Consider the following 1,153,433-nt stretch of genomic DNA (forward strand, 5'->3'; position numbering starts at 1 on the left):
TTTGCAAGCCCATCACTGCAAGCGTACAGTCCCGAGCACGCCGCCACCCCTAACAAAGCCAGAAGGATGAAGAGTGGTGAGTACTGAGCCAGCGTCCCGGCTAGGGGGCGCCAGCCATTGTGGCGGCATGAGGGTACGGAGACGCACGGCTTCTAAATGGGGCACAATGCGTCTCCGGACACAGTACACAACTGCGTCCCCGTACACTGTACACAGTAGCCATACTGGCACAACAGCCTTAAAATGTTTTTCTCCAGTTTAAGCACCAGATTCCACAGCCAGTATAAAAAAAGCGCCATTGAAGGGGCAGGGCTTCACTATGAGAGGATCCAGCAGCTCACCAGCGCCATTTTCCCTCTGCAGTGGACACAGACGCTGACTGACAGGGACACGCAGCTCCTCCATTGTGACTCCAAATTACCCCAGCGGTACAAGGGGGTCATAGCAGGGGGGAAACGATTACTAGTGTACTAAGTCCCTTATCAGGGTACTTAGTCTGCGACCCAGCTAAGCTTGGCATTAGCGATAAGGGAGCGGTGGGGGCTGGCTCCAAACATCTCTGTGTCTCCCTGTGGGTTAATTGTGCTTAACCTTTCCTCTGTGTGTGTGTGTGCTGTCACATTACATTATGTCAGGTAAAGAGTGTGTGTCTTGTACCGCAGAGTGTTCCTCTTCACCAGGGGGCTCACTACTGGGTACTTAGGGTTTACAGACTAGCGAGGCTGAACCGGAATGGGTTAATTCTCTTAAGGGAATGATCTCAACTCTTTCTACAAAATTGTCCCACAATGAGAAAGAGATGCAATACTTAAAACAGACTGTGGATGAGTTTATGAACAGAGACTCAGCCCCCAAGACAGCGTCTCAATCCCCTCCCATTTGTCCGCAAAAGCGATCTATGGCCCATATCCTGCAGTCTGACGCTTACAGGGCAGACATGAAGGAGGGGGAGGTGGACTCAGAGGGGGGGATGCAGCTCTGTCACAGGGAATAGAGGCTCTTATAGAGGCTATCAGAGATGTTCTGCATATTCCTGATAAGGTGTCAGTGAGGAATCTTATTTTAATGTAAAAAATAAGGTGGTCATTCCAAGTTGTTCGATCGCTAGCAGTTTGTAGCAGCCGTGCAAACGCTATGCCGCCTACCACTGGGAGTGTATTTTAGCTCAGCAGAAGTGCGAAAGAAAGGATCGCAGAGCGACGGCAAACTTTTTTTGTGCAGGCTTAGAGTAGCTCAATACCTAATCAGCGCTTGCGATCACTTCAGACTATTCAGTTCCTGTTTTGACGTCACAAACACGCCCCGCGTTCGCCCAGCCACGCCTGCATTTTTCCGAACACTCCCTGAAAACGGTCAGTTGACACCCAGAAACGCCCACTTCATGTCAATCACTCTGCGGTCAGCAGTTCGACTGAAAAACTTCGCTAGACCCTATGTGAAACTACATCAGCCGTTGTAAAAGTACGACACGCGTGCCCATTGCGCCGCATACGCATGCGCAGAAGTGCCTTTTTTTGCCTCATCGCTGCATAGCGAACGAATGCAGCTAGCGATCAACTCAGAATGACCCCCCTAAGTCCTCTGTCACTTTCCTGCGTCAAAGGAATTGAATACCCTCCTTGAAGAACCATGGGTTAATCCTGATAAGAAGTTTCAGATCCCTAAAAGGTTGCTCTCATCTTTTCCTCTGGAGGATAGGAAAAAATGGGAAAATCCACCGATAGTGGACGCATCATTCTCTAGACTGTCACGTAAAATTGTATTTCCTGTTCCTGGTGCAGCCTCCCTGAAAGACACGGCTGATCGTAAAATTGAGACTACACTCAAATCATTGTACACAGCTGCTGGGGTGGCCCAAAGACCCACTATTGCATGTGCGTGGATCACTAAAGTCATTGAAAAATGGTCAGGTAACCTAATTGAGGGGTTAGATTCCCTATCTAGGGGTGATGCTGTCTTACTCCGGCAGCATATACAGGACTCTGCGAACGTTATGGTGGAAGCCATAAAGGAAATAGGCGTGCTTGTTGCACGCACCACCGCTATGGCAGTGTCAGCACGCAGAGGCTTGTGGCAACGCCAGTGGACTGCTAACGCGGATTCCAGGAAAGGCGTGGAAGGCCTACAATTCACAGGAGAGACCTTGTTCAGAGATGAATTAGACGGGTGGTCTTCAGTATGCCGACTGTCGGGATTCCGGCGCACAGTATACCGGCGCCGAAATCCCGACAGCTGGCATACCAACACTTTTTCTCCCTTGTGGGGGTCCACGACCCCCCTGGAGGGAGAATAAAATAGCGTGGCGAGCGCAATGAGCCCGCAAGGGGCTCATTTGCGCTCGCCACACCGTCGGTATGCCGGCGATCAGGCTCCCGGTGCCGGTATGCTGCTCGCCGTGAGCCCGGCCGCCGGCATACCATACTACACCCGAATTAGACAAATAGATCTCCAGAGCTACTGTAGGTAAGACTACATATCTACCCCAACCAAGAAGACTTATTCAGCTTCTAAGTTACAGTCCTTTCGGACAGCCAAGTTCGAAGGGCAAATCCAGAGGTGCTTCTACATCCTCCAGCGGCGCAAGAGGTAAACCACACAAACCAGCAACAGCAGGTGCTCAGGAACAGAGCTCAGGCTCTTCTTCCTCAAAGATTTCCTCAAAGATAGGGCAGTACGGATGGTGTAATGGTTAGCATTACTGCCTCACAGCACTGAGGTCATGGGTTCGATTCCCACCATGGCCCTAACTGTGCGGAGTTTGTATATTCTCCCCGTGCCCCCGTGCTTGCGTGGGTTTCCTCCGGGTACTCTGGTTTCCTCCCACAATCCAAAAATATACTGGTAGGTTAATTGGCTCCCAACAAAAATTAACCCTAGTGTGATTGTGTATGTGTGTACATGTGATAGGGAACATAGATTGTAAGCTCCACTGTGGCAGGGACTGATGTGAATGAGAAAATATTCTCTGTAAAGTGCTGCGGAATATGTGTGCGCTATATAAATAACTGGTAATAAATAAATAAAGATTTCATAATGACGGTGGACCGCAATGCCTGGAAGGCTGTCAGGTGGGAGCTCGCCTACAATTCTTCAGTCAAATCTGGTCAAATTCGTGCCAGGATTCCTGGTTCATAAATCTTATTTCCCAGGACTACAGACTGGAGTTCCAAGAGCTCACAGATTCTTCAAATCAGGCTTGCCAGTTTTACAACAGGCAAGTATAACTTTACAACATTCCATCCAAAAACTGGTAGAATCATCAGCTAAACAAGGGGTACTATTCCAACTTGTTTGTAGTACCGAAACCGGACGGTTCGGTAAGACCAATTTTGAACCTCAAGTCGTTGAACCCGTACTTACGAGTGTTCAAATTCAAGATGGAGTCTCTGAGAGCAGTGATCTCAGGTCTGGAGGAGGGGGAATTCCTAGTGTCTCTGGATATCAAGGATGCGTACCTTCACATTCAGATCTGGCCACCTCATCGGGCTTACCTACGGTTTGCACTGCAGGACTGTCACTACCAGTTCCAGGCCCTGCCATTTGGTCTCTCCACGGTACCGAGGGTATTCCCCAAAGTGATGGCAGAGATGATGTTTCTACTCCACAAACGGGGTGAACATAATTCCGTACCTGGACGATCTTTTGTTAAAAGCACCGTCCAAGGAAAGGTTGCTGGACAGCATTGCTCTCTCAACCAAACTTCTCCAGGATCATGGGTGAATTCTGAACCTTCCGAAATCTCACCTAGAGCCAACACGGAGGCTCCCATTACTGGGAATGATACTGGATACGGAGTCACGGAAGGTGTTCCTTCCGTTGGAAAAGGCATCAGTGATCCAGTCGATGGTTCGGGATGTCCTGAAGCCAACCCGGATATCGGTGCATCTATGCATTCGCCTTCTGGGGAAAATGGTGGCCTCTTACGAGGCTCTTCAATACAGAAGGTGTCACGCAAGACCCAGCTCGATCTGTTGGACAAATGGTCCGGATCGCATCTTCACATGCACCAGAGGATCCATCTGTCGCCAAAAGCCAGGATCTCCATTCTGTGGTGGCTACAAACTTCTCACCTCGTCGAGGGTCGGAGGTTCCGAATTCAGAATTGGATTCTGTTAACCACAGACGCAAGCCTCAGGGGTTGGGGAGCAGTTTCAAGGAAGATGGTCCAGTCAGGAAGTCGTCCTTCCAATCAACATTCTGGAACTCAGGGCCATATACAACGTCCTTTTGCAGGCCTCACATCTTCTTCAAAATCAGGCCATTCAGGTCCAGTCGGACAATGTGATGGCAGTAACGTACATAAACCGACAGGGCGGAACGAAAAGCAGAGCAGCAATGTCAGAGGTGTAAAGAATTCTCCTCTGGGCAGAGAGAAACGCTGTGGCGTTGTCAGCGGTCTTCATTCCGAGCAGATACGACCTGCACCCGGGGGAGTGGGGCCGTCCACAGATCGGAATATCCACAGATTGACATTATGGGCTCTCATCTCAACAAGCAGCTCAAGCGGTATTGTTCCAGGTCGAGAGACCCACACGCAGTGGCGGTAGACGCCCTGATGATTCCATGGGTATATCAGAGGGTGTACGTGTTTCCTCCACTTCCTCTGATCCCAAGAATTCTAAAGAGAATAAAAAGGAAAAAGGTTCAAGCAATTCTAATTGCTCTGGACTGGCCTGGTACTCTGACCTTCTGGAGATGTTCCTCGAAGATCCGTGGCCTCTTCGTCTTTGCAAGGATCTTCTGCAACAGGGCCCGTTCGTCTATCAGGACTTACCGTCGCTACGTTTGACAGCATGGAAGTTTAATGGCTGATTATAACCAGGAGAGGGATCCCTAACAAGGTTATCCCGACTATGATCCAAGCCATGAAGGAGGTAACGTCTAAGCATTACCATCGTATTTGGAAGAAATATGTCTCTTGGTGTGAAAGCAGAACATTTTCTGCGGTGGAATTCCATCTAGGACGTTTTCTGGTTTTTCTACAAGCAGGAGTGTATGTGGGCCTACGTCTGGTCTCCATAAAAGTCCAGATTTTGGCCTTGTCCATTTTCTTTCAGAAACAATTGGCTTCTCTCATTGAGGTCTAGACGTTCTTGAAAGGTATTCTGCACATCCAATCTCCCTTTGTGCCTCCCACGGCACCTTGGGATCTCGATGTGGTGCTGCATTTCCTGCAATCAGGCTGGTTTGAGCCATTACAGGAGGTGGATGTAAAATATCTTACGTGGAAGACCATCACACTGTTGGCCTTGGCTTCAGCAAGACGTGTGTCGGAGCTGGGGGCTTTGTCTCACAAAAGTCCCTATTTAATTTTCCATGAGGAACTCGTCAGCAATTTCTTCCTAAGGTGGTGTCTGCGTTTCACATCAACCAACCTATTGTGGTTACGGTTGTCACCGACACCTCTGCTACTTCGTGAGGGCTTTGAAGGTGTATGTGAAAAGAACTGCTTGTCACAGAAAGACGGACTCGCTGTTTGTTCTTTATGATCCCAATTAGATTGGGAGTCCTGCTTCAAAGCAGACAGTTGCTCGCTGCATCAGACTTACTATCCAGCCTGCTTATTCCACGGCAAGTTTGCCATGTCCAAAATCTGTACAGGCCAACTCTACTAGGTTGGTGGATTCTTCCTGGGCGGCTGCCCGGGGTGTCTCAGCTTTACAGCTCTGCCGAGCAGCTATTCAGGTTCAAACACGTTTGAGAAGTTCTACAAGTTCGATACTTTGGCCTCTGAGGACCTTCAGTTTGGTCAATCATTTCTGCAGGAACCTCAGCACTCTCCCACCCGGTTTGGGAGCTTTGGTACATCCCCATGGTACTAAATGGACCCCAGTATCCTCGAGGACGTAAGAGAAAGTGAGGTTTATGAGTCACTAAAGCCCATAACTAATTGACAAGTGGCATTTATTTGTGGCAATGTGGTAATGGCTGCAGGACTAGTTTTCTTTTTTTGCATTTGTAAATTTCATTGAGATGAGACAATAGAGTATAGCAGAGAAAATAGGATTTTAATTACGAACCGGTAAATCCTTTTTTCTCATACGTCCTAGAGGATGCTGGGGACTCCGTAAGGACCATGGGGTATAGACGGGATCCGCAGGAGACATGGGCACACTATAAGACTTTGAATGGGTGTGAACTGGCTCCTCCCTCTATGCCCCTTCTCCAGACCTCAGTTAGACTTTGTGCCCAGGAGTGACTGGACACACACTAGTGGAGCTCTACTGAGTTTCTCTAAAAGACTTTATTGTTAGGTTTTTTATTTTCAGGCAGACCTGCTGGCTACAGGCTCCCTGCATCGTGGGACTGAGGGGAGAGAAGTCAGACCTACTTCTTCTTAGTTCAAGGGCTCTGCTTCTTAGGCTACTGGACATCATTAGCTCCAGAGGGTTCGATCACTTGGTTCGCCTAGCTGCTTGTTCCCGGAGCCGCCCCGTCACCCCCCTCACAGAAGCCAGAAGAAAGAAGCCGGGTGAGTATTAGAAGAAAAGAAGACTTCAGTGACGGCAGAAGAAGACTTCAGTAACGGAGGTACAGCGCAGCGGTCGCGCTGCGCTCCATGCTCCCACACACCAACGGCACTCACAGGGTGCAGGGCGCTGGGGGGGTGCGCCCTGGGCAGCAAGTTACTATAAGTTGTTAAAGCTGGCATATGTACATATTAGGTGCCTGGGCACCGTTTACGATACCCCCGCCAGATACCGCAACGGCCACGCTGCGCGCCATTGCTCCCACACGCCGACGGTTGTTACAAGGGTACAGGGCGCTAGGGGGGAGCGCCCTGGGCAGCTATCTCCTTTATATTAGCCTAAATCTGTGACTCTGTGCCTGCCGTAACGCTGGGTGGAGTTACAGTGCTGGGCGGAGTCAACGGCCTGTCCCCTGTGCCAGCACAACACCAAGGAGGCGGACACAAGCACTGACCACGGAAAAGCCGCCACTGGACAGACGCCCTACCGTGCCCAGTCACACAACACAAGAGTAGGATTAAGGGGGGTGGCCGGGGGATCACTACCCCGGGATCCCCTACTTTAAGGGGCCCCTCAGCCGGAGCTCTGTCCCCATTCAGCTTGCCGGGTCAGGAGGGATCCCCGCTGGCGGGAGCGGAGTGCGGGCTGTGCATGCGGCTTCCTCCTGTCGGGCAGCACGGTCGAGCAAACTCAAGCCTCCGCCGCTACCAGGAGAGATGCTGCTGGCGGCGGAGGCTGGAGATTGCTCGACCATGCTGCCCGAGAGGAGGAAGCCGCATGCACAGCCCGCACTCCGCTCCCGCCAGCGTGGATCCCTCCAGCCCCGGCAACCTGGTCTCCTTCCTCTCTCCCTGCTGCAGCGCTCCCGTTGCCTGTGTGACCGGCCCAGGTGAGCCGCACTTGCAGCGGGGAGGGGGGGGGGGGGCGGATGGTGCTGGTGATCAGGAAGGGGGGGCTGGAAATCGTCGGGGAGGGGATGTGCTGGTGATCAGCAGCGGGGGGGGGGGGGGGGGGGTGCTGGAAATCGGCGAGGAGGTGATGGTGCTGGTGATCAGCGGGGGGGGGGGGGGTGCTGGAAATCTGCAGGGGGGGGGGATGGTGCTGGTGATCAGCAGGGGGGGATGGTGTTGGTGATCAGCAGGGGGTGTGTTGCTGGTGATCAGGAGGGGGGGATGCTGGAAATCGGGGGGGGGGGGGAATGGTGCTGGTGATCAGCAGGAGGGGGATGCTGGAAATTGGGGGGGGGGGAATACACCCCAATACCCTACATAACTCACCCCATGTAAACATCCCTCAGCCATGGCACCTTCGTCTCCCCTACCCCTAACCCCTGCACCTCCACCAAGTGGAACACCTCCTCTCCCCTCCCCCAAACATCAGTCCTAGCCCAAAGTATACAGTGACTGGACCACATCCACCGTCCAACCTCACTCTGGTCACCCACCAACCACAGCATCTTCGGCCCAGCCAACCGAATCCATGTACACCTTCCCACAACACACTCAGCCACCCACAGTCACTTTACCCCCCTCCACAATGCAGCACAAAACCACCCAAAACCTATCACATACAACATCTGCCCCTAACTGTAAACCACATACACCTCAAACCCCCCCACCTCCACCAAAAAAACACTCTGAAACTACTATTCTACACCTTCACATTTCTCCGGGGGTTACGGGGGAGTAGCCCCTTACGACGGTGTGAAGAGCGCCCGTAGGGCGCGATGAATCACCTAGTATATATATATATATATATATATATATATATATGTACCTTGAGGCACCTATACAGTATGTATCACTATATAGGCACCCCCGATTGCATGATTAAGGCTATATCATTTGAGCGCTGAAGCGCCCCGAGAAGGGGCGGGGCTTAGCCCTCGCTTCAGGATACAGCGCCATTTTCTATATGTCCCCGCCAAAAACAGTGCAGTTGTGGGGGGGGGGGGGGGGGGGCACGGTGTTAGTGCTATATAGTGTATGATATAGCACTATTTTAGACATATGGGCATGTATTATGTATATTATATATATATATATATAGATTGGTGTGTTCCCTGTCGGTTATCCCGTATAGCTTTAGTTGACATGTGTCGTCAGGAGTGAGTGCTTTGTCATTGATAGGGATCACTGTCGGCATTGCCGACACCTGTTTCAGCAGGTCGGTAGTTGTGTACTTGTCAACAGTAATCACAGTTAGTATGTGGCCGACTCTGTCAGCACCAGCTGTCTTTACTGGGTGTAATTTAACATGCAGTAACTAGCTTAGACCTGTATATATGTTTATATGGATATAGATATATAAATGGCGGTGTTGCCATGGGCCTGTAGCCCGAGCACAGACATAGTAATAGGGGTGGGGGAGTGTTATTAAATTTCTTTATGTATACTTCCCTCGGTCCCCTCGGAGTTACAGGACTGTTATTTTGCCTGCTTACTACTCCCTGCTGTCGACGAATACTTGTTTTCTGTCGACCATACTGTTTCCTAGTAGATCCACAACTGGGGCATTCAGTACAGGGTCATACACATTCAGAACACATTAATGTCACTTGGGACACGATGGTTCCAGATTACCCGCTTATATGTATGTTATATATATATATATATATCTATCTATCTATATCTATATAGATATATATATATATTTAGGATATTTGTGTAGTGCATTATGTATATTCATATTATGATTTATTATGAATGCTGAAGTAACAGTATTCCTTCTCGTGTGCTGGTCGCTCTGTTGATAAAGCTCTAGGTCGGCCGTGACGAGTTGGTTTCAGATCATCTCAAGGAGTCCGAATGGTTATTCTTTTCCCACCGCGGATAGAGTACTGCGAAGATCAGCTCCTGGTCGACACGGGGCCCTGTCTCAAAGGATCGTATACAGGAAGCTAAGTGATATTTTATTTCTATCCTTTGATGTTATTTGCATTACATGCGCATAGGGGAGTGTTTATATTCGGATAGGCATCCGATAGATTTACCCTAAAAGGAGAGGGGATGTTCCTTATGTTGGTTCTTCTCTATAACCTTGCGGCAAACTGCCGTGCGCATACAGGAGATGTGGCCGGGGGACTGCTGAGGCTGACTCCGAAAGATACTGGAGGTTCTTCCTGGCACGGTGTACCGTTGTTGGTGATACCTCAGTTCAGTCAATCTCGGCGGGGACGGCTGGTAAATCTAACTTCGTGAGTTAGTCCCTTTCACAATGGTTGGTGATGCATTCCTTTGTGGGATGAAGTTGTTTTAATCGGTTCGATACCGTTCTTTTCTCTGACGTCCTAGTGGATGCTGGGAACTCCGTAAGGACCATGGGGAATAGACGGGCCCGCAGGAGACTGGGCACTCTTAAAAGAAAGATTAGGTACTATATCTGGTGTGCACTGGCTCCTCCCTCTATGCCCCTCCTCCAGACCTCAGTTAGAATCTGTGCCCGGCCAGAGCTGGATGCACTTAGTGGGCTCTCCTGAGCTCACTAGAAAAGAAAGTATTTGTTAGGTTTTTTATTTTCAGTGAGATCTGCTGGCAACAGACTCACTGCTACGAGGGACTGAGGGGAGAGAAGCAAACCTACCTGATTGCAGCTAGCTTGTGCTTCTAAGGCTACTGGACACCATTAGCTCCAGAGGGATCGAACACAGGGCCCGACCTCGATCGTCCGTTCCCGGAGCCGCGCCGCCGTCCCCCTTGCAGAGCCAGAAGACGGAAGATAAAGATGAAAAACGGCGGCTGAAGACTCCTGTCTTCATTAAGGTAGCGCACAGCACTGCAGCAATTAGTTTACCTTTTGGCACAAATAGCACATAATACAGTGTATAACACTATATATGTGCAAAAACCCCCGCCATTAACATTATAAAAAGCGGGAGAAGCCCGCCGCTGAAGGGGCGGGGCTATCTTCCTCAGCACAGCCAGCGCCATTTTCTCTTCACAGCTCCACTGGAAGGACGCTCCCCAGGCTCTCCCCTGCAGTATCCAGTACAACAAGGGTAAAAAAGAGAGGGGGGGGCACATAAATTTAGGCGCAAATTGGTCTTAATAAGCAGCTATTGGGAAAAATCACTCAGTATAGTGATAATCCCTGTGTTATATAGCGCTGTGGTGTGTGCTGGCATACTCTCTCTCTGTCTCCCCAAAGGACTTTGTGGGGTCCTGTCCTCAGTCAGAGCATTCCCTGTGTGTGTGCAGTGTGTCGGTACGGCTGTGTCGACATGTTTGATGTGGAGGGCTACGTGGAGGCGGAGCAGGAGCCGATAAGTGTGATGTCGCCCCCTACGGGGCCGACACCGGAGTGGATGGATATGTGGAAGGTATTAACCGACAGTGTCAACTCTTTACATAAAAGGTTTGATGACGTAACAGCCTTGGGACAGCTGGCATCTCAGCCCGCGCCTGCCCAGGCGTCTCAGAGGCCATCAGGGGCTCAAAAACGCCCGCTAGCTCAGATGGCAGACACAGATGTCGACACGGAGTCTGACTCCAGTGTAGACGAGGATGAGACAAATGTACAGTCCACAAGGGCCATCCGATGCATGATTACGGCAATGAAAAATGTGTTGCACATTTCTGACATTAACCCAGTTACCACTAAAAAGGGTATTATGTTTGGGGAGAAAAAGCAGCCAGTGACTTTTCCCCCATCTGATGAATTAAATGAATTGTGTGAAGAAGCGTGGTGTTCCCCTGATAAGAAACTAGTGATTTCTAAGAGGTTACTGATGGCGTACCCTTTCCCGCCAACGGATAGGTTACGCTGGGAGACATCCCCTAGGGTGGACAAGGCGCTCACACGATTATCTAAAAGGGTGGCACTGCCGTCTCAGGGGCCCTCATTCCGAGTTGTTCGCTCGGTAAATTTCATCGCATCGCAGCGATTTTCCGCTTAGTGCGCATGCGCAATGTCCGCGCTGCGACTGCGCCAAGTAAATTTGCTATGAAGATAGGATTTTTACTCACGGCTTTTTCTTCGCTCCGGCGATCGTAGTGTGATTGACAGGAAATGGGTGTTACTGGGCGGAAACACGGCGTTTTATGGGCGTGTGGATAAAAACGCTACCGTTTTCCGGAAAAAACGCGGGAGTGGCTGGAGAAACGGAGGAGTGTCTGGGCGAACGCTGGGTGTGTTTGTGACGTCAAACCAGGAACGACAAGCACTGAACTGATCGCAGATGCCGAGTAAGTCTGAAGCTACTCTGAAACTGCTACGAGGTGTGTAATCGCAATATTGCGAATACATCGTTCGCAATTTTAAGAAGCTAAGATTCACTCCCAGTAGGCGGCGGCTTAGCGTGTGCAATACTGCTAAAATCGCCTTGCGAGCGAACAACTCGGAATGAGGGCCAGGATACGGCCGCCCTAAAGGAGCCTGCAGATAGAAAGCAGGAGGCTATCCTGAAGTCTGTATATACACACTCAGGTACTATACTGAGACCTGCTATTGCTTCAGCATGGATGTGTAGTGCTGCAGCAGCATGGTCTGATACCCTGTCAGACAACATTGATACCCTCAACAGGGATGCTATTTTGCTAACCATAGAGCATATAAAGGACGTTGTCTTGTATATGAGGGATGCACAGAGGGACATTTGCCGGCTGGCATCTAGAATTAATGCAATGTCCATTTCTGCCAGGAGAGTATTATGGACTCGGCAGTGGACAGGTGATGCTGATTCTAAAAGGCACATGGAGGTTTTGCCTTATAAGGGTGAGGAATTGTTTGGGGACGGTCTCTCGGACCTCGTATCCACAGCAACAGCTGGGAAGTCGACTTTTTTACCTCAGGTTTCCTCACAGCCTAAGAAAGCACCGTATTATCAAGTACAGTCCTTTCGGCCTCAGAAAGGCAAGCGGGTCAGAGGCGCATCCGTTCTGCCCAGAGGCAGGGGTAGAGGGAAAAAGCTGCACCAGACAGCCAGTTCCCAGGAACAAAAATCCTCCCCTGCTTCCACTAAGTCCACCGCATGACGCTGGGGCTCCACAGGTGGAGCCAGGTGCGGTGGGGGCGCGTCTCCGGAACTTCAGCGACCAGTGGGTTCGCTCACAGGTGGATCTCTGGGTTCTACAAGTGGTATCTCAGGGATACATGCTGGAGTTCGAGGCGACTCCCCCTCGCCGTTACCTCAAATCAGCCTTGCCAGCGGCTCCCAGGGAAAGGGAGGTAGTGCTGGCGGCTACTCACAAGCTGTACCTTCAGCAGGTGATAATCAAGGTTCCTCTCCTTCAACAGGGACGGGGTTACTATTCCACAATGTTTGTGGTACCGAAACCAGACGGTTCGGTGAGACCCATTCTAAATTTGAAATCCTTGAACACTTATGTAAGGAAGTTCAAGTTCAAAATGGAATCGCTCAGGGCGGTTATTGCAAGCCTGGAAGAGGGGGATTTTATGGTGTCGCTGGACATCAAGGACGCTTAAGAAGGGAGTTATAATTATCCCGTACTTGGACGATCTCCTTATAAAGGCGAGGTCCAAGGAGCAGTTGTTAGTCAACGTAGCACTATCTCGGGAAGTGCTGCAACAGCACGGCTGGATTCTGAATATCCCAAAGTCGCAGCTGATTCCTGCGACGCGTCTGCTGTTCTTGGGCATGATTCTGGACACAGAACAGAAGAAGGTGTTTCTCCCGGTGGAGAAGGCCCAGGAATTGTCATCTCTGGTCAGGGACCTCCTGAAACCAAAACAGGTGTCGGTGCATCACTGCACGCGAGTCCTGGGAAAGATGGTAGCTTCTTACGAAGCAATTCCCTTCGGCAGGTTCCATGCAAGGATCTTTCAGTGGGATCTGTTAGACAAGTGGTCCGGATCGCATCTTCAGATGCATCGGCTGATCACCCTGTCCCCGAGGGCCAGGGTGTCTCTGCTGTGGTGGCTGCAGAAGGCTCATCTTCTCGAGGGCCGCAGATTCGGCATACAGGACTGGGTCCTGGTGACCACGGATGCCAGCCTCCGAGGTTGGGGGGCAGTCACTCAGGGAAGGAACTTCCAAGGACTGTGGTCAAGTCAGGAGACTTCCCTTCACATAAATATTCTGGAACTAAGGGCCATTTACAATGCCCTGAGTCAAGCAGAACCCCTGCTTCAAAACCAACCGGTGCTGATTCAGTCAGACAACATCACGGCGGTCGCCCATGTAAACCGACAGGGCGGCACAAGAAGCAGGATGGCGATGGCAGAAGCCACAAGGATTCTTTGATGGCGGAGAATCACGTGATAGCACTGTCAGCAGTGTTCATTCCGGGAGTGGACAACGGGGAAGCAGACTTCCTCAGCAGGCACGACCTCCACCCGGGAGAGTGGGAACTTCATCCAGAAGTCTTCACGCTGATTGTAAATCGTTGGGAACGGCCACAGGTAGGCCACAGGTAGACATGATGGCGTCCTGTCTCAACAAAAAGCTAAAAAAATATTGCGCCTGGTCAAGGGACCTCAGGCGATAGCTGTGGACGCACTAGTGACACCGTGGGTGTACCAGTCGGTTTATGTGTTCCCTCCTCTTCCTCTCATACCCAAGGTACTGAGGATTGTAAGAAAGAGAGGAGTAAGAACTATACTTATCGTTCCGGATTGGCCAAGAATAACTTGGTACCCAGAACTACAAGAAATGATCTCAGAGGACCCATGGCCTCTGCCTCTCAGACAGGACCTGTTACAACAGGGGCCCTGTCTGTTCCAAGACTTACCGCGGCTGCGTTTGACGGCATGGCGGTTGAACGCCGGATCCTAACGGAAAAGGGCATTCCAGATGAAGTGATTCCTACGCTGATAAAGGCTAGGAAAGACGTGACAGCACAACATTATCATCGTATATGGCGAAAATATGTTGCTTGGTGTGAGGCCAGGAAGGCCCCTACGGAAGAATTCCAGCTGGGTCGATTCCTGCACTTCCTGCAGTCAGGAGTGACTATGGGCCTAAAATTAGGATCCATAAAGGTCCAGATTTCGGCCCTATCTATTTTCTTTCAAAAAGAACTGGCTTCACTGCCTGAAGTTCAGACGTTTGTTAAGGGAGTGCTGCATATTCAGCCCCCTTTTGTGCCTCCAGTGGCACCTTGGGATCTTAACGTTGTGTTGGATTTCCTGAAATCCCACTGGTTTGAGCCACTTAAGACCGTGGAGCTAAAATATCTCACGTGGAAAGTGGTCATGCTATTGGCCTTAGCTTCGGCTAGGCGTGTGTCAGAATTGGCGGCTTTGTCGTGTAAAATCTTCCATATGGACAGGGCAGAATTGAGGACTCGTCCCCAATTTCTCCCTAAGGTGGTATCAGCGTTTCATTTGAACCAACCTATTGTGGTGCCTGCGGCTGCTAGGGACTTGGAGGACTCCAAGTTACTAGATGTAGTCAGGGCTTTGAAAATATATATAGCCAGGACGGCTGGAGTCAGGAAAACTGACTCGCTGTTTATCCTGCATGCGCCCAACAAGCTGGGTGCTCCTGCTTCAAAGCAAACTATTGCGCGCTGGATCTGTAGCACGATTCAGCAAGCTCATTCTGCGGCAGGATTGCCGCATCCTAAATCAGTAAAATCCCATTCCACAAGGAAGGTGGGCTCTTCTTGGGCGGCTGCCCGAGGGGTCTCGGCTTTACAGCTTTGCCGAGCTGCTACTTGGTCGGGTACAAACACATTTGCTAAGTTCTACAAGTTTGATACCCTGGCTGAGGAGGACCTTGAGTTTGCCTATTCGGTCCTGCAGAGTCATCCGCACTCTCCCGCCCGTTTGGGAGCTTTGGTATAATCCCCATGGTCCTTACGGAGTTCCCAGCATCCACTAGGACGTCAGAGAAAATAAGATTTTACTCACCGGTAATTCTATTTCTCGTAGTCCGTAGTGGATGCTGGGCGCCCGTCCCAAGTGCGGACTTTCTGCAATACATGTATATAGCTATTGCTTAACTAAAGGGTTATTGTTATGAGCCATCTGTTACTGAGGCTCAGTTGTTGTTCATACTGTTAACTGGATATGGTTATCACAAGTTGTACAGTGTGATTGGTGTGGCTGGTATGAGTCTTACCCTGGATTCCAAATCCTTTCCTGGTAATGTCAGCTCTTCCGGGCACAGTTTCCCTAACTGAGGTCTGGAGGAGGGGCATAGAGGGAGGAGCCAGTGCACACCAGATATAGTACCTAATCTTTCTTTTAAGAGTGCCCAGTCTCCTGCAGAGCCCGTCTATTCCCCATGGTCCTTACGGAGTTCCCAGCATCCACTACGGACTACGAGAAATAGAATTACTGGTGAGTAAATTCTTATTTTTTCCTTTTCTGTACAGGCAGTGGAAGGTGGAAAAGTAAGAGTTCTGCAGCCTTGTTAGGTTCGCAGACGCGGATGTAATTTTATGTTTCTACCACATCCACCGCATGTCACTGGAGCCCACTCCGGTGGGAACTCGTCTACTACTTTTCAGTCAGTCTGGAAATAGACTAGGGCCTGGGAGTTCATTATAGAATCCAAAGGGGGACATTGTGGCGTTACAGATGTTTCTCCTCACTAAAATTTTTTTAACCGATCGTGCCGTTTCCCCTCTGGAAGGGGAGGTAGTATGCGATGCCATACCAGAGGTGCGTCAGGTTCAGAGCATTTAAAAAAAAAAAAAAAGAAGAATGACTGGGTTGTTCTCCGCATTCTGATTACCTGGGTGGATATCCAGGATTGTCTTTGCCGGTTCACCGGAGTGATGGCAGGGGGATGGTATTCTTTCAATAGTAAGTACCATTGTTGTTCGGCACTGGAACACTCAACGGATTACGGACAGTTTAAGACACAAGTGGTGCAAATCGTTGTTTTTTCTCTCTGACTGTTCTTCAACGCAGGGGAAGGCTGTTCTTTCCAACGACGCGAGCGTCGGAGATGGGTATCAGAGTAGATACGGAACGGTTAAAGTTCTGTGTGTTCCTGTGGAAAGAGGTCTGAGGATCCGGAGTCGGATCTGTTTTGCAGTGACAATCCATCACCATGCTCCGTTGATGAGGATGATCGGTGCGGCCTCAGAGGCCTCTTTTTCGGTGAGCAGGTCAGATGCCAGAGTGGTTTTCACGGGGCCAGTTGGATATGTGGTCCGGGTCTCACCTGCCCATGTGCCGGATTATAATCCTGATAGCCAGGTTTTCCCTCCTGTGGTGTCGGTTCAGTTCTCACCTCTTAGAGGGATGAAGGTTCGGAATCCAGGATGAGATCCTGGTGTCCATGCATGCAGATCTCCGAGACTGGGGAGCAGTCCGTGCAGGGGAGGTATTTCCAGAGGAAAAGGTCAAGCTGGGAAGCTTGTCTGCAATAAGCTTTCTTGAATTGAGAGCTATTTTCAATGAACATATGTTTCGTGATCTGCCCGTGTTAATTCTGTCGGACGACTTGACAGCAGTGGTGTAAGTAGGTTGCTAGGGCAGAACAAGGAGAAAAGCGGCAATGGCAGATGCCGAAAAAAGTTTTCCGCTGGGTGAAAAGACTGGTAAACGCTATTTCTCTGACGTCCTAGTAAAGATATTGCGCCCGGTCAAGAGACCCTCAGGCGATAGCGGTGGACGCTCTAGTGACACCATGGGTGTACCAGTCGGTTTATGTGTTTCCTCCTCTACCTCTCATACCCAAGGTACTGAGAATAATAAGAAGGTGAGGAGTGAAAACCATACTCGTGGTTCCGGATTGGCCAAGAAGAGCTTGGTACCCGGAACTTCAAGAGATGCTTACAGAGGACCCTTGGCCTCTGCCGCTCAGACAAGACCTGCTGCAGCAGGGACCCTGTCTGTTCCAAGACTTACCGCGGCTGCGTTTGACGGCATGGCGGTTGAACACCGGATCCTGAAGGAAAAGGGCATTCCGGAGGAAGTCATCCCTACCCTGATCAAAGCCAGGAAGGATGTCACCGCAAGACATTATCACCGCATTTGGCGAAAATATGTTGCTTGGTGTGAGGCCATGAAGGCCCCGACGGAGGAATTTCAACTGGGTCGATTCCTGCACTTCCTGCAAGCAGGGGTGACGTTGGGCCTCAAATTGGGGTCCATAAAGGTCCAGATTTCGGCTCTGTCGATTTTCTTCCAAAAAGAACTGGCTTCACTGCCTGAAGTTCAGACGTTTGTCAAAGGAGTACTGCATATTCAGCCTCCTTTTGTGCCCCCAGTGGCACCTTGGGATCTCAATGTGGTTTTGGCATTCCTGAAATCACATTGGTTCGAACCACTTAAGACTGTGGATTTAAAATATCTCACGTGGAAAGTGGTCATGTTGTTGGCCCTGGCGTCGGCCAGGCGGTTTTCAGAATTGGCGGCTTTGTCTTGTAAAAGCCCTTATCTGATTTTCCATATGGATAGGGCAGAATTGAGGACTCGTCCTCAGTTTCTCCCAAAGGTGGTCTCCGCTTTTCACTTGAACCAACCTATTGTGGTGCCTGCGGCTACTAGGGACTTGGAGGATTCCAAGTTGCTGGACGTAGTCAGGGCCCTAAAAATTTATATTTCCAGGACGGCTGGAGTCAGAAAGACTGACTCGCTGTTTATCCTGTATGCACCCACCAAGCTGGGTGCTCCTGCTTCCAAGCAGTCTATTGCGCGCTGGATTTGTAGCACTATTCAGATGGCGCATTCTGCGGTAGGCTTACCACAGCCTAAATCTGTAAAAGCCCATTCCACACGGAAGGTGGGCTCATCTTGGGCGGCTGCCCGAGGGGTCTCGGCTTTACAACTTTGCCGAGCAGCTACTTGGTCCGGGGCAAACACGTTTGCAAAATTCTACAAATTTGATACCCTGGCTGAGGAGGACCTGGAGTTCTCTCATTCGGTGCTGCAGAGTCATCCGCACTCTCCCGCCCGTTTGGGAGCTTTGGTATAATCCCCATGGTCCTTACGGAGTCCCCAGCATCCACTAGGACGTCAGAGAAAATAAGAATTTACTCACCGGTAATTCTATTTCTCGTAGTCCGTAGTGGATGCTGGGCGCCCATCCCAAGTGCGGATTGTCTGCAATACCTGTACATAGTTATTGTTACAAAAATCGGGTTTTGTTGTGAGCCATCTCTTCAGAGGCTCCATTTTGTTATCATACTGTTAACCGGGGTTCCTATCACGTGTTATACGGTGTGATTGGTGTGGCTGGTATGAGTCTTACCCGGGATTCAAAAATCCTTCCTTATTGTGTCAGCTCTTCCGGGCACAAATCCTAACTGAGGCTTGGAGGAGGGTCATAGGGGGAGGAGCCAGTGCACACCAGATAGTCCTAAATCTTTCTATAGAGTGCCCAGTCTCCTGCGGAGCCGTCTATTCCCCATGGTCCTTACGGAGTCCCCAGCATCCACTACGGACTACGAGAAATAGAATTACCGGTGAGTAAATTCTTATTATTAGCAGTCTTCATTCCGGATGTGAACGACAGAGAAATAGATTCCTCTGCAGACACGATCTCCATCCAGGAGAAATACGGTCGTCATCGAGAAGTTTTCACTGAAGCGACAAGTCTTTGAGGAGTGCCTCACTTGGACATGTTGGCGTCTCGCCTCAACGAGAGATCTCAGAGATATTGTTCCAGGTCAGAGGACACTCAAACTATAGCAGTGGACGTCCTCGGGACACCTTGGGTGTTTTCAGTTGGTCTATGTGTCCCCTCTGTTTTCACTCTCCTGAAGGTGATAAACGTAAGAAGAACAAAGGTTCAGGAGATCCTCATTGTTCAGGTCTAAACGAGGAGGGCTTGGTATCCAGTTCTTCAGGACTTACTCATAGAAGATCCCTGGCCTCTTCCTCTACATGAGGAACTGTTAAAACAAGATCAGGGCGTGTATCAAAACTTACCGCTGCTGCGTTTGACGGCGTGGCGGTTGAACGCCATATCCTAACCAGAAAGGATATTCCCAGTGAAGTCGTTTCCACACTTCTTCGGGCTAGAAAAGAAGTATCGGCAAGGCCTTACCACCGGGTTTGGAGAAAACGTGTGTCTTGGTGTGAATCCAAGAAGGCTACTATGGAAGATTTCAGCTGGGTCGTTCTTCTCCATTTTTTGTAAGCAGGTGTGGGTGCAGGCCTAAAGTTAGGCTCCATTTCAGTGCGTTTTGGCCTTACAAATTTTCTTTCAAGAAAGAATTGGCAACTTTTCCGGAAGTTCGGACCTTCGTGGAAGGAGTACTGCACGTCCAACCTCCATTTGTGCCTCCATTGGCACCGTGGGACCTTGACGTGGTGTTGTGTTTTCTTGTGTCAAAATGTTTGGAACCTTTATGAAAGGTTGTGTTAAAATTTCTCTCTTGGAGAGTGGTCATGCTTTTGGCTTTGGCGTCCGCAAGGCGGATGTCGGAAGTTGCGGCTGGGTCTCACAAGAGCCCCTGTTTGATCTTCCAGGTGGATAGAGCTGAATTGAAACTCGGATAATGGTTCTGCCAATAGTGGTTTCGGTGTTTCGCAGAAACCTGCCTATTTGATGCCTTTGGTTGCTTAAGCTTTGGCTGATTCAAGGTCTCTCGATGTAGTCAGGGTTTTGAATATTTATGTTGCCAATTTGGCTCAGATTGGGGAAACAGAGGCTCTGTTTGTCCGGTATGCCCCAGCCTGATTGGGGCACCTGCGTCTCCGCAGTCTGTTACACGCTAGATCTGTGATACGATTCGGCGTGGTGCTCCTTCTACGGCTGGATTGCCGTTACCGAAGTCGGTGGTGACCCATTCTACTAGGTAGATGGGCTCTTCTTGGGCGGATGCCCGAGGAGTCTCGCCGGTTCAACTTTGCCGAGCGGATACTTGGTCGGGTTCAAACACTTTGGCTAAGCTATACAAGTTTGATACCTGACGGATGGGGACCTCATGTTTGCTCAGTCGGTGCTGCAGAGTCGTCCGCTCTCTCCCGCCCGGTCTGGAGCTTTGGTATAAACCCCATGGTCCTTACGGAGTCCCCAGCATCCTCTAGGACGTATGAGAAAATAGGATTTTAATACCTACTGGTAAATCCTTTTCTCTTAGTCCGTAGAGGATGCTGGGCACTCGTCCCAGTGCGTGCTGTGTCTGCAGTTATTGGTTATGGTTACACTCTTGTGGTGTTTCTTTTCTGTCAGGCTGTTGCTGACGTTGTCCATGCCATGGCATGCGGTGCCTTATTTGGCTGTGTTGACACACTGGTTGTGTTACATATTCTCTCAGCTTGTGGCTGTGTATTGTTCATGCCGTTGGCTGGTATTCTATTGAATGCCACGTTCTGCGGTATGTTCGTGGTGTGAGCTGGTTTGACACTCACGTGTTTAAACAATAAATTCTTTCCTCGAAATGTCCGTCTCCCTTGGCACAGTTTTCTAACTGAGGTCTGGAGGAGGGGCATAGAGGGAGGAGCCAGTTCACACCCATTCAAAGTCTTATAGTCTCCTGCGGATCCCATCTATACCCAATGGTCCTTACGGAGTCCCCAGCATCCTCTACGGACTAAGAGAAAAGGATTTACTGGTAGGTATTAAAATCCTATTATCGTAGTCCATAGAGGATACTGGGGTCCATTTAGTACCATGGGGTATAGTCGGGTCCACTAGGAGCCATGGGCACTTTAAGAATTTGATAGAGTGGGCTGGCTCCTCCCTCTATGCCCCTCCTAGCAGACTAAGTCTAGGAAACTGTGTCCGAGGAGACGGACATACTTCGAGAAAAGGATAGATAAGGATAGTGGTGAGATTCCGAACCAGCACACACAAGAGGAAAGTCAAGCTAACCAAACTTGAAACAGGAACAGCAACGGCTGAATCAACATTACTTAACCAAGTAACAGTGCAGGAAGAACGAAGCACTGGGTGGGTACCCAGTATCCTCTACGGACTAAGAGAAAAGGATTTACTGGTAGGTAATTAAAATCCTATTTTTCAATGCAGGTTAGTGTAGTCAATGAGCAGTGGCAGTTTAATTTGCGGGCTAGCAGGGGGGTCACCCAGGGCTCTGCGGCCTGAGGGCACAGCCGCAGTCACCCCGCAACCACCATGAATTGTATGTGCCTGCCCACACTGCGCTGGGCTGCCGCCTCTTGCTGCTCGCCTCCCGCTGCAAGCCCACTGCCCGCCTACGCGGTTACTCATGTGAAGCTGTGTGGAAGTGCGGTAAGAGAGCCAGGGGAACTACTGTTAAGTGACTAGGACACAGGCACACAAACACAGACACGCAAACTCTCTCTAGAGGGGCTTTACCTGGTGCAATATGTATAAGGGGCTACCTGGCGCAATGTGTATAAGAGGCTGTTCCTGATGCAATATGTATAAGCGGTTACCTCGGGCAATGTGTATAAGGGGCTACCTGGCGCAATGTATATAAGAGGCTCTATGTGGTGCAATGTGTATAAGGGGTACCTGACACAATGTGTATAAGAGGCTCTACCTGGTGTAATGTGTATAAGGAGATCTATCTGGTGCAATTTGTATAAGGGGCTACCTGGCGCAATGTGTATAAAAGGCGCTACCTGGCACGACGTGTATAAGGGGCTCTGTCTGGTGCAGTGTGTTTAAGGGGCTCTACCTGGTGCAATGTGTTTAAGGGGCTCTACCTGGTGCAACATGTATAAGGGGCTCTACTTGGCATAATGTATATAAGAGGCTCTACCTGGTGCAATGTGTATAAGGGGCTTTACCTGGCATAATGTGTTTAAGGGGCTCTACCTGGCATCACATGTTTAAGGGGCTCTACCTGGCACAATATGTATAAGGGGCTCTACCTGGCATAATGTTTACAAGGGGCTCTACCTGGCTTAACTTATGTAAGGTGCTCAACCTGGTGTAACATGTATAAGGGGCTCTATTTGGCATAATGTATATAAGAGGCTCTACCTGGCGCAATGTGTATAAGGTGCTTTACCTGGCATAATGTGTACAAGAGGCTCAACCTGTCATAACTTGTGTAAGGGGCTCAACCGGGTGTAACTTGTATAAAAGGGCCTCTACCTGGCACACCGTGTATAAGAGGCTGTTCATGGTGCAACGTGTATAAGAGGCTTTACCTGGTGCAACGTGTATAAGGGGCTCTACCTGGCATAACATGTATAAAAGGGGCTCTAGCTGGAATAATGTTTATAAGGGGCTCTACCTAGCATGTATAAGGAGTACTACTTTGTGGTGTAATGTGACTGACGGACACTACTGTGCGGTGTAATTTGAATTGGTACTATTCTGTGGCCAATATCCCTGTTTTGAATGGTCGGACACCAAAATAAATATTTGCCCTGGGTGCCACAAGGTCTAGAACCGGCCCAGTCAATGAAGCTCCTGACAAATCAAATCTCCACACATGACAGTCTGTCCCACAACCTCTGCCTCTCTCCTCTTTGTATGTAACAGCATCACCCCGTTACTACTCAGCACATGAAGACATCCACCTCCATTTCTGCTGCGGGGTACACTGGGCTCCACAAGGATAGACATGTTTCTGGCATGCGCCACCGCTCCACCTGTGTGGCCAGCGACAGAGCCCGACAAAAGTGTAAATTCTACACACCCTACTGTAATTTAATTGCTTTTTCTAATTTAGGTAAATCCTGAAATCAGGCCTTTTTACACCAATTAATGTGACCCTGAAACTAATACTATGCAAGTGCAAATAAGTGGATAATAAACTACCACACAATGGTTACGTAAGTGTGCAAACTACTGTACTAATAGGTGCTGTAAGATCTGATAGGAGTCCTAAGTTGGGTACATCGCGATCCACTATCGACAGTGTATCGTAGTACTGGCCAGCGTGTGCGAGAGCGAGTAAAGAGCGCTCGGAGAACTTTCACCGTCTGCTTGCATTGTGTATTTTGGTGTTTGTGGTAGAGGACCCACAATGGGAGCCAGTTGCTCAAGTGAGAGACGTTCAGCAGCCAGGGTTCAGGCAGGAGAGCTACGGCCAAGAGGGTCGGCTCGGTTTATAATGTGGGAAATATGGTCCACACTCGGAAACTTATTGCGATGAATGGGTACGCATGACTGCTGAAGATAGGGCATCATTCCCTATGGTGGGTAGCTTTGAACCAGAGGTACTGCAGAATGTAGGTATTAGAATATGTCTGATCAAATCTAGAAAACAGGGGATCAGACATAACGACTGTTTAAAAATATGGCAACAAAAGGGGGAGGTGCAAAGGAAACTGGCTCACGCAGCCAGTTCCAAACCTGACAGGAATGTGAGTACGAGCACACCATTACCGACACAGGTCGAAGGAGAGAAAATGGCTACAATCAATGGTGCATTGGCAAATGATGGGGACAGTCATGTAAAATGTATTAACCCTAACCCATGTATATTGTACCCTGTCCTAAGTTCTCTCCAAGGTCATAGGTCGGAGGAAGATGATGCATCCATCTCACTCTCAGCCCTCATCCAGGCAGCCACCTTGAAGGAAACTCAGGTAGGCTCGGCCCAACTAATAAGAGCAGTGATGGTGTCTCCCACTGAAAGGACTGGTGAGATCACAGCCACCGGTAAGTGTGAGACTGTTCATTACACAGAGACAATAACACCTCACAGTGAGCAAAATAGGAATGGAATGGTTGGGTTACATCCTGTCTTGGAAATAGTAACTCCCAATGGGAGAGCCGATAGTCAGTGAGTAACCCTCACCAGGGATAATGCAATGTATTGCCCGTGGACCAGATCATTTCAGAATTCCCCGATCCCCGGAAGCATTTAGCCAGATGTCAGAAGTATATCAAGGATCTGGGTAATGCCCATGAACCTGCAAACAAAGATTGGTGGACACTTTTGAAAGCGTGCCTACCCCCAAATATTGACACCCATAAATGTATCACGGATTGTAAGATTGGGTCAGATGGTCCTGAAGAACACAATCAGGAGAACGTGGAACAAATTAATATACAACTAGGATTGTATTTCCCCACTGCTGTTAAGTGGAGCAAAATTTTCTTCATTAAAAAAGAGAGAAAATGAAATGACATCTGAATATTTCCATAGGGCTTTGCAAATAATGGCTAGATACACTGGGGTATCGGATATAGGGAACGATGCGAATTACAGGGAGGTGGCTGTCTCTGTGCTAATGGACGGGCTCAATAAGGCATTGGGGGTCAGGGTGCAGACTTCTTTGCCTAATTGGAGAGAGGTCACAGTAGATAATCTCAGAGAGTGCGTTATTGAACATCACAAGAATATCTTCAGATGCAGAGAACAACAGGAGGAGAGGTTGAGGACGGTAAGTATAAAGGCACATACAGGAAATCCCATCAGCCTAAACCCCAGATCCCTGATGGTACATCACGATCAAAACTATGTTACATTTGTAGAAAGAAAGGGCATTTTGCCAGGCATTGTAGGAGTAAGGTGACACATAGTAAATATAGACCCCCTAGACCAGAACACGAGCCACATTATTAAACACATAGACGGGACCAAGGGACATATAGTAAGGATTCAAAAGCCATATAGAAAACACAAATTCGGCTAATGGGAAGAACAAAATAAATGCAACATTACCCTGGCTCCTGAATAACTTAACAGGAACTTTGTTACATATGATATACATATAGTGTGCTCCCGCTCAGGAAGTACAAAGTATGTTAGACACCCACGAAGACTAATGTTGCATTTCACTGTTCTAGATTCATGTCCATCACAGGTAGAGAAAATTGTCTCGCAAAAATACCGGGTTCCATATGAACTTAGGATGGACAGGAAACTGGATTGATGGCTGGGATAGTCCCAGTAGTGATAAACAAACACAGACCTTAAAAGGGGAGTAGACCAAGTAAAGACTCACTTCCCTGTAGTGCCCAATCCAGTTGTCATTTAAAAAAAAAAACTTCTTTACCTCTACAAACTTATCTGTTACCAACCTCTATGTCATTGTTCTTCACAGTTTCCTCTCCATCTTCTACGTTCACCTACAGGAGGGTGCAATACATGGACACGATTACAGTTCAAACACCACATGCCTAATTGGTCCTTCAGAGTTCTGCCCGAACCCAGTATATCTCACCAGCACGATGGCACCAGTATGACTGCAGTGTGCCTTGTGATGCACAAAGGGTGGAGAATGAGAATACTGGTGAAGGGAAACTGTGTACAGACACTGATATGGATGATGGTGTGACGGCCTGATGGTGAACGCAAACCTGACATTTTCTTATTTTTTATTCCCCTCTCTTCTCTTTTCTAGAGATGGTTTTACTCCACACAACAAACACACAACAGTTAATTGAAATGCAAAATTTGTGTTCCCTACAGGAAAAGGCAGTCTGGAAGGCGAAGGGATATGGTCAGGAGTCCTCAGGACTTTGGACAGATGGACACGGTAAGCCAGTGGCCCCCAGGGCATATCTCCCAAGCCTAGCTGAGGCGGCACACGGTCTGACTCATCTAGGTAAAGAAGGTATGTGCAAACTGGTAAGAGCCTACTGGAGTGCACCAGGGTTCTCTTCTCATGCAGGTAAGAAAGCAATGACATGTCTTACTTGCTTGATGAAGAATATTGGTAAGGCAATACCAACAGAGCCATCCCATATCCCTCCTACAGACGGACCTTTTCAGGTAATACAAATCAACTTCATACAGTTACCACCCTGTAGGAATTTAAAATATGTGTTAGTATGTACTGATGTGTTTTCAAACTGGGTAGAAGCATTCCCCGCTGCCACAAATACTGCTGTGTTCACTGCAAAGAAAATCGTGCAGGAATTTGTGTGCAGATATGGTATCCCTAGAATGATTGAAAGTGATAGGGGTACCCATTTTACAGGGGAAGTCTTTCAGGTCATGTGCAAACTGATGGGTATTAATAGCAAGCTGCATACTCAGGCAAGTGCGAAGGTGGAGAGAATGAACAGCACTATTAAGAATAAGCTGAGCAAAGTGATGGCTGAAACTGGATTGTTGTGGCCAGAGGCCTTACCATTAGTGTTGTACAGCATCAGAACCACTCCCAGGTCACCGCTTAACTTATCACCCTTTAAAGTTCTTTTTGGTCGACAACCCCATGTAATGATAGAACCCCAGGATGATTTGAAGTGCAATAACGAAATAACTGTGCAATATTTGGTAAGGATGAGCCAGCAGCTGAGAAATCAACAAAGGAATCTAAAACTGGCGATTCCTGACTTACCAAGCAGTAATTGTCATGACATTGAGCCTGGGGATTATGCGATGATTCGAAAATTTTTACGCTCAGGTTGCCTCGTAGACAGGTGGGAAGGACCGTATCAAGTTTTGTTGACCAGCACGACAGCACTAAAGGTTGCCGAGAGAGAGACTTGGGTCCACTCGTCCCACTGCAAGAAGGTTGGTGACCCGGAGAAAACTTGTGACAAAGAGCAAGGTGAAGAGAACCTCGTATCACTAGAGAATTTGTTCCGGGAAAGCTGAGAGGCAGGACTGTTGAACGACACCTGAGCGCAGTGAACAGCAAAATCAAAGACGGCTGTCGTACCATTTTTTTTTTTCACCCCCCACTGCATTTTTATTTTTATTTCTCGAACGTCCTTGAGGATGCTGGGACTCCGTAAGGACCATGGGGAATAGACGGGCTCCGCAGGAGATAGGGCACTTTAAGAAAGCTTTGGATTCTGGGTGTGCACTGGCTCCTTCCTCTATGCCCCTCCTCCAGACCTCAGTTGTCACACTGTGCCCAGAGGGAAATGGGTGCACTGCAGGGAGCTCCCCTGAGTTCTCTGCCTAGAAAGCATTTTTGTTTGGATTTTTTCTACATTTTTACAGGGAGCACTGCTGGCAACAGGCTCCCTGCATCGAGGGACTGAGGAGAGAGGGGCAGACCTTCTTGTCTAAGATAGGCTCTGCTTCCTCGGCTACTGGACACCATTAGCTCCAGAGGGGGTGAACACAGGTTCTTACTGGGCGTCTACCCCCAGAGCCGTGCCGCCGTTCTCCTCACAGAGCCAGAAGAAACGAAGTCAGAAGACGTCTCAGGCGGCAGAAGCCTTCAGAGCTTCACTGAGGTAACGCACAGCACTGCAGCTGTGCGTCATTGCTCCCATACACCTCACATACTCCGGTCACTGTAAGGGTGCAGGGCGCAGGAGGGGGCGCCCTGGGCAGCATTATAAACCTCTCCTATGGCAAAAAGTATATATACATGTACAGGTGGGCACTGTACATGTATATAAAAGAGCCCCCGCCATATTTTAGTAAGTTTGAGCGGGACAGAAGCCCGCCGCCGAGGGGGCGGGGCTTCTCCCTCAGCACTCACCAGCGCCATTTTCTCTCCACAGCACCGCTGAGAGGAAGCTCCCCGGACTCTCCCCTGCTTGACACACGGTGAAGAGGGTTTTAAAGGAGGGGGGGGGGCACATATTTGGCGATTATACATTACAGCAGCGCTACTGGGTAAACATTCTGTGTTTTTTCCTGGGTTATATAGCACTGGGGTGTGTGCTGGCATTCTCTCTCTCTGTCTCTCCAAAGCGCCTAGGGGGGAACCTGTCTTCAGATAAGAGATTCCCTGTGTGTGTGGAGTGTGTCGGTACGTGTGTCGACATGTCTGCGGTAAAAGGCTCTCCTAAGGAAGAGATGGAGCAAATCTGTGTGGGTGCGTGGTGTCTCCGTCGACAACGCCGACACCTGATTGGATATGTGAAATTAAGTGCTAAGATGAACTTATTACAAAAGATTAGAGAACAGACAGGGAATCTACCCATGTCTGCCCTATGTCACAGAGATCTTCAGAGTCTCACAACGCTCACTATCCAAAATAATAGACACTGTTATCGACACGGAGTCTGACTCCAGTGTCGACTACGTTAATGCAAAGTACAGCCAAGACTGGCAGAAAAGTATTCAATATATGATTATTGTAATAAAAGATGTTTTGCATATCACTGATGACTCATCTGTCCCTACGGAGGAATTCCTTTTGGGCCGTCTGCTTCACTTTCTTCAAACTGGAGTGAACTTGGGCCTGAAATTAGGATCGATAAAGGTTCAAATTTCGGCCTTATCCATTTTCTTCCAAAAAGAATTGGCTTCTCTTCCTGAAGTACAAACGTTTGTGTAGGGAGTACTGCATTTTTAGCCTCCTTTTGTACCGCTGTTGGCGCCTTGGGACATTAACGTGGTGTTACGGTTCCTTAAGTCTCATTGGTTTGAACCACTTAAGTCAGTGGTGTTGAAATATTTCACCTGGAAGGTGGTCATGTTGTTAGCCTTGGATTCGGCTAGGCGAGTTTCGGAATTGGAGGCTTTTATCACTAAAAGCCCTATCTGATTGTCCATATGGATAGAGCGAAATTGCGGACCCGTCCTCAATTCCTGCCAAAGGTGGGCTCATCCTTTCATATGAACCAACCTATTGTCGTGCCTGTGGCTACGCGTGACTTGGAGGATTCCGAGTCCCTTGATGTGGTCAGGGCTTTGAAAATTTACGTGGCCAGAACGGCTAGGATCTGCAAAACAGAAGCACTGTTTGTCCTGTATACAGCCAATAAGGTTGGCGGCCCTGCTTCAAAGCAGACTATTGCTCGCTGGATCTGTAAAACGATTCAGCTGGCGCATTCTACGGCAGGATTGCCGTTACCTAAATCGGTTTAGGCCCATTCCACTAGGAAGGTGGGCTCTTCTTGGGCGGCTGCCCGAGGGGTCTCGGCACTACAGCTGTGTCGAGCTGCTACTTGGTCGGGGTCAAATACCTTTGCAAAGTTCTGTAAGTTTGATACCCTGGCTGAGGAGGACCTCCTGTTTGCTCAATTCGGTGCTGCAGAGTCATCCGCACTCTCCCGCCCGTTTGGGAGCTTTGGTATAATCCCCACGGTCCTTACGGAGTCCCAGCATCCTCAAGGACGTTAGAGAAAATAAGATTTTACTTACCGGTAAATCTATTTCTCGTAGTCCGTAGATCCCAAGTGCGGACTTCTTCTGCAAGACTTGTATATAGTTATTGCTTACATAAGGGTTATGTTATAGTTTATCGGTTGAACCGAGGCTATGTTGTTGTTCATACTGTTAACTGGGTAGTTTATCGCAAGTTATACGGTGTGATTGGTGTGGCTGGTATGGATCTCGCCCTTAGATTTACAAAAATCCTTCCTCGTACTGTCCATCTTCTCTGGGCACAGTTTCCCTAACTGAGGTCTGGAGGAGGGGCATAGAGGGAGGAGCCAGTGCACACCCAAAATCCAAAAGCTTTCTTAAAGTGCCCTATCTCCTGCGGAGCCCGTCTATTCCCCATGGTCCTTACGGAGTCCGAGCATCCTCTACGGACTACGAGAAATAGATTTACCGGTAAGTAAAATCTTATTTTCCCTTCTTACTTTTCTTTTTGACGTGGAATAACCAGACAATGACCTTCCACACAGAGCTGATAAGATACCTATCGACTCCAAACTTGTACGCAAGATAGCCACCATTGGGAAGTACTTTCGGTACAGGTATACACGTGGGATCAAAACCATGTGGGTTGGGAAAGTATCGCAGGGGTATTGTGCCCACATCATCCAGCCCGATACTTGTACTGAGCAAATTAGAGAACTAGGGATTGGTTTCTTTATAAGGAAGATATGTGATATGGTGTTATTGCATTTTGTCCCTTATGTTCTCCCAGATGATGCTTATTTCATATGTGGTAGGAAAGCGTACAAGTGGCTTACTCCGAGCTCTGAAGGGTTGTGCTATATTGGGAGAGTACTACCAGAGGTCATGACCATAGCACACGACAAAATGAAAGACATTCACCGCAACGCTCAGACTCCTTATACCCCTTATGAACACATCATCAAGAGACACCTCATAGATAGGGCAGAGCACGCAGCCTCTGATTTGATCCATGAATCCACCGGGATTCAAGTTCTTCTCGCATTATACATCACCCGTACTGCCAGAGGAACTATAAATTATAGGTATATCCATGCGCTAGCGAACTTGATAGATAATATCACTGAGATGTATGATGACACCTTCATGTATATGGGCAGGGAGTTACAAGCCTACAAGAAGGAGCTGGTCCAGCACAGAATGGTCCTTAATTATGTTACGGCTGTGACAGGTGGGTACTGTGTTACTCTAGCAACTCAATATGGTGTGAAGTGCTGTACGTATATTATGAATAGCACTGACGACCCCACGGAGATCATAGATCAGAAGATGGATGAGATCTTGCAGTTGAAGTGGGAGTTCAGGAGGAAACACAACCTAACCTTGACGGCTGTGGGTAATGAATTGACCGGCTGGGCCTCATGGTTGAACCCACTCAAATGGTTTTCTGGATTAGGAGAGTGGGCGCAGAATGTAATTGCAAGTATAGGAAAGTTTCTCCTTTGTATCCTGGGTGTCGTCATAATTATTGGTCTGATATTCAGGTGTGTTCGAATTCTGACGCGGCGCAAGCACAGCACAAATTTAATGAGTCTAAGGAGCGAGGGCGTTGTTACAGCAGCAGATTTGATTTATGATCCATCCGTAGAGACAGTGTTATGATAAGGATTGCAAATGAATTTCATGGCCTGTTTCTTTCACCATTTTTCTCTGTTTCCCCCTCTACCCAGAAACATCCAACGGAAAAGACGTGTCAACCATACCCAATTTTATGTGAATGTATTTTTTTTTTTGTGTGTGTCTTACCCTCATCTCTGCAACCTCCAGTTAATGGCACACATAGTTGACAGGTGTTATCCACATATAGTAGCACTCACATATGTTTCCCCTCCATGTATCATCAGATAAATGTGCTCCCCATTTGTTGGTATAAGAAGCCAAAAGGGTGAGGGTTAAAAGCCCCTGCCTGAAAAAAGCACGGTAGTGTTTGTTTGCCCATGTACAGACCCTTAATACGGGATGAGAAGGATTTAATGTATACTTCACAATAACTGGAAGCTTACTTAGAACATATACGGCACGATGATACATGCCCCTCAGACATTGATTCATACATACATGCTTTTTCCTATCCCACTAGGCTACACGTTTCCTACCTACAACTCTCTCCTGGTCATGCAAACTTTGTATAGTATAGATAATATTTTCAGTTTTATTAGTTAAGTGTGGCAGTTATTGTTGATTGCCAAAGGGTGGACTGTCAAAGTCAAAAATATTATAGCCACATGTATCACGTGCAAACACCTTTCAGAGTGGCCTCTGTGCGGTTGCGTACCAGCCGTGCATGCGCAAACACAGATGCTGCGTACATTGGCTCGTGAAGCCCTGCGTATTAGCACGTGGTATGAGTAAATACGGTAACATACGCATTCGCATAGAAAAGCCAGAAAAGCCATATTCAATATTTTATCCATATAGTGCATAACTCACACACCGTCTGTACATTCTACAATAGCAAGTTACTGTACACACACAAATTAATCAAACCACTCATACGCATAGAAAGGTGATTCTTCTAGAAACTCAATCACAAACAGTGCCTTGAATGTATCAGACTGTCTTGTTTACGCAAAGCTTTGTAATCATGGAACATGGACCCTGACTCTATGAGGAAGGTAAATACATTTGGTTGCCCCCCATTGTTTTAAAGTGTACATTAAGACAACATATACTGGACTGTCATTGTTTTACTAGAAGCCAGGACAAACAAGAAGACAATATCCTACACAAAACACAAGCCTTGCTTGTACAATCACTAAATAGCTGACAAATTACAGACCAGACATTTAATGTATGATATATTGTATAGCAATGATATTCTCATACACATGGTCTGGACTCAACCAGCCCATGGTAATATATGTATATTTCATAAATTGTAATAGCAGGAATGTATGTGTATGTATATGTATGTATATATATATATATATATATATATATATATATATATACATATGTGTGTGTGTATGTATGTGTATATATGTATATATATATATATATATATATATATGTATATCTCAAGGATGGAAATGGATAATCATATCATGTGTGGGATCATATTGTTCAGGGTCACATAAGCAGTAATCCGGTGGGTATGAGGATATTGTCGCATATTGCAGCAATAAGTTATTAGTAATACTGGATTTATGTTTGATTAATGTGGTGGGTTTAACTGGTCTTGGGGCGGGAACTCAGATGTAAACAACAGTAATCACATCTCAAGACTTAGCCATCGCCCACCGCTTGAGCTGACCAATGATCCCCAGTGCACAGGATATGTCCCACCCCCGAACCAATGGAAGAAGAGCATACAGTTTCTATTGTTTCATGCTTTGGAATATTGTATAAAAGCCAAGCCTCCTGGCCCAGTCAGTCATATTCTCTGAAGGTCATCTACCCAGATTGACTGAGGACCGGGACCGGGTGGCGCAGGCGAAACAAACGTATGTATCCATTGATTGTAGCCTGTATCTCTTATGTAATTGTATTATTGTCGAAACCCATTTTTTTTAGTAAATAACTGTTGGTGGGTCGGATCCTAACATTATAAATACAATTGGTGTGGTGCTCCTTTCCTGCTAGGGGTTATAAAGTGTACTCCGCCTCACGTGTAGCTACACCGTGCTTACAGCGTGACGGCGTACTTACGCAACGTGTACGCATCTGTTAGTGGTTACACACACACACGCTCATCGGTCGCAGCGGCCTGAACATATATATATTTAAGGTATTGCTCTTTCTTCCTGAAAGTGAATCAGACTTCACAAGGCTAACAAGGGTATGCACAGAAAATGATCCCCACACACCTGTGTTCTTCTAGCCACCTCCAGTTACCACACCCAAATGCTGTTGCTGTCACTGACTACCTGTCACTCACTTTGCGAATAAATCCTCTGTGTGTCCGCAGTCACTCCTCATTCTTTGGCAGATGTGCAGTGGCAAAATATCACTCCACTGCGTCCAACATCGATACTGCATGCACCGCTGACTCAGGGCCGTTGTGAGCTGCACGTTGCATGATGTGACCAATGAAACATTATTTTTATATATAATATGCTTTGATTATTAAAACAAATTCACAATTACAGTATGTCATGGATAAATGATGTTAAAATCTGTTTTCAAAAGTACAGACGCAAGTTAGGTTAAAAACAAATTCATAGAATAAAATAAAAGTATGAAGAAAAAAGTAAATGACAGACTTTCACAAGAGAAAAACAGGCATTAACTGATAATCCTAAAAATAAAGCATAAAATAAAATAAAATAGAAAAGCAAAAACATCACAGAAGTTATTTGTTCTGGGTCTCACAGCATCCAACGACTTCAGGCATTAGAGAGTGCAGCTCTAAGATCTGCTGAAGGGGAAAATCTGGCCCCGTACACACGGGGTCATTCCGAGTTGATCGATCGCTGTTGTTTTTCGCAGCGCAGCAATCAGGTTACTACTGCGCATGCATATGCACCGCAGTGCGCACGCGCGTTGTACGGGTACAAAGCGGATCGCAGCTGGGCGATGGATTTAACGAAGAATCCATTTGCACAGCCGATCGCAAGGAGATTGACAGGAAGAGGGCATTTGTGGGTGGCAACTGACCGTTTTCTGGGTGTGTTCAGAAAAACGCAGGCGTTTCCAGGGCGGGTGTCTGACGTCAATTCCGGGACCAAAAAGACTGAAGTGATCGCAAGGGCTGAGTAAGTCCAGAGCTTTTTTGGCCCGCTCAGCTGCACACGCATTCGCACACTTGCAAAGCGAAAATACACTCCCCTGTGGGTGGCGACTATGTGTTTGCACGGCTGCAAAAAGTAGCTAGCGAGCGATCAACTCAGAATGAGGGCCACAGTACAATGCAAGAAAAGGTGACATAAGCAATACCCTCAGTCATCGAGAGTGAATTCTAAGTTTGAAGCTGTGGCCTGTATCGGAGGTGATGAGTGATTGGTTTTGTATTGGGCATGCTTCGGAGTTGCACTGACAAGGAGACGCAGTGAGGATTTATAGGGTTGCACAGGTCCAATGGAGCGACCGATAGTGCATCTGTGTGCGCAAGTGGCAGATCAGATGCCATCAGTGGGCATTTCTATATAAATCCCCACAGCAGCATCATATCATACCGCTGCGTGCAAAAATTCTTGTCTCCAATCTGTATCAGGTGTGTAGGTTTTTCTTATTCATTTTCTTGTTACCTTTCCATGCATTTAACCTTGTATGGTGCCATATTTTGGAAATATTTTTTTTTTCTCATCATGCCTTGAATAGTATACTTACTGAATTTGGTGGCATTCCATCTGCAGACAGCTCTGAATAGGGGAACTGTAATTATAGTCAGATCGCGTACATTTATGAAATATTCTATTCCCCAGATTTCAAAGTAGAGGTAGTGCCATCAGTAGCTGGAGAACCCCCTTCTGACTGAGCCTACCATCTCTGCATGTACTAAAGGACTAGGGGGGAGATGTATGAAGCAGTGAAAAGAGTTGAGAAGTGTACCAGTGGTGAAGTTGCCCATGGCAGCCAATCAGCTGCTACTTGTCTATTTATAGAAAATGTTACTTCAAAGCTGAATGTTTTCTATGAGCAACTTCTCCACTGGCTCACCTCTCTACTCTTATCACTGCTTCCAAATTAATTTTTATCAGCGAACCATTTTGAGGAGCTGGATATTACAATTTTCTTAAAGTCATAAGACTTTACCCTTACCCATAACTATTTTTTACATAATGGACATTATTATTTACACTCAGTGGATGCGAGATGGGTTTAAATGTCACACCTATGTACACAAATATTTATATGTTTCTACAGAAGAAAAAAAATCTTCATCTTCAGAAATCACAAAAAAATATTTTACTTTACAAGCACTACGTAGATGATTTACTCTTATTTTGGATGCATACAGAGATGGAATTACAGGCGCTATTGGAATCCATCTATCAGGAAGACACTCCTATTAACTACAGCGACATATAGCCAAACAAACATCAACTTTTTTGACATGCACATTGAAATTGTTAATAATAAAATCATAACTACAGTGTACAATACACCCACAATTGCAATACCTGGCTACAACAGAACAGCTTCCATCCCCCTGCCCTCAAAAAGGGCTTACCGAGGTCACAAATGCTCAGAGTGGCTAGGATCACAAGTGATATTGAACAATTTGAGCCGTATTAGACCAAGTTGTACATAAATTTCAACAAAGGGGGTATGATCATAGATCGTTAATCCCTCAAGCAAATATACCGAAACCAGCCATAATGGACAAAAAAATACATGGATTGCTTTTGTCACAGAATTTTCAACAGCCAGCTCATTATTACCTAGGGCAGCAAAAGCCATCTGGCCTATTGTAACATATGACAAAAAGTTAATCTTGTTTTAAGAAGAGCACCATAATGCCAAGCTACAAGAAGGGTCGTAATTTGCGTGACATATTTGTCAAAACTGATGTCACTACGAAGGCCATTAAATATACATAAGAAGGGTTGCTTCTGTCCTGTGACTATATGGATCCAGGGTAATTTTTTAGTTCATCCTACAACAAAAAAATCGTATCGGATTATTATTTCACTTGCATCTCCCAGTTATTATTTGTGTCATTAAGTGCCCATGGGGACTTCTTTACGTGGGACAAACAACAAGAACATTCTGGGAACACATGGCACTCCACCGATTGGCTATCCGAGCAGCACTTGATGACAAAAATAATGATCAATAGGTGGCTAGACATTTTCAAAACTGCCAAACACGCTTTGTCCCAATTGAAACATACAATTTTGACCATGTACCGGTTTTGACAAGGGGAGGCGAACGAGCAAGATTGCTGTCACAAGAAGAAACCAAGGGGCTTCATATCCTTCATTCTTCGACACCACATGAACTTAATGAAAACATTTTCTGGACCGTATTTCATTTTTTTTTTTGTAATACACAATTTTATTATGAAGAAGGAAAGAAGTACAGAAATATACATCTGTATACATTATAATGCATCTTAACACAACCAAATAGTTTAAAATACATCACATATCTCAGTAGGATTACAGATGTATTACCTAAATCGTGGAAATAGACTCTCAATCTCTTAATTTTTCAAATTTTGTGTTTTTTTCTCATTAACTCATCAAATATATAAACATATAAATAATAACCAAAATAAGTCCCAGGGACAGATAACCCAGTATAGAATAATAAAAGAAGATAGAAGTAAGAAAATAGAGAGCTAAGAGGAAGGAAGAAAGAAGAAGAAGAAGAAGAGATAACCACTGCTTTTCCTGTGCAACAGAGAACACATATAGTTCTTAATAAGTTATCAGTAAATGTATACTATTTGTCTAACAATAAAATCAATCAAGTCAAATTACGTGTTAAAGACCAAGACGTATTTTTTTAAAAAGTCATTATTAGAGTAGATTGGGACCCAGGTATATAATCAAGGTAAATGCCCCATCAGTTATAAAATGCCCCATAAATTATAAAATTTAGCTACACCTTACTCAATGTCGACCAGTGCTGATTGACATAAACAATAGAAAGCAATTCCTGGGTAACTGTTCAGTATAGGAGCCTGCTTAGAAACCCATTTTTGTAATATAGTCTTTCTGGCAATAGTAACCAAAACAGTTAAAAATGGAAGAGGGGAAGGATAATCTGGAGGAAATATCCACTTGGAAAAATTAGCTAACAGAAGGAATTCCCAAGTAAAAGGTATAGATATTCCTGACAGCTGTTTAATGAATGAGTGAATTTTATACCAGAAACATTTAATTTTAGGACAGTTCCAGACATTATGTGCAAAAGTGGCCGATATAGCTTTGCATTTTGGACAAGAGCCTGATTCCTCCATCACTTCGTGTTTCCTCTGGGATTGGGAGAAATAAGCTCTATTTAAAAATGCAATGTGAGTTTCTTGTAATCTCGCTGAACTAAGATATTTCATAGTAATGGGTAATAATAGCAAGAGGAGTTCAGGGTGATGAAAGTCAGGAAAATCATGTGTACAAGATTTCCAGATTGCTGACCATAATGTTTCCATATTGTTAGGTAATAAATCAGTATATAAAAATTGCAATTTGAATTTAGAAAGGGTAGACAATGTAAATAGCGATTGTAAAGGACACTGAATTGTAGGTAAACGATGAGTATTAGGAGGCAGCTTACTAAAAACGTAATGTCTGGACTTTAAATATAAAAAGAATTGAGATTGTGGGAGATCATACATTGGATCCGATTCAGTAAGTATTGCAAATTCTGCTAACTAGCAGAATTTACAATCCTTGTGAACGCATGCTGGGGGCCGCCCATCGCAGGGCAAGGCCGCCCAGCATTCTAACCGCCGCTCCCCCCACTAGATGAAGCAGAAATTGTCATCGCATTGCAATTTCTGCTTCATCGTAGAAATTAGGGTAGCCTCCTGCCGGCACAGCTTAGCTGCGCCTGCATGAGACTGGCTGCCATCTTCCTGATCGCGGCGACTGCGTGTGACGTCACGCAGCCGTCCCGATCACGCCCCCATGTATAGGCCACGCCCCTTTTAGGATATGGAGCATTGCCACCCCCACTCACGCCTCTGCCTGATTGACAGGAAAAGACAATCACATTTTTCTGCGAACCCCCCCCCCGCAGAAATTTGGGCACATGTGCAGGACAGGCGCTGTGCATGCGCCCGCATCTTTTTTGTAGTGTTTGCAGTTGGATCGCGTTCCACGGTCCAACCTGAATCAGCCCCATAGTGCGCAATTGTTGATAGGAATAAATAGTGCCATTCATACCAAAATATCCTGAATTGCCGAGATACCTTTCTCCTTCCAAGTTTGATAGTGAGATATTGTGAGAGGGGGGTAAAAAAAATCAATATGGTAAATATGTAGAAAAAGGAGGATCAGTGTGTAAACCCTTATTAATAGTCACCCACACCTTATATTTGTCCCTGAATAGCAAATTGGTCATTATACCCTTATGAAATTTGTACAAGGTAAATACAAAAGGGCAGCAGGAGAATATGGAGAAAAAAAGCTCTTCCTCTAAAGATATATTGGTGAAGCGGTTTAGATGTAAACTCCAGTCGGAAATCTAACAAAAGGCAGTAGCTTTAGAGAATGTCTGAATATTTGGTAGGCCTAGGCCTCCTCTAGATTTTGGTTGGATCAGTCTCAATTTGGAAATTCTAGGTTTCTTGCCTTTCCATATGAACTTCAGAAAAGCTTTTGTACATCTGAGTTCATCGGATCAAAAAAGAGATAAAGAGAGCATTTGTAAAGGATAAGCAAGGCTAGCCTCTCCATCAAGGAGAGGTGTAAGTTCATCCAATGTAAGGTGGACCTAGTAATCTAATCAATGATAGCAGGAAAATTGGTGGAGTAAATTTTGTGAATGGAGGGAGTAATAAAAATACATAAATATTTCAATATAGATGCATTAACATGAATAGTAAAACTTAGAAGGGGGCACTGCGAAAGCAAATCCGGATGTGTTAACGGAAGAACTTTAGATCTTTGTAGATTAGTTTTATATCCTGGAAGGAACTAAAACAAGTTATCTCTTCTGAAATAGCTGGGATGGAAACAGCAGGACTGGATACAAAGAGCAGCATGTCATCTGCAAAGAGTGACAGTTTCAGTTCTTGGCTACATATATGAATACCATGGAATAGGACGTTCGAGCAAAGAGAAATAGAATGAGGTTCCAAAACTAAAGCAAATAATAGGGGGGAAAGGGGACAATCTTGATGGGTGCCTCTGTGGACAGTGAATGGTTCAGACATAAAATTATTGGTCAGTATCGTAGAAGAGGAGGAAGCATAAAGTATGCGAAGGAGATGGATTATTTGAGGGGGGAATCCAAAATGTTTATAAGTTTCAAAGAGGTGGTCCCACACTACCAGGTCAAATGCCTTCTCAGCATCAAGTGATAAGAGGCTGTTAAGGGCATCGTCATGTACATCATCCAGATGTTGTAAAACAGATAGAACTTTCCTTATATTAGAAACAGAGCTTCTTCCCCAAACAAAACCGGGTTGATCCCAGTGTACTAGAGAGGGGACTACTGTATATGTTTAAATCATTCAGCTAAGATCTTTGAAGAGTTTATCAACATTAAGTAGCGAGATCGGGCGATAAGAACCTGTCAGTATGGGATCTCTACCAGGCTTGGGGAGAACTTTTGTAATAGCATAATTGAAATACAGGTTAAGAACATTACCATCCAAAATACAATTAAAAAAAAAGCTGTAATAGGTGCCACAAGAGAGGATGGAAGAGTTTGTAGAATCCCCCCGTAAGACCATCTGGTCCCAGGGATTTGCCAGATTTCAGTCCTTTGATAGCGTATATTGGGGGTCATTCCGAGTTGATCATAGCTGTGCTAAATTTAGCACAGCTACGATCGTAAACTCAGACATGCGGGGGAACGCCCAGCACAGGGCTAGTCCGCCCCGCATGTCAGTGCCGGCCCCCTCGCACAAATACAAATTCACCTTTGTATCTGTGGAGTAACTCCCGGCTAGCGCAGCTCCTGCGGCTGGCCAGGAGTTGTGTGTCGCTGCCACTGGCCGCAGAGGCTGCGTGAGACGTCACGCAGCCGCCGCACCCCCCCCCCCCCCCCGACGATCCGTTGGCTGGACCGCGCCTACTAAACGGTGGCTTAACGCCGCTGTTCAGCCCCCTCCCGCCCAGCGACCGCCTCTGTCTCAGAGGTGATCGCTGGGCACCAACGACTGCCATGCGCCGGCGCACTGTGGTGCCGGTGCATGCGCAGTTCCGACCCGATCGCTGTGCTGCGACAAATTGCAGCGAGCTATCGGGTCGGAATGACCCCCATTAGTTCTTGTTCAGTGATAGGTATAGTGAATGACTCACTTTGTGTAGCAGAGAGTTGAGGTAGTGAAATGCGATTCCAGAAATAATTTTTATTATCAACCTGAATTGGATCTTAAGCATAAATGTTATGTAAAACTGATTTATAACTTCCAGTATGGCTGGGCTACTATGTATCAATTTCCCTTCTGAATTTTGTAAAACTAGAATAGCAGAATTGGTTTTATCTCCTCTAAGCAAGTTAGAGAGGAGTTTGCTATTTTTGTCACCCCAAAATGAAAAATAGATTTATTACTACGTACTTTGAGATCCCCTGCTTGTTGAATTAGTGCATCATAATGAATTCTGCATTCTTCAAAAGGCTTTTTTGAGGAGGTTGTAGGTCAGCGGAATAGGATTAGGAAAAACCTAGCTAAGCTTTACGTATATATTCTCCGACTGGTGTCTATTATGGTGAGCAGTATGGGAGAGTATGTCACCTCGGAAAACTGCTTTGAACGTCTGCCAAAAACAAGACGGGTTGCTAGCATGTGTAATATTAGTCATAGCATAAGTATTCTACAAAGTTTGTAAATAATCCGTACATTTAGTGGAAGATGCTAAGTAAACAAAAGGTCATCTGTTCTACAGAATGACTTGTGTGGTGAGGAATAAAAGGTATATTCTCTATCTGTGGAATGGTGTAATCGCCACACAGCAGTAAGATGTAAATAGGTGGCGAGGTATTCGATTCCCAATTTCTTTTGCTGAAAAGGAGTAGAGGCTTGTGACTGGCAATCCATAAAGCAAAAAGCAACTATATTAAAATCACCACCAAAAATCATACAGGTGTCCTGGAAAGGAAATAATAAACAAGGATTCTGGTAAGGTAAGAAACAATTATGGTAAGAAACAAGGATTTCTCATAAGAGATAGGGGCATAGAGTACTGTATATCAAGACCTAAACAATTCAGTCACCATTACAATACAACGGCCCCCAGGGTCCGTCGCTTGGCTCACTATGGTAATAGATATGTTTTTCCGAGCCAATATGGCCACACCTTTGGATTTTGAGGACTTGGAGAATTGATCATTTTTGATGTTCTGCAACATAAAAGAGTATCTCTTGCAGAAAGGTTATAACAGCCTTTATCAAGTTCAGAGTAGAATCTATTAACTGCTGAAAAAGCGCCTGTGTCAATTTAATACCACATGAAATATGTATGAATGTGTAATAATTAAATAATTAAATTTCTGAGTTACTGCACTTGCCGACCAACTATGTGTAGTTGCGAAACAAAGAGAAAAAATACATAAAAAACGGCTGCGCTGTATATCAGAAATATAAAGAAGAGAGAGCCAACGTATAGAAATGACTGTTTAATAAAAAATATTTTTTTCCAATTTAATAATACCAATAACTGCAGATAAATAAAAATAAAATAAAAATAAAGGATATTAAAAAGCACACAACCCTTGTCACAGAGTGTCAGATGAACTGGAAATCTTCCGGTGTAATAATGAATGGAATATGGGCAGCAGTCTATATCCACAGTTGCCAATGCTAGCTGCTATTCAGACACTGGAAGGTCCGTGACACAAATAAAGTTCCGGAACTAGTTAACTGTGCAGCACCCGTTAATACAATGGTTAATACCTCTCCGGTGGGCTGGTAAGTGATCCGGGCGTCCCCGGTCAGTTGTCCTGCGTTGCCCACGTTAGCTATGCAGCGGAGAGGAAAAGCTGCGCCGTGTGTTGTGGGCTGGCTGGGAGTCTCGGGATCCGTAAATGCTTCTACTTGCAATGAGGCAACAGGGATTAACCGTCCGGGTGTGAGGTACATGCACTGTTGAAGACACCTGTGCAAGGTGTGTGAAGAGGCAGGTCCTAACGCGTTTCGTCACGCTCCACGTGACTTTTTCAAATATAGAGATGAGCGCCTGAAATTTTTCGGGTTTTGTGTTTTGGTTTTGGGTTCGGTTCCGCGGCCGTGTTTTGGGTTCGAACGCGTTTTGGCAAAACCTCACCGAATTTTTTTTGTCGGATTCGGGTGTGTTTTGGATTCGGGTGTTTTTTTCAAAAAACACTAAAAAACAGCTTAAATCATAGAATTTGGGGGTCATTTTGATCCCAAAGTATTATTAACCTCAAAAACCATAATTTACACTCATTTTCAGTCTATTCTGAATACCTCACACCTCACAATATTATTTTTAGTCCTAAAATTTGCACCGAGGTCGCTGTGTGAGTAAGATAAGCGACCCTAGTGGCCGACACAAACACCGGGCCCATCTAGGAGTGGCACTGCAGTGTCACGCAGGATGTCCCTTCCAAAAAACCCTCCCCAAACAGCACATGACGCAAAGAAAAAAAGAGGCGCAATGAGGTAGCTGTGTGAGTAAGATTAGCGACCCTAGTGGCCGACACAAACACCGGGCCCATCTAGGAGTGGCACTGCAGTGTCACGCAGGATGGCCCTTCCAAAAAACCCTCCCCAAACAGCACATGACGCAAAGAAAAAAAGAGGCGCAATGAGGTAGCTGTGTGAGTAAGATTAGCGACCCTAGTGGCCGACACAAACACCGGGCCCATCTAGGAGTGGCACTGCAGTGTCACGCAGGATGTCCCTTCCAAAAAACCCTCCCCAAACAGCACATGACGCAAAGAAAAAAGAGGCGCAATGAGGTAGCTGTGTGAGTAAGATTAGCGACCCTAGTGGCCGACACAAACACCGGGCCCATCTAGGAGTGGCACTGCAGTGTCACGCAGGATGTCCCTTCCAAAAAACCCTCCCCAATCAGCACATGATGCAAAGAAAAAGAAAAGAAAAAAGAGGTGCAAGATGGAATTGTCCTTGGGCCCTCCCACCCACCCTTATGTTGTATAAACAAAACAGGACATGCACACTTTAACCAACCCATCATTTCAGTGACAGGGTCTGCCACACGACTGTGACTGATATGACGGGTTGGTTTGGACCCCCCCCAAAAAAGAAGCAATTAATCTCTCCTTGCACAAACTGGCTCTACAGAGGCAAGATGTCCACCTCATCTTCACCCTCCGATATATCACCGTGTACATCCCCCTCCTCACAGATTATCAATTCGTCCCCACTGGAATCCACCATCTCAGCTCCCTGTGTACTTTGTGGAGGCAATTGCTGCTGGTCAATGTCTCCGCGGAGGAATTGATTATAATTCATTTTAATGAACATCATCTTCTCCACATTTTCTGGATGTAACCTCGTACGCCGATTGCTGACAAGGTGAGCGGCGGCACTAAACACTCTTTCGGAGTACACACTTGTGGGAGGGCAACTTAGGTAGAATAAAGCCAGTTTGTGCAAGGGCCTCCAAATTGCCTCTTTTTCCTGCCAGTATAAGTACGGACTGTGTGACGTGCCTACTTGGATGCGGTCACTCATATAATCCTCCACCATTCTATCAATGTTGAGAGAATCATATGCAGTGACAGTAGACGACATGTCCGTAATCGTTGTCAGGTCCTTCAGTCCGGACCAGATGTCAGCATCAGCAGTCGCTCCAGACTGCCCTGCATCACCGCCAGCGGGTGGGCTCGGAATTCTGAGCCTTTTCCTCGCACCCCCAGTTGCGGGAGAATGTGAAGGAGGAGATGTTGACAGGTCGCGTTCCGCTTGACTTGACAATTTTGTCACCAGCAGGTCTTTCAACCCCAGCAGACCTGTGTCTGCCGGAAAGAGAGATCCAAGGTAGGCTTTAAATCTAGGATCGAGCACGGTGGCCAAAATGTAGTGCTCTGATTTCAACAGATTGACCACCCGTGAATCCTTGTTAAGCGAATTAAGGGCTGCATCCACAAGTCCCACATGCCTAGCGGAATCGCTCCCTTTTAGCTCCTTCTTCAATGCCTCCAGCTTCTTCTGCAAAAGCCTGATGAGGGGAATGACCTGACTCAGGCTGGCAGTGTCTGAACTGACTTCACGTGTGGCAAGTTCAAAGGGCATCAGAACCTTGCACAACGTTGAAATCATTCTCCACTGCACTTGAGACAGGTGCATTCCACCTCCTATATCGTGCTCAATTGTATAGGCTTGAATGGCCTTTTGCTGCTCCTCCAACCTCTGAAGCATATAGAGGGTTGAATTCCACCTCGTTACCACTTCTTGCTTCAGATGATGGCAGGGCAGGTTCAGTAGTTTTTGGTGGTGCTCCAGTCTTCTGTACGTGGTGCCTGTACGCCGAAAGTGTCCCGCAATTTTTCTGGCCACCGACAGCATCTCTTGCACGCCCCTGTCGTTTTTTACAAAATTCTGCACCACCAAATTCAAGGTATGTGCAAAACATGGGACGTGCTGGAATTTGCCCATATTTAATGCACACACAATATTGCTGGCGTTGTCCGATGCCACAAATCCACAGGAGAGTCCAATTGGGGTAAGCCATTCCGCGATGATCTTCCTCAGTTGCCGTAAAAGGTTTTCAGCTGTGTGCGTATTCTGGAAAGCGGTGATACAAAGCGTAGCCTGCCTAGGAAAGAGTTGGCGTTTGCGAGATGCTGCTACTGGTGCCGCCGCTGCTGTTCTTGCGGCGGGAGTCCATACATCTACCCAGTGGGCTGTCACAGTCATATAGTCCTGACCCTGCCCTGCTCCACTTGTCCACATGTCCGTGGTTAAGTGGACATTGGGTACAACTGCATTTTTTAGGACACTGGTGAGTCTTTTTCTGACGTCCGTGTACATTCTCGGTATCGCCTGCCTAGAGAAGTGGAACCTAGATGGTATTTGGTAACGGGGGCACACTGCCTCAATAAATTGTCTAGTTCCCTGTGAACTAACGGCGGATACCGGACGCACGTCTAACACCAACATAGTTGTCAAGGACTCAGTTATCCGCTTTGCAGTAGGATGACTGCTGTGATATTTCATCTTCCTCGCAAAGGACTGTTGAACAGTCAATTGCTTACTGGAAGTAGTACAAGTGGGCTTACGACTTCCCCTCTGGGATGACCATCGACTCCCAGCGGCAACAACAGCAGCGCCAGCAGCAGTAGGCGTTACACGCAAGGATGCATCGGAGGAATCCCAGGCAGGAGAGGACTCGTCAGAATTGCCAGTGACATGGCCTGCAGGACTATTGGCATTCCTGGGGAAGGAGGAAATTGACACTGAGGGAGTTGGTGGGGTGGTTTGCGTGAGCTTGGTTACAAGAGGAAGGGATTTACTGGTCAGTGGACTGCTTCCGCTGTCACCCAAAGTTTTTGAACTTGTCACTGACTTATTATGAATGCGCTGCAGGTGACGTATAAGGGAGGATGTTCCGAGGTGGTTAACGTCCTTACCCCTACTTATTACAGCTTGACAAAGGGAACACACGGCTTGACACCTGTTGTCCGCATTTCTGGTGAAATACCTCCACACCGAAGAGCTGATTTTTTTGGTATTTTCACCTGGCATGTCAACGGCCATATTCCTCCCACGGACAACAGGTGTCTCCCCGGGTGCCTGACTTAAACAAACCACCTCACCATCAGAATCCTCCTGGTCAATTTCCTCCCCAGCGCCAGCAACACCCATATCCTCCTCATCCTGGTGTACTTCAACACTGACATCTTCAATCTGACTATCAGGAACTGGACTGCGGGTGCTCCTTCCAGCACTTGCAGGGGGCGTGCAAATGGTGGAAGGCGCATGCTCTTCACGTCCAGTGTTGGGAAGGTCAGGCATCGCAACCGACACAATTGGACTCTCCTTGTGGATTTGGGATTTCGAAGAATGCACAGTTCTTTGCTGTGCTGCTTTTGCCAGCTTGAGTCTTTTCATTTTTCTAGCGAGAGGCTGAGTGCTTCCATCCTCATGTGAAGCTGAACCACTAGCCATGAACATAGGCCAGGGCCTCAGCCGTTCCTTGCCACTCCGTGTGGTAAATGGCATATTGGCAAGTTTACGCTTCTCCTCCGACAATTTTATTTTAGGTTTTGGAGTCCTTTTTTTACTGATATTTGGTGTTTTGGATTTGACATGCTCTGTACTATGACATTGGGCATCGGCCTTGGCAGACGACGTTGCTGGCATTTCATCGTCTCGGCCATGACTAGTGGCAGCAGCTTCAGCACGAGGTGGAAGTGGATCTTGATCTTTCCCTAATTTTGGAACCTCAACATTTTTGTTCTCCATATTTTAATAGGCACAACTAAAAGGCACCTCAGGTAAACAATGGAGATGGATGGATTGGATACTAGTATACAATTATGGACGGGCTGCCGAGTGCCGACACAGAGGTAGCCACAGCCGTGAACTACCGCACTGTACTGTGTCTGCTGCTAATATATAGACTGGTTGATAAAGAGATAGTATACTCGTAACTAGTATGTATGTATAAAGAAAGAAAAAAAAACCACGGTTAGGTGGTATATACAATTATGGACGGGCTGCCGAGTGCCGACACAGAGGTAGCCACAGCCGTGAACTACCGCACTGTACTGTGTCTGCTGCTAATATATAGACTGGTTGATAAAGAGATAGTATACTCGTAACTAGTATGTATGTATAAAGAAAGAAAAAAAAACCACGGTTAGGTGGTATATACAATTATGGACGGGCTGCCGAGTGCCGACACAGAGGTAGCCACAGCCGTGAACTACCGCACTGTACTGTGTCTGCTGCTAATATATAGACTGGTTGATAAAGAGATAGTATACTCGTAACTAGTATGTATGTATAAAGAAAGAAAAAAAAACCACGGTTAGGTGGTATATACAATTATGGACGGGCTGCCGAGTGCCGACACAGAGGTAGCCACAGCCGTGAACTACCGCACTGTACTGTGTCTGCTGCTAATATATAGACTGGTTGATAAAGAGATAGTATACTCGTAACTAGTATGTATGTATAAAGAAAGAAAAAAAAACCACGGTTAGGTGGTATATACAATTATGGACGGGCTGCCGAGTGCCGACACAGAGGTAGCCACAGCCGTGAACTACCGCACTGTACTGTGTCTGCTGCTAATATAGACTGGTTGATAAAGAGATAGTATACTCGTAACTAGTATGTATGTATAAAGAAAGAAAAAAAAACCACGGTTAGGTGGTATATACAATTATGGACGGGCTGCCGAGTGCCGACACAGAGGTAGCCACAGCCGTGAACTACCGCACTGTACTGTGTCTGCTGCTAATATATAGACTGGTTGATAAAGAGATAGTATACTCGTAACTAGTATGTATGTATAAAGAAAGAAAGAAAAACCACGGTTAGGTGGTATATACAATTATGGACGGGCTGCCGAGTGCCGACACAGAGGTAGCCACAGCCGTGAACTACCGCACTGTACTGTGTCTGCTGCTAATATAGACTGGTTGATAAAGAGATAGTATACTCGTAACTAGTATGTATGTATAAAGAAAGAAAAAAAAACCACGGTTAGGTGGTATATACAATTATGGACGGGCTGCCGAGTGCCGACACAGAGGTAGCCACAGCCGTGAACTACCGCACTGTACTGTGTCTGCTGCTAATATATAGACTGGTTGATAAAGAGATAGTATACTCGTAACTAGTATGTATGTATAAAGAAAGAAAAAAAAACCACGGTTAGGTGGTATATACAATTATGGACGGGCTGCCGAGTGCCGACACAGAGGTAGCCACAGCCGTGAACTACCGCACTGTACTGTGTCTGCTGCTAATATAGACTGGTTGATAAAGAGATAGTATACTCGTAACTAGTATGTATGTATAAAGAAAGAAAAAAAAACCACGGTTAGGTGGTATATACAATTATGGACGGGCTGCCGAGTGCCGACACAGAGGTAGCCACAGCCGTGAACTACCGCACTGTACTGTGTCTGCTGCTAATATAGACTGGTTGATAAAGAGATAGTATACTACTAATATTATATATACTGGTGGTCAGGTCACTGGTCACTAGTCACACTGGCAGTGGCACTCCTGCAGCAAAAGTGTGCACTGTTTAATTTTAATATAATATTATGTACTCCTGGCTCCTGCTATAACCTATAACTGGCACTGCAGTAGTGCTCCCCAGTCTCCCCCACAATTATAAGCTGTGTGAGCTGAGCAGTCAGACAGATATATAATATATATAGATGATGCAGCACACTGGCCTGAGCCTGAGCAGTGCACACAGATATGGTATGTGACTGACTGAGTCACTGTGTGTATCGCTTTTTTCAGGCAGAGAACGGATATATTAAATAAACTGCACTGTGTGTCTGGTGGTCACTCACTATATAATATATTATGTACTCCTGGCTCCTGCTATAACCTATAACTGGCACTGCAGTAGTGCTCCCCAGTCTCCCCCACAATTATAAGCTGTGTGAGCTGAGCAGTCAGACAGATATATATAATATTATATATAGATAATAGATGATGCAGCACACTGGCCTGAGCCTGAGCAGTGCACACAGATATGGTATGTGACTGAGTCACTGTGTGCTGTGTATCGCTTTTTTCAGGCAGAGAACGGATTATAAAGTAAACTGCACTGTCCTCACTAGTAAACTCTCTCCACTCAGTCTCTACACTTCTACAGTAACAGTACTCCTCCTAGTCAGCTCCAGTAAATCTCTCTCAGTCTCTTATAATCTAAATGGAGAGGACGCCAGCCACGTCCTCTCCCTATCAATCTCAATGCACGTGTGAAAATGGCGGCGACGCGCGGCTCCTTATATAGAATCCGAGTCTCGCGATAGAATCCGAGCCTCGCGAGAATCCGACAGCGTCATGATGACGTTCGGGCGCGCTCGGGTTAACCGAGCAAGGCGGGAAGATCCGAGTCGCTCGGACCCGTGAAAAAAAACATGAAGTTCTGGCGGGTTCGGATTCAGAGAAACCGAACCCGCTCATCTCTAATATATATATATATATATATATATGGCAAATACCACTGACTCATCACAAAATCTCCTGAACCATAAGGATGCACTTCCTTGCCAGTGGCAGAGCAGTCCATTATTCAAATAGGGTTGCCACATCCAGCAATGTTTTACAGTGTTTAGGGGTTGCAGTTGATGTGGCTCCCATATTTGAATAATGGACTGCCACTAGCAAGGAAGTCTGCAACTTGGTATCGCCAGCACTATGCATTCTTTATAGCCCTGGCTGGGTGGGCTGTCTTAACGCTCCTCTGTGAGGGGGGGGGGGGGGGATTCACAATAATCATCTCACCCCTTTTGTGGGAGGAGTTTTGAAAAATCCCTTCTTAGTGGGTGCTATATCACAAAAGCAAGCTGCTGTCCGACTTCCGGTTCCGGTGCCCATGTGAGGAGAAGCTGATTTCTGCAGCTCTCCTGCACCCTCGGTAACCGGAGCACACAGCGCCTCCAGCTCGCAGCTTTTCTCCGCGCCTGGCACACACCACCTGTGGGAAAGTGCTGGGGATTGGATGGAAAGGTTTCTGTCCTCCCCCATGCCCCCTAAAACCCAGAGATCGAGGTCTGAAAAATGGCCGGGGGAATCCAAGATGGCCACCGCACCTAGCTCACAAACGAGTCTGCAGGCTGCTGGCAGCATCAGACAGGCTTCTTCAAAACACATTTCTCCGTCAGGTGAGCCTGACTGTTCCCCTGCTTCTCCAGTGACGTATGCTGATGTAGTGAGAGCTGTTAGGGATGTCATGGAGCCTATTATGGATGCACATGCTGCTAAAATGCAGCAGGCAGTAAAAGATCTAAAATCCCAAATCAAGCAGTTATCTAAGACTGTTCTTACAAATGAACAAAGGCTGGGGGAGACCTTCCAGGATGTTGGGGATCTTAAGCACAGATATGATGAGCTCCAGAAATCTCACTTCCAGCTTCTGAATAAGGTGGACGATCTTGAAAATAGATCGAGGAGATCAAATCTTCGGGTGCTGGGGCTCCCTGAGTCACTGAAAGGTCCTGACTTGACTCTTTTTCTACAAACGTCCCTCCTTGATTTATTGCATATCCAAGATGAATGCACTGGTTTAGTCATCGAGAGAGCCCACAGACCCCCACGTTCTTCACCTAATAGCAGACCACGTGTGGTAATATTTAAATGTCTGAACTTTCTCCACAAGGAGGCAATATGGTCGGCATCCAGGAGGCATAGGAATTTACAATGGGAGGGAGCTCGTTTGGCCATTTTCCAGGACTACTCCGCGGAGGTTTCCCGGGCACGTTGGGAATTTACTCCCCTTTGCTCCCGTTTGGTAAAGGCAAATAAGAAATTTGCTCTGCTCTTCCCTGCAAGACTATGCCTGTTCGATGGAAATTCTTTCCAGGACTTTACAAATCTTGCAGATGCAGAGGCTTATGTTTCTGAGGCATCTAAGGCAGATAACGACTCCTCTCAGGCGGATGACGCCCCGGATCGAGATGGCTGAGTATTGCTCCTGGACTTCTCTGTTTCCTGTTATGTCTGCCAATTTAGTTATTGATGTGGGATTTGCTGCAGGTGTTTTTTTCCCAAAAGAGATTTTGGTCTTATGCAGCGGGCTGAACCTTTTTGCCTTGTTTTATGTTTTAGATTTTCATTATTCATTAGTTGTCTTTCTGCGGCTATGTAATCTTTCCAGAATGCTTATATATGCTTAGCGGAGATATCTCCCCCTTCTTCTTATGTGAAAGGCTGCGTTTTTCTTTTTCTGTAACATGCTCTGTGTGCTCTGATATTTTCTTGTTATTTTTCCTATGTATATTTTCATATATTATGTTGCAGAGGGTGGGTAAGGGCGCCCCCTCCCTCATTTTTTCCTCAGGTTTTCATAATTCTGGCTGGCTCATTGGCGATCTATGACGGCCTCTGTGCTTGCTTGAACCGGGTGCTCTCATTTTCTGAAGTTATGATTGTCCTTAGCCGGACTTTCTTTCACAATGTTAATGTTATATTTTGTGTGTTTTCTATGTTTCTGTCCCTCTTTTCCCCCTTTTCTTCTCCCCCTCCCATTCTTCTCCTTATGTGTCCACCCCGGTATGTTTTGTATCTGTTTTTCGGCGGCTGTAGATATTATGGTTACTGCGCAGATTTTCAGGTTTTCCCAGTTCATTTGATGCATGGCTAGTTTGAGTGTCGGTACGTGGAATGTGGGAGGGATCAACTCCTCAGCTAAACGCAGAAAGATTTTGCTCTATCTTCGGAAGGTGGGGATGGATGTTGTTTTCATTCAGGAGTCTCACCTTATCCCAAATGAGGTGGTAAAACTGAACACTATGGGTTGATCTGTGGTAGCCTCTTCTCCTCTTCTAAGGCTAGGGGAGTGATTATTTTAGCACGGCACACGGTCCCTATCTCTGTCCATGCAATTTTAGATGACACTCAGGGTCGGTATGTACTGGCAGATGTCACATTGTATGCATCCAGGTTCCTACTTTGTAATATCTATGCTCCCAATCAGTACTCTAAGCAATTTTATATGAACATTGTCACTAAACTACTAAGCTACTCTGAAATTCCTATAATCCTGGGTGGAGATTTTAATTTATATTCTTCTCCAGCCTTGGATAAATATCCCCCCCCCCCCTCGCGCTTCCACCTCGTTACCACGTATTGGTATCCCCTATATTTGCTCGCAGTTGTCCTTAGTGGATGTATGGCGCGCATGTTACCCATTAGAGAGGGAATTTACATGCCTCTCAGCTGCGCATCACACATTCTTGAGGATTGATTATCTGCTGTTATCTGACTCCTTTTTTTCAAAAGTGGCTGACTCTAAAATTAAGGGTATCTGTATTTTGGACAATGCTTTATGCTGGATGAAATTGATGCTTCTCTCAGAAAAATCCCCTTTTCGCTCCTGGCACCTCCCCTCTCATTTAAGTGGCTCTCTGAAATTCCACTCCACATTAGATGCAGCGTGGCTGGATTATCATACGCATAATGGAGAGACCCTGCGCGATGATCCTGCTCTTTTCTGGCAGGCGTCACAATCAGTTATTTGGGGGCACATTATGTCCTATAGTAAAAAAAGGGATTTAGATTTAAACTCACAATATTTGGAAGCCCAGGTGGCTCTTACTCATTCTTTTCGGGAATTTAAATCCTCCCCCTCCCCTTCTACTAGGGAACGGTACCTTACACAAAAAACACTGTTTGATACCCTCCTTTCTCAAATGGAAGCTAAATATTCATTTTCAAGAGACTGTGGCATTTACAGATATGGCAACAAGTCTGGCAAACTGTTATCCCGTTTGTTGAAAGGCAGATACCCTAAAGTGGTCATTCACTCTCTGCTCACCCAAGGTGGGAACAGAGTACGGACCTCTGCCGAGATTGCTGAGGTGCTACAGTCTTTTTATACCAATCTTCATGCACGTCCTGTTATTAACCAGACCCACGAGTCTGGCTTTTGGTCTTCTACTGATCTGCCTCAAATGTCAGTCGCACTATACCTCTCTTCTTGCACCTATTACCACTGAGGTAGTTTCTGTAGCAATAGCTGGACTTAAGACTGGGAAGACTCTGGGACCTGACGGTTTTGCCAATGACTACTATAAAATTCTATCTTCTAGATTATGCGAACTTCTTTCTGTCTTATTTAATTCTTTCATGCAGGGTGCTCCCTTGCCTCAATATTTTAATTCCGCAGTCATAAAGGTTATCCCGAAGCCTGGCCGATCTCCCTTCTAAAGACGGATTATAAATTGTTCACTAAAATCCTCTCGAATAGACTCAAATTCATAGTTCATGCAGACCAGACCGGATTTGTTTGGGGTCGGCAATCAGTGAGCAATATACGAAAGGTCTTGACTGTTATGCAGGCCTTTCAGCTTTCCAAACCCACTGACACTAATGTATTATTGTCCCTTGATGCCGAAAAGGCGTTTGACCTGGGACCATCTATATGAAACGCTCCACCACTTTTGTGCACCTGAGGACTTTGTTTCTCTTATTTCCCGATTATATGAATCTCCCTCCACTCAAATTTTGGGGAATGGTATCCTCTCTTCCCCTTTTCTTATCCAGAGTGGCACATGACAGGGCTGCCCCTTGTCACCTTTATTATTTGCCTTAGATTTAGAACCCCTAGCTGTTTCCCTGATAAATTCTCCCAGATTTACAGGCATAAAAATAAAGGACACCATGGTAAAATTATCACTGTATGCTGATGACATGCTTCTATTTATTTCCCATCCTGATACGTCCATCCCTGCGATTGTCTCCCTGATTGAATAATTTGGTTCCTTTTCGGGATACAAAATTAATATATCTAAATCCGAGCTTCTCCTCCTTTCAGGAGACTCTTCCCTCTTTCCATTACACCCGGTCCTGTCCCGATTTCCAGTGGCTCGAGATAGTCTTAGATATTTAGGGGTTCAGATCCCTACTTCCCTCCCGGATCTATATGCGGTAAATTTTGGTCCTATTTTGTCCAAGGTGTCTAAAATCCTTACAGACTGGGCGTCTCTGCCCTTGTCTCTTATGGGTCGTGCAGAAGTTATTAAATCTGTTGTTTTTCCCAAGATTGCTTATTTTCTTCTTATGCTCCCTATCGCCATTGTCGAGAAAGATGTCCTTTTTCTTAAACAGTGTTTCACTAGATTTCTATGGGCAGGTAAACGACCAAGAGTCCCCTATGCTAGGCTGCAGCTATTACGTGAAGAGGGAGGTATGGGAACCCCGGATCCTGTTCTATTTAGTAGAGCAGCAATGTATCGGTATATCACAGACTGGCTTTGGGGCAGATCAGTATTTACGAACTTGCCACTTGAACTGGCCGTATTCCATCCTTTTTCCCCTGCTGCACTCTTAGACACCCCAAACTCCCGACTCCCATCTGAGATAAAACAAAATATTTTATTTTGGCATACATATCAAGCATAGCAGGCCACTCACACTAAAGCCCAGAGAAAACCTGACACCTCTCTTCACACTACGTTTTGGGGTAATCCATGTTTCCTTCCTGGCCTTGATAACGCACATTTTTTGAGTTGGAGGGAAAAATAAGAATTTACTCACCGGTAATTCTATTTCTCGTAGTCCGTAGTGGATGCTGGGAACTCCGTAAGGACCATGGGGAATAGCGGGCTCCGAAGGAGGCTGGGCACTCTAGAAAGATTTATGACTACCTGGTGTGCACTGGCTCCTCCCACTATGACCCTCCTCCAAGCCTCAGTTAGGACACCGTGCCCGGACGAGCAGACATAATAAGGAAGGATCTAGAATCCCGGGTAAGACTCTTACCAGCCACACCAATCACACCGTACAACTCGTGATACTATATCCAGTTTGACAGTATGAAAACAACTGAGCCTCTCAACAGATGGCTCAACAATAACCCTTTAGTTAACAATAACTATATACAAGTATTGCAGACAATCCGCACTTGGGACGGGCGCCCAGCATCCACTACGAACTACAAAAAATAGAATTACCGGTGAGTAAATTCTTATTTTCTCTAACGTCCTAGTGGATGCTGGGAACTCCGTAAGGACCATGGGGATTATACCAAAGCTCCCAAACGGGCGGGAGAGTGCGGATGACTCTGTAGCACCGAATGAGAGAACTCCAGGTCCTCCTCAGCCAGGGTATCAAATTTGTAGAATTTTGCAAACGTATTTGCCCCTGACCAAGTAGCTGCTCGGCAAAGTTGTAAAGCCGAGACCCCTCGGGCAGCCGCCCAAGATGAGCCCACCTTCCTTGTGGAATGGGCCTTTACAGATTTTGGCTGTGGTATGCCTGCCACAGAATGTGCAAGCTGAATTGTACTACAAATCCAGCGAGCAATAGACTGCTTAGAAGCAGGAGCACCCAGTTTGTTGGGTGCATACAGGATAAACAGCGAGTCAGATTTTCTGACTCCAGCCGTCCTGGAAACATATATTTTCAGGGCCCTGACAACGTCTAGCAACTTGGAGTCCTCCAATTCACTAGTAGCCGCCGGCACCACAATAGGCTGGTTCAGGTGAAAGGCTGACACCACCTTAGGGAGAAATTGGGGACGAGTCCTCAATTCTGCCCTATCCATATGGAAAATCAGATAAGGGCTTTTACATGATAAAGCCGCCAATTCTGACACTCGACTGGCTGAAGCCAAGGCTAATAACATGACCACTTTCCACGTGAGATATTTCAGATCCACGGTTTTAAGAGGCTCAAACCAATGTGATTTTAAGAAACTCAACATCACGTTGAGATCCCAAGGTGCCACTGGAGGCACAAACGGGGGCTGAATATGCAGCACTCCTTTTACAAAAGTCTGAACTTCAGGCACTGAAGCTAGTTCTTTTTGAAAGAAAATCGACAGAGCCGAGATCTGTATTTTAATGGAGCCTAGTTTCAGGCCTATATCCACTCCTGCTTGCAGGAAATGCAGAAATCGACCTAGTTGAAATTCCTCTGTTGGGGCCTTATTGGCCTCGCACCATGCAACATATTTCCGCCATATGCGGTGATAATGCGTTGCCGTAACATCTTTCCTGGCCTTAATAAGCGTAGGAATGACTTCTTCCGGAATACCCTTTTCCTTTAGGATCCGGTGTTCAACCGCCATGCCGTCAAACGCAGCCTAAGGGCTTTTACATGATAAAGCCGCCAATTCTGACACTCGCCTGGCTGAAGCCAAGGCTAATAACATGACCACTTTCCACGTGAGATATTTCAGATCCACGGTTTTAAGAGGCTCAAACCAATGTGATTTTAAGAAACTCAACATCACGTTGAGATCCCAAGGTGCCACTGGAGGCACAAACGGGGGCTGAATATGCAGCACTCCTTTTACAAAAGTCTGAACTTCAGGTACTGAAGCTAGTTCTTTTTGAAAGAAAATCGACAGAGCCGAGATCTGTACTTTAATGGAGCCTAGTTTCAGGCCCATATCCACTCCTGCTTGCAGGAAATGCAGAAATCGACCTAGTTGAAATTCCTCTGTTGGGGCCTTATTGGCCTCGCACCATGCAACATATTTCCGCCATATGCGGTGATAATGCGTTGCCGTAACATCTTTCCTGGCCTTAATAAGCGTAGGAATGACTTCTTCCGGAATACCCTTTTCCTTTAGGATCCGGTGTTCAACCGCCATGCCGTCAAACGCAGCCGTGGTAAGTCTTGGAACAGACAGGGCCCCTGCTGTATCAGGTCCTGTCTGAGCGGTAGAGGCCACGGGTCCTCTGAGAGCATCTCTTGAAGTTCCGGGTACCACGCTCGTCTTGGCCAATCCGGAACCACGAGAATCGTGTTTACTCCTCGCTTTCTTATTATTCTCAATACCTTTGGAATGAGAGGCAGAGGAGGGAACACATAAACTGACTGGTACACCCACGGTGCCACTAGAGCGTCCACAGCTATCGCCTGAGGGTCCCTTGACCTGGCGCAATATCTTTGTAACTTTTTGTTGAGACGGGACGCCATCATGTCCACCTGTGGTTTTTCCCAACGGTTTACCAGCATCTGGAAGACTTCTGGGTGAAGTCCCCACTCTCCCGGGTGGAGGTCGTGTCTGCTGAGGAAGTCTGCTTCCCAGTTGTCCACTCCCGGAATGAACACTGCTGACAGTGCTAGTACATGATTCTCCGTCCATCGGAGAATTCTTGTGGCTTCTGCCATCGCCATCCTGCTTCTTGTGCCGCCCTGTCGATTTACATGGGCGACTGCCGTGATGTTGTCTGACTGGATCAGCACCGGCTGGTGTAGGAGCAGGGATTTTGCTTGACTTAGGGCATTGTAGATGGCCCTTAGTTCCAGAATATTTATGTGAAGGGAAGTCTCCTGACTCGACCATAGTCCTTGGAAGTTTCTTCCCTGTGTGACTGCCCCCCAGCCTCGAAGACTGGCATCCGTGGTCACCAGGACCCAGTCCTGTATGCCGAACCTGCGGCCCTCTAGAAGATGGGCACTCTGCAGCCACCACAGTAGAGACACCCTGGTTCTTGGAGACAGGGTTATTAAGCGATGCATCTGAAGATGCGATCCGGACCACTGGTCCAACAGGTCCCACTGAAAGATTCTGGCATGGAACCTGCCGAAGGGAATTGCTTCGTAAGAAGCCACCATCTTTCCCAGGACCCGCGTGCAGTGATGCACTGATACCTGTTTTGGTTTCAGGAGGTCTCTGACTAGAGATGACAACTCCCTGGCTTTCTCCTCCGGGAGAAACACTTTTCTCTGGACTGTATCCAGAATCATACCCAGGAACAGTAGCCGTGTCGTCGGAACCAGCTGTGACTTTGGGATATTCAGAATCCAGCCGTGCTGGTGCAGCACTTCCTGAGATAGTGCTACTCCCACCAACAACTGTTCCTTGGACCTCGCTTTTATTAGGAGATCGTCCAAGTACGGGATAATTAAAACTCCCTTTCTTCGAAGGAGTATCATCATTTCCGCCATAACCTTGGTAAATACCCTCGGTGCCGTGGACAACCCAAACGGCAGCGTCTGAAATTGGTAATGGCAATCCTGTACCACAAATCTGAGGTACTCCTGGTGAGGATGGTAAATGGGGACATGCAAGTAAGCATCCTTGATGTCCAGGGATACCATGTAATCCCCCTCGTCCAGGCTTGCAATAACCGCCCTGAGCGATTCCATCTTGAACTTGAATTTCTTTATGTATGTGTTCAAGGATTTCAAATTTAGAATGGGTCTCACCGAACCGTCCGGTTTCGGTACCACAAATAGTGTGGAATAATAACCCCGGCCTTGTTGAAGTAGAGGTACCTTGATTATCACCTGCTGGGAATACAGCTTGTGAATTGCCGCTAGCACCGCCTCCCTGTCTGAGGGAGCAGTCGGCAAGGCAGATTTTAGGAACCGGTGGGGTGGGGACGCCTCGAATTCCAGCTTGTACCCCTGAGATACTATTTGCAGGATCCAGGGATCCACCTGTGAGCGAACCCACTGATCGCTGAAATTTTTGAGGCGACCCCCCACCGTACCTGGCTCCGCCTGTGGAGCCCCACCGTAATGCGGCGGACTTGGAAGAAGAAGCGGGGGAGGACTTTTGCTCCTGGGAACCTGCAGTTTGTTGCAGCCTTTTTCCCCTACCTCTGCCTCTGGACAGAAAAGACCCGCCTTTTCCACGCCTGTTTTTCTGGGTCCGAAAGGACTGAACCTGATAAAACGGCGCCTTCTTAGGCTGTGAGGGGACATGGGGTAAAAATGCTGATTTCCCAGACGTTGCTGTGGAAACTAGGTCCGAGAGACCATCCCCAAATAATTCCTCACCCTTATATGGTAACACTTCCATGTGCTTTTTTGAATCCGCATCTCCTGTCCACTGGCGAGTCCATAAGCCTCTCCTAGCAGAAATGGACAATGCACTTACTTTAGATGCCAGTCGGCAGATTTCCCTCTGTGCATCTCTCATATATAAGACTGAGTCTTTTATATGGTCTATGGTTAACAGGATCGTGTCTCTGTCTAATGTGTCAATATTTTCTGACAGTTTATCTGACCACGCAGCGGCAGCACTGCACATCCAAGCTGACGCAATAGCTGGCCTAAGTATAATGCCTGTGTGTGTATATACAGACTTCAGGATCGCCTCCTGCTTTCTATCAGCAGGTTCCTTGAGGGCGGCCGTATCCGGAGACGGTAGTGCCACCTTTTTAGACAAACGTGTGAGCGCTTTATCCACCCTAGGGGGTGTTTCCCAACGTGACCTATCCTCTGGCGGGAAAGGGAACGCCATTAGTACCTTCTTAGGAATAACCAATTTTTTTATCAGGGAAAGCCCACGCTTCTTCACACACTTCATTTAATTCATCTGATGGGGGAAAAACTACGGGTAGTTTTTTCTCTCCAAACATAATACCCTTTTTAGTGGTACCTGTAGTTATATCAGAAATGTTTAACACCTCTTTCATTGCCTCAATCATGCAGTGAATGGCCTTAGTGGGCATCAGGTTTGACTCATCGTCGTCGACACTGGTGTCAGTATCAGTGTCGACATCTGGGTCTGCTTGAGGTAGCGGGCGTTTTAGAGCCCCTGACGACCCATGCGACGCCTGGGCAGGCACGAGCTGAGAAGTCGGCTGTCCCACATTTGGCATGTCGTCGATTTTTTTATATAAGGAGTCTATACGTGCACTCATTACTTTCCATAAGCCCATCCACTCAGGTGTCTGCCCCGCAGGGGGTGACATCCCTTCTAAAGGCATCTGCTCCGCCTCCACATCATTATCCTCATCAAACATGTCGACACAGCCGTACCGACACACCGCACACACACAAGGAATGCTCCGAATGAGGACAGGACCCACAAAAGCCCTTTGGGGGGACAGAGTGAGAGTATGCCAGCACACACCAGAGCGCTATATAATGCAGGGACTAACTGAGTTATGTCCCCTATAGCTGCTTTTTATTAGAGATGAGCGGGTTCGGTTTCTTTGAATCCGAACCCGCACGAACTTCACTTTTTTTTTCACGGGTCCGAGCGACTCGGATCTTCCCGCCTTGCTCGGTTAACCCGAGCGCGCCCGAACGTCATCATGACGCTGTCGGATTCTCGCGAGACTCGGATTCTATATAAGGAGCCGCGCGTCGCCGCCATTTTCACACGTGCATTGAGATTGATAGGGAGAGGACGTGGCTGGCGTCCTCTCCATTAGAATAGATTAGAAGAGAGAGAGAGAGAGAGAGATTGTGCAGACAGAGTTTACCACAGTGACCAGTGCAGTTGTTGTTAAGTTAACTTTTATTTAATATATCCGTTCTCTGCTATATCCGTTCTCTGCCTGAAAAAAACGATACACAGCAGTCACACAGTGTGACTCAGTCTGTGTGCACTCAGCTCAGCCCAGTGTGCTGCACATCAATGTATAAAAGCTTATAATAATTGTGGGGGAGACTGGGGAGCACTGCAGGTTGTTATAGCAGGAGCCAGGAGTACATAATATTATATTAATTTAAAATTAAACAGTGCACACTTTTGCTGCAGGAGTGCCACTGCCAGTGTGACTAGTGGTGACCAGTGCCTGACCACCAGTATAGTAGTATATTGTTGTATACTATCTCTTTATCAACCAGTCTATATTAGCAGCAGACACAGTACAGTGCGGTAGTTCACGGCTGTGGCTACCTCTGTGTCGGCAGTCGGCACTCGGCAGGCAGTCCGTCCATCCATAATTGTATAATTATATACCACCTAACCGTGGTATTTTTTTTTCTTTCTTTATACCGTCGTCATAGTCATACTAGTTGTTACGAGTATACTACTATCTCTTTATCAACCAGTGTACAGTGCGGTAGTTCACGGCTGTGGCTACCTCTGTGTCGGCAGTCGGCAGGCAGTCCGTCCATCCATAATTGTATTATTATAATATATACCACCTAACCGTGGTTTTTTTTTCATTCTTTATACCGTCATAGTGTCATACTAGTTGTTACGAGTATACTACTATCTCTTTATCAACCAGTGTACAGTGCGGTAGTTCACGGCTGTGGCTACCTCTGTGTCGGCAGTCGGCAGGCAGTCCGTCCATCCATAATTGTATTATAATATATACCACCTAACCGTGGTTTTTTTTTCATTCTTTATACCGTCATAGTGTCATACTAGTTGTTACGAGTATACTACTATCTCTTTATCAACCAGTGTACAGTGCGGTAGTTCACGGCTGTGGCTACCTCTGTGTCGGCAGTCGGCAGGCAGTCCGTCCATCCATAATTGTATTATAATATATACCACCTAACCGTGGTTTTTTTTTCATTCTTTATACCGTCATAGTCAGTCATACTAGTTGTTACGAGTATACTACTATCTCTTTATCAACCAGTGTACAGTGCGGTAGTTCACGGCTGTGGCTACCTCTGTGTCGGCACTCGGCAGGCAGTCCGTCCATCCATAATTGTATTATAATATATACCACCTAACCGTGGTTTTTTTTTCATTCTTTATACCGTCATAGTGTCATACTAGTTGTTACGAGTATACTACTATCTCTTTATCAACCAGTGTACAGTGCGGTAGTTCACGGCTGTGGCTACCTCTGTGTCGGCAGTCGGCAGGCAGTCCGTCCATCCATAATTGTATTATAATATATACCACCTAACCGTGGTTTTTTTTTCATTCTTTATACCGTCATAGTGTCATACTAGTTGTTACGAGTATACTACTATCTCTTTATCAACCAGTGTACAGTGCGGTAGTTCACGGCTGTGGCTACCTCTGTGTCGGCAGTCGGCAGGCAGTCCGTCCATCCATAATTGTATTACAATATATACCACCTAACCGTGGTTTTTTTATACCACCTAACCGTGGCAGTCCGTCCATAATTGTATACTAGTATCCAATCCATCCATCTCCATTGTTTACCTGAGGTGCCTTTTAGTTCTGCCTATAAAATATGGAGAACAAAAAAGTTGAGGTTCCAAAATTAGGGAAAGATCAAGATCCACTTCCACCTCGTGCTGAAGCTGCTGCCACTAGTCATGGCCGAGACGATGAAATGCCAGCAACGTCGTCTGCCAAGGCCGATGCCCAATGTCATAGTACAGAGCATGTCAAATCCAAAACACCAAATATCAGAAAAAAAAGGACTCCAAAACCTAAAATAAAATTGTCGGAGGAGAAGCGTAAACTTGCCAATATGCCATTTACCACACGGAGTGGCAAGGAACGGCTGAGGCCCTGGCCTATGTTCATGGCTAGTGGTTCAGCTTCACATGAGGATGGAAGCACTCAGCCTCTCGCTAGAAAACTGAAAAGACTCAAGCTGGCAAAAGCACCGCAAAGAACTGTGCGTTCTTTGAAATCCCAAATCCACAAGGAGAGTCCAATTGTGTCGGTTGCGATGCCTGACCTTCCCAACACTGGACGTGAAGAGCATGCGCCTTCCACTATTTGCATGCCCCCTGCAAGTGCTGGAAGGAGCACCCGCAGTCCAGTTCCTGATAGTCAGATTGAAGATGTCAGTGTTGAAGTACACCAGGATGAGGAGGATATGGGTGTTGCTGGCGCTGGGGAGGAAATTGACCAGAAGGATTCTGATGGTGAGGTGGTTTGTTTAAGTCAGGCACCCGGGGAGACACCTGTTGTCCGTGGGAGGAATATGGCCGTTGACATGCCAGGTGAAAATACCAAAAAAATCAGCTCTTCGGTGTGGAGGTATTTCACCAGAAATGCGGACAACAGGTGTCAAGCCGTGTGTTCCCTTTGTCAAGCTGTAATAAGTAGGGGTAAGGACGTTAACCACCTCGGAACATCCTCCCTTATACGTCACCTGCAGCGCATTCATAATAAGTCAGTGACAAGTTCAAAAACTTTGGGTGACAGCGGAAGCAGTCCACTGACCAGTAAATCCCTTCCTCTTGTAACCAAGCTCACGCAAACCACCCCACCAACTCCCTCAGTGTCAATTTCCTCCTTCCCCAGGAATGCCAATAGTCCTGCAGGCCATGTCACTGGCAAGTCTGACGAGTCCTCTCCTGCCTGGGATTCCTCCGATGCATCCTTGCGTGTAACGCCTACTGCTGCTGGCGCTGCTGTTGTTGCCGCTGGGAGTCGATGGTCATCCCAGAGGGGAAGTCGTAAGCCCACTTGTACTACTTCCAGTAAGCAATTGACTGTTCAACAGTCCTTTGCGAGGAAGATGAAATATCACAGCAGTCATCCTACTGCAAAGCGGATAACTGAGTCCTTGACAACTATGTTGGTGTTAGACGTGCGTCCGGTATCCGCCGTTAGTTCACAGGGAACTAGACAATTTATTGAGGCAGTGTGCCCCCGTTACCAAATACCATCTAGGTTCCACTTCTCTAGGCAGGCGATACCGAGAATGTACACGGACGTCAGAAAAAGACTCACCAGTGTCCTAAAAAATGCAGTTGTACCCAATGTCCACTTAACCACGGACATGTGGACAAGTGGAGCAGGGCAGGGTCAGGACTATATGACTGTGACAGCCCACTGGGTAGATGTATGGACTCCCGCCGCAAGAACAGCAGCGGCGGCACCAGTAGCAGCATCTCGCAAACGCCAACTCTTTCCTAGGCAGGCTACGCTTTGTATCACCGCTTTCCAGAATACGCACACAGCTGAAAACCTCTTACGGCAACTGAGGAAGATCATCGCGGAATGGCTTACCCCAATTGGACTCTCCTGTGGATTTGTGGCATCGGACAACGCCAGCAATATTGTGTGTGCATTAAATATGGGCAAATTCCAGCACGTCCCATGTTTTGCACATACCTTGAATTTGGTGGTGCAGAATTTTGTAAAAAACGACAGGGGCGTGCAAGAGATGCTGTCGGTGGCCAGAAAAATTGCGGGACACTTTCGGCGTACAGGCACCACGTACAGAAGACTGGAGCACCACCAAAAACTACTGAACCTGCCCTGCCATCATCTGAAGCAAGAAGTGGTAACGAGGTGGAATTCAACCCTCTATATGCTTCAGAGGTTGGAGGAGCAGCAAAAGGCCATTCAAGCCTATACAATTGAGCACGATATAGGAGATGGAATGCACCTGTCTCAAGTGCAGTGGAGAATGATTTCAACGTTGTGCAAGGTTCTGATGCCCTTTGAACTTGCCACACGTGAAGTCAGTTCAGACACTGCCAGCCTGAGTCAGGTCATTCCCCTCATCAGGCTTTTGCAGAAGAAGCTGGAGGCATTGAAGAAGGAGCTAACACGGAGCGATTCCGCTAGGCATGTGGGACTTGTGGATGCAGCCCTTAATTCGCTTAACAAGGATTCACGGGTGGTCAATCTGTTGAAATCAGAGCACTACATTTTGGCCACCGTGCTCGATCCTAGATTTAAAGCCTACCTTGGATCTCTCTTTCCGGCAGACACAGGTCTGCTGGGGTTGAAAGACCTGCTGGTGACAAAATTGTCAAGTCAAGCGGAACGCGACCTGTCAACATCTCCTCCTTCACATTCTCCCGCAACTGGGGGTGCGAGGAAAAGGCTCAGAATTCCGAGCCCACCCGCTGGCGGTGATGCAGGGCAGTCTGGAGCGACTGCTGATGCTGACATCTGGTCCGGACTGAAGGACCTGACAACGATTACGGACATGTCGTCTACTGTCACTGCATATGATTCTCTCAACATTGATAGAATGGTGGAGGATTATATGAGTGACCGCATCCAAGTAGGCACGTCACACAGTCCGTACTTATACTGGCAGGAAAAAGAGGCAATTTGGAGGCCCTTGCACAAACTGGCTTTATTCTACCTAAGTTGCCCTCCCACAAGTGTGTACTCCGAAAGAGTGTTTAGTGCCGCCGCTCACCTTGTCAGCAATCGGCGTACGAGGTTACATCCAGAAAATGTGGAGAAGATGATGTTCATTAAAATGAATTATAATCAATTCCTCCGCGGAGACATTGACCAGCAGCAATTGCCTCCACAAAGTACACAGGGAGCTGAGATGGTGGATTCCAGTGGGGACGAATTGATAATCTGTGAGGAGGGGGATGTACACGGTGATATATCGGAGGGTGAAGATGAGGTGGACATCTTGCCTCTGTAGAGCCAGTTTGTGCAAGGAGAGATTAATTGCTTCTTTTTTGGGGGGGGTCCAAACCAACCCGTCATATCAGTCACAGTCGTGTGGCAGACCCTGTCACTGAAATGATGGGTTGGTTAAAGTGTGCATGTCCTGTTTTGTTTATACAACATAAGGGTGGGTGGGAGGGCCCAAGGATAATTCCATCTTGCACCTCTTTTTTCTTTTCTTTTTCTTTGCATCATGTGCTGATTGGGGAGGGTTTTTTGGAAGGGACATCCTGCGTGACACTGCAGTGCCACTCCTAGATGGGCCCGGTGTTTGTGTCGGCCACTAGGGTCGCTAATCTTACTCACACAGCTACCTCATTGCGCCTCTTTTTTTCTTTGCGTCATGTGCTGTTTGGGGAGGGTTTTTTGGAAGGGACATCCTGCGTGACACTGCAGTGCCACTCCTAGATGGGCCCGGTGTTTGTGTCGGCCACTAGGGTCGCTAATCTTACTCACACAGTCAGCTACCTCATTGCGCCTCTTTTTTTCTTTGCGTCATGTGCTGTTTGGGGAGGGTTTTTTGGAAGGGCCATCCTGCGTGACACTGCAGTGCCACTCCTAGATGGGCCCGGTGTTTGTGTCGGCCACTAGGGTCGCTAATCTTACTCACACAGCTACCTCATTGCGCCTCTTTTTTTCTTTGCGTCATGTGCTGTTTGGGGAGGGTTTTTTGGAAGGGCCATCCTGCGTGACACTGCAGTGCCACTCCTAGATGGGCCCGGTGTTTGTGTCGGCCACTAGGGTCGCTAATCTTACTCACACAGCTACCTCATTGCGCCTCTTTTTTTCTTTGCGTCATGTGCTGTTTGGGGAGGGTTTTTTGGAAGGGCCATCCTGCGTGACACTGCAGTGCCACTCCTAGATGGGCCCGGTGTTTGTGTCGGCCACTAGGGTCGCTAATCTTACTCACACAGCTACCTCATTGCGCCTCTTTTTTTCTTTGCGTCATGTGCTGTTTGGGGAGGGTTTTTTGGAAGGGACATCCTGCGTGACACTGCAGTGCCACTCCTAGATGGGCCCGGTGTTTGTGTCGGCCACTAGGGTCGCTTATCTTACTCACACAGCGACCTCGGTGCAAATTTTAGGACTAAAAATAATATTGTGAGGTGTGAGGTATTCAGAATAGACTGAAAATGAGTGTAAATTATGGTTTTTGAGGTTAATAATACTTTGGGATCAAAATGACCCCCAAATTCTATGATTTAAGCTGTTTTTTAGTGTTTTTGGAAAAAAACACCCGAATCCAAAACACACCCGAATCCGACAAAAATAATTCGGTGAGGTTTTGCCAAAACGCGTTCGAACCCAAAACACGGCCGCGGAACCGAACCCAAAACCAAAACACAAAACCCGAAAAATTTCAGGCGCTCATCTCTACTTTTTATATTATATATATTGCGCCCAAATTTAGTGCCCCCCCTCTCTGTTTTTACCCTGTTCTGTAGTGTAGACTGCAGGGGAGAGCCAGGGAGCTTCCTTCCAGCGGATCTGTGAAGGAGAAATGGCGCCAGTGTGTCTGAGGGAGATAGCTCCGCCCCTTTTCCGCGGCCTAGTCTCCCGCTTTTTTTCTGGATTCTGGCAGGGGTATTTTCCACATATATAGCCTCTGGGGCTATATATTGTGGTATTTTTGCCAGCCAAGGTGTTTTTATTGCAGCTCAGGGCGCCCCCCCCCCCAGCGCCCTGCACCCTCAGTGACCGGAGTGTGAAGTGTGCATGAGGAGCAATGGCGCACAGCTGCAGTGCTGTGCGCTACCTTGGTGAAGACTGATGTCTTCTGCCGCCGTTTTTCCGGACCTCTTCTTGCTTCTGGCTCTGTAACGGGGACGGCAGCGCGGCGGGGGGGCCGAACACCAAGGACTGGGCCTGCGGTCGATCCCTCTGGAGCTAATGGTGTCCAGTAGCCTAAGAAGCCCAATCCGGCTGCAAGCAGGCGAGTTCGCTTCTTCTCCCCTTAGTCCCTCGCTGCAGTGAGCCTGTTGCCAGCAGGTCTCACTGAAAATAAAAAACCTAAAACTATACTTTCTTTCTAAGGGCTCAGGAGAGCCCCTAGTGTGCATCCAACCTCGGCCGGGCACGAAATCTAACTGAGGCTTGGAGGAGGGTCATAGTGGGAGGAGCCAGTGCACACCAGGTAGTCATAAATCTTTCTAGAGTGCCCAGCCTCCTTCGGAGCCCGCTATTCCCCATGGTCCTTACGGAGTTCCCAGCATCCACTAGGACGTTAGAGAAAGGGGATCGCAGCTATTAGAGACATATACGGCCCAGGAGGCAACGCAGTGCTTTCTTTCTCTGATATCCAGATAAAATTTGGTATTTCCCACCAGGAATTTTTTATGTACTTGCAGGCTAGACACTTTGCTCAATCCCAGTCTCACCCAATGATTTCTGAGGCTACCACAGACCCGCTGCGCACCTTAATGGTGCTCACTAAAGATTGCCCTTACCATCTTAGTTACTTCAGAACCACCTTTAGGGTCTCATATAGAGACCGGCTCTGGGATTCGGCATTGTCCTCCTGGTCCAGAGATATCCCCAATATGGGATCGTGCGCTGAATTGTTATGTAATACCCTGAAGCTATTGCACCATGGAGATCCCCTTGTGATTTTTTTTTTTGTTTACATTGTGGAACTACAAGTCCCAGAGTAGATTGTGGGCTGAACTTTATGTGACCCTGTCAGCTTGGGACAGGGATTTTGCCGCCAATTCTCTGGTCCTGTCACTTCTTACCCAGCAACATAAAAAGTCTGGGAAACATGTCCCCAGCTGATTGGGTCCCCTGGGTTGTAGGGCAGAGTGACCAGGGGGTGGTCTGTTGCTGGGGCCCCGGGAGCCAGTCATCATAGAGGAGAGGGGAGGTGGAGGAGCACCAGGACCCTTAAAAGAAGCCTCACAGCACAGGAGAGAGAGACCCTGGAGGATGGGAAAGTGTACCTGGGGAAGTGGAGCCATGTAGTATCCGGGAGCCTGAAGTGAGGAGCCTCTGCTCAAGTGAGCCTGTTGCCCAGCTCAGCCGCCACCGGGATCTGACATGATGACCTGCCTGGGGAAGAAGAGGAGCCGCCTGCCACGCCATGGAGATCGTCGGCGCTGAAGACGACTGGAGACCCTGCTGCAGAGGGGAAGAGCTGGCCGCGTCAGGGCCAGCGGGGATGGAGTGTGGAGAAGAGCCGCCGCTGCTGAGAGACTGGAGCGCTGGGCCGGAGGAACCGCAGCCCGTCCAGCAGAGCAGTGATGACATCCGTCCCCTGGATTCCAAGGAGCGGCAGATGAGAAGCGCGCAGGCACCGCGAAGGACGACCCCGGGAAGAAGACCCCAGCGAGGACCCCTGGCGGCTGGAGTACGGCGAGGACCCGAGAAGACCCCAGCGTAGAGATGACGGCGCGGACCGGAGTCTGCTGCACAAGAGGAGTGAAGACCCGGAGACGGCGCGGCGGCAGCTGAAGAGGAGAAGACCGGACTGGAGACTGAGGAGGGAGACTCCAGACAGCCACGCTGAAGATGCGGAGGATCGGAGGTGGCAGAAGCGCCGCAGCGATGGGTGAGAACTTGCAAACAACCCTTCCGCTGCCAGAAACTCTGCCCCTGTTGAGCCCTTCCGCTGCTTGAACTCTGCAAAGAGGGGACATAGTATTAGTAAAGGGTGTAGACACCCCTAAGATCCCCTGTGTCCGATATTTAACCCCTTCCGCTGCATAAACTCTGCAATTGGGAACATCTTATGTAATAAAAGGGGTGTGCTCCCCTCATGATAGTACCCCCGCAAAGTTTAGATAATTAGGGGTTGCGCTCCCCTCATTTGTATGTGCCCCGCATATTTGTTTTGGGAATGTTGTAAAAGGGGGTAGACTGCCCTTATATATTGGTACCCACATCTGGGATTGTTTGGTAGGGGGTAGGAGTGTAGACACCCCTTGGTAAGTGCTGCGGTGATAGTTCTTTGATGCAAGCTCCGCCCAGCAGTGTGAAAGCTAATGTTAATGCATTTATCTGCTATTAAGGAATGCTGGTACTGATAGTTCTTTTTTATGCAAGCTCCGCCCAGCAGTGTGAAAGCTAATGTTAATGCATTTATCTGCTATTAAGGAATGCTGGTACTGATAGTTCTTTTTATGCAAGCTCCGCCCAGCAGTGTGAAAGCTAATGTTAATGCATTTATCTGCTATTAAGGATTGCTGATACTGATAGTTCTTTTATGCAAGCTCCGCCCAGCAGTGTGAAAGCTAATGTTAATGCATTTATCTGCTATTAAGGATTGCTGATACTGATAGTTCTTTTTATGCAAGCTCCGCCCAGCAGTGTGAAAGTTAATGTTAAAGCATTTATCCGCTATTAAGGATTGCTGATACTGATAGTTCTTTTTATGCAAGCTCCGCCCAGCAGTGTGAAAGCTAATGTTAATGCATTTATCTGCTATTAAGGAATGCTGGTACTGATAGTTCTTTTTATGCAAGCTCCGCCCAGCAGTGTGAAAGCTAATGTTAATGCATTTGTCTGCTATTAAGGAATGCTGGTACTGATAGTTCTTTTTATGCAAGCTCCGCCCAGCAGTGTAAAAGCTAATGTTAATGCATTTGTCTGCTATTAAGGAATGCTGGTACTGATAGTTCTTTTTATGCAAGCTCCGCCCAGCAGTGTGAAAGTTAATGTTAAAGCATTTATCCGCTATTAAGGATTGCTGATACTGATAGTTCTTTTTTATGCAAGCTCCGCCCAGCAGTGTGAAAGCTAATGTTAATGCATTTATCTGCTATTAAGGAATGCTGGTACTGATAGTTCTTTTTTATGCAAGCTCCGCCCAGCAGTGTGAAAGCTAATGTTAATGCATTTATCTGCTATTAAGGAATGCTGGTACCGATAGTTCTTTTATTGCAAGTTCCGCCCAGCAGTGTGAAAGCTAATGTTAATGCATTTATCTGCTATTAAGGAATGCTGGTACTGATAGTTCTTTTTATGCAAGCTCCGCCCAGCAGTGTGAAAGCTAATGTTAATGCATTTATCTGCTATTAAGGAATGCTGGTACTGATAGTTCTTTTTTTTTATGCAAGCTCCGCCCAGCAGTGTGAAAGCTAATGTTAATGCATTTATCCGCTACTAAGGAACGCTGGTTACCTGAGACTGTTGTTTACAAGCCATAACCAGCCTGCTTTAATTGTGCAAAAGTTCCTGCTTACCTGTTACCTGTATTGCTGATGCTGGTTACCTGAGACTGTTGTTAAGAAGCCATAACCAGCCTGCTTCAGCTGTGCACGTGTCTCCTGTTTATCCATTACTTGTGTTGCCAACGCTGGTTACCTGAGACTGTTGTTTAGTAGCCATAACCAGCCTGCTTTAATTGTGCACAAGTTACCTGCTTACCTGCTACTTGTATTGATAACGCTGGTTACCTGAGACTGTCGTTTAATAGCCATAACCAGCCTGCTTTAATCGTGCACAAGTTCCTGCTTACCTGTTACCTGTATTGCTGATGCTGGTTACCTGAGACTGTTGTTAAGAAGCCATAACCAGCCTGCTTCAGCTGTGCACGTGTCTCCTGTTTATCCATTACTTGTGTTGCCAACGCTGGTTACCTGAGACTGTTGTTTAGTAGCCATAACCAGCCTGCTTTAATTGTGCACAAGTTCCTGCTTACCTGCTACCTGTATTGCTAACGCTGGTTACCTGAGACTGTTATTTAGAAGCCATAACCAGCCTGCTTCAGTTGTGCACCAGTTACCTGCTTACCTGCCACCTGTATTGCCAACGCTGGTTACCTGAGACTGTTATTTAGAAGCCATAACCAGCCTGCTTCAATTGTGCACCAGTTACCTGCTTACCTGCCACCTGTATTGCCAACGCTGGTTACCTGAGACTATTATTTAGAAGCCATAACCAGCCTGCTTTAATTGTGCACAAGTTACCTGCTTACCTGCTACTTGTATTGCTAACGCTGGTTACCTGAGACTGTCGTTTAATAGCCATAACCAGCCTGCTTTAATCGTGCACAAGTTCCTGCTTACCTGCTACCTGTATTGCTGACGCTGGTTACCTGAGACTGTTGTTTAGTAGCCATAACCAGCCTGCTTTAATCGTGCACAAGTTCCTTCTTACCTGCTACCTGTATTGCTGACGCTGGTTACGTGAGACTGTTGTTTAGTAGCCATAACCAGCCTGCTTTAATTGTGCACAAGTTACCTGCTTACCTGCTACTTGTATTGATAACGCTGGTTACCTGAGACTGTCGTTTAATAGCCATAACCAGCCTGCTTTAATCGTGCACAAGTTCCTGCTTACCTGCTACCTGTATTGCGGACGCTGGTTACCTGAGACTGTCGTTTAATAGCCATAACCAGCCTGCTTTAATCGTGCACAAGTTCCTGCTTACCTGCTACTTGTATTGCTAACGCTGGTTACCTGAGACTGTCGTTTAATAGCCATAACCAGCCTGCTTTAATCGTGCACAAGTTCCTGCTTACCTGCTACCTGTATTGCTGACGCTGGTTACCTAAGACTGTTGTTTAGTAGCCATAACCAGCCTGCTTTAATTGTGCACAAGTTACCTGCTTACCTGCTACTTGTATTGCTAACGCTGGTTACCTGAGACTGTCGTTTAATAGCCATAACCAGCCTGCTGTAATCGTGCACAAGTTCCTGCTTACCTGCTACCTGTATTGCTGACGCTGGTTACCTGAGACTGTTGTTTAGTAGCCATAACCAGCCTGCTTTAATTGTGCACAAGTTCCTGCTTACCTGCTACCTGTATTGCTAACACTGGTTACCTGAGACTGTCGTTTAATAGCCATAACCAGCCTGCTTTAATCGTGCACAAGTTCCTGCTTACCTGCTACCTGTATTTCTGACGCTGGTTACCTGAGACTATTATTTAGAAGCCATAACCAGCCTGCTTCAATTGTGCACCAGTTACCTGCTTACCTGCTACCTGTATTGCTAATGCTGGTTACCTGAGACTGTTATTTAGAAGCCATAACCAGCCTGCTTCAATTGTGCGCCAGTTTCCTGTTTACCTGCCACTTGTAAATTTTGTTAGGATAATAAAATGGAGTTGGATACTATATTATGTTTGTGTTGTCATTGTGTCTGAGAGGTAAAGCAGGTCTGCCGCTCTGATCACCCGAACCTGATTCACACTAGCACTCCACAATTTAGTTCAAGTTTTCGGCACCGTAAATGTCATGTGTTTGTTTGTGGGTGGACATTACATAAATTTTGGCGTCACGAACAGGATCAGAGAATCGCAGGCGGGCCTGTGCTCCAGACACAATGACTTGTTTGCCAACAGAGCTGTACCCAGTTCAAGGCTTATGTTAACCGATGTATAGTGTTAAGGTGTATACGTGAGGACACGTATAATTTTAGGGGGGAAGAATGTAATACCCTGAAGCTATTGCACCATGGAGATCCCCTTGTGATTTTTTTTTTGTTTACATTGTGGAACTACAAGTCCCAGAGTAGATTGTGGGCTGAACTTTATGTGACCCTGTCAGCTTGGGACAGGGATTTTGCCGCCAATTCTCTGGTCCTGTCACTTCTTACCCAGCAACATAAAAAGTCTGGGAAACATGTCCCCAGCTGATTGGGTCCCCTGGGTTGTAGGGCAGAGTGACCAGGGGGTGGTCTGTTGCTGGGGCCCCGGGAGCCAGTCATCATAGAGGAGAGGGGAGGTGGAGGAGCACCAGGACCCTTAAAAGAAGCCTCACAGCACAGGAGAGAGAGACCCTGGAGGATGGGAAAGTGTACCTGGGGAAGTGGAGCCATGTAGTATCCGGGAGCCTGAAGTGAGGAGCCTCTGCTCAAGTGAGCCTGTTGCCCAGCTCAGCCGCCACCGGGATCTGACGTGATGACCTGCCTGGGGAAGAAGAGGAGCCGCCTGCCACGCCTTGGAGATCGTCGGCGCTGAAGACGACTGGAGACCCTGCTGCAGAGGGGAAGAGCTGGCCGCGTCAGGGCCAGCGGGGATGGAGTGCGGAGAAGAGCCGCCGCTGCTGAGAGACTGGAGCGCTGGGCCGGAGGAACCGCAGCCCGTCCAGCAGAGCAGTGATGACATCCGTCCCCTGGATTCCAAGGAGCGGCAGATGAGAAGCGCGCAGGCACCGCGAAGGACGACCCCGGGAAGAAGACCCCAGCGAGGACCCCTGGCGGCTGGAGTACGGCGAGGACCCGAGAAGACCCCAGCGTAGAGATGACGGCGCGGACCGGAGTCTGCTGCACAAGAGGAGTGAAGACCCGGAGACGGCGCGGCGGCAGCTGAAGAGGAGAAGACCGGACTGGAGACTGAGGAGGGAGACTCCAGACAGCCACGCTGAAGATGCGGAGGATCGGAGGTGGCAGAAGCGCCGCAGCGATGGGTGAGAACTTGCAAACAACCCTTCCGCTGCCAGAAACTCTGCCCCTGTTGAGCCCTTCCGCTGCTTGAACTCTGCAAAGAGGGGACATAGTATTAGTAAAGGGTGTAGACACCCCTAAGATCCCCTGTGTCCGATATTTAACCCCTTCCGCTGCATAAACTCTGCAATTGGGAACATCTTATGTAATAAAAGGGGTGTGCTCCCCTCATGATAGTACCCCCGCAAAGTTTAGATAATTAGGGGTTGCGCTCCCCTCATTTGTATGTGCCCCGCATATTTGTTTTGGGAATGTTGTAAAAGGGGGTAGACTGCCCTTATATATTGGTACCCACATCTGGGATTGTTTGGTAGGGGGTAGGAGTGTAGACACCCCTTGGTAAGTGCTGCGGTGATAGTTCTTTGATGCAAGCTCCGCCCAGCAGTGTGAAAGCTAATGTTAATGCATTTATCTGCTATTAAGGAATGCTGGTACTGATAGTTCTTTTTTATGCAAGCTCCGCCCAGCAGTGTGAAAGCTAATGTTAATGCATTTATCTGCTATTAAGGAATGCTGGTACTGATAGTTCTTTTCATGCAAGCTCCGCCCAGCAGTGTGAAAGCTAATGTTAATGCATTTATCTGCTATTAAGGATTGCTGATACTGATAGTTCTTTTATGCAAGCTCCGCCCAGCAGTGTGAAAGCTAATGTTAATGCATTTATCTGCTATTAAGGATTGCTGATACTGATAGTTCTTTTTATGCAAGCTCCGCCCAGCAGTGTGAAAGTTAATGTTAAAGCATTTATCCGCTATTAAGGATTGCTGATACTGATAGTTCTTTTTATGCAAGCTCCGCCCAGCAGTGTGAAAGCTAATGTTAATGCATTTATCTGCTATTAAGGAATGCTGGTACTGATAGTTCTTTTTATGCAAGCTCCGCCCAGCAGTGTGAAAGCTAATGTTAATGCATTTGTCTGCTATTAAGGAATGCTGGTACTGATAGTTCTTTTTATGCAAGCTCCGCCCAGCAGTGTAAAAGCTAATGTTAATGCATTTGTCTGCTATTAAGGAATGCTGGTACTGATAGTTCTTTTTATGCAAGCTCCGCCCAGCAGTGTGAAAGTTAATGTTAAAGCATTTATCCGCTATTAAGGATTGCTGATACTGATAGTTCTTTTTTATGCAAGCTCCGCCCAGCAGTGTGAAAGCTAATGTTAATGCATTTATCTGCTATTAAGGAATGCTGGTACTGATAGTTCTTTTTTATGCAAGCTCCGCCCAGCAGTGTGAAAGCTAATGTTAATGCATTTATCTGCTATTAAGGAATGCTGGTACCGATAGTTCTTTTATTGCAAGTTCCGCCCAGCAGTGTGAAAGCTAATGTTAATGCATTTATCTGCTATTAAGGAATGCTGGTACTGATAGTTCTTTTTATGCAAGCTCCGCCCAGCAGTGTGAAAGCTAATGTTAATGCATTTATCTGCTATTAAGGAATGCTGGTACTGATAGTTCTTTTTTTTTATGCAAGCTCCGCCCAGCAGTGTGAAAGCTAATGTTAATGCATTTATCCGCTACTAAGGAACGCTGGTTACCTGAGACTGTTGTTTACAAGCCATAACCAGCCTGCTTTAATTGTGCAAAAGTTCCTGCTTACCTGTTACCTGTATTGCTGATGCTGGTTACCTGAGACTGTTGTTAAGAAGCCATAACCAGCCTGCTTCAGCTGTGCACGTGTCTCCTGTTTATCCATTACTTGTGTTGCCAACGCTGGTTACCTGAGACTGTTGTTTAGTAGCCATAACCAGCCTGCTTTAATTGTGCACAAGTTACCTGCTTACCTGCTACTTGTATTGATAACGCTGGTTACCTGAGACTGTCGTTTAATAGCCATAACCAGCCTGCTTTAATCGTGCACAAGTTCCTGCTTACCTGTTACCTGTATTGCTGATGCTGGTTACCTGAGACTGTTGTTAAGAAGCCATAACCAGCCTGCTTCAGCTGTGCACGTGTCTCCTGTTTATCCATTACTTGTGTTGCCAACGCTGGTTACCTGAGACTGTTGTTTAGTAGCCATAACCAGCCTGCTTTAATTGTGCACAAGTTCCTGCTTACCTGCTACCTGTATTGCTAACGCTGGTTACCTGAGACTGTTATTTAGAAGCCATAACCAGCCTGCTTCAGTTGTGCACCAGTTACCTGCTTACCTGCCACCTGTATTGCCAACGCTGGTTACCTGAGACTGTTATTTAGAAGCCATAACCAGCCTGCTTTAATTGTGCACAAGTTACCTGCTTACCTGCTACTTGTATTGCTAACGCTGGTTACCTGAGACTGTCGTTTAATAGCCATAACCAGCCTGCTTTAATCGTGCACAAGTTCCTGCTTACCTGCTACCTGTATTGCTGACGCTGGTTACCTGAGACTGTTGTTTAGTAGCCATAACCAGCCTGCTTTAATCGTGCACAAGTTCCTGCTTACCTGCTACCTGTATTGCTGACGCTGGTTACGTGAGACTGTTGTTTAGTAGCCATAACCAGCCTGCTTTAATTGTGCACAAGTTACCTGCTTACCTGCTACTTGTATTGATAACGCTGGTTACCTGAGACTGTCGTTTAATAGCCATAACCAGCCTGCTTTAATCGTGCACAAGTTCCTGCTTACCTGCTACCTGTATTGCGGACGCTGGTTACCTGAGACTGTCGTTTAATAGCCATAACCAGCCTGCTTTAATCGTGCACAAGTTCCTGCTTACCTGCTACTTGTATTGCTAACGCTGGTTACCTGAGACTGTCGTTTAATAGCCATAACCAGCCTGCTTTAATCGTGCACAAGTTCCTGCTTACCTGCTACCTGTATTGCTGACGCTGGTTACCTGAGACTGTTGTTTAGTAGCCATAACCAGCCTGCTTTAATTGTGCACAAGTTACCTGCTTACCTGCTACTTGTATTGCTAACGCTGGTTACCTGAGACTGTCGTTTAATAGCCATAACCAGCCTGCTGTAATCGTGCACAAGTTCCTGCTTACCTGCTACCTGTATTGCTGACGCTGGTTACCTGAGACTGTTGTTTAGTAGCCATAACCAGCCTGCTTTAATTGTGCACAAGTTCCTGCTTACCTGCTACCTGTATTGCTAACACTGGTTACCTGAGACTGTCGTTTAATAGCCATAACCAGCCTGCTTTAATCGTGCACAAGTTCCTGCTTACCTGCTACCTGTATTTCTGACGCTGGTTACCTGAGACTATTATTTAGAAGCCATAACCAGCCTGCTTCAATTGTGCACCAGTTACCTGCTTACCTGCTACCTGTATTGCTAACGCTGGTTACCTGAGACTGTTATTTAGAAGCCATAACCAGCCTGCTTCAATTGTGCGCCAGTTTCCTGTTTACCTGCCACTTGTAAATTTTGTTAGGATAATAAAATGGAGTTGGATACTATATTATGTTTGTGTTGTCATTGTGTCTGAGAGGTAAAGCAGGTCTGCCGCTCTGATCACCCGAACCTGATTCACACTAGCACCCCACAATTTAGTTCAAGTTTTCGGCACCGTAAATGTCATGTGTTTGTTTGTGGGTGGACATTACAGTTAGATAACATTTTACCCCCTTTTAAGTTCTTATACTCTGCCTCTTTGCAAGAGGTTCACTTGAAGACGCTCCAAATGGCATATATAGCGCCTAATCAGAGGGCACACATGGTCCCCGACGACACTGGCTGTTGCATCAAGTGTACTGCGCATAGTGCCACCTTGTACCACAATATGTGGTCTTGTCGGAAAATATCTAAGTTTTTGTACAAGGTGGTCGCTTATCTCAACACAGCATCTCAACTTACGGTTAATAAAACGGCTGAAGGCTTGTTTGCTACTTGATTTTAGGGAGTGGTCTCTTGGGCCTGAGGATAGGGATATTGTTCCGGTACTCTCTGTTATCCTGACAATTGCCAAGAAACAAATTCTTAATCATTGGATCAAACCAGCTACCCCTTCTTTGATGGCTGTGAAACACATGACCCTCCGGATTGTTTATTTTGAGAGGCGTGCTACTCTTCCTGATATTGAATTGGGGGTCAGGCGGTTTGCCAAGAAGTGGGAGAAGTATATTGATACTCTAGACCCAGATGTACAGTCGTTCATCTATAAACTTTTTGAGACCACAACGTGGTATCTACACAGACAGATCGATAGGGCCTCTTAACAACCTAGGCCCATCTACTGTTCTCCTTTAAGGACCTCCTGCTGTTTTCTTAGGAAATGCAATTATATTAATTTTAATACCCCATGCTGTATGTTTAGTCTGATGCAATATGGGTTCTGAACCTTCTCTTTTGCTTGAACTGCTAATCATGCCTGTATTACTTCTTTAATAAGTTTACTTAGGACTTCTTTGGCCGCTACTCATTCATGATATGATTATATTTGTATTGTTTTCTTTTCCCCAATTGTTTCTCCCCCCCCCCCCCCCCCTTCCTGTCTGTCTTCTTAACTGACCTTTCGTGTATAATTATGTCCTATGAATCCTCAGGCAGAATTGTATGCTTAGCTTTAGGTATATGGTGATTTCTTATGCTGAGACGCAATGTCTTCATCATTTCCTAGACCTCACATTTGGTTAAGATTGTTTATCTTTTACCTCTTACTCAAGCCTACAATTACCTACTATGTATCTGTTGTCTCACTGATGTGGCATAAAAGCACCTTACGATGGATTATTGTAACTATACCGGTTTCTTTCCGGTTTTTGGTATGTCTGTAACATGAAGGTCTTCCCTGTTCTTGTGTTTCTATAAAAAATCTAATAAAAATTGTTGAATTAAAAAAAAAGCAAGCTTCTGTCCAAATTTCAATTTCCTAATTCTTATGGTTCAGGAGATTTTGTGATGAGATAGTGGTATTTGCCTTTTATATATAAATGCAAAAGCCCTCACTCACCGACTTACTGATTCATCACTAATTCTTTTACTACCCGATATGTTAGGAAAATGAAACTTAACATAGGTATTCTATAGGTGGGAAATGGGAAAACTACGTAATTAGAATTTTAATAAACCTCCCCTAAGGGGATGAAAAGGGGGTTGACATAATGACGATTACCAATGCGTGGCTTGAGTTGTGTGAACGATAACGCCCAAACGAACAATCGGATAAAAATTTGGATTGCACCTCCAGTGGGTAGAATTTAATAAGCTACAAAAATGGTCCTTTCACTTTTTACAGTATCTGCTACGGGCGCTCCTCGGGCAACGTCAAGAACCATGGATTAATATTTACTTCCATTAAGACGTCTCAAATTTACAACTCTACAGAATGACTCAATTATATTGACAACCATGAAAATCAGAAACTCCCATGCAATGAATGGGTAGAACAGCTAGTATATATTGGAACAGATTCCAAATGCAAATGTAACACCTGGAATCTACTCCAGACCTTTTACCTGCTTAATTGATGACGAAATAACGAGGAAATAGCCCACTCCTGTCCATGAAATAGCTTTTGAGTCGATTGTCCCATTACTTTTGGTCCCTTAAAAAGTGGGAGGCACATATAGAAACCGTTGTAATTCCTACACGGTTCGCCTGATTTGGATGTAAATACCCTCAAATTAAAGCGGAAAGTCTGCAGTTAAAGCACATCTTGTTTGTTTAATTTCAAATCCATTGTGGTGGTGTATAGAGCCCAAAATATGAGAACTGTGTTGATGTCCCAATATTTATGGACCTGACTGTATATGTGGTACAGCATACATTTTTATATTATATATATATATATATATATATATATATATATATATATATATATATATATATATATATATATAATATAAATAATTCTCAGATTTTTTTATTTTTAATCAGTGCACATTAAATAAGCCTTAATTGATTAACGTCCAAAACTTCTATTTTATGCTAATCATATTTGTATGCATTTTGTAGCGCCATCTTCTATTTTTTCCTTCAGCTAATTTTATATTTGGAAATGGACAACCTTCTTAGACAGCTGCGCACTGACAGTGTATACTTTTATTCTCTGAAAAAAATTTTTTTTTTTATCAGAGCTTACTCCAGTGCCACTTATGCCATCCTCACAGGTACACTTACCATCTGCCACAGTATCCACTCTACTCCTTGAGTCTAAAGCTGGGTACACACTAGATGATGTATGTACCCAGCGATATTGGTGGCGACGGGACTCGATGGGGTTGCATTCACACTTGCCAATGCCGGCAGCGACAACTGGGGTCATGCAGCATTCGGCAGCATAGCCCTGGCTGGGATGTCGTCCGTCGGACCTGCATACAGGTCAGAGAATTTTGCTGACGACGCGAGGGAGCGTGCATCGTCAGCGACATAGTGCGTACACACTGGCCGATTTGAACAATGTGACGTCCAAATCCGTCAGAACGAGAACCTCATTTAAGTTATCGTCTGGTGCAGTGGTTCTCTAAATGTGTGTCGTGGCACCCCGGATTGCCTCAGGACACTTGCAGGGGTGCCTGGGATTGGTGGGCCAGGACCAATTCAAATTATTTATGGTTAATGTAAAAAGGAAACCAGTACTGGTGGTTGTCAACCATAAAGTTTGGACAAAAAGAATCAAATCTTGTCCCTCACCACATAATTAAACCTAAGGATGACATATAAACACAATTTACTTAATTTAATATCTCTTTCTGAATTTCTCAGTAAGAAACTTGAGGTCTACAAGTGCCATGAAAAAAATTCTGATACTCTAGGGCGCCATGATTTAGAAATGTTTGGGAATCACTGGTCTAGTGTGTACCCGGCTTAAGTCCCTTTCACATGAGCAGGGCTCTCCAGATTTTTTTCTGTTTACATCTATTTTGTTTACGTTCTAAGGTGAGAGAGAAAAAGTACCAGCCAATCAGCTTCTGTCTTACATTTTACAGACTGTGTTTGAAAAATGACTGTTAGGAGATGATTGGCTAGTACTTAAACTCACAATTTTGTCTCTCTCCAAGCTTTGTTTGATGTATGCCTTTTCTCATATTGATTAAGAGACGGAGCACTGTGGCACACTATAACATTATTCCCTCTACTTCCAATCATTACTAGAGACACAGAAGAGCAATACAGTCCATACTTTGTGACCCTGTACCCTTATATAGGTAAAATAGTTTCATCCATAGGACTGATGTTATTTTTTTTAATCTCTTAATATTTTAATGTTATGTTTAGTGGAACAATAAAATGTGTTTACCATATACCAGTCAGACGTTAGACTGAAATTCTGCGTTTTTAATAAATTGTCAGTTTAAGCTAACATTCTGAAAGTACATTTGTACATCAAATAATCAAGCAGAGTATCGCATCACAGCGGTTTTATAAAGAGATTGTCTTTGGAAATGACCTAGTGAACTTGAAAGACTTTCTTAAATAGTCAATATTATAGCGCACACACTTTGGATGCCAAAAGTATTTCGCTTAAAAGTTCTCCTATAAATGTTCCGCCTTACAAAGGTTATATTGCATGAGGTCAGGCGCCAAAAGAAACAGAGGAACACAAATACTGATAATTCATGTAACAACGTCTGAGGGAAAAATTATTGCTCTCTGACGTGCAGTCTTACACCACAGTAAATACTGATATCACAAAGGGGCTGTGTAATACAAGTCATCTTATAAGGCTATCAGTTCTCCATGGCATCGATTGCAGCAATTAAAGGTGATGTTCTCGTATCTGGTGTATGGGTGAAACCGTCCAATACTTTTCTTTGCTGCTAGGAAGGAAGACGAGGAGGACTCTGAGAAGGAAATATCGGCCAACATCTCAGTACAGACAGTAAGATCCTGAGCTTTCAGTATCTGAAACAAGAGATGAATAAGACGGTTTAATATTTCCATTCATGTTTGTCACATCTTATAACATCTTAATTGGTAGATTCGCCAGCATGGTTTATCATGTAAATAGACAACGCTCTGAAAACAATTATTAACAATTGTAAGGAAATGATGTTTTGAGAAAATGTCTTGGTGACAGTAAATCAAGTTTTACATTTTCTTAAGCTGTTTGATGAAAAATAAATTTGTATTATCTTAAAATCCCAGCAAATTCAATTATTGTATTTAATACAAATTAATGAAGTTAAATGCTATTGGTGATTTTCAAACCATGTAATTTTTCTGGATTTCATATGTGCTTTGAGTATTTTTACCAAAGCTGCCTTTGAAAAAAAACAACCATCATTGAATCCATTCAAGAGAGTTAAAAGAAATGTAATGTTGGATAAATAAAAACATACAATTGTATGGGTTATTTGAATTAATAGGTTCTCTCTCTGTATGACTCACATGAAGAGCTAAACACATTTACGTGTGGTTGCTAGAATATTCCTTTAATCAGGGACACACATGTATCACACAGCTTATGTATGCTACATGATTAAATCTAGGCAAAATGTACTGTAGACTTGAAGTGAGCTAGTCACAGAACCTCGTAATTCACGTGTGCCTGATCTACATCCTCCATATGACACAGGCCACATTTACAAATGCAGGCAGGAGTAACAGACCACCACAATGCCTTATTTGCCAACAAAACTTCAACACAGGATCTCTCACTGAGCTATTTACTCCCGATGTCTTAGAGCGGGTTGGACTGCATCCCCTTAGAACAGTGATGGATGACATACCTTACAAACAGTACTGTACAGATGACAGAAACAGTAGGGCAGTACAATGCAGGTGCATTCTGACGCTATACCATACTTGCCTATCCTCCCAAAACTGCGTGAGGTTCCTGAATTTTGGGGCAGAGTAGGCGACTCTCCCGCATCCTGACCACTTATGGGCAATATGGTGTAAAATCCCTGGCAATGGCGGGGCTGCATGAAGGAGGCGGGGCTAGGAATTATCCATTTAGGTCCGCCCTTCACGGCGGGTGATTCCTGGAGTTGGGGACAGGCATTAAGCTCCTCCCCTCATACTGGGCCCGTGAATCGCGGGTGTATCCATGTATTAGGGGTGGGGTCTAATGACGAGACAGTTTGCCCCCGCACCAGTGACATGTAGCGTCTTCTCTCGGGGATTCTCCCAGAGAGGAGACTGAAAAAGTAGGTAAGTATGTGCTAGACTAAAGAATTCTCAACTCAAACTTATACAGCAAAATATATGGTTATGGTAATTTAAGAAAACGTTTCCATGTAAAAGTATCAAAGCAAAAAGGATCCATACAAAAACAACATGCTCAAAAAAAAAAATAAAGTGAGGAAGCCTTCACATTTTGATAGTTACTCATGTAGCATACATTGAAATTATACAGACCAGTAAAAACAGATGGAGAAAATAGTCACCAACTATTTACCATTTCCGCCATCTTCTCTGCAGGAGTGCTGCAATATTCAGCTAGCGGAGAGGTACATTTGGGACTTTCAGATCCAGTATTTCCGATAAGGTGAGACTTCACGGCCACTGCCAGCTTATAGTTTGCTGCCATCAGTTCAGTGGTGTTATATGGCTGAGACGTGGGATAGTAGGTCTGTTGTCTTCCCCATTGCAGAGAGACCAGAAGCTCTTCTAACACTCTACAGAAACAAAATACATATAACAGAAAGACAATCTAGAAAAGGTATAAAATAGCTGAAGTACTTCGACAATAAAAATAAATGGTGTTATGTCTCCAGTCACTGTCTCCCACAGATTAACTTTTAATTCACAGATAACCAGAACATATTTTTGTTTCACAGTTCAATTCGTAATAGACATGGTATACAGGGGGTAATTCCAAGTTGATCGCAGCAGGAATTTTTTTTAGCAGTTGGGCAAAACCATGGCCCTCATTCCGAGTTGTTCGCTCGCTAGCTGCTTTTAGCAGCATTGCACACGCTAAGCCGCCGCCCTCTGGGAGTGTATCTTAGCTTAGCAGAATTGCGAACGAAAGATTCGCAAAATTGCGAATAGAAATTTCTTAGCAGTTTCTGAGTAGCTCGACACTTACTCTGCCACTGCGATCAGTTCAGTCAGTTTCGTTCCTGGTTTGACGTCACAAACACATCCAGCGTTCGCCCAGGCACTCCCCCGTTTCTCCAGCCACTCCCGCGTTTTTCCCAGAAACGGCAGCGTTTTTTCCACACACACCCATAAAACGGACAGTTTCCGCACACCCACTTCCTGTCAATCACACTCCGATCACCAGAACAAAGAAAAAATAAGAATTTACTCACCGGTAATTCTATTTCTCGTAGTCCGTAGTGGATGCTGGGAACTCCGAAAGGACCATGGGGAATAGCGGGCTCCGAAGGAGGCTGGGCACTCTAGAAAGATTTAGGACTACCTGGTGTGCACTGGCTCCTCCCACTATGACCCTCTTCCAAGCCTCAGTTAGGACTCTGTGCCCGGACGAGCGTACACAATAAGGAAGGATTTTGAATCCCGGGTAAGACTCATACCAGCCACACCAATCACACCGTACAACTCGTGATATGAATCCCAGTTAACAGTATGAAACAACTGAGCCTCTCAACAGATGGCTCAACAATAACCCGATTTAGTTAACAATAACTATGTACAAGTATTGCAGATAAACCGCACTTGGGATGGGCGCCCAGCATCCACTACGGACTACGAGAAATAGAATTACCGGTGAGTAAATTCTTATTTTCTCTAACGTCCTAGTGGATGCTGGGAACTCCGAAAGGACCATGGGGATTATACCAAAGCTCCCAAACGGGCGGGAGAGTGCGGATGACTCTGCAGCACCGAATGAGAGAACTCCAGGTCCTCCTCAGCCAGGGTATCAAATTTGTAGAATTTTGCAAACGTGTTTGCCCCTGACCAAGTAGCTGCTCGGCAAAGTTGTAAAGCCGAGACCCCTCGGGCAGCCGCCCAAGATGAGCCCACCTTCCTAGTGGAATGGGCATTTACAGATTTTGGCTGTGGCAGGCCTGCCACAGAATGAGCAAGCTGAATTGTACTACAAATCCAGCGAGCAATAGTCTGCTTAGAAGCAGGAGCACCCAGCTTGTTGGGTGCATACAGGATAAACAGCGAGTCAGATTTTCTGACTCCAGCCGTCCTGGAAACATATATTTTCAGGGCCCTGACAACGTCTAGCAACTTGGAGTCCTCCAAGTCCCTAGTAGCCGCAGGCACCACAATAGGCTGGTTCAGGTGAAACGCCGACACCACCTTTGGGAGAAATTGGGGACGAGTCCTCAATTCTGCCCTATCCATATGGAAAATCAGATAAGGGCTTTTACATGATAAAGCCGCCAATTCTGACACACGCCTGGCTGAAGCCAAAGCCAATAACATGACCACTTTCCACGTGAGATATTTCAGATCCACGGTTTTTAGTGGCTCAAACCAATGTGATTTTAAGAAACTCAACATCACGTTGAGATCCCAAGGTGCCACAGGAGGCACAAATGGGGGCTGAATATGCAGCACTCCTTTCACAAATGTCTGAACTTCAGGTACTGAAGCTAGTTCTTTTTGAAAGAAAATCGACAGAGCCGAGATCTGTACTTTAATGGAGCCTAGTTTTAGGCCCATATTAACTCCTGCTTGCAGGAAATGCAGAAATCGACCTAGTTGAAATTCCTCTGTTGGGGCCTTTTCGGCCTCACACCATGCAACATACTTCCGCCATATGCGGTGATAATGATTTGCTGTAACCTCTTTTCTAGCTTTAATAAGCGTAGGAATGACTTCCTCCGGAATGCCCTTTTCCTTCAGGATCCGGCGTTCAACCGCCATGCCGTCAAACGCAGCCGCGGTAAGTCTTGGAACAGACAGGGCCCCTGCTGTAGCAGGTCTTGTCTGAGCGGCAGAGACCACGGGTCCTCTGAGATCATCTCTTGAAGTTCCGGGTACCACGCTCTTCTTGGCCAATCCGGAACCACGAGAATTGTGTTTACACCTCGCTTTCTTATTATTCTCAATACCTTTGGTATGAGAGGTAGAGGAGGGAACACATAAACTGACTGGTACACCCACGGTGTCACTAGAGCGTCCACAGCTATCGCCTGAGGGTCTCTTGACCTGGCGCAATACCTCTCTAGTTTTTTGTTTAGGCGGGACGCCATCATGTCCACCTGTGGACGACCCCACTGATTTACAATCATTTGGAAGACTTCTGGATGAAGTCCCCACTCTCCCGGGTGGAGGTCGTGCCTGCTGAGAAAGTCTGCTTTCCAGTTGTCCACTCCCGGGATGAACACTGCTGACAGTGCTAGTACATGATTTTCCGCCCATCGGAGAATCCTTGTGGCTTCTGCCATTGCCATCCTGCTTCTTGTGCCGCCCTGTCGATTCACATGGGCGACTGCCGTGATGTTGTCTGACTGGATCAGCACCGGCTGGTGTAGGAGCAGGGATTTTGCTTGACTTAGGGCATTGTAAATGGCCCATAGTTCCAGAATATTTATGTGAAGGGAAGTCTCCTGACTTGACCATAGTCCTTGGAAGTTTCTTCCCTTTGTGACTGCCCCCCAGCCTCGTAGGCTGGCATCCGTGGTCACCAGGACCCAGTCCTGTATGCCGAATCTGCGGCCCTCCAAAAGATGAGCACTCTGCAGCCACCACAGAAGAGACACCCTGGTTCTTGGGGACAGGGTTATCAAGCGATGCATCTGAAGATGCGATCCGGACCACTTGTCCAACAGGTCCCACTGAAAAATCCTGGCATGGAACCTGCCGATTGGAATTGCTTCGTAAGAAGCTACCATCTTTCCCAGGACCCGCGTGCAGTGATGCACCGATACCTGTTTTGGTTTTAGGAAGTCTCTGACTAGAGAAGACAACTCCCTGGCTTTCTCCTCCGGGAGAAACACTTTTTTCTGGACTGTGTCCAGAATCATTCCCAGGAACATTAGACGTGTCGTCGGGACCAGCTGTGACTTTGGGATATTCAGAATCCAGCCGTGCTGGCGCAGCACTTCCTGAGATAGTGCTACTCCCACTAACAACTGTTCCTTGGATCGTGCCTTTATTAGGAGATCGTCCAGGTATGGGATAATTAAAACTCCCTTTTTTCGAAGGAGTATCATCATTTCCGCCATAACCTTGGTAAATACCCTCGGTGCCGTGGAGAGTCCAAACGGCAGCGTCTGGAATTGGTAACGGCAATCCTGTACCACAAATCTGAGGTACTCCTGGTGAGGATGGTAAATGGGGACATGCAGGTAAGCATCCTTGATGTCCAGGGATACCATGTAATCCCCCTCCTCCAGGCTTGCAATAACCGCCCTGAGCGATTCCATCTTGAACTTGAATTTTTTTTATGTATGTGTTCAAGGATTTCAAATTTAAAATGGGTCTCACCGAACCGTCCGGTTTCGGCACCACAAATAGTGTGGAATAGTAACCCCGGCCTTGTTGAAGTAGGGGTACCTTGATTATCACCTGCTGGGAATACAGCTTGTGAATCGCTGCTAGCACCGCCTCCCTGTCTGAGGGAGCAATCGGCAAGGCAGATTTTAGGAACCGGTGGGGTGGAGCCGCCTCGAATTCCAGCTTGTACCCCTGAGATACTATTTGAAGGATCCAGGGATCCACCTGTGAGCGAGCCCACTGATCGCTGAATTTCATGAGGCGGGCCCCCACCGTACCTGGCTCCGCCTGTGGAGCCCCACCGTCATGCGGTGGACTTGGAAGAGGAAGCGGGGGAGGACTTTTGCTCCTGGGAACCTGCTGTTTGTTGCAGCCTTTTTCCCCTACCTCTGCCTCTAGAGAGAAAAGACCCTCCTTTTCCCCGCTTGTTTTTCTGGGTCCGAAAAGACTGAACCTGATAAAATGGCGCCTTCTTAGGCTGTGAGGGGACATGGGGTAAAAATGCTGACTTCCCAGACGTTGCTGTGGAAACTAGGTCGGAGAGACCATCCCCAAATAATTCCTCCCCCTTATAAGGCAAAACTTCCATGTGCCTTTTGGAATCTGCATCTCCAGTCCACTGGCGAGTCCATAAGCATCTCCTAGCAGAGATGGACAATGCACTTATTTTAGATGCCAGCCGGCAGACTTCCCTCTGTGCATCTCTCATATATAAGACTGAGTCTTTGATATGGTCAATTGTTAGCAGAATCGTGTCTCTGTCTAGTGTGTCAATATTTTCTGACAGTTTATCTGACCACGCAGCGGCAGCACTGCACATCCATGCTGACGCAATAGCTGGTCTAAGTATAATGCCTGAGTGTGTATATACAGACTTCAGGATCGCCTCCTGCTTTCTATCAGCAGGTTCCTTAAGGGCGGCCGTATCCTGAGACGGTAGTGCCACCTTTTTAGACAAACGTGTGAGCGCTTTATCCACTCTAGGAGGTGTTTCCCAACGTAACCTATCCTCTGGCGGGAAAGGGAACGCCATTAGTACCTTCTTAGGAATTACCAATTTCTTATCAGGGGAAGCCCACGCTTCTTCACACACTTCATTTAATTCATCTGACGGGGGAAAAACTACAGGTAGTTTTTTCTCCCCAAACATAATACCCTTTTTTGTGGTACCTGGATGTAAATCAGAGATATTTAACACCTCTTTCATTGCCTCAATCATGCAGTGAATGGCCTTCATGGGCATTAAATTTGACTCCTCGTCGTCGACACTGGTGTCAGTATCCGTGTCGACATCTACTTGTGCCATCTGAGATAGCGGGCGTTTCAGAGCCCCTGATGACTTTTGAGACACCTGGACAGGCACGAGCTGAGAACTCGGCTGTCCTGCAGTCGGCATGTCGTCAAATTTCTTATGTAATGAGTCTATACGTGCACTCATTTCTTTCCATAAGGACATCCACTCAGGTGTCTGCCCCCCAGGGGGTGACATCCCTTCTAAAGGCATCTGCTCCGCCTCCACCTCATTATCCTCATCAAACATGTCGACACAGCCGTACCGACACACTCCACACACACAGGGAATGCTCAATATAGAGGACAGGACCCACAAAAGCCCTTTGGGGGGACAGAGTGAGAGTATGCCAGCACACACCAGAGCGCTATATAAGGCAGGGACTAACTGAGTTATGTCCCTTATAGCTGCTTTTTAATATAAACTATATACTGCGCCAAATTAAATGCCCCCCCTCTCTCTTTTTTACCCTTTTCTGTAGAGTAGTCTGCAGGGGAGAGCCAGGGAGCTTCCTTCCAGCGGAACTGTGAGGGAAAAATGGCGCCCAGTGTGCTGAGGGAGATAGCTCCGCCCCTTTTCCACGGCCTATTCTCCCGCTTTTTTCTGGATTCTGGCAGGGGTATTTACCTCATATATAGCCCCTGGGGCTATATATTGAGGTATTTTTGACAGCCAAGGTGTTTTTATTGCTGCCTCAGGGCGCCCCCCCCCCAGCGCCCTGCACCCTCAGTGACCGGAGTGTGAAGTGTGAGAGGAGCAATGGCGCACAGCTGCAGTGCTGTGCGCTACCTTGGTGAAGACTGATGTCTTCATGCCGCCGATTTTCCAGACCATCTTCTTGCTTCTGGCTCTCTAAGGGGGACGGCGGCGCGGCTCCGGGACCGAACATCAAGGCTGGGCCTGCGGTCGATCCCTCTGGAGCTAATGGTGTCCAGTAGCCTAAGAAGCCCAATCCGGCTGCAAGCAGGCGAGTTCGCTTCTTCTCCCCTTAGTCCCTCGCTGCAGTGAGCCTGTTGCCAGCAGGTCTCACTGAAAATAATAAACCTAAGACTATCTTTCTTCTAAGAGCTCAGGAGAGCCCCTAGTGTGCATCCAACCTCGGCCGGGCACAAAATCTAACTGAGGCTTGGAGGAGGGTCATAGTGGGAGGAGCCAGTGCACACCAGGTAGTCCTAAATCTTTCTAGAGTGCCCAGCCTCCTTCGGAGCCCGCTATTCCCCATGGTCCTTTCGGAGTTCCCAGCATCCACTAGGACGTTAGAGAAATCCTTGTAATGCCATGAGTAAAATACCTAACTTTTGAGTAAAATAACTAAGCGCATGCGCTCTGCGAACCTTGCGCATGCGCAGTAAGCGACTAATCGCAATATAGAGAAAATCGGCAACGAGCGAACAACTCGGAATGAGGGCCCATGTGCACTGCAGGGGAGGCAGATTTAACATGTGCAGAGAGAGTTAGATTTAGGTGTGGTGTGTTCAATCTAAAGAGGCCAGTATTTACCCTGCACAGAAATAAAATAACCCACCCAAATCTAACTCTTTCTGCACATGTTATATCTGCCTCCCCTGCAGTGCACATGGTTTTGCCCAACTGCTAAAACATTTCCTGCTGCGATCAACTTGGAATTACCCCCACAGTACTAGCGTTTGCCCACAGCTTTGCTTGTGTGGATGTGTTATTGCTCATTGGAACTAATTTTACAAATACAGCAGTGGCATCTAATATTGTGATGTTTATTTTATATTGTACACATTGATCACAAAATTTCCTTGAAAAGAATATTTGCAGTTTTTCCCATCATGGATCAACACAAAAAGGAGATTTATGGTAGACTTACCATTGTTAAATCTCTTTCTGCGAGGTACATTGGTTCCACAGGGAAACATCGGGGTGTAGAGATGGATCTTGATCCAGGCACCAACAGGCTAAAGCGTTTAGACCAGGAATGGAAAACCTTCGGCCCCCCAGCTGTTGAACTACACATCCCAACATGCCCTGCAACAGTTTTAGCATGGCCAAATAGCAAAACTGTAGCAAGGCATGCTGGTATATGTAGTTCAACAACAGCTGAAGTGCCAAAGGTTCCCCATTACTGGTTTAGACTGTCCCAGGATGCATTGGGGCCTCCTCTATAACCCTGCCTCCAGGCACTGTGAGCTCAGTTTCGTTAACCAGTCCAATGCAGGAGCAGGTAAAAGAGAAGGTAGATGTTAGTCACATAGAACCACGTTCTCATGACAGGAGAAGGGACTAGCAGCTAATGCCATACAAACCCATAGAAGCTAGGTGTGTCAGGGTGGGCGCCCTGTGGAACCAATGTACATCGCAGAAAGAGATTTAACAATGGTAAGTTCTTACCATAAATCTCCTTTTCTGCAGCGGGATACATTGGTTTCCACAGGGAAACATCGGATGCACTAAAGCAGTTCCTCATGGGAGGGGACGCGCAGTAGCGGGTATGAGAACATGGCGTCCAAAAGGAAGCATACTGGGAGGCGGAAGTATCGAAGGCATAGAACTTAATGAACGGGTTCACTGAGGACCACAATTGTTCAGCGGATGTGCCTTGGCGGGCTGCCCAAGAAGGTCCAACAGACCGAGTAGAATGGGCTTTAATAGCAGCAGGAGTTGGGAGACCAGCCTGTGCATATTGCTTGTGCAATCACCATTCTAATCCATCTGGCCAAGGTCTGCATATTTGCAGGCCAGCCACGTTTGTGAAAACCAAAAAGTACAAAAAGGGCATCTGACCTCCTGATAGAGCCCATACCCCATCCAAAGACCTGGTTTGTCCTCCAAAGAGCGAAGAAAAGAAAGCTGGAACCACAATCACTTGGTTAAGGTGAAAAGAGGACACCACCTTAGGTAAATAACCCGGGCGAGTTCTAAGAACCGCCCGGTCATGGTGAAATATCAGGAAGGGTGGACGACAGGACAGAGCTCATAGGTCTGACACCCTCCTAACAGAGGCGATAGCCAGTAGGAACAGGACCTTGACCGTAAGCCATTTAAGGTCCACTGACTCAAGAGGTTCAAATGGAGCCTCTTGCAGTGCAGTCAGGACAACAGACAGATCCCATGGAGCCACAGTATGGACATAGGGAGGCTGAATCCGTAAAACACCCTGAGTGAAAGTATGACCGTCAGGAAGAGACACAATTTTTCTCTGAAACCACACCGACAAGGCAGAGACATGAACCTTGAGGGAGGCCAGACGAAGGCCTAACTCCAGGCCTTGTGGCAGAAAAGCCTGAAGTCTGGAAGTACTGAATTTGTAAGCATCGTAATTTTTAGCAACACACCAGGTGAAGTAAGAATTCTAGACCCTGTAAAAAATCCGCGCAGATGCCGGTTTGCGGGCCTTCAGCATAGTTTGGATAACCGCCTTGGAGAATCCTTTGGCCCTCAGGAGTGAAGCTTCAAGAGCCACGCCATCTAAGACAGTTTGGCCAGGTCCGGGTAGACACAAGTGCCCTGAACGAGGAGGTCTGGGCATTGAGGAAGTAGAAGAGGAAGCTCTTTCGATAGACCATGTAGGTCTGAGAACCAATGCCGTCTTGGCCATGCTGGAGCGACTAGAAGTAGTATTCCTCCTTCTTGTTTGAACTTCCGCAGAACTTTGGGCAGGAGTGACACTGGAGGGAACACGTATGGCAGCCAAAAGTTCCATGGAATTGCCAGTGCATCCACAAACACTGCTTGAGTATCCCTGGTTCTTGATCCGAAGACCGGAACTTTGTGATTGTGTCGAGACGTCATCAGGTCTACATCTGGTAGGCCCCACTTGTCCACTATGAGTTGAAAGACTTCCTGATGAAGACTCCACTCTCCGGCGTGCACGTCCTGACAACTGAGGAAATCCGCTTCCCAGCTGAGGACTCCCGGAATGAACACTGCCGATATTGCTGGCAGATGGCGTTCCGCCCAATAAAGGATTTTTGACACTTCCATCATTGCCATGTGGCTTCGAGTGTCGCCTTGATGGTTTATGTACGCCAGCGTGGTGGCGTTGTCTGACCGTCCTTGAACAGGCCTGTTCTGTATCAGAGGCAGGGTGAGGGACAAAGCATTGAACATTGCCCGCGATTCCAGAATGTTTATCGGGAGGAGTGATTCCTCCTTGGTCCACCAACCCTGGAAGAGTGTTGCTCCAACACCGCGACCCAACCCCTCAGACTGGCGTCCGTAGTCAGTAGAAGCCAGTTGGGAATCCAGAAGGGATGGCCCCTGCTCAACTGCTGGTCATGTAGCCACCAGGTCAGCGACAGACAAACCTCTGGAGTCAAGGAGATCATGTGAGACCTGATCCGATGAGGTAGGCCGTCCCACTTGGAAAGGATTAACCTCTGCAGAGGGCGGGAATGAAACCGAGCGTACTCTACCATGTCGAACGCCGACACCATGAGGAATAGTACTTGCATCGCCGAGTGTATCGATACTCTTGGGCGAGAGAGGAAGTATCTTATCCTGTCCTGAGGTTTCAGGACCCTCTCTGTAGATAGAAACAGCAGTTGACTGTGTGTTCCTAGCAGTGACCCCAGGTGCACCATGCTCTGAGCAGGGATACGTGGGCTTATCGTCCGTCAGTTGTAGATGACTGAGGAGGATATCGTGGGAGTTCGCCCAGGACTTACTCAGCCGCTACGAACACTTCAGCCTGTCCGGGACCGGAATTGACGTCAGGAACTCTCCCGGAATACGCTTGGACACGCCTGCGTAATTCCAAACAATCCCAGAAAACGGACAGTTGACACCCACAAACGCCTTCTTCCTGTCAATCTCCCTGCAAACGCCCGTGCGGACAGATTATTCGCACAAACCCATCGCTGAGCGGCGATCTGCTTTGTACCCGTGTGACGCGCCTGTGCATTGTGGTGCATATGTATGCGCGGTTTAGACCTGATCACCCACTGTACAAAAACGCAGCCTAGCGATCAGGTCTGAATTAGGCCCTTAGTCACTAAAATATACAACAGTGAAAACGCGATCCAACTTCATTCAGTAGTTTTTGCATGATACTGGAACAAAGAGACAGACAAACAAAAATTCTGATTTTTTTTTTTCTTCGTCTCCCTGGTTCGTAAACAGTTCCTAGAAGAATATTACAAAAAAAAAATTGCTATGTACAGACACAGCTCTTACGGTTTTATTATATATATATATATATATATATATAGATATATATATAGATAGATAGATAGATAGATAGATAGATAACATTGTCTCAATGGCAGTTAGTTTCCATAAATAAAAAACAAATACATTGATATGCAGCACAGTGATGATGAGGAACCAAATAATTGTAGAACTATACTTCCAAATGTGTACAACAGTTAACCAACTGAAGGTTGCTATACAGACCTTCATTTAATATAATGCAATAGACTTCTAGTATAATTACCAGTAATTAGTGGAAGGTTAAATCTATATACATTGTATGCTGTATAGTTGTAAACGGGATGTAGTTACATTGCCAGCAGTTGGGATCCCGGCGGTCAGGATACTGACACCGGAATCCTGACCACTGACAATGCCGCCAGCCGGAATCCCGGCTAACGGGCTATTCCCACACATGGGTGTCCACGACACCCATAGTGTGGGAATAGAACCTATGGCGAGTGCAGCGAGCCTGCAGTGTGGTGAGCCCCCGCAAGGGGCTTCGTTGCGCTTGCTCCCCCGCCATCGTTTTAGTGGCCGTGATACTGGCGTCAGTATGCTGACCGCTAGCATCCCATACCCAACGCGTTGTAAACTGGTGAGCAAGGTCCTCGAAGCTCTTTTTTTTTTTTTTTTTTTGAAAATCATTTCTATTATTACTGTGTGTGTATATATATATCCCTTTCCTATCTCTGTATATATAGCTGATCAGTGATACAAGCTTTCTGAATCCTACAGTCTTACATTTCATTGCTTATTTTGGAAAAGACAGCCAATACTGTACGTGACCCCACCACTCCCAATAAACAAAAAAGTGGAGCATATACTCCAGAAAAATACAGGTTTCCCAACTTGCGCCATGTTGCAGGGACACATTATCTGAGACCATCACCTGGATTCTGCAGTACACATACAGAATTACGGACGTTTTTTATGTTCACAAATCATAAATTCTTACTTGTGTGTGTCAGACACTTCTTGACGAAACTGTTCCCTTTCACTTAACAAATCTTGAAGTGCACTTTGGGCTTCTCTGTTTTGTCGTTGCAGATTTGCCCTCATGTTAGTTAATTCATCCGCCATCACTCTGAAGCAAAATAAAAGCAATGCAAACGTCACTGTACTAAACATCGTACATTAAACCACAACAAAACATGCATTGGGAGCAGAGGAGAAACTGTATCTATGGGATGACCTACCTGCTGGCAAGGAATTTGCTTCTCCACACATCACACTGAATAGACATGCGCTCTAACTGTTCTGAAAGTTGGGCTGTATTCCGTGCCTGGGCTTCATTCTCTAATATTAACTGGTTCTTCTCTCGAGCGGTGCGCTCAAAATGATACTGTAAATCGTCACCAACAGATGCTACCAGCAATTTTTTTAACTCCCGATTAACCTAAAATAGCAGGAAGTCTGTTAATAGACCTTAAGAAACAGCACTCACATAATGGTTATGAGCATTATTACATTACATATTCATATTGTCATTTAAAAAAACAGTGAGACACAAAATCTTATCCTCATTATCAAACAGAAAAATATCCACCACGGACAAATTATAGAAGAGCTGCTCTCAAGCTATAGCTTTTAATAACAAAATCTCAAAGGTCTTTGATAAAGCTGCAATCGTTGGGCAGCGAAATGTGTCAGTGCACCTACCTTTACTCACCCATCGTCACTTCAGAAGAGTTGTCATGTGCCTGAACCAGCCTCCAGTCTTTTTAGCTTATAAAGTCCACTTACAGTAGTTTCTTTGTCTCCATTGCCTATTTGGACAGGACTCAGAGGGTCATTCCGAGTTGATCGCTCGCTAGCTAGTTTTAGCAGCTGTGCAAACGCTATGCCGCCACCCACTGGGGAGTCTATTTTAGCTTTGCAGAAGTGCGAACGCTTGTGCAGCCGAGCTCTGCAAAAACAGTTTGTGCAGTTTCAGAGTAGTTCTGAACCTACTCAGCGCTTGCGATCACTTCAGCCTATTAGTGTCCGGATTTGACGTCATACACCCGCCCAGCGAACGCCCAGCCACGCCTGCGTTTTTTCAGACATGCCTGTGTTTTTGCGAACACTCCCTGAAAACGGTCAGTTGACACCCAGAAACGTCCCCTTCCTGTCAATCTTCTTGTGGCCGTCAGCGCGACTGAAAACTTCGCTAGAACCTGTGCACAACCACAACGGGCTTTGTACCCGTACGACATGCGTGCGCATTGCGGTGCATACGCAGAAAAGCCGTTTTTTAGCCTGATCGCTGTGCTGCGAACAACGGCAGCTAACGATCAACTCGGAATGATCCCCTGTGTCCTAACATTGCGCAGAATTAAGGGTATCCAAAGTTACTTCATGGACATTCACTTCGAGGAGAACGGGTGGTCTTCAGTTTGCCGGTGGCCGGGCTCCCGACGACCAGCATACCTGCGCCGGAATCCCGACCGCCAGCATACCGACAGCTAGAATAGATAGCATGGCGCACGTAGCGCGCCACCGTGCCCGTAACGTGGCGAGCGCAGCAAGCCCGCAAGGGGCACATTTGCGCTCACACAGCTGTCGGTATGCCGACGGTCGGGATTCCAGCGCTGGTATGCTGGCCGCCGGGAGCCCGACCGCCGGCATATCATACTACACCTGAGGAGAACACCCATTTATTGGTGACCATTTATGGTAATTCTGGGGCAAATGTATTAAGCTGGGAGAAGTGATAAAGCAGTGATAAGAGCAAGGTGATAATGCACCAGCCAATCATTACAGGTTTGAAAAATGACAGGAGCTGATTGGCTGGTGTGTTATCACCTTCCACTTATCACTGCTTTATCTCTACTCAAGGCTTAATACATCTGCCCCATTCTTGGACAGTCCTATTCTAACAAGGAAATAACATCATAATATATATGGGACTGCTGAATCCGATGGCATAAATAGGAATAGAGAAATTTATTTCAATGATAGATGCATGAACGGTTTGTGTGAAGGTTTTTTTTTTTTTTTTCAATAATGATGTTTTTTTTTTAATTAATTTCCAAATATAGAGGAAAAAACAAATAACAAATAGATGTACACGAACATATGTCATATAGAAAGTGTTACATTGAGCTACTACATAGAGCTCGATCATAAACAGCAAATCTGGATTCAAAGGCTCAGTTCACTAATAGTGTACATAGTTCCCTTTTAACTATCAATCATAACTATAACTTAAAAAGTAATAGGATAGAGAGCTCAGTAGAGAGGAAAAGTGAGAAAGACATAACAAGACAGCGACACACGAGGGGGAGAAATAATAAAAAAAGAAGAAAAACCCTAAATGTCAGGGGAATACCTTACTCAGATATTGTAACATAGAGGTATGTAGATAAATAGATAGAGGGCATCTGTTACGAATGAGTGTTATCAGATAATGGAGAGTTTAAAATTGCCAGATCAATGGGATCACTAAAAATAACTGAGTGACCCCGTCTCTCCCGAAATTCACTCCATTTAAACCATCTCATAAAGATAGAAGAAGGAGAGGAAGAGTACACACTTCCCGCTGTTTCAAAAAGGAAGTGCTTATGGGTATTATTAATAATCGTCTGAATGTGTGGTATGGACTGTGATTTCCACATTTGGCCTATCGCCGCCTTAGCTGATATTAGAATGTGACCTACAATATAATTGTCGCAGCTGAGGAGAGCGTGAGGAGAGTAGTGGAACAGGGCAAATAGTGGATCTAGTGGCACAGTCGCTCCCACCACTTCCCCCAAAAGAGAGAACACCTCCGTCCACAGAGGCCTCAAAACAGGGCATTCCCAGAAAATATGTAGGATAGTACCAACATCTCCACACTTTCGCCAACATAGCCGGGATGTCGAGGGCCAGATACGGTGGAGCCTCTGCGGAGTGAGGTATGCCCTATTGCATAGTTTATAGAACATTTCTGAATGTTGGAGACATTTAGAGATCTTAAAACACTGTGAGGAAATTGTATCCCACTCTTCCTCTTGGAGTACGATAGAAAGATCCCTCTCCCACCTAACCTGCGCAGGAAGTTTACCGGTTTTATTCAGAAGAACAATGGGGGTAATTCCAAGTTGATCGCAGCAGGATTTTTGATAGCAATTGGGCAAAACCATGTGCACTGCAGGGGAGGCAGATATAACATGTGCAGAAAGAGTTAGATTTGGGTGGGTTATTTTATTTCTGTGCAGGGTAAATACTGACTGCTTTATTTTTACACTGCAAATTAGATTGCAGATTGAACACACCTCACCCAAATCTAACTCTCTCTGCACATGTTATATCTGCCTCCCCTGCAGTGCACATGGTTTTGCCCAATTGCTAACAAAAATCCTGCTGCGATCAACTTGGAATTACCCCCAATATACTGATACCATCTGGACACCCCACCCCTATGACCCGAGGTAGACAATCTAGAGAGCATATTAGCAGGCAGAGGAAGGGGAAGGGGGCCACCAGACCCGTCAACATTAGTCTGGAGCCAATGGCGCAATTGTAAGTATTTGAAAAAATCATGCTTTGATATCCCAAACCGAGACTGAAGCTGAGAGAAGGGAATCAAACCATCATTCAAGAAAAGATCCTTCAATCTCACAACTCCAGCGTCAATCCAGAAGTCTAATATGAGACCAGGGATAGTGCGAGCAATGGTTCTGATAGAGAGATCCGCTGCCGGTAATGCAATAGTTGGGTCCGATATAGCCACTGAGTGCCATGACTTCAAAGTACATCTAATCGCGTCCCCAGGGCCAGTCCATTTCGGAGCATTATATATCGGCAGTAGAAATATATCTGTAATGTTAATCGACCCTAAAAAGGATTTCTCAATGACTACCCATGGTTTGGGGGAATGGGTGGCATACCAGTCGCGGGCCTGACTAAGAAGGCAGGCGGAGTGATATGCTTCTAAGTTGGGGTAAGCAACCCCGCCTAAGCCCTTGGGCAATGACAGAACCTGCCTCGAGATACGCGGTCTAGATCCCTTCCAAATGAAGTGTGATAGAATTTTATTAGCCCTAACACTAAGCGGTTTAGGGAAGCTGCGGGGGATGGCCCGAAACAGGTAAAGGAGTTTAGGAAGCAGTACCATCTTAATTGCAGAGATACGCCCCAGCCAAGAGATTTCATGTAAAGACCATTCTTTAATCAATTTATCGAAGGCGCTAAACAAAGGTGAGTAGTTACAGTCATACAGATCTCTGTCAAGCGATAGATGTATACCTAAATATTTAATAGTTTTCGCTTGCCAAGCATACCTGTATTTATCCTTAAGTAAAGCCAGGATATGTGGTGGGATGTGGAGCGGTAGTGCCTCCGTCTTGGATGTATTCAGTTTGTAGTATGATATTTTAGAATACCCATCTAATATGGCGTGGAGACCGATAAGGGAGGATCCAGGGTTGGTCAAACAGAGTAGAATATCATCTGCGAATAGGTTGACTTTATGACTCAATCCTCCTATCTCGGGCCCCGAGACCTCCACATCAGACCTAATAGTCTCAGCCAGGGGTTCAATAGCCAGGGCAAAAATCAGGGGAGACAAAGGGCACCCCTGTCTGGTGCCATTGAAAATATCAAAAATATCAAAACCCCTGGATAGGCACCCATTAACATACACCCTAGCAGAGGGGGCAGAATATAAAGCAAAAATGGAATCCAGAAACCTTCCCTGGAAGCCAAACTTACCCAGGACCGATCTCAGGTGTGTGAAGGTTTTTAAACTACTGGTGTATATTGTTTATATTATAAATATAATAAGAATTTACTTACCGATAATTCTATTTCTCGTAGTCCGTAGTGGATGCTGGGGACTCCGTAAGGACCATGGGGAACAGCGGCTCCGCAGGAGACTGGGCACATCTAAAGAAAGCTTTAGGACTAGCTGGTGTGCACTGGCTCCTCCCCCTATGACCCTCCTCCAAGCCTCAGTTAGGATATTGTGCCCGGACGAGCGTACACAATAAGGAAGGATCTTGAATCCCGGGTAAGACTCATACCAGCCATACCTATCACACCGTATAACTTGTGATCTGAACCCAGTTAACAGCATGATAACAGAGGAGCCTCTAGAAAAGATGGCTCACTACAGCAATAACCCAATCTTTTTGGTAACAATAACTATGTACCAGTATTGCAGACAATCCGCACTTGGGATGGGCGCCCAGCATCCACTACGGACTACGAGAAATAGAATTATCGGTAAGTAAATTCTTATTTTCTCTAACGCCCTAAGTGGATGCTGGGGACTCCGTAAGGACCATGGGGATTATACCAAAGCTCCCAAACGGGCGGGAGAGTGCGGATGACTCTGCAGCACCAATTGAGAGAAACTCCAGGTCCTCCTCAGCCAGGGTATCAATTTTGTAGAATTTTACAAACGTATTTGCTCCTGACCAAGTAGCTGCTCGGCAAAGTTGTAAAGCCGAGACCCCTCGGGCAACCGCCCAAGATGAGCCCACCTTCCTTGTGGAGTGGGCATTTACAGATTTTTTGGCTGTGGCAGGCCTGCTACAGAATGTGCAAGCTGAATTGTACTACAAATCCAACGAGCAATAGTCTGCTTAGAAGCAGGAGCACCCAGCTTGTTGGGTGCATACAGGATAAACAGCGAGTCAGTTTTCCTGACTCCAGCCGCCCTGGATATTTTCAGGGCCCTGACAACATCTAGCAACTTGGAGTCCTCCAAGTCCCTAGTAGCCGCAGGCACCACAATAGGTTGGTTCAGGTGAAACGCTGAAACCACCTTAGGGAGAAACTGAGGACGAGTCCTCAATTCCCCCTGTCCGAATGGAAAATCAGATAAGGGCTTTTACAGGATAAAGCCGCCAATTCTGACACGCGCCTGGCCCCGGCCAGGGCCAACAGCATGACCACTTTCCATGTGAGATATTTTAACTCCACAGATTTAAGTGGTTCAACCCAATGTGACTTTTGGAAACCAAAACCTACATTGAGATCCCAAAGTGCCACTGGAGGCACAAAAGGAGGCTGTATATGCAGTACCCCTTTTACAAACGTCTGAACTTCAGGGACTGAAGCTAGTTCTTTTTGGAAGAAAATTGACAGGGCCGAAATTTGAACCTTAATGGACCCCAATTTCAGGCCCATAGACACTCCTGTTTGCAGGAAATGTAGGAATCGACCCAGTTGAATTTCCTCTGTCGGGCCTTACTGGCCTCGCACCACGCAACATATTTTCGCCAAATGCGGTGATAATGTTTTGCGGTTACATCCTTCCTGGCTTTGATCAGGATAGGGATGACTTCATCCGGAATGCCTTTTTTCCTTCAGGATCCGGCGTTCAACCGCCATGCCGTCAAACGCAGCCGCGGTAAGTCTTGGAACAGACAGGGTCCATGCTGGAGCAGGTCCCTTCTTAGAGGTAGAGGCCACGGATCCTCCGTGAGCATCTCTTGAAGTTCCGGTTACCAATTCCTTCTTGGCCAATCCGGAGCCACGAATATAGTGCTTACTCCTCTCCATCTTATCAATCTCAGTACCTTGGGTATGAGAGGTAGAGGAGGGAACACATACACTGACTGGTACACCCACGGTGTTACCAGAGCGTCTACAGCTATTGCCTGAGGGTCCCTTGACCTGGCGCAATACCTGTCGAGTTTTTCCCAACGGTTTATAATCATGTGGAAGACTACTGGGTGAAGTCCCCACTCTCCCGGGTGGAGGTCGTGTTGAGGAAGTCTGCTTCCCAGTTGTCCACTCCCGGAATGAATACTGCTGACAGTGCTATCACATGGTTTTCCGCCCAGCGAAAAATCCTTGCAGCTTCTGCCATTGCTCCTGCTTCTTGTGCCACCCTTGTTTGTTTACGTGGGTGACTGCCGTGATGTTGTCCGACTGGATCAACACCGGCTGACCTTGAAGCAGAGGTCTTGCTAAGCTTAGAGCATTGTAAATGGCCCTTAGCTTTAGGATATTTATGTGAAGTGACGTCTCCAGGCTAGACTATAAGCCCTGGATATTCCTTCCCTGTGTGACTGCTCCCCAGCCTCGCAGGCTGGCATCCATGGTCACCAGGACCCAGTCCTGAATGCCGAATCTGCGGCCCTCTAGAAGATGAGCACTCTGCAACCACCACAGGAGGGACACCCTTGTCCTTGGTGACAGGGTTATCCGCTGATGCATCTGAAGATGCGACCCGGACCATTTGTTCAGCAGGTCCCACTGGAAAGTTCTTGCGTGGAATCTGCCGAATGGGATTGCTTCGTAGGAAGCCACCATTATACCCAGAACCCTTGTGCATTGATGCACTGAGACTTGGCTCGGTTTTAGGAGGTTCCTGACTATCTCGGATAACTCCCTGGCTTTCTCCTCCGGGAGAAACACCTTTTTCTGGACTGTGTCCAGGATCATCCCTAGGAACAGAAGACAAGTTGTCGGAACCAGCTGCGATTTTGGAATATTGAGAATCCAATCGTGCTGCCGCAACACTACCTGAGATAGTGCTACACCGACCTCCAACTGTTCCCTGGATCTTACCCTTATCAGGGAATCGTCCAAGTAAGGGATAACTAATATTCCCTTCCTTCGAAAGAATATCATCATTTCGGCCATTACCTTGGTAAAGACCCGGGGTGCCGTGGACCATCCATACGGCAGCGTCTGAACTGATAGTGACAGTTCTGTACCATAAACCTGAGGTACCCTTGATGAGAAGGGTACATTTTTTACATGAAGGTAAGCATCCTTGATGTCCATCATGTAGTCCCCTTCTTCCAGGTTCGCAATCACTGCTCTAAGTGACTCAATCTTGAATTTGAACCTCTGTATGTAAGTGTTCAAAGATTTTAGATTTATAATCGGTCTCACCAAGCCGTCCGGCTTTGGTACCACAACAGTGTGGAATAATACCCCGTTCCCTGTTGCAGGAGGGGTACCTTGATTATCACCTGCTGGGAATACAGCTTGTGAATGGCTTCCAAAACTATCTCCCTGTCAGAAGGAGACATCGGTAAAGCCGACTTTAGGAAACGGCGAGGGGCAGACGTCTCGAATTCTAATTTGTACCCCTGAGTATCACCTGAAGGATCCAGGGGTCTACTTGCGAGTGAGCCCACTGCACGCTGAAATTCATTGAGACGGGCCCCCCACCGTGCCTGATTCTGCTGGTAAAGCCCCAGCGTCATACTGAGGGCTTGGCAGAGGCGGGAGAGGGTTTCTGTTCCTGGGAACTGGCTGATTTCTGCAGCCTTTTTCCTCTCCCTCTGTCACGGGGCAGAAAAGAGGAACCTTTTGCCCGCTTGTTCACGAAAAGACTGCGCCTGATAATACGGCGTCTTCTCATGATGAGAGGCGACCTGGGGTACAAACGTGGATTTCCCAGCTGTTGCCGTGGCCACCAGGTCTGAAAGACCGACCCCAAATAACTCCTCCCCTTAATAAGGCAATATTTCCAAATGCCGTTTGGAATACGCATCACCTGACCACTGACGTGTCCATAACCCTCTACTGGTAGAAATGGACAACGTACTTAGACTTGATGCCAGTCGGCAAATATTCCGCTGTGCATCACGCATATATAGAAATGCATCTTTAAAATGCTCTATAGGCAATAATATACTGTCCCTATCTAAGGTAACAATATTTTCAGTCAGGGAATCCGACCACGCCAACCCAGCACTGCACATCCAGGCTGAGGCGATTGCTGGTCGCAGTATAACACCAGTATGTGTGTAATACATTTTAGGATATCCTCCTGCTTTCTATCAGCAGGATCCTTAAGGGCGGCCATCTCAGGAGAGGGTAGAGCCCTTGTTCTTACCAGCGTGTGAGCGCTTTATCCACCCTAGGGGGTGTTTCCCAACGCACCCTAACCTCTGGCGGGAAAGGATATAATGCCAATAACATTTTTATCAGTTGTTATCGGGGGAAACCCACGCATCATCACACACCTCATTTAATTTCTCAGATTCAGGAAAACTACAGGTAGTTTTTCCTCACCGAACATAATACCCCTTTTTGGTGGTACTCGTATTATCAGAAATGTGTAAAACATTTTTCATTGCCTCAATCATGTAACGTGTGGCCCTACTGGAAGTCACATTTGTCTCTTCACCGTCGACACTGGAGTCAGTATCCGTGTCGGTGTCTATATCTGCCATCTGAGGTAACGGGCGCTTTAGAGCCCCTGACGGCCTATGAGACGTCTGGACAGGCACAAGCTGAGTAGCCGGCTGTCTCATGTCAACCACTGTCTTTTATACAGAGCTGACACTGTCACGTAATTCTTCCAACAGTTCATCCACTCAGGTGTCGACCCACTAGGGGGTGACATCACTATTACAGGCAATCTGCTCCGTCTCCACATCATTTTTCTCCTCATACATGTCGACACCAACGTACCGACATACAGCACACACACAGGGAATGCTCTGATAGAGGACAGGACCCCACTAGCCCTTTGGGGAGACAGAGGGAGAGTTTGCCAGCACACACCAGAGCGCTATATAGATATACACAGGGATAACCTTATATAAGTGTTTTTCCCCTTATAGCTGCTGTATTGTTTATACTGCGCCTAATTAGTGCCCCCCTCTCTTTATTTAACCCTTTCTGTAGTGTAGTGACTGCAGGGGAGAGACAGGGAGCTTCCCTCCAACGAAGCTGTGAGGGAAAATGGCGCCAGTGTGCTGAGGAGAAAAGGCCGCCGATAAGGGTATTTTTATTGCGTCTCAGGGCGCCCCCACCCAGCGCCCTGCACCCTCAGTGACCGGAGTGTGAAGTGTGCTGAGAGCAATGGCGCACAGCTGCGGTGCTGTGCGCTACCTTTTTGAAGACAGGACGTCTTCTGCCGCCGATTTTCCGGATCTCTTCAGGCTTCTGGCTCTGTAAGGGGGCCGGCGGCGCGGCTCTGGGACCCATCCAGGCTGGGCCTGTGATCGTCCCTCTGGAGCTAATGTCCAGTAGCCTAAGAAGCCCAATCCACTCTGCACGCAGGTGAGTTCGCTTCTTCTCCCCTTAGTCCCTCGATGCAGTGAGCCTGTTGCCAGCAGGACTCACTGAAAATAAAAAACCTAAAACTAACTTTTCACTAAGCAGCTCAGGAGAGCCACCTAGTGTGCACCCTTCTCGTTCGGGCACAGAAATCTAACTGAGGCTTGGAGGAGGGTCGTGGGGGGAGGAGCCAGTGCACACCAGCTAGTCCTAAAGCTTTCTTTAGATGTGCCCAGTCTCCTGCGGAGCCGCTAATCCCCATGGTCCTTACGGAGTCCCCAGCATCCACTTAGGACGTTAGAGAAATATATATATATATATATATATATATATATATACACACACACACACACACACTTTCAATGGTATATTATTACATTTACGAACCTTTTTTTTAACCCATCCACTGTCCATACTGCACATTATTCTATTGTATTGGATAGTTTATATGTTTATCAGTGCTGCTATTTCATTTATTTTGTTCTATTAATTTACAACTATATACATGGATATAGTATTTGGTATTCTATAGGCGGTATCCTATTAGCCCAGAGGCGATTTTGGCTTTTAAAAACATCAGGATATCGCAATTAATGACAGATGGTCATTATCGTGGTATACAATTAGGGATCGCTTATAACAGTCGAAATTAGGGGGCATGGCTTAACTGCTGAGCTGAGCAGACGTGCAGCACTGGAGCTCCTGCACACTAACACCTTAAAAACCACCTATATGTCCCCTATTGTCCTCCCTTCCCACCCTATATATACCCCCAATACCCTCCAGCTGGATTAGGGTACATTGGGAAGGAGCTGCGGAATCGGGGAGTGACTTTTTGCACTCCTGCGGGTTGCGGCCCTATCCCTAGACTGAAGCCGGGGACTAAAGTAGACGCTGGGCTCCCGGAGCAGCGCCGAACTGACCACAACATCTTGGGCCACCCTATAGTGCATCCGGGGCCCTGCGGAGATGCTCCTGGACTCTTACCTCCGCCTGATCATACTCGGGGACGCACGAGACCTCTAGCGCTGGCACCCGGAGCTCCGTGAACCGGAGACCCGTGAGAGTGCGGCCGCCATCTTGAAGGTACGTGGCTTGCAGCCGAGCGGAACATCGCGTCTGTACGCGGCTCCCTGCATCTAGAGCCGGCTCTCTCCCCCGTAGCTGCGGTGTCCGGCTGGCGGGGTGTCCACAGCGCTTCCTCAAGTGAGGGGACACAGGAGCTGGCCTTTGGTCCTGGACCTGTGGGGGTAACCCTGTCTTACTACACAACATCACGGCCCACTGACTGCCCTGCAGCTCCCATTTATGTCAAAGCACTTTCCTCACAGCCTCTGTGGCCCTTACTGACCCCAGTGATCGCGGTACAGAAACCCTGGGGCATTCTCAGTGACCCCCCCCTCCAGGGGATAAGGGTGAATACTCCGGCCCCCAGCCTGATACCTCACGGAAGGGGCGCAGGAGAAAAGGAGGACTCTCCTCTCCCCCCCTGCTTGCTCTATTACTGCCGCATGGGCACCCGGGTGGGACGCGGACTGTCAGTGCTTGGGGCCTGCCGACGCTGCTGCGAGCCGCTGGCTGGCCCGTGGTGGCCCCTGCTGAAGGCCCCCAGCGGCCATTTTGTACCTATCTTATGCTCTCGGACCGCCCGTGCCCCGAACTACCGAGACACCCCACTACGTTTCACTGTGATTCTCTACTAATGATTGCCCGTGTTCTAGGAGGCGCTTCATGGCGCTCCCGATACCTGTTTTAGACTAGCCTATCCTGCGGTCACCTGGCGCTAGGGGCCCAGCTGCCGCCCTGGCCGAGGCCTCGCTTGAGATTTCCTACACGAAGCCGATACTCTTGATCCTTACGTCTTTGCTTTTCCTGCTCTATTATGTCGCAAAAAACCCGCAAATCGAATGCTGCTAATAAACCCAGCATCCTCCGTGCGTGGGAGAAAGCAGGATCTACGTCTCGTAACTCATCAACGGCTGAGCGGATGTCTGACTCGGAGGATGCTCCATCACCAAGAGCTCACCTTACCACCCAAGACGTTGTCTCTATTGTCACCAAAACTATCCAGACCGAGATGAGATCAGCACTAGCGGAATTCAGAAAAGATTTGACCGACTTGGGCACACGTACTGATTCGTTGGAATGTAAGGTGGATGAGGTTTGCCAATACCAGGCTGTGCTTGAACAGGAATTACTTGACCTTCGCACTGATGTCGACGTGCATGAGGACCACCTGGAGGATTTGGACAACCGGAATAGGAGAAATAATGTCAGGATCCGCAATATCCCTGAGAGTGTTACCTTAGAAGCCCTCCCAGGTTTCCTAGAGGGCCTGTTTCTGAACTTACTCCCCGATACTCCGAAAGACCTGTTCTTGCTCGATAGAGCACATAGAGCACTCCGTCCTCGACCTCCTCCGACTCAACCGCCCCGAGATGTCATTCTCCGATTCCACTATTACAAGTCTAAGGAGAAACTCATGTCAGCCGTGCGGGAACTCCAATCTGTGGATTACTCTGGCATCCAACTTCAAATTTATCAAGACCTGGCTCCCTCTACACTTAGAAAACGTCGAGACCTTGCTGTAATTACCAGAGTTCTCCGTACTAATTCTATCAAGTATAAATGGGGATTCCCTTTCCAGCTCCAAGTAACCAAAGATGGATCGCATCACACAATTAAAACCCCGGCTCAGGGCTACGAGCTCCTCAAGACTCTTAGCATTCTTGATACTCTACCTGGCGAGCTAAGGAATCAGCTCACGCCCGCATCTCCGTTGAGGCCTGTAGCACCGACTCCTGATTGGTCTACTAAATAACAGTGCTCTCTGAGGACTACAAATACGTAACTATGGCTTGCTGACTCCTGGACAACCTACCCCTTCTCTCCCCCCCACCTTTTTTTTTTTTTTTTACGTTCTTCAGAGACTGCTCGGGTTGCTCTACGAACTGTGGGATTTGTGGGATTTTTTGGGGTAATGGTTCTATCTAGACCCATGTGGATGATGTTTACTGTGCCTTGAACTGGTAAGGCTAATATTGTACTTATTAACATGGGGATGCCTCAGACTCTCTATTCACTAATGTTGCTCCTCCTAACCCGCTTCCCACGGTAACACACTACAGTCATTTTCTGAAGGTTATTATGTGACATTGCTTGTTCTCCCACAGATATATATATATATATATATATGCATGCGTATGTTTTTTTTTTGTTTTTTTTTCCTCTCTTCCCTCTCTCCGCTCCATATCTTGTAGTTATCACTAAAGTCATTTGGTTATATACTTGCCAAGTTATGTCAGTATGTCAAAGTTCTCTTGTCATGCCTTGACCTGTTTATATCTCGGCCCCTGCGCTTGACCGCAGGATATTTCTGTTCTTGTTTTGCACGTTCTGGTTTTCTATTTACTGTTTTCTTATATTATCGCTACCCCCCACACCGAAGGGGCTGCCTGATTGGTACCACCCCTTCCTCTGTTAGGCCCTACCCGCTTTTAGGAATGGGCCTGTTCTTTGAATTCCCTCTTGCTCATGTTCTTTTCTATTCCTCTTTGTCCTTCCGCTCTTTTTATGTTTGGCCACGTCAATGGTTGTTCACAGTACTGCGCTCTGGTGATTACTACCCTCCATGACCTTGAAATTGCTATCCATAAATGTCAATGGTCTTAATTCTCCGACTAAGCGATCCATGGCGTTCCATTTTTTTGCTCGGCACAAGCCAGATATAGTATTTCTTCAAGAAACCCATTTTAAAGACTCCCACCCTTCCTTACACAGTAAAAAATACCCTCATACCTTTCACTCTACTATGGCAGCCAAGCGCAGAGGTACTGCTATAATGATCCACCGGGATCTCCCCATAGTCATTCATGATTCTATTCACGACGACAATGGTAGATTTGTAATCCTCTCAGGTACCCTCAATCAACACCCTATCACCTTGGCGTCCATATATGCCCCAAACATGCAGCAGGGTTCTTTCTTTAGGACCTTCTCTGACCAGCTCTCTAAGTTCACAAATTCCAAAATTATAATTGCGGGAGATTGTAATATTACCCTAGACCCTCATTTTGATAGATCACACCCGAGCACGGGGACGTCCTCTCACACAAAGCTGTCTAAGCTTTTGCGAAACTGTATCTCCTCTCACAACTTGTATGATAGCTGGAGGACTTTGTATCCTTCCGCTCGAGGCTACACGCATTTTTCTCCCCCACACGACCTTTACACCCGCATCGACTACATCTTTGTTGACCGCGACTCCACTCAGGGCCTCAGAGGGGCGCAAATAATTCCCACTACTTGGTCGGACCATTATGCCCTTATGTTGGATATTGCTATCCCTCATTCACATTCGGCCCCTCGGACATGGCGTTTAAATGAGTCTCTTCTCCTTAAACCCTCTAACATTGTTGAAATTAACGCCATGATTCGCACATACTTTACTGATAATAACACTTCTGATGTTTCTCCTGCGGTGTTATGGGAGGCTCACAAAGCCACGTTGCGTGGCCTCCTCATTAATCTTGCTTCAACCCACAAAAAGATTGAGACCAAACGTATTATTGATTTGGAAACAGAATTAACTTCTCTAACCCTTCTCCATCAGCGCTTTCCGAAAAAACGACTTTACACGAAGATCCTTTCACTTAAGGGACAGTTGTCGCAAATCCTCACAAAAAAAACGGTAACTCACTTTTATGGATCCGCCAGAAATTTTATGAAAAATCAGATAAGGCTGACACTATGTTAGCTCGCCGCCTCCGGGCAAAAAGGACGCAAAACCGCATACTTGCCCTGAAATGCTCTGACGGATCCGTGACTTGTGACCCCAAGGTTATGGCCTCACAATTTCACGATTATTATGACTCACTCTACAACTTACCCCCACCTGCTAAAGCAGATCCCCTCCACGTCACCAACACCCAACATTACCTCGCCTCTTGTCACCTACCAAAACTCTCAGCCTCGGATCTAGAAATACTTAATGCTCCCATCTCCAACGAGGAAATTCTGGTCACGATAGCTCAGTTGCGCCGCTCAGCGGCCCCGGGTCCCGACGGCTATACTGCTATCTATTACAAAAAATTTGCGCAATCTCTTCTTCCCATGCTTCACTCATTGTTCAACTCACTACTGGAGCTGGGCTCGCTAGACGCGGCCACCACCAGGGCTAACATTATCGTTATACCCAAGCCTGAACGCGACCCGCTTGAAATGAAAAATTATAGACCCATCTCCTTGTTAAATACAGACCTTAAGTTGTTCGCAAAAATTCTGGCGAACAGGTTGGCCCCATTCCTGCCGGTATTGGTCCATCCGGATCAAGTCGGTTTTATTCCTAACCGACAAGCAGCAGACAACACTCGCCAACTTATTAATCTTATCCATCTCCCCCAACGGAAGTCGCTTCCGACCCTGGTGGTGGCTTTGGATGCGGAAAAGGCCTTTGATAGAGTAGCATGGCCCTTTATTCAACAAACCTTGAGAAATATAGGCCTGCACGGTGCTTTTTATAATGCCGTTACTTCACTTTATCACAACCCTTCTGCCTCCATCCTCGTCAATGGTCTCTCCTCTCCGTCTCTTTCTATTAGAAACGGCACCCGACAGGGCTGCCCACTCTCCCCACTGCTTTTCGCTCTGGTGATGGAGCCTCTGGCGGCCAAAATCAGACTAAACACTAAAATCTCGGGCATTGCAGTTGGAAACCATGAATTCAAGATAGCGCTGTACGCTGACGACGTCATTTTAACTTTAACTGACCCACTTATATCTCTACGATATCTGTTTGAGGAGATTCAAACTTATAGTCTTCTGTCTAACTACAAACTTAACGCTGATAAAACGGAGATCTTAGATATACACGTGTCTCCCCGGAACTTACGCCTCCTACAGTCTTCCTACCCATGTAAATGGCAACACCCTAAACTCAAGTACCTCGGTATATACTTAACTAAATCTCACGCATCATTATATGCAGCCAATTTTCCACGTCTCTTTGCATCTATACGTACTGATCTGGTTGGATGGAACAAACTCTTTATCTCTTGGTTTGGGCGTATTGCTGCTACCAAAATGAACATACTTCCGCGTTTACTATATCTTTGGCAGACCCTCCCAATCCACATACCGACTAAAATATTGAAGAATCTCCAAAGGGATTTGTCTATCTTCATCTGGGCTGGAAAGAAACCCAGAGTCAAGATACGATTACTCCAACAACATCGTACCTCAGGGGGCCTTGGTATGCCGGATCTGATTAATTATTACCGAGCTACACACTTAGCCTCCTGTGTCCTCTGGCACTCGCCTCCTGAACAGAGACTATGGACGCTTTTGGAAGCTAATGTAATGAATATGTATTCACCCTCCACCCTGTTATGGTGCGCGCCTCGCTCCCGCCCTGCCTCTCTTATTGCCGACGATGCGTTTCACATTATCGATCTGGGATCAGTGCACCCGCTGTTATCATCTTCGTTCCTATACTCCGTTACTGACTCCTCTTTGGGACAATGTTGAGTTCCCTCCAGGTACTAACCATCTGGCGTTTAAATATTGGACTTCGCATAACGTCCTTTTCTTGTTTGATCTGGCCCCTCTTTCTTCATTTCCCTTGTTTACGGACCTACAATCCCGCTTCTCCCTTCCCCATTCGACTTTCTATCAATTTCTACAAATCCGCCACTTCTATACTACTCTTTGTAAAACTGCTCGTACCCCAATCAAAACTGCATTTGAATCATTATGTTGTGGTCAACGCTCTACCAAGGGTTTATTATCCACTATTTACCAAATCTTGCTCTCACACAATACCCCTGCGAAAGAGGCCCATGAATTGGCGTGGGAACGAGATATAGGGGAAACGTTAAACTGTCGGGGAGTGGGCGGACATCAGACAGGAAATTGTTAAAACTCTTATAAAATCTATTACCGATGGTACCTCGTACCGTCTAGACTTCACGCTATCTACCCTTCCTGCTCTGATAGATGTTGGAGACTTTGTGGGCAGAGGGGAACCATGCTGCATGTTTGGTGGTCCTGTGGGATCGTCCGCCGCTATTGGCGTCAGATTCATAAACTAATTCTGGAAATCACTAGTGTGGTTGTTCCGAGTTCACCATTTTACTCTCTACTTTTACGCCCTATCCCAGATACTTCGAACCATCTACTAAGACTAATTAAGCACATTTTGAATACGGCCAAATGCCAAATAGCGGCGAATTGGAAATCCTCCTCTCCCCCTACTCTTCCCGCTACTATTAATGCTATATGGACCACATACAAACTGGAACGCATCACCGCTGCCCTTCATGACACATCAGTCACCTTTATACGTACTTGGACGCCATGGACAATGCACTTTAATGCTGAACCGCCATTGGCAACCATCTGATCCGCTACTTATGGAGATGATAGTATTCATGGTTGTGACCAACCTTGACTGGCTGACGTTCTCGCTCCCCCTCCCCCCACTCTTTCTTGTTCTTGCTTCTTCTCTCTTTCCTTGATTCGTTCTCTTTATATCTGTATTGCTGTCTCAATACTTTCTCTTTGATGTTTGATGTATAGGATCACTATGGGCCATGCTGTGGCTATATCTTACTGATACCTCAGTTTTATGCACCTTCTGTATTGACCCATATGTATTATTTACTGTTTATGCATCTGTTTTTCTTATTACAAAACCCAATAAACCTTATTTAAAAACAAAAAACAAAAAACAGTCGAAATTAGACCCGTGATCGTACAAAGACACATAGGATCGGGTATAGGTGGTCATTCCGAGTTGTTCGCTCGCTAGCAGTTTTTAGCAGCCGTGCAAACGCTATGCCGCCTCCTACTGGGAGTGTACTTTAGCTTAGCAGAAGTGAGAACGAAAGGATCGCAGAGCGACGGCAAACTTTTTTTGTGCATTTTTAGAGTAGCTCAATACCTACTCAGCGCTTGCGATCACTTCAGACTGTTCAGTTCCTGTTTTGACATCACGAACACGACCCGCGTTCGCTCAGCCACGCCTGTGTTATTCCTGGCACGCCTGCGTTTTTCCAAACACTCCCTGAAAACGGTCACTTGCCACCCAGAAACGCCCTCTTCCTGTCAATCACTCTACGGCCAGCAGTGCGACTAAAAAACTTTGCTAGACCTTGTGTGAAACTACATCGTTCGTTGCAATAGTACGACGCGCGTGCGCCGCATGAGCAGAAGTTACTTTTTTTGCCTCATTGCTGCAGAGCGAACGAAAGCAGCTAGCGATCAACTCGGAATGACCCCCATAAGTCCTTGATCCCACGTGTTATTGCGGCTCCGGTGGCTTCTTCTCGGCGATTATGCTTCGGGTGACAGAGGCATCCAAAGCATAAACCCCGATAAGTGCCGGCATCGTATGATAACAGAGTTGGCATCTGGGGTGATAGCAGCCGGAGGCTATCCTCACAGGATACCACTGCTAATAGTACACCGCCTTATGTGCATTAATAGGCTTTATTGCAAAAAGAGTTAAACAGAAAACCCCCCAAAAATTCAAACCAATCTGTACTATGCATGTTAATACTTTCTTCCTATCAAAATATTTGATCCCAACCCTATTTAGTAATGATTAGGTGTGAATTCAATTGTTCTGTGGGTGCGTCCAGAAGTACTGGATTCTGCAGCGTAAAGCCTAAAGTACTGCTTTGGGCGCCCAAACTCCAGACTTCTCTCACATTACTGCTTGCCAGAAATGTGCCCCCATGGCTATTCGCATCCAGATGGAGCAACAATTAATTTGCGCCATCAGGCACCATCTAGTGGCCAGCCGTGGTGGAAAACCATTGAACCTCCTCCCCAACTCTCCTGTTGCTCACTGGTTGAGCAGGCTAACAAACAGTTCTTGTGATTTGTTTTGTTTTAAAAAACACAAGTCATTTCCTTATCCGTAACCGGCACATACACAAACACTGTATTACCCCACTTTAATGCACTGCTTAAGTAAGGCATAATCCTACAAGTATTACACATTCAAAAGAATTTTTAAAAAAGGGGGAAATAATAAGAATTTACTTACCGATAATTCTATTTCTCGGAGTCCGTAGTGGATGCTGGGGTTCCTGAAAGGACCATGGGGAATAGCGGCTCCGCAGGAGACAGGGCACAAAAAGTAAAGCTTTAGGATCAGGTGGTGTGCACTGGCTCCTCCCCCTATGACCCTCCTCCAAGCCTCAGTTAGGATACTGTGCCCGGACGAGCGTACACAATAAGGAAGGATTTATGAATCCCGGGTAAGACTCATACCAGCCACACCAATCACACTGTACAACCTGTGATCTGAACCCAGTTAACAGTATGATAACAGCGGAGCCTCTGAAAAGATGGCTCACAACAAATAATAACCCGATTTTTGTAACTATGTACAAGTAATGCAGATAATCCGCACTTGGGATGGGCGCCCAGCATCCACTACGGACTCCGAGAAATAGAATTATCGGTAAGTAAATTCTTATTTTCTCTATCGTCCTAGTGGATGCTGGGGTTCCTGAAAGGACCATGGGGATTATACCAAAGCTCCCAAACGGGCGGGAGAGTGCGGATGACTCTGCAGCACCGAATGAGAGAACTCCAGGTCCTCCTTAGCCAGGGTATCAAATTTGTAGGATTTTACAAACGTGTTTGCCCCTGACTAAATAGCCGCTCGGTAAAGTTGTAAAGCCGAGACCCCTCAGGCAGCCGCCCAAGATGAGCCCACCTTCCTTGTGGAATGGGCATTTACATATTTTGGCTGTGGCAGGCCTGCCACAGAATGTGCAAGCTGAATTGTATTACACATCCAACTAGCAAAAGTCTGCCTAAAAGCAAGAGCACCCAGTTTGTTGGGTGCATACAGGATAACAGCAAGTCAGTTTTCCTGACTCCAGCCGTCCTGGAACCTATATTTTCAGGGCCCTGACCACATCTAGCAACTTGGAGTCCTCCAAGTCCCTAGTAGGCGCAAGACACCACAATAAGCTGGTTCAGGTGAAACACCGACACCACCTTAGGGAGAGAACTGGGGACGAGTCCGCAGCTCTGCCCTGTCCGAATGGACAAACAGATATGGGCTTTTCTGAGAAAAAAACCACCAATTTGACACTCGCCTGGTCCAGGCCAGGTCCAAGAGCATGTTCACTTTTCATGTGAGATGCTTCAAATCCACAGATTTGACTGGTTTTAAACCAATGTGTTTTGAGGAATCCCAGAACTACGTTGAGATCCCACAGTGCCACTGGAGGCACAAAAGGGGGTTGTATATGCAATACTCCCTTGACAAACTTCTGGACTTCAGGAACTGAAGCCAATTCTTTCTGGAAGAAAAATCGACAGGGCCGAAATTTGAACCTTAATGGACCCCAATTTGAGGCCCATAGACACTCCTGTTTGCAGGAAATGCAGGAATCGACCGAGTTGAAATTTCTTCGTGGGGCCTTCCTGGCCTCACACCACGCAACATATTTTCGCCACATGTGGTGATAATGTTGTGCGGTCACCTCCTTTCTGGCTTTGACCAGGGTAGGAATGACCTCTTCCTGAATGCCTTTTCCCTTAGGATCCGGCGTTCCACCGCCATGCCGTCAAACGCAGCTGCGGTAAGTCTTGGAACAGACATGGTACTTGCTGAAACAAGTCCCTTCTTAGCGGCAGAGGCCATAAGTCCTCTGTGAGCATCTCTTGAAGTTCCGGGTACCAAGTCCTTCTTGGCCAATCCGGAGCCATGAGTATAGTTCTTACTCCTCTACGTCTTATAATTCTCAGTACCTTAGGTATGAAAAGCAGAGGATGGAACACATACACCGACTGGTACACCCACGGTGTTACCAGAACGTCCACAGCTATTGCCTGAGGGTCTCTTAACCTGGCGCAATACCTGTCCCGTTTTTTGTTCAGACGGGACGCCATCATGTCCACCTTTGGTAATTCCCAACGGTTTACAATTATGTGGAAAACTTCCCCATGAAGTTCCCACTCTGCCGGGTGGAGGTCGTGCCTACTGAGGAAGTCTGCTTCCCAGTTTCCATTCCCGGAATGAAACACTGCTGACAGTGCTATCACATGATTTTCCGCCCAGCGAAAAGTCCTTGCAGTTTTTGCCACTGCCCTCCTGCTTCTTGTGCCGCCCTGTCTATTTACGTGGGCGACTGCCGTGATGTTTTATCCCACTGGATCAATACCGGCTGACCTTGAAGCAGAGGTCTTGCTAAGCTTAGAGCATTATAAATTTACCCTTAGCTATATTTATGTGGAGAAAAGTCTCCAGACTTGATCACACTCCCTGGAAATTTTTTCCTTGTGTGACTGCTCCCCAGCCTCTCGGGCTGGCCTCCGTGGTCACCAACATCCAAAACTGAATGCCGAATCTGCGGCCCTCTAGAAGATGAGCACTCTGTAACCACCACAGGAGAGACACCCTTGTCCTTGGATATAGGGTTATCCGCTGATGCATCTGAAGATGCGATCCGGACCATTTGTCCAGCAGATCCCACTGAAAAGTTCTTGCATGAAATCTGCCGACTGGAATTGCTTCGAAGGAAGTCACCATTTTTTTACCATGGCCCTTGTGCAATGATGCACTGATTTTAGGAGGTTCCTGACTAGCTCGGATAACTCCCTGGCTTTCTCTTCCGGGAGAAACACCTTTTTCTGGACTGTGTCCAGAATCATCCCTAAGCACAGGAGACTTGTTGTCGGGATCAGCTGCGATTTTGGAATATTTAGAATCCACCCCTGCTGTTGTAACAGTATCCGAGATAGTGCTACTCCGACCTCCAACTGTTCCCTGGACTTTGCCCTTATCAGGAGATCGTCCAAGTAAGGGATAATTAAGACGCCTTTTCTTCGAAGAAGAACCATCATTTCGGCCATTACCTTGGTAAAGACCCGGGGTGCCGTGGACAATCCAAACGGCAGCGTCTGAAACTGATAGTGACAGTTCTGTACCACGAACCTGAGGTACCCTTAGTGATAAGGGCAAATTTGGGACATGGAGGTAAGCATCCCTGATGTCTCGGGACACCAGATAGTCCCCTTCTTCCCGGTTCGTTATCACTGCTCTGAGTGACTCCATCTTGATTTGAACCTTTGTAAGTGTTCAAATTTTTTTAGATTTAGAATAGGTCTCACCTAGCCTTCTGGCTTCAGTACCACAATATAGTGTGGAATAATACCCCTTTTCTTGTTGTAGGAGGGGTAATTTAATTATCACCTGCTGGGAATACAGCTCGTGAATTGTTTCCCATACTGCCTCCTTGTCGGAGGGAGACCTTGGTAAAGCAGACTTCAGGAGCCTGCGCAGGGGAAACGTCTCGACATTCCAATCTGTACCCCTGGGATACTACTTGTAGGATCCAGGGGTCCTGTACGGTCTGTCAAAGTCAGAAAAATGTCTCTATGCACGTTGCCATATTTGCACCGCACACTGGTCCGTGCTGCGCATGCGTACGCTCTCCCGTGAAGGCGCATACCCGCAATAGCGTGCACTCGCAGGCGCGGTATGCGTATTTACGGTAGAGTTTATGTAGTCGTAGCGTGCGACTCATTCGTTACATATTTTCACAATTAATGTAGTTTATAGATCATGATCCCTTTGATAGTTTCTGAAAGTTTGGTTAATATAGAAGGTCCCTGTTTAAAGTAATCCCTCTTTGTATCGTACGAAGGGTCTAACAGGAATCATACAGCAGTGTTTGGTACCCATCGGAAGAGTATTTAATTAGCAATATTCCGGTGTTGGTTTGGAGCGTATTAATCGCTCGTGCGAATAGTTATGGACATAAGAAGTTTATGTCCATTTCTATTATTTACTCATACTCAGGTATGCGGCGGGAAACCTAGTTTCCCACCCACCTGAGCTGTTGGAAAACGTCACAGCCCACCTGTATGAATCAACCTATGACCTTTTGTTGTGATACAGGGTCGAATTCCTTCATCCAATGGACAATGGGATTGTAGGGACTATGAGATTGCATTGTGTGTGGGGCATAAATAGGCAGGCCGACCACATCCAGCTCTCACTCTTCAACGGTTCTCATTGCTGAAAATCGGGTGCTGGATGTCCAGGCGCATGCGATCGTTTACCCTGTGCGTAAGTTTCTCTCCGTAATCATTGTCTTACTGTGAGCCAATTTCTCTCATCTCTCTCCGTCTCTCTCTCTCTCTCTCTCTCTTCTCATATATCTCTCATTGTATTATAGTATTGTATTGTATTGCATTTAGGTCAGTGTAGTATTGTCTTTTTGTATTTATTGTTTAGTTCTGTGGTTAGGAAGTCTCTGTTATATTGTAGTGTATCATTTGTACTGTTATCCCCTTTTTACAAGTATACTAGATATAATACAGTTAATAGGCTTTGGACCCTAAACCAGTATCTGTGTATTTCCTATAGTGTTAAGTGTTCACTTGAGCGTCGGTGACGCTCAAGCAGCTTTGTAGTTAGTCAGGTTACACATGGTTGCACTTACACCCTGTATTCACATTAAGGTATTCCGTGTATTTCATTGGTATAAGGTTTAGACATAAAGGTATAGCGTTGTGAGCGTCTGCGCCGCTGGTGATCTCCTCGTGGTCTCGAGCGTCCGCTACGCCATAGCGAATCATTACTCTAGTCATAGCCAATAACGTGTCCTGTGATCGCTGGGCCGTGAGCGAACGTGACGCTTGAGCGTCTCGCCTACGGCTGAGCGATCGTTACGCAACTAGCGTACCATTACGGTACTTCTTAAGTAAACAGCGTACGGTGTTCTTAGACTTCATAAAGGGTTGTTTATACGACAAGGGAATTTAGCATTGTCAATTGGGGACTCGTCCTATCCTTCTCATATCTGCACTAGGTAGATCAGCAGACATTATCCCCCCAGCAAAGGGTGGGAGGTTGTCTCGCAGTGCTGACGGGATAAGCGTCTGCTTCGCTTAGATAAAGAGTGCTGAAGGAATCCGGGAACCGGAAGTAAGAACAAAACGCTTGTGTCTTTTAAAACTGTTTTATTTCTCTTCTGTCTTGCGTATACACGCACGCATACATTTATCTGCATTTCTTTTTCAAATTTCGTATATCACTATTCCTGTTTGCCAAGTTTTATAGTTGATAGAAAGTGCTAAAAGAGATTTGCTGTTATTTCATAGTAGAGGTAATAGTTAAAGTATAGACCAACACACGGCTTGTCTGGGAGATAAGGCAGTCAGTGTGGTGTGCGGTAGATGATCAGGGATCATCTACATTGATAAAGGTAGAAATTGTGTTACGGTGGATCTTTGTTTTGCGTACACGTGTCCCTAACAAAAGACTTGCGTACGCAATCCAAACGGCAGACGCACGCAGCGTACATTACGCAACGTAGCGTCTGGTTACGCAACGTAGCTCAAGTCACGAAAAGTTGAATTAGAGCAAAGCGATAATTAGCGCAAAGGCGATAAGTAACGCACAGCGGTAAATAACGCGACGCGGTAAATAACGCAAATCTATTTTTGGAAAAATCTGAAATTTAGTTTAACAGATCCTGCTCCTAATTGGTAACACAGTTGGACTGAAGACAATTTCTGCGCAGAAATAGATATAGAAACAAAGTGTACATGTGTTGAGTGAGTGTGTTTTTATTACATAAGTTTATATAACTTAAGAGGTTGAACCAAAAGGAAAGTCGGGTACTCGTCAAGGGACACACGTGTAAGTGACATATACGGTGGCTAGGGAGGCATCCTTGGTTAAATAATATTTGAGCATTAGAGTATAGCGGACCATAAGGTAACAGACCAGGAGGTCATAAGGTAACAGACCAGGAGGTCATAAGGTAACAGACCAGGAGGTCATAAGGTAACAGACCAGGAGGTCATTAACAGACGGTAACAGGTAAAATAGACAAAGAGGTCCGCTATAAAAGTCCAGTGGCACAACGCCTGGGGTGTTGGTGCAGAACCCATATAGGCCATAAGCTCTTGCTGAAGGAATCGCGGCCGGAAACATCGATTCCATTGATCTTTCAGTACATGACAAGTAGTGCTTATGTACTGAACGATTGGACCGCACGTAATTGTGTGCAGTAGTTAGTAATCTGACCTAATACCATTAGAGTAAAGTGGTCACAAACGCTATCTGTACATTCTGACGTGATTTGTGTAATTTTTTATTTTTGGAAGGGAAGTTCGCTGGTCACTCAGGAACTATCTAACAACCCCAACTTTACTGGAAAGAGTAAGTGTCCTTCGGGTAACCCTCATATGTTCCAGTAAACAGAAGGTTCACAGGGGCCCTGGGTTGGGTACAGCAGCTCTGGTTACAGTTATTGCAGTACTGGCCAACGTGGGCGAGAAGTAAGTGGGGTACTTGGTAAACCACCACCGCCGGCCTGCCCAGGACATCTTGGTTTGTTTGTAAGGGTTCGCTGAAAACCTTGAGATAAAGATCCAAGGAGGAATAAGCAACACCTGCAGAATTATGGGGGCCAGTTGTTCAGGTAGGGGGCGATCAACCTCGGTTCGGGTTGATTCAGAGAACCGACCCGTTGGGTCGGCAAGGTACATCATGTGTGAAAAATACGGAAGTCACACAGAATCTTTATGTGATGAATGGGAGAGAATGACTGTACAAGACAGGGACAAAGTCCCAAGAATAGGTAGCTTCAGTCCAGACGTGTTACAAAATTTAAGGAGGAGGATAGGTCTCATTGAACCAACAAAGAGACGAAGTAAACATTATGATTATGTGCAGTTAGGGCAACAGGAAGGTGAATTACAAAGAGATTCAATTGACTTTTCTGAATCTTATCTTGAGAGGAGAGACATGGCATCGGGGAGGATTATGGTTGCGGAGAAAAGCACAAGGTTGAACAATAAAAACGCTCTTAGCAACTGTAGTATAGATTATAAGAATAAGTGTAATAACTGTAACAATGATTATTGTAATACTGTTGAATGTACAACTATTAACCTATGCAAGTTGCACCCCATGTCAAACTTCCCTCAGGAATACAAACAAGAAAGTGAGCCCAGAACGATGTCAGCACCTCTTCCAGCAACCATCACAAAAGCCATCCAGGTGGACGCGACCAAATTGGTAAAGGCAATAATCGAACCCCCTAACGGAGGGTCAGGTGAGGTCGTGTCCACAGGTACGTACAATGTTTCATATCACGCACAAACAAATGTACCCCATATTGTAAGACCAACACAAGATGATGTAACTGAGCTCGATCTGGCCAGGGTGATCTCAGTCCCCAATGGGAAGACTGACGATCAGGGAATCATTCCCGTCAAGGACAGTGCAATGCGCTGTCTCTGGTCCCGGACCGAATTGAGATCAATTGTGTCTGAATTTCCTGATCCTAGGAAAAATCTAGTCAAATGTCAAAAGTTTATTAAAGAACTAGGAAACGCCACAGAACCCACCAACAAAGAATGGCGGACAGTGCTGAGGGCATGTTTGCCCTCCAGTGTTGACCCTGAAAAGTTCATTGCTGATTGTAAATTAAACACGGAGGTACCTTGTATAGAAGAACACAATCAGGAATGTATTAGGCAGATTAACCGACAGTTAGGAATATATTTCCCAGCTGCTGTCAAGTGGAACGACATCCTCTCCATAAGGCAAAACGAAAGGGAAAATGTTTCTAATTATTTCAATCGAGCACTGCAAATAATGGCTAGAAACACTGGGATCGCAGACATCAAGACAAATGCACAACATAAAGGAATAGCGGTTAAGGTATTAATGAATGGTTTAAAAGATGAATTAAAAACAAGGGTACAGACCACCAACCCAAACTGGAGAGATATCTCGGTGACCGCACTAAGAGAGGCCGTCATCAATCATGATCAGAATATCACCAGATACAGAGAGTCACAAAGAGATGAGTTAATGGCAGCAAATATACAGGCCCAAAACACAAGACCACCCCAACAAAAGCCCCACACCCCTGTGAGAAATCCAGATATGGAAGTCTGTTACAATTGTCATAAAAAGGGACACTTTGCAAGAGATTGTAGATCAAGAGAAAGACAACACCATAATCATAAAATCCAAGGAATCAGGGAAGTACAGGGGAAACGATTGATGATGATGAGCATCCGAGCGTTTGAGGAGGCATCAAATCAACCAAAACCTCAGGTCATTGACACGTGGAGGAAGCCCAGGATTTGTTATCATTGTAGGAGAGAAGGGCATTATGCTAGCAACTGTAATAACCCACATAAAGTTAGACCCCCTAGACCAAGAAATGAGCAAAATTACAATACACACCATTATAATCAGGGATCACATAGGCAGGAAAGGCGATTATTAGGAATAGAGGCAAGCCTGAGGTAACGGTTAATGAAGTGGGAGGTCATTCACTGAAGACACAGGAATGACCAGGTGAAAAGTTGTAAATGTATTTGTGAAAAATGTTTTTTTTCTCTCTCTCTCTATCCCCATCTCTGACGAGTATTGGTAAGAATTCACACATTGCATATCCACTTGGTCCTTGCAGAAGTCTACCAAACCCCAGCATGACCTCCGCCACAATGTATTTCTGGCCAGATACAGACAGTGGAGTAATGCAGGTGCTGGTGGGGAGGGACTGCTCAAGGAGACCATTAGACACATAGATATGACAGCCTAATAAGTCTGACAATGTTTTTTCTAATGCTAACAATGTTTTCTTAATGTTGACAATGTTTAAAAATGCTTTGTTTCTCTTTTCTTATTGATGGTTATTGTCGAGTTATGTAATGTATATATGCACATGAATTGTTCTCTATCTCTTTTGTTTTTTTTTGTTGTCTCTCTCTTCCCACTCATGTTTCCATGGTTTAAAGATGGTATGTCACCCCTCAGTTGGACCAATGGTAATGCCAGATTTTTGCTCCTTACAGAAAGATCGTCGGTTGGGAATGAACATTGCATCACCAGAATGTTCGTTTGGAAGACTGAGAGACAGCACCTTTGAGAAGACAGCAGAACAAGAAGAACAACAAGACGAGAGAACTTATTATCGTAGCAAGTTCTCTCCCCCCCCCCCCCCCCCCTCAAACTGTTTTCTTATACCCCCTTTACAAATTTCTTCTTTTCTCCTCCTGTAAGATGGACTTGCCCCAAGAGACTGCAATATGGATTTTCCCGTTAACCAGGATGTTGACCAGAGCAGTCTGTTTCGGTGAGAGTACCAGTGAGGTCGAGAAAGGATCCAGAAAGGTTCTAATGACTGAGACGGAGGTGTAAATTTCCAATAGCAACCCAATCACCAAGCAAAGGCGAGTACCGGGCACGATCTAACAACCATGTTATCTGTAAACATTTTCTTTGAAGGATTGTTAGCTCAAAAAGAAAATTGTATCTGTAGGCTCTGTGACAATCTGGTAGAGGATGGATGCATAAAGAAATGCCAATCCAGTTTTAATATCCATATGGACCGGCATCCATTGAGTGACTATCACTCTTTAGTGGGTAATGTGTTAAACAAAACAGATTGTTGGGTATGCTCTCAAGTACCTCAGGGTCATAGTAAATCAGGGCTAGTACCGTTTCCTTTAACGTTAGGGGAGGTACTTGAGCTAAGTGGTGGGAGACCGGTGGACCGGAGATTTAACATCTCCAGCCCTCCTAGTTTGAAGCTCCACCAATACCATGTGGATAGGTCCCTATTATGTTTTAACATCTCCAATCCCCGAAAGCCGGGAAATTGGGAAGTGTCATGGAGCAACCTTACCATGACCTTTTCACACAGAGCAGATAGAATGCCTACAGATACAGAGCTTGTACGCCACATAGCCAGTAGAGGAAAATCTTTCCGGTATCGATATACCTTAGGAAATAGGATTACTAGAGTTGGAGAGGTATCACCAGGATACTGTGCACATATCGTACAAACTGATACGTGCATTAAGCAGATGGAAGAATTAGGGTCAGGAGATTTCACCTGGAAGGTTTGTAACATGGTCATGTCCTTCTCCGTCCCATATGTTCTCCCCGATGACGCATATTTCATATGCGGGAGAAAGGCGTACAAGTGGCTTGCCCCAAACTCTGAAGGATTGTGTTATATTGGAAAAGTATTGCCTGAAGTGATGACTGTTACACATGACAAAATGAAGGACATACACCGTGGTGCCCAAGCTCCTTATACTCACACTCATTACGAGCACCGAGTTAAAAGACAACTGTCAGAAAGGTTAGAGCATCCGGCCTCCGATCTTATCCATGAATCCACCGGGATTCAGGTTCTGGTAGCGTTAGATTTCACTCGTACCGCTCGGGGAGTGATGAATTATAGATACATTTCCGCACTCGCCAATTTGTTAGATAATATCACTGAAATGTATGATGACACGTTTAGATACACTGGAAGAGAACTTCAAGCTTACAAAACGGAACTAGTTCAGCATAGGATGCTTCTTAATTATCTTACAGCAGTAACAGGCGGATATTGTGTTACATTGGCAACACAGTACGGCATAAAGTGTTGCACTTATATCACGAATAGCACCGAGGATCCGGTAGAGGTCATAGACCAAAAGATGGACGATATTCTGCAATTAAAGTGGGAATTTCGTCGAAAACACAATCTCACCCTTGCTGCTGTAGGTAATGAGCTGACTGGTTGGGTGTCATGGTTGAACCCGCGAAATTGGTTCTCCGGTTTAGGAGACTGGGCTCAAGGAGTCATAATGGATGTTGGAAAGTTTCTACTATGTATCTTAGGTGTCATTATATCGATTGGATTGATATTTAGATGCGGGCAGGCTTTAATGAGGTGCAAACAAAGTACAAAAGTGATGAGCTTGAGGAGTGTGGAAACCGTAATTAACCTGGATTTGATTTATGACCCAATAATAGAAACCAGGATGTGATGAAAATGCGATTATACGGTCCGTTTCTTTCACCTGTTTTTCTGCTTTTCTCCAAGATACAAAGACCCCCTTGGACGAGGAAGTTGACGAGACGCTATACAGACAACAGACAAGCACCAAAGATGAAGTTTTGACCACTTGAGAAATGGACATTTGATGAACTTTGCCATGGATCCCCAGTTTCCCTAGTACATTTAAACTCACGCTAGCCCAACATTTTTTTGTAAATCCGATGGCTCTGACAAAGCTATTTGCTCATGCCCAAGGAGCAATACAGCGCAAAGAAGACGACTCTCAACAGATACCGAACACAACTTCGACGACAGATGTACATTTCCCTGACATAGAATATCATTGCATTTTCCATAAGTGTTCTTTATCTTCATCTCTACAACCCTCAGGTAATGACACACATAGACGATAGGGAATACAGGCACAGATATCAGCAACCACATACCTCCCCCATTCATGTATCATCAACTAAAATGTGCTCCCCATTTTGTTCAAAATCCGAAAAGAGCTCGGTAAAGTTTGACAGCCCATCCACAGACCTGTACCACAGGATAAGAAGGAATTCAAATGTATACTTCGCAATACCTCGAAGCTTGATTTACAACACGTACGGCACGATGATACATGACCCTCCAAACATGGACTCATACACACATGCTTCTGCTATCACACTAGGTCATACCCTCTTCACACCTACTCCTCTCTCCTCCCTTACCCCACCATGGAAATCAATTAACCCCTGACTTGCATTTTTCTCCTTAAATGTTTTGTGGCAGTTATTATTGACTGCCAAAGGGTGGACTGTCAAAGTCAGAAAAATGTCTCTATGCACGTTGCCATATTTGCACCGCACACTGGTCCGTGCTGCGCATGCGTACGCTCTCCCGTGAAGGCGCATACCCGCAATAGCGTGCACTCGCAGGCGCGGTATGCGTATTTACGGTAGAGTTTATGTAGTCGTAGCGTGCGACTCATTCGTTACATATTTTCACAATTAATGTAGTTTATAGATCATGATCCCTTTGATAGTTTCTGAAAGTTTGGTTAATATAGAAGGTCCCTGTTTAAAGTAATCCCTCTTTGTATCGTACGAAGGGTCTAACAGGAATCATACAGCAGTGTTTGGTACCCATCGGAAGAGTATTTAATTAGCAATATTCCGGTGTTGGTTTGGAGCGTATTAATCGCTCGTGCGAATAGTTATGGACATAAGAAGTTTATGTCCATTTCTATTATTTACTCATACTCAGGTATGCGGCGGGAAACCTAGTTTCCCACCCACCTGAGCTGTTGGAAAACGTCACAGCCCACCTGTATGAATCAACCTATGACCTTTTGTTGTGATACAGGGTCGAATTCCTTCATCCAATGGACAATGGGATTGTAGGGACTATGAGATTGCATTGTGTGTGGGGCATAAATAGGCAGGCCGACCACATCCAGCTCTCACTCTTCAACGGTTCTCATTGCTGAAAATCGGGTGCTGGATGTCCAGGCGCATGCGATCGTTTACCCTGTGCGTAAGTTTCTCTCCGTAATCATTGTCTTACTGTGAGCCAATTTCTCTCATCTCTCTCCGTCTCTCTCTCTCTCTCTCTCTCTCTCTCTCTCTTCTCATATATCTCTCATTGTATTATAGTATTGTATTGTATTGCATTTAGGTCAGTGTAGTATTGTCTTTTTGTATTTATTGTTTAGTTCTGTGGTTAGGAAGTCTCTGTTATATTGTAGTGTATCATTTGTACTGTTATCCCCTTTTTACAAGTATACTAGATATAATACAGTTAATAGGCTTTGGACCCTAAACCAGTATCTGTGTATTTCCTATAGTGTTAAGTGTTCACTTGAGCGTCGGTGACGCTCAAGCAGCTTTGTAGTTAGTCAGGTTACACATGGTTGCACTTACACCCTGTATTCACATTAAGGTATTCCGTGTATTTCATTGGTATAAGGTTTAGACATAAAGGTATAGCGTTGTGAGCGTCTGCGCCGCTGGTGATCTCCTCGTGGTCTCGAGCGTCCGCTACGCCATAGCGAATCATTACTCTAGTCATAGCCAATAACGTGTCCTGTGATCGCTGGGCCGTGAGCGAACGTGACGCTTGAGCGTCTCGCCTACGGCTGAGCGATCGTTACGCAACTAGCGTACCATTACGGTACTTCTTAAGTAAACAGCGTACGGTGTTCTTAGACTTCATAAAGGGTTGTTTATACGACAAGGGAATTTAGCATTGTCAGGTCTCAGCGTCATGCTGAGAGCTTGTCAGAAGCGGTGGAACGCTTCTGTTCCTGGGAATGGGCTGCCTGCTGCAGTCTTCTTCCCTTTCCTCTATCCCTGGGCAGATATGACTCTTATAGGGACGAAAGGACTGAAGCTGAAAAGACGGTGTCTTTTTCTGCAGAGATGTGACTTAGGGTAAAAACGGTGGATTTTCCAGCAGTTGCCGTGGCCACCAGGTCCGATGGACCGACCCCAAATAACTCCTCTTCCTTTATACGGCAATACACCTTTGTGCCGTTTGGAATCTGCATCACCTGACCACTGTCGTGTCCATAAACATCTTCTGGCAGATATGGACATCGCACTTACTCTTGATGCCAGAGTGCAAATATCCCTCTGTGCATCTCGCATATATAGAAATGCATCCTTTAAATGCTCTATAGTCAATAAAATACTGTCCCTGTCAAGGGTATCAATATTTTTAGTCAGGGAATCCGACCAAGCCACCCCAGCTCTGCACATCCAGGCTGAGGCGATCGCTGGTCGCAGTATAACACCAGTATGTGTGTATATACTTTTTATGATATTTTTCCAGCCTCCTGTCAGCTGGCTCCTTGAGGACGGCCCTATCTATAGACGGTACCGCCACTTGTTCTGATAAGCGTGTGAGCGCCTTATCCACCCTAAGGGGTGTTTCCCAACGCGCCCTAACTTCTGGCGGGAAAGGGTATACCGCCCATATTTTCTATCGGGGGGAACCCACGCATCATCACACACTTCATTTAATTTATCTGATTCAGGAAAAACTACGGTAGTTTTTTCACATCCCACATAATACCCTCTTTTGTGGTACTTGTAGTATCAGAAATATGTAACACCTCCTTCATTGCCCTTAACGTGTGGCCCTAATAAGGAATACGTTTGTTTATTCACCGTCGACACTGGATTCAGTGTCCCTGTCTGTGTCTGTGTCGACCGACTAAAGTAAACGGGCGTTTTAAAACCCCTGACGGTGTTTTTGAGACGTCTGGACCGGTACTAATTGTTTGTCGGCCGTCTCATGTCGTCAACCGACCTTGGCGCGTGTTGACATTATCACGTAATTCCCTAAATAAGCCATCCATTCCGGTGTCGACTCCCTAGAGAGTGACATCACCATTACAGGCAATTGCTCCGCCTCCTCACCAACATCGTCCTCATACATGTCGACACACACGTACCGACACACAGCACACACACAGGGAATGCTCTGATAGAGGACAGGACCTACTAGCCCTTTGGAGAGACAGAGGGAGAGTTTGCCAGCACACACCAAAAACGCTATAATTATATAGGGACAACCTTATATAAGTGTTTTCCCTTATAGCATCTTTTTTATATATTTCTAACGCCAAATTAGTGCCCCCCCTCTCTGTTTTAACCCTGTTTCTGTAGTGCAGTGCAGGGGAGAGCCTGGGAGCCTTCCCTCCAGCCTTTCTGTGAGGGAAAATGGCGCTGTGTGCTGAGGAGATAGGCCCCGCCCCTTTTTCGGCGGCCTCGTCTCCCGCTCTTAACGGATTCTGGCAGGGGTTAAATATCTCCATATAGCCCCCGGAGGCTATATGTGAGGTATTTTTAGCCAAAAATAGGTTTTCATTGCCTCCCAGGGCGCCCCCCTCCCAGCGCCCTGCACCCTCAGTGACTGCCGTGTGAAGTGTGCTGAGAGGAAATGGCGCACAGCTGCAGTGCTGTGCGCTACCTTAAGAAGACTGAGGAGTCTTCATGCCGCCGATTCTGGACCTTCTTCTTGTTTCAGCATCTGCAAGGGGGCCGGCGGCGAGGCTCCGGTGACCATCCAGGCTGTACCTGTGATCGTCCCTCTGGAGCTTATGTCCAGTAGCCAAAGAAGCCAATCCATCCTGCACGCAGGTGAGTTCACTTCTTCTCCCCTAAGTCCCTCGTTGCAGTGATCCTGTTGCCAGCAGGACTCACTGTAAAATAAAAAACCTAAGCTAAACTTTTCTAAGCAGCTCTTTAGGAGAGCCACCTAGATTGCACCCTTCTCGGCCGGGCACAAAAATCTAACTGAGGCTTGGAGGAGGGTCATAGGGGGAGGAGCCAGTGCACACCACCTGATCCTAAAGCTTTACTTTTTGTGCCCTGTCTCCTGCGGAGCCGCTATTCCCCATGGTCCTTTCAGGAACCCCAGCATCCACTAGGACGATAGAGAAAAACGAAATCTGAAGCTTGCCAAAAGTGCATACATGTCAAACATATACAGAGGGGGAAAAAAAAAAACCACACTGTTGAAAACACTGATAGGAAATAATGCACAGCCCTCTCAGAGTGTGACATTCCTATCTTCTGTCCATATATACAATGGGGTCAATTCTATTCGGCAACTTAAGAATAGCGCCGGGAATTAGCTCCCGACGCTATTCAATTCAGCTGCTAGTGACCCGCAATTGTCGGGAATTCTTCTCTCATCCCCGGGGGATGAGAGAAGAAACCCGACAAAAGTGCTGCCTCGCGGCCGGCGCGAGGCTGATTCTCTCGGGAATCAGCCTCGCGCCGGGGAGTTAAGTCGGAGAATGCCCGTTCTCCCGACAAAACTACCTGTTTAGTCGGCGGGAACGGGACATCGCCGACTTAACTGGAGCTGAATTGAATAGCGTCGGGAGCCAATTCCCGGCGCTATTCTTAAGTTGCCGAATAGAATCGACCCCAATGTTTGCACTCATGCTCCCGATGAAGGCTGGGATATACAGATGTGTCCTCATACATCATTGGTGCAGCTACGCCAAACAGCCCCTCTCGGGACGCCAGGTCCTGTGCAACTCTGCAACTCTTTTCGTACCTTTCTACAAAAAAATGTATCTTAGTCACAATGCGACATATGACTAGAATATACCAGGAGACTATGCTGCTTGTATATCGTGTGAGCGGCTGAGTCTGAATCTGTATACAAAGTACGATGAAGCGACTACGTTTTTTTCCACACCAAGTTCCGTTGTGCTACGGGGATGCAGTCAAGTTCCCGACAGTCGAGATCTCGGCGGTCGAAATACCAACGCCGTAATCCTGACATCAGTCAAAATGCCGGCGGTTGAAATCCCAACCAGTATTCCCACTAGGACGGTGGTCCACGCCACCACCCGATGGGGAATATAATAGTGTGGCAAGCAAATAGAGCCAGAAACGCAGCGAGCCCGTGAGGGGACATGCTGCGCTTGATATTGTGGTTTTGACTGTCTGTATTCCAGTGTCTGTATTTCGACCCCTGTTGATACCGACTGTCGGGAAATCATACTGAATCCGTGCTACGTATACACTTAATCAAACACAGATATACAAGTGTCGCATATCAAATGCATTCTTGTCACATCACATTGTGACTTATACACATTGTGGGTAAATAGATGGGTCACATGGTGTATGAGGATACACCTGTAGGTGTGAATTTCTCTATTGTGTTACTTCTAAAATTTGCTGAACCTCTCAGTATCTGTTGAAGAATTACAGCGTTGGAAATGTTAGCATCAGATGAAATGTCTTACATCTGCCTCCAATAAAGCTGCCCATCTAGAGTCACAGGACTAAACACTGAAATAGATGCTTGTGCAGCACATCTCTTACAGCTAATAAATGACCTACTGTAAGGTTGTAATAACTGCTGCCATATATTTATCACTATACACTGACTGTGATCCAAAGCGTTTGAACCATCAGCATCCACACTGTTCTGTCTTTCTGATTAATACGTAGAGCCGACACTAGGACAGACAGAAGTTAAAGAGGAAAAGTTTAATAAATGGAAAAGTGTACTGAAGTCACTGACTTTATATAAGCACAATATGTTTTAGAATGACTTCCCAACACTATTGTTGGCAGGTGTAAACGGCATTCGTTTTATACTTCTTTGGCAGCTATTGCTCTGGAAGACTTAAGTAGTGCTAATGCAGCAAACATATTCAGGTCTGGACAAATTTCCTCCAAAGATATGAGCGAACAATCATATAGGGAACAACTGTACAGTTAATCAGCATGTGCAGAGCCCCACTTATCGGCCTGCACAATGGCCCCCAACAACGCACAATGCCATCACTAAACTACCTGACAGAAGGCGTACAATCCCCCATGGCTTTTAGAGGATGTTCCTGGTGATTACAACTTTATGCCTTACAGCACAGATTTTCCACTTTTTACAACTCTCGGCACACTGAACAAGATCTAAATATTGTCAAGGCACACTCAAATATAATGGTGATGCATGGTACAGTTGCATGTCCTAGGATGTCATGTCGCAGCTTCTCCATAGGTCACGCCTCAGCCACGTCTGAGAAGGCCAGAAAAGCCCAGCACTGCCCGGGCCCAAAATCAGAAATGGCTCTGCAGCCACTAAACCCACCAGTATTGATCGTTCCAGGGCCTCAGTAGTGATAAAACACTGACGGGCCTGGCTCTGCTTCTATGGCGGCACACCTGGAGACTGCTCAGGGCACACTAGTCTGCCACGGCAGTGGTTGAAAAACACTGCCTTAAGGCCCGTACACACTGGCTGATATATTGGCCGTTCTCTTCAACGGCCGATATATCGCGGGTCCGTCGGCCAGTGTGTACGGCTGATACGTCTGTGAACTCCGTCGTTCACAGACGTATCGCGTCAGCCACGCAGCACAGCCGACAGCCAATATATCTACCGATATATTGGCGCGTCGCTGTGTGTGTGTACGGCGGTTGGCCGACCGCCCCTACACATGCTGCGGCGGCCGGCGGTGATTGACAGCTGAACTGGGCGGGCGTGTGTACACGCCCGCCCAGTTCATGACGTCAGTCCCCGACCGATCGGGCAGTGTGTATGCTCAACACACTGCCCGATCCGTCCATAGATATATCTGCAGATATATCTTTCTAGTGTATACCCACCTTGACAGTAATAAAACAACACAATGCATGTGAGCTGTAAACACCAGGAACACCTTGCAATAAAGTAACAAGTGCACTAGAGAGTGGTCTATTAATAGTTGTTGCAAAGAGAAGGAATAAAAAGGGGACATTTTTGGTCCAGAGTCTGTAGGATGACCTGCTTTTGTCCAGCCCTACATGAGTGCTTATCCGTTCTATTTCACACTATGAAGGAAGTCTTACCTCACTTTGCACTTTGAGTTGGTTAGAAAGACCTTCCTTATCTTGCAGCAATCTCTTTTCTGAATTCTTTAATTTTTCCAGAGTATTCTTCATTTCCGAGAGTTGTTTCCATGGCTCGCTTATACAATCAGATATGTCTATTTTACTGTGTCCATTAGACTCCTGGGCTTTAGCCTGCTTAGCAAGAACCGTATGTGTTATTGCAGATTTAGGAACGATGATCCTGAAAGCTTCAATTTCAACTGATTTGTCAGAACTAATTTTCCCCAGCTGAAGGACACCAGGACTTAGTGACAGTGATGGAGTACCTTTCCTCCTTGGGCTGTGCGTCACCTTGCTGTGTAGTGGTGGTGTTACTTCTACCGATTTCAAGGGCACCTCTGTTTCCATGCCATCACCAGTACCACGCATAGGTGGAGAAGTTGCTATTGCTAAAGAAAAATACAGATATTTAGTTTATACAAGTTATTGACTTCTACGCTTACATAGTTTAGCTGTTACTTGTTAAAAAAAAATATATATAAAAAGTATGATTATATAAATACAAAAAAGATGCTGATTTGTTGGTAACCTTCCATGAAAAACAAAAGAACCCATATTAGTCTCTGAAATAACTTGAAAATGATAACAGTAATTATTATTCATCATTGCTTATTCCGTATTTAATTTAAATCAGACTTTGCATTTGATTTTAGATTCAACAGAATATTCTTTAGAATCAAACCCTAACCTAGTATTTTGTTGCACAGCGCTTAAACCGGGTACACACTGGGCGACCTCTCCTAGTTAGCAATTAGCGCTGTATCGATGATTGCCAATTAGGGGAGATCGCCAGTGCATACACACTGTACTATATCGATGAACGATATCGTTCAGTGACATCATCCCCCGCAATCCCCAAACATGCAGCTCAACAATACAGTTAACGTTGAGCTGCATGTTCAATAGATCATGGATGAACGAGAACGACCCACGGGTGTACGCATCGTTCAGCCAAACACACTGGACGATTTGAATGATAGATCTTGCAAAAAAGATTACTTTTGTTAATATAATCATTTGTTGTCGTCCAGTTTGTACGGGGCTTTAGAGACAATCACTGCAATCTAGCGATTTCTGTAGCTCTCAATGAGACTTCTGCACCTGTCAGCAGGTAGTTTGGCCAACTGTTCCTGACCAGCTGCCTCAGCTCTTTCCATAGATGTTCGATAGGATTCAGATCAGAGCTCACAGAAGGCCACTTCAGAACAGTCCAATATTTTTGTTTTTTCAAAGCTTCATTTTATGTCTTTAAACATATAGGTGCAAGTTGCCTAGTGCGAGCTGTTTTCAAGAGCAAATTTGCACTGTAAATTACATAAATCCGATTCCAAACTCACATTGCTTTTTCAGGTGAAATCCATATTTTTGTTTTGCGCACCCCCTACGGGTGTAAAAAGGTAGGGAAAATCTATTTTAAGATATAAATGCCTGGACTCGCATCAGAACTACTTACCAATTGCTCCTAATGACTAAAGGCCACCATACATCAGCAATTACAAAAACACAATCTGCAGATTCTGAGATTTTTTCCTCAGATTTAAAGATTCCCCAATCCATTAATATGCGCCCGTACTGTAGATATTTTTAAGTGATTAACAGCAGCCTTAGCCAAACCGCATACCCACCATAGTCTAACCCTTCTGTCCCAAAGCCTAAACTTCCCCCACCATAGCTTAACCCTCATACTTACAGTTTGCAGTAGTCGCCATTTTGACCGGTCGTGATCCCGCCACCTGAATTGTGAGCATCGGGATTCTGACCACATCCTCTTTTAAGAACGTCCAGTAATTTCCTTATGCCCACTAATAAGCCTTCTGTATGTTGTTCTAATGAAGTTGTCACATTTTGGGGGTCCAGGAATAGTTTTTCATGCACTATTCCCATATTGTAGAAAATTCACACTCTCTTGCAGCGAGTACCATAAATAGACATTTATAATTGGATCTCACATTTTTCAGGTGCACGCTTTCATGCAATAGCTTATCTCTTTTCACTGGTTCAATGCTTTATCCTATGTCATAACAAAGGCATGCAGTGTACATGAGACAATAGTTTTTAATTCCGTCACTTTCAGGAGGAATAAAGCATTGTTTCAATGAGATGTAATGGTACCAACAAATCTGACCACGGGCAGAATGGAATGACGCCCAAGATCGCTGGAGCTGGGAGATGTCTGCCAATCTCTGACTTTTTTTTTAAAGGGGCAATCACATACAAGGCATGGTTATGCCTTGTAGGCGACTGCCTCTTTAAAAAAACTTCTGACATTTCCCACCTCCGGTGATCTCAGGCGTCATTACATCCGGCCCCACGTCTGTAGCTAATGTCAAACGACACATGCCGGGAACAAACCAAGAATATTTCACCACACATGGGCAGCCAAACTGGACATATCCAGTAGTTTTCAGTGTGTGGTCAGCAGATGACAGACAGAAATCTCTTATCAGGTGACCTAATGTACAGGCGTGCATGAGAATTAAGCAGATTTTATTTCAAACCTTTTGCTAGTCTTGGTAAACTGTACAGAATACATGCTCATTATGGGGGCATATACTTACTTGCCATGGTGTCTCCAAACAATCTAATTTCCGATTAACAGGTTCAGGTATGATTTATATCTGTAACACATAATATTTAAATTCACAAATGTGTTACCAATTTTATGCATTGTTGTAACTGCATCAAAAACCATCACAAATTTGTTTTCAAAGCAATCGCCCAATATGTTGTAGTGAGCAAATGTACATAACAAACTCAGTGTTTCTTGTACCCAGTCCTTTATGGGCAGAAAGAAGAACAGTTACACAAATGTCACAAAATATTCCTTAATGTGTCATAGGACTAAACCTCGAGGGATACAGATATAGCCTTGCATCTTTATTATTCAATATTAAAGGCAGAGGGGATGACTGATGTTCTTCTGCCACAGTAAACCACAAAATACTAATCTGTTACTGACAGCTGACAGAATACATTATTACATTCCGCATAGGATGTAGAAGGGACCCTGTCAGTCAGAATGCCGACGCCGGAATCACAACACATGTCAGAATACAGATGCCGGCATTTCAACAGGCGGGATCCCAAATGTAAGTATCCCGGGGAGGTTAGGGTTAGGCTGCGGGGTGAGGGGAGTTTAGTGTTATGGGCCCTACACACTGGCAAATAACACTGAACGATATGAATGTTCTCGTTCATTAATGAATGAGAACTCGTTCATATCGTTCAGTGTGCAGGCACCAACGATGAACGATGTGCAGCCATATGCATTAGTGTTCACTCTAGGCTGTTTTAGCAGGCAAAACCCGCCCTGCCCCTTTTGCGGCGCCCTGCTAGAACAGCCGCCCGCTTCCTGCCCTCCCGGCATGTATAGATGCCGTGCGCATGCGCGCGGCATCCATTCACGCATTGTGAGAGGGCTGGGGGAAGCCCAGCACCGACGGAGGTGCTGGACATGCCCCCAACAGTGACGTCGCCGGCCACAGACGCTCTCTATAGTAGCGTCTGTGGGCCGCACCGCCCCCTAAAATGACGTAGACGTGGCCACGTCCCTAATTTGCGTGGCCGCGCCCCCGTTTCAGCCACGCGCGCGCACATGTGCCCCCGGAGTCCGGCGCCCTGCCCCTTTTCACTCCTAGAGTGAACACTATGCATGCAGGCCAATATGGACAATCTCGTCTATATTAGCATGCACTGCAATGGAGCCGGGTGGAGTGAAGAAACTTTGCGCCCCCCGTCACTACCCCCAGCCGCCGGGTCGCCCGCCGGCCGTATTGGCCGTCGGGCACCTTGGCAGAACATTGCCATGTGTGTAGGGGGCATTAGGCTGCAGGATCCAAGGGTTAGGTTGAGGCTGCGGGGAGGGAGGGTTAGGGATAGGGGGTGGTACAGTTTTAGGCTTAGATGCCTCCTGCACCTTGTTGCCGTTTCAAACAGTTGGGATGACGAACGCCTGCATCCCGTACCCAACCCATCACGCACACAGACTCTCTTGTACACTGCACTGGTGTAAGCATACTTAGAGGCTGCCCTGGAAATACAACTGAAGGTGCATACACACGGTGAGATTCGGGCTAACCCAAATTCTCACTATGCGACAGGGGCTAGGTTGGCATCGCAAGCACATAATGAGTGTGCCTGCGATACTGACTATGTGCTATTTTGGCTAAGTGTCAATTTTGACTATCTTTTATACTAAATAGTCAAAATTGACTTGCCTGCACAGTCTATCTAGGCGGGACCGCGCATCGGCATCGCAAGGTGACTTTCACCTTGCGATCTGCATTAGTAACATAGTAACATAGTATCTGAGGTTGAAAAAAGACAATTGTCCATCGAGTTCAACCTATTTGTGGTCTCCTATGCATGATGATTTGACTAAAATTTCTGACTGATGCTGCTGTCAGCCGTTGCATTTTATCCCTATTTATAGTAACTATAATGCATGACTATGCACCATACCCCTGGATATCCTTATCCATTAGGAATTTATCTAACCCATTCTTAAAGGTGTTGACAGATTCCGCCATTACAACTCCCTCGGGCAGGGAATTCCAAACACGTAATGTCCTTACCGTGAAAAAGCCTTTACGCCGTATTGTGCGGAATCTCCTCTCCTCTAACCTGAGCGAGTGTCCACGAGTCCTCTGTGTTGATCTAACCAAAAACAGGTCCCGCGCAAGCTCTGTGTATTGTCCCCTTATATATTTGTAGATGTTGATCATATCCCCTTAGTCTCCGCTTTTCCAATGTAAACATGCCTTGTCTTTCAAGCCTTTCCTTGTATTCCATCGTCTCCATGCCCATTAACTTTTTCTTATGATTTTGCCTATATAGTCAAAATCGTAAGAAAATATCTCACCGTGTGTACACACCATGAAAGCGATGCAGGGCTTTTTCTTTTGTAATAAAACTAAACAATAGGGCAACAGCTCAAAGCAACAGTATGTAGTCATTAATAAAATTATTATTGTGACTTATCCACACATCAGTCACTGTTTTGCAAACAGAAACCTATCTGACAGGACAGGGAGCTTGCTGCCGATACCAAAAAACATATAGTCACAGCTGGGAGCATCCCACACACCCGACCTGAGACTCCATAAAGTATCAGGAATTCAGCATCTAATTACCCTTCGTGTAGAGGACCTTTCCCATAAGCCCCTGGGTCCATGTCACCAACTATTTGGAATAATAATAACCTGTGGCGAGCAAAGCGAGACACCGAGCCTCAAGCGTGGAGAGTGAAGATTGGAAAGCGAAGCGAGCCCGCAGGGTACAAAGGTGCATAGATAAAACAAAATAACCTCAGACAAATGGAGAATGGATAAAATGTTAAGGTGCTGTAAGGGCGGAAGTTCTCTTCTGCCATCCCGTACTGTCACTTCCTGGTCCTGATCACGAAGGGAACATAGACACAATACAGGAACTCAGAGATGGTAGATGCTAGATCCAAGTGGCCTAAAGGACCTATGATGTCAGGGGGTGGAGTCACATCACCAGAGGGAGGAGCTAGGCCAGCGGGATAGATCCTCTACTATCCACGCCACCAACTACTAGCTTTAGTGACCTGGTGGCGAGCGAAGCGAGCCACCGAGCCCAAAGCATGGCGAGGGTACATTTCGGGTACCCTGTTTGAACGTGGCTCCTCCTCCTGGTGACATGGCTCCACCCCTGGTGACATCAGAGGTCCCCCTTACCCAACTTGTATTTAGAACCAACCACCCAGACATCCTTACATACAGTGCCACACACAGCATGGCACAGCCTCACTACAGGCAGGCTGATGTGTAGTGGGCATGTATGGTGGGCTATGGCAAATCACCAAACAGGGAGGCTGGGTGACAGCTGTGACCATCTGGTAACGGCGACTGGCGTGTAGGTACCATAGCGTGCGGTCGATGAACGTGGTGATAATGCGCAAGAGAAACTCTATAAACTGCGGGTTTTCAAAATTGGAGATGTTACCCATAGCAACGAGATTTTGAGCTATTATCTTCTAGAAGGTGCTAGATAAATGATAAGAAGAATCTGAGTGGTTGCTATGGACAACATCTCCACATTTGAAAACCTGCAGTTTAGTAAATGTATCGCACTGTATAAGTACACTGAGAAGGAGAAACTGAGAACTTACGTGTCGGCAGGAAGAAGAACCAAATATCCGTGTTAATACTGTTTCCTGTTTGCCTTGACGTCATTTCCGACGTCACGTACAGTGGGCGGTTTTGTAGTTTGTTTCGGTGCGTGGCGGTTGCTAGGGAGACGTTGGTCAACGGCTGCTGCTGGCTGCATCTGACGCCGGTTACTGACAGCACAGCACGGAGCGGCGACCGCAACATGGTGAGTGACGGGAGCGCGGTGTGTAGCTGTGTATCACTGTGCGGTTGTTAAGAAAGCGACACATTGTGGAACTAGACACTGTTACATACAGGCAGCCATGTCAGGCGTACAGTAACTTACACACAGGACTGGAGCTAAAATCAAGACGTAGTAAAAGCCATATATTGGCCAGAATCGCTGACATGTATTAAGCTTGGAGAAGTGATAAAGTGGAGAGAGATAAAGTACCAGTCAGCTCCTAACTAGTATCAAGTTATAGGCTGGGTTTGAAAAATAACAGAAGCTCATGAGATGGTACTTTATCTCTCTCAACTTTATCTCTCTCCAAGGCTTAATACATCTACCACAGTACTAAGATTACACAGATTACATGTTGAAGCATTGTCCTAATGTGTGTGGAAACAATCTTATAGTTTAGCTATTGTGCATACACTATGGGCTAATGTGCCCCAATGATTCACTGAAATCATCATTAGCTTTTGTTTATTAGGTGCTTCAGTGCAGCAACTTACTAAAGGGGGGTACACATGGAGAGATCCGTGCTTAAATTGTAAGCAATCTGACTAGATTGCTTATAATTTAAGCATGGCTCTCTCCGTGTGTATGCCCCACAGCGATACGCGACCCCGCGCGACGCTATCGTTGGTGCTAGATTGGCCTGTATGCAGGCTCAATCTGGCACATCACTTATTTCACAGCTGGGTGAAATGAGCGCCCCCGTCCCGCCCTCGCTCAGCACGGTATCCAGTCTCTAGGTCGACAAGACTTAGGTCTACAGTGTCTAGGTCGGCCACTATTTGGTCGACAGGGTCTCTAGGTCGACATGAGTTTTTCACATTTTTTTCTTTTTTCTCTAACGTCCTAAGTGGATGCTGGGACTCCGTAAGGACCATGGGGAATAGCGGCTCCGCAGGAGACTGGGCACAAAAGTAAAAGCTTGAACTAGCTGGTGTGCACTGGCTCCTCCCCCTATGACCCTCCTTTAGTTAGATTTTTGTGCCCGAACGAGAAGGGTGCATGCTAGGTGGCTCTCCTGAGCTGCTTAGAGTAAAAGTTTATTTTAGGTTTTTTATTTTCAGTGAGTCCTGCTGGCAACAGGCTCACTGCATCGTGGGACTAAGGGGAGAAGAAACGAACTCACCTGCGTGCAGAGTGGATTGGGTTTCTTAGGCTACTGGACATTAGCTCCAGAGGGACGATCACAGGTTCAGCCTGGATGGGTCCCGGAGCCGCGCCGCCGGCCCCCTTACAGAGCCAGAAGAACGAAGAGGTCCGGTGAAATCGGCGGCAGAAGACGTTCCTGTCTTCAACTAAGGTAGCGCACAGCACTGCAGCTGTGCGCCATTGCTCTCAGCACACTTCACACTCCGGTCACTGAGGGTGCAGGGCGCTGGGGGGGAGCGCCCTGAGACGCAATAAAAACAAAAATACCTTAGGATGGCAAAAGAAATCCATCACATATAGCTCCTGGGCTATATGGATGTATTTAACCCCTGCCAGTTTTCCAGAAAAAAGCGGGAGATAAGGCTGTCGTGAAGGGGCGGAGCCTATCTCCTCAGCACACAAGCGCCATTTTCCCTCACAGTACCGCTGGAAGGACGGCTCCCTGACTCTCCCCTGCAGTCCCTACAGAATCAGGGTAAAAACGAGAGAGGGGGGGCACTATTGGCAGCTAAATTATAAACAGCAGCTATAAAAGGGAGTAACACTTATATAAGGTTATCCCTATATATATATATATATATATATATATATATAGCGCTCTGGTGTGTGCTGGCAAACTCTCCCTCTGTCTCCCCAAAGGGCTAGTGGGGTCCTGTCCTCTATCAGAGCATTCCCTGTGTGTGTGCTGGGTGTCGGTACGATTGTGTCAACATGTATGAGGAGGAAAATGATGTGGAAGCAGAGCAATTGCCTGTATTAGTGATGTCACCCCCTAGGGAGTCGACACCTGACTGGATGGTTGTATTTAAAGAACTACGTGACAATGTCAGCACTTTACAAAAAACTGTTGACGACATGAGACAGCCGACAAATCAATTAGTGCCTGTCCAGGCGTCTCAGACACCGTCAGGGGCGATAAAACGCCCGTTACCTCAGTGGGTCGACACAGACCCAGACACGGATACTGAGTCCAGTGTCGACGGTGAGGAGACAAACGTAATGTCCAGTAGGGCCACACGTTACATGATCACGGCAATGAAGGAGGCATTGAACATTTCTGACACTACAAGTACCACAAAGAAGGGTATTATGTGGGGAGTGAAAAAACTACCAGTAGCTTTTCCTGAGTCAGATGAATTAAATGAGGTGTGTGATAAAGCGTGGGTTTCCCCCGATAAAAAAGTGCTAATTTCTAATAAATTATTGGCACTATACCCTTTCCCGCCAGAGGTTAGGGCGCGTTGGGAAACACCCCCTAAAGTAGATAAAGCGCTCACACGTTTATCTAAACAAGTAGCGTTACCGTCTCCTGATACGGCCGCCCTCAAAGAACCAGCGGATAGAAGGCTGGAAAATATCCTGAAGGGTATATACACACATACTGGTGTTATACTGCGACCAGCAATCGCATCAGCCTGGATGTGCAGTGCTGGAGTGGCGTGGTCGGATTCCCTGACTGAAAATATTGATACCCTGGATAGGGACAGTATATTACTGACTATAGAGCATTTGAAGGATGCATTACTATATATGCGTGATGCACAGAGGGATATTTGCACCCTGGCATCAAGAGTGAGTGCTATGTCCATTTCGGCCAGAAGAGCGTTATGGACGCGACAGTGGTCAGGGGATGCGGATTCCAAACGACATATGGAAGTATTGCCGTTTAAAGGAGAGGAGTTATTTGGGGCCGGTCTATCGGACCTGGTGGCCACGGCAACGGCCGGAAAGTCCACCTTTTTACCCCAGGTCACCTCTCAGCAGAAAAAGACACCGTCTTTTCAAACTCAGTCCTTTCGTTCCCATAAGTACAGGCGGGCAAAAGGCCACTCATTTCTGCCCCGGGGCAGAGGAAGAGGAAAAAGACTGCACCAGGCAGCCTCTTCCCAGGAGCAGAAGCCCTCCTCTGCTTCTGCCAAGTCTTCAGCATGACGCTGGGGCTTTACAAGCGGACTCGGACACGGTGGGGGCCCGTCTCAAAAATTTCAACGCGCAGTGGGCTCACTCGCAAGTGGACCCCTGGATTCTGCAGGTAGTATCACAGGGGTACAAACTGGAATTCGAGACGTCTCCCCCTCGCCGGTTCCTGAAGTCTGCTCTACCAAAGTCTCCCTCCGACAGGGAGGCAGTTTTGGAAGCCATTCACAAGCTGTATTCCCAGCAGGTGATAATCAAGGTACCTCTCCTACAACAGGGAAAGGGGTATTATTCCACGCTGTTTGTGGTACCGAAGCCGGACGGCTCGGTGAGACCAATTTTAAATCTAAAATCCTTGAACACTTGCATAAAGAGGTTCAAATTCAAGATGGAGTCACTCAGAGCAGTGATAGCAAACCTGGAAGAAGGGGACTATATGGTGTCTCTGGACATCAAAGATGCTTATCTCCACGTCCCAATTTACCCTTCTCACCAAGGGTACCTCAGGTTTGTAGTACAAAACTGTCATTATCAGTTTCAGACGCTGCCGTTTGGGTTGTCCACGGCACCTCGGGTCTTTACCAAGGTAATGGCCGAAATGATGATTCTTCTTCGAAGAAAAGGCGTTTTAATTATCCCTTACTTGGACGATCTCCTGATAAGGGCAAGGTCCAGGGAACAGTTAGAAGTCGGAGTAGCACTATCTCAGTTAGTGTTACGTCAGCACGGGTGGATCCTAAATATTCCAAAATCGCAGCTGATTCCAACGACACGTCTCCTGTTCCTAGGAATGATTCTGGACACAGTCCAGAAAAAGGTGTTTCTCCCAGAGGAGAAGGCCAGGGAGTTATCCGAGCTAGTCAGGAATCTCCTAAAACCAGGCCAGGTGTCAGTGCATCAGTGCACGAGGGTCCTGGGAAAAATGGTGGCTTCTTACGAAGCGATTCCATTTGGAAGATTCCATGCAAGAACGTTTCAGTGGGATCTTCTGGACAAATGGTCCGGATCGCATCTTCAGATGCATCAGCGGATAACCCTGTCGCCAAGGACAAGGGTGTCTCTTCTGTGGTGGCTGCAGAGTGCTCATCTACTAGAGGGCCGCAGATTCGGCATTCAGGATTGGATCCTGGTGACCACAGATGCCAGCCTGAGAGGCTGGGGAGCAGTCACACAGGGACAAAATTTCCAAGGCTTGTGGTCAAGCATGGAAACATCTCTTCATATAAACATTCTGGAACTAAGGGCCATTTACAATGCCCTAAGTCAAGCAAAACCCCTGCTTCAGGGTCAGGCGGTATTGATCCAATCGGACAACATCACGTCAGTCGCCCACGTAAACAGACAGGGCGGCACGAGAAGCAGGAGGGCGATGGCAGAAGCTGCAAGGATTCTTCGCTGGGCGGAGAATCATGTGATAGCACTGTCAGCAGTGTTCATTCCGGGAGTGGACAACTGGGAAGCGGACTTCCTCAGCAGACACGACCTTCACCCGGGGGAGTGGGGACTTCATCCAGAAGTCTTCCAAGAGATGGTAAACCGTTGGGAAAAACCAAAGGTGGACATGATGGCGTCCCGTCTCAACAAAAAACTAGACAGATATTGCGCCAGGTCAAGGGACCCTCAGGCAATAGCGGTGGACGCTCTGGTAACACCATGGGTGTACCAGTCAGTGTATGTGTTCCCTCCTCTGCCTCTCATACCAAAAGTACTGAGAATCATAAAAAGGAGAGGAGTAAGAACTATACTCGTGGTTCCGGATTGGCCAAGAAGGACTTGGTACCCGGAACTTCAAGAGATGCTCACGGAGGACCCGTGGCCTCTACCTCTAAGAAAGGACCTGCTCCAGCAGGGACCTTGTCTGTTCCAAGACTTACCGCGGCTGCGTTTGACGGCATGGCGGTTGAACGCCGGATCCTGAAGGAAAAAGGCATTCCAGAAGAAGTCATCCCTACCCTGATAAAGGCCAGGAAGGATGTAACCGCGAAACATTATCACCGCATTTGGCGAAAATATGTTGCGTGGTGTGAGGCCAAAGAGGCCCCTACAGAGGAATTTCAACTGGGTCGCTTCCTACATTTCCTGCAAACAGGACTGTCTATGGGCCTAAAATTAGGGTCCATTAAGGTTCAAATTTCGGCCCTGTCGATTTTCTTCCAAAAAGAACTGGCTTCAGTGCCTGAAGTCCAGACGTTTGTCAAAGGGGTACTGCATATACAGCCTCCTTTTGTGTCCCCGGTGGCACCTTGGGATCTCAATGTGGTTTTGGGGTTCCTAAAATCACATTGGTTTGAACCACTCACCACTGTGGAATTAAAATATCTCACATGGAAGGTGGTAATGCTGTTAGCCCTGGCTTCAGCCAGGCGTGTCTCAGAATTGGCGGCTTTATCTTATAAAAGCCCTTACCTGATTTTTCACACGGATAGGGCAGAATTGAGGACTCGTCCTCAATTTCTCCCAAAGGTGGTTTCAGCGTTTCACGTGAACCAGCCTATTGTGGTGCCTGCGGCTACTAGGGACTTGGAGGACTCCAAGTTACTGGACGTAGTCAGGGCCCTCAAAATATATGTTTCCAGGACGGCTGGAGTCAGGAAATCTGACTCTCTGTTTATCCTGTATGCACCCAACAAGCTGGGTGCTCCTGCTTCTAAGCAGGATTGCTCGTTGGATTTGTAGTACAATTCAGCTTGCGCATTCTGTGGCAGGCCTGCCACAGCCAAAATCTGTAAAAGCCCATTCCACAAGGAAGGTGGGCTCATCTTGGGCGGCTGCCCGAGGGGTCTCGGCTTTACAACTTTGCCGAGCAGCTACTTGGTCAGGGGCAAACACGTTTGCTAAATTCTACAAATTTGATACCCTGGCTGAGGAGGACCTGGAGTTCTCTCATTCGGTGCTGCAGAGTCATCCGCACTCTCCCGCCCGTTTGGGAGCTTTGGTATAATCCCCATGGTCCTTACGGAGTCCCAGCATCCACTTAGGACGTTAGAGAAAATAAGAATTTACTTACCGATAATTCTATTTCTCATAGTCCGTAGTGGATGCTGGGCGCCCATCCCAAGTGCGGATTGTCTGCAATACTTGTATATAGTTATTGTTACAAAATTCGGGTTATTATTGTTGTGAGCCATCTTTTCAGAGGCTCCTTCGTTTATCATACTGTTAACTGGGTTCAGATCACAGGTTGTACGGTGTGATTGGTGTGGCTGGTATGAGTCTTACCCGGGATTCAATATCCTTCCTTATTATGTACGCTCGTCCGGGCACAGTATCCTAACTGAGGCTTGGAGGAGGGTCATAGGGGGAGGAGCCAGTGCACACCAGCTAGTTCAAGCTTTTACTTTTGTGCCCAGTCTCCTGCGGAGCCGCTATTCCCCATGGTCCTTACGGAGTCCCAGCATCCACTACGGACTATGAGAAATAGAATTATCGGTAAGTAAATTCTTATTTTAACTTTTTCATACTTTACGATCCACGTGGACTACGATTGGGACCGATAACCTGTGCCGAAGTCGCGAGCCATGCGAGGGTACGCGGTGCACTAATTGTGTTTCCTGGTCACTGTACGGCGAAAACGACACCAAAAAAGATTAAAAAACTCATGTCGACCTAGAGACCCTGTCGACCTAAGTGTGGTCAACCTTTAATACCACACCCGCTCAGCACACATCGCTCTGTGCTGAGCGGGGGGAGAGGTGTGTGCTGAGTGGTCTGTGCAAGATCGCTCCGCACACATCTCTACCATGTGTACGGCTCTTAAGATGATGAGCCAACAATACATAAAGCAGAAGTAACCCAGCATGGAAGCCTAGAAGTAACATTATACAAATACATGTAAGAGCAAAAACACAAACAATGGCAGAACAGTGGAAAATGTGAGGAGGTGAGTTTTAAGTGAAGGTTGGGGGAGAGTTGGGTCTGGTGGGGTCATGAGTCCCAAAGGTGAGGGTGAAGTCCTGCAGGCAGAATTGTGAGAGACTTATAGGTGGGAGGTGAATACAAGTTCCTCGGCAAAATCAATCAGGCAAGTATCTTGTTGACATGGACTGAGATGGAATAGGAGGTGATTAAATTGTTTTTGAGGAAGCCAGAGGGGGGTTTGTAGAGACTCCCAGCAGAATAGTAATGACACAATGATAATAGAGGTGATACTGAAGGCCAGTGGAGTGAATTAATTGCCCAAAAGTGGATATATAGAGACAAAAGCAATGGACCCAGAACAGAGCCTTGGCAGATAATAATAGTTTATTTGGGTTAATATGTGCATGGACACCTAGACATTTGCAAAGTTGTATAGCCCTAATGTACCATATTGGTGATACACTCTGTGCTAATGTTCCTCAGAGGAACACTCTGGGCTGAGGGGCAGATTTATTAAGCCTGGTGAAGTGATAAAGTGGAAGGTGATAACACACCAGCCAATCAGCTTCTAACTTCTATGTTACAGGCTGGGTTTGAAAAATGACAGTTAGGAGCTGACTGGCTGGTGTGTTATCTTCTACTTTCCCCAGGCTTAATAAATCTGCCCCTCAATGTCTTGGTGACACACCGCAGCAGAAGTTAACAACAAAAACATCTTCATTGGCTTCACAAAGTGGATACATCTAAACACAGAAGCAGTGCACCAAATTATGGGGGTTATTCTGACCCGATCGCATGCAGTCGCAGCGCAGCGATCGGGTCAGAACTGCGTCGGCACCGCAGTGCGCCGGTGCATGCCAGACGGTCGAAGGCCATCATTATCTAGCGATCGCACCTGCCTGTTTGACAGACAGAGACGTTCGCTGGGACGGGAGGGAGCGTTTAGCCGCCGTTTTCAGGGTGCGGTCCGGCCAACGCAGGCATTGCCGGACCGTATCAGGGGCAGGCCGCAGCGGCTGCGTGACGTCACACACAGCCGCTGCGACCCGGGGGCAGCGACGAGTAACTCCCAGCCAGCCGCAGGAGCTGCGCTGGCCGGGAGTTACTCTTCAAGTACAAAAACATCACCGCTGTTGCGATGCTTTTGTACTTGTGTGGGAGGGGCCGGACTGACATGCGGGGCGGACTAGCCCTGTGCTGGGCGTCCCCCCGCATGTCTGGGAAGATGATCGTAGCTGTGCTAAATTTAGCACAGCTACGATCAACTCTGAATGACCCCCCCATATCATAAGCAAAACACCAGCACTACACGAAGAGAAGGATCATTTATTATTGTTTGGAAAAACTATTGTCCCCACCATCCAGTCAGACTGACCGGCCATGTAGGCTTTGTGAAAGCAATGAGATCACTCTGCAACATCAGAATTCCTAGGATGACACTGAAAAGAGAGAGATTTCTATGGCCACTAGTTACCAGCCCGTCAAAGTGACGGAACAACATAACAGTAATGTCAGTGCCGCCGCCTATGCACGCTTTAATGAAGCAACACTTGAATTGCTCCGTCATGTGCCATCAAGTGGCCACCAGTGCGCAAAGCACTTGAATTCCCCCTTTTTTTTATAAAGGATGAAGGGCATTAGCCAACGGACTCACCTTGTTCCCCCCTGCTCAGTCAGGTGCGTCATACGTATGACAAGGACATGTATTTTGATGTTAAGTGAAAGTCCTTTAGGATATATATGTAACAGATTAATTAATTTATTTTTAATGCTAAAGTAAAACAGTTGAAACTTGTGCAGTCCTAAGCCACTTGGCTTTACAAATAGTTTCTACACCACCGACCTGCATTATGGGTCCCACTCTACTCGCCTGCACTCAGTTTCGGACTGGGGCATGTAGGGCCCACCGGGGGAATGCAGTGGTAGGGGCCCATGTTGGGGGTGTGGTCAGTCTGCAGAGGGGGTGTGGCCTGACACCTCATTGGTTTGACTAACCATTAGAGAGTGCAACGTCTAGGCCTCTTCATAAATATATATACAGTAAATTACACTGCTGCATGCATGAAAATGTGCCAGATTAATAACAGATTAATAACAGCAATGCACTGTAGAAAATACACCATAGTCCAGTGTAAGGTAACATATGTATAATGTATAATTCAAGTGCGCAGTCTACAACCTAATCCTTAGAGCAGAAGGTGGGCCCCCAGGCAGTGGGGCCCACCGGTGGTTTCTTCTGTACCCTTGTGGGCCATTCCAAGCCTGCCTGCACTGTATATCTAGCCACCAAACTGTTTCCTCTTCGATTAGTAATCTAGATATGTACCAGCTATAAACTAGAAGGCTAGTATAGAAGTCTTTTCTGAAGGATTGCGTGGAGCAAGAGATTTTCAATGGAGCTCATTCTTCATTTCCTGAATACCGATCTTAGAATCCATTCTCTTGCTACAACCTACTAAAATATGGGTCAGAGCATGAATATCTACAATTTATAGGCCCTACACACATGCCGATTTGTTTGAAAGATATGAACGATCTCGTTCATAAATGAACGAGAACTCGTTCATATCTTTCAGTGTGGAGGCACCAGCTATGAACGATGCGCGGCCCCACGCTCGTTCATCGCTGGTCCCCCGTCGGCTGTGCATGCAGGCCAATATGGACGATCTCGTCCATATTTGCCTGCGCTTCAATGGAGCCGCGTGACGGGGGGGGGGGGGGGGGGGTTTTGGGTGAAGAAACTTCACTCCCCCGTCACTGCCCCCCCGCCGCCGGGTCGCCCGTCAGCCGTATCGGCCGTCGGGCACCTCGGTGGCGGATCGGCATGTCTGTAGGGCCCATAAGTAATCATAACATAAGCTTTACCAAAACTGTAACAGTTTAATTGTTCCCCTCATTTTTCCTCCCAACATAATTATAAGATAGAACTAATGCTAGCCATTTATTTTGTAAGTGACAGAATAATGTGGCTACATATGCCCAAATTGCACAGATCTAGTTCTATTATGGCGTACAGCGCACCCAAAACACAAACAAACCTGAAAATGCTGACTTTAAAATCATGTAATGCAGCTATATGTGAAGTATGTGGTGATGGTGTCCCTTCTCTGATGGGTAGATGTATTAACCTGGAGAAGGCATAAGGAAGTGATAAATGCAAGGTGAGAAACACACCAGCCAATCAACTCCTAACTGATCATTTACATATTGGAGCTGATTGGCTGGTGCATTTATCACCTTGCACATATCACTGGTTTATCACTTCCTTATGCCATCTCCAGGTTAATACATCTGCCCCACTGATTGCTATGCATTTCAAAAGCTGTTCCCTGTGATGTGATTGTGTGTCATTGCAGATGTATTTACATGCATGCCATTTTACATGCATGGGAAACGTGAATCGGGCCTCCAATGCAAAGCAGTACTGACAGCCATGCAATGTGGATGTAATTGTTGTTGCTGTACTAGGTTCCGTTAGATCTATTAACAGAGGCCTATTATAGTTTTTATATAACTACCTCAAGTATTGGAGAAATACTGTATAAATCTATGCATAACTGGTATACTCCTCCATGAGAGAACTGGTCAGTGCCATTCTGGGGTGAAAACATAGAGGAAAGTGCATTTGTTTGTGATTTTTTTTTTTCCTTTGTAATGCCGGAAATATAAAAAGATAATCCAGCATTTTATAAAAGTTCAAAAAATGACATTTCAATTGGCTCAGTTAGACCTCAAAAGGAAAATGAATTCCTGAGTTAGAACACTCTGTCCCAGCCATGGAGGTGTAAATTTCCTCCAGTCAAGAAGGAAGAAAGCATACCACAGAAAGTGTTTGTATGCCTGAGATTGATAGTCTGCTGTTTTATAGGACATTGAGGGTCATTCCGAGTTGATCGCTAGCTGCCGTTCGCAGCGCAGCGATCAGGCAAAAAATTGGCATTTCTGCACATGCGTATGTGCCGCAATGCGCACGCGCGACGTACGGGTACAAAGTCCGTTGCGGTTTTGCACAGGTTCTAGCGAAGCTTTCAGTCGCACGGCACAACGCAAGAAGATTGACAGGAAGGGGGCGTTTCTGGGTGTCAACTGACGGTTTTCAGGGAGTGTTTGGAAAAACGCAGGCGTGGCTGGGCGGGTGTGCGACGTCAAAAGCCGTCCCTCCGTCGTTAGAATCAACGCACATTAAGAGTAAGTCCAGGGCTGGTCTTGTTTTGCACAAAATGTTTCTCTGACGTCCTAGTGGATGCTGGGTACTCCGTAAGGACCATGGGGTATAGACGGGCTCCGCAGGAGACTGGGCACTCTTAAAAGAAAGATTAGGTACTATATCTGGTGTGCACTGGCTCCTCCCTCTATGCCCCTCCTCCAGACCTCAGTTAGTATCTGTGCCCGGCCAGAGCTGGATGCACCCTAGGGGCTCTCCTGAGCTTCCTAGAAAAGAAAGTATTTGTTAGGTTTTTTTATTTTCAGTGAGATCTGCTGGCAACAGACTCACTGCTACGTGGGACTGAGGGGAGAGAAGCGAACCTACCTGCTTGCAGCTAGCTTGGGCTTCTAAGGCTACTGGACACCATTAGCTCCAGAGGGATCGAACACAGGCCCAGTCCTCGGTCGTCCGGTCCCGGAGCCGCGCCGCCGTCCCCCTTGCAGAGCCAGAAGAACGAAGAGAAGTTGAAAATCGGTGGCTGAAGACTCCGGTCTTCATTAAGGTAGCGCACAGCACTGCAGCTGTGCGCCATTGCTCCCTTAGCACACCACACACTCCGGTCACTGAATGGTGCAGGGCGCTGGGGGGGGGGCGCCCTGGGCAGCAATTAGATTACCTTACTTGGCGAAAAGCACATAATACAGTCTGATAAACTGTATATGTGCATTAACCCCCGCCATTAAAGTACATAAAAGGACAGAAGCCCGCCGCTGAGGGGGCCGGGCCTTCTTCCTCAGCACACCGGCGCCATTTTCTCTTCACAGCTCAGCTGGAAGGAAGCTCCCCAGGCTCTCCCCTGCAGTATCCTGGTACACAAAGGGTAAAAAAGAGAGGGGGGGCACATAAACTTAGGCGCAAAACTGTATATATAAGCTGCTATAGGGGAAAAATCACTCAGTATAGTGTACATCCCTGTATTATATAGCGCTGTGGTGTGTGCTGGCATACTCTCTCTCTGTCTCTCCAAAGGGCCTAGTGGGGGAACGGTCTTCAAATAGAGCATCCCTTGTGTGTGTGGTGTGTCGGTACGCGTGTCGACATGTCTGAGGTAAAAGGCTCCTCTAAGGAGGTGATAGAACGGATATGTGTGTGGGAGGGTGACTCCGTCGACAACGCCGACACCTGTTTGGATATGTGTAAGTGCTGAGGTAAAATTATTGCACAAAAGGTTAGGGAACAGAAAGGAAATCTACCCTCGTCTGTCCCTATGTCACAGAGTCCTTCAGAGTCTCTCTATGTTCACTATCCAAAATAACAAAGTATCGACACGGAGTTTAACTCCACTGTCGACTACGATAATGCAAAGTTACAGCCAAGAGGGCTAAAAGATATTCAATATATGATTATTGGAATAAAAGATGATTTGCATATCACTGATGACTCATCTGTCCCTGACACGAGAGTACACATGTTAAGGGGAAGAATTAGGGGATGGGGTACATTTAGGGGATTCTGTACTGGAAAAGGACTTAGGTGTCCTCATAGATAGCAAGCTAAGCAGTAGTACCCAAAGTAGGACTGCAGCAAAGAAGGCTAATAAGATATTAGCATGCATAAAACGGGGTATTGATGCTAGGGACGAGAGTATTATACTCCCGTTATATAAATCACTAGTGAGGCCACACCTTGAATACTGTGTACAGTTCTGGGCACCGTACTACAAAAAGGATATCCTGGAGCTTGAAAAGGTACAGAGGAGGGCGACCAAACTAATTAAGGGCATGGAGACGATGGAATACAAGGAAAGGCTTGAAAGACTAGGCATGTTTACATTGGAAAAGCGGAGACTAAGAGGGGATATGATCAACATCTACAAATATATAAGGGGACAATACACAGAGCTTGCGCGGGACCTGTTTTTGGTTAGATCAACACAGAGGACTCGTGGACACTCGCTCAGGTTAGAGGAGAGGAGATTCCGCACAATACGGCGTAAAGGCTTTTTCACGGTAAGGACAATACGTGTTTGGAATTCCCTGCCCGAGGGAGTTGTAATGGCGGAATCTGTCAACACCTTTAAGAATGGGTTAGATAAATTCCTATTGGATAAGGATATCCAGGGGTATGGTGCATAGTCATGCATTATAGTTACTATAAATAGGGATAAAATGCAATGGCTGACAGCAGCATCAGTCAGAAATTTTAGTCAAATCATCATGCATAGGACACCACAAATAGGTTGAACTCGATGGACAATTGTCTTTTTTCAACCTCAGATACTATGTTACTAATGCTGAGGTAAATTTCCCTCCTCTCATGAGGAAAAAGAGCGGGAATCTCCAGACAAGAGACGGCAGCTTCCCACAAGAGAATTCTCAGGCTGTATCCTTTCCCCACTAGGGCCAGGATGTGTTGAGAATCTTCCCCTTGGGTGTCCTGTTTGCACTAGCTATTCTCAGGGATCCTGCAGATAGTGTGCACATTCTACTACCCAGACCGGCGATTGTGTCGGCATGGGTTTATAGCGCTGTGGCAGCGTGGACAGGTACCTTATCAGCAGAGATTGAGACCCTAGTATGCATATAAATATTTTAAGATGCTGTCTTAAGTGATAGATATATAATTATAAAGCATGCCCAAAGGGACATGAGTATACTGGGTCCTAGAGACAAAAGCTATGTTGATTTCTGCTTGACGTATCCTGTAGAATATACATTGGACAGATGATGCCGACTTAAGGGGCATATGGAAGGCTGAGGATTGTGTGGAGAAAGGTTCTCGGGCCTGGTCTCCACAGCTATAGCTGGTAATTCTGATATTTTGCCTTATATTCCTGCACAGCCTAGGAAAGCACGACATTATTAAATGCAGCTTTTCGAATAAAGAAACAAGAAAGTCTGAGGTGCGTCCTTTCTTGTCAGAGCCGGGGGCAGAGGAAAGAAGCTGTACAACACAGCTAGTCCCCAGGAACAGAAGTCCTCCCCGGCCTCTACAAAAATCCACCGCATGTCGCTGGGGCTCCACAGGCGGAGCTAGGCCCGGTGGGGACACGCCTTCGTAAGTTCAGCCACAAGTGGGTTCACTCCCTGTTAGATCCCTGGGCAATAGAAATTGTATCGCAGGGATACAGGCTGGACTGTGAGAAGATGCCCCCTCACCGAGGACCCGGCGGGCTTCCCCCCAAGAGAGGGAGCCAGTGTTAACTGCAATTCGTAAATTGTATCTTCAACAGGTGGTGGTCAAGGGTCCCCTCCTTCAACAAGAGGGTGTTATTATTCGACCATGTTATAATCCCGAAACCAGACGGTTCGGTTAGACCCATATTGAATTAAAATCCCTGAACATATACCTGAAAAGGTTCAGGTTCAAGATGGAATCGCTAAGAGCGGTCATTGCAAGCCTGAAATGAATCGGGACATAAGGGATGCATACCTTTCGTGTCCCCATTTATCCACCTCATCAGGCGTACCTCAGAATTGCGGTACGGGATTGTCATTACCAATTTCACCAAGGTAATGGCGGATATGATGGTGCTCCTGCGGAAGCAAGGTGTCGCTATTATCTTATACTTGGATGATCTCCTCATAAAAGCGAGATCAAGAGAGCAGTTGCTGGACAGCGTATCACCTTCTCTGGAAGTGAAACGGCAACACGACTGGATTCTATATATCCCGAAGTCGCAGTTGGTTCCTACAGCTCATCTGCCTCGCCTAGGCATGATCCTAGACACAGACCAGAAGAGGGTTTATCTCCCGATAGAGAGAGCTCAGGAGCTCATGACACTGGTCAGGAATCCATTGAAAACCAAAACAGGTGTCAGTGCATCACTGCACTCGAGTACTGGGAAGGATGATGGCATCATACGAGGCCATCCCCTTCGGCTGGTTCCATGCAAGGACAATGGAACTTACTGGACAAGTGGTCCTGATCACATCTTCAGATGCATCGGTTAATCACCCTATCCCCCAGGGCAAGGGTGTCTCTCCTGTGGTGGCTGCGGAGTGCTCACCTTCTCGAGGGCCGCAGATTCGGCATTCAGGACTGGGTCCTGGTGACCACGGATGCAAGCCTCCGAGGGTGGGGGGCAGTTACACAGGGAAGAAAATTCCAAGGTTTGTGGTCAAGCCAACAGACTTGCCTTCACATCAATATCCTGGAACTAAGGGCCATATACGAAGCCCTAAGTCAAGCGGAGTTCCTGCTTCGCGACCAACCGGTTCTGATCCAGTCAGACCGCAGGGGCTCATGTAAACCGCCAGGGCGGCACAAGGAGTAGGGTGGCGAGGGTAGAAGCCACCAGAATTCTTCGCTGGGCGGAGAATCAAGTAAGCGCACTGTCAGCAGTGTTCATTCTGGGAGTGGACACGACCTCCACCCGGGAAAGTGGTGACTTCATCAGGAAGTCTTCACGCAGTTTTGCAAATTGATGGAAACTGCCTCAGGTGGACTACATGGCATCCCACCTCGATAAAAAGATAAAAAAAGGTTTTACGCTGGGTCAAGGGACTCTCAGGCGATAGCTGTGGTCGCACTAGTAACACAGTGTTTGTTCCAGTCGGTCTATATATTCCCTCCTCTTCCTCTCAGACCCAAGGGCTGAGAATTGTAATAAACGGAGGAGTGTGAACAATATTCTTTGCTCCGGATTGGCCAAGAAGAACTCGGTACCCGGAACTGCAAGAAATGCTCTCAGAGGACCCATGGCCTCTGCCTCTCAGTCAGGACATGTTGCAAAAGGGACCCTGTCTGATCCAAGACGTACCGCGGCTGCGTTGGATGGCATGGCGGTTGAACGCCGGATCCTAGCGGAAAAGGGCATTCCGGATGCAGTTATTCCTACGCTGATAAAGGCTAGGAAAGACGTGACAGCAAGACTTTTTCACTGTATATGGCGAAAATAGGTTGCTTGGTGTGTGGCCGGGAAGGCCCTACATAGGAATTCCAGGGGGGTCGATTCCTGCACTTCCTACAGTCAGGAGTGACTATGGGCCTAAAATTAGGATCCATAAAAGCCAAGATTTCGGCCCTATCCCTTTTTCTCTCAAAAAGAACTGGCTTCACTGCCTGAAGTTCGGACGTTGTTACAGGGGTGCTGCATATTCAGCCCCTTTTGTGCCTCCAGTGGCACCTTGGGATCTTAACGTGTGTTGGATTCCTAAAATCCCACTGGTTTGAGCCACTTAAGACCGTGGAGCTAAAATATCTCACGTGGAAAGTGGTCATGCTTTTGACCTTAGCTTGGACTAGGCGTGTGTCAGAATTGGCGGCTTTGTCATGTAAAAGCCCATATCTGATCTTCCATATGGAAAGGGCAGAATGGAGGACTCGTCCCCAATTTCTCCCTAAGGTGGTATCATCGTTTCATTTGAACCAACCTATTGTGGTGCCTGCGGCTACTAGGGACTTGGCGGATTCCAAGTTGCTGGACGTAGTCCGGGCCCTGAAACTTTATGTTTCCAGGACGGCTAGAGTCAGAAAAACTGACTCGCTATTTATCCTGCATGCACCCAACAAGCTGGGTGCTCCTGCTTCAAAGCAGACTATTGCTCGCTGGATCTGTAGCACGATTCAGCTTGCACATTCTGCTGCTGGACTGCCGCATCCTAAATCAGTAAAAGCCCATTCCACGAGGAAGGTGGGCTCTTCTTGGGCGGCTGCCCGAGGGGTCTCGGCTTTACAACTTTGCCGAGCTGCTACTTGGTCGGGTTCAAACACTTTTGCAAAATTCTACAAGTTTGATACCCTGGCTGAGGAGGACCTTGAGTTTGCTCATTCGGTGCTGCAGAGTCATCCGCACTCTCCCGCCCGTTTGGGAGCTTTGGTATAATCCCCATGGTCCTTACGGAGTACCCAGCATCCACTAGGACGTCAGAGAAAATAAGAATTTATTCACCGGTAATTCTATTTCTCGTAGTCCGTAGTGCATGCTGGGAGCCCGTCCCAAGTGCGGACTCTCTGCAATACATGTATATAGTTATTGCTTAACTAAAGGGTTATTGTATGAGCCATCTGTTGAGAGAGGCTCAGTTATTGTTCATACTGTTAACTGGGTATAGTTATCACGAGTTGTACGGTGTGATTGGTGTGGCTGGTAGGAGTCTTACCCTGGATTCCAAATCCTTTCCTAGTAATGTCAGCTCTTCCGGGCACAGTTTCCCTAACTGAGGTCTGGAGGAGGGGCATAGAGGGAGGAGCCAGTGCACACCAGATATAGTACCTAATCTTTCTTTTAAGAGTGCCCAGTCTCCTGCGGAGCCCGTCTATACCCCATGGTCCTTACGGAGTACCCAGCATCCACTACGGACTACGAGAAATAGAATTACCGGTGAGTAAATTCTTATTTTTTGCAGGCACTCTGCTGCACAGGCGTTCGCACTTCTGCAAAGCGAAAATACACTCCCCTGTGGGCGGCAACAATGCGTTTGCACGGCTGCTAAAATCTGCTAGCGAGCGATCAACTTGGAATGACCCCCCCCATTGGTACAAGGGAGCATAACCAGACCCAGAGGGAATCTCTTACTTGAAATAATTTGATGCATGTAACAATTTCAACAACTTGAAGCTATTATTTAATTTTACAATGGGGAGATTTATCAAACCTTCCTAAGAGGACAGGGGGAAGTGATGTCCATAGCAATCAATCTATCCAGTACAATGTACTTAGTACATGCTATAAAGGGATGGCTAAAATCTGGTTGGTTGCTAAGGGCAGCACCTCCCCTTGTCCTCTATAGTAGGTTTGATGAATTTCCCCCACATATCAGCAGCTGCGCATTACTGAGTTGAACAATGAAATGATGGAAGTGTTTATGCTTAACTAAATATACCCATAATACTCTTTTATCTTTCTGCCGCAGGGGTGTCACGTTAGGAGGGGAGTTTCTGTAACACAGCAGAGAGTAAACGGCAGGCTATGAGATTCTATTATTAGCAAAAATGCTCTATTATTGTTTGATACACTACACAGGGAAAGTATTGAATTATATATACTATACAGGGCACTATTATGTATTAGAAATGATACAGGGCACTGTTATTTATTAGAAATGATACAGAGCACTATTATTTATTAGAAATGATACAGAGCACTATTATTTATTAGAAATGATACAGAGCACTATTATTTATTAGAAATGATACAGAGCACTATTATTTATTAGAAATGATACAGAGCACTATTATTTATTAGAAATGATACAGGGCACTGTTATTTATAATAATAATAGTAATAATAATAATAATAATAATTTTATTTATATAGCGCTCTTTCTCCAATAGTACCCAAGGCGCTTAACAGATACATAGCATAATATAGTACAGAAAATAATGAAGTACATTTTCATAAAATACAGAAGCATGAAGATACTAAAAGGGACATTATGGAAATGCTTGAGTAAACAGAAAAGTCTTGAGTCTACTTTTGAAGGATTCTATAGTTGGGGCCTCTCGCACTGTGCGGGGAAGTGAGTTCCATAGAGTCGGAGCCGCATGACTAAAAGCTCGACCCCCAGATGAATTACGGTAGATTCTAGGTACTGCTAAAAGTCCTTCATCTACAGATCGCAGTAATCGAGTGGGGCAGTATGGGGTCAGAAGCTGTTTCAGGTACCTTGGGCCTTGGTCATGTAATGCTTTGAAACTCAGTAAGCCAATCTTGAAGATGATTCGCCATCGTACAGGCAGCCAGTGAAGGGAGTAGAGGATGGGTGTTATGTGGCTAGAACGGGGCTGGTTGGTTAATAGCCTGGCAGCTGTGTTTTGCACCAGCTGTAAGCGCTGCAATTCTTTTGCTGGTAGACCAAGGTAGAGGGCATTACAGTAGTCTAAACGAGATGATACAAACGCATGTATGACTTTTGGCATATCATCTGAGGGAATTAAGTGCTTGATTCTGGCTATGTTCCTCAGGTGAAAGAATGAGGATTTGATTGTGGCTGATATCTGATGTTTAAGTGTCAAGCCACCATCCAGGACAACGCCAAGATTCCGCACACGATCACTGGTCTGTAATTCTGAATCCCCGAGTGTAAGTCCAGTTGGTTGGCTATGCTGCAGTCTTGTCCTTTGATGTTGCGGTCGTATCATAAGGATCTCTGTTTTATCTGGGTTCAGTCGCAGCCAACTGGTGCTCATCCACTCCAGTAGTTCAGCTAGACAGCCATTTAGGGTTGCTATTGGGTTATCAGTGCCCGGTGCAAAGGACAAGTACAGTTGTGTATCATCTGGATAGCAGTGGTAGACCAGGCCATGGCGCCTGATTATTTCGCCCAATGGGAGCATGTATACTGCAAAAAGCATGGGGGATAGTATAGAACCTTGTGGGACACCACATGGCAATGGCACTGGTGGTGATGAGTATAATCCAGATGATACTCTCTGTGACCTGCCTGTGAGAAATGATTTGAACCAGCTTAGAACTGTGCCATCCAGACCACAGAAATGTATCAGCCGCTCAATCAGAAGCCCATGGTCCACTGTATCAAATGCTGCCGAGAGATCCAGAAGGATTAATATTGAACAGTCACCTCTGTCTCTTGCCATCAGAAGATCATTTAACACACACACCAGGGCTGTTTCAGTGCTATGTCTTCTCCTGAATCCTGATTGAAATGGATCATAAATATCATGGGCACTATTATTTATTAGAAATGATACAGGGCACTATTATTTATTAGAAATGATACAGGGCACTGTTATTTATTAGAAATGATACAGGGCACTGTTATTTATTAGAAATGATACAGGGCACTATTATTTATTAGAAATGATACAGGGCACTGTTATTTATTAGAAATGATACAGGGCACTGTTATTTATTAGAAATGATACAGGGCACTGTTATTTATTAGAAATGATACAGGGCACTGTTATTTATTAGAAATGATACAGGGCACTGTTATTTATTAGAAATGATACAGGGCACTATTATTTATTAGAAATGATACAGGGCACTGTTATTTATTAGAAATGATACAGGGCACTGTTATTTATTAGAAATGATACAGGGCACTGTTATTTATTAGAAATGATACAGGGCACTGTTATTTAATAGAAATGATACAGGGCACTGTTATTTAATAGAAATGATACAGGGCACTGTTATTTATTAAACTAAAAGGGGCCACTACTATTTATTAAATTCTAGTGTCCCTGAATAGTTTGTGATAAATAATAGTGCCTTGTATGGTTTCCAATTACAGTGCCCTTGTTCAGTTTCTCATAAATAATAGTACCCTATATAATTTCTAATAAATAATAGTACCCTCCATATAGTTTTTAATAAAAGTGCCACTGTATAGTCTATAATAAATAATAGTGCTAATGTATTATTTATAATAAACAATAAAGCCCCTCAATAGTTTCTGTCTATAACGGGCACTAATATTTATTAGAAACTATAAGGGCGGGGGTTGTGATAGTCTCCGTTTCACAAAATGTGGGAGCGCTGAGGCCAGGTTCTCCCTCTTCCGACAGAGATGTCCTGGCCTCAGCGATGGAGATGCAGCGGCTGGTCTACGTAACCTCAGGGTTACTCAGCCAACCGTTGGTGTTGCAGAGTGATCTAATTCTGCGTCCTAGGACACTGCACTGGACCATACATGCATTCAGGAGCTGTCTACTTAAACGATTTGAGAAAAGCATATTCTAGACATGTATATACCGATACTTAAGTAGAGCCATGCAGTTAATGAAGTGGTGGACAACAATCTGAAATATGTAAGAGAAAGCAAGGATATTCTGTACTCGCCATAAATATTCCTATATAAGATTTATAAAATTTGTTAAACTTCCATAAAATCAATTAATGTTGTAACCATCATTACCTGAATTCTCATTGTGGTCCCGGGTCATTCCGTGTCAAATCAACACACTGATTTCTCTTACGTCCTAGAGGATGCTGGGGACTCCGTAAGGACCATGGGGTATAGACGGGCTCTGCAGGAGACATGGGCACTATAAAGAATTTTAGAATGGGTGTGCACTGGCTCCTCCCTCTATGCCCCTCCTCCAGACCTCAGTTAGATCCTGTGCCCAGAGGAGATTGGGTGCATTATAGGGGAGCTCTCCTGAGTTTCTCTGAAAATGAATTTTGTTAGGTTTTTTTATTTTCAGGGAGCACTGCTGGCAACAGGCTCCCTGCATCGTGGGACTGAGGAGAGAGAAGCAGACCTACTTAAGTGATAGGCTCTGCTTCTTAGGCTACTGGACATCATTAGCTCCAGAGGGAGTCAGACCGCAGGTCTCCCCTCGCCGTTCGTCCCGGAGCCGCGCCGCAGTCCTCCTCACAGAGCCAGAAGATAGAAGCCGGGTGAGTATAAGAAGAAAGAAGACTTATTAGGCAGCAGAAGACTTCAGATCTTCCCTGAGGTAAGTGCGCAGCGGTAACGCTGCGCGCCATTGCTCCCACACACAACACACACTAGCAGGCACTGATGGGTGCAGGATGCAGGGGGGGCGCCCTGGGCAGCAATAAAAACCTCTAAATCTGGCATTTATAAGTTTATGGGCTGCGGAGGCAGTCAGTATATAAATCCCCCGCCAGTTTTTATACTTTGAGCGGGACCAAAGCCCGCCGCTGGAGGGGGCGGAGCTTGGTCCCTCAGCACTAACCAGCGCCATTTTCTCCACAGAGATCTGTAGAGAAGCTGGCTCCCCGGTCTCTCCCCTGCTGAACACGGTGACACAGGGCTGAAAAGGTGGGGGGGGGGGGGCACTTGTAAGGCGCAGTGAGTGTATTACACAGTAAATTATATATAAAAGCGCTATATTATCTGGGAAATTGTTTCCAGTGTCAGTTGGCGCTGGGTGTGTGCTGGCATACTCTCTCTCTGTCTCTCCAAAGGGCCTTATTGGGGAACTGTCTCCTTATAACTATATCCCTGTGTGTGTGGGGGTGTCGGTACGAGTGTGTCGGCATGTCTGATGCGGAAGGCTCAGCTAAGGAGGAGGTGGAGCAGATGATTGTGGTGTTTCCGTCTGCAACGCCGACTCATGATTGGATGGACATGTGGAATGTTTTAAATGCAAATGTGACCTTATTACATAAGAGACTGGACAAAGCAGAGTCCAGGGAAAAAGCAGGGAGTCAATCCACGGCTTCGACTGGGTCACAGGGCCCTTCTGGGTCTCAAAAACGTCCCCTATCTCAAATAGCAGACACTGATACCGACACGGATTCTGACTCCAGTGTCTGCCACGATGATGCGAGGTTACACTCAAGGGTGGCCAAAAGTATTCATTATATGATTATTGCAATAAAAGATGTTTTGCATATCACAGATGACCCCTCGGTCCCTGACACGAGGGTGCGCATGTATAAGGAAAAGAAACCTGAGGTAACCTTTCCCCCATCTCATGAGCTTAACGAGTTATTTGAAAAAGCTTTGGAAACTCCAGATAAAAAACTGCAGATTCCCAAGAGGATTCTTATGGCGTATCCTTTCCCTGCACAGGACAGGGTACGTTGGGAATCCTCACCCAGGGTGGACAAGGCTTTAACGCGCCTGTCCAAGAAGGTGGCGCTACCGTCTCTGGACACGGGATTCCTCAGGGATCCTGCTGATCGCAGACAGGAGACTACTTTAAAATCTATTTATGCGCATACGGGTGCTTTACTCAGACCGGCAATAGCATCGGCATGGGTGTGTAGTGCAGTTGCAGCTTGGACAGATACCTTGTCAGCTGACCTTGATACCCTAGACAGGGATACCATTTTATTGACCTTAGGTCACATTAAAGACGCAGTCCTATATATGAGGGACGCTTAAAGAGACGTTGGGCTGCTAGGTTCGAGAGCCAACGCCATGGCGATTTCTGCTAGGCGAGCCCTGTGGACCCGCCAATGGACGGGTGATGCCGACTCAAAGAAGCATATGGAGGTTTTGCCATACAAAGGTGAAGTTTTATTTGGGGAAGGTCTCGCGGACCTGGTTCCACAGCTACCGCGGGTAAATCTACCTTTTTACAAAGTAGAATTTTTGCCCACGAATGCCACCAGGCGCTTGGACTGAATAATGTTATACAAAGTGCTGTCATGCAGAAATAATAAAGTGAAAATCATGAAACGTATACAACCCTGAAGGCTGATGCAAATGTCCAATCCTCGATTCTCACACCTCCTCCTCGCATCATATACCAAGGGGATACCGATATGTAAGACAGAGGGGAGAGGGAAACCACACGTGTAGTACAGTAATTTAATAACATATACACACATACAAAGGACATGAACAATCACAAGTAAAAGATGGTAAATTTCCCATGTGTGACAGCCACAGGGAGACTGCGGACTCTTCAGCCAGGTCTGGGTTCTGTCAGACGTGGATCCTTGGGCGATGGAAATTGTATCCCAAGGCTCCAAACTGGAATTCGAAGAGGTGCCCCCTCGCCGATTTTTCAAGTCGGGCTTGCCAGCTTCTCCCCCAAAGAGGGCAGTAGTGTTAGCTGCAATTCAAAAGCTGTGTCAACAGCAAGTGATTATCAAGGTTCCCCTAGTCCAACAGGGGAAAGGGTACTATTCAACCCTGTTCGTGGTCCCGAAGCCGGATGGCTCGGTCAGACCCATTTTAAATCTAAAATCCCTAGGGCTATATGGATGTATTTTAACCCCTGCCAGAACTCACCTAAAAAGCGGGAGAAAAGGCCGCCGAGAAGGGGGCGGAGCCTATCTCCTCAGCACACGGGCGCCATTTTCCATCACAGCTCCGCTGGAAGGACGTCTCCCTGACTCTCCCCTGCAGTCCTGCACTACAGAAAAGGGTAAAAAAGAGAGGGGGGCACTAATTTGGCGCAGTTTTGATACTAACAGCAGCTATAAAGGGAAAAGCACATTTTATAGTGGTATTCCTGTCTATATATAGCGCTCTGGTGTGTGCTGGCATACTCTCCCTCTGTCTCCCCAACGGGCTAGTGGGGTCCTGTCCTCTATCAGAGCATTCCCTGTGTGTGTGCGGTGTGTCGGTACGATTGTGTCGACATGTTTGAGGAGGAAAATGAGATGGAGGCGGAGCAATTGCCTATTATACAGTTGTCACCCCCTAGGGAGTAGACACCTGAGTGGATGAGCTTATGGAAGGAATTGCGTGATAGTGTCAGCTCTTTACGACAGACAGTTGACGACATGAGACAGCCGGCTACTCAGCTTGTGCCTGTCCAGGGGTCTCAAACGCCATCATGGGCTTTAAAACGCCCGTTACCTCAAATGGCAGACACAGACACGGATACTGACTCCAGTGTCGATGATGAGGAGACATACGTGACTTCCACTAGGGCCACACGTTACATGATTGAAGCAATGAAAAATGTATTGCATATCTCTGATAATACAAGTACCACTAAAAAGGGTATTATGTTTGGTGAGAAAAAACTGCCTGTAGTTTTTCCTGTATCCGAGGAATTAAATGAAGTGTGTGATGAGGCGTGGGTTTCCCCCGATAAAAAACTGATAATTCCTAAAAGGTTATTGGCATCATACCCTTTCCCGCCAGAGGATAGGGCACGTTGGGAAACACCCCCTAGGGTGGATAAAGCGCTCACACGCTTGTCTAAACAGGTAGTACTACCCTCTCCTGATACGGCCGCCCTAAAGGAACCTGCCGATAGAAAGCTGGAGAATATCCTAAAATGTATATACTCTCACACGGGTGTTATACTGCGACCAGCAATCGCCTCAGCCTGGATGTGCAGTGCGGGCCTGGCGTGGTCGGATTCCCTGACTGAAAATATTGATATCCTAGATAGGGACAGTATATTACTGACTATAGAGCATTTGAAGGATGCATTTCTATATATGCGTGATGCACAGAGGGATATTTGCCGACTGGCATCAAGAGTTAGCGCGCTGTCCATTTCTGCAAGAAGAGGTTTATGGACGCGGCAGTGGTCAGGCGATGCGGATTCTAAAAGGCACATGGAAGTATTGCCTTATAAGGGGGAGGAGTTATTTGGGGTAGGTCTATCAGACCTGGTAGCCACGGCAACTGCTGGAAAATCCACATTTTTACCCCAGGTAGCTTCTCAACCTAAGAAGACGCCGTATTATCAGGCGCAGTCCTTTCGGCCCCATAAGGGCAAGCGGGCAAAAGGCGCCTCATTTCTGCCCCGTGGCAGAGGGAGAGGGAAAAGGCTGCAACAAACAGCCAGTTCCCAGGAACAAAAGCCCTCTCCCGCCTCCGCAAAGTCCTCAGCATGACGCTGGGGCTTTACAAGCGGACTCAGGCACGGTGGGGGCCCGTCTCAAGAAGTTCAGTGCGCAGTGGGCCCACTCGCAAGTGGACCCCTGGATCCTTCAAGTGGTATCTCAGGGGTACAAATTGGAATTCGAGACGTCTCCCGCTCGCCGTTTTCTAAAGTCTGCTTTACCGACGTCTCCCTCAGACAGGGAGGCAGTATTGGAAGCCATTCACAAGCTGTATTCCCAGCAGGTGATAATCAAGGTACCCCTCCTACAACAGGGAAAGGGGTACTATTCCACACTATTTGTGGTACCGAAGCCGGACGGCTCGGTGAGACCAATTTTAAACCTAAAATCCTTGAACACTTACATACAAAGGTTCAAATTCAAGATGGAGTCACTCAGAGCAGTGATTGCAAACCTGGAAGAAGGGGACTATATGGTGTCTCTGGACATCAAAGATGCTTACCTACATGTCCCAATTTACCCTTCTCACCAAGGGTACCTCAGGTTTGTGGTACAGAACTGTCACTATCAGTTTCAGACGCTGCCGTTTGGATTGTCCACGGCACCCCGGGTCTTTACCAAGGTAATGGCCGAAATGATGATACTCCTTCGAAGGAAGGGAGTTTTGGTTATCCCTTACTTGGACGATCTCCTGATAAGGGCAAGATCCAGGGAACAGTTGGAAGTCGGGGTAGCACTATCTCAGATAGTGCTGCGCCAGCACGGTTGGATTCTCAATATTCCAAAATCGCAGCTGATCCCGACGACACGACTTCTATTCCTAGGGATGATCCTGGACACAGTCCAGAAAAAGGTGTTTCTCCCGGAGGAGAAAGCCAGGGAGTTATCCGAACTAGTCAGAAATCTCCTAAAACCAGGCCAAGTCTCAGTGCATCAATGCACAAGGGTCCTGGGAAAGATGGTGGCTTCTTACGAAGCAATCCCATTCGGCAGATTCCACGCAAGAACCTTCCAGTGGGATCTGCTAGACAAATGGTCCGGGTCGCATCTTCAGATGCATCAGCGGATAATCTTGTCACCAAGGACAAGGGTGTCTCTCCTGTGGTGGTTGCAGAGTGCTCATCTTCTAGAGGGCCGCAGATTCGGCATTCAGGACTGGGTCCTGGTGACCACGGATACCAGCCTGAGAGGCTGGGGAGCAGTCACACAGGGAAGAAATTTCCAGGGCTTGTGGTCTAGCCTGGAGACATTACTTCACATAAATATCCTGGAGCTAAGGGCCATCTACAATGCTCTAAGCCTAGCAAGACCTCTGCTTCAAGGTCAGCCGGTGCTGATCCAGTCAGACAACATCACGGCAGTCGCCCACGTAAACAGACAGGGCGGCACGAGAAGCAGGAGGGCAATGACAGAAGTTGCAAGGATTCTCCGCTGGGCGGAAAATCATGTGATAGCACTGTCAGCAGTGTTCATTCCGGGAGTGGACAACTGGGAAGCAGACTTCCTCAGCAGACACGACCTCCACCCGGGGGAGTGGGGACTTCACCCAGAAGTCTTCCACATGATTGTGAACCGTTGGTAAAAACCAAAGGTGGACATGATGGCGTCCCGCCTCAACAAAAAACTAGACAGGTATTGCGCCAGGTCAAGGGACCCACAGGCAATAGCTGTGGACGCTCTGGTAACACCGTGGGTGTACCAGTCAGTGTATGTGTTCCCTCCTCTGCCTCTCATACCCAAGGTACTGAGAATCATAAGAAGGAGAGGAGTAAGGACTATACTCGTGGCTCCGGATTGGCCAAGAAGGACTTGGTACCCGGAACTTCAAGAGATGCTCACAGAGGACCCGTGGCCTCTACCTCTAAGAAAGGACCTGCTCCAGCAGGGACCCTGTCTGTTCCAATACTTACCGCGGCTGCGTTTGACGGCATGGCGGTTGAACGCCGGATCCTAAAGGAAAAAGGCATTCCGGATGAAGTCATCCCTACCCTGATCAAAGCCAGGAAGGATGTAACCGTACAGCATTATCACCGTATTTGGCGTAAATATGTTGCGTGGTACGAGGCCAGGAAGGCCCCTACAGAGGAATTTCAACTGGGTCGTTTCCTGCATTTCCTGCAAACAGGACTGTCTATGGGCCTAAAATTAGGGTCCATTAAGGTTCAAATTTCGGCCCTGTCGATTTTCTTCCAGAAAGAACTGGCTTCAGTTCCTGAAGTTCAGACGTTTGTCAAGGGGGTACTGCATATACAGCCTCCTTTTGTGCCTCCAGTGGCACCTTGGGATCTCAATGTAGTTTTGGGGTTCCTAAAATCACATTGGTTTGAACCACTCTCCACTGTAGACTTAAAATATCTCACTTGGAAAGTGGTAATGCTGTTAGCCCTGGCTTCAGCCAGGCGTGTCTCAGAATTGGCGGCTTTATCCTATAAAAGCCCTTACCTAATTTTTCATACAGACAGGGCAGAATTGAGGACTCGTCCTCAATTTCTCCCTAAGGTGGTTTCAGCGTTTCACTTGAACCAGCCTATTGTGGTACCTGCGGCTACTAGGGACTTGGAGGACTCCAAGTTGCTGGACGTAGTCAGGGCCCTGAAAATATATGTTTCCAGGACGGCTGGAGTCAGGAAATCTGACTCGCTGTTTATCCTGTATGCACCCAACAAGCTGGGTGCTCCTGCTTCTAAGCAAACTATTGCTCGTTGGATTTGTAGTACAATTCAGCTTGCACATTCTGTGGCAGGCCTGCCACAGCCAAAATCTGTAAAAGCCCATTCCACAAGGAAGGTGGGCTCATCTTGGGCGGCTGCCCGAGGGGTCTCGGCTTTACAACTTTGCCGAGCAGCTACTTGGTCAGGGGCAAACACGTTTGCTAAATTCTACAAATTTGATACCCTGGCTGAGGAGGACCTTGAGTTCTCTCATTCGGTGCTGCAGAGTCATCCGCACTCTCCCGCCCGTTTGGGAGCTTTGGTATAATCCCCATGGTCCTTTCGGAGTCCCCAGCATCCACTAGGACGTCAGAGAAAATAAGAATTTCTCTGACGTCCTAGTGGATGCTGGGACTCCGTAAGGACCATGGGGAATAGCGGCTCCGCAGGAGACAGGGCACAAGAATAAAAGCTTTAGGATCAGGTGGTGTGCACTGGCTCCTCCCCCTATGACCCTCCTCCAAGCCTCAGTTAGATTTTTGTCCCCGAACGAGAAGGGTGCAGGCTCGGTGGCTCTCCTGAGCTGCTTAGAATAAAAGTTTATTTTAGGTTTTTTATTTTCAGTGAGTCCTGCTGGCAACAGGCTCACTGCATCGTGGGACTAAGGGGAGAAGAAGCGAACTCACCTGCGTGCAGAGTGGATTGGGCTTCTTAGGCTACTGGACATTAGCTCCAGAGGGACGATCACAGGTTCAGCCTGGATGGGTCCCGGAGCCGCGCCGCCGGCCCCCTTACAGAGCCAGAAGAGCGAAGAGGTCCGGTGAAATCGGCGGCAGAAGACGGTCCTGTCTTCAGACTAAGGTAGCGCACAGCACCGCAGCTGTGCGCCATTGCTCTCAGCACACTTCACACTCCGGTCACTGAGGTTGCAGGGCGCTGGGGGGGGGAGCGCCCTGAGACGCAATATAAACAGATAATACCTTAGGTTGGCAAAAGAATACATCACATATAGCTCCTGGGCTATATGGATGTATTTTAACCCCTGCCATTTTTACAGAAAAGAGCTGGAGATAAGGACGTCGTGAAGGGGCGGAGCCTATCTCCTCAGCACACAAGCGCCATTTTCCCTCACAGCTTCGCTGGAAGGACGGCTCCCTGACTCTCCCCTGCAGACCTGCTACAGAATCAGGGTAAAAAAGAGAAGGGGGGGCACTATTGGCAGCTAATAATAATAAACAGCAGCTATAAGGGAATAACACTTATATAAGGTTATCCCTGTATATATATATAGCGCTTGGTGTGTGCTGCCAGACTCTCCCTCTGTCTCTCCAAAGGGCTAGTGGGGTCCTGTCCTCTATCAGAGCATTCCCGGTGTGTGTGCTGTGTGTCGGTACGTGTGTGTCGACATGTATGAGGAGGTAAATGATGTGGAGACGGAGCAATTGCCTGGGTTAGTGATGTCACCCCCTAGGGAGTCGACACCTGACTGGATGATCGTATTTAAAGAATTAAGTGATAATGTCAGCACTTTGCAAAAAACTGTTGACGATATGAGACAGCCGGCAAATCAATTAGTGCCTGTCCAGGCGTCTCAGACACCGTCAGGGGCCCTAAAACGCCCGTTACCTCAGTGGGTCGACACAGACCCAGACACAGATACTGAGTCTAGTGTCGACGGTGAGGAGACAAACGTAATGTCCAGTAGGGCCACACGTTACATGATCACGGCAATGAAGGAGGCATTGAACATTTCTGACACTACAAGTACCACAAAGAAGGGTATTATGTGGGGTGTGAAAAAACTACCAATAGTTTTTCCTGAGTCAGATGAATTAAATGAGGTGTGTGATAAAGCGTGGGTTTCCCCCGACAAAAAACTGCTAATTTCTAATAAATTATTGGCACTATATCCTTTCCCGTCAGAGGTTAGGACGCGTTGGGAAACACCCCCTAGGGTAGATAAGGCGCTCACACGTTTATCTAAACAAGTAGCGTTACCGTCTCCTGATACGGCCACCCTCAAAGAACCAGCTGATAGAAGGCTGGAAAATATCCTAAAAAGTATATACACACATACTGGTGTTATACTGCGACCAGCAATCGCTTCAGCCTGGATGTGCAGTGCTGGAGTCGCGTGGTCGGATTCCCTGACTGAAAATATTGATACCCTGGATAGGGACAATATATTGTTAACTATAGAGCATTTGAAGGATGCATTACTATATATGCGTGATGCACAGAGGGATATTTGCACCCTGGCATCAAGAGTAAGTGCTATGTCCATTTCTGCCAGAAGAGCGTTATGGACGCGACAGTGGTCAGGGGATGCGGATTCCAAACGACATATGGAAGTATTGCCGTATAAAGGGGAGGAGTTATTTGGGGCTGGTCTATCGGACCTGGTGGCCACGGCAACGGCTGGAAAGTCCACCTTTTTACCCCAGGTCACTTCACATCAGCAGAAAAAGACACCGTCTTTTCAAACTCAGTCCTTTCGTTCCCATAAGTACAAGCGAGCAAAAGGCCACTCTTTTCTGCCCCGGGGCAGAGGAAGAGGAAAAAGACTGCACCATGCAGCCGCTTCCCAGGAACAGAAGCCCTCCCCTGCTTCTGGCAAGTCGTCAGCATGACGCTGGGGCTTTACAAACAGACTCAGACATGGTGGGGGCCCGTCTCAAGAATTTCAACGCGCAGTGGGCTCACTCGCAAGTGGACCCCTGGATTCTACAGGTAGTATCGCAGGGGTACAAACTGGAATTCGAGGCGTTTCCCCCTCGCCGGTTCCTGAAGTCTGCTCTACCAAAGTCTCCCTCCGACAGGGAGGCAGTTTTGGAAGCCATTCACAAGCTGTATTCCCAGCAGGTGATAATCAAGGTACCCCTCCTACAACAGGGAAAGGGGTATTATTCCACGCTGTTTGTGGTACCGAAGCCGGACGGCTCGGTGAGACCAATTTTAAATCTGAAATCCTTGAACACTTACATAAAAAGGTTTAAATTCAAGATGGAGTCACTCAGAGCGGTGATAGCGAACCTGGAAGAAGGGGACTATATGGTGTCTCTGGACATCAAAGATGCTTATCTCCACGTCCCAATCTACCCTTCTCACCAAGGGTACCTCAGGTTTGTAGTACAAAACTGTCATTATCAGTTTCAGACGCTGCCGTTTGGGTTGTCCACGGCACCTCGGGTCTTTACCAAGGTAATGGCCGAAATGATGATTCTTCTTCGAAGAAAAGGCATCTTAATTATCCCTTACTTGGACGATCTCCTGATAAGGGCAAGGTCCAGGGAACAGTTAGAAGTCGGAGTAGCACTATCTCAGGTAGTGTTACGTCAGCACGGGTGGATCCTAAATATTCCAAAATCGCAGCTGATTCCAACGACACGTCTACTGTTCCTAGGAATGATTCTGGACACAGTCCAGAAGAAGGTGTTTCTCCCGGAGGAGAAGGCCAGGGAGTTATCCGAGCTAGTCAGGAACCTCCTAAAACCAGGCCAGGTGTCAGTGCATCAGTGCACGAGGGTCCTGGGAAAAATGGTGGCTTCTTACGAAGCGATTCCATTCGGAAGATTCCATGCAAGAAATGCAAGCCTGAGAGGCTGGGGAGCAGTCACACAGGGAAGAAATTTCCAGGGCTTGTGGTCAAGCATGGAAACATCTCTTCATATAAACATTCTGGAACTAAGGGCCATTTACAATGCCCTAAGTCAAGCGAAACCCCTGCTTCAGGGTCAGGCGGTATTGATCCAATCGGACAACATCACGTCAGTCGCCCACGTAAACAGACAGGGCGGCACGAGAAGCAGGAGGGCAATGGCAGAAGCTGCAAGGATTCTTCGCTGGGCGGAAAATCATGTGATAGCACTGTCAGCAGTGTTCATTCCGGGAGTGGACAACTGGGAAGCAGACTTCCTCAGCAGACACGACCTCCACCTGGGAGAGTGGGGACTTCACCCAGAAGTCTTCCACCTGATAGTAAACCGTTGGGAAAAACCAAAGGTGGACATGATGGCGTCCCGTTTAAACAAAAGACTAGACAGATATTGCGCCAGGTCAAGGGACCCTCAGGCAATAGCGGTGGACGCTTTGGTAACGCCGTGGGTGTACCAGTCAGTGTATGTGTTCCCTCCTCTGCCTCTCATACCAAAAGTACTGAGAATCATAAGAAGGAGAGGAGTAAGAACTATACTCGTGGTTCCGGATTGGCCAAGAAGGACTTGGTACCCGGAACTTCAAGAGATGCTCACGGACGAACCGTGGCCTCTACCTCTAAGAAAGGACCTGCTCCAACAGGACTATCTATGGGCCTAAAATTAGGGTCCATTAAGGTTCAAATTTCGGCCCTGTCGATTTTCTTCCAGAAAGAACTGGCTTCAGTGTCTGAAGTTCAGACATTTGTAAAAGGGGTACTGCATATACAGCCTCCTTTTGTGCCTCCAGTGGCACCTTGGGATCTCAATGTTGTGTTGAATTTCCTAAAGTCACATTGGTTTGAACCACTCACCACTGTGGACTTAAAATATCTCACATGGAAGGTGACGATGCTGTTAGCCCTGGCTTCAGCCAGGCGTGTGTCAGAATTGGCGGCTTTATCATATAAAAGCCCTTACTTAATTTTTCATTCTGACAGGGCAGAATTGAGGACTCGTCCTCAATTTCTACCTAAGGTGGTTTCTGCATTTCACATGAACCAACCTATTGTGGTACCTGCGGCTACTAGGGACTTGGAGGACTCTAAGTTGCTTGACGTTGTCAGGGCCCTGAAAATATATGTTTCCAGGACGGCTGGAGTCAGAAAATCTGACTCACTGTTTATCCTGTGTGCACCCAACAAACTGGGTGCTCCTGCTTCTAAGCAGACGATTGCTCGTTGGATTTGTAGTACAATTCAGCTTGCACATTCTGCGGCAGGCCTGCCACAGCCAAAATCGGTAAAAGCCCATTCCACAAGGAAAGTGGGCTCATCTTGGGCGGCTGCCCGAGGGGTCTCGGCTTTACAACTTTGCCGAGCAGCTACTTGGTCAGGGGCAAACACGTTTGCTAAATTCTACAAATTTGAATCCCTGGCTGAGGAGGACCTGGAGTTCTCTCATTCGGTGCTGCAGAGTCATCCGCACTCTCCCGCCCGTTTGGGAGCTTTGGTATAATCCCCATGGTCCTGACGGAGTCCCCAGCATCCACTAGGACGTTAGAGAAAATAAGATTTTACTTACCGATAAATCTATTTCTCGTAGTCCGTAGTGGATGCTGGGCGCCCATCCCAAGTGCGGATTGTCTGCAATACTTGTATATAGTTATTGTTACAAAAATTCGGGTTATTATTATTGTAAGCCATCTTTTCAGAGGCTCCCTTTCGTTTTATCATACTGTTAACTGGGTTCAGATCACGAGTTGTACGGTGTGATTGGTGTGGCTGGTATGAGTCTTACCCGGGATTCAATATCCTTCCTTATTATGTACGCTCGTCCGGGCACAGTATCCTAACTGAGGCTTGGAGGAGGGTCATAGGGGAGGAGCCAGTGCACACCACCTGATCCTAAAGCTTTTATTCTTGTGCCCGGTCTCCTGCGGAGCCGCTATTCCCCATGGTCCTTACGGAGTCCCAGCATCCACTACGGACTACGAGAAATAGATTTATCGGTAAGTAAAATCTTATTTTACTTACCGATAATTCTATTTCTCGTAGTCCGTAGTGGATGCTGGGCGCCCATCCCAAGTGCGGATTGTCTGCAATACTTGTACATAGTTATTGTTACAAAAATCGGGTTATTATTGTTGTGAGCCATCTTTTCAGAGGCTCCTCTGTTATCATGCTGTTAACTGGGTTCAGATCACAGGTTGTACGGTGTGATTGGTGTGGCTGGTATGAGTCTTACCCGGGATTCAAAATCCTTCCTTATTGTGTACGCTCGTCCGGGCACAGTATCCTAACTGAGGCTTGGAGGAGGGTCATAGGGGGTGGAGCCAGTGCACACCAGGTAGTCCTAAAGCTTTTACTTTTGTGCCCAGTCTCCTGCGGAGCCGCTATTCCCCATGGTCCTTACGGAGTTCCCAGCATCCACTACGGACTACGAGAAATAGAATTATCGGTAAGTAAATTCTTATTTTTTTGTTTTTCTCTCCGTGTAAAAAAATCTGTGATCGCTCAGCGGAGCGAGGCCATCCAGTCACTGGTACATATAACAAACAATAAATTATTCCTAAACAGTCCTCACCTTTGTAAAATTGCAAAGTATGAGCTTAGGCTAGGTCCTACAGAGCAGGCTGAGCCTGCCAGGCTCATATCCGTATCTCGCTCTGATTTGGTTCTTCTCACCTTCTCCCAAGCAAGTGTCACATTGACTGTATTTCTCTGTCCTCTGACCCTCTCTTTGTCTTGTCACTGGTGGTGATGGTCTGGTTACTGGTGACACTGATAAACATACCCGCTGCGCATTGCAGTCCAACCCTAAATCTGATGTTTCTTTGCTTTCCTCTTCCCAGTAACAATGAGTCAGTCCCACTAATCCCACAGGACTATAATAGAGCAGGATCCCGCAGGAATGGGGCTTCCCACATTGTTGGATTACAAACCCTAGCCACCTCTTTTCAGGAGAGAATAAGTTGCATAGAATAGGTGAAATTGGGAGAACCCGCCGATTGGGGACGCATCGGTGTCCAGGTTGTCGCGTAAGATAGTCTTACCAGTTCCTGGGGCTGCGTCCTTAAAAGACGCGGCTGACCGCAAGATTGAGACCACTCTCAAATCTTTATACACAGTGGCGGGGGTGGCCCAGAGACCCACTATTGCTTGTACATGGATCACTAGGACCATCGCTAAATGTTCAAGTAACCTCATTGATGGTTTAGATTCCTTAACCAGGGACAATATTGTTTTACTCCTACAGCATATCCAGGACTCTGATAACTTTATGGTGGAAGCCATAAAAGAAATTGGTGTGCTCAACACACGCACCACTGCCATGGCAGTGTCAGCACGCAGGGAATTGTGGCTACGCCATTGGACTGCGGATGCGGACTCCAGGAAAGGAGTGGAAAATCTGCCTTTCACAGAAGAGGTCCTGTTCGGGGATGAACTGGATAAGCTGATATCCAAGGCTATGGCGGGTAAGTCTACATACCTTCCTTCTGCAGCTACCCCGGCTAGGAAAGCCTACTCTGCTCCAACTCTGCAGTCCTTCCGGAGGGCTAAATTCAAGGGCAAATCCAAGGGTTCTTCTACAGCCTTAAAAGGGAATAGAAGTAAGCCCAGAAAACCCGAAGCTGCAGGTTCTCAGGAACAGGCCTCGGTCTGCTTCCTCAAAGCCTTGAGCATGACGGTGGAACACGCTGCCTGGAAGACAGGCAGGTGGGAGCTCTGTTACATTGTTTCAGTCACATTTTGGCAACGTCATGCCAGGATCGCTGGGTCAAAGATTTTATAGCACAGGGATACAGACTGGAGTTTCAGGAACTCCCACCTCCCAGATTCTTCAAATCCGGCTTACCAGCTCCTCCAGAAGCCAGTTTGACCTTACAAGCAGCAATTCAAAAACTGGTACTGACTCAGGTCATTGTTCCAGTTCTTCTTCACCTGCAAAACAAAGGTTTTTATTCCAACCTGTTTGTGGTACCGAAACCGGACGGTTCGGTAAGGCCCATTTTAAACATCAAGTCACTGAACCCGTACTTACGGGTTTTCAAGTTCAAGATGGAGTCTCTGAGAGCGGTGATCTCAGGTCTGGAGGATGGGGAATTCCTGGTGTCTCTCGACATCAAGGATGCGTACCTTCACATTCCGATTTGGCCGCCTCATCAGGCGTATCTAAGGTTTGCACTGCAGGACAGTCACTTCCAGTTTCATGCCCTGCCATTTGGCCTCTCGACGGCACCAAGAGTTTCACCAAGGTGATGGCAGAGATGATGTTTCTCCTCCGCAAACAGGGAGTGAACATCATACCATACCTGGACGACCTGCTGATAAAAGCGTCTTCAGGGAGAGGTTGTTGGACAGCATTGCCCTCTCAACCAGACTTCTCCAGGATCACGGGTGGTTTCTGAACCTGCCAAATTCCCACCTGGAACCTACACGGATGCTTCCGTTCCTAGGAATGATCCTGGATACAGAGGAACAAAAGGTGTTCCTTCCGTTGGAAAAGGCATTGGTAATACAGTTAATGGTGCGTGATGTTCTAAAACCAACCCGGATATCTGTGCATCTGTGCATTCGCCTTCTGGGGAAAATGGGAGCCTTTTACGAGGTTCTGCAGTACGGAAGGTTTCATGCCAGGCCGTTCCAGCTGGATCTGTTGGACAAATGGTCCGGATCACATCTTCACATGCACCAGAGGATACGTCTGTCGCCAAAAGCCAGGAATCTCTTCTATGGTGGCTCCAGACTTCCCATCTGACCGAGGGTCGACAGTTCAGGATTCAAAATTTGGATTCTGCTAACCACGGACGCAAGCCTCAGAGGTTGGGGAGCAGTCACTCAGTGGGAACAGTTACAAGGGAAATGGTCAAGTCAGGAAGCCATTCTCCCGATCAACATTCTGGAACTAAGGGCCATATACAATGCCCTTCTACAGGCATCGCATCTTCTTCAAGATCAAGCCATTCAGGTTCAGTCGGACAATGTGACGGCCGTAACATACATAAACCGACAGGGTGGAACGAAGAGCAGAGCTGCAATGTCAGATGTAACAAAAATTCTCCTATGGGCAGAAAGACACGTGGTGGCGCTGTTGGCAATCTTCATTCCGGGAGTAGACAACTGGGAAGCGGACTTCCTCAACAGACACGACCTCCATCCAGGAGAGTGGGGCCTTCACCCGCAGGTGGTGTCGTGTCCTTAACAAGTCGGTGGGGAATTCCACAGATAGATATGATGGCCTCTCGCCTCAACAAGAAGCTAAAGCGCTATTGTTCCAGGTCGAGGGACCCACAAGCAGTGACGGTGGACGCTCTGGTGACTCCATGGGTTTACCAGATGGTTTACATGTTCCCACCTCTTCCACTAATCCCAAGAATTCTCAAAAGAATAAAAAGGGAAAAGGTTCAAGCACTTCTCATTGCTCCAGATTGGCCGAGAAGAGCCTGGAGTTGCTCATGGAGGACCCGTGGCCTCTACCTCTGCGAGAGGATCTTCTGCAACAGGGGCCATTCGTCTATCAAGATTTACCGCAGCTACGTTTGACGGCATGTAAGTTGAACATCAGATTTTAGCCCGGAAAGGCATTCCGAACAAGGTTATTCCAACCCTGATCTAAGCTAGGAAAGTAGTAACATCTAAACCAGTGATGGCTAACCTTGACACGCCAGCTGTTGTTGAACTACACATCCCAGCATGCCCTGCTACAGTTTTGCTATTTGGCCTTGCTAAAACTGATGCAGGGCATGCTGGGATGTGTAGTTCAACAACAGCTGGACTGTCAAAGTTAGCCATCACTGGTCTAAACAGTACCACCATATTTGAAAAAAATATGTCTCGTGGTGTGAAAACAGGAAATTTCCTGCAGTGGAATTTCAACTGGGACATTTTCTCCTTTTTCTACAGTCAGGTGTGGATGTGGGCCTACGTTTGGGCTCCTTGAAAGTCCAGATTTGGCCTTGTCCATTTTCTTCCAGAAACAATTGGCTTCCCTCCCTGAGGTTCAGACATTCTTGAAGGGTGTTCTGCACATCTAACAGACCTTTGTGCCTCCCACGGCACCTTGGGATCTTAACGTGGTGTTGCAGTTTCTGCAGTCGGACTGGTTTGAACCTTTACAGGAGGTTTGCGTTAAGTTTCTTACGTGGAAGACTGTTACACTGTTGGCCTTGACTTCCGCAAGGCGTGTGTCCGGTTTTTTATCAGGATAGAGCTTAGCTCAGAACTTGTTTGCAGTTTCTTACTAAGGCGGTGTCTGCGTTTCATATCAACCAACCTATTGTGGTTTCGGTGCTTACGGACACCTCTGCTACCTCAAAGCCCATGGATGTTGAGGGCTTTGAGGATCTACGTGAAGAGGACAGCTCGTCACAGAAAATATGACTCGCTGTTTGTTCTCTATTATCCCAAGAAAATTGTGTGTCCTGCTTCAAAGCAGTCTGTTGCTTGCTGGATCAGGCTTACTATCCAGCAGGCTTATTCATCGACAGGATTGCTGGTTCCTAAAGTACAGGCCCACTCTACTAGGTCAGTGGGTTCTTCCTGGGCAGCTGCCCGGGGTGTGTCTGCTTTACAGCTCTGCCGAGCAGCTACTTGGTCAGGATCGAACACGTTTGCTAAGTTCTACAAGTTCGATACTTAGCTTTGGTACATCCCCATGGTACTAATGTTGACCCCAGCATCCTCTAGGACGTAAGAGAAAGTAGGATTTTAATTACCTACCGGTAAATCCTTTTCTCGTAGTCCATAGAGGATACTGGGCGCCCACCCGTTACTTCGTTTTTTGCACTTGCAAGTATTGCAAGTGCAAGTATTTGCACTTGGTTAAGTATTATTGTTGGTTCAGCCGTTGCTGTTCCTGTTCAAGTTTGGTTAGTGTGTGCTGGTTCGAATCTCTGTCCGTCTCCTCGGGCACAGTTTCTAGACTGAGTCTGGTAGGAGGGGCATAGAGGGAGGAGCCAGCCCACACTATTGATTACTTAAAGTGCCCATGGCTCCTAGTGGATCCGTCTATACCCCATGGTACTAATGTGGACCGCAGTATCCTCTACGGACTACGAGAAAAGGATTTGCCGGTAGGTAATAAAAATCTTATTTTTTGTCAGCCACAGCAGCAGGTTGGGTCATTGGATTTCGAAGGGTGAAAATAGGTTAAACAGGGATCCCGGAGTGTACATACAGTAGGCGTACATAACATATTAGTGAACACTGACAATTCATTGAAGTATCTCTATTACAGACTGTTATGGAAACATTCTGCTTACTGTTTATTTTGCTCCGCTGTTCCTGCCATCGCTGGGTGTTAGGTACTGTTTTTCTGACACTTCTATGGAGAGGAAAGTTTTTAAGTATCAACATTTATCCAGAATACTGCCAGGTGGCACTGTAGCTCTTTCTGTTCTCCTTCAACACCGCATGTAACATTAGTTATACATTTTCAAGTGGGACAATCATTTTTCACTTAGCTGTTAAACATTGCACATGTCATAAAAGGCAACTTTATTATACGGGTATCATCGGTAAACCAAACAAATAATTCCAACCATTAATTTAATGGCTAATGACTAACATAAAACACTGAGCTATTGCTATGTTGTTTAATGCTGTATCTTCCCTGCAGTTCTTCCTTGTTGTGAGTAATGTACACTGCTGTCTATGGGTAGAGTATCAGAAGTGTCATTTATTTTGTATCCCCTCAAGGTTTTGGGGGTTTTTTGGTCGAAAATCTAGAATATACCTGTATACATTCCATTTTATAGTTGTAGTTTCTTTGGCGCTAATGAGAACATGGAAAGGGAAAATCTGTGTGGGCTATGAGACAAATCTGCTTGTCGCATAGCAGAAATGGCTCTGGCTCAGGTGTTAGTAGGTCTGTAGCCACTTACGCTGTAATCTGTAATTAAGGAATGTTTTGTGTGAGGGAATAGATTTGTGCATATGCTTTGTTAATGATCTTGCATTATCCATTTTGAGACCAGCTAAATAATGAAAGTAATTACAGGGTACCAACCAATTTTTTTTATATTCATAGTTTCATGCTAGTTAGCCATTTTGCCTGAGCACAGATGTCAGTGATGGTAGGTTAATATGGCAATTGTTACTGCTTTCTCTGCTGAGATAACGTGATGCAGTATATCTGCATCATGCAACAGTGCCCCCAAGTGGCCATATTGTCATAATAACTGCTACACTTTCTTGTCTTATGAAAGCAGTACGAGAGGCGCACAGAGGGGTGCACTGTGAGGTCTAAGATAAATATGAATCCTTTACAATTTCAGTATAAAACCATTAAGCCCTCTTATATGTATTGAAACAATATGGGTTTAGGTAAATGCATTTTACATGAATACTAGTGCAGCATAGTTCCATTAGGCTGCATACATGTAACAGTTGATTACCAGTGTCATTTTGTAGTATAGATTGTATGGTTCTGGACTGTGTTATTCAACAAAGAAGATGTACTTGGGAAACATCTCTGTTGCTTTAATGTAGTGAATATCCACATTCAGAATGGCTGCAATCCATCCTGTTGTAATTATGACTGCATGGACTTGCACCAGCCTTGTACCTGTTGCATGATGAGATGCATATGCTATACCTGCCAACATTTGAGTAGCTGGAATTGAGACCCTGCGTGCCCCAAAATGGGGTGTGGTCTTGTCTGAATGGGGTTGTGGCCTCTAGTCAGTGGGCGTGATCTTGGCGCATGTCCCCCGTTTTAGTAATTTTGGAGCGTGCCCAACGCTTCCTGAGCAGCTAGACAGCCTTCAGCTCACCTCCCTGAACTCTTCTTGGGATTATTCAGTGATGATCAAAGGCTCCCAAACCCCCACACCCCCCCTGCCTGCAAGCCATTGATGGGACTGTGGGACAGTGAATAGGGACAGATGGGATGTATGTATATACTCTGAGTTGCTCAAAGCTGCGGATGCAGTCTCTAACTCATGCACAATTGCTAAAAACACCAGATCTGTCCCCAGACAGAACTTGCTTGTAACGCTGAAAGCCCCATTGTCAATATACTCAATCCAATCAACTTGACCCCGCCACAAGGGGAACGGCTTGCACCAGATTTGTGTATTTTTGTATGCAGCCCTATGTACACTTCACAGGCATATAGCAGCACTTACTCGCACCAGCAAGTAATGCGGATAATCGGAATGACTCGATGTGATCTTATAGATGTTAGAACCTAGATTACTGCATCATAGTGACACACATTGTACATAATGGATGTATCTAGTGACCTTACAGCTGCTATATCCTAAATCACTCTGTCCTAGTGACACACATTGTACATACTGACTGTATCTAGTGACCTTACAGCTGCTATAATCTACTGTAAATCCTATCCTAGTGACACACATTGTACATACTGGCTGTATCTAGTGACCTTACAGCTGCTAGAACCTAAATCACTCTATCCTAGTGACACACATTGTACATACTGACTGTATCTAGTGACCTTACAGCTGCTATAACCTACTGTAAATCCTATCCTAGTGACACACATTGTACATACTGGCTGTATCTAGTGACCTTACAGCTGCTAGAACCTAAATCACTCTATCCTAGTGACACACATTGTACATACTGACTGTATCTAGTGACCTTACAGCTGCTATAACCTACTGTAAATCCTATCCTAGTGACACACATTGTACATACTGGCTGTATCTAGTGACCTTACAGCTGCTAGAACCTAAATCACTCTATCCTAGTGACACACATTGTACATACTGACTGTATCTAGTGACCTTACAGTTGCTAAAACCTACTGTAAATCCAATCTTAGTGACACACATTGTACATACTGGCTGTATCTAGTGACCTTACAGGTGCTAGAACCTAAATCACTCTATCCTAGTGACACGCATTGTACATACTGACTGTATCTAGTGACCTTACAGCTGCTATAACCTACTGTAAATCCTATCCTAGTGACACACATTGTACATACTGGCTGTATCTAGTGACCTTACAGCTGCTAGAACCTAAATCACTCTATCCTAGTGACACACATTGTACATACTGACTGTATCTAGTGACCTTACAGTTGCTAAAACCTACTGTAAATCCAATCTTAGTGACACACATTGTACATACTGGCTGTATCTAGTGACCTTACAGGTGCTAGAACCTAGATCACTCTATCCTAGTGACACGCATTGTACATACTGACTGTGTCTAGTGATCTTACAGCTGCTAGACCTAAATCACTCTATCCTAGTGACACGCATTGTACTTACTGGCTTTATCTAGTGACCTTACAGCTGCTAGACCTAAAGCACTCTATCATAGTGACACGCATTGTACTTACTGGCTCTATCCAGGGGATGAGAGAAGAATTCCCGACAATTGCGGGTAACTAGCAGCTGAATTGAACAGCGTCGGGAGCTAATTCCCGGCGCTATTCATAAGTTGCCGAATTGAATCGACCCCATAGTGACACGCATTGTACATACTGGCTGTATCTAGTGATCTTGCAGCTGCTAGCCCTAAATCACTCTATCCTAGTGACACACATTGTACTTACTGGCTGTATCAGGTGACCTTACAGCTGCTAGAACCTAAATCACTCTATCCTAGTGACATGCATTGTACTTACTGGCTCTATCTAGTGACCTTAGAGCTGCTAGAACCTAAATCACTCTATCATAGTGACACGCATTGTACATACTGGCTGTATCTAGTGATCTTACAGCTGCTAGACCTAAATCACTCTATCCTAGTGACACACATTGTACATACTGGCTGTATCTATTGACCTTACAGCTGCTATAACCTACTGTAAATCACTATCATAGTGACACACATTGTACATACTGACTGTATCGAGTGACCATACAGCTGCTAGAGCCTAAATCACTCTATCCTAGTGACGGAATACATACCTTTCACCGACGGCCGGGATCCCGGCTGTCATGATCCCGACAGCAGGATCCCGGCCGGCTAACAGTATGTAGGCAGCGGGGCGAGTGCTAGAAAGCGACAGCCATAGAGGGAGAAAAGCCTGTGGCGCCGGTATTCAGGTGGCGGCATTTCACCGCCTGTCGGGATACCGGAGTCTGCATTGGGGGGTAATTCAGAGTTGATCGTAGCAGCAAATTTGTTAGCAGTTGGGCAAAACCATGTGCACTGCAGGGGGGCCAGATATAACATTTGCAGAGAAGTGTTAGCTTTGGGTGGGTTATTTTGTTTCTGTGCAGGGTAAATACTGGCTGCTTTATTTTTGCACTGCAATTTAGATTTAGTTTGAACACACCCCACCCAAATCTAGCTCTCTGCGCATGTTATATCTGCCCCCCTGCAGTGCACATGGTTTTGCCCACCTGCTAACAAATTTGCTGCTGCGATCAACTCTGAATTAGGCCCTATGACTGTCGGGATCCCGGCAGGCAATCTCTTGATTGCCTTCCCTAGTGACACGCATTGTACATACAGAATGTATCTGGTGACTTTACAGCTGCTAAAACCTGAATCACTCTATCATAGTGACACACATTGGGGGGAATTCTGTTACGGGCGAGGTAAAAAAAAACTTGCATACCTTGCGCCCAATATTGGATAGTGATCTTACAGCTGCTCGAACCTAAATCATTGTATCATACTGGCACACATTGTACTTACTGTATGGATCTACTTGTAAAACTGCTCATGATATTGATGAATACATATAGTATTTAATGTACTTCATGCCTACTTTTCACAGCTGACACATATTGGTAGTATGTGGTATTATTGTGTGTGTGTGTGTGTGTGTGTGACTGTGTATAACACACTTCTAGCCTAAGACAGCTTAATCTTTGGTTGTAAAATGGGTCCAGATTTTATTCTTCTTGCATTAATCCAAAGAACAAAGGGCATCCATTGACAAGTTATCATGTCATTCTGTTTGTACTGTAAGACCTGATAGTTCCAGGAGATATAGTAAATGATTTATGAACCTCTTTAACTTCACATTTCACCTTCACACTTGTTTCATTCTTTCTTTTTTCTCACTTTCCTTGATCTTTACACGACTTGCACTCAAACACTTTGCTTTATATTTACCTGTTACTTACACAGTGGGGGCTAACCTATCCTTTCACTAGAAAACTTTGACCTTACTGAGATGCCATGGATTTTACCAATGTTACTGGTTCGTAGTGAATTGATAGGCTTGTGTATTCCACAAGTGCACTTTTGTTGTCCAGAGTCTTGATTCAGAGAAGTACGCTAATGCAGCTGTAAGAGCGATTTTCTCCGAAACGCAACTGCAGTTATCAGCAAGTGAAGCTGCTGACTAGAAATGAAAAGAGAAACCCACCACAGCTACCGCAACTCATTCTGCGTACGCAGAACGCAGCCTATACGCAAGAACAAGAAACATCGGGCTGAAGGGTAGATCTAAGCCTACGCAGACTGGACCTGGCAGTAGTCACACAGGGGCCATGGTTTTGTACATTAAGGCACGTAGCTGACATCAACCACTCCCCGCTAGCACACTGTTACCACCCCCAAATGGTCACTTCCTGTCAATCACTTTGTGAAGGAATCCTCATTAGGCGTGGGTTCGCAGCGGCACCTTGACACATGCGCAATACGAACTCAGCACATGTGCAGTTTGCTGTTAATCACTCCGTTGCATGGAACTTTGGCTTTGCGTATTTCTCTGAATCAGGCCTCAGATTCTTACTTGATTGAATACATTTTTTCTGTAAAAAACTGGCACCACATGACAGAAATGTGATCGTGTTCCATGTGGTAATGTAGCCCTCCGTCATGTGATCACCTTATACAAGCAGTATGTGTTTTCTCCTAGTAGCCCCCACCTCCAAGTGAACCAGATTTCATATGAATGGATTGCATGTAAATGTTTGCCGATTTATTTCCCTCTACTCTCTGTTTATATGGAGGATATTATTATACCTGTTCTTTTATTTCTCTTACGTCCTAGAGGATGCTAGGGTCCACATTAGTACCATGGGGTATAGACGGGTCCACTAGGAGCCATTGGCACGCTAAGAGTTTGAGAGTGTGGGCTGGCTCCTACCTCTATGCCCCTCCTACCAGACCCAGTTTAGAAAATGTGCCCGGAGGAGCCGGTCACAGCTAGGGGAGCTCTACAGAGCTTCTTTAGTAAAAGTTTATTTTCGAGTTTATTATTTTACAGGGAGGCTGCTGGCAACAGCCTCCCTGCTTCGTGGGACTAAGGGGGGGGGGGGGGGGTGGAGTAGTGTCCGCACTGCGGGGTCTGAGCCACTATCTCCGCTGACAGGGCACTGATCTCCTGAGGGGTTCGAACGTTCCCCGCCACGGGATCGCTCACCCCGGCAGCATGCCGCCACCCCCTTACAGAGCTGGAAGATCAGAAGAGGCGAGATATGGCGGCACAAAGGTAGGAGCGCAGCTCTGAGCGGCTGCGCTCCGGGAAGGCACAGCGACACACAGTGTTAGCGCTTTGAGGGGCATCCTGAGCCAGCGTCTTAATATCCTACACTGGTCAAAGATGCTAACCGGAGACTGAATCCCCAGGCTAGCGTCACAATCCTTCATACTCAGACGCTCAGCAGGGGACGGAATCCCCCGCCTTGCGACGGAGTCCTCAGGCCAGTATAAAGAATTTGTGCGGGAAGACGCGCCATCTTCAAGGGGCGGAGCTTCTTAACAGAGCGGACCCAGCAGCGTTCAGTGCCATTTTCATGCCTGCAGTTCCTGTACACAGACGCTGAAAGAGCTGTCCCTCCAAGCAACTCCAGCTATCCCGTGCGGCTCCAGAGGGTTGTAGAAGGGGGGATGGAGGCGGTGAATTAGATCTGTGCAACTATTACAGTACACAGTGGGCGCTGATAAGGGGTGTCCTTTATATATAACAGCGCTGTGAGTGGGTTGGCTTTGATCTCTGTGTCTCTCTTGCCGTTCTCAGGGGGGAAACTCTGTCTAACCTACCCTGTGTGTGTGTGGAGTGTTTGGGGTCTCCATTTAGCTATGTCCAGGGACTCTGTGTCATATGCAGCTGAGGACATGTCCTCTCAGGATGATTCCATGTAATCAGGATTGCACTGTTGTAGCGCAGATACCAGCAAGGAAGCCGGAGTGGTTATCCTCTATCAAAACTATGATTTCTCAGATTTCTGCTAGGGTTGCTCAGAATGAATCTGCAACTCAGTTTTTTTCAGAATTCTATGGCAGTTTGGTCTGGTTGTTACATCAAGCCCCCCCTCTGTGGGGTCCTACAAACGTGCTCTTGCTCAGATCATGCAAGACGACACGGATACCGACTCTGACATGGCAGACGGTGATGGGGACGTGCTCAAGGGGGCAGCATCTCTTGCAAAAGGGGTGCAGTTGATGATAGAGGCTATTAGAGATGTGTTGAATATTACTGACACAACACCTGAACAGGTTGAGGAGGCTTACTTCACTGACAATAAGAAAGCCTCACTAACCTTCCCTGCGCCCAAAGAATGAAATGCTATTTTTGAAAAAGCATGGAAAAATCCTGAGAAAAAATTCCAGATCCCTAGGAAGGTTCTGGTTGCTTTCCCCTTTCCTGAGAAGGATAGAAACAAATGGGACAACCCACCCATAGTGGACACGTCCGTATCCAGACGCTCAAAAAAGATGGTTTTACCTGTCCCAGGATCAACCGTCTTAAAGGAGCCGGCTGATCGTAAGATTGATACTACCCTCAAATCCATATACACGGCTTCAGGGGCGATACTCCGTCCTACTATTGCCTTTACATGGATTTCCAAAGCTATAGTAAAGTGGTCAGGCACGTTACTTGAGGATATGGATACGTTAGATAAGAGTGACACTGAATTGTTTCTCCGTAACATTCAGGATTCTGCAGGTTTTATGGTGGAATCCATGAAAGACCTGGGTTCAATGGCTGCAGGAATTTCTTCCATGTCCGTCTCAGGTCGTCAAGGAATTTGGCTGCGCCAGTAGTCTGTCGACGCGGAATCCAGGAGATGTATGGAGACCCTACCCTACACAGGTCAGGCTCTCTTTGGGGAAGCATTGGATGCGTGGATCTCCACGGCTGCAGCGGGTAAGTCCCCTTTTCTTCCCTCAGCAGCTCCTGCTACAAAGAAACCTTTTTCTGCTGCGGGGTACGCTGGGCTCCACAAGGAATGGACAATGGGCTGTAGAATAGGGTCTTGATCCTGAGCCATCCGTTCCTCCTAAGAAACCAGATAGGTTCAAGCGTCAGAAGGTGATTAAACAAGTTTTACCTCACTCTGATCACCTAATTTATATACGTCAGGAACCCTGGGAAAACCCGGGTACGAAGTTTGTGCCTCAAAAGAAGATGCTGGCTCGCTATCCCCTCGCGCCGGAGCTGTCTAAGAATTGGGAAACGTCTCCTCCAGTGGACTCACATGTGGCTAGGATGGTGGTTTCCTCAGCTCTACCGGTCACCACCATCACGTCTCTAAAAGAGCCTACGGATAAACGTGTGGAGGGTTGTCTGAAAGCGATTTACACCCTCACGGGTGCTGCACAAAGGCCCACTATTGCAGCTACTTGGGCTGCAGAGGCCATTGAAGCATGGGCCTTGGAGTTAGAAACTAAAATCTCTTCTGACCATGCTAGACAATGCTTGTCTTATATTGTCACAGCTTCTCGTTATATTGAAGAGGCGGCTTCTGATGCCGGTATCCTGGCAGCCAAGGCCTCTACTATGTCAGTCCTGGCTCGCCGGATATTGTGGCTGAGATCCTGGTCTGTGGATCTGGACTCTAGAAAAACCCTGGAGATACTCCCATTTTTAGGGAGATATTCTGTTTGGGGAGGACTTAAATAAGATATTGGCTGACTTGGCTACTGCCAAAACTGCCTGTCTGCCAAGTACCGCTCCTTCTGTGTCGAAGGCTAAAGGTACTTCCTTTTGCCCCTTTCGTCCTTCAGGTAAAGCAAAAGGTCAGGCGTACAACATGCAGGCCCGCACTTCCAAACCTGGTAAGCCTAAGCCCAAAAGAGCTTGGGCGGCCCGTCAGCCAGCTTCCAAGACAGATAAGTATGACGGAGCGGGCCTCCCTCTGGGGGATACCAGAGTGGGGGGCCGGCTTCTAGGGTATACCCAGGAATGGTTGAAGGCCACTTCAGATGCCTGGGTACAGGAAGTCATCACTCGAGGTTACGCCATAGCCTTCAAAAACCGACCCCCTCATCGATTTTGCCAGACAGATGTCCCGTTGGACAAGACAAAGGCAAACACTCTACATTCGGTGGTACAGACATAGAAACATAGAATTTGACGGCAGGTAAGAACCACTTGGCCCATCTAGTCTGCCCATTTTTTTTATCCTTTAGGTAATCGCAACCCTCTTTGAACCTTAATTCATTGTAAGGATATTCACATGCCTATCCCAAGCATGTTTAAACTGCTCCACAGTCTTAGCCTCTACCACCTCTGATGGGAGGCTATTCCACTTATCCACTACCCTTTCTGTGAAATAATTTTTCCTTAAATTTCCCCTGAACCTGCCTCCCTCCAGTTTCAGTGTATGTCCTCGAGTTCTAATACTTCTCTTCCTTTGAAAAATGTTTCCCTCCTGAACTTTGTTAAAACCTTTGGTACAGTATATTTGAAAGTTTCTATCATGTCTCCCCTTTCCCTTCTCTCCTCCATACTATACATGTTAAGCTCTTTTAGCCTTTCCGGGTAAGTTTTGTGATGTAGGCCATGCACCATTTTAGTTGCCCTTCTTTGTACACTCTCTAATGTATTTATATCCTTCTGGAGATATGGTCTCCAGAACTGGACACAGTATTCCAGATGAGGTCGCACCAATGACCTATACAGTGGCATTATTACTTCTCTTTTCCTGCTACTGATTGATCTCCCTATGCAACCAAGCATCTGACTTGCCTTTCTCATTGCTTTGTTGCATTGCTTTCCTGCCTTTAAGTCACTTGAAATAGTGACTCCTAAATCCCTTTCCTCCTCAGTAGATTCCATTATAGTACCCTTGATACTATATTTAGCCTTTAGGTTTTTGAGACCCAAGTACATGATTTTGCATTTTTTAGCATTAAACTATAGGAGTCGTAGTACAGGTGCCTCTTGCGCAGAGGGGCTGGGGGTACTATTCTCTGCTGTTTCTAGTCCCGAAACCGAATGGGTCCTCCCGACCCATTCTCAACCTCAAGGCATTGAACAGGTTTGTGAAGGTTTCCAGGTTCCGGATGGAAACCCTTCGCTCTATAGTTCTGGCCTTGGAACCTGGGGACTTCATGGTCTCCCTGGATATACAGGATGCTTACCTGCATATTCCTATAGCAGTGTCTCATCAGCAATACCTGAGATTTGCGATTGGCAACTGCCATTACCAGTTTCGGGCATTACCTTTTGGTTTAACAACGGCTCCGCGAGTCTTTACAAAAGTCATGTCGGTGATGACGGTGGTACTCCGCCGTCAAGGGGTCAGGATACTGCCGTATTTGGACGACTTGTTAATCCTGGCAAATTCCCCAGAACTTCTCCTGCGTCATCTAGATGTGACGGTCCGGTTTCTGCAAGCCCACGGGTGGCTCATCAACTGGAAGAAGTCATCCCTGATCCCTTCTCAGAGCATGGTGCATCTGGGAGCACTATTGGACACTCGCAACCAGCGGTTGTTCCTGTTTCAGGAGAAAGTCCTGAAACTTCAGGATAGGATTCGTTGCTTCCTATCTCGTCCGCAAGTGTCGATACATTCGGCGATGCAGGTGCTGGGCCTCATGGTGTCAGCATTCGACATGGTGGAGTACGCTCAATTTCACTCTCGCCCTCTCCAGAGGCTGATTCTAGCCAAATGGGATGGCCTGCCTTACCGGATCAGGTCTCAAATGATCTCATTGACTCCGGAGGTCCAACTGTCGCTGCTCTGGTGGCTCCGGGACCAACAACTTTGCAGGGGTCGTCCGTTCTGGATATCCGACTGGGTCCTGTCGACGACTGATGCCAGTCTAAGAGGTTGGGGCGCAGTGCTGGAGCAACACTCCCTTCAGGGGCGGTGGACCAAGGAGGAGTCCCTCCTCTCGATCAATATTCTGGAGTTGCGGGCGGTCTTCAATGCCTTGAACCTAGCCCAGCATTTAATTCAGAACCGTCCTGTTCAAGTACAGTCGGTCAACGCCACCACAGTGGCTTACATAAATCATCAAGGCAGCACTCGAAGCCGCCTAGCAATGAAGGAAGTCTCACGGATTCTACAGTGGGCAGAACGCCATCTACCGGCCATATCGACAATATTCATTCCGGGAGTCCTGAATTGGGAAGCGGACTTTCTCAGTCGTCAGGACGTGCATGCCGGCCAGTGGGGCCTCCATCCAGAAGTGTTTCAACTCCTAGTGGAAAGGTGGGGCCTTCTAGACGTAGAACGACATTTTTAAAGCATATACACGGTGCTTTTTTGGCAGCGCTCATGATGTCGTTTTGAAAACTATCTGATTAGGCGCTTATAGCAGATCTTGTGTAGCTTTGGATCCTTCTAGACGTAGATCTGATGGCGTCTCGACACAATCACAAGGTTCTGGTTTTCGGAGCAAGGACAAGGGTTCCTCAAGCAGCATTCGTGGATGCACTGGCGGTACCGTGGAGGTTTCGGCTGCCGTACGTGTTCCCTCCGGTATCACTCCTGCCCAGGGTAATTCGGAAGTTCAAGCAAGAAAAAGGAATTCTGCTTCTCATAGCTCCAGCGTGGCCCAGACGGCACTGGTTCTCAGACCTGCAAGGCCTATTGTCAGAGCGTCCAATTCTACTTCCACAACGCCCAGACCTCCTCGTTCAGGGCCCCTGTGTATACCAGGACCTAGCCCGGCTGTCTTTGACGGCGTGGCTCTTGAAGCTACCGTCTTAAGGGCTAAAGGGTTTTCTGAGGCGGTCATTCAAACTATGTTGCGGGCCCGGAAACCGGCTTCGGCTCGGATTTACTATAGGGTCTGGCATTCAGACTTACTTTGGTGCGCATTTAACGATTATGACGCTTCCAAGTTTAGTATAGCCAAGTTGTTGGCTTTTCTTCAGCAGGGCCTGGACTTAGGCCTGCGTCTGGCCTCCCTCAAGGTTCAAATATCTGCCTTGTCGGTGTGGTTTCAGAGAAAAATTGCGACCTTACCTGATGTGCATACCTTTACTCAGGCTGTTGCGTATCAAACCTCCCTATGTCCCACCTGTGGCTCCTTGGGACTTGTCGGTGGTTTTGGAGGTGTTACAAGAGTCTCCGTTTAAACCTCTTGGTTCGGCTGACCTTAAGTGGCTTTCCCTTAAGGTGGTGTTTCTGCTGGCTATTGCATCAGCTAGAAGAGTGTCGGATTTGGGTGCCTTGTCCTGTAGTTCCCCATATCTGATATTTCACCGTGACTGGGCTGTTCTTAGGACTCGTCCCGGCTATCTACCTAAGGTGGTTTCTTCGTTCCACCTTAATCAGGAGATTGTAGTTCCGGCATTTGTTTCTCCTGATCTGTCTCCCAAAGAGCGGTCTTTGGATGTGGTACGGGCTCTCCGTATCTATGTGAAGAGAACTGCTCCTATTAGGAAATCTGATTCCTTTTTTGTTGTGTTTGGGTTTCACAAACGTGGCTGGCCTGCTTACAAGCAAACTCTGGCCAGATGGATTAGAATGGTGATTGCACATGCTTATGTGAAGGCTGGTCTCTCTGCTCCTGATCACATTAAGGCCCATTCTACTCGGTCTGTTGGACCTTCTTGGGCGGCCCAACGTGGTGCGACCCTTGAACAATTGTGCAAGGCAGCTAAGTGGTCCTCTGTGAACACGTTCATAAGGTTCTATGCCTTCGATACTGCTGCTTCCCAGGATGCTTCCTTTGGACACTGGGTTCTTGTGCCCGCTACAGTGCATCCCCTCCCATAAGGAACTGCTTTAGGACATCCCCATTGTCCATTCCTTGTGGAGCCCAGTGTACCCCGCAGCAGAAAACGAGTTTTATGGTAAGAACTTACCTTTGTTAAATCTCTTTCTGCGAGGTACACTGGGCTCCACAAGGCGCCCACCCTGACGCACTTAGCTTCTTTGGGTTGGTATGGCATTAGTCGCTGACACGTCTCCTGTCGCGAGAATGCGGTGTTGTGGTTACTAACCGTTGTCGTCTCTTTTCCTGCTACTGCATTGGACTGGTTAACTAAAAACTGAGATCCTGTGCAGGGATGCGGGGTGATATAGGAGGCGGCGCTATGCATTCTGGTAACAGTCAAAGCTTTGAGCCTGTTGGTGCCTCGGATCAAGATCCTACTCTACACCCCATTGTCCATTCCTTGTGGAGCCCAGTATACCTCGCAGAAAGAGTTTTAACAAAGGTAAGTTCTTACCATAAAACTCGTTTTCATCACCTGCATCTCAGTCCTTTCGGGTTTCTAAACCAAGAAAGACCAAACCGGCCAACACCTTCTTCAGAGGGGCCGACCAAAATCCAAGAAACCTGCTTCGGCACGTTCCCAAGAACAGAAGCCTGCTTTAGGTGCGCCAAAGTCCTCCGCATGACGGTGGACAGCGCAGCCTGGAGGTAGGGCTGGTGGGGGCGAGACTCAGACATTTCAGTCACGTCTGGGTGTCGTCCGGCCTGGACCCCTGGGTACTAGATATTGTGTCCCATGGGTACCGGCTGGAATTTCAAGATCTCCCTCCTCATCGGTTCTTCACATCAGGCTTGCCAGCTTTGCCGGCAGGCAGGGCTACCCTACAGGGAGCCATCCAGAAGTTGGTGGAGGCACAGGTCATTGTACCAGTCCCTCCTCAAATGCAGAACACAGGTTACTATTCGAACCTTTTCGTGGTACCGAAATTGGATGGTTCGGTCAGGCCCATTCTGAACTTAAAATCACCAAACCCCTTTCTGAGGGAGCTCAAGTTCAAAATGGAGTCTCTAAGAGCGGTGATATCAGGTCTGGAGGAGGGGGGATTCCTGGTATCCCTGGATATCAAGGATGTGTACCTCCACATTCCGATTTGGCTGCCGCATCAAGCTTATCTTCGATTCGGTCTGTGGAACTGTCATTTTTAGTTCCAGGCCCTACCATTCGGCCTGTCCACAGCACCAAGAGTATTCACCAAGGTGATGGCGGAAATAATGGTTCTCCTCCGCAGGCAGGGGGTGAACATAATTCCGTATCTGGACAATCTGCTGATAAAGGCATCGTCCAAGAAGAAGCTGTTTCGGTCAATAGCTCTCACGACCCAGCTTCTCAAGGAACATGGTTGGATCCTGAATATCCCAAAATCACATTTGAAACCAACCAGGAGGTTGTCCTTTCTGGGAATGAACCTTTAACACGGAGGTGCAGAGGGTGTTTCTTCCAGAGGAAAAAGCGTTGGTGATGCACACAATGGTCCGGGATGTCCTGAAGCCAGCCCGGGTGTCTGTTCATCAGTGCATTCACCTTCTGGGGAAGATGGTGGCCTCTTACGAGGCTTTGCAGTATGGGAGATTTCATGCTCTGTCCTTCCAACTGGATCTCCTGGACAAGTGGTCGGGATCCCATCTACACATGCACCAGAGATTTACGTTTGTCGCCAAAGGCCAGGATTTCCTTCCTCTGGTGGCTGCAATTTACCTCACCTTCTGGAGGGCCGCAGGTACGGGATTCAGGACTGGATCCTTCTAACCACGGATGCAAGTCTCCGGGGCTGGGGCACAGTCACTCAAGGGGAAACCTTCCAAGGAAGGTGGTAAAGTCTGGAAGCCGGCCTGCTGATAAACATTCTGGAGCTAAGAGCCGTATACAACGGTCTTCTCCAAGCGGCCCATCTTCTGAGAAATTGGGCCATTCACGTACAGTTGGACAATGTAACGACAGTGGCTTACATAAACCGACAAGGCGGAACAAAGAGCAGAGCTGCAGTGTCAGAGGTAACAAAAATCATCCTCTGAGCAGAAAAGCATGCGTTGGCGCTGTCAGCAATCTTCATTCCATGAGAAGACAACTGGGAAGCGGACTTCCTCTGCAGACACGATCTCCATCTAGGAGAGTGGGGTCTCCATCCGAAGTTGTTTACGGAGGTAACAGATCTTTGGAGCATGCCCCAAATCGACATGATGGCCTCTCGTCTCAACAAGAAGCTTCGGCGGTATTGTACCAGGTCGAGGGACCCGCAAGCAGTGGCGGTGGACGCCCTAGTGACTCCGTGGGTGTTCCAGTTGGTGTACATGTTTCCTCCACTTACACTCATTCCAAGAGTTCTCAAACTCATAAGGAGAACAGGAGTTCAGCCAATCCTCATTGCTCTGGACTGGCCAAGAAGTTCTTGGTACGCGGATCTTCTGGATCTACTGCTAGAAGAGCCGAGGCCTCTTCCTCTTCGGGAGGACCTGCTGCAGCAGGGGCCGTTCGCCTATCAAGACTTACCATGGCTACGTTTGACGGCATGGAGGTTGAACGCCAGATACTAGCTCGGAAGGGCATTCCGAACAAGGTTATTCCTACCCTGATACAGGCTAGGAAAGGAGTAACGTCTAAACATTACCATTGTATTTGGAAAAAATATGTGTCTTGGTGTGAGTCCAAGAAGTTTACTATGGGGGAGTTTCAACTGGGCCGGTTTCTCCTCTTCCTGCAAGCAGGTGTGGATATGGGCCTGAGATTAGGATCTGTAAAGGTTCAGATTTCGGCCCTATCCATTTTCTTCCAGAAACAGTTGGCTGCCCTCTCTGAGGTTCAGACATTTTTTGAAGGTAGTTCTGCACATCCAGCCTCCCTTTGTTCCGCCTACGGCGCCCTGGGATCTTAACTTGGTGTTGCAGTTCCTCCAGTCGAACTGGTTTGAACCTCTACAGGAGGTTGAAGTCAAGTTTCTCGCGTGGAAGGCAGTCACTTTGTTGGCCTTAGCTTCTACTAGACGTGTGTCGGAGTTGGGGGCTTTGTCATGTAAAAGCCCATACTTGATCTTCCATGAAGATAGAGCTGAGCTCTGGACACGTCAGCAGTTTCTTCCGAAGTTTGTGTCGGCATTTCATATTAACCAACCTATTGTGGTGCCAGTTGCGACTGACTCCTCAATTTCATCTAAGTCCTTAAATGTTGTAAGGGCTCTAAAGATCTATGTGAGGAGGACTGCTCGTCACAGAAAATCGGACTCTCTGTTTGTCCTGTATGATCCCAAGAAAATTGGGTGTCCTGCTTCTTAGCAGACGATATCTCGCTGGATCAGGTTCACTATCCAGCATGCGTATTCTACATCAGGCTTGCCGTGTCCTACGTCTGTTAAGGCCCACTCTTCTTGTAAGGTAGGTTCTTCCTGGGCGGCTGCCCGGGGTGTCTCGGCTTTGCGACTCTGCCGAGCAGCGGCTTGGTCAGGATCGAACACCTTCGCAAACTTCTACAAGTTCGATACTTTGGCCTCTGAGCACCTGAAGTTTGGTCAATTGGTTCTGCAGGTGCCTCCGCGCTCTCCCTCCCGTTCTGGTAGCTTTGGTACATCCCCATGGTACTAATGTGGACCCCAGTATCCTCTAGGACGTAAGAGAAAATAGGATTTTGGTTACCTACCTGTAAATCCTTTTTCTCGTAGTCCTTAGAGGATGCTGGGCGCCTGCCCAGCGCTTCGTTATCCTGCAGTGGTTATTTAGTTCAGTACTGCTTAGTTCCGGGTAAGTACTGTTCTGTTATTTGGTTAATTATCCTGTTCAGCCGTTCCTGATGTTTCAAGCTAGTTAGCTTGGGCTGCCTTGTGTGTGAGCTGGTGTGAATCTCACCACTATCTGTGTAATTCTCTCGAAGATGTCCGTCTCCTTGGGCACAGTTTCTAGACTGGGTCTGGTAGGAGGGGCATAGAGGGAGGAGCCAGCCCACACTCTCAAACTCTTAAAGTGCCAATGGCTCCTAGTGGACCCGTCTATACCCCATGGTACTAATGTGGACCCCAGCATCCTCTACGGACTACGAGAAAAGGATTTACCGGTAGGTAATTAAAATCCTATTTTCTGCTCCTGCATTTTATTGGTATTCTATCATTATAGAGATTTGTGAAAACATCTCAAAATAGTTGGCACATTTAGCCCTACTGGTGACTCACAATCTCATATCTTCTTATTGACTATACTGACATCAGTTGATTAACTGGAACATCCAGAGTTTTTCTCAAGTTTGATGTAGAGAGATTTGGAAATATGTGAGTGTAATGTTTTCCATGGAGACCCCAGATTTGGGGTGAGTACAGGTAAGTGCTAGGTCACAGACAGGTGAATTCCAGACATCTGAAATCCCCCTTCTTACCAAAAATGCTGTTTCAGATATGAAGAGAAGCACGGTGCCAGGAGCTTCTATTTTCAAGGTTTAATGGAACTGCAACACAGCAGAAGTTAAAACAGAAACTGTGCAATCAGCAATAAACAATGAAGCCAAGATCTGACAATAAGCTATAAGCATGCAGTCCTTTCCTTGCAGGCCGTTTGGCAGACGTGTGGTCACCTTAAATGCTAAATATGGAAATGCTGTAGTTTGTACTGTGCTCCTAGATAACCTGCCCAACTAATATCAAGCGGTTCATCTATTTTGCGCTCATTGGAGAAGTAGCTCTGAGCTAGATGCCTGCAGTGGCGGAACTACTGCCAGTGCAAGCAGTGCCTTGCACTGGGGCCCACCGCTGTCAAGGGGCCCAAAGCATAGGCGCCGATTCGTACAGTTCTTGCCACCGCAGCCCCCCGCAGTGAGGGACTTGAGACGTGCTGGAGGCTGCAGCAGCGCTTCCTTACATTGCTATGTAAAAAACCCCACCAGACGCTAGATGTCACATTTGACCTCTAGCGCCTGTCTCCCCGACGGCAGGCATTTTAAAGGTTTTTTTTCACACTGTAATGTATGACAGCGCTTCCGCAGCCCCCAGCATATCTCAATCCACTGGGGGGCTAGAATTATACATTCTGAAGCCCACACACACTCTCCCATACTTTACTGGAACAGGGGCATCTAGCACTGTGGGGGACATGTGTATTTGGCAATGTGGGAGCTTATCTGCAACGTGGCAGAATATGTTTATCTGGCAGAGTGGGGGCATATCTAGCAATGTGGGGGCATATCTGGCAACGTGGCAGAATATGTGTATCTGACACAGTGGGGGCATGTGTATTTGGCAGTGTGGGGGCATTTCTGGCACTGTGGGGGCATATGTGTATCTTGCACTGTGGGGGCATGTGTGTATCTTGCACTGTGGGGGCATGTGTGTATCTGGCACTGTGTGGGCATATCTGGCACTGTGGGGGCATATGTGTATCTGGCACTGCACTATTTAGGTCATATGTGTATTACGCCCCCATCTTCAATTGCCACGCCCCATGTGGCATGTGACCACACCCATTTTTTGCCATGCGCGCGCACACCGCACAACTAACAATTTTTTTTCTACTTGCACCACTGTGTGTGTGTGTGTGTGTGTGTGTGTGTATGTATGTATGTATGTATGTATGTATGTATGTATATATATATATAATACGGGAGCATGCAAATAATCTGTAATTTGGAGTTGGTGGATGGACTTGGACTGGATGAGAGGGGGGACCAAAGCATTTTGTAGCACCTGGGCCCACCGCTTGCTAGTTCCGCCACTGGACGCCTGTATGGCTTAAGTTAGTAATGTAAACAAGGGGACACGAGGATTGTTTTATTGGATGTGTCACTTTTGTATGCTTACAGCTTTTTTCTTACATTGAGTAAAGTGCACAAAGCAATGCGCTGCCCTGCCAAGCACCTTGCAAAATGTGTCCTATTGCAGGCTGGGAAGTAGTATTGCTAATATGCCGACAGAAGAATGCATACGGCATAATACCGACAAAAGCGTAATGTTACTTAATGCATTTAACCTTGTCAGCAGTGTAACGTTAAACATGACAGGTGCCATTCCAGAGGACTGGAAAAGAGCAAATGTAGTTCCACTGTACAAAAGTGAAAGCAAGGAAGAAGCAAGTAACTACAGACCAGTAAGCCTTACATCGGTAGTAGGGAAAGTAATGGAAAACTATTAAAAAGAAAGAGTTGTGGAATATCTTAAATCAAACAACTTACAGGATCCAAAACAGCATGGATTTACTGATGGGAGATCATGCCAAACAAATCTTATTGACTTTTTTGACTCTGACGAAAATAATAGATCAAGGGGGAGCTGTAGATGTAGCATATCTAGACTTTAGTAAGGCATTTGACACTGTACCACATCACAGACTGCTAAATAAACTTGAAAGCGTGGGGGTGGATTATAAAACAGTTAAATGGATAAGAACCTGGTTGCAGGATAGGAAACAGACAGTTGTAGTAAATGGAGTGCAATCTATGGAGGAAAATGTTACCAGTGGAGTACCCCAGGGATCTGTACTTGGTCCAGTTCTCTTTAATATCTTTGTTGGTGACATTGCAAATGGTATTGAAGGGAAAGTATGCCTTTTTGCAGATGATACAAAGATATGCAACAGGGTAGGCACACCGGGAGGGGTAAAACAAATGATTGATGACCTAGCTAGGCTTGAGAAATGGTCAAGAACGTGGCAACTACAGTTTAATGCTAAAAAATGCTAAATCATGCACTTGGGTCTCAAAAATCAAAAGGCTAAATAAAGTATCAAGGGTACTATAATGGAAACTACTGATGAGGACAGGGATTTAGGAGTCACTATTTCAAGTGACTTGAAGGCAGGAAAGCAATGCAACAAAGCAATGAGAAAGGCAAGTCAGATGCTTGGTTGACTAGGGAGAGGAATCAGTAGCAGGAAAAAAAAGAAGTGATAATGCCACTGTATAGGTCATTGGTGCGGCCCCATCTGGAATACTGTGTCCAGTTCTGGAGACCATATCTCCAGAAGGATATAAATACATTAGAAAGTGTACAAAGAAGGGCAACTAAAATGGTGCATGGCCTACATCACAAAACATACCTGGAAAGGCTAAAAGATCTTAACATGTATAGTTTGGAGGAGAGAAGGGAAAGGGGGGACATGATAGAAACTTTCAAATATATCATGGGTCTACTCTTAACATAGTTCAGGAGGGAAACATTCTACAAAGGAAGAGATGTATTAGAACTCCAGGACATACACTGAGACTGGAGGGGGGGAGGAGGTTCAGGGGAAATTTAAGGAAAAATTACTTCACAGAAAGGGTAGTGGATAAGTGAAATAGCCTCCCATCAGAGGTGGTAGAGGCTAAGACTGTAGAGCAATTTAAACATGCTTGGGATAGGCATATGAATATCCTTACAAAGAATTAAGGTTCAAAGTGTTGAGATTGCCTAAAGGATAAAAGAAGGGGCAGACTAGATGGGCCAAGTGGTTCTTATCTGCCGTCAAATTCTATGTTTCTATGATGCTTTACTTGTGTTAACTGTGTAGGCAATATAATTTTAAACCTGATGCTTTGTAATCATGTTTAACGTTATTCTGTTGACACGGTTTAAATGCGTTAAGTAACATTACAACTGCCGCTATTGTACAGTCGGGCACTCTTCTGTCCGCGTATCCACTATCAACATAGTGACATCTAAAGTCATGTACAGATGTAGCCACACTCACCGTTTCTGCTACTGCACCATACAGGCGTTCTAGTTGTTCCATACAAATAGCGCAAGTAGGCGAAGTAAGCTTGGGTTAGGCACAAGAGGATCCACAGCATGCAATACACAGATTCATCACTGGGTCGCGATTGTTCAACTAATGAACACTACAGTACAGTGCTGAATAGCAGTGGATGGATATGGCACTACAGAATACTGCACAGTGTAGCTAACCCTGACAAGCAGGCCAGTGCACAGTAAATATAGTAGTTCATTTTTTAGTACAATAATACTGCAGGGTAGAGTACGAAATCACCAAAACAGCAGGCACCGAGTGACAACATGCCTTACAACTGAAATCTCTCCTTGTGAGCTGTGTAAAATGATCAATACATTAAGTAGAAATGTGAACACAGAACAAGATTTGGTCAGCGCCTCCAATGCACACAAACAAAAGCACAGTTCAGAGTTCTACACAGCTCTCTAAAAGAAAATAAATTTTCTCTAACGTCCTAGTGGATGCTGGGGACTCCGTCAGGACCATGGGGAATAGCGGCTCCGCAGGAGACAGGGCACAAAAAGTAAGCTTTTAGGATCACATGGTGTGTACTGGCTCCTCCCCCTATGACCCTCCTCCAAGCCTCAGTTAGGTTTTTGTGCCCGTCCGAGCAGGGTGCAATCTAGGTGGCTCTCTTAAAGAGTTGCTTAGAAAAAGTTTTTAGGTTCTTTATTTTCAGTGAGTCCTGCTGGCAACAGGCTCACTGCATCGAGGGACTTAGGGGAGAGAAGTGAACTCACCTGCGTGCAGGATGGATTGGCTTCTTAGGCTACTGGACACCATTAGCTCCAGAGGGAGTCTGAACACAGGTCTCGCCCTGGGGTTCGTCCCGGAGCCGCGCCGCCGACCCCCCTTGCAGATGCTGAAGATTGAAGAGGTCCGGAACCAGGCGGCAGAAGACTTTCAGTCTTCATCAGGTAGCGCACAGCACTGCAGCTGTGCGCCATTGTTGTCAGCACACTTCACACAGCGGTCACGGAGGGTGCAGGGCGCGGGGGGGGGGGCGCCCTGGGCAGCAATGTATAATACCTGTATGGCGAAAAATACATCACATATAGCCCTTGAGGCTATATGGATGTATTTAACCCCTGCCAGATATCACAGACTCCGGAGAAGAAGCCCGCCGAAAAGGGGGCGGGGCCTATTCTCCTCAGCACACAGCGCCATTTTCCCTCACAGAAATGCTGGTGGGAAGGCTCCCATGCTCTCCCCTGCACTGCACTACAGAAACAGGGTTAAAACAGAGAGGGGGGGCACTGATTTGGCGATATGAATATATATTAAAATGCTATAAGGGAGGAACACTTATATAAAGGTTGTCCCTGTATAATTATAGCGTTTTGGTGTGTGCTGGCAAACTCTCCCTCTGTCTCCCCAAAGGGCTAGTGGGTCCTGTCCTCTATCAGAGCATTCCCTATGTGTGTGCTGTATGTCGGTACGTGTGTGTCGACATGTATGAGGAAAATGTTGGTGAGGAGGCGGAGCAAATTGCCTGTAATGGTGATGTCACTCTCTAGGGAGTCGACACCGGAATGGATGGCTTATTTATGGAATTACGTGATAATGTCAACACGCTGCAAGCCGGTTGACGACATGAGACGGCCGGCGAACAAATTAGTACCTCTCCAGGCGTCTCAAACACCGTCAGGGGCTGTAAAACGCCCATTTACCTCAGTCGGTCGACACAGACCCGGACACTGATTTCAGTGTCGACGGTGAAGAAACAAACGTATTTTCCTTTAGGGCCACACGTTAAGGGCAATGAAGGAGGTGTTACATATTTCTGATACTACAAGTACCACAAAAAAGGGTATTATGTGGGATGTGAAAAAACTACCTGTAGTTTTTCCTGAATCAGATAAATTAAATGAAGTGTGTGATGATGCGTGGGTTTCCCCCGATAGAAAATTATTGGCGGTATACCCTTTCCCGCCAGAAGTTAGGGCGCGTTGGGAAACACCCCTTAGGGTGGATAAGGCGCTCACATGCTTATCAGAACAAGTGGCGGTACCATCTACAGATAGGGCCGTACTTAAGGAGCCAGCTGATAGGAGGCTGGAAAATATCCTAAAAAGTATACACACACATGCTGGTGTTATACTGCGACCAGCGATTGCCTCAGCCTGGATGTGCAGAGCTGAGGTGGCTTGGTCGGATTCCCTGACTAAAAATATTGATACCCTTGACAGGGACAGTATTTTATTGACTATAGAGCATTTAAAGGATGCATTTCTATATATGCGAGATGCGCAGAGGGATATTTGCACTCTGGCATCAAGAGTAAATGCGATGTCCATATCTGCAAGAAGATGTTTATGGACACGACAGTGGTCAGGTGATGCAGATTCCAAACGGCACAAAGATGTATTGCCGTATAAAGGGGAGGAATTATTTGGGGTCGGTCCATGGGACCTGGTGGCCACGGCAACTGCTGGAAAATCCACCGTTTTTTACCCTAAGTCACATCTCTGCAGAAAAAGACACCGTCTTTTCAGCCTCAGTCCTTTCGTCCCTATAAGAGTCATATCTGCCCAGGGATAGAGGAAAGGGAAGAAGACTGCAGCAGGCAGCCCATTCCCAGGAACAGAAGCCCTCCACCGCTTCTACCAAGTTCTCAGCATGACGCTGGGACCGTACAGGACCCCTGGATCCTACAAGTAGTATCCAAGGGGTACAGATTGGAATGTCGAGACGTTTCCCCCTCGCAGGTTCCTGTAGTCTGCTGTACCAATGTCTCCCTCCGACAGGGAGGCAGTATTGAAAACAATTCACAAGCTGTATTCCCAGCAGGTGATAATAAAATTACCCCTCCTACAACAAGGAAAGGGGTATTATTCCACACTATATGGTGGTACTGAAGCCAGAAGGCTAGGTGAGACCTATTCTAAATCTGAAATATTTGAACACTTACAAAGGTTCAAATCCAGATGCAGTCACTCAGAGCAGTGATAGCGAACCGGGAAGAAGGGGACTATATGGTGTCCCGGGACATCAGGGATGCTTACCTCCATGTCCCAAAATTTGCCTTTCTCACCAAGGGTACCTCAGGTTCGTGGTACAGAACTGTCACTATCAGTTTCAGACGATGCCGTTGGATTGTCCAAGGCACCCCGGGTCCTTACCAAGGTAATGACCGAAATGAGGATTCGTCTTCAAAGAAAATGGACGACCTCCTGATAAGAACAAGGTCCAGAGAACAGTCGGAGGTCGGAGTAGCACTATCTCAAGTAGTTCTACGACAGCACGGGTGGATTCTAAATATTCCAAAACCGCAGTTGTTCCGACGACACGTCTGCTGGTCCTAGGGATGATTCTGGACACAGTCCAGAAAAAGGTGTTTCTCCCAGAGGAGAAAGCCAGGGAGTTATCCGAGCTAATCGGGATCCTCCTAACACCAGGAAAAGTGTCAGTGCATCATTGCACAAGAGTCCTGGTAAAAATGGTGGCTTATTACGAAGCGATTCCATTCGGCAGATTTCACGCAAGAACTCTTCAGTGGGATCTGCTGGAAAAATGGTCCGGATCGCATCTTCAGATGCATCAGCGGATAACCCTATATCCAAGGACAAGGGTGTCTCTCCTGTGGTGATTACAGAGTGCTCATCTTCTAGAGGGCCGCAGATTCGGCATTCAGGATTGGATGCTGGTGACCACGGAGGCCAGCCTGAGAGGCTGGGGAGCAGTCACACAGGGAAAAAATTTCCAGGGAGTGTGATCAAGTCTGGAGAATTCTCTCCACATAAATATACTGGAGCTAAGAGCAAATTTATAATGCTCTAAGCTTAGCAAGACCTCTGCTTCAAGGTCAGCCGGTATTGATCCAGTGGGATAACATCACGGCAGTCGCCCACGTAAACAGAAAGGGCGGCACAAGAAGCAGGAGGGCAGTGGCAAAACTGCAAGGATTTTTCGCTAGGCGGAAAATCATGTGATAGCACTGTCAGCAGTGTTCATTCCGGGAGTGGACGACTGGGAAGCAGACTTCCTCAGCAGGCACGACCTCCACCCGGGAGAGTGGGAACTTCATCGGGAAGTTTTCCGCATGATTGTGAACCGTTGGGAAAGACCAAAGGTGGACATGATGGCGTCCCGCCCGAACAAAAAACGGGACAGGTATTGCGCCAGGTCACGAGACCTTCAGGCGATAGCTGTGGACGTCCTGGTAACACCGTGGGTGTAACACTCGGTGTATGTGTTCCCTCCTCTGCTTCTCATAACCAAGGTATTGAGAATTATAAGACGTAGAGGAGTAAGAACTATACTCGTGGCTCCGGATTGGCCAAGAGGGACTTGGTACCCGGAACTTCAAGAGATGCTCACAGAGGACTAATGGCCTCGGGAGCTAAGAAGGGACTTGCTTCAGCAAGTACCATGTCTGTTCCAAGACTTACCGCGGCTGCGTTTGACGGCAGGGCGGTTGAACGCCGGATCCTAAGGGAAAAGGCATTTCGGAAGAGGTCATACCTACCCTGGTCAAAGCCAGGAAGGAGGTGACCGCACAACGTTATCACCACATGTGGTGAAAATATGTTGCGTGGGTGAGGCCCCACGAAGTAATTTCAACTAGGTCGATTTCTGCACTTCCTGCAAACAGGAGTGTCTATGAGCCTCAAATTGGGGTCCATTAAGGTTCAAGTTTCGGCCCTGTAGATTTTCTTCCAGAAAGAATTGGCTTCGGTTCCTGAAGTCCAGACGTTTGTCAAGGGAGTATTGCATATACAGCCCCTTTTGTGCCTCCAGTGGCACCGTGGGATCTCAACGTAGTGTTGGGATTCCTCAAATCATATTGGTTTGAACCGCTCAAATCTGTGGATTTGAAATATCTCACATGGAAAGTGACCATGCTGTTGGCCCTGGCCTCGGCCAGGCGATTGTCAGAATTGGCGGCTTTGTCTTACAAAAGCCCATATTTAATTTTCCATTCGGACAGGGCAGAACTGAGGACTTGTCCCCAGTTTCTTCCTAAGGTGGTGTCAGCGTTTCACCTGAAACAACCTATTGTGGTGCCTGCGGCTACTAGGGACTTGGAGGACTCCAAGTTGCTAGACGTTGTCAGGGCCCTGAAAATATATATATATATATATATATATATATATATATAATTCCAGGACGGCTGGAGTCAGAAAGTCTGACTTGCTGTTTATATTGTATGCACCCAAAAAGCTGGGTGCTCCTGCTTCTAAGCAGACTATTGCTCGTTGGATTTGTAGTACAATTCAGCTTGCACATTCTGTGGCAGGCCTGCCACATCCAAAATCTGTAAATGCCCATTCCACAAGGAAGGTGGGCTCATCTTGGGCGGCTGCCCGAGGGGTCTCGGCTTTACAACTTTGCCGAGCAGCTACGTGGTCAGGGGGGAACACGTTTGTAAAATTCTACAAATTTGATACCCTGGCTGAGGAGGACCTGGAGTTTCTCTCATTCGGTGCTGCAGAGTCATCCGCACTCTCCCGCCCGTTTGGGAGCTTTGGTATAATCCCCATGGTCCTGACGGAGTCCCCAGCATCCACTAGGACGTTAGAGAAAATAAGATTTTACTTACCGATAAATCTATTTCTCGTAGTCCGTAGTGGATGCTGGGCGCCCATCCCAAGTGCGGATTGTCTGCATTACTTGTACATAATTATTGTTACAAAAATCGGGTTGTTATTGTTGTGGGCCATCTTTTCAGAGGCTCCTTCGTTGTTATCATACTGTTAACTGGGTTCAAATCACAGGTTGTACGGTGTGATTGGTGTGGCTGGTATGAGTCTTACCCGGGATTCAAGATCCTTCCTTATTGTGTACGCTCGTCCGGGCACAGTACCTAACTGAGGCTTGGAGGAGGGTCATAGGGGGAGGAGCCAGTACACACCATGTGATCCTAAAAGCTTACTTTTTGTGCCCTGTCTCCTGCGGAGCCGCTATTCCCCATGGTCCTGACGGAGTCCCCAGCATCCACTACGGACTACGAGAAATAGATTTATCGGTAAGTAAAATCTTATTATTACAATCAGCGATAGAGTTGGGGCACACAGCACTATAAAAAATAATTACAATGACCGATATTATGTCACTGCAAGTGTCGGTCACTTGTCTCCATGGCTTTCTTGGCATAGTGGTATCTCTGATGGTTACCAAGCCCATGAGCTAGGGTTTGATTCCCGCAAAGGACCCACTTGTATTATATAACTGTGTAAAAAGTAGCATCCAGGTTTTGTTTTTCCCCCCCAAAACAATCTCTGTTGTGCTTCATATACAGTCTCAGACATGCACGCAGATTTTTACACAGATATACAAGTGTGGATTTTCAAATTATGAAAGTCTTATCTTTATGAGACTGAGTTTACTGTACTTCTTCATGGGCCTCCCCATTGCTTTAATAGGCAGCCACCCCCAAACCCAACCCCTGTTGATACTTGTGACTTCACAGACTGAGTGTACTGCTTAGTAAATGACAGCATGAGCCATTCATTTGCATACAGTAGTGTACCAGCCGTGTTGTGTTTTACTAAGCAGTACACCCAGTCTGTGAAATCACAAGTCTCACGGGGGGTGGGATTGGGGGTTGGAGAGGCTGCCTAGTCAAGCAATGGGGCAGCCCGGGAAGAAGTTCAGTAAACTCAGTCTCATAAAGATAACACTCTTCTAATTTGAAAAGCTACACTTGTATATATGTGTAGAAAGTAGCGTCCACAGTTTTTATCTATTTTCAACTGTATCTCTGTGTGCATGTCTAAGTCTGTATACAAAGCAAGACAAAACTTGTTTTGGGAAAATTTGAAGAAAACTGTAGATGCTACTTTTTACACAAATAAAATGCTACTTTTTACACAGATATACATGTGTGACTTTTCAAGTGTGTGTGTGTGTGTGTGTGGGGGGGGGGGGGGGGGGGCACATTTCTATTTGCAGTCTCCTAAGGGTACAAACAGAAATTTGTAAAACCTCTGTGGTTTGGGCACTCAAAAGGCCATGGAGTTTACACCTGTTTAGCTGCTATACATGGCTAAACCCTGTCTATTTGGGCATGACAAGCCCGATAATTAATGGGCGCCCAGGACAGCTGAATTTCTTCGTCATGCGCCCATTAATTAGCGCCACCCTTAAAACAATTGAATTCCCCCTGACGCAGGTAATATTACTGATGTAAAATTGTGGTGACATACATGAAAATTTGAATGCATACATGGAAAATACAAATTAATCCAGGAGATTGTATCTGGATGATAGGTCGACATTGCATAGGAACAGTGAATTCAACTGTTGCTCCATTTAGACGCCAGTGAGCTGCGGGGGAGACATTTCTTCTCACAGCCTGCGGAGGTACGATAAGAAATGTGTGCAAAATCTGTTGTTTTTGCACCCAAGTGCAGCAACTGATCAACAACTCTCATTTCTATAGGGGCGGTCACAATGGGATAAGAAGAAAGGGAAAGGCACCATAAAATGGACACAGCGGCACAAAATGGGGATGAGGGGTGCCTCAGGAAGTAAAGGACACACATGGAGAGATACCGGTACACATAAAATTGAAGAGTGAGCAACAGACACACAAAAGTGGTGAAAGAAAGTGGCATACTTACACAACGACATAAGAGGACACCAAGTTAGAAAAACAAAGGCAGACTAAGACCGAAATGCATGTGAAGGAATGAACTGCAGACACAAACTGGGTGAGATTAGCATGGAGAGGGAGAATAGAGCCAATGTTGGGCAGGGTAGGAGAGGAGAAGTCAAGGCAGGTGGTCTGGCTGTGCTTGGATCTGAGGCCAGCAGCAACCATGCTAGGCTATGAGCACTTCTACGTACAGTGTCTCTGCCCTCATAGCATTACTCTTCATTATCTCCCCTACTAACATTTACATGACCACCTCCTTCACTGCTGCTGTGTTCAGTGTTTTGCACACTTTATTTATATATGGTACATTTTAATGTTGTTTTATGTACAAGGAGAACAGTTTAACCCAGGGCTCGACAAATTTTTTATAAAATCTAGGAGCCAGGTTTAAAATGTAGGAGCCAGAACATTGTGGGTGATTCAGACCTGATCGCTACTGTTTTTGCACAGCGGGGGCGATCAGGTCATAACTGCGTATGCACCGCAATTATGCACGGGCGTTGGACAGCAACAACGGCATCGCCGGTCAGCGATAAGATGGTGAGAAAATTCTGATCGCATGGGCGTTTGCAAGGTGATTGACAGGAAGAGGCCGTTTTTTGGGTGGTAGCTGACCGTTTTCTGGGAGTGCCCGGAAAAACGCTAGCGTTCCCAAGCGTTTTCAGGGAGGGTGTCTGATGTCATCTCCGGCTCCGATCAGCCTCTTTGGATCGCACTGTAGGAGAGACTGCACACAGTGGATTTTTGCAGCTCTGCAAACTCATGCGATTGCACACTTGCACGGGCAAATTTACACTCCCCTTGGGCGGCGACTGTTTGATCGCAGGACAGCAAAATTAGCAGCCCAGCGATCAGGTCTGAATCACCCCCATTTGTCCGCTACCAAAATATGAAAACTTGCCCCATCAATGCCCAAACACAATGCATGTATACATACACAGGGCTGGTCTATTCATAGAAAAGAATAGGTGTTAACTGCGCACTGAGGCTAAATATAAGGTTCAGAGGGGCAGATGTATTAACCTGGAGAAGGCATAAGGAAGTAATAAACCAGTGATATGTGCAAGGTGATAAGCACACCAGCCAATCGGCTCCCATATGTAAATTAACAGTTAGGAGCTGATTGGCTGGTGCATTATCACCTTGCACTTAACACTGCTTTATCACTGGTTTAGCACTTCCTTATGCCTTCTCCAGGTTAATACATCTGCCCCAGAGTGTGCCGCTGCTTGGCAAGGATGCCCACCTTGTGAGGATAACAGGATTAAACAATAGTTAGCAGTGCTCTGGCCCCTATATGTAGTGCAGTATTCAGTTCAGTAATACAGTAGATATCTGTATATACTTATATCGTCAATGATAATAAAGCTAAACAGTACTGTATTTATACTGCCCAAGTGCAGGTTATTTGGTTGAACATGTATCATTTCATAACATCTCATACACTGAGTGCAGAAAATAAGGAGGGGGTAATAATTCACAACATACAATGGAAATGGAACTTGAAATAGAGTAATACTATACAAATTACCCTATTTCAAGTTCCATTTCTATTGTATGTTGTGAACACTGTGTGTATACAGCAATATTACCCCCTCACTACATACAGGGGTCAGGGCACTGCTAACTATTTTTTAATATTTTCTATTCATATCGCCACCGGATTGTGACACCAGTGTCTGTACCTGTTAGGGCCAGCAACCCAGCGCGGCTACAGGGGACAGCTTTGATACTGCTTTGTGGGCCATGTCTATAGTCCCGGTAAGAGGAAGCCGTGGGGAGGGGGGAATAGGAGGCGGAGACGGCAATGCTAAAGGATTTGGCAGCAGTAGACTAGTGTAGAGGCTGGGCTTCTCGCTGACCACCAATGAGAGCGCCAGCCTGGTGACTCGTGGGAGCTGCTGATTGACAAGTTGGCACTCCTAAAATACAGTCACCAGGACTAAAATTGTAGTTGCCATGGCGACCTGGCTTCCGGGATTTGTCGAGCCCTGGTTTAACCCATGAGATACATCATATTGAGCTATATACACGGTCGAGTCACATTATTACATGATCACCAGCTAATTACCAGAGTGACTGCTTTAGAGCCCCGTACGCAGCAGAGTTTGCTGAACTGTCACTTTAGACACACGTCTGGTAAACCCCCAGGGTCATTTTGACGGTGAGTTGCTGCACTGTAATGTGTCTGTTGGCCCTCATGCACCGTCATAGCCAATTTTCACCTCTCACATCAATGGCACATGGTGTTCCGCAGTTTCCACATTGGTTATTCGCAATGCTGGCGTTTTTCCAGTCACCACAGCAGCATGCGAACAGTTCACAAACTGCTCTGTTTCAGAAATACTGCCATCCTTGGCCCGAAAGCCTATAAGAGTGATATGTGTGCAGATGGTCTATCGCATACCTTATATACCCACCAAGCCAGCGAACGACACGTGATGTACTTCATGGGCAACGTGCTGCCAACGTCAAATGTAGCAGGTGGTCATAATAATAGGACTCGACCATGTATCGTAACTGAAATTAGTGTTTTGCTGATAAACTCTCACTAACACAAGTTTGTTGTAAAAAAACAAAACCTCACGTTTACCTGGCAGCAGTAAATGTGGATCCTCAACTGGCTGTAAATTTCTGTGTGCTGTAACTATTGGTCCTTCTAATAACCATCCAGTACCCAGCCAGCAGAGGAAGCTGGGGAGTTGGAGACACATACATGCAGCTACAGGCTGTTTGACTATGTAAATGGATGCACTCTGCGTCGTTAAAACAAAAATAGCTCGCATCCTAACCTTTAATGGTGAAGATGGCACAAAGCATTGAATTTGAGATCGGGGAAGGGATCATGCGTCCTCTCCCGCCCGGAGATCGGGTGATTATGTAGTATGATTATCTATTGAAAAGACTCAAAGATTAGGAATCATCAGGAAGTTTTTAGGTACTTGGGCTACCTGGTTCATGGGTTTTGCTGAGCCCTTCCATCCTGCAAATGTAACATGAGCTGTAACTAAAACACTGCCACGGTGGCAGCCCTAGTTATAAACGATAGCAATTAATTAGCGATTGGCTGTTATATATCAGGTTACAGTAGTATACTTAAAGTTGACATCTGACAGTAATATATGTTGATGACATGGAATGTCACGCCTGCTAGTGACATAAATGATCTTCAATTTCATAAATACTGCGTATGTTATCTAAATTAACACAGTGCATGCAAATGGGAAATTCCATAATACTAGTGTAACTAAGGCTTAGGTGAAGAGCCTTGCTGTTTCTTTTCCCATGTGAAGGTGGGGGAGGGAAGTACTGAAAATTCTCTACATGACCTTGCAGCAGTCATTTTAAGCACTGCTAGCTTTGAATTGCTTCAGTAGGCATAAAGTTCCAAGCAGTACACTGATGCAGTTATGCAACTGCTGTTAAATTTTATGTTTCATTTGAACTGTTAAAAGAATGGCACTTGTCCGCATTCTATCATTCTACAACTATAGATAAACCTTTTTATATGTCTTCAGGCTTGTGCCAAATATAATGTGGGTTAGCAGGATGCTGTTTCTGCTAGATTACAACAATCCCCAATTATTCATTTTATTTTCAGTTTTTCCTATCTGTTTCAGCTGAATTTACAAAAAGAACAATTATGTTAAATTTTTTCAATCCTTGCTGACCTTTATTTTTAAAATATTGGGGGAAAATGTAATAGCCTGCAAGATACAGGCTGTTTGGGAAGTCCTGCGAGTCCATAGGCAAACACAGAGGGGGGAGGGGGGTTTCTGGGCCACCTCCTCTTGGCAAGTGGCTCAAATTATAACAACAGTATTAATGGTATATAATATGATTACTAGAGCTGCCGCCGCATCATGCAGATTAAGGAACAGAGAAGAGCTGCTGCACATGCCCAGTGGTAGCAGCTTCTTCTGCTAAGTTTGCCGTGTGTGTATCCGGGTCCTCAATCAGTGCACTGGACCAGAGAGATCAGCTACCATGAAGAAGAGACAGGAGCCTTATCATGAGGTGGGAGAATGTGTGCTTAGAAAGTGCCGTACTGGTTCTATTACGTTTGTGTATTTATTTATTATAGTATGTTTTACATTTTCCTGACCACTATTTATATTATTTAAATGTTCCATACAGTCTATACTATAGACCATCTATAGTGTTAAATATTAAAACTATTCCATACAGTATACGGTATATAAAAAGACCAATGTTTACGTTAATGTCCAGGGTTGTCACTAGGTTGTTCTACCGCTCCTCCAGACTCCTGCACTTGCTCCAATATTCCGCAGAGTGGGAGATTGTGTACTGCATTTGGAAACCTCCCTCTAGAAATCCTGCGTTTGTCACTGGAGTCTACCCGTATTTTTAAAGTGGCAACCATTTGCAAGGCAAAACCAGGTCAGTTTTGCCTTGTAAATGATTACCCCTTCAAAAATACAGGCAGGCTTACAGGAATTCCCAAACCGCCTGCATCTTGCAGGCTATTACATTTTGCCTAAGTTCTTTGACTTTTATACATATTGGACGATATTCAATTGATATGTTGCTCCCGATCTCCCGCCTAAAGTGACTGGAGATCGCAGAACGATATTCAGTTGATCTATGTATTGCCCCTATCGCGCCCAACCCGACTAAAGTAATCGGTGCAATTGCAAAAAGTCCCGTTTGGGCTCCCAAACAGGTCACATTTCGCACATTTCAGCTTTCCACCCCCGGAGGTAGCAAGCCGAAATGATGATATTGCACCTGTCAGCAGAAACAACTGAATAGCTACTGCCTGGGTGCGGAAGGGGGGGCGGAAAGAATCGAATACTGGCCAGTTAGTACTTTCTTCAAATAATATTTTCCAAAGATCTCTGTTTTTTCTTACAACTTTGGCTCAAAGTGGGATTAGTGTGAGCAGGAGAACCCATCAGAAGCCACTACCTGTGTGCTATCAGATTGATACTTCCAATAACACCCACTTCAAGCTCCATTAAAAAAATAAGAAATAATTCAGTGTCTTTCTGGAATTGCAGCTTTTCTCACTTAACATTATTATTTGAACATCCTGAAAGTGAAATATGCACATAGCTGCCCTTTGTCCTGCATTTTTCTTGAACCTCCCAAACTTTGGGGAATCCTCCCGTCTCCCGGTATAGCATCCTATCTACTTCTCCCATGAAGGTGACAGGGCAGGGTCTTTGATGATTTGCTATGAATCACGCCGTCACAGTATTCTAATGTTACCAGCCAACATATTTCTGTGTTCCACTAGCTTACTTTATGAATGTCATGCAAGTCTGTGAAGGGGATCTAGAGTGGAAGACTCGTTTTTTTTCTTTGCGAAGCCTCTAGCTTTCTGCTATAGGTCATTTTGTTTTACAATTTTATCTAGAGTGTTACAGTCACAAAATCCAAGTTATCAGATCTGATCTTCATAAGCCCTTCGCCTATAGAAACCCCCGGTCCCTATAAATTGCAAGGCTGCTATAAAATTATGCTAGTTCTGTAGCCTATTGGCTTTTTACTGAGACAACCACCAGCTGCTGCTTTAATTCAAACAAAGGTGCACCTTCGGTCGGACGTAGGTTGCACCATTGGACTTCTGAGTAACCTTACGGTTGCTCAGAAAGTGAGACAGAATTTGACCGTCTGTGTCAATGGAACTGCATCTTTTAACGCAGTTCCTGATTCCGGCACACCCAGGAGCACCTGCGACACTAGCCACCCCTTGTCACCTTCAAGGAGTGGAGTTCCATGCAGTGGCGATCTGCGGCCGCTGCCTTGTAACCATTGGGATGTACACACAGATATAGAACATTGGTTACTTGCGTCTGGTGTTCTACATCTGTCCTGGGACGAAATTAGGCCCAAGGTATTTATCTTTCTTATTGTTTAGCTTAATATATGACTGCAGACACTGTTATATATACCACTTTTCTCTATCGTCCTAGTGGATGCTGGGGTTCCTGAAAGGACCATGGGGAATAGCGGCTCCGCAGGAGACAGGGCACAAAAGTAAAGCTTTCCGATCAGGTGGTGTGCACTGGCTCCTCCCCCTATGACCCTCCTCCAAGCCAGTTAGATTTTTGTGCCCGGCCGAGAAGGGTGCAATCTAGGTGGCTCTCCTAAAGAGCTGCTTAGAAAAGTTTAGCTTAGGTTTTTTATTTTACAGTGAGTCCTGCTGGCAACAGGATCACTGCAACGAGGGACTTAGGGGAGAAGAAGTGAACTCACCTGCGTGCAGGATGGATTGGCTTCTTGGCTACTGGACATCAGCTCCAGAGGGACGATCACAGGTACAGCCTGGATGGTCACCGGAGCCTTGCCGCCGGCCCCCTTGCAGATGCTGAAGTAAGAAGAGGTCCAGAATCGGCGGCAGAAGACTCCTCAGTCTTCTAAAGGTAGCGCACAGCACTGCAGCTGTGCGCCATTTTCCTCTCAGCACACTTCACACGGCAGTCACTGAGGGTGCAGGGCGCTGGGAGGGGGGCGCCCTGGGAGGCAAATGAATACCTATTTTGGCTAAAAATACCTCACATATAGCCTCCGGAGGCTATATGGAGATATTTAACCCCTGCCAGAATCCGTTAAGAGCGGGAGACGAGGCCGCCGAAAAAGGGGCGGGGCCTATCTCCTCAGCACACAGCACCATTTTCCCTCACAGAAAGGCTGGAGGGAAGGCTCCCAGGCTCTCCCCTGCACTGCACTACAGAAACAGGGTTAAAACAGAGAGGGGGGGCACTAATTTGGCGTTAGAAATATATAAAAAAGATGCTATAAGGGAAAACACTTATATAAGGTTGTCCCTATATAATTATAGCGTTTTTGGTGTGTGCGGGTAAACTCTCCCTCTGTCTCTCCAAAGGGCTAGTAGGTCCTGTCCTCTATCAGAGCATTCCCTGTGTGTGTGCTGTGTGTCGGTACGTGTGTGTCGACATGTATGAGGACGATGTTGGTGAGGAGGCGGAGCAATTGCCTGTAATGGTGATGTCACTCTCTAGGGAGTCGACACCGGAATGGATGGCTTATTTAGGGAATTACGTGATAATGTCAACACGCTGCAAGGTCGGTTGACGACATGAGACGGCCGACAAACAATTAGTACCGGTCCAGACGTCTCAAAAACACCGTCAGGGGTTTTAAAACGCCCGTTTACTTTAGTCGGTCGACACAGACACAGACAGGGACACTGAACCCAGTGTCGACGGTGAATAAACAAACGTATTCCTTATTAGGGCCACACGTTAAAGGCAATGAAGGAGGTGTTACATATTTCTGATACTACAAGTACCACAAAAGAGGGTATTATGTGGGATGTGAAAAAACTACCGTAGTTTTTCCTGAATCAGATAAATTAAATAAAGTGTGTGATGATGCGTGGGTTCCCCCCGATAGAAAATTATGGGCGGTATACCCTTTCCCGCCAGAAGTTAGGGCGCGTTGGGAAACACCCCTTAGGGTGGATAAGGCGCTCACACGCTTATCAAAACAAGTGGCGGTACCGTCTATAGATAGGGCCGTCCTCAAGGACCAGCTGACAGGAGGCTGGAAAATATCATAAAAAGTATATACACACATACTGGTGTTATACTGCGACCAGCGATCGCCTCAGCCTGGATGTGCAGAGCTGGGGTGGCTTGGTCGGATTCCCTGACTAAAAATATTGATACCCTTGACAGGGACAGTATTTTATTGACTATAGAGCATTAAAGGATGCATTTCTATATATGCGAGATGCACAGAGGGATATTTGCACTCTGGCATCAAGAGTAAATGCGATGTCCAGATCTGCCAGAAGATGTTATGGACACGACAGTGGTCAGGTGATGCAGATTCCAAACGGCACAAAGGTGTATTGCCGTATAAAGGAAGAGGAGTTATTTGGGGTCGGTCCATCGGACCTGGTGGCCACGGCAACTGCTGGAAAATCCGCCGTTTTTACCCTAAGTCACATCTCTGCAGAAAAAGACACCGTCTTTTCAGCCTCAGTCCTTTCGTCCCGATAAGATCATATCTGCCCAGGGATAGAGGAAAGGGAAGAAGACTGCAGCAGGCAGCCCATTCCCAGGAACAGAAGCGTTCCACCGCTTCTGACAAGTTCTCAGCATGGCGCTGAGACCGTACAGGACCCCTGGATCCTACAAGTAGTATCCCAGGGGTACAGATTGGAATGTCGAGACGTTTCCCCTTCGCAGGCTCCTGAAGTCTGCTTTACCAAGGTCTCCCTCCGACAAGGAGGCAGTATGGGAAAAAATTCACAAGCTGTATTCCCAGCAGGTGATAATTAAATTACCCCTCCTACCACAAGAAAAGGGGTATTATTCCACACTATATTGTGGTACTGAAGCCAGAAGGCTAGGTGAGACTTATTCTAAAAAATTTTTTGAACACTTACAAAGGTTCAAATCAAGATGGAGTCACTCAGAGCAGTGATAACGAACCAGGAAGAAGGGGACTATATAGTGTCCCGGGACATCAGGGATGCTTACCTCTATGTCCCAAATTTGCCCTTCTCACTAAGGGTACCTCAGGTTCGTGGTGCAGAACTGTCACTATCAGTTTCAGACGCTGCCGTTTGGATGGTCCACGGCACCCCGGGTCTTTACCAAGGTAATGGCCGAAATGATGATTCTTCTTCGAAGAAAAGGCGTCTTAATTATCCCTTACTTGGACGATCTCCTGATAAGGGCATAGTCCAGGGAACAGTTGGAGGTCGGAGTAGCACTATCTCGGATACTGCTACAACAGCACGGGTGGATTCTAAATATTCCAAAATCGCAGCTGATCCCGACGACACGTCTGCTGTGCCTAGGGATGATTCTGGACACAGTCCAGAAAAAGGTGTTTCTCCCGGAAGAGAAAGCCAGGGAGTTATCCGAGCTACTCAGGAACCTCCTAAAAACAGTGCATCATTGCACAAGGGTCCTGGTAAAAATGGTGGCTTCCTACGAAGCAATTCCATTCGGCAGATTTCACGCAAGAACTTTTCAGTGGGATCTGCTGGACAAATGGTCCGGATCGCATCTTCAGATGCATCAGCGGATAACCCTATATCCAAGGACAAGGGTGTCTCTCCTGTGGTGGTTATAGAGTGCTCATCTTCTAGAGGGCCGCAGATTCGGCATTCAGGATTGGATGCTGGTGACCACGGAGCCCAGCCCGAGAGGCTGGGGAGCAGTCACACAAGGAAAAAATTTCCAGGGAGTGTGATCAAGTCTGGAGACTTTTCTCCACATAAATATACTGGAGCTAAGGGTAAATTTATAATGCTCTAAGCTTAGCAAGACCTCTGCTTCAAGGTCAGCCGGTATTGATCCAGTGGGAAAAACATCACGGCAGTCGCCCACGTAAACAGACAGGGCGACACAAGAAGCAGGAGGGCAATGGCAAAAACTGCAAGGACTTTTCGCTGGGCGGAAAATCATGTGATAGCACTGTCAGCAGTGTTTCATCCCGGGAATGGAAACTGGGAAGCAGACTTCCTCAGCAGGCACGACCTCCACCCGGGAGAGTGGAAACTTCATCGGGAAGTTTTTTCCACATGATTGTAAACCGTTGGGAAATACCAAAGGTGGACATGATGGCGTCCCGTCTGAACAAAAAACGGGACAGGTATTGCGCCAGGTCAAGAGACCCTCAGGCAATAGCTGTGGACGTTCTGGTAACACCGTGGGTGTACCAGTCGGTGTATGTGTTCCCTCCTCTGCTTCTCATACCTAAGGTGCTGAGAATTATAAGACGTAGAGGAGTAAGAACTATACTCATGGCTCCGGATTGGCCAAGAAGGACTTGGTACCCGGAACTTCAAGAGATACTTACAGAGGTCTTATGGCCTCTGCCGCTAAGAAGGGACTTGCTTCAGCAAGTACCATGTCTGTTCCAAGACTTACCGCAGCTGCGTTTGTCGGCATGGCGGTGGAAAGCCGGATCCTAAGGGAAAAAGGCATTCCGGAAGAGGTCATTCCTACCCTGGTCAAAGCCAGAAAGGAGGTGACCGCACAACATTATCACCACATGTGGCGAAAATATGTTGCGTGGTGTGAGGCCAGGAAGGCCCCACAAAGAAATTTCAACTCGGTCGTTTCCTGCATTTCCTGCAAACAGGAGTGTCTATGGGCCTCAAATTGGGGTCCATTAAGGTTCAAATTTCGGCCCTGTCGATTTTCTTCCAGAAAGAATTGGCTTCAGTTCCTGAAGTCCAGAAGTTTGTCAAGGGAGTATTGCATATACAACCCCCTTTTGTGCCTCCAGTGGCACTGTGGGATCTCAACGTAGTTCTGGGATTCCTCAAATCACATTGGTTTAAAACCAGTCAAATCTGTGGATTTGAAGCATCTCACATGAAAAGTGACCATGCTCTTGGCCCTGGCCTGGACCAGGCGAGTGTCAAATTGGTGTTTTTTTCTCAAAAAAGCCCATATCTGTTTGTCCATTCGGACAGGGCAGAGCTGCGGACTCGTCCCCAGTTCTCTCCCTAAGGTGGTGTCAGTGTTTCACCTGAACCAGCTTATTGTGGTGCCTTGCACCTACTAGGGACTTGGAGGACTCCAAGTTGCTAGATGTTGTCAGGGCCCTGAAAATATGTTCCAGGACGGCTGGAGTCAGGAAAACTGACTTGCTGTTATCCTGTATGCACCCAACAAACTGGGTGCTCTTGCTTCTAAGCAGATTATTGCTAGTTGGATGTGTAATACAATTCAGCTTGCACATTCTGTGGCAGGCCTGCCACAGCCAAAATATGTAAATGCCCATTCCACAAGGAAGGTGGGCTCATCTTGGGCGGCTGCCCGAGGGGTCTCGGCTTTACAACTTTGCCGAGCAGCTACTTGGTCAGGGGCAAACACGTTTGCTAAATTCTACAAATTTGATACCCTGGCTAAGGAGGACCTGGAGTTCTCTCATTCGGTGCTGCAGAGTCATCCGCACTCTCCCGCCCGTTTGGGAGCTTTGGTATAATCCCCATGGTCCTTTCAGGAACCCCAGCATCCACTAGGACGATAGAGAAAATAAGAATTTACTTACCGATAATTCTATTTCTCGGAGTCCGTAGTGGATGCTGGGCGCCCATCCCAAGTGCGGATTATCTGCAATACTTGTACATAGTTACAAAAATCGGGTTATTATTGTTGTGAGCCATCTTTTCAGAGGCTCCGCTGTTATCATACTGTTAACTGGGTTTAGATCACAAGTTGTACAGTGTGATTGGTGTGGCTGGTATGAGTCTTACCCGGGATTCAAAATTCCTCCCTTATTGTGTACGCTCGTCCGGGCACAGTACCTAACTGGCTTGGAGGAGGGTCATAGGGGGAGGAGCCAGTGCACACCACCTGATCGGAAAGCTTTACTTTTGTGCCCTGTCTCCTGCGGAGCCGCTATTCCCCATGGTCCTTTCAGGAACCCCAGCATCCACTACGGACTCCGAGAAATAGAATTATCGGTAAGTAAATTCTTATTTTTACATGCTTATTATGGGGAATTCAGTTGTTTGTGCCGACGGCTGTCTGTGCCAGACGTCTGACGGATGATAATGGCGATGGACTCCAAGTCTGAGCGCAGAATGCATTTATGTTTCATATACCCCTTAAACACACAGCCTGAAGGTAATTAAATACAATATTTTTAATAACTTTGTGTATTAAACAAAGTTTGTGTACATTGAGCCATCAGAAAAAAAAGGTTTCACTATCTCACTCTCACTCAAAAAATTCCGTATTTCGGAATATTTGGATATGGGATACTCGGCGTGTACTCTGTTCTGGAGATTTTACAGTGCAAAAACATGAAAGTTAAGCTCCTCAAATGGGTGTATGTTACGGCAAGAATATGCTGGATTCTGTACCCAAGTTCAACCTGTACTCCTCTTGGCAGTATAGAGTAGTAAGTAGCGATGTATGGCACACTGTAATGTCAGTAACATGCTGTTTGAAGTTCCAGCATTTGGCAAGTAATGCTCTTACAATGTAGCTCTAGTGATGATTGAGCCTCTGGCACAAGTTGACAAACCAGAAGTAGCTTGAAAAGTATTGCAGATAGAAATGTCCTGCAACGCAGGAGAGAGCAATTCAGCCAGATTATAGGCCAATGGAATAGCAAGCACGGAGTGAAGTCTGTTTTAGATGTGTGCGGAAGACGGGGATAAGTAAGCAAAAGCCAGTTGTAGTGGTGTTCAGAATCATATAGTTCACCAGTCAGGTCCAAGCAACAATGCACAGCTCACAGACATACAGTACACTTTTTCAGTCAGCAAATTTAATCCTGTTTCGGATCCAGACTATTCTTTTACCTGCCGGCACACAGGATACAAAACAGCAGCTCATAAGTATGAGCATGTAAACTCGGTATGCAGTTATGTTGCCGGCAGTCGGGATCCCGGCGGTCAGGATACCGATGCCGGGATCCTGAACTCTGACAATGCCGACAGACGGAATCCTGGCTAACGGGCTATTCCAACTCGTGGATATCAACGACACCCGTAGAGTGGGAATAGAACCTGCAGCATGGTGAGCGCAGCGGGCCCTCAATGGGACTCTTTGCCTTCGCCCCACTGCCAGCATACTGGCGTTCGGGATGCCATTGTCTGTATGCAGACGGTCAGCATCCCGATCGTCGGTAAATCCTACTGATTCCGTAAATATGTACACAAGTGTTTATCAGACTCAGAGCATTCCATGCTTGAGCACAGCGGTATAAATCAAAATGACTGAGTACGAATTAAATCTCCTTTTGCTCGATCATGGATATCCAGTGACGTGCGGTGAGGTGAGGCAGAACCTTTCCTGTCATACTAACGTTTGTGCCAGAGTTTTGACTATATAAAGTATATGAAAAATACAAATAATTTGTTTGAAATATCTTCTTTTCATTATTCTAATCATTTTTATAGCCAAAACTCTGGAGTAAAAAGTCTGTGGCAGGTGATTATCTTTTCCGCACATCTCTGATCAGAACTCACCAAATTTCCAGGAGTTTATACTGCTGCACCTGTGCATAATGCCCACATGAAGCCTTTGGCTCATATATTGCGTGTAAATCTGGCTCTGTTGCTAGCCAGTGCCTCCTGAGCCATTTAGCTCACCGCACGTCCCTGCTTAAAACCCGGACTGTTAGGGGATTGAGAAGTGAGTTTGAGAAAAACTGATGTAAACACTATGTCAGCATGCCTGTCATAAGTGGCTATTTAAGGAGCTGGCACAGGTCAAGAGGCTCAGGTAAGGGCCAGCCCGCAGATGACATAATAACGTATTGCCCCAATCCCTTTATAATAACACAGCAGATATGCCCACTTGTTACATAAGTATTTACCTACAAGTAGATGCATTGTTTTGTGTTTTTGTCCTTTAAACGCATCCCTAGAGATTTGTCCCATGCGCTCAGGAATATTCAGATTTTTCTGGCTGTAAGATTTATTATAATTTTTTGTAAAGAGCGCACAGTTCACTGGCATCTGTAAAATGTAATTAAATTTGCCTATGACTGAATGAAAAAGGACAGCTTAGTTGTTATTATGCTAGCATACAGCCACAGGTAATGTATTCTTTTTATTTATATATGGGAGTTGCTTTACTAGGTGGCTGTTTCTGTTTAATATACATTCCTGTCACTTCTGTTGCTTTACTGCTGCTGGTTATTTAGAAGTCTGAGTACTGTCCTGACCGGCAGTGATTTTTGTGCTCTTTGTCTTACTGCGGCTGGCAGTTCCCTTTTATGGGACTTATGGATCTCGGGATTCAGTTATCCCCAGCGTTACTGTAAATCCCTAAGCCGGCTCGGACCTCCAGCCAACTTTCTCCGGCTATGCGTAACACTGGCTAGAGCCAAGAGGTCATACACTTTAACTCTAGACCTTTCTTGGTGTATTTCCCTTCTTTGAAGTTCTGTTGGATTTGACTGTTCAAGTATTAGAAAATTATAATCTTTATTCTACTATCAAAAAACCTTCGCTGTGATCTCATGAAAACGTTTTCTGTATGTATAATACAGTATACAGCTTCATGACTGTGTTTTTTTCGTAGCAATATTTAAATAAGTCAATATACACACTAAAAGTGCAATTTTTTTTTCAGAACAATAAGCCTGCTAAATTGAATTCTAACTTTTATACTTTGCATGTTTGTTTAACATGGACTAACTTGTTATCTTCGTAATCCAATTCATGTGACATGGTAATCCCACATAATTACTAATAATAGATTGCAGCGTTTGAAAACACGTTTAAACTTATCAAAATATTTTGTTCTGCATATATTCTCTTTCTCTGTGGTACTGTATGCAGTTGTTTACCAAAAGGCTTGTATACGTGCAATTTTCTCTTACGTCCCTTGAGGATGCTGGGGTCCATATTAGTACCATGGGGTATAGACGGATCCACCAGGAGCCATGGGCACTTTAAGACTTTAATAGTGTGGGCTGGCTCCTCCCTCTATGCTCCTCCTACCAGACTCAGTTTAGAAAATGTGCCTGGTGGAGCCGGTCACAGCTAGGGGAGCTCCTAGAGCTTCTATGGTTTTATTTTAAAGCGTAATTAGGCACAGGGAGGCTGCTGGCAACAGCTTCCCTGTTTCGTGGGACTTAGGGGAGGGAGTAGTGCCCAACCCTCTGAGCTTAATGGCCACTATCTCCACTGACAGGACACTGAGCTCCTGAGGGTGATGATCATTAGCCCTCGAAGCGACCGCTCACTCTCGCAGCATGCCGCCACCCCCTATCGGAGCCAGAAGATCGAGGTGGTGAGTGTATCACCGGTGACCCGACAAGCGGGGAACCGGTGTGCATGGTGGCTACACGGTTGGAGCGCAGTACTAACACTGCGCTCCGGAAGGCTCAGCGGTACAGGTGCGACGCTGTGAGGGGCGCCCTGGGCCAGCGCAATACCCTTACAACTGGTCAGTAAGGCTATCAGGGGCTTCGGTAACACTGCTAGCGCCATTACCTCAGGCCAGTATAAATATTCAAAGTGCGGGAAGATGCGCCATGTTTGGGGGCGGAGCTTCTCCTCAGAGCGGATCAAGCAGCTCACCAGCGCCATTTTCTTCCTGCAGATCCACACTCTGAGACGCTTACAGAGAACGCTGACCCTTCACGACTCCAGCTATCCTGTGCGGTACCAAGGGGGTTGTAGAAGGGGGGGGGGGAGACTGTCTATTAACTGTGTAGTTCTATTAAGGATACACACTCAGCGCCAGGCAATTATTCTATAACTGCCTACTGGGGCACTGTGTGTGTGCTGGCTCCAAGCTCTGTGTTTCTCTGAAGGTACTTGGGGAAAATGTGTCTGACATTTTCCTGTGTGTGTGTTGGTGTATGCAACTCTCTCACATAACCATGTCCAGGGACTCTGTGTCTTGTGCGACAGAATATGTATCTTCTCCAGAAGAATCCATTCCATGTACACAGGAATGTAATATTTTGTCTCCGCCTTCCGAATCCGAGCCCCAGTGGGTAGCTTCAATTAAGGGAATGATATCCCAGATCTCTACTAGGATTGTGCATTATGGGACTGAATCACAGATTTTAAAACCGTCTGTTTAGGTTTTGTCTGTTTCTGTCCCCACTACCTCAAAATCCCCTAGTGTATGCCCCAAGAAACGTACGCTTGCTCAGATTATGCAAGTCGACACGGACACCGACTCTGACACGGCAGAGGGTGATGCGGATATGCGGGGGGGGGGGGGGGGGGGGAAGGCTTCCCTGGCAAGAGGGGTGCAGCTCATGATTGAGGCTATTAGGGATGTGTTACAGATTACTGGCAAACCACCTGAACAGGTAGAGGAGGCTTACTTTACGGACAATAAGAAAGCTTCCCTGACCTTCCCTGCGTCTATGGAATTGAACGCATTATTTGAAAAATCCTGGGAGGATCCAGAAAAAAAAATTCCAGATCCCAAAGAAGGGTCTTGTGGTTTTTCCTTTCCCTGAGGATGATAGGAAATAGTGGGAAACCCCACCTATGGTAGACGCTTTTGTATCTAGACTGTCTAAAAAGGTGGTTTTACCTGTCCCTGGGTCTACCGCTTTGAAAGAACCGGCAGACCGCAAGTTTGAAACTATGCTCAAATCCATATGCACTGCTTCAGGAGTGGCGTTAAGGCCCACTATTGCCTGTGCAGGAATTTCTAAAGCCATAGTAAAGTGGTCAGGCACATTACTAGAGGACTTACATTCTATGGATAGAAGTGACGTTGAATTGTTTTTACGTAACACAGGATTCTGCGGGTTTCATGGTGGAGGCCATGAAGTACCTCGGTAATTTGACTGCAAGGACATCGTCCATGGCTGTCTCAGCACGCAGGGGACTCTGGCTACGCCAATAGTCTGCAGACGCGGAATCCAGGAGAAGTGTGGAGAACCTACCGTTCACAGGTCAGGCTCTATTTGGGGAAGCATTGGATGCGTGTATTTCCATAGCAACTGCGGGTAAGTCAACCTTTCTTCCCTCAGCCTCTCAGACGACGAAGAAACCTTTTTCTACGTCCTCTATGCAGTCCTGTCGGTCTGCAAAAAGTTAAAAAGTCCAAGACTCCTACCACTTTCTTCAGAGGTGGGTGAGCAAAATAAAAAAAAACGGCACCTGCAGGTTCCAAAGACCAGAAACCTGCCTCTTTGTCCTCAAAATCCTCAGGATGACGGTGGACCTCCCTGTTTGGAGAACGGGCAGGTGGGAGCGAGGCTCAGACGTTTCAGTCACATCTGGGTGTCGTCCGGTCTGGATCCCTGGGTACAGGATGTTGTGTCCCAGGGGTACAAACCGGAGTTTCAAGAGCTCTCACCCCACAGGTTTTTCAAATCAGGCTTGCCAGCTTTGCTGGCAGAAAGGGCTATCCTTCAGTAAGCCATTCAAAAATGTTAAAGGTCCGATGTAATTGTTCCAGTTCCACCTCATCTGGTAAACCTATTTGTGGTACCGAAACCGGATGGTTCGGTCAGGCCAATATTGAACCTGAAGTCGCTGTGGGAATTCAAGTTCAAAATTGAGTCTCTGAGAGTGGTGATCTCAGGGCTGGAGGACGGAGAGTTTCTGGTGTCCTTAGATATCAAGGATGCGTACCTCCACATTCCGATTTGGCCGCCGCACCAGGCTTATCTCAGATTTGCGCTGTTGGACTGTCACTATCAGTTCAAGGCACTGCCGTTCGGCCTCTCCACAGCACCAAGGGTATTCACCAAGGTAATGGCAGAGATGATGATTCTCCGCAGGCAGGGGGTGAATATGATTCCTTATCTGGATGATCTGCTGATAAAACCATCTTCCAGGGAGAGGTTGTTGCAGTCCATTGCTCTCAAGACTCGACTGCTCAGGGAACATGAATGGATCCTGTATCTTCCCATGTCACATTTGGAGCCAAGGAGATTGTCTTTCCTGGGGATGATCCTCGACACGGAAGTGCAGATTGTATTTCTACCGGTGGAGAAAGCGTTGGTGATCCAAACTATGGTCCGGAATGTCTTGAAGCCTATCCGGGTATTGGTTCATCAGTGCATTCGCCTTCTGGGGACGATGGTTGCCTCCTACGAGGCTCTTCAGTACGGAAGATTTCATGCACGGTCCTTCCAACTGGATCTCCTGAACAAGTGGTCGGGGTCTCATCTGCATGTACACCAGAGGATACGTTTGTCGCCAAAAGCCAGGATTTCACTCCTGTGGTGGCTACAATTGCCTCACCTTCTAGAGGGCCGCAGATTCGGGATTCAGAACTGGATCCTTCTAACCACGGATGCAAGTCTCAGAGGTTGGGGCGCAGTCACCCAAGGGGAAACCTTCCAAGGAAGGTGGTCAAGTCTGGAATCCATTCTTCCAATCAACATTGTGTAACTAAGGGCCGTATACAACGTTCTTTTACAAGCGGCACATCTTTTACAAGATCGGCCCATTCAGGTGCAGCGGACAATGTAACGACGGTGGCCTACATAAACCGACAGGGTGGAACGAAGAGCAGGGCTGCAATGTCAGAGGTAAAAAGAATCCTCCTCTGAGCAAAAAGGCACGCGTTGGTGCTGTCAGCAATCTTCATTCCGGGAGTGGGAAGCGGACTTCAACTGGAAAGCGGACTTCCTTAGCAGACACGATCTCCATCCAGGAGAGTGGGGCCTCCATCCAGAGGTGTTCACGGAGGTGACAAATCTTTGGGGTGTACCTCAAATAGATATGATGGCCTCCTCTCTCAACAAGAAGCTTCGGATGTACTGTTCCAGTCAGTGTACGTGTTTCCTCCACTTACACTCATTCCAAGGATTCTAAATCTCATAAAGAGAAAAGGAGTTCAGGCAATCCTCATTGCTCTGGACTGGCCAAGAAGGGCTTGGTACGTGGATCTTCTGGATCTACTGCTGGACGACCCGAGGCCTCTTCCTCTTCGGGAGGACCGTCTACAACAGGGGCCGTTCGCTTATCAAGTCTTACCACGGCTACGTTTGACAACATGGAGGTTGAACGCCAGATCTTAGCTCAGAAGGGCATTCCGAACAAGGTTATTCCTACCCTGATACAGGCTAGGGAAGGAGTAATGTCTAAACATTACCATCGCATTTGGAAAAAGTATGTATCTTGGTGTGAGTCCAAGAAGTTTCCTACGGTGGAGTTTCAACTGGGACGGTTTCTCCTCTTCCTGCAAGCAGGTGTGGATTTGGGCCTGAGTTTGGGATCCATAAAGGTCCAGATTTCGGCCTTATCCATTTTCTTCCAGAAACATCTGACTTCCCTCCCTGAGGTTCAGACTTTCTTGAAAGGGGTACTGCACATCCAGCCTCCCTTTGTGCTGCCTACGGCACCCTGGGATCTTTATGTGATGTAACAGTTCCTCCAATCGTATTTGTTCGAGCCTTTACAGTAGGTTGAGGTCAAGTTTCTCACTTGGAAGGCTTCTGTGGACATGTGTCGGAGTTGGAGCTTTGTCTTGTAAAAGCCCCTTCTTAATCTTCCATGAAGATAGAGCTGAGTTCCAGACACGTCAGCAGTTCCTTCCAAAGGTTGTGTCGTCTTTTCATATCAACCAACCTATTGTGGTGCCAGTTGCTACTGACTCCTCAATTTCGTCAAAGTCCTTGGATGTTGTAAGGGCTCTGAAAATCTATTTGGAGAGGACTGCTCGTCACAGAAAATCAGACTCTATTTGTCATGTATGATCCCAAGAATATTTAGTGTCCTGCTTCTAAGCAGATGATCTCTCGCTGGATCAGGGTCACTATCCAGCATGCATATTCTACCGCAGGATTGTCGTGTCCCAAATCTGTTAAGGCTCACTCTACTCGTAAGGTGGGTTCTTCCTGGGCGGATGCCCGGGGTTTCTTGGCTTTACAGCTTTGCCGAGCGGCTACTTGGTCAGGGTCGAACACGTTTGCAGAGTTCTACAAGTTCGATACTTTGGCCACTGAGGACCTAAGGTTTGGTCAATCGGTTCTGCAGGAGCCTCCGCGCTCTCCCTCCCGTTCTGGGAGCTTTGGTACATCCCCATGGTACTAATGTGGACCCCAACATCCTCTAGGACATAGGTTCTCAAACTCAGTCCTCAGGACCCCACACAGTGCATGTTTTGCAGGTAACCCAGCAGGTGCACAGGTGAATTAATTACTCACTGACACATTTTGAAAGGTCCACAGGTGGAGTTAATTATTTCACTTCACATTCTGTGAGGAGACCTGCAAAACATACACTGTGTGTGGTCCTGAGGACCGAGTTTGAGAACCTGTGCTCTAGGATGTAAGAGAAAATAGAATTTTAATTACCTGCCGGTTAATCCTATTCTCGTAGTCCGTAGAGGATGCTAGGCGCCCGCCCAGCGCTTCGTGATCCTGCAGTGGTTACTTGGTTCAGTACTGATTTGTTCTTGGTTAAGTACTGTTTTGTTACTTGGTTAAGTATTCTTGTTCAGCAGTTGCTGAGTTTTCAAGCTGGTTAGCTTGATTTGCCTTGTGTGTGTGAACTGGTGTGAATCTCGTCACTGTCTGTCTGTGTAAAGTCCTTCTCTCGAAGTTGTCCGTCTCCGCGGGCACAGTTTCTAGACTGAGTCTGGTAGGAGGGGCATAGAGTGAGGAGCCAGCCCACACTATTAAAGTCTTAAGTGCCCATGGCTCCTGGTGGACCCGTCTATACCCCATGGTACTAATGTCTACCCCAGCATCCTCTATGGACTACGAGAAAAGGATTTACCGGTAGGTAATTAAAATCCTATTTTCGCACTTATTCTGTTACACAAAATAGATTTAAAACACATTTAAATGATTGCTCATAGAGGTTTAGGGCCTGGTACAGAGCTGAACACAAATACACCAAAATTTGGATTACTGTGTAGAACAAAATGAAAGTGCTGCACTAGTGAGGAGAGTGGAGAAAATGCTGTTCTAGTGAGGAGAGGGGAGAACGTGCTGTTCTAGTGAGGAGAGGGGAGAAAGTGCTGCTCTAGTGACGAGAGGGGAGAGAGTGCTGCTCTAGTGACGAGAGGGGAGAGAGTGCTGCTCTAGTGACGAGAGGGGAGAGAGTGCTGCTCTAGTGACGAGAGGGGAGAGAGTGCTGCTCTAGTGACGAGAGGGGTGAGAGTGCTGCTCTAGTGACGAGAAGGGAGAGAGTGCAAGCTCTAGTGAGGAGAGGGGAGAGAGTGCTGCTCTAGTGAAGAGAGGGGAAAGAGTGCTGCTCTAGTGAGGAGAGGGGAGAGTGTGCTGCTCTAGTGGGGAGAGAGTGCTGCTCTAGTGAGGAGAGGGGAGAGAGTGCTGCTCTAGTGAGGAGAGGGGAGAGAGTGCTGCTCTAGTGAGGAGAGGGGAGAGAGTGCTGCTCTAGTGAGGAGAGGGGAGAGAGTGCTGCTCTAGTGAGGAGAGGGGAGAGAGTGCTGCTCTAGTGAGGAGAGGGGAGAGAGTGCTGCTCTAGTGACGAGAGGGGAGAGAGTGCTGCTCTAGTGACGAGAGGGGAGAGAGTGCTGCTGTAGTGACGAGAGGGGAGAGAGTGCTGCTCTAGTGAAGAGAGGGGAGAAAGTGCTGCTCTAGTGAAGAGAGGGGAGAAAGTGCTGCTCTAGTGAGGAGAGGGGAGAAAGTGCTGCTCTAGTGAGGAGAGGGGAGAAAGTGCTGCTCTAATGAGGAGAGGGGAGAAAGTGCTGCTCTCGAAGAGAGGGGAAGCCAGTGATGCTGTTTCCTCTGACTTTGGCCAGAAAACGGGGCCAACATGCACCAGTTTTATGGAACGCTGTTTCCCAAATGCCAGCAGCGTGTCAATCATTCTGCAGCTTCTGTGACATATGCACATGTAAATATCTTAAAATATTGGAGATGTACATTAACATTGAATTAACATATATATCTGAATCAGGTGCACAATACTCAGGAGAACTAGCTGATTACATTCCTGGGGATGCTCTAGCTGTGTGTAAATAGCTATTGGAAGAGCAATTAGAAAAGCAAATTGTCCTCCAGCGTTGCCTGTTTTTATCCCTTGGATAATGCCTTTAAAAATATATTTATTCCATTGTTCTACCAAAACTATATATTACCTTTCCCAACAAGTTACTCCTTGTGAAACGGACTCAGTGCTAATTCTGAAAATTGTCTTATCATAAAGGGGTAATCCACGTGGTTTAATAAGCTTGAATGTGTTTCCTTTAGCATTACAGTGTAAGTCTTAAGTCTACAACACAGTTATCCTGACTTCTCGCCTAGTACGTGATGCCAGTATTGTTAAACCGTTTTCATTTAATTAATGAACTGGCTTAGTCCAGTTTAACAACTAGGCACTGCCAACGCATTGTTTGTTCTTCACTTTGGTTGTTTGTTTTTCATTTCATGCAAGACTAAAGGGGGGTAAACACTGAGAGATCCATGCTTAAATTCTGAGCAATCTGACCTAGATGTATGGTTTAGTATGGTCTGAAGACAGCCACACATATAGAGTGACATGAGTCAGGTCCTGACACCACTTTCCGCCATGCCTGATAATGGTACTCTTGGTTTTAATTGGGGATCACTGTTGTTTTTCAGGCCAGACATGCTGTGAAATATCCATTTCACAATATCGACTGTGATTGGCAGTATTCCTGATTATATTTAGATATAAATATCACAGAAAAGAGTCAAACCCAAAACTTGTTAACCCTTTCATGTATAGCTGTCACTACAGCGTACAGCTGTTTTTAAGTCCTTCTTTCCTATAGAAACTATCTTTTGACATCACTAGTGCATTGTGTCCTCTTAGGAGCTTTACCAAAATTAGAAGGTGTGCCACCTAGTGGCAGTCTTAATTCCTAAAAAACCATAAGGTGAAAATCAAATAGAGTGAAGTTAACCGGCACCGAGCACTTCATGGACGCCCAACGTCATCAGCAGCCGCCGCGAGGACTTACGGTCAGTCTGCACTTTCAACAATCAGAGTTTTCAACAACAAAGAAGAACACAGCTGGAACTATTGCCATTTGATAAGGTGAGGTAGGGACAGCGACCACCGCAGCCCATATGGGCTTAAGCAGATTGTCTGATTAGCAACAGATTTCCCATCATCCCTCCTGCTCACCATAGCAATCAAAATAGTGGTTGTAAGCATTTAATTATAGAATTTTTACCCTTCACATACACTACACACAGATGTGTTCAGTTTCAGCCTAATAGCTGTATTATTTCCAGATTTGTTGTCCGTATTGAGCCACTTTTTCACCTTCAATTAGCATAGCTAACCATTTCACCCTCCAGTTTGAACTTCCATTACAGTAGCTGCTGCTTACAAATATGGCACACCGTAGACATATCACACAAAAACAAAGGAGGGACAATCTAGAAGATATTTTCTCAATTAACAATCTTTTAAAGCAGACACAGGAATAAAAGATGAGAGGTTCTGTGGACAATTTCTTAGAATGGAAAATTGTACACAAATGAAATCAAACCGTGGTGGAAGGTAACCACCTTGTCAAAATATTAAATAAAAAAACAGTCAATTATCTCTAAACGGTTAAGTATATAGAAATACTGCTCATTTGAGTCTACAGATGTCAATTTCCATAAAAAGTGGAATGACACCCTAGACGTTTGTTCTAAGAACTTAGTTAATCTCATTATTGAGGATAAAAAAAATATCACTAAAGAACATCAATGATCCCTTTCAGGCACTAGAGAAAAAAATTAGAACCGCTCCAAAGAATGGAGGACTAAAAGAACCTGATAGAAATTACAAACTAAAAGATGGAAAAAACTATAAAGTTGAGACCTCTGTCAAAAATTAAAGAATGAAAAAAGAGGGATAATTAAAAATGTCAACACGAGAACACAAATCAGGGAGAAGTACCCATGTCAGAAACCCATTAACCGTTTACAGGATCCACCCCCCCCCAGGCAACAACCTCAAACTGCAACAAGTTCAAGAACTTATCCACTACAATCTGAGTGATTTCTTGTATTCAGAACTACACCCATACAAGTTGATCAAGCAATCCTTCAGATGTGGAAATGAGGAAGAAAAAGAAGAAGAAAAACAAAGCTATCTGGATTTTCTCCATAAAATCGAAAGGAAAAACAGGATCAGCAGGGAAGAATAAACTTCAGAAAAGGTACTACCATAATGACACAGAAAGTGACAATGATGATGAAGAGCACACTGATTTTTGTGGAGTCAGTTTGGGGTTTAGTGAAACCGCAAGACTATGTGCTAACAGTCCAGAAAAAGAGAGAGAACAACCCTACACTAAGAAGAAAGGTACAAGAGAAGGCAAAAGAAAAAAAAGAACACAAAAAAAATCAATATTCAACCTAAGTAAGAAAGTCCTGACACCTTAGGAAGAAAGCATATTAAAGAAAGGTCTCAAGTTCGCCCCTCACTTAGGAATAAACAATGCGTTGCTGGAAATCATCTCCAGCAACGCATTGAAGAAGCGTGTGCCAGCATTTCGTTGGAAATCCTTCTGCGAGTGCATGATGATTGGATCCAGCGCCTTTGAATTTGTGTTGACCAAGAGGGACAACATGTTGAACACATTAAATGACTGTCCTTTATGGAGAACAGTTCAGTCTGTAATTCCAACAAAAAAAGTGTTATAACGTTTGAACCATAACTGCTATTTCAAATCTGTTTGCAGCAATACACTTTTCAGCAAATTCTGATGTTGTTTGACTTGTTACACGACCCTCTTTCCATTTGAGAAAAAACTGACTTAGATTCAAGATGTACGATTACAAGATGGCGCCCATGTTTGGTACATGCCCTAAAAGATAGCCCACCTCACCCATACCTTACTGGAATATTCAGTTTTCCCATTTCCTGTACAGTTTTTGAAACAAAAGGGTGTACTGCGACTTTTGAATGTAGATTGTAATCTCCACTGGGACAGGGACTGATGTGAATGGCCAAATGTTCTCTATAAAGCGCAGCGGAATATGTGTGCGCTATATAAATAAACTATAAGAAAGTCTAAGAATGGGAATGATCACCAAAAAGGAACATGATTATATTTATCTAAAGCTCTGGACACTTCCTTTGCACCAAGCTACGCTAACCTTTTCATAGCTTGTTGGGAGGATCAGAACATATGGAGCCAGGGGTGTAGCCAGAACTTTGTGGGCCCCATAGCAACATTTTGAAGGGGCCTCTGTCCCATTGCTTCTAGAGAGACACTTATTCTCAGCAGTTGTTAATGTTATACCCCATAACAGTGCCCTAGTTCACATTTTGTCACATTGTATGGCTGCCAGTACATATTATGCAATACAGTACCCCCAATTCACATTATGACATACAGTGTCCCCAGTTCACATTATGTCACACTATAGTGCCTCCTCATCATATTGTGTCACATTACAGTGTCCCAGCACATATTATGTAACACAGTGGTCGAAGTGGAAATTTTGAAGTGGGGGTATGCAAAAGTCAAGGATGTAAGGCGCGCGCTCTCCAGAAAACGGGGCGTTGTCACCCCAAAAAGGGGGCGTGGCCGCCCAAAAGGGGCGTGCCCCGTGTTTTAGAACCCCTTATACCATCTAGTACTGGTGCCTCTTTCACATTATAGCACACTGAATGAGCTGAAATTCACATTATAGCACACTGAATGAGCTGAAATTCAACTTGTAGCACACTGAATGAGCCGAAATTCACCTTGTAGCACACTGAATGAGCCGAAATTCACCTTGTAGCACACTGAATGAGCCGAAATTCACATTGTAGCACACTGAATGAGCCGAAATTCACATTGTAGCACACTGAATGAGCCGGAATTCACATTATAGCACACGGTATGAGCCGAAATTCACCTTGTAGCACACTGAATTAGCCGAAATTCACCTTGTAGCACACTGAATGAGCTGAAATTCAACTTGTAGCACACTGAATGAGCCGAAATTCACATTGTAGCACACTGAATGAGCCGAAATTCACATTGTAGCACACTGAATGAGCCGAAATTCACATTGTAGCACACTGAATGAGCCGAAATTCACATTGTAGCACACTGAATGAGCCGGAATTCACATTATAGCACACGGTATGAGCCGAAATTCACCTTGTAGCACACTGAATGAGCCGAAATTCACCTTGTAGCACACTGAATGAGCCAAAATTCACATTGTAGCACACTGAATGAGCCGAAATTCACATTGTAGCACACTGAATGAGCCGAAATTCACATTGTAGCACACTGAATGAGCTGAAATTGTGACAGCAGGGACAGCCAGAGTGACGACAGGGAGAGAGAGTGACGACAGGGAGAGTGACGACGGGGAGAGAGTGATGACAGTGACGACAGGGAGAGTGACGACAGGGGGAGAGAGAGTGACGACAGAGAGAGACAATGACGACAGAGACAGGGAGAGAGAGTGACGACAGTGAGAGTGACAACAGGGAGAGTGATGACAGTGACGACAGGGAGAGTGACGACAGGGACAGTAGGGAGAGAGGTGACAGCAGGGGAACATTACCTTAATTGTTGCTGGCAGCAGTGAGCTGGCGCCGGGCGGCTGGTGAGCGGGAGCGACGGGCGGCTGGTAAGCGGCGGGCGGCTGGCAGCGGTGAGCAGCTGTGAGCTAATACAGCGCTCTACATGGCCGCCGCGCAGGGACGGGGAGCACCATGTGCAGCAGGTTGCCACTTCCCTCGCCTCCTGCTGCACTTTCTGGGCTCATTTCCGGGTCAGTGGAAGAAGTGGCGGTATACCACACCGCCGTATACCGCCCCAATTCGACCACTGATGTAACATTATAATGCCATCCTGTTCATACTACATTACAGTGAGCAGGTCCAGGGGCATATATATATATATATATCTCTCTCTCTCTAACGTCCTAGTGGATGCTGGGGACTCCGAAAGGACCATGGGGAATAGCGGCTCCGCAGGAGACTGGGCACAAAGTAAAAGCTTTAGGACTAGCTGGTGTGCACTGGCTCCTCCCCCTATGACCCTCCTCCAAGCCTCAGTTAAGATTTTGTGCCCGAACGAGAAGGGTGCAATCTAGGTGGCTCTCCTGAGCTGCTTAGAGTAAAAGTTTAAATAGGTTTTTTATTTTCAGTGAGACCTGCTGGCAACAGGCTCACTGCATCGAGGGACTAAGGGGAGAAGAAGCGAACTCACCTGCGTGCAGAGTGGATTGGGCTTCTTAGGCTACTGGACATTAGCTCCAGAGTGACGATCACAGGCCCAGCCATGGATGGGTCCCGGAGCCGCGCCGCCGGCCCCCTTACAGATGCTGAAGCAAGAAGAGGTCCATAAATCGGCGGCAGAAGACTTTCCTGTCTTCATAAGGTAGCGCACAGCACTGCAGCTGTGCGCCATTGCTCTCAGCACACTTCGGTCACTGAGGGTGCAGGACGCTGGGGGGGGGCGCCCTGGGAAGCAATGAATTTACCTTATTTGGCAAAAAATACATCACATATAGCTCCTGGGCTATATGGATGTATTTAACCCCTGCCAGTTTTCCAGAAAAAAGCGGGAGAAGAGCCCGCCGTGAAGGGGGCGGGGCCTATCTCCTCAGCACACAGCGCCATTTTTCCCACACAGCTCCGCTGGTAGGAAGGCTCCCAGAATCTCCCCTGCATCCTGCAACTACAGAAACAGGGTAAAAAAGAGAGGGGGCACTTATTTGGCAAAATAACAGATATAAGCAGCTATAAGGGATAGACACTTATTGTAAGGTTGTCCCTATACATATATAGCGCTCTGGTGTGTGCTGGCAAACTCTCCCTCTGTCTCCCCAAGGGGCTAAGTGGGTCCTGTCCTCTATCAGAGCATTCCCTGTGTGTGTGCTGGGTGTCGGTACGTGTGTGTCGACATGTATGAGGAGGAAAATGATGTGGAGGCGGAGCAATTGCCTATAATGGTGATGTCACCCCCTAGGGAGTCGACACCTGAAGGGATGGCCGTAATTAAGGAATTACGTGAGTGTCGGCACGTTACAGAAAACTGTTGACGACATGAGACAGCCGGCAGCTCAGTTAGTGCCTGTCCAGGCGTCTCAAACACCGTCAGGGGCTATTAAACGCCCGTTACCTCAGTGGGTCGACACGGACCCAGACACAGACACTGACTCCAGTGTCGACGGTGAAGAAACAAACGTATTTTCCAGTAGGGCCACACGTTACATGATCACGGCAATGAAGGAGGTTTTGCACATCTCTGATACTGCAAGTACCACAAAAAGGGGTATTATGTGGGGTGTGAAAAAACTACCCGTAGTTTTTCCTGAATCAGATGAATTGAATGAAGTGTGTGATGAAGCGTGGGTTACCCCCGACAAAAAACTGCTAATTTCTAAAAAAATTATTGGCACTATATCCCTTCCCACCAGAGGTTAGGGCTCGTTGGGAAACACCCCCTAGGGTGGATAAGGCGCTCACACGCTTATCAAAACAAGTGGCGTTACCGTCTCCAGAAACGGCCGCCCTTAAGGAGCCAGCAGATAGGAGGCTGGAAAATATCCTTAAAAGTATATACACACATACTGGTGTTATACTGCGACCAGCAATCGCCTCAGCCTGGATGTGCAGTGCTGGGGTGGCTTGGTCGGATTCCCTGACTGAAAATATTGATACCCTGGACAGGGACAATATATTATTGACTATAGAGCATTTAAAGGATGCATTCCTATATATGCGAGATGCACAGAGAGACATTTGCACTCTGGCATCAAGAGTAAGTGCGATGTCCATTTCTGCCAGAAGAGGATTATGGACGCGACAGTGGTCAGGGGATGCGGATTCCAAACGGCATATGGAAGTATTGCCGTATAAAGGGGAGGAGTTATTTGGGGGCGGTCTATCGGACCTGGTGGCCACGGCAACGGCTGGGAAATCCATCTTTTTACCCCAAGTCACCTCGCAGCAGAAAAAGATACCGCCTTTTCAGGCTCAGTCCTTTCGTCCCCATAAGGGCAAGCGGGCAAAAGGCCACTCATATCTGCCCCGGGGCAGAGGAAGGGGAAAAAGACTGCAACAGACAGCTTCTTCCCACGACCAGAAGCCCTCCCCCGCTTCTGCCAAGTCCTCAGCATGACGCTGGGGCCTTACAAGCGGACTCGGGCACGGTGGGGGCCCGTCTCAAGATTTTCAGCGCGCAGTGGGCTCACTCGCAAGTGGACCCCTGGATCCTGCAGGTAGTATCTCAGGGGTACAAATTGGAATTCGAGACGTCTCCCCCTCGCCGGTTCCTGAAGTCTGCTTTACCAACGTCTACCCCCGACAGGGAGGCGGTATTGGAAGCCATTCACAAGCTGTATTCCCAGCAAGTGATAATCAAGGTACCCCTCCTACAACAGGGAAAGGGGTATTACTCCACGCTGTTTGTGGTACCGAAGCCGGACGGCTCGGTGAGACCCATTTTAAATCTGAAAGCCTTGAACACTTACATAAAAAGGTTCAAGTTCAAGAAGAACTGTCACTATCCGTTTCAGACGCTGCCGTTTGGATTGTCCACGGCACCCCGGGTCTTTACCAAGGTAATGGCCGAAATGATGATTCTTCTTCGAAGAAAAGGCGTCATTAATTATCCCTTACTTGGACGATCTCCTGATAAGGGCACGGTCCAGAGAACAGTTAGAGGTCGGAGTAGCACTATCTCAAATAGTACTACGACAGCACGGATGGATTCTAAATATTCCAAAATCGCAGCTGATTCCGACGACACGTCTGCTGTTCCTAGGGATGATTCTGGACACAGTACAGAAAAAGGTGTTTCTCCCGGAAGAGAAAGCCAGGGAGTTATCCGACCTAGTCAGGAAACTCCTAAGACCAGGCCAGGTGTCAGTGCATCAGTGCACAAGGGTACTGGGAAAGATGGTGGCTTCTTATGAAGCGATTCCATTCGGCAGATTCCACGCAAGAACTTTTCAGTTGGATCTGCTAGACAAATGGTCCGGATCGCATCTTCAAATGCATCAGCGGATAACCCTGTCTCCAAGGACAAGGGTGTCTCTCCTGTGGTGGTTACAGAGTGCTCATCTCCTAGAGGGCCGCAGATTCGGCATTCAGGATTGGGTCCTGGTGACCACGGATGCCAGCCTGAGAGGCTGGGGAGCAGTCACACAGGGAAAAATTTTCCAGGGCTTGTGGTCAAGCATGGAAACGTCACTTCACATAAATATCCTGGAACTAAGGGCCATTTACAATGCCCTAAGTCAGGCAAGGCCTCTGCTTCAGGGTCAGCCAGTATTGATCCAGTCGGACAACATCACGGCAGTCGCCCACGTAAACAGACAGGGCGGCACAAGAAGCAGGAGGGCAATGACGGAAGTGACAAGGATTCTTCGCTGGGCGGAAAATCATGTGATAGCACTGTCAGCAGTGTTCATTCCGGGAGTGGACAACTGGGAAGCAGACTTCCTCAGCAGACACGATCTTCACCCGGGGGAGTGGGGACTTCACCCAGAAGTCTTCCACATGATTGTAAACCGTTGGGAAAAACCAAAGGTGGACATGATGGCGTCTCGCCTCAACAAAAAACTGGACAGATATTGCTCCAGGTCAAGGGACCCTCAGGCAATAGCTGTGGACGCTCTGGTAACACCGTGGGTGTACCGGTCAGTGTATGTGTTCCCTCCTCTTCCTCTCATACCAAAAGTACTGAGAATCATAAGAAGGAGAAGAGTAAAGACTATACTCGTGGCTCCGGATTGGCCAAGAAGGACTTGGTACCCGGAAATTCAAGAGATGCTCACGGAAGACCCGTGGCCTCTACCTCTAAGACAGGACCTGCTCCAGCAGGGACCATGTCTGTTCCAAGACTTACCGTGGCTGCGTTTGACGGCATGGCGGTTGAACGCCGGATCCTGAAGGAAAAAGGCATTCCGGATGAAGTCATCCCTACCCTGATCAAAGCCAGGAAGGATGTAACCGTACAACATTATCACCGTATTTGGCGTAAATATGTTGCGTGGTGCGAGGCCAGGAAGGCCCCTACGGAGGAATTTCAACTGGGTCGATTCCTGCATTTCCTGCAAACAGGACTGTCTATGGGCCTAAAATTAGGGTCCATTAAGGTTCAAATTTCGGCCCTGTCGATATTCTTCCAAAAAGAACTAGCTTCTGTTCCTGAAGTTCAGACGTTTGTCAAGGGAGTACTGCATATACAGCCTCCTTTTGTGCCTCCAGTGGCACCTTGGGATCTCAATGTAGTGTTGGGATTCCTAAAATCACATTGGTTTGAACCACTCACCACTGTGGACTTGAAATATCTCACATGGAAAGTGGTAATGCTGTTAGCCCTGGCTTCAGCCAGGCGTGTATCAGAATTGGCGGCTTTATCCTATAAAAGCCCTTACCTAATTTTTCATACAGACAGGGCAGAATTGAGGACTCGTCCTCAATTTCTCCCTAAGGTGGTTTCAGCATTTCACTTAAACCAACCTATTGTGGTGCCTGCGGCTACTAGGGACTTGGAGGATTCCAAGTTGCTGGACGTAGTCAGGGCCCTGAAAATATATGTTTCCAGGACGGCTGGAGTCAGAAAATCTGACTCGCTGTTTATCCTGTAGGCACCCAACAAGCTGGGTGCTCCTGCTTCTAAGCAGACGATTGCTCGTTGGATTTGTAGTACAATTCAGCTTGCACATTCTGTGGCAGGCCTGCCACAGCCAAAATCTATAAAAGCCCATTCCACACGGAAAGTGGGCTCATCTTGGGCGGCTGCCCGAGGGGTCTCGGCTTTACAACTTTGCCGAGCTGCTACTTGGTCAGGGGCAAACACGTTTGCTAAATTCTACAAATTTGATACCCTGGCTGAGGAGGACCTGGAGTTCTCTCATTCGGTGCTGCAGAGTCATCCGCACTCTCCCGCCCGTTTGGGAGCTTTGGTATAATCCCCATGGTCCTTTCGGAGTCCCCAGCATCCACTAGGACGTTAGAGAAAATAAGAATTTACTTACCGATAATTCTATTTCTCATAGTCCGTAGTGGATGCTGGGCGCCCATCCCAAGTGCGGATTGTCTGCATTACTTGTACATAGTTATTGTTACAAAAATCGGGTTATTGTTGTTGTGAGCCATCTTTTCAGAGGCTCCTTCTGTTATCATGCTGTTAACTGGGTTCAGATCACAAGTTGTACGGTGTGATTGGTGTGGCTGGTATGAGTCTTACCCGGGATTCAAAATCCTTCCTTATTGTGTACGCTCGTCCGGGCACAGTATCCTAACTGAGGCTTGGAGGAGGGTCATAGGGGGAGGAGCCAGTGCACACCAGCTAGTCCTAAAGCTTTTACTTTGTGCCCAGTCTCCTGCGGAGCCGCTATTCCCCATGGTCCTTTCGGAGTCCCCAGCATCCACTACGGACTATGAGAAATAGAATTATCGGTAAGTAAATTCTTATTATATATATATATATATATATATATATATATATATATATATTAGGCACCATGGCATATATATATATATATATATATATATATAGTGTGTGTGTGTATATAATATATATATATATAGTAGGCATCATGGCAAAAGATGCACCTAGATGTAGCCACGATGTGCATGGCTACATCTGTATGTGCCACCCAATGGTGAAAAATTTATATAAGACATGTAACTTTGACAGGGATAGTGGGCCCCATAGCAGCTGCACTTCCTGTACCTATGGTAGCTACGCCCTTGTATGGAGCAATAACCAGTGTACTGACAAGATCCTTGAATTGAATAACTTTTTATTGGATTTTAAACATTTTTAAAAGTTATCAGAAAATAAAAACAGAAAACACAACAACAGACATTCAGCTGCATATAAATTGAAAGACATAGAAGATCATGTAAATGTAGATTCCCATCAATGTCAGAGAACTTCAGAGCACTGGTGACAGAGCAATATAGCATCCGTAGAATATCACATCATTTCTCTGACGTCCTAGTGGATGCTGGGGACTCCGTCAGGACCATGGGGATATAGCGGCTCCGCAGGAGACAGGGCACAATAATAAAAGCTTTAGGATCAGGTGGTGTGCACTGGCTCCTCCCCCTATGACCCTCCTCCAAGCCTCAGTTAGATTTTTGTGCCCGACGAGAAGGGTGCAATCTAGGTGGCTCTCCTGAGCTGCTTAGAATAAAAGTTTAAGTTAGGTTTTTTATTTTCAGTGAGTCCTGCTGGCAACAGGCTCACTGCTACGAGGGACTTAGGGGAGAGAAGAAAACTCACCTGCGTGCAGGATGGATTTGCTTCTTAGGCTACTGGACACCATTAGCTCCAGAGGGAGTCGGAACACAGGTCTCACCCTGGGGTTCGTCCCGGAGCCGTGCCGCCGACCCCCCTTACAGATGCCGAAGTTGAAGAGGTCCAGAAACAGGCGGCAGAAGACTTTCAGTCTTCATAAGGTAGCGCACAGCACTGCAGCTGTGCGCCATTGTTGTCAGCACACTTCACCAACAGTCACCAACTGTCACTGAGGGTGCAGGGCGCTGGGGGGGGCGCCCTGGGCAGCAATGTATAATACCTTTTTTATGGCTAAAATACATCACATATAGCCCTTGAGGCTATATGGATGTATTTAACCCCTGCCAGATCTCACAAACTCCGGGAGAAGTGCCCGCCGAAAAGGGGGCGGGGCCTATTCTCCTCAGCACACGGCGCCATTTTCCTGCTCAGCTCTGCTGTGAGGAAGGCTCCCAGGCTCTCCCCTGCACTGCACTACAGAAACAGGGTTAAAACAGAGAGGGGGGGCACTTATTTGGCGATATGATTACATATATAAAAATGCTATAAGGGAAAACACTTGTATAAGGGGTTGTCCCTGTATAATTATAGCGTTTTTGGTGTGTGCTGGCAAACTCTCCCTCTGTCTCCCCAAAGGGCTAGTGGGGTCCTGTCCTCTGTCAGAGCATTCCCTGTGTGTGTGCTGTGTGTCGGTACGTGTGTGTCGACATGTAGGAGGACGATGTTGGTGAGGAGGCGGAGCAAATTGCCTGTATTGGTGATGTCACTCTCTAGGGAGTCGACACTGGAATGGATGGCTTATTTAGGAATTACGTGATAATGTCAACACGCTGCAAGGTCGGTTGACGACATGAGACGGCCGGCAAACAAATTAGTACCTGTCCAGGCGTCTCAGACACCGTCAGGGGCTTGTAAAAACGCCCATTTACCTCAGTCGGTCGACACAGACACGGACACTAACTCCAGTGTCGACGGTGAAGAAACAAACGTATTTTCCTTTAGGGCCACACGTTTCATGTTAAGGGCAATGAAGGAGGTGTTACATATTTCTGATACTACAAGTACCACAAATAAGGGTATTATGTAGGGTGTGAATAAACTACTTGTAGTTTTTCCTGAATCAGATAAATTAAATGAAGTGTGTGATGATACGTGGGTTTCCTCCGATAGAAAATTATTGGCGGTATACCCTTTCCCGCCAGAAGTTAGGGCGAGTTGGGAAACACACCTTAGGGTGAATAAGGCGCTCACACGCTTATAAAAACAAGTGGCGTTACCGTCTCCAGATACGGCAGCCCTCAAGGAGCCAGCTGATAGGAAGCTGAAAAATATCCTAAAAGTATATACACATATACTGGTGTTATACTACGACCAGCAATCGCCTCAGCCTGGATGTGCAGCGCTGAGGGGGCTTGGTCGGATTTCCTGACTGAAAATATTGATACCCTTGACAGGGACAAGATTTTATTGACTATAGAGCATTTTAAGGATGCATTTCTATATATGCGAGATGCGCAGAGGGATATTTGCATTCTGGCATCAAGAGTAAATGTGATGTCCATATCTGCCAGACGACAGTGGTCAGGTGATGCAGATTCCAGACGGCACATGGAAGTATTGCCGTATAAAGGGGCGGTCCATCGGACCTGGTGGCCATGGCAACAGCTGAAAAATCCACCTTTTGTTACCCCAAGTCACATCTCAGCAGAAAAGGACACAGTCTTTTCAGTCTCAGTCCTTTCGTCCCCATAAGGGCAGGCGGGCAAAAGGGCCAGTCATATCTGCCCAGGGGTAGAGGAAAGGGAAGAAGACTGCAGCAGGCAGCCCATTCCCAGGAACAGAAGCCCTCCACAGCTTCTGCCAAGTCCGCAGCATGACGCTGGGGCCGTACAAGCGGACTCAGGTGCGGTAGGGGGTCATCTCAAGAGTTTCAGCACGCAGTGGGCTCACTCACAAGTGGACTCCTGGATCCTACACGTAGTATCCCAGGTGTACATTGGAAATTCGAGACGTCTCCCCCTCACAAGTTCCTGAAGTCTGCTTTACCAACGTCTCCCTCCGACAGGGAGGCAGTATTGGGAACAATTCACAGGCTGTATTCCCAGCAGGTGATAATCAAAGTACCCCTTCTACAACAAGGGAAGGGGTATTATTCCACACTATATTGTGGTACTGAAGCCAGACGGCTAGCTGAGATCTGAAATATTTGAACACTTACATACAAGCGTTCAAATCAAGATGGAGTCACTCAGAGCAGTGATAGCGAACCAGGAAGAAGGGGACGATATGGTGTCACTGGATATCAGGGACGCTTACCTACATGTCCAAATTTGCCCTTCTCACCAAGGGTACCTCAGGTTCGTGGTACAGAACTGTCACTATCAGTTCAGACGCTGCCGTTTGGATTGTCCACGGCACCCCGGGTCTTTACCAAGGTAATGGCCGAAATGATGATTCTTCTTAAAAGAAATATGGACGCTTTCCTGATAAGGGCAAGGTCCAGAGAACAGTTGGAGGTCGGAGTAGCACTATCTTAAGTAGTTCTACGACAGCACGAGTGGATTCTAAATATTCCAAAATCGCAGTTTTTTCCGACGACACGTCTACTGTTCCTAGGGATGATTCTGGACACAGTCCAGAAAAGGATGTTTTCTCCCGGAGAAGAAAGCCAGGGAGTTATCCGAGCTAGTCAGGAACCTCCTAAAACCAGGAAAAGTATCAGTGCATCATTGCACAAGGATCCTGTGAAAAATGGTGGTTTCTTACACAGCGATCCCATTCGGTAGATTTCACGCAAGAACCTTTACGTGGGATCTGCTGGAAAAATGGTCCGGATCGCATCTTCAGATGCATCAGCGGATAACCCTGTCTCCAAGGACAAGGGTGTTTCTTCTGCGGTGGCTGCAGAGTGCTCATCTATGAAAGGGCCGCAGATTCGGCATTCAGGACTGGGTCCTGGTGACCACGGATGCCAGCCTGAGTGGCTGGGGAGCAGTCACACAAGGAAAAAATTTCCAGAGAGTGTGATCGAGTCTGGAGACTTCTCTCCACATAAATATACTGGAGCTAAGGGCAATTTACAATGCTCTAAGCTTAGCAAGACCTCTGCTTCAAGGTCAGCCGGTATTGATCCAGTGGGACAACATCACGGCAGTCGCCCACGTAAACAGACAGGGCGGCACAAGAAGCAGGAGGGAAATGGCAGAAACTGCAAGGATTCTTCGCTGGGCGAAAAATCATGTGATAACACTCTCAGCAGTGTTCATTCCGGGAGTGGAAAACTGGGAAGCAGACTTCCTCAGCAGGCATGACCTCCACCCGGGAGAGTGGGGACTTCATCGGGAAGTCTTCCACATGATTGTAAACCGTTGTGAAAAACCAAAGGTGGACATGATGGCGTCCCGCCTGAACAAAAAACTAGATATTGCGCCAGGTCAAGGGACCCTCAGGCAATAGCGGTGGACGCTCTGGTAACACTGTGGATGTACCAGTCAGAGTATGTGTTCCCTCCTATGCCTCTCATACAAAAAGTACTGAGAATCATAAGAGGGAGATGAGTAAGAATGATACTCGTGGTTCCGGATTGGCCAAGAAGGACTTGGTACCCGAAACTTCAAGAGATGTTCACGGAAGACCCGTGGCCTCTACCTTTAAGAAAGGACCTGCTCCAGCAGGGGCCTTGTCTGTTCCAAGACTTACCGCGGCCGCGTTTGACGGCATGGCGGTTGAACGCCGGATCCTGAAAGGGCATTCCAGATGAAGTCATCCCTACCCTGGTCGAAGACAGGAAGGATGTAACCGCAAAACATTTTCACCGCATTTTGCGAAGATATGTTGCGTGGTGTGAGGCCAAGAAGGCCCCTACAGAGGAATTCCAACTGGGTCGTTTCCTACATTTCCTGAAAACAGGACTGTCTATGGGCCTAAAATTAGGGTCCATTAAGGTTCAAATTTCGGCCCTGTCGAATTTCTTCCAGAAAGAACTGGCTTTAGTGCCTGACGTTCAGATGTTTGTAAAAGGGGTACTGCATATACAGCCTCCTTTTGTGCCCCAGTGGCACCTTGGGATCTCAATGTTGTTTTGAGTTTCCTAAAGTCACATTGGTTTGAACCACTCACCACTGTGGACTTAAAATATCTCACATGGAAGGTGACGATGCTATTAGCCCTGGCTTCAGCCAGGCGTGTGTCAGAATTGGCGGCTTTATCATATATAAAGCCCAACCTTAATTTTTCATTCTGACAGGGCAGAATTGAGGACTCGTCCTCAATTTCTCCTTAAGGTGTTTTCTGTTTTTCACATGAACCAACCTATTGTGGTACCTGCGGGTACTAGGGACTTGGAGGACTCCAAGTTACTTGACATTGTCAGGGCCCTGAAAAATATGTTTCCAGGAAGGCTGGAGTCAGAAAATCTGACTCGCTGTTTAGCCTGTATGCACCCAACAAGATGGGTGCTCCTGCTTCTAAGCAGACGATTGCTCGCTGGATTTGTAATACAATTCAGTTTACACATTCTGTGGCAGGCCTGCCACAGCCAAAATCGGTAAAAGCCCATTCCAAAAGGAAGGGGGCTCATCTTGGGCGACTGCCCGAGGGGTCTCGGCTTTACAACTTTGCCGAGCAGTTACTTGGTCAGGGGAAAACACGTTTGCTAAATTCTACAAATTTGATACCCTGGCTGAGGAGGACATGGAGTTCTCTCATTCGGTGCTGCAGGGTCATCCGCACTCTCCCGCCCGTTTGGGAGCTTTGGTATAATCCCCATGGTCCTGACGGAGTCCCCAGCATCCACTAGGACGTCAGAGAAAATAAGATTTTACTTACCGATAAATCTATTTCTCGTAGTCCGTAGTGGATGCTGGGCGCCCATCCCAAGTGCGGATTGTCTGCAATACTTGTACATAGTTATTGTTACAAAAATCGGGTTATTCTTGTTGTGAGCCATCTTTTCAGAGGCTCCTTCGTTGTTATCATACTGTTAACTGGGTTCAGATCACAGGTTGTACGGTGTGATTGGTGTGGCTGGTATGAGTCTTACCCGGGATTCAATATCCTTCCTTATTATGCACGCTCGTCCGGGCACAGTATCCTAACTGAGGCTTGGAGGAGGGTCATAGGGGGAGGAGCCAGTGCACACCACCTGATCCTAAAGCTTTTATTATTGTGCCCTGTCTCCTGCGGAGCCGCTATATCCCCATGGTCCTGACGGAGTCCCCAGCATCCACTACGGACTACGAGAAATAGATTTATCGGTAAGTAAAATCTTATTATTAACACATCACTGGAATGGCAATGATCCATAGTACGCATGTAGCAATAGGACACGGACCACATAAAGAATCAATTCACCCTACAAAACAGCACATAAAAATACATATTAAGGAATGAAATCAAATAAATAAAACAAAACTGAACATGAACATGGCTGGCCACGGGCTACCCACCGCACAAATCTCTCACAAAAAACCCAAGCAACATTTGTCCAAGCACCTCTAAGGCTCGACATACCGATCCGTGAAATAGTGAGAGTTCAACCATTTTCCGCAGACCATAAGAAACTTTTTCTCTGCATTCCTGGCTAGAAACACACATTTCTCATGCACAATAGATTCATTAACCAGAGAAATCCAGGACTTCAGGATCGGGGCCTCATTAGCCAGCCAAAGTCTGGCTATGCAAACTTTGGCCAGTGCACATATGTTTATAGCATATCGTCTACTGGATTGATCTAGAACTTCCTCATCTATAGCCACCAGTACACACGTCACAGATGTAAGAATAGGAGAAGGGGATACCCGTGTTAACTACAGCGTGCATGACCTCTTTCCAAAATGCCGACACCATGGGACATAACCAGAGCATATGCCAAAAGTCTGCTCCCAGACTTACACATTTAGGGCATTTCAAGCTATGGGATCCCCCAATGTGCGACAGTTTCAGGGGGTCATGTAATACCCTTAGTAGTATAAATAATTTGTATTTGCTGGTATCTGACAGAGGAAGTTGACAGACGAGGGGACTCCAGAGCACCCTCCCATATGTCATCCGATAATGGACCTAAATCAGACTCCCACTTAGTCTTAAGAGAGGCAAGGGGTACTATATGATGGATCTGGAGTATACGGCCATATATTTTAGAAACTAAGTGTCCCAATCCTAATGTTTGCAATAGTAGTTTAACCGGGGAGTCAGCAAGAGTTGGAGGACCGTTAGGGAATTGGGCAGCAATAGCATGTCTCAATTGAAGGAAACGAAAAAAGAACACTGATGTTACATTAAACTCCTGCTGAAGTTGTTGAAAGGATTTAAACACCCCGCCAGTGTATAGATGTCCTAAAGAGAATACTCCCCATGTCCCCACACCTCCCCGTCTTGAAGCTGAGATAGCTCGTTTAGTCCATATCTATTATCTAGCGGGGTGTCAGGGTCAATACCATGCCCTTGCAGTACAGAATGCGCCAAGTTCCAAATAATAATACAAGCAGCACTGTGGACATTTTGACACTTCCACAAAGAAGCAGTCGCAGTGGGGTACCACTTGGGTATTCCTGTAGTATCAATTGCGAGTGCAAAGCCGAGATATCAGGGTCATTAACCTATTCCCAAAGATGTGCCAATTGTGCTGCATAATAATAAAATCGGAAATTGGGAAGAGCCAATCCACCCAAAACTTTCGTTCTGGTCAGAGTGTCAAGTTTCAATCGTGCCCGTTTATCAGCACATATCAATGAGGAAAGCAAACCATATATCTGTGTAAAAAAATGTTGAGGGATGTACACAGGGGACAGCTGCAGAACATATAGGAGTTTGGGCTGAAAAAACATTTTTATCATATTAACCCTCCCTGTAACAAAAAAGCAACCTCAAACTTAGAAAGCGCTAAGCTCTTGTGTGTGTCAGCTGTGCAGCTCCTTAAAAATACACCTCCTCTCAATTGTGCACTGCTGCTTTCAATATTGGGTTTGTTGAGTCCCAATAATTTAAATATAAATCAAGGAAAGAAGTTGAAAGCGCTGTCCACAATAAAAGAGTTTTATATTTGACTAAAAATTATAAAATCACTATTCACATATATCCTTATCAATACTGATCTAAAGGTTTAGACATTGAAACATATTACAAACCATAGCTGTTTTCAGTGGTACCTATTAGTGAAACAGTTTAAACACAGTGGGTAACTTGCATTAAATTGACACACTCTGCATCCAATTAAACAATTGTGTTAGATGTCACACACTAATCCCCTCAGTGTTTATTCCTTTTTGATGGTTCACTCCTTTGGGCAGCCTCCTATAAATGTAATTGGAAGGGTTAAATGCTGACAGTCCCAGACATATCCGGAGAGATATTTTCACCACAAATCTGAATTAAATATATATCCTCCCACTGGGACAATAATACATCCAAAGCCACAGATTGAGAGCACGCAATGTCAAATTTAAGGAGATAAAGTAGCTACTTTTCTTGGTACAATCCCTTAATTGGCGGCTATTGATACTGAATAAATTGCCGTTCTGACGGGCGTCCCCGTCTGGTGATAAAGTTACTTATATACAGTAGGACTCCTATTTAATAAGCATGCTCCACAGTTCATTCGTGAGTTCTTATTCAATAAATGCGGCCTCCATTTATTGAATAAGAACTCACGAATGAACTGTGGAGCATGCTTATTAAATAGGAGTCCTACTGTATATAAGTAACTTTATCACCAGACGGGGACGCCCGTCAGAACGGCAATTTATTCCGTATCAATAGCCGCCAATTAAGGGATTGTACCAAGAAAAGTAGCTACTTTATCTCCTTAAATTTGACATTGCGTGCTCTCAATCTGTGGCTTTGGATGTATTATTGTCCCAGTGGGAGGATATATATTTAATTCAGATTTGTGGTGAACATATCTCTCCGGATATGTCTGGGACTGTCAGCATTTAACCCTTCCAATTACATTTATAGGAGGCTGCCCAAAGGAGTGAACCATCAAAAAGGAATAAACACTGAGGGGATTAGTGTGTGACATCTAACACAATTGTTTAATTGGATGCAGAGTGTGTCAATTTAATGCAAGTTACCCACTGTGTTTAAACTGTTTCACTAATAGGTACCACTGAAAACAGCTATGGTTTGTAATATGTTTCAATGTCTAAACCTTTAGATCAGTATTGATAAGGATATATGTGAATAGTGATTTCTAATTTTTAATCAAATAAAAAACTCTTTTATTGTGGACAGCGCTTTCAACTTCTTTCCTCCCTGTAACAGTTAAGGGTAATTTCCCCCATATCCTCACTCTGCTACGAAGATAAGCTATTTATGGCATGATATTGAGTGAGGAAAATTTATGAGAATCATTGGACACCCAAATAGTAGTAGGGATCCCACCCTGAAGCGGAATGATGGAGGATTTGTCCCAATTAATCAGAACCCCAGAGTAGCGCCCGAACACATTAATAATATCCAATATTTTGGGCATAGGCTCAGCATAGTGATCCACAAATAATAAAATATTGTCCGCAAACAAAGCTATTTTATCCTTCCTAGTACCCACTTTAAGGCCAGAAATGTAATTGTTCGCCCTCAGAAGGCATGCAAGAGGTTCAATAGCCATAGCAAACAGGGTAGGGGACAATGGGCATCCCTGACGTGTGCCTCTAGACAATGGAAAGGATTGTGACACAAAGCCATTCACCGCCACTCTGGCCTAGGGAGAAGAATACATCACCCTAACATATTTAATAAAGTTGGGACCATTACCGAACCTACACATTGTCTCCCATAAGTAATCCCACTCCACGGAATCAAAGGCCTTAGCGGCATCCAGTGAGACAACAATAGAGGAGGAGGACCCCTCACGGGAAATTTGTAAATGGGTAAACAATCGTCTAAGATTGATGGATGTCGATTTACTGGGCATAAATCCTGTTTGATCAGGGTGTATAATATGTGCAATAACCTGGTTCAGTCTACACACCAGGACTTTGGCCAAAATTTTGATGTCAGTGGGTAAAAGGGAAATAGGGCGATAAGAATCAACTTTCCTATGATCTTTATCAGGCTTAGGGAGGACCACAATCAATGCTTCTGCCAAGGATGGGGGAAGAGACTCTTGTTCAAAAATCAGATTAAACAACTCAACTAACTGAGGGACAAAAAAATCCAAATGCTGTTTATATAGCTCAGACGGTATACCGTCCAGTACTGAAGCCTTACCACCGGGAGAGGCCTTAATAGCGGCCACAATTTCTTCCGGTGAGATAGGCGTCTCAAGAAAATCTTGCGCTTCACGTGACCAGGAGGGAAATTGCACAGTCCGTAAATAGTTATCTAATTCCATCGGGGTACAGTCTAATTTGGAGCTATACAATCGCCTATAATAGGACACAAACTCTGACGCAATCTGTGGAGTCTGTAATAGAATAGTGCCAGCCGAGCCTTCAAGCGCAACACAATATTAGAAGACCTCTCACCCTGCACCAGGGTGGCCAAATATGACCCCGGCCTATCACCAGTAGCATAAAAAGTATGGGAGGAAAAAAGGAGTCTGTGCTGAGTCTTTTCCACTAAATAATCTTTCCATTCCTTTTGGGCCGACAGCCAGGCCAATTTGGAACTATCTAAACAATCCTGTAAATACGGTGCTTCCGCAGCAACACTCTGGGCCTCTAACTCGGATTCCCGACGCTTAAAAAAGGACTTTAAGTTGGACACCCTTTTGATTATGGTTCCCCTCAAAAACGCCTTAAACGTATCCCACAAAATAGAGAGTGTTCAGCCTTGTTTAACTCAAAGAATTCCCGCCAGGCAGCCACCAACTCAGAACCTTCACCCATGTGTACGAGCCAGAACGGATTAAACTTCCACACGGCTTGGCCTCTGAGACAGTGGAGATCTAAAGCAAATGTCAAGGGGGAGTGGTCCGATATGCCTCTAGTCTCATATCGAATATTGTGAACCTGGGGGACCATGTCATTCGAGAGGAGGGCCAGGTCGATCCTAGAAAAAGAGGAATGAGAATGGGAGAAACAGGAATACTGTTTTAAAGACTGATGTCTCACTCTCCAGGGATCAACCAGGCCCAACCCCGATACAACATCAGCAAAACCAGACCTCCCAAAATGCAGAGTAAAGGGAGTTATAGAAGCCCTATCAAGCGCTAAATCCAAAACATTATTGAAATCCCCCAGACAAATAGCGGATATCCCTGGCGACGAGGCCATGAACCCTGCAACTTTTTTGAGGACATTGGGAGAGTAAGGAGGGGGCACATACATAGCTAGTAAAAGTAAAGGGATAACATTTATTTTACACTTCAAAAATACGTATCTCCCCCAAGGGTCTGTTTGTACCGACTCCAAAACAAAGGAAACATTCTTTTTAATAAGAATTGAAACGCCACGGAAGGCAGAGGTGTGCATAAAATGGAATGCCCATCCCACCCAGGGTCTCTTAAGGGAAAAAATCTTGCTGCCCACTAAATGAGTTTCCATAAGACATATGATGTCAGAAGCATACTGTCTGATCTAAGAACCAGGGATCTCTTAATTTTGTCATTGAGCCCTCTCACATTCCACAATAACACTCTAAGTCCAGCCATAGGAGACCGTAGTCGTATCAAGGCCTATAGCCCGCAGCCAACCACATCCATCACCCAGGTTTGCAATCGCATAACACCAGTACTCGGTAAGTAGAACAGCAATCCACACACAATCAAACCCAAAACATCCACACGTAAAATAGCAGCAATCTGAAACAACCCCCCCATATACTACTCCCAACCTGCAGCATACTTGGATCTCGAAACGGATTACAAATCCCTAACAAGAACAAATTGTCACACCATTAACTGGCAAAAGTAAAACCAAAATTCACATTAAGCTATAATCTAGGCGGAGCCAAGAATATAATGGCACTGAGAAAAGAGAAAAGCTCCCAGCCACCAAACTACACCGCCATTAAAAAAAAAAAGGGAAAAAGAGAAAAAACACAATATCCTCACAGGGCCTAAGAATATAACACATTCGGATATGGCAGGATCATACAAACCTCCCATACATATCAACATAAAAAAAATAAAAAAAAAATAGAAAGAATGTGACAGATCTAAACGATCATCTGAAGTAACAAATATAAAACTTTCACAGCCACAAAGCAAGGGGACATAGTGAAGGCATATAAGCACAGCATATGTAGAATAATTCTTGTATCCGGAACCTCAGAAAATGATCAAGGATCAGCAAAAGTACGTCTCGCCGGAAAGAGTCTATCCAGCCACACAGAGGCCTCACAGGGAGATGCGAAGAATTTGGTCTCTCCATCAGCCACCACCCGCAGCTTTGATGGGAAGAGCATGGCATATGGCAAATTAAGCTCACAGAGCCTCCGCTTAATAGGTAGAAATTGAGCTATGTCCTTCTGTACATCCACGGCAAAGTCCGGAAAGACTGATATTGGTGACCCGTTCCATTTGAAGGACCTTTTGTGCGAGCAAGTTTCAAAACAGTGTCCCGGTCACGGAAATGGAGTAATTTGGCAATGAAGGTACAGGGTGGGGCCCCCGGTGGCAGTGGGCGCATCGGTACCCTATGGGCTAGTTCCACTGTGAAATAGGGCGAAAAGTCCTCAGATCCAAACGCATCCCTGAGCCATTTTTCCAGAAACTCTTCAGGAGATGAGCCCTCCTCTTTTTCAGGCAGGCCAATGAAGCGAATATTATTGCGCCGTAAGCGACCCTCCAGATCCGTTAGTTTTTTACACACCTCGGTCATCTGAGATTCCAAAGCGTTGGTTCGCCTCCCTAGCGGAGTGATAGTATCCTCGACAGTGGAGCTACGAGTCTCAACCTCTCCTACTCTCTCTTACCCGCTGAAGGTCTTGATGAATAATAGAAAGATCAGCCTGTACCTGCCCAATCTTATCAGTCAGGCAAGCCTCACGAGCAGTCACGGCATCCAAGACTCTTTGTAGAATAGCATCCGGTGACTCGGAGGAAGCAGAACTGTTTGCGGGAGATGCCTCAGTCCGCCCCCCGCTGCCGTTGAGGAGCAGGATTTCGGACAAACCTCCATCATACCAGCCGCAGCAGTTTGCTGGCGGCCCTTCACCATCTTGGATAATATGATGTCTAAGCACCAGGCCAGTAATATGTATCAAAGCAAATGCAGGCAAATAAGGAATGATCCAAAAATACGAAGGGTGCAAATATAGCGGAAATAAATAAAAAAATTAACACGATATTAAAGTCACAATATGTGCAGAATATATATATATATATATATATATATATATATATATATATTATGTAGAATTCTGATCCGCGCACGCTGTAGTTATTCCCAGAGTTTTTTTGGTTAATACATGCGGTGCCCGCTCATCCACTCCAGCCAGGAGTCAGGGGTTTCTAGGTAATGTCAAAAATAAGCAGAGGTATAAAACAAGGGAGAAGGAGGACACGGTGAGATTCATCACCACATATAACAGACATGAGCACCTTATAAAAAGAACTTTAAAAAAACATTGGAATGTCCTCCTGATGGATCCCATTCTGAAAGATTATCTCCCGAAAGACCCATCAGTGGTATTCAAGAAATCACAGAACCTTAAAGATCTTGTGGCACCGAGCATGCTGAGAAATCCAGAAGCACCATCCAGGATGCCAAAATGTGTGGGATGCTACAAGTGTGGACGCTGCAATGTATGTCGGTACCTGCATCCTAATAGGAAAACTTTTAAAAATACCAACAACTCCAAGGACTATAAAATTAAACAGTTTATCAACTGCAACACCGTCTCGGTCATCTATATGTTGGAGTGTCCTTGCAGAATGAAGTACATCGGCAAAACTAAGAGACCTTTGAAACTCCGAATCCAGGAACATGTGAGAAACATTAAAAACAAGGTCCTGACACATGCGGTGTCGAAACATTTCCACCTATGCCATAATTCTGATCCCGATGAACTAACGTTTAAGGGCATTGAGCTGGTCGCCCTGGGAGAGAGAGGGGGAGATCTCTCCAACCTTCTATCTAGAAGAGAGATGTACTGGATCTTTGAAGTAAACACCCTCCATCCAGATGGCTTCAACGAGGGCTATGAAATAGCCCCATTCCTATGACGTAAGCCATACTCTTATGCATCTTCTCCGGACGACCAGAGCAACCTTCTTTATTTCTCTATCTCTTCTTCTTCATTTCATATACCTTTATTTCCACCTCGGTTTTACATCAATTTTACAGCCATACCACACTGGAGATGCCCAATTCCGCCCGATCTTGGAAGCCAAGCAGTGTTGGGCCCAGCCAGTACATAGACGAGAGACCGTCATGGAAGAATGGGTGCTGTATTTTTGAGGGAGGACTATAAGGAGGTTTATACCTTTATCCTAAATCGACCCTCTTGTCTGATCTAAACCATCCTATGGGGAGCTCTGGTGCAGTCCCTGTGATATCCTGAATTAGCCAAATATGCAGAGGACACTATATGACTCTGTTATCCGAATCTGACAATGCTTAGACTTCATACTACAACATGCATGGGGTTTTATGTGCACATGCACACACGCATATGCATATAGATATATAATACACAAATATGCAGGTGATCCTGTATGACTCTATTATCCGAATTTGACAATGTTTAGACTTCATACTGCAACATGTATGGGGATTTATGTGCACGTGCACACACGTATATGCATATAGATGCGTAATACATACATATACCCCCCCAAAAAAACGGGGTTAACTTATGGTCCTAGTATTTTTTCAAAATACAGATAATGTCCATTTACACGTTGGAAGCACTCCTCTATACCATCAGTATATTTGGGAAAGAAATAGGACCTGTATAATATACAACTATAAGATTTACCCATATCTAACATCTAGAAGATATGGACAAAGTAACTTTAATGTATGTACAATTTCAAATGAAGAACTTATTGAAGTGTGGAATCTTATATAATATATATTTATTATATCATATATTGATTTATGCTTTATGTATCTTACATCTGCAAATATATTATAATAGGCTTACAAATTAGGTTGGCTCATAGCTAAAGGGGCAGAGATTAGCACTAGTCCAATCACACAGCAATGTACATTATATGAACATTCCTATACATATGCATGTGATTGGCTCATTTGGGTTTAGGAATTATATATCTACTTGTCCAAGAGATATGTCAAGGTAAAGTGTAATTATACTTTACAGAGATATATAATCCTGGCTCATTGACTATGTGGGTATGAATATAGCTACTGAAAACAATTACTGTCCAAGCAATACATCTGTGCACGTGGTAAATATACTTTATGCAGGGATGTATCCTTCTGGCTCATTTGATATATCAATGCTCTATACCTTAGGGGTATAAATATATTGTCCAACTTTGCAGAGCCTTATATAATATATGCAGATTTGTATGATTTAGAGATTCCAAAAAATGAGTTTGAACCATGGAATAATAGCTCTATTTCAATAACACTTTATTCTAGGTATACAAAATACAAGATATGAAAAACACAATGATAATAAATCCTATAATTATTATTAACTGCAGTACATATTAAACAAACACAAACAATATTACAAACTTAAACAATTAACACACATACTGTACACTTGCAAGAATTATTGAGGGTTAAATGCATAGCTACCTTCTTCTGATGTCTTAGGATCCTTTCCTTGTCTCTTTCCCTCTGCACTAACTAAAGACTGCTCCAAACCCTGTCTTATATCCCAACTTTAACAATCCCAATTTACATATTCAAAGGTGTTGTAAAACATATCAGATAATTTGTTCAACAGTGACGAGCAGGGGGTGAATTCTGGAGTCATAGCGTCTGATATTTGTTTGTCTATCAAGGTTTTCCTTTGGTTATTTTGGAGTGTAAATACTGCTAGTGTTCATCAACATTTGAGACTTCGTTAATTCAATTGATCCTAGGAGTCATTGTCTCAAAGCAGAAGGCCGAATAACATACATTGCTCAGGATATGCAGATTCCTGATTGTAGTCTTAGGCACTTCCTTGCGCATGCCATTACCTGTGTGCCTTTGAAGTGACCTAAACCAAGTGGCTTGCTGATTTTATCTATCAGAATCAAATTATTCATTTGCTACAGACATATATCTGTATGCAGACATTGCATTACATTATTCCCTACTATGCCTATACACACAAAAGCATACACATATATACCATCTAACTAGATCGATACTTCCTATGCATGTTCACTATGGTTACATCGCCTATTTATAATGAATTATATTTTGATTCAGACAACATCCATTGCCCTAATATTATATTGAGTGCGGACAATTACCTATAAGGCAACAAACTGATACTGCTCTCCCCTTTCTCCTGCTTTTTTTACCTCAATTCCTATCCATATCTTGCGAGTATTACTAAGAAGTACTGGGATATTCCCTTCAAAGATGGCCGCCGGGACTGTATCCTGTATTAAAGACGTGTCTGCTGGACACACTACAAGAAAATGGCCGCCGTATGATAAACTGATAAGCAGCGACGTCAAACACCACCTGAACGGCCTGTATTCAGCGGGCGCATGCGCACTAGCGCACAGGGATCCGAGCCCTGTCGTCCGAAGCCGGCGCATGCGCAGAAGGAGACGTCCGACGCCGGAAGTGAGGCGGACGTGACGTCATCGGCAGCCCGGACCGGAAGTCCGGAAAAAGACGATTTTAAATGTAAAAACACCCTGTTATACAACTCATTTTAGCTTTTTAACCTGGCGCCCACCTATAGCACTGTACTAACAGCTCAGATGAAACATCTGTACTTGTTTTTAATATGTAGATTATACCTCACATTTCTGAGTCACTAATTGACAGGAAGTGAAGTAACAATCACTTCCTCATTAGCACAGGTATATATACCCGAGCTGTCCCACTCACAGATCACCCCTTGATGAAGTCCAGATAGGACGAAACGCGTTGGATGTTAAAAGACTTGACCCATCCTCTCAAGTTAAGCAAATTTATGGTTCTTTTTTATCTTGTTTTTTATCTTGTTTTTTTATCTTGTTTTTTATCTTGTTCTACCATTCCTTATATTATATATAACACCTTTTTAGAGATGAATTCTCTGTGTTTTTAGCCTGCTCTAAATATTTGGATCAATTTTTGCTGTGGTTTTTTAAACAAATTTTACTGTCTTTTTCTGGTGTATGTAGTAATAAATTGTCAAAAAACATTTTTTTACAAAAAATCCTTTTTTGTCTAGTCTCCAAAATTCCATGTGACACCATTGGTCGCTTAAAAATACCTTATCCAACTTCCTATATATATATATATATATATATATATATATATATATATATATATTATGTAGAATTCTGATCCGCGCACGCTGTAGTTATTCCCAGAGTTTTTTTGGTTAATACATGCGGTGCCCGCTCATCCACTCCAGCCAGGAGTCAGGGGTTTCTAGGTAATGTCAAAAATAAGCAGAGCGCACCAATGAATAATAATAAAAAATACCACTTTACTTATGTAAATATCCACGTACATGTAGGTTTAAAATGTTGCACTTAGCCAATCTCTCCGATAACTGCCGCTACGGTGTATTCCCTTCAACAGCGGGGTATTTCTCACGGAGACGCCGTTTGCTCTGTGTCAAGCGGGTGACAGTACTTCGTTCGCAGGTGCAAGCCACGTCCAACGCGTTTAGTCACTGGAGGACTTCGTCAGGAGCTATATATATAGATAGATAGGAACAGAAGCTTCCGGCTAGTGGTTCAGATAACCGTAAGCAAGGTACAGGGGACCAAGTATCCCACGTGTATGTCTTACATAATGGCCGCTGTCACTTTAACAAGGCACACAGGGCCAGTCCCCACTGTATGGAGTCCAGATCAGGAATAGGGACACAGACTCCCAATGGAAGGTAGCTGTCCGGAGGCACCCCAGTAAATAAGGAGGGATATAGGGGGGGGGGCAGAGGTGCATATATCAGAGAGAGCACCCAGCACAGGTCTTCCGCACAGCCCCCACCAGCTCCAATTCCCGCAGCAGCAGCCCAGCTCTCCCCTCACTCTAGATGTGCCCTGGAAGGGCTAAGCAGGTATAATGAGGCAGAGACGGGGTGAGGGAGCGGGCAGCGGACAGGCGATAGAACAGGCAGCGGGATGAGGGGAAGGAGCACACAGGAGCTGCACCAGGCGCCCGCACAGCGGAAAGTAGCAGCGGCCACCCGATCAGCTTACCCGGCTCAGCGTGTCCCTGCAGGTTGCAGCAGGCAGCGGAGAGACGCGGATATCCGGAGGTGAGGGGAGTGCGAGGCGGCAGCGTCCCACGTGAGCCCAGCGTGCCTCAGAGCCCTCACATCGAACTGCTCACAACGCAGCGATTCAGGATGAACTAAACGCATTTATCCTCCATATGAATAATAACACCTTCAGTCTAAAATTCAGCCACACACACAGCACAAGCATGGTGGTCTTTTGTGATCTTGAAATCTACATTAAAGATGATAAAATCCAAACAAGAAATCACATCTAAAAAGTAAATGGGAACAACATGTTATCACATAGCAGTAATCACCATAGACATTGGATTGAAAACATCCCTGGAGACCAATTCCGACTGTTGAGAAGAAACTGCACAGACAAAATAATTTCTCAGACAGCAAAGTTAACAAAATTAAGGAAAAATTCCTCCAAAAAGGCTAAAATGAGTCCATACTTCAAGACCAACTGGACAAAGTCAGCAAACTAGAAAGGAAAGAACAGATCACCTATAAACCAAGCAAAACACAAGAGTAAACACAACTATCCTTCATAACCCAATACTACAGCAACCACAAAGAAATTGAAAGAATTCTCAACACCCATTGGCACATACTCCTTTTGGATGAGGAACTGAAAGTGTCTACCAACCAAGCCAAATATAATTTATGGAAAAGCAAACACTAACCAGTAGCTTTCTTCCAAAACATGAACAATCAACCACCATAAAAGAAGCAAACGTTTTTCACTTCTGTACAAATTGTTCTGGCTGTAAAAACCAATACACAAGCACAAAACCTAATAAAACTATTCAATCAAAAATAACAAAACTGTAGTTTAGAATTAAAGACCACATTTCTTTTAACGCTGAGAGAGTCATTTACTTTTCAGAATGCCCTTGCAGCATCCAACATGTAGGCCAAACATAAAAAATAAAGATTAGAGTTGCAGAGTATAGCTACAACATCAAAAAAAGACTCAAAACTCAGTCTATCTGCACATTTTCTGGAGAGACCTAATAAGGGCCATAAAGGATTCATATTCACTGAAATCCAAAAGGTAACTCCCCATTGGAGAGGAGAAGACTGAGGGCCTAATTCAGACATGATCGCACCTCTCTGAATTTGCAGAGGTTTGCGTTCAGATAGTCGCCATCCAGCCAGAGTGAAAATCCACCCTGTGCAAGTCTGCTTATGCCATGCAAATATTTTTGCAAACGCTGGTCAGCTGCAAATCCATTCGCAGCTCACTCACCATCGGATGATTTTTCCAGTCTGTGCGTAGCCCAGGACTTGCTCCTACAGAGCGAAAAAAAACTGGCTGATCAGACCGGAGCGGACGTCACACACCCTCCCTGAAAACACTTGGGAACGACTGCGTTTTTCCTGACACTCCCAGAAAACAGCCAGTTCCACCCCCAAACGTTCATTCCTGTCAATCAATCTGCGTATGCGTAGCGATAAAAAAAGACACAGGATTTTTTTCGCAGTTTGGCCTTGCGTCTGCGCATTATGACCCGTACACATGCGCAGTCGTTCAATAATCTGATTTCGCACAACACTGATAAGTTCTGAATTAGTCCCTTGGTCACCTCTTTGAAAATCAACAAAACAAAATAGATATACAAATTTAAAACACATGAACCACACAGAAGGAATATAGACATAGAATTTAAAGCTTTTGTGTGATAACATAACATACACCCATACTATGATATCCACATTCTGCTTATTTCCATTTTTTTTTTGTAGTTGTAATGGTTAGCATTACTGCCTCACAACACTGAGGTCATGGGTTTGATTCCCACCACGGCCCTAACTGTGTGGAGTTTGTATATTCTCCACGTACTTGCTTGGGTTTCCTCCGGGTACTCCGGTTTCCTCTCACAATCCAAAAATATGTACTGGCAGCTTAATTGGCTCCCAACAAAATTAACCCTAGCGTAAATGTGTATGCGTGTACATGTGATAGGGAATATAGATTGTAAGCTCCACTGAGGAAGGAATATTCTCTGTAAAGCACCTCGGAATATGTAAATAATAAACAATAATTATTTTGTATTTCTGCAGCGGGGTACATTGGTTTCCACAGGGAAACATCGGGATGTAGAGATGGACCTTGATCTAGGCACCAACAGGCTAAAGCTTTAGACTGTCCCATGATGCATTGGGGCCTCCTCTATAACCCCGCCTCTAGGCACTGTGAGCTCAGTTTAACTAGTCCAATGCAGGAGCAGGTAAACGAGAAGGTAGATGTTAGTCACATAGAACCACGCTCTCACGACAGGAGAAGGGACTAGCGGCTAATGCCATACAAATCCATAGAACTTATATGAAGGCTTAGAACAGGGGTGGCCAAACAGTCGATCGCGATCGACTGGTCGATCGCGGACATGCGACCAGTCGATCGCGATCCGCCGTCCAGCCACCCGAAGCCGCGCCTCTCCTGCCTGCTGCCCTGCCTCCTCAGTCTAGTCTGCGGCAGTGACTCCGGAGTGTATAGCTCAAATCAGGCGCCGGTTCGTTAGCCAATGAGAGCTCGCGGACCGGCGCCTGATTTGAGCTATACACGCTGCCGTCACCGCCGGAGATCACACTGAGAAGCAGGGCGGCAGACCGGAGAAGCGCGCGCTGCGCTCTCCACTCCGGTGAGCTCTACTATGGGGGCATATCTGGCATTGTGGGCACATGGCTCAGTGGGGGCATATCTGGCAATGTGGGGCATATCTATATCTGGCACTGTGGGGTCTTATGTGGCACTGTGGGGGCATATCTGGCTCTGCGGGCACATGGCACTGTGGGGGCATATCTGGCACTATGGGGGCATATCTGGCACTGTGGGCACATGGCACTGTGGGGGCATATCTGTATGTGGCACTGTGGGGTCATATGTGGCATTGTGGGGGCATATCTGGCACTGTGGGCACATGGCACTGTGGGGGCATATCTGTATCTGGCACTGTGGGGGCATATCTGGCACTGTGGGCACATGGCACTGGGGGGGGCATATCTGTAATCTGGCACTGTGGGGGCATATCTAGCACTGTGGGCACATGGCACTGTGGGGGCATATCTGTATCTGGCACTGTGGGGGCATATCTGGCACTGGGCACATGGCACTGTGGGGGCATATCTGGCACTGTGGGGGCATATCTGGCACTGGGCACATGGCACTGTGGGGGCATATCTGTATCTGGCACTGTGGGGGCATATCTGGCACTGGGGGCACTTGGCACTGTGGGGGCATATCTGTAATCTGGCACTGTGGGGGCATATCTGGCACTGTGGCACATGGCACTGTGGGGGCATATGTGTATCTGGCACTGTGGGGGCATATCTGGCACTGGGGGCACATGGTACCGTGGGGGCATATCTGTAATCTGGCACTGTGGGCACATGGCACTGTGGGGGCATATCTGTATCTGGCACTGTGGGGGCATATCTGGCACTGGGGGCACTTGGCACTGTGGGGGCATATCTGGCACTGTGGGCACATGGCACTGTGGGGGCATATCTGTATCTGGCACTGTGGGGGTATATCTGGCACTGTGGGGGCATATCTGTATCTGGCACTGTGGGGGCATATCTGGCACTGGGGGCACATGGCACTGTGGGGGCATATCTGTAATCTGGCACTGTGGGCACATGGCACTGTGGGGGCATATCTGTATCTGGCACTGTGGGCACATGGCACTGTGGGGTCATATCTGTATCTGGCACTGTGGGGGCATATCTGGCACTGGGTGCACATGGCACTGCGGGGGCATATCTGTAATCTGGCACTGTGGGCACATGGCACTGTGGGGGCATATCTGTATTTGGCACTGTGGGGGCACATCTGGCACTGTGGCTCATGGCACTGTGGGGGCATATGTGTATCTGGCACTGTGGGGGCATATCTGGCACTGTGGGCACATGGTACCGTGGGGGCATATCTGTAATCTGGCACTGTGGGCACATGGCACTGTGGGGGCATATCTGTATCTGGCACTGTGGGGGCATATCTGGCACTGTGGGCACATGGCACTGTGGGGGCATATGTGTATCTGGCACTGTGGGGGCATATGTGTTTGAGGTTTTTACCTGTGGGGGCCAATGTGTTATTTTGTGTGAGGCAGTCATTACACTCTGTGCAGCAAGGCTACGTCCCTTTTTTTTTTGTTATACCATGCCCACTTTTGCTATACCACGCCCACTTTTTGTTATGCCACGCCCTTATTTTTGCATGCGCGCGCTATTATTCCTCCTAGGTAGATCACAAAAGCTTTTTAGCTTTCAAAGTAGATCGCCGACTCCAAATGTTTGGCCACCCCTGGCCTAGAACTTGATGAATGTGTTCAGAGGACCACGTAGCCGCCTTGCACAATTGTTCAGCGGATGCACCTCGGCGGGCCGCCCAAGAAGGACCAACAGACCGAGTAGAATGGGCCTTAATAGCAGCAGGAGCTGGGAGTCCAGCCTGAGCATAGGCTTGTGCAATTACCATTCTAATCCATCTGCCCAAGGTTTGCTTATTTGCAGGCCAGCCACGCTTGTGAAAACCAAAAAGTACCAAAAGGGTATCTGACCTCCTGACAGAGGCAGTCCTCTCCACGTATATACGGAGAGCCCGTACCACATCCAAAGACTGCTCTTTGGGGGACAAACCAGAAGAGATAAAAGCTGGAACCACAATCTCTTGGTTAAGGTGAAAAGATGACACCACCTTTGGTAAATAACCCGGGTGAGTTCTAAGAACTGCCCGGTCACTGTGAAATATCGGGAAGGGTGGACTACAAGACAAAAGCGCCTAGGTCCGACACCCTCCTAGCAGAGGCGATAGCCAGTTGGAACAGGACCTTGACCGTAAGCCATTTAAGGTCCACTGACTCGAGGTTCAAATGGAGACTCTTGCAGGGCATTCAGGACAACAGACAGATCCCATGGAGCCACAGCAGGGACATAGGGAGGCTGAAAGTAAGAACGTCAGGAATAGATACAATTTTTCTCTGAAACCACACCGACAAGGCAGAAATATGAACCTTGAGGGAGGCCAGACGAAGTCCTAAGTTCAGGCCTTGTTGCAGAAAAGCCATAAGTCTGGAAGTTCTGAATGTGTATGCATCGTAATTCTTAGCAGCACACCATGTGAAGTAAGAATGCCAGACCCTATAATAAATCCACGCAGATCTCGCTTTGCGGGCCTTCAGCATAGTTTGGATAACTGCCTCGGAGAATCCTTTTGCCCTCAGGAGTGATGCTTCAAGAGCCCCGCCGTCAAAGTCAGTCTGGCCAGGTCCGGGTTGACACAAGGGCTCTGAACGAGGATGTCTGGGCGTTGAGGAAGTAGAAGAGGACGCTCTATCGACAGACCCTGCAGGTCTGAGTACCAATGCCTTCTGGGCCACGCTGGAGCGACTAGAAGTAGAATTCCTCCTTCTTGTTTGAACTCTCCGGCGTGCACGTCCTGACGGCTGAGGAAATCTGCTTCCCAGTTGAGGACTCACGGAATGAACACTGCCGATATTGCTGGCAGATGGCGTTCCGCCCAACAAAGGATTTTTGATACTTCCATCATTGCCATGCGGCTTCGAGTGCCTCCTTGACAGATTATGTATGCCACCATGGTGGCGTTGTCTGACCATACATTGAACGGGCCTGTTCTGTATCAGAGGCAAGGCTAGAGACATAGCATTGAACACTGCCTGCAATTCCAGAATGTTTATCGGGAGGAGTATTTCTCCTTGGTCCACCGACCAAGGAAGGAGTGTTGCTCCAACACCACGCCCCAACCCCTCAGATTGGCGTCTGTCGTCAGTAGGACCCAGTTGGGGATCCAGAAGGGATGGCCCCTGCTCAACTGCTGGTCCTGTAGCCACCAGGTCAGCGACAGATGAACCTCCGGAGTTAAGGGGATCATGTAAGACCTGATCCGATGAGGCAGGCCGTCCCATTGGGAAAGAATTAATCTCTGCAGAGGGCGGGAATGAAATTGAGTGTACTCCACCATCTCGAAAGCCGACACCATGAGGCCTAGTACTTGCATCGCTGAGTTTAGTGACACTCTTGAGCGAGAGAGTAAGTATCTGATCCTGTCCTGAGGTTTCAGGACCTTCTCTGAAGACAGAAACAGCCGTTGACTGTGCATGTCCAGAAGTGCCCCCAGGTGCACCATGCTCCGAGCAGGGACCAGCGAGGACTTCTTCCAATTGATTAGCCACCCGTGGGCTTGTAGGAAGATTACCATCAGTTGTAGGTGACTGAGGAGGGGAGTTTGCCAGAATCAGCAAGTCGCCCAGATAAGCCAGAATTCTGACTCCCTGGCGACGGAGATGAGCCGTCATCACGGCCATAACCTTGGTGAAGATCCGAGGAGCCGTTGCCAGTTCAAACGGCAGAGCCTGGAATTGATAGTGGAGGTTGCCGATAGCAAACCGCAGATATTGCTGATGTGATATGGCAATAGGAATATGCAGGCACAGTAAGCATCTTGTATATCCTGGGATACCATATAGTCTCCGGGTTCCATGGCCAGAACAATTGAGCGCAGTGTTTCCATACGGAACTTGGACACTCGAAAACTTGTTCAGAGATTTGAGGATGAGTATAGACCGGAAAGATAGGGTTTCGGGACTAGAAACAGGGTCGAGTAGTATCCTCTGCCTCTCTAGGACAGAGGTACCGGCACTACCACTCCTGTATCCAGGAGGGAACGCACAGCCAGATGTAGAGCTTGCGCCTTCAACGGATCCGAAGGGTTAACAGTTGTGCAGAACTGGCGAGGGGGACGTCTCTTCAAAGAGATGACGTATCCGTGAGAGACAACTTCTCGCACCCATGCGTCTGAAGTGGTCTTTAACCAGACCTGGGTGAATTGCAGAAGTCGGCCTCCCACCCTGGGGTCCCCCAGGGGAAGGCCCACCCCGTTATGCAGCAGGCTTGTCGTATTTAGAAGCAGGCTGATGGGTGGCCCAGGATTGTTTTGCCTTGGGTTTGGTGGTTTTGGGAGCACGAGATTGTCTCGGAAATGCCTGACCTTTTGCTTTCCATTGAGGCCGAAAGGAGCGAAAAGTGGTACCTTTTGCCTTCTGTGCAGAAAGATTAGTATTTGGGAGAAATGCAGTCTTAGTAGCCGCTAAATCAGTCACAATCTCCTTTAAAGGGAGTAAACAACACCAGCGAATAAATCCAGTTAATGTGACTGAGTACACAGTCGAATACACTTGACGGTAAATACTGTAAAGCACGATGTATGGACCCTGACTCTCCTAGTCCCTTAGGGTACAGAATACAGTGATAGATATAGCTGGAATACACTGAAAGTGAAATCCATAGAGCAGATACAGGCACACACAGTCACAGTGACAATGCAGATAATTATTTTAGAAAGACAATAAAATAGTGGCTTTTATTTATTATTCTATTTGGCTATCAGGTGATGAGGGCGTATAACATCAATTAAATTAAATCTGCCCCTGCACAGCAGTGCTTGGTTTCAGCCTTACAGCTGTATTATTTCAAACTTCATGGATTTATGCCAAATCTGTTTACGCAAAGATAGCAGTGCAGGTAAATAAAAATTCAAAGAAAGAAATGTTAGGGCATACCATGATGTTTTCCTCAAATACTGAAGTTATGCCACTTTCATACCAAAATTCTGGGTCCAGGCCGGGTCACTGAACACTGGTTTCAAGCCAGGTCCCAGCGGATTGAAACCCAGTCACACCGAAGGTTGGACACGGGTTATTGCCAGGGCTTCTCCACTGCCGACATTTGGAGGTGGCAGAACAGTAGTGGTAGAAATAGTAGTGACAGTACTGTACCTGGTTAGTCACTGTTACTGCCAACGCCAGTGTCCAGCGGCACCGCACCACACTAGTAATCAGACTCAAAATAAACCAGCTCTGCTGGAAGCTCCCAGCAGAAAGGGCTGCTTGCAGCTGTAGTTTATTTTGAGTCTTTTCACTAGTGCGGTGGCGTCACCGGTAAGAGTGACCCACCAGGTACAGTACTGCCACTACTCTTTGATTCTACCCCCTGGCCCCGGGTGGCACTGTCCCTTCTTTGTCCAGCGTCACTGGCAAATGCCATACTGGCCAAGAGGGTAGATACGCCCCTCATGAAAGGGTTAATGTAGTATAATGTAAACAACATGCTATTTATTTCTTAATATGTATGGATTATTTGTATCCACCAATATTCTGTGTTTAGAACGTGTTTTAGTAATGAATATAAATAGTGTATAGCTGTGTTTTCAGGATAACTATTATTTTGGGGATTCAAGTTATTTAATTTGAGTACTGGTATCTGGTGAGCCACATCTTAAATCATTTTAATAAGCTTCTAATATGATTATGCCATTGATTAAAATCTTCAGGTAACACTTATTGTCACATACACATTTAATCAGTGGCCTGTCTATAATGGGTGCACACAGGCAGCAACGCTGCACAAATCACTGTAAAAAAATGATGTGGCGGACATTTTACTGGTGATGTGCGCATGTGTAGTAGAAAAGTCGCTGTAAAAATGTCCACTATGTCATTTCTCAGCACAATGCCAGTGCCTTGTGCCACCAGCTAAAAAAGAAGGGTCCCGGACAGAGACTGCCCACGGACACCCTCCTCTCAATACGCTTTTGCATTTAATGTTATTAACCATATCAGCATTTTCAGTGTGTCTAGCAATTCAAAGTATTCAATACAGCTTATCAAAATACATTACATAAGACATGCTGGTTGTTGAGACTGCATAGTATGCTTGATAACAGACTGCATTTGCATGCCTCCCAACTTTGGTGCCTCACAAAGAGGGACATCGGCGCGGCATAGCTAAGCTGAGCAGCGAGTGCAGGAGTCTCCCAACAGCCCCCCCCCCCCCCATCCCACACCCCGGGACACTGCGGCCCGAGGGTGAGACAGTCCGAAATAAAAACGTGACTGTCTTGCGATAATCGGGAAAGTTGGGAGGTGTGTATTTGGGGTGTGGTAAGCACAGAAGCCTAGAAGTAGCAGATTGCAGTCCTAAAATAATATTACAAATGTTGCTGCTGTTTAGCACATAACTGCCCTCTGTGCAGTGGTGGGAATCATGTCCTTGGGTAGTGGGCTGGCCATTAAAAGAATAGTCATGTGTGTGTTTTCTGAAAATAAGAGTATTATAATGAGATACATAAAAATAAATATGATTGATGCCTGTTAATGAATGAAAATAGTACTTTTTGTCAGCCTAACGTAAGGATACGCAATCTAAATGGAAATAATTTGGGTTCCTACTAGGTAAGTATACTTACCCTCCCCAATACCCTCCTAACCCTAACTCCCCCCTCCCCGCAACCTAACCTCAACCCCTCTTCCCCGCAGCCTAAACAAACCTCATCCGCAGCCTACCATTATCCCTCCCCGGGATTGCCTAACCCCCCCCCCTCCCCGCCTCCTACCCCTAACCCTCCCCGCTCCCCAGTGTTGCCTAAACCTAACCCTCCCATCACCCCCCAGAGCGGGGCTTACACTGACAATACCCGGCGTTCGGGTATTCAGACGTCTGCATTTCTTCAGGTGATGGAGTACCGGTGTTGGCATTATGGGCGCGTGTCGGGATTCCGACTTCCGGCATCCTGACTGCATCCCAATATAAACACATTGGTTGTTTGACTTTGTACAATGCTAAGGCCCTATTGCCACTGGCATCAAAAACATGTATATATTTATGTTCAGTGCTAATCATTGAATATAGGGGCCGATTCAGACCCTGACGTGCACGTCTGCGCATGCACTTACGCCGATACGCGCATGTGCTAGGTACTAAACTGCGTTCTTTTCAGAACACAGTTTAAGACCTGGAGGGGGGGGGGGGGGGGGCGGGAATGGGGCGTCGATGCTGTGTTTTGTTGGTGTTGATACTCCGTTTTAGGGGTGCGGTCCAGACAACACAGGCATGTCCGGACCGTTTATGGGGCTGGCCGCGGCGGCTGCCTAATGTCACTCGCAACCACTGCAACCCTTAACATGGCAGGTAGCACTTTAAACATGCGAAAAGCTTTGCCGCCGTGCGATGCTCGCGCATGTCTGCGTGGGGGGTAGGGCTGGATCCGGCATGTGGGGCGGACTTGCCCTGTGCTATGCGTCCCCCCTCATGTCAATGAAATTGATCGTAGATGTGCGTTTTCTCGCACATCTGTGATCAGGTCTGAATTAGGCCCATAAACTTAAATATTAGTTTCAAAGACCCCACACATGCTTTCACACTTGGGTGGGAGCTGCGATAGCGTAGCAGTACATTTTGGATGTTGCCTACTCAATATTAGTTCCTCTTGAAGGGTATCTGGTCTCTAGGTCGACCACACTTAGGTCGACAGTCATTAGGTTGACCACTACTCGTTGAAATGCAGTAGTTCGACAGGGTTTCTAGGTCGACATGGTCACTAGGTTGAAGTGTTCTATGTCGACTTGACAAAAGGTCGACATGAGTTTTTGCCAAATTTTTGAACTTTTTCATACTTTACGATCCACGTGAACTACAATTGGGAGCGGTAACCTGTGCTGAGCGCAGTGGTAGCGGAGCAAGGCACCTTGCCTGAAGCATGGCGAGCGGACACAATGCACTAATTGGGTTTCCCGGTCACTCTACGAAGAAAACTATACAAAAAAATAAAAAAAACCTCATGTCGACCTTTTGTCATGTCGACCTTGCTCATGTTGACCTCATGCTTGTGTCAACCTATTTTGAGTGTCGACCAATAGTGGTCGACCTAGCCACTGTCGACCCAAGTGTGGTCGACCCTATGAACCACACCTCTCTTGAAGAGTGCTATATAAAGCATCTTGAGTCCCATTGGAGAAAGAGCACTATATAAATAAAATGATTATTATTACTTGCATTCATTGCAGTGTTCTCCATTGACCCAACCCTTACCCTACCACCCAGCTGCAAGGGCAAGTGCTAGTTACAACTACAGTTGCATTTGGCATACTGTATGAATTACTAATGGGGCCAAATGTAATAAAGTGAGAGTTACAGAAAGTGAGAGATTTGGTAAGGTTTTTCTTTTCTTTTTTTAAAGTGGCAATCATTTACACTGCAAAACCAGGTTGATCTTGCTGTGTAAATGATTGCCACTTTAAAAAAAAAAACTGCAAAACCTTACCAAATCTATTACATTTGGCCCATAGTGTTTATCTAACTCTAACCAGTAAAATTAAATACATATAATGTATGAAACGAAATGTTCTGCTTTCTTCATTGCTTTCATTAATAAAGTGGAAAGGAATGACGTCTGCATTCAGTTGTAGGCCCTCCTAATTCTACAGTGTTGCATAAAATTGAAAATACTATGCAAGCTATACAAAATGTAACTGTGTTGATGAACAGTAGATTGTTAGCTCTTATGAGAAGGACCCTCTCCTGTTGTTTTGTCTACTTGCACATTGTCTTCTGAGTCTCATTTCTCTTACAAGTTCTGTACGACACTTGTCTGTTATATAAAGTGTATTATCCTTTGTTTCTTGATATTCTTTTTTTTGTATATACTGCATTTTGCCTTTTCTTATGCAATGTTCTATTTTTCAACTGTATATTGTTGTAGAATTCGGTGTTGCCATATAATAATATTTAATATTTCTTGTAAAACTGGAAGTAAGCACCCTAAATCCAATATTTGCATTAGGCATGTCATGTACTTTAGTAAATATGAAGGGTACATTTATTTTACAGGTCAAAAGTCTCTATGATTACATTTCAACGTGTGTATACTTTATGACAGAGGTTCTCAAACTCGGTCCTCGGGAGCCCACACAGTGCATGTTTTGCAGGTCTCCTCACAGAATTGCAAGTGAAATAATTAGCTCCACCTGTGGACCTTTTAAAATGTGTCAGTGAGTAATTAATACACCTGTGCACCTGCTGGGTTACCTGCAAAACATGCACTGTGTGGGCTCCCGAGGACAGAGTTTGAGAACCTCTGCTTTATGATGTATGCAGTCAAATGTAGAACAGATAAACTGCGGTTGTTTTACCCAGTCAGTATAAGACTTTAGAGAGTGTGATTAGAAGCAGAATTTGAATATGTACATACAAAATGTAAATAACAGCCATTGTGATGGTATTTCTTGTGGGGTTTGTTTTGTATGCAATAAGATTGCTTTTGTAAAATGACAAAGTAATTCATTTTTCTATGGTTTCCATGGAATAGATATAATATAAACATACTTTCTGTAAGTTTTGTTTATGATGCAAGTTATGCCTGTTTGTTCTGCATCACATATTGTAAAATAATATTTCTCTGACGTCCTAGTGGATGCTGGGAACTCCGTAAGGACCTTGGGGAATAGCGGCTCCGCAGGAGACTGGGCACAACTAAAAGAAAGCTTTTAGACTACCTGGTGTGCACTGGCTCCTCCCACTATGACCCTCCTCCAAGCCTCAGTTAGATTTCTGTGCCCGGCAGAGCTGGATGCACACTAGGGGCTCTCCTGAGCTCCTAGAAAGAAAGTTTATTTTAGGTTTTTTATTTTACAGTGAGACCTGCTGGCTCACTGCATCGAGGGACTAAGGGGAGAAGAAGCGAACCTACCTGCTTGCAGCTAGCTTGGGCTTCTTAGGCTACTGGACACCATTAGCTCCAGAGGGATCGACCGCATGGAACTGGCCTTGGTGTTCATTCCCGGAGCCGCGCCGCCGTCCCCCTTACAGAGCCAGAAATAAGAAGAGGTCCGAAAAAATCGGCGGCAGAAGACATCAGTCTTCACCAAGGTAGCGCACAGCACTGCAGCTGTGCGCCATTGCTCCTCATGCACACTTCACACTCCGGTCACTGAGGGTGCAGGGCGCTGGGGGGGAGGGGGGGCGCCCTGAGCAGCAATAAAAACACCTTGGCTGGCAAATATATCACAATATATAGCCCCAGAGGCTATATATGTGATAAATACCCCTGCCAGAATCCATAAAAAAGCGGGAGAAAAGTCTGCGAAAAAGGGGCGGAGCTATCTCTCTCAGCACACTGGCGCCATTTTCTCTTCACAGTATAGCTGGAAGACAGCTCCCCAGGCTCTCCCCTGTAGTTTGCAGGCTCAAAGGGTTAAAAAGAGAGGGGGGGCACTAAATTTAGGCGCAATATTGTATATACAAGCAGCTATTGGGAAAAATTCACTCAATATAGTGTTAATCCCTAAATTATATAGCGCTCTGGTGTGTGCTGGCATACTCTCTCTCTCTCTGTCTCCCCAAAGGGCTGTGTGGGGTCCTGTCCTCAGTCAGAGCATTCCCTGTGTGTGTGTGCGGTGTGTCGGTACGGCTGTGTCGACACGTTTGATGAGGAGGCTTATGTGATGGCAGAGCAGATGCCGATAAATGTGATGTCGCCCCCTGTGGGGCCAACACCAGAGTGGATGGATAGGTGGAAGGTATAAACCGACAATGTCAACTCCTTACATAAAAGGCTGGATGACGTAACAGCTATGGGACAGCCGGCTTCTCAGCCCGCGCCTGCCCAGGCGTCTCAAAGGCCATCAGGGGCTCAAAAACGCCCGCTCCCTCAGATGGCAGACACAGATGTCGACACGGAGTCTGACTCCAGTGTTGACGAGGTTGAGACATATACACAATCCACTAGGAACATCCGTTACATGATCCCGGCAATAAAAAATGTGTTACACATTTCTGACATTAACCCAAGTACCACTAAAAAAGGGTTTTATGTTTGGGGAGAAAAAGCAGGCAGTGTTTTGTTCCCCCATCAAATGAGTGAATGAAGTGTGAAAAAGCGTGGGTTCCCCCGATAAGAAACTGGTAATTTCTAAAAAGTTACTGATGGCGTACCCTTTCCCGTCAGAGGATAAGTTACGCTGGGAGATATCCCCTAGGGTGGATAAGGCGCTCACACGTTTGTCAAAAAAGGTGGCACTGCCGTCTTAGGATACGGCCACTTTGAAGGTACCTGCTGATAAAAAGCAGGAGGCTATCCTGAAGTCTGTATTTACACACTCAGCGTGGTCTGTAACCCTGTCAAACAGGGATACTATTTTGCGAACATAAGACGTCGTCTTATATATGAGGGATGCACAGAGGGATATTTTGCCGGCTGGCATCCAGAATTAATGCAATGTCCATTCTGTCAGAAGGGTATTAGAGACCCGACACTGGACAGGTGATGCTGACTTTAAAAGGCACATTGAGCCTTATAATGGTGAGGAATTGTTTGGGGATGGTCTCTGGGACCTCGTATCCACAGCAACAGCTGGGAAGAAATTTTTTTACCTCAGGTTTCCTCACAGCCTAAGAAAGCACTGTATTATCAGGTACAGTCCTTTCGGCTTCAGAAAAGCAAGCGGGTCAAAGGCGCTTCCTTTCTGCACAGAGACGAGGGAAGAGGGAAAAAGCTGCACCAGTCAGCCAGTTCCCAGAATCAAAATTCTTCCCCCGCTTCCTCTGAGTCCACCGCATGACGCGGGGGCTCCACAGGCGTAGCCAGGTACGGTGGGGGACCGCCTCAAAAATTTCAGCGATCAGTGGGATCGCTCACAGGTGGATCCCTGGATCCTTCAAGTAGAATCTCAGGGGTACAAGCTGGAATTCGAGGCGTCTCCCCCCCCGCCGTTTCCTCAAATCTGCCTTGCCGACAACTCCCTCAGGCAGGGAGGCTGTGCTAGAGGCAATTCACACCAGCAGGTGATAGTCAAGGTGCCCCTACTTCAACAAGGACGGGGTTACTATTCCACACTGTTTGTGGTACCGAAACCGGACGGTTCGGTGAGACCCATTTTAAATTTGAAATCCTTGAACACATACATAAAAAAATTCAAGTTCAAGATGGAATCGCTCAGGGCGGTTATTGCAAGCCTAGAGGAGGGGGATTACATGGTATCCCTGGACATCAAGGATGCTTACCTACATGTCCCCATTTACCATCCTCACCAGGAGTACCTCAGATTTGGGGTACAGGATTGCCATTACCAATTCCAGACACTGCCGTTTGCACTGTCCACTGCACCGAGGGTCTTTACCAAGGTAATGGCAGAAATGATGATACTCCTTCGAAAAAAGGGAGTTTTAATTATCCCGTACTTGGACGATCTCCTTATAAAGGCAAGGTCCAAGGAGCAGTTGTTGGTCGGAGTAGCACTATCTCGGGAAGTGCTACAACAGCACGGATGGATTCTATACATTCCAAAGTCACAGCTGGTTCCTACCACACGCCTGCTGTTCCTGGGGATGGTTCTGGACACAGAACAGAAAAAAGTGTTTCTCCCGCAGGAGAAAGCCAAGGAGCTGTCATCTCTAATCAGAGACCTCCTGAAACCAAACCAGGTATCGGTGCATCACTGCACACGAGTCCTGGGAAAAATGGTAGCTTCTTACGAAGCAAAATTCCTTTCGGCAGGTTCCATGCAAGAACCTTTCAGTGGGACCTCTTGGACAAGTGGTCGGGATCGCATCTTCAGATGCATCGGCTGATACCCTGGTCCTTGGAGACAGGGTTATCTCTACTGTGGTGGCTGCAGAGTGCTCATCTTCAAGAGGGCCGCAGATTCGGCATACAGGACTGGGTCCTGGTAACCACGGATGCCAGCCTTCGAGGCTGGGGGGCAGTCACACAGGGAAGAAATTTCCAAGGACTTTGGTCAAGTCAGGAGTCGTCCCTACACATAAATATTCTGGAACTGAGGGCCATTTACAATGCCCTAAGTCTGGCAAGGCCTCTGCTTCATAACCAGCCGGTACTGATCCAATCAGACAACATCACGGCAGTCGCCCTTGTAAACCGACAGGGCGGCACAAGAAGCAGGATGGCGATGGCAGAAGCCACAAGGATTCTCCGATGGGCGGAGAATCACGTCTTAGCACTGTCAGCAGTGTTCATTTCGGGAGTGGACAACTGGGAAGCAGACTTCCTCAGCAGACACGACCTACACCCGGGAGACACCTTCATCCAGAAGTCTTCCAACTGTTGGTAAACCGTTGGGAAAGGCCACAGGTGGACATGATGGCGTCCCGCCTAAACAAAAAACTAGATATTGCGCCAGGTCAAGGGACCCTCAGGCAATAGCTGTGGACGCTCTAGTGACACCGTGGGTGTACCAGTCGGTTTATGTATTCCCTCCTCTGCCTCTCATACCAAAGGTACTGAGAATAATAAGAAAACGAGGAGTAAGAACGATACTCGTGGTTCCGGATGGGCCAAGAAGAGCTTGGTACCCAGAACTTCAAGAAATGATATCAGAGGACCCATGGCCTCTACCGCTCAGACAGGATCTGCTACAGCAGGGGCCCTGTCTGTTCCAAGACTTACCGCGGCTGCGTTTGACGGCATGGCGGTTGAATTCCGGATCCTAAAGGAAAAAGGCATTCCGGAGGAAGTCATTCCTACGCTGATAAAAGCCAGGAAAGAAGTAACCGCAAACCATTATCACCGTATTTGGCGAAAATATGTTGCGTGGTGTGAGGCCAGGAAGGCCCCAACAGAGGAATTTCAGCTGGGTCGTTTTCTGCACTTCCTACAGTCAGGAGTGACTATGGGCCTAAACTTGGGTTCCATTAAGGTCCAGATTTTGGCTCTGTCGATTTTCTTCCAGAAAGAACTGGCTTCACTGCCTGGAGTTCAGACATTTGTAAAGGGAGTGCTACATATTCAGCCCCCTTTTGTGTCTCCTGTGGCACCTTGGGATCTCAACGTGGTGTTGAGTTTCCAAAAATCATATTGGTTTGAGCCACTTAAAACTGTGGATTTGAAATATCTCACGTGGAAAGTGGTCATGTTATTGGCCTTGGCTTCGGCCAGGTGTGTGTCAGAATTGGCGGCTTTGTCATGTAAAAGCCCTTATCTGATTTTCCATATGGATAGGGCAGAATTGAGGACTCGTCCCCAGTTTCTCCCTAAGGTGGCATCAGGTTTTCACTTAAACCAACCTATTGTAGTGCCTGCGGCTACTAGGGACTTGGAAGATTCCACGTTACTGGACGTAGTCAGGGCCTTAAAAATTTATATTTCCAGGACGGCTGGAGTCAGGAAAACTGACTCGCTTTTTATCCTGTAGGCACCCAACAAAATAGGTGCTCCTGCTTCTAAGCAGACTATTGCTCGCTGAATTTGTAGCACAATTCAGCTGGAGCATTCTGCGGCTGGATTGCCGCATCCTAAATCAGTAAAAGCCCATTCCACGAGGAAAGTGGGCTCATCTTGGGTGGCTGCCCGAGGGGTCTCGGCTTTATAACTTTGCCGAGCTGCAACTTGGTCAGGGGCAAACACGTTTGCAAAATTCTACAAATTTGATACCCTGGCTGAGGAGGACCTTGAGTTCTCTCATTCGGTGCTGCAGAGTCATCCGCACTCTCCCGCCCGTTTGGGAGCTTTGGTATAATCCCCATGGTCCTTACGGAGTTCCCAGCATCCACTAGGACGTCAGAGAAAATAAGATTTTACTCACCGGTAAATCTATTTCTCGTAGTCCGTAGTGGATGCTGGGCGCCCATCCCAAGTGCGGATTGTCTGCAATACTTGTATGTAGTTATTGCCTAACTAAGGGTTATTGTTGAGCCATCTGTTGAGAGGCTCCGTTATATTTCATACTGTTAACTGGGTATAGTATCACAAGTTATACGGTGTGATTGGTGTGGCTGGTATGAGTCTTACCCGGGATTCAAAATCCTTCCTTATTGTGTCAGCTCTTCCGGGCACAGTATCCTAACTGAGGCTTGGAGGAGGGTCATAGTGGGAGGAGCCAGTGCACACCAGGTAGTCTAAAAGCTTTCTTTTAGTTGTGCCCAGTCTCCTGCGGAGCCGCTATTCCCCATGGTCCTTACGGAGTTCCCAGCATCCACTACGGACTACGAGAAATAGATTTACCGGTGAGTAAAATCTTATTAAATACCTCATATTGTAAAATAACACATGCAACTTATTTTTAGTGTGGGACCATAGGTTGCTAATCAAAACCAATGTTGAGTTTAATATGACAAGGAAAGTCACAATACTCACTAAAAAAATAATAAAGACAAATAAATTGTAAAACCGTGTCATAAAACAGGTATAAAAACAGAAAACAAAAATATGCATTACCCTGCAACTGCAGGTGGGCAGGCTGCAACATGTACATAGGGGCCAATTCAGACCTGGACGCTTCTTCGACAGCAGTTGCAGGCTGAAGGCCGGTGAAGTGCGCACTTTGAGAAGTGATGGCATCTCATTTGTGCGAACGCCTCTGCCTGATTGACAGGCAGAGGCGTTCGTGGAACGGGAGGGGGCGACGCGGCTGCGTTAAAGGGGCGTTGACTCGGGGTTGGGGGGGCATGGTCCGGACAACGTAGGCGTATCCGGACTGTTTGCGGGGCAGGCTGTAGCAGCTGTGTGATGTCACCTGCAGCCGCTGCGACCCAAAACATGGCGGGTAGCCGCCTGCCTTCGCAGCTAGGCTGTGTAGGCAGAGGGCTACTCGAAACATGCAAAAGCAATGCCACCATGCCATGCTTTTGCATGGTCTGGATCTGGCATGCGGGGCAGACTTACCCTGTGCTGGGCGTCCCTCCGGATGTCTACGAATTTGATCGTAGATGTGCCTTTTTTTCCGCACATCTACGATCAGGTCTGAATTACCCCCATACTTCAATAACTGATTGATCCCATTAAGGTGCATACACACTAGGAAATATTTGAAACAATATAGCTCATTTTCATCCTTCTGAGTCATATTGTTTGTTATATAGCCATACGCGCACGCGGAGGGGGAGTTACTGATTATTATTATTTTTTTTTAAAGAGCGGAGCGCAGGGAGAAGGCTGTGTCCGTAAAGAAGCAGTGCTGCTGCTGGCTGAATGTAGGAGGGAAGCTGCAGCGCACATCTCCCCTCAGGCATTTCTACCTCTTCGGAGCTTTGAGTCATATTTGATGGTGATGCTATTGTATGTAATATGTGTGTATCCCCAGTGTGTGTTTATAAGTATGCTGTGTGTACATGCTGTGTGTGTGTTTGTAAGTACGCTGTGTGCATGTATGCTATGTGGTGTTTGAGATTAAAAAATAAATAAAATACATACATATCTATCTATCTATCTATCTATCTATCTATCTATCTATCTATCTATCTATCTATCTATCTATCTATCTATCTATCTATCTATCTATCTATCTATCTATCCTGTGAGTGCCACCTATTTGCTCTATATATGAACAACAGTTTACATGTGATGGCACCCAGGCTGTATTTTTGGCGAAGTGAGTGCTGGATTCCTTGTAAATTATACATATTTTTGGCTATATCCTGATGAAAAGTCAGTTTATGTCTTGAAACATTGATAAGTAAGAATAAATGTCACTGCATGTTCAGAAGTCCATAGAGTGCCGGCTGATCCTTCCAAGCCAGGGGCTCTGACTGTCATGTGAATACCCAAAGGAAGGCAACCTGGCAAAACAGGCATTGTTTATTGAGTGCCCATCTACATGCAAGTGTGTGTGTGTGTGTGTGTGTGTGTGTGTGTGTGTGTATGTATGTATGTATATATGTATATATATATATATATATATATATATGTGTGTGCGCGTGTGTAAACCCCCTTGAAAATCCTGCGTTTGCCCCCGATAGCTCAGTGTGTACACTACAAACAATGAACGCTCCTGCATTGTAGCACATCATGTACAGGCTCAGAGACTCAGTCGCACACTCAGTGTCTAGGGTCATATTTCAAATTAATCATCACAGTCTCCTTGTGTATCCTAGTCACATTGTGTTGTGACAAAGACACATTTCTCTGACGTCCAAGTGGATGCTGGGAACTCCGTAAGGACCATGGGGAATAGCGGGCTCCGAAGGAGGCTGGGCACTCTAGAAAGATTTATGACTACCTGGTGTGCACTGGCTCCTCCCACTATGACCCTCCTCCAAGCCTCAGTTAGATTTTGTGCCCGGCCGAGGTTGGATGCACACTAGGGGCTCTCCTGAGCCTTTAGAAAGAAAGTATAGAAATTAGGTTTTTTATTTTCAGTGAGACCTGCTGGCAACAGGCTCACTGCAGCGAGGGACTAAGGGGAGAAGAAGCGAACCTGCCTGCTTGCAGCCAGCTTGGGCTTCTTAGGCTACTGGACACCATTAGCTCCAGAGGGATCGACCGCAGCCCCAGCCTTGGTGTTCGGTCCCGGAGCCGCGCCGCCGTCCCCCTTACAGAGCCAGAAGCAAGAAGAGGTCCGGAAAATCGGCGGCAGAAGACATCAGTCTTCACCAAGGTAGCGCACAGCACTGCAGCTGTGCGCCATTGCTCCTCACACACACTTCACACTCCGGTCACTGAGGGTGCAGGGCGCTGGGGGGCGGCGCCCTGAGAAGCAATAATAACACCTTGGCTGGCAAAAATACCACAGTATATAGCCCCAGAGGCTATATATGTGGAAAATACCCCTGCCAGAATTTAGGAAAAAGCGGGAGAATAGTCCGCGGAAAAGGGGCGGAGCTATCTCCCTCAGCACACTGGCGCCATTTCTCCTTCACAGATCCGCTGGAAGGAAGCTCCCTGGCTCTCCCCTGCAGTCTACACTACAGAAAAGGGTAAAAAAGAGAGGGGGGGGGGGCACTAAATTTAGGCGCAGTATACTTTTATATAGAAAAAGCAGCTATAGGGGACATAACTCAGTTAGTCCCTGTATTATATAGCGCTCTGGTGTGTGCTGGCATACTCTCACTCTGTCCCCCCAAAGGGCTTTTGTGGGTCCTGTCCTCTGTTGGAGCATTCCCTGTGTGTGTGCGGTGTGTCGGTACGGCTGTGTCGACATGTTTGATGAGGATAATGATGTGGAGACGGAGCAGATGCCTTTAGAAGGGATGTCACCCCCTGCGGGGCAGACACCTGAGTGGTTGAGCTTATGGAAAGAAATGAGTGCACGTATAGACTCCTTACATAATAAATTTGACGACATGCCAAATGTGGGACAGCCGACTTCTCAGCTCGTGCCTGTCCAGGCGTCTCACAGGTCATCAGGGGCTCTAAAACGCCCGCTACCTCAGACCGCAGACCCAGATGTCGACACTGATACTGACACCAGTGTCGACGACGATGAGTCTAACCTGATGCCCACTAAGGCCATTCACTGCATGATTGAGGCAATGAAAGAGGTGTTACACATTTCTGATATAAATACAGGTACCACAAAAAAGGGTATTATGTTTGGGGAGAAAACTACCCGTAGTTTTTCCCCCATCAGATGAATTAAATGAAGTGTGTGAAGAAGCGTGGGCTTTCCCTGATAAAAAATTGGTGATTCCTAAGAAGGTACTAATGGCGTTCCCTTTCCCGCCAGAGGATAGGTCACGTTGGGAAACACCTCCTAAGGTGGATAAAGCGCTCACACGTTTGTCTAAAAAGGTGGCACTACCGTCTCCGGATACGGCCGCCCTCAAGGAACCTGCTGATAGAAAGCAGGAGGCTATCCTGAAGTCTGTATATACACACTCAGGCATTATACTTAGGCCAGCTATTGCGTCAGCATGGATGTGCAGTGCTGCCGCTGCGTGGTCAGATAAACTGTCAGAAAATATTGACAGAGACACGATCCTGCTAACCATAGACCATATCAAAGACTCAGTCTTATATATGAGAGATGCACAGAGGGAAATCTGCCGGCTGGCATCTAAAGTAAGTGCATTGTCCATTTCTGCTAGGAGAGGCTTATGGACTCGCCAGTGGACAGGAGATGCAGATTCTAAAAGGCACATGGAAGTTTTGCCATATAAGGGTGAGGAATTATTTGGGGATGGTCTCTCGGACCTAGTTTCCACAGCAACGTCTGGGAAGTCAGCATTTTTACCCCATGTCCCCTCACAGCCTAAGAAGGCGCCGTTTTATCAGGTTCAGTCCTTTCGGACCCAGAAAAACAAGCGTGGAAAAGGCGGGTCTTTTCTGTCCAGAGGCAGAGGTAGGGGAAAAAGGCTGCAACAAACAGCAGGTTCCCAGGAGCAAAAGTCCTCCCCCGCTTCCTCTTCCAAGTCCGCCGCATGACGGTGGGGCTCCACAGGCGGAGCCAGGTACGGTGGGGGGACGCCTCAAGAATTTCAGCGATCAGTGGGCTCGCTCACAGGTGGATCCCTGGATCCTTCAAATAGTATCTCAGGGGTACAAACTGGAATTCGAGGCGTCTCCACCCCACCGGTTCCTAAAATCTACCTTGCCGATTGCTCCCTCAGACAGGGAGGCGGTGCTAGCGGCAATTCACAAGCTGTATTCCCAGCAGGTGATAATCAAGGTACCCCTACTTCAACAAGGCCGGGGTTACTATTCCACACTATTTGTGGTGCCGAAACCGGACGGTTCGGTGAGACCCATTTTAAATTTGAAATCCTTGAACACATACATAAAAAAATTCAAGTTCAAGATGGAATCGCTCAGGGCGGTTATTGCAAGCCTGGACGAGGGGGATTACATGGTATCCCTGGACATCAAGGATGCTTACTTGCATGTCCCCATTTACCATCCTCACCAGGAGTACCTCAGATTTGTGGTACAGGATTGCCATTACCAATTCCAGACGCTGCCGTTTGGACTGTCCACGGCACCGAGGGTATTTACCAAGGTTATGGCGGAAATGATGATACTCCTTCGAAAAAAGGGAGTTTTAATTATCCCGTACTTGGACGATCTCCTAATAAAGGCGAGGTCCAAGGAACAGTTGTTGGTGGGAGTAGCACTATCTCAGGAAGTGCTGCACCAGCACGGCTGGATTCTGAATATCCCAAAGTCACAGCTGGTTCCGACGACACGGCTACTGTTCCTGGGTATGATTCTGGATACAGTCCAGAAAAAAGTGTTTCTCCCGGAGGAGAAAGCCAGGGAGTTGTCATCTCTAGTCAGAGACCTCCTGAAACCAAAACAGGTATCGGTGCATCACTGCACGCGGGTCCTGGGAAAGATGGTAGCTTCTTACGAAGCAATTCCCTTCGGCAGGTTCCATGCCAGAATCTTTCAGTGGGACCTGTTGGACCAATGGTCCGGATCGCATCTTCAGATGCATCGCTTAATAACCCTGTCTCCAAGAACCAGGGTGTCTCTACTGTGGTGGCTGCAGAGTGCCCATCTTCTAGAGGGCCGCAGATTCGGCATACAGGACTGGGTCCTGGTGACCACGGATGCCAGCCTTCGAGGCTGGGGGGCAGTCACACAGGGAAGAAATTTCCAAGGACTATGGTCGAGTCAGGAGACTTCCCTTCACATAAATATTCTGGAACTAAGGGCCATTTACAATGCCCTAAGTCAGGCAAAATCCCTGCTCCTACACCAGCCGGTGCTGATCCAGTCAGACAACATCACGGCAGTCGCCCATGTAAATCGACAGGGAGGCACAAGAAGCAGGATGGCGATGGCAGAAGCCACAAGATTTCTCCGATGGGCGGAGAATCATGTTCTAGCACTGTCAGCAGTGTTCATTCCGGGAGTGGACAACTGGGAAGCAGACTTCCTCAGCAGACACGACCTCCACCCGGGAGAGTGGGGACTTCATCCAGAAGTTTTCCAGATGCTGGTAAACCGTTGGGAAAAACCACAGGTGGACATAATGGCATCCCGCCTCAACAAAAAGTTGAAAAGATATTGCGCCAGGTCAAGGGACCTCAGGCTACTAGGGATTTGGAGGACTCCAAGTTACTGGACGTTGTCAGGGCCCTGAAAATATATGTTTCCAGGACGGCTGGAGTCAGAAAATCTGACTCGCTGTTTATCCTGTATGCACCCAACAAGCTGGGTGCTCCTGCTTCTAAGCAGACTATTGCTCGTTGGATTTGTAGTACAATTCAGCTTGCACATTCTGTGGCAGGCCTGCAACAGCCAAAATCTGTAAATGCCCATTCCACAAGGAAGGTGGGCTCATCTTGGGCGGCTGCCCGAGGGGTCTCGGCTTTACAACTTTGCCGAGCAGCTACTTGGTCAGGGGCAAACACGTTTGCAAAATTCTACAAATTTGATACCCTGGCTGAGGAGGACCTTGAGTTCTCTCATTCGGTGCTGCAGAGTCATCCGCACTCTCCCGCCCGTTTGGGAGCTTTGGTATAATCCCCATGGTCCTTACGGAGTTCCCAGCATCCACTAGGACGTCAGAGAAAATAAGAATTTACTCACCGGTAATTCTATTTCTCGTAGTCCGTAGTGGATGCTGGGCGCCCATCCCAAGTGCGGATTGTCTGCAATACTTGTACATAGTTATTGCTAACTAAAGGGTTATTGTTGAGCCATCTGTTGAGAGGCTCAGTTGTTTTCATACTGTCAAACTGGATATAGTATCACGAGTTGTACGGTGTGATTGGTGTGGCTGGTATGAGTCTTACCCGGGATTCAAAATCCTTCCTTATTATGTCAGCTCGTCCGGGCACAGTGTCCTAACTGAGGCTTGGAGGAGGGTCATAGTGGGAGGAGCCAGTGCACACCAGGTAGTCATAAATCTTTCTAGAGTGCCCAGCCTCCTTCGAAGCCCGCTATTCCCCATGGTCCTTACGGAGTTCCCAGCATCCACTACGGACTACGAGAAATAGAATTACCGGTGAGTAAATTCTTATTTTTCTGCAGAAAAAGACTCCCCATGCTAGAAAATTCTCACGTGACATAGTGTGCCAAGATGTGCTGTTTGGCATGACTACAGCAAAGATGTATGAGGACACATCTGTATAGGACCAGTAACATAAAATTCAGAAAATCTGCCCTGTGGAAAATTAGATTTGCTATACAGCGTTGGGTATTAATTGTGACAAAGTGTTATGGGTTTTTATATATATATATATATATATATATATATATATATATACAGGTTGAATATCCCTTATCCAAAATGCTTGGGACCAGAGGTATTTTGGATATCGGCTTTTTCCGTATTTTGGAATAATTGCATACCATAGTGAGATATCATGGCGATGGTACCCAAGTCTAAGCACAGAATGCATTTATGTACAGATTATACACACAGCCTGTGTATTAAACAACGTTTTTGTGCATTGAGCCACCAGAAAACAAAGATTTCACTATCTCACTCAAAAAATGCAGTTTTTCGAAATAATCCATATTTTGGAATATTTGGATATTGGATACTCTTGCTATTCCCAGTATTATACTCCCCATCCTGCCCACTTCACTAAGAGGACCAACCTGTCTTCTGAGATTCCAAGGGGCTCCCCAGTAATTCCTAAAAACTGGGAAAATAGGTGAGAATGACCGATTGATTTTATTTTGTTTGTCAAGTGTGGTGTAGACTGCAAGAAGAAATAAACTGTTTACAACTAGGCCTACATTGACGATAACTTGTGTAAAATAAGAATTTACTTACCGATAATTCTATTTCTCGGAGTCCGTAGTGGATGCTGGGGTTCCTGAAAGGACCATGGGGAATAGCGGCTCCGCAGGAGACAGGGCACAAAAAAGTAAAGCTTTAGGATCAGGTGGTGTGCACTGGCTCCTCCCCCTATGACCCTCCTCCAAGCCTCAGTTAGGTACTGTGCCCGGACGAGCGTACACAATAAGGAAGGATTTATGAATCCCGGGTAAGACTCATACCAGCCACACCAATCACACTGTACAACCTGTGATCTGAACCCAGTTAACAGTATGATAACAGCGGAGCCTCTGAAAGGATGGCTCACAACAATAATAACCCGATTTTTGTAACTATGTACAAGTAATGCAGATAATCCGCACTTGGGATGGGCGCCCAGCATCCACTACGGACTCCGAGAAATAGAATTATCGGTAAGTAAATTCTTATTTTCTCTATCGTCCTAGTGGATGCTGGGGTTCCTGAAAGGACCATGGGGATTATACCAAAGCTCCCAAACGGGCGGGAGAGTGCGGATGACTCTGCAGCACCGAATGAGAGAACTCCAGGTCCTCCTTAGCCAGGGTATCAAATTTGTAGGATTTTACAAACGTGTTTGCCCCTGACTAAATAGCCGCTCGGCAAAGTTGTAAAGCCGAGACCCCTCGGGCAGCCGCCCAAGATGAGCCCACCTTCCTTGTGGAATGGGCATTTACATATTTTGGCTGTGGCAGGCCTGCCACAGAATGTGCAAGCTGAATTGTATTACACATCCAACTAGCAAAAGTCTGCTTAAAAGCAAGAGCACCCAGTTTGTTGGGTGCATACAGGATAACAGCAAGTCAGTTTTCCTGACTCCAGCCGTCCTGGAACCTATATTTTCAGGGCCCTGACCACATCTAGCAACTTGGAGTCCTCCAAGTCCCTAGTAGGCGCAAGACACCCCAATAAGCTGGTTCAGGTGAAACACTGACACCACCTTAGGGAGAGAACTGGGGACGAGTCCGCAGCTCTGCCCTGTCCGAATGGACAAACAGATATGGGCTTTTTTGAGAAAAAAACCACCAATTTGACACTCTCCTGGTCCAGGCCAGGTCCAAGAGCATGTTCACTTTTCATGTGAGATGCTTCAAATCCACAGATTTGACTGGTTTTAAACCAATGTGTTTTGAGGAATCCCAGAACTACGTTGAGATCCCACAGTGCCACTGGAGGCACAAAAGGGGGTTGTATATGCAATACTCCCTTGACAAACTTCTGGACTTCAGGAACTGAAGCCAATTCTTTCTGGAAGAAAAATCGACAGGGCCGAAATTTGAACCTTAATGGACCCCAATTTGAGGCCCATAGACACTCCTGTTTGCAAGAAATGCAGGAATCGACCGAGTTGAAATTTCTTCGTGGGGCCTTCCTGGCCTCACACCACGCAACATATTTTCGCCACATGTGGTGATAATGTTGTGCGGTCACCTCCTCCTTTCTGGCTTTGACCAGGGTAGGAATGACCTCTTCCTGAATGCCTTTTCCCTTAGGATCCGGCGTTCCACCGCCATGCCGTCAAACGCAGCTGCGGTAAGTCTTGGAACAGACATGGTACTTGCTGAAACAAGTCCCTTCTTAGCGGCAGAGGCCATAAGTCCTCTGTGAGCATCTCTTGAAGTTCCGGGTACCAAGTCCTTCTTGGCCAATCCGGAGCCATGAGTATAGTTCTTACTCCTCTACGTCTTATAATTCTCAGTACCTTAGGTATGAAAAGCAGAGGATGGAACACATACACCGACTGGTACACCCACGGTGTTACCAGAACGTCCACAGCTATTGCCTGAGGGTCTCTTAACCTGGCGCAATACCTGTCCCGTTTTTTGTTCAGACGGGACGCCATCATGTCCACCTTTGGTAATTCCCAACGGTTTACAATTATGTGGAAAACTTCCCCATGAAGTTCCCACTCTGCCGGGTGGAGGTCGTGCCTACTGAGGAAGTCTGCTTCCCAGTTTCCATTCCCGGAATGAAACACTGCTGACAGTGCTATCACATGATTTTCCGCCCAGCGAAAAGTCCTTGCAGTTTTTGCCACTGCCCTCCTGCTTCTTGTGCCGCCCTGTCTATTTACGTGGGCGACTGCCGTGATGTTTTATCCCACTGGATCAATACCGGCTGACCTTGAAGCAGAGGTCTTGCTAAGCTTAGAGCATTATAATTTTACCCTTAGCTATATTTATGTGGAGAAAAATCTCCAGACTTGATCACACTCCCTGGAAATGTTTTCCTTGTGTGACTGCTCCCCAGCCTCTCGGGCTGGCCTCCGTGGTCACCAACATCCAAAACTGAATGCCGAATCTGCGGCCCTCTAGAAGATGAGCACTCTGTAACCACCACAGGAGAGACACCCTTGTCCTTGGATATAGGGTTATCCGCTGATGCATCTGAAGATGCGATCCGGACCATTTGTCCAGCAGATCCCACTGAAAAGTTCTTGCATGAAATCTGCCGACTGGAATTGCTTCGAAGGAAGTCACCATTTTTTTTTACCATGGCCCTTGTGCAATGATGCACTGATTTTAGGAGGTTCCTGACTAGCTCGGATAACTCCCTGGCTTTCTCTTCCGGGAGAAACACCTTTTTCTGGGCTGTGTCCAGAATCATCCCTAAGCACAGGAGACTTGTTGTCGGGATCAGCTGCGATTTTGGAATATTTAGAATCCACCCCTGCTGTTGTAACAGTATCCGAGATAGTGCTACTCCGACCTCCAACTGTTCCCTGGACTTTGCCCTTATCAGGAGATCGTCCAAGTAAGGGATAATTAAGACGCCTTTTCTTCGAAGAAGAACCATCATTTCGGCCATTACCTTGGTAAAGACCCGGGGTGCCGTAGACAATCCAATCGGCAGCGTCTGAAACTGATAGTGACAGTTCTGTACCACGAACCTGAGGTACCCTTAGTGATAAGAGCAAATTTGGGACATGGAGGTAAGCATCCCTGATGTCTCGGGACACCAGATAGTCCCCTTCTTCCCGGTTCGTTATCACTGCTCTGAGTGACTCCATCTTGATTTGAACCTTTGTAAGTGTTCAAATTTTTTTAGATTTAGAATAGGTCTCACCTAGCCTTCTGGCTTCAGTACCACAATATAGTGTGGAATAATACCCCTTTTCTTGTTGTAGGAGGGGTAATTTAATTATCACCTGCTGGGAATACAGCTCGTGAATTTTTTCCCATACTGCCTCCTTGTCGGAGGGAGACCTTGGTAAAGCAGACTTCAGGAGCCTGCGCAGGGGAAACGTCTCGACATTCCAAACTGTACCCCTGGGATACTACTTGTAGGATCCAGGGGTCCTGTACGGTCTCAGCGTCATTCTGAGAGCTTGTCAGAAGCGGTGGAACGCTTCTGTTCCTGGGAATGGGCTGCCTGCTGCAGTCTTCTTCCCTTTCCTCTATCCCTGGGCAGATATGACTCTTATAGGGACGGAAGGACTGAAGCTGAAAAGACGGTGTCTTTTTCTGCAGAGATGTGACTTAGGGTAAAAACGGTGGATTTTCCAGCAGTTGCCGTGGCCACCAGGTCCGATGGACCGACCCCAAATAACTCCTCTTCCTTTATACGGCAATACACCTTTGTGCCGTTTGGAATCTGCATCACCTGACCACTGTCGTGTCCATAAACATCTTCTGGCAGATATGGACATCGCACTTACTCTTGATGCCAGAGTGCAAATATCCCTCTGTGCATCTCGCATATATAGAAATACATCCTTTAAATGCTCTATAGTCAATAAAATACTGTCCCTGTCAAGGGTATCAATATTTTTAGTCAGGGAATCCGACCAAGCCACCCCAGCTCTGCACATCCAGGCTGAGGCGATCGCTGGTCGCAGTATAACACCAGTATGTGTGTATATACTTTTTATGATATTTTTCCAGCCTCCTGTCAGCTGGCTCCTTGAGGACGGCCCTATCTATAGACGGTACCGCCACTTGTTCTGATAAGCGTGTGAGCGCCTTATCCACCCTAAGGGGTGTTTCCCAACGCGCCCTAACTTCTGGCGGGAAAGGGTATACCGCCCATATTTTCTATCGGGGGGAACCCACGCATCATCACACACTTCATTTAATTTATCTGATTCAGGAAAAACTACGGTAGTTTTTTCACATCCCACATAATACCCTCTTTTGTGGTACTTGTAGTATCAGAAATATGTAACACCTCCTTCATTGCCCTTAACGTGTGGCCCTAATAAGGAATACGTTTGTTTATTCACCGTCGACACTGGATTCAGTGTCCCTGTCTGTGTCTGTGTCGACCGACTAAAGTAAACGGGCGTTTTAAAACCCCTGACGGTGTTTTTGAGACGTCTGGACCGGTACTAATTGTTTGTCGGCCGTCTCATGTCGTCAACCGACCTTGGCGCGTGTTGACATTATCACGTAATTCCCTAAATAAGCCATCCATTCCGGTGTCGACTCCCTAGAGAGTGACATCACCATTACAGGCAATTGCTCCGCCTCCTCACCAACATCGTCCTCATACATGTCGACACACACGTACCGACACACAGCACACACACAGGGAATGCTCTGATAGAGGACAGGACCTACTAGCCCTTTGGAGAGACAGAGGGAGAGTTTGCCAGCACACACCAAAAACGCTATAATTATATAGGGACAACCTTATATAAGTGTTTTCCCTTATAGCATCTTTTTTATATATTTCTAACGCCAAATTAGTGCCCCCCCTCTCTGTTTTAACCCTGTTTCTGTAGTGCAGTGCAGGGGAGAGCCTGGGAGCCTTCCCTCCAGCCTTTCTGTGAGGGAAAATGGCGCTGAGGAGATAGGCCCCGCCCCTTTTTCGGCGGCCTCGTCTCCCGCTCTTAACGGATTCTGGCAGGGGTTAAATATCTCCATATAGCCCCCGGAGGCTATATGTGAGGTATTTTTAGCCAAAAAAGGTTTTCATTTGCCTCCCAGGGCGCCCCCCTCCCAGCGCCCTGCACCCTCAGTGACTGCCGTGTGAAGTGTGCTGAGAGGAAAATGGCGCACAGCTGCAGTGCTGTGCGCTACCTTAAGAAGACTGAGGAGTCTTCTGCCGCCGAATCTGGACCTCTTCTCGTTTCAGCATCTGCAAGGGGGCCGGCGGCGAGGCTCCGGTGACCATCCAGGCTGTACCTGTGATCGTCCCTCTGGAGCTAATGTCCAGTAGCCAAAGAAGCCAATCCATCCTGCACGCAGGTGAGTTCACTTCTTCTCCCCTAAGTCCCTCGTTGCAGTGATCCTGTTGCCAGCAGGACTCACTGTAAAATAAAAAACCTAAGCTAAACTTTTCTAAGCAGCTCAGGAGAGCCACCTAGATTGCACCCTTCTCGGCCGGGCACAAAAATCTAACTGAGGCTTGGAGGAGGGTCATAGGGGGAGGAGCCAGTGCACACCACCTGATCCTAAAGCTTTACTTTTCTCTATCGTCCTAAGTGGATGCTGGGGTTCCTGAAAGGACCATGGGGAATAGCGGCTCCGCAGGAGACAGGGCACAAAAGTAAAGCTTTTACAGGTCAGGTGGTGTGTACTGGCTCCTCCCCCTATGACCCTCCTCCAGACTCCAGTTAGATTTTTGTGCCCGGCCGAGAAGGGTGCAATTCTAGGTGGCTCTCATAAAGAGCTGCTTAGAGAGTTTAGCTTAGGTTTTTTATTTTACAGTGATTCCTGCTGGCAACAGGATCACTGCAACGAGGGACAGAGGGGAGAAGAAGTGAACTCACCTGCGTGCAGGATGGATTGGCTTCTTGGCTACTGGACATGAAGCTCCAGAGGGACGATCACAGGTACAGCCTGGATGGTCACCGGAGCCACGCCGCCGGCCCCCTCACAGATGCTGAAGCAAGAAGAGCTCCAGAATCGGCGGCTGAAGACTCCTGCAGTCTTCTTAAGGTAGCGCACAGCACTGCAGCTGTGCGCCATTTTCCTCTCAGCACACTTCACACGGCAGTCACTGAGGGTGCAGGGCGCTGGGGGGGGGCGCCCTGGGAGGCAAATGAAAACCTTTAAAAAGGCTAAAAATACCTCACATATAGCCCCAGAGGCTATATGGAGATATTTACCCCTGCCTAAATGTACTAAATAGCGGGAGACGAGCCCGCCGAAAAAGGGGCGGGGCCTATCTCCTCAGCACACGGCGCCATTTTCTGTCACAGCTCCGCTGGTCAGGAAGGCTCCCAGGTCTCTCCCCTGCACTGCACTACAGAAACAGGGTATAACAGAGAGGGGGGGCAAAATAAATGGCAATATATTAATATAAAAGCAGCTATAAGGGAGCACTTAATCATAAGGCTATCCCTGTCATATATAGCGCTTTTTGGTGTGTGCTGGCAGACTCTCCCTCTGTCTCCCCAAAGGGCTAGTGGGTCCTGCCTTCGTATAGAGCATTCCCTGTGTGTCTGCTGTGTGTCGGTACGTGTGTGTCGACATGTATGAGGACGTTATTGGTGTGGAGGCGGAGCAATTGCCAAATATGAGGATGTCACCTCCTAGGGGGTCGACACCAGAATGGATGCCTTTATTTGTGGAATTACGGGATAGCGTCAACTCGCTTAAGCAGTCGTTTGCCGACATGAGGCGGCCGGACACTCAATTAGTGCCTGTCCAGGCGCCTCAAATACCGTCAGGGGCTGTAAAACGCCCCTTGCCTCAGTCGGTCGACACAGACCCAGACACAGGCACTGATTCCGGTGGTGAAGGTGACGAATTAACCGTATTTTCCAGTAGGGCCACACGTTATATGATTTTGGCAATAAAGGAGATGTTACATTTAGCTGATACTACAGGTACCATTAAACAGGGTATTATGTGGGGTGTGAAAAAACTACCAGTAGTTTTTACCGAATCAGAAGAATTAAATGACGTGTGTGATGAAGCGTGGGGTGCCCCGATAAAAAAAAAAAAAAAAAAAAAAACTGCTAATTTCAAAGAAGTTATTGGCTTTATACCCTTTCCCGATAGAGGTTAGGGAGCGCTGGGAAACACCTCCTAGGGTGGACAAAGCGCTAACACGCTTATCAAAACAAGTGGCGTTACCCTCTCCTGAGACGGCCGCACTTAAAGATCCATCAGATAGGAGGATGGAAAATATCCAAAACGGTATATACACACATGCAGGTGTTATACTACGACCAGATATTGCGACTGCCTGGATGTGCAGTGCTGGGGTAGTTTGGTCAGAGTCCCTGATCGAAAATATTGATACCTTGGACAGGGACAATATTTTACTGTCGTTAGAACAAATAAAGGATGCATTTCTTTATATGCGTGATGCACAGAGAGATATCTGCACACTGGCATCACGGGTAAGTGCTATGTCCATTTCGGCCAGAAGAGCTTTATGGACACGACAGTGGACAGGCGATGCGTAGAGGAGTTATTTGGGGTCGGTCTATCGGATTTGGTGGCCACGGCTACGGCCGGGAAATCCACCTTTCTACCTCAAGTCACTCCCCAACAGAAAAAGGCACCGACCTTTCAACCGCAGCCCTTTCGTTCCTTTAAAAATAAGAGAGCAAAGGGCTATTCATATCTGCCACGAGGCAGAGGACGAGGGAAGAGACAGCAACAGGCAGCTCCTTCCCAGGAACAGAAGCCCTCCCCGGCTTCTACAAAAGCCTCAGCATGACGCTGGGGCTTCGCAAGCGGACTCGGGGGCGGTAGGCGGTCGTCTCAAGAATTACAGCGCGCAGTGGGCTCACTCGCAGGTAAATCCCTGGATCCTGCAGATAATATCTCAGGGGTACAGGTTGAAATTAGAGACAGAGCCACCTCGCCGTTTCCTGAAGTCTGCTTTACCAACGTCCCCCTCAGAAAGGGAGACGGTTTTGGAAGCCATTCACAAGCTGTATTCTCAGCAGGTGATAGTCAAGGTACCTCTTCTACAACAAGGGAAGGGGTATTATTCCACTCTTTTTGTGGTACCGAAGCCGGATGGCTCGGTAAGGCCTATTCTAAATCTGAAGTCCTTGAACCTGTACATAAAGAAGTTCAAGTTCAAGATGGAGTCACTCAGAGCAGTGATAGCGAACCTGGAAGAAGGGGACTTTATGGTATCCTTGGACATCAAGGATGCGTATCTCCACGTTCCAATTACCCCTCACACCAGGGGTACCTCAGGTTCGTTGTACAAAACTGTCACTATCAGTTTCAGACGCTGCCGTTTGGTTTGTCCACGGCATCTCGGGTCTTTACAAAGGTAATGGCCGAGATAATATTTCTTCTTCGAAGAAAAGGCGTATTAATTATCCCATACTTGGACGATCTCCTAATAAGGGCAAGGTCCAGAGAACAGCTAGAGATGGGTTTAGCACTATCTCAAGAGGTGCTAAAGCAGCACGGATGGATTCTGAATATTCCAAAATCCCAATTAATGCCGACAACTCGTCTGCTGTTCCTGGGGATGATTCTGGACACAGTTCAGAAAAAGGTTTTTCTTCCCGAAGAAAAAGCCAAGGAGTTATCTGACCTGGTCAGGAACCTCCTAAAACCAGGAAAGGTGTCTGTACATCAATGCACAAGAGTCCTGGGAAAAAATGGTAGCTTCTTACGAAGCAATCCCTTTCGGCAGATTCCATGCAAAGGGATCTGTTGGACAAATGGTCAGGGTCGCATCTTCAGATGCACCTGCGGATAACCCTGTCGCCGAGGACAAGGGTATCCCTTCTGTGGTGGTTGCAGGAGGCTCATCTATTGGAGGGCCGCAGATTCGGCATGCAGGATTGGATCCTGGTGACCACGGATGCCAGCCTGAGAGGCTGGGGAGCAGTCACACAGGGAAGAAATTTCCAGGGAGTGTGGTCGAGCCTGAAAAAGTCTCTTCACATAAGCATTCTGGAACTAAGAGCAATCTACAATGCTCTAAGCCAGGCGAAACCTCTGCTTCAAGGAAGACCGGTGTTGATCCAGTCGGACAACATCACGGCAGTCGCCCATGTAAACAGACAGGGCGGCACAAGAAGCAGGAGGGCAATGGCAGAAGCTGCCAGGATCCTTCGCTGGGCGGAGAATCACGTGATAGCACTGTCAGCAGTATTCATCCCGGGCGTGGACAACTGGGAAGCAGACTTCCTCAGCAGACACGACCTTCACCCGGGAGAGTGGGGACTTCATCCAGAAGTTTTCCACATGCTATTAAACCGTTGGGTAAAACCAATGGTGGACATGATGGCGTCTCGCCTCAACAAGACACTGGACAGGTATTGCGCCAGGTCAAGAGATCCGCAGGCAATAGCTGTGGACGCGCTGGTAACACATTGGGTGTACCAGTCGGTATAGGTGTTTCCTCCTCTGCCTCTCATACCAAAGGTTTTGAGGATTATACGGCAAAGAGGAGTAAGACTAGTGGCTCCGGATTGGCCAAGAAGGACTTGGTACCCGGAACTTCAAGAGATGGTCACGGACGATCCGTGGCCTCTACTTCTGAGAAGGGACCTGCTTCAGCAGGGTCCTTGTCTTTTTCAAGACTTACCGCGGCTGCGTTTGACGGCATGGCGTTTGAATGCCAGATCCTAAAAGGAAAAGGCATTCCAGAAGAAGTCATTCCTACCTTGATAAAGGCAAGGAAGGAAGTCACCGCGAAGCATTATCGCCGTATTTGGCGAAAATATGTTGCGTGGTGCGAGCAGCGGAGTGCTCCGATGGAGGAATTTCAACTGGGTCGTTTTCCTACATTTCCTGCAATCAGGATTGTCTATGGGTCTCAAATTGGGATCTATTAAGGTTCAAATTTCGGCCCTATCAATATTCTTCCAAAAAGAATTGGCCTCAGTCCCTGAGGTCCAGATTTTTATCAAAGGAGTACTGCATATACAGCCTCCTGTGGTGCCTAAGGTGGCACCGTGGGATCTAAATGTAGTTTTAGATTTCCTCAAATCCAATTGGTTTGAACCACTAAAGAATGTGGATTTGAAATATCTCACATGGAAAGTGACTATGTTACTGGCCCTGGCTTCGGCCGGGAGAGTATCTGAACTGGCGGCTTTGTCTTATAAAAGCCCTTATTTAATTTTCCATTCGACATAGGGCAGAGCTGCGGACGCGTCCGCATTTTCTCCCTAAGGTGGTATCAGCGTTTCACCTGAACCAGCCTGTTGTAGTGCCTGCGGCTACAGACGACTTGAAGGACTCCAAGTTGTTGGACGTTGTCAGAGCCTTAAAAATATACATTTAAAGGACGGCTGGAGTCAGAAAATCTGACTCGCTGTTTATACTGTATGCACCCAACAAGTTGGGTGCACCTGCTTCTAAGCAGTCGATTGCTCGTTGGATTTGTAACAAAATTCAACTTGTACATTCTGTGGCAGGCCTGCCACAGCCTAAATCTGTTAAGGCCCATTCCGCAAGGAAGGTGGGCTCATCTTGGGCGGCTGCCCGAGGGGTCTCGGCATTACAACTCTGCCGAGCAGCTACGTGGTCAGGGGAGAACACGTTTGTAAATTTTTACAAATTTGATACCCTGGCAAAGGAGGACCTTGAGTTCTCTCATTCGGTGCTGCAGAGTCATCCGCACTCTCCCGCCCGTTTGGGAGCTTTGGTATAATCCCCATGGTCCTTTCAGGAACCCCAGCATCCACTTAGGACGATAGAGAAAATAAGAATTTACTTACCGATAATTCTATTTCTCGGAGTCCGTAGTGGATGCTGGGCGCCCATCCCAAGTGCGGATTATCTGCAATACTTGTACATAGTTATTGTTAACTAATTCGGGTTATTGTTTAGGAAGCCATCTTTCAGAGGCTCCTCTGTTATCATACTGTTAACTGGGTTTAGATCACAAGTTGTACGGTGTGATTGGTGTGGCTGGTATGAGTCTTACCCGGGATTCAAAATCCTCCCTTATTGTGTACGCTCGTCCGGGCACAGTACCTAACTGGAGTCTGGAGGAGGGTCATAGGGGGAGGAGCCAGTACACACCACCTGACCTGTAAAAGCTTTACTTTTGTGCCCTGTCTCCTGCGGAGCCGCTATTCCCCATGGTCCTTTCAGGAACCCCAGCATCCACTACGGACTCCGAGAAATAGAATTATCGGTAAGTAAATTCTTATTTTTTGTGCCCTGTCTCCTGCGGAGCCGCTATTCCCCATGGTCCTTTCAGGAACCCCAGCATCCACTAGGACGATAGAGAAAACAAGTTACTGCAGCTAAGGGTCCTTTATTATTAACCGTATCTTAATTCTGTGTACAAAGCCCCACAAACAGTAAACCTTATATAAATTAATTTGCACTCCATTGTATGTGTACGTGTTTGAGATTTTTTCTTCTCTTGGGATCTATATGCAAGTCAAGTGACCAAGCTACAGTACATATTTCTTAACTGTAGCCTAGAAATTGTCACTTAATTGTTAATGGTTAACAATGCAGTCTTTCAACAAAAGCAAAAAAACGGCTTGTACATTTAACCAAAAATAGTAAATTCAAAGAACTAAAATCTTTTCTCTTTTTCTTTTAACGGCTGTTTGCTTTTTCATTATGATTAAAATAGTTGTAGCTACCTATTATATACTCTGCTTTAAAAGGGTAATAAATGTTAGAGTGTATTATGTTCCCATATGACTGCCTGTAAGTAGAAAATGATTATGCACTTTGGAACATTCATAAGAGCTACTTCTTTCTGACACTCCCCGGTATCAACCGGTTGAAGGTTACTAGCTGATTAGTAGTGAAGAATGCATTTCCAAGATAAGTCTATAGCTCTATCATTAAACTTCAGTGTCCCATCTCATTGAAGCTGCTAGAAAGGGAGGTGTTCTCTAGCCAATCTTCTTTTTGCTCTTAAAGAGACATTAAGCTGAGTAATTACATAAATCATAAAGGTTCACTTGTAGAATTGCATGTTTCTCTGACGTCCTAGTGGATGCTGGGGACTCCGTAAGGACCATGGGGAATAGCGGCTCCGCAGGAGACTGGGCACAGCTAAGAAAGATTTAGGACTACCTGGTGTGCACTGGCTCCTCCCACTATGACCCTCCTCCAGACCTCAGAATCCTGTGCCCGGCTGAGCTGGATGCACACTAGGGGCTCTCCTGAGCTCCTAGAGAGAAAGTATATTTTAGGTTTTTTATTTTACAGTGAGATCTGCTGGCAACAGACTCACTGCAGCGAGGGACTAAGGGGAGAAGAAGCGAACCTACCTAACTGGTGGTAGCTTGGGCTTCTTAGGCTACTGGACACCATTAGCTCCAGAGGGATCGACCGCATGGAACCGGCCATTGATGTTCGGTCCCAGAGCCGCGCCGCCGGCCCCCTTACAGAGCCAGAAGCAAGAAGAGTCCGGAAAATCGGCGGCAGAAGACATCAGTCTTCACCAAGGTAGCGCACAGCACTGCAGCTGTGCGCCATTGCTCCTCATACACACTTCACACTCGGTCACTGAGGGTGCAGGGCGCTGGGGGGGGGGGGCTCCCTGAGCAGCAATAAAAACACCTTGGCTGGCAAATATATCACAATATATAGCCCCAGAGGCTATATATGTGATAAATGCCCCTGCCAGAATCCATAAAAAAGCGGGAGAAAAGTCCGCGAAAAAGGGGCGGAGCTATCTCCCTCAGCACACTGGCGCCATTTTCTCTTCACAGTGCAGCTGGAAGACAGCTCCCCAGGCTCTCCCCTGTAGTTTTCAGGCTCAAAGGGTTAAAAAGAGAGGGGGGGCACTAAATTTAGGCGCAATATTGTTTATACAAGTAGCTATTGGGGGGAAAATCACTCAGTTATAGTGTTAATCCCTGCATTATATAGCGCTCTGGTGTGTGCTGGCATACTCTCTCTCTGTCTCCCCAAAGGACTTTGTGGGGTCCTGTCCTTAGTCAGAGCATTCCCTGTGTGTGTGCTGTGTGTCGGTACGGCTGTGTCGACATGTGGGATGAGGAAGGTGAGGTGGAGCAGAGGCCGATAAATGGGATGTCGTCCCCTGTGGGGCCGACACCAGAGTGGATGGATAGGTGGAAGGTATTAACCGACAATGTCAACTCCTTACAAGGCTGCATGACGTAAAACAGCTGTGGGACAGCCGGCTTCTCAGCCCGCGCCGGCCCAGGCGTCTCAAAGGCCATCAGGGGCTCAAAAAAGCGTCCGTTACCTCAGATGGCAGACACAGATGTCGACACGGAGTCTGACTCCAGTGTCGACGAGGTTGAGACATATACACAATCCACTAGGAACATCCGTTACATGATCTCGGCAATGAAAAATGTGTTACGCATTTCTGACATGAACCCAATTACCACATAAAAGGGGTTTTATTTTTGGGGAGAAAAAGCAGCCAGTGTTTTGTTCCCCCATCAGATGAGTGAATGAAGTGTGTAAAGTAGCGTGGGTTCCCCCAATAAGAAACTGGTAATTTCTAAAAAGTTACTGATGGCGTACCCTTTCCCGCCAGAGGATAGGTCACGTTGGGAGATATCCCTTAGGGTGGATAAGGCGCTCACACGTTTGTCAAAAAAAGGTGGCACTGCCGTCTTAGGATACGTCCACCTTGAAGGAGCCTGCTGATAAAAAGCAGGAGGCTATCCTGAAGTCTGTATATACACACTCAGGTTATATACTGAGACCTGCAATTGCCTCAGCATAAATAGTGCTGCTGCAGCATGTTCTGATACCCTGTCAGATAATATTTATACTCTAAGACAGGGATAATAATTTGCTAACATAGAGCATATTAAAGACGTTGTCTTATATATAAAGGATGCACAGAGGGATATTTGCCGGCTGGCATCCAGAATTAATGCAATGTCCATTCTGCCAGGAGGGTATTAGAAACCCGGCAGTGGACAGGTGATGCTGCCTATAAAAGGCACATGGAGATTCTGCCTTATAAGGGTGAGGAATTGTTTGGGGATGGTCTCTGGGACCTCGTATCCACAGCAACAGCTGGGAAGAAATTTTTTTTACCTCAGGTTTCCTCACAGCCTAAGAAAGCACCGTATTTTCAGGTACAGTCCTTTCGGCTTCAGAAAAGCAAGCGGGTCAAAGGCGCTTCCTTTCTGCACAGAGACAAGGGAAGAAGGAAAAAGCTGCACCAGCAGCCAGTTCCCAGGATCAAAAATCTTCCCCCGCTTCCTCTGAGTCCACCGCAGGACGTTGGGGCTCCACAGGAGACAGGTTCGGTAGGGGCGCGTCTCGGGAACTTCAGGGACCAGTGGGTTTGCCCACAGGTGGATCCCTAGGTTCTGCAAATAGTATCACAGGGATACAGGCTGGAGTTCGAGGCGACTCCCCCTCGCCATTACCTCACATCAGCCTTGCCTGCTGCCCTCGGAGAAAGGTAGTACTGGCGGCAATTCACAAGCTGTACTTCCAGCAGGTGAAATCAAGGTACCCCTCCTTCAACAAGGCCGGGGTTACTATTCCAAAATGTTGTGGTACCGAAACCAGACGGTTCGGTGAGACCCATTCTATAATTGAAAGCCTTGAACACTTATATACGAAGGTTCAAGTTCGAAATGGAATCGCTCAGGGCGATTATTGCAAGCCTGGAGAATTTCATGGTATCACTGGACATCAAGGATGCTTACCTGCATGTCCCTATTTACCCTCTTCACCAGGAGTACCTCAAAATTGTGGTACATGATTGTCATTACCAATTCCAGAGGTTGCCGTTGGTCTGTCCCCGGCACCGAGGTATTTACCAAGGTAATGGCCGAAATAATTATCCCATACTTGGACGATCTCCTTATAAAGGCAAAGTCCAGGGAGCAGTTGTTCGGCGGAGTAGCACTATCTCGGGAAGTGCTACAACAGCACGACTGGATTCTGAATATTCCAAAGTCGCAGCTGGTTCCTACGACGCGTCTACTGTTCCTGAGTATGGTTCTGGACACAGAACAGGATAAAAAGGGTTTCTCCCGGAGGAGAAGTCCAAGGAGTTATCGTCTCTAGACAGAGACCTCCTAATACGTATACAGGTGTCGGTGCATCAATGCACGCGAGCCCTGGGAAGGATGGTAGCTTCTTACGAAGAAATTCCATTCGCCAGGTCCCATGCAAGGATTTTCCAGTGGGATCTGTTGGACATGTGGTCCGGGTCGCATCTTCAGATGCATCGGCGGATAACCCTGTCTCCAAGGGCCAGGGTGTCGCTGTTGTGGTGGCTGCAGAGTACTCATCTTCTAGGGGGCCGCAGATTCGGCATACAGGACTGGGTCATGGTGACCACAGATGCCAGCCTTCGAGGCTGGGGGGCAGTCACACAGGGAAGAATCTTCCAAGGCTATGGAAAAGTCAGGAGACTTCCCTACACATAAATATTCTGGAACTAAATGCCCTAAGTCAGGCTAGACCCCTGCTTCAACACCGGCCGGTGCTGATCCAGTCAGACAACATCACGGCGGTCGCTCATGTAAACGACGGGGCGGCACAAGAAGCAGGATGGCGATGGCAGAAGCCACAAGGATTCTCCGATGGGCGGAAAATCATGTGTTAGCACTGTCAGCAGTGTTCATTCCCGGAGTGGACAACTGAGAAGCAGACTTTCTCAGAAGACACGACCTCCACCCGGGAGAGTTGGGACTTCATCCAGAAGTCTTCCAAATGATTGTACACCGTTGGGAAAGGCCACAGGTGGACTTGATGGCGTCCCGCCTCAACTAAAAGTTACAAAGATATTGCGCCAGGTCAAGGACCCTCAGGCGATAGCTGTGGACGCTCTGGTAACACCGTGGGTGTACCAGTCGGTGTATGTGTTCCCTTCTCTGCCTCTGTTACCCAGGGTAATGAGAATAATAAGAAGGAGAGGAGTAAGAACTATACTCATTGTTCCGGGTTGGCCAAGAAGAGCTTGGTAACCAGAACTCCCAAGAAATGATCTCAGAGGACCCATGGCCTCTGCCGCTCAGACAGGACCTGCTGCAGCAGGGGGCCTGTCTGTTCCAAGACGTACCGCGGCTGCGTTGGACGGCATGGCGGTTGAACGCCGGATCCTGAAGGAAAAGGGAATTCCGGAGGAAGTTATCCCTACGCTATTTAAAGCTAGGAAAGAAGTGAACGCTAACCATTATCACCGCATATGGCGGAAATATGTTGCGTACTGTGAGGCCAGGAAGGCCCCAAAGGAGAAATTTCAGCTAGGTCGATTTCTGCACTTCCTACAGTCAGAGGTGACTATGGGCCCACAATTGGGTTCCATTAAGGTCCAGATTTCGGCTCTATCGATTTTCTTCCAAAATGGAACTGGCTTCACTGCCTGAAGTTCAGACTTTTGTTAAGGGAGTGCTGCATAGTCAGCCCCCGTTTGTGCCTCCAGTGGCACCGTGGGATCTCAACGTGGTGTTGGATTTCCTGAAGTCGCATTGGGTTGAGCCACTTAAATCCGTGGAGCTATAATACCTCACGTGGAAAGTGGTCATTCTGTGGGCCTTGGCGTCGGCCAGGCGTGTGTCAGAATTGGCGGTTTTGTCATACAAAAGCCCTTATCTGTATTTTATATGGGAAAGGCGGAATTGAGGACTCGTTCCCAATTCCTTCCTAAGGTGGTATCAGTTTTTATGTGAACCAACCTATTGTGGTGCCTGCGGCTACTTGGGACTTGGAGGATTCCAAGTTACTGGACGTAGTCAGGGCCCTGAAAAGTATATATTTCCAGGACAGCTGGAGTCAGGAAGACTGACTCGCTATTTATCCTGTATGCACCCAACAAGCTGGGTGCTCCTGCTTCTAAGCAGACGATTGCTCGCTGGATCTGTAGCACGATTCAACTTGCACATTCTGCGGCTGGACTGCCGCACCCTAAATCTGTAAAAGCCCATTCCACGAGGAAAGTGGGCTTTTCTTGGGCGGCTGCCCGAGGGGTCTCGGCTTTACAACTTTGCCGAGCTGCTACTTGGTCAGGGGCAAACACGTTTGCAAAATTCTACAAATTTGATACCCTGGCTGAGGAGGACCTTGAGTTCTCTCATTCGGTGCTGCAGAGTCATCCGCACTCTCCCGCCCGTTTGGGAGCTTTGGTATAATCCCCATGGTCCTTACGGAGTCCCAAGCATCCACTAGGACGTCAGAGAAAATAAGATTTTACTCACCGGTAAATCTATTTCTCGTAGTCCGTAGTGGATGCTGGGCGCCCGTCCCAAGTGCGGACTGTCTGCAATACTTGTATATAGTTATCGTTAACTAAAAGGGTTATTGTTGAGCCATCTGTTGAGAGGCTCTGTTATGTTCATACTGTTAACTGGGTATCATATCACGAGTTATACGGTGTGATTGGTGTGGCTGGTATGAGTCTTACCCGGGATTCAAAATCCTTCCTTATTGTGTCCGCTCTTCCGGGCACAGTATCCTAACTGAGGTCTGGAGGAGGGTCATAGTGGGAGGAGCCAGTGCACACCAGGTAGTCCTAAATCTTTCTTAGCTGTGCCCAGTCTCCTGCGGAGCCGCTATTCCCCATGGTCCTTACGGAGTCCCCAGCATCCACTACGGACTACGAGAAATAGATTTACCGGTGAGTAAAATCTTATTATTTTCCATGATATATAAATATCCATAATGCCCGTGCATACCGAAGAATATAGATGTTCATATCTTTGTGCATTTTAAGATAAGTGCAGAGGTGGAATGTGGAAGTTGGGTAGCAGGGCTGGGGCTAAGGTGTTCAGCGCCATCCTGCAAACTATAAATTTGTGCTCTTCCCAAAAAAGGGGTGTGGTCTCACAAGAAAGGGGCATGGCCATCCATTAATACCCCAATTTTCCATATTACGCCACACAGTAGCACAATCTTGTTCACATTACACTGCACGTAGTAGTGCCACTTATATACTTAATGCCCCCAGTAGTAGTACCGCTTATACATAATGTCAATAGTAGTGCTGCTTATACACATAATGCCCCCAGTAGTAGTGCTGCTTATACACATCATGCCCACAGTACTCCTTATACACATCATGCCCACAGTAGTGCCGCTTATACACATAATGCTCACAGAAGGGCCGCTTATACATATAATGCCCACAGTAGTAGCTCCCCTTATGCACATAATGCCCACAGTAGTAGCGCCCCTTATACACATATTGCCTATAGTAGTAGTTACACCTATACACCTATTGCCCACAGTAATAGTGCTGTTTATACACATAATGCCTGCAGTAATGCTGCTTTTAGACATAAATTACCACTTATACACATAATGGCCCCAGTAGTTGTGCCCCTTATACATAATGCCCACAGCAGTAGTGTCCCTTATACACATAATGGCCATTGTAGTAGTTCCGCTTAGACACATAATGCCCACAGAAGTTGCACTTCTACACAATGCTCCCAGTAGTAGCGTCACTTATACACATATTGCCCATAGTATTAGTGCTGCTTATACACATGCCCACAGTAGTAGTGCCGCTTATACACATAATGCCCCCAGTAGTACAGTAGTAGCGCCCCTTATACACATAATGCCCACAGTAGCACCCCATATACACATATTGCCTATAGTAGTAGTTCCACTTTTACACCTATTGCCCATGGTAATAGTGCTGTTTATACACGTAATGCCCACAGTAGTGCTGCTTTTAGACATAAATTACCACAGTAGCAGTGCTGCTTATAAATAATGCCCACAGTAGTGCTACTTATACACATATTGCCCACTGTAGTAGAGCCACTTATACACATATTGCCCATAGTAGTAATGCCACTTATACACATAATGCCCACAGTAGTAGCGCCCCTTATGCACATAATGCCCACAGTAGTAGCGCCCCTTATACACATATTGCCTATAGTAGTAGTTACACCTATACACCTATTGCCCACAGTAATAGTGCTGTTTATACACATAATGCCTGCAGTAATGCTGCTTTTAGACATAAATTACCACTTATACACATAATGGCCCCAGTAGTAGTGCCCCTTATACATAATGCCCACAGCAGTAGTGTCCCTTATACACATAATGGCCATTGTAGTAGTTCCGCTTATACACATAATGCCCACAGAAGTTGCACTTATACACAATGCTCCCAGTAGTAGCGTCACTTATACACATATTGCCCATAGTAGTAGTGCTGCTTATACACATGCCCACAGTAGTAGTGCCGCTTATACACATAATGCCCCCAGTAGTACAGTAGTAGCGCCCCTTATACACATAATGCCCACAGTAGTAGCACCCCTTATACACATTGCCTATAGTAGTAGTTCCACTTTTACACCTATTGCCCATGGTAATAGTGCTGCTTATACACGTAATGCCTACAGTAGTGCTGCTTTTAGACATAAATTACCACAGTAGCAGTGCTGCTTATAAATAATGCCCACAGTAGTGCCACTTATACACATATTGCCCACTGTAGTAGAGCCACTTATACACATATTGCCCATAGTAGTAATGCCACTTATACACATATTGCCCCCAGTAGTAGTGCCACTTATAGACATAATGGCCCCAGTAGTAGTGCCCCTTATACATAATGCCTGCAGTAGTAGTGCCCCTTATACACATAATGCCCATTGTAGTAGTTCCGCTTATACACATAATGCCCACAGAAGTGGCACTTATACACAATGCCCCCAGTAGTGGCGTCCTTTATATACATATTGCCCATAATAGTAGTGCTGCTTATGCACATTATGCCCCTAGTAGTAGCGCTGCTTATACACATAATGCCCCCAGTAATACAGTAGTAGCGCCCCTTATACACCTATTGCCCATAGTAGTTGTGCAGCTTATACACATAATGCCCAGAGTAACAGCACCCCTTATACACATAATGCCCACAGAAGTGCCACACAAACACACTTTCACTCACTAACTTTTTCCATCCACTTACCCAACAAAGTCTGGCGGGCCCGATCTGTAGCAGCCTGGTTCCGTGTAGCTGCATCCCTTATTCCTGTGTAGCCCTTTACTAATTCCTGCACACTGCCGCTTTCACAGGATGGGGGGGGGGGGGGGGTTGGGGGGAGGGTGCTTCAAGTTGCCAGTCCCGCTGCTTGTCATACAGTGTGACAGGCGCAGCCGCAGTGGACATCAGCAGGGATGCAGAGGAAGGACAGTGCCTCTCCAGCCTGGCGCCTCCCTACTTTGCATTCCTTTGCTGAGCGGGTAGCATCTTCGCTGGGGGTAGGGTGGGTATGTGTAGTCCAACTGCACTACTGGCATTTTCACATAATTGCGCGTGAAGTGGTTGTGACTGCAGACATGCCCATTAGGAGGTGTATCTCCTGCAAATGCTGCAGGGCTCGTGCAGTGTTGATGACAATTAGAAGCACAAGCTGGACACCAAACTGTCCCTCTTTCAGTGGCACAGTCCTGCTTTTCAGGGACTATACCTCTGTCCCACACACAGGCCACAATGTCCTGCGGAGTGGGGGATGTTTGTGCAGATGTTTGCGGCTGCTCGGCACGCTCACTGCATCTGTTTTCAGAGTATGGGCCGGCTAGAGCCTTTGGGGCAGCCCAGCATCTCTGATGAAAATAGGAGCGTTCCGGGAGTCCTCATGCCTTCTGACACCTTCGGCTCACACAGGCAAGGGCACAGAGGGGGGTGAGGTGGTTATTAATTACTCGTCCATGTTGGAGGAGCCCAGTGGGGTCACAGATCTGCCATCCTCCATGGTACTGTGCCAGAATTTTTTACTCTCTAGTGCACACGCACCACCTTCCCGAATATCACTGGGAAGATGAAGCTTACTGAGAAGGGACCAGCTTCCCAAAGCAAGCAAGGTAAGATGATGATGCGCCAACCCCACATCCTCCTACCAGATCTGCACAGTGCCCCACATGGAGCGCAATTTATTTTTTGTAGGAGGTATGTCCACACACCCTATGGTTAGGCCACACACCCTATAGTGCCCGGGAAGTATGTAGATTGTGTATTGTAGATATATTTGATAAGTCACGGCTGTCTATTCACTTTACATGCATTTTCTGTTGGACTACAGCAGGAAAGAAGAATCACATTTTTCATTTTACGTAACCGACGTGGGATCATCTTAAATCTGCATGTGGTCTACACACCATCTTCTATAAACTGTCCGATGGTGCGTGGGGTGTTCTGTTCTCCATATAGTATTACACTATTGTGTGCGTCTCTAATTTCTACATATGTGTTGAACAGCATCATGAGAAGTCTTAGGAAGATTTGAATACCAACCATCATTACATTATTCATTGCTGGAACAATCCAAAATGCTTAAGAGGTCATTACATTTTTCTATTCTGTACAATATATTAAGCTGGTGACTTATTGTTATCGACCCTGCTGCAGGGTCAACAAGAAGACATTGCATACAATGCCATGCTGCCGAATGCTCCGTACTACAATGTTTTAATACAAGTTCTGTTCTGCTCCATATACATACTCAGTCACACAGAATATACAAGAGTCATTTATCAAATTAACCAACACAGTCTCCTGGTACATCCTAATCACATTGCATTGCAACTAAGAGACCTATTCTGAAAAAAAAAGACGCCCGACTTTAGCAGAGTTGCACAGGACCTGGTGGCTTGCTCACGCCAGACGTCCTGTGATACATTGGGTATTGAGGCTGGCTGTATGAAGACACATCTGTATGTTTGCAGACACAGAAGATTGTACTGTCAAGCAGTAGGTGCATAATCCAACAACATAATAAAACAGGAATGGAGGGATTGCAACGGGCATCAGAAATATCTGCTGCAGTCCCTTTCTCATACAGATGTGTCCCGCCATAGCTTTGCAGCTTATAGCAGCCTGCTGCAGAGGGATGGAGACGCAAACACATCATGGCATGCCGCAAGTGTTCACATTGCTGCTGGGTCCCGTACAAGTGAATGGGCATGCAGCTCCCATTCAAGTCTATGGCATAGTGGGGGCGTGAGATCGCATGTGCCCTGCTATGCCGTGCTGTCCTTGCTGTAATGCATATTGCTGTAAGCTTGTTTTTATCCCGTAATCACGCCCCTTTCCAGGACATTATGGTAATTCTTGGTACATCCGCTACCAGTGCAGATCGAAAACGGTGTGGATATCCGGACTCTAGGTCGACACCTATTGGTCATCACTAGAAATAGGTCGACACAACCATTAGGTTGACATGCAAAAAGGTCGATATGCGTTTTTCACAATTTTTTTTCTTCTTATTTTGAACTTTTTCATACTTTACATTCCAAGTGGATTACGATTGGGAATGGTAACCTGTGCCGAGCAGAGCGGTAGCGGAGCTCGCTCGCCCTGCAATTGGACATGATGCACTAACAGGGGTTCCCAGTCACTTTACGTAGAAAACGACACCCAAAAAAACATGAAAAACTCATGTTGACCTTTTTTCATGTCGACTTTGTTCGTGTCGACTTAATGGCTGTGTCGACATAGTTCTAGTGTTGACCTAGCCACTTTCGACCAATAGGTGTCGACCTAATGGGTGTCAACCCTGCGTCCCATACCCACCGTGTGTACGGTGGTACAATATCATTTACAGATACTTTGTTTAATGGATGAAACAAGTATTCTGTTTATGTTTCAAGGATAATTTAACCACAGTTGGCTCTGTTCCACTGGAATCACAATAACTAGAACAAATGTGACCGCTCAGTATATGCAGTTTTTATGGAAAAAATGTGTATTTGAGTTCCAGGTACATATACTGGATCACTTCCATAGTCCACTTTTCGATATTGCAACTTTGCAGACTCACAGTCAAACAACCAAATATGGTTTATAGTGTAGTTACTTGTGGAAGGGGTTATTGAGTCAGGATCAGTATGAAATACCTGCAGTCAAAATACCAATAAGGTCAAAATACTGACATTTAAAATGACGACAGGTCAAAAAGTCGACATGAGTTTTTCATTGTTTTTTGGTGTGTCTGGCGACATAGGTTGACATGGACACCATATAGGTGTACCGCGTGCCCTAGCATGGCGGTCCGATGCCTCGTTAGGTTCGGCACACTATTATATTCCACCTCCAGGTCCACTGGGATAGTAAAGTGTGTCGATGTCAATAAAAAAATCATGAATAACTCATGTCGAGATTTTAAATGTCGGGATTTTGACTATCGGTCAGTGGTTGTCGGGATTTTGATTGTAGGAAAATTGAACGCATTACATCGAGTCTGCTTTTATATAAACATCCCACAATATTACTTTTACATCGTTTATTTCAATTTATGGGCTGATCATTAAAAAGCTGTGATGTCTGAGACCCAATTACTGCAAACTCTGATGTGACAGAAACCTCTTGCTATGTTGCTAGATCAGGAAGTCTACTGAACTGACATCTACATTGCCTCCTGTCCCCTGTTTGATGTCAGTCTACATCAGCCTGCCATGCTAGCCTATGTCAGTGTTTGCAAACATAGGTGCAACTGAGATGTTAAAGATACCACAAAAGGAAGAAAGGCTTTTGCACTACACTTGCATACGATTATCAGTTTCTCAGGGACATTGATTTTTATAGGCCAATAAAAGTAACACAGCCTGTAGCTCCACCGTATCTTTGTAGGCTCATAAAACAGAATAAGACATGTGAGCACAAGATTATCTAATTATGCATTCTCTGGGTTCGGTTAGCACTGGATGTGCCTTGGTAGAAGCAGATCTGTATAACACACCTTCTGAGATGTACAAGGTTTGGCCAATTCCTCATTCCCAGTACCCAGTCTAAACCACTTGAGACAATATCGTGCCAACTGTGATTCCCAAACTGTTGTGGAGCTGTGTAACCTGTTTCCTGACTTTATGCAATATTAGGTGGAGTGCTGACTCTTCCCATTTCTAACTTTTTAACTTGCTGGACTGTATTCTAACCTATTACAACTCTGCAACTACAGCAACTTCCAATAATCATTTGCAGATATATGCTGCGAGACTGAGCAGGGATTTTATGGCTGAAGTATACTTCAGTCTCTATTGTTTTCAGATTTATTGATGTTATCTATATTGATCATGGATGCATTCTGTATTTTCATTGACAGAATACAGAATAAACTCCTAACATATAGAACAGGCTGCCTTCTGATGCTATTTACTCTTAGACTCAGCTGTGATATAGCTACTTTCCCATGCAGGTGCAGTGCTAGAGGTGAAAGTCAGATTGTACGGTCATATACTTATAGGTAGGAGTTACTAACCAGCATTTCTTCTGTTTGTCAACTGCAATCACATGCCATTTACCTGGGTTTAAGGGTTCTTTATGCACCAAACATTCAAAAGCAATCTAGCTTTTGCCTACAGGCCACTTTTTTGTGAATTGTAAGACAAAGATCGAAACCATAAATGCATCAACATAGTTAACACTGCATTGTGCTTACTGTAACCATGGTAATTAACACTGCCTTTAATGTGTGTGCGTGGGGACAGAGTAAACACAAGGGCATTTACACTGCACACGCAAATCATTTTAGATGGGCCCAATACAACATACAGAATTCCAGACAGACGTAACGCCAGTGAATTGTATAATCAAAATATGCTCGTTTAGAGCTATTTTATTAAAGCAGAGCACACAGTACAGGTTGAGTATCCCTTATCCAAAATTCAAAATCCCACATTTTTGGGTCCCCTACTGAGATAATGACATGTATATTATATATTATGTGTATATATAGATATATTATATTATATAGATATATAATATAATATGCATATATATGTGTCATTATCTCAATAGGGGAACCAAAAATGTGGGATTTTGAATTTTGGATAAGGGCTGTATAACATTTGAAAGAAGCTGATGTTTCGGGGTTCAAACTTCAAGTGCAGCAAGGTTTACCAAAGTAGCTCTAAAAGGACAGGTTTTCATTTTACTCGTGCTGGCTTACTGGCCTTACTACTTTCTACATTGTATTTGGGTTTGAGGAGACCTGCTTTGTAAGTGCACTGCTCCTCCTGAAGGCAGGTTATCACTGGGAGACTCACAATTTTGCTCTGTGGATCCACTACAGCATATACCTGAACACTTTTATTAGACTACCTAGCAATACATGGTATGCTGTTGAGTAATATTGTTTATACCACTATCAGAGAGTAAATTCTCAAAATCACAGGTATTTCTCGGATTTTTCAACCCGGGTTGGACCCGGGTCAGAGCTCCTAACCCCCTTTCACATAGCACATTAGACCCGGGTTATTCCCGGATCAGCCCCTTTCACACTGAACTAGGGTCAGCCCTGCAATATGCGTGGTATTCATGTGACCGCCGGTCAGCTGACAGACAGTCACATGACCTCCTCCACCAGCCCGACGGGTCACTGTCCCGATGGTCGGCATGCCGACCAACAGGGACTATTTCCACTCGTGGGTGTCCACGACACCCATAGAGTGGGAATAGAACCCGTGGCGTGGTGAGCGCAGCGAGCCCGCAAGGGGCTTGCTGCACTCGCCCCTCCCCGCCGGGATCCCGGCTTCGGTAAGCTGACCGGCGGTCAGGAGACCGCCGGTCAGCCGTACTACACCATTACAATATACTGTGTGTCATAAGAAATGTACTGGTTTTTATGGCACACAGAGATCAGGTTATGAGTGGGTGCTAAGCATAGGAAACGAGTTACTACTGAGTAGCCCAGAGTTCCTGAGTTAAAACCTGGGTCATACCCTTTTATACCCCTTTCAGACCGCCAGCTTGGAACATGGGTTATTGCACATGAGCGTGTATAAACCATGTTCATGTGCAGTCTGAAAGGTGCCAGGGAAAAAATCTTGTTCAACACCGCTGTGCGGTGTGAACGAGAGCCAGGTCGATGCAACCCGTTTCCCGTTCACTCTGTGTGGATGGGTGGCTCTTGGAGACCATGTGATCTCCAAGCGCCGCCCCCGCCGCATCACCGCTGATGTCACCTACCCGGCAATATGCCGGGTTGCAGACGACGGGGGGCCTGAGGCGGGGCGCACCCTGGAAGCTCCCAGGTGCGACCCGCTTCAGGTGGTCTGAAAGGGGTTTTACACATCCAGCAGCCCATGTCAAACTCAGGAAAAATCCTGGTAAATACCAGGGTCGAAGTCCCGGGAATTTAGACCTGTGTTGATCCTTTCAGACAGAAAAAACCCAGGTCGACTAGGCACGTGGGGAAATTAGCGGGTTGTTTACTCTGTCTGACAGGTGTATTAGTTTGGTTGATATTGAGAAGAGATCTTGCAATCAGTGCAGCCTTATGATTGCCAGACACTTCATCTCCCACTTAAAACTTAATTTTGTGTTTTTTGTTTTCTCGTACGTCCTAGAGGATGCTGGGGTCCACTTCAGTACCATGGGGATAGATGGTTCCGTAGGAGCCATGGGCACTTTAAGACTTTTCTAGAGTGTGAACTGGCTCCTCCCTCTATGCCCCTCCTCCAGACCTCAGTTTAGAAAATGTGCCCAGGCAGACTGGTCGCACTCCAGTGGAGCTTTACTGAGTTTCACTGAAAGACTTTGTTAGGTTTTTTTTATTTTCAGGAAGACTGCTGGCAACAGTCTCCCTGCTTCTTGGGACTTAGGGGGAAGAAGTAAGAACCAACTTCCTAAAGAGTTTCATGGCTCTGCTTCTTGCTGACAGGCCAACATTAGCTCCTGAAGGGTACTGAACACTAGCTGCGGCTACGCGCTTACTCCCACCGCACGCCGTTACTCCCCTAACAGAGCCAGAAGTCAGAAGATGCGTGAGTATTATTACCGGATATCTGCAGAGAGGGATCTCTGGTCATCGTGATGGCTCAAGGTACCGCGCAGTGAGCGCGAACATGCTATCCATAACACAGTGCACAGCAGGGCGCGGGGGGATGGGCGCCCTGGGCAGCATGAAACCTACTCTCACTGGCAAAAGGTAGCATACTTTGTATTTACACTGTCCTACACCCCCGCCAGTATAAATATCTATTCTAAAGCTGAGGAAAAACGCGCCATTACAAGGGGCGGGACTTCTTCCTCAGGCAGCCAGCACACTGCTCAGCGCAATTTTCTCCCAGCAGCTGCAGGGCAAGAAACGCTGATACTCCTCTCCACCTCTGAATCAAGTAACTGTGCAAGAAAAGGGGGGGGGGGGGGGGTGTAATATTCGGTGCTAAAACCTATTATTAGTAATATAAAGCGCTTGAAGAACTCTGTGTACAAAGTACGCGACACAGGGATTTTGTCTCTGTGTACAAAGTACGTGAGATGGGGATTTTTTCTTTTGGCGCCGAGTTGTGAACTGGCAATTCCTTTCTGTGTTCTTCTGACAGACTTTACTGTGGGTCTGTCCCCATTAAGCCCCGGAGTGTCTGTGGTGTGATTGTGCACGCGTGTGACATGTCTGAGGCAAGGAGCTCTTCCCCTGAGGGAGCCATTTTAGGGACACAGAGTTGTAATGTGGTGGCGCTGCCAGCACACCACGAGCCTGAATGGGTGAAAGAATTGTGTGATAGTGTGAATCATATCAGTAAGAGATTGGATAAGTCTGAGTCTCATGCACAAACCTGGAGAAAATCTGTCGAAGATGTGATTTTTAATAGTTCTGCCTTTTCATCCACAGGGGACCCCTCTGGGTCACATAAAAGGTCATTTACACAGGTTGTACAGACTGATACCAACACGGACTCTGATTCCTGTGTCTATACTATTGATTCCAGGGGAATAGATCTAAAGTTAGTGAAAAACATTCAGTACATGATTGTTGCTATAAAGGAGGTATTAGAAGTTACGGAGCCCCCTCCTTTACCTCAGGAGAAGGCTTACTTTTATAAAGAAAAGAAAATTAATGTAACTTTTCCTCCATCTCATGAGCTGAACACTCTCTTTGAGGGAGTCTGGATAAACCCTGAAAAGAAATTTCAGATTCCCAAAAGAATTCAGGTAGCTTATCCTTTCCCGGCAGAGGACAGGAAAAGGTGGGAGTCACCCCCTGTTTTAGACAGTGCCCTGTCACGATTAACAAAAAAGGTGATTCTCCCTGCACCTGGGACGGCTTCCCTAAAGTAGACGGCAGACTGCAAGTTGGAGAATACATTGAAATCTATTTATGTGGCCAATGGGACACTACTCAGGCCTACCATTACCTGTGCGTGGGTGAGTAGTGCTATTGAAAAGTGGTCAGAAAACTTGTCATCAGACATTGACACAATAAATAGAGACGAGATACTCCTAACGTTAGGTCATATCAAAGACGCTGCTGCATACATGCTAGAAGCCATGAAAGATATTGGTCTCTTGGGATCAAGAGCTGCTACCATGGCAGTCCCAGCACGGAGGGCGTTGTGGATCCGCCAATGGAATGCTGATGCAGATTCCAAAAGGAATATGGAGGCTCTCCCGTATAAAGGTGAGGCCTTGTTTGGAGATGGGCTGGATGCCTTAGTATCTGCGGCTACCGCAGGTAAGTCGTCATTCTTGCCTAATGCTCCTGCGCCGGCGAAAAAGACACATCACTCTCAAATGCCTTCCTTTCGGCCCAATAAATACAAATAGGTTAAAGGTTCCCCTTTCTTTGCGGGTAAAGGAAGGGGAAAAGGAAAAAAGTGTGCAGCGTCTACAGGATCACAGGAGCAGAAATCAACTTCTGCTTCTGCCAAATCTTCAGCATGACGCTGGGCAGGGGCAGATTGCAGTGGCGTGCGGTGAGCTCAGTGGCTGGTGAGGCACTGCAGCCATAATGTCTGCTGTGTCCCGCCGATGCCTGCCACCGCACCCAAGCCAATGCCTGCTACCACCGCTGTCCCTGGGTCAGTGGGAGACAAAGAAAGGCAGTGGGCTATTCCAGGGAGAAGCAGTGGGTGATGCTAGGGAGAGGGTGTTGCCAGTGAGAGGGTGATAGCAGTGGGTGACGCAAGGGAAAAGATGACAGCAGTTTGTAACAGGGAGAGGGTGACAGCAGTGGGTGATGCCAGGGAGAGGATGATGCCAGGGAGCTGGTGACAGCAAGAGGGTCACAGGGAGAGGGTGACAGCAGTCTGTGACAGCTATGGGTCACAGGGAGATGATGACAGGAAGAGGTTGATGCCAGGGAGTTGGTGACAGGAAGAGGGGAGAGGGTGACTGCAGTTGGCGCCAGCTGTGGGTAACGGAGAGAGGGTAACGCCAGGTAGAGGGTGACAGCAGTCAGTGCCAGCTGTGGGCAACAAGGAGAGGGTGGCAAGGAGAGGTTGACGCCAGGCAGAGGGTGACAGTGAGAGGGTAGAGCAGTCTATGCCAGCTGTGGGTAATGGAGAGAGGGTGACGACAGGGAGAGCATGAAAGGGAGAGGGTGACAGCAGTCCGTGCCAGCTGTGGGTAACGGGAAGAGGATGACGCCAGGGATAGGGTGGCAGGGAGAGTGTGACAGCAGTCGGGGCCAGCTGTGGCTGACGGGGAGAGGGTGACAGCAGTCAGTGCCAGCTGTGGGTGATGTCGAGGGGGCAACGCCAGGGAGAGGGTGACAGTGAGAGGATACCAGCAGTCTGTGCCAGCTGTGGGTGACAGGAAGAGGGTGACGCCAAGGAGAGCACATTACTGTCCCACTCTACCAGCAATATAGAATACAACGGAAGGAGTACAGCCCTGAGCCTTGGGTCCCTGATAAAGCATGGGTGAGCTCAGCCCATTACAAACTAAAGTACCTGCCACTCTTCCCTCACCGCATCCTCCGCTGCACATAGGCGTGCGCAGCACATTTTATTAGGGGGTACACCGTTGTAGAGGCGTGTCTAGTACCACCTACCTACTGGGCATGTCTAGCAACACCTATCGGACATGTCTAGCACCGCCTATTGCCATTCTTTTCTATTCGATATGCACCTTACCTATATGGTGACTTCTCATAACGGGGAACCTCTGAAGAAATGTATCCTCCCTGGGCAGACGGCGTCTTCAGTCGGTAATCACTATTCATGTAGGAGATCACATGATCCGGAAGATGCCTGTTTGTGTAGGAATATAAGCAATGTAATCAACAGAGATTCACCCAGACTCGTGTCACCTCCTACCCGCTGCATCTCTCAGCCACACCATTACCCCTTCCCTGCATCTCTCAGCCACAACATCATCTCCGCCCTGCATCGTCTCTCAGCCACACCATCATCTCCTCCCTGCGTCGTCTCTCAGCCACGCCATCATCTCCTCCCTGCGTCGTCTCTCAGCCACGCCATCATCTCCTCCCTGCGTCGTCTCTCAGCCACACCATCATCTCCTCCCTGCGTCGTCTCTCAGCCACACAATCATCTCCTCCCTGCGTCGTCTCTCAGCCACGCCATCATCTCCTCCCTGCGTCGTCTCTCAGCCACACCATCATCTCCCATCTGAATCTCTCGCAATACCCCTCACTTTGTCTCTCATTCTCCCCACTTCACTCTGTGCCTCTGAGCCTCCCACCCTTCTGTCTATGCCTCTCAGTCACCCGCCCTTCACTGTCTCTCAGCCTCATCAGTGGTGGGTCCAGCAGGAGAACACGGGCAGGTGAGCGGCCGTTCGAGTGGTGTGACGTCATCGGGTCACATCACACAGTACGTTGAGGCGGAGGAGTAGTGTGGAGCAGCGGGCTGGATGGAAGTAGTGGTGCATAGCAGGGAGGGTAGGATGGGAGTAGTGGTGCATAGCAGGGGGGTAGGATGGGAGTAGTGGTGCATAGCAGGGAGGGTAGGATGGGAGTAGTGGTGCATAGCAGGGAGGGTAGGATGGGAGTAGTGGTGCATAGCAGGGAGGGTAGGATGGGAGTAGTGGTGCATAGCAGGGAGGGTAGGATGGGAGTAGTGGTGCATAGCAGGGGGTAGGATGGGAGTAGTGGTGCATAGCAGGGGGTAGGATGGGAGTAGTGGCGCGGAGCAGGTAGGGCAGGATTAGAGTAGTGGTGCATAGCAGGGGGTTGGATGGGAGTAGTGGTGTATAGTAGAGGGGTAGGATGGGAGTAGTGGTGCATAGCAAGGGGGTAGGATGAGAGTAGTGGTGCATAGCAGGGGGGTAGGATGGGAGTAGTGGTGCGGAGCAGGGAGGGCAGGATGAGAGTAGTGGTGCATAGCAGGGGGTAGGATGGGAGTAGTGGTGCGGAGCAGGGAGGGCAGGATGAGAGTAGTGGTGCATAGCAGGGGGGTAGGATGGGAGTAGTGGTGCGGAGCAGGGAGGGCAGGATGAGAGTAGTGGTGCATAGCAGGGGGGTAGGATGGGAGTAGTGGTGCGGAGCAGGGAGGGCAGGATGAGAGTAGTGGTGCATAGCAGGGGGTTGGATGGGAGTAGTGGTGTATAGTAGAGGGGTAGGATGGGAGTAGCGGTGCATAGCAAGGGGGCAGGATGAGAGTAGTGGTGCATAGCAGGGGGGCAGGATGAGAGTAGTGGTGTGGAGCAGGGAGGGCAGGATGAGAGTAGTGGTGCATAGCAGGGGGGCAGGATGAGAGTAGTGGTGCGGAGCAGGGAGGGCAGGATGAGAGTAGTGGTGCATAGCAGGGGGGCAGGATGAGAGTAGTGGTGCGGAGCAGGGAGGGCAGGATGAGAGTAGTGGTGCAATTGCAGGGGGTAGGATGAGAGTAGTGGTGTGGAGCAGGGAGGGCAGGATGAGAGTAGTGGTGCATAGCAGGGGGGTAGGATGGGAGTAGTGGTGTGGAGCAGGGGGGGCAGGATGAAAGTAGTGGTGCATAGCAGGGGGGTAGGATGGGAGTAGTGGTGTGGAGCAGGGGGGGCAGGATGAGAGTAGTGGTGCATAGCAGGGGGGTAGGATGGGAGTAGTGGTGTGGAGCAGGGGGGGCAGAAAGGGAGTAATGGTGCTGAGCTGGGGGGGGGGCAGGATGGAAGCACTGCTGGGAAGGAGCAGGCAGTTAAACATCAATGTCCCATCACCTGTAGCTCCCGGTCCCGGCCGCGATCTCTCGCTTCTATTTGCCGTTTTTCATAGTTCATGTACATGTGCCTATTAGCTCCCCGCCCTCCCATCCCCCGGTAATGCATGCAGTCCGGCCAGAGGCGCCGCCACTGCGATACCCCTTCCACTCTGCTACCAATCCCCCGCACGGCGCACCCCCCCGCACGGCGCACGGACTCCTCGTCTGCCTGGTGTGAGGCTCCTCTGCTCTGGCTGCCTCGCACCAGGCAGACGAGCAGTCAGGACGCTGTGCGGGGGGGTTAGCCGAATGAAAAGGGTATCGTAGTGGCGGCTCTTGTCTCTCTGCCTCTGGCCGGACTGCATTACCTGGGGCTGGAAGGGCGGGGAGATAACAGGCGGCCGCACTTGTAGGTGTAGAAGTATACTAAAATACACGAGACGTCCGTCCATCCGTCCCCCTCCATCCCGGCGACTGTCCAATGACATCACTGTTAGTGACAGGGGCGTGCTTTCATTTAGGCAGAAAGCACGCCTCCTGTCACAGAGGCACTTATAGTAAGTGCCGCTTTTGATGATTCTTTTAATGGGCTTTCACTGCCCAAAGCTTAGCCCCGCCCCCAGCCTCCGGCCATTTATCATTGCTAGCGGGAGGCACTGGCAGCAGTGCCTCTGAATCACATTATAGACAGTTTTTTCATAAATCTAAAAGATTAGAATAATGTCAAGACTAAAGCAGATAGTTATGACACAGAATATGTGTCATAAGTATCTTCTTTACATTAGCTTACTCATCAAGGACAGGGGAGGCACTGCCTCCCCTGCCTCCCCTGACTGCACGTCCCTGGCAGATTGGGAACAAAAAGCGGCCCTGGAAAAATTTGTACTAGTGGCCCCACATAGGTAGCACCAGAGGTGTAAGGTCTAGCCATGGGCCATGGCAACAGCACCCTCCCCCCAAAACTTTCCAGATAGTGGGCATGTCTAGCATCAAGGTGGAAGTTAAAAAAAATATATATATTATGAGCACATTATTTGATACACCTTCAGAATTTAGGAAACTATATCAGTCTTTAGAAATATATATTTTCTTGCTTATTACACCAACCGTATCCCAATCACTATTCACTCAATCTTATATGTCACAGACAGAGCATACACTAGATGATCTGCAATCACAGGCTAAGTAGCAAAGTAATTTTCATATATGCAAATTATTTAGCATCTTATTCATTATGTCTATAAAAAGGACCACATGTCCTCAAACAAAACAGGCCCCACGGGTGCGTCGGCCCACCGGGAATCTTCCCTGTGGACCCTATGGCCAATCCGCCTCTGACGCTGGGGCTCCCTCAGGTGGAGGCACGTCTGAAACTCTTCAGTCAGTTCTGGGTTCAATCTGGCCTGGACCCGTGGGTCTGTCAAATAGTGTCCCATGGGTACAAACTGGAGTTTCAAGACATTCCCGCATGCCGATTTTTCAAATCGGCCTTACCAGCTTCTATCCCAGACAGGGAAGTGATAGCGGCAGCAATACAAAAATTGTGTCAGGATCAAGTGATTGTCCTGGTTCCCTTCTCGCAACAAGGAAAAGGGTTTTATTAAAGCCTATTCGTAGTTCCGAAGCCGGACGGCTTGGTCAGACCGATTCTAAACCTGAAAACTCTGAATCTCTACCTGCAAAGGTTCAAGTTCAAGATGGAATCTCTGAGGGCAGTGATTTCCAGTCTGGAGGAAGGGGACTTCATGGTGTCAGTGGACATAAAAGATGCCTACTTACATGTTCCCATTTATCCTCCACATCAAGCTTATCTGAGATTCGCGATACAGGATTGTCTTTACCAATTTCAGACGTTGCCATTTGGACTCTCCACGGCACCGAGGGTGTTCACCAAGGTGATGGCGGAGATGATGGTCCTCCTTCGACAGAAAGGAGTCAATATAATTCCTTACCTGGATGATCTCCTGATAAAAGCGAGGTCCAGGGAAAGGTTGGTGCAGAACATTGCACTCTCCCTGACAGTACTTCAACAACACGGTTGGATCATTAATTTTCCAAAATCACAGTTGGAACCGACGACAAGATTGTCTTTTCTGGGGATGATACTGGACACAGAAGTACAGAGGGTATTTCTTCCAGTAGAAAAGGCTCTGGAAATCCAGAGAATGGTCAAACAAATTCTGAGACCAACAAGAGTGTCGATTTATCAATGCATTCGGTTGTTGGGGAAGATAGTAGCGGCCTACGAGGCCATACTGTTTGGCCAATTCCATGCCAGAGTATTCCAGTGGGACCTGTTGGATAAGTGGTCCGGATCTCACCTTCACATGCACCAGAGGATAATCCTGTCATCCAAAGCCAGAATTTCGCTCCTGTGGTGGTTACACAGTTCTCACCTACTAGAGGGACACAGGTTCGGGATTCAGGACTGGGTCCTAGTAACCACGGATGCAAGTCTCTGAGGCTGGGGAGCAGTCACACAGGGGGAAAGCTTCCAAGGAAGATGGTCAAGTCAAGAAACTTGTCTTCACATAAATGTTCTGGAATTGAGAGCCATTTACAATGGCCTTCTACAAGCGGTGCATCTTCTTCAAGATCAACCCGTACAGATCCAGTCGGACAATGTAACAGCAGTCGCGTGCATAAACTGGCAGGGTGGAACGAAAAGCAGAGCGGCGATGGCAGAGGTGACAAAGATCCTCCTCTGGGCAGAAAGACATGCAAGAGCTCTGTTGGCAATTTTCATTCCAGGAGTGGACAACTGGGAAGCAGACTTCCTCAGCAAACACTATCTCCATCCAGGAGAATGGGTACTCCACCAAGAAGTCTTCGCAGAGGTGACAGGTCTTTGGGGAATTCCTCAAGTAGACATGATGGCATCTCGTCTCAACAAGAAGCTTCAGAGATAGTGTTCCAGGTCGAGAGACCCACAAGCAATAGCAGTGGATGCACTAGTGACCCAGTGGGTGTTTCGGTCGGTATATGTCTTCCCTCTACTTCCACTAAAGCCAAAAGTTCTCAAAATCATAAGAAGAACAAGGGTTCGAGCGATCCTCGTTGTCCCGGACTGGCCAAGGAGGTCTTGGTATCCAGATCTTCAGGAGTTGCTCATAGAAGATCCTCGGCCTCTTCCTCCTCGCGAGGACCTGCTGCAGCAGGGGCCGTGCGTGTATCAAGACTTACCACGGCTACGTTTGACGGCATGGCTGTTGAGCGCCGGATCCTAGCCCGGAAGGGTATTCCCAAAGAAATAATTCTCACTCTGATTCAGGCCAGGAAAGGGGTAACGTCTAAACATTACCATATTTGGAGAAAATATGTGTTTTGGTGTGAATCCAAGAAGGCTCCAACGGAAGAGTTTCAGTTAGAATGTTTTCTCCATTTTCTTCAGGCGGGTGTGGATGCGGGCCTACGATTGGGTTCAATCAAGGTTCAGATTTCAGCCTTGTCCGTTTTCTTTCAGAAATAATTGGCCTCCCTTCCAGAAGTTCAGACCTTCGTGAAAGGGGTTCTGCACATCCAACCTCCCTTTGCGCCTCCTGTGGCACCATGGGATCTTAACGTGGTGTTGCAGTTCCTTCAGTCGGATTGGTTTGAACCTCTCCAGGAGATAGAATTGAAGTTTCTCACTTGGAAAGTGGTCATGCTGTTGGCCTTGGCATCCGCAAGAAGGGTGTCTGAGTTAGGGGCCTTGTCTCACAAGACCCCGTACTTGATTTTCCATGAAGATAGGGCTGAGTTTAGAACTCCTCAGCAATTTCTTCCTAAGGTGGTTTCTTCTTTCCATATAAACCAACCTATTGTGGTGCCAGTGGCTACTGAAACCTTTGTTGCATCAAAGTCTCTGGATGTGGTCAGAGCTTTGAAAATTTATGTTGCAAGAACAGCTCGAATACGGAAAACAGAGGCTCTGGTTGTCCTGTGTGTTCCCAACAAGGTTGGGTGTCCTGCTTCTAAGCAGACCATTGCACGTTGGATCAGAGGTACGATTCAGCACGCTCATTCCATGGCAGGATTGCAGATACCGAATTCGGTGACTGCCCATTCTACTAGAAAGGTGGGCTCAACTTGGTGGGCTGCCCGGGTGGTCTCGGCTTTACAACTTTGCCGAGCAGCTACTTGGTCAGTGCCGAACACGTTTGCTAAATTTTACAAGTTTGACACCTTGGCCGATGAGGACCTCAAAGTTGGTCAGTTGGTGCTGCAGGGTCATCCACACTCTCCCGCCCGTACTGGAGCTTTGGTATAACCCCATGGTACTGAAGTGGACCCCAGCATCCTCTAGGACGTATGAGAAAACAGGATTTTCCTTTTCTCCTAGTCCATAGAGGATGCTGGGTACTTCACCTGCAGTTGTTATTTTGTTAAAAATGTTTTCAGCACGGTTGCTGTAATGTTCATGCCTGTTGGCATGTGTTTTTGTTGAATGCCATGTGTGCGGCATGGTTGAAGTGTGAGCTGGTATGAATCTTACAGTTAACTTAAAAGTAAATCCTTTCTTCGAAATGTCCGTCTCCAAAAGGCCGCTGCACACACAGGGCCAGATTCAAATGTTTTTACCGCCGGCAGCCACTAGATGGCGTCAAACGGAGCTATTCTAATGTAGCTCCATATGGGCACAATTGGCTCTCTGCGTCTACATTTCAGCTCTTACCCGCTGGGGGTGGCGAGCTGAAATGTATGAAAAGTGATCCGTTTGGTGGCCAAACTGCACTTTTCTAGTCTAGATAGTTTAGTCTGGTTTAGCCGCATAAAGCACTAATGGGTGCGATTAGCGCGATAGGGGACATTATTGTATATCGCCCTCTGCAATCTCCCGTCACTTTAGACAGGAGATCGGGGAAGATAACATTTGAATTCCCCTCTAAGACTCCTCTGCTGATGTATTTTGACATATATGAATGCCTGTGTGGGTTAAGGTTTTATGGATATGGGTATTTTCCATAATTTGCAGTATTGTTTCTAGAACCTATTAAAACTCATTTAAAATCCTCAATCTTTACTCTCATTACCTTTTGAAATTCTCTGCCTCATTATAGTATTTGTTATAACTCCTCATAATACCTGTAAACGTAAAGAACAGTGGGGCTGCTTTCTATTGCGTAAGGCCTGTATTTCTGTGCTGTGCATGCACACCAACATAAATGTGCACATAAGACAGTATACAGATTCTGACAAATTTTTATTAGAACTTCTTATGCCTAGAGAAGCGGAATGGGGTTGGGAAGGGGTGAGCAAGCATGGCCTGTATGAAATTATGCCTGTAATTGCAACTCAAGAATCCCCGGACTTAGCTGCAGTTACACCTGTCAGCAAGTTGCTGGTGCTGGGGGGCCGGTTCACAAATCTGCTGTTCTGATGATGACTATCAGCAGCAATATTGAGCCACTTGTGATTGGCTGATTGCCTACTGACTAATTCCAGGTGAGAGTACTTAAAACATTTGCATTGTAGAAGTATTACAGAACCATAGTAGGGTGCAAGAGCGTCCTGGCCCCTCACCCTCCTCCGCCTGCGTATATGACATCACAGAACAGCGCATGGGAAAAAGGTAGTTTGGTGCCTGGCTTGTCCTATTGATTCACTCCGTGCTTTTCTAGGTAACATCCTTGGAGAGGCACCCTGAAACCTGCAAAAAGGTCACATTGGTGCAGCAACCATGTCACACCCTTGTCCTTGCGCTCTGGGTGACAGCACTGGTCACACACCCTTAGTCCTAATATATTATGGGAATCATGGACGTTTATTTGCATTATTTTACATGTACTTCTGGATTTTACATGAACTTCTGGACTAGTGAAAGATAGAAGATTCCCATGAATTTACCATGGATTCTTAAAGTGGAAAACAACTAATGTAGTTAATTGAATTTATATTTGTGTCAATCTGTAATTTCATTTTATGTGGAAAATGTGACACTGGGTAGTAATAGAATGCAAATGTTTTATCGTCTTATAAGCGGGGCTGTCAGTACGCCAGGCCTTCAACTCTCATTCCTCTATTTTACTGCTACTTCAACTGGAAATGTACAGTATGTTTTACATGCATTCTTTCAAAACCTTAATGAATCTTAGGGTAATTAAATCTGAGCAATTTATTATTTCATTAAGGTACAAATAGAAATTTAGGTAATGTGTTAGTAAAATAATATATGTAAACTTACAAAGAATGAAGGTTCAAAAAGGGTTGAGATTACCTAAAGGATAATAAAAAGGGGCAGACTAGATGGGCCAAGTGGTTCTTATCTGCCGTCAAATTCTATGTTTCTAATAGGCCCTACACACCGGCGATAATACTCAAAGATCTGAACGATCTCGTTCATTAATGAACGAGATACTGTTCATATCTTTGAGTGTGGAGGCACCAGCGATGAACGATGCGCGGCCCTGCGCTCGTTCATCGCTGCTGCCCCGTCGCCTGTGCATGCAGGCCAATATGGACAATCTCGTCCATATTTGCCTGCACTTCTATGGAGCCGGGTGACGGGTAGAGTGAAGAAACTTCACTCCCCCCATCACTGCCCCCTCCCCGCCGCCGGGTCGCCCGTTGGCCGTATCCGCTGTCGGGCAGCTCGCCGGCGGATCGCTCAATGTGTAGTGTTCTTTAGCTATAATAGCAGGATTGGCTTAGTATATCGCAGTGTAATGTGCTACAGCTGCTGGCGGTAACTGGTAATTATCACAGTGTAGTGGGTGATGGCAGCACGGGGTAATTATAATTGCATAATACATTTTTTGGTAGTGTTCTTTGGATAGAACTAGTCCTTTAAAATGTTAATAGAAGAATAATTCAATTCCTCCAAATAAAAATGTAGAGTGACTGCTGCCATCAATTACTTGATTACTTCCTTACTAGTTACTGTATAGCATATGACAGTAGGGTAATTAATTAAATAAATAAAATACATGATTTCACTGTCCTTTATTCTCCTGCAATTAATGCACAATGCTGACAATTCTCCCTCCTGCCATAACAATGGAATGCGGTTAGCTTCCCGGCAGTAAGGATGCCGGCAATCATGTGACCGATGCCGGAATCCCGACACCACTCAGAAGCCCGGTGCTAGAACGCCGACACACCGAAGGTAAGTATTTGGGTGACGGTTAGGACTAACCCTCCCCCCGCAGCCTAAACATAACCTCCCCTCCACGGCTTACCTCTTCAGTGGCATGGTGTCTGGACATTCGGCATCTTGGTTGTTGGGATTCGGGCGCCGGGATGTGCCGGTTTCGACATTCCGAATAGTGTTGTCGGGATTCTGACAGCCGGGATCCTGACTACATCCCTAGGACACTACTCATAGGGCCTAATTCAGCATGAATTGCTAGTCCGAGAAATTGCAGTTGTCTGCGTGTTGAGGGAACCGCCCCGACAGGAAGAAAAAACGCCCTGTGCAAAATTGCGTATGCATCGCAGATTGCTATCCACTCGCAGAGACATACGCAATTCCGGGAGCATCAAAGAAACTTTGCCATCTCAGCAAATGTGAGTAGGTCTGAGGCTGCCACTAATCTGCGACTGAGAGTGGTCTGTGCTGATGTCAGTGACCCTCCACAAAAAATACCTGGGCACGCCTGTGAGTTTTTTTTTACACACCCAGAAAACGTCAGGTTTCCGCCCAGAAACACCGGCTTCCTGTCAGTCAAACAGCGGCTACATTGCAATTACAATCTGTATGCATTTTCTGTCGCTATTACCCCTCACACTGTGCAATGCGAATACTACGTATGCGCGGTCATTCAATAATCGCTTGATTTGTGATTTCTCTGAATAGCGAATTAGACGCCTAAAGTTTAAAATTCTACCTCGTCATTTGCAGTTCTGCTGCTCTGGGATAACCTCCTGGGTAGGTATCAGGCCACTACATACTTATGCTGGGATCCATGCCAATACGTTCCAAGTCACCTCTTTTATGACTTGTCCAGCACGGTACCCCTTTATTAGGCAATCTGTCTTGCTCAATCCGACTATCTTCTTCTATCTCACCCTAAATATAGCTGCCGAAACCTCGATTCCTGTAAAGTTTCTGTGTCCTCTGTCCCCAGTTTTATGCAGCCACACAGAATTACAAAATCTGAACGCTGTATTGTAACATATTTCTATCTGCATCATACAACTATATGGATGTGCCGTTTGCTCATAATTTGTATATTAGAGAGCGGTTTTAAAATATTGTTGCATTAAAACACCATGCTATCCTTATTGGTCTCTGTTATTCATCAAGATAAAACTAACTTGTTTATGCTTGCAATGTCTGTTTAGAGTGAAGAGGATCGATACGTGTTCATTGCAGAATGGTATGATCCAAATGCTGCTCTGCAGAGGCGTTACCAGCTCCTCTTCTACCCCAAGGATGGATCTGTGGAAATGGTGAGTTTGTGGGAGTAAAAATCAGTTTTTGGTGCATTTGAAATCTAATTGGAATATTGTTGTATTAAGTATTTGGAATAAATTACTGCATTTAAATGAATCTACATAAAATGATTGTGTTTCAGAAAAGTGACTTGTACGGTAGTGACATTATTATAGTGAATCCAGTATGGTAATAGTTGTTGAAGGCAATATATAACTTTTTTTCCCTAAAAGTGGTTTTCCAACTGAGGTTTACAACACCATCGCTCTCCCTTCTACTAGCACATAGATGAGGTTGCATACATAGGGCCACTGCTTATTGGTAATCATTGTACCTGGCAGTGGTCTGATAGAAGGTGATTGAAGTACAGGCACTTAATGTGATGTTGTTGTAGGTGATGTGCAGCAAACAAAGGCACTGACTGGGACATAGGGGGTCATTCCGAGTTGATCGCTCGCTAGCTACTTTTAGCAGCCGTGCAAACGCATAGTCACCGCCCACGGGGGAGTGTATTTTCATTTTGCAAGTTGTGAACGCCTGTGCGGCCGAGCGGTACAAAAACATTTTGTGCAGAACAAGACCAGCCCTGTAGTTACTTATCCTGTGCGATGAATCCAGCGACGGAGGTCCCGGAATTGATATTAGACACCCGCCCTGCAAACGCCTGGACACGCCTGCGTTTTTCCAAACACTCCCAGAAAACAGTCAGTTGACACCCATAAACGCCCTCTTCCTGTCAATCTCCTTGCGATCGGCTGTGCAAATGGAATCTTCACTAGATCCAGTGCACAACAACAATGCTGTTTGCACCCGTACGACGCGCGTGCGCATTGCGGCGCATGCACAGTTTTGCCATTTTCTCTGACGTCCTAGTGGATGCTGGGACTCCGTCAGGACCATGGGGATTAGCGGCTCCGCAGGAGACAGGGCACAAAAATAAAAGCTTTAGGACTAGGTGGTGTGCACTGGCTCCTCCCCCTATGACCCTCCTCCAAGCCTCAGTTAGGTTTTTGTGCCCGGCCGAGAAGGGTGCAATCTAGGTGGCTCTCCTAAAGAGCTGCTTAGAAAAAGTTATTAGGTTTTTTATTTTACAGTGAGTCCTGCTGGCAACAGGCTCACTGCATCGAGGGACTTAGGGGAGAAGAAGTGAACTCACCTGCGTGCAGGATGGATTGGCTTCTTAGGCTACTGTACACCATTAGCTCCAGAGGGATCGAACACAGGCCCAGCCATGGAGTCCGGTCCCGGAGCCGCGCCGCCGACCCCCTTGCAGATGCCGAAAAGTGAAGAGGTCCAGAAACCGGCGGCAGAAGACTTTTCAGTCTTCATGAGGTAGCGCACAGCACTGCAGCTGTGCGCCATTGTTGTCAGCACACTTCACACCAGCGGTCACTGAGGGTGCAGGGCGCTGGGGGGGGGCGCCCTGGGCAGCAATGATAATACCTTGTTCTGGCTAAAAATACATCACATATAGCCCCTGGGGCTATATGGATGTATTTAACCCCTGCCAGGTCTCACAAACACCGGGAGAAGAGCCCGCCGAAATAGGGGGCGGGGCCTATCTCCTCAGCACACAGCGCCATTTTCCTGCACAGCTCCGCTGCGAGGAAGGCTCCCAGGACTCTCCCCTGCACTGCACTACAGAAACAGGGTAAAAAAACAGAGAGGGGGGGCACTTTTTTGGCGATATTGATATATTAAGCTGCTATAAAGGAAACAACACTTCTGTAGGGTTGTTCCTATATATTTATAGCGCTTGGGTGTGTGCTGGCAAACTCTCCCTCTGTCTCCCCAAAGGGCTAGTGGGGTCCTGTCTTCGATAAGAGCATTCCCTGTGTGTCTGCTGTGTGTCGGTACGTGTGTGTCGACATGTATGAGGACGATGTTGGTGTGGAGGCGGAGCAATTGCCGGTAATGGTGATGTCACCCCCTAGGGAGTCGACACCGGAATGGATGGCTTTGTTTATGGAATTACGTGATAATGTCAGCACGTTACAAAAATCAGTTGACGACATGAGACGGCCGGCAAACCAGTTAGTACCTGTCCAGGCGTCTCAGACACCGTCAGGGGCTGTAAAACGCCCTTTACCTCAGTCGGTCGACACAGACCCAGACACGGACACCGAATCTAGTGTCGACGGTGAAGAAACAAACGTATTTTCCAGTAGGGCCACACGTTATATGATCACGGCAACGAAGGAGGCTTTGCATATCTCTGATACTGCAAGTACCACAAAAAGGGGTATTATGTGGGGTCTGAAAAAACTACCTGTAGTTTTTCCTGAATCAGAGGAATTGAATGAAGTGTGTGATGAAGCGTGGGTTAACCCCGATAGAAAACTGCTAATTTCAAAGAAGTTATTGGCATTATATCCTTTCCCGCCAGAGGTTAGGGCGCGCTGGGAAACACCCCCTAGGGTGGATAAGGCACTCACACGCTTATCAAAACAAGCGGCGTTACCGTCTCCTGAAACGGCCGCCCTCAAGGATCCAGCTGATAGGAGGCTGGAAACTACCCTGAAAAGTATATACACTCATACTGGTGTTATACTGCGACCTTCCATCGCCTCAGCATGGATGTGCAGTGCTGGGGTGGTTTGGTCGGATTCCCTGACTGAAAATATTGATACCCTGGATAGGGACAGTATTTTATTGACTATAGAGCAATTAAAGGATGCTTTTCTTTATATGCGAGATGCTCAGAGGGATATTTGCACTCTGGCATCGAGAGTAAGTGCGATGTCCATATCTGCCAGAAGAAGTTTATGGACGCGACAGTGGTCAGGTGATGCGGATTCCAAAAGGCATATGGAAGTATTGCCGTATAAAGGGGAGGAATTATTTGGGGTCGGTCTATCGGATTTGGTGGCCACGGCAACAGCCGGGAAATCCACCTTTTTACCTCAGGTCCCCTCCCAACAGAAAAAGACACCGTCTTTTCAGCCGCAGTCCTTTCGTTCCTATAAGAACAAGCGGGCAAAAGGACAGTCATATCTGCCCCGAGGCAAAGGAAAGGGTAAGAGAGTGCACCAAGCAGCTCCCTCCCAGGAGCAGAAGCCCTCCCCGGCTTCTGCAAAGCCCTCAGCATGACGTTGGGGCTTTACAAGCGGACTCAGGGGCGGTGGGGGGTCGACTCAAGAATTTCAGCGCACAGTGGGCTCACTCACAGGTGGACCCCTGGATCCTGCAGGTAGTATCTCAGGGTTACAGGTTGGAATTCGAGAAGTCTCCCCCTCGCCGGTTCCTAAAGTCTGCTCTGCCAACGTCTCCCTCAGACAGGGCGACGGTATTGGAAGCCATTCACAAGCTGTATTCTCAGCAGGTGATAGTCAAGGTACCCCTCCTACAACAGGGAAAGGGGTATTATTCCACACTATTTGTGGTACCGAAGCCGGACGGCTCGGTAAGACCTATTCTAAATCTGAAATCTTTGAACCTGTACATACAAAAATTCAAGTTCAAGATGGAGTCACTCAGAGCAGTGATAGCGAATCTGGAAGAAGGGGACTTTATGGTGTCCCTGGACATCAAGGATGCTTACCTGCATGTCCCAATTTGCCCTTTCAGTGGGATCTGCTGGACAAATGGTCCGGATCGCATCTGCAGATGCATCAGCGGATAACTTTGTCTCCACGGACAAGGGTGTCTCTTCTGTGGTGGTTGCAGAGTGCTCATCTGTTAGAGGGCCGCAGATTCGGCATACAGGACTGGGTCCTGGTGACCACGGATGCCAGTCTGAGAGGCTGGGGAGCGGTCACACAGGGAAGAAACTTCCAGGGAGTGTGGTCAAGCCTGGAGATGTCTCTTCACATAAATATACTGGAGCTAAGAGCGATTTACAATGCTCTAAGCCTGGCAAAACCCCTGCTTCAGGGTCAGCCGGTGTTGATCCAGTCGGACAACATCACGGCAGTCGCCCACGTAAACAGACAGGGCGGCACAAGAAGCAGGAGGGCAATGGCAGAAGCTGCAAGGATTCTTCGCTGGGCGGAAGATCATGTGATAGCACTGTCAGCAGTGTTCATTCCGGGAGTGGACAACTGGGAAGCGGACTTCCTCAGCAGACACGATCTACACCCGGGAGAGTGGGGACTTCATCCAGAAGTCTTCCACATGATTGTGAACCGTTGGGAAAAACCAAAGGTGGATATGATGGCGTCCCGCCTCAACAAAAAACTGGACAGGTATTGCGCCAGGTCAAGAGACCCTCAGGCAATAGCTGTGGACGCTCTGGTAACACCGTGGGTGTTCCAGTCAGTGTATGTGTTTCCTCCTCTGCCTCTCATACCAAAAGTACTGAGAATTATACGGCAAAGGGGAGTAAGAACGATACTCGTGGCTCCGGATTGGCCAAGAAGAACTTGGTACCCGGAACTTCAGGAGATGCTCACGGAAGATCCGTGGCCTCTACCTCTAAGACGGGACCTGCTTCAGCAGGGACCGTGTCTATTCCAAGACTTACCGTGGCTGCGTTTGACGGCATGGCGGTTGAACGCCGAATTCTAAGGGAAAAAGGCATTCCGGAAGAGGTCATCCCTACCCTGGTAAAAGCCAGGAAGGAGGTGACTGCACAACATTATCACCGCATTTGGAGAAAATATGTTGCGTGGTGTGAGGCCAGGAAGGCCCCGACGGAGGAATTTCAACTGGGTCGATTCCTACATTTCCTGCAAACAGGATTGTCTATGGGCCTCAAATTGGGGTCCATTACGGTTCAAATTTCGGCCCTGACTATTTTCTTCCAGAAAGAATTGGCTTCAGTTCCTGAAGTCCAGACTTTTGTAAAAGGAGTACTACATATACAGCCCCCGGTTGTGCCCCCAGTGGCTCCGTGGGATCTTAATGTAGTTTTGGATTTTCTCAAATCCCATTGGTTTGAGCCACTCAAATCGGTGGATTTGAAATATCTTACATGGAAAGTAACCATGCTACTGGCCCTGGCTTCAGCCAGGAGAGTGTCAGAATTGGCGGCTTTATCGTATAAAAGCCCATATCTGATTTTCCATTCGGACAGGGCAGAACTGCGGACGCGTCCTCAGTTTCTGCCTAAGGTGGTTTCAGCGTTTCACCTGAACCAGCCTATTGTGGTGCCTGCGGCTACTAGCGATTTGGAGGATTCCAAGTTGCTGGACGTTGTCAGGGCATTGAAAATATATATTTCAAGGACGGCTGGAGTCAGAAAATCTGACTCGCTGTTTATACTGTATGCACCCAACAAGCTGGGTGCTCCTGCTTCTAAGCAGACGATTGCTCGTTGGATTTGTAGCACAATTCAACTTGCACATTCTGTGGCAGGCCTGCCACAGCCTAAATCTATCAAGGCCCATTCCACAAGGAAGGTGGGCTCATCTTGGGCGGCTGCCCGAGGGGTCTCGGCATTACAACTCTGCCGAGCAGCTACGTGGTCGGGGGAGAACACGTTTGTAAAATTCTACAAATTTGATACCCTGGCTAAAGAGGACCTGGAGTTCTCTCATTCGGTGCTGCAGAGTCATCCGCACTCTCCCGCCCGTTTGGGAGCTTTGGTATAATCCCCATGGTCCTGACGGAGTCCCAGCATCCACTAGGACGTCAGAGAAAATAAGATTTTACTTACCGATAAATCTATTTCTCGTAGTCCGTAGTGCGGATTGTCTGCAATACTTGTACATAGTTATTGTTACAAAAAAATCGGGTTGTTATTGTTGTGAGCCGTCTGTTCAGAGGCTCCTACGTTTGTCATACTGTTAACTGGGTTCAGATCACAGGTTGTACGGTGTGATTGGTGTGGCTGGTATGAGTCTTACCCGGGATTCAAAATCCTTCCTTATTGTGTACGCTCGTCCGGGCACAGTATCCTAACTGAGGCTTGGAGGAGGGTCATAGGGGGAGGAGCCAGTGCACACCACCTAGTCCTAAAGCTTTTATTTCTCTAACGTCCTAGTGGATGCTGGGGACTCCGTCAGGACCATAGGGATTAGCGGCTCCGCAGGAGACAGGGCACAAAAATAAAGCTTTAGGATCAGGTGGTGTGCACTGGCTCCTCCCCCTATGACCCTCCTCCAAGCCTCAGTTAGGTTTTTGTGCCCGTCCGAGCAGGGTGCAATCTAGGTGGCTCTCCTAAAGAGCTGCTTAGAAAAAGTTTTTAGGTTTTTTATTTTCAGTGAGTCCTGCTGGCAACAGGCTCACTGCAACGAGGGACTTAGGGGAGAAGAAGTGAACTCACCTGCGTGCAGGATGGATTGGCTTCTTAGGCTACTGGACACCATTAGCTCCAGAGGGATCGAACACAGGCCCAGCCATGGAGTCCGGTCCCGGAGCCGCGCCGCCGACCCCCTTACAGATGCCGAAAAGCGAAGAGGTCCAGAAACCGGCGGCAGAAGACTTTTCAGTCTTCATGAGGTAGCGCACAGCACTGCAGCTGTGCGCCATTGTTGTCACACACTTCACACCAGCGGTCACGGAGGGTGCAGGGCGCTGCAGGGGGCGCCCTGGGCAGCAATGAGAATACCTTGTTCTGGCTAAAAAATACATCACATATAGCCCCTGGGGCTGTATGGATGTATTTAACCCCTGCCAGGTCTCAGAAAAACGGGAGAAGAAGCCCGCCGAAAAGGGGGCGGAGCCTATTCTCCTCAGCACACAGCGCCATTTTCCCTCACAGAAATGCTGGTGGGAAGGCTCCCAGGCTCTCCCCTGCACTGCACTACAGAAACAGGGTTAAAACAGAGAGGGGGGGCACTTATTTGGCGATATGATTATATATATTAAGATGCTATAAGGGAAAAACACTTATATAAAGGTTGTCCCTGTATAATTATAGCGTTTTGGTGTGTGCTGGCAAACTCTCCCTCTGTCTCCCCAAAGGGCTAGTGGGGTCCTGTCCTCTATCAGAGCATTCCCTGTGTGTGTGCTGTGTGTCGGTACGTGTGTGTCGACATGTATGAGGACGATGTTGGTGAGGAGGCGGAGCAATTGCCTGTAATGGTGATGTCACTCTCTAGGGAGTCGACACCGGAATGGATGGCTTATTTAGGGAATTACGTGATAATGTCAACACGCTGCAAGGTCGGTTGACGACATGAGACGGCCGGCAAACCAATTAGTACCTGTCCAGGCGTCTCAAACACCGTCAGGGGCATTAAAACGCCCATTTACCTCAGTCGGTCGACACAGACACGGACACTGACTCCAGTGTCGACGGTGAAGAAACAAACGTATTTTCCATTTGGGCCACACGTTACATGTTAAGGGCAATGAAGGAGGTGTTACATATTTCTGATACTACAAGTACCACAAAAGAGGGTATTATGTGGGGTGTGAAAAAACTACCTGTAGTTTTTCCTGAATCAGATAAATTAAATGAAGTGTGTGATGATGCGTGGGTTTTCCCCGATAGAAAATTATTGGCGTTATACCCTTTCCCGCCAGAAGTTAGGGCGCGTTGGGAAACACCCCTTAGGGTGGATAAGGCGCTCACACGCTTATCAAAACAAGTGGCGTTACCGTCTCCAGATACGGCCGCCCTCAAGGAGCCAGCTGATAGGAGGCTGGAAAATATCCTAAAAAGTATATACACACATACTGGTGTTATACTGCGACCAGCCATCGCCTCAGCCTGGATGTGCAGCGCTGGGGTGGCTTGGTCGGATTCCCTGACTGAAAATATTGATACCCTTGACAGGGACAGTATTTTATTGACTATAGAGCATTTAAAGGATGCATTTCTATATATGCGAGATGCACAGAGGGATATTTGCACTCTGGCATCAAGAGTAAGTGCGATGTCCATATCTGCCAGAAGATGTTTATGGACACGACAGTGGTCAGGTGATGCAGATTCCAAACGGCACATGGAAGTATTGCCGTATAAAGGGGAGGAGTTATTTGGGGTCGGTCCATCGGACCTGGTGGCCACGGCAACACCTGGAAAATCCACCTTTTTTACCCCAAGTCACATCTCAGCAGAAAAAGACACCGTCTTTTCAGCCTCAGTCCTTTCGTCCCCATAAGGGCAAGCAGGCAAAAGGCCAGTCATATCTGCCCAGGGATAGAGGAAAGGGAAGAAGACTGCAGCAGGCAGCCCATTCCCAGGAACAGAAGCCCTCCACCGCTTTTGCCAAGTCCTCAGCATGACGCTGGGGCCGTACAAACAGCTGCGGTGGGGGGTCGTCTCAAGAGTTTTCAGTGCGCAGTGGGCTCACTCGCAAGTGGACCCCTGGATCCTACAAGTAGTATCCCAGGGGTACAGATTGGAAGTTCGAGACGTCTCCCCCTCGCAGGTTCCTGAAGTCTGTTTTACCAACGTCTCCCTCCGACAGGGAGGCAGTATTGGAAACAATTCACAAGCTGTATTCCCAGCAGGTGATAATCAAAGTACCCCTCCTACAACAAGGAAAGGGGTACTATTCCACACTATATTGTGGTACTGAAGCCAGACGGCTCGGTGAGACCTATTCTAAATCTGAAATATTTGAACGCTTACATACAAAGGTTCAAATCAAGATGGAGTCACTCAGAGCAGTGATAGCGAACCAGGAAGGGGACTATATGGTGTCCCTGGACATCAAGGATGCTTACCTCCATGTCCCAATTTGCCCTTCTCACAAGGGTACCTCAGGTTCGTGGTACAAAACTGTCACTATCAGTTTCAGACGCTGCCGTTTGGATTGTCCACGGCACCCCGGGTCTTTACCTAGGTAATGGCCGAAATGATGATTCTTCTTCAAAGAAAAGGCGTCTTAATTATCCCTTACTTGGACGATCTCCTGATAAGGGCAAGGTCCAGAGAACAGTTGGAGGTCGGAGTAGCACTATCTCAAGTAGTTCTACGACAGCACGGGTGGATTCTAAATATTCCAAAATCGCAGCTGTCTCCGACGACACGTCTGCTGTTCCTAGGGATGATTCTGGACACAGTCCAGAAAAAGGTGTTTCTCCCGGAGGAGAAAGCCAGGGAGTTATCCGAGCTAGTCAGGAACCTCCTAAAACCAGGAAAAGTGTCAGTGCATCATTGCACAAGGGTCCTGGGAAAAATGGTGGCTTCTTACGAAGCGATTCCATTCGGCAGATTTCACGCAAGAACTTTTCAGTGGGATCTGCTGGAAAAATGGTCCGGATCGCATCTTCAGATGCATCAGCGGATAACCCTGTCTCCAAGGACAAGGGTGTCTCTTCTGTGGTGGCTGCAGAGTGCTCATCTACTAAAGGGCCACAGATTCGGCATTCAGGACTGGGTCCTGGTGACCACGGATGCCAGCCTGAACGGCTGGGGAGCAGTCACACAAGGAAAAAATTTCCAGGGAGTGTGATCAAGTCTGGAGACTTCTCTCCACATAAATATACTGGAGCTAAGAGCAATTTACAATGCTCTAAGCTTAGCAAGACCTCTGCTTCAAGGTCAGCCGGTATTGATCCAGTGGGACAACATCACGGCAGTCGCCCACGTAAACAGACTGGGCGGCACAAGAAGCAGGAGGGCAATGGCAGAAACTGCAAGGATTCTTCGCTGGGCGGAAAATCATGTGTTAGCACTGTCAGCAGTGTTCATTCCGGGAGTGGACAACTGGGAAGCAGACTTCCTCAGCACGACCTCCACCCGGGAGAGTGGGGACTTCATCGGGAAGTCTTCCACATGATTGTGAACCGTTGGGAAAGACCAAAGGTGGACATGATGGCGTCCCGCCTGAACAAAAAACTGGACAGGTATTGCGCCAGGTCAAGAGACCCTCAGGCAATAGCTGTGGACGTTCTGGTAACACTGTGGGTGTACCAGTCGGTGTATGTGTTCCCTCCTCTGCTTCTCATACCTAAGGTACTGAGAATTATAAGACGTAGAGGAGTAAGAACTATACTCGTGGCTCCGGATTGGCCAAGAAGGACTTGGTACCGGAACTTCAAGAGATGCTCACAGAGGACTCATGGCCTCTGCCGCTAAGAAGGGACTTGCTTCAGCAAGTACCATGTCTGTTCCAAGACTTACCGCGGCTGCGTTTGACGGCATGGCGGTTGAACGCCGGATCCTAAGGGAAAAAGGCATTCCGGAAGAGGTCATTCCTACCCTGGTCAAAGCCAGGAAGGAGGTGACCGCACAACATTATCACCACATGTGGCAAAAATATGTTGCGTGGTGTGAGGCCAGGAAGGCCCCACGAAGAAATTTCAACTCGGTCGATTCCTGCATTTCCTGCAAACAGGAGTGTCTATGGGCCTCAAATTGGGGTCCATTAAGGTTCAAATTTCGGCCCTGTCGATTTTCTTCCAGAAAGAATTGGCTTCAGTTCCTGAAGTCCAGAAGTTTGTCAAGGGAGTACTGCATATACAACCCCCTTTTGTGCCTCCAGTGGCACTGTGGGATCTCAACGTAGTTCTGGGATTCCTCAAATCACATTGGTTTAAACCGCTCAAATCTGTGGATTTGAAATATTTCACATGGAAAGTGACCATGATGTTGGCCCTGGCCTCGGCCAGGCGAGTGTCAGAATTGGCGGCTTTGTCTCACAAAAGCCCATATCTGATTGTCCATTCGGACAGGGCAGAGCTGCGGACTCGTCCCCAGTTTCTCCATAAGGTGGTGTCAGCGTTTCACCTGAACCAGCTTATTGTGGTACCTGCGGCTACTAGGGACTTGGAGGACTCCAAGTTGCTAGATGTTGTCAGGGCCCTGAAAATATAGGTTTCCAGGACGGCTGGAGTCAGGAAAACTGACTTGCTGTTATCCTGTATGCACCCAACAAACTGGGTGCTCTTGCTTCTAAGCAGACGATTGCTAGTTGGATGTGTAGTACAATTCAGCTTGCACATTCTGTGGCAGGCCTGCCACAGCCAAAATATGTAAATGCCCATTCCACAAGGAAGGTGGGCTCATCTTGGACGGCTGCCCGAGGGGTCTCGGCTTTACAACTTTGCCGAGCTGCTACTTGGTCAGGGGCACACCCTGGCTGAGGAGGACCTGGAGTTCTCTCACTCTGTGCTGCAGAGTCATCCGCACTCTCCCGCCCGTTTGGGAGCTTTGGTATAATCCCCATGGTCCTGACGGAGTCCCCAGCATCCACTAGGACGTTAGAGAAAATAAGATTTTACTTACCGATAAATCTATTTCTCGTAGTCCGTAGTGGATGCTGGGCGCCCATCCCAAGTGCGGATTGTCTGCAATACTTGTACATAGTTATTGTTACAAAGAAATCGGGTTGTTATTGTTGTGAGCCGTCTGTTCAGAGGCTCCTACGTTGTCATACTGTTAACTGGGTTCAGATCACAAGTTGTACGGTGTGATTGGTGTGGCTGGTATGAGTCTTACCCGGGATTCAAAATCCTTCCTTATTGTGTACGCTCGTCCGGGCACAGTATCCTAACTGAGGCTTGGAGGAGGGTCATAGGGGGAGGAGCCAGTGCACACCACCTGATCCTAAAGCTTTATTTTTGTGCCCTGTCTCCTGCGGAGCCGCTAATCCCCATGGTCCTGACGGAGTCCCCAGCATCCACTACGGACTACGAGAAATAGATTTATCGGTAAGTAAAATCTTATTTTTTGTGCCCTGTCTCCTGCGGAGCCGCTAATCCCCATGGTCCTGACGGAGTCCCAGCATCCACTACGGACTACGAGAAATAGATTTATCGGTAAGTAAAATCTTATTTTTTTTTTACCTGATCGCTGCGAAAATCGGCAGCAAGCTATCAACTCGGAATGACTCCCATAGATGTAAGTAAAGTGTAGCTATATAGAGGGTCACAGTTCTCGATGAGTAAAATGATTAACCAGTCTCTGCTGCGGTTCTCTGGTCATGGGATGATGTGGGAAGCTGTATAGTTCTCCCTCCCTCTGTGCTGGTGTCCTTTCACCAAAGATGTTCAGGTTGGGTCTGCTCACCTTAAAGTCTTGCCTGCGTTAGGCTTTACACAGATGACTGTAGCACAGGGTGCTGTTGATGATTTGCTGGCTCCGATGTCTCCATCTGCCTCTCCCCACTTCATCCTATGACTCGAGACCAAAAGGGCCACCCAACATCCCCAGCAGTTCCCACTGTCCTTTGGATCCCTCTCAGGGGTTCCCAAAACAACCTACCCAGGTCGCTATACCTAGGGGTCCAGACCACAACCACAGCAGAGATTATTTTAAACATATCCATTTGAGTCCCACATCCACTTATGATATAGCTTTTTTTTTTTTTTTAACTTTGCTCCCAACTCTTGAAGATCTGCAACTCTATCAAATAAATGTGTAACGTTAATACAAACCATATTTCTGACGTCTTATGACGTCTTACTATAAGAATCTGAAAACTGTTGCAAAGGAGCAAATATGCTACACGTACAGCTCACCATCTTTACAATTAAATTTTTATTACCATTCTTCACCAGGGTCTTTTATAGATGTCCTTTAGTACATCTAGAATAAAAACTACATGTGTCTACCCCATGATGCCTTTGCTTTGCTTGAGATGGCTATTTAAGATAAGTTTTAAAAATGTGATCATGTTACTTTAAAAATAAAACGACACTATGTAGACAAATGTGATTGGACACTGAGCAGCGAGATCTTATTGACGTCTCTACTTTACTTATTACACCCGGTGCCACAAAATGGGTGTGTGGCCTCGCGGGAGGGGCGTGGCTTAGTAGAGGGGGCATGACCTCACGGGCCGAACCCCCATTTTTGTCATTCCAGGAGCTGGCATTTTGGTGTCATCCCTCAGCGGGTGACACCTGGGTGCAGGCCGCACCCCCTTTATGACGCCACTGCTTTGTAGGTTCACCAAATGCAGTGATTACTGCAGAGACTCTTCTAGGCAAACTGTCCACAAGTTTGTGGATGACAGCAGGTGGTATGTTTTGCCATTCTGTCTTAAGTACAGTGATCAACTGAGACACTGCAGAAGGTCGAATCAGTCTAGAATGCACCTATCACTCCAATTCGTCCCAGAGGCTCTCAGTGGCGTTAAGATCTGGACACTGAGCTGGCCAGTCCATCCGGTTTACGATATTTTCTGTATATCAGTCCAGCGTCACCCTGGAAATGTGACATCACACAGCCTACTCGGTTAGTTCCTCCCAAAAAGCCATTTTGTTAGCATCAAATCTAACCAGTGCCCTCTACCAGTTTTATACCTTCACGGACTGCTGCAGGAGCACACCATTTCAGTTACGCATGGGGAAGAGGGGGCCCAATCACTTTTGTCTACATACTATAGAATTTATAGACAGTGACTGTTGACCTGCTATAGGTTTCATTATGATCTGCTTTATATTATTTTCCTGTTTTTCATACTTCTTTGCCATTAACCTCTTCAGTGGTGTCTTTATTATCACTGAAAGAGACAATATTATGCTAAAGCAGCTATCAGCCATTTTGTATAATGGCAGCCATTCTAAATGTATTTCAAGCTATTTTTTATAGGTTTATAAGTAATGCTGACATTTATATGATATATGCATGAGACCCTTAGCCCTAGCAACCTGTATAAGAAATATGCACTTCAACATATTGATAATGGTCAAGGATCAGGTCAGATGCATATATGAGTTATTAATCCTACCTACACCTTTAAGAGTTTTAAGTGAGTACTTGTACTATAGAAAAACTAAATTTATTGATAAGAAATAATAGCTTGTTAAATATAATGACCTGATAGGGAAGAGACTCCTTTTTAGCTTGATTGTTTAAGAAATTTACACCTGCAGATATATGATTGCTAGTTAGAAGTTTTTTGGCAAGATTCCCAGATTTTGGCAAGACGCCCAGAAAATGACGACCTAGTATTTTTAAAGGAATAAAGGCAATTTTAAATGTAAAATCATCTTTATGATTGATTTAAGTTTTGTATTTAACAACCAAAAGCATGTATAATGTTATATAATAGGTTTCAACCCAGTAAGCGTTTATTTGATTCTATGTTTCATAATTTGGTATTGGATTAGAATGTTCATTGCAATAATCAATGAACATAGCCAGCTAGTACATGTAATTCTCCTAAATGAATTACATAGATATTTCTGTGTGAAACTATTTTGTTGAGAGCAATGATTTCTCCAACTGCAGTCACAAGGACATCTAGTTAATTCCCAGGGTAAGATAAAACTATAATTGCGTATGAGAACATTAAAGGAGTATGTTTTGTAATGTCCAGGTGACAATAGAAAGAAGGCTTTCAAGATTAATGTCCAGATGGCGATAATAAACAGGCCTTCTCTTTAAATGAATGAGAAGGTATTGATAAGAATATACATACAGGAATGTTAATTGGTTTAATGAAATCATTGTTTATCTTTACACATGCTGTACTTTGATTGGTTAACAAACTGCCATATCTTTGCACACGGTGTGCTTTGATTGGCTAACACACTGTTAGTGATCACTCTAGGAGTGAAAAGGGGCAGGGCGCCGGACTCCGGGGGCACATGTGCGCGCGCGCGTCCGAAATGGGGGCGCGGCCACGCAAATTAGGGGGCGTGGCCACGCCTCCGTCATTTTAGGGGGCGGTGCGGCCCACAGACGCTACTATAGAGAGCGTCTGTGGCCGGCGACGTCACTGTTGGGGGCGTGCCCAGCACCTCCGTCGGTGCTGGGCTTTCCCCAGCCCTCTCCCAATGCGTGAATGGATGCCGCGCGCATGCGCACGGCATCTATACACGCCGGGAGGGCAGGGAGCGGGCGCCTGTTCTAGCAAGGCGCCGCAAAAGGGGCAGGGCGGGTTTTGCCTGTTAAAAAACGGGCAGGGCGCGGCGCCCTGCTAAAACAGCCTAGAGTGAACACTACACTGTCATACCTTTATTCCTTTGTTCATTTGTGTATAAATAACGGCTCCTAAAATAAACGAGTCAGATCAGAAATGACCTGCTGAGCTTCTACATATCTCCTGTGTGTTGTCTCATTATTTCTGGTCTCCAGCCGGCTGCTAAGTACAGAACCATTGACTGATGTTCAAGGGTATTTAAACAGATGACCGAAGGGCGTTGATATACAGAGTCTATCTCCGACATCACCATGTCACACCTCCCATAGTGGGTTTTTAAATGAATTACCTGCTCGTTGCTGTCATGCTTGTTGCCAGGGGTTTCACATGCTGGGTTTCATGCTCGTTGCCAGGGGTTTCATGCGCTGGGTGTCGAGCTCGTTGCCAGGGGTTTCATGCTCTGGGATCCATGCTTATTGCCAAGGTGTATATTCGCTGGCGGGCACTAGTCCACCAGCACTGAAATCTACCCCTCCTTCCTCTTCCTAGTACTCCGCCCCCGAGCGGAGTACTAGGGTAGAGGGAGGAGGGGGAGCAGAATGCATCCACAAAGTGCCGCGGCTGACGAGCGTTCGCCTGCAGATAGAAATGGCACTGTCTGTCCGATTGGCTGGACATGCCCCGGAAATCTTCTGGGATAGCCAGTATTGGCAGTACAGCTGGCCCTGAAGTTTTTCTGGGCATACCACTGAAGTGGTTAAATATATGTTAACCCATCTTAGTATGTTACTATATGTCAGGCATACCCAACCTCGATCCTCAAGGCACACTAACAGTCCAGGTTTTAGCAATATCCATGCTTGAGCACAGGTAACTTAATTAGTACCTCAGTTATTTTGATTTAACCATCTGTGCTGAAGCCTGGTTATCACTAAAATTTGCACTGCTATTGTGCCTTGAGGACCGAGGTTAAGAATGCCTGCTATATATGTATATATGCATGTTGGTGTAATGGTTAGCATTACTGACTTACAGCACTGAGGTCATGGTTTAGATTCCCACCATGGCCCTAACTGTGTGGAGTTTGTATATTCTCTCCGTATTTGCATGGGTTTGTTTGCTTTGGATACTCCGGTTTCCTCCCACAATTCAAAAATATACTGGTAGGTTAATTAGCTCCCAACAAAATTAACCTTAGCGTGAATGAGTGTGTGTGTGTGTACATGTGGTAGGGAATAAAGATGTTAAGCTCCACTGGGGCAGGGACTGATGTGAATGGCCAAATATTCTCTGTAAAGCGCTGCTAAATAACTGGTAATAAATAAGAAAAAATATACATTTATTCAGGTGCCCTGTGCATGAATAGCGTCCAAAGTTTTCATAAGTCACTGTAAAAAAACACTATGACTTTACAAGATATTTTACATAAAAATTTACTTTTTCTAATATATACATGTAAAAGTGAGTCACAAAAACAAAGCGGAGCTTAAAAGCATTCCATTCATTCAGGTTGGCAGCTGAGATTAAGAGTTATAAGTTTTCGATTTTTGTGTTTAGACTTACTGTGTGGCGCCAGGAATAATTTATTTTCATACATGTAGAAAATAATTTGCATATTTGATTTAAGTTTGTAGTGCGCTGTGGTAATAATGACCAAAATTTCTCTGCATTATTTTTTTTAAACGTGTATTATCTGCTATGTTGCTGATATGCATGTGTGTTTGCGTGGCACAAAAAAATTAGTGACTGTCATGAGGATGTCGAAGAGGATGAACATCCCGGAATGTCTTTCGCATCAGAAACAAATGTAAATGTGGAAAAAATTGAGAATTGAACGTCGACTCGTTGCAGAAATGGTAAACAGCGACAAAGAAACTGTTTTAAGTTTTGTAAGTTTTACATCAAGATCTTAACATGAGAAAAATTTGTGCTATGGTTTCAAGCAAAAAGAAAATTTCAGGCGAATTTGTACAGACATTTTGGAACAAATTCAAGTGGATTCGCAATTTTTAGATAAAGTTATTATTACCTGTGATGAAACATGGATCTTCCAGTATAATCGTGAGAATACATCATCACCAAGAATGAAGAAAGTACATCAAAGCAAATCCAAAGCAATGTTAATTATTTTCTTTGATATCAAGGGTATTATTTTGGCACACTGGGTACCAGGAGGTGCAACAGTGAATCAACATTACTACAAAAATGTTCTAGAAACTTTGTGGGAAGGAATAACAAGAAAGAGGCCAGAAGGTGAAACAGTTAATTAACGTTACCACAAAAATGTTCTAGAAACTTTACGGGAAAGCAGTGGCGTGCGGTGAGGTGAAGCAGGTGAGGCAGAGCCTTTCCTGTCATACTAACGTTTTTGCCAGAGTTTTTACTGTATAAAGTATATCAAAAATACAAAGAATATGTTTGAAATATCTTCATTGCATTATTCTAATCATTTTTATAGCCAAAACTCTGGAGTAAAAAGTCTATGGCAGGTGATTGGCTAGCTTTTCCGCATATCTCTGATCAAGACTCACCAAATTTCAAGGAGTTTATACTGCTGCACCTGTGTATAATGCCCAGATGTACGCTTTGGATCATATATTGCATGTAAATCTGGCTCAGGTGCTAGGCAGTGCCTCCTGAGCTATTTAGCTCACCGCACGTCCCTGCGGGAAAGAATCACACGAAAGAGGCCAGAGTAGTGGAAAAATTGTTTAATCTTCTATCAGGACAATGCACCAACCCACACAGCTCTCTCTGTTCAGCAGTATTTGGCTGAGAAACAAATTGCAGTGCTAGAACACCCTCCATACTCGTCAACTTAGCACCGTGTGACTTTTTTTCTTTTCCCTAATGTCAAATCTGTACTCAAGGAAACCCATTTTGCATTAGTTACTGAGGTAAAGAAGAAAACAACGGAGCATTGAGACAGCTGACAGATATTGTCTCCTTTTCTTCAAGTGCAGATATCAAGATCCTGGATGTTATCTCTACTAAACAAACTCTGCATAAATCGGTTGGAAGATTTAATGCAACTAGTGAGGAGTAATTCCATAGGGCAGTGGTAGCCAACCCTGGTCCTCAAGAGCTACCAACAATTTGCGTTTTCCAGCTCACCTGGCAGGTGCACATGTGCAGTTATTACTAACTATCACATTTTAAATGATCCACAGGTGGACTCTGTGAGGAGACCTGGAAAACGTGCACTGTTGGTAGCTCTCGAGGACCAGGGTTGGCTAGCCCTGCCATAGGGGAATGGGGGGTGGGTTTGTAATTGGAACATATGGACACTAGGAAGAAACGTAGTAATGCCTACTGGGTGATTGGGTGGGTTGGGTATGGGTGACCGGCATTTGGGATCCCGCTGGTCACCATACCGATGCCAGAATCCCAAAGTTTAGATTGCCTTGCGCGCTCGCTGCGCTCTCCACAGGTTCTATTCCCAGTCGGAATAGTGCCCGTTAGTCGGCATACCAACTGTCGGGCATTCAATTGGTCAGGATCCCGACGTCGGTTATATAACCAGCGATAACTACATCACAAATGGGATAACTACATCACGAATGGGTTAAGTGGTAATGCCTCTGGTGGATCTACGGTGGGGGATACTGCAGGGGAGGGGATGCTAGGTTCCCCCTAGGCATATTTATTGTCACTAAAACATTTAACTTTTTATAATCCATTTTCTTGACTTATTTCAATAAAAAAAAGTCAAGAATGTTTTTTGTCAAAGTCGAAAAATATTGTAATGCATACACCATGTACTAACCCCACACACATGCCCGCTGCGCGTGCACTTACTTCGCCGTGCGTGCACATATCCGCAATTTGCGTATGATCGCTCCCGTGTTCCTGCGCGTGGTATGGGTATTTATTGCGGAGTTTGTGAGCGCATAGAGGGTTATTAGAACATTACATATTTAACCCAAATAGTATACATTTTAGATATAGCTCCCTTGCACCACATCAGCGAGTATCAACAGTTTAAACAGTTCCAGGACTAAGGGATTCGCCTTTGCATGATATGAAGGGTCAGACTAAGGTTAGAAGGTGATGTCTAGTATCCAACTGTAGGGTATTTGAAGGGTAACATTCCGGTATTGGTTAGAGAAAGATCGCATGTTCCAGCGTATAGTTATGTGCAGAAGTAGAATATAGATATAGACTGTATTTACTGTATATTATGTATGCGGCGGGAATCCAGAGGATACCACCCCCAAGAGCAGTTGAGAAAGACATCGCCCACCTTTTCAAATCAACCTATGACCTCTCCTGTAATGTAAAGATGCACCTCTGATGTCCAATGGACAATGAGATTACAGTGACCATTGTATTGTGTATGTAAGTTGTGTATAAAAAGCCCGTTGTTGCCTGGCCGTTCAGAAGACTCTGAACGCTTTTCTACCTGATAAGCGGAGGACTGGTCCAGGTTGCGCTTGCGAACCTTCTCACGTATGTACATTTTCTGTAGCCATTATTCTTTTTAGATTTATCTTGTTAGCCTGTAGTGTATGATTTGTACTGTTTTACCTTTTGAAATAATCCACTGTGGCCTTAGAACCCTGTGGTTTCAACTACAAATCGGTGTTGTGTCCTCACTTTCCTGCAAGGGTCTAAAGCGTATTTAACTGTGTAAGGTTTATAAGTATTTATAAGGTGTACGCACTGCGGGTACTTTATACCGTCAGCGCTACTTAAGGTTTAAGGTATAACATCCTTACAGTGCTTTACGGCACATGGTTTAGAGTGTAAGAATAATCATATCACATTGTACTACTAATAAGTTTTAAAGGTTATCAATTGTGTGTGCGCGCGCTGTGCGTACTCTGTACACTCAGCGCGGCGTGTGTACGCCAAGTACGTACCACGTACGGGACTCTGTACGCAAATACCGTACAAAGTGCGTAGCGCGTGTATTCAGTCTAGCGGCCATAGCGGCTCCACGGTAAAAGTGTATCTAGAGGTATAGCTTTACGGTTTAAGATAATATCGACATTATCATTTTGTAAATTATAATCATTGAATTTGTTAAGAAGAGTGGGTACCTTTGTTTCCTATATACATTTCACTTTTCTCTGACGTCCTAGTGGATGCTGGGAACTCTGAAAGGACCATGGGGAATAGCGGCTCCACAGGAGACTGGGCACAACTAAAGAAAGCTTTTAGGTCACCTGGTGTGCACTGGCTCCTCCCACTATGACCCTCCTCCAAGCCTCAGTTAGATTTTGTGCCCGGCCGAGGTTGGATGCACACTAGGGGCTCTCCTGAGCTTCTAAAAAGAAAGTATATAATTAGGTTTTTTATTTTACAGTGAGACCTGCTGGCAACAGGCTCACTGCAGCGAGGGACTAAGGGGAGAAGAAGCGGACCTACCTGCTTGCAGCTAGCTTGGGCTTCTTAGGCTACTGGACACCATTAGCTCCAGAGGGATCGACTGCATGGAACTGGCCTTGGTGTTCGGTCCCGGAGCCGCGCCGCCATCCCCCTTACAGAGCCAGAAGCAAGAAGAGGTCCGGAAAATCGGCGGCAGAAGACATCAGTCTTCACCAAGGTAGCGCACAGCACTGCAGCTGTGCGCCATTGCTCCTCATACACACTTCACACTTCGGTCACTGAGGGTGCAGGGCGCTAGGGGGGGGCGCCCTGAGCAGCAATAAAAACACCTTGGCTGGCAAAAATACCACAATATATAGCCCCAGAGGCTATATATGTGATAATTACCCCTGCCAGAATCCATAAAAAAGCGGGAGAATAGTCCGCGAAAAAAAGGCGGAGCTATCTCCTTCAGCACACTGGCGCCATTTCTCCCTCACAGCTCCGCTGGAAGGAAGCTCCCTGGCTCTCCCCTGCAGTCTACACTACAGAAAAGGGTAAAAAAGAGAGGGGGGGCACTAAATTTAGGCGCAGTATATATAACAGCAGCTATAGGGGACATAATTCAGTTAGTCCCTGCATTATATAGCGCTCTGGTGTGTGCTGGCATACTCTCTCTCTGTCTCCCCAAAGGGCTTTTGTGGGTCCTGTCCTCTGTTAGAGCATTCCCTGTGTGTGTGCGGTGTGTCGGTACGGCTGTGTCGACATGTTTGATGAGGATAATGATGTGGAGGCGGAGCAGATGCCTATAGAAGGGATGTCACCCCCTGCGGGGCAGACACCTGAGTGGATGGACTTATGGAAGGAATTGCGTGCACGTGTCGACTCCTTACACAAAAAATTTGACGACATGCCAAATGCGGGACAGCCGGCTTCTCAGCCCGTGCCTGTCCAGGCGTCTCAAAGGCCATCGGGGGCTCTAAAACGCCCGCTACCTCAGATGGCAGACGCGGATGTCGACACGGATACTGACACCAGTGTCGACGACGATGAGTCTAGTCTAATGTCCACTAAGGCCATTCGTTGCATGATTGAAGCAATGAAAGAGGTGTTACAAATTTCTGATATAAACCCAGGTACCACTAAAAAAGGTATTATGTTTGGGGAGAAAAAACTACCCGTAGTTTTTCCCCCATCAGAAGAATTAAATGAAGTGTGTGAAGAAGCGTGGGCTTTCCCTGATAAAAGATTGGTAATCTCTAAGAAGTTACTAATGGCGTTCCCTTTCCCGCCAGAGGATAGGTCACGTTGGGAGACACCCCCTAGGGTGGATAAAGCGCTCACACGTTTGTCTAAAAAGGTGGCACTGCCGTCTCCGGATACGGCCGCCCTCAAGGAACCTGCTGATAGAAAAGCAGGAGGCGATCCTGAAATCTGTATATACACACTCAGGCATTATACTTAGACCAGCTATTGCGTCAGCATGGATGTGCAGTGCTGCCGCTGCGTGGTCAGATTCCCTGTCAGAAAATATTGACACCCTAGACAGGGACACTATTCTGCTAACCATAGAGCATATAAAAGACTCAGTCTTATACATGAGAGATGCACAGAGGGAGATCTGCCGGCTGGCATCTAAAATAAGTGCATTGTCCATTTCTGCTAGGAGAGGCTTATGGACTCGCCAGTGGACAGGGGATGCAGATTCAAAAAGGCACATGGAAGTTTTGCCTTATAAGGGTGAGGAGTTATTTGGGGATGGTCTCTCGGACCTAGTTTCCACAGCAACTGCTGGGAAGTCAGCATTTTTACCCCATGTTCCCTCACAGCCTAAAAAGGTGCCGTTTTATCAGGTACAGTCCTTTCGGACTCAGAAAAACAGGCGTGGAAAAGGCGGGTCCTTTCTGTCCAGAGGCAGAGGTAGGGGAAAAAGGCTGCAACAAACAGCAGGTTCCCAGGAGCAAAAGTCCTCCCCCGCTTCTTCCAAGTCCGCCGCATGACGGTGGGGCTCCACAGGCGGAGCCAGGTACGGTGGGGGGCCACCTCAAAAATTTCAGCGATCAGTGGGCTCGCTCACAGGTGGATCCCTGGATACTGCAAATAGTATCTCAAGGGTACAAACTGGAATTCGAGGCGTCTCCACCCCACCGGTTCCTAAGATCTGCCTTGCCGATTACTCCTTCAGACAGGAGGCTGTGCTAGCGGCAATTCACAAGCTGTATTCCCAGCAGGTGATAATCAAGGTGCCCCTACTTCAACAAGGACGGGGTTACTATTCCACACTGTTTGTGGTACCGAAACCGGACGGTTCGGTGAGACCCATTTTAAATTTGAAATCCTTGAACACATACATAAAAAAATCCAAGTTCAAGATGGAATCGCTCAGGGCGGTTATTGCAAGCCTGGACGAGGGGGATTACATGGTATCCCTGGACATCAAGGATGCTTACCTGCATGTCCCCATTTACTATCCTCACCAGGAGTACCTCAGATTTGTGGTACAGGATTGCCATTACCAATTCCAGACGCTGCCGTTTGGACTCTCCACGGCACCGAGGGTGTTTACCAAGGTAATGGCGGAAATGATGATACTCCTTCGAAGAAAGGGAGTTTTAATTATCCCGTACTTGGACGATCTCCTAATAAAGGCGAGGTCCAAGGAGCAGTTGTTGGTGGGAGTAGCACTATCTCAGGAGGTGCTACACCAGCACGGTTGGATTCTGAATATTCCAAAATCACAGCTGGTTCCGACGACACGTCTACTGTTCCTGGGTATGATTCTGGATACAGTCCAGAAAAAAGTGTTTCTCCCGGAGGAGAAAGCCAAGGAGCTGTCATCTCTAGTCAGAGTCCTCCTGAAACCAAAACAGGTATCGGTGCATCACTGCACGCGGGTCCTAGGAAAGATGGTGGCTTCTTACGAAGCAATTCCTTTCGGCAGGTTCCATGCCAGAATCTTTCAGTGGGACCTGTTGGACCAATGGTCCGGATCGCATCTTCAGATGCATCGCCTTATAACCCTGTCTCCAAGAACCAGGGTGTCTCTGCTGTGGTGGCTGCAGAGTGCTCATCTTCTAGAGGGCCGCAGATTCGGCATACAGGACTGGGTCCTGGTGACCACGGATGCCAGCCTTCGAGGCTGGGGGGCAGTCACACAGGGAAGAAACTTCCAAGGACTATGGTCGAGTCAGGAGACTTCCCTACACATAAATATTCTGAAACTAAGGGCCATTTACAATGCCCTAAGTCAGGCAAAATCCCTGCTTCTACACCAGCCGGTACTGATCCAGTCAGACAACATCACGGCAGTCGCCCATGTAAATCGACAGGGCGGCACAAGAAGCAGGATGGCAATGGCAGAAGCCACAAGGATTCTCCGATGGGCGGAAAATCACGTACTAGCACTGTCAGCAGTGTTCATTCCGGGAGTGGACAACTGGGAAGCAGACTTTCTCAGCAGGCACGACCTCCACCCGGGAGAGTGGGGACTTCATCCAGAAGTCTTCACGCTGATTGTAAATCGATGGGAACGGCCACAGGTGGACATGATGGCGTCCCGCCTAAACAAAAAACTAGAGAGATATTGCGCCAGGTCAAAGGACCCTCAGGCGATAGCTGTGGACGCTCTAGTGACACTGTGGGTGTACCAGTCAGTTTATGTGTTCCCTCCTCTGCCTCTCATACCAAGGGTACTGAGAATAATAAGAAAACGAGGAGTAAGAACAATACTCGTGGTTCCGGATTGGCCAAGACAAGCGTGGTACCCGGAACTTCAAGAGATGATCTCAGAGGACCCATGGCCTCTGCCGCTCAGACAGGACCTGCTGCAGCAGGGGCCCTGTCTGTTCCAAGACTTACCGCGGCTGCGTTTGACGGCATGGCGGTTGAACGCCGGATCCTGAAGGAAAAGGGCATTCCGGAGGAAGTCATTCCTACGCTGATTAAAGCCAGGAAAGATGTAACTGCAAAGCATTATCACCGCATATGGCGGAAGTATGTTGCTTGGTGTGAGGCCAAAAAGGCCCCAACAGAGGAATTTCAACTAGGTCGATTTCTGCATTTCCTACAAGCAGGAGTGACTATGGGCCTGAAATTAGGTACAGATCTCGGCTCTGTCGATTTTCTTCCAGAAAGAACTAGCTTCACTACCTGAAGTTCAGACGTTTGTGGAAGGAGTGCTGCATATTCAGCCCCCGTTTGTGCCTCCAGTGGCACCTTGGGATCTCAACGTGGTGTTGAGTTTCTTAAAATCACATTGGCTTGAGCCACTTAAAACCGTGGATCTAAAATATCTCACGTGGAAAGTGGTCATGTTATTGGCCTTGGCTTCAGCCAGGCGTGTGTCAGAATTGGCAGCTTTGTCATGTAAAAGCCCTTATCTGATTTTCCATATGGATAGGGCGGAATTGAGGACTCGTCCCCAGTTTCTTCCTAAGGTGGTATCAGCTTTTCATTTGAACCAACCTATTGTGGTGCCTGCGGCTACTAAGGACTTGGAGGATTCCAAGTTGCTGGACGTAGTCAGGGCCCTGAAAATCTATGTTTCCAGGACGGCTGGAGTCAGGAAAACTGACTCGCTATTTATCCTGTATGCGCCCAACAAGCTGGGTGCTCCTGCTTCAAAGCAGTCTACGCTGATTAAAGCCAGGAAAGATGTAACTGCAAAGCATTATCACCGCATATGGCGGAAGTATGTTGCTTGGTGTGAGGCCAAAAAGGCCCCAACAGAGGAATTTCAACTAGGTCGATTTCTGCATTTCCTACAAGCAGGAGTGACTATGGGCCTGAAATTAGGGACTTGGAGGATTCCAAGTTACTGGACGTAGTCAGGGCCTTGAAAATTTATGTTTCCAGGACTCGCTATTTATCCTGTATGCACCCAACAAACTGGGTGCTCCTGCTTCTAAGCAGACTATTGCTCGCTGGATTTGTAGCACAATTCAGCTGGCGCATTCTGCGGCTGGACTGCCGCATCCTAAATCAGTAAAAGCCCATTCCACAAGGAAGGTGGGCTCATCTTGGGCGGCTGCCCGAGGGGTCTCGGCTTTACAACTTTGCCGAGCTGCTACTTGGTCAGGGGCAAACACGTTTGCAAAATTCTACAAATTTGATACCCTGGCTGAGGAGGACCTTGAGTTCTCTCATTCGGTGCTGCAGAGTCATCCGCACTCTCCCGCCCGTTTGGGAGCTTTGGTATAATCCCCATGGTCCTTACGGAGTTCCCAGCATCCACTAGGACGTCAGAGAAAATAAGATTTTACTCACCGGTAAATCTATTTCTCGTAGTCCGTAGTGGATGCTGGGCGCCCATCCCAAGTGCGGATTGTCTGCAATACTTGTACATAGTTATTGTTAACTAAAGGGTTATTGTTGAGCCATCTGTTGAGAGGCTCAGTTGTTTCATACTGTTAAACTGGGTATAGTATCACGAGTTATACGGTGTGATTGGTGTGGCTGGTAGGAGTCTTACCCGGGATTCAAAATCCTTCCTTATTATGTCAGCTCGTCCGGGCACAGTGTCCTAACTGAGGCTTGGAGGAGGGTCATAGTGGGAGGAGCCAGTGCACACCAGGTGACCTAAAAGCTTTCTTTAGTTGTGCCCAGTCTCCTGCGGAGCCGCTATTCCCCATGGTCCTTTCGGAGTTCCCAGCATCCACTACGGACTACGAGAAATAGATTTACCGGTGAGTAAAATCTTATTTTATCTTTATGTGAATATATTATATAACTGTGAGGTTATTTAATTATTATTATCCTTTATATGGCGCCACAAGGGATTCGCGGGGCCCAATTACAAACTAGATAAATAATTAAGCAAGACAAGAAAACAGTGACTTACAGTTCAAGATAATATATAGGACAAGCACAGGGTACAGTATATAAACACAGCTGCACCATCAGATGACACTGAAATACTGTAAGTATCAGGGCAGCAGAAAACTGAGGGATTTGGTGCCATTGAAGGGAGGATTGAATAGAAGATTAATACCCCTTTTCCACTAGCATTTTTAAACACGGGTAAATGCGCGGGGGCGCGCATTTACCCGTGTTTTTCCCTAGTGGAAACGGGTCCCCCGGCAAATTCCCGGATCAAGTGATCCGGGAATCCTACCCTGGTAGCTAGCCCGGTTGAACACGTGTTCAACCCGGCTAGCTGTCTAGTGTGAACGGGAGCCGTGTCGAGGCGACACTGCTCCCGTTCACAGTGCATAGGGAGGGCGGCGCTGGGAGATCATGTGATCTCCCAGCGCCGCCCCTGCCGCGTCACTAGCGCGTCACCAACCCGGCAGTTGCCGGGTTGGTGAGGGCTGTCAGCAGGGGGCTGTAGCACGGGTCGCAGCCGTGTCAGGCGACACGGCTGCGACCCGTGCTACGCTAGTGGAAAAGGGGTATCTGTAAGAGAAGGAAAAGCACACGAGGGAAGGAGGCCCTGCTCGTGTGAGCTTAAATTCTAAAGAGGAGGGGCAGACAGACAGGGGTGACACAAATGGGGTAGACAGTGAGTGTGGGACAGAGTTCTTAGGATGAGCGTTTGTTGGGTTTGGTGAAGAAGTGGGTCTTGAGAGCCAGTTTGAAGTTTTTTAGAGAGATGGAGATTCTGAGGGGGAGATATAGAGAATTCCAGAGAAAGGGAGCAGCACGTGCAGAATCTTGGAGAGGCGGCATGCATATTTGGAGTGAAGAGGATTGGTGGGAGTGTAAAGGGAGATGAGGTCCGAGATGTAAATGGGAGAGGAGTAGGTGAGGGATTTGTAAGTGAGTGTGAGAAGCTTGAATTGGACTTTGAAAGGGAAGGGAGACAGTGAAGGGCTTGTAGGAGAGGAGAGGTGGATGTAGTACGTACTGGTGGGGAAGATGAGCTTGGCAGCATCATTGAGGATGGATTAGAGTGGAGAGAGGCGTTTGTCAGGGATGCTAAATAGCAGAAGATTACATTAGTCCAGTCTGGAGATGACCAATGAGAGGATAAGGGTCTTAGTGGCATCCTGGGTGAGTAAGGGGCTGATCCTGGAATTTTTTTTTTAGATGGAAATGACAGGTTTATGAGAGGTGCTGATTGTGTGGTTTAAAGTAGAGGGAGGAGTCAAGAATTACTTCTAGACACAGCACTTGGGGGCTAGTGGAGACAGCAGTGCCATCAATAGATAATTAAATTGTGGGAGGTGAGGTTGTGCGGGAGGGTGGAAATATGTTCAACTCAGTCTTAAGGCCCATACACACTAGCCGAGCCCCCGGCGATGCCGATATTGGCGGTGACGGGGTGACGGCATCGCAAGTGCATACACACTTGCCAATGCCAGCGGGGAAGGGAGCGAAGGCGGGGAGGTGGCGAGGGGAATGACAGCCATGCTGCATCTGCAGTATTGCTGTCATTATCGAGTACCTCCCTCGTCTGCACATGTTCAGACGAGGGAGGGATGGCGTTAATGATGTGCGGTAGCGCGCATCGTTGAGGACATTGAGTGTACACACTGGACTAGATTGTAAAAGATCTCGCTCAGATTGGCCCTCTTAGGCGCACCTAGTCACAGACGGTGCCACGACTAGCGTGGCTCCATCTGTATGTGTGGGCGTGTGTATGTATGTATGTGTGTATGTATGTATATGTATATATATATATATATATATATATATATATATATAAAATGTATATCACGATACATAAAATATATATATAATGGTCCCCACAAGATTGTTGCCCAAGGGCCCCCACAGAGCTCAATCCGGCCCTGCTTTGCTGTACGTTGATGCACCAGTGCCCTTTCTGCCCTCATTAGTATATAAAGTTGTCCAAACATTCACTGGTTGTAGGGATAGCCATGCTTGAGTCCAGATGGTCAAATCAAATTGACTGAGGTACTAATTAAGCCACCTATGCTTAATCATGGATATCCTTACAACCTGGACTGTAATGGGACACTCTGGATTACAGGGTACGCATTCATTTAATGCCCTCTCACATTTCACAGATGTAAAACTTTACACACAGTTGGTGGCAGAAGATGGGCGTGTCTCTCACTAATCCATCGTCCCAGAATCATCAATCTCTTTACCCCATCATCATCATCATCATCATCATCAGCATCACTATGTCCATACCTGCAATAAATCAAACATTTAATACTTTATACAAAATAAATCGGCTATTGTACTTCTGGGACCCTTCAAATCCTCCACTACTCATACCTGTATTAATTTGCTGCTGCAAACATGAATAGGGAACAGGTGGGTAGGTATTGGGAGACCAGCGGCTGGTGGTGGGGGTGAGGGGCGAGCGCAACAAAGCCCCTTGCGGGCTCGCTGTGCTTTCTACGCAGTAGGCTCGGTGACTCGCTGCGCTCACCACAGGTTCTATTCCCACTCTATGGGTGTCGTGGACACCCAGGAGTGGGAATAGTCCCTGTTAATCGGCATTCCGACTGTCAGGCTTTCCCCTGCTCGGGATTCCGGTGTTGGTATAGTGAGTGGCGGTCTCCCGACCACCGGTCACATAAGCGTTTCTCGTCTCTTGCTGCTGTAGTATTCATCCCCACAACCTTAGGAAAAGCTCACACACTGCAGAACACCGTTCATCAGACACTGCCCTCCCTGCAGTTGTAGCATGGGGTGGAAACTGATAGATTGCAGTAAAATGGACACAAGAATACCTTCTGATAATGAAAGTAGGGAGGGGTTGTATTACTGTACTGGGTGGTATTCATGCAGAGACAAAGATAGATCAGGGAGGTGTCAGCATGTTTTTGGAGATGGAAAACGGAATGAGGAAGAACTAGTACTTTACACGCTAGACTGGATTTTCAGATAGCTTTAAGTGATTAAATCAGGGATGGTGGTCTGGAATAGGGTATGGGAGACACACTACAGCATGGTCTTATCAATAGTTTTGTTTATTCGAACACTACTTTTTACTGAATTTATGTTACTAATAATATATTTTATTCCTGCAGTTTGATTTAAAGAACCATCGTGTCTTCTTAAGACGAACCAAGTATGATGCATTAAGGAAAGAAGACTTGTTTGTCGGAAACAAAATAAACGTTTTTTCCCGTCAGCTTCATCTAGTCGACTATGGAGACCAGTACACTGCCCGCAAGGTTGGCAGTAAAAAAGAAAAGTATGTCTTACCCTTGCTGAATCTGCATGTTCTAATTTGTGCAGCACTCCGATTTCTTCTAAATATAGTATTAATATTTTCTTTTTCTACGTCTGTGTTCATATACAGCATCAGAAGATAAAATCGGCTTACAGTTCAAATCCTTTTTTGTTTGTCACATTCCTAACAGGCTAGGTCAGTAAGCTACATGTCTTGCGGAGGTGAATTTAATCAAAAGTAATAACGGTGCAGCTTTTCTGTGTGGATACAATGAGCGGTCTCCCTAATCTGTTACATGCACTTCCTTTGATTGGTGTTTTTTTTGTTTCCTTTTTTTTTTTACCAATCTTCACTCCTTACTGCTACATTATCGCTCCCACTTAAACCGCTAACCCCCTTCTGTTACTTCTTTCTCTCTCGTTCGCTCTCTCAGTTCCGATTTCTATTCAAGTATTCTTTTTACCTCTTTGTTTCGCTTCTCTCCTTCGCCTTGCCCCAGTTACTATTTGTATTTGTCTTGCACACTTGTTGTTTCTTATAGTGTTCAAATAATATATATATTTTTTTAAATACCTTTCTGTGCTTAATAACATTTTATAATGAAAGCATTAAAAGCATAGGAACCCCCTGCTGCATTGCAGTAGTTAAAATGATAAAGCTGGGGAGCAGCTAGCAGGTGTCGTGGCCAGAAAAGGCGTCCCAGGGTAGGATGCAAGCGTCACACAACAGACTCACTTCCTACCTTAGTACAAACTACTGGGCTAGGTATGTCCTGCTGCTGCCAAGTCCCCCAGGTCTGTTTACTTTGGAAAAACTGATAATACTCCAGCATAAATCCACCAATCTGCAGTCATTGTTATTTACTTCACTACCAAAATGATATACAGTAAGTGATGCTGCAAAAGCCCCTTTGTAACTGTAAAGAACTAGAAAAGTCATTTTTGGCTAGTAATATAGATCAAGCATGTGTTTATAAATAATACTTATGAAATGATAGTTAAAAGAGAGCTGCAGACAGAAGCTGACCTTTCCCCAATTAATTTAACCTCATCGTTCCAATGCCCGTGACCCCCCCGTGGTTTGGAAGATACCCCCATCGTCACATGAAGCAGCTGTTTCTTCAGGGTGGACAGCATGGGAAAAAGTGAATGCAAACTAAACTGTGTCCAATCATCTTTAACTTGACAGCTCCAGACAACACAGTTTATATTATAACATCTCCAGGCTCCTCCGGTCCTGCTTTCAGTATAGACGGTTACAATAAATGGCTGTGAACTCTTGGTACTTCCTAATTTAGTCCAGCAGTGCAGGAAATATGTTCTGGTTACAAACCAAGCAAAATACTTAACCATTCATCATGCTATGTTGATGTCTGATCATATTACAGGTCTATTTAAGATACACTGCTCATATAAATCCTATAATTTAAACATATAAGAGACTGACACAGTAATGTTTTATTTCAATATACCACAGGTTAGATTAGAAAATACAGAAATCAGGAGACGCATGAGCCCTCCTTCCCAAAGTTTGATGAGAAGGAACAGACCACATAAATTATGTAGTAACTAATAGCCATTGCTTTTTGCTCCCAATAAACCTGTGTGACGCCTTGTTTATGGAGCACAGAGGGAAAGATATAGGGGGACATTTACTAAGCAGTGATAAGAGCGGAGAAGTGAGCCAGTGGAGAGGTGCCCATGGCAACCAATCAGCACTGAAGTAACATATATAATTTGCATACTATACAATTATACAGAGCTGATCATTGGTTGATGGGGTAACTTCTCCACTGGTTCACTTCTCGACTCTTATCACTGCTTGGTAAATGTCCCTCTTAAGGGGGGGTACTCACGGAGCGATCGCTGCTTAAAATCTAAGCAAGCTGACTAGATTGCTTAGATTTTAAGCCTGATCGCTCCGTGTGTACCCCATACAGCGATAGCGATGCGCAGCCCCGCGCATCGCTATCGCTGGTGCTAGATTGGCCTGCCGTACAGGCCAATCTAGCGGGTCGAAATGAGCGGCCCCCCCGTCTCCCCCCGCACGCTCAGCACACGTCACGCTGTGCTGAGCGGGGGGAGAGATGTGTGCTGAGCGGTTCGCTCAGCACACATCTCTCCCGCATCGGCCAGTGATTACTGGCCTTAAGTTTCTTGTTAGCTAATCTATAGAACAGTGAATAAAAAACTTCATTATTACCAATTGTCCCCGGAAAGTTTAAATAGTTTTAAGTACAGGATTCAAATGACAGTTTTCCATATATTATGTTCTCGCACCCTCTATTCTGCTTTCTGCATGTGCCCATTATACATTTCCCTCTTTCCATTTTATCTTCTGTTTTCAAGTTTTCATTTTCTTCTTTGGCTGATATATAGTATTGCAGCTGGATACATAACAAGGCTGCACAAAACTCTTAGCTTTTCTCCTAAGTTGATACCTTCCTGGATGCTTTAGGATGCCTTTTCATGTCTCACCGAATGCAGCAGTGTATGTCACCCTTCGTCAGATAGCGTTCTGTTGCCTGGCTGCGATTTTATTTCATAGTGGTTTAGTTGCTGCATGATCAGATTTAATAAACTGAGGTTTTGAAACCCTGTGAACATTAGTAATTATTTTCCCCACTTATATTTTTTATTCCACAGAACACTGGCGATGATAAAACCTGATGCCATACTAAAAATGGGCTCAATTATTGAAGCAATTTTAGATTCAGGATTTTTTATTACAAAAGCCAAGATGGTTTTACTATCTCGGTAAGTATTTGACAAATGGTGCCTTATATGAGTAGAACGATTCATTTAGGAGGGAAAAGAAGAACATATGATGTATGAAGTTAATAAAAAAACTCCAGTTTGATAGCAGCAGTGTTGTGTCTGGTTTTAAATTGTATACACAAATTTCCTGTTGCTGAAATGCCAGGATTGCCCTTATAAATGAATGTTGGCACACTCTGTTACTTCAGCAGTATCACTCTCACTGAGGGGTGGAAGGAAAGGATTGCGCGTTCTCAGAGCCGGCCCTAGCCAATTTGATGCCCTAGGCAAAATTTTGTCTGGTGCCCCCTAGCTCCGCCGCTAGTTCTGCATCTGTACCTCCAACGCTCAGGTAGTGGGGCCCACCGGGGGGTTACCCTGTGGGCCAGTTCAACTCTGCACAATGCCACACAGTAATGACCATAATACATATAATTCCACACAGTAAAGGAACCTTACACATATGCCCCACATTAGTAATGCCCATAATACACATATACTGCCACAGATGCTGCCACACTTGCTGGTTATACAAAAAGATCAGTATCAAACATGTAGAAACTGTCCATTCTCTTTACTATTCAGTGTGTTTGCTGGTGTCTGTTACTGCATGCCCTTTACTTTATACTGTGGGAGCTAAATGCTCTGCCCTCCAGTCTGATGTGTCCGAAAGTCACGCTGCACTGATGTTTCATATAGAAATAGCACAACGCAACTTACTGACCACGTTACAGTGCTAGATGGCAGGGGAATTTTACGGTATGGACTGACTAGGAAATAAAGTGTGGGGAGAACACTGCCCATGTTATGTCCCTGCAGACACCTGGGGTTTGCACAGGGACAAGGGACACACACAGGATGGCAGGGTCCCCCTCCCCCATGTGCACAAGCAGTATAGGTGGTCAGGTTTCTGTGAAGCAGTCTTCCAAAATACACGTGTTATCATAAGGAGCCATCCAGTAATAACCTTATATAGTCAGTAAAAATGTCACAGGTCCAGGAATTGCATTTACTGGGCTTCTGCTGTCTGTCTGAGGTCTCACAAGTCAGGGGCATTCAAGCATGTCGGAGGAAGTTTAAGGCACAGTGTGCATTTTTTTTGACAAATGTAAACAGCAGTGTATACAAGTACTGATTGAATACATTTGGAAAGTAACAGTTAGTTTGCGGACTGTCCCTCTCAGCATGAGATGCTGCAGGGACATGCTTGGATGCCCCTAGACATGCTTGAATGCCCTAGGCAAATGCCTAGCCTGCCTATAGCTAAGGCCGGCTCTGCGCGTTCTCTTGTCTTTCATTCTCAGCTGAAAATGAGCACTCTTTCTCTGATTTTACTGGCAACCTGTAGCTCAGAGGTTCCCAAACTGTGTGCAATGGCTCCCTGGGGTGGCTTGGGACACTTGCAGGGGTGCCTTGGGTTGGTGGTCCAGGACCAATTCAAATTATTCATGGTCAATATAACAGGCAAAACCAGTGCTGGTGGCTGCCAGTCATAAAATATGTGGCCAAACAGAATCAAATCTTGTCCCTCACCACACAACTGACCCTAAGGATGACATATAAACACAATCTACTTAATGTAATATTTCTTTCTAAATTTCTCAATAAGAAATTTTTGGCCTAGGGGTGCCGTGAAAAAAATTCTGATATTCTAGGGTGCCGTGATTCAAAAAAAGTTTGGAAACCACTGCCATAGCTTATGGTAAATAGGAATTAGGGACACACCAAAGGTTCGGTTCAGGGTTCAACAAAGTGCTCAAGGCTTTTAGAGTAACTGGCCAGTTATTTAGTATGTTCAACATCTGACATTTCTATTTTCATCTATATACAGTATATAGTAGTTACCAAACTTTTTCATTGTATTTTTATTTGCAAAAATATTAATCTTTCTCCCCTAGAATAGCATGCATTACCTGTTTGTTGGTACACTGTTTATTAATTAGACTGCTAATTCCTATAATCTGATCAGTTATATGTAACTTCCAGAAGTGTTAGTAATGTGGTACCAGTATTAGGGAGCACTGATACTACTTTCTGTTTCTTAATGAGCCCCACGGCACTTTTGGATCATCTCAGTCATAAATAATATTATAAAACTCTCCCTATGTAGTTTTATTTGCTTTGTTTTTATAGTGTTTCTATATTTCTAAGAGATTGTTATCTCATGTTTTTATTTTTTATTTTTACTACGTCCTCACTGCCCTAAACTGGTATCAAATTGTAAGATGTGTGTGACTGAAATGCAGTAAAACAATTGATAAATGTTATGTTGTCGCAACATCTATTTCATTTGCCTTCACTCAGGGCCAGATTGGGACTAATAAACAGCATGCAATGCACTAGTCCAATTTACTTCTGGCCAAAAATGAAAAACAATAAAATGCCCCTTATAACCTTAGCTTTTCGCCCATATTACACTGACTTTGACTTATGATTACACAACATTATTGCCTCCATATTGAGCCAGATGTTCTCATCTTATTATACCAGTTTTCAGGGACATAGCCAGAACTTTCTTGGGCCTTTAGCAACATTTTGTAGGGACCCCCTCCCCAATTATTTTATAGAAACACCTCTAGCCACAGCAGTTGTTCATTTTCTGCCCCATAATAGAGCCCACAGATGGATTTTCCACAAGGCAGTAGAGGTGGCCACCTAGGACCCGGTCAACTCTAGGGGGCCTGCCACTCAACTGCCTAAGATACTGTAAGTGCTGACAACAAAGTTGTCACCTGCTGTGTTTGTGGGGATGGGGGTGGTCTATGTGGGAAAGAGTGAGCTATGTGAGGGGGGGATCTGATTGATGGGAGAGAGCTGTGTAAGAGGTGAGAGAGCTGTTTTCTGGGGTCTAAGTGAGTGAAGAGAGGCTGAGCTGTCTGTGTGTGTGTCTTGGGGGGGGGGGGGGTTTGTGTGAGAAGAGGAGAGCTATGTAAAGGGGGAGACCTGAGTGAGTGAAAAGAGGCTGAGCTGTGTATGCATGGTGAGTTTGTGTGAGGAGGGCTGCCATCAGAAATTGTGGGGCCCGGGACTGACAATATAGGCAGGGGCCTCCCTGCCCAAGATGAGGGTGAGAGCAAGTGGAAATGGTGGTTGCTGAGGGATTAATGTTAGAGTTAGATGGGTGGGCAGAAATAATTAGAGGTGTAATAGGAGACTGAGGCAAGGGAAGGAGGGAAAAGAGAGGCCAGACACACAAAGAAAAATAGAAAAACAATAGAGAAACACTGGGGCAACATGGAGGGTATCCGTTCAGATGGTCGACACTCATTAGGTCGTCCACTATTGGTTGTCAGTAACGTGGTCGACGCGTGAAAAGGTCGACATGGCCTTTTTTTTAAAAATTGTGGATTTCTCTGACGTCCTAAGTGGATGCTGGGACTCCGTAAGGACCATGGGGAATAGCGGCTCCGCAGGAGACTGGGCACAACTAAAGAAAGCTTTAGGACTACCTGGTGTGCACTGGCTCCTCCCACTATGACCCTCCTCCAGACCTCAGTTAGAATCTTGTGCCCGGCTGAGCTGGATGCACACTAGGGGCTCTCCTGAGCTCCTAGAAAGAAAGTATATTTTAGGTTTTTTATTTTACAGTGAGATCTGCTGGCAACAGACTCACTGCAGCGAGGGACTAAGGGGAGAAGAAGCGAACCTACCTGACTGGAGATAGCTTGGGCTTCTTAGGCTACTGGACACCATTAGCTCCAGAGGGATCGAACACAGGACCCGACCTCGATCGTTCGGTCCCGGAGCAGCGCCGCCGTCCCCCTTACAGAGCCAGAAGCAAGAAGTGGTCCGGAAAATCGGCGGCAGAAGACCTCGGTCTTCAACAAGGTAGCGCACAGCACTGCAGCTGTGCGCCATTGCTCCTCATGCACACCTCACAATCCGGTCACTGATGGGTGCAGGGCGGGGGGGGGGGCGCCCTGCGGGGGGGGGGGGGGGGGGCGCCCTGAGCAGCAATATAAACACCTTGGCTGGCAAATCATCACAATATATAGTCCCAGGGCTATATATGTGATAAATTACCCCTGCCAGAATCCATGAAAAAAGCGGGAGAAAAGTCCGCCGAAAAAGGGGCGGGGCTATCTCCCTCAGCACACTGGCGCCATTTTTTCTTCACAGTGCAGCTGGAAGACAGCTCCCCAGGCTCTCCCCTGTAGTTTTCAGGCTCAAAGGGTTAAAAAGAGAGGGGGAGCACTAAATTTAGGCGCAATATGTGTATACAAGCAGCTATTGGGGGAAAAATCACTCAGTTATAGTGTTAATCCCTGCATTATATAGCGCTCTGGTGTGTGCTGGCATACTCTCTCTCTGTCTCCCCAAAGGACTTTGTGGGGTCCTGTCCTCAGTCAGAGCATTCCCTGTGTGTGTGCGGTGTGTCGGTACGGCTGTGTCGACATGTTGGATGAGGAAGGTTACGTGGAGGCGGAGCAGAGGCCGATAAATGGGATGTCGCCCCCTGTGGGGCCAACACCAGAGTGGATGGATAGGTGGAAGCTATTAACCGACAATGTCAACTCCTTACATAAAAGGCTGGATGACGTAACAGCTGTGGGACAGCCGGCTTCTCAGCCCGCGCTTGCCCAGGCGTCTCAAAGGCCATCAGGGGCTCAAAAAACGCCCGTTACCTCAGATGGCAGACACAGATGTCGACACGGAGTCTGACTCCAGTGTCGACGAAGTTGAGACATATACACAATCCACTAGGAACATCCGTTGCATGATCTCGGCAATGAAAAATGTGTTACACATTTCTGACATTAACCCAAGTACCACATAAAAGGGGTTTTATGTTTGGGGAGAAAAAGCAGCCAGTGTTTTGTTCCCCCATCAGATGAGTGAATGAAGTGTGTAAAGAAGCGTGGGTTCCCCCGATAAGAAACTGGTAATTTCTAAAAAGTTACTGCTGGCGTACCCTTTCCCGCCAGAGGATAGGTCACGTTGGGAGATATCCCCTAGGGTGGATAAGGCGCTCACACGTTTGTCAAAAAAGGTGGCACTGCCGTCTTAGGATACGGCCACTTTGAAGGAGCCTGCTGATAAAAAGCAGGAGGCTATCCTGAAGTCTGTATATACACACTCAGGTTATATACTGAGACCTGCAATTGCCTCAGCATGAATAGTGCTGCTGCAGCGTGGTCTGATACCCTGTCAGATAATATTAATACCCTAGACAGGGATAATATTTTGCTAACATAGAGCATATTAAAGACGTCGTCTTATATATGAGGGATGCACAGAGGGATATTTGCCGGCTGGCATCCAGAATTAATGCAATGTCCAACTGCCAGGAGGGTATTAGAGACCCAGCAGTGGACAGGTGATGCTGACTTTAAAAGGCACATGGAGATTCTGCCTTATAAGGGTGAGGAATTGTTTGGGGATGGTCTCTGGGACCTCGTATCCACAGCAACAGCTGGGAAGAATTTTTTTTTACCTCAGGTTTCCTCACCGCCTAAGAAAGCACCGTATTTTCAGGTACAGTCCTTTTGGCTTCAGAAAAGCAAGCGGGTCAAAGGCGCTTCCTTTCTGCACAGAGACAAGGGAAAAAGGAAAAAGCTGCACCAGACAGCCAGTTCCCAGGATCAAAAATCTTCCCCCGCTTCCTTTGAGTCCACCGCATGACGCTGGGGCTCCACAGGTGGAGACAGGTGCGGTGGGGGCGCGTCTCGGGAACTTCAGGGACCAGTGGGCTTGCCCACAGGTGGATCCCTAGGTTCTGCAAGTAGTATAACAGGGATACAAGCTGGAGTTCGAGGCGACTCCCCCTCGCCGTTACCTCACATCAGCCTTGCCTGCTGCCCTCGGAGAAAGGGAGGTAGTACTGGCGGCAATTCACAAGCTGTACTTCCAGCGGGTGAAATCAAGGTACCCCTCCTTCAACAAGGCCGGGGTTACTATTCCAAAATGTTTGTGGTACCGAAACCAGATGGTTCGGTGAGACCCATTCTAAAATTGAAATCCTTGAACACTTATATACGAAGGTTCAAGTTCAAAATGGAATCGCTCAGGGCGATTATTGCAAGCCTGGAGAATTTCATGGTATCACTGGACATCAAGGATGCTTACCTGCATGTCCCTATTTACCCTCCTCACCAGGAGTACCTCAAAATTGTGGTACAGGATTGTCATTACCAATTCCAGACGTTGCCGTTGGTCTGTCCCCGGCACCGAGGGTATTTACCAAGGTAATGGCCGAAATAATTATCCCGTACTTGGACGATCTCCTTATAAAGGCGAGGTCCAGGGAGCAGTTGTTCGTCGGAGTAGCACTATCTCGGGAAGTGCTACAACAGCACGGCTGGATTCTGAATATTCCAAAGTCGCAGCTGGTTCCTACGACGCGTCTACTGTTCCTGGGTATGGTTCTGGACACAGAACAAGAAAAAAGGGTTTCTCCCGGAGGAGAAGTCCAAGGAGTTGTCGTCTCTAGACAGAGACCTCCTAATACAAATACAGGTGTCGGTGCATCAATGCACGCGAGCCCTAGGAAAGATGGTAGCTTCTTACGAAGAAATTCCATTCGCCAGGTCCCATGCAAGGATCTTCCAGTGGGATCTGTTGGACAAGTGGTCCGGGTCGCATCTTCAGATGCATCGGCGGATAACCCTGTCTCCAAGGGCCAGGGTGTCGCTGTTGTGGTGGCTGCAGAGTGCTCATCTTCTAGAGGGCCGCAGATTCGGCATACAGGACTGGGTCCTGGTGACCACGGATGCCAGCCTTCGAGGCTGGGGGGCAGTCACACAGGGAAGAAACTTCCAAGGACTATGGACAAGTCAGGAGACTTCCCTACACAAAAATATTCTGTAACTAAGGGCCATTTACAATGCCCTAAGTCAGGCTAGACCCCTGCTTCAACACCGGCCGGTGCTGATCCAGTCTGACAACATCACGGCGGTCGCTCATGTAAACCGACAGGGCGGCACAAGAAGCAGGATGGCGATGGCAGAAGCCACAAGGATTCTCCGATGGGCGGAAAATCATGTGTTAGCACTGTCAGCAGTGTTCATTCCCGGAGGGGACAACAGGGAAGCAGACTTTCTCAGCAGACACGACCTCCACCCGGGAGAGTGGGGACTTCATCCAGAAGTCTTCCAAATGATTGTACACCGTTGGGAAAGGCCACAGGTGGACATGATGGCGTCCTGCCTCAACAAAAAGCTAAAAAGATATTGTGCCAGGTCAAGGGACCCTCAGGCGATCGCTGTGGACACTCTGGTAACACCGTGGGTGTACCAGTCGGTGTATGTGTTCCCTTCTCTGCCTCTCATACCCAGGGTAATGAGAATAATAAGAAGGAGAGGAGTAAGAACTATACTCATTGTTCCGGATTGGCCAAGAAGAGCTTGGTACCCAGAACTCCAAGAAATGATCTCAGAGGACCCATGGCCTCTGCCGCTCAGACAGGACCTGCTGCAGCAGGGGGCCTGTCTGTTCCAAGACGTACCGCGGCTGCGTTTGACGGCATGGCGGTTGAACGCAGGATCCTGAAGGAAAAGGGCATTCCGGAGGAAGTTATCCCTACGCTAATTAAAGCTAGGAAAGAAGTGAACGCAAACCATTATCACCGCATATGGCGGAAATATGTTGCGTGCTGTGAGGCCAGGAAGGCCCCAACGGAGGAATTTCAGCTAGGTCGATTTCTGCACTTCCTACAGTCAGGGGTGACTGGGCCTAAAATTGGGTTCCATTAAGGTCCAGATTTCGGCTCTATCGATTTTCTTCCAAAATAGAACTGACTTCACTGCCTGAAGTTCAGACTTTTGTTAAGGGAGTGCTGCATAGTCAGCCCCCGTTTCTGCCTCCAGTGGCACCGTGGGATCTCAACGTGGTGTTGGATTTCCTGAAGTCGCATTGGGTTGAGCCACTTAAATCCGTGGAGCTAAAATACCTCACGTGGAAAGTGGTCATGCTGTTGGCCTTGGCGTCGGCCAGGCGTGTATCAGAATTAGCGGCTTTATCATGCAAAAGCCCTTATCTAATTTTTTTATGGATAGGGCGGAATTGAGGACTCGTTCCCAATTCCTTCCTAAGGTGGTATCAGTTTTTCATGTGAACCAACCTATTGTGGTGCCTGCGGCTACTTGGGACTTGGAGGATTCCAAGTTACTGGACGTAGTCAGGGCCCTGAAAAATATATGTTTCCAGGACGGCTGGAGTCAGGAAAACTGACTCGCTATTTATCCTGTATGCACCCAACAAGCTGGGTGCTCCTGCTTCTAAGCAGACTATTGCTCGCTGGATCTGTAGCACGATTCAACTTGCACATTCTGCGGCTGGACTGCCGCACCCTAAATCTGTAAAAGCCCATTCCACGAGGAAAGTGGGCTCTTCTTGGGCGGCTGCCCGAGGGGTCTCGGCTTTACAAATTTGCCGAGCTGTTACTTGGTCGGGTTCAAACACTTTTGCAAGAGTCTACAAGTTTGATACCCTGGCTGAGGAGGACCTAGAGTTTGCTCATTCGGTGCTGCAGAGTCATCCGCACTCTCCCGCCCGTTTGGGAGCTTTGGTATAATCCCCATGGTCCTTACGGAGTCCCAGCATCCACTTAGGACGTCAGAGAAAATAAGATTTTACTCACCGGTAAATCTATTTCTCGTAGTCCGTAGTGGATGCTGGGCGCCCATCCCAAGTGCGGATTGTCTGCAATACTTGTATATAGTTATTGCCTAACTAAAGGGTTATTGTTGAGCCATCGGTTGAGAGGCTCAGTTATATTTCATACTGTTAACTGGGTATAGTATCACGAGTTATACGGTGTGATTGGTGTGGCTGGTATGAGTCCTACCCGGGATTCAAAATCCTTCCTTATTGTGTCAGCTCTTCCGGGCACAGTATCCTAACTGAGGTCTGGAGGAGGGTCATAGTGGGAGGAGCCAGTGCACACCAGGTAGTCCTAAAGCTTTCTTTAGTTGTGCCCAGTCTCCTGCGGAGCCGCTATTCCCCATGGTCCTTACGGAGTCCCAGCATCCACTACGGACTTCGAGAAATAGATTTACCGGTGAGTAAAATCTTATTTTTTAACTTTTTCATACTTTACCATCCACGTGGACTATGATTGGGAATAGTAACCTATGCCGAGCACAGCGAGGCTGCTTGCCTTCGCTCGCCATGCAAGGGGACGCAGTACACTAATTGGGGTTCCTGTTCATGTTACGGAAAAAATGACACCAAAAACAGTTCAAAAATCCATGTCGACCTTTTCATGTGTCGACCATTTGCCCATGCCGACCATGTCACTGCCGACCAATAGTGGTCGACCTAATGACTGTCGACCTTAACATTGTCGACCATTCATACCGGAACAGACATGGAGACATTCACGCAGGTAACTGATGGGGCAGGAAATGAAGACATACACACTGGTGACTGTAGGTGCAAGTTGTGGAGACATAGGGGTATATGCAATTGCGGTCGAATTCCCGAAAATGTCGAAAAACTGGACATTTTCGCCCCAAAAAAAAAATCGACAATGCAATTCAGTACTTTTCGTCAAAAAAACGGACTTTCCAAATTCGACTTTTTGAAATTCGACTTTTGTCAAATTCGACATTTCTGCAATGGTACAAATGCGGCAATTCGCCAAAAGTATATTCAATTGAAGTTTGGAAATTCGACAACAGTGCTTTTAGACAGTAAATTCGTCATTTTCAATCCGCCACACTTTGGTGGCGGAATCGAATCAAATTTTTTAAAAACATGTTCTTTTTGGTGTTTTTTTTCATTGGTAATAGCATATCTATTTATATTAGAAGGGATTAGGTACTTGGTTTGTCTATTTTGGAGGCACAAGTATTATTTATATATTTTTAAAAATATTATTTATATAATTTTAAAAATATATATATATTTTTTTTAAATGGAATGGTAAAAATCAGAAAAAAAATTGCGCGGGGTCCCCCCTCCTAAGCATAACCAGCCTCGGGCTCTTCGAGCCGGTCCTGGTTCTAAAAATCCGGGGGGGAAAATGACAGGGGATCCCCCGTATTTTTAAAACCAGCACCGGGCTCTGCGCCTGGTGCTTGTGCAAAAAATACGGGGGACAAAAAGAGTAGGGGTCCCCTGTATTTTTTACACCAGCATCGGGCTCCACTGGCTGGACAGATAATGCCACAGCCGGGGGTCACTTTTATACAGCGCCCTGTGGCCGTGGCATTAAATATCCAACTAGTCACCCCTGGCCGGGGTACCCTGGGGGAGTGGGGACCCCTTCAATCAAGGGGTCCCCCTCCCCAGCCACCCAAGGGCCAGGGGTGAAGCCCGAGGCTGTCCCCCCCATCCAAGGGCTGCGGATGGGGGCTGATAGCCTTGAGAAAAATGAAAGAATATTGTTTTTTCCAGTAGTACTACAAGTCCCAGCAAGCCTCCCCCGCAAGCTGGTACTTGGAGAACCACAAGTACCAGCATGCGGGAGAAAAACGGGCCCGCTGGTACCTGTAGTTCTACTGGAAAAAAAATACCCAAATAAAAACAGGACACGCACACCGTGATAGTAAAACTTTATTTCACACATGTCGACACATACATACTAACCTATGTTCACACGCCGACCTCTGTCCACTTGTCCAAGTAGAATCCACGGCCAGGGGTGACTAGTTGGATATTTAATGCCACGGCCGCAGGGCGCTGTATAAAAGTGACCCCCGGCTGTGGCATTATCTGTCCAACTAGTGGAGCCCGATGCTGGTGTAAAAAATACGGGGGACCCCTACTCTTTTTGTCCCCCGTATTTTTTGCACCAGCATCAGGCGCAGAGCCCGGTGCTTGTTTTAAAAATACGGGGGATCCCCTGTCATTTTCCCCCCCGGATTTTTAGAACCAGGACCGGCTCGAAGAGCCCGAGGAGGGGGGACCCCAATATTTTTTCGGGTTTTTTTACAGTTTTTTCCGTTTTTTTAAAAATCGGATCAAAATCCGTCAAATCGGCCGTTTTTCGACAGCGGGACTGTCGAATCCGGTTTTTATTGAATATGTTGAATTCCGGCACCCACTTGCCGGAATTCAACGGTCAAATTGTGTCGAATTAAAAAACGGGCGAAAAATTGCCGCGATTCGCCGCTAATTGCATATACCCCATACAGTGCTGGTGAATGGTGAGGACATGGAGACAAGCACACTGCAGGTGAATGGGGGAGCGGTCATGGGGGCATACACCCTGCTGGTAAATGGGCAGGACATAGGAGACTGTGGGGGGTAGGGGCTGGGTAGGGCCTGAGGGGGGCATAGAGACAGGATGACTGAGCAGTATCCCCCCTAAAACAGGAGTTACACATTACACTTTGTGCCCTGAGATGTGGCTCACCTGCTTGGAGCCCTTGAGGCACATCTTACAGGTCTGTGGATTCGGGGTGTCACTGCTCTTCACACTGTCCGCGCCTGGGGGGGGGGGGGGTGTCTGCGTGAATGGGGAGAGACTGAGTTGTGTGTCTGTGTAAGAAGGAGAGAGCTGTGTGAGAGGGGATCTGAGTGAGGGGGAGAGTTGTGTAAGGGGGGAGAGCTGTTTGGGGGCATCTGAGTGAGTGGGGAGATGCTGAGCACTGTGTGGGGGGGTGACCTGTTTTAGAAGGGGAGAGCTATTTGTGGGGGATTTGAGTGAGGTGGAGAGCTGTGTAAGGGGAACATAACTGTTTTGTGGGAGGTGTGTGTGTGTGGGGGGGAGGGGGGTCTGTGTCAGGGGAAGAGCTGTGAGAGGGATATATACTGTATTTATATATACATTAATATGGAGCCCAGAGGCGGTATATTGCCTAGGGCCCTGTGGGGCCTTAATCCTCTCTGATAGTGCCAAGTTTATTTTATGCCTCATTGTAGTGCTGGCAGTACACATTATGCCACATAGTGCCACCAGTTCACATTATGCATGTTGTAGTAGCTCCAGTTCATATCATACCATGTTGTATAGTTTCTAGTTCACATTGTTACATTGTAGTGCCCCAGTTTACATTTTGCCACATCACTGTGCCCTCCCATTAATTTAATGCCACATTACAGTGCCCTCCAGTACAAATTATGCCACAGTACAGTGCCCCTAGTTCAGATTATATCACATTAGTGCACTTTGGTGCCTCCAGTTCATATTATACCACATTACAGTGCCCCCAGTTCATTATAATATTCATTAAACCCCTCCCCCTTACCAGTATAACATCCACACAACGTTAATTAGGCCCAGAGTGTATACAGCAGAGACCGTAAGATACAGTGTATTCCTCGCTGTATACATGCCTAATATTGTGCATGCAACTGTATAATTTCAGTATATTGTTTCACAGCGTTGTTTTGTAGTTACTTTCATTTATCTATTCTAGACCAGGGATCAATAGAATTAGGTTTTAGTCTACTCACTGAGAATATATCTGTGTCACAGTAATAGAGTTAGTGGATAAATTATTGAGATCACTTTTTGCCTACATGCACAACCCTACTGTATTCATTGCATGTGTGAGATAGTATGGTTATTACAAAAGAAACAAGATTGTAACCAAAAGCATGTTACTTTAGCAAATATAGAAAGAGCCCATTTGTGGATCTTAATTAATTTTATCATTACTGTCCGTAACAAAACCAGTTGACTTTTAATCCCCATGTCCCCAATACTGTGTTTGAACCATACTTCATATTGGTAATACAGTATATGCAATTGTGTTATGTTATCTGTTACACTGTAGGTGATATAATCATGTTACTACAGGTTGAGTATCCCATATCCAAATATTCCGAAATACGGACTTTTTTGAGTGAGACTGAGATAGTGAAACCTTTGTTTTCTGATGGCTCAATGTACACAAACATTGTGTCAAAGTCAGAAAAATATCACGCTGCACGTTGCCATATATGCACCTCATGTGTGTGCACGCTACATATTTAATCAAAATAATGTATTTTATAAGTTAATATTCCCCTGAGTCCAGCAGGTATCAGTGGGTCTCAAATGGCTCTTTGACCTTAGAGATTCCCCAAACAATAGTTTGCATGTTGGGAGGGCTTCACATCTTCATATGCATAGGTAAGCACAGGAATAGTAATTGAAGATTAATTGTATTCCAAATCAGTATCTTTCCCGCAGACGGAGTACAATAGCCTTTAATTACACTGAGCTTTGAGACTCAATGAGGAGGGCCAACACCTGTGTTTACAAATGGGGCTGGATTTGTCTCCAGAAGAATGATTGCTGAGATGTCATTGTCTCAACTGAGAGTGGACAGTGAGATAGTATTCGCCAAACAATAGCTTCCCACAAGACAGGAATGTGTTGGTCATCACCCATTGTTTTGCATAACCAAGGCCACTGATGCAGCTGGCTCACATGCTGTGAGGGACACACACATCTTGTTGTTGACACACCCCCACAGCTGGAATGAGGGTATGATATACCCACTGGAGATCACAGGGCTCACTCACTCACTCAGAACTAACCTTGCACACAGCAAGCATGGCTGGATCATCACCAGGCTCCTTACAAAAGGCTAAGTATCATAATCTCAATATCTCATGGCTGATTGGCATAGAATAGTTTTAAATATGTGTTTGTGGTAAAGTAGTTGTAGAATGATAGGTAAGCATAGATTAGTTAGTTTGGAGATACAAATGGCTTAAGGTTAACGAGGTTTGGGCAGTTGTGTGATTGTTGGGTGTTTGTGTTGATACTCTGTGAAGTCTGTGATGAATTGGAACATTAGACAACCTGTAGCATAGCATTTGTGGTATTTGTTTGCCTATGGTGATTTAAAATAGATTGTGCTGGTTAGTTATAATATATCTTGTTAATCATAAATACCACCATGCAGTTACGTTTGAACATGTGCTTGTAGCAATGGCAGGCTGATATGTGTGGTTACATTGTGATCTGGTCTTGTGATGAATATGCTCTGGTTATTGAGATACTGAAGTTGTTTGGAATGTGAAATTGAATAAGATGGTTCTAGGAAGTTGGATTGGAATGTGGAATAAGATTAGTGGTTTGAGTAAAATGGCTGCTGTTGGGTATTTTCCCCTCCCCCTTTCAACCATGTGGTGCAGTCTTTGGAATCATGGGAGTTTTCCCAAAATGGAGTCTAGCTTCTGTCCCATGCGGTATTGTAGGGTTGTGTATATAGGGACAGCCAGTATGGGTAAGGTCAAGTATTTTCTCCACAAAGATTCTCAGCATTGACTAACTGCGCAGCGATTGTTCCTCACATGTGTAAGCTTCTCTGGAATCATATTGTTCTTATTGTTATTGTGAGCCATATCTCTCTCTCTCTCTCTTCTCCTCTTTCTCCCTCATTTTCCCTTAAACGTAAATTGTATTGTATTGTATTTTCCTGTGTAGTTATCTGGTTAGTTAGTCTATGTTATATTGGTAGTGTATAATTGTATTGTATTATTCTTTTGCAAGCATACCATCCATAATATATATATAAGGCGTTAGACCCTAAGCCCAGGTATCTGTGTATTTCTTATAGTGTTAAGTATTCTCAGAGCGTCGGTGACACTCAAACAGCTTTTAAGTTAATAAGGTTACACTGTGTTGCATCTACACTCTACCACTACACAGAGGTTTACAGTATAAGTACATTCCTTAAGGTATAGTTATTCTAGTTTAATTCTGTAAGTATCTGCAATGCCTGTGTTCACACCCTGTGCACAGCGTCTGCGCATACCCTTGCGGTACCTTTTGCGCCAATTGCGTACTGTGTTCTTTAACCTTTAACGTGTTTTTAATAGGACAAATATTATAGACATTGTCAATTGTTTAATACACAAAGTTATTACAAATATTGTATTAAATGACCTTCAGGCTGTGTGTATAAGGTGTATATGAAACATAAATGAATTGTGTGAATGTAGACACACTTTGTTCAATGCACAAAGTTACAAAAAATATTGGCTAAAATGACCTTCAGGCTGTGTGCATAAGGTGTATATGTAACACAAATGCATTCTGTGCTTAGATTTAGGTCCCATCACCATGATATCTCATTATGGTATGCAATTATTCCAAAATACGGAAAAATCCGATATCCAAAATACCTCTGGTCCCAAGCATTTTGGATAAGGGATACTCAACCTGTATTAGTTTTCTATTGTTTACTTATGGCAAAGGAACAAGTCTGTACACCAATAATTACATTATCAGGTCAGGTAGAGCAGACTGAAAAGTGATCTTTGTTTACTCCCTATTGTCCAACAGTGAGCTGTGCCAGACAGCCAGGATTCAGTCCCAGCAGGGTGTCACCAGAGAGATGACATTTAGGGGAGGTAGTGGGGGGTGGATATTGCAGATACCCCACTAATCTGAACCTGGGCAAGGGCGGCCCCAAGGGGGGATTAGAAGTGTGATGGCGACATATAAATAAAGGTTAATAATAATAATAATAATAAAGGTGGGCGATTGTGAGGGCTGGGGAGAAGAATGTCTGACCTAGGCTAAAGGGGGATACTCACAGAGCGATCACTGCTTAAAATCTAAGCAATCTGACTAGATTGCTTAGATTTTAAGCAGCGATCACTCCGTGTGTACCCCTCACAGCGATAGCAATGCGCAGCTATCGCTGGTGCTAGATTGGCTTGCATGCAGTCCCAACTATATATATTTTAAAACTACACTTAATAAAACTTAACCTCTCCCCAAAATGTTATTTAATAGGATTTGTATTGATTAGAATTAGTCACAGTGCCTATTGATAACATGTTGCTCTACAAATACATATAGTCATGTAAAACAGTTTAAAAATAAAACCCAAATATACCTAGAATACGGAATCAGTCTGTGCCTAGGGAAAGGATAGAAGGATTGGACAGTTACTCAGCAGCAGGCTGGTTCCCAATGAAGTGACACATTTTTTAGGATTTCGTATTTAACTATCTTCCCTCTGTCTAAAATCTCTCTCCCGTCTGACACAGAAGAAAGTTGGTCCTCTGGCTGATCAGTCAGACTTTGACAGGTTTATAGTTCTTATAGTGTCAAAATACGCCATAACATCCTCCTGAAACATTTCAGCACTGAAGCACGACATGTGCCCCAAGCCTTTATCCAGTGTGGTGCTGGTGGGAGCAGGTATCTCATTTTAAGGGGATCCGGTCTGAAGATCGACAGTGTCTAGGTCGACAATGTTTAGGTCGACCACTATAGGTCGACAGTCACTAGGTCGACATGGATGGAAGGTCGACAGGGTTTCTAGGTCGACATGTGCTAGGTCGACAGGTCTAAAGGTCGACATGAGTTTTTCAATTTTTTTTTTCTTTTTTTGAATTTTTTCATACTTAACGATCCACGTGGACTACGATTGGAACGGTAAAGTGTGCCGAGCGAAGCGGTAGCGGAGCGAAGGCACCATGCCCGAAGCATGGCGAGTGAAGCGGTGCACTAATTTGGGATCCCGGTCACTCTACGAAGAAAACGACACAAAAAAAAAAAATCCTCATGTCGACCTTTAGACCTGTCGACCTAGCACATGTCGACCTAGAAACCCTGTCGACCTTCCATCCATGTCGACCTAGTGACTGTCGACATATAGTGGTCGACCTAAACATTGTCGACCTAGACACTGTCGATTTGATGAACCACACCCCATTTTAAGTACCCTTCCTTCTATTTGGCAGTGGTGGTCTGACTGTCCTGCTTACAGTACTGACTGTACATTATTACAAAAACAGCCGGTAAAGTACTGGAACATGTAAAAGCACAGACAATATGCTGTGCATAAAAATAACACATTAAGATAAGAGTATTCAGAAGATCTTCAAATATAATGTCGAGGAGAAGAGCTATTATACTGGAAAGAGGAATGTGGTGTGTGAAACGGAGATGTGTAATAATGATGAGATGCCATGTTTATGGAAATGAAAGCAGCAAGTATAAAGCAGGTCCGTATAATGTGGGGGTGTATTTTGTCTCCTTTCAAATAAATGGGGAGAATTTACAATCACTGAACCTTTTTGAATCCACTTTAAACTTAAAATTTTTATTTCGTCATTATCTGTTGACTTAAAAGTATGAATTTAAAGGGTGGGTTTCAAGGCAGACTTGCCTTAACGGGCTCGTTTAATGCATTTTTATAGCTTAGGGAACATTAGGCTGATGCAGGGCGAGGCGACTCAATTAGCAAAGTAATTACCTGTCTACAGAAACATCAGAGAGCACTCTCAAATATCCATTCTTTATGTAAGGAACATGAAAGCAATGCAACATAAAACCTGCACAAGTAAGCCATGCCTGTAACATTTTAGGAACTAAAAAGAAGAGAACATGTATATATTATACATTATATTATATATAGGTAACATGTACCCTTGCAAATACATACATATTTTATTAATTCAAGTAGACACACCTGACCTATATAGACGCATCTCACTCTGTATTATTATTATTATTATTATTATTATTAATAATAAGTCCTTTTTATGGAATATGCCATTTTCTTTGAATTATTTTTGCCTACAAAACATTTACAACATTTATCTTTTCATAGAGGTGCTTATATGATGTTCTATACCAGGGGCGACTGGAGGTTTGAAACGGCCCCAGGATTCTAGTGTGTGCACACGACAAGGGGAGTGGCCACAGCTGACAGGGGTGTGGCGTAATAGCATGCCCCAACTTTCTGTATGTCAGCAAGCTGAGCATAGTGCCGGGAGGTGGAGCTACTCAGCCGGCCATTGGCTCTCTGACTGGCTTACCACTGAGCAGAGCCTCTCTGGCAGGCATTTTTGCCAGACCGGCCCATTAGGCCATCGGCCCTTCTGGCGTTTGCCAGATGGCCAGTGCGGCCCTGTTCTGTACTATACTTGTCTTAGACCTTCCAGATAGGAGGTTCTAACAAAAATAAGTAAGTTAGTTATTTTCATCTGCAGGTATGTGTTATTATTACTGCAGGATTTGCAGTGTCATTTAAGTTTTTTGGCATTTACCTATACTTTTGTATTGTAAAAAAAATGTGTGCAAATGCACTCAAAAACATAATATGAATTGAATTACTCCCATTATTTCCATATTCCAAATGTGTGTATCTAATATTATACCATCCTTACCTTCATATTATTGTAGAATATACCCCATTCTTACACCTAAATAATCCCCACATTTCCTGTATGTTTTAGCAGCATTGAAATCCTGGAACTTTCTTTTTCTGGGTATGACTACTTTGTTGCCTGCACTAGAAGCATATTATAGCTTCTTGCAGATTGGTGGGAGTCCTTCTCACCCTGTAATAAGAGGTGCACACAGGCATTTCATGGCCTGTTCTCACTGTTGTCTTTTATGTTGTGTAACACTGTAGGGGTGCAAGGCACCTTTTCCTGGGGAATATGGCGGCACGCAGCAGCTGAGGAACAACACAAGTCCAGTTTCTGGTACAACTGACCCCGGCCAGTTTTATTGAAACAGAAAATAAAACAAACCCCAAAATAAAAATACCTTGCCTGTCCGGCACTAACTAAACATAAGATATTCCTAACTGTCACTAAACAAAACAGAGTTCTTCAGTACATACTGTATAGCTCACTTGCATCAGAAAGCGTGTCTCTCACACACAGATCCTGCAGCCTTCCCAGGCAGTCTGCCCATACTAATCAGGTTAGCAGCACTATAACACACTTACACAGCTGAAACCCTGATTAGCCCTCTGTGAGGCCAAAGACCCGAACTGGGCCCAATGTCTAGAACTCGCCTTATCTCTCTCTCAGAGCCTTTACCCAGCTTTTACAGCAAACTGAAAAGGTTCAGACAAAACAAAAAGCATTTTTCCTAGAAGTTAACATTTTCTAAAACATGTAAGACAAGAACCTGGGACAAATATACCTGCCCTCAAACACTATCCCAGTGTTCTTGTCACATATCCCCCTCCCCTGTTTCGACCTAGGGGCCGGAACACTTGTAGCCCCCAAACAGAAGATGCGAGACAATGCATCTGCGTTGGCCAATTGTGTTCCCGGTCTATGTTCGACAGTAAACTTAAAGTCCTGCAACGCTAGAAACCATCTAGTTACACGAGCATTCTTGCCTCTATTTACATACATCCATTTTAAAGGGGCATGGTCTGTCACTAGTCTGAATTGTCTACCCAAGAGGTAATATCTCAAGGTATCTAGTGCCCACTTAATGGCCAAAGCCTCCTTTTCCACAATGGCATACCTTTTTTCATGCTCATTGAGTTTCCTACTCAAATAAATGATAGGGTGTTCGTCCCCATCTCTGGTTTGGGACAGCACAGCCCCTATCCCTACCTCTGAGGCATCTGTCTGTACCACAAATTCTTTTGAAAAATCTGGCGTTATCAATACCGGTTGTGAACATAAAGCCACTTTTAACGCTTGGAACGCTTTTTCTGCATCAGGGTTCCATTTCACCATATTTGACTGCTTCCCTTTGGTAAGGTCTGACAACGGCACCGCTGTGGTCGCAAAATTGGGAATAAACCGTCTATAGTACCCAGTAATTCCCAAAAAAGCCCTTACCTGTTTTTTATTCACTGGACGAGGCCAGTTTTGAATAGCATCAACTTTATTCAATTGGGGCCTAATCAGACCTCTGCCTATGGTGAAGCCCAAGTATTTGACCTCCTCCATTGCGAGGCAGCACTTCTTTGGGTTAGCAGTTAACCCTGCCTCTCTGATTGAGTCCAGTACTGCTTGTACTTTAACCAAATGGGACCCCCAGTCTGTACTGTGAATTACCACATCATCCAAATAGGCAGCTGCATATTTTCTATGGGGCCTCAAAATTGTATCCATCGCCCGTTGAAAGGTTGCTGGAGCCCCATGCAACCCAAAGGGTAACATCTTATACTGGTACAGCCCCTCCGGAACCGAAAAGGCTGTTTTTTCTTTGGCGCTATCAGATAAAGGTATTTGCCAGTAACCTTTGGTCAGGTCCAATGTGGTGAGAAACCTGGCTGTTCCCAGCCTTTCTACAAGCTCATCTACACGGGGCATGGGGTATGCGTCAAACTTGGACACCTCATTTAACTTACGAAAGTCATTACAGAAGCGTATGCTACCGTCGGGCTTCGGGATGAGCACTATGGGACTGGACCACTCACTGTTAGACTCCTCTATGACTCCAAGTTCTAACATGGTTTTAACTTCTTTAGAAATAGCTTCTCGCTGAGCTTCAGGAATCCTATATGGCTTTAAATGAACCCAGACCCCTGGTTCTGTGACAATGTCATGTTTTATTATGGTCGTTCGGCCAGGCAGCTCTGAAAATACCTCCCTATTTTGGATGAGAAATTCTTTAACCTGATGGTTCTGATCAGCTGATAATGTCTCTGACACCTTCACTGCGGGAAGCAACCGGGGTGAAGACACCGAAGGGCAAGGCTCCGCTGACAGAGACAACCTATCTTTCCAGGGTTTGATTAAGTTAACATGGTAGATCTGTTCGGGTTTTCTCTTTCCCGGCTGGTATACTTTGTAATTAACCTCATTCACTTTTTCCCTAATCTCAAATGGACCCTGCCATTTAGCTAGGAATTTGCTTTCCACAGTGGGTACCAAAACAAGAACTCTATCTCCAGGAGCAAATTCCCGTATCTTGGCACTCCGGTTGTATACCCTCTGTTGAGCACTTTGGGCCTGTTCCATGTGCTGTCTGACAATAGGTACCACAGCTGCAATCCTATCCTGCATTTGTGATACATGTTCAATAACGCTTCTATAAGGAGTGGGCTGTCCTTCCCACGTCTCTTTGGCAACGTCCAACAGCCCTCTGGGGTGTCTACCATACAACAAATCAAATGGAGAAAACCCCGTAGAGGACTGAGGAACTTCTCTGACGGCCATTAACAAGTAGGGCAACAAACAATCCCAATTTTTCCCATCTTTATCAACCACCTTTTTTAACATACTTTTTAATGTTTTATTAAACCTTTCCACCAACCCATCAGTTTGGGGATGGTAAATGGACGTCCTGAGGTGAGTGACCTTAAATAATTTGCACAATTCTTTCATGACCTTTGACATAAATGGAGTACCTTGGTCAGTCAAAATTTCTTTTGGTATTCCCACTCTACTAAAAACCTGCACCAGCTCCCTAGCTATCGCCTTGGTTGTGATAGTGCGTAAAGGGACAGCCTCAGGATATCGAGTGGCATAGTCCATTATTACCAGGATATACTGATGGCCCCGAGCGGACTTTAACAAGGGCCCCACGAGATCCATGGCTATTCTGTCAAACGGGACCTCTATAATAGGCATGGGAACTAGTGGGCTCCTGAAATGGGGTCTAGGGGCATGATACTGGCATTCAGGACAGGAAGAACAATATTCAGACACTTCTTTATAAACCCCTGGCCAAAAGAACCTTTGTAAAACTCTTTCAGTGGTTTTTTCTGCCCCTAAATGTCCTGCTGTAACGTGACTATGAGCTAAATCTAGCACCGTTCTCCGATAAGGCTGGGGTACTACCAGCTGTTCTACCACATCCTCACCCTTTTTGACAATGTGGTACAAAAGCTCATTACAGATGGCCATGTGGGGATACGTAACCCTGTCACCTGGTACCACAGGCTCCCCATTAACAATCTTAACATTCTCTCTAGCCTTTATCAAGGTAGGATCCTTTAACTGTTCAGATGCAAACAGATCCTTTTTTACTTCCAGGTCAGGCACGCTTTCGTTTCTAACCACTATGTCTCTGTTCCCAGCAAGAGGGTCCTCACTGGACTCCCCATCTGTCACTTCCCCAGCCAAACTGGCAAAAGGCAAAGGGTCAGAAAGTTCCGAAGACACACCTACATCCATACAATCACCGGTATTACCAACTGGCTCTTCACTTCTCACATCTGCTGATAAACGTGATTCCCACAGTTTCCAGAAATGAGGAAAATCCCTCCCTATTATGGCGTTATGCACCAAGGTGGGGACCAGTCCTACTTTAACCATTGCTGACCCACAACAAGTTTCTATATTCACTTCAGCAGTGACATAATACTGGGTATCCCCATGTATGCAAGTTACCCCAATAGGTATTTGCTGGACCTTTAAGGGGTTCACTAACCCAGTTTTCACGCTCTGCAGTCCTTTCAAACGTGGTCAAGTAGGCCTCCACATCATCAGCCTCTGTCATTTTCTGCAGGAAGTGACTGGCCCGTATAGAACTAGAGCTGGTCGGAGCACTGACGGCCACATCTCCAATCCGGGCTGCAAGGCTCTGCACCACTTCTGTTAAGGCCTCTCTATCCTGACGCTGTTGCCTGTAAAGTTCGTCAATAGCCACCTGCTGCTGTCTCCTATTTTCCTCCATTGCCACCTGCTGTTGTCTCCTATTTTCCTCCATTGCCACCTGCTGCTGTCGGTTGGCCTCCTGCTGAGCCGCTGTAGCTTGCAGCAAGGCTTTAAGCAGATCCTCCATGTCGACAGATTTTTCAGGCGGCTTTGTAGCTGCTTTCACCCAGGACATATATCAAACCCTCAGGGGTGAGTCTCAGTAACTTCACACTGGGCTGTATCTGCATAAACCACCGTTTTCTGCAGGCCTCACAAAGCTGCTGCTTTCACTTATGCGCAGAACGGGGTTGCTCGCATTCTCCACCAAGTTGTAACACTGTAGGGGTGCAAGGCACCTTTTCCTGGGGAATATGGCGGCACGCAGCAGCTGAGGAACAACACAAGTCCAGTTTCTGGTACAACTGACCCCGGCCAGTTTTATTGAAACAGAAAATAAAACAAACCCCAAAATAAAAATACCTTGCCTGTCCGGCACTAACTAAACATAAGATATTCCTAACCAGAGCCGGCCCTAACCAATATGATGCCCTAGGCAAGATTTTGGCTGGTGCCCCCCTAGCACCGCCGCTAGTTCTGCAGGAGATGCCTGGCATGAGTCAGCTGGCAGCTCTGCTAACGTCGGGCGCCTTTTGTTTATGAAAATGCATCTTATTTGCATTACTATGTGGCTAGGATGCAGAAGCAGCTTCTGCTGATTAAAATGATATGCAGCATGCTTAAATTCTGTGTGCGACTGCGGCTGTATCTGCATATGAAATGCTACATTACAGTGATTTCCAGGAATACATTGCAGCGTAGCATATCGTATGCAGATACAGCCGCAGTCACACACAGAATATAGGCATGCCACATATCATTTTAATCATCAGAACCTGCTGGTGCCCCATAGCATACCAAATGCCCTAGGCATTTGCCTAGTTTGCCTATGCCTAAGGCCGGCTCTGTTCCTAACTGTCACTAAACAAAACACAGAGTTCTTCAGTACATACTGTATAGCTTACTTGCATCAGAAAGCGTGTCTCTCACACACAGATCCTGCAGCCTTCCCAGGCAGTCTGCCCATACTAATCAGGTTAGCAGCACTATAACACACTTACACAGCTGAAACCCTGATTAGCCCTCTGTGAGGCCAAAGACCCGAACTGGGCCCAATGTCTAGAACTCGCCTTATCTCTCTCTCAGAGCCTTTACCCAGCTTTTACAGCAAACTGAAAAGGTTCAGACAAAACAAAAAGCATTTTTCCTAGAAGTTAACATTTTCTAAAACATGTAAGACAAGAACCTGGGACAAATATACCTGCCCTCAAACACTATCCCAGTGTTCTTGTCACAGTTGTCTGTGTTTACCTCTATCATATTGGTGTGCCCTTGATAAGGATAAACCATCCTATCTCTAGTTTCATAGGGCTAACATATAACTGGGTTGAATTGCTTATAGAATTGTAATAAAAGTCACAGGGAGAGGATCCCAGACTACTGCTCACATTTACAGTTACTGGCACTAACCTACACAGTGACCTGGCAGATTAACATTCCAGTTTTGCAACAACTGAATTGTCTGTTTGTTGGAAATTGTGATACACTCCATTGACAACAGGGCCAGCAACAGGAGGGGTCAAAGGGGACACTTGTACCGGGCCCCAAGGATATGCCACTTAGTGCCCAGCAGGGATGTGTGCCGTCTTTTCCAGATAGGGCAGCGGGCTGTAGGCGGTGTGGGCACAGCCTCAGAGTGACACACAGTGACTGCGGCGCAAGTGTGCACCCACTCTTCTGGGTCCAGCTCTGCTGGCCAGGATTCCCGTGCCTTGTGCCAGCCTCTTCTGGTGGAGTGTGAGGGCCGCATGTTACCTGCTGTGCGGTGTTCGGGTGTGGAGTCTCTCCCCGGGGTAAGAGTGCATTGGTGAGGGAATACAGGACTTTGGGATGGGGTGGGCGAGCTGAGAATTCTGCATGGAGTCATTGCGGAGAGACAGACTGTGGAGTGTGCGGGAGGAAGGAGAGAGGGAGACACAGACTGTGGTGTGTGTGGGGGAGGAAGGAGAGATGTACATATTTATATATGTATACGGATAAATGAATATATATATATATATATATATATATATATGTATGTATGTATATATATATATATATATATATATATATATATATATATATATAGATATATAATCTTTGGGATATCACTGTGCCGGGCACCAAGATTTCTGTTGCCAGCCCTGATGACAAATGTCCCATGACGTGATTTAGAGGGCAAAAGCATCTATCTTCTGCACCTCTTAGAAGATATATTGTTATAATTACTTGTATGTTGCCACCATTTATTTGTAGCGCTGCATAAGGAAGGATGAGGAGGCAGACTGGAAAGGGCAGATTCGCAGTTGGAGCACACTGGAGACATTGATAGTACAGCGTGAGAAAAAGATGACAGAAGGGTCTGTTCTTGAGCGCTAACAGTCTAGGGGATGGAGACTGGGAAGATATGACTGAGAATAGAGGATGTAAGTTATGCATCTGAGGAAGGAGGGCTGGTAGGCTTTAATAAACATGTTTAGGGTACATTTGCAATGTTAGTTAAACAGTAGGGAAGAGGATGGCGGAAGTACGAGAGAGGTCTTGGATGCAGAATGAAAGGAGGTAATCAGTGTGAAGGTAAAGCTGCAGTCTTAAACTGGGTGACAACACAGGACGATATGAATAATAATGATCTTTTTTGCAAGATCTGTCATTCATATCGTTCAGTGTGTATCGATGAACGACGCGCACACCCGTGGGTCGTTTACTCCATGATCTACCGAACATGCAGCTCAATGTTAACTATATCGTTGAGCTGCATGTTCAGTGAGTGCGGGGAATGACGTCACTGAACGATATCGTTCATTGATTTCGTTCAGTGTGTATGCACTGGCGATCTCCCCTAATTAGCAATCAGCAATATAGCGGGAGGTTGACCAATGTGTACCCGGCTTTAACCCTTGCACACACTGGGCGATATGAATGATTTGAACTATGAATGATTTGATTTCATATCGTTCATATCGTTCATGCGTACACACTGAACGATAATGACTATCAACATGAATGAACATGAATTAAGTCGTTATCGTTCATACCGCCCAGTGTGTACAGAGCATTAGGAAGAGCATAGTAGAGGCTGTGCAGATTGAGATTAGGTTACAGAAGTATTAGGGGAATAGTGTTTAAGTACTTTGAAAGAGAGGTCAATGATCTTACATTGGATTTAGGGGGTAATTCAGACCTGATCGCTCCTCTGCGAATTTGCAGAAGTTTGCGATCAGATAATCGCCGCAGAGACAGAGGGGGGATTAAGATCTGATCGCTGGGCTGCAAACTTTGCGGTCCTGCGTTCAGATAGTCGTCGCCTCCAGGGAGAGTGTAAATTCGCTGTGCAAGTGTGCGATCGCATGTGTACGCCGAGCTGCAAAAATCCATTGTGTGCAGGCTGTGCGCAGCCCAGGACTTACTCCTACAGTGCGATGAGAACAGTCTAATCTGGACCAGAGCCGGCGCCACACACCCTCCCTGAAAACGCTTGGGAATGCCTGTGTTTTTACTGACACTCCCAGAAAACAGCCATTTACCACCCCCAAACGCCCACTTCCTGTCAATCAATTTGCATACGCCTAGTGATCAAAAAAGTCGCTGGATTTTTTTGCAGTTTGTCCTCGATTATCGATCGATAATCATCTGCCTTGCGAATTCGCACAACAGCGATCAGTTCTGATTCGGGCCCGTAGTACTGGAATGGAAGCCAATGAATGAGTTAGAGAAGAGTGATGAGATAGGTAGACAGATTCACAGCTGAATTGAGGCTAGATATGAGATTAGAGAGGCAGCAGAATGGTAGACCAGAGAGGAAAACATTGCAGTAGTCCAGACTGGAGAAGACAGGGCATGCAGAAAAGATTTGGTGGCCTCCAGCATGAGGTAGCTTGAATGTATAGATTGAAGAAGTGGGAAGATGTAAGGGTGACTGACACTCGGGGAGTGGATTTAAGGGAAAAGAGTGAGGATAATGTTAGCAGAAAAAAGGGGAGTGCTGGTGAGGAAGGTTGGACCCTGGAGATGGGAAAAACATTAAGCTCAGTTCTAGACATATTGGGGTTAATTCAGTTGTTTTGGGCATTTAAACGTGACTTTTTAGATGCCTAAACAACTGTCACAATTATTTGTGTTTTGGATGCCCATTCACATCACACATGTCACACCCAAACAGACCGGGTTTAGCCATATAAAATGGCTAAACCTGTCTAAACTCCCTGCTTTGGGCGTCCAAGCTCCCGAGTTTCCACACATATTTTTCTCACACCTCAGAAGGCTGCCAGAAAAACTGTATGCTCCGCATCCGCCGGGCGCTCCAACGGCAGAACAATCGAATTGCTGCCGTCAGGCGCCCTCTAGTGCCGGCCGAGCTATAAACAATAGAATTAGCCCCGTTGAGTTTAAAAAAGTACGAAGACATTCAGGAAGACATCTGTTGAGATAGGTCAGAAGGAAGGAAGAAAGGAAGTCAAAAGGAAGGAATGAAGTTGGAAGGGAGGTACGACCCAGCTGTGTTATTCTCTGTCTGTGTATGAGCATCAATTTCTCATGTCTAGAAATGGGGATACCAGAGTGGGACAGGAGCCAAAAATCAGGACCAGAGAGAACTGAAGTCCCCAGAATCTCTGAGGCCAAGACTGTAACTTTCAACCAAAATAGAACAATAAAGTGGCAATCCCACCATATTTGAATCAATGTACCAGTGTCTTTATGGCAGGGGATACTGTGGAGAAAATTTCATGTAGGACGTAGTGTTTGTATATTATACCACTCACTGTAAAAGTTAAGTTTTATTTTTTTTGTCAAATATAAAAATTCTGCATATGAAAAATATTTGTCATTACATCAAACCAACGAGGCTGGTGATTGCTAATATACATCTAAATAAAACCTAGTGCAATTCAGCTTCAGATGACGCATGGTTAATTATACTCTAGAACTGTACTATTAAAGTCTTTACGATGTCCCACAATTGGTGAGGGCATTTCCAAGCAAAATCTTTATCAGTAAGATCAAGCAAAATAATAATTATTATTCTGACAAAATATTTTATTATTTATGACACATCTGACAAAATATCTAATTTATTATAAATCTGATAAAATGTTATTTAACGCACCAATCTGGAATAATAAAGGACTATTTCAGAAGTGTGATATATGGCCCAGTGCACTGCCTGATTTATCTCATGGGGCTACATTGAACATATTGGCATCAGCACTAGTTGTTATGTTTTGAGCAAGTCTAATGTTGCGCATCATACCAGGAACACGATTCCTACCATGAAGCATGTTGGCATGGGTACAATAATATAATGAGAGCAAAATGACTAATGCGGCAAATTTTGGTAGGAAACCTGCTGCAGTCTGTAAGAGGCCTATGGCTTAGGGAAAAGATATATTAGCCATTTAATTTTATAAAGCCTTTAAACTCTTCAGTGTGCAGTACCAGGGCCGGCGACAGCGGGGGTCAAAGGGGCACCTGTACCAGGCCCCAAGGATCAGAGGGGCCCCAAGGATATGCCACTTAGTGCCCGGAAGGGATGTAAGCCGTCATGTCCAAATAGGGCAGCGAGCTGTAGGCGATATGGGCGCAGCCTCAGAATGACAGGAGCCTCTCGCACACAGTGACTGTGTGTCACGAGTATGCGCACGCTCTTCCAGGTCCAGCTCTGTTGCAGGCAGGTTCGAGACATGGCAGCAGCTCCGCTGGCCAGGATTCCCATGCCCTGCGCCAGCTTCTTCTGGTGGGGTGTAAGGGCCTGCTGTGTGGTGTTCAGGTCTGGATACTGGGGAATGCAGCGCAGGTGAGTCTCTTCCTTGGGGTAAGAGTGAATAGGTGGGGGGGGGGGTATAGGGTTTTGGGAAGGAGTGGGGGAGCTGGGAATGTTGCATGGAGTAATTGAGGAGAGACAGACTGTGGAGTGTGTGGGGGAGGAAGGAGAGAAATACTAATTTATATATATGTATAGATATATATATGTATAGATATATATATATATATATATTTATATTATTTATTTATTAACAGTTTCCTACATAACGCAGCAATAAATATGTAAATTTAATAATCTGAGGGGGCCCCAGAGATATCACTGTATTGGGCCCCAAGATTTCTGTTGCCAGCCCTGTGCAGTACACAATAAGTACTATCAAGAAGATAGAGATGAGAGGCCAAAGTAATTGGCCACAGATTCGCACTAGCGCTTCAAAACAACTAATCATTCGCAGCAGAGGAATGACCAGAGTGGCGTGCTTTACTGCTGTGTGTCTTAGATTTGTTCCCGATGAAGCGAGTAATCCAGGGGTGGGCAATTATTTCAGCTGGGGGGGCCGCTTAACACTTCCAGCGAATATTCGAGGGCCACACACAAAATACTCAAAAAGAGTCCCCTTTTTACACATTACGGCAGACAGCGTGCCCTTTTTTACACAATACGGCAGACAGCGTCCCTCTTTTTACACATTACGGTAGACAGCGTCCCTCTTTTTACACATTACGGCAGACAGCGTGCCCTTTTTTACACATTACGGCACACAGCGTCCCTCTTTTTACACATTACGGCAGACAGCGTCCCTCTTTTTACACATTACGGCAGACATCGTCCCCCTTTTTTACACATTACGGCAGACAGCGTCCCTCTTTTTACACATTACGGCAGACAGCGTGCCCTTTTTTACACATTACGGCAGACAGCGTCCCTCTTTTTACACATTACGGCAGACAGCGTGCCCTTTTTTACACATTACGGCAGACAGCGTCCCTCTTTTTACACATTACGGCAGACAGCGTCCCCTTTTTACACATTACGGCAGACAGTGTGCTCTTTTTACACATTACGGCAGACATCGTCCCCCTTTTTTACACATTACGGCAGACATCGTCCCCCTTTTTTACACATTACGGCAGACATCGTCCCCCTTTTTACACATTACGGCAGACAGCATCCCCCATTTTTACACATTACGGCAGACAGCATCCCCCATTTTTACACATTAAGGCAGACAGTCCCTACCCCCCTTTCCTCCCCTCCCCTAAACCCATATTGCAGTTTTTAATCCCCCTCCCTCCCCACCCCTAAACCTATATGGCAGCTTAAGCACTGATCCAGGGGTTGGCTGGACAGGGGGTTTACCTGTTTGTCACCGTGACAAACGATCCCCGCTGTCCGAAGATCCGCGCTGCTGCTGGCCGGAGTCACCACTGATGTGGCCTCTCCTGCTCCGGCTCGCTGCCCGCCGCTTCTCCTCACTGGCCACCGCTTAATCTCCTCCTCACAGGCCGCCGCTCCTGGTCACTGCAGTGCCCGCTCCCCGTGCCGCCCAGCTAAAAGAGGAAATCCCGGTCAGCTGACTCTGTGACGTGACCGGGATTTCCTCAGCGGCGCCGCGTCTGAGAGCAGTGCAATGACAAGCGGCCTGTCGGGCCGCTTGTCATTGCACTCTGGTGGGGCACAGCGGGCCAGGCAGGATCGGTCCGCGGGCCACATCCGGCCCGCGGGCCGCCTGTTGCCCACCCCTAGACTAATCTCATAGATCTAGTCTGACATAGAACGTAGAGTGAAAGTCGATGTTCTAGATAATTGCTTTTTTTTTTTTTTTTCTTTTAGATCCACAATACTTTAGAAGCTGATACAGTCTGTACTTCAGTGTTTGTGGATTTTAGTGTACTAATGTTTTAGTGTGACACAGATGAATTTTTAGAATCATGTAACGTATTTATTGTTGTGTGTTACAGAACTGAAGCTATGGACTTCTACAGTGAACACCAGTCAAAGTCTTTTTACAAGTAAGTTCTTGTAATGTTGATATTTTCCTTCCCTCCTCTCCGCTTCCACCTATTTCAGTTGTTTATTTTGTCTGAATCTGTCAGAGTGCTGTAACAGTTTACAGAAAGAGGATTTCAAATGTTGCTTTTGCAGCTATATTATGTTACAGCAGTCAGTGTTTATATATGTTCAAGATACCTGCTATCGGGATTCCGACACCGAAATTCTGACGCTTGTCACATCATCACCGGAATCCCGACACCTGTCAGAAGAACATCAATGCCGGAATCCATAACAGGTCAAGATCTCAATCCTGAAGGTAAGTATAGCCGGGAGGGTTAGTGTTTTGCTGCTTGGGGATGGGGAGTAGGTTGAGAAACCACCCGGAGGGTTAGACTGCAGGGAGGAGAGGGGTAAGGATAGGCACTAAGGGGGAGAGGGTTAGGGTTAGGCTGTGGAAAAGGGGGGTTAGGTTTTTGGGCACTAAGGGGGGGAGATTAGGTTTAGGCACTAAGGGGGGAGATTAGGTTTAGGCACTATGGTGGGAGGTTAGGGTTAGGCTACGGTAAGGGAGTGTTGGGAGAAGGAGGGGTTTTGAATATTTCTCCCATCTGCAGGGATCGCATACCAATTCCGTTTATACTACCTAATTTTTCAAGCTGCATAGGTACCTATTACTAATTGTTCATCCACTGCCCTACAGACGGCTTCATGCAGTCAAGGCATGGACTCCACAAGACTTTGAAGGTGACCTGGGGTATCTGACACCAAGATGTTAGCAGCAGATCCTTTGTCCTTTAAGTTGCTCGAAGGACTGATATCTGGGAAATTTGGAGGCCAAGTCAACACGTTTTTCATTGTTCCTAAAAGCAATCCTGTACAATGTTATCAGTATGGAAGAGCGCATTAGCCACCGCCATCAGGGAATACTGTTTCCATGAAGGTGTGTACTTGGGCTGCAACAATGTTTAGGTCGTTGGTACCTGTCAGAATAACATCTCAGGTTTACCAGCAGAATATATCCCAGAGCATCACAATGCCTCCACCAGCTTGCTTTCTTCCCATAGTGCAATCTTGTGCCATCTTTTCCCCAGGTAGACAGCGCACACGCACCAGGCATCCACGTGATGTAAAGGACAATGGGCGTAATTCAGATCTGATCGCAGCAGCAAATTTGTTAGCAAATGGGCAAAACCATGTGCACTGCGGGGGGGCAGATATAACGTGCAGAGAGAGTTAGATATAGGTGGGGTATGTTCAAACTGAAATCTAAATTGCAGTGTAAAAATAAAGCAGCCAGTATTTACCCTGCACAGAAACAATATAACCCACCCAAATCTAACTCTTTCTGCACGTTATATCTGCCCTCCCCCCATGCAGTGCACATGGTTTTGCCCATTAGCTAACAAATTTGCTGCTGCGATCAGATCTGAATTAGGCCCTATGTGATTCATCAGACCAGGCTACCTTATTCCATTGCACCATGGTCCAGTTCTGTTGCTCACGTGGCAATATTGGGCTCTCTCTGTGGTGGACAGGAGTTAGCATGGGCACTGTGGTGGTCATTCCGAGTTGTTCGCTCACTAGCTGCTTTTAGCAGCCGTGCAAACGCTAAGCCACCGCCCTCTGGGAGTGTATTTTAGCTTAGCAGAAGTGCAAACGAAAGGATCGCAGAGCGGCTACAAAAAATTTTTGTGCAGTTTCAGAGTAGCTCCAGACCTACTCAGCGCTTGCGATCACTTCAGACTATTCAGTTCCTGTTTTGACGTCACAAACACGCCCTGCGTTCGGCCAGCCACGCCTACGTTTCCCCAGCCACGCCTGCATTTTTATCTGGCATGCCTGCGTTTTTCCGCTCACTCCCTGAAAATGGTCAGTTCACACCCAGAAACGCCCACTTGCTGTCAATCACTCTGCGGCCAGCAGTGCGACTGAAAAGCTTCGCTAGACCTTGTGTGAAACTGCATCGTTCGTTGTAATAGTACGACACGCGTGCGCATTGCGCCACATGCGCAGAAGTGCTTTTTTTGCCTGATCGCTGCGCTGTGACCGAAATCTGCTAGCGAACAACTCGGAATGACCCCTAGTGAGCGGTCTGCGACTAAGCAGCTGAATATGCAGTAAGCTGCGATGCACTGTGTGTACAGCTTTCTATCATAGCCAGCATTACATTTTTCAGCAATTTGTTCTACAGTAGCTTTCAAATTAGGCGGCCTAGCCTTTACACCTCATGTGCATCAGTAAGCCTTGGGTGCTTGTGATCCTGTTGCTGGTCCATCGGTTGTCCTTCCTTGGACCAGTTTTGGTAGGTACTAACCACTGCATACCAGGAATACCCTTGTCAAAGTTGCTCAGATTTTAAACTTGCCCAGTTTTCCTAATTCCAACACATCGACTTTACAAACTGACTGGTCACTTTGCTGCTAATTAATATTTTGTCAGTGGTTTTAATGCTATGGCTAGTGTGTGTGTGTGTGTGTGTGTGTGTGTGTGTGTGTGTGTGTGTGTGTGTGTGTATATATCTATATATATCTATATATATATATATATATATATATATATAGATAGATAGATATATATAGATATATATATATATATAGATATATATATATAGATAGATATTATAAAGTCACGTTCGGGAACAGGAGTCCTGCAGTCACTAAAAGGTCACATGTTGGTTTGCTAAATGGAATGTGGACCTGACCCAGGATTACACAGATTCTGGTTTGTTTATCTCTAATGCCAACTTCCCAATATTGTATGTGCTACATAGCCATGATTTCTCTATTTACCCATCTAGTCTGCTCTTTTACTAACTGTAGTTTCATTGTTCCACGTGCTTCCTCCTAAAATCTTAAAATGGTTTACTTTCTGCAGTGGAGGGGGTGCTTATAACTATAGGAACATGTCTGCCTGTATAGACAGAATGGGTTGCACCCAAGAGAAACTATGCAGCTTTCACCTCATTATTGGTGACACAGTATCAGTATTCTTTAATCGGTGTCCGGACTCCAGGTCGACAACAAAAAGGTCGACACACCTTAGGACATGGAAATAGGTCGACATGAGTTTTTCACAATTTTTTTCTTTTTTGGAACCTTTTCATACTTAACGATCCACGTGGACTACGATTGGAACGGTAATCTGTGCCGAGCGAAGCGAAGGCACCATGCCCGAAGCATGGCGAGCGAACGCGGTGCACTAATTGGGGTTCCCGGTCACTCTACGCAGAAAACGTCACCAACAAAACATAAAAAAAACTCACGTCGACCTTTTTTTCCATGGCGACCTTGTTCCTGTCGACCTTTTGTCCATGTCGACTTAAGGTGTGTCGACCAACTGGCGTCGACGTAAGGTGTGTCGACCTTTTTGTTGTCGACCTGGAGTCCCAGACCCCTTTAATCGGTTGTGGAAATTCCCATTTGGTTGTGGAAATTCTCATTAATATACTGTCAGATAACTTCCACATCTTTATGTAGTTTCACTCCCTCATCGTTGTCGTGAAGTATTTTGGATGGCATATCCCACTGGATTCTCTACTGTTACCTATTAGCAGCTTGAAACTACTGGTTTCCACTGATTTGTTGGCCTCCGTGATCTTCCAATGTAGCAAGCACTACAGATGCTGACCAGCAGAGGTCTGCTCCATCCATAAGTACTTCTGCCAAGGTGAATTGAGCAAAAAGCTCAGGTAAGGAACCCCCTGATTTTACTGTAGAGAGAAGAGGTGGATGGTGATGGAAGAATGTAATAGGTCACGTGGGTGTAAAATCCATCCCCCATCTCTGCGGTCAGTGCAATAAAAGATTCTGCAGTGAAAGTGAATTTAAGTACTTATAGAGGGTATTAGAATGCGCAGTGCAACTTAGAGACGTGTGCAGTGGCAAAAAATCACTCCACTGTGTACAATATCGATATAGCGTCCATCTCTGAATCAGGCCCATAGTGCATTTTACATGCTACCACAACGATCTTTAGGGGCATTTGTCACTCAGAAACTGAGTATAGTGTACACTGGACATCAGATGTTATCTGGATTGTTTCATCTCTTAAGGGGGTTACTCACGGAGCGATAATCTAAGCAATCTGACTAGATTGCTTAGATTTTAAGCAGCGATCACTCCGTGTGTACCCCCCACAGCGATAGCGATGCGCGGCCCCGCACTTCGCTATCGCTGGTGCTAGATTGGCCGGGTGAAATGAGCGGTCCCCCCGCATGCTCAGCACACATCGCGCTGTGCTGAGTGGTGGGAGAGATGTGTGCTGAGCGGTTCGCTCAGCACACATCTCTCCCACATCGGCCCGTGAATACGGGCCTTTAGTGGATGGTTTCTCATCTGTTAGGTGTGTACCCAGACTAAAGGCCCGTATACACTAGGCGAAATAGTAAGCGAGATCGCTCATTTTTACCCTCCTGAGCAACATAGTTTACTATATCGCCCAGTGTGGATGCAGCAGACGACGGCTGATGCATGGTCACGGAGGTTGTTAACCCCCGTTAATGCCCTCCGTTGGCTGTGCATGCAGTTCAATCTGACAGTATCGTCAGATGCTACATGTTCTGGCCGGCCGCGGCATGACGTCACTGTGCGATATCGCACAGTGTGTATGTCCACGTCGGGTGGCTGGCCCAGCGAGGGAGGGGACTCAGTAGGCAATGCTGCTCCTGGAGTGAATCTCCTAGTGTGTATGCATCTTTAGACCTTCCAACAGCAAGCACTTTGCAATCTACTAGTACTATTTCTGTCATAGTAAAGGTGAGGCATCTTTCTCACAGTATGGCAGAGGCCAGAAAGCTAGATGTCAGCTGTCTTCCAGCTGCAGTGCATTCTGTGGGGTGTGGTATGGTATGCCGGCGGTCGGGCTCCCGGCGACCAGCATACCGGCGCCGGGAGCCCGACCGCCGGCTTACCGACAGTGTGGCGAGCGCAAATGAGCCCCTTGCAGCTCTTTTATTCTCCCTCCAGTGGGGTCGTGGACCCACACGAGGGAGAATAAGTATCGGTATGCCGGCTGTCGGGATTCCGACGCCGGTGTACTGTGCGCCGGGATCCCGACAGCCGGCATACTGAAGACCACCCCCTTCTGTGCACCCAATACTGTTTTATATATGTCTTTCACTGCCCTCTAGCAGACCTTTTGTTCTATTGAAAGTCATTGTAGTAAATAATTGAAAAGTCTTGAACTGCAGAGTGAAGGCACAGTTTCTATTGAATTCTAATTTTGCTAAATGAGGCACAAGGTATGCTGACAGGTTTCCGAAGTTACGTTTCTATAGGTTAAAGTTAAGGAGAACCTGGTGATCTTTATTCTTACATAGAGCTGGCAATGTACATTACTGCTATGTTCTATAGAGCTTACAAATGGCAGTAGAGGCAACACTCCCACACTCCGGCAGCCTTGAGTGTAACTGATTATGCCGGTATCATTTATAATCTGCTTGTGAAGTAATCTGTTGTTCGCAGGCTCCACATGACAAATGTAATTAATTTAGTTTTGAGTCTCACCATAAATAAAATCCCTTTTATTTATTCTGTGTGAAACACATATGCATATTTGAGAATGGAAAAGCTGAAATTGCTGTGACTGTCCACTAAATCCTTTACACAAACACATTTGTATATGTGTAGCATACACTAAGTAATTTTCATCCCTATGCTATCTCCAATAAATCGAAGTCATGTAAGTGATCACACACACTTCAAATATCAGTACCTATGTATTCACAAAGTCTCCTGCTAACCAGCAGAGACTGACTCATGTAGTCTGTTTGGCAGATTAAGCCTTCTGCTCTAACCAGACAACCAGGCTAAGGGGCATATTCAGCATTTTTCCCCATGTGGTAAAACAAAAAAAAAGAAATTAATACTTATTACAGCACTCCAGAACAAAAACAAATGGTGCACCCTCCAAAGAAAAAGATATTATCAATTTTTAGAATACAAAGTTCAAAGGTTGTCCTTGGAAATGGCGCTCCCTTCTGTTCTTAATGTACCTCAGTAAAAAAAAAAAATAACACAACATAGTGTAGTTTGTTTGGTAAATACAATCCCATCACATGTGCTCAAACAGTAGATAGGAGTGGGGACCAATCACCTCCTCAGTACCCCTCTTATTAATACAGTTACCTTAAAGATTACCTCAAGGTTAGTCTAGGTCAGTGATCTCCAACCCGTAGCTTGCGAGCTACCGGTAGCTCGCCGTAGTATTTTCGGTAGCTCACAGAGCGCACGGGCTTGGGCAGTCACTGGCACTCCTCCTCCCTTCATTTTTAATATGGTGCCGGCCGTCAGCCAATCAGAACTCGTGGACCGGCAGTGGCGGCACCTGATTGGCTGCCGGACCGCAAGTTTTGATTGGCTCACTTACCGGCACCATATTTTAAATGCCCACCGCCGCCGGAGACTCTGTCACCCTCACCGCAGCTGCTCTCCGGACTTCACAGGAGAGGCACGCGCAGCGCTCTCCTCCCCTTCCGTTCATCATACAGGAGGAGCAGCAACTGCGGCAGTAGAAGAAGCCAGCAAGGGTTAGCACTGTGTGGGGCACTGTATCGGACACTGCGGGGGGGAAGCATTTTATCTGGCGCTGCGGGGGGCATTTTAAATGGCACTGCGGGGGGCATTGTATCTAGCACTGCTGGGGGGCATTATTTGTGTATCTGGAAAGGTAATACAGCTGTGCGCTCGGTGAGTAGTGATGTATGTGACTGTCAGCAGCGATTTGGAGAGGGAATGCCAATCCCTCCAAAAAGCATAAAATACAAACAAAAACCAAATTGCGCTCAACAGTCAAAATATATGTATTTATTATAAAATATATAAAATACAGCAATTCTCCCGGGAGTGCAATAATTATAAATGAATAATCATAAAATGTATACGGTACAGAATCACTGTGTCCTGATATGTTACTAATTAGCAGATATTATGAAATAATTGCAACAATGTGGCCACAAACAATATGATGTATTGAGCAGTGATGGTAATAATAATACTCTTTTATACACCATATAGGTCTGTATGCTGGTAACAACTAACTTGTTGTATAAAGGTCCCCAGACAGTCCTTGTTCCGTGCAAGCATCTATTGGTTTGCAAAAAGGTTACCTTGTAAAGGATTATTATGGATGGGCACTCAAGTGCATGTAACGGTGAAAGGATGAATTGTGTCCACTGAACAAAGTTCGCTGTGGCGGTGTTTTGGCAGGGAGAGCCCGGAGTAATGTTTCTATAGCCAGCCGTTTTACCCCCGCACGGGGGAGGGGAGAACGGTGTCTGAGAAAGCCGTCGGGTTTGGAATGGAATGTAGCCGTGCACAGGCTGCGAAACCCAGATGGCTAGATGTACTCTGTGACACGGTGTACTTGCGTTCTCACCCACAAAAGGCTGTGCTTACCTCCCACGGGCAGCTCCGACTGAGCCTCCCTCCTATATGGTGTATAAAAGAGTATTATTATTACCATCACTGCTCAATACATCATATTGTTTGTGGCCACATTGTTGCAATTATTTCATAATATCTGCTAATTAGTAACATATCAGGACACAGTGATTCTGTACCGTATACATTTTATGATTATTCATTTATAATTATTGCACTCCCGGGAGAATTGCTGTATTTTATATATTTTATAATAAATACATATATTTTGACTGTTGAGCGCAATTTGGTTTTTGTTTGTATTTGTTTATCTGGCACTGCTGGGGGCATTATTTGTGTAACTGGCACTGCTGGGAGGCTTTATTTGTATATCTGGCACTGCTGAGGGGCATTATTTGTGTATCTGGCACTGCTGAGGGGCATTATTTGTGTATCTGGCACTACGCGGGGGGGTATTACTTGTAGTTGTGAGGCCACACCCACTTATGTGAGGCCACACCCACTTTCGCAGGAACGCAGACGCATTGGAGGGAGGAGGTAGCTCCTTCAGAGGTTTTATTTTCCGAAAGTAGCTCACACTCCAATTAAGGTTGGAGACCACTGGCCTAGGTGAATGCACTTTAGTGAAATTAAAAAATAGATTTCCACAACCAATCAATGAATACAACCCCTGTGGAGATATGGTTACCTTAATAATATCCCCAAGATGAGGATATAGAGCATGGACTTTTTTCCATGGCAAACAGCAAGCAAACGAATCCCCTTTGTTAGGTAGTTCCACTTCAAAGACTCTCAGATTTATATGGAAAGAGACACATATGTCGCATAGTGTGATATAGTTTTAAAAAGATTTAAGAAAACACACACTTCACAAATTAAATAGGGGTAGACACCCCAATGTGTATGTCCGCCTACCAGATGGCTATTTGTCTGAGTGAAAATCATACAAACGCATAAATTAGAGTCCCGGTTTTACTCCAAAGTAGGTAGTCCTCACCCCTCAGGCACGGGCAGTCAAATACATTCCACTTGGGATCCTTCCCTCAGATGGCAACGCGTATCAGTTTCCCTTCATCAGGCCTCGGATATTTGTGTCCTTTACCAGAGTCCATATTTATACCACATTTAATAGCTTACAGCCGCTGTTAATTAACAATCATCCAAAGAGTGGACAAAAAGAATATCCAGTCCACCCCGTCCATTTCCTGATAAGTGGAACGCACGATGTGCTCCACCGCCACAGCGATACGTCACTTCCGCCATGACGCACTTCCGGGTTTATGGAACGCAGAATGCGCTACACAGTTGGTTCCTGACGTTCTAGTTACGTAGGTTACCATGACGGACCTTTGGAACATAACACGCGCTCCACGCTGGACGTAGCCGGACTTCCTCATAACATCACAGATATATTCTAATAAAAGAATAAAAACATTAATCTTCCAGAAAACACTTTCATTCAGAATCAGCGTTCAACCCCTTTGGGATCAGAGTTTCCAAGTTATATACCCACCTCATTTCTAGCCTAGATAATCTATTGTCAAGATTCCTAAATCTCCATTTAGGAGTCGCTTGTTCTATAGCCCAAAAAGAGATGATAATACTAGGATCACAATTATGGAATTTTTTAAATGCTGTGATACAGAATGGGTTTCCAATCCTTTTTTAATATTATAGATATGTTCGGAAATACGTATTTTTAATGACCTAGTTGTTTTACCGACGTACATTAAACCGCACACACATTGTAAACAATAAACAAAATTGTTTTTTTTTTTTTTTTCCCAATAAATGTTTATTGATGTAAGGTAAGAACATATTACAGCGAGTAATAGAAGACAGCAAATACAATTCAAATGTCATCATATCCAATTGATACAAACAATGACTGTTTATGAACTTAACATGGCCTGCTGTTGGGGGACTCCCCGGCTAGGGCCTTATCTAAAATTCAAAGACGCTTCAGGCCATTCTAGATGCTAGCTGCCTCAATAAAGCATTTCCAATTTTTAAAACAGTTCCAGAAGACGTTTCAGAAGAGTACAGAGTGGAAAGGAAGAAGAGAAAAAGGAAAAAAGAAAAAGGGAGGGGTTAGAGAGTCTGAGAAGAGGGGGGGAGGGGGGAGGGGAGGACACAGCGAATCTTCCGTGTCTAGTCTTGTCGGAAGTCTGAGGTGTACGTTTCTAGCTTCAGTTGTTTCCAAGAGGACAGCGGGGGGGCCCGGGTAGGGGATCAAAGTAAATGGTCTAGGTCGCTACAGCAATGTCGAGTAAGCTTGTGAGGCCTTAAATTCGAGCCAAGGGGACCAAGTAGTCGTGAATCCTTGGTTCGTCTCTGGTGTCACCCGCAATTCCTCCATAGTCATATACCATTCTACTCTGGCGATCCACTCCCTCACGGTAGGAGGAGTAGTCGATCGCCAGTGAACCGGAATGACCGCTTTGGCTGCGCTATTGAGAAATTTTAATAGAGATTTTTTATATGTTGACAGGGGCCATAAAGTACAGTTGAGAAGCCAGAAAGTAGGCTCCGAAGAAACCCCTGGATCCACTAACAATTTTGAAATTGCTATAACCTTGTCCCAAAAGGGACGAAGCTTGGGGCAGCTCCACCAAATATGCATCGGGGAGCCCGGATGATTGTTGCATCTCCAACATGCATCTGTTACATTGGGAAACATTTTAGCTAATGTTTGGGGACACCTATACCAGCGAGACAGGACTTTAAAATGCGTCTCAAGGACCGAATAACTAGAGGAGCCGGCAAAGGTGGCCTGAAAGCTCCTTTCCCAATCGTCCTCCGACAAGTCTATCTGCACGTCATGGCCCCAGTCTCTGGCATATTTGGGTAGATCTTAGAATTTATTCTCAATCAGTATCCTATAGCACCTTGAGAGGAAGTGTGGTGGGCGAGAAGGCTCCAGGCAAAGGCTCTCAAAAGCTGTTAATGATCTACTCAGGCTCGGGCGCATAGCGCTCCCCATGGCAAAATGTTTTAATTGGAGATATTTCCAGATCTCTGAAGGCGATAGGTTCCACTTGGATTGTAGTAAGGGGAAAGGGACCATCTCTCCACGCTCCACCAGTCCGCCGACACGTGTCACCCCCGCCCTTTTCCATGAGTCGAATCCCAGGCCTGAGGCAGCCGGTGGGAAATCTGGATTGTTGAACAGGGGGGTCATAGGGGAGTATTTAGAAGATATGTGTGGTAGTACCCTAAGTCTGCCCCAGCGTGTAAGTGTAGGGCCAATAGTAGGGTGATCCACACGTGGCAGCTTTGATCGCCAGGGGTAGTATGCAATGGGGGCAGGCATCACCGTTCCCTCGATATGAACCCACTGTTTTATGTCATGTGGGCGCGACCATTCCATAATTCGATGGAGAATAATGGCCTCATAGTACAGAGTAAAGTGCGGTAGCTGAAGACCCCCCTTGTGTTTAGGGCGAAAAAGGATGTCGTGCCGGAAACGAGGTCGTTTATCCCCCCAGACGAAGTCCCTCACCGAATTATGTAAGTCTCTGAACCATGCTTTGGGAATGGATATCGGGAGCGCCTGGAGGAGATAAAGGACCCTCGGCAGAACATTCATCTTGATGACACTAAGCCTCCCCAACCAGGACAGTCTTTTGTTGCCCCAGTCTCGGAACTCAGAACGGAGTGAGGTCAGTAGTTTTTTGAAATTTTCGTCAAAAAGGCGTGATAAGTCTTTATGGAGTGTGACCCCCAAGTATTTGAAGCTAGAGGGATGCCAGTGGAAGGGGAAGGATTGTTTAAGGTTATCAAGAGCTTGGGAGGCCAGTGACACATTCACTGCCACTGACTTGGAGAGGTTAATCTTGAAGTTTGACATGGCACCGTACCTATCAAGCTCGGTCATCAGGTTGGGGACAGACACCACCGGGTTGGACAGGATAGCTAACAAGTCATCTGCGAACAGTGCGAGTTTGAATTCTCTACCCCCAGCCGTGAGTCCCGAGATGTTCGGATTTAATCTAATGGCTCCCGCCAAGGCCTCCATACAGAGGACAAAAATTAGTGGCGAGAGGGGACATCCTTGTCTAGTGCCGTTCCTTATCGGAACCGGGCGGGACAAGTCTCCATTAATTTTAATCCTTGCAGAGGGGGAGTTATAAAGTGCTAAAATGCGCCCTAAACTGATCGGTCCCAACCCCAGGTGACGCAGGACCCCCTCCATGAACATCCAATCTACTCAAAAGCCTTCTCGGCATCGGTAGAAAGCACCACCATCGGTTCACGTTTGCTCGAGGCCAAGTGTATCAAATCAATGATTTTGGTGGTGTTATCGCGCGCCTCTCTTCCGGGTATGAAACCCACCTGATCCGAATGCACAATATTGGGGAGTAGCAGCTTCAATCTGTTTGCTATAAGTTTAGCAAACAGCTTGACGTCTGTGTTGAGGAGGGATATGGGTCGGTAGCTAGCGCATTGAGCCGGGTCTTTCCCATCCTTTGGTATAACCGTAATGAATGCCTCTAATGATTGAGGGGAGAAACCCCGGTCGTCAGAGATCTCATTGAATGCCAGTAGCATTTTGGGCAGGAGAGCGCTCTTAAAGAGCTTGTAATAAGAAACTGTATAGCCATCTGGGCCTGGGCTCTTTCCGGAAGGAGCTTCCTTAAGGGCTTGTTCCAATTCCGGGAGGGAAAAAGGGGAGTCTAGCCAGGCACTCTCATCCGCTGATATTTTAGGGAGTCCTGCGTCGCTAAGGTATCCCTCCACCAGGTCTCGAGTTGTCGACAGGGATGTCGGGGTTCCTAGTGTCCGAAGATTATATAATTTGGAGTAGTAAGCGTGGAAGGTTTCGGCGATGTCCTTTGTAAGGGTGCGGCGGGTCCCCGCTGCATCCTGTACCGACTGTATAAATAGCGTGGCCCTCTGCGCGCGGAGCGCCCTAGCCAATAGCTTCCCCGGTCTGTTGCCCCATTGGTAGAAGCGGTTTCTACAGAGCCTGTAGTCCCTCTTAATGTCTGCGAACAACAATTTGTTGAGAGCAGATCTCGTCTCAGTCAGGGCGGTCAGTACCGATGGGGAGGGGTTCGTTTTGTGTGATGTCTCTAAGTCCTTAAGTCGCTGGAGTAAGGTAGTCTTTTCCCCGAGTCTCTCTTTTTTCAGCATGGAGCCTAGCTGTATGAGCTTTCCTCGTAGAACACACTTGTGGGCCTCCCACACCGTGACCCGGGAGACATCTGGCGTCTCGTTATCTAGAAAATAGTTCTCTAAAGTCTCAAGCAGCTGGGGTTGGAACCTCGTATCCATTAGAAGTTGTTCATTCAACCGCCAGGTACATTGCTTGGAGTATGGATGGGATGTCTCCAGGGAAAGGTGGACAGGAGCGTGGTCCGACCAAGTGATTAGTCCAATAGCTGTTTCCCTAACTAAATGTAGGAATCTGTGAGGTAAGAGGAAATAGTCTAGTCTGGAGTAAACGTCATGGGGTCTGGAGTAGAACGTATAGTCCCTGTCCCCGGGGTGTTGAAGCCGCCAGGTGTCGATCAGCTGGTGGTCGTGGAGAGACCGCCGCACCCCACGGTGCGATGCTAGGGAGGGCCTTGCCGACGCCCCAGAGATGTCCACCTCTGGTTGGAGGGTCCAATTAAGATCGCCTCCAATAACTGTAATACCCGCTATTAAGGGAGCTACGCGATTAAGAGCCTTCGCCAAGAAACTGGGTTGTGATTGGTTGGGAACGTATAGGTTAATAAATGTATACGGCTGATCAAACAGTGTACATTTCACTAGGAGTATCCTGCCCTCCCCCAAGGATTCGGATGTTATATCTCGGAAAGGCAAACGTTTAGATAGCAAAATAGCTACTCCTAAAGATTTACCCTTGCTATTGTTGTTGTAGAAAGAATGTGGGTAGTTACGGTCTCTGAGACCCGGGGCCACTCCCACTTTGAAGTGGGTTTCCTGTAAAAACGCCACATCAGCTCTGAATGCAAAGAGGTCCCTAAGCAGCCTCGAGCGTTTCTCCGGGACATTGAGGCCCTTCACGTTAAGGGAAACCAGTTTTATATGTGTCAGTTTAGTGTCTACCGCCATCGACTGGAAACATATATGGAATGCTTAGTCCGACCCAGAAGACACGACATCTCGCACAGCAGAGAGATACACAGTAGGGGGAGGGGGGGGGGAGAGGAGGAAAAAGAAACAGAAACAAAGAGAACATAAAGAAGGTAGGTCGATAGACCTAACATATGCAGATATCAGCTGAAAAAATAAACTGAATAAATGGCAACTCTACCGCCTCCTGGGAGCTCGGACGCGCTATTCGCGTCGGAGACCAAGAATACTCGGGCGGTGCAGGGGCGAACTGGGGGGTCAGTGCCAGCCCCAACCCCAACAGGGAATATAACATCACAATCAATAATATATCTGAACAGTTTGATCACACAACTAAGAAAAACAACCACTGAAAATAGATGGAAGTTAACCAGGAACAGGTATCTCCGACCCGTACTGGTCTGGTGAACATTCGTTAAGTCGAGTACGATCTCGATGCCCCGACCACCTCCCAGCTGGGAGAGTGTGCCGCACGGCATGGAGATCCCCCGAGTCGGCAATAATTATTTTAAGCTAAGGAAGGATCCCCCGAAATTGTTCCAGTGAAAGTCCTGAACCAGGCTGCGATCTTCATCTCTTCGCAGTTTGCGTGGAGGAACGCAGCTCCCTAGGGGGTCTCGGGTTGCGGTGGACAAGGTGCCAGTCGTTGTCAGGGTGGGTGAGTTCAGGTGGGGCGCCGTCGATCAGGGGCTCCTGCCATTCTGGAAGAGAGACCTGTGGTATTCCCAGCGCTTGGCAAAAAAGGGGCAAGTCGGAAGGGTCTTTAAAGGTATATAGAGTCCCATTGTGCGAGGTCTGAAGGCCAAAAGGGAAGCTCCATCTATATTTAATGCCCAGCTTCCGAAGTTCTGCAGTGAGCGGGTGTGAGGCTCTACGCTTCTGAAGGGTCGTCAACGATAGGTCCTGGAAAATCTGGAGTTTATGAGAGGCAGTCTCTATCACATCCATGCGGCGGGTTTTGCGAAGGATCTCCTCTTTTTCCGTGTAGTAATGAAGACGACAGATAATGTCGCGAGGGCGGTCAGACGGTGCGCCCCTGGGTCTCAAAGCTCGGTGGGCCCTGTCGAATTCGATTATGGAAGCAGGATCACGGCCCAAAATTTCATTGAAAACCGTCGTGAGGAAGTCAGTGAGGCAGGCAGGGGCAATATCCTCCGAAACTCCCCTGACCCTCAGGTTATTTCTCCTTCCGCGGTTATCCAAATCTTCTACACGGTCTTGGAGCTGTTGAAGGCAGGACGCCTGTTTGATAACGGTGGCCCTGAGGGCGTTATGTGCAGCTGCTGTGTCTGAGGAGAAGCCCTCCAGCGTAGACAGGCGGGAGCCGATGTGCGTTATTTCTACCTGAACCGCAGCTATCTCTGAGCGTACCGTTTCCCGGACTCTCCCTTCCAAGTGCTCAAAGTCCTGCTTAGTTGGCAGGGCCTGCAGCAGGGTCAGAATCTGGGCGAGACTTCCCGGGTCCGTCGTGGCGTGTGGAGCTGCCGTCTGTGATCCCACTTGGGAAGCCGAATCAGAGACAGGCGAGAAACGTGGGGTCGAGGGTAGGGAGGCATCCACCGTAGGGGCTGAGCCCTGGGGGAGAAAAAATTGCCGCATGTCTACCGAAGTCGGGGTATCCATTGCACGCGTCGAGGTGAGTGTATGTGACTTCCTTCCTCTCCCTTGCGATCCTTTCTTTCCTCTCACCATGGGGCACCTTGGGTACGTCAGTAGAACATCAGAAGTAACGTTGTGTGATTAGAGCATCCCCCCCGTCGGGGTCAGTACCGGCACGCCACCCCAGAGTCTAGGTGGCTAGCCGGCCATCAGTATAGGAGTAAACTTGCAAAAAAGAAATAGACCGGCCACAGGGCCATAGGTTGAGAGATAATTCCGGGTCCTCTACGGCAAAGCGATGGCAGCTGAGTGACACAGTGGGGGCCGGGCGCAGAAATGGCACGGATGACTGCAAATATGCCCTCCACGTTTCAGGTGATTCATCACAGGGACCCGAGGGGACAGGGAGCATGCGTGTGGAGTGTGAGCAATGAGCTGGCTAGAACAGGGGTGACAGGAGCCTGAGAATCACTATGTGTTGTCTCTGCTATGGGTTGCAGTGATGGTGCCAGTCCCAAGATGGCCGCCGGCTGGTCTCTAAAGCTGCAGCAGCCCACGGTCTCTCCCTCTGTCCCCGGATTGCAGAGGCCAGGTCAGTGGGGGTATTGGGAGTTGGGTCCTGGATTATCAGCCCCACAGAAAAGCCCCTTCTGCAGCCGCTACGGCCGAGTGTTCAGCGGCGCCAACCGCAAGATGGCCGCCGCCACCGCCCGCCGCGGCCCTTACCTCGGGCGTCCTCGGCGGTCCGCAGTCCCCAGCTGGAGTCTCCGTGAGCCTGGCAGAGCGTCTAGCGGTGGAGCGTGCTTCCAGAGCGGGGGAGTAAATCCGCTGAGCGGGGCTGGGCGTTCCGGATCCGGTAAGATGTTCCCTCCGGCGGCTCGCAGTCCAAATCGAGGTCCCGGCCTCAGCACCAGGGGTAGGCCGCAATCCGCAGGGGGCAACACAGGGCCCCCCCGACTCCGCAGCACTCACCCCCCAGCACCAGGTCGATCAGTAGGCCCAGTACAGCCAGTTGGCACGTAAAATCGTGGGCCCAGGCACTTTAATAGGGACTTCCAAGCTGGAACTCCACGTACTCCCAGCTTTCCCTGATGCCGGCCAAGCCACGCCCCCACAATAAACAAAATTTTTGAGTCACAGGTTAAAAATTGTTTAATTTTATAATTTTTATTATTACTTTTAAATTCAACTATTTTCCTTGAATGTTTACTTTTATATGTGGTGTGGCACGGTAAACAATTCCCACTTCGATGGAAACCCACATTATGAGTGCTTACTTTTTTTTTCTTCCACTAGGGCACTCCTTACTAGTTTTTTCTTTATAGTGGGTGCTTTCCTATAAATAAAAGATGGTCCCGCTGGTAAGTGGATTTTTAGGGTTCTATCATCCTGCAATAGTTTCCAGTTTCTCCTGATGACCTTTTCCATTTTCTGATGATATTGACCATACTGTGTTATGAAGGCCAATTTAAAGGTATTTTCTTTACTCAAGTTCTTATTTTTAATTTCTAACAGATCTTTCCTTTCAATATTTGAAACTTTTTCTATTGCATTATCCAAATTTTCTTTTTTGTAACCCTTTTTCTTAAACCTTTCATTTAGTTCTCTAGTTTACGACTCCAAATCTATTTGTCTAGCGCAGTTTCTTTTGAGTCGTTGCAACTGTCCAAAGGAAATATTTTCTAGCCAATTTTTATGGTGTTCACTCTGCCTATCTATATAGGAATTGGAGTTTGTGTTTTCACGATAAGTTTTAGTCTCCAATTTTCCATTTTCTTTAAATATACACAAGTCTAGAAAAGTGATTTCCATATCACTCACTGTAAAGGTCAAATTAATGTTCATTGTATTGAGATTTAGATCATTACAAAAACTAGAAAGGCTCAGACTGTCATTCCTCCACATAAACAAGATGTCATCGATAAAGCGATACCAGCAGGCCAGGCCCGCCCCCAGAATGCCACCAGTCCAGACCACTGACTCTTCCCAGTAGGTTGTAAACAGATTAGCATAACTGGGGGGCGAACCTGGTTCCCATCGCAGTACCAATTACCTGTATATAATAACTTCCATCAAAATTGAAATAATTGTTCATCAAAATGAACCTTATGTTTTCCAAGATAAATTCCCTTAAATCCTGATCTACCTTATCGCTTTCTAAAAAGAAAGAAACTGCATTTAATTCCTTTTCATGCTCTATAATCGTATACTATCGAGTACTCTCATCTGCACTAACCAAAAAACAACTATTTCCTCAATTTCAGTTAATTTCCTGAGTACATCCCCTGTATCTCTTAGATAGGATCTAGTATTCGTTACAAGTGGTTGAAGATAATGGTAAACTAGAGCAGATAGGTTTGATCTAGCACTCTTCACTCCTGATATTATTGGTCTACCTGGTGGTTCTAGGGGTTTTTTTTTATATACCTTTGGCAATGCATATATAGTAGGGGCATCAGGACTGATCACATTAACATACTCAAATTGATCTTTTGTTATTACTCCTTTATTTAAAGCCCTAGTGGTGAAGATTTTCAATTCAATTTCAATTGGGATCACTCTTCAGTTTCCTGTATGTATCACCTTGGGTAAGCTGTTTGTATATTTCAGCTGTATAATTTGATTTACTCATAATTACAACCCTCCCCCCCTTATCTGCCGGTTTTATGACTAATGTAGCATCATCTTGTAGACTTTTTAATGCCACTTGTTCTGATTTAGTTAGATTGTAGGATATTCTATGTTTCTCCTTATTATTTAATTTATTAGTTTCACTACTTACGACTTGATTGAAGAAGTCAAGATGATGCTACAATTGTCATAAAACTGTCAGATAAGGGGGGGGGGTTGTACTTTCCGTCACGCGTAAGTGCACAAAGGTATGGTTAAAGGTATTATCGCAACCTCCACCTCTGAATCAAGCCCACAGTCCCTGTGCTCAAGCAACATAACCGGATCGGTTTACAGTTTGGTAATGCAAATAGGTGGCCAAATTGAACATATCTAGCCCAAGAACCGGATCACGTGGGATCCTTGGGTAGACTATCAGGATTATATAGTGTGTAGCCCCTATTCCCTTCATGGTAGAGTTCATACTTTGGTCACTAATCTCCCACCAACATTTTGCCAAACCTCAACATAAACCAGTGGCATCAATATGGGGGTGCACCCAGCTGTCACCTTCCGAGGGGTGACGCCAAAATGCCAGCTCCCCTCAGTGACAGGCGCCGGGTGCTGCACTACAGTATTACATGGGGAAATCGGCTCCTGTCACAGTGTAGGACCCAGCAGTGCAGCTACACAAGTCTCCTGGGGCAGCCCAGCATCTGTAGCCCCTCACATAAACATGTAAGTTTTCTGATGGATGAACTTAGGTCTTTATGAAGATGAAAACATTGGCTGGATTACGTTGAGTAGTTTATAGCTTTATAAAGATGAATATTATTATACATCAATTTTTTCTTTGATTATTTCAAACTTAATTTTAGGGCCAGGAAATGAATAATAGGTACACAATATTTTATACTAGGTGCTGATGCATTAATCAAGCCAAGGTTATCTTTTGTTATGGTTTTCATTTTTAGAAGATTTTCCTTTCAGTTACCGAGGACTGATACAATGATGGGTTGTCCTAACTATTACTCATTGTTAACAATGACTATATTTTAAATGTTTACTAGTGTTCTGCATTATAATACTGATGGCTGATGTAGAAATTAACTTTTTGTATGCTTTCTGACATAACCTAGAACCTAAGAGGCCAGGACTTTTAATGCGTACTGTTAGATGTGCACACCTTTGCTAAACTAACTATAATTATATATTGGCTTATTTAATAGTGAATGGAAATGTTATTTGATAAAAGTACCCTGCATTGTGATGAAAAAGTAAGACCCAAAGCTTTTACACTCTTTTATAAACAAGCTAGAGGCTGCTGTATAAGATTGGCTGTGAAGAAGCCTCATTATGCATTGTTTCTTTCATAGGATGGAAATAGTGTTTTTCAGGCTTTCTAAAGAACTGTCAGAATTAAATGGCATATTTATCACAATCCTCATCTCAGATGTGGATGTAACGTGATAAACTCCCCCAAAATTACAATGCGATATTTGAATACTTTGCAAGGATGTATCAAATATTTCATGCAGGGACAGAGTTTGTGAGAAAGCTTGGTATCCGGTGTGTGTATGGAGGGTCGACAAGAGTTAGGTAGACAGTGTCTAGGTCGACCACTATTGGTCAACAATAATTAGATCGACATGGTTTCTAGGTCGACATGGATTCTAGGTCAACATGACAAATAATTGACATGAGCTTTTCACTTTTTTTTTCTGCATTTTTTGAACTTTTTCATACTTTACGATCCACGTGGACTACAATTGGGAATGGTAACCTGTGCCGAGCGCAGCAGTAGCGGAGCGAGGCACCTTGTCCAAAGCACGGGGAGCGAAGCGAGCCATGTGAGGGGACACGGTCACTTTACGAAGAAAACGTCACTGAAAAAAGTGAACAAAACTCGACCTTATGTCATGTCGACCTAGTAAATGTCGACCTAGAAACCATGTCGACCTACTTACTGTCGACCAATAGTGGTCGACCATACCACACCCAGAAAGCTCTGTGCCTGCGAATCCTCTCCCCGCAATTCTCGAGGTATGTTTTGCAAAAAATACAGAGCCTGTACCACTGTTTTCACATTATCGCATTTTTGTAGTAAAAATAGAAATTTAATACCTACATACCGTAGCCCTTAGTGGATACTGGGGATCTGTACTTTAGTACCATGGGGTATAGATCGAGTCCACTGTAGCCTGGCACTTTAAAACCTTTAATGTGTGTATGTGTGTGCTGGCTTCTCCCCTCTATGCCCCTCCTACCAGACTCAGTCTAGGAAACTGTGACCAGGGAGACAGACATACCGCGAGAGAAGAAAACAGGTACAACAGCGGTGAGGCACAAAGCCAACACACAACCATAATCGAAAGGAGGGCGCTAACCAGAACAGAAGATAGCAACACCAACCTAACCAGGATAGCACAGCTATCCGAACAACAGAAAAGGACCGCAACAGCGGGCCTACCAAATACTTACTCAGGTAAGCAGGAATCGAAGCACTGAGGTGGGCGCCCACTATCCACTATGGACTACGAGAAAAGGAATTACCAGTAGGTATTAAATTCCTATTTTCTCTTACGTCCTAGTGGATACTGGGGAGCTGTACTTTAGTACCATGGGGAAGTCCCAAAGCTCCCAAATGAGTGTGAGAGTGCAGAGAGCCCTGTAAAACCGCATGACCAAACTGAAGGTCATCCTTGGCCAAGTTGTCAAACTGATAGAATTTCACAAAAGTGTTCGAACCAGACCAAGTAGCAGCTCGGCACAACTGTAATGCCGAGACACCCCAGGCAGCCGCCCGGGAAGAGCCCACAGACTTAGTTGAGTGGGCCTGAATAGATGTCGGCAGCGGCAGAGCCGCGGAAGTATAGGCCTGTTGAATGGTCAACATGAGCCAACGAGCAATTGATTGCTTAGAAGCTGGCCGACCAATCTTAGTGGCATCATAAAGGACAAACAGCGAATCAGATTTTCGATGACGAGCCGTCCTCTTGATATAAATCTTCAGAGCCCTCACCACATCCAAGGACTGTGGCCCAATGGAAGCATCAGACAACACTGGAACCACAATGGGTTGATTCACATGAAAGGCTGGAACCACCTTTGGCAAAAACTGAGGTGGGGTCCTGAGTTCCACCCTGTCTTCATGAAATATCAAATAAGGGCTCTTACAGGATATGGCCCCCAATTCAGAGACACGTCTGGCAGACGCCAATGCTAATAACATCACTGTCTTCCAGGTGAGAAATTTCAACTCCACCCTATGTAAGGGTTCAAACCAGTCCGATTGAAGAAAGGACAGAACCACATTGAGATCCCATGGAGCCGTGGGAGGTACGAAGGGCGGTTGCATATGTAGAACTCCTATTTGGACATGGCAAGTTGTTTATGGAAGAAAATAGAGAGCGCCAAAATCTGGACTTTGATGGAGCCTAAACATAGGCCCATATCCACTCCCACTTGCAGGAAAAGTAGAAAACAACCAATTCTAAATTCCATGGGAGAAACCTTTCTACTTTCACACCAGGAAACATACTTTTTCTAGATACGATGATAATGTTTAGACGTAACCATCTTCCTGGCCTGGACCCTGGTGGAAATAACCCGGGAGGGAAGACCTTTTCTTGCTAGAATCTCCCTCTCAATTTCCAAGCCGTCAAACGTAGCCGCTGTAAGTCTGGATAGACGAACGGACCTTGTTGAAGAAGATCCTTTAGGAGCGGCAGAGGCCAGGGATCCTCCAGAGCCATGGTTAGGAGGTCAGAGTACCACACCCGTCGAGGCCAATCCGGGGCAATTAGAATTGCTTGAACGCTTTCCCTTAGTTTTTTTTTTAACCCTTGGGATTAGCGGTAGAGGAGGGAACAGGTACACAAACTGGTACTTCCATGGTGTTGTCAGTGCGTCCACTGCTACAGTCTGCGGATCCCTCGTTCTGGAACAGTAATGGCATAGCTTCTTGTTGAGACGAGAAGCCATCAGATCTATCTGCAAACAGCCCCACCGGTGAATTAACTGTTGAAACACCTGGGGATGTAGGCCCCATTCCCCCGGATGGAGGTCGTGTCTGCTGAGGAAGTCCGCTTCCCAGTTCTCCACTCCTGGAATGAATATGGCTGAGATGGTTCTTGCGTTGGCCTCCGCACAGAGTAGGATTTTTTACATTTCCTGCATCGCCGCTCTGCTTCTTGTTCCCCCTTGTCGGTTTATGTTCGCCACCGCCGTGGTGTTGTCCAATTGAACCTGGATCGCCTGATCCTTCAGGAGATGGGAAGCATGCAGAAGAGCATTGTACACTGCCCTGAGTTCCAGGATGTTTATTGGCAGAGCAGATTCCTGAACTGACCATATCCCCTGGAACTGTGTCCCTTGGGTCACAGCCCCCAAACCCTGGAGGCTGGCAAAAATCCACGAGTGGATATTGAAATTCCTGCCTTCTACCAGGTGAGGAACTTGTAGCCACCATAATAGAGAAATCCGGGCTCTTGGAGATAAGATCACTTCCTGATGAATGTGAAGGTGAGACCCCGACCATTTGTCCAGCAGATCCAGCTGAAATGGCCAGGCATGATATCTGTCATATTGGATTGGCTCGTAAGCAACAACCATCCTGCCCAGCAATCGTATGCAAAGATTTATGGACACCTTGCGAGGACGGAGCACTGAGCGGACCATAGCCTGGATAGCCAAGGCCTTGCCCATTGGAAGAAACACCTTTTGAGATACTGTATCCAGTATCATTCCCAGAAACTGAAGACGTTGGGTCAGTTCCAGGTGAGATTTCTGGAAGTTTAGGATCCACCCATGTTCCGTAAGCAGGCGAGTCGTCAGATCGCTGCTGTGCAAGAGACGTTCCCTGGACATAGCCTTTATAAGGGGATCGTCCAAGTAGGGGACTATGCTGACACCCCTCATGTGCAGTTGCAGCATTATCTTCGCCATGACTTTGGTGAAAACCCTCAGAGCTGTGGACAGGCCAAAAGGCAAGGCCTGAAACTGGAAATGGTCATCCAAGATGACAAACCTGGGGTAAGCCTGATGAGGGGGCCACATGGGAATGTGTAGGTAAGCATCCTTGACATCTAGTGATACTAGGAACTCCCCCTCCTCCAGACCAGACACCACTGCCCGCAGGATGCCATCTTGAATTTGAATACCCGTCTGGCTTTGGAATGACAAAAAGACTGGAGTAAAAACCTCTGTTGTGTAACGGAGGAGGTACTGGAACCACCACCCTCTGTCCACAAAAGTTTTTGAATGGCCTCTTGCAAGGTAACTTTTGCTGCGGGCAAAACTGGTAATCCCGATTTGAAAAATCTGTGAGGAGGAAGTGCTTGAAATTCCAGCCGGTAACCCTGGTAAATGAGGTCCCTCACCCAAGGATCCCGGCAGGACTTCGCCCACACGTGGGCGAAGTGTTGAAGGCGAGCACCCACCTGAAAGTCGCCTTGCCGCTGGGGCCAACCGTCACACGGTAGGCTTAGCGGCAGGGGATCCGTTGGTCTGGTCCAGGGTCCTGCGGTTGCAGGTTTATGGGACTTACCACAAGATCCTCTCGGAGTGGTGCAGGCCCTTGCCTCTGAACCTTGCCACACAAAAGGACTGCAAGGAGTGTCCTGTATAAGAACGTTGAGCAGGTGGCGCAGCCGACGGCAGATAGGTAGACTTACCCGCCGTTAACTGGGAGATCCATTTATTTAACTCGTCCCCAAACATGGCATCACCTGTAAAGGGAAGATTTTCTACACCCTTTTTGGAATCTGCGTCCGCCGCTGACCATTAACGTAACCACAGAGCTCTGCATGCCATAACAGCCATAGCAGTAGTGCGGCCATTTTTCTTACACAATTCTTTTATAGCCTCGCTCATAAAATTTGCAGCATTCTGGATATATTGCAGCAGAGTAACGACCTCCTCCTGGGACAGAGAATCTAAACCATCAATAATATTATTGGATCACTACCACCCTGGAAATCCACCCACAAACTATTGTGGTGCGCTGTGCTACACCTGCTGCCGTATATATTGCCTTGAGAGTGGTCTCTATTTTACGGTCAGCTGACTTTTTTTTAGGGTTATAGCCCCTGGCACCGGCAGAACCAATTTCTTAGACAGTCTGGACACAGACTGACGTGGGTTTTTCCCATACTTTCCTGTCCTCAGCTAGGAGGGGGAAAGTAGCTAAAAACCTCTGAGGAAGTTTAAATTTCTTATCAGGGTTTAACCATGCCTCCCTGGCCAGGGAGTTTAATTCTTTAGACACAGGAAAGGTGACTGAGCTCTTTGGTCTAACATTAAAGTACAACTCTTCATCTGGTTCTGCCTCCTGATCCGGTATGTGAATAACCTCTCTTACAGCAAAAATGAGGGCCTCCACCCCAGGGGACAGAGAGCTGTCCTCATCCATATCATCATCATCCACATCAGGCTGGTCAGAATCAGACTGGAGCACCTGTGGCAGTGAGTGTTTATGTGAAACCAACAGAGGGGGCTGAGAATCCTTTCTGGTATCAGCTGCTTTTGCCATACAATCAATAGACTGGTTTAACACCTGTCTTTCCTTTTTAGCTGCAGCTAATTCTGAATTTACATTCTGAATCATGCATTTAAAACTATCTAGCCAGTCAGGTGCCTGTGAGCTGTGTCCCTGAAGAAATAAGGAGCACTGTTCACACATGAGGGACCCCGCTGAAGATGGGATAGAGTTACAAGCAGCACACATAACCATGTCAACAGACATCTTTACACAACTGTAATACAGCGCAGCTCACTGAAAAACACCTCCACACAGACCGTAGAGAGCCCTGGTAGTGACACTGAGGAACGGAAACCAGCACACAGAAACACAAGAGCACAGTGTGTGAAATTATGTGTACAACCTAATAGAAGTGCAGCGGCGCTACCGCTGGTGTGCTCCCCCCTGCAATGAACCAGTATAGAGTCTGGAACAGCGTGGGTCCCTGAAGGAGCAGCGTGCATGCAGCCTTGATGATCCGCAGTGGCAGGAAATGGTGCCTTCTCGCCTCTGGTACTGCTCCGGGAAGCCCCGCCTCTTGCAGTGGCGCACGGTCCCTGCAGTTTTATATTGGCCATATCTGCCCCACCTGCAGTGCACTCTGAATTAGGCCCATAGTTCCTGGTCAGTGGACAAGTAGGTATGTTTACCATGCCTTAGGGTTTGCAGCTGATGAAGTCACAAGCAGAATACTAATATGTTGTGGTTTTCATGAAACGTTATTTGCTGTGTAATTTATTATGGTGAAACATGCTGTGCCTAATTGTTCTCAATAAATCATTTATTAATGTCTGAACATTTTATATTCTTTTTCAGTAGTGACATTTCTTTCCTATGTGCTTACATTTTGTTATTACATGATTTCTCTTACGTCCTAGAGGATGCTGGGGACTCCGTAAGGACCATGGGGTATAGACGGGCTCCGCAGGAGATAGGGCACCTAAAAAGAACTTTGACTATGGGTGTGCACTGGCTCCTCCCTCTATGCCCCTCCTCCAGACCTCAGTTAGATCTTGTGCCCAGAGGAGAATGGGTGCACTGCAGAGAGCTCTCCAGAGTTTTCTGTGGAAAAATAATTTTGTTAGGTTTTTTATTTTCAGGGAGTCCTGTTGGCAACAGGCTCCCTGCATCGTGGGACCGAGGAGAGAGAAGCAGAGCTGGCTTGTAAAGTTGGGCACTGTTTCTAGGCTACTGGAAACCATTAGCTCCAGAGGGAGTCGGAACACAGGTCTCACCTGGGGTTCGTCCCGGAGCCGCGCCGCCGTCCTCCTCACAGATGCCGAAGATAGAAGCCGAGTGAGTATTGAGGAAAAGACTTCAGGCGGCAGAAGACATCAGATCTCCCAGTCACACACACACAAGCAGGCACTGAAGGGTGCAGGGGGGGGGCGCCGCCGCCGCCGCCCTGGGCAGCAATAAACCTCAATTTGGCCATAAATACGATGGATTAGGCTGTGGGACAGTAAATCCGCGGACCCCCGCCATTTTATTAGTATATGATGATGGGACCGAAGCCCGCCGTCGGGTGGGCGGGGCTTGATCCTTAGCACTAACCAGCGCCATTTTCTCCACAGAGGCTGCATGAGAAAACGCTGGCTCCCTGTTCTCTCCCCTGCTGAGCTTCACAGGTTGGAAAAAGGAGGAGGGGGCACTTTGGCGACGCAATTACAATTATAAACATATAACAGCGCTATCTGGTCATATATTCCAGTGTTTTTAAGCGCTGGGTGTGTGCTGGCATACTCGATCTCTCTGTCTCTCCTAAGGGCCTGGTTGGGGTTTTGTCCCCTTATAGGTAACTCCCTGTGTGTGTGGGGTGTCGGTACGTGTGTGTCGACATGTCTGAGGCGGAAGGCTTCTCCAAGGTGGAGGTGGAGCAAATGAGTGGTGTGTCCCCGTCGGTTGTGCCGACTCCAGATTGGATGGACATGTGGCATACGTTGCATGCAAGTGTGGCATCTTTACATAAAAGGCTTGATAAGGCTGGTTTAGGGGGGACATCAGGCGGTCAATCCTCAGACTGGACCAACTCACAGGGCCCGTCGGGGTCTCAAAAGCGTCCCTTAACACAAGACACTACTACCGACACGGATTCTGATTCCAGTGTCGACTATGACGAAGTAAAATTGCACCCTAGGGTGACTAAAACTATTCAGTGTATGATTGTGGCAATAAGGGATGTGTTGCATATTGTGGATGAACCCTCGGTCCCCGACACAAGGGTACACATGTTTAAGGAAAAGAAACAGATTATTAATTTTCCCACATCTCATGAATTAAATTAGTTCTTTGGAAAAGCTTGGAAGACTCCGGATAAGAGACCGCAGATCCCCAAAATAATTTTTATGGCATACCCTTTCCCTAAGCAGGACAGGGAGATTTGGGAATTACCCCCCACTGTGGACAAGGCCCTGACGCGCTTGTCCAAGAAAGTGGCGCTACCGTCTCCTGACACAGCGGCCCTTAAGGACCCTGCAGATCGCAGGCAAGAAACTACCTTAAAGGGTATTTATTCTCATACGGGTGCTGTGCTAAGACCGACGATTGCGTCGGCATGGGTGTGTAGCGCAATTGCAGCTTGGACAGATGAGCTGACAGATCAATTTGATACTATGGATAAGGATACTATATTCCTAACTCTAGCCCATATAAAAGACGCAGTCTTATTTATGAGGGATGCTCAAAGGGACATTGGATTGCTAGCTTCTAGGGCCAATGCCATGTCTATCTCCGCGAGAAGATCCTTATGGACTCACCAATGGACGGGTGATGCGGATTCCAAAAAACATATGGAAGTACTACCCTATAAGGGTGATGTATTGTTTGGGGATGGGCTGACGGACCTGGTTTCCACAGCTACAGCAGGTAAATCAAATTTTTTACCATATATTCCCCAACAGCAAAAGAAAGCAACACCTTATGAGATGCAGTCCTTTCGGTCGCACAAGTCCAAAAGAGGTCGGGGATCCTCTTTCCTCACCAGAGGTAAGGGCAGAGGCAAGAGAGCACCTGCTTCGGCAGGTGCCCAGGAACAAAAGTCCTCCCCAGCTGCTCCAAAACTCACAGCATGACGCTGGGGCTCCCCTGAGGGAGTCCGCACCGGTGGGGGCACGTCTTCGACTTTTCAGTCAGGCCTGGGTCAGATCGGACCTGAATCCCTGGGTGTTGGAAATAGTTTCACAGGGTTACAAACTGGAATTCGAGGAGGTGCCCCCGCGCCGATTTTTCAAGTCGGCCCTACCAGCTTCCACATCGGAAAGGGATGTAGTGTTAGCTGCAATTCAAATGCTGTGTATACAGCAAGTGATAATCAAGGTTCCCCTGCACCAGCAGGGAAGAGGTTACTACTCAACCCTATTTGTGGTCCCGAAAGCGGAAGGTTCGGTCAGACCGATTTTGAATCTGAAATCCCTAAACCTGTACATAAAAAGATTCAAATTCAAAATGGAATCACTCAGAGCGATAATAGCCAACATGGAGGAGGGGGAGTTTATGGTGTCTCTGGACATAAAGGATGCGTACCTTCATGTCCCCATATATGCCCCCCATCAGGAATACCTGAGATTCGCTGTACAGGATTGTCATTACCAATTTCAGACGTTGCCGTCTGGACTTTCCACGGCACCGAGGATTTTCACCAAGATAATGGCGGAAATGATGGTGGTCCTGCGCAAGCATGGAGTCACAATTATCCCATACTTGGACAATCTCCTGATAAAAGCGAGATCAAGAGAGAAATTACTGAGCAGTGTGGCGCTCTCTCTGAGAGTGCTCCAGCAACACGGTTGGATTCTAAATCTACCGAAGTCACAGTTGCTTCCGACAACTCGTCTACCGTTCCTAGGTATGATACTGGATACGGAACAAATGAAGGTCTTCCTCCCAATAGAGAAAGCCCAAGACATCCAGAACATGGTCAGAGACCTGCTAAAACCGAAAAGGGTGTCAGTTCACCAATGCACTCGAGTTCTGGGGAAAATGGTGGCGGCATACGAGGCCATTCCCTTCGGAAGGTTCCATGCAAGGACTTTTCAATGGGACCTTCTGGACAAGTGGTCCGGGTCCCATCTGCATTTACATCGGAAAATAACTCTGTCCCCAGGGACCAGAGTGTCCCTCCTGTGGTGGTTGCAGAGTGCTCACCTGCTGGAGGGTCGCCGGTTCGGGATTCAGGACTGGATCCTGGTTACCACGGACGCGAGCCTCCGAGGATGGGGAGCGGTCACACAGAGAAAGACTTTTCAGGGTCTTTGGTCAGACCAGGAGTCCTGTCTACACATCAATGTGTTGGAACGCAGGGCCATTTACAATGGCCTTCGACAAGCGGAGAGTTTTTTTTCGAAACCTTACGGTTCTGATTCAATCAGACAATGTCACAGCAGTGGCTCATGTGAACCGCCAAGGCGGGACAAGAAGCAGAGTCGCAATGGCGGAAGCCACAAGGATCCTTCGCTGGGCGGAAAATCAGGTAAGCGCTCTGTCGGCTGTCTTCATTCCGGGAGTGGACAACTGGGAAGCAGACTTCCTCAGCAGACACGATCTCCATCCAGGAGAGTGGGGACTTCATCATGAAGTCTTTGCAGACGTAACACGTCTTTGGGGAACTCCTCAAATAGACATGATGGCGTCACGCCTCAACAAAAAACTTCGGAGGTATTGCGCCAGGTCTCGGGACCCTCAGGCAGTAGCAGTAGACGCACTGGTAACACCGTGGGTGTTCGACTCGGTCTACGTGTTCCCTCCTCTTCCTCTCATCACGAAAGTGTTGAGGATCATAAGACGAAGAAGAGTACAGACGATACTCGTTGTCCCAAACTGGCCTCGAAGGGCTTGGTACTCGGTTCTACAAGAGATGCTCACAGGAGACCCTGGCCTCTTCCCCTGAGGGAAGACCTGTTGCAGCAGGGGCCCTGTGTATTTCAAGACTTACCGCGGTTACGTTTGACGGCATGGCGGTTGAATGCCGAATCCTAGCAAAAAAGGGGATTCCGGAAGAGGTCATCCCTACTTTAATAAAGGCTAGGAAGGAGGTGACGATAAAACATTATCACCGTATCTGGCGAAAGTATGTGTCTTGGTGTGAGACCAGGAATGCACCCACGGAGGATTTTCATGTGGGTCGTCTTCTCCACTTCCTACAGACAGGAGTGGATATGGGCCTGAAATTAGGCTCTGTTAAGGTACAGATTTCGTCCCTCTCGATTTTCTTTCAGAAGGAATTGGCTTCTCTTCCAGAAGTCCAGACGTTTGTAAAGGGAGTGCTGCACATCCAGCCCCCTTTTGTGCCTCCAGTGGCACCATGTGACCTGAACGTGGTGTTGCAGTTCCTAAAATCACACTGGTTTGAACCGCTTAACAAGGTTGAATTGAAATTTCTTACCTGGAAGGTGGTAATGTTGTTGGCCTTAGCATCAGCAAGGCGAGTGTCAGAATTGGCAGCTCTATCACACAAGAGCCCCTACTTGATTTTTCTTTTTTTTTTTTTTTTTAAACACATTTTATTGGATGGATCACAAATTGGTTACAATAATAACAGAACACCCAGACAGAATGGGCATTTAAAGAACAAATGTAGCTACAATAAATTGTTACATCAACTGAGTGGATCCTTTTTTTTTTTTTTTTTTTTCTTTTGTAAAAGATTAAAGTTAAGGCATTTGAAGTGGGTAACTCTCGGCAACGGAGTGGCCATCCGTCAAAGAGAGTTAGCGGAGGAAATAAGAAGAAAAGAATACACAGAGAGAGGATAGAGGGGGTCAGAAAGGTGGAGGGGACAGAGCATATCAATTCAGAAAAGAAGGAAGGGGGGTAGAAGGGGGTGGAGGGGTGGCCTTCAGAGACAAGAGGTGGGCAGATCAGCGGTGTGCCATGTCATGTTGCAAATGGGGAGGGAGCCTGTTGTAGGCCTAGCCACGGGGACCATACTTTATCAAATTGCTTTGATGTGTTGCGTATGACAGCGGTCATATATTCCATTTTGTGGACATACCAAATTCGGGAGATTATCACCGGCATTGGGGAGGGAGTCGGGCTCTTCCAGTCCGTGGCTATTTGGCATGTCATTGCCGATACTACATGTCGAAATAGCTTGTTTTGGTGTCTGTTAAGAGTAGGGAGGGTCATGGGGAGCAAAAAGTATTGGGGGTCAGGGGGGATGGAGGTGTCAAATAAGCGCGAGAGCAAGGTGATAAGTTCACCCCAAATTTTAAAGATTTTTGGGCAGGTCCACCATATGTGTAAGAATGAGCCAACATCCGTACATCCCCTCCAGCAGCTATCTGGAGTGTCAGGAAACATAGTATGTAGACGGGAAGGAACATAATACCAGCGGTATAGTAATTTGTAGATATTTTCTTTGATTCTCACACATATGGAGCTGGAGGCTGCATTATCCCAGATGTCTACCCAATCTTCATTATCTATAGTAAATCCCAGCTCCTTTTCCCATGCTAACTCATGGGGGGTCCGGGGTGAAGTGGGGTCATCGCTAAGTAGAGCATAAATATCTGAGATGAGGCCCTTGGTGCTGGTGCGTTTCCAGCTAATGTATTCGAAGGGGGATAATTGTCTGTGGAGAAGGGTATTGGTAGTGGTGGAGTGGAAATGTCGAATTTGCAGATAACGAAAGAAGTCTGAGGTAGGGATTACCGTTCCTTCTCGGACATCTGCAAATTGTGGGAAGGTAGCATTTGAGGTGATGTCGTTAACATATAGCAAACCACTCGAGCGCCAGGAAGTATGCGAGGTTCTACACATACCTGGGGGGAAGGCTGGATTATGAAAGAGCGGGATTAACGGGGACGGGTATGGGGCCAAACTGAACCGTCTGTTTGTCAGGTCCCATGTTGCTAGCGAGCGACTTACTACAGGGTGTGAGAGGGCTGTCCGGGGGCGTTGGTTCCGGTGGAGCCATAATAGGGAAGATAGTGTAGCTAGACCTGTCTCCTCTGCCTCGATCCCCACCCAAATCTTCCGCGTCCCGCCCTCGTTGCACCATTGTGCACATTGAGAGAGTTGCGCAGCATAAAAATATTTCTGAAAGTCCGGAATACCCAGGCCCCCATTTCTGGTGGGGCGCTGAAGCAATTTGAGTCTAACGCGGGGACGTTTATGATTCCAGATAAAAAGGGAGGATTGGCGTTGTAATGTCTTAAAGACGTAGGTAGGAACATAAATCGGGAGAGTCTGAAATAAATACAAAAGTCGAGGGAGCACGCTCATCTTGACGGAATTTATTCTGCCTATCCATGAGATGAAGTAGCTGGACCATTCCAGCAAATCTTCCTGGATTGTCTGCAATAAGCGGGGATAGTTTGCTTGGAAAAGCTGATGGTGATGATGGGTCAGATACACACCGAGGTATTTGATTTTCTTTGCGTACCAGTTACAGGGAAGGATAGTTTGAAGGTCTTGTTTGAGAGCTGCTGGGATATGAAAGTTGAGGACCTCTGTTTTATTAATATTTATTTTATAACCAGATAACTGTGAATACGAGCTGATCTCAGATAAGAGAGCAGGGAGGGACTGGGCTGGGTCTGTGAGGGAGATCAGGACATCATCAGCATATAACGCTATCTTGTGTTCGGATAGGCCTGTGGATATTCCGCGGATAGTGGTGTTATCACGGATCTTTGCTGCTAGGGGTTCCATGATTAGTGCGAAGATTAAAGGGGAGAGGGGGCATCCCTGCCTGGTACCATTGGTAATCCCAAAGCTGGTGGATGAGACACCGTTAACCAAAACCTGGGCCGATGGGGAGCGGTAGAGTGCTTTAATCCCCTCTAGGAATTTTCCAGAGAATCCCATTTTGTCTAGGACCGCAAAGGCAAAGGACCATGAGATGCGGTCGAAGGCCTTCTCTGCGTCAAGAGCCAGAATGAGAGAGGGAGATTTCCGTTTTTGAATTGAGTAAATTAGATCTATAGCCCTTCTAGTGTTATCAGACGCCTGGCGTCCAGGGATGAAGCCGACCTGATCCGGGTGGACCAGACCGGGCATCAGGGGAGCCAGACGGTTAGCTAATATTTTCGCATATATTTTCAGGTCGACATTCAATAAGGAGATTGGCCTATAATTTAAGCAACTGGTCGGGTCTTTGTCAGGCTTTGGGATTACCACTATGTCGGCCCGGGTCGTCTCCGGCAGGAAGGAGGCTCCCTCAAGAATATCGTTAAATAGGGAGGATAGGTGTGGGGCAAGCTCTTTCGCGAACAGTTTATAATATTGGGCTGTGAAGCCATCCGGGCCTGGTGCGGCTGATGAGCGCATGGAACGTATGGCGGCTATTGTCTCCTCCACCGAGATCCGACTATTAAGGGTTTCTAACTGGGTGTCAGATAAGGCTGGGAGGGGGGTATCAGACAAGTATGCGCGTGCTCCCCCAGTCTCGTCAGACGACAGAGGGGGCAGGTCAGACAGGTTATAAAGGGAGCTATAAAACAGGCGGAAATCTTCGGTCATCACTTCAGGGTCATATGTATAGGTTCCCCTCTGTGGCGAGTATAACTTATCTATTGCGCCCAACGCCTGCTTGCGACGTAGTTTGTTGGCCAGTAGGGAGTCTATTTTGTCCATTTTATCATAAAAACGTTGCTGCAGTTTCCGAAGAATTAGTGCTGCGCGGTTAGAAAGGAGGGTGTTAAGTTGTCCCCGGAGGGAATCGATCTGAGGGAGCAGGGAAGCGTCGGGGGATGCCTTATGTTTGGATAGTAAGGTGGCTATTTCTGATTCGAGGGAGGCGATCTCCTGCGCGTTTTTTTTCCTAATCGCCGACGATTTCGCCAGCAAAGCGCCGCGAATCGTGGCTTTGTGAGCTTCCCAAAGGACATTAAGTGAGATGTCAGGAGACATATTTTCGGTGAAATAGTGTGTGATTGCCAGTCTAATTTCCTCTAGTGCAGAGGGGTGTTGCAAGAGCGAGTCGTCAAGACGCCATTTATATTTCCGGCGGGGCGTGCGGTATATATCTATGAGGAGGTAGACCCCAGCATGGTCTGTCCATGTCAGTGGCGTGATGCCCGCATCAGTAATCAGAGGTACGAGGGCCGAGGAGATGTGAATCATATCGATCCTGGAATAGTGTTGGTGCGGAGCTGAGAAATGGGTAAAATCTTTGGTGTGGGGGTGTTGGGCACGCCAAGTGTCACAAAGGCCGTGGTGTTTCATGGTGGCGGTGAGTGTACGGGAGGCCCGAGGTAGGGTCGTCATGGAAGCGTGAGGTGGAGGGCCGGATCTATCTAACGACGGGTCGATTATGGTATTAAAATCGCCACCCATGATAATGCTTCCCTGTGCTTCTCGTGACAGGCGTTTAGAGAGAGAGTCAAAAAATAGAGATTGGTCTTGGTTGGGGGCGTAGGTGGAGACCAAGGTGAGAGCCATAGAGCGGAGGGTACCCATTACCATAAGGAACCGTCCGTCTGGGTCTGTCACTGTCCTAGAGTGGATAAACGGGATGTTGCGGCGAATTAAAATGGCCACACCACGTTTTTTACAGTCTGCCGAGGCAAAGTAGGACTGGGAGAACCATTTGCCCTTAAGCTGAGTGTGGGAACCGGTGAGATGTGTTTCCTGAAGGAATGCTATGTCGACTTTCTCACGTCTGCAAGCACTCAGAAACACAGTACGCTTCCTAGGGGAGTTCAGGCCATTTACATTGACCGAAAATATTTTAAGGGACATGGCTATTCACGTGAGGGAATATGACAAATTGCCAAACATGATCCAATAACTTAGTTTGAGCCTGGAGGAGGCCACCCCTCTGGGTAGAGCATGAAAAGGAGCGGGAAGGTCAAGCAGAGGCCACAAGAAAAGGGAGAGGGTGAAGAACATAGAGAAGAAAAATCCCAAACGGGGAAACATCCCTGAAATTGTGGGTCCCATTCGGGGGCCGCAGGGAAAAAAAATTGTATAAGTAACAATGTAAGCAACAATAAGGGATTGTGGGGGGGTAACTGAGATACCATGTGAGAGGGTGTATGTCACCCGGGCCACAAGGGTTGAGAATGGTCGTGGCCATTTTTCATTTTTAAAGAACAGGGTATAATATAGAACCCAGAGAACTGTGTCCAAGCAGTAAAATTACAAACAAAAAGTTAAGGGGGGAAAAAAAAAAAAAAAAAAAAAATAAAGGGGAGGGGGAGGGGGGGGGGGGGGGGGGGGAGAGAAAAGAAGAAAAAAAAAAAAAAAAAAGGGGGGGGGGGGGGATACCATAGGAGTACAAATTAATTAAACTTAACTATAACAGCAATAACAAAGAATAGTTACGACATTAGATTTTGGACGGAGGTCAAATCTTCCGCAGCCGTTGCTCGTTTCAGGGCTGCACCAATTTTTCGTGGACAAACTGTAGCGGGGGTCACACCAGGTCAGGGAGGGTCGCTGTCCACAGTGCGTTGTCGTGTCACCCTTGTCCATTCAGGCAGGGGGGACTGAGAGTGTGGCGGTTTAGATGATGAGGCCGCCATGTCGGCTACAGATGATGCAGGGAGGAGATCCAGCTTTGCAAGCAGTTCCTGGCCTTGAGTTAAAGTCTTGACAGAGTGAACAGCGTTGTTGGCCGAGACGTGGAGTTGAAAGGGGAATCCCCATCTGTATCTGATCTGGTGCTGTCGCAGGACCCGGGTGACCGGTTGGAGGTCCCGTCGTTTTTGGATAGTGGAGGGAGCCAGGTCCTGAAAGATCTGTAGCTGCATGCCTTTAAACAGGATCTCTGGGGAGTCTCGGACGGAGGATAGGATTTTCTCTTTTGAGCGGAAATAATGGAAACGGACAATAACATCCCTGGGCGGTTGAGCAGGAGACGGTTTAGCACGAAGTGCTCTATGTGCCCTGTCACAGAGACACTCTTCGTCCGTGAGGTCTGGTACGAGGTGTATGAAGAATTCTCTCAGAAATGACGGCAGCGAAGGGCCGAGGACCGATTCTGGAACACTGCGTATGCGTAAATTATTTCTACGCGAGCGATTTTCCTGGTCCTCTTGTCGCTCTTTAAGGGTCTCCATTTCCTCGTGTAGCCTAGTGAGCTCTCTGTCAAGGCGATGTTGGGAGCGGCAGAGATCGTCGGTCTTTGTTTCCAAGGCGTCTGTTCGGTTGCCAAGGGCTGTGAGATCCGACTTAAATTCTGCAATGGCGTTCGAGAGTTCCTGTTTGAATGCAGACTGCACTCCCTCCAGTAGGCTCGACATTACCGCCTGTATCTGGGGATCGATACCCACTTCCGAAGAGCACGGAGAGGGAGGGGAGCTCGAGGTCATGTTGGCGTTCTGCGGGCCCTTAGATTTTGAGCCGAAGAAGTTAGTCGGGGCTTGCGTTACTTTTTTGTTCTTGGACATAATGGCATGTATGAAAAGGGGGGTGGGAGTGGGAGAGAAAAAGGAAAAGGGATCAGAAAATTATTGGATGATGGACACAGTCCGTAGATTGTACAGTGAGCGAGTAATCCAGGCAGGTCAGGCTGTTGGTCCACTACTCCGTGCCGGGTTCCTATGAGGATGGAAAACAAGTATTGCAGGCTCCAGGGAGCCCGAAGGACAGAGGGGGAAGCCGCAGCAAGTACGTAGAGAGTAATCGGGGGTCCAAACTGCGACGTATTCCGGGTTTCAGTTAGTGTAGAACAAGTAGCTAACAGTAACGGCCGCCAGAGGGGGATGGATTTGCCAGCTTTAGGTACTCCAGCAACGGAGTTGGGAGTAAAGTGCCAGGGAGTATTATATATAAAGTCCAGCTACTTAATTATGGCACGCGTAGTAGTTTATTGTGTTGCGTTATATCATCTTGAGAGTGTTTCGGGGATGTATGGATCCGATCGTCACAGTATTGGAGCCGTAACCCTTTCAGGTGCTATCCCTGCATCTGGGGTGGATCGCAGCCCGACCTTTCTCATAGTGGCCCGGGCACGCATGGTGGGTGTTAAAGCATTTTCTGGTCGTCTCCACTACGGGCGGAGGTGAGGTCCGAATCTATAGTCCTGCAGGAGTGAGGAGAGTGTGATATAGTGCAGCTTATCTTAACTCTGGCAGGTTGCCAGGAAGCAAGATGGCGGCCCTGGACTCCTGTCACAGGCTTCTATGGAGCAGGGGGGCAAATAAGAAATGGCTTCTGTGGCAGCAGTAATTACTCACTGTATTCCGGATGGGCTGTGCACTGAAGGGAATGCAGCCTACCTGAGTGTTATATTGACATCCAGGGCTGCACACAGGAGCGCACAGCTTACTCCAGACTGTGTCCCCGGAATCCAAGATGGCCGCCGCAGCACACACAGAGCTGCTTCTCTCCCTTCTTTTATCTTCTGTGGGGCTGTGTGGGGGTCCCCCCTACTGCTGCAGGGAACAGCAGGCCCTAGGGAGTGCAGGTAGGAGATGTGGGGACGTCAGGAGGGGTCCCTTGTTGGTTTCCGGCCCGGTCGCGGGGCACCCGCGCCGTGGAGCTCAACTCGCGGGTCGGCCCCAAACTCCAGTCCCCGGCTTTCCGGCTCGCCTAGGCCACAACCCGCAGGGACAGAGCAGGCTGTCCCCCGGCTCCGTGACCGTCGGCAGCCGGCTCCAGGGGGTCTCAGGCAGACAGGGGAAGCCCGGTGCCAGCAGCAGGAGGCACTTTGCAGGGGTTTTATACCGCTGGGCCCCGGAGCTCTTCAGGAACACGTCCTTGCTGTGCAGACGTTAGGCCACGCCCCCTCCCTACTTGATTTTTCATGTGGATCGAGCTGAATTGAGGACACGTCCGCAATTTTTGCCTAAAGTGGTTTCGTCGTTCCATTTGAATCAACCTATTGTGGTGCCTGTGGCTACTGGTGACCTGGAGGATTCCAGATCCCTGGACGTAGTCAGGGCCTTAAAAATTTATGTAGCCAGGACGGCTAAAATTAGGAAAACAGAGGCTCTGTTTGTCCTGTATGCGGCCAATAAGATTGGCGCTCCTGCTTCAAAGCAGACTATTGCTCACTGGATCTGTAACACGATTCAGCAGGCTCACTCTACGGCTGGATTGCCGGTACCAAATTCGGTTAAGGCCCATTCCACTAGGAAGGTGGGCTCTTCTTGGGCGGCTGCCCGAGGCGTCTCGGCTTTACAACTTTGCCGAGCGGCGTCGTGGTCGGGGTCAAACACTTTTGCTAAATTCTACAAGTTTGATACCCTGGCTGATGAGGACCTAGCGTTTGCTCAGTCGGTGCTGCAGAGTCATCCGCACTCTCCCGCCCGATTGGATGCTTTGGTATAAACCCCATGGTCCTTACGGTCCCCAGCATCCTCTAGGACGTAAGAGAAAATAAGATTTTAAACCTACCGGTAAATCTATTTCTCCTAGTCCGTAGAGGATGCTGGGCGCCCGTCCCAGTGCGGAAACTCTGCAAGACTTGTATATAGTTGTTGCTTACATAAGGGTTATGTTACAGTTGACATCGGTCTTGGACCGTTACTGTCGTTTGTTCATACTATTAACTGGTTATGTATGTTCCAGGTTACATGGTATGATTGGTGTGGGCTGGTATGAATCTTGCCCTTGGATTGCTAAATCCTGCCTTGTATTGTCCATCTCCTCTGGGCACAGTTCTCTAACTGAGGTCTGGAGGAGGGGCATAGAGGGAGGAGCCAGTGCACACCCGTAGTCAAAGTTCTTTTTAGGTGCCCTATCTCCTGCGGAGCCCGTCTATACCCCATGGTCCTTACGGAGTCCCCAGCATCCTCTACGGACTAGGAGAAATAGATTTACCGGTAGGTTTAAAATCTTATTTTTTTTTGCAGTGACCTGGTCAGTTTTATGTCAAGTGGTCCAATCGTTGCAATGGAGGTAATTGGAGATGAAGCTGTATCTTCCTGGAGAAAATTACTAGGTCCAACAAACTGTAGTGTTGCCCGAAGTGAGTCTCCAGAAAGTATCAGAGCCAGATTTGGCACTGATGGAACAAAGAATGCCGCTCATGGTTCTGACTCTATGGCTTCAGCTGCCCGTGTAAGTGTTCAACTAGACCTCTGAATCTAATACATTTCTATACATACAATATGAGCGGATTAAGAGGGAGATGTATCAAAGCATGGAGAGGTAAAGCAGAGAGTGATAAAGTACTAACCAATTAGTTTCGAACTGTCATTTTATAGGCTGTGTTTGAAAAATGACAGGCGTTAATTTGTTTATACTTTATCTATCTCCAAACTTTAATACATCTCCCCCTAAGTGTTTACCAATAGTTGTTTCAAATTTAAAATGGTTCTCCTACTTTCAGTCCACAAAATGGCTGCCTGCACTGTGTGAAAGATATGCGCTGATCTGCTGTTCTATGGCCCTCATTCCGAGTTGATCGCTAGCTGCCGTTGTTCGCTGCGTAGCGATCATTTAAAAAAACGGCTAAACTGCGTATGTACCGCAATGCGCACGCGCAGCATACGGGTACAAAAAGCATTGTGGTTTTGCACAGGTTCTAGCAATGCTTTCAGTCGCACTGACGGTCACAAGGAGATTGACTGGAAGTGGGAGTTTCTGGGTGGCAACTGACCGTTTTCTGGGAGTGTTTGGGAAAACGCAGGCATGGCCGGGCGTTTGCTGAGCGGGTATCTGACGTCATTACCGTGTCATTCGTCGCAGCAATCATCGCACAGAATAAGTAACTACAGGGCTGGTCTTGTTCTGCACAAAATGTGTTTGCAGCCGCTCTGCTGCACAGGCGTTTGCACTCCTGCAAAAAGAAAATACACTCCCCCTTGGGCGGCGACTATGCGTTTGCACGGCTGCTAAAAACTGCTAGCGAGCGATCAACTCGGAATGAGGGCCAATGCTCCTCTACAGTCTACATTAAAGGACAGAAATGTTGTTGCTAACTAGTTTAGTACAAGAAAGCCATTCTGAGTCTATATTTTTATGTGCTTTAACCTAATTTTACGTTTATAAACCAAAGAACTGACAAGCAATTGCTTCTCGAGATCAAGGGGAACGGGATTTTGCAAATGATATAAACGTAATTTTGAGCCCAACTGATAAAGGCTATACAGTATATATTGATGACTATATGGGATATATAAGTGAATGTAGGATAACAGTATGGCAATGTCTGTGGTTAGTAATAATAATAATAATATTAATGTACTGTTTATATTTTCTTCATTTCTCCATGTAGCCTGACAGAATTGTTGATGCCTCAGTTCATACAAATAAAGTGGTATGCTAGCACAGAATAGTTAGACATTTGTTTAATGATTTGTTATTTTTGCATAGACTTTCTGCATGGCTCATGCACTGAGGTTTATTCATCAGTTTTTCACCTAATGTAAAAAGATATTTTGTTCTATGGAGCTTGACATAAGTATTATAGATGTAGGCTAATATAGAAACCAATGCAATCTAGTAAAACACTGAGTAGGTAGCACTAATTGCATGTATCTTTTAAAAAAATAAAAGCTTTATTCTTTTTATGTAACAGATACATTTACCAATATCTGCCCTTTAAGTATGGTATAGAAGCTTTTCCATTCTCTTTGTAATTATCCAGCAGTCAATGCATATTTAATGAGGCAAACAGACTTCTTGCTTTGTGGTAGAAATCAATATAATTACACAAGACCTATATACAGCGGAGAACTCAGATGATGCACTGTCTCTGCTCGCTCCCTCACCATAGCAACAGGTTCTTTCTGTATACTTCCCTGAGGTTTCCAATCGTCCTGTGCCCGTGTTACCATTTGTAGTATTATTATTCTGCCTGATTTATAAGGTGTCACTGCTCTTCAGGGCCAGACAGTGGTGGAAACAGAACAAATATAAAACAGGAACATACAAGGTAGACAAACTAATTGCAGACGTGACTGAAATCAGACATTATGGAAGGCCCGGCTCATGACAGAGCTTACAAGCAGTGGATGGCAGTTTTCATACAAAAAAAAGTTGTTATTGTTAGGATCCCATAGGTAATTAGGTGATATATACGTATATATAAGTTTATATGTGTCTTGTAAAAGACATAATCTTTGATGAATAAACCTCATTGTAATGTAGTATTTTATTTTGGAATCTGTTTAGCTGGGGATTATAGCCTCTAGTTTTAGCTTTTTGAGACACTAGGTTTTTTTTGTTGTTGTTTTTTTTGTTTGCTATTCCTTCAAAACACAGAAATATATTCATGGTTTTTCTTTCCGATATTAGGAGTTAGAGTTTTTCTTTCCATCCAGTGGAGGTCGAGGACCAAAAAACACTGCAACATTCACCCAGTGTACTTGCTGCATTATTAAGCCGCATGCCGTGTTAGAAGGTAGGCATATTTATCTTCTCACTTAAAGTAACACTATATATGATGACTAAAAAAGGTATTTTTATGTTCAAATCATATTTTCATGTATATCGTCACTGGTTTTACAAAGAAAGCTTTTTAAAACGGAACTGATATTCATGTTTAGGTGGTCTGAATATGACTACAATATTTATCCTGTATTTCTGCTATTTATTTTTATCTAGAATTAATATTTCTTTTAGCTGTTATGTTATCCATTTGTTTCCAAAGAAATCATGAAAATAAGATTTTGTTTTTGAACATACACTGAATTTCTTAAATGGGTGTGACCTCTTGGCCAGTATATTCCTGTGGAATCGGGCAACGGTATGTTGTTTGTGGCAGTGTGGTCAGGTAGCCCCTAAGTCTCCCTGATACTGATATCTCAGAAAAGTAGTGTAGATACAGCTTGTAGACATGTGTTCAGCCGGACTAGGAGAAAAATTCAATGCAATTTTATGGCTGTCAGATCCCATTTTTGATCCCTGTTTTCTCTAACGTCCTAGTGGATGCTGGGGACTCCGTAAGGACCATGGGGAATAGTCGGGCTCCGCAGGAGACAGGGCACTTTAAGAAAGAATTTGGATACTTGTGTGCTCTGGCTCCTCCCTCTATGTCCCTCCTCCAGACCTCAGTTTGAATCTGTGCCCGGACGAGCTGGGTGCTACTTAGTGAGCTCTCCTGAGCTTGCTAAAAAGAAAGTATTTTGTTAGTTTTTTTTATTTTCAGAGAGATCTGCTGGCAACAGACTCTCTGCTACGTGGGAGAGAAGCAGCCCTACTCACTGAAGATAGGTCCTGCTTCTTAGGCTACTGGACACCATTAGCTCCAGAGGGATCGTACACAGGATCGCACCCTTGGTCGTCCGATCCCAGAGCCGCGCCGCCGTCCCCCTCGCAGAGCCAGAAGACAGAAGCTGGTGACAGAAGCAAGAAGACTTCGAAATCGGCGGCAGAAGACTCCAGTCTTCATATGAGGTAGCGCACAGCACTGCAGCTGTGCGCCATTGCTCCCACACTAAACCCACATACTCCGGTCACTGTAGGGTGCAGGGCGCAGAGGGGGGCGCCCTGGGCAGCAATTAGAGACCTCTTGGCAAAAGTGGGCATATATACAGTTGGGCACTGTATATATGCATGGGCCCCCGCCATATTTTTACACAGAAACGCGGGACAGAAGCCCGCCGCTGAGGGGGCGGGGCTTCTTCCTCAGCACTCACCAGCGCCATTTTCTCTCCACAGCTCAGCTGAGAGGAAGCTCCCCAGGCTCTCCCCTGCAGAATCACGGTAGAAAAGGGTAAAAAAAGAGGGGGGGCACATAAATTTGGCGCAAAAACAGTATATACAGCAGCTACTGGGTTTAACACTAAGTTACTGTGTGACTCCTGGGACATATAGCGCTGGGGTGTGTGCTGGCATACTCTCTCTCTGTCTCTCCAAAAGGCCTTGTGGGGGAACTGTCTTCAAATAGAGCATCCCCTGTGTGTGTGGTGGGTCGGTACGCTTGTGTCGGCATGTTTGACGAGGAAGGCTATGTGGAAACAGAGCGAGAACAAATGAATGTGGGGTCGCCGCCGACGGCGCCGACACCCGATTGGATGGATATGTGGAAGGTTTTAAATGATAATGTTACTTCCTTGCATAAAAGGTTGGATAAAGCTGAAGCCTTGGGACAGCCGGGGTCTCAGCCCATGCCTGATCCTATGTCGCAGAGGCCATCAGGGTCTCAGAAGCGCCCACTATCCCAAATTGTTGACACAGATTTCGACACGGATTCTGACTCCAGTGTCGATGGCTATAATGCAAAGTTACAGCCTAAAATGGCTAAAGCCATCCGTTACATGATTATAGCAATGAAAGATGTGTTGCACATCACAGAGGAAACCCCAGTCCCTGACAAGAGGGTTTATATGTATGGGGAAAAAAGGCAAGAGGTGACCTTTCCCCCTTCACATGAGTTAAATGAGTTATGTGAAAAGGCTTGGGAATCTCCAGATAGAAAACAGCAGATTTCCAAACGGATGCTTATGGCGTATCCTTTCCTGCCAACGGACAGGTTACGCTGGGAATCCTCCCCGAGGGTAGACAAAGCTTTAACACGCTTATCCAAGAGGGTAGCCCTACCGTCACAGGATACGGCCACCCTAAAAGATGCTGCGGATAGAAAGCAGGAGGGTATCCTGAAGTCCATTTATACACATTCAGGTACCTTACTAAGGCCGGCGATTGCGTCGGCCTGGATGTGTAGTGCTGTAGCAGCATGGACAGATACCTTATCTGAGGAACTTGATACCTTGGACAAGGATACTATAGTACTGACCCTGGGGCATATAAAAGACGCTGTCCTATATATGAGAGATGCTCAAAGAGACATTAGCCTACTGGGCACTAGAATAAATGCAATGTCGATTTCTGCCAGAAGGGTCCTGTGGACTCGGCAATGGACAGGCGATGCCGACTCAAAAAGGCACATGGAGGTTTTACCTTACAAGGGTGAGGAGTTGTTTGGGGACGGTCTCTCGGACCTGGTCTCCACAGCTACGGCTGGAAAGTCAATTTTTTTGCCATATGTTCCCTCACAACCTAAGAAAGCACCGTATTACCAAATGCAGTCCTTTCGATCACAAAAAGGCAAGAAAGTCCGAGGTGCGTCATTTCTTGCCAGAGGCAGGGGGGGGTAGAGGAAAGAAGCTGCACAATACAGCTAGTACCCAGAAACAGAAGTCCTCCCCGGCCTCCACTAAATCCACCGCATGACGCTGGGGCTCCACAGGCGGAGCTAGGCCCGGTGGGGGCGCGTCTCCGAAATTTCAGCCACAAGTGGGTTCACTCCCAGGTGGATCCCTGGGCTATAGAGATTGTGTCTCAGGGATACAAGCTGGAATTCGAAGAGATGCCCCCTCACCGTTACCTCAAATCGGCTCTGCCAGCTTCCCCCTTAGAGAGGGAAATAGTGTTAACTGCAATTCACAAATTGTATCTTCAGCAGGTGGTGGTAAAGGTTCCCCTCCTTCAACAGGGAAGGAGTTACTATTCGACCATGTTTGTGGTACCGAAACCGGATGGTTCGGTCAGACCCATATTGAATTTAAAATCCCTGAACATATACCTGAGAAGGTTCAAGTTCAAGACGGAATCGCTCAGAGCGGTCATCGCAAGCCTGGAAGGGGGGGATTTTATGGTGTCTCTGGACATAAAGGATGCTTACCTTCATGTCCCCATTTATCCACCTCATCAGGCGTACCTCAGATTTGTGGTACAAGATTGTCATTACCAATTCCAGACGTTGCCGCTTGTTCTCTCCACGGCACCGAGAATATTTACCAAGGTAATGGCGGAAATGATGATGCTCCTGCGAAAGCAAGGGGTCACAATTATCCCATACTTGGACGATCTCATAAAGGCGAGGTCCAGAGAGCAGTTGCTGATCAGCGTAGCACGCTCTCGGGAAGTGTTACAATAGCACGGCTGGATTCTAAATATTCCAAAGTCGCAGTTGATTCCTATGACTCGTCTGCCCTTCCTGGGCATGATTCTGGACACAGACCAGAAGAGGGTTTATCTCCCGATGGAGAAGGCTCAGGAGCTCATGACTCTGGTCAGAGACCTATTAAAACCAAAACAGGTGTCGGTGCATCACTGCACGCGAGTCCTGGGAAAGATGGTGGCATCATACGAGGCCATTCCCTTCGGCAGGTTCCATGCGAGGACCTTTCAATGGGATCTGTTGGACAAGTGGTCCGGATCACATCTACAGATGCATCGGCTGATCACCCTATCCCCCAGGGCCAGGGTGTCTCTCCTGTGGTGGCTGCAGAGTGCTCACCTTCTTGAGGGCCGCAGATTCTGCATTCAGTACTGGGTCCTGGTGACCACGGACGCAAGCCTCCGAGGGTGAGGAGCAGTCACACAGGGAAGAAATTTTCAAGGTCTGTGGTCAAGTCAGGAGACTTGTCTTCACATCAACATCCTGGAACTAAGGGCAATATACAACGCCCTACGTCAAGCGGAGACCCTGCTTCGCGACCGACCGGTGCTAATTCAGTCAGACAACATCACCGCAGTGGCTCATGTAAAACTGCCAAGGCGGCACAAGGAGCAGGGTGGTGATGGCGGAAGCCACCAGAATTCTTCGCCGGGCGGAGAATCACGTAAGTGCACTGTCAGCAGTGTTCATTCCGGGAGTGGACAACTGGGAAGCAGACTTCCTCAGCAGGCACGACCTCCACCCGGGAGAGTGGGGACTTCATCAAGAAGTTTTCACGCAGATTGCAAGTCGGTGGGAACTGCTACAAGTAGACATGATGGCATCCCGCCTCAACAAAAAGCTACAGAGGTATTGCGCCAGGTCAAGAGACCCTCAGGCGCTAGCTATAGACGCTCTAGTGACACCGTGGGTGTTCCAGTCGGTCTATGTATTTCCTTCTCTTCCTCTCATACCCAAGGTGCTGAGAATCATAAGAAGAAGAGGAGTGAGAACAATACTCATTGTTCCGGATTGGCCAAGAAGGACTTGGTATCCAGAGCTGCAAGAAAGGCTCACAGAGGACACATGTCCTCTGCCTCTAGGACAGGACTTGTTGCAACAGGGGCCCTGTCTGTTCCAAGACTTACCGTGGCTGCGTTTGACGGCATGGTGGTTGAACGCCGGGTCCTAGCAGAAAAAGGCATTCCGGTTTAGGTTATTCCTACGCTGATAAAGGCTAGGAAGGACGTGACGGCTAAACATTATCACCGTATATGGCGAAAATATGTTGCTTGGTGTGAGGCCAGGAATGCCCCTACGGAGGAATTCCGGCTGGGCCGTTTCCTTCACTTCCTACAGTCGGGAGGGACTTTGGGCCTAAAATTGGGTTCCATTAAGGTCCAGATTTCGGCCCTATCCATTTTCTTTCAAAAAGAAACTGGCTTCTCTTCCTGAAGTTCAGACGTTTGTAAAGGGAGTGCTGCATATTCAGCCCTCTTTTGTGCCTCCAGTGGCACCTTGGGATCTTAACGTGGTGTTGAGTTTCCTGAAGTCACACTGGTTTGAGCCACTTAAAACCGTGGAGTTAAAATTTCTCACGTGGAAGGTGGTCATGCTGTTAGCCTTGGCTTCAGCTAGGCGTGTGTCAGAATTAGCGGCTTTGTCACATAAAAGCCCCTAACTGGTTTTCCATATGGACAGGGCGGAATTGCGGACCCGTCCGCAATTTCTGCCAAAAGTGGTGTCATCTTTTCATATGAACCAACCTATTGTGGTGCCTGTGGCTATTCGTGACTTGGAGGATTCCGAGTTACTAGATGTGGTCAGGGCTTTGAAGGTTTATGTAGCCAGAACGGCTAGAGTCAGGAAAACTGAGTCACTGTTTATCCTGTATGCACCCAACAAGCTGGGTGCTCCTGCTTCAAAGCAAACTATTACTCGCTGGATCTGTAGCACGATTCAGCACGCTCATTCTGCGGCGGGATTGCCGCTGCCAAAATCAGTAAAAGCCCATTCCACAAGGAAGGTGGGCTCTTCTTGGGCGGCTGCCCGAGGGGTCTCGGCATTACAGCTTTGCCGAGCTGCTACTTGGTCGGGTTCGAACACTTTTGCAAGTTTGATACCCTGGCTGAGGAGGACCTTGTGTTTGCTCATTTGGTGCTGCAGAGTCATCCGCACTCTCCCGCCCGTTTGGGAGCTTTGGTATAATCCCCATGGTCCTTACGGAGTACCCAGCATCCACTAGGACGTTAGAGAAAATAAGATTTTACTTACCGGTAAATCTATTTCTCGTAGGGGGGCGTGGCCTGACGAGTAATGGAGTAGGACGTGTTCTCCTAGCTCCCCAGCCGACATTATCCTTAATATATCCTGCACCCCCTAAGTGACTGTATAAGTGGCCCTGTGCGGCTTTATGATTATCTGCTGCCCGACTTGGACCTCATTTCAAATAAATTTGGAGCTCGGTGTCCCTGCTGGGAACGTTAGAAAAACTGTTTGGTCTGACCTGCATGAGGCCGGCGCCATCTTGGATGGTGCTGCAGGGGAGCTGTGCCACTCGTCTCCCTCCCGGCGTTCCTGAAGTGCCCTGCGATCGGAGAGTGGACGCCGCGGGGGCCCCGCCACCTGCATAATACACCCTCCTGCTTCGTTTCCCCGCCGGACGTCCAGCGCGCCTGTCGCGGCCGTGGAGCCTGTGTGAAGCCGCCGGGCGCCATCTTGCGGTTGGCGGGCCGCATACACGGAGATCCGCCACCCGCCCCTGACAGCCCGGTGATAGCTCTGAAGCGGCCAGTGCGCCGAAAGCTGCCCACCCCCGCTGCCTGCTACAGGGGCCCTTGTCCCTGGGGGGGATATAACATTAACTGGGCTATCTGTGGGGTTTCCGGGCGCCATCTTGGGGTTGGCGGCAGGCTCAGTTTTGCTCCTGTCCAAACCCCTCCTGCAGGAAGTGTCTGTTACATGCAGCATGGGCAGCTGGACCTGACTGGAGGCTGGTAAAAGATATAAGAGGACCTGCATTGTTCTGCCTCGGGAAGGTACTGTCTGTACAGGTGGGAAACTGCCAGACTCCCTGATTCAGACCACAGCTTCCAGGTTCATAGTGCCGACACGCAGCAACACTGCCAGGAACATTGGTCCTTTTATATATATATATATATATATTTGTCCTGCGTCTCCTGACCCTCACACAGCGGGTTGGTGCCTGCGCCCCCTCTCTCTGCCTACATTGCTTGGATATATAACTAGTCGAATACGGCGGCATTGTGTTATCCAAAATGGTGAAAGGCCGCCAACAAAACGCGGCGGCGGGCGCAATGGAAAAGTTTGTTCGCAACCCCGGTCCCCAACAACAGAGGAGGGAAACTACACAAGCTGAGTCTCCGCCCCCTTCGCCTGCATACAGCTCTGCCTCAGCAGAACCGCCTGATGCTGCTTTACAAAGAGTGTTGGATGCCGTGACAGCTAGCGAGGCCCGTTTGGCCGATAAAATTGGGCAGGTGCAGTCTGATCTCTCCATTATACATCAAGACCTACAACGGGTGAGAGAGAGGGTGGGTGAGGCCGAAACCCGTATCTCCAACGTCGAGGATACTGTCACCCCGCTGGGACGGCGTACTGATATTTTGGAGTCTCAAATGACTGATGTGCGCAAAAAACTAACGGATATGGAGGGACGCCTACGTCGCAATAATGTCCGTTTCATAGGCTTGCCCGAGAAGGAGGAAGGCTCATCTCCTGAGGAATTTCTAGAGGAGTGGCTTCGGAAGGCATTTGGACCCGAGGAATTCTCGTCTCATTTCACCATAGAACGAGCTCATAGGGTTCCGATGCGCCCGTTGCCTCCGGGGGCCCCGCCCCGTACCTTCATCGCCAAGTTCCTCCACTTCCGCGACCGGGACACTGTTCTGAAACTTGCTCGCACGAAAGGCCCTCTAAAATGGAACGGGTCGCCAATATCGGTCTTCCCAGACTTTGCGGTGGAGGTGCAGAAAGATAGAGCTCAATTTCTCCCTGTTAAGAGGAGACTCCGGGTACTTGATTTGCCATACGCCATGCTCTTTCCATCACGATTACGAGTAGTAGCTGATGGTGAAACCAAATTTTTTGCGGCTCCTCGAGAGGCGATGATATGGCTGGATAGACGCTTCCCGGCGAGACGGGCTCTTGCTGATCCGTGATTATTTCCTGTGACTGAGGTTGCAAGAGACTTTATGGACAGGATAAGATTATCTGCATATATATTGGGGGGATGAAGGATGTGGAAAATGTTTAAGTGTCAAAGAACTGCTTCCTGAGGATGTGAGGGCGGAGGGGGGGATAATTACTCACCAGGTCTTCTGTCTTGTTATCCTTCTCACACAAGCCAATTAATATACTTATATTGCTAGGATGTGTGGGTTGGGAGAGATGGGGGAGAGGAGGGATATATTTGTGGTCCGAATACACCCGATGGTATATTGCTCTTGAAACTCGGGGAGTGACTTTGTATGCTTCGCCCCTTTTTCTTTCTTGTGGGGGTGACTTAGTCTAAAGGCTGGGGATGCTTTGTTTTGTTTTTGTTTTTTTTCTCTTCTTTCTTTCTGAGGGCCATTATATTTTTGGCTTCACCCAGAGGGTAACGAGTTGTGTGCTCTGGGTTTGAGCCAGTGTTAGGTTAGGGGATCCAAGTATGCTGCAGGTTGGGAGTAGTGTACAGGGTGGGGGGAGGGGGGAAGTTAATGGTTACGGTTGTTTCTGGTATGGATGTTCCGAATTTGAGTGTGTGTGGCTTACGAACCTATTCATTGAGCGGTGGTGCCTTGTACTTGTTTGCAGAGAAGATGGATCTGGCTGGCTGCGGGCTGTAGCCTCTATTATGATCAAAACGACCCCTCATGGTTGGACTTAGGATAGTGTCATGGAATGTGCGGGGACTCAATGACAAAATTAAGAGATCTCTGGTACTTAGACAAATTAAGCAGTATGCCGCTGATGTGATATGTCTTATGGAGACCCACCTGGTGGGCAGCAAGACCCTAGCCATTAAGAGACCTTGGGTAGGATGGGCATTCCATTCTACACACACTTCTGCCTCCCGGGGGGTCTCTATCCTTGTAAAGAAGACTGTTCCCTTTGTGATGGAGTCAGTACAAACGGACCCATGGGGGAGATATGTCTTTCTAAAGTGTAAGATCCACTGTACCCCTCTGCTTTTACTGTCCGTGTATGTGCCTCCTCCGTACTCCTCCGATGTCCTGAAAAGGGTTGCAGAGTTTATGGCCTTGTCACCGGGTATACCCGTGGTTTGTGTGGGGGATTTCAACAATGTATTAGATAAAGCGATGGATAGATTCTCTACTAACCCCTCTGGTCCACATTCTGGTAGAAATGATCTTGCGGATGTTGTCTCGGGGCTGGGTCTGGTTGATCCCTGGAGACTGAGACATCCATCTGTTAAACAGTATTCATGCTTCTCACATTCCCACTCCTCGTTCTCTAGGATTGACCTGGCTCTTTTATCGAGCGATCTGATTCCTGGGGTCCGGGATAGCAAATATGAGACTAGGGGTATATCGGATCACTCCCCTTTAACACTGACCCTGGATTTTAATTGCTCTAGAGGCCAGGCAGTGTGGAAGTTTAATCCGTTTTGGCTGGTACATATGGGAGATGGCTCCGATTTGGTGACTGCATGGCGGGAATTTTTCGAGATAAACAAAGATGGGCAGTCTATCTCTAATTTATGGGATGCGTTCAAGGCCTTTTTGCGGGGAACCCTAATTAAACGAGTGGCTAACTTAAAAACCTTTTTCAGGCACCGGGAGTCCGAATTAGAGACCAAAAGTGTTGCTGCAGAGGCACAATATTTACAGGACTGCTTGAATAGTTCCAAATCTGCATGGTTGACGGCTCAGGGGGAGTGGAGGGAATGTCTAATGGATAAGACTCAGCATAGACTCCTCTTCTCCTCTCACGCCTTTTACGCCTCCGGGGATAGGCCGGGATCTTATTTAGCCTCCCTGGCACGGGGTGAGAGATCCGCTAACACCGTAGTTGAAATAGAGGCCTCAGACGGTACCATTGTGTCGCAGACCCCGCAGATTGCGTCGGAATTCGTGTCGTATTATAGGCGATTATATAGCTCTAAATTAGACTGCACCCCGATGCAACTAGACGAATATCTACAGAATATACAGCTCCCCTTGCTAACTTGTGAGGCGCATGACTTCCTCGAGGCACCTATTTCGCCAGAGGAGATTGTGGATGCGATCAATGCTGCCCCCAATGGGAAGGCTTCAGGGCTCGATGGCATACCGTCTGAGCTATATAAACGCCATTTAGATTTTTTTGTCCCCCAATTACTTGAGCTATATAATCAGATATTCACACAGGAATCCCTCCCATTATCTATGGCGGAGGCATTGATTATTGTCCTTCCGAAGCCCGATAAGGACCATAGGAAGGTTGATTCTTATAGACCTATCTCCCTTCTACCGACCGATATTAAAATTCTGGCCAAAATCCTGGCGTGTAGATTAAATAAAGTCATTACGCAGATCATACACCCAGATCAGACGGGATTTATGCCTAATAAGTCAACATCCATTAATCTCAGACGATTATTTACCCATCTCCAGGTCCCCCGTGAGGCACCCTCATCCATAGTAGTATCATTGGACGCCGCTAAGGCATTTGACTCCGTGGAGTGGGAGTACTTGTGGAGTATCATGCACAAGTTTGGTATAGGCCCCAGCTTTATTAAATTCGTCCGCTTGATGTATTCCTCTCCCATGGCTAGAGTGGCGGTGAATGGCTTTGTGTCACATTCCTTTCCATTGTCTAGAGGTACTCGTCAGGGATGCCCATTGTCCCCTACTCTATTTGCTATAGCCATTGAACCCCTTGCATGTCTTCTGCGAGCGAACCCTGAAATTGTTGGATACACCGTGGGCACCAGGGAGGAGAAAATAGCTCTATATGCCGATGACATCCTGCTATTTGTGGATCGCTATGCTGAGTCTATGCCTAAGATTTTAGATATTATTAACAAGTTCGGCTGTTACTCCGGGCTCCTGATCAATTGGGAGAAATCCTCCATTATCCCGTTTCAGGGCGAGGTCCCTGATTCCCCATTGGCTGTTCTCCCGCTAAGATGGGTGAATTCCTTTAAATATCTGGGCATTTGGGTATCCAATGACCCTCATAAATTTACTTCCCTTAATATTACACCGCAAATATCTTATCTTCGCAATAAGGTGAAGGTTTGGGGGAAATTGCCCCTGACAGTTACAGGGAGGGTTAACATGGTGAAAATGGTTTTTCAGCCCAAACTCCTGTACATACTACAACAATCCCCAATATATATCCCCCAGAAAACTTTCAAACAGATAGATGGTTTGATATCCTCTTTGGTATGGGCTAGTAAACGGGCACGGCTGAAACTTAATACTTTGACCAGGCACAAAACCTCAGGGGGGCTGGTTCTTCCCAACTTTGGTTTTTATTACTTGGCAGCACAATTAGCACATCTATGGGAATGGGTTAATGATTCTGACACTTCAAGTCTGCACTCACAGTTGGTATTGCAGGAGTATCCAGGAGGCTCCCCACTGAGACTGCTTCTCTGTGGAGGCGTCAAAATGTCGGCACTACCACTCATGAAACAATATCTTACTATTTGGAGGCTGGCGCATCGGATAATGCAGGGGCAGGGCATTGACCCTGACACTCCGCTGGACAATAAATATGGATTGCCGGAGTTGTGTCAGCTTCAAGTCAGGGAGGTGTGGGAACCATGGGGAGTAACTTCACTGGGGCACTTATACACTGACGGGTTTTTTAGATCCTTCCAGCAGATTCAACAGGAATTTAACGTCCCCTCTGCGTATTTTTTTCGCTTCCTTCAATTGCGACATGCTATGTCTGCCCAATTCCCCGATGGCCCACCGGCGCTTACTGATTCACCGGTCAAATTGCTGTTGCAGAAGGTGGGATCTGGTCATTTAGTCTCCAAAATATATGGCCGTTTACTTCAAATGCATCATATAGACCCCCTTAGTGCCCTCAAGACCAAATGGGAAACTGATCTAGGTCCAGTGTCGGATGATTTGTGGGAGGGTGCTCTGGGATCGTGCAGGCTTTCAACATCATCTGTCCGATATCAACAAATTCAGTTGTTCGTGCTACACAGGGTATATATGTCCCCCCTGAGACTATCACATATAGGGGGATCCCATAGTTCAAAGTGTCCCAAATGTGGCAGTCTGGGAGCAGACTTTTGGCATATGATATGGCTATGTCCCTTGGTGTCGATTTCTTGGGAGGAGGTTATACGTGCCATAGTTGGTACGGGTATCCCCTCTTCAGTACTTACACCTATCTCTTGTTTATTAGCAACTATAGATGAGGAAGCTCTAGATCCGCCCAGTCGACGCTATGTTATAAACCTCTGTGCTCTGGCCAAGGTTTGCATAGCCAGACTTTGGATGGCTAATGAAGCCCCAGCGCTACAATCCTGGATTGCGCTGGTTAATACATCCGTCGCTCATGAAAAATTTGTATATCTGGCCAGGAATGCGGAAAAAAAGTTTATTGCTATTTGGGGAAAGTGGATGAGCTCTCGCTATTTTGCTTCACGGATGAATACTGCTGAACCCTAGATTTATTTAACTGTCTGATATGAGTGGTCTCTGTGTGGGATCTCTGGGATGAGTGGCCCGTGGTCGGCCGGATTCAAAGGCACGATAATGCCATGACAAAAGATAATACAATGTGTGTTTAATATAAAAGAATAATAGGTCACCACTGCTTTATTGCTATTTATGACTATGAATGGGATACCTAATACCACATCACACTAAGCTTCCTATGTAATACCGTAAGCATGTTGTTGATTTTATTGCACTCTATCTGTTTGAAAGTTTTAGTCCAGTAGATGTATGTACGTTATGTTTGCCTTTGGCAATGGTTAAATGTTAAAGCATTGAAAAAGACAATAAAAACTTATTGAATTTAAAAAAATCTATTTCTCGTAGTCCGTAGTGGATGCTGGACGCCCGTCCCAAGTGCGGACTTTTTCTGCAATGCTTGTGTATAGTTATTACTTACATAAGGGTTATATTATAGTTGCATCAGGGTTGATCTGATGCTCTATTGTTGTTCATACTGTTAACTGGGTAAGTTTATCACAAGTTATACGGTGTGATTGGTGTGGCTGGTATGAGTCTTGCCCTGGATTCCAAAATCCTTTCCTTGTACTGTTAGCTCTTCCGGGCACAGTTTCTTTAACTGAGGTCTGGAGGAGGGACATAGAGGGAGGAGCCAGAGCACACCAGTATCCAAATTCTTTCTTAAAGTGCCCTGTCTCCTGCGGAGCCCGTCTATTCCCCATGGTCCTTACGGAGTCCCCAGCATCCACTACGGACTACAAGAAATAGATTTACCGGTAAGTAAAATCTTATTTTTATTCATTAAAGGAACATAACAAAGCATTGTTTTAACCCCACAAACTTTGACCTTTCCTGAAAGCAGACACTGCCATTTGATGAAATATACAATTTTGCTAAAAATTGACACTTTGGTATATATTTACTAAAGTGCAGGTTTTTAGAAGTGAAGATGTTGCCTAACCAATCAGATTCTACGTATCATTTATTTAGCACCTTGTAGAAGATAATACAGGTTGGGTATCCCATATCCAAATATTCAGAAATACGGAATATTCCGAAATACTGAATTTTTTGAGTGAGACTGAGAATGTACACAAACTGTGTTTAATACACAAGGTTATTAAAAATATTGTATTAAATGACCTTCAGGCTGTGTGTATAAGGTGTATATGAAACATAAATGAATTGTGTGAATGTACATAAGCTTTTTTTAATGCACAAAGTTATAACAAAATATTGCCTAAAATGACCTTCAGGCTGTGTGTGTAAGGTGTATATGTAACATAAATGCATTCTGTGCTTAGACTTAGGTCCCATCTCCATGATATCTCATTATGGTATGCAATTATTCCAAAATACGGAAAAATCCGATATCCAAAATACTTCTGGCCCCAAGCATTTTGGATAAGGAATACTCAACCTGTAGCTAGAATATGGTTGCTATGGGCAACATATCTACTTCTAAAAACCACCACTTTAGTAAATATACGCCTAAGACCATACTTTGTAGCTAAACATTTGCCCTTTCCTCTGTATACAAGATTATAACCCATCAAGTTTGCATATTTTATTTTATATGCAGCCTGATTCTGAGTCACAGAAAGTGACTGTAGTTTCCGGGCATCCTGGAAGACAGATTTACTACCTTAATGAGATAATTGTAAGTCTAATGTGGGGACTCATGTGCCTGAAGTGGAAAGCCATGCTGCCCACTGATTTTACGCTGCCGCTTCAACTGTCATTCGTATAAGTAGTAGCACCAACCCCATGCTAAGTACAAATGGTCTGTCAGAAACATTTTTCCCTTCCCTGTACGTACGACTCTGAATTGCATAGTTTCTCTATCGTCCTAAGTGGATGCTGGGGTTCCTGAAAGGACCATGGGGAACAGCGGCTCCGCAGGAGACAGGGCACAAAAAAAGTAAAGCTTTACTAGGTCAGGTGGTGTGCACTGGCTCCTCCCCCCATGACCCTCCTCCAGACTCCAGTTAGATTTTGTGCCCGAACGAGAAGGGTGCAATCTAGGTGGCTCTCCTAAAGAGCTGCTTAGAGAAAGTTTAGTTTAGGTTTTTTTTTCTTTACAGTGAGTCCTGCTGGCAACAGGATCACTGCAACGTGGGACTTAGGGGGAAAGTAGTAAACTCACCTGCATGCAGAGTGGATTTGCTGCTTGGCTACTGGACACCATTAGCTCCAGAGGGATCGAACACAGGCCCAGCCGTGGAGTCCGGTCCCGGAGCCGCGCCGCCGACCCCCTTGCAGATGCTGAAGCGTGAAGAGGTCCGGAAACCGGCGGCTGAAGACTCCTCAGTCTTCATAAGGTAGCGCACAGCACTGCAGCTGTGCGCCATTTTCCTCTCAGCACACTTCACTGGGCAGTCACTGAGGGTGCAGAGCGCTGGGGGGGGGCGCTCTGAGAGGCAAATATAAACCTTATACAAGGCTAAAAATACCTCACATATAGCCCATAGGGGCTATATGGAGATATTTAACCCCTGCCTGACTGGAAAAATAGCGGGAGAAGAACCCGCCGAAAAAGGGGCGGGGCCTATCTCCTCAGCACACGGCGCCATTTTCTGTCACAGCTCCGCTGGTCAGAACGGCTCCCAGGTCTCTCCCCTGCACTGCACTACAGAAACAGGGTAAAACAGAGAGGGGGGGCACATTAATGGCTATATATATATATATATTAAAGCAGCTATAAGGGAGCACTTAATATAAGGATATCCCTTGTTTATATAGCGCTTTGTGGTGTGTGCTGGCAGACTCTCCCTCTGTCTCCCCAAAAGGGCTAGTGGGTCCTGTCTTCATTAGAGCATTCCCTGTGAGTTTGCGGTGTGTGTCGGTACGTGGTGTCGACATGTATGAGGACGATATTGGTGTGGAGGCGGAGCAATTGCCAAATATGCAGATGTCACCCCCCAGGGGGTCGACACCAGAATGGATGCCTTTATTTGTGGAATTACGTGATGGTTTATCTTCCCTTAAACAGTCAGTTGAGGACATGAGGCGGCCGGACAATCAATTAATGCCTGTCCAGGCGCCTCAAACACCGTCAGGGGCTGTAAAACGCCCTTTGCCTCAGTCGGTCGACACAGACCCAGACACGGGCACTGATTCCAGTGACGACGGTAGAAATTCAAACGTATTTTCCAGTAGGGCCACACGTTATATGATTTTGGCAATGAAGGAGACGTTACATTTAGCTGATACTACAGATACCGTAAAACAGGGTATTATGTATGGTGTGAAAAAACTACAAACAGTTTTTCCTGAATCAGAAGAATTAAATGACGTGTGTGATGAAGCGTGGGTTGCTCCTGATAAAAAGTTGATAATTTCAAAAAAGTTATTGGCATTATACCCTTTCCCGCCAGAGGTTAGGGCGCGCTGGGAAACACCCCCTAAGGTGGACAAGGCGCTCACACGCTTATCCAAACAAGTGGCGTTACCCTCTCCTGAGACGGCCGCACTTAAGGATCCATCAGATAGAAAGATGGAAGTTATTCAAAAGAATATATACACACATGCAGGTGTTATACTACGACCAGCTATAGCAACTGCCTGGATGTGCAGTGCTGGAGTAGTTTGGTCAGAATCCCTGATTGAAAATATTGATACCCTAGATAGGGACAATGTTTTACTGTCGTTAGAACAAATAAAGGATGCATTTATCTATATGCGTGATGCACAGAGGGATATTTGCACACTGGCATCTCGGGTGAGTGCTATGTCCATTTCAGCCAGAAGAGCCTTATGGACACGACAGTGGACAGGCGATGCGGATTCAAAACGTCACATGGAGGTTTTGCCGTATAAAGGGGAGGAGTTATTTGGAGTTGGTCTATCAGACTTGGTGGCCACGGCTACTGCCGGGAAATCCACTTTTTTACCTCAAGTCACTCCCCAACAGAGAAAGGCACCGACCTTTCAACCGCAGCCTTTTCGCTCCTACAAAAATAAGAGAGCAAAGGGCTTGTCGTACCTGCCACGAGGCAGAGGAAGAGGGAAGAGACACCAACAGGCAGCTCCTTCCCAGGAACAGAAGCCCTCCCCGGCTCCTGCAAAAACCTCAGCATGACGCTGGGGCCTCTCAAGCGGACTCGGGGACAGTGGGGGGCCGTCTCAAAAATTACAGCGCGCAGTGGGCTCACTCGCAGGTAGACCCCTGGATCCTGCAGATAATATCTCAGGGGTACAGGTTGGAATTAGAGACGGATCCTCCTCATCGTTTCCTGAAGTCTGCCTTACCAACCGTCTCTTCCGAAAGGGAGAGGGTGTTGGAAGCCATTCACAAGCTGTACGCTCAGCAGGTGATAGTCAAAGTACCCCTATTACAACAAGGAAAGGGGTATTATTCCACTCTATTTGTGGTACCGAAGCCGGATGGCTCGGTAAGGCCTATTCTAAATCTGAAGTCCTTGAACCTCTACATAAAAAAGTTCAAGTTCAAGATGGAGTCACTCAGAGCAGTGATAGCGAACCTGGAAGAAGGGGACTTTATGGTATCCTTGGACATCAAGGATGCGTATCTACACGTTCCGATTTACCCCGCACACCAGGGGTACCTCAGGTTCATTGTTCAAAACTGTCACTATCAGTTTCAGACGCTGCCGTTCGGATTGTCCACGGCGCCTCGGGTCTTTACCAAGGTAATGGCCGAGATGATGATTCTTCTTCGAAGAAAAGGCGTATTAGTTATCCCATACTTGGACGATCTCCTAATAAGGGCAAGGTCCAGAGAACAGCTGGAGACAGCTTTAGCACTATCTCAAGAGGTGCTAAGATAACACGGGTGGATTCTGAATATTCCAAAATCCCATTTAATCCCGACAACTCGTCTGCTGTTCCTAGGAATGATTCTGGACACGGTTCAGAAAAAGGTTTTCCTTCCAGAGGAAAAAGCCAAGGAGTTATCCGATCTGGTCAGGAACCTCCTAAAACCAGGAAAAGTGTCAGTACATCAATGCACAAGAGTCCTGGGAAAAATGGTGGCTTCTTACGAAGCAATTCCATTCGGCAGATTCCATGCAAGAATATTCCAAAGGGATCTGTTGGACAAATGGTCAGGGTCGCATCTGCAGATGCACCTGCGAATAACCCTGTCACCAAAGACAAGGGTGTCACTTCTGTGGTGGTTGCAGAAGGCTCACCTATTAGAAGGCCGCAGATTCGGCATTCAGGATTGGATCCTGGTGACCACGGACGCCAGCCTGAGAGGCTGGGGAGCAGTCACACAAGGAAGAAACTTCCAGGGAGTATGGACGAGTCTGGAAAAGTCTCTTCACATAAACATTCTGGAACTAAGAGCAATCTACAATGCTCTAAGCCAGGCGGAACTTCTCCTGCAAGGAAAGCCGGTGTTGATTCAGTCGGACAACATCACGGCTGTCGCCCATGTAAACAGGCAGGGCGGCACAAGAAGCAGGAGTGCAATGGCAGAAGCTGCCAAGATTCTTCGCTGGGCGGAGAATCACGTGATAGCACTGTCAGCAGTGTTCATCCCGGGCGTGGACAACTGGGAAGCAGACTTCCTCAGCAGACACGATCTTCATCCGGGAGAGTGGGGTCTACATCCAGAAGTCTTCAACATGTTAATAGACCGTTGGGAAAGACCAATTGTAGACATGATGGCGTCTCGCCTCAACAAGAAACTGGACAAATATTGCGCCAGGTCAAGAGATCCACAGGCAATAGCTGTGGACGCACTGGTAACTCCTTGGGTGTACCAGTCAGTGTATGTGTTTCCTCCTCTGCCGCTCATACCAAAGGTATTGAAGATCATACGGCAAAGAAGAGTAAGGACAATACTAGTGGTTCCGGATTGGCCGAGAAGGACTTGGTATCCGGAACTTCAAGAGATGCTCACGGACGAACCGTGGCCTCTACCTCTGAGAAGGGACCTGCTACAGCAGGGTCCCTGTCTTTTTCAAGACTTACCGCGGCTGCGTTTGACGGCATGGCGGTTGAACGCCAGATCCTAAAAGGGAAAGGCATTCCAGAAGAAGTCATTCCTACCTTGATTAAGGCACGGAAGGAAGTCACCGTGAAACATTATCACCGCATTTGGCGAAAATATGTAGCGTGGTGCGAGGATCGGAGGGTTCCGACGGAGGAATTCCAACTGGGTCGTTTCCTACATTTCCTGCAATCAGGATTATCTATGGGTCTCAAATTGGGATCCATTAAGGTTCAAATTTCGGCCCTGTCAATATTCTTCCAAAAAGAATTGGCCTCTGTCCCTGAGGTCCAGACTTTTGTCAAGGGAGTACTGCATATACAGCCTCCTGTGGTGCCTCCGGTGGCACCGTGGGATCTAAATGTAGTTTTAGATTTCCTCAAATCCCATTGGTTTGAACCATTGAAAAAGGTGGATTTGAAATATCTCACATTGAAAGTGACTATGTTACTAGCCCTGGCCTCTGCCAGGAGAGTATCTGAATTGGCGGCTTTATCTTATAAAAGTCCTTATCTAATCTTCCATTCGGATAGGGCAGAACTGCGGACTCGTCCGCATTTTCTCCCTAAAGTGGTATCAGCATTTCATCTGAACCAACCTATTGTGGTGCCTGCGGCCACTAGCGACTTGGAGGACTCCAAGTTGTTGGACGTTGTCAGAGCCTTAAAAATATACATTGCAAGGACGGCTGGAGTCAGAAAATCTGACTCGCTGTTTATATTGTATGCACCCAACAAGTTGGGCGCACCTGCTTCTAAGCAGTCGATTGCTCGTTGGATTTGTAACACAATTCAACTTGCACATTCTGTGGCAGGCCTGCCACAGCCTAAAACTGTAAAAGCCCACTCCACAAGGAAGGTGGGCTCATCTTGGGCGGCTGCCCGAGGGGTCTCGGCATTACAACTCTGCCGAGCAGCTACGTGGTCGGGGGAGAACACGTTTGTAAAATTTTACAAATTTGATACCCTGGCAAAGGAGGACCTGGAGTTCTCTCATTCGGTGCTGCAGAGTCATCCGCACTCTCCCGCCCGTTTGGGAGCTTTGGTATAATCCCCATGGTCCTTTCAGGAACCCCAGCATCCACTTAGGACGATAGAGAAAATAAGAATTTACTTACCGATAATTCTATTTCTCGGAGTCCGTAGTGGATGCTGGGCGCCCATCCCAAGTGCGGATTATCTGCAATACTTGTACATAGTTATTGTTAACTAATTCGGGTTATTGTTAAGGAGCCATCTTTAAGAGGCCCTTTCTGTTGTCATACTGTTAACTGGGTTTAGATCACAAGTTGTACGGTGTGATTGGTGTGGCTGGTATGAGTCTTACCCGGGATTCAAAATGCCTCCCTTATTGTGTATGCTCGTCCGGGCACAGTACCTAACTGGAGTCTGGAGGAGGGTCATGGGGGGAGGAGCCAGTGCACACCACCTGACCTAGTAAAGCTTTACTTTTTTTGTGCCCTGTCTCCTGCGGAGCCGCTGTTCCCCATGGTCCTTTCAGGAACCCCAGCATCCACTACGGACTCCGAGAAATAGAATTATCGGTAAGTAAATTCTTATTTTTTTATACACACGACACTCCCACAAAACAAGGTGGTTCTATGCGCTTGCATTGCAATGACTCAGCTGCCCCCCCCCCCACCCAATACAGAAAGTTCCTTTCAACTCAGAAAGTTCTGTACAACTCAGAATAGAAGGAATGTAAGCAAAAATGCATAGCTACATGCATGCAAAACTAGACATTTATACCTGTGCACAGACATCCGTCCAACTCAGAATCCGGCCCATTATAGAACCCGTGATATTATACAGTAGGTGACAAGATCTGCCTGAGACATTGTAATAACTTAATAATAAACTTGAATTAAAAACTCCATAACATGTTTTCCAGTCTGTATATTGCTTGGAAACGTTTCCACTACAGAATTTTAAATAACTCCCATTATTTTTGTGTCTTAATGTGTATTTTGAGGGCAATAAAGCAACACAAAAACATTGTACTTTGTTAAAGTCTCTACACTCCACTTGTAATTACGTAATTCAACAGTGAAACCCTTAAACCCATTGAAACCCTGAGTGTTTGATGTTCAACTTGCAGTACATGTATACAGTTGCATACACCCTGCAGGGAGTCCATGTTCATGCAGTATGAAGGCATTGACCCAAATATGTCTGAAAGATGATAACTCAAGGTGTTTAGTGTTTTCTTCTTCTTTTTCTTAATCCTATGAACATGATTATGTTACCCAAGAAATATAATCATAGCTTTGTGCAATAACTTGTGTCATCTTACAAGAGCAAACATATGAAACTTGAAAAACATTACGTGGCTGAGACTATAGTGTTCCTCACTAGGGTTATGAACTTGTATTAAAATATGCACATAGGGATGTACACAATAAAAATGTACTTACCAAAAAGAATAAACATAGATATACAATTGTATCTTTTTTTGCTAGAGCACTCAGACAGTATAAACATCGCAAGCATAGAAGACATTAGAATACACCATAGAATAGACATAAAATAAACCACTAAGGGCTAACTTCATTAAGACTGAACTATAGGGCGTGGCTTGGCAGCCATTGGGACTAGTCGAGCTTCTCTGGAGCTCCAGCCTGGAAAGGCTATTTGGGGCACTACAAGCCCTCCTACCGCAGCCAAAACTGCCCTAAAACTGCATCACAGACCCGCTGCACCTGTTGTCCTGCTGGGAAAAGAGCTTGCAGAGCCGTGAGAGGCCTCCTGTCTCTCTGCATGTTGCGTCCTACCCTTTTCTCTCAAGCCGGGGACTAAATTTCCTACTAAGTCCCGGAGCTTCGGCCCTGATTGAAGAGTGTCTGGCGGGAGACGCTACAGCCCGGCCTAGCTTTACCCTGCGGATTGTCCTTCTTGCCGAGGATTGCCCTCCGATCCCTGCTGGGGCGCTCGTGGAGTCCGCCACCCGAGAGGGACTGACGCCCGCCATCTTGGGCTGTGATCGCCGCGTGCGACTGGCGGTGCTGCGCCGGGACTGGACACATACTGCCTCCTTTGGGACGCTGTGTCCTGGGACCCTGGGTATACGACCCGACCCCTGTTCTCCTAAGGTGACTCTCTGCTGCAGAAACAGACAGACGTGCACACCTCCATTGTGCCACACTGACGGCTAGGTAAGCAGGCAGGCTCTGTATTTATCCACTGGGGACACAACATAGTACAGGGGATATTATATTGTAGCCCAGTGACCCCCCTTGTGGAAATGCTTTACATTTAAATTCTCCTGTTCACATTTGCCTTGCCAAAACAGTAAAGGAGACAGGGAGGGAAGTGGCCTGGCAGCCAAACGGTGCAGCAGCACCACACCGGTGCTCCTAGAGACCTACCACTCATAAACCCGTTTTAGGCTCCCTACCTGCCATACAGAGCCTCCTGTCACACCAACTGAGGACCCCTTCACCATAAAAGATGTATTGAAGTCTGGGCAGTTCCAATGTTTTCTCCAGCGCACATTAACTGCACCGAAAGTTCCTTCTGGCTTATGCTATTTGGAAAATTCACCTATTAGGGGAAGCTCATATGGCTATGGTAGCGTGTATGTGCAATGGCTACTTACTAATATTTCCTAAACGGGTCTCATGCCTCAAAGCAATACTCCCACATCACATAGGTTGACAACCCTCATATTTATGTAGTAACCACAACATACTGGTCACCACAGCATTTCTCCTGGCTTCTATTTTGCGGATTCCCCTTCTGTGCTGATTTAACTTGGCCTTTTGACATGCCGGCAAAACGAGGGGGTAAAACCCCCAGGCTACCTGCGCCTATACAATTTCCTAAAGCCTCCAATTCGAATCAGAAATCTTCTAATTTGACCTCAGCAAACTCTGTAACGCCTACTAACCCATCTAAATCACCTGCTCCCCTTCCATCAGCGGACCTGGGTATAGATCCAGATTCTCAAGCTCAAAATGTTTTCAGCTTTTTGCTCAGACATCCTTTCTGGTATGGATTCTTCAATCAATTCGCTCAGAACTGAGTTAGTTGGCATTGCAGGTCGTACTGAACATCTCAAAGATAAAACGCAGGAGTTAACTCTCATAACGACCTCCTCATCTCGCATCATGAGCAACAAAATGATGTGTCCTCACTACGTGATAAGATAGCTGATTTGGAGGACAGGTCGAGGAGAAACAATCTTAAGATTAGAGGTGTACCCGACTCAGCGGCGCCGGCAGAGTTGAAGGACTGTGTTACAAAAATTATTCCAGAAACTTCTTCCCTCAGCGTCAGCACATGACCTGATTATAAATTGAGTCCACTGTTTACCCAAACTGTGTGTTGGGTACTCATCTAACTTCCCAAGAGACACTTTGTTGAGTCCACTTTTCCATATCAAGGAAGATATTCTCAAGGTCGCCAGGCAGGCGGAGGACTCTGACATTGTGGGAGGTTTGCAAATATACCCTGATCTCTCTGTTCACTCTAGACAAGAGACGTACTTATCGCCCAATTACAACCGCACTCAGAGACAATGACATCCAGTATAGATTAGAGATGAGCGGGTTCGGTTTTACTCGGATTTAGTTGGTTCTCAAAACGGCATCTTATTGGCTCACGGACGTCACGTGTTTTGGATAGCCAATAAGAAACATCCAGATAAAACTGAACTGGCGTTAATTCTGGCGTTACATCCGAACCCGCTCATCTATAGTATAGATGGGGATTCCCGGTCAAACTAATTGTAAGATATGACTCTTCTTCCTACGTAATATCCTCATTTGAAGCCGGAGTAAAGTTACTAGCTGACTGGGACATTCAGATTCCACAACCAAAAGCTACTACGCCAGCTCAAGTATCAGCGAACTGAAGTCTGGCCTCCACTTGTTACCTGCTATATTTTGTTAAGAATATTTGTGGCACTCTGTAGTCCAAGTAGTCTATTTAGAGACCTTATGTTCTGTGTATGATTGTACCCAGACTTCGTATTTACGGATATATGGGCCCTCACGGGCCTCTTAGGTTTCCATAGTTAATCGTTATCTTGGGTCACTGTGTTTAGAATCGGTTTCATAAGCAACTTTACCTGTCAGCTGTTTTTGTTTTGCCACCATGTTTTTTAAGTGACAAACAATGTGGCCCTGAATATAGGGCTTTTTCTGTTTTTTTCTTCTTTGTTTTCCTGTCTCTCACCTCTTCTCTTGCCTCCTTTATTCCACCTCTGTTTTTCCCTTCCCCCTTAAAATCCAACTCCATTTATGACTTTAACGAGATTAAACTGATGCGCCTTACATTTCCCAATGGTTAAGTTTTTCTTTTTAAATGTAAATGGACTCAACTCCCCCAATAAGAGACGCCAAGCTTTAGAAACCTTTCATAAAGAAAGAGCTAGAGTAGTTGGCCTCCAAGAGAAGCACTTCTTAGCCGCGGCACCTCCTATTTTTCATAATCTTCTATATCCTGTAGGTTATTTTGCAAGCGGTCCCTTTAAAAGACATGGAGTAGCTATTCTTTTTCATAACACAGTTCATTTTGAATTATATTCTCAACTCTTGGATAAGGAGGGAGGTATTTGATTTTAGTGGGGAAACTGGAAGATGTTGAGGTTACCCTAGTCTCTCTATATGCTCCGAATATTAATCAAATGCCTTTCTTATGTAAGCTTTTTGAAACTACACAAAAGATTCAGAAGGGCCGAGTAATTGTTATAGGTGACTTCAACGTGGTCGCCGATGAGAAGCTTGATAAATCTACTTTTTCAAATAGAGCACTAAGAGGGTCACACTCTCAGGCTAATTTAGGTTGTTTGCTAATAGAGTTTGATCTATATGATATTTGGCATATACAGTCACCAATAGTTAGAGATTACACTTTTTGTCTCTCATGTTCATAACTCATACTCCCGCATTGACCTGATTGTAGTAGATAAGTGGTCTCTGCAACATTCGTCTACATCAACCATCACCCCGGTTGTTTGGTCAGGCCATGCGGCAGTGACCTGGTCGTGGAAAGGTACTCACCCTCAGTTCTTTTCTAGACCTTGGAGACTGCCAGAGTATATCTTAAAGTCCCCGGAGACGTCTTCTGCCATTACTGTCGCCCTGTCTCCATATCTAGCAACTAACTCCCCTCTTGATACGCCAATTACACATTGGTGTGCCTTAAAAGCAGTTTTGCGAGGAGTCATTATCCAAACAGGAGCTAGATTAAAGAGACAATACTTAAGCCAACAGGACGATTTGGAAAAACAATTACTCCAGGCGGAGTTTCTGACTAGATCTCAACCCTCACGCCTTTTGAAGCGTGCAATAGTTTAAATTCGGAACCAGCTCCAAAAACTAATTTTAAACCGCATGCAACATACTTACACTAAACTACAACAGAAATTTTATTCATTGGGTAATAAATCTGATAAATTCTTATCTTATAAATTAAAACTACGCCAAGTTAGGAACATAATTAAATACATTCAGACTCTGGAAGGGAAGAAATAGCAACAGTTATTAAGTCTTTACCTTCAGCGAAGGCCCCTGGTCTGGATGGATTTACTAACTCTTTTTACAAAAAATACGCTTTGGACCTCGTTCCGACCCTCTCTACTTTATATAACTATGCCACTGAGATTGGAGATCTTCCAAAGGAAATGTTACAAGCTCGCATTATTATGATTCACAAACAAGGAAAGGATCCGTCTTTATGTCAGAATTATAGACCGATAGCATTACTTAACATTGAACTAAAAAAAAAAAAATCAAAACTTATTGCAAATAGGCTTTCTCCCCTTATCCCTAATTTAATCCATCTGGACCAGGTAGGTTTTGTAAAAGGGCGACAGTCAACAGACAATATGAGAAGAGTTTTTGACCTCCCCGAATGTATCTCGAATGGGGGTGAGGAGGCAATTTTCCTTTCCCTAGACGCTGAGAAAGCATTCAACAGGCTGCACTGGGGCTTTTTCAACGAGACCTTGTCAAAATTTGGTTTACAAGGTTCCATTTTGTCTTCTATTTCAGCGTTATATAGTTTTCCAACAGTGGTAGTATTCAGTAACCGTTTCTTTTCTCCTTTTAAAATATCTGACGGAACCAGACAGGGTTCTCCTCTTATGTATGTATTGGCAATAGAACACCTTGCAATGATAATATGTCAGTCCTCAGCCTTCCCAGGTATAAAAGTGGGGTCATCTCTCCATAAGATTAGTTTATTTGCTGATGATATCCTCTTATTTATTATAAAACCCGTAGCTACATTACCGGTCCTCCATGAGATCATTAACCGCTTTAGTGCAGCTTCATATTATAAAGGGAACACGTCCAAATCAGTGGCATTGCCATTTAATCTGAATTTAGATAAGCTTTCCTCATTTAAACAGCACTATCAATATAACTGGAAGAAGGACTTCCTTATATATCTTGGTATTAATATCCCTAATTCTTTGTCTAAAGTAACAGAAATCAACTACAATCCAATGCTATCCCAGATAGATTCTTTATGTAAATCATGGTTTGGCCTAGAGGTATCTTGGTTGGGCAGAATTGCTGCATTCAAAATGTCGAGTCTGCCAAGACTAATGTATCTTTTCCGAGCAATCCCATATATAGTTCCCCAGAAGGTTATAGGTCAAATACACTCATTAATATTAAAATATATCTGTAAGAAGAAACCCTCTCGAATAGCATATAAGTGCTTAACTAGACCCAGGAGATTTGGTGGTCTTGAGGTCCCAGACTTAAAAAATACCAATTTCCTTGCCTAGTGGCTCAATAAAGCGACTAGTCTCTACCTACTGGCAAGAAACAATGGACGGACTTAGAGAAACAGATGTACATTCACACTCCCTTAATAGACCTATTGTGGATCCCGACCCAACAGAGACCTTCCTCATTCATTACTCTACGTGCTATCACAGACTCCCTCACTGCGTGGGACTCTTTAGTGGTTTCCTCTAAAACTGTTTCTCTCACCCTTCTCGTAAGCTGTCTCTGCTTGCTTTCTCGAGATTAATTCTAGACCTAAATCTCGCTAAGTGGATATCTTGTGGCATAGACACAATCTCTGCACTGGTAGATGGTACAGCAATTACGTTCTTCAGGTCCAATACTCTTGCCTTCTCCCAATATATTGGCAAAAATTGTTGTGGGTAATTGCAGAGGGTCTATAAGATTTTGGTATTCTGTTGTACAGGATGATGATTGGGGGGAAAAATCTTCCACGCAAGTAAAATGGGAAACTGACTTAACATGCTCCTTTTCTCAGCAACATTGGGAGACAATTTTTCTTTCATCTCATAAGATGTTCAAATGCAATAACCACATAGAAATGCACTTAAATTGTTACATGGTCTTTATTTTACTCCTGCTAAACTCCTGCTAAACTACATAAAATCTGGTCTATGGTTTCTAATTTATGTTGGAGGAATTGCACAGAGATAGGAGACACCTTTCATATATTTTGGTCCTGCTCAAAAATCCATCAGCTATGGAGAGAGGCTGTTGCCTCTAGCGTTCTCCATGTTCCCATTCAAGAATCACCTTCCTTAGCTCTACTGCATGTTTACCTAACAGATCTCGCTAATGAAGATCGTTATGTTTTAGGTCATATTTTTATCGCTACTAGAGCTGCGATTGCACAAGATTGGAAGAACCCTTCCTCACCTTCATTCCTCAAAATCATTCGGAAAATCTATCATTCTTTTCAGATGGAGACCATGGGTTTACCTTGTTCTTTTAAAGCTAATTCCCCTTTAGTTAAATGGTTCCGTTGCCAAGAGTATTCCACATCAAGTGACGGGGCTAAATTGTTATTTTAATTGGAATAATCAGTTAAGCGGGAGATTTCAAGTATGTATTTGATCTGGGACCTGTATTCAGATATCTGCTATGTTCTCCAGTTATGCTTTCTATTTATGCTTAACATGTATATTATTTGTAACTACACCTGTGGTTTTTTTTTTTAAAGTTGGACTTAGACCCCCCCCCCCTTACCCTTCCCTATGCCCTTTTTCTGTTTTCTGTATCCTTTCCCCCTTCTGTTCCCATTTGTTACGTATTCATGCCAAGACATCCATTTCACAATAGGAGACAAAGTCAAAATGGAGTATGGCATAAATTCAGTTTCCATAGTAAAATGGAAATGTATTTTATGAAATACTTTCAAAACATGAGGAGAGAGATGTTTCCATGACTGGGCCAGCGCAGCTCTAGCACAATACTAATCTGTCCTAGCAAACATCTCTGGTCTGGGAGGACATCCACAGGATATATATGTAGCAGCGTTAATGCAGGAGATGGGCTAAGGGAAAGATTCAATACCTTGTTAATTAGCAAAAAGACTTCCTTCCAAAAGTTGCGGATAACAGGGCAGGACCAGAATATGGAACAAGTGACCCACTTCTACACAATTGCGCTAACAATATTTAGAACAGGATGGCCACATTTCTTCTCTTGAGCTTTCTGGAAACAAATGCCACAGGTATGGCATTAAAACAAGCCCATAGTGGAAAGGAAGTCTAAAAATTATTAATGGGATATTCTCTGCCACACTGGCCATCGGAGCGCGCTCATTGCTACCAAAGGCATCAGAGCGCACTCATTGCTACCACTGGCCATCGGAGCACGCTCATTGCTACCACTGGCAGTCAGAGAACACTTATTACTACCAAAGGCCATCCAGAGAACAGTGGGCCTAATTCAGACCTGATCACTAGCAAGCAACTTTTGCACTGCTGCGATCAGATAGTCGCCACCTACAAGGGGAGTGTATTTTAGCTGTGCAAGTGTGTGAACGCATGTGTAACAGAGCTGCACAAACTGATTTTGTGCAGTCTCTGCGCAGCCCAGGACTTACTCAGCCGCTGCGATCACTTCAGCCAGTCCGGGACCGGAATTGACGTCGGGATCCCTCCCTGCAAACGCATGGACACGCCTGAAAATGGTCAGTTGCCACCCAGAAACGCCTTCTTCCTGTCAGTCTCTGTGCGATTGCCTGTGCGAACAGATCCGTCGCACAAACCCATCACTGAGCGGCGATCCACTTTGTACCCATGCGACGCGTCTGCGCATTGCGGTGCATACGCATGTTCAATTTGTGCCTGCAATCGGGTCTGAATTACCCCCAGTGTTTGCTGCCTTGGACATGGGTGCTATAAAATATTACAATAAATCTCTTAGAAAACAGGTGGTGAAGAAAACTCTCTACATTGCTACTATGCTGCTTTCAGCAACTGCAATTCTTATATATTCTAATACCACAAATCATTTCTTGACCGCACTGACTCAACTACCTTCCTTTAATAAAATTTTTGCTGCACTTCTCTGTAGCTAACTTGGCTTTTGTCATTTTCTTTTTATTTCTTTGTATTTTCTCTAAACCTTCGTACAGTGGTTCAGGGTATTATTTATACTTTCTCTGTTTAGATCAGCGAATTTTCAGGAACCATAAGTTGCCCAAGACAGCCAAAATGTCTTATGTAATGGAGGATAGTGAATCAATTCTACAATATACAAGAGAGAGAATTACATTACTGCCTAATATTACTATATGTACTTTAATTTAATAATTGTGTCATTTAAACCTTTGGAGAATATCTTCAATTAATTGTACAATACTAAAGTGATTACTTCAGTTCTATGAATATTACTGTTCTATGTTCTAATTGAATGGTTTAATGTCTGTGTTTCACTGTGATGTCATTGTGTTCTTATGTAACTAGATTGTCACAGCGTAAAATGTGTAAATTGAATCAAATGTGTGTGATATTTTCAGATCTGTTATCCCACTGTGAGCTACGAAGGAGTGAAATGTGGTTGTTGTCTGCAGCAAAGATTTATGCAGCGTAATAAGCGTATTTGCCCTAATTTAATAAATGGGATCATCATTGTCATGATCCTTTATCCAACACTCCTTATTACAGTGATGGTTAGCAAAAAAAAAAAAAAAATCAAGTTACTGTACATAAAATGAAATGACAGGATAAATGAAGAATAAATGGGCTTCTGTTCTGTGCTGTGACCATCGCTGCTCTGGGCATGTACCTGCCTTGTCTACATGGTAAACACAGTATTTGATAGATTGCCTCTTTAGTCACTGTCGGAGTGGTGGGAATGTTTGAGCTGAGGGGGCAAACACTAGCAACTGTCCCGGATTTTTCAACCAGAACTTCATTATGGGCATTCCAAAATGTGGGCGTGAGTGATGCGTGTTTGTGTCATGCCGTAACTAGCCATTTTAGCACTGTGTGCAAGAATCACCATCGGCGCACCCCCCCATACACGAAACACGGCCATCGCTTAGTCGTGCGCCAAAATTATAGGGGTGTAGCTTCATGGGGAAGGAGCGTGGCCCCATAGCTCCTTATTATGGCAAGTAGAGTCCCCTTTTACACATTACAGCATGCAGACTCCCCCTTTCTACACATTACGCCAGCATAGTCCCCTTTTTACACATTGCGGCAGGCAGAGTCCGCCTGTTTACACATTGCGGCAGGCAGAGTCCGCCTGTTTACACATTGCGGCAGGCAGAGTCCGCCTGTTTACACATTGCGGCAGGCAGAGTCCGCCTGTTTACACATTGCGGCTGGCAGAGTCCGCCTGTTTACACATTGCGGCTGGCAGAGTCCGCCTGTTTACACATTACGGCTGGCAGAGTCCGCCTGTTTACACATTACGGCTGGCAGAGTCCGCCTGTTTACACATTACGGCTGGCAGAGTCCGCCTGTTTACACATTACGGCTGGCAGAGTCCGCCTGTTTACACATTACGGCTGGCAGAGTCCGCCTGTTTACACATTACGGCTGGCAGAGTCCGCCTGTTTACACATTACGGCTGGCAGAGTCCGCCTGTTTACACATTACGGCAGGCAGAGTCCCCCTTTTAACACGTTAGGCAGCAGAGTCCCCCTTTTAACATGTTAGGCAGCATAGTCCTCCTTTATTTACACGTTAGGCAGCATAGTCCCCATTTATTTACACGTTAGGCAGCATAGTCCCCCTTTTTAAAACATTACGGCAGCATAGTCCCGTTTTTTTACACCTTAAGCAGCATAGTTCCCCTTTTTTACACATCTGGTAGCATAGTCCCCCTTTTTTACACATCTGGTAGCATAGTCCCCCTTTTTTTACACATTAGGCAGACAGTGAGCAGTGCACTCACCCGTCGGCGTCCTCTTCCTTGGAGTGCGGGCGGTCATGGCAGCGGCAGGGGACGTCCCTGTGCGGGTGACGGCGGTACAGATCCGGCGCAGTTGCTGCTGCCAGTATGTTCAGCTTTGCCCAACTGGCTCCCGGCATCCCAGGTGCGGCTTCCTAACACGAGGAGGCGTGTCCCTGGCTTCTGCTGCCGCTGACTTGTACTGCTGCTGTAGTCGAGGAGAGGGGGGAATGGACGGAGCACATGGTAACACAGACAGTGCTGCCGGTTATAATGTATTAGCAGCGATGCATCCGGCATAGAAGGAGCCGGGAGCAACGCAAGTATTATATATTATAGCATGGAGCGAGGCATTTGGTGGTGGCCAGTGGTGGTGGATGTGGATGGTGCACCCACGGCGCAGCTACGCTGTGTACAAAGCACCATCTGTCCATACCTAGTTATGGCCTTGGGGTTTCAGGGAGAAATGGATGAGAGGGGAGTGAGAAGCAAGAGAGAGTGTCAGGAGCAAGAGAGAGAGTATTATGAAGAGAGAGAGAAGGTAAGGGGGGAAGCCAGCATTCGATCGTTACGCTGCTGACTACCGCACAGCCACAAGTGTCTCATGGGGGTGGGCTCTACACTGCATTTAGCCCCGCCCCCACGAATCGCGCCACTCCCCTCCTACATACTCAGTGTCTGCCTGCAGCTGCCGCTGGGATTGGGGTCCAGGATAGTAGTTCGACCCCACCCCCTTTTCCCGGCTTGTGTGTATAGAGAGGGGAGGGACGGGTCAGCTCACAGCTGAACAGCGCTGCACATTTGGTAGGTTGGCAACTTTCCAAGAAGCACAAAGATTCCCATTGTACCCAGGGAAGGATGGGGAAGGGGATACAAAGGTCCTCCTCTGGCGGAACGGACGGCTACCTCACCTCTTCCCTGATTGTGGCGGCCAGTACTGGTCGCATGACAGCGTACTAAATGAGTCAGGCCGACTCATTAGTACTTGGCTGTCTTGCATAATGCCGCTGGCACTTAATTGCAGCTTGTTCTGCCCCCATTGTCTCTGTTGCAGCACAATTGGAGCTGAGCTGAGAGCTCCGATCACAGCTGGCAGCCAGAGCGGAGCCGCCGTGGACCCATCAGCTGCACCACAAATCAACCATCTGCCCCCATCATCAGTGAAAGAGGGAGAGAGCCGGGGCTACGGCGCTCCTCTCCTCGGGCAGCACTGTAGCTACAGTAAGTGGCTGCGCTGGTAGGCGGTAGTGTAGCGTGGCCCGGCGGGTGCTTGCAGAGATTTTTCCACCCCACAGCGCATAGCGCTGTGTGCAAAGCCCTTCTCGCCCATACCTAGTTACGGCTCTGCATTCTAGATACAGTATCTTTATATAATACTGTGAGCATTCTAGTAAGCTCTATACAATTAAGCTAGCATGTTATTATCTGATAAACATTGCACAGAACTTTCATGTGACTGTTTCACAGAAAACACTGAATATATACCAATGCCTGTTAATCAATGTCATTTATCTGGAGGTCACTATGAAAAAGAGGGTTTTAGTTTTGTTTTTATAATGCCGGTCACTCAAATACCTGTTGCTATCATAATGCAGCCCCCTAAATATCCATTGGTGGTTAACAGGGGTGTGGTTCATCAAATCGACAGCGTCTAGGTCGACCATGTTTAGGTCGACCACTATAGGTCGACAGTCACTAGGTCGACATGGATGGAAGGTCGACAGGGTTTCTAGGTCGACATGTGCTAGGTCGACAGGTCTAAAGGTCGACATGAGGATTTTTTATTTTTTTGTGTGTCGTTTTCTTCGTAGAGTGACCGGGATCCCAAATTAGTGCACCGCGTCCCCTCGCATGGCTCGCTTCGCTCGCCATGCTGCCGTCGCTCCGCTACCGCTTCGCTCCGCTACCGCTTCGCTCGGCACACTTTACCGTTCCAATCGTAGTCCACGTGGATCGTTAAGTATGAAAAAATTCAAAAAAATGTGAAAAACTCATGTCGACCTTTAGACCTGTCGACCTAGAAACCCTGTCGACCTAGTGACTGTCGACCTATAGTGGTCGACCTAAACACTGTCGATCTTCAGACCGGATCCCGGTTAACAGGAAGATCAACAAAATGTCTGATGGCTTTGTGATTACGAATCCAAGTCTATCCAAGTCTATGGCTGCTTTTCTATACAGAACCCAGATATATAGTGGCTGCATAATGCAGACCCCAGCACCAATCACCAGTTAGCATTCTTGTGACAATCTGTGAAGCTGTTCTAAAAGTCTTCTCTACTGGTTTTGCCCTAACAAAACCATGTGCTTATGTGGAGACTAATGGATACACTTGTTTCCTGAGACCTTGCAACAACTATTAATTAGCCATTATAATTTATAGAATAGTTTTTATTTTATTTTACTGTTTTTACTTTTTCATATTTGATCTCATTACCAAATAATTTTGTTCTTATTTGGTCTCATCTATTTTTCTAACTGATAACATGTTTCTATTTTCCAACTGTCCACATTTTTGCTGCTAAAGTAATGAATTCAATATTAGGTTCTTCTACAATTTCAGTATATTGTTGTTATGTGAACAATTGATTCATTCAGTATCACTTTTATGATTGGGTTTGATGATTTTTTCAGCAAATCAGATGACTCCAATTTAAAGGCCCATACACACTAGCCGAGCCCCCGCCGATACCAGCGGGAAAGGGAGCGAGGGCGGGGGGAGAGAGCATAGTTAACAAAATTTTGTGTACACACAAGATGGTAAAGATGGTAAGATGGACAAGATAGTAAAAGATCTCGCTCAGATTGGCCCTTCTGAGCGAGATCTTTTACTTTCTTGTCTAGTGTGTATGGGCCTTTAAGCCCAGTACACACTAGGCGATCCCCGCCAACGCCGATATTGGCAGCGGCGGGGTGCCGGCATCGGCAAGTGCATACACACTTGCTAATGCCCGCGGGGAAGGGAGCGACGGCAAGGGGGCAGGCAACATGGCTGTCGTTAACCAGGACCTCCCTCGTCTGTACATGTTGAGACGAGGGAGGGGGTCATGAACGATGCGCAGGAGCATGCATCGTTAACAACATTGAGTGTACACACTGGACGAGATTGTAAAAGATATCGCACAGATAGGCCTTTCTGAGCCAGATCTTTCACTTTCGCGTCTAGTGTGTATAGGGCTTAAGGTCTTAATAAATAACATCTTATATGATATGTCAGAAGCTACCTATGTACATATTTGAGTGGTCCTGTTTATTGGGACTACTGCAGTGCACCCAGGCTTGCCATTGCACTGTGAGTGACTCAATCCGCAGATACAGTATGAATTAAATCTATCTGCCTGGAAGTAAATCATTGGCTGACCTGGAAGGTAAAGCAGGTCTGCCAAAGATCGCTACCGTCTCATGTGTAACAATTTCCCAACCAATAGTGAGGAAGAGTGCTTAGCATGCAAATGCACAGTGCCATTCAGTCAGTCACACAGCACTTCAGCTCATCTGTGCGATTTGGTCACTTACATTGCCAGATTTCTTATAGATTCAAGGGCCAGCAACTAGGCCAAAAGACTGGATTGCATTCCGTGTCAATTTACGTGTATGTCTCGGTCAACCACATTTGCAGCTTCTAGCTTTTTATTTAATCATATTGATTAATTACATGCTAATTAGGCTGTGCGTAGTTATAGAGGACAGAACATTACACCATTGATCTAAGTCAATGAAATTCCTGATTTGCATGATGTATATGAGTAATACCATTGTCCCCAGTGTAACCTTGTTAATATATAACTGTTTTAGCCCTGTCTCTCAAAGACTGCTGTAGATGATTTCCAGTCTTGTGCTGGATAAGTCAGTGGAAAATTACCTCTGCCTTTTCTGTGTGACCAAAGACTCATTGATCAGTCCTAACTAGTGTGACAAATCTTCGTTGCTAAGCACCAAAGTCCAAACCCTTTGACTGATAGTACTACGTACAGTTGTAATAGTGTGACGTGTTCATCAGAGACTTATGACGGGTGAGACAATAGTGAGCTCTGTGTTTAATGCACTTGTGTGCATAACACAACAATGTGAAATTGTTTTGGAGAAGAATGACAACATTTGTTCATGTAATTATTTGGCATTACAACACACCAGCATATTGTTAATTATGGCTTATAACACTCATTCTTTTTGTCATTTGATAGGAAATTGATAGTTGATTTCCAAGATATATACAGTGCAAATCATCAACATTAAAAATAAAATAAAAAATGTTTTGTTATAATAGACTGCGAGTGCCTTCACAGGATTTGTCTTCAGAGGCGGATGTCTGCTCCCAGACTATGGATTTGCAAGCAGAGATCAGCCTGCTGTAACAGCTGTTTATTTGTGCAGCTCATGGTTCATTGTATTCCCACCTAAAAACCGCGTATCTATAATGAGTGCAGGGGGTGTGTGCCTACTGGTACACACACACACACACACACACACACACACACACACACACACACACACACACACACACCCTGCACCCATGTTTAATACTTACCCCTTCAGAGGTGAAGAGGGACACATGCTGGGTACACACTGGATGATACACTATATGGACAAAAGTATTTGGCCACATCTGTAACTTATTGAATTCAGGTGATTTAATCAGACCCGTTACCACAGGTGTATAAATTCAAGCACCTAGCCATGCAGTCTCCATTTGCAAACATTTGTGATACAAAATGGTTTGTTTTGAAGAGCTCATTGACTTCAAGCATGGTACTGTTATAGAATGACACCTTTGCAATAAGACGGTTCATGAAATTTCATCCCTGCTGGATATTCCATGGTCAACTGTAAGTGATCTTATTAGAAAGTGAAAGCTTTTAGTAACAACAGCAACTCGGCCATGGAGTGGAAGACCACGTAAAATCACAGAGCGGGGTTAACGACTGCTAAGGCGTATGGAACGTAAAAGTCACCAATAATGGAGTGGGTTTCCATGGCCGAGCAGCTGCATGCAAGCCACACATCACCAAATCCAATGCCAAGCGTCAGATGGAGTGGTGTAAAGCACACTAACACTGGACTGTGGAGCAGTGGAAACGTGTTCTTTGGCGTGACGAATCACGCTTTTCTGTTTGGTAGTCAGGTGGGCAAGCCTGGGCTTGGCGATGCTGGGAGAACGTTACCTGCCTGACTGCATTATGCCAACTGTAAAGTTTCGTGAAGGAGGGATAATGCTATGGGGCTGTTTTTCAGGGTTTGGGCAAGACCACCTATCTCCAGTGAAGGGCAATCTTAAAGCTTCAGCATACAAAGACATTTTGGACAATGCTCTGCTTCCAATTTTGTGGCAACAGTTTGGGGAAGGTCCTAATCTATTCCAACATGATTCTGCCTCTTTGCACAAAGCAAGAACTATAAATACATGGTTTGATGAGTACGGTGCTGTAGAACTTGACTGGCCTGCACATAGCCCTAACCTCAACCTCATTGAGCACCTTTGGGATAAACTGGAATGGAGAATGCAAGCCAGGCCTTCTCATCCAACATCATTGCGTGACCTCATAAATGCCCTACAGAATGAATGGGCACAAATTCCCACCTAAAAGAGTGGAAGCTGTTAATAGCTGCAAAAGGGAGACCAACTACATATTATTGTACTGTATATCTATTTGAATACAGTACAATGTCATTACAGTGAGACCGACACGGGATCCCAACAGGCAGAATATTTGCGATGAGCACACCGTGTTCCCTCGCGGGCTCGCTGCGCTTGCCGTGCTTCGGGCTGGGTGGCGACCTTAGGTCGCCACAGAGTTGTATTCCCTCGGGTGGTGGCGTGGACTACCACCCAAGTGGGGATTCCAGTCGGCAGTGGAGATTCCAACTGCCAGTATTTCACCAGGTGTCCTGCGTTGTTATCTAGACAGCCGGGATCCCAACAGCCGGTAAATTGACTGCCTCCCATTACAGTCCCTGTACTTTTGTCCATATAGTGTATATAGGCCCTCATTCCGAGTTGTTCGCTCACTAGCTGCTTTTAGCAGCATTGCAAACGCTAGGCCGCCGCCCTCTGGGAGTGTTTCTTACCTTAGCAGAATAGCGAACGAAAGATTAGCAGAACTGCTACTCAATATTTTCTTGCAGTTTCTGAGTAGCTCCAGACCTACTCCTAGATTGCGATCAGCTCGGTCCGTTTAGTTCCTGGTTTGACGTCACAAACGTGCCCTGCGTTCGACCAGCCACTCCCCCGTTTCTCCAGACACTCCCGCATTTTTTAGCACACTCCCGGAAAACGCTCAGTTACCACCCAGAAACGCCCCTTCCCTGTCCATGATTCACTGATCAGCAGTGCGACTGAAAAGCGCCACACGAACACCAGCAAATCTACTAAGTTTTGTGTAAAATAACTTGGCGCATGCGCTCTGCGTACCATGCGCATTTAGCATCAAATCGCAGCATAGCGAAAATCGGCAACGAGCGAACAACTTGGAATGACCACCATCGTTCATACAGCTGACGAACGATATATCATCCCAGTCGGTTACTCTTGTTACATGTAATAATTAATTCACAGACACTGTGTAGCGCATTCAGCATGGCTGATGGGTTATATCTTGCAAGATATATTGTATACATCTGCCAGTGTGTACACATAACCGACCATCCAATATGCTGCCCAAAATGTCGTCAATAATAATTCCTCTGGCCACACATATCAGTTGGTAAGTGTGTATGCACAGGGACATACTTACCAAATTGGTCAGTTGGCCGGCCAAGTGTGTACACAACAAAAGGTTTTATTTTGAAACCACCACTGTGTTTGTATTAGATAAATATTTCAAGTTTTATTTATACCCAGTTGCCTATATATGTGTTTTGCAAAGTAAGCCAAATGGCTGTAAGTATGGTATGTGACATATACCTGGCATAAGCCCATAGTTGGCTACCCTCCCGCATTCTGCAGGAGACTCCCTGAAATAGCAGCAATCTCGCTGACTCACTGAATAGTCCGGCAATCTCCTTGATTGCACCTTACCCCCATTATGCAGCTGTTACATTGTTGGGGAAAAAAATCAGAGATACATACATTCAAATGGGATCATCAGTGCTATTTACTTGCATTGGTTATAATGAACAATGATCTCTATGGCTACATGCATTTTAAATAAGGTTTCTTGTGTCCACTTACAGTATATGGAACCTCTTGTAAAACACAATACACAAACAAACTCAGAAAAATATCAGGGTCTTTTCTTCAACAAGTAGATCTTACTAACTTTGAAGCTCATTTACATTTGTATGTAAGTCATTTTCTCATACGTCCTAGAGGATGCTGGGGTCACATTAGAACCATGGGGTATAGACGGGATCCACAGGAGACATGGGCACTTTAAGACTTTGAAAGGGTGTGAACTGGCTTCTCCCTCTATGCCCCTCCTCCAGACTCCAGTTTTAGAATTGTGCCCAGGCAGAGTGGATGCACTCTAGGGGAGCTCTACTGAGTTTCTCTGAAAAGACTTATGTTAGGTTTTTTATTTTCAGGGAGGACTGCTGGCAACAGTCTCTCTGCTTCGTGGGACTTAGGGGAGAGAAGTATGACCAACTTCTGGTGAGTTCAATGGCTCTGCTTCTGGCTGACAGGACACCATTAGCTCCTGAGGGTGATGATCGCTGGGCGCTCCCGGATGCTAACTCCCGCAGCCTGCCGTCACCCCCTTTCAGAGCCAGAAGTCAGAAGACAGGTGAGTAGCAGAAGATCAGAAGACTTCTCCAGTGACGGCATTCTGAGGTACCGCGCAGTGAACGGAACGCTGCGCGCCATGCTCCCACACATACACAGGCACTGCAGGGCGCGGGGGGGGCTGGGCAGCATAAATCCTCATTAAAAGTTAACTGGCAAGAGGGGACATTAGTGCCTGGGCACTGTCCTAACCCCCGCCAGTATAATTATTTGTTTAATTTGAGCAAAACAGAAGCGCGCCATTACGGCGGTGGAGCTTCTTCCTCACAGCTCACTGCTCAGCGCCATTTCCTCTCCACAAGGCTGCAGAGAAGCTGGTCCTGTCCTTCCTTACACTGCTGACAAGTATCAGGGTGCAAAACGGGGGGGGGGGGGGCAGTACATATTGGTGCAGTATATTAGCATTTAAAAGCGCTACAGGTCTGAGGCATTTTTTTGTGTTTTCAGAGTTGTTAGTTTGGCGCTGGGTTGTGAGCTGGCAAATAATCTCTGTGTCCCTCTGACAGACTTTACTGTGGGTCTGTCCCCTATAAGCCCGGTGTGTCTGTGGGTGTTTGGTACATGTGTGTCGACATGTCTGAGGCTGAGTGCTCTTCCCAGGAAGAGGCTGTATTAGGGACACAGACGACTGTGGGGGTGACCCTGTCGGCACCGCCGACTCCTGACTGGGTGAATGTCTTGAATGCGAATATGGCTCTTATCAGTAAGAGATTAGATAAGTCTGAGTCTCAGACCCAGGCGTGGAAAAAATCTGTGGAGGATATGTTATTGCAAGTCCAGGACCCCTCGGGGTCGCAAAAACGTTCTTTTGCCCAGTTGATGCACACTGATACCGACACGGACACTGATTCCAGTGTTGACTATAGTGATTGCAGATTAGATCCAAAATTGGCAAAGAGCATTCAGTACATGATTGTGGCTATTAAAGATGTATTACATATCATTGAGGACCCTGCTGTTCCTGATAAACGGGTCTGTATGTATAAAGAAAAGAAACCAGAGGTGACTTTCCTCCCTCTCATGAACTGAACGCTCTATTTGGAAAAGTCTGGGAAAACCCTGACAGAAAGTTTCAAATCCCCAAAAGGATTCCGGTTGCTTATCCTTTTCCCACTGAGGACAGGAAAAAGTGGGAGTCACCCCCCATTTTGGACAAGGCCCTGTCACGTTTGTCTAAAAAGGTGGCTCTCCCAGCACCGGGCACGGCGGCCCTTAAGGACCCAGCAGATCGTAAGCAAGAAACTACGTTAAAATCCATTTATGCGACCACGGGTACGCTGCTCAGACCTGCCATTGCATCTGCGTGGGTGAGTAGTGTTATTGAAAAGTGGGCAGATAACTTGTCATCTGATATAGATACACTGGATAGGGATAGCATCCTCTTGACGCTGGGTTATATCAAGGACGCTGCAGCATACCTAAAGGAAACTGCGAGAGATATTGGCCTTTTGGGATCAAAAGCCAATGCCATGGCGGTCTCAGCTAGGCGAACATTGTGGATTCACCAATGGAATACTGATGCAGACTCCTAGAAAAATATGGAGTCTCTCCCATATAAAGGTGGTGTCTTGTTTGGGGATGGCCTTGATGATTTGGTATCTACGGCTACAGCGGGTAAGTAATCTTTTTTGCCTTATGTTCCTCAGCAACAAAAGAAAACGCACCACTATCAAATGCAGTCCTTTCGGCCCAATAAATACAGAAGAGGGCGAGGCTCTTCCTTCCTTGCTAGTGGAGGGGAAGAGGTAAAGGATCAACAACCTTGTCGAGTTCGCAGGAGCAGAAGTCTTCCCCTGCTTCTGCAAATTCCACCGCATGACGCTGGGGCTCTCTTGCGGGAGTCCGCACCGGTGGGGGCACGTCTAAAACTCTTCAGTCAGTTCTGGATTCATTCGGGCCTAGACCCGTGGGTTTTACAAATAGTGTCCCAAGGGTACAAACTGGAGTTTCAAGACGATCCCCCTCGCCGAATTTTCAAATCGGCCTTACCAGTTTATCCTCCGGACAGGGAGGTAGTAAGCGAGGCTATACAAAAGTTGTGTCAGAATCAAGTCATTATCCTGGTTCCCCCGTCACAACAGGGAGAAGGCTTTTATTTAAGCCTTTTCGTGGTCCTGAAGCCGGATGGCTCGGTCAGGCCAATCCTAAACCTGAAATCCCTCAATTTCTACCTGAAGAAGTTCAGAATGGAATCTTTCAGGGCAGTGATCTCCAGTCTGGAGGAAGGAGATTTCATGGTTTTGGTGGACATAAAGGATGCCTACTTACATGTTCCCATTTATCCTCCGCATCAGGCTTACCTGAGATTTGCGATTCAGGATTGTCATTACCAGTTTCAGACGTTGCCGTTTGGTCTATCCCCGGCTCCGAGGATTTTCACCAAGGTGATGGCGGAAATGATGGTTCTCCTTCGCAAACAAGGAGTCACTATTATCCCGTACTTGGACAATCTCCTGATAAAGGCGAGATCCAGGGACCAGTTGGTGCGAAACATTGCACTCTCCCTGACAGTTCTTCAACAACATGGTTTGCTCCTAAACTTGCCAAAGTCGCAGTTGCTTCCAACAACGCAATTGTTGTTTTTGGGAATGATACTGGACACAGAACTTCAGAGAGTTTTTCTTCCAGTGGAAAAGGCTCTGGAGATCCAGAGTCTGGTCAAACAAGTTCTGAAACCAGCAAGAGTGTCAATCCATCAATACATTCGGTTGCTGGGGAAGATGGTTGCAGCCTACGAGGCCATTCAGTTTGGCAGGTTCGATGCCAGAGTGTTCCAGTGGGACCTGTTACAACAGGGGCCGTGTGTGTATCAGGACTTACCACGGCTATGTTTGATGGCATGGCGGTTGAGCGCAAAATCCTAGCCCATAAGAGTATTCCCAGTGAAGTCATTCCCACACTTATTCAGGCCAGAAAAGGGGTAACGTCTAAACATTACCACCATATTTGGAGAAAATATGTTTCTTGGTGTGAATCCAAGAAGGCTCCTACGGAAGAGTTTCAGCTGGGACGTTTTTTCCATTTTCTACAAGCATGTGTTGATGCGGACCTAAAATTGGGCTCAATTAAGGTACAGATTTCAGCCTTATCGGTTTTCTTTCAGAAACAATTGGCCTCCCTTCCAGAAGTTCAGACTTTCGTGAAAGGCGTGTTGCACATCCAACCCCCATTTGTGCCTTCAGTGGCACCATGGGATCTTAATGTGGTGTTGCAGTTCCTTCAATCACATTGGTTTGAACCTTTACAGAAGGTGGAGTTGAAGTTCCTCACTTGGAAAGTGGTCATCCTGTTGGCCTTTGCATCTGCAAGGCGGGTGTCTGAGTTAGCGGCCTTGTCTCACAAGAGCCCTTATTTGATCTTCCATGAAGATAGAGCTGAATTGAGGACACGTCAGCAATTTCTACCGAAAGTGGTTTCCTCTTTCCACATGAACCAACCTATTGTGGTGCCTGTGGCTACTGACGCTTTCGCTGAGTCAAAGTCTCTGGATGTGGTCAGAGCTTTGAAGATTTATGTTGCCAGAACGGCTCAGATTAGGAAAACAGAGGCTCTGTTTGTCCTGTATGCTCCCAATAAGATTGGGTGTCCTGCTTCCAAGCAGACCATTGCGCGCTGGATCTGTGGTACAATTCAGCGTGCTCATTCCACGGCAGGATTGCCATTACCGAAATCAGTTAAGGCTCATTCTACTAGAAAGGTGGACTCGTCCTGGGCAGCTGCCCGGGGGGTCTCGGCGTTACAGCTTTGCCGAGCAGCTACTTGGTCAGGATCAAACACTTTTGCTAAGTTTTACAAGTTTGATACCTTGGCCGATGATGACCTCAAGTTTGGTCAATCGGTGCTGCAGAGTCATCCGCACTCTCCCGTCCGTTCTAGAGCTTTGGTATAACCCCATGGTTCTAATGTGACCCCAGCATCCTCTAGGACGTATGAGAAAATAGGATTTTAATACCTACCGGTAAATCCTTTTCTCTTAGTCCGTAGAGGATGCTGGGCGCCCGTCCCAGTGCGTACTGTATCTGCAGTTTTTAGTTGTGGTTACACACGTGTTACGTTTATTGTCAGCATGTTGCTGCAATTGTTCATGCCGTTGGCTTGTGTCCTGTTGAATGCCACGTTGTGCGGCATGCTTGAGGTGTGAGCTGGTATGAATCTCACCTTAGTTTAACAATAAATCCTTTCTTTGAAATGTCCGTCTCCCTGGGCACAGTTCCTATAACTGGAGTCTGGAGGAGGGGCATAGAGGGAGGAGCCAGTTCACACCCTTTGAAAGTCTTAAAGTGCCCATGTCTCCTGCGGATCCCGTCTATACCCCATGGTTCTAATGTGAACCCAGCATCCTCTACGGACTAAGAGAAAATAATTTACCGGTAGGTATTAAAATCCTATTTTTATGACACGCCTCTCAGATGTAGAAATATACGCCAGCGCTGATAGATATTACTTTCACAATCTCTCCGAAATGCTTTTTCAAAAGTAGGCAAGTATGCATACACCTGAACCAGATGCTGATTTGCATGTATCTTGCCACAGTTGCACCTTGCATACAGCAATCCCCTGATTAGCGCTCTTAGGGGGTCATTCCGGGTTGGTCGCTAGCTGCCGTTGTTCGCTGCATAGCAATCAGTGAAAAAAAGGCTAATATGCGTATGCACCGCAGTGCGCACGCGCGTCGTACAGGTACAAAGTCCTTTGTGGTTTTGCACTGGTTCTAGCGACGATTCCAGACGCACAGCCGATCGCAAGGAGATTGACAGGAAGAGGGCGGTTCTGGGTGTCAACTGACCGTTTTCTGCGAGTGTTTGGAAAAACGCAGGCGTGGCTGAGCGTTTGCTGGGTGGGTATCTGACGTCATTACCGTGTCACTCGTCGCAGCAATCATCGCACAGGATAACTACAGGGCTGGTCTTGTTTTGCACAAAATGTAAACAAACAAATAGCAGCGCTGATAAACTTGCTAATACATACGGATTGAGTGAAAAATATTCAATTTAATATAGACGGCAATCATTAGCCTATTAAAACCAACATACACAACTCATAAAAATAATTAAAATGGGTCTCAATTATAATTGCCTCTAATAAACAGTCCGTTCCTATTTAATGAACTGGATAAGCAGATGTATAATGCATAGAAAGAGAGACTGACTGCGCAGTCTACCATCCAACTTTACCAATACCGCTAGAGGTGAAGTCCCTTGGTAGTTTGTTTGTAAGTGTCCAAGCGGATTCCTCAATGCTTTGCGGTGTCCTTTTCCTTAGGTTGGAAGTTGTAGGATGTAAAGAAATCTTTCCTTATTTTATCTGCAAGGGTGGAAGTCCAGTTCTGGTCCGGATATGGGCAATAAATTTGGCAAGTGATGACCCAAGGATGACAGTTTCTGACGCGTTTCGCTGTACAAGCTACAGCTTTTTCAGAGGATAACTGTATAGCTGAGCTGGTCTGGTATTTATACCAGTATTGATGACCAAACGTTCTGCACCTGTTCACTCAATCCTTATCCTATGACTTTTGTGCAGTCAGCATGTGCTAGTTTCCTATCTAAAAGCCTGAGAGGCAGTGGGTGGGGTTCTAATCCAGAATAAAGGCATCCCTCAGGGATGCCTTTATTCTGGATTAGAACCCCACCCACTGCCTCTCAGGCTTTTAGATAGGAAACTAGCACACGCTGACTGCACAAAAGTCATAGGATAAGGATTGAGTGAACAGGTGCAGAACGTTTGGTCATCAATACTGGTATAAATACCAGACCAGCTCAGCTATACAGTTATCCTCTGAAAAAGCTGTAGCTTGTACAGCGAAACGCGTCAGAAACTGTCATCCTTGGGTCATCACTTGCCAAATTTATTGCCCATATCCGGACCAGAACTGGACTTCCACCCTTGCAGATAAAATAAGGAAAGATTTCTTTACATCCTACAACTTCCAACCTAAGGAAAAGGACACCGCAAAGCATTGAGGAATCCGCTTGGACACTTACAAACAAACTACCAAGGGACTTCACCTCTAGCGGTATTGGTAAAGTTGGATGGTAGACTGCGCAGTCAGTCTCTCTTTCTATGCATTATACATCTGCTTATCCAGTTCATTAAATAGGAACGGACTGTTTATTAGAGGCAATTATAATTGAGACCCATTTTAATTATTTTTATGAGTTGTGTATGTTGGTTTTAATAGGCTAATGATTGCCGTCTATATTAAATTGAATATTTTTCACTCAATCCGTATGTATTAGCAAGTTTATCAGCGCTGCTATTTGTTTGTTTGTGTTTTGATTTAATTGGGTGTGACTACCCCACTATAATTAGCAGCAGCATTAGAGGTGCAGCAACCTTAAGCGCCCGATCTATTACCTGTTGGTATACAATTTTTTGCACAAAATGTGTTTGCAGGCGCTCTGCTGCACAGGCGTTCACACTCCTGCAGAGCGAAAATACACTCCCCCATGGGCGACGACTATGCGTTTGCACGGCTGCTAAAAACTGCTATCGAGCGATCAACTCGGAATGACCCCCATAATTCATCATTGGAAAGTGGAATGCTAACCGAAAAAGTACTAAATGAAGAACATTGATTTGCCATTAGAATTAATTGAATCAAAAGGCAGTAAAAAGTGTGATCTTTCTACATTTTCTCTAAACACATCCTCTTCATCTCCACTTTTCCATACTGCTTTAGATAATATTTCTCACATTTCTGATCATGTTGCCAGTTGTCTTCACATCTACAATGAAATCCTACTCCAGTAGTACAATAGTATGCACGTTCATCTATATCCAAAAAGAGTTTAGTATCTTTATCTTAATATCTGTATTTTTAAATGAAAAACGGGTTTATGAGATAAAACAAAAATTGCCTAATATTGAAAAACATTAACCCAAGGGATTTCTGTACACGCAATTGCAGCTGTTGTATGAATGCAATTTACGTTTGCATTTTTGGCCACGATTGCAGTCAACTGTGCATTAGCACCTAAAAAACACACACACACACACACACACACACACACACACACACACACACACACACACACACACACACACACACACACACACACACACACACACACACACACACACACACACACACACACACACACACACACACACACACACACCCCCCCCCCCCCCCTCGCCTCGCACCCCCTCACATGTAAGACCATTTATGGGGTGTAAACATTCAACATTTTTGTTCCGCACTATTGAACTAGAATGCCACAGTGATGACGTTTCATCATATTTTAGACATGATCACCTCAATGTACAGTGCTGCTGATATGTTGGCATTTTAGAAATAAAAAGATAATGCAAGCTATTAATTTTTCAGCATCCCTTTTCTGCTAGTGCTTCTATTGATGTCTCTTATTAAAAATGCAAATATGCAGACAGATAAGGTTATCTGCAGAATGACTCATGCCTATCCGATTTCCCTAAATAGACCGATAATATATATGTATTTTAGAGAATATTATGCTGGAAACATTGTAAAGTGATTATGCTATCAGGCCATAACACACTTTTACATATCTTATGATATTTCTCTATCGTCCTAGTGGATGCTGGGGTTCCTGAAAGGACCATGGGGAATAGCGGCTCCGCAGGAGACAGGGCACAAAAAGTAAAGCTTTAGGATCAGGTGGTGTGCACTGGCTCCTCCCCCTATGACCCTCCTCCAAGCCTCAGTTAGATTTTTGTGCCCGGCCGAGAAGGGTGCAATCTAGGTGGCTCTCCTAAAGAGCTGCTTAGAAAAGTTTAGCTTAGGTTTTTTATTTTACAGTGAGTCCTGCTGGCAACAGGATCACTGCAACGAGGGACTTAGGGGAGAAGAAGTGAACTCACCTGCGTGCAGGATGGATTGGCTTCTTTGGCTACTGGACATTAGCTCCAGAGGGACGATCACAGGTACAGCCTGGATGGTCACCGGAGCCTCGCCGCCGACCCCCTTGCAGATGCTGAAAAGAGAAGAAGGTCCAGAATCGGCGGCAGAAGACTCCTCAGTCTTCTTAAGGTAGCGCACAGCACTGCAGCTGTGCGCCATTGCTCTCAGCACACTTCACACGGCAGTCACTGAGGGTGCAGGGCGCTGGGAGGGGGGCGCCCTGGGAGGCAATGTAAACCTATTTTTTGGCAAAAAAATACCTCACATATAGCCTCCGGGGGCTATATGGAGATATTTAACCCCTGCCAGAATCCATTGAAGAGCGGGAGACGAGCCCGCCGAAAAAGGGGCGGGGCCTATCTCCTCAGCACACAGCGCCATTTTCCCTCACAGAAAGGCTGGAGGGAAGGCTCCCAGGCTCTCCCCTGCACTGCACTACAGAAACAGGGTTAAAACAGAGAGGGGGGGCACTAATTTGGCGTTAGAAATATATAAAAAGATGCTATAAGGGAAAACACTTATATAAGGTTGTCCCTATATAATTATAGCGTTTTTTGGTGTGTGCTGGCAAACTCTCCCTCTGTCTCTCCAAAGGGCTAGTGGGTCCTGTCCTCTATCAGACCATTCCCTGTGTGTGTGCTGTGTGTCGGTACGTGTGTGTCGACATGTATGAGGACGATGTTGGTGAGGAGGCGGAGCAATTGCCTGTAATGGTGATGTCACTCTCTAGGGAGTCGACACCGGAATGGATGGCTTATTTAGGGAATTACGTGATAATGTCAACACGCTGCAAGGTCGGTTGACGACATGAGACGGCCGACAAACAATTCGTACCGGTCCAGACGTCTCAAAAACACCGTCAGGGGTTTTAAAACACCCGTTTACCTTAGTCGGTCGACACAGACACGGACACTGAATCCAGTGTCGACGGTGAATAAACAAACGTATTCCTTATTAGGGCCACACGTCAAGGGCAATGAAGGAGGTGTTACATATTTCTGATACTACAAGTACCACAAAAGAGGGTATTATGTGGGATGTGAAAAAACTACCTGTAGTTTTTCCTGAATCAGATAAATTAAATGAAGTGTGTGATGATGCGTGGGTTCCCCCCGATAGAAAATTATTGGCGGTATACCCTTTCCCGTCAGAAGTTAGGGCGCGTTGGGAAACACCCCTTAGGGTGGATAAGGCGCTCACACGCTTATCAAAACAAGTGGCGGTACCGTCTATAGATAGGGCCGTCCTCAAGGAGCCAGCTGACAGGAGGCTGGAAAATATCATATAAAAGTATATACACACATACTGGTGTTATACTGCGACCAGCGATCGCCTCAGCCTGGATGTGCAGAGCTGGGGTGGCTTGGTCGGATTCCCTGACTAAAAATATTGATACCCTTGACAGGGACAGTATTTTATTGACTATAGAGCATTTAAAGGATGCATTTCTATATATGCGAGATGCACAGAGGGATATTTGCACTCTGGCATCAAGAGTAAGTGCGATGTCCATATCTGCCAGAAGATGTTTATGGACACGACAGTGGTCAGGTGATGCAGATTCCAAACGGCACATGGAAGTATTGCCGTATAAAGGGGAGGAGTTATTTGGGGTCGGTCCATCGGACCTGGTGGCCACGGCAACAGCTGGAAAATCCACCTTTTTTACCCCAAGTCACATCTCAGCAGAAAAAGACACCGTCTTTTCAGCCTCAGTCCTTTCGTCCCTATAAGAGTCATATTTGCCCAGGGATAGAGGAAAGGGAAGAAGACTGCAGCAGGCAGCCCATTCCCAGGAACAGAAGCCTTCCACCACTTCTGCCAAGCTCTCAGCATGACGCTGGGACCGTACAGGACCCCTGGATCCTACAAGTAGTATCCCAGGGGTACAGATTGGAATGTCAAAACGTTTCCCCCTCGCAGGCTCCTGAAGTCTGCTTTACCAAGGTATCCCTCCGACAAGGAGGCAGTATGGGAAAAAATTCACAAGCTGTATTCCCAGCAGGTGATAATCAAATTACCCCTCCTACAACAAGGAAAGGGGTATTATTCCACACTATATTGTGGTACTGAAGCCAGAAGGCTAGGTGAGACCTATTCTAAATCTAAAAAAATTTGAACACTTACAAAGGTTCAAATCAAGATGGAGTCACTCAGAGCAGTGATAACGAACCAGGAAGAAGGGGACTATATAGTGTCCCGGGACATCAGGGATGCTTACCTCCATGTCCCAAATTTGCCCTTCTCACTAAGGGTACCTCAGGTTCGTGGTATAGAACTGGCACTGTCAGTTTCAGACGCTGCCGTTTGGATTGTCCACGGCACCCCGGGTCTTTACCAAGGTAATGGCCGAAATGATGATTCTTCTTCGAAGAAAAGGCGTCTTAATTACCCCTTACTTGGACGATCTCCTGATAAGGGCAAAGTCCAGGGAACAGTTGGAGGTCGGAGTAGCACTATCTCGGATACTGCTACAACAGCACGGATGGATTCTAAATATTCCAAAATCGCAGCTGATCCTGACGACACGTCTGCTGTGCCTAGGGATGATTCTGGACACAGTCCAGAAAAAGGTGTTTCTCCCGGAAGAGAAAGCCAGGGAGTTATCCGAGCTAGTCAAGAACCTCCTAAAACCAGGAAAAGTGTCAGTGCATCATTGCACAAGGGTCCTGGTAAAAATGGTGGCTTCCTACGAAGCAATTCCATTCGGCAGATTTCACGCAAGAACTTTTCAGTGGGATCTGCTGGACAAATGGTCCGGATCGCATCTTCAGATGCATCAGCGGATAACCCTATATCCAAGGACAAGGGTGTCTCTCCTGTGGTGGTTACAGAGTGCTCATCTTCTAGAGGGCCGCAGATTCGGCATTCAGGATTGGATGCTGGTGACCACGGAGGCCAGCCCGAGAGGCTGGGGAGCAGTCACACAAGGAAAAAATTTCCAGGGAGTGTGATCAAGTCTGGAGACTTTTCTCCACATAAATATACTGGAGCTAAGGGTAAATTTATAATGCTCTAAGCTTAGCAAGACCTCTGCTTCAAGGTCAGCCGGTATTGATCCAGTGGGAAAAACATCACGGCAGTCGCCCACGTAAACAGACAGGGCGGCACAAGAAGCAGGAGGGCAATGGCAAAAACTGCAAGGACTTTTCGCTGGGCGGAAAATCATGTGATAGCACTGTCAGCAGTGTTTCACTCCGGGAGTGGAAACTGGGAAGCAGACTTCCTCAGCAGGCACGACCTCCACCCGGGAGAGTGGAAACTTCATCGGGAAGTTTTTCCACATGATTGTGAACCGTTGGGAAATACCAAAGGTGGACATGATGGCGTCCCGTCTGAACAAAAAACGGGACAGGTATTGCGCCAGGTCAAGAGACCCTCAGGCAATAGCTGTGGACGTTCTGGTAACACCGTGGGTGTACCAGTCGGTGTATGTGTTCCCTCCTCTGCTTCTCATACCTAAGGTACTGAGAATTATAAGACGTAGAGGAGTAAGAACTATACTCATGGCTCCGGATTGGCCAAGAAGGACTTGGTACCCGGAACTTCAAGAGATGCTCACAGAGGACTTATGGCCTCTGCCGCTAAGAAGGGACTTGCTTCAGCAAGTACCATGTCTGTTCCAAGACTTACCGCAGCTGCGTTTGACGGCATGGCGGTGGAACGCCGGATCCTAAGGGAAAAAGGCATTCCGGAAGAGGTCATTCCTACCCTGGTCAAAGCCAGGAAGGAGGTGACCGCACAACATTATCACCACATGTGGCGAAAATATGTTGCGTGGTGTGAGGCCAGGAAGGCCCCACGAAGAAATTTCAACTCGGTCGATTCCTGCATTTCCTGCAAACAGGAGTGTCTATGGGCCTCAAATTGGGGCCCATTAAGGTTCAAATTTCGGCCCTGTCGATTTTCTTCCAGAAAGAATTGGCTTCAGTTCCTGAAGTCCAGAAGTTTGTCAAGGGAGTATTGCATATACAACCCCCTTTTGTGCCTCCAGTGGCACTGTGGGATCTCAACGTAGTTCTGGGATTCCTCAAATCACATTGGTTTAAAACCAGTCAAATCTGTGGATTTGAAGCATCTCACATGAAAAGTGACCATGCTCTTGGCCCTGGCCTGGGCCAGGCGAGTGTCAAATTGGTGGGTTTTTTCTCAAAAAAGCCCATATCTGTTTGTCCATTCGGACAGGGCAGAGCTGCGGACTCGTCCCCAGTTCTCTCCCTAAGGTGGTGTCAGTGTTTCACCTGAACCAGCTTATTGTGGTGCCTTGCGCCTACTAGGGACTTGGAGGACTCCAAGTTGCTGGATGTTGTCAGGGCCCTGAAAGTATAGGTTCCAGGACGGCTGGAGTCAGGAAAACTGACTTGCTGTTATCCTGTATGCACCCAACAAACTGGGTGCTCTTGCTTCTAAGCAGACTATTGCTAGTTGGATGTGTAATACAATTCAGCTTGCACATTCTGTGGCAGGCCTGCCACAGCCAAAATATGTAAATGCCCATTCCACAAGGAAGGTGGGCTCATCTTGGGCGGCTGCCCGAGGGGTCTCGGCTTTACAACTTTGCCGAGCGGCTATTTAGTCAGGGGCAAACACGTTTGTAAAATCCTACAAATTTGATACCCTGGCTAAGGAGGACCTGGAGTTCTCTCATTTGGTGCTGCAGAGTCATCCGCACTCTCCCGCCCGTTTGGGAGCTTTGGTATAATCCCCATGGTCCTTTCAGGAACCCCAGCATCCACTAGGACGATAGAGAAAATAAGAATTTACTTACCGATAATTCTATTTCTCGGAGTCCGTAGTGGATGCTGGGCGCCCATCCCAAGTGCGGATTATCTGCATTACTTGTACATAGTTACAAAAATCGGGTTATTATTGTTGTGAGCCATCTTTTCAGAGGCTCCTCTGTTATCATACTGTTAACTGGGTTCAGATCACAAGTTATACGGTGTGATTGGTGTGGCTGGTATGAGTCTTACCCGGGATTCAAAATCCTTCCTTATTGTGTACGCTCGTCCGGGCACAGTATCCTAACTGAGGCTTGGAGGAGGGTCATAGGGGGAGGAGCCAGTGCACACCACCTGATCCTAAAGCTTTACTTTTTGTGCCCTGTCTCCTGCGGAGCCGCTATTCCCCATGGTCCTTTCAGGAACCCCAGCATCCACTACGGACTCCGAGAAATAGAATTATCGGTAAGTAAATTCTTATTTTTTTTACCTTTCTAATTGTTGATATAGATCTGGTGTGAAATGTCTACACCATAATGTTGATGGTTGACATGCTGCTGCATTTAAGGGGCGGCGACCATGCCAGTTCATTAAAACATGGGTGTGTCACCCCGTGTTTACAGGCATGCTGAGCCCAGGGTCTATGTTGTCAGGGGATGCATTTACTTTGCCCGTGGTCAGGATACCGATGACGGAATTCCAACAGCCGGCAATGCCGCCAGCTGGAATCCCAGCGCAGCATGGCCATTCCCACTCGTGGGTGTCCACGACACCCTTAGAGTGGGAATAGATCCTGAAAATCTATTCCCGCAAGGGGACTCTTAGCGCTCACCCCGCTGCCGGCATACTGTCTGCCAGTAAAGCATACTGAATCCATTGTCAGATGCAGACTTCCTGGACCCAGCAAAGGGGTTTTGAAAGCCAGTCTGACTGGCTTATGCAGAACGGCCGAGGGCTGTGACCATCGCGACTGATGGTTGCAATGGTGATTCGTCTTCCATCTCACAGATGCATGCAGGAGGTATATTTGCCCGACAGATGCCTCCTGATGCATTTGCATTTTACATTTAGGTCTGCATATATTTGGACACTGACACAATTTTTGTCATTTTAGCTGTTTACCAAAACAGATTTATGTAAAAGTGATATAATGGATTTAAAGTGCAGAATAGCAACTTTAATTTGAGGGTATTCACATCCAAATTGGATGAAGGGTTTAGGAATGAGAGCTGTTAATATGTAGCTTCCTCTTTTTCAAGTGACCAAAAGTATTTGGACAAATGACTCAAAGGGCTATGGCCCTCATTCTGAGTTGATCGCAGCAGCAAGAAAGTTAGCAATTGGGCAAAACCATGTGCACTGCAGGGGAAGCAGATATATCATGTGCAGAGAGAGTTAGATTTGGGTGAGTTATTTTGTTTCTGTGCAGGGTAAATACTGGCTGCTTTATTTTTACACTGCAAATTAGATTGCAGATTGAACACACCCCACCCAAATCTAACTCTCTCTACACATGTTATATCTACCCCTCCTGCAGTGCACATGGTTTTGCCCAATTGCTAACTTTCTTGCTGCTGCGATCAACTCAGAATGAGGGCCAATATTTACTAAGAGGCAGCTTCTGTAAGCCACTGCTTCCTGGAGGGTTGGAAGTGAACATTTAAAATGGCACGCACAGTCAGTGAAAAACACGCCAAATTTTAAACTGACTATGAGGGTTGTTTTAAATTTTCACCTCCAACCCACCAGATAGTAGTGTCTTACAAAATACGCTGCTTAGTAAATATAGCCCCAAAGCTGTTTCATGAACAGGTCTGGGCTATTCTTTTGTTATTTCTTCATCTATTAAGCAGGCTAAATGTCTGGAGTTGATAGCAAGTGTGACATTTGCATTTGGAAGTTGATGCTGTAAACCCACAACAAGTGGTTAAAGGAGCTCTCAATGCAAGTAAAACAGGCCATCATTATGCTGCAAAAGCAAAAAATATATATAATTCATCCAAGATATAGGGGAACCTTAGGACTGGACCAACAACAGTTTGGTACATTATGAGAAAAAAAAAAGAATATACCAGTGAACTCGGCAGCAAATAAAGGCCTGGACATCCACAGAAGACAACAGTGGTGGATGATCGCAGCATCCAGCCAAATAAAGAACACTGTCCAGGAGGTAGGGATATTAGTATTTAAGTCTACCACAAAGAGAAGACTTCACAAAAGCAAATACAGAAGGTTCACCACAAAGCTCAAAAATTAGAAATGCCAGATTAGACTTTGCCAAAAAAAATCTAAAAAGCCAGTCCAGTTCTGGAACAGCATTCTGTGGACAGATAAAACTAAGATCAATCTGTACCAAAATGATGGAAAGAAAAAAGTATGGCGAAGGCTTGGAATGGCTCATGATCTGAAGCATACCACATGGGATGGCATGTTCCTGCATCCTGTCGGATTTGGCCATTTCCGACAACTATCACATACCCGTACAGTCCAGTGGGCGGGTCCTCTAATGCAGAGTGCCGGTGTCCCGTCCGTGTTGCTGCTGTCACTGACCCGCTCCTCCTCTCAGCTCGTCCTCCGCCGTCCCCGTGTGTAAGATCACAGGGAGGGGCTGAAGGGAGCTTCAGATCCCCGTACACAGCCCAGTGCCGGCCGGGAAGCGCTGCACATTGATGCCAAGAGAGAGGAGCTTGGCCGAGGGGACTCCCATCTATAGAGGTATCAACCTATGTGCCCTGCTGCCCCTATAGCCTGCGGTCTCTCCCTCATCCTCCCCCGTCCCCACATCACTCAAAACATGTCCCCGCCCCCGTCAGACATGTCCCCGCTCCCCCGTCTCATCTTCTCAAACCAACTTTTTTAAAGGTCGGATTGAGATTGTTGGAAACGGGGCCAAAACCTGTCTGATGTGGCTGCGTTTCTGACAAAAGCATGTGGATCTGAGGCTATTCCGGCGATCCACGTGTTTTCTGACAAGTCTGTAAATTCCCAACTTGTCAGAAAGAAAACAGCCGGCATTGAGTGGGTCGAAACACCTTCCGACAGGTATTGAATATACCCCATACTGTCCTGCTTACATCCAGTTGAATTCTTCAAAGTTGATTAGTTTGTGCTTCACAGTGACGGTACAGATGGACAATGGCCCAAAGCATACTGCAAAAGCAACCCAGGAGTTTTGTAAGACAAAGAAGTGGAATATCCTGCAATGGCCGAGTCAATCACCTGATCTCAACCCAAACAAGCATGCATTTCACTTTCTAAAGACAATACTAAGGGCAGAAAGACCCACGAGCAATCAACAACTGAAAACAGAGGCCTGGCAAAGCATAACAAGGGAACAAACCCAGCATTTGGTGATGGCCATGGGTTCCAGACTTCAGACAGTCATTTCCTGCAAGAGATTCTAGACAAAGTATCTTTTCACTTTTTTTTTTATGATTATGTTAATTTGTCCAATTACATTTGAGCCATTATATGCAGGCTGGCAGCAATATCAATAATTGCTATTTAAAAAGTAGGAAGAAAAGTTTTATATTATTAAAGAGAAATTATCACTTAAATTCATATTTCCATTACATACACACTCAAATAGATCATGTATTCTAGTTTATTTTTGTTAAAAAATTGCCAAGCAAGAATTTTTATGTCAAACTTTTACCCTCATGAGGTGTGGACACAAAGCCGCATTAATATAATGCTCGCAGCTAATCGAGTTTAAGTTTGTACTGAAGCCATATAATATTTTACGTAAGATCTATTTTTAAAGCTTTATCTTGTGTGTACTAAAGCTGGCCTCAGATAATAAAACATAATTTCTGGAAATACTTCAATAAAATATTTGTGGATGAGAGAAAGTGAAGTCTCCTAATTGGTGTGATTCTGATCTCCCTAAATAATTTTACCAGTAGGAAGGATGATGTCAGATACATATGGCAGACACATAAAGTAATGTGGAGACAATTAAAATACTTCCTGTCTTTTTAAATGCAATCAAGCTTTGGAATCTTCTAATAGTGGGATATGTTTCAGATCTGTTTGCCACCTGGAGACCATTGTGATTAGTTATTGTGTAGTTCATCTCTCTCTGCCCATGACTTTATCACCTATTACTCTGTCAGGACATTACTTCCCACCAGGCTCCCAAGACCCCACCACCTTCCTTCACTTCCTCTTCCCATCCTCCTCTTCCTGACCTCCTTCTCGCTAGCCTCTGGGGAAGAACTTAATGCCCTTATCCAGTCTTTTGACCCCTAAACCTGCCTCTTTGATCCTATCCCCTCCTGCCTCTTAAGCTCCATCACTCCTTCTACCTGTTTCCATCTCACCCACCCTTTCAACATATCTCTTTTATAAGTGACCATCCCACCTGTATTTCTTCCATTCTCAGATAATCCACACATGATTAAACAAAAGGGAGAAAGAAGAAGGCTCTTGTGTGGGCGCACTCATTAATGGTAGTTAAATAACTAGAATGAATAACACTAGGTTGATTAGTCAGCAGATAAAACAAAATTTATTTGGAAATATTAAGAATATAATTGCCCCTGGTTGAGGAGATGTGAATGATCCCAGATAAAAATGTTCTGGTCCTGCCTCAGGAAATGAGATGGAGAGGGGTAGAGACACTGCAAGTCATAAACCCTTTCTCACCCGGCCAGTACAGATGATCTGTATTAATGAGATCAATTAAGTCAATTGATTTTAGATTCTGTCATAATCCTAATGAAGAAATAACAGCTATTATGGCAATAAGTAATAATAGAAACAAATCAAAGGATATACCAGGGTAAAGAAAGAAAAGGATAGGAACAAATGGTGATGCTGCTGTTGGAGTCACATACCACACATCATATGCAATGATTGATGTTCTACAACACTGAGTATTCCCTGTGAGTCTCCACCTCAGGTACTAACTCAGCCCACACTGTTTCGCTTCCAAGATCGGACGAGATCGGGCATTAGCAGTGTGGTTTGATAGTAGAAGGATTTGGTCAGACGTCCAATGAGAGTGCACCTATATAGGGGGGGATAATTAGCTGGGTCTTATAGATACAGTGTGGATCTGCTTTTTGTGTTAGGCAGGAGACATCAAGTCCCACACCGGTGGTATTGTGTCCCTGGATCACAAATGAGAGTCCACGAAAAAGGAAGATATATAGATTTATGAAAAAAACGAAGATATATAGATTTATGAAAAAAACCCTAGAAAGGATAATGGAGATCAATTAGGCTGTAGTTATTAGGAACGGGTGATAAAAATTACCCGTCCGTATAGATACAAATGGATAAAGAAACACGGATCAAGAATTTTTTTTATATATATGTGTACATTGGTACTGGTGTAAGGAACAGAAAATATGTCAAAGATAATTGTAGATACAAATAAATAGTACTGGTATATGCAATGAAATAATCACTAGTGACATGGGTGTCATTAGAAACACTTTGTGTGAATTGGAGCTGTTATAATCATTAGGATATAGGGAAATAGACATGAAATTCTCATATAACCCATGCAGCAATATGACAACAGGATCTGCAGGAGGAAAGTCAAAGAAGAATGCAGTATTTCTTTCCTATAAAATGCAGTTTTTAATCCTGATGCAATAAACTAAGATGCATAAGCCTGGAAAAAGGCATAAATGAAGCTGCACGGATATAGATACAATTTCTATGACAGCTGGGCAAAAATTAGCCCAGAATGGCAGGATGGAATGATCTGACCTGAGGCTAGGAGTGAATCACTTGCAGTTGGACAAAACAGGACCCATTGGAATGGAAAACATGTTTCACCCCTGTGGGGCTTGCTCACTTAGACCGGTGCCGGGTCGCCCCCTTTGTGTAACAATCCACACATGATCCCAACTCTCTCAAACCACAGCCCGAACTTTCTCCTTCCCTTCACCTCCAAGCTCCTTGCTGCTATTGTCTACATCAGCCTTACTACCTTTCTTTCCTCCAACTCTTTTCTTACTTCCAAATCTAAGAGCCATTACTTTTTCCTCTTTCTTCTTGAGATCAGTGATCACGCTGAGAGAAAACAATTGTGGTTCACAAGGACCCTTCCCTTAAAAAATTGGGGGCCTACGCCACTGTTTCTGGGTCCAATCACATATTATGGGGGATGAGAGCAGGCAGAAGTTGGGACACTGCTGGGGTCAGGTGGCAGCTTGGGCAGTACTGGGAGCAGGTAGCATTTGGGGTAAAGAGGTTTAAGGGCAAGCAGCAGTTGGGGTAGAACTGGCGGTAAAGGCAGGGAGAAGTTTGGGTAGAGGAGAAGTAAGGGCCGTCAGTGCTGGGGGTAAGTGTAGACCGTTGTTGGGACAGTGCTGGGGGGAGAAGGGGGCTAGTGGCAGTCAGTGCTGGGGTAGGTAGGGGGAAAAGGTAGATAGCAGCTGAGGCAGTACTGGGGGCAAGGAGGGGGATAGGGGCAGAGACTACTGCGGTTAGGGAGGGGGCATGGGTAGATATAAACTGGGGCAGTACTGTGTGGCAAGGAGGGAGTTAGGGGCTGGAAGTACTGGTGTTAGGGAGAGTGTAAGGGTAGATAACAACTGGGGCAAGAAGGGGGCTATTGGCAGGCAGTGCTGGGAGTAGGGAGGGGGTAAGGGTAGATAGCAGCTACTGGGTTTAAAAGTAGGCACCATAAAAGGGGAAGAGAAGGGTCTCTTGTGTGTGCAATCCTGGAAAAGTGGGTTTTGCCTTGCAACAAGGTGCAATAGGTGGTAAGCTCTGGTAGCTGACAGTGTGAGTGTGCGGGGACAGCTCTGGTAGGTGATGGTGAGTATCTGTGGGGTGATGTTGTGGGCAGTGGTGCAAGTAGAGAAAATGTCTTAGGGACGTGGCCACTCAAAATGGTAACGTGCCAGCTTGACACGCCACGCGTTTCTCGTCTCTCTGAGTGCATATCTCTCCATTGTATTCCAAACATACCTTACCTACATGGTGGTTATACTGCAACGGGGAACCTCCGAAGAAATGGATCCTCCCTGGGCAGACAGTGTCTTCAGTTGGTATTCATGTAGGAGACCACCTGGTCCAGAAGATGCCTGTTTGTGTAGGATTATAACCAATGTCATCATCAAACAAAGGTTCAACCACACTCGTGCTCCATGTGTCAATTCCTGTCCCCTGTATCCACTCCAGCCTCTTGTGTCTCTCCAGCCTCCTGCCGCTTGTGTAAATCCAGCCTCCTGTCACTCCAGAATTCCCTCCCCTGTGTCACTCAGTTTCCTTCTCACTCTGTGTCTCCCAGCCTCCCCATTGTGTCTCGATGTCCACCTCTGTGTTTCTCAGCCTCTCCCTTTGTGTCTACCAGCCTCTCTCAGGCTCCCTGTGCCTTAGAGCTTCCCTCTCTGTTTCAGCTCCCCTGTGTCTCTTGGTGTTCCCCCACTATGTCTCTCAGCCTCACCCTTTGTGTCTTTTCACTTAATGGCAGTGACTGGCCAGCTGAGGACGCAGAAAATGAACACCGCAGGGGAAGCCGCACATGCATATATCGCTGGAACGGTTGCTCCCCCTGAACATGCCATACTTGTAGTAGCGCCCATCTCCCCACAGTGGACTCACTCGGAGCTGGGCTTCCTCCAGCCATATGAGCAGCAGCTTCGCACTATATACGAGCCCAAGGGTTCATGTGGGCATTATACACATAAGCAGAAGTATATACTGTTGGGAATTTATTGAGTTTTGATCAGAGGTGTGCAGAAAAGATAGGCCGTAGATTTTTACTATAATAATGATTAGGATAATACAAAGAAGATATTTCTAATATATTCTTTGTATTTTTCATATACTTTATCTAGTAAAAACTTTGGCATATACGTTATTATAACAGGTAAGGCTCTGCCTCACCTCACCGCACATCACTGATAGATAGATAGATTGATTGATTGATTGATTAGATAGTACTTTTATACAATTAGCATAGACAAAGAAAGATAATCTAGAAATATTATTGTCCACTTCCAATTATTGTCTATATAATCCTTTCTAAAGGGCTGAGGCAGATGGAACATTGCGCAATGGTATAGTTTGTTTGATTTTTAGTCAACTTTTTTTTTAACTCCCAATAAGTCTGCTCTACTTCCTAAACCGATATATTTCATACAGATGTACCTAATAGTAACTGGTACAGCAATTTCCATTCGAACCATCATGCATTAATCTGTCGTTATTGAATTGAATGGGGAGGTTAGTGTCAGGTGTCTAATGCATTTAACAGGACCTTTTTTCTTGCATGGAAATCCCTGATATGTGATATGATATGATGGCATTAAAGATATCTCAGTTTACAACACAGAGCTCCCTGACTGACATTGATGCTGCCCATGCAACGCTATGGGTCCTGGTAGTGACGATTTGGCCAGGCAGTGTATGCCCATGCATAGCCCTTTTCTGTTTTTCTGAGTATGCATGGGGCTAATGTATGCACAGGTTTTCAGTTTTACTGTGATAAATTCATTACACTAACTCTTACAGTGGAACTGAAATTCCAAACTTGACTCCACTGTGCCTTCACCAGTTACCATGCATGATCATAAGAGGAAGGGCTGCTGGGGCAGTGAGATGTTGCCAGTTCCCCCATTCCAAAGTGTTGCTATCTGGCTCAGTGATTTCTAGTTAGGCCACTACTTACAGGTGTATATGTTTGGGGTGGTATTCGTGACCGGCGGTCGGGAGACCGACAGTCACATGACCTCCTCCAGCATCCCGACCCCTCACTATCCAGATGGTCGGCATGCCGACCAACAGGGACTATTTCCACTCGTGGGTGTCCCCGACACCCATAGAGTGGGAATAGAACCCGTGGCGACCGTAGAGGGGCTTGCTGCACTCGCCCCTCCGCGCCGGGATCCCAGCGGCGGTAAGCTGACCGCCGGTCACCCATACTACACCCTATGTTTGATTTACGATTTGTAATCAATGGTTTAGTTTACTGTACACATCTATCACTTTCACATGTACTGTATGAGAAGGGTCTGTTCCATGGAATGTAAGATAGTCACACACAAGGAAAAACCTTGTTGATTATAAGCTTGTGAGAAACGTTTCCAGCTTTCACTCGCTAATGTTTATATTCGTTACTGCTCACAAAGGCTTACAGTCATGACAAGTAGACAATTATATATTGCATTATGTTGCAAGACTAGTATGCTTTACAATGCACTTACTGTATGTTTTGCTTTACAGGCTTAACAGGGAAAATTATAAATTACATCCTGGATGCAGGCTTTGACATTTCTGCAATGCAAATGGTAAGATTACATAGTTATTAGACTCTAGGTCCAATATTTACAAAAAAATCGAGTTTGTCCGATTTGTGTTTTTTTTTCTAAGTCCCAACACGGGAATTCACTAAGCACAAATCTCGGCAGTGTTTGGGCTATTCGTAATGGTTTGATTGGCAAAGTTCAGAAATATGAATGAAGAGACCATCGGTCAAACGCGGCTGTTATTTCATACAACACGGGTATTCACTATTCATTCGTATTTGGGTGTTAGTCTCTGAGTGCTCAAGTGCGGGTGTATTTTTTTGCGAATCGTTAAAAAAAGCAGCAAAAAAATAGACCTGCTTTTTCCAGTCGAGTTTGAATAACCATGCACGGATCAGTGAGATCTGTGCATGGTTATCTATGGGAAAGGGTCTGTTTACTGTAAAAACTGGGGGAAAAATTGCGTGGGGTCCCCCCTCCTAAGCACAACCAGCCTCGGGCTCTTTGAGCCGGTCCTGGTTGAAAAAATATGGGGGGAAAATTGACAGGGGTTCCCCCATATTTGATCAACCAGCAACGGGCTCTGCGCCTGGTCCTGGTGCCAAAAATACGGGGGACAAAAAAGCGTAGGGGTCCCCCGTATTTTTGGAACCAGCACCGGGCTCCACTAGTCAGAGAGATAATGCCACAGCCGGGGGACACTTTTATATAGGTCCCTGTGGCCCTGGCATTAAATCACTAACTAGTCACCCCTGGCCGGGGTACCCTGGAGAAGTGGGGACCCCTTAAATCAAGGGGTCCCCCCCCCTCCAGCCACCCAAGGGCCAGGGGTGAAGCCCGAGGCTGTCCCCTCCATCCAAGGGCTGCGGATGGGGGGCTGATAGCCATGTGTACCCCAGGGTACCCCAGCCAGGGGTGACTAGTTAGTGATTTAATGCCAGGGCCGCAGGGACCTATATAAAAGTGTCCCCCGGCTGTGGCATTATCTCTCTGACTAGTGGAGCCCGGTGCTGGTTCCAAAAATACGGGGGACCCCTACGCTTTTTGTCCCCCGTATTTTTGGCACCAGGACCAGGCGCAGAGCCCGGTGCTGGTTGATCAAATATGGGGGAACCCCTGTCAATTTTCCCCCCATATTTTCTCAACCAGGACCGGCTCAAAGAGCCCGAGGCTGGTTGTGCTTAGGAGGGGGGACCCCACGCAATTTTTTTCTTGATTTTTAACACTTAAATTTTTTTTTTAAAGGTGCACAATGAAGCCCTACACGGATCTCACAGATCCTGCCGGGATTCCTTGTGTTTTGTCAGGCAGTGTTTTACTCATCACTCCCGTAAAAGACTGCCTGACATTACGAATCACATTGACATCGGAAAAGACGAATGTTGCAAACTCGGCAGCTTAGTAAATGACCGTATCAGGATTCAAAAATTTGCAGTAAAATGCACCCGTTACCATTCGAGTTCAAACACCCTTAAAAACGGCTAAAACACAAATATTAGTAAATATACCCCTAGGACTGCATTCTCACTTAGAGAGTAATAAAATAAACATAAAAGCAGTGACTGTCAGGTTTCAGTTTTCATGGACACCATACACCCTGGAGGGTGCTACACATGAGGTTACCCTTGGGGAGTGTTGCCCCGTTGCGAGGAACATTGGGTGTGGTATACAAGATCGGCTATATTCATTAGGTCTACAGTCATTTGGTCGACCCCATATAGCCGATAGACACAAGGTCGACATGGACAAAAAGACAACATATGAAAGGTCGACACTGGAAAAGGTCAACATGACAATAGTCGACACAAAAAATGGTTGACACACTGCATTTTTGGGGTTAGTGCGGATAGTTTTTTCATCTGGGACCATCATTTGTAGAAACGTGTTCCTTCACAAGCTTGATTTGCTCGCCACGCTTTGGGCACGGTGTCTCGCGTCACTCACCACAAGGTTACTAAAGGTTATGATTTGTGACATGGATAGCCAAGAATGGAAAAAGTCCAGAAGCATATCAAATAACCCCAAATACCATGTGTCGACCATATGAACATGTAGACTTTTTGTCCACGTCGAGCTAATATATGTCAACCTATAGTCTGGATCGCTGGAACATTTACCTATTATGATGAGAGGTATTTCAGTCAGCCATGGTTCTTGCTCATGTTAAACAGCATTGTGATAATGATTTCTTTTTCTGAACATATTGGTATTTATTTGTCTGGATGATAACTTGTCAATTACCAAATAAGGTATACAGTAAAAGTATTACATATTTTATTGATCAGAACTTTGTCCATTATATATAGTGTACTACAATACAAGTTGTATTCTGCGTTTCACATGAGAAAGTGATGATGGATTAGAATGCCTTAGATTTAGTGATGAGACTATTCCCAGTCTTTCTAAAGCAGGTTGTAAATGGTAAGAGATAGGTTTAAGGATAGATTTAGTTTCATTACACATTGAGGTACCTTGCCAGGAGTTGCATGGAGTGGTGATTGGACCAGTATAGTGGCCATGGAGCCACTGCTGTTGGTAAAGATAATGTATTGGACTCGTTCCTCTTGAAATGATACCGGCTGCTGGTTTGAGATACTTCTCTATCTCTTGCTGGCTCCGAAGATCATCCTTATGATTTATGATCATCCTTTATAGGGACAGATTGGCATGGAAGCAGCCTTAAGTATGGTGTGGAATCTGGGAGAGTATGGTCTTATGGCATATATAGGGCATCTAGATGGGACTGATGGTATATTAGGGGCAACTGGATAGGTCCGTTGGCATATAAGAGCAAACTTATTGAAAAGGGATGCAGAGGAGGGGTACCAAGTTGAGCTTTTCGCCAGGGTGACAGAAGATTAGCTTCACCAGTGGTTTAGAGCAAAATAATACTAAGGGGGAGGGTATGATTTGCAGGTAAGTAAAGAAAGAGCACATGAGGGAAGAGTGCCCTGTTTGTGAGAGCATACAGTAAATAGGGGAAGGGTTATGAGACAAAGCGCTGGAGAAAAAATGGAGTGTTAAGAGGGTAATAAGAAAGTCTGAGATGTGTATGGCCTATGCCTCCTCCAGCTGTGTGCTGGCTGGTCTACATATATAAGTAATATGTAAATGTTTAAACCTGAGATAATGACCCTCACCCCATAGAAAATGTACCTTCTTTGTGATCAACATTGCGCTCCCCCATTTTTAATAATTACAATTAAATTATCACTCTCTGGCCACCTCACCCTTCATTTGTTTTTAATTGTTATCAAAGATAAATTCACTTCAGTCTTATATTATATCTGCTGTATATAGCTAGCATGATGTGGGAGGCTACGTATTCCTTCTAACAATACAATGAACCCTGAAGCTTTGAGACCAATGTACCTACCAACAGCACTGCCATCTACCCCAAAACATTACCTTTTTAGACCCAATGAGGCACCACGCTTATTATTCTTAGTATTAACTACTTAACTTAAACTCCATTCATTGTACTCTGCATAGTCTTTACTGACTGGTTGACTACTCCCTCTCTGCTCCTCTACACTGACATCTGCCAATACTGCAGTGTCACTACACCGAAAATACTGTGAGGTAAAAGTAGTTCATGATTGCTCAGGCAAAGTTCCATTCGGGAAGACTAGTTCCCTCACACAACAGCCACATCCTCTACTCCATCAACCTGCTTCCCTCACACTATGGCCCCATTCTCTCCTTCATAATCTGCCTTCCCTCACACCACTGCCACCAGTGGCGTAACGAGAAATGTTGCTCCCACAGGCCAAAAACGTTTCTCCAAAAAGGGGGTGTAACCTCACTGCAAGGGGTGTGGCACATACCGCAATGCCCATGATACATTATGCCACACATTGTAAGGATTAGAGTTAGGCTTAGGCCACCCACAAGGGAGGATTAGGGTAAGGGTAGGGAACAGGGGAGAGTTAGGGTACTTACTGGGAGGCTGTCGGTATTCTGATGGTCAGGATGCTGCTGTCTGTATTCTAACCACTGGCATCCCGTCCATCATGATATCATACTGAATCCTCTTTAAGTACTATTACACTATTCTGTACTATTTAAACTTATTTTAGAGTTATTTATTTTTTATGCATTTGATTACGTTTCAGTTTACTATGGAAAAAGCCAATGCTGAAGAATTCTATGAAGTTTACAAAGGTGTTGTAGCAGAGTACCCAGTAAGTACCACAGGCATGTTGTCTCTCCTTAATTTGACTTATGGGAAGTTTTTGCATTAAAGTGATTCTCCACAGTCTTAGGGCCCATTTATCAAATAATATTTGCGGATATGTACCTGAAAACACCTGTTTTCGGGGGTTAGCTGAAAATATTAGGATCTCTTGAATGTATAAAGCTGCTGCGGTCCCTCCATTTCCGCTCGAAGGTTTCTATGGAGGATGCATTGCTGCCCAATGTATCAATATCGGAAATGCGAAGCATTCCCAATACTTTTCCCCGCAACTACCGCAACCTTTTGATTGCGGTAGCCCATTGTAGCCTATGGGCTACATGTAGGGGGAAATAGGGACGGCTGGGTTCCCCGGGAACCTTTTGTCGGAAATGCCTTAGTGCATTGCGGACATGTGTGACTGCGCAAGCGCAGGACCCCTGACTCCCTGCAGAGCACATCGCAGGGACGGGCTCCCCTGTCCCTGCGGGTGCCGGGTCTTACATCCACCCGAGGGGATCTTATATTGCAATGCGATCCTGGGCTGTAAGATCTCGCTCAGATCACATTCAATATGTGATCCTTGATAAATGGGCCCCCTTAGTCTACTCTTAATAGTCATTGGTTTCAACATTTTGGGTGTTGCATATGCATCTGCACTTTACAGGTACAGAATACACCACCGCTGGGCTCCATAGCAAAATAAGTGAGCGGTCTTCTGATCAATCCCAGGCCCCTGCTATGCAGCATATGGGTTTCACCTGAACATGCGTGGTCCTGCACAGATTTCAGACTTCAGCTTTTTTTGCATCAGATTTTTAGTACATGTGTACCGTCTGCAAATGACAGAAACCTGAGATTTCTTTCCAAGCTGAGATAGTGGCAACCTGTAAAATCATACATTTATAAATATTTTGTTGTTTCAGTCTTAAAAATTAAGATACGGTAATCAATGTATGGACAAAAAAAATGTAGCCTAAGCTTTGCTGACCCCTAAAGATCTACCACGCCCCAATCCTCAGCTATTTTCATTGTGTAACGCCAGTAAATATGAAAGTAGTAGTTAGCCATGATTTAAACGAAATTGAGTATAAGAAAATTATTTATGGGTTTCAACTATTGGCATATAGGGTTGATAACTGACCAAAAATGTTTTTTTGTTTGATAAAAATAACAATGGTCAATCAACCAGAATATTCTAAATTGATTGAATCACTTCAGATGGATTGACCTCTCTCTCTCTAATCGATAAATAGATAAACCATAGCTTATTAGTTTTATACACATGTTAGTTGAGGATTTATGTAAAATATTTTCCTTTACACATCTATCTGTGTTTTGTAGTCTTTTAAATGGAGTAATAAATGCAATGTATATTTGCTTGCTATACTTTTCTGTAATGCATTCTAGGTAAAACAATGATCATATAAATGTAGTGTAAGGAATACAGTGATAGGAGAAGCTTATTTTTGGTCCCACTTTCTTCTACTTATAGGAAATGTTGGCGGAATTATGTTCCGGTCCTTGTATTGCTTTGGAAGTCCGGGGAACTGATGCTCCAAAGTCCTTCAGGGAGGTTTGTGGACCAGCAGACCCTGTAAGTAAATCAATTCTTAAGACTTTGAAGGACTACATGTTGCAGTTTTTAGTTCTAGTACAATTTATAATCTACACCTTCTACATTTAATAAGATAATTATTACATTTTCCTTCATTATAATCCACTAATAATTAGTCACACATTCTTGAAACGCAAGATTTTCACCTAATTAAGGTTCAGCTTGAATAACATTAACATGGATAACGTGTCTCCATTTCAGTTATTTGTCCTGCTTTCCGTCAGTGGTCCTTTTGTTACTGGTGGCCTGTGAGGAGTTTATAATGCGTGATAAAAACCAGGGTATACAGAGGACACAGATGTTATGCATAGCAACATTTGAAGTTTCCTCTCCTGGAGAAGCATCGGTGAAGTTGAAGCTTTCTCAGGCTGGCCATTGAATACAGACACCTGGGTCCAAAAAGTCTGCGTCCAGCGACGCAGATCCTGGACCAGTCGCGTCTTCGAAACTGTGAAGTACTGTGGCGGTGCCATCCCCCTCTGCCTCCTAGTTGCTGCAGTTTTACATAGGATTTGTACATAAACCATCAGGTTTATGTACACATCTCAATTAGGTCCTGTGGTCACTCTTCATGTTTGGGGACATTTGCCAATGCTTCTAATAAAAAGGCAAGTGGAGCAAATTCCGAGGAAGTTAGTAGTAATTTATCAGAGTATGAGATTAGCCATTACAGTATGTGCTCCTCACTACTGTGAGGAGGGCAGATTAGGTGATCAATCAAAACCATTGGTGCTATGTGTATGGAATTGCTAAACTGTAAGTCACTAAGTTATAGTAACGATCTGTGATTAGCACACAATGTGCATACTGTATGACTGATCCATCGTAGGTCTTCCAATTAGCTAATAAATGCAGAGAGGGAAAATATATGGAATTTATATAAAAACACCCCTGCACAATGATAACTGCACAAATGCATAAATATACTGGGAGTGAACAACTGTTACGTTCTCCCACTCAGATAAATTGTAGCTTGCTGAAAGAGTGATATACCGTTGCAAGTTAATGTCACTCTTATGAGGGGAAGAATACGTATTAACTAGCTGGTTGAACACTGTCTATTAATAAATTCAGCTGCTATTTCATACGAGTAATGTGCAGTCAGGCATAGTAAAGCACACAGGGTTTAGTATATTTTGGTGACTCGTAGCGTCGACATTAGAGTGTTGACATGCTCATAACAGCAATTTCTTTGTTGAATCCCTGGCACAGAAAATACACATCTGTTTGTCTGTCTGTCTATCTATCTATCTATCTATCGCCCTGAGGACGGGGCGAGTCCCCGAAACATGTCGGTCTAATAAAACTGACAACTTTTCTACTTCAGCAAAAATCTGCGTGAGTGCCGCCTTTATTTCCCACATGTGTCTATATCTATCTATCTATCTATCTATCTATCTATCTTCACTCTGAACTTTCAAAACCGCTATTTTTGATCTTTAAGGATTCAGTAATATCAGGTATGGTTCCCAAAGATTGGCGTATAGCGGAAGTAGTGCCTATATTCAAAAAGGGAAGTAAAGCTGAACCAGGTAATTATAGACCAGTTAGTCTTACATCTGTAGTGGGGAAATATTGGAAGGTATTCTAAGAGATAGTACTCAGAAGTTCCTTGAAGTCAGTAAGGTCATTAAAAGGAATCAACATGGATTTGTGAAGGACAGATCCTGTCAAACCAACTTACTTGGCTTTTATGAAACAGTAAGTGCAAACTTAGATCAGGGTAAAGAGGTGGATGTAATCTTTTTAGACTTTGCGAAAGCTTTCGACACTGTACCACACATGAGACTTCTCTACAAACTACAAGAAATAGGGCTAGGAAGCACAATATGCACTTGGGTCAAAAATTGGTTAGATATTAGGGAGCAGCGCGTTGTGGTTAATGGATCTTTTTCAATTTGGACTGAAGTGTTAAGTGGTGTGCCACAAGGCTCAGTATTAGGACCGCTATTGTTCAATATTTTCATTAACGACCTAACAGAAGGTCTAGAGAGCATGGTGTCAATTTTTGCAGATGATACCAAATTGTGTAAAGTTATAAATACGGAGGGGGATGCTGAGTTGCTTCAGAACGACTTAGTTAAATTAGAAGCATGGGCAGCGAAATGGAGAATGCGCTTCAATACAGACAAGTGTAAGGTAATGCACTGTGGTAACAAGAACAAAAATAACACCTACATACTAAATGGGGTAAAATTAGGCGATTCTGTACTGGAAAAGGACTTAGGTGTCCTCATAGATAGCAAACTAAGCAGTAGTACCCAAAGTAGGATTGCAGCAAAGAAGGCTAATAAGATATTAGCATGCATAAAACGGGGAAGATGCTAGGGACGAGAGTGTTATACTCCCGTTATATAAATCACTAGTGAGGCCACACCTTGAATACTGTGTACAATTCTGGGCACCGTACTACAAAAAGGATATCCTGGAGCTAGAAAAGGTTCAGAGGCAGGCGACCAAACTAATTAAGGGCGTGGAGACGCTGAAATACAAGGAAAGGCTTGCAAGGCTAGGCATGTTTACATTGGAAAAGAGGAGACTAAGAGGGGACATGATCAACATCTACAAATATATAAGGGGACAATACACAGATCTTGCGCAGGACCTGTTTTTGGTTAGATCAACACAGAGAACACGTGGACACTCGCTCAGGTTAGAGGAGAGGAGATTCCGCACAATACGGCGTAAATGCTTTTTCACAGTAAGGACGATATGTGTTTGGAATTCCCTGCCTGAGGGAGTTGTAATGGCGGACTCAGTCAACACCTTTACGAATGGATTAGATAAATCCCTAATGGATAAGGATATCCAGGGTTATGGTGCATAGTCACGCACTATAGTTATTATAAAAAAGAGGGATAAAACGTAACGGCAGACATCAGCATCAGTCAAAATTTTATACCAAATAATCCTGCATAGGAGACCACAAATAGGTTGAACTCGATGTACAAATTGTCTTTTTTCAACTTTAGATACTATGTTACTATCTATCTATCTATCTATCTATCTATCTATCTATCTATCTATCTATCTATCTATCTATCTATCTATCTATCTATCTATCTATCTATCTATCGTGGGTGTAGAAATCTGTACTCACATTCATTATAAGTCATCCACAGGGTGCTCCACTATGGTAACAGTCACAATTATAACCAGGTTCTGGCCACTAGGATCAAAATAGGGCACTCTCTAATCTCATAATAAAATTTGAATAGCTCATCGGTGTCATCACAAATAAGGCAACGTTTTGACTCAACAGCGTCATTGTCAAGACAGCCAAAGGGGGACAACCGCTCAGCATGCAGGTAAGAGGCCTCTTACCACCTCTTACCTGCATGCCGAGCAGATGTCTCCCTTTGGTTGTCTTGATAATGACCCTGTCGGGTTGAAACGTCTACTTATTTGTCATGACAACGATTATCTATTAAAATGTTCTCCTGTTATGAGATTGGTGAGTGTCCTTTTTTTCAGTCCACCTGGTTTTCTATCATCTATCTATCTATCTATCTATCTATCTTTCTCTAACGTCCTAGTGGATGCTGGGAACTCCGAAAGGACCATGGGGATAGCGGCTCCGCAGGAGACTGGGCACAAAAGTAAAGCTTTAGGACTACCTGGTGTGCACTGGCTCCTCCCCCTATGACCCTCCTCCAAGCCTCAGTTAGATTTTTGTGCCCGACCGAGAAGGGTGCACACTAGGGGCTCTCCTGAGCTTCTTAGTGAAAGTTTAGTTTTAGGTTTTTTATTTTCAGTGAGACCTGCTGGCAACAGACTCACTGCATCGAGGGAAGGAAAAAAACTACGCGCTTGGGTGAGAAACACTGCACTGTGATTGTCAGCAGCCTCCTGATATAGGGAATTGCCAATCCCTAACATAAACCACAAACCAACAAATTAACAGGTGGCGCTTGACAATCAAATGAAATTAAAAAACATTTATTTAAATACAACAATGGATTTGTGACGTATACAGCACCTTCTGGTATACTAAGGCGTGAGTGACTCATGTTATAAAATCACATTAATCAATCAATTATATATTTATTTCATATTTTAATTTACTTGCACCAAAAGTGTACCATAGATAGCTAAAATCCTCTAGGCGCAGCTATTTATTTGTGTGCATTTAAGTTTACTAATTATAATTGGTTACCTGAGGAATTGAATAAGAAGCCTTACCATAGTGCACATTTTTATTATTGTGAATTGTCATATTATTTTATTCTCCCGGGAGTGTGTTGTAACCTTATTTATTGTATTTAAATAAATTTTTTTTAATTTCATTTGATTGTCAAGCGCCACCTGTTAATTTGTTGGTTCACTGCATCGAGGGACTAAGGGGAGAAGAAGCGAACTCACCTGCGTGCAGAGTGGATTGGGCTTCTTAGGCTACTGGACACCATTAGCTCCAGAGGGACCGAACACAGGCCCAGCCTCGGAGTCCGGTCCCAGAGCCGCGCCGCCGGCCCCCTTACAGAGCCAGAAGCAAGAAGAGGTCCGGAAAATCGGCGGCAGAAGACATCCTGTCTTCACCAAGGTAGCGCACAGCACTGCAGCTGTGCGCCATTGCTCCTCAGGCACACTTCACACTCCGGTCACTGAGGGTGCAGGGCGCTAGGGGGGGGCGCCCTGAGCAGCAATAAAAACACCTTGGCTGGCGAAAATACATCACATATAGCCCCCAGGGCTATATGGATGAATTTTAACCCCTGCCAGATTCCACAGAAAAACGGGAGAAAAGGCCGCCGAGAAGGGGGCGGAGCCTATCTCCTCAGCACACTGGCGCCATTTTCTCTCACAGCTCCGTTGGAGGGAAGCTCCCTGGCTCTCCCCTGCAGTTACTACACTACAGAAAGGGGCTAAAAAAGAGAGGGGGGCACTAATTAGGCGCAGTATAACAATACAGCAGCTATAAGCGGAAAAACACTTATATAAGGTTATCCCTATATATATATATATATAGCGCTCTGGTGTGTGCTGGCATACTCTCCCTCTGTCTCCCCAAAGGGCTAGTGGGGTCCTGTCCTCTATCAGAGCATTCCCTGTGTGTGTGCTGTGTGTCGGTACGTTGTGTCGACATGTATGAGGAGGAAAATGATGTGGAGGCGGAGAAATTGCATGTAACAGAGATGTCACCCCCTAGGGAGTCGACACCTGAGTGGATGAGCTTATGGAAGGAATATGTGACAGTGTCAGCTCTTTACAAAAGATTGATGACATGAGACAGCCGGCGACTCAGCCTGTGCCTGTCCAGGTGTCTCAAAAGCCATCAGGGGCTCTAAAACGCCCGTTACCGCAGATGGCAGATACAGACGCCGACACGGATACTGACTCCAGTGTCGACGATTAAGAGACGAATGTGACTTCCAGTAGGGCCACACGTTACATGATTGAGGCTATGGAAAATGTTTTTACACATTTCTGATAATACCAGTACCACTAAAAAGGGTATTATGTTGGGTGAGAAAAAACTGCCTGTAGTTTTTCCTGCATCTGAGGAATTAAATGAAGTGTGTGATGAAGCGTGGGTTTCCCCCGATAAAAACTGTTAATTCCTAAAAAGTTATTAGCATCATACCCCTTCCCGCCAGAGGATAGGGCACGTTGGGAAACACCCCCTAGGGTGAATAAAGCGCTCACACGCTTGTCTAAACAGGTGGCACTACCGTCCCCGGATACGGCCGCCCTTAAGAAACCTGCTGACAGAAAGCAGTAAAATGTATATACACTCACACGGGTGTGATACTGCGACCAGCAATCGCCTCAGCCTGGATGTGCAGTGCTGGGGTGGATAGGTCGGATTACCTGACTGACAATATTGATACCCTAGATAGGGACAGTATATTACTGACTATAGAGCATTTAAAAGATGCATTTCTATATATGCGTGATGCACAGAGGGATATTTGCCGACTGGCATCAAGAGTAAGTGTGCTGTCCATTTCTGCCAGAAGAGGGTTATGGACAAGACAGTGGTCAGGTGATGCTGATTCCAAAAGGCATATGGAAGTATCGCCTTATAAAAGGGAGGAGTTATTTGGGGTAGGTCTAACAGACCTGGTGGCCACGGCAACGGCTGGGAAATCCACATTTTTACCCCAGGTAGCCTCTCAACATAAGAAGACGCCGTATTATCAGGCGCAGTCCTTTGGGCCCCATAAGGGCAAGCGGGAAAAAGGCTCCTCAATTCTGCCCCGTGGCAGAGGGAGAGGAAAAAGGCTGCAGCAAACAGCTATTTCCCAGGAACAGAAGCCCTCTCCCGTTTTCTGCCAAGTCCTCAGCATGACGCTGGGGCTTTACAAGCGGACTCAGGCACGGTGGGGGCCCGTCTCAAAAATTTCAGCGTGCAGTGGGCTCACTCACAGGTGGACCCCTGGATCCTTCAGGTGGTATCTCAGGGGTACAAATTGGAATTAGAGACGTCTCCCCTTCGCCGTTTCCTAAAGTCTGCTTTACCGACGTCTCCCTCCGACAGGGAGGCGGTATGGGAAGCCATTCACAAGCTGTATTCCCAGCAGGTGATAATCAAGGTACCCCTCCTACAACAGGAAAAGGGGTATTATTCCACGCTGTTTGTGGTACCGAAGCCGGACGGCTCGGTGAGACCTAATTTAAATCTGAAATCCTTGAACACTTACATACAAAGGTTCAAATTCAAGATGGAGTCACTCAGAGCGGTGATTGCAAACCTGGAAGAAGGGGATTATATGGTGTCTCTGGACATCAAGGATGCTTATCTCCATGTCCCAATTTACCCTTCTCACCAAGGGTACCTCAGGTTTGTGGTACAGAACTGTCACTATCAGTTTCAGACGCTGCCGTTTGGTTTGTCCACGGCACCCCGGGTCTTTACCAAAGTAATGGCCGAAATGATGATACTCCTTCGAAGGAAGGGAGTTTTAATTATCCCTTACTTGGACGATCTCCGGATAAGGGCAAGATCCAGGGAACAGTTGGTAGTCGGGGTAGCACTATCTCAAGTAGTGTTGCGGCAGCACGGTTGGATTCTTAATATTCCAAAATCGCAGCTGATCCCGACGACACGTCTTCTATTCCTAAGGATGATCCTGGACACAGTCCAGAAAAAGGTGTTTCTCCAGGAGGAGAAAGCCAGGGAGTTATCCGAACTAGTCAGAAACCTCCTAAAACCAGGCCAAGTGTCAGTGCATCAGTGCACAAGGGTCCTGGGAAAAATGGTGGCTTCCTACGAAGCAATTCCATTCGGCAGATTCCACGCAAGAACTTTCCAGTGGGACCTGCAGGAAAAATGGTCCGGATCGCATCTTCAGATGCATCAGCGGATAACCCTGTCACCAAAGACGAGGGTGTCTCTCCTGTGGTGGTTGCAGAGTGCTCATCTTCTAGAGGGCGCAGTTTCGGCATTCAGGACTGGGTCCTGGTGACCACGGATGCCAGCCTGCGAGGCTGGGGAGCAGTCACACAGAGAAAAAATTTCCAGGGCTTGTGGTCAAGCCTGGAGACATCACTTCACATAAATATCTTGGAGCTAAGGGCCATTTACAATGCCCTAAGCCAAACAAGACCTCTGCTTCAAGGTCAGCCGGTGCTGATCCAGTCGGACAACATCACGGCAGTCGCCCACGTAGACAGGGCGGCACAAGAAGCAGGAGGGCAATGGCAGAAGCTGCAAGGATTTTTCGCTGGGCGGAAAATCATGTGATAGCATTGTCAGCAGTGTTCATTCCTGGAGTGGACAACTGGGAAACAGACTTCCTCAGCAGAAGTTTTCCACATGATTGTAAACCGTTGGGAAAAACCAAAGGTGGACATGATGGCGTCCCGTCTAAACAAAAAATTGGACAGGTATTGCGCCAGGTCAAGGGACCCTCAGGCAATAGCTGTGGACGCTCTGGTAACACCGTGGGTGTACCAGTCAGTGTATGTGTTCCCTCCTCTTCCTCTCTTACCAAAAGTACTGAGAATTATAAGACGGAGGGGAGTAAGAACTATACTCGTGGCTCCGGATTGGCCAAGAAGGACTTGGTACCCGGAACTTCAAGAGATGCTCACGGAGGACCCGTGGCCTCTACATCTAAGAAGGGACCTGCTCCATCAAGGACCCTGTCTATTCCAAAACTTACCACGGCTGCGTTTGACGGCAGGGCGGTTGAACGCCAGATCCTGAAGGAAAAAGGCATTCCGGATGAAGTCATCCCTACCCTGATCAAAGCCAGGAAGGATGTAACCGCAAAGCATTATCACCGCAAAGCATTATGTTGCGGGTGCGAGGCCAGTAAGGCCCCGATGGAGGAATTTCAACTAGGTCGATTCCTGCATTTCCTGCAAACAGGAGTGTCTATGGGCCTAAAATTGGGGTCCATTAAGGTTCAAATTTCGGCCCTGTCAATTTTCTTCCAAAAAGAACTAGCTTCAGTTCCTGAAGTTCAGACTTTTGTAAAAGGGGTACTGCATATACAGCCTCTTTTTTGTGCCTCCAGTGGCACCTTGGGATCTCAATGTAGTTTTGGGGTTCCTAAAGTCACAATGGTTTGAACCACTTGAATCTGTGGAGTTAAAATATCTCACATGGAAAGTGGTCATGCTGTTAGCCCTGGCCTCGGCCAGGCGCGTGTCAGAATTGGCAGCTTTATCCTGAAAAAGCCCTTATCTGATCTTCCATTCAGACAGGGCGGAATTGAGGACTCGTCCTCATTTTCTCCCTAAGGTGGTTTCAGCGTTTCATCTGAACCAACCTATTGTGGTACCTGCGGCTACTAGTGACTTGGAGGACTCCAAGTTGGTGGACATAGTCAGGGCCCTGAAAATATATGTTTCCAGGACGGCTGGAGTCAGAAAATCTGACTCGCTGTTTATCCTGTATGCACCCAACAAGTTGGGTGCTCCTGCTTCTAAGCAGACTATTGCTCGTTGGATTTGTAATACAATTCAGCTTGCACATTCTGTAGCAGGCCTGCCACAGCCAAAATATGTAAAAGCCCATTCCACAAGGAAAGTGGGCTCATCTTGGGCGGCTGCCCGAGGGGTCTCGGCTTTACAACTTTGCCGAGCAGCTACTTGGTCAGGGGCAAACACGTTTGCAAAATTCTACAAATTTGATACCCTGGCTGAGGAGGACCTGGAGTTCTCTCATTCGGTGCTGCAGAGTCATCCGCACTCTCCCGCCCGTTTGGGAGCTTTGGTATAATCCCCATGGTCCTTTCGGAGTTCCCAGCATCCACTAGGACGTTAGAGAAAATAAGAATTTACTCACCGGTAATTCTATTTCTCGTAGTCCGTAGTGGATGCTGGGCGCCCATCCCAAGTGCGGTTTATCTGCAATACTTGTACATAGTTATTGTTAACTAAATTGGGTTATTGTTGAGCCATCTGTTGAGAGGCTCAGTTGTTTCATACTGTTAACTGGGATTCATATCACGAGTTGTACGGTGTGATTGGTGTGGCTGGTATGAGTCTTACCCGGGATTCAAAATCCTTCCTTATTGTGTACGCCCGTCCGGGCACAGTATCCTAACTGAGGCTTGGAGGAGGGTCATAGGGGGAGGAGCCAGTGCACACCAGGTAGTCCTAAAGCTTTACTTTTGTGCCCAGTCTCCTGCGGAGCCGCTATCCCCATGGTCCTTGCGGAGTTCCCAGCATCCACTACGGACTACGAGAAATAGAATTACCGGTGAGTAAATTCTTATTATCTATCTATCTATCTACTGTATCTATCTACTGTATCTATCTACTGTATCTATCTATCTATCTATCTATCTATCTATCTATCTATCTATCTATCTACTGTATCTATCGATCTTATAAATAAGTAAATCACTCTTTGGCAGTGTTTCAAATCTGCCTTCAGTTACACACATATATCTGTTTTAATCATTAGGAATTTAACAAAGAAATTGCCATATATTCTAAATCAAGATATCAGGGGAACCCTTGATCAATCATTCCAAATAGCAGCTAGACCTATTTAGAACAGTGACTGGAGCAGCGCTAGTGTACTTATTTGTAATGGTTGTAGTGTTGACACTAAGGAAATGTCTGCAGATTCGGTGATCAGGTGATGACTTCCGGCAGTCAGCCAGCAAAAACGCCCCTAACCCTAACTCTCCTGCTAGTGCTTACCCTAACCCTCTGCTCCGGCTATCTAACCCAAATTCTCAGCTTCCATAGCCTTATCCTAATGTCAGCATTCTTCAGAATATTGACATTTCACATATTGACATTTGACATTTTGAACATATCGATATTCTGCAAGTTCCATGTCAATATATTAACATTGCAATGTCGGCATTTTGAATTTGATTGTTGGCATTGTGACAGCATCCCAAGCACGCAGTATACAGTGCTATAATTTCCAGGAAGTGGCAATCCTATTACAGATTAACTGCTAAGCAGTTCTGATCTCAGGCACCCTAGGGTGGCATGTATGAGTGCACAGATCATTGAAATGCGCTGATGATTGTTTTGCTTCTGCTTGATCACCGACTTGGTTTTAATTTTAATACATATGCTGATATTGCTGCAGTTTGGCACCTGACACTGCATTTTGGGGTAGATGTATTATACCCGCACATGGGTGTAGTATGTTAGGTAGATAAGACTTAGGTCGACAGTGTCTAGGTCATCCACTATTGGTCGTCAGTAAGTAGGTCGACATGGTTTCTAGGTCGACATGTACTAGGTTGACATGAGTAAAGGTCTACATGAGTTTTTTTCACTTTTTCTCTATCGTCCTAAGTGGATGCTGGGGTTCCTGAAAGGACCATGGGGAATAGCGGCTCCGCAGGAGACAGGGCACAAAAGTAAAGCTTTTACAGGTCAGGTGGTGTGTACTGGCTCCTCCCCCTATGACCCTCCTCCAGACTCCAGTTAGATTTTTGTGCCCGGCCGAGAAGGGTGCAATTCTAGGTGGCTCTCATAAAGAGCTGCTTAGAGAGTTTAGCTTAGGTTTTTTATTTTACAGTGATTCCTGCTGGCAACAGGATCACTGCAACGAGGGACAGAGGGGAGAAGAAGTGAACTCACCTGCGTGCAGGATGGATTGGCTTCTTGGCTACTGGACATGAAGCTCCAGAGGGACGATCACAGGTACAGCCTGGATGGTCACCGGAGCCACGCCGCCGGCCCCCTCACAGATGCTGAAGCAAGAAGAGGTCCAGAATCGGCGGCTGAAGACTCCTGCAGTCTTCTTAAGGTAGCGCACAGCACTGCAGCTGTGCGCCATTTTCCTCTCAGCACACTTCACACGGCAGTCACTGAGGGTGCAGGGCGCTGGGGGGGGGGGGCGCCCTGGGAGGCAAATGAAAACCTTTAAAAAGGCTAAAAATACCTCACATATAGCCCCAGAGGCTATATGGAGATATTTACCCCTGCCTAAATGTACTAAATAGCGGGAGACGAGCCCGCCGAAAAAGGGGCGGGGCCTATCTCCTCAGCACACGGCGCCATTTTCTGTCACAGCTCCGCTGGTCAGGAAGGCTCCCAGGTCTCTCCCCTGCACTGCACTACAGAAACAGGGTATAACAGAGAGGGGGGGCAAAATAAATGGCAATATATTAATATAAAAGCAGCTATAAGGGAGCACTTAATCATAAGGCTATCCCTGTCATATATAGCGCTTTTTGGTGTGTGCTGGCAGACTCTCCCTCTGTCTCCCCAAAGGGCTAGTGGGTCCTGTCTTCGTATAGAGCATTCCCTGTGTGTCTGCTGTGTGTCGGTACGTGTGTGTCGACATGTATGAGGACGTTATTGGTGTGGAGGCGGAGCAATTGCCAAATATGAGGATGTCACCTCCTAGGGGGTCGACACCAGAATGGATGCCTTTATTTGTGGAATTACGGGATAGCGTCAACTCGCTTAAGCAGTCGTTTGCCGACATGAGGCGGCCGGACACTCAATAAGTGCCTGTCCAGGCGCCTCAAACACCGTCAGGGGCTGTAAAACGCCCCTTGCCTCAGTCGGTCGACACAGACCCAGACACAGGCACTGATTCCGGTGGTGAAGGTGACGAATCAACCGTATTTTCCAGTAGGGCCACACGTTATATGATTTTGGCAATAAAGGAGATGTTACATTTAGCTGATACTACAGGTACCACTAAACAGGGTATTATGTGGGGTGTGAAAAAACTACCAGTAGTTTTTACCGAATCAGAAGAATTAAATGACGTGTGTGATGAAGCGTGGGGTGCCCCGATAAAAAACTGCTAATTTCAAAGAAGTTATTGGCTTTATACCCTTTCCCGCCAGAGGTTAGGGAGCGCTGGGAAACACCTCCTAGGGTGGACAAAGCGCTAACACGCTTATCAAAACAAGTGGCGTTACCCTCTCCTGAGACGGCCGCACTTAAAGATCCATCAGATAGGAGGATGGAAAATATCCAAAAAGGTATATACACACATGCAGGTGTTATACTACGACCAGCTATTGCGACTGCCTGGATGTGCAGTGCTGGGGTAGTTTGGTCAGAGTCCCTGATCGAAAATATTGATACCCTGGACAGGGACAATATTTTACTGTCGTTAGAACAAATAAAGGATGCATTTCTTTATATGCGTGATGCACAGAGAGATATCTGCACACTGGCATCACGGGTAAGTGCTATGTCCATTTCGGCCAGAAGAGCTTTATGGACACGACAGTGGACAGGCGATGCGTAGAGGAGTTATTTGGGGTCGGTCTATCGGATTTGGTGGCCACGGCTACGGCCGGGAAATCCACCTTTCTACCTCAAGTCACTCCCCAACAGAAAAAGGCACCGACCTTTCAACCGCAGCCCTTTCGTTCCTTTAAAAATAAGAGAGCAAAGGGCTATTCATATCTGCCACGAGGCAGAGGACGAGGGAAGAGACAGCAACAGGCAGCTCCTTCCCAGGAACAGAAGCCCTCCCCGGCTTCTACAAAAGCCTCAGCATGACGCTGGGGCTTCGCAAGCGGACTCGGGGGCGGTAGGCGGTCGTCTCAAGAATTACAGCGCGCAGTGGGCTCACTCGCAGGTAAATCCCTGGATCCTGCAGATAATATCTCAGGGGTACAGGTTGAAATTAGAGACAGAGCCACCTCGCCGTTTCCTGAAGTCTGCTTTACCAACGTCCCCCTCAGAAAGGGAGACGGTTTTGGAAGCCATTCACAAGCTGTATTCTCAGCAGGTGATAGTCAAGGTACCTCTTCTACAACAAGGGAAGGGGTATTATTCCACTCTTTTTGTGGTACCGAAGCCGGATGGCTCGGTAAGGCCTATTCTAAATCTGAAGTCCTTGAACCTGTACATAAAGAAGTTCAAGTTCAAGATGGAGTCACTCAGAGCAGTGATAGCGAACCTGGAAGAAGGGGACTTTATGGTATCCTTGGACATCAAGGATGCGTATCTCCACGTTCCAATTACCCCTCACACCAGGGGTACCTCAGGTTCGTTGTACAAAACTGTCACTATCAGTTTCAGACGCTGCCGTTTGGTTTGTCCACGGCACCTCGGGTCTTTACAAAGGTAATGGCCGAGATAATATTTCTTCTTCGAAGAAAAGGCGTATTAATTATCCCATACTTGGACGATCTCCTAATAAGGGCAAGGTCCAGAGAACAGCTAGAGATGGGTTTAGCACTATCTCAAGAGGTGCTAAAGCAGCACGGATGGATTCTGAATATTCCAAAATCCCAATTAATGCCGACAACTCGTCTGCTGTTCCTGGGGATGATTCTGGACACAGTTCAGAAAAAGGTTTTTCTTCCCGAAGAAAAAGCCAAGGAGTTATCTGACCTGGTCAGGAACCTCCTAAAACCAGGAAAGGTGTCTGTACATCAATGCACAAGAGTCCTGGGAAAAAATGGTAGCTTCTTACGAAGCAATCCCTTTCGGCAGATTCCATGCAAAGGGATCTGTTGGACAAATGGTCAGGGTCGCATCTTCAGATGCACCTGCGGATAACCCTGTCGCCGAGGACAAGGGTATCCCTTCTGTGGTGGTTGCAGGAGGCTCATCTATTGGAGGGCCGCAGATTCGGCATGCAGGATTGGATCCTGGTGACCACGGATGCCAGCCTGAGAGGCTGGGGAGCAGTCACACAGGGAAGAAATTTCCAGGGAGTGTGGTCGAGCCTGAAAAAGTCTCTTCACATAAGCATTCTGGAACTAAGAGCAATCTACAATGCTCTAAGCCAGGCGGAACCTCTGCTTCAAGGAAGACCGGTGTTGATCCAGTCGGACAACATCACGGCAGTCGCCCATGTAAACAGACAGGGCGGCACAAGAAGCAGGAGGGCAATGGCAGAAGCTGCCAGGATCCTTCGCTGGGCGGAGAATCACGTGATAGCACTGTCAGCAGTATTCATCCCGGGCGTGGACAACTGGGAAGCAGACTTCCTCAGCAGACACGACCTTCACCCGGGAGAGTGGGGACTTCATCCAGAAGTTTTCCACATGCTATTAAACCGTTGGGTAAAACCAATGGTGGACATGATGGCGTCTCGCCTCAACAAAACACTGGACAGGTATTGCGCCAGGTCAAGAGATCCGCAGGCAATAGCTGTGGACGCGCTGGTAACACCTTGGGTGTACCAGTCGGTATATGTGTTTCCTCCTCTGCCTCTCATACCAAAGGTATTGAGGATTATACGGCAAAGAGGAGTAAGACTAGTGGCTCCGGATTGGCCAAGAAGGACTTGGTACCCGGAACTTCAAGAGATGGTCACGGACGATCCGTGGCCTCTACTTCTGAGAAGGGACCTGCTTCAGCAGGGTCCTTGTCTTTTTCAAGACTTACCGCGGCTGCGTTTGACGGCATGGCGTTTGAATGCCAGATCCTAAAAGGAAAAGGCATTCCAGAAGAAGTCATTCCTACCTTGATAAAGGCAAGGAAGGAAGTCACCGCGAAGCATTATCGCCGTATTTGGCGAAAATATGTTGCGTGGTGCGAGCAGCGGAGTGCTCCGATGGAGGAATTTCAACTGGGTCGTTTTCCTACATTTCCTGCAATCAGGATTGTCTATGGGTCTCAAATTGGGATCTATTAAGGTTCAAATTTCGGCCCTATCAATATTCTTCCAAAAAGAATTGGCCTCAGTCCCTGAGGTCCAGATTTTTATCAAAGGAGTACTGCATATACAGCCTCCTGTGGTGCCTAAGGTGGCACCGTGGGATCTAAATGTAGTTTTAGATTTCCTCAAATCCAATTGGTTTGAACCACTAAAGAATGTGGATTTGAAATATCTCACATGGAAAGTGACTATGTTACTGGCCCTGGCTTCGGCCGGGAGAGTATCTGAACTGGCGGCTTTGTTTTATAAAAGCCCTTATTTAATTTTCCATTCGACATAGGGCAGAGCTGCGGACGCGTCCGCATTTTCTCCCTAAGGTGGTATCAGCGTTTCACCTGAACCAGCCTATTGTAGTGCCTGCGGCTACAGACGACTTGAAGGACTCCAAGTTGTTGGACGTTGTCAGAGCCTTAAAAATATACATTTAAAGGACGGCTGGAGTCAGAAAATCTGACTCGCTGTTTATACTGTATGCACCCAACAAGTTGGGTGCACCTGCTTCTAAGCAGTCGATTGCTCGTTGGATTTGTAACAAAATTCAACTTGTACATTCTGTGGCAGGCCTGCCACAGCCTAAATCTGTTAAGGCCCATTCCGCAAGGAAGGTGGGCTCATCTTGGGCGGCTGCCCGAGGGGTCTCGGCATTACAACTCTGCCGAGCAGCTACGTGGTCAGGGGAGAACACGTTTGTAAATTTTTACAAATTTGATACCCTGGCAAAGGAGGACCTGGAGTTCTCTCATTCGGTGCTGCAGAGTCATCCGCACTCTCCCGCCCGTTTGGGAGCTTTGGTATAATCCCCATGGTCCTTTCAGGAACCCCAGCATCCACTTAGGACGATAGAGAAAATAAGAATTTACTTACCGATAATTCTATTTCTCGGAGTCCGTAGTGGATGCTGGGCGCCCATCCCAAGTGCGGATTATCTGCAATACTTGTACATAGTTATTGTTAATTAATTCGGGTTATTGCTTAGGAAGCCATCTTTCAGAGGCTCCTCTGTTATCATACTGTTAACTGGGTTTAGATCACAAGTTGTACGGTGTGATTGGTGTGGCTGGTATGAGTCTTACCCGGGATTCAAAATCCTCCCTTATTGTGTACGCTCGTCCGGGCACAGTACCTAACTGGAGTCTGGAGGAGGGTCATAGGGGGAGGAGCCAGTACACACCACCTGACCTGTAAAAGCTTTACTTTTGTGCCCTGTCTCCTGCGGAGCCGCTATTCCCCATGGTCCTTTCAGGAACCCCAGCATCCACTACGGACTCCGAGAAATAGAATTATCGGTAAGTAAATTCTTATTTTTTGGTGTCGTTTTCTCCAAACAGTGACCGGGAACCCCAATTAGTGCACCGTGTCCCCTCGCATGGCAAGTGAAGGCAAGGTACCGATGCGCTCACTCTGCTACCGATGCGCTCGGCACAGGTTACCGTTCCCAATTGTAGTCCACACGGAACATAAAGTATGAAAAAGTTCAAAAAATGTAAAAAAACAAAACAAAACTCATGTCGACCTTATGTCATGTCGACCTAGAACATGTTGACCTAGAGTCCCTGTTGACCTATAAACCAGGTCGACATACTTACTGTAGTGGTCGACCTTGACGGTGTCAACTTACAGTACTTACTGTCGACCTAAAGACCGGATACCCCCGCACATATCATGTGCATATAACACTTTCTGCTCCTCCTCTTTACTGAGGCGAAGCAGGAAGCACTATCGCTGAGATGTATTAACATGTTGTTCACCAGAGCAGAGGAATGAAAATCCCGTGGGGATCCCTGCCCAGTGCTGATGCGCGCTCTCTTCCTGGCTGGCTCATAGGCTATGCGAAGATCTCGCAAGATCTCCTGTGCGCTATCTTACCGATAGCACCGTTATAGACAGGGGAGCATAACGCCTCTGTCATATACTGCACTTCGCCAGAGTCACACATGGGGGGAGCGGTATCAGCGCACATAACCCCCATATCGACTCATCTTACAGTACATCTACCCCTTCGTGTTTAGTTTGCAATTGTGGTATGCTTCACTAGATTATTATTTGTGTTGAATGTTACATAAACCCTTAATACTTTTACATTTGTGTATCATTGGCTTTTCATTATGTCAGGTTGTATTACTTCAAAAAGATGACAGAAAAGGCAGCACAAAAATACTGTATTCTCACTCACAAGTAGAGTCAGTGTAAAAAATTTTCAAATTAATTTGTACTTTTGAGTGGGAATAATTTATTTTTGTGCTGCCAGTCCTTTTGTCATTTTGCTTTTTGGTTTGGCCATAGCTCAGAGGTTCCCAAACTGTGTGCAATGGCTCCCTGGGGTGCCTCGGGACACTTGCAGGGGTGCCCCGGGTTGGTGGTCCAGGACCAATTCAAATTATTCATGGTCAATATAATAGGCAAATCCAGTGCTGGTGGCTGCCAGTCATAAAATATTTGGCCAAACAGAAGCAAATCTTGTCCCTCACCACACAACTGACCCTAAGGATGACATATAAACGCGATCTACTTAATGTAATACAGGTTGAGTATCCCTTATCCAAAATGCTTGGGACCAGAGGTATTTTGCATATGGGATTTTTCCGTAGTTTGGAATAATTGCATACCATAATGAGATATCATGGTGATGCGACCTAAGTCTAAGCACAGAATGTATTTATGTTTCATATACACCTTATACACACAGCCTGAAGGTAATTTTAGCCAATTTTTTGTTATAATTTTGTGCATTAAACAAAGTGTGTGTACATTCACACAATTCATTTATGCTCCATATACACCTTATACACAGAGCCTGAAGGTCATTTAATACAATATTTCTCTATCGTCCTAGTGGATGCTGGGGTTCCTGAAAGGACCATGGGGAATAGCGGCTCCGCAGGAGACAGGGCACAAAAAGTAAAGCTTTAGGATCAGGTGGTGTGCACTGGCTCCTCCCCCTATGACCCTCCTCCAAGCCAGTTAGATTTTGTGCCCGGCCGAGAAGGGTGCAATCTAGGTGGCTCTCCTAAAGAGCTGCTTAGGAAAGTTTAGCTTAGGTTTTTTATTTTACAGTAAGTCCTGCTGGCAACAGGATCACTGCAACGAGGGACTTAGGGGAGAAGAAGTGAACTCACCTGCGTGCAGGATGGATTGGCTTCTTGGCTACTGGACATCAGCTCCAGAGGGACGATCACAGGTACAGCCTGGATGGTCACCGGAGCCTTGCCGCCGGCCCCCTTGCAGATGCTGAAGTAAGAAGAGGTCCAGAATCGGCGGCAGAAGACTCCTCAGTCTTCTAAAGGTAGCGCACAGCACTGCAGCTGTGCGCCATTTTCCTCTCAGCACACTTCACACGGCAGTCACTGAGGGTGCAGGGCGCTGGGAGGGGGGCGCCCTGGGAGGCAAATGAATACCTAGTTTGGCTAAAAATACCTCACATATAGCCTCCGGAGGCTATATGGAGATATTTAACCCCTGCCAGAATCCGTTAAGAGCGGGAGACGAGGCCGCCCGAAAAAGGGGCGGGGCCTATCTCCTCAGCACACAGCGCCATTTTCCCTCACAGAAAGGCTGGAGGGAAGGCTCCCAGGCTCTCCCCTGCACTGCACTACAGAAACAGGGTTAAAACAGAGAGGGGGGGCACTAATTTGGCGATATGCTTATATATATATTAAGATGCTATAAGGGAAAACACTTATATAAGGTTGTCCCTATATAATTATAGCGTTTTTGGTGTGTGCTGGCAAACTCTCCCTCTGTCTCTCCAAAGGGCTAGTGGGTCCTGTCCTCTATCAGAGCATTCCCTGTGTGTGTGCTGTGTGTCGGTACGTGTGTGTCGACAGGTAGGAGGACGATGTTGGTGAGGAGGCGGAGCAATTGCCTGTAATGGTGATGTCACTCTCTAGGGAGTCGACACCGGAATGGATGGCTTATTTAGGAAATTACGTGATAATGTCAACACGCTGCAAGGTCGGTTGACGACATGAGACGGCCGACAAACAATTAGTACGGTCCAGACGTCTCAAAAACACCGTCAAGGGTTTTTAAAACGCCCGTTTACTTTAGTCGGTCGACACAGACACAGACAGGGACACTGAATCCAGTGTCGACGGTGAATAAACAAACGTATTCCTTATTAGGGCCACACGTTAAAGGCAATGAAGGAGGTGTTACGTATTTCTGATACTACAAGTACCACAAAAGAGGGTATTATGTGGGATGTGAAAAAACTACCATAGTTTTTCCTGAATCAGATAAATTAAATAAAGTGTGTGATGATGCGTGGGTTCCCCCCGATAGAAAATTATGGGCGGTATACCCTTTCCCGCCAGAAGTTAGGGCGCGTTGGGAAACACCCCTTAAGGTGGATAAGGCGCTCACACGCTTATCAAAACAAGTGGCGGTACCGTCTATAGATAGGGCCGTCCTCAAGGACCAGCTGACAAGGCTGGAAAATATAATAAAAAGTATATACACACATACTGGTGTTATACTGCGGCCAGCGATCGCCTCAGCCTGGATGTGCAGAGCTAGGGTGGCTTGGTCGGATTCCCTGACTAAAAATATTGATACCCTTGACAGGGACAGTATTTTATTGACTATAGAGCATTTCTATATATGCGAGATGCACAGAGGGATATTTGCACTCTGGCATCATGAATAAACGCGATGTCCATAACTGCCAGAAGATGTTATGGACACGACAGTGGTCAGGTGATGCAGATTCCAAACGGCACAGTATGGCCGTATAAAGGAAGAGGACTTGTTTGGGGTCGGTCCATCGGACCTGGTGGTCACGGCAACTGCTGGAAAATCCACCGTTTTTTACCCTAAGTCACATCTCTGCAGAAAAAGACACCGTCTTTTCAGCCTCAGTCCTCTCGTCCCTATAAGATCATATCTGCCCAGGGATAGAGGAAAGGGAAGAAGACTGCAACAGGCAGCCTATTCCCAGGAACAGAAGCGTTCCACCGCGTCTGACAAGTTCTCAGCATGGCGCTGAGACCGTACAGGACCCCTGGATCCTACATGTAGTATCCCGGGGGTACAGATGGGAATGTCGAGACGTTTCCCCTTCGCAGGCTCCTGAAGTCTGCTTTACCAAGTCTCCCTCCGACAAGGAGGTAGTATGGGAAAAAATTCACAAGCTGTGTTCCCAGCAGGTGACAATTAAATTACCCCTCCTACTACAGAAAAGGGGTATTATTCCACACTATATTGTGGTACTGAAGCCAGAAGGCTAGGTGAGACTTATTCTAAAAAAAAAAAAAAAAAAATTTTTTTTTGAACACTTACAAAGGTTCAAATTAAGATGAAGTCACTCAGAGCAGTGATAACGAACCAGGAAGAAGGGGACTATATAGTGTCCCGGGACATCAGGGATGCTTACCTCTATGTCCCAAATTTGCCCTTCTCACTAAGGGTACCTCAGGTTCGTGGTGCAGAACTGTCACTATCAGTTTCAGACGCTGCCGTTTGGATTGTCCACGGCACCCCGGGGTCTTTACCAAGGTAATGGCCGAATTGATGATTCTTCTTCGAAGAAAAGGCGTCTTAATTATCCCTTACTTGGACGATCTCCTGATAGGGGCATAGTCCAGGGAACAGTTGGAGGTCGGAGTAGCACTATCTCGGATACTGCTACAATCAGCACGGGTGGATTCTAAATATTCCAAAATCGCAGCTGATCCCGACGACACGTCTGCTGTGCCTAGGGATGATTCTGGACACAGTCCAGAAAAAGGTGTTTCTCCCGGAAGAGAAAGCCAGGGAGTTATCCGAGCAAGTCAGGAACCTCCTAAAAACAGTGCATCATTGCACAAGGGTCCTGGTAAAAATGGTGGCTTCCTACGAAGCAATTCCATTCGGCAGATTTCACGTAAGAACTTTTCAGTGGGATCTGCTGGACAAATGGTCCGGATCGCATCTTCAGATGCATCAGCGGATAACCCAATATCCAAGGACAAGGGTGTCTCTCCTGTGGTGGTTATAGAGTGCTCATCTTCTAGAGGGCCGCAGATTCGGCATTCAGGATTGGATGCTGGTAACCACGGAGCCCAGCCTGAGAGGCTGGGGAGCAGTCACACAAGGGAAAAATTTCCAGGGAGTGTGATCAAGTATGGAGACTTTTCTCCACATAAATATACTGGAGCTAAGGGTAAATTTATAATGCTCTAAGCTTAGCAAGACCTCTGCTTCAAGGTCAGCCGGTATTGATCCAGTGGGAAAAACATCACGGCAGTCGCCCACGTAAACAGACAGGGCGACACAAGAAGCAGGAGGGCAATGGCAGAAACTGCAAGGACTTTTCGCTGGGCGGAAAATCATGTGATAACACTGTCAGCAGTTTTTCATCCCGGGAATGGAAACTGGGAAGCAGACTTCCTCAGCACGACCTCCACCCGGGAGAGTGGAAACTTCATTGAGAAGTTTTTTTCCACATGATTGTAAACCGTTGGGAAATACCAAAGGTGGACATGATGGCGTCCCGTCTGAACAAAAAACGGGACAGGTATTGCGCCAGGTCAAGGGACCCTCAGGCAATAGATGTGGACGTTCTGGTAACACCGTGGGTGTACCAGTCGGTGTATGTGTTCCCTCCTCTGCTTCTCATACCTAAGGTGCTGAGAATTATAAGATGTAGAGGAGTAAGAACTATACTCATGGCTCCGGATTGGCCAAGAAGGACTTGGTACCCGGAACTTCAAGAGATGCTTACAGAGGTCTTATGGCCTCTGCCGCTAAGAAGGGACTTGCTTCAGCAAGTACCATGTCTGTTCCAAGACTTACCGCAGCTGCGTTTGTCGGCATGGCGATGGAAAGCCGGATCCTAAGGGAAAAAAGGCATTCCGGAAGAGGTCATTCCTACCCTGGTCAAAGCCAGAAAGGAGGTGACCGCACAACATTATCACCACGTGTGGCGAAAATTTGTTGCGTGGTGTGAGGCCAGGAAGGCCCCACAAAGAAATTTCAACTCGGTCGTTTCCTGCATTTCCTGCAAACAGGAGTGTCTATGGGCCTCAAATTGGGGTCCATTAAGGTTCAAATTCGGCCCTGTAAATTTTCTTCCAGAAAGAATTGGCTTCAGTTCCTGAAGTCCAGAAGTTTGTCAAGGGAGTATTGCATATACAAACCCCTTTTTTGTGCCTCCAGTGGCACTGTGGGATCTCAACGTAGTTCTGGGATTTCTCAAATCACATTGGTTTAAAACCAGTCAAATATGTGGATTTGCAGCATCTCACATAAAAAGTGACCATGCTCTTGGCCCTGGCCTGGACCAGGCGAGTGTCAAATTGGTGGTTTTTTCTCAAAAAAGCCCATATCTGTTTGTCCATTCGGACAGGGCAGAGCTGCGGACTCGTCCCCAGTTCTCTCCCTAAGGTGGTGTCAGTGTTTCACCTGAACCAGCTTATTGTGGTGTCTTGCACCTACTAGGGACTTGGAGGACTCCAAGTTGCTAGAAGTTGTCAGGGCCCTGAAAATATATTCCAGGACAGCTGGAGTCAGAAAATCTGACTCGCTGTTTATACTGTATGCACCCAACAAGTTGGGTGCGCCTGCTTCTAAGCAGTCGATTGCTCGTTGGATTTGTAACACAATTCAACTTGCACATTCTGAGGCAGGCCTGCCACAGTCTAAATCGGTTAAGGCCCATTCCACAAGGAAGGTGGGCTCATCTTGGGCGGCTGCCCGAGAGGTCTCGGCATTACAACTCTGCCGAGCAGCTACGTGGTCAGGGGAGAACACGTTTGTAAAATTCTACAAATTTGATATCCTGGCAAAAGAGGACCTGGAGTTCTCTCATTCGGTGCTGCAGAGTCATCCGCACTCTCCCGCCCGTTTGGGAGCTTTGGTATAATCCCCATGGTCCTTTCAGGAACCCCAGCATCCACTAGGACGATAGAGAAAATAAGAATTTACTTACCGATAATTCTATTTCTCGGAGTCCGTAGTGGATGCTGGGCGCCCATCCCAAGTGCGGATTATCTGCAATACTTGTACATAGTTACAAAAATCGGGTTATTATTGTTGTGAGCCATCTTTTCAGAGGCTCCGCTGTTATCATACTGTTAACTGGGTTTAGATCACAAGTTGTACGGTGTGATTGGTGTGGCTGGTATGAGTCTTACCCGGGATTCAAAATTCCTCCCTTATTGTGTACGCTCGTCCGGGCACAGTACCTAACTGGCTTGGAGGAGGGTCATAGGGGGAGGAGCCAGTGCACACCACCTGATCCTAAAGCTTTACTTTTTGTGCCCTGTCTCCTGCGGAGCCGCTATTCCCCATGGTCCTTTCAGGAACCCCAGCATCCACTACGGACTCCGAGAAATAGAATTATCGGTAAGTAAATTCTTATTTTTAAATAACTTTGTGTATTAAACAAAGTTTGTGTACATTAAGCCATCAAAAAACAAAGTTTTCACTATCTCATTCTCACTCAAAAAAGTCCGTATTTCGGAATATTCCGTATTTCGGAATATGTGGATATGGGATACTCAACCTGTATTTCTTTCTAAGTCTCTCAATAAAAATTTTTTGGCCTAGGGGTGCTGTGAAAAAAATTATGATTTTCTAGGGCGCCATGATTCAAAAAAGTTTGGAAACCACTGCCATAGCTTGATAGTATACACTCTCATCCCCTAATTCAGAATTGCATGCAAAGCATTCACTTCTGCAATTTTTTGCACTTCTTATGGTCACAAGGCCTAACAATGCACACTTATATCTGTGGATCTGTGGGCTATTCAGAGTAGCGATATGCATCATAGGAAAATTAATAGTTGCTGCTCCAGTATATTCCAATAAAGATGTCTGATCATTTTAGTTGGAGTCTGAAAATAAGCATCTTTATAAAGCTGAAAGGTAACAGTAAGCATTCATCTAAAATAGAGATTTTCAACCTTTTACAACTCGTGGCACACTGAACAAGATCTAAATATTGCCAAGGCACACTCAAATATAATGGTGATGAATGGTGCAGTTGCTTGTCCTAGATGTCATGTCGCAGCTTCTCCATAGGTACCACCTGAGCCACATCTGAGAAGGCCAGAAGAGTCCAACACTGCCCGGGCCCAAAATTAGAACTGGCTCTGCAACCACTAAACCCACCAGTATTGATCTTTCCAGGGCTTCAGTAGCGGCAAACCACTGACGGGCCTGGCTCTGCTTCTATGGTGGCACACCTGGAGACTGCTCAGGGCACACTAATCTGCCACGGCACAGTGCTTGAAAAACACTGATTTAAAAGTTTGAAACTGCAGTCAAAATTGCCCTTTAATCTATATAAACACATTTATAATCCAGCACTTTAAAGACAAGTTATAGGGACCACTAAATTTCTGTCTTTTAAATGATCATGGCCATGATGGCTACAGGGCACTGTTTATTCATTGTACACTAGACTGAGATCAGTATAATTTTGAACAGGTGCATTCACCCAACATAAGTCCAGGGGCAGATACAGGGGGGGGAAGGCATTCAGTGAGCAGCAGCACTCTCCTCCCTCTCTAACTACATGATGTTCCACTGGGACTACATTGCTATACAGGGGTCAGTGGTAGTGGGCAGGGGAGAAGTGATACGGGGTCAGGAGGAGGGTTCGCACTGATCGATCGACCCCCTTCCCTGATTCCGCCACTGCTGTTGTACTCCATGATTTTCTAGGATTTAAGTAGGCCCCAATCAGCAGCTTGTAATACACCCTGAGCCTGACCTAGTTGGTGATGGCATTTTGCTCATTATAATGCTGCACGTGCATAATTAAAATGCTATTCCATCTAGTGTTAAGCTCAAATTTTAAGCAATTTATTCCTAACTTGAAATATATGTGTGTAATATCTTCAGAGTTGTGTAGAAGCAACAAAATGGAGGCAGTTTTTTTTTTTGTGCCAACAGCAAAATGTACAATTATAGGAATGTAAATAACACATTTCTAAACATTTATTTCCGAAATCTAAATGAGTGATTTAAAAAATTGGCAGTTAAGTGGCATAATCAACTGTAGATTACATCAGTATTATTTAGTTTATTTCTAAGTAAGAAGTACAAAAAGATTTATGGTTTTGTAAAAAGCCATAGCTTTAGTGACAATGAAGCAAACTGAAGGTGCATACACACTGTGCGATTTTCCTTGTGATATGGACTACATAGTCCATATAGCAGGAAAATATAGTGCATGTTGCACCGTTTGTATATAGCTTGCAATGCCGATGTGCGGTCCAGCAGCATCACAAGAAAAAATAGACTGTGCAGGCAACCCAACATTGACCATATCAGTGGTGCCGGGCCCCAGCCACATAGCATAGTGTCGGGCATTTCCTGCATCACACCTTTAGATCTCTGGGTCCATTTGACTTGTTTGAAGAAAAAAAAGAAAAAGAAAGAAAAGAAACCGTTTTTTCAGTTTGATGACTCAAAGAGAAGTTTTTGGATTGGATGAGACTGAACCCTGATGAATATTTAATATAGAATCCTTAATAACATAAATAAAATACCACTTCCAACATGGCCTTCACAAAATTGGTAAATGTTTAGTGGAACTTGAGTATATGCTGTTCTCGGTCACAGTTCTATGGAGAAAAATTGCTCATATTATTATATTTTATTTGATGTAGCTATTGATAGGCAGAAGCATTATTGATGATTAATATTAAAGCTGTCTCTGGCAACTGCTACTTTTGCGCTGCAGATTCCAGTAGTGTGGAATGCTTTGTAGCAGAAATTTGAGGAATTATCTAAATATAATAGTTTTAAATAATAAGTAAAACCACATTTCCCTTAGGTCAGTCGTGTAAAAGACAACAAGGTCCTCAAACCAGAAATAACCAGTCTTGGCCGGTCTGGTGGGGTGTGTGAGGTCATACTGTGATGTCATAATGGCAACTGCCTATATCAGGGTTGTGTTGTTGCTGTCTCTTGCAAATGAGTCCTGGGACAGCATAGCACACTGGTAGAAGATTAGTGACTGGGCAAAGATTAGGGCAGCTTAGTTCGAATCGTCGGCAGACTTTTTGCATGACTATTATAATATATTACTTATAACCTTTGGGATAGCATAGTATTGCATATAAACAAAATCTCACACCTACTGGGACAGTGCCGTTACTTAACAACCACAAGCGGCTGCAAATGGGCCATTGGAGATATTTGAAGAGCGCTGTCTAGTTGGGCCTATAATGTTCCTAATTAAATCGTTTATGTGCAGCCGCATCTATGACATCTCCTTGAAGTTGTTTGGTGAGCCTATAATGTTGCAAATTAAATCCTTTACTCTCTCTCTGCCTGCCTAAATCCAAGTGTACCAGTATTGCTAGCTGATCTATTTTTATTAATGTGCAGAGATGTAAGAAAATTATATAGTGCTTTAATTACTACTTTTGTTTTTATCCATTACTATATACAGATGTAGCCATGCTGATCATGGCTACATCTGAGTGAAAAGTGCACCCTCGATGTAACTATGCGTGCCTGCGCCTAGCCGTGCCGAGCTGCGGCATTTGCCGCGCCTATCCATGCGAATGGGGCACACACACACACGTCTTAGATGTCCAGACGTACGCGGTGCGGTCACGCCTAACACGGTAAGAGGTAGCCATGACAAGAATGGCTACATTTGTACAGTTGTAATCCCTGTTAGCGTCAGAAATTAATACTATGGTGGTTATGACTGTCCCCCTTTCCCCCTCACTCCCATTCATCTCTTGCTCTCTTTTTTTCACTCTCTCACCATTGACGTGTAGGTGCGTTTTTCTCCGGACGGGTAAATAGGTAAAAATAGCAGATTTGAGGCGACAGAAGGGATGACTGGGTTAGGCAAGGTTAGTGGGTGGGCAGGTGGTCTGGGCAAACTCTGCATAGTCTCTTAATGCCTAGAGGGACGGGCAGTCTTTCAGCCATGGGTCCCCAGAGGTTTCCTCCACAAGGGGGTTTTTCCTCTCCTGAGTGCTGAAGGATGACTTTTCATGAGTCATGAGGCTCCCGCCATCTTGTTCCTCTTATAGGACAAGTTTGTAAGATTACTGGACCACTCTTAGTCTGAAATTCCCTATTTCTGCAGCGGGGTACACTGTGTTCCACAGGGAATACATCGGGGTGTAGAGTTGGATCTTGATCCAGAGGCACCAACAGGGTAAAGCTTTGACTGTTCCCAGGATGCATTGCACGGCCTCCTCTATAACCCCGCCTCCAGGCACTGGAGCTCAGTTTGTAAGTTGGTACTTGCAGAGCAGGTCACTTAACTGGGGGTGGTTGCGCTAGGCAGCCCTGAAAAGAGCTTTTAGAAGACTTCAAGGGCTGCAGCACTTTATATGTCATTGTGACATACTGTGCTGCGGCTCCATCTCCTCCCTAGCAGCGCCACATACTCCCGCTGGCCAAATTCCCAGGTACTTGCAGTGGAGGTGCACACCCGCTGACGTTCTCCAGGATCGCGTGGCTGAATCTTAGGGAGGAGGTAAGAGGGTCCCCCAGGCGGGAGCCGCCGCTAAATTGCGTTCCGGACGCGGTCCCAGGAGACGGACCACGTCGCTGGCGTGGACACTGCCAGTACAGGACCCCACTATATCCACCAGGGCAGGGAGCACAGGTCGGATTGTGAAAAATCCATTTTGATAAGGCTCCACAGAACCCGGTGGTGAGGACCAGCATAGGAGATAAGGCACTGACCTATTGCCCCTCACTCAGCTCCGGGTGCCATCTACTGCTGGTGTTCCCACCCTGGAGCTGCTTCTCACTCTCCCTCATTCCCTGACTGAGATTTGGGTGCCATCTTCTCAAGTAGGTGCGTCTGGACTCCAGGACTGCAGTTCAAAGTCTCCTCTGTAAATCTGCATGCTTCATCAGCGCTGTGATTTTACAGTCTTTTAAGTATTCTACATGTCATTTTAAGACAGTGTTGGTTAAGAATGAGTGTCTCTCTACCAGAATATTAAGTACAAGTGTTTTGATATATACATCAAGTCTCTGGCTGTGCATTGTTTTATACATATATATTTCTGCAGCGGGGTACACTGGGGTTCCACAGGGATAACATCAGGGGGTGTAGAGTTGGATCTTGATCCAAGGCACCAACAGGCTAAAAGCTTTGACTGTTCCCAAGATGCACAGCGCCTCCTCCTCTATGACCCCACCTCCGTGCACAGGAGCTCAGTTTGTAAGTTGGTGCCAGCAGTGCAGGCTGACAACAGGGAGGGCTGTGCTAGGCAGCCCTGAAAAGAGCTTGCAATTGAAGAAAAAAGACTTCAGAGCCGCAGCATAGGCACTTAAAAGTGCTATGTGTCATTATGACACATCGTGTTGCGGCTCCCTCACCTCCCAGCGTCGCTGTATACTCCCGCACCCTGGTTGCCGGGTAACTACAGCAGAGGGCTCCGGTTCTTACTTAGGGCACACACCGCTGCTACTCTCCGGTATCGCGTGGCAGCTGCAAGGAGGAGGTATGAGGGTCCCCAAGGCGGGACCCACTGCAAACCGCGATCCAATGCGGTCTCTGTGAGGCAGACTGCGCGTGCTGGTGTGGACACTGTGACCGTGGAGGGACCCTACTAGACCACCAGGGCAAGGGCACAGGTCGGATTTCAGTAATAAACCGTTTCTATAAGGCCTGCAGTACCCGGTGGTGAAGTCCAGCAAGGGGATCTGGCTCTGACCTGTAGCCTCTACCCCAGCTCCAGTGCGCCATTTACTGCTGTAAAGCCGCCTGCATCATCAGCGCTGTGCATTTACAGGACACTTAAGTATTCTACATGTCTTTAGACAGTGTTAAGAACAAGTGCAATTTGCCAGGGATATTTAGTACAAGTATCCTGTGATATACATCCAGTCTTTACTGTGCATTTATATATCTATATACCTAATTAGCTGTACTTGTGTAGTGCAGGTACTACAGTATTGCTAGTCCAGTGCAGTTTTATTGTTATTTGTGATAATGTCTGCATTGTACATGTGACTGTGTGTGTGCCAATAGCTGCTGTGTGATTTCCATTCCATGTATCTCACATCTACTGCTATCCCTATATTCTGTACCCTGAAGGGGGCTCTTGCATCAGGGTTTTCATATAATATAGCGGTTATCACAGGATATAGGTGGACATTCCGAGTTGATCGCTAGCTGCATTTGTTCGCAGCGCAGCGATCAGACAAAAAAATGGCAGTTCTGCGCATGCGTATGCGGCGCAATGCGCACGCTCATCGTACGGGCACAATGGCCGATGTAGCTTTGCACAGGGTCTAGCAAAGCTTTTCAGTCGCACTGGTGGCCGCAGAGTGATTGACATGAAGTGGACGTTTCTGGATGTCTATTGTCCGTTATCAGGGAGCGTTCGGAAAAACGCAGGTGTGCCAGGAAAAACACAGGCGTGGCTGGCCGTACGCTGGGCGGGTTTGTGACGTCAAAACAGGAACTGAACAGTCTGAAGTGATCGTAAACGCTGAGTAGGTTTTGAGCTACTCTGAAACTGCACAAAAAACCTTTGTAGCCGCTCTGCGATACATTCGTTCGCACTTCTGCTAAGCTAAAATACACTCCCAGTGGGCGGCGGCATAGCATTTGCATGGCTGCTAAAAACTGCTAGCGAACGATCAACTCGGAATGACCCCCATACTCTCTTGGTATTTTTTCTGTGTATTACAGTCACCATATACCTCTTAAATCCTCTGTGTGTGCTCTGCCTGTAGTCACACTGTCCGGGGGATTTTTGTTTGGTACTTAGTCTGCTTATATTGTACTGTTCCACCCTAAGGTAAAGCTTTCTTATAATGTCAGCTCAACAAGGTGAGGGTTCTGTGGCTGACCCTGCGTTCTGCAGTGTTCATGCCATGGATGTCTCTGAGGAAAATATTGCAGCTAAGGGTTCAGGTGCTGGGGGCTTAGTACCCCTCAGTCAATCTACTACAACGGGGGCAACTACTGACCCGCCATGGGCTATATTTTCTAATTTGCTAACTACGCTGGTAACTAGATTTGCGCCCCCTATGGGACCTCCTGTAGCATTACAGCCACATATTGTCCCTGCTGTTAATCCACCATGGGCAGATACTCTGTCCTCTCAGTTACAGCAATTTAATCAGTCTTTGGCCAAGCAAAATCCTAACCCTCGCCCGTCTAAGACCAAGGGGTCATCTAAGCGGGCCATTATGTCTTCACAATCCACACATGTTACAGATACTTCATCTGATGAAGATGGCGCATATACTGATCTCTCAGACACTGATGCAGATGCTTCTGATGGGGAATCCCTGACCCAAGTGGATGTTCCTGACCTCTTAAAGGCTATAAGGCTGATTCTTCAATTTGATGAAGACGAAGAACCACCGGCTCCCTCTAAGAAACCAGATAAGTTCAAGCGTCAGACGGTTACTAAGTTAGTTTTACTACATTCTGACCATTTAGTTGACATACGTCAGGAATCCTGGGAATATCCAGGAAAGAAATTCTCTCGGTCTAAGAAGATGCTAGCTCGATATCCCCTCGCTGCAGAGTTAAGCAAAAATTGGGAAACACCACCACCGGTGGACTCACAGGTCGCATGTCTGGTGGTATCATCTGCTCTGCCTGTCACTACCGTCACCTCTCTGAAGGAACCGACGGATAAGCGTGTGGAGGGTTGCTTGAAGTCTATTTACACTCTGGTTGGAGCTGTGCGGCTACTATTGCGGCCTCTTGGGCTGCTAAAGCTATAGAGCGCTGGGTTCAGGAGGTTGAAGCAGAACTACCATTACATTTTCCTGATAATGCAAAACAGTGTTTTTCGTACATTGTTACAGCCTCTCAAGAGGTGCATCGGATGCAGGTATCCTAGCGGTCAAGGCGTCTACCACGTCTATTCTGGCTCGTCGGATCCTCTGGTTGCGGTCCTGGTCAGTAGATCTGGACTCGAAAAAGACCTTGGAGGTAATCTCTTTTAAGGGAAACATTCTTTTTGGGGAAGATCTCAACAAGATTGTCGCTGACTTAGCGTCTGCTAAGTCTGCATGTCTGCTTAGTACTACTCCTTCAGCCCCGAAGGCTAATAGTACTTCCTTTAGTTCCTTTCGACCTCCAGGTAAAGCAAAGGGTCAGGCGTACCCGAAACAGGCTCGCACTTCCAAATCTACTAAGCCCAAACCTAAACGTGCCTGAGATACCCGTCAGCCTGCTTCCAAAACAGACAAGCCTGCTGCACGACGGGGCGGGCCTCCCTCTGGGGAATCCCAGGGTGGGAGGCCGACTTTTACGATTTGCTCAGGTATGGTTACAGACCACTTCAGATGCCTGGGTAAGGGAAGTCGTCACTCACGGATACGCCATCTCTTTCAAGAAACAGTTGTCACTCACGGATACGCCATCTCTTTCAAGAAACATCCCCCTCGCCAGTTTTGCTCAACAAATGTCCCTTCGGATTCGGTAAAGCAAAGACTCTCCATCTGGTGGTACAATCACTCCTGGACACGGGAGTGGTAGTGCCGATGCCTCTGGCTCAAGGAGGCAGGGGGTACTATTCAACGCTGTTCCTAGTCCTGAAACCGAATGGATCTTCTCGGCCCATTCTCAACCTCAAGTCTTTGAACAAATTTGTGAAAGTCTCCAAATTCCGTATGGAAACTCTTCGCTATTCTGGCATTGGAGCCCATGGACTACATGGTATCTCTGGACATACAGGATGCTTACCTGCATAATCCTATTGCAGTGTCGCATCAGCAATACCTGCGGTTTCCCATTGGCAAGCTACGTTTTCAATTCCAGGTCTTGCCTTTTGGTCTGACCTCGGCTCCTCGAATGTTCACCAAGGTCATGGCAGTCATGACGGCCCTACTCTGCCGTCAGAGTATCAGGATTCTGCCTTATCTCGACGACTTATTGATCCTGGCAAACTCTCCAGAGGTTCCTCTTCGTCATCTGGAACGTCGTCGATCCAATTCCTGCAAGCCCACGGGTGGCTCATCAACTGGGAGAAGTCTTCCCTGGTTCCTGCTCAGAGCATGGTGCACCTGGGAGCACTATTGGACACCCACAGCCAGCGGTAGTTTTTGTCTCCAGAGAAGCTCTTGTCTCCGGAGAAGGTTTTGAAGCTTCAAGATAAGATGCTTCCTCTCTCGCCCATGTGTGTCCGTACACTCGGTGATGCAAGTACTAGGCCTTATGGTGTCAACTTTCGACATGGTAGAGTACGCTCAATTTCATTCCCGCCCTCTGCAGAGGTTAATTCTCTCCGAGTGGGACGTACTGCCTCACCGGATCAGGTCTCGCATGATCTCCTTGACTCCGGAGGACCGTCTGTCACTGTCTTGGTGTCTGCGGGAACAACAACTGAGCAGGGGTCGTCCATTCTGGATCTCCAACTGGGTCCTTCTGGCGACGGACGCCAGTCTGCAGGGTTGGGGCGCGGTGTTGGAGCAACACTCGCTTCAGGGCTGGTGGACCAGGGAGGAATCTCTCCTCCTGATAAACATTCTGGAATTGCGGGCAGTGTTCAGTGCGTTGACACTAGCCCTGCCTCTAGTACAGAACAGGCCTGTTCAGGTACAGTCGGACAACGCCACCATGGTGGCTTACATAAATCAGCAAGGCGGCACCCGAGGCCACATGGCGCTGATGGAAGTGTCAAAGATTCTTAGTTGGGCGGAACACCATCTACCAGCCATATCGGCAGTGTTCATTCCGGGGCTCCTCAACTGGGAAGCGGACTTCCTCAGTCGTCAGGACTTGCACGCCGGAGAGTGGAGCCTTCATCCGGAGGTCCTTCAACTCCTAGTGGACAAGTGGGGTCTACCAGATGTAGACCTGATGGCGTCTCGACACAATCACAAAGTTACGGTCTTCGGATCAAGGACAAGGGATCCTCAAGCAGCGTACGTGGATGCCCTGTTAATTCCATGGACCTTTCGGCTGCCCTACGTGTTCCCTCCAGTGTCACTCCTGCCCAGGGTACTATGGAAGTTCAAACAAGAAGGAGGAATACTACTTCTGGTCGTTCCAACGTGGCCCAGATGGCATTGGTTCTCAGACCTGCAGGGTCTGTTGATAGAGCATCTTCACCTACTTCCTCAATGCCCAGACCTCCTCGTTCAGGGCCCTTGTATCTACCCAGACCTGTGCAGACTGGCTTTGATGGCGTGGCTCTTGAAGCATCGCTCCTGAGGGCCAAAGGTTTTTCCGAGGCGGTTATCCAGACTATGCTGAAGGCCCGTAAACCGGCATCTGCACGTATTTATTACAAGGTCTGGAATTCTTACTTCACCTGGTGTGCTGCTAAGAATTACAATGCATACAAATTTAGAACTTCCAGACTTTTGGCTTTTCTGCAACAAGGTCTGGACTTAGGCCTTCGTCTGGTCTGCCTCAAGGTTCATATATCTGCCTTGTTGGTGTGGTTTCAGAGGAAAATCGCGTCTATTCCTGATGTTCATACTTTCACTCAGGGGGGTAAATTTATTATGATGGGAGTTCTATTTAAGATGAGATGTTGCCCATAGCAACCAATCAGATTCTACTTCTCATTTATTTAGCACCTTCTAGAAGATAATACCTGGAATCTGACTGGTTGCTATGGGCAACATCCCATCTTAAATAGAACTCCCATCTTAGTAAATTTACCCCAGGGTGTTTTACGGATTCAGCCTCCCTGCAAGGGTCTCCATTTAAACCTCTTGAGTCTGTGGACTTTAAATGTCTTACACTTAAGGTCCTGTTTCTGCTGGCTATTGCCTCTGCTAGGAGGGTGTCGGACTTAGATGCTTTGTTCTGTCATCCGCCCTGTCTGATTTTTCATCGTTTCAGCGGTCTTTGGATGTGGTACGGGTTCTCCATTTACACGTGGAGCGGTCTGCCTCTGTCGGGAGGTCAGATTCCCTTTTTCTACTGTTTGGTTTTCACAAACGTGGCAGACCTGCGAATAAGCAAACCTTGGCCAGATGGATTAGAATGGTGTTTGCTCAAGCTTATGCGCAGGCTCGATTCCCAGCTCCTGCTGCTATGAAGGCCCATTCTACTCGGTCTGTTGGACCTTCTTGGGCGGCACGCCGTGACGCGTCCGCTGAACAATTGTGCAAGGCGGCCTCAGTGAACATGTTCGTTAGGTTCTATGCCTTTGATACTTCCGCCTCCCAGGATGCTTCCTTTGGACGCTGGGTTCTTGTACCCGCTACTGTGCGTCTCCTCCCATGAGGAACTGCTTTAGGACATCCCCGATGTATTCCCTGTGGAACACAGTGTAACCCGCTGCAGAAAAACAGATTTATGGCAGACTTACCATAGTTAAATCTCTTTCTGCGAGGTATACTGGGTTCCACAGGATACCCACCTTGACGCACTTAGCTACTTTGGGTTTGTATGGCCACTGGTCCATTCTCCTGTTGTGAGAATATGGTTCTATGTGACTAACATCTGCCTTCTCTTTTACCTGCTACTGCATTGGACTAGTTAACGAAACTGAGCTCCAGTGCCCGGAGGCGGGGTTATAGAAGAGGCCCTGCAATGTATCCTGGGAACAGTCAAAGCTTTAGCCTGTTGGTGCCTCTGGATCAAGATAAGATCCAACTCTACAGCCCGATGTATTCCCTGTCGAACCCAGTGTACCTTGCAGAAAGAGATTTAACTATGGTAAGTCTACCATAAATCTCCTTTTCTGCAGCGGGGTACACTGTGTTCCATAGGAAAACATTGGAGTGTAGAGTGGATCTTGAGCCAGAGGCACCAACAGGCTAAAGCTTTAGGCTGTCCCAGGATGCATTGAGGCCTCCTCTGTAACCTCGCCTCCAGGCACAGTGAGCTCAGTTTTCGAGTTGGTCCCTGCAGCAGGTCACCTAACAGGAGGGCTGCACTTGGCAGCCCTGAAAAAGCTTTTTCTGACAGAAAATTTCTTCAAAACTGGGCTGTCAGCGCTGCAGCTCCATCACCTTCCAAGCGGCGTTGCATACTACCGCGGCTTAGTTCCCGGGTACTTGCGGCGGAGACACTACAGCTCACGGTCACAGACGCTCTCCTGGTTTGCGTGGCTGCTACGGAGAGGAGGTAAGAGGGTCCCCCAGGCGGGACCTGCCACTAAATCGCGTTACTGATCACATTTTAGGGAGACACACCTCGACGCTAGCGTGGACACTGTCACCGAGCAGGGACCCCACTATATCCGCCAGGGCATAGGAGTACAGGTTGGGTGTACTAACGCCCCTATTGATAAGGCTCCGTAGTACCAGTGGTGAGGTTCAGCATAGGAGAGTTGGCGCTTGACCTGTAGCCTCTCCCCGGCCCAGGGCAACATCTACTGCAGATAATCCCGCCCTGGATCTTCCTCACACTCTCCCGCACTCCCTGAGACGCTGGGCGCCATTTTAGGATTATAGCTGCGGCTAGTCTCTGGGACTGCGGGGCAAGGTCTCCCTTGTAAAGCCGACTGTATACAGAGCTGTGACTTTACAAACACTTGAGTATTCTACATGTCTCTATACAGACAGCGTTAGTTAAGAAAAAGTGTACCAAATACAAAATATATTGTACGAGTATTCTGATATAAACCTCCAGTCTAGGTCCACGCTGTTTTATATATATATATATATATATATATATATACTGTATGTACATATATTAGTTCAGTGCAGTTTTATTGTCACAGTAATAATTATCTGCATTGCTAATGTGACTGTGTGTGCCTGTATCTGCTGTGAGGTTTCACTTTCAGTGTTTCCAGAGATCTGTTACTATATTCTGTACACTAAGGGACTAGGTGCGTCGGTCGTTTATGTAGTGCGTCACAGTATTTACCTATTCAGTGTATTCTACTGTGTACTCAGTCACATAATACCAGATTTATTTGCAGGTGTTGTGTACTGGGGACTCAGTCACATACTATTGGATTTATTCGTAGGTATTATACTCTATCTGGCTTCATTGTACTAAACCGCTCTCTGTTGCATTTGTGTACAATGTCTAACAGCAGGGTCAGTAAATCTTTGGATGCTCCTGCATCATGCAGAGTATGCATCAAGGATTTACCAGAGGGGAAAGCTGTGTATGATGGTCTGTGTACCATGTGTCATACACTCTCCAGTTGGTCCACAATTCCTGTATCCAGTCAGGAGCCACCATGGGCTGCGTTCTCAAGCCTACTGGGTATTCTAGTGGAACGCCCCCTATGGACCGCCTGTACCATTACGGCCTCAAATAGTCCCTATGGTTAATCCACCTTGGGCAGACAACTTGTCTAACCAGTTACAGCAGTTGACTCATTCCTTGGTCAGACAAAAATCTACCTCCGGTCACTCCTCCCATGTCGCTGGGTCATCTAAGCGGACCACTTTCTCCTCACAATCCACAAATCTCTCAGATGTTTCATCTGAAGAGGAGGGGGAGCATACTGTCCTGTCAGACACTGAATCAGGCATTTCTGACCAGGATTCTACAATGCAAATTGACGTCCCTGCTCTAGTGGTTGCTATTAAGCAAATCCTACAAATCACTGATGATGAGGAACCCACTACTGTCACCATGAAAACTGACATGTTTAAACATTAGAAGGTGGCTAAAAATCTGTTACCCCATTCTGGCCATTTGGTGGACATCAGGCAGGAACCCTGGTCTAATCCAGGCAATAAATTCCCTCTCTCTAAACGGGCCTTAGCTCGCTACCCTCTCCCTGCAGAGTTATGTAACAAGTGGAAAAATTCACCGCCGGTGGATTCTCATGTCACCCGCCTAGTGGTGTCATCAACTCTGCCTGTCACCACTGTCACTTCACTGAAAGAACCAACAGATAAGCGTGTGGAGGGATGCCTGAAATCTATTTACTCCCTGACAGGTGCTGTACATAGACCCACTATTGCTGCCTCCTGGGCTGCTAAAGGTATTGAAACATGGGTTCAGGCATTAGTGGAAGAGCTGCCTGACGATGTATCTGACAATACCAGACAATACCTGTCTCACTTCACCAACACTTCTTATTATATTCAAGAGGCGTCCTCTGAGGTAGGTGTGTTGCTGGCCAAGGCGTCGACTACGTCTGTCCTGGCTCACCGTATTCTGTGGTTGAGGTCATGGAAGGTGGACCTGAACTCCAAAAAGACCTTGGAGGTACTCCCTTTTAAAGGGAGATATATTGTATGGGGCAGACCTAAATAAAATTGTGCAAGACTGCCTTTCTCCCAAATACTAATCCTTCTGCAGAGAAGGCAAAAGGTACCACTTTTCGTTCCTATCGACCTCAAGGGAAAGCAAAAGGTCAGATATACCCGAGACAATCTCGTGCTTCAAAAACCACTAAGCCCAAGACAAGGCAGTCCTGGGCAGCCAGTCAGCCTGCTTCTAAACAAGACAATCCTGCCGCATGACAGGGCTGGCCTCCCCCTGGGGGACCCCAGGGTGGGAGGCCAACTTCTGCAGTTCATCCAGGTCTGGTTGAAGACCACTTCAGACGCATAGGTGCGAGAAGTTGTCTCTCACGGGTACGCAGTCTCTTTCAAGAGACGTCCTCTTCGCCAGTTTGGAACCACGGTCATCCGTTCGGATCCACTAAAGGCGCAAGCTCTGCAGCAGGTTGTGAGTTCTCTGCAGGATACAGGAGTGGTAATGCCGGTACCTCTGTCCCAAAGGGGCAGAGGTTAGTATTCGACCCTGTTTCTAGTCCCGAAACCTGATGGATCCTTCCGGCCTATACTCAATCTCAAATCATTAAACAAGTATGTGAGAGTGTCCAAGTATGGAGGCGCTGCGCTCAATTGTACTGGCGATGGAACCCGGAGACTATATGGTGTCCCTGGATATTCAGGATGCGTACCTGCATATACATCAGCGGTATCTGCGGTTTGTTATTAGCAACCTACACTATCAGTTCCAGGCGCTGCCATTTGGACTGGCTATGGCTCCTTAGATCTTCAACAAGGTCATGGCCCTAATGACGGTACATCTCCGTCGCCAGGGAGTCAGGATCCTGCCGTATCTGGACGACTTGCTGATCCTGGCAAACTCCCACGATATCCTCCTCAGTCATCTACAACTGATGGTAAGCTTCCTACAAGCCCACGGGTAGTTCATCAATTGGAAGAAATCCTCGCTGGTGCACCTGGGGGCACTCCTGGACACACACAGTCAACGTCTGTTCCTGTCTCCGGAAAAAGTCCTGAAGCTTCAGGACAGGATAAGATGCTTCCTTTGTCGTCCCACAGTGTCGATGCACTCGGCGATGCAAGTACTTGGCCTGATGGTGTCAGTATTCGACGTTGTAGAGTACGCTCAATTTCATTCCCTATATTCTTTCCAAGTGGAATGATCTACCTCACTGGATCAAATCTCACTTGATTATTTTGACTCCGGAGGTTCGTCAATCGCTGACCTGGTGGCTACAGGACCAGCAATTGAGCAAAGGCTGTCCCTTCTGGTTTCCCGACTAGGGTCCTGCTGATGACGGATGCCAGTCTGAGGGGATGGGGTGCGGTGTTGGAGCAACACTCTCTCCAGGGTCGTTGGACCAAGGGGGAGTCTCTCCTCCCGATAAATATTCTGGAGCTGCGGGTGGTGTTCAATGCGCTACCTCTCGCCCTGCGTCTGGTACAGAACAGGCCTGTTCAAGTACAGTCAGACAGTGATGGAAGTGTCAAAAATCTTTTGTTGAGCGGAACGCCATCTGCCAGCAATATCGGCAGTGTTCATTCCAGGTGTCCTAAACTGGGAAGCGGACTTCCTCAGTCATTTGGACGTACACGCCGGAGAGTTCATCCGGAAGTCTTTCAACTCCTAGTGGACACGTGGGTCCTACTGAATGCGTCTCAATATAGTCACAAGGTCCCGTTCTTCGAATCAAGGACCAGGGATCTCAAGTGGACGCACTAGCCATTCCATGGAACTTTCGGCTGCCTTACGTGTTCCCTCCAGTGTCACTCGTGCCCAGGGTCCTGCGGAAGTTCCAGCAGGAAGGAGGAATACTACTGCTAGTCGCTCCGGTGTGGCCCAGACAGCATTGATTCTCAGACCTGCAGGGTCTATCGTCAGACCGTCCTCTTCTACTTCCTCAACGCCCAGACTTCCTCTTACAGGGCCCGTGTCTCTATCCAGACCTGGCCAGACTGGCATTGACGGCGTGGCTCTTGAAGCATCACTCCTGAGGGCCAAAGGATTCTCTGAGGCGGTCATCCAAACTATGTTAAAAGCCCGTAAACCGGCATCTGCCCGGATTTATTACAGGATCTGGAATTCGTACTTCACCTAGTGAACTATGATGTGTACAGATTCAGAACAACCGGAATCCTGGCTTACCTGCAACAAGGCCTGGACTTAGGCCTTCGTCTGACCTCTCTCAAGGTTCACATATCTGTCTTGTTGGTGTGGTTTCAGAGGAAAATTGCATCTCTACCTGACGTTCATACATTCGCTCAGGGTGTGTTAAGGATTCAGCATCCCTATGTCCCACTGGTGGCTCCATGGGCTCTGTCTGTTGTCCTGATTGCCTTGCAATAGTCTCCATTTGAACCTCTTGAGTCAGTGAACCTTAAATGGCTTACAGCCAGGGTCCTTTTTCTGTTGGCTATTGCCTCTGTTAGACCTAGGCACTTTGTCCTGTCGTCCACCCTTTCTAATATTACATCATGACCGGGCAGTTCTTAGAACTTGCCCAGGTTATTTCCCTAAGGCAGTGGTTCCCAAACGTTTTTTAATCACGGCACCCTAGAGTGTCAGAATTTTTTCACGGCACCCCTAGGCCAAAAGTTTCTTTGTGAATTTTAGAAAACAATAAGTAAATTATGTTTATGTGTCATCCTTAGTTTCTTTAGTGTGTTGCGGGACAATATATGCTTCTGTTTGTCCTCATATTTTATAATTGGCAGCCACAAGCACTGGTTTTGTCTATTACTTTGACCAAAAATAGTTTGAATTGGACCTGGACCACCAATCCAAGGCACCCCTGCTAGTGTCCTGAGGCAACCCAGGGTGCCTAGGCACACAGTTTGGGAATCACTGCCCTAAGGTGATGTCATCTTTTCACCTTAACCAAGAAATTGTGGTCCCGGACGTCATCTCTTCAGATTTGTCCCCAAAGAGCGGTCTCTGGATGTCGTAAGGGCTCTCTGTATATGTGTGGAGAGGACTGCCTCTGTCAGGAGGTGAGATACTCATTTTGTACTGTTTGGTCTCCACAAACATGGTTGGCTTGCGAATAAGCAACCCTTGGCCAGATGGATTAGAATGGTGATTGCACAAGCTGGTCTCCCAGCTCCTGCTGCTATTAAAGCCCATTCTATTCTGTCTGTTGGACTTCAATGGGCGGCCCGCCGTGGCGCGTCCACAGAACAATTGTGCAAGGCAGCTAGGTGGTCCTCAGTGAACACGTTCATTAGGTTCTATGCCTTTGATACTTCCGCCTCCCAGGATGCTTCCTTTGGACAATGGATTCTCATACCTGCTAAGGCACGTCCCCTACCTTGAGGAACTGCTTTAGGACATCCCTGATATTTTCCTGTGGAACACAGTGTACCCCGCTGTAGAAAAGGAGAGTTATGGTAGACTTACCATTGTTAACTCTCTTTCTGCGGGGTACACTGGGTTCCACAGGGCGCCCACCCTGACACACTTAGCTTCTATGGGTTTGTATGGCATTAGCCGCTGGTCCCTTCTCCTGTCGTGAGAATGTGGTTCTATGCGACTAACATCTGCCTTCTCTCTTACTTGCTCCTACATTGGATTGGTAAATGAAACTGAGCTCACAGTGCCTGGAGGCGGGTTTACAGAGGAGGCCCCAATGCATCCTGGGACAGCCTAAAGCTTTAGCTTGTTGGTGCCTCTGGATCAATATCCACTCTTCACTACGATGTTTTACATGTGGAACCCAGTGTACCTCGCAGAAAGAGAGTTAACAATGGTAAGTCTACCATAACTCTCCTGTTTAGAATGCAGAGTAAATAATAATATGAATAATTACAAATTAATAATAATCCTCATCATAAGAAGACAAAGAAGAAGAACAGGATCATTTTTACTTAAAATAAAAATAGACATTTATTTTTTAAATATATTTTGCTTGAAGTTGTCTTTATTAATAAATTATCATAAAAGGTGAAGAAATTATACATATTTGGGGAGACCAATATTTTAGGAGAGTTCAGAACCATGCATTGTTTATTCTACACAAGAGAGTACCAGGTAAGGCAGCCATGTTGGGTGGGTGCACTACATAGGTTACATTGGCCCTCATTCCGAGTTGTTCGCTCGCTAGCTGCTTCTAGCAGCAGTGCAAACGCTAAGCCGCCACCCTCTGGGAGTGTATCTTAGCTTAGCAGAAGTGCGAACGAAAGGATTGCAACGCTGCTACAAAAAAAAATTGTGCAGTTTCTGAGTAGCTGCAGACCTACTCCTACCTTGCAATCACTTCAGACTATTTAGTTCCTGTTTTGACGTCACAAACACGCCCTGCGTTCGGCCAGCCACTCCCCCGTTTCCCCAGCCACTCATGCGTTTTTATCTGGCACGCCTGCATTTTTACACACACTCCCCGAAAATGGTCAGTTACCTCCCAGAAACACCCACTTCCTGTCAATCACTCAACGATCAGCAGTGCGACTGAAAAGCGTTGCTAGAGCTTGTGTAAAACTGCATCGGCTTTTGTGAAAGTACGTCGCGCGTGCGCAGTGCGCACCATACGCATGCGCAGAAGTGCTGATTTTCAGCCTGATCGCTGCGCTGCGAACAACAGCAGCTAGCGATCAACTCGGAATGACCCCCATTGTGCGATAAGCAAAACATGGCAGTACGGCATACAAGGGTAAAATGAAAAGCAACTAACAGGACACCTAGGGGGTAATTCCAAGTTGATCGCAGCAGGAAATTTTTTTAGCAGTTGGGCAAAACCATGTGCACTGCAGGGGGGGCAGATATAACATGTGCAGAGAGAGACATATTTGGGTGTGGTGAGTTCAATCTGCAATCTAAAATGCAGTGTAAAAATAAAGCAGCCAGTATTTACCCTGCACAGAAACAAAATAACCCACCCAAATCTAACTCTCTCTGCAAATGTTATATCTGCCCCCCCTGCAGTGCACATGGTTTTGCCCAACTGCTAAAAAATTTCCTGCTGCGATCAATTTGGAATTACCCCCCTAGTTCTGCAGCTTACACAGTAAGAAAATGGTCTTACTCTATAATTGCTTTTAGATAATTTTTCCCTTTATAACAATTTTAAAGTGAGCTGAGGGGAAAATAACAAAAGAGGGTCCAGTTATATTTTGAAATAATTGACCAAAAATTTTTTTTATCTGGCCAAAAAATAAATGTATAATAATTCTCTAACACTCTGAAGATGGTAAGCTCATATTGTGAATTGCATAAAATATTTATCTGAATCCCACATAATCACTGTTACACACCGGTTCTCACTGAGCGGATGTTGAGGTGAGAGGGGTGTCATTCAGCTTCCCAGCTGATGAGTGTATGCAACAGGTAGCAGAGCAGGATCACTGGAAGTGATGTCTCTGGCTACTGCCAGTTTTGCGCTGCAGATTCCAGTAGTGTGGTATGTTTAGTATCAGAAATTTTAGGATTTATGTCAAGTGGAACTTGGAATCTTCTAAAAGTGTAGAAGTGTTTTATACACTTGGAGCAATGCAAAAAAATTACAATGGTTTGGGAGTCCAAGACCAGAGAGATATATCAAGATTGCCAGTTTGTAGCAGTGTGTCAGAAAGTCAAAATAGTAAAAGGGTAGCAGAGTTTTAAGACCTCCAAATTACATATGGGTCGCAGACTATCAAGAATTAGAAATTCACAAAGGTAGCAGAGTGTCAGGAACTCAGGATTATACTCAGGCAGCAGAGAGTTGAGGACTACACACTGCACATGAGTAGCAAACTGTTAGGCATTCAAGCATGCACACATTTTACACAGTGTCAGGAATTCAAGATTGCACACGGGTAGCAGATTGTCAAAAACTCAAAATTGTACAGTGATAGAGTGATAGAAATTTGGGATTGCACACTGATAACAGAATTCCAGGAATTCAGGATAGCACACTGGTAACAAAATGGCAGAAATTTAGGATTGGGTACTAGTAACAGGAAACCCAGAATTTAGGATTGAAAACATCTAACAAGGTGCCGGGAAATATTGTACACTTGTTACAGGTTGCCAGAAATGTACAGTATAGCTGCACACTGGTGCCAGATGCAGGAATTATTTATGATAGCACATAATCAGAGCTGTTTCTAGACATTTTGGCTCCCAGTGTGAACAGTAAAATGCGCCCAACCATAGACATTCTAAAAAGGTTTTTTGGGTGCGCCCCCACAGATAGGGGGCGTGGCCTTGCTAAAGTGAGTGTAACCTCACTAAAGTGGGCAATGTCTTGCAGGAAAGACAAACATTCCAGCAAATTATGCCTCACAGTAATGTCCCCTGCACCATAATATGCACCACACAGTAATGCCCCCTGTACCAGTAGGACCTCTAGCATCTGTCTCCTCTATGGCGGCGCCCATTTTTTGTGGGACATTTTTATCAGTATTCTATGCGGTCGGCTACACGGTGGAAACAGTGGCTGCGGCGCCCTTGTGCGATTGCACGGCGCGCACAGCCCAAGAATCTGCCCTGCACATGAAAACAGCATGCCATAAAGTCAGGGAACCTTGTACTTGAGAACAGGGTGTCAGGAATTAAGGTTTCTAAGGTCAGAATGCCAGCAACTCAATGCAGTAGGAACATAATCAGAACCAAATCAAAGGAACTGTACATATCTGAGAGCATAAGATCACCAAGGATCTGGCCATGATTTCAGGGAAAAATAGACTTTTTCTAGTCCTGGTGCAGCTCGGGCATTGATTAAATGCTACATTTCTGGAACATTAGAAACCCAAGGTATAAGAGTGTGATACTGTAACTACAGTGGCCACCTTTGGCAGGGACCAGAGCTTCAAGCCTTGACAGTTGAAATAAGGATAGACTGAGCATGCTGGAGACATGAAAGATTAACTTGTCATTGTAGAAATTCAGCTGTCAACAACTGCTTTAGGTTTTCAGGTCAATGGCATCAAGTCAAGAACTCTCCCTGTGCCCAGATCCTTCTTGAATTTGGTGTCAAATTACAAGTAATTGTGCTGCGTGACCATCAGTGGACTGCTCAGGATTACCCTTACCTTGTGGTTATCTGCCAGATCATGGTAGCTGTCTAACCAGTATTTTTCCATTCCACTGTGTGCTTTGTGCTGAGTTGTAAGCCACTTCATATACGGCTGCCTCTAGCAATTTTTCGCTTACTGTGCATGCATTCTGGGCTGCATATGCACCTTTGCGCACATACATAGAATTTAGAATTGCACTGATTTCAGCTGTTCTCCTGCAGATGTAAAGTGGGCACTTCTAAGTGGCAGCTGGGCAACAACAATATGAATGCCATTGAGCATGTAGCCAAAGTTACTCACTATTTTGGATACCAAATTTAGATGGCTCTTCTGCAATTAGCATGGAGTAGGTGTAACTGCCGATGATAGTGATATAACACTGTTCTTCCATGCAGAGGAAATAAAGTAGTGCTATGAAAATGTATTAGGGCATATGTACAGTTGCATTTGCATACTGTTTATAATCCATTACCATTCAGAATGCAGCAGCATTTAGATTTGCATGTGACCAGGGCTGGACTGGCCATATGGCACTTCTGGCACATGCCAGAACGGGCGATAGGCAGATGGGCCGATCCGCTCTCTCAGAGAGCTGGGAAGGCTGCGGCTCTCTGCTTCAGCCACCGCCACTGGTCTCCATGGAAATGGGGGCGTGCTGCGAGTCCATGCCACTGGACTCGCGGCGTGCCCCTGCCCCCAGCAAGCGTCGCCATGGTAATGGGGGCATGTTACGAGTCGACGCCCCCATGACTCGCGGAACGTCCCCGTACATCATGGCGGCGCACCCCCGTGATGTGCGCGTACGCCCGCCCCCCCGTGACACACGTGCTCACGAATGTCGGGGCCGAATTAGAGCCCCAGTCCGTCGCTGCATGTGACTAAACTTCAAGCCCTATGCCGTACTGTGGGACACACAGGATACTTGTTCCTGTTGTTTGCAGATGCATGCCTCTATGATCAACCCTGTCCTTGGTGTGTAATTTGTTAGATTTATATCATCAGAAGATCATTTGTCAGGTAGGGGATGCTGCAGAGTGATTTAAAGATTTTTAAAACCGGAATAGGAGAGACATTGGTGGTCATTCCGAGTTGATCGCTCGCTAGCAGTTTTTAGCAGCCGTGCAAACGCATTGTTGTCGCCCACCGGAGAGTGTATTTTCGCTTTGCAGAAGTGCGAACGCCTGTGCAGCAGAGCGCCTGCAAAAACATTTTGTGCAAAATAAGACCAGCCCTGTAGTTACTCTTCGTGTGCGTTAATTCACTGGCAGGAAAATCGGTCAGTGCATACACACTGGCCTTTTGACGTCACACACCCGCCCAGCGTTTGCCCAGCCACACCTGCGTTTTCCCTGGCACGCCTGCTTTTTTCTTAGCACTCCCTGAAAATGGTCAGTTGACACCCAGAAACGCCCCTTTCCTGTCAATCTTCTTGCGGCCGCCAGTGCGAATGAAAACGTCATTAGAGCCTGTGCAAAACCACAAAGGCCTTTCATTGCGGTGCATGCGCAGTTATGACAATCTTTTAGCCTGATCGCTGTGCTGCAAACAACAGCAGCTAGCGATCTACTCGGAATGACCCCCATTATCAGAGTAACAGTAGTGCAATTTTAATTTACTGCATAGGAAACCTTAAATTGCGCAAGTAGTCAGCATTAATCCCTCATCATATGCCTTTGCCTAGGATCTTACCCTGCAAGCAGGACCGCTTCACTACATAGTTCATTACATATTCAAAGTACTCATAATCTCAACTTGTATCTACCCTGAAGTGTTCTTAACATGTTCTGGGCTGTGTAGGGTCGATTTAAGTGATAGCTGATGTGTGACCACAGCAGAATGCATTATGCTCTCAGTAATCAAAATACAATAAGATAGGTGAGATGAGCAAAGCAGGGAACATTGGGGGTGATTCAGACCTGATCGCTGGGCTGCTAACTTTGCTGTCCTGCGTTCAGATAGTCGCCCCACCCCCAGGGCGAGTGTAAATTCACTGTGTAAGTGTGCGATCCCATGTGTACGCGGAGCTGCAAAAATCTACTGTGTGCAGTGCGATCAGAAGAGGGTGAGCTGACGTCAGACACCTTCCCTGAAAACGCTTGGGCACGCCTGTATTTTTCCAGACACTCCCAGTAAACCGTCACTTACCACCCACAAGCGGCCTCTTCCTGTCAGTCACCTTGCGAACGCCCGTGTAATCGGAGTTTTCGCACCATCATGTCGCTGACCGGCGATGCCCGTTGTTGTCCGATGCGCATGCACATTGCGGTGCATACGCATGCGCAGTTCTGACCTGATCTGATCACCCGCTGTGCAAAAACACAGCAGCGATCAGTTCTGAATCACCCCCATTGGCCAGTTAACCCTGACAAACACAGCCATGAAATTTGTCTGCTGCTACGTAACTAACTTAGACAGTGCTCTGGTACTTTGCCAGTTATTAATCACATTTTGGAAATTATCAAGGAACTTAAAGATATGTGGTCCTTTCTCTTAAAAATATACTTTCATAATATTGCTTAACTACGTCTTGCTGCTGATGGCGAGGAATAGAAGGAACATGATAGCCTGGTGCTGCTGGCAGCTGTTGTTGGTGCTATTCCCTCTGCAGCTTTTTCCTGTTTGATCTTTGCTGCTGGGAATTGTTACAGTGGGAGGTTACTGTTCTATAGTCGCTCTCAACATGCCCTCTACTCCACAAATCAGTTCAACATACTTCAGTTGATATTATTAATATGGGTCTATTAAGTGATGATGAATGTACAACTGCTGATTCTTTCTGTTCACTGACAAGATCATTATCCTTTAATTCTAATGAAACCAGCTGCAGCAATCTCCGACTACTAATCTGACTCAGTTGTTATGACACTCAATTCCCCTCAAATGTTTTTTATGATGGTATAGTAATTGACATACATGGACACATTTGGTGATATCCTTTCATGAAAAGAAGAACCCATATTTTCCTCTAAAGTAACTTAAAAGTGACAAAAGTTATTGGCATTCATGATTGTTTATTCCATATTTAAAATGGGATCCGGTCTGAAGATCGACCCTGTCTAGGTCGACAATGTTTAGGTTGACCACTATAGGTTGACAGGGTTTCTAGGTCGACAGGTCAAAAGGTCGACATGAGTTTTTCACAATTTTTTTCTTCTTATTTTGAACTTTTTCATACTTAATGATCCACACGGACTACGATTGGAATGGTAATCTGTGCCGCGCGAAGTGGTAGTGGAGTGAGGCACCTTGCCCGAAGCTCATGCGAGGGGACACGGTGCACTAATTGGGGTTCCCGGTCACTCTACAAAGAAAACGATACAACCCACCAAAAAACGCATGTCGACCTAGAAACCCTGTCGACCTTCCAACCCTGTCGACCTATAGTGGTCGACCTAAACATTGACGACCTAATGATCCACACCCATTTAAAAGAACTCACACTTTGCATTTGATTTTTGAGTCAACAGCATATTATAAATAATGATACAAATGGCTTGGACAGAAAAGATGGGGCCCATAACCTGATATTTTGTTGCACATCTTTTAGAGGCAATCGCTGCAATCACCGATTTTCTCTATCGTCCTAGTGGATGCTGGGGTTCCTGAAAGGACCATGGGGAATAGCGGCTCCGCAGGAGACAGGGCACAAAAAGTAAAGCTTTAGGATCAGGTGGTGTGCACTGGCTCCTCCCCCTATGACCCTCCTCCAAGCCTCAGTTAGATTTTTGTGCCCGGCCGAGAAGGGTGCAATCTAGGTGGCTCTCCTAAAGAGCTGCTTAGAAAAGTTTAGCTTAGGTTTTTTATTTTACAGTGAGTCCTGCTGGCAACAGGATCACTGCAACGAGGGACTTAGGGGAGAAGAAGTGAACTCACCTGCGTGCAGGATGGATTGGCTTCTTTGGCTACTGGACATTAGCTCCAGAGGGACGATCACAGGTACAGCCTGGATGGTCACCGGAGCCTCGCCGCCGGCCCCCTTGCAGATGCTGAAACGAGAAGAGGTCCAGAATCGGCGGCAGAAGACTCCTCAGTCTTCTTAAGGTAGCGCACAGCACTGCAGCTGTGCGCCATTTCCTCTCAGCACACTTCACACGGCAGTCACTGAGGGTGCAGGGCGCTGGGAGGGGGGCGCCCTGGGAGGCAAATGAAAACCTTTTTTGGCTAAAAATACCTCACATATAGCCTCCGGGGGCTATATGGAGATATTTAACCCCTGCCAGAATCCATTAAACAGCGGGAGACGAGCCCGCCGAAAAAGGGGCGGGGCCTATCTCCTCAGCACACAGCGCCATTTTCCCTCACAGAAAGGCTGGAGGGAAGGCTCCCAGGCTCTCCCCTGCACTGCACTACAGAAACAGGGTTAAAACAGAGAGGGGGGGCACTAATTTGGCGTTAGAAATATATAAAAGATGCTATAAGGGAAAACACTTATATAAGGTTGTCCCTATATAATTATAGCGTTTTTGGTGTGTGCTGGCAAACTCTCCCTCTGTCTCTCCAAAGGGCTAGTGGGTCCTGTCCTCTATCAGAGCATTCCCTGTGTGTGTGCTGTGTGTCGGTACGTGTGTGTCGACATGTATGAGGACGATGTTGGTGAGGAGGCGGAGCAATTGCCTGTAATGGTGATGTCACTCTCTAGGGAGTCGACACCGGAATGGATGGCTTATTTAGGGAATTACGTGATAATGTCAACACGCTGCAAGGTCGGTTGACGACATGAGACGGCCGACAAACAATTAGTACCGGTCCAGACGTCTCAGAAACACCGTCAGGGGTTTTAAAACGCCCGTTTACTTTAGTCGGTCGACACAGACACGGACACTGAATCCAGTGTCGACGGTGAATAAACAAACGTATTCCTTATTAGGGCCACACGTTAAGGGCAATGAAGGAGGTGTTACATATTTCTGATACTACAAGTACCACAAAAGAGGGTATTATGTGGGATGTGAAAAAACTACCGTAGTTTTTCCTGAATCAGATAAATTAAATGAAGTGTGTGATGATGCGTAGGTTCCCCCCGATAGGAAATTATGGGCGGTATACCCTTTCCCGCCAGAAGTTAGGGCGCGTTGGGAAACACCCCTTAGGGTGGATAAGGCGCTCACACGCTTATCAAAACAAGTGGCGGTACCGTCTATAGATAGGGCCGTCCTCAAGGAGCCAGCTGACAGGAGGCTGGAAAATATCATAAAAAGTATATACACACATACTGGTGTTATACTGCGACCAGCGATCGCCTCAGCCTGGATGTGCAGAGCTGGGGTGGCTTGGTCGGATTCCCTGACTAAAAATATTGATACCCTTGACAGGGACAGTATTTTATTGACTATAGAGCATTTAAAGGATGCATTTTCTATATATGCGAGATGCACAGAGGGATATTTGCACTCTGGCATCAAGAGTAAGTGCGATGTCCATATCTGCCAGAAGATGTTTATGGACACGACAGTGGTCAGGTGATGCAGATTCCAAACGGCACAAAGGTGTATTGCCGTATAAAGGAAGAGGAGTTATTTGGGGTCGGTCCATCGGACCTGGTGGCCACGGCAACTGCTGGAAAATCCACCGTTTTTACCCTAAGTCACATCTCTGCAGAAAAAGACACCGTCTTTTCAGCCTCAGTCCTTTCGTCCCTATAAGAGTCATATCTGCCCAGGGATAGAGGAAAGGGAAGAAGACTGCAGCAGGCAGCCCATTCCCAGGAACAGAAGCGTTCCACCGCTTCTGCCAAGCTCTCAGCATGACGCTGGGACCGTACAGGACCCCTGGATCCTACATGTAGTATCCATGGGGTACAGATTGGAATGTCGAGACGTTTCCCCTTCGCAGGCTCCTGAAGTCTGGTTTACCAAGGTCTCCCTCCGACAAGGAGGCAGTATGGGAAACAATTCACAAGCTGTATTCCCAGCAGGTGATAATCAAATTACCCCTCCTACAACAAGAAAAGGGGTATTATTCCACATTATATTGTGGTACTGAAGCCAGAAGGCTAGGTGAGACCTATTCTAAATCTAAAAAAATTTGAACACTTACAAAGGTTCAAATCAAGATGGAGTCACTCAGAGCAGTGATAACGAACCAGGAAGAAGGGGACTATATAGTGTCCCGAGACATCAGGGATGCTTACCTCCATGTCCAAAATTTGCCCTTCTCACTAAGGGTACCTCAGGTTCGTGGTACAGAACTGTCACTATCAGTTTCAGACGCTGCCGTTTGGATTGTCCACGGCACCCCGGGTCTTTACCAAGGTAATGGCCGAAATGATGATTCTTCTTCGAAGAAAAGGCGTCTTAATTATCCCTTACTTGGACGATCTCCTGATAAGGGCAAAGTCCAGGGAACAGTTGGAGGTCGGAGTAGCACTATCTCGGATACTGCTACAACAGCACGGGTGGATTCTAAATATTCCAAAATCGCAGCTGATCCCGACGACAAGTCTGCTGTGCCTAGGGATGATTCTGGACACAGTCCAGAAAAAGGTGTTTCTCCCGGAAGAGAAAGCCAGGGAGTTATCCGAGCTAGTCAGGAACCTCCTAAAATCAGTGCATCATTGCACAAGGGTCCTGGTAAAGATGGTGACTTCCTACGAAGCAATTCCATTCGGCAGATTTCACGCAAGAATTTTTCAGTGGGATCTGCTGGACAAATGGTCCGGATCGCATCTTCAGATGCATCAGCGGATAACCCTATATCCAAGGACAAGGGTGTCTCTCCTGTGGTGGTTACAGAGTGCTCATCTTCTAGAGGGCCGCAGATTCGGCATTCAGGATTGGATGCTGGTGACCACGGAGGCCAGCCCGAGAGGCTGGGGAGCAGTCACACAAGGAAAAAATTTCCAGGGAGTGTGATCAAGTCTGGAGACTTTTCTCCACATAAATATACTGGAGCTAAGGGTAAATTTATAATACTCTAAGCTTAGCAAGACCTCTGCTTCAAGGTCAGCCGGTATTGATCCAGTGGGAAAAACATCACGGCAGTCGCCCACGTAAATAGACAGGGCGGCACAAGAAGCAGGAGGGCAATGGCAAAAACTGCAAGGACTTTTCGCTGGGCGGAAAATCATGTGATAGCACTGTCAGCAGTGTTTCATTCCGGGAATGGAAACTGGGAAGCAGACTTCCTCAGCAGGCACGACCTCCACCCGGCAGAGTGGAAACTTCATCGGGAAGTTTTCCACATGATTGTAAACCGTTGGGAAATACCAAAGGTGGACATGATGGCGTCCCGTCTGAACAAAAAACGGGACAGGTATTGCGCCAGGTTAAGAGACCCTCAGGCAATAGCTGTGGACGTTCTGGTAACACCATGGATGTACCAGTCGGTGTATGTGTTCCATCCTCTGCTTCTCATACCTAAGGTACTGAGACTTATAAGACGTAGAGGAGTAAGAACTATACTCATGGCTCCGGATTGGCCAAGAAGGACTTGGTACCCGGAACTTCAAGAGATGCTCACAGAGGACTTATGGCCTCTGCCGCTAAGAAGGGACTTGTTTCAGCAAGTACCATGTCTGTTACAAGACTTACCGCAGCTGCGTTTGACGGCATGGCGGTGGAACGCCGGATCCTAAGGGAAAAAGGCATTCCGGAAGAGGTCATTCCTACCCTGGTCAAAGCCAGAAAGGAGGTGACCGCACAACATTATCACCACATGTGGCAAAAAATATGTTGCGTGGTGTGAGGCCAGAAAGGCCCCACGAAGAAATTTCAACTCGGTCGATTCCTGCATTTCCTGCAAACAGGAGTGTCTATGGGCCTCAAATTGGGGTCCATTAAGGTTCAAATTTCGGCCCTGTCGATTTTCTTCCAGAAAGAAGTGGCTTCAGTTCCTGAAGTCCAGAAGTTTGTCAAGGGAGTATTGCATATACAACCCCCTTTTGTGCCTCCAGTGGCACTGTGGGATCTCAACGTAGTTCTGGGATTCCTCAAATCACATTGGTTTAAAACCAGTCAAATCTGTGGATTTGAAGCATCTCACATGAAAAGTGACCATGCTCTTGGCCCTGGCCTGGACCAGGCGAGTGTCAAATTGGTGGTTTTTTTCTCAAAAAAGCCCATATCTGGTTGTCCATTTGGACAGGGCAGAGCTGCGGACTCGTCCCCAGTTCTCTCCCTAAGGTGGTGTCAGTGTTTCACCTGAACCAGCTTATTTTGGTGCCTTGCGCCTACTAGGGACTTGGAGGACTCCAGGTTGCTAGATGTTGTCAGGGCCCTGTAAATATAGGTTCCAGGACGGCTGGAGTCAGGAAAACTGACTTGCTGTTATCCTGTATGCACCCAACAAACTGGGTGCTCTTGCTTCTAAGCAGACTATTGCTAGTTGGATGTGTAATACAATTCAGCTTGCACATTCTGTGGCAGGCCTGCCACAGCCAAAATATGTAAATGCCCATTCCACAAGGAAGGTGGGCTTATCTTGGGCGGCTGCCCGAGGGGTCTCGGCTTTACAACTTTGCCGAGCGGCTATTTAGTCAGGGGCAAACACGTTGGTAAAATCCTACAAATTTGATACCCTGGCTAAGGAGGACCTGGAGTTCTCTCATTCGGTGCTGCAGAGTCATCCGCACTCTCCCGCCCGTTTGGGAGCTTTGGTATTATCCCCATGGTCCTTTCAGGAACCCCAGCATCCACTAGGACGATAGAGAAAATAAGAATTTACTTACCGATAATTCTATTTCTCGGAGTCCGTAGTGGATGCTGGGCGCCCATCCCAAGTGCGGATTATCTGCAATACTTGTACATAGTTACAAAAATCGGGTTATTATTGTTGTGAGCCATCTTTTCAGAGGCTCCGCTGTTATCATACTGTTAACTGGGTTCAGATCACAGGTTGTACAGTGTGATTGGTGTGGCTGGTATGAGTCTTACCCGGGATTCAAAATCCTTCCTTATTGTGCACGCTCGTCCGGGCACAGTATCTTAACTGAGGCTTGGAGGAGGGTCATAGGGGGAGGAGCCAGTGCACACCACCTGATCCTAAAGCTTTACTTTTTGTGCCCTGTCTCCTGCGGAGCCGCTATTCCCCATGGTCCTTTCAGGAACCCCAGCATCCACTACGGACTCAGAGAAATAGAATTATCGGTAAGTAAATTCTTATTTTTGTAGCTGTAAATAAAGGTGCATACACACTGGTCGGTTTTGCTGTGTATGCACAGCGATGATGTAAACATCGCTGGCAGGAAAATCGGTCAGTGCATACACACTGAGCGATTTTCACTGTGCCCAGCGATGTTCACGGGGGTGAACCACTTTCCACAGTAGGAGATTGTGTAAAGTGGTTCAATCGGCCAGTAAAACTGGCCGTTGGATGGCAGCGTCCAGCGATGTTGCGGGAGCGCGCATCAGCGCTCACCACTCATCACCCGGCCATACACACTAGGAGGTTTTGAGCCCAAAGTAGCTCAAAACGCCAAAAGTGAGCTACTTTGAGCTCAAAATCTTCTAGTACGTATCCACCTTAATAAGACTTCTGCATCTGTCAGCAGGTAGTTTGGCCCACTCTTCCTTAGCAAACTCTTACAGCTGATTCAGTATTGATGGGTGCCCCCTACAGACTGCATGTTTCAGCTCTATCAATAGGTGTTCAATAGGATTCAGATCAGGGCACATAGAAGGCCACTTCAGAACAGTCCGCTGTTTTGCTCTTATACATTTTTGGGTGCTTTTAGCTGTGTGTTTTGTCTCACTCCAAAATGGCTTGATAGTCTTGGCACCCCATTCCAGAAACAGCAAAGTAAACCTAAAATAGCCAAGCCTTCTCCATGTTTCACAGTAGGTATGTTGATCTTTTCTTTGAAAGCTTTGTTTTTTTCGTCTGTGAACATAGAACTAATGTGACTTGCCAAGAAGCTCCAGTTTTGACTCCTCTGTCCAAAAGACATTATCCCAGAATCATTGTGGCTTGTCAATTTACAGATTCCACTGTCTTTTTTCATGTTTTCTCTAACGTCCTAGTGGATGCTGGGGACTCCGTAAGGACCATGGGGAATAGACGGGCTCCGCAGGAGACATGGGCACTCTAAGAAAGAATTTAGATTCTGGTGTGCTCTGGCTCCTCCCTCTATGTCCCTCCTCCAGACCTCAGTTTGAATCTGTGCCCGGACGAGCTGGGTGCTTTTCAGTGAGCTCTCCTGAGCTTGCTGTGAGAAAGTATTTTGTTAGGTATTTTATTTTCAGGGAGCTCTGCTGGCAACAGACTCCCTGCATCGTGGGACAGAGGGGAGAGAAGCAGCCCTACTCTCTGAAGCTAGGTCCTGCTTCTTAGGCTACTGGACACCATTAGCTCCAGAGGGATCGTACACAGGATCTCACCCTCGTTGTCCGATCCCAGAGCCGCGCCACCGTCCCCCTCGCAGAGCCGGAAGACAGAAGCCAGGTGAGTATGAGAAGCAAGAAGACTTTGAAATCGGCGGCAGAAGACTCCAGTCTTCACTGAGGTAACGCACAGCACTGCAGCTGTGCGCCATTGCTCCCACACACCTCACATACTCCGGTCACTGTAAGGGTAGAGGGCGCAGGGGGGGGCGCCCTGGGCAGCATTTGGACCTCTTTTTGGCAAAAGTGAACATATATACAGTTGGGCACTGTATATATGTATGAGCCCCCGCCAAGAAAATACATATTTAAGCGGGACAGAAGCCCGCCGTCGAGGGGGCGTGGCTTCTTCCTCAGCACTCACCAGCGCCATTTTTTCTCCACAGCTCCGCTGAGAGGAAGCTCCCCAGGCTCTCCCCTGCAGATACACGGTAGAAGAGGGTAAAAAGAGAGGGGGGGCACATAATTAGGCGCAAAAATCAATATAACAGCAGCTGCTGGGTTAACATTAAGTTACTGTGTTATTCCTGGGTTTATAGCGCTGGGGTGTGTGCTGGCATACTCTCTCTCTCTCTCCAAATGGCCTTGTGGGGGAACTGTCTTCAAAAAGGGCATTCCCTGTGTGTGTGGTGTGTCGGTACGCTTGTGTCGACATGTTTGACGAGGAAGGCTATGTGGAAGCAGAGCGGGAGCAAATGAATGTGGTGTCTCCGCCGACGGCGCCGACACCTGATTGGATGGATATGTGGAAGGTTTTAAATGATAATGTTAATTCCTTGCATAAAAGGTTGGCAAAAGCTGAAGCCTCAGGACAGTCAGGGTCTCAGCCCGTTCCTGATCCTATGTCGCAGAGGCCGTCAGGGTCTCAAAAGCACCCACTATCCCAAATTGTTGACACAGATACCGACATGGATTCTGACTCCAGTGTCGATTACGATGATGCAAAGTTACAGCCTAAATTGGCTAAATCCATCCGTTATATGATTATAGCAATTAAGGATGTGTTGCACATCTCAGAGGAAACCCTAGTCCCTGACAAGAGGGTTCATATGTATGGGGAAAAGAGGCAGGTGGTGACCTTTCCCCCTTCACAGGAGCTAAATGAGTTATGTGAAAAGGCTTGGGAATCTCCAGATAAAAAACTGCAGATTTCCAAACGGATTCTTATGGCGTATCCTTTCCCGCCAACGGACAGGTTACGCTGGGAATCCTCCCCTAGGGTGGACAAAGCTTTAACACGCTTATTCAAGATGGTAGCCCTGCCGTCACAGGATACGGCTACCCTCAAAGATGCTGCGGATAGAAAGAAGGAGGGTACCCTGAAGTCCATTTATACACATTCAGGTACCTTACTGAGGCCGGCGATTTGCGTCGGCCTGGGTGTGTAGTGCTGTGGCAGCATGGACGGACACCCTGTCTGAGGAACTTGATACCTTAGACAAGGATACTATATTATTGATCCTGGGGCATATAAAAGACGCTGTCCTATATATGAGAGATGCTCAAAGAGACATTAGTCTACTGGGTTCTAGAATAAATGCTATGTCGATTTCTGCCAGAAGGGTCCTGTGGACTCGGCAATGGACAGGTGATGCCAACTCAAAAAGGCACATGGAGGTTTTACCTTACAAGGGTGAGGAATTGTTTGGGGAGGGTCTTTCGGACCTGGTCTCCACAGCTACTGCTGGAAAGTCAAATTTTTTGCCATATGTTTCCTCACAGCCTAAGAAAGCACCATATTAAAAAATGCAGTCCTTTCGATCACAGAAAAGCAAGAAAGTCCGAGGTGCGTCCTTTCTTGCCAGGGGCAGGGGCAGAGGAAAGAAGCTGCTCAACACAGCTAGTTCCCAGGAACAGAAGTCCTCCCCGGCTTCCACAAAATCCACCGCATGACGCTGGGGCTCCACAGGCGGAGCTAGGCCCGGTGGGGGCGCGTCTCCGAAATTTCAGCCACAAGTGGGTTCACTCCCAGTTGGATCCCTGGGCAATAGATATTGTGTCTCAGGGATACAAGCTGGAATTCGAAGAGATGCCCCCTCACCGATACCTCAAATCGGCCCTGCCTGCTTCCCCCCTCGAGAGGGAAATAGTGTTAACTGCAATTCACAAATTGTATCTTCAACAGGTGGTGGTCAAGGTTCCCCTCCTTCAACAAGGAAGGGGTTATAATTCGACCATGTGTGTAGTACCGAAACCGGACGGTTCGGTCAGACCCATATTGAATTTAAAATCCCTGAACATGTACCTGAAAAGGTTCCGGTTCAAGATGGAATCGCTGAGAGCGGTCATCGCAAGCCTGGAAGGGGGGGATTTTTATGGTGTCTCTGGACATAAAGGATGATTACCTTCATGTCCCCATTTATCCACCTCATCAGGCGTACCTCAGATTTGTGGTACAGGATTGTCGTTACCAATTTCAGACGTTGCCGTTTGGTCTCTCCACGGCTCCGAGAATATTTACCAAGGTAATGGCGGAAATGAGGGTACTCCTGCGGAAGCAAGGGGTCACAATTATCCCATGCTTGGACGATCTCCTCATAATAGCGAGGTCAAGAGAGCAGTTGCTGATCAGCGTAGCACGTTCTCTGGAAGTGTTACGGCAACACGGCTGGATTCTAAATATTCCAAAGTCGCAGTTGATTCCTACGACTCGTCTGCCTTTCCTGGGCATGATTCTGGACACAGACCAGAAAAGGGTTTATCTCCCGATAGAGAAAGCTCAGGAACTCATGACACTGGTCAGAAACCTATTAAAACTAAAACAGGTGTCAGTGCATCACTGCACTCGAGTCCTGGGAAAGATGGTGGCATCATACGAGGCCATTCCCTTCGGCAGGTTCCATGCGAGGACCTTTCAATGGGACTTACTGGACAAATGGTCCGGATCACATCTTCAGATGCATCGGTTAAACACCCTATCCCCCAGGGCCAGGGTGTCTCTCCTGTGGTGGCTGCAGAGTGCTCACCTTCTCGAGGGCCGCGGATTCGGCCTTCAGGACTGGGTCCTGGTGACCACGGATGCAAGCCTCCGAGGGAAGAAATTTCCAAGGTCTGTGGTCAAGTCAGGAGATTTGCCTTCACATCAACATCCTGGAACTAAGGGCCATATACAACGCCCTACGTCAAGCGAAGACCCTGCTTCGCGACCAACCGGTTCTGATTCAGTCAGACAACATCACCGCTGTGGCTCATGTAAACCGACAAAGCGGCACAAGGAGCAGGGTGGCAATGGCGGAAGCCACCAGGATTCTTCGCTGGGCAGAGAATCACGTAAGCGCACTGTTAGCATTGTTCATACCGGGAGTGGACAACTGGGAAGCAGACCTCCTCAGCAGGCACGACCTCCACCCGGGAGAGTGGGGACTTCATCAAGAAGTCTTCACGCAGATTACAAGTCGGTGGGAACTGCCACAGGTGGACATGATGGCATCCCGCCTCAACAAAAAGCTACAGAGGTATTGCGCCAGGTCAAGAGACCCTCAGGCGATAGCTGTGGACGCACTGATGACACCATGGGTGTTCCAGTCGGTCTATGTATTTCCTCCTCTTCCTCTCATACCCGAGGTGCTGAGAATCATAAGAAAAAGAGGAGTGAGAACAATACTCATTGTTCCGGATTGGCCAAGAAGGACTTGGTATCCAGATCTGCAAGAAATGCTCACAGAGGAACCGTGGCCTCTTCCTCTAAGACAGGACTTGTTGCAACAGGGGCCCTGTCTGTTCCAAGACTTACCGCGGCTGCGTTTGACGGCATGACGGTTGAACGCCGGATCCTAGCAGAGAAAGGCATTCCGGATGAGGTTATTCCTACGCTGATAATGGCTAGGAAGGGCGTGACAGCTCAACATTTTCTTTCAAAAAGAGCTGGCTTCTCTACCTGAAGTTCAGACGTTTGTAAAGGGAGTGCTGCATATTCAGCCCCCTTTTGTGCCTCCAGTGGCACCTTGGGATCTTAACGTGGTGTTGAGTTTCCTGAAATCCCACTGGTTTGAACCACTCAAAACGGTGGAATTGAAATATCTCACGTGGAAGGTGGTCATGCTACTAGCCTTGGCTTCGGCTAGGCGTGTGTCAGAATTGGCGGCTTTGTCACATAAAAGCCCTATCTGGTTTTCCATGCGGATAGAGCAGAATTGAGGACCCGTCCACAATTCCTGCCGAAAGTGGTTTAATCTTTTCATATAAACCAACCTATTGTGGTGCCTGTGGCTACTACTGACTTGGAGGATTCCGAGTTGCTTGATGTGGTCAGGGCTTTGAAGGTTTATGTAGCCAGAACGGCTAGGGTCAGGAAAACATAGAGTCTTTGTTTATCCTGTATGCTTCCAACAAGCTTGGTGCTCCTGCTTCAAAGCAAACTATTGCTCGCTGGATCTGTAACACGATTCAGCAGGCTCATTCTGCGGCTGGATTGCCGCTGCCAAAATCAGTTAAGGCCCATTCCACTAGGAAGGTGGGCTCTTCTTGGGCGGCTGCCCGAGGGGTCTCAGCATTACAGCTGTGCCGAGCGGCTACTTGGTCAGGTTCAAACACTTTTGCAAAGGTATATAAGTTTGATACCCTGGCTGAGGAGGACCTTGTGTTTGCTCATTCGGTGCTGCAGAGTCATCCGCACTCTCCCGCCCATTTGGGAGCTTTGGTATAATCCCCATGGTCCTTACGGAGTCCCCAGCATCCACTAGGACGTTAGAGAAAATAAGATTTTACTTACCGGTAAATCTATTTCTCGTAGTCCGTAGTGGATGCTGGGCGCCCGTCCCAAGTGAGGACTTCTTCTGCAATACTTGTATATAGTTATTGCTGCAATAACGGTTATGTTATAGTTGCATCAGGGTTGTACTGATGCTCTGTTGTTGTTCATACTGTTGACTGGGTAAGTTTATCACAAGTTATACGGTGTGATTGGTGTGGCTGGTATGTATCTTGCCCTGGATTACCAAAATCCTTTCCTTGTACTGTCAGCTCTTCCGGGCACAGTTTCTCTAACTGAGGTCTGGAGGAGGGACATAGAGGGAGGAGCCAGAGCACACCAGATCCTAAATTCTTTCTTAGAGTGCCCATGTCTCCTGCGGAGCCCGTCTATTCCCCATGGTCCTTACGGAGTCCCCAGCATCCACTACGGACTACGAGAAATAGATTTAGATTTCGAGTCCTCCTGGGTCTTCTTCCTTGGAGTCCACTGTCCCTCAAAAACCATTGGATGGTGCGATAAAACACTGGCATACCTTGACCTTGGAGTTTATTTTGTATCTCTTTGGAATTTTTCCTTGGCTCTTTTTATAGCATTCTCAGTATCCTTCTGTTAATCTTGGGTAGATTTTCCTTTTGCGGCCACATCCAGTGAGGTTGGCTATAGTTCTGTGTCCTAAACGTCATAATATTTGCAGCTGTAGTCCCATGAACATCAAGCATCTTAGACATGGGGAGGTTTTAAATAGGGTCTAAGTTTTTTTTATGTGGAACAAACTCAGGACAAAGGTGAGAGTTTGTCTCGCAACTCGCATGATATAATAGCCTGCGAGTGTGTAAGCATGAGGCTATTACTATATACGATCTAGGGTGATTTGTTTTTGTTAATAAACTCGCACCTTGTAATGTGACTTTCATTAGAAGGTGCGAGTTTTGACAGAAGCATGCACAGACCATTGACACCCATGCCTGCTTCTGTCTGTAAAAATGAAGAGAGAGTTAACAAGCACAACCAGCCCCGTGCTCTGAGGTCCCCCTCTATTTTAATAACAAGCACAAGGCTCTTGGACCGGTCCCGGTTCCAATGATACGGGGACGGGACGGGACGTAAGGGTCCCCAGTATTTTTTTTAGACCAGCACCGGGCTCCACTAGCCAGGGAGGAATGAAGAAGAGTGATCTACACCAGACTCAAGGGGTGCCAAGCATAGTGTGTGGGGGGGTGGGGTAATGCTATGGCTGCCAGGACCGATATAAACTTTTCCCCTGGCTGTGGCATTACCTCCCTGGCTAGTGGAGCCCAGTGCTAGTTTTAAAAAAAATACTGGGGGGCCCTACATCTTTTCTCTCCCATATTTTTTGAGCTGGTTGTTAAAATACAGGGTTACCTCAGTCATTTTTCCCCCTGTATTATTTCAACTAGGACCAGCTCATAGTGCCCAGGGCTGATTATGCTTTGGGGAGGGCAGGAGTATCGCACGTAGTTATGATTGTTTTTTTTTTTTTGTTTTTCTTTGACTTTTTGCTCTTTTTTAATTTTCACAGACAGAAGCATGCGCAGATCTCACTGGTCTGAGCATGCCTCTGTCAAACTCACCAGCCAGGAGCTGGTCTGTTTTTTTTGTGGGTAATGTTTTAGGTGCGAGTTTACAACTCACACCCTATTACATTGGCCGATTTATGTGTGTGCAATGGCAAATTATCTGGATGCAAGATTTCGGATTGCAAGAAAGAGTTTGCATGTTCCCGCATCCTATTACATTGTCTGAGTTTAGCGCTAAACTCATAAAATTTTACAAACTCGGACCCTATTACATTTAGACGGTGGTCTTATATAGAGTGACCGTATTATCCCTTTTACCTGGGACGCTCATGGGTTACACAGGTTCTGTGGCTGATTAAAACCAGCTGAAATGTAGACTTGAAGTCAGCCAGCCACAGAACCTGTGTATCCATGAGCGTCCCAGGTAAATGGGATAATATGGTCACTCTATCTTATAGCCTTTTACCTTTAACGTACTTTTCTATAATAAGCTTTCTGACCTCCTCAGACAAACCTTTCCTTTGCTTTCTCTGGTCTATGTTCAGTGCAATACACATCCAGAAGATGTGTTTTGTAAATAAAACATGATATAGGACTATATGATGGAAGTGGAGTCTTCTAGTTACTGTGGCATTGTTCCATGTAATGAGAATATTTAGTTACATTAAGGGGGTCATTGTCCTCCTGCATTCGCTATTGAATCCTACCTGTTCACAGTACCTGTATCATGTGACCAACATCTTAGTATGTTCTGTTAAATATTTGATATTGCTTTAGAACGGAGTATGTTTCCTTTGTATTTGCTTTCTCTTATATAGGACATTCAGGGGCAATGCTTTCAGCTACTGCTTTTTTATATGTGCCGATTTCAATACTGGGTGTTCGGTTTACGCAGAAGAATTCAATGATGGGGGTGGATTTCGGCCTTTCTGATAATGTCTAGGGAAAAAAATGCAAACTATCTCATCCATTATAATTATCCCCACCCACCGGTTCAGCATTTCTATCTTTATCCAAATATAAGTAAACTCTACATGTTTCCTCTTCATGTTCACAGTCAGAACCTTGCATTTGCTCTTGAGGATTGGATAATTGCACAATCATATATGTTAATGCTGTCAACTTTTTTTTAACTATTGGTAGGTGTGGTTAATTTACACTATTGATTGTAGTAAATAAGTAGCTTATTAGTTCAAATGCTGATGTCTGTGCAATCAACAACAGTGATATGACATGAAGATCCTGTATTAATTTGTTTGTAAGGTAGTGCACTTGCTAATAGGGGAGAGGTTGCTTTTCAACGATGCCTAAAGGCCCGTACACACTGGTCGATGTATCGGCCGTTCTCTTGAACGGCCGATACATCGCGGGACCGTCGGCCAGTGTGTACGGGCGATACGTCTGTGAACTCCGTCGTTCACAGACGTATCGCGTCGGCCGCGCCGCACAGCCGACAGCCAATATATCTAACGATATATTGGCGCGTCGCTGTGTGTGTACGGGGCGGTCGGCCGACCGCCCGTACACATGCTGCGGCGGCCGGCGGTGATTGGCAGGTGAACTGGGCGGGCGCGAGCGCCCACCCAGTTCATGACGTCAGTCCCCCGACGGATCGGGCAGTGTGTATGCACAGCACACTGCCCGATCCGTACATAGATATATCTGCAGATCAATTGATCTGCAGATATATCTAATAGTGTGTACCCACCTTAAGTCAGCTCGTTCCACTGAATATGTCTAGATCACAGGCTCCCAAACTTGGTCCTCAGGACCCCACACAGTGCATGTTTTGCAGGTAACCCAGCAGGTGCACAGGTGTATTCATAACACATTTTAAAAGGTCCACAGGTGGAGCTCATTATTTCACTTGTGATTCTGTGAGGAGACCTGCAAAACATGCACCGTGTGGGGTCCTGAGGACCGAATTTGAGAACCTATGGCAGGCATGTCCAAACTGCGGCCCTCCAGCTGTTGTGAAACTACATATCCCAGCATGCCCTGACACCGTTTTGCTGTCAGAGAATGCTAAAGCTGTGTCAGGGCATGCTGGGATGTGTAGTTTCTCAACAGCTGGAGGGCCGCAGTTTGGACATGCCTGACCTATGGTCTAGATCAGGGCTGGCCAAACCGGTCCTCAAGATCTACCAACAGTTCATGTTTTCCAGGGCTCCTGGAGATCTGTAGAATTGTCAGTTAGGAATGAATGCAGCACATCTTAATTAGTAATGACTACACCTGTGCACCGGCTAGGTGGTCTGGAAAATGTGAACTATTGGTAGATCTCGAGGACTGGTTTGGCCAGCACTGGTCTAGATCAGGCATTCCCAACCACGGTCCTCAAGGCACACCAACAGTGCAGGTTTTAGTGATATCCAGGCTGCAGCACAGATGGTTAAATCAAAATAACTGAGCTACTAATTAAGTCACCTGTGCTGAAGCCTGGATATCACTAAAACCTGCACTGTTATGGGCCCTACACATTTAACGAGGTGCCGCCGAGGTGCCCGACGGCCGATACGGCCGACGGGGGCGACCCGGCGGCGGGGGGGCAGTGACGGGGGGAGTGAAGAAACTTCACTCCCCCCGTCACCCGGCTCCGTAGACTTGCAGGCAAATATGGACGATCTCGTCCATATTGGCCTGCATGCACAGCCGACGGGAGATCAGCGATGAACGAGCGCGGGGCCGCGCATCGTTCATCGCTGGAGTCTCCACACTGAAAGATATGAACGAGTTCTCGTTCATTTATGAACGAGATCGTTCATATCTTTCAGAATATCGGCATGTGTGTAGGGCCTATTAGTGTGCCTTGAGGACCGTGGTTGGGAATGCCTGGTCTAGATCATAGGTTCTCAAACTCGGCCCTCAAGACCCCACACAGTGCATTTTTTGCAGGTCTCCTCACAGAATCGCAATTGAAATAATTAACTCCACCTGTGGACCTTTTAAAATGTGTCTGTGAGTAATTAATACAGCTGTGCACCTGCTGGGTTACCTGCAAAACATGCACTGTGTGGGGGTCCTGAGGACCGAGTTTGAGAACCTGTGGTCTAGATCACAGGTTCTCAAACTCTGTCCTCAGGACCCCACACGGTGCATGTTTTGCAGGTCTCCTCACAGAATCACAAGTGACATAATTAACTCCACCTGTGGACCTTTAAAAATGTGTCCGTGATTAATTAATACACACCTGTGCACCTGCTGGGTTACCTGCAAAACATGCACTGTGTGGGGTCCTGAGGACCGAGTTTGAGAACCACTGGTCTAGATAATTTCAACATGACTATTTCTTTCCTTTACCTAATCAAGGCTTGATGGGTTTCTTCTATGACTGCTGAAAGTATTAGCACAGCAGCTGCATCTCTTTGAGTTTGCTTAAATTCTATTTGATGACATCTCTTGACAACCATGTTATGGACCTGTGTTTCTAAAGCTGACCACATACATAAAGATAATCTTTCCAACCATCCATGTAGTTGGCTGGTTGGTACGAAACTCTGGTAATGTATGGGCGCAAACGACAATTACTTGCTAGCAAACGCTGGAAAACAAACTAAAATGGATATTCAGACAAGTCGATTACATCAGATTTAACCAACTTGTCTGAACAACTGTTTTAATCAGTTTTCTGGCATTTGAGTACGAACAGATGATTGTCATTTGCTCCCATACAGTACATTACCAGATTACCAATCGTCTGTTTGGACAGGTGATCTTTTATATGTGTGGCCAGCTAAATAGTCGTATTCTGTTTTAGCATTGTTTACATTGTTTATTAATAGAGCAAAAAAAAGCAGGTGTGTGTGTGTGTATATATAGATAGATAGATAGATAGATAGATAGATAGATAGATAGATAGATAGATAACATAGTCCGTGTCCACGGCTCGTTGTAGGTGCAGAAGAGCACGGGTAGCCAGCACATCAATTAATATGCAATTAAACTATTTAATTTCACATGAAGAAGCAATGCATAAACATATTGTTCATAATGCCATGAAAGTGCAGTCAATCATCTAGGTATAAGAATATTCACCCATTCCTTCAAAGTATCCTTTAGGGAAACATCAGTCAACAAAATCGTTTCGGTGGTATCTGCCACCTTCCTCCAGGATTGCCTAGCTCACAATGGGGGTAATTCCAAGTTGATTGCAGCAGGATTTTTGATAGCAGTTGGGCAAAACCATGTGCACTGCAGGGGAGGCAGATATAACGTGCAGAAAGAGTTAGATTTGGGTGGGTTAATTTATTTCTGTGCAGGGTAAATACTGGCTGCTTTATTTTTACACTGCAAATTAGATTGCAGATTGAACACACCACACCCAAATCTAACTCTCTCTGCACATGTTATATCTGCCTCCCCTGCAGTGCACATGGTTTTGCCCAATTGCTAACAGAATTCCTGCTGCGATCAACTTGGAATTACCCCCAATGTCAGTATATATCTGTACTAGTCCTAATGCAAATGGGTTTCATGGCATTATGAACAATATCTTTATGCATTGCTTCTTCATATGAAATGCAATATTTTTATTGCATATTAATTGGTGTACCTCCAACGGCTCAGGTGGTCATGGACAATGTTATGGTAATTGTCTAACTGGCACCCCCAATATTCATATTAAACGTATGCGGCTCACACAAGCTTTCTCCGTCAGGGTCCACAGGTTATCCACAGGATAAAAATGGGATATGATGAAGCAACAGCGGATTTGCTCCAATCAGTCAAAGCTTTTCCGGCCTCCCAGCATGCAATGGGCCCATTCATTTATCCCCGCCTCCTGGCTCAGGCAAATCAGAATTTTGTTTGGTGCGGCAGGAGCCGGACCATGGTCAGAGGGCTGCTGGTTTTTAGCAACCCTAAGCTTTCTTATTTTATTTTTGTAGTCTTACTATTTTTTCTTGAGTGATCTTTCTAAACAGCGTCTTATAAGTACCTTAGAAAGAGTTGCTCCAACAACTCTCCGCCGGGTTGCGACAATTCTTACCCACGAGTACAGTGCTGTTTCAGCGGGCGTCTGTGTCGGCTATACTAGCACGTCCAGCAGACGTTACCAGGCTGTGGCCGGAGCACGGGGAGAAGGTAAGGTATTGGTTCCGCTTAGAAGGGGAATACAGACACAGCCGCACTGTTTTTGGAGGAGACTACCAAACAGTCGCTGACACGGCTGCCACCCCGGGTGCACCAGCGCTAGGCCTTAGGGATCAGAGGCTCCAGGAATAGTATGAGACCACGATCCCCAGGGTTGATGTCAGCAGTGGGGAGTCAGATGCTCTCCTGGTCGCCCCTCCCCCCGGTTCACGACCAGTTTCCTCCGAGTCTCCCGCAATTAACTGTTTCCCGCTTCCGTCTCAGACGCTGTACACGATGGGGACCCAGACGCAGCATAGGCGGTTGTGTGACTGGTGCATCTGTGTTCACTGAGTGTCTGTGTTCACTACAGTTTTATGGAGCGGAAATGTACACTAGTAGTGTCTGGATCCACTCAGCGTTCGCTAACGTATTGATCGGTCCTGGAAGCGAGGTGAGTCTCCCTGTATCCCACTCTACTGAGTACAGGTTATACAGCACTAAGTCTCTATCTACCCTTTTGAGTACAAATAGTTAGGTAAGTGCCTATTGCAAATGAGTCTGTATACATTTACTGTTGTTTCTTTCGCAATGCATCTAAATACGTTAGATCTGTTTAAACATGATGCAGTAATATGTTCTCCTACATACTTAAAATGTAGTTGTAGTTGATGATGTGCTCATATTGCTTATTATACTAATGTATAACATGTGACTGACTGCTAGTGTGATTGCTGACTTTACTATATTTCTGTCAGTTTTGTTTATCCCGATCCTCAATGCTGGTGCATGGGTAGGGTCAGATTGTATGTCACTTTGAGAAGCTTAAAGTGATTACAGTCACAAATTGTGTAGTACACTGTGGAAGTTTTCATTATTTCTCATGTCTAAGAGCGGCAAAGGTGAGGAAGGTACACTCACAGCAACACCAACACTCATATCGTGTTTGTCTTACAAAGCTGTTTTATCCTCTCAGGATCTGGTTCAGGATGGTTTGTGTGCAAATTGTTTTAGCTTTCACCAGGGGTTATTGAAAAATACAGGCAGATTCAGGTGCAGATGGATCCACCTTGGGCTGTGTTTGCACAGACTTTATTCAGTATAGCTGAACGGATAATTCCTCCAACTCCTGTACCAGGGATAGGTTACACTATTCACCCTTACATGCAGCTCCCCACCTATGGTGTATCACTTCCAGCAGCAGGCTCTCAAAAGAAACAAGCTTATAAGCCGGTGGTAAGTAAATTTTCACCCTCACAGGCTACACATGATTCAGATGAGGATTCATCAGAAGATGAAAGCTCAATTAATTCTACTTTGGCATACGAAGAGGAGGAGGAAGGTTTCAGCTTAGTGGACATAGCTGAGTTAATTAAAGCTATGAAAGCCATTCTGTCCTTAGAGGATTCAGCAGAGCCTGTGTTAAAAACCAAGGCACCTGTGTTTAAACGTCCCAAAACAGTTAAGACTGAGTTTCCAGGGTCAGATCAGCTCACGGAAATCATGGAAGAGGCTTGGGCTACGCTCAATAAGAAGTTTAGAATTCCTAAGAAATGGAATTCCAATTATCCTCTTCCAGCTGGGGATTGTTTAAAACGTGAGGTGGCTCCTAAAATAGATATGCATGTAATTTGATTAGTGCAAAAATCTACCTTTGCCTTCAACATCATTAAATGATGTCACGGATAGGAGAGTGGATGGTTTTCTAAAATTCATTTTTTCCCTGTCTGGGGCAGTCATAAGACCAGCCATGGCTTCAGCTTGGATGGCAAAGGCAGTGGTTGCCTGGGCTGATGCATTGGAGGGGGATTTTTCAATAGCTTCTAGAGAGCAAAAATCCCATACAGCAGATATAAAACAGGCTGCAATGTTCTTGGAAGATGCAGCATTGGATATGGGTACTATTGCCTCCAGGGCATCAGCTTCAACAATAGCTGCTCGCAGAGCAGTTTGGCTACGTACATGGAAAGCTGATTCAGAATCTAAGAAGGTTTTGGAATCTTTGTCCTTTTCTGGAGACATTCTTTTTGGTAAATAATTGACAGATATTCTGGAGTCAGAAGCAGACTCCAAGAAGGTCAAGTTCCTTCCACATACAATTTTAAACCTAAAGTTCCGGCTTTTCGTCCCTTTCGGTCTCAAGGAAAAGCTAAAGGAAAAAGTGATGGCAAGCAGTCCCAATACAAGTCTGGTAAGACTAAAAAGCATTGGGCTGCCATAGGACCGGTTGGGAAAACAGATAATAAGCCATCAGCATGATGGTGCGGGCCTCCACCTGGGAGACCCCAGGGTGGGGAGCCGACTTCTTCAGTTTGCACAGATCTGGCAGCAGTCTACAACAGATGCCTGGGTGCAGGAAACAATATCCCTAGGTTATGCATTTGCCTTCAAGAAGCACCCTCCTCAAAGGTGTTTTTTTTGTACCAGCCCGTCTCGGGTAGAGACGAAGGCCAGGGCTTTTTTAGAGGCAGTCCAGAAATTGCTTCAGTCAGGAGTAGTCATTCCAGTTCCTCATGCACAACGAGGACAGGGGTTTTACTCAAACCTGTTTTTAGTTTAGGAGCCAAATGGGTAATTTCGGCCCATTCTCAATCTCAAAGTGCTGAACAAATACATTTGGGTACCTCGGTTTCACATGGAGACGTTACGATCCATCATTTTGGCCTTGGAGCCAGGGGATTATATGGTATCCCTGGATATACAGGATGCTTACCTACATGTTCCTACAGCACTGTCCCATCAGTGCTATCTCATGTTCGCTATCCTCCAATAGCAATTTCAGTTCCAGGCCCTACCTTTTGGGTTAGCCACAGCCTCCAGAGTATTTACCAAGATTATAGTGGTAATGGCAGCTTATCTCCGCCAGCAGGGGATAAGAATATTTCCATACCTCGACTATCTTTTAATCCTGGCACAGACGCAGGAATTGCTCTTATGTCATCTGCAACAGACAATAACGTGTCTGCAGAACCATGGGTGGCTCATAAATTGGGCAAAATCGTCTCTGGTTCCGTCACAGCGGATGATTCACTTGGGGGCTGTACTGGATTCAAGTCTTCAGAGAGAAATTTTAACTCTGAACAAAATATCCAAGGTTCAGTCAAGGATTCATGACTTGTTACACAGTCAGAAGGTATACACTCACGCAGCAATGCGCGTGATGGGTTTGATGGTGTCAACATTCGACATGGTGGAGTATGCACAATTCCACTCGAGACCTTTGCAGCGTCTGATTCTTTCCAAATGGAATGGGTTGCATCAGACGATAAAAACACAGACTATAGTTCTTACGTTAGATGTAAGAAGGCCATTAGCCTGGTGGCTACAGACATCCCATCTGTACAAGGGGAGACCCTTTTGGATATCAGATTGGGAAATTCTGACGACAGATGCCAGTCTCCAGGGCTGGGGAACAGTGTCTGGAAGGTTGTGTTTTCAGGGGCAATGGACCAAGGAAGAAAGTTGCCTGCCAATAAATATATTGGCACTTCGGGCCATATACATGGCATTGATTCAGGCAAAGGACATTCTTGGGGGAAAACCAGTCCAGATCCGCTCGGACAATGCGATGGCAGTAGCTTACCTCAACCATCAGGGAGGAACTCGTAGCCGAAAAGCGATGAAGGAGGAAAGTCACATACTAAAGTGGGCAGAACTTCATCATCCAGCCTTGTCCACAGTGTTCGTTCCGGGAGTCCTAAACTGGGAAGTCGACACACCATTCAGGCAAGCGAATGGGCTCTACACCCGGAGGTATTCCACACTCTAGTAGACATGTGGGGGTTGCCAGAGATAGATCTCATGGTGTCCCGTCTGAACAACAAAGTGCTCGCCCACGGGTCAAGAACAAAGGATCTCAGAGCGATCTTTGTAGATGCCCTGTCGGTGAGATGGGACTTTCATCTGGCTTATGTGTTTGCTCCAATCACCCTATTACCCAGGGTGGTGAGAAAGATAAACCAAGGAAAAGGTGCCGTAATACTAATAGCTCCGGCTTGGTCCAGAAGGGATTGGTACACAGATTTGCAGAGGATGTCGATGGATGTTCCACTTCTGCTCCCTCAACGTCTAGATCTACTGATGCAGGGTGCTTGTTATCACAGACATCTGGATCGACTGTCTGACGGCGTGGCTCTTAAAACCTCTATCCAGAAGTCAAGAGGTATCTTACAACAGGTAATTCAAGCTATGCTCAGAGCAAGGAAACCTTCACATTTATCACCGAATATGGCAAACCTACATTCATCGGTGCAGTGAACGGAAAATGGACCCCAAGTCTTTCAGAGTTTCCAGGGTCTTAGCATTCCTTCAGGCAGGAATGGATAAAGGTTTGAAGGTGGCTTCCTTGAGAGTGCAAGTGTCGGCATTGACTGTATGGTTCCAAAAGAAAATTGCCAACTTACAGGATGTGCGTACTTTTCTCTGACGTCCTAGTGGATGCTGGGTACTCCGTAAGGACCATGGGGAATAGACGGGCTCCGCAGGAGACTGGGCACTCTCCAAAGAAAGATTAGGTACTACATCTGGTGTGCACTGGCTCCTCCCTCTATGCCCCTCCTCCAGACCTCAGTTAGAATCTGTGCCCGGCCAGAGCTGAATGCACTTAGTGGGCTCTCCTGAGTTCACTATAAAGAAAGTATTTGTTAGGTTTTTTATTTTCAGTGAGATCTGCTGGCAACAGACTCACTGCTACGTGGGACTTAGGGGAGAGAAGCAAACCTACCTGCTTGCAGCTAGCTTGTGCTTCTAAGGCTACTGGACACCATTAGCTCCAGAGGGATCGAACACAGGGCCCGACCTCGATCGTCCGTTCCCGGAGCCGCGCCGCCGTCCCCCTTGCAGAGCCAGAAGACGGAAGATACCGGAGAAAATCGGCGGCTGAAGACTCCGGTCTTCAATAAGGCAGCTGTGCGCCATTGCTCCCACAGCACACCACACGCTCCGGTCACTGGTGGGTGCAGGGCGCTGGGGGGGGGGGGGGGCGCCCTGGGCTGCAATTAGTATACCTTAATGGCAAACTGCACATAATACAGTTCTAAACTGTATATGTGCCTAATCCCCCGCCATAATTTTCATTAAAAAAGCGGGAGAAGCCCGCCGCTGAAGGGGCGGGGCTATTTCCTCAGCACAGCCAGCGCCATTTTCTCTTCACAGCTCAGCTGGAAGGACGCTCCCCAGGCTCTCCCCTGCAGTATACACTACAGAAAGGGTAAAAAAGAGAGGGGGGGCACATAAATTTAGGCGCAAATTGTGATATAAGCAGCTATTGGGGGAAAATTCACTTTGTGTATAGTGTATATCCCTCTGTTATATAGCGCTCTGGTGTGTGCTGGCATACTCTCTCTCTGTCTCCCCAAAGGACTTTGTGGGGTCCTGTCCTCAGTCAGAGCATTCCCTGTGTGTGTGTGCGGTGTGTCGGTACGGCTGTGTCAACATGTTTGATGAGGTCGCTTACGTGGAGGCGGAGCAGGTGCCGATAAGTGTGATGTCGCCACCTGCGGGGCTGACACCAGTGTGGATGGATATGTGGAAGGTATTAACCGACAGTGTCAACTCCTTGCATAAAAGGTTCGATGACGCAGCTTTGGGACAGCCGGCATCTCAGCCCGCGCCTGCCCAGGCATCTCAGAGGCCATCAGAGGCTCAAAAACGCCCGCTACCTCAGATGATCAGACACAGATGTCGACACGGAGTCTGACTCCAGTGTCGACGAGGATGAGACAAATGTACAATCCACAAGGGCCATCCGATGTATGATTACGGCAATGAAAAATGTGTTGCACATTTCTGACATTAACCCGGTTACCACAAAAAAGGGTATTATGTTTGGGGAGAAAAAGCAGCCAGTGACTTTTCCCCCATCTGATGAGTTAAATGAATTGTGTGAAGAAGCGTGGTGTTCCCCAGATAAGAAACTAGTGCTTTCTAAGTCGTTACTAATGGCGTACCCTTTCCCGCCAACGGATAGGTTACGCTGGGAGACATCCCCTAGGGTGGACAAGGCGCTCACACGCTTATCAAAAAAGGTGGCACTGCCGTCTCAGGATACGGCCGCCTTAAAGGAGCCTGCAGATAGAAAGCAGGAGGCTATCCTGAAGTCTGTGTATACACACTCAGGTACTATACTGAGACCTGCTATTGCTTCAGCATGGATGTGTAGTGCTGCAGCAGCATGGTCTGATTCCCTGTCAGATAACATTGATTCCCTTGACAGAGATACTATTTCTCTGACGTCCTAAGTGGATGCTGGGGACTCTGTCAGGACCATGGGAATAGCCAGGGCACAAAAGTAAAAGCTTTAGGATCAGGTGGTGTGCACTGGCTCCTCCCCCTATGACCCTCCTCCAAGCCTCAGTTAGGTTTTTGTGCCCGGCCGAGAAGAGTGCAATCTAGGTGGCTCTCCTAAAGAGCTGCTTAGAGTAAAAGTTTCATTAGGTTTTTTATTTTCAGTGAGTCCTGCTGGCAACAGGCTCACTGCAACGAGGGACTTAGGGGAGAAGAAGTGAACTCACCTGCGTGCAGGATGGATTGGCTTCTTAGGCTACTGGACACTAGCTCCAGAGGGACGATCACAGGTACAGCCTGGATGGGTCACCGGAGCCGCGCCGCCGACCCCCTTGCAGATGCTGAAGAGAGAAGAGGTCCTGAAATTGGCGGCTGAAGACTTCTCAGTCTTCATGAGGTAGAGCACAGCACTGCAGCTGTGCGCCATTGCTCTCAGCACACTTCACACCAACGGTCACTGAGGGTGCAGGGCGCTGGGGGGGGCGCCCTGGGCAGCAATGAAAGTACCTATACTGGCTAAAAATACATCACATATAGCCTCTGGGGCTATATGGATGTATTTAACCCCTGCCAGGTTGTCAGAAAAACGGGAGAAGAAGCCCGCCGAAAAGGGGGCGGGGCCTATTCTCCTCAGCACACAGCGCCATTTTCCCTCACAGAACTGCTGGTGGGAAGGCTCCCAGGCTCTCCCCTGCACTGCACTACAGAAACAGGGTTAAAACAGAGAGGGGGGGCACTTATTTGGCGATATGATTATATATTAAGATGCTATAAGGGAAAACACTTATATAAAGGTTGTCCCTGTATAATTATAGCGTTTTGGTGTGTGCTGGCAAACTCTCCCTCTGTCTCCCCAAAGGGCTAGTGGGGTCCTGTCCTCTATCAGAGCATTCCCTGTGTGTGTGCTGTGTGTCGGTACGTGTGTCGACATGTATGAGGACGATGTTGGTGAGGAGGCGGAGCAATTGCCTGTAATGGTGATGTCACTCTCTAGGGAGTCGACACCGGAATGGATGGCTTATTTAGGGAATTACGTGATAATGTCAACACGCTGCAAGGTCGGTTGACGACATGAGACGGCCGGCAAACAAATTAGTACCTGTCCAGGCGTCTCAAACACCGTCAGGGGCTTTAAAACGCCCATTTACCTCAGTCGGTCGACACAGACACGGACACTGACTCCAGTGTCGACGGTGAAGAAACAAACGTATTTTCCTTTAGGGCCACACGTTACATGTTAAGGGCAATGAAGGAGGTGTTACATATTTCTGATACTACAAGTACCACAAAAAAGGGTATTATGTGGGGTGTGAAAAAACTACCTGTAGTTTTTCCTGAATCAGATAAATTAAATGAAGTGTGTGATGATGCGTGGGTTTCCCCCGATAGAAAATTATTGGCGGTATACCCTTTCCCGCCAGAAGTTAGGGCGCGTTGGGAAACACCCCTTAGGGTGGATAAGGCGCTCACACGCTTATCAAAACAAGTGGCGTTACCGTCTCAAGATACGGCCGCCCTCAAGGAGCCAGCTGATAGGAGGCTGGAAAATATCCTAAAAAGTATATACACACATACTGGTGTTATACTGCGACCAGCGATCGCCTCAGCCTGGATGTGCAGCGCTGGGGTGGCTTGGTCGGATTCCCTGACTGAAAATATTGATACCCTTGACAGGGACAGTATTTTATTGACTATAGAGCATTTAAAGGATGCATTTCTATGTATGCGAGATGCGCAGAGGGATATTTGCACTCTGGCATCAAGAGTAAGTGCGATGTCCATATCTGCCAGAAGATGTTTATGGACACGACAGTGGTCAGGTGATGCAGATTCCAAACGGCACATGGAAGTATTGCCGTATAAAGGGGAGGAGTTATTTGGGGTCGGTCCATCGGACCTGGTGGCCACGGCAACAGCTGGAAAATCCACCTTTTTTACCCAAAGTCACATCTCAGCAGAAAAAGACACCGTCTTTTCAGCCTCAGTCCTTTCGTCCCCATAAGGGCAAGCGGGCAAAAGGCCAGTCATATCTGTCCAGGGATAGAGGAAAGGGAAGAAGACTGCAGCAGGCAGCCCATTCCCAGGAACAGAAGCCCTCCACCGCTTCTACCAAGTCCTCAGCATGACGCTGGGGCCGTACAAGCGGACTCAGGTGCGGTGGGGGGTCGTCTCAAGAGTTTCAGCACGCAGTGGGCTCACTCGCAAGTGGTCCCCTGGAGCCTACAAGTAGTATCCCAGGGGTACAGATTGGAAATTCGAGACGTCTCCCCCTCGCAGGTTCCTGAAGTCTGCTTTACCAACGTCTCCCTCCGACAGGGAGGCAGTATTGGAAACAATTCACAAGCTGTATTCCCAGCAGGTGATAATCAAAGTACCCCTCCTACAACAAGGAAAGGGGTATTATTCCACACTATATTGTGGTACTGAAGCCAGACGGCTCGGTGAGACCTATTCTAAATCTGAAATATTTGAACACTTACATACAAAGGTTCAAATCAAGATGGAGTCACTCAGAGCAGTGATAGCGAACCAGGAAGAAGGGGACTATATGGTGTCCCTGGACATCAGGGATGCTTACCTCCATGTCCCAATCTACCCTTCTCACCAAGGGTACCTCAGGTTCGTGGTACAGAACTGTCACTATCCGTTTCAGACGCTGCCGTTTGGATTGTCCACGGCACCCCGGGTCTTTACCAAGGTAATGGCCGAAATGATGATTCTTCTTCAAAGAAAATGGACGATCTCCTAATAAGGGCAAGGTCCAGAGAACAGTTGGAGGTCGGAGTAGCACTATCTCAAGTAGTTCTACGACAGCACGGGTGGATTCTAAATATTCCAAAATCGCAGCTGTTTCCGACGACACGTCTGCTGTTCCTAGGGATGATTCTGGACACAGTCCAGAAAAGGGTGTTTCTCCCGGAGAAGAAAGCCAGGGAGTTATCCGAGCTAGTCAGGAACCTCCTAAAACCAGGAAAAGTGTCAGTGCATCATTGCACAAGGGTCCTGGGAAAAATGGTGGCTTCTTACGAAGCGATTTCATTCGGCAGATTTCACGCAAGAACTTTTCAGTGGGATCTGCTGGAAAAATGGTCCGGATCGCATCTTCAGATGCATCAGCGGATAACCCTGTCTCCAAGGACAAGGGTGTTTCTTCTGCAGTGGCTGCAAAGTGCTCATCTATTAAAGGGCCGCAGATTCGGCATTCAGGACTGGGTCCTGGTGACCACGGATGCCAGCCTAAGAGGCTGGGGAGCAGTCACACAGGGAAAAAATTTCCAGGGAGTGTGATATAGTCTGGAGACTTCTCTCCACATAAATATACTGGAGCTAAGGGCAATTTACAATGCTCTAAGCTTAGCAAGACCTCTGCTTCAAGGTCAGCCGGTATTGATCCAGTGGGACAACATCACGGCAGTCGCCCACGTAAACAGACAGGGCGGCACAAGAAGCAGGAGGGCAATGGCAGAAACGTCCCGCCTGAACAAAAAACTGGACAGGTATTGCGCCAGGTCAAGAGACCCTCAGGCAATAGCTGTGGACGTTCTGGTAAAACCGTGGGTGTACCAGTCGGTGTATGTGTTCCCTCCTCTGCTTCTCATACCCAAGGTACTGAGAATTATAAGACGTAGAGGAGTAAGAACTATACTCGTGGCTCCGGATTGGCCAGGAAGGACTTGGTACCCGGAACTTCAAGAAACAGAGGACTCATGGCCTCTGCCGCTAAGAAGGGACTTGCTTCAGCAAGTACCATGTCTGTTCCAAGACTTACCGCGGCTGCCTTTGACGGCATGGCGGTGGAACACCGGATCCTAAGGGAAAAAGGCATTCCGGAAGAGGTCATTCCTACCCTGGTCAAAGCCAGGAAGGAGGTGACCGCACAACATTATCACCACATGTGGCGAAAATATGTTGCGTGGTGTGAGGCCAGGAAGGCCCCACGAAGAAATTTCAACTCGGTCGATTCCTGCATTTCCTGCAAACAGGAGTGTCTATGGGCCTCAAATTGGGGTCCATTAAGGTTCAAATTTCGGCCCTGTCAATTTTCTTCCAGAAAAAATTGGCTTCAGTTCCTGAAGTCCAGAGGTTTGTCAAGGGAGTACTGCATATACAACCCCCTTTTGTGCCTCCAGTGGCACTGTGGGATCTCAACGTAGTTCTGGGATTCCTCAAATCACATTGGTTTAAACCGCTCAAATCTGTGGATTTGAAATATCTCACATGGAAAGTGACCATGCTGTTGGCCCTGGCCTCGGCCAGGCGAGTGTCAGAATTGGCGGCTTTGTCTCACAAAGCACATATCTGATTGTCCATTCGGACAGGGCAGAGCTGCGGACTCGTCCCCAGTTTCTCCCTAAGGTGGTGTCAGCGTTTCACCTGCACCAGCTTATTGTGGTACCTGCGGCTACTAGGGACTTGGAGGACTCCAAGTTGCTAGATGTTGTCAGGGCCCTGAAAATATAGGTTTCCAGGACGGCTGGAGTCAGGAAAACTGACTTGCTGTTATCCTGTAGGCACCCAATAAACTGGGTGCTCTTGCTTCTAAGCAGACGATTGCTAGTTGGATGTGTAGTACAATTCAGCTTGCACATTCTGTGGCAGGCCTGCCACAGCCAAAATATGTAAATGCCCATTCCACAAGGAAGGTGGGCTCATCTTGGGCGGCTGCCCGAGGGGTCTCGGCTTTACAACTTTGCCGAGCTGCTACTTGGTCAGGGGCACACCCTGGCTGAGGAGGACCTGGAGTTCTCTCATTCGGTGCTGCAGAGTCATCCGCACTCTCCCGCCCGTTTGGGAGCTTTGGTATAATCCCCATGGTCCTGACGGAGTCCCCAGCATCCACTTAGGACGTAAGAGAAAATAAGAATTTATTTACCGATAATTCTATTTCTCGTAGTCCGTAGTGGATGCTGGGCGCCCATCCCAAGTGCGGATTGTCTGCAATACTTGTACATAGTTATTGTTACAAAAATCGGGTTATTATTGTTGTGAGCCATCTTTTCAGAGGCTCCGCTGTTATCATGCTGTTAACTGGGTTCAGATCACAGGTTGTACAGTGTGATTGGTGTGGCTGGTATGAGTCTTACCCGGGATTCAAAATCCTTCCTTATTGTGTACGCTCGTCCGGGCACAGTATCCTAACTGAGGCTTGGAGGAGGGTCATAGGGGGAGGAGCCAGTGCACACCACCTGATCCTAAAGCTTTTACTTTTGTGCCCTGTCTCCTGCGGAGCCGCTATTCCCATGGTCCTGACGGAGTCCCCAGCATCCACTACGGACTACGAGAAATAGAATTATCGGTAAGTAAATTCTTATTTTTGCTAACTATAGAGCATATTAAAGACGTAGTCTTATATATGAGAGATGCACAGAGGGACATTTGCCGGCTGGCATCTAGAATTAATGCAATGTCCATTTCTGCCAGGAGAGTATTATGGACTCGGCAGTGGACAGGTGATGCTGATTCTAAAAGGCACATGGAAGTTTTGCCTTATAAGGGTGAGGAATTGTTTGGGGACGGTCTCTCGGACCTCGTGTCCACAGCAACAGCTGGGAATTCGACTTTTTTACCTCAGGTCCCCTCACAGCCTAAGAAAGCACCGTATTATCAAGTACAGTCCTTTCGGCCTCAGAAAGGCAAGCGGGTCAGAGGCGCGTCCTTTCTGCCCAGAGGCAGGGGTAGAGGGAAAAAGCTGCACCAGACAGCCAGTTCCCAGGAACAAATATCCTCCCCTGCTTCCTCTAAGTCCACCGCATGACACTGGGGCTCCACAGGTGGAGCCAGGTGCGGTGGGGGCCCGTCTCCGGAACTTCAGCGACCAGTGGGTTCGCTCACAGGTGGATCTCTGGGCTCTACAGATATCTCAGGGATACAAGCTGGAGTTCGAGACGTCTCCCCCTCGCCGTTACCTCAAATCAGCCTTGCCTGCTACTCCCATGGAAAGGGAGGTAGTACTGGCGGCAATTCACAAGCTGTACCTCCAGCAGGTGATAATCAAAGTTCCTCTCCTTCAACAGGGACGAGGTTACTATTCCACAATGTTTGTGATACCGAAACCAGACGGTTCGGTGAGACCCATTCTAAATTTGAAATCCTTGAACACTTATATAAGGAAGTTCAAGTTCAAAATAGAATCGCTCAGGGTGGTTATTGCAAGCCTGGAAGAGGGGGATATTATGGTGTCACTGGACATCATGGATGCTTACCTACATGTCCCCATTTACCCACCTCACCAGGAGTATCTCAAGGTTGTGGTACAGAACTGCCATTACCAATTCCAGACGTTGCCGTTTGGTCTGTCCATGGCACCGAGGGTGTGTTCCAAGGTAATGGCCAAAATGATGATACTCCTTCGAAAGAAGGGAGTTATAATTATCCCGTACTTGGACGATCTCCTTATAAAGGCGAGGTCCAAGGAGCAGTCGTTGATCGGAGTAGCACTATCTCAGGAAGTGCTACAACAGCACAGCTGGATTCTGAATATCCCAAAGTCGCAGCGGGTTCCTACGACGCGTCTGCTGATATTGGGCATGTTTCTGGACACAGAACAGAAGAAGGTGTTTCTCCCGGAGGAGAAGGCCAAGGAGTTGTCATCTCTGGTCAGAGACCTCCTGAAACCAAAACAGGTGTCGGTGCATCATTGCACGCGAGTCCTGGAAAAGATGGTAGCTTCTTACGAAGCAATTCCCTTCGGCAGGTTCCATGCAAGGAACTTTCAGTGGGACCTGTTAGACAAGTGAGGATCGCATCTTCAGATGCATCGGCTGATCACCCTGTCCCCGAGGGCCAGGGTGTCTCTGCTGTGGTGGCTGCAGAGTGCTCATCTTCTCGAGGGCCGCAGATTCGGCATTCAGGACTGGGTCCTGGTGACCACGGATGCAAGCCTCCGAGATTGGGGAGCAGTCACTCAGGGAAGAAACTTCCAAGGACAATGGTCGAGTCAGGAGACTTCCCTACACATAAATATTCTGGACCTAAGGGCCATTTACAATGCCCTAAGTCAAGCAGAACCCCTGCTTCAAAACCAGCCGGTGCTGATTCAGTCAGACAACATCACGGCTGTCGCCCATGTAAACCGACAAGGCGGCACAAGAAGCAGGATGGCTTTGGCAGTAGCCACAAGGATTCTCCGATGGGCGGAGTATCACGTGCTAACACTGTCAGCAGTGTTCATTCCGGGTGTGGAAAACTAGGAAGCAGACTTCCTCAGCAGACACAACCTCCACCCGGCAGAGTGGGGACTTCATCCAGAAGTCTTCACGCAGATTTTGAACCGTTGGGAACGGCCACAGGTGGACATGATGGCGTCCCGCCTCAACAAAAAGCTAAAAAAGTATTGCGCCAGGTCAAAAGACCCTCAGGCGATAGCTGTGGACGCACTAGTGACACCGTGGGTGTACCAGTCGGTTTATGTGTTCCCTCCTCTTCCTCTCATACCCAAGGTACTGAGGATAGTAAGTAAGAGAGGAGTAAGAACTATACTCGTAGTTCCGGATTGGCCAAGAAGAACTTGGTACCCAGAACTACAAGAAATGATCTCGGAGGACCCATGGCCTCTGTCTTTCAGACAGGACCTGTTACTGCAGGGGCCCTGTCTGTTCCAAGACTTACCGCGGCTGCGTTTGAAGGCTTGGCGGTTGAACGCCGGATCCTAACGGAAAAGGGCGTTCCAGATGAAGTGATTCCTACGCTGTTAAAGGCTAGGAAAGACGCTGCCTGAAGTTCAGACGTTGTTAAGGGAGTGCTGTATATTCAGCCCCCTTTTTGTGCCTCCAGTGGCACCTTGGGATCTCAACGTAGTGTTGGATTTCCTAAAATCACATTGTTTTGAGCCACTTCAGACCGTGGAGTTGAAGTATCTCACGTGGAAAGTGGTCATGTTTTTGGCCTTGGCTTCGGCTAGGCGTGTGTCAGAATTGGCGGCTTTGTCATGTAAAAGCCCATATCTGATCTTCCATATGGACAGGGCAGAATTGAGGATTCGTCCCCAATTTCTCCCTAAGGTGGTATCAGCATTTCATTTGAACCAACCTATTGTGGTGCCTGCGGCTACTTGGGACTTGGAGGATTCCAAGTTGCTGGACGTAGTCGGGGCCCTGAAAATATATGTTCCAGGACGGCTAGAGTCAGAAATATTGACTCGCTGTTTATCCTGCATGCACCCAACAAGCTGGGTGCTCCTGCTTCTAAGCAGACTATTGCTCGCTGGATCGGTAGCACGATTCAGCTTGCACATTCTGCGGCTGGACTGCCGCATCCTAAATCAGTAAAAGCCCATTCCACGAGGAAGGGGGCTCTTCTTGGGCGGCTGCCCGAGGGGTCTCGGCTTTACAACTTTGCCGAGCTGCTACCTGGTCGGGGTCAAACACGTTACAAAATTCTACAAGTTTGATACCCTGGCTGAGGAGGACCTTGAGTTTGCTCATTCGGTGCTGCAGAGTCATCCGCACTCTCCCGCCCGTTTGGGAGCTTTTGTATAATCCCCATGGTCCTTACGGAGTACCCAGCATCCACTAGGACGTCAGAGAAAATAAGAATTTACTCACCGGTAATTCCATTTCTCGTAGTCCGTAGTGGATGCTGGGAGCCCGTCCCAAGTGCGGACTTCTGCAATACTTGTATATAGTTATTGCTTAACTATAGGGTTATTGTTCTGAGCCATCTGTTGAATGAGGCTCAGCTATTGTTCATACTGTTAACTGGGTATACTTATCACAAGTTGTACGGTGTGATTGGTGTGGCTGGTATGAGTCTTACCCTGGATTCCAAATCCTTTCCTAGTAATGTCAGCTCTTCCGGGCACAGTTTCCCTAACTGAGGTCTGGAGGAGGGGCATAGAGGGAGGAGCCAGTGCACACCAGATGTAGTACCTAATCTTTCTTTGGAGAGTGCCCAGTCTCCTGCGGAGCCGGTCTATTCCCCATGGTCCTTACGGAGTACCCAGCATCCACTACGGACTACGAGAAATAGAATTACCGGTGAGTAAATTCTTATTTTTTCCAGGGAATGCTGTGCATTCAACCTCCTTTTGTTCCTCCTACAGTGCCTTGGGACTTAAGTCTAGTCCTGAAAGCCCTTCAAGTTGCCCCGTTTGAACCACTTAATAAAGTGGATCGTAATTGGTTGACAGCTAAAGTTCTCTTTCTACTGGCTATGGCATTAGCTAGAAGAGAATCAGATTTAGGGGCATTATCATGTCGTTCCCCATTTCTGATTTTTTTATCCAGAAAAAGCAGTTCTCAGAACTAGATCTGGGTATCTTCCGAAGGTGGTGTCTAAATTCTATCTTAATGAAGAAATTGTAGTCCCGGCTTTCAAGGTACCGGGCCTTTCTGCGGGAGATGCATCGCTGGACGTGGTCCATGCATGAAGGATCTCCGTGGATTGTAAAAGTGCTATCAGAAAGACAGATTGTCTCTTCATTCTCTATGGATTTCACAAGAGAGGATGGCCTGCTGATAAGCAGACGCTGGCAAGATGGCTTCGGATGACTATTTCAGAAGCATACTCTCAGGCTCATCTCCCTGTTCCAGCTAATGTCTCTGCTCACTCTACTCGTAAGGTAGGTCCAATGTGGTGCTTCAGCAGATCAGATATGTAAGGCGGCCACATGGTCTTCCATTAACACATTCATTAGACATTATGCCTTGGATACCTTTGCCTCTCATGACGCTGAATTTGGGCGAAGGATTCTCCTGTCCAATCAGGAGCGTCCCCACCACTAAATTGCTTTGGGAAATCCCATTGTTATCCTGTGGATAAACTGTGGACCCTGCCGGAGAAATATACGTTATTGGTAAGAACTTACCGTTGATAACAGTAGTTCTCCTAAGTCCACAGGGATCCCACCCTGACGCACCTGATTTGAGGATCCTTTTACTCACTAACCTCTTTCTTCTTGTACGGAAGGGTGTGCCTGTGTGTTCTTATCGCCTGATTAGGGCTTTCTATGATGCTCCTGCCTTGGGCTTTGGAATACAACTGATTTGCCTGAGCCAGGAGGTGGGGATATATGGACGGGCCCGTTGTATGCTGGGAGGACGGAAAAGCTTTGACCGATTGGTGCAAATCCGCACCAAAGTCGCTTCATCATATCCCATTGTTATCCTGTGGACTTAGGAAAAATACGTAATAACGTATATTTATGTGTGTGTGTGCATGTGTGCGTAGAGCATACTAAATCCCTGGAATTGCAGAAAAAATTCTTACAAAACTATGAGGTTTATGTGCTACCTAAGAAGCTTCTCTCTCTATATATAAATATGTTTAAATTTATATACGAGACTCAAGGTTGGTATTGGGATCAGCCTACAGCAAAAGTTCTATAAAATAGTATACACTCAACATGACCTGAATGCCGGCATTTAGTAAGTCGACATGGACAGAATTTTGCCATTTCTGAATGTCAACAAACTATTTTTTTCTTACTTTTTAGGGTTAGGCTGGTGTTGGGGGATACTTGCCTCGTCAATGGAAAACTGCATGGGCGACACGCTGACTGTTGACATTCTGGCAATGCCGACATTTATCAGATGTTGACATTCTGGTGTCAACATTGTGTACATTTACATTTTGTGTCACACCCTATAAAAGTGGTGACCGCTTACCACATGCATTTACAAATATGTGCACTCTAGACTGCTGCTTTTATTGTTATGTTACATTGATATTGTGTACCTATTGCTGACTGACAGCCGAGAGCAGAGGGATTTTGTTTTTATTTTTACAAATATTAACTAGTGCCAAGTAATGGTGACAGGTGTTATAGTTAATAAGTCCTCTAAAAATAAGGTGTTGGCCCACTTAACATGACTGGGATAAATATCAGAGTATAAGGAATCAGATAGCGTATACTGTTACTACATACAAAGTTCAACTGAATTGCAGGACTGAAATAGAGTGTCATTCAGTAAATGTATGAATCAACAGCATAGTAGGTATAATATATTATGTTGTATCATCTAAATATAGAACGGTAGTATTTGCGCAATTCACGTTATAGTAGCTTTTCTACATTTCCTAACTAGCTTATATCTCAAACATGCATGCAATGTTGGAGCAGTTATACGCCCGCAAGCCAACTGGCATTCCTCTATTTGTGTATAATGTTAGCCATCAGAACAGGACTCTGGACCTAATTCAGAGATGCACGTAGTGCCAGTGTTTACAGATCTGAGCAATTTTCTGGTGGACGCTCATGCGTCAGTCAGATTGCTGACTTTGGACGTAGTGTGATTGACAGGGAACGTTTTTTGGGAGATGGGAGTTGGCAAGTGAAAGTAGGAGTGTTGCGACCATTTTGGGGGGGTGTCTGAGCCTGCGACTGCGTGTGTATACACAGTTACAATGGCTCCAGCTAATTACTTTCATCTGACAATTTACGCAATCATAGGGTTGCTCAGATGAGTGATGGTGTGACCAGTGTGCGTCTGATGGTACGTCTTGGGTGTGGAAGCAACAGATTTGAGATGCCAACCATAGGCGTCTCAATACAAATCCTGGCAGCTGCGGCATTTGAATATTTTCTCAAATTTGCAGAGTATGGAATTGCAGTTGCAACGGAATTTGCATGCGCCTCTGTCAGTTCCTGTGTCTGGTGGGAAGGGGGGAGCTGAAAAACTAAAACACAGCTGCCAGGCTATTAACCAACCAGCCCCGTTCTAGCCACATAACACCCATCCTCTACTCCCTTCACTGGCTGCCTGCAAGATGGCGAATCATCTTCAAGATTGGCTTACTGAGTTTCAAAGCATTACATGACCAAGGCCCAAGGTACCTGAAACAGCTTCTGACCCCATACTGCCCCACTCGATTACCGCGATCTGTAGATGAAGGACTTTTAGCAGTACCTAGAATCTACCGTAATTCATCTGGGGGTCGAGCTTTTAGTCATGCGGCTCCGACTCTATGGAACTCACTTCCCCGCACAGTGCGAGAGGCCCCAACTATAGAATCCTTCAAAAGTAGACTCAAGACTTTTCTGTTTACTCAAGCATTTCCATAATGTCCCTTTTAGTATCTTCATGCTTCTTTATTTTATGAAAATGTACTTCATTATTTTCTGTACTATATTATGCTATGTATCTGTTAAGCGCCTTGAGTTCTATTGGAGAAAGAGCGCTATATAAATAAAATTATTATTATTATTATTTCATTTATGTTTGGTTGGATTGTGAGGAAATTATTATTTATACTCTGTACCTTGTTTCATATTTGCACCTCCTTTTATCAACTTGGTCTGGGGATGCAGTCAGCATGTTGGCATTCATAGTGTTATCATTGCTAAAATGTCAACAGCTGACATGTCGCTGACTGCAGCATGACAAGTGAAATGCCGACATTTTATAAAACAGTGTTGGGGATAGGGACATACTTATTGCCACAACTGCTGTTTTGCGACAACATGAAACTAAAGCTGCAGCCTACGACTAAAGCTTCAAATGCCACATAGCTGCAGCTGCCAGGTTAAGGTTAGGCCTACGGTGCTTACCACTGAAATAGCCGCACCGCCTATTGTCATCAATAAATCAGTGCCGACATGGTCAAAATCGACATGCTGAACATGTCGAGATTCTCATGGCTATATGCCAAATGCTGACATTCCAACCATCAACAAAATATACCGAGCCCCCTTGTCTGTACTTGTTTTGTTTATTATACTTGAACGATTTACAACTCTGACTGTCTGGCACTGCAAAATATTGTGGCGCCTCAGAAATAAATGATTATGTTGATAATGGGATGTAGTTATGTGACCGGCGGTCACATTACATCCCCCTACAGCCTGACGGTTGTTGTGCTTGCAAACCCCCCTTCCCCCACCACCGGGGTCACGCAATACACACCCGTTGATAATAGATGTCTGCAGAAAATGAATCTATCTCCTCATCTCCGGGTTTAGGAAAATATATATAGTTTCATAATGTCTGTGCAATAGTGGTAGAAAACAAGCTGTTCCCGCTCACCTTCAGTTAGCTGTATTGCATGTGCTGTGACATATTGATATACCCACCTGCTCTTATTTTCCTTCTTCACTTTCCTTTTATAGTTTGTAAAACCCCTTCTTGAATGCGTGACACATTTATGAAAGTGTAGAAAAATATCTTGCAACACTAGTCAGTTGTTTGTTTTTCTTACAATTCCTGTAGTGGTGATATCAAATAGTCACTGTTGTGAAGGTTTCTGCATATTAATTCCCCTGCGGCTATCCTTGGAACATTGTATACACATGGGCAGGGCATGCAGTACTGTGCATGGTTTTATGCTAAGAACACAATCCAGTATATCAGGTTCAGTCAGGTTGATCTTCTAATTTAGTTGATTCCCTCAAACGTATAAGAGAAAGAATAGAGAAGTGCTGTGGCATGTACTTAGATAAAGTCTATGAGTACATACCTAGAATTGTGCTACTTGGCTTCTCTCACTCTATTTGTTAAATCGCTTAAAGAGAACGTACCCTTTAAATAAGTAAATTGATTAAAGAAGTAAAAATAAACAACCTATGTTCTTTAAAGGTCATTTATTCCACAGATATTTACTTCAACTGGTGGAACTTTCCGTTTAAAGTATCTCTAACATGTTATGTTACTGAAATAATCTAAATTTAGAGGCAGAGTTTTATTGTGCACTTGCAGTAGTTTAAGAATGGGTGGTCTTCAGTTTGCCGGCTGTCGGGATCCCGGCACACAGTATACCGGCGCCGGAATCCCGACAGCCGGCATACCGACACTTTTTCTCCCTCTTGGGGGTCCACGACCCCCCTAGAGGGAGACCGTGCCCGCAGCGTGGCGAACGCAGCGAGCCACCAAGGGGCTCATTTGCGCTCGCCCAGATGTCGGTATGCCGGCGGTCGGGATCCGGCACCGGTATGCTGGTCGCCGGGAGCCCGGCCGCCGGCATATACTACTACACCCTTTAAGAATAGCCACTGAAAATCAGGGGAGAGATCATTTTAATCTCTCTCTTATTTCTCTAACGTCCTAGCGGATGCTGGGGACTCCGTAAGGACCATGGGGAATAGACGGGCTCCGCAGGAGACATGGGCACTTTAAGAAAGAATTTAGATTCTGGTGTGCTCTGGCTCCTCCCTCTATGTCCCTCCTCCAGACCTCAGTTTGAATCTGTGCCCGGACGAGCTGGGTGCTGTTCAGTGAGCTCTCCTGAGCTTGCTGTAAGAAAGTATTTTGTTAGGTTTTTTATTTTCAGGGAGCTCTGCTGGCAACAGACTCCCTGCATCGTGGGACTGAGGGGAGAGAAGCATCCCTACTCTCTGAAGATAGGTCCTGCTTCTTAGGCTACTGGACACCATTAGCTCCAGAGGGATCGTACACAGGATCTCACCCTCGTCGTCCGATCCCAGAGCCGCGCCGACGTCCCCCTCGCAGAGCCGGAAGACAGAAGCCGGGTGAGCATAAGAAGCAAGAAGACTTCGAAATCGGCGGCAGAAGACTCCAGTCTTCACTGAGGTAGCGCACAGCACTGCAGCTGTGCGCCATTGCTCCCACACACACCTCACATACTCCGGTCACTGTAAGGGTGCAGGGCGCAGAGGGGGGCGCCCTGGGCAGCAATTGGGACCTCTTTGGCAAAAGTTTAGCATATATACAGTTGGGCACTGTATATATGTATGAGCCCCCGCCAAGTAAATGTATATTTCTCTAACGTCCTAGTGGATGCTGGGAACTCCGTAAGGACCATGGGGAACAGCGGGCTCCGAAGGAGGCTGGGCACTCTAGAAAGATCTTAGACTACCTGGTGTGCACTGGCTCCTCCCACTATGACCCTCCTCCAAGCCTCAGTTAGATTTCGTGCCCGGCCGAGGTTGGATGCACACTAGGGGCTCTCCTGAGCTCTTAGAAAGTTATAGTCTTAGAATTTGTTATTTTCAGTGAGACCTGCTGGCAACAGGCTCACTGCAGCGAGGGACTAAGGGGAGAAGAAGCGAACTCGCCTGCTTGCAGCCGGATTGGGCTTCTTAGGCTACTGGACACCATTAGCTCCAGAGGGATCGACCGCAGGCCCAGCCTTGATGTTCGGTCCCGGAGCCGCGCCGCCGTCCCCCTTACAGAGCCAGAAGCAAGAAGATGGTCCGGAAAATCGGCGGCATGAAGACTCTGTCTTCACCAAGGTAGCGCACAGCACTGCAGCTGTGCGCCATTGCTCCTCTCACACACTTCACACTCCGGTCACTGAGGGTGCAGGGCGCTGGGGGGGGCGCCCTGAGGCAGCAATAAAAACACCTTGGCTGGCTAAAATACCTCAATATATGGCCCCAGGGGCTATATATGAGGTAAATACCCCTGCCAGAATTCCATAAAAAACGGGAGAATAGGCCGCGAAAAAGGGGCGGAGCCTATCTCCTCAGCACACTGGCGCCATTTTTCCCTCACAGCTCGGCTGGAGGGAAGCTCCCTGGCTCTTCCCTGCACAGTAAGAGGGAAAAGAGAGGGGGGGCATTAAAATTGGCACTGTATACAGTATATTATATAAAAGCTATTAGGGACATAACTCAGTTAGTCCCTGTATATATATAGCGCTCTGGTGTGTGCTGGCATACTCTTACTCTGTCCCCCCAAAGGGCTTTTGTGGGTCCTGTCCTCGTTTAGAGCATTCCCTGTGTGTCTGCGGTGTGTCGGTACGGCTGTGTCGACATGTTGAATGAGGAGGCTTATATGGTGACAGAACAGAGGCCGATATATGTGATGTCGCCCCCTGTGGGGCCGACACCAGAGTGGATGGATAGGTGAAAGGTATTAACCGACAGTGTCAACTCCTTACATAAAAGGGTGGATGACGTAACAGCTGTGGGACAGCCGGCTTCGCAGCCCGCGCCTGCCCAGGCGTCTCAAAGGCCATCAGGGGCTCAAAAACGCCCGCTCTCTCAGATGGCAGACACAGATGTCGACACGGAGTCTGACTCCAGTGTCGACAAGGTGGAGACATATACACAATCCACTAGGAACATCCGTGACGTGATCCCGGCAATAAAAAATGTGTTATACATTTCTGACTTTAACCCAAGCACCTCTAAAAATGGGTTTTAGGTTTGGGGAGAAAAAACAGGCAGTGTTTTGTTCCCCCATCAGATGAATAAATGAAGTGTGTGAAAGCGTGGGTTCCCCCGTTAAGAAACTGGTAATTTATAAAAAGTTACTGATGGCGTACCCTTTCCCGCCAGGTGGATAAGTTACGCTGGGAGATATCCCCTAGGGTGGATAAGGCGCTCACACGTTTGTCAAAAAAGGTGGCACTGCCGTCTTAGGATACGCCCACTTTAATAGGTACCTGTTGATAAAAAACAGGAGGCTATCCTGAAGTCTGTATTTACACACTCAGGTACTAGACTGAGACCTGCAGATAGTGCTGCTGCAGCGTGGTCGGTGACCCTGTCAAACAGGGATACTAGTTGGCAAACATAAAAACATATTAAAGACGTCGTCTTATATATGGGGGATGCACAGAGGGATATTTTGCCGGCTGGCATCCAAAATAAATGTAATGTCCATTCTGTCAGGAGGGTATTAGAGACCTGTCACTGGACAGGTGATGCTGACTTAAAAAGCGCATAGAGAGCCTTATAAGGGTGAGGAATTATTTGGGGATGGTCTCTGGGACCTCGTATCCACAGCAACTGCTGGGAAGAAATAATTTTACCTCAGGTTTCCTCACAGACAAAGGTACAGTCCTTTCGGCTTCAGAAAAGCAAGCGGGTCAAATGGCGCTTCCTTTCTGTACAGAGACAAGGGTAGAGGGAAAAAAGCTGCACCAGTCAGCCTGTTCCCAGAATCAAGATTCTTCCCCCGCCTCCTGTGAGGCCACACCATGACGCGGGTGCTCCACAGGTGTAGCCAGGTACGGTGGGGGGCCGTCTCAAAATTTCAGCAATTAGTGGGCTCGCTCACAGGTGGATCCCTGTTTCTTTCAAGTAGTATTTCAGGGGTACAAGCTGGAATTCGAGATGTCTCCCCCCAGCCGTTTCCTAAAATATGCCTTGCTGACAACTCCCTCAGGCAGGGAGGCTGTGCTAGAGGCAATTAATAAGCGGTATTCCCAGCAGGTAATACTCAAGGTGCCCCTACTTCAACAAGGACGGGGTTACTATCCCACGCGGGTTGGGGTACCGAAACCGCATGGTTCGGTGTGACCCATTTTATATTTAAAATCCTTGAACACAAAAATTCAAGTTCAAGATGGAATCGCTCAGGGCGGTTATTCCAAGCCTGGACGAGGGGGATTACATGGTATCCTGGGACATCAAGGATGCTTACCTGCATGTCCCCATTTACCATCCTCGCCAGGAGTACCTCAGATTTGTGGTACAGGATTACCATTACCAAGTCCAGACACTGCCGTTTGGACTGTACATGGCACCGAGGGTGTTTTATCAAGGTAATGGCCGAAATGTTGATACTCCTTCAAAAAAAGGGAGTTGTAATTATCCCGTACTTGGACAATCTCGTTATAAGGGCGAAGTCCAAGGAGCAGTTGGTAGTCGGGGTAGCACTATTTTGGAAAGTGCTACAACAGCATGGTTGGATTCTAAACAGTCCAAAGTCACAGCTGGTTCCTATGACACGTCTACTGTTCCTGGGGATGGTTCTGGACATAAACCAGAAATAGTGTTTCTCCCGGAGGAGAAAGCCAAGGAGTTGTCATCTCTAGTCAGAGACCTCCTGAAGCCAAAATATGGTAGCGGTGCATCATTGCACGCGAGTCCTGGGATAAATGGTAGCTTCCTACGAAGCAATCCCATTAGGCAGGTTCCATACAAGAACTTTTCAGAGGGACCTGTTGGACAAGTGGTCCGGATCGCATCTTCCGATGCATAGGCTGATAACCCTGTCTCCAAGGACCAGGGTATCTCTACTGTGGTGGCTGCAGAGTGCCCATCTTCAAGAGGGCCGCAGGTTCGGCATACAGGACTAGGTCCTAGTGACCATGGATTCCAGCCTTTGAGGCTGGGAGGCAGTCACACAGGGAAGAAATTTCCAGGGACTTTGGTCAAGTCAGGTTATTTCCCTACACATAAATATTCTGGACCTGAGGGCCATTTACAATGCCCTGAGGCCGGCAAGGCCTCTGCTTCAAAACCAGCCGGTACTGATCCAATCAGACAACATCACGGCAGTCGCCCATGTAAACCAACAGGGCGGCACAAGAAGCAGGATGGCGATGGCAGAAGCCACAAGGATTCTCCGATAGGCGGAAAATCATGTGTTAGCACTGTCAGCAGTGTTCATTCCCGGAGTGGACAACTGGGAAGCAGATCTTCTCAACAGACACGACCTCCACCCGGGAGAATGGGGACTTCCTCCAGAAGTCTTCCAATAGGATTGTACACCATTGGGAAAGGCCACAGGTGGACATGATGGCGTCCCGCCTCAACAAAAAGCTATAAAAGATATTGCACCGGGTCAAGGGACCCTCAGGCGATAGCTATGGACGCTCTGGTAACACCGTGGGTGTACCAGTCGGTTTATGTGTTCTCCCCTCTGCCTCTCATACCAAAGGTACTGAGAATAATAAGAAGGCGAGGAGTAAGAACGGTACTCGTGGATGGCCAAGAAGAGCTTGGTACCCAGAACTTCAAGAATTTATATCAGAGGACCCATGGCCTCTGCCACTCAGACAGGACCTGCGGCAGCAGGGGCCCTGTCTGTTCCAAGACTTACCGCAGCTGCGTTTGTCGGCATGGCGGTTGAACGCCGGATCCTGAAGGAAAAGGGCATTCCGGAGGAAGTCATTCCTACGCTTACTAAAGCCAGGAAAGAGGTTACAGCAACTCATTATCACCGCATATGGCGAAAATATGTTGCATGGTGTAAGGCCGAAAGGGCCCCAACAGAGGAATTTCAACTAGGTCGATTTCTGCATTTCCTGCAAGCAGGAGTGACTCTGGGCCTTAAATTGGGTTCCATTAAGGTACAGATCTCGGCTCTGTCGATTTTCTTTCAAAAAGAACTAGCTTCAGTACCTGAAGTTCAGACATTTATAAAAGGAGTGCTGCAGAGTCAGCCCCCGTTTGTGCCTCCCGTGGCACCTTGGGATCTCAACGTGGTGTTGAGTTTCTTAAAATCACATTGGTTTGAACCAATAAAAACCGTGGATCTGAAATATCTCACGTGGAAGGTGGTTATGTTATTGGCCTTGGCTTCTGCCAGGCGAGTATCAAAGTTGGCGGCTTTGTCTTGTAAAAGCCCTTATTTGATTTTCCATATGGATAGGGCAGAATTGAGGACTCGTCCCCAGTTTCTCCCAAAGGTGGTGTCAGCGTTTCACCTGAACCAGCCTATTGTGGTGCCTAGGCTACTAGGGACTTGGAGGACTCCAAGTTGCTAGACGTTGTCAGGGCACTGAAAATATATGTTTCCAGAACGGCTAGAGTCAGAAAATCTGACTCGCTGTTTATCCTATATGCACCTAACAAGCTGGGTGCTCCTGCTTCTAAGCAGACTATTGCTCGTTGGATTTGTAGTACAATTCAGCTTGTACATACTGTGGCAGGCCTGCCACAGCCAAAATCTGTCAATGCCCATTCCACAAGGAAGGTGGGCTCATCTTGGGCGGCTGCCCGAGGGGTCTCGGCTTTACAACTTTGCCGAGCAGCTACTTGGTCAGGGGCAAACACGTTTGCAAAAATTCTACAAATTTGATACCCTGGCTGAGGAGGACCTGGAGTTCTCTCATTCGGTGCTGCAGAGTCATCCGCACTCTCCCGCCCGTTTGGGAGCTTTGGTATAATCCCCATGGTCCTTACGGAGTTCCCAGCATCCACTAGGACGTTAGAGAAAATAAGAATTTACTCACCGGTAATTCTATTTCTCGTAGTCCGTAGTGGATGCTGGGCGCCCATCCCAAGTGCGGTTTATCTGCAATACTTGTACATAGTTATGGTTAACTAAATCGGGTTATTGTTGAGCCATCTGTTGAGAGGCTCTATTGTTTCATACTGTTAACTGTGTTTCATATCACGAGTTGTACGGTGTGATTGGTGTGGCTGGTATGAGTCTTACCCGGATTCAAAATCCTTCCTTATTGTGTACGCTCGTCCGGGCACAGTACCTAACTGAGGCTTGGAGGAGGGTCATAGTGGGAGGAGCCAGTGCACACCAGGTAGTCTAAGATCTTTCTAGAGTGCCCAGCCTCCTTCGGAGCCCGCTGTTCCCCATGGTCCTTACGGAGTTCCCAGCATCCACTACGGACTACGAGAAATAGAATTACCGGTGAGTAAATTCTTATTTTAAGCAGGACAGAAGCCCGCCGTCGAGGGGGCAGGGCTTCTTCCTCAGCACTCACCAGCGCCATGTTTTTTCTCCACAGCACCGCTGAGAGGAAGCTCCTCAGCCTCTCCCCTGCAGTTACACGGTAGAAGAGGGTAAAAAGAGAGGGGGGCACATAATTTAGCGCAAAAATCAATATAAACAGCAGCTACTGGGTTAACATTAAGTTACTGTGTTATTCCTGGGTTAATAGCGCTGGGGTGTGTGCTGGCATACTCTCTCTCTGTCTCTCCAAAGGGCCTTATGGGGGAATTGTCTCCAGATGAGCATTCCCTGAGTGTGTGGTGTGTCGGTACGTGTGTGTCGACATGTCTGAGGTAAAAGGCTCCCCTAAGGAGGAGATGGAGCAAATGTGTGTGCGAGGGTGTCTCCGTCGACAACGCCGACACCTGTTTGGATATGTGTAATTAAGTGCCAAGGTGAATTTATTGCACAAAAGATTAGAGAACAGACAGGGAATCTACCCATGTCTGTCCCTATGTCGCAGAGACATTCAGAGTCTCTCAATGATCACTATCCAAAATAATAGACACTGATATCGACACGGAGTCTGACTCCAGTGTCGACTACGATAATGCAAAGTTACAGCCAAAATGGCAGAAAAGTATTCAATATATGATTATTGTAATAAAAGATGATTTGCATATCACTGATGACTCATCTGTCCCTGACACAAGGGTACACATGTTTCTCTAACGTCCTAGTGGATGCTGGGGACTCCGTAAGGACCATGGGGAATAGACGGGCTCCGCAGGAGACAGGGCACTTTAAGAAAGAATTAGGAATACTGGTGTGCACTGGCTCCTCCCTCTATGTCCCTCCTCCAGACCTCAGTTAGAATCTGTGCCCGGACAGAGCTGGGTGCACTTTAGTGAGTTCTCCTGAGCTTGCTAATAAGAAAGTATTTTGTTAGGATTTTTTATTTTCAGAGAGATCTACTGGCAACAGACTCTCTGCTACGTGGGACTGAGGGGAGAGAAGCAGACCTACTAACTGCGGATAGGTCATGCTTCTTAGGCTACTGGACACCTTTAGCTCCAGAGGGATCGAACACAGGAACGCACCCTTGGTCGTCCGATCCAAGAGCCGCGCCGCCGTCCCCCTCGCAGAGCCATAAGCCAGAAGCCGGCGTGAGAAGCAAGAAGACTCCAGTCTTCATATGAGGTAGCGCACAGCACTGCAGCTGTGCGCCATTGCTCCCACATTAAACCCACACACTCCGGTCACTGTAGGGTGCAGGGCGCAGGGGGGGGGCCCTGGGCAGCAATTAGGTACCTCTTGGCAAAAGCAGCATATATACAGTTGGGCACTGTATATATGCATGAGCCCCCGCCATTATTTTTACACAAAACGCGGGACAGAAGCCCGCCGCTGAGGGGGCGGGGCTTCTTTCTCAGCACTCACGAGCGCCATTTTCTCTCCACAGCTTCACTGAGAGGAAGCTCCCCAGGCTCTCTCCCCTGCAGAAGCACGATAGAAGAGGGTGAAAAGAGAGGGGGGGGCACATAAATTTGGCGTAAAAACAATATATACAGCAGCTACTGGGTTAACACTATGTTACTGTGTGATTCCTGGGTCATATAGCGCTGGGTTGTGTGCTGGCATACTCTCTCTCTGTCTCTCCAAGGGGCCTTGTGGGGGAACTGTCTTAAAATAGAGCATCCCCTGTGTGTGTGGTGTGTCGGTACGTGTGTGTCGACATGTCTGAGGTAAAAGGCTCCCCTAAGGAGGAGATAGAGCAAATGTGTGTGTGTGAGGGTGTCTTCGTCGACAACGCCGACACCTGTTGGATATGTGTAATTAAGTGCTAAGGTGAATTTATTGCACAAAAGATTAGAGAACAGACAGGAAATCTACTCATGTCTGTCCCTCTGTCGCAGAGACCTTCAGTGTCTCTCAATGCTCACTATCCAAAATAATAAACACTGATGTCGACACGGAGATTAACTCCAGTGTCGACTACGATAATGCAAAGTTACAGCCAAAATGGCAGAAAAGTATTCAATATATGATTATTGTAATAAAAGATGATTTGCATATCACTGATGACTCATCTGTCCCTGACACAAGGGTACACATGTTTAAGGGGAAGAAAGCTGAGGTAAATTTCCCTCCTCTCATGAGGAAAAAGAGCGTGAATCTCCAGACAAGAGACTGCAGTTTCCCACAAAGAATTCTCAGGCAGTATCCTTTCCCCACTAGGGCCAGGATACGATGGCAATCTTCCCCTAGGGTGTCACGTTTGCCCAAAAGGTAACCTGTCGTAACAGCTATTCTCAGGGATCCTGCACAGACCGGCGATTGTGTCGGCATGGGTTTATAGCGCTGGGGCAGCGTGGACAGGTACCTTATCAGCAGAGATTGAGACCCTAGTATGTAGATATATGTATATATAGATATATATATATATATATATATTAAAGATGCTGTCTTAAGAGATTTATATATATATATATATATATATATATATATATATATATATATAAACATGCCCAAAGAGACATGAGTATACTGGGTCCTAGAGACAAAGCTATGTCGATTTCTGCTTGACGTGTCCTGTAGAATATGCAATGGACAGATGATGCCGACTTAAGAGGCATATGGAAGGCTGAGGATTGTGTGGAGAAGGGTTCTCGGACCTGGTCTCCACAGCTATAGCTGGTAATTCTGATATTTTGCCTTATATTCCTGCACAGCCTAGGAAAGCACGACATTATCAAATGCAGCCTTTAGAACAAAGAAACAAGAAAGTCTGAGGTGCGTCCTTTCTTGCCAGAGGCGGGGGCAGAGGAAAGAAGCTGCACAACACAGCTAGGTCCCAGGAACAGAAGTCCTCCCCGGCCTCTACAAAAATCCACCGCATGTCGCTGGGGCTCCACAGGCGGAGCTAGGCCCGGTGGGGGCAACTCTGCGTAAGTTCAGCCACAAGTGGGTTCACTCCCTGTTAGATCCCTGGGCAATAGATATTGTATCTCAGGGATGCAAGCTAGACTTTGAGAAGATGCCCCCTCACCGACGGCCCTGCCGGCTTCCCCCCACGAGAGGAAAACAGTGTTAACTGCAATTCACAAATTGTATCTTCAGCAGGTGGTGGTCAAGGTTCCCCTCCTTCAACAAGGAAAGGGTTAATATTCGACCATGTTTGTAGTACCAAAACCGGACGGTTCGGTCAGACCCATATTGAATTTAAAATCCCTGAACATATACGTGAAAAGGTTCAAGCAAGATGGAATCGCTCAGAGCGGTCATCGCAAGCCTGGAAGGGGGGGATTTTATGGTGTCTCTGGACATAAAGGATGCATACCTTCATGTCCCCATTTATCCACCTCATCAGGCGTACCTCAGATTTGTGGTACAGAAATTGTCATGACCCATTCCAGAAGTTGCTGTTTGGTCTGTCCACGGCACCGAGAATATTTACCAAGGTAATAGCAGAAATGATGGTGCTTCTGCGAAAGCAAGGAGTCACAATTATCCCATACTTGGACGATCTCCTCATAAAGGCGAGGTCCAGAGAGCAGTTGCTGATCAGCGTAGCACACTCTCGGGAAGTGTTGCAACAGCACGGCTGGATTCTGAATATTCCAAAGTCGCAGCTGATTCCTACGACATTCTTCCTGGGCATGATTCTGGACACAGACCAGAAGAAGGTTTTTCTCCCGGCGGAGAAGGCTCAGGAGCTCGTGACTCTGGTCAGAGACCTCTTAAAACCAAAACAGGTGTCGGTGCATCAATGCACGCGGGTACTGGGAAAGATGGTGGCGTCATACGAAGCCATTCCCTTCGGCAGGTTCCATGCGAGGACCTTTCAGTGGGATCTGTTGGACAGGTGGTCCGGATCGCATCTTCAGATGCAGCGGCTGATCACCCTATCCCCCAGGGCTAGGGGTGTCTCTTCTGTGGTGGCTGCAGAGTGCTCACCTTATCGAGGGTCGCAGGTTCGGCATTCAGGACTGGGTCCTGGTGACCACGGATGCAAGCCTCCGAGGGTGGGGGGCAGTCACACAGGGAAGAAATTTCCAGGGTCTGTGGTCAAGTCAGGAGACTTGTCTGCACATCAATATCCTGGAACTAAGGGCCATATACAACGCCCTAAGTCAAGCGGAGCCTCTGCTTCGCAACCAACCGGTATTGATTCAGGCAGACAACATCACCGCAGTGGCTCATGTAAACCGCCAAGGCAGCACAAGGAGCAGGGTGGCGATGGCGGAAGCCACCAGAATTCTTCGCGGGGCGGAGAATCACGTAAAAGCACTGTCAGCAGTGTTCATTCCGGGAGTGGACAACTGGGAAGCAGACTTCCTCAGCAGGCACAACCTCCACCCGGGAGAGTGGGGACTTCATCAAGAAGTCTTCACACAGATTACAAGTCGTTGGGAACTGCCACATGTGGACATGATGGCATCCCGCCTCAACAAAAAGCTACAAATGTATTGCGCCAGGTCAAGAGACCCTCAGGCGATAGCTGTGGATGCACTAGTTACACCGTGGGTGTTCCAGTCGGTTTATGTGTTTCCTCCTCTTCCTCTCATACCCAAGGTGCTGAGAATCGTAAGAAAAAGAGGAGTGAGAACAATACTCATTGTTCCGGATTGGCCAAGAAGGACTTGGTATCCGGAACTGCAAGAAATGCTCAGAGAGGACCCATGGCCTCTGCCTCTCAGACAGGATCTGTTGCAACAGGGGCCCTGTCTGTTCCAAGACTTACCGCGGCTGCGTTTGACGGCATGGCGGTTGAACGCCGGATCCTAGCAGAAAAAGGCATTCCGGATGAGGTTATTCCTACGCTAATAAAGGCTAGGAAGGACGTGACGGCTAAGCATTATCACCGTATATGGCGAAAATATGTTGCTTGGTGTGAGGCCAGGAATGCCCCTACAGAGGAATTCCAGCTGGGCCGTTTCCTTCACTTCCTACAGTCGGGAGTGGCTTTGGGCTTAAAATTGGGGTCCATTAAGGTCCAGATTTCAGCCCTATCCATTTTCTTTCAAAAGGAACTGGCTTCTCTTCCTGAAGTTCAGACGTTTGTAAAGGGAGTGCTGCATATTCAGCCCCTTTTGTGGCACCTCGGGATCTTAACGTGGTGTTGAGTTTCCTGAAATCACACTGGTTTGAGCCATTTAAAACCGTGGAGTTAAAATATCTCACGTGGAAGGTGGTCATGCTGTTGGCCTTAGCTTTGGCTAGGCGTGTGTCAGAATTGGCGGCTTTGTCACATAAAAGCCCCTATCTGGTTTTCCAGATGGACAGGGCAGAATTACGGACTCGTCCGCAATTTCTGCCAAAAGTGGTGTCATTTTTTCATTTGAACCAACCTATTGTGGTGCCTGCGGCTACTCGTGACTTGGAGGATGCCAAGTTACTAGAGGTAGTCAGGGCTTTGAAGGTTTATGTAGCCAGAACGGCTGGAGTCAGGAAAACTGAGTCGCTGTTTATCCTGTATGCATCCAACAAGCTGGGTGCTCCGGCTTCAAAACAAACTATTGCTCGCTGGATCTGTAACACGATTCAGCAGGCTCATTCTGCGGCTGGATTGCCGCCTCCAAAATCAGTAAAAGCCCATTCCACAAGGAAGGTGGGCTCTTCTTGGGCGGCTGCCCGAGGGGTCTCGGCATTACAGCTTTGCCGAGCAGCTACTTGGTCGGGTTCAAACACTTTTGCAAAATTCTACAAGTTTGATACCCTGGCTGAGGAGGACCTTGTGTTTGCTCATTCGGTGCTGCAGAGTCATCCGCACTCTCCCGCCCGTTTGGGAGCTTTGGTATAATCCCCATGGTCCTTACGGAGTCCCCAGCATCCACTAGGACGTTAGAGAAAATAAGATTTTACTTACCGGTTAATCTATTTCTCGTAGTCCGTAGTGGATGCTGGGCGCCCGTCCCAAGTGCGGACTTCTTCTGCAATGTTTGTATATAGTTATTGCTTACATAACTGTTATGTTATGGTTGCATCAGGTTGGTCTGATGCTCTGTTGTTGTTCATACTGTTAACTGGGTAAGTTTATCACGAGTTATACGGTGTGATTGGTGTGGCTGGTATGAGTCTTGCCCTGGATTCCAAACTCCTTTCCTTATACTGTCAGCTCTTCCGGGCACAGTTTCCTTAACTGAGGTCTGGAGGAGGGACATAGAGGGAGGAGCCAGTGCACACCAGTATTCCTAATTCTTTCTTAAAGTGCCCTGTCTCCTGCGGAGCCCGTCTATTCCCCATGGTCCTTACGGAGTCCCCAGCATCCACTACGGACTACGAGAAATAGATTTACCGGTAAGTAAAATCTTATTTTAAGGGGAAGAAAGCTGAGGTAAATTTCCCTCCTCTCATGATGAAAAAGAGCGGGAATCTCCAGACAAGAGACTGCAGTTTCCCACAAAGAATTCTCAGGGAGTATCCTTTCCCTACTAAGGCCAGGATACGATGGGAATCTTCCCCTAGGGTGTCACGTTGCCCAAAAGGTAGCCCTGACTTAACAGCTATCCTCAGGGATCCTGCAGATAGCGTGCACATTCTGGTACACTACTCAGACCGGCGATTGTGTCGGCATGGGTTTATAGCGCTGTAGCAGCGTGGACAGGTACCTTATCAGCAGAGACTGAGACCCTAGTATGTGTATATATATATATATATATAGAGATATATATATAGAGATATATATATAGAGATATATATATATATTAAAGAAGCTGTCTTAAGAGATATATATATATATATATATATATATAAAACATGCCCAAAGAGACATTAGTCTACTGGGTTCTAGAGTCAACGCTATGTCGATTTCTGCTTGACGTGTCCTGTAGAATATGCAATGGACAGGTGATGCCGACTTAAGAGGCATATGGAAGGCTGAGGATTGTGTGGAGAAGGGTTCTCTGACCTGGTCTCCACAGCTATAGCTGGTAATTCTGATATTTTGCCTTATATTCCTGCACAGCCTAGGAAAGCACGACATTATCAAATGCAGCCTTTCGAACACAAAGAAACAAGAAAGTCCGAGGTGCGTCCTTTCTTGCCAGAGGCAGGGGCAGAGGAAAGAAGCTGCACAACACAGCTAGTTCCCGGGAACAGAAGTCCTCCCCGACCTCTACAAAATCCACCGCATGTCGCTGGGGCTCCACAGGCGGAGCTAGGCCCGGTGGGGGCACGTCTTAGTAAGTTCAGCCACAAGTGGGTTCACTCCCTGTTGGATCCCTGGGCAATAGATATTGTGTCTCAGGGATACAAGCTGGACTTTGAGGAAATGCCCCCTCACCGACGGCCCTGCCGGCTTCCCCCCACGAGAGGGAAATAGTGTTAACTGCAATTCACAAATTGTATCTTCAACAGGTGGTGGTCAAGGTTCCCCTCCTTCAACAAGGAGGGGGTTATTATTCGATCATGTTGTAGTCCCGAAACCGGACGGTTCGGTCAGACCCATATTGAATTTAAAATCCCTGGACATATACCTGAAAAGGTTCAAGTTCAAGATGAAATCGCTAAGAGTGGTCATCGCAAGCCTGAAAAGGGGGAGATTTTATGGTGTCTCTGGACATAAAGGATGCATACCTTCATGTCCCCATTTATCCACCTCATCAGGCGTACCTCAGATTTGCGGTACAGGGTTGTCATTACCAATTTCAGGCGTTGCCGTTTGGTCTCTCCACGGCCCCGAGAATCTTCACCAAGGTAATGGCGGAAACGATGGTGCTCCTGCGGAAGCAAGGTGTCACAATTATCCCGTACTTGGACGATCTCCTCATAAAAGCGAGATCAAGAGAGCAGAACAGCTTATCACTTTCTCTGGAAGTGTAACGGCAACACGGCTGGATTCTATATATTCCAAAGTCGCAGTTGGTTCCTACGGCTCATCTGCCTTTCCTAGGCATGATTCTGGACACAGACCAGAAAAGGGTTTATCTTCCGATAGAGAGAGCTCAGGAGCTCATGACACTGGTCAGGAATCTATTAAAACCAAAACAGGTGTCAGTGCTTCACTGCACTCGAGTCCTGGGAAGGATGGTGGCATCATACGAGGCCCTTCCCTTCGGTTGGTTCCATGCGAGGACCTTCCAATGGGACTTACTGGACAAGTGGTCCGGATCACATCTTCAGATGCATCGGTTAATCACCCTGTCCCCCAGGGCTAGGGTGTCACTCCTGTGGTGGCTGCAGAGTTCTCACCTTCTAGAGGGACGCAGATTCGGAATTCAGGACTGGGTCCTGGTGACCACGGACGCTAGCCTCCGAGGGTGGAGAGCAGTCACACAGGGAAGAAATTTCCAAGGTCTGTGGTCAAGTCAAGAGACTTGCCTTCACATCAACATCCTGGAACTAAGGGCCGTATACAACGTCCTTCGTCAAGCGGAGCACTTGCTTCGCGACCAACTGGTTCTGATTCAGTCAGACAACATCACCGCAGTGGCTCAGGTGAACCGCCAAGGCGGCACAAGGAGCAGTGTGGCGTTGGCAGAAGCCACCAGAATTCTTCGCTGGACGAAGAATCACGTAAGCGCTCTGTCAGCAGTGTTCATCCCGGGAGTGGACAACTGGGAAGCAGACTTCCTCAGCAGACACGGCCTCCACCCGGGAGAGTGGGGACTTCATCAGGAAGTCGTCACACAGATCACATATCGGTGGGAACTGCCACAGGTGGACATGATGGCATCCCGCCTCAACAAAAAACTACATATTGCGCCAGGTCAAGAGACCCTCGGGCAATAGCGGTAGACACCGCGGGTGTTTCAGTCGGTCTATGTATTTCCCTCCTCTTCCTCTCATTCCCAAGGTGCTGAGGATAATAAGGAAAGGAGGAGTGAGAACAATCCTCATTGTTCCAGATTGGCCACGAAGGACCTGGTATCCAGATCTGCAACAAATGCTCACAGAGGACCCGTGGCCTCTTCCTCTAAGACAGGACCTGTTGCAACAGGGGCCCTGTCTGTTCCAAGTCTTACCGCGGCTGCGTTTGACGGCATGGCGGTTGAACGCTGGATCCTAGCAGAAAAGGGCATTCCGGACGAGGTCATTCCTACGCTGATAAAGGCTAGGAAGGACGTGACGGCTAAACATTATCACCGTATATGGCGAAAAGATGTTTCTTGGTGTGAGGCCAGGAATGCTCCTACAGAGGAATTCCAGCTGGGCCGTTTCCTTCACTTTCTACGGTCAGGAGTGAATTTGGGCCCAAAATTGGGCTCCATTAAGGTCCAGATTTCGGCCCTATCCATTTTCTTTCAAAAAGAGTTGGCTTCTCTACCAGAAGTTCAGACGTTGTTAAGGGAGTGCTGCATATTCAGCCTCCTTTTGGGCCTCCAGTGGCACCTTGGGATCTTAAAGTGGTGTTAAGTTTACTGAAATCACACTGGTTTGAACCACTTAAAACGGTGGAGTTAAAATATCTCACGTGGAAGGTGGTCATGCTATATTAGCCTTGGCTTCGGCTAGGCGTGTGTCAGATTTAGCGGCTTTGTCACATAAAAGCCCCTATCTGGTTTTCAATATAGATAGAGCAGAATTGCGGACCAGTCCACAATTTCTGCCAAAAGTGGTGTCATCTTTTCATATGAACCAACCTATTGTGGTGCCTTTGGCTACTCGTGACTTGGAGGATTCCGAGTTACTGGATGTGGTCAGGGCTTTGAAGGTTTATGTAGCCAGAACAGCTAGGGTCAGGAAAACGGAGTCGCTGTTTATCCTGTATGCATCCAACAAGCTGGGTGCTCCTGTTTCAAAGCAAACTATTGCTCGCTGGATCTGTAACACGATTCAGCAGGCTCATTCTGCGGCTGGATTGCCGCTGCCTAAATCAGTTAAAGCCCATTCCACTAGGAAGGTGGGCTCTTCTTGGGCGGCTGCCCGAGGGGTCTCGACATTACAACTATGCCAAGTTGCTACTTGGTCAGGTTCAAACACTTTTGCGAAGTTCTACAAGTTTGATACCCTGGCTGATGAGGACCTATTGTTTGCTCAATCGGTGCTGCAGAGTCATCCGCACTCTCCCGCCCGTTTGGGAGCTTTGGTATAATCCCCATGGTCCTTACGGAGTCCCCAGCATCCACTAGCACGTTAGAGAAAATAAGATTTTACTTACCGGTAAATCTATTTCTCGTAGTCCGTAGTGGATGCTGGGTGCCCGTCCCAAGTGCGGACTTCTTTTGCAATACTTGTATATAGTTATTTCTGCAATAAGGGCTATGTTATTGTTGCATCAGGGTTGAACTGATGCTCTGTTGTTCATACTGTTGACTGGGTAAGTTTATCACAAGTTATACGGTGTGATTGGTGTGACTGGTATGAGTCTTGCCCTGGATTTCCAAAATCCTTTCCTTGTACTGTCAGCTCTCACGGGCACAGTTCCTCTAACTGAGGTCTGGAGGAGGGGCATAGAGGGAGGAGCCAGAGCACACCAGTATCCAAATTCTGTCTTAAAGAGCCCTATTTCTCCTGCGGAGCCCGTCTATTCCCCATGGTCCATACGGAGTCCCCAGCATCCACTACGGACTACGAGAAATAGATTTACCGGTAAGTAAAATCTTATTTTTTCCTCATTGTCGTGATTGTTATGGATCATAAGATATTAGGCAACATGTAACCCTTTATGTTTATTAAGTATGTGCCTTTTAATTACCAGCAAGGTGACCTGTGAATGACCCTTGATGTGTGATGTCCTACTACAGGGTTAATTTATTTGTCTGACAAGATGCCAGGTGAGGGAAAAGCTGGCAGATTTATGTACTGCCCATTAGGACTGCCAGCAAGGCATGCAACAGATAGATAATGGCAAAATTATGGAGTTTTATACATTCCAGGCTTGCCCTCACCAATATGATGATGGCCAGGAGAGTGTCATCATCCCCGATTCCCCCCCCCCCCCACCCCCCAACCACCACCACCACCAAAATAATGTTGTGTTGACAAGCAGGATCTTGGCTAATTTATATTGACAAAGCCAAGGAGAGGAGGGCAACCTGACACCCATATAGTGATAAATACTTTATCCCACATGCAGGACTTTATACAATTCTTGGAGCCATTCTGACATTGGGAATTGCTCCATCTTTTTGTGTCTCCCTGCAAGCAAATTTATGTAAGTGAAACTGTTCTGTTCAATTTTTTTGTTTACAAGAACATTATTTTCCTAAGGCTATATTCACATGTCATTCTTACTGTTTTTGTATATCTTTAACAATTGTATGTTTTCCCAATTAAACTTCATTTAGTAAGATTGGTCTCTGATTCTTATTGGATCCATTTTGCCTGTGGATTTGGCTAATCCATGCTGCATATCTGTACTACAGGTTATTATTTTGGTTATGGTAACTGGGACTCAATTGCAGTTGTAGAGGAAACTTTAGGCTCCCTATTTGGAGTAGCTCCTGAAAAAAAGTAAAGTGGTGGCAGACAACTTAATATTGAATTTGAGATCTACTGAGAAGTGTAACCATTTCTGTAGACAGACCAGTTGTTTTTTTTATTTAATGCTGTGTCAGACCCATGTCACACAGGATCAGCTGAGGGCTAATTTTGACAAAGTAACGGACACTGGTTAGAGATTGGACTATTTTGGAACGGAAACCTTGCTACCCATCATCTACAGTAATATGGTGTTTTAATGACCTAATTTTGATCTCTGTAAATATATCATGTCTTTATTGAAAAAAATACATTAGTGTAACCCCCACTGTCTGTTGTGATAGTGTAACAGTGCTGTGTGCTATATAATAGGGGTTCACTACAATATGCCGGCGGTCGGGCTCCCGGCGACCAGCATACCGGCGCCGGGAGCCCGACCACCGGCTTACCGACAGTGTGGCGAGCGCAAATGAGCCCCTTGCGGGCTCGCTGCGCTCGCCACGCTATGGGCACGGTGGCGCGCTACGCGCGCCACACTATTTTATTCTACCTCCAGGGGGGTCGTGGACCCCCATGAGGGAGAATAAGTGTCGGTATGCCGGCTGTCGGGATCCCGGCGCCGGTATACTGTGCGCCGGGATCCCGTCAGTCAGCATACAGAAGACCACCCATATAATAGTCATTCCCCATCTGTCATTGTAATGCCAGGACATGGTATTTTGAGAGACACGTGTTTACATAACCCCTTGCCCACATAAGCCCAAAAGAGTCTAGAAATGGTTCATGGAGCGAGTGGGAAAGTGGTGTTAGCTCTGTTCGACAAGATATATGAGTCAGTGGGACATACTGAATCAGTCAGTGTGTGAGTCTGCAAGACAGTCAGCAGAGGTATTAAGTCTGAGCAAAAAGACCAGTGTGGTACTGTCATGTAAACTGACTGTGGGGAGTCAGGGAAAGCATACCTTTAGCAAAGACCCGTCACATAATACATTGTTCAGTGCTACTGTTAGGGGACTTGTCAAGAGAATGGTATTTGTACATAACACTCCTGTACCAGCATACATTTGTAAAAGCTTATAGTGCTTGCACCTGAGTCAAAGAGAGATGTTTAGTGAGGCACATATCTCTGCTTTCCAGTCAGAAGTGTATTTCACGTAAAGAATCCTAGCATCTGCCACATCTGAGTAAAAAAGAGACTTGTAGTGAGGCACATATTTCCTCTCTGTAGTGGCAAGAGTAGTCTAAGTAAAGGCTGGTAGTGCTCTCTGAAAATAAAAAGGCGATTACTCTCCCAATGCTGGACAGAGTACCCTTCTCCACAATTTCTTTCCTCACTTAGAGAAATTAACCCAAGGTCATGTAATAATAATAGGAGGCGATTTTAACTCTGTCATGAACATTTTCTGGGATTGGTCCAAAAATTTTAAACTTAGCCCTTCCACCATTCAGGAATCGAAAAGGCGAGCGTACGTATGTGCATTATTGACAACCACATAATCTCTACTGAAGAATTTATAGATTTTTTTTTTTTAATTCTCTTTCTCTCACAGGTCTGTCTCAGGCATGGGCCTCCCGTGTGTCCTGGTTTAACCATCTAGCAGTGTCTATCTCCATTTCTGTTTCTACCCCACCTCCAAACCCCTATCATTGGTGATTTAGTCCTTAACTCCATCTCAATCAAGTCCATGCTTTGTCTATAGAGAAAATTTTGGAGGAATTGTTCTTGCTCAGTCAGTCCTCAGAGATACCTCGGCGGAGCCTTAGAAAGCCACAATCTGTGGTCATTTTATAGCAATAACTAAGGCGCAGAGAATCAAATATAGTCACCGTTAAGCATCAGCACCTTCCCAAATTGCTATCACTGAAATTTCAGCTCAATCAAATTATGTCTGCCAAGACTATGAAAACTTTACGTTGGCTGCAGCATCAATATTATTATAAGGGCGACAAGGTAGACTCCCTAATGTCTTCCAAGTTATGCTCTTGCCAGCATAACTTGATATTTATGATTGCCCGAATATGGGTTTTAAATGTATCTCTGGGGAACCACAATATTGATTGGAGAAATGCATCAGCACCTATGCCAACATTTGGAGATTGCAACTTGTGACCCTTAAGCCAGTTGTTTCCAAACTTTCAGAATCATGGCGCCCTAGAGTATCAGCATTTTTTTCACGGAACCCCTAGGATAAAAGTTTTTTGTAGATAAATATGGTAAATTCAAATTTAAGTAAATTGTGTTACCTGCCATCCTAGGTTAAGTTGTGTACACTTGTGTTTCTGATTGTCCACATCTTTTATGATCGACAGCCACTAGCACTTGTTTTGCCTATCACTTTGACCATTAATAATTTGATTTGGTCCTGGACCACCAACCCAAGGCACCCCTGCAAGAACCTCGCAGCACCCTAGGGTGCCTAGGCACACAGTTTGGGAACCACTGCCTTAAGGAAAGGGGCAGATTACTAAGAACTGATCCATTATCTCTGAATGGTAATTATAAATAAGCTGACTGTACTGTTTCTCTCTATCTATTTGCCGAGCAGGTTAATTGGAGTACATGATCGCTGATAATATATTTTTCCATGGCTAAGTGACATATTATGCAAGATATACAATAAATACTTAACAAATTTTAGTTTTACTTTATTTGAAAATGTAAACAGTGTATGGTACTAGGGCACAAATGTGCATTGACTTAGCATGTAGCTAGTATATAAATGACATAGTGCATCCCACTTTGCCGGACCCCAATGGTATCGAAAAACAATGTGTACAAGACCTTTGTCAATGGTTTTGCTACCTTTAAAGCTTTGCTTTTCTCATTTTAATAATAGATGTGATAAAGTACTTTTCAATGAATATTCCAACATTCCAGGAAGAACAATAACATTAAGTAAAGAACAATACAGGAAGAAAACAAGAGACGTCTAACACAAACATATTTAACTTGTAATGGATCTTGTATTAAAGAAGAAGTTCAGTTGCCAGGGTGTAAAGAATCAAGAACAAGTCCAGATCAGTGTAGGCAGAAGGGAATTGTAGTTATAGTACATGGGCAGTACATGTGTAATCAAAGTACCAGACAATCAGCTCTATACTGTCATTTTTCAAACACAGCCTGTAATATGGTAGTTACAAGCTGATTGGCTGTCTCTCTATCTCTTTCTACTTTCCATAGTGAGAGATGTATCAAACATTCAAGTGGAAAAGTTACCCATAGCAAACAATCAGGTTCTCCTTATCATTTTATAGAATGTACTACAGTGTGTATCAATAAAAAGTTAACTGAAACTTTTTTCCGTCCTCACACATTGCTTGTGGTGCTATGGGGTCTGTCGAAACGTCCTTTGATATGATTAGTCACAGACCATGCTTTCCAGAACATTTCCACCCAAGACAGGATAGTTTTATTTGGTTGTGCATGTCTCTGGAAATTGTCCTGGAACCCAGTTGTTACGGATGCCGGGAAAGGCCCGCCATTCCGTCCTGCCCCGTAACTTGGGAAATAATGTTCCACACACCATGCATGTTCCTGGATGGGGTACTGTGGCTTACCGTCTGTCACTCACTGTTTACTGTAACACATAAGATAGAAGTACAAGTTTCAGTAGACTTTTTTTCTCTAACGTCCTAATGGATGCTGGGGACTCCGTAAGGACCATGGGGAATAGACGGGCTCCGCAGGAGACAGGGCACTTTAAGAAAGAATTAGGATACTGGTGTGCACTGGCTCCTCCCTCTATGTCCCTCCTCCAGACCTCAGTTTGAATCTGTGCCCGGACGAGCTGGGTGCACCTTAGTGAGTTCTCCTGAGCTTGCTAGGAAAGAAAGTATTTTGTTAGGATTTTTTATTTTCAGAGAGATCTGCTGGCAACAGACTCTCTGCTACGTGGGACTGAGGGGAGAGAAGCAGCCCTACTCACTAGAAGATAGGTCCTGCTTCTTAGGCTACTGGACACCATTAGCTCCAGAGGGATCGTACACAGGAACGCACCCTTGGTCGTCCGATCCCGGAGCCGCGCCGCCGTCCCCCTCGCAGAGCCAGAAGACCGAAGCCGGCGTCAGAAGCAAGAAGACTTCGAAATCGGCGGCAGAAGACTCCAGTCTTCATATGAGGTAGCGCACAGCACTGCAGCTGTGCGCCATTGCTCCCACACTAAACCCACACACTCCGGTCACTGTAGGGTGCAGGGCGCAGGGGGGGGGGGCGCCCTGGGCAGCAATTAGGTACCTCTTGGCAAAAGCAGCATATATACAGTTGGGCACTGTATATATGCATGAGCCCCCGCCATTATTTTTACACAAAACGCGGGACAGAAGCCCGCCGCTGAGGGGGCGGGGCTTCTTCCTCAGCACTCACCAGCGCCATTTTCTCTCCACAGCTCCGCTGAGAGGAAGCTCCCCAGGCTCTGCCCTGCAGAATCACGGTAGAAAGAGGGTAAAAAGAGAGGGGGGGCACATCAATTTGGCGCAAAAACAGTATATACAGCAGCTACTGGGTTAACACTAAGTTACTGTGTGACTCCTGGGTAATATAGCGCTGGGGTGTGTGCTGGCATACTCTCTCTCTGTCTCTCCAAAAGGCCTTGTGGGGGAACTGTCTTCAAATAGAGCATCCCCTGTGTGTGTGGTGTGTCGGCATGTTTGACGAGGAAGGCTATGTGGAAACAGAGCGGGTACAAATGAATGTGGGGTCGCCGCCGACGGCGCCGACACCCGATTGGATGGATATGTGGAAGGTTTTAAATGATAATGTTAATTCCTTGCATAAAAGGTTGGATAAAGCTGAAGCCTTGGGACAGTCAGGGTCTCAACCCATGCCTGATCCTACAGCGCAGAGGCCGTCGGGGTCTCAGAAGCGCCCACTATCCCAAGTTGTTGACACAGATATCGACACGGATTCCGACTCCAGTGTCGATGGCGAGGATGCAAAGTTGCAGCCTAAAACGGCTAAAGCCATCCGCTACATGATTATAGCAATGAAAGATGTGCTACACATCACAGAGGAAACCCCAGTCCCTGACAAGAGGGTTTATATGTATGGGGAAAAAAGGCAAGAGGTGACCTTTCCCCCTTCACATGAGTTAAATGAGTTATGTGAAAAGGCTTGGGAATCTCCAGATAGAAAACTGCAGATTTCCAAACTGATGCTTATGGCGTATCCTTTCCCGCCAACGGACAGGTTACGCTGGGAATCCTCCCCTAGGGTAGACAAAGCTTTAACACGCTTATCCAAGAGGGTAGCCCTGCCGTCACAGGATACGGCCACCCTAAAAGATGCTGCGGATAGAAAGCAGGAGGGTATCCTGAAGTCCATTTATACACATTCAGGTACCCTACGAAGGCCGGCGATTGCGTCGGCCTGGATGTGTAGTGCTGTAGCAGCATGGACAGATACCTTATCTGAGGAACTTGATACCTTGGACAAGGATACTATAGTACTGACCCTGGGGCATATAAAAGACGCTGTCCTATATATGAGAGATGCCCAAAGAGACATTAGCCTACTGGGCTCTAGAATAAATGCAATGTCGATTTCCGCCAGAAGGGTCCTCTGGACTCTGCAATGGACAGGCGATGCCGACTCAAAAAGGCACATGGAGGTTTTACCTTACAGGGGTGAGGAGTTGTTTGGGGACGGTCTCTCGGACCTGGTCTCCACAGCTACGGCTGGAAAGTCAAATTTTTTGCCATATATTCCCTCACAACCTAAGAAAGCACCGTATTATCAAATGCAGTCCTTTCGATCACATAGAGGCAAGAAAGTCCGAGGTGCGTCCTTTCTTGCCAGAGGCAGGGGTAGAGGAAAGAAGCTGCACAATACAGCTAGTTCCCAGGAACAGAAGTCCTCCCCGGCTTCCTCTAAATCCGCCGCATGACGCTGGGGCTCCACAGGCGGAGCCAGGCCCGGTGGGGCGCGTCTCCGAAATTTCAGCCACAAGTGGGTTCACTCACAGGTGGATCCCTGGGCTATAGAGATTGTGTCTCAGGGTTACAAGCTGGAATTCGAAGTGATGCCCCCCTCACCGTTACCTCAAATCGCCCCTGCCAGCTTCCCCCATAGAGAGGGAAATAGTGTTAGCAGCAATTCACAAATTGTATCTCCAGCAGGTGGTGGTAAAGGTTCCCCTCCTTCAACAGGGAAGGGGTTACTATTCAACAATGTTTGTGGTACCGAAACCGGACGGTTCGGTCAGACCCATATTGAATTTAAAATCCCTGAACATATACCTGAAAAGGTTCAAGTTCAAGATGGAATCGCTCAGAGCGGTCATCGCAAGTCTGGAGGAAGGGGATTTTATGGTGTCTCTGGACATAAAGGATGCTTACCTTCATGTCCCCATTTATCCACCTCATCAGGAGTACCTCAGATTTGTGGTACAGGATTGTCATTACCAATTCCAGACGTTGCCGTTTGGTCTGTCCACGGCACGAGAATATTTACCAAGGTAATGGCAGAAATGATGGTGCTCCTGCGAAAGCAGGGAGTCACGATTATCCCATACTTGGACGATCTACTCATAAAGGCGAGGTCCAGAGAGCAGTTGCTGATCAGCGTAGCACGCTCTCGGGAAGTATTACAACAGCACGGCTGGATTCTGAATATTCCAAAGTCGCAGCTGATTCCTACGACGCGTCTGCCCTTCCTGGGCATGATTCTGGACACAGACCAGAAGAAGGTTTTTCTCCCGACGGAGAAGGCTCAGGTACTCATGACACTGGTCAGAGACCTCTTAAAACCAAAACAGGTGTCGGTGCATCACTGCACGCGAGTCCTGGGAAAGATGGTGGCGTCATACGAGGCCATTCCCTTCGGCAGGTTCCATGCGAGGACCTTTCAATGGGATCTGTTGGACAAGTGGTCCGGATCGCATCTTCTGTGGTGGCTTCAGAGTGCTCACCTTCTCGAGGGCCGCAGATTCCGCATTCAGGACTGGGTCCTGGTGACCACGGATGCAAGCCTCCGAGGGTGGGGGGCAGTCACACAGGGAAGAAATTTCCAGGGTCTGTGGTCAAGTCAGGAGACTTGCCTTCACATCAATATCCTGGAACTAAGGGCCATATACAACGCCCTAAGTCAAGCGGAGACCCTGCTTCGCGACCAATCGGTGCTGATTCAATCAGACAACATCACCACAGTGGCTCATGTAAACCGCCAAGGCGGCACAAGGAGCAGGGTGGCGATGGCGGAAGCCACCAGAATTCTTCGATGGGCGGAGAATCACGTACGAGCACTGTCAGCAGTGTTCATTCCGGGAGTGGACAACTGGGAAGCAGACTTCCTCAGCAGACACGACCTCCACCCGGGAGAGTGGGGACTTCATCAAGAAGTCTTCACGCAGATTGCAAGGCGATGGGAACTGCCACAGGTGGACATGATGGCATCCCGTCTCAACAAAAAGCTACAGAGGTATTGCGCCAGGTCAAGAGATCCTCAGGCGATAGCTGTAGACGCACTAGTGACACCGTGGGTGTTCCAGTCGGTTTATGTGTTTCCTCCTCTTCCTCTCATACCCAAGGTGCTGAGAATCATAAGAAAAAGAGGAGTGAGAACAATACTCATTGTTCCGGATTGGCCAAGAAGGACTTGGTATCCAGAGCTACAAGAAATGCTCACAGAGGACCCATGGCCTCTGCCTCTAAGACAGGATCTGTTACAACAGGGGCCCTGTCTGTTCCAAGACTTACCGCGGCTGCGTTTGACGGCATGGCGGTTGAACGCCGGATCCTAGCAGAAAAAGGCATTCCGGATGAGGTTATTCCTACGCTGATAAAGGCTAGGAAGGACGTGACGGCTAAACATTATCACCGTATATGGCGAAAATATGTTGCTTGGTGTGAGGCCAGGAATGCCCCTACGGAGGAATTCCAGCTGGGCCGTTTCCTTCACTTCCTACAGTCGGGAGTGACTTTGGGCCTAAAATTGGGGTCCATTAAGGTCCAGATTTCGGCCCTAACCATTTTCTTTCAAAAAGAACTGGCTTCTCTTCCTGAAGTTCAGACGTTTGTAAAGGGAGTGCTGCATATTCAGCCCCCGTTTGTGCCCCCAGTGGCACCTTGGGATCTTAACGTGGTGTTGAGTTTCCTGAAATCACACTGGTTTGAGCCACTTAAAACCGTGGAGTTAAAATATCTCACGTGGAAGGTGGTCATGCTAATAGCCTTGGCTTCGGCTAGGCATGTATCAGAATTGGCGGCTTTGTCACATAAAAGCCCCTATCTGGTTTTTCATATGGACAGGGCAGAATTGCGGACTCGTCCACAATTTCTGCCAAAAGTGGTGTCATCTTTTCATATGAACCAACCTATTGTGGTGCCTGTGGCTAATCGTGACTGGGAGGATTCCGAGTTACTGGATGTAGTCAGGGCTTTGAAGATTTATGTAGCCAGAACGGCTAGAGTCAGGAAAACTGAGTCGCTGTTTATCCTGTATGCATCCAACAAGCTGGGTGCTCCTGCTTCAAAGCAAACTATTGCTCGCTGGATCTGTAACACGATTCAGCAGGCTCATTCTGCGGCTGGATTGCCGCTTCCAAAATCAGTAAAAGCCCACTCCACAAGGAAGGTGGGCTCTTCTTGGGCGGCTGCCCGAGGGGTCTCGGCATTACAGCTTTGCCGAGCGGCTACTTGGTCAGGTTCAAACACTTTTGCAAAGTTCTACAAGTTTGATACCCTGGCTGAGGAGGACCTTGTGTTTGCTCATTCGATGCTGCAGAGTCGTCCGCACTCTCCCGCCCGTTTGGGAGCTTTGGTATAATCCCCATGGTCCTTACGGAGTCCCCAGCATCCACTAGGACGTTAGAGAAAATAAGATTTTACTTACCGGTAAATCTATTTCTCGTAGTCCGTAGTGGATGCTGGGCGCCCGTCCCAAGTGCGGACTTCTTCTGCAATACTTGTATATAGTTATTGCTTAAATAAGGGTTATGTTATGGTTGCATCAGGGTTATCTGATGCTCTGTTGTTGTTCATACTGTTGACTGGGTAAGTTTATCACGAGTTATACGGTGTGATTGGTGTGGCTGGTATGAGTCTTACCCTGGATTCCAAAATCCTTTCCTTGTACTGTCAGCTCTTCCGGGCACAGTTTCCTTAACTGAGGTCTGGAGGAGGGACATAGAGGGAGGAGCCAGTGCACACCAGTATCCTAATTCTTTCTTAAAGTGCCCTGTCTCCTGCAGAGCCCGTCTATTCCCCATGGTCCTTACGGAGTCCCCAGCATCCACTACGGACTACGAGAAATAGATTTACCGGTAAGTAAAATCTTATTTTTTTTTGTTTTAAACACCCTGTAGATGAATTACAGATAGAAGCCGATTGATTACTGTGGGCAATTTACATTCCAATAGTGCAACAAGGCATAGGTACAAGTCCCAACGTAACATACGCAAATGATTGGAAGATATATTTCAAGAGGGTTATAAACATAGCTAAATGGAAAATGTAAGGAGTGGTGACATAACCAGAATACTCTGCAGATTCTTTACGTTTAAACCAGTAAAACCAGGCTAAGATAAACTTGGAGTATCTGTCTGGGGCAAAAAGTGTGATAGCCTCCATTTCCATGTGATAACATTCCGAACAAACCAAGCTCAAATGGGTGGAGAAAGGGGTTGCCACCAGAACACTGGAATAATAGCCACATTATTTAAATGTTTCACAAGTGATCTCTTATATTTGGAAATGGGAACCTTGGCAAGACTGACAAGCCAAAAGGTCATATTGGTAGTTACCTTAGTACCAACAATGGCTCTGGCAAGGTGAAAACAGATTGCCATAAGGATGCAGTCCCACCAAATATAAGAGGGAGGTCCCATGGAGTGACCAAATCTCCAGCAACTACTTGTGAACATCTTATGCAAAACTGTAGTATACTTCTACCAGCTTCAAAAATGAAGAACTAATTCATGCATATTGAAAGCTCTTCTCCCCATTTGTGCATGGGGGAAGATTGAGCTAATGATGTCACATGTTCACAAAGGCAGAGAGATCAGTATACTGGTTGGTTTTAATCAAACCATAAATCTGAGGGACTGCATAAAGTTTCAAACTGAGGCCTCTACCAAGATAATTTTCTCTGGAAAGTTGCCCTAACAAGTGCCAAATTTTTTAGAAATTCAAAACTGATCCTGAACAATTTCAAAGCTGGCTACATGTCTGCCGACCACCATCTGACCAATAATGAGCACACCTGCTGAGATCCAATGCTTCATAGCAGACAACTATTGACTGGGTGAGAATTTTGGTAATGCAAGAGGGAGCAGAGGGGAAAAACTACAGGAGAAGTGTATTTTAGAATCCTACATTTCTCTAACGTCCTAAGTGGATGCTGGGGACTCCGTAAGGACCATGGGGATTAGCGGCTCCGCAGGAGACTGGGCACAACTATAAAGAAAGCTTTAGACTACTGGTGTGCACTGGCTCCTCCCACTAAGACCCTCCTCCAGACTTCAGTTAGATTCTTGTGCCCGGCTGAGCTGGATGCACACTAGGGGCTCTCCTGAGCTCCTAGAAAGAAAGTATATTTAGGTTTTTTATTTTCAGTGAGATCTGCTGGCAACAGACTCACTGCAGCGAGGGACTAAGGGGAGAAGAAGCGAACCTACCTAACAGGTGGTAGTTTGGGCTTCTTAGGCTACTGGACACCATTAGCTCCAGAGGGATCGACCGCAGGACCCGACCTTGGTGTTCGTTCCCGGAGCCGCGCCGCCGTCCCCCTTACAGAGCCAGAAGAGTGAAGAGGTCCGGAAAATCGGCGGCAGAAGACTTCGGTCTTCACCAAGGTAGCGCACAGCACTGCAGCTGTGCGCCATTGCTCCTCATGCACACCTCACACTCCGGTCACTGATGGGTGCAGGGCGCTGGGGGGGGGGGCGCCCTGAGGGCAATATAAGACACCTTGGCTGGCAAATCTACATCATATATAGTCCTAGAGGCTATATAGATGTAAAAATACCCCTGCCAGTATTCCAGAAAAAGTGGGAGAAGTCCGCCGAAAAAGGGGCGGGGCTATCTCCCTCAGCACACTGGTGCCATTTTATCTTCACAGTGCAGCTGGAAGATAGCTCCCCAGGCTCTCCCCTGTAGTTTTCAGGCTCAAAGGGTTAAAAAGAGAGGGGGGGGCACTAAATTTAGGCGCAAATTATGTATACAAGCAGCTATTGGGGGAAAATCACTCAGTTATAGTGTTAATCCCTGCATTATATAGCACTCTGGTGTGTGCTGGCATACTCTCTCTCTGTCACCCCAAAGGACTTTGTGGGGTCCTGTCCTCAGTCAGAGCATTCCCTGTGCGTGTGCGGTGTGTCGGTACGGCTGTGTCGACATGTTGGATGAGGAAGGTTACGTGGAGGCGGAGCAGAGGCCGATAAATGTGATGTCGTCCCCTGTGGGGCCGACACCAGAGTGGATGGATAGGTGGAAGGTATTAACCGACAATGTCAACTCCTTACATAAAAGGCTGGATGACGTAACAGCTGTGGGACAGCCGGCTTCTCAGCCCGCGCCTGCCCAGGTGTCTCAAAGGCCATCAGGGGCTCAAAAAACGCCCGTTACCTCAGATGGCAGACACAGATGTCGACACGGAGTCTGACTCCAGTGTCGACGAGGTTGAGATATATATATATATATACACAATCCACTAGGAACATCCGTTGCATGATCTCGGCAATGATAAATGTGTTACGCATTTCTGACATGAACCCAAGTACCACATAAAAGGGGTTTTATTTTTGGGGAGAAAAAGCAGCCAGTGTTTTGTTCCCCCATCAGATGAGTGAATGAAGTGTGTAAAGAAGCGTGAGTTCCCCCGATAAGAAACTGGTGATTTCTAATAAGTTACTGCTGGCGTACCCTTTCCCGCCAGAGGATAGGTCACGTTGGGAGATATCCCCTAGGGTGGATAAGGCGCTCACACGTTTGTCAAAAAAGGTGGCACTGCCGTCTTAGGATACGGCCACCTTAAAAAGGAGCCTGCTGATAAAAAGCAGGAGGCTATCCTGAAGTCTGTATATACACACTCAGGTACTATACTGAGACCTAAAATTGCCTCAGCATAAATAGTGCTGCTGCAGCGTGGTCTGATACCCTGTCAGATAATATTAATACCCTAGACAGGGATAATATGTTGCTAACATAGAGCATATTAAAGACGTCGTCTTATATGAAGGATGCACAGAGGGATATTTGCCGGCTGGCATCCAGAATTAATGCAATGTCCATTCTGCCAGGAGGGTATTAGAGACCCGGCAGTGGACAGGTGATGCTGCCTTAAAAGGCACATGGAGATTCTGCCTTATACGGGTGAGGAATTGTTTGGGGATGGTCTCTGGGACCTCGTATCCACAGCAACAGCTGGGAAGAAAATTTTTTACCTCAGGTTTCCTCACAGCCTAAGAAAGCACCGTATTTTCAGGTACAGTCCTTTCGGCTTCAGAAAAGCAAGCGGGTCAAAGGCGCTTCCTTTCTGCACAGAGACAAGGGAAGAAGGAAAAAAGCTGCACCAGACAGCCAATTCCCAAGATCAAAAATCTTCCCCCACTTCCTCTGAGTCCACCGCATGACGCTGTGGCTCCACAGGTGGAGACAGGTGCGGTGGGGGTGCGTCTCGGGAACTTCTGGGACCAGTGGGCTTGCCCACAGGTGGATCCCTAGGTTCTGCAAGTAGTATCACAGGGATACAAGCTGGAGTTCGAGGCGACTCCCCCTCGCCGTTACCTCACATCAGCCTTGCCTGCTGCCCTCGGAGAAAGGGAGGTAGTACTGGCGGCAATTCACAAGCTGTACTTCCAGCAGGTGAAAATCAAGGTACCCCTCCTTCAACAAGGCCGGGGTTACTATTCCAAAATGTTTGTGGTACCGAAACCAGACGGTTCGGTGAGACCCATTCTAAAATTGAAATCCTTGAACACTTATATACGAAGGTTCAAGTTCAAAATGGAATCGCTCAGGGCGATTATTGCAAGCCTGGAAAATTTCATGGTATCACTGGACATCAAGGATGCTTACCTGCATGTCCCTATTTACCCTCTTCACCAGGTGTACCTCAAAATTGTGGTACAGGATTGTCATTACCAATTCCAGACGTTGCCGTTGGTCTGTCCCCGGCACCGAGGGTATTTACCAAGGTAATGGCCAAAGTACTTATCCCGTACTTGGTCGATCTCCTTATAAAGGCGAGGTCCAGGGAGAAGTTGTTCGTCGGAGTAGCACTATCTCGGGAAGTGCTACAACAGCACGGCTGGATTCTGAATATTCCAAAGTCGCAGCTGGTTCCTACGACGCGTCTACTGTTCCTGGGTATGGTTCTGGACACAGAACAGGATAAAAAGGGTTTCTCCCGGAGGAGAAGTCCAAGGAGTTGGCGTCTCTAGACAGAGACCTCCTAATACAAATACAGGTGTCGGTGCATCAATGCACGCGAGCCTTGGGAAAGATGGTAGCTTCTTACGAAGAAATTCCATTCGCCAGGTCCCATGCAAAGGTCCCATGCAAGGACCTTCCAGTGGGATCTGTTGGACAAGTGGTCCGGGTCGCATCTTCAGATGCATCGGCGGATAACCCTGTCTCCAAGGGCCAGGGTGTCGCTGTGGTGGTGACTGCAGAGTGCTCATTTTCTAGGGGGCCGCAGATTCGGCATACAGGACTGGGTCCTGGTGACCACGGATGCCAGCCTTCAAGGCTGGGGGGCAGTCACACAGGGAAGAAACTTCCAAGACTTCCCTACACATAAATGTTCTGGAACTATGGGCCATTTACAATGCCCTAAGTCAGGCTAGACCCCTGCTTCAACACCGGCCGGTGCTGATCCAGTCAGACAACATCACGGCGGTCGCTCATGTAAACCGACAGGGCGGCACAAGAAGCAGGATGGCGATGGCAGAAGCCACAAGGATTCTCCGATGGGCGGAAAATCATGGGTTAGCACTGTCAGCAGTGTTCATTCCCGGAGTGGACAACTGAGAAGCAGATTTTCTCAGCAGACACGACCTCCAACCGGGAGAGTGGGGACTTCATCCAGAAGTCTTCCAAATGATTGTACACCGTTGGGAAAGGCCACAGGTGGACATGATGGCGTCCCGCCTCAACAAAAAGCTACAAAGATATTGCGCCAGGTCAAGGGACCCTCAGGCAATAGCTGTGGACGCTCTGGTAACACCGTGGGTGTACCAGTCGGTGTATGTGTTCCCTTCTCTGCCTCTCATACCCAGGGTAATGAGAATAATAAGGAGGAGAGGAGTAAGAACTATACTCATTGTTCCGGGTTGGCCAAGAAGAGCTTGGTACCCAGAACTCCAAGAAATGATCTCAGAGGACCCATGGCCTCTGCCGCTCAGACAGGACCTGCTGCAGCAGGGGGCCTGTCTGTTCCAAGACGTACCGCGGCTGCGTTTGACGGCATGGCGGTTGAACGCCGGATCCTGAAGGAAAAGGGCATTCCGGAGGAAGTTATCCCTACGCTATTTAAAGCTAGGAAAGAAGTGAATGCAAACCATTATCACCGCATATGGCGGAAATATGTTGCGTGCTGTGAGGCCAGGAAGGCCCCAAAGGAGGAATTTCAGCTAGGTCGATTTCTGCACTTCCTACAAGTCAGAGGTGACTATGAGCCTAAAATTGGGTTCCGTTAAGGTCCAGATTTCGGCTCTATCGATTTTCTTCCAAAATAGAACTGGCTTCACTGCCTGAAGTTCAGACTTTTGTTAAGGGAGTGCTGCATAGTCAGCCCCCGTTTGTGCCTCCAGTGGCACCGTGGGATCTCAACGTAGTGTTGGATTTCTTGAAGTCGCATTGAGTTGAGCCACTTAAATCCGTGGAGCTACAATACCTCACGTGGAAAGTGGTCATGCTGTGGTCCTGGGCGTCGGCCAGGCGTGTATCAGAATTGGCGGCTTTGTCATGCAAAAGCCCTTATCTGTATTTTATATGGATAAGGCGGAATTGAGGACTCGTTCCCAATTCCTTCCTAAGGTGGTATCAGTTTTTCATGTGAACCAACCTATTGTGGTGCCTGTGGCTACTTGGGACTTGGAGGATTCCAAGTTTCTAGACGTAGTCAGGGCCCTGAAAAGTATATGTTTCCAGGACGGCTGGAGTCAGGAAAACTGGCTCGCTATTTATCCTGTATGCACCCAACAAGCTGGGTGCTCCTGCTTCTAAGCAGACTATTGCTCGCTGGATCTGATAGCACGATTCAACTTGCACATTCTGCGGCTGGATTGCCGCACCCTAAATCTGTAAAAGCCCATTCCACGAGGAAAGTGGGCTCTTCTTGGGCGGCTGCCCGAGGGGTCTCGGCTTTACAAATTTGCCGAGCTGTTACTTGGTCGGGTTCAAACACTTTTGCAAGAGTCTACAAGTTTGTTACCCTGGCTGAGGAGGACCTAGAGTTTGCTCATTCGGTGCTGCAGAGTCATCCGCACTCTCCCGCCCGTTTGGGAGCTTTGGTATAATCCCCATGGTCCTTACGGAGTCCCCAGCATCCACTTAGGACGTTAGGGAAAATAAGATTTTACTCACCGGTAAATCTATTTCTCGTAGTCCGTAGTGGATGCTGGGCGCCCATCCCAAGTGCGGATTGTCTGCAATACTTGTATATAGTTATTGCCTAACTAAAGGGTTATTGTTGAGCCATCTGTTGAGAGGCTCAGTTGTTATCATACTGTTAACTGGGTATTGTATCACGAGTTAAACAGTGTGATTGGTGTGGCTGGTATGAGTCTTACCCGGGATTCAAAATCCTTCCTTATTGTGTCAGCTCTTCCGGGCACAGTATCCTAACTGAAGTCTGGAGGAGGGTCTTAGTGGGAGGAGCCAGTGCACACCAGTAGTCTAAAGCTTTCTTTATAGTTGTGCCCAGTCTCCTGCGGAGCCGCCAATCCCCATGGTCCTTACGGAGTCCCCAGCATCCACTACGGACTACGAGAAATAGATTTACCGGTGAGTAAAATCTTATTTTTTCCCAGCTAAGGACAGTTAGGCTGATTGTTGGTTGAGTGATGCATGGGAGGACTTGGAAGGACTGAGTGCAGGTGTAAACTTTAATGTATAAAGATGTGCAAGGTCCCTAGTTATATGGGGGGCAGCTTTAAGGGAATAACTGCTACAAGTCCAGATGCGTGGAATCAGTAGTAGTGAGATTTATAACTATAGATTTAGAGTAGTTAATTATAAAGCTGGACAAATTTAGCAAATTCATGATGGAGTTAGAGATCAGGGCTAGTAGGCTGTCTGCCAAAATACCTTTCTGTAATTTATGTTTTGCAGAACATGACTGAATTCCCTCGATATCAGGGGTAGTATAATGCCATTTGATATGGGAAACACCACTGAAAAAGTTTTGTTAATTTTCTTTTTAACCAAGAGAGAGAGCAGCAAGAAAGACCCAGACTCAAATGCTCTAGAACCTTATTCATGAAGAGTCAATCATCCAGTCAAACCCCTTTTCACTGTCAGTATGGAGAGTAGGAAACAGCACTGAATTTGGTGGTCGAGACCTGATGATCAAATCAATGATTACAGTGGTATTGTCCATAGCTTATCTGCCGAGCACAAACCCCGCCTAATCATAATTAATAATATCATGCAATATAACTTTAAGATGATTCTCTTTAAGTTTAGCTAATAATTTGGTCTATACTCAAAAGCATGCAAATTATAGAGCTTATTGTAAAATATTCTGTCAGACTTAATTTTGAAAATATAGATATAATTTCTTTGTTGATGCCATGGTTAATAATTGACTAAGCTTATTGCCCCAAGGGGAAAATGTATGGCAGTATCTATGGAGGGCTCTTCTAGTCCTAAAATTCAGGATTCCATTTAAGACCTGACAAGTTTGGTCTTGGTCAGACCCGATTGAGATAAGGAAGCCTTTTGGTGAGATTTTAGCAATTCGATTTTTATCTAGCAAGGCCTAGACTTGTGCTTGTCTCTGCTTTTTCATCTTAGACCCGAGCTAAATACACTTACTACAAATCATATATTTATGTGCTTCCATCAGTTCATTTTGGACATGTCCAGGGTGCTATTCATGGCCACGTAGTGAAGCAATGTGGACTCTAATTGGGATTTGGCTTCTGGGTCTTGCAACAGGAACTTGATAAGTTGCTAGGACCATTACTTGGGAGTAGATCGAGAGGGCTCTAGCGTACAAATCACTCAGTCATGGTCCAACCAGGTTGCTAACACTTTGGAGAAGCCTAGGGGGGTCATTCCGACCCGATCGCACGCTGCACTTCTTTGCAGCCTTGCAAACGGGTCGGAACTGCACATGCGCAGCGGCCGCATTGCGCAGGCACGTTGTTGCCTGGCGACGGCCGTCACCGGGCAGCGATGCCGCGTATGAAGAAAGCAGTCGCAGTGGCAACCGCAAGAAGATTGACCGTTTTCCGGAAGTGGTTCGGCGAACGCAGGAGTGTCCAGGCGTTTGGAGGGCAGATGTCTGACGTCAATTCTGGAACCTGCATTGCTGAAATTATCGCATCAGGAAAGTATGTCTAGGGCTAGTCTTGTATTACACAAAACTTTTTTAGTATAGCAGGGCTGCACAAGCGTTCGCAGCCTTGCTATGCTAAAATACACTCCCCCATAGGCGGCGTCTAGTTGATCGCACGAGCAGCAAAAAGTTGCTACGTGCAATCAACTCAAAATGACCCCCTAGGAGTAAATGTAAGTGTCTGTGACTAAGGGTGTGTACACACGGCAAGATATTTTCTTTCGATTTTGACTATATAGTCAAAATCGCAAGAAAAGTTAGTGCAGATCGCAAGGTGACTTTCACCTTGCGATACCGATTCGATCCCGATGCGCGGTCCCGCCAGGTCGGCATCGCAAGAAAAGATAGACACTGCAGGCAAGTCAATCCTTGCTAGATCGGTGTACTATTTAGTTCCTCTAACATGTCAATGACATCTCACATAAGCCAAAATCTCACATAAGCCAAAATCGTAAGCACACATAGTCCATATCTCAAGAAAAGTTAGTCAAAATCTGTGCTATCTGGGCTCCGGGGAGTTCAAGGGAAATCACAAGTGAAAATCGGGCATAGCAAGGATCTCACTGTGTGTACACACCCTTACAAATAGGTAGTCAAGACGAGTGTACGTTTGGTGGGAATTAGTAAAAAAATATAACCCCTATCTGCTGGGTGCTGTAATAACAAAATATCAATCAGCAATTCGTCAAGAGAAGTGTGCCTTACCTTATGATAGCTGGAGAAAGGTAATTTAGAAAGGCTACTAGAAGAATCTTAAGATAGTTTTCAGAGTCCTTGCAGACACCTCTGACCCTGATATTATTGTACCTCACAATATTTTCAACATCATCCAAGCGTGATTGGACAGCTTTTAGATCCAGAGCTTGCTGATGAACTGACATTGTTTCAGTAAGTACTGCGTATCCTCTATCTTTCCCTCTGTAGTTTTCAGATTAGTTGCAACTTGAAGCAATGTCAGTTTGTATAGAATCCACTTTGGAGATCAAAGTTCTACATGTTTTAAGTCCTCTTTCACGAAAAATCTCAAGTACAGCAAGATTTAACTTTCATTCCAGTGGCAAGAGATATAGGTTTCCATTTTAGGGTAAAAGGTAGTATCAAAAGACTTATCGGGTAGGCAGCTGCGTCTGTCGCAGGGTGCAAGTGGGCATCTGAGCCACCAAGTTTAAGAAAATGGTTAAGGTTAGATTGAGGAGATATATTCATAAGCTTAGTTTGGTCTTTCTTAAGAGGTACCATTTACACCAATACAAGGAGGTGTAAAGTAATATTAAAGGGGAAAATTTACAGGTTCTCCAATTTTGAAGTCAGGGAGGTGGTGCCAAGACATCACACATAAATGCTGGTGTAGAGAAATGGGTCAGGAGGCCCCTGTTGACAGAGGTTGTGGAATAAGCAAGGAGCCGTAGAGGATACTGTTGGGAGAGCAAAGTGAAAAGGATACGCTAAAGGCAGGACCAATGAGGAGCAGAGGGGTGTTTGTAGGTAATGCACAGGATAAAAAAATGTTTTTGTCTGATCTTGTGAGTGTCAGAATATATCAGGAAGTACTTGAGGAAGGCCACCACAAACTCCACACACCACCAGAAATATGTTTGCACATTGGTAATTAAGTTCTGGAATGTTGTAGGGACATTAAAAAAGTTGTAAACTATCACAAAATAATAGACTATAACGTGATCCAAAAAATATCTTCAAATTATCCTCTGATCCAATGTGGAACCTTGTAAATCCAGTTTTATAAAGATAAGGAGAGGATAACAGTAAGTTATCTGTAATCAGAACAGTGATTTAAAAATCTGCATCTTTACTCCACAAAAATAAAATCTGCTTCAGCCGGAATAATTAAAGTTGAGATAAATCTCTTGACCTTTGTCCACAGGGAACATGAATATTACTGAAAGATATCACGGCTCCTGCCAGATGTTCAATGTGACAATCATATGGTTGATTGGGAACTTTCCCAGATAGCATTCTTCTTATAGCAGGCAGTACAATTCTCATAATAGTGATGTAGACATGTAAAATGGCGACACCCAGGTCAATAGTGGACTCCAGTTTTGTAGAGAAAAACAAGCCAAGGTCAGTGCAGGTAAAAGTGGAGCATAGTTAAACAAGCTGAAGTCTGTACAGGGGTAATCAAGTAGAGATCTACTCAAGAGCAAACCACTTTTTGTACATAGGTAACCAGGGATGGAACTATAGCCTGCACCAGGCAGTGAGAGGGGTATAGCAAAGCTTCTCTATATGCTATTCTGCCCCCTACTTAGGCTTATCATACCATCCCTTTAAACTGGGATAAACATTGATTACACAAGTTCTGTGGCTGATGACCAGATGAAATGCAGGCTTGAAGTCAGCCAGCCACAGAACCTGTGTAATTCATTAGTGTCCCAGTTTAAAGGGATCGTATGGCAAACCTACCCGTACTATGGGGCAATATGTCGTAGCCTTCAATGTGTAGACTGTTCAGGAATTTCTGCAAGTCTGTCGTATTTTTAAAGCGGCAATCATTTACAAGGCAAAACCAAAGTGGTTATGCCTGTAAATGATTGCAGCTTTAAAAATACGGGCAGACTCGCAGAAATTCCCAAATATACATTGCAGGCTATTACATATTGCCCATGGAATGGAAACACTTTTTTTCCTACACAAAACAACAACAAAAATTGCCACAGGGTTCAGCAATTGCAGATTAAGCATACCTCCCAACATGACCCTCTCCGGGAGGGACACAATGTTCTGCTTCGGGACTTCCCTCTTAAAGTATGCTTGCCATCACCTGTACTGACACACCTTTCTTGTCCATTAACCTGTTCAACACAGATGCTGGCAATCATACATTAAGAGAAGTCCAGGAGTGGAGCATTTTGTCCCTGGGTATGGGTCATACTTGCCTACCTTACCCTCTCCATGAGTGAGAAAATGCTCTGTTCCTGGACTTTCCTGGTAATGTATGATTGCCATCACCTGTGGTGAGCCAGTTAATTGATAAGAAAGGTGTTTCACCACAGGTGATGGCAATCATACATTACCAGGAAAGTCCAGGAACAGAGCATTTTCTCCCTCATGGAGAGGGTCAGGTAGGCAAGTATGGGTATGGGTTAAGCCCTGGTAATGATAGTAGGAGTAGTAAGGTGAGACCACAGGTATAAACCACAATAATCAGGCAAAGAAAAAACATTAACTTGCTGGGTTTATCTTGTGTAATACTTATTCTGACAAGACAAGGAGCAGCTGCAACTCATTGCCTAATTGGAAATCCCTGGTAATAGTCTCTCTCAGGAATAGCAGACAATAGAACTATCATGGTGGTATACAAGCAAGGCAAAGAATGGTAGGATCTTTTCCAATTTGGCCACTACATGTCTACGCAGATTGCAAATTAATCATGTCACGCTGCACTAGCGTCATACAGTAGAATTGTCCGGTGTGTCCAGCCAAAAACCTCCGCTAACCCCCAAGTTGGATATTTGCTTTAAATAAAAAAATAAAAAAAATATATATATGCACATTTTCTTGTTAAAGGTATTGTATTCTAATGAAAATATTACTACTTATACATTTATTTTGAACATTCATTTGTATCTAATGCCACATACATTTTTGTTCTAGGAAGTTTTACTAAATCTGTAGTTACACATTATCTTGTCAGTCCTCTAGGACCCCTTTTCCACTGCAACACTGAAATTGCCCGGTGTTAGTCCTGGGTAGGTTGTGTTTACACTGAGCAAAATCCTGGGTGAACGTGCAAAAACCTGGGGTTTTGAAGTCAGTATTAGCTAAGTGGGTAGAAATTGCGCAACTCCCATTATGTTTTTTGTAGATTTTATTATTTTTAAATCATAATGAACCTTGTATACATCTTGTTTAGATAAACATTGCTTGAACAGTGCAGAACTTATTTGGTTATAAATATTAGATCAGAAAAAGAACAGCTGCACCTAATGATCTGCTTGGTGAATGATTTATTAAATCATTTATACACTGCTTATTGGGTTGCTGCTGACTCAGATTCTTTGAAATGTCAATCAGCAGTGGTATACATAATGGTTCTGGGGGTCATTCTGACCTGAACGCTCACTGCAGTTCTTCGTAGCGCAGCGTTCAGCTCAGAACTGCACCGGCACCGCAGTGCGCCAGCGCATGGCTGACAGCCGACTGCTGTCGTTGCCTAGCTATCGCCTCTGCCTGTTTGACAGGCAGAGGCGGTCACTGGGCGGGAGGGGGCGCGGTCCAGCCAACACAGGCGTGCCCGGACAGTGCGGGGGGCGGGCTGCAGCTGCTGTGTGACATCACACGCAGCCGATGCGAGCCAGGCAGCGACGAGTAGCTCCCGGCCAGCACGCAAAAGCTGCGCTGGCCGGGAGCTACTCCTGAAGTACAAAAGCATCGCTGCTGTGCGATGCTTTTGTACTGCAGCGCGGGGCAGGGACATGCGGGGAGGGCTAGCCTCCTGCTGGGTGTCCCCCCGCATGTCTGTGTTCCTGTTCGTAGCTGTGCTAAATTTAGCAAAGCTACGATCAACTCGGTATGACCCCCTCTGTCCTTCCACGGGATACAATAGCTTATCATATAGGAGAGCAGTGCAAATGTATGTCAGCAGCTGACACATTGAAATGTGTTTAAATATATATGAGGAAATAGTTTTCTGTTCTCTTCATAACTAGGCAATTGCCTAGTAAAATCTCATTAATATTTATCAGTTGGACACTGGGATCCTGATGCATAAAATGATCCTGCACTTTATATTCCTGTCTGCATACTCTGTGATTTCTAGCCATTGCTATCACCCTCCCATTCTATAAAACATATCCTCTCTTGATCCTGTCACATCAGTACATGGTTCCCAAAAAAAAATCACACTGAGCAGTAAGTCCTTTCATTATACACAATTATACCCCTTTCTCATCGCCAAAATAACCGCGGTTATTGCTGGGTTGACCCAGTACAAGGTGCAGTTTGAAAGCGGCAAAGTGAAATAACCCGGATTGAGCAACCCAGCATTTCAACCCAGTAACATGTACTCAAGTATCCGTCATGCTTCTTTTCCCTATGTTATGTCATGTGTTGTATCTTGTCTGAGAGCTGTGGTCATCGGAAACAAATTCCTTGTGTATTATATAGCGATATACTTGCCAATAAACTGATTCTGATTCGGATTAAAACTTGGTTTTACACTGGTCCAACCCAGGTCGTAGTGCAGTGTGAAAGTGCCCGACCCAGGTTATCCAACTCTGGACTCAAAAAACTCTGCTGATTGCATGTTCCTGTGTCTCTCTGATGGTGTCAGCAGCCAGGACTCTGGACAATGGGGGTCATTCTGAGTTGATCGCTCGCTGCCGTTTTTCACAGAGCAGCAATCAGGTTACTACTGCGCATGCACCGCAATGCGCAGAGGCGTTGTACGGGTACAAAGCGGATCGTTGCTGGGCGATGGATTTAACGAAGAATCCATTTGCACAACCGATCGCAAGGAGATTGTCAGGAAGAGGGCATTTGTGGGTGTCAACTGACCGTTTTCTGGGAGTGTTTAGGAAAACGCAGGCATGTCCAAGCGTTTGCAGGGCGGGTGTCTGACATCAGTTCCAGGACCGGACAGGCTGAAGTGATCGCAAGGGCCGAGTAAGTTTAGACCTACTCAGAAACTGCAAAAAACTTGTTTGTACCGCTCGGCTGCACAGGCGTTCACACACTTGCAAAGCGAAAATGCACTCTCCCGTGGGCGGCAACTATGCGTTTGCACGGCTGCTTAAAGTAGCTAGGGAGTGATCAACTCGGAATGAGGGCCAATGCCTGAAAAAGTCCATTTTAAATTACATCCATAGTGTTTACAGGGCTGGCCCGGGTTCAGTGTGAAAGCGGACAACCCGGAAATAACCCAGGTTGACGTGCAGTGTGAAAGGGGCCTGACCCGGATCGATGCTGGATTGCACTAAATTCCTGGGTCGGCCCCGGGTTTGTGATGTGAAAGCGGTGTTACTGAGACATTTTTAGCTGCTGTTATAGATTTCTGTCTTTATCAGTAAAATACCTTGAACATGTAAAAGTAAAGTTAGGAATGTCATGAGGTATAAGGGCTCATAGAATTCTGTACTGTACAGCAGGTGCTGTGGTGTCTACAATGTGTCTCATTGTTAAATAGCAATTAGAGACACTAGTCAACATTATAATAGATTGTTATAGTAATAAAACTAATATGCCTAATATAACAAGTTTGTTAATGCTTTAATTGAACTAGTACTGCAAAATGTAACATAGTTACCTCTTATGGAAAATTGCACATATTGTTTTTCACAAAACAGAGCGATACCTACAATTGTATTCATTCTCATTAGCATCACAGCTGTGCCTGCTTTGAGAGAAGTCATAAAGGCAGTTCCCAGTGAGAACAAGTAAAGACTATACAATAGGTGTAAATTAGTATTAAACACCCACTTTCTCATATGTCACTTAAAAAAGTATGTGGTTTATGTTATGGGAGCTAAGTTTCCAGTTAAGTAAAAATGTCCTGACATTTCCTTATTTTGCTGTTCTTGGCTTGGAAGAGGGAAGTGATGACTTCTACCACTTTTACACCAAAATCCCGGGTCTGACCCAGGATTTGGAACACGGTTCCAAGCCGGGTCAGACCCGGGACTCCCCCCATTTATACTGCAGTGCCGATCCGGGATATTCCCGGATTGGCACAGTTTACACTGCACCCGGGTGCAGTGTCTTGTGGGCCAGCGCTTAGAGATTATGTCATCTCCAAGCGCCGGGAAACACTGCAGACCGGTGCTCCGGAGCGTCACGCTGGGGACAAGCCCAGCAATCTGGAAGCTGCTGCGCTTACCCCAGCCTCCGGCGCTTCCAGGCACCAGACATAGCGCTTCTGTCTGCATAGACAGCATGTGCCATGTCCCCAGCCGCTGCGTGGCAACCAGAACGGCGCTGCTGTCTGCTCTATGACCCCCAGCCTCCCCACCGGACACTGCGGTACGGGAGGTTTGCCATGCTGTAAATGGGTGCCGTGTCGGCTGACCCGGCTTACCCATTTACACCGCCTCCTACCCGGGTCTTACCCATGTCCATCCTTGTGTACAAGGCGGGTTGGATTCCCGGGAAAGTGGACCCGGGGTTTAGGAGAAGGACCCTTTCACACCGCCTGCAGTCCCAGGATTTTGAGCGCTCCCGTGCAAAATCCCGGGATATTTCAGGTGGTGTAAAAGGGGTATAAACTATGGTGTATACAACAGACTCCACTCTTCGGGCCTAATTCAGACCTGATCGCTAGGCTGTGTTTTCGTAAAGCCTGCGATCAGGTCTGAACTGCATATGCACCGCAATGCGCAGGCACGTTGGCCCGCAGCGACGGGATGTGCAGGAAAAGCGATCGCATGGGCGATCGCAAAGTGACTGCCAGGAAGAGGCGATTTGTGGATGGCAACTGACTGTTTTTAAGGAGTGTCCAGAGAAACGCAGGAGGGACCAGGCGTTTGAACTGTTTCATTTGAGTACCGGCAAAAAAACTTGCATTACATAAAGTTTATGGAACTTTTCATTTTCTGCAGTGCTAAGATATGCCCGAATTCAACCATACATATTGTGTTTTCTCTATCGTCCTAGTGGATGCTGGGGTTCCTGAAAGGACCATGGGGGGGATAGCGGCTCCGCAGGAGACAGGGCACAAAAGTAAAGCTTTCCGATCAGGTGGTGTGCACTGGCTCCTCCCCCTATGACCCTCCTCCAAGCCAGTTAGATTTTTGTGCCCGGCCGAGAAGGGTGCAATCTAGGTGGCTCTCCTAAAGAGCTGCTTAGAAAAGTTTAGCTTAGGTTTTTTATTTTACAGTGAGTCCTGCTGGCAACAGGATCACTGCAACGAGGGACTTAGGGGAGAAGAAGTGAACTCACCTGCGTGCAGGATGGATTGGCTTCTTGGCTACTGGACATCAGCTCCAGAGGGACGATCACAGGTACAGCCTGGATGGTCACCGGAGCCTTGCCGCCGGCCCCCTTGCAGATGCTGAAGTAAGAAGAGGTCCAGAATCGGCGGCAGAAGACTCCTCAGTCTTCTAAAGGTAGCGCACAGCACTGCAGCTGTGCGCCATTTTCCTCTCAGCACACTTCACACGGCAGTCACTGAGGGTGCAGGGCGCTGGGAGGGGGGCGCCCTGGGAGGCAAATGAATACCTATTTTGGCTAAAAATACCTCACATATAGCCTCCGGAGGCTATATGGAGATATTTAACCCCTGCCAGAATCCGTTAAGAGCGGGAGACGAGGCCGCCGAAAAAGGGGCGGGGCCTATCTCCTCAGCACACAGCGCCATTTTCCCTCACAGAAAGGCTGGAGGGAAGGCTCCCAGGCTCTCCCCTGCACTGCACTACAGAAACAGGGTTAAAACAGAGAGGGGGGGCACTAATTTGGCGTTAGAAATATATAAAAAAGATGCTATAAGGGAAAACACTTATATAAGGTTGTCCCTATATAATTATAGCGTTTTTGGTGTGTGCTGGCAAACTCTCCCTCTGTCTCTCCAAAGGGCTAGTGGGTCCTGTCCTCTATCAGAGCATTCCCTGTGTGTGTGCTGTGTGTCGGTACGTGTGTGTCGACATGTAGGAGGACGATGTTGGTGAGGAGGCGGAGCAATTGCCTGTAATGGTGATGTCACTCTCTAGGGAGTCGACACCGGAATGGATGGCTTATTTAGGGAATTACGTGATAATGTCAACACGCTGCAAGGTCGGTTGACGACATGAGACGGCCGACAAACAATTAGTACCGGTCCAGACGTCTCAAAAACACCGTCAGGGGTTTTAAAACGCCCGTTTACTTTAGTCGGTCGACACAGACACAGACAGGGACACTGAATCCAGTGTCGACGGTGAATAAACAAACGTATTCCTTATTAGGGCCACACGTTAAAGGCAATGAAGGAGGTGTTACATATTTCTGATACTACAAGTACCACAAAAGAGGGTATTATGTGGGATGTGAAAAAACTACCATAGTTTTTCCTGAATCAGATAAATTAAATAAAGTGTGTGATGATGCGTGGGTTCCCCCCGATAGAAAATTATGGGCGGTATACCCTTTCCCGCCAGAAGTTAGGGCGCGTTGGGAAACACCCCTTAGGGTGGATAAGGCGCTCACACGCTTATCAAAACAAGTGGCGGTACCGTCTATAGATAGGGCCGTCCTCAAGGACCAGCTGACGGGAGGCTGGAAAATATCATAAAAAGTATATACACACATACTGGTGTTATACTGCGACCAGCGATCGCCTCAGCCTGGATGTGCAGAGCTGGGGTGGCTTGGTCGGATTCCCTGACTAAAAATATTGATACCCTTGACAGGGACAGTATTTTATTGACTATAGAGCATTTAAAGGATGCATTTCTATATATGCGAGATGCACAGAGGGATATTTGCACTCTGGCATCAAGAGTAAGTGCGATGTCCATATCTGCCAGAAGATGTTTATGGACACGACAGTGGTCAGGTGATGCAGATTCCAAACGGCACAAAGGTGTATTGCCGTATAAAGGAAGAGGAGTTATTTGGGGTCGGTCCATCGGACCTGGTGGCCACGGCAACTGCTGGAAAATCCACCGTTTTTACCCTAAGTCACATCTCTGCAGAAAAAGACACCGTCTTTTCAGCCTCAGTCCTTTCGTCCCTATAAGATCATATCTGCCCAGGGATAGAGGAAAGGGAAGAAGACTGCAGCAGGCAGCCCATTCCCAGGAACAGAAGCGTTCCACCGCTTCTGACAAGTTCTCAGCATGGCGCTGAGACCGTACAGGACCCCTGGATCCTACAAGTAGTATCCCAGGGGTACAGATTGGAATGTCGAGACGTTTCCCCTTCGCAGGCTCCTGAAGTCTGCTTTACCAAGGTCTCCCTCCGACAAGGAGGCAGTATGGGAAAAAATTCACAAGCTGTATTCCCAGCAGGTGATAATTAAATTACCCCTCCTACTACAAGAAAAGGGGTATTATTCCACACTATATTGTGGTACTGAAGCCAGAAGGCTAGGTGAGACTTATTCTAAAAAATGTTTTGAACACTTACAAAGGTTCAAATCAAGATGGAGTCACTCAGAGCAGTGATAACGAACCAGGAAGAAGGGGACTATATAGTGTCCCGGGACATCAGGGATGCTTACCTCTATGTCCCAAATTTGCCCTTCTCACTAAGGGTACCTCAGGTTCGTGGTGCAGAACTGTCACTATCAGTTTCAGACGCTGCCGTTTGGATTGTCCACGGCACCCCGGGTCTTTACCAAGGTAATGGCCGAAATGATGATTCTTCTTCGAAGAAAAGGCGTCTTAATTATCCCTTACTTGGACGATCTCCTGATAAGGGCATAGTCCAGGGAACAGTTGGAGGTCGGAGTAGCACTATCTCGGATACTGCTACAACAGCACGGGTGGATTCTAAATATTCCAAAATCGCAGCTGATCCCGACGACACGTCTGCTGTGCCTAGGGATGATTCTGGACACAGTCCAGAAAAAGGTGTTTCTCCCGGAAGAGAAAGCCAGGGAGTTATCCGAGCTAGTCAGGAACCTCCTAAAAACAGTGCATCATTGCACAAGGGTCCTGGTAAAAATGGTGGCTTCCTACGAAGCAATTCCATTCGACAGATTTCACGCAAGAACTTTTCAGTGGGATCTGCTGGACAAATGGTCCGGATCGCATCTTCAGATGCATCAGCGGATAACCCTATATCCAAGGACAAGGGTGTCTCTCCTGTGGTGGTTATAGAGTGCTCATCTTCTAGAGGGCCGCAGATTCGGCATTCAGGATTGGATGCTGGTGACCACGGAGCCCAGCCCGAGAGGCTGGGGAGCAGTCACACAAGGAAAAAATTTCCAGGGAGTGTGATCAAGTCTGGAGACTTTTCTCCACATAAATATACTGGAGCTAAGGGTAAATTTATAATGCTCTAAGCTTAGCAAGACCTCTGCTTCAAGGTCAGCCGGTATTGATCCAGTGGGAAAAACATCACGGCAGTCGCCCACGTAAACAGACAGGGCGACACAAGAAGCAGGAGGGCAATGGCAAAAACTGCAAGGACTTTTCGCTGGGCGGAAAATCATGTGATAGCACTGTCAGCAGTGTTTCATCCCGGGAATGGAAACTGGGAAGCAGACTTCCTCAGCAGGCACGACCTCCACCCGGGAGAGTGGAAACTTCATCGGGAAGTTTTTTCCACATGATTGTAAACCGTTGGGAAATACCAAAGGTGGACATGATGGCGTCCCGTCTGAACAAAAAACGGGACAGGTATTGCGCCAGGTCAAGAGACCCTCAGGCAATAGCTGTAGACGTTCTGGTAACACCGTGGGTGTACCAGTCGGTGTATGTGTTCCCTCCTCTGCTTCTCATACCTAAGGTGCTGAGAATTATAAGACGTAGAGGAGTAAGAACTATACTCATGGCTCCGGATTGGCCAAGAAGGACTTGGTACCCGGAACTTCAAGAGATGCTTACAGAGGTCTTATGGCCTCTGCCGCTAAGAAGGGACTTGCTTCAGCAAGTACCATGTCTGTTCCAAGACTTACCGCAGCTGCGTTTGTCGGCATGGCGGTGGAAAGCCGGATCCTAAGGGAAAAAGGCATTCCGGAAGAGGTCATTCCTACCCTGGTCAAAGCCAGAAAGGAGGTGACCGCACAACATTATCACCACATGTGGCGAAAATATGTTGCGTGGTGTGAGGCCAGGAAGGCCCCACAAAGAAATTTCAACTCGGTCGTTTCCTGCATTTCCTGCAAACAGGAGTGTCTATGGGCCTCAAATTGGGGTCCATTAAGGTTCAAATTTCGGCCCTGTCGATTTTCTTCCAGAAAGAATTGGCTTCAGTTCCTGAAGTCCAGAAGTTTGTCAAGGGAGTATTGCATATACAACCCCCTTTTGTGCCTCCAGTGGCACTGTGGGATCTCAACGTAGTTCTGGGATTCCTCAAATCACATTGGTTTAAAACCAGTCAAATCTGTGGATTTGAAGCATCTCACATGAAAAGTGACCATGCTCTTGGCCCTGGCCTGGACCAGGCGAGTGTCAAATTGGTGGTTTTTTCTCAAAAAAGCCCATATCTGTTTGTCCATTCGGACAGGGCAGAGCTGCGGACTCGTCCCCAGTTCTCTCCCTAAGGTGGTGTCAGTGTTTCACCTGAACCAGCTTATTGTGGTGCCTTGCACCTACTAGGGACTTGGAGGACTCCAAGTTGCTAGATGTTGTCAGGGCCCTGAAAATATGTTCCAGGACGGCTGGAGTCAGGAAAACTGACTTGCTGTTATCCTGTATGCACCCAACAAACTGGGTGCTCTTGCTTCTAAGCAGACTATTGCTAGTTGGATGTGTAATACAATTCAGCTTGCACATTCTGTGGCAGGCCTGCCACAGCCAAAATATGTAAATGCCCATTCCACAAGGAAGGTGGGCTCATCTTGGGCGGCTGCCCGAGGGGTCTCGGCTTTACAACTTTGCCGAGCAGCTACTTGGTCAGGGGCAAACACGTTTGCTAAATTCTACAAATTTGATACCCTGGCTAAGGAGGACCTGGAGTTCTCTCATTCGGTGCTGCAGAGTCATCCGCACTCTCCCGCCCGTTTGGGAGCTTTGGTATAATCCCCATGGTCCTTTCAGGAACCCCAGCATCCACTAGGACGATAGAGAAAATAAGAATTTACTTACCGATAATTCTATTTCTCGGAGTCCGTAGTGGATGCTGGGCGCCCATCCCAAGTGCGGATTATCTGCAATACTTGTACATAGTTACAAAAATCGGGTTATTATTGTTGTGAGCCATCTTTTCAGAGGCTCCGCTGTTATCATACTGTTAACTGGGTTTAGATCACAAGTTGTACGGTGTGATTGGTGTGGCTGGTATGAGTCTTACCCGGGATTCAAAATTCCTCCCTTATTGTGTACGCTCGTCCGGGCACAGTACCTAACTGGCTTGGAGGAGGGTCATAGGGGGAGGAGCCAGTGCACACCACCTGATCGGAAAGCTTTACTTTTGTGCCCTGTCTCCTGCGGAGCCGCTATCCCCCCCATGGTCCTTTCAGGAACCCCAGCATCCACTACGGACTCCGAGAAATAGAATTATCGGTAAGTAAATTCTTATTTTAATTATCTGTTGCAACAGTATTATTTTTTAAATCAATTTATTAAAATTGTGATAAATTTAATATCCAGTTTCCAAGCGCTAATTTTTATTTTGTGGTGTTCTAGTTGTGGGGCCTAACTAACCCCGGTATATTAGCAGCTTTAATTAAAGCAGGTCATAACTAGCGCCAAAGGCATTACTTAGTAATCCATTTCTTTGAAGGGAGGGTGTCTGACGTCAGCTCCGGCCCCGATCATTGCACTGGAAGAGTAAGTACTGGGCTATGCAGAGACTACACAAACATCTGTTTGTGCAGCTCTCATGCACATTCGATCGCACACCAGCACAGAGATTTCCCACTCCCCTGTAGGCGGCGACTACCTGATCGCAGGGATGTAAAAAACGCACCCTAGGGATCAGGTCTGAATTAGGCCCATCATTTCAATCCAGTTTCCAATATGTCTCTTTAAAAATACAGGCCAGGCTTTTCTTTCAAATTCGTCTGTGACTCACAGTTGTATCATGTACGTGACACTTTCTCTTCTATTTTTGGAGAAGCTTGTTTTAAAACCACATTAAATTAAAGGAAAGTATGGTCTGAATGTTTAGGCAGATACATCCAGAACTTGATTGTGGATAAAGGACAAGGTTGATTATACAGCCCATCCTAGATTTCACACTTAAGACGTGTACACACAGCGCAATGCACCGTACAGCCCAACATTGACTATTCAACGGGGTCGGTGGCCGGCCCCGCCGATATAGTCAATGTTGGACTGCCTGCACAGTCTATGTTTTCTTGCAATACCGATCCCATGGGACCACGCATCGGCATCGCAAGCTGTGTACACACGGTGCGATATGCACTAACTTTCCTTACGATTTTGACTATATAGTCAAAATCGGAAAGGAAAGTTAAGTGCATATCGCACCATGTGTATGCACCTTAAGAACGCAATTCAGCATTTCTTTAAGTAGAAAGAAACAGCTCAAGTTGCCCAGGCCAAATACACACCATGGTTTTTATGGCTAATTAGGCCTAAATGGTCACAGGTTGTCGTCTGTATGAGCACAGAAAGGCCACTGATCCTATAATATCACCATCAGATATGGACGTTTGACATAATTGTTAAGATTTGGACATATACTATGGTGGATATTCAATTAGCAGTAATTGGTGGCGTTCAGTAACTAAATGTATAAAAATAAGAAGAAGAATATTTAACATCAGTATATAAAGGCAGTACAACTGAAACCCCCTTTCTGGTGCTGCCATTGTTCATACATGTCAGTGTGTTTCCTTTCTAGATCTTCCCATCTTTTTGTAATTAGCACCATTTCTTTGGGTATACCTCAGCACTATTTACAGAAAGAATGGCACACAGTACCTGTACCTATACAAACAATGAGTCTATTCTTTAGTCACAGTTCCTGTACACAAAGTAGGTCTCTGTTCCTATAGTAGCTTTTGTTTTGGGCTAATGACAGGTACAGTAAATGGCATTATTTTCTTTCTATGGGAGGGCAGTGACTTTCTCACATATATTTCTGATAATCACACAATAATGGACACAATAGCTAATGCTGTTTTAAACTATAGACTACAGTATTGCTGTATAATTTCTTGTTACAGTGATATTTGCAGATAGGAAATGATAGCTAGGGCAAAAATGTGGTTGATGATAAATAGGCCCTTAGTATGATCAGTTTTACAAATCCACTATTACAGTAACATAAATAAACTAGAGAATACCACAAGTCACCCTTTATTTCCTTAATGCAGTGACGTGCGGTGAGGCAGGTGAGGCAGAGCCTTTCCTGTCATACAAACGTATACGTCGGAGTTTTGACTATATAAAATATATGAAATATACAAAGAATATATTTGAAATATCATCTTTATTATTCTGATCATTTTTGTAGTCAAAACTCTGAAGTAAAAAGTCTATTAGGCACCTATCTTTTCCGAACATCTCTGATCAAAACTCAGCAAATTTCCAGCAGTGTGTACTGCTGCACCTGTGTATAAACACGTTGGCGCATATATTGTGTGTAAATCTGGCTCTGGTATTGGCCAGTGCCCCTTGAGCCATTTACATCACTACACGTGCCTGTCTTAATGGTACGACAGTTTGTCCTAGATCTTGTGCTACTTCTAGAGTAATTTACCCCCTGGATAAATTGAAATATATTGTTATGTTCATTTGGGATACATTACTACTGTACCTGAGTAATCTGTATTGCTGATATATGTAAGGCATAAGCAGCAACCATATTGTTTACTGTATAAAAACACTGACAACCATTTAAATCTGGATCAGTACAATTCACTTATCTTAGCTTTACTTTAAAAAAATCTGTCAAAATTTTAACAGGTTTTTATTTTGAGTAAAATAAAAAAAAAATGCTTTCTTCTGTGGGCTATGTATGTCTACTGTTGGGTGTTATCCTTTACTTGAATCTATTCATTTTATTTTGCTTTTATAGGACATAGCCCGCCATCTACGGCCCAGGACCCTCCGCGCTCAATTTGGAAAAACAAAAGTAAAAAATGCTGTCCACTGTACTGATCTTCCAGAAGACGCAGTGCTAGAGGTAATGTCCCATAAATAAATAAATAAATTAATAATAATATATATATATATATATATATATATATATATATATATATATATATATATATATATTATCACAGTCCGGCACTCACTGATGTATAAAATAGCTTGGTCCGGTGCCAGTACCCTCCTCAAGGTAGAAGATAACTGTAGCATGTAGATGTACGGCACTCTGGACACTTTAAATATTTAAAGTGTCCAGAGTGCCGTACATCTACATGAGATATATATATATATATATTGATAATGCTGATTATCTTTACAGGACTAAAAGCTATACCTTATACACACTTAGAATACACTTTACCATGGAGCCGCTGCGGGCGCTAAACCTAGTACACACGCTACGTACTTTATACACTGTTTGCGTACGGAGTCCCGTATCACTGTACGGACTTTGCGTACACACGCCGCGCTGACGGTACAAAGTACTCACAGCGCGTACACACCCAGAGATACACTTTAAACCTTCTACAGCAATGCAATAATAATAATAATAATAATACACTTTAAACCTTAGCAGGGCAATGAGCACACGACACCAATTGTGATTTTACCGCTGGGTTCCGACACCACAGTGGATTATTTCTGAAAGGGGGTTTACAATACAAATTATACACTACAATACAAGACAATAAATAACAGAATAATGGCTACAGGTCAATGTACATACGTGAGTATATTCGCGTGCGCTTCCCGGTCCGGTCCTCCGTCATCAAATAGATAACGTTGTGAGTCTTCTGTCAGGCCGGGCTGCAGCAGGCTTTATTTATACAAGTCTTCCAAAAGCAATACAATGGATACTGTAATCCCGTTGTCCATTGGACACAGGAATGCACTTTTACAGTACAGGAGAGGTCATAGGTTGATTTGAAAAGGTAGGCGATGTCTTTCTCAACTGCTCTTGTGGGTGGTCTCCTCTGGATTCCCGCCGCATACATAATATACAGTAAATACAGTTTATATCTATATTCTGCTTCTGCACATAACTATCCGCAGGAACATGCGATCTTCCGCAGACCAACACCGGAATGTTACCCTTAAAATACCCTACAGCTGGATACCAAATACCACCTTATAACCTTAGTCTGTCCCCTCCTATCCTGTAAAGGTGAATCCCTTTGTTCTGCAACCAGTTAAACAGCTATAACTTTCTGATGTGGTGCAAGGAGACTATGTGTACATTGTGCACTATTTGGATTAAATATGTAATGTGTTTTGATGGCTCTCCATGCGTATACAAACTCTGCCGTAAATACCCATACCACGCGCCGATGTGCAGGTCCGCAGGAGCGACCATACGCAAATTGCGGATATGTGCACGCACGGCAGAACAAGTGCACGCGCAGTGGGCATGTGTGTGCAGTTTATACGTGCTGTGTGTTCTGCAATATTTTTCGACTTTGACAATATATATATATATATATATATATATATATATATAGTGCAAGTGCAAAACCAGCAGAGGATGGAAATACACAGCAGATACTCACCATGGCTTCAGGCTTCAATATAGGACTCAGACTGAGGCTGACATTTGGCTTAGGATGTGATTGCTATACCCTATATTGAAGCATTGATGAGTATCTGCTGTTTATTTCCATCCTCTGCTGGTTTTGCACTTGCACTTTATGCTTATTGCTGCTGAAAATGCTACATAAAGATTTGTACCTACATTGGATCATTTTGTTCTGCTTATTATTATCTTAATACATTTCATGTACCTTGCACTCCTATTTTTGGACTCTAATGTGTGCAGCTGGGGCTGTGTGCATATATAATATCATGACTGAGCGATGGGGTGGGGTATGAGAAGTGAGGTTACAGAGCAAGATAGAGTGGTGGACAGAGGTCACAAGTGCCACAATTTTTGCTGTCTCTTTTGCTAGTGCCATCTTTCAGAAGACGTCACCATTAAGTGCCGTCTATAGCCTCGTACCAGTGTGAGATTTTGGGTACAGGGTGTGCCACTTGGGCCCTCAGTTCTATACATCTGTCACTAATCATACTGTACACTATTTTTTAACATAGCTTTCTTTAGTGCATAATCAAACCAGTGTACATTAGAAACATATCTATCTCCAGTTTCCATTATCTGCAACAAGATTATTTTGTTTAAGCAAATGTGTGTTAAGGGGGGTATACACGGGAGAGATGTGTGCTGAGCGAACTGCTCAGCACACATCTCTCCTGCCGCTAAGCACAGCGCGATGTGTGCTGAGCGATGCGGGGGGAGGACGGGGGCCGCTCATTTCACCCAGCGGGTGAAATGAGCGACATGCTAGATTGGCCTGCATGCAGGCTCAATCTAGCAGCAGCGATAGCGATGTGCGGGGCCGCGCCTCTCTATCACTGAGGGGGCTACACACGAGTGATCTGTGCTTAAAATCTAAGCAATCTAGTCAGATTGCTTAGATTTTAAGCACGGATCTCTCCGTGAGTACCCACCTTTAGTTAATGTATGTGAAAGTTCCATCAGCTAATAATAACGAAGATCATTCACCCTGTGCCATTCCCAATGATTTCCAACCTGTAAGTGAATGCATGCATGAGCATTGTGGGAACTGTGGCTGCATAGTTCCTGCAAAGGACACACTACACCTATAATACAAGTTGCTTTTAGAAGTGATATGTTCATATAGAGCTAATGTCACTCATACACTATTAGAGAAGGGCTGGTATTTTGGCCTGGGGACAAGCACAAGTCAGTGTCCCTGTGAATAGCTGCTCAGCTTAATCATTAATGAGTTATTTGAAATCTTACTTGAAAGGTCCCAGTAAAATAGTGTAATAAAAATAAGTAATTGAATTCCACGAAAATAGAGGTTCCCTGTTGTGTCTTATCTGTTGTTGTTGTTTTTTTTTTTTTTTTTTAATAAAGTGATTATGTAAGAATTTGAAGGAGGTGAAAATTATTTATGCTATAGCTATGGTATACATTTCTGCTAACAGATCACTTTATTAGTCCATGTATATTCGTGATGACACTGACTCCAGAGTGGAGTGAGCAACAGAATAAACAGAGCTGGTCTGACAAAGGAGGACAAGCTGGTGCAGTTTTTCCTTCCCTATTTTATTAATATTTTCTCATATGTCCTAGAGGAAGCTGGGGACGACATCAAGACCATGGGGTATAGACTGGATCCGCAGGAGACATGGGCACTCTAAAGACTTTTCATTGGGTGTGAACTGGCTCCTCCTTCTATGCCCCTCCTAGAGACTTCAGTTTTAGAAATGTGCCCAGGTCGACTGGATGCACTCTGAGGAGCTCTACTGAGTTTCTCTGAAAAAACTTATGTTAGGTTTTTTATTTTCAGGGAGATGACTCCCTGCTTCGTGGGACTGAGGGGGCAGAAGCAGAACCAACTTCCTAAAGAGTTTCATGGCTCTGCTTCTGGCTGACAGGACACCATTAGCTCCTGAAGGGTACTGAACGCTAGCCGTGTCTAGATGCTCACTCCCACAGCACGCCGTCACCCCCCTCGCAGAGCCAGAAGTCAGAAGACAGGTGAGTATGAGAAGAATGATCTTCAATCAAGTAAGTGATGGCTGAGGTGCGGCGCGGCTGGCGGGAGCGCAGCGCGCCATTGCTGCCCACACACACAGGCACTGCAGGGTGCAGGGGGGGGGGGTGCCCTGGGCAGCAAGAAAAATACCTCAAACTGGCTAAAAGAGGGCATAAAATGCCGCTGGCACAGCCCTACCCCCGCCAGTATAAATAATATGTCATATACTGAGTGTAAGGACGCGCCATTGTGGGGGCGGAGCTTCTTCCTCAGGCAGCCAGCACACTACTCAGCGCCATTTTCTCTCTCTCCTCAGGCTGCAGAGAAGACGCTGGTCCTCTCCTCCACTTCTGACAAGTACAGGGTACCATAAAGGGGGGGCACAAAGCGATTGTGGTGCATTTGATAGTGAATATTACTATTTAAAAGCGCTTTTGGGCTGTGGACATACTGTGTTCACAGGCAATACTGGCGCTGGGTTTGTGAACTGGCTGCTCCTATCCTGTGTCCCTCTGACAGATTTTACTGTGGGTTTGTCCCCAAAATAAGTCCCAGTGTGTCTGTGAGTGTGGTGTACACGTGTGAGGCATGTCTGAGGCAGGGAGGTCCTCCCAGGAGGAAGCCATTTTAGGGACACAGAGTTGTAATGTGGTGGCGCTACCGGCACACCAAGAGCCTGCATGGGTGAAAGAGCTACGTGACAGTATGCATCTGATTAACCGTAAGTTGGATAAGTCTGAATCTAAGGCTGCATGCTGGAGAAAATCTGTGGAAGATGTGATTTTTCAGGATTCTGTTATTCCTTATGCGGTCGGCCCCTCTGGGTCAAATAAGAGACCATTTGCAAATGTTGTAAACACTGATACCGACACGGATTCTGATTCTTGTGTCGACGATAGTGAATCCAGAGAGATAGATCATAAATTGGCAAAAAGTATACAATATATGATTGTGGCTATAAGGGACGTGTTGGAGGTTACAGAAAGCACTCCTGTACCTCAGGAGAAGGCATATTTATGTAAGGAAAATAAATCCAAAGTCACATTCCCTCTTTCACACGAACTAAATGCTCTGTTTGAAGGGATGTGGGTGAATCCTGATAAAAAAAATTCGTATTCCCAAAAGGATTCACCTAGCTTATCCTTTCCCGGCTGAAGACCGTAAAAAATGGGAGTCACCCCCTGTGTTAGACAGTGCACTTTCCAGGTTGACAAAGAAGGTAATTCTTCCTGCTCCTGGCACGGCTTCTCTTAAAGAGCCGGCAGACCGCAAAATGGAAACGACATTGAAATCCATTTATGTTACCAATGGTACACTGCTCAGGCCCACTATTGCCTGCGCATGGGTGAGTCGCGCTATTGAAAAATGGTCAGAAAGCGTGTCATCGGAAATTGACACGATTGATAAAGATGAGATACTCCTTAAGTTAGGGAATATCAAGGACGCTGCCGCCTACATGCTGGAAGCAATGAAGAATATTAGACTCTTGAGTTCACAAGCCGCTACCATGGCAGTATCGGCTAGGCGGGCGTTGTGGATTCGCCAGTGGAACGCGGATGCAGATTCCAAAAGAAACATGGAGGCTCACCCATATAAAGGTGAGGCCTTATTTGGCGATGACCTGGATGCGTTAGTCTCGGCGACTACCGCAGGTAAGTCAACATTTTTGCCCTCTGCGCCTGCACCGGCAAAAAAGACCTATCATCTGCAAATGCAGTCCTTTCGGCCCAATAAATACAAAAAGAAGAGAGGTTCCCCCTTCTTTGCAGGTAGGGGAAGGGGAAAGAAGCCCACACCGGCTCCAGGTTCCCAAGAGCAGAAGTCTACCCCTAATTCTGCCAAATCCCCAGCATGACGCTGGAACTCCCTTGCGGGAGGCCGCTCGGGTGGGGGCACGTCACTCTTCAGCCAGGATTGGATTCTGTCTGGCCTAGATCCCTGGGTGTTGCAAATAGTATCCCAGGGATACAAACTAGAGTTTCAAGACGTTTCCCCATGCCGATTTTTCAAATCGACATTGCCAGCTTCTCCGCCAGAGAGAGAAGCAGTAACAGCGGCAATCCAAAAATTATGTCAAGACCAGGTCATAGTCCTGGTACCGTTGTCACAACAAGGGCGGGGTTTTTATTCAAGCCTCTTTGTTGTTCCGAAGCTGGACGGCTCGGTCAGACCGATCCTAAATCTAAAAGATCTGAATTTCTTCCTGAAAAGGTTCAAGTTCAAGATGGAATCACTTCGGGCGGTGATTGCCAGTCTGGAGGAGGGGGACTACTTGGTGTCGCTGGACATAAAGGATGCTTACCTGCATGTTCCCATTTATCCTCCTCACCAGGCTTATCACCAGGCTTATCTGAGATTCGCGGTTCAGGATTGCCATTACCAATTCCAGACGTTACCTTTCGGTCTCTCCACGGCGCCGAGTGTATTCACCAAGGTGATGGCGGAGATGATGGTCCTCCTTCGTCAGAAAGGAGTCAGTATAATCCCGTATCTGGACGACCTCCTGATAAAGATACAAGATACAAATTGTGCATTTAACAGTAGCCCTCTCCAACCACCATGTTAAAAAGAGAGAGACATAGTGTAGCAGTCCTTAAACATAGATACGAAGTTTAAGGACTGCTACACTATGTCTCTCTCTTTTTAAAGTGTTGTTTAGGATGTTCAGCAAGATGTAAATACATCCCAATTCATTACAGATTTTCTCTGAGGCTTTGGAGAATTTTCCATTTGTTCTGTGATCTAAAGAGAGAAGCGGGTGCTGCTGCTTATCTAGATCTAAGCAAAGGGAGGGCGAAGAACCCCTCTATTCCTTCATGGTGAATCATTTGTAATTATTCTGTTTCACTTTGATGGTGAAGTTTTAAACATGGTGGTTGGAGAGCGCTACTGTTAAATGCACAATTTGTATCTTGTATCTGTTTCTTGTGTGGTTGGTGGATTTACACACCTGTGTATTGTGTAGCTGCACTTCAGTCTAGTGCGCACGGAATTTGAAATTCTTTTTTTCCGACCTCCTGATAAAGGCTAGATCCAGGGAGCAGTTGTTACAAAACATATCCCTCTCCCTGTCAATACTCCAACAACACGGATGGATCATAAATTACCCAAAGTCACAGTTGGAACTGATGACAAGGTTGTCTTTTCTCGGGATGATTCTGGACACAGAGGTTCAGAGAGTATTTCTTCCGCTGGAAAAGGCTCTGGAAATCCAGAAAATGGTAAAACAGATATTGAAACCATCAAGTGTGTCGATCCATCAGTGCATTCGGTTGTTGGGGAAGATGGTGGCGGCCTACGAGGCCATACAGTTTGGCAGGTTCCATGCCAGAGTATTCCAGTGGGACCTGTTGGACAAGTGGTCGGGGTCACACCTACACATGCACAGAAAGATAATCCTGTCGTCAAAAACCAGGATTTCGCTCCTGTGGTGGTTGCACAGCTCTCACCTGCTAGAGGGATGCAGGTTCGGGATTCAGGACTGGGTCCTGGTAACCACGGATGCAAGTCTCCGAGGCTGGGGAGCAGTCTCTCAGGGAGAAAACTTCCAGGGACGTTGGTCACATCAGGAAGCCTGCCTTCACATAAACGTACTGGAGCTAAGAGCCATTTACAACGGCCTTCAACAAGCGGTACATCTTTTCAAGACCGTCCCGTGCAAATCCAGGCGGACAATGTAACAGCAGTCGCATACATAAACAGGCAAGGTGGAACGAAAAGTACAGCGGCAATGGCAGAGGCAACAAAAATCCTCCGCTGGGCAGAAAGACATCTACAGGCTCTGTCGGCAATATTCCATTCCGGGAGTAGACAACTGGGAAGCAGACTTCCTCAGCAGACACGATCTCCATCCAGGAGAGTGGGGCCTCCACCAAGAAGTCTTCGCAGAGGTGACAAGTCTTTGGGGAGTTCCTCAAATAGACATGATGGTGTCCCGTCTCAACAAGAAGCTTCAGAGATACTGTTACAGGTCAAGAGACCCTCAAGCAGTAGCAGTGGATGCACTGGTGACCCAGTGGGTTTTTTCGTCAGTGTATGTCTTCCCTCCACTTTCGCTTATCCCAAAAGTACTCAGGATCATAAGAAAAACAAGGGTTCGAGCGATCTTCATTGCCCCAGACTGGCCAAGGAGGGCTTGGTACCCAGATCTTCAGCAGTTGCTCATAGAAGATCCTCGGCCTCTTACTCCTCGGGAGGACCTGCTGCAGCAGGGGCCGTGCGTGTACCAGGACTTACCGCGGCTACGTTTGACGGCATGGCTGTTGAGTGCCGTATCCTAGCCAGGAAGGGTATTCCTAAGGAGGTCATGCCCACCCTTATTCAGACCAGAAAGGGAGTAACGTCGAAACATTACCACCGTATTTGGAGAAAATATGTGTCTTGGTGTGAATCCAAGAAAGCTCCTATGGAAGAGTTTCACTTAGGACGTTTTCTCCATTTTTTGCAGGATGGTGTGGAGGCGGGCCTACGATTGGGATCAATCAAGGTCCAGATTTCGGCCTTGTCAGTATTCTTCCAAAAACAATTGGCCTCTCTTTCAGAGGTTCAGACCTTCGTGAAAGGGGTTCTGCACATCCAGCCTCCATTCGTGCCTCCAGTAGCACCATGGGACCTTAACGTGGTATTGCAGTTCCTTCAATCGGATTGGTTTGAGCCTCTACAAAGGATAGAGTTAAAGTTTCTCACTTGGAAAATGGTGATGCTTTTGGCATTGGCATCTGCAAGGCGCGTGTCTGAATTGGGGGCCTTGTCTCACAAGAGCACTTACCTGATTTTCCATGAAGATAGGGCAGAGTTGTGAACTCGCCAACATTTTCTTCCAAAGGTGGTTTCTTCTTTCCACATAAACCAACCTATTGTAGTGCCAGTAGTTACACATTCACTGATTCAAAGTCTCTAGATGTGGTTAGAGCTTTGAAAATCTATGTTGCTAGAACGGTTTGTATACGGAAAACAGAGGCTCTGTTTGTCCTGTATGATCACTACAAGATTGGCTGTCCTGCGTCCATGCAGACTATTGCACGTTGGATTAGAAATACGATTCAGCAAGCTCATACTACGGCTGGATTGCCGTTGCCGACGTCGGTAAAGGCCCACTCCACTAGGAAGGTGGGCTCATCCTGGGTGGCTGCCCAGGGGTCTCAGCATTACAACTTTGCCGAGCAGCTACTTGGTCAGGGTCAAACACATTTTCTAAGTTCTACAAGTTTGACACCTTGGCCGATGAGGACCTAAAGTTTGGTCAATCGGTGCTGCAGGGTCATCCGCACTCTCCCGCCCGTACTGGAGCTAGGTTATCAAAATCCTATTTTACTTTCTGGTTCAGTTTTCCCTAAAAACAAAACAATATCTCTGAAGACACAATTCTGATTTATGTGCTTTCATTGTCAAATGCCTCCGCTCTTCTTTCTGTATCTGACCCAGGGACAAGGTTGCAAAAAAAGATACTGAAAAGTTTTGCTGTGGGTGGGAGAACATGAAATACCAAATGTTACTTACCTGTGATCTCTCACTGCAGCTATATGGCATAACCCTCCCCGGTGGATCTAGTGGTTCCAAGCAGGAATACCAGCTAGCAGGGGAGAAGCCAGAACTTTGTGGGCCTCATAGCAACATTTTCAAGGGGCCTCTGTTCCAGTGCTCCTAGAGAGACACCTCTCTGCAGCAGATGTTAATTGTATGTCCCATATTAGTGCCCTAGTTCATTTTCTGAACCATAGTAGTGCCATAGATAATGTGATGCCCCATTGTAGTGCCTTAGTTTACTTTATGGCCCTCATTCCGAGTTGATCGGTCGCAAGGCGAATTTAGCAGAGTTACACACGCTAAGCCGCCGCCTACTGGGACTGAATCTTAGCTTCTTAAAATTGCGACCGATGTATTCGCAATATTGCGATTACTAACTACTTAGCAGTTTCAGAGTAGCTTCAGACTTACTCTGCCTGTGCGATCAGTTCAGTGCTTGTCGTTCCTGGTTGACGTCACAAACACACCCAGCGTTCGCCCAGGCACTCCCACCGTTTCTCCGGCCACTCCTGCGTTTTTTCCGGAAACGGTAGCGTTTTCAGCCACACGCCCCTGAAACGCCGTGTTTCCGCCCAGTAACACCCATTTCCTGTCAATCACATTACGATCGCCGGAGCGATGAAAAAGCCGTGAGTAAAATTACTTTCTACATAGCAAAGTTACTTGGCGCAGTCGCAGTGCGAACATTGCGCATGCGTACTAAGCGGATTTTCATTGCGATGCGATGAAAAATACCGAGCGAACAACTCGGAATGAGGGCCTATGAACCATAGTAATGTCCTAGTTCATGTTTTATCACATTGTAGGGATACCAGCACACACAATGTAACACAGTACCCCCAATTCGCATTATGACACAGTGTGTCTCTAGTTCATATTATACCACGCTCAGTTCATATTATGCCACATTATAGTGTCTCCAGTTTATATTGTGCCACTCTACAGTGCCTAGTTCATAATGTGTAACATTATAATAACCTCCAGTTTATTTTATACCACATTACTTTGAGCAGGTCCAGTGGCATACCTAGATATATTAAAGGTCCCCTATGTTCCACCTAAGGGTGAAGAATTTATATTACATGTAACTTTGACATGGAAGGATGGCCCTTCTTAGCTCTGGGCCCCATAGCATCTGAACTTCTTGCACCTATGGTAGCTTTACCCTTGCCAGCTAGTGTTTGAGTCCTGCTTGTACAGAGCTAACATCCGCAGAGAAGGTAGAACAAAATGAAAGGTGAGGTGTTGGAGAGGAGAGTCCTAAGATAACATAACAGAGCTTGTTACCCATGGCAATCTCTCAAAACATTATTACTTTATAAAGGGGGTGCATAACCTTTTCTCGTCCAACGGCCACATTGGGAGATTAGACTTATTGACGGGACCACAATAAGGCTTTAGTTGCTTAAACTTGTAAAATACATACAATTTACTAATAGAAAAGGCCTTGAAGCATTGTTAAAAGGTCCCTATGGAGAGACAGTGTGTCCAATCACCAGGGAATGCCCACCCTATGCAACAACACATTCTCTTTTCTCTTAGTAAAGGGGGGTACACAAGTAGATATCCGTGCTTAAATTCTAAGCAATCTGACTAGATTGCTTAGAAATGAAGCACGGATCTCTCCATGTGTAAGGTGACAGCGATGCACGGTCCTGCGCATCGCTATCGACGGCTCTAGATTTGGCATGCGTGCATGCCAAATCTATAGAGATCGCTCATTTCACAGCTGGGTGAAATGGGCACCCCGCTCGATCAGCACACCTCGCAATGTGTGCTGAGTGGTCTGTGGCGATATACTGATTACATTATCAAGACTGAGAGCTCTGCAAGGACAGATGCATGACAGATAATTTAATTGACCACCAGGCTACCTGCCACAGACTTCTCTCTGTTGACTCCTCTCCTAATGAGTAATTCCCACCCTCTTCTCAGAGTCAGTCTGGGGACTGGCACTGCCTCGGGATCCTACCACATGCGGCCCTGGAGCAACAGGTTGTGTATGCCTGCTTTATAATATCAGGCATTACTGTATCATCTAAGCTAGAGCTGACATATATATATATATATATATATATATATATATACAAATAAATGTCTGGACCTAATAGAATTAATGAGGCAATTTGATTGAAAGTGGAAATATAAGTTTTTACAATTTGCTACCATTTACAGAATGTATCTGTAAATGGTAACATTAAACATCTCTTCAAAATCCAAAGCAAACAGGCAAATTTTAGCATCCAGTGATGGCAACCCTGGAAGAGTAAACTGAATATCTGCCCATACCAACTCCTAAAATTAACACAGCTGTTGGCAATCCCATATTAAGTGCCAAAAGTCACTATCAATGCATGACATTTAGAACAGTTAGTCAAAGCGTTAGTGTCATAAGGTGTTATAGCAGCAGGGGTATGATATGCCCTATGCAAAATAAAATATTGAATCTGTTGAAAACAAACACATGGGATTGGAAGGAGCAATCGAAATGGGGTCAGTCCCAGGGCATGTCAGAGCTGAAAATATTTGTATAAAGCTGTACGAGGAAGGCCAAACTCCATAGATAAGTGTTCTAAAGAGTGAAGGACACCATTATAGTATAAATGACCAAGTGTGATCACCCCATGAGAGATCCAAAAGGACTCCAAGCCCAGAATGGAAAGACCACCACTATACCATAGCGGAACTCAGTATCCATACCCTCGTCCACAAACAACCCTTGTGCGAACTGCCAAACAAACCGAGCTGGTCAGAGTAGAGGAGGGGGCTTTCCTAGCGACCTCACAGGGAGTAAAACTTGCAAAGGAGCCAAATCGAACCTTGCCCACTCACACAAGAATCCCACCAGTATCCATACCAGCCATCAACAAGAACACCAAATGCGACAACTCCACTGCCATATTATAAAATCTTTTATTAGGAAGTGTAAGAGCCCCTGCAGATCTGGATCTACCCAACAAATGTACAGCTATCCTTGTCACCCCAAATAAAGGAGGAAAAAGACTTTTCTAGGGCTATATTATTATTATTATTTATTTATATGGTGCCATATGGGATCCGCAGCGCCCAATTACAGAGTAAACAAATAAGCAAAACGTGAAGACAGTGATTTGCAGTTCAATACAATATAGGACAAGTATAGGGTATATAAACATAGCTGCAACAGTAAACCGCACTGAAATAAGGATCAGGGTGGCAGAAAACTGAAGGATTTTGTGCCATCAAAGGGAGTATTGAAAAGAAGGTAGGTTAAGTAAGAGACGTAAAAGCACATGAGGGTAGAGGACCCTGCTTGTGAGATCTTACATTCTAAAGGGGAGGGGAACACAAACAGGGGTGACACAGATGGGGTAGAAAGTGAGCGTGGGCCACAGAAGGCTTAGGATGAGAGACAGCTGGGCTTGGTGAAGAAGTATGTCTTGAGAGCCCGTTTGAAGTTTTGTAGAGATATGGAGAGTCTGAGGGGTAGAGCTAGAGAATTCCAGAAAAGGGGAGCAGCGCATGCAAAATCTTGGAGGTAGGAATGAGAGGAGGAAATCAGAAGGCAGGAGTGGCGGCGTGCATTAGCAGAGCGAAGAGAACAGGCGGGAGTGTAAGGAGAGATAAGGTCAGAGATGTAACTGGGAGAGAAGTGGGTGAGGGCTTTGTCAGTAAGTGTGAGAAGCTTGAAATGGATTCTGAAGGAAAGCCAGTGAAGGAGTAGTAAGAAAGGGGAGGTGGACGTAGTGCGCTTGGTGAGGAAGATGATCCAGGCAGCAGCATTGAGGATAGATTGGAGTGGAGAGATGTATGTGTTAGGGATGCTGGTCAGGAGGAGATTACAGTAGTCCAGTCTGGAGATGACCAGTGAGTGGATAAGGGTCTTAGTCATCCTGGGCGAGAAATGGTGTGATCCTGGAAATATTTTTGAGATGAAAATGACAGGTTTGTGATAGGTGCTGAATGTGTGGTTTGAAGGTGAGGGAGAAGTCACTTGGGAGCTAGAGGAGATAGTAGTGCCATCTATAGATAAATCCTTAGATATTGAAATTGTGGGAGGTGAGATTGTGCGGGAGGGTGGGAAGATGATCACCTCAGTCTTAGACATGTTAAGTTTAAGAAAGCGCTGGGACATCCAAGAAGAGATAGCAGAGAGACAGTTGGATACACAAGTGAGGAGAGCAGGAGAGAGGTCAGGGGAGGAAAGGAAGATTTGAGTATCATCAGCATAGAGATGATATTGTAAGTCGAAAGAGCTAATGAGTTCTCCTAAAGAGGATGTATAGAGAGAGAAAAGGAGAGGACGAAGAACAGAGCCTTGAGGGACACCTACAGTTAGTGGAAGTGGGGGGGAGGTGGAGCCATAAGAGAAGACAGAGAAGAAACGGTCAGAGAGGTAGGAGGACAGCCAGGAGAGGGCAGTATCATGCAGACCAAGAGAGTGAAGGATTTACAGAAGGAGCGGGTGGTCAAAAGCAGCAGTGAGGTCAAGGAGAATAAGCAAAGAGTAGTGACCCTTGGATTTAGCAGATAGAACAGGCCTGGCCAACCTGTGGCTCTCCAGCTGTTGTAAAACTACAAGCCCCATCATGCTTTGCCACAGTTTTGCTATTAGGGAATGCTAAAACTGTGGCAAGGCATGCTGGGATGTGTAGTTTCACAACATCTGGAGAGCCACAGGTTGGCCATGCCTGAGATAGAAGGTCATTGCAGATTTTTGTGAGGACAGTTTCAGTGGAGTAGAGAGGACAGAAGCCAGACTGGAATGAGTCAAGTAGTGACTTGGTGGAAAGAAAGGCAGTCAGGCGGTTATAGACAATACGCTCAAGGAGTTAGGAGGAAAAAGGAAGGAGAGAGATGGGTCAATAGTTTGAGAGAGTGTGTGGATCAAGGGTAGGTTTCTTAAGAAAAGGGGAGACGAGTGCATGCTTGAAGGCAGAGGAGACAGTGCCTAATTAGAGGGAGAAATTGAGGAGGTGGGCAAGATGGGAGCAGGCAGAGAGAGAGAGGTAGCAGAGGAGGCAGGAGGGGATAGAGTCAAGTGGGGAGGTGGAGAGGGATGAGGAATGGATGAGGGCCATGACTTCCTCACCAGATAAATGGGAGAAAGGTGTCAGAGTTGGTAAGAGGGAAGGGGAGGGGTGGTAATGGGTAGGAGGTGGCTGGTTGTTGATTTTTTGGTGGGATGCGAAGTCCTGACGTATGGAGTTAATTTTGGATGTGAAGTAAGTGGCAAAGTCAAGAGCAGATAGTGAGGGGGGGGAAATGAGGTGGGGGTGGGCAGAGGAGGGAGTTGAGAGTGGCAAAGAGGCGTTGTAGGTTGGAAGACTGGGAGGATATGAGGTGTTTGAAGTATGACTGTTTAGTGAGGGAAAGGGCAGCACTGAATGAAGAGAGCATAAGTTTGAAATGGAGGAAGTCTGCCTTAGAGTGTTATTTCCTCCACTTGTCGCTCAGCAGTATGTGAGAATTTTTGCAAATATCTGGTGCATTTGGTGTGCCAGGGTTGAGGTGTTGATCTGCGTGGGTGAATAGTGGTTGGTGGAGCAACAGAGTCCAGAGCAGAAGTTAGGGAAGCATTGTATAGGGATGTGGCTTGTTCAGGACATGAGAGAGACAGTATAGGAAAGAGAAGTGAGTAGGGAGGATAGGGAAGTGGTGTCGATAGCCTCAATTTTGTATTTAGTGATGGTAGCCTTAGTAGGTAGAGATGGAGTAGAAGAAAGAGATAAGTTAAATGAGAGCAGGTGGTGGCCTGAGAGGGGAAATGGGGAGCTGGAGAAATCAGAAATATCACAGAGGTGAGTGAAGACCAGATCCAGTGAGCTCCTATTCACATAGGAGGGGGAGGAGGTCCACTGGGAAAGACCGTGTGAAGATGTAAGGTTAAGGAGTTTAGAGGCAGAGGATTTTGTGGGGATATCAATTGGGATGTTGAAGTCACCTAAGATAATGGAGGGAATGTCAGAAGTGAGGAAGCCAGGAAGCAAAGTTGTCAAGGAATTTGGAGGGCATGCCAGGGGGGCCATAAATGACAGCTACTCATAGATGGACAGGTTGAAAGAGGCGTATAGCATGTAAGGGATATTTCTGGGGGATGAGTTGGTAGGAGTAGTTAAAGGGTAAAAGGTTCCCAACGCCTAGGCGACCCCCGGGTTGGGGTGTACGTGAGACTGTGAGGCCCCCAGCAGAGAGTGCAGCAGGAGAAGTGGTGCCATAGGGAGTAATCCAGGTTTCTGTAATTGCCAGGAGATGCAGGGAGTTGGAGATGAAAAGGTCATTGGTGGGGACCAGTTTGTTACAAACAGATGGCATTCCATAGTGCAGAGAATAGGGGATGTAAGTTTGAGGGAGATGCAAATGAGATTATCAGGGTTGCTGTAGCGTTGAGGTGATATGGAAGGGATAAAGCGGTCATAGTGTTAGTGCGGGCTTCAGAGCTAGGAGGGAAAACTGCAGGAAGAGGGCAGGGAGGGAATGCAGTGTGATGTAGATGGAGAAGAGGTGAGGTGAGAGAGAATTAAGGGAGGGAAATAGTCTGAGTGGTGGGGCAGAAGCAACTGAAAGTGGGGTTGACAGGAAGAGAGGAGGGGAAGGGAGGGAGAGGGGTGGATGGGAAACAGAGAAGGGGAGAGAGTAGGAGATGTAGGAGACTAGGGGGGATAGATGTGGAAGGAAGGTGCAGAAGAAAGAATTGAGTAGACAAGGGGTGATGGGGAGGGTTGATGTAAACCTGGACATAGTATGGGTGAGGTAAATGAGTGTAAAAAATAATAATACAATAAATAGTTAAAATATATATATATACAGGTGTATATATATATTGGAAAAAGGAGTGGATACTGTATAATAGAGACAGAGCAGTAGAATTGCAGGAGTTCAGGTAAAAGTACGGTATTGGTAACTGTGTATTATAGTCGAAAATAATTGAGTTACAAGTGACATTTACGGTGAAGATTATAAGATTGCATAAGTTCAGTTTTAAAATAGACTGCTAAAATTGAGAGTGTGAGAGTAGGGAGAAAGCAATAATAATTCAGAAAGTACTTACAAGAATTTGTTAAAGCATTTGAGTAGTTGCAGATGAAGTGGAAAGGTCTTGCAGCGTTCCGAACACAGATTTAAGTTATAAGTGTCCATGTTACTCAGACTGGAGTAGTTTGATGTGTAGAATAAGTGGACTCACATTTGTTTAAATGCTGGCATCCAGTGGTCCAGATTGTGGGTTGATTGTTGTCCTTCTGTTTTCCTTTCGTTTAACGTCATGTGTAATGTCAAAATTATGTTTAAAATTGTAGCTATCCTTTGAATAATGGGCCTAATTCTGAGTTGATCGTAGCAACACATTTGTTAGCAGTTGGGCAAAACCATGTGCACTGCAGGGAGGACAGATATAACATGTGCAGAGAGAGTTAGATTTGGGTGGGGTGTGATCAAACTGAAATCTAAATTGCAGTGTAAAAATAAAGCAGCCAATATTTACCCTGCACAGAAACAAAATAAACCACTCAAATCTAAATCTCTCTGCACATGTTATATCTGCTCCCACCTGCAGTGCACATGGTTTTGACCAATTGCTAACAAACTTAGTGCTGCGATCAACTCAGCATTACCCCCAATGTCCTTTGAATTAATGGACACAAGCCTATCGGCACAAGCCTATATGTTGTAAAACATAAAAGTATTTAGGTTGAAAAGCCATTTTGAATAAATTAATGCATCCTGTAACTGTAAGTTTCTTCCTTACATGTATCTTTTGCTGGAGGGTCAAGGTGATGGGCCTCACATTAATCTCCACAAAATCGTCCAGATTAATAGAATTGGAAATACCCTGCTATCAAAAGGAGGGAGTCCACTGGAGAGAGTAGGATAAGATAGGGAAAGAGGTTAAAAAAAAAAAAAACACTCTAGGGAAAAATAAAAGACTTGGACTAATTAATTAGTAAACCTGAATACAACCCAACATTCTTAATGATGGTCCTGCATTTTCCAAAAACAACATGTCGTTCACATAGAAAGCTATGGTGTCGGTTACAGAACCCGCACGCAAGCCCTGAACGGGCAAATGAGACAGGCCAGGGGCTCAACAGCCAAGGCAAACAATGCTGGGGAAAGAGGAAACACCTGCAGCGTACCATGCCCTAATGTAAGTGACGGGGAAACATAGCCATTCACTGACACCCCAGATGCCGGAGAAGAGTATAGAAGACAAACATAAAGAGCGAGCAGGTAAGCTCCTACGCCATGCCGTTCCAAACCACACCCCTAGTCAGCTTTTCTATCCTGAAGACGATACCCCTGCACCCCTTTCCTTTTGCACTTTATCTTGTGGAGAAGTTTCCCACAGCAACCAATAAGCTTTGAGGTACTGTAGCATTTATCAAGTACAATAAATAAAATACAGGTTGAGTATCCCATATCCAAATATTCCGAAATACGGAATATTCCGAAATACGGACTTTTTTGAGTGAGAATGAGATAGTGAAACCTTTGTTTTTTGATGGCTCAATGTACACAAACTTTGTTTAATACACAAATTTATTAAAAATATTGTATTAAATGACCTTCAGGCTGTGTGTATAAGGTGTATATGAAACATAAATGAATTGTGTGAATTATTATTATTATTATTATCCTTTATTTATATGGCGCCACAAGGGTTCCGCAGCGCCCGATTACAGAGTACAAATGCACATAAAAAATAGGAAAACAGTGACTTACAGTTGAATACAATATAGGACAAGTACAGGGCAGCTAAGCATAACTACACCAGTAAACATAGAGATAAGTTCCAGGTGGTCAAAAAACTGTGGGATCTGGGCGGTTGAGGATTATTAAAGTAAGAAAAGTATAAGCACATGAGGGAAGAGGGCCCTACTCGTGAGAGCTTGAATGTAGACACACTTTGTTTAATGCACAAAGTTATAAAAAATATTGGCTAAAATTACCTTCAGGCTGTGTGTATAAGGTGTATATGAAACATAAATACATTCTGTGCTTAGACTTAGGCCCCATCACCATGATATCTCATTATGGTATGCAATTATTCCAAAATACGGAAAAATCCCATATCCAAAATACCTCTGGTCCCAAGCATTTTGGATAAGGGATACTCAACCTGTAATAGGTAAAAGATGATTGGTTTCTATTTTCCACTGGTCCACTTCTTCACTCTTAACAATATTTGATACATCTTACCAAGGGAGTTTAAGAGAGGAGGGGTCCCATTTGCAGACTTCATCCAGCCACCCTCCTCTCTCTCTTGCCAGCAACCACAGCGCATATGCCCCGCAAACACTGCACCCATTATATATACGCCACTGCATCTTCTCCTATATCCCGTTTGTCCTTTTCATTTCAATATATCCTTGTATGTGTGATTCTTTTGGTGCTCTTAATAAACAATATTTGAAAAGATTTAAAATAATAAATGACTCGATGAGTTCTGGCAATTCAGATCACTTTCAGTACAAATGTTAGGGCTATACTATGGGGTGTAGTACTGGTGACCGGCGGTCTCCTGACCGCCGGTCACCTTACCGACGCCGGGATCCCGGCAGCATACCGGTCGCCACGGGTTCTATTCCCACTCTATGGGTGTCGTGGACACCCACGAGTGGAAATAGTCCCTGTTGGTCGGCATGCCGACCATCGGGATAGTGAGCCGTCGGGCTCACGGAGGAGGTCATGTGACTGTCGGTCAGCTGACCGGCGGTCACATGACTACCACCCATACTATGATGTATACACTGGACAGTAGTGGTCATATTCCAACCCGTTCAATAATCAACTGAGTTATAACTACTGGGAACCATGCTCATTTTGGATTGCTTTATATTGCATACCTCTGAACATATTGGCACCCACATGTCTGAAAAAGGAGTGTGGCCTCCCTTGAATGGGATGTGGCCTCTCCATTTACATCATCTGGGGGCTTGCCCAGTGCTTCCCTAGCTGCTGGACTTGCCCCCAGGCTCACCCCCTCACTGTTTAGATGCTATGCACATACGCACGGCATCTATTCACCTGCTGGCCTGAACAGCGAGAAAGTTCTTTCCCATCCTTTCTCCCCCCCAGAGGGACACTGCGGCTCATGGGTGGGACAGTGCCCGAAAAGCATGACGTTTGGGGGGGGGGGTATGTTATTGTATAGTGTGTGGCCAGCCTAAGAGATTAAGCCAATATCTAATAACATTAGATAAGATTCGAGCCAACATGTGGCTTGCATGCATGAGAATGAACTAATTAACTTTTAAAATGTTAAATTGATATCATGATTTTTAATATGGTTATTTAAAAGGCGGTTAGTTGCATTAGCTGAGAAGCTGTATAAGCACTCTGCTTTGGGCTTGTACCATTCCATTAGGATTAGTTCTAAGAATATCTGCAGCCTTTTTCTTTATATTACTTTCAAGGTTACTGTATCCTTGTCACCATAGAGTGGAGGTTTCAGTGCACTAGTGTGATTCTCTGTGCTTGTAAGCAGCTTGTATTTTATTCAGCGCTGGAACTACTGTGGGCGCAAGGAGTTCAGCCAGCATGCAGCAGCGCCCACAAAACCTGCCCACTCTGCTCTGAAAAGTCTTCTTCTGACCTGTAAACTCACTGTGGAGAAAATTTAGTAAAGTTTATAAAACAGAATTAGTGATGTTGCCCGTAGCAACCAGTCAGATGCTGTCTATTATTTTCGAAAAGGCAATAGAGAAATTATAACATCTTTTCTCTTACGTCCTAGAGGATGCTGGGGTCCACATTAGTACCATGGGGTATAGACGGGTCCACTAGGAGCCATTGGCACTTTAAGAGTTTAACAGTGTGGGCTGGCTCCTCCCTCTATGCCCCTCCTACCAGACTCAGTTTAGAAAATGTGCCCGACGGAGCCGGTCACAGCTAGGGGAGTATTTCTAGTTTTCTTATTTTTCTTAGAGTTAGGCTCAGGGAGGCTGCTGGCAACGGCCTCCCTGCTTCGTGGGACTTAGGGGGAGGAGTAGTGTCCAACCCTGAGAGGTTAATGGACACTATCTTCGCTGACAGGACACTGAGCTCCTGAGGGTGATGATTGTTATCCGCCCCAGGTGACCACTCACTCCCGCAGCATGCCGCCACCCCCAAACAGATCCAGAAGATCGAGGTGGTGAGAAAGGACACCGGCGCCCCGATTAGCGGGGAGCCGGTGAGAATAGCGGCATCAGAGTGGGAGCGCAAGACTGAGGCTGCACTCCGGAAGGCTCAGCGGTACATATGTGCGGCACTGTGAGGGGCACCCTGGGCAAGCGCAATACCCTTACACTGGTCACCGTTGCTTTCAGGGGCTCGGTCTACTGCCAGCAATCAATTCCTCAGGCCAGTGTAAAGAATTTAAAGTGCGGGAAGACGCGCCATTGTTGGGGGCGGAGCTTCTCCTCAGAACCGATCCATTACCTCACCAGCGCCATTTTCTCCCTGCAGATCATCGCACTGCTACGCTGACAGGGAGTGCTGACCCTCCACATAACTCCAGCTATACTGTAAGGTACAGGGGGTTATAGAAGGGAGGGAGAGTGTTTATTCACTGTTCCAACTGTGTAGTCTGATGGGGTGCACAGTCAGCGCCAGGCTTGTGTTCTCTACTGTCTCCTGGGGCGCTGTGTGGGTGCTGGCTCCTTTAATTCTGTGTTTCTCTGAAGGTACTTGGGGAGGAAACTGTGTCTGACATTTTCTGTGTATGTGTGTATGTACATATATTCCATTCCATATTTTGAGGTCAAATGGTTTCTGTAGTTCCCCAGGTGTTCTCTTATTTCTCCACTTTTTTATCACTATCGTGTCTTAACACAAGCACTATACATACTTTATACATATACTTTCCCACTATGTGGGAGTGTTATTGTATTGCCATTGTAATAAATATTCTAATGCCTTGTACTCTTCGATCCATTAGGATATTAGAGGTTCTAACATGTGGTCCAATAAGAGATTAATCTACGGGATAAGAATTTTTACTCATGCATCTACGTCAGAAGCTATATGTTAATTGGGGACCCCAACAACAAATCCCAAATAAGGTGCTTGCCCGGTGCGCCTTAGCTCAGAATAAGAACTTCGATGGACAATTTGAACGATTGTGTATGTAACCGTGGAAACCAGGAGAGGAGGATCCGTGGTTAATGAATGCCCGCGTTACCATGGATACCAGAGAGGAGGACCCTCGATATACCAGCGACCACTAAATGATGAGAAAGACGAGTCACGTGATCGGGAAAGTCAGAGGGGAGTATCGCGTAAAGCGTGATGACGCATCCGTCACGTGTCCGCGATTGGGCGGAAGTGTTAGTGGGAGCCGCCAGCGACGAGCCACAAGTGGGGTTGCTATGGAAGCTACCCAGTAGTTAGGGAGGATCCTAGCGCACAGGATCATGGACAATTAGGATTCAAATGTATAGAGATCAGCTGCGCTGGGACCAATGGGAGGAAGTGAGTAGGGTTATAAACCGGAGACCTTTTCAGACATACACATTTGAGCCGACCTTGAGAAAGACCCGAGGAGGGTCGTAACGCGTGGGTGCTCTTTTGACTGACCTCCTGTGTGGACACCAATGGCCTAAAAGAACTGTTCTGGCGAGTAAAGGAGTGCTGAGACCAGGGAATCCCTATGCTGCAGCTTGGTGACTTCCTTTGATTTTTCATGCCTTTAGAACTGGTGTGAGCCAGTTCTCACTTACAGCCGGTAATTAGCCATTCTTAACACCTTTGCCTAGGAGGCCAGTTATAACAGTGAATGTCTGCACCACCACAGTGTGGCTTGTTTTGTTCTTAATTGTTTTTTAAATGTTATGTTTGGTTATGTAATGTGTGTCATGTATTAAATCGCTTATTTTTATACAGTATCACACTATGTCTACATACCATTTCTTTTTCATGGTACAATCTCTGAAAATGCCCCTGAAAGTTTCTCCATAACAGGAGTAATACGGAGGTTGAGATATATCGGTCCATGAGAAGTGAGGCGCTGGTCCAGTGGTATTTCACGTATCGTTTTATTTCTGCATTTTGTACTAGGAGGTGGGAAAAGCCTCTCTTGTGACATACCACACTATTAGCTGCCTCTGCGCACTGCTTGGGTTCTTCATACTACCAATTGCACTTGTATCTTTTTCTTTTCCCTTTGAAGTCCCTCTTTGTGCAGCACCATGTTTAATTATCGTGACAATAGAAAAGCCACTCTAGAAAGAGTATTTAATGAACAGGGTGAACACATTCCCTTGTTAGATGAGGATCTTGATAATGTCATGAGACGATTGGAGAATGTACTGTTAAAGGAGAACAGGATCTGGTGGGAGACATCAACCCTGGAGAGATATGTCTCCCACCAGATGATCCCCAAAGGGTTAATGGTCACAAAAATTGCTTCCTTTTCGACAGCGAGTGAAAGCTTTAAGAAAGAATGGGAATCCATCCTAAGGGATTGCTCCTTTTCCCTAATGAAACTGATAATTGGTGACAGAAAGGGAGAGTTATCCAGATTAGAGGAAGAAATCAAAACCCTAAGGGAGCTAACCACACCATTCAAAGACACGCAGGAGTTCAAGACTTTGGAAAAGAGGATAGAGAATAACATCAATAAAAATGAGAAAATTTTAGTGGATCGCAAAATAAAGAAATATAATAGAGATAGGACGCAGGCTATAGGGATCCCCGAGGAGGGAGGAAAGGAGACGGGGGACAAATTAAAGAACCCCACTAATTTCGACCTAAGACCTGTGACTAAAGATCATAGGACTCAAGTTCGGGGAAAAGGGTGGGCCTTTCAACAACAGAAACAAAAATACGTACCATTGAAAAAACAAGAACCACAATCGTGGCAATGTAGGGACAGATCCCCCCGATTTAGAGACACTACCAATTATGGGGGTAATAAAGATGCCCATCATATGGATAGAGAGGGAAGGCCTCGCTTCAGAGGCAACAATAGAAATAGAAGAGAAGAACATTCCAATGAATGGAGGGAAAGAGGTATTAGAAAAGACCACACTGGAGAGTTAACAACTCCACGGCAGGTTCCTTGGGGATCGAGTAGGTTCCAAGCACTCCGGGAGGAGGAGGGCAATCCACGGACTCCTTTTTTAGGGGTGGACAGAGACAGAGATTGGCGCAGGTAACCCTCCCTAAATTTAGGGGTAAAAGGGGAGGAGGTCAGGGAAAGAAACTAAAACAGCTTTCCCGAAAAAAACAGTATAAAAAAGCTAAACAGAAACAGAAAAAGGAGCAAGAGAGGAAGGGGGATGAAAATAATGTTAAACCAGTAAAGGGGTTTGTGAAAATTTTCAACCTAAGCTCCCATCTTCTCACTAAGGAGGAGACATCTGTCCTTGAGAAAGGACTAAAGTATGCTCCCTCAAATACCATCAACAAATTTTCAACTTTTGTCGATCTTCAAAAGTACATTAGAAAGTTGACTATTAAAAAATTCTTTATAAGTAAGGAAACCGTGACCAATGAGGGCGATGAACCAGGGGCTAGCACCCCCTTTAGGCCCAAATCAATATTCTACCCATCACATATCAAGGGTAATTTTGTGGAAACCTTCTTTTCTTTGGTACACGATGACTTGAATAAAATTACTACGAATGTAGAAAAATCGAATCTCACATACAAAGAAAGACAGGCACTTAGAAACTTGAAAGACCTCCCAGAAATCATCATTAAACCCGCCGATAAGGGCGGGGGGGTAGTGGTCATGGACAAGGCGAAATATGATGCTGAGGTCCTCCGCCAGTTAGATGATAGAACCACCTATCACAAACTACGATCCGACCCCACGGGTAACATTCTAGACAAACTAAATAATTTAGTCGACAAGTATAGAATCCGGGAAGTCCTAAGTGAAAAGGAACAGAAGTTCCTTATTAATTCTGAACCAGTTATCCCGGTGCTGTATGTTCTCCCTAAGATCCACAAGGACCTTACGAATCCACCAGGGAGACCTATAGTATCCGGGATAGACTCAATCACGGCTGGATTATCAGAATTCATTGACTACTACCTGCAGCCTTTGGTCTTGCTCAACAAATCTCATTTGAGAGATACCAATGACGCCCTAAGGGTTCTGAAAGATTTAGAATGGCAGAATGACTGTATTATGGTGACGGCCGATGTACGGTCGCTGTACACTATCATAGACCATAAAGATGGTCTACAGGCTGTCAAGAGTTTTCTCCACAGGAGCGAGTTAAACAAAGGTCTGCAAGAATTCATTTTAGAAGGAGTCATGTTCATACTTCAGAACAACTACTTCTCCTTTGGGGATGAATTCTACTTGCAAAAGATAGGGACCGCCATGGGTACCAGGTTCGCCCCGAGTTATGCCAACATATTCATGGGTAGTTGGGAGTTGGAATATGTTTGGAGTGACCATCCATTTGGGGCGAGCCTGGTATCATGGTCCCGGTACATAGACGACGTCCTCTTCTTTTGGAAGGGCGACGAGACTTCCCTAAGGGAATTTTTTGTCTATCTCAATAATAACCCTCTAAATATTGAGTTCAGCTTCAATAGCAGTAGAGAACTCATTAACTTTCTAGACATATCCATCTATGTAGAGGATGGTACCATCCAGACAAAAACGTTTACTAAACCCACCGACTCTAGCAGTTACATTAATGCCACGAGCTGCCACCACCCCAACTGGTTACAAACCATTCCGGTGGGGCAGCTCAAAAGGGTAAAAAGGAACTGCTCTAGGCAAGACGTCTATCAAGAACAAGCCAAAGAAATGGAATTGAAATTTCTTTCATGCGGATATAATGACAAGCTAGTTAAAAGGGCATTGGAAAACACCGAAAAGATGGAGAGGAGTAAACTTTTAGAAAGAAAAGATGATAAAAGGCAAGATGACAAGCAAGATGACAAGCAAAACTCTTTTGACTGGGCCTTTGTGACCACTTTTTGTAACCAGTACAAATCTATAGAGAAAATTATGTCCAAACATTGGGGGGTCCTACAGAAAGATCCTGTTTTAGGACAACAACTCCCCGCAAAACCTAAATGTATATATAGGAGGGCCCCCAACTTAGGAAATACCCTTATACGAAGTGCATTACCACCAGTATCACAAGGTGGAGTAAAATCAAAGGGGTTTTATAGATGCATGAATTGTATAGGTTGTAGAGAAATTAAAATGGAGAATCAAAGCAAAACTAGTGAGGTTACAATCAATGGCAAAAAATCTAACATCAGAGAATTCATCACATGTAATACTAGAAATGTGGTGTATGCCATAGAGTGCGATTGCGGCCTGTTTTACATCGGGAGGACATCTAGAGCCCTTAAAATACGGGTGGGAGAGCATCTAAGAAACATCAAAAAAGGCCTGGAGACGCATGCACTCTCAGACCACTTCAGGAAGCAACATGGCTGCTCCATAACTGCAATTAGGCGCTTTATAGGCCTACAGTGGATAAAGGGTCACTGGAGGAGGCGAGATCTGCCAAACCAACTAGCAAAGGCAGAAATGAAAGCCATCTACGAGCTAGGGACTTTGCAGCCAAAGGGCCTCAATTCAGATTTTGAGGTCAAATGGTTTCTATAGTTCCCCAGGTGTTCTCTTATTTCTCCACTTTTTTATCACTATTGTGTCTTAACACAAGCACTATACATACTTTATACATATACTTTCCCACTATGTGGGAGTGTTATTGTATTGCCATTGTAATAAATATTCTAATGCCTTGTACTCTTCGATCCATTAGGATATTAGAGGTTCTAACATGTGGTCCAATAAGAGATTAATCTACGGGATAAGAATTTTTACTCATGCATCTACGTCAGAAGCTATATGTTAATTGGGGACCCCAACAACAAATCCCAAATAAGGTGCTTGCCCGGTGCGCCTTAGCTCAGAATAAGAACTTCGATGGACAATTTGAACGATTGTGTATGTAACCGTGGAAACCAGGAGAGGAGGATCCGTGGTTAATGAATGCCCGCGTTACCATGGATACCAGAGAGGAGGACCCTCGATATACCAGCGACCACTAAATGATGAGAAAAAAACGAGTCACGTGATCGGGAAAGTCAGAGGGGAGTATCGCGTAAAGCGTGATGACGCATCCGTCACGTGTCCGCGATTGGGCGGAAGTGTTAGTGGGAGCCGCCAGCGACGAGCCACAAGTGGGGTTGCTATGGAAGCTACCCAGTAGTTAGGGAGGATCCTAGCGCACAGGATCATGGACAATTAGGATTCAAATGTATAGAGATCAGCTGCGCTGGGACCAATGGGAGGAAGTGAGTAGGGTTATAAACCGGAGACCTTTTCAGACATACACATTTGAGCCGACCTTGAGAAAGACCCGAGGAGGGTCGTAACGCGTGGGTGCTCTTTTGACTGACCTCCTGTGTGGACACCAATGGCCTAAAAGAACTGTTCTGGCGAGTAAAGGAGTGCTGAGACCAGGGAATCCCTATGCTGCAGCTTGGTGACTTCCTTTGATTTTTCATGCCTTTAGAACTGGTGTGAGCCAGTTCTCACTTACAGCCGGTAATTAGCCATTCTTAACACCTTTGCCTAGGAGGCCAGTTATAACAGTGAATGTCTGCACCACCACAGTGTGGCTTGTTTTGTTCTTAATTGTTTTTTAAATGTTATGTTTGGTTATGTAATGTGTGTCATGTATTAAATCGCTTATTTTTATACAGTATCACACTATGTCTACATACCATTTCTTTTTCATGGTACAATCTCTGAAAATGCCCCTGAAAGTTTCTCCATAACAGGAGTAATACGGAGGTTGAGATATATCGGTCCATGAGAAGTGAGGCGCTGGTCCAGTGGTATTTCACGTATCGTTTTATTTCTGCATATATTCCACCTTACCATGTCCAGGGACTCTGTATCTGGTACTGCTGAGTATGTATCTTCTCCAGAGAATCCATTCCATGTGCTCAAGAATGTAATATTATGTCTCAGTTTTCTAACTTCGAACCATTGTGGGTGGCTTCAATAAGGGAATTATTGAATGATAGCTCATAATGGGGCTACAACGCAGGTTTGAGACACTCTGTAGAGATTTTGTCTGGTTCTGTTACACTGCTTCGTCAAGATCCTCTGGTATATGCCCACCAGCGTGCTCTTGCCCAATTATGCAAGTCGACACGGATACCGACTCTTATACAGGAGGCGGTGGTGGGGATATGCGGGGGGATGAGATATCGCAGCTCCAGATGGAGGCCATTGGGGATGTGTTACACATTACTGTGATTAAAAACATTAATAGAAATATCAGGGGAACTACTGGAGACGAAATTCCATATCCCTAATAGGGCTCTCTCGGCCTTTCCTATCCCTAAAAAAAAAAAAAAAAAAAAAAAAAAAAGGGAAATAACTTCCCTATAGTAGACGCTTCTGTACTGGGCTGTCTAGAACGGGTGCTTTTACCTGTCCCTGGGTCTGTCACTCTGTTAGACCTGGCGGACTGCAAGATTGAGACAAGAATCCATATACACTGCTTCAGGTGTGGTGTTACGGCCCACGGTTGCCTGTGCATCGTTTTCTATAGCCATAGTAAGGTGTCCAGGCACATTACTAAAGGTTTATATTCTCTGGATAGAAGTGACATTGAATTGTTTTTCCGTCACATACAGGTTTCTGCTGGTTTCATGGTGGAGGCCGTGAAGAACCTTGGTCACCTGAATGCAAGGACGTCTCCCATGGCTGTTTCGACACGCAGGGGACTCTGGCTGCGCCAAAGGTCTACAGATGTGGACTCCAGGATCAGCATGGAGAACCTGCCCTTCACAGGTCTGGCTCTATTTGGAGGGGAGGCATGGGATGTGTGGATCTCCACGGCAACCGCGGGTAAGTGACCCTTCTTCCCTCAGCCACTCAAACACCGGGGGAAAAATATCAGTTTCTACGTTTCCATTACAGTCCTTTTTTCCGCAAAGGGTAAGAAGTCCAATGCCCCTACCGCTCTTCAGAGGTGGTTGGGGATAATCCAGAAAACATGCACCTGCCGGTTTCCAGACACAGAAACCTGGCTATGTTTTCTCATAATTCTTCGCATGATGGTGGACCTCCCGGCCTGGAGAGGGGGCAGGTGGGAGCTTGGCTTCGACATTTCGGTCAGGTCTGGGTGTCATCAGGACTCGACCCCTGGGTAAAAGATATGGTGTCCCAGGGGTACAGTATGGAGTTAAAGAACTCCCACCTCACTGATTCTTCGAACAGGCTTACCAGCTCTGCTGACAGAGAGGGCTATCCTGCAGGAAGCCATTCAATAATGGAAATCGGTAACTGTCATTGTCACAGTTCCAACTCATCTGAAAAGCAAGGGTTACTATTCCTACCTCTTTGTGGTACAGAAACCGGACGGTTTGGTCAGACCTAATTTGAACCTGAAATCGTTAAACCCTTCTTAGAGGGGATTCAAGTTTAACAGGGAGTCTCTGTGAGCGGTGCTCTCAGGTCGGAAGGGGGGTGGAATTCTTGGTATCCCTGCCGATCAAGGATGATTACATCCATGTTCCGCTTACCACAACACCACGCTTCTCTCAGATTGTGCTGTTGGGTTGTCACTTTCAGTTCCAGACACTTCCGTTCGGCCTCTCCGCGACACCGAGGGTGTTCCCCAAAGGGATGGCAGAGCTGTTGCTACTCCTCCGCAGGCAAGGAGTGAACATTATTCCATATCTGGACGATCTGCTGTTACGGGCATCCTCCAGGGAGTAGTCGTTATGGTACATTGCTCTCACGACTTGACTGCTCATGGATCATGGATGGATCATTCATTTTCCAAAGTCACGTTTGGAGTCGTCTAGGTGATTGTCTTTCCTGGGGATGATCCTCGACACGGAAGTGCAGAGGGTGTTTCTACCGGTGGAGAAAGCGCTGGTGATACAATCAATACCCTGGGATGTCTAGAAGCCTGCCCGGGTATCGGTTCATCAGTGCATTCGCCTTCTGGGGAAGATGGTTGCCTCCTACGAGGCTCTACAGTACAGAAGATTTCATGCTCAGTCCTTCCAATTGGATCTCCTAAACATGTAGTCGGGTTCTCACTTACACATGCAGGGGATACGTCTGTCGCCGAAAGCAAGGATTTCACTCCTCTGGTGCCTGCAAATGACTCACCGCCTGGTGGGCTGCAGGTTCGGGGTTCAGCACTGGATCCTTCTAACCATGGATGCATTCCTCCGGGGTTGGGGCGCAGTCACTCAAGGGGAAACTTTCCAAGGAAGGTGGTAAAGTCTGGAATCCATTATTCCAATAAACATTCTGGAACTAAGAGCCATATACAACGGTCTTCTCCAAGCGGCACATCTTCTGCGAAATCGGGCCATTCAAGTACAGTTGGACAATCCTTCTCTGGGCAGAAGAGCACGCAGGGGCATTCTCAGCAATCTTCCTTCCAGGAATGGACAACTGGGAAGCGGACTTCTTCAGCAGGCACGATCTCCATCCAGGACAATGGGGCCTCCATCCGGAGGTGTTCACAGACATGACCACTCATTGGGACGTGCCTCAAATAGACATGATGGCCTCTCGTCTCAACAAGATAATTCGGAGGTACTGTTCCAGGTCGATAGACCCACAAGCAGTCGCGGTGGATGCTCTGGTAACTCCGTGGGTGTTCAAGTCAGGGTCTGTGTTCCCTCCACTTCCACTCATTTCAAGGATTCTAAAACTCTTAAAGTGAACAAGGGTTCATTGCTCCGGACTGGCCAAGGAGAGCTTGGTACGCGGATCTTCTGGACTTAGTGCTGGAGGATCTGAGGCCTCTTCCTCTTCGCGGGGGCCTTCTGCAACAGGGGCCGATCGCTTATCAAGACTTACCACGGCTACGTTTGACGGCATGGAGGATGAACGCCAGTTCTTAGCCCGGAGGGGTATTCCGAGCACAGTTCTTCCTACCCTGATACAGGCTAGGAAGGGAGTATCGTCTAAACATTACCATCGCATTTGGAAAAAATATGGGTCTTGGTGGGAATCCAAGAAGTTTCCTACGGTGGAGTTTCAACTTGGACGGTTTCTCCTCTTCCTGCAAGCAGATGTGGATATGGGCCTGTGTTTGGGATCCATAAAGGTCCAGATTTCAGCTTTATCCATTTTCTTCCAGAAGCAATTGGCTGCCCTCCCTGAGGTTCAGACTTTTTTGAAAGGGGTTCTGCACATCCAGCCTCCCTTTGTGGCGCCGACGGCACCCTGGGATCTTAACGTGGTGTTGCATTTCCTGCAATCAGATTGGTTTGAGCCTTTACAGGAGGCTGAGGTCAAGTTTGTCACGTGGAAGGCTGTCTCGTTGTTGGCCTTAGCTTCTGCTTGACGTGTGTCGGACTTGGGGGCTTTGTCCTGTCAACGCCCCTCCTTACTCTTCCATGAAGATAGAGCTGAGCTCAGGATGCATCAGCAGTTCCTTCCAAAGGTTGTGTCGGCTTTTCATATCAACCAACCTATTGTGGTGCCAGCAACTACTGATTCCTTAATTACATCAAAGTCCTTGGATGTTGTGAGGGCTTTAAAGATCTATGTGAAGAGGACTGCTCGTCACAGGAAATTGGACTCCGTTTGTCCTTTATGTTCCCAAGAAAATTGGGTGTCCTGCTTCTAAGCAGACGATTTCTCTCTGGATCAGGTTCTCTATTCAGCATGCATATTCTACGGCAGGATTGCCGTGTCCAAGATCTGTTAAGGCCCACTCTACTCGTAAGGTGGGTTCTTCCTGGTCGGCTGCCCGGGGGGTCTCGGCTTTACAACTTTGCCGAGCGGCTACTTGGTCAGGGTCGAACACGTTTGCTAAGTTCTACAAGTTCGATACTTTGGCCTCTGAGGACCTAAAGTTTGGTCAATCAGTTCTGCAGGAGCCTCCGCGCTCTCCCTCCCATTCTGGGAGCTTTGGTCCATCCCCACGGTACTAATGTGGACCCCAGCATCCTCTAGAACATAAGAGAAAATAGGATTTTAATTACCTACCAGTAAATCCTTTTCTTGTAGTCCGTAGAGGATGCTGCGCGCCCGCCCAGCACTTTGTTGTCCTGCAGTGGTTACTTGGTTCAGTACTGCTTTGTTCTTGGTTAAGTACTGTTGTTCAGCTGTTGCTGTGTTCAAGCTAGTTAGCTTGGTTTGCCTTGTTATGTGTGAGCTGGTGTGAATCTTGCAACTATCTGTGTAATATCCTTCTCTCGAAGTTGTCCGTCTCCTCGGGCACAGTTTCTAGACTGAGTCTGGTAGGAGGGGAATAGAGGGATGAGCCAGCCCACACTGTTAAACTCTTAAAGTGCCAATGGCTCCTAGTGGACCCGTCTATACCCCATGGTACTAATGTGGACCCCAGCATCCTCTACGGACTACGAGAAAAGGATTTACCGGTAGGTAATTAAAATCCTATTATTGGTTGCTATGGGCAACATCACCAATTCAATGTTTTAGATGCTATAGTAAATTTACCCTTATGAGTGCTATCTCAGGCACTTTGAAGAGTTCTCCTCTCTGTGTCATTGGGCTTTTGAGCCCAACATTGCACCTCTGGGTGGGGAAGGGGGGTAACAGAAGAAAGAGAAAAAAAATCGGAAAGGGGGATGGAGGTGACCTAATTTGTGAGTAGTTGAGCCAACATCTGCACCGGGAAAGGTCTACATGCTGATGAAAATGGGTTAATGGATAATATGTACATTAGAGTGGAAAGGGAAAATCCCTGTTTAGTGCCATTCTTAATGGGGAAGGAAAATGACAAAAAGTGATTACTAAAACTGTGGCCGTAGAATCAACATATAAAACTGCAATTTTTAAATTTCACCCTGAAAGTCAAAGTGCATCAGAGTCTCATTAAGGAACTACCAATGAAGCCGGTCAAATGCCTTCACAGCATCCAACAAGAATAAACTCTACAGGTGTTGTCTGTCACCTGTCTGCTAGATTGATCAAATGGGGAATCAAAGAGGACAAGTGGTTGGCTATAATTTTAATTTACATTTTAATGTTAGAATTAAGTAGTTGGTTAGAAATTCTAACAGGAAGATGGATCTTTTCCTGAGTTGGGCAAAGTGACAATTTGGGCCTCCAGCATTTCCATCGTAAAACTGCCCTGGCGTGAAGCAAAGTTAAACAAGGGAGCAACGGTAGTCACAAAGCGTTTATAAAAGGAGTTAGTGAATCCGTACAAACCAGGAGCCATCCCCTCAGGCAGCTCCACGGGGCATTGAGAACAGCTAGAAAATATCCCTCAGTTGGAGAAAATAAAGGTTTGCTAGAATTAGGATATAGAAGCATCTGATGGCTGGATTGTAGCACCATCAAGATGTAATTATAAAGCTCATTATTAATTAGAAAAGGTATTGCCTATACTGTATCAGCAGGTTGAGCAGTCATTTGGAGTTAGGATATATTTCATTGTGTTTCTGGCTTGGTGCTTCTGCAAACCTGCCCAACCTATTACCAAGAATTCAAAATTTCCGTTGGACTTTGGTAAAGGTGGATTTCATTTGGGCCAAACTTGTTCCAAGCGCAGCTACAGTTCAGGCCGCTGGTGCTTATACTATTTTACATGGTAAGAGCCCATTTTAATAGCACTGCCACGAAGAACAGCTTTGAGGGCACACCAGTAGGTTAGAATGGAAGTGTACTGGATAGGAAACAAGAACAACTGTTCATGATTGAGCTACTTTAGGAGAAGTACTTAGGGAGTGCTCACATTTGGTAGGTGCTTTAAAGAAATTCCCCTCCCAAGTCCATGTCACAGAGGCATGATCCAACCAGACAATGGAGGGTATGCTGAAGCGTTGATTTGTCCAATAAGATCAAAGAAATAGGAGTTATGCACATGAGGGAAGTACAGTAAGTATAGTCTTTAACTGTTGAGGAATAAACATACCACACGTCATATAAATCATATTCTACTGATAGATTCTGTAGTATAGCGGAGGTGTCTGTTTCTCCTCTAGGAACCCTAGGAGCAGACGCTGACAACCTGTCTAAAATGGTATCTACAACTATATTAACGTCGTCTATTATAATCATATAATTTGATCTTCTGGACAGCCTCAAAAACTCATCTGAGAAACGGAAGTTGGCGTTTATTGTAAGCGTATAGGGAGACCATAGTGACCTCTTTACCATCCAGTTGACCAACTAAAACTAAATAACAACCACTCTTGTATTCCAGTTTATCAATAAGGGTAATTGACACAGAATTATGGAACAATACAGCCACTCAATTCCTTTTTGTATGGGCTGTTGACATAGCTACAGGCTCTCTTGCACCTTTCAAAAATTGGGACACTAAAGATGAAAAATGGGTCTCTTCTGTAGAATGTAGCCAGGGCTAACCTATGTTGAAGAATTTAATCAATGAATATATAATGTAAAAAATGTAACCATAAATAACGTGAGGGTACAACTGAGGTGACATTATTACGCTTGAAAAGCACAGCGACCCGGCAATAATACGATAGACAAGAAACATTGGGTTACAATAACCACAATACCAGGAAAAGTGACCAACATTGAGTTAAAATAACCACACTACAAGGAAAAGTGACTGCGATGAAAGATGTGGTAAACCGGAGTAAAGCAAAACAGTATAACCTTAATGATTTGGCTAAACACAAGGATATTTGGATAAGCCACATTGAGATTAAAAGAAGCAGTAACATACAATGAGCTGGTCAACACTCTTGCACTTTTACACATTAACACTCTTGACATTCTAAGGGTCAGCGTCATCAAATAACGTGAGAAGTAGAACATGACACATTTGAAACGATCCAGTGTGACAAGACACAAGTGGAAATATGGCAATAACTGTATCAGAGAGACAGCCAACACCCCTGGAACAATACAAAGGGTCTCGTAGCACTCAACAGATGGCAGGAGAAGGTAGAAAAGGCTAAAAGTTGAACTGCAGATCTTGTAAATCTGACAGATCCTATGTCCCAGAGCTCAGTTGAGCCAAATCTAGGAGCTCAATAGTTAAATGTCTCAATACACCCTGGACAGTATACTTTATCCACAGGAAGTATGTAGGCACAGACAGACAACAATATCTGGGACACTTTGGCTACCACAGGTGATGGTGAGAAGCTAACCAGGCTGTCATAGCATTTTCTCTTAGCTTCCCGCCAGCTCTGTGTTATCAGCGGCCATGTTATCAGTGATTCTGCGGGGTCTCCGGTGGGGAGGTGACCTGTGAGGAGTGCGGAGGGGCCACCTTGTGCAGGTATGGTGGTAGAGGGTAGGGGGGCAGCTGAGACCCCATCCGTAACACTATCATCGGCCCCAAATCAAGTGCATGGCTCAGCCAGTAAAGTAGGCCTAGAGTGCAGAACTCACCATATGTGGCCGCAAACCCTGATAGTAGCCGAGAACTGCCAGGCTCTAGATCAGGCATCCCCAACCACGGTCCTCAAGACACACCAACAGTGCAGGTTTTAGTGATATCCAGGCTGCAGCACAGATGGTTAAATCAAAATAACTGAGCTACTAGTTAAGTCATCTGTGCTGCTGCCTGAATATCACTAAAACCTGCACTGTTGGTGTGCCTTGAGGACCGTGGTTGGGAATGCCTGCTCTAGATATTATATACTGGAGGTGGGGGAATCTCTCTAAATGCACCTGGGAATGCCTAGGCTGAAGGAGGTCACCAGAACACGTCTCTCCTATGCAATAGCGAAGCACACTACCCCCCTGATCACCATAACATTTTAAATGGTCTGTATAAGGGGTCACTGTTGTATAAAATTATATATTATTATTATTTTTATAAGAACTCTTACATGTGTTGTTTTTTTATGGCGATCGAAACAGTGAAAAAACAGAACTAGAAAAAAAATTGAAACACATTAAGGAAGATTTTCCTTTATTAATTATAGCATCACTAATAGGTTTGTTTTCTTGCTGTCCACTTGCACTAAGAGCTGGCATTCTTCACATTTAATAATATTTATTGCTCCTGGCAGCCATCGCAAATTTGAATTGCTCTCTTCAAGTACCACCACAGCGTCTTAATGAGATTGAGATATTTTAAAAACCTTTTTTTTCCCTTCCCATTCTTTCAGCCACTCAATTGTAGATTTTCTTGTGTATTTAGGATCATTGGGCCTTTATTCAGGTTTGTTAGCAAACCAAACAAATTAGCAATTTGGCAACACCATGTTGCGCTGCAGGTGGGGCAGATGTAACTTGCAGAGAGTTAGATTTGGGTGGGGTGTATTCAAATTTAAATCTAAATTGCAGTGTAGACGTTAAGCCAGTGTTTCTTAACCACGGTCCTCAAGGAACACGAACAGTCCTGGTTTTAAGGATAACCATACCTGATCACAGGTGATTTAATTAGTACCTCAGTTATTTTGATTGAACCATTTGTGCTCAAACATGGTTATCACTAAAACCTGCTCTGTTGGTGTGCCTTGTGGACCGTGGTTGGCAAACACTGCGCTAAGCAGCCTGTATTTATTTACCCTGCACAGAAACAATATAACCAACCCAAATCTAACAAACCTGAATAACCCCCATTGTCCGGAGGTGATATGCTGGGTTTTGTGTTCACTTTAAGAGTAAACATCTCCACTTTAGTCTCATTATGTAGACTACCTAGGCCTTGTGTTTTGGGGGCAGAGAACATTTGACCAGAGTGATAGAGGTCTGTAAGCTTTTGGGTTATTTGCAATTTCTCAGAGCATCCGATACAGTTTTGTCTGTAGTTAATTTGCTTAGGCGCCCAATCCTGGCAAGAAGGGCAACGGTCTGAATAGTTCTTATTTTGTAAAACTTTCTCACTGTAGAATGATGGAATTAACATTGTTTGGAAATGGCTGTATTTCTAGACCAATAAGCAAAAACAATTGCTTCCCTTGATGCCTTTTCTCCTTGGCATGGTGTTAAAATAAGCTTGAATGTTCTGTACCAAATTGTAGAAGGTCCTGTTCTTATGTTCCCGATTATCAGATTATAAAGTGCCCTTGATTAGCAGTTTAAAGTAACTATTGCTATGGGAGTAGTAAAAATAATGACAAAGATCAGACTAAAAGATTGGCAGATAGATAAGACAGATCTTGTAGTCAGTCCTATCTGCCAATAAATAGGAGGCTGTCCTACCTAGTTAACAGTAAAAGTGTGTTTGTTAGAATATGCATATGTTTAGGTGCATATATATATATATATTTTAAAGGCCCGAGTCTCATACACCATATAAAAATCACTGCTATATGTAGGTTCTGAATAAAGAAACAATGCCCATACAGTATGACTGTGTGATTTCTAATCTTTAATAATAATAATAATAATAATAATAATAAATAAGCAGTTTATAGCCACTTACTAGTTTTATACATCACTTTTTCTTTTCCCTCCACCTAGGTACAATATTTCTTCAAGATTCTAGACAACTGAAGCCTCTCAAAAGAACACAGGAAACAAGAATGGATTTATTCATTTTATTGTCTGATGTTTTGACTTAGAGCACTGTACTCCTCGCAGATATTACAGATGTTTAAACAATGTGCGCACAGTAGACATGTAATACATCCTATGGGATACTGCATTGCATTTTTAAAATAAAGATCTATTTTTCAACACGTGACTTTGGTTTATTTCATACATTACTTTTCTTGAAGAAAAATAAAATTGTACAACTGCATAAATATAAAATTCTTCCACCATGAACATGGTTAAAACATTTGTAAAGCACCAAACTGCGATGCTTCTTGAAAAACAAAATATATATAACTCAAAACAATTCGCCATATTGTAGGCAAAATTGACAGTCAGACCCAGGCCTCAACACACCTTCATAACGCACATAAGAAATAAGGGGGGGGTTAATTATAAAAGCATTAAGTACAAAGCACAGCACAACCCATTACCTCTTGCATTTACGTGAATCTAAAGGAAGGCAAAAAAGAAAAGAAAATATGGAAAATGCCCCCCTTCTCCTTGTCTAAATAAAATTAAATCAATGCCATGTAATATGGCTTTATGGAGTGCTATTAAATATTCTTATTGGTTGGCCATCTCTTGGTTAAAACTAGAAACAAAACTACTATGCCAGTTTTATTCCCATTATAGAGTATTTACATCTTGACCTGCAAACCTGCCTGCTCACAAAAAGGAACATAGAGAACAAGAGAACATGTCTTGGCAGAAATGATAGAGCCTGCACATATGCTACTGTACAAGTACACAAAAAATACACAATGTAGCAATGTTTTGGGGCCAGACACACTGCTGACTACATTTTGATTATGGAATCAATTTACAGCATGATGGGCATCTCCCAAGGTTCAAGTCATTTATTAGTTCTCATTTACAGTATAATAAATACTTTGTTACTATTGCTACACCTTGATTTTACATTCTAACCCTAGTAAATGCAGAAAGCTTGTGTAAAGCATATATATTTAGTGTAGGTCCCATACATGACAGTTTGTTCAAGACTAAGTTTTTTCTGGATTTTTTTAGATTATGGTATTGCACGGGTTGTGCCTATGATCAGCTACTCGTTATGTCAAACTTTACATCAAAGCGTCCCTGAAAGCGATCTTTATCGCTATAGTGGATATTCTCCCCGAAGACCTTGCACTCAATACGAACTTCTGTGTCCAGGGAAATGTTGGTGAACTGCACAGCAATAAGGGGTTGTAGATAGTCAGGGTGTAGCAGCCGTCCGTAATATGGGTAGTAGTTCAAGGGAAATCCGTTATATCCGCCCATGCTGAAGTAGGTGATCTCTCTAATTTTAGGTTGGTCATCCTCTTTCTGTGAGAAAAAAGAAAAAATATGAAGTAGTAAAAATTTTTAAGCCAGTGGTTCCCAAACTTTTTTGAATCACTGTGCCCTAGAGTATCAATTTTATTTCACACCACCCCTAGACCAAAAGTTTCTTATTGAGAAATTCTGAAAAAGTCAAATAAGAAAATTTGTGTTTATATCTCTCCTTAGGTTATGTGGTGAGGGACAGGATTCACTTCTGTTGTCCACATATTTTATGACTGGAAGCCACAAGCACAGTTTTTTGCATGTATGCAGCAGCAGCCGCACTAAAATGCAGCAGTCACCGGGAGTCTTATAGAGACACTCAGCGTTTCTGACCTACCACTTGCATACAAAGACGCAACTATCAGATGCACATCGGACGATTATCAACCATAGGCTTTCTCTGAAAGGCGGAACAGCATAGCCTCTAGAAGATAGATGGATTGCAGTCACTTGCTGAAACCAGCCCTAGAAACGTGCACAATAAACCTGCGTTTGAGCCACCATTCCTGTTACCTCTCACAAACAATGCCTGATTGTCAGTCACTTTGCAATTAAATCCTCACTGTGACCGACGTGGGAATACCATCGCAGCACATGCGCAGGGGCACGAGCAGTGGCAAAAAACGCTCCACTGCGTACGGACTTTGAATCCATCTCTGAATGAGGCCCCATGTTCACATAAAATCCAGGACACAAGGTAAAATTATGGGGTGTGGATCATTGGGTCGATGAGAATTAGGTCGTCAGGGTCAAAAGGTTGACACAAGTTTGAGTGTCCTTATGAATGTTAAGCCACATGCGGCCTGAATAAGTGTACAGCTTTGCTTGCCACGCTTCAGGCAAGGTGCCGCTGCGCTCGGCACAGGTTACTATTCCCAATAGTAGTCCACATAGATGGTAAATGATAGTTGAAAAAAACAAATAAAAAACATATCGACCATATGTGTTAGCCATAGTCATGTTGACTATTTGAACCTGTCCCCCCTTTGTACCTGTCAACCTAAAGCACTGTCGACCTTTTGACCAGGACAATCTTTTGTACCCATCGACCATATGGTGTTGACCTATCAACCAGATCCCAAATCATGCCCATTGCAAACACTATCAGGGTCCCTCACTTTGATATTTGCATTATGCCTTTCTGCTCCACCTTGAGCTCGCCTTAGGAGGTACGGTGGGTCATATTTATTATTTTATTAAACTTTTTTATATATGGCAGCAAATTCCATTGCACTTTACAATTGGAAACAGTGATAACATAAAACAAAACAGTGATGGAACAAAACTGGGTAATAACAGACAGTCGCAGAGGTAGGAAGGCCCTGCTCGCAAAATTACAGTCTATAGGGCAGTAGGAGTATGGGAAAGTGAAGAGAGAAAATATGTGAGAATGTGTGTGGACTGTATGGAGTCATTCAGAGTTGATCGCTCGCTAGCTATTTTCTCTAACGTCCTAGTGGATGCTGGGGACTCCGTAAGGACCATGGGGATAGATGGGCTCCGCAGGAGACATGGGCACTTTAAGAAAGAATTTAGGCTCCGGTGTGCTCTGGCTCCTCCCTCTATGCCCCTCCTCCAGACCTCAGTTTGATACTGTGCCCAGAGCGAGCTGGGTGCTTTTCAGTGAGCTCTCCTGAGTTTGCTGAGAGAAAGTATTTTGTTAGGTTTTTTATTTTCAGGGAGCTCTGCTGGCAACAGACTCCCTGCATCGTGGGACTGAGGGGAGAGAAGCAGCCCTACTCTCTGCAGATAGGTCCTGCTTCTTAGGCTACTGGACACCATTAGCTCCAGAGGGATCGTACGCAGGATCTCACCCTCGCCGTCCGATCCCAGAGCCGCGCCGCCGTCCCCCTCGCAGAGCCGGAAGACAGAAGCCGGGTGAGTATGAGAAGCAAGAAGACTTCGAAATCGGCGGCAGAAGACTCAGTTCTTCACTGAGGTAACGCACAGCGCTGCAGCTGTGCGCCATTGCTCCCACACACCTCACATACTCCGGTCACTGTAAGGGTGCAGGGCACAGGGGGGGGGGCGCCCTGGGTAGCATTTGGACCTCCTTTTGGCAAAAGTAAACATATATACAGTTGGACACTGTATATATGTATGAGCCCCCGCCAGGAAAATGTATATTTAAGCAGGACAGAAGCCCGCTGTCGAGGGGGCGGGGCGTCTTCCTCAGTACTCACCAGCGCCATGTTTTTTCTCCACAGCACCGCTGAGAGGGAGCTCCCCGGTCTCTCCCCTGCTTATACCACGGTAGAAGAGAGGGTTTTAAAGAAGAGGGGGGGGCACATAATTCGGCGCAGATAATAACAGCGCTACTGGGTAAACATTAAATTGCTGTGTTTTTTCCTGGGTCATATAGCGCTGGGGTGTGTGCTGGCATACTCTCTCTCTGTGTCTCTCCAAAGGGCCTTGTGAGGGAATGATCTTCAGATGAGCATTCCCTGAGTGTGTGGTGTGTCGGTACGTGTGTGTCAACATGTCTTGAGGTAAAAGGCTCTCCTAAGGAGGTGATGGAGCAAGTGTGTGTGTGTGGTGTCTCCGTCGACAACGCCGACACCTGATTGGATATGTGAAATTAAGTGCTGAGGTAAAATTTATTGCACAAAAGATTAGAGAACAGACAGGGAATCTACTCATGTCTGTCCCTATGTCGCAGAGACATTCAGAGTCTCACAACGCTCACTATCCAAAATAATAGACACTGATATCGACACGGAGTCTGACTCCAGTGTCGACTACGATAATGCAAAGTTACAGCCAAAATGGCAGGAAAGTATTCAATATATGATTATTGTAATGAAAGATGTTTTGCATATCACTGATGACTCATCTGTCCCTGACACAAGGGTACACATGCTTAAGGGGAAAAAAGCTGAGGTAAATTTCCCTCCTCTCATGAAGAAAAAGAGCGGGAATCTCCAGACAAGAAGCTGCAGCTTCCCGCAAAGAATTCTCAGGGAGTATCCTTTCCCTACTAGGGCCAGGATACGATGGAAATCTTCCCCTAGGGTGGACAAAGCTTGTCACGTTTACCCAAAAGGTAGCGCTGACTTAACAGCTATCCTCAGGGATCCTGCAGATAGCATGCAGTAAAAGTACTTTGAAGACCATTTACACACATGCTGGTACACTACTCAGACCGGCGATTATGTCGGCATGGGTTTATAGCGCTGTAGCAGCGTGGACAGATACCTTATCAGCAGACATTGAGACCCTAGTATGTATGTATGTATGTATGTATGTATGTATGTATGTATGTATGTATGTATATATATATATATATATATATATATATATATATATATATATATATATATTTGCACATGTCGGATCGGCACTCTCCTGGAGAGAAGTATGTTGCTCCGGTGCCCTCTGGAGAAAATGATGCAGGTAGCAGGCTGTACAGCAAACAGCGGCACTCAGAGACTGACACAGCAGGGATAAAGTGCTAGTGCTTTTAATTCATGGCTGGTACATCCAACGTTTCGGGGCGTGCAAGCCCCTTTTTCAAGGTGAGCGAAAAACAATACAAAGTGTATAAACAGTGAGAAACAAGTTACCTTTATGGTGAGGAGGACCCACGTGAGGGAGAGACTGCAGCGTCCGGGGGAGCCTGGAGCTTCCGTCCCGGAAGTGATGACGTGTCAGTGTTGCGGTCACGTGCCCTCTGACGCGTCTCAGGCCACCTCGTTACCATGACAACATGACGCTACATGGTTACCATGGACGTCTATGGCAGGTACGGGTGCCGGAGTCGTGGAGGAGGCGCGGCCAGCACACTGAGAAACATAAGTGGTGCAAGTGATAATTACGGGTCTGGAAAGAACTGTTACAATGTGCTGACATAACATAAAACAAGTGATTAAAATGCATATCAGCCTGAGTAGAAGGTCTCCGGGTTACCTAGCATTAGATTAGTCACAATTACTGTAACGTGAGCAATAAATTGGTGCGGAAAACCTATCATCTGTACAATGATATATCAAAATGCAGGAAAAATGCTATGTGGCATGCCTGAGTCACAACGAGTGGAGGCTACTGAACCTGGTTCACAACTGGGGATGTCAGATGGGCAGTAGTCCTTTTGGTGAGGTGATGGAGGCTGATAGCTATTGCTCAGAAAACACTCCATTGGATTCTGTCGTTGAGACCTTTCGGTCTCCCAGTGTCCAATCTGTACATCCACGTTGCCTCTCGTCTGAGTAAGGTGGCAGCTCTGTCTCCACCTCTCGGATTGGTGAGAATATGATCAATGATTTGAAACTGCAGATCTTTCAATGTATGTCGTTTGTCGACATAATGCCTAGCCACAGGTTGTTCCGATTTCTTGGTTGCAAGTGCTGCTTTCAATGCGGACCTGTGCAGGGCAAAGCGTTCCCTGGCATTGCGTATAGTCTTACCTACATACTGTAGTTTGCATGGGCATGTGATTAGATAGACTACATGCGTCGTAGTGCAGGTGAGTACGTGTTTGATGTTGTAGGACGACCCAGTGGAGGTGGATTGAAACTTTGAGCCGGTGATCATTGTTTTGCAGGTTTCGCAGTCTAGGCATTTATAGCAGCCTGCTGCTTTGGTTAAAAAATTAGTGGTGGGTGCTAAGTCAAACCCCGTGATGTCTGAGTGTACCACGAAGTCTTTGATGCTTCTGCCTTCTGCCTTTTTTGTAGCACATCATCTGCAGTTTCAAATCATTGATCATATTCCCACCAATCCGAGAGGTGGAGACAGAGCTGCCACCTTACTCAGACGAGAGGCAACGTGGATGTACAGATTGGACACTGGGAGACCGAAAGGTCTCAACGACAGAATCCAATGGAGTGTTTTCTGAGCAATAGCTATCAGCCTCCATCACCTCACCAAAAGGACTACTGCCCATCTGACATCCCCAGTTGTGAACCAGGTTCAGTAGCCTCCACTCGTTGTGACTCAGGCATGCCACATAGCATTTTTCCTGCATTTTGATATATCATTGTACAGATGATAGGTTTTCCGCACCAATTTATTGCTCACGTTACAGTAATTGTGACTAATCTAATGCTAGGTAACCCGGAGACCTTCTACTCAGGCTGATATGCATTTTAATCACTTGTTTTATGTTATGTCAGCACATTGTAACAGTTCTTTCCAGACCCGTAATTATCACTTGCACCACTTATGTTTCTCAGTGTGCTGGCCGCGCCTCCTCCACGACTCCGGCACCCGTACCTGCCATAGACGTCCATGGTAACCATGTAGCGTCATGTTGTCATGGTAACGAGGTGGCCTGAGACGCGTCAGAGGGCACGTGACCGCAACACTGACACGTCATCACTTCCGGGACGGAAGCTCCAGGCTCCCCCGGACGCTGCAGTCTCTCCCTCACGTGGGTCCTCCTCACCATAAAGGTAACTTGTTTCTCACTGTTTATACACTTTGTATTGTTTTTGGCTCACCTTGAAAAAGGGGCTTGCACGCCCCGAAACGTTGGATGTACCAGCCATGAATTAAAAGCACTAGCACTTTGGATGTGGGTACAAATAGCGCTATTTTGGCAGAGTCCACAGAGGTCCAAGCGGTGATAGGTATTCAGTGAAAAGGTGACACAGGCTCACACCTGACGCGTTTCACAGCTGACTGCTGCTTTGATAAAGCAGCAGTCAGCTGTGAGCCTGTGTCACCTTTTCACTGAATACCTATCACCGCTTGGACCTCTGTGGACTCTGCCAAAATAGCGCTATTTGTACCCACATCCATATAACAAGGACCGAACATCATCACATCTACGCACTACTGGTGAGGACTTTCCTGTTGTATTGCTACACTACTGGGACAGTTATTCCTCCAGCGTTGTTACTACAAGCATTCGGCCCGGGGGTTGTGCAACAACCCCAGGATAAGGGACATTTTAATTGTGCGGGTCCCATGGGGACATTGGATCAAGCGGCAAGTGATCAATTCTTATATGTATGGTGACTATAAGCTCATTCGTGCAGTGAGACCTATTTTATTCAAGATTTTTTTGTAATTTTAATTTATTAAATATTATTGTAATTTGATTGACAATCCATCTCAGTCAGCGCTGTCTTATTTCTGTTATTCTTGTTTGTATGTATGATGTCATAGGTGTGACTAGCCTATCCAGACAGCTGCTAAATATACATTAATTGGAGCCACAGCTTGAGCCTCCCTTCCAACTCGGTTGGTTATTTCTGTCTTTGTTTCTCCTGTATGCATCCAACAAGCTTGGTGCTCCTGCTTCAAAGCAAACTATTGCTCGTTGGATCTGTAACACGATTCAGCAGGCTCATTCTGCGGCTGGATTGCCGCTGCCAAAATCAGTTAAGGCCCATTCCACTAGGAAGGTGGGCTCTTCTTGGGCGGCTGCACGAGGGGTCTCGGCATTACAGCTTTGCCGAGCGGCTACTTGGTCAGGTTCAAACACTTTTGCAAAGTTCTACAAGTTTGATACCCTGGCTGAGGAGGACCTTGTGTTTGCTCAATTGGTGCTGCAGAGTCATCCGCACTCTCCCGCCCGTTTGGGAGCTTTGGTATAATCCCCATGGTCCTTACGGAGTCCCCAGCATCCACTAGGACGTTAGAGAAAATAAGATTTTACTTACCGATAAATCTATTTCTCATAGTCCGTAGTGGATGCTGGGACTCCGTCAGGACCATGGGGAATAGCGGCTCCGCAGGAGACAGGGCACAAAATTTAAAAGTTTGACCACTAGGTGGTGTGTACTGGCTCCTCCCCCTTGACCCTCCTCCAAGCCTCAGTTAGGATACTGTGCCCGGACGAGCGTACACAATAAGGAAGGATTTTGAATCCCGGGTAAGACTCATACCAGCCACACCAATCACACCGTACAACTTGTGATCTGAACCCAGTTAACAGTATGATAACGTATGAGCCTCTGAAAAGATGGCTCACAACAATAAACAACCCGATTTTTTTGTAACAATAACTATGTACAAGTATTGCAGACAATCCGCACTTGGGATGGGCGCCCAGCATCCACTACGGACTATGAGAAATAGATTTATCGGTAAGTAAAATCTTATTTTCTCTGACGTCCTAGTGGATGCTGGGACTCCGTCAGGACCATGGGGATTATACCAAAGCTCCCAAACGGGCGGGAGAGTGCGGATGACTCTGCAGCACCGAATGAGAGAACTCCAGGTCCTCCTTAGCCAGGGTATCAAATTTGTAGAATTTTACAAACGTGTTCTCCCCTGACCACGTAGCTGCTCGGCAGAGTTGTAATGCCGTGACCCCTCGGGCAGCCGCCCAAGATGAGCCCACCTTCCTTGTGGAGTGGGCATTGACAGATTTAGGCTGTGGCAGGCCTGCCACAGAATGTGCCAGTTGAATTGTGCTACAAATCCAACGAGCAATCGTCTGCTTAGAAGCAGGAGCACCCATCTTGTTGGGTGCATATAGTATAAACAGCGAGTCAGATTTTCTGACTCCAGCCGTCCTTGAAATATATATTTTCAATGCTCTGACAACGTCCAGCAACTTGGAATCCTCCAAATCGCTAGTAGCCGCAGGCACCACAATAGGCTGGTTCAGGTGAAACGCTGATACCACCTTAGGCAGAAAATGAGGACGCGTCCTCAATTCTGCCCTGTCCGAATGGAAAATCAGATATGGGCTTTTATACGACAAAGCCGCCAATTCTGACACTCTCCTGGCTGAAGCCAGAGCCAGTAGCATGGTTACTTTCCATGTAAGATATTTCAAATCTACCGATTTGAGTGGCTCAAACCAATGGGATTTGAGAAAAATCCAAAACTACATTGAGATCCCACGGTGCCACTGGGGGCACAACCGGGGGCTGTATATGTAGTACTCCTTTTACAAAAGTCTGGACTTCAGGAACTGAAGCCAATTCTTTCTGGAAGAAAATCGACAGGGCCGAAATTTGAACCTTAATGGACCCTAATTTGAGGCCCATAGATAATCCTGTTTGCAGGAAATGTAGGAATCGACCCAGTTGAAATTCCTCTGTCGGGGCCTTCCTGGCCTCACACCATGCAACATATTTTCTCCAAATGCGGTGATAATGTTGTGCAGTCACCTCCTTCCTGGCTTTGACCAGGGTAGGGATGACCTCTTCCGGAATGCCTTTTTCCTTTAGGATCCGGCGTTCAACCGCCATGCCGTCAAACGCAGCCGCGGTAAGTCTTGGAATAGACACGGTCCCTGCTGAAGCAGATCCCTTCTTAGAGGTAGAGGCCACGGATCTTCCGTGAGCATCTCCTGAAGTTCCGGGTACCAAGTCCTTCTTGGCCAGTCCGGAGCCACTAGTATCGTTCTTACTCCCCTTTGCCGTATAATTCTCAGTACCTTGGGTATGAGAGGCAGAGGAGGGAACACATACACTGACTGGTACACCCATGGTGTTACCAGAGCGTCCACAGCTATTGCCTGAGGATCTCTTGACCTGGCGCAATACCTGTCCAGTTTTTTGTTGAGGCGGGACGCCATCATGTCCACCATTGGTCTTTCCCAATGGACCACAATCATGTGGAAGACTTCTGGATGAAGTCCCCACTCTCCCGGGTGAAGATCGTGTCTGCTGAGGAAGTCTGCTTCCCAGTTGTCCACTCCCGGAATGAACACTGCCGACAGTGCTATCACATGATTTTCCGCCCAGCGAAGAATCCTTGCAGCTTCTGCCATTGCCCTCCTGCTTCTTGTGCCGCCCTGTCTGTTTACGTGGGCGACTGCCATGATGTTGTCCGACTGGATCAACACCGGCTGACCCTGAAGCAGAGGTTTTGCCAGGCTTAGAGCATTGTAGATTGCTCTTAGTTCCAGTATATTTATGTGAAGAGACGTTTCCAGGCTTGACCACACGCCCTGGAAGTTTCTTCCTTGTGTGACCGCTCCCCAGCCTCTCAGGCTGGCATCCGTGGTCACTAGGACCCAGTTCTGTATGCCGAATCTGCGGCCCTCCAACAGATGAGCACTCTGCAACCACCATAGCAGAGAGACCCTTGTCCTTGTCGACAATTATATCCGCTGATGCATCTGCAGATGCGATCCGGACCATTTGTCTAGCAGATCCCACTGAAAAATTCGTGCATGGAATCTGCCGAATGGAATCGCTTCGTAAGAAGCCACCATTTTTCCCAGGACTCTTGTGCATTGATGCACAGACACTGTCCCTGGTTTTAGGAGGTTCCTGACTAGTTCGGATAACTCCCTGGCTTTCTCCTCTGGAAGAAATACCTTTTTCTGAACAGTGTCCAGAATCATCCCTAGGAACAGCAGACGTGTCGTCGGGATCAGTTGGGATTTTGGAAAATTCAGAATCCACCCGTGCTGTTGGAGCACTACTTGAGTTAGTGCTACTCCGACCTCCAGCTGTTCTCTGGATCTTGCCCTTATCAGGAGATCGTCCAAGTAAGGGATAATTAATACGCCTTCTCTTCGAAGAAGGATCATCATTTCGGCCATCACCTTGGTAAAGACCCTGGGTGCCGTGGACAATCCAAACGGCAGCGTCTGAAACTGATAATGACAGTTTTGTACCACGAACCTGAGGAACCCTTGGTGTGAAGGGCAACCTGTTGTAGAAGGGGTACCTTGACTATCACCTGCTGAGAATACAGCTTGTGAATGGCTTCCAATACCGTCGCCCTGTCGGAGGGAGACGTTGGCAAAGCAGACTTTAGGAACCGGCGAGGGGGAGACTTCTCGAATTCCAACCTGTAACCCTGAGATACTACCTGCAGGATCCAGGGGTCCACCTGCGAGTGAGCCCACTGTGCGCTGAAATTCTTGAGGCGACCCCCCACCGCCCCTGAGTCCGCTTGTAAGGTCCCAGCGTCATGCTGAGGCCTTTGCAGAAGCCGGGGAGGACCTCTGCTCCTGGGAAGGGGCTGCTTGGTGCAGTCTCTTACCCTTTCCTTTGCCTCGGGGCAAATATGAATGTCCTTTTGCTCGCTTGTTCTTATAGGAACGAAAGGACTGCGGCTGAAAAGACTGCGTCTTTTTCTGTTGGGAGGGGACTTGAGGTAAAAAGGTGGACTTCCCGGCTGTTGCCGTGGCTACCAAATCCGATAGACCGACCCCAAATAATTCCTCCCCTTTATACGGTACTACTTCCATATGCCGTTTGGAATCCGCATCGCCTGACCACTGTCGTGTCCATAGACTTCTTCTGGCAGATATGGACATCGCACTTACTCTTGATGCCAGAGTGCAGATATCTCTCTGTGCATCTCGCATATAAAGGAATGCATCCTTTAATTGCTCTATAGTCAATAAAATACTGTCCCTATCCAGGGTATCAATATTTTCAGTCAGGGACTCCGACCAAGCCACCCCAGCACTGCACATCCAGGCTGAGGCGATTGCTGGTCGCAGTATAACACCAGTATGTGTGTATATACTTTTTAGAGTATTTTCCAGCCTCCTACCAGCTGGATCCTTGAGGGCGGCCGTATCAGGAGACGGTAACACCACTTGTTTAGATAAACGTGTGAGCGCCTTGTCCACCCTAGGGGGTGTTTCCCAGCGCGCCCTAACCTCTGGCGGGAAAGGGTATAATGCCAATAACTTCTTTGAAATTAGCAGTTTTTTATCAGGGGTAACCCACGCTTCATCACACACGTCATTCAATTCCTCTGATTCAGGAAAAACTACAGGTAGTTTTTTCAGACCCCACATAATACCCCTTTTTGTGGTACTTGCAGTATCAGAGATATGCAAAGCCTCCTTCATTGCCGTGATCATACAACGTGTGGCCCTACTGGAAAATACGTTAGTTTCTTCACCGTCGACACTAGATTCGGTGTCCGTGTCTGGGTCTGTGTCGACCGACTGAGGCAAAGGGCGTTTTACAGCCCCTGACGGTGTTTGAGACGCCTGTACAGGTGCTAATTGGTTTGTCGGCCGTCTCATGTCGTCAACCGACTTTTGCAGCGTGCTGACATTATCACGTAATTCCATAAATAAAGCCATCCATTCCGGTGTCGACTCCCTAGGGGGTGACATCACCATTACCGGCAATTGCTCCGCCTCCACACCAACATCGTCCTCATACATGTCGACACACACGTACCGACACACAGCAGACACACAGGGAATGCTCTGATAGAAGACAGGACCCCACTAGCCCTTTGGGGAGACAGAGGGAGAGTTTGCCAGCACACACCAAAGCGCTATAATTATATAGGAACAACCTTATATAAGTGTTGTTTCCTTATAGCTGCTTAAATATATATAATATCGCCAAAAAATGCCCCCCTCTCTGTTTTTTACCCTGTTTCTGTAGTGCAGTGCAGGGGAGAGCCTGGGAGCCTTCCTAGCAGCGGAGCTGTGTAGGAAAATGGCGCTGTGTGCTGAGGAGATAGGCCCCGCCCCCTATTCCGGCGGGCTCTTCTCCCGGTTTTTCTGAGACCTGGCAGGGGTGAAATACATCCATATAGCCTCAGGGACTATATGTGATGTATTCTTTTTAGCCAGAAAGGTAATCTCATTGCTGCCCAGGGCGCCCCTCCCAGCGCCCTGCACCCTCCGTGACCGCTGGTGTGAAGTGTGCCTGAGCGCAATGGCGCACAGCTGCAGTGCTGTGCGCTACCTCATGAAGACTGAAAAGCCTTCAGCCGCCGGTTTCTGGACCTCTTCTTACTTCGGCATCTGCAAGGGGGTCGGCGGCGCGGCTCCGGTGACCCATCCAGGCTGTACCTGTGATCGTCCCTCTGGAGCTAGTGTCCAGTAGCCTAAGAAGCAAATCCATCCTGCACGCAGGTGAGTTCACTCCTTCTCCCCTAGGTCCCTCGTTGCAGTGAGCCTGTTGCCAGCAGGACTCACTGAAAATAAGAAACCTATCAAAACTTTTACTCTAAGCAGCTCTTTATGAGAGCCACCTAGATTGCACCCTGCTCGGACGGGCACAAAAACCTAACTGAGGCTTGGAGGAGGGTCATAGGGGGAGGAGCCAGTACACACCACCTAGTGGTCAAACTTTTAAATTTTGTGCCCTGTCTCCTGCGGAGCCGCTATTCCCCATGGTCCTGACGGAGTCCCAGCATCCACTAGGACGTCAGAGAAAATAAGATTTTACTTACCGGTAAATCTATTTCTCGTACTCCGTAGTGGATGCTGGGCGCCCGTCCCAAGTGCGGACTTCTTCTGCAATGCTTGTATATAGTTATTGCTTCAATAAGGGTTATGTTATGGTTGCATCAGGGTTGGACCTGATGCTCTGTTGTTGTCATACTGTTGACTGGTTGTTATAAACTCATGTTATACGGTGTGACTGGTGTGGCTGGAATGAATCTTGCCCTGGATTACCAAAATCCTTTCCTTGTACTGTCAGCTCTTCTGGGCACAGTTTCTCTAACTGAGGTCTGGAGGAGGGGCATAGAGGGAGGAGCCGGAGCACACCAGAACCTAAATTCTTTCTTAAAGTGCCCATATCTCCTGCAGAGCCCGTCTATCCCCATGGTCCTTACGTAGTCCCCAGCATCCACTACGGACTACGAGAAATAGATTTACCGGTAAGTAAAATCTTATTTTTTGCAGCGCTGCGAACAGATAGTCACCGCCTATAGGGGAGTGTATTTTTGCTTTGCAAGCGTGCGATCATATGTGCAGCCGAGCACTACAAAAAAGTTTTGTGCAGTTTCTGAGTAGCTCAGAACTTACTCAGACGCTGCGATCACTTCAGCCTGTTTTTGTCCAGAATTGATGTCAGACACCCGCCCTGCAAACGCTTGGACACGCCTGCGTTTTTCTAAACACTCCCAGAAAACTGTCCGTTACCACCCACAAACGCCCTCTTCCTGTCAATCTCCTTGCAATCGGCTGTGCGAATGGATTCTTCGTTAAATCCATCGCAACGATCCGCTTTGTACCCGTACGATGCGCCTGCGCATTGCAGTGCATACACATGCGCAGCAGTGACCTGATCACAGCGCAGCGAAAAATCCTAGCGTGCGATCAAGTCGGAATGACCCCAGTAATCGGCTAGGAAAGTTTATGAAGGTTGTGTGGGCATAACCTGAAGAGGTGAGCTTTCAGGGAACACTTGAAAGGTGAGGAGAGTTTTATTGCGCGTGGGAGGGCATTCTACAGAGTGGGTGCAGCCTGAAGAAATTCCTACAATCGTGAATGTGAGCGAATAATGAGTGTGGATGAGAGACACAGAGCTTGAAATAAGCGAAGAGATGTACATTGGTGTGGTTTGGATAATGGCTTTGTATGTGAGTAAAAGTATTTTATATTGAATACTGAAGAATTCCGATAACCGATGTATGGACTGACAGAGTGGATCCACAGACGATGAATGTCTTGTGAGGAATATTAGCCTTGCAGCTGCATTCAGAATGGATTTTTAGTGGTGAGAGTCTCTTTTATTGAAAAATCAGTAGACTATTGCAATAATCAATGCGGAAGATAATGAGAGCATGTAAAGGAGTTTTTGCAGTGTCTTGTGTAAGGTATGGTCTTATTTTGGAATATGTTTTTTAGATGAATGTAGAAAAATTTAGAGATAGATTGAATGTGGGAAACAAAGGACAGTTCAGAGTCGAGGATGACACCTAGACAGCGAGCTTGTGGGGTAGGATTAATTGTCAGGTTGGTAACTACTATTGGCTTGTGGAAATATAATTAACTCTGTTTTGGAAATATTAAGTTTGTGGTGGTGAGATGACATCCCAGATGAAACAACAGATGGGCATTCAGTAACACGGCCCAATACAGATGGTGACAAGTCAGGGGAGGATAGGTAGATTTGAGTATCTTCTGCGTACAGAGGATACTGAAATCCAAAAGAGCTGATTAGTTTACCAAAAGATTAGGTATAGTTGAAGAAAAGCAGAGGGCCTAATACTGAGCCTTGCGGCACTCCAACTGAGAGAGGTAGCGAAGAGGAGGTGGATTCAGAGAAGCAAACACTGAAGGAGCAATACGATAGGGGGATGCAGGTAATTTGCCGGCCAGGATGCCGTTGCTGGTATACAGACGGTCGGCATCCCGACCGTCTGTAAGTCATACTGAACCAAGGATAGGAACCAAGAAAGGGTTGTGTCCTGAAGACCTAGGGATTGTAGTGTTTGTATGAGAAGAGAGTGGTCAACAATGTCAAAATAAGCAGAGAGATCTAGAAGAATAAGTTGTGAGTAATGGCCTTTGGATTTAGCAGTGACCATTTCATTCACTACTTTAGTCACTGCCGTCTCTGTGGAGTGTTGGGAACGAAAGCCTGATTGAAATGGGTGCAGTAATTTGTGTTGGCGAGTGTAGGCAAGTCTCTCAAGTAGATTAGAGGGGCATGGATGCTGAGTGATGGGATGGTAGTTTGAAAGAGAATTTGGGTTAGAATTTCGTTTTTTCAGAATGGGAGTAATTACTGCATGCCTGAATGGTGAAGGAGAGAGAGTGAGAAAAAATAAGAATTTACTCACCGGTAATTCTATTTCTCGTAGTCCATGCTGGGAACTCCGTAAGGACCATGGGGAATAGACGGGCTCCGCAGGAGACTGGGCACTCTAAAGAAAAGATTAGGTACTATCTGGTGTGCACTGGCTCCTCCCTCTATGCCCCTCCTCCAGACCTCAGTTAGGGAAACTGTGCCCGGAAGAGCTGACATTACAAGGAAAGGAAATTTTTAATCCAGGGTAAGACTCATACCAGCCACACCAATCACACCGTACAACTTGTGATAACCTTACCTAGTTAACAGTATGAACAACAACTGAGCCTCACTCAACGGATGGCTCATAACAATAACCCTTAGTTAAGCAATAACTATATACACGTATTGCAGAAAGACCGCACTTGGGACGGGCACCCAGCATCCACTACGGACTACGAGAAATAGAATTACCGGTGAGTAAATTCTTATTTTCTCTGACGTCCTAGTGGATGCTGGGCACTCCGTAAGGACCATGGGGATTATACCAAAGCTACCAAACGGTCGAGAGAGTGCGGATGACTCTGCAGCACCGAATGAGCAAACACAAGGTCCTCCTCAGCCAGGGTATCAAACTTGTAGAACTTTGCAAATGTGTTTGAACCCGACCAAGTAGCCGCTTGGCAAAGCTGTAAAGCCGAGACCCCTCAGGCAGCCGCCCAAGAAGAGCCCACCTTCCTTGTGGAATGGGCTTTCACCGATTTTGGATGCGGCAATCCAGCCGCAGAATGAGCCTGCTGAATCGTGCTACAGATCCAGCGAGCAATAGTTTGCTTTGAAGCAGGAGCACCCAGCTTGTTGGGTGCATGCAAGATAAACAGCGAGTCAGTCTTCCTGACTCCAGCCATTCTGGAAACATATATTTTCAAAGCCCTGACTACGTCCAGCAACTTGGAGTCCTCCAAATCCTGAGTAGCCGCAGGCACCACAATAGGTTGGTTCAAATTAAACGATGACACCACCTTTGGGAGAAATTGGGGACGAGTCCTCAATTCTGCCCTGTCCATATGGAAGATCAGATATGGGCTTTTACATGACAAAGCCGCCAACTCCGACACACGCCTAGCCGATGCTAAGGCCAACAGCATGACCACTTTCCACGTGAGATACTTTAGTTCCACGGTCTTAAGTGGCTCAAACCAGTGGGATTTCAGGAAATCCAACACAACGTTAAGATCCCAGGGTGCCACTGGTGGCACCAAAGGGGGCTGAATATGCAGCACTCCCTTAACAAATGTCTGAACCTCAGGCAGTGAAGCCAGTTCTCTTTGAAAGAAAAAGGATAGGGCCGAAATCTGGACCTTTATGGACCCCAATTTTAGGCCCATAGTCACCCCTGACTGTAGGAAGTGCAGGAAACGACCCAGTTGGAATTCCTCTGTAGGGGCCTTCCTGGCCTCACACCAAGCAACATACTTCCGCCATATACGGTGAGAATGCTTTGCTGTCACGTCCTTCCTAGCCTTTATCAGCGTAGGAATAACTTCATCCGGAATGCCTTTTTTCCGCTAGGATCCGGCGTTCAACCGCCATGCCGTCAAACGCAGCCGCGGTAAGTCTTGGAACAGACAGGGCCCTTGTTGCAGCAGGTCCTGTCTGAGAGGCAGAGGCCATGGGTCCTCTGTGCGCACTTCTTGCAGTTCCGGGTACCAAGTCCTTCTTGGCCAGTCCGGAACAATGAGTATTGTTCTTATTCCTCTCTTTCTTACTATTCTCAGTACTTTTGGTATGAGAGGAAGAGGACGAAACACATATACCGACTGGTACACCCACGGTGTCACTAGGGCGTCCACAGCTACCGCCTGAGGGTCCCTTGACCTGGCGCAATATCTTTTTAGCTTTTTGTTGAGGCGGGACGCCATCATGTCCACCTGTGGCAGTTCCCATGGGTTTGCAATCAGTTGGAAGACTTCTTGATGAAGTCCCCATTCTCCCGGGTGGAGGTCGTGTCTGCTGAGGAAGTCTGCTTCCCAGTTGTCAACTCCCGGAATGAACACTGCTGACAGTGCTTGCACGTGATTCTCCGCCCATCGCAGAATCTTTGTGGCTTCCGCCATTGCCATCCTGCTTCTTGTGCCGCCCTGGCGGTTTACATGAGCGACTGCCGTGATGTTGTCTGACTGAATCAGCACTGGCCGGTTTTGAAGCAGGGGCTCTGCTTGACTCAGGGCGTTGTAAATGGCCCTTAATTCCAGTATATTTATGTGTAGAGAAGTCTCCAGACTTGACCACAGCCCTTGGAAGCTTCTTCCCTGAGTGACTGCCCCCCATCCTCGGAGGCTTGCATCCGTGGTCACCAGGACCCAATCCTGAATGCCGAACCTGCGGCCCTCGAGAAGGTGAGCACTCTGCAGCCACCACAGAAGAGACACCCTGGCCCTCGGGGACAGGGTGATCAGCCGATGCATCTGAAGATGCGATCCGGACCACTTGTCCAACAGATTCCACTGAAAAATCCTCGCATGGGACCTGCCGAAGGGAATGGCTTCGTATGAAGCCACCATCTTTCCCAGGACTCGCGTGCAGTGATGCACCGATACCTGTCTTAGTTACAGGAGGTCCCTGACCAGAGATTCTAATTCCTGGGCTTTCTCCACCGGGAGAAACACCTTCTCCTATTCTGTGTCCAGAATCATGCCCAGGAAAAGCAGACGCGTCGTAGGAATCAGCTGTGACTTTGGAACATTCAGAATCCAGCCGTGCTGTAGTAACACTTCCTGAGAGAGTGCTACGCTGATCAACAACTGCTCCCTGGACCTCGCCTTTATGAGGAGATCGTCCAAGTACGGGATAATTATAACTCCCTTCTGCCGAAGGAGTATCATCATTTCGGCCATTACCTTGGTAAATATTCTCGGTGCCGTGGACAGGCCAAACGGCAACGTCTGGAATTGGTAATGACAGTCCTGTACCACAAATCTGAGGTAATCTTGGTGAGGTGGGTAAATGGGGACATGCAAGTAAGCATCTTTGATGTCCAGCGATACCATAAAATCCCCCTCTTCCAGGCTTGCAATAACCGCTCTGAGCGATTCCATTTTGAACTTGAATTTCTTTATATAAGTGTTCAAGGACTTTAAATTCAGAATGGGTCTCACCGAACCGTCCGGTTTCGGTACCACAAACATTGTGGAATAGTAACCCCTTCCCTGTTGAAGGAGGGGGACCCTGACAATCACTTGCTGGAGGTACAGCTTGTGAATTGCCGCCAGCACTACCTCCCTTTCCATGGGGGAAGCTGGCAAGGCTGATTTGAGGTAACGGCGGGGGGGAGTTGCTTCGAATTCCAGCTTGTATCCCCGAGATACAATTTGTATAGCCCAGAGATCCACCTGTGAGCGAACCCACTGGCTGCAGAAGTTTCGGAGACGGGCCCCCACCGCACCTGGCTCCGCCTGTGGAGCCCCAACGTCATGCGGTGGACTTAGTGGAAGCAGGGGAGGACTTTTGTTCCTGGGAACTGGCTGCATGGTGCAGCTTCTTACCTCTACCCCTGCCTCTGGCAAGAAAGGATGCGCCCCTGACCCTCTTGCCTTTTTGGGAACGAAAGGACTGCATTTGATAATACGGTGCTTTCTTAGGCTGTGAGGAAACCTGAGGCAAGAAAGTCGACTTTCCAGCTGTCGCTGTAGACACGAGGTCCGACAGACCGTCCCCAAACAATTCCTCACCCTTATAAGGCAAAACCGCCATGTGTTTTTTAGAATCAGCATCTCCTGTCCATTGCCGCGTCCATAAGACCCTCCTGGCAGAGATGGACATAGCATTAATTCTAGAGCCCAGCAGGCAAATGTCCCTCTGAGCATCCCGCATATATAAGACGACGTCTTTGATATGGCCCAGGGTTAGCAAAACAGTATCTCTGTCGAGGGAATCTATGTCGTCTAACAGAGTATCTGTCCACGCTGCTACAGCACTACACATCCAGGCTGAAGCAATAGCAGGTCTCAGTAAAGTACCAGAGTGTGTATACACTGACTTCAGGATAGCTTCCTGCTTTCTATCCGCAGGCTCCTTAAGGGCGGCCGTATCCTGAGACGGCAGGGCCACCTTTTTAGATAAGCGTGTCAGCGCCTTGTCCACCCTAGGGGATGTTTCCCAACGTAACCTGTCCGTTGGCGGGAAAGGGTACGCCATCAGTAACCTCTTAGAAATCACTAATTTCTTATCAGGGGAACTCCACGCTTCTTCACACAATTCATTTAATTCATCAGATGGGGGAAAAGTCACTGGTTGCTTTTTCTCCCCAAACATATAAACCCTCTTGGTATTAACAGGGTTACTCTCAGAAATGTGTAATACATCTTTCATTGCAATAATCATGAATCGGATGGCCCATCATCGTCGACACTGGAGTCGGCATCTGTGTCAACCATCTGAGATAGAGGGCGTTTATGAGCCCCTGACGGTTTCTGAGTCGCCTGGGCAGGCGCGGGCTGAGACCCCGGCTGTCCCAAGGCTGCAGCGTCATCAAACCTTTTATGTAAGGAGTTTACATTGTCATTTAAGACCTTCCACATATCCATCCAATCAGGTGTCGGCCCCGACGGGGGCGACACCACACTTATCTGCCCTTGCTCCGCCTCCACGTAACCTTCCTCATCAAACATGTCGACACAGCCGTACCGACACACACCGCACACACACAGGGAATGCTCAGACTGAGGACAGGACCCCACAAAGTCCTTTGTGGAGACAGAGAGAGAGTATGCCAGCACACACCACAGCGCTATATAACACAGGGATTTTCACTACTAATAAGTGATTTACCCAATAGCTGCGTTTTTTGTATTATTTGCCCCTAAATTTATTTACCACCCCTCTCTTTTTAACCCGTCTTGTACCTGGATACTGCAGGGGAGAGCCTGGGGAGCTGCTTCCAGGAGAAAAATGGCGCTGGTGTGCTGAGGAAGAAGGCCCCGCCCCCTCAGTGGCGGGCTTCTGTCCCGCTTTCCATGTAAAAAAATGGCGTTTTTTTTTTTACATATATACAGTGCTAGACTGTATATATGTATGTTTTTATGCCAAAGGTACTTCAATTGCAGCCCAGGGCGCCCCCCCCCCCCCAGCGCCCTGCACCCTACAGTGACCGGAGTGTGTAAGTGTGCTGGGAGCAATGGCGCACAGCTGCGGTGCTGTGCGCTACCTTAATGAAGACAGGAGTCTTCAGCCACCGATTTCGACGTCTTCAAGCTTCTGTTCTTCTGGCTCTGCAAGGGGGACGGCGGCGCGGCTCCGGGAACGGACGATCGAGGACAGGTGCCTGTGTTCAAACCCTCCCTCTGGAGCTAATGGTGTCCAGTAGCCTAAGAAGCACAAGCTAGCTGCAAGCAGGTAGGTTTGCTTCTCTCCCCTTAGTCCCACGTAGCAGTGAGTCTGTTGCCAGCAGAAGCTCACTGAAAATAAAAAACCTAATAAATACTTTCTTTACTAGTAAGCTCAGGAGAGCCCACTAGGAGCACCCAGCTCTGGCCGGGCACAGATTCTAACTGAGGTCTGGAGGAGCCAGTGCACACCAGATAGTACCTAATCTTTTCTTTAGAGTGCCCAGTCTCCTGCGGAGCCCGTCTATTCCCCATGGTCCTTACGGAGTTCCCAGCATCCACTAGGACGTCAGAGAAATTACAGATTTTAGTTGAGGTTGGAATTAAGCTGTACTTGTTTGCGAGAGTATAGGATCGAGAGGAGAGGTAGTAGAGAAGCAAGTTGAGAAAAATGTTGATACTTCATTTGTGGGATCAAATGAAGAGAAAGTGCCAAAGTTCAGGTAGGAAATTGAGCAGGTCATATGTATCAAAGCTTTGAGAGATATAAAGTACCAACCAGTCAGCTAATAACCGTCAGTTTACAGGCTGTGTTTGAAAAATGACTCTCTCCAAGCTTTGATACATATGCCCTAGAAGCATCTTGGAACTGCCCCTTCTGGCCAATACAATTTTGCAGAAAAGAGTAACCTAGATTGTAACAGAATCCACTTATCAGTCAGTGCTGGTCATTAATTTTGAGTCAGAGGTTAGTCACTCTTGTGGTGGAATCACTGTCTCCAATGTTTTTTTGAGTGTTTCAGAGACAATAGTCATGAGTGTTCGCTGTGTGTTTTGTTATGCACAATTTTATTACAAGCAGTTGTGTTATAATAACACTATACTATTGTTTGGAAATGTGGAGCTAATCCGTTGATCTTACCTTTCCTGCACAGACGATAGGAATGACGTTCGGGTTGTAAGATGTGCCAGGGATTTCTGGAAATGATCCATTTGGTGGAGGCTGTAATGGTGAAATTAAAAGTTAGCTCAATTTTCAGCCATGACAACATCTAGGCTATGAATGTTCACATAGGAGCTTGGCAATGGAGAGTCTCACCTGTGGTTTATATCCCAAAATTCGGTTAAGCTTTACAATCACACAAGGCCTGCCAACATTAAAGCCAAAGGTTGGATCTTGTAGGCCAGAGCAGTTCCCAAGCCATTCCCTCTTAAATGTACAGGATAATCTCTTGCCATCATTTGGACTTATTGGTCCTTGATCAAAGTAGGATGTAGGAGTCTCTGTAAAATGTTACTTTAGTTAGCAAGTTTTGTACATACGACAAATTCAGCGATCATGTGCCTGAGTGTCTGGATCTCAGGTGAATTCTGAGCTACAAAACAAGTTACAGCAACCATTATCTCTTGTACACAAGGTCCATCAAGAGTATGCCTTAGCTGCGAATTATCGTTATGCTCTGGATTGGATAGGTGGTGGTGACATTTTTGTTAACTCCTCTTCAGAACAAGCGTTCAACCCTAATAGCACCTTAGTGGCCCTATTGCATAAACCTCCTGCTCATATTCCTCTAGAAATTAAACATAATCCCCTAATTAGCACTCCGTGCTTTGCATGGCGTGTACTGCGGAAGAGGCATGGTCTCTCTGCTAACCAATCATTGTTTTTACCACTGCTTTATAATACAGATTTTCAGCATGGTGATTCGGATGGAGTGGAGTGTTTAGGTTATGGCATCTCCAGGGATTGAGTATGGTGTATCAATTTGTTAGAAAGGATTGCTCCTCTGTTTTGACTCTTTCCCAACTTAAAGACTGTTTTCCACATATACATTTCCCGCTATTCAATTTTTTTTCAGATCTGTAGTTATATCACTAAATTGTCTTGCTCTTTGTACCATACTTCCTTGATGTAAATAATTATACTAGGGGGACTCTAGACCTTTTGACCCTTAAAACTGGCATGGCTAAGTGGTCTGACACATTTCCAGATTTTCCTTTAAAAAAAAGTTCATTACAAGACAAAATAATGTTTTTAACAGTTGCTTTCTGCTTCCTATGCAGAAATGCAATTCAAACTGCTGCATAGGGCTGATTACACTCCTAGACTTCGATGTTTGACGGACATTTCTGATAATTCAAACTGTTTTAAATGTTCAGTTGTGGACGCAGATATAATTCACTGTATGTGGACATGTACTATATAGTACAAGCATTCTGGGTTGAGGTGCAATCATTTGTCACTGACAAACTTTGTATTCCTTTCGCGATACATTTGGCCTGGGCTTTATGGAATCAGTATCCTGGTACTACTCCTACCCCAATAGCTAAAGGCAACCGTCTCTTGCTGGCTCGAGTAGGTGCTGTGTCGATAAGACAATATTGTCTCAATGGATTAAGTCGGAACCTCTCTCTCTCTCTCTCTCTCTCGCTTATCTTTATTAGATGAATTATGCTGACTGCTCCTTTGATGTAGTATTTAAAGCACCAACATTTTTTGCAATATGGTTACCATACTTACCTTACCACCTTCCACTAAAGAGTGTGTACGGAAAGCGGCACAGTTAACTACTTGGTATAACACAGAGGTATTGGATAAGGGTATGCCCCCATTTTAGCGGAGAGGACTAAATTCTATTGCTAACTGCTATGATTGGCCTAATGTATTGTATACTCACTATTCTTTTGCATCTTGTCCATCTGTCTCTTCAAGCTATTATTCCTATACCACTACCCTTTTGTGAAAAAGCCATCAATACCTTATTTGGGATTTGCATGTTTTGTTGATGTCAAGTATAATGCTGTACTATGTCGCCTGTGACAGAATTACGATGCTCAAAACGTTATATACCAAAACAAATAATTCATAGGGGGTAACTTACTAAAGGTTGATTTTGATCGATTTAACGTTGATGTTGTACTTCTGGGGCCAAAACATGTTTAAAAATAAATTAAAAATCACCTATTAGCCCCTGAACCCCAACACTGATTGAGCTAGATTTTCATTCATTTTTAAATAAAATTAAAAAAAAAAAAAAAAAAAAAAATACAAAAAAAAAAATCAAAAAAAAAAAAAATCGACCTTTAGTCAATGTCTCCCATAGTGTATGCTGCAACATTCTGAGGAGTGAAGTTTTCTCTGCATATTCATGTCTACAAGCATACACCAAGTAGTGGTCACGGTTTGACAAGATGCCAAGTAGCGCTAGCTTTCACTGAAGGTCATTAAACATCTTGGAGGCATCCACAAGTTTATAATACCTTCAGTAACTCCTGGTAATATTCATCTAGAGGACGGTCTAGCCAACTTTACAATAAGGAGCATTTTACTTTGACAGTACCCGTAAAAGACTACGAAATCTTTATCTTTTGGTGTATTAGATACACAGAGTAACCCACAGTCCTATAACAAAAATACAATTTAATACGCACCTCCACAGTTTTTAAAAATCAGTGGGTCTGTTTGTTTGCTGCTGTTATACTTGTCCAGAAACTTAGAAATGCTGCTTACATATCCTTCATAGGTTGATGGGTCATTCAGTGAGTACGTGATCTCTGTTTTAATTGCTTTGGGCACCTGGGTCAGTCCTTGAATACAACAAGAAAAACAATAAATTTACATCGCTCAGTGAGAAAGATTCATTCGGCTTACACTGCAGCACTTTCAGATATTAAGCGTGTTACATATAAAATAAAAACAATACATGTACATTTTTAATGCTTAGCTTAATTAGGGTGTGTACACACGGTGAGATCCTTGCTATGCCCGATTTTCACTTGCGATTTCCCTTGAACTCCCCGGAGCCCAGATAGCACAGATTTTGACTAACTTTTCTTGAGATATGGACTATGTGTGCTTACGATTTTGGCTTATGTGAGATGTCATTGACATGTGAGATGAACTATATAGTACACCGATCTAGCAAGGATTGACTTGCCTGCACAGTCTATCTTTTCTTGAGATGCCGACCTGGCGGGACCGCGCATCGGGATCGCAAGGTGACTTTCACCTTGCGATCTGCACTAACTTTTCTTGCAATTTTGACTATATAGTCAAAATCTAAAGAAAAATTCTCACCATGTGTACACACCCTTAGTCACAGATTAGCAAAGCTTTAGTTAGTTGCACTTGTGCATATTGCCAAGAGTGTGGGGAACTAGTTTGCTTATGTACAGATTACATTTGGAAAAAAAAAAAACACAACATCTTTACAAGCATGACAAATACATCTGCTGAAGTCAACAGTCAAATCTTATAGTCTGAGACAAGACTGATCAAAGTCAATGGGCCGTATTCAATTAGCCTTGCGGTAATAAATGCAAATTTACTGTGAACTGCAGTAAATGCTCAAAAAGGCCTATTCAATTATCAGCGAAAATGGATTTGCGTTCATTTTACTGCAAATTTCAATTCACCAACTCTGAGCAGGTGAGAAACTTGGGGGCTAATCCTCTATTAGAAGTTAAAAATGTCAGGATTTGGTTCTGAAACCCTGGCACCCCCTATGAATGACTAATCAGGCACTAAGAAGTTTAATTATTTTTTATTGGCCAATAATGACGTAATTTTTGGGGTGAAAAAGTGCAAAGTGATGGAAATTGGGGTACAAGGTATGGGACAGGTATATTGGGGTGTTTTATGAGTGGGGGACGTGTTTTTAGACTTGCAGGTGGGAGTAATCAGTCTGTTTCCACTTGAAAAAAAAACATAACCTCAAATTACCCAAATATGCTTACACCAATTTTTAATGTACCCCAAATTTAATTTTAGCACTTATTTTGCTGGGGGGAAAAAGTTAATCATTTAAAATAAAAATATGCACATAACCATTTGACCCAATTTAAGTACCTAAAATTTTTATTATAACCAATAATATAACCAATAATAAACTTTTATACTGTTTTCTGATGTTAGTTTAGCTTTTTGGTGGGGGGGGGGGTACAGGCAGATTTAGCCATTTTTCCACTACCAACAACCGTTTTTGCAGAAACCCCGTTTGAGAATATGCAATTGAATAGCCTAATCATGGGAGCACGCATACCTGCAAAAATCCTGTTTTTGCTACAAAAAAAGCAGTGAAAACTGCAATCGCATTATCGCATTTTGCGGCTTATTGAATTTGGCTCTATATCTGTTGCTGCAAGTTATTTAGTAAACTTTTGGGGAGGCAGTCACCAGTAGTCCTGAAGCCCAAGCAGTAAGATTGGCCTGTCTCTTGCAGAAAATAAACAAAACAGACAAACCAAGCACTTGTGCGACATGAAGTTCTCACACCATGTGCCCATTTCCACTAATTATTTTACTCAGGATGGGGAAAACAACTTCTCTTTCCACATCTTCTTCACCACCTTGACCCTCTCTGTAAGTGCACGGGTTTTTAATTTTGTTACTACCTGTTGGCAGGGATATTCTGCCACACCAGTCAATCACAGATCTCACCAATAGGCTCTCCCTGACCTCCCTAGTGCGGTCAATGGACTAAATAAATAGAACACACGCACCCCCCATCATAACCATGAGGCATGGAGATATGTCTTATGAGTCAGTGTTGTCAGTATTCTCTAATGAATTGATAGCCATTTTGTGGACTATACAGCCTAACTCCACGGTGCATAGCTGATGGATACAATAGATTATGTCTAAAAAAAATAAACCACAATTTCAGAAGTACACAAACAATGTAATTGTGGCAAATGGAGATTAGAAAATTACAGGTTGCTACAAAGAGTTGCTTAACAGGCTATACATTTTACTGCTTATTCATATTCAAGATTCAAGGGTTTTACTTTCATGGTGACAATAGTGCAACAATCTACTACGGTTAGCAGGACACAGTGTAAAGGCCAGACCGCTCAGCATAGCGCGATGGGGAAGGGGCGCTCATTTCACCCAGCAGGCCAATCTAGCACCAGCGATAGCGACGCGTGGGGCTGTGCATCACTATCGCTGTGGGGCATACACACGGAGAGATCAGTGCTTAACTTCTAAGCAATCTAGTCAGATTGCTTAGAATTTAGGTACTGCTCTCTCCGTGTGTACCCCCCTTAACAGACTGATACCGAGATGGCAACCATAGATTTCCAGGTTCAAGCAAGATTTAGCTTTTCTTTTAAATATTTGTAATACCACACTGTGGAATAACCTGTAACACAGGAAGATCTCAGAACAAAGAAAAAAAGAAATAACAAAACACCCACAACCACTAGTCTGAGAAACTATTAGCACTAGGCTGGAGGCATAATGTATTTGAAATGTAACCTACAGTACATTTGACTTCTTTGAATGAAACTTCTGTGGACCGTACAGATTTGTTTGAATATATCAAAGTGTTTATGAATAAAAATGAAATCTGTATTTTTTAACACCTTAAATGAAATTCATACTAACACTGGACTAAGCGCATCATTTGCTGCAGTCAGTTAAGAATACGTTTAGTATAAATTAAGGCACATCTACATATACAGTATATCTGCAGATGGTACACACTGACAGACCACCACTGCCATCTGCAGATATATCTGTTGTTGAGGACATTGGCCAATTAATCTTTGCTCTGCACACACTGGCAGATCATAGCCCTGAAAGGGGGATGCGGTCAAGATGCCGCCGGCCAGAATCCCGATCGCCACAATCCCGACATATTCTCCCTCCGTGGGTGTCCACGACACGCATAGAGGGAGAATATAAGTGTGCCGAGCGTAGCGAGTGAAGCGAGCCCGCAAGGGGCTGCGTTCCGCTCGCCACCCGTCGGGATTGTGTGGTCGGGATTCCGGCGTCGGTATTTCGATCGCCGGGATTCCGGCTGCCGGCATTTAGTACTGATCCCCTGAAAGGTGTCAAATCTTTTAGCACTTTACATAATGGGCTGGTCTTCTAAAGAGCACACAGGAAAAGGAACAGTCTTTTCTGCTCTGTGTTCTCTCCCACAGTCTCTCTGTAAAATGGAACCAGCCCATGGATCTTCGAGACGGTCCTGGTTCATAAAAATAAGAATTTACTTACCGATAATTCTATTTCTCGTAGTCCGTAGTGGATGCTGGGGACTCCGTCAGGACCATGGGGATTAGCGGCTCCGCAGGAGACAGGGCACAAAAGTAAAAGCTTTAGGATCAGGTGGTGTGCACTGGCTCCTCCCCCTATGACCCTCCTCCAAGCCTCAGTTAGGATACTGTGCCCGGACGAGCATACACAATAAGGAAGGATTTTGAATCCCGGGTAAGACTCATACCAGCCACACCAATCACACTGTACAACCTGTGATCTGAACCCAGTTAACAGCATGATAACAGCGGAGCCTCTGAAAAGATGGCTCACAACAATAATAACCCGATTTTTGTAACAATAACTATGTACAAGTATTGCAGACAATCCGCACTTGGGATGGGCGCCCAGCATCCACTACGGACTACGAGAAATAGAATTATCGGTAAGTAAATTCTTATTTTCTCTGACGTCCTAAGTGGATGCTGGGGACTCCGTCAGGACCATGGGGATTATACCAAAGCTCCCAAACGGGCGGGAGAGTGCGGATGACTCTGCAGCACCGAGTGAGAGAACTCCAGGTCCTCCTCAGCCAGGGTGTGCCCCTGACCAAGTAGCAGCTCGGCAAAGTTGTAAAGCCGAGACCCCTCGGGCAGCCGCCCAAGATGAGCCCACCTTCCTTGTGGAATGGGCATTTACATATTTTGGCTGTGGCAGGCCTGCCACAGAATGTGCAAGCTGAATTGTACTACACATCCAACTAGCAATCGTCTGCTTAGAAGCAAGAGCACCCAGTTTGTTGGGTGCATACAGGATAACAGCAAGTCAGTTTTCCTGACTCCAGCCGTCCTGGAAACCTATATTTTCAGGGCCCTGACAACATCTAGCAACTTGGAGTCCTCCAAGTCCCTAGTAGCCGCAGGTACCACAATAAGCTGGTTCAGGTGAAACGCTGACACCACCTTAGGGAGAAACTGGGGACGAGTCCGCAGCTCTGCCCTGTCCGAATGGACAATCAGATATGGGCTTTTGTGAGACAAAGCCGCCAATTCTGACACTCGCCTGGCCGAGGCCAGGGCCAACATCATGGTCACTTTCCATGTGAAATATTTCAAATCCACAGATTTGAGCGGTTTAAACCAATGTGATTTGAGGAATCCCAGAACTACGTTGAGATCCCACAGTGCCACTGGAGGCACAAAAGGGGGTTGTATATGCAGTACTCCCTTGACAAACTTCTGGACTTCAGGAACTGAAGCCAATTCTTTCTGGAAGAAAATCGACAGGGCCGAAATTTGAACCTTAATGGACCCCAATTTGAGGCCCATAGACACTCCTGTTTGCAGGAAATGCAGGAATCGACCGAGTTGAAATTTCTTCGTGGGGCCTTCCTGGCCTCTCACCACGCAACATATTTTCGCCACATGTGGTGATAATGTTGTGCGGTCACCTCCTTCCTGGCTTTGACCAGGGTAGGAATGACCTCTTCCGGAATGCCTTTTTCCCTTAGGATCCGGCGTTCAACCGCCATGCCGTCAAACGCAGCCGCGGTAAGTCTTGGAACAGACATGGTACTTGCTGAAGCAAGTCCCTTCTTAGCGGCAGAGGCCATGAGTCCTCTGTGAGCATCTCTTGAAGTTCCGGGTACCAAGTCCTTCTTGGCCAATCCGGAGCCACGAGTATAGTTCTTACTCCTCTACGTCTTATAATTCTCAGTACCTTAGGTATGAGAAGCAGAGGAGGGAACACATACACCGACTGGTACACCCACGGTGTTACCAGAACGTCCACAGCTATTGCCTGAGGGTCTCTTGACCTGGCGCAATACCTGTCCAGTTTTTTGTTCAGGCGGGACGCCATCATGTCCACCTTTGGTCTTTCCCAACGGTTCACAATCATGTGGAAGACTTCCCGATGAAGTCCCCACTCTCCCGGGTGGAGGTCGTGCTGAGGAAGTCTGCTTCCCAGTTGTCCACTCCCGGAATGAACACTGCTGACAGTGCTAACACATGATTTTCCGCCCAGCGAAGAATCCTTGCAGTTTCTGCCATTGCCCTCCTGCTTCTTGTGCCGCCCAGTCTGTTTACGTGGGCGACTGCCGTGATGTTGTCCCACTGGATCAATACCGGCTGACCTTGAAGCAGAGGTCTTGCTAAGCTTAGAGCATTGTAAATTGCTCTTAGCTCCAGTATATTTATGTGGAGAGAAGTCTCCAGACTTGATCACACTCCCTGGAAATTTTTTCCTTGTGTGACTGCTCCCCAGCCTTTCAGGCTGGCATCCGTGGTCACCAGGACCCAGTCCTGAATGCCGAATCTGTGGCCCTTTAGTAGATGAGCACTCTGCAGCCACCACAGAAGAGACACCCTTGTCCTTGGAGACAGGGTTATCCGCTGATGCATCTGAAGATGCGATCCGGACCATTTTTCCAGCAGATCCCACTGAAAAGTTCTTGCGTGAAATCTGCCGAATGGAATCGCTTCGTAAGAAGCCACCATTTTTCCCAGGACCCTTGTGCAATGATGCACTGACACTTTTCCTGGTTTTAGGAGGTTCCTGACTAGCTCGGATAACTCCCTGGCTTTCTCCTCCTGGGAGAAACACCTTTTTCTGGACTGTGTCCAGAATCATCCCTAGGAACAGCAGACGTGTCGTCGGAGACAGCTGCGATTTTGGAATATTTAGAATCCACCCGTGCTGTCGTAGAACTACTTGAGATAGTGCTACTCCGACCTCCAACTGTTCTCTGGACCTTGCCCTTATCAGGAGATCGTCCAAGTAAGGGATAATTAAGATGCCTTTTCTTTGAAGAAGAATCATCATTTCGGCCATTACCTTGGTAAAGACCCGGGGTGCCGTGGACAATCCAAACGGCAGCGTCTGAAACTGATAGTGACAGTTTTGTACCACGAACCTGAGGTACCCTTGGTGAGAAGGGCAAATTGGGACATGGAGGTAAGCATCCTTGATGTCCAGGGACACCATATAGTCCCCTTCTTCCTGGTTCGCTATCACTGCTCTGAGTGACTCCATCTTGATTTGAACCTTTGTATGTAAGTGTTCAAATATTTCAGATTTAGAATAGGTCTCACCGAGCCGTCTGGCTTCAGTACCACAATATAGTGTGGAATAATACCCCTTTCCTTGTTGTAGGAGGGGTACTTTGATTATCACCTGCTGGGAATACAGCTTGTGAATTGTTTCCAATACTGCCTCCCTGTCGGAGGGAGACGTTGGTAAAGCAGACTTCAGGAACCTGCGAGGGGGAGACGTCTCGAATCTCCAATCTGTACCCCTGGGATACTACTTGTAGGATCCAGGGGTCCACTTGCGAGTGAGCCCACTGCGCGCTGAAACTCTTGAGACGACCCCCCACCGCAGCTGAGTCCGCTTGTACGGCCCCAGCGTCATGCTGAGGACTTGGCAAAAGCGGTGGAGGGCTTCTGTTCCTGGGAATGGGCTGCCTGCTGCAGTCTTCTTCCCTTTCCTCTATCCCTGGGCAGATATGACTGGCCTTTTGCCTGCTTGCCCTTATGGGGACGAAAGGACTGAGGCTGAAAAGACGGTGTCTTTTTCTGCTGAGATGTGACTTGGGGTAAAAAAGGTGGATTTTCCAGCTGTTGCCGTGGCCACCAGGTCCGATGGACCGACCCCAAATAACTCCTCCCCTTTATACGGCAATAATTCCATGTGCCGTTTGGAATCTGCATCACCTGACCACTGTCGTGTCCATAAACATCTTCTGGCAGATATGGACATCGCACTTACTCTTGATGCCAGAGTGCAAATATCCCTCTGTGCATCTCGCATATATAGAAATGCATCCTTTAAATGCTCTATAGTCAATAAAATACTGTCCCTGTCAAGGGTATCAATATTTTCAGTCAGGGAATCCGACCAAGCCACCCCAGCGCTGCACATCCAGGCTGAGGCGATCGCTGGTCGCAGTATAACACCAGTATGTGTGTATATACTTTTTAGGATATTTTCCAGCCTCCTATCAGCTGGCTCCTTGAGGGCGGCCGTATCTGGAGACGGTAACGCCACTTGTTTTGATAAGCGTGTGAGCGCCTTATCCACCCTAAGGGGTGTTTCCCAACGCGCCCTAACTTCTGGCGGGAAAGGGTATAACGCCAATAATTTTCTATCGGGGAAAACCCACGCATCATCACACACTTCATTTAATTTATCTGATTCAGGAAAAACTACAGGTAGTTTTTTCACACCCCACATAATACCCTCTTTTGTGGTACTTGTAGTATCAGAAATATGTAACACCTCCTTCATTGCCCTTAACATGTAACGTGTGGCCCAAATGGAAAATACGTTTGTTTCTTCACCGTCGACACTGGAGTCAGTGTCCGTGTCTGTGTCGACCGACTGAGGTAAATGGGCGTTTTAAAGCCCCTGACGGTGTTTGAGACGCCTGGACAGGTACTAATTGGTTTGCCGGCCGTCTCATGTCGTCAACCGACCTTGCAGCGTGTTGACATTATCACGTAATTCCCTAAATAAGCCATCCATTCCGGTGTCGACTCCCTAGAGAGTGACATCACCATTACAGGCAATTGCTCCGCCTCCTCACCAACATCGTCCTCATACATGTCGACACACACGTACCGACACACAGCACACACACAGGGAATGCTCTGATAGAGGACAGGACCCCACTAGCCCTTTGGGGAGACAGAGGGAGAGTTTGCCAGCACACACCAAAAACGCTATAATTATACAGGGACAACCTTTATATAAGTGTTTTTCCCTTATAGCATCTTAATATATATAATCATATCGCCAAATAAGTGCCCCCCTCTCTGTTTTAACCCTGTTTCTGTAGTGCAGTGCAGGGGAGAGCCTGGGAGCCTTCCCACCAGCATTTCTGTGAGGGAAAATGGCGCTGTGTGCTGAGGAGAATAGGCTCCGCCCCCTTTTCGGCGGGCTTCTTCTCCCGTTTTTCTGAGACCTGGCAGGGGTTAAATACATCCATATAGCCCCAGGGGCTATATGTGATGTATCTTTTAGCCAGTATAGGTATTTCATTGCTGCCCAGGGCGCCCCCCCCAGCGCCCTGCACCCTCAGTGACCGCTGGTGTGAAGTGTGCTGACAACAATGGCGCACAGCTGCAGTGCTGTGCGCTACCTCATGAAGACTGAAAAGTCTTCTGCCGCCGGTTTCTGGACCTCTTCACTCTTCGGCATCTGCAAGGGGGTCGGCGGCGCGGCTCTGGGACCGGACTCCATGGCTGGGCCTGTGTTCGATCCCTCTGGAGCTAATGGTGTCCAGTAGCCTAAGAAGCCAATCCATCCTGCACGCAGGCGAGTTCACTTCTTCTCCCCTAAGTCCCTCGTAGCAGTGAGCCTGTTGCCAGCAGGACTCACTGAAAATAAAAAACCTAACAAAACTTTTACTCTAAGCAGCTCTTTAGGAGAGCCACCTAGATTGCACCCTTCTCGGCCGGGCACAAAAATCTAACTGAGGCTTGGAGGAGGGTCATAGGGGGAGGAGCCAGTGCACACCACCTGATCCTAAAGCTTTTACTTTTGTGCCCTGTCTCCTGCGGAGCCGCTAATCCCCATGGTCCTGACGGAGTCCCCAGCATCCACTTAGGACGTCAGAGAAATATGGGGAACTAAATGTGCAGCTGTTCCCCATATTTAATGAACCAGCATTGGAGCCAGTCCTTGTTCTAAAAATATGGAGGGGAGGGGGTGTTAATGGAGTAGGGGTTTCCTGTATTTTTAGAACCAGGCTCAATAGAAGAAGGTAATGCCACAACCATGGAACACACTTGACAGCGTCCCATAGCCAAAGCATTCATTCCCCCAAATTAGTCAGCCCAGGCCGGGGATTCCTAGGGAAAAAATCTGGGAAACCCCCTTCAATAAAGGGGTTCCCACCTCCAGGGGCTATTCCACACACCCCTGGGCGGTGGATGTGGGATAGATAGCTTATGCTAGTGTATAAAGTAATATTGTCCTTCACAGTGGGACTACAAATCCCAGCAAGCCTGCCCCGCATGCTTGTATTTGGAGAACCACAATCACCAGCATGCAGAGCAATAAGGGCCTGCTGGTACCTATAGTCCACCTGTAATGGAAATATTAAAATAAAACACACAACATCGACTGTTTTAATATTTTATTGCTCTGCACCTTCACTTAGAGGCATCTAAGCTCTTTTGTAAGGCTGCAGCCTCAAGGCTTCCTCCAGTGTCGTCTTCTGTGATCTTCCCCTGGGGGGCGGGGGCCATGTGAGCCCACCCAGGAGTCTTCAGGAGGACTTCTCAGCTCCTCCTCTGACTGCTTGCCTCCTGTCTGGCGCTGGCTTATATAGCCAGGCAAGGTGGTGGGGCGATGAAATGGTGATTCAGGAGAGGAACGCTATGACACCGATGAGACCTGCGCACCATACTGACACGGCCATTGGTATGTCCTGCTCACACTCCCCACCTTACTACTGCCGCACTCCACCCATAAAGGCGAAGCGTTGAACGGCCGATCTATCGCACGGCAGCGGGTCGGCCATACACACAGAACAATGCATCTACAGATATTTGTCATTGTCTGTGGCCAACGTGATATGTCTGAACGATGTTGTTTGTACACACCCGCCGATCAGTTAATATATTGGCTGATCAATTGATCAACCAATATATCTGCCAGTGTGTACCCAACATAAGTGTTATTGATAATTAGATAACTGTAAAGCCTAAAAAGGTATCACAACAGTACTGTATATTTAATAGAATACTAAAACGTTTCTATTTAACATTTGGACTAATTTAAAAACAAGCATCATACGTTTATGAAGACGTAACAAAAAAAACCCAAAAGGATCTTGACAGTGAATCATTGGCTATGTCAGTGAATGGCAAGGTCATAGCTAGATAGGGGAAGTAGCAGTGATCTATAGAGGAAGGAGGGGTGATCTCATACTAGGCAAAAAATGTACTTCCCACTGTGGGTATGGAGGTTTTACATTGTGCTCTCCCAGCAAGTTTACTTAAGATAAGAAATCTGCTTACACAATATGCAGGGACATGTGTCACTATGTATTTAAACATCATGACCTTAACACATATATGCACATTTTTAATGTAAATGGATCCAAAATGTGTGTCATTAACATGTTGTGTGACATAAACATTTGATCTTAATAATCAGACCTACACTGTATAACATGCTGCAATATCGCAGAGCTGGAAAGCAGCAGATGTAGGAAGATAGGGGCTGTGCAGGACGTAGACAGAGGCTTGCTGTTGGCTGGAAGATAATCTAGGCAGAATATTGAATAATGTAGTATTTGCATTACGCGTACATACAGAGAATTTGCAGAGTCAATATATTTCAATTATGTCTCAGCTTCTCTTGGCACTGTAGCTTTACCTACTAACCTGGAGGCACGTTGAGATAAGCCCCCCTACACACACACACACACACACACACACACACACACACACACACACCTCCTCTTCTCCTACAACCCCCCTTATTAATGTTTGCTATGTACTGCTTTGTCTATCCCTGTCCAATAATAGAGATTCTACAGACAAAAAATATCAACATTAGGTGCTGGAGTTTTCCAGTTACACTAGCCTTTGGTTATTACTAAACCCTTCAGTGGCGGGTTTTTGGACTTTGGCCATACCTCCCAGGGCAGGTTTAAAAAAATTTTTTTTTTACCTGTGCTTTTTGCCAGGGGTTTTATGCTCTGGGATCCATGCTTGTTACCTTAGGGGTAGATAGGGATGGCCATCGACCATCGATGATCTATGACCAATGTCAAATACTTTTACCATCAATGGGGGAGAACCAGATTGTTTCCCGCCATCGATGGTTCAGTGCTACCGACTTGATTTTTTTTTTTGCCTAAAAGTGTCAGGACACAGAGCTTAGCTCCGCCGCCTAACACCCACTGAGCCACGCCCCCCTGGTCTGCCCGCATGTGTACTGTAAATCAGGGATGACCATCGATGGCTCTATTCCAGATGGTTTTACACCATTGTTACCCATCGATGGATAACCCACCGATGGCCATCTCCTGGGCAGCATTTGCTGGTGGGCACTAGCCCGCCAGCACTGACATCCTGTCCTCCCTCCCTTGTACTCCGCTCGGCTGGCGGAGTTTTGCGATCGCGTCATCCACCGGGCCGGCCAAGCGGAGTGTAAGGAGGAAGGAGGGGGAGCAGTGGCATGCCCAGAAAATTTGTGGGGTTGCCAGTCTGCACAGCGCAGCTTGCCACGGAAATTTTCCAGGCATACCACTGAAGGAGTTAAATGTGTTTCATTAAAATGTATAATTGTTACACATTTATATAACAATAAGAATTAATGACAATTTAGATTTGTGCATACTGTATATACACAAAGACAGCGTCTGAGGCATACTATTTATATACAGTTTGTTCAAGCAATTTTATATATTTAAAAAAAAAAAAGCTATTGCTGCTGAACAGAGAGATTAGCACATACCATAGTGACAAAGTCAGTCTGGCTATTACCAGCTGGGACTGTTTGTTACATTCATATACTGGTATTATCCCATTAAGACCGTTTCGGTTTATTAAAGCTCACTTGAGAATCCAACTTTTTTGAATATAAAAATCCCCGTTGAGTGTATCCAACTGATTTTTTGAACTATACCCAATGAAGTGCTATGTGGACGAAACGTGTAGGGTCATTCTTGGATCGGTGTTGTAATTGCCTGTACCTTTAAAAAGGATCTTCACCTAAAGAGCTCACACCCGTAAAGGTGAGGTGATAGCCTAAACATCAGCATCCTTTTGGGACAGGTCAAAACGATTTCAGCTATGTAAATTAATACCAGCTATATGTATCATACCTTGTAATAATATAATTTAAAGGTATGTTTTAGAAGCCTCTGTCTTTATACCAGGAATAAACTTTGGGGTATTTTATTCTGATATCAGTTTCTTGAATAGTTTATGGTGTAACACTGGGTGACCATTTGCAAAAAAGTATACAAACCAAAACGACTTATTACCATTAGCGCACCCTATGTATATATCTCTCTCTCTCATATATCTTTCTCTCTCTATCTGTATCCATACAGCAGCAGCCGGCATTCCCAAAAACTGTCAATACGCTCAGGTGCCAGAATCAGCAATGTATGCAGGTCCAACAATAAACAGCACTCTGAGACTGTACAGGTTCAAAAACAGTGTATTCGCCGTCAACATTTCGGAGCCCAAAGCTCCGTCGTCAGGACAAAGTAGCAGTACATATTATGGCCCTCATTCCGAGTTGGTCGCTCGCAAGGCGATTTTAGCAGAGTTGCTCACGCTAAGCCGCCGCCTACTGGGAGTGAATCTTAGCATCTTAAAATTGCGAACGATGTATTCGCAATATTGCGATTACACACCTCGTAGCAGTTTCAGAGTAGCTCCAGACTTACTCGCCATCTGCGATCAGTTCAGTGCTTGTCGTTCCTGGTTTGACGTCACAAACACACCCAGCGTTCGCCCAGACACTCCCCCGTTTCTCCGGCCATTCCTGCGTTTTTTCCGGAAACGGTAGCGTTTTTTCCCACACGCCCATAAAACGGCCTGTTTCCGCCCAGTAACACCCATTTCCTGTCAATCACATTACGATCGCCAGACCGATGAAAAAGCCGTGAGTAAAATTCCTAAGTACATAGCAAATTTACTTGGCACAGTCGCAGTGCGAACATTGCGCATGCGCATTAAGCGGAAAATCGCTGCGATGCGAAGATTTTTACCGAGCGATCAACTCGGAATGAGGGCCTATATACGCTTAATTTGCAGGCTGTCGGTATCCTGGCGTTCAGCATACAGATGCCAGAATCCCGACAACTGGCAGTGCAGACAGTCAGAATCCCGGCACACATGGGCTATTCCCATAACCTGTGGCAAACGCAGCGAGCCACCAAGCCAGCCGCCAGGATATCATACTGAACCCATATTATATATAAACTCGGATCTGCCGGCACTCCTCTGCTTTCTAAATCTTACGGTGTCCTGGTGCCCTCCTGGTTACCCAATCTGTCAGAAATGGGACCCAATAGTAGTACACTAAAGGCGGCACTCTGGACGTCTTGAGTAAAGAAGGTCACACTCCCTTCTTTACACAAGACGTCCAGAGTGCCGCCTCTCGTGTACTACTGATTATATTATATAACCATAAGTTTCTTTCCATAATTGTCGTAAGCATTATCTGTATAATGGATCAACAACTCAATATCTCAGGCTAAATCCTTTTAGTGTATTGTTTGGGAGTGGAATAGAAGATCTACAGTAATTAGTCAGTCATTAGGTCAACCCCATACGGCAACGGGGTCAAAAAGTAAACAGAAGAAAAGGTCCACATGGAAATGGTCGACACAAGTATAGTTTTTGGGGTGTTATTTTGCATGTTTCATCATCTGTGACAACAATCAGTATAAACATGTACCCTCACAAATCTTCATGCAAGACAGCTCGCTGCGCTCGCCACAGGTCCTATTCCTAATTCCTGTCCACGTGGATGGTAAATCAAGAAAAAGTTTAAAATCATGTGAAACCTACCACGCCCCCCCCCCCCCCTTCCCCCGCCAAAAAAGAAAAAGAAGGACTTGTTTGTTGACTTGTCATGTCGACCTTTTGAATCTGTTGACATTAAGCACCGTTTACATTTTACTTATCGACCTTCTGACAATGTTGACTCAAAGCATGTCGACCTTGTGGATGCTTGCTCACTGCATTGTGAGTTTATTCACCGTTATTATCCTGTACTCACTCCCATGCAGGTTTTACTGAGTGGGTCTGTATCTACATACTCTCCCCCTATAGTTTTCCAATCTGTTAAAATTTAGCAGGCGCTCCGTAAATTAGCTGGATTTGAGGATTTGGACCCAGACACCCCCCTCTGGCATTCACTTTGGCTACCTGAGTTGACCTCTTTTGATAGACAGACTGCTTGGGCCCCTAGGGCTGTTGTGTCCCTATCCTAGGTATATTGTAATGGTGTATTAAAGTCATTCCAACAACTTAAGGAGGAGTTTAGTCTGCCCAACTCCTTTTTCTATAAATACCTTCAACTCAGGCATGCTCTCCAAACACAATTTGGGGTCTCTCCACCCTCCATTAATGCTTATCCTACTAAAACCTCTCTCCTTATCCTTGGACGCCATAGGACTGTCTCTTTGGCGTACTTTCTTCTTGCTCAGCTTCACACTGATCCTCTCTCCCATCTCCGAGTGTGTTGGGAGGCTGACTTGGGTCATTTGGATGATGAGGAGTGGGATCTCGCTAGAGAATACCCTTGTACAGTTACTAAATCCCTCAGATTTCAACAAATTCAGTTTTATATTCTTCACAGGACCTATATGACGCCTGTGAGACTGAGCAAGATTGGGAATGGACACACCACACTATGCCCTAAATCTAATGCTCCCCAGGAAACCTTTTGGCACTTAGTTTGGGAGTGTGGTGTTTTACAAGTATTTTGGAGGGGTGTCGGGTCGATTCTGGAGGATACGGGTATCCCTTTGGTGGTGCTTACTCCACGGGTATGCATCCTTGGCACGGGTGTCTCTGACTCCCTCTCTAAATGGGAGGAATTATATCTATATAATATGTGTGCTTTAGCACAAGTGTGTATTGCCAGGAAGTGGATGGCACCTGCTGGACCCAGATTATCCTCTTTTAAATCATTGGTTAATGATACTGTGCTTATGGAACGCTTTGCTTATATGCAAAATAACGCTAGTACTAGGTACAGGGAGATTTGGTCTTTCTGGCAAGATTGTACCCATTCTACACCCGAGTTTCCTTCATAACTTTACCTTTTTGTTATATGGAGATATTGAATACCGATCCATGATGTGTAGACGGTTTAGAATGTCGCTGAGCACTCGACGTTTTAGACAGCAACTTATTTTTATTTTGTTGCCGGTTTAGGAGTTGTAAAAAATTGTATTGAGGAGAATAGGAGTATGCACATACAACATTTTAATATTCTCTGACTGTGATTATGGATATGTTACATGATATCATCTGTTATTCTGCCATTTGTCTCTTTTGCATTGTTAATAAAACAAATTACTCTATTAAAAAAAAAAAAAAAAAAAAAAAAAAAAAGGAATAATGTAGACCTATTGACTGACTATCTATACACTGGAACCCGTATTATTTTACTGCCGGAGATAAATGAGCAGACTAATTTGATGAGGACATGTTGGGGTTCATGGAAGTTGTAGTCTCCACCAAATAGAGGGACTGATGTCTATACCATTATGGAGTGGCCACATTACCATTACAAAAAAAAAAAAAAAAAAATTCTGTTTGTCTTTACATAAAATACGTATCTTCCCCCGTCAGGATTCTCAACATTGGGATGCCACGGTTGGTATTTTGATTGCCAGCACCCCGAGCACCGGCATCTCCAACCCAACCCATTTCAACTATTATCTAATGGAATTACTGCACAGAAGGGAAATCTAACCTAAAGTAGAAGCCTAAATTCAATATTTGCCACATAGCCCCCCAAAACACACATTTTTATGTCAACTAGATGTATGAGGGAGGGATCCTAAGCAGCTTCATCCCCATAGGTTTCGACGGGGGCTGCAAAACCGTAAGATTTACCAAATTTGGCCCCAGCAGCTAACATCATCTGAAGAGGATATAAGGGACTATAGGCTATGGGCTTCAGTCACAAAAATTACTAAGAGGGTCACTCCTGAACCCTCCCGAGTATGGGTGTAACTATAGTGCGTGTAAGGGGTGCCACTACTATGGGGTCCAGAGGATTAGGGGAAACTGGGCCCAGGTTATAACGTTGCATACCAATCTAAGCAATTGGGTCCGATCCACTGACCAACCTGAATTGTGTGACATTACACTTTCAGTGAGAGGAGTGTGTAGTGGAGGTTATAATGGTAAGGGGGCACTGTAATGTTACATAAAAACTCTGGGGCACTTTAATGTGGTACAATATGAAATGGAGGCACTACAGTGTGGCATAATATGGACTGAGGCACTGTAATGTTGCATAATATGAAATGGAGAGCACTCTAATGTGGCACAGTATGAACATGGGGCACTAACTGCGAATTCAGGACCTGGTCCAGTGGTGGCGAGTGCATATACTGGGGCATTATGTGTGTCTGTCATTACTGGGGGCAGTGTGTGTGAGCAGCTATTACTGTGACCATTATTTGTAAGGCCACGCCTATTTTCCTAGGAGAGCGCGCGCATTGGGGGTGGGTCTTAAAAAATGGCCCGTGAATGATGTTGAAAAAAAAATGGCCCTTGGCAGGAAAAAGGTGCCCACCCCTGATCTAGGCCATGGGTCTTCATCCTGTGGTCCTCCAGCTGCTGTGAAACTACACATCCCAGCATGCCCTGCCACAGTTTTGCTATTAAGATATGCTAAAACTGAGGCAGGGCTGGGATGTGTAGTTCCACAGCAGCTGGAGGACCGCAGGTTGAAGACCCATGACCTAGGCTACAACCAACACTATCAACTTATCAGTGATTAGGTATAAACTTGTGATTTGCAGCACAGTGCAAAGTGAGAATCAGTTGATAATGAGGGCAGAGAGTGTAGGGACAAATAGTGCAGCGCATGTAAAAAGCTTCTTTTAACGATGCAAGCTATTGTGCTAGGCATATGAACTAACACATGGTGGAGACAAACAAACGCCATCCACCCTATTTTTAATATCGTTTTCAAACATTGGTGGCTGAAAAGCAAAGAGGTGGGAATGAGGCCTAAGGGTACACAGACTGCAGACATAACATAGCATTACCTGGTGGTGCTACACGATCTTGATACTTTGGTTCGTAATCACTGATGGTTAATAGAAGCACTTGAATGGTCCCAATAAATATACCAGCTAGACATCCATAGAAGACAAAATAGAATAGGAGGATTTTAACTGAAAAAAAGGTGGGGAAAAAGTTCAGGTCAGAAAACACATTTTTCAAGTAATACCTCAAACTAATTAAAAAAAAAAAATCATGTTCAGTACAGAAAGGCACAAAGTAAAGCACTATAGTTACACTGTAACTTTTATTTTAGAACAATTTCAACTAACAAGTTAATAGGTGACATAATATAGCATTGGAATCACTTTCAGGTTGAGCTTGTATGTGTTGATAGTGAGAAGTGTCTTTACACCCTAGTTAAGTCAATGACTATTGTGTAACAACAAGCCTGGTTACACAGCGGCCTAGTCACATTGTACTTTTCCTCGTGTGAGGAAGTGGCATATTCATAGTTAATGTTGGTATCCAGGCAGCATTGAGCAAGTGTCAGTGACGTCAGGGAGATTTGGAAAATTTTTCCACAGCTCAGACATAGGAGGAGAGAAGCACCATTGCTGCTAAGCAAACACGCTGCTTGTGAATTCTGCCAGGCTTCAAGCCGCTTGTCACTGTATATCCAAACAGGGCATGTTTTGCATATGGAAACGCAGTGTTCTGCACGCCACATACATGACATTGTACAGAAGTACAAGATAGACACTGCAACCATTTACTAACACAGTCAGCGTAATGTACACCAATACAGATAGAACACAATTCCAAAGACTTAATTTGATCATTTAGCTTCTGGCAACGAGAAGCACTGCTGGCACAAACGCCACATCGGAGCTTAGTCTCTACTACAGTCATGTAATGTAGTGAACTACCAGCCTCAGTTGCTACAGGATTACCTGCATTGTTCAATATTTCATTAAAATATTCATTTTATACAGATTAAAATATGTATACTTTATTAGATTAGAAAGATTTCATATCATTAATATAGGTGGTATATTTAATATAATTTTTCCGGAATATAAAACGCTCTGCTGCTTGCCTGCCTAATTCCATACAAATCAAGAGTGTCTGGAAGAATCATACTATTATTTTTATGTTAAAAGAGAATTGTCACTATGTATTGTAGCACGTCAGACTATATGCTTTCAGAACCACAGGTTTACGTTCCAGTTAGACCATACTATTATGCTGATTTAAGCTTAGTATATGGTGTAAAGCATGGGTCTTCAACCTGCGGCCCTCCAGCTGCTGTGGAACTACACATCCCAGCATACCCTGTCTCAGTTTAGCATGCCATAATAGAAAAATGGTGGCAGGGCATGCTGGGATGTGTAGTTCCACAGCAGCTGGAGTGCCGCAGGTTGAAGACCCACAATATAAAGGTTCCATGTCAAAAGGAAGGAGCAGTCAGACAGGTCAGTCTGGCTGAATTCTAACACAGGTTCATCCATACAAACAAAACCAAATGAAGGTAAAATATATGAACTGTATTGGGACTATGGGGTCTATGTACTAAGCACTGGGGAGAGATAAAGTACCAGCCAATCAGCTCATAAATGCCATGTCACAGGCTGTGTTTGAAAAATGACAGGAGCTGGTTGGATTCTTTTTAATGAACTGTCATATACAAAACACCTGGGTGTATTTCAATTTTTGGAAAGATTACAGTATAGAAAAGGTTTAGCGGACAGGTCGATTTACGAACATTTATTTGCACTAGTCTAAAGAGCCATTATTGATCAAGTCGCCACATTGGTTTCCTTGAGTGTTGACATTTGACAAACTTCTCTTTTAAAACATATTCTGTTTGTTAGAAGCCCAACAGCCAGGGCTGTCAGCTTGTTTGTATTGTATACAAATAAATATAGGTAAACTAGCCAATAGCTTTATCAAGAAGTAGGCAACCCATAGATCATCATACCAAATAAATATATTAGCTGCAACACAACATACTGGGAGTATAATACACTACAAAGTCTGCATTACATACTTTGCAACATAAGTGTAACATGTTATGTACTGTTTCTCCCTTGGAATCCAGCTCCACAAGGTCCTAGACAACAATAGCACTATAGTACTGTTAGCCTGCAAATCGTATTCAAATTAGCATATCTACCAAAATGCATTCAAAACTAAATATATTAATATATAAAATACAGGGCAAGGGAAACGCAAAGCAGATTAAGGAGTTTCAAATTCCTGAGACATTGTGCACTTTGGAGGCCCAACTCGAGTTACACCAGTTGCTAGGATACGACCTTTGGAGGACCTGGTCATTCCTGACTATTCCTTTTCCTCCATCTAAACCACTATAGAATCTATATATATTCCCATCTCACATGTATCTTCCACCTGCATAGCTTTCCCGAGCAGCCAGAGCTCTGAGCAGTCACCATGCACCTACCCTGTCACCTTGACTAACCTTGAGCAGTGATGCCCATAACTACCCCTCTCAGGTTACCCCTGACAATGAGAGCAGCATTGCCGCCATCCTCAGACGATGCCTCAAGGTTTCTATTACGGTAGCCTTGAAATCATCAGCACTCTCCTCCTGCCCATCCCCCACCAGCATATACTATCTGCCTTCTGCGTATTTTCCATTGCAAACCAACAACTGCAATGAGCCACCCCCCTCGTGAGTTGTGTAGTGGGTGACGATGACACACACACAGGGCTTTCCACTCCCTCTTGTCTCAGCTCTTATAGATTGGCTACATCGGCGTCCTTCAAAATGACCTCCCCCCCTTTCCAAAAAAAAAAAAAATGCAGAAGTGAGAGGATGCAGCAGCAGCACAGAGGAGTCAGGAGACACAATGATAATAATGATGATGATACATGTAGCCAGCTATGGTGCCATCACACAGCACAGGGGGGTCCGGCCATCAGCCACAGCGCCCTCCTGGCACAGGGCAGGCAGAGGACACGTCCATGTAACCTTGCAGTCATCCATCTCGGTGGCGGCATTATGGGCACCGCAGCCCGTACACTGGCATGAGGATACTTACACCAGCTACCACCTGTCCTGCCCAGGAACTCCTTCTTATCCGGGTTCCACACGAATTTCTTCCAGCTCCCATCAGACTCCTTAGCTTTATCCCTGGCCATGCTCTCCGATCTGTGCCCCTTTGCTTGTGCTTCGTACAGGGAGGTACAGTAGTATTACGTGCCCGGTGCTGTGCCCTGCGGCGGCGGCTGCTTCCTTGTCCCGAACAGTGGCGGTGTGTAAGGCTGAGGGTGTGCGGGCGGCTGCCGGTGCTGGGAGGGGGGCCAGAGGCAGCACTTACGGTGTTACAATGCCAGGCGCTGCCGGTGAGAGGGGACGGGAGAGAAACTTGGAGCCGGCGAAGTCCTGTCTTCCCTGCACTTCCTAATATATCTGTCCTCTCCTGTACAGAGGCGGGCCCGGGTACCGGGGGCCCAATAGCCGTGTGAGGCGGGGCTACCACACTGCAGAGACGGGCGGAGGGCCGGCGGTGACTCAGTCAGTCAGTCAGTGACAGTGTGTAGTAGTGAGTGCGGGCTGGGCGCTGTGTGCTGCTGCTGCCGCCAACTGGCACTCACCCACTGCTGCCACATGGCCCCTCCTCCCTATATATATTATATATATATATATATATATATATATATATACATACACCAGGGTGGTACACAGTGCAGCTATGGAGGAGAGCAGGGACAGCTCTGTACACCGCAACCTCCTCACCATGTGCCTATGCCAGGCAGAGGAGGGGGCATAATGCGGGCACCTGCCGTCACTCTCAGCTTATATGCCTATGCAGACACCAGGCAGTCTTAGATCAGGCGGCCCCTCCCGTGTAGAAGTCTAGCTAGGCAGACGAAGGGTTAATGCGGAAGATGTGCTGCGTCAAGTGGGTACAGGGACTGGAGCACCTCGGGCATGGGTGGCACTGTCACGACGCAACAGCGCGCCTGTGTGCGCGCGCGGCGGGGACTCCATGTGCCTCTGTCTGTGATCTCAGACACTGCTGCTGCTGGGAGTACATAGGATGAAGGTCGTGAGGAGAGAAATCACGCACCTGCCTCAGGAGGAGGAGGTGGGGGGAGCAGGCACAGCATAAAATGCTGAGTGTAAGAGTCAGCAGCTCTCTGCTGGAGGTGACAGTGAGCGCAGCACTGTCTGTATTACTGTCAGGGGACTGATAGCACACAGTGTGCACACACTGCTCAGGTACATTTCCGCAGGACAACGCCCAGATCCTAATGCAAGAGGTTTGCCTGGAGCAAATAATAATGTGCGAGTTCCCTGTTTCATCATCACTCAATGCCTAATCCCTTGCAGGTGTATTGTTTAAAAGGGTGAGAAAGTCTAATGGCAAAAAACCCTTATAAATAAGAAATGTATTTTGTAAGAGGTGAGGGAGGAGGAGAGATTTATGTGGCATCCTTGGGAGTCGTGACTTGGAGAGGTATGAGGGTTTCTTCACCTATTTGCCCTTCAAGAACTTTTCAGGCATTCCTCCTCCCTCCCTGTATCCACACCATGTGACATGTGAGTGTGGCCAAGCGTTACACTTTAATAGAGAGCCGCCCACAGCTTAACTACTTTTATTACTGTGCAAGCTGTACTGACAACCTGTGCAGCAAGGGGTTAATGTGTGAAGGAACTGGATGCATCTAGTGATTGCTTGTTTTTGGGGGAGATTGGTGCAGAAATATGCCTGACGGTACCCACCTCGCTCTGTGCCACATCCGGAACTACCGCAGTGCAGGACTGATCTCCACTATGAAACCTAATGAATGAAAAGCATTTTGCAATCCTCACCTGGCATAACCCAAATCAGTATCTAATTGCTTCCCAGCCAATTTTGCTTCTAAATTGCACCATGAAAAGTATAGTAGTGAATTAAGCACCCTGGATTAAAGCCTCCCTATTGTTAAGGAATTTATGTTTTGTGTGTACTATAAATGTATTTTGTAATGTAGTATTCTGCAGCATAGTTCCCAGACATTGAGCATCTACTTGAAAAAGAAAGGATAAAGTGATCCACCCAAGGTCACAATGAGCTGTCCGAGGATTTCAAGCCAATGTCTTCCGCAATCCTTTCAGAGCCAGTACTTTCGGTCAGTGCTCTTAACCAATTAAATGATTCTGTCTTTGTCTTAACATCAAAGAGCAGGACGGTGATTGACAGCGTCTTCTTTGAAGGACATGTCATCATCTTCATTGCAGTATTGCTCTGCCAGGTGGAACAGCTCAGGCAAGGGCAGGTAGGATGCATTGTTATTGTGTGAGCTGAGAGGGATCACAAACAGTCTGCCTTAAAACAAATGGAAGGTTTCAATTGTGATGAAACTCTCAACAAACTGGGGTTGTTTGATTTGAAAACTGGCACCTAAAGGGTGACCTATCCTGTCTACAAGTCAATAAAAAGACATTACACCTGTGAAAGTGCTTTGTGATTCTTTGCTTTGCCTTCCTCTTTATAAACAATGACTTTTAAACGTCTTGTGTATTTTCAATCTTACCACTGTATGTAAAGTTATTTTCTCTTTTCTGGCAGTGCAGGTTGGTCCCTTGGCTATGGTCCATAGAAAGAAGCAGGTTTGTGAAGTAGAGGGGAGGAGATGAAGGAGGGATTTGTTATTAATTACACACACAAGGTCACAACTACATTCATCTTGGTTCAAAAGTATTTCTTCCATTGCCCTAGGTAGCTTATTTCTGCAGTTTATTACCAGTATGGAGTTCAGTTACCTTACAGCTATGATAAAATGCAGATTGTTCTGGTTAGTTAGCAGGACAATAAATGATTGACATTGTACACCAGTAAAAGGAGATACAAATGGGTTTTTTTCAAGATCAAAACTGATTTCTTAGACTTGTGACAATATGCTAGAGTATTCCCAAAGCACAACCTATGCTTTTACGTTTACACTCAGCAAGTCCTGACTGACCTCTAGCTATAGGTTGGTAGATCTAGGAAATGGTAGCAGTCTATTACCTGCAAACTCTTTTTTTTCTCTCTCGAGAATAATACTGCCACCTAGCAACAGCTGGTGAGTGGATGAGCATGGTTCCCAGATTTTTGGGTAGCTTACTGATGGCTATCCCAAGCCTAGACTTGGTTAAAGGAAGGTACGTCACTTCAAATGCAAGAAAAGAAGATACTTACATGAGTCTTTCCAAGTTAAGATGGTTACTGAACTTGTAACAAAAACTTAGTTTCGATCAATGTAATGAAATTATCATAAAAACACAACAGCCTGAGGAGCATTCACAGAGGAGGCACAGGTATAAATGGTAGGAAAGAGAAAGGCTGGGTACACGTTATATTGACTATTTGGTAAGCATGCACACCATCCGTCCGCTCGATATGTCTACAATGTACGGGCGGTCGGCAGGTCGGCAATACACACAGCGAGACATGCCATTATGTACTCAAACACAGATCTGGACAATCTGTAGATCTGTGTTGTGAGACTACAAGTCCCAGCAAACTTCATCAGCTGTCTGGAAGAGCATGCTGGGTGTTGTAGTTTCACACCTGGAAAGCCTCTCATTGTCTAATACCCCTTTCAGACCGCTTTGCCAGATCGCACCCAGATTTTGTACACGGGTCCTTCCCGGGAGCAACCGGGCTGAGACGGCTTACAGTGCATCCGGAAAGTATTCACAGCGCTTCACTTTCTGCAGCGGAGTACACTGGTATTCCACAGGGAATAACATCGAGGTGTAGAGTTGGATCTTGATCCGAGGCACCAACAGGCTAAAGCTTTGACTGTTCCCAGGATGCACTGCACTGCCTCCTCTATAGCCCTGCCTCCAGGCACTGGAGCTTAGTTTGTAAGTTGTTGCCTGCAGCTAACAGGTGGGGCTGCGCTAGGCAGCCCTAACAAAAGGTTTTTAAGAAGAAAGAAGACTTCAAGGGCCGCAGCACAGGCACTAGATGCTGTGTATTTCATACTGACATTCTTTGCTGCGGCTCCATCACCTCCCCCAGCGGCGCTGCATACTCCCGCGCCCTGGTTGCTGGGTACTTGCAGAGGAGGCGCTCCAGGTCATCAGGCACACATCAGCGCTGCTGCTCTCCTGGATCGCGTGGCCGCACTTGAGAGAGGAGGTAAGAGGGTCCCCCAGGTGGGACCCGCCGAAATCGCGATCCGGTCGCGGTCCCAGGAGACGGAATGTGCCGCTGGCGTGTACACTGGCCGTGCAGAGACCCCACTATATCCACCAGGGCAGGGAGCACAGGTCGGATAAATTAAAATCCGTTTATTATAGGCTCCATAGTACCCGGTGATGAAGTCCAGTAGAGGGGATAAGGGCAGGCGCTGACCTGTAGCCCCTCCCCCAGCTCCAGGCGCCATCTACAGCAGGTGTTCCCGCCCTGGAGCTGCATCTCTCCCTCACTCCCTGTCAGCGTTTGGGCGCCATTTCACAGAGCTGCGCTGATCCTGGGACTGCTGGGCACTGTCTCCTCTGTAAAGCCGCCTGTCTCATCACTTAAGTATTCTACATGTTGTTTAGACAGCGTTAGTTAAGAACAAGTGTACTGCTATATGAATATTTAGTACAAGTATTCTGTGATATACATCCAGTGTTTACTGTGCATTGTTATATCTGTATACATACATTTCTATATATAGTATTGGTAGTCCAGTGCAGTTTTATTGTTTATATGTAATAATTTCTGCATTGTAGCTGTTGACTGTGTGTGCCTATAGCTGCTGTGTGGATTCTATTCTGTGTATCACACATATTGCTATCACTGTGGGGGTAATTCTGACCTGATCGCTCGCTGCAGTTCTTCGCAGTGCAGCGATCAGGTCAGAACTGCGACAGCGCCGCAGTGCACCGGCGCATGGCTGACAGCCGACGGCTGTCATTGCCTAGCGATCGCCTCTGCCTGATTGACAGGCAGAGGCGGTCGCTGGGCGGGAGGGGCGGCACGGTGGCGTTTGACCGTCGTTTTGTGGGCGTTGTCCGGCCAACACAGGCGTGGCCGGACCGTGCGAGGGGCAGGCTGCAGCAGCTGCGTGACATCAGACGCAGCCGCTGCGACCCGGGCAGCGACGAGTAACTCCCGGCCAGCCGCAGGAGCTGCGCTGGCTGGGAGTTACTCTTCAAGTACAAAAGGATCACCGCTGTGCGATGCTTTTGTACTTGTGTGGGGAGGATGGAAGTGGCCTGACATGCGGGGTGGACTAGCCCTGTGCTGGGCGTCCCTCGCATGTCAGTGTAAGTGATCATAGCTGTGCTAAATTTAGCACAGCTATGATCACATCGGAATGATCCCCTATAGTCTGTGCCCTGGGGGTCTAAGTAACATAGTAACATAGTATCTAAGGTTGAAAAAAGACAATTGTCCATCGGGTTCAACCTATTTGTGGTCTCCTATGCACGATTATTTTGTATAAAATTTTGACTGAAGTTGCTGACTGCCGTTCCGATTAACCCCTCTTTTTTATAATAACCATAGTGCGTGACTATGCCCCGTAACCCTGGATATCCTTATCCATTAGGAATTTATCTAACCCATTCTTAAAGGTGTTGACTGAGTTGGCCATTACAACTCCCTCAGGCAGGGAATTCCAAACATGTATCGTCCTTACCGTAAAAAAGCCTTTACGCCGTATTGTGTGGAATCTCCTCTCCTCTAACCTGAGTGAGAGTCCACGAGTTCTCTGTGTTGATCTAACCAAAAATAGGTCCTGCGCAAGATCTGTATATTGTCCCCTTATATATTTGTAAATGTTGATCATGTCCCCTCTTAATCTCCTCTTTTCCAGTGTAAACATGCCTAGTCTTGCAAGCCTTTCCTCGTATTCCAGCGTCTCCATACCCTTAATTAGTTTGGTCGCCCGCCTTTGAACCTTTTCTAGCTCCAGGATATCCTTTTTGTAGTAAGGTGCCCAGAATTGTACACAGTATTCAAGGTGTGGCCTCACAAGTGATTTATATAACGGGAGTATAATACTCTCGTCCCTAGCATCAATTCCCCGTTTTATGCATGCTAATATCTTATTAGCCTTCTTTGCTGCAGTCCTACTTTGGGTACTACTGCTTAGTTTGCTATATATGAGGACACCTAAGTCCTTTTCCAGTACAGAATCCCCTAATTTTGCCCCATTTAGTAGGTAGGTGTTATTTTTGTTCTTGTTACCACAGTGCGTTACCTTACACTTGTCTGTATTGAAGCGCATTCTCCATTTCGCTGCCCAAGCTTCTAATTTAACTAAGTCATTCTGAAGCGACTCAGCATCCCCCTCCGCATTTATAACTTTACACAATTTGGTATCATCTGCAAAAATTGACACCATGCTCTCTAGACCTTCTGTTAGGTCGTTAATTAAAATATTGAACAATAGCGGTCCTAATGCTGAGCCTTGCGGCACACCACTTAGCACTTCAGTCCAAGTTGAAAAAGACCCATTAACCACAACGCGCTGCTCCCTATTATATAACCAGTTTTTGACCCAAGTGCATATTGTGCTTCCTAGCCCTGATTCTTGTAGCTTGTAGATAAGTCTCATGTGTGGTACAGTATCGAACGCTTTGGCAAAATCTAAAAAGATTACATCCACCTCTTTACCCTGATCTAGGTTTGCGCTTACTGTTTCATAAAAGCCAAGTAAGTTGGTTTGACAGGATCTGTCCTTCATAAACCCATGTTGATTCCTTTTAATGACCTTATTGACTTCAAGGAACTTCTGAATACTATCTCTTAGAATACCTTCCAATACTTTCCCCACTATAGATGTAAGACTAACTGGTCTTTAATTACCTGGTTCAGCTTTACTTCCCTTTTTGAATATAGGCAATACTTCCGCTATACGCCAGTCTTTGGGAACCATACCTGATGTTACTGAATCCTTAAAGATCAAAAATAGCGGTTTTGCAAGTTCAGAATGAAGCTCCATTAGAACCCTTGGGTGAATACCATCGGGACCTGGTGACTTATTAATCTTTAAATGTTTTAATCGGTCACAGACTACTTCCTCGCTTAAATAAGTACCTATCAGTGGGATATTCTCATTATTGAGATTATATGTTAGTCCCTGAATTGGGTCCTCTCTAGTAAATACTGTTGAAAAAAACTCATTTAGTGTGTCCGCTATGTCATTATCATTTTTGGCTTAAGACCCCCAACTTGTCTTTTAAAGGGCCTATACTCTCCTTCTTTAATCTCTTGCTATCAATGTATTTAAATAATTTTTGGGGATTCGCTTTGCTTTCCTTTGCTACTAGTTTTTCAGTTTCTACTTTAGCCGCTCTTATTTCCTTTTTGCATATTTTGTTACATTCCTAATAGTGCTGAAATGACTCTGCTTCCCCGTCAGATTTGTATTTTTTTAATGCTTGCCTTTTCTTGCCCATAAGTTCCTTAATCTTTTTGTTAAGCCACATCGGTTTATGATTTTTATTCCTTTTTTTGCTGCTCGTAGGAATAAATTTGAGTGTATTTTTAGCTAGCAGGAATTTTAGTACCTCCCATTTCTCCGTAGTATTTTTTCCTAAAAACAAACCTTCCCATTCAATATCCCTGAAAAATACCCTCATCTTATCAAAATTTGCTTTGCTAAAGTTTAGAGTCCTAGTTGAGCCAGTATAGGGCTGTTTATGGAAACTGATATTGAATGTGACCATATTGTGGTCGCTGTTTCCTATGGGCTCCCCTACTATAATACCTGAAACCAAATCCCCATTGTTTGTTAATACCAGGTCTAAGATTGCATTGTACCTAGTTGGTTTCTCAATTAGTTGAACTAAGTAGTTATCATTAAGTGTGTTTAAAAACATATTGCCCCTAGCAGTATCACATGAATCGTTTTTCCAGTTTATCTCTGGATAGTTAAAATCTCCCATCACTACTATGTCTCCTACTCCTGCTGCTCTTTCAATTTGCTTTAGTAACAATTCCTCATCAGATGCGTTGATACCAGGCGGCCTATAGCATACACCCAATACTAACTTTTTATTCCTTTTTCCCTGCATGCAATTTCTACCCATAATGTCTCAACGGTGTCTACAGTCCCCTCCTGAATATCTTCCCGTATATCAGGTTTTAAAAACGGCTTTACGTAAAGACACACCCCTCCACCCTTTTTATTTAGTCTGTCTCTCCTAAACAGTGTATAGCCCTCTAGATTGACTGTCCAATCATGAGATTCGTCCCACCAAGTTTCAGTAATGCCTATAATATCATACTGTTTGCTTGCTGCAAGTATTTCTAGTTCACCCTTTTTACCAGTAATGCTTCTGGTGTTTACATACATACAACTAAGATAAGTATTTTCCCTTGCGTTAGGGACATCTTTCACCTTATGTAGCAATGGTGACCTGTAATCGTCATTGGTTAGTGCTTTGGTAAAATCTCTTTTAGTACCCAGTAAAATCTCTTTTAGTACCCAAAGTGTGCCAGGGTCTCATATAACATATAGTGTTCCACAGGATATACTGGTTTGTATTTTTCACTGTGTGTTTCAGTCACCTCATACCACTTAAATCCACTTTTTGTGCTCTGCAATTGCGGTCACATATCTTAGGAGTTTTTTGTCAGGTATTGTGCTTGTCTGGCTATATTGTAGCCCTAAGGCTACATTCCCAATAATATCTGCTACACAGGGCGGGAAATCAGCAGACGCTCCTGCATCATGCAGTGCCGACACCACGGATTTACCTGAGGAAATGATTTCTGCTGAGGGTTCAGGTACTGGGTGTTCTGCACCCCCTAGTCAGCCCGCAGCACCTGTGGCAGATCCACCTTGGGCTGCATTTTCGAATATGCTGACTACGCTTGTAACAAGACTTACGCCCCCTGTGGGACCTACTGTGCCATTACAGTCACATATTGTCCCTGTAGTTAATCCACCATGGGCGGATACTCTGTCAACCCAGTTACAGCAATTAAATCAGTCCTTGGTTAAACAAAAACCTAACCCTCACCCTACTGGGACCAAAGGGTCATCTAAGCGGGCCATTTCTTTATCACAATCCACTAATAGTTAGGATGATTCTTCCGATTTGGATGGGGAATATACTGATCCATCAGATACTGATACCGTTGCTTCTGATGAAGATTCTACAACACAGGTTCCTGACCTAGTGGAGGCTATCAAGATGATTCTTCAGATTGATGATGCGATTGACCCTCCTGATACGTCTAAGAAACCTGATAAGTTCAAACGTCAGAAGGTTACTAAATTAGTCTTACCACATTCTGACCATTTAATTGACATACATCAGGAATCCTGGTCTTCTCCAGGAAATACATTTTCCCTGTCTAAAAAGATGCTAGCTCATTATCCTATCTCTGCGGAGTTGAGTAACAAGTGGGAAACAACGCCACCAGTGGACTCACATGTAGCCCATATTGTGGTGTCATCTACTCTGCCTGTCACCACCATCACCTCTTTGAAGGAACCGACGGATAAGTGTGTGGAGGGTTGCTTGAAGTCTATTTACACTCATACAGGTTCTGTACATTGACCCACTATGGCAGCCTCTTGGGCTGCAAAAGGCATTGAAGCATGGGTTCAAGCAATTGAGGAAGAGCTACCTCAGAATTTTTCTGACACTACCGGACAATATCTGTCCTTTATTACCACAGCCTCCCACTATATTCAGGAGGCAGCCTCTGATGCAGGCATTATGGCGGCCAAGGCATCTACTATGTCTATCCTGGCTCGCCAGATTCTGTGGTTACGGTCCTGGTCGGTGGACCTGGACTTTAAGAAGACCTTGGAGGTACTCCTTTTTAAGGGAGATATACTATTTGGAGATGATCTGAACAAGATTGTGACTGAGTTGGTGTCGGCCAAGACTGCGTTTCTCCCAAGAATTAATCCTTCGGTTTCGAAGGCTAAGAGTACTACTTTTTGTTCCTTTCGACCTCCAGGTAAAGCAAAGGGTCAGGCGTACCCAAGACAGGCTCTCACTTCCAAGTCCTCAAAGCCCAAACCTAAACGTTCTTGGGCCGCCCGTCAGCCTGCTTCCAAACCGGACATACCTGCTGCATGACGGGGCAGGCCACCCCCTGGGGGACCCCAGGGTGGGAGGCCGACTTCTGCAGTTCACCCAGGTATGGTTAAAGAACACTTCAGATGCCTGGGTGCAGGAAGTAGTCTCTCACGGGTACGCGATCTCTTTCAAGAAATGTCCCCCTCGCTAGTTTTAATCAACAGTTATCCTTTCGGATCCGTTAAAAGTACAAACTCTACATTTGGTGCCTCTGTCTCAGAGAGGCAGGGGATACTAGTCGACGCTGTTTCTAGTTCCGAAGCCGAATGGATCCTCCCGGCCTATACTCAACCTCAAATCTTTGAACAAATTTGTGAGGGTGTCCAAATTCCGTATGGAAACTCTGCGCTCTATTGTACTGGCTTTGGAACCCAAGGACTATATTGTATCCCTGGATATACAGGATGCTTACCTACACATACCTATTGCCATGTCGCATCAGCAATATCTACGGTTTGCTATTGGCAACCTTCATTACCAGTTCCAAGTCTTGCCTTTTGGACTGACCACAGCTCCTCGGATCTTCACCAAGGTCATGGCGGTCATGACGGCCCTTCTCCGCCATCAGGGTATCAGGATACTACCGTATTTGGATGACTTGTTGATCCTGGCGAACTCCCCAGAGGCTCTCCTCCGTCATCTGGAACTGATGGTCCAATTTCTACAAGCCCACGAGTGGCTCATCAACTGGATGAAATCCTCACTAGTCCCTGCTCAGCGCATGGTGCACCTGGGGGCATTACTGGACACACACAACCAACGTTTCTTCTTGTCTCCAGAGAATGTCCTGAAACTTCAGGACAGAATCAGATGCTTCCTCGCTCGCCAAAGAGTGTCGATACACTCGGCGATGCAAGTACTAGGCCTCATGGTGTCGACTTTCGACATGGTAGAGTACGCTCAATTTCATTCCCGCCCTCTGCAGAGGTTAATCCTTTCCAAGTGGAATGGCCTGCCTCACTGGATCAGGTCTCAAATGATCTCCTTGACTCCGGAGGTTCGCCTGTCACTGAATTGGTGGCTACAGGACCAACAATTGAGCAGGGGTCATCCCTTCTGGATCTCCAACTGGGTCCTCCTAACGACGGATGCCAGTCTGCGGGGATGGGGCATGGTGTTGGAGCAACACTCTCTCCAGGGTCGGTGGACCAGGTAAGAATCTCTCCTCCCGATAAACATTCTGGAATTGCGGGCAGTGTTCAATGCGTTGACCCTGGCCCTGCCTTTCATACAGAACAGGCCTGTTCAAGTACAATCAGACAAAGCCACCACGGTGGCGTACATAAATCATCAAGGCGGCACTTGAAGCCACATGGCAATGATGGAAGTGTCAAAAATTCTTTGATGGGCGGAACGCCATCTGCCAGCAATATCAGCAGTGTTCATGCCGGGGGTCCTCAACTGGGAAACGGACTTTCTCAGTCAGGACGTACACGCTGGGGACTGGAGTCTTCACCTGGAGGTCTTCCAACTCCTTGTGGACAAGTGGGGTCTACCAGATGTAGACCTGATGGCGTCTCGACACAGTCACAAGGTTCCGATCTTTGGAGCAAGGACAAGGGATCCTCAAGCAGCGTTCGTGGATGCACTGGCCATTCCATGGAACTTTCGGCTGCCATACGTGTTCCCTCCAGTGTCACTCCTGCCCAGGGTACTACGGAAGTTCAAGCAAGAAGGAGGAATGCTGCTTCTAGTTGCTCCAGCGTAGCCCAGACGGCATTGGTTCTCAGACCTGCAGGGTCTCTCGATCGAGCGTCCTCTTCTACTTCCTCAACGACCAGACCTCCTCATTCAGGACCCTTGTGTTTACCAGGACCTGGCAAGACTGGCTTTGATGGCGTGGCTCTTGAAGCTTCACTCCTGAGGTCCAAAGGATTTTCTGAGGCGGTTATTCAAACTATGTTGAAGGCACCGGAAACCGGCTTCTGCATGGACTTATTATAGGGTCTGGAATTCTTACTTCACTTGGTGTGCTGCTAAGAATTACGATGCATACAAGTTTAGTACTTCCAGAATTCTGGCTTTTTTACAACAAGGCCTGGATTTAGGACTTCGCCTGGCCTCCCTCAAGGTTCACATTTCTGCCTTGTTGGTGTGGTTTCAGCGAAAAATTGTATCTATTCCTTATGTTCATATATTCACTCAGGGCGTACTTCGGATTCAGCCTCCCTATGTCCCTCCTGTGGCTCCATGGGATCTGTCTGTTGTCTTTACTGCCCTTCAGGAGTCTCTGTTTGAACCTCTTGAGTCTGTGGACCTTAAATGCCTTACGCTTAAGGTTATTTTTCTGTTGGCTATTGCCTCTGCTAGGAGGGTGTCTGACTTTGTCCTGTCGTCCACCCTATCTGATTTTTCACTGTGACTGGGCAGTTCTTAGAACTCGCCCTGGTTATCTACCTAAGGTGGTGTCATCTTTCCACCTTAACCAAGAGATTGTGGCTCCGGCCTTTATCTCTCCTGCTTTGTCCTCCAAAGAGCGGTCTTTGGATATGGTAGGGCTCTCTGTATATATGTAGAAAGGACTGCGTCTATCAGGAGATCAGATTCTCTTTTTGTACTATTTGGTTTTCACAAACGTGGCTGGCCTGCGATTAAAACAGCCCTTGGCCAGATGGATTAGAATGGTGATTGCACAAGCTTATGCACAGGCTGGACTCTCAGCTCCTGCTGCTATCAAGGCCCATTCTACTCGGTCTGTTGGACCTTCTTGTGTGGCCCACCGTGGGGCGTCCGCTGAACAATTGTGCAAGGCGGAAACGTGGTCCTCAGTTAACACGTTCACCAGGTTCTATGCCTTTGATACTTTCCACCTCCCAGGATGCTTCCTTTGGACGCCGGGTTCTTGTGCCCACTACAGTGCGTCCCCTCCCATGAGGAACTGCTTTAGGACATCCCCGATGTTATTCCCTGTGGAATACCAGTGTACCCTGCTGCAGAAAAGGAGATTTATGGTAAGACTTACCATTGTTAAATCTCTTTCTGCAAGGTACACTGGTTTGCACAGGGCGCCCACCCTGACGCACTTAGCTTCTTTAAGATTGTATGGCATTAGCTGCTAGTCCCTTCTCCTGCGTGAGAATGTGGGTCTATGTGACTAACATCTACCGTGTCTCATACCTGCTACTGCATTGGACTGGTTAACAAAACTGAGCTCCAGTGCCTGAAGACGGGGCTATAGAGGAGGCAGTGCAGTGCATCCTGGGAACAGTCAAAGCTTTAGCCTGTTGGTGCCTCGGATCAAGATCCAACTCTACACCCCGATGTTATTCCCACATTTTGTTATGTTACAGCCTTATTCCAAAATGGCTCAGGCAAATCAGTTGTTTTTCCAAAGCTTAAGGCAGGAGCATCATAGAGAGACCTAATCAAGAGAGAAGAACACACATGCACACCCTTCCGTCCAAGGAGGAAGAGGTTAGTGAGTGAAAGGATCCTCAAATCAGGTGCGTCAGTGTGGGATCCCTGTGGATCCTGTGGATATAGGAGAAATAACATTATCAACGGTAATTTTGACCATAATCAATATTTCTCTTACGTCCTAGAGGATGCTGGGGACTCCGTAAGGACCATGGGGATAGACGGGCTCCGCAGGAGACATAGGCACTAAGAAAGAACTTTAGGTATGGGTGTGCACTGGCTCCTTCCTCTATGCCCCTCCTCCAGACCTCAGTTTATTACTGTGCCCAGAGGAGACTGGGTGCATTACAGGAAGCTCTCCTGAGTTTCCTGGAAAGAAAGTATTTTGGTTAGGTTTTCTATTTTCAGGGAGCCTGCTGGCAACAGACTCCCTGCATCGAGGGACTGAGGGGAGAGAAACAGACCTACTTTAATGTTAGGCTCTGTTTCTTAGGCTACTGGACACCATTAGCTCCAGAGGGAATGGAACGCAGGTCTCACCCTCGCCGTTCGTCCCAGAGCCGCGCCGCCGTCCTCCTCGCAGAGCTGGAAGATAGAAGCCGGGTGAGTATGTGAAGAAAGAAGCCTTCAGAGGCGGCAGAACACTTCAGATCTTCATAGAGGTAACGCACAGCAGTAACGCTGTGCGCCATTGCTCCCACACAGCACACACACACGGCAGTCACTGTATGGGTGCAGGGTGCAGGGGGGGCGCCCTGGGCAGCAATAAGGACTTCCAAATCTGGCAATAAGCATATATACAGGCTAGGCACTGTATATAAAAGAGATCCCCCGCCAGTTTTTGAATTTTTCAGCGGGACCGAAGCCTGCCGCTGAGGGGGCGGAGCTTGTTCCTCAGCACTCACCAGTGCCATTTTCTCCACAGCACACCGCTGAGAGGAAGCTCCCCGGACTCTCCCCTGCTTACCACAGTGAAAGTGGGGTTTAAAAAAAGGGGGGGGCACATATTTGGCGCAAATAGATATTTACAGCGCTACCTGGGTAAACATATAGTGTGTTTTTTTTCCTGGGTCATTAGCGCTGGGTGTGTGCTGGCATACTCTCTCTCTGTCTCTCCAAAGGGCCTTGTGGGGGAACGGTCTTCAGATAAGAGGTTTCCCTGAGTATGTGGTGTGTCGGTACGCGTGTGTCGGCATGTCTGAGGTAGAAGGCTTTCCTAGCGAGGAGGTGGAGCAAATAAATGTGGTGTCTCCGTCGGCAACACCGACACCTGACTGGGTGGATACGTGGAATGTTTTAAGTGCTAATGTGAATTTATTGCACAAAAGGTTGGACAAAGCTGAGTCCAGGAATTATGCAGAGAGTCAGGCCCTGCCTGGCCCTATGTCGCAGGGACCCTCGGGGTCTCAAAAATGCCCACTATCCCAAATAGTAGACACTAATACCGACACGGATTCTGACTCCAGTGTCGACTACGATGATGCAAAGTTACAGCCAAAATTGGCTAAAAGTATTCAATATATGATTATTGCAATAAAGGATGTTTTGCATATCACAGAGGAACCCACTGTCTCTGACACGAGGGTACACATGTATAAGGAAAAGAAACCTGAGGTAACCTTTACCCCTTCTCATGAGCTGAACGAGTTATTTGAAAAGGCATGGGAATCTCCAGACAGGAAACTGCAGATTCCCAAAAGGATTCTTATGGCGTATCCTTTCCCGGCTAAGGACAGGATACGGTGGGAATCCTCCCTAAGGGTGGACAATCCAAAAAGGTAGCACTGCCATCCCAAGATACGGCTACCCTCAGGGATCCTGCTGATCGCAAGCAGGAGGCTACCTTAAAGTCCATTTACACACACTCTGGTACCTTACTCAGACCGGTGATAGCGTCGGCTTGGGTTTGTAGCGCTGTAGCAGCGTGGACAGATACCTTATCGGCGGAATTGGATACCCTGGATAAGGATACCATTTTATTGATCCTGGGTCATATTAAAGATGCTGTCTTATATATGAGGGATGCTCAAAGGGGGTAATTCCAAGTTGATCGCAGCAGGGAATTTTTTAGCAGTTGGGGAAAACCATGTGCACTGCAGGGGGGGCAGATATAACATGTGCAGAGAGAGATAGATTTGGGTGTGGTGAGTTCAATCTGCAATCTAAATTGCAGTGTAAAAATAAAGCAGCCAGTATTTACCCTGCACAGAAACAAAATAACCCACCCAAATCTAACTCTCTCTGCAAATGTTATATCTGCCCCCCCTGCAGTGCACATGGTTTTGCCCAACAGCTAAAAAATTTCCTGCTGCGATCAACTTGGAATTACCCCCAAAGAGACATTGGCCTACTGGGTTCTAGAGTCAACGCTATGTCGATTTCTGCTAGGCGAGTCCTATGGACCCGGCAATGGACAGGTGATGCCGACTCAAAGAGGCATATGGAGGTTTTACCTTACAAGGGTGAGGAATTGTTTGGGGAAGGTCTCTCGGACCTGGCCTCCACAGCTGGTAAATCAAATTTTTTGCCTTATATTCCCTCACAGCCTAAGAAAGCGCCACATTATCAAATGCAGTCCTTTCGGTCAAATAAAAACAAGAGAGTACGAGGATCGTCCTTTCTTGCCAGAGGTAAGAGCAGAGGAAAAAAGCTGCCAACCACAGCTAGTTCCCAGAAGCAGAAGTCCTCCCCGGCCTCTACAAAATCCACCGCATGACGCTGGGGCTCCGCTGAGGGAGTCCGCCCCAGTGGGGGCACGTCTTCGACTTTTCAGCCACATCTGGGTTCACTCACAGGTGGATCCCTGGGCAATAGAAATTGTTTCCCAGGGTTACAAGCTGGAATTCGAAGAGGTGCCTCCTCGACGGTTTTTCAAATCGGCCCTACCAGCTTCTCCCCCAGAAAGGGAGATAGTTTTAAATGCAATTCACAAATTGTGTACTCAACAGGTGGTGGTCAAGGTTCCCCTGCTTCAACAAGGGAGGGGTTATTACCCAACCCTATTTGTAGTCCCGAAACCGGACGGTTCGGTCAGACCCATTTTAAATTTAAAATCCTTGAACCTATACTTGAAAAGGTTCAAGTTCAAGATGGAATCGCTCAGGGTGGTCATCGCCAGCCTGGAAGGGGGGGATTTTATGGTATCCCTGGACATAAAGGATGCATACCTTCATGTTCCCATATATCCACCTCATCAGGCATACCTGAGATTTGCGATACAGGATTGTCATTACCAATTTTAGACGTTGCCGTTTGGGCTTTCCACGGCCCCGAGGATTTTCACCAAGGTAATGGCGGAAATGATGGTGCTCCTGCGCAAGCAGGGTGTCACAATTATCCTTGGACGATCTCCTCATAAAAGCGAGATCGCAAGAGCAGTTGTTGAACAGCGTGTCACTTTCACTGGAGGTGTTACAACAAAACGGCTGGATTCTCAATATCCCAAAGTCACAGTTAGTTCCTACAACTCGTTTGACCTTCTTAGGCATGATTCTGGATACGGACCAGAAAAGGGTTTATCTTCCGATAGAAAAGGCCCAGGAACTCATGACTCTGGTCAGGGACCTCTTGAAGCCAAAACAAGTGTCAGTGCATCACTGCACTCGAGTCCTGGGAAAGATGGTGGCATCTTACGAGGCCATTCCCTTCAGCAGGTTCCATGCGAGGACCTTCCAATGGGACCTACTGGACAAGTGGTCCGGGTCACATCTACAGATTCATCAGTTGATCACCCTGTCCCCCAGGGCAAGGGTGTCTCTCCTGTGGTGGCTACAGAGTGCTCACCTTCTAGAGGGTCGCAGGTTCGACATTCAGGACTGGATTCTGGTAACAACGGACGCGAGCCTCCGAGGTTGGGGAGCAGTCACACAGGGAAGAAACTTCCAAGGTCTTTGGTCAAGCCGGGAGACTTGTCTTCACATCAACGTCCTGGAGCTGAGGGCCATATACAACGCCCTACGTCAAGCGGAGACTTTGCTTCGCGACCTACCGGTTCTGATTCAGTCAGACAACATCACCGCAGTGGCTCATGTAAACCGCCAAGGTGGCACAAGGAGCAGAGTGGCAATGGCGGAAGCCACCAGGATTCTTCGCTGGGCGGAAAATCATGTAAGCGCACTGTCAGCAGTGTTCATTCCGGGAGTGGACAACTGGGAAGCAGACTTCCTCAGCAGACACGATCTACATCCAGGAGAGTGGGGACTTCATCAGGAAGTCTTAGCACAGATTGCAAGTCAGTGGGGACTGCCCCAGATAGACATGATGGCGTCCCGCCTGAACAAAAAACTACAGAGGTATTGCGCCAGGTCAAGAGACCCTCAGGCGGTGGCAGTGGACGCCCTCGTGACACCGTGGGTGTTCCAGTCGGTCTATGTGTTTCCTCCTCTTCCTCTCATCCCCAAAGTGTTGAGAATAATAAGAAAAAGAGGAGTACAGACAATTCTCATTGTTCCAGATTGGCCACGAAGGACCTGGTATCCGAATCTGCAGGAAATGCTCACAGAAGATCCGTGGCCTCTTCCTCTAAGACAGGACCTGTTACAACAGGGGCCCTGTCTGTTCCACGACTTACCGTGGCTGCGTTTGACGGCATGGCGGTTGAACGCCGGATCCTAGCGGAAAAGGGCATTCCGGATGAGGTCATTCCTACTCTGATAAAGGCTAGGAAGGACGTGACAGCTAAACATTATAACCGTATATGGCGGAAGTATGTTTCTTGGTGTGAGGCCAGGAATGCTCCTACGGAAGAATTCCATCTGGGCCGTTTCCTTCACTTCCTACAGACGGGAGTGAATTTGGGCCTAAAATTAGGCTCCATTAAGGTTCAGATTTCGGCCCTATCCATTTTCTTTCAGAAGGAATTGGCTTCTCTCCCAGAAGTACAGACTTTTGTGAAGGGAGTGCTGCATATTCAGCCTCCTTTTGTACCTCCAGTGGCACCTTGGGACCTTAACGTGGTGTTGAGTTTCCTTAAGTCGCACTGGTTTGAACCACTTAAAAAGGTGGAGTTAAAATATCTCACTTGGAAAGCGGTCATGTTGTTAGCCTTGGCTTCGGCTAGGCGAGTGTCGGAGTTGGCGGCTTTGTCTCATAAAAGCCCCTATTTAGTTTTCCATATGGATAGAGCGGAATTGCGGACCTGTCCTCAATGCTTGCCAAAGGTGGTTTCGTCTTTTCATATGAACCAACCTATTGTGGTGCCTGTGGCTACGCGAGACTTGGAGGATTCCGAGTCCCTTGATGTGGTCAGGGCTTTGAAAATTTACGTTGCCAGAACGGCTAGGATCAGGACAACAGAAGCACTGTTTATCCTGTATGCAGCCAACAAGGTTGGCGCTCCTGCTTCCAAGCAGACTATTGCTCGCTGGATCTGTAACACGATTCAGCAGGCTCATTCTACAGCTGGATTGCCGTTACCAAAATCAATAAAGGCCCATTCCACCAGGAAAGTGGGCTCTTCTTGGGCGGCTACCCGAGGGGTCTCGGCATTACAGCTGTGCCGAGCTGCTACTTGGTCGAGTTCAAACAGTTTTGCAAAATTCTACAAGTTTGATACCCTGGCTGAGGAGGACCTCCTGTTTGCTCAATCGGTGCTGCAGAGTCATCCGCACTCTCCCGCCCGTTTGGGAGCTTTGGTATAATCCCCATGGTCCTTACGGAGTCCCCAGCATCCTCTAGGACGTAAGAGAAAATAAGATTTTAAACCTACCGGTAAATCTTTTTCTCCTAGTCCGTAGAGGATGCTGGGCGCCCGTCCCAAGTGCGGACTACTTCTGCAAGACTTGTATATAGTTTTTGCTTACATAAGGGTTATGTTACAGTTTTCCTCAGTCTCGGACTGATGCTGTGTTGTTTCATACTGTTAACTGGTTCGTATATACCAAGTTATTCGGTGTGGATGGTGTGGGCTGCTATGAATCTTGCCCTTAGATTAACTAAAATCCTTTCCTCGTACTGTCCGTCTCCTCTGGGCACAGTTTCTCTAACTGAGGTCTGGGGCATAGAGGGAGGAGCCAGTGCACACCCATACCTAAAGTTCTTTCTTAGTGCCCATGTCTCCTGCGGAGCCCGTCTATCCACATGGTCCTTACGGAGTCCCCAGCATCCTCTACGGACTAGGAGAAAAAGATTTACCGGTAGGTTTAAAATCTTATTTTCTCCCGCAGGGTCCACAGGTTATCCACAGGATAACATTGGAATGTCCCAAGCAATTTAGTGGTGGGGACGCTCCTGATTGGACAGGAGACTCATTCGCCCGAATTCAGCATCCTGAGAGGCAAAGGTATCAAAGGCATAATGTCTAATGAATGTGTTAATGGAAGACCATGTGGCTGCCTTACATGTCTGTTCTGTTGAAGCACCTCGTTGTGCTGCCCATGACAGACCTACCTTACGAGTAGAGTGAGCAGAGACATTAGCCAGAACAGGGAGATCAGCTTGAGCGTATGATTCTGAAATTGTCATCCAAAGCCATCTCGCCAGTGTCTCTCTTGTAAAAACCGTAGAGAACGAAGTGTCTGTCTTTCTGATGGCACTGGTACAATCCACGTAGATCCTTAAGGCACGGAGTACGTCCAACGATGCATCTCCCGCAGAAAGGTCCGGCCCCTGGAAGGCCGGGACTACAATTTCTTCGTTAAGGTGGAATGTAAACACCACCTTAGAGCGGTTCTCGGGTATCTTCCTATCTGGATAAAAAATTAGAAAGAGAGGGCGACATAACAATGCCCCGAAATCTGAAACTCTTCTAGCTGAAGCAATAGCCAGTAGAAAGAGAACTTTAGCCATTTAAGATCCACTAGTTTAAGTGGTTCAAATGGGGCAACTTGAAGAGCCTTTAGGACTAACCTTAAGTCCCAAGGCACTGTAGGAGGAACAAAAGGAGGTTGAATGCGCAGCATTCCCTAGAAAAAAGTGAGCACATTCTGTAGGTTAGCAATTTTCTTTTTGAACCACACAGTTGACACTGGCACTCTCAAGGAAGCCACTCTTAGACCTTTGTCCATTCCTGTCTGAAGGAATGCCAAGACTCTGGAAACTCTGAACGCCCTAGGGTCAGATTTCCGGTCACTGCACCATTGAATATAGGTTTGCCATATTCTGTGATAAATGAGAGCTGAGGAAGGTTTCCCATGCTCTGAGCACTGTTTGAATGACCTGTTGTGAGAATCCTCTTGCTTTCAGGATGGAAGTTTCAAGAGCCATGCTGTCAAAGACAGTTGATCCAGGTGCTTGTGATAGCAAGGACCCTGAGACAGTAGATCTAGACATTGAGGGAGTAGGAATGGAGCATCCATCGACAACCTCTGCAGATCTGTGTACCAATGTCTTCTGGCCAAGCCGGAGCTATTAGTATCATGGCGCCCTTTCCTTGTTTTTCCTTTTGTATTACCCTGGCTAGCAGGGCGATTGGTGGAAACACATAGACTAGATGAAAGCTCCACCTCACTGACAGGGCATCCACAAAGATCGCTCTGGGATTCATTGTTCTTGACTCGTATGCGGGAACTTTGTTGTTCTGGTGTGATGCCATAAGATCTATCTCCGGTAACCCCCATTTGTCTACCAGATTTTGAAAGACCTCTGGGTGTAAAGCCCATTCATTTGCATAAATGGCGTATCGACTGAGAAAATCCGTTTCCCAGTTTATGACTCCTGGAATGAACACTGCGGACAAGGCTGGAAGATTAAGTTCTGCCCACTTTAATGTGTGACTTACCTCCTTCATTGTATTCTGGCTGCTAGTTCCTCCCTGATGGTTGAGGTACGCTACTGCCGTTGCATTGATGTAAAAAAGGGGATGACTGCGCACTGAGGCTGACCGGGGTGTGCTGCTAGTTCTGGTGGGTGTCCCAACCCACCTATATATTCAATTGTGCAAGTATGTGGATAAACCACGGGTAAACTGCGCTCAGCCCCTGATGTAAATGATGTTCTAATATTATATGGGTAGGATGGGAATCTGTGCTACAACGTGTGCTGCTGGCCGTGAGAAAAAAAGAAAAATGCTATAAATCTGTTGATGGAAGATACAGTGAGACCCAGTGGTGGAAACAACAGTGTATAGGAAAATGACAAAGACGTGTAATAATATGGGTACTGAATGTACCACTGTAATTTATTTGGTACTCCTGGCACTGCAGGTTAGTGGAATAGAAGATAGTGTCTCTTCGCAAGTTCATAGAGTTGCGGCGTCCCGTACATCTGCTGTTAATGTGCCTTTCTTCTTACAAAGACAGTGGTCAAAGTACAGGTGAATGAATAAATGTCCTGATATATCTTCACAGTGCGTTGAGCTAACGGTGATCGCATAAGTGAGATAAAAGGGAACTCCGGACTAGTCTGTCCTCTCTTGCCCCTGCTCCCCGTGGTACGTCCTGGTTCAGACGCCCCCTGGGGGCCGGTAGGTTCGAGAGGTCGACCTGTCTAAGGTGAGGGGGAAACTCAGATAGCGCTCTTTGGAGCAGCTAGCTGTGTAACCCCCGCCGCATACGGAGAACTCCTCTGTTACCCTCTCCTGCTGATCGCCGCGCTCCGTCACCGGCTAGCTCTGTTCGTCCTCTGTGCGGTTGCCTGGCAACGCTGTTGGTTTCCGGGTTACCCCGGTCACGTGACCGGGTCTTTCTCCATGCAGATCGTTCTGTGTAATCGCTGGTAGTAGGGCAAAAGCGAATTCAGCATGTGTTGATTGTCTCCAACGCGTTTCAACCTTTCCGGTCTTCCTCTGGGAGTTATTGTCATGTGGGATTGACAGGATTTTAAATGTTCATACGGGGGCCGGACCAATTTCTATTGGATGAATAGGTCTTGCCTCTGATTGGTCTTTGTTCTGTCAATCAAAGTTAGTGGTGTGTTCTCCTATCTTAAATCCTGCAGGGTCTCACCTTCAAATGAAATTCTGACACAGTATGACATAATCAGTCCTGTTTGGCAATGCAGTGTTAAAACGGAGCTTATATAATGAAATCCTCCATAACTACCCGACTCCTTGATCTATTCTTGGCCTGAGGTTAACGTAGCTAAATACCCTAGCTTCCCATAGGTCTATAAAATCATTCCCTGTCAGAGTATGTCCTAAAAATAGTATTATAAATCCCATACTGGAGATATCTGGACAGTGTGCAGTGACAGAATATTAAACTAGTGAGGGTACTGTTAGAACTATTCTTTTAAAGGGAGGTGTAATTTATAGTAAGTCTAGGTTATTGAACTGATGACTATATTGTTGTGATGGGATAACAATTAGTCCAGAAAGTGAAAAATTTGAACATAATGCCTGATAGGCGCATAAATGGACTTACTGATTCCTACAATTCGACAGGTCAGTTTAAAACAGATAATTTCTATATGATGTCGATCGTTATAATGTATCGGTTATTTACTGATGACCGACCTGATCTCATTGTCAATATTGAGACCCTTGGGAACTAGGGTCCCTAGATTAATGATCATACCTAATTCTTCCTTGTTGATTTTAGGAATGAAATCCCCTCCTCTCCAGTTCCTTTTCACCTCTTTTAGTCCCATGAATTTCAGTAATGTAGGGTCTGAGTTGTGGTAGTCCCTGAAATGTAAAGATAGCGAATGTTCCTCTGTGCCTTTCCTGATATTGCGTATATGTTCACTAGTTCTTACCTTCAATGGTCTTATCGTTCTCCCTTCATAGTGTTTTACACATGGGCACTGAAGGATGTAAATGATGCCCTTGGTGTGGCATGTTAGCCTGTCTCTGATGCTAAATACATGTTCGTTGCTTACAGATCTTACGTTGTATGTCGGTGCAGTACTCCTAGCGCCCGTGACTGTACAACCTGTGCATGTCCCGCAATGGAAAAAAACCCTTTCTTGTGTATGTCGTCTATTGTAATCTGTGTCATATTTGTTGGCGGTATGTAACTGTGTACTAATTTTTGTTTGATATCAGGGGCTTTTCTGTAGCTCACCTTCGGATTCTGTGGTAGAATCTCCACTAGTGTGTCGTCTTGTAGTAGTATGGGCCAATGTTTTTCAAGGATCTTTTTCATTCTGCTGGCTTGGTCTGAGTATTGTGTAATGAAAAGGGGTTCTTCAATACTAGAGCCCTGTTCTGGCTTCTTTCTGTACTCTAAAAGTGATGCTCTCATTTTCTCTCACTGTGGTAAAAGCCTTTTGTACTAACTCTAGATGGTATTTCCTTTCTCTGAATCTATCACCAAGGGTGATGCCCTGTGTGTCGTAATCACTAATTCTAGAGCAATTCCTCCTTAGTCTTTTGAACTGGCCCATTGGTATGCTTTTGAGCCAAGTGGGATGGTGTCCGCTGGATGCTAGGATAAAGCTATTTACATCTACGGTTTTGTTGAACATGTTAGTGTGTATGGATCCTTCATGTATGAATATATTCAGATCCAGAAATTCCACCTTCTTTTGGCTGTAATTGGTGGTAAATTTCAAATTACGATCGTTATGGTTGAGGTTGGTGATAAAATACTTAAGAGATTCTTCATTGCCTTTCCAGATAAAGAATATGTCATCTATTCACCTAGTCTATAGGACGAGATTTGCGCCAAGCTCTGGGTCTGACCAGATGCTATCGTCTTCCCATTTGCTCATAAAGAGATTTGTGTAGCTTGGCGCAAATCTCGTCCCCATTGCGGTCCCCGTGATCTGGAGGTAAAAGTCGCTGTTGAACCATGCGTAGTTTTATGCCTTCCAGAATGAAGTCCCTTTGTTCTATTGTCATACCGGGGTCACTTTCCAAAAAATGCTGTGTGCTGTAAATTCCCTGTGTATGGTCTATAATGGAGTACAGAGAGGTAACATCGCTGGTGACCAACCAGCAGTCGTCGCCCCATGGGATGGATTGTAGTTTCTGTAGAATGTCCGTAGTGTCTTTGAGGTATGATTTTTGTGTTTTGACATAGGGTTGTAAAAAGATATTGATATACTGAGATAAGTTGGAACTGATGGACCCTATGCCTGAAATGATGGGCCTCCCTGGAGGATTGGTGGGATGTTTGTGTATTTTTGGTAAGTAATAGAATACAGGTATTATGGGGTGTTGTGTATCCAAATATGCATGTTCTTGAATTGTTAAAATACCTGTATCGATACCTATTTTCAACAGGGTCTGTAGTTGTTGCTGAAATGGCTTAGTGGGGTCTCCTTTCAATTTCTGATATGTTGTAGTGTCATCCAGAATTCTGTTGGCCTCCGCCATGTAATCATCTTTGTTGAGTAGTACTATCCCCCCTCCCTTGTCAGCTGGCTTAATGATCAGGTCAGTCTTCTTACATAAATCATCAAGGGCTCTTCTTTCATTGTTAGTCATATTTGGTGTTTTGGATTTAACAATGGTGTTGTCCAACTTCATGATGTCTTTTTCCACCATGCTGGTGAATGTGGCTACAGTATATGGTTGCCCATCATATAACTAGGGTAAAATTGTGATTTGGGTTTCAAGTTCGTGTGTGAAAATGGGTCATTATTGCTGGGTTTGTGTTGTGGTATCGGTGTCTTATGGAAAAACTTTTTTAGGGTTAATTTACGAGTGAATTTTTGAATGTCCATGTATGTCTCAAACTTGTTCATTGGTGCAGTTGGTGCGAATTTCAGTCCCTTATCTAGGGCACTGATATGGTGGGTGTCCAATGTAAAGTTGCTAAGGTTGAATATGCCCTGCCCCTTCTTGTCAGTGTTGTTCACGGCCCGTGTTTGACCTTTTTGTCCTTCCCTGAATCCTCGTCTGGTTCGGATAATTTTCTCTTTATGGATTGGTTGGGTGTGCTGACAGACCCTTCCTGAGAATGGTGGCCTGTCATTGAGCCTAAAAAATGTTGTTCTCTATATGGTGATTTTTTATCTGTTGGGATCTGTTCTATGCTTGATTCAGTCGTGGCGATCGCTGCACCCTTATCAATAGTCAGTGAGGTGGCTGTATTCAATGCTCGTAGTTCAGTGTCTAGCCACCCTTGTTCCAGGGACTGTCTTGCTATGTCTAGTGGCAATTCTTCCTCTATATCGTAGATGGAGAAGGAGGTATCGTATTCTGTACTTGTGGTGGAATTTAATGGTGTATCCTTAATGTCTGGTTCCGTGACAGTGTATGTTTTCTTAGGGGTTTGTGTATGTAACTTTGTCATGTATTGTTGGTAAGTTAGTTTCAATCTCTTGTATACAGGTGTCCTGGACTCTCCCTTGTTCTTAATGGTTGAAAAGTGCACTACGTCTTTCTTCTGAATGTCAGATAGATGTTGTTTGTGTGTCTTTTTGTTTGAAATCTTTTGTCGGACCCTTGAGTGTACTCCAAATTTGTCCCTCAGTATCTTGTTCCTTTTTACTGAAATTATTTTTTCTTCTCCTTGCCTGACCCTTTTGAGTGTGAGTTCGGTTAAGGTGTGAAACTCCTGATCGTGTTCGAATGGTTCAAGATCTGTGTTCAACTGTTATATATTCAGTTCTGATTTGGCTAACTCTCCTGTATGTGTCTCTATAATGAGCTGCATCAGCTGATATGAACAATCATTTATTATGGTGTTCCATTTCTCGGTGAATGTTGAATCTAGATTGTATGATGCTGGTGTCTTCTTTATTTTTTGTCCCTTAGGTGTAACTTTATTGGTTTGATACCAAATTAATGTTTGTATATCCCACCATAGTTTGTTCTCTTTTGTAATTAATTTTTCTAGGTGAGTGAATTTATTGAAAAAGTTGGAAGTGTTCGGTACTTCAATAGGGGTTTTGTTAAATTCTGAAAATAGTGTATGGGCTCTTTTTTCCCTATCTTGATGATTGTAAAAGATACCCATAGCAGTGCAGGATGTACCTCTTGCTGCAGATATGGAACAAGTACAATGATGTAAAAAAGGGGATGACTCTGCGCACTGAGGTTATATAAAGTAGGCTGACCGGGGTGTGCTGCTAGTTCTGGTGGGTGTCCCAACCCACCTATATATTCAATTGCGCAAGTATGTGGATAAACCACGGGTAAACTGCGCTCAGCCCCTGATGTAAATGATGTTCTAATATTATATGGGTAGGATGGGAATATGTGCTACAACGTGTGCTGCTGGCCGTGAGAATAAAAGAAAAATGCTATAAATCTGTTGATGGAAGATACAGTGAGACCCAGTGGTGGAAACAGTGTATAGGAAAATGACAAAGACGTAACATATTCTTTATCTGGAAAGGCAATGAAGAATCTCCTAAGAATTTCATCACCAACCTCAACCATAACGATCGTAATTTGAAATTTACCACCAATTACAGCCAAAAGAAGGTGGAATTTCTGGATCTGAATATATTCATACATGAAGGATCCATACATACTAACACGTTCAACAAAACCGTAGATGTAAATAGCTTTATCCTAGCATCCAGCGGACACCATCCCACTTGGCTCAAAAGTATACCAATGGGCCAGTTCAAAAGACTAAGGAGGAATTGCTCTAGAATTAGTGATTACGACACACAGGGCATCACCCTTGGTGATAGATTCAGAGAAAGGAAATACCATCCAAAGTTAGTACAAAAGGCTTTTACCACAGTGAGAGAAAATGACAGAGCATCACTTTTAGAGTACAGAAAGAAGCCAGAACAGGGCTCTAGTATTGAAGAACCCCTTTTCATTACACAATACTCAGACCAAGCCAGCAGAGTGAAAAAGATCCTTGAAAAACATTGTCCCATACTACTACAAGACGACACACTAGTGGAGATTCTACCACAGAATCCGAAGGTGAGCTACAGAAAAGCCCCTGATATCAAACAAAAATTAGTACACAGTTACATACCGCCAACAAATATGACACAGATTACAATAGACGACATACACAAGAAAGGTTTTTTTTTCCATTGCGGGACATGCACAGGTTGTACAGTCACGGGCGCTAGGAGTACTGCACCGACATACAACGTAAGATCTGTGAGCAACGAACATGTATTTAGGATCAGAGACAGGCTAACCTGCCACACCAAGGGCATCATTTACATCCTTCAGTGCCCATGTGTGAAACACTATGTAGAGAGAACGATAAGACCATTGAAGGTAAGAACTGGTGAACATATACGCAATATCAGGAAAGGCACAGAGGAACATCCGCTATCTTTACATTTCAGGGACTACCACAACTCAGACCCTACATTACTGAAATTCACGGGACTAAAAGAGGTGAAAAGGAACTGGAGAGGAGGGGATTTCATTCCTAAAATCAACAAGGAAGAATTAGGTATGATCATTAATCTAGGGACCCTAGTTCCCAAGGGTCTCAATATTGACAATGAGATCAGGTCGGTCATCAGTAAATAACCAATACATTATAACGATCAACATCATATAGAAATTATCTGTTTTAAACTGACCTGTCGAATTGTAGGAATCAGTAAGTCCATTCATCACCACATCAGTTATGCGCCTATCAGGCATTATGTTCACATTTTTCACTTTCTGGACTAATTGTTATCCCATCACAACCCTACTATGCTAGGCACAATTTTTCTATTACACACTATAGGAACTAATAGCCATCCCATTCAGGAGGACAGTCCAAACAACCAGACTACTACAAGCACCTCAGTTGAAGTCATATGAGAACATCTACGACTCTGCTAATATACATTTTTACACACATAAGATACATAAATATACCCTCTCCCCAAGTAAGCATAGTCACTAGTTTAACAATTAGACTTATTATAAAATATATCCTCCCCAAGACAATATAGTCATCAGTTCAATAACCTAGACTTACTATAAATTACACCTCCCTTTAAAAGAATAGTTCTAACAGTACCCTCACTAGTTTAATATTCTGTCACTGCACACTGTCCCGATATCTCCAGTATGGGATTTATAATACTATTTTTTAGGACATACTCTGACAGGGAATGATTTTATACACCTATGGGAAGCTAGGGTATTTAGCTACGTTATCCTCAGGCCAAGAATAGATCAAGGAGTCGGGTAGTTATGGAGGATTTCATTATATAAGCTCCGTTTTAACACTGATTATGTCATACTGTGTCAGAATTTCATTTGAAGGTGGGACCCTGCTGATTTAAGATAGGAGAACACACCACTAACTTTGATTGACAGAACAAAGACCAATCAGAGGCAAGACCTATTCATCCAATAGAAATTGGTCCGGCCCCCATATGAACATTTAAAATCCTGTCAATCCCACATGACAATAACTCCCAGAGGAAGACCGGAAATGTTGAAACGCGTTGGAGACAATCAACACATGCTGAATTGACGTTTGCCCTACTACCAGCGATTACACAGAACGATCTGCACGGAGAAAGACCCGGTCACGTGACCAGGGTAACCCAGAAACCAACAGCATTGCCAGGCAACCGCACAGAGGACGAAGAGAGCTAGCTGGTGACGGAGCGCGGCGATCAGCAGGAGAGGGTAACAGGTGAGTTCTCCGTATGCGGCGGGGGTTACACAGCTAGCTGCTCCAAAGAGCGCTTTCTGAGTTTTCCCCTCACCCTAGACAGGTCGACCTCTCGAATCTACCGGCCCCCAGGGGGCGTTTGAACCAGGACGTACCACCGGGAGCAGGGGCAAGAGAGGATAGACCAGTCCGGAGTTCCCTTTTATCTCACTTATGCGATCACCGTTAGCTCAGCGCACCGTGAAGATATATCAGGACATTTATTCATTCACCTGTACTTTGACCACTGTCTTTGTAAGAAGAAAGGCACATTAATAGCAGATTTGCGGGACGGCGCAATCTGCACTTTAGACTCTATGAACTTGCGAAGAGACACTATCTTCTATTCCACTAACCTGCAGTGCCAGGAGTACCAAATAAATTACAGTGGTATATTCAGTGCCCATATTGTTACACGCCTTTGTCATTTTCCTATACACTGTTGTTTCCACCACTGGGTCTCACTGTATCTTCCATCAACAGATTTATAGCATTTTTCTTTTTTTCTCACGGCCAGCAGCACACGTTGTAGCACATATTCCTATCCTACCCATATAATATTAGAACATCATTTACATCAGGGGCTGAGCGCAGTTTACCCGTGGTTTATCCACATACTTGCGCTACTGCCGTTGCATTGTCCGAGCGGATTTGGACTGTTTTCCCCTGAAGGATGTCCTTTGCCTGAATAAGTGCCATATATATGGCCCGAAGTTCCAATATATTTATTGGCAGGCAACTTTCTTCCTTGGTCCACTGCCCCTGGAAGCAACTCCATCCTGACACTGCTCCCCACCCCTGAAGACTGGCATCTGTTGTCAGAATTTCCCAATCTGATATCCAAAAGGGTCACCAGACTAATGACCTCCTTACTCCCACCAGGCTAATTACCTCCTTTCTCCCAGAGGAAGGACCATAGTCTGCATTCTTATTGTCAGATGACAACCATTCCATTTGGAAAGGATCAGATATTGCAGAGGCCTCGAATGGAACTGAGCATACTCCACCATGTCGAATGTCGACACCATCAACCCCATCACACGCATAGCGGCGTGAATGGATACCCTTTGACTGTGTAGCAGCTCCTGAATCTTTGACTGAATTTTGGATATTTTGTTAAGAGGAAGAAATACTCTCTGAAGACCTGAATCCAGCACAGCCCCCAAATGAGTCATCCGTTGTGACGGAACCAGGGACGACTTTGCCCAATTTATGAGCCAACCGTGTCTCTGTAAACAAGCTATTGTCTGTTGCAGATGACAGTGAAGCAATTCCTGAGACTGGGCCAGGATTAATAAGTCGTCGAGGTATGGTAAAATCCTTATCCCCTGTTGACGGAGATAAGATGCCATCACCACCATAATTGTGGTGAATACTCTGGGAGCTGTGGCCAGTCCAAAAAACTGAAAATGATGCTGAAGGATAGCAAACCTGAGATAGCGCTGATGAGACAGTGCTATAGGAACATGTAGGTAAGCATCCTGGATATCCAGGGATACTATAAAATCCACCGACTCCATGGCCAAAATAATGGAACATAAAGTATCCATATGAAACTGAGGCACCCAAATATACTTGTTCAGCGCTTTGAGATTGAATATGGGCTGGAATGACCCATTTGGCTTCTGAACTAGAAATAGGTTGGAATAAAAACCTTGTCCTCGTTGTGCAGGAGGAACTGGAATTATCACTCCTGACTGAAGCAACTTCTGAACTGCCTCTTGCAAAGCCCTGGCCTTTGTTTCCACTGAAGACGGGCTGGTACAAAAAAAACCTTTTGTGGAGGGTGTTTCTTGAAAGCAAATGCATAATCATGGGATACCGCTTCTTGCACCCAGGCATCTGTGGTAGACTGCTGCCAGATCTGTGCAAACTGAAGAAGTCGGGCTCCCACCCTGGGGTCCCCCAGGTGGAAGCCCGCACCATCAGGCTGATGGCTTATCTTCTGATTTGGAAGCCGGTCCTCTGGTAGCCCAATGCTTTTTATTCTTACCAGACTTTTTGGATTGGGACTGTTTGCCATCACCTTTTCCTTTTCCTTGATTCCGAAAGGGCCGAAAAGCTGGAAATCTAGGCTTGAATTTTTGTGTGGAAGGTGTTACGCACACCAGTGCTAACAGGAGTATACCGGTGTATGAACAGAGAGGGAAGCGAAGCAAACAAACTCACAGACAGTATAACATAACATACACAGGAGGTGATGGAATAACTAATAAACACAAAGTGAACGGAGAAGCCCAAAGGCTCAGGAATTGGGTGTCTCCCTAGTGTCAGGAATGCTCAGATGGAATAGAGCGGACAATGAAGCGATGTGTAGTGATTTAACATGTGGAGCACCTGAAATGATGTTGCTAAGAGCAACAGAGAAAACCCCAAAGGGTTACCAACGGGTGTGGGAATAAACTCCTTGGTCAGAGATAGAAATATAGACACAAGGAGAGTATCCACAATACTAACCCCCACTTGCAGGGCACAGGTTCAGCTTACTGCCACTAAACTGACACCTGGACGCCCTGCACAGTGAGGGAGGATTAAGCAAGCAGGTCTGAGAGTACAGCCGCAAACCTGCTGGGTTCACAGAATAGCAAAAGAACCCCAGCAGGTCAAACAACTGACTCCAGTCTTACTGCTAGGTCCGGATTGGCAGAAAGAAGTACCGAATCCCAAGGCCTATTCGCAGTAAGCAACAAGTAAATACAAAGTCACACAGTACTAGCTAACTCTCTGGAACTGACTAACAAACAAAGATTCAGCAGCATTTGCCTAGCCTGAGAGGATGGTTTATATAGCAGGTGCTGTCCATGCCCCACTCAGACCTCACAGACTGTGAGCACAAAACCAGCACCGGATTCCCTGCCGTGCACAGAGCCTGTAACCACTACACAGTAAAAACCCGGACCGGAGTATCAGCTGCGCTCAGGTTACTTCGCTAACACTTGCCTCCCGGTTGCCATGGCGACGTGGCAGCACAGAGCAGGAGATCCTAACAGTACCCCCCCTCTGACGAGGGATCAAAGAACCCCTACCACCGGGTTTATCGGGGAACTGCGAGAAGAAAGAGCGTATCAGTCTGGGGGCATGAAGATCACAACTGCGCACCCACGACCGCTCCTCCGGGCCATACCCCTTCCAGTGCACCAAAAATGACAGCCGACCCCGAACCATCTTGGAGTCAAGAACCCTTTCAACCACAAACTCCCTCTGACCCCGTATCAGAAGAGGAGAAGGTCTTCCACTGGAAGAAGGATTATTAACCGCCAGTTTTAAAAGGGTACAATGAAATGTTTTATTGATACCCAATGAATGGGGCAGATCTAACGGAAATGCCACCGGATTGATAACCCTGGTGATCTTATAAGGGCCGATGAACCGGGGGCCAAACTTATGAGATGGCTGTCTCAACTTCAAATTCTTGGTGGACAACCAGACGAAGTCTCCTAATTTAAAGCTGCAGGGTCTTCTCCGCTTATCAAAAACCCTTTTGGTCACTAATGACACAGACACAAGGGCTTTCTTCACTTTCCTCCAAATACCCCTAAGGACCGAAACAACAGAGGAACCACCAGACGTGGAATCCAGGGGGTCAAAAGAATTGGCCTTAGGATGATGCCCATACACACAAAGGAAAGGAGAGATCCCTGTAGCAGAGTGAGCCGCGTTGTTATAGGCAAACTCCGCCATGGACAGATGAGCAACCCAGTCAGTATGACACTTGGAGACATAACACCTGAGGAACTGCTCCAAGGACTGGTTCACCCTCTCAGTCTGCCCATTAGACTGTGGATGGTAGCCTGACGACAAGCTCACAGAAATCTGGAGATCAGAACAAAATGCCCTCCAGAATTTGGCCACAAACTGGGATCCACGGTCAGAGACCACATCAAGTGGCAACCCGTGGAGGCGCACAACATGCTGCATAAATAACTCAGACAGGCGTCTGGCCGATGGCAACCCAACCAGTGGAACGAAATGCGCCATCTTCGAAAACCTGTCAACGACAACCCAAATGGCTGTCATCCCCGAGGATTTGGGCATGTCCACCACAAAATCCATGGAAATGTGGGTCCATGGCTTAGACGGAATAGAGAGTGGATGTAATGGGCCGACAGGAACCCCTCTAGGAGTTTTATTTCGGGCACAAACGTCACATGCCCGAACCCACTGATCCACATCCCTAGCCACCGAGGGCCACCACACCGCCCTAGACAGCAACTCCCGAGTTCTGGCAATACCCGGATGCCCTGCCGACCTCTTGGCATGGAATTCCAGGAACACTCGCTGTCTTAACCTAGGAGGCACAAACAAGAGACCTACCGGAAGGTCTGGAGGAGCCTGCTCCTGTGCTCTAAGGACTAATGACAAGAGGTCCTGGGTAATGCCCACTTTAATACATGATGGGGACACAATGGGCAATGGCTCCTCGGTGGTCTCTTGAACTGGGGCAAAACTCCGCGAGAGCGCATCAGCCTTGATGTTTTTTGACCCAGGGCGATATGTTATCAAAAAATTAAAGCGAGCAAAAAACAAAGCCCATCGTGCCTGCCTGGCATTGAGCCGCTTCGCTGACTCTAAATATGCCAGATTCTTATGGTCGGTGAGAATTGAGACCACAAACTTAGCCCCCTCAAGCCAGTGTCTCCACTCCCCGAGTGCATCCTTGATAGCCAACAATTCCCGGTTACCCACATCATAATTCATCTCGGCAGACGAAAATTTACGGGAAAGTAAGCACAGGGATGAAGGCGATTATCAGACACCCCCATCTGAGAGAGCACTGCCCCAATACCTATCTCAGAGGCATCCACTTCTACCACAAAAGGACGCTCTGGATCTGGGTGTCGCAGCACCTTGGCCGAGACAAATGCCCTTTTGAGATGGGCAAAGGCTGCTTTGGCCTCACAAGACCAGTGAGCAACATCCGCCCCTTTCTTAGTGAGTGCCACCAAGGGGGCCACTATAGACGAAAATCCAGCGATAAACCGTCTATAAAAATTCGCAAAGCCCAGAAAACGCTGAAGCGCCTTCAAACTAGTGGGCTGCACCCAATCCAGGACTGCCTGTACCTTAGAACCCTCCATTTGGAAACCTTCTGAGGAGATAATATACCCTAGAAATGCGATTTGCTGGACTTCAAACTCGCACTTCTCCAGCTTCGCCCCAAGCTGGTGGTCTCTGAGTTTCTGGAGGACTAAGCATACATGCTTCCGATGTTCCTCCAGGGAATGAGAGAAGATTAGGATGTCATCTAGATAAACAACTAAGAATCTATCCAAATATTCCCTAAGCACATCGTTCATGAATTCCTGGAAGACTGCCGGGGCATTAGAGAGCCCAAAAGGCATCACCAAATATTCATAATGCCCTGAGTTGGTATTAAAGGCAGTCTTCCATTCATCCCCCTCTCTTATTCGGATTAGATTGTAAGCACTGCGTAGGTCAATCTTAGAAAAAATGGTGGCAGTACGAAGCTGGTCAAACAAAACCGAAATGAGAGGCAGTGGGTACGAGTTTTTAATCGTGATACGGTTCAATTCCCTGAAGTCGATGCGGGGTCGCAACGAACCGTCCTTTTTACCCACGAAAAAGAACCCCGACCCAACTGGGGACTGTGAGGGTCTGATAAATCCCTTAGCCAAGTTCTCCTGAATGTACTCTGCCATAGCCTGCGACTCAGGACGTGACAGGGAGTACAACCTGCTCTTGGGAAGCTTAGCATCCGGCAACAAATCAATGGCACAGTCATAGGGGCGATGGGGAGGTAGTACCTCCGCAACTTTTTTGGAGAACACATCCGCAAAATCTGCATAACATCCTGGCAATCCTGGCAAACTTTGCTGCGAGAGCCTGACTGGAAGGCTCAAGCAACTCCTGAAACAATCACTACCCCAACTAAGAATCTCCCCAGAGACCCAGTCAAATTGAGGGTTATGGGCCCTTAACCAGGGTAACCCCAAAACCAATGGGGCAAAAGAACAGACAGTCACATAAAAAGACAATTTTTCAGAGTGTGTGGCTCCAATAAACAAAGGAATTTGGCTGGTGCAGGAGGTAATTTTACCCTGGGACAATGGTTCCCCGTTTAACCCACAGATCTCAATCTCTGATGCCAAAGGTACTGAGGGAACAGAGTGTTCCAGGGCGAATTGACGGTCCATGAAAACCCCATTGGCCCCACTGTCAACAAAGGCCTCAGTCTTGACAGTTTGACCGAGGATCTCCAAAGTCACCGGAATGAGAAAAGTCTTTTTAGGAAATTCTGACTTCTGGCCTGACAGGATATTTCCCATGACCCTCAGGCCCTGAAGTTTTTCTGGGCATGATACTACAACATGACCTTTATTCCCACAGTACAAACACAAACCCTGCTGTCTCCTCCGCGTCTTCTCACGCGAGGAGAGGCGGGTAGCCCCAATCTGCATAGGCTCCTCGGAATATTCCTCAGAGTCTGAGGTTCCCTTGGGAAAAAAGGAAACTGCGGTCTCCCTTTCAAGCCTACGCTCTCTCAGCCGTCTATCCACCCGGATGGATAACTGCATGAGCTGATCTAAGCTATCAGGCGAGGGATATTGTACCAGTTGGTCCTTTATCTGGTCAGAAAGGCCCTTTCGGTACTGGTTTCTCAGGGCTGGGTCATTCCACTGGGTATCATGAGCCAACCTCCGAAACTCCGTACTATAAACCTCAGCTGGCCGTCGCCCTTGCTTAAGAACCGTAATCTGAGCCTCGGCTGAAGCCATCTTGTCAGGGTCATCATACAAAATGCCCAGTGCCGTAAAAAAAGCATCAACACTTTTAAGCGACGGACAGTCAGGCTGTAACCCATATGCCCAGACCTGTGGGTCTCCTTGTAGCAAGGAAATCACCATGCCCATCCGCTGAATCTCCGACCCAGAAGACTGGGGCCTAAGCCTGAAATATAGCTTACAGCTCTCCTTGAAACAAAAGAACTGCGAGCGATCTCCAGAAAAACGATCCGGGAGATTTACTTTCGGCTCCTTAACCCCTGAACTTGCCGCTGCTGGTGCGGGAGCTCTGCTAGCGGCCTGCGGGGTGTTCATTTTAATGGACATCTCATTAAATTGTCGAGTCAGGACCTGCACCTGATCGACCACCTGTTGCAAAGTATTTTGAGGGGTATGCTCCATATTCCCATAAAATTTCAACAGGAGTAGGGCTGCTGAATATGTTACACACACCAGTGCTAACAGGAGTATACCGGTGTATGAACAGAGAGGGAAGCGAAGCAAACGAACTCACAGACAGTATAACATAACATACACAGGAGGTGATGGAATAACTAATAAACACAAAGTGAACGGAGAAGCCCAAAGGCTCAGGAATTGGGTGTCTCCCTAGTGTCAGGAATGCTCAGATGGACTAGAGCGGACAATGAAGCGATGTGTAGTGATTTAACATGTGGAGCACCTGAAATGATGTTGCTAAGAGCAACAGAGAAAACCCCAAAGGGTTACCAACGGGTGTGGGAATAAACTCCTTGGTCAGAGATAGAAATATAGACACAAGGAGAGTATCCACAATCCTAACCCCCACTTGCAGGGCACAGGTTCAGCTTACTGCCACTAAACTGACACCTGGACGCCCTGCACAGTGAGGGAGGATTAAGCAAGCAGGTCTGAGAGTACAGCCGCAAACCTGCTGGGTTCGCAGAATAGCAAAAGAACTCCAGCAGGTCAAACAACTGACTCCAGTCTTACTGCTAGGTCCGGATTGGCAGAATGAAGTACCGAATCCCAAGGCCTATTCGCAGTAAGCAACAAGTAAATACAAAGTCACACAGTACTAGCTAACTCTCTGGAACTGACTAACAAACAAAGATTCAGCAGCATTTGCCTAGCCTGAGAGGATGGTTTATATAGCAGGTGCTGTCCACGCCCCACTCAGACCTCACAGACTGTGAGCACAAAACCAGCGACGGATTCCCTGCCGTGCACAGAGCCTGTAACCACTACACAGTAAAAACCCAGAACGGAGTATCAGCTGCGCTCAGGTTACTTCGCTAACACTTGCCTCCCGGTTGCCATGGCGACGTGGCAGCACAGAGCAGGAGATCCTAACAGAAGGAAACTTTACTTTCCTGGAGTCTGCTTCTGACTCCAAAATACTGTTTAATTATTTACCAAAAAGAATATCTCCAATAAAAGGCAAAGACTCCAGAACCTTTTTGGATTCTGATTCAGCTTTCCATGTACGTAGCCAAACCGCTCTGCGAGCTGCTACTGCTGAGGCTGATGCCTGAGAGACAATTGTACCCATATCCAAGGCTGCTTCTTCCATAAACATCGCCACTTGTTTGATATGTGCAATATGAGATTTTTGCTCTCTAGATGCCATTGAAAGATCCTCCTCCAATGCATCAGCCCAGGCTGCCACTGCAATAGTTGGTCTTATGATTGCCCCAGACAAGGAAAAAATGGTTTTAAGAAAACCTTCAGTTCTCCTGTCCATGACATCATTTAAACAGTCCCCAGCCGGAAGAAGATAACTGGAATTCCATTTTCTTGGAATTCTAAACTTCTTACTGGGCGTAACTCAAGCTCTTGCATAATTTCCGTCAGCTGTTCTGACCCAGAAAACTCAGTCCTAGCTGTTTTAGGACATTTAAACACAGGTTCCTTGTATTTTAATACAGGCTATGCCGCCTCCTCTAAGGAAAGAATGGCTTTCATTGCACTAATCAGCTCAGGTATGTCTACCGAGCTGAGTCCTTCCTCCTTGTCTTCGTGTGCAGACCCGGAGTGTGATGAGTCCTCATCCTCCAATGAGTTCTCATCTGAAACATGTGTAGACTGTGAAGATGTTGTTTCATATCTATGTGTTTTACTTACCACCGGCCTTTCAGCCTGTTTTTGTTGAGAGCCTGCCACTTCCCCTGCTGAATGTAATAAACCCCAGGTGGAAGGTTGCATGTAAGGGTTAACAGAGTAAACTATCCCTGGTATTGGAGCTGGCATTATCCGCTCAGCTATACTGGATAATGTCTGTGCAAAAGTAGCCCATGGGGGTTCAACGTGAACCTGAGCCTGCCTTAGATTATTTAAAAGGCTTTGGTGAAAGCTAAAACAATTTGCACATAATCCATTTTGAACCAGGGGGGTCATTCCGAGTTGATAGCGCGCTAACAATTTTTAGCAGCCGTGCGAACGCATAGTTGCCGCCCACAGGGGAGTGTATTTTAGCCTTGCAAGTGTGCGATCGCATGTGCAGCCGAGCTGTGCAAAAAAATGTTGTGCAGTTTCTGAGTAGTTCTGTACTCACTCAGCCCTTGCGATCACTTCAGCCTGTCCGGGGCCGGAATTGACGTTTGACACCCACCCTGCAAACGCTTGGACACGCCTGCGTTTTTCCTAACACTCCCAGAAAACAGTCAGTTGACACCCATAAATGCCTTCTTCCTGTCAATCTCTTTGCGATCATCTGTGCGAATGGATTCTTCGTAAATCCAATCGCACAGCGACGATCCGCTTTGTGCCCGTGTGACGCACCAGCACGCTTTGTGCCCGTGTGACGCACCAGCGCATTGCAGTGCATACGCATGCACATTTCTGACCTGATCGCAGTGCAGCGGAAAAACCTAGCGTGCGATCAGGTCGGAATGACCCCCAGATCCTGAGAGGTTAACCCAGCTTTGCAAGACAAACCTGAAATGAGTGTTGGTGCTGCTGTGGAAAGTGTATTTTCCTCACCCTTGCCGCTCTCAGACATGATAAATCAATCACACACCTATACAGTTTTACTACACAATTTGTGACTGTAATCACTTTAAAATTTGTTAAAGTGACACACAATCTGACCCTACCCTGCTTTGCACCAGCACTGAGGATCGGAATACACAGAAAAACTGACAGAATTATAGTAAAGTCAGCAACCACACTAGCAATCAGGCACAGGTTATACATTAGTATAATAAGCAATATGAGCACATAATCAACTACAAATACATTTCAAGTATGTAGGAGAAACATATTACAGCATTACCTTATTCACCGTATTCAGTCGCAGAGCGAAAGAAAACAGCAGCAATAGTTTACAGACTCATATGCATCATGCACTTATCCAACTGTTCGTACTCAAAGGTAGATAGAGACTTAGGTGGTCATTCCGAGTTGTTCGCTCGCTAGCAGGTTTTAGCAGCCGTGCAAACGCATTGTCGCCACCCACTGGGGATTGTATTTTAGCTTTGCAGAAGTGCGAACGCCTGTGCAGCAGAGCGCCTGCAAAAACATTTTGTGCAAAACACGACCAGCCCTGAACTTACTCTTCGTGTGCGTTGATTCTAACGTTGGAGGGTTGGCTTTTGACGTCACACACCCGCCCAACGTTCGCCCAGCCACACCTGCGTTTTCCCTGGCACGCCTGCATTTTTCTAAGCACTCCCTGAAAACGGTCAGTTGACACCCAGAAACGCCCCTTTCCTGTCAATCTTCTTGCGGCCGCCAGTGCGAAAGAAATCGTTGATAGAACCTGTGCAAAACCACAAAAGCCTTTGTACCCATACGTCATGCATGTGCATTGCGGTGCATACGCATGCGCAGAAATGCAATTTTTTAGCCTGATCGCTGCGCTGCGAACAACGGCAGCTAGCGATCAACTCGGAATGACCCCCTTAGTGCTGTATTGCCCGGCTCAGGAGAGTGGGATACAGGGAGACTTCACCCCGCTTCCAGGATCAATCAATACGTTAGCGAACACTGAGTGGATCCAGACGCTAATAGTGTACACACTCGTCCCGTAAACCTACAGTGAACACAGATGTCCAACTGAACACTGACACACCAGTCACACAACCGCCTATGCTGCGACTGGGTCCGATTAGTTACACAGCGTCTCAGACGGAAGCGGGTACTCAGTTAATGGCGGGAAACTCAGAGGAAACTGGTCATGAACCGGGGGGGGAGGGACGACCAAGGGAGTGTCTGACTCCCCACTGCTGACATCAACCCTAGGGATCGCGGCCTCATACTACCCCTGGAGCCTATGATCCCTAGGGCCTAGCGCTGGTGCACCCTAGGTGGCAGCCGAGTCAGCGACTGTTTGGTAGTCTCCTCCCAAAACAGTGCGGCTGTCTCCGTGTTCCCCCTCTAACTGAAACCGATGCCTTACCTTCTCCCCATGATCCGGCCACAGCCTGGTAACGTCTGCTGGACTTGCTAGTACATCCTACACAGATGCCCGCCGAAACAGTACTGTACACGTGGGTAAGCATTGTTGCGACCCGGCGCGGAGTTGTTGGAGCAACTCTTTCTAAGGTACGTTTTTAGACAAGATCGCTCAAAAAAAATAGTAGGAGTATAAAAATAAAATAAGAAAGCTTATGGCTGCTAAAAACCAGCAGCCCGTTGACCATGGTCTGGCTCCTGCCGCACCAAACAAAAAACTGATTTGCCTGAGCCAGGAGGCGGGGATATATGGACAGGCCCGTTGCATGGTGGGAGGCCGAAAACTTTGACCGATTGGTGCAAATCCGCTGTCGCGTCATCATATCTCAATGTTATCCTGTGCATAACCTGTGGACCCTGCCGGAAAAAAATGAATTTATTCCATTTTGGAATAAGGCTGTAACATAACAATGTGGAAAAGTGAAGCACTGTGAATACTTTCCGGATGCACTGTATTGCCGGGTTGGTGACGTTGCCACCGACAAATGCAGAGGAGGCTCTTGAAGATCAGATGATCTTCAAGCGCTGTCTCTTTCTATGCAGTGAACGAGTGCGAGGTTGAACACGTATTCAACCCTCCTCGCTACCTCAGTTGAAATACCAGGTCGCTCGACCCAGGTTATTTCAACTGGCTTTCAGACCGTGCAATAAACCAGGCTATTGCTGGCATTCTGATAGGAGTATAAATCTGTTCTGTTTTTTATGAGTAGTCGGTTATGCTTATATTTCATACATGCCAGCATTGCATGTTTTCCATGTTTCCTCTCTGGAGGTCAAATGTTTTAATTTGTAACCAACTCATACTTAAAATTTTCCCGTGATTATAATTAAGGAGTTCAGGAAAACACTGGACGGTTTTGGGATAGGTGAACCTTGTAGATAGGATTGCATGTCTTATATTATGATCCAATATCCTCAGCAGATCACCTTCCGAGGTTTTTCTTTTCCTGAAACAAATGGAATTAAAGCTAACTCAATCTAATTAACTAACCTGTATGCAAGGCTGGTGCTATTGTTTTTGGCGCCCCCTTGCACACTATAAATTTGAGCCCTCCTACAAATGGTAGAGGCAGTGGGAGATGCTGAGGTGAGGCAGTGGGTGACACTGGGGAGAGGCAGTAGGGACAGTGAGTGGGGGTTGCTAGAGAGAGGTAGTGGGTGATGCTGGGGTGAGGTAGTGGGTGATGCTGGAGAGAGGCAGTGGGTGACGCTGGGTAGAGGCAGTAGGTGACTGAGCGGGATTGCTGGGGAAAGGTGGTGTGTGACGCTGGGGTGAAGCAGTGGGTTACAGTGAGTGGGGGTTGCTGGGGAGAAGCAGTGTGTGATGCTGGGTGAGGCAGTGAGTGACACTGGGGAGAGGCAGTGAATAACGCTGGGGAGAGACAGTGGGTGTCGCTGTGTAGAGGCGGTGGTTATCACTGGGGACAGGCAGTAGATTACAGTGAGTGGGTGATGCTGGGAGAGGCAGTGAGTGGCACTGGGGAGAGGCATTGAGTGACAAGAAGTGAAAGATGCTGGAAAGAGACAGTGGGTGGTGCTGATTTGTGGCAGTGTGTGATGCTGGGGAGAGGCAGTGGGTATCACTGTGGATAGGCAGTGGGTGACACAGTTGGTATCACAGGAGAGACAGTAGGTGATTCTGAAAAGAGGCAGTGGGTGATGCTGGGGAGAGACAATTGGTGGTGCTGGTGTGAGGCAGTGGGTGATGCTGGGGAGAGGCAGTGGTTATCACTGGTGAAAAGCAGTGGGTGACAGGCAATGGATATTGCTGGGGATAGGCAGTGGGTGACACAGTCAGTATCACGGGAGAGGCAGTGGCTGATAGGCAGTAGGTGATTCTGAAAAGAGGCAGTGGGTTGCAGGAAGTGGAAGACATTAGAAAGACATAGTGGGTGGTGCTGGTGTAAGGCAGTGGTTATCGCTGGGGAGAGGCAGTGGGTATTGCTGGGGATAGGCAGTGGGTGACACAGTCGATATCACAGGAGAGGCAGTGTGTGACAGGCAGTAGGTGATTCTGAAAAGAGGCAGTGGGTGGTGCTGGAGAGAGACAATGGGTGGTGCTGGTGTGAGGCAGTGGGTGATGCTGGGGGAGGCAGTGGTTATCGCTGGGGAGAAGCAGTGGGTGACAGGCAATGGGTATTGGTGGGGATAGGCAGTGGGTGACACGGTATCACGGGAGAGGCAGTGGGTGACAGGCAGTAGGTGATTCTGAAAAGAGGCAGTGGGTGACAGGAAGTGTAAGGCAGTGGTTATTGCAGGGATGACGCAGTGGGTATCGCTGGTGATAGGCAGTATCACGGGAGAGGCAGTGAGTGACAGGCAGTAGGTGATTCTGAAAAGAGGCAGTGGGTGACATTGGTGAGAGCCAGTGTGTGACAGGCAGTGAGTAATGCTAGGGGCCTCTCCCCCTAGCATTACCTAGGTACTGACTGTGTCACCCATTGCCTATCACCAGCGATACCCACTGCCTCTCCCCTACGATAACCACTGCCTTACACCAGAGGCAGTGGGTGATGCTGGTGAGAGGCAGTGGGTGATGCTGGGGAGAGGCAGTGGGTGATGCTGGGGAGAGGCAGTAGGTGATGCTGGGAGAGGCAGTGGGTGAACGACAGTTATTATCGCTGGGGAGAGGCAGGTGTGACAGTGGGTATCGCTAGGGACAGGCAGTGGGTGACGCAGTGGGTATCACTGGGGATAGTCAATGAGTGACAGGCAGTGTGTGACACTGGGGAGAGTCAGTGGGTGACATTGGGGAGAGGCGGTGGATGGCGTTGGAGAGATGCAATGAGTAACAAGCAGTGGGTGACACTGGGACAGGCAGTGGGTAATGCTTACACTAGTAGTGTATTACTCTGCACTGGAAGTAAGGGGGCTGGGGCTGACAATGGTGGGCCTGGGAGGGGAGACAGCGGAAGCAGAGCCAGATGTGATGGGGAAGGGCACCGCTATGGCAGGAGACCTTACCCGAGTCGGGCTCTACAGCACCATTGTCAGCGCGCTTGGCAGTCTGGCAGCTCTGGTACATGGAATAGAGACACAGCAGAGTCTTGTACACATGCAGTACTGCAGCATCTCCTGCCCATTGTTGTTGCTGGTATCGCAGCAGCTATGGTACTGGCAGTGGCGGCCGCGCTCCTCCTCTTTACCAAAATGTCTCAGAGTCTCGCTCGGGTTGGCGGTGTTCTTTCACCTCAGTGGCACGCCAAAGAAAAAATAAACTTGACAGGCACAGTAGTAGATAGCATCATAGCGGGCCAGGGAGAATGCTTATCCTTCCAAGCACTTCCTTTCAATGTATAACTGCATCGCGACAACCCTCCCTTTATGTAATCTGTATACATTTAAGGAAATCATGAAACATGGCTTGCTGGATAGGATCTGAGGAAAAAGTTGATCTAACTACTCTCCTCTTTGTAGGGTTGATAAAACTCTGATATTCGGGGGGCGTGGCCTGGCTGGTGTGGAGGGTAGCTGTGCATCTCCCCAGCTCCTGCAGGCATTGCCCTTATTTTGCCTTTTTCACCCTCCTAACTGCTGCCTGACTGTCCCAGACACCCCTCAGCGGCTACAACTACCTTGCTGCTAATGTTTGGGGGGACCAGCGGAGTCGGGGAGTGCTTTTAAGCGCTCCTGCGGATTGCGGCCTTCCCCCCAGAGTGAAGCCGGGGCCTGGAGTTGGGAGACGGCCCGGACCGGCCGTTGGGAAGTGGAGCCCTGCCGTGGACTGGCCCCCGGTGATTCCCCTTAGCATCCTGCCGCCCTGCTCGGGCCCCCTGTGCCCTCCCCGGTGGATGGAGAGTCGTGCCCTGACGTGCGGGTGATTCCCCACCAGCCGCCGTGCCCACTGTCCTCCGGAGCCGCTGAAGCTGCCGGGCCGCTGGACGCGCCTCCCCTCCCTGCCTCTTACGTCCTCCTTGTTGCCTGGGTCACGGGGAGCTGTGCGGCCGGCCGCCCGGGCTCCACGGGCTGCCGCACTGACGCCCGCTCTCCTCCCGCTCCCCTGCGCTGTAGGTCCGGGAGCTCCTGTGGTGGGGGTCACGACCGGGCGCCGGATCCCTGAAGCGCAGCCCTAGTGTTTGTGTGCTCCCCCGGCTGTCGGCTCAATACTACTATTCCTCCCAATCCCGGGCGATTACATTTAAAATTGCTGCGCCCGGCTGGGCTTTCCCCCTTTTTTTTTTCTTTTCCTTTTTCTCTCCCTATCCCTGCAGGCTGACCTACCCTGCGGAACATCCCCTGCTGGTTCCAGGTCGGCAGACCCTTTGTGCCCCCTGTGGAGGCTCCCAGTGTCGATGCGGCCCCTTCCCCCTGCCGCCTGGCTGATTTTATCTCTCCGCCTGACACCTGCCTCTGGGGGGACCCGCACTACCCTGCTGCCCTGGTGTTTGTCCATATTCTCTACCAAGGGGAAACCCCCGCGGGATATCACGCTAGGGCTCCCGCCTTGATCCGCCACTTCTCCGACAGCGTTAACTTATCCAGCTGGACTGTCTCTCATTTACATGCTACAGGGCATCCACCCTGGGATCGTTGATGGGATGTGAGTGCGGCTGCCCTCCACTGGCTATGCTGTCTAACTAGTGGGGAAAGTGCCCCCCGCCAGCCATCCTTCTGAGAACATGGTGTTGTCCTCTTGAGATGGTCCTCTCCCCCCCCCCCCCCTTCTGATGGCCATAGGCAAGAAAAGTCAACAGGGAAAATCCGCTCGGTCTACACGTGGTACCCCGTCTCAATCGAATCTCCGATCCTATTTATCTGCACCGCCGGTTGCCGACCCCTCTCTTCCTGTGCCTCCTGTGGGTTCTGATCCGGCTACGATGGCTTCCTCCCCCGCATCTGGGGATCTTCGAGCTCAAATGACCCAACTGAGGGGTGAGATAGGAGAAATTCTGACCCATGTCCACTCCCTGCCTTCCAAACAAGACATGCAAGCCCTTGAATGCCGACTCCAGGACTCTATTCAAACTCAGATCTCGTCGGTACAATCTGACATCAAACACCTGGGAACCAGAGTGGTCTCCTTGGAGGAGGAGAGGGACACGGTTGAGGATCAACTTCTCCAGCTTCGGGATACAGTAGCCCGGCAGGGGTCGGACATGGCGTCGATGCAGAACAAATTAGACGACCTGGACAACAGAGGCCGTCGGAACAATATTAGGGCCTGGGGCCTTCCTGAGGAGGTTCCTCCGTCCGGCCTTGTTGACGCCCTGACCAAAATATTCGGTGAAATCCTGGGCCTGGACCCCTCCGATTCGATTCGATTCGCATAGAGCCCTCAGGCCAAAAGGTCCGGCCTTTGATCCTCCAAGGAACGTCATCTGTAGACTCCATTACTTCTCCCAGAAGGAGGAGATCCTTCGTAAGGTGCGAGATTTAGAAGGAGTCGACTTTAATGGTACCCGAATTCAAATATTCCAAGATCTTTCCTGGCGTACGCTCCAACAGCGGCGGCTGCTGAAGCCTCTGACCGAATCACTACGTAAGCACGGTCTCAAGTACAGGTGGGGATTCCCGTTCTCCCTACAAGCCTCCCATGCTGGTAGGGTCTTCCAACTTCAATCCCCAGTGGATTTACCTGGATTTTGCTCCGCTCTGGGCCTGGAGGATGTTTACCTTCCGGATTGGCGAGCCTTCACTCTCCCCACGCCGTCCTCTGCCAACCCATCCAGGAGAGAGCGATGGCAAAAGGTCCAGAACCCGAAGAGGAGATCCAAGGGTGAAGATCCCCCCCAAGTTGTCAAAGTCAGAAAAATATCACGCTGCACATTGCCATATATGCACCTCGTGCGTGTGCACGCTGCACGAGCATGAGCTCTCCCGTGCGTGCGTATACTCGCGGTCGCGTGCACTCGCGGGCGCGCGGTGTGCGCATTTACGGTAGAGTTTGTGTGCGTCTAGCGGGCGATTGAATCATAACATAATTTAGTCATATAATGTATTTTGTAGATTATGGTCCCTTTGATAGAATCTGAAAGTTTAGTTAATATAGCATGTTCGGGGACAAAGAGATTCCTCTTTGTTTGATACGAAGGGTCAGACAGGGGTTACACAGTGGTGTTTAGTATCCATCGGAAGAGAACATAATTAGCAATATTCCGGTGTTGGTTTGAAGCGGATTACTCGCTCGTGCGTATAGTTATGGACATAAGAAGTTTATGGACATTTACTATATTTGCACTTTATTACCCATGCGGCGGGAAACCCAGTTTCCCTCCCACCTGAGCAGTTTGAAATAGTCACAGCCCACCTGTATGAACCAACCTATGACCTTTTGTTATAATGCAGAGACGAATTCCTGTGTCCAATGAACAATAAGAATGTAGGGACCATTGTACTGTACTGTGTGTAAGTGTATATAAAGACAAGCCGATCTGGGCCAGCTCTCTACTCTTTTCAACGGTTCTCATCACTGATAATCGGGAGCTGGATATCCAGAAAGGCGCTTGCGATTGTTCCCCTTGTGCGTAAGTTCTCTGCAACCATATTTATCTCCTATTTTGTTGTAAGCCATTCTCTCTCTCCTTTCCCCCTTAAATGTAATTGTGTCTTTGTTGTATTTTAACGTGTAGTAACTCGGTTAGGTATTTTATGTTAGTTTGGTAGTGTATAACATGTATTGTGTATTCTTTTGCGATTGAACGTTCATTCATTCCCTTAAAAGGTGTTAGACCCTTAGACCGGTATTTGAGTGTTTATTATATTGCTAAAGGGTTCTCAGAGCGTAAGAATCGCTCATACAGCTTTCTAACTAACAAGGTTACACTGTGTTGCATTTACACCTTATCACTGCACAAAGGTTTACAATATAAGTACATTGTTTAGGAAATTGTTACAAAGTTTTAACTCTGAGCGTCAGCGCCGCTCGTGAGCTCCTCGTGGTCTCGAGCGTCCGCTACACTGATAGCGTATCATTACGTTAGTCGGCAGCCTATAGCGTGCTTGCCTTTACGCATTAAGCCGTGAGCGAACGTGCCGCTCGTGCGTCTCGTCCACGGCTAAGCATCCGCTACGCTGAGTACGTACCCTTACGGTACCACTTACTCTAATAGCGTACTGAGTCTTTTAACCTTTAAGCGTGTTTTACATAGGATATATATTAGGCTTTTACAATTGGAGACTCGCCCGCTCTTCACATATCTGCACTAGGTAATTTCAGCAGACATTATCGGTCAGCAAAAGGCGGGAGGTAATATTCCTCGTAGTGCTGACCAGATAAGCGTCTGCTTCGCGTAGCAAGGAGTGCTGAAGGAATCCGGAACCAAAAGGTAGGAACAGTACGTTATTGTCTTTTAAAACCTGTTTAGTTTCTGTTTTGCGAACGTACGCATAAGCACACACACCTGTATTCCTTGTTTAGGATTATTTGTTCGTACCTCATTCTCCTGATTGCCACACACTAGTGATAACGTGTTGAGACATTTGTTGTTATTAATAGTTAAAGGATAAATATTTAAGGGAATAATTGTAAAAGGCACGCACACAATCTCGCCTAGAATACAAGGGAAATTTGAGTGGTGTTCAGTGAAGGATTACTGTTAAAGATCATTCACATTGATAAACGTGTAGTGTGTTACTGTGGACGTACTTGGTTTGCGTACACGTGTCCTTACAAGGGCAGGGCGTACGCAAGGCAAGGGTCGACGCACGGAGCGTATATTACGCAACGAAGCGTACGGATACGCCCACAAAATAATACAAACCGCACGATAGTATCGTTTTAATAGGCGATAAGGAAGTAACGCGAAAATAACGCAAATCTATCTCAAATCCAAAAGTTTAAAGTTAAAAGAAAAAGACTTTCTCTGTTGTAATTCTTCTGGGTTAGACTATTACTGAATGAAAGGAATTCTGTACAGAAATAAGAGTGTTCGAATGTAAGAGTGTGTATATATAAGATTTCTCTTTTATTACGGAAGTGGGAACCATAGGCCAGTAGAAAGAGGTACACCAGCGAGAGTGATAGCGTGGGGTGGCTTGGGAGGCGTCCCTTGTTAATCTCGACATATTTATGAGCAGTAGAGTCTGCTGTACATAACAGACCAGGAGGTCAAGGACCAGGAGGTTCAGGTACAGCAGACTAAAAGTAGAGAGCACAACCGAAGAAGGTTGGTGCGAGACCCATATAGGCCAAAGAAGCTCATTGCTGAAGGAATTCGCAGCCGAAATTTTCGATTCCACTGATCGTTCCGCACATAAGATTAGTTGCTTGTGTGCAGATACGATTGTACCGCATGTGATTGTGTGCATTAGCGTGTCTTGAATTCAGAAGAACGCTACTTGCACATTGTTAACGTGATTTGTGTAATTTTTTTATTTTAAGGGAAGTAGCCTGATCACTCAGGGACATTCCAGCGACTGATACTTGCTGGGGAGGGTAAGACACTCCCACACGCCCAAGCAAGTAGACGTACTTAGGTGCGCTAGGTTGGGTACGGAACCTCTGGGAACTTTGGTCGCCGTATTGGCCAGCGTGGGCGGAGTTAAGTGGGCGGACCTCGTTGCAAAACCCCCACCGCAGCTTTACCCCGAGCATCTTGGTTTTTGTAAGGGTTGCCGAAGACCCTGATTTGAAGTCAGAGGTAGTGAAAGCAGCACCTGCAGAGATGGGGGCCAGTTGTTCAGGTAAGGGGCGATCAACCCAGGTTCAGGTTGATTTGGTAAACCGACCAATCGGGTCGGCAAGGTATATCATGTGTGAGAAATATGGTCATCACACAGAAATGTTGTGCAATGAATGGGAAAGGATGACTGTGCATGACGGGGAAAAGTTTCCCCGGGTAGGTAGTTTTAACCCAGAAGTATTACAGAATTTAAGGAGAAGAGTTTGCCTGATTAAATCTTCAAAAAGGCGTATTAGACATTATGATTATTTAACATTGTGGCAACAGGAAGGTGAAATACAAAGGGGGTTGGCGCAAGCCACTGGATCTAACCCTATCAGGAAACTGATAGCCACTGCACCCCCACCACCGTACATACCTGGAGAGAAATTGGTTGCAGAGAATGGCACTCAGGGTTATGTTAAATGTGTAGAAGTTAAGGATAATGTAACCAAAGTAATTAATGCTAACACTAATCCGTGCAAGTTGTACCCTGTTTTGAACTTTCCCCAGGATTGTGACCAAGAGGATGAGCCCACAACAATATCAGCACTCTCCCTAGCAGCCACCATATCAGAAACAGCAGTGGGCACGACCCAACCCGTAAGATTAGTAGCAAAGGCCCCTAGCGGAGGGACAGGTGAGGTCGTATCGACTGGTAAGTACGGCACCATACACTATGCTGAAACCATTTCACCACATGTTGTAGAATCTACTCAGAATGATGTTATTGGACTTAATCCCGTTAGGGTAATAGCAGTGCCAAATGGGAAAACCGAAGCTTCAGGAGCAACTCCTGTCAGAAACATCGCCATGCACTGTCCCCTTTCCCGAGCAGAATTAAGATCAATGATGTCTGAATTCCCTGATCCTAGGAAAGACTTAGTTGCATGTCAAAAGTATATTAGGGAGCTAGGAAATTCTGCAGAGCCAAATAACAAAGATTGGAGGACAGTTTTGAGGGCATGTTTACCCCCCAGTGTTGATCCGTTAAAGTTTATTGCTGATTGCAAGTTAGATGAGGAAGTACCACTAACAGACGAGTATAATCAGGATAATGTAAAAAGAATCAACTTACAGTTAGGGGTATATTTTCCTGCAGTAGTAAAGTGGAATAAAATCTTTACAATAAAACAAAAAGAAGGTGAATCCACACCAGAGTATTTTCACCGGGCTCTGCAGGATATGGCTAGGTACACTGGTATAGATGACATTAAAACTAATGTACACCACAGGGAAGTAGCTGTTTCAGTATTAATGGACGGTCTAAAGGAGGTTTTAAGGAATAGAATACAAACCACTAGGCCTGATTGGAGAGGTATGTCGGTGGATGCATTGGGAGAGGCTGCTGCAGGGCATGATCGGAATATCATCAGACACAGGGAGTCACAGAGTGATAAGTTAATGGCTGTAAGCATACAGGCCCTCACTACCCGGCCACCTCAGCCCAGAACTGTGACCCCTGTGGGTAAGTCAAGAGGTATAAAATGTTATAGTTGTCACAGAGAGGGACACATGTCACGTGATTGTAAAGCAAGACAAATACAAAATTCATATCAATCCCCTAGACAACGACCTGATACGAGACATTGGGATCAAGGACCAAAAGGGCGGAGCTATGAGCCACATGCAGGGGAAACAAAAAGGTATCCCCCAAGAAGAGACTGGCAAATCTCTGATAGTTCCCATCTACCCCCACCACAAGTAATTGCTGCCAGCGCGATTCAGGGAGGTCACCATACCCAATAGGGGTGTGGCCACACCTGTAATCTGCAGCCAGTGAAATTGATTGCAAGTCTTGGAAGTGAACCCGAGATCACAATTGATGTAGCTGGTAAATCATTACATTTCCTTGTAGATACGGGGGCGGCCAAATCAGTGATAAATTCGACAGTGGGCATGAGAACCACTGGTAAGACAATTCCAGCCATGGGAGTAACGGGAGTAGTACAGCACTACCCTGTTAGCAAACCAGCAGAGATTACAATAGGGCCCTTGCATACCAAGCATTCCTTTTTGCTGGCTGCATCGGCACCGACTAATCTCCTGGGAAGAGATTTATTGTGTAAAATGGGGTGTGTCATTTATTGTACTCCTGAAGGTGTATTCTTAGACATACCTGAGAATCACGCTCAGGAAGTACGAGACATGCTAGACTCCCCATCAAAATTAATGTCACATACCATTATGATAAATAGGAGTTCATCCCAGGTAGAAGAAATGACATCCCAAATACCAGAGTCACTTTGGACTAAAGATGGACAAGACACTGGATTAATGGCAAACGTAGCTCCAGTAGTTGTGCAAGTAAAAGATGGTAGAATAGCTCCAAAAATCCCACAATACCCTCTGAAGCCAGAGGTGGAGTTAGGAGTATACCCCGTAATAGAGCGCTTGCTACAACAGGGCATTCTGGTGAGAACATCCAGCACTGCCAATAGTCCCATCTTCCCTGTGAAAAAGAGTGGGGGGAGGGGTTACAGGCTAGTGCAGGATCTAAGGGGGATTAACAAAATAGTTGAGAGTCAGTTCCCCGTAGTGCCAAATCCAGCTGTCATCCTTATGCAAATCCCTCCCACTGCGAAATTTTTCACTGTTATTGACCTCTGCTCCGCCTTCTTCTCGGTACCTCTGCACCCTGACAGCCAATATTTGTTTGCATTCACATACAGAGGAGTCCAATACACATGGACTCGATTACCACAAGGTTTCATAGACAGTCCAAGTATATTTTCACAGGCTTTGCATGATTGTTTACAGTCTTTCCAACCAGGGAGTGGATCAGTATTGATCCAGTATGTGGATGATTTACTACTATGTTCAGATTCACTGGAAGCGTCCCTGAAAGATACGAAACAGCTCCTGTTTCATCTTTCAGACACAGGACACAAGGTTTCCAAAGACAAGTTGCAATTATGCCAGACTAAAGTAAAATATCTGGGACACTGTCTGACACAAGGACTGAGACACCTGACCGCTGATAGAATTCAAGCAATTCGAGACATGACACTGCCACAAACTCAGCAACAGATCAGAACATTTTTAGGAATGTGTGGGTATTGCCGTAACTGGATCCCAGGTTTTTCCATTCTAGCATTACCTTTGCAGGAGATGGTCACATCAAACAAACCTAATCGGATTTCGCATACAGACGAATCCGAGATGGCATTTGAGAGACTTAAACAGTGCCTAACGCAGGCACCAGCATTAGGTATGCCAGACTATGGGAAACCCTTTGAGCTGTACGGAACAGAAAGTGCTGGTTGCGCGGCAGGCGTCCTAACCCAAAAGCACGGTGATGCCAGCAGGCCGGTAGCATACTACAGCGCTCAGCTAGATACGGTAGCGCGATCCCTCCCCACATGCTTGCGAAGTGTCGCTGCGATGGCATTGCTAGTAACGAAAAGCGAAGATGTAGTGCTAGGACACAACCTCACAATCCATACACCTCATGCGGTGTCAGCCTTACTAAATTCTGCCCAAACCAGACATGTCTCATCCCCACGGTTTACAAGGTGGGAATTAGCACTAATGGCCCCTGTAAACATCACCATAAAGAGATGCAGTGCACTAAATCCAGCAACGTATCTCCCAGGTGTGCCTGGACAGGCACAAAGGGTGGGGGATGAGAGTGATGGTGAAGGAGGATTTGGTACAGACACTGACTCACATGATTGTATGGAATATTTGACCCAAAATTTCACGGCAAGGCCTGACATCAGTGACAACCCACTGGAAGATGTAGATCTTACTTTCTACACTGACGGTAGTTGTCACAGACAGACGGACTCGGGAGACTTGTGTACTGGATACACAGTCGTAGATGACCAAGGCACCATAGAAGCAGAACCGCTAGGCCCACCTCACTCAGCCCAGGTTGCTGAACTGGTTGCCCTAACCAGAGCATGTGAATTGGCTAAGGGCAAAACAGCCAATATCTATACTGACTCTAGATAAGCCTTCGGGGTAGTCCATGATTTCGGAGCCCTATGGCGCCTCAGAAATTTCATGACGGCAGCTGGTACACCGGTAGCGCATGCAGCTCACATCAAAAGGCTTCTAACAGCGATACAGGAACCTGACAGAGTGGCTGTTATCAAGTGTAAAGCACATACATATAGCCAAGACCCGGTATCACTTGGTAACAGCCGAGCAGACGAAGCTGCTAAGTTAGCAGCTGGTATCCCCAGACAGACAGACAGACACCACACAACTGATGGTATTTAATACCGTCAACACACAGAAATTGTGTGAAATGCAAAATTTGTGTTCCACACAGGAAAAGGCAGTTTGGAGGGCAAAAGGATATGGCCAGGAGTCCTCAGGACTCTGGACAGATGGACAGGGTAAACCAGTGGCACCCAGAGCATACCTTCCAAGTTTAGCGGAAGCAGCACATGGGCTGACTCATCTGGGCAAGGAAGGGATGTGCAAGTTGGTAAGAGCATATTGGTGCGCCCCAGGATTTTCTTCCCATGCGGGAAAGAGAGCAATGACATGCCTCACCTGCTTGAGGAAGAATATCGGAAAGGCAATACCAACAGAACCATCTCATATCCCACCTACAGGCGGCCCTTTTCAGGTGATACAAATTGATTTCATACAATTACCCCCTTGTCGAAATTTGAAGTATGTACTAGTTTGTATAGATGTGTTTTCAAATTGGGTCGAAGCATTTCCTGCGGCCACAAATACCGCAATGTTTACTGCTAAGAAAATTGTACAGGAATTTGTGTGTAGATACGGTATCCCTAGAATAATTGAAAGTGATAGGGGTACCCATTTTACAGGTGATGTCTTTCAAGGAATGTGTAAGTTGATGGGAATTGATAGTAAGCTGCACACTCCGTACCGCCCCCAGGCGAGTGCGAAGGTAGAAAGAGTGAACAGCACTATTAAAAATAAATTGAGCAAAGTTATGGCAGAAACAGGATTGACATGGCCAGAAGCTTTACCCATTGTATTATACAGCATCAGAACCACTCCCAGGTCCCCTCTTAATCTGTCCCCTTTTGAAATTCTGTTCGGTCGACAACCGCATGTTATGATTAACCCTCAGGATGATTTGAAGTGTAACAATGAAGTGACTGTAAAGTATTTGGTTAAGATGAGTAAACAGCTAAGGAATCAGAATGATAATTTGAAGCTAGTGATTCCTGATCTGCCAGATAGTAATTGTCATGACATTGAACCTGGGGATTATGTAATGATACGGACTTTTCTACGCTCAGGTTGCCTTATTGACAGATGGGAAGGACCATACCAAGTCTTATTGATTAGCACGACAGCATTGAAAGTTGCCGAGAGAGAGACTTGGGTTCATTCGTCCCATTGTAAGAAGGTTGCTGATCCAGAGAGGTCCCGTGATAAAGAACAGACGGTAGAGGAAGTTGGATCACTGGAGTGTCTGTTTCAGGAGGACTGAGACGGCACCTGAGCATTGAGAATAATAAGATCGGAGGCAGTTGTCGATTCCCTGTTCCCTTTTATTGTTTTTCTCCACTCCCATCCCATCTCCCTCAATTATTTATTTCCCCCTTCTCATTCTTCTTCATTTCCTCCTATAAGATGGACTTGCCCCAAGAGACTGTGATCCGGATTTTCCTGTTGACCATGATGTTGACCAGAGCAGTCTGTTCCGGCGAGAGTACCATGGAGGTCGAGAGAGGTTCTGGAATGGGTTCTGATGACAGAGATGGAGGCGTAGATTTCCAAGAACAACATAATCACTGAGTAAAGGCGAGTATCAGAAAACGATCTGGTAGCATTGACAATAGAAGGAATTGTGAAGGATTGTTAGCGGAAGAGAACTGTATCTGTAGACTCTGTGACAGTGTAGTTGAGGATGGGTGTATCAAGAAATGCCAATCCAGTTTTAATATCCACATGGACCGGCATCCATTGAGTGACTATCACTCCTTAGTGGGTAAAGTGTTAAATCAGACAGATTGTTGGGTATGCTCTCAAGTACCTCAAGGCCATAGCAAATCAGGGTTAGTACCATTCCCTCTAGCTATAGGGGAGGTACTTGAGCTAAGTGGTGGGAGGCCGGTGGACAGGAGGTTTAATATCTCCAGTCCTCCTAGTTTGAAGCTCCACCAATATCATGTGGATAGATCCCTAGTATGTTTTAACATTTCCAATCCCCGAAAGCCAGGAAATTGGGAAGTGTCATGGAACAACCAAACCATGACTTTTTCATACAGAGCCGATAGAATGCCTACAGATACAGAACTTATACGCCACATAGCCGGTAGTGGAAAATATTTCCGATATAGGTATACCCTAGGAAGTAGGATCATGAGAGTTGGAGAAGTATCACCAGGATACTGTGCACATATCGTACAAACAGATACGTGTACTAAACAGATGGGAGAATTAGGGTTAGGAGATTTCATATGGAAAATTTGTAATATGGTAATGTCCTATTCCGTCCCATATGTTCTCCCCGATGATGCATACTTCATATGCGGGAGGAAGGCGTATAAGTGGCTTGCCCCAAACTCAGAAGGGTTATGTTATATTGGAAAAGTACTGCCTGAGGTAATGACCGTATCCCACACTAAAATGAAGGATATTCACCGCAGTGCCCAAGCTCCTTATACTCACACTCATTACGAGCACATCGTTAAACGGCACCTGATAGAAAGAACAGAGCTTCCGGCCTCTGACCTGATCCATGAATCCACCGGGATTCAATTCCTAATCGCGTTAGATATCACTCGTACCGCCAGAGGAGTGATAAATTATAAATATATATCTGCGCTTGCAAATTTATTAGACAATATCACTGAAATGTATGATGACACATTCAGGTATACCGGAAGGGAGCTCCAAGCTTATAAAACAGAACTGGTTCAGCATAGGATGATTCTCAATTATCTCACAGCTGTGACAGGCGGGTATTGTGTTACCCCAGCGACTCAGTATGGAATAAAGTGCTGCACGTATATTACAAACAGCACAGAGGACCCGGCCGAGGTCATAGATCAAAAGATGGATGACATTTTGCAATTAAAATGGGAGTTCCGAAGGAAACACAATCTCACCCTTGCCGCTGTGGGTAATGAGCTGACCGGTTGGGTGACATGGTTGAACCCACGAAATTAGTTCTCTGGTTTAGGAGAATGGACCCAAGGTATTATCATGGATGTAGGGAAATTTCTTTTGTGTATTCTGGGTGTCATCATATTGGGCGGTCTGATATTTAGATGCGTTCGGGTTTTAACAAAGTGTAAACGTAGCGCCCGAGTGATGAGTTTAAGAAGTGAAGATACTGTAATAACAACGACTGATTTGATTTACGACGGTCCGTTTCTTTCACCCGTTTCTCCTTTGTTTTCCTCCAAGGTACAAAGACATCCGCTTGGAAGAAGAATTTGACAACCTTTTACACAGACAACTGATGGACTATGCCATAGACCCCATATCCCTAGTAACTTTAACTTTACGCTAGCCCAACACTTTTTGTAAGTCTATGGACATTGAAAAAGCTTTTTGCACACCGTTTATAGCAAAAGCATCGGGAGACTACAGTCAACATGTACATCGAGACAAGACAAGACACAGACAAGACCTCAATCGGCAAATGTACATTAAACTCACATAGTTTACGACTGCATTTACCATAATTGCTCTTTATCTTCATTTCTACAACCTTCAGGTAATAACACACATAGTCGATAGGGAATATAGGCACAGATATCAGCACTCACATATCCCACCATTCATGTATCATCAACTAAAATGTGCTCCCCCATTTTGTTGCAACCAAAAGCCGAAAAGAGCTCGGTAAAGTTTGACAGCCCATCCACAGACCCTTAATACGGGATAAGAAGGAATTCAAATGTATACTTCGCAATACCTCGAAGCTTGATTTAAAACACGTACGGCACGATGATACATGACCCCCAAACATGGAATCATACACACATGCTTCTGCTATCTCACTAGGTCATACCGTTTTCCCACCTTCTCCTCTTCTCCCCTACCCAATCATAGAAATGTATTATACATGACATATATTTTTCTCTTTTTGAACTGTTTTAGGAAGTGGCAGTTATTGGTTTGGTGACTGCTTAAGGGTGGACTGTCAAAGTCAGAAAAATATCACGCTGCACATTGCCATATATGCACCTCGTGCGTGTGCACGCTGCACGAGCATGAGCTCTCCCATGCGTGCGTATACTCGCGGTCGCGTGCACTCGCGGGCGCGCGGTGTGCGCATTTACGGTAGAGTTTGTGTGCGTCTAGCGGGCGATTGAATCATAACATAATTTAGTCATATAATGTATTTTGTAGATTATGGTCCCTTTGATAGAATCTGAAAGTTTAGTTAATATAGCATGTTCGGGGACAAAGAGATTCCTCTTTGTTTGATACGAAGGGTCAGACAGGGGTTACACAGTGGTGTTTAGTATCCATCGGAAGAGAACATAATTAGCAATATTCCGGTGTTGGTTTGAAGCGGATTACTCGCTCGTGCGTATAGTTATGGACATAAGAAGTTTATGGACATTTACTATATTTGCACTTTATTACCCATGCGGCGGGAAACCCAGTTTCCCTCCCACCTGAGCAGTTTGAAATAGTCACAGCCCACCTGTATGAACCAACCTATGACCTTTTGTTATAATGCAGAGACGAATTCCTGTGTCCAATGAACAATAAGAATGTAGGGACCATTGTACTGTACTGTGTGTAAGTGTATATAAAGACAAGCCGATCTGGGCCAGCTCTCTACTCTTTTCAACGGTTCTCATCACTGATAATCGGGAGCTGGATATCCAGAAAGGCACTTGCGATTGTTCCCCTTGTGCGTAAGTTCTCTGCAACCATATTTATCTCCTATTTTGTTGTAAGCCATTCTCTCTCTCCTTTCCCCCTTAAATGTAATTGTGTCTTTGTTGTATTTTAACGTGTAGTAACTCGGTTAGGTATTTTATGTTAGTTTGGTAGTGTATAACTTGTATTGTGTATTCTTTTGCAATTGAACGTTCATTCATTCCCTTAAAAGGTGTTAGACCCTTAGATCGGTATTTGAGTGTTATATGTGGTATTATATTGCTAAAGGGTTCTCAGAGCGTAAGAATCGCTCAAACAGCTTTCTAACTAACAAGGTTACACTGTGTTGCATTTACACCTTATCACTGCACAAAGGTTTACAATATAAGTACATTGTTTAGGAAATTGTTACAAAGTTTTAACTCTCTGAGCGTCAGCGCCGCTCGTGATCTCCTCGTGGTCTCGAGCGTCCGCTACACTGATAGCGTATCATTACGTTAGTCGGCAGCCTATAGCGTGCTTGCCTTTACGCATTAAGCCGTGAGCGAACGTGCCGCTCGTGCGTCTCGTCCACGGCTAAGCGTCCGCTACACTGAGTACGTACCCTTACGGTACCACTTACTCTAATAGCGTACTGAGTCTTTTAACCTTTAAGCGTGTTTTACATAGGATATATATTAGGCTTTTACAAAGTGTTAGATGCAACCTGACGGGACTCCAGCTGTAGGACCATGCTGATCTTTCTACGATGGCCCCCTTCGTCGGGGTTGCAGCTAGCTCCTACTGGAGAGACTCAATTGCTTAGTTTCCCTGTTGATTCTGCCTCATGACCCCGCATTATTGTGTATCTCCCCCCCCCCCCCTTTTTTTTTCCCCTCCTCCCCTCTTTCCCCACCTACCTTGTAAGGACCCTTTTAGTTTTAGTTCTTGCTGTTACTACTGTTTATACTGTTATAATTGTTATTCACTACGGTAATGTTCTTACACTGTTCACACAACACCGGCTAACTTCAATGCTTATGTTTAATTTCGAATGACTGTTGCTAGGATGGCGGGGCTGTGCCCCCTACTGTGCCCCCTACCGCTATGATTTTTACCCTTATGGTCCCTGCCCTGTCTGGCTGCGGTATCATACTGTTCGACCTACTCTGGTATGTCGCTTCTTTACTTTTTGGTTTCTCAATACTTCTCCCTCTTCCTTCTTTTCTCCACTCTACCCTGCCTTCCCTTTTCCCTTTCCTCACCTGGTCCATTGCCCGAGATCTCTGAGGCCCCCAATCCCTCTGACGTATGGCTTCCACACTTAGGATACTCTCTATAAACGCCAGGGGTTTAAACGTCCCTGAGAAGAGGGCCGGTGCTCTCCGTTCATTCCATGCGGAGAGGGCCGATATTGTCCTAGTGCAGGAGACCCACTTCCGGCACTCTCCCTCCGCCCCTCATCTGAGGAATAGGTTATTCCCCACCGCGTACTATTGCAATTATTCACATTCTAAGTCCAAGGGAGTAGCCATCCTTTTTGCTAAACACCTTCCCGTCACCAATGTAGTGGTCCACAGGTTGGATGAGGGACGGAGCCTCGTACTCGTATGCTCAATTTTTAATACAATTCTCACAATTGTTAACGTATACGCCCCTAACCAAGGTCAACTTGCCTTTTTCGAGGCTGTTCTGGACAGAGTTGATGCGCTGAAGCAGGGGATCCTGATTGTGGGGGGCGACTTTAACCTGACCCTTGACTGTACCCTTGATACCTCCTCCAGGCCCACGTCACCGCAGCGCCACTTGTCCGGGAAGGTGGGACGCTTGCTGCACCTTCACCAGCTATCAGACGTCTGGCGTATTCTCCACCCGTCTGACCGGGATTATACGCATTTCTCAGTTCCCCACCGCTCTTATTCCAGACTGGACTTTATTCTTCTTGGACATAGGCGATTGTCTCTGGCCCGAGACGCTACTATTGGCCAGATAACATGGTCCGACCACGCTCCGGTGCGACTCGACATTGTCTTTGGACCCTCATTTGCCCAGCGACGCTCGTGGCGCTTCAACGAATCTCTACTACATGATCCATACTGCAAAGCCCAACTTGACGAAGCCCTTGATATGTATATCACGTGCAATGTCTCTCCCGATATCTCTGACTTGACGGTCTGGGAGGCTCATAAATGCGTGATCCGGGGTAAGTGCATTCAATTGGGCTCCTATCTAAAGAAACAACGTCTGGGCCAAATCGAGGGTCTCCTGCGGCAAATAGAATCCCTTGAAACCGCTCACAAGACTAACCTCTCCCCGGACACATACGTGGATCTAGTCACCGCCCGCTCGTCTCTAAATAAATTGCTGTTGGACAAAGTGAAATTCTCCTTTCGGAAGTGTCGTAATCGGTTTTATCGTTGGGGCAACAAGCCGGGCAAAATGCTTGCCCGGGCTCTCCGTATTCGAAGGACGCTCTCGTTCATCCCCTCCATTAAAGACGCACATGGGCGTTCCTTCCACGTCACGGATAAAATTGCGGAGACTTTCTGTTCATACTACACGTCCCTCTACAATCTCCCCTCTTTCGATCCGACTAGCGATAGATCGCGCGATGTGGGCGCCTACCTCACCAAGATAGGCTTCCCTACACTCCCCGAAGAGGTGGGGGAAGAGTTGGAAAGGCCATTTACCTCCCAAGAACTCGAAGAGGCCATCAAGTCTTCCCCCTCTGGGAAGAGTCCGGGCCCTGACGGGTTCCCCATCACCTACTATAAAGCCTTTAGGGACAAACTGCTTCCTCTTCTCTTAGATGCGTGCACCTCGGTTTCTGATACTAATCCTTTCTCTAAGCAGTCTCTTGAAGCCCACATCGCAATCATCCCTAAGGAAGGCAAAGACCCCACCCTGTGCCCCAGCTACCGGCCTATATCCCTTCTCAATGTGGACCTCAAACTTTACGCCAAACTCCTAGCTAATAGGCTCAGGTCCCTCCTACCCTCCCTTATACATAGCGACCAAGTCGGGTTTGTTCCTGGCCGGGAGGCAAAGGACAATACGTCTAAGATCATTGCTCTTATGCTCCATGCCTCCCTACAGAGTTACCCGGCAGTCCTACTATCCATTGACGCTGAAAAAGCGTTTGACAGAATAGATTGGGGCTTTGTGGCCGGGGTGCTGCGGCACATGGGTCTGGGTCCGACTTGCTTGCATCGCATCTTGGCTCTCTACACCACCCCTTCGGCCAGAATCGTGATTAACGGTTCCCTATCTGAGTCGTTCGCTATTAATAATGGGACTCGGCAGGGCTGTCCCCTGTCCCCCATGATTTTCATTCTGTGCATGGAGGCCCTAGCTAGGGCAATTAGGTTGAACCCCAACATTTCTGGGATCAGGCTTCAGGATAATAAATACAAGCTTGCCCTCTTCGCTGATGATCTACTGGCTATAATCACGAATCCTATTGTTTCCTTACCTAATCTAATGACCGAGTTCCAGCTCTTTGGTGAGCTCTCCAACTTTAAAATTAACTATTCGAAATTTGTGGCCCTGAATCTTACCGCCCTGCCCTCCATGGTATCGGGGCTTCAAGCGGCACTCCCCTTCACCTGGCACACTTCTCAATTGAAATACTTAGGGACCACTATTACCAGGGATATTTCCCGTCTCTTTGACTCTAACTTTATTCCTCTTTTAGCCAACCTTTGTGCGGACCTCCAGTCCTGGACTTCTAAATCTTTCTCTTAGTTAGGCCGACTGGGGGTTCTCAAGATGAACTCCCTTCCCAAAATCTTATATTTACTGCAGACCCTACCGATTTCGATCCCTTCCACTTGGTTTAAGGAGATCCAACGGTTATTTAGAGAATTCATCTGGGGGGCCTGAAGTTCTCCACGATGGTTCGGCAGAGAGGTAAAGGCGGCCATCGTCTGCCAGATATACACGGTTACTACCAGGCCTGTCACCTCCAACGAATCCTTTGGTGATCCAGAGCTGATTCATCGAAACAGTGGATGCAGATTGAGAACCAGGTGCTTTCCCTGCCTATTGCCGTTGCCCCGTGGCTATACCCCCCCCCCAGCCATCTCCCACCCCACTGTTGGCCCCACTTTGGCATGTTGGAAGGTGGTGAGAAAACTCTCCTCCGTATCCTCGTCGACTTCCTCTTACATGTCTTTCTTATTTAATGAACGATTCCCTCCGGGAATCGATGCGCGGGCCTTTCAGCACTGGTTTGGCCTAGGACTCTGTAGAGTTGGGCAGCTTGTGGATGGGGGTGGGGTTGTCTCCTTTTCGGACTTACAGGCGAAATGGTGCTTGCCACCTGGGGATTTTTGGCGTTACTTGCAAGTCCGGCACTTTTTGGTTTCCCAAGGTACTCTTGGAAGGAGGCCTGTGGCCCTCACGCCGTTCGAACGCCTCTGCAACGGCCCATCGCCCCCGGCTCATTCAATCTCTTTGCTATACAACCTGCTATTGGCAGACTCTAGCTCAGCTCTCCCATCCTTTACTGAGTCGTGGGACAGAGACCTCGGATGGGAGCTCGGGGGAGATGTTTGGGAGAAAATATTCAAGCTGGCACATGCTTGCTCCCCCAGCACACTGGTAGTTGAGACCCAGTACAAATTGATTTCTCGGTGGTACAGATGCCCTGACATTCTCTCTAAAATGGGTCTTGGTCTCCCCGACACCTGTTGGCGTTGCTCTTCTGGCCCAGGGAACCCGCTCCACATATGGTGGTCGTGCCCTTTACTCCAGCCATATTGGAAGGAGGTACTTTCACTTACTGCTAACATTACGGGGGAGACGGTACCGACGGATCCTCTGTTTTGGCTGTTCCACTACTCGCCCAGACCTCTCTCGCGCTATAAAAACTCCCTGCTATGCCATCTCAACAACGCTGCCAAAGCGGTGATCCCTGTCCGTTGGCGATCCTCCTCCCCTCCAACTGTTAGGGACTGGTTCACCAGAGTAGACTTATACATGGACTTAGATGATATAACGTCCTCCGCTGACGGAGATTACTCGTCCTTCAGGGACACGTGAGCCCGTTGGCTACTCTTCAAGGATTCCCCAACCTTTAGGTCCACCCTCACTCCCAGCCCGCCCTCGTCTTCATAGACGCTTTCTTTCCTCAATGTATTGTCCTCCATTCTCTGGCTAACAGGAGGTCCGCGCATGGACCGGGAGAATCCGAATCTGGATCTGCCTCGTACCCTGATTTCAGTATGCTTCTGACGCTCCTCCTTCCCTATCCCCCCTTCTTTTCCTTCTTTGTTTCTCTCTGTGCCCCTCTTTCTTTTTTCTTTCCTTCTCTTCTTCACATAGTCTTTTGTTTTGGTTCAATATGATTAATATGATGTGTTTGCCTCCAAATAGTATTTATCTGAGTGTTGTGTTGTTGCATAACTTTGATATAGGCATCCCCACCAATGACTACGGTGGCTAAACAGACCCTTAGTTACTCCACGACAATGTTCTTCGTCATGATTGTCTGTATGTTACCGTTTGTTACTGTTATTGTTTTTCTTTTTCAATAAACACATTTTGCACTAAAACTCTGATATTCAAGTACTCAAGTACATGTCATGTTCTAAAACAGGGGTAGGCAACATTTTTCACTCTGGTTGCCAGTCCACCAATCTGCCAACTCAAAAAATATTTTTGACTGCCATCTTATTACAGACATTAGAGGCACGCAGTCCACATAACTGTTCTGCAGTCAAAGGAAAGTCCTGACTAAGCTGATCAGTCACCCAATTAAAAAAATAGCACCCACCCTCGTGGTACCTACCTGCCCCCCTTACCGACACACAGAGTAATTCCATATGAGCCCTTCCTCTCACACTTACAGATGGTAACATAGTTAATAAGGTTGAAAAAAGACAATCAAGTTCAACCTTTATTTAGAGCCTATACTATTCTCTAACTAACCAGATATACCCGTAGTTATGCAATACAATCTTTTTAAATGCTATATCCTTGGATATTTTCATCAGTTAGAAATGTATCCAACCCATTCTTAAATTTAATGACTGTGTCCGCCATTACGACCTTCTCTGGTAAAGAATTCCAGATCCTTACTGCCCTTACTGTGAAAAAGCCCTTCCTTCTGTGGGTATGAAATTTTCACTCTTCTAACCTCAGAGGGTGTCTGTGTGTCCTTTGTAGAGATCTCTTAATTAACAAATCTCCTGATAGCTCCATGTGTTGTGCCTTTATATACTGTATTTATATATATTAATAATGTCTCCTCTTAGACGCCTTTTTTCAAGTGTAAACATATTTAACCTAATAAGCTTTTCCTCGTATTCCAGTTCCTCAAACCCCTTTATCAATTTTGTAGCTCGTCTCTGGACCCTTTCCAGCTCTAGTATATCTTTTTTATAGTGTGGTGCCCAGAACTTGTACACAATATTCAAGGTGTGCCCGTACTAATGATTTATATAATAGTAGGATTACACTCTCATCCCTTGTCTCAGTTCCCCGATTTATGCAGGCTAATAGCTTATTTGCCTTTGTTGCTGCACTCTGATATTGGGTACTGTTGTTAAATCTATTATCAATGAGCACCCCCAAATCTTTTTCTGTTACCATTTCCTATACGTTCTCTCCATTTAATTTGTAGGTTGCATGGTTATTTGTAGTTCTAAAGTGCATGACTTTACATATTTCTATGTTAAACCTCATTCTCCATTTAGTTGCCTAAACTTCCATTTTGAGTAAGTCATTCTGTAGGGACTCTGAATCCTTGGCTGAGTTAATTACCTTACAGTGGGTGATTCAGATCTGATCGTATATGTGCTAAATTTAGCAAATCTACGATTAGTTTCTCTGACATGCGGGGGGACGCCCAGCACAGGACTGCCCCCCATCCCCCCCCCCCCCCAACACGGGTGTGAAAGCATCGTACGGCTGCAATTCTGTTGCATCCGCTGAGTAGCTCCCTCCTGTGCAGCCTAGCCGCCGTGTCCCGGGTCGCAGCGGCTGCATGTGATGTCACGCAGCGCTTCGGCCCGCCCCCGCAACAGTCCGGACACGCCTGCGATCCAGTCTGAATTAGGCCCATAGTTTGGTTATAATCTGCAAAAAAATTTTTGCAGATGTAGGTAGCCATGTTCATCTTTGCCGTGATGTGGCACCAAATTGCGACTTCACAGCTGGCGATCGCTCCATTAATTCCTATGGTCACGGGGCATGCTAGCCACGCCAGTTATGATACAGTGCACACGCATTGTGCAAAGCTAAGCGTTGCTACATCTGTACTTGCTTTCCTTTGTGCTCTGCATTGGAGAGACCGATTCTTCTATCTGTCTCTCTTGCTTCCAGGGGTCCTAGCAGCACTGTACACTAGGCGGACAGAGCGCACAAGTCAGAGGGTGCGTGCCATCCCACAGGGGATGCAGTTACGTTCCCAACAGTCGGTATCCCAGTGGTCGAAATACCGATGCCGGCATCCCGGCAGCATTCAAAATGGCGGCGGTCAGGCCCGGTATTCCCACTAGGGTGTTGGTCCATGCCACCACCTGAGGGGGAATATAATAGTGTGACAAGGGGACACGCTGCGCTCGATGTCAGGATTATGACTGTCGAGATTTCGGCGCCAGTGTTTTGATTGCCAGGATCCCGACTGTTGGGAAATCATACTGAATCCTCCCATGGAGTGCAGAATTTAAGGGAGAAACGGATCTCAAAGATCCATTCCTCTCATCACCTGTGGCATTCAGCATATTTAGTTGCTGACCTTGGGGAGATACCTCGGGGTGGTAGCCAAGGATGCTCTGCTGGTTGTCTTCAGAATTAGTCTCGTGTGCCAGAGGTTGCCAACCCACTGTTTTAAAGCATAACGCTACTTGAACTTGACAATTCAGCTTAAAGTGGAATTCAACAGGTTAAGCCATGGCTTCCTAAACTCGGTCCGCAAGGCACTCTATCAGAACAGGTATTAAGGATATCTTTGCCTGTGCACAGATCAAACTACCTAAGGTGTTCAGTAAGTCACCTGTGCTTACACATGGATATCCTTAAAACCTGGACTTTTAGTAAGGTTGCCACCTCATCCTTTTAATTCTGGACACATATTAATTACACAGGTTCTGACTTCAAGACTCCATTTCACCTGGTTTTAATTAGTGATGTGCACCGGAAATTTTACGGGTTTTGTGTTTTGGTTTTGGATCCGGTTCCGCGGCCGTGTTTTGGATTCGGACGCGTTTTGGCAAAACCTCCCTGAAAATGTTTTGTCGGATTCGGGTGTGTTCTGGATTCGGGTGTTTTTTTTACAAAAAACCCTCAAAAACAGCTTAAATCATAGAATTTGGGGGTCATTTTGATCCCATGGTATTATTAACCTCAATAACCATAATTTCCACTAATTTTCAGTCTATTCTGAACACCTCACAATATTATTTTTAGTCCTAAAATTTGCACCGAGGTCGCTGGATGACTAAGCTAAGCGACCCAAGTGGCCGACACAAACACCTGGCCCATCTAGGAGTGGCACTGCAGTGTCAGACAGGATGGCACTTCAAAAAAATAGTCCCCAAACAGCACATGATGCAAAGAAAAAAAGAGGCGCAATGAGGTAGCTGTGTGACTAAGCTAAGCGACCCAAGTGGGCGACACAAACACCTGGCCCATCTAGGAGTGGCACTGCAGTGTCAGACAGGATGGCAGATTTAAAAAATAGTCCCCAAACAGCACATGATGCAAAGAAAAAAAGAGGTGCACCAAGGTCGCTGGATGGCTAAGCTAAGCGACACAAGTGGCCGACACAAACACCTGGCCCATCTAGGAGTGGCACTGCAGTGTCAGGCAGGATGGCACTTCAAAAAAATAGTCCCCAAACAGCACATGATGCAAAGAAAAAAAGAGGCGCAATGAGGTAGCTGTGTGACTAAGCTAAGCGACCCAAGTGGGCGACACAAACACCTGGCCCATCTAGGAGTGGCACTGCAGTGTCAGACAGGATGGCAGATTTAAAAAATAGTCCCCAAACAGCACATGATGCAAAGAAAAAAAGAGGTGCACCAAGGTCGCTGGATGGCTAAGCTAAGCGACACAAGTGGCCGACACAAACACCTGGCCCATCTAGGAGTGGCACTGCAGTGTCAGGCAGGATGGCACTTCAAAAAAATAGTCCCCAAACAGCACATGATGCAAAGAAAAAAAGAAGTGCAATGAGGTAGCTGTGTGACTAAGCTAAGCGACCCAAGTGGCCGACACAAACACCTGGCCCATCTAGGAGTGGCACTGCAGTGTCAGACAGAATGGCAGATTTAAAAAATAGTCCCCAAACAGCACATGATGCAAAGAAAAAAAGAGGTGCACCAAGGTCGCTGGATGGCTAAGCTAAGCGACACAAGTGGCCGACACAAACACCTGGCTCATCTAGGAGTGGCACTGCAGTGTCAGGCAGGATGGCACTTCAAAAAAATAGTCCCCAAACAGCACATGATGCAAAGAAAAAAAGAGGCGCAATGAGGTAGCTGTGTGACTAAGCTAAGCGACCCAGGTGGGCGACACAAACACCTGGCCCATCTAGGAGTGGCACTGCAGTGTCAGACAGGATGGCAGATTTAAAAAATAGTCCCCAAACAACACATGATGCAAAGAAAAAAAGAGGTGCACCAAGGTCGCTGGATGGCTAAGCTAAGCGACACAAGTGGCCGACACAAACACCTGGCCCATCTAGGAGTGGCACTGCAGTGTCAGGCAGGATGGCACTTCAAAAAAATAGTCCCCAAACAGCACATGATGCAAAGAAAAAAAGAAGTGCAATGAGGTAGCTGTGTGACTAAGCTAAGCGACCCAAGTGGCCGACACAAACACCTGGCCCATCTAGGAGTGGCACTGCAGTGTCAGACAGGATGGCAGATTTAAAAAATAGTCCCCAAACAGCACATGATGCAAAGAAAAAAAGAGGTGCACCAAGGTCGCTGGATGGCTAAGCTAAGCGACACAAGTGGCCGACACAAACACCTGGCCCATCTAGGAGTGGCACTGCAGTGTCAGGCAGGATGGCACTTCAAAAAAATAGTCCCCAAACAGCACATGATGCAAAGAAAAAAAGAAGTGCAATGAGGTAGCTGTGTGACTAAGCTAAGCGACCCAAGTGGCCGACACAAACACCTGGCCCATCTAGGAGTGGCACTGCAGTGTCAGACAGGATGGCAGATTTAAAAAATAGTCCCCAAACAGCACATGATGCAAAGAAAAAAAGAGGTGCACCAAGGTCGCTGGATGGCTAAGCTAAGCGACACAAGTGGCCGACACAAACATCTGGCCCATCTAGGAGTGGCACTGCAGTGTCAGGCAGGATGGCACTTAAAAAAAATAGTTCCCAAACAGCACATGATGCAAAGTAAAAAAAGAGGCGCAATGAGGTAGCTGTGTGACTAAGCTAAGTTACCCAAGTGGCCGACACAAACACCTGGCCCATCTAGGAGTGGCACTGCAGTGTCAGATGGGGATGGTAGATTTAAAAAATAGTCCCCAAACAGCACATGATGCAAAGAAAAAAAGAGGTGCACCAAGGTCGCTGGATGGCTAAGCTAAGTGACACAAGTGGCCGACACAAACACCTGGCCCATCTAGGAGTGGCACTGCAGTGTCAGGCAGGATGGCACTTCAAAAAAATAGTCCCCAAACAGCACATGATGCAAAGAAAAATGAAAGAAAAAGGAGGTGCAAGATGGAATTGTCCTTGGGCCCTCCCACCCACCCTTATGTTGTATAAACAGGACATGCACACTTTAACAAACCCATCATTTCAGCGACAGGGTCTGCCACACGACTGTGACTGAAATGACTGGTTGGTTTGGGCCCCCACCAAAAAAGAAGCAATCAATCTCTCCTTGCACAAACTGGCTCTACAGAGGCAAGATGTCCACCTCCTCCTCATCGTCCGATTCCTCACCCCTTTCACTGTGTACATCCCCCTCCTCACAGATTATTAATTCGTCCCCACTGGAATCCACCATCTCAGGTCCCTGTGTACTTTCTGGAGGCAATTGCTGGTGAATGTCTCCACGGAGGAATTGATTATAATTCATTTTGATGAACATCATCTTCTCCACATTTTCTGGAAGTAACCTCGTACGCCGATTGCTGACAAGGTGAGCGGCTGCACTAAACACTCTTTAGGAGTACACACTGGAGGGGGGCAACTTAGGTAAAATAAAGCCAGTTTGTGCAAGGGCCTCCAAATTGGCTCTTTTTCCTGCCAGTATACGTACGGACTGTCTGACATGCCTACTTGGATGCGGTCACTCATATAATCCTCCACCATTCTTTCAATGGTGACAGAATCATATGCAGTGACAGTAGACGACATGTCAGTAATCGTTGGCAGGTCCTTCAGTCCGGACCAGATGTCAGCACTCGCTCCAGACTGCCCTGCATCACCGCCAGCGGGTGGGCTCGGAATTCTTAGCCTTTTCCTCGCAGCCCCAGTTGCGGAAGAATGTGAAGGAGGAGCTGTTGACGGGTCACGTTCCGCTTGACTTGACAATTTTCTCACCAGCAGGTCTTTGAACCTCTGCAGACTTGTGTCTGCCGGAAAGAGAGATACAATGTAGGTTTTAAATCTAGGATCGAGCACGGTGGCCAAAATGTAGTGCTCTGATTTCAACAGATTGACCACCCGTGAATCCTGGTTAAGCGAATTAAGGGCTCCATCCACAAGTCCCACATGCCTAGCGGAATCGCTCTGTTTTAGCTCCTCCTTCAATGTCTCCAGCTTCTTCTGCAAAAGCCTGATGAGGGGAATGACCTGACTCAGGCTGGCAGTGTCTGAACTGACTTCACGTGTGGCAAGTTCAAAGGGTTGCAGAACCTTGCACAACGTTGAAATCATTCTCCACTGCGCTTGAGTCAGGTGCATTCCCCCTCCTTTGCCTATATCGTAGGCAGATGTATAGGCTTGAATGGCCTTTTGCTGCTCCTCCATCCTCTGAAGCATATAGAGGGTTGAATTCCACCTCGTTACCACCTCTTGCTTCAGATGATGGCAGGGCAGGTTCAGGGCTGTTTGCTGGTGCTCCAGTCTTCTGCACGCGGTGGCTGAATGCCGAAAGTTGCCCGCAATTCTTCGGGCCACCGACAGCATCTCTTGCACGCCCCTGACGTTTTTTAAATAATTCTGCACCACCAAATTCAATGTATGTGCAAAACATGGGACGTGCTGGAATTTGCCCAGATGTAATAATATTGGTGGCGTTGTCCGATGTCACAAATCCCCAGGAGAGTCCAATTGGGGTAAGCCATTCTGCGATGATGTTCCTCAGTTTCCGTAAGAGGTTGTCAGCTGTGTGCCTCTTATGGAAAGCGGTGATACAAAGCGTAGCCTGCCTAGCAACGAGTTGGCGTTTGCAAGATGCTGCTACTGGTGCCGCCGCTGCTGTTCTTGCTGCGGGAGGCAATACATCTACCCAGTGGGCTCTCACAGTCATATAGTCCTGAGTCTGCCCTGCTCCACTTGTCCACATGTCCGTGGTTAAGTGGGCATTGGGTACAACTGCATTTTTTAGGACACTGGTGACTCTTTTTCTGACGTCTGTGTACATTTTCGGTATCGCCTGCCTAGAGAAATGGAACCTAGATGGTATTTGGTACCGGGGACACAGTACCTCAAGCAATTCTCTAGTTTCCTGTGAATTAACGGTGGATACCGGAAACACGTTTAACACCGCCCAGGCTGCCAAGGCCTGAGTTATCCACTTTGCAGCAGGATGACTGCTGTGATATTTCATCTTCCTCGCAAAGGACTGTTGGACAGTCAATTGCTTACTGGAAGTAGTACAAGTGGTCTTCCGACTTCCCCTCTGGGATGACGATCGACTCCCAGCAGCAACAACAGCAGCGCCAGCAGCAGTAGGCGTTACACTCAAGGATGCATCAGAGGAATCCCAGGCAGGAGAGGACTCGTCAGACTTGACAGTGACATGGCCTGCAGGACTATTGGCTTTCCTGACTAAGGAGGAAATTGACACTGAGGGAGTTGGTGGTGTGGTTTGCAGGAGCTTGGTTACAAGAGGAAGGGATTTAGTGGTCAGTGGACTGCTTCCGCTGTCATCCAAAGTTTTTTAACTTGTCACTGACTTCTGATGAATGCGGTACAGATGACGTATAAGGGAGGATGTTCCTAGGTGGTTAACGTCCTTACCCCTACTTATTACAGCTTGACAAAGGCAACACATGGCTTGACACCAGTTGTCCGCATTTCTGTTGAAATAATTCCACACCGAAGAGGTGATTTTTTTTGTATTTTGACCAGGCATGTCAATGGCCATATTCATCCCACGGACAACAGGTGTCTTCCCGGGTGCCTGACTTAAACAAACCACCTCACCATCAGAATCCTCCTTGTCAATTTCCTCCCCAGCGCCAGCAACACCCATATCCTCATCCTGGTGTACTTCAACAGTGACATCTTCAATTTGACTATCAGGAACTGGACTGCTGGTGCTCCTTCCAGCACTTGCAGGGGGCGTGCAAATGGTGGAAGGCGCAACCTCTTCCCGTCCAGTGTTGGGAAGGTCAGGCATCGCAACCGACACAATTGGACTCTCCTTGGGGATTTGTGATTTAGAAGAACGCACAGTTCTTTGCTGTGCTTTTGCCATCTTAACTCTTTTAAGTTTTCTAGCAGGAGGATGAGTACTTCCATCCTCAGGTGAAGCTGAACCACTAGCCTTGAACATAGGCCAGGGCCTCAGCCGTTCCTTGCCACTCCGTGTCGTAAATGGCACATTGGCAAGTTTACGCTTCTCCTCAGACGATTTTGATTTAGATTTTTGGGTCATTTTACTGAGCTTTATTTTTTTGGATTTTACATGCTCTCTACTAGGACATTGGGCATCGGCCTTGGCAGACGACATTGATGGCATTTCATCGTCTCGGCCATGACTAGTGGCAGCAGCTTCAGCACGAGGTGGAAGTGGATCTTGATCTGTCCCTATTTTACCCTCCACATTTTTGTTCTCCATTTTTTAATGTGTGGAATTATATGCCAGTAATATATCAATAGCAATGGCCTACTACTATATATACTGCGCATAACTGAAATGCACCACAAGTATGGATGGATAGTATACTTGACGACACAGAGGTAGGTAGAGCAGTGGCCTACTGTACCGTACTGCTATATATTATATACTGGTGGACAGCAAACTGTGCAAAACTGAAATGCACCACAGGTATGGATGGATAGTATACTTGACGACACAGAGGTAGGTAGAGCAGTGGCCTACTGTACCGTACTACTATATATTATATACTGGTGGAGAGCAAACTGTGCAAAAGTGAAATGCACCACAGGTATGGATGGATAGTATACTTGACGACACAGAGGTAGGTAGAGCAGTGGCCTACTGTACCGTACTGCATTATATTATATACTGGTGGTCAGCAAACTATGCAAAACTGAAATGCACCACAGGTATGGATGGATAGTATACTTGACGACACAGAGGTAGGTAGAGCAGTGGCCTACTGTACCGTACTGCTATATATTATATACTGGTGGACAGCAAACTGTGCAAAAGTGAAATGCACCACAGGTATGGATGGATAGTATACTTGACGACACAGAGGTAGGTAGAGCAGTGGCCTACTGTACCGTACTGCTATATAGTATATACTGGTGGTCAGCAAACTGTGCAAATCTGAAATGCACCACAGGTATGGATGGATAGTATACTTGACGACACAGAGGTAGGTAGAGCAGTGGCCTACTGTACCGTACTGCTATATATTATATACTGGTGATCAGCAAACTGTGCAAAACTGAAATGCACCACAGGTATGGATGGATAGTATACTTGACGACACAGAGGTAGGTAGAGCAGTGGCCTTCTGTACCGTACTGCTATATAGTATATACTGGTGGTCAGCAAACTGTGCAAAACTGAAATGCACCACAGGTATGGATGGATAGTATACTTGACGACACAGAGGTAGGTAGAGCAGTGGCCTTCTGTACCGTACTGCTATATATTATATACTGGTGGTCAGCAAACTGTGCAAAAGTGAAATGCACCACAGGTATGGATGGATAGTATACTTGACGACACAGAGGTAGGTAGAGCAGTGGACTACTGTACCGTACTGCTATATATATAGTTATACTGGTGGTCAGCAAAATTCTGCACTGTCCTCCTACTATATACTACAATGCAGCACAGATATGGAGCGTTTTTCAGGCAGAGAACGTATAATACTGGTGGCAACTAGTCACTGGCCAGCAAAACTCTGCACTGTCCTCCTACTATATAATACTGCTGGTCCCCAGTCCCCACAATAAAGCAATTAGCACACTGAGCGCAGATATTTGCAGCACACTGAGCACAGTCAGATATGGAGCATTTTTCAGGCAGAGAACGTAGATATTTGCACTTGCAGCACACTGAGCACAGATATTTGCAGCACACTGAGCACAGATATTTGCAGCACAATTTGCAGCCCACTGAACATAGAAACTGAGAGGACGCCAGCCACGTCCTCTCACGATCATCTCCAATGCACGAGTGAAAAATGGCGGCGACGCGCGGCTCCTTATATAGAATACGAATCTCGCGAGAATCCGACCGCGGGATGATGACGTTCGGGCGCGCTCGGGTTAACCGAGCAAGGCGGGAGGATCCGAGTTGCTCGGACCCGTGAAAAAAAAAGGTGAAGTTCGGGCGGGTTCGGATCGTGAGGATCCGAACCCGCTCATCACTAGTTTTAATCAGCCATAGAACCTGTGTAATTAATATGTGTCCAGAATTAAAGGGATGTGCTGGCAACCCTAACTGGTAGACTGTCTTAAAGGATGAATTTGGTAGGCTGACCATACTACCCTTTAAACTGGGACACTCTTGAATTACACAGGTTCTGTGGCTGGCTGACTTCAAGCCTGCATTTCATCTGGTCATCAGCCACAGAACCTGTGTAATCCATGAGCGTCCCAGTTTAAAGGGCTAGTATGGTCAGCCTTAATTTGGGAACTACTGGGTTAAACAATGATGCTAAACTGTACTGATCCGGCGTATCAGATCAGGTGGGCCTTTCCTCACTTTCCTGTGAGCTTCCCATTCTCATTGTATTACCGAGTATATATATATATATATATATATATATATATTGGGCAGACTTCTCGGTTAGGCGCCATCTTTTTTGTCAGGATGAATTGCACCTAAACGAGGAGGGGGCAGCAGTGCTTGGGGGAACGATGGTTTGACAGTTGGAGGAGATTTTAAACTAGGTGTCTGGGGAGAGGGAGTAGAAAGAATTTACGGAAGAGTCAGTGAGAATAGAAAGGAGGGGCATAGTAAGATAAATGGGGATGGAGAAGGGGGCAGGAGTACAACAGGCCAAAAAAATAAATTAAAATAAATTCTTAATCCTAGTGATCAACACATAAACAAGGAAGGACAATCAAATAAAAAAACAAATAAACACGGATTAATAGTCAATAATGTAAAATGTATGTTTGTAAATGCAAGAATCCTATCTGGAAAAATGGGGGAATTGGAACTAATAGCAATGAGCGAGCAATACGACATCTTAAGGCCCATATAGACGGGCCGATGTGGGGAGAGATGTATGCTGAGCGAACCGCTAAGCACACATCTATTTCCGCCGCTCAGCACAGCGCGATCTATGCTGAGCGTGCAGGGGGAGACGGGGGGCCGCTCACTTCACCCAGCGGGTGAAGTGAGCGACCTACTAGATTGGCCTGCATGCAGGCCAATCTAGCAGCAGCGATAGCGATGTGTGGGGCCACGCATCGCTATCGCTGTGGGGGCTACACACGGAGCGATCATCCCGATATTCTAAGCAATCTATTCAGATTGCTTAGAATATCGCACTGTGAGTACCCCCCTTTAGCTATCACTGAAATATGGTGGGATGATTCCAACGATTGAGCAGTAAATTTGGAGGGCTACACTTTATTCAGGAAAGACAGGGACTTTAAAAAGGGAGGCGGTCGGCGGAGTTTGTCTTTATGTCAAGCCTAGTCTTGCACCATACCTAAGGGAAATTGATTGCGGGGGTGGAAGTGATAAGATTGAGTCGATATGGGTGGAAATAATGGCCCTCATTCCGAGTTGTTCGCTCGGTAAAAATCTTCGCATCGCAGCGATTTTCCGCTTAATGCGCATGCGCAATGTCCGCACTGCGACTGCGCAAAGTAAATTTGCTATGCACTTAGTAATTTTACTCACGGCTTTTTCATCGTTCTGGCGATCGTAATGTGATTGACAGGAAATGGGTGTTACTGGGCGGAAACAGGCCGTTTTATGGGCGTGTGGGAAAAAACGCTACCGTTTCCGGAAAAAACGCAGGAGTGGCTGTAGAAACGGAGGAGTGTCTGGGCAAACGCTGGGTGTGTTTGTGACGTCAAACCAGGGACGACAAGCACTGAACTGATCGCAGATGCCGAGTAAGTCTGAAGCTACTCAGAAACTGCTACGAGGTGTGTAATCGCAATATTGCGAATACATCGTTCGCAATTTTAAGATGCTAAGATTCACTCCCAGTAGGCGGCGGCTTAGCATGAGCAAATCTGCTAAAATTCACTTGCGAGCGAACAACTCGGAATGAGGGCCAATACTTGGTGGTAAATATCCTAATGGGCCGTACTGATGGGGAGATTTCCCCAGAGATGTGTGCTGAGCGGTCTAGCACAGACCGCTCAGCACTCATCTCACCCGCCGCTCAGCACAGCGCGATGTGATGAGCGAGGGGGGGATGGACACGGGGGGCTGCTCATTTCACCCTGCATGCAGGCCAACCTAGCACCGGCAATAGCGACGTGCAGGACTGCGCATCGCTGTCACCGGCACCCCTACACACTGAGCGATGTGTTCCTAATTTCTAATCAATCTAGTCAGATTGCTTAGAAATTAGCTGAACATCGTTCCGTATGTACCCCCTTTAAGAAACTGCTAAATTAGGAACATGCTATAAACTGCCAGATATAACTATGGCTGACGAAGTACAACTCCACCAGCAAATTGAAAAGGCAGCAAAAATGGGTGAAGTGTTAATTATAGGGGACTTTAATTATCCTAACATTAATTGGTTATTGGAGGAAGGTGGAACAACAAGGGATAGGGCGTTTTTAAACGTACTTAAAGAGAACTATTTGTCCCTAGCGATTGAGAAACAAACTAGAAACAACACCATACTAGATCTGCTGATAACAAATAATGTAGAGACAATAACTAACATTGGCCCTCATTCCGAGTTGTTCGCTCGGTAAAAATCTTCGCATCGCAGCGATTTTCCGCTTAATGCGCATGCGCAATGTTCGCACTGCGACTGCGCCAAGTAAATTTGCTATGCAGTTAGGAATTTTACTCACGGCTTTTTCATCGTTCTGGAGATCGTAATGTGATTGACAGGAAATGGGTGTTACTGGGCGGAAACAGGCCGTTTTATGGGCGTGTGGGAAAAAACGCTACCGTTTCCGGAAAAAACGCAGGAGTGGCTGGAGAAACGGAGGAGTGTCTGGGCGAACGCTGGGTGTGTTTGTGACGTCAAACCAGGAACGACAAGCACTGAACTGATCGCAGATGCCGAGTAAGTCTGGAGCTACTCAGAAATTGCTACGAGGTGTGTAATCGCAATATTGCGAATACATCGTTCGCAATTTTAAGATGCTAAGATTCACTCCCAGTAGGCGGCGGCTTAGCATAAGCAAATCTGCTAAAATCCGCTTGCGAGCGAACAACTCGGAATGAGGACCATTGATGTAAGGGAGCCCTTGGCAAATAGCGATCACAATATGATCACATTCGTAATATGTCACCAGAAACAGCATTATAAGGGTTTGACTAAAACTTTTAATTTTACTAAAGCTAATTTCACCTTGCTCAGACAATCGATAAAGGGCGTAGATTGGACCAAATTTTTAATGGTAAGAGTACTACAGAAATGTGGGTCACCTTTAAAACGTTGCTGTGCAAATTTATGCGTAAATACATTCCAATGGGCAGCAAAAGTAAGAGAAGCAGGTTCAAACCTATGTGGCTAAATAAGAAGGTAAAGGAATTGATGGACAAAAAAAGGGGAGCATTTAAGGCATTTAAATCGGACAGGAGTATGGAAACCTTCCACTGCTACAAAGAGTGTAATAAACTATGCAAAAAGGAAATTAGAGCAGCTAAAATAGAAAATGAAAAACTGATTGCAAAGGAAGTTAAATCTAACCCCAAGATTTTTTTTAAGTATATCAATGGTAAAAGGATAAGAAAAGACAGCATAGGGCCCCTAAAAAATAAACTGGGTGAATTGGTAAATAGTGACTATGAAAAAGCAGAGTTATTGAATAAATTCTTATCGGCGGTATTTAGAGGAAAAAATGGTAGGAATAGAACAAGATAAAAATAAGATTTTAAACCTACCGGTAAATCTTTTTCTCGTAGTCCGTAGAAGATGCTGGGGACTCCGTAAGGACCATGGGGATAGACGGGCTCCGCAGGAGACATGGGCACTTTAAGAAAGACTTTAGGTCTGGCTGTGCACTGGCTCCTCCCTCTATGCCCCTCCTCTAGACCTCAGTTAGAGAAACTGTGCCCAGAGGAGACGGACAGTACGAGGAAAGGATTTTTGTTAATCCAAGGGCAAGATTCATACCAGCCACACCAATCACACCGTATAACTTGTGTATTTATTAAACAGTTAACAGTATGAAAAAACAACGTAGCATCAGTCCATCCTGATAAAACTATAACATAACCCTTATGTAAGCAAAACTATATACAAGTCTCGCAGAAGTAGTCCACACTTGGGACGGGCGCCCAGCATCCTCTAAGGACTACGAGAAAAAGATTTACCGGTAGGTTTAAAATCTTATTTTCTCTAACGTCCTAGAGGATGCTGGGGACTCCGTAAGGACCATGGGGATTATACCAAAGCTCCCAAACGGGCGGGAGAGTGCGGATGACTCTGCAGCACCGAATGAGCAAACCTTAGGTCCTCCTCAGCCAGGGTATCAAACTTATAGAACTTTGCAAAGGTGTTTGAACCCGACCAAGTAGCATTTCGGCACAGTTGTAGTGCCGAGACCCCTCGGGCAGCCGCCCAAGACGAGCTCACCTTCCTAGTGGAATGGGCCTTGACCGATTTTGGTAACGGCAATCCAGCTGTAGAATGCGCCTGCTGAATCGTGTTACTGATCCAGCAAGCAATAGTCTGCTTCGAAGCAGGGGCGCCAACCTTGTTGCTTCTGTTTTCCTGACTCTAGCCATTCTGGCCACGTAAATCTCGTGTAGCCACAGGCACCACAATAGGTTCGTTCATATAAAAAGATGACACCACCTTAGGCAAGAATTGAGGACGGGTCCGCAATTCCGCCCTATCCATATGGAAAACCAGATGGGGCTTTTATGAGACAAAGCCGCCAATTTCCGACACTCGCCTAGCCGAAGCCAAGGCTAATAACATGACCACCTTCCAAGTGAGATATTTTAACTCCACCGTTTGAAGTGGTTCAAACCAGTGCGACTTAAGGAAACTCAACACCACGTTAAGGTCCCAAGGCGCCACCGGAGGTATAAAAGGAGGCTGAATATGCAGCACTCCCTTCACAAAAGTCTGTACTTCTGAGAGAGAATCCAATTCTTTTTGAAAGAAAATGGATAAGGCCGAAATCTGAACCTTAATGGAGCCTAATTTTAGGCCCAAATTCACTCCAGTCTGTAGGAAGTGAAGGAAACGGCCCAGATGGAATTCTTCCGTAGGAGCATTCCTGGCCTCACACCAAGAAACATATTTTCGCCATATCCGGTGATAATGTTTCGCTGTCACGTCTTTCCTAGCCTATATCATAGTAGGAATGACCTCATCCGGAATTCCCTTTTCCGCTAGGATCCGGCGTTCAACCGCCATGCCGTCAAACGCAGCCGCGGTAAGTCTTGGAACAGACATGGCCCCTGTTGTAACAGGAAGAGGCCACAGATCTTCTGTGAGCATTTCCAGCAGATCCGGATACCAGGTCCTTCGTGGCCAATCTGGAACAATGAGAATTGTCTGTACTCCTCTTTTTCTTATTATTCTCAACACCTTGGGTATGAGAGGAAGAGGAGGAAACACATAGACCGACTGGAACACCCACGGTGTCACTAGGGCATCTACTGCTACTGCCTGAAGGTCTTTTGATTTGGCGCAATACCTCTGTAGATTTTTGTTGAGGCGGGACGCCATCAAGTCTATCTGGGGCAGTCCCCACTGACTTGCAATCTGTGCGAAGACTTCCGGATGACGTCCCCACTCCCCTGGATGCAGGTCGTGTCTGCTGAGGAAGTCTGCTTCCCAGTTGTCCACTCCCGGAATGAACACTGCTGACAGTGCGCTTACATGATTTTCCGCCCAGCGAAGAATCCTGGTGGCTTCCGCCATTGCCACTCTGCTCCTTGTGCCGCCTCGGCGGTTTACATGAGCCACTGCGGTGACGTTGCCTGTCTGGATCAGAACTGGTTGGTCGCGAAGTAAGTTCTCCGCTTGACGTAGGGCGTTGTATATGGCCCTCAGTTCCAGGATGTTGATGTGAAGACAAGTCTCTTGACTTGTCCAAAGTCCTTAGAAGTTTCTTCCCTGTGTGACTGCTCCCCACCCTCTGAGGCTCGCGTCCGTGGTCACCAGGATCCAATCCTGAATGCCGAATCTGCGGCCTTCCAAAAGGTGAGCACTCTGCAGCCACCACAGGAGAGATACCCTGGCCCTGGGGGACAGGGTGATCAGCTGATGAATTTGTAGATGTGACCCGGACCACTTGTCCAATAGGTCCCATTGGAAAGTCCTTGTATGGAACCTGCCGAAGGGAATGGCTTCGTATGTTGCCACCATTTTTCCCAGGACTTGAGTGCAATGATGCACAGACACTTGTTATGGCTTCAATAGGTTCTTGACTAGAGTCATGAGTTCCTGAGCTGTATCTATCGGAAGAAAAACCCTTTTCTGGTCTGTGTCCAGAATCATGGCCAAGAAGGTCAGACGAGTTGTAGGAACCAGCTGTGACTTCGGGATATTGAGAATCCAGCCGTGTTGCTGTAACACCTTCAATGAAAGTGACACGCTGTTCAGTAACTTCTCTCGTGATCTCGCTTTTATGAGGAGATCGTCCAAGTATGGGATAATTGTGACACCCTGCTTGCACAGGAGCACCATCATTTCCGCCATTACCTTGGTGAAAATCCTCGGGCCGTGGAAAGCCCAAACGGCAACTTCTGAAATTGGTAATGACAATCCTGTACCGCAAATCTCAGGTACGCCTGGTGAGGTGGATAAATGGGGACATGAAGGTATGCATCCTTTATGTCCAGAGATACCATAAAATCCCCCCCTTCCAGGCTGGCGATAACCGCTTTGAGCGATTCCATCTTGAACTTGAACCGTTTTAAGTATAGGTTCAGGGATTTTAAATTCAATATGGGTCTGACCGAACCGTCCGGTTTCGGAACTACAAACAGGGTTGAGTAGTATCCCTTCCCTCTCTGAAGCAGCGGAACTTCGACCACCACTTGTTGAAGACACAATTTGTGAATAGCATTTAACACTATCTCCCTTTCTAGGGGAGAAGTCGGTAGAGCCGATTTGAAAAACCAGCGAGGAGGCACGTCTTCGAATTCCGGCTTGTATCCCTGAGAAACAATATCTATTGCCCAGGGATCCACCTGTGAGTGAACCCAGATGTGGCTGAAAAGTCATAGAAACATAGAATTTGACGGCAGATAAGAACCACTTGGCCCATCTAGTCTGCCCCTAGAAGACGTGCCCCCACTGGGGCGGACTCCCTCAGCGGAGCCCCAGCGTGGATTTTGCAGAGGCCGGGGAGGACTTCTGTTCCTGGGAACTAGCTGTGCTGTGCAGCTTTTTACCTCTGCCCTTACCTCTGGCAAGAAAGGACGATCCATGTACTCTTTTGCTTTTATTTGAACGAAAGGACTGCATTTGATAATGTGGCGCTTTCTTAGGTTGTGAGGGAACATAAGGCAAAAAATTCGATTTACCTGCCGTAGCTGTGGAGACCAGGTCCGAGAGACCTTCCCCAAACAATTCCTCACCCTTGTAAGGTAAAACCTCCATATGTCTTTTTGAGTCGGCATCACCTGTCCACTGCCGGGTCCAGAGGACTCATCTAGCAGAAATTGACATAGCGTTTATTCTGGAACCCAGTAAACTAATGTCTCTTTGAGCATCTCTCATATATAAGACAGCATCCTTTATATGGCCTAGGGTCAATAAAATGGTATCCTTATCTAGGGTCTCAATTTCCGCTGATAAGGAATCTGTCCATGCTGCTACAGCGCTACAAACCCAGGCCGACGCAATTGCCGGTCTGAGTAATGTACCAGAATGTGTGTAAATGGATTTCAAGGTAACCTCCTGCTTGCGGTCAGCAGGATCCTTGAGGGTAGCCGTATCTTGGGATGGCAGCGCTATCTTTTTTGACAAGCGTGTCAACGCTTTGTCCACCTTAGGGGAGGATTCCCACCGTATCCTGTCTGTTGGCGGGAAAGGATACGCCCTAAGAATCCTTTTAGGAATCTGCAGGTTTTTGTCTGGCGATTCACACGCTTTTTCACATAATTCGTTCAACTCATGTGAGGAGGGAAAAGTTACCTCAGGTTTCTTTCCCTTTTACATGTGTACCCTCGTGTCAGGGACAGGGGGGTTCCTCTGTGATATGCAACACTTCTTTTATTGCAATAATCATATATCGAATACATTTAACCACTTCTGGCTGTAACTTTGCATCATCGTAGTCGACACTGGAGTCCGAATCCGTGTCGGTATCTGTGTCTCCTATCTGGGATAGTGGGCGCTTCTGAGACCCTGAAGGTCCCGGCGACATAGGGACAGATATGGGTTCACTCCCTGACTGTTCCTTAGCTTCAGCTTTGTCTGATCTTTTGTGCAATAAGTTCACACTAGCACTTAAAACATTCCACATATCCATCCAGTCAGGTGTCGGCACCGCCGACGGAGACCTCACATTCATACGCTCCCCCTCCTCCCTAGGTGAGCCTTCTACCTCAGACATGTCGACACACGCGTACCGACACACCACACACACAGGGAACCTCTTATCTGAAGACAGTTTCCCCACCAGGCACTTTGGAGAGACAGAGAGAGAGTATGCCAGCACACACCCCAGCGCTATATGACCCTGAAAAAAACACGAAATGTTTATCCAGTAGCGCTGTTTATACTTTATATCCGCCAAATTTGTGGGCCCCCCCCTCTTAAAACCCCTCTATCACCGTGTATTAGCAGGGGAGAGTCCAGTGTGCTTCCTCTCAGCGCTGTTCTGTGGAGAAAAATGGCGCTGGTGAGTGCTGAGGGAGAAGCCCCGCCCCCTCGGCGGCGGGCTTCTGTCCCGCTCAAAATTCCTGAAAACTGGCGTGGGCTCTGTTATATACATGTACAGTGCCCATCTGTACATGTATATACTTAATTTGTCAATAGAGAGGTTTTATTGCTGCCCAGGGCGCCCCTCCTGCGCCCTGCACCCTTACAGTGACTGCGGTGTGTGAGGTGTATGGGAGCAATGGCGCACAGCTTTACTGCTGTGCATTACCTCAGTAAAGATCATGAAGTCTTCTGCCGCCTCTGAAGTCTTCTTTTCTTCTCATACTCACCCGGCTTCTATCTTCCGGCTCTGCGAGGAGGACGGCGGCGCGGCTCTGGGACGGACGGCGAGGGTGAGACCTGCGTACCAATCCCTCTGGAGCTAATGGTGTCCAGTAGCCTAAGAAACAGAGCCTTGAAACTCACAGAAGTAGGTCTGTTTCTCTCTCCTCAGTCCCTCGATGCAGGGAGTCTGTTGCCAGCAGGCTCCCAGAAAATAAAAAACCTAACAAATATACTTTCTGACAGGAAGCTCAGGAGAGCTCCCTGTAGTGCACCCATCTCCTCTGGGCATAGTATCAAACTGAGGTCTAGAGGAGGGGCATAGAGGGAGGAGCCAGTGCACACCCAGACCTAAAGTCTTTCTTAAAGTGCCCATGTCTCCTGCGGAGCCCATCTATCCCCATGGTCCTTACGGAGTCCCCAGCATCCTCTAGGACGTTAGAGAAAGTAAGGTTAAGGAACAAAATTACTTCTCGTGTTTAAGTGAGGATGTAGTCAAAGAACGACTGAATAAAATTAAGATCAATAAATCAGGGGGGCTAGATGGACTGCACCCAAGGGTTCTCAAGGAGCTAAGCTCGGAGATAGCAAGGCCATTACATTTAATCTTTAAAGCTTCCATCATGACAGGTGAGGTTCCAAGGGACTGACGAACTGCAGATGTGGTGCCACTTTTTAAAAAGGGAACTAAATCTAATAGCGGGAATTACAGACCAGCAAGCCTAACAGCTATAGTGGGGAAAATAATGGAAGGAGTATTAAGGGATAGCTTTCATGAGTATTTGGGATGCCTTAACATAATTAGTGCGAACCAGCATGGGTTTGTGAAAAATAGGTCATGTCAAACTAACTTAATTAACTTCTGTGAAGAAGAGCAAATTTAGACAAGGGAAAGGCTGTGGATGTGATCTTTTTAGATTTTGCAAAAGCCCTCGACACAGTACCTCACACAAGGTTGTGTCTTAAATTAAGAGAGCTGAGGCTTGGTGAAAGCATTTGTACTTGGGTCAAAAGTTGGTTGGAAAATAGAGAACAGCGAGTGGTAGTCATTGGAACATTTTCGAGTTGGACTAAAGTATTAAGTGGTGTACCTCAAGGGTCTGTACCAGGCCCACTGCTTTTTAATATATTTATAAATGATATAGAAAATGGTATTGAGAGTAAAGTATAAATTTTTGCTGATGATACTAAACTGTGTAGGATAATTTGATCAGATCAGGACATTGACTCTCTTCAGAACGATTTAACTAAACTGGGGGGTTGGGCAACAAAGTGGAATATGAGGTTCAATATAGAGAAATGTAAAGTTATGCATTTCGGGATCAAAAACAAACAGGCAATCTATACATTGAATTCTTGGAAAATTATTCTTGGAAAATCATTATTGGGGAAAGATTTGGGGGTGAGCATTGACAATAGACTTAGCAGTAGTCCGCAATGTCGAGATGCTGCAGTAAAGGCTAATAGGGTATTAGCATGCATAAAACAGGAAATAGAGACCAGGGATGAAAGTGTAATCCTGCCACTGTATAAAGCGTTGGTACGGCCCCATCTAGAATACTGTGTACAATTTTGGGCTCTGCACTGTAAAAAAAACCAAAGTTGAACTAGAAAAGGTTCAGAAAAGAGCTACAAAATTAGTTAAGGGCCTAGAGTCATTGGATTATGAGGAAAGACTACTTAGGCTGGATAGGTTTACACTGGAAAAAAGGTGCTTAAGAGGGGACATGAGTAATATCTTAAAATCTATCAAGGGGCAATATAGGAACTTTCAGGCGATTTACTTATTAAGAGCTTTGTACATAGGACATGTGGTCATCCCCTTAGGTTGGAGGGGATGAAGTTTAAGATCAAGCATAGGAAAGGTTTCTTCACAGTGCGGACAGTGAGTTTATGAAATTCTCTTCCGGAGAGAGTGGTAATGTCAGATTCATTCGAGGCATTTAAGAAAGGATTAGACGGGGCGTGGCTTGGACGCCAAACTGAGCAGAGGCGCCCTAGGTGAGCTCCGTGCAGCGGGAGCTAGATAAACCCTTTCCCGGCACCTTAACCTCCCCTCCTCCCTCTATACACCTGTCTGAGTGGGAGCTGACAGCCTCCGGACACCCGGGAATGAGCTGCAGAGTCGGGGGGCACTGATCTCTGTGCCCTTGCGGATTGCGGCCTTCCCGTGGATGCCGGACCGGGAGCTCGATTTTGGACAGGACGGCCCGCGATCGCGACAACTGACGGGGTGAAGCGGCTGGGGACCTTGGCGGCGGAGGAGGGTGGCGGTCTCGTGCAGCAGTAGCATCACCAGACGAACCGCTTTTCTCAGGCTCCAACAGTGTTGATCCCACGATAGCGTGCCCGGGACCGGGCGCCTCCGTTACCCGCTCTGCACCTGACTGGGATTGACTCTGCAGCCGCCAAGATACTCACCACTTCCACCAACGCATCTGATCTCACCCGCTGGGGCTTCAGGTACCCGCGCTGCTGTAGTCCCGTGCTATGGGCTGGCGGCACCATTTTGTTTATTAGGGGAGCGCCCATAATTGGACACCTCGACCTGAGAGGTGGTGCAGCCTTATCCCCACTTCTGCCTCTGGCTGTGGAGCTTATTGGGAGCCTTCTCCCTACTGCTTCTGAAATTATACCCTGGCTGCCCGCACCAGTTACTGTCAGGGGGATAGACATAACCTGGAGTGGTCCGTAGCTGCCCTTGACCCTCTGCCCCTTGGCAACTTCCAGACAGGGAATATTGAGGCCTATTCTCATTTACGGTGCGGCCTCGTTTATTGTGCTAGATGTGCTGCCATCTGTTGCCTACCTCCTGGTGCCTCACACCCATGATGAGGATGCTCCCCTCAGCTGGGTGCTCCCGCCTGAGTGAATGAAGCTTTTCTAACCCCATGTCGCTCTTTTGTTTTGTGTAATGTTATAACAAGTATACCTATAGTGGAGCTGTCCTTTCGTTTATACTTGAACCACCGGAGACGCTTATAATGCCTCACGTCTTCTCTACATTATGCCTCCTAAAAAAGTGAAAGTCGCTGAAACTGCTTCCCAGGTTGCCTTTTTTAAACAGTCACCTAAACCCTCTAAACCGCAAGAAGCTAGCGCTTCCTCATCCAGAGGAATTTCTCCTGCTTCGACTTCTGGTAGTAGTGCTTCCTCCCCGGGTCCAGTCCCTGTTAAGCCTAGAGATATGGATGACAATGATGCGCTCACAGATGGATCTATGAAGGCTCTGCTGTCGTCCTTTAAAGATGAAGTAGCTGCAGAGTTTAGAGCCTCCCTTCACATGTGCCAGCAGACTATAGACGAATTAGATGCCCGGAACGTCCACCTCGAGACGAAGATGGAGGAAGTAGTTGGCTCTCACAATGCTCTTATAACTTCCCACGGCCAATTGGAAATGGAGGTCTCTTTTCTGCGGGATAAGGTGACGGAAATGGAGGATAGACCCAGAAGGAACAACTTGAAATTGAGAGGTGTCCTGGAGACTGTCTCTAATAGTTCTTTACATGATTACACTATTACGCTATTCCGGAAATTGGCCCCGTCATTTACTTCAAGTGATCTCCTGATGGATCGTATCCATCATCTTCCCAAGGCCAGAAATGCACCTGCTGATGTCCCTAGGGATGTTTTAATGCGGATCCATTTCTTCCACGTGAAGGCGGCGTTATTGAAGGCTGCTCAGCCGTCCTCAGATACAGCAGAGGCGCTGGGCTCCCTTCAACTGTTTGGTGACTTTTCCAGGGACACGTTACTGAAATGACGTTCTTTTCAACCTGTCACCAGCGCTCTCAGGAGGGCCAACATCCCCTACCAGTGGGGATTCCCCACTAAATTGCTGATATCTCCACGATTGTTCTCACTAATGTGCTGGACGACATGAAAATGTTGGAGAGATGGAACTTAGTTGGCCCTTCAGACCGTGGCTCTCCGGCTCGTGGTCTTCAACAGGACTGGTCCAAGGCTGCATTGGGCTGATAACTGTGCCGCGGTTTTTCTTAGTCTCTCTTAGCTCCTCTGCTATGGACCTTCATTTACTGTTTGCTTAGCTCATTCTCAACAGGAGCGATGAGCGAGATTTTTCCTTTTGGGTGATGTTCCTTCTCCTATTACAACTTTATACATTGTTATGACTGTTGTTTACTATGTTTAGGTATTCTGAATTGGAGACCCTCCGTGCTTTCACATGAAGCCTCTTGGTCTGTTGTTGCCTTCCTGAGGAGGATGACGGATTTTGTCTCTGCTTCAGACGGCGCGGAGGGACACCAACGGATGCCTTCTGTTTTTCATTTTAGGGGCTCTAGCCGCTAACCCCCATGTCTATTCTTCAGGCGACCATGGTATGGTGTCTGTTTTGGTTCCTGGTGGGGTCAGTTCAGTTGTATTTTCTTTCCTTATATGTTTGTCTGTATTTCATTTTCTTTAAATTGTTGTCCTATTGCCAGCCCCTGTATCCTCCTTTATTACCTAGTATGTTTGTCATGTATCGCACCCTTACCCCTCTTAACAATGCTCAATGTAGTTTCTCTTATGTTACGGGCCTGAACTCTCCTCAGAAGAGGAAGCTTGCCCTGAAATACTTTCACAGACTCAAAGCACATGTTGTGGCGGTCCAAGAGACCCACTTCAAGGGGATAGCACCTCCTCTGTTTTGGAACTCAAAATTTCCTCATTGTTACACGGCTAATGGTCCGAAGAAGAAAGCGGGTTTTGCTATCTTGATTTCCCAACATTGCTCATTTAGTGTCTTAGCTCAATATCCTGATTCCGAGGGGAGATACCTGATTTTGGTAGGGAAGTTAGATAATGTAGATGTCACCCTGGTGTCCTGATAGGCAGCTATCTTTTTGTAAAAAGTTTTTTTCAGTTTTACAGACTCATGCTGTGGGTGCACTCTTGATCCTGGGGGACTTTAATATGGTTCTTGATCCGAATTTGGATAGGTCCAGGATGACCGTGTTACGTAGTCCCAAACCTCAAGATTTCCCTAAGGGTTTTAGTAGATTGATAGCAGAATATGACCTTTATGACATTTGGAGATCTCAACACCCTACGGTGAGAGATTATTCGTTCTACTCCCATGTCAATCGATCATATTCTCGGATAGATTTGGCCTTTTCCGACAGATGGACGTTGACCTCTATCAGCAAAATTGCATCTTACCTATGACATGGTCGGACCACTCCTCAAGCAGATATTACTCTACCTTCTTTGGAATTGTCCTTATCTGCCATAGCTGCCCTGATACCTTCTCTGGATCTGGACGCTTGGGCTGGAATGGGGGTGACCTCACTGAACGATGTGCTTCAAGTGGAGGGTCTGGTTTCCTTTTCTCACTTCCAGAGTACGGCCAATGTTTCACCTCAGGATTTTTATAAGTATCTCCAGTTGAGACATTGGATTCAGAGTCATGTCTCACTCCCCTCGGCCAATTTGGCCAACTCAGAGAGGTAATATCTCCTGGTGGCATCAGTTATTATTGTCGGGATGGGCATCTAGGAAACTGCCCTCTTTGGTTAAATGGGAGAGTGACCTCTCCCAAGCTTTGACCAATGAGGACTGGGATGTCGTTTTTCGTACTTGCTTTAAGGTTTCCAAATGTGTTCACCACTCTGAGATGTTTTTCAAACTACTCCATAGAGCCTATTTCACCACGGAGCGGCTGCATAAAATCTGGCCTACAATTTCCCAGTTCTGCTGGAGGAATTGCGCCTCGATTGGAGATATCTTTCATGTTTTTTGGGCTTGCACTGTTGTACAGCCGCTCTGGAAGGAAATATTTTGTATGATCAGTGAAGTGCTAGGTTCTGATGTCTCTGCAGACCCCTTAACAGCTCTGTTTCACTTTTATCCAGGGCCACTATCCCAGGGAGACAGGTACCTAATGGGATATATTTTAATCGCCACCAAGGCTTCCATTGCCCAAATGTGGAAATCTCCTCCTTTAATTCCTACGTCTACTGCTATTCTAGATAAAGTCCACAAGCACTATTTATTTGAAACGGCAGATACGATATATTCCTCATCTGCCTCTTCCAGTCATATGAAGTGGTTTAAGTGGGGTGAGTTCCGTGAGCGCATGGGACATTCAGTTATCTACAGTGCACCTATAGACTTTCATGTTCTGGATTCTCCTGTAGAAAATCCCTGCGGTAATGTCAATGTTATTGAATAGGTATATGACAACTTATTTCCGTATTCTCTGACTTTGTGAATGTGAGGCGGCATTACCTGTCTTTTCTTTTAATGTTACTGACTAGGTCTGGCAATTTTTCCCCCTTGTTCCTCTCTCCTCCCTTTTCTTTTCATTTTACCCCCTATAAATTCATGTTTGATTGTATTTGTTTGTTGTATGCTACTGAGAAAATAATGACAAAATTAAATAAAAAATATTGGGGAAAAAAAGAAGGATTAGACAAATTTTTAGCAGAAAATAGCATTGAAGGTTATAAGTAAATTGGAGATAATACAGCATATAGCTCTATAGGTTAAACTCGATGGACAGTTGTCTTTTTTCAACCTCAACAACTATGTCTATCTATCTATCTATCTATCTATCTATCTATCTATCTATCTATCTATCTATCTACCTATCTATCTATCTATCTATCTATCTATCTATCTATCTATCTATCTATGGCCCTCATTCCGGGTTGTTCGCTCGCTAGCAGATTTTAGCAGCATTCCACACGCTAGGCCGCCGCCCTCTGGGAGTGTATCTTAGTTTAGCAGAATTGCGAATGAAAGATTAGCAGAATTGTGAATAGAAAATTCTTAGCAGTTTCTGAGTAGCTCGAGACTTACTCCTACACTGCCATCAGCTCAGCCCGTTTTGTTCCTGGTTTGACGTCACAAACACGCCCTGCGTTCGGCCAGCCGCTCCCCCGTTTCTCCAGACACTCCCGCGTTTTATTCTGGCACGCCTGCGTTTTTCCACACACTCCCAGAAAACGGTCAATTTCCGCCCAGAAACACCCACTTCCTGTCAATCACACTCCGATCACTTCAACGATGAAAATTCTTCGTTCGGACGTGAGTAAATCTACTAAAATACTTAGCGCATGCGCACTGCGTACCATGCGCATGCGCATTTTTGCCTTAATAGCTCCGTTGCAAAAATCGGCAACGAGCGAACAACTCGGAATGACCCCCTATATACATTAAATAACCAGGCGGGTGTTTCTAACTAACAAAATATGTACAGCATGGGGTAAAATCAGATTAGCTTTGCCTTTTAAAAAGAAAATTACTGCTTTAAATCTTGTGGCTAAATTGCCAATGTCTTGCAGCTGCCTGCAACCTGCAAGCTATTACATATACCCCAGTGGTCTCTCACAATTTTTTGCCAAGGGAGGGAGAAACTTCTCTTAGAGTGAAAGAAAGACTTTATTACAGAGGATACCACATATATTTATTGTGCAATATTGAGTATGATGATGATGATGATTCAGAGCAGATTTTTAGTTAATAATTAGAATACTGTATGTATGACAATGGGGGTAATTCCAAGTTGATTGCAGCAGGATTTTTTTTAGCATTTGGGCAAAACCATGTGCACTGCAGGGGTGGCAGATATAACATGTGCAGAAAGAGTTAGATTTGGGTGGGTTATTTTGTTTCTGTGCAGGGTAAATACTGGCTGCTTTATTTTTACACTGCAAATTAGATTGCAGATTGAACACACCACACCCAAATCTAACTCTCTCTGCACATGTTAAATCTGCCTCCCCTGCAGTGCACATGGTTTTGCCCAATTGCTAACAAAATTCCTGCTGCGATCAACTTGGAATTACCCCCAATGTTCTGTATCTACAATGCGGAAGGAATGACATACGGCATCACCAAACAATATGGTTCCAGATACTGTAACTTGAAACAAAATATTACTTTAGAGATTTGGTAAACTGGAGTGATACATTCCAAATTCCAATTAATGTTATATATTGCTCCATTAAATAATCTGAGGTATATTTAGTTTAGTATCACAGTGATACTACCGATCATACCGCTGACATTTAACAGGAACAAAAAAATGAATGTGGTTGCCAAGTTCATTTAATAATACAGGCAGAATGCTTACCGGAGTATTCAATTTCCGGTTATTTCTCGCCCTGGTCGAATCTGTGCTGCACGTGCTGCACGTGCTGCACTTTACGCCAGTGAGTTCTTACATAAAAGTGTTTGCTACCACATAGGGTAATGAGCACTTTTGGGTGAATTGGGGTGCAAAGTGGCTGGGTAAAGGGTGCAAGACAGGGTGCCGTTGCCAGCATATAAATGACACAGCAATGGCAATTCACACCCTTCACTGGCAATTGAATTCCCCCCTTAACCCCTGCCAAGAGGATAAGAGAATACAGCACTCACTGGAATTATTAATGTTACAGGTTTTTTTTTTTATTGTATTATGTACATCAAAGTGTCCACCCAACATCCATTTAAAAAATACCAGTTATTTTCATCAGGGGCGACAATGTTAATTTACAGTTGGACTAAATAGCAAAAAGACCACCAAGAACAAATACAATTACATTATCAAGCATCCTCCGCTGTGGACAATACAAACACCCCAGTGGTAGTGAAAAGCAGCCGAAGGAGACCCCATTAGTGTTTTGGATTACAATTATATCCATTTTAGGGGGTTATCCAATCAACCCATGTAATTTACTGCGGCTAATTGTCCTGTTGGGGGCTATCCTATTACCCCCGATAAGCCAGCACAAGCGATGGCTTATCGGGGGTTTCACTGATGCTGCATCGGGTGCCAGCTGCTGACAGCTCCCGGTGCAGCGCTGCTTCTCCGGCTCCCCCCGGTCACATGGCCGCTTTCCATCATGTTGACTGCTGCCAGGGGTGGAAGAGAGGGGTAGGGGTGCCGGTGGCAGCTTCCGGGCTGCAGCGCCATGCCTGCAGTCCCAGCCTGCTGCTGCAGCGGGCATGTGACACTGCAGGTTGTCCCGGTCATCAGGGATTTTGTTTCTCAGGCAGGCGAAACCTATTCCACAGAAACAGACCCATTTTCGTGCGAAAACGGGTCTGTTTCTACTGAAAACAGCAGACAGAGAGGGTGACCCCTCTCTCCCTTTCTAGCACCTGATATATAATTATCTCCAGGAATGATAGAGCAACTGCCACTGTTTGTCTACTGAAAACACACAGGTTTTACTGAACCGGTGTGTTTTTGGGAGAGAGGGCACTTTTTTAACAGGCGATCAATCTGGATAGCCTGTAAAAAAAAAAGGTGAAACATCCGGAAAAATCGCAAAAAACATACGTTTTTCGCACCCGATATTTTATCGGGTCTAATAGGATATCCCCCTTAGACTAAAATGCTGGGTCGCAGCCAGCATTTTGTACACGGGTCCAACCTGGGTGCGACCTGGCTGAGACCCATTTCAGACTGGCAGCAGGACCTGACTTGTTGCAGGGGTGGTGACGTCACCAAACATAGAGTGACCAGATTATCCCTTTTACCTGGGATGCTCATGGATTACACAGATTCTGTGACTGATTAAACCCAGTTGAAATGTAGGCTTGAAGTCAGCCAGCCACAGAACCTGTGTATCCATGAGCGTCCCAGGTAAAAGGGATAATATGGTGACTCTACCAAACACAGGTGTAGCCCCGGCACTTAATGATGAGATCATCTCCTAGCGCCGGCTCTCCCTGTGCTGTAAACAGGTGCCAGGTCACATTGACCCGGCTTACCCGTTTATACTGCACCGTGTCCGGGTCCTTCCCGGGACCAACCCTGTAAGGTAGCCAGGTTGGATTCCGGGGTCACTGGACCTGAGTTAACCCTTTTCAACTGAGCTGTTCCCAGGTTATCACGGCAATAACCCTGGTTCTAACAGCAATGTAAAAGGGGTTTTATATAAACCCCACAAATAACAGACACAGCATATCAATCCATAGCAGTAAAAAATCTAATGAGAGATTGGCCTTTGTCCTATGAAAAGATGAAAAAGTGGATAAAATAATCAATAAACACACATAACATAAAAGACATCTATATCACACATGTCATTTATGTTATGTATGTTTCACTTAGTAAATAACTAAGCACCTGAAGCAGCAACCTTCAATCTGTCACACAAGTTTACAAGTGTGTGCACATACAAGAGCTCTCCAAGGGGGTCATTCCGAGTTGTTCGCTCGCTAGCTGCTTTTAGCAGCATTGCACACGCTAGGCTGCCGCCCTCTGGGAGTGTATCTTAGCTTAGCAGAATTGCGAATGAAAGATTAGCAGAACTGCTAATAAATAATTATTTGCAGTTTCTGAGTAGCTCCAGACCTACTCACAGATTGCGATCAGCTCAGTCCGTTTAATTCCTGGTTTGACGCCACAAACACGCCCTGCGTTCGGCCAGCCACTCCCCCGGTTCTCCAGACACTCCCGCGTTTTTCCCTGACACGCCTGCGTTTTTTAGCACACTCCCGGAAAACACTCAGTTACCTCCCAGAAACGCCCCTTTCCTGTCAATCATTTACCGATCAGCAGAGCGACTGAAAAGCGCAGCAGAATCCACAGCAAATCTGCTAAGTTTTTAGTTAAAGAACTAAGCGCATGCGCCCTGCGTGCCTTGCGCACGCGCAGTTTGCAACAAATCGCAACATAGCGAAAATCGGCAACGAGCGAACAACTCGGAATGACACCCCATGTACATTCCTGCTCTGCTACAGGCAGATGAAGTTTCTCCCACATCGTTAGGACACTGTGCTGATGGCATCTTATACAGCTATAACGCTGACATTTGGGCAGCTGCTACATCACTGACCCTGCCCATCTATCCACACAGTGCTCTGCACATATGTTATCCACACCCTTGTCTGCTTAGTTCAAGTACCTCCCTCCTGGCCTGTCTGTCTGCTGCATAGGAGTTAAATAGAGTGTGGCAGAAATATTTAGTTAAGTACAAGCACTCAAAGTATTTCCTCATAACTATTTAGCTCAGTAATATAAGGATTTGACAGTAACTGCCACCAAAGCATACCTACTTAATGTCTTGTTTGATTCTCCTGAGCATGAGCAGTACAGCCCTCTTTGGACTTTCAGTTCCCCTCTAATCATTTTTCCCTGTCAGGGCTGCCGGGGAAGGGGTGGTGTCGGGATGCGGTGCAGTATGGGGAGTAACTACCTGGGCTCGTCTCTTGGTGGTGGGGCATGGCACTATTTGCAAAAGGGCAGAGCTATCCCCCCCCCCCCCCCCGAGACTGTGTTCATATATCGTTTGGTTCTTTCTCATCATAGGGGTCCCATAGCTCTCTGTGCTTTGATATATAATTGTGCCATTTCTTGCTCTTTATTGGCATTTATATCTGTTTAAATACGTAAACCCTGATATAAGCCACCGGTGATGTTAGAATGGGACTGTAGTTATGGTCACAATGCCTCCCCCTACATCCCACCCCCTCACTATCCCCATGGTCGGCATGCAACAGGGACTATTCCCACTCATGGGTGTCGCCACAAAGCCCGCAAAGGGCTTGTTGCACTTCCAAAACCCCACCCACACCCCACCCCCGGCATTCTGCGGCCGGGATCCCGGCGTAGGGATGCTGACCGGCGGGATCCCCAGCGCTGGTATCACGATACCCGTTAGAATGTACTGTTAGGAGAAAGAATAAACCACGCTGAAATTGACTACTAATTATACACAACTGGCAATCAATAATATATTCATGTACACAAAGACAAATTAAGGGTTTACTGTTAATATACATCTCATTGCAGTTATTGTGTACATTCCCCTTCCTTATGTGCACAGAACATTTATAAACTTCCCTGGTTTTGCATGGTTCAATTTCTTTTGCAAGCCATTGTTTTTACTCTTTATCAGAGTTTTATACTTCAAAGGGATGCAGATGAAATGCCTGGGAGATTTGGGTCCTGCAGCAGGATCTATGCCATTATCCAAGAGTGCTTTTAGGTATCACGGATAACTGCAGTGGCGGAACTAGAGGCTTGGAGGCCCCTGGCAAACTCTCAAGGTGGGCCTTCTATTTGATTTATATAAACCCTTAAGTCTACATGTTTTATCATTACCCAATAATTTCTGCATCATGCATGTTAGAAATACATGAGGCAACGCTGCAAGATACCGTCAAAGCTTTGTAAGTGTATCGGCCCCGCTTACCCAACTGCTAGTCATTATCAGTGGTGGCTGATACCCCTGGGTTGCAGTGTAGACCATGTAGCATGGTGGGGAGCAGTTAAAACATATATACATACCATTAATGTTACATGTAAAATGAGTGACGGCCGCCTGACCCCTGGGTTCGGCAGTGCTGTATTTCACAGCTGCAGTTGCACTTGGGATGAAGCACTCAGCTTCAGTTCTCTTTCCTGTATAAGCCTACCCCCAGACTCCCATTGGCTAGTTACACAGGAATCTGTAGGCGGGTATATACAGAAAAGAGAAGTTGAGTGCTGCTGCATCCCGAGTGCAGTGGAGGCTGTGAAACACATAGCGGTGCCGATCCCAGGGCCTTCATATCGTTTTATTAGTCACGACTCTAATTTAACTGAATAACTTAATAGTACCGCGTACACAGAAATGAATTACCAAATCACTGTCACAAACCTGCCGGGTGCTCATTCACCTCTCCCGTTCCAGCATGGCCATGGTTCTTCCTTTCTCTAAATGGCCTTGATGATCGGTGTCCCACGTGGAGTTCGCGCCAGGCGTCAATATCTTACTCCTAGTCACATGACTGTGGACCATAAAAGGAGCATAGTAGTAAATTGCATCACTTGGGAGCAGCTATGACAGTGCAGGACCAGCTGACCAGTATGATCCACTCAGGAGTCAGTCCATGGTCAGATGACTTTAATGACTAATCATCAGTGGCCCAGGGGTATAAATATCATGCAAAAGCACTTCCTGGTTGTCAGTGCTTCGTTGTTCTCCACAGCTCTGCTAAGACTTCTGCTGTGTAATCTTGAACTAGCGTTCTGTTTTAGGACTTCTGTGCAGTGTCACCTTGCACCCACTGACTCCATCTGGTTAGCTGTGTCCCAGCTATCCTGCTCCACATCCCAGCACCAAAGTATTGCAGCTGTGTCCCAGCTATCCTGAAAGCTGGTCCTGCTCCGCATCCCGGCATTCTAGTCTGAGCAAGCTGGTCATGTCCCAGCCAGGGGTGTATCTACGTCTTGGCCAGGATGGCACTCGCCAGGGGCACTGGCAGAGGAGGGGCGACGCCTGGCGGTGCCACCCATGGCCAGGGTGTAGAATCAATTAGTAGAGGCAGTACCTGTGTAGCACAGCAGATAGCAGCCACTGGAACTTGAGCTACAGTGAAGAAACTCAATATAAATTACGGTTCCCATCAGCCATGGTTTATTTTGAGTTTCCTTTCCTCACTGTAGTGCTGCCATGGTGTGGTGCTGGACACCGGCTCAAGTTCCAGTTGCTGCTATCTGCTGTGCTACACAGGTACTGCCTATGGGGATTGTTCTCTTTGAAATTTTCATTGAAGTTTTTATCATAGGTTTTTGTATGGAGGCTTTTTTTTTATTCTATGTAACATAAATAATGAGGAAGATAATGCACTAGGTATGTGTATCCTACATTTTTTTTTCACGGATATAAATGGATTACCCATTTAAATCATGTGGGTGGCCCTTTTTTATATGTGTTAGCCACTGTATATACATGTCCACCTTGGGTGCGTTTGATACTGTAGGGTTTTTTGATTATTTCACAATCAGTTTTAAACACTGTTTGGGTTACAATATCAGGTGCTTATGATGGATGATTTTAATTCTATTTTTATTTTTTCCATTTTTTTTTATTGTGGTATTACGTGAATAATGGACGCAGGGTCATAACTAGGGCAGTGCGACCAGTGCTCGGTACATTCACTGCGGGCGGAACCGGCCACATCCACCTGTGATCGCGTATGTGTACCCCTAGCTGTCTGGTGCTGTCACTCTGGGATGAAGCTGCCTCTGGTACCCCCTCTGAGTGGGTGGGGAGCCTCTGTTAACTTCTTCCTGCCGTTCACTCAGGGAATCGCGTCCTCCGCTCCGCCCCCAACAGACACGGCACCTTTTCTTAAAAGCTGCCATAAACCAGGGAGAGACAGTGGGACACAGCTGCTGCTTCTCTATTCTAATCTACGATTACTGCCTTGCGGTAAGCTCTGAAGCACCTCTCTCCTGCCGACTGTCCACAAACCCAAGCAGAACAGAGGGGTACCAGCATCTCAACACAGAGCGCCACGCTGGGTCAGTTAGCCAGTGCAGGAGGGTGCAGAAGGGTTGATGTTCCCACCAGGGTCCGTTTACTGGAGTCCAGCTGACGTGTGTCCTCTCCAGCTAAGCCCTCCCCATGCTGGCGACCATCACAAGCAGCAAAGTGGTAAGACCACTACATCCACATCAGAAGGTAACCAGTGGGCGAGGGGTGCCATGCAGGCGATCTCAGACGATCCTTGGGGGGCCATGGGAATGTTCATGGAAATGTTGTTCCCCCGTCCCAGTAGATAGCTTAGGGGGTCATTCAGACCTGATCGCACGCTAGCTTTTTGTGCAGCGCTGCAATCAGGTCAGAACTGCGCATACGTACGCACCGCAATGCGCAGGCGCATCGCCACATGGCGACAGGGATCGCCTGACAGCGACGGGATGAACAAAGAAAGCGATCACACTGGCGATCGCAAGAAGATTGACAGGAAGAGGCTGTTTGTGGGTGTCAACTGACCGTTTTCTAGGAGTGTCCGGAGAAACGCAGGCGTGTCCAGCCGTTTGAAGGGAGGTTTCCTGACGTCAGCTCCGGGCCAGATCATCTGAAAGAGTAAGTTCTGAGCAGTGCAGAGACTGTACTAACTTTTGTTTGTGCAGCTCTCTGCACATGCATTCGCATCCCTGTACAGTGATTATCCCCTCCCCCTGTAGGCGGCGACTACCTGATCGCAGCAGTGGAAAAATCGCCTGCTTGCGACCAGGTCTGAATGACCCCCTTAGTACTGTATGTACGACCGCTCAGTCTGCTGATCAGAAAACATACATACTTCCTTTATGTTTTTCTGAGGATACTCTAAGTCAGTGTTTCCCAACCACGGCCCTCAAGGCACACTAACAGTCCTGGTTTTAGTGATATCCAGGCTTGAACACAGGTTACTTAATTAGTACCTCAGTTATTTTGATTTAACCATCTGTGCTGAAGCCTGGATATCACTAAAACCTGCACTGTTGGTGTGCCTTGAGGACCGCGGTTGGGAATGCCTGCTCTAAGTCAAATATAAGATGGAATGCTACACAATCTAGTATACATTATTGATAAGCTAGCTTGTTGCCAGTGTCGATATTTGTAAAATAAAACTGTGGAAGGAATAAGGTATAGTTGATGAGACAGGGGTAGATACTGTATATGAGTGGTGTGCCACATTTGAAGATATATTATGTGCCACATATGAAGATAGGAGAGGAGAAGATGGAGGAATAAAGATGATGAATGAGGAGGAGCAATGATGATGATGATGATGGTGATGATGGGGAACTCTACTGTTGTGCATTGTGTATAAGGTGACTACTGTGTGATGTAATCTGAAATGTAATCTGCATAACTGACACTACTGTGTGGTCAGGTGTAAATGTGTATAAGTGGTAGTACTGTGCGGTGTAATCTGAATTGGTACTATGACCCTAAAGTCATGACCCTTTGTTTTTGGTACACACCTGCAGTACTTGGGGGCACCAACTCTCTTTCTTGCACAGGTCACCAAAATGTATAGTTATGGCACTGAATGGACACTACTGTGCGGTGTAATGTAAGGGGTACTACTGTGTGGTATAATTTGAATTGGGGGTACTATTGTGTGGCCACGCACCTTTTTCTGCCTTCCACATTTCAAATATGGGGGGGGGGGGCGCGCTAGTTTCTAACTTTGCCAGGAGCACTTGGACCCCTAGCTACACCCCTGGTCCCAGCTATCCTGAAAGCCCGTTCTGCATCCTTGTTTGAGTGAGCTGGTGGTGTCCCAGCTATCCCGAAATTCAGTGCTGCTCCACATCCTGACATCAAAGTATTGCAGCTGTGTTCCAGCTATCCTGTAAGCCGGTACTGCTCCGCAATCTGGCACCTGAGCCTAACCGGCTGGTCAAAGCTCAGCTATCCTAAGAAGCTGCTACTGCTCCGCATCCCAGCACCTCTGTCTCACCAATCGCCATAGTAGCTCATTCACCTATATTTACCTGTGCTTTATGAAGAAGTCTTCTTACATCAGGTCTTCTAGTTTCCACCCAAGCCTTCCATGCTCCATTCTTGTGGTAACACCTTGTTCAGTCACAAACAAATCCAAGTCTGACAATCATATATTTAGGTACTGATATCTGTGTGGACCACTTCACCTTGTGTGCCCCTGGGCATTTACCAGTCTAGCCACCCTGTAGTTACGCCTCTGGGCAGGGCCACCATCAAGAGGGTACTGTCGGGACGGGACAACTGTCCCATGCACGGACAGTCAGACATGGGGGCGCTCATACGCCCGCCTGCCTGCTTTCTGCTGCAATGCTAATGTCACCTGCCGCACGTTGCCACTGCCTACAGTAAGGTGATGGTTTCCTCACAAGTTCATCTGCCTTCCGTCGCCAATGCAGCATACTAAAGGGCCCAGACTCTGTACAATAAAGTTTATTGTACAGTACATGTGACGTCATGCCACTCCACTGGAGCAGAGAGGATCCGCGGTGCCTGAGGAGCACCATGGACCCAAAGAAGAAAGACGAACGGTACGTTTAAAATTGCATCCACGCAGTAGAAGGTGCTGTGCAGTGGGGGCTGTAGCAGGAGAAACAGAACTGGGTCTGGCTGGGTAGAGAGACAGAAGGTGGGGCTGGCTGGATGAAGAAAACATAAGGGGGGCTGGCTGGCAAGAGGGACAGAAGGTAGAGGCTGGCTGGCTGGTTTGGCTAGAGAGACAGAAGAGGGCTGGCAAGAGCTGGAGAGACTTTGTGGCTGGAAAGGCACGAGCACAGGGGATGTAGCTGAAGAGAAGGGGGAAGTGTGCTACTGTGCATGCACCATCGGGGTGGGGGCAACCACAGCCTGTTTTGCCAGTCCGGGGCCCCAGAATTTCTGGGTAACTGTTTCTATAGTGAACTGATGTTTCCGAGAAATTTATAAAAAGAATGAGAGATTTATGTTGAATCTGTTTTTGCTATAGAGGTCATTTGAATGTCACTCACAACTTAGGCTAGAACTGCATGATGCAATATATGATAAATGGTAACCACACCCAAATGCTATTCATAATTGCATGCCCGTAAGGAGACAGCTGCTGTATTTAAATGAAAACAACAAAAGTGATTTGTTTTTGAACAATGTATTTCACATTATATATAAACAGTGCTATTTTTCAGCAGGGTCAACCAGGAACGATGTTCCTGAACTTCTCATTAACTATGATCTAATGAGGCATGGCGTTCCTGAACCTTTACTGGGTGAAGGTGTTTTTTTCAAAAGATATGTCCAGCGCACGCACGCACCTACGTTCTAATACTGCGGTAGCACATCCCCTCCAAGCCGTAAAAAAAAAAAACAGGCGGCACTCCTTGGTTTTTGCAAATAGTGAAAAAGCTGTATAAGGCACACATGTGATCAAACAAATACGAGCATAGTGCAATCCACCAACGTTTCAACACCCTTCCGGCGTTTTTCTCAAGGTGCTACGCTGTGAGGTCATCAAAACACAAAAAAACATACCATTTTACTATTTGCAAAAGCCAAGGAGTGCCGCCTGGTTCATTTACAGCCTGGAGGGGATATGCTACCCCAGTAATAGAACTCATCCCCCTCTATACACACGGAGGAAGGCACGCTGGTGGACAATATAAATGAATGGGCGTGCCACTACTATATATGTATGTATGTATGTATGTATGTATGTATGTGTATGTGTATATATATATTATATATATATAGAGAGAGAGAGAGAGAGAGAGGTCATTCCGTGTGACTCACATTACATTTCATGTTCATTTTTAGAAGATTATATGCACCATACACAAAAGTGAAGCTGAATTTAAACATTTTAAAAATATGACAATAATATATGGGGTAGGTACAGGATTGGACTGGCCCACAGATGTACATGGGAAATCACCGGTGGGCCCCACTGCCTGGGGGCCCACCTCCTACTCTAAGAGTCAGGTTCTAGACTGTAAATGCTTACTAGTTTAATTTTATTGTTTAGTTGCATGATTTGTTACAACAGAATGGAAATAGCAACTGGGGGGACGTTTATATTTATTTAAACCTGCTCTCCTAATAATTTTTTCAATATGATTGTTATATTATACACTTAGAAAACCCTACACTTATGATTGACACACTAACAAATAAATGAATGTTAACCAAACTATACCCCCCCCCCCTCCTTGTCCACCAGCTGTCTGCATACCGATTGCCAAAATTGCCCCCGCCAGGTGCCCGTAGAGGTTAATGGCCTGGATGGACAGGAACAGCAGTGGCTCATACCTTTTATGGGCAGGGATACTGCCACTGCCCATGCCGGAGAGGGAGAGGTGAGAGCCAGCCCACGGCCTATGGGCTGCATCGGTAGCAGCCCACAGAAGCTGTAACTTCCCCATTTTGTGTATTCTCTTCTAGGGTTGTCTATTCCACTCTGGGTAACTTCAGTAGTGCGCCCAAAATGGCTGCCTCGTCTGGTACCTTACGGGGGAAGATGTATCCATGAAAGTTATCAACCAAAATGGCTACACCAATCCTGCATTATGGTCATTGTTATTTGGCTTGCTTCTCTTCTTTAACACTAAAACTCTGTGCCATGTTTTTGATATTGTAAAGCGACTTTGAGTCCTGCGGGAGAAAAGTGCTATTTAAAAAAAATATATTATTATTAATATTATTATTATAATTAAAATCAATTTTAACAGACTTCCAGTGGGTGGATCGCGCTGCACGGCCGCTGGCTTACTGGGCTCCCTGATGACTCCCGGCTCGGCGACCACCCGCGAGCGGTAGAGTGCGGGCAACCTCGGATTTTGTCACCCCCCGGCGCCAGTTAGAGTCCTGGGCTGGATGCGGGGACTCACCATTTCCCCTCTCCCCAGAACACTGGATCCTCAGCACTGTTTTGAAGGGCGCTGCCACGACCACCATCTTGGATAGATAGGCCAGGCGCTGCTACTGCAGCGGTTCTCTCTTCTCTCACTGCCTCAGCCGCGCTTCTCTCCCTACCCCCCTCTGCTGCTGCTGCTGAAATAGGATGTGGAGGTGAGTGTTTGACAAACCCCCCCTGTTATACACATATTGCTGGTAGGCCAGCGTTTTCATTACTGCATTACGTCCCACAGGGTTGATCTCCCTGCAAACTACAGGCAGCTGTCTCCTATTGGGGCTGTTGCTGGAGACACACTACAGTAAAAGTCTCCTTACTCCCCCAACACGTTGACTGTACTTATCATTACAGACACGGCTTCCTCTCTGCCATTGATATTGTTAAAATTTCTCATTGCTTCATTCTATAAGATGGCCTGGTTCTGATTTGCATCTACTCACATGGATAAGTTTGTGGCAAAGCCTGTACGGGGCCTTAGGGGTAATCAGACTGGGAAAGGACGTGGTAAGGAACTTTCTGCTCCTGGCTCTCCTGCATCACCTGCCGCAGGTCCCAACAACAGCCCTAATGAGCGAACTTGATCACTCCCAGCTTGGAGATGGTCCGTTCATTCCCACGCAAGAACTTACCCACCTTTTGGCTACTTTGCTTGATCAAAAATTGGCCCCCATCCAAAATTCTTTGGACTCTGCCCTTACTCAGCTCACACAACATGAATAACATTTATCTGAGGCAGAACAAAGGATTTCGGACTTAGAAGACAAGTTGACCACTGCGCACACTACCATATCTAACCATGAAAAAGTGGTAGCGTCCATGCAGGATAAGGTGGAGGATTTGGAGAATAGAAAAACACTGTCCGTATCATCGGCCTCCCAGAATCGGAGAAACCTGCAGAACTCATGAAACTGGTTTTGGATTGGCTCCCGCAGGAGCTAGGCACCAAGTTCAGTACTGGCTCGCTGATTGTGGAACGTGTCCACAGAATCGGTCCTGACAGACAAGCCTTTCGTGATAGACCCCGCTCGGTCATAATGAAGTTGCTAAATTATGCTGACAAGGTCCAGCTTTTCGAGGCATACCGAAAACACTCCGACTTACGTTATCACGATGCCAAATTGTTGCTGTTTCAAGACTTTTCCTACATGGTCACCATGAAGAGAAGAGAATACGCTCCAGTTTGTAAATGCCTGTTTACCATGAATCTTCGCCTTGCTCTATCCTGCCAAATTGAGGGTGTCCCACAATGGCAAAATGTTCTTTTTTGAATCTCCACATGCCGCAAAGAACTTTGTGGACTCGCTCTCATCTGCCTCTCCGACACATAAGTCTGATAACAATTGATCACTCTATGGCCACTGGACATTGTATCCTCTGCTTGTTTTACATTCAGGTCATATTGGTTACGGCTCTTGCTGACATGGTGCATATTATATTGTTCACCTAAAATTGTGATTTTTCTATTATCATTGTGTGATGTCTTTCTGTCTAGGGAAGGACTGCTTGTTTTTTCTCACTCTACACCCTATTGCTCTCTCCTATCATTGAATTACTGGGCGGCTCTTGACTTGCCTTGGGTCTTGGCCGCTCTCCTCCTCTTCTTCCTACTTTCCTTTCTGCTTTCTCTTTTTCTTGGTCATTTAATGTTATTGGGTTATGTGGGCGACTCTATGTTTCTCCCTCTCCGGTTCTAAAAAAGTTAAAATTACTGTTCCTTACACTTATTTGGAATGTTACAGCCATGTTTTGCTCTCATTTATTACTGAAATTATGGCATTATGGGCTGTCATTGTGTCCCCACTGCCCGCTCGCTGGGATGGGTAAGAGATGATCACAACTTAACTCTGTGTCTTTTTCCTGGACTAGAGTGGGTATTGGCTGATATGGCTGATTCCTATAATAATTTCACCAGGGTACAAAAATTCCTTAAATTTGTGTCATGGAATGTGGAGGGGTTAAACTCCCCGATCAAGAGGCGTAAGGTGTTGACTCCTCTTAACCGTCTAAAACCTGATGTGGCGTTTCTTCAAGAGGCCCACTGGAATATAAAAGATCCTAATGTCTTACGAGACAACTGGTTAGGTGATTACCAGGCCGCATCGTTTACGGCCAAACGTAGGGGTAGGGGAGTCCTTATTTTGTTTCGAAAACATTTACAGTTTACTATCCGAGATACATGGATTGACACTGAGGGACGCTTTTCATTTCTTAAGTTAATGTTGTGTGGCTCATTGTATACTTTAGCCACCATTTATGCCCCTACCACCCCGAATTATCTTTTCTTTACTGATCTATTTGTAAAGCTGCAGGGTTGGGTAGAGGGTTCACTTATATTGGGAGGGGACTTTAATAATGTGCTTTCCCTAGGCTTGGATAGATCCTCTACCGCTGGTGGTTACACACGTACATATGCACCTTCCTTACAACTATTAGTTTATTCCCTGCAGCTCTGTGATCCCTGGAGGTGCCAACATCCTACCGCACGTGAATATTCCTTTTATTCCCATCCCCATCACACATCCTCGCGTATAGATTTTTGGTTGATCTCTCTCTCTTTATATCAACGTGTTGCAGACTCGGGTATAGCACTCATTGATATTTCTGAGCATGCCCCTATTTGGCTCACCCTATTATTAGAAACCTCCCTCTTGACATCGTATAATTGGAGGTTCCCTAGCTATCACCATAAGTCCACCGATTTTCGTCACCATATCAAGCAGGCCTTTTTGAATTCCAGGAATGATAATGCCACCCATTTAGATGATATTAATTTGTTTTGGACAGCATCAAAGCCAGTGATCCGTGGCCAGATTATTGAGTATGTGTCCAGGAAGCGCAAATTACTGACTGCTAAATTAGATGAACTGAGCCGTGATTTAGCAAAAACTTACGACATACTGCTGCTTAATTAATCCCGATTAATCGACAAACTTATCTTGCCGCGAAACATGCGTATGACACCCTGTGCACGGAACATGCCCAATACGCGCACGATGCTCAACGTAATAGATAATTCAGGGGATTTGATAAACCTGGTAGGTTACAGGTCAATCTGGTGAGAACATATACTTCACCTTCATACATTCTACAGCTCAATACAGATTCCCAAGCCCCCGTTACAGATGCCTTGCTTATTCAGAACACTTCCTACGTTATTATCAGGAGCTTTACACAGCCCCTCCAGACTCTCCTACTCTGGGTATGCAATTTATTACTGCTGCACAACTTCCTGCGCTCACTGAGTCAGAGAGAGATTCTCTGGTTATTCCAGTATCGGAATTTGAACTCCAATCCATGATTAACTCACTCCCAAAAGGCAAATCTCCTGGCCCAGATGGCTTTGGAGCTGAATATTATCAACTCCTTTTGTCCCATTTAATGCCCCACCTCCTCACTGATTTCAATGATGCTAGGATAATAGTTTTCCAGAAAGCAGGAAAAGATCCTGCGTTAGTACAATCTTATAGACCGATCTCTCTTCTTAATCAAGATTTGAAATTGTTTACCAAATTAATTTCCCTACGCCTTTTAATCTGTTTTACCCAGGATGCTACACCCTGTTCAGACTGGATTTGTGCGGGGTCGCACATCTGTGCATAATGTCCGGGCGTTGCTTGCGTCTATGATAAGTAATATATATTCTGAAAACAAAAAGGCCATAGTTGTGATGCAGACAAAGCGTTCGATGGTGTTTCCTGGTCGCATATTCTACGTGTGTTACATGTCCAACAGTTTAGGCCACTGTTCACTGGTATTTTCCGTATGCTATATTCCCAGCTGACTGCTTGCTTAACTATTAATGGTGTTAATTCCCCCTCTTTTACATTACAGAGAGGCACACGGCAGGGATGCCCCATCTCTCCATTGCTTTTTAATCTTGCCTTAGACCCCTTGATCCGTACATTTCTTAGAGACACAACATGGAGTGGCATTTTTGTTGGCGCACATGGGATTAAGGTGTCGCCCTTTGCTGATAACCTGCTTCTTTATTTTAGTGATCTGCAAACTGCCTTTCCATCGCTGTTGAAAACTTTGAAGCTATTTAAGGATATCTCGGGGTTCCTAATTAACTTTGTCAAGACTGAAACCCTGGCCTTATATGATGCTGCCAAATTAAGTTGGGCGTTTAATATTCCCTTTCGTTGGGCTTGTGATTTTATTGTTTATATGGGTTTGCGTATACCTTCAGCGCCAACAGACTTGTGTTCGGTGAACATACCCTTTTTTATTGCCCAACTGTTGGCTGATTTTGAAAAGTGGAAACATCTCCCACTATCCTATCTAGGAAGGTGTAATCTATATAAGATGATTTCTTTCCCTCGATTGCTCTATCCGGTCCAGATGCTCCCTTTCACCTTTTTGAAGAGAGATGCAGACATTATTAATGCTGCCTTATCTAAATTTATATGGGCCCGGAAAACGTCCCAGGATTTCTTTGTTCAAACTACAGCAGTCATTACCTTTGGGTGGCGTTTACTTACCTTGCATACAAGATTATGCCCTAGCGGCAAATTATCGGTTTGCTCTGGACTGGATAGGGGGACAAAATGCTTATACTAACATGACCCTTGATCAAGCATTTAGCCCTGATTGTAATTTAGTGACCTTATTACATAGATCCCCCACGTCTATTCTCCCCTTGATTAAGACCAACCCATTGCTTAATACCCCATGTTATGCTTGGCGTTTGCTGCGGAAACGACATGCTCTTTCCCCTTTCCGAACAGTATTTCTCCCACTGCTACATCATTATGATTTTCAAAATGGTGAGTCTGATAGGGTGGTTGGACTGTGGCACCTCCGGGGTTTACGTATGATGTATCAATTCCTAGACAAAGATTGCTCATCTATTCTTTCTGTATCCTCACTTGAAGAACGCTTCCCGGACTTACACTTCCCCCTATTTGTCTACTTTCAAATTCGCAGCTACATTACTAAACTATTGTCCTAATTGACTGTTGCCGACAGGTCTAATGTCTTAGATTCTATCACACGGACCAGATCAGGTTCCCCAGCTCCTACCTCCCTTATTTACATGCACACCAGGAGGACTTTAGATATCTCTACCCTTACTACCGGCATAGCCAAATGCTCAGTTACATTCCCAGACATTCCCTTGAAAACTATTATAGCATCATGCACCACATTGAATAAGCAACTGGTCTCTGCATCATACGCGGAGATGAATTATAAATTACTTCACAGGGCATATTACACCCCGAGACTTCGTCTCTTGACGGGTGCTTCAGACACCTCCAATTGTTTCAAATGTTCCACGCCAGAGGTGGACCTGACCCACTGTATGTGGTCGTGCGATCTAGTACAAACCTTATGGAATAATGTGGGATCCTATATTAATGATGAATTGCGTATTCCTTTTACGATTCATAAGGCCTGGGCTCTATGGAACTATTATCCCTCTCATACCCCCCTTTCTATATCTAAAGGTAATCGCCTACTATTAGCTAAGGTCGCTGTGGCATAAAAAAAAATTATCCTATCACAGTGGATTAAGCCTGAACCTATTTATTTCTCTCTTATGACTCCTCACCTTCTTTATTTGTATCAAGTGGATTGTATCAAGTGGATTGGTCGGAGTGTTTTCTGGATATTGAATCCAAAGCACAAATTTTTTTCGATATTTGGTTACCTTACGTACGCACCTTGCCACATCTGACTAAAGAGTCAGTACGGAGCGCTGTAAGACTGTCCACTTGGTACAATTTAGAACTCCTGGACACAGGTATGCCTCCCTTTTAGCTTTTTGGAATTCTGTCTCCCTCCTTCTATAATATTTATTTTTGATGATGTCCCCGCTTATTTGCTTTCCCACATCACTAAGTCTGAGGCTTGGAGGTCTTCACCTATACATACGGATTATGATCCTCTTACTTTGTACCCGGATATGCATACCTTGCCATTGTCTACTGTCGTTTCGATGTACTGTTATTTGTGCCTGTAACGTTGTATAATCTCATGCTTTTCTTGAATAAACACATTTAAAAAAAATAAATCTATTTTAACATGTGACTCATGTTACATATGAAAGTGACTCACGTTACATTTCTGTCCCCAGTCAAAGGTCTCTGATACAAATTACTCAGCTATGTAGAATCCACGTGAATTAATCAATGTAGGCCTGTTTGTCTTCCTGATTAACTGTGAAGATGTATAAAATATTTTGGCTGGTGATGATGGCCATATAAAATACGCTTATAAAATATGTGGAAATTAGCCATTTCTCCTGCAGGGTCCACAGGTTATCCACAGGATAACATTGGGATATGATGACGCGACAGCGGATTTGCACCAAACGGTCAAAGCTTTCGGCCACCAAGCATGCAATGGGCCCGTCTATATAACCCCGCCTCCTGGCTCAGGCAAATCAGTTTTTAGTTTGGTGCAGCAGATGACCAATAAGCTTTCTTATTTTATTTTTATAATCTTACTATTTTTCTTGAGTGATCTTTCTAAAAAATACGTACCTTAGAAAGAGTTGCTCCAACAACACCCCGCCGGGTCACGACAACGCTTACCCACGTGCACAGTGCTGTTTTCGGCGTGCGTCTATGTCAGATGTACTAGCAAGTCCAGCAGACATTACCAGGCTGTGCCCAGAGCACGGGGAGAAGGTAAGGCATCGGTTCTGCTTAGAGGGGGAATGTGAACACAGCCACACTGTTTTAGATGGAGATTACCAAACAGTCGTTGATGTGGCTGCCACCTAGGGTGCACCAGCGCTAGGCCTTAGGGATCATAGGCTCCAGGGGTAGTATGAGGCCGCGATCCCTAGGGTTGATGTCAGCAGTGGAGAGTCAGATGCTCCCCTGGTCGCCCCTCCCCCCCTATTCATGACCAGTTTCCTCCGAGTCTCCCACCATGAACTGTTTTCCCGCTTCCGTCTGAGACGCTGTGTATCTAAGGGGACCCAGTTGCAGCATAGACGGCTGTGTGGCTGGTGCGTCAGTGTTCACTTGGGCATCTGTGTTCACTGTAGGTTCACGGAGCGGTTGTGTACACTATTAGCGTCTGGATCCACTCAGCATTCGCTAACATATGGATCGGTCCTGGAACCGGGGTGAGTCTCCCTGTATCCCACTCTACTGAGCACAAGTAATACAGCACTAAGTTTCTATCTACCTTTTGAGTATGAATAGTTAGATAAGTGCCTAATGCATATGAGTCTGATAATTATTACTGTTGTTTTCTTTCGCTGTGTGACTGAATGTGGAATCCTATAGAAGGTATTGCACTAATATGTTTCTCCTACATACTTGAAATGTATTTGTAGTTGATTATGTGCTCATACAGATGTGTCAACATACATCTTTGCTATATCCTGCCATGTATGGCACGGTTTTGCATGCCATAGACTTAGAGATATAGCCATGCCTTCTGATTTTTCTTAATTTGCTTCTTTAATTTGTTACTTTATACATATTCTATTATGGCAAACAAAAATTTTAAAATCCATCCACTCGCTACTTGTGAAAAACAGCTTAGCCGTGTTTTGCATGTTGTGCCAATTTGAGCAAAATAGCAAAGATTAAAGTGGACACATGTATTGCTTATTATACTAATGTATAACCTGTGCCTGATTGCTAGTGTGATTGCTGACTTTACTATAATTCTGTCAGTTTTTTCTGTCTATTCCAATCCTCAATGCTGGTGCAAAGCAGGGTAGGGTCAGATTGTGTGTCACTTTAACAATATTTAAAGTGATTACAGTCACAAATTGTGTAGTACACTATACAAGTGTGATATTATTTATCATGTCTAAGAGCGGTAAGGGTGAGGAAAATACACTCACAGCAGCACCAACACTCATGTCATGTTTGTCTTGCATAGCTGGGTTAACCTCTCAGGATCTGGTTCAGAATGGTTTATGTGTAAATTGTTTTAGCTTTCAACAATGTCTCCTGAAAAATCCAAGGCAGACACATGTGCAAGAACCCCCATGGGCTACATTTGCACAGACATTATCCAGTATAGCTGAGCGGAAAATTCCAACTTCTGTACCAGGGATGGGTTACACTATTAACCCTTACATGCAGCATTCCACCTGGGGTTTATCACATCCAGCAGGAGAAGCAGCAGCCTCTCAACAAAAACAGGCTGAAAGGCCAGTGGTAAGTAAATCACATAGACATGAAACAACATCTTCACAGTCTACACATGTTTCAGATGAGGATTCGTCGGAGGATGAAGACTCATTACACTCTGGTTCTGCATAAGAAGATGAGGTGGAAGGTCTCAGCTCAGTGGACATATCTGAGTTAATTAATGCAATAAAAGCCATTCTATCCTTAGAAGAATCAGGAGAGCCTGTGTTAAAATCCAAGGCACCTGTGTTTAAACATCCCAAAACAGTTAGGACTTAGTTTCCTGGATCAGAACAGCTGACGGAAATTATGGAAGAGGCTTGGGCTACACCCAGTAAGAAATTTAGAATTCCAAGAAAATGGAATTCCAATTATCTTCTTCCTGCTGGGGACTGTTTAAAGAGGGAGGTGGCCCCCCAAAGTAGATACGCATGTCATTCGATTAGTCCAAAAATCTACATTACCATTAAATGATGAAACACGTATAGGAGAGTTGATAGTTTTCTAAAAAACATTTTTTCCCTGTCTGTGGCAATCATAAGACCAGCCATGGCTTCAGCCTGGATGGCAAAAGAAGTGGCTGCCTTGGCTGATGCACTGGAAGGGGATCTTTCAATGGCATCTAGAGAGTAAAAATCCCATGTTGCACATATCAAACAGGCTGCAATGTTTTTGGAAGAAGCAGCCTTGCATATGGGTGCAATTGTCTCTCAGGCATCAGCTTCAGCAGTAGCCGCTCACAGAGCAGTTTGGCTATGTACATGGGGGTCATTCCGAGTTGATCGCACGTAGCAACTTTTTGCTGCCCGTGTTATCAACTAGATGCCGCCTATTGGGGAGTGTATTTCTGCATAGCAGAGCTGTGAACGCTTGTACAGCCCTGCTATGCAAAAAAAGTTTCCTGTAAAAGAAGACCATGGTAAGAGTTACTTACCTGTGTGATCGATCCAGCGATGCAGGTCCCGGAATTGACGTCAAACATCCGCCCCCCCGATACCTGGACATGCCTGCGTTGGACTCACCACTCCTCGAAAATGGTGAGTTGCCGCCCATATCCGCCTTCCTCCTGTCAATCTTCTTGTGGTAGCCGCTGCGACCGCTTTCTTCGCTAGCGGCGTCGCTGCCTGGTGATGGCCATCACTGGGCAACAACATGCCTGCGCAATGCGGCCGCCGCGCATGCACAGTTCCGACCCAATCGCACGTCTGCGAAGAAGCGCAGCATGCGATCGGATCGGAATGATCCCCATGGAAAGCTGATTCAAAATCCAAAAAGGTTTTGGAGTCTTTATCTTTTACTGGAAATATTATTTTTGGTAAAGAATTAAACAGTATTTTGGAGTCATAAGCAGACTCCAAGAAGGTAGGAGAAATACCGTTATCAATGGTAAGTTCTTACCATAATGAATATTTTTGCATCCACTTCAACAACTTCCATATATGTTAAATGTTTACACATGGGAAATTGATACGCAATAAATATAGCGATTTTCAATGATCACACAATATACTACAATCTTTTAGCAGCATAAATATACTAAAATGTTAACAGTTATGTGAAATTTTATTTTCATGTATTGCAATAACCCATATATTTTGGTCACAGAACATGACCTTCATCAAAAGAGCAGAAACATACACCATAGTCCCCAGAGATTCCTTAAATACCTATGTGCATTAACAAGCAAATTGTTCCCCCCCGGCTCACAGAGACTGAAAGTGAAATTATAAATATATTGGATAAAATCTTTATCAAACAGGGCTCCAATTGCCTCCAGGGTAAGCTAGTATAATACCTAATCCAAATACAACCTGGGAGTTATTCCTGAAACACTGTAGCATCTGTAAAACATTAAACAGCGGTGTGCTCATTGTCCAACTTTCAGCCTGTGTTCCACCATGTGTGGAAGTGCCGTCTGATGTGAAAACCAGAAGTCACACTGGTCTTTGGCGCCACCCGCTCTCATTGCAGGCAGCACACAGGTTCTGTATACGGTATGCTGCCTCCAGGAGGACTCTCACTGAATTAAAGTTCATTTAGTGCTATATATTGGTGTAAAGCAATGAGATAACCCGGGCTACACACAGGCGGTGGAACACAAGCCGGACATGTCACATGCGTTCCATCAGCTACACATAGGTAATCTATGTTAACAGGCCAGTCAAAGCATATCTTTAAGAACATTAAATTACCTCTATATATGTGCATATAGCAGCAGACATAAGTCCTATCAACAATAATATACTACAGCCCTATCATATACAAGGAGGCTCCGTACACCACACAGTGAAAAAAACATGCTACTACTTTTCACAGATAGTTCTATAAAAGCAGATTCATTGTTGCGGCCATGGGTCCAAAACACCCAATTAAGTTCTCTGTGAAGAAAAATATTAAAATGATTATACTCATTGAGGCCCTTTGAGGCTGCTGTGTCCAGTCTGTGTATCCATTTTGCCTCCCTTTTCAGAAGAAGCAAACCATGGTCGCCGCCCCTCATCAGTGGAGGTATCCAATCATGTATTTCAGGGCTCACATTTGAAGTCCCATCTGTAAAAAATGTGCTGCCGCAAGTCTGTCCTTATTAGCTTTAGCATAGGCCAAACGTATATCAAAACAGTGCTCTGTCATTCTCTCACAAAAGTCGTAACTGTCTTTCCCAATTACATCAGGCCACATGGGCATTGCAGAAAATACACATTATCATCCATTTGGCATGTCATGCAATAGTTCACTATTTTACGTCTCCCACTAATGAGATGTGAGAAGGAATGTCCAGTAATAAGTGCTCTGCACGTAGTGCATCCCAAACAGTAGCAGCACCCATTCCAAGCTGTCAACCAATTTGTTGTATTTTTATCATCTGGTTGCATGTTTTTTCTATATAATAGATCTTTCAAGTTAAGACCATGATGGACACTCAACAATTGTGACTTAGTTCCTACTTTACCCGGGCTGGGAAAAGATTTCTAAAGTGGGAAATATTTTTTGATCGATCTCTGTGTTGTATGCAGATTCATGTCACATTTGACTCAAATTATCATTCTCCCAAATATTGTAAAACTGGTTGAAGTATTACTTGTACCTTGGAACAACTCACTTGCCCTGGTGAGGCATTGTTCAGTGCTTCCAATCTTGTGACGTCTCATTTGGAACCTTTGTTTGGTCTCCTGAATCTGGGACTCAGCCATATCAATTCCAGCATTGTTTCTCAGTACTCTCAGGAATTGAGAGACTGGTAAACAATTTTTTAATGCATCTGAATGATGGCTTGTAGCTAAGAGGGTATTGCGAGCTGTTGGATTGCGAAAAAGTGTGTGTGCCAACCTTCCATCCTTTATTAAAACCATGATAAGCAGAAAATGTATCTGCAGTTGATCAACAGAAGCTGTAAATCATATTGGACTATCCATACCATTGAGAGCATTCAACATACCATAAAAGGAACACTCGGCATTGCGCCAAATTCTAAAAAATATTGTCAATAAAATGCTTGTAGTATATAATGTTATGCCTATTTTTTGCTATGATGTAATGACACTCGTAGTGGTCCATGTAAATATTGGCTTATGCATGTGTCAGACTGGACCCCATGGCTGTTCCTGATGGTGGTACATAAAAATTATCACGATAAATAAAATAATTCAACTCAAGAACATTTGAAGTAGAGACACCACAAAATTCAATTGGTAGACCTAACTGTGCCCCCTGTAGTAATGACTGATGTACCACCTCTTTACCAGCACCATGTGGTATCACAGTGTAGAGCGAACAGACGTCCAAGGTTGCTACCAGGTAAGTTGTTAATGGGTTTATACCATTAAGAAAATCACTAGTATTTTTGATATAGCTACCAATCCATTTAACACATGACTGCAAATTAAAGTCGATCAACTGTGCTAACGGTTGTAGGACAGACCACTGGGCTGAGATAATTGGGCGCCCAGGAGGGTCAACCAAGGTTTTGTTGAAGAGTATACAGATTTTAGCAGATCGGATATCCATAAAAAATGTAGCCAATATTTCATCGACCCAACCATTCGTGACTGCCATCACAATCAATTGGTCAACCTCCTTTTAAACTCTCATTGGTTACAGGACACTTTTTTTATATAGGTAAATTGATCACTCAACTATCTCTGAATCTCATGATCATATGCCAACGCATCTTGGAGCAACAGCAACCCCCTTATCAGCCAGATGACTATCAAATGATCCTTGAAGTGAGTTGAGTGCTTTTCTCTTCTCTAAAGCAAATAGCTTATTATTTACATTTCCCATTTTTACCTCATCATCTACTATTCTAAGGAAGGTTTTGAGACTAGGGTTATTCAAGAGAGAGGATCAAAGTAACCTGGTCTTTTAAAAATCTAAATAAACTGAGTGCAATCCTCTTGGATATTAAAGAACTCGCTGAGTCTAAGCTTTCTGCCCATTTTGTGGTTGTACAGTATATATATAACATTTTAATAGCTCAATCCCCCCCCCCCCCCCCCCATTGGCGTTCCTGAACATATTCTTTGAGATATATTGTATAGTGTTTAAACAATTACAAGTACAAATGCTGTATAATAAATTATAAACTGAGACTAATGGCACTGTTAAAATTGAAAATGTTTATTATTAATGAATCCACATATCAAAAATGTTTAAAACAAACCTATATGGTGTTGAAATTAAATAATCACTCCCATATAAATGTTGAGGTTGGCAACTTTATTTTTTGAGGTACCAAATCTGCAAAGAAACATAAAAAAAGCCTATCTAGGTGACTTTCTCATGTTTGATAATCTGAGTATAGTTTCTGAAATGTAATATAGAATGACACCGCATATATTGATATCTATTTAGTACTTATCCACAGATTCAGTTAAAGTATGAGGTGCAATATTGATTATCAAATGCCTGATGGCCCTCTGAACACGGCCTGTTCTATTTTTGGTTAGTGAGGTGTTAAAATTTTGATAAAAGTATCTTTATTCTAGTACAGCCTTTTCTACGGGATGTAGTTATGTGACTGGCGGTCAGGAGACCGCCGGTCACATTACCTCCCCCTACATCCCGCACCCTCACAATCCCAACGGCATGCCGACCAACAGGGACTATTCCTACTCGTGGGTGTCCACGACACCCATAGAGTGGGAATAGAACCCGTGGCGACCACAGGGTGCCACCGAGCCTGCAGCATGGCGAGCGCAGCCGGGGCTTGTTGCCCTGCACCCTGCCGGCATTCCACTGCCGGGATGTCGGCGTCGGTATGCAGATGCCGGTCACGCAATACACACCCTTTTCTACATATGGAATAACAAGTAGGCATGATTCCTTAAAGTCTCTCCTCTTCTCTGTGTGGCCTTTCCACTGTTTCATAGGGTGTACCCAGGATGGCATTACATATCATATTTGTGGGTGTGCACAGTCATCTCACTCTGCTGGTTCAAGGTCACTTTTCAGCAGTCACACCCATAGGTGATACAGGAAAATTCTGAGGACGTTCTGCAAAAGATGGAAGAGCACAAACACAAAAGAAATAGCCTGGCGCTAGTTGGGTGGTCCAACAGGACCCTATATCCTGGTATATTACCAAATTTTAAATACTTTACGCAGCAGTGAGATAATAACTTGGGGTTACAAGTCAAATGAAAGAACCTGAGAACACCTGGTGCATACGATAGAAACACTGGAACAACTTTACCCCTGCGCTATATAATCAAATACACGGCATGGCAAGAACTCAAATGACTACAATTGAAATAATTAAATAATAATAAAAATAATAATAAAAAAGCTTATAATTGACCGGTCACAGTACAATAAAAAAATCACATATTTCAGAATTAATATAAAAACTGCTATAGAATCTCAGCACTTTATATTTATTACTTTTAGGAGGTGGATCTCAAGAAATTGTGTGCACACAAAAAATTGTTGATTAAAAACATGGTGTATTCCCAAATTAATAATCCATGATCTCTATTTAGAACTGTAATGTCATCAGTAAGGTGGCACTCCCCTGCACGGGTTATTTATATATATAAAGGTGTTACATACAGTTCCTTGGTATTAAGCCCTGTATTAATGGTAGTAATCAATACAGTATATAAATATCGATCCTCTCCACTTCAGAGCCTTGGACGTGTAGCCTTCACAAGGCAATATGGATTAGGAAAGATGAGTTCCAGATGGGTATGAGGCTGGCTCTGGCTGCGGTATCCGGCACACTGCTAGCGCCTGTACCTTTCAGCTCTCTCGTCCTGAGTGCATTTACGAGTCACATCCTCTATCACCGTGTTTGCCTGCTCTGGTGGATGGGTTCTCTCTTTGCGGCTCCTAAGGATCTTTTTCAACAAGGCTAATTCCAGTTGGGGGGTCCAATAAAGTGCGTTGACTTATTATTTTTTTTTGGGTTGGGGATGCGAGTTCTGCACTTGATTTTGTCACATATTTCAACACTAATGATTATAATTTGAAATGTACACATTCATTTAGTGACGTGATGGTGAATTATTTGGATCAAACTATCTCCTGTGTGGGAGGGCAAATCATTACCAAAAATTATAAGAAGGAAGTAGATACTAATAACTTCCTGTACTATTCCAGTAATCATTATAAGCCTTGGTTACGTAATGTGCCATAGTCAGTTTGGCAGATTGCGTAGTAATTGTTATACCATTGAGGATTATAAAGGTCAAGCAGATTCAATGGCTCAGGACTTTATAAGTAGAGGTTATCACAATGCTTTAGTAACAGCGGCCTACACAAAAGTTGAATTGAGTGATAGGAATGAGTTCATGAAAATCAAAAAGAAAACTAAGGTAAAGAAGTTGGATAACAAAGAAATTCCAACTCAAATGTGGTGTGTGACCAAATACAACAATCAATCTCATGAGATTAAGAAAGCAGTAAAGGAAATTTTTAAAATGTTACAAGATAGTGTGTTACAGTCTGCGATTTTACCAGAACCTAAAATAATTTTTAAGAAAAGTAGAAAATTAAAAATACATGTTATCCTCAAGTGTACTGAAGAAGGTATCTAAAGAGAATAAGAACGAAAGAACTACATCCTGGTTAGAAAAACCCGTAGTAGGCTGCTATAGATGTGGAAAAGGAAGGTGTATTACTTGGTACTGTATCTGGTTTCTAGGTCGACCATATCTAGGTTGACAATGTCTAGGTTGACCACTATTGGTCGACAGTAAATAGGTCGACATGGTTTCTAGGTCGTCAGGGACTCTAGGTCGAGTTGTTCTAGGTAGGCATGACAAAAGGTCGACATGAGTTTTTTTCTTACGTCCTAGAGGATGCTGGGGACTCCGTAAGGACCATGGGGCATAGACGGGCTCCGCAGGAGACATGGGCACTATAAAGAACTTTAGAATGGGTGTGCACTGGCTCCTCCCTCTATGCCCCTCCTCCAGACCCCAGTTAGATCCTGTGCCCAGAGGAGATTGGGTACATTACAGGGGAGCTCTCCTGAGTTTCTCTGAAAAAGAATTTTGTTAGCTTTTTTATTTTCAGGGAGCACTGCTGGCAACAGGCTCCCTGCATCGAGGGACTGAGGAGAGAGAAGCAGACCTACTTAAGTGATAGGCTCTGCTTCTTAGGCTACTGGACACCATTAGCTCCAGAGGGAGTCGGAACGCTGGTCTCCCCTCGCCGTTCGTCCCAGAGCCGCGCCGCCGTCCTCCTCACAGAGCCAGAAGATAGAAGCCGGGTGAGTATAAGAAGACGACTTCTTAGGCGGCAGAAGACTTCAGATCTTCCCTGAGGTAAGCGCGCAGCGGTAACGCTGCGCGCCATTGCTCCCACACACAACACACACTAGCAGGCACTGATGGGTGCAGAGTGCAGGGGGGGCGCCCTGTGCAGCAATAAAAACCTCTAAGTCTGGCATTTATAAGTATATGGGCTGCGGAGGCAGTAATTATAAAAATCCCCCGCCAGTTTAATACATTTGAGCGGGACCGAAGCCCGCCGCTGGAGGGGGCGGAGCTTGGTCCCTCAGCACTAACCAGCGCCATTTTCTCCACAGAGAACTGCAGAGAAGCTGGCTCCCCGGTCTCTCCCCTGCTGAACACGGTGACACAGGGCTGAAAAGAGGGGGGGGGGGGGCACTTGTAAGGCGCAGTGAGTGTATTACACAGTTAATTATATATATAAAAGCGCTATATTATCTGGGAAATTGTTTCCAGTGTCAGTTGGCGCTGGGTGTGTGCTGGCATACTCTCTCTCTGTCTCTCCAAAGGGCCTTATTGGGGAACTGTCTCCTTATAACTATATCCCTGTGTGTGTGTGGGGTGTCGGTACGAGTGTGTCGGCATGTCTGATGCGGATGGCTCATCTAAGGAGGAGGTGGAGCAGATGATTGTGGTGTCTCCGTCGGCAACGCCGACTCATGATTGTTTGGACATGTGGAATGTTTTAAATGCAAATGTGACCTTATTACATAAGAGAATGGACAAAGCAGAGTCCAGGGAAAAAGCACTGAGTCAATCCACGGCTTCGACTGGGTCACAGGGCCCTTCTGGGTCTCAAAAACGTCCCCTATCCCAAATAGCAGACACTGATACCGACACAGATTCTGAGCCTAGTGTCGACTACGATGATGCGAGTTTACACCCAAGGGTGGCCAAAAGTATTCATTATATGATTATTGCAATAAAAGATGTTTTGCATATCACAGATGACCCCTCTGTCCCTGACACGAGGGTGCGCATGTATAAGGAAAAGAAACCTGAGGTAACCTTTCCCCCATCTCATGAGCTGAACGAGTTATTTGAAAAAGCTTGGGAAACTCCAGACAAAAAGCTGCAGATTCCCATGAGGATTCTTATGGCGTATCCTTTCCCTGCACAGGACAGGGTACGTTGGGAATCCTCACCCAGGGTGGACAAGGCTTTAACGCGCCTGTCCAAGAAGGTGGCGCTACCGTCTCCAGACACGGCAGCCCTCAAGGATCCTGCTGATCGCAGTCAGGAAACTACTTTAAAATCTATTTATACGCATACGGGTGCTTTACTAAGACCGGCAATAGCATCGGCATGGGTATGTAGCGCAGTTGCAGCTTGGACAGATATCTTGTCAGCTGACCTTGATACCCTAGACAGGGATACCATTTTATTGACCTTAGGTCACATTAAAGACACAGTCTTATATATGAGGGACGCTCAAAGAGACGTTGAGCTGCTAGGTTCGAGAGCCAACGCCATGGCGATTTCTGCTAGGCGAGCCCTGTGGACCCGCCAATGGACGGGTGATGCCGACTCAAAGAAGCATATGGAGGTTTTGCCATACAAAGGTGAAGTTTTATTTGGGGAAGGTCTCGCGGACCTGGTTGCCACAGCTACCGCGGGTAAATCTACCTTTTTGCCTTTTGTTCCCCCACAGCAAAATAAAACTCCACAATATCAGATGCAGTCCTTTCGTTCGCATAAGTCCAGAAGAGGCCGGGGCTCATCTTTCCTCACCAGAGGTAAGGGTAGAGGAAAGAGAACACCTGCTCCGACTAGTTCCCAGGAGCAGAAGTCCTCCCCGGCTTCTACTAAATCCACTGCATGACGCTGGGGCTCCACTGAGGGAGTCCGCGCCGGTGGGGGCACGTCTTCGACTCTTCAGCCAGGTCTGGGTTCTGTCAGACGTGGATCCTTGGGCGATGGATATTGTATCCCAGGGCTACAAACTGGAATTCGAAGAGGTGCCCCCTCGACGATTTTTCAAGTCGACCTTGCCAGCTTCTCCCCCAGAGAGGGAAGTAGTGTTAGCTGCAATTCAAAAGCGGTGTCAACAGCAAGTGGTTGTCAGGGTTCCCCTAGTCCAACAGGGGAAAGGGTACTATTCAACCCTGTTCGTGGTCCCGAAGCCGGATGGTTCGGTCAGGCCCATTTTAAATCTAAAATCCCTAAACCTGTACTTGAAAAAGTTCAAATTCAGGATGGAATCGCTCCGGGCGGTGATCTCCAGTCTGGAAGGGGGGGATTTTATGGTGTCACTTGACATAAAGTATGCATACCTTCAAGTCCCCATATATCCTCCTCATCAGGCGTACCTGAGATTCGCTGTACAGGACTGTCATTACCAGTTTCAGACGTTGCCGTTTGGGCTTTCAACGGCCCCGAGGATTTTCACCAAGGTGATGGCGGAGATGATGGTGCTCCTGCGCAGGCAGGTAGTCACAATTATTCCTACTTGGATGATCTCCTGATAAAAGCGAGATCGAGAGATCAATTGCAGAGAAGCGTGTCGCTCTCCCTGAGAGTGCTACAACACCCCGGTTGGATTCTCAATCTGCCAAAGTCACAATTGATTCCAATGACTCGACTATCATTCTTAGGCATGATTTTGGACACGGATCAGAAGAGGGTTTTTCTCCCGATGGAAAAAGCCCGGGATCTCCAGAACATGGTCAGAGACCTGCTAAAACCAAAAAGAGTGTCTGTTCATCAATGCACTCGTGTTCTGGGGAAAATGGTGACAGCCTACGAGGCCATCCCCTTCGGCACGTTTCATGAAAGAACGTTTCAGTGGGACCTCCTGGACAAGTGGTCCGGGTCCCATCTACAAATACATCAGAAGATAAGCCTGTCCCCCAGGGCCAGGGTGTCTCTCCTGTGGTGGCTGCAAAGTGCTCACCTTCTAGAGGGTCGCAGGTTCGGCATTCAAGACTGGGTTCTGGTGACCACGGACACGAGCCTCCGAGGATGGGGAGCAGTCACACAAGGAAGACATTTTCAGGGGCTATGGTCAAGCCAGGAGGCTTGTCTACACATCAACGTCCTGGAGTTGAGGGCCATATACAACGGTCTACGACAAGCGGAGAATCTTATTCGCGACCTACCGGTTCTGATTCAATCGGACAACGTCACAGCCGTGGCTCATGTAAACCGCCAAGGCGAGACAAGGAGCAGAGTGGCAATGGCGGAAGCCACCAGGATTCTTCGCTGGGCGGAAAATCACGTAAGCGCTCTGTCAGCGGTCTTCATTCCGGGAGTGGACAACTGGGAAGCAGACTTCCTCAGCAGACACGATCTCCATCCAGGAGAGTGGGGACTTCATCAAGAAGTTTTTACAGAGATAACAAGTCTTTGGGGAATTCCTCACATAGACATGATGGCGTACCGCCTCAACAAGAAGTTTCGGAGGTATTGTGCCAGGTGAAGGGACTCTCAGGCAGTAGCGGTGGACGCCCTGGTGACACCATGGGTGTTTCAGTCGGTCTATGTATTCCCCCCTCTTCCTCTCATCTCGAAAATATTGAGAATCATAAGACAAAAAAGAGTGAAAACAATACTGATTGTTCCAGATTGGCCTCGAAGGGCCAGGTATTCAGATCTTCAGGAGATGCTCACAGAAGATCTGTGGCCTCTTCCTCTCAGGGAGGACCTGTTGCAACAGGGGCCCTGCGTGTTCCAAGACTTACCGCGGTTACGTTTGACGGCATGGCGGTTGAACGCCGAATCCTAGCTGGGAAAGGTATTCCGTAGGAAGTCATCCCTACTCTGATAAAGGCTAGGATGGAGGTGACGGCGAAGCATTATCACCGTATCTGGAGGAAGTATGTATCTTGGTGTGAAGCCATGAATGCTCCTACGGAAGATTTCCATCTGGGCCGTTTTCTCCACTTTCTACAGACAGGAATGGATATGGGCCTAAAATTGGGCTCCATTAAGGTACAGATTTCGGCCCTGTCTATTTTCTTTCAGAGGGAGTTGGCTTCTCTCCCAGAAGTCCAGACTTTTGTAAAGGGAGTGCTGCACATCCAGCCTCCTTTAGTGCCCCCAGTGGCACCATGGGACCTTAACGTGGTGTTACGGTTCCTGAAGTCTCACTGGTTTGAACCTCTTCAAATGGTTGAATTAAAATTTCTCACTTGGAAGGTGGTCATGTGGTTGGCCTTGGCATCTGCAAGGTGGGTGTCCGAATTGGCGGCCTTGTCTCACAAGAGCCCCTATTTGATTTTCCATGCGGATAGAGCAGAGTTGAGGACTCGTCCTCAATTTTTGCCTAAGGTGGTTTCTTCATTTCATATGAACCAACCTATGGTGGTACCTGTGGCTACGGATGTCTTGGAGGATTCCAAGTCCCTGGATGTAGTCAGGGCCTTAAAAATCTATGTAGCCAGAACGGCTCGGGTTAGGAAAACAGAAGCACTGTTTGTCCTGTATGCAGCCAACAAAGTTGGCGCTCCTGCTTCGAAGCAGACTATTGCTCGCTGGATCTGTAACACGATTCAGCAGGCTCATTCTACGGCAGGCTTGCCGTTACCAAATTCGGTAAAGGCCCATTCCACTAGGAAGGTGGGCTCTTCTTGGGCGGCTGCCCGAGGCGTCTCGGATTTACAGCTTTGCCGAGCAGCTACCTGGTTGGGTTCAAACACTTTTGCAAGGTTCTATAAGTTTGATACCCTGGCTGATGAGGACCTTGCGTTTGCTCAGTCGGTGATGCAGAGTTGTCCGCACTCTCCCGCCGGTCTGGAGCTTTGGTATAAACCCCATGGTCCTTACGGAGTCCCCAGCATCCTCTAGGACGTAAGAGAAAATAAGATTTTAAACCTACCGTTAAATCTTTTTCTCCTAGTCCGTAGAGGATGCTGGGCGCCCGTCCCAGTGCGGAAAAAATCTGCAAGGCTTGTATATAGTTGTTGCTTACATAAGGGTTATGTTACAGTTGAGATTAGTCTTTAGCTGATACTGTTTTGTTCATACTGTTAACTGGTTGCGTATATTCCAGGTTATACGGTGTGGATGGTGTGGGCTGGTATGAATCTTGCTCTTAGATTTACAAAATCCTTTCCTCGTATTGTCCATCTCCCCTGGGCACAGTTTCTCTACCTGAGGTCTGGAGGAGGGGCATAGAGGGAGGAGCCAGTGCACACCCATTCTAAAGTTCTTTATAGTGTCCATGTCTCCTGCGGAGCCCGTCTATACCCCTTGGTCCTTACGGAGTCCCCAGCATCCTCTACGGACTAGGAGAAAAAGATTTACCGGTAGGTTTAAAATCTTATTTTCAAATTTTTTGAACTTTTTCAAATTTTACGATCCACGTGGACTACAATTGGGAACGGTAACCTGTGCTAAGCGCAGCTGTAGCAGAGCAAGGCACCTTGCCCGAAGCATGGCGAGTGAAGACGAAACCTTGCCCAAAACATGTACGGAGAAAACGACACCAAAAAAAGTGAAAAAACTCATGTTGACCTGTCATGTCAACCTAGTACATGTCGACCTAGAGTCCCTGTCGGCCTAGAAACCATGTCGACCTACTTACTGTCGACCAATAGTGGTCGACCTAGGCACTGCCGACCTAAGTGTGATCGACCTTGCATACCACACCCGTATTACTTGTGGGTTTCTATTAAATAAATCAATTGAGGTAGAATCCTATACTATCAAAGAAAAATCAGGATTTTCTTACTTACCGATAAATCCCTTTCTCCGATTCCACAGGGGCCACTGGAGCGTAGTTACAATGGGGAAATAGTAGGCAGTAGTTGGGAGCTGGCACTTTAAAATTTCAACACTGAGGCTAGCTCCTCCCCTACTATCTCCCCTCCAAGCCAGTCTACGTAAAACTGTGCCCGAGGAGAGCTGTAATAAACAAACCCTAAGGTAGAGGAGGTTAATGACGCCCTGTAAACCAGGAGAACACAAACCAAACCTGGAACAGAATTTAACAAAAAACCAGGCTAGCCTGAACTCAACAAGCAGTCATATAGTGATCTGCAAACCGTTAAGCAAAAACCAAGGAGGAACAGCGCTGGGCGGGCGTCCAGTGGCCCCTGTGGAATCGGAGAAAGGGATTTATCGGTAAGTACCAAAATCCTGATTTCTCCTTCATCCACTAGGGGCCACTGGAGCGTAGTTACAATGGGGACGTCCCAGAGCTCCCAAAACGGGTGGGAGAGCGCTGAGAGTCCTGTAAAACCGCTCGGCCAAACTGTGATGCAGAGGCCGCAAAAGTGTCAAACTTGTAGAATTTGACAAAACGAATGTCGGTCCGACCAAGTAGCCGCTCGACAAAGTATTCATGGAGACCCCATGGGCAGCCGCCCACAAAGGTCCCACAACACTCGTAGAGTGCGATGAAAAAGGAAGCGGAGGCTCCCGGGCAACCGCCAAGAGGACTGTCTGATGGTCAGATGTATCCAACAGCCCAGCGTATGCTGGAACCCCGGCTATTTAGTACGTGAGCATCGTACAGAACAAAGAAGAAAACACTTCGTCGAATAGCCTAATTTCTCTGTCGAGAAAGTCGGTGAGCCCTGACAACATTCAAAAAGGGCCGAAAACACTAGTGTCAGATTTATATGAAAAACGGACATCCCCTTCTGGAAGAAACGACCGCTGAGTCTGAAACTCAGCCTGGGGAGTTGCCAATAGAGTACTCCCTGAAAGAGAGCACGAACTTACAGCCGCCAGGCTCCTCTCTTTTGGAAGAAAACCGAAAGGACAGAGACTCAAAATTCAGGTCAATATATTTTGAAGCGCAGCCGAGCAAAAATCTCCCAGAGAAATTCAAGATGACGGCTGAATGGTAGCTGAAAGAAGGGGAAAAACCCCTATTATCCTCACTATGCCCTATAAAGTTTTCCAAAAGTGTCAAAAGCGAGAAGAGGTAACAGACTTCTGAAATCGGGGCCCAGTAGGCATAACCGAACGAGGGAACTCCTCCCTTCTGAGGTCTCGTGAACAGTCACGCGGTTAAACGAACTCAGTGTAAGATTGAACAAAGAAAAGGACCCTGTTGAAGTAGACAGTCCAGTCGAGGTAGGAGCCAAGGCTCCTCTACTGACAACAGGTGCAGGCTGGATCTTTAAGTCATGCGTGGCCCAACCGGAGCCACCGAGAGGACTAGCGCGCATTCTCCCCTCCTGTGTTACCGAAAGTGAGGTAGAAATAGACAAGGAGGCAGGATAGACTAACCAGAAACTCCAAGGAGCCCTAAGGACATCCTCGGCTACTGCCGCCAGAGCTCACGTCCGAGAGTAGTAAAGGGTTAAAGAGTCAGTTAGAACGCCCTGAGGTCGATCCGAAATCTCCGCCAACAGCGGACCAGTTGACAAAACTCCGGGGAATGTAATCTCACCCGGGAGTCTGACCTGGCGGCTTGACCTGGAAAAAAGATTGTTGTCCTCCGCTCAGAGGGGAATGTAGGCGACCACTCATTGCGTCGCAACTTGACTGAAGAGAGAGAGTACCTGGTGCCAAGGAAGGAAAAAAAATCCTCTGACGGACCGGGTTGAGAAACGTCTACTAGGAGCATAAATTGGATCCGTGTCGAACCCAAAACTCCTGGATCTTTCGGATATTCAGAAGCCACCTAATCTGCATAGTGGGATACTAGCAGTAGATTGTCCAATTAGGGAACCAGCATCACTCCCTGCCCTTAAAAAAGAGTTATTCTGTGATCTTCCTGAACCCGTGGGAGCGGAAGAGAGATCGAATGGAAAGGACTGACCGTGAAAATGAGTATCCTGTAATGCGAATATGAGAAAAGCCCGATGAGGAAACCCAACGGAGTTCAGTAAACCGGCATCCCTGAAGACAAGGGACGCGTAAAACCCACTTTCTTGTTCAAAACTAGCAATCACAGACTGAAAGGATTCTAAGGCTAGAATAGGCCTGGTCGAGCCATCTGGCTTCGGCACGTGAAAAGAAAACAAAGGTCTGAGAACCGTTCTGATTCAAATGATATGTGACAACAGGGATCCACACCCTATGCGGTTAGAAGCATATGGAGCGCCGCCTGCAGTATGACTCTTGTCATCGTAAACCGGCCGACCCTTGCCGAGGGACCCCTGAGACGGTTGGACTCCAAAATCGAGTCTGTAACCGCCCAAGCCTTCCCAGTCCTCCCAGAAAGACCACAGACCTGCGCCTACCCTGGGACCTCCCAGGTGGTAGGAAGGTCTGACCTGTGGGTGTGTTGGAGGACCTAAAATCAGACTGGACCGAGGATGCTGAACCTTTGCTTCAGCCCGTTACCATGAGATCCCTTGGTGACGGAGATACCGCCCCTGACATGGAGTCGAAACCCTGAAAGGGCACGGAGAGATCTAAAGGAAGGACCTGTAAATGTCCGTCTTGGAGCTGGGGCAGCCGTAAAAGAAAGAAAAGTAGACTTACCCCAATGGTTCGAGAAATCATGCAGGAAGTTCCTTCCCGTGAACCATCTGCCCATTAGGATTCCCTGTTCGCCTGCCACTGTCGCAGCCCCAGAGGTCGTCGGGTTAAGACAGCCGAAGCGAAAATGCAGGTTCCGAGTATACAGACGTGAAGACCTCAAAAGAATATAAAGCAGAATCGTGACTCTGATCTGTCCCAAAGCATCAGTTGATGTAACCTAGAGTACAATTGTTCCACAACCTACCTGCTCCGGACAAGATCGAACCTCTGCTGCGGCATATGTCTCTCAGATGGATCCTTCAGCAAGGTTGCCCCAGGAAAACGGCAGCCTGTTGGACCGGTGAGACATTGAGGGGTATACCCTGGAGAGGTCTGATATCGTTTCCTGCTATCTGCGGGAAAAGGATAGGCTAGGCAAACAAACATTGTTCGATACCTGAAATTGTGAATTCGGATGTCTCCCGGCCGCCTACCGGAGCATATCCAGCTCATCCGAAACTGAACAAGTCGCTGTCATTTCCTCCTTGGCGTCAAACCCCGGGGGACCTGAAGAGTCCGACTCCTTTACCTGCAGCACCAGACGAACTGCTGTTCAATACGCCTCAATATCCTGAGATACTGGTTCAGACTCCACGAAACATAATCAGTATCCTGGACATGTATCGCCTCCTTAAAGAGAGGCCTCTCATCTGCAGTGTAACATGGAAGGTTAGCAAGGTTCTTTTAGAAACCTGGAGAGGAGAAATGACGTACAGGGTCTCTGGTTAATAGTGATATTACCTGCATAATCTGTGTTCAAAAAGTAGCGTGCTGTAGCTGCGCTGAGGGCTGAACAGATGGCTTCACCGCACAATCCACACTTAACAAGGATTTCTCTGACTGTACCAGGTGATACGAACGAAAAGAGAAAAGGTGGGTTAAAGAAGCGTAGCCCTATGTAATGTCTGCACTATAACGTGCAGTGACAGATATGTTTCAAATAAACTTATGTCTGGAGCAGCAGAGACCTGAACTGGTAACACTGTGCTGCGGGTTAGGAGTCTTAGCCACTAGGCTATGAGAGCTCCTCTTAATTTTTTTTTTTTTATATAAATGTCCCTGCTACTAGCGTACTGAGCCGCAATGGCTATTCTTCTGATGCCACACACAGTCCCCCAAATTACAAATAGCATTATTTGTACCGCTAAATTAAGAAGAACTGGTGCAACACCTGTTTCTCAGAGGTTCCGCTGGTTTCTCAAAATGGCGGCCCGCCTGCGAGAAAAGCCAATCAGTGCTCAGAGCAGTGGTGTCGCTAAGCGCTAAGAGCTTACTATGGGCACAGCAAGAGATTCCTCACTTCAATATTTTACCATACTTGTTGGAACGTATATTATGCAGCCCAACCGTTGTAGTGGTTCGGCTCCTGCCACACCAAACAAAAAACTGAATTGCCTTAGCTGGGAAGCGGGATCATAGGGTGCTGGCCTATTGCATCCTGGGAGCCTGAAAAGCTTAACTGTTTGGTGCCCGTTTCCGCTGTCGCTACCTTATATCCCAAGGTAGATCCTGTGGATCGCTGTGGACCCTGATATCCATCTATAAATATCTGTATCTCCTATACACACCCCTATTGAACCCAATAGGGTAGAGAAATACATATGCCTGGGTGATATAAATACATTACATATATATATTCCAGGGTGATATAATAGTGAACCCAATAAATATACACTCCTAGCCAATAGGGTAGAGATATAATAGTATAATAGTGAACCCAAGAAAACCTGGGTTCTGCTTAATCTGCTATACTATGCAACTAGCCCTGAACCTTATTGAGCTGAGACACAGCTCCTGTTACAGAGCAGGCTTCCTCTATGAAATGCCCGGTAAAGGTCTCCCCTGCAGGGAGAGATCCCTCTGGGCTATAGAGCGTTGTGAGCCGTGGCCGGGGAGCCCGCTGAGGAGAGCGGGATTAAGGTCCTTCCCCTCCTTATGTATCATGCACAGTACAGCCAGGCATGATACTATGTCAGTGTAGGGGAAGGAGCTTTCAGTGGCCGTGATTGAAGCGGTGAGCGGCATGCTGCAGCGGCCGGGGAGCGGTAGCGCTGAGCCCGCTGTACAGAGCGGGAGTTAGCTCCGCCCCCCCCGTTTCGGCGCCAAATTTAAAACTAACCCGCTTCAGTGTAGCTGAAGCGGTGAGCGTCCTGTATCCCCCGCCGGCAATGTATGCCGCGGCCGGGAAGCGCTGAACCCTCTGCACAGAGCGGGCGCTGTGCAGAGCGGGCTAAAGCTCCGCCCCCACCTCAATGGCGCCCATTTTAAATTTTAAGCAAAGGCTTTTATTAGAGGGGAGCCGGGATCTCTCTGGGTGAGTGCCGCCACAAATGCCCTCTATCACTCAGAGCACACTGCACAGTTAAATTGAGTAAATAAACAGTGGGCACACTGTAAATGTAAAATTATACAACAGTGGAGGGGGATAAATTGTACTCACCGCTGTCCCGATGTAGTGGCCCCGACACGCGCCGCACGCAGCGGTGTCCGGCCACAGATACTCACCGCTGCCATGCTGCCGGAATCTTCTGCTGGATGGAGTGGTCCCGACACGCGCCGCACGCAGCGGTGTCCGCCAACTTAGGAGAGCTCAGTGTCTCCCTCAGCCGGGGCCCATCCCGAGCCGCACGCAGCTGCGATGGGACCCCGCCGGCAGCTCCCGCGGTGCAGACTGGCAGTGGCAGAGCTGCCAGTCTGTGCGTGTGTGAAAGAAAAATAAAATAATAAAGAAAAAATAGAAAATTCTTCAGCTAAACCCAAGTGAACCAGCTACCTCGGGCACTAAACTAAGACTGGCTTGGAGGGGAGAAAGTAGGGGAGGAGCTAGCCTCAGTGTTGAAATTTTAAAGTGCCAGCTCCCAACTACTGCCTACTATTTCCCCATTGTAACTACGCTCCAGTGGCCCCTAGTGGATGAAGGAGAAATTTGAAATACGGGAATTCTTGAATTGTAACACTTCCTACTGCATTTATGTACTTAACTTAATCCAGAGGGATTAACAGTTGTAGGGGTTTATCATGTGAAGGCCACCAATAGGGGGGGGGGGGGGGGGGGGGGTGATCGATTCTGTAACTTGTGTTTGAAAGAAGCATTATGGATTTTTCAATTAAAAGCTCTCTTTCCTCATGGACTCGACGATTGTATTGATTTTGAGTCCTTTGCATAGGAAATTATACTTGTGGTACATTTTTGGATAGGTGGTACCTGCTCAATGCTTCTCATTTAGTAACCAAATCCCATTAGTTTGAATAGGGAAGATATAGACTGCTGAAACATTTATTTTTCTGCACAGTTGAGCTTTCCACTATTCAGTGTGCATTGGATAAATATTTAAATACTAGGTGCTTCATCGCGCCCTACGGGCGCTCTTCACACCGTCGCAAGGGGCTACGCCCCCTTAACCCTTGCATGCCTTTCTGGGGTTTAATATTTGTATTATATGGAGTATTACCTGCATTCCTTTGTTAGTGGTTAAATATTGCACAATGAAAGGGCGTGCGATGGTGAAGGAGGCGCAGCCCCTTGCGACGGCGTGAACAGCACCTGCAGGGCACGATGTATAGAATGTAGCGGGTGCGGGGGGGACTGCGGATGGTGTCTGTAGATGCTGCGGGAGGAGGGGGGGCAGAAGTGGGGGTGGGGCCCGGATGGGGAAGGTTCGGGAGGTGCTGCGGGTGGGGGAGGGGCAGAAGAGTGGGGGATGCAGATGGGGGAGGGGTCCGGAGGCACTGCAGGTGGGGGAGGGGCAGGGGTGCCACGGGTGGGAGAGGGGCAGGTGTGGGGATGTTGTGGATGGGTGAAGGGTTCCGGAGGTGCTGTGGGATGGGAAGGGACGGGAGTGCCGGGGGTGGGGTAGGGGACCTCAGGCACCATGGGTAGGGTAGGGGCAGGTACGGGTGGTGCGGCGGATGGGAAAGGAGGTCCGGAGGTGCTGCAGGTGGTGAAGGGTCAGGTGCGTGGGTGCCGTTGGTGGGGGAGGGGTGGGTGAGGGGGGGACCGCGGATGGAGGAGGGTGTCTGCAGATGCTGCGGGTGGAGGGGGGCAGGTGTGGGGGGAGACATATAAGGGGGGTGAATGGTGGAGGGGGCCTGGAGGTGCTGTGGGTGGTGAAGGGGCGGAGGAGTGGGAGCTGCGGGTGGTGTAGGGGGTCTGGAGGCACAGCATGTGGGGGAGGGGTGGAGTGCCGCATGTGGTGGAGGGGATGGTGCGGAGGTGTGGTGCATTGGGGAGAGGTCTGGAGGCGCTGCGGGTACTGTACATGCCATAAAGGGTAGTTGGAGGGTATGCAGTAACAGGGCCAGGACAGTGGTGACAGGGTCAGAACAGGGTTGACGGGGCCAGGACAGGGGTGACAGGGTCAGAACAGGGGTGACGGTGCCAGGACAGGGGTGACGGGGCCAGGACAGAAATGACAGGGACAGGATAGGGGTGACAGGGCCAGGGTAGGGGCGGCAGGACCAGGACAGGGGTGACGGGGCCAGTATAGGGTTGACAGGGCAAGCACAGGGGTGACTGGGCCAGGATAGGGGTAACAGGGCCAGCATAAGGATGACAGGGCCAGGATAAGGGTGAAAGGGCCAGGATAAGGGTGAAAGGGCCAGGATAAGGGTGGCAGGGCAAGGCCAGGGGTGACAGGGACATGACAGAACACAGGGCACGGGAGAGATTGGTATTAGGGACAAAACAGTGGTGACAGACAGATGTGTCTTACCGGAGTCACTGCTGCTGGCTGCTGCTGTTCCACTCCAACCTGTTGGGATCTGCTGCTGCTGGAGACTTGGCATGGCTGACTCTCTCAGGCTGGAGTCCTGCTTCCTCTGCCCGTCCGCATCCCTCCCCCCCTCCTCAGTCACACACCGCAGACCTCGCGCAGCTGCCGGGCACTGTGGTAAGGTGAGACTGGAAATGACTGGTTAGCCCCCAGGAGATGCTGCAGCTGGAGGGAGGAGGGGGTCATAGCATGCACGTGGCGCGGACCTCGCGGCTGCCGGGCACTGTGGTAAGGGGAGACTGGGAGTGACAGGTTAGCTCCCAGGAGACGCTGCGGCTGGAGGGAGAAGTGGGTCGGAGCCTGCAAGCAGCTTGGATTTCTGCAGCGCTACCCGCCAGCTAAAGTGTGTGAATGAGCTGGGTGCACCTCACTGCGGGTGGCAGCGCTGCAGCTAGCGGTGGGGTTGCCGGGGCTGGAGATAACAGAGGCAGTACGGAACCTGCACAGCGGCAGGTGCCCCACAAAACTGCAGCTAAGAAGCGTGGAGTGTGCCAGAAAGTGACGCACCTCCGCGCCAGAGAGACCCTGCTGAGTATGCCGATGTGGGGGGTCAAGCACACAGTGAGCCGGTGCCCGTCTGTCTCTATGACATACCTCTCACACACCCCCATACCTCCCAAATGTCCCGATTTTCGCGGGACAGTCCCATTTTTTGGGGTCTGTCCCGCTGTCCCACCCGTGGGTCGCAGTGTCCCGCGGTGGGGGGGGGGGCAGTTGGAAAGCTCCTGTACTCGCTGGTCTGCTTAGCAGAGCAGCGGTGAATAGTGGAGACAGAGGGAGAGGGGGCATTAGGGGGTACGGATTAAGGGGGGGTTCCAGCAGCAGAGTCGGATTAAGGTGGGGGGGGCAGGGGGTACGTACCATTGGCCCCACAGTTTTAGGGCCCCCCCCGGATGGAGTAGCTCTGTCCCAGCTCAGAAGCTCCCCCCTCGTACTGCCAGCAACAACGGCAGCATTGTGCTACAGTCAGCACACGCTGCTGCGTGTTGGCAGGTCTGTGGTGTTACAGGGAGGCAGCAGTCTCCCTGCTTTCTTCTGCCTGTGCGGGTGTGTAGGGGGGAGCGACCACCTCCTTTGTATTTAGCCCTAGCTGAGGGGCCAAAATCCCATAAAAAAATAATAATAAAAAAATAAAAAAAATCGGAGTTTGCATAAGGGGGCGTGGCCGCGCGTCCCGCGATTAGGCCACGCCCTCAACCCCACAGCTCCCCTGTCTCAAGTGCCCTGGGCCCCCCGGGCTCATAATCAGCCCCTGGGGGCATGCCAGCAGCTCACAGAGTGCTGGGCATGACCCCCACTGACGAAAACGGGAGCCCTCCCGTGAAGCCACGCCCCCTTTTCGCCGAGTGTGTGTCCCTCCTTCTGCCTGAAGAAAGCTCCTGCAGAAAGCTGGGAGGTGTGCACCCCTGCCTGTGCCATGCCCATACCATCTGCTTCTGCTCCTAGTCTCCTGTAGATTTGGCCAGATCTGTGACTCATTTGACTAACTCCGCCCAGTGTTGTGACTGCGCCCAGCGTTAGCAAATGAATCACAAAGTCACAGATCTGGGCTATTATATAGGAGATATAAATAACCCGTGCAGGGGAATGCCACATTACTGATGTCATTACAGTTCTATATAGAGAGCATGGATTATTAATTTGGGGATACACCACGTTTTTAATCAAAAAAAATTTGTGTGCACACAATTACATGAAATCCACCTCCTAAAAGTAATAAATATAAAGTGCAGAGATTCTATAGAGGTTTTTAGATTAATTCTGAAATATATGATTTTATTGTACTATGACCGGTCAATTATAAGCTTTTTTATTATTAAAAAATTGTATTATTTAATTATTTAAATTGAAGTAATTTGAGTTCTTGCCATGTCGTGTATTTGATTATATAGTGCAGGGGTAAAGTTGTTCCAAAAGATGGAAGACCCCAAATTAGTTTCATTGTTTAAGGGCCCCATACACTACAACGATTATGCCTGATTTCAGCCCAATTCGGCCATTCGAGCTGATATATTGGGTGAAATCGGGCATTTTGGCTGTGTATCCGATCCAATGCGCGGCCCCGTGAGCGTCGGTTCGACTCCTCTAGGTCGTTAGTGCTGCACTTGTGATATGTTGGTTTCTGTAGGCATGGCTGGGATCGCATATCACATGCAAAATGTACCAAATCGTTTGGAATCGTATGGAACCACTCCCGGGAAGCTCCCGGGAGAATTCAAGGGAAATCACCTCCGACTTCAGACATATCGTTCTAGTGTATGGGGCCCTTTACTCCTAGTGCCCAACCATGAGGATGGGGCAGGTAAGTGTAAATGTAATAAGTAATTGGGAATGCACTTGATTTCCTGGATTAGAAAGGCCTACTGAGTACTCTGATGTCCTCGTAATTCTCATTCCTGTTTTCAGTTATAGCCAGTTTTTAAGGTTGAAAAGATTAAAATAACCAAGTGTTGTTTTTGTGTTTATATTGCATCCTTGATGGTTACTGAATGCCTCAAGTTCCTATATGTGTGCACTCAGTAGCTAATCTGACTTTTGCCCGGGGCGCCGCCTTCCGGAGGGCGCCGGCGCCATCCGGAGGGCGCCGCACCATGGCAAGATCCGCTACTGTGCCCCCCGCTGTGTCCCCCGCTGTGAAGGGAACTAGGCGCTACCCGTCATCGCGCACCGCACAGCATTGTGGGACTGACACAGACGCTAGGGGTCATAATTGACCTCTAGTGTCTATCTGTCCCATAGATCCGAAGAGAGGAGCGGCGCCGGCGGAGGTCTGCAGCGGCCGGGAATCAGGAGCGGGGATAGTATTTTTATTTTGTGTGTGTAAGCGGCGCTACTCCTACAGGGGGCACAAATGGGGGCACAACTCTACAGGGGGCGTAACTGACCACGCCCCCTGTATGAAGCCACGCCCCTATTTTCCGCCCGGGGTGCCAAAAGGGCTAGAACCGGCCCTGTGTGCACTGAAGGTGCAGTGAATAACTGTGGTGCACGAAATGACTTAACATTTACAGAAATGTTAATAGACTATATTTACTTTTTAAGAAGGAAATACATTTTTTTAATCTACTTCCACGTCATTTTCAATAGATTTTACTGTGCAAATACTTGGATTTTTTTTTTCTATAATATGTGTGCAGTTGTTGTTAAATTTAATGTAAATACTTTAATCATACTAACATAGTGCTAAATAGTTCAGTTGCTTGTAATAATTATATCATTCAAAGCAGTCCCAAGACTGTCACTTGTTTATTGCTTAGTGCTTCTGCATAGACAAAACAGAGAAAGCTGAACATAGCTGGTAAGAATGTGGACTACGAGTATTGTATGTAAACGGCACAGTTTATTTCTCAGTCTAGCAATGGCAGGTGTTGCTTTGTAGCCAGTACCTCACAAGGGAAATTTACAGATTTAATATAAATTCGAGGAGATTATCCAGTTTAATTTAAAAGTGCTAAAATACAGTTAAATCAGGAAACGTCTACAGAAAATAACCAAAACAAATTGTATCTGTACAACAACAAAAACATTTTGTGTATCATTTTTAAAAGATTAGTTTTCCTCTTTAATAATTTACAAATACAGGTTGAGTATCCCTTATCCAAAATGCTTGGGACCAGAGGTATTTTGGATATCGTATTTTTCCGTATTTTGGAATAATTAGATACCATAATGAGATCTTATGATGATGGGACCTAAATCTAAGCACAGAATGCATTTATGTTACATATACACCTTATACACACAGCCTGAAGGTAATTTTAGCCAATATTTTTTATAACTTTGTGCATTAAACAAAGTGTGTGTACATTCACACATTTCATTTATGTTTCATATACACCTTATATACACAGCCTGAAGGTCATTTAATACAATATTATTAATAACTTTGTATATTAAAAAAAGTTTGTGTACATTGAGCCATCAAAAAACAAATGTTTCACTTTCTCACTCTCACTCAAAGTCCGTATTTCGGAATATTCAGTATTTCGGAATATTTGGATATGGGATACTCAACCTGTAGTATCTTTCATAAGTAAGCAAAGAAACTTGTCTCCCAATGGACAGACTCCTCTATTCATCAGAAAGGCCACTGCCTTGATCTAGTATTCACCCGACAATGCTCAGTTTCTGAATTCACTAACACTCATAATCACTTGCATGCTCTCTACCATTACTTTAAACTCAGAGTCATTGAAGTCCTTCAATCCTCCACAAACCCACAGAAATATTAACACAATTAATTTTCAAGAACTGTCCACCTCTCTGCAACAACCTCTCTTACCTATTTCGCAATTTACTTCTCCTGAGACGGCTGTATCACACCTAAACTAAACTCTAGAAATATCCTGTGATGAAGTTTCCTCAGCTACCCACCACACTCCATGTAGGCTTAGATGTCAACCGTGGCAACCTAAATTAACAAGACACCTACAAAAACTCTTACAGAAAGTTGAACGTCAGTGGTGTAAATCTCGTATTCCAAGCGACTTCCTCTCATATAACTCTTATCTTAATGCCCCGGTCACTGCCAAACAAACATATTTTCAAACTCTCCATCTCTGCTCAAGCCTCTAACTCTAAAATACTTTTAATACATTTAAATCACTTCTGAACCCTCCTTTAACCCAACCTTACAGCCACTATCAAAGCGCAAGATCTTGCTTCCTGCTTCAAGGATAAGATCAGGGGTGTATCTACCCATTGGCCAGGATGGCAATCACCAGGGGCGCCAGCCGAGCAGGGGGCGCCGCCCGACGGTGCCACCCTCGGCCAATGGGTGGAATCTCTTAAGCCGTAGTGGCTGGCAATACCTGCTGTGTCAAGCTGCCTGTGCATTTGTGGAAGTGTGTTCCGGCGCTGGGGTGGTGTGCCTGCTCCCAGTGCCGGTCGAGCGGCAGCTTGCAGGAGATCTGTGTCCCCTGCGAGACAGAGTGGCCATCAGCGCTGGGGCGGCTTGTCTGTCCCCAGAGCTGGTTGTACAGAAGCGACGATGGACAGCACGGTGCTTCAAACTTGGCGCCATTTAAGCAGCCAATCGGAGGCAGCGGGATTTTGAATCCGGCGCCGTCCATGAGCCAGCCACAGCTCACGGGGCACCGGCCAATCACAGGCGAGCGCGGATCATAGCAGTCATGGGCCCCGCCCGCAGCAAGTGACGTCAGATGCCGCCGGGACGAGGAGAAGACAGGAGGTCGCGCCAAAGAGCGGTGAAGAGACGGGCAGCGCCAGAAGACCACAGATGCCGCACAGAGTTCCTGAGGCTGCGGAAGAGGCCTGAAGATGCGGGCGGCGCCAGAGAAGATGTCCAGCGGCGGCTGGATGCAGAAGAGTGGCGGCGGAGCCACTGGCCAGGACGGGCCAGCGGCAGAAGACTGAAGCGGAGGACCCGGAGAGGCCACCAGGTGAGGAATGCAAAAGAGCTAACGAAGCTCCCCCTTGGTGCCTCTCTCACTGGTACAGATAGGCCCTCGTGAGGGCGCCTGTCACTCTCCCCCCTTCTCTCCTCCCTAGACCATCAGGGATCGGGCATTAGGCTCGCGGGGGACTGTCAGGCAATTGGCCTGTGGCGCAAGGTAGACGGGCATTAGGCCTGTGGGCAAGTTCAGGCAATAGGCCTGTGGGGATAGTTAGAGGGCATTAGGCCCAGTTAATAAGTGCCCCCCCCAGGTGAATAAGGGTGGTACTGGGTGCTAGGCCCAGGCCACTCCAACGTGCCCAAAGTAGGCAGGCTTGTAAGCCTGAGCCCTACTGTATAAGAGTGATCTGGGCACTAGGCCCAGGTCACTCCACTTGACCCCACGACAGGCGGGCGCTAGGCCCGTGGGTAAAGTCAGGCCACTGGCCTGTGTGCATTTAGGGGGGGGGGCTGTAGGCCCAAGTGAGTATGTGGGGAGGTGGGCAGGCTTTGAAGCACCCACTCCCCAGTAATTCTAAAGTAGGTTTTCCCCTGTGTAGAGGAGCGATCCAGCTCCACACATAGCCACAATAGTATTCAGGGACAAGGAAGTTCTGGCCAGCGGTAGGTAGGGATTTAAAGGGACAGCACTGTTTAATCTTGTACGGTGATATTGTGATGTGTTTGTTTTGAAGTTTGTGCATAGAGTTTGTGTTGCACCACCCACACCTGAGCTAGTTTGAGGGCACTGTTAATGTAGCTAGTGTAGCGGACGCACACTAGGATAGTTCTTGGCCCTGCACGGCTGTTTTCTATTTTGCCTCCTTACAGGGACTTGTAAGTGGAGAAGATCGGAATGCAAGATTTGTGATGGTGAGAAACATCACTGTCTGTGTGTCCCTTTCTGTGTGTATTTGTCCCTATCTGTCTTCCTTCCTTCAGGGCGAACGGAGAACCACGCAGGTGCAAGGTTGAATTTATACCTTGTGCGAGAGTACCGATAGGTGAAATTCGGGCTCTGAAGCCGAGTGCCGGGGATGACCTTCACCTAGCCCGAAAATTCTATTTCTCTTGTCGGAGGGTGTTTCGGTCCGCAGTTAGGAGAAACAGCACTCAGCACTCTCCTTCCCCCTAGGTCATCGTGTCCGGGTACATTTGGAGTTCCAGGTCTGTCAGAGTTTCCACGACCTGAAGGTGAGAGGGAGCGGCGCCTGGTAAGTAGTGTCTACACCAGCACAGCAGCAGGCACTACACCGCACTGCCACTCTCACATATTGCCTGGGATGGAGGGCGGAGGATCACTCAGCAGGCAGGAGCTGGAGCCGGTGTCCGGCACCGCAATGCACTACAGAGAAGAAACTGATAATAAACTACAACTCCCACAACCCTTGCTGTCGGGTTTTTTTTTCAGTTTTTTTTTCAGTTTCTTCACGTAAATTGGTGCAGTGCCGGACACCTGCGCCAGCTCCTGCCTGCAGAGCGATCCTCGTCCTCCATCCCAGGCAGCTCGGCACAGCAGGTATTGACAGACACTACAGCTATCTGCTGGGTTGTTGTGGGGTGGGGACTAGGGCTATGTGCTGTGTGGGGAGGCTATGCATGTGCTGGGAGTGGGGGAGACTACTACTATGTGCTAAGGGCGGACTACAGCTATTTGCTGGGAGGGGGATGGGGACTATGGCTATCTATGTTGGCAGGGAACTATTGTTATGTAATGGGAGGGAGGTGGGGACTACTGTATGACTGTGTTGGGAGAAGTGGAGACTACGGCTATGTGCTGTGGGGACTATGGCTATTGCTTGGGGAGGTGGGGGCTATGGCTGTTTACTGGGAGGGGGCTATGGCTATGTGCTAGGAGGGGGATGGGGACTATGACTATATGACTGGGGGCATATCTGGCACTGTGGGGGCAAATGTGTATCTGGCACTGTGGGGGCATATCTAGCACCGTGGGGGCATATCTGGCACTGTGGGGGCATATGTGTATCTGGCACTTTGTGGGCATATGTGTATATGGCACTATTGGTGGCATATTTGTATCTGGCACTGCACTATAGGGGTTATATGTGTATCACTCCCCCATTTTCATTGGCCACGCATATGTATCATGCTCCCATTTTCATTGGCCATGCATTTTCGGCGCACGCACACAGTACCTGTGACAATTTTTTTTCTACTTGCCCCACTGCGTAGTGCTCTGCACTGCACTTTTTTGCACTACTATTTGATTATACTACCTGGCCTTGGGTGGCATTGTCTCCTCAGCCAGGCCAGGCTCTGCTGATGTCTCCTCAGTGTTATAAGAATTACTGTGTGGGCATAATGTGTAAAGGGAACTGCTACTGTGTGGGCATGATGCGTATAAGGGTTACTACTGTGTAGCGTGATTTGAATTGGGGGAACTATTGTATGGTCATGCCCCTTTCCCACAAGATCATGTCCCTTTTTTGCACATGCACCTTCCCTATTTCAAATATGGGGGGCGCCAGTCCCTTACTTTGCCGGGGGCACTCGAACCCCTAGATACACCCCTGGACAAGATTGATAAAATCCGAGATTAAATGGTATGCTCTTCCGCAGCCAGTGACCTGCTCAATTCTCTACCTGAACCCTCTGGCACCCTCTCTTCATTTGATCCCACAAATGAAGATGAAGTGTCAACACACTACTCATCCTGCTACTCTACTACCTCTCCTCTTAAGCCTGTGCACTCACAAGTAAGTAAATCTCTGTCTCATGTGCTCATCCCAACCTTAACTAACATCTGTAATCTCTCTCTCTCTACTGGTATATTTCCTTCACTGTTCAAGCATGCAGTGATTACTCCCATTCTGAAAAACCAAAACAAAATACTGACCCTAACTCTCAAACTGCCGTCCAATCTCTCTGCTCCCATGGCTCTCAAAGCTACTTGAGAGACTTGCCTACACTCACCTCACACACTTTCTTAATTCACACAATTTATTGGATCAACTTCAGTCAGGTTTTTGTTCACAACACTCCACAGAGACAGCATTGACTAAAGTAGTAATTGATCTGGTCACTGCTAAGTTCAAAGGCCATTACTAACTTCTTATTCTTCTAGATCTCTATGCTGCTTTTGACCACTCTCTTCTCATACAAACACTACAATCCCTAGGTCTTCAAGACACAGCCCTTTCTTCCTATACTACCTATCTTGAGTATCTTTTGGAGAAAGAGCGCTATATAAATAAAATTATTATTATTATCTAATCGCTCCTACAGTGTCCGCTTCTCTGAATCCACCTCCTGTTCACTACCTCTATCAGTTGGAGTACCGCAAGGCTCGGTCTTAGGTCCTCTGCTTTTCTCAATCTATACCTAATCTCTTGGTAAACTAATCAGCTCTTTTGGATTTCAGTATCATCTGTACGCAGATGATACGCAAATCTACCTATCCTCCTGTCAAAGTCAGAAAAATATCACGATGCACACTGCCATATTTGCACCTCATATGTGTCCCTGCTGCGCATGCGTGCGCTCTCCCGTGCGTGCGCATACTCGCTGTTGCGGACACCCGCAGGCGCACGGTATGCGCATTTATGGTAGAGATTGTATGCGTCTAGCGGGCATCCAATGAACAATGAGATTGTAGGGACCATTGAATTGTATTGTGTGTGGGGCATAAATAGACAAGCCGATCACATCCAGCTCACTCTTCAACGGTTCTCATTGCTGATAATCGGGAGCTGGATGTCCAGAGGCGCATGCGATCGTTCCCCTTTGTGCGTAAGTTCTCTCCGCAATCATATTGTATTTCTTGTTATTGTGGGCCATATCTCTCTCTCTCTCTCTTCTCTTTCTCTCTCGTTTCTCTTATATAGTTATTGTACTGATATTGTATTTCACGTGTAGTTTTCTGGTTAGGTAGTCTATGTTATATTGTAGTGTATGACTTGTACTGTATTATTCTTTTTGCAAGTATAACATATTCATAAGGCGTTAGACCCTAAGCCCGGTAGTTGTGTGTTCATTATAGTGTTAAGTATTCTCAGAGCGTCGGTGACGCTCGAACAGCTTTTAAGTTAATAAGGTTACACTGTGTTGCATCTACACCCTATCTCTACACTAAGGTTTTACAGCATATTACATTGTTTATGGTTGAGATATAAAGGTTTAACATTGTGAGCGTCTGCGCCGCTGGTGATCTCCTCGTGGTCCCGAGCGTCCGCTACGCTATAGCGAACCATTACGTTAGTCAGCAGCCAATAGCGTGCCTGCCTGTGATCTCTTGGCCGTGAGCGAACGTGACGCTTGAGCGTCTCGACCACGGCTAAGCGATTGTTATGCAACGTGCGTACCCTTACGGTACTCCATACGTCAATAGCGTACAGTGTTCTTAGGCCTCTTAAAGGGTTTTAAATAAGATAAATATTTAGCTTTGTCAATTGGCGGCTCGTCCTGTCCTTCACATATCTCTGCTAGGTAATTTCAGCAGACATTATCCATCAGCAAAGGGCGGGAGATCATATTCTTCGCAGTGCTGATGGGATAAGCGTCTGCTTCGCTTAGTAAAGGGTGCTGAGGGAATCCGGAACCGGAGGTAAGAACAACACGCTAGTGTCTTTTAAAACTGTTTATTTCTGTCTTGCGTACGCACGCACATATCTGCATTTCTTTTTCATTCGTGTATTTTCATATATCACTCTCCTGTTTGCCATTTTATAATTGATAAACGTGCTAAGAGAGATTTGTCGCTATTTCATAGTTAAAGTGTAAAAGTAATGCATTAAGGGATAAAGTGTAAAGCACACACGCAGCTCTACCTAAAGGTACAAGGAGAGATTGGTGTGAGGTTCAGTAGAGGATCGAGGATCATCTACATTGATAAACGTGTACATTGTGTTACGGTGGACATTGGTTTTGTGTACACGTGTCTCTAACAAAGGGCTGAGACTCGCGTACGCAAAGGCCGACGCACGCAGCGTAAATTACGCAACGGAGCGTCTGGGTACGCCCACGTAACTCAAGTCACACGATAGTGTTGATTTTCAACAGGCGATAAATAGCGCAACAGGCGATAAATAGCGCAACAGGCGATAAATAGCGCAAAACGCGATAAATAGCGCAAATCTATTTTAATATCCGAAATTTAAATTAACAGATCCTTCTCCAAATTCACAACACATCTGGGTTAAAGAAAATTTCTGCGCAGAAATAGAAATAGAAACAAAAGTGTACATGTGGTGAGTGAGTGTTTGCAACTATATAAGTTTTTACAATTTTGGGGATTGAACCACAGAAATCATCGAGTTCTCGTGAAGTACAGACGTGTAAGTGACATACATGGTGGCTAGGGAGGCATCCCTTGTTAAACATATAAAGAGCATTAGAGTGTAGCAGACCAGGAGGTCATACTGTAACAGACCAGGAGGTCAGACCAGGAGGTCGCATAACAGACCAGGAGGTCCAGGTACAGCAGACAAGGAAGTCCGCTATAGAGTCAAGTAGCCCAACACCAAGAAGGGTTGGAGCGGAACCCATATAGGCCATAAAGCTCAGGCTGAAGGAATTCGCAGCTGCTGAATGTCGATTCCACTGGTCGCTCCGTACATAAGATTAGTTGCTTATGTACTGAACGATTGTACCGCACGTAATTGTGTGCATTAGTTAGTCTGACCAGTACCATTTGTGTACGAACCCGGTCATAAACACTATTTGTACATTCTGACGTGATTTGTGTAATTTTTTATTTTTAAAAGGGAAGTTCGCTGGTCACTCAGGAATTATCCAACAACCCCACAGTTACTGGAAAGGGTTAATGCTCTGCGGATCACACCCACATGTTCCAGTAAACAAAGGTTCATAGGGGCCCTAGGTCGAGTACGCCAGCGCTAAAGCAGTGTGTGGGCGTATTGGTCGGCGTGGGCGAGTAAGTGGGGTACTCGGTAAACCACCACCGTCAACCTATCTTTGAATATTTTGGTTTTTTGTAAGGGTTCGCTGAAGACCCTGATATAAAGGTCAGAGGTAGAGCAAGCAACACCTGCAAATTATGGGGGCCAGTTGTTCAGGAAGGGGGCGATCAACCTCGGTTCGGGTTGATTTAGTGAACCGACCAATCGGGTCGGCAAGGTACGTAATGTGTGAAAAATACGGCTCACACACAGAAGTTTTATGTGATGAATGGGAGAGAATGACGGTACATGACGGGGAGAAATTCCCAAGAGTAGGCAGCTTCAGCCCAGAAGTGTTGCAAAATCTAAGGAGAAGGATATGTCTCATTAAATCAACAAAGAGACGAATCCAACATTATGATTATTTGCAGCTATGGCAACAGGAGGGTGAAATACAGAGAGGATTGGCTCAGGCGGCGGGATCTAATCCTATCAGGAAACTGGTAGCCACGGCCCCGCCGCCACCATACATATCAGGAGAGAAATTGGTTGCGGAGAATGACGCATCAGGGGGTAACAAACAGGCACTTAGCAACTGTTTAAATGTTAAGGATAATGTTAATAAGTTAACCAATGCAAGTATTAACCCGTGCAAGTTGTACCCTGTTTTGAACTTTCCCCAGAAATGTGTGATCAAGAGGACGAATCGGCAACAATATCGGCGCTCTCTCTAGCAGCCACTATATCAGAAACAACTGTAGGCACGGCCCAACCCATAAGATTAGTAACAAAGCCCCTAGCGGAGGGACAGGTGAGGTCGTATCAACGGGTAAGTACGGCACCATACACTATGCTGAAACCATTTCACCACAGACTGTAGAATCTACACAGAATGATGTTGTTAAACTTGCTCCCGTGAGGGTAATAGCAGTTCCAAATTGGAAAACGGACACTACAGGAGTCACTCCTATCAGGAACATTGCCATGTACAGCCCGTTTTCCCGAATGGAATTAAGAACCATAGTGTCTGAATTCCCTGATCCTAGAAAAGACTTAGTTGCTAGCCAGAAATACATCAGAGACCTAGGGAACACTTTAGAGCCCAATAACAAAGACTGGCAGGTATTGCTGAGGGCATGTTTACCCTCCAATGTCGACGCAGCTCAATTTTTAGCTGACTGTGGACTGGATCAGGATGTACCTCTTACAGATGTGTACAACAAAGACAATGTAAAAAGAATAAATTTACAGTTAAAGGAGTATTTCCCAGCTGTAGCCAAATGGAATAGAATTTTTTCCATTAAACAAAAAGAGTCAGAAACAGCTGCTGATTATTTTCACCGGGCACTATTAGAAATGGCAAAATACACTGGCATAGAGGACATTAGGACCAATGCAAATCATCAAGAAGTAGCAGTATCTGTGCTAATGGATGGTTTAAAAGAAGCATTAAAGACCAGGGTACAGACCACGCAACCATGTTGGCGAGGTCTGTCGGTGGCTACTTTGAGAGAGGCTGCTATTGATCACAACCGGAATATCACCAGACACAGGGAGTCACAAGGTGATAAGTTAATGGCCGTAAGTATACAAGCCCTGACCACAAAGCAGCCTTTGTATAGATCACCAAACCCTGTGGGTAAGTCAAATGTGGTAACATGTTATTTTTGTAATAAACAGGGACACATAGCACGAGACTGTAGAGCGAAAAATTCACAAAGATCATACCAACCCCCTAGACAACGACATGACACACGAGATTGGGATCAGGGTCCACAGAGACGGAGTTATGAGCCACATACAGGGGAAACAAAAATATATCCCCCAAAAGGAGACTGGCAAACTTCTGGCAGTTCCCATTTAACCCCTTCACAAGTAGTTGCTGCCAGCGGGATCCAGGGAGGTCACCATACCCAATAGGGGTGTGGCCATACCTGTAATCTGCAGCCAGTAAAATTGATTGCAAATCTTGGAAGTAAACCCGAAATTGCAATAAATGTAGCTGGTAAATCACTAAACTTTCTTGTAGATACGGGGGCGGCCAAATCAGTGATAAATTCGACAGTGGGCATGAGAACCACTGGTAAGACAATTCCAGCCATAGGAGTAACAGGAGTAGTCCAGCACTACCCTGTTAGCAAACCAGCCGAGATTACAATAGGGCCTTTACATACCAAGCATTCCTTTTTGCTGGCTGCATCGGCACCGACTAATCTCCTGGGAAGAGACTTATTGTGTAAAATGGGGTGCGTCATTTATTGTACTCCTGAAGGTGTATTCTTGGACATACCTGAGAATCACGCTCAGGAAGTGCGAGACATGTTAGACTCCCCATCAAAATTAATGTCACATACCATTATGACAAATAGGACTCCATCCCAAGTAGAAGAAATGACATCCCAGATACCAGAGTCACTTTGGACTAAAGATGGACAGGACACTGGATTAATGGCAAACGTAGCTCCAGTAGTTGTGCAAGTAAAAGATGATAGGATAGCTCCAAAAATCCCACAATACCCTCTGAAGCCAGAGGTGGAGTTAGGAGTGTATCCCGTAATAGAGCGCTTGCTACAACAGGGCATTCTGGTAAGAACGTCCAGCACTGCCAATAGTCCCATCTTCCCTGTGAAAAAGAGTGGGGGGAGGGGTTACCGGCTAGTGCAGGATCTAAGGGGGATTAACAAAATAGTTGAGAGTCAGTTCCCCGTAGTGCCAAATCCAGCTGTCATCCTTATGCAAATCCCTCCCACTGCGAAATTTTTCACTGTTATTGACCTCTGCTCCGCTTTCTTTTCGGTACCTCTGCACCCTGACAGCCAATATTTGTTTGCATTTACATACAGAGGAGTCCAATACACATGTACTCGATTACCACAAGGTTTCATAGACAGTCCAAGTATATTTTCCCAGGCTTTGCATGATTGTTTACAGTCTTTCCAACCAGAGAGTGGATCAGTATTAAAACAGTACGTGGATGATCTACTACTGTGTTCTGATTCAGTGGAAGCATCCCTGAAGGATACGAAACAGCTCCTGTTTCATCTTTCAGACACAGGACACAAGGTTTCCAAAGACAAGTTACAATTATGCCAAACTAAGGTAAAATATTTGGGACACTGTCTAACACAAGGACTGAGACACCTGACCGCTGATAGAATTCAAGCAATTAGAGACATGACTCTGCCACAAACCCAGCAACAGATCAGAACATTTTTAGGAATGTGTGGGTATTGCCGTAACTGGATCCCAGGGTTTTCCATTCTGGCGTTACCTTTGCAGGAGATGGTCTCCTCAAACAAACCTGATCGGATTTCGCATACAGACGAGTCCGAGATGGCATTTGAGAGACTTAAACAGTGCCTAACGCAGGCACCAGCATTAGGTATGCCAGACTATGGGAAACCCTTTGAGCTGTACGGAACAGAAAGTGCTGGTTGCGCGGCAGGCGTCTTAACCCAAAAGCACGGTGATGCCAGCAGGCCAGTAGCATACTACAGCGCTCAGCTAGATACGGTAGCGCGATCCCTCCCCACATGCTTGCGAAGCGTTGCTGCGATAGCATTGCTAGTAACGAAAAGCGAAGATATAGTGCTAGGTCACAACCTCACAGTTCATACACCACATGCAGTGTCAGCCTTGCTAAATTCTGCCCAAACCAGGCACGTCTCATCAGCGCGGTTTACAAGATGGGAATTGGCACTAATGGCCCCCGTAAACATCACCATAAGGAGATGCAGTGCATTAAATCCTGCAACATATCTCCCAGGTGTGCCTGGACAGGCACAAAGGGTGGAGGATGAGAGTGGTGGGGAAGGAGAATTTAATACAAAGGAGGACACACATGATTGTATGGAATATTTGACCCAAAATTTTACCGCAAGGCCTGACATCAGTGTCAACCCACTGGAAGATGTAGATCTAACTTTCTACACGGACGGTAGTTGTCACAGACAGTCAGACTCGGGAGACTTGTGTACTGGATACGCAGTCGTAGATGACCAAGGCACCATAGAAGCGGAACCGCTAGGCCCACCTCACTCAGCCCAGGTTGCTGAACTGGTTGCCCTAACCAGAGCATGTGAATTGGCTAAGGGCAAATCAGCCAATATCTACACCGACTCTAGATACGCATTCGGGGTAGTCCATGATTTCGGAGCCCTATGGCGCCTCAGAAATTTCATGACGGCAGCTGGTACACCGGTAGCGCATGCAGCTCACATCAAAAGGCTTCTAACAGCGATACAGGAACCCGACAGAGTGGCTGTTATCAAGTGTAAAGCACACACATATAGCCAGGACCCAGTATCACTTGGTAACAGCCGAGCAGACGAAGCAGCTCTAAGTTAGCAGCTGGTACCCCCAGACAGACAGACACCACACAACTGATGGTATTTAATACCATCAACACACAGAAGCTGTGTGAGATGCAAAATTTGTGTTCCACACAGGAAAAGGCAGTCTGGAAGGCAAAGGGATATGGCCAGGAGTCCTCAGGACTCTGGACGGATGGACAAGGTAAACCGGTGGCCCCCAGAGCATATCTTCCATGTTTAGCTGAGGCAGCTCACGGGCTGACTCATCTGGGCAAGGAAGGAATGTGCAAGTTGGTAAGAGCATATTGGTGCGCCCCAGGATTTTCATCTCATGCAAGTAAGAGAGCAATGTCATGCCTTACATGCTTGAGAAAGAATATCGGAAAGGCAATACCAACAGAACATCTCATATCCCACCTACAGGCGGTCCTTTTCAGGTAATACAGATTGACTTTATCCAATTACCCCCTTGTCGAAATTTGAAATATGTACTTGTTTGTATAGATGTGTTCTCAAATTGGGTCGAAGCATTTCCTGCGGCCACAAATACCGCTATGTTTACTGCTAAGAAAATTGTGCAGGAATTTGTATGTAGATATGGTATCCCTAGAATAATTGAAAGTGATAGGGGTACCCATTTTACAGGTGATGTCTTTCAAGGAATGTGTAAGTTGATGGGAATTGATAGCAAGCTGCACACTCCATACCGTCCACAAGCGAGTGCGTAGGTGGAAAGAGTGAACAGCACTATTAAAAATAAACTGAGCAAAGTTATGGCAGAGACAGGATTGACATGGCCAGAAGCTTTACCCATTGTACTATACAGCATCAGAACCACTCCCAGGTCCCCTCTTAATCTGTCTCCCTTTGAAATCTTGTTTGGTCGACAACCGCATGTTATGATTAACCCTCAGGATGATTTGAAGTGTAACAATGAAGTGACTGTAAAATACTTGATTAACATGAGTAAACAGTTAAGGAATCAAAATGATAATTTGAAGTTGGTGATTCCTGATTTACCAGATAGTAATTGTCATGACATTGAACCTGGGGATTATGTAATGATACAGAATTTTCTACGCTCAGGTTGCCTTATTGACAGATGGGAAGGACCATACCAAGTCTTATTGACTAGCACTACAGCATTGAAGGTTGCCGAGAGAGAGACTTGGGTTCATTCGTCCCACTGTAAGAAGGTTGCTGATCCAGAGAGGTCCCGTGATAAGGAACAGACGGTAGAGGAAGTTGTATCACTGGAGTGTCTGTTCCAGGAGGACTGAGGCGGCACCTGAGCATTGAAAAATCACAAGATCAAAAGCAGTTGTCGATCCCCCGTTTCCCTTTTATTGTTTTTCTCCACTTCCCATCCCCTCTCCCTCAAATTATTTTTTCCCCCTTCTCATTCTTCTTCGTTTCCTCCTAAGATGGACTTGCCTCAAGAGACTGTGATCCGGATTTTCCTGTTGACCATGATGTTGACCAGAGCAGTCTGTTCCGGCGAGAGTACCATGGAGGTCGAGAGAGGTTCTGGAATGGGTTCTGATGACAGAGATGGAGGCGTAGTTTCCCAAGAACAACATAATCAACAAGCAAAGGCGAGTATCAGAAAACGATCCGATAGCATTGACCATAGAAGGAATTGTGAAGGATTGTTAGCTGAAGAAAACTGTATCTGTAGGCTCTGTGACAATGTGGTTGAGGATGGGTGCATCAAGAAATGCCAATCCAGTTTTAATATCCACATGGACCGGCATCCATTGAGTGACTATCACTCCTTAGTGGGTAGTGTGTTAAATCAGACAGATTGTTGGGTATGCTCTCAAGTACCTCAAGGCCATAGTAAATCAGGCTTAGTACCATTTCCTTTAACGATAGGGGAGGTACTTGAGCTAAGTGGTGGGAGGCCGGTGGACAGGAGGTTTAATATCTCCAGTCCTCCTAGTTTGAAGCTCCACCAATATCATGTGGACAGATCCCTAATATGTTTTAACATTTCCAATCCCCGAAAGCCGGGAAATTGGGAAGTGTCATGGAGTAACCAAACCATGACCTTTTCATATAGAGCAGATAGAATGCCGACAGATACAGAGCTTATACGCCACATAGCCAGTAGAGGAAAATCTTTCCGATATAGGTATACCCTAGGAAGTAGGATTACGAGAGTTGGAGAGGTATCACCAGGATACTGTGCACATATCGTACAAGCTGATACGTGTACTAGACAGATGGGAGAATTAGGGTTAGGAGATTTTACATGGAAAATGTGTAATATGGTTATGTCCTACTCCGTCCCATATGTTCTCAACGATGATGCATATTTCATATGCAGGAGGAAGGCGTATAAGTGGCTTGCCCCAAACTCTGAAGGATTGTGTTATATTGGAAAAGTACTGCCTGAAGTAATGACTGTATCACATGCCAAAATGAAAGATATACACCGTGTTGCCCAAGCTCCTTATACTCATACCCACTACGAGCACGTAGTTAAACGGCACCTGATAGAAAGAACAGAGCATCCGGCCTCTGACATGATCCATGAATCCACCGGGATTCAGTTTCTAATCGCGTTAGATATCACTCGCACCGCCAGAGGAGTGCTGAACTATAAATACATATCTGCGCTCGCAAATTTGTTAGACAATATCACAGAAATGTATGATGACACGTTTAGGTATACTGGAAGAGAACTTCAAGCTTATAAAACAGAACTGGTTCAGCATAGAATGGTTCTCAATTATCTCACAGCAGTAACAGGTGGATATTGTGTCACACTGGCAACGCAGTACCGCGTGAAATGCTGCACATATATAACGAATAGTACCGAGGACCCGGTCGAGGTCATAGACCAAAAGATGGACGATATTCTCCAATTGAAGTGGGAATTTCGCAGGAGACACAATCTCACCCTTGCTGCTGTGAGTAATGAGCTGACTAGTTGGGTGTCATGGTTGAACCCGCGAAATTGGTTCTCTGGTTTAGGAGAATGGGCTCAAGGAGTCATAATGGATGTAGGGAAGTTTCTCCTATGTATCTTAGGTGTTATCATAACGATTGGCTTGATATTTAGATGCGGTCAGGCTTTAACGAAGTGTAAACGAAGTACCAGGGTGATGAGTTTAAGGAGTGAGGAAATTGTAATTCCAATGGATTTGATTTATGACCCAACTGTAGAAACAATGATGTGATGAAAATGCGATTTCTACGGTCCGTTTCTTTCACCTGTTTTTTCTGTTTTTTCCAAGGTAAAAAGACCCACTTTTGACGAGGAATTTGATGATCCTGTATACAGACAACTGATGGATTAAAGAAGAAGTTTTGACAACCTTATACACAGATATTTGATGAACTATGCCGTAGACCCCCAGTTTCCCTAGAAATTTTAAAATTACGCTAGCCCAACACTTTTGTAAGTCTATGGACATTGACAAAGCTTTTTGCCCACACGCCTTTTGGCAAAAGCACAAAGAAGACTGCATTCAACAGACACCAAACAAGACTTCAACCGACAAATGTTCATTAACCTGACATAGAATACCACTGCATTTACCGTAATTATGTCTTTTCTTCATCTCTACAACCTTCAGGTAATTACACACATAGTCGATAGGGAATACAGGCACAGATATCAGCAATCACATATTCCCCCATTCATGTATCATCAACTAAAATGTGCTCCCCATTTTGTTACAACCACAGCCGAAAAGAGCTCGGTAAAGTTTGACAGCCCATCCACAGACCCGTACCACGGGATAAGAAGGAATTCAAATGTATACTTCGCAATACCTCGAAGCTTGATTTAAAACACGTACGGCACGATGATACATGACCCCCAAACACGGATTCATACACACATGCTTCTGCTATCTCACTAGGTCATACCCTTTTTCCTACCTTCTCCTCTCCTCCCCTACCCAACCATGGAAATGTATTTACACTTGACATATATTTTTCTCTTTTTGAAATGTTTTAGGAAGTGGCAGTTATTGTTGACTGCCAAAGGGTGGACTGTCAAAGTCAGAAAAATATCACGATGCACACTGCCATATTTGCACCTCATATGTGTCCCTGCTGCGCATGCGTGCGCTCTCCCGTGCGTGCGCATACTCGCTGTTGCGGACACCCGCAGGCGCACGGTATGCGCATTTACGGTAGAGATTGTATGCGTCTAGCGGGCGACTCGTTCGTTACATATTTTCACCATATAATGTATTTTGTAGATTATGGTCCCTTTGATAGAATCTGAAAGTTTGGTTAATGTAGAATGTTCATGGACAGAGAAATCCCTCTTTGTTTGATACGAAGGGTCAGACAGGAGTAATACAGTGGTGTTTAGTATCCATCGGAAGAGTATTTAATTAGCAATATTCCGGTGTTGGTTTGAAGCGAATTAATCGCTCGTGCGAATAGTTATGGACATAAGAGGTTTATGTCCATTTACTATTATTTGCACTTACTTATCCATGCGGCGGGAAACCTAGTTTCCCACCCACCTGAGCAGTTGGAAATTGTCACAGCCCACCTGTATGAATCAACCTATGACCTTTTGTTATAATGCGAGGAGGAATTCCTGTGTCCAATGAACAATGAGATTGTAGGGACCATTGAATTGTATTGTGTGTGGGGCATAAATAGACAAGCCGATCACATCCAGCTCACTCTTCAACGGTTCTCATTGCTGATAATCGGGAGCTGGATGTCCAGAGGCGCATGCGATCGTTCCCCTTTGTGCGTAAGTTCTCTCCGCAATCATATTGTATTTCTTGTTATTGTGGGCCATCTCTCTCTCTCTCTCTCTCTCTCTCTCTCTCTCTTCTCTTTCTCTCTCGTTTCTCTTATATAGTTATTGTACTGATATTGTATTTCACGTGTAGTTTTCTGGCTAGGTAGTCTATGTTATATTGTAGTGTATGACTTGTACTGTATTATTCTTTTTGCAAGTATAACATATTCATAAGGCGTTAGACCCTAAGCCCGGTAGTTGTGTGTTCATTATAGTGTTAAGTATTCTCAGAGCGTCGGTGACGCTCGAACAGCTTTTAAGTTAATAAGGTTACACTGTGTTGCATCTACACCCTATCTCTACACTAAGGTTTTACAGCATATTACATTGTTTATGGTTGAGATATAAAGGTTTAACATTGTGAGCGTCTGCGCCGCTGGTGATCTCCTCGTGGTCCCGAGCGTCCGCTACGCTATAGCGAACCATTACGTTAGTCAGCAGCCAATAGCGTGCCTGCCTGTGATCTCTTGGCCGTGAGCGAACGTGACGCTTGAGCGTCTCGCCCACGGCTAAGCGATTGTTACGCAACGTGCGTACCCTTACGGTACTCCATACGTCAATAGCGTACAGTGTTCTTAGGCCTCTTAAAGGGTTTTAAATAAGATAAATATTTAGCTTTGTCACTCCCCAGATTTCTCACCATCTGTATTGGGCCATGTCACTGAATGCCTTTCTGCTGTTTCATCTTGGATGTCATCTCGGCACCTTAAACTTAATATTTTCAAAACAGAGTTAATTATATTAGCATCGGCCAGCAGTAGTTACCAACCTGATATCTCCATCACTGTTGAGAATTCAACAATCAGTCCTACCACACAAACTCGCTGCTTAGGTGTCATCTTTGACTCCTGACATTCAATCTGTCTCATAATTATGTTACTGTTATGAACCACAAGCAGTGGTTCATTCCTGTTTGCTTTCTGTTCATGAATTTTATGTTATATTTCTGTTTGCATGCCAGGATTTCTCTTGTACTTGTTTAGAAGACTCTTGTTGGCTGCCGGTGTAGAGTCTGTGTAACTGCAGCCTGTTTTCTGTGTGTTAAGCCTCACCTGTTAGATATTTGGTCATTATGTGGTGAGTCTGTGTACTGCAGTCTGACTCTTGTCTGTGTAACCTACCCCACCAGTATTTTGGGCATTACCTTGTGCCTGGCTTCCAGCCATTCTGATTGGGGCATGCTTCCCTTATTACACAGCTAGCCCTGCAGTCCAGTGCTGGTGATAGAAGTTTGTTATGATACCTGTATGTTCCTGTGAGAACCTGTCAGCTTCCTGTGGAGTTTGTATCCTGTGTCTGGAGTGTTCCTGCTTGCAGCCAGTCCATTCCTGTGTCCTGTATCACGGTTTATGGAGCCTAGTCCTGGGAATCTGTTCCAGCCTTCCGGTCCAGTGATCCTGAATCTTCAGCCTTGGGGTCCTGTTCCTTCTGCATACACCCTTCGTGGTGTCGTGAGTAGCGGCTTTGCCGCACTATTTGGCTGAAGCCGTATTTTCTTTATTTGTTTGGTTGTGTCATTTTTGCGGAGGGTTCCGCATCGCTGCCCTCGCCTTATTATGACGGGTTTGTATTTGGCGGTTAGGCTGTGTTACTTTGGTTACGGTTTTCTTGGTGGCCGCGCCACACATAAATTAGTTATAGTTTTCAGTAGTTTCCCCTTTCTCTTTTGTATCTGTGTTAGTTTTCCCCTTGTTCTCTCTCTGTCTCGGTTAACGCCTTGTCACCTACTAAGACCTGGGGGCATCAGAGTCGGGCAGACATAATCCACCCATCAAACACGGCTGCCATGGGCCCAAGAAACCATAGTCTCGCAGGCATTGACAGACCACTTGGGAGAGACAACAGAGTCAAGTTTTCCGTTAGGTATTGCTGCGTACCTCAGTTCTGTCGCAGCTTCACGCATCTGTACCCGGAACTCTTCTGTTGCCACCCAATCTCCAGGGTTCCGGGTACGTAGAACATAACAGTTACATGTATCTAAGAAACATATCCAAAATACGACCATACCTTACACAAGTGACTGAAAAAACTGTAATCCATGCTCTCATTATCTCCCGCATAGATTAATGCAATAATCTTCTTACTGGTCTTACCAAAAAAGACTCTCACCGCTACAATCCATTCTAAATTAAGCTGCTAGGTTAATCTTCATTGCTAGACATTCATCGGCTGCAGATCCACTCCAATGTCAGTCCCTCCATTGGTTACCTGTGTTCTACGGTATTCAATATAAAATACTTTTGCTCACATACAAGGCCATTAACCAAACTACACCTATGTGCATCTCTTTGCTTATCTCAAAATATATCCCAACCCGACCTCTTCGCTCTTCACAAGATCTAAGTCTCTCATCCACACTCGTTATTTGTTCCCATTCACAATTGCAGGACTTTCTTTGGGCTGCACCCACTCTGTGAAATGCCCTACCACGCACAATCAGACTCTCCCCTAGTCTCCAAACCTTCAAACGTTCCTAAAAGCTAACCTCTTTAGGCTAGCTTATCACATTCAAGAACCGCTCACTCAACCTTCATAAACTTTACTATACAGTGGCATCCCCACTGTACAGTCCACACATATTTTTCCACATATTTTCTCTTTTTTTCACTTTCCCATCCTTCTGACCCCAGGCCATCATCACTATGTGACTATCATACAGCCCACCAAGAACCTTTGCAATTATGCAAAAGTTAGCACCTAGCCCTTTGTATCAATGGGCCTAATTCAGACCTGATCGCTAGGCTGCGTTTTCGTACAGCGGGCGATCTTGTCATGTTTGCGTATTCGCAGGCGTGTCGTACAGGTACAAAGTGGATCGCCGCTCAACGATCGGTTTGTGCAAAGGATCCATTCGCACGTGCGTTCGCAAGGAGATTGGCAGGAAGAAGGCGTTTGTGGGTGGCAACTGACCGTTTTCTGGGAGTGTTTGGAAAAATGCAGGCGTGTCCAAGCGTTTGCAGGGAGGGTTCCTGACGTCAGTTCCGGTCTTGGACCGGCTGAAGTGATCACAGCGGCTGAGTAAGTCCTGGGCTACTCAGAGACTGCACAAAATCTGTTTTTACATCTCTGCTGCACATGCATTCGCACACTTGCAAAGCGAAAATACACTCCCTTATGGGCGGCGACTATATGAACGCAGAACTACAAAAAAAACCTAGCGAGCGAACAGGTCTGAATTAGCACCAATGCCTATTTCCCTATAGATTGTAAGCTTGCGAGATGGGCCTTTCTTACCTCTATGACTGTTTATTATTACCCAGTTTTGTTTTATCATTGTTGTTTTCAATTGTAAAGCGCTACGGAATATGCTGTGCTATATAAGAAACTTTTAATAAATAATCATTTTGCTAAATTTTTTAAAATGTGATTGTGTGACGACATAAAGGCACAGTTTGGTAATTGACGAATATTTGCCTGATTACGCATCCACATGCCAAAAAAAGTTTTTTTTTTTGGGTGTCTATATAAAATGTTTATTTTATTTGACTGTATTTTCCACAATAAAATGATCCTATATGATATCGTAGTATACTCTACACTGATAAATGTCTATATGACTTAAATTATTACTATGGAATATTAGTTTTATAAATACAAGTATATTAAGGGTGGGATGTACTAAAGGAAAAATGCATTTGCTGGCATTACCCTATAGAAGCCTATGAGCTCTTCCCGCATTCTTCTTGCCGCATTATTCATGAGAACGATCCATACATATGCAATTAGTATCAATGTGATGTTTGTCAGAATGTACATCCTGCCCTAATAGAGGTATACAATAAAAAATAATCTTTGTAATAGTCTTTATTATTAGGAATAATATACACCCAGCTCAGTTATTATGAATATTACAAGTCCGCTCTGATTTCTCAGATCTGTTTATTTCTCCTCCTTTGCATTCTAAAGGTAGACATGGTAATCTTGGCTATTTCTTTTTATTTAATATTTGATGCTAAATCCATTATTGATATTCAAGCTATAATCCACTCCAGAGGCACTCAAAGAGGAGAGCAACAGAGTAGTGCAAATCATGAAACACAAACTGCTTTTTAAAATACCTACACGTGGGAAAATTGAAGAAGCTTAAAGATGATCCAAGTGGATATTGCTTTAAGTCCTAGTGGTTATCGGTGTTCCATACAAGATGTCTATTCAACTTCCCCAACAATGGGGGTGATTCCGAGTTGTTCGCTATTTTTTTCATTTGCACAACATATTCGCAATATTGCGAACACGTTGCACAATAGCGAATAACCGCCCCCAACGTATTTTTGCTATTTCGTACGCAGTAGTACACAAAGTAGGCGTATGCCAAATGACATCGCACTAATGCGAACCCATCGCATTACCACAAACCTCATCGTAAAAATCCTAACTTCTTGTAGATTTACACATTCCTCTTAAAATTGCACACGCTTTTGCTAAAAACCGCACAGCAATATTTTGCTTTTTTTTAAAGTTAAATTGCAGCTTTCATTTCAAACTCCACAAGCCTTCCTCAATTACGATTACAATTAGTGTAATGAATGATAATGGTCATGACCAATTAAGTCTTCAAAGAATACCTGAAGAACACTTTGTAGGCATAATTGGCCATCAGCATTTAAATTTATAAAAGAAAAATATAGATGTGGTAAATGTGCCTGGTCTAATGCTAATTTGTTTATTTTTGTGTAGAGGTGTAGTTTGTGAATAAATGTGTTTACATGTTTTTTTAAAACAATAACCTCCTAACTCTCATTATTATTATTATTATTTTTTTTTTTTAAGTTAGATGTGTGAAATGTTTAAGGTAACCAATTTCTGCTAGCCAATCTGCTGTTCCTTTATTGCATAAATAAACACAACACCCGCTTAACTTGAATTTTATTTTTATTTTTGTAACTTTTATTTTGGGGGGGGGGGGATTTACTTTTTCAACATAATTTTTTTTTTTTAGAAAATATTTATTAACAAAATTTTTGGAGCTGGTCCACATTAGCCAGCAAGGCTTCCAGGTTATTTCGCATGGTGGCCAGAATGCCCGCAAAAATTGTGGGATCTCCAACTGCAACATCTGAAATTAAGAGGCAAAATAAACATTACTAACTTACTCACATTACCTATTATACAAGCAAGGCACAAAGCACACTTTAATGAAGGCATGTCCAAACTGCGGCCCTCCAGCTGTTGTGAAACTACATATACCAGCATGCCTTGACTCAGTTTTGCTGTCAGAGAATGCTAAAGCTGTGTCAGGGCATGCTGGGATGTGTAGTTTCTCAACAGCTGGAGGGCCGCAGTTTGGACAGGCTGATTTAATGGCAAAGTGACTACATCATGGATGTTCTAATGAGAAAACAGTAGCAGAACAACACACAGCCTGCTCAGCAATGTTTGTTATTGTTAATTATTTTTTTTAACAAAGTGTACCACACCATGGGGTACATTTACTAATATGGGAGTTCTATTTAAGATGGGACGTTGCCCATAGCAACCAATCAAATTCCACATATTATCTTGTAGAAGGTGCAAAATAAATGAAAAGTATAATCTGATTGGTTGCTATGGGCAACATCCCATCTTAAATAGAAGTACAAGCTTAGTAAATGTAACACCATGCTGGGATTCATTCACATCTGGAGTGAAGCAGACTTATATTTTTTGGGGTTGGCCCTGCATCATCACACTGCATATCAACATCTTCAGAAGGACAACATATCCTAGCATGCCCACACTCCCTGAAAGCCTGCCTTACTACATAAGGTCAAACAGGATTTAAAAATTTTTATAATACATTTTTGGAGTGTAACTTGCACAACACAAATCACTGTTTCCTTAGCCGGCCTAACAAAGTGAAGCATGCGAGTTCAATGTGCAAATATTGGAATACCCAGGCACAAGTGTAAAAGTCAAACAACATACTAAACTCCACTCAGGTCTAACTGTTTTGCTGATAATGTCGCACATATAAACCCTGTTGTCCAGGCAACCCTGTAAACATAATGAGTGTCGACCTAGAGTGTGCAGCCTCTACATTGCAGACATAGACACTGTACATCTAATGATCCTCACACAAATGTAAATGCAACATCCATACCATGATGAAGAAGACAAACATTTTACCTTGGCACAAGACTGGCCCCAGTAAAACACTGCATTTATTAGAATGTGAAGTTAAATTAGGTAACAAATTAAATGTCAATGTGTGTCAACTTACTCTCCTCTGCCAATTGATCACCTCCCTGAAGTGGCTTCGGGGCTTCTGCTGCCCATTCTGAAGGTGGGGAAGGAGGCTGGATGGGGGAAGGAGGCTGGATGGGGGAGGAGGCTGGATGGCGGAAGGAGGCTGGATGGGGGAAGGAGTCTGGATTGGGGAAAGAGGATGGAAGCGGGAGCTGGTTACAGAGGGTGGGTCAGATTGAGAGGGGGAGGGTGGCGGAGAGGTGGGTTGGGCCACAGAGAGGTGCGGAGAGGTGGGTTGGGCCACAGAGGGGGAGGGGGCAGAGAGGGGATTGGGAAAGAGAGGGGGAGAGGGGCGGAGAGGGGGATTGGGCCACAGAAGGGGAGTGGGGCGGAGAAGGGGATTGGGAAAGAGAGGGGGAGTGGGCCGGAGAAGGGGATTGGGAAACAGAGGGGGAGTGGGGTGGAGAAGGGGATTGGGAAAGAGAGGGGGAGGGGGGCGGAGAGGGGGATTGGGCCACAGAAGGGGAGGGGGCGGAGAAAGGGATTGGTCTGGCCTAGAAATTGGAGGCCTTCCACCCGCTGCTTGCCGTTGTGCTTGCCCTAGAATGACATATGTAATAATTAGGTTGTGGCTAAAAAAAAAACATCAGCATTTAAAAATTACATTGTTTTGTCCCATTTAAAGACAGAGCAAGTTATTGTGTTCAGCCGACAGCCTGTGTAGCAACTCAGTACAACAACATTAACTTTTTCCCAAGCACTTTGCTACACAGTCAGTACTGCAAGCCATAACCACACACAATGTGGAAACTTGTCATGTTTGTTCTGCAATAGTGTAATTACACAGTCTGCTAATTTTCTCACTATATAACTTCTTTGTGAAAATGTGCAGTCTTTACATTTAAAGTTTCTGCTACTAATCTCAGTGTAATAAACATATTTAATGTAATGTGTTAAACTTACTGCGTCTACGTCGAATGCGAATTTGTTGGTGCAGTTCCGCCAACAGCTCTGGCGTGCGACGGCGGAGGTCACTCCACCGCCTTTCCAGCTGGATTATTGTGCACCGTGTCCGGGTGCGTGTCCGCAGTATGCGGCGGACCTCCGCGTAGGCCTCGCGCTTAACCCTATTGGGTATAAAGGGCCTTGCGCGGCCTACGCATCAGTCCATAACCGCTATCAACACAGGTCCCGGCGTGTAAAGGCAGCTGCGCGCATGGTGCCAATGGCGTTTTCCATACATTGGCATATATTTATAGTGTGTGGTGGCATTTGATTGGTTGTAATTGTATGGTGTCATCTGTATTAAACTTTATTGATATGTGTACATTAATGTGCAGGACAGTATGTACAGTTCGCATCTGCGGAGATTCGCACCCGCGGACACACACACACACTCACACACACACACACAATTATTATTTTACATTTGTATTCAAAAGTCATGCTTCTAAATTAATAGCATTGTAGGTTTTTAGGATAAAAGCAAAAACAAACAAACATGACAATGTTTAGGTATATGTCTATAGATAGTTTTATAGATACATGCACACACATATACCATTAATATATGGCCGCTATTCATAAACATATAAGTCTACATATATATATATATATATATATATATAGAGAGAGAGAGAGAGAGAGAGAGAGAGGGGGGGGAGAGAGACAGAGAGAGAGAGAGCTCAAAAAATTTAAAACATTTAAAAAAAAACAACTAAGTGTTACAATCTGTGTACTCACCACATTTTGCAGGAACAATCAGCTACACAAAGTCACAAAGTGTACGTGTTTTAGGATCAGATGTTGTGTCATTTTTATTGTAAACACATGCACAAGCCAAACATAAAGAAAAATAAAAAAAAAATATGGTTGGTTAATAACACAATTACCTCAAATTAAAAACTAAAAAAAAAGTAATCCCATTGTCTACAACAATCTTACACAACAAACATGATAAGGAGAACATTACAGATTAATTCTGTACTGAAACAATAATAAATACTCACAAAACACAAGCAACATACTCTGAAATTTACCAAGCTACCTAAATGCCATCAGTCCAAAAAACTAAACACGTACAGACAGTTTTGGGAGACAAAACAAAATAAAATTTAAAAAAAATACCTGAAATAATCCCGCACAATTCGAACCCTTACAGCATTCTCCCAGCAGTACACACTCCCCCACGGAATGTCCGGCCAACCCCTGGCTCCTCATCCGGCAATTCCTCTGTGTGGGGATGCTCTACATGACTCCTTACAGCGATGTTATGTAGGATAGCGCACAGGACCACAATTTTACTTACCATCTCCGGCGAATACATGATGTCGCCACCAGTGCGGTGGAGCACACGAAAATGCCCTTTAAGAACACCAATCGTGCGCTCCACCAGCTGTCTAGTGGCAGTAAGCGCGGAGTTAAATGCCGACTGTGGTCCTGGCCTGGGTTTACTGTAAGGAGTCATGGGCCAGGGGGTGCAAGGATATCCACGGTCTCCTGTTTGATAATATGAGAAGAGAAAAAGGATAAAAGCAACATTAAAGAATGTAATTCCCACAATATGACTGTTCCAATAATTAAAATTAAAAAACTCACCCACTAGCCACATGTCTTGGCCTTCCATCGTTCTTAATCTTTGCCATATCCCTGATTGTCTAATGACATGGGCATCATGGGAGTTCCCAGAGAACTTAGCATTCAGGGACAGGATCTGGAGGGATGGGCCACAAACAACCATTACATTCAGAGAATAAAACAGTTTCCTGTTTCTAAAGATTTCTTCATTATGTCTTGGCGCAACAATGGCAACATGTGTCCCATCCACAACCCCAATAACGTGTGGGAAGCGACTACCCCCTTCCTGAAATTGCCGCTTCACCACAGCCAGGGCACCAGCATCCAAAGGCATTGATATAAATTGCGTTACTCGGGTTAGGAATGCTTGGCTGACACGCAGCAGGACCTTACTGAACTGGCCCGGCGACATGTCAACCAGATCACCAACTACATGCTGGTACGAACCAGTGGCCAAAAAATGTAACACAGCAAGGAATTGTGTCAATGCTGGTATTGCTGTAGGATACCTAATGGATTGTTCTAGATCACTCTCTATTATGAAGAGAGTGTCTAGGATTAGATGAGGTGGCAGTCTGTATCTGCGCAACACAACATCATCAGGCATCCCAAAAAGGAGGACACAGGTATGGAAAATTGGTGGCCTTGCACGCCTTGGAGGATGAGGAGCCGGTTGGGGTTGGACGGCTTGCGCCGGTTGGGGTGGGAGTGCTTCCGTAGGTTGGGGTGGGAGGGCTTCCGCTGCCACATGTATGGACATCACTAACTTCAAATGAAGGTAAGAATCATTAAAACACACAATCAATTAACAACACACATTGACAAAAAAAAAGTGTATGGGTGTTTACTTACTGCAGGAGCGTACTCCATATCTTCATGATGAAAATATGGAACAATAAACCCAACAAAAAACCATTAAGCCACAGTTAGCTACGTAGCTACAACATAGGTTACCATCACAAATAACAATTTAATAAAATAAAAAAAACATACCCATATAATTACTGCAACAAGATATGAATTAACTACTAAGTATGAATTTTGTTTACAAAAAATAATAAAATAAAAAAAAAATGTAATAGGCCACTTACCTGCTCAGAAAATAAATGGAAACTTTGGTTCAAAAATGCAACAAAAACAGGCCTACTTCGGCAATAGAAATATATAATCTCAAAATCAAACAATACAGCCACCTACAAGAGAGAGAAAAGGCCAATAAGAAAAGAAACACACACACTGTCAGCACTCCCACACCATGCCACCCAGGAACAGGCAACTTACCTGCTCAGAAAATAAATGGAAACTTTGGTTCAAAAATGCAACAAAAACAGGCCTACTTCGGCAATAGAAATATATAATCTCAAAATCAAACAATATGGCCACCTACAAGAGAGAGAAAAGGCCAATAAGAAAAGAAACACACACACTGTCAGCACTAGAACGGGCACACTGCAAATTACATGTAATATAACTATTAGATACTACATGTAAACAAAGATAATAAAATAAACAGTAAACACCATACAAAATGAACAAATTATAAACCACTACAAAGGAGCACTGCACACCCATACATACTTTGTTTTGTAATATACTAACTAATTTTTGAATAAAAAAACAGTTGTGTTAAATACGCCATCCGCAAAACAACAGTAAGAAATGTGCGAGCTAACAAACGCACATTTTTATGCTATATACTGCAATAAAAACTCACTCTGAAATGTGCTATGCACCACGTCCACCTTGCTTCTGTCTTGCTTCAGTATTTTAGTGTATAGGGGGTATACCGCACAGGATGATGTTAAAGTACAGATTTGATATTGTAATTACCAAGATACAGTAATAAAGTAGGAAAAGGCAATATTTTCCAATCAATTTTTATATTTGGTGGTGCACCCTGAGTCAGTAATGAAACGTCTGGCAAAGAAGGAGAAAAGAAGACTCTTTTGTGGGTGCACTCTTAAATTGTATTAAAGTATTGAAGATAAGATAGTGAATAAAATAATAAAATTTTTATTAGTGTCAAAAGATAAAACTTAAAGTAGTTGGATACATAATTGAAAAAAGAAACACAAAAAATAAAGTAGATAATGCCAATATATATTGGATAATAATTGCAAGCTGTCTAGGCTAGATCAAAATTCAAATATACAGTAAATCCACAAATTTGACTCCAAGGTCTGCCTGCGAGAGAGGAATTTAAATTGATTAAACCTGCTATTGTCTTGAAGGAGAGGAAAAAAGGAGAATTAGATACAAAAGATGAATCTGCTGTCAGCGTTAGACATAGAGCATGAACGTCCGAAAATGTTCTACTACACCGAGTATTCCCCAAGAGTCTCCTACTTGAGTACTGACTCAGCGCAACACTGATTAGCTTCCAAGATCGGATGGGTTCGGGCGTTTCCAGTGTGGTATGATAGTAGAAAATGTACCCAATAATCTTATGCTCTAGAATCACTGATGAGAGTTCACGAATATTCTTGGGTGATAAGAGATAATCGACAGTATAGGGTCCTAGGAGGAAAGCTTAAAGGGGGATCTGCTGCCACTGTTAGACAGGGGGAACCCTGAATCAATGGTGAGAGTCCCGAAAGATTGTCAAGATAAGAAAAGAACAGGGACAAGTGGGCTAAGAGGTTATGTACAAAGGAGCGTTCAATTGTAAAGGTCTTTACGTGTGAATTGATATCTGTGTGCAATATGATATATCAGATGTAGATATCAAATAATAATGAAGATATCGGATGTAGATACCAAATAATCATAAATAGAAGATTTCATACGCTTCCAATAGTACAGGTCTTTTGCATATGAATAAACATCTATGCACAATATGTTTTGTCAGATGTAGATATCAAATGGTAATCTACAAGAGGGATATAATAATAAATCGGAGGGGGATTACAGATTTAAAAAAAATAGCAGTAACAATTCTCCTCTCCTGATGAGAAACTACGGCTGTAGGGGAAGCTGAAAATTCACCCCCACTGCATAAGCAGGAAAAGAAAAGCAACACTGTGGCCAGAAAAAATATACTGGTCAGAGAATACGTATATATGCACACGCACCGTTGAACAAGTATTAAATGACAACAGTGACAATTATCCTCTCCCAATGAGAAGCTGCGGCCACAAAGTAGTAACACTCTGGTTAGAATAACTGTAATTATTATGTGATTTTTATTGTGACATTTTATTGTGCCATTTTTTATGTGATATTCAGCGCAACAAATATTAAAAACTGTACTTCACTATATCCAACTCCATTTTGTTTTTGCGTGGATACGAATTGAACGATTGAAAAATTGGAGGATTAGTGACAAAGGAAATTCATTTAACAGTAGTGCCAGATAAGTTTACCCTTTTTTTCTGTGTGTAGAATAACTGTAATAACCGAGTATTGGAATACTGTTGACAAACAATAATAATAATTATAATGGGTATAAGTGATGCAAGCACCCTTCTAGCAGTCACAGACTGCAGCCCTAATAGGCAAATCAGTTATTGTTTGATTGTCATGTACTGACATAAAGCGGCCAAAAATGCACCTGTACTGACTAGTTCATGTATTAATACACGGGTGACTCTGTGAACAGATATTACCCGTGACTGTGTCTAGGAGGATTGTCAGATGCCGCACAGTTGAGCTGTGCTCCGGTTCGAGGGTGCTGGGAAGCCGCTGTACCGTGACTGTGTCAGGCTCGTCAGACCGTCAGATGCTGCATAGCTGAAATGTCCGCCGGTTCAAAAGTTACTGTGAGGCCGCTGTCCTAGGGAGAGATAAGGCGCAGGCAGGCAGTTGGAGACATGGGTGGTCCCGGACAGCCAGGAATCGGAAGACGCGTTTCGCCCGTTCGTCGGGCTTGGTCACTTCCTGTAGCGTAGTGGGCTCCTGCGGGTTTTATCATAGTAGAGTCAGCGAGTGTCCAATCAGTGGGGGGGCGTGTCCCTCATATTAGGATTGCTGCACAGCCGTGGTCATTTAGCTGAATCAGTTCTATTCAGACTTTAGCAAGGAGTCCATTATATTTGAGAAAAAAAGAAATAGAAAAGTGTCTGTTAATCTTAATAAAAAGGTTGATAAAACCAAAAGCAAAATAAACCAAAAGCAAAAAAATTATCATAAAGATAAAATGACAACATGACAACATTTGGCAATGATTGTGCAATCATATTATGAATTTGATATGTGCACATTACTGATCTCAGAAAGAATGTAAAGAGGATTGTTTAAAGAGATAGGATGACAGAGTTGTAACAGCATTTAAAAGGGGGGCCACAAGACCTATAATGAATATCAAGATGGGGGTTTCTTGTGAGTGTCATCCAGTCTATACATCGGTTACACTTGTAACAATTACAGTGTAGTAATAAATAAAAGGGGATTGCTTCTTTTAATCTCGGCAGACTATACAAAGATTTCAATTATCACGAAGACTATAAAGATGGTTGTTGTTTTGGCCTGAGTGTGAGCTGGGCTGTACATGGATTACACTTCTTACAGTAGGTAACAAATAAAAGAGGGAAAAAAGGGTGTTTTCTTTAACCTAAACAGGCTATATAAGGATTTAAAAAAAGTTGCAAAGAATACATAGAGAGATTGTTACTTTAGCCCTGAGTGTAAGCTGGGCTATACAAGGGTTACAGTTGTTGCAATTTGTAACAGAAGGACACTTATCAGTACAGCTATCAAAAACTGCGTGATGCAAGTCATATAGAAAGCCTTTTAAGTGTATGAAAATAAAAAGAAAAAGAAAAGAAGAATTGTGGAAATAAAAAGAGGCAGGTTTAATATCTGTATGGAAAAGTGAAGAGACCAATATATATAAAAAAAATTGTTTTGTTTTTTTTTGTAAAATAATACTGTTGGAAAATACAAATTGTGACAGAAAGACAATTGTCAGTACAACTATCATAGCTACGTGATGTGAGTTGTAATACATAAAGAACCTTAAGGTTAAAATAAGTTGTGAAAATTAATAAAAGAGACAGATTTGATATCTGTGTAGGAAAGTGAAGAGACAGATAAAGGACGTTTTTTTGTTAGGAAAGATAGATATAGGAAAAAATGTGTTGGTGAATAGTGTTGGGGGAAACAAAAGGTTGGCAGACAGTTGATTTACAGAATGGGTATCAATATCCTGAGTGTTTTAATGCTGGTGCAAAATTAGTTAAAAATAGGCTGTCGTTAGGTTTGATTTATGAATAACGGCATCAGGGGTGATAAATACACCTGTGTGTGTATTGGGATTGTACAGGTGTGTCGGGAATGTGATAATGTGACTATAGGGTATGAAGACGAACTGCGTGGAAAGTGGTTTTCCTCTCCTCGAATTGAGGAGAGGAAAATGGTAAGGTGAGATGTGAATGAGGTGGGGCTGAATACAATAAATGGAGTGCTTCTAGAGTGAGGTGAGATGTGAAGTAAGGCTAAATATGATAAATTAAGAAAAAAAAAAGAGTGAGTGCATCAAGAGTGTATATATACAATGGGTCTGGATATAAGAAAAAGGGGTGAAGCCAAAGGTGGTGTAATAGTGTGATGTGTGTGCAAAGGTACCGTGTGAAATGTGTAGTGTAAAGGTAGGACTGAGGGGCTGAAATTCTAAGGGTGACAAACTGGTTAAAAAAAAAAAAAAAGATATTAATGTGAACAAGCTACCGTAGATGTGGGGATGCTAAGTGGGGAGAAAGAAGCGGAATATTTAAATGAAAGTATATAACTGGATTTTTAATGAAGAGTAATCACAGTATACTTTGTGGCCAAGGAAAGTGGGGAGAAGGAAGCGGAATATTTAAATAAAAGTATATAACTGGATTTTTAATGAAGAGTTATCACAGTAAACTTGTGGCCAAGGACAGAAGGAGATATTGGTGGATTACAAAAACATGCTGTAATTGATATATTCATTAAGACCCAATGGTTTAAGGCCTCCCAACTTAAAGGTCCACTCACTTTCTTTTTTAATGAGTTCTTTGCTAAGATCACCCCGAGTCCAAAGGCGCGCATTTCACATGGTGAGTCTTGATGTTGAGTATGGTAATGCCTGGCTACTGACGTCAGCTTTTTGCCCTTCGACAGATCTGATGTTGCATTTCTAATGGAACCCATATGTTCAAGGATTCTGGTTTTGAACTTCCTTGTGGTCATGCCCACATACCGTTGATTGCAACTGCAAGTTAAACAGTAGACCACTCCTTGTCCCAGTCTGTCCTTCACTCTGTCAGTTATTTGGATCTGTGGGCAGGCTTTGCATTGCCCGCATGGGAAGGATCCCGTTACATTTCTAGATTTGACAGGTTCACGTGAGAAATGGCTCTGAACGAGTACATCCTTAATGTTGTTGGATCTTCTCCAACTAATTTGTAGAGTAGAATCTAGTAGAGGTGATAATTCTGAGTCTAGATGAAGAACCGGTAAGTGTTTTTGAATCGCGTCTTTTAGTAGGCGCCATTCTGGACAGAAGGTGCCTATAAACCTAATCTTGGAATCTTCACTTATATTTTTCAGTTTGTCTTGGAAGATCAGGGATTCCCTTTTGGTTTTGAAGACAGAATGTTGGGCTCTCTTTAGGGAACATTTGCTGTAACCCCTGGCTTGTAATCGTGTCATCAGCTCTTGACTTTTTTGTTTATATACCGTGTCTTCCGTACAATTACGCCTCAGACGAAGAAATTCCCCTTTGGGGATGTTTTCAATAGTTGGCGGAAAATGCGAGCTTGTCTGGTATAGAATACTGTTTGTAGCTGTATCCTTGCGAAAGAGCTCTGTGGCCAAAGTTCCATTGATTGTTTTGTAGATGTTCAGGTCCAGGAAGGATATTTTCTGTTTGCTTATTGTATGGGTCAGGAAGATGTTCAAGTTGTTAGTATTGAGGATAGTTATGAAATCCAACAGCATTTTTTCATCACTATCCCAGATCACAAAGATATCATCAATGAATCTTAGCCAGTTCATGATGTGTTGTGTATATTGCTGGTTGACCTCACTAAATACAATTGTTTGTTTCCACCAGCCAAGGAACAAATTAGCATACGTGGGGGCACAAGCTGCCCCCATGGCTGTTCCCCGGATTTGTTGAAAGAACTGGTCGCCAAATGTAAAGAAATTGGTGTTCAATACAAAGCTTAACAACTCACAGAGAAAGTCATTGAACTGATTTTTTTCTTCCATGTCCAGAAAGAATTTAGTGGCTTGAACCCCTTGTTGATGAGAGATGCTACTGTACAAAGCCTCCACATCGAGAGTAACCAAGATGCAATTCTCATCTAGACAGATGTCATGTATCTTCCGTAAGAGGTCTGAAGTATCTCTTAGGTAAGAGGGTAGGGTCATTACATGATCTCTGAGGTGTAGGTCTAAGAACTTACTGGGTGTTTCCAAAAGTCCCCCATTGCCCGAGACAATAGGTCTACCGGGTGGTTTATTGATGTTTTATGTATTTTTGGTAATAAGTAAAACGTAGGAACTCTGGGATTGGAGACCGTAAGATATTTGGTCTCTTGTTGTGTAATGATTCCAAGGGCTGATGCTTCATTAATCATATGCATATATTGTTTATGAAATCTTACTGTTGGGTTGAGTGGTAGTTTCAAGTAACAGGAGGTATCCAGAAGTTGTCTCCGCGCTTCTTCCTCATACATCGTAATAGGCCATAATACAATATTACCCCCCTTGGCAGAGGGTTTTATGATGATGTCAGTCCACGATCTTATTTCTTTTAATGCTTGTCTTTCTCTAAATTTGAGATTCTTAGTTAGACATCTCCTTTTTGAGTTAGTTTGGATCTCATCAAATTCCCTGGATACCAGGTCTAAGAAGACCTTGATCTCCGGGCTGTTGGTATCAGGGGGAAAGAAGGTGGACTTCAATTTGCAAGAGGGTCTGGTCTTATGCACAGGTGACATATCGATTGATGATTCCATTTGGAGTTCTTCCAACATTTGAATGGCTGATAGATCCTGCACAGATAAAGATGGATTGAGTGCCATGGGTGTATTGGGGTCTTCTAAAGAGGCTGATATTGTCATAGGTCCCATATTGGTGGAAAAGGGTGTATTGGTCATATCATTGACGGATGATTTAGCAAAGAATTTTTTTAGCAATAGTTTTCGACCGAAGAGTCTCAAATCCTTTTCCCTTACAAACCTGTTGAATGGAAGTGTCGGTGAAAAGGACAAACCCTTGCTCAGGACCTCCGACTGGTCCTCAGTAAGAATTCTAGTGCTGAGATTGATGATTTGTAATTTGTCTGTAATTAACGCTTCCTGGTCTGGCGTACGGGGTATTGGGAGGTCCTTGGGGGATCCCATTCGCGCTTGTTTCTGTCGGAGTTTCGTCCCCCCTCTTCTTGTTGGCCTCGATACTTGCTTCTTCCTCTGGAACGTTGGCCTCTCCCTAAAAAAGGATCATCACTGGTGTTTCGTCTAAATGACTGTGCGCCTCCTTCTAGGTGTTCTGCGGACGAGTCTTCACTATAAGAGGATTCTATTTCAGAAGAACTTATGTCCTCTCTGGTTAATCCCCCTCTGACCCGTGGGGTTTGAGAGTTCCACCGGAATATGTTTCCTTGGGAGAAATCGGTTTTTGTCTCTCAAGAATTTGTTACGTTTCCTTTCTATAATATTGGTCTCGTAGATGTCTAATTCCTTCTTGTATTTGTCGTAGGTATTTTGAAAGGTTGTATCCTTCTCCCAAACTTCTAAGTTAATACCCAGTTCTTCAATACTCTTTTCAACTTGGTCTAAGACTATGTTGTCGTGTTTAATGAGTATCAGAGTTAGCTCATGGGAACATTTCAATAAGGTGGCTTCCCATTCCGCCTTGAGATTCTCTGTGGCCAAAGGGAAGGATGGGAAGATTCGTGGTCGTAGACCTCTGGGGGACAGTTTGTTCTTATGGTAATTTTCTAAAGTTGTGATATCCCAGGTGAGCCTGATCCTTTTTTGTAAATTTTTATGCAATTTCGATAGATCAGATCTCCAATCTTTGGGAGCACTCGGGTTCTGGAAGGTATCAGAGAAAATGTCACCAAATTCTTCCAAGTTTCTACGTTTGGAAATGAGTTCTGATTTTAATGAAAATTTTGTCATTGCAATTGGTAAAAGAGCGTGATCTTTTTAATACAAATTAATGTGAGAAAAATCCAACTACTAGAGGAGAAATAGGAAAGAGATCCTGATAATGAGCAACGTATGTGTACCGTGCAAGGTATGGAAAGCTGAGATTAAACTCGGCACATAAATACAATAGTGTATACGGGGTATACCGCACAGGAAGATGTTAAAGTATAGATTAGATATTGTAATTACCAAGATACAGTAATAAAGTAGGTTCAGTATTTCTCATCATACACCCACTCACACAGGCTGCAGTCAAGGCGTTTAAATAGCTAGTACAACAATTTGTGGAACTATTTGCATAATTGACACCTGTGCGAATTACCGCACTGGAAATCACACGCAGCTATAAATCGCAAGACAGCTGTGCAAACACACATGCCACCAGCAACATGGCTACACGTGAGCAGATGGCAGCAGAGATGGACATGGTGCAGCAGCAGATGTCCGCATTGACATCTAGGTGCCTTGCGCTGCGGAGACGGATGCTGCAAGCTGCCAGTGTGGATGTTGAAATAGCAGGACCCAGTACTGTTGAAACCCCATCTTCTGATACCCAGGAGTTAGGTGTGAATCCCCTGCCAGACATAGATACTGGGGAAACTGAGGGAGCGATTCTGGACTACCATCTCAAACCCAAAGTACACAAGCAGCTAGTGAAGAGGAAGATGGTGAGGAGGGACAGGACGATAGCTCACAGGCTACATCTAAAAAACGAAGAAGACAGCCCGCCTTCACTAAGAGGGAATTACGTATTTTGGTCACACAGGATATGGACAAAATTCATAGAGGCAGCAAAAACATGGGTGCTGCAACCAAAGATCGAATCTGGAGGGACATCACTGATTCTGTTAATGAAGTCGGCTCAATTGTCCGCACCTCACAGGAAGTTAGAAGACGGTAAGTGTATATTGACACACCATTTTCTGGCCTAATTATTATTACAACTTAGCTAGATGTGATGTTGCCTATAGCAACCAAATACATAACATGTGTACTATCAAGAAAAACAGGTATTCATAACTTTTATGTCCCTTGCCCCTAATTCTAATCACATATGTAGTTGGGCCGACTTCAAATCCCGCCTGAAGGGCAAGAGGTCTGCTGAGTGGAATGCCTCGAGGGCAACAGGGGGAGGTCCTGCTGCCACTGTGGAATACACAGATCTTGAGGAGCTGGCGATGGACTGTGTGAGCTACGAGGAGGCGGGTGGGGTGTCTCATATGGACACGGACCTGCCTGAAATAGTTAATCTACATGACTTGCCAGGTAAGTTTACACACATATTCCTAAAAAAGTAATTTAGTGTTTTCAAAAGTCTAATGTTGTTTTTTTCTTCCCTTTTTCCACTCATTCTTCTATTTGCTTTTAACATAACACAGCACAGTTAGGTGAGCAGGTAGAGTCAGAGGAGGGTTATGTGGCTGAGGTAGGGGGACCTAGTGTCTCTGCCAGTGTGGGACCACAGATTCCATAGGTCCAGATTCCAACTGGCCCCCCCACCCAACCCTCTGCTATCCCGGACATCCTGTCTCAAATTGCCAGGTATGGTGAGAGCCTGAATGCTTTTCAGGGCAGGATGATCCGGGAGGTAAGCCAGATACCTGTCCGGCTCACTGAGCACAGAACCAGTGTGGAGCAAGGTGTAGCTCAACTCTGCCAAAGTCTGGCAGAGATCAGGCAGGGCCAAGAGCAACTCGCCTCCTCGTTCCAACAAATTGCCAATTCCATTCTGCAAGGGCTCCAGGACATCAATGGCTGCCTTGCCCACAGTGTCAGAGAGCCAACCACATCTGCTCCCTCCCCTCCCTCTGCCCAGGAAGAACATCCCACTGGGCAGGGCCCTCGAAGGTCACTTTGCAGACCGAGCCATGAAGAACAACATCAGGCGGGGAAAAAGAAGAGAAAGTGATGTCTCTCCAGATGCCCAGCCACCATGTTTGAAATGTTGCCTCTATGTTTTTTTTTGGGCTTGTGTGGCCAGAATGTACAACTCCCTCAAGGTGAAAGGGGGTTGTTGTTTTATTTAAGATTTGTAGCCTGTGAGTTATTTTCCTGTACACTTGAGCCATCTTCCTCTTCCTAGCGTGCTGTGTATGTTAGGGTTGGTGTATTGGGTCCAGAATCGACCTCAGTTCCCCTAAAAGTATCGTCTGGCTGGGGGTTCACAACATATACTTAGTAAATATTATCCTTCAGATTTTGACAGAAGATGGGGTTACCATAGTACTGGGTTCTGCTATGTCAAATTTGCCACTGGCAGCTGCTTGTTGCTATGTCCATCTATGTATGTGATGCTCATTTGTAGCCATGTTGTGTTGCTGCTTTACTTTATTTATTGAAGTAAAAAAACAAATGACAACACTTGTTTGTGTGTTTTATTAAAGGTTATGCACTCTTGAAAACTGTGCCCTGTAAACTTTAACATGGCATATTTACATTTGTGGAGCAAGGGAACAATCAGAATATTCTTACAAACATTGAATATTATAATGTTAAAAATATATGCCTTGCACAACACTTAACTGGGCATATAAAAAAAATGGAATTGAACTTGGGTTACTAGGGGCAACATGGCATAGTATTAGATATGGACACATATTACCATAAAAAAAATAATGTTATTAAGTAACATTAAGTGTAGGCTGCATTATGTTGCTCATGTTATTTGGTATGTACAAAGGAATATGTCTATGTCAAGAACATTTAGCTGATGTAGTTTATAAGTTGGTTGATTCACACTTGATTAAATTGCAAAGTATTCAGCAAATAATTTAAACATGCAATTAACATCAAAGGATTTTACAAAATAATTAAAAGACAGTGCATTATTTGTGAGTGTGTCAGATTTAGACCTGGTAAAGGTACATTTGTTATGTGGGCATACAATTGCTGTTTGGAGTCATTTGTAACTGCAGTGTTTGGCAAGTAATTGCTCAACAGGTGAATTCATTTGCAAATTAATTGCTAAATAGGGCAGACACACTTGTAACAATACTTCGCAAGTGCTGAGTAGCTGAGTACTTACTCCTTGGCTGCGTTGAGATAGCGAAAATTTGATGTGTACTTTTTACCATCGGATACGCATTGCTGCTCAAAACATGCCTACTGCCGTTTGCATACTCCCACACTAGCCGCCCACTTTCACGCCCATTTCATTAGATAGCAAAGCCGAGCCTCTGCCACGCCTCCGTCACTCCCTGTTTTCAGTGATGTAGTACGAGCTGATTTTCAGTTAGTAATTTTGCACAAGCGTTGTATTGCTTCCTTTGCGCACGCGCATTTCTGCTTTCGCGCATGCGCAGTTTGTGATTTTTTGCCGTTTGCGATGCGATGAACTGCTGCGATCAACTCGGAATGAGGGCCAATGTGCACTCATATTAAGAATATACAACAATACACCTTATTGTGCTGACATAAAAAGAATAAACAGCAGCACCAGCAGCTGAACAGAATCCTGTGACCCACATTTTGCAGACAGGATGTCACTGAAAGTATGGGGTGAGACAAACAAACTAGTTTTTGGCCCTAAGATTGGATCCCGCAGATAACCGGCAGGGGTCCAACAATGGTAACACACTTGACAGAGTACAGACATTCATAATCAATGTTTCCAGATCTCTCTTCAGGCCACTGGCATTACTACAGCCCCCAAAGCCATTGGGGAGGCTTGGAGGTGCCAGACTTGGGGGGCGCAGCTGCTGTTTAAGCAGTAGATTCCCATGTGAATCTGCTAAATTTCAATCCTAAAATGGTCACCGTCATGGAGGAGACAGATGCTAGAGGTCTTACTTGACCTCTAGCATCTGACAGGGAGATGCCAAGAGCACTTATCGCTGGTGCCAATGAGCATTACACCCCTGGAGATGAGCATTACACCCCTGGCAATAAGCATGACACCCAGAGGATGAAAACCCTTGGCAATGAGCATTACACCCCCCTGGCAATGAGCATGACACCCAGAGCATGAAACCCCTGGCAATAAGCATGACACCCAGATCATGAAACCCCTGGCAATGAGCATTACACCCCTGGCAATGAGCATGATGCCCAGAGCATAAAAAACCCTGACAATGAGCATTACACCCCTGGCAATGAGCATTATACCCCTGGCAATAAGCATGAAATCCACTGCATGAAAACCCTGGTCATCGCACATGATACCCAGAGCATGAAACCCCTGGCAACGAGCATTGCACCCCTGGCAATGATCATGACACCCAGAGCATAAAACCCTTGGCAACGAGCATGACACCCAAAGCATGAAACTCCTGACAATGAGCATTGCACCCCTGGCAATGAGCATGACATCCGGAGCATGAAACCCCTGGCAATGAGCATGACACCCAGAGCATGAAACCCCTGACAATGAGCTAGACACCCAGAGCATGAAACTCCTGGCAATGAGCATTACACCCCTGGCAACATGCATTACACCCCTGGCAACGAGCATTACACCTAGAGGATGAAAACCCTTGGCAATGAGCATTACACCCCCCTGGCAATAAGCATGACACCCAGAGCAGGAAACCCCTGGCAATAAGCATGATACCCAGATCATGAAACACCTGGCAATGAGCATGACACCCAGAGCAGGAAACCACTGGCAATAAGCATGATACTCAGATCATGAAACCCCTGGCAATGAGCATTACACCCATGGCAATAAGCATGAAATCCAGTGCATGAAAACCCTGGGCAACGAGCATGATACCCAGAGCATGAAACCCCTGGCAACGAGCATTGCACCCCTGGCAATGAGCATGACATCCAGAGCATGAAACCCCTGGCAATGAGCATGATACCCAGAGCATGGAACCCCAGACAACGAGCATTATACCCCTGGCAAAAAACATGACACCCAGAACATGAAACCCCTGGCAATGAGCATGACACACAGAGCATGAAACTCCTGACAATGAGCATTACACCCCTGGCAACATGCATTACAACCCTGGCAATGAGCATGACCCAGAGCATGAAACCCCTGGCAAAGAGCATTACACCCCTGGCAACAAGCATGACACCCAAAGCATGAAACCCCTGGCAATGAGCATGACACCCAGAGCATGAAACCCCTTGCAACAAGCATGGAACCCAGAGCATGAAACCCCTGGCAACAAGCATGGAACCCAGAGCATGAAACCCCTGGCAACGAGTATGAAACCCTTAGCATTAAACCCCTGGCAATGAGCATGGAACCCAAAGCACGAAACCCCTGGCAATGAGCAGGTAATTTAAAAGTAATTAGAATACATTTCTGTGGGGCATAATAGGTAATATGCATTGTGGTGTGTGGCATATTGTGTCACAGGCATTATGGTGTGTGGCATACTGTATCACAGACATTGCTGTGTGTGTGGTATGTGTCAGGGGCATAGTGGTGAGTGTCATAATGTATCACTGATATTGCGGTGTGTGGTATAATGTATCACGGGTATTGCGATGTGTGGTATAATGTGTCACAGGCATTACGGTGTGGCATAATGTGTCAGGGTCATTACAGTGTGTGGCATGTTGTGTAATGGGCATTACGTTGTGTGGCATAATGTGTAATGGGTATTACTGTGTGTGGTGTAATGTGTCTCTTGCATTATGGTGTGTGGCATAATGTGTAAGGGGCCTTACGGTGTGCGGCATAATGTGTAAGGGACTTTGCGGTGTGTGGCATAATGCGTAAGAGGCATTACTATAAGGAGGTAAAATCATGATTTTTTTCCCCTGCGGTGACAAATGTCTGGGCGTGCAGGTTGCAAAACTGGGGTATAAGTTAGTCTTTTCCTGCAATGCCACGACCCTTGCTGTAAGGCCACCCTGCTTCAGGCACAAATAACGGAAGTTTATAAATGTATCAAAGGTTAGGGAGACTAAATTTGTTTTTTTGGGGAATTAATTACCAGCGGTAAATTACCGCGGGGCGAAAATGGGTGGTAGCTTTGGGAGTTAACTATTCAATTGCACTCCCGATTTCCCCCAATAGCTTGTTAAAGTAGTTTGTTAACAAGGATTAAGACGGGTTAATGGGCCTTAACACACAGAATCGCTGCACCTGTTAACCCCCGAGTTATCTGTGATTTTTGTCGACCTGCTAAGGCATGTGGAATAAATCCCAGATAACTCCTGGTTTTGGGGCTAATTGGATATCACCGGGGGATCAATAAGACCACGGTAATCTATTGCGGCTATTTGAATTCTTAAGAAAGCCAGAGCTTCTACTGTGATACACTGGAAATACCGTCACTCACTTGTAGGTAATTGGCAGTATATGTTTCATGGATTAATCTCAGAATCAGATAAATAAAGGAGATTTAGATAATGTTCTTGGCAACCCAATTGTGGGAGATTCAGGCTTCTCTGCAGCATACGCTGTATTACCGTCTTCCTGTGCATATACTGTATGCAGGATGAACTACCTTTTTATTTTTCAAATACTCCAGATTCCATTACCTCCTTAGGGCACATTAAGGGCATTGTGCTGGAAGCTGCCGCAGCAGCTCATAGGACCTATGGGTCCTGGTTATTGCTAGGCAACCGGGATACTGCGTGACGCTAGCGGCAAAGGCCGATGGCTCTGGTGGTTGCTAGGCAACCAGGACTCTCTGTGGCCGCACTGTCTGTTGGCCCTGGCTGTCACTAAACAGCTGGGACACTTCCTTTGTGCAGCTACTCAGATGCAGTGTAATCAGTTGCGAGGGGTTGGTCTCTGTTCTGGGATTCTGATTTGCTCAGCTACATGGTAAAGAGCATGGGGGGCTTCTGTACTGCCGGAAGTCACCTGCCCTGCTGCAGCTTTCTAGGAGTTATTCTGCTAGTTCCTGCCAGCCATACTTGCCTTGCTACTTGTCCCTAGTTTTCCGGAATCCCTGCCTGCACCCTACATTTGCCAGTCCTGCATCTGTCCTCATTCTACCTTTTTGTTTCTGTACCTAGGATTCTTAGCTTGCCTTCTCCCAGCTTTCAGCCATTAAAATGTTTCTTTCTATGTGTTTGTCTACAGCGACTGAACTATTATTTCTTTTAACATCTCACCCCATTCCTTGTGGACACCTGGGTCCACATTGACTCTTTGGGAGAAATTCAATTCCCCCACCTTCCCGCCCCCGATCACAGCCGTCGGAAGCTATTCAAATGTTTATGCCGATGGGTGTCATATCATCATTTTAGCTCACCACTCTCGGGGGTGGCAAGCTGAAATGTGCAAAAAGTGACCCGTTTGAGCATGCAAACAGGACTTTTCACGTGCACCCATTCATTTGGTCGGGTTTAGCCACTTTAAGCGGCTAAACCCAACTGCTATGGGTGCGACAGGGGTGATAATGGGGCACAATTGAATGTTAAAGTAATCTCCCGTTACATTAGTCAGGAGATCGGGTGCGATATTTCAATTGAATATAGCCGTTTGTTAACTGTGTTAAGTCTTAGCAGCATCTCATTACCGAGAGAGTTTACTTCTTCCGGGAACAACGTCTGTTATATGTGAAGCCTGTTATAGTCAGTTCAGGAGTCATGTGTGAGTCGTGTTAATTAGGTGTTTCCTAACACATTGTCAACAATTTTCTTTAACAAAAAAAAGTTGCTAGGGTCCCATTTTCTGCCTGGGAGGTGTAGGACGGTGGGTTCCTGAGAATGCCATATTTTTAACGCTATCTTCATTCAGAATTCTTTGGCAGATTATTGGACTGGACCCATCATGAATCCACCAAATTATGGATAGCCCTTAAGTTTTAAGAAATCTTAGGCTGAAGCGCTATGTTTTTATCCTTACTATATGGCACTTTTTTTTCCTGGATTCCTTCTAGGTATAGATTCTTACCTTTGGCCCCACATCTCTTAAAACCTCAAGACAAAATCTGGAGTAGACTTCATGTAAAATGTCAAATAAGTTTCTTCTTCTCCAATCACCTGCATCATTATTTCCTTGGAACCTAAATGGCAGACTCTTCTCCCTGCTCAGACCTCAAAAGAGCATGCCCTCTTCCAAAAGTTACTTATGGTTAGCACCTGCTAGGTGGATTTCTCTCTTTTTTTTTTTTTTTTTTTGCAGAAGTTATCATGTCACCTCAAAATAGATATGGAGTGTTCTCATGTGTAAAAAAAATAAAAATAAGGTATCAAGGATACACTGGATCATGTGCCCTCTGCAAGTAGCAAAACCCAAAAGAACAATAACAAATTACTGACAGGATTGTATAAAATGAATACATGGATGGGCTCCTTCCTTTATAGCTACATAGTTACATAGTTGTTGAGGTTGAAAAAAGACAATTGTCCACCGAGTTCAACCTATATTATAATTATTTATTTATTTTTGTTAATTAAATGTTGTGTCCCTAGATATTTTTTACCGCTAAGAATTTATCTAATCCATTTTTAAACTAATTGATTGAGTCCACCATTACTACATTCTCTGGCAGACAATTCCAAATCCTTACTGCTCTTACTGTGAAGAACCCTTTTCTCCGTTGAGTATGGATTTTTTTTTCTTCTAACCTCAGGGGGTGTCCTCATGTCCTATGTAGTGTTTTTTTGGTAAACAAATCGTTTGACAAATGCTTGTATTGTCCCTTAATGTATTTATAAATATTAATAATGTCCCCTCTTAGTCGCCTCTTTTCCAGTGTGAACATATCTAACCTTTTAAGTCTTTCCTCATAATCCAGTGCCTCTAATCCCTCAACTAGTTTAGTGGCTCGCCTCTGAACCCTTTTGAGTTCCAAGATATCTTTTTTATAGTGCGGTGCCCAAAATTGTACACAATATTCCAGGTGTGGCCGCACCAATGATTTATACAGAGGCAGCATTACACTCTCATCCCTTGTCTCCATACCCCATTTTATGCGTGCTAACACCTTATTAGCCTTTGTTGCTGCATTTTGACATTGTGTACTGCTACCAAGTTTATTATCGATGAGCACACCCAAATCCTTTTCAACTACTGTTATTCCTACATTTTCCCCATTTAGTTTATAGGCTGCCTGATTGTTCTTGATCCCAAAGTGCATAACTTTACATTTGTCTATATTGAACTTCATTCTCTATTTATCTGCTCAGACCTCAAGTCTAGATAAAGTAATTCTATAGATAATCAACATCCTTGTCTGAATTAATTATTTTACATAGTTTAGTATCATCTGCGAAAATTGACACTGTGCTTTCAAGTCCCTCTCCTAGGTCATTGATGAATATATGTTAAACAGCAATGGCCCGAGTACTGAACCCTGCGGTATTCCACTGAGCACTGAAGCCCATTCAGAGTACATCCCATTAATCCCCACTCGCTGTTCCCTATTAAACAGCCAATTACTCACCCAAGTACAAATAGTGTTTTCTACCCCAAATAGTGTTTTCTACCTTCTGGTGAGGCTTCCAGATACAGGGCCTTTAATTCATATCTGGTGGATATGAAAGTCAAATTACTGTGTTAAGAAGTTCTACCCGGTAATTTGCGATAAACAAGGGTCCTTTTTCTCTGTGAAAGGGTCAACCCAGGTTGAAATTCCCGGGACTTCGACCCAGGAATTTACCAGGGTCGGTGACCCAAGAATTTTGACACGGGTTGACCCTTTCACACAAAAGAAATACCTGTGTTTATTTGCAAATTCCCAAATCGAAAATGGTATTACCTTGTGCAGGGGCAAACATGGCGATGCAGAGTGACCAAGAAGCAGTAGCAACCCCACCACCTTTCGTATGCTAGAGCCATATTCCTTCTTGCTGGCCCACCACCACTTTGCTGGGATGCCATACTGAAATTTTGCCCATACCTCCCAGAAGCCTAAACACAGCACTGCACTGTGCTGTGCTACATAGATACTGCACTGTGATACATAACCACAACATGCATAAATGTTATAAAAAAAAGAGTATACATACCTGGAAGCTCTGGATTTGCAATAGACTAAGGTCTCTACATATCAGACAAAATAGGCTCCCAATCGCAGCATGAGCTGTCCGAGGACATGTTGCTGGACATGCCCACTAAAATACAGGCTTAGCCAGGCACTAGACATGAGATGGTCCATTCCTTCCCTCTGATTGTCAAGAATCCGGACACCGCTGAACAGAGTAAATGAAGCTCAATGTAATGAAAAATAATGGTTTAGAATGGGTTATCTGGGCCGCAGACAGGCCCCTTAGCAGTTGGCAGGCTGAGCCAGGTAATGCCAACCCTCAACCAGAGCCCCTGGCAATTGCCAACCTGGCCAACCCCTAGTTATGACCATGCTTGGAGGGATGGACCATCCACACTAGCAATCTCCGTCCATGTGTGTATGCCTGACCTGGCGTATGCACAATTTCTTCACATATGCAGTGTGCTATCATCTGCTAGATCCATCTGTATTTCCACTTGCTTATGGGCCTGGATTCAGAGTGGCATGCACACCGATAGTTTCCATACTACTCTGATGATAGGCGAACTGCGCATGTCACTCCCAATGCCCCAAATGCTGCGGGCTATTGATGGACCGAGCAGGGGCAGTTATGGGAACCGTACAAAATGGGGGTGTATCACCCACTTTTTGTAGGTGTGCATTGGTGGTGGTGGGGGGGGGGGGGGGGGGGCTGCATCTTCTGACGCAGATGTCCTGGTCCCAGCAGAGTGGAAACACTGCCCATTCTGCATAACCAGGGTGTTTCAGGCGGCAATGTATTTGCAGAGTGATCTGATGCTGTGTCCTGGAAAGCAGTAATAGACCACAGAAGCTTACAGGAGTCGTCTATTAACAGAAGATATCCCCTGCAGCTGCATCCAAAGTTCCAGCTGGTGTGTGTCCATCTCTTAATCAGGCTCTATGTGTGGTATTCAGTTGGGAGTGAGGTTCAGTGAGCTCTAGTTCTGCTGCCTCTGGGTGGTCACAAACGCAGGGGTCACACACACACTCATGCACACACACAAACACACTTACACTCACAGACAAACACACAACGGGGGGCCACACACACCATGGGTCACATACATACACACACACATACTTACACATACACTCATAGACACACTCATAGACACACACACACACACACACACACACACACACACACACACACACACACACACACACTCACTCACTGCTGGTGCAGGAGTACGGATCCCAAAACTGGAGAAGACACCACTTCGGAAGGTGAATAATTACAGACTAATTAAGCTAATTGGAAACTTCCAGTTACTTAACTAGTCCTCAGAGGCAGCCAGGGTGCCGAGCAAGTCCTAGTGATTTTTCCCAAAATCGCTATTTAGCAATTTTAGGGAAAATCAGACATATTCTGTTGGTGCATGAAAAACGACAGTGCTTTCTATAGAAATCACATGTCTTATTTTCACTCCAGCAATTGAATAGGAAAACCCTGCGACTGCTGGAAATATCCCATACGGCAGGATTTTTCTAGCCCTTAATTGAATTCCCCCTATGTCTCAGAATTAGAGACAATAACCCAATAAAAATAATATTACTTTCTTTGACATAATGAAAATGCTCCTTCTAAAGGCTTATTAACTGTGCTGTCAATTTCTTAAAAATGTATAACATTCATTCATGCAGGCAATAGGAGAAAACCCAAAATACAGGTTGCATAATAGAAATTCTAGTCTAACAAAACAAATAGCTGACTGTACTTTAATCATCAATATGTCAAACTTGAAGATGTTTATGATAAGTTGTTATTCATGGGAGAATAATTTTTCAATGCATTCTACGTTTTCTCTGTGCAAACTGGTGAAAACAGAACACACCTTAAAATATAGTGCTTGTACTAAAATAAATACGTTCTAGACATTTTAAAATGGAACCACAGAAAAAATTGTCTAGGTCCTGCCTTAAATCTTAGATTTGTCCCATATTAAATCAACATTATAGGGGGATATTCAATTAGTGCCCAGTTTTCCACCAGTCAGAAAAGCGGCACTAATTCGCCATTGGATATTCAATAGCGGGTGTTTTTGACAGGTTCTTGCCCTGTTTTCGCCATTTTTATTTTTTATTTTTTTTAATCGGCATGGTTGAAAACAGACCAAAAAACTGTGGAAAACGCCCGCAAATTCGAAAACACGTGGATCAGCAACGAATTTGCCAATCCACATGGTTTTCCCACAGGGGGATTTTTCGACAAGTCGAAAAATCAGAACGCACTTTGAATAGGTCGAATGTGAATTCGACCTACAAACAGGCGGAAAGTGATATTTTTTCGACTGGTCAAAAAAAGACAGCACTAAATGAATATCCCCCCTAGTGTGTACAGTAAACTTGTTGACCCTCCAAGCGAATTAAACTGTGACCCAAAAAGATATCATCCAGTTGGCTGAAGAAGTCCAAATCAGTTTGTATGGCATAACAGGGGAATTCCTTAATGGTGGCCATATGTGGCCATAACCACATACATAAATTATATACTGATGGTTATGACGGTTTCCATCAACTATCAAATTGGCTAATTGCAGCTGAGACTTTGCTCTTGCCTGTATTATATGATTGTAGGTATATTATTTGCCGTTGTTATTTGTAAACAAGAAGTAACATTATACAGTAACTGCTATATTATAGAAGGTTGTTTTTTTTTCATATGAAAACTTTAATAGCAGATGTGTTTTTCATTAACAATCAAAATGTTAACATTTTCCTCGTGCTTATGATCTCTTGGGTGTAAGTACACACAATTATCAAACAAGGGGTGCCCCATCTTTCTAGATTCCAGGGCTGGGGACATATTATTATTATTATTATTATTATTATTATTATTACTATTGCTGCCAGTCATTTATGTAGTGCACACATATTCCACAGCGCATTTACAGAGAATATCTGGCCATTCTCACCAGTACCTGGAGCTTGCAATCTATATTCCCTACCACATGTACACACACACATTCACGCTAGGGTTAATTTTGTTGGTAGCCAGTTAACCTACTGGTATATTTTTGGAGTGTGGGAGGAAACCGGAGTACCCAGAGCAAACCCACGCAAACACCAGGAGAATATACAAATTCCTCACAGTTAGGGCCATGGTGGGAACCCATGACCTCAGTGCTGTGTGGAAGTAATGCTAACCATTACACTGTCCTTGCTGACATATAAAGACTTAAAATCCCTACTCCCATTCTAAGGCAGGGGTTTTGGAAGTGTGCTCACTTCTTTCAAACAGGGTTACCACCCTGTTTCTAGTGCCAGGACAGGGGAGACGGGGGACTATTTCAAACCCCCCTCCCCCACCCTCCACAATCCCCTTTTTCTGTACTACAGATTTTTTCCTTTGCCTTCGACAACATTTTTAATGTACATGTAAATCACACTTACCCTCAGCGCTCAAGTGGATAATAGACATGGTGGTATACTATCTGCACCCTGTTTAAGATTCTATGGAATGGCAATGAGTTCTAATTCCTCAATATATGTACTGTTTAGATGTTAATATCTGCAAGTATTTGTATATAACATCCAAATACATCTTTCTGCTCGGCAGGTGCAACTATACTTACATGAAAACATTGTGGTGTTACATAAAAAACCAACGTGCCTGGAAATCAAGGGCAGTTGTGCAGGTTCAAACACAAACATTTCTCAAGTCAAGAAGTACAGTCTGTTTGGAGAATTTGTTAGTGTGGCTGAGTCAATAAGCCTTTAGTCCCAAGGTCAGCTGCCATTGAGAAAGAAACTGATTCCTGAAATGTTATTGCAAAACATCCAGGTCAGATATCAGTTACAGTGTATAGTGACTCACGAGTACTACAAGCTCTAGTTACGAGGTGACACAATGCTCATGGCACATGAATATATTTTATTGGGAATGCATTTTCATTATTTTTAAACGGAATCATTTGCAAAGTGAAAGAAAAGAAACATTCAGGTGCCCACAGTATCAGACCAAAGACGTGTCCTTTTACATTGCCCGCGTGCCCTTGCTGTATTTTATGTGCCTGTTTATTGCAGTACGTAATATAGATTTCACTGATTAGGTTTCTAAGTAGGGCTAATGGTAAAAAAGTAGCTTGACTCAAATACTATTTTACCTTTTACTGATGCTTTAAATAGGACTTCTGTTGTTGTGGTGGAAAAGTCATACGCAGTGTTTCTACAAACTGACCTTTAGATTTATGAATTATCCGCCTTTCCCATTTGAAACCATGGAAACAAACTATGCTCTACACTAATTGTTTCCATTACCTGTTGTCAAATGGCAGCAACAGTGTGTGTCTGAGTTTTCCTCAAGCAATTTTAGGCAAGAGCCTATTTTATTAGTAATTATTTCAGTAAATTGTAGGTCTCTGCAAGATTATTTTAACCAGCAAAAAATATTTTTACTAGCTTTACCCTTTATTGAAATTATAAATTCTGCAGATTTGTTGCTTTGATCTAAGTATGCAGATTTACGTGCTTTTTCTAAAATAAAATTATTCTCTTATACTCATAGTGTCCTTTTGTAATGTCATCATGGACCTTTGGTAGCATTGGACCTTTGGTAGGGAATTCCCAGCACACACACACATATAGTAGTCATAGGATGAAAATATCACTGGCGGATAAACCAGTCTTCATCTCTCCTTTCTTATGACCTTGTAAGTCTTCTACCTAATTACTAAAGAAATGTTACAGCAACTCAGTTACATAATTTATATTTGCTTACAAGCATATGGTGCACTGTGGACATTTGAGGCCACAAGCCAATCACAACTTATCATACAAAAATGCAGAACAACTGTGGTAGAGCCTGTCACATGTAATGAAAGACTGAAATTATCCAGAAGCCTGGGATAAATCCTCCCGTCCCCCACACTGGAGGGGCTTATGTCCTTCATAAGGCCAAGTAAAGAGGACACTATTAAATGGACGGAGTGTACTGTAGTATGTTATTTAACTCTGTTAGTGTATGTATGGTAAATATTATGTTTTTTACTCAGGGGCCTATTCATCAATACTAAAGGGCCTGTTCCAAATGTTTTTAGTAACAGCTCCATTCATTATTAGGGACCCAATGAGGCCACCTAGTACTTAGCAAACTCCAAAACTTGTGGGAACCAATGCCATCTTCAGATGCCGTTTGTTCCCGAAACTCCGCTCCTTCATATGGAAAGAAGGTCCACAGTTGGGAAGAGTGATCCAAGTGGGTCCGTACACTGCATGACCTTTGGCTGTGCGCATTACCTCAAGTCACGCACATTGACAAGTTGTCTGCGGTAAGTATAACTGGGGTGGGCGGCATCAGCAAGTGCATACACAGTTGCCGATGCGTCCAGGACAGGCAGCGATGGCAGGGTGGTGCAGTGCGAATGACGGCCATGCTGCATCTGCAGCATGGCTGTCGTTAACGACGACCTCCCTCGTCTGTACATGTTAAAACGAGGAAGGGGGTTGTTAACGATGCGCGGGAGCGCACATCGTTAACGGCATTTAGTGTACACACTGGACGAGATTGGGAAAGATCTCACTCAGATCGTCCCTTATACGCGAGATCTTTTACTTTCTCATCTAGTGTGTATGGGCCTCTACATTTGAAAATAAAAAATATAGAAAAATCCTAAATTGGTGACAAGGCCACTTCTAGACCTTGTGGATCTCAGGATGAAAGTTTCCTTTGGGCGCACCCCATGATTAAAATAGAGATGTGGCTTCATGGGGAAGAGGTGTGGCCACATAATAGTACCAATTCATATTACACCGCACAGTATTGTCCATTATTCACATTACACCACACAGTATTGTCTGTTATTCACATAACACCACAGTAGTGTCCGTTATTCACATTACATCACAGTAGTGCCCCTTATACACTTTACACCGCACAGTAGAGACACTTATACACGTTATGCTACACAGTAGAGCCCAGGGGCCTTTTAACAGAGGAGGGGGCCCCTGTTCAGACTCCGGGTGGGCCCCTCCTCTGCACTGCTCGGTAGTCTCCGTCATTGTGCCGGATGACCAACATCACTACTGTGCTTGCGTGGCGCCCATTTTGGCAGCAATTTTTGCCACGGATGCAGCGTCTGACGCTGGACTCCTTAGAGGTAAGTAATAACATATGGGTGCAATGTGTGCACCGCACCCATTGCACCCATTATAGAAACGCAAATGGTAGAGCCCCTTATACACATTACACAACACAGCAGAGCTGCTTATACATGTTATGCCACGGGTATGGGTCATTAGGTCGACCACACTTAGGTTGACAGTCATTAAGTCGACCACTGTTGGTCGACATGCATTAGGTCGACAGGGTCACTAGGTCGACATGGTCATTAGGTTGACATGAACAAGGTGGAAAACAACATGGAAAAAGGTTGACATGAGTTTTTTTAAAACTTTTTTTGGTGTCGTTTTCTTTGTAAAGTGACGGGGGACCCCAATTAGTGCACCGTGTCCCCTCGCATGGCACGCTTCTCTCGCCATGTTTCGGTCAAGGTGTCTTGCTGTGCTCGGCACGGATTACCATTCCCAATTGTAGTCCATGTGGATCGTAAAGTATGAAAAAGTTCAAAAAATGAAAAAAGTGAAAAACTCTTGTTGACCTTTTTCCATGTTGACCTTGTTCATGTCGACCTAATGACCATGTCGACCTAGTGACCATGTCGACCTGAATATGGGTCGTTGGGTTGACTCAACTTAGGTCGACCACTGAAGGTTGACATGCATTAGGTTGATAGGGGCAAAAGGTCGACATGGTCATTATGTCGACATGTACTAGGTCGATAAGTCAAAAGGTCGACATGGGTTTTTGGACTTCTTTTGGTGTCGTTTTCTTTGTAAAGTGACGGGGAACACCAATTAGTGCACCATGTCCCCTCGCATGGCTCGCTTCGCTCGCCATGCTTCGGGCAAGGTGCCTCACTCCGCTACCATCGTTCCCAATTGTAGTCCACGTGCAGTCCATGTCGACCTTTTGACCTGTCAACCTAGTACATATCGACATAATGACCATGTCGACCTTTTGATCATGTCGCCCTAATGCATGTTGACCTTTAGTGGTTGAACTAATGACTGTCGGCCTAAGCTGTCGACCTAACAACCGTATCCCATCAACCTAATCCATGTTGACCAATAGTGGTCGACCTAATGACTGTCGACCTAAGTGCTGTCGACCTAATGACCATATCCCTATGCCACAGTAGAGTCGTTTATACACAGTAGAGCTATTTATACACGTTACACCACAGTAGAGCCGCTTATACATGTTACTCTGCAGCTTCTAATGCAGAGAGAAGTGCTGCAGCAGCAGCAGCTGGGAAAGAGAGAGGTGCTGCAGTAGCCGGGGCAGAAAGAGGTTCTGCAGCATTGGGGGCAGAGAGTGGTGTAGCAGGACAGAAGTGGAGAGAGGAAGGCAGGCAGCGGCACACCCTCTAACTTTTCCGGCGCCCGGATCTTGTGCTCCACTGGAGCCACCCTCGCTACACCCCTGGGCACTAAGTGGGGAGGTTAGGGTTAGGGGGGTAGGGAGAGGAGGTAGAAGCCTCAACTCACTCCTGTCAGAATCTTCAACATCGGGATGCCAACATCTGTATTCTGACCGCCGGCATCCAGTACACCGGGATCTCATACCCTACCCAGGTGGACAGCTACTTTTCAGAACAAAAATTGGTATGATGTGAACCTGGGGACGCTGACGTTATTCTAAATGAGGAAGGATAGAAAATACTTACCTCTTGGTATTCCCTTTTATGACGTAGTATTCTTGCTGTATATTTCTTGAGATGGATGAAATTCAGTTCGACAGATTGTATGAAAAAAAGAATTAAAAGGAGACCAGGAGATGTTCCGAATAGCAGATTCTTTTTGCCTCTTAACTTATATAAGTGGGCTTTGCTTCTAAAAGAATCTTTTCACAAAAAAATATATAATATAGGCCCTCATTCCGAGTCGTTCGCTCGGTATTTTTCATTGCATCGCAATGAAAATCCGCTTAGTACGCATGCGCAATATTCGCACTGCGACTGCGCCAAGTAATTTAACAATGAAGATAGTATTTTTACTCACGGCTTTTTCATCGCTCCGGCGATCGTAATGTGATTGACAGGAAATGGGTGTTACTGGGCGGAAACACGGCGTTTTATGGGCGTGTGGATGAAAACGCTACCGTTTCCGGAAAAAACGCAGGAGTGGCTGGAGAAACGGGGGAGTGTCTGAGCGAACGCTGGGTGTGTTTGTGACGTCAAACCAGGAACGACAAGCACTGAACTGATCGCACAGGCAGAGTAAGGTTGAAGTTACTCAGAAACTGCAAAGTAGTTTGTAATCGCAATATTGCGAATACATCGGTCGCAATTTTAAGAAGCTAAGATACACTCCCAGTAGGCGTAGGCTTAGCGTGTGTAACTCTGCTAAATTCGCCTTGCGACCGATCAACTCGGAATGAGGGCCATAGTGTTTTGAATAAACACACCTCTCACTTGTGGACATAGGTGTCTGAATGACACACGTAGAGATGTTATTCATATATTAAAACGTATTACGTAATGTGATATTCACAATATGCACACACCTCACTTACAAGGTGAGATGTCTGGATAACAAAGATAAAAGGTATCTTTCAAGGACTCCAGAATGTAGCGTACCATTACTCACTATTTGAGACATAGTGCACCTCCTATCATGGTTTCTTTCAACAACCACTTGAATCCAGAATAGCAAAAAGGTATTTTATTAATACAATGAATAAAATATGATTGCTAGTGTTGGGCAGACGGAATGAGCAGCAAAATTGGGAGAATATGAAACCAGTCGGTATCTAATGGGAAAAGCCAACTGAATAAGCATGTAATATACCTCTCTCAAGACTGCGTTCCACCTGTCCAAACACCTCTTTTAGGGCCAATGCGTTTCGGGTCTACAAGGACCCTTTTTCAAGGCATGAGGAGTAAAGCTTATTACTGGGCTTTATATAGCAATAGATATCTTTAAAAATGGTGGTACTTCCGGTTCCGGAATTACGGCCGGAGGTATCCAATGCACGAATAATAAGATAATAATACAGAGTGAGATACAAATTTAGCTAAATTCAGGTGGCGCTGAGTATTTGAATGGACTCAGAGCTATTAGCAGAAAACAAGAAAGTCCTTAATTCCCAGATTGCCGTGACCGGAAGTGAAGGTTTTCTGGGAAATGTAGTCTTATTCATCAAAAGTCTCTCCGAGAACTACCGGCGGAGTTAAAACTTTCTGGGAGATGTAGTCATTTTCTTGTTCTTTAGATAGCGGGACTCCAACAGGAAGTATCAGTATTAATGGTAATATGCCCGAAACAGAATATTGGAGATTTCTGGGAAGTGTAGTCAGCTCTATGGTCCTGCCCTCCGCAATTAAGAGCAATGTTTTCCTACAATAAAATTATATTAGCGTTTTCAAAACTAAATAGTAATTGTGTTAAACATGATTCTGAATATTCTGAATATAAATAAAATAATGATATCCTATTTTGAGATATAAGCCAAAAAATTGGACCGCTAATTCTCAATCATAATAAGATAAATATGACATCCTATTTATTTATGAATATACATATTATGAACAAATAACACTTATCACCCTGTTTTTTTTTTGTTTGTTTTTTTCCAATAAATGTTTATTGTTTTATGGTATAATAACAAGGCAAGTGAGACAGCGTTCATAGTTTAACCGATAATACAAGGAAACACAATCCGTTAGGTGTAAACAGTAACAGTTAAACCTAGACAATATGGCCAGATATGAATAAACTCAATGTCCAGGTTAATATCTCCCAACCGAGATCAAATCCGGCCTCTCTAAATTAAGGCTGTCTAAACCAAGTCATTTCTTAACACTCAAACTAATAAAGAAGTAAGGGACAGAAAAGAGTACAGGGTGGAAAAAGAGATTCAGAAAAAGAGAGGGGGAGCAGAGACAGTGTGGACTTTCTCAGATCCAGTCGGGTCAAGGAGCAGAAATATCAACATCTAACATCGAGTGACAATATGACAACCAAAAGTCGGAAATAGGGACCCTTGTGGGGGACCCGAGTTAAAGTATCAATGTCATGCAAGCTTGTGAGGATTTAAATTCCAGCCAAGGGGACCAAGTAGTCGTGAATCTCCGATGGGACTCCGGAGTCACCCGCATCTCCTCCATAGACATATACCAGTCTACTCTGGCCACCCACTCCCTCACAGTAGGGGGGTCAGTGGACCGCCAGCGAACCGGGATAACCGCTTTAGCTGCGCTATTAAGGAATTTTAACAAAGAGTTTTTGTAGGTTGACAGGGGCCATGTAACACAGTTGAGAAGCTAGAAGGCAGGCTCAGCAGGAACCTCCGAACCCACTACCATCTTTGAGTTAATCACCCTGTTTTTTTATGTATATTTATGAACAAACATAATGATTGTCAATAATTAATATATGCTAGAGCTGATCCAAAATAACTTTGTGTACACCAGAGGTTCCCAAACTGTGTGCCATGGCTCCCTGGGGTGCCTCGGGACACTTGCAGGGGTGCCCTGGGTTGGTGGTCCAGGACCAATTCAAATTATTCATGGTCAATATAATAGGCAAAACCAGTGCTGGTGGCTGCCAGTCATAAAATATGTGGTCAAACAGAAGCAAATCTTGTCCCTCACCACACAACTGACCCTAAGGATGACATATAAACACAGTCTACTTAATGTAATATTTCTTTCTAAATTTCTCAAAAATAAATTTTTGGCCTAGGGGTGCCGTGAAAAAAAATCTGATATTCTAGGGCGCCGTGACTCAAAGAAGTTTGGAATCCACTGGTGTACACTTAATAATAATGTAAATCTTAATTGTATAACACTTTTAAGAAAATATCAAGAATATTTAAAGTGCCAATCATGTGAAAAATAGAAGTAGCCGTATCAAAGATATGCGCTGGTGGTTTTTCTAAAAACCACTTGAGTTCGAAGTCTTGATTAAGACCTCTTGGTTGTAGCGTTTTCAGCTGATGGATTAGTTTCATTTCTTCAACTGCTAGATTCCTTTCGATATTTTTGTCCTTCCAAGTGGATATGATGTGCCTTATTGCTAAAAATTGTTTTATATGCTGTGTTGAACAGTTATGTACTGTTTAAAAATGTCTTGACAGATGGTGTGTCTCAAGACCCTTTTTAATATTTTGAAGATGTTCTGCAATCCTTGTTTTCAATGGACGGGTGGTGCGTCCAATGTAATATAGGCCACAAGAACATTCAATAGCATACACTACATTAGCGGTGTGGCAGTTCATGAAGTCTCTGATTTTTACGGTTACTTTATTGATGTTAACACTTTGATGTTTGTTCGTGGGATCACGGATGTTTCTGCATCCAATGCACATGCCGCAACAATGGAAACCTTTTGTCCGTACAAGTTTTCTTGAAGGCATTGGTAATGTACTTCTTACTAAATGGTATTTCAAATTTTTCGATTTTCTATAAATGAAAAATGGTTTGTCCGGAATAATTTTGTGCAACACTGGGTCTCCTGTGAGAAGGTGCCACTGTGTTTTTATGATTTTTTTCAATTTGTTTGTGTTGTGCATCATATTTCATAATTAATGGCCACTGTAATTTCTCTTTTTTTTTTCTTTTTTTTTTTTCCTCTTACGTCCTAGAGGATGCTGCGGACTCCGTTAGGACCATGGGGATAGACGGGCTCCGCAGGAGACATGGGCACTAAGAAAGAACTTTAGGTATGGGTGTGCACTGGCTCCTCCCTCTATGCCCCTCCTCCAGACCTCAGTTGATTACTGTGCCCAGAGGAGACTGGGTGCATTACAGGGAGCTCTACTGAGTTTCCTGAAAAATAAAGTATTTGTTAGGTTTTTTATTTTCAGGGAGCCTGCTGGCAACAGACTCCCTGCACCGAGGGACTGAGGGGAGAGAAACAGACCTACTTTAATGTTAGGCTCTGTTTCTTAGGCTACTGGACACCATTAGCTCCAGAGGGAACGGAACGCAGGTCTCACCCCGCAGTTCGTCCCAGAGCCGCGCCGCCGTCCTCCTTGCAGAGCCGGAAGATAGAAGCCGGGTGAGTATGTGAAGAAACAAGACTTCAAAGGCGGCAGAAGACTTCAGATCTTCACTAAGGTAACGCACAGCGGTAGTGCTGTGCGCCATTGCTCCCACACAGCACACACACAGCAGTCACTGTAAGGGTGCAGGGCGCAGGGGGGGCGCCCTGGGCAGCAATATAGACCTCCACAAGTGGCAATATACTTATATACAGGCTGGGCACTGTATATAAGAGAGATCCCCCGCCATGTTTTGAAATTTTAAGCGGGACCAAAGCCCGCCGATGAGGGGGCGAAGCTTGTTCCTCAGCACTCACCAGCGCCATTTTCTCCACAGCACAGCGCTGAGAGGAAGCTCCCCGGACTCTCCCCTGCTTATCCACGGTGAAAGAGGGTTTTAAAGAAGGGGGGGGCACATACTTGGCGCAAAACAGATATTACAGCGCTATCTGGGTAAAACATATAGTGTGTTTTTCCTGGGTCATCAGCGCTGGGTGTGTGCTGGCATACTCTCTGTCTCTCCAAAGGACCTTTGTGGGGGAACTGTCTTCAGATAAGAGGTTTCCCTGAGTGTGTGGTGTGTCGGTACGCATGTGTCGGCATGTCTGAGGTAGAAGGCTTTCCAAGTGAGGCAACACCGACACCTGACTGGGTGGATATGTGGAATGTTTTAAGTGCTAATGTGAATTTATTGCACAAAAGGTTGGACAAAGCTGAAGCCAGGGAGCAGGCAGGGAGTCAACCCCTGCCTGCCCCTATGTCGCAGGGACCTCTGGGGTCTCAAAAGCACCCACTATCCCAAATAGTAGACACTGATACCGACACGGATTCTGACTCCAGTGTCGACTACGATGATGCAAAGTTACAGCCAAAATTGGCTAAAAATATTCAATATATGAGTATTGCAATAAAGGATGTACTGCATATCACTGATGAGCCCTCTGTCCCTGACACGAGGGTACACATGTTTAAGGGAAAGAAAGCTCAGGAAACTTTTCTCCCCTCTCATGAGCTTAACGAGTTATGTGAAAAAGCTTGGGAATCTCCAGACAAGAAACTGCAGATTCCCAAAAGGGTTCTTAGGGCGTATCCTTTCCCGGCAAAGGACAGGATACGGTGGGAATCCTTCCCTAGGGTGGATAAAGTGTTGACACGCCTATCCAAAAAGGTAGCGCTGCCATCCCAAGATACGGCTACCCTCAGGGATCCTGCTGATCGCAAGCAGGAGATGACTTTGAAGTCCATTTACACATTCTGGTACTTTACTCAGACCGGCGATAGCGTCGGCATGGGTTTGTAGTGCTGTAACAGCGTGGACAGATACCTTATCAGCGGAATTGGATACCCTGGATAAGGATACTATTTTATTAACCCTGGGTCATATTAAAGATGCTGTCTTATATATGAGAGATGCTCAAAGAGACATTGTCCTGCTGGGTTCTAGAGTCAACGCTATGTCGATTTCTGCTAGACGAGTCCTATGGACCCGACAATGGACAGGTGATGCCGACTCAAAGAGGCATATGGAGGTTTTGCCTTACAGGGGTGAGGAATTGTTTGGGGAAGGTCTATCGGACCTGGTCTCCACTGCTACGGCAGGTAAATCAAATTTTTTGCCTTATATTCCCTCCCAGCCTAAGAAAGCACCACTTTATCAAATGCAGTCCTTTCGGTCGAATAAAAACAAGAGAGCACGAGGATCGTCCTTTCTTGCCAGAGGTAAGGGCAGAGGGAAAAAGCTGGCAACCACAGCTAGTTACCAGGAGCAGAAGTCCTCCCCGGCCTCTACAAAATCCACCGCATGACGCTGGGGCTCCGCTGAGGGAGTGCGCCCCAGTGGGGGCACGTCTTCGACTTTTCAGCCACACCTGGGTTCACTCACAGGTGGATCCCTGGGCAATAGAAATTGTTTCCCAGGGTTACAAGCTGGAATTCGAAGAGATGCCTCCTCGCCGGTTTTTCAAATCGGCCCTACCAGCTTCTCCCCCGGAAAGGCAGATAGTTTTAAATGCAATTCAAAAATTGTGTCTTCAACAGGTGGTGGTCAAAGTTCCCCTGCTTCAACAAGGGAGGGGGTATTACTCAACCCTATTTGTAGTCCCGAAACCGGACGGTTCGGTCAGACCCATTTTAAATTTAAAATCCTTGAACCTATACTTGAAGAGGTTCAAGTTCAAGATGGAATCGCTCAGAGCGGTCATCGCCAGCCTAGAAGGGGGGGATTTTATGGTATCCCTGGACATAAAGGATGCATACCTTTATGTTCCCATATATCCACCTCATCAGGCGTACCTGAGATTTGCGGTACAGGATTGTCATTACCAATTTCAGACGTTGCCGTTTGGGCTTTCCACGGCCCCGAGGATTTTCACCAAGGTAATGGCGGAAATGATGGTGCTCCTGCGCAAGCAGGGTGTCACGATTATCCCATACTTGGACGATCTCGTAATAAAAGCAAGGTCACGAGAACAGTTGTTGAACAGCGTGTCACTTTCACTAAAGGTGTTACAGCAACACAGCTGGATTCTCAATATCCCGAAGTCACAGTTGGTTCCTACAACTCGTTTGACCTTCTTAGGCATGATTCTGGATACGGACCAGAAAAGGGTTTATCTTCCGATAGAAAAGGCCCAGGAACTCATGACTCTCGTCAGGGACCTATTGAAGCCAAAACAGGTGTCGGTGCATCACTGCACTCGAGTCATGAGAAAAATGGTGGCATCTTACGAGACCATTCCTTTTGGCAGGTTCCATGCGAGGACCTTCCAATGGGACCTACTGGACAAGTGATCCGGGTCACATCTACAAACTCATCAGTTGATCACCCTGTTCCCCAGGGCCAGGGTGTCTCTCCTGTGGTGGCTGCAGAGTGCTCACCTTCTGGAGGGTCGCAGATTCGGCATTCAGGACTGGGTTCTGGTGACCACGGACGCGAGCCTCCGAGGTTGGAGAGCAGTCACACAGTGAAGAAACTTCCAAGGTCTTTGGTCAAGTCAAGAGACTTGTCTCCACATCAACGTCCTGGAACTGAGGGCCATATACAACGCCCTTCGACAAGCGGAGACTTTGCTTCGCGACTTACCGGTTCTGATCCAGTCAGACAACATCACCGCAGTGGCTCATGTAAACTGCTAAGGCGGCACAAGGAGCAGAGTGGCAATGGCGGAAGCCACCAGGATTCTTTGCTGGGAGGAAAATCATGTAGGAGCACTGTCTGCAGTGTTCAGTCCGGGAGTGGACAACTGGGAAGCAGACTTCCTCAGCAGACACGATCTACATCCAGGAGAGTGGGGACTTCATCAAGAAGTCTTCGCACAGATTGCAAGTCAGTGGGGCCTGCCCCAGATAAACATGATGGCGTCCCGCCTCAACAAAAAACTACAGAGGTATTGCGCCAGGTCAAGAGACCCTCAGGCGGTGGCAGTGGACGCCCTAGTGACACGTGGGTGTTCCAGTCGGTCTATGTGTTTCCTCCTCTTCCTCTCATCCCCAAGGTGTTGAGAATAATAAGAAAAAGAGGAGTACAGACAATTCTCATTGTTCCAGATTGGCCGCGGAGCGGAAAAGAGCATTCTGGAGGAGGTCATTCCTACTCTGATAAAGGCTAGGAAGGACGTGACAGCTAAACATTATCACCGTATATAGCGAAAGTATGTTTCTTGGTGTGAGGCCAGGTATGCTCCTACGGAAGAATTCCATCTGGGCCGTTTCCTTCACTTCCTACAAACTGGAGTGAATTTTGGCCTAAAGTTAGACTCCATTAAGGTTCAGATTTTGGCCCTATCCATCTTCTTTAAGAAGGAATTACCTTCTCTCCCAGAAGTACAGACTTTTGTGAAGGGAGTGCTGCATATTCAGCCTCCTTTTGTACCTCCGGTGGCGCCTTGGGACCTTAACGTAGTGTTGAGTTTCCTTAAGTCGCACTGGTTTGAACCACTTAAGACAGTGGAATTAAAATATCTCACTTGGAAAGTGGTCATGTTGTTAGCCTTGGCTTCGGCTAGGCGAGTGTCGGAATTGGCGGCTTTGTCTCATAAAAGCCCCATCTGGTTTTCCATATGGATAGGGCGGAATTGCGGACCCGTCCTCAATTCTTGCCTAAGGTGGTTTCATCTTTTCATATGAACCAACCTATTGTGGTGCCTGTTGCTACCCGAGGCTTGGAGGATTCCGAGTCCCTTGATGTGGTCAGGGCTTTGAAAATTTACGTGGCCAGAACGGCTAGGGTCAGAAAAACAGAAGCACTGTTTGTCCTGTATGCTGCCAACAAGGTTGGCGCTCCTGCTTCAAAGCAGACTATTGCTCGCTGGATCTGTAACACGATTCAGCAGGCGCATTCAATGGCAAGATTGCCGTTACCAAAATCGATTAAGGCCCATTCTACTAGGAAGGTGGGCTCTTCTTTTGCGGCTGCCCGAGGGGTCTCGGCATTGCAATTGTGCCGAGCTGCTACTTGGTTGGGTTCAAACACCTTTGCAAAGTTCTACAAGTTTGATACCCTGGCTGAGGAGGACCTCATGTTTGCTCAGTCGGTGCTGCAGAGTCATCCGCACTCTCCCGCCCGTTTGGGAGCTTTGGTATAATCCCCATGGTCCTTACGGAGTCCCCAGCATCCTCTAGGACGTAAGAGAAAATAAGATTTTAAACCTACCGGTAAATCTTTTCTTCTTGTCCGTAGAGGATGCTGGGCGCCCGTCCCAAGTGCGGACTACTTCTACAAGACTTGTATATAGTTTTTGCTTACATAAGGGTTCTCTGCTGACAATGTACCCAACATACTTGACTTGCTTCTGGCATAGTCAACACTTTTCTAAAGTTAGCTTTAGCCCTTTACTCTTCAGTTGGTCAAGTACATTGAACAACCTCTTGTTATGTTCTTGTACAGTCCTCCTGAAAATAATCAAGTCATCCAGATACACGATTACTTCATGGAAATTCATTTATTCAACTGTATCATCCTTGCAGGCCCTTTTTACCCCCTGTAGCATTCTCTTGAACTGAAAGAACATTTCAGGGCAGATGAAGGTTGTCTTCTCCGGACTCACTAGAATCTGATAGAACCCACTCCTGAGGTCTAGCACAGAGAACTATTTGCTTCCTCACAGACAGTCAAGTGCCTCATCAACTTTAGGAATTCTGTACTGATCTGTCACAGTTCACTTATTTAGGGAGGATTCAATTGTTTCTCCCCCTGTGTTCACCACTAGATAGCGCCCAGTGGAGCAATTCAATTGTTGCTCCATTCGGGCACCCTAACACATTTCAGCTCACAGACCCCCATGCTTGCAAGCTTAAATTTGTGAAAAGTGACCTGTTTGGGTGGCAAAATGGCACTTTTTACAATCACACCTATTAGTTTAGTCGGGTTTAGCTGATTTATGTGGCTAAACCCTGTTTATCGCGATTGGCGCGATAAACAGCATCAATTGAATTTCACCCCTGGGATCTCCCATCACTTTAGATGGGAGATTAGGTATGATATCAATTGAATTCCTCCCTAAGAATTCTATAGTCCATACGTATCTGAATATCACCATTCTTCTTATGGGCCACCACTACTGGAGAGGCCTATGGACTTACTGATTTACAGTTAACATCATTCTCCAGTGGACCTTTCATTTGACTTCTTACAGTACATCATAATTCTGATTTCTTGGGAGTTTGGTTGGGAACACATTTGAAACAGAAAAGTTTTCCACTAGATGGTACAATTTAAAAATACTACTTCAAAAATTGCAGCTACACAAATAAAGAACTTATTGCAAATATATGTATAAAATGTGTATTCAACATCATTAAACACTTTCATGTATAGCAGCAAATTGCTTCTGTATATTTATTTTCAAATTAGACTGCAAACAAGAGGATCGCAACAAAAATGGAGCATCAAGCAAATGCAGTATTAGGAATTCAAACACAAATACAGTCCTGTCTCTACAACTAAATGGAAAAATCCGAAGTAAATGTTCTTACAACTGCAACTGTTTCCAAAGTCCAGGACCTCAATATCTCTGGAAAGTAGTCAGTCCATAGTCCACCAGATAAGATACCTCCAGCGACTGATATATATAAAAAGATACAAGAGGTTTCCTGTTAATCAAAATAATGTAGTGACATAAGAATCATTAGCTTCTCTTTTAAATCAAATGAAAGCAGTATTATAATAATCACCGATATTTGACATTATTACAAAGTTCTAATATGTGCACAAATATCTGTTTATTAAAGCACACCAAATATACAAATGATAGAAATATGAACAAAACCAACCTATATGCTGTATCTATATTCAAATAAATACTGGCTACCGCTTGCTTCCAGGGTCGCGGCGGCAGGTTTAACACCCTTTTCATGGACAGACCATGCGGGCCTTATATTCTTTTAGATGCATTTTCGTCCCAACACAGATCCCGCTCATGGCGTTTGGATGATAATATGTTATTGGACCCCTCATTTTTTGAGGATGTTAAGTCTGCCATATCTAAGTACTTTGATTTTAATTTGACTGATGAGGTGTCTAAGGGGATTATCTGGGAAGCACACAAAGCAACAATCAGGGGTAAATGTATTAGTAGGGCAGTGTTCCGAAAGAAGCAAGCCCAAAGAGAAATTTCTCAACTTGAAAATGAAATTTCCTCACTTCTTGATCAACATAAGCAGAATCCCACGGCACCTCTGCTGATTGAGATCAACTCTCTGAGGGGTAGACTTAATACCATTCTCTCTCGCAAATCTGCTAATATTTTAAAAAGCTCCAACAAAAATATTATGATAAAGCAGACAAGGCTGATTCTGTCTTAGCTAGTAAACTTAGACAAAAGAGGACATCTGGTTTGATTGCTAAAATTAAGGGACGCAGTTCAGGAGCGATTACTTACGATCCTATGCGCATAGTTTTAGAATTTCAAACATATTATGAGAAGTTATACAACTTATCTAACCCCCCCTCATCAAGACCTACCTTCTATTCCTTCTCTGTCCACTTTTTTCTCTAACAAATTACTCCCCCTCTTAAGTGACCAACAAGTATTAGACTTGAATGCTAATATAACAGAGGAGGAGATTTTATCTGCCATTAAGGGAATGAAATCTAATTCTGCTCCAGGCCCGGATGGTTTCACACCTCAATACTATAAAAAATTTGCATCCATTCTCACTCCTTTCTTAAAAAATGTTTATAACGCTCTTCTTGATGGTGCCTCTCTTGACCCTTTAACCTCCTTGGCCAGCATAGTTGTAATCCCAAAGCCGGACAGAGACCTAGAGTTAGTCTCTAACTATAGACCTATCTCACTGTTAAACGTGGATATGAAAATCTACGCAAAAGTATTAGCGAATAGGCTAGGTCCTTTACTTCCCTTCCTGGTCCATCCGGGCCAAGTCGGCTTTATAAATGGTCGACAAGCTTGTGACAACACCCGCCGTACAATTGACATAATACATGCAATTCATAAGCAAAAATTTCCGGCACTGGTCTTGGGACCCGACAGAGGTGCCCTCTATCCCCTCTTATTTTTGCTCTATCTATTGAACCTTTGGCTGCATACATTCGAGCTAATCCAAATATAAAGGGTATTAAAATAGGGACTAAAGAATATAAAATTGCTCTTTACGGGGATGACGTCTTACTTACCATCTCAGATCCACTTCATTCTTTGCCCCATCTTTTTCAAGAAATTAAAGATTATGGAGCCCTCTCGGGTTATAGGATCAATACAGGAAAGACTGAGGTTCTTGATTTCTATATTTCTCAAGCTGTTAAAGACTCATTAGAGCAATCTCTCAATTTTCATTGGAATAGGTGAGATCTTTCCTATTTAGGGGTATCCATAACCAAGAATTACTCGCATCTTTATCAGGCTAACTATCCAAAATTACTAGCTCAACTTTAGAGAGATCTTGAAGACTGGGGAAGGTACCATATTTCTTGGATAGGGTGAATTAATGCCATCAAAATTAATTTATTACCAAGACTACTTTACTTATTTCAAACATTACCAATTCAAGTTCCCCCCTGTGTCTTCAAGGGACTCCAAAATAATGTAATGACATTTATTTGGTCAAAGAAGAAATCCAGAGTGAAACGCTCAGTGATTCAAAGTCACACTTCCGAGGGTGGATTGGGTGTCCCTAATTTAAAATCCTATTACATGGCAGCTAGACTAGCACAATGCATGCTTGGAATAGGCCTAATTCTGAAAGAATGTGGGTTGAGATAAAATCAAATGACCTCAATTTACACTCCATATCCTCTCTATTATGGATACCTAGAACGTCACGTCCTAAAACAATTATTAGTCATCCAGTTGTTTCACATACATTAGATGTGTGGGATATGGCAAATAAGCAATTTAACTTAGCCCCTGCTCCTAGTCCTCTGATTCCGCTGTTTGATAATCCTCATTTTTGACCAGAATGCTTTGCCTCTTCTTTCAATTGTTGGTTGAATGGCGGAATCAGACTACTTAACGATATTACTCAAAATTCATCTTTCCCCACATTTGCAGACTTACAAGCTAAACACTCTATCCCTCATAAATCTTTTTATCAATACTTACAGATTAGACACTTTCATCCTGCGTTTTTTTCTCAACTAAGTGCTAGACCTCTTTCTTCAGTAGAAAACTTTTGTAACATTTTGTAAAGCCTCCACTAAAGGGCTTATATCTACTCTGTCCTCTTTGCTATCTCCCCTATCTACAGGGTCTAAAGATTCTCATGAACAGGCATGGGAATCCAATCTGGGGGAAACACCTGATAAGGATGATTGGTCCACAATTTATTCTAGAGTGGCCTCTAGTTCTATATGTGTGAGATTGAAGGAGAACGCCTATAAACTTTTCTACAGGTGGTATTATGTCGCAACTAGACTTAACAAAATGAATCCTGAGATCTCCCCATTGTGTTGAAGATGCAAGAGTATGGACGGTACATTTCTACATATATGGTGGACATGTCCAATTTTAATTCCCCTGTGGAGGGAGATGGCGGCCTTGGCTTCTTCAATCTTGTCTATCCCTATTCCTTTTAAGGCCAACTATTTCCTTTTATCAATGGATATTCCTGAGGCTACACGTCATCAAAACAAATTATTTACTCACATGGTCCTTGCAGCTAGATTTTGTATAGCAGCGCAGTGGCGGTCCTCAGAACTTCCAAAATTAGATGAGATTATAGCTAAATATGGCATATTTATTCGATGGAACATACTACTAGTATTTTGAAGAACTCTTCTCTGTCATTTATTAAAGTATGGAGCCCCTGGACCTCCTTTTTTAACATTCCCCTCACTTTTACTTAAGGTGGTAGCACACTCTCCAGTGTATATTGGACCAGATTAACATCCCCTAGTTGACTAGATTTATTGCTTGGGATTTGGGATGACCAGTTGGATTGATTCCTCCCCTTCCTTACCTTTTGTTGTTTTCTTTCTTCTCTCTTTCTTCTATTTTCTCTCGTTCTACTTTTTTCCCCATGTATAGTTTTTTTCGTGACCTGCTATAGTTACTCTGAGTTTTAGTTTCTCTAGTGACTTTTTTCTTTAATTACTTTTTATAACAACAAAACAAAAAAGTGTAGACGACACAATGGAGTTTCAGCAACAATTTGTTTCTTAGTTTTGATATATTTTTTGCTGTGTGTTAAAAATGGCTCACATAGATACTCTAACTATGCTTTGTTATAAGCTGTTTGTTCACATTTTTGACGGCCTCTGCGTAGGTCGCTTGTGTATTCACTCATGTCTTTGATTTCTCACTAATAAAATTTATATTTAAAAGAAAAATAATAATAAATAAATACTGGCTTTGAAATCTAAGAAGCATTGATTGCCCTTTTAATGATTCTTCGTATTTTCCAAAAGCTAAGGGTAGCAGTTGATTTACCAACGGACACAATACCGACGATCATAATTCCGACTCCCATTGACCGACAGTCAAAATACTGACACCATCAAAATACCGACATTCATTGTGCCGACGTGTTCAAAATATCGATATAGTCAGAATACCAACATTTGAAATGCCAACATATCAAAATGCCGACATGATTTTTTAAAGAATTTTTTGCCCAAAAACAGACTTGTTCATACTTTAGCATCCCAGAAGGACTTGGAGGGGGAATATAATAGTGTGCCGAGTGCAGCGAGGCACCGTGCCAGAAGCATGGCAAGCGCAGCGAGCCATGCGAGGGGATGCGGTACACATAGACGGTGTCCATGGCAACCTATGTCGGCATTGACACCAAAACCCCCCAGAAAAAGCCATGTTGGTATTTTGACATGTCGGAATTTCAAATGTTGGTATTCTGACTATGTCTGCATTTTGAACATGTTAAAACATAACACTCTGTGGAACAGAAATGTAAAACAAACTCTTACATAGAATGGAGTTAAAGAACAGAAACTCATTAAGCAAAAATAAAGGTGAAGGGTTACCAAATTCCGTAAATTATATATATGCACATAAACATAGATTTACTCACATGCCATGCAAAAACATATACACATACAAACACAAAGCTCAATAACAATATGGCCAAGAAAGAACAACCACCAAACAAAAATGGTGGTTTGGAGGGGTACGTGTTGGGGAGGGATACAGAGGTCAAGTCTGTGATTCCAATGGGCAGATAAATAAGGGGGTGAATTATGCTCACGAAAAGCAAATGTTAAGGCTTAGGGGGAGATGTACTAAGCAGTGAAAAGCGTGGAGAAGTAAGCCAGTGAAGAAGTTGCCCATGGCAACCAATCAGCTGCTCTGTATAGGTTTATAGTATACAAACTGTAAATGTTACTTCAATGCTGATTGGTTGCCATGGCTCACTTCTCCACTCTTTTAGCTGCTTAGTACATCTTCCCCTCAGGCATAACAGTGTGGATGAGGGGGGTCATTCCGAGTTGATCGCACGGATAGACCTTGGGCAGGCTCTCTGGTGGGTGAGAAACTATTATAAATATGCCAATCACACCAGACTTGGTTGTATCTGTGGGATATGTTATAAAGGTAAGTGCTCATTTTTCCATGGTTGCCAACTGACTGCCATATCTTGTTTTAAAGCTGCTGCCGGGAGGGGGGCTCCTGTGGTTGGCCACTAAGTAACAGGCAGCATTGATGATTTATGTGAAAACATTTATTTTTTACACATCACAAACTTGCTTGATATTTGAATCTGACCACTAATTATACCCAGGTTTGATCTGATGTTTGACTGACCTATGGTGATATCAAAATGTGTACATTATTTAGCACTGACATGGAAACAGCAGCGATAGCACTAACATATTAATGTTGTAGCAGGAGGCATTACGCCTCCTGCATACACTAATGATCAAAGCTTCGTCCTAGGACGCTGCACTGGAGCATCTGCGACACCATCGGGCGGCTGTGTGACCAATGGGATCAGGTAAGCCACCCGCTGCAGGGGGGCATGTGATTCGGGCGTTGGATAAGAGGGGGTGGCAGGACAGTCACTTCAACCCCCCTAACAGCCCCCTTCCCCCGGCGGCTGTGGTTGCAAGGAGCCGGACGCACGGCAATGAATAAACTGAAAATAAACTACAGCCCTTGCAAGGGCTGCTGGAAACTGTAGTTTATGTTCAGTTTCTTCACTGCAATACGCCCAGCTCATTGCAGTATAGATGTCACAACTGAGGGTCTGGGCTGACAGGAGGAAGCCTCAGTTGTAGGGGCTGAGATGTAGTGGAACCTGGGAGGTTGAATCAGACCCCTGGACATGTAAGGAACACGTAAGAAAGTTGCCCGAAGGCGTGACCAAGACAACCAGAGTAAAAGTCAATAATGATTTTTTTAAGATGACTCCATGAATCACAGCAGTGGTAAAAGAATAATGCAATAAGCAATAACGTATAACACAGTTCCTGGATACTACGGGTTGGCAATGGCCACAGGGCTCTGGTAGCAATAGGTACAGTTCTTAATGTCCTTGAGATGGAAAGTCCTTACCAGGCCCGGACGTAGTAGTGAGAATAGCCAAGGAACACGCCAGCTGATGTTAACAGTAAGCTGGTACGTTGTTGTTGGAGTAGCTGCTGTGGGTACTGGTTGGAACCAGTCAGGTGTTAACACGGAGTGGATGCTGGGTGGTACCAGCCAAAAGGTAGTATGAAGCTTGAGAGCGAAGAAATACTGGTACCGGTGGTTTGTGGAAATCTGCTGGGAAGCACCGGCACTTTAAGAAATGCTGATCGCTGCTGGAAGCAGATGGATCTATAGCTGGAAACTGGAGTAGTCACGGAGGACTGGAGAGTCAGGCTGCACCGCAAGGTGGTAAGCTGGTGCGGGTCTCAAAGTGGAAGCTGGAGACAGGAGCTGGAAACCTGGAAAAACAACAACAGGAGAGAGAGACTGGAAACAAGGTTTGACAACCAAAGCACTGACGCCTTCCTGGCCCAGGCACAGGATACTTATACCTGCAGCAAGGCAGGCATTGGCTGGGCAATTATGCAGATTCCAGTGGAGCAGCGGATTGGTGGAAACTGAGGCATGTGATAGAATCCAACATGGCTGCGCCCATGTTAGCACTTGGAGGGAAAAGTTAGTTAGAGAAACCATGTGGAGATTCAGCAGTAATGGCGGCACGGACCACGGAGGGCAGGAGACGCCACACTGACAACTTGCATACTGGAACCACATGGATGACAGCGGAGGCCGCGGCAGGCATGAGACGCCCCACTGACCAATCTGTATACTGGAAACACAGGAACGGCGGCGGAGGACTGGAGACGCCATTCTGAGGCCTAACATGGGACCGCTTGTGACAGCGCTTTAAAGTGACAGGAGGGAGATGTACAGTGTGGACATCAGCAACGCAGGCAAGATCCGGCCCTGGGACGCCGAGCCAGCCTCAGGAGACATCTGAATGGTAAGTAATGGCGTCCAGATACCCGGATCGTGACAATAGAAACTGAAAATAAACTACAGTTCCCAGCAGCCCTTGCAAGGGCTGTAGTTTACTTTCAGTTTATCAATTGCAGTGCGTCCAGCTCCTTTCAATCTCAGCCGAAGAGGGAGGAGGTGTCAGGGGGCGCCAGATGAGGATCACTGGGGGCAAGTTACCTCATCCCCCCAAGTATTTCATCAGCCACAGTGCAGCCGGAGGTGCAGTCGAAAAGTGGGCGGGGCTACAAGGCACTGCACTGTCAGTGCAAACATAGCCAGTCAGCCCAGCCAGCCAGCATGGGAGGGGAGGAGAGGAGAGTGGAGACCTCACTATCCAGCATCATCCTGAGACTGCCTAAATGGTGAGTGTGACTCAGGAAAGGGGCACTGTATGTACTTATGTGTGCGATTACTCTCTCTCCCTCACCTCTCTACCCCATCTCTCTCCCTCCCTCTCTCCCTCGTGGGGGCAGCGTAATGAGGGGTGTTCACTCTGCATTTGTATGTTTTAGCTCTGGCTACTCTGGTTTCTTCCAACACAGTCCAGGATACTAGCAGGTTACTTCGCTCCTGACAAAAGTGAACTCTAATATGTATGATAGGGAGTTTACACTGTAATGGGGGGCTGACGTTTACAAGCTAGTGAACCCAAGATGGCTGCCTCATCCACTGCTAAAACAAGAGTACTTTGAGACCTATTGGAAAAAATGCACTAGATAAATATAAAAGGATTATTAAATATTATTTGAATGCCATCTTAAATTTATGACAAATACAGAAACATTTAGGAGGTATATTTGCCCAAGGATTCTTACCTATGTGTTTTAAAACCCTAGGAATGTTGTGTTGGTTCTGCTGAGAGCTTTTTGGCTGGAGTTAGGACATCAGCTGGAACTGATGGAGCCAGTGTGTGCTCAGGCTGGAATAAAGCACTGGATACACTTAAATGGAAGAACCACTGGAGCTCTGTAGAAATATAATGCTAGGCTATGGACAACATTGCACTGGCAGCTTGTGACTCTAAACTTCAATCCCCTTCATACCCTGAGGTGGTCAGAGATTGTTCCAGAGGTCAGTTGAACAGCTGGCTGGCTTGGTTTGGCTGAGAACTGGTCACATGGCGGTGCCCATGACTGGGTTTTGGAGGGAATTCTTGCATGGAGGAAGTAGTCCTGAATGCAGGGAAAGGGGAATGAGCAGAACACTGTGGAGAGCTGGAACCAGAGACAGCATGTCATGCAGGGATTGCCATGCGAGGACAGCATAGACAGACTTCACTGCTGAGTTTAACACTTTGCAGAGTACACATACAGGAGAGCTCACACAGGTGGCTAATCAGCAGCTAGCAATATAGACTGCAGCTTGTATGCTGAACAAACCTCTCAGACAATCAACAGAGCCAAACATTATATATTAATGGGTAAGCTGGGCTATACCCAGTAAGCAGGAAACACTGGACTGCATACTATTGGCAGAGGTAAGTCATGAACAGCTATTAATACAAGAGGAACAAAGTCAGGATCATGACACTCCTCATTAGGAACACAGGTATCTCATTCCTGTAAGATGTGTCCATTGAATACTGTCATTGTTTCAAATACAAATACCTCTCTCCTGCTTTAAATTGTGTGCTTGCAATTTCACTCCAAATACTTGCTCAGGTATATAGATATCCAGTTCTGTCTCACTGTAGGAAACAATCAATGTTGTACATTCCGGATAGGTTCTGCTAATTGACTGATGCTTTTTTCTGCTAAAAGAAGTTATTTTAGAGGCATCAATTTCATCTCTGTAAGAAGTTATTTAACCCAGGCATTAAGAAGGATTAATTTATCTCCAGATGCTTTTCATTAAAAAGTATTTTTCAACACTAAAAATAATATGTACAGATTAGTTCTACTAAAGTATATTAACTATATAGTATAAATTGCACAACATATGTGATTATAATGCAACTAAAATGTTGGCTTGTGCTTTACTATATAATAAACTACCATCACTATATTGATTAGCGTGATAGCATCTAGTAATGGAACAAGTAGTCTTTACACACATCAAATAAAATGATTAATCACATTCAGACGTCCATTGTACATAATAGTTATTTCTGAAAAGTAAATCGCTATAAATACTAATTAGATGTAACTTTTTTTCTACAATATAATTGTGTGCAATATATCACCAGTGTAGTATTAAATGTTGACACACTGGGCCTGATTCATGTGTGCACGGAGGAGGGATTGCTGCTGCAGCTTTGGCAGGATCTATGTGCATGGGTTCAGTAAGCTATCCCGGCGTTCTGGATCCCGGAGGTCATGAAACGCCAGGATCTTGACAGATGGAATACTGGTGGCAAGCGCAGCGTGTCCCCTCGTGGGCTCGCTGCGCTTGCTATGCTTCGGGCCCGGTGGCGACCTTAGGTCACCACAAGGTTCTGTTCCTCCTCGGGTGGTAGTGTAGACCACCACCCGAGTGGGGTTTCCGGGCGGCGGGTGGGATTCTGATCACCGGTATATCACTGGGTGTCGGGATTCCGGCGTCGGTATCCTCACAGCCGGGATCCCTACAGCCGGGAACATGACTGCATACCACGTGCTTATCCTGTATCGGTACTGTGTGCAGCTGTGAATCAGGCACATTGACATGAATGTAAATGACTTGTTAATGCTGGCACTTTATCCCCCTGTTACTATAATACTATGACTATAGATTTATATCCCATGTACAACAAGCATTTAACAAAACATGTTAAAATTAACCTCAGCTTAACAGAAGCAGGAATGCACGAGAAACCAGCTAACTGTACTGGAATATCGTGTTACTGGTAATAGACACTTTAAGAAAGAGCTCACAATATTGAACAGCAGAGAAAATCACATTTAACAATGGTGTATCTTGTGCTTTCTCTGTGATTATTATAAAGCTGTAATTAAATTTAAATAACTAAGAGTTGGCTAACTTCCAGCTTAGAAGCTAATTCATTGGTGGATGTTTTTTTTTAAATGGTTTTAAAAAATTCCATTCAAATAATATTTGTATTTTTTGTACAACTTTGCCTTTTATTTTTAAATGAATTTCTTTCTGTATTTATTATTTATGAGCATTTATTAGCACTGTTTATTTCCTGCTTGTTGTGTACCTTTTATGCTTTCAGAGTGAAGACTCCCTAGAGCAGCATCAGTATTAGACTATTTGGGGAACAGAGACAGACACAGTGGGGTATAGTTACTAAGGTGTGAGTTTTTTAGAAGTGGAGATGTTGCACATAGCAACCAATCAGATTCTATCTATTACATACCTCCTAACTGTCCCGTTTTTGGCGTCACAGTCCCGTTTTTCACAGTCTGTCCCGCTGTCCCACCCGCAGGTCGCAGTGGCCCAAGGTGGAAGGGGGGGGGCCAGTTGGGAGGTCCCACCTGTCACTCGCTGCTCTGAGCAGGGCAGCGGTGAATAGAAGGCAATGATGTATCTGCACACACACAATTTATTCAATAATAAATTGGAACACAAGTTCCAAAAAGAACCCCTATAGATTGTTGGTAATTACCATTCTTTATGGGGGTGCTACCAACTACAGCTATGGTGAGTACAAAGAAAAAGAGAAGAGAAGGCTGTATTATCGGTGCACATGAAGAGGAGTGACCTGGTGATCACATCCACTTAAAACTTAACTTTTATTATTGTTTCCATAAAAAATAATGTGAAATTACATACAAACATAAACTACGAGCTCAGGCGAAACATAGAGGTTAAAAATGCTTGATATAGACAAAACATACAGTGTGCAATGAAAGTTAATAGATGTAATTAAAGATTAAAAAATGTGTGTCGACGTGTTTATTCTAATGTCCAAATATATATAGTATTTTTCATACGTTAGGCCAGTGGTCCCTTATTATTTCATCCACAGTTTGTCTCCCAATATTAATCTACGTATTAAATAATAGATAATGATTTTGTGGGGACTTAGACTTATATCTTATACATTCCAGTGGGACACTCACATATTATGAATGTATGTGAACATTGTGATGGTATAGTGGAAAAATACTATCTTGGAGAGTGGCAGTATAATACTAGATATAGATTCGATTGAGACCAGATATGATGAAACAGTTGCTATTACATCCAATTTAAATAAAGGATGCTCTAGCAGCTATTAATTTATCAAGTACACTGTTTATAGTGTTCTTATAATTATGCAAATATTGTACTGAAAAATGTTCTTATGGTGAATGTAGTGAGAGTTGTTAATTACATAAAGTATACGTTCCTAACACATATATACTGTAGTCCACTGTGAAAACGCAATACACCATCAAGGATATAGATCACTGATAGGGGCGATGCACTAGACCTAGTTCCAATATATACCTTGGGGAATATATATCTCCCTCAGTTTTCAATACCAACACAAATCAGATATATGACAGTTGTAATGATCAGGTGTTCACAATATTATTGTCCTTAGAGGGAAAGAACCTTCATTATTTAGGACTAGTGACACCTTCCCAACTGATCACATTTAAGTCTGTGTATTATTATTATTATTATTACATTTTATTTATAGGGCGCCACAAGTGTTTCGCAGCGCCGTACAAAGGACAGTACAGGGAGACAAAGCTTAGCATAACAGTAAATAAATAACAAAAATGGAGTGCAGGTAACAAAGAGCAACACAATTCTCAAAACATAATACAGCTTAGATGTAAGTAGCGAAGGAGTAATCATTGTACTACTTGGGGCTGGCGGCCATAGATAGAGATGAGCCTTTACCAGCAGGAGAGAAAGCAGGTAAAGATGGTCGCTGATGAAATGTGTCAAGAAGAGGGTTTAGACAAGAAAGAGGGCCCTGCTCTGAAGAGCTAACAATCTAGTGGGGAGGGGCAACAGACAGATGACATGAGGTGCAAGCAGGTAGAAGCCTGATGGTGGTATGCGAGCAAAGCAGAGATGTCAAAGGCAAGGGGCAGGGGGATGGAGGAGCAGCCTAAGGACTAGGTTATGCATTGGAGGGGTACGCTTTGATGAATAGGTGGGTTTTCAATGCCCGTTTGAAGCTTTGCAAGGTCGGGGAGAGTCTAATGGAGCGGGGGAGCGCATTCCACTGAAGGGGTGCAGCACGGGCAAAATCCTGAACTCGTGCATGGGAAGCAGTGACCAAGGCAGAGGAGAGGCGACGGTCATCAGCCGACCGTAGTGGGCGGGAGGGAGTATGAAGGGAGAGGAGGTTGGAGATGTAGGGAGCAGTGGAATTAGAGATGGCCTTGTATGTGAGGGTGAGGAGTTTGAAGAGGATTCTGTAGGGGAATGGGAGCCACTGGATCAATAGATAATGCATCAATTTCTAGATCCAATTCTAATGAATAATATACTTCAGTTTATGTATATTAGAGCCTCAATATAGGTATATTACTTGGTCAATAACTCATGCTTCGCCCTTAAATTTCCAAAGTTTATTAATATAAAAGACGGTTTTATTTAAATTGCCTGTTCACAGGTGATATTAATCTAGATACAGATTTTAAATAATTCTAGATGTTAATGTTGGAACATTTATTATATCTGTGTCTGCTAAATTGTGTCACAGATATCTCACAGCATTCATAATTTTATTCTGTGAATGCACAGTGCTCATATATTAGATTAATATTGTTGCTGTCTGTTCCCTGCCTGTAATTCAGGAGATTGGCAACTGTGTCATCTGTGCAGTCACTTAGATAGTATTACAAGTTAATATTGAAACATTTGTTGCACTTGTGTCTATTCAGTTACAGCACGTCACAGATGCCCTGCAGCATTCACAGGCTTATCATTACTTAGTGCATCTATATAAGGTTTTTATTATTGCCATCTATTTACTACAAAAAAAGGAGTTTAGCAACCTATACAATGCTGTTTAATCATTCTGTCACTGTGTTGCTGTCTAATAAATGGTAGTTCTAATCTCCATAACCTGGTCTAATCCTTTGCCTACTGCTCCACATTAATAACTAATTCCATTAGTTCCACTATACATAATAAAGTATTGGCTGGCTAAACATTATTAATATTAGATATGAACATAGAAAACACGGCAAACACACACGCTGCCCACACGCGTGTTCCGCCGTTATTCTGACAGCATCTGTTCCCCAACAGAGAGGAACAGGGGGCATGGCCAGCAGCTCACTGAACGCTGTCCATGCCCCCACAGTGTTGAAAACGGGGGGGGGGGGGGGGGGGGGGGTTAGCAATCGCTGCGCTTGCTGAGAGACTATGCCACCTAACTGTGAGGCCACAGCCCCTGATCAGGGGCCACGCCCCCTAATATCGGTGCGCAAAGATGTCCCTCTTCAAGGAACAAAGAAGTTGGGAGGTATGCTATTATTTTTTTATTTTTAAGCAGCTGGATAAATGTTAAGTGGAATCTGATTGGTTGCTATGGGCAACATCTCCACTTTTAATAGACTCACATCTTAGTAAATATACCCCAGTAGGTTTGTTCTGCAATTACTCTTAGAATTACCAATGCTATTCTGGATTCCAGGAAGCATGATATAATTATAATGGCTACTTTGCAAATGCTCCATTTTCTATATGCGCTGAAAGTGGGTCAAACACCTTCTAGTACCCCTTTCACACCGCCAATGCCGGATCCCACCCTGGAATTGGAAACGGGTCCTTCCCAGGTGGGATCTGGCATTGGACGCTGCTGCTGGCCCGACCTGGCAATATGCCGGGCCGGTTGCCATAGCAGAGGGGGACGGAGTCAGCAGCGGAGGCGGTGCTGGGAGATGAGATCATCTCCGCGCCGCCTCTCCCTGTCGTAGTGAACAGGTCCCGGGTCGCATCGACCCGGGAGCCTGTTTACGCTGCCGTTAACCCAGTATTCAACCCGGGAATAACACTGCTTTATTCCCGGGTTGAATTGCCGGGTCAGATGACCCGGGATTTCAGCAATGGCGCTTTCACACTGCACGCTGACCCGTGTCGACACGGCAATATGCCGGGTCAATACCGGGTTACTTGTGCAGCGTGAAAGGGGTATAAATAACTTTTTAAGCTTGTTTTGTCTTGTCTTTTATTCTTGATCATCCGTTTTTTTTTTATTGGGCATCTATCACTATCTATAATTAATAAGACCACAATATTTATGCAATATATTTGTAAGCATGGAAAAAACAATGCAATTCATAAACAACTGCCTCGTTGCTATATCATGGACCCTACTAATGCTTGTGTTATTTGTTACCATTCCTGTGATCAGTCTTTCTCTATCATCACAGGTGCATTGGATATCCTGGTAAATCATAATCCTGTCAAAATGAAGAGGCGTCATGATAAGCCAACAAGGAAATATTACTGGAAATTGATTATATAACATGAACCTACACTAACGGCACTCACTACATTTCTTCTCCAGTGCTCTATAGACAGTCACTGCATTTCCAATACCACCAATCTTAAACATCCTCCTTGTCACTCACTGCCTCTCCTTGTCACTCACTGTCTCTCCCTGTCACCTACTGGCTCCCCCTGTCACCCTCTGCCTCCCCTTGCCTTCGGTTGTCATTCTCTGACTTACACTGTCACCATCTACCTATCCCTCTCCCTGTATAGCATATGGCATCATAATGTCGTGAAGAGGGGGCGTGGCTGTCAGGATCCGGAAGAAGCAAAGTATCCAAAGCATCCTAGGGATGCTGTGGGTGGCACTTAGGCTGCAGTGTGCAGTTCCAGGCACCAGGCAAGCCAAATGCTGGTGCCACTGGGGAGCAACAACGCCACCACCTAGGCCATGTTGCCTGGGTGGCAGCACCATTTATCCGACCCTAGTTATGTCCCTACACTCCACAGCAAGATGTCATCTGGCCTAAGCATATGCTACAGTAGGTTCGATCTACACTTTTCAGATCAGCCGACTGGCAGCCATCAATGATCGAATATCCGTTTTGGGAGCAGGAAAATTCTGCATGTTAAAAATGATGGATCACGACTGAAAACAGCCAAGATCAGGGGATTGTGATTTTTAAACATGTTTCATGTTTATGATCACCCGACTTGGCTGCCGAGGGGATCAGGCCATTGGCCCAATACATTTCTGATGTATGTTGGTCTTAGACAGTGCCTAATTATTTATTTGTTTTTTCAATCTATAAAAGAATATTAGTCCTTAGGGAACATACAGCTGTCATTAACCCACCCCCCCTCCCATAACACACAGCCCCAAGCTCCGCCCACTAACTGATCCTGTGCAGCGTCGGTCCCTGGCAATTACGACTTCAGCACATGTGCCCAGCTGCAAGGGCTGTGTGAACACGAACGGTACTGGGAAAAAGTAATTGGACTGGAAAAGTAAAAACAAAACACCAGACTCAGCGCCCATTTTTATGAAGACCACAGATACTGTATATTAGACCGGTAGATCACCATCAAAATTGTTCCAGTGACAGACACAGAGGATCAGCGTTTAGTATGGTCAGGGAAGAGTGAAGAGCAGCAGCGTTGGGTACTGGCTTGAATGAGGCATTCTGGGTTATGTAGTTTGCTCTTACAGTGAGGGAGATTAGGACCATATTTGTGTGTGTTATACAAATTTATATATACATCTGGGCAGGGGTGGATTGGGATGGAAAACCAGCCCAGGAAACTTATGGAAGCAGTCCTAATGGGGTGTAGTCTGATGAGGGGGTGGGGTCTGTTGAGGGGGGGGGGATCCCTCCTCATAGTGCCTGTTTGTACGCAATTGCGGTCTTACTGTACTTGCATCTTTTGCTGTAGTTTTGTAGAAGTATCCCAACTTGGCAGCACAAGAGGTATAGCATACCGTGTAGCATGGCAGCATCACTGGATGGCAGAGTTGCTGTACTGCAGAGCTGGAATAACAGAATGAATGGGGACAATGCAGTGTACTGAGTGCGGTGGGCTGCCTGTCATGTGTGGGGTGGGGTCACATGACAACACACAAAACAGGCCCCACAGACACGTCAGCCTATCAGGAATCTTCCAGGTAAGCCCTATAGCCAATCCGCCCCTGCATTTGGGCATAGTGTGGGTGGATCCTGCTGTGATCTAGTGTTCCTGATACACCTGTATAAACTCAGGAATGGGATGGTTACACAGAACAGCCCCTGACTCATTAAACTTCTTCTAAACAGTAGTAGGGTGCAGGTACTGCAGTAGAGGGGAGGAGTTGGGACTAGATAGGGCAGGGGTCATGGCTACCCAGTAAACCACCCCCCAAAAAAAGTCTAGATCCGCCACTAGTCATTAGAGGGATTTGGTCATCTTGAGCAGATACAAGATAACTTACCTTCCCCCTCCCCTTCCCTATACATCTTTATATAGGCAGATCTGTTTAAAATAGATTAACACAACTGGTCAACTAGTCAGCACCTATCATTTGGTTGGCATCCAGAGTAGAAATATTCGTGGACACTCAAAAAGGCAAAATAATTTCTTGCCACCCTACAGGGCTGCAATTATTGGGGTTCTGGGAAAAGGCAATGAAATTCCAGGCAGGCTATTCTGGGGTGCGCTCACATAATGATTGGTCATGTACTGAGGCCGCGGCATGTACACAGATAGCCAAAAAGTGTCCATTTGCAAATTTTGCACCACTGTGTCCATCTCTGAATAGCCCCTTTAGTACATAGACACCTTTGCGATCGGTATCTGGTGTCCAGTGTGTATACGCATGAATTGGGGGTACTGGCTGTACTCACGACAGAGAGATGGTTCTCTTGTGTGTGTTTGCATAGTTACCATACAGTTGCCACACAGATACGCCCATTTAATGTCCGCAGAGAAATGGCTGAGATCCGTGTGACTCAGAATCATGTTAAGTTTGCAATTGCTAGATACTGTCACATATGGAGTAGCGTGCAACTCCGAATCAGGCCTATAGTATGTAACTGTGAGAGAAGTCAGATGTATTTATTTCCTAGCTACACATTGATAATGAGCTGTGCCAGGTGCTGAAAGAGCAAATATGTATTCCAAGGTAAACAGATAATGTAATCGTGCCTGGATATGAATGCACACATTGTCTAATGCAAACATACAGTGTGTTAAATCTCTCTAACAACACTGCACAAAGAAAATGGTACTAATTTTTTTATTTATAGTTCCCAATTGACATTAACTCCAATTTCCATGTCATTATATATATATATATATATATATATATATATATATATATAATTTATTTATTTATTTATTTATTTTACATTTTTGGGGTGTTTATTAAAGTTGATACCGTACAGCATAAGGAGTGTATTTTTTATTTAGTCTTTTAAGAAAAATCAAGTATTAAATCTGTTTTTAATGCAGAACTACAAGTGCCAGCATGCACAGAAAGACCATCTGGAACATGTAGTGCACTTACACAAAGCACACTGTGTAAAAGGTACTTTATTAAAAATAAAAAGACAATGTCATTCTCCATTTTATTGTTCTTCTACGTACTGTGGGAAATCTCTTCTTTCCTCCAGCTTGGCAATCCATTGGGAAAAATCCCCTTATGACAATACTTACTGCCCAACCAGTAGCCCCATCTCGAATTAAAGCCTCCTGGCTCATTCGTAACAAACCACACAGAATGGTTTCCTCTGATTGGTCACAGTGTGAAAAAAAATATTCTGATTGGTTATGAGGAGCTGAACCCTATGTGTGCTTTTACCACAAATAAGTTAGTTAAGTTAATACAATGTGTTTCAATCATACAATTTATGAATGACCGTTCAATGCTATCTGCCATTATTCATACTTTTGCACAGTAGGTTTGGAATTTCATGCTTGAAGCTTATCTTCACACACAAGTCTCTTATAGATGTTCTCTTGTCTTAAGTGTGCATCCAACCAGTCATCTACTAATGCAAACACATTTCTGTTGCTGTTAATATCTAAGTTAATATATGTGTGTTGGGAGGGAGTTATGTTAAGAACACAGAAGAAAACATTTGAGGGTGAATTCAACTAAGAGCAAGAAATTTGCAGCGCAGGGTTTTGCTGTTCGATTAGAGGAGAGAAAATGAGACACAGTGATTTCTATAGAGATCACTTTGTCTTTTTTTATGCACCCCCAGAGCAATTTCTGAAAAATTCATTCGGACTTGATCTAGCACCCTTGTGGCACCCCTCCTCAATGATTAATTGTGCAACTGGAAGTTTCAAATTAGCTTAAACAGTAAATAATTACCTTCCAAAGAGAGGTCTTCTGCTCCAGCGTCGGGATCTAGACACCTACAGCAGCCAAGAGTGTAATGTATGAGTGTGAGTGTGTGTGCATGAGTGTGTCTGTGTGAATCCCCCCCACTTTAAGGCATCAGCCTAGAAACCAAATCTCCTGCCCGGTGAGTATCTTTTTTTTTTTTCCCCATGCGCTGCAGGGTTTCTGAGCTGAAAACCCCACATGTATTCTCTTTAAATTGGATACCGTGGGTATCGGGAGCATGCATTCCCAGAGTAATCCTAAATTGGGTGCAGTTGAATTCCCCTCAGAGACTGGGGTGGGGGAGAGGAAACAATACAAACCAAACAGAGGGGCACCACAGGACAGAACATGCAGATAGGGTTGTGGAGGCACAATAAAAAAAAACCACATACTGTATACACTGTAGTACATACAGATGAGGGTAAGGAAAGGGCACAATTCAGGACATAAAGTTTCTTTCTGCAGGGGAATGGGATATAGAACATAATACAGATCAAACAGATGAGAGAAGAGCATTATACAGGATAAACAGATGGCGGGCACAGTAATAACAATAATAATAATCAGGGGTTAAAGTGGGCCGGAACGGAGCAGAACTGCATTTTGTAGTTATAACTGGAGGCAGAATGGTTTCACCTCCATCCGCCCACAGTCAACAATTGCAGATGGCAGGCTTCTCTTTGGCTGCCCTGCCTCTGCCCACCCACAATATCTAGGTACAGGCAGCTGCGGCTGTCTGATTATAATGGACACACACACTGTGCACTCGTCACTGCAGGAAGTGGCTACTCCGCCTCCGCTCGCACATCCACTTGCCCAGCCACTAACTAGAGTACTCACAGAGTATCAAGCTGGCATAATAGCTGCTCCTATGTCTGTCCTGCTGTGTACCGCCCACGGGTGCTGCCTATTTCAATAGATGTAATGGGTGAGGGGTGCTACGGAGAGAATAAATTACTTGTCCCACCCCGCCTCCTCCAGTCCCTCTCTTCTGGCAGTGGTGGGAAAGAGACAGCGCAGTGATGTAATTGCTTGTCTCCGTCTCCTGCTGCGGGAAGAGGAGCTGCCCTAAGAGGACTCATGCAGACGCTGAGGCTAGGGGGAGATTTATATTTCTTATCTGAAGTTCTGAACAGTGGTTACTGTGAGTGTTCTTGCGTTGGTGTGGAATATGTCTTATGGAGTTACACCTGTTTATCGTGAGTGACTGACCCCAGTACACACCTAGGTGCTGCTGATATATATGGGGCTGTATTACTGTGGTCATTATGTACTACTGCACTACTGTGCGATGTAATGTGAATCAGGGGCACTACCATGTGGTGCAATGTGAGTATTGGACACTACTGTGTGGTGGAATGTAACTAAGGGACACTACCGTGTGGTGTAATGTGAATCAGGGGCACTACTGTGCTGTGTAATGTGGTTAATGGACACTACCATGCAGTGTAATGTGACTAAGGGACACTACCGCATGGTGTAATGTGAGTAACGGACTCTACTATGCGGTGCAACGTGACTGAGGGATACTACCGTGCAGTGTAATGTGACTAAGGGACACTACCTTGCAGTGTAATGTGACTAAGGAACACTACCATGTGGTGTAATGTGAGTAATGGACAATATTGTGTGGTGTAATGTGACTAACGGAAACTACCAGGCAGTGTAATGTGTCTAAAGGACACAACCGTGCTGATTAATGTGCCTAAGGGACACTACCGTGCGGTGTAATGTGAATCAGGGGCACTACCTCATTGTGTAATGTGAGCAATGGTCACTGCCATGCGGTGTAATGTGACTAAGGGACACTACCATGGCTTTGGCATGCACTGTCCCTTTGAAAGTATGGGAGGTACAGCACAAATTTATAGTTTGCGGGGGCCGAAAACCCTAGCACCAGCCCTGACTCCGCCTAATGGGAGAGCGGATAGGTGGCTGGGGAAATGAGATCCACCATCTTTCCAGGACTACTTTAAGCCCTGACAATAATAATAATAATAATAATAATGATAATAATAATAAAACATTTTCTCCCAATAGGATTCAATGGGCGGTATTCAATTCTTCTCACCCCCTTCCACACCTGTTCTGTTTCTGCTGACGGGCAGTGGTATAATCATTTCACTACCCCCAGGGTAGCGACGGCACCCAACCCTTTACACAGCTAAACCTGATTACTATGGGCGCAATATGAGCGATAACAAGGATCACTTTAGAAAGGAGATTGGGCGTAATGTATCATTTGAATACCGCCCAAAGTGCGTTACATTTGCATTTATAGCACATAATACAAAATAAGCTTAACATAAGTGGCGGCCTCTCGCACTTTGCAGGGCAGGGCAGTCCCTAGAGTCAGAGCTGCAAAGCTAAAAGCTTGACCTCCAGATGAATTCAAATCGCTTCTCCTGTAGGTACTATTAATAGTCCTTCATCTACAGATCGCAGTTATTGTGAGGGGAAGGAAAGAATCAGAAGCTGCTTTAAGTAACTTGTGCCCTGTCATGTAGGGCTTTGAAAGATAGTAAACCAGTCTTGAAACGGATTTGCCATTTTACAGGTAGCCAGTGAGGGGAGAATGGGTATTATGTGGCTGCCGGATCAGGCTGGTTGGTTAATGGCCTGGCAGCTGCATTTTGTACCAGCTGTAAGTGGTGCAATTATTTTGCTGGGGGCATTGCAGTAGTCTAGGTGTGATGATACAAATGCATTTATGACTTTAGGCAGATCTGAGGGAATACAGGTGGGGGAAGGGATAATACAGGATATACAGATGGGGGGGCACAATACAGAATATAGAGATGGGTGGCTCAACATTGGACATACAAATGAGAGGGATACAAACAGAACATACAGATGGGTGGCATGTGGAGGGTCTGATGACCCACATTGACATGTAAAACAAAATGTAAACCTGGCATTCCCTGCTTTAATATAAATGTCATCATTATAAACACAAAAATGTTTGTAGGGTGAAGTCACAGCCCATGGTGCACCTGCTGCATTTTTATGGTAATTGATAAATGAAGCATGTATAGAGAAGCGGCCAGAACAGACACAGGGGCTATCCAATTAACCGTGGTAAATTAACTATGGCTAATGGATTCGCCCTAGGCTATCCCATTGTCCCTGAAAAGATGGCGCGAGCCTCAGCTTATTGGGTATTTTGTTTCACCTACCTCAGGCATACAAAATAAAATCCCCATTAAGCGCCAGTTTTTCAGGGACATGGACGCTGAAAGACACAGGTTTCACTGAACCTCTGTGTTTTCACGTGAGAAGGGATTTTATTTTCAGGTGTACTAAAATAGGATTGTCAAAAAATATATTGGTGAAAAGTCAGGAAACAATGCGAAAAACTTCCGTTTTTCTTGGCCAATTATTTTTTGCCAGTATTTGGATACTACCCACAGACTCACTATCAGTGCAGGATCAGCTGTAAGTATTGCTGCCTGTACTACACTACCTCACCCACTAATATACCTCCATCCATAAATGCACTATAAAGTACATCTAACTCATTACTACTCACAATTGCCACCCTAATACACTAAAACACCCCTTACTCAGCACTGCTCCCTAACATCATACTATACCCACATAAATACTCTTCACTCATTTTCACTCCCTGATCCAATTCTTCGACCATACCAATGCAACCAGACCCTCCAACCAGTTAAATGTGTGTGTGTGTGTGTGTGTGTGTGTATACACACACACACACACACACACACACACACACACACACACACACACACATTATACATTAAAAAGACACTTCGCAAAAAAAAGAGAAACAGATATTACAACCAATGATGAATCATCCAAATCAGATTTAAAACCACCATCAAAATTCTATCCGTTAGAATCTAAAGGCTCACATTTAAATATATTCTATGATTTAGTCAAGAAAGACCTTATAGATAAAGATGACTCCAGTACTAATAAAACTAATCTTACCAATGCTGAAAAGCATGCATTAAAATATTTAAAAAATTATGATAATATTGTATTGAAACCTGCTCAGATAAAAAATGATTTATTAAGTTTCGAAGAGTTTATGAAATACATCCACATGAATGATTTTAATTTGAAGTTTACACATAATATTAGTGATACAGAAGTGGAGTATTTAGACCTGATACTATCTAGTGATGGAGAAAGAGTAGTCACCAAAAATTATATTAAGAAGGTAGATACTAATAGTTATTTGCACTATACAGTAAGAGTGGCCATACAACCCAATGGAAAAATAATATCCCCCTCTCACAATTTTACAGAATTAAGAGAAATTGTAGCAACCCTCATACATATCAGGCACAAGACTATATATATGCAGAAAGGTTTAGGGATAGAGGATATCCGGATGAGATTATAGATCATGCTTTGAGTAAGAGTAAGATCCTAAATAGAGACGATTTACTTAAAACTATGATAATAAGTAAAAATTATAGGGAACTAATTCCATTTGTAACACAATATAATTGTGAGGAGAAGAAAATAACAGATTTTGTTTTTTTAAACATTGGAATATAAACGCTTTGTGCTCCGTATGATCTCAGCGCTTTACTTCGCACCCCTAAAGCTGTCCTTCCTTCCTTAGCTCGTAATAACCCTCTCGTTTGGGATGCTTATTTGGTCTGTAAACAAATCACTTAAGAGAAACCTGGCTCACTCCAAATTTATTCCTTTTTGTGGCAATCCATGTTTTCCAGCGGCTCTGAATAATGTGCGGTTCTTTCACTGGCATCAAAGGGGCATTGCATTAATTAGGGATGTCTTCGACCCAGGGGGTGTCTTATTGTCCTTTTCTGATTTGATTGTTAAGTACCACATCCCACGTGTAGACTTCTTTATGTACCTACAACTGAGACATTATGTCCTTACCCTGCCTCCCTCTTATGACCCGATCCTTAACATGGACCCTCTCACACATATTGTGGCCTTAGTTTCTCTTTCACCTTATAAAACATCTTATATTTATTGGGACGTTTTGTCTGGGTTTGAGACTAAGCTGTGGTCCACGACAGTCGAGTTGGGAAACTGATTACCTTTCTCCCATAACATACAAGGAGTTGACTAACAATTTTACTAATATTCTCAAAGCACTCCACTCGACGCAGTTACAGGAGACACATATTAAATTTACACACAGAGCCTATATCACGCCTGGCCAGAGGAAACATATGGTCACTTCTGAATCTGGGAAATGTCAGAGGTGCGGATCTCCCAATGCTTTATTCCTACACTGTTATTGGAGCTGCCCCAAAATAAAGAAATTCTGGTACAAGGTTTTATGGTTCATCAATTCCACATTTCATCTCAGATTGAAGCTCGACTGCAAAACAATGCTTGGTTAGCTCTTTTCTGATTGGGGCATCCCACCACAAAAAAGTCACCTTATCCCACTGTTATATGTTATTTTAACATTGGGGAAAAAAATGATTCTTACTAATTGGATTATTAAATCCCCTCCTAGACTTGACACTTTACGTTCTCGCCTTGTCCGTACCTTATACTTAGATCGCCGGTCCACCTTGCCTAATTTTGAATGTAATGTTATGCATTTTTACAAAAAGTGGGGTCCATTTACAGAATCCTTGGACTACTCTCACCAACAACATGTGTTGTCTTTGTTTGACTCCACAAAATGGTCCTTATTAGGCCAACTTACCAATGAACCTTAACGATACTTATCTGATCAATTACTGCTCATCTCTCTGCATGTATTGTGAGATCTGTCATGTTTTTGGTTTCATCCTGTCATATGCCTGTCACAGAATAGTTTTTCTGTATATTTGCTGACTCAGATTCCATACTCAATGTCCCTCCCTCCCTTTCCTTTCTAGTTCTGTCCCCCTCACTCTCTCTCTGTTTGTCTTTTTTACTTTAGTAATTTGTTGTGTGTTCTATTTGTGCATGTCCTCTGTATTGCTTGATTGATTGTTTGATCCTCAACTAAGTGTATATGGTTCTTACTACAAGCTTAATCTGATACTGGTTCTTTGAGCCCATTGTACTGTAGTATACCTTTCACGGGGCATTATGTTATAAGTATATTTCCCTATTGTATTGCTTGAATGTACCCCATATCCTGTTTCGAAGACTGCACAAATTTTTATATCTTTCTCTGCTTTATTGTGAAAAACCCAATAAATATATTTAAAAAAAACAAACAAAATACATTGGAATATACTTAGAATGGATCCTGATCTGTGTGATATACTTCCAGATAAACCTGATAATATTTTTAGGAAATCTCGTAATTTAAAAGAGATTTTGGCACCAAGTCTTTTGAATAGCATCACACAATGCCAAAATGCATAGGCACATATAAATGTGGCCATTGCAATGTTTGTAAATTTGTACACCCTAACAGAAGGTCTTTTTTTAATTATGATAATTCAAAAGAGTTTAAAATAAAAAGCTTTGTAAATTGTAATACAATATCAGTTATTTATCAAATAGAATGTGGATGTGGTTTAATATATGTTGGAAAGACCAAAAGACCCTTGAAATGAAGGCTGCAAGAACATTTGCGTAACATTAAGAATAAGGTTGAAAGTCACCCGCTTCCCAGACATTTTTCACTTATCCATCAATCTGAGCATGTACAACTGGGCCCAAGGGGCGGTGAGTTAATGAGATTGTTATCACAACAAGAAATGTTCTGGATTTTTACCTTAAATACACTGACCCCAAATGGTCATAATGAGTGTTATGAAATCGCACCTTTTTTATAATTGCTGGTTGGTCTGGTTCTACGTAATATGATGTATTTTGTTTTAATTTTTAACGTAATCTTTTACGATTGATATTTTAAGGATTGATTTATCCCTAATTTGAATGATTTTTATTGGGTATTCCTTGATGTGATCTTGATTACTTTGATGATGTTTTTTACTGATGTGTTTTTATTGATGTCAATGCTTCTATTTATATTAATTTATAATTTTTTATCTGCATTTGCATGTGGGACATGAATTGTGTATATATATTAATTGTATTTATGTAATTTTTATAACTACTGTAATATTGATATGGAGGCTCTAAAGTGGTAAACAATTGGGAAATTAATCAATACACAATAGATATGATCACATATTGATTATTGTAGCACAACGGAAGGTGCACCAGATATATCGAGCATTCACATAAGAGTACCTTGTTTAATAAAGGTCAGTATTTTTTATTTTTATTTTTCCCCCATGTTTTATAATTTGGTGGGACTCTATTAAATGACCAGATCACTTACTTCCGGTTTAAGTACTATAATATAAATCCCAATAGAGCCTCCAAGTAGTTGTTCATTAGGGCCACATGACCAGAGTTCCGGGATGATGTATTTCCAGTTCCGGTTGTGCATTCCACCGGAATTTCCGGTGGCGCACGCTTGGCAATTATGAACTTCCGGTTTTGGCATAGCGCGGATGCATGTCCGGTTTCGTTGATGCGCTCCAGTGTGTTCCGCCGGGACATCTGGTGACGCACTTCCAGTTAAGACGTACTTCTGCTTCTGGCGTTTTAGCATGGACCAGAAGTCACTGTAATTATACACATAATTGATTGATAACAGATAGGGGTATATATAGCACCCTAAATGCCCCCTAAAAAACACCCCTGTGGAAGCCAGAAAGGTGAATCGCGTTGGTTTGCCTGCTATACTTACCTACGTTCAATTTGTGAGGACTATCTCATTTATACTGGACCATGTGCATATTGAGGAGCAATTACAATGGTTTTACATTACTCTATGAATTAGGGGCTCAAAAGTTAAGCCTTTTTTTCTTATCCAATTTTTTATCACCTCTCTTTTTTGTTGTCTGTACAGTTGTTGTTGTTGTTGTTGTTGTTGTTGTTGTTGTTGTTGTATGTATTAATAAATAAATGGTCCCATTTGGTATTTATATATGCTACGCTATGGAGCCACTTTTGTTATTATTTTTTGAAGTGAATAAGAATTGGATATTGTGAAATCTCTCTGTCTGGTATTGAACATCTTGATCTGCTGTATGAAAATAGATATTGCATTTTAGCACCTAAAACATCAAGCAATGATCATCAGTAAATAAAAAAAATGTAATTAAAAAATTAACCCATTCCAGGTCATATAAAAATGTACATAGTTGCATACAGTAGATATATAAAATTTGCTGTTAATTCAAGTACAATAACTTTTCAAGATCTTGTCCACTTGTAGTTGGCTTGATGGCTTTCAATATAGGATGATACAGATGAAATTAAAAAAATACTTCATATGGGGTAAATCTAGGTGGTAAATATAACATTTACTAAGAAAAGCATCAACATATGTGTAATGACATAGGGGGTGATTAAGAGCTGATCGTAAATTTAGCATATCTACGATCAGTTTCTCTTTCATGCGGGGGAAGGCGCCCAGCACAGGGCTAGTCCACCCTGCATGTCAGGCCCTGAACACCCCCTTCCCGCACGGTTGCAAAAGCATCGCACGGAGGCGATGCTTTTGCACCCGCCAAGTAGCTCCCTGCCTGTGCAGCCTAGCTGCACTGGCAGGCAGCTACCGACTGCGTTCTGGGTCGCAGCTGCTGCGTGTGATGTCACACAGCTGCCACGGCTCACTCCCTCAATGGTCCGGATACACCTGCATTGTCCGGACTGCGCCCCACCAGCGGTGTTCTAATGCCATTAGATCGCCTCTCAATCAGGAAAAAAGTATTATTTATTCTTCATAAAGATTCCATTGCAAATAGACCGACAGCTACTGCCCCACAGCTGTTTCAACCAGCACAGAGTGGTTTTCTTAAGGGGCCACTGAAGAAAACCACTCTGTGCTAGTTGAAACAGCTGACGGGCTGCAGCTGTCGGTCTATTTGCAGTGGAATCTTTATGAAGAATCAATCATCGTTTTTTTCCTACCCAAAAGTGAGTGCTGGGTTTTTTTTTCATTACCTGGGAAAAGTGAGTGTCAGTATTAACCATTTTTTGACCTTGCACCACCATTTGTATTGTTGGTTATATCTTTCACTGAGTGCTGTCTTTTCCATTTCTCTCGCTCTCTTTCTCTCTGATACATATATACAGTATATATATATATATATATATATACATACATATCTGCAATAGTAATGATAATATAAAGCCTATAAACATATTAACCTTTAAAACATATTATAGAGAAAGTCAATTGGGTCAGTAGACATACAAAACAATTGACAAGTGATAATAATTCACAATTGTGTAGTCTACCAATAGACCCCTCTTACCTTTTGTACAGTATGTTATGAGGTTTTTATATTTTGTGTTCACATTGTACAATTTTTTATTTGACATCAATGATTCCCCACCTCCCCCTTCTATATATTGCACTAAATTCCCCCCCCCCCCTTTGGCTGTACATTCTGCACTGTGCTCACCCCCATATACTGTATGAGCAGTATGTGTTGCACTCAGCACTGCCCTTTTCATTGGACTTGTTTCTATTTTAGCTGCCCCCTACTGACTGACATTAAACATTGCAATGTAACTTCATCATGTGTAGGAATAATGCCATTGGGCATAGGTGCTATCAGGGAACAGAGTGCTTGGATTCAGTCGCCAAGAACAGGTGACAGTATAGCATTTGCACCTATTGTTGCACCGCCACAGTTATGGCTCTGTATCAGCATGAAGAACACAGAGAGGCTTCTGTGTGTAAAGATTTGTGGTACTCTGTATTCAGAGAGGTTGTCATCCTGTACTCAGAGAGGGTGTCATCCTGTACTCAGAGAGGGTGTCATCCTGTACTCAGAGAGGGTGTCATCCTGTACTCAGAGAAGGTGTCATCCTGTACTCAGAGAGGGTGTCATCCTGTACTCAGAGAGGGTGTCATCCTGTATTCAGAGAGGATGTCATCCTGTACTCAGAGAGGGTGTCATCCTGTACTCAGAGAGGGTGTCATCCTGTACTCAGAGAGAGTGTCATCCTGTACTCAGAGAGGGTGTCATCCTGTACTCAGAGAGAGTGTCATCCTGTACTCAGAGAGGGTGTCATCCCGTACTCAGAGAGGGTGTCATCCCGTACTCAGAGAGGGTGTCATCCTGTACTCAGAGAGAGTGTCATCCTGTAGTCAGAGAGGATGTCATCCTGTACTCAGAGAGGGTGTCATCCTGTACTCAGAGAGGGTGTCATCCTTTACTCAGAGAGTGTGTCATCCTGTACTCAGAGAGGGTGTCATCCTGTACTCAGAGAGGGTGTCATCCTGTACTCAGAGGGTGTCATCCTGTACTCAGAGAGGGTGTCATCCTGTACTCAGACAGTGTCATCCTGTACTCAGAGAGGGTGTCATCCTGTACTCAGAGAGGGTGTCATCCTGTACTCAGAGAGGATGTCATCCTGTACTCAGAGAGGATGTCATCCTGTACTCAGAGAGGGTGTCATCCTGTACTCAAAGAGTGTGTCATCCTGTACTCAGAGAGGGTGTCATCCTGTACTCAGAGAGTGTCATCCTGTACTCAGAGAGTGTGTCATCCTGTACTCAGAGAGGGTGTCATCCTGTACTCAGAGAGTGTCATCCTGTACTCAGAGAGGGTGTCATCCTGTACTCAGAGAGGGTGTCATCCTGTACTCAGAGAGTGTCATCCTGTACTCAGAGTGTGTCATCCTGTACTCAGAGAGGGTGTCATCCTGTACTCAGAGAGGGTGTCATCCTGTACTCAGAGGGTGTCATCCTGTACTCAGAGAGGGTGTCATCCTGTACTCAGACAGTGTCATCCTGTACTCAGAGAGGGTGTCATCCCGTACTCAGAGAGGGTGTCATCCCGTACTCAGAGAGGGTGTCATCCTGTACTCAGAGAGGATGTCATCCTGTACTCAGAGAGGATGTCATCCTGTACTCAGAGAGGGTGTCATCCTGTACTCAAAGAGTGTGTCATCCTGTACTCAGAGAGGGTGTCATCCTGTACTCAGAGAGTGTCATCCTGTACTCAGAGAGGGTGTCATCCTGTACTCAGAGAGGGTGTCATCCTGTACTCAGAGAGTGTCATCCTGTACTCAGAGAGGGTGTCATCCTGTACTCAGAGAGGGTGTCATCCTGTACTCAGAGAGGGTGTCATCCTGTACTCAGAGAGTGTCATACTGTACTCACAGAGTGTCATCCTGTACTCAGAGAGGATGTCATCCTGTACTCAGAGGGGGTGTCATCCTGTACTCAGAGAGGGTGTCATCCTGTACTCAGAGAGGTTGTCATCCTGTACTCAGAGTGTCATCAACCTCAACACATGGATGAGTGAAGTATCCAAGATAAGGCGCTGTAAAGAAAAGATGTACTGTAATAATACATTAGCCACTATAAATGATAGTTATTCCCTGACTGACCAGTCACTAAACTAATGTCACTAGACATGCACATTGGATGCTCTGCTAACACAATAATATCATCTAGGAAGACATATTGTATGGAGGGCATTATGGGCCTATTACACATGAGGAAACGCTTGTTTCTGTATATTTTTTTAGTAATGGGCCTATTTGCTGAACTGAACTGCACACCATGTAGCCGGCCGTGTGCATGCATGAGCTCTGGTCACACATGCGTAGTCATCCAGATAAGCAGTGGTGTCACTGATACTTCTATAACTGTGTTAGGAATCACAGGGCAGTAACAGAGGTAATACTGATTTGCTCTGGTAGTTAAGAATCCATCTAGCCCCAATGGTGAACAGACCCCTAAGGGGGATATGTACTATGCAGTGAAAAGAGTTGAGAACTGAGCCAGTGGAGAAGTTGCCCATGGCAACGAATCATCATTGAAGTGCCATTTATAATTTGCATACTATAAAATTATACAGAGAAGCTGATTGGTTGCCATGTGCAACCTGTCCATTGGCTCACTTCTCTACTATTTTCACTGCTTAGTACATCTCCCCCTTAGTCACCTACAATAATGCTGTCAACAGTCCTGAAGTGAGCGAAATTATTTGGGTTTTCAATGTTTTAGGCTCCAGAACTCTCATCTAGTAAATCCAATTTAAAACAATGGTCCAGAATACTTTTCCTTTAACTATTATCTATTAACTTTTTGCACAGTCTCACACTGAAGAAAGAATAGGGAATATTTACTCTCACATGCTTGTGTCACACAAAATATTACTAAACTGTTGACCTGGCCTGGGCTTAATAAAGGGGTGTTTTGTGTGCAAAGTGCAGCCAGCCTGCAATGTTGACATTATCTGGTCCAGTTAAAAGTTATTGACAGATGTCATTCTCTGGGGATGCTCCTTGAAATACCCCTGAAAGTGTTATCACGTACTGAGCAGCACAGCTCAGAAATGCAGGCTTTGAATTGTTGCGGTGTCATACTCATAACTGCCCCTATCCTATTCTGTCCTCACTGTGTTATTTAATATTGGTAGGTGTTAAATCCCTGTCCTGTCTGCTATTCTCCCTCTCTATGTGCCTTCTCGTAGTTTTACCTTCCCCTATCATCTGTTCTTTCTATACTTTCCCCTCTTATTTCTTATTCTTGCAGCTACGTTCCTTTCCTCTTCTTCTGCTTCTTCTTCTTCTTAGAAACATAGAAACATAGAATTTGTCGGCAGATAAGAACCACTTGGCCCATCTAGTCTGCCCCTTTTTTTTTTTTTTAAATCTCTAACCTTAATTGATCCTTATTTCTTTGTATGGATATCCTTATGTCTATCCCATGCATGTTTAAATTGCTCTACTGTCTTAGCCTCTACCACCTCCGATGGGAGGCTATTCCACTTGTCCACTACTCTTTCGGTGAAGTAATTTTTCCGCAAATTTCCCCTGAACCTCCCCCCCTCCAGTCTCAGTGCATGTCCTCGTGTCCTATTGTTTCTCTTCATTTGGAGAATGTTTCCCTCCTGGACTTTGTTAAAACCATTGATATATTTGAAAGTTTCTATCATGTCCCCCCTTTCCCTTCTCTGCTCCAAACTATACATATTGAGATTTCTTAGTCTTTCTGGGTATGTTTTGTGATGTAGGCCATGCACCATTTTAGTTGCCCTTCTTTGTACAGTTTCTAATGTATTAATATCCTTTTGAAGATATGGCCTCCAGAATTGAACACAGTATTCTAGATTAGGCCGTACCAATGACCTATACAGTGGCATTATTACTTATTTCTTTCTGCTGCTGATTCCTCTCCCAATGCAGCCAAGCATCTGACTAGCCTTCCTCATTGCTTTGTTACATTGCTTACCTGCCTTTAAGTCATCTGAAATAGTGACTCCTAGATCCCTTTCCTCCTCAGTAGTTTCCAGTATAGTGCCATTACTACTATATTTAGCCTTTGGATTTTTGAGACCCAAGTGCATGATTTTGCATTTTTTGGCATTAAACTGTAATTGCCACACTCTTGACCATTCCTCTAGTCTACCTAGATCCTCAATCATTTGTTTTACCCCACCTGGTGTGTCTACCCTGTTGCATACCTTTGTGTCATCTGCAAAAGGCATACTTTCCCTTTAATGCCATTTGCAATGTCACCAATAAAGATATTAAAAAGCACTGGTCCAAGTACAGATCCCTGGGGTACTCCACTGGTAGCATTTCCCTCCTGTGAATGCACTCCATTTACCACAACTCTCTGTTTTCTATCCTTCAACCAAGATCTTATCCATTCAATAATCCTAATATCCAATCCCAAACTTTCAAGTTTATTTAGCAGTCTGCGATGTGGAACAGTGTCAAAAGCCTTACTAAAGTCTAGATAAGCTATATCCATGGCTCCACCTTTATCCATCACTTTAGTCACACAGTCAAAAAAGTCAATAAGATTTGTTTGACATGATCTCCCCCCAGTGAATCCATGCTGTTTGGGATCCTGTAAATTGCCGGATTTAAGATAATCTACAACTCTTTCTTTTAAGAGTGTTTCCATCAATTTCCCTACTACTGATGTAAGACTCACTGGTCTGTAGTTGATTGCCTCTTCCTTGCTTCCACTTTTGTGCAGTGGGACTACGTTTGCTCTTTTCCAGTCCTCTGGAATTACTCCTGTAGCTAATGACTGGTTGAATAATTCTGTCAATAATGCTACCAGCACCTCTTTAAGTTCTTTTAGTATCCTTGGATGTATCCCATCTGGCCCCATGGATTTGTCCACTTTCAGCTTTGAGAGTTCTGTTAGGACCTTCTCTGTAAATGTACTTGTGTCATTTTCCTGAATATCCCTGAAACTTAACTGTGGCCCCTTCCCCTCTCTTTCAGTAGTAAATACGGAGCAAAAATAATTATTAAGATGATCTGCTATTAAATTGTCTCCCTCAACAAGACTCCCAGTGTCTGTCTTTAGTTTTATTATTCCGCCTTTTGTTTTTCTCCTTTCGCTTATATACCTAAAAAAAGTTTTGCCTCCTTTACCCACTGACTGGGCCATTTTCTCCTCAGCTTGTGCCTTTGCACATCTGATTACCTTCTTAGTATCCTTCTGTCTAACAAGATATATCTCTTTGTCTTCATTATTTTGTGTCTGCTTATATTTCCTAAAAGCCATCTTTTTTGCTTTCACAATATTTGCTACTTCTTTTGCAAACCACACTGGCTTCCTTTTCCTTGTGTTTTTCCTAACACTTTTGATACAAAGGTCTGTTGCCTTTAATATTGCACATTTTAATGTTTCCCACCTCTCCTGCACGGCTTCCAAGTTCCTCCACTCTACCAAAGAATCGCTTACACATTTTCCCATCCCTACAAAATCAGCCTTCCTAAAATCCAACACCTTTGTTTTTGTATGGGATGAGTCAGTCTCTGTCTTTATGCTGAACCATACTGCTTGATGATCACTGGATCCCAGGTTTTCACCCACTTTTACGTCCGATATTCTGTCTCCATTTGTAAGTATTAAGTCTAATATAGCGTCTTTCCGAGTGGGCTCCCTTACCAATTGGTGGAGGGATGCTCCCTGAAGGGAATTTAAAATGTCCCTACTTCTAGTGGAACTAGCAACAGACACTTCCCAGTTTACATCAGGAAGATTAAAGTCTCCCATGATTATTACCTCTCCTTTTAATGCCATTTTAGTTATGTCCTGCAATAGGCACTTGTCGAGTTCCTCTTCCTGACCTGGTGGCCTGTATATCACGCCAATACGAATACTCGACTTTTCCCCTGTTTCTATGGTCACCCAAAGGGCCTAAGTTTTTTCTTCAATACATTGTATTAATGTAGTATTTATGCATTTTTTTACATACATTGCTACCCCTCCTCCGATTTTTCCAATTCTGTCCTTCCTAAATAAAGTATATCCCGGTATAGCTATGTCCCAGTCATGATTTTCATTGTACCATGACTCTGTAATTGCCACAATGTCTAGATCATCCCTTGTCATTATTGCAATTAGTTCTGGGATTTTATTTCCTAAGCTCCTAGCATTTGCACACATAGCTTTTAGAGTTTTGTTTGTGCTTTTCCTGTTCCTAGCTATGTTCCTCTCTCTGCCTATTTTTATTTGGTTTTGATCTGAATTATCTTCTATTGCTGTGGATTTGCTACCTATTCCCTTTGCCTGCAGAAACAATACCTCTGTGTTGGGGGAGCAGATTTCTTTATTCTTGTTTGATTCACTGCCCCCCTCTGTTAGTTTAAATAGTTCTTGATGAAGCATCCAAACTGTTCAGTTAGTATTCTCGTTCCCCTTGAAGATGGGTGCAGGCCGTCACTTTTGTATAAGCTCCTATCTTGCCAGATGGTGTGACTGTGGCCTATAAACCCAAATCTCTCCTCATTGCACCATGTCCTTAGCCAAACATTGAAGTTTCTGATGCAATGAGTTCTGTCTTCCCCTCTGTGTACTGGCAATACTTCTGAAAAAGATACAGTGGTTGCCACCTGCTTCAGAGCAGTCCCTAACTTCCTAAATTCATCTTTTACGGCCATGAGTTCAGCATTTGCCAGGTCATTTGTCCCTAGGTGGACAATGACATCCACCTCCCCATCTTTTCTTGCTGCCTTCACAATTCTTAGCATGCGCTCTTTATCCCTTGGAGCTGTGGCTCCAGGTAAGCACCTTACTTGTTTCTCTACTTCATTTGCATTTCCCAGATGTATTCCTCTAATAATGGAATCTCCCAAGAGTAGTGCAGTCCTTTTTGGGGATGCAATTTTTCTGTTCCATTTCCTGTTCCTATAGTTGGTAGAAGTCCCCATATCCTCCTGTTCTGTAGTAACTCTATTAGTTGTATCTTCCAGCCCTGCAAGAGTAGCATATGAGTTTTGCAGTGTCACCGCTTGCGGGAGGTGTCTGTGTCCCTCTGGAAATCTCTGCCCTTGAGAGCCCACAGTAGTCCAGGCAGAATGTCTTCTGGTGGCTCTCTGAGGCAGTGGAGACTTCAAAGACAGACATCCTACAAATCTCAGCATGCAGTTTTGCTATCTCCTCCTTCATCAGAGAAAATTGCTCACAGATTGGACAGCAGCCGAGTCTCCACACTGCCTCTTTCCAAACAAATGCTTTACATCCATTGCACTGCACAAGGCCAAACATTGTATCAGATGTTAATGGTATTGCAAATCTTTGTGTCACTTTTTGTGTATTATAAAACTCACCTTTTTCTGTATTCTAACTCACCTGTTGCTGTTTCAAACTCACTTAATAAGCCAAGCCTCACTTTAGAATGCAAACCTCTCACAATGAGGCTCTGCTTCTTCTTTTCCTTCTTCATGTTTCTCTCATGTCTATTAAGGTTTGTTCTGCTTCCAGTCAGTCTTTATTTAGTCATTCCTTTTCCACTGTGCGTTTCTTCCCTCTTTACACAGTAACTCTTACTTTCCTCACTCACTCTATGCTGCCTGTGTCCTTATGTCTCAAGCTATCTGTAATCTGATTTTCTCAGCTGTTTATTGCTTTTTACCAAGTAGCTTTTTTGTCTTTAATGTCCTATGGTTCCTATTCCTGCCACAACATAATCTGTACCTATGCTGTCACTATTCTCTGCTGTCAGTTTGAACCCTGTATATTATTTCACTTCTTTGCTTTGTCCTTCATTTCCTTAATGTTTTGTTATCTCTATTTACCCATGTCTGCTTCTTCTGCTTTTTTTATACAGTCCCCCTTAACTGCTTCCTCCCACTTTCAGTACCCCTGCCACCTGTCTCTCCTCCTGTACTTTCTGCCTCCTCTGATACACTAATGTTGGGTACACACTGGCTGATATATCGGACGTTCAAGCGAACGGACGATATATTGTGAGCCCGTCAGCGAGGGTGTACACCCGACATGTCTGTGAACGATATCGTTGGTAGACATATTATGTCGGCCCTGTAGCACAACCGATGGCCGATATATATCTAAAGATATATTGGTGCATCTGGCTGTGTGTATTGGCTGTCAGCCCATACACTTGCTGCAGGGACTGGCAATCAGTGACATCTCAACTAGGCAGGCACATTTAAATGCTCACCCCAGTTGTGACGTCAGGCACAACACACTGGGCGGATGATTGGTAAGTGTGTATCCACTTATCAATCATCTGATAGGTCGGCAGATTGGCTGAATGTCCGATTCGTCTGCCAGTTGTGTATCCAGCTTATAAAAACTGCAAGAGTGCACATGCCCACTTACTCTGACAGCTGTTTCCAACCACTCCTATGCTGGCAGATACTGTACATCAGCCCTAATAAGGTCTTGCCATTCCCACTCAGAGGCTCCAGCTTCCAGTACATGAGTCCTTCAATTTGAAAGGGGTAGGAGTCACAGCAGACTCTTTTCACATACAGGGACATATGAGCCTGCTCTGGGGGTGCTGTGGTTGCTTTAGAAACCCCTGCTACAGACACTAACTGTATCTATGCATGACATTTGTTACTCATATGGGTGGTGGGTAATGTAAGCATCCCAAAACATTTTAAATAGTTGGCTTTTATGCCCATGGGAAGGGAAAGGTGTAAATAAATAGGTTACAGCAGTGGTTTCCAAGCTCGGTCCTCAGGGAGCACTAACAGTCCAGGTTTTAAGTATATCCATGCTTGTCCACAGTTGACTTAATTAGTACCTCAGTCACTATGATTTAACCATCTGTGCTGGCCATGGATATATTTAAAACCTTGACTGTTAGTGCTCCTTGAGGACCGAATTTGTGAGCCACTGGGTTAGAGGAAGGCTAATGCACAGCCTTGATGCAGTTTCCATAGCTTTTGCCAAACTCATTAACCCCTCGTGTGCTTCATTATATTAGAAATGTGTGGTTTAGTTTTCCTGAAATACGAACACACCCGAACGTAAGGGTTCTGACTCTGAGTCAAATCGAGGCCCAGTTTGGTAACACATTGTGGTTGAACTAAGCCACAGCTCGGGTCAAAACTAGAATTTAAAAACTGAACTCAATTGTTGGATTGCATATAAACAGGTCCAAATGACATGATTTTTAGCTGTATTTGTATGGCTTTTCATCAATTTCATATATTGTCAGGTGTCGGCGGCACTTGTGGGATGTTTAAGAATAACGAACGATACTAAGACCTTTTCAGTTCAACATTTCTGTTTTTATAAAAAAAATTCATCAGGAACAATAGGTTTTCTCACCTTATATAAATACATATCATCCATGTGAGCATGCGGCACCCTCTCCCAGCTCCACGCTGATGTCATCTGATTCGCCATGGGACATTTACCTCAAACTGAACATTGTAAATTCAGTATTAATGAAAGGAAAGCATTAAAAGATCTAGCCACATACACAGACATAACAATACGTCCCACAGTTGTTGTGCAGAAAATAATTGCCTACATTAATTGATCGAGACCATTTACAGGAAATTGGACAAAAGACCCTACGAATATATTTGGAAAGGAGTACCTTACTCAAACCTGTGGAAAATGGGGTGATTGCTAAACATATAGCATCTACCCTGTTGAAGGATTCACCACGAATACCGGTGTTCTACACGCTTCCAAAACTACATAAAAATAGTGTGGATCCGCCTTGAAGACCGATCAGCGATAGGATCTCTGTATCATGACATTTCTCATTACGGGGACCATTTCCTTCAACCGGTGATACATGCGGCACAAACTTACTTGAAGGACACAACAATGTTTTTAAACAAATTATTAGAAATTGATTCACTACCAGATCAGCTGTGGTTATGCACCATTGATATTGTCAGCCTCTACATAAGTATACCCCATGGTAGGAGACTAGTTGCTACTAGGAGACTTACTGTATAAATAAATCACAATATTCTGCGCCAGATGTTACTTTTTTTTTTGGAACTTTTGGAGTTGGTGTTGTGCAGAAATGACTTTATCTTTAAGTTTTTCCTGCAGATATCTGGCTGTGCTATGGGGACTTGCGTAGCACCAACTTACGCTAATGCATTCATGTATAGCATTGATAAAGATTTGTTCCTGAGTAATCCACATCATGCCTCCATTTTTTTTACATATATAGACAATATTTTTATTTTGTGGAAGGGTACCAAATCATAATTTTAAACCATGATGAGTAACATTAATGTCATGGACGCAAATATTAAATTCACTTTTGAACTGGACGACAAGGAAATACATTACCTTGATATCTTAATTACTAAGAGAAACAACAAGCTCTCGACATGTCTCTACAGTAAACCTACTGATTGTAACAGCCTGCTCCTGCCATCTAGCCATCATCCGATACCTCTACAATGATGCTGCCTTATTCTCAGTTGCTATGAGTACACAGAATTTCTACTGATCTGGATGAGGAGCATGAACAAATGGATATCATGACAAAGAAATTTCTTCAAAGAGGATATCCGCACAAAGTATTAATGGAAGCAGAAGAAAAAGCATTGGCTGTCCCAAGAGCTAATACTTTGATGCCAGTAAAGAAGTCCAATAGGGATATTCAATTTTGCCCGAAGAGACATCGGGAGTAAAAACCCCTGATGTGTCTTTGGGTGCTGCGGTCGGGCGATTTGATTAGCTTGGCCAGTAAAAGTTGCAGTTACACCCGTAAACACACAGGTTCAGTGAAGCCTGTGTGTTTTCGGGTGAAATAGCCCCGTTTTTGGATGAAAACAGGGCTGTTATTGGGGATTTTGGTTCGCCTGCTGGAGGCAGATGAAACAAAATCCCTGATAAGCCGCGACATGCGCCGGCTTATCGGGGCTAATTAGATAGCCCCCCGGCGAAACTTTAACACCCGCAATCGGTGCGGGAAATTGAATATCTTAGCAAGATGGATAAAAAGATACTGTGGATAAATAAATACTACGAGTGAACCTATTACTAAAGCAGACTAGTGTTTTTGCCCTTTAATCAACACTGACACTGAATTACCTTTCTTAGAAAGAACATCATTTCTCCCCTGCTATAAAAGAGGAAAAAGTAGAAGAGACCTGGTGGTACGCACGGACATAACTCATTTTGAAAAACCAGTGACAAGTCATTTTCTTACAAGAAAGGCAGGTCATTCTACCGTATATTGCCTAGGGTACACTACTTGTGGCTATTTAGAGGTAGGTCCACGCCCCAGGTTAAGTAACTGGGCTGTTATCATTTGAGTCATCCGCTGGTGTGTGGCTATATAACTCTGCAATAAGACTTGCACACAATTTCCATAATCAAGCAGAATTGAATAATAAGTACTAAATATTGTTCTCAGCTCTACCTTTGGGGATTATGATGATAATAAAAGGACCGTGGTTAGGTACCTTCTTCCCTTTGAGCTGCACATGGTGTATAGGGGATGTTAATGGGACTGTTGAGTGGCTGCTCCAGAAAGCCAGGGATCATGTAAGGGGATGCAGTTATGTGACTGGCGGTCACATAACCTCCCCCTACATCCCGCCCCCTTACAATCCCAACTGTTGGCATGTCGACCACACACTTGTGGGTGTCCACGTCATCCGGTCGCCACCAAGCCCGCAGCGTGGTTAGTGCAGTGAGCTTGCTGCACTCACCACCCCCTGCCGGGATCCCGGCATCGGTACACATACGACACCCTTGTGTAAGTCCTGCATGAGCAACTGAGGGAACTGGTGGTATTCAGGCTGCAGCAACCTGATCTTTCAGGAAGGGATCAAAGAGCAGCATTTTTGGACCCCTTTCCTGTAGCAGCAAGGGGATTCAGATAAAGCTAGATGGTTTGTTGCTATCTGGACAAAGCACAAGAACAAAGATCATAGAGAATAGTCATTGCTTACTTAGCAGCCAAAAGATCTGTGCCATCAGTTTGTGTTCTTCTGGGTGTCAGGCATGCATGATTAAGATACAGTGGAAGCTGTAGTTCATAGCCACATTCCTGGCATTGTGGGAAAATCGTCAAAGCGCTCAATCCATGCTGTGTAAATAACTGTCATTTTGAATCTGAAAAAAAATGTAAAGATTTAATTACCATTCACTTGGGCTCATTAACTGTTAAAAAAGGCAATTGATATTTTATATTACTTGGTTATTTTTTCAAAGTTGGACTTTAGCCCACTTAATTACACTTATGGAATTGTTCCAAGAGGTTACTTACTATAAAAAGGACATGAAAGACACGAGTGAGCATGATGACATTAACAGTAAGTCACTTTGAGGAATGGAAGTATGTCTTGTAGAATATACTACAAATAGCACGCTGGGCATTGCCCCAGAGAGCTTATTCTTGAAAAACCAAATAATTGCGATGAACTATAACACATATTCGGTTATTGCGATTTAAGTAGATGTAAATGTAAGATTATTTTAGAATATATGGTGGTAAAACAATAACAATTTTTGGTTTGCACCTCAATTACCAAATCCATTTTTCCTGTTATCATACCTTATTTGATCCTAAGCATTGGTCACGAGCATAGCAGCTAAATTCATAACCGGTTTACAGTGAAACTGTGATTCATGATCATTGTTGCTTTCACTTGGGCCTGTCATGTAGTATTTTGAACCTGTGATGACATCACATAGTGATGCTATGAACTGCCCTTTAACTTTCTCAGGACCGTCCATTACACTTTTTACTTTGGGTTATAGCGCAACCCCTTAAATAATCATCACCTGCTGTTATCCAGTGCACAACCCATGAATCAACTGATTCAGTTCCTAGTCATGTGATCATTGAAAAAACTTGTTACGAGTTAAGGTTTGAACACTCTAAGTAATGAGCGACATCGCCTAGTGTGACCTCCCCCTGCCCGGGGCGCCCGACGGCGGGCATACACACTGCAATATCACACAGTGACGTCATGCAGCTGCCGGGCTGTACACGAAGATTTGGATGATGAGTCCAAATTGTAAAAGCAGAATTTGCAATCCTTTCTGAACAGGGTCCTGATTGATAGGCAGAGGCGTTTGCATTTACTGTGGAGTGCCTGCAGTAAATGCGAGGGCATTCGCAGGACAGGGCCTATGTATGCGCCTGCATCAGCATTGTCATTTTTGCTGTTGGATCGCCTGGATAAGGTCCTTAGTTCAAATTATACAAATTTTATAGATGATAAAACAAATTACGAATGCACAGCAGCACTGAAGGATTATATGTATACCTCCAAAAATATAGTATTCAGATGCCATATATATAAGCCGTCTATTAATTTATTGCGCTTGACATTAACTATACACTTTAAGCTAACTTATCAACTAAAATAAAGAGACGGACACAACTGGAATGATCTTATTCGTAGTGGGTGGCCAGGAAAACCCTACCACTAACCAGCTCTAGTTACAGATCTTACAAAATGGTGGTGACTAAACGCCCCCACTGGAATGGCGACGACTGAAATGCCCCATCTATATATATCTATATATCTATATATATATATATATATATATATATATAATTGTAGGAAAAGGGCACTCAGATAATATATAAAAAATATTTCATTTTATTAATTTCCAAAAAACACTTTAAAAATCCATATTGATGGCAATGGTGGAGAAAAGAGTACTTATATCCATAGTAATTCAAGCACAATAAATGTCAATTTCAATTCATAATTTCAACATCAATGCAACACTGAGAAGAGATTCAAAAGCCAAGACTTATCAGTTGTCGACCTCGGTCATCTAGTGACCGTCATAGACCTCTGCATTGTAGCACAAATCACCACTGCTGCCAAAGCCGTCCACAGACACCTTACTGAATGCTAAGCTTAAATACCAAATGTTAAAATGATCAACCAAGCCTTCCCACTCCTCCAGCGTGCGCTCCAGCCCAGTGCGCATGCACCTCCTACAGCCAATCGGGTCACTGTCTATGATGATGTCATCTGGATCATATGCAATGTGTGGACTGAGCGCCGCAGCGCTTCCTGTACACACCCCTGTGAATCACTGCTTACATCACTTCCAGGGGTGTTACAGTCGGATAACACAGACCACATGCTATTTTTGGTTACCATGGTAACCCGTGCTTGCGTTCCACAGGTACAATCCTGCGTCCCACCTACAGGGAGACCAGATCCAACCCCAGTGTACTTCATCCATCACATCGATTTGTCAGACCCTGCTGTCACGCTGCACTGCTGCAGGCATCACGGGCAAGGGGAATAAAGCATGTTTTATCCAACCACCTGTATTTTTAATCCAAATTGTTAGATTAATTATTACACTACATCCAGATGTGTCCGTGGAAGGCTATCAGCCGGAGCCTTTAAAGTGCATGTTTAAAGTGCCAATATTAAACACAAAAACACCCCCATCACTTAAAATCATATCTCTCATCAATGTAAATAACCAAACGCAAACAAATGTGTATGTACACAAGCATCCAATATCAAATTCCAAACAGCAAATAGTTCAGTCCTGTACATGTAACACCCTTAATCCAAATAAACATTTGACCGTCGCCTATAGAAAACATCAGAAATTAATGTTCTCATTAAGGACTCGTGGTGCTCTTGTATCGAGCCTGTACATCCATTTGGACTCTCTCTGCAGGAGTAACCATCCACGATCACCTCCCCGACTCAGTTTAGGAACATGATCGATTATCATACTCTTTAAAGATGCAATTTGGTGACCTTTTTCAAAAAATGTCTTGCTACCGGTTTATCACTCACTGTTTGTTCATCAGGGCTTGCCTAATAGATAAACGGTGATAGGCCATTCTTTCTCGGAATGTTGTAGTGGTCTTTCCCACATAATAAAGCACACAAGGGCATACCAAGATGTAAATAAGATAAATAGTCAAACACGTAACATAATGTTTGATTGGTATTTTCTTTCCAGTGTGGGGATGAGCGAAAAATGTTCGCACTAACATGCCATTACACGTTGTACATCCGAGGCAGCGATAACAACCACATTTATTCACATTCAGCCAAGTCCGTTGTGCATTGATGTTAAAATTCTGAGTGGGTTGCATTAGTAACTGTTTTAAATTAGGTCCACGTGAATATGAAATCAGGGGTTTGTTACCAATGTGTTCTAGAGCCTTATCCGTACCTACAATCGACCAAGGGGTATATGCAATTGCGGTCGAATTGCCGCAAATGTCGAAAAACGGGGCATTTTCGACACAAAAAAATGATTCGACAATGCAATACAGTACTTTTCGACAAAAAAACTGACTTTTCAGATTCGACTTTTTGAAATTCGACAGGTGACAAATTCAACATGTCTTCAATGGTAAAAATGCGGCTTTTCGACAAAAGTATATTCAACTGAAAAATGTCGATTCGACAACAGTGCTTTTCGACAGTAAATTCGTCTATTTCATTCCGCCTCACTTTGCTGGCGGAATCTAATAAAAAAAATGTAAAACATGTTTTTTTTTTTGTGTTTTTTTTTATTGCTAATAGCATATCTATTAATATTAGAAGGGATTAGGTACTTGGTTTGTCTATTAGGAGACACAACTATTATTTATATATTTTTTAAAATAATATATTTTTTTTTAACTGACTAAAATTGAGAGAGCATGGTTTTCAGTGGGAAGGGGCGGGAATGGGTTAAAATTCTGAAAAAAAAATGTGTGGGTCCCCCCTCCTAAACATAACCAGCCTCGGGCTCTTTGAGCCGGTCCTGGTTGTAAAAATACGGGGAAAATGTTGACTGGGGATCCCCCGTATTTTTAGAACCAGCACCGGGCTCTGCGTCCGGTCCTGGTGCAAAAAATATGGGGAACAAAAAGCGTAGGGGTCCCCCTTATTTTTTGAACCAGCACCTGGCTCCACTAGCTGGGGAGATAATGCCACAGCCGGGGGACACTTTTATACCGGTCCCTGCGGCCGTGGCATTAAATACCCAACTAGTCACCCCTGGCCGGGGTACCCTGGAGGAGTGGGGACCCCTTAAATCAAGCGGTCCCCCCCTTCAGCCACCCAAGGGCCAGGGGTGAAGCCCGAGGCTGTCCCCCCCATTCAAGGGCTGCGGATGGGGGGCTGATAGCCATGTGTAAAAATAAAAGAATATTGTTTTTTGCAGCAGAACTACAAGTACCAGCAAGCCTCCCCACAAGCTGGTACTTGGAGAACCACAAGTACCAGCATGCGGGGGGGGGGGGGGTATGGGCCCGCTGGTACCTGTAGTTCTTCTGCAAAAAAAATACCCAAATAAAAACAGGACACGCACACCTTGAAAGTAAAACTTTATTACATTCATGCAGACACACACATACTTACCTATGTTCACACGCCGACTGTGTCCACGTCTCCATCTGTCGACGTCTCGGAATCCGGGGTACCTGAAAATAAAATTATACTCACCTAAATCCAGTGTCCTGTTATTATTTGTAATCCACGTACTTGGCAAAAAAACAAACCGCATTTACCCGATCCACACGGACTGAAAGGGGTCCCATGTTTACACATGGGACCCCTTTCCCCGAATGCTGAGACCCCCCGTGACTCCTGTCACAGAGGGTCCCTTCAGGCAATCAGGGAGCGCCACGTCGTGGCACTCTCCTGATTGGCTATGCGCGTCTGAGCTGTCAGACAGCGCATCGCAAAGCCTCTCCATTATCTTCAATGGTGGGAACGTGGCGCTCCCTGATTGCCTGAAGGGACCCTCTGTGACAGGAGTCACGGGGGGTCTCAGCATTCGGGGAAAGGGGTCCCATGTGTAAACATGGGACCCCTTTCAGTCCGAGTGGATCGGGTAAATGCGGGTTTTTTTTTTTTTGCCAAGTACGTGGATTACAAATAATAACAGGACACTGGATTTAGGTGAGTATAATTTTATTTTCAGGTACCCCGGATTCTACTTGGAGACGTGTGGACAGAGTCGGCGTGTGAACATAGGTAAGTATGTGTGTGTCGGCATGTATCTAATAAAGTTTTACTTTCACCGTGTCTGTGCCCTGTTTTTATTTGGGTATTTTTTTTGCAGTAGAACTACAGGTACCAGTGGGCCTGTTTTACCCCCGCATGCTGGTACTTGTGGTTCTCCAAGTACCAGCTTGCGGGGGAGGCTTGCTGGGACTTGTAGTTCTGCTGCAAAAAACAATATTCTTTTATTTTTACACATGACTATCAGCCCCCCATCCGCAGCCCTTGGATGGGGGGTACAGCCTCGGGCTTCACCCCTGGCCCTTGGGTGGCTGGAGGGGGGGACCCCTTGATTTAAGGGGTCCCCACTCCTCCAGGGTACCCAGGCCAGGGGTGACTAGTTGGGTATTTAATGCCACGGCCGCAGGGACCGGTATAAAAGTGTCCCCTGGCTGTGGCATTATCTCCCCAGCTAGTGGAACCCGGTGCTGGTGTAAAAAATACGGGGGACCCCTACGCTTTTTGTCCCCCGTATTTTTTGCACCAGGACCGGACGCAGAGCTCGGTGCTGGTTCTAAAAATACGGGGGATCCCATGTCAATTTCCCCCCCGTATTTTTACAACCAGGACTGTCTCAAAGAGCCCGAGGCTGGTTATGCTTAGGAGGGGGGACCCCACGCAATTTTTTTCCGGGTTTTTTAACGATTTTTGTGCCGTCCGAAAAGTCGAATCCAGGACGCACTTATCCGTCAATTGGTCCGTTTTTCGACAGCGGGACTGTCGAATCCGTTTTTTATTGAATATGTCGAATTCCGGCACCCGCCGACCGGAATTCGACGGTCGAATTGTGTCGAATTTAAAAACGGGCGAAAAAATGCCGCAATTCGCCCGGAATTGCATATACCCCCAATTCTTCTTGACAGCCCGTGAAAAAGCCAGCGCATTCACATCATATTGAGTGGTAACCACCATCCTATTTGTGACTTTGGACGTTTTCTCCTTATGTCCTTGAGTAAAAATATGTCTCGCACTTCTGAGTGTCCTTTTGATCATCCCAGGCGCATATCCTCTTTGTTGGAATCTCTCAGCCATTTCACGTAGCTGGACCTCAGCCAGTTCACTGTGTGTATTATTTCTAAGTACTCTCAGAAACTGAGAGATAGGGAAACCGTCCTTAAGGGGTTTAGGGTGATGACTTGTAGAATACAATAATGTATTTCTATTGGTGTCCTTACGATAAAGTGTTGTACCCAACTTGCTCTCATTACGAAAAATAGATACGTCTAGAAATTCAATCTGGTTAGACTGAATATTATGTGTGAAGCGAATAGGACTTTCTAAACAATTCAGTGTGTTTACCATGTCAACAAAACTGTCCTTAGTATTCCCCCAGACAATAAATATATCGTCTATGAATCTGTAATAGTGCAGAATGCTGGGACCAAACATGTGATAAATATAATTCTTCTCATATTGCGTCATGAAGATGTTTGCTTATGCCGGCGCCAAATTCGATCCCATTGCGGTCCCAGCATTCTGCACATAAAACGACTCTCCATATTGAAAATGGTTCAAAGTGAGGACGGTCATAATCATCTCACACAAAAATTCAACTGGTGGACCAACAAAATCAGAACTCATTACTGCTCGTCTCACTGCCTTAACCCCCACCACATGAGGTATTACAGTGTACAAAGATGAGACATCCATTGTCGCAAATATGTAATCCTGTGCAGACAAATCTATCTCTTTAAGCCTATTTAGTAAGTCCCCAGTGTCTCGTATATAGCTCCTGCTGCATAATACAATCGGTTGTAATAAAAAATCTATATATTTTGCAAGTGGTTGTAAAACCGATCTTTCAGCAGAGACTATCGGTCGGCCTGGGGGTCTTTCAATTGACCTGTGGATCTTAGGGATGCAGTACAGGATGGGACATGCAGGATGTTCAACCGTCAACAATGAAACTAGCTTTTCATCTAACCAGTCATTTGTTAAACCCAGGTTCAACAATTTGTCCACTGCGATCTTAATGTCATACATGGGGCTGTGTGCCATCTTCCTATATGTTTGACTATCCGCTAATTGAGACCTCACGTCATCATCATAATATTGATAGTCCAGAACAACAACACCAACCCCCTATCTCCTGATTGGCCTGAAGTGACTTAATGACCTTCTGTTGTTCTGGACTAACATTTCGGTAGCGGATGAATCCTTAGTCATATCTGAAAAATCACTTTCCACCATTCTCAGGAAAGTTTTAATGCTGGGATTGGTACTGGGCGGGTCAATATTACTGGGCCTAGACATCATAAATGCATTGTTGTCTATAACTGTAGATTGTGCATCCTTGAAATATTCCCTAAACTGTAATTTGTGACCCATTTTGTACAAATCAACCTGCATTTCAAAAGACTCACATGTAAATTTGGGAACAAACGAAAGTCCCAATGCCAATAGTGATAATTCAGCACTGGTTAACTCATACCGAGACAGAATGAAAACATTATTGGATACTATTTCTTTCTTCCCCTTCTTCCTGAGCCCCCTCCTTGTGCGCCCCCTCTTGCCTTCTTGCCTCCTGTATCCGTGGGGTCCACTGTTACCCCTAAAAAAGCCCGACCACTTGGTGGCAACACTTCGTTGTTTTCAGCTTCAGAGGAGGAGTACGAGGAGTCTACAGAAAAAGGTACTCTATACTTATGATGGAACGTGCGTTGTCTGGGTGCCCTGTTGGGTTCACCTGTTAGCCACCTATAAACAGTATGGTTACGATAATCGCCTTGTACTGTTTCCAACTTATTTTTCTTAAAGGTAATTAACTCCTTTTCTCTTACGTCCTAGAGGATGCTGGGGACTCCAAAAGGACCATGGGGTATAGACGGGATCCGCAGGAGCTTGGGCACACTGAAAAGACTTTGACTGGGTGTGAACTGGCTCCTCCCTCTATGCCCCTCCTTCAGACCTCAGTTAGACTTTGTGCCCAGGACTGACTGGACACTCACAAGGGGAGCTCTCCTGAGTTTCTCTAGAAAATACTTTTGTTAGGTTTTTTTATTTTCAGGGAGACCTGCTTGCTACAGGCTCCCTGCATCGTGGGACTGAGGGGAGAGAAGTCAGACCTACTTCTACTTAGTTAAGGGCTCTGCTTCTTAGGCTACTGGACACCATTAGCTCCAGAGGGTTCGATCACTTGGTGCGCCTAGCTGCTTGTTCCCGGAGCCACGCCATCACCCTCCTCACAGAAGCCAGAAGAAAGAAGCCGGGTGAGTATGCAGAAGGCAGAAGACATCAGTGACGGTAGAAGACTTCAGTAACGAGGTACAGAGCAGCGGTAGCGCTGCGCTCCATGCTCCCACACACTTCACCAACGGCACTCACAGGGTGCAGGGCACTGGGGGGGAGCGCCCTGGGCAGCATGTTACTGGGTCTTAGAGGCTGGCAGAAGGCTTTTCGGTGCTTGGGCACCGTTTTCCGTACCCCCACCGGCATTTTCATTTTTAAATTTTAGCGGGCTGAAGCGCGCCGGGAAGGGGCGGGGCTTAGCCGCACAGCTCACCAGTGCAATTTTCTCTCATCCACACCGCTGCAAGAGACGCTGGCCTGGGACCTCCAAGCTCCATATCAAGTAACAGGGAGCAAATCGGGGGGGGGGGGGGGGGGGGGGGGGCACAGATATTTGGTGCAAAATGATTATTGTTCATAGCAGCGCTTTCAACATATATTGTTTGGTGGCATATATGGGCGCTGGGGTGTGAGCTGGCATACTCCCTCTGTGTTTCTCTATCCAAGCTTCCTTGTGGGTCTGTCCCCTAGCTGAGGCAGTGTGTGTGTGTGTTGATATGTCGATACTACGTGTCGGCATGTCTGAGGCTGAGTGTTATTCCCCGGAGGAGGTTGCTGGGGGCGCAGATGTGGGTTTGGAATTAGCTCTGTCGGCGCAGCCGACACCTGATTTACTTGCAATGTTAAGTACACTTAATACAAATGTGGCCTCTTTGTCTAAAAGGTTAGATAAATCGGAGTCTCAGACAGGTGTGGAGGAAATCTATGGAGGATGCTTTGTCTCAGGTGCAGACCCCATCAGGGTCGCAAAAGCGGTCGTTTACCCAGTTGGTGGATACGGATACCGACACGGATTCTGCCTCTGATGTCGACTTCACTGAGGCTGCTTTACACCCACGGTTAGTTAAGAGTATTCAGTACATGATTGTGGCTATAAAAGATGTTTTACATATTTCTGACGAACCTGCGGTGCAGGAAACAAGGATTTGCTTGTTCAAAGGGAAAAAACCTGAGGTGAAATTTCCCCCCTCTCATTAAATGAATACTCTTTGTGAAAAGGCTTGGGAGTCGCCGGATAAGAGGTGGCAGATTCCCAAGAGGATTTACATGGCGTATCCTTTCCCCTCTGATGACAGGGAAAAATGGGAGTCGTCTCCAAATGTCGACAAGGCTCTATCCCGGTTGTCTAAGAAGGTGGCGCTTCCGTCCCCTGACACGGCAGCTCTCAAGGATCCGGCGGATCGCAAGCTGGAGACGTTTCTGAAGTCCATTTTCGCTAATACGGGTGCATTGCTCAGACCTGCTGTGGCGTCGGTATGGGTGAGTAGTGCTATTGCTAAATGGGCTGAGAATTTAGCTGCTGATATGGATAATCTTGATAAAGATAATGTTCTTTTAACTCTTGGTTATATCAAGGACGCTGCAGATAACCTGAAGGATGCGGCGAGGGATGTTGGTCTCTTGGGATCAAGGGCCAATGCCATGGCGATCTCGGCCAGGAGAGCGCTGTGGATCCATCAATGGAATGCTGATACCGACTCCAAGAGAGCTATGGAAGCTCTCACCTTCAAAGGTAATGTCTTGTTTGGTGACGGCTTGGCTGATCTGGTGTCTACCGCGACGGCGGGTAAGTCATCTTTTCTTCCTTATGTTCCCACACAACAGAAAAAGACACCACATCATCAGATGCAGTCCTTTCGTCCAAATAAATACATGCGTGGAAAAGGTTTGTCCTTCCTCGCTTCAAAGGGTAGAGGAAGGGGAAGAAAGTCGCCTGCAGTATCAGGCGCCCAGGACCAAAAGTCCTCCCCTGCCTCTACCAAGTCCACCGCATGACGCTGGAGCTTCCCTGGGGGAGTCCGGACCAGTGGGGGGCCGTCTGCGGATCTTCAGTCAGGTCTGGGTTTAATCAGGCCTGGATCCTTGGGTCCTAGATATAGTATCTCAGGGATACAAGCTGGAGTTTCAGGAGGTGCCCCCTCACCGGTTTTTCATTTTGGCCTTACCAGTGTCTCTTCTGGACAGGGAGGTGGTGAAGGCAGCAATACAAAAGTTGTGTCAACAGAGGGTCATTGTTCCCATTCCCCCGTCCCAACGTGGGGAGGGGTTCTACTCGAGCCTCTTTGTGGTACCGAAACCGGACGGTTCGGTCAGACCGAATCTGAACCTAAAATCCCTCGATCCATACTTGAAGGTTTTCAAGTTCAAGATGGAATCTCTTCGAGCTGTGATTTCCAGCCTAGAAGGGGGGGACTTTATGGCGTCAGTCGACATAAAGGATGCCTACTTACACGTCCCGATATATCCTCCGCATCAAGCTTTCCTCAGGTTTGCGGTACAGGATTCTCATTACCAATTTCAGACGTTGCCGTTTGGGCTTTCCACGGCCCCGAGGATTTTCACCAAAGTCATGGCAGAAATTATGGTTTTCCTTTGCAAGCAAGGGGTTACAATTATCCCGTACTTGGATGATCTCCTGATAAAGGCGAGGTCCAGGGAACGGTTGCTGAGAAATGTGAATTTGTCTCTGTCCGTTCTGCGACAACACGGTTGGGAGCTAAATTTGCCAAAGTCTCAGTTGATTCTGACCACTCGGCTGCCCTTTCTGGGCATGATTCTGGACACAGAGTTACGGAGAGTGTTTCTTTCCAGGAGGACAAAGCTCTGGAACTGCAGACGATGGTCAGGAATCTTCTGAGGCCGACAAGTGTGTCGATTCTTCAATGTACTCGGGTTCTGGGGAAAATGGTTGCGGCATACGAGGCCATTCCGTTTGGCAGGTTCCATGCCCGGGTATTTCAGTGGGATCTGCTGAGCAAATGGTCCGGGTCTCACCTGCTCATGCACCGGAAGATAAGTCTATCTCCCAGGACCAGGATTTCTCTCCTGTGGTGGCTACAAAGTTCTCACCACCTAGGAGGGCGTCAGTTCGGTATCCAGGACTGGGTCCTACTGACAACAGATGCAAGTCTCCGAGGCTGGGGCGCAGTCACCCAAGAAAGAAATTTCCAGGGGAAATGGTCACTCCAGGAATCTTGTCTCCACATAAATGTTCTCGAGTTAAGAGCCATTTACAACGGCCTGCTACAAGCAAGAAGCCTTCTTCAGGGTCGACCTGTCCTGATGCAGTCGGACAACATAACAGCGGTAGCGCATATAAACCGTCAAGGTGGAACAAGGAGCAGGGTGGCTATGGCGGAAGCCACAAGAATCCTACGCTGGGCGGAACAGCACGTGAGCGCTCTGTCAGCAGTCTTCATCCGGGAGTGGACAACTGGGAAGCAGACTTCCTCAGCAGACACGATCTCCATCCGGGAGAGTGGGCTCTTCACCAAGAAGTATTTGCAGAAGTGACGAAGCGTTGGGGAATTCCGATGATCGACATGATGGCGTCTCGCCTCAACAAGAAGCTTCCGAGGTATTGTTCCAGGTCAAGGGACCCCCAAGCCAGTGCAGTGGACGCCCTGGTGACTCCGTGGGTGTTTCAATCGGTGTATGTGTTCCCTCCGCTTACTCTCATTCCGAAGGTACTGGGAATCATTCAATGAGCAAGGGTTCAGGCGATTCTCGTCGTTCCAGATTGGCCAAGAAGGGCCTGGTATCCGGATCTTCAGGAATTACTTGTGGAAGATCCTTGGCCGCTTCCTCTAAGAGAGGACCTGTTATTGCAGGGACCATGCGTGTTTCCGGACTTACTGCGGCTGCGTTTGACGGCATGGAAGTTGAGCACCAAATCTTAGCTCGAAAAGGTATTCCCGGGGAGGTCATTCCCACTATCCTTAAGGCTAGGAAGGAGGTTATGGCGAAACATTATCACCGTATTTGGAGAAAGTATGTTTCGTGGTGTGATACTAAAACTGCTCCTGTGGAAGAATTTCACTTGGGTCGGTTTCTCCATTTTTTGCAGGCAGGCGTCGATGCAGGCCTAAAATTGGGTTCCATCAAAGTGCAGATTTCGGCTTCATCTATTTTCTTTCAAAAGGAATTGGCTGTCCTCCCAGAGGTTCAGACTTTTGTGAAGGGTGTGATGCATATCCATCCTCCGTTGGTGCCCCCTGTGGCACCATGGGATCTTGAAGTGGTCTTGCAGTTTCTTATGTCTTCCTGGTTTGAACCTTTGCGTAAAGTTGAGTTAAAGTTTCTCACTTGGAAGGTGGTCATGCTGTTGGCTTTGGCGTCTGCCAGGCGAGTGTCAGAGTTGGCGGCCTTATCTCACAAGAGTCCGTACTTGATCTTCCATTCGGATAGAGCGGAATTGAGCACTCGTCAACAATTTCTGCAGAAGGTGGTTTCTTAGTTTCACATTAACCAACCTATTGTGGTACGTGTGGCTACGGATGCTGTGGCAGTTCCAAAGTCTCTTGATGTTGTGAGAGCTTTGAAAATCTACGTCGCCAGAACGGCTGTTGCCAGGAAAACAGAGGCGCTGTTTGTCCTGTATGCTTCCAACAAGATTGGTCATCCTGCTTCAAAGCAGACTATTGCACGCTGGATTTGTAGTACGATTCAGCAAGCTCATTCTTCGGCTGGGCTACCGGTGCCGAAGTCAGTAAAGGCCCATTCTACCAAGAAAGTGGGATTGTATTGGGCGGCTGCCAGAGGGGTTTTGGCACTTCAGCTCTGCCGAGCAGCTACGTGGTCAGGTTCAAATACCTTTGCTAGGTTTTACAAGTTTGATACCCTAGCTGAGGAGGACCTCATGTTCGCTCAATCGGTGCTGCAGAGTCGTCCGCACTCTCCCGCCCGTATTGGAGCTTTGGTATAGACCCCATGGTCCTTTTGGAGTCCCCAGCATCCTCTAGGACGTAAGAGAAAATAGGATTTTAGTACCTACCGGTAAATCCTTTTCTCCTAATCCGTAGAGGATGCTGGGTGCCCATCCCAGTGCGGACTGTTACTTGCAGTGTGTTCTTGCTGGTTGTGTATTTGTTGTTTTCAGCTAGTTGCTGTTGTTAATTCATACTGTTATCTGGTTTCCTGTTACTCCGGTTGTACGGTATTTTGTGGTGTGGGCTGGTATGTTTCTAGCCCTTAGTTTAAACAAAAATCCTTTCCTCGAAATGTTCGTCTCTCCTGGGCACAGTTCCTATAACTGAGGTCTGGAGGAGGGGCATAGAGGGAAGAGCCAGTTCACACCCACTCAAAGTCTTTTCAGTGTGCCCAAGCTCCTGCGGATCCCGTCTATACCCCATGGTCTTTTTGGAGTCCCCAGCATCCTCTACGGACTAGGAGAAAAGGATTTACCGGTAAGTACTAAAATCCTATTTTTATATCGATCAATTTGTATTGTTAGTTTAGCCAACCACTTTTCACTCTTATCATCAATAAGTTTTGTCTGTTAGTGAACTCTAAATTCCTCCAGGTCAGTTCTTGTCCAAACTAATTCCTGGACTACTTCTTCCACCACCTGCAAAACTGCAAAATTTTGGGTTTGTACGGCCTATGGTGGGGACATTATGTATCCTGAATCCTCTTGGAATCTTTTTTTGGCGGTGATAGTCGGACAAAAACTGACCATGGAGGACCAGGCCAACCTCCCGTTTGCTTAAACTTAATAATTTGTAATATAGATCAACTGCACTTTCTGCAGGAAACCTGACCAAACTCCTCCTGTTCAAATAACACCCGCTCGGCATCTTCATCTGTTAAACTAATCTGAGCATTTTCTGCATTAGATAACAGTTGATCATCCAATAACTGAACCCCCTGAGACATAGTCGTGACACAATGCTTCACTACCAATCCCACCAGATTGAATGTACTACCATGTAACACGTACAATTTTTTAACTATTCAACATTATGGTGGTCATTCCGAGTTGTTCGCTCGGTAATTTTCTTCGCATCGCAGCGATATTCCGCTTATTGCGCATGCGCAATGTTCGCACTGCGCCAAGTAAATTTGCTATGCAGTTAGGAATTTTACTCACGGCATTACGAGGTTTTTTCTTCGTTCTGGTGATCGGAATGTGATTGACAGGAAGTGGGTGTTTCTGGGCGGAAACTGGCCGTTTTATGGGAGTGTGTGAAAAAACGCTACAGTTTCTTGGAAAAACGCGGGAGTGGCTGGAGAAACGGAGGAGTGTCTGGGCGAACACTGGGTGTGTTTGTGACGTCAAACCAGGAACGACAAGCACTGAACTGATCGCACTGGAAGAGTAAGTCTCGAGCTACTCAGAAACTGCAAAGAAATTTCTATTCGCAATTTTGAGAACCTTTCGTTCTCAATTTTGATAAGCTAAGATTCACTCCCAGTAGGCGGCGGCTTAGCGTGTGCAATGCTGCTAAAAGCAGCTTGCGAGCGAACAACTCGGAATGAGGGCCTATATGCATAAACATAAAAACACTTAAATATAACCAACTGGCTATGTTTAATATCACACTTATAAATATTTAGAATATTCCAAATGATCAATAATCAATGAGGTGCCATCTGTAGGGGATAGTAATTCCATACGATCCAATATGCAGAAGCAATAAACAAATGCACACTCCTTAAATATAAACAAATGTTTATATTTAAGGAGTGTGCATTTGTTTATTATATATATATATATATATATATATATACAAAGGATGAGTCGGCACTCTCTTACTGTCACACAATGCTGCTTCGGTGCCCTCCCCAAGTCACCTGGACCCTCATATACTGCACATAGAGGCGGCACTCGCAAGACTTTTGACGGACGAATAAAGAGACGAACAGTGTCTGTGTGTCAACGTTTCAGTCTTATTGGACTTTTTTCAAGAACAAACTACATCATGTGAAATCTTACCTTAAATAGTGAAAGCCGTCCTGGCCGCCATGCTCACCTCGCAGTCGCCGCATGTCCCCTTCCGATGACGTCATCACGCTGGTCACATCTGCTAGCCGCCGCCTTCAGTCCGTCACCTCACTTCCTCCCTTCTGGTGACCCCTTCCGGCGCCGGCTGCCTGGAACGCAGCACGTGACCCGTCAGCCGAGGGGATAGAGGAAACTGGTGGTCGTCATGGTGACCTGTAAACAGCAAAAAACAACACGTGATAACTGTACACAAAAACACAATACATATACTTGAAAATAATGTGGACAATAATGTAAAAATTTAAAAATTGAGAGATGAAAGTGTTGTATAAAAATCTACCAACCGAGCAATGTAAGATACAGCGGGCAAAAACTCCATAACTGCCCCTGTAATGGTATGATGAAAAATGGAAAAATGAAAGAGCAAAAAACGACAGCGCACTGCCAGGTGAATGGAATGGATAAGTGTAGTTAAAAAACTATTAAAAAGATTCAAGTGGAAATACACGAATCATAGTGCTGTTGACTGATGCGTGAGTCAAAATAAGTGCAAGCACATAAGGTGATGCCGAGTACGGAAATACTTGATCTATACCACTAATAAACTATTTGACAAGTAAAACACATGCAGGAGCACTGAGTGTTATGGGTCGTGCAGAAAAAATGCATGAAAAAAATACATACTGATGTAACTCTGATTGTAATCCTATACTGCACAAAAAGACCACCTTCGGAAAAAGAGATTATTTAAAGGGACCTGACACCTATACTTGTGCTGTAATTGTGTTGGTAACTACTGCATATAATGTATGCCTGGTGTGATAGAATTCACAAATCCCCCAATTGACTTCATAACTGTGCGGGGCTACAGAAAACAGGAAAAAGATAACGTCTCATTCAGCCCAAAAGGTGTGACAGAGTTCATTCTATGAATCCATCTAGTCTCCAATTGAAGTAGTTTTTTATCTCGGTCTCCACCACGGATGGAAGCAGGTACATGGTCAATCAGTTTATACACAAGAGAGGATAACGGATGCTTCTTTTCCTTAAAATGCCGTGCCACTGGTTGGTCTACGGACTTGCCTTCCAATGCCATCCGTATGGCTGAACGGTGTTGATTCATCCTTTCTCTTAAGGTGCAAGATGTCTTCCCTATATACACCAGACTACAGGGACACCGGATCATGTAGACAACGAATCTGGTGGTACATGTGAGAACATGTTTGATGGCAATTCTTTTCCCAGAGTATGGGTGTAAAACATAATGACCTGTCTCTAAGTATCTGCATGTTGTGCAGCCGATGCACCGGTAACAGCCCGCTTTTTTTGTGAGGAAGTGAGAGGTGCTGCCTGCTGTTGGAGAAACGACATTATTATGGACCAGCCAATCTTTCAAATTTTTATTTCTTTTGTAGCTCATCATCAGTCTAGAGCCTTTAAGAGATGGCAGAGTCTGGTCAGTATTGACAATGGGCCAATATTTTTTAACCACTGAATTGATTGTACTGGATCCAGTGTTGTAATTATTGACAAAAATGGTCGTCTTGGTAGCTCTCTTGCCTCGCTGCTTTTGTTTACTCAGCTGTACCCTGTCCAGTTGCATCACTTTTGTCTTCGCGTTGTCTAGAGCCTTCTTGTCATACCCCCTGGCCCGGAATTTCAGGATCATCTTGTCAATCTCCAATGATGCCTGTCGTACATCTGCTGTAATTCTGCGTATACGTAGAAACTGTGAGTACGGTAGCCCCAGTTTCAGGGCTGCAGGATGATGGCTCTGGGCGTGTAATGCATTGTTCACGTCTGTCGGTTTAATGTATACGGATGTGCTGAGTTCAATTCTGTCCCAGTGTATGTTTACATCGAGATAATGAATTTGTTGGTGATGGCAATCATACGTGAACTTGATGTGGGGGTGGATATCATTGAGCTCTGTCATCATTTGTCTGAAGCTGTGCTCTGGACCCGTCCATATGAGAAAAAGATAGTCTATATATCTTGTAAAGAAAAAAGTGTATTGTTGAAATGACCTATGTTCAAAAAACAAAGATTTTTCTATTTGGAACATAAAAACATTCGCATAGGAGGGTGCCACGTGACTTCCCATGGCACACCCCCTAAGCTGGACAAAAAACTCGTTGTTAAACAAAAAATAATTGCGGGTGAGCGTTTTCTCTAGTAGATCAACGAAAAACTGCACAGGTGGTCCAGTATAGTTGGATTTCTGTGATAAATATTCCTTCAGACAAGTGAGACCTTCCTGGTGCGGTATGCTGGTGTACAATGCGACGACGTCTATAGTACACAGCAAGATATCTTCTGGGAGATTGCTCAGACTGTGGAGTTTATCCAAAAAGGTGTTGGTATCTTTAAGGTAGGTGTCCTCCAACTGGACCAAAGGTTGAAGAAAATGGTCTAGATATTTAGACACATTGCTGTAAAGGGAATTTCTGGCCGAAATGATGGGACGGCCAGGAGGCGCCTCCAGGGACTTGTGGATTTTCGGCAAACAGTAAATCAGGGGTACCTCGGGGTGCTGGATGGTCAAGGCTTCACATGTCTTTTGGGATATATCACCCTCATCTACAGCTGATGTTAACATCTGGAACAATTCATTCTTATATGCGCTGGTCGGGTCCCCAGATAATTTGTGGTATACATCCGGCATGTTGAGTTGCCTGTACATTTCTTGAATATAGGCCTCTACATCTTGAATGACCAATGCACCCCCTTTATCAGCTGGTCGAAAGACCACTGAGCTGTCTTTACTTAATGTCTGTAGTGCTTGGAATTCCTCTTTGGATAAATTGGAGTATGGTCTACTGGACCTCTTTTTTTGTGCATCTGTTACTTCTTGATCTACTAGACGTGTAAAGCTTTTTATGGAAGGGTTGAATGATTGTGGTTCAAAATTTGAACTTTTTTTAAATTACATCTGCGAAAGGTTATTGGTGTCATCCACTTGGGGGAAGAACTCTTTTAATTTGAGGTTACGATTAAATTTCCATAACTCTTTTTTCCACTCAAATTAGTCAAAATGTGCAGTAGGTATGAAAGTCAGTCCTTTATTTAATACTTTAGCTTCTATAGGGGAAATGGAACGTCTTGATAAATTCACAATCAGGTTTTCTTCTTGCTTGCATTCCTCCCTTTTGCATTGGCCCCCACGTCGCGTGCGCGCCCTACGTTTTTGGTGGCGCGAGTGGTGACCCCTAAAGGGGGTTTCTTGGAAAAGGATTTGCGGGAGCTGTCTGCGTCACTGTTGGAAGTGTTGTTATCTCTTGATTGATCGCTGTCAAACCTGTTGGGACGCCTTCTGTGTGGAAATTTATATCGCCCTTCACCCGAAGGTAGTCTCCCTGTGACCCAGGAATAAACTCTCTGCTCCTGATAATCCGCATTGACTTTAGAAAGTTTATCTTTCTTAAATTTGATAAGTTCTTTCTTGTATTCATCCAGCTGAGTCTGTAATTTTTCCATCCACTTGCATGAGGGGTCATCAATCAAAGTTTGCTTGTGGGCTGATTCAAATACCCGAATCTTTTCTTGTATGTTGCGCATCTCGCGTGCTGATTCTTCAATCACCAAAACGATGAGATCGAGTGCGCATTTGTTGAGAACAGCCACCCAGCGTTTACAAAATTCGACGTTAATGCGCCCAATAGTCGGCACGTTTTTAACTCTAAACCCTCGGGGTATTTTCTTCTCCTTGTGGTAATCAGTCAAAGTTACCCCATGCAAGTAGTAATCTAATTCTTTCTTTTTCAATCGACACAGAGTGGAATATAATTCACTTGCTGACTCTGCTCCAGCTGTCTGTATCAGAGAGTCCTTAAAGTACAGGGCTTCTGCCTCCGAATCGCTGAAGGACAAAGTGTCTCCCACTGTGAGCCGTAAATTCAAAAAGGCACTTCCCTCTTCAATGCCTCCTGCAGCCATAGTGGATATGTGAAGGTTGAAAGTCTAACACCCAGTGCTCCGTGCTTATTGGACTCCAAAAGTCCACAGGACAGCTGCGTGCATCAACGGAGGCACAGCCCGGTTCTGTAGAAAAGGTCACTGGTAGGTATACTTTCAAGTGGAATTGGGTGCCTTACCCCAAGGAGACCTAGGCGTCCTTGAATGCATACAAAGGATGAGTCGGCACTCTCTTACTGTCACACAATGCTGCTTCGGTGCCCTCCCCAAGTCACCTGGACCCTCATATACTGCACATAGAGGCGGCACTCGCAAGACTTTTGACGGACGAATAAAGAGACGAACAGCGTCTGTGTGTCAACGATTCAGTCTTATTGGACTTTTATCAAGAACTCTGTCACACCTTTTGGGCTGAATAAGACGTTATCTTTTTCCTGTTTTCTGTAGCCCCGCACAGTTATGAAGTCAATTGGGGGATTTGTGAATTCTATCACACCAGGCATACATTATATGCAGTAGTTACCAACACAATTACAGCACAAGTATAGGTGTCAGGTCCCTTTAAATAATCTCTTTTTCCGAAGGTGGTCTTTTTGTGCAGTATAGGATTACAATCAGAGTTACATCAGTATGTATTTTTTTCATGCATTTTTTCTGCACGACCCATAACACTCAGTGCTCCTGCATGTGTTTTACTTGTCAAATAGTTTATTAGTGGTATAGATCAAGTATTTCCGTACTCGGCATCACCCTATGTGCTTGCACTTATTTTGACTCACGCATCAGTCGACAGCACTATGATTCGTGTATTTCCACTTGAATCTTTTTAATAGTTTTTTAACTACACTTATCCATTCCATTCACCTGGCAGCGCGCTGTCGTTTTTTGCTCTTTCATTTTTCCATTTTTCATCATACCATTACAGGGGCAGTTATGGAGTTTTTGCCCGCTGTATCTTACATTGCTCGGTTGGTAGACTTTTATACAACACTTTCATCTCTCAATTTTTACATTTTTACATTATTGTCCACATTATTTTCAAGTATATGTATTGTGTTTTTGTGTACAGTTATCACGTGTTGTTTTTTGCTGTTTACAGGTCACCATGACGACCACCAGTTTCCTCTATCCCCTCGGCTGACGGGTCACGTGCTGCGTTCCAGGCAGCCGGCGCCGGAAGGGGTCACCAGAAGGGAGGAAGTGAGGTGACGGACTGAAGGCGGCGGCTAGCAGATGTGACCAGCGTGATGACGTCATCGGAAGGGGACATGCGGCGACTGCGAGGTGAGCATGGCGGCCAGGACGGCTTTCACTATTTAAGGTAAGATTTCACATGATGTAGTTTGTTCTTGAAAAAAGTCCAATAAGACTGAAACGTTGACACACAGACGCTGTTCGTCTCTTTATTCGTCCGTCAAAAGTCTTGCGAGTGCCGCCTCTATGTGCAGTATATATATATATATATATATATCTATATATATCTCAACATAACCTGTGTTGTGAAGGTCTCAACATCCCTTACTATAGCACAGTGAGTACGCTCCCCAAGGAAGCGCCAATCGCTCACCTACAGGGGCAGGCCACACTTGGTGTCCTTCAAAAGGGGAAAGTGCCCCACAACACCACTTATGCTACACGTGACCGCTGGCCAGTAGCGCCTTCCTGTCCACTAAGTCTGAAACAAAAGATATTAGTAAGCCAAATTGAAAAGAGCCAAATTAAAGAGCCAATAGGGTGGGCTTCCAAACAGACAAGAGTTGGAAATCTGGAAGCTTCTACTCTACATACTGTATACTAAAATCACCGCCCCTACACTCACTGATAGGCTGGCCCTAACCAATTACAACTCACTCAAAACTTTGATCTGCCTAGCAACAGATGACAACTTCAACCAATCACAAAAATTAAGACCCTTATATAGGTTTCGTGCCTAGTCAGGCCCTCTCCTTATCTAAGCCGTCTATTAATATATTGTGCTTGACATTAACTATACACTTTAAGCTAGCTTATCAACTAAAATAAAGACACGAACACAACTGCGTTGGATTAATGGTCATTGAATTTATTAATTGGAATGACCTTATTCGTAGTGGGTGGCCAGGAAAACGCTTCCACTAACCAGTTCTAGTCACAAATCTTATAAAATGGCGGTGACTAAACGCCCCAACTGGAATGGCGATGACTGAAACGCCCCATCTATATATATATATATATTAGCATAACCTGTGTTGTGAAGGTCTCACCACCCCTTACTATAGCACAGAGAGGACGCTCCCCAAGGAAGCGCCCATTGCCCCCCACAAGGGCAGGACTCACTCGCCATCCTTCAAAAGGGTGTAAGTGCCCCACAACACCACTTATGCTACATGTGACCGCTGTCCTATAGTGCCTTCCCGTGACTGCCAGTTTCGAGAAACGCAGCCCGCCAACCCAACAGGAAATGAAATCCAACCAAACTAAACTAACCAAACAAGAACAAAAGACTTGTCAAAACAACTCCCCTCCCTAAATGCAAAGATAACAAACTAATCCAGACAAGAAAAAAAGAGCCCTCAGAAAAACTCCAATCCCAACATGGGAGAGATGCACACCATCCTTCCTAAAATAAAAGGGACTCTGCAGCACTAAGGGCGGATGTCTTACCGCCAAACCACCAGCAGCCACCACAAACTTCGACACAGCAAAGTTAATCTTCTTCCTAGCCCTGTCAAGTGCTGTAACGTTCTGGGATCCCCTCCAGACAAACCTAGGAATAATGTTAGACCAAACTAAACGTACATCAGGCCAAAGCAAGCTAAGTTCACCCAAATCCGCCTGAATCCTAAGGATAAGATCTATGCCCTTAAGGTGACCTACATCGTTAACCATTAACCATTGGGGACACCCCCAATGCTGCTCCTGCTGAAACAACAGATCCAAAAGTCCAAACCACTTGAGACCTCTCACACCTAACCATCATACTCTGCGACCACTTAACAATTCAGACGCCCTATCAGCAAGGGGATGACGCTCAGCCCAAAACACGTAAGAATGGACAACTACCCAAATCTGTTCGGTGGAATCAGTTGACACTGTAAAAGAAAATGTAACCTAGCAGTCAGACACTGCACATCAAATGGAAAGTATGAAAGTTAGACTGAACAGAACGGTTAGTAAAGGAAACAAACCCAAGTGACAGAGAAAACTTGTAATTAGGCCCCCTCGGAGGAAAAATTTAAAAAATCCCTTCACACCTCCAATTTTGTAATGCTAACCATTCCAAAATTGGCAGGTAAACAACGTTTTTGGGTTAGCGCAAGTAGCGCAACATCAAACCTTATCCAATCTAATATAAGACTTAAATGACGCAGACTTCCATCGACCCATTTCCTGAATGGCTGACGGTGGAAGCCCGCGAGCTGCAGTGCAAGTTGCCGCACCGATGCGGAAGAAATGCGTCCCATACTCATGACTATTAAGCCCCAGCGCAGCCAAACAGCGCTTCAACACAGCTGCAAACTGAAACCGAGTAAGTGGCAATGCATCCCCATGCAGCAGTACTTGAGCGCCACATTTTGGCGCTCATGTACAGGGCATAAGTTGGCATCCTCCTGAGCCTTTAAAGTCACCCAGCGTCCTAGCAGTACAGGGCATATGTTGGCATCCTCCTGAGCCTTTAAAGTCACCCAGCGTCCTCGACCCAGCTGGTCGGTCTTGGAACGGGGTAACCTACACATAACCACACCTTCCTTGAGCACCAGACCCCTGAAAAGCCCCCAAAAACGCGAAGGAACAAAGCTACACGGAAAAGGGATGCCTCAAATGCGGAATCAGTCACCACTGGCAGAATCACCATGAGCTCACGCAACAACTGGGTGTCAATAGGTCTGCGCGTATCTTCCGGGGACAGACTTAACCTCGCCCAGCCTCTGAGTGCCTTGGATAAAGTAAACAACTTGTTGAGGTCTGTCCCATGCTGCAACCGAGCATGGAACGAAATCCCCGCCAAAGCCATGCACATGGACACCTTGGACCTACCACTCTGGTAACACTCCCAAACAAAGGCCAACAAAACATCCTCCTCCAGCTTACCCTCAGCCCTACACCTAAGCTGGTACGCCTGCCACTCACGCCAAGCTGCAGCATATGCCCGATGGGTCTAAGGAGCCAAGGAGTTCAGCGCCAAGCCCGCTATGCCTGCTCTATAATCTTCCAGACAGAATGCGGACATGTCAAGCCCAGGGCCTCCGCCCCGGGGGCCAGCATGCGAAACCTTGCAAAGTCGAAACGCGTCAGCGATGCCATTCTCGACCCCTGGCACGTGCCTCGCCGTGAAATTGATGTTAAAACGGAGATATTGTAACACCAAAAACCTCAACAGCCACAAAGCCTGTGCGATGATGCATGTTGATTGTTCACCGCCTGCACTACACCCACATTGTCGCACCAAAAGACAATCATCTGGTTCGCCAACTTAGAGGCCCACAATTCCACCGCCACAATTATCGGAAACAGTTCCAATAAAAGCAGGTTAGCCATAAAACCAAGACTGGGGCAAGGCCGAAACACACCACTCGCCTCGGAAAAAAGCACCAAAACCCCTAGAACCTGCCGCATCGATGTACAGCTCCAGGGAAGAATTAGCGACAGGCCGGAGGGGTCACAACAATTCTGAATTAAAAGTAACCAAAAAGGGCGACCAAGTTCTAAGGTCGTCCTTAATTTCCTGAGACAGACGAATGGTGTGATACAGCCCACTCACTCCAGCCGTGGCCCTCTCAAGCGTATGGCAAAAAAAAACTCCCCATAGGGATGACCCAGCATGAAAAGTTAAAGGAGCCTAAAAGAGACTGCACCTGACGAAGCCTAACTCTACGCTTACTCAAGCATTCCCCGATCCGGCCCAAAAGCTTCTGCACTTTATCCGCAGGGATACGACAACAACCCGCTTTAGTGTCAACCTCAATACCAAGATAAGAAAGGCAATACGCGGGTCCCTCTGTCTTATCGTGGGCATTAGGCACTCCATGAACCCTAAACAGCGCGCCCGCCGAGAAAAGGAGTTCCTGGCAAATGTTGCTGTCTCTTGGGCCTACAAAGAGAAAGTCATCAAGATAGTGGGTGATGCCCACGTGCCCAGTGCCAGCAGAAATGCACCAGTGCAGGAACAAGCTAAATTTCTCGAAATAGGCGCAAGAGAAAGAACAGCCCATTGGCAAACATTTGTCAACATAGAAAAAAACACCTTATTGAAAACTCATGAACCTGAACGAATCAGGGTGAAGAGGAAGAAGGAGAAATGCGGACTCAACACCTAACTTAGCCAACAGGGCTTCGGACCCAAAACCCCAAATCAACTCCAGTGCCTCATCAAACAACTGATATCTGACTGTGCAAAACTCCACAGGAATGGCGTCATTAACGGAGCCCCCATGTGGGTAGAACAAATGCTGGATTAGGCAGAAATTACCCTGCACCTTCTTAGGAATTACCCCCAAAGGAGATACGCATAACCCAGGTAAAGGTTCACATGTAAAATGGCCGCACATGTGACACAACTTCACCTCCGCTTCCACCTACTGCCTAACCACATGGGGAAACTCCCTCGCTGATTTTAAATTCCTGCGAGACACCACCTGAACTGAGTCCGAAATGGGCAAACGGAAACCGCAACTAAAACCGGCCAACAAGTACTCAGCATCTGCCACCTTGGGGTAATGGTGCAACCATTTAGCAAACTGTCACCACTATGGGCGAGGGTGCCTCCATACTTACAATCCTTGGCTGGGTGATTGGCTCCACAGATGCGGCAGGAGTGACGAAAACGACAGCCCGCACCCCTAGTGAAGTTAGAGTCGTTAAATGCAAAACACTTGCCCTTTGTTGCCGGCCCGGGGACACTCTTACCCCCGGGGACACTTTTTCCCCCCCGAAAACTTCCTCTTGGTCTGCCCCTCAACCGCGCTACTCCCTTGGTTGGAAACCTCCATCCACACCTTGACATTCTTAAAACCCAAAGGTAACTTCGGGTTGCCATCCTGATTCTTACGGAATTTCTCATCATAATCCCCCCAAACGGAACCTTTGTATTTTAAGAACATCTCGTTAATCAAAAACATGTACTTCACTACATTCAGGTGCTCCTCGGGCTGAGTTTTTAAATAGACAGCTGAAAAGACCAAGAAACCTCTCAACCAACGATGAAAGCTCCGGAAAATATTTTCACAGATACCCCCTGCCTTCTTAGCCTTATCAAAGTCTTTCCTCATTTCATCCATGGTATTAAGTCACCAAGCACTTCAGCCGACACAACAGATGAATCGGGGATGGGGCGTGGAACTTCCCCACCCTGGACCCCAAAGTCAACGGTGTACCTGACCCGGACGGAGTCACCTGAGCTGGCGGCACATGGGATGGGGGAAGGTAAGGAGGAACAATGTCTGCCTGGCTAACACTGGGAAGGCGAATACTTGGGGATCCAAAACCACCCTGCCAAGGGTACCCGTAAGGCCTCGGCTGTGCCGGGGGATAAGGCAGCTGCAAGTATGGGAACTGTTGGAAGGCCAGTGCCGGAAGGGCGGCGGACTGTAACCCTACCGCAAAAGCAGAAACATTAGGGGGCCAACAATCTGTCCCATCCCAGAGGACCAGACTGACTGGACCACCTGAGGGGTGGAAACTAGTGGAGGGAACCCTTGGAAAACTACTGGGGAAAATGGCATTTGCAAATAAGGTTGGCCAATGCCGCTGGGGGGGGGGGGGAGAACGCCGGCAAGCCAAGGGTACTTGTAGCAAAACTATCCCCAGCCACAGACCTAAAAGCAGTAAAGAAAGGAGGTTGGCCTGGCAAAGACACAGAGGCTGCTGTGGAGCCTTGCACTCCAAGCATCCAGCAAATGGCTGCCCATCCCCACCTAACATGGCACTAGCAGCCTGTTGAGGGCCATGTGAGCTGCAGCCAGGTGTTAAAATGGCCACCAAAGGGGGAGCCTGCCCTTGGAGTGCGGGAGGCCTCACCCTAGCTAAATTACCAAAATGCCCGCTAACCCCCTCCAGCCACTGGGGCCCTGCGATGCCCTCCAGCGGCCAGGGGTGCATCAGGAGCCGCAATAGCACCAGGCGTGAGGGCCACAGGAGCCGCACTAGGTTCGGGGTAGCCACGCCCCCACCCCTATATGACAGTCCAGCGCGGCCGGGGGTGCCCAATCCCTGCCACGCACCCAGACAGCACCAGTGCCAGCCGTGTCAGACCCACTGGTTGTAGGAGACACGCAGCCAGCCGGCGCTGTATCACTGGGGGTGCCAAATCCCCACTGTGCAATACCAGCCACCCAGCACCGGACTGGGACGCACGGAGCCACCTGGCACCGCTGCTGTGACCACAGACGGGAGGCACTGACGGGCCAGGCACCGTTGCACCTCCCGCTCCGGAGCCGGCCTGGCGGGGAGAGCAGCAGGGCGGCAAAGGCGCACAGCACCCAGCGTGGGAGCTGCGTCCACCAGACGCTGGGGATGGGGAGCCGCGCGCTTGGGCCTGGGCATGCTGAAAGGCTGGTGAGACACAATGGGAGCTGGGCAGTGCAATACAGGGAGGGGGGGCAAAAAGCAGGCAGCAGGGGGGAAGCTAATAGGAAAAGTAAAGTAAAAGGAAAGAGATAGAATGCAGATAGGGAATAAAGACACAAACTGAATAAGGAGGAATAAATAGAGAATAAAGCAAGAAATCTCAATGGGAGAAGGAAAGAGACAGACAGTAATGACACAGCCTGCACTTATCCTTCCAAACCGACAAGAGGAGGAAATCTGGAAGCTTCTACTCTACATACACTAAAATCACCGCTCCTATACTCACTGATAGGCTGGCCCTAACCAACTACAACTCACTCAAAACTCTGATCTGCCTAGCAACAGATGACAACCTCAACCAATCACAAAAATTAAGACCTTATATAGATTTTGTGCCTAGTCAGGCCATCTCATTATCTTATGGTAAAAAGAAGAGACCCTATTTGCAGAACCTATGGATGTCGGGAGTGTGTAATGGAGGTCAGTATACATGTAGAATAACTAAGCCAAGGTTGAAGCTTTATTAACTAGCAGGAACAGGTGCAGGGTAACACAGGGTTAAATGCAGGTACACAGCATGTATAAGCACATGTAACAGATCCACAAGAACACTTGGAAGCAGTATAAGATGCAGGCAGGAACAGCAGGGTTAATTTCTCAGGGCAGGATGCATCAAGTATATATACAATACACCCAATCACATGCATAGCTGAAATGTAAAATATATATATTTTTTTTTATTAAAGTATATCAGCAAAATATGTGGTGCAAATAATTTTCCCACAAATAGCCAAACAGTAGTATCTGCACCATAATAAGAGTTCAACCTTAAATGACCATACATATTCACACCCAGGGGGCACAGAGATGACCCTTGTAACAAAAGGCAGATAGCAATTGGGGGATCTCCATCCAGCGCTTGTAGCTTATACCAGGTGGTAAGTCTAAAACGTTTCTGGTTTCCACTTTGCATAAAGAAAGACAAGGTACCAATTGCAAAAAAGAAGATATGCGATTCTATTATTTTGTGTGTGTGTGTGTGTGTGTGTGTGTGTGTACAGAAGAAGCTATCAGCGCCAAGATGAAGTGCCCACTGTGAAAACTAGTACTCAGACCAAGGACAATAATTTGTACTGTCTCCTATTGTGACACTCCCTATGTGTGGTAGGGCGTCCTCTGTACCTTAAATCAGGCATTCCCAACCACGGTCCTCAAGGCACACTAACAGTGCAGGTTTTAGTGCTATCCAGGCTTGAGCACAGGTGACTTAATTAGCACCTCAGTTATTTTGATTTTACCATCTGTGCTGCAGCCTGGATATCACTAAAACCTGCACTGTTAGTGTGTCTTGAGGACCGTGGTTGGGAATGCCTGCCTTAAATAAATTAAGCACTGGTATGGGTGCTAACAATAAATTTAAGAAAAAGGGGGGATAAGGTACTTCTAAGTGACCATTGGTGTCATAGCAAAGTAGGAGAACTCAGTTCATTAACAAAACAGTTGCAAAATGTAATTCACAAATACATAGCACTAAAAAAAATATTCACAGAGTTAAAATACACCTAGGACTTCATGTACACATAAAATCATATATACATAAAAACTACAAAACAGAAAAATGTGACATAAAAACAAATATATGGAGGAATAAATATAGCTTAACTTGAGAAGATGGGTTAGAGCAGATATCATGCAACGCGTTTCGTCCTAACAGACTTCATCAAGGGGTATTGTGGTGGTGGGACAGACCACATATATATATATACATATCCTAATTGGGAAGTGATTGATTACATCACTTCCTGTCACGAATTGCTTAAAAATAAGGAGTCAGAGTAAACAGGAAAAAAGTGTTCTATACAACTGGGGACTGATGGGGAGGAGTACTGCTGAATAAATAATGTAAAGTTATTATTATAAAGTGCTTCAATTAAGAAAGAAAATTGTGGCCACGGACTTCCTGTCCGGACCACATGTGACGTCACGTCCGCCCCGTTTCCAGCATCCGGGGCTCCGTTCTGCGTATGTGCCCACTCCAAACAGTAGGGCCAGGGGAGTTTCTTGTGTTGGAGCGCCGTGTCTCCATATACTGTTTTTGCGGCGGCCATCTTTAAGGAGTCCTTTAGCAGTGGATAGTTCTTTCTGTGGATAGGAATCCCGGCGGCCATCTTTAGAAAGACATTCATCCCTTGTATATAGAATCTCAATGAACGGTTAGTCCCCGTGAGGGAGCATGTAAAAAAAACCCCATAAAGAATGGTAGTTAGGAGATGTCATTTATCATATTTTACAAGTATTTAGACAGGTTTCTTTGAAATATTTATGCAAACTTCTAAATGTAAAAAATGTAAAAAATGATGAAACAAAGTATACATATAAAAAAGCTTTACATATAAAAAAAGGGTTCTGGTAAACCTATTACTAGTGTATACAAATATTTATGTATACAATAATATCTGGTATTTATGTATAAACTATCGGTATACCGTGTCGTTTTTACATCGCTATGTGTTTCTCATAATGGTAATGAAATCTGGAGATTCAGTCCAGCCAGGTTAATTTCAAGTGGGTTGCTATGGGTATATAAAAAGTGAGAAAAAAAAATGCAAAAAAATGTATATAAAAAATATATATACGTAGATACTCTCCATCAAATTTAGAGTTTGAAAAAGGATGAAAAGGAGAGATACTTCAATTTAGATTTTAGTTTGAACACACCCCACCCAAATCTAACTCTCTCTGCACATGTTATATCTGCCCCACCTCCCGCAGTGCACATGGTTTTAACAATACTATACAGATTCCTGCGCACTTTTTAAAAGGTACAATGACACGAGAAATATATATCAACTGATCATGAACATCTCTCAGTTCCTTAGTATAATGACAAGAATGCTGTTAGAATCTATTCACTGTATCTGAAAATCACTTCAATTATCCAATCATATATGAAAAGAAATTGTTGTTGAAATGGTGATAAGAGTAGTGATACAAAAGTCAATGAATAAAAAAAAAAAGTCCAAAGTAAAAGTCACTTTTTTCCCAGTATAATCTCCGGTTCCTTCAGTTCAGATAGTGTGTTCACTAGGTCCGCCTCCTCTACCTTTGCTTTATCGACCTCCTCGGGTGAATTTTATGCAAAACAAGAAAGGTGGGGAGACCATAGTGTACATCATAACACATTTATTTCTTAAAATGTTAAAATCTCATATAACATGCGTACCGAATAAAACCTTTTAGGGAAGGCACAGAACAAAGCATATAGGGGTATATTATAAAGCTTCCCCTAATAAGCTGTACCTCCTTCCAATCACCGGTATCAGGCAGTTAGAACACCTAGGTGTTCTGACTGCTCTAACAGCATTCTTGTCATTATACTAAGGAACCGAGAGAAATTCATGATCGGTTGATATATATTTCTCGTGTCATTGTACCTTTTAAAAAGTGCACAGGAATCTGTATAGTATTGTTTGATCTGTTTGTGGGATTGGTGTAATCCCTTCTTTGAATCCTGCAGCCTTTTTTCTACAGTAAGGTGCGCTAGTGGATTACTGTTATTTGTCTTCAAGTGCACATGGTTTTGCCCAACTGCTAACAAATTTGCTGCTGCAATCAACTCTGAATTACCCCCATTGTCCGGGTGAAATGAAGAATGCATTCTGATAAATATTAACACATTCTTAAAAATTCACAGATTAAGAGAATAGAATGAAAATGTTGGCTGTGTCAGCAAGGCAACAATCCAAGACACACTGCAGCACAAACTCAACCATAAAGTAACAAGAACAAGAATGGGAACAACAGAATGGGAACAAATTCCTAGAGCTAAAGTGTGATTTCTGCCAAAGGAAGCGTTACTACAGTACAGTATGTACTGACTGCCACAATGCTCAAAACTTTTGCACAAGTTACATTATATGCGTACTCTAGATTCTTTTTATTAATCAGTTAAATTCAGAAAATAAATAGTATTTGTGCTTTAATGTGCTGAGTTTTACCCTACAAAGGTTATGTTAACTCCACATGTGAAACATGCAATCTAACCAGGGTTGGACCAATTTTTGCACATAACCGTATAAAGCTTAATAATACAGCCCTGAAGAAGAGTCTGCCAAGCCTCGGAATGCGTTTGGTACTTAGCTGCCTATGGGCCTAGTTCAGACCTGATCGCTGTTGTGCGAAATCGCACAGCGGCCGATTATCGCATGATTGCGCATGCATATGCACCACATTGAGCAAGCGCGATGCCAAACAACGACAGAATGGTGAAAAATTCCAATCGCTAGGCGTACGCAAGGTGATTGACAGGAAGCGGATGTTTGTGGGTGGTAACTGGCTGTTTTCTGGGAGTGTCAGGGAAAACGCTGGTGATCTCAAGCGTTTTCAGGGAGGGTGTGTGACGTCAGCTCTGGCCCCGTACACCCTGATTCTATTGTACTGTAGGAGTAAGTCCTGGGCTATGCACACACTGCACAGACTGGAAAAATCATTCGATGGTGAGTGAGTTGCGACCGGATTTGCAGATGTCCGCTGTCTGGTGAAGTTTTCGCACGGCGTACACATGCATTTGCACATTTGGGGGCGAATTTTCACTCTTTAAGGGCGGCGACTATCTGATCGCAGACCTCTGCAAATTTGCAGCACAACAATCAGGTCTGAATTAGGCCCTATATCAGGTATAATTATTGGTGAATCTGGAGGAACATTTTGTGTGAATGCTTCTAAGATTGGGCTGGGTATAAGGAGGGAACCCTCTTACTTTTAAGATGATTTCTTTCAAAGGAGCTGACGCGGTGCCGCTCCAATTTAAATTGTCACCGAGATTTTTTATGGCTTTTATACCAGGTTGTTGCTATTGACCAGATGTTCTGTTTGTTATTAAAAAACTTTTGAAAATTATTTTGGGATCTCCTGCACTAAAGATTTGTTTTTGTTTCTTTTTTTGGGTTGGAGTAAACCACCATAAAGTCTGCTGCAAAGAAGATGTTGCATAAGGATATGGAGGACTGGTCAATTTGTATTTTATGAGTATGAATGAACTTTTATATTCTGGACTTTCTTTTTTTTTATCTTTAGGACTTATTTTAACTGTTTGATATCACAATTGTCATACAGTAGCGCCTTGCACTCCCTCTTTGTTATAAAAGCTTAATTGGGGTATACAGTGCATCCGGAAAGTATTCACAGCTCTTCACTTTTTCCACATCTAGTTATGTTACAGCCGTATTCCAAAGTGGAATAAATACATTTTTTCCCCTCAAAATTCTACACACAATACCCCATAATGACAACGTGAAAAAAGTTTTTTGGAGATATTTGCAACTTTTTTAAGAATAAAAAACTAAGAAATCACATGTACATAAGTATTCACAGCCTTTGCCATGAAGCTCAAAATTGAGCTCAGGTGCATCCTCTTTCCACTGATTATCCTTCTGATGTTCCTACAGCTTAATTGGAGTCCACCTGTGGTAAATTCAGTTGGTTGAACATGATTTGGAAAGGCACACACCTGTCTATATAAGATCCCACACTTGACAGTGCATGTCTGAGCACAAACCAAGCATGAAGTCAGAGGAATTGTCTGTAGACCTCCTAGACAGGATTGTCTCAAGGCACAAATCTGGGGAAGAGTACAGAAAAATATCTGCTGCTTTGAAGGTACAAATGAGCACAGTGGCCTCCATCATCCATAAATGAAAGAAGTTCAGAATCACCAGGACTCTTCCTAGAGTTGGCCGGCCGTCTAAACTGAGCAACGGGGGAGAAGGGTCCTAGTCAGGGAGGTGACCAAGAACCTGATGGTCACTCTATCAGAGCTACAGCATTCCTCTGTGGAGAGAGGAAAACCTTCCAGAAGGACAACCATCTCTGCAGCAATCCACCAATCAGGCCTGTATGGTAGAGTGGCCAAAATGAAGCCACTCCTTAGTAAAATGGCAGCCTGCCTGGAGTTTGCCAAAATGAACCAGAAGGACTTTCACATCACGAGAAACAAAATTCTCTGGTCTGATGAGACAAAGATTGAACTCTTTGGTGTAAATGCCAGGCATTATGTTTGGAGGAAACCAGGCACCGCTCATCACCAGGCCAATACCATCCCTACAGTGAAGCATGGTGGTGGCAGCATCATGCTGTGGGGAAGTTTTTCAGTCGCAGGAACTGGGAGACTAGGACAGAGGGAAAAATGAATGCAGCAATATACAGAGACATCCTGGATCAAAACCTGCTCCAGAGCACTCTTGACCTCATACTGGGGCAACGGTTAATATTTCAGCAGGACAACGACCCTAAGCAAACAGGCAAGATATCAAAGGAGTGCCTTCAGGACAACTCTGTGAATATCCTTAAGTGGCCCAGCCAGAGCCCAGACTTGACTCCGATTGAACATCTCTGGAGAGATCTGAAAATGGCTGTGCACCAACGCTTCCCATCCAACCTGATGGAGCTTGAGAGGTGCTGCACAGAGGAATGGGCGAAACTGCCCAAAGACAGGTGTGCCAAGCTTGCGGCATCATATTCAAAGAGTTGAGGCTGTAATTACTGCCAAAGATGCATCAACAAAGTATTGAGCAAAGGCTGTGAATACTTATGTACATGTGATGTCTTAGTTTTTTATTTTTAATACATTTTCAAATATCTCCCAAAAAACTTTTTTCACATTGTCATTATGGGGTATTGTGTGTAGAATTTTGAGGGAGAAAATGAATTTATTCCAGTTTGGAATAAGGTTGTAACACAGGCATTCCCAACCACGGTCCTCAAGGCACACCAACAGTGCAGGTTTTAGTGATATCCAGGCTGCAGCACAGATGGTTAAATCAAAATAACTGAGCTACTGTACTAATTAAGTCACCTGTGCTGAAGCCTGGATATCACTAAAACCTGCACTGTTGGTGTGCCTTGAGGACCGTGGTTGGGAATGCCTGCTGTAACATAACAAAATGTTGAAAAAGTGAAGCGCTGTGATTACTTTGAAAATCCAGTGTATAATGTTCCGTTTTGGGGACTTGGCTGATGCAGAGTTGGTTGTAAAATGGGGTTAATTCAACCATTAAACCCCACATCTGTGTACTCCCATGCTGAGCACGTACAGCTCTGCACCTGTGACATATGCATATGTCTGGTTTACACAAGGTGCATTCACAATTAGCGAATTGCAAGTGGTTGATGACATCATCATCAATACACTGGTTGACAGTCTGCAAGTGTTCTTACATATAGAAACATGCCCTTACTATACACGGCTTACGTTAAAACCTCTTCCTTCCCCAGGAGCGAGCTGGCATCAGATACACATATCATACTTGCCTACCTGACCCTCTCCATGAGGGAGAAAATGCTCTGTTCCTGGACTTTCCTGGTAATGTATGATTGCCATCACCTGTAGTGAGCTAGTTAATTGATAAGAAAGGTGTTTCACCACAGGTGATGGCAATTATACATTACCAGGAAAGTCCAGGAACAGAGCATTTTCTCCCTCATGGAGAGGGTCAGGTAGGCAAGTATGACACATATTCTGCGTAGGTATGAGCGTTTCTGTTTCCTGAGCATGTGCACAACAATTTCATACAAGATAATCTGTGCATACTGCTGTAGTGCCTATTCTGCACCAGGCCTTCATCTTCAGATGGATACTGAAACATAGATCCAAAGGAGGGCTATAATAATGGTGCATGCTCTTAATAATTTCATTTTCATCACTGTAGAGTCTATGCCAGTAGCTGCCACACTCACCGGAAGGTCACCGGAAGTAGTTTACAGCGGGTCATTTTCAGATCCATATGCTGTAGTTTATATGTTCATGTGCCTGCACATAGCTCTCACACCAGCACCTCTGTACTCCCTATAGTAACATTTTTATCCTAACTGTAATATGCTCAAACCCACTACAATAAAACATAAATGTTTTACAATAGCATTGATTTGGGGACTCTGAAAAGTCATTCAGGAAGACTCAGGAGACTCTGAAAATCCCTCTGTCTCTCCCAGGAGTTTGTCCACCAGGATGTCCCTTCCCTTATATCACTTATAGCACATGGCAATGCCTCCAGGAGACAATAAACGTTAATACAGTGGATGTAAATTCATAGTCTCCTGAGTCTTTCTGAATGACTTAGGGAGGTGATGGGCAAACTGTTGCTCTGGCACTCTAACATTGAGCACATTACTCTTAAACTTAGTAATAAGTTAAAGCAATTAGTTTAATCAGAAAAAGACACCACAAGTCATTGAAACAAATCCCACATGTACTCTGAAACAGTGTACAGATTTCCCCATATGATACAGGATTTCCCCCACTTTCCCCAAAATACCCAATATGTCAATTTATATAAAACACCTCACATACCTACTGCTTGCATAAAGCACCCTATTGCTCCCATACACCCCACAAATGTCCATGTCCCTCAGACTTCATACATAACGCTCCACAACTTCCTCATACCTCTCTGGGAGTGCCAGTGACCAGTTACTAATGACTAATACTGTGAATACGGTCTACAAATTCCTTACTGTACTGTGATACAGAACGTAGGAATCATGTATATCCTTCCTGCAAACGACAGAGCGAGACCAGATGGTGCATGTGGCTTGTCTTCTGATTTCAGGTCTGTGACCTCCCTGTGTTTTGTGGAGGATGCATGTTATTTACAGGAGGTCATGTGATGCAGAATGTGGCTGCTTTGTGCAAACAGTGATATCAAGTTCAGTTTTTTCTCTACTTTATGCGGTATCAACCTTCAGTCTCTGCCCCAGCCCTGATTCAATAAGAGTTGGGCCATTGGTAAAGCTTGGTGTAGGGATGGCCATTGACCATCAATGAATCACAATCATCGATGGTCTATGGCCGATATATAGAATAATTTTTCCATCGATGGGGGAGAACAAGATGGGTCCCCGTCATCGATGATAGACAACAACCAAATATATATATATGTATATATATATATATATAATTTTCAAGGTGTTGGTACACAGAGCTTTGCTCTGCCACTGACACTCCTGTGAAGCTCCGCCATTGGGCTCTGATTTGCTGACAGCTTTATGAATAACAAGGCTGGGGTGACCATTGGTGGATGAAAAGATTGATGGTTCCCTTGAAGATGGTTTCACACCATCGAGGTTGCCCATCAATGGTGACTATCAATGGGTAACCCACTGATGGCTATCCCAAGCTTGGTCGGACTTAAAGTTGAGAATAAAAACTGGCTAAAAGGGCATAAAGCAGATAAAAGCACCAATGGGCAGGAAGGACACACACTTGTGTTGGTCTCTCTGCAATTTACTGTAAACAGCGATAAAACCCTCTAATATACTGGAAGCTCTCCCTTCTTTATTACATTGCAAGCCACAAACTAACTATGAAATTGGTGTTTAACCTCTTATATAAACATAGTGCAAGTCTATCAAATACTTTCTCATATTTGAAGAACTTTCTTACGCATCAGAGTTACAGAGGCTCTACCTGGTGTGGTGACAGTTAGTGTTGTACATGTCAGTGTGGGTGCTTATAGCTTGTTCCCGATGGTGTTGGTCGAATGTTCAAGCTCTTGTTCAGGATGCGTTTCCTTAGTTTCTAACATACAGGACACAGCTGTGGTGCTATGGAAAATGCAGATCAGAGGTGAGTCGTAGAACTTAGTTGCTGTGTGCACAGTCCACTTACGTATAGGTTGGGATGTGTAAGTTCTTTGATGTTCTTTTTGTAAGTTCATGCTTTGGATGTTTACAGTTCTTTGGGGTTACAATTATTTTGAGAGCCTTGAAAGCTCTGGAAGTAGAACTTTTATATTTGATATTCTCTTGCAGTTTAAACTTTTTATATGTCATGCTCTTTTGCATGTTGGGCTCATGATAGCTCTTTTTTTGTGTTTGTGACCCTAGTAGGGGCTCTTCTTGTCTGCAGCTCTCAAATGTCTGTAACTATAGAGGGGGATATGTATTAAGCCTTGAAGACAAATACAGTGGAGAGAGATAAACTACCAGACTGACATTTTTCCAAACACAGCCTTTAAAATGACAGGAGCTGATTGGTTGGTACTTTATTTCTATCTGGATACATCTTCCCTCAGATACCTTCAAGTTTTAGAGAGGTGAGAGCAGTCTTGATGTGTAGGATGGCACAACCTGGAAGGAGTGTGTATGTACAGTACAGGAAGTGAGGATTGGTGGCACAGAATGTGTAGTTGTTTGGCTAGGGGAATGGGGGAGTGCAGTGGAAGGGAACTGGATGGGAAATTGGTGATTTATTTAGGTGGAAAGGTTTGCCTAATGGGGGACATATAAACCTTTTAGGTAAAGGAAGTAGTGATTTTGCAAATGTATTATGTGGTATTGGATAGTGTGTAATTGCCAAGCAGTTGTGCCTCTGACAGTGGCAGTTCTGTGTCTTTATTTCAACAAGTTTCGCTGGCAATGGTTTTGTTGTCAGATATGGTCAGGGCCGGACTGGGGCATATAGGGCCCATCGGGGGAATACAGTCGTAGAGGCCCTTGTTTTTGGGTGTGGCCAGTCTCTAGAGGTGGTGTGCCCAGCCGCCACATTGGTTTGCCTGACCATTTTGCATGGGTTGGTCCCCTAGATAAATATAAACAGTAAATACAGTAGTGCATGCATGATGATGTACTAGATTAGTAACAGCACAGCCTGGAACCTGATCCCTAGAGGAGGGGGTGGGGCCCCAGGCAGTTGGGTCCACCAGTGGTTACCCCTGTGGGCCAGACCAACCCTGGATATGGTCAAATCAAAATACAATGCCTGTGCAGTATGATGATTTGTCCTGGAGTCACATTTTACATGGTGCAAATGGATTGTTTGACTGTAGGGAGCATCGGGAGCATTTACTTCACACAAATTAGGATTCAGGTGGTTGGACCTCAATGATTTAACTATTGTCTGAAAGGTTGCAGGTAAAATGATATTGGAGCCTAGGTTTCTGCTTTAATTATACAGGGTTAGATCTATGACATACTGTAGGCAACATATTGAAAGTGCATACGCTGTACCCTGTGATCTTGGCCATGCTGTTTGTAGCATTTATAGATGACAGAAACCGATGGAGAATATACAAGCTACATGTACTATTCTAGTAATGCAATCAAGCAGTACTCTGTAACTTCTGTTACTACAACATAATTGAAATGTACCCAATCACTTAAGTACAGGCTCTCTGCTTTGTTGTCAAAAGAACATAAAGGTAATGTGTACCTGACTGTGTACTTTGATATAGCCATCATTAATATACAGTGACAGTGGTCTAGCCAACTTTAATAAGGTATTGACAAGTGCCCTGTCTTCTCCAGTAAATTTTCATGAAGAGCTAAATATTAACTTCATAGCTAGCATAAACAGTATTACACTATTGCTTGATCTCTTTCTTCCCACATGTATGCTTGAAGTACCATTCAAAAAAGACACCAGAAGTCTGGATATACAGGGGAGTAAAGTTATTTTCCTAAAAGGTATTTCTCCTTGCCATAGCGCTGTCCGTTTCCTATGCATTGTATCTTTGACTGTTGTTAGAGTTTTTGGTGTTAACTCATATTGGTTATAGTGGCTGCTTTGGTTTGCGCGCAGTAAGACACTCAACCCTATTGTTATACTATTTGTTTCTACACCACTGAGTGTCTATAACAGTGCTGTAAACTGTTTCATTTTAGAGAAAATAGAAGGACTAAAGATTGATAAGAAACCTATATTTTTGTCTGCATCAGAACGGTTCAAGAGAGAATGGCTATCAATTATTGATAAATGTTCAACCTCTTTAATGGGGTTGATAGAAAAGGAAAGAAGACGTGAACTAAAAAAAAAAAAAAAAAAGAAGGAATGGAAAAAAAGTCGAGTGTTCATTAGTCCCCTTTAGTCCCATAATTAGAGGAGTATAAAGAAAAAAAAATGTATATCATTTAAAATGAAAAGAACAGAAAAAAATATTAAAAGAGAAAAAGATGAAAAAATTTCAGAGAGACACACATCGATTGGAAGAAAAAACTAAGGGGGAGAACATAATTGATAAAACCCCAAAGAGACAAATGCGGTTTATGAGAAATATACAGTGTGGGAATACAGACAAAGAGGGGGGAAAAAACAACTTACAGTATAAACCTTACCATCAAAGGGATCGTTTCCATTATCAAAGAGCAAGCATAAGCCAGAAACACCAGCATAAGCCAGAAAGCCCAGCGTAGCATACCACTGGTATGCTACGCTGGGCTTTCTGGCTTATGCTGGTGTTTTGGGGTGCCACACCCTGCACCTAGATATAGCGCTAGGGACCCCAAATATACAGAGACGCCTTGAAATTGGCTTTGGGGCTTATTCACACATTTGCACAAATATGTGTAACGAAGATCTCTGAATTCTATTATTATGTGCAATTTATATCTGGTTACGGTTATCATTCAGGGTGCTGGGGGAAACAAATGCCTTTTTATCTTGCTTAGAAATACCCCTCCCTTTCGAGCACCTGAATGATATCACTAAGCTAATTGAGCATCTACCAATATATATGATTAAAGGAGTTATCAAAGAATTAAAATATAATTATTAAACCTGCCGATAGGGGGGGGGGGTAGTTATTACGTACACCATAGATTACAATAAAGAGGTCTTTAGACAATGGAAGACAGGTCCACATATAGGAAATTAAGAAATGATCCTACAGATAGATTTCTGATGAAACTTAGATAATTGATAGACGTATATGAAAAGAATGAGATTATCAGTGAAACAGAGAGAAAAGTCTTAGTTGTGGAGGAACCCATAATAACGGTATTATATATACTACCAAAGATCTACAAGGCCCTGAGTAATCCCCTGGGATGACCAATAGTCTCGGGTATAGGGTCCATGACAGCGAACCTGTCACAGTTCACAGACCATCACCTCCAGCCTCTAGTGAAAAAAAATAGGTTGCATCTAAAAGATACAACAACCTTCCTAAATATTTTAAAAACAATCACATGGGGAAAAGATTTTTGGCTCGTGCCGATGTAAGTTAATTGTATACTATCATTGAACACTCGCAAAGGGGTGGAGGCAGTTTCAAAGTAATTTAAGTAATACAGACGTGTACAGAATTGCAGTATTTCCTTGTCAAGGGTATTTGGTTCATACTTCAGCACAATTACTTTCTATTCAAAGATATTTTCTACATACAAAAAAGAGTAACAATGATGGGCACCAGGTTTGCTCCAAGCTATGCCAACATCTTTATGGGCCAGTGGGAGGAGAAGAACATTTGGAATGGTAACCCATTAGAAGCAAACCTGGTGTCCTAGTTGCGTTACACAGATTAAATATTTTTCATCTGGAGAGGTGATTTAATTACTGTACATTTGAATCTTTCTGTGAACAGCTAAATGATAATACCAATAATCTCAAATTATCGTTTGAAGAAAGCCAAATGTCAATTACTTTTTTAGATATAACTATATATAACAAAGAGAATTCCATATATACCAAAAAATTAAAAAAAAATCCAACAGATTTAATGTCATATATTACATCAGGAAGCTGTCATCATGCAAATTGGCTAAACTCCATTCCAGGAGGCCAGTTTAAATGTTTGAGACGTAACTGTACAGAGTTACAAATTTTTGAAGAACAAGTCGCAGATATGAGTCAAATAATCAAATCATGTGGCTATTGTAAAAAAAATAAATAGAAAATGATCTAAAGGTGCAAAGGAAACAGAGACTGGGAGAGGGAGAGGGAGAGAGAGAGAGAGAGAGAGAGAGAGAGAGAGAGAGAGAGAGGCTTTACTTATCACAACAGCAAAGAATAAGGAACAGAATGATAAATATGCATGGGCACTTGTGACAGATCATAGCACACAACATAAGGAGTTTGAACATGTCCTCAATAAAGAAAACAGAAAATTGTATAAAATTTTAGACATTATGTCCTTTTGAAAAAAACTAAAAGTAAAACATTGCTTTTGCCATATACCAGCGCTTTTCTTACTATTTGCTAAATATTTCATGTCCTCAATAAACACTGGTCTTTATTACTGAGGGACCCTGTCATAGTATCATTGGTTCCTAAGAAACCAAGCTACATCTATAGAAAGGCCTCAAATTTACAGAACTTTTTGGTACAAAGTGCCCATTTAGATAAAGAAAATAAACCAAGGCAAATTATTTCCACAGGCTTCTATAGCTGCAATATGTGCATTGGGTGCAAGAATATAAAATGTCTAACAACAAAGAAATGCGAAGCAGTAATGATCAATAAGGAAAAACATACAATAAAAGAATTTATTACGTGCAATAGCAAGAACGTAATATACCCAATAGAGTTCCCTTGTAATACATTTTATATAGAGAGAATAACAAGGCCATTGAAAGTAAGAAACGGGGAGCACCTAAAGAACTTTAAAAAGGGTCTAGAAACCTACTCACTGTCCTTACACTTTTTTAAGACACATGCATGGAAAAAAGGGAATTAAAAACTTCTATGGCCTAAAACAAAAAGAAAATCAAAGATGCAAAGATATCACTCAATCTATCGCAAAGGCTGAAATGAAAATGATATTCCAATATGAGAGTTTAATTCCAGAGGGTTTGAATAATGAATTCGAGGTCAAATGGTTTTTATGATCAGGTAAAGATAATAGTTGTGACCTTGAGTCAGTTTTAAAACGTGTATAAACTGCTTAACATTGTTTTCTTTGTATGTTTTATTTTTATCTTCTATTAATTTATATGGACTTTATTCTAAATATTGGAAGTTGGAATTTATTATGAACCAATACTATTTAACAATTGAGGACCTTAACGGGGAAAGAATTTACCCCTATACGATAGACTTAAACAATTTACATATGGCTTGATTCACTGTATGAATATTAAGAACATGTCAAATGATCTAGACTTCAACAAGATGGCCGTCACATTACATCCAGCTGTGTCACTTCTGGTGGGGCGGGCTGATGTGTGTACTCCAAGTATGGGAAACCATTCAGTGATGGAGTGACTTCCGGCGAAGGCTTCCGGCAAAGGCGCGACCGGATGTTCAAACACTTCCGGCGCTGGTGGGTGGATGCACATGGAGGGACACTGTGCCCGCCGTCTGGATAAACAACATCCGTTAGTGAACCTGCTTTTAACGGAGGGAAAAGCGGGACCGGGAACATGTATACATGGAGATGTATTAATAAATGTTTTTACATTGTGAATTGACATACAGATTGCAGGAATGTATGTAAGAAGTTTATTGGTTGCTTAACACAGGTAGGAGGTATAAATATGGTACTCATATCAGGAACCCCTCACACCTTGAAAAAGATCCCAAAAGGGATCGAAATGCATTGGCGGGGATTCCTGATTTTTTTCTGGTGGACTTACCTTGAATATTGGGAAGAGACTTTCCTTTTATTGGATTCATAACATCTACGGAAGGACTTCCACTATCTTGGTATGAAACCCACCTATTTTTAACACATTGATTGTAAAGCTTTTTTATTTGAGAGAATTGCTCTTTTTTGTGGAATAAATTGTTTGTAAATCCATCACTATTAGCTAAATGTATCAATAATCAACATAACGCTTGGACTATTATGGAATTGGTATTGGAGTTTTATGTTACATGCAATGATGCAAGTGAATCACAGTGAGTGACTTGCTGAGACGGCAACCCCGTCTTATTATCCTTCTTGGTGGTGATATTTCCTTGGAGACAAAAAGAATTATATGAGTGACCGCATACCAGATATAGTTTGTGAGTGGAATGTTTGGGTGGCTACTCCAGTAACTTTGACCATATTAGGTGGTGGATATTCTGCACTTATATGTCTTTATTGGGTGTCGCACACGAAAACAGACTTTAATAACTAGCATAAATAGTATTACACTATTGCTTGTTCTCTTTCTCTCCACATGTATGCTTGAAGAACCATTCAAAAAAGACATCAGAAGCCTGGATATACAGGGGAGTAAAGTTATTTTCCTAACAGGTTTTTCTCCTTGCCTTAGCGCCGTCCGTTTCCTATGCATTTTTTAAATAATAATTTACTTTGTTTGTTGGCTGTGTTGTAGTATGAATTCCCATATACTAACATCCCTGTATTTTATTTGAGTGAGCAACAACAGTAAATAGTACACTTCCTTCTGGAATTTGTCTCCTATCATCCCTCACTGATGCAACATCAGTAATAGAGAATGCTAACAACAGACATAATTGGCTCACATGGGTTTCTCTGCCAGTTCTTTACAGGAATATTATAACCTGTCTAATAAAGTATTATGAAATATCCTGATTGCTTCAGCAGACATGTATAAACATAGTGCACTTATCAAAACTGCTTTGGTAGCGTACCAGTGCATAATCAAGAAAATCAATCAAGGACACTATACATTGGCCGTGTGTTTATTTCCTTATTAAGTACACAGTGTGCACCTGTAGGTAGAGGAACAAGAAAGAACATTGTAACTGGGGAATAAGCCACTTGTACAATGCTAAGGGGCATTTTCATAAATATATTTTTCTGCTTGTCACGGCAATATGAAACTAAGAGTCACGGGAATGCATAAAAAAAAACACACACAGGGACCTCATGGCGCTACTGCGTATGTGTGGACTGATGCAACACATGCGCAACCCTTGTTTCAATTTTTAAACTACATTTTTTGATGACGATATTAAAACATAACTTTTAATAAATCATGATAAATTCTAGTCTCTTTTTTTTGGTCAGTCCTGACACTATTTATAGTGTAGTCTGAATAGTTGCTGATATGTACCTACACACCTGTGCACCTATTATCAGATAAGGTGAGAACCCAAAATCATGATAGTTAGAAATATCTTTATATGAGTCCTATTATCATAGGTGTGCGCAGGGGGGGGGGGGGGGGTGCCTGGTGCGCACAGGCACCCCCTAATGTCTGGCACCCCAATCTCACATGCCTGATACAGCGATCGCCGTGCAGGCTGATTACTTTCCCCTCTGCGTTGCACCCTGTCAGGACTGCATTACTGACCGGACGCCTGGGTTAATCAAGGGTGCCACTGCCACCGGCTTTCAAACTCCCGGCTCCACCTCCATGTACAAAAACAGCGTGATGTGATGTGATTACATCATGCTGCTCGCACGCCCACCCGTCACACCCGCCACCTCTCTCCTTCTATGCTATGCCAACGCCAGCCACTGATGAGGACGCCAGCATTCCTCTTAGGAAGACAAATTCAATACTGGCAGATGGTCGGCAGCAGCATTGACATGTCACTCATTTTTCCAGCAGCAGCAGCAGTACTAGTCTGCGACTGTCAGTGTCAGTGAGTGAGTGAGTGACTGACTTGTAAGTAAGCTGCTGAAGTTTACAGGGGAAAGAGGGGGAGCCAGACCAGGCTGAGGAGGAGCAGTGTAATTGCAGTGAGTGCCATCAGGGGTGTTTGTTTGGTGCACACCACAACATCTGACAATGTATCTGCTTTATTAGTATTGGTACAAGAATGGATATTTTATATTGCGTTGACTGTCAATAGATGATGCTAGACACACCCCTCCGACGGTGCACCCCCTAATAAAATGTGCTGCGCACACCTATGCCTATTATGGACTATGCTCAGCACTTTATAGTTATCAAAATTGATATTTCATGTACACATCCGAATACTCTGTGAGCAGACATATCAGGGATGACTTTGTGTCTAAGTCAATTGCGTCTTTCCCAGTCTTATGAGAAGTTAAGAAGAAAAAATGAATTTAGAAAAGATGTAAATCTGCTGTCAATGTTAGGCTGGAGAAGATCAATTAATTAAGTCAGGTCCTGAGTCAGAGTGTGTAAGCAAATCATGTTGTGACTGCATTTTTGTAAACAGGGGTACTGTGAAAATATGCTAATGCCACAGCCCACCAGCTGCCCACCAGTCTCTAAATCAAAAACACAACATTGGTCGCTCCATCGAACTTCTGACCCCCCCTGCAGTTGCTCAGAATGTCTGTAAAACTAAGCAGTCATTACCGTTGAACTGTGTACAGAGACGCAGTCACTGGCTGCGACATGCCCACAAAACACTTGGCACACGCCCATGTTTGACAAGTCACCCCTGTTACCTCCCATAAACAGACACTGGCTGTCAATCACTCTGTATCCACCATTGGTTATCAATCATAATAAAATCACCCTACTGTGAAATGGGCATAGCAACCACCTCTAAATCAGGCCCTTAGTTACCATAAAGGTTGCATGAAGTAGACTAAGGTTGGTAGTCCATAGCTTCAATGTTCTGGCTTGGTAATTGGTAGTTCTGTGTACACCCAGACAACCTCAGGCAATATCCACTACAGTACAGGGCCCAATTGTAGCAGCAAATTTGTTAGCAGATAGGCAGAGCCATGTGCACTGCAGGGGTTGGGAGGGGGAAGGGGGGGGGGGGGGGGGGGTTGGCAGATCTAACATGTGCAGAGAGTGTTACATTTGGGTGGGTTATATTGTTTCTGTGCAGGGTAAATAATGGCTGCTTTATTTTTACACTGCAATTTAGATTTCAGTTTGAATACACCCCATCCAAGTCTAACTCTCTCTGCACATGTTACATCTGCCCCACCTGCTAACAAATTTTCTGCTACGATCCGGTCTGAATTAGGCCCACAGTCCAGGGATGGTGGAAGATTTCCCTCAACCTGGCTTCCATAAATTCAGGGGCACCCATATTTGTAATAGGTGAATCAAATAATGCGACCTCTTAGCAACTATTGTCTCGTCATCACCTGATGACAGACAATAATTCCCTGCGTTACAGAAAAATTGAATTTTCCATAGATATTGGAGGGCCACATTTTGCCCAGTATGAGAGAACCCAATTTGGTGATCCTGTCTGGCAGGTTTGTGTTCCCGGTGGATTGTATCCCACAGATTTACTAAGCACTTTAGAATAGAATATTAATTTACTAAGTGGCAGGTTTTAAACCGCAAAACCAACTAAATAAATGTCCTTCCTTTGGAGGTGGGTTTGCATGCACTGCGCTGACCCCTAAGATCTCTGCAGGCTTGTATAGTGTTAAAAATCGACACTATTTTTCACTACCTGTTGCTAGGCTGAAACAGCCAGGGCTGTTGACTTAATAGCAGTTTGACACACAGCATGGGTTCCCACTGCCACAATGTGAGCCTGCTCTAAACTGCACAAAAATGGGATACCCCCCTTTCTGTAGTGGGCTCTGTTCTGCAACACTGGTGGTGATGGGTATTGAGGTAATTAATAGTTAATATTATTAATAATACTGTTCTTTACAGGTGGACTACCAGTCCCAGCAAGCTTGCCAGTGCATGATGGTACTTGAAGAACCACAAGTGCCAGCATGCGCAGGCATCTAATTGAACACAAGCCCGCCATTTTTTAAGTTTGCCCCACCGTCTGGCAATCACCAAGCAATGACTAAAACAGAACAATCCCCCCCCCCCCACACACACACACACACGTACACCTAAATCCCTCCCCCATTTTGTGTCAAAAAAGATGTCCTTTTTTTTTTATAAGATATTTTCTTTTTTATTTAAAAAAACTGCAAAATTTTACGAAACAGTAATAACAATTTCCAGATATCATTAGCAATTCCATATACTCATGAATTTGTTTTTCTAATTAAAAACAGGGCAGTATTTCTTATGGGTGGTATATTACTGCCTTGGCACACCAGTCTAATGGTCAGGAATCAATTTATTCTAAAACATTATATTACAAGGTATACCCCTTTGGAAGTATAATTAGGTCAAAAATCTTAATACAATATTATGTAACACATGAAATGAAAACAAAGTACTAAAAGTATCTGGAATCAATTCATCAATTTTATACAATATTTTACGTGGTAGATATGTTATGCAGTTGTTCTTGCAAAAATATTTTTATTAACACTGTATATTTTGTCTTGCAGTGATTGTATTTATTGTTGCACAATATTAAACTTTGCAAGCAAAGAAAATATTGTGCACTTTTACTTTCAGGTAAAACACTGCAAAAAGTGCAATGTGTCCTTTAATGCAAGGGTGTCCTTTAATGCTGTAAGCGAAAATCAGTTTTAAAAAAATCTACAGACTTTGTTGTAAAAACCTCTACATAGAATCCTGCTTTTTATGATTTTGGTAAGGTGGATTAATGCTGAAGGAAGAACCACTAAGTATGTGTTTGTGGTGTTTATAAAATAAACACAAAAAACATTTTCTTTTACAGTAGTTCACTGTCCAGAGCTAAATTATTTCCAGTAATATTACTATAAAGCAAGGTACTATCTGGTTAAAGAAACCACCAAAGCCAGCATATCACTTGTAGGGCAAAGCCTAGCCTGACAAGCAAGTCATGGTTTCACTTGCACAGTATTTGTAAACATTACGTCCTCTCTCTAGCAGATTATTCTTTGTGAAATGTCAATAAGGTGTTTTTTTTTTTTATTCTCCAGCAGCAGCAGCAGCTGACATATCTTCCTGGTGGAATAGTGTGACGCATCATGCATTTCATCTACAGTAAACATTGTCTAGAACAGTGAAAGGCAAAATCATTTTATGGAACATGCTTTAGAACAAGATGATATGCAAATTCATTCTTATAATTATATAATATATTATATATAATTGATGAAATCTGCTTTTACATGAATGATTATCTGTAGATGATGTAAATAAACAATGGATAACGCTGAACTGTTGACTGTATGAAAACTATTTTTTTCTATGGCTCCTACTGTACATTACAGCTGTAATTTATCCATAATTCGGTTTACATTCCCAAGAGCTTAGCTCAGGAGCAATAGGCATAGGTATTCACCATCACTTTGTGAGGCTTCCTCCAGGCCACTAGGTAATTATCACAGATGTTTCCGATCAGCTGCTCAGACTGTTGGAAATGAAGTCACATGACTGCACAGATTTTTTTTTTAAATCTGATTATTAATTCAATGTAAAGAATAATAAAGAACTACAATAAAAAAGAAAGAGGCACAATAAAGTACAACAGCACCAACAGAGATGAATAAATCAGCATACATGAACAATAAGCCGTCAATACTAAATGAACTGGCAAAAGTCCCTAGACTCCAGACAACCAGATAAAAATAGCATTCGGTTAATAACAGACAGTAACATAAAACAGATACAAAATACAGTATCAAAATGAGTGCATTAGTGTATTTCAGAAAGAAAAAATAAAAGATCTGTACAGGGATGAAAATACGGGAGGAGGGACAGATGGAAGGGAAGGACAGAGGGGAGGGAGGAACAAGAGATTAAAAAAATTACAAGAAACAACAAGCAACATGACTGAGAATCAGTTAAAAAAAACTACACAGAGAGCTGGGTGAGGCATTGCATATCATGATGTGAGTCAGACTATTATATCTATCAGTGAGTGCCATCAATCAAAATGGATAAATGACTAATACACTATCAAGCACAATCGATGTCAGGACATCTTCCTATATAAAAACCATGAGGTAGTTTCAAACACCTTCAGTATTTTCAATGATGTGGTGGAGTCCATTAACTCAATATAAGCTCCCCACTCGGAAAATTTACCACACAAACATGCTAGGTGGTCACTCTGGAGACTAAGATGAAAAATAGAGTTAATAAGGTGCATAACCTTCCCCCAGAATTTACGTATCTTAGGATATAACCAACACTTGTGAAAAAAGTGGCATGTGGGCGTTTACATTTGAGACAGTCACCCAACTCCCCCTGTACCAGGAGGCTCCTGCGATCTTGAGAAATAGAAATTTGATTAATTAGGGCTCCATTTATCACCAAAGAATAACATCAGCGTCATATTTTGTTTAGTATCACTGTGATACTAACGGATATGCAGCTAGTATACAGCATTACTTACCTCTCCGGCGAGGTCCAGCGCTGTCTTTCCCCTCAGCGGTATCCTCCATTCTCCTGCTGGCAGCCTAATGCTGCCGGCGACTGGCTGCTGAGTTATGCCATGCACAACATCCAGATTGCACATGTGCATGACTCCTTCACCCAACAGGGACCCGGCAATACCCAGAAGGATTCTCTGAAGTCAGAAAGGCAGCACTAGATCCCCATTGCCGGCAATAGGACCATACCGCTCTCACCATCTATAGCTGGCAAGAGTGGTACAGGGGCAAACAGCAGTAAACTTAGTTTACCACTGTTTGATGAATGCTAAAAGTAAGACATAACTCCTTTGCAAGTGCTAAAGGTGTTATGCATCGTTGATAAATGGGGCCCTCAAAGTAGAGTCTTAAGGTGGGTACACACTAGGCGACATGGTCTATGAGCAACGTCACCTAATGTTTCCCCTCCCTGGCCAGTCGGTGGCAATATTGCTCAGCAACTTCACGCAGTGGCTGGGCCGTGCAGGCAGCTCTTGGACGATTGTCCAAATTGAACTGCATGCGCGGCCACAATGAGGGTCGTTAATGACCCATGGGGAAGTGCATCGCTCATCGGCTGCGGCATATACACTTGCCAAGAAAGTCAACAATGTCACTCAGGAAGGGTGAAAATGAGTGACCTTGTTCATTTTTATGGCAAGTGTGTATGCACCTTAAGTGAAGAAGTAAGGCGTTTGAAGAGGAAATGGATGGCATGTCATGACCCACACTGACACCCACTATTTACAAATGTTTCATTGAGAATTACCAACAATATCAGAACAGAGATATTTGGTTTTATGGGTGGAGCATAATATATGATAACAACTTCCAAGGTGGGTCAGTAGAATCTGGATTTGGGAACTGGGACTTAGAGAGATCGGGCATAATAAGTGACTTGGAGGTACATTGACTGCACAGACTCTGTAGACGCCATTTAATTTGTGCTCTGCGCCTTTTTAGTGTATATTGGTGTTCCATTGTTTGTAAAAGTAGTTGCAACTGCTGAAGTGGATCTGTGCTGAATGATTTTTGGTACTGGTTTGATACTGGCCTTGACCTTTACCTATCTCTTAAGCTGGGCATACAATATAAAATTATCTGGCAGGTCATCTGGTTGAAATGAAAATCTGGTAATGGATGAGAGCAAATGACAAATGACCATTTACTCACAAACACTGGAAAACGGTCAAAAACTGACGTTCATACAAATTGGTTAAATCATGCAGACTATGTAAAATGCGGCTCCCCTCTCACCAATCTCAATGCCTGCATCCTCACCCCGCTGAGTGCAGCACAAAACAGTCCTCAGAGACCCACGGGGGGCTGAGCTGTGGTAGATGCGGCTACTCTCTTTACTGGCCTTGGGTTCGGGCTGACAGGTGACTCCCGGTGGCCTAATCCGTGCATGACTGAGTGCAGGGCGAGCGGCTGGCCCTAGAGGCATCCCGGGCGCCATAGCAGCCGCATCCATTGCACCCAAGGTAATTACACCACTGCCTTCACTCCCCTCATTGATTTCCATATTTGCCCTCCAGGCTTCCCCTCCCAAATATGCAGAGTAGAGCGCAGCAGAGTTTGGGACAGGTAGAAAAAATGGGACTAATCAGTCCCCACTGAGCAGCATGCAGCACTCAGGGTTTGATTTTCATACATTCTGATCTGAGTGTTCCCTGCAACGATCCAGTGCTGAGAGAAGGGTTGAAGGGTTCCCTTCAAGCACTTTTGCTGCCCTCAGAACTCCATCTCTAGAATGCCAGTTGCAAGACATTCTGAAATTGCAGCAAACCACAAATGATGTCAGCGGTCACAGCCTGCTAATGTCACAGTCCGACCAGTCCCTGAAGAGGAGAGGACTTCCTCTTGTACACAGTAGGGAGTCCTGACCGGGTAGAGCTCATAAACATGCCAGGTGCGGAGCAGAGCCTAAGGTCGCATGGGATGCGACCGCTATAGGCAATAACAGAAAATTGACAGGTGCCACCTGCCCTGTGCTGTGGCACATGTTGCCCCACCCTAGATATGCCCTGATATAAGCCTCAAGAAGAATACAGTGACTATAGAAAATAAAGGTGGAGGAACAACTTTCCTCACACCTTTTTATTAATTAATTAATTTATTTATTTATTACCAGTTAATTATATAGTGCACACATATTCCACAGCGCTTTACAGAGAGTATTGGCCATTCACATCAGTCCCTGCCCCAGTAGAGCTTACAGTCTATAGTTACTACCACATGTACACTAAGGTTAATTTTTGAGAGCCAATGAACCTATCAGTATATTTTTGAACTGTGGAAAGAAACTGGAGTACCCGGAGGAAATCCACACAAGCACAGGGAGAATATACAAACTCCACACAGGGCCGTGGTGGGAATCAAATCCATGACCTCAGTGCTGTGAGGCAGTAATGCTAACCATTACACCCTCTGTACTGCCCACGTGTGAATGTATATAGGTAACAAAATGTGTTACCTATATACAGGCTTGGACTGGGCCACCGGGGAGCCGGCCGAGTAGTAGCCACGCCCTCTTTTGTGTGAGGGCGGGGCAGCGCAATCACCCTTGGCTCCCGTACCAGCCCCAGGAGCAGCAGCCAGCAGGTGATCCCGGGTGGCAGCAGTGATCGCAGAACTGGACTGATGGGAGCAAAGGAGCGCCCTGGCTCTCAGCCATAGGAGCAGAACAGCAGCCAGCAGGTGATCCCGGGCGGCGGCGGTGGTGATGGCAGAGCTGGACTGAGGGGAGGAGAGGAGCACGCTGCGCTCTCCTCCCCGGCTCTCAGCCATAGGAGCAGAGCAGCAGCCAGCAGGTGATCCCAGGCGGCGGTGATGGCAGAGCTGGACTGAGGGGAGGAGAGGAGCGCGCTGCGCTCTCCTCCTCGGCTCTCAGCCATGGGAGCAGAGCAGCAGCTAGCAGGTGATCCCGGGCGGTGGTGGTGGTGATTGCAGAGCTGGACTGAGGGGAGGAGAGGAGCATGCTACGCTCTCCTCCCCGGCTCTCAGCCATAAGAGCAGAGCAGCAGCCAGCAGGTGATCCCTGGCGGCGGTGGTGGTGATGGCAGAGCTGGACTGAGGGGAGGAGAGGAGCACGCTGCGCTCTCCTCCCCGGCTCTCAGCCATAAGAGCAGAGCAGCAGCCAGCAGGTGATCCCGGGCGGCGGTGGTGGTGATGGCAGAGCTGGACTGAGGGGAGGAGAGGAGCACGCTGCGCTCTCCTCCCCGGCTCTCAGCCATAGGAGCAGAGCAGCAGCCAGCAGGTGATCCCGGGCGGCGGTGGTGATGGCAGAGCTGGACTGAGGGGAGGAGAGGAGCACACTGCGCTTTCCTCCCCGGCTCTCAGCCATAGGAGCAGAGCAGCAGCTAGCAGGTGATCCCGGGCGGTGGTGGTGGTGGTGGCAGAGCTGGACTGAGGGGAGGAGAGGAGCACGCTGCGCTCTCCTCCCCGGCTCTCAGCCATAAGAGCAGAGCAGCAGCCAGCAGGTGATCCCGGGCGGCGGTGGTGGTGATGGCAGAGCTGGACTGAGGGGAGGAGAGGAGCACGCTGCGCTCTCCTCCCCGGCTCTCAGCCATAAGAGCAGAGCAGCAGCCAGCAGGTGATTCCGGGCGGAGGCGGTGGTGATGGCAGAGCTGGACTGAGGGGAGGAGAGGAGCACGCTGCGCTCTCCTCCCCGGCTCTCAGCCATAAGAGCAGCAGCTAGCAGGTGATCCCGGGCGGCGGTGGTGGTGATGGCAGAGCTGGACTGAGGGGAGGAGAGGAGCACGCTGCGCTCTCCTCCCCGGCTCTCAGCCATAAGAGCAGAGCAGCAGCTAGCAGGTGATCCCGGGCGGCGGTGGTGGTGATGGCAGAGCTGGACTGAGGGGAGGAGAGGAGCACGCTGCGCTCTCCTCCCCAGCTCTCAGCCATAAGAGCAGAGCAGCAGCCAGCAGGTGATCCCGGGCGGCGGTGGTGGTGATGGCAGAGCTGGACTGAGGGGAGGAGAGGAGCACGCTGCGCTCTCCTCCCCGGCTCTCAGCCATAGGAGCAGAGCAGCAGCCAGCAGGTGATCCCGAGCGGCGGTGGTGGTGATGGCAGAGCTGGACTGAGGGGAGGAGAGGAGCACACTGCGCTTTCCTCCCCGGCTCTCAGCCATAGGAGCAGAGCAGCAGCCAGCAGGTGATCCCGGGCGGCGGTGGTGGTGATGGCAGAGCTGGACTGAGGGGAGGAGAGGAGCACACTGCGCTTTCCTCCCCGGCTCTCAGCCATAGGAGCAGAGCAGCAGCCAGCAGGTGGTCCCGGGCGGCGGTGGTGGTGATGGCAGAGCTGGACTGAGGGGAGGAGAGGAGCACGCTGCGCTCTCCTCCCCGGCTCTCAGCCATAGGAGCAGAGCAGCAGCCAGCAGGTGATCCCGGGCGGCGGTGGTGGTGATGGCAGAGCTGGACTGAGGGGAGGAGAGGAGCACACTGCGCTTTCCTCCCCGGCTCTCAGCCATAGGAGCAGAGCAGCAGCCAGCAGGTGATCCCGGGCGGCGGTGGTGGTGATGGCAGAGCTGGACTGAGGGGAGGAGAGGAGCACGCTGCGCTCTCCTCCCCGGCTCTCAGCCATAGGAGCAGAGCAGCAGCCAGCAGGTGATCCCGGGCGGCGGTGGTGGTGATGGCAGAGCTGGACTGAGGGGAGGAGAGGAGCACACTGCGCTTTCCTCCCCGGCTCTCAGCCATAGGAGCAGAGCAGCAGCCAGCAGGTGATCCCGGGCGGCGGTGGTGGTGATGGCAGAGCTGGACTGAGGGGAGGAGAGGAGCATGCTGCGCTTTCCTCCCCGGCTCTCAGCCATAGGAGCAGAGCAGCAGCCAGCAGGTGATCCCGGGCGGAGGCGGTGATGTGTCTGTCCATCCTCACAGTAATTAAGAATATTTTTTTCATGACTATCAGCATCAATGTAACTTTGTCCGTGTGTTACTTAATATGCTCTATTATAACAATCTTGTGTATGATACAATATATTCCTTTCAGTACTCCTCGTGTATATTCCTGTGTCTGTCCGTCCTCACACTGTCACTCTTTGTAGGGTTATTACCTTAGATCTGTCCTCTTTCTGAATCCAAGATTCTGTGTGGAGCTAAAGATAATTGCAGCCTAAACGCAGAGCCGGCCATAGTCATAGGCAAACTAGGCAAATGCCTAGGGCATTTGGTATGCATAGGGGCACAAGCTCCTTCTGCTGATTAAAATGATATGCAGCATGCCTCTATTCTGTGTGACTGCGGTTTATCTGCAGTGTCGGACTGAGGCATGAAGGGCCCACCCGGGACATGCAATCACAGGGGCCCACTAAGGGTCATTGCCATATGCTGGAAGGGGTGTGGCCACATGAAAAGAGAGGAGTGGCCAGCCATTATAGCCGCCACCTAGCATAATATATAAAGAAAAAGAGCTCTACCTCGCTACCCACTTCAAGCTGTTGAAAAAACTGTACTATTTCAACACTGTATGCAGTTGCAGGCATTTTTCGCCCGTTGTTTAATCCATTTTTGCCCATGCCATTTCACTTTTTTTTCTTTGTCGAATCGGCATTGGCGAAAACGGACCCAAAAACGGGCAAAAATGCCTGTGAATTCGCCAAAACACATGTATCAGCGGCGAATTAACCGATAAACGTGATTTTCACCAGTGCCGTTTTTTTCGACCAGTCAAAAAAATAGCACGGACATTAAATAGTTCTAATGTAAATTCGACCTAAAAACGGGCATAAAGTGCAGTTTTTTTAGACTAGTCAAAAAAATGGCACTAATTGAATACCCCCCATCTTTTTGGGGATACAGTCACTGACACAATTAGCCAAGAGCCACATGAAGCCGACAATTGTACCATCTTCCTGCGGATGATGCAGGTACAGGGGGGTCATTCAGATCTGATCGCTGCTGTGCGTTTTCGCACAGCAGACGATCAGGTACTAAATGAGGGTATTGATGGTCACTGGCGGCACGGTGCGAAAAATCAGTTCGCACGGGCGTTCGCAAGGTGACTGACAGGAGGAAGCCGTTTGTGGGTGGTAACTGACCGTTTACTGGGAGTGTTCAGGAAAACGCAGGCGTGTCCAAGCATTTTCAGGGATGGTATCTGACGTCAGCTCCGGTCCAGATCAGCCTCATGTGATTGCACTGGAGGAATAAGTCCTGGACTGCTCACACATTGCACACACTGAATTTAAGCAGCTCGGCGTACATATAGCATCGCACACTAGCACGGCGAAAATACACTTCCCCTGTAGGCGGCGACTATCTGAATGCAGGACAGCAAAATCGCAGCCCAGCAAACAGATCTGAATGACCCCCACAGTATAGTAATCACCGAGTTGTACCCCAAGACACTGTTAATAAAATTCCAGTTACAAGTGAAATGGGGAGATACAGTTGGATTGGGGTGCGGTATATAAAGGACAGTATAGATGAGATGATCGCTATAGGATCAGGTCAGGGTGCAGGTTGGAGTGAGTGAGATAAAGGATATATTCTGGACACTTGCACTTTGTAATAGGTGAGATGAGGAATATAATCATGCTGGGGGGCAGTATAAGGGGGTAAGGCTAGGGCCACACATAGCGGCCAAGCTGGTCCCATTCAACAGGACCCGCTTGGCTGGAAGGAGACTGCACATGGGCGCCTCTGCAGGCGCCCAAACATGTGCAGCAGTCCCGCCACCACCGGATCCAACCGCAGTATGATGACAGGACGGCGGGATTTCAATGTGAACACATATTTTTCAATGTATGTATTCACACAGTGCGGCTATGCCGGACTGTGTTCTAATGAAATCCCGTGTGTCATTGCTTGGATCCTGTTCTGTGGCATCCCGCATAACAGGATCTGTGTGAACACAAAACCCCCCTCCCGGCCAAGCAGGTCCCATTCAGCGGGACCTGCTTGGCCGCTATGTGTGGCCCTAGCCTAAGGGGGCAGTATAAGGGCCAGTAGAAGGGGGCAGGGGACAGTAGAATGTGGCAGGGAGCAGTATAAGGCAGTAAGTGTACAGTTTTGGAGGTGCAGCATAGCAGAGGTCAGAGTGCAGTTTAGGGGTCATGTCTGCAGTACAGGGGGTCAGGTCACAGTATAGGAAGTGTTGCATACGGGTGTCAGGGTGCAGTATATGGGTCAGGTAACAAAGTCTCAGTTGTAGTATAAGGGGGTCAGGTCAGCAGTACAGGGGGTCAGGTCAGCATTACAGGGGGTCAGGTCAGCAGTATATGGGGTCAGGTCAGCATTACAGGGGGGCAGGTCAACATTACAGGGGGTCAGATCAGCAGTACAGGTAAGCAGTATATGGGGTCAGGTCTGCAGTACAGGTGGTCAGAGCTGCAGCATAGGGGATCGGGTCACAGAGGCAGCAGCTGCCAGGAGTCACTGACCGTGCGGGGAGCGGAGCAGGTGCCCAGGACCGGGATGCTGTTGCCGTCACTCAGGGGCAGGCAGTGGCTCTCCGCTGTCAGATGTATGCCGGGACCCGGAGAGACACACTCGTCGGAGACTGGACAGGCCACCTCATTACTGGCTTTCCGGGGGCGGGCAGCAGGGAGGGGACGGAGCCCGGGGAGGCAGAGGACCCGGAGGAGACCCAGCATCCGGGGAGATATTCAGGCACCGCCGCCACTCGGGCACTGCTGCCGTTCTCGCTGATGCTGCCTGCATCTCCGTCTGAGGGCTCGGGGAGAGAGCGCAGCACGCCTCTCCTGCCCTTCGGTCCAACTCTGGTAGGCCCCGCCCTCACACAAAAGAGGGTGGGGTTAAGGACCAGTAGGGCTTACCGGTGATCTGCTCGGCTCCCCGGTGGCCCAGTCCGAGCCTGTTTATCTGCATATGAAATGCTATGTTACAGTGTATTCCTGGAAATCAATGTAACGTGGCATTTCGTATGCAGATACAGCCAAAGTCGCACACAGAATATAGGCATGCCTCATATTATTTTAATCAGCAGAAGCTGTGTGTGCATTCTAGCCCCATAGTAATGCAAATAAGATGCATTTTCATCAAAAATCACCCAATGTTAGCAGAGCTGCCAGCTGACTCACACCAGGCATCTCCTGCTGCATGGCGTATTGAAGCAAGATGTATGAGGACACATCTGTATCCAAGTAATGTTTGACATATATGTAAGGAGAATTATGTGTGTCATGTGTATAAATGCATTAATAATGTGTGGCATATGTATAAGGGGTACTATGTGTGTCATTATGTGTATAAGTGCACTAATAATGTGTGGCATATGTGTAAGGGACATTATGTGTATAAGGGCATTAATAAAGGTTGGCATAATGTGTAAGGCACATTATGTTTCTAAGAACATTAATAATGTTTGTCATTTGTGTAAGGGGCATTACTGTGTGATATTATGGCCCTCATTCCGAGTTGTTCGCTCGGTATTTTTCATCGCATCGCAATGAAAATCCGCTTAGTACGCATGCGCAATGTTCGCACTGCGACTGCGCCAAGTAACTTTGCTATGTAGAAAGTAATTTTACTCACGGCTTTTTCATCGCTCCGGCGATCGTAATGTGATTGACAGGAAATGGGTGTTACTGGGCGGAAACACGGCGTTTCAGGGGCGTGTGGCTGAAAACGCTACCGTTTCCGGAAAAAACGCAGGAGTGGCCGGAGAAACGGTGGGAGTGCCTGGGCGAACGCTGGGTGTGTTTGTGACGTCAAACAGGAACGACAAGCACTGAACTGATCGCACAGGCAGAGTAAGTCTGAAGCTACTCTGAAACTGCTAAGTAGTTAGTAATCGCAATATTGCGAATACATCGGTCGCAATTTTAAGAAGCTAAGATTCACTCCCAGTAGGCGGCTTAGCGTGTGTAACTCTGCTAAATTCGCCTTGCGACCGATCAACTCGGAATGAGGGCCTATGTGTATAAAGGCATTTCTAATTTGTGGCATTATGTGTATCAGGTGCTCTACTGTGTTGCATAACAAATAGAAAGGACACTACTGTGTGGTCTAATGTGAATACAGTGCAATATAGTGTGGTGTGGTGTAATGTGAATAAGGAACAATTCAGTGTGATATAATGTGAATAAGGGGCACTATTGTAAGGAGTAAGATATTTAAGGTAAAGTGGTACCACTGTATGATGTAATGTGAATTAGGGACACTATCGCATGATAAAATCTAAATAAAGTTGCACTACTGTGTGGCATAATTTGAATTGGGGTACTATTGTGTGGCCATGCCCCTTCCCAGCAAAAACACACCCCTTTTTGGGCTGTGCACCGAATGTGCGTACTGTTCTATTTAAAATATTGGGGGTAGGAGCACCAAAATGAGAACTCCTATGGGTGAGGGCTGATGGTGCTGGGAAGGCGTCAGAGGCGAAACTAGTTTCGGTGCTAGGGGGCACCAACCAAAATCTTGCCTAGGGCATCATATTGGTTAAGGCCGGCTCTACCTAAACATCTTCTAGGGAGCAGCCCATGCACGCTGCTATATTAACTAATAGAAAGCAGCCAGCCATATTAATCAGTCACAGGCTGATTCCTATTGGTTACTGTGACGGCAGCTACTGCCTGAACTCACTAGATGAAGCTTCAGGCAATCAGAGGAAAAGAGTAACTGGACACAGGGTAAACCTGTTCTTTTCAGAGGGAAGTTTAGGATTACTGAAGACTCTCTGAGAGCTAGCACTGGGCACCGGTTGGTTATGTACTGTGCCTGTTAGTGCTATAATGGGCTATGTATCATAGAATTAGTTATCAGAATGGTCTCTAAAAAAGGCTTTGTATATTGGATGTAAGGCTCTGTGTTATATATCGGTCATCACCAGACGTCATCTGACTCTGTATTGTATATCAGTCCTCATCAGAGCTGGACTGAGGGGAGGAGAGGAGCACGCTGCGCTCTGCTCCCTGGACCCCAGCCACAGGACCAACAGTGTGAGCACCAGCAGAGCCCAGGTGGCGGCGGAGGTAAGCAGCACTGTGTGGGTAGTACCTGTGTATCTGGCACTGTGGGGGTGCATATGTATCTGACACTGCACTACTGGGGACATCTGTGTATCTGACACTGCACTACTAGGGACATCTGTGTATCTGACACTGCACTACTAGGGACATCTGTGTATCTGACACTGCACTACTAGGGGCATCTGTGTATCTGGCACTATTGGGGGCATCTGTGTATCTGGCACTGCACTACTGGGGGGCGTATGTGTATCTGACACTGCACTACTAGGGGCATCTGTGTATCTGGCACTATTGGGGGCATCTGTATATCTGGCACTGCACTACTGGGGGCATCTGTGTATCAGGCACTGCTGTGGGCATCTGTGTATCTGGCACTGCACTGCTGGTGGCGTATGTGTATCTGGCACTGCTGTGGGCATCTGTGTATCTGGCACTGCACAACTGGTGGCGTATGTGTATCTGGCACTGCTGTGGGCATCTGTGTATCTGGCACTGCACTACTGGGGGCATCTGTGTATCTGGCACTGCACTACCGGGGACATTATTTGTATCTGGCACTACACTGGGGTCTTTATGTGTATCTACTCTTCTCTCCCGGTGTAACCCAGGCACATATACTACTGCTCTCTCCCGATGTAACCCAGGCGCATATACTAATGCTCTCTCCTGATATAACAGAGGTGCATATACTACTGTTCTCTCCTGGTGTGACCCAGGCACATATACTACTGTTCTCTCCAGGTGTAACCCAGGCGCGTATACTACTGTTCTCTCCCGGTGTAACCCAGGCACATATACTACTGTTCTCTCCAGGTGTAACCAAGGCACATATACTACTGTTCTCTCCCGGTGTAACCCAGGCGCGTATACTACTGTTCTCTCCCGGTGTAACCCAGGCACCTATACTACTGTTCTCTCCAGGTGTAACCCAGGCGCGTATACTACTGTTCTCTCCTGGTGTAACCCAGGCGCATATACTACTGTTCTCTCCAGGTGTACCCCAGGCGCGTATACTGCTGTTCTCTCCCAGTGTAACCCAGGTGCATATACTACTTTTTTTTTATCCTGGTGTGGCCCAGGCACATATACTACTGTTCTCTCCCAGTGTGACCCAGGCACATATACTACTGCTCTCTCCTGGTGTGCAGACGTATGTGCAGGAGCTCCTGTGCTCCAGAGCCTAGCAGTGCAGCAGAGTGAGAGTGCCCGCCCCCCTGCAGGATTCCTGGGCAGGAGTTGCTGCTCTTAGCAGGGGGAGAGTGGAAGTTTCAGCAGGTGGAAGGCCTGGGCCCGGGGCTGCTGCCTTTGGGTCCCAGAGGTATGAAGAAGGGGCAGGCATCCCTCACGCCACCCCCTTCCCCAGCTATAGGGGTTGGGGGACAGGAAGGGACGGTGGAATCAGCCAGCCAGCCACGGATTACAAGGAGTACCAGCAGTGTTGCCGGAGCCCCTGTGAAGCAGCAGGGATCGGCAGGAAGATTGTGTACCCCTAAGTCTGTGGAAGGCACCTCTGCCAGTAAGATTACTGGTGGGGACGGTACAGTCGCCACAGCGGCTGAGCCTCCAGGCAAGGAAGGGGTTAATGTCAATGTAACAGAAGATATCTCAGATACAGAGGACTCAGACTGTGATGATGATGTTTCAGAGGAAGATTACTGGGTCCATTTAGGCCTAAAGGAATTAATGGCAGAAGCTGCTAAACTTAAATCCCGGTATTATGCTCGCAAGAGAAAGTGTAATACAATTGGTAATTTGGAGCGGGTCAGGATCCAAGGTGAAATGGATGAAATACAAGCAACCATGTGTAATATAAAGGGCAGAATAACATCGCTGAAGGAATTTGAAGTAAAGAAGAAAAAGGCAAAAGTTTCCATACCAGCAGGGAAGGAGTTAACTGCAGTGCATAGAAATCAGGTTACACCCTCATCAAAGGAGTTGATTCACCTGGAGAAGGAAGAGGGTGTGGAGATGATGGAATCCCCAGCTATTGATGAGCTCCAGAGTGTGCCTGTCCAGGAAGAGGCTGTGGTTTTTCTGGATACAGCATCATCGGCTGCTATGGAGATGGAAGCAGAGGCGAGGGGAGCAGACGGCGGCTCGGGAATCCCTGGTGGTGCGCCAAGCAAGGTAAGATCTGTGCAGGTGTTGTCAGGAGGGGATTCCCGGGGGTTACCCGTGGCTGCCAAGGTGCCGGGCAATGGTAGCAGTAATGAAAATGCTGTTATAGGTGACAGGCCGGTGAGGACCGGAGGGCAGGATCCGGCGTCGGGTCTATGCAGGGCGCAGGGTGGCATGGAGGATGAGCCTGTTAACATTTTGCTTGAATCTGATGCAGGTCCTAGTGTAATTGTGCAGGCTGTGTCCAAAGAAGTGCAGGGAGGTGTGGGAATGGCAGTGAGGAAGACTGTAATAACTGATGGTTTGGCTCAAGGTCTGCCAGCTCTAGATCCAGAGACTTTGGATGCTGGTGAGAAAGTAGTTGCAGAGTCAATGTATGGGAACATTCCAGCTCCTGCCAGGGTGAAGGAAGCATTGTCGTTAATCAGTGCAGAAGTAAAGAAAAATAATTCTAAAGACATTCCAGAAGGAAAGGATAAAAATGTTGGGGGAAAACTGCAAAGTGAAAATGTCAATTTAGCTCCTCTTGTTTCTTTTTCAGTGACAGAGGGTGGAGGGAGTGCGGGTAAGCATAACCCTGAAGAAATGTCTTATGCACAGAAGGCGGCAGATATGGGGAAAAATTCTGGGAATAAGGATACAAGATTTGGTGGTGGCCAGAGAGTGAGACGGAACCTAGTACAGTTTAGGTGGGTGGGTGATGGTGACCCCCCACTTAAGACTGATTTTCTAAGGTTAATTTTTTCTCTTGGGGTTACTTACAGAGATTTATATGCCTGTATTCACCCTTTAAAATCTGTTGAGTATGATGTCAGCTTTTATAATAAGGAAACATTGTTTATTTTTTGGAGAAAGTGGTCTGTAAACAAGGACAAGAGTGGTTACTGTAAGTATGAGGCGGATTTGATGGAGAAGCAAAATGACATAAAAGTGACCATCCTGGTCCGCAATGAATCTATACCTATGGAAGATATCAGGTTTTGGTTAAGCAGGCAATGTGAATTGCAATCTGACATTAGGAAAACGGACCACACAATGGGAGTGTGGGGAGGTGCTTGGTTGGCCAGTGTACGTCTGTATCCTGGGGAGACCGGTGTGCGTCATATTCCATCTGCTGCGTACATAGGTCGAGACCGGGTGCAGATATTTTATACTGGTCAACCAAGGACATGTTTTAAGTGTGGTGAGGCTGGCCACCTCAGTGGTGACTGTGGGGGTGTGAAATGTTCGATGTGTGGGGAGAGTGGACATACATCTAGAACATGTAATAAGGTGAAATGTAACCTTTGTGGGGAGATGGGACATCCCTACAGTCGTTGCCCCATGGCAAATCATAACAACAGGGGTTGCATGAATTTTGAGGAATGTAGTAGTTCAGAAATGGGAATTACTAGGGGTGGAGTAGTTAAAGTGAACAAAGAGAAAGAAATGTCATGGGAAATTGGAAAAATAGTGTCAGAAGGAAGCAAAGTTCAGCCTCAGGCCCAACCACAGCCTCAATCCCAGTCCCAATCCTGGTTTCAGGTGGGAAAAAAAGGTGTAAAAACAACAAAGAGGAAAGTGGAGGAAGAGGTGATTCTTTCAAATAGGTTTGGCGTATTGACAGATGAGGGAGAAGTGGTTCTAGAAAAAGGGGAACCAAAACTTAAACCTAGAAGACAGAGAAGAAAGAACAAAGAAAGGAAAGAAGTAATTAAGATGGTAGGGAAGAGAAGGAGGGAGGAGGAAATGCAGACAGTGAAATAGAGGATGTTGCAGCAGAAAGTTTAGAGTGGGATCCAATAGGGATTGAATTGGAGCAAAGAAAAGAGGAGGAGGAGTTTGGGAAGCCACTGTTTGAGGATGAGGAGGTAGGTTTGGAGGTGGTTGCTGCTGAGGAGGAAGTGATGGTGATAGGGAAAGAGGCAGAGTATGAATCTGGGAGTCAGAGCAATCAAAATAATGTGTCTGGCCCTGGGTCACTGGATGCAAGGGAACCCCCTGACCCTGGTCCTAAAGAGGCTGGTGCGGGTGTGGATGTGGTTGTGATCGAGGAAATGAATGGGGTGGCATGTATGGATTGTGGTGTTGGTGGTGGTGATAACTAGAGTAATGTATGTGCATAGTCCATTTCAACAATCTGGAACCATGGATCCCCATCCTATTCGATGTGCCACAATGAATGTGGCTTCCGTGTTATCCGTACGTGCTCGGTATCTGGCTTTTGAGTTTTTTGACAACCAGAACGTGGACATCTTGTTCTTACAAGAGACCCGGATCAACAGATTAGCAGCCCTTCACAAAGCTAAAAGTGAGTGGAGGCGCGGGCCCTCTTTTTGGTCTCTTGCTGCTGAGCCGTACGGTGGGGTGGCGGTACTTTTTACCGACATGGTAACCGTGCGCAAGGTTGTTGAGTTACAAGTGGGAAGGTGTATGATTTTGGATGTCACTTTAAGAGGACATAACCTTAGGCTTATCAATATCTATGGCCCCCAGTCTCGCTGGGACAGGAAATGTCTTTTTGAAATGGTTAAACCCTTTCTTTTCACGGCCCAGCAAGTTATCTTTGGGGGCGATTTCAACGCCATCATTAGGCCAAAAGACAGGGGAGGCTCCAGAGGACTGAGGCTGGGCTATGATGAGAATTTTTTAGTTAGTATGGTTAGTCAGGCAGGTATGGTTGATGTACACGTTAAACATCAACCAGACCTCACGGGGTACACTTACTTTTGTGGTCAGCGCAGATCTAGAATAGACAGGTTTTTTGTTAAGGAGTCCTCAAGCACTTTACCTTCAGAGGTAAAGTTTGTAGAGTTCTCCGATCACGGGTACTTAAGTTTTGTTTTGAATGCCTCGCAATCCTTCCAGAAAGGAAGGGGTTTGTGGCGTCTGAATGCTGAGCTTCTCAAGGAAGAGGAAGTGAGACTGTCTTTCAGGGAGTTTTTTCAGGCGCAGGAGTCACTGTTGGAGGCTGGTTGGAGTAGATCGGAGTGGTGGGAGGAAGTAAAAAAGAGAGCCCGAAGTCTTTTCAGGAGGCTAGTAGTCAAAAGAAACTTGGTTAAAAAAAATACCTACTATACTCTAAGAAGGAGATTAGATTTCCTGATCTCTGAACAGGGGGATAGTGGGGAAATCTCCCGGGTGAAATCACAAATGAGAGAACATCAGTATAGCCGTCTATCTTCTTTGATTTTGGAGAGGGATTACGGAAAGTACCACTCCCCGGATCCCTACCAGAGTTGTAGAAGGGGGATTGATGTTAAAGAGATAAGAGGGCTTGTTGATGGAGAGGGTGTGCTTCAGAAGGGTGAGGAAGGCATCCTTAAAGTCATCAGGTCCTATTACGCTGAACTCTTGTCTGCGAAGGCACTTGACAGAGAAACGATGGAGGCATTTCTGAGGGAGACACCTGGTGTTGTGTAGCCAGATGCTTCTTTTGACTGTTTGAACAGCGAAATAGGTGTGGAGGAGGTCAGAGAGGCAATTGGCGGGTTAACTCCCAAAAAATCTCCAGGACCAGATGGTTTAACAGCTGAATTCTATAAAGAATTCTCAGATATCCTGGCTCCTCGTCTTACGGAAGTATATAATACTAGCCTGGGTGAGGGTGAACTCCCTCCTTCCATGAGACAGTCAGCTCTTATTTTGCTGTCCAAAGGTAAGGACCCGGTCCATATTGAGAACTGGCGCCCCATCGCTCTTCTCAATACGGACAGAAAGATTCTGGCAAAAATCTTTTTCAACAGGCTAAGGGAATTTTCAGAGCTTGTACTTTCGCCTTCCCAGCACTGTACTGTAAAGGGCCGCAGTACCTTTACTGCTGTCCTTGGTGTCCGGGAGGCTCTTGAAAGGTGCAGGGCTGGAAAGTTGAATAAGTTTCTGCTGGCATTGGATCAGTCTAAGGCTTTTGATCGGGTCAATCATGAGTACCTGTGGGCCTTACTTGAAAGGTATGGTTTCCCTATAAGGGCGGTAAATTGGTTGAAAGTTTTGTATAAAAAGGCCGAGAGCTTCCCACTTGTGAATGGTTGGGTAGGGCCTGCATTTCCGGTAGACTCTGGTGTTCGTCAGGGGTGTCCCCTGAGCCCTCTTTTGTATGTCTTTGCAATCGATCCTTTTATAAGAAGGGTTGAGGGTGGCATGTTGGAAGGGGTGCAGCTGAACCCAGAGTTTCCTTTGAGTGTAGTAGCCTATGCTGATGATGTCACAGTAGTCCTGTCATCGGTGGCAGAGGCATGTGATGTAGACCAACTGATCATGGAATATTCAAGTGCTTCGGGTTCCATAATCAATCAGGACAAGTGTGAAGCTTTCTGGATGGGGGAGGAAGGCAATGAGTTTGATCTTCCGGACAGCCTCCCCAGGGCCAGTCAATGTATAAAAATCTTGGGCATCAAATTTGATCATGGTGACTATGCAAGTACAAATTGGGTCGGGAAACTGGATGGTGCAACCCGTAAAGTAAAGAGCTGGATAGGATGGAAGTTCTCTCTGAGGGAAAGGGTGGACCTGTGTAAAACTTACCTGATCCCAATGTTTTTGTATGTCAGCTATGTATGTTTTTTGCCACAATCTTTGTGGACTAGAATGAATTCCTTGTTTTTTCTACTTTTGTGGGGGAACAAGATGAACATTGTGAAAAGAGGTATCACTTACAGACCGAGGGCAGAAGGGGGCTTGGATATGGTTAACCCCGTAGTCTTCTTTGTAACAGCTTTTTTAAAGCTAAATGTCGGTGGTCTCTGCTTAGAGACGCCCCCTCGGTGGGTAAATGGCTTTAGGGAATGGGTGTCTCCCTTTATTAGAGTATGGTTACAGGATGGCAGACTGAGAATTTTTCGGGCTCAGCGAGGCTACCTCCCGATCTATGTGATCCAGTGTCTGAAAGTGATTAGGCGATGGGGCCTGCAGGTGGGTGATATAAGAGATCTCTCGAGAAAGGAGTTGGGGAAGAGGGTCTTGTGTTCCCACTTTTATGTCCCATTGGCCCTGAAAGACTGCCCAGGTAATGTTCTCACAGAAGGATTGAATCTGGTAAATTCCCAGAGGGTGCCTCTGAAGTTTAGGGATATTGCCTGGTTCTCTTTTCAAGGGAAGCTTTATGTTAGGGGAAACATCAAATTTAGAAGTGCCGATGAACGTGTTTGCCCACGGGAGGAATGTCAAGGGGAGGAGCAGACCATGGACCACTTCTTCTGTAGATGTCCCTTTAACATAAAGGTTTACAAAACAGTGTCGGGTGCCATAGGCATCCCTTGCCTTTCGGGGCTCAGTTACCCGGAATGGGTCTACGGGGCATTCAAAGGGTATGGGGGCTTTGATTTAGGCACAATTTTTTTAGTCAGCTTAGCGGTTAGGTTCCACACGTGGCAGGCACGGTGTCTGGTTAGTTTGAGAGGAAAAGTCCTTCCCTGTGAAGAGGTGGTGGGTCGTATTCTTCATGAGGTGAGTCGGATGATGGATCTGGAGAAGAAGAGATTGGACACTGTCAGCTGGTCCAGATTGTGGCGCCAGTTGAAACCCCCTTAGTGGGTGGTGGAAGATATCTTCTTTTCAGTCTCAGGTTCTTTTCTGTCCTGGTCACTTTTTCTCAGCTGATTAGGTTTTGCTGTTTCATTTTTTTTAAAGAAGGGGTTTGCATACACCTTAAAATATGCAGATATGTTACTCTAGTTATAATTATTTGTTGGTAGTCCGGTATGTATGGAGGGTGAATGGTATGAATGAAGGTAGGATTGTGGATAAATGTGGGAGTGTATAGAGGTGGAGGGTTTATGATAGATGGATAAATGTGTGTTAAATGTTGAGTCAGCTAAGTGGGAAATGTTGGGGGGGTTTTCTGAAATAGATTCACAGAAATTATGTGGATCAAGGAAAATGTTTAAAATGAAAGTATGATAAAGTGATGGAAAACATATTTGAGTTATGTAAACGGTAAATATCATGATGTAATGATCTCTATTTATTTATTATGTATATAATTGTAAATATGATTATAATGTTTATATTTTGTTACAAAATGGAAGCTGTGCATAAATAAAAACATGCCCAGGCACATATACTACTGCTCTCTCCCGATGTAACCCAGGCGCATATACTAATGCTCTCTCCTGATATAACAGAGGTGCATATACTACTGTTCTCTCCTGGTGTGACCCAGGCACATATACTACTGTTCTCTCCAGGTGTAACCCAGGCGCGTATACTACTGTTCTCTCCCGGTGTAACCCAGGCACATATACTACTGTTCTCTCCAGGTGTAACCAAGGCACATATACTACTGTTCTCTCCCGGTGTAACCAGGCGCGTATACTACTGTTCTCTCCCGGTGTAACCCAGGCACCTATACTACTGTTCTCTCCAGGTGTAACCCAGGCGCGTATACTACTGTTCTCTCCTGGTGTAACCCAGGCGCATATACTACTGTTCTCTCCAGGTGTACCCCAGGCGCGTATACTGCTGTTCTCTCCCAGTGTAACCCAGGCGCATATACTACTTTTTTTTATCCTGGTGTGGCCCAGGCACATATACTACTGTTCTCTCCCAGTGTGACCCAGGCACATATACTACTGTTCTCTCCAGGTGTAACCCAGGCGCATATACTACTGTTCTCTCCAGGTGTAACCCAGGCACGTATACTACTGTTCTATCCTGGTGTGGCCCAAGCACATATACTACTGTTCTCTCCAGGTGTAACCCAGGCGCATATACTACTGTTCTCTCCAGGTGTAACCCAGGCGCGTATACTACTGTTCTCTCCCAGCGTGACCCAGGCACATATACTACTGTTCTCTCTAGGTGTAACCCAGGCGCATATACTACTGTTCTCTCCAGGTGTAACCCAGGCGCATATACTACTGTTCTATTCTGGTGTGATCCAGGCACATAAACTACTGTTCTCTCCCAATGTCACCCAGGCACATGCAGTATACTACCGTTCTATCCTGGTGTAAGCCAGGTGCATATACTACTGTTCTCTCCTGGTGTAACCAAGGCACATATACTACTGTTCTCTCCCGGTGTAACCAAGGCACATATACTACTGTTCTCTCCTGGTGTGCAGACGTATGTGCAGGAGCTCCTGAGCTCCAGAGCCTAGCAGTGCAGCAGAGTGAGAGTGCCCGACCCCCTGCAGGATTCCTGGGCAGGAGTTGCTGCTCTTAGCAGGGGGAGAGTGGAAGTTTCAGCAGGTGGAAGGCCCGGGGCTGCTGCCTTCGGGTCCCAGAGGTATGAAGAAGGGGCAGGCATCCCTCACGCCACCCCCTTCCCCAGCTGTAGGGGTTGGGGGACAGGAAGGGATGGTGGAATCAGCCAGCCAGCCACGAATTACAAGGAGTACCAGCAGTGTTGCCGGAGCCCCTGTGAAGCAGCAGGGATCGGCAGGAAGATTGTGTACCCCTAAGCCTGTGGAAGGCACCTCTGCCAGTAAGATTACTGGTGGGGACGGTACAGTCGCCACAGCGGCTGAGCCTCCAGGCAAGGAAGGGGTTAATGTCAATGTAACAGAAGATATCTCAGATACAGAGGACTCAGACTGTGATGATGATGTTTCAGAGGAAGATTACTGGGTCCATTTAGGCCTAAAGGAATTAATGGCAGAAGCTGCTAAACTTAAATCCCGGTATTATGCTCGCAAGAGAAAGAGTAATACAATTGGCAATTTGGAGCGGGTCAGGATCCAGGGTGAAATGGATGAAATACAAGCAACCATGTGCAATATAAAGGGCAGAATAACATCTCTGAAGGAATCTGAAGGAAAGAAAAAAAAAGGCAAAAGTTTCCATACCAGCAGGGAAGGAGTTAACTGCAGTGCATAGAAATCAGGTTACACCCTCATCAAAGGAGTTGATTCACCTGGAGAAGGAAGAGGGTGTGGAGATGGAGGAATCCCCAGCTATTGATGAGCTCCAGAGTGTGCCTGTCCAGGAAGAGGCTGTGGTTTTTCTGGATACAGCATCATCGGCTGCTATGGAGACGGAAGCAGAGGCGAGGGGAGCAGACGGCGGCTCGGGAATCCCTGGTGGTGCACCAAGCAAGGTAAGATCTGTGCAGGTGTTGTCAGGAGGGGATTCCCGGGGGTTACCCGTGGCTTCCAAGGTGCCGGGCAATGGTAGCAGTAATGAAAATGCTGTTATAGGTGACAGGCCGGTGAGGACCGGAGGGCAGGATCCGGCGTCGGGTCTATGCAGGGCGCAGGGTGGCATGGAGGATGAGCCTGTTAACATTTTGCTCGAATCTGATGCAGGTCCTAGTGTGATTGTGCAGGCTGTGTCCAAAGAAGTGCAGGGAGGTGTGGGAATGGCCGTGAGGAAAACTGTAATAACTGATGGTTTGGCTCAAGGTCTGCCAGCTCTAGATCCAGAGACTGTGGATGCTGGTGAGAAAGTAGTTGCAGAGTCAATGTATGGGAACATTCCAGCTCCTGCCAGGGTGAAGGAAGCATTGTCGTTAATCAGTGCAGAAGTAAAGAAAAAGAATTCTAAAGACATTCCAGAAGGAAAGGATAAAAATGTGGGGGGAAAACTGCAAAGTGAAAATGTCAATTTAGCTCCTCTTGTTTCTTTTTCAGTGACAGAGGGTGGAGGGTGTGCGGGTAAGCCTAACCCTGATGAAATGTCTTATGCACAGAAGGCGGCAGATATGGGGAAAAATCCTGGAAATAAGGATACAAGATTTGGTGGTGGTAGTGGTGGCCAGAGAGTGAAATGGAACCTAGTACAGTTTAGGTGGGTGGGTGATGGTGACCGCCCACCTAAAACTGATTTTCTAAGGTAAATTTTTTCTTTTGGGGTTACTTACAGAGATTTATATGCCTGTATTCACCCTATAAAATCTGTTGAGTATGATGTCAGCTTTTATAATAAGGAAACATTGTTTATTTTTTGGAGAAAGTGGTCTGTAAACAAGGACAAGAATGGTTACTGTAAGTATGAGGCGGATTTGATGGAGAAGCAAAATGACATAAAAGTGACCATCCTGGTCCGCAATGAATCTATACCTATGGAAGATATCAGGTTTTGGTTAAGCAGGCAATGGGAATTGCAATCTGACATTAGGAAAACGGACCACACAATGGGAGTGTGGGGAGGTGCTTGGTTGGCCAGTGTACGTCTGTATCCTGGGGAGACCGTTGTGCGTTATATTCCATCTGCTGCGTACATAGGTCGAGACCGGGTGCAGATATTTTATACTGGTCAACCAAGGACATGCTTTAAGTGTGGTGAGGCTGGCCACCTCAGTGGTGACTGTGGGGGTGTGAAATGTTCGATGTGTGGGGAGAGTGGACATACATCTAGAACATGTAATAAGGTGAAATGTAACCTTTGTGGGGAGATGGGACATCCCTACAGTCATTGCCCCATGGCAAATCATAACAACAGGGGTTGCATGAATTTCGAGGAAGGTAGTAGTTCAGAGATGGGAATTACTAGGGGTGGAGTAGTTAAAGTGAACAAAGAGAAAGAAATGTCATGGGAAATTGGAAAAATAGTGTCAGAAGGAAGCAAAGTTCAGCCTCAGGCCCAATCACAGCCTCAATCCCAGTCCCAATCCTGGTTTCAGGTGGGGAAAAAAGGTGTAAAAACAACAAAGAGGAAAGTGGAGGAAGAGGTGATTCTTTCAAATATGTTTGGCGTATTGACAGATGAGGAAGATGAGGGAGAAGTGGTTCTAGAAAAAGGGGAACCAAGACTTAAACCTAGAAGACAGAGAAGAAAGAACAAAGAAAGGAAAGAAGTAATTAAGATGGTAGGGAAGAGAAGGAGGGAGAAGGGAATGCAGACAGTGAAATAGAGGATGTTGCAGCAGAAAGTTTAGAGTGGGATCCAATAGGGATTGAATTGGAGCAAAGAAAAGAGGAGGAGGAGTTTGGGAAGCCACTGTTTGAGGATGAGGAGGTAGGTTTGGAGGTGGTTGCTGCTGAGGAGGAAGTGATGGTGATAGGGAAAGAGGCAGAGAGTGAATCTGAGAGTCAAAGCAATCAAAATAATGTGTCTGGCCCTGGGTCACTGGATGCAAGGGAACCCCCTGACCCTGGTCCTAAAGAGGCTGGTGCGGGTGTGAATGTGGTTGTGATTGAGGAAGTGAATGGGGTGGCATGTATGGATTGTGGTGTTGGTGGTGGGGGTGGTGGTGATAACTAGAGTAATGTATGTGCATAGTCCATTTCAACAATCTGGAACCATGGATCCCCATCCTATTCGATGTGCCACAATGAATGTGGCTTCCGTGTTATCCGTACGTGCTCGGTATCTGGCTTTTGAGTTTTTTGACAACCAGAACGTGGACATCTTGTTCTTACAAGAGACCCGGATCAACAGATTAGCAGCCCTTCACAAAGCTAAAAGTGAGTGGAGGCGCGGGCCCTCTTTTTGGTCTCTTGCTGCTGAGCCGTACGGTGGGGTGGCGGTACTTTTTACTGACATGGTAACCGTGCGCAAGGTTGTTGAGTTACAAGTGGGAAGGTGTATGATTTTGGATGTCACTTTAAGAGGACATAACCTTAGGCTTATCAATATCTATGGCCCCCAGTCTCGCTGGGATAGGAAATGTCTTTTTGAAATGGTTAAACCCTTTCTTTTCACGGCCCAGCAAGTCATCTTTGGGGGCGATTTCAACGCCATCATTAGGCCAAAAGACAGGGGAGGCTCCAGAGGACTGAGGCTGGGCTATGATGAGAATTTTTTAGTTAGTATGGCTAGTCAGGCAGGTATGGTTGATGTACACGTTAAACATCAACCAGACCTCACGGGGTACACTTACTTTTGTGGTCAGCGCAGATCTAGAATAGACAGGTTTTTTGTTAAGGAGTCCTCAAGCACTTTACCTTCAGAGGTAAAGTTTGTAGAGTTCTCCGATCACGGGTACTTAAGTTTTGTTTTGAATGCCTCGCAATCCTTCCAGAAAGGAAGGGGTTTGTGGCGTCTGAATGCTGAGCTTCTCAAGGAAGAGGAAGTGAGACAGTCTTTTTAGGGAGTTTTTTTCAGGCGCAGGAGTCACTGTTGGAGGCTGGTTGGAGTAGATCGGAGTGGTGGGAGGAAGTAAAAAAGAGAGCCCGAAGTCTTTTCAGGAGGCTAGTAGTCAAAAGAAACTTGGTTAAAAAAAATACCTACTATACTCTAAGAAGGAGATTAGATTTCCTGATCTCTGAACAGGGGGATAGTGGGGAAATCTCCCGGGTGAAATCACAGATGAGAGAACATCAGTATAGCCGTCTATCTTCTTTGATTTTGGAGAGGGATTACGGAAAGTACCACTCCCCGGATCCCTACCAGAGTTGTAGAAGGGGGATTGATGTTAAAGAGATAAGAGGGCTTGTTGATGGAGAGGGTGTGCTTCAGAAGGGCGAGGAAGGCATCCTAAAAGTCATCAGGTCCTATTACGCTGAACTCTTGTCTGCGAAGGCACTTGACAGAGAAACGATGGAGGCATTTCTGAGGGAGACACCTGGTGTTGTGTAGCCAGATGCTTCTTTTGACTGTTTGAACAGCGAAATAGGTGTGGAGGAGGTCAGAGAGGCAATTGGCGGGTTAACTCCCAAAAAATCTCCAGGACCAGATGGTTTAACAGCTGAATTCTATAAAGAATTCTCAGATATCCTGGCTCCTCGTCTTACGGAAGTATATAATACTAGCCTGGGTGAGGGTGAACTCCCTCCTTCCATGAGACAGTCAGCTCTTATTTTGCTGTCCAAAGGTAAGGACCCGGTCCATATTGAGAACTGGCGCCCCATCGCTCTTCTCAATACGGACAGAAAGATTCTGGCAAAAATCTTTTTCAACAGGCTAAGGGAATTTTCAGAGCTTGTACTTTCGCCTTCCCAGCACTGTACTGTAAAGGGCCGCAGTACCTTTACTGCTGTCCTTGGTGTCCGGGAGGCTCTTGAAAGGTGCAGGGCTGGAAAGTTGAATAAGTTTCTGCTGGCATTGGATCAGTCTAAGGCTTTTGATCGGGTCAATCATGAGTACCTGTGGGCCTTACTTGAAAGGTATGGTTTCCCTATAAGGGCGGTAAATTGGTTGAAAGTTTTGTATAAAAAGGCCGAGAGCTTCCCACTTGTGAATGGTTGGGTAGGGCCTGCATTTCCGGTAGACTCTGGTGTTCGTCAGGGGTGTCCCCTGAGCCCTCTTTTGTACGTGTTTGCAATCGATCCTTTTTATAAGAAGGGTTGAGGGCGGCATGTTGGAAGGGGTGCAGCTGAACCCAGAGTTTCCTTTGAGTGTAGTAGCCTATGCTGATGATGTCACAGTAGTCCTGTCATCGGTGGCAGAGGCATGTGATGTAGATCAACTGATCATGGAATATTCAAGTGCTTCGGGTTCCATAATCAATCAGGACAAGTGTGAAGCTTTCTGGATGGGGGAGGAAGGCAACGAGTTTGATCTTCCGGACAGCCTCCCCAGGGCCAGTCAATGTATAAAAATCTTGGGCATCAAATTTGATCATGGTGACTATGCAAGTACAAATTGGATCGGGAAACTGGATGGTGCAACCCGTAAAGTAAAGAGCTGGATAGGATGGAAGTTCTCTCTGAGGGAAAGGGTGGACCTGTGTAAAACTTACCTGATCCCAATGTTTTTGTATGTCAGCTATGTATGTTTTTTGCCGCAATCTTTGTGGACTAGAATGAATTCCTTGTTTTTTCTACTTTTGTGGGGGAACAAGATGAACATTGTGAAAAGAGGTATCACTTACAGACCGAGGGCAGAAGGGGGCTTGGATATGGTAAACCCCGTAGTGTTCTTTGCAACAGCTTTTTAAAGCTAAATGTCGGTGGTCTCTGCTTAGAGACACCCCCTCGGTGGGTAAATGGCTTTAGGGAATGGGTGTCTCCCTTTATTAGAGTATGGTTACAGGATGGCAGACTGAGAATTTTTCGGGCTCAGAGAGGCTACCTCCCGATCTATGTGATCCAGTGTCTGAAAGTGATTAGGCTATGGGGCCTGCAGGTGGGTGATATAAGAGATCTCTCGAGAAAGGAGTTGGGGAAGAGGGTCTTGTGTTCCCACTTTTATGTCCCATTGGCCCTGAAAGACTGCCCAGGTAATGTTCTCACAGAAGGATTGAATCTGGTAAATTCCCAGAGGGTGCCTCTGAAGTTTAGGGATATTGCCTGGTTCTCTTTTCAAGGGAAGCTTTATGTTAGGGGAAACATCAAATTTAGAAGTGCCGATGAACGTGTTTGCCCACGGGAGGAATGTCAAGGGGAGGAGGAGACCATGGACAACTTCTTCTGTAGATGTCCCTTTAACATAAAGGTTTACAAAACAGTGTCGGGTGCCATAGGCATCCCTTGCCTTTCGGGGCTCAGTTACCCGGAATGGGTCTACGGGGCATTCAAAGGGTATGGGGGCTTTGATTTAGGCACAATTTTTTTAGTCAGTTTAGCGGTTAGGTTCCACACGTGGCAGGCACGGTGTCTGGTTAGTTTGAGAGGAAAAGTCCTTCCCTGTGAAGAGGTGGTGGGTCGTATTCTTCATGAGGTGAGTCGGATGATGGATCTAGAGAAGAAGAGATTGGACACTGTCAGCTGGTCCAGATTGTGGCGCCAGTTGAAACCCCCTTAGTGGGTGGTGGAAGATATCCTCTTTTCAGTCTCAGGTTCTTTTCTGTCCTGGTCACTTTTTCTCAGCTGATTAGGTTTTGTGGTTTCTTTTTTTTTTTTAAAGAAGGGGTTTGCATACACCTTAAAATATGCAGATATGTCACTCTAGTTATAATTATTTGTTGGTAGTCCGGTATGTATGGAGGGTGAAAGGTATGAATGAAGGTAGGATTGTGGATAAATGTGGGAGTGTATGGAGGTGGAGGGTTTATGATAGATGGATAAATGTGTGTTAAATGTTGAGTCAGCTAAGTGGGAAATGTTGGGGGGGTTCCCTGAAATGGATTCACAGAAATTATGTGGATCAAGGAAAATGTTTAAAATGAAAGTATGATAAAGTGATGGAAAACATATTTGAGTTATGTAAACGGTAAATATCATGATGTAATGATCTCTATTTATTTATTATGTATATAATTGTAAATATGATTATAATGTTTATATTTTGTTATAAAATGGAAGCTGTGCATAAATAAAAACATGCCCAGGCGCATATACTACTGTTCTCTCCAGGTGTAAACCAGGCGCGTATACTACTGTTCTCTCCCGGTGTAACCAAGGCACATATACTACTGTTCTCTCCAGGTGTAACCCAGGCGCATATACTACTGTTCTCTCCAGGTGTAACCCAGGCGCGTATACTACTGTTCTATCCTGGTGTGGCCCAGGCACATATACTACTGTTCTCTCCCAGTGTGACCCAGGCACATATACTACTGTTCTCTCCAGGTGTAACCCAGGCGCATATACTTCTGTTCTCTCCAGGTGTAACCCAGGCGCATATACTACTGTTCTATTCTGGTGTGATCCAGGCACATATACTACTGTTCTCTCCCAATGTGACCCAGGCACATGCAGTATACTACTGTTCTATCCTGGTGTAACCCAGGTGCATATACTACTGTTCTCTCCCAGTGTGACCCAGGCACATATACTACTGTTCTCTCCAGGTGTAACCCAGGCGCATATACTTCTGTTCTCTCCAGGTGTAACCCAGGCGCATATACTACTGTTCTATTCTGGTGTGACCCAGGCACATATACTACTGTTCTCTCCCAATGTGACCCAGGCAAATGCAGTATACTACTGTTCTATCCTGGTGTAACCCAGGTGCATATACTATTGTTCTCTCCTGGTGTAACCCAGGCACATACAACAGGTTTAAGTGGGCAGCGAGGTAGAGGTCTTTTTCTTTATATACTATGCTAGATGGCACCTATAATGGCTGGCCACTCCTCTCTGGTTACTTGGCCACACCCCTTCCAGCATATGGCAATGCCCCTTAGTGGGCCCCTGTGATTGCATTTCCCTGGTGGGCCCTTCTTGCCCCAGTCTGACACTGCCTATATACAGTAGAAAACAAAAAAATTATAAAATAAGTTTTGATTAGCACAAGTAGTAACTAACATCAGATAATTGCTCTTTTAACTTGTTTTATGGGTGCAATTCACTTGTAAAAGCAAATAACCTCCAAGTTGTCATTTTATTGATAAAATATATACTATGCTTTATCAGGACTTCCAAGGAAAAGATACAGCGATCAATGTTCAGTACACAACACCGGTTGATATGTGATCCAGTGGAAATCATGCAGTATTCATTAGAAGAGAACATGCATATGGTATCTCCTCAGTTTCCAGCTACTCAGAGCACTGTATTGTGCCTGCATTTGTAAGAACCTGATAGCAAAGGTCAGCCCCATAATACTGTACATCAGAAAAAAACCATAGTCATAGCACTTATCACTAGAGTTAATAATAACTGGATAAAGTGTATCTGTATGTAAGACAATGGAACAAGATTCCGTTCATTTTATAACACAGTATTTGTCATAAATTGCTGGACTGATTTATCTGCAATATGGCAGCATGTTATAAACAGAATGAAACTTACCTAACGTCTCACCCGTGCACTCAAAATGAGACCAAGGGGTATATTTACTGAGTAGCAGCAGGCTGCTGGATTTAAAAGGGCAGTAATAGTAAATGCAAAACTAAACCAGGAGTATTTTACATGTATTATCACTGCCCTTTTAAAACCCAGGATCAGAGCTGACGGCAAGTTGTGGCTTTGAAGAGCCTCCATTTTAGTAAATGAATACCCAGATGTATAATGATTCATGTATTATATTTTTCTGCAATTTTAATTTTACAAATATCAGAGATTTGTTACATTATACTACACTAGCTGAATACCCGTGCTTCGCTATGGGATGAGGATGGTAAATTCGAATTATAGTTGTTCGTTAATTGACGTTGGTTGGAGATCTAGTATATAGGCATAGCTTGCTTCCCTGATCCACTTTGTGTAGTGGCCGGACCCCTTTTTGGTCCCCCTAGGGACCCTTCTCTTCCCACTGTACAACTCTCAGTGTGTGGCTTCTTGCTGCCTCCATTCCCCTCCTCACATCATGTCAGTGCCCCTGTGAACTGATCGATTTATTTACAGTTTCTTATATAGCGCAGCACATGATGCATCTCCTGATATACTCTGTACTGCTGGGAGACCCTGCTACTTCCACTATATAACTCTCAGTGTGTGGGTTCGTGCTACCTCCATTCCCCTCCTGACATCATGTCACTGCCCCTGTCACATGCAGCCCTCTCCTGCCTGACATATCATGCATCTACTAATATACTCTGTGCCGCTGGGGACCCTGCTCCTCCCACTATATGACTCTCAGCATGTGGCTTCCTGCTACCGCCATTCCCCTCCTCACATCATGTCACTGCCACTGTCACATGAAGCCCTGTTGTCACTGACATATCATGCATGCCCTGATATAGTCTGTGCTGCTGGCCCACCCCTAGGGGTGTGTTACCCTCACAGTGTTAGTTCCCAGATTGTAAATCATATGTGTACCAAGTTTTGTGTAAATTGCACCGGGCATTCCAGAGTTATGCTGTCTCCTGATATACTCTGTGCTGCTGCCCCACCCCTAAGGGTTCTAGGGGTGTCTTACCCCCACAGTGTTTGTTCCCAGATTGTAAGTCATATGTGCACCGAGTTTGGTGTAAATTGCTGCAGGCATTCTGGAGTTATGCTGGAACATACATATATACAATACATACATACATACATACATACATACATACATTTTTGTCGATTTCTGTGGATGGGCAGTGACATTTGTAAAACCGGTTCTTAGCAAGCACCTGGGACCTAAGGAGAAGCTATCTGCCAAGTTTCAAGATTGTAGGCCTTGTGGTTTAAGAGATTTTGTGATGAGTGAATCAGTGAGTCAATCTCCTTTTTTGCCTTTTATATATATATAGAAGATTATATTATATAATGAAATTCACATTTTACTATGTAGGCACAGTGTATTTTACATATTTCTATACAATACGTTAGTGCAGTGGCAGCTAATGTTTTGCATAACCTGCAGTCTAAAACAAGTTACAAATCACAAGGGATCCTCCTACTTCGGTACCATAATTCTAGGTAACTAGGCCCAGTCACAGAAGCCACTTCTAGTACTTCAATATTCCAAAAGTAGAGTTCATAAAGGTTTCTGGGTTCCCCACAATCCTTGATGGGCTTGCAGCCAGGTTACGGTCATTAGGTCGACAGCACTTAGGTCGACAGTTATTAGGTCGACCACTATCAGTCGACATGCATTAGGTCAACATGGTCAATAGGTCGACATGTACTAGGTCGACATGAAGAAAAGGTTGACATGAGTTTTTCACTTTTTTTCTCAATTTTTTAAACTTTTTCATACTTTACGATCCACGTGGACTACAATTAGGAACAGTAACCTGTGCCGAGCGCAGCAGAGCGAGGCACCTTGCCCGAAGCATCAGCCTTGCGATGGGACACAGTGCACTAATTGGGGTTCCCCATCACTTTACTAAGAAAATGACACCAAAAACTAGTCAAAAAAACTCATGTCGACCTTTTTCCATATTGACCTAGTGCATGTCGACCTGTTGACCTAATGCATGTCGACCAATAGTGGTCGACCTAATGACTGTCAACCTAAGTGTGGTCAACCTAATGACCCATACCCTTGCAGCCAGCCCCAAATTCAAAAATCTGCAGAGGAATCTATGCAGCACAGTGTAGGGAGATGTGCTGTGCTGAGAGGGAAGGTGTGCTATGCTGTGATGTATGCTCTGAGGGGAAGTGTGCTGTGAGGGGCACTGTGCTTTTGAGGGGTTGGAGGTGTGCTGTGAGGGGTGCTTTGATGGAAGAGGGCTGTGATAAGAGAAGAGCAGAGAAGGAAGGAAAGAAGACTTGCTGCAGAAAAGAAGAAAGAGCCAGCCAGGGTAGAAGCACTGATGGAAGATAGAAGAGGAGATGCCACTGGCCAGGGACGTACCATTGACCGAAGCAAGAAGCTGAGGACCAGAGATTGCTGCAGTGGTCAAGCAGAAAAGAGCTAAACAAAGCTTCCCATTGCAGACCCACCCAGCTCTACCCAGCTTTGGCCACCTTCACTTATTTAACATATCCTAGACCACCAGGGTCTTTGGGCACTAGGCACAGGGGTGCAGTCAGGCCTGTGGCGCATGTTAAGTGGGCAAAAAGCCCATGTCCCTGGTAAGTGACCCTATGCATTAGACCCTGGTATCACTGTATCATTATTACGAATATGGTGATACAGGTTGAGTATCCCATATCCAAATATTCCGAAATACGGACTTTTTTGAGTGAGAGTGAGATAGTGAAACCTTTGTTTTCTGATGGCTCAATGTACACAAACTTTGTTTAATACAAAAAGTTATTAAAAATATTGTATTAAATGACCTTCAGGCTGTGTGTATAAGGTGTATATGAAACATAAATGAATTGTGTGAATGTAGACACACTTTGTTTAATGCACAAAGTTATAAAAAATATTGGCTAAAATGACCTTCAGGCTGTGTGTATAAGGTGTATATGTAACATAAATGCATTCTGTGCTTATACTTGGGTCCCATCGCCATGATATCTCATTATGGTATGCAATTATTCCAAAATACGGAAAAATCCGATATCCAAAAAACCTCTGGTCCCAAGCATTTTGGATAAGGGAGACTCAACCTGTATGAAAACATTAGTGGCCCCCCCTGTCAGTTCTGTATCCTAAATTTAAAATTTCCATTCTGACCACTGCTTGAAACTCAATGCTAAGAAAAGCTACCAGTTAGCTATGAACAGATGTGTAACTTGAGTTGATGGTGCCAAGTAAAAGAATTGCACCCCTTGAAAACTGTTCTTTAAAATGTTGGTAGTACTCATAAAAATACACAAAGGAAGCACAAATTGGGGAAATGCTAAAGCAAGGCGAAACGTTACAACAGTGATGAATACCACATGCACATACCCCCTATTATTGAGGAATGGACAAGACCATAACAAGGGATGTGTGAGTGGTTCTGCCGCACAAAGGGGTAAATTTACTAACAATCGTATTTGTACCGATTTGGAGGGAGATTCATCACGAATGACATCGAATGTGTGAATTTGCAACTTTTTGAAAATGTTACGCCTCATTTACTAAGCTGTCGTATTTGTATTTTTCGTGTTTCCCGATGTCGATGTTATTCGTGGTTTTGTAAGGTAGAATGCGGCCGATTTAGTGGTTTTGCGGCCGTGTTATGAGTTATTTTTACGACTGCGTCGCATTTCTGTTACGGCAGTGTTTATCCGTTCCCGGCCGCGTTTTTTTTCTAAGTTTCGTTTTTGTCACTCGTCCGTGATTGGTTTGATTCGTGATGGAGGAGTGTCTGTGCTCATTACTATAAAAACGCCCCAAACCGCCCGCACCTCGTGGGTTTAGCTAGTGGAGAGGTGAGAGGAAGGTGTGTTAGGAGTTAATGAGTTTTTTGGAGTTTGTGGCGGATTTGAGGAGGTTCTTTTCGATTGTTGAGTGCTGTACTGTGTGTGTAAGTAGTCTTGTCATACTTGTTGTGTAGTTATTTAAAAGTCTGTCAAGTTTTTTGTCATTGTATTTTTTTTAACGTCTCTTGTCATTGTGAGTGAGTGAGTGAGTGAGTGTGTGTGTGTGTGTGTGTGTGTGTGTGTGTGTGTGTGTGTGTGTGTTTGGTGTGTGGTGAGGAGTGTGTTTACTGTTTTTTTTTTCTCAGTGTTATTTGTTGTTTGTCCTGATTATGTCCCAGTCAGAGGTGAGTGAGGTGGAGGAGGTGAGTGAGGTGGAGGAGGTGGAGGAGGTGAGTGAGAGGGAGGAGCTGAATGAGGTGGAGGAGGTTAGTGAGGAGGAGGGGGAGGTTGCTGCTGCGGCCTCCAGTAATAGTGATGGTGTTGTGGCTCCGCAGCCACGCACCACTACAAAGACGGGCCGCAATGTTAAATTCAGCTACGCTGAGAATATGGCATTGGTGCGGGAGCTGATGAGGCATCATCGACAGTTGTTTGGCCATGATGCTGCAAAGGTGTCGTCACGCAGGAAGACTGTTCTGTGGGGGAAGGTCGTTGCGGCTGTGAATAGTGAGGGTGTGGTAAGGCGGACCGAGGACACGTGTCGTAAGCGATTCTACGACATCAAGCGCCGTGTCAAGGCAAAGATGTCGAAGGAGGCTAAATCAGCCCGCCAAACCGGGGGTGGACACCCCTTCCGAGCGTCTTATCGGGATTGGGAGGAGCCTGTGCGTACTCTGATTCCGCCAGAAGTGGTTGGTGCGACTCATGTCCGGGATTCAGATCGCCCAAGGCAGGATGGTGAGTTATTTGTCTTGCTTTTTAAAATGTAAACATCTGTGCTTTGTCCTTAGTTGTCTGAAATGTCTTCTAGCTAATTGTGATTGTAAGTTGGTTCATTCTTCTAATGTGTTGGTGATGTAGTGCAGGCCTGGCCAACCTGTGGCTCTCCAGCTGTTGTAAAACTACAAGTCCCATCATGCCTTGCCACAGTTTTGCTATTATGGAATGCTAAAACTGTGGCAGGGCATGCTGGGATGTGTAGTTTCACTACATCTGGAGAGCCACAGGTTGCCCAAGCCTGATGTAGTGTTAATATCAATTATGTATGTTTTTATCCTTTGTATTGTTAATTTTTCTGGTTGCCCTGGCCTTTTTCTGGTGTTTTATTTCAAAAGTAAATGTTTGTAGGTGTATTTTAAAGATGTGTGATTATTATGTTTTATGCAAAGTTTTTTTATTTCACAATTTCAATGGATTTATGTTTATTGTGTGTTGTTCTGGGTTGTCCTTTGTGTGCTTGATGTGATTTTTCATGCATATTTGGTTTTGATGTTTACAATTTTGGGCAGATATTTGTGGATAGTGTTTTCTTGTTAGCATCAAAAATTGGTAACTTAGAGTGCAATATTGTGGTTGTGTCAAGCTACGACGTTTGGGTTTTAAGTAGTATAATATTGTGCATTATGCACCTTTGTGTATGTATTGTTTGGTGAAATTGGTTCTTATTTAAAGTATACACACCCAATGAAGTCAGGCAGAAAAGCACAAGCATCGAATAGTTTAGTTCTCATCAGGTACCACATATGTTTACATCACAATAAGGAATTTGCATAACATATCAACAAAATAGTATGTTCATAAGGACATTCTTCATATTTCTACAGTACGAAAGAGAAGCAGCACAGCCAGGCCACATCCCACACTGCCAAGAGATGCAGATGCTGGCAATGCAGGTAAGATTTTACTGTAAACACATATTCTGCAAACACATAGAAAAACAAAATGTTAATGTTTATCTTATCACATAGGTTCATCTTCAGCAAACCCCCCTCCACTAAGGCCCCCATCACAGGGCTCGGTTACTGTGGCTAGTAGGCCAACCAAGAGACGCCGTCTTGAGGCTGAATCACCAGCACCATCATCACCACCCCAACGGCGCATCTCCACAGTGTCGGCCCTGCCACCACAAGCTATTTTGGCCAGCCCACAAAGTGAGGAGCCACAATCCCCTCAGTTGTCTGGTGAGTAAACATAACAATTACCTGTAAAGCAGGTAAAAAACAGTGGATTAGATGTATTAACCTGGAGAAGGCATAAGGAAGTGAAAAACCAGTGATATGTGCAAGGTGATAAAGGCAGCAGCACAAAAATAAAAAAAAAGTAAATTTACATATTGGAGCTGTTTGCCTTGTGCCTTTATCACCTTGCACATATCACTGGTTTATCACTTCCTTATGCCTTCTCCAGGTTTATACATCTTCCCCACTGTTTGTGCACATTAAAAAAAAACAACAACAACACATGAACAGTCATCCTTGTAATAATCACCAACAGCAAGCACATGGTGGTAAGTTTTTTTTAGATGGTTAATTGTCAGATGTGATGTTGGCCATATCAACAAATATTTGTACTTTTAATCTTTGCTAAAAACAACTACATAAATGTTAAGTCTCATCCAATTGTTTAGCATGGCCAACATCACCAGTTCTAAACATAGGGCACCTTAAGACTTTTTCACCCATTGTTAATGTTTACATTTTAGACCACTATATTTGTTATCGTTTTGGGCAGACCACTGACTGCCTTGAACAATGTATGAGTGTATTGGTCAACACATTTATTGTATTGTGTGTGTTGTTCCAAAGGAAGCTTCATACCCAATATGTAAATGTAGTAATTTGTATTTGTTAGAGTTCTTCGTGTTCGCACATTAATTATGGCTCAGAGTCCAACAATTCCCTCAAACTTATTACAACTGAGTGGTGAACGTTAGAAGCCACATATTTATGCAAAAAGGTGAACAACATAGTTAAGTTTAGGCCACAATCTATTTATCAAATCCAACATGAATATTAAGAAGTAATGCATGTTGACGTAAAGCTATAGTAAAACCAATGCTAAATAATTACTAAATAGTGGCTGTCTTCAACCCCATACAGAACCAGCCATCATGACCGAGGATGCCCAGCAGGAAAGTGACCAGCAGGAAACCTGCACACTACAACTGCAGCCCATCGATCCTACCCAACCAACCACACGGCAGGACATACCCCAACCACCCCAAACATCCCACAGCCCCCAATTGAGCACAACACCACCCCAGACACAAATGGGCCCTGAGTTTTGGAGCCGTTGGGCCTCACAACAGGACCAAAAGTATGCGTGCCTCAACACCCCCAGCCAATACCTGGCAAGTCTGCCCCATCATCTGCCTAGACTGAGTCGAAACTCAGGCAGACTTATAGTTCAGGTGGGCAGAATTGCCAATTCAATGGAGCAGATGAGGGCAGACAACTCCCAATTGCAAGCCAATCTCCAACGCATCATGGATGAACAACAGCGGCGGCACCAATCCCTAATTCAGCTAATCCAACACAACCAAATTGTAAACGACAACCTGTCCAGAATAATAGCAAGCAACACTGCCGCTAATACGCAACTGACTGCAAGCCTCAATATACTCAGTCAAAGCCTTAATGTGTTGGCATCACACCAAGTCAGATCTAGCTCGGGGACAACTACACCAAGCCAGACCCCAGTTCAATCCCCAGTTAGACGCTCCAGTAGAACCCGGACCAACGAGCCAGCCCAATCCTCGGCACCCAGAACACACCAAAAAAAATAATAATCAGGCCTGCAGCTAATAGTTTGTTAATTTAAAAATGTATGTTGATTTGTTACAGCAAAAATGCCTGTGTTGAAGGTCATAAATTGTTCACACGGAATATGTGTATTGTTTCATTAGCTACAGAAACCGCCGGCACATTAGTGTCTTGGCCCAGATGTCTATTGGTATAAATATTTTGGCTGCCCCTAGGTGGCCTCAGCTCAACGTGTGTGTAATCTATGGCACCCAGCACATTGGGCATGGCCGCAAGCTCAGAGAAAGCTACCCTGACTGCATGCCACTGGGACTCCTGGGTAGGGAAGCAGAGAGAGGCATCTATGTGGCCATCCAAGACATCCAAAACCTGAGTTGACATTCCTAAATTTAAGGTGAGTGTCATGACCTGTAATCAATACAATACTGTGTTATATTACATTACAGAAGCACCACTTAGACATAGACGTGTATGTATGTTTTAACTCACCTGAATTAAATATTTATAAAAGGTGGCCTGTGAGATACTAATGACATCGCCAGTCACAGGCTGGAAGCTGCCAGTAGCCATAAAGTGCAACACAACCAGGAGTTTTTGCAGGCCTGAGACAGAGTGAGAGCGTGCTGTCTCATGGTCTAGGTTCAGTTTGTCAAGGTCATACAGACGGAAAATGTTATTTACATTTAGTCGGACCATCTGTATAACCTGGTCATCAGCCAATTTGTTAAAGTTTAAACGCCCACTAAAAAAACCAGGCCTGACCAGCCTACGCGGAACCTGTACAACCTGCTGACCATGTTCAGTTGCCTGGCCTTGGTTTATTGTAGCCTCATGGAGCAGTGTCAGGTATCCCCCAGCAAACAAGAAAGCAGTACTACACACGGTAGCAGCCATTTCAGAGTGAGAGAGGAGAAAAATGTGTTTGGGCCCCTTTTTAAAGGTCCAAAAAGTCAGGTGTGAGTAATGTAGAATTGGAAACACATGTAAATACGCTTCTCAAAAGCAGGTCTATTTTTTTTTAGGCGCTTTGTACGATTAGTATTTTATCACGGCCGCACATGCATTTTCACGGTAGAGATTTCAAATACGAATGCTTAGTAAATGACCGAGTTCAATATCTAAACAGCCGCGTTTGACCGATGGTGTATTCATTCGTATTTTTACTACACAGCCGTAATAAAAATACGAATGCCCTCATCACTGCCGTGATTTGAGTTTAGTAAATTCCCGAGATGACACTTTGAAGAAAAAACACCATCTCGGTCAAAATCGGGAGCTTAGTAAATATACCCCAAAGTGCAAGGACTCTGTGAGCTGCACCGTCGCTGCCCCAGGGCCCTTGGTTATGCCTGGAAGGGCACCCTACAGCCATAATCATTGCTGCAGCACTGCCAGAGTGACCTGTGGATGCTCCAGATAGGCATCCTGCAGTCTGTGCAGCCACACCGGGCATCCTCAGGATACCCCATTCAGTTCTAAACTTATCGATGCTGCTGTCCTATGCGTAACGTGTGATGTTTTGCACTCGGGGCTGGGCCGGAACTGGGCATATTTGAGCCCTGTAACGGCTCTGGGAATGGAAGCTTAGGACCTCATTCAGACCTGATCGCTCCTCTGCAAATTTGCAGAGGGCTGCGATCAGATAGTTGCAGCACGTGCAAGTGTGTGAATGCATGTGTATGCCGTGCGAAAACTTCGCCAGACAGCGGACAGCTGAAAATCCGTTCGCAACTCACTCACCATCAAATAATTTTTCCAGTCTGTGCAGTGTGTGCATAGCCCAGGACTTACTCCTACAGTGCGATACAATCAAGCTGTTCAGGGCCGGAGCTGACGTCACACATCCTCCCAGAAAATGCTTGGGAACGCCTGTGTTTTTCCTGACACTCCCAGATAAAGGCCAGTTGCCACCCCCAAACATCTGCTTCCTGTCAATCACCTTGCGTACGCCTAACGATAGAAATTTACGCACCATTCTATCGCTGTTTGGTGTCGCGCATGCGCAATGCGGTGCATACGCATGCACAGTTGTTCGATATTCAGCTGCTGTGCGATTTCGCACAAGAGCGATCAGGTTTGAATCAGGCCAGAAGAATCCCGTACCAAGCCCTCCTTGGCCAGTACGGAGCAATGAGGATTGCCTGCACTCTTGTTCTTTTTATTAGTTTGAGAATCCTTGGGATGAGTGGAAATGGAGGGAACACATACACGGACTGGAACACCCACGGAGTTACCAGTGCATCCACCGCCACTGCCTGTGGGTCTCTCGACCTGGAGCAGTAACTGCGAAGCTTCTTGTTGAGGCGAGAGGCCATCATGTCTACCTGAGGTACGCCCCATCGGCTTGTCACCTCTGCGAACACCTCCGGGTGGAGGCCCCATTCTACTGGATGGAGATCGAGTCAGCTGAGCAAGTCCGCTTCCCAGTTGTCCACTCCCGGAATGAAGATTGCTGATAGCGCCACCGCGTGCTTTTCTGCCCAGAGGAGGATTCTTGTTACCTCTGACATTGCCACTCTGCTCTTTGTTCCTCCCTGTCGATTTATCTAGGACACTGCTGTCACATTGCCCGACTGAACCTGAATAGACTGATCTTGCAGAAGATGTGCCGCTTGTAGAAGGCCGTTGTATATGGCCCTTAGTTCCAGAATGGTTATCAGAAGAATGGATTCCAGACTTGACCATTTTCCTTGGAAATTTTCCCCTTGGGTGACTGCTCCCCAACCTCTGAGACTTGCATCCGTGGTTAGAAGGATCCGATTCTGAATCCCAAACCTGCGGCCCTTGTGTAGGTGAGAAGTTTGCATCCACCAGAGGAGTGAAATTCAGGCTTGCGGCGACAGGCGAATCCGCTGGTGCATGTGAAGATGTGACCCCGACCATTTGTCTAGGAGATCCAGTTGGAAGGACCTCGCATGGAATCTTCCATACTGAAGAGAGATCATCCAGATATGGAACTATGGGGGTCAATCCGAGTTGTTCGCTCGCTAGCAGATTTTAGCAGCATTGCACACGCTAGGCCGCCGCCCTCTGGGAGTGTATCTTAGCTTAGCAGAATTGTGAACGAAAGATTAGCAGGATTGCGAATAGAAAATTCTTAGCAGTTTCTGAGTAGCTCGAGACTTACTCCTACACTGCGATCAGCTCAGCCCGTTTCGTTCCTGGTTTGACGTCACAAACACGCCCTGTGTTCGGCCAGCCACTCCCCCGTTTCTCCAGACACTCCCGCATTTAATCCTGGCACGCCTGCATTTTTCCGCACACTCCCAGAAAATGTCCAGTTTCCGCCCAGAAACACCCACTTCCTGTCAATCACACTACGATCACTTCAACGATGGAAATTCTTCGTTCGGACGTGAGTAAATCTACTAAGTGTTGAGCTAAAATACTTAGCGCATGCGCACTGCGTACCATGCGCATGCGCATTTTCGCCTTAATCGCTCCGTTGCGAAAATCGTCAACGAGCGAACAACTCGGAATGACCACCTATGTTCACTCCTTGCATGCGGAGGAGTAGCATCATCTCTGCCATGACCTTGATGAACACCCTCTATGCTGTGGAGAGGCCAAACGGCAGTGCCTGGAACTGATAGTGACAATCCAGCAGCGCAAATCTGAGATAAGCCTGGTGAGGCGGCCAGATTGGAATGTGAAGGTACGCATCCTTGATATCCAGGGATACTAGGAATTCCCCCTCCTCCAGACCTGAGATCACCGCTCTCAGAGACTCCATCTTGAATCTGAATTCCCTTAAGTAGGGGTTCAATGACTTTAGATTTAAAACCGGCCTTACCGAACCATCCGGTTTCGGCACCACAAACAGGTTTGAGTAATAACCCTTGTGGTGTAGGTGAGGTGGAACTGGGACAATAACATCTGTTTTGACCAATTTTTGAATGGCTTCCTGTAGGATAGCACTTTCTGTCAGCGAAACTGGTAAGCCTGATTTGAAGAATCTGTGAGGTGGGAGTTACTGAAAGTACAGTCTGTATCCCTGGGTAACAATGTCTGTCACCCAGGGGTCTAGGCCTGATGACGCCCAGATGTGACTGAAATTTTTTAGTCTCGCTCCTACCTGCCCAATCACCAGGGTGGGAGGTCCACCGTCATGCTGAAGATTTTGACGAAACAGAACCTGGTTTCTGTTCCTGATAACCTGCTTGTGCAGGTTTTTTTGGGATTTTCCCCTACCACCCCTAAAGAAGGTGGACGGGGAATTTTGCGGTCCGAAAGGACTGCAGTGTGGACATAGGATAAGATTTCCTAGTCAGTGGAGCTGCTGAGGGAAGAAAAGTTGACTTACCCGCAGTTGCTGTGGAAATCCACGCATTAAATGCGTACCCAAACAGAGCCTGACCACTTTTCTTAGATTCTGCATCCGCAGTCCATTGGCGTAGCCAGAGACCCCTGCGTGCTGAGGCCGCCATGGAAGTAGCCCTTGCATTCAGCATTCCAAGTTCTTTCATGGCCTCAACCATGAACCCAGCAGAATCCTTTAGAAATCCACGCACAAGCAATACTGGATCTTGAAGCCACGCCTGTAGCAGTGTATAGAGATTTGAGCGTAATCTCAATCTTGCGGTCTGCCGGCTCTTTTAGTGTGGTTGACCCAGGGACAGGCAAAACCACCTTTTTAGACAACCTAGAGTCTACTATAGGTGGGTTTTCCCATTTCTTTCTATCCTCTTCAGGGAAAGGAAAAGCAATGAGAATACATTTAGGGATCTAGAATTTTTTCTCTGGGTTTTCTCAGGATTTTTCTAATAAAGAGTTTAGCTGTTTAGAAGCCGGGAAGGTGAGGGAGGATTTCTTATTTTCCATAAAATAAGATTCCTGTTCCGGCTCAGGTACCTTCTCAGTAATATGCAAAACATCCCTAATGGCTTCAATCATCAACTGAACCCCCCTTAGCAAGGGAGGCATCCCCCCCATGCATATCCCCATCACCGTCCCCTGTATCAGAGTCGGTATCAGTGTCAACTTGCATTATTTGGGCAATTGTACATTTTTTATTATGTTGGGTATTTGAGGAAGTAGGAGCTGAATGCTGCAAACCCTCTACCGACTTTCTCAAAAACTGCGTCTCTTTCTCATTATGTGACATCCTTGATGAAATCTGGGCTATCATTCCCCTTAAAGAATCCACCCTTCAATGGGGTGTCACCAGAACAGGCCTCCCGCTGCCCCGCAAACCTTTCTTTTCCTCTCCTGCATTTCTGCCCTCCCCTGAAAAGGTCCGGAGATGCCGGGGGCGTGTCCTGCGGCGGCAGTCCAGGACCTGCCGTGCACTCGCTGTACTGGCGGCCTGGGCTTCAGGGCCGCCCGCAGACACTCTTTGTATTTACGCTGCTGGCTGCGGGAGGCACACAAGGAGGAAGGCAGACAGAATCCTCCCCAGCTACAGCGATGACTCATCCCCCCGGCAGCATCAGAAAGTGCTGGTGAGTCATCATGCTGCCTGTCAGAGAGGAGCCAAGACTGTGCGGAGGGAAGGAAGGAGGCCCTTCTACTATGGTAAGTAACTACTGAGGGGAGCTGGGAGCACTAGCAGGAAGATCTGGATAGGGGATCAGTAGCCCAGTAAGGAACATGGGGGGTTCTCTGTAAACATAATAAAGACAAGGGGGTCACTATAGGAAAAATGCAAGCAAGGGCGGAAACTATAGGCAACACACAGATAAGGGGGTAACTTTAGGGAATATGCAGACAGAGGAGGTCACTACAGGGCATATTGTGTGCACACTAGGTGTCACTACAGGGTAGATGCTAGATTCAAGTGGCCTAAGGGACCTTTTACGTCAGTGGGAGGAGGCACGACACAAGGGGGAGGAGCTTTGCCAGCAGGATAGGTCCTCTACTATCCACGCCACCAACTATTACCTTCAGTAATCAGGTGGCGAGCGGAGCAAGCCACTGAGCCCGAAGCGTGGCGAGCAAAGCGAGCCCGCGAGGGTACTTTTCTGGTACCCTGTTCAGCCGTAGCTCCTCCCCCTGGTGACGTGTCTCCTCCCCTAGTGACGTCAGAAGGTACCTTCTCCCACTCCGATTTAGAACCAACCATCACTACAGGGCATACTGTGTGCAGACAAGGGGGAGTCAGAGGGCATACTGCGTGCAGACAAGGGGGGGGTCATTGCAGGAAATATGCAGACCAGGGGGTCACTACAGTGAATATGCAGACATTTGGTCACTATGTGGAATATTTACACATGGGAGGTCACTATGGGGAATATGCAGACAATTGGTCACTACGGGGAATATGCAGACAAGGGGTCACTACGGGGAATATGCGGATAAGGGGGTCACTACAGGGAATATGCGGATAAGGGGGTCACTACAGGGAATATGCGGACAAGGGGGTCACTACAGGGAATATGCGGACAGAGGTGGTCACTATACAGAAAATGCAGGCATGGGGGTATTATATAGAAAATAAAAGAGGGTCCACAACACAAGACACCTTTTTAAGGGGCAAAATGTTTTTTATTTGCCCTTGGCACCATTGACCCTTGTTATGCTTCTGGGTGGCAGAATTCTTAGTTTGCATCCTCACTGAGATGAATCTCGTCATACCACACACTTATTTGTATGAACAGCAATTATTAGGGCACCGATATGTGAATGCAGGATTGATACTTGCCGCTTTATATGAATGGCACCTCTGGCGTATTCATGTAGTTAAAATATTCTAATACTTAGGAGTTTATATTTTCTGCAGCATATTAACAGACCATACGACGGATATACCTATATGTGAAAGCGTTGTATGGGCTGCTATACAAAGTTTTCTGACAGCTTTTGTGCTCTGGACATATATAATCAGTGTGTTTGTATGCAAAGGTGGAGTGAGACACGACACGCCCCCTCAATGGCACGCGGCGCATTCTGCTAATACCTACAATCTCCCTGAAACTATTTTTCAAAAGTAGGTAAGTATGCACCAAAAAGAGCTGCACACCCGAACCCCCATCCCATTCACGTCTGCAGCGGCACCCACATTCACTCCCGGCATCAAGCCCCCGCACCCCCGCCGACTTCAAAAGATTGATTCAAAGTAAATCAGACAACTGCCTGGCCTGCCTATGAACAACGCCATGGGGTCCGTACTGCCGCAATCTCTATAGATGCCGGGTGCTGTACGTCACTCCCTGTGACGTCATCGCATACGCCGGCACCGCAGGCCATTCTGGGAGGAGCTCGAGTCGAGTGCTGTGCAGTGTGCAGTGTTACCAGAGAGGGAGGACCTGGCTATACTGCAGTGAGTGAAGTGACTGTGCGGACCTCATTGTCTCTACTTCCCTGGCTGGCTGTGAGCTGTTTCAGCTGCCAGAAGGTGTGTTTGTGATCTAATGTTAGTATTTACAGTTTACTATTACAGTATAATCCAGTGTTATTTTTTTTTACTAATAGGCCCTACACACTGGCAGACATCACTGCACGATATGAACGATCTCATTCATTAGTGAACGAGATAACGTTCATATCGTGCAGTGTGGAGGCACCAGCAATGAACGATGCGCGGCCCCACGCTCGTTCATCGTTGGCCACCCGTTGGCTGTGCATGCAGGCCAATATGGACGATCTCGTCCATATTTGGCTGCAGTTCTATGGAGCCGCGTGACGGGGGGAGTGAAGTAACTTCACTCCCCCTGTCACTGCCCCCGCCGCCGGGTCGCCCGTATCCGTTGTCGGGCAGCTCGGCGGCGGATTGGCCAATGTGTAGGGCCTATTAGTTAATAAAATATATTGGCAGATTTGATATAGTGGCGGTCATAGGCGGACCAGAGCCACGTCAAAGGCCACCACTGCCGCCCGCTGTCTTCTTCACACTCACGCCCACAGCCTCCTGCTCCGCACTGCCGCCTCCCACAGCACAGCCTCCTCCGCACCGCCGCCCACAGCCTCCACACCGACAGCCACAGCCTCCTCATCCGCCGCCGACCACAGCCAACTCTGCACCACTGCTGACCTAAACCTCCTCATCTCCCACGCCGCCAATCACCACATCCTCCACACCGCCGCTGCTGATTAGGTAATTTTACACTGCTGCCTTTCTCTCCCTTCTGTATGCCCTTGGTGTCCCTCTCTCTGTCACTCTCTCTGTCCCTTTGTCCCCGCTGTCACTCTCCCTGCCCCTATGTCCCGGCTGTCACTCTCCCTGTCCCTATGTCCCTGCTGTCACTCTCCCTGTCACTGTCTCTCTCCCTGTCCCTGCTGTCACTCTCCCTGTCACTGTCCCTCTCTCTGTCCCTGCTGTCACTCTCCCTGTCCCTATGTCTCTGATGTCACTCTCCCTGTCCCTATGTCCCTGCTGTCATTCTCCCTGTCCCTATGTCCCTGCTGTCATTCTCCCTGTCCCTATGTCCTTGCTGTCACTCTCCCTGTCCCTGAATTGTGGCTCATACTATGTGGCATAATGTGAATTTTGGCTCATTCCGTGTGGCATAATGTGAATTTGGTTCATTCCGTGTGTAAAAATTAGAATTTCATCTCATACTGTATGGCAGGGATGGGGAACCTTTGGCCCTCCAGCTGTTGTTGAACTACACATCCCAGCATACCCTGCAACAGTTTTAGCATGCCCAAATTGCAAATGCTAAAGGCATGCTGGTATGTGTAGTTCAGCAACAGCTGGAGGGCTAAAGGTTCCCCATCCCTGCTGTATGGCATAATGTGAATTGTGTCTCATTCGCTGTGAATTTTGGCTCATGCCATGTGGCATAATGTGTAAGGAGCACCAGTACTAGATAGTATAGGGGTCCTACTATTGTGCTGCATAATGTGGTATATGGGGGGTAATTCCAAGTTGATCGCAGCAGGAATTCTGTTAGCAACTTGGCAAAACCATGTGCACTGCAGCGGAGGCAGATATAACATGTGCAGAGAGAGAGTTAGATTTGGGTGTGGTGAGTTTAATCTGCAATCTAATTTGCAGTGTAAAAATAAAGCAGCCAGTATTACCCTGCACAGAAATAAAATAACCCACCCAAATCTAAAGGTCCCTACACACTGGGCGACCTGCCGCCGAGCTGCCCGACGGCAGATACGGCCGACGAGCGATCCGGCGGCAGGGGGGCAGTGACGGGGGGAGTGAAGTTTCTTCACTCCCCCCGTCACCCGGCTGCATTGAAGTGCAGGCAAATATGGACGAAATCGTCCATATTGGCCTGCATGTACAGCCGACGGGGGACCAGCGATGAACGAGCGCGGGGACGCGCATCGTTCATCCCTGGAGCCTCCACACTGAAAGATATGAACGAGTTCTTGTTCATTTATGAAAGAGATCGTTCATATCTTTCTAACAAATCGGCCAGTGTGTAGGGCCTATAACTCTCTCTGCAAATGTTATATCTGCCACACGTGCAGTGCACATGGTTTTGCCCAACTGCTAAAAAATTTCCTGCTGCGATCAACTTGGAATTACCCCCATGGTGTGGTACACTACACTTAAGCACGTCCCTCAGGCAGGCGGAGCAAAATCCCGGAAAACAGCCCAGTTATTGTCCGAAAACAGGGCTGTTGAAAACACACAGGTGTCACTGAACCTGTGTGTTTTTGGGAGAAAATGTACTTTTTGTACTTCAGGTGACCTAACTGGATAGCCCCCCAAAAAATATATCAAAGAAGCATCAGAGTTTCTCGCCCCTGATGTTTCTCCGCGTGTAATTGTATACTGGCCTAGGTGCCTTATTAAGCTTCAGTTGCAGTTTTGCCAAAATAACAAAACTGCAACTGCTATCCCTTGCATTCTTGGGGATGCCCAGCACAGGGCAAAGCCTCCAAGCATGCTGTTGGTGGCCAGTGATATACTTGTCAAGAATACAATTGTGTTTGCATCGCTGATTTAGGGTAACACGCCGCCATGTTTCCAATCGCAGCATCTGCATGTGACGTCACACGGCCGCCCCAAACCCATCTCCATTTATGATGCCATTCCCCCGCAATGCGGATTCGATAACCCCACAACGCCGTATCTCCACCCCCTGAACTCCCCTGCCTGTCAAATCAGGCAGAGGCATTTGCATATGTTGGATGCGATTGCATCTTACTTTGTGAGCACGCGCAGTATGGTCCATGGGGGGGTGACACCATCAGTTACCACACCGGGTGACACCAACCCTAGTGACGCCTCTGCAGTCCTGAGTACATGGGATAGACTCTCCAGGAGAAGATACACACTCTGCAGCACATGATACAGAGCCCTTAGAGATGGTAATGTGGATAAATACACATACACACACAGGAAAATGTCAGACACTGTTTCCCCCAGAGTACCTTCAGTGAGTGACAGAGTCTAAGGAGCCAGCCACACAGCGCCACAGCAGCAGTTTTTATGATAAAAGCCCGGCGCTGACTATTCAACCTTAATAGGTTGAATAGTACTAATTACACTCTCCCCCCTGTCTATAACACCCTGGAACCGCAGTAGCTGGAGTCAGGTGTAGGGTCAGCGCTCCCTGTCAGCGTGCTTCAGAGTTCTGAAGGTAGAAAATGACGCTGGTGAGTGCTGGATCCGCTCTGAGGAGAAGCCCCGCCCCTGTAATGGCGCGCAGCTTCCCGCACATAATATGATCATACTGGCCTGAGGTGTTTAGTGCTAACAGCGGGATTAGCCCCTGTTAGCTGTCTTGACAGTATAGGGTGATCGCGCTGGCCAAGGACGCCGCTCAGCTACGTCTACATAACAATGTTGGTGAGCCTTCATGGAGCGCAGCCTGACAGAGCTGCGCTCCCACCCTTGTGCCTCCATTCCCGCCGGCGACCCGCTAACTGGGCCGATGGCACTGAACTCACCACTCTTCTTTCTTCTGGTTCTGTTAGGGGGTGGCGGCCGTGCTGCGGGAGTGAGCGGTCGCCTCTTGGGCTTGCGATCAGCACCCTCAGGAGCTCCGTGTCCTATCAGCAAAGATAGAGAACCATTAACTTTGAGAGTTGGTTCCTACTCCCCCCCCCCCCCCCCCCCCCCAAGTCCCACGAAGCAGGGAGGCTGTTGCCAGCAGCCTTCCTGTACCCAACAACTCTTAGAAAACAATAAAACTAGAAAAACTCCTAGGAGCTCCCCTAGCTGTGACCGGCTCCTCCGTGCACATTTTCTAAACTGGGTCTGGTAGGAGGGGCATAGAGGGAGGGACCAGCCCACACTATTAAATTCTTAAAGTGCCAGTGGCTCCCAAAGGACCCATCTATACCCCATGGTACTAAATGGACCCCAGCATCCTCTAGGACGTAACAAAAATGGGGGTACTAACTATTGTATGGTCATGCCCCTTCCTTGTGAGACCACATGCCTTCTTTTGGCACGCACCGAAGGTGCACGCTGTCCCTTTGTAAATTATGGGAAGATGCAAATTTATAGTATGCAGGGCGGTGCCGAACATCCTAGCACCGGCACTGGTTGGAGGGTTATGGATCAATGAATTGACATGGATAAGGTCGATAGGTAATAGGTCAACCACAATTGGTTGACTTTGACATGGTTGACACATGAAAAGGTTGACATTTTTAAACTTTTTGGGGGTAGTTTTTTGCATAAACAGGACCAGGAAACTCAGATGGTGCACCGCGTCTACTTGCATGGCTCGCTTCGCTCACCATGCTGCGGGCAAGGTTACTAATCCCAATCATAGTACATGTAGTTGGTAAGGTAAGAAAAGGTTACAAATAATAAAAAATGTGAAAAAGTCATGTTGACCTTTTCATGTGTTGACCTGTACCGTGTCGACCATTTTAATGTGTCAACCTTTTTCCTCTGTCAATCATGTCAATGTCGACCAATAGTGGATGACCTATTGACTGTCGACCAAATCCATGTCGACCTACCATCCGGATGTGTGGAGGGAATGAGTATATGTAGGATGCAGGGTGAGTGGTGCCAGATAGCCCTTACTCTATAACTCACACAAGCATCCCTAGACACAAGCCTACTGTCACTTACTGCATGATAGATCCATTGTTCTAATATTATCTATTGCATGAAAACTTGTGTGCACACCACTTCTAATTCCTGAAGCATTCTGTGGAGTTGCTGTTTCAGTACCTTCCACTACTGCCTGTCGCTTGTCACGAGATTGCCCCTGCAGGGGTAAATGGAACGCTTGTCACTGCTGCAGTAGAAGGCAGTGATGGAGGACCTTGTGTTGATGGCAACATGACAGACACTGCAGGAAGACTCTACTCACCCACTGCGAGAAGAGTGTACATTGAGCAACTGGCACTGGGTGGAGACTGAAGCGTAATGTAGGTCAGTGCACAGCAGAGGCAGTGTGTGTGTATATGTTTGAAAGCTGCTGGGACGTCCCATGCCGTTTTTTCAGTATGTGAGTGTATGTAGGACGTGACTGTAGTGCCTGATGCATGCGGCTACCAGTAGACTTTAGAATTGCACATTAACACAGACAGTTTTCAATATGCATGTCATGGCTCCATCCTTCACCCCAGCGCCCAGGGCATGTACCCCACGTGCCTTGACCCAGTTACTGCCAATTGGCTTGTCAAGAACATTACTTTGTGGTTTACACATTTACGTGCAGAGAACACTTGGCTAAAAAGTGTGTCCAGTCCTTTAGCTTACAGTACATTAAGTTTTTGATATATGAACATGTTATAGGCTTTAAGTACAAATGTTAAACACCTGAAATAATGCAAACAAGCTGGGGCATAACTCCCAAAGGCAATGGAGATGACTGCCTCCGGGCTCCAAGCCCTGAAGAGCACCTGCATGTACAGAAGCACCTGTTTGGTTCACACCGGGATCCAAGTGTGACCGCTGCTCTTCCAATGGAGCTCTGTAGCGCACCCGCCGCTGCTGCTGCAGAGTAAATCGTCTCTGTCCCAGGATCCCTCCTAACAGCTGCAATAACGGATAGGACAGCTCCTGCCTGGTACCACTCAGCCTGCTCTGCAGCAAACGACGGTGCACCCAATGCTGCTGCTAGACTGTGAGATGGGATCCACCGGAGAACACTGATTCTGCATGCTGCAGACAGCTGAATCTTGTGAGTCTGAGTCTGACCCACTGGCTGTTGTCACACAGCATAATGTAGCTGAAGCCCTGCAAATCACTGCTGGCTCCAACTCCCAATAGATCAGTTTAGAGCGCTATCTATGTAAAGCTGGCCATACATTAGGTCGTCTCACGACCTCCCCCGCCAGCTATCCAGCGTACGATAGATCGTAAGGTGCTTTTGCACCTTACAATCTATGGTATTATCCGCAATTGACCGCTACCTGGATCGACTGATCATATGTACAGCACATATGATCAGTTTATGCAATGTATGATCCGCGGGGCCGCGCATCACATCACAAGGGTGCCTTAAAAATGCACGCTGTGCACACAATGGGGGTCATTCCGACCCGTTCGCATGCTGCTTTTTTTCGCTGCCGTGCGAACGGGTCCGGAATGTGTATGCACAGCGGGCGCAATGTCCGGCGACGGGGAACGCCGGGCAGCGACTGAATTAAAGAAGAAAACGATCGCTGCCGTGATCGCACCGTGATTGACAGGAGGAAGGCGTTCCGGGGTGGCAACTGACCGTTTTCTGGGAGTGGAGTGGTAAATGCAGGCGTGTCCAGGCGTTAGGAGGGCAGATGTCTGACATTAATTCCGGGACCTGACAGGCTGAAGCGTCTAGTTGATTGCACAGTCTGCAAAAGGTTGCAGCGTGCGATCAACTCGGAATGACCCCCAATGTTCACACAATGCATCATACAATAGGACAAAATCTTACATTCTTATGCGATAACGTCCTAATGTATGGCTAGCATAAGTCGTGTGTGTTTATTAATATCTATATACAGTATTAATGAAATGAGCGATCTGCTAGATTGTGCCTACATGCATGCCAAATCTAGCACCGGCGATAGCGATGCGCGGGGACGCGTACCGCTATCGCTGTGGGGCATACACACGGAGAGATCCGTGTTTAATTTCTAAGCAATCTAGTCAGATTGCTTAGAATTTAAGCACAGATCTCTCCGTGTGGACTTTGCATACAAGTCCTTACTGATAACGGCCAACATGAAGACCAAAGAAAGAAGTCTGAGTGAGTAACAAAGTTTTGCTGATTTCAAGTTGTTAATCACTGGATCACTGCATATTGCCAGTTTTCCTAAAGCCCAGTACTCACGGGCCGATCAAGGAGAGATGCGTGCTGAGCGAACCGCTCAGCACACATCTCTCCTGCCGCTCAGCACAGCGCGATCTGTGCTGAGCGTGCGGGGGGAGACGGGGGGGGCCGCTCACTTCACCCAGCGGGTGAAGTGAGCGACCCGCTAGATTGGCCTGCATGCAGGCCAATCTAGCAGCGGCGATAGCGATGTGCGGGGCCGCGCATCGCTATCGCCGAGGGGGCTACACACGGAGCGATCCTGCCGATATTCTAAGCAATCTAGTCAGATTGCTTAGAATATCGCTCCGTGAGTACCCCCCTTTACACATGGTGAGCCAGAATATTATTGCATTTGTGTTCCTCTAATGCTGCATTCAGACTGCAAATGCCGGATCCTACCCGGTAAGACAAACGTGTACTTACCGGGTGGGATCCGGCATTTGCACTCCGCTGCTGGCTTTCCGACCCGGCAATATACCGGGTCGGTTGCCATAACAACGGAACGCGCAGCAGCAGCAGGGGCGGGGGTAGAGGCGGCGTCGGGAGATGAGCTCATCTCCAGCGCCGCCTCTCCCTATCTTGTGAATGGGAACCGTGTCGCATCGACACGGCTCCCATTCACACCGCACCTGACCCGGTAATCAACCCGGGTAAAACCCTTGTTTTTTACCGGGTTGATTTACCGGGTCAGGCGACCCGCTAAATCGGCCAGTGTGCTTTCACATCGCACACTGACCCGGTTCGACACGGCAATATGCCGTGTCGGTACCGGGTTATTTGTGCGATGTGAAAGGGGTATTACATTCACTTTCAATAGTTTACCTGCCTCCTGGAAATTAAACTGTATACAGAGTAGAAGTAGATAAATAAATGTGCAAATAAAGCAAATTTTGGCATGAAAAACCTAAAGGCTATAATAAATGTAACAAAAAGGAACAATATTAAATTTGTAAACTAGAGTGACAATGATCAGCTTTTATCTCTCTGCTATTTCCGTTCTTTCTTCAAAGGAAAACTTTCCTCCCAGCATATCAAGTAGCAAAGAGAGTGGAAACAGAGTACTTCACCAACTAATAATAGACGCACGCATCAGAGGAAACTTATGGAGCAAGATAATATAAAACACATAACCGTATAAAAATAATTCCGCAATACAATATTTGTATAATTATTCTTCATTAAAATCATAGGTAGCTAACTATCCTGCATCTTTAGGGGGAATGTACACCCCTACTATTCACAACTTCTGCTTACACAACCCGAGTTATTCTCTCCAGTTATAGTGGTACAAGGGCAAATTTTACTTTACTCTATGGCAGTGATTTTCAACCTTTTTTTACTCGTGGCACACCGAACAGTATTTTAAAATTGCCAAGGCACACCATCAGTTCCCCACAGAAAAAAAAAACATAAAACACACATTGGCCCTCACAGTAAAAAAAAAATATCCACACATACATTGGCCTACACAGAAAAAAAACATTGCTCCCCACATAAATCCTATTGTTTCCCACATGAATTATTCACATTGTTCCCCCCATAAATCCTATTGATCCCCACATAAATCCTATTGTTCCCCACAGGAGAAATAAAATAACAAATATTAGCTCCTACCAGTCAGCCGTCCTCCTCCCTGTCCCTCAGTGGTGGAGGTTCATAGTGGAGTGCTGCGAATACTGAGCAGTGGGCGGTCGGGCAGTTGTGGATGTGGGTGGGCAAGGAAAGCTGTGTATGCAGGCAGGAACTGGAAGATGTGTATGCAGGCGGGTGGGCTGGCTGGTTGGTGAGACGCAGCGGCCGTGACCTATGATATGACACCGCCGCGTCTTCAAGGCATAGGTCACGGCCGGAGCACGACTGCTCCTCCTAAGAAGGGCCCGGCCAACAGTTCACTCTGAAGGTGCATGAAGCGGCTCTGGCTCTGCGGCACACCTTGCAACTGGTCGCGGCACACTGGTTGAAAAATCCTGCTCTATGGGAAAGATGTATCAAATTTGTAGGAAAATAAAGTTGAGAGAGATAAAGTACCAACCAATCAGCTTCTAGCTGTAATTTTACAGGCTGTGCTTGAAAAAATAAGATTTTACTTACCGGTAAATCTATTTCTCGTAGTCCGTAGTGGATGCTGGGGACTCCGTAAGGACCATGGGGAATAGACGGGCTCCGCAGGAGACATGGGCACTTTAAGAAAGAATTTAGATTCTGGTGTGCTCTGGCTCCTCCCTCTATGACCCTCCTCCAGACCTCAGTTAGAGAAACTGTGCCCGGAAGAGCTGACAGTACAAGGAAAGGATTTTGGTAATCCAGGGTAAGATACATACCAGCCACACCAATCACACCGTATAACTTGTGATAACCTTACCCAGTTAACAGTATGAACAACAACAGAGCATCAGATCAACCCTGATGCAACTATAATATAACCCTTATTGAAGCAATAACTATTTACAAGCATTGCAGAAGAAGTCCGCACTTAGGACGGGCGCCCAGCATCCACTACGGACTACGAGAAATAGATTTACCGGTAAGTAAAATCTTATTTTCTCTAACGTCCTAGTGGATGCTGGGGACTCCGTAAGGACCATGGGGATTATACCAAAGCTCCCAAACAGCGGGAGAGTGCGGATGACTCTGCAGCACCGAATGAGCAAACACAAGGTCCTCCTCAGCCAGGGTATCAAACTTGTAGAACTTTGCAAAGGTGTTTGAACCTGACCAAGTAGCCGCTCGGCAAAGCTGTAATGCCGAGACCCCTCGGGCAGCCGCCCAAGAAGAGCCCACCTTCCTTGTGGAATGGGCCTTAACTGATTTAGGCAGCGGCAATCCAGCTGCAGAATGAGCCTGCTGAATCGTGTTACAGATCCAGCGAGCAATAGTCTGCTTTGAAGCAGCCGCCCCAAGTTTGTTGGAAGCATACAGGATAAACAAAGATTCTGTTTTCCTGACCCTAGCCGTTCTGGCTACATAAACCTTTAAAGCCCTGACCACATCCAGTAACTCGGAATCCTCCAAGTCATTAGTAGCCACAGGCACCACAATAGGTTGGTTTATATGAAAGGATGAAACCACTTTTGGCAGAAATTGTGGGCGGGTCCGCAATTCTGCTCTATCCGCATGAAAAACCAGATAAGGGCTTTGATGTGACAAAGCCGCCAATTCTGACACACGCCTAGCCGAAGCCAAGGCTAGTAGCATGACCACCTTCCAGGTGAGATATTTCAATTCCACCGTCTTGAGTGGTTCAAACCAGTGTGATTTCAGGAAACTCAACACCACGTTAAGATCCCAAGGTGCCACTGGAGGCACAAAAGGGGGCTGAATATGCAGCACTCCCTTTACAAACGTCTGAACTTCAGGCAGAGAAGCCAGTACTTTTTGAGAGAAAATGGATAGGGCCGAAATCTGGACCTTAATGGAACCCAATTTTAGGCCCAAAGTCACTCCCGACTGTAGGAAGTGAAGGAAACGGCCCAGCTGGAATTCCTCCGTAGGGGCATTCCTGGCCTCACACCAAGCAACATATTTTCGCCATATACGGTGATAATGTTGAGCCGTCACGTCCTTCCTAGCCTTTATCAGCGTAGGAAGGACCTCATCCGGAATGCCTTTCTCTGCTAGGATCCGGCGTTCAACCGCCATGCCGTCAAATGCAGCCGCGGTAAGTCTTGGAACAGACAGGGCCCTTGTTGCAACAAGTCTTGTCTTAGAGACAGAGGCCACGGGTCCTCTGTGAGCATTTTTTGCAGATCTGGATACCAAGTCCTTCTTGGCCAATCCGGAACAATGAGTATTGTTCTCACTCCTCTTTTTCTTATGATTCTCAGCACCTTGGGTATGAGAGGAAGAGGAGGAAATACATAGACCGACTGGAACACCCACGGCGTCACCAGTGCGTCCACAGCTATCGCCTGAGGGTCTCTTGACCTGGCGCAATACTTTTGTAGCTTTTTGTTGAGGCGGGATGCCATCATGTCCACCTGTGGCAGCTCCCACCGACTTGCAACCTGCGCGAAGACTTCTTGATGAAGTCCCCATTCTCCCGGGTGGAGGTCGTGCCTGCTGAGGAAGTCTGCTTCCCAGTTGTCCACTCCCGGAATGAACACTGCTGACAGTGCGCTTACGTGATTCTCCGCCCAGCGAAGAATTCTGGTGGCTTCTACCATCGCCACCATGCTCCTTGTGCCGCCTTGGTGGTTTACATGAGCCACTGTGGTGATGTTGTCTGACTGAATCAGAACCGGGTGGTCACGAAGTAGGGACTCCGCTTGGCGTAGGGCGTTGTATATGGCCCTTAGTTCCAGGATGTTGATGTGGAGGCAAGTCTCCTGACTTGACCACAGACCTTGGAAATGTCTTCCCTGTGTGACTGCCCCCCACCCTCGGGGGCTTGCATCCGTGGTCACCAGGACCCAGCCCTGAATGCCGAATCTGCGGCCCTCAAGGAGGTGAGCACTTTGCAGCCACCACAGGAGAGACACCCTGGCCCTGGGGGATAGGGTGATTAACCGATGCATCTGAAGATGTGATCCGGACCATTTGACCAGTAGATCCCATTGAAAGGTCCTCGCATGGAACCTGCCGAAGGGAATGGCCTCGTATGATGCCACCATCTTTCCCAGGACTCGCGTGCAGTGATGCACCGACACCTGTTTTGGTTTCAATAGGTTTCTGACCAGTGTCATGAGCTCTTGAGCCTTCTCCATCGGGAGATAAACCCTCTTCTGGTCTGTGTCCAGAATCATGCCCAGGAAGGGCAGACGAGTCGTAGGAATCAACTGCGACTTTGGAATATTTAGAATCCAGCCGTGTTGTCGTAACACTTCCAGGGAGCGTGCCACGCTGATCAGCAACTGCTCTCTGGACCTCGCCTTTATGAGGAGATCGTCCAAGTATGGGATAATTGTGACCCCTTGCTTCCGCAGGAGTACCATCATTTCTGCCATTACCTTGGTAAATATTCTCGGTGCCGTGGAGAGACCAAACGGCAACGTCTGAAATTGGTAATGACAATCCTGTACCACAAATCTGAGGTACGCCTGATGAGGTGGATAAATGGGGACATGAAGGTATGCATCCTTTATGTCCAGAGACACCATAAAATCCCCCCCTTCCAGGCTTGCGATGACCGCTCTGAGCGATTCCATCTTGAACTTGAACCTTTTCAGGTATATGTTCAGGGATTTTAAATTCAATATGGGTCCGACCGAACCGTCCGGTTTCGGTACCACAAACATGGTCGAATAATAACCATTTCCTCGTTGAAGGAGGGGAACCTTGACCACCACCTGTTGAAGATAAATTTGTGAATTGCAGCTAACATTATTTCCCTCTCTAAGGGGGAAGCTGGCAGGGCCGATTTGAGGTATCGGTGAGGGGGCATCTCTTCGAATTCCAGCTTGTATCCCTGAGACACAATATCTATTGCCCAGGGATCCACCTGTGAGTGAACCCACTTGTGGCTGAAATTTCGGAGACGCGCCCCCACCGGGCCTGGCTCCGCCTGTGGAGCCCCAGCGTCATGCGGTGGATTTAGTGGAAGCCGGGGAGGACTTCTGTTCCTGGGAACTAGCTGTGTTGTGCAGCTTCCTTCCTCTGCCCCTGCCTCTGGCAAGAAAGGACGCACCTCGGACTTTCTTGCCTTTTTGTGATCGAAAGAACTGCATTTGGTAATACGGTGCTTTCTTAGGCTGTGAGGAAACATATGGCAAAAAATTTGACTTTCCAGCAGTAGCTGTGGAGACCAGGTCCGAGAGACCCTCCCCAAACAATTCCTCACCCTTGTAAGGTAAAACCTCCATGTGCCTTTTTAAGTCGGCATCACCTGTCCATTGCCGAGTCCACAGGACCCTTCTGGCAGAAATCGACATTGCATTTATTCTAGAGCCCAGTAGGCTAATGTCTCTTTGAGCATCTCTCATATATAGGACAGCGTCTTTTATATGCCCCAGGGTCTTTAATATAGTATCCTTGTCTAAGGTATCAAGTTCCTCAGATAAGGTATCCGTCCATGCTGCTACAGCACTACACACCCAGGCCAACGCAATTGCCGGCCTTAGTAAGGTACCTGAATGTGTATAAATGGACTTCAGGGTACCCTCTTGCTTTCTATCCGCAGCATCTTTTAGGGTGGCCGTATCCTGTGATGGCAGGGCTACCCTCTTGGATAAGCATGTTAAAGCTTTGTCCACCCTAGGGGAGGATTCCCAGCGTAACCTATCCGTTGGCGGGAAGGGATACGCCATAAGCATCCGTTTGGAAATCTGCAGTTTTTATCTGGAGATTCCCAAGCCTTTTCACATAACTCATTTAGCTTGTGTGAAGGGGGGGAAGGTCACCACCTGCCTTTTTTCCCTATACATATGAACCCTCTTGTCAGGGACTGGGGTTTCCTCTGTGATGTGCAACACATCCTTAATTGCTATAATCATATAACGGATGGATTTAGCCAATTTAGGCTGTAACTTTGCATCATCGTAATCGACACTGGAGTCAGAATCCATGTCGGTATCTGTGTCAACAATTTGGGATAGTGGGCGCTTCTGAGACCCTGACGGCCTCTGCAACATAGGATCAGGCACGGGCTGAGACCCTGACTGTCCTAAGGTTTCAGCTTTATTCAACCTTTTATGCAAGGAATTAACATTATCATTTAAAACTTTCCACATATCCATCCAATCAGGTGTCGGCGCCGTCGGCGGAGACACCACATTCATTTGCTCCCGCTCTGTTTCCACATAGCCTTCCTCGTCAAACATGTCGACACAAGCGTACCGACACACCACACACACACAGGGAATGCTCTTTTTGAAGACAGTTCCCCCACAAGGCCCTTTGGAGAGACAGAGAGAGAGTATGCCAGCACACACCCCAGCGCTATATAACCCAGGAATAACACAGTAACTTAATGTTAACCCAGTAGCCGCTGTTATATTGATTTTTGCTCCAAATTATGTGCCCCCCCTCTCTTTTTACCCTCTTCTACCGTGTATCTGCAGGGGAGAGCCTGGGGAGCTTCCTCTCAGCGGAGCTGTGGAGAAAAAATGACGCTGGTGAGTGCTGAGGAAGAAGCCCCGCCCCCTCGACGGCGGGCTTCTGTCCCGCTTTAATATACAATTTTTGGCGGGGGCTCATACATATATACAGTGCCCAACTGTATATATGCAAACTTTTGCCAAAGAGGTTTTAAATTGCTGCCCAGGGCGCCCCCCCCTGCGCCCTGCACCCTTACAGTGACCGGAGTATGTGGGTGTATGTGGGAGCAATGGCGCACAGCTGCAGTGCTGTGCGCTACCTCAGTGAAGACTGGAGTCTTCTGCCGCCGATTTCGAAGTCTTCTTGCTTCTGTCACCCGGCTTCCGGCTCTGCGAGGGGGACGGCGGCGCGGCTCCGGGATCGGACGACGAGGGTGAGATCCTGTGTACGATCCCTCTGGAGCTAATGGTGTCCAGTAGCCTAAGAAGCAGGACCTATCTGCAGAGAGTAGGGCTGCTTCTCTCCCCTCAGTCCCACGATGCAGGGAGTCTGTTGCCAGCAGAGCTCCCTGAAAATAAAAAACCTAACAAAATACTTTCTTACAGCAAGCTCAGGGGAGCTCACTGAACAGCACCCAGCTCGTCCGGGCACAGATTCAAACTGAGGTCTGGAGGAGGGTCATAGAGGGAGGAGCCAGAGCACACCAGAATCTAAATTCTTTCTTAAAGTGCCCATGTCTCCTGCGGAGCCCATCTATTCCCCATGGTCCTTACGGAGTCCCCTGCATCCACTAGTACGTTAGAGAAAAATGGCAGTTAGGAGCTGATTGGTTGGAATTTTATCTCTCTCCAAGCTTTAATACATCTGCCCCACAACCTCAGTTTACTGCACATGACCAATGTAGCAAAGCAAACCTCTGCAGACTGCAGAATTTGAAGTCAATGAGACCATAGATGCCGACATTCTAGATGCCTCCTCCGGGAGGAGGCAGCCAGGTCGGCTCAGCAGGGGGCATGGGGCGGCAAAGGGAGGCGTAACGGGAAGTAGCAGGGGACGTGGCCGAGAGATCGCGTCATCATGGCCCCACCCCTGCTACACTATGCCGAGATTACCGGCATAGTTGGACAGGGGGCGAGGTCACGAATCACGTCATGGGCACCCCCCGCTGCGGGGGATACTTGAGTGTTTCCCCAGGGGTTGCGGGGTTGTAACATTTAATTTAGCACTTTATATATCACTTTCATATGATTTTCTACTAATTTCACTTTTTTAATTACACCTTTCATGTGTATCTTCTTTTGTATATAGCTGCAGCTTCCTAATTTTCACTTACGCTTTACCTCACACTGGTGTGTTGCCCTGGGGTGTCTGGCCCTTGCCGGTTTATGGGGTGTCGAGCCCCGGACTTAGACTTAATGTTAGGCACCCCCAGTACTCAGAGACGCCTTGAAGCGGCCTGGGGGCTTCCCATACCTTTGCAAATGTGTGTAACTGAGATCTCTGAAATTTCTACTACCATGTAGTTATCAAATCCTCTTTCTGATGTCATCCAGTGTGCTGGGGGATACCAATGTTTCTTGTTCAGAATAACCCCTCCCTTTCATGCACCTGGATGACATTACTAATTGGATAAGAGCAGTTACCAAACTTCTTGTTGCTGTTCTCAGAATTACTTTATCTCAGAATTACCAACCAAAATTAACAAACCTCAGGTACAGTAAAGGGGAGAGATAGGGGGTGCAAAATAGTGTAGTATATGTTATTATACAGGTTGAGTCTCCCTTATTATTATTATTATTATTATTATTATTATTATTATTATCTTTTATTTATATGGCGCCACAAGGGTTCTGCAGCACCCAATTACAGAGTACATATGCACATAATCAAAACAGGAAAACAGTGACTTACAGTTGATGACAATTTCGGACAAGTACAGGGTAACTAAGCATAACTACACCAGTAAATGACAGAGAAGTTCCAGGTGGCCAAAAAACTGCTTGATTTGGGCAGTTGAGGATTATTAAAGTAAGAAAAGGATAAGCACATGAGGGAAGAGGGCCCTGCTCGTGAGAGCTTACAATCCAAAATGCTTGGGACCAGAGGTATTTTGGATATGGGATTTTTCCGTATTTTGGAATAATTGCATACCATAATGAGATATCATGGTGATGGGACCTAAATCTAAGCACAGAATGCATTTATGTTACATATACACCTTATACACACAGCCTGAAGGTCATTTTAGCCAATATTTTTTATAACTTTGTGCATTAAACAACGTGTGTGTACATTCACACAATTCATTTATGTTTCATATACACCTTATACACACAGCCTGAAGGTCATTTAATACAATATTTTTAATAACTTTGTGTATTAAACAAAGTTTGTGTACATTGAGCCATCAAAAAACAAAGGTTTTACTATCTCACTCTCACTCAAAAAAGTCCGTATTTCGGAATATTCCGTATTTCGGAATATTTGGATATGGGATACTCAACCTGTAATTAATTATCCAAATGTCAAATAAAATCAGTGAAAGTAAATTAGATATAGAAACATATCAAGTAGTTTGTCGCTTTCACATACTTAGCAGCTTCTTGCAGACATCAGATTAGTTTCTTAATAAGATTCCACATCAGTAAGTGCACACTCACAGTTCCATGTCTCATATCCTGGCGCCTGTGCATGCGCAGGCCGAAATATCTCCCTATGTGCGTCATCCAATGACTGAAGATTGTCTAGGTTGTGTTGCTTCTTAATCGTAACAAAGGCCAATAAGATTTTAGACCAAGACTAAGATTTTTTTTACTAAGTCGCGCAATGCGCAGCCCCAAGAAGTTCCGCCCAAGAAGATCTGGAGGCACCAGCCAAGGGTGCAGATGCCTCCCGGTCCAGCCCGCCCTTGTCCGAAAGCCCCTAGAATTGTGGGACCCTGGACAGCTGCCCAGAGTGCCTATACATTAAGATGGCCCTGGATCTTCAGCCTGAAAGGAAAGGAAGAAAATAGAAACCTATAGTAGGTTCAAAAGAGAGATACCTGGGGGACATTGAGTTTCTTTTTTATTGAAGAATATATGTTGAAATCAATATTGTGTAAACATTTCCAAGTTAATTATACATGGGTGTTATTGCTGTTTGACCTTCTGAGACTTTGTCAAAGCCATTATAAGCTTATCCAGTGTCACTACAAAACTATGATGATTATAATAATAATAATAATAATAATAATAATTTCCTTTCCACTAGAATGATTTCACTCCTATCTTATCTTTTATCATTGTTAACAGTACAGTTGAGAAAACATAAAGAGCACACTTTGACTACACAAGCAGTCTTTTAAAGTTGACTCTGTTAGCTACTTGCTTTGTAACATGTATTTTGGGATGCAGTATAAGTAGTTTGACCTTCCATAAGAAGGTGAGACGTTAGGTGTATCAAAGTCATGATAGAACCCGTCTGAACTTAAATAATACAAACAGCTGCAAGGAATTCTATATTTTTCTGGCTAAATCTTACCTACAATTGGTACAACCTGTGTGTAAAGGTTAGGCACTAGAGGGGGCATGTGGCCCTACCCCCCCCCCCCTTCACCCCTCAGAGTCTTAGCCCTAGTCGCCACCCCAGGCTGGTTAGGTTAAAAATAATTACATGTGACTGTGTCCACCGGCATCCCAGCAGCTGGGATCCCATGCTGAACCCGTTCTGGTGGCTGTATGACTTTACAGTATATATGAAATTATTCATTTGTATGTGTGTGTGGGGTAAACTCGAGAACTATAGAAATGATTTTCATGAGATTTTCACTAAAATGTTCCATGAGATCCTCTGAGTAACATTGGCCATGAATCATCTCGCTATCATGTTAATTGGCTAATTAGCAAACAAAATAAAATAAATCAATAACAAAAAATAGATTGGACTCGCCACACGTATACACACAATGCATACACACACACACATCACACATACACCACACATACACCACACACACGCACATCTGTATCTATATTGTATATTAGAGGTTGAGTATCTCATATCCAAATATTCCGAAATACGGAATATTCCAAAATACGGAATATTTTGAGTGAGATAGTGAAACCTTTGTTTTCTGATGGCTCAATGTACACAAACTTTGTTTAATATCAAAATTATTAAAAATATTGTATTAAATTATCTTCAAGCTGTGTGTATAAGGTGTATATGAAACATAAATGCATTGTGTGCTTAGACTTGGGTCCCATCGCCCATGATATCTCATTATGGTATGCAATTATTCCAAAATACGGAAAAATCGGATATCCAAAATACCTCTGGTCCCAAGCATTTTGGATAAGGGATACTCAACCTGTATATATATAAAATAGTTTATTTGTATATATGTTCGTGATAAACTCGAGAACTACTGAACCAAGTTTAATATGGTTTTCACTGAAATGTTCCTCTAGATCAGGGCTGGCCAAACGAGTCCTCGAGCTCTACCAACAGTTCATGTTTTCTAGGCCTCATGGAGATCTGTAGAATTGTCAGTTAGGAATGAATGCAGCACATCTTAATTAGTAATGACTACACCTGTGCACTAGCTAGGAGGTCTGGAAAATGTGAACTGTTGGTAGATCTCGAGGACTGGTTTGGCCAGCTCTGATCTAGATCCTTCGGGTAACATAGGCTATGAATCACCATGCTATCATGTAAATTAGCTAATTAGCAAACAAAATAATCTACGTGTTGTCGTGCCACTAAGCGGGAAAAGTGGGGGTCAGAGACAGACATGGATAATGGGGCAAGTAATAATGGGGCATCCCCTGTCATTTAGGAAAAAAATTATTTTATTCAAGTGCAGCAGCACAGTGTGCAAAGATGTGCATGAGACGGGGGAGGATGGCAAGGGGCACCAGTCTGTGTCATGGGGTGCAGTGCGCTGAGGAAACTAACACCATTTGTCCGTCACCTGCATGTCCCTCACTCGGAAACAAGGGTTAGGCACTGCTACTTAATAAGAGAAATAGATTGCTGTGATGGAGGTGTTTGCAATACTCATGGTAGAAAATACTGGTTAGACCTGTAAAGCAGGTTATTGTGTTCATGGTCGGTTAGATTTACAGTAGCTAAACTCCCATGAGTATTGTGAGCATGTGTATCACTGTGAGGGGATTGGAATAGCAGTGCACAGTTCTAGAACTTAAAAAGCATCATTTACTTTATGTAGCACTCTTAATACAGTATCCTGAATGGATGTAAAATTAAATAGATGTATTAATAAACTGAAAAGCCCAAATAAAGAAAGTAATCCTCCTCCTTTGCGCACTCAGCAGTGCTACTGCATATGTGCCAACAGTCGTTCGGAGATGTGCAAGCTGCAGCCAACTTCTATTTTGCCTCAGGGCACCTGGTATGAACTTACGACCATACAAGGTACATTCAGAGATACAGTAGATGAAACGGAAAGTAAGAATAAGTTAATGTTAACCATTAGTCCTACTTATTACTTATAATTAAATAAATCTGAATAGTAATACAAAATGGAAAATGCAAAAGCACTTTTCACTGAATAAAAACACTAGTTAAGAGGCCTTTTCAATTTTCAGTCTGTTTCAAAACTTGAACTAAACCAAAAGAAGAAAAATTATTTCTCCGCTAGATAAAGAGACTTGAAGACCACAGGCACAAAGAATGTGGAATAATTCCAGGGGATTCCCTAATAATGGGATAAGGTAAATGCTCCCTATTACATCTACCCCTTTGAAACAGATGGGGGAATCTTTCCCCATTGTGTGGAAAAGAAAAGGAGAAGCCCCTATAAGTCACGATTCCCCCTGGGGAGGGCAACCATAACATAAGATTGGGGAAGTACAAAGCAGCAGAGGCTGCAGGTGTATTGCATGTCTCTGATGAAATAAAGGTATATAATTCACCCTATGGGGGTAATTCCAAGTTGATCGCAGTAGGATTTTTGATAGCAATTGGGCAAAACCATGTGCACTGCAGGGGAGGCAGATATAACATGTGCAGAAAGAGTTAGATTTGGGTGGGTTAATTTATTTCTGTGCAGAGTAAATACTGGCTGCTTTATTTTTACACTGCAAATTAGATTGCAGCTTGAACACACCCCACCCAAATCTAACTCTCTCTGCACATGTTATATCTGCCTCCCCTGCAGTGCACATGGTTTTGCCCAATTGCAAACAAAAATCTTGCTGCGATCAACTTGGAATTACCCCCATAAGGCGTTAACTCAATCAAAAATGCAATTTATTACGTCAGCAAATGTAAAAATAAAATAAAAAATGTATAACTGAATCAAAAATACCAATAGAATCCAATGTAAAATACAAGATGGAAAGCCCTACCAGCTGGACATGATGAAGTCAGACTGTAAACATAAGGAGATCCTGACCCAGAGAACTGGAAACCAGATGATCAGGTTACAGTATCTATGCTGGACCGTTTCGGTACACCTTGTGTTTTTGTCAAGGAAGCGCTTATTTGCAGAGTTTCACATCTCTAGGTGTAAAGGACCACAAGTCAAATTTAAATAAATTTTAGCATGCAAGCACAGTAGGGAAATGTGTATTTTTATTAGAGATGAGCGCCGGAAATTTTTCGGGTTTTGGTTTTGGGTTCGGTTCCGCGGCCGTGTTTTGGGTTCGACCGCGTTTTGGCAAAACCTCACCGAATTTTTTTTGTCGGATTCGGGTGTGTTTTGGATTCGGGTGTTTTTTTCAAAAAACCCTAAAAAACAGCTTAAATCATAGAATTTGGGGGTCATTTTGATCCCAAAGTATTATTAACCTCAAAAACCATAATTTCCACTCATTTTCAGTCTATTCTGAATACCTCACACCTCACAATATTATTTTTAGTCCTAAAATTTGCACCGAGGTCGCTGTGTGAGTAAGATAAGCGACCCTAGTGGCCGACACAAACACCGGGCCCATCTAGGAGTGGCACTGCAGTGTCACGCAGGATGTCCCTTCCAAAAAACCCTCCCCAAACAGCACATGACGCAAAGAAAAAAAGAGGCGCAATGAGGTAGCTGACTGTGTGAGTAAGATAAGCGACCCTAGTGGCCGACACAAACACCGGGCCCATCTAGGAGTGGCACTGCAGTGTCACGCAGGATGTCCCTTCCAAAAAACCCTCCCCAAACAGCACATGACGCAAAGAAAAAAAGAGGCGCAATGAGGTAGCTGACTGTGTGAGTAAGATAAGCGACCCTAGTGGCCGACACAAACACCGGGCCCATCTAGGAGTGGCACTGCAGTGTCACGCAGGATGTCCCTTCCAAAAAACCCTCCCCAAACAGCACATGACGCAAAGAAAAAAAGAGGCGCAATGAGGTAGCTGACTGTGTGAGTAAGATAAGCGACCCTAGTGGCCGACACAAACACCGGGCCCATCTAGGAGTGGCACTGCAGTGTCACGCAGGATGGCCCTTCCAAAAAACCCTCCCCAAACAGCACATGACGCAAAGAAAAAAGAGGCGCAATGAGGTAGCTGACTGTGTGAGTAAGATAAGCGACCCTAGTGGCCGACACAAACACCGGGCCCATCTAGGAGTGGCACTGCAGTGTCACGCAGGATGGCCCTTCCAAAAAACCCTCCCCAAACAGCACATGACGCAAAGAAAAAAAGAGGCGCAATGAGGTAGCTGACTGTGTGAGTAAGATAAGCGACCCTAGTGGCCGACACAAACACCGGGCCCATCTAGGAGTGGCACTGCAGTGTCACGCAGGATGGCCCTTCCAAAAAACCCTCCCCAAACAGCACATGACGCAAAGAAAAAAAGAGGCGCAATGAGGTAGCTGACTGTGTGAGTAAGATAAGCGACCCTAGTGGCCGACACAAACACCGGGCCCATCTAGGAGTGGCACTGCAGTGTCACGCAGGATGGCCCTTCCAAAAAACCCTCCCCAAACAGCACATGACGCAAAGAAAAAAAGAGGCGCAATGAGGTAGCTGACTGTGTGAGTAAGATAAGCGACCCAAGTGGCCGTCACAAACACCGGGCCCATCTAGGAGTGGCACTGCAGTGTCACGCAGGATGTCCCTTCCAAAAAACCCTCCCCAAACAGCACATGACGCAAAGAAAAAAAGAGGCGCAATGAGGTAGCTGACTGTGTGAGTAAGATAAGCGACCCTAGTGGCCGACACAAACACCGGGCCCATCTAGGAGTGGCACTGCAGTGTCACGCAGGATGGCCCTTCCAAAAAACCCTCCCCAAACAGCACATGACGCAAAGAAAAATAAAAGAAAAAAGAGGTGCAAGATGGAATTGTCCTTGGGCCCTCCCACCCACCCTTATGTTGTATAAACAGGACATGCACACTTTAACCAACCCATCATTTCAGTGACAGGGTCTGCCACACGACTGTGACTGATATGACGGGTTGGTTTGGACCCCCCCCCAAAAAAGAAGCAATAAATCTCTCCTTGCACAAACTGGCTCTACAGAGGCAAGATGTCCACCTCATCATCATCCTCCGATATATCACCGTTTACATCCCCCTCCTCACAGATTATCAATTCGTCCCCACTGGAATCCACCATCTCAGCTCCCTGTGTACTTTGTGGAGGCAATTGCTGCTGGTCAATGTCTCCGCGGAGGAATTGATTATAATTCATTTTAATGAACATCATCTTCTCCACATTTTCTGGATGTAACCTCGTACGCCGATTGCTGACAAGGTGAGCGGCGGCACTAAACACTCTTTCGGAGTACACACTTGTGGGAGGGCAACTTAGGTAGAATAAAGCCAGTTTGTGCAAGGGCCTCCAAATTGCCTCTTTTTCCTGCCAGTATAAGTACGGACTGTGTGACGTGCCTACTTGGATGCGGTCACTCATATAATCCTCCACCATTCTTTCAATGGTGAGAGAATCATATGCAGTGACAGTAGACGACATGTCCGTAATCGTTGTCAGGTCCTTCAGTCCGGACCAGATGTCAGCATCAGCAGTCGCTCCAGACTGCCCTGCATCACCGCCAGCGGGTGGGCTCGGAATTCTGAGCCTTTTCCTCGCACCCCCAGTTGCGGGAGAATGTGAAGGAGGAGATGTTGTTGACAGGTCGCGTTCCGCTTGACTTGACAATTTTCTCACCAGCAGGTCTTTCAACCCCAGCAGACTTGTGTCTGCCGGAAAGAGAGATCCAAGGTAGGCTTTAAATCTAGGATCGAGCACGGTGGCCAAAATGTAGTGCTCTGATTTCAACAGATTGACCACCCGTGAATCCTTGTTAAGCGAATTAAGGGCTCCATCCACAAGTCCCACATGCCTAGCGGAATCGCTCCGTGTTAGCTCCTCCTTCAATGTCTCCAGCTTCTTCTGCAAAAGCCTGATGAGGGGAATGACCTGACTCAGGCTGGCAGTGTCTGAACTGACTTCACGTGTGGCAAGTTCAAAGGGCATCAGAACCTTGCACAACGTTGAAATCATTCTCCACTGCGCTTGAGACAGGTGCATTCCACCTCCTATATCGTGCTCAATTGTATAGGCTTGAATGGCCTTTTGCTGCTCCTCCAACCTCTGAAGCATATAGAGGGTTGAATTCCACCTCGTTACCACTTCTTGCTTCAGATGATGGCAGGGCAGGTTCAGTAGTTTTTGGTGGTGCTCCAGTCTTCTGTACGTGGTGCCTGTACGCCGAAAGTGTCCCGCAATTCTTCTGGCCACCGACAGCATCTCTTGCACGCCCCTGTCGTTTTTTAAAAAATTCTGCACCACCAAATTCAAGGTATGTGCAAAACATGGGACGTGCTGGAATTTGCCCATATTTAATGCACACACAATATTGCTGGCGTTGTCCGATGCCACAAATCCACAGGAGAGTCCAATTGGGGTAAGCCATTCCGCGATGATCTTCCTCAGTTGCCGTAAGAGGTTTTCAGCTGTGTGCGTATTCTGGAAACCGGTGATACAAAGTGTAGCCTGCCTAGGAAAGAGTTGGCGTTTGCGAGATGCTGCTACTGGTGCCGCCGCTGCTGTTCTTGCGGTGGGAGTCCATACATCTACCCAGTGGGCTGTCACAGTCATATAGTCCTGACCCTGCCCTGCTCCACTTGTCCACATGTCCGTGGTTAAGTGGACATTGGGTACAACTGCATTTTTTAGGACACTGGTGAGTCTTTTTCTGACGTCCGTGTACATTCTCGGTATCGCCTGCCTAGAGAAGTGGAACCTAGATGGTATTTGGTAACGGGGGCACACTGCCTCAATAAATTGTCTAGTTCCCTGTGAACTAACGGCGGATACCGGACGCACGTCTAACACCAACATAGTTGTCAAGGCCTCAGTTATCCGCTTTGCAGCAGGATGACTGCTGTGATATTTCATCTTCCTCGCAAAGGACTGTTGGACAGTCAATTGCTTACTGGAAGTAGTACAAGTGGGCTTACGACTTCCCCTCTGGGATGACCATCGACTCCCAGCAGCAACAACAGCAGCGCCAGCAGCAGTAGGCGTTACACGCAAGGATGCATCGGAGGAATCCCAGGCAGGAGAGGACTCGTCAGAATTGCCAGTGACATGGCCTGCAGGACTATTGGCATTCCTGGGGAAGGAGGAAATTGACACTGAGGGAGTTGGTGGGGTGGTTTGCGTGAGCTTGGTTACAAGAGGAAGGGATTTACTGGTCAGTGGACTGCTTCCGCTGTCGGCCAAAGTTTTTGAACTTGTCACTGACTTATTATGAATGCGCTGCAGGTGACGTATAAGGGAGGATGTTCCGAGGTGGTTAACGTCCTTACCCCTACTTATTACAGCTTGACAAAGGGAACACACGGCTTGACAAATGTTGTCCGCATTTCTGGTGAAATACCTCCACACCGAAGAGCTGATTTTTTTGGTATTTTCACCAGGCATGTCAACGGCCATATTCCTCCCACGGACAACAGGTGTCTCCCCGGGTGCCTGACTTAAACAAACCACCTCACCATCAGAATCCTCCTGGTCAATTTCCTCCCCAGCGCCAGCAACACCCATATCCTCCTCACCCTGGTGTACTTCAACACTGACATCTTCAATCTGACTATCAGGAACTGGACTGCGGGTGCTCCTTCCAGCACTTGCAGGGGGCGTGCAAATGGTGGAAGGCGCATGCTCTTCACGTCCAGTGTTGGGAAGGTCAGGCATCGCAACCGACACAATTGGACTCTCCTTGTGGATTTGGGATTTCGAAGAACGCACAGTTCTTTGCGGTGCTACTGCTTTTGCCAGCTTGAGTCTTTTCATTTTTCTAGCGAGAGGCTGAGTGCCTCCATCCTCATGTGAAGCTGAACCACTAGCCATGAACATAGGCCAGGGCCTCAGCCGTTCCTTGCCACTCCGTGTGGTAAATGGCATATTGGCAAGTTTACGCTTCTCCTCCGACAATTTTATTTTAGGTTTTGGAGTCCTTTTTTACTGATATTTGGTGTTTTGGATTTGACATGCTCTGTACTATGCCATTGGGCATCGGCCTTGGCAGACGACGTTGCTGGCATTTCATCGTCTCGGCCATGACTAGTGGCAGCAGCTTCAGCACGAGGTGGAAGTGGATCTTGATCTTTCCCTAATTTTGGAACCTCAACATTTTTGTTCTCCATATTTTAATAGGCACAACTAAAAGGCACCTCAGGTAAACAATGGAGATGGATGGATACTAGTATACAATTATGGATGGACTGCCGAGTGCCGACACAGAGGTAGCTACAGCCGTGGACTACCGTACTGTACTGTGTCTGCTGCTAATATAGACTGGATGATAATGAGATGTAGTATGTATAAAGAAGAAAAAAAAAAAAAACCACGGGTAGGTGGTATACAATTATGGATGGACTGCCGAGTGCCGACACAGAGGTAGCTATAGCCGTGGACTACCGTACTGTACTGTGTCTGCTGCTAATATAGACTGGATGATAATGAGATGTAGTATGTATAAAGAAGAAAGAAAAAAAAAACCACGGGTAGGTGGTATACAATTATGGACGGACTGCCGAGTGCCGACACAGAGGTAGCTACAGCCGTGGACTACCGTACTGTGTCTGCTGCTAATATAGACTGGTTGATAATGAGATGTAGTATGTAAAAAGAAGAAAGAAAAAAAAACCACGGGTAGGTGGTATACAATTATGGACGGACTGCCGAGTGCCGACACAGAGGTAGCTACAGCCGTGGACTACCGTACTGTACTGTGTCTGCTGATAATATAGACTGGATGATAATGAGATGTAGTATGTATAAAGAAGAAAGAAAAAAAAAACCACGGGTAGGTGGTATACAATTATGGATGGACTGCCGAGTGCCGACACAGAGGTAGCTACAGCCGTGGACTACCGTACTGTACTGTGTCTGCTGCTAATATAGACTGGATGATAATGAGATGTAGCATGTATAAAGAAGAAAGAAAAAAAAAACCACGGGTAGGTGGTATACAATTATGGACGGACTGCCGAGTGCCGACACAGAGGTAGCTACAGCCGTGGACTACCGTACTGTACTGTGTCTGCTGCTAATATAGACTGGATGATAATGAGATGTAGTATGTATAAAGAAGAAAGAAAAAAAAAACCACGGGTAGGTGGTATACAATTATGGATGGACTGCCGAGTGCCGACACAGAGGTAGCTACAGCCGTGGACTACCGTACTGTACTGTGTCTGCTGCTAATATAGACTGGATGATAATGAGATGTAGTATGTATAAAGAAGAAAGAAAAAAAAAACCACGGGTAGGTGGTATACAATTATGGACGGACTGCCGAGTGCCGACACAGAGGTAGCTACAGCCGTGGACTACCGTACTGTACTGTGTCTGCTGCTAATATAGACTGGATGATAATGAGATGTAGTATGTATAAAGAAGAAAGAAAAAAAAACCACGGGTAGGTGGTATACAATTATGGACGGACTGCCGAGTGCCGACACAGAGGTAGCTACAGCCGTGGACTACCGTACTGTGTCTGCTGCTAATATAGACTGGATGATAATGAGATGTAGTATGTATAAAGAAGAAAGAAAGAAAAACCACGGGTAGGTGGTATACAATTATGGACGGACTGCCGAGTGCCGACACAGAGGTAGCTACAGCCGTGGACTACCGTACTGTACTGTGTCTGCTGCTAATATAGACTGGATGATAATGAGATGTAGTATGTATAAAGAAGAAAGAAAAAAAAAACCACGGGTAGGTGGTATACAATTATGGATGGACTGCCGAGTGCCGACACAGAGGTAGCTACAGCCGTGAACTACCGTACTGTGTCTGCTGCGACTGGATGATAAATAATGATATAAAAAATATATATATATCACTACTGCAGCCGGACAGGTATATATTATATAATGACGGACCTGCTGGACACTGTCTGTCAGCAGAATGAGTTTTTTATTTTATAGAATAAAAAAACACCACACAAGTCACACGACGTGTGTTTAACTTTTACAGGCAGACAGTCAATCACAATACAATATAGTATACTATACTGGTGGTCAGGTCACTGGTCAGTCACACTGGCAGTGGCACTCCTGCAGAAAAAAAGTGTGCTCTGTTTAATTTTAATATGTACTCCTGGCTCCTGCTATAACCTAACTGCTCCCCAGTCTCCCCCACAATTAAGCTGTGTGAGCACAGTCAGATATTATACATAGATGATGCAGCACACTGGGCTGAGCACAGATATGGTATGTGACTGAGTCACTGTGTATCGTTTTTTCAGGCAGAGAACGGATTATATTAAATAATATAAAACTGCACTGGTGGTCACTGGTCAGTCACTAGTATAACTAACTAATACTATCAGCAAAATTCTGCACTCTCTGTCTGAGTACTCCTCCTAAGCTCCAGTAAATGAAGTGTCACTGTCTCACTCTGTCACTAGTATAACTAACTAATACTATCAGCAAAATTCTGCACTCTCTGTCTGAGTACTCCTCCTAAGCTCCAGTAAATTAAGTGTCACTGTCTCACTCTCACTCTCCTATCTATTTCTTCTCTAAACGGAGAGGACGCCAGCCACGTCCTCTCACTATCAATCTCAATGCACGTGTAAAATGGCGGCGACGCGCGGCTCCTTATATAGAATCCGAGTCTCGCGATAGAATCCGAGCCTCGCGAGAATCCGACAGCGTCATGATGACGTTCGGGCGCGCTCGGGTTAACCGAGCAAGGCGGGAAGATCCGAGTCGCTCGGATCCGTGTAAAAAATCATGAAGTTCGGGCGGGTTCGGATTCCGAGGAACCGAACCCGCTCATCTCTAATTTTTATGTACCACAAATGGACTTATGTCAGCCTTTTACATTTTCATTGTAGATTCACTGTTTTTTTTTTTTTTTTTTATTAAATTCTCAAGTATGTGTCATTGCATCAGGTTTGTCCGACACGTTGCTTGATAAACACTGATCAAGTGATTTATAATTGACTAGCACAGAGTTTACTTGTAAGTGAAAATAATGCATTACACATCAGCAATAGTAAAAAATAAATGAAACTGTAAAACTGAATCGAATACACAAATAGAATTCAATAAAAAATGTAAGATTGGAAACCCTACCAGCTGGATATGATGAGGTCAGTCTGTAAACATCAGGAGATCCTGACCCAGGCAACTGGAAACCAGATGATCAGGTTACAGAGCTGATGCGTTTCGATACACTATGGGCGGGATGTATTAAGATACATCGCAGCTTATCGCATCGATGTTAATCGCATATGTACTAACATATGCGATCAATATCGCAATGCGGTGACGGAGGCCCCCCACGATACCTGTGAGGTGGTCTGCGGGGGGTCTCCATCACCTCCCCGGGATCTTCACACTGCCTAGACACCAGGAAGCAGCAGCAGGCTGCCACGGCGCCTCCTCCTCCCCCCTTCCGGTACCAGGGCTGCCTGGAGGAAGGTATGCCGGGGGGAGGCGTCTGCGGCGGAGGCGGAGGGTTGCGGCGGTCGGCGATAAGAAGCCCATAGGCTTCTATAGGGTATCGCCATCCAGAGATGGCGATACCCTGGACGGCGAAAAACCGGCGGTAGGGTCTTAGGACATTTGAAAATGCAGTAAAACCCCCGTTTTTCGGGGATTTTACCGCACTTTTCCTTTAGTACATCCCACCCTTTGTGTTTTTGTCGAGGAAAGACTTGCATGCCGCATTTCACATCTCTAGGTATAAGGGACCACAAGTCAAATTTAACTGTATTTTGGCATGCAAGCGCAGTATGGACATGTGTATTTTTACGCACCACAGCTGCACAACTGGACTTGCCATTTTATCCCCCCTTTTAACTGTACATTCACTGTTGTTGTTGTTGTTGTTTTTTTGTTGTTTTTTTATGTAATACTCAAATATCTGTCATTGCATGAGATTTGTCTGACATATTGCTTGATAAATATTGATCAATTGATTTATAATTGACTAGCACAAAGTCTACTTGTAAGTGATAATAATAATTATTGCTGTATGCCTCTTGAAAGATTGCCGTTTTGAGGCTATGATTGAGTAAGAAAAGGGTTACAGTTGACATAACAAGCAATGAAAGATTTTATTTTTTTATTTTGGGTAAGGGTATTCAACATGCACCCCCTTCCAGCTGCTGTGGAACTACACATACCAGCATGCCCTGCCACAATTTTGCTATTAGGGCATACTACAGAAGGACATTTTGAGATTTGTTGTCCCACACCCGCTGGTGGGCAGCATGTTGAATATCTCTGAAGTAGTGTCAAGTGCATGAATAGCAGATACAAATGATAAGGAAACATATTATGGAGCAAAGCATATTACAGGGATGTTACACAAACACGTGTAAAGTATTACAGAAGACCAACATGCTGTTTATAGATGTAAGGAACAGTACAGAACTAAGCCACACAAATAACAGACATACTGTAGTTAGACTGACGACTGTAAAACAAAATAATTTTCTGTGTCAAGTATCCATTAACTGAATAGTTGGCAGTGTTCCCAATGTCATCAACTTTCTATCCCATTGGCCGCTGCCTGATGACAGCAGAGTTCACAGGTTACACAAACTTGCTATCATCTCCAGTGTCATTGCACCAGTCATTCATTAATATGAGCATGTCTTTGCACTATGCACAAAGTACTGTAGATAAGTGTACCCAGCTCTGAATAATCCCAGGAAATTGTGATTCTTCTCAGAACCTCAGCAGCACTTTCCCATACCTCCCAATTTATGGAGCAGTAGAGTCAGGACTTCTGCGCAGTGGAGGTGCACCCGAACAGGGAAGTGGCTTGGAAAAGGGGTGTAACTTTGCTAGAAGGATGCGATCGTCAGCCACGCCTCCCATATTCGTCATTGTGGGGCATGCCCAGCGCTCTATGAGCTGCTGGCATGCCACCAGTCCCCCCTGTCTCCCGCGAATAGACGCTGTGCGCATGACCACAGCTTTTATTCACCGCTTGACACTGCTGGACAGTTGCAAAAAAACTGGACTATCCCATGAAAATCGGGACAGTTGGGAGGTATGCTTTCCTCTGCCTGGAGTGTCAGAGACCATTCATGGATAGAAGTGCACCATTGCATTTTATAGCATACAGATCAGGGGTGTAGCCAGAAGTTTGTGCGCCCCATAGCAATATTTTGAAGGGGCCCTTGTCCCAATGTTTCTTAGACACCTCTGCGCAGCACCTGTTCATTTTATACTCCTTAATAATGACCTAGTTCATTCTCTGAACCATAGTAGTGCCTTAGTTGGTGTTATGCCACATAGTAATGTTCTAGGTCACATTATGCCACATTGTAGGGCTGCCAGTGGATATTGGGGGTCATTCCGAGTTGTTCTCTCACTAGCAGTTTTTAGCAGCCATGCAAACGCTAGGCCGCCGCCCACTGGGAGTGTATTTTATGTAGCGCCCAGCGCTTATGACAGGCAGCAAATGTGAAATTGGACACCGGCCATTTCGTGTATAGAGACTACATCTCCCAGACAGCCTTGGGTTTCAGAGGATATACAGAGAGACACGCAGAGGCTGTCGGGGGGTGGGGAAACAAGGCATGGGGAGGGGGGAGTGCAGAATGGAATGCTTTTGTCCAGAGGAGTGAAGGAGGAGAGGGGAGAAGGATCCATGTCTGGCATATAGCTAAGATGCAGCTGACAATGACTGGAGAATACTGGGGGAAGAAGTCCACGTGACTGTACAGAAAGAGCCCTACGGAGAGGGAGAACCCCAGTCTGATGAAGTTAAGTGGCCTACAGAGGATAATGCATTTCAAACCTTCCTTTTTGACCCCATGGAGAGGACAGTTTGCAGAGGGACACACTTTGGAGGAATGTGAGATAAGTAACGGTTTACAGTGTTATGTTTCTCGGTAAAGACTGATAAATAGTAGCTAACAAAGTGTGTGATTTCACCAAGAATCAGTTTGTGGAACTACAAGTACCAGCGTTGCTGAAAGTGCCAATTGGAACCTGTTAAAGTACCTTTTCCGTCAAGTTATAGCATGCAGAAGATAAGGAACTCTGAAATAACAGTGCACTATAGTGGGGGATGTATTGTCTAATGCTGTGTGTGGTATGTGTGAAATTCCTTGTGATACTGCTGTTTAAGTTGTCATTACCCAGTCAGTGATTGCAAAGGCCAGGGTGTTAGCTGCATACAAAAGGAAAGTGCGGGAAGGGACAGACAGACAGACAGACAGGAGAAAGCAGATTCATGTGTTATGTTCATTTTTCTTATTACTGCATTATACACCCTTTAGATATGTGTGTGCATTACTGACCAACATGTTCCTATGCCTTTGGTATATGTCCTCTTTTATTGATCTACTATAGTCCCTTGTATATAAATGCATAAAAGCAATTGCTATTCCAGACCCTTTAATAAATGTGCCAGGGTGGCTTTTGCAACATATCCGTGTGATATATTCCTGTAGTGGGGTCGGTCTAAGCACGTGGTGGGCAGGGGGTTTCCCGAGTCTCCCTCTGGTGTTTCCAAAATTGAACACTTCCCAGAAGAGCACGTCATGTCAAGATTCGGGTGGAGGCACTAATACCAAGAGAAGTACAAGGTGAGAAGTATTGCAAAGCGGGAAGAGTTAAATACACACCATTACCCAGAGAGCCCAGGTAAAGGGGTGTTTACAGTGGAGTGCACTGCTGAGATTCGTACAGCTAACTCAGAATTTGCTTACCAGGTGGGCGCCATGGCTAGTTTGAAGCCAGAAGAAGTATATGGTTGGTGTGAACAACTATCCAAAGATTCAGAATGCTGTTTTGTTTTGTGCGGTGAACTGCATGAAGTTCCAGATGAGCAGATTACCAAGATAATTGCAGGGCTGACAGGGATGCAGAGGCTAAATGTACTGGGCAGGCGGGATGATGCTGTGCTGCTAGAGAGCAATGCTGTGTTGGAGAGAGGATTGATCCCTGCTGTCTTTTCCTATGAGGGAAGCAAACGTTGGAGCGTAGTGTTGCCTCTTAAACCGAGTGAGGGGATGAGAGTTGCCCAAGAATCAAGTCCTACTGAAGAGAGGACAAGGAGCCCCATTGTACAGTCCCCTGACATTCAAAGACAAGATGATTCACCTCTGGGCCTAGATGGAGCCTCTGACACGCAGAGTCAATTATTTTTGGTCGCTATGAATAAACTCGTGGAGCAACTGGGAAGAAACCAGTATGATGGTGGATATAGGAGATTGAGACCTTTCTCAGGTGTCCAACCTGTTCCAACTGGAGAAGATGCCTATGAGGTGTGGAAAGACACTGCAATCCAGTATTTTGAAGAGTGGCACTGTCCTGAGACTGCAAAGAGACAACGGATAGTGGAGAGTTTACGTGGTCCAGCAATGGAGATTGTGCAGGCCACTCGTCGGTGTGACCCTAATGCTACTGCACGGAACTATCTAGCGGCTCTGGAAAGAGAGTTTGGAACATCAGAAGATGCCACTGACCTCCTTTACAAGTTAAGAAACACCTGCCAAGAGCCGGGGGAGAGATTGTCCAAATATCTATACCGCCTGGACAAGCTAATTTACCGCATTGTGGAAAAAGGGGGAATGACCCTCAGTGAAGTGGATGAGAGTCGCATGCGACAGTTACTAAGAGGAGCACTGTCTTTAGACCCAGTTGCATTGAAGCTTCGGGGAGACTGTACTAGAAACCCAGCTCCTTCTTTCAACCAGCTAATCGATGAAGTCAAACAAGAGGAAGCTATAATCGAAGCTAGAGATGGTGTGGCCAAGAAGATAAAGACTGTTAGCCTGAAGCAGGAAACCAGTACAAAAGAGGTGGAGTTGCTGAAGATCCTTCAAATGCAGAAGGAACAGATAGACCGTCTGTTAGCCCTTCAGACAGCTAGAGAGGCCCCAAGGCCTTCGCATCCATCATCTCCAATGCAAATAGAGAGTCGAGGTGACCCCAGAAGATGTTTTGAGTGCGGTCGGCCTGGACATATAGCTAGACAGTGTCCAGCCAGATGGAATCAGAGGTCATCATATAAGCAATCCCCACAACCTGAAAAGCCTTTGGGAAACGAGAAAGGGGGACCAGAAGACCCCACCCTGGCCCCCTAAAGAAAGTTAGTACCAATGCTGTGGGGAACTCACCTGCTACCTGGAATATATTGCCACCTGGCCTAGTCGGTCCAGCGCCTCATGTGACTGCCTTATTGAATGGACAGAAGTGTACTGCTCTACTGGATAGTGGTTCCCAGGTGTCCATTGTGTTTGAGAAGTGGTTTCGTGAGAATCTGTCGGATGTCAAGGTACATCCATTGTCTGGACTGACCATCTGGGGCCTCAGTGAACAGAGCTATCCCTATCTCGGATACATCACAGTGGACCTCAAGTTCCCAAGAGAAGTGGCTGGGATTGAAAAAGAAGTGCAAGTAGTCGCCCTTGTGTGTCCCGATCCAGAAGAAGAGGATAGAGATGTGCAAGTTATCATAGGAACCAATGCCCATTTGTTCAATACACTAGCCCAATGGTGCAGAGAGGAGGGTGGAAAGGAATACTACCAGACGCTCACCATTCATCCTGTATGCCTGGCTGCCTATCGAAAAAAGGAGGCAGAAGAAGCTCAGAAAAAGAGTGTGTTGGTTGCAGACAGTTTCCAACCATGCTTTGAAGGTACAGATGCCATGAAAGCCGATCTAGACAGACTAATCAAAGAAATGTTAGAGAGGAGAGATGTTTTCTCCCTAGGAGATTGGGACCTAGGTCTGGCTAAAGGGGTTCAACATAAGGTTCGTCTTACTGATGAAAAACCCTTTCGAGAAAGGTCACGAAGATTGGCACCTGCGGATTTGTATGATGTAAGAAGTCATCTGAAAGGTCTACTGGAGAATGATGTCATTGAAAAATCAGAAAGTCCCTATGCCTCTCCAATAGTGGTGGCTCGTAAGAAGAATGGTGATATCCGGATGTGTGTGGACTATAGAACTCTTAATAAGCGAACAGTGCCTGACCAGTACACAGTGCCTAAAGTTGATGAGGCACTTGACTGTCTGCAAGGAAGCAAATGGTTCTCTGTGTTAGACCTCAGGAGTGGGTACTACCAGATTCTGATGAGTCCGGAAGATGCTGAGAAGACAGCCTTCATCTGCCCTGAAGGGTTCTTTCAGTTCAAGAGAATGCCACAGGGGGTAAAAGGTGCCCCAGCCACCTTTCAGAGGTGCATGGATGAGACAGTGGGAGACATGAATTTTCGTGAAGTAATCGTGTATCTGGATGACTTGATCGTTTTTGGGAGGAGTCTACAAGAACATAACGAGAGATTGCTCAAAGTACTTGACCGACTGAAGAGTAAAGGGCTAAAGCTATCTTTAGAAAAGTGTCGACTATGCCAGAAGCAAGTCAAGTATGTTGGGCACATTGTCAGCAGGGAAGGGATCTCCACCGACCCAGCCAAAGTAGAAGCTGTGGCAGAGTGGCCACGGCCCACAAAACTAAAGGAACTGAGGTCTTTTCTGGGGTTCTGTGGGTACTACAGAAGATTTGTTCCAGGATATTCTAAATTAGCCAAGCCTTTGACAGAATTAACCAAAGGGTACCCACCAGTGAAGGGGCGGATGACCCAGCAAGAAAATAAACACTTTCTCCGTGTTAATGACCTATTTGGGGAAAGATGGACAGAAGAGTGTGAAACTGCATTCAAGAAGTTGAAGGAGGGCCTTACCCAGTCTCCAGTGCTCGCCTATGCAAACCCTGACCTTCCATACATTCTTCATGTAGATGCATCTTTTGATGGACTCGGAGGAGTACTTTACCAAGAACAAGAAGGCCAGATGAGGCCTGTGCACTATGTTAGCCGAGGCCTATCACCCAGCGAAAAGAATTACCCTGTGCACAAGCTGGAATTCTTGGCATTAAAATGGGCCATTGTCGACCGTCTGCATGATTATTTGTATGGTGCTACATTTGAAGTCCATACTGACAACAATCCGTTGACATACATCCAGACTACAGCAAAGTTGGATGCCACAGGACATCGATGGCTGGCAGCTTTGGCTGTGTATGACTTCACGCTTAAGTACCGACCTGGCAAAGGAAACATTGATGCTGATGCTTTGTCCAGGTTGGCTGGACGACATGCTGAATCACCTGAAGAAGAGTGGGTTGAAGTGCCTGCTCCAGAAGTAAGAGGTATGTGCCATGAAGGAAGAGTGGTGGTGCCGCCTGTGAGAGAATGTGTCACTGCATTGGGAGTTTCAGAAGCGGCACTGCCCAAACATTATTGCTGGCTGAGTCAGTTTGAACTGGGTGATCTGCAGAGGATCAGTAGGAAACAGCTGAAAAGTGATCAGCTAGAAGATCTGTCCCTAGGAGCGGTCTATTGGATGATAAAGAACAATGAGAGGTTGGGGCCAAAGGCCCTTAAAACAGAAGAAGCCATCTTACTGCACAGGCAAAGAGAATTTCTGATGGTCAGAGGAGGCCTCCTTTATAGGGAATCTACCCGCAGAGATGGTAGAGTAAGAAGACAGTTGGTTCTGCCAAAGAAACATCGTGATTCTGTACTGAATGCCCTACATGACCAACATGGGCACTTAGGTGTTGAGAAAACAAGCGGGTTGATTGCTGATCGGTTCTATTGGCCAAGGATGGAGGCTGATATTGAAAAATATTGCAGAAATTGTGGGACTTGCATTCTGCGTAAAACACTGCCCGAAAGAGCTGCACCATTGAAAAACATTTCGAGTGATGGGCCACTAGAGCTGGTGTGTATTGATTTCCTTTCTGTAGAGCCAGATGAAAGCAACACAGCACATATTCTGGTCGTGACAGATCATTTCACTCGGTATGCCCAGGCCTACCCAGCCAAAGATCAAAGAGCCACAACTGTTGCCAAGATTCTATGGGAGAAATTCTTTGTGCACTATGGACTTCCTGCCCGGATCCATTCTGATCAAGGAAGAGATTTTGAGAGTCGGCTGATAAAAGAGATCTGTGAATTGTGCGGGATACAGAAGTCGAGGACGACACCATTCCATCCACAAGGGGACCCACAGCCAGAGAGATTCAATCGAACCCTTCTCAACATGATGGGCACTTTGGGCACTGCCAGGAAGGCACACTGGAGTAGGCACATCAGTCAGTTAGTACATGCATATAACTGCACAAAAAATGAGTCAACTGGATACTCACCATACCTCCTTATGTTTGGAAGAGAAGCCCGACTGCCTGTAGACATTTGTTTTGGAATAATGGAGGTTTCCCACTCGGGGGAGACACATTTACAGTATGTGCAGAGACTGCGAGAAGAACTGAGACATGCTCACAAGTTGGCTCAAGAAGCTTCTACTAAGTCGGGTTTGAGAAACAAGACTCGATATGACAGTCGAGTGAAAGAGAATGTACTGGGGATAGGAGACAGAGTACTGCTCCGTTACCTGGGAATACCTGGAAAGCATAAATTGGCAAATCGATGGAGAGAAGAACCCTATGAAGTGGTGGACAAAATGTCTGGGGCACCTGTTTACCGTGTAAGGCCTGAAGGACAAACAGGGCCCATAAAGACTTATCACCGTCAACACCTATTACCGATTGGCAGAGATGTGAGGTTCAAGACCAAGCAAGCTGTTGAGACCACCGAGAGGGTGCCCTGGAGGAAGCCAGGAAGACTGAGGTCTACAAGGAGAGAGGAAACTAGAGATTATAAAGAGACAGAATGCAGTGAGGATGAATGGGGGTATGATCCTCCCACTACGGAAAATGAGACTGTCATTCAAAGTAATGAAGTCACTAGACCCCACAGGTCTACTGAGAGAGCTACAGGAGAGCCAAGAGGAGAACAGGTGTGCAGGTTGGAAGAGGTCGTACCTGAAGTAACGGTGGAAGTTAGAGAACCTGAGGGACAGGCTCAGGACCAACCAGAAGAGAGAGATGTTGGGGGAGAGGCTGAGCAACCAGAAAGGGTGTCAGAGGGAGATGAGGGAGCCCTTCCAGCTATTAGCCGACCCAGACGCACCACTAGGGCCCCTATGATATTTACTTATGATGAGTTAGGAAGGGCCACTGAAGTGCCCAGGGTGGTTCACCCTCACTGGGTCTACCCTTGGCCTTATTTAGGGCCCACCCCTGTCATCGTAGGAGCTTGTCAGGGTATGTGTGGATGTGTAAACAGACAGAATGGTTTAACACATATTCCTTTTCAGGGTGTGGAACAGGCTCATCACTTTGTCAGCGGATCGCCAGTCCCACAGGGGGAGTATGTAGCGCCCAGCGCTTATGACAGGCAGCAAATGTGAAATTGGACACCGGCCATTTCGTGTATAGAGACTACATCTCCCAGACAGCCTTGGGTTTCAGAGGATATACAGAGAGACACGCAGAGGCTGTCGGGGGGTGGGGAAACAAGGCATGGGGAGGGGGGAGTGCAGAATGGAATGCTTTTGTCCAGAGGAGTGAAGGAGGAGAGGGGAGAAGGATCCATGTCTGGCATATAGCTAAGATGCAGCTGACAATGACTGGAGAATACTGGGGGAAGAAGTCCACGTGACTGTACAGAAAGAGCCCTACGGAGAGGGAGAACCCCAGTCTGATGAAGTTAAGTGGCCTACAGAGGATAATGCATTTCAAACCTTCCTTTTTGACCCCATGGAGAGGACAGTTTGCAGAGGGACACACTTTGGAGGAATGTGAGATAAGTAACGGTTTACAGTGTTATGTTTCTCGGTAAAGACTGATAAATAGTAGCTAACAAAGTGTGTGATTTCACCAAGAATCAGTTTGTGGAACTACAAGTACCAGCGTTGCTGAAAGTGCCAATTGGAACCTGTTAAAGTACCTTTTCCGTCAAGTTATAGCATGCAGAAGATAAGGAACTCTGAAATAACAGTGCACTATAGTGGGGGATGTATTGTCTAATGCTGTGTGTGGTATGTGTGAAATTCCTTGTGATACTGCTGTTTAAGTTGTCATTACCCAGTCAGTGATTGCAAAGGCCAGGGTGTTAGCTGCATACAAAAGGAAAGTGCAGGAAGGGACAGACAGACAGACAGGAGAAAGCAGATTCATGTGTTATGTTCATTTTTCTTATTACTGCATTATACACCCTTTAGATATGTGTGTGCATTACTGACCAACATGTTCCTATGCCTTTGGTATATGTCCTCTTTTATTGATCTACTATAGTCCCTTGTATATAAATGCATAAAAGCAATTGCTATTCCAGACCCTTTAATAAATGTGCCAGGGTGGCTTTTGCAACATATCCGTGTGATATATTCCTGTAGTGGGGTCGGTCTAAGCACGTGGTGGGCAGGGGGTTTCCCGAGTCTCCCTCTGGTGTTTCCAAAATTGAACACTTCCCAGAAGAGCACGTCATGTCAAGATTCGGGTGGAGGCACTAATACCAAGAGAAGTACAAGGTGAGAAGTATTGCAAAGCGGAAAGAGTTAAATACACACCATTACCCAGAGAGCCCAGGTAAAGGGGTGTTACATTTAGCTTAGCAGAAGTGCGAACGAAAGGATCGCAGAGTGGCTACAAAATCATTTTGTGCAGTTTCAGAGTAGCTTCAGACCTACTCAACGCTTGCGATCACTTCAGACTAATCAGTTCCTGTTTTGACTAGTGATGAGCACCGGAAATTTTTCGGGTTTTGGTTTTGGGTTCGGTTCCGCGGCCGTGTTTTGGGTTCGAACGCGTTTTGGCAAAACCTCACCGAATTTTTTTTGTCAGATTCGGGTGTGTTTTGGATTCGGGTGTTTTTTTCAAAAAACCCTAAAAAACAGCTTAAATCATAGAATTTAGGGGTCATTTTGATCCCAAAGTATTATTAACCTCAATAACCATAATTTCCACTCATTTTCAGTCTATTCTGAACACCTCACACCTCACAATATTATTTTTAGTCCTAAAATTTGCACCGAGGTCGCTGGATGGCTAAGCTAAGTGACCCAAGTGGCCGACACAAACACCTGGCCCATCTAGGAGTGGCACTGCAGTGTCACGCAGGATGGCCCTTCCAAAAAACACTCCGCAAACAGCACATGACGCAAAGAAAAAAAGAGGCGCAATGAGGTAGCTGTGTGAGTAAGCTAAGCGACCCTAGTGGCCGACACAAACACCTGGCCCATCTAGGAGTGGCACTGCAGTGTCACGCAGGATGGCACTTCCAAAAAACACTTCCCAAACAGCACATGACGCAAAGAAAAAAAGAGGCGCAATGAGGTAGCTGTGTGAGTAAGCTAAGCGACCCTAGTGGCCGACACAAACACCTGGCCCATCTAGGAGTGGCACTGCAGTGTCACGCAGGATGGCCCTTCCAAAAAACACTCCCCAAACAGCACATGACGCAAAGAAAAAAAGAGGCGCAATGAGGTAGCTGTGTGAGTAAGCTAAGCGACCCTAGTGGCCGACACAAACACCTGGCCCATCTAGGAGTGGCACTGCAGTGTCACGCAGGATGGCCCTTCCAAAAAACACCCCCCAAACAGCACATGACGCAAAGAAAAATGAAAGAAAAAAGAGGTGCAAGATGGAATTGTCCTTGGGCCCTCCCACCCACCCTTATGTTGTATAAACAGGACATGCACACTTTAACCAACCCATCATTTCAGTGACAGGGTCTGCCACACGACTGTGACTGAAATGACGGGTTGGTTTGGACCCCCACCAAAAAAGAAGCAATTAATCTCTCCTTGCACAAACTGGCTCTACAGAGGCAAGATGTCCACCTCATCATCATCATCCTCCGATATATCACCGTGTACATCCCCCTCCTCACAGATTATCAATTCGTCCCCACTGGAATCCACCATCTCAGCTCCCTGTGTACTTTGTGGAGGCAATTGCTGCTGGTCAATGTCTCCACGGAAGAATTGATTATAATTCATTTTAATGAACATCATCTTCTCCACATTTTCTGGATGTAACCTCGTTTGCTGACAAGGTGAGCGGCGGCACTAAACACTCTTTCGGAGTACACACTTGTGGGAGGGCAACTTAGGTAGAATAAAGCCAGTTTGTGCAAGGGCCTCCAAATTGCCTCTTTTTCCTGCCAGTATAAGTACGGACTGTCTGACGTGCCTACTTGGATGCGGTCACTCATATAATCCTCCACCATTCTTTCAATGGGAAGAGAATCATATGCAGTGACAGTAGACGACATGTCCGTAATCGTTGTCAGGTCCTTCAGTCCGGACCAGATGTCAGCATCAGCAGTCGCTCCAGACTGCCCTGCATCACCGCCAGCGGGTGGGCTCGGAATTCTGAGCCTTTTCCTCGCACCCCCAGTTGCGGGAGAATGTGAAGGAGGAGATGTTGACAGGTCGCGTTCCGCTTGACTTGACAATTTTTTCACCAGCAGTTCTTTGAACCCCAGCAGACTTGTGTCTGCCGGAAAGAGAGATCCAAGGTAGGTTTTAAATCTAGGATCGAGCACGGTGGCCAAAATGTAGTGCTCTGATTTCAACAGATTGACCACCCGTGAATCCTGGTTAAGCGAATTAAGGGCTCCATCCACAAGTCCCACATGCCTAGCGGAATCGCTCTGTGTTAGCTCCTCCTTCAATGTCTCCAGCTTCTTCTGCAAAAGCCTGATGAGGGGAATGACCTGACTCAGGCTGGCAGTGTCTGAACTGACTTCACGTGTGGCAAGTTCAAAAGGTTGCAGAACCTTGCACAACGTTGAAATCATTCTCCACTGCGCTTGAGACAGGTGCATTCCACCTCCTATATCGTGCTCAGCTGTATAGGCTTGAATGGCCTTTTGCTGCTCCTCCAACCTCTGAAGCATATAGAGGGTTGAATTCCACCTCGTTACCACTTCTTGCTTCAGATGATGGCAGGGCAGGTTCAGGCGTTTTTGGTGGTGCTCCAGTCTTCTGTACGTGGTGCCTGTACGCCGAAAGTGTCCCGCAATTCTTCTGGCCACCGACAGCATCTCTTGCACGCCCCTCTCGTTTTTTAAATAATTCTGCACCACCAAATTCAAGGTATGTGCAAAACATGGGACGTGCTGGAATTTGCCCAGATTTAATGCACACACAATATTGCTGGCGTTGTCCGATGCCACAAATCCACAGGAGAGTCCAATTGGGGTAAGCCATTCTGCGATGATCTTCCTCAGTTGCCGTAAGAGGTTTTTAGCTGTGTGCGTATTCTGGAAAGCGGTGATACAAAGCGTAGCCTGCCTAGGAAAGAGTTGGCGTTTGCGAGATGCTGCTACTGGTGCCGCCGCTGCTGTTCTTGCGGCGGGAGTCCATACATCTACCCAGTGGGCTGTCACAGTCATATAGTCCTGAGCCTGCCCTGCTCCACTTGTCCACATGTCCGTGGTTAAGTGGACATTGGGTACAACTGCATTTTTTAGGACACTGGTGAGTCTTTTTCTGAGGTCTGTGTACATTTTCGGTATCGCCTGCCTAGAGAAATGGAACCTAGATGGTATTTGGTACCGGGGACACAGTACCTCCAACAAGTCTCTAGTTGGCTCTGCAGTAATGATGGATACCGGAACCACGTTTCTCACCGCCCAGGATGCCAAGGCCTCAGTTATCTGCTTTGCAGCAGGATGACTGCTGTGATATTTCATCTTCCTCGCAAAGGACTGTTGGACAGTCAATTGCTTGGTGGAAGTAGTAAAAGTGGTCTTACGAGTACGACTTCCCCTCTGGGATGACCATCGACTCCCAGCAGCAACAACAGCAGCGCCAGCAGCAGTAGGCGTTACACGCAAGGATGCATCGGAGGAATCCCAGGCAGGAGAGGACTCGTCAGAATTGCCAGTGACATGGCCTGCAGGACTATTGGCATTCCTGGGGAAGGAGGAAATTGACACTGAGGGAGTTGGTGGGGTGGTTTGCGTGAGCTTGGTTACAAGAGGAAGGGATTTACTGGTCAGTGGACTGCTTCCGCTGTCGCCCAAAGTTTTTGAACTTGTCACTGACTTATGATGAATGCGCTGCAGGTGACGTATAAGGGAGGATGTTCCGAGGTGGTTAACGTCCTTACCCCTACTTATTACAGCTTGACAAAGGCAACACACGGCTTGACAAATGTTGTCCGCATTTCTGTTGAAATACTTCCACACCGAAGAGCTGATTTTTTTGGTATTTTCACCAGGCATGTCAATGGCCCTATTCCTCCCACGGACAACAGGTGTCTCCCCGGGTGCCTGACTTAAACAAACCACCTCACCATCAGAATCCTCCTGGTCAATTTCCTCCCCAGCGTCATCAACACCCATATCCTCCTCATCCTGGTGTACTTCAACACTGACATCTTCAATCTGACTATCAGGAACTGGACTGCGGGTGCTCCTTCCAGCACTTGCAGGGGGCGTGCAAATGGTGGAAGGCGCATGCTCTTCACGTCCAGTGTTGGGAAGGTCAGGCATCGCAAACGACACAATTGGACTCTCCTTGTGGATTTGTGATTTCGAAGAACGCACAGTTCTTTGCTGTGCTTTTGCCAGCTTGAGTCTTTTAATTTTTCTAGCGAGAGGCTGAGTGATTCCATCCTCATGTGAAGCTGAACCACTAGCCATGAACATAGGCCAGGGCCTCAGCCGTTCCTTGCCACTCCGTGTGGTAAATGGCATATTGGCAAGTTTACGCTTCTCCTCTGACAATTTTATTTTAGATTTTTGAGTCCTTTTTTTACTGATATTTGGTGTTTTGGATTTTACATGCTCTGTACTATGACATTGGGCATCGGCCTTGGCAGACGACGTTGCTGGCATTTCATCGTCTCGGCCATGACTAGTGGCAGCAGCTTCAGCACGAGGTGGAAGTCGATCTTGATCTTTCCCTATTTTTGGAACCTCAACATTTTTGTTCTCCATATTTTAATAGGCACAACTAAAAGGCACCTCAGGTAAACAATGGAGATGGATGGATACTAGTATACTTATGGATGGACGAGCGACTGCCGACACAGAGGTAGCTACAGCCGTGGACTACCGTACTGCGTCTGCTGCTAATATAGACTGGATGATAATGATATAAAAAATATATATATATATCACTACTGCAGCCGGACAGGTATATATTATATAATGACGGACCTGCTGGACACTGTCAGCTCAGCACTGCAGACTCCTAAAGTAAGCTACTAGTATCAAGAAGATAGAAAAAAAAAAAAACACCACGGGTAGGTGATATACAATTATGGATGGACGAGCGACTGCCGACACAGAGGTAGCTACAGCCGTGGACTACCGTACTGCGTCTGCTGCAGTGCTAATATAGACTGGATGATAATGATATAAAAAATATATATATATATATCACTACTGCAGCCGGACAGGTATATATTATATAATGACGGACCTGCTGGACACTGTCAGCAGAATGCGTTTATAGAATAAAAACACCACACGACGAGTGTTTAACTTTTTCAGGCAGACAATCACAATATACTGGTGGTCAGTGGTCACTGGTCAGTCACACTGGCAGTGGCACTCTGGCAGCAAAAGTGTGCACTGTTAAAATATGTACTCCTGCTATAACTGCTCCCCAGTCTCCCCCACAATTAAGCTGTGTAAGCAGTGAGCACTCAGCACAGTCAGATATACAGTATTACATAGATGATGCAGCACACTGAGGCTGAGCACAGATATGGTATGTGACTGTGTCACACTGTGTATCGTTTTTTTTTCAGGCAGAGAACGGATTAATTAAACTGGTGGTCACTGGTCACACTATCAGCAAGTAGTACTCCTAATATGCTCCCCAAAATTAGTAAATCAAGTGTCTCTACTACTCTCTAGTCTACTCTAAACGGAGAGGACGCCAGCCACGTCCTCTCCCTATCAATCTCAATGCACGTGTGAAAATGGCGGCGACGCGCGGCTCCTTATATAGAATCCGAGTCTCGCGATAGAATACGAGCCTCGCGAGAATCCGACAGCGGGATGATGACGTTCGGGCGCGCTCGGGTTAACCGAGCAAGGCGGGAAGATCCGAGTCTGCCTCGGACCCGTGTAAAAAGCGTGAAGTTCGGGGGGGTTCGGTTTCCGAGAAACCGAACCCGCTCATCACTAGTTTTGACGTCATGAACACGCCCTGCGTTTGCCCAGCCACGCCTGCGTTTTTCCTGGCACGCCTGCTTTTTTCTGAACACTCCCTGAAAACGGTCAGTTGACACCCAGAAACGCCCACTTCATGTCAATAACTCTGCGGCGACCACTGCAACTGAAATGCTTCGCTAGACCTTGTGTGAAACTACATCGTTCGTTGTAATAGTACAACGCGCTGCGCATTGCGCCGCATACGCAGGTGCAGAAGTGCCATTTTTTTGCATGCGCAGCGCCCGAAAGCAGCTAGCGATCAACTCTGAATGACCTCCAATATGCAAAACAGTATCGCTAATTCACATTTCTGATACACAGTGTTCTCAGGTCATATTGTGCTACATTACGGTACCCCAATTCATATTATACCACAATATAGTGCCTCCACTTTATATCATACCACGTTACAGATGCTGGAACCTGTTCTGGTTTGATTCTCAAACTAGTTTAGTGAATCAATACCATGTTAAAGTTCAGAACTTCTAGAATTTTGCAAAATTGGATAAAAAATTCGAATTAAGAACATTTTAAAGGTTCATACATGGTAAAGGTGGTTGGAGCATGTTTAAGCCTGAACGCCAGTGTTCATGCCACATCGGGTGAAAACAAGCTTCAAACTGCTCAAGTTAAATGAAATAAGTTTAGAGTTTATTTTATTTAGAACTCTAATGTGGTAACATAATACTGTTAAATATTACATTTACATTTTTTTAAATGAATATAAATTGTAATGTGAATGGCGAACAAGATAATCAGTGACTAGCTTAGGAAGCAAACTGCAAATGCTGTATGTGAGCCAATAGTTTCAAACTTCAAGTTCGAATACAGCTTTTCTGATGCAGAATTGAAATCCAGCAGCATGGTGAACAGTTACCATGACGACATTCCTCATGTTGACACCACAATGTTGACGTTCGAATGTCGACATGGTTCAACATATCTACAAGCACCATGTAGACATCCTCTGAAATTCTTAGCTAGAATTAGGCTGTGGGGGAGGTTAGGTCTAAGAGGCACATGCATCAATTGGGTGAATTCCCGATTCCCAGATGGCCTATCCGATTTACCAAATTGACGAAATCCTATTATCATCGAATATCATGTGATTGGCAAGATATAACATATTAAACACTGCTGACTCGCCAATTTCAATAATTTTTGGGTCAGAATCAAGATTTTCCAACATGTAGGTTTTTGCTAATTTTTACAGACAATTATTGGTCCATCAGCGTAATGCAGGATTGTGCCAAGTGATTGTTGGTGAAAGGGCTACATAAGGCTGCGGCGGGAGGGGGGTTAGGGTTAAGCAGGCTATATATTAGAGATGAGCGGGTTTGAACCCGCTCATCTCTACTACATGTGCATGGGTGGTCTGCTGCGGCTTGCCAGTCCTGGACATGCTGTGCTGTCTCCAGCGGCGTTTCTAGAGAGGAGGGGACCGGTGTGCAGACTCTGTGTGTGGGCCCCCTCCTCTCCTGTAGCCATCACTGCCGCTGTTAGCGCTCCCAGCGCTGAGACTCTGGCAGCCGCGTCATTTTTCCAGAGTCCTGCACATGCGCTATAGACTCTGGCATTGTGCCAGAGTCTCTAGCGCTCAGTGCACTAGCAGCGGCGGTGACAGCTACGGAAGAGGAGGGGGCCCACACACAGTCGCCGATGGATGCAGGAAAGGTAAGTATAGAAGAAATGGGTGCAGTGTGTGCGGTGTGGCCCCCTCTGGACCCAGGGGCTCGTGTGCACTGCACACACTGCACCCATTATAAATACGGCAGTGGCTGTCTCTCTCTATAACCGCTCTTCCTATGATGGCTGCAGGGAAGAGCAGGGAATGTGGGGATCTTACCTCTCTCTGACCCGAGTGCTGCTTACCTATATCTGCATGTGAATTACACTGTTCAATAGCAGCTAAGTAGCAATGTGTCCACATACAACTATACTCCAAGGACGCTATCTGGCGCACCACAGACTTTGCTACTAAGCTGCTCTTAAGCGACTCGCCACAGATATTTTTACACACTGGGGCATATATACCAGGGTCCGAGTTTGGCAGATGGGAAGGGAGGACGATGTCGGATGGTTTTTTTTGAAAGAGGCAATCATTTACAAGGCGAAAACAGTCTGGTTTTGCCTTGAAAATGGGGTTGCAGCTTCTAAAAAAAAAAAAAAAAAGGCTGAGATTGCCGGTATCCCGCACCTCCGGCAAACTCGGATCCTATTACATATGCCACAATATTGCCACACTGCTAATGTGACAAAATTACAATTACACCCTGGGCACTGTCGCTCGCATTACATGCAGCTGCAGTGTGCAATTCAGAAGCTAACCTGTGCCGTGCCCCCCACTATGCATCGTTGTTCACAATTCCTTTGAGACAAAAACACTAATCCTCGATGCCTAGAACATTATAAACAAATTTATATGCAGCTACCACGTGAATCAGATGCTAAAAAAAATGGTTTAAAAAATCCATGAATCGCTATTTGTGGCAAAGCGCCTAAGTGCCATCATGTGTCTTGTGCCATACGGCACCTGGTTGGCCTCCTGATAATGCTGCAATACCCTTCATTGTGGCAGGCCCCTGTGCAATGTACCAGCTGCACTGCCGCTAGTTCTGTCCCTGTGCAGACACGTGGACATTAACTTGGGATAACTTGGAAGGGGTGTACAGAAATGGGGGAGAGGAGGGGAGCTGATCATAAAATTAAAAAATATATTCGAAAAATGAAAAGTCACTCTGATTGTAGTAAATCCATAATACAGTAGCGTTCCGACTTCAGGTACTGTACATATCATTGGGAAATCTCTACTGAGGGAATATGTCTGGTGCTAATAATGAGCAGTCACCTGTGCAGCTCTGCGTTGTGTGCTCAGGTGCCACTTATACCCCTTTCACACTGACAAATATTTCCAGGGTTATTGCACATGAACGCGCATCAACCTGGGAATTTGCTCAGTGTGAAAGGGTCCTGAAAGAATATCCCGGGTCGAGTGTTCTGGCATTTCATCACAGGTCGTGACCTGGGTTGAAGCCGGAATCGACCCGGGATGCGTGCAGTGTGAATGGGTAAGCCAGGTCAAGGCGACCCGGCACCCGTTCTCTGCATAGGAGGAGGCGGTGCTTGGAGATGATTATCTCCAAGCACCGCCTCAGGTAGCGGCAGCGGTGATGTCACCAACCCGGCAATATGCCGGGTCAGGCCGCAAGTCTGAAAGGGGTCTCAAGCCAAGTAGCACCTGGGAAGCACCTGTGTACACATTCCCGGGTGCAACCTGGCTATTGTCAGTCTGAAAGGGGTATCACTTAACTTTCTGGGGGAGGGGGGTGACAGCAGTCTAACTGTGACCACTACTGTCTTCCAGGACCAGTGAGCTAGGGGCAACAGCATGTGGATTCGTACACGGAGTTGCACGGCTTCTCGCACTACGGCACTATCTGTGGGAAATGTCACGACAGCTCTCCCTGTCCCCACATAGTGCGGGGGCCGGGGGCAGAGAGAAGTAGCTGGGCAGATATCAGAAGGACGCCAGGTGCTGCGGGAGACAAGCAAAAGGAATTAACATTGTGGCTTGGTGGTGCCAGTGGTGGGTAAACATTTTATCTAATGCAAGACTAATAAATGAGAACAAGGTCTGATTAGTGCCTATGGGGTCTATTCATGAAGCAGTGAAATTAGTGAAGTGAGCTTGTGGAGAATTTGCCAATCTCAAAGAAACCCGGCAGTTTGGGACTCTGGAGCGTCACGCTGGGGACAAACCCAGCAATCTGCAAGCTGCTGTGCTGCCCCCAGCCTCCGGCACTGCCGGGCACCAGACATGGCTCTGCTGTCTGCATAGACAGCGTGTGCTGTGTCCCCAGCCTCAGCCGCTGCATGGCAACCAGCACAGCACTGCTGTGTGCATAGACAGCGTGCGCTGTGACCCCGAGCCTCTCGACCGCCCGCTGGACACTGCAGTACGGGAGGTCTGCCATGCTGTAAATGGGTGCAGGGACGGATGAACCGGCTTACCCATTAACACCGCCTCCTACCCTGGGTCTTACACGTGTACAACCCTGCTTGCAAGCCAAGTTGGATTCCCGGGAAAATGGACCCTGGGTTTTGGAGAAGGGCCCTTTTACACCGCCTGCAGTCCCGGGATTTTGCACGCTCCTGTGCAAAATCCCGAGATATTTCAGGCGGTGTAAAAAAGGTATTAGTCTGGTATATTTAGCAGCACCCCCGCCTATATAATTTGATAATTTTTGTCTTTATGAATAATTGGGGTCATTGCAATTTATTATTAATATCTACTGGTGCAGAAGATATCTTCTCTTCCCTCCCCTGATTCCCTTGTACTCTAAGGATAATCTAATCTAGATACCTGCAGATATGTAGTGGGGATTAGCCCAGAAAAGAATTTTTGCTCTGTAGTTAATTTATCCAGCCCAAACTGCCAGCAATGCACATTGGTTTCAGAATGATGGCAACCCTGCTGCTTTGCAAATGTATCCCCTACTCTATATTTACTGTATATCTGTATACTTGGGTTAGTTATATAGGTAGGTATGTATCTAATCTAGGAATATGAGATTTTACCCTTGAATTAATATGTACAGAATTCCAATCTTCCAGATGACAATAGTAATTCATATGTAGGTAAATCTTTTACGAATTTATTAAATGAGAAAATGGAGGTTGTTGCATATTAGAAGAACTATGTTTTGTTGTTTAGCATATGTGTAAAGTGGTCTGTGTGCAAATCATCACATGTTTCTGGAGAGCTGCAGAAGTATGTCTTTACTCACTGCATCATTTTGAATAATGGATACAGACAGAGACAATTCCTGAATATCAAGTGCAACGTCCTGGTCTGCACCATAAAGCCATACCTCCCAACTGTCCAGATTCCAGTGGAACAGTCCTGCTAACAGTCGCAGAGTCCCACGGGGGAGGTGTCAGGGTAGGCTCCGCCTCTTTCCAGGTTGGGAAGCCTTTGATCACCCGCTGCTTTGCTCTGCATAGTAGCAAGTGATCTCTGAATACATGCCTTGCGCACGCACATGGCATCTATTTAGTGCTAGGAGGTGAGTATGGGGCTGCCCAGCTGCTCAGGGAGCACTGGGCAAATCTCCAAAATGACTTGAAAAAGGTACACGTCACAAGGCACCACCCACTGGAGAGAAGTCACGCCCTCTCATGTGAGCCTCTGCCCCCTTTCTGGGTCATACGCGGCTCAGTCGCGCGAGGGTCCTGACTCCCTCCATAGAAAAGTTGGGAGGAATGATAAAGCACACTACATACATTTACAGTATGCATCTGCCAAATCTACCCTACCAAAAACTCGACTCAGTGCAAACAATGTACTGCTCACTGTTTTAACACGTTTGAGGGAACAATGGTAGTTAAATGGGATATCCTATAGTAGAGCTTGCTAAGTTGCTAGTACATAGTGCTAAGACTAATTTAGCTGATATTTGAGCTGCGATTTCCATGTTACACCCACATATACTATGTCACGCTAAAAAAACAAATGTAGCCCACACTGTAATATGAGCACAGCTTCATACACAAAAGTGACAGTGTAGATTGACAGTGTTTGTGTTTATTCTTACGCAAGCTTCTTAATTGCTTGGGGTTGGGCTGTGTATTTAACGTTCCCTCTCAGTTGCAGTAATGGCAGCACCATAAATAAGTACAGTAAATGAAATATATCATTGTATGAATGGCGCTGATAAAAACAAGGCTAAGCAATAAAAAAATAGTATTACTGGCAAACCCCATAGTATAAAATCAGAGAGCATCAATTGATTATACTCTAGTTTGTAAAAAAGAAGTATATTTACCTTAGTGAATATGACTTTACGTGTATAAAATCTACCCAAACCACACTCCAGGATTGTAGCAGGATTTATCTAATTACTGGAAAAAATAACAATGGCAAAGGATTACAGCAATTACAGTAAGTGCTACAAAAAAATGGAAACACCTCAAAGATTCCAAGTGGTGTCGGGATTCCGGCGTTGAAGTGAAGTGCACTGGCATGGTGAGAGTAGGGATGGCCACAAACCATCGATGGGTAATGACCGATGCCTGACAGTTTTGCCATCGAGTCCCAAATGTTTTGGTTTTTTTGCTTAATGATGGGACAAGGAGCCTGACTCGGCCCCCTAAATGCACGTGCAAAACCTTGTCTCCAGGTTTTTATTTGCCGGCAGCTTAGTATGGCATAGAGCAGGGAGGACCATTGATGGGTGAAACTATCGATGGTTTCCCTGTGAATGGTTATATACCATCAAGGTTTACCACAGATGGTACCATTGATGGTTATACCACTAATGGCCATCCCTAGATGAGACAGTGAGACTGAGAGAGTAGTAGAGAGAGAGCACACACAGGACATGGATGAGAGAGACATTTGGTGGAGCGGGGATTTCAGCAAAGGGAGAGATATTAAAAAACAAACAAAAAAAAAACACCCAGACAATGCCAGCTAGTATGGAATGCCACCCAGACAATGCCAGCTAGTATGGAATGCCACCCAGACAATGCCAGCTACTATGGAATATAATTAATCAAATATTGTCACAGATTATTGTAGATAACACCTAATGCGCTTTTGAATTTAAGAAACCCATTTCCATCAAAAAATGAGCTATAAACATCCATTTGTTTTGCTATATGTAATTAAGCTTGGGAGCAGATAGTATCGGAGTACCAGGAAAATAATACAGTGGTGTGCAGCACATTACTCAGGAGTCACAAAATATGAGTCTATACTTCCTAGTCAATACATGTCAATGTAAGGAGGGGGTCTGGTAAATACACAAATAAGTGGGGGCAGAGAGAGAGAGAGGAACGGGGGAAGAGGGAAGAAAGTCTGGAGTCACAAGCTATAACACCTATTGGAGATTAGAAATAAAAAAGGGCAGAACAAGAGAAGGCAAAAATGGTTAGAGCAACCACATTGAGCCAAGAGGAAGGTATCATACCACTGGGCACACTGACTGATAGATACCATGTCACTAGGCCAGCAATACCAAATTGTGCTATATTTCTGGAACCAATTAACTGAGGACACAATGACATCGACCATAGCCCACAAACACACCATTTTGACGGGTGGTCTTCTGTTTGCCGGCGGTCGGGCTCCCGGCGCTCAGTATACCGGCGCCGGGAGCCCGACAGCCGGCATACCGACAATTATTTTCCCTCATGGGGGTCCACGACCCCCATAGAGGGAGAATAAAATAGTGTGGCGCGCGTAGCGCGCCACCGTGCCCGTAGCGTGGCGAGCGCAGCGAGCCCGCAAGGGGCTCATTTGCGCTCGCCAAGCTGTCGGTAAGCCGGCGGTCGGGCTCCCGGCGCCGGGATGCTGGTCGCCGGGAGCCCGACCGCCGGCCAGCCGTAGTGAACCCCATTTTGACAAATAGGGGGCTGAGGGAAACTCCAGTAGACTGATATCATAGCCTTTGCCATACTAAGTAGGTGTCTTAGTAGGGAATTGCTAAATTTTCCCTTGCGGCCTGTGGAATCAAAAGATGGGCACGTCTTAAACCTTTATCGGCCTAAATGTCTGCAACGTCCATGCACTCCCAAGCACTCCACCTTCGAAATAATTGACACAGACCACCAAATTGCTGAATAACCAATTTGTCAGCTCGTATTTAAGGTTATTAAAAGGGGCACAATAGACTCAGTCACGAAATGACCGTTAGGCCATCCCACTTGCCACCATCCAGTAAGCCGACACACAGCTATTCGGATGGGAGGGAGCATCAATGTCTCTCAGCAATGAGACCGTTAGGATCAGTAAGTCCCCCTGACCAATGGAAGACCTGCCTGTCACCTCTACACTTGACCTGATAGGTCCATTGCTTCATCTGGCACATCTAACCACACCCACTATGTGCACATACCAGACAGCCATCGACCTAGAGCTTTAGGTCACTATGTCCATATAAAATGTCCCCTGTTGCCTTAAACCTCTATCGGCCTAATGTCTGCAACTGTCCATGCACTCCCAAACACTCCACCTACAAAGTATTTAACATGGACAACCAAATTGCCAAATAACCAATGGGTCATCTTTTATTTAAGGTTATTAAAAGGAGTATGGTGGCCAGGAAAGGGACGGCCTATTTGAGTGATGAATGTATAATAACAAACCATGTGTAATAATAACAAACAAACTAGGAGGAGGGCCCACGCTCCAGCCCGCCCTCCTATGCAACTCAAAAGGAGAAGCCCAATTAACATCCGGCCTACTGCCACCCTCCTTTTTGGGACACATGCGGGAAGGGTGGTTATCTGCTGCCTATGCCACCCTGCCCCAACTTGAGGTGCCTGTCAATGGCCGACTTCCTCCACTACAAATTTATGCTCTCATCCTACTTTGCTGCCCTTACCCTCTCTAAACAATCTTACTTCAAAAACTGAAGAAATAAGTACTGGCGCCGGCTGAAAGTCAGAGATATATCAAACAGCTGAATCAATAGGTAAATTAAAAAATGATTATTTTTAATAAACTTTCATGAAGGAGATATCCTACTCTTTAAGTGTTTAAAACAATTGCAAAAGCACAATAGGAATTTAAAATGCCACAGGTACCCCTCCAAACACAGTGTCCACAGTCCCTGGCTAGGACAAAAAATCAACAATTGCCCACAAGTTCATTGGGTTGAAAGTATATTTTACCAGACGTATTTCCGGATGGTGTCCCCTAGGTCTCCTGTGCAAATGGAGACCAGATGGCAGATGGGGGCAAGTCCGAGTCTGTGAAGAACTTGTGTCGGAATTTGATCCAGTGGAGGCTGTCAGGTCCAGATATCGCCAGGGTGTGGATTAGGGTTCTGGTACTTGTGGTTCTGCAAGAAAGGTCCAACGGTTTCGCTGGTCTAATGGGTGCCAGCTTCCTCAGGAGCATATGTTCAGTGTCCAACTAGTATACTATTTATGCCCTTGTAATTAAGTGACAATGGGGAACATCTGTTAATCATAAATCAAAAAACAAATAGCAGTAGAAGGCAATCTATTATAAGATACTCATTAAATTCATTTTTAATTGTAAAAACGAGTCTTACATAAAAAGAAAAATATATAAACACAATCAAAACCATGTGTCACGTGGTCGTCTCCGACCACATGAACGGTGCGCCAATGAAAACGGTGTATCACATCCTCCCTGGTCCCGCCCGGGATCACGTGACCGGCCCCGACCCTGCGACCCCGCTCGCGAGATCTAGGACAATTATGCGTCCCACGGCCCCGGAAATGTTGTGCACTCGGTGGAGCGCAAACAAAGAAACAAGAAGCAGACGCTGCGCTCCAAGAACTCGGGAACGCAGCGCTACTGGCTGATTCGGATGAACAATGATATAGCTTTGAAAAAGTAATATTGTAAAGAGTCATTTAGAACAGATATCTATATATAGAATCATGCCCTAATAAAAAAGGCATCAGTAGTATAAATTCATTCCAAAGGTGCACATATATACATCTCAACAATGTTTAACATAATGACATATAAAAATAAATAAAAAAAACATTATATATATATAAATTTCATATCTATCCTATATTCAATTGGAATCATTACATAAATAGAAGGTATATAGGAGTGTATAGGAGCGCCAGTTGGCTGCGACTGAACTCGGATAAAACAGAGGTCCTTATGATACGACCGCAACATCAAAGGACAAGACTGCAGCATAGCCAACCAACTGGACTTACACTCGGGTATTCAGAATTACAGACCAGTGATCGTGTGCGGAATCTTGGCGTTGTCCTGGATGGTGGCTTGATACTTAAACATCAGATATCAACCACAATCAAATCCTCATTCTTTCACCTGAGGAACATAGCCAGAATCAAGCACTTAATTCCCTCAGATGATATGCCAAAAGTCATACATGCATTTGTATCATCTCGTTTAGACTACTGTAATGCCCTCTACCTTGGTCTACCAGCAAAAGAATTGCAGCGCTTACAGCTGGTGCAAAACACAGCTGCCAGGCTATTAACCAACCAGCCCCATTCTAGCCACATAACACCCATCCTCTACTCCAGGGGTGGGGAACCTCCGGCCCGCGGGCCGTATACGGCCCGCAAAGCCGTTTGGTCCGGCCCACCAGCTTGTGTCAGTGAGACACGCTGCCGCTCAGTCCGGCGGCAGCGTGTCTCAGCTGTCAGAACAGGGAGACAGGGAGGAGAGCACGGCTGTCGAGTGGGAGCGGCGGCGTGTAGTACTGCAAACCATCCGCCGGTCCGTGAGCCAATCAGAGCTCGCGGACCGGCAGCCAATCAGGAGCCGCGGCTGCCGGTCCGCGAGCTCTGATTGGCTCTCGAACCGGCGGCTGGTTTGAAGTACTACACGCCGCCGCTCCCACCCGACAGCCGCGCTCTCCTCCGTGTCCCACGGTAAGCAGCACGGAGGGGAGAGGGGAGGGGCGAGGGCATCTGTATACCTGGCACTGTGGGGGCATCTGTATACCTGGCACTGTGGGGGGCATTTGTATACCTGGCACTGTGGGGGCATCTGTATACCTGGCACTGTGGGGGCATCTGTATACCTGGCACTGTGAGGGGCATTTGTATACCTGGCACTGTGAGGGGCATTTGTATACCTGGCACTGTGGGGGGCATTTGTATACCTGGCGCTGTGGGGGCATCTGTATAACTGGCACTGTGAGGGGCATTTGTACACCGGGCACTGTGGGGGCATCTGTATACCTGGCACTGTGGGGACATCTGTATACCTGGCACTGTGGGGGCATCTGTATACCTGGCACTGTGAGGGGCATTTGTATACCTGGCACTGTGGGGGCATCTGTATACCTGGCACTGTGGGGGGCATTTGTATACCTGGCACTGTGGGGGCATCTGTATACCTGGCACTGTGGGGGCATATGTATACCTGGCACTGTGAGGGGCATTTGTATACCTGGCACTGTGAGGGGCATTTGTATACCTGGCACTGTGGGGGGCATTTGTATACCTGGCGCTGTGGGGGCATCTGTATAACTGGCACTGTGAGGGGCATTTGTATACCGGGCACTGTGGGGGCATCTGTATACCTGGCACTGTGGGGACATCTGTATACCTGGCACTGTGGGGACATCTGTATACCTGGCACTGTGAGGGGCATTTGTATACCTGGCACTGTGGGGGCATCTGTATACCTGGCACTGTGGGGACATCTGTATACCTGGCACTGTGAGGGGCATTTGTATACCTGGCACTGTGAGGGGCATTTGTATACCTGGCACTGTGGGGGCATTTGTATACCTGGCACTGTGGGGGCAATTGTGGATCTGGCACCGCATTATTGGGGGCATATGTGTATCACGTCCCACTTTAACTGGCCACACCCATTTTTTGGGTGCGTGCGCGCCTCCGGCGCGCACACACAGTACCTCTAAGGGGCAGACCTACTGGGGGCAGGGTAATTTTTTAAGTTGAGAATTTTTGTATGGCCCCCGAAGGATTTTATAAATATCCAAATGGCCCTCGGTAGAAAAAAGGTTCCCCACCCCTGCTCTACTCCCTTCACTGGCTGCCTGTACGATGGCGAATCATCTTCAAGATTGGCTTACTGAGTTTCAAAGCATTACATGACCAAGGCCCAAGGTACCTGAAACAGCTTCTGACCCCATACTGCCCCACTCGATTACTGCGATCTGTAGATGAAGGACTTTTAGCAGTACCTAGAATCTACCGTAATTCATCTGGGGGTCAAGCTTTTAGTCATGCAGCTCCGACTCTATGGAACTCACTTCCCCGCACAGTGCGAGAGGCCCCAACTATAGAATCCTTCAAAAGTAGACTCAAGACTTTTCTGTTTACTCAAGCATTTCCATTAAGTCCCTTTTAGTATCTTCATGCTTCTGTATTTTATGAAAATGTACTTCATTATTTTCTGTACTATATTATGCTATGTATCTGTTAAGCGCCTTGAGTCCTATTGGAGAAAGAGCGCTATATCAATAAAATTATTATTATTATTATTATTATTATTATGTAAATTTCTCCCACATACTACTCCATAGCTTATTTCAATCATATATTGAAATAATTAGCCATTCATTAAAGGAATCTTATTTGATAAGAAGTGGAATAAAGAGTAATAGATTTTCATCCTTAAACATTAAAAAATGTATATATATTATATTAAGAAGATCATATATTAAGAAGATCATTAGTGGACAATAGTGTCCACACTTCTCGTTCCATTGTTCAATGGAATAGAAACCATAAGTCACGGAGGGGGGTATGTCTGAATAGAGATCAGATTATCCAATACACACTACAAATTTTGAATCTTAAATCTAACCCATCTTACTATTGAGAGGCCTCACAGGTATTTGATTTCACTGTGTATTCTATTATTTTGACCTCTGTTATTCTATCATATTAATTATATGTGTTTGACCAGAAGAGAAACAATACAAGCTGCAAAAAGCAGATCGAGGGTTCAAGGGAGAAAGTGCAACTCTCTGTAACTCACTATAGAGAGAATCAGACTCAGATTTTAACTTAATACATATGGAGAACGAGACCACACAAACTTGTACATATCGATACTAAATAGCCCAGAGTGATATCATTGTATTGTATTTAGCTCAATGCTCTCGTTCAGCCCATCAGGATATAGAGAGCCAAATTTTAATATCCAATAAACCTCTCTGGAACAGAGTTTATTGAATCTGTCTCCTTCCCTGGGAGTGGGGGCGACATGTTCAATACAAATCAAAGATAAACTTTTGGGATCCCCCATATGCAACTGTGAAAAGTGTCTATGTTTTTCATGTCGTTTAATAATATTCCTGTGGTGCTCCATGAATCTAACATGTATTGGTCTTGTTGTTCTCCCCACATAGTTAAGACCGCAACCGCAGGTTAATAGATAGATGACATAATTTGTATCGCAATTCATAAATGTTTTTAACTTACAGTATATTGCTCATTAGTCCCTGGTAAGGTTAATAAAGACGTTTTCCTAGGCATATGGGTGCATGTGGTGCAACGGGTCTTCCCACAATTAAAGCACCCGATGGGTTTAGTCGGCAACCACGAGCATCCTATGGGAGTCACCTTTTTTTGGGCCACAGGGTCCAAATAGGTGGGAGCAAGTATAGTTTTTGGGGACTTGTTCCTCTTAAAGACCACTAGAGGTTTTAGAGGAAGTATTTGATTGAGAGTTCGATCTTGTTTTAAGACTCTGTAGTTTTTGGAAATTATATTTTGTATTTCCTGAGCTGAATTGTTATATTTGCAAACAAAGTTAACTTCAATGTGTCATTCTTATGGTTCACTGTGATTGAAAAGAGCACCAGCTATTTCCTATAGCCATAAAGATACCCTTATAGGAACGCGAGGCTGAATATTGATGTGAGTGTCTTTCTAAATACGTGGAGCCATTTGAGGGCAGATTGTGGATGAAGCATTTCGTTTCTAAAACTCCCCCATCAGATGTTTCATTGTGAAAGTTCTACTGTTTTAATGTTTTAATAATTTATAAAACATCAGCAGCGCTAGTTTTTTATTGTTTATTTGTTTACAAATAGAAACTTATTCTCAGATGATATTAAGTAACTATCAGTATCCTATATTCATTGCCGTGTCCTACTTGCCTTAATAGCTCTAACTAAATTCCTGTGGCTGAGTTTATACCCTGAGTCACGTGCAGCAAGACACAGAAAAAATGGTAACCGGAGTTTAAGAAGCAATTATTATTAGTGAAGCGCCAAACGGCCAACTGCCTCAGGCATCAACAGCTTCAAATCACATGTACAAACTATGTCATACGACCTGTACCGGGGGCAGCCCGCCGTGCGCAATCAGCGGGTCGCCCATAGGGTTCCTTCTTTGACGTACGTTTCGCCGGATGGCTTGTTCACAAAGGGGGGAACAGCTCACACCAATGTCATCCCAGACTCATTTTAAAGCACATTTCCCTCCCTGTTAGGGGCTTGATAACCTCTTTCACTTTTCCATTGGGATAATTCTCTATGTGCAGGTGAGAGCTCATGCAGTGTAATCATACACCTGCATATGATAAGAATTAAAAGCTTCTATCACTTAGTATTATTCTGCAGACCTAATTGTAAAATACATTATTATGGTGACTGCATTTAAATACATTAAAATTACATACTTAGTACTTCTAGAGTTCAACGAAAGCATTAAACAATAAACAAACAGGGTATTCAGTGCTCTATCCCCATAAAACGTCATTACAAAAATTAATCGTTCCAACCTATAACTGGATTGAGTATGGCTGGGTGGTATAGAACCTTAATTTTCACTCAAAGTGAGAGTGATTTATATGACTGAAGGAGAGGGATAAGAAACAAGAATTAACACAATTAGCAATTACCATAAATAGGATTTATTTTTGATTTCTGTTTATTTATTTATTTATTATCTCGTTATGCCCGTGTATCTGTTAGGTGTTGATAATGTTAAATCACAGACTTAGACAGCACTTGATGCGTCACTCAGGTAACCCGTAGCATTGACACCTGTGAAATCACAAGCCTGCATCCTTTATGTGCAGGAAATATTGCTAATTAGTATTGTGGCAGGTTTATTTCTATCCGTCAATGCCAATAAAATCTAAGACACTTTAAACTTGCCTTACCAATACCAGGATTATTTGATATGCACCTCTTGATCTCAAATGGGGCATGAGATTATTATTATAAAAAAATTTAACAATAACGTATTACTCATTATCCTTTGTTGAGGCTTGCTGAATAGATATTTCTTTATTATGATTCCTATCCATCATAGCGGGTTAACTTGAAAAGAAAGAAAGACGAAAGCAAAGACAGGAAAACATAAGTAAGTAGAGAAAGATTCCAGGGCTAAGAATGTATGGACAGCCCGTAGTCAAGATGTTGTCGCTACTAAGATGCCGTGATGTGACTGTCCCCTTGCTTAGATTACATCGCGGTTGAATAACACCGTCGAGTATCTGGGGTTCGACTGCTACATTGACAGTAAACAGTTCACTGCTCCACCGTGTATAGTGAGCAGTAACTTGGATTAACTATAGTGTTATCAACAAGTTTAATATTATTGCTTACTTACTTGCCTGTTGGTCTATTAGCATAAACTGGTTGTAAAAAATCCTTTCTTGGTTACGTGCGTATCCTACAGCTAGGATGCAGCATAAGATCTGAGCAATGTGCTACAGTGCTATTCCAAATGGATCCATATTATTGTCTATATTGCTACGAAAAATTTTTTTTAAGTGTGTACCGTAAATGGTCTGTGTGTCAGCATGGGGAGCTGTGCGCTCCTATCAAGTGTGTGGTTATGGTTAAGTGATATCAAAGAATTGTGACTTATTGTGTTAAAAATGTATTTTTATGATATTAAACATATACAATAAAAATTACAACCTTACACTATCTGAGTGTCATTGAACTACCTAAGATGAGTGTAAAAAAAGGGGGTGGTGATACTCTATATCTATTAAAGTGAGTGATTAAAAAGTGAACAGGAACCTGTATAAACTGGTGTCTAGTGAATGAAACAGTGTTACAGGGTAAATATTATAAACCTAAGACAAATTTTACACATACCTCTGCTGTCTTTTGGCTCCCTTTTACTTCAACTCCAGAGTAAGTAGAGTGTCAGTAACTCTCTCATTGGCTGCACTGACTGTATAGTCATCAGCCAAAAGCAGAAGTGAATAAGACACACTACATATATGCTTTGGCACTGTCTGTAATTCCAGAGACTGGCACGAGTAAGGGTCTCTCACCACGTACATAATGCAGTAGCACATACGAGGCAGCAGAACCACGAAACACGCCTTAAGGTCTTGCCTTACTTTTCCTGAGTTATACTTACATACAATTTTTTTTCCAGTATATGGGCTGAGGCCCTTTGGAATTACCACATTACCTGTACCTTTTAATTGTGTTACATGTTGTGTTTATATGTAATGTGTTGATATTTCACCTTTTAGAATAAGAGAATACATTCTCTTCCATTTTAAATATATCTTTAATAAAAGTTAAGTTTTAACTCTTTGATCCATTTCATGCACGTTAATTACAGCACTTCAGAGTGCCCCACTATAGGAGAGTTCTTTTTCACCTTCTTTAGGTACTCTTTCAGAACAATTGTGCTTAACTTTCAGGGAGCACCAACCACTTCTCTAGTAGACCAATAAGCAAAGCTGTCTATATTGGAGAGAGTATAGGTATTAGAAGTGCAACAGGTATTATAATTACCACTGTCATTTCCAATTTATTACATTTTGAGTATTCTTGAGCTCTGTGCGTATAACACCCCAATATTTGTAAAAAATCTTTCTTCCCTGTATCTGGAGAGGAAGTCACGGTCCTCATCCGGTCATCACCCCCCTCCACCTCCCCACTTGACCCTATTCCCTCCCGCCTTCTCTGCTTCCTCCTGTTCCCATCTTGCCCATCTACTCAATCTCTCACTCTCATCAGGCACTGTCCCTTCTGCCTTCAAGCATGCACTTGTCTCCCCTATTCTTAAAAAACCTACCCTTGATCCAACCAATCTCTCCAACTACCGACCCATCTCTCTTCTCCCTTTTGCCTCCAAACTCCTTGAGCGTATTGTCTGCAACCACCTCACTGTCTTTCTTTCCACTCACTGCTTGACCCTTTCCAGTCTGGTATCCATCCTCAGCACTCGACTGAAACTGTCCTCACAAATGTCTGCAAGGACCTCCTTGCTGCTAAATCCAGGGGCCACTACTCTCTGACCATTCCTTCTCTGTCTCCTCTCATGATTCCACCTCACCCCCACTTTCTCTACCAGTAGGTGTCACCCAAGGATCTGTTCTTGGGCCTCTCCTTTTCTCTCTCTCTACACATCCTCCTTAGGTGAGCTCATTAGCTCTTTAGACTTAAAATATCATCTCTACGCTGACGATACTCAAATCTACTTTTCCTCTCCTGACCTCTCCCCTACTCTCCTCACTCGTATCTCCAACTATCTCTCTGCTATCTCCTCCTGGATGTCCCAGCGCTTTCTTAAACTTAACATGTCTAAGACTGAGCTGATCATTTTCCTTCCATCCCGCATAACCTCACCTGCCACAACTTCATTATCCATTGATGGCACTACTATCTCCTCTAGCCCCCAAGTGCAATGTCTTGGAGTAATCCTTGACTCCTCCCTCTCCTTCAAACTACACATTCAGTACCTCTCACAAACCTGCCAATTCCTAAAAAACATCTCCAGGATCAGACCCTTTCTCACCCAGGACGCTACTAAGACCCTCATCCACTCACTGGTCATCTCCATATTGGACTACTGCAATCTCCTCCTATCTGGCCTCCCTCAAAAATGCCTCTCTCCACTCCAATCTATCCTCAATGCTGCTGCCCGTCTCATCTTCCTCACCAAACATACTACATCCACATTCCATCTCTTGCAGGACCTGGCTACCCTTCCCATTCAGAATCCAATTCAAGCTTCTCACACTCATCTACAAAGCCCTCATCCGCTCTTCTGCCTTTTACATCTTTGACCTTATCTCTCATTACATTCCCACCCATCCTCTTCGCTCTGCTAATGCACGCCATCTCTCCTGCCAACTGATTACCCCCTCCCCCTCCTACCTACAAGATTTTGCACGTGCTGCTTCCTACAGGCCTGGTGCAAGGTTTCTCAACACCCTAGGCAAATCTTCAAAGCACCCCGCCCCCTTTTCCCCAATATCCAGCCCCTCTGGTGAAAAAGTGTGGGTGTTCCACAGCCACCACTTGATAAATGTGAGTTAGTGCAGCACTAAAGAATATTTTCCTCACATAGGGTATTCAATAAGGTACAAAGAAATATCGGGAGCGAAAAACCTAGTTTTTCACGATTTTTGACAGATGTTTCCCTGATATTTTTTTCGGGCTATCCAATTAGGTCACCCGAAAAAAAAAAATTCTACTGAAAACACAGAGGTTCAGTGAAACCTGCCTGTTTTTGCTAGAAACAGACCAGTTGTCGGATGAAAACGGCTGTTTTGGGGGATTCGGTTTCGTCCTGCTTGAGGAGGCAGGTGAAACAAAATCATGTCGGCTTATTGGGGCTAACTGAATAGCAACACAATTGAATACTGGTTATAACATTTAACAGCAGATAAGAACCATATGGCCCATCCAATCTGCTATTTAGGGTTAGGGTCAGGGTATTAGGGTTGGTTTGTCAGTTTTGGTTAATGTATTACGGTTAAGGGTTATGATTACGGGGAGGTTTGGAGATATATATATTATATATATTGTAACACTGTAGGGGTGCAAGGCGCCTCTTCCTGGGGAATATGGCAGCACGCAGCAGCTGAGAAACAACACAAGTCCAGTTTCTGGTACAACTGGCCCCGGCCAGTTTTATTGAAACAGAAAATAAAACAAACACCAAAAGAAAATACCTTGCCTGTCCGGCACTAACTAAACACAAGATGTTCCTAACTATCACTAAACAAAAACACAGGGTTCTCCAGTAAACACTGTATAGCTCACTTGTATCCAGAAGCGTGTTTCTCTCACACAGATCCCTCCAGTCTTCCCAGGCAGTCTCCTATACTAATCAGGCTAGCAGCCCTATAACACTCTTACACAGCTGAAACCCTGATTAGCCCTCTGTGAGGCCAAAGACCCGAACTGGGCCCAATGTCTAGAACTCGCCTTATCTCTCTCTCAGAGCCTTTACCCAGCTTTTACAGCAAACTGAAAAGGTTCTGACAAAACAAAAGCATTTTTCCTAGAAGTTTTAATTTTCTAAAACATGTAAGACAAGAACCTGGGACAAACATACCTGCCCTCAAACACTATCCCAGTGTTCTTGTCACATATCCCCCTCCCCTGTTTCGACCTAGGGGCCGGAACACTTGTAGCCCCCAAACAGAAGATGCGAGACAATGCATCTGCGTTGGCCAATTGTGTTCCCGGTCTATGTTCGACCGTAAACTTAAAGTCCTGCAACGCTAGAAACCATCTAGTTACACGAACATTCTTGCCTCTATTTACATACATCCATTTTAAAGGGGCATGGTCTGTCACTAGTCTGAATTGTCTACCCAAGAGGTAATATCTCAAGGTATCTAGTGCCCACTTAATGGCCAAAGCCTCCTTTTCCACAATGGCATACCTTTTTTCATGCTCATTGAGTTTCCTACTCAAATAAATGATAGGGTGTTCGTCCCCATCTCTGGTTTGGGACAGCACAGCACCTATCCCTACCTCTGAGGCATCTGTCTGTACCACAAATTCTTTTGAAAAATCTGGTGTTATCAACACCGGTTGTGAACACAAAGCCACTTTTAACGCTTGGAACACTTTTTCTGCATCAGGGTTCCATTTCACCATATTTGACTGCTTCCCTTTGGTAAGGTCTGACAACGGCACCGCTGTGGTCGCAAAATTGGGAATAAACCGTCTATAGTACCCAGTAATTCCCAAAAAAGCCCTTACCTGTTTTTTATTCACTGGACGAGGCCAGTTTTGAATAGCATCAATTTTATTCAATTGGGGCCTAATCAGACCTCTGCCTATGGTGAAGCCCAAGTATTTGACCTCCTCCATTGCGAGGCAGCACTTCTTTGGGTTAGCAGTTAACCCTGCCACTCTGATTGAGTCCAGTACTGCTTGTACTTTAACCAAATGGGACCCCCAGTCTGTACTGTGAATTACCACATCATCCAAATAGGCAGCTGCATATTTTCTATGGGGCCTCAAAATTTTATCCATCGCCCGTTGAAAGGTTGCTGGAGCCCCATGCAACCCAAAGGGTAACATCTTATACTGGTACAGCCCCTCCGGAACCGAGAAGGCTGTTTTTTCTTTGGCGCTATCAGATAAAGGTATTTGCCAGTAACCTTTGGTCAGGTCCAATGTGGTGAGAAACCTGGCTGTTCCCAGCCTTTCTACAAGCTCATCCACACGGGGCATGGGGTATGCGTCAAACTTGGACACCTCATTTAACTTACGAAAGTCATTACAGAAGCGTATGCTACCGTCAGGCTTCGGGATGAGCACTATGGGACTGGACCACTCACTGTTAGACTCCTCTGTTGAGCACTTTGGGCCTGTACCATGTGCTCTCTGACAACAGGTACCACGGCTGCAATCCTATCCTGCATTTGTGTTACATGTTCAATAACGCTCCTATAAGGAGTGGGCTGTCCTTCCCACGTCTCTTTGGCAATGTCCAACAGCCCTCTGGGGTGTCTACCATACAACAAATCAAATGGAGAAAACCCCGTAGAGGACTGAGGAACTTCTCTGATGGCCATTAACAAGTAGGGCAACAAACAATCCCAGTTTTTCCCATCTCTCTCAACAACCTTTTTTAACATACTTTTTCTTGTTTTATTAAACCTTTCCACCAACCCGTCAGTTTGGGGATGGTAGATGGACGTCCTGAGGTGAGTGACCTTAAATAATTTGCACAATTCTTTCATGATCCTTGACATAAATGGAGTACCTTGGTCAGTCAAAATTTCTTTTGGTATTCCCACTCTACTAAATACCTGCACCAGCTCCCTAGCTATCGCCTTGGTTGTGATAGTGCGTAAAGGGACAGCCTCAGGATATCGAGTGGCATAGTCCATAATTACCAGGATATACTGATGGCCCCGAGCAGACTTTAACAAGGGCCCCACGAGATCCATGGCTATTCTGTCAAACGGGACCTCTATAATAGGCATGGGAACCAGTGGGCTCCTAAAATGGGGTCTAGGGGCATGATACTGGCATTCAGGACAGGAAGAACAATATTCAGACACTTCTTTATAAACCCCTGGCCAAAAGAACCTTTGTAAAACTCTTTCAGTGGTTTTTTCTGCCCCTAAATGTCCTGCGGTAACGTGACTATGAGCTAAATCTAGTACCGTTCTCCGATAAGGCTGGGGAACTACCAGCTGTTCCACCACATACTCACCCTTTTTGACAATGTGGTACAAGAGCTCATTACAGATGGCCATGTGGGGATACGTAACCCTGTCACCTGGTACCACAGGCTCCCCATTAACAATCTTAACATTCTCTCTAGCCTTTATCAAGGTAGGATCCTTTAACTGTTCAGATGCAAACAGATCCTTTTTTACCTCCAGGTCAGGCACACTTTCGTTTCTAACCACTATGTCTCTGTTCCCAGCAAGAGGGTCCTCACTGGACTCCCCATCTGTCACTTCCCCAGCCAAACTGGCAAAAGGCAAAGGGTCAGAAAGTTCCGAAGACACACGTACATCCATACAATCACCGGTATTACCAACTGGCTCTTCACTTCTCACATCTGTTGATAAACGTGATTCCCACAGTTTCCAAAAATGAGGAAAATCCCTCCCTATTATGGCCTTATGCACCAAGGTGGGGACCAGTCCTACTTTAACCATTGCTGACCCACAACAAGTTTCTATATTCACTTCAGCAGTGACATAATATTGGGTATCCCCATGTATGCAAGTTACCCCAATAGGTATTTGCTGGACCTTTAAGGGGTTCACTAACCCAGCTTTCACGAGGGTAACTAAACTTCCTGAATCTAGCAAGGCCTCTACCCGGTTACCCTCTAAGAACACATCACACATTTGTTTTTCCAGCTCAGGTGAAGGTACCACAGTACAGGCTAACCTAGCAAAGAAAGACATTCTGCGACATTCAAAGGCAGCATCACATTGCATGGGTTCTTGCATGACTGGGCAATTGGCAATAACATGACCTGGCATACCACATCTAAAACATTTAACCACACGATTATCAACCCGTTTGGGCAACATAGACCGTTCTAGCCCCATTGGCCTGTCTCCAGGGCCAGTGTTTACAGTCTCTCCAGCCTTGCGTTCTCTTAACCGCCCAGCAACGTTTTCCCACGGAACAGTCTTACCAGTCTTTACTGAAGGGCGCTGTCGAGGATCTATGGGTTGCTGGGTGGTCATCAGTAGTTCCTCTGCTGCCAAATACCGCTCTACCATGTCCACTAATTGGTCAGCAGTACCCGGGTTTCCATGGCTCACCCACTTGCGCAGGACCATGGGCAAAGATCTCAAGTAGCGGTCCATGACGACTCTTTCAACCATCTGGGGACCAGTTAATGTCTCTGGCTGTAGCCATTTTTTTGTTAGCTGAATAAGGTCGTGCATCTGGGAGCGCGGAGGCTTCTCCATGGCGTACACCCAACGGTGCACCCGTTGTGCTCGTACTGACAGCGTGACTCCCAGGTGGGTCAGGATCTCAGTCTTTAGTTTATCATAGTCCCGAGCCTCAGCAGGGCTTAAATCAAAGTACGCTTTTTGGGGCTCACCTGACAAAAAAGGTGCCAGCAGACTGGCCCACTGCGCTTTCGGCCAGTTCTCACGCTCGGCAGTCCTTTCAAACGTGGTCAGGTAGGCCTCCACATCATCAGCCTCTGTCATTTTCTGCAGGAAGTGACTGGCCCGTATAGAACTAGAGCTGGTCGGAGCACTGACGGCCACATCTCCAACCCGAGCTGCAAGTCTCTGCACCACTTCTGCTAAGGCCTCTCTATCCTGACGCTGTTGCCTCCAATTTTCCTCCATTGCCACCTGCTGCTGTCTGATGGCCTCCTGCTGTGCCGCTGTAGCTTGCAGCAGGGCTTTAAGCAGTTCCTCCATGTCGACAGATTTTTCAGGCGGCTTTGTAGCTGCTTTCACCCAGGACATATATCAAACCCTCGGGGTGAGTCTCAGCAACTTCACACTGGGCTGTATCTGCATAAACCACCGTGTTCTGCAGGCCTCATAAAGCTGCTGCTTTCACTTATGCGCAGAGCGGCATGCTCGCATTCTCCACCAAGTTGTAACACTGTAGGGGTGCAAGGCGCCTCTTCCTGGGGAATATGGCAGCACGCAGCAGCTGAGAAACAACACAAGTCCAGTTTCTGGTACAACTGGCCCCGGCCAGTTTTATTGAAACAGAAAATAAAACAAACACCAAAAGAAAATACCTTGCCTGTCCGGCACTAACTAAACACAAGATGTTCCTAACTATCACTAAACAAAAACACAGGGTTCTCCAGTAAACACTGTATAGCTCACTTGTATCCAGAAGCGTGTTTCTCTCACACAGATCCCTCCAGTCTTCCCAGGCAGTCTCCTATACTACAAATAACAAACAAAATAGCAGCGCTAGAATCAAAAAATTAGATGTGAATTCAACACAACGATATATATCGTTGTGTTGAATTCACATCTAATTTTTTGATTCTAGCGCTGCTATTTTGTTTGTTATTTGTTGTTTCTTTAATCGCAGGATTGACTAGTCTTGCTTGTGTGGCAGCTGCTCAAAATTAGCACAGCAGCCCTTCTTGCGCCTGATTTAACCCCGGTTAAACTCCCCCTTTTGCAGTCTCCTATACTAATCAGGCTAGCAGCCCTATAACACTCTTACACAGCTGAAACCCTGATTAGCCCTCTGTGAGGCCAAAGGCCCGAACTGGGCCCAATGTCTAGAACTCGCCTTATCTCTCTCTCAGAGCCTTTACCCAGCTTTTACAGCAAACTGAAAAGGTTCTGACAAAACAAAAGCATTTTTCCTAGAAGTTTTAATTTTCTAAAACATGTAAGACAAGAACCTGGGACAAACATACCTGCCCTCAAACACTATCCCAGTGTTCTTGTCACAATATATATATATATATATCCATATAGCCGGCACTCTCACTACTCTGATATCCAGCCGTGGTGCTCTTTAAATAAATAATACAGGCACTCCAAGATAAGGCACACAGCGGTCTTGTTTATAAATATATCACACCATTAGCAAGGCTTTAGCAATGTTTCGGATTTATTAGCTGTTTTCAAGCAGCATAATCATTCCAACATACATATTTCACAGTGTACAGTTTAAATACCTTTACCTGTCTCACAGACACCACGGGTTCCCTCCCGCCTCTGGCCGCGCTGATACTACTTCCGCGTGCACAGCCTTTCTCCATCCGCTTCTGCCGAAGGTATTTAAACTGTACACTGTGAAATATGTATGTTGTAATGATTACGCTGCTTGAAAATTACTAATAAAGCCGAAACGTTGCTAAAGCCTTGCTAATGGTGTGATATATTTACAAGCAAGACCGCTGAGTGCCTTATCTTGGTGTGTCTATATATATATATATATATATACACACACACACACACACACACACACACACACACACACACATACACACAAGTTTAGGGCAGCATCATCAGGGGTGGTTGTTCCCCGAAAAAATGGAGGTCGGATCACTTGTGTAAAACCAAGCCCATATTAGACATACCGGGATCACAGGGTTTTGCCAAATATGCATTACTATTATTTCAATATGTTGCATTTATTAGGGATTACTGTTCCAATTTTTACTTAATCCCCATGGATTAGCAGTGCGTTCTTGCTGCAGATATTTTAACGTGTGATATTGTAATGTACTGTAATATACTATCCACACTGTAGACGTTGTTCTTACCAGGGAGACAGCGTGACATTGCCACTCACCAGTGCTAGCGCTCTGGAAGGCTTGCTGTGTGAGTCAGATCTGGCTAGTGTTGCTGTGGTGGTCGGATTGTTGACATGATGGCACCACCGGGACAGTGAGGGGAAGCCGAGAACTCCCGGATTACCAGAATGCCATTGGTCAGTGGTTGTGGAAGCCCATACAGCCTCCCCGGGTGAAGGTGTGCCGCCCACTGTCTCCTCCAGGCTCCAGCAGCTCCATGGACGGCTTGTGGTTCAGGCATGGGGAGCGGATCTTCTCCCCAGTCACAGTGGCGGGCAAGCCAGGACGGGGAGGCGGGCGCAGGCTATGGACACACTGCCCTGCTCCGGCTTGCCAGATCCGACACCAGGTGAATGGAGCGGGCGCCTCATAACCCAAGGAGCGGGCACCTCACATCCCACATCGCTCTGCATATCCAGTCACATCCTTAATTTTTTCGTTCCATTCTGCGCCGCCCTGTAATTGCCAGGGCCCATAGGTAGCTGCCTAATGGTGGCGCTGGCCCTGGCTCCCTATTTTTGGAATGCTCTACCTCTCCCCATCCGACTCTCCACCTCTCTACAAAACTTCAAACGGGCTCTCAAGACCCACTTCTTCACCAAATCCAGCCAACTCTCCTCCTCCTAACCCTCTTGTCTATGCTCACTGTCTACCCCTTCTGTGTCACCCGAGTCTGTTAGCACCTCACCTTTTAGATTGTAAGCTCACAAGGGCGGGGACTTCTTTCCTCATGTGCCTTTCCTTTTCTTACTTACACAATCTTATACTCCTTTGATGGCACCTAATCCCGGGATTTCTATACCTGTCCTATATAGTCTTGAACTGTAAGTGCTGTTTTCTTGTTTGCTCATTTCATTATGTACTGTGTAATGGGTGCAGCGGATCCCTTGTGGCGCCATATAAATAAAGGATAATAATAATAATAATAATAATAATAATAATAATAATAACAATCATATACCACCCTGTGGTGAAAGGGGAGCTCACCTGGCCTGGCGGTGCCCTCTATCCCTATGGGAATCTTACCCATCCTCCATTGACAACCATAAAGCACCTCAGTGCACAATGGACTCAGTCAAAAAAACTCAGCCCCACCTGCCAAAGGTTCCCAGAACCCCGCCACCATACCACTACTCCAACCTCCTGCGACTACCCAACCACTAAACAAAATCTAAAACAATAACTTCAGTCTGACTGAGACAGGCTGCGAAGCCCGAACGGCTTCCACAAAACCCTGCAGGAATATAGTCATCCCCTGCTCCGACTGATGGACCCAATCTGACATGAACAGGGAAGGGTCTGAAATTACTAGGCAAGGATGTTTCACCACGAAGCCTCTTGCCTCAACCAGTGCCCTGCCAACTATGGAGTTGACCCGGTGCTGGATCAAGTCAATAGCGGCCGGGTGAATAGCCCCATATCAAACCAGCCTCGGGACGATTTCCAATCACTCAAATGAATGGAAATTGCCCTGCCAAGCCGACTATCTACTAATGGTGGTACATATGTCGAGGAAGGACCTTGACGTTAAGTAATTTCCCCATAAATACACCACAAGCAAGAAAGGGCATCCATATTGTTAGACCATCTCCCAGAAGAGCTTCAGGAATTTGGCCCAGCGGAGTCCCCTGTGACCAATCCAGCGGACCATTCAAAACTCGGGAAAGCTCCCTAAGTCAATTCCAGCCGGGGACCGGGTAGCCCAATAGACGAATGAGTGACCCATCAGCCAGATTGGACAATCATCATCCAACCGCAATCCTAAAACCAGATAGGGGGCTGAGGGAAGCTCCAGTAGACTGATACTAAGCCATACTAAGTAGGTGTCTTAGTAGGGATTTGCTAAATATGCCCTTGTGGCCTGTGTAGTCAAAAGTTGGGCAAGTCTTTCTGTAAAATTAGTATGGAGTGTAGATGTATGATGTATGTGGATTACATCACTGCTGTCCAGTTGACATAAAGGAAGAGTATGTTACACAGGAAGTTTTTGTTATACAGGAAGTGCTGCTGCAGCCATTGTTCAGTATGACATACAAATACACATTTCTGTAGCACTCCAGAGTCCTGTGGTGATTTTGCACACAGATCACTTTGCAGTGGCAAATACTCTACCTCAGAAAGTAACAAAGATTGGAACATTCCCACCAGATATGCTGCGGTGTTGTAGGCACATTATGATGGACAGCCATGTTTGGCTATCTTATGGATATCATCTCCTGAGAGAAAGTGTTTAAGAAGGAGGTAATGCCAAATTTCTATATTATGTAGGCTCATGCAGCCTGGATAGCCTCAAATCCTAAATACTAAATGAATCTACCAACTGGCTAGCATGGGTGATCAACTTTGATGCCATGAGTTGAACATAAGCGAGGATGAGAAAGGAGGGATGCCTGGCTTCTCAAATAACAGTGTAAAGGGGACAATATGGATAAGATATGTGGCTGGTCTCTCTGGCACTGTAGACTCTCTGGCACTGTGACAGAGTCTACTGCACACGTGCAAATCTCTGGGACAATGGTGCTGGAGCAATTTTTTGGGTGGTTTCTCTACTGGGTATGCATGACGCTGGTAATAATAATAATAAGAAGAATAAGAAGAAGAAGAAGAAGACTTTTACTGATAATTTTATTTTCATATGGAAAGAATTTTCATATAAATATGAAAGTGCAATGTGGTACATATACAGTGCATGATACGATTCCGTTCAAAAGACCAACAGTGGCATCCCGATGGAGAGAATCCTGTCAGAGGTTCGATAAGTATACTTACTCTTCACATCAGCCCTCCTAACCCCCTCCCTCAGCCTAACCCTAACCCTTCCTGGTGGTGCCTAAACCTAACCCCCCCTCCCCGCAGCCTAGCTCTAAACCCTCCCTTACCTGCAGCCTAGCCCTAACTCTCCGTGGTGGTGCCTAAACCTAACCCACCCCCAACCTTCACCCGCAGCCTTATCCTAACAGTCCCTGGCAGAGTTACAATCAGGACTATGGCTGTCAGGAATCTGTCGTCTGAATTTCAACCGATGCCGGGATTCCATGTTCTGGCCGCGTAGTGGGATTCCCACGACAGGACTTCAACCAGTTTCGGACTGGCCCACAGAAGTACAGGGGAAACCACCGGTGGGCCCCACTGCCTGGGCCCCCCACCCCCTCCTCTAGAGATCAGATTTTGCACTTGAATTACACATTATGCATATGTTACATTATACTGCACAGCACTATGGTGTACTTTCTACAGTGTTATTAATCTGGTACATTCTCATGCATGCACTAGCGGTATTTGCTATATACACTATATATGTAGCAAGGGGCCCAGAACCTGCACTACTGGTTAACCAAGCCTCTAAGCATGGGCCCCAAGCACTGTATTTCCCCGTTGGCCCTCCATGTCCCACTCCGACACTGATTTTGACTCTCCCAACGTATCATCATTTACCAACATCATTTAAAATGAGATGTAGTCAGGATCCCAGTGGTCAGAATCCCAACGCCAGAATCCCGACCATCAGAATGCCGGCAGGGCCGCAACAGCTATTCCCACTCCTGGGTGTCCATGACACCCATGGAGTTGGAATAGAACCTGTGGCAAGTGCAGCGAGCCACCGAGCCCGCAGCGTGGCAAGCGCAGTGAGCTAGCAAGGTGCTTCGTTGCGCTCACCTCCCTGCTGGCATTCTGGCAGTCGGGATCCCGGCGTCTGTATTCTGACCGCTGGGATACCGATTGCCGATAACCCGTACCCAACCCTTTAAAACATTGCTCAGTAAGTTGATGATAATTTTATGCAAGAAATAGTTTTCATAAAATTATTCACAGTCCATCTATTATGTATCTCTGTCTCATGGCAGTAGATAATAAATTGTAATAAAACTGATTCTCTAAGAATACAGCATTATTCTATACATGTATCCTAGTGTAGGGGGAACAATGGAGAGTTTTGTTCTGCCTCTCTAAGACTCCCTTGTTAAAGATTTGCTTCTCAAGTACACAGTCAATATGTCTATTGTGTTCCAGAGCAGTCATACCTGCAATCGAAAGGCTGCACTTCTGATTTTTGAATTCTATTCTCCACTTTAGCATTACAGTCAGATCCTTTGTCTGGCATTTTTCATCATGCTTGAGTATTTCCTCATATTGATCAATGTCAATCTGCTCTTCCATGGCAAAGTGTTCTCAGATTCCTCATATACAGCAGGTGAACAGCTCGTCTGATGCAGCTTATAAGAGCTTCCTAACATCCTCATAAGGAGCTAAAGGGGGTAATTCCAAGTTGATCGCAGCAGGAATTTTGTTAGCAGTTGGGCAAAACCATGTGCACTGCAGGGGAGTCAGATATAACATGTGCCGAAAGAGTTAGATTTGGGTGTGTTATTTTATTTCTGTGCAGGGTAAATACTGGCTGCTTTATTTTGACACTGCAAATTAGATTGCAGATTGAACACACCACACCCAAATCTAACTCTCTCTGCACATGTTATATCTGCCTCCCCTGCAGTGCACATGGGGGGTCATTCCGAGTTGTTCGCTCACAAGCTGCTTTTAGCAGCTTTGCACACGCTAAGCCGCCGCCTACTGGGAGTGAATCTTAGCTTCTTAAAATTGCGAACGAAAGATTTGCAATGTTGCGATAAGACATCTCTGTGCAGTTTCTGAGTAACTCGAAACTTACTCGGCATCTGCGATCAGTTCAGTGCTTGTCGTTCCTGGTTTGACGTCACAAACACACCCAGCGTTCGCCCAGACACTCCTCCGTTTCTCCAGCCACTCCCGCGTTTTTTCCCAGAAACGGTAGCGTTTTTTCACACACACCCATAAAACGGCCAGTTTCCGCCCAGAAACACCCACTTCCTGTCAATCACAGTACGATCACCAGAACGAAGAAAAAACCGTGAGTAAAATTCCTAACTGCATAGCAAATTTACTTGGCGCAGTCGCAGTGCGAACATTGCGCATGCGCACTAAGCGGAAAATCGCTGCGATGCGAAGAAATTTACCGAGCGAACAACTCGGAATGACCCCCATGGTTTTGCCCAACTGCTAAAAAAAATTCCTGCTGCGATCAACTTGGAATTACCCCCAAAGTCCTAAAACAGCATTTCTTGATGGCTACGTTTATTTTGTTTTCCTGTACAAAAAAAAATGGAGTTTATTGAGCAGCTGACTGAGGAAATATTTGTACTTATGTTCTGTACCAACAGGTTTATAGAAACATATTATTTGACATCATGAATCATTTACAGAATGCAGTACAGGTTGAGTATCCCTTATCCAAAATGCTTGGGACCAGAGGTATTTTGGATATGGGATTTTTCTGTATTTTGGAATAATTCCAGACCATAATGAGATATCATGGTGATGGGACCCAAGTCTAAGCACAGAATGTATTTATGTTTCATATACACCTTATACACACAGCCTGAATGTCATTTTAGCCAATATTTTTTATAACTTTGTGCATTAAACAAAGTGTGTGTACATTCACACAATTCATTTATGTTTCTTATACACCTTATACACACAGCCTGAAGGTCATTTAATACAATATTTTTAATAACTTTGTGTATTAAACAAGGTTTGTGTACATTGAGCCATCAAAAAACAAAAGTTTCACTATCTCACTCTCACTCAAAAAAGTCCGTATTTCGGAATATTCCGTATTTCAGATATTTGGATATGGGATACTCAACCTGTATTCTCATTTATAAAATATCTAGCTGAATACCTGTGCTTTGCTACGGAATTTCAAGTATTTCCGTGCTTATAACTTTCATTTTGAAGGACTTCCTGGTAAACTAATTAGACTTACAACAGGACATGCTCCGCCCACCGCTGCCAATCTTTGTCAGGCCGCACCACCGGGCAGGCCTTCCTCAGATTGGCGTTGTCAAAAGGATGGCCCTGAGGAGAATAATCTGCCTCCTACTCTGCCCGTCCCGCCTCTGATGCTGCCCTGCTCAGTGCTGTAAATGCTGGGACGACAGACTAAGTTCAGCCCACTGAATGTTAAATATGTAAGGTTTGCAGTGATAGGCTGACTGTATTCCAAAGGGCCCTAGGTCTTGCTTAGCTTCTTGCTCTCCTTAGGGCTCCTCCTTTGGGGTAAATATTTTCGCACAACACTTAAGGTCACTGGGAGAGCTGTCGGTACCTTTTACACAGCAGATAAGCAGTTGCTGACTATCAAGCTTTCCTGTAATGCATTTAAGAGTCAAAATATCTATGTTTCCAATTGCTGTCTGAGAGGTTCGGCAATGTTTAGTTCAAGTGACAGGTTAACCTCTGATAATTGAGACACTATCCTTTCCTGACTGGAAATAGGTTGGTTAAGTACTTATATCTTAAATCTATATACATAAAAGGCAAATACCACTGACTCATCACAAAATCTCCTGAACCATAAGGCTGCACTTCCTTGCCAGTGGCAGCTTTAGAGCAGTCCATTATTCAAATAGGGGAGCCACATTCAGCGATGGTTGACAGTGTTTAGGGGAGGCAGTTGGTGTAACTGCCCTATTTGAATAATGGAGTGCTCTGCAACTGCCACTGCATGGAAGTCCAGGAACAGAGCATTGTATCCTCCCCCCTCCGCGACTTGGAATCGCCAGCACCATACATTCTTCATAGCCCTGGCTAGGTGGACTGTCTTAACTCTCCTCCGTGAGGATGGAATTATCTCACTCCTTTTGACCCCTTTGTGGGTGGAATTTTGAAAAAGCCCTTTATGATGAGTCAGTGGTATAAATAAATAAACAAACATTTGCACCAGAGTTTTGACTGTAAAACGTATATGAAAAATATAGAGAATTTGTTAGAAATATCTTCTTTGTATTATTCTAATTATTTTTATAGTCAAAACTCTGGAGTAAAAAGTCTATGGCAGGTGAGGCAGTGTCTTCCCTGCCTAACTTTTCTGCACATCTCTGATCAAAACTCATCAAATTTACAGGAGTTTATACTGCAGCACCTGTGTATAATGCCCAGATGTACCCTCTGGCTCATATCAAGGGCGTAGCTACCATAGGTGCAGGGAGTGCAGCTGCTATGGGGCACAGAGCTAAGAGGGGCCACCTTCCCTGTCATAGTTACCTATATTATATACATTTTTCACCATTGGGGCCTGCAATATATCTAGGTATGCCCCTGGACCTGCTCATTGTAATGTGGTATAAAGTGAACTGGAGGGCATTATAATGTAAAGGTGGGTACACACTGGCAGATATATTGGCCGTTCTATTATCCGGCCGATATATCGCGGGTCCGTCGGCCAGTGTGTACGGGCGATATGTCTGTAAACTCCATTGTTCACAGACATATCCCGTCAGCCACACAGCACAGCCAACGGCCAATATATATACCGATATATTGGCGCATCGCTGTATGTGTACAGGCAACCAGCTGCCCGCCCGTACACATGCTGCAGTGGCCGGCGGTGATCAACAGCTGAACTGGGCGGGCGTGTGTACACGCCCGCCCAGTTCATGACGTCAGTCCCCGACGGATCAAGCAGTGTGTATGCACAGCACACTGCCCGATCCGTCCATAGATATATCTGCAGATCAATTGATCTGCAGATATATCTATCTGTGTGTACCCACCTTTACATACTATCAATTAAGGCACTGTAATGTGGAGGTGCTATAGTGTGGAATAATATGAACTGGGAGCACTAATGTGGCATACAGTAATATAAACTATGTATAATGTGAATTGGGGGTACTGTGTTGCATAATGTGTACTGGCAGCCCTACAATGTGACATAATGGGCACTACTATGGTTCAGGAAAAAAAAAACTAGAGCATTATTACAAGGGCATAAAATGAAAAACTGCTGCAGAGAGATGTCCTCTCTTGAAGCATTGGGACAATGCAGGCAGGCGTGGCTGGACCGTGCGGGGGGTGGGCTGCAGCGGCTGCGTGACATCACACAAATTTTGCAGGGCTACGATTAACTCGGAATGACCCCCTAAGCTCAAATGAGCCAACAGCCATCTGCGTCAAAGATACTCAAAATAGCAGAAGTAAAGCAGAATTCTGAGAAAATAAGATGATTTATGGAGTAATCTTATAAAAAAGAAGCTTCAAAAACAAACATTAATATTAATACAGAGATGAAATGTTAGTGCTCCTCACTAAGTAGTGACAATGGGCAGCTCAGTTATAAAAAAAACTATTTAGTAATAAGTGTAAACGAGCGCTAGTGTTGAAGAAAGCATAAATTAATAATGAACTCAAATTATATTAATGTCCCAAAAGGACTATAAACATTAATGTCATAATTTTAATAAACTTCAGTCAATAATTCATGCTTTCTTCTACAGTAGCTCTCGTCAGTGCCAGATTAAGACTGCATGGGGCCCTAGGCTATAATGCAGTAGTTTCCAAACTTTTTTGAATCATGGCGCCCTAGAATATCAGAATTTTTTTCACGGCACCCCTAGGCCAAAAATTTCTTATTGAGAAATTTAGAAATAAATATTACATTAAGTAGATTGCGTTTATATGTCATCCTTAGGGTCAGTTGTGTGGTGAGGGACAAGATTTGCTTCATATTTTATGACTGGCAGCCACCAGCACTGGTTTTGCCTATTATCTTGACCATGAATAATTTGAATTGGTCCTGTACCACCAACCCAGGGCACCCCTGCAAGTGTCCCGAGGCACCCCAGGGAGCCACGGCACACAGTTTGGGAACCTCTGCTATAATGGTTTAGGGCCCCCTCCTCCAATCTATTGATACTGTATATACAACTGATATACACAGGCCATATTGACATCATGTGCCTCATACACACAGGGCTTGATTCATATTTGTAAGTAAAGCAAAAAGCAAGCAACTGGTCAAAACCGTGTTGCACTGCAGGTAACGTGCAGAGAGATTCAGATTTGAGTGGGTTATATTATTTCTGTACAGTGTAAATACTGGCTGCTTTTGCATTTACTGAAGCCCACAAATGCTTGACAGCTTTATTTTTCCAATGCAATTTAGATTTCAGTTTGAACACGCCCCACCCAAATCTAACTCTCTCTGCACATGTTACATCTGCCCCACGTGCAGTGCAGCACACATGCTTCACACACTTCTCAATATATATTATTTACCAAAAATACAGTGAGGTGTCTGCGCATGTGCGTTGTCTCGTGATAGCAGCACTACTGGTGTTAAGTCAGAGTCCGGTGGGTCCCAATGGCAACCAGCCGGAATTATTTGCCCATAGCAACAATCAGATTCTACTTATCATTCATAGAATGTTTTATATTTATATATATAAATGATAGATAGAAGTTGATTAGTTGTTATGGGCAACTTCTCTACGTGCACTTTTTAGAAGGTTTGACACATCTACCCCTAAGTCTGCTGACTCATAACTACAGATGAGCGTGCTCGGTACTCAGTGAACCAAGCCCACCCAAACTTTTGTGATCTGACGGAATACGAGTCGTGGCTCTGTTTTTTTGCACTAGGCTCGAAATTTCTAAACAAGGCAAAACGTCATCATCCCGGCGTCGGATCTCGCAGGTTTTGGATTCTATATAAGTTCCTCCTGCTGTGATTCGGTACCATTTCACACAAGACCGCCAGAGGGGAGAGTCAGGGCACTGTTTAATGGGCACTCACATCATGAGAGTTAGGACACTGTTTGATGGGTAACTGCATGTCCCCAGTTAATACTGGGGAGAGTCAGACTCAGGATCCTATTTGACCAGCACCCACATGTCCCTTAATAATAGTAGTACTAGTTAATAGTACTGGCCGAGCTAGAGGGACCAATTTTGTAGGCAGATAGGAAAACATAATTTTTTATTTTTCCTATTCCAGGAAGGAACATCTCATCTATTATTTCTTTGGCTAAGTGTGTCACACTGGTGCTGTAACTTAACTGCAGCAGCTTGGTGCACAGCCCAGAGGTCCTAATACATACAGAGGTAGTATTTACCCTTGGTGCATATGGCACACTGGTGTTTTTATTATTATCACATCCCGCAGTGCAGCATTAACCCATTATTGGTGCACACTGGTGTGTGTCACCATTGCTATAATATTATTATTTTTTGTACAACTTGTGTGTTCGATAAAGTCCAGTAGATGCTGTGCCCCACTGCATTAAAAAATATGAGCAGTGAGTCAATATGGAGCACAATCAGTCGATAGAAGAGCAGGAGCAGCAACCAAGTACTAGCGGCTGTCATGATAATACTATAACATCTACTAAAGGTGATCCGGGGGCAGAAAGTTTAGGAGAGAGCACTTGAAAGCAAAATCTTTCAGAATGCTAAACTGATGAAGTGTCACATTAAAATACAACAAATTAGTGCCCCCAAAAAAGAACACTAAGGCTGAGTACAAAACTGTGTGTTCATAAATCCTTGAGGAGAGTCTAGGGGTGTCCATGTTAGGTATGTGTGAGTCTGACATTTCTCACACTGTACTCATAGAGGAGACTCCTTCTGTTCCTTCCACCATTTCTAAACCATCTGCAAATGTGCGGATGATCAGTACAAGTAAAGATGGTGATGATGACATAATAGAAATTGAGGATGCTAAAGTGGAAATGGAACAGGATGCGGGGGATATTTGTGTACTGTCTGATGCTAATGAGGATGTTGATGATGCTGTTTGTGTAGGACAGCCACCAGTGACAGCAGTTCTTGCCTGTGAAAACTATTGTGATGCCTGGTCATAAGACCAAAAAAAACAAGCCACTTCTTGGGTGTGGGATTGTTTTTACCCAAATCCTGACAACGTTTGTGAGGGCCTCTGCTCCATTTCTGAGGCCAAAGATAGTAGTGATATGGAGGTTAACCATCTAGGCACCTCCTCCATGTTACTTAATTTGCAGCGAGTTCATGAGATTTATACTACAATATTATAATAATTTGGGGGCTGTTTTTGCAAAACAAAAACCAAAACTGATGACAAATTCAAACTAAAACCCAAAACTGGGGGTTGGAGCACATCTCTATTTATATCACCAAGTTATGTTGCTGCACATTACAGGGTCATTACTGCCAGGTGACACAGTTTGATTTGTTGTTCCATTGTCTGTTTCTCCTGGAGATTGCATCCAGATCACAATCACTAAAACACAATCATACCTCCCAACTTCTGATCACATCAAGGAGGGACATGTGTGCGCGAGCGCCCGAAAAGGGGGCGCGGCTTCGCGGGAGGGCTCGTGATCCATGCCCCCGTTTTCATCACTGAGGGGGCATGCCCAGCGCTCTTTGAGTTGGTGGCATGCCCCCTCTCCTCCTGTCTCCACCTAACAGACACTGTGCGCATGCTAAGCAGAGCAGCGAGTGCAGGAGCCTCCCAACTGCCTTCCCCTCACCGGGTGGGACAGCGGGGCAGTCCCAAAAAATGAATAAATGCGAGAAAACGCGAATATAACTTGGCAGGCATAGTATGAGTGAAAGCTATGCTGTGCAGAAATGCACTGTGTGCATGCCTCACAATTTGTGTTTGTTCCATACAGTGACAACATGCAAATGCCACTACTTTGCACGTGAGAAGGCAGCATTCTCAGTACCCTTCCCTTACCCTAAAAACAAACCTTCAATGCAGTGCACATTTTCCCATTGTATATGCAGCACTGAAGGGAAACACATCAGTAGGAAATACTTATTTCCCACCTGTCCTGGAATCATGACAAAATATCTGGGGACAACAATAACCTCATTAAATTAGAACAATTAGGAGACATGTGTGTTAAGTGATTGATCCTTACACATGGTGTAGTGATGTTGGGGCTCATTCAGGTGCAGACGCAAAGCGGTGGTTGTACACATATCAATGTTTTCACACTGCATGCGTATGAGCCGCGGTGCACACACACAGCGAGTGATTCGCGAGTGCGGCCACAGCAAGAGTGACAGGAAGTCAGCGTTTGGGGGTGGTAACGGGGAGTGGTCATGCGAATGCAGGGGTGTCTGGCCGTACATCTGTCATTTTCTGGGCGTGCATATATTAGCATATATTAGCAACTGCAATCACACTTGCTACTGGAGAGGGCTGTGCGTCCTGGGAGAGCAACTCAGTCTTCAGAGGCACTCAGGCTCTGTGTGGTGACCCGATGTGCGATGATGTTAGCAATGCTTCTGCAATCATGCTGCGCCATACGCAAAAGATGTGATCTCAGTGAGCACGGGTTAGCGTCTGCCCATGTTAGCATATACTGTAAATTGCAATTTGATATGGCAAATCACTGCAACAGGAGTATAAAGAACAACCGCACCTGAATGATCCCTGTCGTTACAAGTTATAATGCATGGAGATATAGCTCCTTGTGTAATTTTCATTTATATATTATATCGACACATGGAATTGGTTGCAATTAAAGGGTCTCCAGCTAAAATCTCACCCTATACTAAGATGTTGGTGTGACTGTCTGTTACGCTCACAAAGTAACTAAACTACTACTGCGCAAACTAAATGGCATTCACTTCTAACAGCCACCGTTCCTGGTTGAAGTACTAAGATGCCACCATGACTTAATGCAGGTACAAGGAGGAAGCATGGGACTTGATCAGCCAGCAGTGAGCTGAATTCATAAATGGATGCTGACTGAGAAGAAGGCAAGGCAGAAGAACAAGTTCTAGAGACAGACAACAGAAAGGGCAAGCGTCAAGAAAGACTGGGAACCAAACCCAGGGACAGGCAGCTCTTGAAAAGTCTGGGATACAGCAAAAACCAACAGAGCAGGAACAAGGAGGGCAGGATGCTTGCAATAACTGGCAACATCCACAGCAGGTCAGGGAACCCCTGACAAACAAAAGCTATAACCGGCAGGGAGGCTAAGCCCTCCCTGCCTTTTACCAGAATAAGGACCAATCACAAGCCTCGACAGAGGCAAGCTCCATCTAATAACAAACAGAGTGCAGCTGCGTGGCTGCACATCCTGTAGAAGAGTCCTAGCCACTTAGAAACAGCCAAAACTAGCTGCAGAGTGGCAGCCAAAAGTCTGTTTGGACTATCGACCAATGGTGCTGGCGTAACATAGCAATGACCGGGACATGCCAGGGAAATGAGCCACAGTGGCGGCTCATAACAGTGACGGTGCTTACAGGTGGCATCTAAGATCTTGCCTAGATTACCTAATTGGTCAGGGCCAACCCTGCTACCCATTGACACCCCTACTTTTCCCCCAACTCATTATCCTCTAGAACATGATTCCTAGTTTATCCCCCCTCACGTAGGGCGGGATGTACTAATGTACATCCCCGCTATCGCCGCCCTGCGCCACGATGCTGATCGCATATGTACTAACATATGCGATCAGCATTGCAGAGGACAGCTCTTCCGATAAGAGCTGTCCTCCGTGATGCACAGCGGCAGCCTGACTTCCGGGATTCCGCCCCAGAAGTCAGTCTGCGCATGCGCGGGGTGACGGGGGCGGCCGCAGGGCATGCTGGGAGGGATCCGATCGGATCCCTCACACAGCGCCGCGGAGAGAAGCCCATAGGCCTCTATGGACTATCGCCAGCTAAAGCTGGCGAGCCCCGCCGCGGCGCTGACCTGGTGGCCGGGGGATAGTACATCAGGAAAATGCGGTAAACAGGGGGTTTACTGCATTTTCCGCTTAGTACATCCCGCTCATAAACACTTATATAAACAGGTTTTTACTTGGACGTACATCTGTATTTTTATTTGCATTAGATATACATTTTGCACACGCATATGCCCGTATGTAGCTTTTTGCATATAATTAAATTGCATCTCCTGATGCCTAGAGAGGCAGAACAGGTTAAAGAAGGGGCATGCAAGCATAGGGTGAGTACAGTATTTACCTAACTATGGACACAAATGAAGATGCCCCTTTTAGGATGAATATCTAATATGGAGGCTAAAGGTCTGATGCAATTAAACGCGGGTGTGGTTCACCAAATCGACAGTGTCTAGGTCGACAATGTTTAGGCCGACCACTATAGGTCGACAGTCACTAGGTCGACATGGATGGAAGGTCGACAGGGTTTCTAGGTCGACATGTGCTAGGTCGACAGGTCTAAAGGTCGACATGAGGATTTTTTTTTTTTGGGGTGTCGTTTTCTTCGTAGAGTGACCGGGATCCCAAATTAGTGCACCGCGTCACCTCGAATGGCTCGCTTCGCTCGCCATGCTTCGGGTATGGTGCCTTCGCTTCGCTCGGCACACTTTACCGTTCCAATCGTAGTCCACGTGGATCGTTAAGTATGAAAAAATTCAAAAAAAGATTTTTTTTTTTTTTAAAAACTCATGTCGACCTTTAGACCTGTCGACCTAGCACATGTCGACCTAGAAACCCTGTCGACCTTCCATCCATGTCGACCTAGTGACTGTCGACCTATAGTGGTCGACCTAAACATTGTCGACCTAGACACTGTCGATCTTCAGACCGGATCCCTTTAAACGCGAGGTTGATGATGACTATGGCTTCATTATAAAGTCACTTCTGATTGGCTAGTTGCATATTTACTCATTCGGTATAACTATTATATGAAACTTGTTTCCTTATATAAATTAGGTTATCACTGCGTTTGCATGATGACCTAACTGCAGCTGTGGCACATGTACGCACGTGAAACGCGGGACCGTGCATCGGCATCGCATCGGCATCGCAAGGTGACTTTCACCTTGCGACCTGCACTAACTTTTCTTACGATTTTGACTATATAGTCAAAATAGTAAGAAAATATCTCACCGTGTGTACACACCATTAGTATCACCGATCAGGAGATGGCAGGTATAGGAGGGGGTGGGGAAGAGAAGAAGCGAGAACAGTATGAGCTGCTGTGGGGGTAAGGCAGATGCCAAGTCCATTAATTTACTAGTAATTAATAAGCATTGGCACTATAGTATACAGTATGAGCGTTTTCCTTCCAGTTGCATCTCGGCTGTAAAAATGTGACTATTGAGCACATGTACAGGTGCTCTCCCTCATAGCGCCTTCTGATGTTTCTCTGCACAGACATTCGGTAGGATTGTTAGAAACAGAACAAGAGCAGCATTCACATCAGGCCAGAACTTGTAAAAGTATCATATGTCCTGGCAAAGGATTTGTCATAGTGATCAATTATCTCTATCTCATAGTCATTCAAGCAGCATTCACTGTGCATCTGACCAAGAGGATATGGGAAAACGTTAATGTTATTCTCACTTTCCACTACAGCTTATTGTAAGGAGTATGGACAGCAGCACATCTGTACAACGCAATATCCTATACTGAATTTTATGTTCAATTTCTGTCCTGTTTAATTAAGCCTGATATATGGCTAGTGCTCTTTATGCAACATAGCCATGGTTTATAAATACGTTTTAAGTGTGTGTTTATCTCAATTTGCTAACTTAGTAAGAGGTTGAAGACAAGGGAAAATTGTCCCCTATTGTTACACAAGAAGTGTTAAGTTTTAAATATAGCATGCTGCATGCACTGTTTTCTGCAGGCAGTGGGGTGGGTGTCTGCACAGAACAAGTGGCCTAGGGGAAAACATTTGGATCCTTGTTGCCTAGCAATGCTGGATGCTCATGTGAATTGACAGCTGCTGAAGAAAAGAACAGGTTCTCTCCTTCTGGAAAATGGACAGTAGTGACCAAGCAAAAACCTGACACTAATAGTATATACTGTATAATACACTGCTCAAAAAAAATAGGAAAAGGGAACACTTAAACAACACAATGGGGTCGATTCAATTCGGCAACAGTTGAATAGCGCCGGGAATTAGCTCCCGACGCTATTCAATTCAGCTCCAGTTAAGTCAGCGATGGCCCGTTCTCGCCGACTTAACAGGTAGTTTTGTCGGGAGAACGGGCATTCTTCGACTTAACTACCCGCGGCGATGCTGATTCCCGACAGAATCAGCCTCGCGCCGGCCTCGTGGCAGTACTTTTGTCGGGTTTCTTCTCTCATCCCCCGGGGATGAGAGAAGAATTCCCGACAATTGAGGGTCAGTCGGCGCTGTATTGAATAGCGCCAGGCAGGCCCGGCGCTACCCGCTCAGCAAAGGGATGCAAAGCAGGTAGGCGCCGGGCTCGATAGGCGCTCTCCCTGCTCTGCACCCAGCTGCTGCGCGGGTCTCCCCTGCTGCCAGGCTTTTAATGTACATAGTGGTCAGACACGCAGCGTGAAGTCCCGATTCCCGGCCGCACTGATGACAGAAAGTTTAACACACTGCAGTGAACTACAGTGGGAACGTAGAGAGGGGGCGGAGTTTCGGGGGCGGAGCCGGACGGGTAACTGCATATGCAGTATGTTCCTTACTTCCTCTACTGCTGCTGCCTGTGATGAAGCTGCAGGTGTTTGGGCATTGGGCTCCTGTCATATAGCTGTGTGTACAGATTGTAGGCGCTGCTGCTGTCTGGCTTTCATTCAGGATCGTTCCTGTGTTATGCACAACCCCCAACAAGTTGCTGGCCCCTCCCCTGGGACCAGCCACCAATAAGCTGTGCTCCTATCCAGACTGGTCCCTACTCTCCTGTGTCCTATCTCTACCCTACTCTCCTCCCACTCCAGTATTCATACTGCCTCTGCCTGCCAGTGATTGCCTCCTCAGTCTTCCTGGCATCTCTTTTCCAGCCCTCCCTCTTCTGTGGGTGCTCATGGCTGCATATATACAGAAAACAGTACAGTAAGTAGGGGAGATGTTGGAGGGAAAAAAATAATCTGTTTAGCCATTATGGTTAAAGTGGCACTTCTGTGGATGGGTGTGGTATGCGTGAGCGGCAGACAGGAAACCGACGGTCAACATACCGACTCCGGCAGCGGAATCCCGCCGGGGTGGTGGTAAGCGCAGCTAGCCCCTTGCGGGCTCGCTGCGCTCGCCACGCTGCGGGCTCAGTGGCGACCTACGGTCACCACAGGTTCCATTCCTACTTTATGGGTGTCATGGACACCCACGAGTGGGAATAGTCCCTCTTGGTCGGCATGCCGACTGCCGGGATTGTGAGGGGGCAGGATGTTGGGGGAGGTAATGTGACCGTCGGTCTCTTGACCGCCGGTCACATAACTACATCACCTGTGCATATTATGCATATAAGCCGCTACTACTGGGGACATTATGCATGCATACGCGCACTACTACTAGGGACATTATGCATAAGTGACGCTACTACTGGGGACATTATGCACAAGTGACGCTACTACTAGGGACATTATGCATAAGTGACGCTACTACTGGGGACATTATGCATAAGTGACGCTACTACTAGGGACATTATGCATAAGTGACGCTACTACTGGGGACATTATGCATAAGTGACGCTACTACTGGGGACATTATGCATAAGTGACGCTACTACTGGGGACATTATGCATAAGTGACGCTACTACTAGGGACATTATGCATAAGTGACGCTACTACTGGGGACATTATGCATAAGTGACGCTACTACTGGGGACATTATGCATGCATACGCGCTCTACTACTAGGGACATTATGCATAAGTGACGCTACTACTGGGGACATTATGCATAAGTGACGCTACTACTGGGGACATTATGCATGCATACGCGCTCTACTACTAGGGACATTATGCATAAGTGACGCTACTACTGGGGACATTATGCATAAGTGACGCTACTACTGGGGACATTATGCATGCATACGCGCACTACTACTAGGGACATTATGCATAAGTGACGCTACTACTGGGGACATTATGCATAAGTGACGCTACTACTAGGGACATTATGCATACGCGCACTACTACTAGGTACAGTATGCATAAGTGACGCTACTACTGGGGACATTATGCATAAGCGCACTACTACTGTGTGGCGTAATTTGAAATGGGAGTCATTTTGTGTGGTCACGCCCCTTCCTTGTAAGACCACACCCCATTTTGGGTGTCCCTTTTAAAGTATGGGAGGGCGCAAATTTATAGTTTGCAGGGGGGCGCCGAACACCTTAGCACCGGCCCTGGCACCAGGAGCAAACTCCCGGCGCTATTCAACTGTTGCCAAATTGAATCGACCCCAATGTAACTCCAAGTCAATCACACTTCTGTGAAATCAAACTGTCCACTTAGGAAGCAACACTGATTGACAATCAATTTCACATGTTATTGTGCAAATGGAATAGACAACAGGTGGAAATTATAGGCAATTAGCAAGACACCCCCAATAAAGGAGTTGTTCTGCAGGTGGTGACCACAGACCACTTCTCAGCTCCTATGCTGTCTGGCTGATGTTTTGGTCACTTTTGAAAGCTGGTGGTGCTTTAAGTCTAGTGGTAGCATGAGACGGAGTCTACAACCCACACAAGTGGCTCAGGTAGTGCTCATCCAGGATGGCACATCAATGCGAGCTGTCGCAAGAAGGTCTGCTGTGTCTGTCAGCGTAGTGTCATGAGCATGGAGGCGCTACCAGGAGACAGGCCAGTACATCAGGAGACGTGGAGGAGGCCGTAGGAGGGCAACAACCCAGCAGCAGGACCGCTACCTCCGCCTTTGTGCAAGGAGGAACAGGAGGAGCACTGCCAGAACCCTGCAAAATGACCTCCAGCAAGCCACAAATGTGCATGTGTCTACTCAAACGATCAGAAACAGACTCCATGAGGGTGGTATGAGGGCCGGACGTCCACAGGTGGGGGTTGTGCTTACAGCCCAACACCGTGTAGGAAGTTTGGCATTTGCCAGAGAACACCAAGATTGGCAAATTCGCCACTCTTCACAGATGAAAGCAGGTTCTCACTGAGCACATGTGACAGACGTGACAGAGTCTGGAGACGCCAAGGAGAACGTTCTGCTGCCTGCAACATCCTCCAGCATGACCAGTTTGGCAGTGGGTCAGTAATGGTGTGGGGTGGCATTTCTTTGGGGGGCCGCACAGCCCTCCATGTGCTCGCCAGAGGTAGCCTGACTGCCATTAGGTACCGAGATGAGATCCTTAGACCCCTTGTGAGACCATATGTTGGTGCGGTTGGCCCTGAGTTCCTCCTAATGCAAGACAATGCTAGACCTCATGTGGCTGGAGTGCGTCAGCAGTTCCTGCAAGACGAAGGCATTGATGCTATGGACTGGCCCGCCCATTCCCCAGACCTGAATCCAATTGAGCACATCTGGGACATCATGTCTCGCTCCATCCACCAACGCCACGTTGCACCACAGACTGTCCAGGAGTTGGTGGATGCTTTAGTCCAGGTCTGGGAGGAGATCCCTCAGGAGACCATCCGCCACCTCATCAGGAGCATGCCCAGGCGTTGTAGGGAGGTCATACAGGCACGTGGAGGCCACACACACTACTGAGCCTCATTTTGACTTGTTTTAAGGACATTACATCAAAGTTGGATCAGCCTGTAGTGTGTTTTTTCACTTTAATTTTGAGTGTGACTCCAAATCCAGACCTCCATGGGTTAATATATTTGATTTCCATTGATAATTTTTGTGTGATTTTGTTGTCAGCACATTCAACTATGTAAAGAACAAAGTATTTAATAAGAATATTTCATTTATTCAGATCTAGGATGTGTTAAGTGTTCCCTTTATTTTTTTGAGCAGTGTATATAAATGCATATGCACACAAAAAAAAGTTTTATTAACCAGAAGCAGCTTACCCAGATAGAGAGGAAAAGTTGCTAACCTCTCATATATGATTGGAAATAGGAAAACAGGGTCGGAGAGCAATGTAGAATGTAAACTACAGTCATACAAATAATCATAAGCAGAAAAACTTGTATTTTTATAACAGATGGAACCAAGGCTGTCTCTGTGTATGGGGTTCATGGGCAGCCCTCCTGGCCATCCGGAACTTGATTCTGTGGACTGTAACATCTGCTACCCCCACTGGGCCCCATAGCTTGCCCCTGTGGCCGTCGGCTGGTAAGAGATTCTCTCAGTACAGTACATTTCAGCCACAGCCTCTTGGCGCACAGCTCAGTGGCAAACGCAGGATTTGCATGGGGGGGTTTCCAGAACTGGGTGGAGCCAAGCACGGGGGTGGGGACTGAGGTGAACCAGTATATGCTGGGTCCGTAAAACTAGTGTGTCTGTGTGTATATATATATATATATATATATATATATATATACTCACACATATATATATATATATACCATATATACACACAAATATATATATATATATATATACACATACATACACACATATACATATAGCATACTAAACATGCATACATATATATATATATATACATACAGTACACGCATATATACGCATGTATATATATCATGTGTGTGTGTGTGTTTACATGTATGTATATACATATGTGTATATATGTATGCACATGGATATATATGTACTATAATTAAAATAAACTTTTATTAAGCACTTACAAGTGCCACCAGGAAGACAGCAGGCTGCAGAGGATGCTAAACAGCCATTAATAGTACTCATGCAGCAAGGGTGGAGGGGGGTTTCTGGGTGCTCGGAACCCCCCCCCCCCCCTGGGTGCGCCACTGCAGCTCCCCCCAGGCAATTCACATGGGGCTTTGAGCTGGCTGGCCAGGTTACATGCTTCTCTTCCGACCATCAACTCCTGATAGATGCAGGGGTAAGACAGCACATATTCGATAAAGATGCAGGGCCTGTCATCTTAAGCTTCAGGGGGGATGAGGTGCTGCAGCCATGCACACAGTCAGGAGGGAGTGGGAGAGCACCAGGCAGCCATGCACACAGTCCGGAGGGAGTAGGAGAGCACCAGGCAGCCATGCACACAGTTGTTGGGGGGGGGGAAGAGGGGGATGGGGCAGCAGCCATGCAACAGTTGGCCAAACTCTGGCCAAAGTATTTCACCATTGTAAGTAACATAGGGCCTAATTCAGACCTGATCGCAAAAGCAAAATCTTTCTCTAATGGGCAAAACCATGTGCACTGCAGGGGAGGCATATATAACATGTGCAGAGAGAGTTAGATTTGGGTGTGGTGTGTCCAAACTGAAATCTAAACTGCAGTGTAAAAATAAAGCAGCCAGTATTTACCCTGCACCATAGGCATGCGCAGCTAAATTTATTAGGAGGTGCACCGCCTTTTGGGCATGTCTAGCACCGGCCAGAGACATGTCTAGCACTATTTTACATTCTCTCAGTAAAATCACATGGCTTAATCTAATTTCTCCCTAGTTCAACTTCCTAATACTACAAGTAGATACTGTATAATACACAAAGGGGAAATAAAATGAAACCTAATGATGCGACCACCAGCTGCTACTGACTGTCCGCTACTTCATAGCCCTGAGTCCTAGCTGCCGCTGCACCTTATCGCTGCTTACACCTTCCCAACCTAACCCTGACCCAGTGGTGGAACTAGCAAGTGGTGAGCCTAGGTGCATATGTATTCCTCCCCCACACACACCCCACCCCTTGCACCCCCTAGCACCTACACCCTGATTCTGAATGGGCCACTCTGAAAAGTACGGGAGATTTAGGGGGCCGAACATTTGAGATTTAATATAACACAAGTAAAATTTTAAATTTACACATGTGCCATCAGAGCAACATCTGCCTCTTTCTAAGCCATCAGACCCCTCCGCAGGACACCAGCATTTGTCACACATGTCCCCATGCTCACCAGCTACTGACAATATTGCCCTTATTCACATTAAGCCACACAGCATGAGCCGAAATTCACATTATGCCACACAGTATGAGACAGAAATTCACATTATGCCACACAGTATGAGACAGAAATTCACAATACTCCACACAGTATGAGGTGAAATTCACATTATGCCACACAGTATGAGACAGAAATTCTCATTATGCCACAGAGTATGAGACAGAAATTCACATGACTCCACACAGTATGAGCCAAAATTCACATTATGCCACACGGTATGAGACAGAAATTCACATTATGCCACACAGTATGAGCCGGAATTCACATTACACCACACGGTATGAGCCAAATTCACATTACGCCACACGGTATGAGCCAAATTTACATTACCCCACGCAGAATGAGCCAAATTCATATTACCCCACACAGAATGAGCCAAATTCATATTACCCCACACAGTATGAGCCAAATTCACATTATGCCACACAGTATGAGACAGACATTCACATTACTCCACACAGTATGAGACAGAAATTCACATTATGCCACACATTATAAGTCGGAATTCACATTAGACCAGACGGTATGAGACAAATTCACATTATGCTACACAGTATGAGCCAAGTTCACATTACCCCACACAGAATGAGCCAAATTCACATTACCCCACACAGTATGAGCAAAATTCACATTATGCCACACACTCACACTGGCAGACCATACTGCTGAACAACTGCTTGTTGATTCATTAAGTCAATTAATTTGATTGAATTTGTCCTCTGGAAGGCTGCATGCTGCTCTTACACAGTGGCGTTGGCGTGGCACATGAGGAGAGAGTTGGTGGGTGTGAAGGCATGACATCATCACATCATATCACGCAGTTAGAGGCGGAGTTGGGAGGAGGTTTAAATGCACCCATGATTAACCCAGGCGCCCGGCATCCAGTAATATAGTCCTAACCAGCAGGGTAATAATGATTGAAATAATTATTTCAATTAAGCTCCAGCTTCAACCAGAAGAGCTTTCTTCTGTACTGCAGACAATGGGGCAAAAGCAGAATTGGACGCAGGATATCAGGAATAATGACTTACTGTCTGTCTCAGTTACAGAGACTCTGCTGAACTGTCTCAGCAGCATGTGTCCTCCGGCAGCGGCTCAGAGTCCCACTGACAGGAGCGCTGCCTGTGGCGTGTGGTGTGGATGCACATGAGGATGGACTGGAGAGAGTAGGCAGGAGGAGAGCATGGGCGGACACGCGATGTGACACCATTACGTCACATCGCAAGGTGACGGTAGTCCCCCCTGTGAGGCCGCCGGCCAGTATACTCACTCGGCATATATTATAGGCGGCTGCTGGGCGATGGGCGCAGTGGGAGGCACAGGAATGAGCTGCAGACTGGGCTTCGATCACACGCTCAGTGATCACTGTGCTGCAGTGTGGGTGGTGCCGGACATTAGGGGTTGCCTGTGCGCACCAGGCATCCCCGTGCGCATGCCTATGCCCTGCACAGAAACAATATAACCCACCCAAATCTAACTCTCTGTGCACATGGTATATCTGCCCCACCTGCAGTGCACATGGTTTTGTCCATTAGAGAAAGATTTTGCTGCTGCGATCAGGTCTGAATTAGGCACTGTATCATGATAGAGTAGGATATGCAGTAAAGGATCGGTCATCATATAGAAGTTCCATAGCCTCAAAGAACTAATCAAGTGGCTGGGGAGCACTTAATATCTCTGTTTTGTGACACTATATACTTCTGTATTTTGGCATGTACTGAGGCTTGTGAGATAAGTACTGTAAGTAAATGTTCTTACTCTGATCAATTTGGTCTACTACATTTACCTATCACTAAAGTCCATGAACTAATATATCCATAGATTTTCTTTTCCCAAAGTTTCAATGTTATTTATTGATCGTAGATGCCTCAGAAAATGATATATTATTTCCTTGTCTTGCTTACCTTTTGCAATTAACCCAACCACTTGGCCCCTGTATTTAAACAGTGGCTAGACAAAGGGAATTTTAAGCACATTTTAGATGTTACATATGTAATCATTAATATTATTTGTCCAAATACGTAGCATGGTCAGTCTTTGCCCCGTAATAATTTATCCCAGTCCTCTACTGGAACATTGTGTGTGTGTGTGTGTGTGTGTGTGTGTGTGTGTGTGTGTGTGTGTGTGTGTGTGTGTGTGTGTGTGTGTCTGAGAAACCTCTGAAATGTTATTCATCTTCTTTCTCTTTTCAAATACCAGATGGTATTTTCATATGTGAGCAAAGCAAACTTTGTGTGTCCTCTAAAAACATGTCCTAAAGTAAGGGCGCCATGCAAAGTTATTGACATAGTAAATTATTTTCATATAGCCTGGAATAAAATTTCACAATCAGAATCCAAATTAAACTGCTAATGACAAAGACCAAGACCAAACTGGCTATTGTTGGAATAATTATGCACTGGTGAAGATGTTATGGCAGAGGAAATGTACTCACCCACAGATGCCCTGAAGTCACTGAACAGCCCAGTACTTAATATGTTAAGTAGCTTATTTAGCAGCATCTTGAATGTGCAGCCGCACTTGCAACAGACTCTCAGCATGGAGTAGCGCATACAGACCAACAATCGTTGACTGTATGTAGGCAGCAGTGCAGGATGCAAGCAGTGTATAGCATTGTGGATCCAGTGTATCACAGAGTCTCACATCTGTGTCCCACTGTGGCGCTCTAACCACAGTAAGAAGAACGTACTATGCATGTGCAGAAGTAAATATGGCAGCCATCTTGGTTAGGGAATGAAGCCTCCCTAAAGGTGTCAACATGGAGCCTGCCCAGTAGCGTTTTCCTGGCTTCTACAGCTATAGTGTATGATCTAACTGTGTCACTGCTGTACCTTACATTTCCCTGCCCTGTAATGTTTAGTGAGTGTGATGAACCCCCCTTCCCCAAAGCATGGCCAGGGCCACTACATGCAGTATAAAGGGCGGAATGAAGTTGCTGCACGTGCCCAGTTGCATAACATTTTGCTACCATGTCTTCTGTGTGCTCAGTCATCTCACCAGAGAGAGAATCTGGTGGCTTACCATAATCATTGGGCCTACACATGTCTGTACTGTACTACATAAAGTGCTCTTTGTTTGGGGCAAATTATAGGATGTTATATGCTACGTATGCATTCTTCATTGGCTGGCCATACTCCCTCTAAACTCAAACAACTGGGCAAACCCACTCCAGAAATCCTGTGTTTGCCCCTGGAAGTGCTGGTAACATGGGAAATTTCGGAGGATGAATAAACAGCATCATAAAGCAAAGCACATTTTCTGGCATAATGACACTGGACACTGAGCTTGTCGCTGACACAAGGGCAGATTAATCAATGTAAAGATATTTCAGCTTGTGAGTGTCCTACAGCCTCCTACCAATAACCCTTACATACATAACTGTCACAAACTTGATGCCACTGACTTGCATCTGGTTCAAATAAAAATATTGATCACATTTCCACCTGGAACCTGATTATTAGTTTTACACATGGGCAAAGTGATCTAATCAAAATCCCTATAACTTTGTGTCACCAGGATGCCACTGGTGACAGCAGGAAATAGCGGTGATGGTCTGAATCTAGGAAAGACTGTGTAGGGCACCTTGTGTGCCAGAACAGCATAAACTCACCGGACTGGGCATTTTAGCATGTCAGTCAAAGTATCACTGTGGCCTGTCAGTGGTTAAGGCTTTTGGGGGTGGAACGTTGTGTATGTGCTGTTTGGATTTGATTGGTTGTGATGGAGTCAGGGGTGGTGTTGCTAGGGATATAGGAATTCAGCCTAGAAGTTTCTGCCTCTTTACAGTTTTATCGTTGGACTGACAAGTACATTGTGATTTGTATTATTACCAGTGTTTCATTCTGCTCTCTATCTAGTCATTCTTTTCACTGTATAAACTCTGCCTTCTCTTTCCTTTCTCCCATACCTTTTCCTGCTATCTATATCTTTATCCTTCCTATCCTACTTTTATTTTCAGTACTGTTACAGTGTCCTCCCTTCCTTGTTCATGGCTGCCAGACTGTGGTGCTGTGCGGGCGTGTCTGCTCGCTTGGCAGACTCCTCTGTGGGCCGGGCGAGTCGGGGCAGGCCTGATGCGCCCGCTGTAAGGGAATCCGCGTCCGTTCACGGGGGGGCTCTCGCACGTGCGCACGCAGTGCAGAGGGTGCCTTTGCTGTCTCCGGCGCGAAGTGCGGCGGAGGCGGGTGACGTCACGAAGGATAGAGCCACTGGAGCTCGGCGGCAGTAATCTGGCCGGCGTGCTCAGACAGCGGTGTCTACGCCCGAGCAGCTGCTACATCAAGTGGGGGGCAGGTGGGCTAGGCCTGGACAGGCCGGTCAGTGCGCTTGCCCGGCTGTGACTGGGCAGGACGTGCCGGCCCGCATCAGTGGGGGCCGCGTGGGGCCCGGAAAAGCCAGGCTGACCGCCCACTCTGGATGCAGCGCTAATGAGGCACTAGGCCACGCGCCGGACAGCCACAGCGGGACCGGGCAGCCTGCCCGCTCTACCGCGACTACGCAGATGACACCGGCCGCACTGGGGGTGGCTGCACGTGGCCTAGACGAGCCGGGCAGTGTGCCCACTTAGAATTAATAGGCCCCAGGTTACATAATAATGAGGCACTAGGCCACGTGTGGGCGGGCGCGACGAGCCTGGGCAGCCCAGGCAGCGCTCCCGCCCTGGTTTACACAGGCCAGGCTGGTGGCGGGCGCGTAGGGCCTGAACGGCTGGTGTTAATGCTAGAGATAGGCGGATGAGGAGGCGCACACAGGCCAGGATGAGCCTGTCGGAGGGTCTTCGGCAGTAGACTGTGAGGGCTCATTGGGGTCTTTTATGCCGATGGGGTAAACCCAGTTTTGGCATCAATAAGTTTATCTGGGTACCTGTGCTAGGTTTCTGGCCTGACCGGGGCGCCTGCGACCGGGAACGATGTCTCTTTTGTTTCCACAGAGCCAAGGTCACCAATAGACATGGAAATAGCAGAAGCATCCGGACGTGGGCAAGGTGGTACTGCGTCAGCGGGCATGGCTGCGCAGGCTTTTGAGTCTTCTTAGGATCTGGAATGGTCCGGGGAAAGTGGGGGTAGCCCTGGTTGTGGAATGGACTCTGGTACCCGGTCCAGGGGGGAGAGGCGCTCTACCCGCTCTGCATCCCTGTGCTGAGTTCCCCTGCCCTGCTGATGCTGGCTGCTGCGCCTGTCTAACTCTATGACAGGCAGCGGCGCAGGCATCATGAAGCCTCCTCTCCCCCCTCCCCTGTCACATACAGTGCAGCCAGTCACAGTGTGCTGGGCAGATCTAAAAGGGGGTGGAGCTTTGTGGGAATAAGGAGCGGAGCTACATGGGACCAAGCTGCAGCCTGCATCACAGGAGGACGAGTTTCCAGACTTTTTCATGTAAGTGGCTGGAAAGAGTGTGTGTGTTTGTGTGTGTGTTTGTGTGTGTGTTTGTGTGTGTTTGTGACTGTATGTATGTACAGTGGGGGTCATTTAGATCCGATCGCACTCTGCACTTCTTCGCAGCTGTGCGATCGGGACAGAACTGCGCATGCGCGGCAGCTGCATTGCGCAGGTGCGTCATTGCCCATCGACAATCGTCGCCGTGCAGCAATGCCGCGAACGAAGAAAGCTGTCGCAGCGGCGACCACAAAAAGATTTATGTGTGTAAGCGTCAACGCTACAGGGTGCGTTACGTGTGTAAGCATCACTGCTTCAGGGAGCGTTACGTGTGTAAGCATCACTGGTACAGGGGTCGTTGCGTGTGTAAGCGTCACTGGTACAGGGGGCATTAAGGGGGCGTTACATGTGTAAGCATCGAAGTGTGCGTTACGTGTGTAAGCATCACTGCTGCAGGGGGCGTTAGGCGTGTAAGCATCACTGCATCTTGTATAAGCGTCACTGGTACAAGGGGCGTTACGTGTGTAAGCGTCAATACTACAGGGTGCTTTACGTGTGTAAGCGTCACTGCTGCAGGGGGCAGAATGTGTGTAAGCGTCACTGCTTCAGGGAATGTTACGTGTGTAAACATCACTACTGCAGGGGGCGTTACGTGTGTAAGTCCCACTACTACAGGGAGCATTGTGTGTATAAGCATTATGTGCGCTGTCCCTTTGTAAAGTACGGGAGGGCGCAAATTTATAGTTTGCAGGGGGGCGCCGAACACCCTAGCACCGGATTTCCACCTCCTTCTTTCACGTCGGCGTTCGCTTTAGGGGTTTAGGTTGATTGATGGGTTTTTATGTCGACGGATTCTTGCCGATGGGTTGTTCAATTTCTTGCGCGTATTTTTAATGGTTTGCCACATTCTTACACTGGTGTTTACAAGATGCCTCAGGGGAGCCGGGAATTATGCACTACCTGGAGGATTTACTTTTAACCTGCCCCACGAAGGCGGATCGGTATGATTTTGCTAAACTACTCGCTTGAATGGTTTGAGGTTTTTAGAGTGCAAATTGCGTGTGAAAAGACAGATGGTCCTATGGATTCTTTGTGTATTGGGGTATCCAAATTGATACTCAGGCGGGTCTGTGATGGCTTACGGAAGATAATGTGCGCCGTCTCCATGATGGAGTATTGTTAGCGCTAGTGGCAGGCAAACTCGCACTTCAGAAGGCTCAATTTATAGTGGGTTTGCTTAACTTCATCGGCAGGGTGTTTTTGTAGGGAATTAGAAAAGCGACAGTAGGAATTAGACCTATACATAATTTTGAGATTATCTTGTGAGATTTGTAGGGATTTGCGCGTTTGAGACGCTTTTCCTTTCCAATTTAACGGGGTATGTTTTGTAGCTAGAAATGGCCGTTCCCAGTATTGTCTTGGAGTTTCTGACGGACGCAGCAGGGACCTTTCGCTTTGGCGCTTATTTTTCGGATAGGTGGTGCGCTGCAAGTTGGCCGGAGGATTGGATTGTCAAAAGCTTAACAGGAAACATGTGGTTGCTCTACATATTCCTATTAGGTTGGCGTTGGAAGTATGAGACCACTGCCTGCGCACGAAGGAGGTTATATTTGAGTGTGACGTGACGACATGGGAGTTGTCTTTGCCAAGAAGAGGCAGAGGTTTACTTCCTTGCCGGTATTTAGGGTTCTTGCCCAAATAGTGTTGACATGCTTGGTGAACAACATCACGTTGTGAGCCAAACATGTTCCGGATGTCCGTATCGGAATTGCTGATGCCCCCTTTCCTGTTTGAGTGGTTACGCTTTGGACGGTTGGCTCCTTTGGCACGTTCTTGGGGTGATGAAGGTCCTGATTATGTGTGTCAGGTTATCTTACAACATGTGCGACTTATTTGGCTTCCTGGGAGTGAAGAAACGTTTCCTGCGGGAAAGGGGACATAGGGGTAAGACCATTCCTGATTTAATTTTTTACTTCGTTTAGCGATTTTATGTCAACGGAACATCGCGTACGTATGTCAGACAGGTACGCACGGGCATATCACGCTTTTGCGCCACAGCAGGGAGAGGGACTTTGATACGTCCTTTTCCTGGCGCTGTTTCCTTGTTGAGTCGAATTTTGGGGTCGCTGAGGAGGATCGGCTCCTCGGACTGCGAAGTTCGCCTTTTCAGGATGGTTTTTGTGTTGGCTTATCATGGTGCGTTCAGGGTGGGCAGCTGGTGGCGCTCTCCCGTGCAGCAGCTTCGCCCATGCTGACGAGCCAGAGCGTCGTACACCCCGACGGTTTGTGGTGCAAGATTTAGCATTCCAAGACCGACGTAGTGGGCAGGGGGCAGTGGGTTCGAATGGGTCAGGCCAGTATACGCAGCATTTGCCCGGTGGTCGCGGCCAGGGCTTATTTGTGCTTTCTGCCTCATTCGCCTGACGGTGCCTCATTCATAGTGACGGTTCCCGGCTGACTAGGTACCATTTACTGTCGGTTGTTGGAGCGCTGTTTATTGGACCTGGGTCTGTCACCGGTCGATTATGGGACTCACTCTTTCCGCATCGGCGCGGTTTCCACCGCCGCTGTGGCTCGTTGGCCTGAAGTCGAGATCCGGGCACTGGGTAGGCGGAGGTTTGGTGCAGTTAGATGCTATATCAGGCCTTCCCCTGGCAGTGTGCCCCTTTGAGGATTAGCCGCTCGTCGCAATCGAGGAATTTTTGTTTTACCGTCGGTTTTAATTACGGCTTTTGCCGGCTGAAGGATGTTTTGTTTTTGCCTCAAGTCAAACTGGGCGACCCAAAACTCCCCCTCCCTCCCCGTCATCCTGTCACGGTTAGGATTTCCCCCTCATGTTATGTAGGAGTTTACACTTATTCCTGCCTTTATTCACAATTCTTTTACAGGACGGAGGTTAGATCCGCTAATTGTTTGGTTGAGTGGCCATTCTTATATTTACTGGCTATTCATTTCATCTGTGGCCAGTGATGTTGAGAGGTTCCCGGAGCTGCAGCTCATGCGCTGGTTGTGGGCGCAGGGGCCTCAGGTGGGACGGTTTCTGAGAATGGTTGCTATTGGCTATGGACAGTTTGGGTTATCCATTTTCCTGATTGTACATGTAAGGGGCAACGATTTAGTGCGTAGGTCTGGCCTAGATAGGCGCTGTGAAATTCAGCGCCATCCTTGGCAGTTGATTACCGACTGGCCCATTTGTACTGTCATCTAGTTGGACATTGTGCCTCGGTGTGTTTGGCGAGGAGCTTTTAACCCGGGTGCGATTGAGTTGTACTGGTCAGATGGGGTTCACCTGTCAGCTGCAAGTCTGCCCATATTTTGAAGACGTCATCAGAGTCTCGAGGTCCTGTTTGTTCGTTGAGTTTAGGGTTTTGGTGGCGGTGGCAGGTTTAGAGGAACCTGGCAGTTGGCCGATTCAGAACGGTTATTTATTTTTGATTTATTAGGTTTAATTTCCTTAAGATTTGGAATTGAGTTTTGGTTACTTTTATAATTTTACCATGGGCATCACCGTACCAGGTGAGCCCATATGCTATTAGTTGGTGAGCAGCATACGTGGATCTTGGGGCTGGTGGCCCAATTTTTTATTCCGTAGGGGCAAGTTTAGCTCTGTCCTTACGAGTTGTGTTGTGGTCAGGGATGGTGGCAGAAGGCCCATCCCTGAACATCTGGGCAGAAGGCCCTCAGGGATGGCGGCAGAAGGCCGATCCTGGAACATCTGGGCAGAAGGCCCTCCAACATTTAGGATATTATTTCAATTGTAATTTTGAGATATTTTATTTTCATGTGCTTTCTGCTTTATGCTATGTGTGATAAATATTTTAACCATTATTCTCCCCGCCACCTTAGTTAGAGAGGGAGTTTTTCATCCAAGTTTAGCTTTAATAGGCCTTCCTCTCACTCAATAAAAGCCGACCCCTATCACACCACAGTTGGTTGTCAGTGTCATTATTTATTTAGATAAGTGGGCTTGAATGATGTGCGGATGCATCTGAACGTGTGAAGTTTTATGTGCTTGCATGATCTGACCTGGGCTGTCTACTCCAAAATGATTTGCCAGTTAGTTAAATAAATAAATAACTGAAGTCAAAAATAAAAAGCAAGTGGGAAGACGCAGGCTGAGAAATACATTTAAAATGTTATTTTGACCAAACACATACATAGAACTTTCCATCGAGTGTACAAATACCTGTGCACGTTAATAATAAAAATAAGGGATATCATTTATTGTTTGTATTCATTATGTAAAGCTGGCCATACATCAGAACAACCAGCATCAGATGCAACTGGTCTCACGATTTCCCTTGAATTGCGCGGCTGCTCCCTGGCAGTCCTGGACTCACAATTTGGTGGTTTTACGATGTGCATACAATTGCAACGGATAATGGGGGTAATTCCAAGTTGATCGCAGCAGGATTTTTGATAGCAATTGGGCAAAACCATGTACACTGCAGGGGAGGCAGATATAACATGTGCAGAGAGAGTTAGATTTGGGTGGGTTATTTTGTTTCTATGCAGGGTAAATACTGGCTGCTTTATTTTTACACTGCAATTTAGATTACAGATTGAACACACCACACCCAAATCTATCTCTCTCTGCACATGTTATATCTGCCTCCCCTGCAGTGCACATGGTTTTGCCCAATTGCTAACAAACTTGAAGCTGCGATCAACTCAGAATTACCCCCTATATGGGCTGCACGTATGACTAGGGAATGCGACATTTGAACCGCGTGACTGCAAATTGAATCGTATTCATACCCAAATAATGCACTATTTGCATACAATGCAACATTCGGGGCGCCCAAATCGTGCATTCGTACCTAAAACTGCTCCAGTGTATGGCCAGCTTAAGAGTACAGGAGCGAAGGAAAGGTCCTTTAAAAAAATGTTTTTCCTTTTTTTCTTGGTATAATTCTTGTAAATTAAGACTATGAGCCTGATTCACGTTGCACGGGATTGGGCAGCTGCCGCATCTTTGTATGCAGCAGCTGTGCAATACTGTACAACTAATATGTTAATGCTGCAGGAGGAGTCTGAAGAAAAAAAATGCCTCCTGCCGACATCGCAGGTTCCTGCCGGGGCCAAGAAATCTGCATCAGGAGATGCAGACCCTTGCCTCAGCACCCCCCCCCCCTCCCACCCCCCCCCCCCCCGTTTTGTAAAATGGTCCATCTTGCTACCCCCCGTCTCACCCCCAAAAGGGGTCAACATGTCAACCATTCTAATGTAGCCCATACACTTGTGAGATATGGCATACAATCCTTTGATTTCGATCACATCTGCGAGAGAAATCGAAAGATTGTATGCATATTTAAGGTACCATGTGACGCGATGCACGGGCACACTGCTTGAATATCGCGTCTCATGATAGTATGTGCTGCACTTAATATTTATCGCTTCGCAGTTTTAAAAACACATGCAATATATCGCACTGCGATGCGCGAAAGGCACCCGTCGGCTCCCACTCAGAGGTGACGTGCCCATCAAGTGATTAGCATGCGATCTATCGCATGATCACATGGTAATCACTTTGGCATTTCAGGCGCGATTTCATCACACCTGAACTGCCGGTGCGATGCCCCGCGATGTCGCGTCGCGGGGCATCGCACAAATGTATGGGCAGCATAAGAAATAGAAAATAAATTGATGGTGAAACTGGTGTAGTGACAAAAATAAAAAATATTGTGTAATGTAAAAAATATTGTGTAAATATTGTGTAAAAAATATTGTGTAAGGAGCCCTGGCAGTGCATGTGTTGGCAGGTATAAAGCTATGGACATACGATCAGGTCCAGTACAATGGGGCTAAATAAGACTGGTAGACAAACTGGAACCCACATGTCAGACCCTTACAATGATCTGTTCATCTATGTTATGATGTTAGTGGGCACTGTCAACATACCCTCCACTTACAGTATACCCCTAATCATATAAACTTTACATTGGCAGAATAAACTAAGGTGATGTTTAGTCGGTGGTGGATGTGATGGTGCATCAATGGTAGACTGTCTAGAAACACCAGCAGTGGTACGGCATGCAGGGGCTCAGAAAATAGGCGTCACAAGTCTTGCACATTCTGGCGCATGGTAGTATACCAAGGGAAGGCTGATATTAGCATTAGCATATTATCACAACTCTGGCAAAGGGCTCCAGAGCAGACTCAGCAGTGTCTACCTCTGAATTACACCCCTGGTGTATTTGCATTGCACATGGTATTCCATCCACATATCCACTTGTGACTGAGTATACGTAACCTTGCGTTCTCATGTGCAGGAGCCAAAGTTTAGTGAGGGAATGTCTAATCACACTTGGAATGAAATGTGAATATGCATTTTTTTCACCTTTGTGCTTTGATGATGATATCTGCTGTCATACTAAGTGAATGTGTATGTGGTGGTATGGCCATAAAGATGCCTTCAACTCTGCATATGGGCAAATGCACATATTTGTTTCCTTGCACACTATGTAAGAGTAATAATAATAATAATAATAATAATTTTATTTATATAGCGCTCTTTCTCCAATAGGAGTCAAGGCGCTTAACAGATACATAGCATAATATAGTACAGAAAATAATGAAGTACAGAACAGCTTTTCATAAAATACAGAAGCACGTAGATACTAAAGGGACATTATGGAAATGCTTGCGTAAACAGGAAAGTCTTGAGTATCTATGGCCCTAAAAGTCCAAGTTAACTGATAAATCCAAATTTGTTATACTTTATATATAGCTAATTAATACATAGTCACTCAGTCCTTCCTCCACAGCGGCACTGTTGGATCACCAAACCACATAGATCTCTGGCTCCCCCTGTCTGCTGCTAGAATAAATACAAGTTCTTTAGAGAATACCTGAGAGTTGTTCTTTGTATAAAAGTATACCTCTCCTGGAAAGCAAGGTGATGCATTTATATTTTATAGTCTGCAACATTCTTGAGCTGTCATATGTGTGACTACAAGAAAACTACAAGAAGAGTTTAATGTGCTATGATTATTTTCCCCATACTGTAACCAATCTTCCTCTACTTAGAGGGGTGTCCAAATAGCCACGATACCAAGTTTTTACTGCAAAAAATGTGAAAATGTTGCTTTTTTTCCGTGACCAGCAATATCACAGCTATACAATCACTCGCATGCGATAATTCTCCATAGGGTTTATCACAAATTTCTTTTAACCAACTCTGAGCAGGTGAAAAGTTGGGGAAAATCCCTATTTTTGGCTAAAAATGGCAGAACTTGGTTCAGAACCTCTTGGACATTCCCCTTAATTATTAATTGGTTTTTAATTATTTTTAATCAGCCAATAATAAGATGGCAGTTTGGGGGTAAAAAAGTGCGGAGTGATGGAAATTGGGTAACAAGGTACGGGGCAAGCTTATTGGGGTGCTTTAAGAGTTTTTAGGCTTGCAGGTGGGAGTAATCGGTAATTTTTGCAAGGTTTTTAAAAGTGCCTTTAATTGACCCAAATATATACTTATATCCATTTTTATGTACCCGAAATCTAATTGCAGCCATTTTACACATTTGAAGGCACCAGAATCTTTTTTTTTTTTTTTAAACATGTTTTTATTAATGCATCACTTCACATCATCACAAGTTTACATATAAAAGATGAGGAAGACAAAAAGTATACAATTGCTACCAGAAATTAATAGTAGCATTCACATTTGGTACAACATGTATTGATCAAAACATTGTAATGCGGATATAAGCATGAGTACACATGTACAGCTCATTACTCCCCAAATCACAGAGTCAATAACAGATCTCATAAAAAGAAAAGAAAAGAAGAAATTTGCCATCATATATCTACAAGGCATGCGAGGAGGCCAGGCCCCGGGGACATTTTCTTCCTTAGACATTTCATAGGTTCAAGAGTCCAGTACAATAGGGGGGTCACCCAACAGTATTCTTGTTTCGTACCATTCATTATTTTTAAGTGAACATCGTATTCGTTTTTGATAATCTGTAGGAAGAGTTACTATATAGCTCTCCCAATGTAAAAAAAATTGGCCAACTAGTTTATCTTTATGTATTGTGGTTTCTAACCATTGCATTTGGAATAAATGATGTCATTTCTGTTTAAATAAAGCAAGATTGTAATATAGCTTTGCGAGCTGCCGAGCTTATAGCAAGTAATAAACTCTTGCAGCCTTTGGTGATTCTTTGATTCTCTGGAGTAATTCAAAACAGAGCCCATTCAACTGTAAGTGGGACAAAGTTTATCAAGTGTTCCGTCGTGTAATGTCTAATTTGAAGCCAGAATCGGCATAACATAGGGCAATTCCAAAAGCAGTGTATCAAATCCACTCTTGGAGTATTGCACTTAACACATGCATCCAAGACATACCTGCCAAAAATTGTCTATAAGGGGAATAATAGGCCCTATGAACAATATTATAATACATTTCATGATATTGCGCCAATGGTATCAGCTTACATGAATTCGCTAAGTTCTTTAGTAATTTATCACATGTAAGAGTGGGGATGTCTAGGGTCCATTGTTGTATACCCTTCATTGAGGCAGAGTGATCCATAGCCATATTTAATAACTTATAATGAAGTGATAGAGCCTTCTTCTTGGTGGCAGGGGGAGATCTCAAAATGCCACCTAAAGTGTTATCTAAGTCCATTGTGGATAATGATTTGAGCACTAGGCTAACGTGATGCTGCATCTGAAAAAATGCTAATGGATAACTACTTATAAACGAGTAAGATTGTTGTGCCTGTGCAAACGTCATAGGTTTTACATTACTAAAGTCATCCAAATTTTTTATATTTTTCAGGCCCTCTCGATAAATAATTGTAAACGGAAAGTACGCCTCCCCATGCTGGAAGTCCCTATTACCAAGAAACGTTAAATACAGCAATTTGTGCGAACCCAAATTCCTGGAGCGACGTAGAATGTGCCAATAGCGATAAATTATCCACAATAAAGGATTATCTCTTAATTCCTGATCATGTTCCACCTCCATCTCATATAAAAATGTAATCTGGTTCTAGAGATGAGCGGATTCGGTTTTACTCGGATTTACTCGGTTCTCAAAACGGCATCTGATTGGCTATCCAAAACACGTGACATCCGTGAGCCAATAAGATGCCGTTTTGAGAACCGAGTAAATCCGAGTAAAACCGAATCCGCTCATCTCTATCTGGTTCCCCTCTTTTAGAAATTTGGCTTCCAATTGAGTATTTGCATAAGTGTCATTATCATTTATCAAATCCATAAAAAAAAAGGAAACAAAGAAGCATGGTTGTAAAGTTGGACATTTGGGAAGTTTATACCACCATTAAATTTATTTGCTGTAACTTAAGTATAGCAATGCGTGGTTTCTTGCCATTCCAAATAAATTGTCGAAATAGCGTCACAATCTTGGATAAATCAGACCTGCTGATTATTACTGGCAGGGATTGTATGAGATATAACAAGTGCGGAAAAGTGCACATTTTAATGAGATTTGCCCTCCCCAAATAAAACAACTTCAGGTGCTTCCATATTTCTAATTCTATGGCTATGGAGTGTAATGCTGTCATATTTCATCTATAAAATTCCAAAGGATATTTTGGGAGTTTAATGCCTAAATACATTATGTAGGACTTGGCCCAAGTTAATGGAATTCATTGCCAGACCCACTGATTTGGTTAAGTTAACTGCAAAGCCCGACACCTTTCCAAAATTATCCAATAGCTCCAGTATACCTCTAAGAGATTCCTTGGTTACCAATATATAGTAAAACGTCATCCGTGAATGCCAACAATTTTATTTCTGTATTCCCTATTCTTATACCCTGGTATGTGGATGAATCCTGTAGTATACGGAAGAGGGGATCGATAGACAAGGTTCCATCACTCGCATTCACATCATTTGAAGTTCTTACATACAAGGCTATTAACCAAACTGCACCATCATACTGTACATCTTCTCACTCATCTCAAAATATCTCCCTACCAGACCTCTCCGCTCTGCACAAGATCTGTGTCTCTCAGCCACATGTATTACTTGTTCACACTCAAAATTACAGGACTTTATCTGGGCTTCACCCACTCTGTGGAATGCACTCCCACGCACAATAAGACTCTCCTCTAGTCTCCAAACCTTTAAACGTTCCCTGAAAACTCATCTCTTCAGACAAGCCTACCAAATTCCAGACCAACCCACATAACCTTCAATGCTTCCCTATCCAATTAAATCCCCTCTGTACAGTCCACATAACCTCACATATTTTGTCTTCCAACATTGCTGGGTGATCATATCATACAACCCATTAAGAACCTAGCAATCTGGCGGACCATTATGCAGCAGGTAGCATCTATCCTTGTGTATCAATGCCTATTTCCCTATAGTTTGTAAGCTTTTGAGCAGGGCCTTCCTACCTCTATGTCTGTTTGTCTTTGCCTAGTTTTGTTCTATAACTGTTAATTGTAAAGCGCAACGGAATATTCTGCGCTATAAAAGAAACTGCTAATAAATAAAATAAATAAATAAATAATTAAATAAGAGAAGCGGTGACAGGGGGCACCCCTACCTCGTACCTATCTGCATGGTTATCAGAGTCCCCCGTTTGCCATTAATCAGGCCCTGGTGATTTGTGAGGTTGCATCGTAGAGATAACCTCCTTTAATTCCTCTTCCGTAATCTCTTTCACCAGTAGCTCTACTTGCTCTGGAGTGAGTACAGGTAAGTTTGCTTGTGTCATAAAGTCCCTTTGCAGATCCGTCTGTGGGGCAATAGGGCTATATAGACCTGTATAATATTGATGGAAATGTGCTAGAATGTCACTTGTAGTTGTACAAATATTATTCTGTGGACCACCCCTCAGGGCCATTATGAGTGATAGTTTTTTCCAGGGTCTGGACGTTGTCGCCAACAATTTTCCAGATTTATTCCCCCATTTATAATAATTAAGCTTGGTGTAATCCAAACGTTGTTGTGCCTGAGCTGTAAGGAAAGAATCCAAAAGTCCCATATATACGTTTCAAGCAATTCATCAGTGGGGTTATTTTTGTAGGTGTTAAAACTAGTGATGTGTACCGGAAATTTTTCGGGTTTTGTGTTTTGGTTTTGGATTCGGTTCCGCGGCCATGTTTTGGATTCGGATGCGTTTTGGCAAAACCTCTCTGAAAATTTTTTGACGGATTCGGGTGTGTTTTGGATTCGGGTGTTTTTTTTACAAAAAACCCTCAAAAACAGCTTAAATCATAGAATTTGGGGGTCATTTTGATCCCATAGTATTATTAACCCCAATAAACATAATTTCCACTCATTTCCAGTCTATTCTGAACACCTCACACCTCACAATATTATTTTTAGTCCTAAAATATGCACCGAGGTCGCTGGATGGCTAAGCTAAGCGACCCAAGTGGCTGACACAAACACCTGGCCCATCTAGGAGTGGCACTGCAGTGTCAGACAGGATGGCACTTAAAAAAATAGTCCCCAAACAGCACATGATGCAAAGAAAAAAAGAGGTGCACCAAGGTCGCTGGATGGCTAAGCTAAGCGACCCAAGTGGCCGCCACAAACACCTGGCCCATCTAGGAGTGGCACTACAGTGTCAGACAGGATGGCACTTAAAAAAATAGTCCCCAAACAGCACATGATGCAAAGAAAAAAAGAGGTGCACCAAGGTCGCTGGATGGCTAAGCTAAGCGACCCAAGTGGCCGACACAAACACCTGGCCCATCTAGGAGTGGCACTGCAGTGTCAGACAGGATGGCACTTAAAAAAATAGTCCCCAAACAGCACATGATGCAAAGAAAAAAAGAGGTGCACCAAGGTCGCTGGATGGCTAAGCTAAGCGACCCAAGTGGCCGACACAAACACCTGGCCCATCTAGGAGTGGCACTGCAGTGTCAGACAGGATGGCACTTAAAAAAATAGTCCCCAAACAGCACATGATGCAGAGATAAATATATATATATATATATATATATATATATATACTGGTGGTCAGCAAAATTCTGAACTGTCCTCCTACTATATACTGCGCACAACTACAATGCAGCACAGATATGGATAGTATACTTGATGACACAGAGGTAGAGCAATGGACTACTGTACCGTACTGCTATATATATATACTGGTGGTCAGCAAAATTCTGCACTGTCCTCCTACTATATACTGCGCACAACTACAATGCAGCACAGATATGGATAGTATACTTGACGACACAGAGGTAGAGCAATGGACTACTGTACCGTACTGCTATATATATATATATATACTGGTGGTCAGCAAAATTCTGCACTGTCCTCCTACTATATACTGCGCACAACTACAATGCAGCACAGATATGGATGGATAGTATACTTGACGACACAGAGGAAGAGCAATGGACTACTGTACCGTACTGCTATATATATACTAGTGATGAGCAGGTTCGGTTTTTCGGAAACCGAACCCCCCCGAACTTCACCCATTTTACACGGGTCCGAGGCATACTCGGATTCTCCCGTATGGCTCGGTTAACCCGAGCGCGCCCGAACGTCATCATCCCGCTGTCGGATTCTCGCGAGATTCGGATTCTATATAAGCAGCCGCGCGTCGCCGCCATTTTCACTCGTGCATTGGAAATGTTAGGGAGAGGAAGTGGCTGGCGTCCTCTCCGTTTATTCATTGTTGATGCAAATATTTGTGCTTGCTTAGTTATATCTTAATTGTGGGGACTGGGGAGCAGCTGTATATTAATATAGGAGGAGTACAGTGCAGAGTTTTGCTGATCAGTGACCACCAGTTTTATCCGTTCTCTGCCTGAAAAAAACGCTCCTTATTATCTGTGCTCAGTGTGCTGCATATATCTGTGCTCACACTGCTTAATTGTGGGGACTGGGGAGCAGCTGTATTATGTAGGAGGAGTACAGTGCAGAGTTTTGCTGACAGTGACCACCAGTATACGTTGTCTGCCTGAAAAACACTCCATATCTGTGCTCAGTGTGCTGCATATATCTGTGCTCACACTGCTTAATTGTGGGGACTGGGGAGCAGCTGTATTATATAGCAGGAGTACAGTGCAGAGTTTTGCTGACAGTGACCACCAGTATACGTTGTCTGCCTGAAAAACACTCCATATCTGTGCTCAGTGTGCTGCTTTATTGTGGGGACTGGGGACCACCAGTATAATATTATATAAGAGGAGTACAGTGCAGAGTTTTGCTGACCAGTGACCACCAGTATACGTTGTCTGCCTGAAAAACACTCCATATCTGTGCTGCATTGTAGACAGTATATAGTAGGAGTACAGTGCATAATTTTGCTGACCACCAGTATATAATATATAGGAGTACGGTACAGAAGACCACTGCTGTACCTACCTCTGTGTCGTCAAGTATACTATCCATCCATACCTGTGGTGCATTTCAGTTTTGCACAATTTGCTGACCACCAGTATATAATATATAGCATTATGGTACAGTAGGCCACTGCTGTACCTACCTCTGTGTCGTCAAATATACTATCCATCCATACCTGTGGTGCATTTCAGTTTTGCACAGTTTGCTGACCACCAGTATATAATATATAGCATTACGGTACAGTAGGCCACTGCTGTACCAACCTCTGTGTCGTCAAGTATACTATCCATCCATACCTGTGGTGCATTTCAGTTTTGCACAGTTTGCTGACCACCAGTATATAATATATAGCATTACGGTACAGTAGGCCACTGCTGTACCTACCTCTTTGTCGTCAAGTATACTATCCATCCATACCTGTGGTGCATTTCAGTTGTGCGCAGTATATATAGTAGTAGGCCATTGCTATTGATACTGGCATATAATTTAATTTCACACATTAAAAAATGGAGAACAAAAATGTGGAGGTTAAAATAGGGAAAGATCAAGATCCACTTCCACCTCGTGCTGAAGCTGCTGCCACTAGTCATGGCCGAGACGATGAAATGCCATCAACGTCGTCTGCCAAGGCCGATGCCCAATGTCATAGTAGAGAGCATGTAAAATCCAAAAAACAAAAGTTCAGTAAAATGACCCAAAAATCAAAATTGAAAGCGTCTGATGAGAAGCGTAAACTTACCAATATGCCATTTACGACACGGAGTGGCAAGGAATGGCTGAGGCCCTGGCCTATGTTCATGGCTAGTGGTTCAGATTCACATGAGGATGGAAGCACTCATCCTCTCGCTAGAAAAATGAAAAGACACAGCAAAGAACTGTGCGTTCTTCTAAATCACAAATCCCCAAGGAGAGTCCAATTGTGTCGGTTGCGATGCCTGACCTTCCCAACACTTGGACGGGAAGAGCTTGCGCCTTCCACCATTTGCACGCCCCCTGCAAGTGCTGGAAGGAGCACCCGCAGTCCAGTTTCTGATAGTCAAATTGAAGATGTCACTGTTGAAGTACACCAGGATGAGGATATGGGTGTTGCTGGCGCTGGGGAGGAAATTGACAAGGAGGATTCTGATGGTGAGGTGGTTTGTTTAAGTCAGGCACCCGGGGAGACACCTGTTGTCCGTGGGACGAATATGGCCATTGACATGCCTGGTCAAAATACAAAAAAAATCAGCTCTTCGGTGTGGAATTATTTCAACACAAATGCGGACAACAGGTGTCAAGCCGTGTGTGGCCTTTGTCAAGCTGTAATAAGTAGGGGTAAGGACGTTAACCACCTAGGAACATCCTCCCTTATATGTCACCTGGACCGCATTCATCAGAAGTCAGTGACAAGTTCAAAAACTTTGGATGACAGCGGAAGCAGTCCACTGACCACTAAATCCCTTCCTCTTGTAACCAAGCTCCTGCAAACCACACCACCAACTCCCTCAGTGTCAATTTCCACCTTACACAGGAAAGCCAATAGTCCTGCAGGCCATGTCACTGGCAAGTATGACGAGTCCTCTCCTGCCTGGGATTCCTCCGATGCATCCTTGAGTGTAACGCCTACTGCTGCTGGCGCTGCTGTTGTTGCTGCTGGGAGTCGATCGTCATCCCAGAGGGGAAGTCGGAAGACCACTTGTACTACTTCCAGTAAGCAATTGACTGTCCAACAGTCCTTTGCGAGGAAGATGAAATATCACAGCAGTCATCCTGCTGCAAAGCGGATAACTCAGGCCTTGGCATCCTGGGCGGTGAGAAACGTGGCTCCGGTATCCACCGTTAATTCAGAGGCAACTAAAGACTTGATTGAGGTACTGTGTCCCCGGTACCAAATACCATCTAGGTTCCATTTCTCTAGGCAGGCGATACCGAAAATGTACACAGACCTCAGAAAAAGAGTCTCCAGTGTCCTAAAAAATGCAGTTGTACCCAATGTCCACTTAACCACGGACATGTGGACAAGTGGAGCAGGGCAGACTCAGGACTATATGACTGTGACAGCCCACTGGGTAGATGTATTGCCTCCCGCAGCAAGAACAGCAGCGGCGGCACCAGTAGCAGCATCTCGCAAACGCCAACTCGTTCCTAAGCAGGCTACGCTTTGTATCACCGCTTTCCAGAAGAGGCACACAGCAGACAACCTCTTACGGAAACTGAGGAACATCATCGCAGAATGGCTTACCCCAATTGGACTCTCCTGGGGATTTGTGACATCGGACAACGCCACCAATATTGTGCGTGCATTACATCTGGGCAAATTCCAGCACGTCCCATGTTTTGCACATACATTGAATTTGGTGGTGCAGAATTATTTAAAAAACGACAGGGGCGTGCAAGAGATGCTGTCGGTGGCCCGAAGAATTGCGGGCCGCTTTCGGCATTCAGCCACCGCGTACCGAAGACTGGAGCACCACCAAACATTCCTGAACCTGCCCTGCCATCATCTGAAGCAAGAGGTGGTAACGAGGTGGAATTCAACCCTCTATATGCTTCAGAGGATGGAGGAGCAGCAAAAGGCCATTCAAGCCTATACATCTGCCCACGATATAGGCAAAGGAGGGGGAATGCACCTGACTCAAGCGCAGTGGAGAATGATTTCAACGTTGTGCAAGGTTCTGCAACCCTTTGAACTTGCCACACGTGAAGTCAGTTCAAACACTGCCAGCCTGAGTCAGGTCATTCCCCTCATCAGGCTTTTGCAGAAGAAGCTGGAGACATTGAAGGAGGAGCTAAAACAGAGCGATTCCGCTAGGCATGTGGGACTTGTGGATGGAGCCCTTAATTCGCTTAACCAGGATTCACGGGTGGTCAATCTGTTGAAATCAGAGCACTACATTTTGGCCACCGTGCTGGATCCTAGATTTAAACCTACGTTGTATCTCTCTTTCCGGCAGACACAAGTCTGCAGAGGTTCAAAGACCTGCTGGTGAGAAAATTGTCAAGTCAAGCGGAACGTGACCCGTCAACATCTCCTCCTTCACATTCTCCCGCAACTGGGGGTGCGAGGAAAAGGCTAAGAATTCCGAGCCCACCCGCTGGCGGTGATGCAGGGCAGTCTGGAGCGAGTGCTGACATCTGGTCCGGACTAAAGGACCTGCCAACGATTACTGACATGTCGTCTACTGTCACTGCATATGATTCTCTCACCATTGAAAGAATGGTGGAGGATTATATGAGTGACCGCATCCAAGTAGGCACGTCAGACAGTCTGTAAGTATACTGGCAGGAAAAAGAGGCAATTTGGAGGCCCTTGCACAAACTAGCTTTATTCTACCTAAGTTGCCCTCCCTCCAGTGTGTACTCCGAAAGAGTGTTTAGTGCAGCCGCTCACCTTGTCAGCAATCGGCGTACGAGGTTACTTCCAGAAAATGTGGAGAAGATGATGTTCATCAAAATGAATTATAATCAATTCCTCCGTGGAGACATTCACCAGCAGCAATTGCCTCCAGAAAGTACACAGGGACCTGAGATGGTGGATTCCAGTGGGGACGAATTAATAATCTGTGAGGAGGGGGATGTACATAGTGAAAGGGGTGAGGAATCGGAGGATGAAGATGAGGTGGACATCTTGCCTCTGTAAAGCCAGTTTGTGCAAGAAGAGAAATAATTGCTTCTTTTTTGGTGGGGGCCCAAACCAACCAGTCATTTCAGTCACAGTCGTGTGGCAGACCCTGTCGCTGAAATGATGGGTTCGTTAAAGTGTGCATGTCCTATTTATACAACATACGGGTGGGTGGGAGGGCCCAAGGACAATTCCATCTTGCACCTCTTTTTTCTTTCATTTTTCTTTGCATCATGTGCTGTTTGGGGACAATTTTTTTGAAGTGCCATCCTGCCTGACACTGCAGTGCCACTCCTAGATGGGCCAGGTGTTTGTGTCGGCCACTTGTGTCGCTTAGCTTAGTCACACTGTGACCTTGGAGCGCCTCTTTTTTTCTTTGCATCATGTGCTGTTTGGGGACTATTTTTTTGAAGTGCCATCCTGCCTGACACTGCAGTGCCACTCCTAGAAGGGCCAGGTGTTTGTGTCGGCCACTTGTGTCGCTTAGCTTAGTCACACAGCGACCTTGGTGCGCCTCTTTTTTTCTTTGCATCATGTGCTGTTTGGGGACAATTGTTTTGAAGTGCCATCCTGCCTGACACTGCAGTGCCATTCCTAGATGGGCCAGGTGTTTGTGTCGGCCACTTGTGTCGCTTAGCTTAGTCACACAGCGACCTTGGTGCGCCTCTTTTTTTCTTTGCATCATGTGCTGTTTGGGGACAATTGTTTTGAAGTGCCATCCTGTCTGACACTGCAGTGCCACTCCTAGATGGGCCAGGTGTTTGTGTCGGCCACTTGTGTCGCTTAGCTTAGTCACACAGCGACCTTGGTGCGCCTCTTTTTTTCTTTGCATCATGTGCTGTTTGGGGACAATTTTTTGGAAGTGTCATCCTGCCTGACACTGCAGTGCCACTTCTAGATGGGCCAGGTGTTTGTGTCGGCCACTTGTGTCGCTTAGCTTAGTCACACAGCGACCTTGGTGCGCCTCTTTTTTTCTTTGCATCATGTGCTGTTTGGGGACAATTTTTTTGAAGTGTCATCCTGCCTGACACTGCAGTGCCACTTCTAGATGGGCCAGGTGTTTGTGTCGGCCACTTGTGTCGCTTAGCTTAGTCACACAGCGACCTTGGTGCGCCTCTTTTTTCTTTGCATCATGTGCTATTTGGGGACTATTTTTTTGAAGTGCCATCCTGCCTGACACTGCAGTGCCACTCCTAGATGGGCCAGGTGTTTGTGTCGGCCACTTGTGTCGCTTAGCTTAGTCACACAGCGACCTTGGTGCGCCTCTTTTTTTCTTTGCATCATGTGCTGTTTGGGGACAATTTTTTGGAAGTGTCATCCTGCCTGACACTGCAGTGCCACTTCTAGATGGGCCAGGTGTTTGTGTCGGCCACTTGTGTCGCTTAGCTTAGTCACACAGCGACCTTGGTGCGCCTCTTTTTTCTTTGCATCATGTGCTATTTGGGGACTATTTTTTTGAAGTGCCATCCTGCCTGACACTGCAGTGCCACTCCTAGATGGGCCAGGTGTTTGTGTCGGCCACTTGTGTCGCTTAGCTTAGTCACACAGCGACCTTGGTGCGCCTCTTTTTTTCTTTGCATCATGTGCTGTTTGGGGACAATTTTTTTGAAGTGCCATCCTGCCTGACACTGCAGTGCCACTCCTAGATGGGCCAGGTGTTTGTGTCGGCCACTTGTGTCGCAGAGCTTAGCCATCCAGCGACCTCGGTGCAAATTTTAGGACTAAAAATAATATTGTGAGGTGTGAGGTGTTCAGAATAGACTGAAAATTAGTGGAAATTATGGTTATTGAGGTTAATAATACTATGGGATCAAAATAACCCCCAAATTCTATGATTTAAGCTGTTTTTGAGTTTTTTTTGTAAAAAAACACCCGAATCCAAAACACACCCGAATCCGACAAAAAATTTTCAGGGAGGTTTTGCCAAAACGCGTCCGAATCCAAAACACGGGCGCGGAACCGAATCCAAAACCAAAACACAAAACCCGAAAAATTTCCGGTGCACATCACTAATATATACTGGTGGTCAGCAAAATTCTGCACTGTCCTCCAACTATATACTGCACACAAATACAATGCAGCACACATATGGATGGATAGTATACTTGACGACACAGAGGTAGAGCAATGGACTACTGTACTGTACTGCTATATATATACTGGTGGTCAGCAAAATTCTGCACTGTCCTCCAACTATATACTGCACACAAATACAATGCAGTACACATATGGATGGATAGTATACTTGACGACACAGAGGTAGAGCAATGGACTACTGTACTGTACTGCTATATATATACTGGTGGTCAGCAAAATTCTGCACTGTCCTCCTACTATATACTGCGCACAACTACAATGCAGCACAGATATGGATGGATAGTATACTTGACGACACAGAGGTAGAGCAATGGACTACTGTACCGTACTGCTATATATATACTGGTGGTCAGCAAAATTCTGCACTGTCCTCCTACTATATACTGCGCAAAACTACAATGCAGCACAGATATGGATGGATAGTATACTTGACGACACAGAGGTAGAGCAATGGACTACTGTACCGTACTGCTATATATATACTGGTGGTCAGCAAAATTCTGCACTGTCCTCCTACTATATACTGCGCAAAACTACAATGCAGCACAGATATGGATGGATAGTATACTTGACGACACAGAGGTAGAGCAATGGACTACTGTACCGTACTGCTATATATATACTGGTGGTCAGCAAAATTCTGCACTGTCCTCCTACTATATACTACAATGCAGCACAGATATGGAGCGTTTTCAGGCAGAGAACGTAGATATTTGCAGCACACTGAGCACAGATATTTGCAGCACACTGAGCACAGATATTTGCAGCACACTGAGCACAGATATTTGCAGCACACTGAACACAGAAACTGAGAGAACGCAGCCACGTCCTCTCGCTATCATCTCCAATGCACGAGTGAAAATGGCGGCGACGCGTGGCTCTTTATATGCAATACGAATCTTGCGAGAATACGACAGCGGGATGATGACGTTCGGGTGCGCTCGGGTTAACCGAGCAAGGTGGGAAGATCCGAGGCTGCCTCGGAACCGTGTACAATAGGTGAAGTTCGGGGGGGTTCGTATCTTGACGAACCGAACCCACTCATCTTTAGTTAAAACTATATGATGCTGCTGTATTAAGTACACAATATTTTTGTGCATTGGCTTTACGTTGTTTTGCTACATAACTGATCACATCTCTTCTATGTAAAATTAGGTGGTAACAGTATTGGGCGCCAAACCCAAATAACTGATCACATGCCCTCGCATTACCGCCTTTGACGTCTCCCAGAACAACACGGAGTCATTCCAGTGCTCAATATTATCATCCACAAAATTTGTCCCAGGATCTTTTTAATATGCCCTGTAATATACTTCTATACTGTTATCCTATGTCACTTTGACATTTTTGGGTGTACAGGCTGATTTCCAGATTTTTACCTGCACTTTTTGCTGGTTAACAGATCACAGGTCACCTGTTTTCGCAATTTTCCTACCATGTGACCAATCTGCTTTGTGCAGGAGGAGAGAATATTTATTTACTAAAGTTTGCATCTTTCAGATAAATTATTTTCTGTTTTTGAGATAGCCAGGCACCCAATTTAATTGCTTGCACAACACTGGCACCTGTATTGATATCCACTATACCACATCATGGGCCAGATGTAATGCCGTCTGAGCTGGCTGGATGTGTGGGTTGCTGGCTAAACTTGGATGTATTTTTAAAGCAGCAATCATTTACATGGCAAAACCATGCCTTGAAATTGATTGCCGCTTTAAAAAAAAACCCCAAACATCTAAGTTAGGTCGGCAGGACTTCACGCATCTCAGTTCATAGCAAATCTGATGACTAGGTTACAGAAGGAGAACAGTGATCAGCTGACCGGCTGCTCTTCAGCAGATCACTGGTCACAGAATGGAGGTACAATGTTTTATTTTTATATTCTTGTATACCTATGATCAGCCTGTGGTTTATTTAGACACACATGGTTTATCTCAGGCGCCGACTCCATCCTGTCAGAGCAGAGCAGGAATAGTAGAACTGGAGGGAAGACTGCATAAAGCCATCTGAAGATGGCGTTATTATCACAGGTGTCCCTGCAGTATTTTCTTATAATTTTATTTCAGTAGATTTGTGCAGATCACATTTCCCATTACAAGTGTGGGAAATGCAATGTAATTACTATAAAAATGCAAATTTAAGGGTTTGGGGGAGAATTTTGCAAATTATCCTCTAATTGCCTGTTAGTTGTGTGACACTAAAATAACCTGTTTCCACATTATTTGAAGAAAAATAATATCGATAAACATGCCCATTAGGAACTGCATTATGTCATACAGCATATATCCTCACATTATAAAACACTTTAAAATGCATAATGCTTTCAATATTAACCGAAATGCTCTGGGAATTTCTGTATTTAAAGTATATAATATGCTTATAGTGTGCTGAATTCTAATACAAGGAATGATCTGTTAAAAAGACTGTTGTACTAGGATTCATTTTATATTGTATTGAGGTTATATGAATGATTTGACTAATGTAAAAGAGATAACACTAATCCCAAAATCAGACTACAATTATATTACCAGTTTGACCTCTAAAACTTGTTCTTAGTCAAAGCTCTGACAGTAATATAAAACATGGAAATAAGAGAGCAGGTTCACCATACAACCATTATAATTATAATACATTTAATTATACATTATATCTGAGGTTTTTGGCATAAATCTGCCAATATTATGAGCCTGCCCACCAATTGTCAAGGTAACCTCATCGGCCAGGTCCCTAACATTATAGGGGTTCGCCTCTGAGGCACAGGGCACCCCCAAACCACCCCAGCCAAACCACCCCAGGGCACCACACAAAATAAAGGATAGCAGTGAAAATTCAGAGGGTTAGGTAAGTGAAAGTAGCTGCTGAGTGATAGGGAGAGGACAGCAGTGAAGTATCAGAGTGTTAAAGTGTTAAAAGGGTGAGGTTAGCTGATCAATGTTAAAAGTGTTCAAAAGTGAAAGATGTGTGAAAATGTTACATGACTAGCACATATTTACCAACTGTACCGGAGTGGCCGGGATGCTCCCGAAAATCTGGTGGCATTCCCAGACCCCGGTAGAGTGGTCTAGCCTCCTGGAGCCGGCCCTACCCGCCATCCAGCTGCCAGTGAATGGTGGACTGGGATCCTGATGATGCGCTTTGCACTGAATCACGTCATCATAGCCACATCCCCACTTACAATGGCGGTAACCTCTGCATTGTGTAGCGTGGGGGCGTGGCCACGATGTCTGACTCATGTAGCCATGCCCCTGCACATCCACTATGGCCACAATATATTCCCACACCGTCACACGCCCCCCGCACCACCATCCGTTGTGCTGATCTGGATGCCCCTTCCTGTAGGGAAGAGCATCCTAGTGACTAATACAGAGTGCATTCTAGGAACTGATACACAATGCAGAGTGCATCCTGGAGTCTGATATAAAATATACACTACATTACAGTGAATGATATGCAAATAGAGAAAGCATTATAGTGACTGAAATACAACACAAAGTACATCCTAGCAAATTGCAGCTAATATACAATATAGAGTGAACCCTAGAGAGCAATATGTAATGCAGAGCGCGGTTTTAGTAACATATTAGAAGGTAACATCAGATTGGTGAGGGGAAACCTGTGTAAGCTGCCTGCTGTGGCCCACAACAAGAGAAAGAACATGGTTTCTGCAAGTAAAGAGTGTGGTTTAGAAAATAAAACAGGATGTGGGTTTAATTATACACAGAAAAGAAAAGTTGATTTACTGCAGCAAGGCCTGTGTGTGTGTGTGTGTGTGTGTGTGTGTGTGTGTGTGTGTGTGTGTGTGTGTGTGTGTATATATATATATATACTAGCTGTTCTACCCATTCTTCACACAAGAGTTTCTGATTTTCACGGTTGTAAATATAAACGAGTGTTAAAAAATGTGGCAAATCTATAGAGATGTAAATATGAGTCTTGTTAATCTAAGTAAATATTAATCTATGGTTCTTGGCGTTACCAGAGGAGCACCAGTGGCAGATATGGTAAAAAGTGACAGGACAATTTGTGTGGTTATTAAATTCTAGTAGGTACAATCCAAATTTTGATCCAATTATTCATTTGGGCATTATCATTCACACAACGCAAGCCACGCATCGGTAATGATGACCAGTGTCGGACTGGGGCATGAAGGGCCCACCGGGGGAATGCAGTGATAGGGGCCCATACTTAGGGGTGTGGCCATCATATCAAGGGGGTGTGGCCACTGTCCACTGAGGCTTGAAATACACAATAGTTTAGTGCAGTGTAATGCAACATATCTACCATGTACAATACAAGTGCACAGTCTTGAACCTGATCCGTAGAGGAAGGATTGGGTCCTCAGGTAATGGGGCCTACCGGTGGTTTCCCTGGTACCCCTGTGGGCCAGTCCGACCCTGATGATGACATTATGTCAAACCCCTTTTTATTCCCTTAGGGGAGGTTTATTAAAATTCTAATTATGTAGTTTTCCTATTTCTTACCTGAAATATACCTATGCATTTCTGTCTTCAGAACACATTTACATGTTACAACATGCAGTACTATGGCCTGAAGTCTGCAACTGTACCTCTCCTCTACTGCCTGTGCATCCGATACAGACAATTTATTAAATTATCAGTTGTGAAATTGAACATAATCAGTACACTATATAGCCAGTCAGAGCATTGTGCCAGTAAATTCAGATATAACTTGTGGACTTGGTGTTGGGATATGGTGCGCTCTGTACCTGTCTCCTTCTGTGTATTACCCTATGGGAGCATCTCCTAGTGTAAGACCTCTAGTGTCAGGAGTCATTCGGAGTCATATGATGTAAGTTCCTGTTCCTCCATCTCAGAGAAAGTGAGGAGAATGTGACAAACAGAGAGACTGAGAGACAGAGTCCTGGTGTACAAGTGTGCAGAGCTGAGACTGGGAGCAGATCTCAGCTACAGAGACTCGCAGTGTTCCAGTGCATGCAAGTATACAGATGTGGATAAATCCACAGGGAACCAGCGCTCAAACCCTATTTGTAGTGGTGAATGATACGGTTATAAAGTGAAACTAAAATCAATAATGAAAAAGCAGGTAATATACTTAAGGTTGTTTATTCTAAGATGCTGAGATACTTTCTTTCCCAACAGGTATAAATTCGGTTTAAAAGTCAATCAGTGATTGGGGCACGCTCCTGGTTTGAGCTTAAATTCTGAAGTGCAAGGTTCAATTGAAAGAACAAATGCTGTAATCTTTGTAAAGTCGAAAAAAAGAAAAAGAAAAATGCCACAAAAAAATATTAATGATAATATGTACTAAAGTCCAAACGGTTTACAAGTCTATACAGACAGCGGCGTCCCGCTAATCTGTGCTCTGAAGTGAAGGATTCTCTTGTGAAGTGATGAACAGTTGACAGCGGTAGTGTATGCTTTGGTTAGAGTGGAGAATAAGGACCCTGGACTGGCGCTATTCCTCCTGCAGCACGTCCCACAGTAGAGCGCCCGAATCAGGCCCGCTCTGTGGGGCCGGTGACCTGGGGTGTGCGCCTGTCACAGAGGCGAAGTGGACCCGGCCGGAGCTCTCCGAGCGGCTGGCCGCGCCTCTCCTCCTCCTACAGGGAGGATTAGCAGTACTGTCCTTCTTTGTAGTGAATATTCGTGAATATTCGTCCTCAGTCCAATGTAGTATAGATGGGTAGCTCCAACGCGTTTCGACCTGTTAGGGTCTTCCTCTGGGAGTCCCAGAGGAAGACCCTAACAGGTCGAAACGCGTTGGAGCTACCCATCTATACTACATTGGACTGAGGACGAATATTCACTACAAAGAAGGACAGTACTGCTAATCCTTTCCGCAAACCATCCGGTCACGTGATCCGGAGTTCCGGAAGCAACCGGTTGCCAGGCGACGGAAGAAGCCCGAGACAGCGGAGAGTGGAAGGCGGAGGGGAAGGGAGAAGGTAAGTCCCTGTAGGAGGAGGAGAGGCGCGGCCAGCCGCTCGGAGAGCTCCGGCCGGGTCCACTTCGCCTCTGTGACAGGCGCACACCCCAGGTCAGCGGCCCCACAGAGCGGGCCTGATTCGGGCGCTCTACTGTGGGACGTGCTGCAGGAGGAATAGCGCCAGTCCAGGGTCCTTATTCTCCACTCTAACCAAAGCATACACTACCGCTGTCAACTGTTCATCACTTCACAAGAGAATCCTTCACTTCAGAGCACAGATTAGCGGGACGCCGCTGTCTGTATAGACTTGTAAACCGTTTGGACTTTAGTACATATTATCATTAATATTTTTTTGTGGCATTTTTCTTTTTCTTTTTTTCGACTTTACAAAGATTACAGCATTTGTTCTTTCAATTGAACCTTGCACTTCAGAATTTAAGCTCAAACCAGGAGCGTGCCCCAATCACTGATTGACTTTTAAACCGAATTTATACCTGTTGGGAAAGAAAGTATCTCAGCATCTTAGAATAAACAACCTTAAGTATATTACCTGCTTTTTCATTATTGATTTTAGTTTCACTTTATAACCGTATCATTCACCACTACAAATAGGGTTTGAGCGCTGGTTCCCTGTGGATTTATCCACATCTGTATACTTACCATTTAAGGGGGGGTGGGACACCCCTCATTACCAGCAGCACACCCCGCCTCAGATTAACACCTCAGTGCGCAGAGAACCCATTTCTGTATATTCCAGTGCATGCAGCATCTTCTCTACAGCTGGAATCAGACTGCACGGCTGTGCAGTCCCCCATGCTTCACCACCACAGACATCTCCTGATAAGTACCATTACCTAATGCTCCTGATTACTGCTATCAGTGTTACATCTGAGTCACCTGTGTACACTAAATAAACCTGCATTACTGTTTAAGTCACTAATACCCCTTTCACATCGCACAAATAACCCGGTATCGACACGGCATATTGCCGTGTCGACACGGGTCAGTGTGCGATGTGAAAGCACTTTCTGAGAATTAGCGGGTCGCCTGACCCGGTAATTCAACCCGGTATAAAAGAAGGATTATACCCGGGTTGAATACCGGGTCAGGTGCAGTGTGAATGGGAGCCGTGTCGATGCGACACGGTTCCCATTCACAGCATAGGAAGAGGCGGCGCAGGAGATGAGCTCATCTCCCAGCGCCGCCTCCACCCCCGCCCCTGCTGCTGCTGCGCCCCCCCCGCTGCTATGGCAACCGACCCGGTATATTGCCGGGTCGGAAAGCCAGCAGAAGGGAGCAAATGCCGGATCCCACCCGGTAAGGACACGTTTCTTTTACCGGGTGGGATCCGGCATTAGCGATGTGAAAGCGGTATAAGTGTGTGGACTGACGTGTATGGACTGACGTCACTGCACCAGATAGCCCAGAACACTCTGCCAACACTTGGACTAGGGCACGATAAGGTTAACTGAAGCCCTGGAAAACAAAATTGGAGAAGATGTCCAGGTAAATGACCCCACCAGACCCCACTAGGCTGCTTCCTTCTGCCTATGCATTCTGAGTTCCCCTCCCAACAGTTTTCACATCAAATGTGGTTGTCTTAAATGTGTTAGTGCCGGTATACAGCGCTGTCAGTCATCTGCTCTACAGTGCTACCCTGCAATGTTTCTCTGCAATAGGACAGCATATACAATAAGGCAGGCTTGGCTGACCTTTTACTTTCCTGAGTTATCTAATAGCTGAATGTGTGTAAGTGAGCACCACATTATGAGAATAAAGGAGAAGTCACACTAATGACAGGTGGCATTTAGATGTGAAAGGCAACACCTTAACTGACTCTCTTACTTTTGCAAACTCTGGACATCTGAGTCACACAAAGATAAACAAAAGAAATCTTGTAATTGAGCAGATGGACCATGAGATTGCTTTATGCTGCATACCTACAGTAGTTATGTGCTGTATGTATAGATAGATGTAGTGAGGCATTAATAATTAACTACAATATGCTGCTGGGGTGTGGTTCATCAAATCGACAGTATCTAGGTCGACAATGTTTAGGTCGACCACTATAGGTCGACAGTAAATAGGTCGACATGGATGGAAGGTCGACAGGGTTTCTAGGTCGACATGTGCTAGGTCGACAGGTCTAAAGGTCGACATGAGGTTTAATTATTTTTTTTGTGTAGTTTTCTTCGTAGAGTGACCGGGATCCCCAATTAGTGCACCGCGTCCCCTCGCATGGCTCGCTTCGCTCGCCATGCTTCGGGCA

At 46.1% G+C, this 1,153,433-nt stretch overlaps 3 protein-coding genes, 2 long non-coding RNA genes and 1 pseudogene across 11 annotated transcripts; 2 read left to right on the forward strand and 4 right to left on the reverse strand.

Annotated features, from left to right (window-relative positions):
• Positions 1 to 80,000: 80,000 nt before the first annotated feature.
• BLZF1 (basic leucine zipper nuclear factor 1) lies at positions 80,001 to 136,896 on the reverse strand. Of its 2 annotated transcripts, none has more exons than XM_063955656.1 (7): positions 136,809 to 136,896; positions 133,234 to 133,293; positions 130,634 to 131,064; positions 93,702 to 93,901; positions 93,461 to 93,589; positions 82,087 to 82,306; positions 80,001 to 80,588 (listed from the first exon to the last, which is right to left on the reverse strand). In XM_063955656.1, the coding sequence occupies exons 2-7, from the start codon at positions 133,238 to 133,240 to the stop codon at positions 80,403 to 80,405; spliced, it is 1,173 nt and encodes a 390-aa protein (XP_063811726.1). In that variant the 5' UTR covers positions 133,241 to 133,293; positions 136,809 to 136,896; the 3' UTR covers positions 80,001 to 80,402. The 2 variants fall into 2 exon arrangements, with proteins under 2 accessions (XP_063811726.1, XP_063811727.1); XM_063955657.1 differs by lacking the exon at positions 136,809 to 136,896 and adding an exon at positions 135,877 to 135,955.
• A 7-nt stretch (positions 136,897 to 136,903) lies between these two features.
• Positions 136,904 to 659,878, forward strand: NME7 (NME/NM23 family member 7). Of its 4 annotated transcripts, XM_063955652.1 has the most exons (15): positions 136,904 to 137,014; positions 207,496 to 207,664; positions 272,184 to 272,315; positions 318,632 to 318,739; positions 347,632 to 347,798; positions 350,423 to 350,533; positions 380,543 to 380,593; positions 418,511 to 418,718; positions 419,878 to 419,919; positions 420,900 to 421,005; positions 480,735 to 480,799; positions 484,873 to 484,941; positions 486,427 to 486,528; positions 623,197 to 623,304; positions 659,661 to 659,878. In XM_063955652.1, exons 2-15 carry the CDS (start codon positions 207,635 to 207,637, stop codon positions 659,691 to 659,693), a joined length of 1,332 nt encoding a protein of 443 aa, XP_063811722.1. In that variant the 5' UTR covers positions 136,904 to 137,014; positions 207,496 to 207,634; the 3' UTR covers positions 659,694 to 659,878. The 4 variants fall into 4 exon arrangements, with proteins under 4 accessions (XP_063811722.1, XP_063811723.1, XP_063811725.1 ...); XM_063955653.1 differs by lacking the exon at positions 207,496 to 207,664 and having other exon boundaries at positions 136,905 to 137,014; XM_063955655.1 differs by lacking the exon at positions 272,184 to 272,315 and having other exon boundaries at positions 136,909 to 137,014.
• ATP1B1 (ATPase Na+/K+ transporting subunit beta 1) lies at positions 659,724 to 705,026 on the reverse strand. Of its 2 annotated transcripts, none has more exons than XM_063955658.1 (6): positions 704,517 to 705,026; positions 701,496 to 701,624; positions 684,175 to 684,330; positions 681,842 to 682,026; positions 681,665 to 681,745; positions 659,724 to 661,058 (listed from the first exon to the last, which is right to left on the reverse strand). In XM_063955658.1, the coding sequence occupies exons 1-6, from the start codon at positions 704,614 to 704,616 to the stop codon at positions 660,792 to 660,794; spliced, it is 918 nt and encodes a 305-aa protein (XP_063811728.1). In that variant the 5' UTR covers positions 704,617 to 705,026; the 3' UTR covers positions 659,724 to 660,791. The 2 variants fall into 2 exon arrangements, with proteins under 2 accessions (XP_063811728.1, XP_063811729.1); XM_063955659.1 differs by lacking the exon at positions 704,517 to 705,026 and adding an exon at positions 703,934 to 703,967.
• Positions 705,027 to 865,938: 160,912 nt separating this feature from the next.
• On the reverse strand, positions 865,939 to 866,057 carry LOC135054427 (5S ribosomal RNA; annotated as a pseudogene).
• Positions 866,058 to 900,499: 34,442 nt separating this feature from the next.
• LOC135051273 (uncharacterized) lies at positions 900,500 to 1,084,052 on the reverse strand. Of its 2 annotated transcripts, none has more exons than XR_010242152.1 (4): positions 1,083,574 to 1,084,052; positions 939,898 to 940,060; positions 937,292 to 937,386; positions 900,500 to 900,749 (listed from the first exon to the last, which is right to left on the reverse strand). It is a non-coding gene; the product is annotated as an uncharacterized LOC135051273 (long non-coding RNA). The 2 variants fall into 2 exon arrangements; XR_010242151.1 differs by lacking the exon at positions 900,500 to 900,749 and adding an exon at positions 929,783 to 930,050.
• Positions 1,084,053 to 1,115,844: 31,792 nt separating this feature from the next.
• LOC135051274 (uncharacterized) lies at positions 1,115,845 to 1,135,326 on the forward strand. Its single transcript, XR_010242153.1, has 3 exons — positions 1,115,845 to 1,115,949; positions 1,119,009 to 1,119,139; positions 1,135,055 to 1,135,326. It is a non-coding gene; the product is annotated as an uncharacterized LOC135051274 (long non-coding RNA).
• The last annotated feature ends 18,107 nt before the right edge of the window (positions 1,135,327 to 1,153,433 follow it).

This window comes from Pseudophryne corroboree, chromosome 2, assembly GCF_028390025.1.
Source record: "Pseudophryne corroboree isolate aPseCor3 chromosome 2, aPseCor3.hap2, whole genome shotgun sequence".
Taxonomy (NCBI): Eukaryota; Metazoa; Chordata; class Amphibia; order Anura; family Myobatrachidae; genus Pseudophryne; species Pseudophryne corroboree.

What these genes read in the sequence shown, in the direction of transcription:
- NME7 (XM_063955652.1), top strand. Translation starts at nt 207,635, where the DNA reads ATGAAGAAGAGACAGGAGCCTTATCATGAG. An exon ending in CTATGGCTTCAGCTGCCCGT is followed by an intron (nt 418,719 to 419,877) that starts GTAAGTGTTCAA and finishes TTCTCCATGTAG; the next exon opens with CCTGACAGAATTGTTGATGC. An exon ending in CAGTTCATACAAATAAAGTG is followed by an intron (nt 419,920 to 420,899) that starts GTATGCTAGCAC and finishes TTCCGATATTAG; the next exon opens with GAGTTAGAGTTTTTCTTTCC.
- ATP1B1 (XM_063955658.1), bottom strand. Translation starts at nt 704,616, where the DNA reads ATGGCCAGGGATAAAGCTAAGGAGTCTGATGGGAGCTGGAAGAAATTC. An exon ending in GATTTTTAAAAACTGTGGAG is followed by an intron (nt 682,027 to 684,174) that starts GTGCGTATTAAA and finishes AACATTTTACAG; the next exon opens with AGACTCCTACATCCTACTTT. An exon ending in CTATCGTCTGTGCAGGAAAG is followed by an intron (nt 661,059 to 681,664) that starts GTAAGATCAACG and finishes TTTTTCTCACAG; the next exon opens with AAAGAGGATGACCAACCTAA.
- BLZF1 (XM_063955656.1), bottom strand. An exon ending in AGCAAATTCCTTGCCAGCAG is followed by an intron (nt 93,590 to 93,701) that starts GTAGGTCATCCC and finishes ATTTTGCTTCAG; the next exon opens with AGTGATGGCGGATGAATTAA. An exon ending in GAAGTGTCTGACACACACAA is followed by an intron (nt 82,307 to 93,460) that starts GTAAGAATTTAT and finishes TTGTTTCTGTAG; the next exon opens with AGTGTTAGAAGAGCTTCTGG.